The 1,072,034-nt window shown below is 39.6% G+C and overlaps 6 protein-coding genes, 1 long non-coding RNA gene and 1 other non-coding gene across 12 annotated transcripts; all 8 read right to left on the bottom strand.

Moving 5' to 3' along the window:
- Positions 1 to 99,167: 99,167 nt before the first annotated feature.
- On the bottom strand, positions 99,168 to 586,303 carry GRIK1 (glutamate ionotropic receptor kainate type subunit 1). 5 transcript variants are annotated; one of them, XM_044939684.2, is made up of 18 exons: positions 584,818 to 586,301; positions 276,651 to 276,818; positions 271,953 to 272,210; positions 259,024 to 259,205; positions 228,110 to 228,163; positions 224,739 to 224,912; positions 210,265 to 210,408; positions 167,481 to 167,588; positions 164,743 to 164,787; positions 159,477 to 159,590; positions 156,521 to 156,724; positions 155,338 to 155,561; positions 149,415 to 149,533; positions 144,362 to 144,579; positions 128,109 to 128,334; positions 120,552 to 120,802; positions 100,207 to 100,293; positions 99,168 to 99,798 (listed from the first exon to the last, which is right to left on the bottom strand). In XM_044939684.2, the coding sequence occupies exons 1-18, from the start codon at positions 584,933 to 584,935 to the stop codon at positions 99,643 to 99,645; spliced, it is 2,850 nt and encodes a 949-aa protein (XP_044795619.1). In that variant the 5' UTR covers positions 584,936 to 586,301; the 3' UTR covers positions 99,168 to 99,642. The 5 variants fall into 5 exon arrangements, with proteins under 5 accessions (XP_044795619.1, XP_044795620.1, XP_044795623.1 ...); XM_044939685.2 differs by lacking the exon at positions 164,743 to 164,787 and having other exon boundaries at positions 99,169 to 99,798; positions 584,818 to 586,298; XM_044939688.2 differs by lacking the exon at positions 100,207 to 100,293 and having other exon boundaries at positions 99,170 to 99,798; positions 584,818 to 586,293.
- Positions 586,304 to 738,406: 152,103 nt separating this feature from the next.
- LOC112587521 lies at positions 738,407 to 738,513 on the bottom strand. The gene has a single exon (XR_003112046.1). It is a non-coding gene; the product is annotated as a U6 spliceosomal RNA (small nuclear RNA).
- Positions 738,514 to 857,405: 118,892 nt separating this feature from the next.
- CLDN17 (claudin 17) lies at positions 857,406 to 859,322 on the bottom strand. The gene has a single exon (XM_006049187.4). It carries the CDS (start codon positions 858,743 to 858,745, stop codon positions 858,068 to 858,070), a length of 678 nt encoding a protein of 225 aa, XP_006049249.3. The 5' UTR covers positions 858,746 to 859,322; the 3' UTR covers positions 857,406 to 858,067.
- A 54,032-nt stretch (positions 859,323 to 913,354) lies between these two features.
- On the bottom strand, positions 913,355 to 915,481 carry CLDN8 (claudin 8). The gene has a single exon (XM_006049186.4). It carries the CDS (start codon positions 915,263 to 915,265, stop codon positions 914,588 to 914,590), a length of 678 nt encoding a protein of 225 aa, XP_006049248.1. The 5' UTR covers positions 915,266 to 915,481; the 3' UTR covers positions 913,355 to 914,587.
- A 78,778-nt stretch (positions 915,482 to 994,259) lies between these two features.
- LOC102412164 (keratin-associated protein 24-1) lies at positions 994,260 to 995,646 on the bottom strand. Its single transcript, XM_006080215.4, has one exon. It carries the CDS (start codon positions 995,629 to 995,631, stop codon positions 994,822 to 994,824), a length of 810 nt encoding a protein of 269 aa, XP_006080277.3. The 5' UTR covers positions 995,632 to 995,646; the 3' UTR covers positions 994,260 to 994,821.
- A 7,236-nt stretch (positions 995,647 to 1,002,882) lies between these two features.
- On the bottom strand, positions 1,002,883 to 1,008,401 carry LOC123333258. The gene is made up of 2 exons (XR_006550503.2): positions 1,008,181 to 1,008,401; positions 1,002,883 to 1,002,988 (listed from the first exon to the last, which is right to left on the bottom strand). It is a non-coding gene; the product is annotated as an uncharacterized LOC123333258 (long non-coding RNA).
- A 22,778-nt stretch (positions 1,008,402 to 1,031,179) lies between these two features.
- On the bottom strand, positions 1,031,180 to 1,032,060 carry LOC102412482 (keratin-associated protein 26-1). The gene has a single exon (XM_006080216.4). It carries the CDS (start codon positions 1,031,996 to 1,031,998, stop codon positions 1,031,456 to 1,031,458), a length of 543 nt encoding a protein of 180 aa, XP_006080278.1. The 5' UTR covers positions 1,031,999 to 1,032,060; the 3' UTR covers positions 1,031,180 to 1,031,455.
- A 23,997-nt stretch (positions 1,032,061 to 1,056,057) lies between these two features.
- LOC102394955 (keratin-associated protein 27-1) lies at positions 1,056,058 to 1,057,863 on the bottom strand. Its single transcript, XM_006071055.4, has one exon. The coding sequence runs from the start codon at positions 1,057,783 to 1,057,785 to the stop codon at positions 1,057,114 to 1,057,116; it is 672 nt and encodes a 223-aa protein (XP_006071117.4). The 5' UTR covers positions 1,057,786 to 1,057,863; the 3' UTR covers positions 1,056,058 to 1,057,113.
- Between the last annotated feature and the right edge of the window lie 14,171 nt (positions 1,057,864 to 1,072,034).

Raw genomic sequence — 1,072,034 nt, 5'->3', positions numbered from 1 at the left:
TTACATGGAGAAGAGAAGAGGGAGGAGGGAGTTAGAGGTGACCCAAATGAGGATAGGTGGAATCAATAGTGGAGAGAGTGGGCTAGGCAGTAGTCACTTCCTTATGTGCACTCCACAACTGGACCACTCAGAGATGTTCACGGAGTTATACAGGGAAGAGAAGAAGGAGGCAGGAGACAGAGGTGGCCAGAAGGATAAAAGGGGGAAATGAAAGGGAGGGAGACAGATCCAGCCAGTAATCAGTTCCTTAAGGTTTCTCCACCGTCTGGAACACACAGAAATTCACAGAGTTGGGTAGAGTAGAGAGGGGTTAGGGAGGAGATACAGGTGACCTGGTGGAGAAAATGGAGAGTCCAAAGGGAGAGAGAGCAGTCAAGCCAGTAATCTCGTACACTAGTGAAAAATGGGTCCTGAAGATTGGGTTCTTAAAGGTACAAAATGGTACAAATACATAAAAACAAAAATTAGAAATCTAGAGTAGAGTTTGGAATTTCAAAAATGCGATGTTAATGAAAAGGAGAAGGAAAAGAAAGACAGAAAAAACGAACAAAGAAAAACAAACAAGGTCGTGAAAGTAATAAAGAAACTACAGGTACAAAATTGATAACTAATACCAAACAGCAAAAATTAAAAATCTAGAGTAGAGTTTGGAATTTCAAAAATACAACGTTAAAAAAAAAAAAAAAAAAAAGAAGAAGAAAAATAAGAGAGAAAACAAACAAACCAACAAAAACAATGTCGCAAAAATTATAAAGAAAATACAGGTACAAAATTGATATCAAATACCAAAAAGCATAAATTAAAAATCTTGAGTAGAGTTTGGAATTGCAGATATACGATGTTATATAAAAGAAGAAGAGAAAGAAACAGAGGAAAAAAAAAGTCACAGCAATTATGAAAAAAACTATAGGTACAAAATTGATAACATATATCAAAAGGCTAAAATTAAAAATCTAGAGTAGAGTTTGGAATTTCAAAAATACAATGTTAAAGAAAAGAAAGAAAAAGAAAAAAAGAAAAAAAAAAAAACCACAGTCAAAAAATTATAAAATATATATATGAAGTTTGCTGAAGAAGAAAAAAAAAAATAGGGTCTTTTTTTTTTTTTTTGCAAAGTAATATTTATAAAAGTGAAAATTAAAGGACAATAGAGGACTTAAAAAAATTTTTTTTTAATTAAAAAAAAGAAAGAAGAAAGATTGATCGTAAAAATAGTAAAAATATATCTAGGTCTTTCTCTGGTTTTGTTGTGAGTATTGTGGGTTCAGTTCATTTTTGGCAGTTCCTTAGTCCGACTTATATTTCTCAAGATCTACAGGCCCCTTCCTATGTAATCCGTAGTAACCACAGGGTTTTAATCTATGGCCTGTAGCTTCCAAGGCGTTTCCCTCTGTTATAGCTTCTTCTGTTTGCTGGTCTCTTCAGTGTCTGGTTCCCGCCCTGACACAAAGGGGATGGTTGAGGACACTATTTTTTTTTTTTTTTTTAATTTAGGCTCACTTGTTCAGCCGCGCTGTGGGGAGGGAGGGAGGGATGCGGCAAACAGATAACCCTGGCGTGCGCTCGCAGTGCCTCAGCCACACTGGGTCTGCCCCCGCTCACGGGGCGTGTAGCCTCCCTGCCCACACTGCTCGGGCTCTAGGTTGTTCCGCCGGGAACAATCAGAGGCCGGCCCTGGGCTGAGCTCCCAGGTCCAAGCCGCTCAGGTTCAGGCACTCGGGTAGTCCTCAGAGGCGCAGACTCGGTTGGGCCTGCGTTTTGTGTTCTTCCCAGGTCGAGCAGCTCAGGTGATGAGGTGTTTGGCGGGCGCCAATGCTGCGACTTATCGCCTCCCCGCCACTCGGTTATCTGGGTGTAAAACCGGCGCACCTTCTCAGGCAGATGTTGACCGTCCAGACCCCCAAGAAGTTTTAGTTAGCAAAGAAGCCTGCTTACAGTTTTATAGATAGTGTCTCTCTGGGGCTGCGATTGCCCCCTTCCGGCTCTGGCTGCCTGTCACCAGAGGGGGAAGGTCTGCAGCCGGCTATCTCTGTTCAGTCCTTTGCTCTGTGCGCGGGCCTGGCGGTGTCTTAGGTTAGGGCTGGCTTTTCGCGTGGTAGATATCCCACAGTCTGGTTTGCTAGCCCAAATTATTTCGCTCAGATAGCGCTCAGGACATTCGGCCCGATTCTTACTCTAAGGGACACAGCCCGCGCTGCACTTCCCTGCCCAGCCCCCGCTTGCTAATGCCGTGTGCAGGCGTCTGCGCTGCTTCTCCGCTGGGGGAGTTACCTTAGGGCTCACAATCCGCGATTTTTAATTGTTTATTTTTTCCCCCCTCCCTTTTATGTTGCCCTCTGTGCTTCCAAAGCTCGGCACAGATTCGGCAGTGAGAGGGTTTCCTGGTGTTTGGAAACTTCTCTCTTTTTAAGACTCCCTTCCCGGGACGGAACTCCGTCCCTCCCTCTTTTGTCTCTTTTTTGTCTTTTATATTTTTTCCTACCTCCTTTCGAAGAGTTGGGCTGCTTTTCTGGGTGCCTGATGTCCTCTGCCGGCATTCAGAAGTTGTTTTGTGGAATTTACTCCACGTTTAAATGCTCTTTTGATGAATTTGTGGGGGAGAAAGTGTTCTCCCCGTCCTACTCCTCCGCCATCTTGGCTCCTCCTCGCATTTTCTTTTTAAAATGTATTTATTGTTATTGTGTGTTTGGCTACACTGGATCTTTGTTGCTGTGTGTGGGATTTCTCTGATTGCAGTGAGTGAGGGACTACTCTATGTAGTGGTCCGTAGGCTTCGCATTGCTGATTGTGGCTTCTCTTTTTGCAGAGCGCAGGTTCTGGGGGTGTGAGCTTCAGTAGTTGTGATACACAGGCTTAGTTGCTCCGTGGCAGGTGGAAACTTCCTAGACCAGGGATGGGACTCCTGTCCCCTGCATTGGCAGGTGTATTCTTAACCACTAGACCACCAGGGAAGTCCATGTCAAATTTTATTGTTAGGCTCATATTTATAAATTGTTGTTGATCAGTCACTAAGTCATGTCCAACTCTTTATAACCCCATGGATTGCAGCACACCAGGCTTAACTGTTCTTCACTATCTCCCACACTTTGCTCAAACTCATGTTTATTGAGTTGGTGATGCCATTAAAGAAAGCTGAGTGCCAAAGAATTGATGCTTTTGAAGTGTGGTTTGGAGAAGACTCTTGAGAGTCCCTTGGACTGCAAGGAGATCAAGGCCAGTCCATCCTAAAGGAAATCAGTCCTGAATATTCATTGGAAGGACTGATGTTGAAGCTGAAACTCCAATACTTTGGCTACCTGATGCGAAGAACTGACTCATTGGGAAAGACCCCTGATGCTGGGAAAGAGTGAGGGCAGGAGGAGAAGGGGATGACAGAGGATGAGATGGCTGGTTGGCATCACCGACTCAGTGGGCATGAGTTTGGGTAAACTCCAGTAGTTGGTGATGGGCAGGGAGGTCTGGCATGCTGCAGTCCATGGGGTTGCAAAGAGTCAGACACGACTGAGTGACTGAACTGAACTGATGTAATTAAACCATCACATCCTCTGTTGCCCTCTTCTCCTTTTGTCTTCAATCTTCCCCAGCATCAGGATTTTTTCCAATGAGTCAGCTCTTGGCATCAGGTAGCCAAAGTATTGGAGCTTCATCTTTAGCATCAGTCTTTCCAATGAATATTCAGGGTTGATTTCCTTTAGGATTTCTTATAAATATTTATAAAATATTTGAACAGATACTGTCCAAAGATATGGATGTAAAAATTTAATAGAAGACACTTTTACAAGAGTCTTGTGGAAGGGAATATCTGTGGGACTAGGTAGAAGGACTATGAATTGCTCTATTATAAGAAGGAGGAGGGACATCCCTTGGCAGTCCAGTGGTTAGGAATCTGCCTATCAGTGCAGGAGACACTGATTCAATCCCTGGTCTGGGAAGATTCCACATGCTGGGGGACAACTATGCCCTCAAGCTTCATTGAACTGAAGTCCGCATGCCTAGAGCCCATGAACCACAAGAAAAACCACTGCCCTGAGAAGCCTGCCCAGCACACCCTCACAGCAACCAGAGAGATAAGCCAAGAGTAATTGGATAGGAGGGGCTAAAGTTAAGCGCCCCCCCCCCCCCGCAAAAAAAAATCCAGATCATCATTGTTCACAATCAGAAGTGAATTTCACACAAAATTGAAGGGGGTTTTGACCCTTGTGAGTAGAGGAGTGTGTGGAGGCAGAAGGCAAATCTGCAAGCAGTTGATGAGTGAATGGTCCATCTCCTGGATGCAGGAATGGAAAGACCGGCTGAAATGGATGATCTCAAGTATCTCTGTAATGAGCTGAATTTATGGCGGAGTGCAAGGCCAAGGGCATTTATTAGTAAATAACAAGGAGAGTGTGGCCATGTCCCTATCACGGGCTTATAATCAGTCAGAGGTTGGTCTCCTGGGAGATTGTTAGGAGGAGAACACTGCCATGGCCAGACACTGATGCATGGGTGGGGGTGCTCATTAATGGCTTATGGGATCAGATATATAATTTCTGTACATGTGGAACTTCTGTTTATTAGGGAAGCAGGGAGAAATGACTGAGACACCCTGTGACTCTCCTTCGTAGTCCGGTTTCTAAAAGACAGCAAATGTTGGAGTGGAACTTAATTTAACTGCAAATATTTGGAAGAGCTAATGAGATTGTATATCACTCTGACATCAAAGATTTTGATGAACACAATGCCTAGTGTAAGTAGTCTCTTACTTATGGAATGTATTGACAAAGATGTGTGTTAAAATCTATGAATAAAGTCATAGCAATAGATTCATATATTATGAGTGGTGGGTAGGGAGTAAGGTCTGTGCTGTGCTTAGTTGCTCAGTTGTGTCCGACTCTTTGTGGCCTTGTGGACTGTAGCCCACCAGGATCCTCTGCCCATGGGGATTCTCCAGGCAAAAATACTGGAGTGGGTTGCAATGCCCTCCTCCAGGGGATCTTCCCAACCTAGGGATCAAACCCAGGTCTCCCGCATTGCAGGCAGATGCTTTACTGTCTGAACCACCAGAGAAGACCTTATGCAGTGTAACAAATGCAATAATGTAGAATAATTCATAATGTAACAAATAATGTTGAATAAGTCATACTGTAACAAATGCAGTAAAGCAGAATTCAAGATACTCTGATGACCTTAGTAGTTTTGATGAAGATGATACCCTTGGTAGAACTGACCTGTTGGCAGGCAGGCTTAAGCCGTATTCTCATTGATCAGGAGACATAGGTCAGTCCCTGTTGTTATTGTTCAGTTGCTCAGTTATGTCTGACTCTTTGAGACCCCATGGCCTGCAGCACGCCAGGCTTCCCTGTCATCCACTATCTCTCGGAGTTTGCTCAAATTCATGTCCACTATGTTGGTGATGCTATCCAACCACCTCATCCTCTGCCATCTTCTTCTCCTTTGTCTTCAGTCTTTCCCACCATCAGGGTCTTTTCCAAGGAGTCTCTATGTGTCATATAAAAGCTGATCTAGTCAGATTAATGCATAATGCATGAAAATGAACTTTAAGTCTGATGTATAAAAGTCAGGATCTGCCAATATATGAATTCTCAAACTCGACAAAACTAGATTCCCCAAGATCTATTGTGATGATAGAAATAAACTCCTAAGTACTTTCTATACCTTGGGAATCTTTGTGTGAACTAGTAAGTATTTTCCTCATTGTTATCAGAATTATTATTTGGCATTTTGCTAAACTTTCCCTTCTTGTTGGATATTTGCATACCAACAGGCATGTTATGAGGGGCAAATGATGACTTAGCAACTCTTTCCTATAAGACAGGAGCATCTACATTAAAGGCTATTTGAAGGTGAAGTATCTACTAAGTTGTCTAGTGTGTCTTTCCACCAGAGAAGTCAAGATGAGCTGGGAGGTGCCAATAACAGTGGTCAGATTACTACTAAAAATTGGAGCCTGCATGTGTCTCTAACTTCCTGCAAGATGGAGCTTGGACGTACTCAGTGATGTACTTTTGTTCTGTGCCCATTGTCACTTGTCCTTTCCAACTGGATGAAAATGCATTCCCCTGGGAGCAACTGAAACTCTAATCAATAAGGATATGTAGTTATTCCTCTGGGAGCCACTGAAATTCTGATCAATAAGGATTAGCAGTTATCTCCCACAACAATTTCTCTAGACACAGGTGCATCCAGGTGTGGGACAGTTGCTCAGAAATGTCAAAAAAGACAGAGACCATTTCTATCCTACTAATTCTCCATGGGTGCACACATGCTCAGTCACTTCAGTCGTGTCTGACTCTTTGCAGCTCCATGGACTGTAGCCCGCCAGGCTCCTCTGTCCATGGGATTCTCCAGGCAAGAATACTGGAGTGGGTTGCCATGCCCTCCTCCAGGGGATCTTCCCTACTCAGGGGTCAAACCCAAGTCTCCTGCCTCTCCTGCATTGCACATGGATTCTTTACTGCTGAGCCACTGGGCAAGCCCTCTACTTCTCCATCTACAGTCAATGGACTTTTTAACTTGGTGCTTATTTGTTGCAAGATGTCTGCCATCCTACAGAAGTATTCTAGGCCTCAAGATGGGACTTGAGGATAAGAGAGGGCAGGCAGGAAGAGAACCCCTCCTGTGGCTCTCTGTTCTCACATCAGTGAAGAAACATTATTTCAAAAAGACATCCTTTTTCATCTCTGTGATTAGAATGTTGTGACCTAGCCAAGTGTTTCTGAAAACTGCTTGAGAATCTGGAAGATGGAGTATATAAACAAAGGAAACAAGGCAGTCATGGCTGACCTAACCAATTGCACTGGAGTCTAATTATGTATAACTCTAGATCTGCAGGCCTGCTGGGCTGTTTGTCAGAGCAGCTTGCACTCTCCTACAGGTGTGAGCTGGGTCGCTTGTGCTATTTCTTACAGTTGCTATGTGCTCAGTCTCTTTGTTAGCTCAGCCTGCCATTACTAGTAGGAAGAACTGATGCTTTTGAATTTTGGTGCTGGAGAAGACTCTTAAGAATCCCTTGGATAGCAAGGAGATCAAACCTGTCAATTGTAAGGGAAATCAACCCTGAATATTCACTGGAAGGGCGGATGCTCAAACTCTAATACTTTGTCCACTTGATGCAATGAGCTGATTCACAGGAAAAGACCCTGATGCTGAAAAAGATTGTGGGCAGGAGGAGAAAGGAGTGACAGAGGATGAGTTGGTTGGATAGCATCACCAACCCAATGGACGTGAGTTTGAGCAAACCATAGGAGATAGTGAAGGACAGGGAAGCCTGGTATGCTGCAGTCCATGGGGTCGGAAAGGGTCTGACATGACTAAGCAACTGAACAAACAACAAATAATCTGGGTGGCTTGAACAACAGAAATTTGTTTTCTCATACATCTGGAGAGTGGAAGTCTGAGATCAGGGTACTAGCATGGACGACTCTCTTTTTGATTTGCAGACGACCACCTTCTTGCTGTGTTCTCATGTGGCCTCTACTCAGAGCCTGCTCATGGAAAGACAAAGTGAGCAAGTCCTTTGGTGTCTCTTCCCAGAAGGGCTCTAATCCCCATTGTAAGGATTCCACCCTCAAGGTCTCACCTAATCCTCATTACTCGCCAAAGGCTCCATTTCAAGTGTCATCACTTGCAATTGTTGTTCAGTTGCTCAGTCGTGTCTGAGTCCCTTGAACCCATGACTGCAGCATGCCAGGCTTTCCTTTTCTTCAACATCTCCCAGAGCTTGCTCAAACTCATGGGCATTGCCTTGGTGATGCCATCCAACCATCTCATCCTCTGTCATCCCCTTCTCCTCCTGCCTTCAATCTTTCCCAGCATCAGGGTCTTTTCTAATGAGTCCACTCTTCACATCAAGAGGTCAAGGTATTGGAGCTTCAGCTTCAGCATCAGTCCTTCTAATGAATATTCAGGGTTGATTTCCTTTAAGATTGACTGTTTGGATCTCCTTGCAGTCCAAGGGACTCTCAAGAGTCTTCTCCAACACCACAGTTCAGAAGCATCAATTTTTCATCACTCAGCCTTCCAGCTCTCACATCCATACATGGCTACTGAAAAAACTATAGCTTTGACTAGATGGACTTTTGTTGGCAAAGTAATGTCTCTGCTTTTTAATATGCTATCTAGGTTGGTCATAGCTTTTCTTCCAAGAAGCAAGAGTCTTTTAATTTCATGGCTGCAGCCACCATCTGCAGTGATTTTGAAGCCCAAGAAAATACGGTCTGTCACTGTTTCCATTGTTTCTGCATCCATTTGCCATGAAGTGATGACTGAATGCCATGATCTTTCTTTTTTAATTGTTGAGTTTTAAGGTAGCTTTTTCACTCTCCTCTTTCAATTTCATCAAGAGGCTCTTTAGTTCTTCTTCACTTTCTGCCATAAGGGTGGTGTCATCTGCATATCTGAAGTTATTGATATTTCTCCTGGCAATCTTGATTCCAGCTGGTGTTTCATCCAGCCTGGCATTTTGCGTGTTGTACTCTGCATATAAGCTAAATAAGCAGGGTGACAATATACAGCCTTAATGTACTCCTTTTCCTATTTGGAACCAGTCCATTGTTCCATGTCTGGTTCTAACTATTGCTTCTTGACCTGTATACAAGTTTTTCAGGAGGCAGGTAAGGTGGACTCATATTCCCATCTCTTGAAGAATCTTCTGCAGTTTGTTGTGATCCACACTATCAAAAGCTTTTTTGTAGTCAATGAAACAGAAGTAGATGTTTTTCTGGAATTATCTTGCTTTTTCTAGGATGCAATGGATGTTGGCAATTTGATCTCTGGTTCCTCTGCCTTTTCTAAAACCAGCTTGAACATCTGGAAGTTCATGGTTCATGTACTGTTGGAGCCTGGCTTGGAGAATTTTGAGCATTACTTTGCTAGCGTGTGAGATGAGTGCAATTGTGTGGTAGTTTGAACATTCTTTGGCATTGCCTTTCTTTGGGATTGGAATGAAAACTGACCTTTTTCAGTCCTGTGGCCATTGCTGAGTTTTCCAAATTTGGTGACATACTGATTGCAGCACTTTCACAGCATCATCTTTTAGGATGTGAAGTACATTAGCTGGAATTCCATGACCTCCATTAGCTTTGTTTGTAGTGATGCTTCCTAAGGCCCGCTTGACTTCCCATTCCAGGATATCTGGCTCTAGGTGAGTGACCACACCATCGTGATTATCTGGGTCATGAAGATCTTTTTTGTACAGTTCTTCTGTGTATTCTTGCCACCTCTTCTTAATATCTTCTGTTTCTGTTAGGTCCATATCATTCCTGTCCTTTTATTGTGCCCATTTTTGCATGAAATATTCACTTGGTATCTCTGTCATCACTTAGGGGTTAGAAATGCTAAGCTAGAAAAGAGACAACACACCCTCTCCTTCCCCAACATCAGTTTTCTGCTGGATTCTAGATAAGCTAGAATGGGCTAATGCTTAATGCAAGATTGAAATTCTGACCAGTACATGCATGCCATGTCACTTCAATTGTTCTGACTCTTTGTGGCCCCATGGACTGTAACACATCAGTCTCCTCTATTCCTGGCATTCTCCAGACAAGAATACTGGAGTGGGTTGCCATTTCATTTTCCAGGAGATCTTCCCAACCTAGGGATCAAACCAGCATTTCTTAGTCTCCTGCATTGGCAGGCAAGTTCTTTACCACTAGCGCTACCTAGGAAGTTCCCATATATTCACAATGGAATATTGTATAAAGTGAATGTTGCTCAGTCCTGTCTGACTCTTTGTGACCCCATGGACTATACAGTCCATTGAGTTCTAAAGGCCAGAATACTGGAGTGGGTAGCCTTTCCTCCTCCAGGGGATCTTCCCAACTGAGGGATCAAACCCAGTTCTCCTGCATTGCAGGTGGATTCTTACCAACTGAGATACAAGGGAAGCTCAAGAATACTGGAGTGGATAGCTATCCCTTCTCCAGTGGATCTTCCGACCCAGGAAACGAACTGGGGTCTCTCGCATTGGAGGTGGATTCTTTACCAACTGAGCTATCATGGAATATTGTGTACTCATCTATAAAAAAGAATGAAGTAATACCATTTGTAGCAACATGAATGGACCTAGAAATTGTCATACTAAGTGAAGTGTGTCAGGCAGAGAAAGATAATTGTCATATGATATCACACATGGAATCTAAAATATGATACAAATGAACTTGTATGTAAGAGATATGGGTTTGATCCCTGGGTCAGGAAGATCTCCGGGAGGAGGAAATGGCAACTCACTCCAGTATTCTTGCCTGGAGAATCCTACGGAAGGAGAAGTCTGGTGGGCTATGGTTCATAGGGTCACAAAGAGTTAGACATGACTGAAACCACTTAGCAGCAGCAGTATACCACATCTCTTTTCTCCATCCATCTATTGATGAACATTTAGGTTGCTTGGCTATTGTAAATAGTGCCGTTTTGAACATTGGGGTGCATGTATGTTTCTGAATTAAAGTTTTCATCTTTTCCAAATATATGTCCAGAAGTGGGATTGCTGAATCATATAGTAACTCTATTTTTAGTTTTTAAAGGAATCTTTGTTCTGTTTTCCATAATGGCTGCACCACAATTTACATTCCCACCACCAGTGTAGGAGGCTGCCTGAATTTTCATCCTGAAACAGGAATATAAAAACCAGCCTCATTGAATAAATTCTAAGAGAGAGTGGGGGGACAAAAGTAGAGTTACATTTTATGAGACAAGCTTGTTCAGCTTAGCTGTAATAGACCTCTATTTTGCTCCCCAGTCCATTTTTAAGGGGAAAAAAAATACAATTTTCAGAGTTCGGTTTGATAGAGTGGTCATACCAGGACGTGATCTCTAGATTTGAGAATTTTCACAGGTAGTTTTCTCTGGGGGAAATTTGGAGTTAAAGCATTTCAAGTAGCTGTAATACCCACGGTGACCGCCTGGTGGCAGCCATCCACGAAAGCTGCACCAGCTCGCTGTCTGTCCCTGCAAACCCTGGGCAGCTATGTGAATAGCATTTCTCGTCTCAATACCCCTAGTGCAGTGCCTATTGCTTTTGGTGGAAGTTCTATTTTCCCTGACAGTGTTTGCTTTCTAGTGGCGTCTTCTTTGGCTCTGTGAGGCCAACTTCTGTGATGAATATCATATACTCTGGTTCTGTTTATCTTCATGCAGTTTGGAGGAAATTTAGCAATTGGAAATCTCTAATGGCTTGGAGGACTTTCTTTTGTCTTCTCATTTAATTCAAATAAAGATTGAGGTACTGAGAATGAAAAGTCACTCTTCCTTTTCCCTGGAAGACTTTCCTCAAAGAAGGCAGACTTCCTAAAAATCCTTACCCACAGAGAGAAGATTTTCTGCTCCCCTAGAGGTTTCATTATTCATGTTTGCACATGTCATTAGCAGGGTGAGTTTTCTTTATATTTGTACCAGATGGTGGTTTTTTTCTTTTTTTTAGAAGAGGCGTAGAAATTTCCTTCAATTATAATGTATCAAAAACGCATCTTTCCTAATTATCTCACTTCTTTAACAACAAAATTGCATTTACAGGGATCCAATAGCCAAGTGAGTCTTTGGTACCCAGAAAAAAATCTGATTTTGCAAACCAACTGCCTTCCTATGACTCTGTAGAAATGAGGGTCAGCTTTTGTCTGGATGGAGGTGGTGGTACGGGGGGTATAGAAAACCATGCCAGTCAGGTTTGAGTAAGCTGGTTTCTAAAACTGGGGCCAGAGCTTGTGGCTACACTAGCTGTGTGTCCTCATGGCCCAACAATTAGGTTTGCTGTGATTCTGAGCTGAAACCATTCATTCAGGCTGCAAACTCTGCATATGTGGCAGGTATAGATGTTGAAGCTGAAAGTCTAATCCTTTGGTCACCTGATGTGAAGAACTGACTCATTGGAAAAGACCCTGATGCTGGGAAAGACTGAGGGCAGGAGGAGAAGGGGACGACAGAGGATGAGATGATTGGATGGTATCACTGACTCAATGGACATGAGTTTGGGTAAGCTCTGGGAGTTGGTGATGGACAGGGAGGCCTGGCGTGCTGCGGTTCATGGGGTTGCAAAGAGTCGGACACGACTGAGCGACTGAACTGAACGGACAGAGTTGACTGACATAATGAGGACAGCTGGATGTGGTCTCTGAGCTCACGGTGCTGACAATCAGTGGATGGAAAAAGCAGGACTTCCAACAAAACACTCAAAGAAGTGAATGTATAATCAGAGACCGAGGCTAGCGCTCAGAAGGAAAAGACAGTGTTGTAGAAAGGCAGGAAACACCTAACAACAGAACACACTCCAGGCTGGAAGTTCAGGCAAGGACTCCCTAAGAAGGTACCCGTGCTTGTGTGCTCAGTCGTGTCAGTCCTTTCTGACTCTTGCAGCCCTATAGACTGTAGCCCGCCAGGCTCCTCTTTCCATGGGGATTCTCCAGGAAAGAATACTGGAGTGGGTTGCCACACCCTCCTTCAGGGGATCTTCCTAACTCAGGGATCGGAACACCAGTCTCCTGTGTCTCCTGCATTGCAGGTGGATTCTTTAACGCTGAGCCACCAGGGAGGCCTTCAGTGAAATTTAGAAGGTAGTCGGCAAAGGCCAGGGAAAGGGCAGTGGAGCGGAGAGAAGACAGTGAAGGGAAATAGAATGGACGTCTGCAGGTGCTTGAGGTAGGGATGAGTATGATGTGTCTGAGCAGTGGAAGGGAGGTTCTGGAGGTTGGAACACAGAATGAGAGGGAGAGTGTTGTGAAATAAGCCTGGAGGGGAAAGTATGGGCTAACCCTGAGACCCACAGCAGGAGTGGAGGAGCTGTTGGTGATGGTGATGGACTTGGTGTGTGTTCCGTCAGTTCAGTTGCTCAGTCGTGTCCAGCTCTTTGCGACCCCATGGACTGCAGCACGCCAGGCCTCCCTGACTATCACCAACTCCAAGAGTTTACTCAAAATCATGTCCATTGAGTCGGTGATGCCATCCAATCATCTCATCCTCTGTCATCTCCTTCTCCTCCCACCTTCAATCTTTCCTAGCATCAGGCTCTCTTCAAATGAGTCAGCTTTTCGCATCAGGTGGCCAAAGTATTTGTTCAGCTTCAGCATCAGTCTTTCCAATGAATATTCAGGACTTACTTCCTTTAGGATGGACTGGTTGGATTTCCTTGCAGTCCAAGGGACTCTCAAGGGTCTTCTCCAACACCACAGTTCCAAAGCATCCATTCTTTGGCACTCAGCTTTCTTTATAGTCCAACTCTCACATCCATACATGACTACTGGAAAAACCATAGCCTTGACTAAGCAGATCTTTGTTGGCAAAGTAATGTCTCTGCTTTTTAATATGCTATCTAGGACGGTTATAACTTTTTGGTGTGTGTAGACACAAAGATAGCCCTCTGGCTGCAGCAGTGGAGAGTGGAAATGAAGGGTGCCCCAGACTCCGAAAGAGCAGAAGTTTAGCTGTGTTAATTCTGACACAAGAAAAGGGAGTGTGGGCCAGAGCAGAGAGGGCCAGCAGGCGAGAACTGGATTCATATGGGTGGGATCTAAATGAGGCTGAACGTTGAGGTGAACTCAATGGGGAGGGGATATTCAGGAAGAGGAAAATCACAGGTCCTTCTGAGCTGAGTCCTGAATGTTTGGTAGTCTCTTCAGTGAATGAAGGAACAGAGATTGAAGACAGACTCTGGGGTGAAACATGTCTCAGATGACCATATAACAGGAACAGAGAAAGACTGGAATCTCCCCAGAGGGTGCAATGCAAAGAGAGACCAAAGAATTTAGCACATGAATAAATCATACAGTTCAGCTCTTCAGAAAAGATGTCTTGCACACAATGGTTATTTTTCTTCCCTGCCTGCTTTATCTCTTTTCTCATCCCTTCCTTCCTTCGTTTCCCCCCCCACCCCCTTTCTCTCTTTGCAGAATTTTGTCTAAACTTGCTCAAGTTTAATTGCAGAAAGTCTCAAATTTTTCTACCTTTTGGTTCATTATGATCTTTTGCAGAATTTTGGGAAAGAGTTTGTACATATTTTAGTATAATTCAGTAATTTTTCTTAAAGACAAGCTCCCTGGCCCTCCTGGGGATTTGCCATAGTTTTAAAGCATTTTTATTTTAATGCCTTTTTCATTTGGCATTTTTGCATTTTACTGCATCTTTTAACTCTAAATATAATTTGGGGCAAATTAACCTTTCTTTGCTTCAGTTTCTTAATTTGAAAAATAGGTTAATAATCTGATGATATAACAATTGTGCCTTTCTAAGTGTTGTTTTGAGGACTAAATAAGTTAAAAATTTGTAAAGTGCATTGTAAGCATGCCATAAGTGTTACCTATAATTATGAGCTATTATTATGGGATGGGGAAGGATAATAGACTGGAGCATTGCTTTATCTCTTTTCTCATCCCTTCCTTCCTTCGTTTCCCCCCCACCCCCTTTCTCTCTTTGCAGAATTTTGTCTAAACTTGCTCAGATAAGTTCAGATAAGAGAACTGAAGCAGTGGAAATTTTAAGTATGTTTAAGGTACCCAGGAGGTGAAAGCCAGTGTTCTCTGGAGATTCACTTTGCATCACACAAAGGAAGCTTTTCTGTAGTGAGTGGAGAGGAGGGTATGGGTGTTTGTGCTTGTATGGCAAGGCGGAGGAATAAACGTGTTTTGGGAGTTCCCTGGTGGCCCAGTGGTTAGGATTCTGGGCTTTCATTGCCATGGCCCAGGTTCAATCCCTGGTCAGGGAACTGAGACCCCACAATGTTTGGGATCCACATGTACACACTGCTGTATTTAAAATGGGTAACCAACAAGGTCCTACTGGGTAGCAAAGGGAACTTTGCTCAGTGTTATGTGGCAGGCTGGATGGGAGGAGAATTTGGAGGAGAGTGGATACATGTACATATATGGCTGAGTCCATTGGCTGGTCACCAAAACTATCTCAGCCTCTTTTGTTAATTGGCTACATTGTCGATGTTGTTCAGTTGCTAAGTTGTGTTTGACTCTTTGCAACCCTGTGATCTGCAGTAGCCAGGCTTCCCTGTCCTTCACTATCTGCAGAGTTTGCTCAAACTCATGTCCATTGAGTCGGTGATTCCATCCAACCATCTCATCCTCTGTTGTCCCCTTCTCCTCCTGCCCTTAATCTTTCCAAGCATCAGGGTCTTTTCCAATGAGTCTTGGCTTTACCTCAATACAAAATAAAAAGTTAAAAAAGTAGTGCTGCAATGAAAAAAAATGAGTACATGTGTTTACACCCCTTTGTGTTTCTTTTGACGGGCCTTTTCTTAGTGATACAAGGAACGTGGCTACAGCTTAATAATAACAGTACTGAGAACCAAGGCTGAGTGCTTCCACTGTGCCTACAAGGTGAAAGGGGCCCTCACTAGTACATGCTTTATCTTGATGAACCCCATAAGAGCTCTAAGAGGTCGAGTTTATTCTTATGTTTATCTTAGCAATGAGAAAACGGAGATTGTTTACCATATTCAAGGTTACATTGATCATTAAGTGTGAAAGCTGGGTTTGAATCCACATGTTCTAGCTTTAGAGCCAAACATATATGAACAATCTCCATTTCCCCAGTTACACTTGAACTCCTAAGATGTTCTCAAACGTCCAAAAGCTTGTGCCTTCTTTAAGAAGACAGCAATCAGGCAAGCTTTTCTTTCTTTAGTTTAAAAGAGGAGAGTTTAATGAGAGAAGGTACATGTTGCTTGAAACGATCTTTAAGGGGACATCTAATCCTGAGTTTCCATAATTCTATAAATAAAGAAATAAGTTCAAAGAAATCGATAACAATGGTGATGAGAAATGTATGTTTGTACAATCAAATCACTGTCTGATGGTTGGTCACAAAGAGTGAGAAAGACACTTAAATGAAAGGACAGAACAGATTCCACCTTCCATATGCTGACATTTATTTTTTCACTCAACACAAGCGTATCAAGTACCTCCTATGATCCAAGCACTGTACTGTGTTATCATACCAGAATCCCTGTCTTCAAGATGTTTGTGTCTCCATGGAAAAGGAATGGAGGGGAAAGAATTTTTAAGTACACAGGTAACAGAGGTTTTTAACAGGGATGTATAAATATATTATGGGAAAGGAGAGAATCTATTTGTAGTGGAGACTGGTTAAGATAAAAATATGAGTCAACAGTGCTGAGCAGTATGAGAAACTATAGATGGATTTGGGGAGGCAAACACATTATAAGTAGTGAAAATAGAGGAACCAGCCTCTGGCTGAGAAGAATGGAGAAGACAATTTTAAGAGAAAAGGAAGAGAGGAGATGAGTGAGAGGCCTTACTACGTTGGATCAGAGTTCCATGTTGGCATTGGCACTCTTTCCTGGATGTCTTAAGACACAACAGATGTGGAATCAAACCTAACCCAAGACCTAAAACCAAACCTAACACATAAAACCTAACATAAAACCAAGCCTAACACATAAAACCTGTAACCAAACTTAACACATAAAACCAAAGCAGAACTGCAGACAAGAATAGTCAAGAGACAGAGACAAAGGCACAGAAGGCTGCATGTTTCTCACTACTATAGGCAGTGTGCACTCGACAGCTTCTACTTCCACTTGGATTCTGCAGAGACAGTAACTTCTGTCCCTTTTATTTGTCCTTTTGTAACTGCAGTGCTCGATGGGGAGGTGTTAGCAGGAGGTCCATAAATGGGCAATTGTGGTGGAGGTGGTTAGAAATGGAGCAGCCTCAGAGTAGTCAACAAGAGAGAATGTATTGGGTTGGCCAAAATGTTACTGGGGCTTCCCAGGTGGCACAGTGGTAAAGAATCAACCTACCAAGGCAGGAGAAGCAAGAGACAGGCTTTGATACCTGTCTCCAACCTGTCCATGCTGTTCCATCCCTATCTCCAGGGGGTCAGAAAGATCCCCTGGAGCAGGAAATGGTAAACCACTCCAGTATACTTGCCTGGAGAATTCCAGTGACAGAGAAGCCTGGTGGGCTACAGTCCATGGGGTCACAAAGAGTCAGACATGACTGAGCACCCATGCATCACATCACAAAATGTTCACGTTTTCCATAAGCTGCTATGGAAAAACCTGAGCTTTCGGACCAACTCAGTAAATATATCTTAGGCTCAGAAAAGAGAACAGAAGCGTTGCCAAACACTAACACTTTTTTCTCTGAGTTTTTCTTTATTTACTTTCTTCCTTTGAGCTCTGTGAGTATGTTATGTCTCCAGTAAAAGTCAAGACTTTTTCATTCATCAATACTTCTAAAAATGGGACCATTGATGAATAATAATTGGGTTTCCTGGCCCTGGCCTCATTTCTGAGATGAATCTTCTGAGTCAGTTCCTTTGAGCTGTATGAAAGACACTTAGTTGATAATGAGACAACTTTCCTAATTAACTAAGCCTTAAGAACAAATTATCTCAGCCCACAGAGTGGGCCACCTTTGCTCTCATTCAAAGGACTGGCAGATGGTGGGGTTCTGGGAGGTTTGAAGCTGATTTTCTTTGGAGTTTCAAACAGAATGTTGATTGAGAGTAGAGGGTTAACTTCAATATGTCTATCTCTGCACAGTTAAGCAGCTAGCTTTCTTCACGGGTCATTCAGGGAACTGTGAGCCCAGGGCAGCAGAAAGTGCTGTGTTAGAGGCTTGTCCCTCCATTACTTGGTTTATGGAGACTCTCTTGACCATTTGATGTAGTGTTCACAGTTCCTCCCCTTTGCCTTCAGAGGAAATGAGTATTTTCCTGTCACTTCCCAGGGCTCCCTGTCCATTTCCTCTTCTCCCCATGGGCCTTTGATGTTTTTCATTGTTGTCTGCTGTTGCTTTGTGAGACCCAGAGAAAGATCCTATGCAGAAAGCAAGGTCTGGTACTTTGGGTAGGATGATGTTTTCCTAATCTCATTACCATTCCAGCAAATTTTTTTTGTAAAAGGCAAACATGTCTACTGACAATCCTCCTATCGTGTCTAATATCTCTTTGTTGCTGTTGTTTAGTTGCTAAGACATGTCTGACTCTTTTGCAACCCTATGGACTGTAGCCCACCGGGGTCCTCTGGCCATGGGATTTCCCAGGCAAGGATACTGGGGTGGGTTGCAATTTTCTTCTCCAGGGGATTTTCCCAACCCAGGGATCGAACCCAGGTCGCTCGCATTGCAGGCGGATTCTTTACCAGCTGAGCCGCATCTCTTTAACATCCTATAAATAAGTTCCTAAACAGATCAAATAAGCCAGCCTGCTTTTCAGGCAGGCATTTGTAGATTGCAAAATAAATAAAATCAAATGGCTTTAATAGTCTTCTGGAAGAAATTTATTTTCTTTCCCCTTAGCACATAACTACGTGTACGGTAGACTTCATACGGAATAGCCACTTTGTAAGTCATTGGCTGCAGGGGCCAGCGTTATTGTTCCTTTTTTGCATTGACATATAAGGAGGAAAGTGTAATAGAAGCTTCAAAGCTAGTCTAATGAGGGTGACCTAGTTGGGAGAAATGTTAAAACATCTCCAGTGTAAAACCTTTTTAATTCTCACCAATGATAAGACGAATCATTTGGAGTCCTGAGTACTTCCAATTAGCGAGTGAGAGGCTCTGATTAAAAAATCAGGCCCGGTGCATGGCAGAGGGTGTTTTGGTTCTTTATTTTGATAAGTGGTTTTAAGTATTTATTATAATAATCCACAGCCTGCGGACTAATGGGCTGTAGTATGTCTTTTAACTGCGATAAAGCCTTGAGAAAATGGGGCCTCCTTGTAAGCACTTGCAGTTAAATCTTGGCTGGGAAGTAAAATGAGGCCACTTTTTTTGATCACAATGATCATGTTTTCTGATTAATGAAGTGAAAAAATAGATCATTTTACCATATAGAAATTACAATACCCCATACAGAAAACTACGAACAAAAGGCATTAATTGCTATTAATGGCCTTGATGTCTATCCTGAAGCACTGCATTTAATTGCTTTCTTCAGTTGCCTTATTCAATTATTTGGATTTCTCTTTCATTATGAAAGAACAACTCCCCCAGTTGTTATGGCCTGGTCTTCTAACATCAGAACTGGAGTGAGATTTCCAAGGCCACTTCCTCTGCTGTCTTCTTTTGTCATATCAGAGTCCTCTCTGCACGACTTCCCTAGTGGTCCAGTGGCTAAGACTTCAACTTCTGATGCCGGGGGTGTGGATTCGATTTCCGGTTGGAGAGCTAAGCAGCCACATACCTCATGGCCAAAAAACCCAAGAATATAAAAGAAAAACAATATTGTAACAAGTTCAATAAAGACTTTAAAAATGGTCCACATCAAATATATATATATATATTTTTAAAGAATCTTATCCAGAATGTACTCCTCTTTCATTCCTTTCTTTGCAGCTCACAACTGACCAGCTGTTGAGGCTGCTGGAACAACATGCTGGTGTGTTCATGCGTTTGCACTGGTCATGCTGTTTACCATGGCCTCAGCCAGCTTTATTTAACCTGTTGCTCTGTCTCTGACTCGAGACAGCTTGTGGATGCAAGCACTCCTGTGACAGGTGGTGGAGAACTCTCAGCGGATTCTAACAATCCGCTAAGACCCTTCTTAATGTGTAAATCCAAGCAGGATGGACATGCAAGCAAATCTCTTGGCCCTGACGTGTTTGCCCAGGCCGTACAAGAGCCATTGTCATCAATGCAATCAGTTCTTTGTTCAGGACAACAGGGAAGTTAAAATATCTCTGCCTTTCAGAAGTTTGCCAACTACTTGAGGCCATTCTGGATGCAAGTTCCTGAAGGATGCTCTGCCCTTCTTTTTAGCTATGAAGGTCCTTACCAGAATGTTTTGAGTTCCCATAAATGACCCTGATTCTACAAGCACTGAAGGGATGGTTTTATTACTAGGCTTTTGTGTGGTGTTGCTGGGAAAAGTGATAGCCTCTTTAGCCACAACTCTTTGTTTTTCTTGTTGTTTATGCTTTTAACAAGTTACCTATGCTTTGCCCACAAAATTCTTTTTCTGGTGAATTTTTATTGAAGTATAGCTGTTTTATCATGTTGTGTGAGTTTCTACTGTACTGTGAAGTGAATCAGCTGGTCACATACATGCTGCTGTTGTGGTCCCCTAAGTCCCTAAGTCACGTCCAGCTCTTTGCAATCCCCATGGACTGCAGCATGCCAGGCCTCCCTACCTCTCACAGGGGCATATACACATATCCCCTTGTTTTTTGAATTTCTTTCCCATTTAGGTCATCACAGAGCACTGAGTTCCCTGTGCAATACAGTTCTCGTTAGTTACCTGTTTTATACATAGTAGCATATATATTGGAGAAGGAAATGGCAACCCACTCCAGTGTTCTTGCCTGGAGAATCCCAGGGATGGGGGAGCCTGGTGGGCTGCTGCCTATGGGGTCATGCAGAGTCAGACATGACTGGAGCAACTTAGCAGCAGCAGCATATATATGGGCTTCCCAGGAGGTGCCAGTGGTAACGAATCCACCTGCTAATGCAGGAGATGTAAGGATGCAGGTTCGATTCATGGGTCAGCAAGATCCCCTGGAGAAGGGAATGGCAACCCACTCCAGTGTTCTTGCCTGGGAAATCCCATGGACAGAAGAGCTTAGTGGGCTGCAGTCCATGGGGTCGCAAAGAGTTGGACACAACTTAGGGACTGAGCACTGCAGACATGTCAATCCCAGTCTCCCAATTCATCCTACCCTCCTTTCCCTGCTCTGGTATCCATACGTCTGTTCTCTGCATCGTACAACTGGATGTTTGAATACAGACCGCCTCCCTGGCTTCCGGTCCTGCTATCTGCCAAGCTGTTTTTGACTTGTGAGCCTTTGGGAACCACTCCTCTGCTTTTAGCTCCCTTGATCGGCCATGGTCAGCTCTAAGGTATTCCTAACGCTTCTTCCCTGAAGACCTCACCGAAGGGAATTTCAGTCACCTGTGATCTCCAGAGGCTTCTTGGTGAGCCATATCTATCCACACCTTCGCTAAGGTATTATTAGTTGTGCATCTCAGACATGGATGGCTTTCCTTTGCTTCCTTGGCTGGACGTTCACCTGGTCCTGTAGCTACTCTAGGGTTCTAGAGAAATCTGATGTCAGGGACACTCTTAGTTCCTGGATAAGATTTCTTTCCCCAAGTTCCTCTGGCTCTCTCTCCTAGTAGCCAAAATCATATCACACACTGGCACAAACCATCCCTTTATGGTCTCGATCCTTGAAACCCAGACAAAGCCCAGCCTGGCCAGTTGTCTTTTCCACCTGGGACTCTTTGACCCTTCTGAGCTAAAGACTTTCTAATCTGAAAATCTATCCAACTTAACTTCTAAAAACCCAGAGGAGATGATATAAGAAAGCCTTTAGAATTTATCCTTCTTCAAGACCCACACCCAGGACATATTTCCTTCTGGTTCTTCTTTACTTCTTTATTTACTGGAATTGCAATTCAGTTAAGTTAAATGGTAGGCCTTGGATAGACAGACTTTCGAATAAAAATGTTATGTGTCCAAACAGATCTTTTAATGTGCCTTCAGCAAGGCTAGTATTGGGATCTTTTTCACTCAGTCATGAGGATGGTTTGTACTCTTTCACTAGGAGTCCCTCACATTCTTCATCTTGGGACTCACTATCTACTTTTAGAATTTGGCTAACTAGAGATTTGAGTGTAGAAAGGTGTTCTGAGAATAATTTCAGTGTGTATGTGTTTGTGTGTATATGGCTGGGGCATTGCCCACATCAACAAGAAGAAATTCTCAGAACACCAGCTTTTGTCCTACAATTCAAGTCAACTCTGATACTGTCTACGTGAACATTCCACGTTGGATGGCATCATCAAGTCAACGGACATGAGTTTGGGCAAACTCCTGGAGACAGTGAAGGCCAGGGAAGCTTGGCGTGCTGCAGACCATGGGGTCACAAAGAGTTGGACATGATTGAGTGACTGAACAACAACCTGCCTTTAGACACCATTTGTCACCTGTGCTTCTGACCACTAGCTATAGATTGGAGATTCCCATGAACCTCTCCTCGGGTTCAATTACTTGCTAGAGTGGCTCACACAACTGAGGGAAGCATTTTACTTAGCAGATGATTGGTTTATTATGAAAGGCTATAACTCAGAAACAGCCAGATGAAATGGATGCATAGAACGAGATACAGGGAAAGGGCACAGGACGTCCACATCTTTTCAGAGCACCATCCTCCCAACACCTCCATGTGGTCTTTAATCCAGAAGCTCTGTCCTTTGGCATTTTTATAGGGGCTTTATTATATAGGCACAACTGAACCTTGGTGATTGAACTCCATCTCTAGCTCCTCTCCTGTTTTCTGAGGTGGTGTTGGTGAGAGGTGATGCTGAAAGATCTCAGATCCCAGGGATATGTCTCCTGGCAATCAGCCCCTGTCCTTAGGTTACCTTGGGACTTTCCCAAAGTCACCTCATTAACATCACAAAAGATACCTTGATCACTGTCAAATCAGTTCAGTTCAGTTACTCAATTGTGTCCGACTCTTTGGGACCCCATGGACTGCAGCATGCCAGGCCTCCCTGTCCACTCTCTGATCACTCTCAGCACTTGGGAAATTCCAGGGGTTTTAGGAGCTATGTGTCAGCAAAGGGATGAAGCCTAAGTACATATTTCTTATCAGAAATCCCAGTATCACATGATACAATTTCTGCCACAGAGCAAAGGCAAAATGTGGACCTTGGAAGCTTTAGAATAGGGCTCTAATTAGCTGATCCCACCAAACACAGGATAAATACACATGTCCAAAGTAATTATCTATATCTATTAATATATCAGGCTTCCCAGGTTGCACTAGTGGTTAAGAACTGGACTGTCAATGCAGAAGACATAAGAGATGTGGGTTCAATCCCTGGGTTGGGAAGATCTCCTGGAGGAGGGTATGGCAACCCACTTCAGTATTCTTGCCTGGAGAATCCCATGGACAGAGGAGTCTGGTGGGCTACGGTCCAGTTCAGTTCAGTTCAATCACTCAGTTATTTCTGACTCTTTGCGACCTCACGGACTGCAGTACGTCAGTCTGAAGTGACTTAGCACATGTTAATATATCATCTATTTATTTATCTATGTTTTTAATGTATGTACATACACTGGAGCTTGCAAAAAACTGGAAAACAAAAGTATATGCATGTGATGATCAGTGAAACCAGAATTTTAAGTGGCTCTTCATTATATTTTTGCTGATGATATAACATTCTCCTTTCTGAAGTAGAGAATGCAAATCTCTGGGCAGGAAGGAACCTTGGATTGTTATTTTCCTTCCAATCTACATAAATAAGATTCTAAAACTGTGCCTTCCTAAGTTTACCATGCAAATGGTCACGGAGATGGAGCTGTTATAGATTCAGGATATGCATTTAATAGCAGCAGCTTCAGGACACATACTTTCTGAGTTCAGTGGACCAGAATCACTTCCACCACCCTGACCATCCCCCTCAAGTGTTATTTCTTGAGACTATCCCACCATCTGCCTTAGAAGTACACAAAAGGATTTATTTCAATTATCAGAAATTTCAAATCTCTTTCCTGCTTATTTTAGGGTCTCTTTAGAAAGGTTTAAAATATTCCATCTGGACTGGTGATAATAGATATAAATTTATGCATTATAATCTGAATGTCTTTTCATTTTTTTCTACAGTAATAGCTGTGTAGATCTCTCTCTTTTCCTTTTCAATCTTGTCTTTTTTTTTTTTTTTTTTAATAAAAATGAATCCAGCAGGCTCTTGCTTTTCTTTTGATGGAAAGTTTTAAGTCATTTTAGAATTCTATTTCCCAAATAAGGCACAAAGAAAGAAAGCTTTAGTAATTTTCCTTATCACTAGACTCTATCTTCCCTCCCTCCTTTTAACATCTAGCTGGAACTCTGTATCATGCAATGACCTTTCCTATGTTAGTCATCTGTTACAGGAAAATGTGTAAACAAGTTAAGAGAAAATTTACTATTTGTTAATAAAAACAATTCAGTTGCCCAACACTGCACACTCTTGTGTGGAGATGATTAACAGGCAGGATGGATAACACTTAGGACATCATTCAACGCCTAGATGAAGGTCACATTCCCAAGTTGTTTTAGCATGCATGCTAATGATGGCAATTGCCTGGCTCTTTTACTCGAACAAAAAAAGGCTTTGTTAAGTATGATAATTAGTGAGTTGGGAAGGTAAAAGATTCCTGCAAATAATATTGAAATATTTAAAATAAGTATTATTATAAAAAAAGAGTCCATTATGATTTAGTCTAGTCCTATTTAACAGTAGACTGCATAACAATGATTGCAAAAGCTCGTGCAAAGGAAAACCATTCAAAACTCTAGATATTAATAATAATAATGAAGTACTCACTTATTGAGCTCCTTGATATACCCAAAGAAGAACTTCAAGGTTTCAACAGCGAACTAAAATGAGTTTAAAAAAGAAATGAGATTTATGGCCATGTATTCATTTCTGCGAAAGAATTTTTTTTTAAGTGTATTTGTTGTTTATTTTTTTTTGTTAATTCAGTTCAGTTCAGTCGCTCAGTCATGTCCGACTCTTTGCGACCCCATGAATCACAGCACGCCAGGCCTCCCTGTCCATCACCAACTCCCAGAGTTCACTCAGACTCATGTCCATTGAGTCAGTGATGCCATCCAGCCATCTCATCCTCTGTCATCCCCTTCTCCTCTTGCCCTCAGTTCCTCCCAGCATCAGAGTCTTATCCAATGAGTCAACTCTTCACCTGAGGTGGCCAAAGTACTGGAGTTTCAGCTTTAGCATCATTCCTTCCAAAGAAATCCCAGGGTTGATCTACTTCAGAATGGACTTGTTGGATCTCCTTGCAGTCCAAGGGACTCTCAAGAGTCTTCTCCAACACCACAGTTCAAAAGCATCAATTCTTCAGTGCTCAGCCTTCTTCACAGTCCAACTCTCACATCCATACATGACACTGGAAAAACCATAGCCTTGACTAGACGGACCTTTGTTGGCAAAGTAATGTCTCTGCTTTTGAATATGCTATCTAGGTTGGTCATAACTTTACTTCCAAGGAGTATCGTCTTTTAATTTCATGGCTGCAGTCACCATCTGCAGTGATTTTGGAGCCCCCAAAATAAAGTCTGACACTGTTTCCACTGTTTCCCCATCTATTTCCCATGAAGTGATGGGACCGGATGCCATGATCTTCATTTTCTGAATGTTGAGCTTTAAGCCAACTTTTTCATTCTCCACTTTCACTTTCATCAAGAGGCTTTTGAGTTCCTCTTCACTTTCTGCCATAAGGGTGGTGTCATCTGCATATCTGAGGTTATTGATATTTCTCCTGGCAATCTTGATTCCAGCTTGTGCTTCTTCCAGCCCAGCGTTTCTCATGATGTACTCTGCATAGAAGTTAAATAAGCAGGGTGACAATATACAGCCTTGATGTATTCTTTTCCCGATTGGGAACCAGTCTGTTGTTCCATGTCCAGTTCTAACTGTTTCTTAAGAGGCAGTTCAGGTGGTCTGGTATGCCCATCTCTTTCAGAATTTCCCATGGTTTATTGTGATCCACACAGTCAAAGGCTTTGGCATAGTCAATAAAGCAGAAATAGATGTTTTTCTGGAACTCTCTTGCTTTTTCCATGATCCAGCTGATGTTGGCAATTTGATCTCTGGTTCCTCTGCCTTTTCTAAAACCAGCTTGAACATCAGGAAATGCACGGTCCACATATTGCTGAAGCCTGGCTTGGAGAATTTTGAGCATTACTTTTCTAGCATGTGAGATGAACACAATTGTGCGGTAGTTTGAGCATTCTTTGGCATTACCTTTCTTTGGGATCGGAATGAAAACTGACCTTTTCCAGTCCTGTGGCCACTGCTGAGTTTTCCAAATTTGCTGGCATATTGAGTGCAGCACTTTAATAGCATCGTCTTTCAGGATTTGAAATAGCTCCACTGGAATTCCATCACCTCCACTAGCTTTGTTCATAGTGATGCTTTCTAAGGCCCGCTTGACTTCACATTCCAGGATGTCTAGCTCTAGGTCAGTGATCACACCATCATGATTTTCTTGGCCGTGAAGATCTTTTTTGTGTAGTTCTTCTGTGTATTCTTGCCACCTCTTAATATCTTCTGCTTCTGTTAGGTCCATCCCATTTCTGTACTTTATTGAGCCCATCTTTGCATGAAATGTTCCCTTGGTATCTCCAATTTTCTTGAAGAGATCGCTAGTCTTTCCCATTCTGTTTTTTCCCCTCTATTTCTTTGCATTGATCACTGAGGAAGGCTTTCTTATCTCTCCTTGCTATTCTTTGGAACTCTGCATTCAGATGCTTATATCTTTCCTTTTCTCCTTTGCTTTTCGCTTCTCTTCTTTTCACAGCTATTTGTAAGGCCTCCCCAGACAGCCATTTTGCTTTTTTGCATTTCTTTTCCATGGGGATGGTCTTGATCCCTGTCTCCTGTACAATGTCACGAACCTCATTCCATAGTTCATCAGGCACTCTACCTATCAGATCTAGGCCCTTAAATCTAATTCTCACTTCCACTGTATAATCATAAGGGATTTGATTTAGGTCATACCTGAATGGCCTAGTGGTTTTCCCTAATTTCTTCAATTTAAGTCTGAATTTGGCTTTAAGGAGTTCATGGTCTGAGCCACAGTCAGCTCCCGGTCTTGTTTTTGCTGACTGTATAGAGCTTCTCCATCTTTGGCTGCAAAGAATATAATCAATCTGATTTCGGTGTTGACCATGTGGTGATATCCATGTGTAGAGTCTTCTCTTGTGTTGCTAGAAGAGGGTGTTTGCTATGACCAGTGCATTTTATTGGCAAAACTCTATCAGTCTTTGTCCTGCTTCATTCCGTATTCCAAGGCCAAATTTGCCTGTTACTCCAGGTGTTTCTTGACTTCCTACTTTTGCATTCCAGTCCCCTATAATGAAAAGGACATCTTTTCTGGGTGTTAATTCTAAAAGGTCTTGAAGGTCTTCATAGAACCGTTCAACTTCAGCTTCTTCAGCGTTACTGGTTGGGGCATAGACTTGGATTACCGTGATATTGAATGGTTTGCCTTGGAAATGAACAGAGATCATTCTGTCGTTTTTGAGATTGCATCCAAGTACTGCATTTCGGACTCTTTTGTTGACCATGATGGCTACTCCATTTCTTCTGAGGGATTCCTGCCCACAGTAGTAGATATAGTGGTCATCTGAGTTAAATTCACCCATTCCAGTCCATTTCAGTTCGCTGATTCCTAGAATGTCGACATTCACTCTTGCCATCTCTTGTTTGACCACTTCCAATTTGCCTTGATTCATGGACCTGACATTACAGTTGCCTAAAAACTTGGTATGCCACATGGAAATTAGAGTTTTCTATAATGTAACAAACCTTCAGTACAATATTACTTTAGAAGAAGAATATTTGCACCAAAGTGTCAGCTAGTGTCAGCTTTTCCTGCCTCTTTAAATAAACTCAGCCTCACTTTAAATATGTTGGTGGTGGTTTAGTCGCTAAATCGTGTCCAACTCTTGCAAACTCATGGACAGCAGCCTGCCTGGCTCCTCTGTCCATGGGATTCTCTAGGAAGAATACTGGAGTGGGTTGACATTTCCTTCTCCACACAATTTCTGTGAAAGAATGTTTTAATGGCAGTGAGCTGTGAGGTGAGGGAGAAATGGTTGGAATTTTAACAAGAGAGTGATTGCTTTATTTAATCACAATAATGAATCTTGCTTTTTGTCAACATATGGCTAGTCATCCTCAAGTTATCTTAATGATATCAGGCAGTGTGCAGTCGTTTCGTGCTTGAAAATTAAAAACAGTAGAACAATCTAACTGATTTAATCCTGAATGCCAATAGTGAGAGAGGGAGCACTTTCATGACAGGAGACTAGGTGATTTTTATATCTTGTGAAAGACTGAAATAACGCTTTATGTTTGTACTATTACATATAGGAGTTACATCTAAAAAGTCTGACAAGGACTTGTATTGAGGTTAATTCTCTATGGAAAGTTCTTATTAACTCTATATTAAACTGTGTAGAAACTTCTGTTGGGCGCATGCTCAGGCGCTTAGTCACGTCCAGTTTTTCTCAACCCTTTGGACTGTAGCCTGTCAGGCTCCTCTGTCCATGGGATTTTTCAGGCAAGAATACTAGAATGGGTCACCACTTCCTGCTCCAGGGGGTCTTCCTGACCCAAGGATTGAACTTGAGTCTCCTGCACTGCAGGCAGATTCTTTACTGCTGAGCCAACTGGGAAGCCCAGAAACTTCTGGAAGAGAACGATTTATGCTCTATTTATGTACTGGCAAAAGTTAAGTGAATTCCTGCATAATCTGTCACATCTTTCCAGATAAATAAATGCATGAACACTTAGAGACCACCAACCAAATGCCAGCCAACCAAAAGCAAGTTCCCCAAAAGCTCTCACAGGTAATAGAGATTTTTATAAGGATCCAAGTTGTTGAATCCACAGGAGGTATGTTTTAAATACTCTTCATGAGCTTAGTTAGCATCAGACTCTTAGCAACTTGTGAACAGAGATGCTTCTTTTCTCTTCTCATAATTGCAGAACCTAGTAGAGAAGCTGCCTTTAGATAGGTGTGTTAAAGGAATACATGAATGATGGCATGACTGCCTGAGTGAAGCCATTCTGGGAGAATTCTTGAGGACACATCTCAAAAGGAGCTTTAGCATTTTCCTGTGGGTGCGATATGATTCAAAGGAACATCAAATGCTGTCTTTAAAATGAAGCTAATAATAGCATCTCCTTCACAGGGTTTTGTGAATAATGTATATAAGCTCTTCAAACCATGCTTGGCACATGGTAGAAACTATGTAAATGTTGGTTATTATTATTTTATTATATTGAAGGGAAAAAATAATCTAAGTGTAACTTTCATTCTGAAGGGGCTCAGAAAGGGAGAACATGCCATTCTATTTTTCCTTTCTTCTTTTTCTTTTTGTGCATATGTCTTTCTTTCTTTTAAAAAATTTTTTTTATTTTTAATTGGAGGATAATTATTTTACAATATTGTGTTGGTTTGTGCCATACATCAACAGGAATCAGCCATAGGTATATATATATATATATCCCCTCCATCTTGAACACCTCCTACCCCATACCATCCATCTAGGTTGTCATAGAGCAATTTGAGCTCCCTGCATCATACAGCAAATTCCCACTGGCTATCTGTTTTACAGGCCACAGCTGACCCACACCTCCACCAGCGACTCCTGGATACTCACTGGCAAGTCTGGGTCAGTCTCTTGTGAGTCCATGGAATTCTCCAGGCCAGAAAACTGGAGTGGATAGCCTTTCCCTTTTCCAGGGGATCTTCCCAACCCAGGGATAAAACCCAGGTCTCCTGCATTGCAGGCGGATTCTTTACCAACTGAGCTATCAGGGAAGCCCAGCTGTGACAGACCCTGCAGACACGTGGCCTAGAGGAGCTACCCTATGTCCGAGGTCAGGGGCGGTGCCGAGAGGAGCAACCCCACGTCCAAGGAGTGGCGGCTGCACGGGTGCAGGAGGGCCGAGAGGAGCTACTCCACGTTCAAGGTCAGGAGGGGTGGCCGTGAGGAGATTCCCCTCGTCCAAGATAAGAAGCAGCGGCTACGTTTTGCAGGAGCAGCCATGAAGAGATACCCCACGTCCAAGGTAAGAGAAACCCAAGTAAGACAGTAGGTGTTGCGAGAGGGCATCAGAAGGCAGACACACTGAAACCATAATCACAGAAAACTAGCCAATCTGATGACATGGACCACAGCCTTGTCTAACTCAATGAAACTAAGCCATGCCATGTGGGGCCACCCAAGACGGGTCATGATGGAGAGGTCTGACAGAATGTGGTCCACTGGAGAAGGGAATGGCAAACCACTTCCGTATTCTTGCCTTGAGAACCCCATGAGCAGTATGAAAAGGCAAAATGATAGGATACTGAAAGAGGAACTCCCCAGGTGAGTAGGTGCCCAATATGCTACTGGAGATCAGTGGAGAAATAACTCCAGAAAGAATGAAGGGATGCAGCCAAAGCAAAAACAATACCCAGCTGTGGATGTGACTGGTGATAGAAGCATGATCCGATGCTGTAAAGAGCAATATTGCATAGGAACCTGGAATGTCAGGTCCATGAGTCAAGGCAAATTGGAAGTGGTCAAACAGGAGATGGCAAGACTGAACGTCGACATTCTAGGAATCAGCAAACTAAAATGGACTGGAATGGGTGAATTTAAATCAGATGACCATTATATCTACTACTGTGGGCAGGAATCCCTTAGAAGAAATGGAGTAGCCATCATGGTCAACAAAAGAGTCCGAAATGCAGTCCTTGGATGCAATCTCAAAAACGACAGAATGATCTCTGTTCATTTCCAAGGCAAACCATTCAATATCACAGTAATCCAAGTCTATGCCCCAACCAGTAACACTGAAGAAGCTGAAGTTGAACAGTTCTATGAAGACCTACAAGACCTTTTAGAATTAACACCCAGAAAAGATGTCCTTTTCATTATAGGGGACTGGAATGCAAAAGTAGGAAGCCAAGAAATACCTGGAATAACAGGCAAATTTGGCCTTGAAGTATGGAATGAAGCAGAGCAAAGGCTAATAAAAGTTTTGCCAAGAGAACACACTGGTCATAGCAAACACTCTCTTCCAACAATACAAGAGAAGACTCTACACATGGATATCACCAGATGGTCAACACTGAAGTCAGATTGATTATATTCTTTGCAGCCAAAGATGGAGAAGCTCTATACAGTCAGCAACAACAAGACTGGGAGCTGACTGTGGCTCAAATCATGAACTCCTTAAAGCCAAATTTAGACTTAAATTGAAGAAATTAGGGAAAACCACTAGGCCATTCAGGTATGACCTAAATCAAATCCCTTATGATTATACAGTGGAAGTGAGAAATAGATTCAAGGGATCTGATAGAGTGCCTGATGAACTATGGATGGAGGTTTGTGACATTGTACAGGAGACAGGAATCAAGACCATCCCCATGGAAAAGAAATGCAAAAAAGCAAAATGGCTGTCTGGGGAGGCCTTACAAATAGCTGTGAAAAGAAGAGAAGTGAAAAGCAAAGGAGAAAAGGAAAGATATAAGCATCTGAATGCAGAGTTCCAAAGATTAGCAAGGAGAGATAAGAAAGCCTTCCTCAGTGATCAATGCAAAGAAATAGAGGGAAAAAAACAGAATGGGAAAGACTAGCGATCTCTTCAAGAAAATTGGAGATACCAAGGGAACATTTCATGCAAAGATGGGCTCGATAAAGTACAGAAATGGGATGGACCTAACAGAAGCAGAAGATATTAAGAGGTGGCAAGAATACACAGAAGAACTATACAAAAAAGATCTTCACGGCCAAGAAAATCATGATGGTGTGATCACTGACCTAGAGCTAGACATCCTGGAATGTGAAGTCAAGCGGGCCTTAGAAAGCATCACTATGAACAAAGCTAGTGGAGGTGATGGAATTCCAGTGGAGCTATTTCAAATCCTGAAAGACGATGCTATTAAAGTGCTGCACTCAATATGCCAGCAAATTTGGAAAACTCAGCAGTGGCCACAGGACTGGGAAAGGTCAGTTTTCATTCCGATCCCAAAGAAAGGTAATGCCAAAGAATGCTCAAACTACCGCACAATTGTGTTCATCTCACATGCTAGTAAAGTAATGCTCAAAATTCTCCAAGCCAGGCTTCAGCAATATGTGAACCGTGAATTTCCAGATGTTCAAGCTGGATTTAGAAAAGGTAGAGGAACCAGAGATCAAATTGCCAACATCAGCTGGATCATGGAAAAAGCAAGAGAGTTCCAGAAAAACGTCTATTTCTGCTTTATTGATTATGCCAAAGCCTTTGACTGTGTGGATCACAATAAACTGTGGGAAATTCTGAAAGAGATGGGCATACCAGACCACCTGATCTGCCTCTTGAGAAACCTATATACAGGTCAGGTAGCAACAGTTAGAACTGAACATGGATCAACAGACTGGTTCCAAATAGGAAAAGGAGTATGTCAAGGCTGTATATTGTCACCCTGCTTATTTAACTTATATGCAGAGTACATCATGAAAAACGTTGGGCTGAAGGAAGCACAAGCTAGAATCAAGATTACCGAGAGAAATATCAATCACTTCAGATATTTATTTGATTCCACCCTTATGGCAGAAAGTGAAGAGTAACTAAAAAGTCTGTTGATGAAAGTGAAAGAGGAGAGTGAAAAAGTTGGCTTAAAGCTCAACCTTCAGAAAACGAAGATCATGGCATCTGGTCCCATCACTTCATGGGAAATAGATGGGAAAACAATGGAAACAGTGTCAGACTTTATTTTTTTGGGCTCCAAAATCACTGCAGATGGTGATTGCAGCCATGAAATTAAAAGATGCTTACTCCTTGGAAAGAATGTCATGATCAACCTAGAAAGCATATTCAAAAGCAGAGACATTACTTTGTCAACAAAGATCCGTCTAGTCAAGGCTATGGTTTTTCCAGTGGTCATGTATGGATGTGAGAGTTAGACTGTGAAGAAAGCTGAGTGCCAAGAGTTAATACTTTTGAACTGTGGTGTTGGAGAAGACTCTTGAGAGTCCCTTGGACTGCAAGGAGATCCAACCAGTCCATTCTAAAGGAGATAGGTCCTGGGTGTTCTTTGGAAGGACTGATGTTAAAGCTGAAACTCCAATACTTTGGCCACCTCATGCGAAGAGTTGACTCATTGTAAAAGACTGATGCTGGGAGGGATTGGGGGCAGGAGGAGAAGGGGACGGCAGAGGATGAGATGGCTGGATGGCATCACCAACTCAATGGACATGAGTCTGAGTGAACTCTGGGAGTTGGTGATGGACAGGGAGGCCTGGCGTGCTGTGATTCATGGGGTCACAAAGAGTTGGAAATGACTGAGCAACTGAACTGAACTGAACTAATCTGTTTTACATATGGGAATATACGTTTCCACGCTGCTCTCAATTCCCTCCCTCTCCTTCCCCCGCTGTGTCCACAAGTCTGTTCTTTATGTCTGCATCTCCATTGCTGTCCTGCAAATAGGTTCATCTGTATCATCTTTCTCAATATCATATATGAGCATACTATGCTTACTATGCATGAGAAAGCACCCAAAGCATTGACTTTCTGAGTCTTGGATACTTCTGCCTTGAAAGATAACCTTCCTCTGTTAGAATATATATATATATATATATATATATATATATATATTCAGTTCAGTTCAGTTCAGTAGTTCAGTCATGTCCAACTCTTTGGGACCCCATGCACTGCAGCACGCCAGGCCTCCCTGTCCATCACCAACTCCTGGAGTTCACCCAAATTGATGATTGGCATCCATCCATCTCATCCTCTGTCATCTCCTTCTCCTCATGTCCTCAATCTTTCCCAGCATCAGAGTCTTTTCAAATGAGTCAGCTCTTCACATCAGGTGGCCAAAGAACTGGAGTTTCAACTTCGGGCCTTCCAATGAATATTCAGGACTGATCTCCTCTAGAATGGACTGGTTGGATCTCATTGCAGTCCAAGGGACTCTCAAGAGTCTTCTCCAACACCACAGTTCAAAAGCATCAATATATAATGATTATGTTGGTATAAATAAGAATGCAATCCAAACTGGATAATTATTATTATTGTTATTATCTATTAGCATTATATTCATATTTTTTCAGATTAAAAAAGTAAAATTAAAACACTTTTGTGAGTCCCTAAAAATTTCATGGGCCCTAGGCACTATATACCTAGCTGATGAGAGGGCCCTGAGGTTTAGGGTCAGTCTGGAAGTGAGATTGTCAGAGAGAGAGAGGTAGACAGTCATTCTATGCAGTGGCTCAGAACCCAGGTCCCTGATTAAATGGCTCTGCTGTTTATCAGCTGAGTGATTCTGCATCATTTATCAAATGTCTCTAAACTTTAGTTCACTCATTTATAAAATGGGGTATAAAATCCTGTAAAATACTCATAGGATTACTTGTAAGGAAAGTGAGATTATTCATATGAAGCACTCAGAATGGTTACTGGTTCACAGTGAACATGCAATAAATGTGAGTTATTTTATGTTTAACTTATGCCCAAGTGTATTTTAAGCATCAGTGTCTCCTATCTAGTTTACTCCCACCCCCTTCCCCCCAACCTTTTGGAGTAACTTCCAGGTTTTTGTGGCTTCAGAGTCATGGCCAAGGTTTTCCATAACTTAGCAATGATTTTTTTCATTATTCTGAAGTTTTGAAAGATTCAAAGGTATTGATGGTTTGGTTCCAGAGCTCATAGTGTTTTTACATCTTTCTGCAGGCTTATCCTACTATTTAATCTTTGCTGTTTAGTCGCTCAGTCATGTCAAACTTTTTGCGACCCTGTGGACTATAGCCTGCCAGACTCCTCTGCCTATGGAATTCTCCAATCAAGAATCCTGGAGTGGGTTGCCATTTTCTCCCCCACGGGATCTTCCTGACCCAGGGATCAAACTCATGTCTCCTGCATTTGCAGGTGAATTTTTTACCCCTGAGCCACCAGGGAAGCCCTTTAATCTTTATATAACTTTACATCATCTACCACACTCAGCCCTGTGCTTTGTACCCAGAGGGTCCTTGTTAAATGCTTGCTAAAATGAAGTGACCCAGAATGAGAGAATGTTGGGAACAAGGTTCTCAGGACACAGAACTTCCTCACAAGATCTATGGCAGCGTGGGTTAGGGCACTGGAGCGCAGTAGGGGAACACTTTACGGAAATAGTAGCATTTTTAGATTTTGAATTCAAACCCACGATTGCATGATTGAGACAGAACGAAAAGAGGAGACTATTTTTATCGATATCTTATCATTGGGCAGAGTCTCCTCTGTTAACTGCTGCAAAATGTACAAGTTATGTGGAGGTTTAATTCTTCATACCTTCCTTTTGGAAAATCTGTTTTCTTTTCTGGAGAGGTTGTACATATAGGACTGCTATTTCTGTTAAAACACACATGGAAAGGAAACAAAAAAGGGTCACTGAAACTCACTAGGCAAGTCAACCTTGGTGGCAAATGGTTCTAACCTTGAACTACAGATCACCTCACTGGACAAAAGATGCATCTCTACATGGGGTTCATATAAGAAAACAAAACCCAGAGATAACTTTAAATGCCTTAATTTACATAGTTCCACTTTTGTGTTTTGCTGAAATTTTATCTAGAACTAGTTCCACGGAGGAAAATAATCTCATTGGAATCATATAGTGACATACTTTATTTTCTTGAATGAAATTGCCAAAAATTAGTAAGTGAAGAAACAAATGGTATCAATGATCAAATTCAATAATCAACTTCAGAGGAGTGTAGGGTTATTTACAATCCTCTATTTTTTTTTAATAAGGAGTTAAATTTTCTTTCAATGTCTTACAAAGAACCTTGTATATTTTGCCGGTGGTTTTATTGTAAGATGGGCTTCCTTAGGACTTCTCTGGTGGCTCAGAGGGTAAAGAATCTGCCTGCAATAACAAGAGACCTGGGTTCAGTCTCTGGATCAGGAAGATCCCTGGAGGAGGGAATGTCAACCCACTTAAGTATTCTTGCCTAGAGCATTCCTTGGATAGAGGAGCCTGATGGGCTACAGTCCCTGAAGTCACAAAGAGTCAGACACAACTGAGTGACTAAGCACACACACACACACACACACACTGTGAGATGAGATTCCATAACCAACACCAGTGAGTGAGTACTTCCTATCAGGCCATATTAGGTTCTGTCTTATCAGAGATACAAGGATATAGATATTTTAATGATGATTTTAAAGGACTGTTATTAGTGTGACCATGTTGCTATAGCATCCATGACATCACATTGGCTTTGATTTTTCTCTTCTCTTCTTATGGCTTCTCTTCATCCATTGCCACCACTCATCTCTACATAGCCCTTAGCTTCTGGATTGCCTGAGCATTCTTTCTATGCTCTCTTCTCCTCTCACTCCATATATTTTCCTCTGAGGTCTCCTTTACTCTTATGTGTATGGCTCCTGAAACTTCAACTCTAGTCCTGACCACTCTCTGGAGTCCCAACTTGTATAAACAATTGTCTTAACATTTCCATTTAGGAGGTTTCCAGGCAAACAAAAGTTAACACAGTTCAGACTAGGTTAGTTATCATCCCTCCTCCTTTTCCCCTTCAAAACTACTCTTTTTCCAGTTATTTCTGCTGAGAGAATGGTGAACACCATCCTTCCATCTGTCAGACAACTGGAAGTCAACCTTGGCTATTCTTTGTCCCTCATCTTAGGTCCAAACACCTCTGGGATGTTGGCTTTGCCTTCTAGACATCTCCATTGCTCATCCACTCGTCTTTCTCCACACTGCCACAGTCCTAGTCCATGCTAGCACTGATTTTTCCCTTGATCACTGCAATGATCTCATAATTTAACTCCTGGTGACCATTTTTACTCTACTTCTCTGTAATGGAGACCATGCTTAAGTACAATTTTTTTTTTTTCAAAATCTATTTCTGATCACAGCATTTTCTGACTAAAGACCTTCAATGGCTTCTTATAACTTAGGAAAAAGAACAAGTTCTTGCCAGAGCTTATGAGAACCTTGTAGCTTATGAGACTTACTCCCACGGAGTCTGGAGTGGACACCCTCTGTGACACTCAGCAGTGTGGGATGTCCAGAAGGCCTGCCTTGGCCAGATGGTCCTCCTTCACCAAACTCGTTGTCCTTCTTTGTTCACTTGCTGCAGCCAGTAAGTCTTTTTCTGTTTTCTGAAGATGCTTTGTTGTTTCGCTCAAACATGGAAGTTCTCACTTAAACTACTGGTCACCTTTCATATCTTGACTCTAAAGTTTCATATCTTGACTTGCCTGGTGGAACTTCTCTGCATTCCCGTTGTTTACAGGTTCCCATAGTAACCTGCTTTTCCCCACTTGGCAGATTTGTAATCAGAATCGTAGTTACTTTAATGTCATCTGCATGCACTGGGGAGACAATTTCTATCCTCCAAACCTGGAATCTGGTCAGGCTTGCAGCAGCTGCTCTGTACATTTGTGAAATAAAGGAAGGACTGAATGAATACATAACAGAAAGAAGAAAATGTATAAGGTGAGTTTTGGGAAAGGCAGCTGAAATTCTGATTAGATATAAAGTCTCCTATATATCTATATGGGCTTTCCTGGTAACTCAGATGGTAAAGAATCTACCTGCAATGTGGGAGACCTGGGTTCGATCCTTGGGTTGGGAAGATCCCCTGGAGGAGGGCATGGCAACCCACTCCAATATTTTTGCCTGGAGAATCCCCATGGACCGAGGAGCCTGGAGGGCTACACTCCACGGGGTTGCAAAGAGTCGGACACGACTGAGTGACTAAGCACAGCACAGCACACAGCACATATATCCATGTGTTTCTTCACTTTAATGAATGCCAAAATAACAACTTCCATTTAGGGCAAGGAAATTATTGCAACTCAGTTATGTCTAATGGAATGAATGTCTAGTTATTATGAGACCTCTGTTATGTTACCATTAACCAGCTCTGGTCTTGGTTAGGTCACCAAACATTTTTGCCCCTTGGTATCCAACATTTGAAATGGAAATAAAATAGTTACCACCTTTCTCTCTGCAGTAAAACTATACTTATGACAGTACTTTACAAATGGAAAAGCGCTGTACTACAGAATTATCTTGGGGCAAGCCTATCTCAACTCACAATGTTTCTTTGCATCCCTGTAGTAAAACAAGTGGGAGTTGTCAGTTTACCTGATAGTCTAGGGCTTTTCAGAATGTGGTTTGTGGCCACTTCTTCATTTGGGTGCATGGGAGATAAGTCAGAAACCCATATTTCTAGAACTCCTGTGAAGATTTTCTGAATAACAGTCCTTGGTGGTGGAGCCCAGAGAAATGTGTCTCCTTCCGTCCTTCTTTCCTCTCTCTCTCTCCCCACCTCCACTTATCATCTATTTAGGTATCTATGTATTTTCTCTCTTTTTATCTATCCATCTGTCATCTGTCTATCTATCCATCCAACTGTCATCTATCTATCTTTATTTCTTTTCTTTGTTGTTGTTCAGTTGCTGTCCATCTTGGGTGGCCCTGCACAGCATGGCTCACGGCTTCATTGAGTTTTGCAAGCCCCTTTGCCATGACAAGGTTGTGATCCCTGAAGGGAATCTATCTTTCTACCTACCTAATGACTTATCTATTACCTACCATCTCTATAAAAACTGCCCAAGTCTCATGTGGCCATATACTGCATATGCTGAAGTGTGAGGATCGCCACTGGCCGTTCTTCACATGCTTCCCCTCAGTTGGCAAATCCTGCGTTTGTCTCCTACCTACAGACTTCACATGCTTCAAGACTCATCTTAAGTCACTCACTTTAACGTGAAGCTTTCCCAGATTATTCCAGGAGTTCTCATTGAACTTCTTTTTGATGATATTTTAAGGCATTTAAAATTCAACAAATTTACACTGCAATGTTTTTCAAAGTAATTGTTCCTGTGCTAGTCTTGTTCCTTCAAATAGCTTTTAAGTTCCCTCAAGTACGGAAATCTGGCTTATTCCATATGCCCTCCAGTATGTGGCAAATGTCAAGCTCGGCATAGGTGCACACAGTTTGGAGGGAGAAGCCTGGGAGAGACAGACCTTTCAGTAGATGGAGAATCTGTAAAATCCTCTCGCGCTTTCTTCTCCCTGCTGCTGACCTTGTTTATGCTGGCGTTTCGTTACACAGCCACTCCGTACTTAAAACTCCTTGCTTAGCTTTACAGCTCTAACAACAACAGGAGACATAACACAATGTTTGCTCCTGGTGGAGGGTCTACAGATTCAGATTTCCAGCATGTAGGAAGATTTCCAGGAGCTTTGGCAGAAGGTGCCATGTGTTCGGTATTAGTTTTAGAGGTTGATCACAAAAGTTATTTTCCGATTGTGATTCTGTAATCTTACTTTCAGTAGGACAGTGGTCATTTCCGACCTGCTGGTCTGTGTGCATGGACCACAGCCACATTAGGTGTTTTTCTTCATCAATTGTGATTTCTTTCTTTCTTTGTGTTGATTTCTTTAAAAAAAAATGGAAAGAAAAACCAAAATGGGATTTATACTGACCTGAGACACAGATAAAAGAATTCTTACAAAAATCTATTCAGAATGGATTATAGGAAAAAGACAAAAAGTCTTATCTTTTCTTGTTTTAAAGATGCTAAAATTTACCAAGGTGTTCTGTTTAGGGCTGCTCTAGTAAAACAGATGAACATCCAGGGGCTCCTTTAAAGAGTATGTGTGTGTGTGTGTGTATCTCTGTGTGTGTTTTGAAACCAACAAGAACCTATTGTATTGGACAGGGAACTCTGCTCAATATCATATAACAATCTAAATGGGTAAAGAATTTGAAAAAGAATAGATACATACATCTGTAGGACTGAATCACTTTGCTGTACACCTGAAACTAACACAACATTGTTAATCAACTATGCTGCTGCTGCTGCTAAGTCGCTTCAGTTGTGTCCGACTCTGTGCAACCCCATAGACGGCAGCCCACCAGGCTCCCCCATCCCTGGGATTCTCTAGGCAAGAACACTGGAGTGGCTTGCCATTTCCTTCTCCAATGCATGAAAGTGAAGAAATAAAGTGATGTCTCTCAGTCATGTCTGACTCCTAGCGACCCCATGGACTGCAGCCCACCAGGCCCCTCCGTCTATGGGATTTTCCAGGCAAGAGTACTGGAGTGGGGTGCCATTGCCTTCTCCATAATCAACTATACCCCAGTATAAAATAAAAAACTTTTAAAAAGTGCTTTGAGGGAGAAAGACTAGGAATCAACAGAATCTAACAGTCATAGCCATTTGTTATTTTGCTATTGAAAAACCTCCTATAAGCAATGAGCTAGTTATTCAAATTTTAATCAAAAATCTTCTGTGTACCTGAGGGCCAGGTCACAGAATTGGCAAACCACCCATGTAGTTCTTATGTAAGTGATCTTGGATTAAAAATAATAATGATTGCATTACTTTCAATTTGTGAATCTTGGTTGTAGTTTCACTTTTATGATCTCCTTTTCATTTTAATCCACATAACCCTTCTCTGAAGCAAGTAAACAAGAATAACTGCAAGAAGAACCATCATCCTTACTGTCGTTCAAAATTTCTCCCGGCTGACTCATTTTGTAACCATTTCCCCCTTTCTGTGCCTGCCTAGAAATATCAAGAACAGATTAAAAAAACACAAGTCTTTTATCAATTTAGTATTATATTTAAGTTTAATTAATACAAAAAAGTGTATATTATATGCATTAAGTGCAATTAGAGGTCTCTCTCTTGCCACCTTGGGGGGCAAAAGCTATGCTCCAGTGTTGTCTGATATTCATCTGAGAAACTTAAGGTCTGGCCCAAGGTGACCTTCTATCCCAGTCCACATAAAGAGACGCTGAAACTGCTAGAGATGCTGAAACCGCCTTTGCTAAAGAAGAGTACTCTTATATAGGGCAAACAATTACATAAATATAAATGTGGGCCATATTATGACTACTGAGAATTCCCAGGGAGGCTTTGTTTACAAACCTGTTCATTCCCACCCAGGAAACCTCAGAGTATACCTGCTTAATGGAGTGATCTTCCTTTTCCTGTCAAGTACCTGCTGCCTTGGCTTCTATTCCAAACATGCGCTGAGCCTCTATTCATGCATCTGTCTTTCTTGACCTTGAACATTGTACGCTCTGCTTTCTGGGTGTAGGAAGAAAGACATCTCTGGGGACCTGCTTGTCACTGGCACTGCCAACCAGAGTTCTGGCACTGTGCTGTGACCTGTCACACGTAGGGCCAGCATCAGCGGCTACTCAGTCAACTCCTGTCACTCCTAATGCCCAGGAAATCCCTTGCTGGCCCCGATAGAGGGCTAGGAGTCCTTCAGGTGTTTCTTTGGACACCGAATCCTTCTCCCCTTTTTCCAGGCTTTTCGAAGCCTCCTTTCTAGGCCCCATATGTCTTTTAAAGTCCCTTCTGCCCACTCAGCTCTTCAAGCTGTCTCATCTCATTGCATTCTTGGGTCTTCTGTGCGACTCTCATCTCACAGCTAAGGAAGATGCAAGATGAGGAGAGAGTAGCCTGATAAATCACGGAGCTGGGACTCAGGTCTGTCTGATGCCAAAGTGTATGCTTTTAATCACAGCCCAGAAGATGATTTCTCTTTTGATGTTTAAGAGAGAGCATAGTAGAGAAAGAGACTTTTTACTTTTGGTGGTGTTATTTTTCAGGCTGGAAGGAATTCAAATATGTTTTTGCTCCAGAGGACAACCTGAGAACCGCAGAGGCTTGCTCTCAGGATGCTGAGAGAGTTTGGAATTCTAAAACTCTGAAAAGACCTAATCATCCTGGCTTTGAGAATTCAGACATGAGTTAGAATGATGGGGCCAACGCTTTTCATTTTAGGATGGTTTGTTTTGCATGTTGATAAGGCAGAGTAAATTGAGTTGCAAACTGAGTGGTAGAGTAAAAGAGCATCTATTAATTTTAAGCATAATCCTAGGTTGTCTAACAAGTGTCTATAATATTAACCAGCAGAATTGTAAGAACTACAGCATTTAATTTTAAGGAATGTAAACAAAATGCTCTGTCAAGGGAACCCAGTTGAATCCTGGGCTTGTGCTCAGCTGTTTGTGGTTACAGGTGACCCCTTTCCCCCAAGTTTTTATTTGCCTGAGTTTTTTTTTTTTTTTTTTTGGCTCAAGCAAGTGGAAGAATAGATTGAGAATTCAGGGCTGAGAACTGTATTCATTTTCTAGAGTTACCACAAATGACTGCAGACTCGGTAGCTTAAAACAGCAGAAACGTATTCTCTCACAGTTCCAGAGACCAGAGTCCTAACAGGCTGTCTGGAGGACTGTATCCCCTTCACAGGCTCTAGGAGAGGATCCTTCCTCACGTCTTCCAGCTTCTGATGGCTGCTGCTATGGAAGCATCACTCCAGTCTCTGCTACTCCATCTTCACATGGTCTTTTCTCCTAGGTCTGCAAAGATGCACAAATGTTCTGTGTTCAAATGAGATCATATTCATGGGTTTCCCTGGTGGCTCAGATGGTAAAGAATCTACCTGCAATGCAGGAGACCTGGGTTTGACCCCTGAGTTGGGAATATCCCCTGGTGAAGGGAATGGAATACCTATTCTGGTATTCTTGCCTGGAGAATTCCATGGACAGAGGAGCCTGGTGGGCTACACAAACTGAGTTTGTGTAGTTTGACTGAGTGACTGACACGTTCACTTTTTTCACTTTTCATAGGCAGCAGAGGTTGAGACTTGGACATATCTTTTGGGGGGCGGGGTCGCCATTCATCCTACTGTGGGCAAAAGCATTTGGGAAGGAGAGAAGAAAGATCACAGGAGAGTGTAAAGGGGTGAGGGGTGGCATATGTGTGCCACTCCTTTTCTAGAGTTTGGCAGAATTGATTCTGAAGTCTAATAAGGGAGGAGTTTCAGCTAGAAGCTTCAGAACTTTCTGTGAAGTGAAGCATGAGCAGAGCAACTTCGGGACACAGGTGGAAATGTGCCCAAGAGCCTCCACCTAGTATCCTAGGCAGACTGGGGCCTCGGGATGGCCACTGGGCAAACAGTGTGGCACCCAGACTTGCAGTGGGAGTGCCCCCAACCCCTGTTCTCTGAGAGTCTGCAAGCCGTGGAGGGACACCTCCTCAGGACGCCTCTTCCAGTCCAGGCAATGGATGGCACATGCAGCTGAAGTCGAAGTCCACAGGGGTCACATGAGGCAGTCCTGGAATTTCTGGAACTATTGAGGAAGCTTTGAGGAATTCCCTTTGGCCCTTTCATTAACTAGGAGTTATTGTGATTTTGAGATGAATTTTAAGAAAGCTATTTTCTCTTCCATGCTACAGAAGCTTGAAAGGGTCAGCTTTGAAAGGTACAAAGATTAAAAATCGCATGCAAATCATGTGTGGTGAAGCATGCATTGAGTTGGGGCTCATTGTGAGCTTCATTTTGCCTCGTTGGGAAAAATCAGGAGGCAACAGCTTGTGAAACCTGTGCAAGAAGTGGTCCATGCAGAACTGATAGGAGCCCTGGAAGAATCCGGATGGTAGAGGAAGTTGAGGGGTTGACTAGGGGAAGAGAAAAAAATGGAATGAAAAAGTAAAAAGCAGAAATAATTTTAGAAATAGGACTATTACATTATTTAGAGGAAACACACATTCCTGTAAATGAATATGCTAATAGATTGACAGGGAATGGGGTGGGGAAGGATTTGGAAGGAAACACTGTGGAGTCTGACTTTCTTGGACTGGTACCAACCCCGAGAAAAAGAAGAAGAAGACACAGTCAATGGCTGACCAGCAAGCGTGGCTTTTGTACAGCTCATCTCAAGACCGTGAGGAAGGCTGATGACTGAGGATAAGCTTTCCTGAACTGGGCACTAATGTCCCCCACCAGGGCCTCAGTGCCTCCCCGAAGGCTCTCCTCCTCTAATGCTGCCCCAGTGTCTGCCCTCTTGGTTGTATTCCTTATTCTTTCAAGCAGGAAAGAGATGAAGACATAATTGACTTTTTCAGTACAAAAAATAAGAAACATTTGCACACAGTTTCTTCTTTTTAAACTTCTGCTGTCACTTTTCAGAAGAGATGAACAAAAGACCTGGGATTCTAACACAGGATGCTAGCCGGTACAGAAAAATGTTTTCCTGTGGAAACAAGTGAAACTGTCCCCGTTAATCATTGCCTGCTCCTGCCTAAGCAGAGGTCACCAGGCACCTGGTGGGTTCAGCTAGCCACTTAGGGCTCCTACAGATCCTGACTTGGTGGTACAGTTTCTGCTTCTTTCCTGTGTCAGTTGGCTGAAATCAGAAGTTCTGTTTTAAAAGATGTGGATTTATTCCAGGTCAGGACCAAGAAACTGTCCCTGGTAATAAAAAGGTCTATTCACGACGGATTCCCTGATAGCTCAGTTGGTAAAGAATCTGCCTGCAATACAGGAGACCCCAGTTCAATTCCTGGGTCAGAAAGATCAGCTGGAGAAGGGATAGGCTACCCACTCCAGTATTCTTAGGTTTCCCTGGTGGCTCAGCTGGTAAAGAATCAGCCTGCAATGCGGGAGACCTGGGTTCGATTCCTGGGTTGGGAAGATCCCCTGGAGAAAGGAAAGCCTACCCACTCCAGTATTCTGCCCTGGAGAATTCCATGGACCATGCAGTCCATGGGGTCTCAGAGTCAGACATGACTGAGCGGCTTGCACTTTCACTACGGGTCCTGTAAGGGGCAGCGGAGAGCAGGTGCCAGACAGGGCTGCCTAGGCATCTGGACCATTGCATTCCCATCCCAGCTCCAGATAAAGGGAGCCTGGATGCTCTCCCAAAAGGACAAGAGAGCAGAGCAATGGAGTTTGGCTAAACAGAGAATTCGTAGCTGCTCTTGCTACCTTCTGAAGGCTCTGAGAAGTCCCCATGCCCAAAAGATAATAATTAATATACAGAGTGTCTCCTCCACTTACTGGAACTGCTCAAAGGCAAGAAAAACTTAGTCCCCATCTTGATATTTCCAACCTCAAACATAATTCCTGATGCATAAGAAGTGCTCAATAAACATTTGTGAAATAAAAAAAAAAAGGGGATGAATGAATTGGTAATCAGTTTTAGATTCCACAGTATTTCTCCATCATTTGTGATCAGAAATTCTTTTAAATATGCAGGATACATCTTGATCAAGTTGGATCAGTTCAGTTCAGTTCAGTAACTTAAGTCGTGTCTGACTCTTTGTGACCACATGGACTGCAGCACGCCAGGTCTCCCTGTCCATCACCAACTCCCCAAGCTTGCTCAAACTCATGTCTGTTGAGTTGGTGATTCCATCCAACCGTCTTATCCTCTGTCATCCCCTTCTCCTCCTGCCTCAGTCTTTCCCAGTATCAGAGTCTTTTCCATTGAGTCAGTTCTTCACATCAGGTGGCTGAAGTATTGGAGCTTTAGCTTCAAGTTGGATAGAAAGACTAAAACCGACCAATTATAGATATTACAAAAAGAGATGAACTAGACCCAAACATTTCAGCGCCTCCTTACATCTAGACATGGTATCATATTTTGATAAACTGGTGAATAGAAGACTTCAGTGTGGTAAATGGGAAGAAGATATAATAATAATAACTCATAACTGTGCTAGCCCATTGGTGATAATTGGTCAAATTCTGTCCATTTTAAAGTATGTGGCATGTAGTATAACCTTGTCATAAAGGATCATTTGTGAGGTTGCCAATCCCATTTTCCTTCTAGATAGAAATGAAAGATGCTGTCAGGGTGAATGGAATGATTTTGACCCATCACAGATTTTCACTTATGAGGAGAGGTCACAGGCAAAGATGGAGAAAGATTCTTTTGTAAAGAAGGCTTGAAAACAGAAAAAGTGAAGGCTAGTTTGGGGAAGAACAATAAGAAACTGTCAGTTGCATCACAGAGTGAACCTCACATTCCTTCCGGCATCCGTGAGGCTTCTATTGGGTTTTCTCTCTGCATCACCTTATGGGGAACAAACACTGCATGTGCTGGGGAGAGAATAGGAACAGGTCACCTGGAATATTCTGTGTGTCCTGGTTAACACTGACTTGGCATCTTGTCTTTTATACTCTTTTCATTTTTTATTTTTATTTCACCCTTATTATTTCTCCTATGAATATAAGTTCTTTGGTCCTAACTTGTGCATGAAAAGATGTGGCTGTTAGTTGTAAACTTTTCCCATTTCCTATCATTTTCTTTCCCTAAGAAAAATCTGTTCGCACAGAAATATCTTCCGTCACACTTGTCATTTGCAGTCATCCTCTTGTATGTATCTGCCTCATTAACTCCACATTTCTTTTGAGAGCTCAGCTTGAGATTATCTTTTCCTTTCTTGCCTAACACCAGTTCATTTTTTTTTCTATCAGCATTACTATTTATTTAACCCAGAGTCATATTTTTAAGTGCATTTTTGTAAGAAAGATGCTATGATAGAGAAAAACATACACTACCATATTTAAAAATCACAGACAAATAACTCCGTAGGTGATGGGTGAAACTGGAGATACTCTTGACTTAATGCACTCAGAGTAGAAAAATAATGGATGCTCTACAATGCAGCCATTTCTATTATGCAAATGTAAACGCGAAATTAGACATAATGTTTTTTACAGTCTTCCAACAATGCTGAAAAAGAAGAGACTTGGGCATTTCCCAAGCTGTTGACATATCTTGCCTTTTGGCTTTCTTCATTAGTTATTTATAATGTCTGCTTGTATAGATCTTTTATTGTTTTGCTTTGCAATTCAACAACAAAGATTCTGTCTGTTCTTCCGAACACAAGCTGAGTTTCTTTTCTACTAAATGGGTATAGTATTCTGGGAGATAAGGCATCTGGCATGGAAATGTGCCCTCTTGCTTTGTAGAAGATGTCTAAATTTGAAAATAACATTTTTCAAGGAATAATTTGTGATGGTGTAAATGTTTATGTTCACTTATTGAAGACTGGGGAGAGGGACAAGTATGGGAATGCCATATTCTCAAGAGATTGGAAGATGGGAAACCTTCCTAAAGTTTTACCTTGTTTGTTTTTTCATTTTCAAAGGAAGAAGGCTACTTTGTTTAGTGAATAAAGACCACAGTGGTGTCACTCTGGAGGCCTGGGTCTGTCCCACACTGGCCCTAGGGGACTTTTTGGCAAGCACTTCTGACTTTCTGCTCCTCTGTGAAGAAATTTGACGGCTTCCCAAATGGCTTAATGGTATAGAATCCGCCTGCCAATGCAGGAGACGTAAGAGATGTGGGTTCAATCCTTAGGTCAGGAAGATTCCCTGGAGTAGGAAATGGTAACCCACTCCAGTATTCTCACCTGGAAAAGTCTGTGGGCAGAGAAGCCTGGCGGTGGGGCCAGTCCTTGGGGCCACAGAGAATCCGACACGATTAAGTGACTGAGCACATGAAGAAATTCAGAGGTGAGGAGACTAGAACTACTTTTCTCTTTACAGGGTAGGATTTTAGTGCCTGTCTTTTTCAGTAGAAAATCCATGCTGACAATATTCTATGTGTGGCCAGAACTATGAGACCAGAGAATAATGTAATGAATACACAGCTCAAAGGCAGAGCAGCACAGCAAACACCTCAGACATAAACAACTGCATCTTATAGTTAAAGGTTAAGAAGGAGCAAATGTCATAGTGAAATTCCCAAAGAAGAAGGCATGTGTTAAAAAAGTTTTAGGCAGAGGACTGCCTTTTTAGGGTGCAGTTTTGTTGCGTGTTTATTGCTCAGTCATGTTCAACTCTTTGCAGCCCCATGGACTGTAGCCCCCCAGCCTTCTCTGCCATGGAATTCTCCAGGCAAGAATACTGGAGTGGGTTGCCATTTCCTACTCCAGATCTTCCCAACCCGGGGGTCGAACCCGCGTCTCTTGCACTGCAGGCATTCTTTACCTGCTTGCAGGGTGAGCCAGTAGGAAAGCCCCAGTAACTTTAGTTTCGGGAGATAAAAACTGCAATTGCGTGAAGTTAAATGACTTTTGAGGGGAACATCCTTGGTTCTGCAAACAGAAGGCTAGTAGCCATCTGTGATTCTTGGAGAAAACTTTGAGATTTCCACTTGTGTACATCCAGATTCTGCTCTTTGCTCATGTAATTCGAGTATTTTTCTCTGGTTCATATTGTAAAAACGACTGAGTAGTTTCTTCCCAATGAAATATTAACTTATTTAGTTATCATTTCCTACATGGGAATATGTATGATAGAGCAAACCAAGCAGTTATTTATTAGCTTATGAATTATTGTTTTTATTGAAGTATAGTTGATTTACAACATTATAGTAGTTTCAGGTGTATAAAATAGTGATTAAAACTTTTTTATAGATTGTATTTCATTTACAGTTATTGCAAAATAATGGCTATATTTCTCTGTGCTGTACAATATATCCTTGTTTCTAACATATTTTATACATAGTAGTTTGTTTCTTGACCTCTGTTTTGCCCTCCCCCTTCCCTCTCTCCACTGGTGATACTAGTTAGGTCTCTTGAGCTGTTAATCTGCACTTTTTTTTTTTTTTTTGAAGGGCTCCAAAGCTAACTTGTGGTATAGGAGATAAACTATATTCCATGAATGGTTGAATGTAGGGACTGAGATTGAACCATTCCCTTTAAGAGAGGTAACATGCTTGGTATTCACAAGGCTACCTGTCTAAGCCTTTTCCTGTTCTTCTGGAGAGTTGAGAGAGAGGACTATGTCTAAATTTGGAGAAAATGAGAGGGGAAGATTTGGTTCTGGGCTTAACGTGTGGTGATGCAAGTAAGTCTGGTTTGACCTAGTACCACTGACTCTGATATCACTCAGACCACAGAGTCTGGGTGATAGCTTGTGTGTGTGTGTGTGTGTTGAAGTCAGCAGAGGATGCTGGGCATTTGGCAAACTTGTCATACTTCTTGGTAATATTAACCCAAATGGACACATTGGATTAGATCAGCCAATGTGGCTGCCCCTTGAAAATATATGGGGAGGAGCAACTTCCCAAAATTCACTAGGCATTGACTCAGGATCAAAACTCACAATATTTGTAACAATATAACATGATTGCACACACAAAAGAGTAGAAATTTTAAAAAATCATAGCTGATTTTGGCTATACAAGTCAACTTTGATGAGATTGAGATGGACAGTCTCTCAAAACCAGTGGCCCTAAATCCCTGGCGGATATTATATAAATATTGTACTTGGTAAAATATTTAGGATATAATCACAGGTTTTCTTTGTTGGCTTGTTTTTCTCGAGGTATTTCATCTGTTACCTCCTACCTCCTGTAATCTAATCAGATGACTGACTCCAGCTTTATTTACTGGGGGGAGAGAGGGGAGAGAACTGTTTCAAGTCTAAAACCTAAGGGAAATTCAGAGGATTTGTAGCAAAAAGCTGTGAAAAACACTACCAGTTTGCCTTTGCTAACAGGCTGCTCCAAAATTCAGTGACTAGCACAGACACCATTTATAGTTGCCCTAGTTCTGCGCTCTGAGCCAGGATTGGCTGATGGGTTGGGCTGGCTTATTTATGTGTCTGTAGTCAGCTGTCAGTGGATGGTTGTCATCAGCTGGGGGGATGGGAGACTTGGCTCTGCCCCTCGCATCATCCAGCAGACCAGCCTTAGCCTCTTCACTCGGTGGCAGTAGAGTACCAGAAGGGAGGGCAGATGTACGAAATGCCTCATTAGACCTGTGTCAGAACCACCACCGCATCGCTTCTGCCACATTCTACTGGACAAAGCAAGTCAGAAGGTGACCCCAAATTCAAGGAGAGAGAAAGAGCCTCCAGTCTTTTTTTTTTCCAATCCAAAAGCAAATCATATTTATTTGCCTATTTCCCCCCTTTTTGGAAAAGACCCTGAGGCTGGGAAAGATTGAAGGCAGGAGGAGAAAAGAGAGACAGGAGATGAGGTGGTTGGATGGCATCACCGACTCAATGGACATAAGTTTGCGCAAACTCTGGGAGGTAGTGAAGGACAGGAAAGCCTGGTGTGCTGCAGTCCATGGGGTCACAAAGAGTCGGACATGACTGAGTGACTGAATATTTTCCCCCTTAAGGACAGTACTACAATTTTATTATTTATTCATTCATTCATTCATTTTAAAGTGTTGAAATTTAAAAATACAATTCCAGGAAGGAAAAAGTACTCACAGCAGAGAGGTGATAGTAGGAACTCTTTGAAAGCACTGATAATAAACTCCTTCCTAAAGCACCATTTTCAATCTTTAAGCAGAGCTCGATTTCACATCTGTTTTGTTGAAAGGAATGCATCTTTGAAGGCTGCATTCTCGCTATGGAACTCAGGGCATAGAGTCTCCATTTTTGATGGGAGAAGCCATGAGGACACATTGCTAAGGGGCTTCCTACACAGAGAGGTGTCAGTTCCCAGCCAGCAAACAGTGGAGTGAACCCTGTACCCGTGGGTGTGGCGGGGAACCAGCAGTGCGTTACCAAGCCTGAACGACGCATGTGGACAGGGGTGGAAGTCATCCACTACTCACTACCTAGGATGGAGAGAGAGAGACCACCTCTTCCCTCTGGTCCACCCCAATATTTTAGCATTAAGCCATTCCCCTCAACATAAACATCCACAGATAAGAGATATTCTGAGATTACATTTCTGCCATTTCCAACAGAATAGGTGCTCCAAAAATTTAAGAACTGTGTAAAAGAGTTTTTAGTAGTTTATGTATTTTTTCAATGGTTGAATTTGGAGGCTGAAATTCAACACATATCTATACAGGAGACAGAACATACATGTAATTATCTAAGAGGTTTTTTTTTTTTTTTTTTTTTTTATCCTCATGAGTCTTATTCCTTATAAGATACCAAGAAAGGACAGTATGTGTAAAGGGCTTCATCTGGGGTTCTGGAGCAGTAAGCGTAGACATTCTGATAGGCCCATATTCCTTGGCTGTAAGAAAAGCTTCATGGTCTCAAGTCTGATCATTCTTCCATAGGTTAATATGTTGTGACGGGTTGTGCAGAAGGCTGTTCATCTTATAGTAGAAATGATGAGGTATCTGTGATGGTTAATTTTATGTGACTTGACTGGGCTAAGGGATGTCCAGAGAGCCGGTAAAGCATTGTTTCTGGGTGTGAGTATGAAGGTGTTTCTGGATGAGATTAGCATTTGAATTGGTATTATGTAAAGAAGATCCACTCTTACCAGTGTGGGTGGGCATCGTCCAATCCACTGGGGGCCGGAATAGAACAAAATGGTGGAGAAAGGACAAACTCTTCTCTCTTTTTAAGCTGGGACATCCATCTTCTTCTGCTCTGGAACATCAGAGTGTAACCAAAACTCAGGTCTGGTTGCTTGCGGCTCAAAAGCCAATACTTAAGAGGCAAGTTTCTTGGAAAGGAAAGTTTGCTTCATTCCAGAGGCTGACAGGGAGAGGGTCGACTCATCCAAAGGACAGCTCTCTATTGAAAATCAGGGAGCAAGAGATTTAAAGTGGAATTTCAGGAGTATGTAGGTGGAGGGCGGGGGCTACATGCAGAAACAGCAGTCAGCTCTGACAACTCATCTTGAAATTGATCATACAGTGGTCTGATTGGCATCATCTTGATTGTTTGGGTACAGGTAATATATAGTTTCAGGGTCGGTATGTTCCTGTATCTCTGAGGTCAGTTCTTGGAATTACAGCAGTTTATGTTATGGCTACATTCTGATCATCAGGTAGTTAACTTCTTCCATCTGGTTGGGGTTTCAGTATCTAAAAAACATCTCAAAAGATATAGCTCAGAACATTATCTATAGCCCTTGAGGAGGAACTAAAGGTCCTTGACTTTGTTTAATGACTGAACTCTTGCTGTTTGGTCTTGTTTGCTTTCCTTTGCTTCTGCATTTTGTCACTTTTCTGATTGAACTTAGTCTTCGGCTAAAGTTTTTCTACAGACAAATAGCAGGTGGAGGACATGGAGAAGAAGGACCATAGAGTCTGCTGTACTGCAAGAGTTCTTAGTTCTTTAGATACCAAGACTTATACCAGTAGTCTCCCTGGTTTTCAGGCCTTTGGACTCAGACTGAATTATACCACTGGCATTTCTGTTTCTCCAGATTACAGACAGCATGCCATGCCATATTTCAACCTCCATAATCACATGAGCCAATTCCTATAATTACTCCCTCTTGCATATCTATGTAAACCTTGTGCTCAGCTGCTCAGTTGTGTCCAACTCATTGTAGCCCCATAGACTGTAGCCCACCAGACTCCTCTGTCCACAGAATTTCCTAGGCAAGAAACTGGAGTGGGTTGCCACTTCCTACTCTAGGGGATCTTCCCAACTCAGGGATGGAACCCAGTTCTCCTGGACTGGTAGGTGGATTCTTTACCACTAGTGCCCCCTGGAAAGCCCCATACCTTGTATATCTATGTATCTGTTGGTTCTGTTTCTCAGGAGAACCCTGAGACTACGTGCAACACTGAAATCGTATGCAGTTGAAGTTCTAAGAAGTGTTATTCCAGCCTTAAAAAGAGGTCTTTGAACCATGGCTGAGGCTGGTTGTCACAATGGGGCAGGAATGGCAAAGACCAGATGAAAGTAGAGAAGGTCATGATGAAGAGTCTCAGGGCACCATGTTAGAAGTGACTTGCATTCTCAAGGTGAACAATGGTTTTGCTCCTGAACCCAAGGATTTATGGAATATAGAACTACCACTGGGGATGTTGAGAATTTCTTGCTATTTTTCATGGAGTGGGAACAAAAGTGTCAGTGTTTATGTTAAGGGTAGAGGTACTACTGCTGACTATGGGAGAAACCAGGGCAGTAAGTGGAGGAAACACAGATCACCATTTCAACAGATGAAAGCTGGGGACATGCTAAAAGGAATGGTTCTGGTGGAGCTCAAGTTCCATAGATTCTTCTAGTTATTGAGTCTGATAAAGAGAAGTGGTGGCTTGAATTGATGACAAAGGATTACTGAGTTGAAAGCAAGGTCTTTGGGCCTTAATATAAATTAAGTTTGGTGAAAAACTGAACATCTTAACAGAGCAGCCAAACTAAAAAAAAAAGCCACTTTTCTCCTGGGCAGCCACTAAAAAAAAGCCACTTTTCTCCTGGGCAGAGGGAATGAATGAGAAAAGGTCAAATAAGCATCTGAAAGAATGGGCACATGGGAAGAGGTTATAGACACCGAGAAAAAAAAAGAGTTTTAGTGTTTCATTCTCTGGCTGTGAATTATTTAACTTTTTAAGGTCTCACTTTTATTATCTATATAATTGGAATATCAATGGTTGTTTTTATTTAGTTGCTAAGTCATGTCTGACTGTTTGTGACCCCATGGACTGTAGCCTGCCAGTCTCCTCTGTCCATGGGATTTCCCAGGCAAGAATACTGGAGTGCAATGCCATTTCCTTCTCCAGGGGATCTTCCTGATCCAAGGATCGAAACTGCGTCTCCTGTATTGGCAGGTGGATTCTTTGCTACTGAACCATCATGGAAGCCCAATAATGAAAATATCAATCTTTTAGAATTTTGAATTCATATAAAGCAGTGGTCCCCAACTTTTTTGGCACCAGGGCCCAGTTTTGTTGAAGACAGCTTTTCCACAAAGTGGGGCTGCTGCTGCTGCTAAGTCACTTCAGTTGTGTCCGACTCTGTGTGACGCCATATACGGCCGCCCACTAGGCTTCCCCGTCCCTGGGATTCTCCAGGCAAGAACACTGGAGTGGGTTGCCATTCCTTCTCCAATGCATGAAAGTGAAGTTGCTCAGTCATGTCTGACTCTTAGCGACCCCACGGACTGCAGCATACCAGGCTCATCCATCCATGGATTTTCCAGGCAAGAGTATTGGAGTGGGGTGCCATTGCCTTCTCCGACAAAGTGGGGCAAGGGGATGGTTTTTAGATGATTCTCACAAAGAGTGCACAACCTAGATCTCTTGCATTTGTAGTTCACAGTAGGATGTATATGCAAGGCTGATCGACTTCATTATTCAGAAACAATGAAGCTAACACAACAATGCAAAACAGTTATACTCCAATAATAAATGTAAAGCAATTATACTCCAATAATAAAAGAGTAAGTAAATTTCTAAAAGTTGTTAAAAGTAACATGTTGACCTGAATAATGTAAATGTAAGCTGATGTGTGTTTTTTATAATTGCATTTGCACGTCTGACTCTTTGTGACCCCATGGACTGTAGCCCGTGAGGCTCCTCTGTCCATGGGACTTTCCAGGCAAGGATACTGGAGTGGGTTGCCATTTCCTTCTGGAAGGGTTCTTCCTGACCCAGAGACTGAGCCCGCATCTCTTGCACCTCCTGCTTTGGCAGACAGATTCTTTACCACTAGTGCCACCTGGGAGGCCCTAAGAACTCATAAATGTTACCTGTAGTTTTGCCACATCGAATAATATCACAGGATAGTGAAGGAGATGGGGGTTCAAGTTGTCTTCCTCTTTCCTTTTGGCCTCCATTTAGAACCTTCTAATTGCTTTAAGGTTCTAGCGCCTCGGACTGATGTCAAGGTGCAGAGAAAGGGCATAGAAGGGATTTGATTCTCAGAGGTGCTAGACAGAGAATTAAACTCCCCATTATACAAATAGGGTAGGTTGGCTCATTTGATTAGAGACGTCTATTCTGATTTCTGTTAGGTGACTGTAAGCTAGATTTCCTGAATAACCTGGTGGAGTGCTTGGAAGAAGTAAGCAGTAATAACAGCTAAAATCTGTTGAAGTACTTGGTAGAAGCTGGGCACTATTCTAAGTACTCTGTACTTAGTGTGGGTGTGGGCCAGGGTGAATGAACAGTGAAATTAATACTGAAAAATCTACGATGAACAAAATACCAGTATTTTAAATAATGACAGCGTCACTAGAAGCGCCATGCTGAGCTATGGTGAAGCCTGAGGCAAAAGGAAAACTTAGCAATACGGATCCTGTATTTATTTAAAATTTTGATATTTTGCTAGTTAAAGATTTTTTCATTAATGGTGATTTTTAAAAATGTAATGCACTCAAATGCTATTTATCTTGATTACTGAATTTTTGGCTTTCCTGTTAATTTTGCGTCTCAGGGGAGCACCTTATTCCACCCCCCTCTTCCTGCTGCTTCTATGTATGAGAATTAATTTTACCTCTCTTAAACCCTCTGTGGCAGGTCCTTTGTTATCCACATTTTTACACGTAAAAAAACTTAAGCGTGGGGAAGATACACGCTAGTTTCCAATGGCCGCTGAAACAAATTACCACAGACTTGTTGGCCGGAGGCAACACACATTTATTCTTTTTCAGTTCTGGAGGTCAGAAGTGCAATACCAGTTTTGCTGGACTAAAATCAAGGTGCTGGCAGGGTTGAGATACCTCGGGAGCCTCTCAGAGAGAAAACTTTTCTTTGCTTTTCTAGCATCTAGGGCTGCGTTCTTTGCATTCTTTGGTTCTGTGTCCCTTCTTTTAGCTTCAAAGCCAAGGGCATAGCATCTTGCCTCAGTTGACACATGACCTTCTTTTTCTGTTGTGGTCAAACCCTTCTCAGCCTCCCTCTTTTGAGGACAATTGCAGTTATATTTAGGACTCACCCAGATAATCCAGGATAACTTCGGGGATCTCAGGGTCTGACCCTTTAATCACATCTGCAAAGTTCCTTTTTCTTTTTTTTTGTTTTTTTGACCTGGATCATTTTAAAAGTCTTTATTGAATCTGTTACAATCTTGTTTCTTGTATTTTTGGCCGCAAGGCATGCAGAATCTCAATTCCCCAACCAAGGATCAAACCTCCACCCCCTGCATTGGAAGGTGAAGGCTTAACCACTGCGCCATCAGGGAAGGTCCTGCAAAGTCCCCTTTGACATTCAATGTCACATTCACAGAGTTTCCTGATGATTAGGATGTGGATCTCTTTGAGGGACAGATATCAATCAGACTTCCCTAAGCTGGATGGTAAGTGACAATGTTCACATCCGACCGAGGCTGGTTGGCTTCTGTGCCCTGTTGCTGGAGGCAGTGGAGGTGTCCTTAGGCCCAAGGGTTTGGCAAGGAGGATGCAGGAATAAGCATCAGTTTCAGTCTCTTTAAGGAATCGCTTTATATAATCTCTTTATACTGTAGTCAGCATTGGGACAAAATAGTGGGAGTTCTCTACATCCTTGTACAGAATCCTACTTGGAAGACAGAGACAGTGTCTTTATTTTACTGTTTTTTAAAATATTTTATTTGTCTGTTCTGGGTCTTAGTTGCAGCATACAGGGTCTTTAGCTGCTGTGTATGGAATGTTTTCATTGTGTCATGTGGGATCTCGTTCCCTGACCACAGGTTGAACCCAAACCCCCTGCAGTGGAAGCATGGAGTCTTAGCCACTGGACCACCAGGGAAGTTCCAAGAGACGGTATTTAGAGCCATATTTGTCTGACTCTTCCAGGTGACGTGATCTTATTTTATTCCCTGAGCTGGAAAGGCAGGAAGTTCTAGTAACAGAGAGAAAATGGGTGCCCAACCTTCTTTCATACCCATGTTTAACCTTCTTGCTGTTGTTAGGAAATGCTTCTTTTGATATATCTGAAATCTTTACTGCCTTAAATCCATTTTCTTTAGCTCTTTTGTTGGAAAGATGGAAAATAGTCACCTTCTGCTCTCTAAATGATAGCATTTATGATTTCAGTGACTAGAGAAATTTTGGCCAATTTTGTCTTATTGTACACAGAGCAAAAATAGTGGACATGTGGGAAAAACATTTTGATTTATTGGCTGTTGGATCTCAACATATATAGTAAGGATCATCTTTACTTTCTATCAGCAACTCTTTGCATGGACGTATTAAGTGAAGTAGCTCAGTCGTGTCCGACTCTTTGCAACCCCATGGACTGTAGCCTACCAGGCTCCTCCGTCCATGGGATTTTCCAGGCAAGAGTACTGGAGTGGGTTGCTATTTCCTTCTCCAGGGGATCCTCCTGACCCAGGGATCGAACCTGGGTCTCTCCTAATTAGGACTGGGTTAGGCAAATTTCCTCCAAGGGTAAGGTTGTATCAGTGAACCTCTTTGCAGGGCAGCAGTGGAAATGCAGACATAAACAGACTTGTGGACACAGTGAAGGAAGGAGTGGGTGGGGCGAATTGAGAGAGTAGCATTGAAACATATCCATTACCATGTGTAAAATAGACAGCCAGTGAGAATTTGCTGTATGATGCAGGGAGCTCAGACTTGGTGCTCTGTGATAACCTAGAGTGGATGGGATGGCGTGGGAGGTGGGAAGAAGGTTCAAGAGGGAGGGGACATATGTATACCTGTGGCTGATTCATGATGATGTATGGCAGAAACCAGCACAATATTGTAAAGCAATAATTCTCCATTTAAAAATAAATACATTTTAAAAAAGGGTAAGGTGGTAAATATTTTAGGCTTTGCAGTCCATGCCCTCTCTGCTACAACTACTCAGCTGTGCTATGATTTCACATAAGCAGCTGCAAACAATATGTAAAGACACTGATGTGTGGCTTTGTTCTTTGCTTATGAACTTGGCTTTATAAGTTGTGTTATGAAATATTCTTTAAATATTTTCTACCATTTATAAACAAGTTTTAACACACAAGCCATAAAGAAACAGATGGTAGGCTATCATTTGCTGATCCCAGACTTGGGACTTATTCTTGGATTATATCTTGATGATAAAGGGAAGTAGGTTGGAATGACATTATCCTAATTGGAGGGCCAGGTATGTGTAGTGTCTCACCCTTGATCTTGTCTAATCTATCCTCACATCCCTCAATGACTCTAACATAAACTGTTTTTAGAGCAGCCCTTCTTCCATTTACTTTATGCTTCTGCCTCCAGATCATGATTCAGTTCTGACATCCACCCAACTCCCAGGCTTCTCCATTTCTTCTTGTCTTAGTCTCACGGACCTATATTTTTTCTGTACTTTTTGTCTCTTCAGTCTTTCCCACTAGAATGTAAGCTCCTTGAAAGGTGAGAGCAAGGATTTCTTAATCTTGCCCTCTTGAATGTGATATTGAGTTCCTTACATATAAATTCTCCTCCAAATTGACACACTGAGGTTGAGAGCCAATGAAACAAAACAGAGATAGTGTGTCCTCTGTTACGTTTTCATATGTCACAGACTTCTGACCCAATTAATAATAAAAAGCAAGAATAGTTATGTCTGTATTTGAAGATACTGCTTTTGGGAAACAAGGTTTTTCCCCCTCAGGCCTGAATCGTCCATCATTACTGGCTCTATACTCTGCTAATCTGAAAATAAAACAAAACAACTGGTCCAGAGACAAACCAGAGTAGGAAAGGGCACACAATCAGATGGCAAAGAAAAGGTGAGACACACTCAAGCAGATTCACACACTGGTCAGTTTTTGGTGCCATTGCATTCTGATAACAAAGATCTACTTCCAAAGAAACCACTCTGGATGATAAAAGAGCTCCAGTCTGTGGAAAAGAAAAAGACTCTTCAAACACTTACAATGGCTTCCTTATTATTTGGAAAATATATTTCTGCAGTGGCCTAGTCCTAGCATCAGCAAAGAAAGAATTTATTCAGAAGTACAAAAGGATTTAGAATTCCTTCAAGGCTCCTTTCATTCTGTTTAAGATGTGGGTCATGTCTTTGAAGCATTGTTGTCTGTGGGTTCTCATGGGGTGGTTGACAGAAATATAAGAGCAATTGCTGCCATATCCAGGGACCCATATATCATAAAGATTTGGTTTGGATGGATGTAGCAATAGGATATGTATACAAAATATTTTGCTGATGCTAGACCAAAGATATCAATGAACAATTTAAAAATTCAGCTGCAGTACAAAGGGCAGTCACCTTGCCATGTGAGCAGCAGTGCGTGAGGTCCAGGAAATTAAAAGGCTTAACCACACACTTGAAACTGTCCAAGCTACTTTATTGCTTAAGTGAAATGAAATACAAACACAAATAGCCAAGAAGGCAAAATTTAAATTAAACTTCAAAATCATTTTGTGTTTTAACCATCTACAATGTTCTCAGCGCTACAATGAAGTCTACTTTCTTTGGAAACCTAGAAGAATAATCCAAGACAGAAAGCTCCCCTGACTTCATCATCTTCCTTTACATGCTCTGTGCATGTTCACTTTGAAACGAAAGTTTACCAAGATCCAAAGGAATGTGATGGAACTACCTAGGAAGAGTTTAGTTTCTAAACCATGATGACCATTGCCAATGATGGCCTTCTCTAAAATGAGACCTTGTCTGTAGCAAGGTTTCAGGCCAAGATTGCCTGAAATGCTTTCCCTTGTTAGGTGACTGCATTGAGAATTACCCTGCAAGACAGATATCTGCAAGGGAATCATTAGGAATCTTCTTCACTGTACTCTGGCTTTCAGTTCAGTTCAGTTCAGTCACTCAGTCATGTCCGATTCTTTGTGACCACATGGACTGCAGCATGCCAGGCATCCCTGTCCATCACCAACTCCCGGAGTTCACCCAAACTCATGTCCATTGAGTTGGTGATGCCATCCAATCATCTCATCCTCTGTCATTCCCTTCTGCTCCTGCCCTCAATCTTTCCCAGAATCAGCGTCTTGTCAAATGAGTCAGTTCTTTGCATCAGGTGGCCAAAGTATTGGAGTTTCAGCTTCAGCATCAGTCCTTCCAATGAACACCCTGGACTGATTTCCTTTAGGATGGACTGGTTGGATCTCCTTGCAGTCCAAGGGACTCTCAAGAGTCTTCTCTAACACCACAGTTCAAAAGCATCAATTCTTCTGCACTCAGCTTTCTTTATAGTCCAACTCTCACATCCATACATGACCACTGGAAAAACCATAGCCTTGACTAGACAGACCTGTCTTTACCTGTTGAATAAACATTTCTGTAGACTGTTTTCCCCTCTGCACAGTTGTGTGACTGATGGCCAGTCAGGAGATAGATATGAATGGGCAGGATGGTTCTCTGAACCATTATCCTTTGAGTCAGAGACCACATAGATTCCCCACTACAGAGAGCAGTTGGGTCTACACTGGAGCCAGGCCAGAGGCTCACTGGTTTGGAAATTCCATGGCTTTTTCTCTGAGGTCAATAATCCTTCTGTCTTCTGAAAGGTTTGGAGTCATTCCCCAAAGGAAAATTCAGTTTCTAAGAGTCTGAAATTAAGGTAGTGAGCTAAATATTAAATGTGAAATGGAATAAGTAAAAAGTCTTTGTTTTCATGGGGGATATAGCCGGGTCATAAACATCATGGACTGAGAAGTAAAGATCTTGTCTCTCTTCCTCATAATCCACACAAAAGTAAGTATTTTCTTGCAAAGACATCTGTCAAGTTTGCTATGTAATGTTGTTTCTTTAAGAAGACTGAAAGCATTTAAGAAAGCTATTCACATTGAATTCTATACACAAAATTAGAAGTAGGAGGAAAAAAAAAAACAGGAAAAGGAGAAAAAAGGAAGTCTAGTTGGCAGGTTTTATGAACAGATGTAATTCCTTCAGGCAAATCTGCTGAAAGGGACCAGGGCTTCTTCAGGGCCTCCCAAGGAGCCCCAGGGTCTCTGGGTGCCTCATCCGCATCAGGCAGTGATGCCAAGTCATTCAGATAAAGCGTCTCCTAAGCCAACAGAAGTTTCTGTGTTTGAGCCTAGACTTTGCATTTTTGCCTTGAAAGAATTCTCCCTGTTTATTCTTTTGACTTGGCAGTGCTTTCTCCTTAGGCTGAGGCAAAAAGAAAAAAATTTACTTTTTAATAGTCAGGAGAGACAGGAAAAGGTTTCCCTGTGCCTTTGTAACTGAGTGGTTTTAAAAAATCTGCCTCGAATTGCTTTGATATTCCTCCTGTTGTGAGGTGGAGTCTCTGTCTGACCCCCTTGACATCCGGAGGTCTTCACGACTGACTTGGTAAATAGAACGGAATTACACTGTGTGACTTCCAAGCCTAGGTTAGACAATGCCATGTTGCTTCTCTGGTTTCTCTTTGGGACAGTTGCTTGGGGAGTCTTCAGTTATTTTGAGACAACGTGGAGAGACATTGTGTGTTAAAGGATTAACTCCGCAGGTCCAGTTTTCCAAACACTGAACACTGGAAAGAAAGGTTGTATGTATGTATACTCAGCCATGTCTGCTCTTTGCGACCCCATGGACTGTAGCCCAGCAGGCTTCTCTGTCTATAGGAGTTCCCAGGCAAGAATACCAAAGTGGGTTGCCATTTCCTTCTCCAGTGGAATCTTCCCTACCCAGGGACTGAATCCATGGCTCTTGCATCTTCTGCTTTGGTAGGAGGATTCTTTAGCACCAAGCCACCTGGAAAACTCCGAAAGAAAGTCTGACCTTTGCTAACCTCCTGGGAGGTAACCTTTAAGCCTTTGGGCTTTCCTGCCTATTGGAATATCTTTGCTCACTGGAGCCTTGGACTTATGCCAGATAGTTAATGCTGGTGATGGGGTATATGCTGCGGACCTTGGGCTGCAGTATCAACTTGAACTCTGGAGAGGTAAGGTTAGCCATGCAGATGGTCACCTATGCTGACATGACTGACCCTTAAGAAAAATACCAGACATCAAGGCTTAGGTGAGCTCCCCAGATTGACAATATTGCATGTGTATTGCCAAATATCGTTGCTGGAATTAAGTGTTGTTTACATGACTCTGCTGGGAAAGGACAACTGGAAGCTTGTCCCTAGTACCTTCTGGAGTCTTTCCTATACACCTTTTTCCATTGCTAATTTTAATCTGTAGCCTTCTGCTGTAATAGACCATAATTATGGGTATAACAATTCTGCTAAGTTCTGTGAGTCTTTCTAATGGATCCTTGAATATTACAAAATATAGAAGTTGGCCAGAACCTCTGAAATTATTTGGTCCAAGCGTCTCCCAGACTTCTCTGGTGGCTCGGTGGTAAGGAATCTGCCTGCAAAGCATGAGACACAGGACACACGGGTTTGACCCCTGGGTTGGAAAGATCCCCTGGAGTAGGAAGTGCCAACCCACTTAAGTATTCTTGCTTGGGAAATCCCATGGGCAAAAGAGCCTGGTGGGCTACAGTCCATGGGATAGGGAAGAGTCAGACATGACTTAGTGAGTAAAACAACACATCTCCCAGGGAATTAAGCTCAGTAATACATTTGATAGATGAGGAAACTGAAACTTGAAGACATTAAGTGACATTTTCGAACTCATACCAATCATTGCCTCCTCGTAAGATTGTATTCAAGCCTCTTTAGAAAGTCTTGCACAACACTTTTCCAGTGGGGCTTTTATAGATTCGTCATTTCCTTTGACACTTTGTTCAAGTGATTTGGCCAATGGTGAAGCCAAATATACTTGCAGATTATCAGTGTAGCTTTGAGGCTAACACTTCCTCTAATTTTGTGGCTCATGATGTCAGCAGATATAACAGTGACATGCTTTTTCTTTAAATTTAGTTTTTAAATTGGAGTATAATTGCTTTCCCATGTTATGCTAGTTTCTGCCCTACTACCGGAAGCAGTTACACATATACATATATCCCTTCTCTCTTGGGCCTCCCGCCCAGCCCCCCTCCACCCCTCTGGGTCATCACAGAGCACCAAACTGAGCTCCATGTGCTATACAGCAGCTTCCCAGTCACTATTTGTTTTAAGTGATAGGTTTTACCTTTTCATCCCGCCCCCACAGTCTGGCGTGCCATTCACGCATTTATTTATTAACTTGTATTTGTGACAAAGCATGCTGTAAAATATTTTTTGAAAAAGTACAAAAGACTTTGTGTGTCCCAGTCTGGACACTGCGCCCACTCTTCTCCTCTGTGTTCCTCTCTTAGCCGCTGACCCATCACGGGGTCTGCCCCACAGGAGATCGTTATGATGCTTCTGACAGTTCTTGAAGGGCAGCTGTGACTCCACAAGGCACATTTCGTATTTTATTTAGGAGGTTTACAACTACTTTGGTGAGTAAGCACCTCTGTTTGTCAGGGAAGGGGGAAGGTTTGCTGTCGGAAAGAAAAATGCACAGGGAGAAATTTTAGTGGCTGACAATTTCCTTCAACTCCCTTTTTCCCTTTATATAAAGTATATAGCCTCCCATATAAATTAGGAATCTAATCAGAATGGTATGCTCCACTTAACTGCGACAGGTTTAATTGGGAAATCTGCTTAATCAGGACATCTCCCAGGGAACTGATTTCTGTTCGATGATACATAATGGCTATGATTGCAGTTTAAAGGAGGTGATAATTCTGTTTAATTGAGACACTTTCAGGTAATTTATGCTGTTTGAGACTAGGATTGTGTGAGTGTATATCTGTATGTTCTGGCCTGTCTGATTATGTTTTGATTTTTTTTTTTTTCCTATAGTAAATTGTGGATTGACAGACAACATCATAAGTCAGCTCAGCACTGCCCCAGGTGAAAAAAGTGAAAGTGAAAGTCACTCAGTCACGTCAGACTCTTTGCGACCCCATGGACTGTTGCTTGCCAGGATCCTCTGTCCATTAAATTCTCCAGGCAAGAATACTGGAGTGGGTTGCCATTCCCTTCTCTAGGGGGTCTTTCTGACTCATGGATCTAACCCAGATCTCCCAAACTTCATGCAGATTCTTTACCATCTGAGAATGCCACAGGTACTTATCCCTATTGAAATGACAAAGATTAGACTCCTTGGGAAAGAACTGCCTGGCTCCTTTCAACTATTTGTAACTCATACTTTGGCCCATTTCTGGGTGCTATTGTCGACTAATTAACATTTCCTTTGTAACTACTTTTGGTGGGGGGTTTGCTTAAGCAACAGAAGAGATTTCATTTCCATTCTGAGTCTCATTCCTCTTTTGCTTCTGAGTGTTCTTCCTGCTGGGATCTTATACAAAATCCTGTAGGTTGATCTAACTTTCGTGGGGTTGAGCAGAATTTGAAAATATTTTTTATAGGATGCTATGGACTGGATTGTGTGCCCGCTTGCTAAGTTGTTTTAGTCATGTCTGACTCTTTGTGACCCCGTGGACTGCAGCCTGCCAGGCTCCTCTGTCCATGGGATTCTGCAGGTAAGACTAGTACAGTGGGTTGCCATGACCTCCTCCAGTGAACCTTCCCCAGCCAGGAATTGAAACGACATGTCTTCCATTTCCTGCACTAGCAGCAGGTTCTTTATCACTAGCACCACCTTGAAAGTCTGTGGTCTTGATTGTGTCCCCCAAAATTTGTATGTTGAAGCCTTAACCCTTCATGTGATAGTATTTGGTGATGGATCCTTTAGGAAGTCATTAGGTTTAGATAAGGTCATGAGAGTACAGTCATTATGATGGATGTATTACTCTTTACAAGAAGAGACACCAGGAGTGACCTCAGCATCATCACTTGTTTCTGACATCAAGAAGACATCACTCATTTTTGTCTCCCCTACAGCAACAAAATTCAACACCTATGGATAGACAAATGTGTCTCTGTGGGAGTTGTGGAATCAGAACCATGCACGAGATATCCAGGAGGAATCTCCCCCATCTATGTACCTGGTAATAGGTATAGACTTTGATCCCTGATGAGGATCCCACAGTGGCCCTCCAACTTGCTTCGGTCCCTCTTTGCTGTCATCCAGGAGACCCCGGAAAACACTTTTTTAGACAACAGCTTATGATGAGAGAGTCTTTGTGGAAATCCAGGTTTCCAGAGAAGAAATTTTGTTGGGGGAAACACTGGCTGAAACCACCCACCCTGGCCAGGCAAGATAGTAGCCACTTGCATGAGCTATCTTACAGCAGGAGGTCCTGGTAACAAATGTGGAACTAACAAGATATCACCAGCCAGAAGAATTCAGGAAAGGTCAAAAGGAGAGAGGAGATGCCAGTCTATATGTCCTACCAACCTCTCAGAATCCTCCTTGCTGGAAATCATCTTGACTGAGCAATGCATGCACCACCAGGAATGACCCTGAATCAGCATGAGTGGCCAAATACAACCCAGAAACTAATCCCATCACTGTAAGACCCGAGAGTGAGTCATGTGGCAGAGCAATTCTCCTGGGTTCCCTTACCCTGCTGCTCTCTGCCTGGACACCTGTTCCCAATGAAGTCTCTTGCTTTGTCAGCATGTGTGTCTCCTAGGACAATTCATTTCCAAGTGTTAGACAAGAGCCCACTCTCAGGCCCTGGAAAGGGCCCCCCTTCCTGCAAGTTTCAACACTCTGTTGGAGCAAAAAATTCACAAGTTTGGGCACATTAGAGAGGGCAGCTGTAAAGGCTGGAAGAGGTAACTGCTACTTCAAAAGTGAAGACAGCATATAAAACTTCAAGAACATGAAAAATCAAGGATACATGAAACCACCAAAGATCACAAAAGTCTTTTTGGAACTGATGCCAAAGGCATGGAGAGCTTTGATTTAACTGATAAAGAATTCAGAATAACTGTTAAAAAAAAAAAACTTATTAGGTTACAATACAGAGTTCAAAAAAATCAAGGAAACAACACACAAACAAAAGGTCAACAAAAATATAAATAATAAAAAAGAAACAAATGGAAATTCTGAAGCTGAAGAATACAATAAATGAAATAAAAAAGTCATAATATCTGCAGAACAGATCAAGCAGATGAATAAATGTGTGAACTAGAAAGTAGGAAGGACTTTTGAAATTATCCATCAAGAAAAAAGAGGAACAAAGAATAATAAAAGTGAAGAAAACCTTCATGATCTATAGGCTACCATAAAAGAACCAATTTGCACATTATTTGAGTTCTAGAATAAAAAAAGAGATAGGAGGGGATGGAAAGCTTATTTAAAGAAATAATGACTGAGAAATTCCCAAATCTGGAGAGAAATTTGGATGTCTAAGTTCATGAAGCTCATAAGACACTAAACAAAATTAAAGAGATTTTCTCCAAGACACATTATAATAAAACTGTCAAAAATCAGAGACAAAGAGAAAATCTTAAAACCAGCAAGAGAAAAGAAGTTTATAGCTTACAAGGGAAAGTCCCACAAGGTTATCATTGGACTTCTCAGCAGGAAACTTACAAGCCAGGAAAGTATGAGATGATATATTTAAAGAGCTGAAAGAAAAAAGGAAAGAAAGAACTGCCAACCAAGAATCTTTTACCTGATAAAATTATCCTTCAGAATGAAGGCGAGATAAAGACTTGAACTGTAAAACAAAAGTTGAGGGTGTTCATCACTGCTGTAAATGCCTTACCAGAAATACTAAAGGAGTTTTTCAAGATGAAATAAAAGGAAGCTAGTTAGTAACATGAAAATATGTAAAAATATACACCACCACTGTTAAAGGTAAGTACTTAGTCAGATTCAGAATATTTTATACTGTGGTATGGTGCTGTGTTAAACACTTAACTCTAGGTCAAAGGACAAGAGGCTTAAAAATGTATAGCTACAATAATGTGTTACTGAATACACAACCTAAAGAGAGATAAATTGTGACACCAAAAGTGAGGGGAGCAAAGGGGCAGAATTTTTAATGTGATTGAAGTTAAGTTGTTGTCAGTATAAAATAGATTGTTATATCTATGTTTTATATAAGCTTCATGGTAACCACAAAAGAAAAGCATACAGCAGATTCACAAAAGATAAATAGAAGAGAATCAAAGCATACCACTAAGGAAAATCTTCAGTTCACAAAGGAAGATGATAAAAGAGGAAAGAAGGAACAAGGGAACTGTAAAATAGCCAGAAAATAATAGACAACATTAGTGAGTCCTTGTGCTGTGCTGTGGTTAGTCACTCAGCTGTGTCAAACTGTTTGTGATACCATAGACTATAGCCCACCAGGCTCCTCTGTCCATGAAGATTCTCCAGGCAAGAATACTGGAGTAGGTTGCCATGCTCTCCTTCAGGGCATCTTCCCAACCCAGGGATTGAACCCAGGTCTCCCACATTACAGGCAGATTCTTTACCAGCTGAACTACAAGGGACGCCCTATTAAGTCCTTACCAATCAATAATTACTCAAAATAGTAATAAAAAAATAAAATCTAACTCTATGCTACCAATAAGAGACTCACCTTATCTTTAAGGACACACATAGGCCCAAAATGAAGTAATAGAAAAAGATATTCCCTGAAAGTGGAAACCTAAAGAAAGTAGAAATAGCTATACTTATAACAGGCAAAATAAAGTTTAACACCAAAATGGTAACGAGACAAAAAGAGTTGTTATATAATGATAAAAAGCTATAAAAATCATAAATATACATATATACCCAATGTTGGAGCACTTAAATATCCCTGATGAATATGAATGTAAAATTTCTTAACAAAATGCTGGCAAACCAAACTTCCATGGCACATTAAAAGAATCATACAACATGACTGAGCTGGATATATTTTTGAGATGTAGAGACAGTTCACTACATGCAAATCAATAAATGTGATATGTAACAATAAAGTGAGAGACAAACTCAAACTAATATCTCATTAGATTAAAAAATATTTGGTAAAAGATAAACATTTTCTTGACCTGTGTGTACATCAAGAAGTAACAGAACAGGAGATTGAACAATGGGCTGGTTCAATCTTGAGAAAGGAGTACATTAAGGCTATATATTGTCACCCTGTTTATTTAACTTATATGCAGAGTACGTGATGCTAAGTGCTGGGCTTGATGAATCACCAGTTGGAATCAAGATTGCTGAGAGAAATATCAACAACCTCAGATATGCAGATGATACCATTCTAATGCCAGAAAATGAAGAGAAACTAAAAAGCCGCTTAATGAGGGTAAAAGAGGAGAGTGGAAAAGCTGGCTTGAAGTTCAACATTCAAAAAGCTAAGATCATGGCATCCAGTCCCATCATTTCAAGGCAAATGGAAAAAGAGGATACAGTGGCAGATTTTATTTTCCTGGTCTCCAAAATCATTGCAGGTAGTGACTATATAGCCATGGAATTAAAAGATCCTTGTTCCTTGGAAGAAAAGCTATGACAAAACTAGACAGTGTATTAAAAAGCAGAGATATGACAGCTGATAAAGGTCTGTATAGTCACAGTTATGGTTTTTCTAGCTGTCATGTGCAGATGTGAGAGTTGGCCTGTAAAGAAGGCTGAGCACTGAAGAATGATGCTTTTGAAGTGTGGTGCTGGAGAAGACTCTTGAGAATCCACTGGGCAGGAAGGAGATCAAACTAGTCATTCCTAAAGGAAATCAACCCTGACTATGCATTGGAAGGACTGATGCTGAAGTTGAAGCTCCAATAATTTGGGCACCCGAAGCAAGGAGACCAATCATTGGAAAAGACCCTGTTACAGGAGAAAGGGGCGACAGAAGATGAGAGGGTTGGATGACATCACTGACTCAATGGACTTGAGCTTGAACAAACTCCTGGAGATAGTTAAGGGCAGGGAAGCCTTGCATGCTGCAGTCCATGGGGTCACAGTCAGACATGACTGAATGCACAACAACAATATTTTCCATGATAAAAACTCAATAAATTGGGTATGGCTGGAACACATGCCAGTAAAATATAGACCATATGTGACAAGCACATAGCTAACATCACACTCAATGGTGAAAAGTTGTAGGTTTTTCCTAAAAGGCCAGGAACAGGGTCCTACTTTCATGATTCCTACTTAACATAGCACAGAAATCGTAGCCAGAAAAATCGGCAAGAAAAATAAGTAAAACAACGACATATAGGCGGTCCCAAGAAGGTGGAGGAATAAGATGGGAGACTACTTCCTCCCCCTCAAATTCATCAAAAGATCATTTGAATGCTGAGCAACTTCCACAAGACAACTTCTGAACACTGGTGGAGGACACCATGTAACTCTGTGAACCTATCTGGGTGTCCCCCTCACTGTGGAGAATTGTTTGACCGTTAGTTCAGTCCAGTTCAGTTGCTCAGTCTTGTCCAACTCTTTGAGACCCCAAGAACCGCAGCACACTAGGCCTCACTGTTCATCACCAACTCCCGGAGTTTACCCAAACTCATGTCCATTGAATCTGTAATGCCATCCAAACATCTCATCCCCTGTCATCCCCTTCTCCTCCTGCCCTCAATCTTTCCCAGAATCAGGATCTTTTCCAATGAGTCAGTTCTTCCCATCAGGTGGCCAAAGTATTGGAGTTTCAGCTTCAACATTTAGTCCTTCCAGTGAACACCCAGTGATCTCCTTTAGGATGGACTGGTTGGATCTTCTTGCAGTCCAAGGGACTCTCAAGAGTCTTCTCCAACACTGCAGTTCAAAAGCATCAGTTCTTCAGCGCTCAGCTTTCTTTATAGTCCAACTGGCCATTAACCTAGATGTTTATCATCTGTGCTGTATGGATGGAGAAGTCTTGAGGCTATTGTAAGAATAAAGACTGAAAACCAGAGGCAAGAGCATTAATTCCAAAACTTAAGAACATCAGCAAACTCCTGATTCCAGGGAACATTAATAGACAAGAGCTCACCAAAAAGCCTCCATAACTACACTAAAACTAAGTTCCACCCAAGAACCAACAAATTCCAGAGCAAGACATATCACACTAATTCTCCAGCAAAGCAAGAACACAGCCCTGAGCATTAAAATACAGGCTTCCCAAAGCTGGGCCAAACCCATAGACACCCCAAAACTCACTACTGGACACTTCATTGAACTCCAGAGAAGAGATCCAACTTCACCCACCAGAACACAGATGCAAGCTCCCCTTACTAGGAAACCTTGACAAGACACTTGTCCAACCCCACCCACAGGGAGCAGGCTCCACAATAAAGAGGAACTATGAGCTACAGAAAGGGTACCCCAAACACAGCAGTCTAAACTAAATGAAAAGGAAAGGAAATATTAAGCAGGTAAAGGAACATGATAAATGCCCACCAAACCAAACAAAAGAGGAGAAGATAGGGAGTCTACCTGAAAAAGAATTCAGAATAATAATAGTACAGATGATCCAAAATATTGAAAACAAAATGGAGTTAAAGATAAATAGACTAGAGACAAGGATTGAGAAGATGCAAGAAATGTTTAACAAGGACCTAGAAGAAATAAAGAAGAGTCAATATATAATGAGTAATGCAACAAATGAGATAAAAAACAGTCTGGAGGGAACCAACAGTAAAATAACTGAGGCAGAAGATAGGATAAGTTAAGTGGAATATAGAATGATGGAAATAAATGAAGCAGAGAGGACAAAAGAAAAAAAGAATTAAAAGAAATGAGGACAACCTCAGAGACCTCTGGGACAATGTTAAATGCCCCAACATTCTAATCATAGGGGTCCCAGAAGAAGACAAAAAGGAAGGGCATGAGAAAATACTTGAGGAGACAATAGTTGAAAACTTTCCTAAAATGGGGAAGGAAATAGCCACCAAAGTCCAATAAACCCAGAGAGTCCCAAACAGGATAAACTCAAGGTGAAACACCCCAAGACACATATTAATCAAACTAATGAAGATCAAACACAAAGAGCAAATATTAAAAGCAGCAAGGGAAAAACAACAAATAACACACAAGGGGATTCCCATAAGGATAACAGCTTATCTTTCAATAGAAACTCTTCAGGCCAGAAGGGAATGGCAGGACATATTTAAAGTGATGAAAGAGAAAAACCTACAACCCAGATTACTATACCCAGCAAGACCTCTTACAAATATGAAGGAGAAATTAAAAGCTTTACAGACAAGCAAAAGCTGAGAGATTTCAGCACCACCAAACCAGTTCTTCAACAAATGCTAAAGGATCTTCTCTAGACAGGAAACACAGAGAAAGTTTATAAACTTGAACCCAAAACAACAAAGTGAATGGCAATGGGATCATACTTATCAATAATTACCTTAAATATAAATGGGTTGAATGCCCCAACCAAAAGGCAAAACTGGCTGAATGGATAAAAAACAAGACCACTACATATGCTGTCTGCAAGAGACCCACCTCAAACTAAGGAACACACACAGACTGCAAGTGAAGGGCTGGAAAAAGATATTTCATGCAAATGGAGACCAAAAGAAAGCAGGAGTAGCAATATCAGATAAAATAGACTTTAAAATAAAGACCGTGAAAAGAGACAAAGAAGGACACTACATAATGATCAAAGGATCAATCCAAGAAGATATAACAATTATAAAAATATATGCATCCAACATAGGAGCACCTCAATACATAAGGCAAATACTAACAAGTATGAAAGGGGAAATTAACAGTAACACAATAATAGTGGGAGATTTTAATACCCCACACCTATGGATAGATCAACCAAACAGAAAATTAGCAAGGAAACACAAATTTTAAATGATACAATGGACCAGTTAGATCTAACTGATATCCGTAGGACATTTCACCCCAAAACAATGAGTTTCACCTTTTTCTCAAGTGCACACAGAACATTCTCCAGGATAGATCACATCCTGGGCCATAAATCTAGCTTTGGAAAATTAAAAAAAAAATTGAAATTATTTCAATCATCTTTTCTGATCACAATGCAGTAAGACTAGATGTCAACTACAGAAAAAAAAAAAAGCTATTAAAAATACAAACATATGGAGCTAACAACATGCTTCTCAATAACCAACAAATCACAGAGGAAATAAAAAAGGAAATCAAAGTATGCACAGAACCAAATGAAAATGAAAACACAACAACCCAAAACCTATGGGACTCAGTAAAAGAAGTGCTAAGGGGAAGGTTCATAGCAATACAGGCTTACCTCAAGAAAGGAGAGAAAAAAACAAATAGCCTAACTTTACACCTAAACAACTAGAGAAAGAAGAAATGAAGAACCTCAGGGTTAGTAGAAGGAAAGAAAGCATAAAAATTAGTGCAGAAACAAGTGAAAACGGAACAATGGAGACTATAGCAAAAATCAACAAAACTAAAATCTGGTTCTATGAGAAGATAAATAGGCAAACCATTAGCCAGACTCATCAAGAAAAAAGGGAGAAGAATAAAATCAACAAAATTAGAAATGAAAATGGAAAAATCACAACAGACAACACAGATATACAAAGGATCATAAGAGACTACTATCAGCAACTATATGCCAATAAAATGGACAACTGGGAAGAAATGGACGAATTCTTAGAAAAGTATACCTTCCAGAATTGAACCAGGAACAAAATAGAAAATCTTAACAGACCCATCACAAGCTTGGAAATAGAAACTGTAATCAAAAATCTTCCAACAACAATAAAAAAGCCCAGGACCAGATGGCTTCATGGGTGATTTCTACCAAATATTTAGAGAAGAGCTAACACCTATCCACTCAAACTCTTCCAGTAAATTGCACAGGAAGGTAAACTCCCAAACTCATTCTATGAGGCCACCATCACCCTGATACCAAAATTGGACAAAGATCCCACAAAAAAAGAAAACTACAGGCCAATATCACTGATGAACATAGATGCAAAATCCTCAACAAAATTCTAGCAAACAGAATCCAACAACATATTAAAACGATCATACGTCATGACCAAGTGGGCTTTATCCCAGGGATGCAAGATTCTTCAATATCTGCAAATCAATCAATGTAATACACCACATTAACAAATTGAATGATAAAAAACATATGGTTATCTCAACAGATGCAGAGAAAGCCTTTGACAAAATTCAATGCCCATTTATGATAAAAACTCTCCAGAAAGCAGGCATAGAAGGAACATACCTCAACATAATAAAAGCCATATACGACAAGCCCACAGCAAACATTATCCTCAAAGAAGAATTGAAATCATTTCCCCTAAAGTCAGGAATAAGACAAGGATGCCACTCTTACCACTACTATTTAGCATACTTTTGGAAGTTTTAGCCACAGCAATCAGAGAGAAAAAAAAGATAAAAGGAATCCAGATTGCAAAAGAAGAAGTAAACTCACACTGTTTGCAGATGACATGATCCTTTACATAGAAAACCCTAAAGACACCATCAGAAAATTACTCAAACTAATGAATGAATATAGTAAAGTTGCAGGATATAAAATTAATACATGGAAAACCCTTGCATTCCTATACACTAACAATGAGAAAACAGGAAAAGAAATTAAGGAAACAATCCCATTCACCATTGTGATGAATAAAATACTTAGGAATAAATCTACCTAAAGAAACCAAAGACCTATATATAGAAAACTATACAACACTGATGAAATAGATTAAAGAGGAAACAAATAGATGGAGAAATATACTATGTTCATGGACTGGAAGAATCAATATAGTGAAAATGAGTATACTACCCAAAGCAATCTATAGATTCAATGCAATATCTACAGTATTTTTCACAAAACTAGAACAAATAATTTCACAATTTGTATGGAAATACAAAAAACCTCAAATAGACAAAGCAATCTTGAGAAAGAATGGAACTGGTGGAATCAACCTGCCTGACTTCAGGCTATGCTAAAAAGCTACAGTCATCAAGACAGTATGGTACTGGCACAAAGACAGAAATATAGATCAATGGAACAAAATAGAAAGCCCAGAGATAAATCCATGCACCTATGGACACCTTATCTTTAACAAAGAAGGCAAAAGTATACAATGAAGCAAAGACAATCTCTAACAAGTGATGCTGGGAAAACTGGTCAACCACCTATAAAAGAATGCAACTAGAACACTTTCTAACATCATACACAAAAATAAACTCAAAATGAATTAAATATATAAATGTAAAACCAGAAACTAGAAAACTCCTAAAGGAAAACATAGGCAAAACACTCTCTGACATAAATCACAGCAAATCCTCAATGACCCACTTCCCAGAGTAATGGAAATAAAAGCAAAAATAAATAGGGCCTAATTTAAACTTAAAAGCTCTTGCACAATGAAGGAAACTATAAGCAAGGTGAAGAGATAGCCTTCAGAATGGGAGAATATAATAGCAAAAGAAGCAACTGACAAAGAATTAATCTCAAAAAATATGCGAGCAGCTCGTGCAGCTCAATACCAGAAAAATAAATGACCTAATCAAAAAATGGGCCAAAGAACTAAATAGACATTTCTGCAAAGAAGACATACAGATGGCTAACAAACACATGAAAAGATACTCAACATCACTCATTTTCAGAGAAATGCAAATCAAACCCACAATGAAGTACCATCTCATGCCAGTCAGAATGGCTACTATCAAAAAGTCTACAAAAAATAAATGTTGGAGAAGATGTGGAGAAAAGGGAACCCTTTTCTAATTCCCTAGTGGGAATGCAAACTAGCACAGCCACTATGGAGAACAGTGTGGAGATTCCTTAAAAAACTGGAAATAGAACCGCCATATGAACCAGCAATCGCACTGCTGGGCATACACACTGAGGAAACCAGAACTGAAAGGGACACGTGTACCACAGTGTTTATCACAGCACTGTTTACAATAGCCAGGACATGGAAGCGTCCTAGATGTCCATCAGCAGACCAGTGGATAAGAAAGCTGTGGTACATATACACAATGGAATATTACTCCTCTATTAAAAAGAACACATTTGAATCCGTTCTAATGAGGTGGATGAAGCTGGAGCCTATTATACAGAGAGAAGTAAGCCAGGAAGAAAAACACCAATACAGTATACTAACGCATATATATGGACTTTAGAAAGATGGTAATGGCAACCCTATATGCGAGAAAGCAAAAGAGACACACATGTATAGAACAGTCTTTTGGACTCTGTGGGAGAAGGTGAGGGTGGGATGATTTGAGAGAATAGCATTGAAACATGTATATTACCATATGTGAAACAGATGACCAGTCCAAGTTCAATGCATGAAACAGGGCACTCAAAGGTGGTACACTGGGACAACCCAGAGGGATGGATGGGATGGGGAGGGAGGTGGGAGGGGGGTTCAGGATGGGGGACACATGTACACCCATGACTGATTCATGTCAATGTATGGCAAAAACCACCACAATATTGTAATTAGCCTCCAATTAAAATAAATTAATTAATTAAAAAAAGAAAGAAGTACATCAGAAAGAAAAAAATGAAATTGTCTTTGTTTGTAGGTGATACAATTTTATATATAGATCATCTTAAAGTCTCCCCCTAAAACTGTTAAACCTATTCAAAAATTCAGTAATGTTGTAGGATACAAAATTAATAGAGAAATCTGCAGCATTTCTATACATAAACTATGAACTATATGAAAAAGAAGCGAACAACCCCATTCACAAGAGCATCAAAACAATAAAATACATAGGAACTAATTTAACCAAAGTTATGAAAAATCTGTGCCCTGAAAACTATGATTTTGATGAAAGATATTGATGAATACACAAATAGATGAATAATTATCCTATTTTCATGGACCAAAAGAATTAATATTGTTAGAATGTACATACTACCCAGAACTATCTATAAACTCAACACAGTTATCAAAATTCCAATGGGAATTTTTCTCAGAAATAACATAGAACAATCCTAAAATTTGTTTGGGACCACAAGACTCCAATATTCAAAGCACTTCTGAAAACAAGAACAAAGCTGGAGCCATCACATTTCCTGATTTCAAACTAAACTATAAATAGTAATCAAAAGAATATTCTGCATAAAATAAAGCCCACAGACTAATGGAAAGAGAAATGGAAAGAACAGAACCTAGAATCCAGGAAGAAACCATGAGTATATGGCCAACTAATATTTTACAAAAGATTCAAGGATATGTAACAAGAAAAGGGTAGTACTTCAGTAAATGGTGATGGAAAAACTGAATGACAACATTCAGAAGAATAAAATTGGAATCTTATCTTATACCATTCACACAAATACCTGAAATCATAAAAAGTCCTAGAAGAAAACAGGAGGAAAAACTCCTTGATGATGATCTTGACAATGATTTTTTTTGTATATGCCCTGAAAAGCAAAAACAAAAAGCAATGTGGGATCAATCAAAGTAAAAAGCTTTTGCACAGCAAAAGAAACAATGAACAAAATGAAAAGGAAACCAATGGAATGGGTAAATGGAGTTAATATTCAAAATATATAAAGAACATATACAACATAATAGCAAAATCCCCACGTAATCCAACTAAGAAATGGCCAGAGGTACTGAACAAACATATTTACAAAGAATACGTAGAACAGCCAACAAGTACATGAAAAGGTGCTTGACGCCCCTAATCATCAGAGAAATGCAAACAAAAATGCCAATGGGATATCATCTCATCTCATATCCATTGGTAAGACTGTTATCATCAAGACAAGTATTGTGAAATAAGTATTGGTGAGGATGTAGAGAAAAAGGAAGCTTGTGTACTTTTGTGGAATCGTAAATTGGTACAGCCACTGTGGTAAATAATATAGACAGTCTTCAAAAAATTGAAAATTAAACTATCATATGACCTAGAAATTTTACTTCCAGGCATTTTTCTAAAGGAAATGAAATCAAGATCTCAAGTAGATAGCTACACTTCCATGTTCATCACAACATTGTTCTCAATAGCCAATATGTGGGAAAAAACCTTAAGTATATGTCTACAGATGAGTAGATAAAAAAGATACGGTATATATACAGTAGAATATCATTCAGCCATGATAAAGAAGGAAATTGTGCCATTTGCAACAATGTGGATGAACCTTGAGAGCATTATGTTAAGTGAATTAAGTCAGACAGAAAAGACAAATAATGTATGGTATCACTTACATGTGGAATCTAGAAAGACCAAACTCTAGAAACAGGGAATAGAATGGGGGTTTACTGGGGTCTGGTGGGAGGAATGAAGACATGTTGGTCAGACTTTCAGTTATGAGATGAATACATTTGGGGGGGGTCTAAAGTACAGCAAGGTAATTATAGTTAACAATATTGTATTATATATTTGAAAATTGCTAAGAGAGTAGATCTTAAATGTTCTTGCCACAAAAAAGAAATGGTAATTATGTGAGTGATGGAGGTGTTAGCTAATGCTACCATGGTAACCATTTCCCAATGTTTAAGTGAGAAGAAAGCTTCTCTCCCTCTCCCTGGCAATCTGAGGTCACAGTGAGAAAGCAGACATCTACAAGTCAGTAACAGATCCCTCATTGGAATCCAATGATGCTGAGCACTGATCTTGACTTTCAGCCCCTAGAACTATAATAAATAAATATCTGTTGTTACATTTATCACTATTTGTCTATGCAGGAAACTATCTAAATTTATTAATTTACTTATTTGGGTGCACATTTATCTATTTTCTTTTACTGCATACAGTTCAGTTTAGTCACTCAGTTGTGTCCGACTCTGTGACCCCATGAACTGCAGCATGCCAGGCCTCCCTGTCCATCACCAACTCCCGGAGTTTACTCAAATTCATGTTTATTGAGTCGGTGATGCCATCCAACCATCTCATCCTCTGTCGTCCCCTTGTCCTGCCCTCAATCTTTCCCAGCATCAGGGTATTTTCTAATGAGTCAGTTCTTCACATCAAGTGGCCAAAGTACTGGAGTTTCAGCTTCAGCATCAGTCCTTCCAATGAATATTCAGGACTGATTTTCTTTAGTATGAACTGGTTGGATCTCCTTGCAGTCTAAGAGGCTCTCAAGACATACACAGTCTCATTACTCTGCTTGTTCTTCCTTGACAGCCCCACGTTATAACAGGTTTAATGTATAAAGCTCCTGGTTCATAGAAAGTCTTTTGTCATGTCCTCATATGGCAGAAGGGATAAGGGAGCACTCTGGGATCTCTTTTATTAGGTCACAAATCCAATTCAGGAAGGATTTGCTGTCCTGACCTAATTACCTCTTCAAGAAAGAAAGTTTTTGTTGCTCAGTCATGTCTGGCTTTTTGAGGACCCATGGACTGTAGCCCACCAAGCTCTTCTGTCTATGGGACTCTCCAGGCAAGAAAATTGGAGTGGATAGCCATTCCATTCTCCAGGGGATCTTCCCAGCCTAGAGATTGAACCCAGCTCTCCTGCAGGCAGATTCTTGACTATTTAAGCCACCAAGGAAGCTCATAGCTCTCCTGAAATAATTGCCTTCTCAAAGACCCATCTTTAAATATATCACATTGGGGATTAGGTTTCAACACATGAATTTTGGGGAGACACATGTATTCAGTCTATTGCATACTCAATGGTGTGTATCTATCACATGCTATCTATTATATTAAAGTAATCCTACTCATGTAACCAGTAAACTTCAAGTTTCAGGGGCTTAAAATTTCAGATTAGTTAATGGAGTTGAAACTGAATTAACTGTTCAAAGTGGGTGCTCTTAGTTATGTGCTTTTTCTCCAAGGGGTGGTTTAGGGACCCAGGCTCCTTTCATTTGGTAGCTCCTGTCCTGCTCTGGGGATTTTCTTCATTCAAGCCAGCTCGCCGGGGAAGGGAGCAGGAAGAGTTGCATTGGGGAGATGTTTATGGCTAGGTCTTCAAGTCGTTGCTGTTGTTCAGTTGCTAAGTCGTGTCTGACTCTTTATGACCCATAAACTGCAGCATTCCAGGCTTCTTTGCCAATCACTATCTTCTGGAGTTTGCTCAAACTCCTATCCATTGAGTCAGTGATGCCATCCAACAATCTCATCCTGTCACCCCCTTCTCCTCTTGCCCTCAATCTTTCCAGGCATCAGAGTCTTTTCCAATCAGTCAGCTCTTCAAATCAGGTGGCCAAAGTATTGGAGCTTCAGCTTCAGCATCAGTCCTTCTAATGAATATTCAGGGTAGATTTCTTTTAGGATTGACTGATTTGATCTCCTTGCAGTCCAAGGGTCTCTCAAGAGTCTTCTCCAGCTCTACAGTTCGAAAGCGTCAATTCTTTGGCACTCAGCCTTCTTTACAGTCCAACTCTCACATCCATACATGACTAAGGTCTGCAAGTGGTCTATTAAATTCTAGACAAATATTCCTTTTTCTGAAATTCAGCCATGTGTTTACACCTAGTCTCAAAGGGATACTAAGAAATGTGCTTCTTTTCTCCTAGAAGAGGAAGTGAAAGACTTGGTAATAAGCCAGAAGTTTCTTACACATATTTCTATTCTGAAAGACTGACAGCCAATCCTTGACAACCTCTAGTTCCCTGCCACCAAAAATAATGCTGCAGTTAATGTCTGTCTTTTTTTTTTTTTTAAATCAATATTTCTTTTTTAAGAAATTAAAAACAAATTTTAGCTGTGCTGTGCAGCCTGTGGAATCAGTTCACCAACCAGGAATCGAATTCTCCTGCATTGGAAGTACAGAGTCTTAATCACTGGGCCACCAGGAAGTCCCATCATTTCCTTTCTTATATATTCTGTGTACCTGTGTGAAAATATTTTAAATCCATAAACCCAGAGATGGAATATCTTGGTCATTGGCCATGTACATGCTCCTTTTGACCAAGAAGTGTCATTTTGCACTCTAGACCATTGACACCAGCCTGCTCTCACCAACAGTGCATAAGGATATCTTAGTCCCCATGACTCCTTTTCTTTTTCAGTAGACTAATATGTATACAAAAATATATTATTGTAGTTTTAATTTTTATTTCTTCAATGGCTAATGATTTTGGGCTTCCCAGGTGGTATTAGTGGTAAAGAATTTGCCTGCCAATGCAGGAGATGGAAGAGATGTGGGTTGGATCCCTGGGTTAGAAAGATCTCCTGGAGTAGGAAATCACAACCCAATCTAGCGTTCTTGCCTGAAAAATTCCATGAACAGAGGAAGCTGACAGGCTACAGTCCATGTGGTCACGAAGAGTCAGACACGACTGAGCACATATGCGTAACAATGTAATGAGTTTGGACATCTTTTCATATTCTTGTCAACCCTTGAGTTTCTGCTTCTGTAAATTGTCTAGTCATGTTCTTTGCTCATGTTTTCTTTTTTTTTTTTTTTCCCATTGAGATTCTTGTCTTAAAGAATATTTTTGAAATTAAACTTGTCTATTTGTTTTCCATTAAAAAATGCTTATTAAGAAGTCAGGTCACACCTTTCACATGTAGAGTCCACCCTTCAAGTGTCCATCTAGTCAAGGCTATTGTTTTTCCAGTAGTCATGTATGGATGTGAGAGTTGGACTATAAAGAAAGCTGAGTGCTGAAGAATGGATGCTTTTGAACTGTGGTGTTAGAGAAGACTCTTGAGAGTCCCTTGGACTGCAAGGAGACCCATCCAATCCATCCTAAAGGAAATCAGTCCTGGTGTTCATTGGAAGGACTGATGCTGAAGCTGAAACTCCAATACTTTGGCCTCCAGATGTGAAGAGCTGACTCATTTGAAAAGACCCTGATGCTGGGAAAGATTGAAGGTGGGAGGAGAAGGGGACAACGGAGGATGAGGTGGTTGAATGGTATCACCAAATCAATGGATATGAGTTTGGGTGAACTCTGGGAGTTGGTGATGGACAGGGAGACCTGGTGTGCTGCAGTCCAAGAGGACACAAAGAGTCAGACACAACTGAGCGACTGAGCTGAACTGAACTACAAGCGTTGGTGCACGCTTTCATTTTTTTCACATACTGAATCATTTTTGACTTCATCATCCATTGAACAAACTGTCCATCATTACCCATTAATTTATGATTCCAGCCTTATCATATATTAATTTCTCACATAAATGTGTATCTTTCTCTGAATTTTATTTGCTCTATTAGTTATTTGCCTGCTTTATTTTTTAATTTTTTGTTGTTGTTTTACTTTTTTGCCAAAACCATTCTAGTTTTTCAAAGTGTGACTTTCAGTTAAGTTCAGTTCAGTCACTCAGTCGTGTCTGACTCTTTGTGTCATCTGCATATCTGAGGTTATTGATATTTCTCCCAGCAATCTTGATTCCAGCTTGTGCTTCTTCCAGCCCAGCGTTTCTCATGATGTACTCTGCATATAAGTTAAATAAGCAGGGTGACAATATACAGCCTTGATGTATTCCCTTCTCGATTGGGAACCAGTCTGTTGTCCCATGTCCAGTTCTAACTGTTGCTTCTTACCTGCATAAATATTTCTCAGGGGGCAGGTCAGGTGGTCTGGTATTCCCATCTCTTGAAGAATTTCCCACAGTTTCTGGTGATCCACACAGTCAAAGGTTTTGGCATAGTCAATAAAGCAGAAGTAGATGTTTTTTGGAACTCTCTTGCTTTTTCGATGATCCAACAGTTGTTGCAATTTGATCTCTGGTTCATCTGCCTTTTCTAAATCCAGTTTGAGCATCTGGAAGTTCATGGTTCACGTACTCTTGTCGCCTGGCTTGGAGAATTTTGAGCATTACTTTGCTAGCGTGTGAGATGAGTGCAACTGTGTGGTGGTTTGAGCATTCTTTGGCATTGCCTTTCTTTGGGATCGGAATGAAAACTGACCTTTTCCAGTCCTGTGGCCACTGCTGCGTTTTCCAAATTTATTGGTATATTGACTGCAGCACTTTCACAGCATCATCTTTTAGGATTTGAAATAGCTCAACTTGAATTCCATCACCTCCACTAGCTTTCTAAGGCCCACTTGACTTGCATTCCAGGATGTCTGGCTCGAGTTGAGTGATCACACCATAGTGTTTATCTAGGTCCTGAAGATCTTTTTTGTACAGTTCTTCTGTGTATTTTTGCCACCTCTTCTTAATATCTTCTGCTTCTGTTAGGTCCATACCATTTCTGTCCTTAATTGTGCCCATCTTTGCATGAAATGTTCCCTTGGTATCTCTAATTTTCTTGAAGAGATCTCTAGTCTTTCCCATTGTGCTATTTTCCTCTATTTCATTGCACTGATCACTGAGGAAGGCTTTCTTATCTATCCTTGCTATTCTTTGGAACTGTGCATTCAAATGGGTATATCGTTTTTTTCTCCTTTGCTTGTCGATTCTCTTCTTTTCACAGCTATTTGTAAGGCCTCCTCAGACAACCATTTGGCCTTTTTGCATTTCTTTTCCTTTGGGATGGTCTCGATCCCTGTCTCCTGTACAATGTCATGAACCTCCATCCATATTTCTTGAGGCACTCTGTCTATCAAATCTAATCCCTTGAATATATTTGTCACTTCCACTGTATAATCGTTAGGGGTTTGATTTAGTTCATAACTGAATGTTCTAGTGGTTTTCCCTACTTTTTTCAATTTAAGTCTGAATTTGGCAATAAGGAGTTCATGATCTAAGCCACAGTCAGGTCCCAGTATTGTTTTTGCTGTCTATATAGAACTTCTCCATCTTTGGCTGCAAAGAATATAATCAATCTGATTTCGGTGTTGACCATCTGGTGATGTCCATGTGTAGAGTCTTCTCTTCTGTTGTTGAAGAAGGTGTTTGCTATGACCAGTGCATTCTCTTGGCAAAACTCTTTTAGCCTTTGTCCTGCTTCATTCTGTACTCCAAGGCCAAATTTGCCTGTTAGTCCAGGTGTTTCTTGACTTCCTACTTTTGCATTCCAGTCCCCTATAGTGAAAAGGACATTTTTTTTGGGTGTTATTTATGGAAGTTCTCATAGTTTTTCATCAAACCATTCAACTTCAGTTTCTTTAGCATTACTGTTCGGGGTATAGACTTGGATTACCATGATATTGAATGGTTTGCCTTGCAAACAAATAGAGATCATTCTGTCACTTTTGAGATTGCATCCAAGTACTACATTTCGGACTCTTTTGTTGACTATGATGTCTACTCCATTTCTTCTAAGGGATTCTTGCCCACAGTTAAATTCACAGTTAAATTCACCCATTCCAGTCCATTTTAGTTCACTGATTCCTAAAATTTGATGTTCACTCTTCCCATCTCCTGTTTGACCACTTCCAATTTGTCTTGGTTCATGGACCTAACATTCCAGGGTCTTATGCAATGTTGCTCTTTATAGCATCTGACTTTATTTCCATCTCCAGTCACAGCCACACCTGGATGTTGTTTTTACTTTGGCTCCATCTCTTCATTATTTCTGGAGTTATTTCTCCACTGATCTCCAGGAGCATATTGGGCACCTACCAACCTGGGGAGTTCATCTTTCAGTGTCATATCTTTTTGCCTTTCCAAACTGTTCATGGGGTTCTCAAGGCAAGAATACTGAAGTGGTTTGCTATTCCCTTTTCCAGTGGACAACATTTTGTCAGAACTTTCCACTATTACCTGTCCATCTTGGGTGGCCCTACACAGCGTGGTTCATAGTTTCACTGAGTTAGACAAGGTTCATGTGATCAGATTGATTAGTTTTCTGTGATTGTGGTTTTCATTCTGTCTGCCCTCTGATGGAGAATGATAAGAGGCTTATGGAAGCTTCCTGATGGGAGAGACTGACTGAGGGGTAAACTGGGTCTTGTTCTGATGGGCAGGGCCATGCCCAGTAAATCTTTAATCCAATATTCTGTTGATGGGCAGAGTTGTGTTCCCTCCCTCTTATTTGACTTGAGGCCAAACTATGTAGGAAGTAATGAAGATAATGGGAATCTCCTTGTAAAGATCCCATGCATACATCACTGCACGCAGTGCCCTCAACCCTGCAGCAGGCCATCACTGACCCACGTCTTCTCTGGAGACTCCTGGACACTCACAGGCTAGTCTGGGTCAGTCTCTTATGGGGTCACTGCTCTTTTCTCCTGGATTCTGGTGCACACAAGATTTTGCTTGTGCCCTCCCAGTCCTGTATAAATTCTGTTGGCTCTATTATGGGGTTAGCCTTGTTTAACCACCCTTATGGCAGAAAGCAAAGAAGAACTAAAGGGCTCTTGATGAAAGTGAAAGAGGAGAGTGAAAAAGTTGGGTTAAAACTCAACATCCAGAAAACTAAAATCTTGGCATCTGGTCCCATCACTTCATGACAAATAGTTGGGTAAACAGTGGAAACAGTGACAGACTATTTTTTGGGGGGCTCCAAAATCACTGCAGATGGTGACTGCAGCCATGAAATTAAAAGATGCTTGCTCCTTGAAAGAAAAGTTATAACCAACCTAGACAGCTTACTAAAAGGCACAGTCATTACTTTGCCCACAAAAGGTCCGTCTAATCAAAGCTATGGTTTTTCCAGTAGTCATGTATGGATGTGAGAGTTGGAGTATAAAGAAAGCTGAGCACTGAAGAACTGATGCTTTTGAACTGTGGTGTTGGAGAAGACTCTAGAGAGTCCCTTGGACTGCAAGGAGATCCAATCAGCCCCTCCTAAAGGAAATCCGTCCTGAATATTCATTGGAAGGACTGATGCTGAAGCTTAAACTCCATTACTTTGGCCACCTGATGTGAAGAACTGACTCATATGTAAAGACCCCGATACTGGGAAAGATTGAAGGTGGGAAGAGAAGGGGACGACGGAGGATGAGATGATTGGATGGCATCACTGACTCAATGAACATGAGTTTGAATAAACTCTGGGAATTGGTGATGGACAGGGATGCCTGGCATGCTGCAGTTAATGGGGTTCCAAAGAGTCAGACACGATTTAGTGACTGAACTGAACTGAACTGAACTGAACTGAAATGATGGTGTGGTTAATGGTGACCTCCTCTAAGCGGGCTTGTGCCATACCCAGGTCTACTGCACTCAGAGCCCCTGCCCCTGCAGTAGTCCACTGCTGATTTATATCTCTGTAGGAGACACTCAAACACAGTTCTGTCTCAGTCACTTTGGGGTCTCTGTGTACTGGCGTGCACAAGATTTGTTTGAGCCCTCTGAGCATGTCTGGCGGGTATGTGGTTTGATTCTATACATGATTTCACCCCTCCCAGCATCTTGCTGGGATTTCTCCTTTGCCCTTGGACGTGGGGCATCTTCTCAAAGTCGCTCCAGTGTTGCACAGCTGCTACACTGTTATCCTTAGTGACTATAAGAAAAATCTTAAAATTTGTATGGAGCCACAAAAGGCCCCAAATCGTCAAAGCAATCTTGAGAAAGAAAATCAGAGCTGGCTCCCTGACCTCATACTATATTACAAAGCTATAGTCATTAAAGCAGTATAGTGCTGGCATAAAAATAGAAACACAGATCAATGAACAGGATAGAAAGCCCAGAAATAAACCCACGTACCAATGATCAACTAATTTACCACAAAGGCGGTATGATGGTACAATGCAGGAAAGACAGTATCTTCACTAAATGGTGCTGGGAAAACTAGACAGCTACGTATAAAAAATGAAATTAAAGCATTCTTTAACACCATAGACAAAAGTAAGCTCAACATGGATTAAAGACCTTATAGTGAGACTGGACACTATAAAATTCTTAGAAGAAAACATAGGCAGGACACTCTCTGGATTTAGGAAAAAAAACAAAAACTGAACTATCAGAGATTTTTGGAAAACATAGAGAAATAGGAAGAGAAGCAATCACTTGAACCATTGTCATCCTGGGATAACCACTTCTGTTATATGAGCTCAGCTTGGTATAGCATGAAATAGTTTTCTAGAAGAGCTACATCTGGACAGAAGGACAATTGAATAGGGAAAAACTGTCAGGCCCCAGTACATACTGCATCGGTGAGTACTGTCAGGAAGGAGCTGTTTGCTGATATCCTGCAGAGACTGTGAGTATCACCTCTGTCATGACTGTGTGATGTGAGCAGAGAATGCGCCTTCTAGTTTTGGTGCCATGTGGCCAGAAAGGGTCTGGGCTAAACTTCAAGTCATGTATCTCTCAAGTGTTTTCAGTTCAGTTCAGTTGCTCAGTTGTGTCCGACACTTGGTGTCCCCATGGACTGCAGAGCACCAAGCCTCCCTGTTCATCACCAACTCCCGGAGTTTACTCAAGCTCATGTCCATTGAGTCGGTGATGCCATCCAACCATCTTATCCTCTATCATCCCCTTCTCATCCTGCCTATAATCTTTCCCAGCATCAAGACCTTTTCCAATGAGTCAGTTCTTCTCAAGTATTTCAGTAGGGAATTAAAGAGACATGTCTGGTGAGGCCTGGAGTTAGCTAGGGCTCTGGAATGGTCATTGAAGCTAGGCCTATATATTTTGAAATATCTGCTAAAGAGGCAGAATAAGTAAGACATTTCTGTTTCTTGGGGGTGTGCTTCAAACAGCTCTATTAAAACATGTCGGGTAGCTTTCATGTCCTTGAGTTCTCTCAAGACTAGGCAATATTTCTCTGGTCTGAATATGGTCTCCATCTTTTGTTAAGAATAATTTTACACCTGGTCATAACTTTAATTTGAATTCACAAAGCCTGTGCTGGGTGTTGTCTGCCATCCCTGCGGAGCCATTCTGTACACTCTTGTCCCGCTTTGCCTACTGGAGGGAGGCTGACCTCTCAGTGTAGCACTCACTCAGGCTTCCTGGCCACGTGGTTTCTAGTTGTGGTTGTTCAGTCGTTAAGTCATGTCTGACTCTTTGCAACACTATGGACTGCAGCGCACCAGTCTTTCCTGTCCATCACCATTTCCTGGAGTTTGTTCAAACTCATGTCCATTAAGTCAGTGACGCCATCTAACCATCTCATCCTCTGCCACCCCCTTCTCCTGTTGCCTTCAGGGTCTTTGCCAGTGAGTTGGCTCTCTCTTCATATCAGATGGTCAAAGTATTGGAGCTTCAGCATTAGTCTTTCCAATAAATATTTAGGGTTGATTTCCTTTAGGATTGACTGGCTTGATCTCCCTGAAGTCCACTCTCAGGAGTCTTCTCTAACACTATTAGAAAGCATCAATTCTTCAGCGCTCAGCCTTCTTTGTGGTCCAGCTTTCATATCCATACATGACTAGTGGGAAAAAACATAGCTTTGACTATACAGACCTTTGTTGGCAAAGTGATGTCTCTGCTTTTTAATGTACTCTCTAGGTTTGTCATAGCTTTCCTTCCAAGGAGCAAGTGTCTTTTAATTCCATGGCTGCAGTCACCATCTACAGTGATTTTGGAGCCCAAGAAAATAAAATCTGTTTCTAGTTGTATTGTCCCTGTAGAAGGTATAGGAGGCCATGTTGCACAATATTCCATAATACCCTACTCCCTAATCACAGTGGCTTATGCTGTCAACAGAGGCTGTGTTCTCTTACCTACAGCCATATCTCCTACTAGGTGATTTCTCTTCTGAAGTTAAAGCTGGCTTCTGATTGCCTATTCATTCTCAATGCCCCTTCTGGCTTTAGGGTGCCATTGCCAACCCTTATTGGTTTTTCTCCTTCTTGCCCCCACCTCTGTAAGCAGTCTCTTCAATAACAATTCTTTTAATTCCTTGAATGTGCCATTTGTTTCATGCTCAGTTCCTGACTGAAACACTCGTTGAAAGGCTTAGCTATGCCTCGTAGACTGACTGATACTTGGGGGATGTTTTAAGCTTAGGACAAAATCTTTCTAGTCTTTGGAATCAGGTTACAACTTATTTGCTTTGATGTGCCCCAGAAATGAATGTTGCAATTTAATAATGACAGTGAACATGTGGAATACCTGCCTGAGCTTGCAGAAGCACCCCTTTATGATTCTGGAGGGGTGCAGATTCTTTGGCTACTGAATACTAGAGTTTAATTTTTGTTTTTCATGTGGACCAGTTTTTTTTTTTTTTGTCTTTATTGGTTTTGTTACAATATTGTTTGTGTTTCAGGTTTTTGGCCAGGATGCATATGGGATCTTAGTTCCCCAACCAGTTATTGAGCCTGTACCCCATGTATTGGAAGGAGAAGTTTTAACCACTGGACCACCAGGGAAGTCCCTGGAGTTTAACTTTGAGCTGCATATTGAACCTCGTGGCTGCTCATTGTGTTTTTCTGTAATTTTGTTTTGGAGCCAGATAGTGATTCCTTAGTAGAGTTTCATTCTATCGCTGTTAACTTCAGACTTTAATTCTAATATATAATTATTATTATTATGTAAATAATTATAATAAAATATATAATAATAGTAATGTAATAGATGTCTATGCTGATGGCTCAGTGGGTAAAGAATTCTCCTGCAATGTAAGAGACACAGGAGATGCAGAGTTGATCCCTTGGAGAAGGAAATGGCAACCCATTCCAGTATTCTTGCCTGGAAAATCCCATGGACAGAGGATCCTGGCAGCTTACAGTCCAAAGAATTATAAAGTGTTGGACACAACTGAGTGACTAAGCACACAATAATGTAATGATAATACTTTGTCTCAGGTGTGATGTACATAGTCTTAACAGTCACACTGTTGCTAAGAGGAAACTGAGGTCCAGGGAGAAGTGAAGTAATTTACACAAGCTCACACGTGTAGTAAGTGTCTCAGGAGAGACTCAGCCCAGGTCAATCTAACTCCAGTTCTGTACCTTGAATATGGTTGTCTCCTTCCCCTTCTAGAATTCCCTATATTGATTTTATTCCACTCATTTTTTCTGTCTAAGAAGCAACTTAAAATATTAGGTGTCTGTATGAGCTAAACTATATTTCAGGAGACATTGGATTTCACTTTGAAATCCTTAATAATCCTCTAGCTTTGAATGGTACTTATTAGTTATTGATCCACATAAATCCCAATATAGAAGAACAATATTGTGCTGGGAAGTCTCTCTTTGTACCTCCACATCCATTTTTCAGCTTGTTTTCTAGTTTAGGAATTGGCCTTTAGAGTCAGAACTACTGGATTCTCTTGACTAGTGGATCAAATATGGGTACTGGCCGGACTGCATCAATATGAAGCAATCAGAAAATCGGAGTCTTGAAAAAGTGACACCATGACTCCACTGGCTCCATTCCATGCGGACCTCAGGTTTACCATGAATGCGCTTCTCCCCCGAAGGCCGCAGCAGCCCTTACTGGATGACCTTTCAAGGCAGTCTTAGGTTCTGGTAACTGGTCGTTTAGACTTGGGGACGGGTAACAGCTCCCCATTGTTACTGCCCTTAGTGCTATCCACAACTCAGGAAATAAGCCCTCAGGAAACTGCCTTAATCACCCAGTGGACAGTGTCAGGGAGTTCCTACTTAAGATGAGAAAAGCTTATTATTTGTCCAAGCTAAATAATGAGCCAATGAAAGCATAAAACCAAGATTCAACAATTCTCTTGGGCCCTCTAAAAGAAACTGAAATGATCTAGTCAACTTTAAAGAAAGACTTTTATTGGGAAGAATACAGGCAAAAATTTCACCTAAGGACCAACAGTCCTTCTATGGTGCATCCACCAACTTCTAAAGCATCTCCTGTGCAGTTCCCCTAAAGGTGCTCAGCGGACCACCAAGCAAAGCAGAGCTGATGATCTTGGACCTCTTTTAGACAGTCACCTGTAAGTTCAGTTCAGTCACTCAGTCGTGTCCAACTCTTTGCGACCCCATGAATTGCAGCACGCCAGGCCTCCCTGTCCATCACCAACTCCCAAAGTTCACTCAAACTCACGTCCATCGAGTCGGTGATGCCATCCAGCCATCTCATCCTTTGTCATCCCCTTCTCCTTCTGCCCCCAATCCCTCCCAGCATCAGGGTCTTTTCCAATGAGTCAACTCTTCACATGAGGTGGCCAAAGTATTGGAGTTTCAGCTTCAGCATCAGTCCTTCCAAAGAACACCCAGGACCTATCTCCTTTAGAATGGACTAGCTGGATCTCCTTGCTGTCCAAGGGACTCTCAAGAGTCTTCTCCAACACCACAGTTCAAAAGCATCAATTCTTCGGCCCCTCAGCTTTCTTCACAGTCCAACTCACATCCATACATGACCACTGGAAAAACCATAGCCTTGACTAGACGGACCTTTGTTGGCAAAGTAATGTCTCTGCTTTTGAATATGCTATCTAGGTTGGTCATAACTTTCCTTCCAAGGAGTAAGTGTCTTTTAATTTCATGGCTGCAGTCACCATCTGCAGTGATTTTGGAGCCCCAAAGAAAAAAAAGTCTGACACTGTTTCCACTGTTTCCCCATCTATTTCCCATGAAGTGATGGGACCAGATGCCATGATCTTCATTTTCTGAATGTTGAGCTTTAAGCCAACTTTTTCACTCTCCTCTTTCACTTTCATCAAGAGGCTTTTTAGTTCCTCTTCACTTTCTGCCATAAGGGTAGTGTCATCTGCATATCTGAGGTTACTGATATTTCTCCAGGCAATCCTGAGTCCAGCTTGTGCTTCTTCCAGCCCAGTGTTTCTCATAATGTACCCTGCATATAAGTTAAATAAACAGGGTGACAACATACAGCCTTGATGTACTCCTTTTCTTATTTGGAACCAGTCTGTTGTTCTTGTCCAGTTCTAACTGTTTCTTCCTTACCTGCATATAGGTTTCTCAAGAGGCAGGTCAGGTGGTCTGGTATTCCCATCTCTTTCAGAATTTTCCACAGGTTGACACTATATATTTGTACAAGAGCGAAGTTTTAATATGCTGAACATATATTGATTCTATCTTTCCTCCTGTTATCACTAAAACTCTCTGATGTCCTAATTGTACTGGCAGTAAAAGGTAATTTTGACTTTACAAAATTGCCATCTTTTCATGATTCACAGCTAAATAAATAATTTTATAGTACAAAAGCAATGTAATTTGGAATGAAAATTTTAGGGCACAACACAAGGAAGGCCAACCCATTGTCTTGGGGCCACATTGTAGACCCTGGAATAAGTGTGAGGTGGAAAAAGTCACTGAGGATTCTATTGATGCTGGAATTAAAATAATAAACTATCTAAAGATAATAAAGATAAAGAAAGATCTGAAGTGAAGAATAATTTGGGAGAAAATACTCAATGATGAGCACCAGCTTTTTCTCTGATTCAGCTGCTCATTTTGTGTAAATCACAAAACTGCTCTAATGTGTCCCCATACTAAAGTGCAAAGGCCATCTCCTCTGTAATCTTCTACTTCATTTGTTCAAATGGTCACAGGGTCATCTGAGAAAGTCACCTGCAGAAGTATTTGGTGGGGAGTGAAATGCTTGTCTTTTCCCATTGAAAGCTCCCCATCTTCTCAGATGGGTTTGCTTGGAGCCCCTTTCGTGTGACTGGTGATGGCAGTGGGGGAACACAGTTCTCCTTCACAGGGAAAAGGTACCACTTTCCCAGGTGGATAATCTGAAAAGTCTCTCCCATTTTGTCTTTTGCAGACTCTGCTTTTATAGGCTGGAGAGTAGGAAAGGACAGTGGGAGTATGATTGGAGTGATTGTTAATAAGACCTGAAAGGTGTACCTGGCTGCATGTTTTGTGGCATTGGTTAGAAGTTTTCAGCCCTCCTTGCTAATTCAAGCGTAAAAAGAACAATCACATTTGATAAAATTAAAATGGCTTTTAAAGCCCCACAGAGCATTAAATTGATGCTTTCGAATTGTGGTGCTGGAGAAGACTCTTAAGAGTCCCTTGGCCTGCAAGGAGATCAAGCCAGTCAATCCTCAAGGAAATCAACCCCTGAATAGTCATTGGAAGGAGTGAGGCTAAAATTGAAGCTCCAATACTTTGGCCACCTGATGCAAAGAACTAACTCATTAGAAAGACCCTGATGCTGGGAAAGATTTAGGGCAAGAGCAGAAGGGGATGACAGAAGATGAGATGGTTGGATGGCATCACTGACTTAATGGACATGAACTTGAGCATACTCCAGGAAATGGAGGAAGGGAGGCCTGGCATGCTGCAGGCCATGGGCCCACGAAGATTTGGACACAACTTAGGGACTGAACAACAACAACAAAGAGCATTAGAACTAGCTGGGTGTTTGGTTGATCTTATAGCCCATCTTTCTACTTTAAAGAAGTACAACATCAACCATCTCAGACAAATTAGAGCCCCTGTAATTCTTTGATCATTGATGCTAGCATTTTATCACTACTGTCAGGAGTGTCCAACTCAGTTACAGCCTACCTGCTTTGCTGTTGCTGTTTAGCCGCTAAGTCGTGTCTGACTCTTTTATGACCCCATGGACTACAACCCGCCAGTCTCCTCTGTCCATGGATATTTCCAGAGAAGAATACTCTAGTGGGTTCCCATTTCATTCTCCAGGAGATAGTCCTGATCCAGGGATTGAACCCACATCTCCTGTGTCTCCTGCATTGGAAGGCAGATTCTTTACCACTGAACCACCAGAGAAGCCCCTTTCAGTTACAGCTACAGTATAAGCCCCTCTTTTCTCCTTCCTCTGTGGAGAAACAGAACCACCCATCTCCACAGCCCCAGTCCAGCATTCTGAAAAATGTGGGGGTAGTTTCTTTTTAGCTGAACCCAGGAAAACTTCCTCCTCCTCTCCTTCCTTGCTTCCTCCTTCCTTCCTTTTAGTCTATTAGTTCTAAACTTTTGTGTTAATACATTTTGTGGGTCACCTTTGCTAACATGTTATATTTTTTTTTAGGGTCTGGGTTGTGTGTGCTACATGCTAAGTTGCTTCAGTCATGTCAGACTCTTTGCGACTCTATGGACTGTAGCCCACCAGGCTCCTCTGTCCATGGGATTCTCCTGGCAAGGATACTGGGATCATCCTTTCCTTCTCCAGGGAATCTTCCTGGCCCAGGGACCAAAGCCCCGTCTCTTACGTCTCCCACATTAGGAGGCAGCTTCTTTACCACTAGTGCCACCAAGGTCCAGGTTACTCTGTGTCTTTTAAATTACAGACTACTTTTTTATATTTGCTTCTTTTTAATTGGAGGATAATTGCTTTACAATATTGTATTGGTTTCTGCTGTACATTAACATGAATCAGCCATAGGTAGGCATGTGTCCCCTCCCTCTTGAACTTCCCTCCCACCTCCCACCCCATCCCACCCCTCCAGCTTGTCACAGAGCATGGATTTGAGCTCCCTATAACAGATGACTTTTGAAGTTACCAAGGCAAATGCAAACATTTCTACCCAGGAAGACTCCCTTCAACATGGACCCTTGCTTGAAACATTTGATGTGCTTTGTGAGTTTCTGGGAACTTGCAGTATTTTGTTATATCTTTGGAGAGAAAAAGAGGATCCGGAAAACATAAAGGAAGAAACAAGGAGGGAGAATATGTATCCAAGTTCTTTCCAAGAAAGTTTAAGAGTGGAGGAGATGAGTTAAGTTTTATATTCAGGCGGTAATTTCATGACCTTGGGTGGATTCATTTACACATTTAACAGGGCTGACGTCTTGAATTGTGTGAGCTGGTCCTTGGAAGTGGAGGTAGAGAAGCAGATAATAAGAGTGAAACAAAATGCTTCACATATTTTACCACCATGGACCAAAGGAGTTTAAGGTCAGAGTGCTCTAGTGCAGGTAAAGGTCACTGGAGGGAGGCAGGAGGAAACCAGGGAAAGTTTCAAGTACAGAGTCGGCCTTCTGTACCTGTGGGTTTTGCGTGGAAATTTCACTCTGGGCTTGGCTGAATCTGCAGATGCGGAACTGATGTACGTGGAAGGTCAACTGTGTCCACTGTACTTCACCATTTTACAGAAAGGACTTAGGCATCTGCAGATTTTCGTTATCTGCTGTAGCTCCTGGAAACAATCTCCTGAGGATACACTGATGCTGTCGTCATCAGTGGCATTTGACCAGAGTCTTTAAGTCACGTTTGGATATGGAGAGACAAAAGTGGGGAGAGAGAGATGGAAAGAAAACATTTCCACTGACGTAGGAAGACAGGCTTCCCAGGTGGTGCTAGTGGTAAAGAATCTACCTGCCAATGCAGGAGACAGAAGAGATGTGGGTTTGCCCCTGGATTGGGAAGATCACCTGGAGAAGGATATGGCAAGCCACACCAGTGTTCCTGCCTGGAGAATCCCATGGACAGAGGAGCCTGGTGGGCTGCACTCCATGGGGTCACAAAGAGTCGGACATGACTGAGAGACTGAACACACATACGTACAAGTAGGAAGACATGAGCTAGACACAAGTGGCAGATGTTGGTTGTTTCCGGTTCAATGAAATTAACCTGGTGTGTGGCTTCTAATAGCATTATTTTCTGAACGAGAACCAAAGGAAATCATCCAGGAAATCTATGATGAGATCTGAAAGATACCCTGGCAATTAATTTCATTTGCAACATGCATGCTTATGAACCACTATTTGTTGGAATGTTGTGAAAAGGTCAAAACTAATTATATATTTGTTATGATGAGCTTAAAATTCTAGCTGTCATTTGTTATCTTGCTTCCCTTGAGACAATGTAGACTCAGTCCCATCCCTGCATTGGAGTTCTGAGTGTCAATTTTTAAAGCTTTAATGAAAATGTTTCTTTCATCACTATAATTTGGCTTATTATGCTTAATGCCACTAAATTACTTGTAAATCTTGGCATGGCTTTATTAAAAATGGTCTCATTTAAATTTGCTGCTCTGGGTACAGAATTCATCATGAAGACAAGAAAAAGGAGCCTGTCTCTTCAGAGAAAATACTGAAGACATTATCAACACATTTAAAATTCCGTTTGATGTTGGTTACTTGAAAACCTTTATCTTGTGTGTGTGTGTTTTCTGAGATTGCTACATTTTTTGGTCTCTTGCTGAAGAGTTTGCCAGCATGTATTCCTTGTGGGTACATTGGAATGCAAATCCTAGAAAATGGCATTCACAATTACATTCTTTCAAAATCAAGTGTCCTAACAAAATTTCACCTTTAAAATTTGATCTATTCAATTCAAGAGACAAGACAAGAGACAAGATATAAGGGGTCACAGAGAGTCGGACATGACTGAACGACTTAGCATGCACTTTCTTAGTCTTCGAGAGTTAGGAAGGGGGCCTGTGTTGTGATGATGGAGCAGGATTATGCTGAACCACTTGCCGCTTCATGGTTAAATGACTTTGTGAAAGCGATTTAACCTCTCTGAATTTCTGTAAACAATACTTCCTCAGGGTTGCTATGGCTATTACACGAGCAGATGTTGTGAAGTACACACCATGCACCTGGATTCAGCACACGCCTGTTAACTGATGGCTGCTATTGCAGTCATTAACATTTGATAACGTGACCTTGGTATTTACTGAGAGCATGGCCCAAGGCACACTACAGCAATAGGATCTAACTATCTCTACCTATATTTCCATATATCTACATGTGTACAGTGTTTCTCAAAATGTCCAAATTGAACTGTCAGTCCAACTCCTTCCAGTTCATCCTGGATTACTTTGATGGAGGGTAGGAGTCCCTTGTCTTTATTTGGCACCTTTGGATAAGGCTACTTTCTAACATCAATAGAGGTTTCAGCTTTATTAGTGAAACTGTGTGGTTGTCAAGAAGAGAAAGCTTGAGACCAATAAGCAAAATATCCTATAACTTATTGTTCAAATTGAGATACACATGTGAAGGGCAGGGGGAACCCAACTTTTAGGAGTTCACAATTTCAGGCTTAATGAAAAAACTTTCAGAACAAACTATGATGTCTAGGGATTTTGCTAATGAAGAAAATGAAGTAAGACATGGGTGAAAGGAAGGAAGAAGGATATGAATGCAAATAAACAAACAAACCAAAAAAATATATGCCCATGAATCCATTTGGAGTCTCAGTTAACCTACTGGGTGTGTAAAAATGGAGTAGTGGTAGTAAGTAGTTCAGTCGCTCAGTCATGTCTGAGTCTTTGCAACCCCATGGATGGCAGCACACCAGGCCTCCCTGTCCATCACCAACTCTTGGAGTCCACCCAAACTCATGTCCATTGAGTCGGTGATGCCATCCAACCATCTCATCCTCTGTTGTGCCCTTCTCCTCCCACTTTCAATCTTTCCCAGCATCAGGGTCTTTTTCAATGAGTCAGTCCTTCGCATCAGGTGGCCAAAGTATTGGAGCTTCAGCTTCAGCATCTGTCCTTCTAATGAATATCCAGGACTGATTTCATTGAGGATGGACTGGTTGGATCTCCTTGCAGTCCAAGGGACTCTCAAGAGTCTTCTCCAACACCACAGTTCAGAAGCATCAATTCTTCCGGCACTCAGCTTTCTTTACAGTCCAACTCTCACATCCATACATGACTACTGGAAAAACATAGCTTTGACTAGACGGACCTTTGTGGACAAAGTAATGTCTCTGCTTTTTAATATGCTGTCTATGTTGGTCATAACTCTTCTTCCAAGGAGCAACCGTCTTTTAATTTTGTGGCTGCAGTCACCATCTGCAGTGATTTTGGAGTAATTTCTCTAATTGGCTATCTTGTGGGCAAAGCTTAAAAGCAAGTCCCTCTGGTGCCCCTGTGTCTTCCCATGAGGACACTCACCTACGACGCCAGCCTGTTTCTGGATTTATAAACATCAGCATGTCAAGATGGTTTAACGTTGGTTGTTTCGGTCCCAAGGCTTATGGGACTTTGAGTTACTACTTGTAAACGTAGTATATATGTCTCCACTCTGGAGAATTTACCATTCCTATTTTGTCCTGCTTCTTTCCTCTCTATGGTAATTTTTTAAAGAAATGTGACTGGAAAAAAGTTTCCCTTCATATGCGGGACTAGACATTGACAAACCAGAGAACTGGTTATGCATTTGACCAACTCTTCGGCACCCCAACAGGCAACTTCCCTAAGCACTCTATTACTTCACATGGAATGGCTTACTTGCCTAGCCCTGTGCACCCCTGACACTCCTGTGACCATCCTTGATGAGTGAACATCTGTCCTCTACTTGCTTTAGCTGGAGGATCCAACTCATAAATGACTCGAGCGAGTAGACTGTAACTTGAGCCAGTTTGTTCTCGATGCACTGGGTCTCTGATGATGGAGAGACTCTGGTGGGTTATACATTTTGGAACTGATAGACTTTGTGCTTCTTTAAAAATCACACTGCAGAGATATTTCTTAGGGATACCTTTCCCAGAATAGACACTCAACTTTATTCCCCTTTAAAACAAATCACAGGAGTTTCCTAATTAAGAAATTATTTAGCCTTATGGACAGGGAGGCCTGGCGTGCTGCAGTCCATGGGGTCGCAAAGAGTCGGACACGACTGAGCAATTGAACTGAACTGAACTGAGGCCAGGTAAGGAGCTCAATTAGGGACTTCGCTGGCAGCACAGTGGATGGGAATCCACCTGCCAGTGCAGGGTACAGGGGGCCGATCCCTGGTCCGGGAAGATTCCATGTGCTGTGCTGCACCTAGAGCCACCACGAGAGGCCCTCACACTGCAACAAAGAGTAGTCTCTGCTCACCGCAACTAGAGAGGCCACACTAAAAAGCAATAGACCCAGCATAGCCAAAAAAAAAAAAAAAGAGTTGAATTAAAGTAGTAACTGCGGAGAGAGAGGAAAAGTGTTGGTCACATGTATTTTATCTCCATCTAGAATGGCAACCCACTCCAGTATTCTTGCCTGGAGAATTCCAGGGATGGGGGAGCCTGTTGGGCTGCTGTCTCTGGGGTCGCACAGAGTCGGACACGACTGAAGCAACTTAGCAGCAAGAGCAGTGTTCTTGAGCCCACTTTCTTATTTCTGTCTCTCTCTCTCTAGCATCTTTTAGGCTAAGAATGGAAAGCTCATGTATCGGCAGCCCCATGGGGTCAATCAAGTAGTGGATGGCCTCTCTTCCCGTTTCTCCATGCTAAAGGCAAGAAAGGCCTAGATTTGAAACTTGAAAGGAAAATAAATCTTGACTGTTAACATCATCTTTCAATCACCACCGACTTCGCTCTTTCTTCCTGAATATTTCACCTGAGCCATCTTTTCCTATTAACGTCAAGAAATTGCTGAAGGAAAAATGTTGGATCTAGTCTTTAATTAACTTTGCCATTGATTTCTACATAACTGTGTATGAGTCACTGCTTTTTATAGAAAGGGATGAAAACCTCGAAGATTAATGTTGATCTCAGGGATTTTTTTCTGGACCAGCTTCCAGATATTCTGCAATTTCTTTTTTCTCTCCTCTGAACTCACTGGCTTACTTTTTTCTTTGCCCCAACACACAGAGACACATATGGAAACATATGCCTATGTGTACATATCAAATAAGCTTTCAGAATGAAAATGTTGGGGGAAAAGGAAGGTGATTATGTATTATATTTACTAGTTGACCAAAAAAATCTCTGTTCCGCAATTTTGCCTGATTCAATATATTATGTGCCTTGATTAAACATTCAGTGATCAATAAGTGTTTTTGAGCCTTAAAATACTTGTAAACCATATTGACACAATATATTTTACATATTAAAAGTCAATATATTTCTTTTCCCATAAATTACTGTAACTGTATGTAAAAAGATACAACACCGTAATCTTTCCTGAAATGAGAGAAAAATATTGTTCTGTTACATTAGAAAATTAAACTAGAATTCCCTTAGTATAAGATTTAGTCAATTGAATAACTATGTATTTCCCCTGTAATATTTTCACATCATTCTAATTCATTGCCAGTCAGTTGGATTCATCATTTGTAATTCTTAAATATAAGAATCTTATTGCATTTTTTATGAACTACATTGTGTTCTATTTGTTGTTAATAAAATTCTGATTGCTCCCAAATCTGAGTGTTGATTACAAGCACAGAAAAATATATGTCCAGTATGTTATGATTTTAAAAGGTCATTTTGTTTCCTCTTCATACCTGGAACTATTTCTGTACTCAAATTCTACAGGGACTAGATTAAAAGTTTCTTTTAGTTGTAGAATATCCTACAGAAACCAATGGGATTTAATTATGTGAAATATTGATCCAGTGCTTGCTCCTTTCCTGATGCTGTTTCCCAATATCTCAGCTCCCCAGCTAAACATTCCTTCCTCCACACCTACTCCTCTGTTCCCGGATCCTGATGTTTTCTTGAACTTCCTTTTCCTTCCCTCAAGGCCACTTTCTGAACTTCTGGCTGTGTGAATTGTACCTCCAAGTTACCTGTCATGCAGTGGTCTCTCTGGCCTTCCTCTGTTGCGGTTCAGTCACTAAGTCACATCTGACTCTTTGTCACTCCATGGACTGCAGCACGCCAGGCCTCCCTGTCCTTCACTATCTCCCAGAGTTTGCTCAAATCTCAAATTCACACCCATTGAGTCAGTGATGCCATCTAACCATCTCATCCTCTGTCGTCCCGTTCTCCCCCTGCCCTCAATCTCTCCCAGCATCAGGGTCTTTTCCAATGAATCATCTCAATTCTTCGCATTAGGTGGCCAAAGTATTGGAGCTTCAGCTTCAGCATCAGTCCTTCCAATGAATAGTCAGGGTTGATTTCCTATTGGCATTCCTCTAGCCCAAGCTTCAGTATCCTTCCTCTGGGCTGCTGATCAAGGGACCCTCTCTCTCTCTCTTTTCCTCTTCTTAGTCTTCTTTCCTTCAATTCTTTCTCTAACCTCAGCCAGAGTGGCTATTACCTCTGGGACCCATTGCACTCTTTGCGTTTTAGCAAATAGGCTGCTTTTTTTTTTTGGCATTCTGGCCCTATATTTTCTTATTGCAGTGCCTTAGAATACACTGCTTTTTTTCAACTGAAACAGTTGCCTTCTCTCTCTGATGTTTCTCCCTGGACCAGATTAACTTGCCCTCTTTCAGATCTTAGCTATACAGTAAATGCCCTACATACGGACCTTCCAGTTGCGAACTTTCAAAGATGCCAATGTGCATTCCATCAACATCAGGTGTGAGTGAAATTGCACACTGCTAATGACCCTTCAGCTCTACCATCTCCCAGCTCCTCTTCCTCCTCCAGTCGGTAACTCTTCTTGTCTGTTCACTCGATGCCAGCCCTTGTATGCCAGCTGTTGTACTGTGCTGCTGCTGCTGCTGCTGCTAAGTCGCTTCAGTTGTGTCCGACTCTGTGCAACCCCACAGACGGCAGCCCACCAGACTCCCCCATCCCTGGGATTCTCCAGGCAAGAACATTGTGCTACTGTACTTTACAAGGTACTGCACTGTAAGATTGAAATGTTTTATTTTTTGTGCTTGTCTTTTTATGTATTATTTGTGTGAAACGTGTTATAAACCTACTACAGTACAGTACTATATAGCTGATTGTGTTAGTTGGGTTCCTAGGCTTCCTTTGCTGACCTTATGAACAAAATTGAACTAACAAATAGACTCTAGGAAGGGAACATATTCATATGTAGAGGACTTACTGTGCCTTCCTCAAGGAAGACCTCCTCGTCCCAACCCAGGTTAAATACTCCTGCCCTGTGTGTTCCGGCAGCTTCTGACCTCCATTGAGGAAGTGCAATCCAGCTTTGGGTAACAGAATGCTGTTCTTTTTCATTTTACTATAAACTGTGTGAGGGCAGGGACCATATCTGTTTTCCTCACCATGGTATCCCCAGAACCTAGAAGGGTGCCTTGAATGTGGTGGATGCTTATATTTTTATTTGTATCCTTTTATGTAATAGTCACTGATCCAAGTACCATTCAAACTACTTATAAACTTAGATTTTAAAACACAAAGGTGAATGGTTTTACTCTACTAGAAAAACAAGATACTTGGTACAAACTAAAAAGATTTTTTTTTTTAAACACAGCCAGAAATGGCGTTGTCAGGCTGAACAGATAAGAAGATTCATCAAAATAGCAAACTTGACAGCTGATAACACTTGGAAACCAAACACTGTGAATCAGAGCAAGTGCTGGGAAACAAACCAACACTCAAACTCATTCTGGAAAAAAACCCTGTTGTTTTATTATTACTTAGAAAGCACACACAGCTATTATTGGGATGAAAGAGAAAAGGTAATCCATTTCAGAAGAATCTGTGCCACTTCCCACGTAATCTCAGTCTATCTGAGCTTTTTAAACTTCTGTATTTCTTGTATCTGTATCCATAATCTGAGTTATGCATATAGATGTATGTAAAACACTGCACCATTGTTAGAAATCCTTTCTCCAAAAACCTGCAGTAAGCATGTTTTTCTTCCTGAAAGCTTACTCCAGGTGTGTTCTCAGCTCATGCCATCGTCTCTTTTCTCTGAGTTCGTCTTTGATGACAAGTAAGGATACTTGTGAAGGATGATTTCCCCTTAGTTCTTGACTTTTTCTTTAACTTTTTCTGATTTTTGAGTGAGATTCCCAGTTCTTCCATGATGGCATTGAAAGAGAGACACTAGAGGACATGAAATAATAGAGCATCAGTTTGATCCACTTGTCTCCAGCCTTCATTGATCTGTTTCCTGTCTAGGCTTTTAGGATTATGAGATATTGTTGATGGTTAACTCTGCTACAGGGTGAATCCCCAGCCAGTCCCCACACCTCCTCCTCCACCCACTGGCCACCCACCTTTTCTACTGGGGGAAACAGATTTGGCAAGTCAGCTGGGCAAATTTTGGGATTTCATTCACAAATGAAGTAGCAGAAAACTACCCAGGTGGGCTCTCAAAATAGAAAACTTACCTTTGTGGAGACACCAAAATAGAGTTAAATTAAGTCATTTCCCCCAGTGAGATGATCCAAACATTGATAGGATTATCAAGGCATACGGACACTTCAGTAATGCTATAGAAAATGAACAAACCTTCTCTACACCAAGGCTTTGTTTTTTTCTCCCATGAAACCTTACTTTGTTCCTAAAATAAAATCTAATTCTTGATGACTTTCCTTTCTGATAAAAAAAAAAAGAAAAAAAAAACAATTTAAAATTTTATATTTTCTCCAAAAAAAAATATAAATAAATAAAATAAACAGAGATCTGGCAGCAGCAATGATGCAGCTGTGGTTGAAATGAAAATAATATGGTACTGAACTGCACAGCAAAGATGATGGCATAATATGAAAAGAAAATGGAATTATGAGTATAAAAAGTTATGCATATGCAGATGGCATATATGTGCATAGATGTATCTATTACAATTATGCTATATCTGTTCACATGCACAATATATAAATAGCATAATAAGACATAATTTGCCATCATTTCTTCCAGCCAAGAGAAGATCTTTGAGTGACAAATTTCTGCTTGTATAGGGATTTCTACAAAGTAGTGTTGTTTTTGAAGAGATTGCTCCTAAAACGCTCTCTAAAAACCCAAAGCCTTTGGTAAAGTTTATGGAAGTGCAAGCACTATTCCTTGACCATTAACTCACAAAATGGACAGAGTTGAAAGCCAAATGATCATATACCACCAGCAGATTTCTAGAGGATGTGTGTGCCTGACAGGAAGAAAGTGGTGCCTCGTGTGCAGAGTACAGAATGTCTTCTGTGGTCCTTCTGTATCAAAGAGCAACATGTTTTTCTGAAAATTGATACCCTACTTTGTTCCATAAAAAAGCTGGTGCATTTGAAACAAGCAGCAATTTTAATTCTTCTACTTGATTTGAGAATGAGACTTAACAAATTTAGATCCTAGGTGTAAATTATTGGCTTACCAGGCTCACACCTCTAAAAAACTAGTTGTTTGCATATCCGTTCTTATTTATTTTATACCTAAGTGTTTATAGGATTTGAATTTCATTTCCATTTTTCTATGGTACTAAAAAAAAATGAAAATTCATGTCACGCATGTTAATTTTCTTTCAAATGGTAAGTTGTGGCTTCAGTGAATTGAGAGGGTGTCACATCACACAAAGAAAAATTCAGAAATGTTTTCCACAAATTATACTTCAAAAAATATAATGGCAAGTGTGTCACAAATGAGATATAATTTTTGTACCATTATGTGATGTGGAATTTATGTGTTGCTACTAAGATGGAATAAATATTTTATAGTGTTGCTGTGTTAGACAGTGTTGTATTGGGGTTTTGCAAGCTTTGTTCAGAAATTTATTTGAACGGAAGAAAGTGTTTTTGTGCAGGACTTTTCTGGTTTCAGAAAGTTCACTAAGATGGAAGGGGGAGCGAGAGAGAGAAGGAAGGAGTGCCAAGGAGTTTACACACGTGGTGATACATAAACCGCACAACAGCTTTAGAAAGGAGTTATTATGCCCATTGTATAGATGGGGAAACTTACTATTAGAAGTATTGGATAACTTGCTCAAGAAATATGATTCATAAGTTAAAGAGGTTGTATTTGAACTCAGCTCATGTGACTCCTCAAACTTAACAACTTTCACTTGAAATCTCCCACACCATGATGCTTAATTCTTTTAATTAAATCATTATAAAGAGCTCTCTGTGGATTCTTTCCTCATGAAATATGTTAAGAACTATAATCTTTTGTTTCATTTGAATTCTCTAATGCTTGATATTTTTCTCTAGTTTTTTTTTTTTTCCTTGCCACGTTGTGTGGCACGTGGTATCTTAATTCCCGAACCAGGCATTGAACCTGTGCCCCTTGCAGTGGAAGCCTGTATCTTAACCACTGGGCCACCAGGGAAGTCCCTCAGATGTTTGATTTTAGACAAATCACTTTGTTTTGCACAGAAAACCACCAAATTGGGCTTCTGTTAATAGACATGGCTCATGTAGGAGATACAACCAGAAAGGGACTCTTAAGTCTTTCCTATTTTAGGTAAAGGGGCAATCACAAATCTTATCTTGATAATATGAATCAATCAAATTTTTCTTTAAAAACCAAACCAAATCCCCCTCCAATTTTTTTATTGCCTGAAAATACAGCAAACATCTTCTTTGTTTTTTGATTAACCCTGGGTATTTATTTCTTGCTGCCTGTGTGAGAAGGCATATAAATATCATTTTATCAGTGGTTTGCTTTCTGTCTTTGGTCATAAACTATGATTTCTTTTTGATTCTTACTCTGTCTCCAACTGTCAAAAGGAAAATGGCAAGATATTGGGGCTGACCTTTCTGCTTCCAAGTTTTTGCTATAGTCACAAAACAAGATGACCTTTAAGGCCCCTCCCAGCCATGAACTTGAGTAAACCACACATTCTCATATCCACAGGAAATGAAAGTGTGAAGGTCATCTTTCAGCTCAGAGTTGCTTGGGAGAAGCTTGTCTTCCTGAGTCAATTTGCCTATTGTAATCTAAGAACTGAAAATACATGTAACATATAAAGACTGAGCTTCTGAAGTAGGATCCAAATTATGGTAGCTTTCCAAAGCATTTACTTCCAGACTTGGTTTTATGAGCCCCTTTATGTTCATACAATCTCATACACACACACACACACACACACACACACACACACACAAGCTACAGGTAAGGCGTGAAGGTGTAAATTTCTAAGCTCTTTTGCTAGATAATATCAAGCATAAAAATGCCCACTAGCTGCCTTGCTCCAGAGGCAGGAAACTAGAGGTAGGATACTGTAGCAGCATCCTTCAGTGCTTTGCAGACTGGAAACCCTCCTGGTTAGCTTGGATCCTGGGCTGTCCCATTTTTCTCTGGTAGATGGAATTCATGTTTTTAATGGATCTACATAGATGACCAAGAATTATAATTGTGAGTCGGCCCCTGGCATCAGAATGCTGGCATTGAAGTTTAAGCTTACTGGACAGGTGATTATTTTCTTTGACTCAGTTTTCTTATCTATAAACTGAAAATAGTAGTAGAATCCTCTCTTTTTTTTTTCCTGAAAATGTGATGAATTTATTCCTTAGCTTTTAGCAAATAAGAAAAATATTCCCCTGAGGAATCCTTTTCATACAGCTAATATGAGAATCGTTAACCTGACATACGTTAAACACTTAGGCACAGTACCTGGCACATAGTAATTACTCTGCCTTTAAAATAAAATGTTATACATCACTGAAAATATTTTAAGTCTATGGCTCTTACTGATCTATGTATCTGTCTATTTATGAATGTATGTAGAGTCCCTTGGACAACAAGGTGATCAAACCAGTCAGTCCTAAAGGAAATCAACCCTGAATATTCATTGGAAGGACTGAGGCTGAAGCTGAAGCTCCAGTACACCTGATGCCAAGAGCCGAATCACTGGAAAAGACTCTGACACTGAGTAAGACTGAAAGCAGGAGGAGAAAGGGATGACAGAGGATGGGATGTTTGGATGGCATCACCAGTTCAATGGACATGAATATGGGCAAACTCTGAGAGATGGTGAGGAACAGGGAAGCCTGGTGTGCTGCAGTCCATGGCGTCATAAAGGACACTACTGAGCCACTGAACAACAGCAACAATCTATCATCTATCTATCATCTATTTTTGTGTGTGTGTGTGAAGCAGAGAAACAGTAAAAAGTTGATATTTCTTCAATTTTAGCCTTTCCATGTCCTTCTTTGCACTAGTTCCTTTGAATATTTTATAAACAGTGTTTTAGTTTAAGTAGGTTCTGTGCATGTTTAACGGAGAAGGCAATGGCACCCCACTCCAGTACTCTTGCCTGGAAAATCCGGGGGACAGAGGAGCCTGGTGGGCCGCAGTCCATGGGCTCGCTGAGAGTCGGACTCAGCAACTTCGCTTTCACTTTTCACTTTCCTGCATTGGAGAAGAAAATGGCAACCCACTCCAGTGGGTTGGAGAATGCCTGGAGAATCCCAGGGACGGGGGAGCCTCGTGGGCTGCTGTCTATGGGGTCCAAAAGAGTCGGACACAACTGAAGCGACTTAGCAGCAGCAGCAGCAGTGCATGTTTAAAGCATAGAATTTTCAATGCCTATTATTACTTGTTTTACCCAGCCCATAACATACTTTGGTATTTATGTAGTAACAGGTTTTTATGACAGCTTGTATCTTGTTCACAATAGGTGCTCATCTATAAGAAGGAAATGGAAACTAACTGCACTTCTCGTCATTTAAATGTGTAATCATCTTTGTGCTTATGGGCCCCCATTTACAATGAATCACTATGATGGTATGTTTGATGGGAAAATTCACTGATAAATGAATTTGTATAGTAATAAATGATAGTACTGCTATCATGCTGTTCCTGACTCTATCCAAAGATAAAGTGTGTGTGTGTGTGATTTCTCTTGTAGAAGAAAGGAAACTGAGAAACAGAAGTTAGTCTATTAGAGACTGCAGCTGAAACTTCAACTAGCAGTATACCAAGGGAACATTTCATGCTAAGATGGGCTCTATAAAGGACAGAAATGGTATGGACCTAACAGAAGCAGAAGATATTAAGAAAAGGTGGCAAGAATACACAGAAGAACTGTACAAAAAAGAGCTTCATGACCCAGATAATCAGGATGGTGTGATCACTCACCTAGACAGACGCCAGACATCCTGGAATGTGAAGTCAAGTGGGCCTTAGAAAGCATCACTATGAACAAAGCTAGTGGAGGTGATGATGATGGAATTCCAGTTGAGCTATTTCAAATCCTGAAAGATGATGCTGTGAAAGTGCTGCACTCAATATGCCAGCAAATTTGGAAAACTCAGCAGTGGCCACAGGACTGGAAAAGATCAGTTTTCATTCTAATCCCAAAGAAAGGCAATGCCAAAGAATGCTCAAACTACAGCACAATTGAGCTCATCTCACACGCTAGTAATGCTCAAAATTCTCTAAGCCAGGCTTCAGCAGTATGTGAACTGTGAACTTCCAGATGTTCAAGCTGGTTTTATAAAAGGCAGAGGAACCAGAGATCAAATTGCCAACATCTGCTGGATCATGGAAAAAGCAAGAGAGTTCCAGAAAAACATCTATTTCTGCTTTATCGACTATGCCAAAGCCTTTGACTGCGTGGATCACAATAAACTGGAAAATTCTGAAACAGATGGGAATACCAGACCACCTGACCTGCTTCTTGAGAAACCTATATGCAGGTCAGAAAGCAATAGTTAGAACTGGACATGGAACAACAACTTGGTTCCAAACAGGAAAAGGAGTACATCAAGGCTGTATACTGTCACCCTGCTTATTAAGCTTATATGCAGAGTACATCATGAGAAACGCTGGGCTGGAAGAAGCACAAGCTGGAATCAAGATTTCTGGGAGAAATATCAATCACCTCAGATATGCAGATGACACCACCCTTATGGCAGAAAGTGAAGAGGAACTCAAAAGCCTCTTGATGAAAGTGAAACTGGAGAGTGAAAAAGTTGGCTTAAAGCTCAACATTGAGAAAACTAAGATCATGGCATCTGGTCCCATCACTTCATGGGAAATAGATGGGGAAAGAGTGTAAACAGTGGCTGACTTTATTTTTGGGGGCTCCAAAATCACTGCAGATGGTGACTGCAGCCATGAAATTAAAAGACACTTACTCCTTGGAAGGAAAGTTATGACCAATGTAGATAGCATATTGAAAAGCAGAGACATTACTTTGCCAACAAAGGTCCATCTAGTCAAGGCTATGGTTTTTCCAGTGGTCATGTATGGATGTGAGAGTTGGACTGTGAAGAAAGCTGAGCGCTGAAGAATTGATGCTTTTGAACTGTGGTGTTGGAGAAGACTCTTTGAGAGTCCCTTGGACTGCAAGGAGATCGAACTAGTCCATCTTAAAGGAGATCAGTCCTGGGTGCTCATTGGAAGGAATGATGCTGAAGCTGAAACTCCAATACTTTGGCCACCTAATGAGAAGAAGTAGTTTCATTGGAAAATACTCTGATGCTGGGAGGGATTGGGGGCAGGAGGAGAAGGGGACGACAGAGGATGAGATATCTGGATGGCATCACCAACTCTATGGACATGAGTTTGAGTGAACTCTGGGAGTTGGTGATGGACAGGGAGGCCTGGCGTGCTGTGATTCATGGGGTCGCAAAGCATCAGACATGACTGAGCAACTGAACTGAACTGAACTGAACTATAGCTTTTGTAGCTTTAAAAGAATAGGGACCCAAAGACACAGATGAATGTATTTGCAGGGCAGGAATAGATATGCAGAGAACAGACTTGTGGACCAAGGGGGTGATGGGGACTGTGGGACGAATTGGGAGAGTAGAATTGGCATACATACACTGCTATGGGTGAAGTAGATACTAGTGGGAGACTGCTGTATAGCATAGGGAGTTCAATTCAGTGCTCTGTGATGACCTAGAGGGGTGGAATGGGGCAGGGTAGGATAGGAGGGAGGCTGAAGAGGGAGAGGATATATGTATACATATAGTCGATTTACATTGTTGTACCGCAGAAATCAATAAGACATTGTAAAGCAACTACATCCCAAGTCTTTTAAAAAGGAGATACTGCTCTGCTCTGCAGAAAGTCATTCCTCTTGTACACTTCTTTGGTGTGTATGGTGTGCTCCCATCAATCCCCTTTCCTTCCCTTCTCCTGCCTTGTTTTACCTCCTTTTCTGGCTTGTTTCTGTTTATAATTGCTGACTACATGGCACCTTCTTCGGATTAACCGTGATAATTGGTTTCTTGGTACAGCTTCCCTGATAGTTCAGTTGGTGAAGAATCTGCTTGCAGTGCAGGGGACTGTGGTTTGATACCTGCATCTGGAAGATCTACTGGAGGAAGGGAAGGCTACTCACTCAAGTATTCTGGCCTGGAGAATTCCATGGACAGTCCATGGGGTTGCAAAGAGTCGTAGATGACTGAATGACTTTCACTTCACTTCAGTATGAATCTGAACATAAATTATTCTCTCCTGACACCTTTATCCTATTATTGCAACTATTTCCTGGAAGGATTGGGAGGAGCTAATTAAGTTCTCCTTTTGTAACTAAAATAAAATGCCTCAGGGGCGGGGGGTGGGTGTGGGAACCTAAAGTGAAGAATGTTTTTTATATCATAGGAAAAGTTGTATGGCTGGATTTGATTTTCGTTTACAATATTGAAAGAACCCAGCCTAAGCCATCTGGGACAGGCTTTCATATTGGTTGCAAACTTGGCATCAGGATGTGAATATCAGGTTGATTTCTCATTGTATATTCCATCTTTATGCATTCAGTGCTTTCATTCTTTAATACTGTTTAGGTGAACTACTTTGAATACATAACTTCAAGGGTTTTTCTGACACATTATTTTTTAGAAGGTCGGGCCTACCCAAGAATATAATACAGGTTTTACATTTTGTATAGTTTTGTCCCTTTAATTTATTAGACTCCTTATTCAAAGACACTTGAAGTGATCTGTAACACTGTGTAATAAATTTTCACCTTATGCTTAGAAGAAGAGAATGATATTGGTAATATTAAAGTGATTTTACTGCTACAGAAATCTTTCATTTTATATATAGGCTTTAACTTAAAGGCAAGCTGCGATTTGAAGTCTTGCTGTAAAACCATTCTTAGAAAAATATAGAATATCAGGAGATATAGTAGGGAATACTTTGCAGAGAAATAATGTGATTATTACCACTATTGTTATTATTTTCTCGGTCAGCAGAGGCAGTGTCTGAGTAATTTTTTTTTTAACAAGAAGGACTAAGCATTCACATCCTTTGACATTATTAAACTCTCAGCCCTCGTGTGGATGTAAACGTACTATGTTCAATACGTTCTGGGCCTAGAGTCCAGAAGTTTTTCAAGGAATATGACAGAAGACTCCTGCTCATGTGCTTGCTATTCTAAGGTTTTGGAAAGTCTGGTTGCCTATCTGCACAAATGTTTTACTTCTCAGGATAATTGATGATTTGAGAACAGAGATCAGGCTTCAATTATTCCACACGAATTACAGGAAGGAGAGTCTTAGAGGAAAAATGCATGCTCTGTCTTTGTGTGCAGTTCCCGTGTCCTAGAACTCAAAATTTGAGCATCATTTACTCTGGTTTTATCAGTTTTCTGAGTTAGTTCAGACACCCTGGGTCATGTTTTATGTGACCATCCTTGGAGTTAAAAAACAAAACAAAACAAAACAGATCTGTGAGGTTGAGAGTCACCACGGTAGCTTCCATAATAGTGGTTGTGATGAATTGTGCCCTGGAGCTCATGAGGAAGTTGGTTCTCCTCCGAGTTTGTATGGAAACTCTCAAGCAGAGGACATTTCAACACTGAATGAAAATGTCAAAGTGTGGTCCCCTCCCTTCTCCTCACCTGTGACTCAGCAGCTACTGCTTTCACAGACCGCTTCACTGCATTTTTTTATGCTTTAAACTGGCTCTTCACAGGGACCAGCTCCTAGCGGCCTGTCTTCTCTTGCTTTGGCTATAGCACATAGATAAAGATAGCTCATGTTTCCTAGCTCCTTTTAATGCCATGTTTTCACCATCTTTATGTCCTTCTACCCTATTTCTTCTGTATTTCATTTTTGTCCCCAGACCTGAGGCTTCTTGCTGACATTTTAGCTCTCTCAGATTCTAGATTTAAGTTTCTAATTTCTTGCATGAATGCATGCTCCAGAACTCCTTGTTTCTTATCCGAGGCCTTTAAAATATATACATCCACGGGGGACACAGGGTTACTTGGCACCAAACACACACGGATCATCTTTCTTGGGTTCATTTTTATATAAGGATTTTATTTAGAATTTTTTTTCCTTCCATTAAATTAAATGTAAGTGTAGTGTGTGATGTCATTTCTTCTCTCTCTCTTTTTACTTGGTGTGACAGTCCACAATCCCCAAGCTCTTAGGGCAGCTGTTCCCAGCCATTTTTGCACCAGAGACTGGTTTCATGGAAGACAATTTTTTCCAAGAAAAATTGGGCGAGGACTGATTCTAGGGCACACAACCTAGAGTCCTCACAAGCGTAGTTCACAGTAGGGTTCATGCTAATCTAATACCATTGCTGATCTGACAGGAGGTGAAACTCAGCGGCAATGCAAAAGGTAGGGAGTGGCTGTAAATACAGATGGGCTCCCCTTGTGGCTCAGCTGGTAAAGAATCCGCCTGCAATAGGGGAGACAGACGAAGTTTCGCTTGCTTGCCCCCAACTCACATCCTGTTGTGTGGCCCAGGGACTGGGGACCCCTGTCTCAGGATATAGGGAAGCTTATTTCCCTCTAACATTAGTGATGATTTCATAGAAAGTTTTGAAATACGAAGTTAGCACAGAGGCAGAACATTTTGATACTAATCTATGTGCTTTTTCCAGTTCTTCTATATCTCAGCCTCTTTTTTTCTACTTCTAAAGCGAGAGCTTTCATAGGCATTGCCCTCAGGGTAGGGTTGACACAGGGGAAAAACTAGTCAAAGTTGCAGCATTGAGTTCTTAAATGAACTTGTATGGATCTATAGAAGCCATTGCTGTCTTTGAAGCTATTAATTACAATAGTCAGGTGTTTGAAAGGAGAAAAAAGAAGGTACTTGGAGTTGTAAATGTTCAGAGCCTTCTGGATCCAGTATATATGACTGAGCCAAGTGGGGAAGATTGGAGTGTTCGGTATCTGCTTTCAAGGGGAAACGTCCAACCAGGTATGGGAGAGCCTAAACCCCAAGGGATACCTGAGAAAGGTCCCTCACTTGTTGGCGCTGGAATAAAACTCCCAAGGAGTAGGAGAAGGCAAACAGCCTGATAGGTGGTGGGGGATTCAGAACACGGGGAAATTGTGCCCACTCTCTGGCCCAGACTCTCAGATGAAGCCGTCACTTGAGTGGAGAAATGTCCCTGGGCTACCAGGGGGCCAGCTGGAGACTGTCTTCGGGTCTCCCATGGCCTCTGACCGTTCTCAAGAGCAGCTGCCCCAGAAAAAGCACAGAAGTGGCAGATGGGCGTGACCCACCAGGCCCATTGTCCAAAAAACAGAGTTGTTTCTGTAGTGAGGGCAGGCTGCAGGGGAGCTCACATGGCCAGCCAGAGACGAGCAGCTCTCTTTGCCTAGAAGTGGCAAAAATATATGTTTCCCTGCCAACCCAAAGTGTCCGACAGTGCCTTTTCCTCTCTGGCGTCATTGTCAAAGGTCAGTGTGACTTTCATCTCTGACCCTCTAGCTTATCTTTGGCTTCCTTACATCTCTTTGGGCTTCCCGTGTAGCTCAGTTGGTAAAGAATCTGCCCGCAGTGGAGGAGACTTGGGTTCGATCCCTGGGTTGGGAACATCCCTGCAGAAGGAAATGGCAACCCACTGCAGTATCCTTGCCTGGAAAATCTCATGGACAGAGGAGCCTGGTGGGCTGCAGTCCATGGAGTCGCAAAGAGTTGGGCACGACTGAGCAACTAACACTTAACACTTAACATCTCTTGAGCCTGCACCAGCCCCTCTGATAAGCTAGGAGGCTGCCTACTTCCTCTGCATATTGGTCTCATATGAGTGTGCCCAGGCTCTGCCTGGCAGCCTGAGTTAATACCATGGAAACTGGTGTCCCCTCACTTCACAGAGAAGAGGGCTTGGTCTTTCTGGCAACTCAGAGTCTGTGTTAGGATCATATAAATAAACATCCAATATATTCTTTGCATGCCTCTTTTCATGCAGAGAATGACCCTGCCTTGGAGGTAAACAGACTCTGATGATGGCTTTTGGATACGCGTAGGACCTGTGGGCACAGCACAGCCTGTCTCTGGGGTACTAGCATACACCCACATGTATTGAGTATGCATTTTTCTCAAGCTACAAACTGAGGTGTGCAAAAAAAGTTGTGTGATGTCATTTTAAAAAAATAGCAACTCATCCTAGCTTAGAGGTCCCCATCTGCCAGTGAAAAAAGTGAAAGTGAAGTCATTCAGTCGTGATCTACTCTTTGTGACCCCATGGACTGCAGCCCACCAGGCTCCTCTGTCCTTGGGATTCTCCAGGCAAGAATACTGGGGTGGGTTGCCATTGCCTTCTCCAGGGGATCTTCCCAACACAGGATCTTCCTGGGTCTTCCCAACACAGGAATTGAACCTGGGTCTCCCACACTGCCGGCAGACTCCTTACCGTCTGAGCCACCAGGGGCTCCTGCCAGTGAATCTTGTCAACTCAAGGTTAACTCACTTTTGGTTTAAAACTAAGTTTTCGTTTGGTTAACAGTTGGGCTAATACAGGCCTCTTTCCACTTCCCTTCTTCTTTTCTTTCCCAGGGGTGTCTGGGCTTAGGAGAGTTTGATCGAGAGCCTGGAGGTTGGTGACAGTGGGAGTGGGCCGCTTCTGTCCTTTCGGCTCCCCCAGGGATGTGACATCCTGCCAGACCATGGTTGCTACTTTCCATCTCTGCCGCATCCTCTGAGATCCCCTGTGGTCCCACCGTGGTCTCCATATCAGGACTACATATTGAATTGTTTCCACTCCAACCTCAAGTCTCCTGATCCACTGGTTCTCTCAGGCCTTCCACAAGGCTCCTGGTTGGGAAGGGCCATGGATTTTTGGATGCTTGCCCTGGCATGCTCTGAGGTTAAGCAGGACTCTGAATGTGCTTTTAGGCTCACTGCCTAGACACTGATATTTTGCCATTTAAGAGACTGTTGGATGTATGATTTTTGTACAAGTCTGACCACCTCCTGGGTTACATACCATGAACCCAACAATGACACTTTCTGTTTGGGATTCCCCTGAGATTTTCCGATGTTTCTACTTTTCTGTCCCTCCAAGCTGGGGCTTGACTCAGGGATGATTATAAGAGCTCCTCTCAGGGATTTGAATAGCATTTAAACTTAATTATTTCCCTCCAATTTTGTCTTTCCTAGTGGTCAGTAACTGGTCAGGGATTGGGAAAAGAGGTAGAAAATTATGTATTATGCATATTTCCTCAACCTTGACATTGTTCAGTTGCTCAGTTGTGTCCCACTCTTTGCGACCCCATGGACCTCAACCTTGACCCTCTGGGTTTTAGTTTTTGCTAATTAAGAGCTAGACTTTTTGAATTCCAACAACTAATTTATTCAACAAAACACCTAGATCTTGAGGTCAAAAGCCATAGTTTTTAAGATTTTTATCTGTTCTCCAAGTTTGAAAAATCCATGCACAACTGAAAACTTAAGAGCTCGAGTCATCTCTAGCTTGGGAGCTCGCATAAAAAAACCTTGATGCTGATGGTGAAGGAAGGTAGGGATAAAATCAGTGCAAAAAGAAGCACATCATCCTTTCCTTTGCTTCCCTTTGTGTCTCTTTAGCAGAATTACTTAAGTTTCACTTAAAGATTAGAGACTTTCCTGGGCACTGCAGCCCCCTGAACTTCTTCTTTCTAGAATTGGGATTGAGGCTGTAATCAGTTCCATAACTTTGAATAACTCCCTAGGTACAATTCCTTTATTTTCTTTTTTTCCCCCCCTTTTTTATGCCTAGTCTATAGGCTAACCAAAGTAAAAAAATGATTCTACTTCTATAATCTTTGCTGTATTTTTAATGACTCATTTATGATTTATTTGATGAGAACCCTCTCACTCTATGATGCCATGATAGCTATTGTTTTCTATATCCAGAACCAAGCACTCTACCCCAAGTATTGAAAAGGCAAAGTAATTCTGTTTATGACAAGAATTTAACATGTTCAACATAACTACACAATCTTAATAAATATATATATTTACATATATATAATATTTATTATATCAAGTCAGTCAATCCTAAAAAATCAATCCTGAATATTCATTGGAAGGACCGATGCCGAGGGTGAAGCTCCAATACTTTGGCCACCTGATGTGAAGAACTGACTCTTTAGAAAAGACCCTGATGCTGGGAAAGGTTGAAGGCAGGAGGAGAAGGGGACAACAGAGGATGAGTTGGTTGAATGGTATCACTGTCTCAATGGACATGAGTTTGAGCTCTGGGAGCCTGGTGTGCTGCAGTCCATGGGGTTGCAAAGAGTTGGACACAACAGAGTGACTGAACTGATGTGTATACATATGTGCATATTTCCCAGGTGATGCAGATCATAAAGAATCCAAGGTAGGAACTAGAGGACAGGTGGGTTTGATCTCTGAGTTGGGAAGATCCCCTGGAATAGGAAATGGCAACTCACTCCAGTATTCTTGACTGGGAAATCCCATGGACAGTGGAAGTTGGCTGGTTACAGTCCATGGGGTCGCAAAGAGTTGAACACGACTGAACACACATGCATGCATGCATATATGTATACACACATATATGTATACATGCATATATATGTATACACACACACACACATATATTCTCCAAGCTTTTTTCTCCTCTGCTTCTACACTTTAATTTTCTTCCCACTTTTTGTGAGAATTTAAAAAATGCCATGGTTGGAAGAGAGTTTTAACTGCAACCCCCTCATTCCACAGATGACCAAGTTGAGGAGGAGGGAAGTATTATACAATGCCTTGCCTAGAGACACAGTGATTCAGCAGAGGTCCAGGGACCTGAATTCTTGGCTCATGGTTCTCAAGTCACCTTTCCATTGGGCCACAGATGTCTTTCAGGGGTTGATTTACATGGTGGTATCAACCTGTACACTGGAAAAGTTATTTCTAAATGGATGCCAATTGCTTCTTGGCCTCTCTGTTAATTAATGAATGTTTGGGTTTCCAGGCAAAGAAAAGCCTCTTTGTACAATTAACAGAAATAACCTGATTAGAGAGACTTCTCCAAATCACATGCTAAGTAAGTTAATCAGACCATAGAAGAAATAAAGTCAAGGACGCTTGGAAGCATCTGATAATGTGCCAAATTTCAGTGAGAAAACAAAATTACCAAATTGTGTTAGGTTATCTATGGACAGTAGTTTTTTTCAGCTCTTATGGTTGGTAAAGACTAAGTGATCAGGAAAACATTCTTATTTGAAGTTGAAAAATCTGAGTATTTGAAGTCTGACCACTCCAGTTGAAAAAAAGAAAGAAAATTCGGGCTAAGCTAAATTTAAAATTATAATCACTAAGGAGAACTACAGTGGCTTCATTACATCACTCAGGTTTTACTCATTGTTTTTGTGTGTATCTGGACATATACATTGTGATGCGGAAATGTGTTGCAGCGCAGTATGGCCAATTAGCCATGTTTGGGCTGACAACGATGAAGCTTAGATTCTGCAGGGTGTGGAAACCACATAGCACATTTGTATCATTGGTTTTCTATCACAAGAATGCCCTTCTCTTTACAAATAGAATTTCTTTGAAAACTTAAGGGAGAATCCCACTTTCCATGATACCAGTCTCTGTGGAGAAGATTTAGAAAGCAAAAATGGTTTTAATATGCCTGTGCATCTGGACATAAAATTCTATAACTGTGAGAAGCATAATGAGATGGTTCCTAAAGGCAACTTAAAACTGCAGCGTCAAGCAGAAATTTTTCATTATCTATAAGAGTTAATTAATAATGCCATTTGGCACAGTTAGATGTGCAGAAAACAGTACAAGAAGTAAGAATGCTTTGTTTCCCATTTGCTTTTCAAGGCTGTTCAGGCTGCTTTTAAATTGCTTACTAGGAAATAGACCTTAGAGCGTAAGGGTCATGGGTTTGGAAACTAATTGGGATTCATTATTTTGCTGCTTTGCCACAGATGGCTCATATAGAACATAAGATAATGTGAGGCAAATGCACTGAGGTATTTGGAAATAATTTTCCTTGGATAGGTTTACAGTCATATAATCTAGCTGATTTTCCTAAAGGCATAGTCTCTATCCACCATGTATTCCTTGGGTAGTTCCAATTTTGCTGGAAAAACTTTAAGATAATTCAATTTATAATTTTAGTCTGAAACAAAACAAGCTTTATTTTTTTGCCTTATTGCAAAAGACAAAAGCTTGTATTGAGGCTATACAAGCTTGTTAAGAAATAAATTAGACAACATTACATGCTCCACAGTTGCTTTACAGTCTTCTCATACCCCCCTGCTCTCTTCCTAGCTTTAAACAATGTTTCTCAGGGTATCTTGATTGTATTCAGTTGTTCAGTTGTGTCTGACTCTTTTGTGACCCACGGACTGTAGTCCGCCAAGCTCCTCTGTCCATGGGATGTTCCAGACAAGAATACTGGAGGGGGTTGCCATTTCCTGCCCAGGGGAACCTTCCTGTCTTGTGTCTCCTGCACTGACAGGTGGATGCTTTACCACTAGTGCCACCTGAGAAGCCCTTCTCAGAGTATAATCCACAGATGATCCGCCAGTGTTAGTAAAAACTCACATTTCCTGCCTAATTTGAAGTCAACTGCTATATTCAAATAAATTTTAATAAAAACTCCTGCTTACCAACTACCTTTAAGTAAAACAATTGTATTTTGGATTGTTGGGGAAAAAACTCATATAAGAAAAAATACTTTAAAAAGTGATCCTTGTTTTGAAGATGATTTCAAAGAAAAGCCATGTACATGGTCTAATTTTAGAAAAAACTGCTGTATTTGAGCTATTTTTATGTAAACTAATGTGCACAACTACTTTTAAGCATTCATGATCAGATTTAGTTAAAAATTCCAATTCCTGGGCTATATTCACTGTGGAGAAATCTCTGGAGGTGCAAACTATATACTCCGTATCTTAAATAATTTCCCCAGGTGATTCTGATGTACACTGAAGTCTGAAAACCAGCGACATGAAAAATAGAGCTTGAAAATTTTCTTGTGTGTTCAAGTTCTCTCTCTCGCTCTCTTTTTTTTTTTTTTTCTAAATTCATTTAAAATGCAATGACTTCTCCTGGAGTCATCGTGGGCTTAGTGGTTATTTACTCGATGGAGGAATTGGTTGTCTGAGAGCATATATGAAAGGAGAAAGAGGAGAAGGTAAGAAACCAGGGTCTGAAATGAAGGGAAGTTTCTCAAGGGAGGAACAAGTCATGAGACAGAGCAGGAAACTTACCTACCTGAGTATCTTGAGTAGGCCTACCACTTACAGCTAAACAGGAAGATCATCATTTGAATATAATGGCATTTCTACCTCAAAGATATGCACAGTTTCTTCTTCTCTCTAGAGAGGGTTTATTAAATATTTAATGCGAAATATATCTTCCTTGGAATTAATGATCCTACCTCTAGAATCGAGAAATGGCAACAACCTGAGTGCCTATTATAGACATAAGGAGTATGCTTTAGGTCACTACTATATAGATTCTGTGATCTAACAGGTTTGGGAAGTGCTGGATACTTTTCCAACTTGTTAGAAATTCTCAATACAGCCTAACATATTAAACATACTGAAATGTTATGTAGTAAAGGGACATTTTTCCTGGTGTTCAACTGGTTATTCAACCATGAAAATCTAATTTGAGATTTGGCCAAGGAGTCATTTTCACAAACACGCCTTTAACACAACCATATGACCTAGAAACTATACCCCTCTATTACATATAAGAAACCAAGGCTCTGAGAAATTCAGTTACTTGTCTATAGACATTCAGTATGTGGCTCCACTAGAACTTGAACCTAAGTTTGGCTGCTTTAGAAAATTCTCTTCTAAGAGACTGTTCTAAGAGTCTCTTCTAGGACTCTGGGTCACTGTCTCATGTCTATTTCAGAGTCAACTGTTAGTAAAGCTGAAATAAAATTGTGGAAAAGACAAAACTAACACTACTGTATGTTAAAACATTTTGAAACCATAAAATAATATAAAACTATCAGAATTAGTTATGGACTTCTCCAGGCAAGAATACTGGAGTGGGTTGCCATGTCTTCTTCCAGGGGATCTTCCCGACCCAGGGATCGAACCTGTGTCTCTCATGTCTCCTACATTGGCAGATGGGTTCTTTGCCACTAGGGCCACCTGGGAAGCTATTTACAGTGTAAAGTAGTACATAAATATTAATTTTATCCAAACCTCTGAATCATACTTTTAAATGATACTCTGTAGAGAAAGGTAAGTTTTGTTACCATTAATCCTGATCATCTATACCTCATATATAGCCCTTGAACTTTTTGAGTAGCATTTTTGGTTTATTATATATAGTCCTTGGGAAAATAAATTTATGTAATTTGTGGTTTCTATATGTAGAATCAATGAATTATGAGTTATATAATGTTTATCCCAATATCTGATTTTTTTTTTTTTTTTATGAGGATGTGAACTCTTAGGGCAAACAGTACGTTGCTTTTACCTAAATAAATGCTAATAAATCTTAGTGTAATTTATAGATATTTTCTTAAAAGTGTATTTATTTAAAGAAGAAACCAAGACGGAGAAACAATCATGGCGAGAGTCAACTTTCCTGAACATGCTTTACTAGAGAAATATAGAGTTGATTGAAGAGACTTGTGATTCAGAAATTGGAACCCATTTAAAGCTAAGCAAAGAGAAGGCAAAAAGGTACATGATTGCACAGATGGCCTATGTCTACTTCTGAGAAATGTATTTTGGGGGATCACTTAAAATGTCAAAATGTAACCCCATTAAGAAGAACAAAGACAGATGGATCCGTATTGAGGGAAGATGAAAAGCATCTTCAAATCCCCTATTCATTGTGAAGAGGAAACAAGCTCAGAGGGACAGCAGGCAGCTTTTGTCACAACAAATTAAGTATGTTGTTGGCTTTCTATGTCACCAAGCTCAGTTAGAGTGAAAATTACTTACAGCATATGAATGCAGGTGGAAAATAAATTTATAGAGATTTGTAACTAATGTATAGTGGAATTTTTTTTTTCTCTATTTTCTTCTCCTTGTCCTTCTCCCTAGTATACTTGGAAGGAATTGAAAATGGCAAAGGATCCAGAGAAATGAGTGTGAAAGCAGCAAGGCTCAGAAAGATTGCTACAAAAACAAAAAATTCTATCCTAGATGAGTAGGGTGGGAATGAAATAACATCTTGTGAAAAGATGTTCATCAGTGCAAAGAAAGAGGCCGAGTGAGTGGAAAATACAAGGGGCTAGGCATCAATTTTTAGCTTAGGAATTTGCTCAGAGGTTGCAAAAAATAATCTATAGCTTGAAAAATCACAGTTCCTTAAAGACTGAACATGCTATCTATCTGAATCTACAGAAGACTGTCAATTTCTACAAATAAATGTTACTTGAGAGATCCCTACTCAGGGATCATCTTTGACTATGTTATGTCTTCCTGAAAGTGAAAGTGAAGTTGCTCAGTCGTGTCTGACTCTTTGCGACTCCGTGGACTGTAGCCCACCAGGCTTCTCCATCCATGGGGTTTTCCAGGCAAGAATACTGGAGTTGGTTGCCATTTCCTTCTCCAGGGAAATCTTCCCCACCCAGGGATCGAACCCAGGTCTCCCGCATTGCAGGCAGATGCTTTACCCTCTGAGCCACCAAGGAAGCCAATGTTCTTCCTCTGTGGTACCTGAGGTTTCAAGTTTAGTTTTCATTTTCTAGGTCTTTTTTTTTGTATCTTTAAAATCTAACACATCTTTGAATCTCTGTGTTAATGATACATTTCAAATAGTAGACTCAATTTGAATTAAAAATTAACATTGTTAAGGAGTTATGAAAAGATGAGGCTTTAGATAGTTGGAAAGTGTGGCTTTACAGAGCATATGGTACAGGGAGAAAGAAAGGGGAGAAAAGTTTCACAAAGATGAAAAGACTGCCACAAAATAACAATTTGTTTTCATGCTTTGCACTGCTGAATGGCTGAACCTACTTTTGTACGAGGAAAAAGTTGTTTAATCTTAATACATGAAAATACAACTAAGATAACCATTCTCTCAATGGTATAGCAAATTGCTGTAAATGCACATATTTTGGAGTCTGTATACATCTAACATACCTCTGTTTCAACATCAAATGCACATGTGTTTTTAGTGCATTGAATTCAATGTTAAGAGTACGTGAGTTTTGCTATCTTAAAACAAGGGTGGGGGTTATGGCTATTTATGTTTAGTAGACACAGATATCATCAACAACACTAATTAGCAGAAACAGTTTCTACTGAGGTACACCTTCTTTCTTTTTTTTTTTTTTAAATGATTACACAGTGTGAATTGAGGACTGTGTCCGAATCCCTTTCTCCTCTCGAATTAATTTGCCACATTCTAAATCCGTAGATAAAGTGGTTCCAGAAGTGGAGTTGGTTGGATGGGTTTGCTTACACTGCAGTCCATAAAAGAAACAAAAAGCCTTGCATGCAAAAGAAATGAGAAAAATATAGAAAAATGAATAAATCAGAAGCAAAAAAATGAGTGTTTAAATGAAAATTTAAATCAAATGACAATTATGAGAAGCACATTAAAGCATAACATATACAAGCTTTTATTTTTCAAATTAGTTGCATAAAACAAGACACCTCAAGAGCAAATTGAAAGTTAAAACAAAGCAGATCAGTCCATTCTCCTTTTTAGTTACGGACAGTTTTCTCTAACAAGGTCTAGGAAAGTGGTACTTAATGTTCTCACAATTGCCTTGTAATTTTGGGAAGATTTTCATGATGAAACTAGGTTATAATCAATCATCCCCATCTTTGGAGATGTTTCCACTTAAAGAGAGTGGGACTCATATGAGATTATTAATCAGAACTGGGTACAGTATTTGGAAGACCCAGAGCAAAATGGAAATGTAGAGCCCTGTGTTCTAAAGTCGTTAAGGCTTTTAAGACATTGATAGTTGAGCCTTAAATCAGCACTGTCATTAATAGTGCCTAGTTTCAAAATTCTAACTATTTTTAAATTCATTGGGTACCAGATGCTCTACAATGGGCATGAGCTTTGTGTTTAGTTTATTCTCACAGGTTTCTGAAGAAATTATCTTTAATCACCATCCTCTAATTCAGAATAGAGTAAACTCTTGGTGTGATTTTTTATCAAAGCTAAAAGTAACAGGCAAAAGGGTTGACTGTTGAAATCAACCATAATCCGAATTTGGAAAAATAAAAATTTTCATATTTTATTGTCATCCTGTATTGTTCGTCATTTTCTGTGAACTATGCTTTTACAAAACACACTTTGATAGAGGTAACGTTCAGTTTCAAAATATTTGCATTTATATCTTTATATAGACTGCTTTGCATTAGTACATGTGCTCAGTACTGAAACTAAGGAGATGCTAACATTTCTCTCAAAGATTTTTTTAAATAACTTTTCTAATTTTGGATTTATTTCTTCCTTGCTCTATCTAGGGTTTCTATCTTAAGAGCAAACAACTGTTGAGGAAATTAACCGAGTTTGAAATTTTTGCACTGTCATTTCCAACAGTGCTAATTGGATTTAGTGTATAAGGTGCTTCCTTCTTCTCATTAATAAATGATGGGCCTACAGTGCCAGCAGCACCTGGCAGGGATTCAAGAGCTCTTTGCTCTAATTCAAAAATGGCTCTTCTTGGCATCTAATTCAATAGACTATTACAAAAAGGGCAAGCATCCTTAATACCCCTAAACTTAAGACAGATAACACAAACCCCAAACTAACTCGTCTTAGAAAGAGATGACTCACCTGTTCAATATCGTTGTTCTTTCGGGATTTGTATATAAATTCTCCAATGGCTACAAATACAGAAAGGACCAGTCCAGCAGCCAGAACAATGAAGATGCCCCCAATATTTTCTACTCCCAGAGCACTGGCCTCTTTGTTGTCCTCTTCTGGACAGCCATTTCCCCGCCACCATTTTTCTTTCATCATATGCAATTTCCCCTCTTCTTGTAATTGAAGAATAGCAATAGTAATTTTATCCCGGTAAGGAGAGCCTGTAAGTGAGGACATTTGGATATTGGTTACCAAAAGGTTGAAGAAGATGCAAAGAAGGGTTATTGTCTTAGAGGTTACTTACAGGTAACTTACAGGTGTCTTAGAGTTAACTACTCACAGCTATTGGAAAAACCCCAGTCTACAAATTGGCCAACAAGGGGCATGGAAGCTCAATCCTATATTTTGAAGGATCTAAATAATTGGAAAGGACAAACCTGACATGCTGAGATGAGCTATTACTCAGATTGTTCCTTTTAAATAAGGAACAGCTGAGCTGGGAATTCCATGACATCCTGCTGTTTCTGGTGAGTTTCCTATGAATCTTTATCCACATTAGAGAATTTTATCATTTCAATTCCATTTTTTTTCTAGGCTTTTGGATGTCTAATATTGTGACAGCCTGACTAGATGATCACCTGTGACATTTCTTCTTCCTATGGGAGTAGCTAGACATTTCCTAGTCTCCTTTACAATGCCTTGTGGTGACTGACCAATTTCTAGCCACTGGGAGCTAAAGGGCTGTATGACTATTCCCAGTTCTGTCTTATGAATCCTCCCAACATGATCCTCTATTCTCTCCCTCTCTTTCCTCAAATACTCAGCAAGGAGGAAACAATTTTAAGACACTAGGGATAGTGGAACCACTGGTTAGAAAGGGCTTGGGTCCCAGGATGACTGAACGAATCAAAATCCCTCTCAGTCTGCTATGGGATGATAACACAGTTAAGAAATAAGTATTTATTGCCTTGGCCACTACAGACTTGCAGAGTAATTAGTTCATACTGACTAATACACTTATTAAGATACTATTAAAAGTAGGTTTTGAATAATTCAAAGGTCTCACAAAATACAGCTAGATTTAGAAAGTTTACAAGTACTTTATTTATACTATTTATACTCTATCTTCTAGCAATGCTATTGGACTTTTAATTCTGTTAAAAGTAGAGAGCATCAGCATCATTTGCTGCAGCTACAGCTTGCCCAATACTGGATCCCTATGTTAATCAGAGCAAAGGAAGAGATAAAAAAAGAGTGTAAAATTTCTTTATTAAATTTATCCTTGGGTGCTAAGAGTTTTTGTAGGCTTTTTATTCTACTCAGTAAGAAAGTAGTACACTCTAGGTCTTTCTGTAAACTTTAACATTCTTCTTGGTGGAAAAAGAAAAATGAAAAAAAAAAAAAAAAGAAAATGTGGCCTCTTAGAACCAGCAGAGAGCTTCAGTCAATTCAGTTCAGTTGCTCCGTCGTATCTGACTCTTGGCAGCCCCATGGACTGCAGCACACCAGGCCTCCCTGTCTATCACCAACACCTGGAACTTGCTCAAACTCATTGTCCATCGACTTGGTGATGCCATTCAACCATGTCATCCTCTGTCATCCCCTTCTCCTACCCTTCTCCTCCTGCCTTCAGTCTTTCCCAGCATCAGGGTCTTTTCCAATGAGTCAGTTCTTCACATCAGATGACCAAATTATTGGAGCTTCAGCTTCAGCATCAGTCCTTCCAATGAATATTCAGGACTGATTTCCTTTAAGATTGAGTGGTTAGATCTCCTTTCAGTCCAAGGGTCTCTCAAGAGTTGTCTCTGACACCACAGTTCAAAAGCATCAATTCTTTAGCACTCAGCTTTCTTCATGGTCCAATTCTCACATTTGTACATAACTACTAGAAAAACCATAGTTTTGACTAGATGAACCTTTGTTGGCAAAGTAATGTCTCTGCTTTTTAATATGCTGTCTAGGTTGGTCATAGCTTTTCTTCCAAGGAGCAAGCATCTTAATTTCATGGCTGCAGTCACTATCTGCACTGATTTTAGAGCCCAAGAAAATAAAGTCTCTGTTTCCATTGTTTACCCAACTATTCACCATGAAATGATGGGACTAGTTGCCATGATCATAGTTTCCTGAATGTTGAGTTTTAAGTCAGCTTTTTCACTCTCCTGCTTCACCTTCATCAAGAGGCTCTTCAGTTCCTCTTCACTTTCTGTCATAAGGGTGGTGTCATCTGCATATCTGAGGTTATTGATATTTCTCCTGGAAATCTTGATTCCTGCTTGTGCTTCATCCAGCCTGGCATTTCGCATGATATACTCTGCATGTAAGTTCAATGAGTAGGGTGACAATATACAGCCTTGACATACTCCTTTCCCAATTTTGAACCAGTCTGTTGTTCCATGCCTGGTTCTAACTATTGCTTCTTGACCTGCATACAGGTTTCTCAGGAGGCAAGTAAGTTGGTCTGGTATTCCCATCTCAGAATTTTCCACAGTTTGTTGTGATCCACACAGTCAAAGGCTTTGGCATAGTCAGTAAAGCAGAAGTAGATGTTTTTCTGGAACTCTCTTGTTTTATCTATGATTCAACAGATGTTGGCAATTTGATCTCTGGTTCCTCTACCTTTTCTAAATCCAGCTTGAACAATGGGAAGTTCTTAGTTCACATACTGTTGAAGCCTGCCTTGGAGAATTTTGAGCATTACTTGGCTAGTGTGTGAGATGAGTGCAATCGTGTGGTAGTTTGAACATTCTTTGGCATTGCCTTTCTTTGGGATTGGAAGAAGAGATCTTAGGATCCATATTATCCAATCCACTTATTTTTAGAACTGAAGAAAATTAGGATGTGAAAATATGGGTGAAAATAATAGCTACTGGCAGAGTCAAGAACTTCACTCAATTCTCCTGACTCTTTCTTAGTGTTGTATTCATTCACACTTCTCCCTCCAGCACCCCCACCCCACGTTATCTACTCCTCTCTCACATGTATCTTATGTTTTAAGGCATGGTTAAAAAAGCAGAAGATTAATATTGTGGCATTTATCATTTTTTCCCATACCTCCCAAGACTTCCTAAAGTCATTGTCAGTACCTCAAAATCAAGTTTAAAAGAAGGTCAAAATGTAGAGAAGGAGGAAAACTATATGATATCCTTTATATATATAATCTAAAAAGTAATGATATAATTGAACTGACTTACAAACAGAAAGAGACTCACAGGCTTAGAGAACGAGCTTATGATTGCCAAGGGGGAAGGGTGGTGGGAAGCAGTAGTTAGGGAATTTAGGATGGTCGTGTACACACTGCTGTATTTAAAATGGACAACCAAAAGGACCTACTGTATAGCACAGGGAACTCTGCTCAATGTTATGTAGCAGTCTGCATGGGAGAGAAGTTTGGGGGAGGATGGATGCATATATATGGATGGCTGAGTCCCTTCACTGTTCACCTGAAGATATCACAAATTGTTAATCAGCTATACCCCAATACAAAAGTAAAAGTTTTAAGCCAATGTTAAAAAAAGATCAAAATGTTTTGGAGTTAGATTGTGGCTTGTTAGTTGTTGCTGCTGCTGCTAAGTTGCTTCAGTCATGTCCGACTCTGTGCGACCACATAGACGGCAGCCCACCAGGCTCCCCCATCCCTGGGATACTCCAGGCAAGAACATTGGAGTGGGTTGCCATTTCCTTCTCCAATGCATGAAAGTGAAAAGTGAAAGTGAAGTCGCTCAGTTGCTTAGCGACCCCATGGACTGCAGCCCACCAGGCTCCTCCGCCCATGGGATTTTCCAGGCAAGAATACTGGAGTGGGTTGCCATTGCCTTCTCTGGGCTTGTCAGTTAAGAGTGTGGATTTCTGGTGAGAAAATGACTCACAAAATCCAAATTAAGATATTGGCTGCTTGTTTAAACACCTCCAGAATGATGGCTAGTGTCAAAATTAGCACATTTAACATACTCATAGTATGTGAGCAATTAAGTGAATCATGAGAGCTTTACTTGAATGTACAGAAAGGTGCTTTGAAGAATGTGAGAATGATCCTAGGGTAACAATTGCAGCAGTAATCATGGCAGCATACACAGTGGGCACTCAGTAAATACTGACTGATGCTCTCCTTCTGCCTTCAGGCTGCATGGTACCTAAAACAACTCAGACAGATGAGATCGGATCTCTGTTTAAAGTTGGTCTCCAAGGACGGTCATTTCCAGCTTCCTAGTAACCTATTTTAGCCTTAACTGCTCTCATTCTTTTCAAGTTTTATTTTAAATCCCTCAGGAGGAACGTTTCCAGAGCCCTGTCCTGAGAGCCTGTAAGAAAGTTTTCAATTTTGTGTCATGACTGAGCTGATTTTGCCCATCGTTGACTGTGAGAAGGAACTTGGAGCCTTGAGGGAGCCAGCCAGGGCAAGATCAGAAGTATGTGGGAATTTTTTATATTTGAATATATTTTAGCTTCAGTTGTTGTTGCTTACATGGACTGAGTGACATTGGAAGTGATTTATGACAAGTCACTTGAAAAAAATATATATGTACACACATGAATCTTCCTGAATAGCAAACTGATCTTTCTTAAAGAGTCAATTCATCATAGAAGAACATCTCACAAATTTATCCAACAGCTGTATTCCCAATGGATACATTCTCTCTGAGGTCTGCCATCTGTTCCAATTATTCCCTCACTGTTTTTGTTTTAAAAGCATGACAGGTTTATAACCACTATGAAAAATTCCTGGTGTGTATTTATTTTTTCATGTAGGGAGGGGGAAAGACTCTTCCATTTTGGAATCTGTATGTCAGACACTGCATGATGTTGGCAAAAGTTAGACTAAATTGGAATATTTAAATCTCTTTATATCATATTATATAAAATACAGTGATAATTATCACAGGATCAGCCTCCTTCACATGGAGGCATGGTCATTTTCAAAATGCTACATTGGATTCCCTGGTGGTCAGTGGGTAAGGATCCACCTACCCATGCAGGGGACATGGGTTTGATCCCTGTGTGCTCAGTCCTGTCCAACTCTTTGTGACCCCATGGAATGTAGCCTGCCAGGCTCCATTGTTCATGGAATTCTCCAGGCAAGAATATTGAAGTGGGTAAGCCGTTCCCTCCTTTGGGATCTTCCTGACCCAGGGATCGAACACAGGTCTCCTGCAGTGATGGAATATAATATATATATTATATATATAATAACATCTAGCTTCTTCCACCCCATTATCTAAAATGAGGTGACAAGGCTTAGTTAGAGAGATGAGATATTGCTTTTCAAATCAAAAAGAAGCATAGTATCCTTTTAGTTAATGTCTGACTATCCCACTGAGTCCCCTGAAGAGCACAGTTTAAGGAGAGGTAACCACTTGGGAAAAAGTGTTCACTTCACTTGAATATTGGCATATTCATCAGGAAAAGTTATTATAAATAAAGGGGCAATAAGGTAGTCACATGTTCCCTATCCCAATCATTCTGCTGATTTATTTAAAGGACATACATAACAACAATAATAATATAGTTAATGTCTTTACTGCATGTATTTCTAGCACCAGATGTATTGCATGGAATCAAACTGGTTATGTATTGACAGTAAAAGGTGAAGAGAGTTGACTTTTATCTGGTTAACCAAGTTAGTATAGATCAAAAATTGAATACAGGCTACTTAATCTTTTTGAAAAAATAAATTTGCTGCCAATTTAAAGCATTGCCTAAATGCTTTAAAGTTCACCTAAATGCAGGAAAGTTCACCTAAAATCTGTTTGTTTGTGTTCTTTTCATGAGAAATAGAAGATTTAACAATGTTGTGCCTGAATTCCCACAACCAACTGACCTGAAAGGCAGCTGACCCCTTTATGAGTCATGTAGTCTCTACTTCTTCATGGTTGCTACCGTTCCCTATTGCTTCTTCACACAAAGCTTTATTCAATTATGTCTGCTTGATCTCTGTAAGCACCTGAGTTTCTGATCCCTGTATAGTGTTGAGGGAACCACATAATCCTTTTCGAAAGAGAAAAATAATAATCAACCTTGGGTCCTTAATTATCTGACGTAACTGTAACTTATGATTTCTTATTGGACTAACCCAGTGGTCTAAGATGGCCTCCAATTCCTCCTCTTTGGAATGCTTATCAGAAAATTGCTGCTGACTCATGTGAGCAGAACAGATTTCCACCATACCAGAATCTTACACAATACAGTTTCTGTAGTGAGGGAAATGGAGTTTTCTATAGGGAAGTCATTGGCCCTTGAATACAGAATATAGTTCTAGATCTCAGACATGCAAGAAGACCTAGCTGTGTGGGTCTGTATGCCTACAAGGTAATAATAACCTTAGACTGTGAAGTGGTACAAAATCAAGGGCAGGACTATTTGGCAAATAGATGGGGAAAAAGTGGAAACACTGACAGATTTTATTTTCTTGGGCTCCAAAATCACTGTGGATGGTGACTGCAGCCAGAAAATTTAAAAGACATTTGCTTCTTGGAACGAAAGCTATGACAAACCTAGAGAGCATCTTGAAAACAGAGATATCGCTTTGCCAACAAAAGTCCACATAGTCAGAGCTATGGTTTTTCCAGTAGTAATCTATGAATGTGAGAGTTGGACCATGAAGAAGGCTGAGCACTGAAGAAATGATGCTTTTGAACTGTGGTGCTGGCAAAGACTCTTGAGAGTCCCTTGGACAGCAAGGAGATTCAACCAGTCAGTCCTAAAGGAAATCAACCCTGAATATTCATTGGAAGGACTGATGCTGAAGCTGAAGCTTCAGTACTCTGGCTATCTAATATGAAGAACTGATTCACCGGAAAAGATCTGAATGCTGGGAAAGATTGAGGGCAGAAGGAGAAGTGGGCAACAGAGGATGAAATGGTTGGATGGTCTCACTGACTCAATGGACATGAGTTTGAGCAAACTCTGGGAGACAGTGAAAGACAGGGAAGCCTGGCATGCTCCGGTCCATGGGGTGGCAAAGAGTTGGACACAACTTAGCGACTGAACAACAAGGACTGTTTGGAGATTTTAGATAGTTATTAATGATTGAATCTGGCATATTGTCTGATCAAATTATAATTTAATCTTTGACTTTTTCCTTTTGATAGATACAGTTTTGTTTTCTACTTACATGGAACACTAGCTCTTTAATTTTGTCATCTATATGCTTAGTTAATTTTGCGGTGTTCTAGTAAAATTTACTATAGAAAGAACTATATAGGCATGTATTGGAGAACATAATGTGATGAGTGTTAATTTGGAAGATATTGCTAAACAATATTTGGGGTAAAATAATAAAATCTATTACCTCAAACATATATGCAGTGGCAGAACTTGAAAGAAATAATGAGTTGAAAATTTATTAGATTGAAGATCTTAGACTCTTTAATTCGAACGTGTCTATGATCTGTATGGGCATTTCCCTTTTAATTAGTCCATGGAAGGCACTGTAGACTTTCTCAGAATGTGGGATAGATATGTCTGAGTCCATTCCCTTCTATACTTTGTAATTAACGTTCGCCATCTTGGATACTGCCTTGTCTTTCTTACCAATAGGCGTTCCCACTCCATAACCTTTGGAGTCAATGAGGCCCCCGATCTGGGTGAGGTTGCAGTTTCTCTGCGTCACATACTCGATGCTGGTGGACTCCATCAGCAGGGCATAGTCAGTGGTGAGCACTCGATGGATGCCCTCATCACTGTTTTTGACCAGGGCAGTCTGCTGCCTGCTACTCATGAAAGCCCACATCTTCTCATAGGTGGATATCTTCGATTTCTGCAGGGAAACAAACACACCCGCCAGCAGAGAGTGCTGAGAAAATAGGCCCTGAAGCTATTCAAAAGCCCAGGGATGCAAACTGTGTAGGGAGGATTCTTTCGCTTTAGGAAGGAAACGAATATTGATGATCCTGGGACTTTAGTTTGGTAGTTGTCATGGAAAAACCCTTGGGGGTGCTGAGGCAGCTATGGAGGAAAAAAGAGATCCTGCCCCATTGATCTAAGACATTGCCTTTTGCTGATTTCAGAATGGAAGAGACAACAGTGGTATCAATGACAGCATTTGCCCAGTGAACTCTGGCCACTTAAGAAGACGACCTCAAGGCCCCATGGGCCAAGGGGTGACTAGATCACCCCAGGACTCTATTCATTAATTCCATTGCCTTCCACTACTTAACTTCAGTAGGCATTGTTTTACTGTTCTGGTATGTAAATTTTAACATTCCTTTGCAGGGACAGCCTTGGGATACATCCCAGAGTTTCTCTGCTTTATTTATGAAAGAACTGCTGATTACCTTTATCTTCTCTAGAAAAATTAGAGCAAATGCTCTTTCAGACTGAAATTCAGATCAGAAAACTCTTCTTATTGTCTTCTTATATGCCTTTTTTGTATATACTTAGTTTTAAATTCCAATTGTGTTTTAGATAATGAGGACTAAATTTTCATTTGAAAGTGTTGCATAATTTTGTTTACACTTTGTTTTGTAATTTCCATATTGTTTCAATTTTTTTTTCTGTATTTGTCTTCATTTGCATCAGCACTTCCCTCTATTAATTTGAAAGATGAAAGACACTAGGGGAATTACTGATAATTTCGAGCTATCTCTAGCTCACACATTGTATATGGTACACACACACACACACACACACACACTCACACACACATACACACACACACACACACACACAGAGCTTCTTTGGTAGGCACAGGGCTTATCATCTTACCATCTCAGGAGTGTAAGATGATTTAAAACATGATTTGTGGTCGTAAGCAATGAATGAAATACCTGTGAATTCAACACTAGCGTGGTTACTCATGTTCAAGTGCTCCTGGGGGCTCACTCAATTCCTAAATCTATTTAAGACCTGGGTTAATGCTGTCAGCTTTATGAGTTGAGGGAGGCCAGATGGCTTTATTTTGGGTTGTTAAGCATTTGAAGAGCCCCTTGAGAAAAGTCTCATGAGACAAATAGCAATTCAATAAACAGTACCTTCTAGATACTGGTGTGTTATGGAAACCATTTTGTCATGATCAGGCCTGTGTGAATTATTCCTCACTCTCAGAGATATCTGAAAGTTGGGGTTCATGTCACCATGAAAAAGTGTTTTTTTGAGGTTGGGGTCAATGCCTAATTTGTTGGGTAATTTTAGCCTAGAAGAGTCTGATAATGCAAAATTTATAATAAAGAGCTACTTGTGCAAGTGCAAAGAGGTCAGTCTGTCTTTTGGCAGTGAATATACTGCTGGGAAAATTATTCCTCCATCACGAAACTTCCTTAAGGGAAATTTTTTTTTTTAGAATTATGAAATTTTTACGTTGTCAAGAGACTTTAGAAACTGGTCTATTCACACCAGCCCTCTGGGTCGTCCCAGTGCGAGGAGCACATGTATACCTGTGGCGGATTCGTTTTGATGTTTGGCAAAACTAATACAGTGTTTGAGGTTTAAAAACAAAATAAAATTAAAAAAAAAAAAAGAAAAAAAAGAAACTGGTCTATTCAAACTCCTGTTTTCATAGAGGAGGAAATTTTGGTACAGAAGGTTTGGAGACTTCATGAAAGTCACAAAACTGGTTAATATGTACCATAGATAATACTGGACCTCAGTGTTAGATTAGTCACTCAGTTATGTCCAATTCCTTGGTCTTGTGGACTATAGACCACCATGCTCCTCTGTCCATGGGATTCTCCAGGCAAGAATACTGGAGTGTGTTGCCATTCCTTTCACCAGGGGATCTTCCCGACCCAGGGACCGAACCTGAGTCTCTGCATTGCAAGCGGATTCTTTACCATCTGAGCCACCAGAGAAGCCCCAGAGTTCAATCCCCTGCAATCTAATCAATTAATTAATGACCTTCAGCTATTAATATAATTAATGACCAATAAGCATGGTCTTTCCATGCTTATTTTGGGTAGGTGAATGTCAATCTTGCTAAATTCTTCTGAGAATGATTTTCACCTTATGATCTACCTGTGACACTATAGCATATATTCATGAACTCGAATTATGCCCGGAGGTTATTTGTGATTTGGTATCATGTTAATGCAAACTAGGAGTTAGCCCCATATAAAAAATCCATGAAACATCCATTTTTCCATTATATTTAAATTTTATTAAAGATAAATACTGTAAATAGGTGGAAAATTGGATTTTTTTGTGTGTGGTCTATGGAAGCTAGAGGGCTTTCCAGGTGGAGCTAAGTGGTAAAGAACCTTCCTAACAATGCAGGAGACATAAGAGACTTAGATTTGATCCCTAGGTCGAGAATATCCCCTGGAGAAGGGCATGGCAACCCACTCCAATATTCTTGCCTGGAGAATCCCATGGAAAGAGGAGCCTGAAGGGCTACAGTCCATAGAGTTGCAGAGTCAGACATGACTGAAGCGACTTAGCTTGCATGCATGGAAGCTGAGGACAAAACAAAGTAAATGATCAGTTCATTCATGAGAAATAGACCACCTGGGGAGGAGTCCTTCTTGGAATTTATGTACTGAAGGACGTGGAAAAACATGAGAAGATTCAACTGAAAACCTATACACTTGTTATTGATCCCAATCAAGTGTGGTTCTCAAATCATCTGCAGTGAAGGACTGTCTATGCTTTCCTTCCAGGGCAGACCTATCTGGGGTCCTACTGTGTTATGGTAGGTAGGGATTCATATCACTCATACCAGGTGTGGCTCACCAGATTAAATTTTGACAGACTTCAAAGCGGTCTATATTCAAGAAGTATCCATTAATCGAGCTACAGCCCTTCTAAACTCTTATTCTCATTTTATTTTTTAATCTTATTGCAGGTTGGTAACACAATGTTCCCTGAATCAACACGTGTCATATCACACTTTGATTAGCACGACTCTGTAGAGCTGATGGGACTTCCCTGGTGGCTCAGTGGTAAAGAATCCACCTGCCAATGCAGGAGACATGAGCTGGATCCCTAGGTTGGGAAGATGCCCTGGAGAAGGAAGTGGCAATCCACTCCAGTATTCTTGCCTAGGAAATCCCATGGGCAGAGGAGTCTAAAGGGCTATACTCCATGGGGTCACAAAGAGTTGAACACAACCTACTGATGGAACAATAACAACAAATATAGCTGAAGGTCATTAATTAATTCAGGGTCATGAATCATGACCCTTAAGGTCATGGTCATATTTACATCTTCCTTTTTGGAGTAGAAGGTTGATCTTGGCTTGAGTTCCCTGAGGTGCTAGAAGGGAAATTTAGCTGGCATGGAGTGTGACTCAATGAGGGCATAAATTTTCCTCGGTAAGAAAATGGTCACTTGGTGGAGGACTTGGTCAAGTAGAAGGCATATAGGGAACATTCTAAATTTCTCTGGTCCCCTCCTGCTATTTTGCTCCAGCCTAATAGTGGAAAATATAATCGGTCAGAGAATAGCACCCTTCTGGTTTCATTTAAAGTTTTCTTTTCTCGTTTAGAAAGTTGTGGGAATGCCTTCTAGTCTACATTTGAAAAACTGGGGAGCTTAGATAGAAAGACCCTGAATGTGGCTAAGAAATAACCTTTTTAGCAGTTAAAACTATCTGCAGATGGCTTGAGCACCTTAGGATATCGTGCATTTTCTACCACTGGGAACTTACAAGAAGAATTTCGCTGTTGGACAAGTTGCACTTAAGGATCCTTCAACTCCTAGGTTCTACTCTTCAGAACAGCCTTTTCACATTACTCATGCAGGTCCTGACTTCAACAACAGTGAAGTGACACCCAGGTGTCATGTTGATTAAAGAGCCAACACACAGTGAAGGTCTTTTCCCCCTTATTTTTGAATTCCATCCTCTGTTATACTATGTTTTGCAATATTTATTTTCTGTTTGCTCAGAAAGTACTATTTTAAGAGCAATTAAATTAAGTTTATTTTTTTAATAGATAATTTTTAAGACACAAATCTTAATAATTCTTAAAAATAAAAGCATGCTTTATGGAACATTGCCATAAATATTAAAAGACCAAGCAAAATGTTCGAATAACAGTTTGGATGTTTCTGCACTTCTAAATCTTCTACAGTCTCAGCCTGCTAAATTGCTCTAAATAATATATGTTTAAAAAGAAGAAATAGTGATTGCATTTTATTTCATTGAATATGTCAAAGGTTAATTAGAAGATTTGTAAAGTACTCTGAGCTTATCAAAAATCACTAAAACTGAAAAGTTCTCATTTATTAAATCTGAAATTCTTTAGTTTTTTTTTTCTTTTAATCTTACAGGGGTACCAAGGTTTAAATACATTTATTTTGTCTAGTTAAACCTGATTATATGGCTATTCTGATGCTGATGAAAGGTTGTTGGCAAAGAATAAGTGTTTTTTTCATCTAAAATTTTTATAAGGGAGTATAACTATATCACCAGTTGATGACTATTTATTTATCTTTTTTCTCTCATAATTCTTGCAAGTTAAACTCTCAATGGGAAATGATTTACAATTGGTCTCTGTACACTTAAAAACTGCTTATTGAAAATAGTAATAATAACAAGCACATGCAGTGTTTACCGTGTGCCCAAAATGATTCAAGCACTTTGCATTATTAATCCATTTAATCGTCACAGTGTTCATATGAGAAATATACCATTATTATTTCTCCTTTACAGATGAGGAAACAGAATGACACATAAAGAAACGAGAAACTAGGACCCGGCCCTAGCAATCTGGCTCTAGGGTATGTGTTCTTAACTAATAGGGAGTCAACTATTTGTTTTAACACACAGACCATCAAAATTATGACTTGGCTGACATTTAACATCATTAACACATTTTCTAAAAAAATAATTGCAGTAAAAAGCTGTGGCATCTTTCTATTATAACTAGCGCTGCTGCAATTCTTGTAGCCATCACACAATTCATGGAAACAATTTACATGAATTTAGACAGCTTATATTTGTTTAGACAAAAAAAAAAAAAAAAATTAGTGTTTTGGGAACTGCAACAGTTGTAACCTAAAAAGAAATGTAGGTATTCTTTATATTTTTTCTTTTAACAGCATTTTTTATTTCATATAGTTTCATTGGTTTCAGTTGCAGGGTTTTTACTATAACAGGTAAAATATGTGTGAATTGTAATACAATCCTAGGTCTATAAAATGCACATACTATCAGTATGTGCATTTTATAGACCTAGCCCTCTAATATTTTATTTTTACTGAAATACACATTATCACATTATTTCTTCAACCAGGTTATAGGACTTCTACAGTAAAGATGTGTAATCCCATTATTCAGTAGAATGAATAACTGCAATTCTACTTCAGGCTAACATATATAAAGATTTTATATATATATATATATATATATACACACATACACCTATTTATACACTTATTTTTATATATATCCATGATCCCACACAAAAACACTAAGGATAGATTATTGATATTTGATTTTTGTTATCTTGTAAACAAATGGTCTTATAAATATGGTAAATACATACTTATAGAACAAATAAAATACCAAAGACAATTACATTTCAAAATGTCATCTCCAACTTACTTTTATTTTAGATAGACATTGATTTAAAAAAAAAAAATGGGACTTCCCTGGTGGTACAGTGGATAAGAATCCACTCCCCAATGCGGGGGACACAGGTTCGATCTCTGGTCCAAGAGAATTCCGCATGCTGTAGAGCAACTAAGCCTATGCAGCACAACTACTGAGCCTGTGCTCTGGAGCCAGTGCTCTGCAACAAGAGAAGCCACTTGCACCATTGCAGAAGCAATGAGAAGCCCATGCACCACAGGTGGGGAGTAGTCTCCGCTCACTGCAACTAGAGGAAACCCGTGCAGCAACAAAGACCCAGTGCAACGGCAAATAAATAATAAATTAAAATTAAAAAAATTAAAAAACCTTAAAAATCACAGACACAGAAATTAGCCACGCAGGCATCCAAACTTGTAAAACAGATATATCAGAGGTGAACAGTTGCCTTAAAAGTGGTCATTTCCCTTAACACACGATTGAAGCGAAGTGAAAATTTCTCAGTCATCTCCACCTCTTTGGGACCCCATGGACTGTAGTCTACTAGGCTCCTTTTTCCATGGAATTCTCCAGGCAAGAATACTGGAGTGGGTAACCTTTCCCTTCTCCAGGGGACCTTCCGGACCCAGGGATTGAACTTTGGTCTCTCGCATTGCAGGCAGATTCTTTACCATCTGAGCCACTAGGGAAGTTTAACACATGATTAGATATGTTATTTCATTAAATAGTAAGTTATCCTGGATTTTTAAAAATATGATTTAATTTACAAAAGTAATTTTGAAGAAAGCATTCTCAGATGAAAGCATTTATACTATAGTGAGGGGCCTCTATCTTTCAAATGTATTAATATATAATATGATCATTCCAGTTGATTATGCTCTTACCTTGAATTGACAGAAAGTTACGACATTTGCAGAATCTCCTAGGTTTTTAAAAATTCATGTGTTCCCTTTAACAATTTCCCTCAGTGGGATTTAAACACCTTTGCTAAAACATTTTTCATGTTTTTCTCCTGTCCAGAATTAAAGATTGGTCCCTTACAGGCAATGTATCAGGCACTGAAACAGGTTAACTTTTAAATTGACCTCATGGATTTCTCCCTAAGCAATACATTTTTAAACTATAGGTACTTGGCAGTTTGAACACTGATGGCAGGATTGGCTGGATCTTTCAAACAAGAGATAATAGCTCCTATGTGAAGAGTTCCTTCCTCTGCAGACAAGTTTGTGAAATGTCTTTCATTTTGTGCTTCGTTACATGACTATTTCCGTCTGAAACCTGTCTGCCCATAATGCCTCATTGCTTCAGAGGCACTGGTGCAGTAACTTTCTTGAAATATCTTTTGAGTTAATGAAAGCACCTAGCCACTCTCTGGAAGGAGATTATAAAGGTTAGAGACTCCCTTATTCCCACAGCAGGTCCAAAGTCCCCAGACCATTAAAGCCAGCAATGACAAACCTGTTACGATTTTTTAAAAATCTATTTTATTCAAGTCATTTTCGACTGAACCATGATCTAATCTACGTAATCCTCTGACTTGGGTCTGAGATGATTTTTACAAGGCTAGCTTCAACTGAGAGTCATTTTTTACATGAGTATTTTCTATTCTGGGTTCACAAGGACTTTTCCTATGTTCACACCATTTCTTGTCTGCTTAAGACATGCTACTTAATCACATGCTGTATTGTATTTAACAGGTCTGTGTCCATCTTGTCTCTTTATTGCTATTCAGGTCTTTAAGCCTTGAGCAAAATTTTATATCCTCACTTTCCTATCTCTTACAGTGCCAACTTCTAGTACTGGTCAAAGTGGAGATCCTGGAAAAATATCTAAATTGAACTGAATTGAGTTGAACTGCCTCATTCTTCTTCTCAGCTGAATTCTGAGGGCAGCCTCACCATCTGCTGCTTATCTACCATCTGGAAGTGGTTCTTCTGCAAATGCCTGTATGTGCTCAGCAAAGCTTCCAAGGACTAAGTTTGTCGTCTGACTTGGCCTCTGAAAGTCTTCGAGATTTGGGCACTGGCACTCTCTGGAATTTTTCTGTCCAGTACCAGAAGCCACACTACCTAGGGATTGCTGACAGTTAGGAATCTGAGCAAAGACCAAACTAGAGAGTTTTTTTTTTTTTTTTAATTCAGAAAGTTGAAAAAGTAGGACTAATAGCTAGGAATAAGGATTGGATGCTAATGGTGATGATGTTGTAAGTGATAATTATAATAATCTTTAGTATTTTTTATTTTTTTATTTAACAGTTTTCATGTTTATAATTTGCCAATTAGTATTACAAGCACACTACCTCTATTAAGTTATGTATTTCTTAAAATAACATTTCAAGGTACAGAGGATTTAATAACTTACCAAGGTCTACATAGCTAATGGGGCTTCTCCAGTGACTCAGCAGTAAAGAATCTGCCTGCAATGCAGGAGACGCAGGTTCTATTCCTGGGTCAGGAAGATTCCCTAGAGGAGGGCATGGCAACCCATTCTAGTACTCTTGTCTGGAGAATCCCATGGTCAGAGGAGCCTGGCGGGCTACAATCCATAGGGTCACAAAGATTTGGACATGACTGAAGCAACTGGGCACGTATGCACGCATACAGCTAGTAAGCAGTAATATCAGAATTTGAACCCAGGCTATCTGGCTGTAGAACAAAGCTTTCCTCTGAGTTTTAATTTTATACTAGCTATATCTCCTGAAAAGACTGGCTGGGATCCCTAATCTGAACAATGAACCCAAATCAGTATTCTTGGATGATAGTTTGCAAGAGGCATTGAGAAAAACCCTTGTTTTAGGCCTTAAATGATTCTTCAACTTTTAACATGAGAATCATTTCTTCATCTAGGAGAAAGATATGAGTTGCTAAACTGTCACTGTGAGACCAAAGTTTGGGCTATTCCATTTGTCCAAAGGTAATTAATGGAATTAATAATTACAAGGAGAGAAAGTAGTTTTTCACATGTCCTACTTTTTACGAGACATGGAGAAGATTTGTACCTTAGTGCTCTAACATAAAAGGAGAAGTTGTATTTGGGTGCCACTGCTCTCAACATTGTGTATAAGAGAGGAAATGGCCTTAGGAAATCTTGTCTCAAGTTATGTCCATAGATCTTGAACTGACCACTCTTTGTACCTCCTAAGATGCTGGGTTGGCCTCAGACAGTGGGGAAGGCAGGAAAGTCTATCATTCAGGATTTTGAAACAATTGAAAGGACCAAGCAATTCAACAATATAATTAATATCATATTAATTATATTGAGAAATATGTATTATTTTGAGAAATATATATTATATATTATATTGAGAATTATACTGAGAAACCAATATAATTAATATCATATTATCAATTAGTATTCTCTCTCGAGTAGAAAATAACAAAAGAATTTGTTTAAAAAGTTTTCTTATATGTAGTCTCTTAAAGTTCTGAATTATTAACATATTGATTTATAAAAAGATTCCATTTAAAAATTGATAGATAGCCCGACAAGGACAAATAAAAGGACTCCTTATACTTGGAGAATCTCCTAAAAATCTTCAGCAGTCCCTGGACAGTTGATAAAACACTCTGCCTTTCTTTAACTTTGACCTGGTAATTGGTCTCGTGGTGACTGACACCCTGTCATCAAATAGGCATTATATCATCCACAGTGCTAAGGTCTTTAAGACTCAGGTGCAGATGACCCTGAGGAAGTATAATATTTAATAAGCATCATTAACTAAATGCCCTTGGCCACAAAACTTAAAATTGTTCTTTATTTTAATAGGCATTAGCATATAGGTATCTTGAGGTGTCCATCTATAGCACTTTGTGAATATACATGTATTTGAATTTATGATTTAACCCCAGTTCTTTGTGTAAATACAGTCTCTGGTGATCACTGTGATTGTTCCACATACAAATGGCTCTGTGAAGGAAAACTATTTTGGCTTCCCTGGTCTTAGACAAGTCATACCATGACCCAGCACGTGATTAATAAATGTCAATTTATTCCCTCAGCCTTGTCTGAATTCAGATGATGAATAGTGAAACCTCATCTGAGCTATTTTAAAAAAAATAGCCTTTTTTCACATTGAAAATCAAATATCCCAAATCTGAAATATAAGGCCAGGTTGTCTACAAAAATAGCAGTCTAGATTTAAAAAAAAAAGTAAATGACTTTGGATGGAAATTTTAGTGAGCAACTTCTGGTCACACTTTTCAAGCAGTGTGTGTGTGTGTGTGTGTGTGTGTGTGGTATGTGTGTGTGCTCAGTCGTGTCCTACTCATTGCAACCCCATGAACTGTAGTCTCCCAGGCTCCTCTGTCCAGGGGATTTCCCAGGCTAGAATACTGGAGTGGTTGCCATTTCCTTCTCCAGGGGATCTTCCTGACCCAGGGATCAAACCTGCATCTCCTGAATTGGCAGGCAGATTCTTCACTACCGGTGCTGCCTGGGAAGCCCTTTTCCAGCAGAACCTCTACTAAAAGCATCTACTGCTTGTGTCCCAGAGACCAAATGTGAAGGATCAGTGCACTTTGATTATGGATTTTAGTAATTTCCATCATCCTTTTCAGGTTTCGACTGCCTATTCTTCAGCTGTGAAACAACTTCGAATCATCTTGAAAGCAAAGAGTCGGCTTCACCATTTGGATGTGCTGAAGGGATATTTTGGGGATATTGAGGGGACAAAAGCACATCATGTGATGAAAAAATGCTTCTTAGAAATTTCCTTGTGACTGAGTATGAATGGAACCCACGTGAGCAAGGGTCATTACATCCCCAACAGTAGATCAGAATGTGCTAAGCTAGACCAGGTAAAGGAAGCTTTCCTTATTGATTCCACAACCTAAGAGAGGATACTGTTTTTGATTAAGAGAGAAAGGGAAGGAGGGACACTGTAGTGGCACAGCAGAGGTGATGCATTAATGCAGAGCCAGGTCAGAACTGAGTCCTTGTGACTTTAACTGCTGTCACTCAGTGACAGGGTGGAACTACACCGAGAGCTAAAAGGCTGGCATGTTTCCTTCCCTTGCAGAATAATCCAGCTTAAAATCCCCGAGTGTGGATCCCTCTGAAGCTTTCTGACAGCTTGCCTCCCTCAAGGGGAAAACTAAATCGGATTTAGTCCTTGTTCTCTTTTTGCAAATAAATTTCTTCTTGATAAATAGGGTTGCTGGGCTACGAGATAACTTGTAAATCGAAGAACATAGAACGGCTTCTCTTCCTCTGTGGATCTCTCTGTATCCTTCCTGCTATGGTCTGAATGTTTCCCCCCCAAATCCATATGTTGAAATCCTGACCCTCCAAGGTGATGGCATAAGGAGGCGAGGTGGTGGGGAGGTGTTTAAATCATGAGGTTGGAGCCATTAATGGGATTAGTGCTCTTATAAAAGAAGCTCCTAAAAGACCTTTGCCCCTTTTACCACAGGAGTACACAGCATGAAATCTGCAACCTGGAAGAGAGCCCTCATTCAACCATGCTGGCCCCCAATCTTGACTTTCAGCCCCCAGAATTGTGAGAAATAAATGTCTGTTGTTTATAAACTTCCCAGTCTGATGTTCTGTTATAGCAGCCTGCACAAATACACTTCTTCACCTCCCTCCCTTCTTTTTCTTTTTTCTTTCTCTGATAGAATTCATCTCTCTTAGATTTCATCAGTGCATTTGCTCATTTATTAAAAACATATTTTCTGAGTGTCTACTATCTTTTACTAGGAATCTACTATGTTCCAGGTACTGTTTTAGGTTCTGAGGATATAAATGACAAACAAAAGCGACCAATTGTCTATCCTCAAGATGCTTGTCTTCTAGAACTCTCTGAAGTTTGACTGAACTCTGGCTCTCCCATCAATAAATTTTATAAATTTATAAATGGAGCTATGCCTAATTTCATCCCAATCCTAAAGAAAGGCAATGCCAAAGAATGTTCAAACTACCACACAGTTGCATTCATCTCACATGCTAGCAAAGTAATGCTCAAAATTCTCCAAGCTAGGCTTCAACAGTATGTGAACAGTGAACTTCCAGATGTTCAAGCTGTATTTAGAAAAGTCAGAGGAACCAGCGATCAAATTGCCAACATCTGTTGTATCATCAAAAAAAGCAGGAGAGTTCCAGAGAAACATCTACTTCTACATTATTGATTACGCCAAAGCCTTTTACTGTGTGGATCACAACAAACTGTGGAAAATTCTTAAAGAGATGGGAATACCAGACCACCTGACCTGCCTCTTGAGAAATCTGTATGCAGGTCAAGAAGCAATAGTTAGAAATGGATATGGAACAACAGTCTGGTTCCAAATTGGGAAAGGTGTACATCAAGGCTGTACACTGTCTCCCTTCTTATTTAACTTATATGTAGAATATACCATGCAAAATGCTGGGCTGGATGAAGCACAAGGTGGAATCAAGAGTGCCAGGAGAAATATCAACAACCTCAGGTGAGAAGATGACATCACTCTTATGGCAGAAAGTGAAGAGGAACTAAAGAACCTCTTGATGAAAGTGAAAGAGGAGAGTGAAAAAGTTGGCTTAAAACTCAACATTCAGAAAACTAAGATCATGGCATCTGGTTCCATCATCACTTCATGGCAAATGGATGGGGAAACAATGAAAATAGTGAGAGACTTTATTTTGGGGGAGTCCAAAATCACTGCAGATGGTGATTGCAGCCATGAAATTAAGACTCTTGCTCCTTGGAAGCAAAGCTGTGACCAACCTAGACAGCATATTAAAAAGCAGAGACATTACTTGCCAACAAGGCCCGTATAGTCAAACTACGGTTTTTCCAGTAGTCATGTATGGATGTGAGAGTTGGACTATAAGGAAAGCTGAGTGCAGAAGAATTGATGTTTTTGAACTGTGGTGTTGGAGAAGACCCTTGAGAGTCCCTAGGACTGCAAGGAGATCCACCCAGTCCATCCTAAAGGAAATCAGTCCTCAATATTCATTGGAAGGACTGATGCTGAAGCTGAAACTCCAATACTTTGGCCACCTGATGTGAAGAACTGACTCATTGGAAAAGACCCTGATGCTGGGAAAGATTGAAGGCAGGAGAAGGGGTTGACCGAGGGTGAGATGGTTGGCTGACATCATCGACTCGATGGACTTGAGTTTGAGCAAGCTCCTGGAGTTGGTGATGGACAGGGAGGCCTAGTGGGCTGTAGTCCATGCAAAGAGTTGGATATGACTGAACAACTGAACTGAACTGAGCGACTGAAGTCAACTGAACTGATGCCTCATTTACTTTCCTACTAGTGACTCAGAAGGTAAAGAATCTGCCTGCAGTGCAGGAGACCTAGGTTTGATTCCTGGGTTGGGAAGATCCCTTGGAGAAGGGCATGGCAACCCACTGCCATATTCTTGCCTGGAGAATCCCATGGTAGAGGAGCCTGTCAGGTTATCATCTATAGGGTTGCATAGAGTGGGATATGACTTAAGTGTCTTAGCACGCATGTATATATGCCTCGTTTTCCTCATCGTACAATGTGGATAATATTAGCTTTTTCCTCAGTCGCCCTTTATAAGGATAAAATGAGATAATAGTGTTTAGGAGCAGAGTGTGTGGCCATGAGCTAGTGTGTAATGCATGCTTCTCGTCTCCCTGTCGTTGTTTGTACTCTCATCAGGGTGTTTCTCCCTGAGATGCTTATTGTCTCGTTTGCCCACTCACCCAAGAAACTTTTACTTGTGCCTAATTTTCAGGACCAGGGACCAAGCAGGAACCTGCTCTGAAAATGCCCAGGGAGCAGCAGTTGTGAGACTAGCACTGAATTATTTCAGTGAAAAGCACTATCCAAGAATACCTTAATATGCTGACCCGGTAGGCTGCCGTCTATGGGGTCACCCAGAGTCAGACACGACTGAAGCGACTTAGCAGCAGCAGCAGGGTCCTGCCAGGTGACATGGGGACCAACACTTTTTATATTTAGAAACATACGAGCAGAAACAAATTGAAATACGGTTAAAGGATACTGTGTGAATCCAGTGATTGATTGGACAGTGGCAGAGTCAGATCTATGGCTTTTCCAAAGCATAGCCTCTCCCTCTTTTTATATTTATGATCTGCATCTTAGTAAGCAGTATTCTTGCTAGGAAAATCCCATGGACAGAGGAGGCTGGTGGGCTACAGTCCATGGGGTTGCAGAGTCGGACACGACTGAGGACACGACTGAGCGTGTATACTAACTATACTATAGTAGTCGTAGAATCTTCTCTGCTTCTACTTGCCCCTTTCCCAATACTCTAAAACTTTTTGATATTGGTGAAAGAGGTAAGTAATTTCAGACATTTTTTCAGACATACTCAATTCTACTTTAGCAGTGTCCCTCAGTCCTATATGCCTCGCAGGTCACTTTCCTGGTTTCTGACAAGTATTATGATGAATTACTAGCTGGGGGTAGCTTATGTTTCTTCACACTATTGATTTTAGGAAAATTTAAGCTTTCAGAAAGTTGGAAAGCCAATATTTAAAGTCATTTGTCCTGAAAACAACACTTGTCCAAAAAAGAAACAATCACCACCCTTTATACCTTCATTAAATCAATGACATAGTTCTTTAAAAAAAAAAAAAGTGTTTAAAAAATCATTTTTTTTAATAAAGGAAAAGAAAATCCTAACATTTTAAGATTACTCTGTTTTTTATAAACCTCTTGGTATAGTGTACTCTTTTTATTAAGATTTTTTTTTGAATGTGGACCATTTTTTAAAAACTTTATTGAATTTATTAAAATATCACTTCTATTTTATATTTTGTTTATTGTTTTTTTTTTTTTTTTTGGTTCCAAGGCATATGGTATCTTAGCTCCTTGACCAGGAATCAAACCCACACTCTCTGCATTGGAAGGTGAAGTCTCAACCACTGGATTGCCAGGGATGCCCCCTAGTTTACTCTTAAAACAAGTTTTTATTTGTTTATCTATTACTGTTGGTTATTGCTAAACCACATGTACTGCATAAGTAATAGATGGGAGCCTGGTGAGCTACAGTCCATGGGGTCGTGGAGAGTCAGACACAACTGAGTGATTAACACAAACACATATACAATACCAATTTTTAGTGAACTGTTACACCAAGATGTGTTCACTTTTTTTTAGCCTTAATATTTTGTCTCTACTTTAATATTCTCCACAAGTCAGAGTAGTCCACTTGGTCCTGGGGTGGCAATTTCATTTTCATAATCCGGGTGTGAAATGTTGACAAAAGTGTTTTTAGAGTTTATTTTGGTTACAATTGTTGTTTTCCTCCCCGCTCCCACCCCCCACCCCGCTCCACCCACACAGGCACAATTACCTCTTACAAGAAGGTCCTAGCCTATCTCTGGCTTAAACCAAGTGTATGATTTTGAGCAGATAATTTAGCTTCTGAGAGTTTTGGTCTTTTCATGAGTAATGTGAAGGTCTAAATCTTTCTGATCTCTAAGGTTTTTTGTCATCTCTAAAGGTTTCTGGATCTATTAAAATCCATATTTTCCCCCATGGGAGATACAGTATCTGAGATTTGATAATAAAACCACTACAGCTTATTCTATATGCAAGGCTGAAATCAGTTTCATTACTCTGGGTAAGTCATTAAAAGACATGAACAACAAAATGTACTTGACACTAAAACTATATTGATTCTAGTTTATATCTCCTTTGGTGCCTCAGGAAGCTCTCTAGGCTATGGGGAAGGCTTCAGGCTATACTGGGAGCAGTATCCCTGCTGGTGCAGATGCAATATTAGACTGGAGTCTCCTGGGATATTTTGGATTTAATTCTCCAAATAAATTCCACTATCAACACATTTACTTGTCATCTGCTCCTGTCTCATCCAGTATAGAACACAATGCATCAAACAATGATATTCACACATTTTGATTGGAATTTCAGATTAACTGAACTTTATTTTGTGAGTTCCATATATGAGTCATTAATTAATGAATGTGATATTTGGCAAAACTAATACAATTATGTAAAGTTTAAAAATAAAATAAAATTAAAAAAAAAAGAAAAGATATTGAAGGTACTGATACGTGGAACTGAGTGTATTAAATCGAGGCTAGAAGGATTGATATCTAAATGGTGTAAAGGCAAGAGAAAAATGCTGAAGGAAGAGATATGTGGATCTGAGTGTACTATATTGGGGATAGAAGAACTGATACCTAGATGAACTGAAAAAATTGCTTTACACTGCTGTGGGCACCTGGGTTCTTTGTAATCAGATTTTGTCATTAGACATTTTATTTTATAAAAAAGTTACCTAAAAAAAATTTTTTTTTTTTTTTTGGACAGACTCTTATTCCACACCCTCTTTCCATCAGTATGAGTTGACCATTGAGAATATACTGTTAGTTCCTTACCTTGAAGAATGTCATTGTTGATCCATCTCTGACGGCTCCATATTCTATCTTGGTTTGTTTTGCCAAATCATCTGCTGAATCAATGGGGGATTCCATTCGCTCTACTGTCAAGAAGGCGGCCAGATTGGCAGTGTAGGATGAGATGATGATTAGGGTGAAAAACCACCATATCCCTCCAACTATTCTGGTCGAGAGAGCTTTGGGCATCAACTCTGATCCTGTGATGGTATCACCAGAGTAAGAGTGTTAAAGAGAGGTATGAGAAGGGAGAAGACTCATGATTCAACAGTAGTCTAGAGAGATAATGCATTTTTGTGACTCAAAATCATAAATCTATCAAACATTTATTCTCTTGTGTGTAGGTGAACAGATGTATCTTTTTAGAAAATGAAGTAAAATCTAAATGATCTTTTATCATTTATCACTGCTGCTGCTTAAATGTGATTTATTTCCATTTGATGGTTTTAATGGTTTTAACCCTGAGATATTCTATGTCTAAAATTTATAAACAGTTTAGTTGCTTAGATTTGAGTTTGTTTGCTTGTTTTTGCTGAAAAATCCTCAGACTTCTGGCCTTTTTGTACTGTTTAATATACATCTTATTGTGTGAAATAAAATGTTCTAGGTTGTACAACAGTGAAAGCTTTAAAATGTTAACATTAACATTTTATTTAATATTAAAGAATGGGAGAAACTTTCAAAAGATTTACATATCATGCTATTTATCATATGCATTTAATAAAACACTGTTTTACAAGTCAAATGATATTGGATGCAACTGTACTTGACAGCTGATGAATCATTCTTTTATTGTTTTATGTTATTTTTGAAGTCAAAATTATTTTTTTAATGTTGATTCTTGTTTAACTGAAAATAATATATTTACTGAAAAGGCACAATTTTGTCCTCAAATAAAGTACAATTTAATTATACTTCAAAGACTGGCTGTTTTGCAGGTGGAAAGGGGCCCTTCTTAGTAAAAACACTCATTTTAGGTGTTATCAGATAGTTCCTGATTATTTGTAAAAAGGTAACATAGTTATGACCAACCTAGATAGCATATTCAAAACCAGAGACATTACTTTGCCAACAAAGGTCTGTCTAGTCAAGGCTATGGTTTTTCCAGTGGTCATGTATGGATATGAGAGTTGGACTGTGAAGAAGGCTGAGCGCTGAAGAATTGATGCTTTTAAACTGTGGTGTTGGAGAGGACTCTTGAGAGTCCCTTGGACTGCAAGGAGATCCAACCAGTCCATTCTGAAGGAGATCAGCCCTGGGATTTCTTTGGAGGAATGATGCTAAAGCTGAAACTCCAGTACTTTGGCCACCTCATGCGAAGAGTTGACTCATTGGAAAAGACTCTGATGCTGGGAGGGATTGCGGGCAGGAGGAGAAGGGGACGACAGAGGATGAGATGGCTGGATGGCATCACTGACTCTATGGACGTGAGTCTGGGTGAACTCCGGGAGTTGGTGATGGACAGGGAGGCCTGGCGTGCTGCGATTCATGGGGTCGCAAAGAGTCAGACACAATTGAGCGACTGAACTGAACTGAACATAGAGGCATTTAATGTATTTACCAAGAAAAAGAAAAAACATCTTTCTCTCTTGAAGAAAGGGTATATGGGCAAAGTTTACCTACACAAAGGACAAGCATCTGTGAAAGCTCTCTAGCTCAAAACTTTTGATCAAGCTGAGCTATGGAAGGTTATAAATCCAGCAGCAGAACCAAAAGGGGCAGAAAGTCATATGCAGCCTTACCCTAATTGTATTGATCCATGGATGGATTTTGGTTAATCTGCTTGCCTGAAATTCACCATTGCTTCTCTCTTAGCATTTTCCCCATAAACTCGGAGAAATGATAGAGTTTATGGGACCACTTAAGAAGTGAAAGGAAAACACCCTAAGTTAAATCTGAAGTGTGAAGTTCAGCAGGTGAATTATCTGGTTTAAAGGAGTCTTTCACTGTTCTGATTGTCTTGAAGTTTTGTCATTAATGGCTTAAGATAGAAAGGGAAATTGGAGTTTACCAATCTACAAATACATGAATTTATGCTCAAGGTTAATCTGTAAACAAATGCAAATATTGCTCATGAAATCAGAGTCAGCTCCAGGCTCATAATATGCAGATAAATGTTGGCAGTTTCTTAGCTTTGAATTAGCTATATTCTTCTAAAGCTGTTCTTTGTACTTTATGCTCTTTTAATGAGGTTAATGGCTTCACTGTGTTTTTTATTTATTTATTTATTTTTTGTTTGTTTGTTTGAATTTGAGTGTGTAATGTTACACAGATTTATAACAGTTTTCATCAAATTGCTTCTAAGGATTTAGTAAGATAGTGTGTTGCTGTTGCTGTAATCTTGTGGTTTAATGGGATTTATATGCTGTGGGTGTGTATTTTAATGCCCAAGTTTATTTCATATCTTTGTGTTGAATTGATCTAGCAGCCTCGTGGCAGTGTGATATTATTTTAGATCTTTGGTTGACTATCACTAAAATACCATTTATTTCATAAAATACCCATAGGAAATAGGTAATACAGTTAGTAGATATATTTTCTTAGCTTATAGGTATAGAATTTCTGCTGTGAATTTATCCTTATTTTATTTGGTTGCATTTGTGAAAAGATCAAGTTTTAATTTATTATTCATATAATTGTGTATTATATGGCAGGAAAATTAGGCAGACAGATGGATAACCAACTGTCTACATGCAATAATAAATTCACATCTATCACACTTTAAAATAAAACATATTTATACATTTGAATGAAGTTGTCTTGGAAATTAAAAATAATTAATAGGAACCTACTCATACAACATTTTAAACCCTTGGTAGATGGTATGAATTTCTCAACACTTCATCTTTTGAAAAAAATTCACACAGTTTTCTGACTTTCATGACTCTCAATGTTAACTGATATACCTAGAAATGACTTCACTCAAGTAGAGATGATTTGTTAAAGGTCAGAACTCTAGAGGATGAAATCATGACAGTAATAAAAGTAGAATAAAACGTCATCAGGAAATATTTGGGATGAGAGACAATACTTGCTGAAGTCTCTTTAGTGCCTTTTACGGCAGACATGACAGCCAATCCTGATCCAGACTTTGCTCACGCTCTGTAGAAAAGAGAAAGCCTGATCATCACATTAAAAAAGAAATTAAACAAAATGGTTTCCAATTGAGTACAGTGACAAACTTCTGCTAGCAAGAGTGCAACAGTCAATATAGAAGTTAGCTACCCGGTCCAATGCTGCATGCTAAGGACAAATGCACGAACAGTCACCAGTACTGCAAATTTGTACATCATAATATTTTTTTCACCTGACAGATACTTTAAACTTCTTGAAAAACAAGCAGAGTCTGGTTGGGGCTGACTGTCATGTACCCAAGGTTGTGGTAACTAGCAGACACTGCATCCCACGGTTTGCTGTGGATGATGGGAAACTCCAAACAGGTAGAGTATAAAAGAGAAATTTAGGGGGAGGGTACACTCATATGATGGGCTTCCCTTGAGGCTCAGCAGTAAAGAATCTGCCTTCCAATGTAGGAGACATAGGTTTGACCCCTGGATCAGGAATATCCCCTGGAGAAGGAAATGGCAATTCCCCCCAGTTTTCTTGCCTGGGAAATCCCATGACAGAGGAGCTGGCAGGCTACAGTCCTAGGGGTCACAGAGTTGGACATGACATAGCTACTAAAGAACAACAATAACACTCATATGACAAAAGGCAGTCACGGTCACATATACCTGCACAGGCGTGCTGTGTACTCTAGGAAACCCAAGGCTATATTTTTCTATTCTAATGGCATAGGAAGGCAAGCTACTGGTAAGGAAGGAAGTCTCTTTCATTCTTTGAAAGTGATTGCTCACAAGATAAATGCCTTAAAAACTAAATGCACTGGTAAAGCAGTATATGTCATCCAATGAGTTTTCCTGTGGGATTTATAGTTCTGTCTTACGCTCTAAACTCACGCAAGTGATTTCCAGTAAATCTGGTGCTGGGTCTACACCTACTTTGCACTGCCTGAATAAACTATACTTAACTGCGTGTTGAGATGATTTACTCACTTTGCTCAATTATTTGGTGTTTCCACACTAGAAATCCTGTTCTCTCTCCTTGGAATTTTTAAACAGAATATAAACACTTCGAGTAGCATGATAACAAGTCCCTCCTGAGAAGCCTTAGGGCTACCCCTAAGTAACAAACATCTTTAATATATATCCTAGTTGAAATTTCCTTTGCCAATTTATTTTGCAGCTTGTTGTCAAATAAGGAGACATTCCAAACACAACAACATCTGTGACTGATGATTTTCTTAAATTAATGCATTTAATCTGGAGACGTATTTTCTAGACCATACGCCTGGAATCAAAGCTGAGGAAAATCCACAGAAGTGTTGGATTTCTTCCAAAGGTTAAAACAACTCACTCCTCCCTTCCCCACAAAGTCAAAATCCTTCAAATCATAGAAAATGTACAAAATATATTACATTTCTGTGGTTTGAATTTTATTTCCTCCAACATCTCCAGTTTACTGTTGCTATGGTTACCAACTGAGGGAGATTGTAAAAAGTTACTGGGAAGCTAAGATGAGTCCCAGTAGGGTTTGTCAGAGTGGTGATTAGGTGACAGGTTTAGGGACTGTCATCTATTGGAAGGATGTAATCAACCTAATTTTCAAAGGATTCAAATTTTAGCCCTTTTCAAATTGTAACTTGTGAGGTTATGACTAAAAAGGAAAAGATAGATATCTCCATCTATGCCAGTTGGTAAACAATTTCTAAGGTAATTTATCCTTTCCTTCCCTCTAGGAAAATTTATATTTGCTGCTTGATAGAAGTTCATTTTCGATCTGTAGCAAAGGCATTCTTTTGCTGCCATATTTTTGTCTTTTTTATTTTTAGGACTGTCTAGGAAGCCAGGTTCTATCTTTTTTAACTTCTGAGTTGGTTTTTAGCCTACCCCCTATCTTCTTGGTGGAGTTTACCAGCATAAAAGCCTGTCAGCAGACCGGGGGATGCGTGTGACAAAGATGAGCAACCTTGTACCTTGTTGCATGAGAGCTCCAACTCCAAACCAGAAACTATTTAGTAAAGTAAAATTGTTTTCCACCACGTCTGAGTCAGGGTTGCATGGGTGGGGGTTATACCACTCATAGGGTGTAAACCTGCAGTAGTTAACAGAAACAGTCTGTGAACATGAGGTAGATACATGCAGCACCAGCAAAAACCCACTGAACCAGGCACAACACCCAACAGCGAATGAGGAACGTGTCAAACCAAACAGTAGGCCATGTTCATAAACTTACAGCTTTGGTGGGCAAAATGCAAAGGAGACTCTAGACATTGTATTTACCAGTCTTCTGATTGCCAGGCAAAGCCCATTGGGTGGCTGGAACCATATTCCTCAGATCATGTCTACTGAATTTTCCTGAGTTTTCACTCATTTCCATTTTGTTGAACAACTAGATGGACTGCAAAGGGAGGTTCACTCATCCCAAGTACTCACCCCACAGAGTAGCAACGACAGTGACATGGACACAGTTACACACCAACTGTAATATCAAGATTCTGTGTCACTAGGTGCTGAGGAAGACATGAAACAGAGGGGTGACTGCACTTCAAGGGTTATTGACTGATAGATCAAAGGAGTCTATGTAGTCTAGTGATGTAATAATGCATCAAAGGAGTCACAAGTTTCAAACGATTAGTGAACAAAAAGAAGATCTGGATTGGGGTGTATTTGATACTTTTATGAGAGTATGTGGAGATAAAAATCCCAATCCGTAAATGAAGAGATAAAGTTCAAATTTAGAAGTACCCTGTCCCAGGCATCAGAGTTCATTAATGTTAAGGCCAGAGCATGTCTGGATGGACAGTTTTAGGTTCAGACTTTCCTCTAAGATTCATTCTGAATTGTTTCTACAACTGGAACTGTGGCCTCTTGATCGCCAGCCCTAGCTGGTTGGGAAGTCGACCTTGAATAAGTAATTTAAACTCTCTGGCTTCAGTTTCCTTATTTTTTTTTTTTTTTTCAGTTTCCTTATTTTTAAAGAAGAAAGAATCCAGATATCTCTAAGTTGTGTTAAAATAAAAATTTAAGGGGCTGAAGTGATTTTGGGTTCTTCTTCTATTTTCTAAAAATCTGTCTGACCTCTACAAGCCCAAGGAGCTCCCTGCTCTGTGATTCTTTTTTAAGACTATCTTTTCAAGGGGCACTTATTTTTCCAAAAAAGACATTAGCAGATGTGCTGCGAAGTGATCTGGAAATGATTTAAAATGCAGTAGTCCTTAGCACTGAAAGCTATGCCATTTGCCACTGGATCCTTTTAATGCAAGCAGGAGTGTTAGAGTAAAGTCGATGTGAACATATGGAACGCTCTCCAGCCGTAGGTTTCAGCAGTAAACAATAGCAGGTTGCTGACACATGGTGGTGGTAAGGTATGAGCGGGGCACACTTTGAATCAGGCACAAAGAAGTGGGCAGATAGTTCTTAATGAAACACCATTCCCTAAACCTTCTGAAAAGTATACAGTGTCTCCTCATCAAGTCTTAAGGAGGCTAGGATAACAGCCTTGTAGTTTATCCCATAATAATGGCATCCAACTCATTACTGCGCCTTCTCCACAGCAGCAGGGCACACAGCGCAGGTTCCTGTGAAGCTTATGAATAAAGCTTTAATTGACAATGCCATGCCAATACATTTTAATTACTGTTTCAACAGTATAATTAAGTTTTGAATTTATACTCTCTTATAACCATAGAAGTTTGCTGAGCCGAAGAACCTAATACCGATATGAAACCTACTACTTGAAGCAGTACACAGGGTAAAAATGCCACCACTTAAACAGTATCATTGGCGCTTGTACAACAATTTAAGAAAATTAATTGCCATACATTAGGAGGGCTGTGCCTTCAAAAGTAGAAGTTTCTCTAAACAGCTCATAAAACCTGGCCACCACCAGCCCCGTGATATTCTGGCATCTCTCCCCTGTATGTGCTCTGATGAATGAACCCACCACTTCTTTCTTTGGAATGCTGCATCTCACTCGGTCCTGTTTCAATATTTCAGACTTTGCAGCTCTAAGTGAACAATTAATCTAGTTTTCTATGGCAAAAAAGAAAGCTGTCCAAACAGCAATGCGATTCTGCCTGCTCTGCAGAGATATTTTAGATTCTTTCTTTCTGGGATTCTGAGTGACTCGGAGAGTGTGTGGAGTGAGGAATATTAAATAGTGATTTGATGCTGTACTGTAGCACACTGAATTTTCATAATGCAATAGATCTACCTGTTGCCTGGATGCAGATATTTCAGCTTGAAATTCCTAGTGTCTGCTTAAAGACAGCCAGTGAGACAGCAATGTCATCACCAGGAAGCCTGGTAGAAAGATTAATTCATGGCCTGTACCAATGATATGCTGAAGCTGCTCTCCTCACCTGATTCCAATTTTAGTAAAATGACAGAGAAAGGGGCAAATGTGCTTAGAATTTACGTCAAAACTTGCATCTCGAAGAGTTATACTGAAATATAGAGGCTCGTTTTGGTTTTATGTTCATATACGCCAGGCTTTTACTTGAATGGAAGATATAAAATGATTCTCATACTAAAGACTTCTAATTAAGGGATTCTTTTTATGACTGAGAATGGATATCAGGATACATCAACAAGAGGGAGATCTTTTATTGGAGAAAGCTCTAAATCTTGTAATGTAACTGATTGGGTTTATAGTATAACCGTAGAGCTACAGTCAAAGGTTTTCTTGATTTTTCTTTGCCAGAAGCCAAATTAAAAAAATGTCCGTTTTAAGAAGATAAACATAAATTGTAAGATGTAAGCAGACATTATTTCTGGATATTCGGTCTATCTAAATTGTGTGTATATGATGGACATAATTCCTTGGGATTAAATACTTTACAAAAAGTAATTTAGAAAATGTCAACCACAAAGCAAAAACACTGACATGCACATTTGTAACAAGTCATAGTAACTAAAAATTTTTGTATGGTTTTTCCTTAGTTTGTCTAACTTTATAAATCAATTCAGTTCAGCAAATGGTTTGTAAGCTTCTGTCTAGTGAGATCATCAGCCCAAAAGCAGTGATGAGCTTTATTTTTCCCTCTAAAAGGACAAGAAAGTGTATACTTCAAAACACAAATTCAAAAGCCTCTCTAGAGCTAACAGTGATTAGGAGATTAACTGTTTTTCATTTCTGTTTTACTAACTTTGAATGCAAACCACTAAGGTGATAACAGAAAGTAATTTTCCATCTTAGCTCACTGACGTAGACTGACCAAGTTCATGGTCTCAGGCTATGATGATGGGAAGTCAAAGCGAATCGGCACACTTATTTAACCAAGATTTGTCTTGGGGAATCACATCCAAGATATATTTAGTGGCTTTATGAACTGGAAGCAGAAATGGATTCAAAGGTATGGAGAAGATGAATATAGTTGAGAATAAAATCCCCATGACAGTGCACCTGTGCACTGCAGGGAGTTATTTTTTAATTTTTTTTTATGTTTTACCACCATGCTGTGTGAAAGATTGCATTTGATGTCTGATACTTTTACTTCCCCAAGACCCAGAATGAGAAGAAAGACAGTGAGAAGGTAGTGATAAGGATAATAAGCTAAATAAAGAAAAAAACTGGTCTACAAAGTGTACTGTTGGTGAGTAGGAATCCTGAGTAAATAGCATTGATTGGGGGAGAAACAAGGCTGCTTCTTTTAATTTTTTGGCCACACTTCACAGCATATGGGACCTTAGTTTCCTGGCCAGGGACTGAACCTGCGTCCCAGGATTGGAAGCATAGAATCGTAACTACTGGACCATCAGGGAAGTCCTGGAGGCTGTTTTCTTCATTGAAGGAGAGTTAGAAAATGTAGGGCTCTGGATCACCAGGAGCTTACAGAGGAACAGATAACATAAGGAAGGGAAAGCTACTTAGTGCTACATTCGTTTGGTGGTAAAAATAAGGCAACTTAAAGACACAGTTGGGGTCAAATGTAAACGAATACTTTGAAATTGTCTGTGAGAACTGCTGGATGCTGTTGACATGGTTTTCTCTTGCTGATTCGGGTCAAGTCAGCGTGATAAATGATGTAATTGCTTGCTCATCAACATTGTCTTGACTGTTCTACTCATCAGCATCACTGCCTAGATAAAGCAATGAACTGGGGAGTATGGAAACTCACTTCTCTGTTACCTTCTGCTGCCTGGATTGCCCCACTAGTCCTAAAATCACCCAGCAGAGGTGGGCCCTGAATAGAGGAATGGAACATCAAACCAGCACAAGATTTCTTAACTATCGTCAGATGGCACATCACCTTAAGGCAAGCATTTATTAAATGACCATTCTAAGGCAGTATGTATTTCACTTAGGCGCAAGTAATGAGACATGCACCTCCAAAGGTGAGTGATTCGTCTTTGAAAATTAGACATTCAAAACAATATCATCTTTAATTATTTAGAGCACAGTTTTTCCAACTTGATGCTATTGACATTTTGGGTATACGTTTTTGTCATAGTGGGCAGGACTGTTCTGCACACTGCAGGAGGTTTAGCTACATCCCTAGACTCTATCTACCAGATACCAGTAGCATCCCCCACCCTCTGTTGTAACAATCAAAAGCTGTTTCCAGACATTGTCAAATGTTCTCTGGGGGGTAAAATCTCTCCTAGTTGAGAACCACTGATTAAGTATTATCGAAGGATAATATCATTCTACATACTGCCCCTATATTATTTTCTGAGGTAAGACACATGGAAAGAAAGCTTTGGTAATTATTTAAAATTAATATCTGGACAAAATTTGGAAAACAATCTAGAGTTTGGTAATGGTATAGTTTATGAGGTATAGAGAACTTCCAAACATTCATTTCATATTGAATGTGTCTCACTCATATGCGAAAGCATACGTTAATTTGCTTTAACTGTGTCTGCAAAGGACCTGTAAGACCTTTCTAAACTAGGTTATTTTTCTAAGTTTTCTTTATGATTATGCCAGAGAAAGAGTTACCCAGCATTAATCAAAATCATGTGCTGAACCATGACAAAGGACTAGGATGAAGAAATATTTCTCTTAGAAATTCCTGGAGGGAAAACAAAAATTGATTAGGAAAAAGTTCACCGAGTTTTGCTGAAAGATGAAAAAGATTGAAAATGAGTAGAGGACATAAAAAAGCAATTATTTTTTTTAACATGGTTTGTCCAGGGACATCAACTGTTTAAGCCACAGCTGTGTTTCAAATTCAGCATCAAAGGTATTTAGAAAATACGATCTACTGAATGGTATAAAATCATTTAAAAAATTGTGTGGAGCAGACTGGTTAAATGTAGAGTTATTTCAGAAAATAAAATCTAAACAGAATCACCAGGGTAGCACAAAGATTTCACACCTCCAGTGTGTGTGTAGCTAATCTTTCCTTTTCATGGTTATTTCTAGAATTCTCTTGTTAACTAATTTTTTAAAAATAAATTTTATACAATTTTCAAAGTATTTGTCTTTATTCTGGAAGACTCCATGATCTTATTTAATCCAGTGTTTTTTATTTGCTACAACAGTTCCTAGCTGACTTTTTTTCTATTTTGCTTATTATTTGCAAATATTCCAGGGGTCAAGTATCCGTACACCATTTTCCTCTTCCTGTTAAATTGCTTTAGCTATGGCTTTTGTGGCAATATAATTCATGGAAAATGGGTAAATAACCATTGTATGTTGCTTTAAATACTGATAAAATTAAATTAGTATAAAACTCAGTGATCTTACTATTTTTTAAACATACCTTTATAAATAATTAGAAGATATTCATTTATAGAGTGGCTTTTATGAGGGAGAACGTGACAGAATAGGACATCAGGCAAAACTAAATGAATAGTTTGACGTTCATGATCTCTGTCTACCTCTAGAGCACACAGGTCAACCTGAGACTGACCTAGATCTGTTGGAAGTTCAGTGATTCTCTAACTTACCTTGCGATCACAAAAAGCACACAACTGACTCCTAAGCAGGCTAAGAGGACATACATCCAAATGTCAGGAGACAGGGGGTTGAGGAAGGAGAAGACCCCTGGATTAGTGCCATTGGGCTTCCGGTAGAGAATGCTGATGCCTAGGGTCATGAAAGGTTTGGAGAAGTCGATGACTTTTTCCCGCACGTAGGTGATGGTAAGAGGAGCCACCGCCAAGTCAGCCTTCTGCAAAAGCAAGTTTGAAATTGTCCCTTTAGCTGTCTAGCTTCCGAGAGAATGTCTAGACTTTTCCTGATTCTCCTGATTCCTATTCTCAACTCCAAAAACTTCTCACACGTGAAGCTTCTATGATGATTGACTCTGACATAAAAACAGTTGACTTACACAGTTATGTTTATGAAATAGTATTTGTTACCAAAGAGAAACCAGAAGGTGTGAAACACACACACACATACACACACACGTATATATGTATGGCAGGTGATATTTAGTTATTAAGTCATGTCTGATTCTTTCAACCCCATGGACTGTAGCCCACCAAGCTCCTCTGTCTGCGGGATTCCCCAGGCTAGAATACTGGAGTGGGTTGTCATTTCCTTCTCCAATATATATGTGTTGTTGTTCAGTCACTAAGTCATGTCCAACTCTTTGAGGCCCCATGGACTGCAGCTTGCCAGGCTTCCCTGTCCTTCACTATCTCTCAGCCTTTGCTCAAACTCAAAAACATATGTGTTAAACTCAAATATATATGTGTTCCACACACACACACACACATTCTGAAACTAAATGGAGGGGAAAAAACTGCAGAAAAGTGTCTTTTAAAAAGGACGTGTGAGAAAAATAAGAAATGAGCAACTTGGTCATAAAATTAGTTGATGAGATTTTGCTTCAAGCTGCAAACTTCAGAACTCCTTATCTAATCTAAGAATCACTCACGTTTATTCTTCAGTATGAAGGATGAGCCCATAAATTTTTATCCTCAATTTTTATCCCCGTTGCCTCCTAAGTAAGGAAACTACATTTATAGGTTGTTTTCTCCCACTTTTTAGGTCATTTTTATGATTCAAAAAAATAAAATATGCCTTCTGACTCTGACTCAAACATCTTTCTCTTTTCATTTACTTCTCATTATGCATTTTTTTAGACATTTAAGACCACAGTGTAGGAGATATATTTTTGCTTACATGATCTATAAGTTCCTTGACCATTCCATTCCACTCTCCTTTGTCATTCTGAGCTCCATATTTGCCATCAGCAACGAGTTTAACATCATAAATGAAACCCAGGATGTTTGACAATTCCTTCAATAGATCCAGGCAATATCCTTCAAATCTGTCATTTCCATACAGGGGCTTATCAGATTTCCTGTACATCACATAGGGTTCTTCCTATATGAAACAAATCACATGTGAACCCTGCTATAATGAAACGCAGAATTTACTTACATGAGCTCCAACAACAGCCAGAAGATATAAAATATTTGAAAACGGTTTTTAAGATTTGAGAATACTGAAGAAAGTCACTTCCCTTTCTGCCTTTACTAAGCTCATCTTTTGTGCATCCTCTATAAATACAGAACACTTCATATGTTACTTTCTCTCCCTCTTCTCTCTTTGAGAGTTTTTCCCCCTCCACTGCTGAGGGCAGAACTGTGAGTAAACGGTGTGATAGAGACAGGATCATGTTTAAACTTTAGGTCTAGCCGAGAAGGCAGTGGAGGATCTGATGTCTGGCTGTCTGGTTTCCAGCTGTGCCTACACCTAAGCTTCGAGGGCTAGACCCGCCTACCCTCCTGGCTTTTATCTATGAGCTTCACCTACTTACAAAAAGAAATCTAAATCAGCAAATATATTCTCTTGTTTTTCAAATTTCCTGTCTACTAAGTACTCTAAATATTTTAATTTTCTCATTTTTCAGCCAAATTGCATCTCAATTTCACTCTCCCCTTATTATCTACATATTTTTCCTGGCTCCCTTCAGGATATCTTATTCAAAGACTGCTTTGATGTCCCCTTTCATCATCAGTTACATTTTCTTATTTGAACTCACCTCAGAGATCCCATTTAGTAAATTCTTTGCTTATATGATAAATCCCCTGTCCTATGAGGACATTTCCTTACAACTACATATCTCTAGCCTTATTAATTCTCATTTGACTAAGTAAAATTTTACTTTATTTTATAAAATCAAAATAGTTACTACATTACTGATCCGTCCTGTATGTTTAGGCTTATCCTCAAACAAACTGATAGAAGTAGAAAACTCTATATTTCCATGAGAAAGTTGCAGAGAAACTAGTCACCAGAAAAAAACATTTTCTTTTTGGATGAACGATTCTCAGAAACTGTTTCAGAAATAAATTTCACATGATGGAGTGAATCAAAACAGGAATGTCCAAAAGGGATGATTTTAGAGGCAGCCACTCCTATTTATTTCTTGGATTGCATGTGTGCTAAGTGGCTCGGTTGCTTTAGTTGTGTCTGACTCTTTGAGACCCCAAAGACTGTCCCCCACCAGGCTCCTCTGTCCATGGGGTGCTCCAGACAAGAATACTGGAGTGGGTTGCTATGTCCTCCTCCAGGGGATCTTCCTCACCCGGCGACTGAACCCACAACTCTTATGTTCTTGCATTGGCAGGTGGGTTCCTTACCAGTAGTGCCACCTGGGAAGCACAATTCATGGATTAGGGAGGAGCAAAGAGGGAGGAAGAACAGTCTGTGAGTGAACAGTGGCTGGATGGGGCATGATAGGATTGCAACAGAGAGCAGGCTTTTAAAGAGCAGTTAGGAAAGGACTTCCCTGGTGGCTCAGATGGAAAAGTGTCTCCATACAATGCAGGAGACTCGGGTTCGATCCCTGGGTTGGGAAGATCCTCTGAAGAAGGAAATGGCAACCCATTCCAGTACTCTTGCCTGGAAAATCCCATGGATGGACGAGCGTGGTAGGCTACAGTGCATGGGGTCGCAAAAGTCAGACATGACTGAGCGACTTCACTTTCACTTTTCTTTCAAAAAAGGAGTACAGTTAATAAAGGAGCAGTACAGAAGAATGAGCAGGCCAAAGAGATTTTGGATGCACACAGCAGTGAGCATCAGCTGGAAGAGAGACCCCAGTTCCCTGACCAGGAGTTCTAGTTGCTAGACCAGAGTCCAGCAACTAGGGCCTAAATCCCCAGTCCTCGCTTATGTTGACAAGAAAGAATTTTGATGAGGAGGTGGCAGGTAAAGAGAAAAGTAAAATGTTTATTGGAAAAGCAGAGTGCAAGTGCAGATTCTTTACCACAAATGCTACCTGGGAAGTCCCGTAAACAGGAGGCTGGTTATAAATGTCTAACCTGGAGCCCATCTGTCTCCTGCCTCAAAAACAACCAACAGGGATGGTGGTAAAAGTAATAGTGGGATGTCGACCCTCTGTGCTAAATTGCTTCAGTTGCATCTGACTCTTTGCGACCCTATGGACTGTAGCCTGCCAGGCTCCTCTGTCCAGGGGCTTCTCCAGGCAAGAATACTGGAGTGGGTTGCCATTTCCTCCTCTAGGGGATCTTCCTGACTCAGGGCTCGAACTCAAATCTCTTATGTCTCCTGCATTAGCAGGCGGATTCTTTACCGCTAGTGTCAGCTGGGAAGACCTGCAACCAACATAATTAGAGGCTAAGGCTAAGGCAGGAAGGGAGGAAAGAGTGGTCCATGTGTGCAATGCAGGTAGAGTATGGAAGCAGGATCAGTGACAGGAAAGATGCTGTGGCTGTGAAGGACAGAGGTTCTGACAATACCATTGGGAAGCAGGGGAAGACATTTCCTTGCATCTCTTACTCCATCCACCTCCCTGGTCTTTTACTAGAATCTCCCCTAGGTTGAAACCAACCAGCAGCCAGAGAGCAAGGGTAACCATCTGGGTAGGACTAGAGAGTGGAGCAGAACATCACTGAGCATGAACTGGAGATTAGAGAGCTTCAGAACAACATTGAAAGTGGATAATTCAGTCCACTACAGATATATGTAAATATATGCTTTTAGTGCCCCAATTAAAACAGACTTTTACAGACAGAGGTGTTGGCATGAAAAAGATAGCTGAGGAATCCTTCAAGGTCTAGAGTAGGAGTTTCGATCAGATGCCCTGGATTCCACAGACTCAACTTACCAGAATGGTGGTGACGATGAGTGTTCGGTTGGCAAGAGAATCGGTGATATTATTGGACCTGTCTTTGTTGCCATCCGTCATGTTTAGCCCACTGTTGGAGTTCCAAATCCCAATCTACACAGAACACATCACATCAGAGGCTGCTGACTGTCAGTGACGGCGTTTATGCTAAAGAGAGGCCCCCTCTACACCAGGAATGGGCACAGAAGCTCATAGTCTGGGAAGAGGACACCAGGGCACCATTACAGGGCAAGCTACTACACGTGGGAAAACAAAACAATGGAAGAACAACTGCGTATGTGGAACAGAAAATCTGTGCTATGTGGAGTGCAGGTAGGGGAGCTCTTTTTAATTTATTAAGTTCAATCTTCTTTTCTAAATTAAGAATTAGTAAATGAGTATCAGATTTTCTTCCAATACGTATTTGTTGAACACCGACTTATAAACCAGGGATTCTTCTAGGCATTGGAGGACGTAGCAATGAACAAAAGAGACAAAGACTCCTGCTCTGGTGGAGCTTACATTAGACTGATACAGATCTTATGTTGCCAAAGTATTACCATCAATGCCTTTAAAACTTATGAGAAATGAGACAGAGGAGGCAGGATGGACAGTGAAGAAGCTGGGCATCTAAAGGGGAAAGATAAATGGAACAAAAAGTGTGGATGGGCAGGAGACCAAGTTCTAGGTCTATCATCGAGGAACTAGTGCTGGGTCAGGGTGTCTCTCGTAGGCTCTGGTAGAACTCTGTTCATACCTCCATTGTACCTCTGTTAACGGACCTTCTTCTGTTCTTATCATCTGTTTATCTGTCTTGTTTGTTCACTTGACCATGAATGCCTTTAGTGAAGGTATTACTTCTATTGCTTATTGATCTTTCTGTCACAGAACCAACCATTGTGATTGGCAGTCAGTGAAGCCTCTTGTTCTTTTAAGAAATGGTAACCCCAATTTCCACCCGTGGCCACCTCACTCTTGGGTTATTAGAGTCTGTAGAAGTAGATTGATTTGTTCTGCCTCTAGGGGCAATCTAGGAGCAGGGCCTTAGGGAACTGGCTGTTTGTCTGAAGTCTTTTGGAAGCATTCGCTGACAGCCTAGTGAGGTGGAATGCAAACCTGGTTGCTGGGTGGCCTTGGACAAGATGCTAACCTTTCTGAGCTCTGGATCTCTACCTATAAAATAATTTATAAGGGTGTGGAGACCATCAAATGAGTAAATGCCTGTGAAAGTACTAGTATATGTTAAGAGCTGCATGAATGTTGACAATAAAGGAATGTTCACAATAAAGGACATAAAAATGGTCGCTCCGGTAATTTCTTTAAGTTTTCCCTGTTATGAAAGAACTTGGAATCATTAGTGAAATCCCTTTTCTTTGAAATTTATAAGCTGACAAAGGAGCTATGAAAAACAGGGACAGTTTAGGAACACCAATACTTGGATGCAGTCTGCGATGGACAGGGTAGAACCAAGCTTGATCTCTAAATATACTCTTCCATTGGGAGGACATTTGGCTGGCTGGACAGTGTATGAGCTTTTCAGATGGACTCTTGTCCAGATTCTAACTTTGCAATTTACCAGCAGTGGATCATGGGGAAGTTAATTTCCCTACCAGTAAAATGGAGACAATAGAACTTTTCTGATGATTAAATAAAATTTCACCTGTAGGAATGTTAGGCTTCTTTCCTTTTCTATTTGCTTACTTTGATTTACTGCCCAAATGCAGCAGCTGAAAATGCATTTAGCTCAACAAATTTTCTTTTTATTTTATTTTATTTTTTTGTTTTTTTTTTTTTAATTTATTTTATTTTTAAACTTTACATAATTGTATTAGTTTTGCTTTTTAGAAATAAAAATTCTTTGAGGTAGTTTCAAGGATTATTACAGATTTGTTCATCGGTGTGAACTGTTTCAATTTCACTGTCTTCTTTTTATACTTAATAAGGGATAGTTGGATAGTGAAATAAGGAGACAGGTCTAGGTAAATGGAGTTTGTGGGTAGTTTTTGCATTTGAAAGTATTTTGATACTTTCTGTCTGCAGAGAGAGTACTAGAGGTAGGATTAAGCTGTAGGATAACACCTTTAATGACCATTCAGTCTTTCCAGGATCAAGTGTAATATCCATCATTTAGAATGCATGAAACATGCCTGCTGGTCAAAGAACCTTTACTTTTCTTTGTCTGGCTTTGAACTCAAGAAAAAGGGAAAATTTTTTTTCTTCCCTCTCTTCTAAACTCCACTCCTCTTCTCACTTTTTGGGGGCAGGGACCCTTGCTTCCAGGAAATATATCTCAGACTAACTACAGTAGGGAGTCTATGAATTTTTAGCCAAAACTATGTTTTAGGTTGTAAACAGTTGAATTCTAACTCTATGAAGACTGTGTTTCAATTGGGCCCTTGCTGTGTTTTTAATTAAACCTTGACTTAGGCACTAGGGAGAGGGGAACCTAATTTTTAATTAAATATTGAAAGCTGGAGGAAAAAAACTGCATTTTAGCCAGTTTGTTAAGTAGTGAAGTGTGTTCTCAGTAACTCTTATTTCTATTAAAGTCAAGTGTTTAAAAGACTTACACTAATATCTGAAATGGCAGGGCTGAGTGGCCTTGCAACATCACTCTCTTTTAAAATACAAACTTGAAATCGTAGACAAATACATCCCACAGCTGAACATCTGGCTTTGTTTCTTTACCAGCCTCACTGAAAAGTGTGGAAGGTATGATATCATTGCTGCTGCATTTGTAACCTAATGAGTCCCAAAGTACCAATCAGTGTAGACTTGCCTCCATAAAATAAGAGAAAGAAGAAGAATTTTTCCTACTGTTGGTGTAACAGAAGTGTCCTCAAATCTAGACTAAAAGAATATCAAGAAACAGTAAAGATCAAGCGATTCATGGGAAGTGGAGAGTTTACATATGAGGTTTGAATGACCTCAGCCTTGTATTTTCAAACTTTTTAATCAGCAAAGCAAGTAGAGTGTCTATGTTTGCATACAGGGGTATGTGTGTCTTTTAAACCAAAGTTGTCAACTGGCTTTACCTTTTATTTAACTGAAGTAAAATAACACATTAACAATGTCTCTTTCTGAAAAAGCAAGCTCCCATGATTCATCTGTGCTGGGAGGTTGTTGTTCGGTCACTAAGCTCTGGTGGGAGGGCTTCAGTTAACCAGGTGCCTGGATATTTAGCATTTCAGTCCTGTCCTCCGACCTTGGAGGATTGCCTTGAAGAAGCAGAACCTTAGTTTTCAAACTGTACAGCAAAAGTGGTCAGCAGTAATTTACCAGTGAGAAGCAGTAGAAGGTGGATCAATTACTTGTGGGGAGGAACACTCAAAACCTAAATAGTCTGGTCCTGTCTTCTCTCACTTTGTAAACTGGCATGAAGGAGCAGTCATTTATCATCTAGGACAACAAAGGAAAGCATTTGAAAATGAGGACTTAAATGCAATTAAGCAAGCCCTTTTAAAAAAAGGTAGTGTGACAAAGGGAATGCTCAGAAAGTGACTAAGATCCATCTCTCAAACCTGGTGAGTGATTCATGTAAACTCAAAATCCAAAATTGCTGAGTGACATAATCAAGTATCTAGGGGAAAGAGGTGACTCTGTTTCCTGTATGATGAGTTTTATAAACATATGTTTTAGTGATGAGCTTTGTAAAGACCGCCATATCCTTTTCTTGGAAAGAACTTCAGGCTGACTGTTCGTGACTGAAAAACGTAGGCGTGTAGAGAAGAGCTTTTGGAATTAGAATGCAATGGGGGTGAATCCTTCTGCTGTAAGGTAGAATCTTGTAGGGAGAGGACAGTGTGTTGGTTGGGTCTCAACAGGTCTCTTGTGCTAGCGCTCAGATTACTGCAAATTGTTGATGAGCAGTCATAACACAAAACAGCACACCACAGTATATACAGCTTGCAACGTGGCAACAATGGGTCAGCAGAAGGAAGAGGCACAAAGGCATGGAGGAAAGCCGGGAAGTGCATCCTTGGGATGTGGGGGTGATTATTGCAGTTTAGTGACAAATAAAGGACATTCCCCTCCCCTGAGAATAATTTCAGGACTTGGATTTCATTCCCGAGGATATTTGGTTTGAATTAATTCAACATTGTAGAAAATGCCTGGAGTCTCAAGCTGGATTAGTGTAATAAGCTTTTTTCTGGGTACCACTTAGGTTCATCTATGTATTAGCATAGAGGAGATGGGATTGTCCTCCTTGTGCCTTTGGTAGCCTGGTTCATCAAAACTTAAAACAAGGTTATTAAACCTGTGCTTATTTAAACTTAAAAGCAGGACACTTTGGAGCTCATCTGAGTATGCTCCAAAAGGGAGGAGACGAGGCTTCTGACTACAGGGAGAAACTGTTTACACTTCCTGTGACTTAACTCATAATTCAAAAGAGGAAGTGAACCCGACAAAACCGTTCAAGTTGAACAACCTGGAGTAATTTAAGGTCCATATGTCAATCAGCAGGTGGTTTAGCAAGTGGTTCGAGGGAGATAGATTGAAAGACAATGTTTGCATATCGCTGGGACATTTTCCTGATCAGAATGTTTGTAATGTCTAGCTTTTGCTTCTATAATAAATCTGTGCACATTCATTGACAACATAATACTGTACAATAAGCTGTGAAGTAGTAGGTGCTATGATTTATAAGACAATCTCATTTCCTTTGCAAAATCTCTAATGTTTTTGTCCTCTGGAAACTGTGGTTCTAAAGCAAATTATGAAACAATATGCACTGAGAAGGTTTTGTTTTTCTGCATAAAATGAAGATGGTGTGTAATAAAAGGGAATTTCTGAAAATGGTTCATATATTTTGTGGTGGTGACATAGAAGGAGATGTCCCGGCCCCTCGGAGCCTTAGCCTGTCTGACTAGTCTGATGGATCAAATCTATTGTATTTTTTCCCCCTTAGGGAAAAAAAATATTTAGAGTCAAGAAAGAGTATAAATGGACCAGTGTCTGCTTCTGTTGCAGCTACCTGCTTTTAGTCCTAACAGGGACTGGTCCTACCCAGGAGAAACAAAAATAATCTAGAGGGAAATATTTAATCCATCATTATTTAATCCACCTCAAGTCTGTTTCAATTGCCAGGCAATGTTGTTGAGAGACAACATATTCAATCACCCGTGTTCTCCCTTTAAGTGGAATTTCGCCTCTAAACTGCAATTGGAGAGCTACTGGTCTGACAAAACTGGAAGGATGCAGGCTTTTCCTTTGGTATTTTCCACCCCACTCCCAGATTTCCTGCAGGTTTTCTCCATGTACAAACCTTCTTCCACACTTTATATAAGTGTTTAGACACTTCGCCAGCAGCCTTGGTTTTCAGAGGGGAAAAATAAAAATAGCACTTAATTAAAATGGAGCATGGAAGCCAAGAGGCATCATGGCATGTGAGTGCTAACAGATTCACCGCCCCCACCCATTGTTTGGAATCTTGAATGTTCATTCAACAGAAAGCCTGAGAATAGGTACAGGAAAGACATGGACCAAGTACTTGAATCCTACAGAAGTTGCTTCTCCTTGGTGGTGGAACCTGATTTTCACTTTTGCTTTTGCATGCCAAAAAAAAAAAAAAAAAGGCAAAATTCTTTCGAATATGCACACCTATGCTGCAGAGCTTAAGGTCTTCATCATTCCTGTCAAAGTCATTTATAACTAGATTCAAACAACACACACACACACACACACACACACACATTATTCCTTAGTGAGACAAAAGTGTGCTTATTATTCCTTGACTAGATGCTTCTTGGCATTAGAAACTTGAGTGAAAGTGAGAAAATAGGCTTTTTTTTTTTTTTTTTAACAGTTTTCCTTATGGACCCCACATGAGGCTGACATGAAAAGATTGGGCATTTCCTCCCTTGCCGACTGAGAGCGATAGGATGGCTCACAGCCTTAAGGCTCAGTCAGCCTTCTCAGGAACTGAGCCCAAGTCACCTGAAGAAAGAAAAGTTATTGCAGACAATGAACAGTTGAGAAACAAATTGAGAAAACACTTTCATCTAATTCGATTTTGCCTTTGTTAGAAAAACACCACTAGAATGTGCACAATATTGCCGTGTATGCATAGCTGGGAGAGCATAACAATAGCTCCATCTATTTCATCACAAGCCTGAGTCAAAAAGATGTTTCCTTAACAGACTTTCTTCTTCCTGCAGTTCGGTCTGTCAGTGCAGTGGAGAGGGAGGCAGAGAAGCATGTACAGAGAAGAATACATTTTCTTTTAAAAAGAGCTCTTATTGCCTTTTAGTCTGCAACAAGTATGATTTTCTTCCCTTTTGTTCCCTGCAGCCCAACGTCCACATTCCATTACAGAAGTTAGGTGGGTGCCTTGTGCTCTATCAGAGTGCATTAAGCTAACAGAAGAGGGAATCAGAGTGAAGAAATGAGAGAGAGAGAGGCAGAGAGGAACAGTGAGGGGGCAAAGAGAGATGGAGAGAGGAAGAGGCAGAGACACATATGGAGAGAGAGACAGAGGAAGAGAAGAGATGAAGGAAGAGGGCATTTTTGCAAGGGGAAACTTGCATGACTAATATGGATTCTCTAAGTTGTGGACTCATTATTTTCCTCAAGCTCTTCAACACTAGAGACTACCTTTCACATTCAGCCTAATCCATCTTTCTTTGTTTTAAATAAGCTATTTGGCAGTGGGGCAAATGTGTCTCAGTGGCTTCCCTGGTGGCTCAGATGGTAAAGAGTCTCCCTACAGTGCAGGAGACCTGGGTTCAATCCCTGGGTTGGGAAGATCCCCTGGAGGAGGAAATGGCAACACACTCCAGTATTCTTGCCTGGAGAATTCCATGCAAGGAGGAGCCTGACGGGCTACAGTCCATGGGATCCCAAAGAGTCGGACGTGACTGAGTGACTTCCTTTTTTTTTTTTTTTTTTCAAATGTGTCTCTGTTAACAAAAGCAACAAAACGGAAATGGAAACCTTATCTCATTTAAAAAAATCACCCCCAAAGTAAAACATTGTTCCCAAAGATGTTCTTTTACATTAAGCATAACTTTTTGTCCACTAAAAGTGAAAAAAAAAAAACAAAAACAAAGAAAAACAACACTGGATTACAGAGTTTAGGTGTTCAGACAATTGTTTGGTGGGGGTGGGGGTTCAAGATCTTTTATCCTTAAGGTTCTAAAAGTTAACGTCTTCACTACAAGTGTTAATTATCCCAATATATAGTGAATTCACGATATATATTGTGAATACTAAATTGATGTAATAAAGAGAAGGCAAATTCTTTTATTATTATTATTTTTTAAAATATTTGTATTATTATTATTTTATCTTTTAGCTATGCTGTATGGCATGTGGGATCTTCGTTCCTTGACCAGGGATTGAACCCTTGTTCCTGCACTGTGAGTGCAGAGTCAACCACTGGACCACCAGAGAAGTCCCTATTATTATTAATCAATTAAATAGCTTACATTTGCATTGCCCTAAATAGTAACTTGAAACACTGAGAGGTTGAGAACTACAACTATAATAATCCTAAAATCAAACTCAACATTAAAATACATTGTTAAAGCATATTTCCTCATAAAATAAAGGATGTAAAGTTAGTTTGCTTCAGTAAGCCTTTTACATTCTGCTTCATTCTGTCCTCTGTCACCCATCTCAAAATGGAGTACAATTAAAATTCACTTTTGACCCTTGGGCGTCATTCCTAAGATAAATCATTGACAGCTTTTGATTTTCCAAGTCTGAGCTCAATTTCTTAGAACCTGTGAAATAAGGGGCTAATGATCCCCACCCCTAGGGCTGTATGTATGCTTGTAAATATGCCAAGCACTATGTAGCCATTAGCATTGCTGTTGATAACACACACAATTTAAGAATCTAGTACATCAACATCAATTTGCAGATCAGAGAGAGTGAGCTAGAAAACTGGACATAAATGAATAGGCTGGGAAAATAGCTTCATCATTCCCGTACTTGTTGTGCAAGTAAAATGCATGAGAGGTGTTCTTTTGTAATTTCCAAATTTATCATCAAGGAGGTTACCTTTTCAGTTCCTTCCTCTTTAAGACTAATAATGTCCAGATCAAAATCCTTCCTCAAGCCATCGGTTTTATTGAAGGTGATACGCCCAGTCAAGCCATCCCACTGAGCCTATGGACAAAAGGAACATGGCATTACTGTTTAACACTTACAATCCTTAACACTGTCAAAGTTGTAATACCTCCGATTCATCACAGTAAGTATCCAATTGTTCAGTTCCATCATGGTGTTATAAACCATTGTGTTAGTTCAATAACTTGATAGCAGAATACTTCAGTATTTTATTAGCACTCATTTATTTCTTCAGTTCTAACATTATCACACTTTAGATGGGAGGGTATAGAAAGATTGACTGTAAAATGGTCTTCCCATGGACTAAACAATATCTGGGAAGTCACAATATTTGTTTTCCAAGGTCAATCCAAATCCATTTCAAGGGACTGCCCAGGTGAAGTAATGCCCTTTTTTGTTCTTTGAGAAAAGGATGTAATTCATTGACCAAGGGTTTTTTTTTTTTTTAGCAAACAAAAGCTGGGGAAGTTGGTTACCACTAGACCTGCCTTACAAGATATACTAAAGGGAGTTCTTTAAGTGGAGAAAAAAGAATACTAAATAACATAAAAACATAAAAAAGATGGATGCTAGCTGAATCTATGTGGTAATCAGTTCACTATACATGTAAATCAAACCATTATGCTCTTCATCTTAGACTTATACAGTGGTTGTTTAGTTGCTAAGTCGTGTCCAACTCTTTTGTGATCTCTTGGACTGCAGCCCACCAGGCATCTTTGTCCATGAGATTTCCAAGGCAAGAATACTGGAGTAGGTTGTCATTTTCTTCTCCAGGGGATCTTTCTGACCTAGGGATGGAACCCGAGTCCTCTGTGTTGGCGGGTGGAATTTTTACCACTAATCCACCTAGAAAGCCCAGATCTATACAGTGAAGTATGCTAATTATTTCTCAGAAAACTAGGGGAAAAAGGTACACGAGAGAGGTACACAGCAAGAAGGCAGCCATCTGCAAGCCAGAAAGAGAGCTGTCATCTAGAACCCAGCCCTCCTGCCTCCCTGATCTTACACTTCCAGCATCTGGAACTGTGAGAAATAGATGTTTGCTATTTAAAGAAAAATCCTTCATTTAATTGCATATGCAATTTTCTGTTTGTTTGTTTGTTTATATAAGGTAACAATGGCAGATTCCAGAGACCGGGACATGGGCATCTTTTGGGAGAGCCACTTTTCAGGCTGCCACATATATCAACATCATTTGAGGAATTAAAAATCACAGTAGTTTAGGACTTGCCTGGTAGTCCAGTGGTTAGGAATCTGCCTTCCAATGCAGGAGATACAGGTTCCGTCCCTGGTCAGGGACCTAAGATCCCACATGCCGTGGTGCAGCTAAGCCTGCATGCTACAGTTACTGAATACCCTTGACCTAGGGCCTGAGTTCCGCAACTAGAGAAACCCATGTGCTGCAATGAAGACCCAGTGCAGCCAAATAAAATACAACAAAACAGATAAAACACAGTAGTCTGCTCTTCAGAGAACTCACAATGGAGATCTTAGGTCATTTCATGATATAAAATATGGTGGCCCCAGAGGTTGTGAGCTTCAATCATTAGGTTATCCGTGATAACCTTGCCTAATTTGAATTGACTTACAAATGAGGATAAAGGAGAATTCAGTCCTTTGTAGGCACTTAGCTATTTTCCCTCTCCCAACTTCACCAAATTCATTAGATATATGTAGATGTGAAAAAGATCCTGAGAGCTATACCATATCCAAAGAGTTCATGCCATGTGTGTCTGTTGAATATATTTACCCATTTGACCAAGAGGCAGAAGCAAAGCAGTGGAAAGAGTATGGGTTTATCACAGAGCTGGTTTTAAATCTCTGATGTATGACTTCAAGCAAGTTACTTAACCTAAACCTGGGTTATCTCAGGCTTCAGTGTTTATCCATACAGGATTTTTTAGAGATTTAAATGGACCTGCCTCTTGAGAAACCTATATAAAGGTGAGGAAGCAACAGTTAGAACTGGACATGGAACAACAGACTGGTTCCAAATAGGAAAAGGAGTATGTCAAGGCTGTATATTGTCACCCTGCTTATTTAACTTATATGCAGAGTACATCTTGAGAAATGCTGGGCTGGAAGAAGCTCAAGCTGGAATCAAGATTGCTGAGAGAAATATCAATAACCTCAGATATGCAGATGATACCACCCTTATGGCAGAAAGTGAAGAGGAACTAAAAAACCTCTTGATGAAAGTGAAAGTGGAGAGTGAAAAAGTTGGCTTAAAGCTCAGTATTCAGAAAACGAAGATCATGGCATCTGGTCCCATCTCTTCATGGGAAATAGATGGGGAAACAGTGGAAACAGTGGCAGACTTTATTTTTTGGGCTCCAAAATCACTGTAGATGGTGACTGCAGCCATGAAATTAAAAGATGCTTACTCCTTGGAAGGAAAGTTATGACCAATGTAGATAGCATATTGAAAAGCAGAGACATTAATTTGCCAACAAAGGTCCATCTAGTCAAGGCTATGGTTTTTCCAGTGGTCATATATGGATGTGAGAATTGGACTGTGAAGAAAGCTGAGCACCGAAGAATTGATGCTTTTGAACTGTGGTGTTGGAGAAGACTCTTGAGAGTCCCTTGGACTGCAAGGAGATCAGTCCTGGGTGTTCACTGGAAAGACTGATGTTGAAGCTGAAACTGCAATATTTTCGCCACCTGCTGGAAAGACTGACTCACTGGAAAAGACTGATGCTGGGAGGGATTGGGGGCAGGAGGAGAAGGGGATGACAGAAGATGAGATGGCTGGATGGCATCACTGACTCGATGGACATGAGTGTGGGTAAACTCCAGGGGTTGGTGATGGGCAGGGAGGCCTGGCGCTCTGCAATTCATGGGGTCTCAAAGAGTTGGACATGACCGAGCGACTGAACCGAACTGAACTGAATACAATTCTTACCACATTGAAAGTATTTAACATTTTAATGGAGATTATTTTTACAGCCATCTCTTATTTTTCTTCCCCACATTCAAAACTCTAGAATTTGGCTTTCATTACTGTTAATGTCAGTACTCACAGGTGTAGTCTTTTCTGGTCTCGTTTGCATTTCGTTTTACAAATTAACATCAAATTCATTGTTCTAAAATATAATTTCCTATTTATGCAATTTCTGTCAACACAGAAAGTATATAATAAATTAATGTCACCTATAAATGAGTCTAACCTTGACTTTAAATTTGTAGTTACGATGCTTAATTTTATGTGTCAACTTGATTGGGTCATAGTATGCTGTTATCTGGTTAAACATCATCTCCAGGTGTGTCTGTGAGGCTGTTTCCATTTGAATCAATAGAGCAAACTACCCTCTCCAATGTAAGTGGCCCGAAACCATTGAGGGCCTGAATAGAACAAGGAACAAACAATCTTTCTGACTGTTGGGACTGGGGCTTCCACCACTGGTGTTCCTGGTTCTCATCTTCTTGGTGCCAAGAAGCATCAGGAAAGAGAATACCTAGTAGTTTAGGAATAAGCACATTAATGTATTTCAATGAAGCACTGTGTGAGGATAAAAAATCTGCACATAGTAACTGAAGAAAGAGGTATGGATCCTACTTAACCCAACTGCAAGAAAAAAAAGGGCCAGGGAAACGTACTTTGAGGAAAGAAGGCCTGAACTCTCAAAGGATGAGAAGTGTGCTATACTGTGCTGTGTTAAGTCGTTCAGTGTGTCTGATTCTTTGCGACCCCATGGACTATAGCCCACCAGGCTGCTCTGTCGATGGAATTCTCCAGGCAAGAATACTGGAGTGGAGTGCCATTTCCTACTCCAGGAGAGCTTCCCAATCCAGGGATCAAACCCAGGTCTCCCGCATTGCCGGCAGATTCTTTACCGACTGAACCACCTGGGCAGCATTTGATGAGAAGTTAGTTGACCAAACAAAGATTCACAGCCTGAGTAAAACCTGAAACACAAAACAAGTTGTATCTGCCATGGATCCGTCATGCGAGGTAAGGAATGATGAGAAATGAGCCTGGGAAGGAGAGTAGGTTCCTGTTTGTGAAGATGTTGCGAGTCACACTCATTGGCTTGGACTTTGCTCCACAGACATTTAGGAATCACTGGAGTGTTTCAAGCCCATGAGTGTTGTGAGCAGGTGTGCATTACAGCAAGACATTTTGGCAGAACTGAAGGAGAATGACTCAAGATTGTGAGCAGAAGGCTGGTTAGCAGGTCGTTCTCACAGAACAAAATTTACAGAAATGTATTCTCATTTCTATGTATGAACACAGGGACAGCACAGTTCCTTCATTTCCCTGTCCCCACAACTTGTACACCACGATTACCATCAAGTATTAGTAGAAGGAGTTCTACAGCAGGATAGATACAGTTTCTTGAAGAAAGTGTTGCTATTCAAGTTTTACCTAAAGAATATGCTATGGAATCAACTTGTCCAGAACCAACACAGCACAAAATGTATTTTCTGGCTATCATTCAGATCGAATGGATATCATGAAGAAGTATACTTTATCACTTGATAATGCTGGAAGATAAATCAAATTAATGTCGGGAAATGATGTGTGGACAGGAAAAGCCTACACCTCTCATCTAAGCTGCTTATATTGCCAATCTAGATGTGAGTTAAAGTGCTATGACACATACAGAAAAATGCTTTTTTTTTGATCCTAGAACTTGGCCTTCAGAGTTCATCACCAAGAGAGACCATAATGCCAAACATTAGCTCCTGCTCTAAAAAAGTGATGGTGTATTTTTATGGTCAATATTAGCACCTGTTGTTAAACACTCTGAGATATAGGTAATCTCATTCTCTGCATTAATACATCAGTATGGAAGACAAGTAGGGAGCCTCCTCTTGTATGTACTTAGACACACCTCCTGACTTTGTAATTTTCCTTTTCTCATCATCATATCCCAATCCTACTTTTTGTACTCAGATCACTCCTCTATATTTTGCAAGTCAAAGGCTGGCTTCATAGATTAATGGGTTAACTGAGAGTTGCTAAATAAGCTATTGCATTAGGGTTATAGCAGCTGCGTGAGAGTAGAGAGCAATTTGTCTGTGACTTTGGTTCAGTGCAAATCTAGTGTGTTAAGGGTTTGGACTAAGTCAATTTTCAAACCCCTTCTTCATGCTTCTAAAAACATGTAGTTCTAACCCTCCTCCTGATATGTTTGGAAGGATGTAGTTATCTCCATTAAGTTCTGTAGGATTTTCAGAAGCTTTTTCCTAGAGGCAACTTTTCCTTCATGGGGTTCATGCTGTTAGTCAATTCGGTACATTGTCCGGAGTTTATGGAGCTTTCTGAAAATGTACAGAAATTGGTAGCATTTATCTCTTGATGTAGCATATAGTTCATAGCAAGGTCTTAAAACCCAGTTCAGAAATCCAATTTTATTTCCATTAAGCGTGTCTATTGTGTCCTTTTGTTTGGATTCTGTGGTGTTGGTTATATTCTTGAATTTTGTGTTCCAATCAGTGGTGCTGAGTAATTCCCACTTCTCATTTCTCTTCCCTGCTCATCCAAGTGGTAAAAAGTCCCCTTTTCATGCTCTAACAATGCTTCCTTTCCAGCCTCAATATCTATAAAGACACCCTGCCTAGTCCTTTACTGAACTGAAATATCTTTTGACCTTCACAGTCCAGTTTCCCTAACCGCCACAATTACCTGTGTGCTTCTGCTTCCCGTTCCTAGATGAATATTTCTTATATATTCTTTTTTTGTTGTTTTTCAAACCAGTTGTTGATAAGCATTTACTGAAACACCAATGCATTATTGATCAGGGTGAATAGACGATGACTATGATGAATAAGATCCATGAGGATCTTATTTTCTAAGACAAGCCTGAAGCATATGCAATTTAGATAATGATATATAATTATATTAGTCATAATTACAATTTGCTTGCCTTATGTAGAAGCATTTGCACAGAAGACAATTATAGTATACTTAACTGAAAACAATACTTAAACTATTGTCCCTATTTCAGGAAATCGCTTTAATTTCTACTCTGCTTTAGACCTCTTGATAACAACTGCTGATAACAAGTGAGTCAAATGTAGTGACTTTCTTTCCTCTTATAAGATACATTAGTTGATGGCCAAGAGACAAAAATCAAGAGACGAAAGAAGAAAAATGAAAGTTTTTCATTATTGTCAAACATTTTCATTAATGCTTTTTCATTTGTATGCTCTTTCTCAAGATGATATGCTAAGTCGCTTCAGTTGTGTCCGACTCTGTGTGACCCCATAGACGGCAGCCCACCAGGCTCCCCCGTCCCTGGGATTCTCCAGGCAAGAACACTGGAGTGGGTTGCCATTTCCTTCTCCAAGATGATATACATTGTCCAAATAAAGTAAAATTTTAGTATTGAGGAAGAAAGTGGCTAGCATTTAACTCTTATAAGAGTCAATTTTTAACTTCGCTTAGTTAAAATGATTTCATTCATTTTTTTTTCCCTAAAGGGGACTTAAACATGTAAAAGAACATAAAGCCCCCATTCCTAGAACTAGAATATTCCCTGACACATGCTGACGCAATTTTCTCATTTTGTATATGGAGTAAACAGTTTCCTATTGAAAGACATATTTTTTTTTTTTTTTTTTTGAGAACTGGATAGAATGTGATTTTCTCTGTTATGCATTTTTTCCCCTTTCTGTTTCTTTTCTTCTGATTCTGTTTTGATTCTTATTTTTGCTCAAGTATATCAGACTGAAAATATCTTGCCTAACTCATAGCTTGAGCTATTTGTCTTCCAAAACTGGCTGTAAAGACCAGTGGATCCACATCTGGTTGCAGACCACGAGCTGTCTCCGCAATGCTATTTCCGGTGCATAGTTAGGGGAGCTCTTGTGGCCCAGAAGCACCTGGGTTGGGCCATGACCAGGTCTAGGGATCAGTGGGTATTTTAAGAATATAGGCCAGCACCTGTGTGTTTTTCCAGTAGTCATGTACAGATGTGAGAGTTGGACCATACAGAAGGCTAAGCACCAAAGAATTGATGCTTTTGAATTATGGTACTGGAGAAGACTTTTGAGACTCCCTTCGACTGCAATGAAATCAAACCAGTCAATCCTAAAGGAAATCAACCCTGAATATTCATTGGAAGGACTGATGCTGAAGCTCTAATACTCTGGCCACCTGATGCAAAGAGTGATGCTGGGACAGACTGAAGGCAGGAGGAGAAGGGGGTGATAGAGGATGAGCTGCTTCAATAATATCACCAGCTCAATGGACATGAGTTTGAGCAAACTCTAGGAGACAGACAGTGAAGGGAGGTAAGCCTGGCATGCTTTGTGATATTTTACTTTAAGCAAAATTTCCAAGTTCCTGTCTTAAATTTAAGACCTTGAACTAATGTTAAATCAAATTAATTGATAGATAATTTCTAGAAATCTAGATAATTTCTAATAAGATAATACAGACACATAGTCACCATTTTGTGTGTATGCATATATATGCATATATACCTTTATTGTTATTTTTGTATGTTATAAAAAAGCTGTACCTTTGGGTCATTCTAATGAATATGTTTATATTTACTATGTTGAAAAGGTATTTAAAAGATGTATGTGGCCCTAGGGCATTGCTTATATATATAAAGTAATGGAGTATCCTTTTGTTTATAAGGTAGAGAGAAAATATATACCAAATTATGATAAAGTATAGTGAACAGAAAAATATCAGTGTGGCTAGTATAGAAGGTTTGAAGGAACTCTTATTTGCACTGAAGCATAATACTTGCACATAATGAGTCTGGGGAAGAAAGCAAAGAAATGTGTCAAAAATTTGGCAGTTTGCTCAGTTTTGACAAAGTTTATTAGTAAGATACTTATTTTATTATTTTTTTGGCTATGTGCACAGCGTGAGGGATCTTAGTTCCTCTCTGCAGGGATTGAACCTGAGTCCTGGCAGTCAATGTGCCAAACCTTAGCCACTGGACCACCAGGGAATTCCCAGGGGACGTATTTTAATTTTGTGAGTACTTTTATGCCAAATGCTATACGAATGTTAGAGTTTTATTTTAAAATGACAGTTGGTCTCGGAGTACTTAATCTGCTCTTAAAAGAAGAGATAAAAGTTTATAATTTACCTCCTGTGTAATCTGCTCATCTGTTCTCATCATCAAGTGGTTTCTGCCTTATTCTCATGTTTGTCTGAAGACTTTGCTGGAAGCTATAGGCTGATAACTGGATCTTTTTCAAAGCATAGCACTGTCAGAACGTCAGTGGCACCTGATACTCTTACCTGTTGGTACTTTAGCAAACAGGGTCATTGGTACAGGCTTTGGTGCTTAAAATGATCTCATTTAGCCAACTGTGAATGTAGCGGGGACTTCCAGGACTCCTTTTAGTAAGTCTGGAATAGAAGACCTTATGAATGCAGAATGCTGACCCAACATCTGGATATATAAGACATAAGGTGAATTAAATGAATAGTGGGGGTAAATCTAACTGAGATTATTTGATTTTGAGTATTGCCAATATGTTTTTAAATGCTCTATTAAGGGAGTAAGATACATCCTTTATCTTTAACCTTCAATGTAATCACCTATAAATGACACATTCTTTATATGGTAATTTATTTCCCCTTACTCCTCAGAATTCAGTGTCAACTCACTAGTTTTTATGGTAATGTGGTTATTTGCATAAGATCAATAAACATCTGTCTTCTGTTTTTACCAGGACACAGTTCGACAAACTGGTTGTGTAAGTAAGTTCCTGTCAAGGTTGCCACACCTGAGAACAAATCTCAATTAATTAGGTATAGCAAACCCACTAATAGGAAACAAATGTTGCTCTTCATATTTAAAATCAAGATCTAGTCCTCTTAAGAAACCTACCTATTATTTGTTCTATGGTTTATAGAATCCCATGAAGAAGGTCATTTACTGGCAGGACAGGAAATGTACTACAGTTTGGGCCACTTGAACAAATTCATCAAAATATGTAGGTACTGTGGAGATGAGTTTCTTGTGTTTAGTTTTTTATCTGTGCTTGGTAGGGTGAATGCTATGCTATGCTAAGTCACTTCAGTCGTGTCCGACTCTGTGCGACCCCATAGACGGCAGCCCACCAGGCTCTCCCGTCCCTGGGATTCTCCAGGCAAGAACACTGGAGTGGGTTGCCATTTCCTTCTCCAAAGCATGAAAGTGAAAAGTGAAAGTGAAGTCGCTCAGTCGTGTCCAACTCCTAGCGACCCCATGGACTCCAGCCTAACAGTCTCCTCCATCCATGGGATTTTCCAAGCAAGAGTACTGGAGTGGGGTGCCATTGCCTTCTCCGGGTAGGGTGAATAATGGTTGGCAAATCCCAAGTGTCCATGTTTTAATCCCTAGAGCCTAGAATGTAGCAAAAGGGATGCTATTAAATTAGGGATCCTAAAATGAGGAGGTCATATTGCTTTGTCTGGTGGGCCCAGTGTATTCACAATGGTCTTTATAAGAGAGATCCAGGAAACGTCAGATAGAGAGAAAGAGATTGAAAGATGCTACATTGCCAGCTTTAAAGATGGGGGAAAGGGTCCACAAAACAAAGATTACAGGAGCCCCATCATCCTCATAGCTGGAAAAGTCAAGAATACTGGTTTTAAGAGTCTCCAAGTCTCTTGGAATCTCGAAGAAACCCACCCTGACAACACTTTGACAGTAGCCCAGTGAGATTTGTGTCAGACTTCTGACCTCAGAGCTGTAGGAGAATAAACTTGTATTGTTTTAAACCACCAAGTTTATGGTGATTTGTTTAAGAAGCAAAAGGAAATTAATATTCCAATAACAGCCACTGAAACACTTCTGAAACAAGAGAGGCTTATGAAAATACAATCAGAGACTGCTTTTGAAATTTCCATGTAAAAGTTAATTTTCTGACCTTAGTAACTGCTAAACAGAAGCTCTGAATTTGCTGGTCATACACAAAGAAGCTTAAGTAGTTAATCAAAGCTCTTACTGCACCCATGTACATTAATTAGGTCCAAATACAATGACTCCAGACTTTTTGTAACATGAATCATCTTCAGAGATTATTGATGATAAAAGAGGGATTGTTGAGAAAATTATCTAAAACTTGGAAATAAAACAAAAGAATGACTGCATGTGGCTTTTAAGGTCATTCAGGGTCATTGTCTAACAGGCTCACCCAATGATGATTTAATTCTCTAGGGGTTCGTTCTTTTGTTTGTTTTACTATTTCCTTTGTTCAGGGTCAAGACTATGAAATTATATGTTAACTTGCAGACTTTTTGTCCAATAGAGATACAAATAATTTATGTCTGGTACAAGAGATAACCTCAAAGGTTATGGTTTTATTGTTCTATAGGACAATAATCAGTTTTGACTCTAACCCAGCCTTCTTTTTCCAGTTAGCCTCTCTTGATGGACTATACAATCACTCTTTCTTTAACTTCTCTTTGAACCAGCTTCACTGTCCTTTTGGTTCCATCATTAAGGAATTTATTTCCATCATTATTATCCTATCAGTGTTTTCATGGCACATGTTTTTATTTGCATGAAAATCATGTTGATTCGGAGAAGGCAATGGCACCCCACTCCAGTACTCTTGCCTGGAAAATCCCATGGATGGAGGAGCCTGGTGGGCTGCAGTCCATGGGGTCGCTAAGAGTTGGACACGACTGAGAGACTTCCCTTTCACTTTTCACTTTCATGCTTTGGAGAAGGAAATGGCAACGCACTCCAGTGTTCTTGCCTGGAGAATCCCAGGGACGGGGGAGTCTGGTGGGCTGCTGTCTCTGGGGTCGCACAGAGTCGGACACGACTGAAGCGACTTAGCAGCAGCAGCAGCATATTGATAACTTTACAAAGTTATATATTGACTATTGCTAAGTGATATATTACCTCCTTTGATTCTCCTAGGAGGCAGTCAAGGTAAATAGGATTGTTCCCATTTTAATGAAGAGGAAAGAGATCCTACAGTTGGTAAGATGCATTGGAGGGATTCAAAACCATGTCTGAATCATATTCTTTCTCCAGCACCATTCTTCATTTCTACAGATAAGGTCATGGGAAAGAAAATGAAGATGGGTGGGCTAATTGCTCTCATTTTAAATCCTCACACATGGGTCAAAAGGAGAAGATATTTTCAAGCCAAGAAAATTAAAAAGATTAAAAAAAAAAGAAATTATAAATGCAAGAATTAAGTCAGCATGAAAATTCTGACTTCCCTGTAACTCAGTGGCATGTTAGAAGCCTGGGTCACCCAAACTAACCCAACTTTAACCTGCTAGGCTTAATCAGAAAGACAAAAGCCTAGCTTTTGCCCTAGCTTCTAGGATCCTATTTCCCAGTTTCTGTGCTTCCTCTCTGCAGAGCAGCCTCTCCTGAAAGTTGGTATCATATAGCTGGAGACTGATGACAGCCTGAGTCAAAATAAACCAGCCATTAGCCTCTTCTGTGCAGTTCCTTCCTTGTGCTGCACTGTGCTTGGTCGCTTAGTTGTCTGACTCTTGGCGACCCTATGGACTGTAGCCTGCCAGGTTCCTCTGTCCATGGGGATTCTCAGGCAAGAATACTGGATGGGTTGCCATGCCCTCCTCCAGGGGATCTTCCCAGCCCAGGAATTTGTGCATAGAATTCTTTTGCTTTTCATTTTGCTTTTTTTCAAAGTTTTGAAATTTTTACAATGTTGTGCTGGTTTCTGCCATATGGTGGTTAATATTCAGGGCAAGGGCAATGTCTAGAAAGTGTCTGAACTCTTGGTTTTATGCTAGTTTAGCTAAAATGCCCCTAACTTTCTCTCTATGACTGTCTTTTATTGCTCTTCAGAACCTCATTCCACTTGCTTGCAGTGGATTAAATGGGTCCCAGGATGGCCCTACTTCCTATGATTTCCATTTTGGATTTACCTGTGTGTGGCTGTTCATTGACTCTTTACTGAAAATGTTAGTGACTTTTGCTGACTTACAACTGAAAAGACAGTGGAACATGTTTTAAAGTCCTTTATCTTCAGTCACCATGAACTTCCTTCCTTGGAACTTTATTTCTGGACAACCCTCTCTGATTCCCTTCTCTTCAGTATCTTTGTCTTCCTTATTTTTCATCAAGCATACCTGTTTTTCTTATTCTGAGGTAGCAATAATGCCTTGACTTTTAGAAAGCACATGGCAACATGTGACAGAATCAATTTATGGTCCAGAAAGCTAATTGAAAAAGGAGAAGTTTTCAAGTAAAACAGGAAGATTTAATACAATCATAAATTCATATGCTTTTAGCAGCCTAACAACAACAAAAAAATCCCATATTGCATTAAAAAAAAATTAAAAATACTGCTAAAAGACACTTCACTGGTCTTCATATATTGTTCTTATACAAATTTTAGTCATAAACCCAGCATTATAAATAAGATGCGCTTCAACAGAGTGATAGTTCATTTTAATTGTTAGCATGTTTTGATGTCTGAGTGTGGTGCATCAGGAATGGTTTGACTTTGGGATCAAATGATGTGGAATTAGCTAGGTGACTCTGTACATCGCAAAGAGTAGGGCAAGACTGAGGGACTAACAATTTCACTTTGGCAACACACTCCAGTTTTCTTGCCTGGAGAATCCCAGGGACGGGGGAGCCTGGTGGGCTGCCGTCTATGGGGTCACACAGTCGGACACGACTGAAGTGACTTAGCAGCAGTAGCAGTAGCATGAGTAGATTACTTAACTTCTTCAACATCCATTTGCAAAAATTAACACTGTCTTTGACTAGTTGTAAAAATTAAAGGAGATAATTCTTCAAAGCTTCTAACAGGACCATCAGATGGAAGCTCAATAAAATTCTAGTTCCTTTCTTATCTTGACCTAGTTAAAAACTCCTCAACTCTCCCAACAGATATAAGATCACTCATAGACCATTTTGCAGTGATCCTTGCTCTGTGTCAGAGCCTTCCTTTATGCTGCTTGTCAGTGAAAAACTAACTGCCTTACTACATCATCAATTACATTAATGCAGTGGCTGTCAAATTCTAATGAGCACAAAACCACTGGGATACTTATTTGACGTGAGAGCCAGGGATTTGCATTTTTTAAAATAAGCATTCCACTTGCTTTTGCAACCATGAAGAAGGTCCTCATACTATACTCTGAGAATTAGTGAAACAGGGCTTAAAGTTTGTCAACTCTGTGGACCCTATCCTACCTGTATTTGTTGAATAATCTCACCAAAAATTACCAGTCACCAAACAATTATTGAGCTTGATTTCAGTGACAGACAGAGATCCACAGAGTCTTTTCAAAGTCTGCGCTGTCCTTGAGAAAATAGATTTGTCCCCAAAGATCCTGATTGCTATGATTGTTCTTGGGGTCACACTGACCTCACAGGTCCTCTTCTGGAATCTAGACTCAATCCCTAGCATGACCCCAAACCAATTTGATTGTTGCCAGTGTTCCCTCAGTGGAGCACTATCCTGGTGAGAGATTAGATTCCTGGAATGGCCACACATTCCAAAGCTCATACATTAATGTGGAGCTGAACTAAGCCTGGAGGTTTCAGCACTTTGCCCACGGTCCAGGGGCTCCTGTTTGCTGCCAGACCTAGAAGCATTTACACTGAATTCCAGACATTTCCCAGTGCTACTGCAAAACAGCCATTATAGTATTGGAAGGAAAGCTATGACAAACCAAGACAGTGTATTAAAAAGCAGAGACATCACTTTGTTAACAGAGATCTTTATAGTCAAAGCTATGGTTTTTCCAGCAGTCATGTATGGATTGGAGAGTTGGACCATAAAGAAGGCTGAGCGCCGAAGTATTGATGCTTTTGAATAGTGGTGCTGGAGAAGACTCTTCAGAGTCCTTTGGACAGCAAGGAGATCAAGCCAGTCAATCCTAAAGGAAATCAACCCTGAATATTCATTAGAAGAAAGAAAGAAAGTGAAGTCGCTGAGTCGTGTCTGACTCTTTGCGACCCCATGGACTGTAGCCCACCAGGTTCCTCCCTCCATGGGATTCTCCAAGCAAGAGTACTGGAGTGGGTTGCCATTTCCTTCTCCAATTCATTAGAAGGACTGATGCTAAATCTGAAGCTCCAATACTTTGGCCATCTGATGAGAACAGCTGACTTATTGCAAAAGACCCTGATGCCAGGAAAAATTGAAGGTAAAAGGAGAAAGGGTCAGCAGAGAATGAGACGGTTAGCATCACTGACTCAATAGACATGAATCTGAGCAAACTCCAAGAGATAGTGAAAGACAAGGGAGCCTGACGTGCTACAGTCCATGGGATTACAAAGAGTCAGACAGGACTCAGAGACTGAAAAACAACAACAACGTATGTACACAGCTGTTTCAGAATCTTCTTTAGAGCACTTCCTTGAAACAATATTTTCAATTGCCTAGATAATAACCCCCCACCTCTCTAACACAGTATTTACTTCTCTTCCCTGCTGTTTCCTTTTTATCCCCATCTCTAGCCATGTTTCACCCCAAGGGCTACATGTAAAACTTATGTTTCAACCCTGGGGATACCTTCACAGACTGTGCATATTCATAATTTACAAATTTGTTTAGAATGTAAGCCTCCCAAGGCCAGGGATGGACATTTATTTTGCTGCATCCCCATCACCAAAGATAAGGCTTGACACCTAGTAAGCAGTACTCATTATATACTTATTGAAAGAGCAAAAGAGTCTATCAAGGTCAGTCCAAGTGTCTTCTCTTCTCTGACGCCATCCCCAATCCCTTCAGTCAGAATACATACCTTTTCCTCTTGGATTAAATAGTATTATATTTATATACAATTTTAGCCTGTATTGCAACAGTCTTGTATTACAATTAGGTGTGTATATTTCCCTCCAGCTCATGATTTCCTTAGAGTCGGGGCAGTGTGGTATTCATCATTTACTTTCACTGTTCACCTCACTTCTTGTACCTTGCAGTGCTGCACACATACTGTATCCGTAGTATATACTTAGTACTGGGAAAGATTGAAGGCAGGAGGAGAAGGGGATGACAGGGCATGAGATGGCTGGATGGCATCACCGACTCAGTGGACATGAGTTTGAGCAAGCTCTGGGAGATGATGAAGGACAGGGAAGCCTGACATGCTGCAGTCCATATGGTCACAGTGTCAGACATGACTGAGTGACTAAACAACAGCAACTTATGAGTTAAATTGAATTTCTGGATAAGATCTTCCATAAAAAATTATCTCTAATACTACAACTTTAGAAGATGTAAAAATTACAAACTTTAATTAGAAATTCTTTGGAGCAACTCTTCTCTGTTAAATCTTCCAGTGTCAGAGACTTTTGTGGTTCTGGCTTGCATGTGTGCACTGTTCTGTCTGACTCTTTGCAACCCCATGGATTGTAGCCAGTCAGGCTCCTCTGTTCATGGGATTTCCCAGGCAAGAATACCGGGGTGGGCTGCCATTTCCTTCTCCAGGGGATCTTCCCGACCCAGGGATCGAACCCCCACCTCCTGCATTGCATTGGCAGGCTGATTCTTTGCCACTGAGGCACGAGGGAAGCCCTCGGTCATAATACGAAAGCCCTATTTTGCTCAAGTTCAGTACCCTGTAGCTTTGGTTTCCTTGCACATAGCAGGATTTCTGTGCTCTAGGATAATCATTTTACCTCATGGGTCTTCTACGTCTTGTATAAATGAAGATATTGAATGGAATAATATCTGAGATTCAACCATTCTAGTCCTTCCTCTGTCTGGTTTGGGAATTTGCCCAAATTCTCAGGCCATGCTTACTTACACAAGCCTGCATGCAACAGTCTTAGGAATCCATCCTGGACCAATTTGAAAATGAACACTGCGCTTCTGAAAGTCAAAGCAGAAAGATGGCCAGTCTAAGGAGGAATATCCAGGTCTCTAATGAATCAATTATAATGTAATGCTTAGAAATCCTTTTAATATGCAACTAAGTCCCCTCTTTCGTCTCTCTACTCAACCTACTGCTTTCAGCTCCGGGAGACTTGCTAAATTTACTCTTTTCTTGACAAACATACCGCTTTCTTACCCACTGAGCAAGTAAACATAGCTTTTTAAAGGATTATTTTTAATTTGAGCTCTAGGGGTCTTTTTCTTATTCTTTGACAGGGTCTTACACTTTAAATCCCAAGTGCTCATCTACCTACAACGCCCACTGGAGCACGAAGTAAATGGGACTTGCCTAGAGCAATATCATGATATTTTGGCAGAACTGCTGAGTAAGTCCTTCAGTTTTGTTTTTCTAACATCACATTAAGTAAAACTATTTCAACCCAAATGCTTTGCAGCATTTATTTCCTCAGGATGAGTATTCTGGGGTTTAGATTCATTCAGCCTCTACAAGAACTTTCAGTCAAGTGAAGAAATGAGTCAAATAAATCCCATGGCATTTCATGAAACTGCCTCAAAACTACAAGAGACTTAATTAGACTGTGGTTATTTGACTTAATGATGTTTTAAAACAATATTCACAAATTGTGGGTGAGAAAAAGAAATTGCTTCATGCCATCCTTCAAAGCTGTCGTTTGCAGAATTGCTTTAAGCAGGAAGCAACATGCATTATTCTGCCTATTGTAGAATAATTAAGTTCGAATGGTAAAAAGTCAATTGTTTTGATACCATTACAGTTCAACTGAATCATGTTGATTAGAATAGGTTGGGCATGTTCTCATTTAGATCCTTCTCCCTCTTGGTCTGGAGCAAAATTTATTACTGGCCATCACTGAATAAAGTCTTCTAAAAGAAGAAAAAACCAATTATGAAAGATGGGTTTTTCAGATCTCTAATTAGCCAACTACTTGGAAAGAATATTAGTGAAAGTACACCTGTGGTTTAATTTTTAATAATGTTATTACTGCCCCATTAAAAATACATAAAACACCTTTCAGGGAAGGGGCGCACAGCAACACAGGAGCAATGGAAAGGTCCCTGCTGCTTCGCACTGACGATGCAGCGGTGAACTTGGTTCTTTTCCAGTGTTAAGCCTCATCTTCAACGATACAGTTGCCAAAAGTCAGTTTCTTTGTTTTGTCAGGAATTTGTGACATTGTTATTAGTCCCCTTAAAGCTTTTGGCAGATTTATCCCCAGACAAGTTTGAGCAATTGATACTGAATTTGATTGATTCCAGAAGAGATGTGAAAAAAAATCACATGATCAAATAGTGTATAAAAAGATGCTCTTAAAAGACGTGCACCAGATACTGATGGTTTCACCTCTGCGTGGCTTCTGCCCAACCGTCACCCAGGGTGCAGTTACCCTGGGGCAATGCCTTAGAAACCCTCCTGGACAGGCCTGTTGCCAAAAGCTGCTTGCAAAGAGGTCACACTCCAATTACTAAGACAGGCTGCTAATTTCCATTTAATGTAAATTCGGTAAGCATTGGGAATACACAATCATGTCACATCTGCCATCAGTATTTTGCTTAGCATTAAAAGAAAATGCATATTGGCAAAGACTTGAAGTGTGGTATCAGATCCACATATCCAAGGGTTCTACATCTGCAGATTCAACCAATTGTGGATCAAATGTATCAGGAAAAATTCCAAAAGTTCCAAAAAGCAAAACTTGAATTTGCTGCGTAATGATAACTTTTTACATAGCATTTACATTGTATTTACAATAAATTACATGGCATTTACTTAGTATTAGGTACTTTAAGTAAACCAGACATGATTTAAACTATACACGAGGATATGCATAGGTTATATGCAAATGCTACACAATTCTCTACACAGTGACAGACTTTATTTTCTTGGGCTTCAAAGTCACTGCAGATGGAGACTGCAGCCATGAAATTAAAAGATGTTTGCTCCTTGGAAGAAAAACTATGACAAACCTAGACAACATATTAAAAAACAGAGACATTATTTTGCCAACAACAGTCTGTATAGTCAAAGCTATGCTTTTTCCAGTAGTCACGTATGGATGTGAGAGTTGTACCCTAAAGAAGGCTGAGCACTGAAGGACTGATGCTTTTGAACTGTGGGTTGGAGAAGATTCGTGAGAGTCCCTTGGAAAGCAAGGAGATCAAACCAGTCAATCCTAAGAGAAATTCAGGAAATCAGTCCTGAATATTCATTGGAAGGACTGATGCTGAAGCTGAAGCTCCAATACTTTGGCCCCCTGATACTAGAGATGACTCATTGGAAAAGACCCTGATGCTGGGAAAGATTGAAGGCAGGAAGAGAAGGGGACGACAGAGGACAAGATGGTTGGATGGCATCACCAACTCAATGGCCATGGGTTTGGGCAAGCTCCAGGAGATGGTGAAGGACAGGGAAGCCTGGTGAGCTGCAGTCCATGGGGTCACAAAGAGTGGGACATGGCTGAGCAACTGAACAGCAATACCACTGAAAGGAGATCAAACCTGTCAATCCTAAAGAAATCAACCCTGAATGTTATTGGAAGGACTGATGCTGAAGCTCCAATACTTTGACCACCAGATGCAAAGAGCTGACTCATTGGAAAAGACCCTGATGCTGGGAAAGGTTGAAAGCAAAAAGGAGAAGGGGTCAGCAGAGGATGAGATGATTAGATAGCATCACTGACCCATTGGACATGAATTTGAGCAAGCTTCAGGAGATAGTGGAGGACAGAGGAGTCTGGTATGCTGTAGTCCATGGGGTAGCAAAGAGTTGGACATGGTTTAGGGACTGAACAACAACAACACAACACCATTTAATATAAAGGACTGGAAGATACACATATTTTGGTATCCACAAGGGTCCTGGAACTCATACCTCCTAGAAGACGGCTGTATTTTTTCCTGTATCCTTGTAATTCAAGCCAACGTGCCTTTAAAGGACCCTTTGAGGTTAGTTTTGCATAGCCTAATGTTTGAGAATTTACAGTGGCTTATTTGTTTTAGTAAGTTTATTCAAAATCTGTTTCTTCTTTATTGTTTCATGATCATTTGCATTTTTATTCCTTCTCATTGTACTATGACATTTGGCTTAATTCTGCCTGTATTTATTGACCTCCCATTTCAGTTGATTGTTTACCCTGTGTGGGATGCTTGTAACCTAGTACCCCAGTGTCATCTTCATAATCTCTAATTGCCCTTTAGATTTTAGGTTTTATGTTCCTTCCCCCAAGAAGCCCTAAACCTCAAAGACTGGGTTAGGAATTCTTCCAAAGCTTCCCCATTTGTTATCATTTAGTCACCAAGTCAGGTCCAACTCTTTATGATCCCATGGACTGTAACCTTCCAGGCTCCTCCATCCATGGAATTTCCCAGACAAGGATACTGGACTGGGTTGCTATTTCCTTCTCCAGGGGATCTTCCTGAGCAGGGATCAAATCTGCATCTCCTACTTGGCAAGTGGATTCTTTACCACTGAGCCACCAGGAAGCCCACAGTTTCCATATCGTGCTTTGTGATTTTCACTCTGAAAGTGTGCATTGGATTGGGTTGATTGCTTACTTGTCTTCCTCTCTTCTTTCACTATTGATTTGTTGAAGGCAGTGTATCAGCGCTGCATAAGACTTACATGTTCTTATTGTTTGTAAGTCTGCCAGTTAAACATACTGAATGGAAATTTCTTTACTGGAGGCAGTTTTGATGTAAAACAAGCAGCATAGATTTTGGCATCACAGAACCCCAGAGTCAACTCTTTCCTGCATTTTGTCAGTTGATCAAGTGGAGAAGGAAATGGCAACCCACTCCAGTATCCTTGCCTGGAAAATCCCATGGATGGACGAGCCTGGAGGGCTACAGTCCATGGGGTCACAAAGAGTCAGACATGACTGAGCAAGTAACACTTTCGCTTTTCAAGTTGATCAAGCCAACTGAATTTCACTTTTCTCGTTTGTCAAATGGGAATACAAAAATCTGCCTTGCAGAAACGTCAGGAAAAGCATTTTCATATCTAAGCATCAAAGGGTGACCAGAGGTGATCTGACTCTTTATCCCTCAGAGATTTCCATTAAGTGCAGGGGTTGAACTCAATCCCTGGCTCTAGAGATGCTACGCTGTCTATAAAGTAAATCTTTAAAAGACAAACGTTGAATTATGAATGAATTATGTAGAAAGCATGTATGTTATGAAGTTATTTGCCAATTCATTTAGGATGTGTCCACCTGCAAACATGCTAGCTTGGATGCGGATAGGAGCCCCAGTAATACTGGGTAGTTCAGCAGGTAAAAACAGGCATCAGCTCTGTAGTTTTCAAGTGCTGGACGTTTGAGATGTATTAGGTACTTCAGTTCTGAGTTGGAATTTCTCTTGTAGCAAATCATTAGGTGATCTCGTGCAAGGGTTACAGCAGTTTTAATGGAACAAGGGCACTGAAGTAAAAGTGTTATAAGGGAAGAATAAAATTGGAATTGGAACCCAATCAAGCAGTTTGTTGAAAGAGATGACTTGCTTCTATCATGGCCCTTCTTTAAACTCCCTTGAAATAGAGGACATGCTCTAGCCTTTGAGGGCAAGCACTTTCTCAGACTTGGCTCCAGAGAAAGCATCTCCTGTTTTCATTCTTTTGGGGCATTGTCTAGCCTTTCCTGAACGTAAATCTTACTTTTGCTTTACACTGAGGCCAGAAGGTTGCCAGCGGTTTTCCTTGGATCAGAAAACGCTGTAAAACAGGAACCTTACAGCATGATCCAGGTCCTCAGCTGTGATCAGAAGTGGGCAATGTTCTTGGGAAGGACACAGAAGTTAGGACAAAGCCAAGTGTTTACCTCCTTGTTTGATCGAAGCATATCTTATTCACCTTCCCTCACTCCACTGCTGAGAAGGCGCTCTCAATAAACCATACACATGTTCCCATCTTGGATTGTGCTCCTCGGGCAGCTAAACTTTCCTGTAACTTGTGTCAATCTGTAATTTGCTAACATTATATTTAAAATCGGAAAGATTGCTGCCATTTAGTTGGCCATTCATGTTAAAGATGATAGTGTCTTCAAGATAATATGGAAACTTTCCATTAGGTCAGAGAGAGGGTAGGAGGGTTGGAATTAGCATAATGATTGCCTATGAGTTCATATCATCTCCTTTAATCAAGTTTTATCTCCTTTGTTATCCACAGGAAACTGAGTCTCAGCTAGGTCGAGGTTAGCTGTTAGTGGGGAATCCACGCTTAACTCAAGTGTCTCATTTCATAGACTGTTCTTACTGTTTTTTTTATTTTCTATTTTTTTTTCTGTCTTCCTTTACTTCTCCTTCCTTTTTCTTCCTCAATTTATAAGGTCAGCTTAAAAATGATTAAGATACATTTATTTCACTGATAATCAGTAATCTCATCAATAGTCAAAAGTCAAAATTGTTGGACTTGAGTTTTTCATAAGCTAGTTTAAAAATTAGTTTAAAAATTCATCTCAGAAATAGCAAAAATAGAATGAACAAAAAAAGTTGTATAAATTAGTCCGTAAGTTCGACCCTATGTAATCATCAACATATTATTCACAAAAGTCTGAGGTATGAATTGTAGCAAGCTAGGCATATGCGGAATAATTGTCTAATGCTCAGGTAACCTTTCACAGGTAGACTTTCATTTATTGTCTTTATTTTCAAAATGTTTTGTTGTCAAATCTTACTGATAAAATGTGAGAGCTACAAAGGTAATTACAGTTCTTGGCTGGTGTGTGGCTTTGTGTAAAGACATTCTGTTTCCATTTCTAATAGTAGCAAGATGAAAAGAAAACGTGTACTTTTTCAATGGGCAAACTTCCTTGAAGTTCAAACTTAGGTAAACAATTTGCCTCATTTACAAATCTTGTTATTTCTTTACAAGTAATACCTTGCAGTTGTTGGAATTGTCTTTTAAAATATTTGACAGTGACCACATTCATCACATATATTGATTCAGGAAAAAAAAAAAGTTTGCTTTTCAGTTCCTTGCCTCAGAATTTTAATCACAAATACTGTCACTTCATGATTAGATTCTTTTATTTTTTGGTCATAAATCATGACTAGATTATTTGAGTAAGTCTAGGTTCTTTGGGTAATTAGATGATGTTGTTACCAGCCTGTCAGACTTTGGTTAAGAATATTTACCTTAAAAGGGTATAGGATATTTAGAATGAATATTTTTTTAAGAGTTTTTTAAGAGTTTCTCTGAAAAGACATTGCCTTTGCTGTTATTTATCATGCCACATAAACTTTAAAGCCGTATTTACCATGGAATCAGTGAAAGGAAGGAATGAGTTAAAAACAAAAGCAAAAACAAAAAAACCCTCTAACATTTATACCCAAAAGGTCAGCTTCAGTTATTAGTGTCAAAATCTGACTTTCCAAGGCAAACCTTAGGCTCATCAATTTACATAAAAGCCAACAATGAACACTGGCATCCTTTTCGCTGAGTGTTCTTTCGTAGGCTGCACACCAAGGGAGTCAGTATTCACATGTTATTTTCCAGTGATAATTAGCTTGACATTGAAATCACTGGTTTGTAATTTCAATAATGCTGACAACTAAAGCCCGGCCGTGGGCTGAACTTGCTGTTTGGCCCAGATGGGACCCGGAAACAAAGGTGAAAAGATGTTGAACAGGACTTGCCCTTCTCCTCTGCAGCACCCACGGCTCTGCTTTCCTCATATCCCCATCTCTCCTGCTGTTCTGAAAATTAGAGGAAAAGAAAGGTTGGATCCAGGCCTTTCTCCTACTTCCTCTTCCTCTGCAGGAGTTCATGGCTGCTTTGTGTTGCTTTGTTAGATCTTCACTTAGATCTGACAACTGGAGGGCAAGAGGCCATGCTTATTTTGGCTTTGGTCTACTAATGTCTCTTTTAGTCTCTTCCCTACCGTGAACATTGATGAAAATTTACTTCTGAATAATGGTCCCATATAGAAAGCGTGAATATACCTCATGTCATTAGGTATAATGGTTAGGGGTGACTTATGCAAGATCCGAGGGACAGAGGAAGGGCCGTGCAGTTCAATGCCGTCTTAATAGCTCAAATGGCATCTTTCTCAAGCTGGCATAAGAATTACCCAAGTCTCTGGAGGTTGAATGTGGGAAGTAATTGGGCTTTTGGAGACTTCACCGGGTGATTTTGGTGCGTACTGTGAGTGCTGTGTGTGCTAAGTTGCTTAAGTTGTGTCCAACTCTTTGCGACCCCATGGACTGTAGTCTGCCAGCTCCTCAGTCCATGGGATTCTCCAGGCAAGAATACTGGAGTGAGTTGCCATGCCCTCCTCCAGGGGATCTTCCCAACCCAGGGATTGAACCCGTGTCTCTTGAGTCTTCTGCACTGCAGGCTGATTCTTACCCACTGAGCCACCTGGGAAGCTAGAGAACCTCTAGCTTATAGAATTGGTCAGAATCATTAGTGCAGCATAGAAGGTACTTTCATGAACTGGCCTCTGCTCATCATTTACTTTTGACCTCCTACCGTAATTCACTCTCAGCCACCAGCAAATCTATAATTATACAGAATCAGAATGCCCCTCCTCACCATGCCGCCTGCCACAGTCCAACTCATTCTCTAAAGCTGAGGCCAGCCTTCATTGTCTCTGAGAAAGCTTTTAAAGCAACTCACAGTGCTACCCTGTGACCCTCTCTGTACATTGAAGATGCCTTCAACCTATAACTCAGCCCAGACTAAGGCATGTCTTTGCTTTCATGTCTATAATTATACTGGAATCTGCTTTTCTGCTTTTATTGAAGTCACGGACCAGCTCTCGCTTGTTTATGGAGACAGTTCCGGTCAGAGCTCCTAGCCCTTAGCATGTCTTTCTCAATACTGATTATAAAGTAAATGTTTCAAAGCGATCTTTTTTTTTTTTTTTCAGAGCAATCTTGATAAATGGTACATATTAGTATTTGGTATTTTATTAAGTGGTTCTACTCTGGAAGAATTTTCAAATACAGGTGCGAGGCAGACATCCTCTTCTTTCATTGTTGTAAAGAAGTCTAACTGTTCACCTTCACTCGAGCTGATGGTCTTGCTTTTTTTTACAGAACAAGTAGAAGTGCTACAATACCCCCACCATGTTCCCTGACCTATCTGTGAGCATCTATGCTTGTATTCTCTGCTTTCTCTCCTGCAGCTCAAATGAGCTCTCTGTGCTCATATGCACATGTGCACCAGACTTTCTCACCTCTCACCTACACAATGAAATTGTTCCAGCAGTTTCTCTCTCTCTCTTTCATTATCAGCTTGTTCCTGTCTGACTAGGTCATTCCAATCAGCATACAGACATTGCTAGAAAATATCTCATCTTTGGGAAACACTCTCTCCATCTCGTGTCAAATACACTAGACATTTTTACAATTGCTATTTCCTTTCACTCTTGCAACTGTGTGAAGTAAAAAATCATTAGCCTTGCCTTATGAGATGAAGGTGTGAGGTTCACAGAGCTACTAAGGACTTAGACCCTTAATTTCTGACTCCAAATACAGCACTTGGCTGAGAAGATGACCCAGCGTATTAGCATGGTATTCAAGGAACAATAAAAGCCAGTGCATGAGCATCCAAAACGTTCTTGCTGATCTGTTTTTGATGCTCAGAGACTGCTGGGCCTACTCCTCTATCTCAGTTTCCCCAACTGCAGTAGGAGGGAATTGTGAAATTTGCCACATTTCCATTAACCTTGAACATCCTACCCTTCAATGATGCCATTTAGGAAGTATCATATAAAATAATTCTGCCAGAGGGGTCAAGCTGCTGCATCACTGAACTTTCAGAGAAGTTATGAGTTACTGTGTTTTCAGTCTAAGGCTTTCCATTTTTTTTTTTACTATTCTTTAAGTGCAAATGAGAGTAATGAAAACCATAGTGGACACAGTCGTATTTTGCATCAAAGAAGTCTGAATCATCACTGGTCAAAGGGAGCCAGATGCAGTAAAAACCCCGATGATATTCTTCAGGGCAGAGCAATACTCCTGGCCATTGGCATCAGTGTCTTCTCAGGCTCTCATGGGGCAGAAGCACAGCTACACCAAAGAGGATTCTGAAGAGCTTTGCTGATGCTTTGAATTCCACAGGATTATTTGAGATATTTCAAAAATCAATAAAAGCATAGACATGAATAAAGTATAGTCACCTGTTTCGAGGAGGGTATGCTAGTTGGATACCATGAGATGGAGACTAAGGCTCTATCTAAGTATCTTCAAATTCTGAAATTTTAGAGAGGCAGTGTATATAGAGACTGAGACCATTGACTTGATATTGTTCTAGCTGGATGGATGAAGTTCCATCTAGGCTTCTCCGGTGGCTCAGAGATAAAGAATCTGCATGCAATGTAGGAGACACAGGTTCGATCTCTGGGTTGGGAAGATTCTCTACCATTGAGCACTAAACAGACCCCTGGCTCATCAGAATCCATTTACCAGTCACCAATTGCATGTCTTTTTTGTTTTTTGTTTTTTTTTGCTTCTGATAACTTCAATTTAACACAATCCGAGTGGACAAAGAGCTCCCAATGTGATTGACTTTCAATTATAAAAGATATCATCACTTGCCTTTGTCCACTTGTGAAATATTTAAGGCTGTCCTCCTCTACCTTGATGGTCAAGACCACAGTTATCTCTGCATTCCTCACAAGAAAAGTACATCAAACTATTCAGTTGATAGCTCAGTTGGTAAAGAATCTGCCTGCAATGCAGGAGACCCCGGTTCGATTCCTGGGTTGGGAAGATCCATTGGAGAAGGGATAGGCTACCCACTTCAGTATTCTTGGGCTTCATTTGTGGTTCAGCTGGTAAAGAATCCACCTGCAATGTGGGAGACCAGCTAAAACAATATCAAGACCTGGGTTGGGAAGATCCCCTGGAGAAGGGAAAGGCTACCTACTCCAGTATTCTGGCCTTTAGAATTCCATGGACTGTATAGTCCATGGGGTCTTAAGGAGTCGGACACTACTGAGCAACTTTCACTTTCACCAGAGAAGAGAAACTTTATATCCTAGTACTCCAAACTGTAAGCTGAGCTAATAGCTCTTGTAACTGGATGGGTAAATGGGGTAAATCTGACCACCAAGTTTATATAGACTTTATTTCAGTGGGCTGCCAATAAGTTGTGAGTCTATCACTGTACAATGTTCCTAGGGCATCTGACATGAGGCAAAGAATAAGAGACTTTGGGAGCTGATGAGACTATTAGGGTGAAGAAGTGGTTGGCCAACCTCCCTTCTATTTTTAGGACACTTTAAAGAATTTTGAACTCACAGAGACAAAATGTTGATGTAATTTGCTCACAAGTCACATAGCTCATCATAGGACTAAGTTGACACTGAACTGTTTCTTGATTTTTAAGACTCAAGTATACTGTTGTGTTTGTTTGTGTGTGAATACATACATGTGTTACAAACACATCACCTTAACACATTATGACAGTCAATGGAGAGTTGATATACATATAAAACAATGAACATTATTAAGCTTTCTTTTTTAAAATGAGTCATTCTGCTCCAAAGTTATATAAAGCAATTGACTTGCTCAGTCAAACACACAAATCTAACAAAGCAAAATAGTACTCTTGACTTCTGGTTATCTGCATTAAAAAAAAAATCTGAATTTAAATATTATTGTCAGAAACTTTGTTTTAAACTATGGCTGCTATAGACTGATGGGCTGTACGTGTCAGTATTCAGCAGACTTGAACACAACTGGAAAACATCACCTCTCTTTTTATTTGTAACTCCAATAGGGTTTTTATTAGTGGGATAGTGTTTGACAATTCTCTCTCTAGGTTTTGTTAATTGATTCATATACCTTGTTCATAATTTTATTGATTAATATCAATGTTTCGCACTATCAATTTTTTATGCATTGTTGAGCACATGATTTCTAGTCTGGGATTTCTGAAAAAACAATCAATCAATTATACTAAATGAATCATCCAGCACATTTTCAATATTAACCTTTGGCAAGGAGTCTCCCTTTTTGCCTTGAGTGCCTGAATAATGGGTTCCATTAGCAATGCAGTATTTGAAAACAAAGGCTGCATATTGAAATGGCTGCCTGGTCACATTTCAGAAGTGTTGCACTCATTACGGGATTTATTCTCAAATGCTGTTCACATCAAAAGGGTGGAAACCTTAGAGTTATAAGATGTGAGTCTTAAAAAATATATATGGTTACGATCTGTGCTACCTCTCTGGTATACATTATTAGGTCTTGTATTATGTTAACTATTATCTTAGCTATTGTATATTGTCAACTATTTATTTATTATGCCTTGAAACATCATAATTGTATACTATGCTGATTGTGTCCACCATCTTTTCTCCAATTAATTGTCAATTCCTTGATGGCAAGAAATGGTTTACTCATCTTTAAGGTCCAATTCCTACATTGGATAGACATCCAAAACACAGGTAGGAAGCAAAGTTGGATAAAGTAGCACTTCCAGAAGTTACACATTTTTCAGTAGGAGAAAGGCAGAGGGAAGGTAGCAGGACCTGGGAATTAGGATTTTGTTCCTACTGGCTGTGAGGCCAGTACCACTGTATAGAAAGCAGTGCAGAGGAGAGACATATCTTTGTGCCCCACTCCATCTTCCAATTCCCTTTCTTTTCATCCTAGAAAGAGCTAGGCAAAGAGACTGTCCAGTCTGCAGGTCCAAGAAGAAAAATCCTGTGATCTTCTCAAGGTCATGATGCCCTGGGTTGGGGAATTGGAGGTGCAGTCAGATTTAGTTTATTTGCGCCCCCCAAAATCAACTCTTATATAGCAGTTCAACTCTAAGGAGATTTTTCTTTGAATTTTGAGGGCTTACCTAGTTTAGAAATTGGCCTGTGAATGTACATGAAAAGAAATGATCCTTTTAAGCATTTACTGACTCCATAATTAATACATTCATTCATTTATTTAGAGAACCTTTTGCTAACACTTTATAATGAAATGCTAAGAGTAAGATCAAGAAATAAAGATACCTTGGGGAGATGGTGCAGAGAAAAGAGAACAGAAAAAGAATTTTATGTATTTCAAAAACTTGTCTGCACCTGATTCTGTCTCCTGAATTAAAGAATTAACAAACGTTATTCATTGTGGTATTATTTCATTTGTTTTTAATTAAAGGAGGCCCACTCTATATCCATTGTACAAATACAGCCTTGATGGACTAACTGTTCACTTATTGTCTTACTCAGGTCCCTGGAGTATGATACTATGACAAATATCTGAAATTCACCCTTCATTTAAGCAATGTGATCTCTGTCCAGTCAAGTACAATTTTAAGCCAGTTCTCAGAAAAGCTATTTAAAACAAAATCTGAAGTATACATAATAATGTGAGGAAAATAAACATTAAGCAAAGGAAGAAGTGATAAACATAAACTTTAGACCACATAACTTCTTTGTATATCAGCTATTTCAGGAACTGAAATGATGCATTTATCATATTCTCATCTGTTCAATATATAATTATTTTAACTATTATGTGTGTTGTTTATAACCCATTATCTTGCAATAACAGCTTGCATGGATCACTGCATGATTTAAAAATATAATGGCTTTCCTTGCCAATATTTGATTTCCAACTTTAAATCTGCTGAATTTAACTATATCTTTGCCATGAACTCTAGGTAAACTGTTTCTTATTTCCTAAGACTTCATGTTAGAATATGCACCTAGCTTTTCTTTACTCATAAACTAATTTCCTTTGGCACTGGTTTGTGCAAGGGCATGTTTTCCAAAATGGGGTGAATTGGCTTCTGTGCTTGCAAATCAACTAAATGGCAGAAATACAAATCTGAGACACAGTGGGTGGGAAGTGGGAGGGAATAGGTGCTTGTCTAATTATCTAGATAATGTGATCAATTAAATCTGGAAATCAAATCAGTCTGTCTTAAATTACTTTGGTCATATTAATCAAATTTTGTCTGTATTGGGTACATACTTATTGTAGTTAATCAACATGCTCTTTGTCAATAAAGATAAAAATTTGGATTCCACATGGGTTAGATTCATACCTTTCTCCAGTTAGCCTGATTGGGCGGGATATTGTGTTAAGAAAACATATTTATTTAGTTACCAAGCTTATTGAGAACTTGAAATGTGGCTGGTAAAAACTGAGGACTATAAGCTTAAAATTCAAACTGAATTTAAAAGACATTATGAAAACAGTCAATTTATTACATGTTGAAGTAATAATATTTTGGATATATTGGGTTAAATAAAATGCATTATTAAAATTAACTGCATCTGTTTGGTTTTGATTTTTAATGTGACTACTAGAAAATCTGTGTGATTCACATGTATTTCTATTGAACAGTGCTGTTCTAGAACAAATCTTGCATTTGTGCATAAGATTCCTTAGGATCCCTAGTAGCTCAGTCATAAAGAATCCACTTGCCAATGTAGGAGATACGGGTTTGATTCCTCGCCCAGGAAGATCCCCTGGAAATGGTAACACATTCAAATAATTCAATGCTTGGAAAACCCCATGGACAGAGGAGCCTGGTGGGCTACAGTCCACGGAAATCACATAAGAGCCAGACACGACTGAGTGACTGAACAATAACAATGGCATATTACTTAGATGTTCATCACAGCATTTTTTGAATGTGTAAAAGAAAAGGAGGCAGTCAAAATATCCATTCATGGGGAAACGGAGAAATACTTGAAGTACATTTGCTTGCTTAGTCATGTGTGACTCTTTGCAACCCTTTGGACTGTAGCCCACCAGTCTCCTCTGTTCGTGGGATTCTTCAGGCAAGAATACTGGAGAGGGTTGTCATTTCCTCCTCCAGGGGATCTTCTTGATCAGTATTCTTTTTTTTTCCTTAATGCATGAGTTGTTCCTCTGCTTGGATCCTTTGCTCTCTTAATATTTACATGTCCTGCTTCCTCTTTTCTTTCAGGACTTTGAAAGAAACTCAGAACCTTTCAGAAACTCAGGTTTCTCATTATCTGTGAAGTGTTTTCTAACTACCCCATGTAACAAAGCAATGCCCATTTCTCTATTCGAGGACCTCAGGACACCCTACCCTCTTCAGAACTTTGTTTTTCTGATAGACCTTATCATCATCTGAAGTAAAATATCCCCTTTTAAGTATGCCTCATTCCCCTACTACAGCATGAGAGTAAGGGATTTGTTTTGCTTACTATGGCAATCATGGTGTCTAAGTTGCTGCCACATACTAACTAGCAGATATTAGTTGAATAAATGCTGCTGCTGCTAAGTCGCTTCAGTTGTGTCTGACTCTGTGCGACCCCATAGACGGCAGCCCACCAGGCTCCCCTGTCCCTGGGATTCTCCAGGCAAGAACACTGGAATGGGTTGCTATTACCTTCTCCAATGCATGAAAGTGAAAAGTGAAAGTGAAGTCGCTCAGTCGTGCCCGACTCTTAGCGACCCCATGGACTGCAGCCCACCAGGCTCCTCCATCCATGGGATTTTCCAGGCAAGAGTATTGGAGTGGGGTGCCATTGCCTTCTCAGGTTGAATGAATGAATGATGGAATATTAGATTTCAATGAAAGTGAATGAACTGGATAAATAATAAATATACATAACTTACATATATTCCAAAACTTAAATAAGTTTGATAGTAAAGCCAATTCCTAAATGAAACCTGTATGTGCATGAATATATGTAGGCATATCCACAAAATATTCACACTATATATACATTATATATATATATACACACACACAAACTATATATGTATATTGGGCTTCCCTCATAGCTCAGTTGGTAAATCATCTGCCTGCAATGCAGGAGACCCGGGTTCAATTCCTGGGTCAGGAAGATTCCCCTGGAGAAGGAAATGGCAACCTACTCCAGTATTCTTGCCTGGAGAATTCCATGGACAGAGGAGCCTGACAGGCTACAGTCCATGGGGTCACAAGAGTCGGACACAACTTAGCGACTAAACCACCACCACCACCATATATGTATATACATACATATCCTCACATAATAGACATATATGTATACACATGTGCACATATATCTCTATAAAATGACAATTATTTAAGTAAATTAAACACATGTGTGCATGTACACATATACACATGTATACACATACATAACGGACTGAGGTATAGAAAGCAAATTCTTCAATCAACATCACAGGACCAGGACATTAGTAGCTGAATGGAAGGAAAGCGATAATTGACATGAGTCTTTGAATGTTATTTCATAAATAAAAATGTTATTTAGAATCACATAAACTAAGGAGAACTTGGCAGAACCTCTCATTTTATGCTGACATCCCCTTTCAGCATTTTCTGACAGGCGCTGGTTCACCTAGTTACTGACTGAATGTTTCAGGAGCAGATCTCTTAACACCTTAATGATAAATGAGATAATGCATGTAATTGGTTAAAATTGTAAACTTTGAACATTTAGGAACTGATGTAATTTTTCTGTCCATTTGTACAGAAAACTGAAGCAGGGACCTGAAAACTTCAGTCTTCCTTTAGGTCCAAATGTCCCAAATGTGAAAGGATGCTGGAGTAAATGGTTTCCGTGTATACAGTGCAAGCTAGGAGTCAGAATGCAGGTAATTTTCAGTAGGTGCAGAATGAAAAATACAAATGGGTATTTGTCTGAAAAGTATTTAGAAATTTGACTGAGTTGGCTGCCAGGTCCAATGTCATCTAGTTAATCCAAGGGACAGCTTGTCCTGGCAATCAAACTCAAATGGCATGCAGTAATGGGAAGCATTACTCATTGGAACCACAGTAGGAGAAAATCATGTCAGAGCTTATGTTTCTCTAGGGATTTCTTTTCCAACTCTGTAATTTTTCATCAGGATCCCATTAAAAAAAAAAAAAAAACCCACTCAATACTGACATTTTACGTAAAAGTCCAAATAAATATCAAAGCAAATATAGATGCCTCAGTGGAGAATTTTATCTTTTACTCTTTGATTTTTAACACCTTATCTTGACTATCTTATTTATGTATTCAAATTTGTAATCTTCATTCCTTCAAAATAAATCAATAAATTGTATTTTCATAGCAAAACAGTGGCAGAAAGCAGCCCTTATTTTATATAGCTCTCAGTGATATCCCACATACTTTGGCACTTGAAATAGTGTTTCATTCTTATGTAGGAAATTTATTTTGGACTAGATCAATTAGGAACTATTTATATAGTTTAAAATTTAGTATCAACTCAGCGAAATTTAATAAAAGTTTGCTAGATTTTAACTTCCTGGGCTCAGTTCAACAAGCAGCTTTTCAATGCCTGTCATGTACTACACAGCAATGTGAGGATACAAAGATAAATTGACTTTCTCCTTGTCCAAGGGAAAGATCTTACAGTGTCTGAATGAAGCATGTGAAGTGCTAACATAGAGACATACATGAGCTATGAAATGCATTGGAGGACCCATCCCCAAATAAAGGTTTGGGAGAGGCTTGTTGGACTAGGAAAATTAATTCTGAGAGAGTGGTAGCCCACATGAAGAATGGGAGGCAGTGCTTTTCAGATTGAAAGGAGGATGACAAAAGACTGGTTTGTAAGATCGGTTTTGTCAAGAAAAGAGCAACTCATTTGTCTTCACTGTATGAGAAAAGCACGGCAGACACAGGAAACTGTAAGCAAGTTGGTGTTTCTAGAGGTTAGAACACCTACCATGCATACGTGTACATCACTTTGCTTCTACGGGGAAAACAGCTGTAAAAGGGCTGACAGTCAAGATATGGGACCCAGTTAGAGGCTCTTTTGAGCTTCCCTGGTGGCTTACATGGTAAAGAATCCACCTGCAATGCAGGACACCCAGGTTCAATCCCTGGGTTAGAAAGATCCCTTGGAAAAGGGAGTGGTAACCCACTCCAGTAATCTTGCCTGGAAAATTCCATGGACAGAGCAGCTTGGTGGGCTACAGTCTGTGGGATCACAAAGAGTTGGACATGACTGAGCATGCACACGCAAGGAGGTCCAACAGCTAAGAGTGTGGTGAGGAAGTCATCAAGGGAAGGAGAAGACAGAGAGCCAACCATCCCTCCATTTCCCCAGCGTCTTCCAGCAGACCTCAGGGAGAGGAGAAATTTGATGTAAAATCAAGTTGTGCATTGGCTTAATGTTTTAAACTAGATATTCTAATTACTATGTTGAAATGAAAACTCTAGGACTTCCATTATCTTAGTAAACAAACAAAAAAAAACATAGTCTCTATCTAATTTTCACTAAACAATTTTAAATGAGCAGTAGGAACAAAATAAATTGATTTTGTTGTCCCACTGGTTGTGTTTGTTTAATATACTGGTTATATCATAATTCACCAACATTGGACCTATTATAGCAATACTAAATTTAATAGATCAAATGATGAATTCTATTTGGGAGTTTGTTGATATGTGGGTGGTAGCAGAACATCCAAGTGGATTTTTCCAATAGTGAAGCAACTGAATGAATTTATACCTAAATTCATTCTGGTCTAAATTTTGGAGAGAAATTAGGGCTATACTCAAGAAACATTTGTTTCTCTTGAACATTTTTTTTTCCCTTTTAGTTCTTTATGAGTGATGATTACTTCCAAACCAAGATATCTTTATAAACCCACAATTACTGTGGGTTTATCTGTTTCAATGAAAGCTATAGGAGGCTACCAATAAAAACTATCTAAAATACTATTTTATCTCAAGAACAGTAACTTATGATCAATGCTTGATCAATTTTGAATTTCTCAGCAGGCAATTTCCACCAGTTGTCTCTCCATATTTATGTAAACTCATATTTCACCATTTCTACATGGGATCACTCCATCTGAGCCTAACAGAACTCACGTTTCATTTATATTTTTGCTGTTCAACATGTTGAAACATGCTTTCAACCAAATCCTACCTTAAATATCCAGTTAAGACACTCTTTTTTTCTTTTTTGCCGAAGTATAGTTGACTGACAATGTTGTGTTCATTTCTGCTGTACAGCAAAGTGACTCAGTTATACACTCCTTTTCATATTCTTTTTTTTTTTCCTTTTCATATTCTTTTCTACTACGGTTTACCGTAGGATACTGAACACAGTTCCCTGTGCTATAAAGTAGGACTTTGCTGCTAATCCACCCCATATATAATAATTTGCATATGTGAATCCCAACCTCCCTATCCTTCCCTCCTCCCCTTGATAACCACAACTCTGTTCTCTATATCGGTCAGTCTGTTTCACAGATACGTTTATTTGTATCTTATTTTAGATTTCACATATAAGTGGTATCATACAGTGTTTGTCTTTCTCTTTCTGACTTCACTTAGAATGGTAATCTCTAGATCCAACCAAATTGCTGCAAATGGCATTATTTCATTTCTTATGGTTTAATAATATTTCACTGTATGTGCTTCCCAGTTGGCTCAGTGGTAAAGGACCTGTCTGCCAAGCAGGAGATGCAGGTTTGATCCCTGTGTCAGGAAGATCCTCTGGAGAAGGAAATGGCATCCCATTCCAGTATTCTTGTGTGGGAAATCCCATGGACTATAGCCCACCAGGCTCCTCTAAAGAGTCAGACACAAAAGAGTGTCATAAAAGAGTCAGACACAACCTAGTGACTAAACAACAACAGCAATATTCCACAGAGCTTCCCAGCTGGTGTTAATGGTAAAGAACCCACCTGATAATGCAGGAGACATAATAAATGTTTGATCCCTGGTTGGGAAGATTCCCTGAAGCAGGGGAAGGCAACCCACTCTGGGAATTCCATGGACATAGGTGCCTGGCAGGGCTATAGTCCATAGGGTCACAAAGAGTCGGCCACTACTGAAACGTGCACGAGCACACACGCACGCACACACACACACACAGACACACACGTATGTATGTATGTATATGCCACATTTTCTTTATCCATTCAGCTGTTGATGGACATTTAGGCTGTTCTCAAGTCTAGGCTATCATAAACAGTGCTGCTATGAACATAAAGGTCCATCTATCAAAACTGTAGTTTTTCCAGTGGTCATGTATGGATGTGAGAGTTGGACTGTGAAGAAAGCTGAGTGCTGAAGAATTGATGCTTTTGAACTGTGGTGTTGGAAAAGACTCTTGAGAGTCCCTTGGACTGCAAGGAGATCCAACCAATCCAACCTAAAGGAAATCATCCTGAATATTCACTGGAAAGACTGATGCTGAGGCTGAAACTCCAATCCTTTGGCCACCTGATGGGAAGAACTGATTCATTTGAAAAGACCCTGATGCTGGGAAAGATTGAAGGTGGGAGGAGAAGGGGCTGACAGAGGATGAGATGGTTGGAAGGCATCACCAACTCAATGGATGTGAGTTTGAGTAAACTCCAGGAGTTGGTGATTGACAGGGAGGCCTGGTGTGCTGCAGTCCATGGGGTCACAAAGAGTTGGACACGACTGAGCCACTGAACTGAATTAAATTGAACTGCTCCAGTTTACATTTGTACCAACTGTATAGGAAGTTTCCTTTTCTCCACACCCCCTCCAGCATTTGTTATTTGTAGGCTTTTTAATAATGGCCATTCTGATTGGTGTGAGATGGTAATTCATTGTATAACATGAGTTTCAAAGAGCCCAGCATGAGTATAAGGTCCTTGAGATTGTAAGCATATTTGTATATCTTCTGTGGGAATAATGATCTACGATTTAAATCAGTTTTGATATAGGGCCCATACCACAGAAAATAGCTAAGAACCACTGATTTAACCTAAAACCTGATTCACTTTGCTCTATGCACAGTTTACTGCCCTTTCCAGCACCTGTGACTACAGACTCTCATCTTCCAGATGTTTTGACATGCATACACCTCTACAGCTCTTCCCACTGATTTCCCCATGGCCAGCTAGCACTTATTCTGGGTCCAGAGTAGCTCTTGTCACAGGCAAGAGAGTTTCAGTTTCCTCACCTCCCACTTTGAGCTATAATTTCCTAGACTGATCTGAGATGTGATTTGCCAGGCTTTTCTGTGAGCTCAGCACTCCTGATTGTTACCTAATAATGTCTTTGGGTCCCTCTGGAACAATCACGCGTGTTTGATGACTGAAAGCTCCCTCATTCTCTGGCATCACTGCATTTGGCCTCTTGTGTCTGCATGCCAGTCTTCACTGAACTCCTGATTTTCCTGTGCCAGGTCCTGTCTTCCTTTTTACAGGCACTGCTACTTCATCTTGACTCAGTAATAACAATGATGATGCCAAATATCAAAAGCAAGACTGCGGTCCTTACATATGCGAGGCAATAGACTTAAGGTTTTATATGTGTTGCCTCATTTCTTTCTGACAACCACTTTATATGATATACATTTTTAACAAGGATCTTCAATTTAATCTGCCTGCAGTGCGGAAGACCTGGGTATGATCCCTGGTTTAGGAAGATCCCCTGGAGAAGGGAAAGGCTACCCACTCCAGTATTCTGGCCTGGAGAATTCCATGGACTGTATAGTCCATGGGATCACAAAGAATCAGACACAAGTGAGTGACTTTCACTCACACCCTTTTTGAGCAACCACTGTAGGGCAGATATTTTGCTCTGCTGTCGATATATTAAATGCAATCTTTACAGACATATAAAGTGGATATTTTTATCCTCAATTTGTAGAAGAAGCAATTGAGAAAAAAGAGGTTAAGTGGTTAAGTTTACACAGAAAACAAACACATGAAATCTTAGGGTCTACATTCCCAGTTCACGATATTTTGTTTTCTAGTAGCTCAGTTGTGTCCAACACTTTGTGACCCCATAAACTGCAGCACACCAGGCTTCCCTGTCCTTCACTATCTCTCCGTGTTTGCTCAAACTCAAGTCCATTGAGTCGGTGATGCCATCCAACCATCTCATCCTCTGTCATTCCCCTTCTCCCCCTGCCCTCCATCTTTCCCAGCATCAGGGTCTTTTCCAATGAGTCAGTTCTTTGCATCAGGTGGCCAAAGTATTGGAGCTTCAGATCACTCCTTCCGATGAATATTCAGGACTGACTTCCTTTAGGGTTGACTGGTTTGATCTCCTTGCAGACCACGGGACTCTCAAGAGTCTTCTCCAGCACCACAGTTCGAAAGCATCATTTCTTTGGCACTCAGTCTTTGCAATAAGGAGTTCACGATCTGAACCACAGTCAGCACTCAGTCTGATTTTTGCTGACTGTATAGACCTTCTCCATCCTCAACTGCAAAGAATATAATCAATCTTATTTCGATATTGACCTTCAGGTGATGTCCATATTTGTTACGACCAGTGTATTCTTTTGGCAAAACTCTGTTAGCCTTTGCCCTGCTTCATGTTGTACTCCAAGCCCAAATTTGCCTGTTACTTATCTCTTGACTTCCTACTTTTGAATTCCTGCCTCCTGTGAAGAAAAGGACATTTTTTTTTTTTTTTTTTTGGTGTTTGTTCTAGAAGGTCATGTAGGTCTGCATAGAACTGTACAACTTCAGCTTCTTCAGCATTAGTGGTTGGGGCATAGACTTGGATTACCATGATATTGAATGGCTCACGTTGGAAATGAACAGAGATCATTCTGTCATTTTTGAGACTGCACCCAAGTACAGCATTTTGGACTTTTTTGCTGACTTTTTTCCGTTTCTTTTAAGGGATTCTTACCCACAGTAGTAGTCATAGGAATTAAATTTTCCCCTTCCTGTCCATTTTAGTTCACTGATCCCTAAAATGTCAATGATCACTCTTGCCATCTCCTGTTTGACCACTTTCAATTTGCCTTGATTCGTGGACCTAACATTTCAGGTTCCTATGCAATATTGTACTCATTTCACATGCTAGCAAAGTAATGCTCAAAATTCTCCAAACTAGACTTCAACAATACATGAACCAAGAACTTCCAGATATTCAAGCTGGATTTAGAAAAGGCAGAGGAACCAGAGATCAAATTGCCAACATGTGTTGGATTATAGAAGAAGCAAGAGAATTCCAGAAAAACATCTACTTCTGCTTCATTGACTACGCTAAAGTCTTGACTGTGTGGATCACAGCAAACTGTGGAAAATTCTTCAAGAGATAGGAATACCAGAACACCTACCTGCCTTATGAGAAATCTGTATGCAGGTTAAGAATCAACAGTTAGAATTGGACATGGAACAACGAACTGGTTCCAAAGTGGGAAAAGAGTTATATATTGTCATCCTGCTTATTGAACTTATATGCAGAGTACATCATTCAAAATGCCAGGCTGCGTGAAACACAAGCTGGAATCAAGATTGCTGGGAGAAATATCAATAATCTCAAATATTCAGATGATACCACCCTTACGATAGAAAGTGAAGAGGAACTAAAAAGAGCCTCTTGATGAAAGTGAAAGAGGAGAGTGGTTTTGATGTTAAAACTTAAAAGTCAGCATTCAAAAGATGAAGATCATGGCATCTGGTAGATGATGGGGAAACAATGGAAACAGTGAGAGACTATTTTCTTGGGCTCCAAAATCACTGCAGATGGTGAGTGCAGCCATGAAATTAAAAGACACTTGCTCCATGGAAGAAAAGCTATGACCAATCTAGACAGCTTATTAAAAAGCAAAGACATTACTTTGCCAGCAAAGGTCCATCTAGTCAAAGCTATGGTTTTTCCAGTAGTCATATGTGGATGTGAGAGTTGGACTGTGAAGAAAGCTGAGTGCTGAAGAATTGATGCTTTTGAACTGTGGTGTTGGGGAAGACTCTTAAGAGTCTCTTGGAAAGCAAGGAGATCAAATAAGTCAATCCTAAAGGAAATCAGTCCTGAATATTCATTGGAAGGACTGATGCTAAAGCTAAAGCTCCAATACTTTGGCCACCTGATGTGAAGAGCTGACTCATTAGAAGAGACCCTGTTGCTGGGAAAGATTGAAGGTGGGAGGAGAAGGGGACGACAGAGGATGAGATGGTTGAATGGCATCACCAACTCAATGAACACGAGTTTGAGCAAGTTCCAGGAGATGGTGAAGGACAGGGAAGACTGGTGTGCTGCAGTCCATGGGGTCACAAAGAACCGGACACAATTGAGGGAATGAACAACACCCTCCTTTATAGTCTAACTCTCACATATGTAGATGCCTAATGTCAAAACCATGGGTTTGATTATATGGACCTTTGTCAGCAAAGTGATGTCCTGGTCTCTTCCTAAGACCCCTGACTCACTCTTCTACTAGAACCTATGACCTCAGTAGATGAGTCTAGTCCCAGCTCTCATTTCTGTCTTATTGAATTGTGTCTGGATATGATATTCATTCAGGGTTGAATGACTGTAATTCTTGTTCATAGATTGTGTGTGTTCTTCAGGTACTTTGATGTTCATTTGTTCACTTATCCACTCATCTACTATTTATTGGGTGCTCATTTTACGTTCAATGTTGTGCAAGTACTAGGGAATTGAGACTGGAAAAGCACAGCTTGGAGACAGACATACAACCCACTATGATGGTCTAACAACAGCTGTAATGAAGGATAGGGGCCTGAATTTGTGAGTTGGGGCCATAGTCAGGAGCTAGTGCTTGAACTGGATCATAAAGGATGACCTAGAGGAGGCACTTCAATCAGAGGCAAGAGAATTTGGGAGGAGCATACGGCAAGTTCAGGGAGTCACAATGAGTTCAGTGAGTGTTGGGATGGAAGCAGGAGATGAGAGAGGTGGCATAGGAGGTCCTGAAGGGATCACTATGGACCCTGCATATCCTGCTCAACAGTGAGGATTCTAATGAACGTGGATCAAGTTTGCCATTCCTCCACTGTATACTGATAGAATTTATATTCGTAGACAGTAGAAACCACATTTTATAATTTCAGAGATACTCCTGTACTAAGTTGTGTGTTAAGTCAATTCAGTCGTGTCTGACTCTTTGTGACCCTATGGATTGTAGCCCGCCATGCTCCTGTGTCCATGGGGATTCTCCAGGCAAGAATACTGGAGTAGGTTGCCATGCCCTCCAGGGGGGTCTTCCCGACCCAGGGATAGAACCCGCATGTCTTATATCTCCTGCATTGGCAGGTGGGTTCTTTACCACTAGCGTTACCTAAGTTAATATTACTTGTATAATGGAGTTCCAGTTGTTGAGTGGAGACTATAATCTCTTCATATGTACTCATTTAGCAAAAACCCAAAGAGATAACACTATAACATACCCAATCATGTTTAAAATATTCTTTAATTCTTTCTCTCTTTCTGGTCAGCCTGAAACACTGAAAGGTAGTTAGCTTGAGAGACCTGTCTGAAAGCCTTCCTGATTCTAAACGATGTGTGGATTGTCAAGGGTTAGTGCACATTGCAAGTACCTCCTCCTCGAGAAATTTACCTCCTGTGACGAATTTGATCTTCTCCCATACATGCAATCTGCTGACTTGCTTCTTTACATTATTTCTGATTACAGGTTTGGAAATAGCTTAGAAAGTAACAGTTACTCAAAGAAAGGACCAAGGATTAGGATTATGTTTCCTAATCAAACCTGATGGGCTTCCCTGGTGGCTCAGTGGTAAAGAATCCACCTGCCAATTCAGGAGATACAGGTTCGATCCCTAGATTGGGAAGATCTCCTGTAGAAGGAAATGGCAACCCAGTCCAGTATTCTTGCCTAGGAAATCCCGTGGGCAGAGGAGTCTGGCAGGCTACAGGCCATGGGGTCGCAAGGAGTCTAAACAACAACAACAAAAACAGAGAGACTAAACAACAACAGATCAAATCTGATGGCTGCAGTCTTGTTGTATTAGGTATTCATTGAAAGAAACTTCTGCATGTTCTCACTTTTGCATGCTTTAGTTTCTTTTAAAGTCCCCTCAGTGCAAGTCTTTCAACAGGCCAGGACATCACTCTTTATCTGATTTCCCATCTTTTCTGCAGATGCCTAAACCCTGCCAAAGGCAGCAGAAGACATCGTGACTCAGGAGACAAAAGAAAACATGAACTCAAGCTTTCTAATGCATCTCTTCTTGTACCCCAGCTGTGGAGCCTGAGAATAGGGAATTTATTCTTTGGAGTAAATGAATGTAAAATGCTGTTTTGCTTTCAATGTGGTCCCTCCTCTTCGAGCTCATTATTTCTTTACACATATCTAAATACGACTTAGTAATTTCACCTTTGTATGTAACTCAAATACAAGAAAAAAGGTGCTTGGGGTGCTCCAGAGTGTTTGATCCCAAACTGTAATGTGGTCTCATGCCTCTTCTTGCGCTGGAATGAGATAAAAGGAAACAAGCTGTTTTGTTGTTAAAGATCAAGGTGGTCTGAATGGCAATTCAGGACATAACCATGATCACTATGGGGAAAGGAGAGGCTGTATGATGTTTTCCTATTAGGCACAGTATGTCAGATTTGTGTAACTGTCAGAAAGGGTATTTCATTTCATGCCCAATTGTGATTTCTTTGTTGCTGTTGTTGCTGTTGCCAGTTTTAAATTCCTGGCATCATCCTCAGTAAAGCTGAATGAGGGCTGTTGTGAGCAGTCCTTTCCAACGGTAAGAGAATAGCTCATATTTCAGATTCTTATTATGTCCCTGTCCTGTTCTTCCTAAGAATTAACTTTACTCATTATCCTCACAATACTTATGTGAGATAGAAGGTGTTATTCCCATTTTACAGATGAGAAAACTGAGACACAGGGAGTCTAAGTAACTTACCCAGGTTATATTGCTCATACATGTTAGTGGAGCTGGAATTTAAACCCAAATAACCTTGCCAGCATAGAGTGAGGTAAGAGAGGTGCCCAGGGCACAAAATTTAAGGAAACATTCCTTCTCAGTCTCCTGCATGTGCAAGATTCAAATTTGAGAGAGAGTGCCTCCTTAGATCGTGTGTCCAAGGCACTTTGTTGCTTGCCACACTTCAGTCTCAGCCTTGTAAATAACCTTGGTTTGGAGCCTGGGTAGTCTGCTAACCTTCATACCTCCTGTCTCTCTCATCCTGATCCTGACGGATTAGAGTCAGACTTCAAAGAAGAAGTAGATAGAAGAGCCTGTAGGTGCTCAAGAGACTAGCAGAGATAAAGCCCAAAGTAGGTATCTTTCTTTAGATATCACCCTTCCTCTTGACTGGGCATTCTTTTCTTGTACTATGCTTCCTGCCATTCTTCTCTGTTAAGGCTTTGTCTCACCCCAACCTTCTCCAGTGCAGAAAGGAATAAAGATACTCTTCACTTGAGAGGTAAATCTCTAATCCCAAAAAGCATTAGAACAGCATAACAGCATATGTATCCTCAGTCAGACTCGCCTGCCCCCAAATACCTTATTTCATCTTTTCAAATCCAGACACACTCCGAGGTGTGTGTAGGGGTCAGAGATAATCCAAGAATACATATCTAGAAGACATCTCAAGATCTTAGAACAGGATCTAGTGAAGAGAAATTAAATTGTCTTTGAGAAAAGGGAAGGGTGCCCAGGGTAAGGTAATAGTGAGAACTCACCTCCTCTCTAAACCCTGTGCTCTTGAAAATCCTTCAGTACATGGTGTAGGTTTCGAAAGGTACCAGATTTTTCAGTTTGCTGACAATTGGTGAAATAATCAGTGTATCATTAGAACAAAGAGCTCCTTCTGTTCAGTCCTATAGAACCCACGACTTAGGGAAACCACTGGGACTAGAGGCTGAGAATGGGGAAGCCATCTCTAATTCTCTTCAGTGATGGACTGACCTACCTCATGACTCAACAGGCCATAGAATAAGCACCTGGGAGTTATTATGAACACATGTGGAGGGCCAGAAGCAGCTGGGGCCTGAGTTGCAATAAAGGAAGGTGCATGTTATAATCTGGTAGCTTTTGAAAACGTCTCATCATCACACTGGAAAGCTCCTGGTAGTTCTTCTACACAAATTTTTACCAGTGAATTCCCAGCAGATAGGTTCATGATGGCATCTCCTCTCTTACAGACATCATGCCAACAGAGCCAAATGGGAAGGACCTCACCAAATGACATCATGCCAACAGAGCCAAATGGGAAGGACCTCACCAAATGGCATCATGCCAACAGAGCCAAATGGGAAGACTTCACCACGTGGACAAGTCCAGAAGCAGTAAGCCAAAGGAAGAGCTGAACTGTAAACAAGTGTCACTTGCCTCTTTGATCAGATTCATAAATCTGGGACCAAGGCGCCACGGCTTGTGTCTGTGGCACTGTAGGGAGCTGACGGTCAGCTGGGAAGCCCGGTGGGAGGCAATGGCCACCATGTACACAGCGTCATACATCAGAGCAGCTTCAGTCTGTGGAGGAAAACACAAGCCATATCTTCAATTCCACCTTTGCTTATATCCCTGTTTACCTGCGTAATCACTCTGCCCATTTCCTTATCTCCTATTTGTCTGATGTCAACAACCATTTATTCTCCAGCTGAACACTTTTCCTTCTCCCATAGCTATTTTTTCTCTAAAATAATACCTTTGTACCCCGGAGTAAATTGTAGTCATGACTCTGCTTCAAGTTCTTTAAAAAAAAAGAAGAAAAGAAAAAAGCAACTTGAATCAGCCACAAAAGACCTGATTCAGGGAACTGGTATGTTTGGAGTGTCTTTTGTTAAACCCGGTGTTAAGATCAACTATCAATACATTGAGTTAGAAGCTCAATATTTCAATATCAGATTCGGTCTCTCAGTGTTTACCTATCTCTTGTCTATTTACTTGATTATATTTTGTAGAAAGGGAGTGCTGTGACCAAAATTAACATGTGATTTCTAGATAAAGATACTGATATTGGGCACTTCCATTGACCAGAGTCAAGAAGGCTATAGTCATAGAATGAAATTCAATAGCAGATTTGAAGAGACCCTCAGAAAAACAGACCTCTGCAGCTTGCTCAGAAAATATGTGTTCTTGTTAGCACTTGTTTTCCTGATAGACATTGGAACTAGCCATTCCTTTGGGGCCAGGGGTTGGCTATGTCATTCTTCAACTCATGAGATTTCTCTCATTTGCAAAATTTCACATAATACTCTCAGTATTTTCTGAAGTACTACCCTGTGCTTTTTTTTTTTTAAGGATAACATCATATAATACCTTTGCATTTTACTTGAGGATTTTCATAGCAACTTCAAACTAGTTCATTTGAAATTCTCAACAATCCCACAAAATAAACAGAACAGATGAATCAAGCTATTATTATTTAGGAAACTGACCTCCAGGCAGTATATTGATTTGTGTAGGGTCATACAGAAAACCAGTAATTTGTATAGTTAAACCAAAAATCTAGGTCGCAGAATGAAGCCTATAATGTAGTTTTCCAAAATAAGATGATTTATACAGCATATATTTATTCAACATTTATTGAACATGTCTTGATGGAGATAGAAAGAGAAAATAAGGGGAATTACATCTTGTATTCTATCAGTCTTTGAGTCCAGAGAATATGTCTACTTTGAATACTTATTATTCTAGGCAATCTCTATCATTGCGTTTTTCATATATTAATCTTTTTATATCTCTTTCTCGATAAAAGTGCTAAACTTCATTTTTTTAGTGGCTAGCACAATTCTTGACACATGAAAGTTGTTTAAAAAATGTTAGATGAAGGAATTAATGTTATTTCATGCTTAAAATAAAATAATTTTTGTGAAAACTGTATAATTCCAAGGTTTTATGATGTATTTCTAAGATTAATTGCTTCACTCACACTTAATATGAATGATATGTAGAAGCCATGATGGTGATAATTCTTAAAGCTTAAAAATATTCTGATCATTTCAGTTCAAGGCTAATATAATCAATTTTACAGATCAGAAAACTGAAGTTCAGGGAAATTAAGTGACTAGTCTAAGGCCTATCTATTGACAGAATGGGACTTTTAAAAAGGCAGTCTATCATAACAGCTGACATTTATAGAGCACAACAAAAGTCCATCTAGTCAAGGCTATGGTTTTTCCAGTGGTCATGTATGGATGTGAGAGTTGGACTGTTAAGAAAGCTGATTGCTGAAGAATTGATGCTTTTGAACTGTGGTGTTGGAGAAGACTCTTGAGAGTCCCTTGGACTGCAAGGAGATCCAACCAGTCCATTCTAAGGAGATTGGTCCTGGGTGTTCTATGGAAGGAATGATGCTAAAGCTGAAACTCCAGTATTTTGGCCACCTCATGCGAAGAGTTGACTCATTGGAAAAAACTATGATGCTGGGAGGGATTGGGGGCAGGAGGAGAAGGGGACGACAGAGGATGAGATGGCTGGATGGCATCACTGACTCGATGGATGTGAGTCTGAGTGAACTCCGGGAGTTGGTGATGGACAGGGAGGCCTGGCATGCTGCAGTTCATGGGGTCGCAAAGAGTCGGACACGACTAGTGACTGAACTGAACTACATGTCAGGGCTTCCCAAGTGGTTCAGCAGTAAAGAATATTCCTGTAATGCAGGAGACACAGGAGATATGGGTTCGATCCCTGGGTTGGAAAGATCCCCTAGAGGCAGAAATGACAGCCCACTCCAGTATTCTTGCTGGGAATATCCCATGGACAGAGGAGCCTGGCACGTTAGCTACAATCCATAGGGTCACAAAGAGTTGGATGCAACTGAGCATGCACATACATTGGTTTATATGTCAGGTACTCTTCCAAATATTTTGCAGTCATTGTGTCTTCACCATAATTTCTACTCCTTTGTGGATGAAGAATTGACACAGTTAAATGTTGTCCCCAAACTAGTGATGAGAAAGCTAAGATTCAAACACAGGAAGTTGGTGCTAGGGTTACGGTCTCAATGACAAAGCTGAGTTGCATCTAAACCAAGTATTTGTATGGTGATTTAATGATTATAAATAATAGGTCAACAGGATCAATATCCACTGGTGATTAACTACATTCTAGATACTAGGGACATAACAGAAGCAGAAGATATTAAGAAGAGGTGGCAAGAATACACAGAAGAACTGTACAAAAAAGAACTTCATGACCAAGATAATCACGATGGTGTGATCACTCACCTAGAGCCAGACATCCTGGAATGTGAAGTCAAGTAAGCCTTAGGAAGCATCACTACGAACAAATCTAGTGGAGGTGATGGAATTCCAGTTGAGCCATTTCAAATCCTGAAAGATGATACTGTGAAAGTACTGCACTCAGTATGCCAGCAAATTTGGAAAACTCAGCAGTGGCCACAGGACTGGAAAAGGTCAGTTTTCATTCCAATCCCAAAGAAAGACAATGCCAAAGAATTCTCAAACTACCGCACAATTGCACTCATCTCACATGCTAGTAAAGTAATGCTCAAAATTCTCTAAGCCAGGCTTCAGCAATACATGAACCATGAACTTCCAGATGTTCAAGCTGGCTTTAGAAAAGGCAGAGGAACCAGAGATCAAATTGCCATCATCCGCTGGATCATGGAAAAAGCAAGAGAGTTCCAGAAAAACATCTATTTCTGCTTTATTGACTATGCCAAAGCCTTTGACTGTGTGGATCACAATAAACTGTGGAAAATTCTGAAAGAAATGGGAATACCAGACCACCTGACGTGCCTCTTGAGAAATCTGTATGCAGGTCAGGAAGCAACAGTTAGAACTGGACGTGGAACAACAGACTGGTTCCAAATAGGAAAAGGAGTATGTCAAGGCTGTATACTGTCACCCTGCTTATTTAACTTGTATGCAGAGTACATGATGAGAAACGCTGGGCTGGAGGAAGCACAAGCTGGAATCAAGATTGCCGGGAGGAATATCAATAACCTCAGATATGCAGATGACACCACCCTTATGGCAGAAAGTGACGAAGAACTAAAGAGCTTCTTGATGAAAGTGAAAGAGGAAAGTGAAAAATTTGGCTTAAAACTCAACTTGGCTTAAAACTAACATCATGGCATCTGCTCCCATCACTTCATGGGAAATGGATGGGGAAACAGTGGAAACAGTGTCAGACTTTATTTTTTGGGGCTCCAAAATCACTGAAGATGGTGATTGCAGCCATGAAATTAAAAGACAGACACACACACAAATAAAAAAAAAAAATAGAAGACACATACTCCTTTGAAGGAAAGTTATGACCAACCTACACAGCATATTCAAAAGCAGAGACATTACTTTGCCAACAAATGTCCATCTAGTCAAGGCTATGGTTTTCCCAGTGGTCATGTATGGATGTGAGAGTTGGACTATAAAGAAAGCTGATCACCAAAGAATTGATGCTTTTGAACTGTGGTGTTGGAGAAGACTCTTAAGAGTCCCTTGGACTTCAGGGAGATCCAACCAGTCCACCCTGAAGGAGATCAGTCTTGGGTGTTCTTTGGAAGGAATGATGTTGAAGCTGAAACTCCAATACTTTGGCCACCTGATGTGAAGAGCTGACTCATTTGAAAAGACTCTGATGCTGGGAAAGATTGAGGGCAGGAGGAGAAGGGGATGACAGAGGATGAGATGGGTGGATGGCACCACTGACTCGACTGACATGGGTTTGGGTGAACTCCGGGAGTTGGTAATGGACAGGGAGGCCTGGCCTGCTGTGATTCATGGGGTCACAAAGAGTCAGACACGACTGAGTGACTGAACTGAACTGAACTGAGACACTATAAGCATTTTACCTGTTATCTTTTTTAATTACTGAAATTAAACCTTCAAAGTAGGTATTTTCCCCATTTTGAGAGTGAAGAGTGAAAGTGTTAGTCACTTAATCATTTCTGACTCTTTGTCACCCTGTTTCCTGTAGTCCCCCAAGCTCCTCTGTCCATGGACTTCTCCATGTAAGAAGACGAGTGGGCAAAAAAAAAAAAAAAAAAAAAAAGACTGGAATGGGTAGCCATTTCCTTCTCCAGGAGATCTTCCAGACCCAGGGATCAAGCCCATGTCTTCTGCATTGGCAGGCAGATTCTTTACTGTCTGAGCCACCAAGAAAACCCAAGTACAGCCAGAGAAATTGAGGCTTAAATGTACCAGAAATAACTTTAATAATAAGTTGCCTAAAGTTATATAGCCAGTAAGGGAAGGAGCAAGGATTTCATCTTGGGATGAATACTGAGTTCAGAGCGTATGTTCTCAACTACCATGCTATAGGGACTTGGGACTTTTGAGCCTTGGAATGTACCTTTTTAAAATATACATTTGTATGTATATCCACTAATTGGCTGATTGATGATTGACTTGATAGAGAAGTGTGAGGAGAGGAATTCCAAAGGTCTAACTTTTCTATACACTTAACTTAGTGACTAGTATTTCAACTTTCTTTGTCAAGGTTGTCTCTATACTGAGCTAAGTAATAACAAGATTCAAAACTATAGGCCAGATTGGTGCTTTCCAAATTCAAAGAAGAAAATCATTTATTCTAAAGCTATGCTTCCCTTTTTATACAATGTTTTCTTCGATTGAGGAGACATTTAAGTACTTTATAGTGCTAATAAACTACCAGTGAATTTCCTCCCCTTTACAGTTTTATGCTAGAGGCCTGCTTACCAAACAGCGCCTCTCAAGCCATTTTAAGTAAATATATGCAAAAAAAAATGGCCAGTGTTTCAAATTTTATTCTTCCAAATGTGTTTGTTTTCACATTTGATTTACGTGTAAAGCTTAGAAGACACCACATGCTTAGTGTCTCTAAGAGAATATTTTTACAGCACATGGATCACAAAATAGGCACACTGAAAGTGGGCTTCTTTCCAGTGCACATTATTTTGGTGATTATAATGATGTGCAATAAAGGATTAACTCAGAGGACTTAGGGTTCTCAAATTCTTCAAATTCCAAAGAAAGGACTAGTCTTTGACTGACATCTGGGAGATTACCTCTTTAGAATATTCTGCCTAATCAGAGTGTCTTTGCATCAGTGGCATCATGGGTAATGCAAATAGTTTCTGCTAACAGTGTGACTCATGGGGATTGCCTATTTTTGTTCACTTGGTGCTCTGGACCTTGTCATATCAGTTTGACCTCTGGAGTGACTGGAGGCTAAATCAGGCTAGCTGGGTAGGTGCTCTGTGCCTATGTGACTGCCCCCCTCCCCCAATAAAATCCCTGAACACTGAGGCTCAGATGAGCTTCCCTGGTGGCAACAATTCATACATTTTGTCACACATCTTTGCTGAGAGAATAAAGCACTGTCAATGCAGACTGGGTCTCTGTGACTTTTGTTGATATTAATCTGTACTCTTTTGCTGTAATAAATTGTAACTATGAATATAACACCTTTTCTGATTTCTGAGTCCTCCTAAGTGAAAGTGAAAGTCACTCCGTCGTGTCCAACTCTTTGTGACCCCATGGACTATACAGTCCATGGAATTCTCCAGGCCAGAATACTGGAGTGGGTAGGCTTTCCCTTCTCCAGGGTGTCTTCCCAACCCAGGGACCGAACCCAGGTCTCTCACTTTGCTGGTGGATTCTTTACCATCTGAGTCACCAGGGAAGCTCTTGGGGACCCCAATAAAGTGGCCTTGGGGACCCCAATACAAACCAATGAGATGCTACGTCACCTTAGGGATGAGAGCCTGAGACAGCCTTATGGAGTCTCCACATTTTTCTCCCTGTCTAGCATGTTGCTGTTGTTGGAAAAACTTAGAGGAGATCAGGGTGCTGAAGGGAGACCCAGTCTTTGGAGAGCAAATATGTGAAATGTATGGATTTTCCATCTTCTCTCCAAATTTGGAACATTCACATTACCCTGATATGGATAAACAAGTCGTTCCTCTAGGAGGGAAATGCTTTCAAATAGTATCTCATCCCCCCCCATTTCCTAGTTTCCTCTATTAAAATGTTAATATCTCACCCACACATAGAGCTAACAGCAATTTGCCTCTTAGGATGAATTAGCTGGTTTCCTCCTCTTCTGAGACACGCTCCTTGAAACAAGGATGATTCTGATAAGGGTGAGAAGGCTCATGTTTTGGCTACAAGATTCCTGCAAGGGAACACAAGGTGGTGGGGTGGATGCTTCTGAGGGAGCCAAAGTGCTAGGAGAGTCGGTGAGCACTCAGGAAGTAGGGAAGAGCAACTTGTAAGTGAACCTGGGTTTGGAAGAAGGTTGCGGAAGGTAGCAAAGATACAACCTTGTACTCATTATCTAGAAATTCAGTAATTAAGAGAGCTGCTGCTGCTGCTAAGTCACTTCAGTCGTGTCCAACTCTGTGCTACCCCATAGACAGCAGCCCACCAGGCTTCCCCGTCCCTGGGATTCTCCAGGCAAGAACACTGGAGTGGGCTGCCATTTCCTTCTCCAATACATGAAAGTGAAAAGTGAAAGTGAAGTCGCTCAGTCGTGTTCGACCCTCAGCAACTCCATGGACTGCAGCCCACCAGGCCCCTCCATCCTTAGGATTTTCCAGGCAAGAGTACTGGAGTGGGGTGCCATTGCCTTCTCCGAATTAAGAGAGCAGCTCTAGTGAAATCTGGCACAGAAGTTGGCATACTGAGAATCTCAATGAGTATTTGCCAGCTTTTGAGAAAGACAGGAATAAGGAAAAGAGGACTTATGCAGAGTTGGAAAACAGAACTGGGTGATGCCATTGGTCATACAGGTCACTCAGATCCCAGGGAACAGGCCATCTTGGACTAGACTTGCAAACAGAAGAATGTGTGTCTTTGTAGAGAATTGGACCCTGCCTTGAATAAGATAGAATCTCTTTCAGAAAGTCTTTTGTTCTTCTTTCATTGAATACAAATTGGCAAAACAGCAGGTACCATTACATAAATTCAATACTATGTCCTAAAGGCTTTGTGTATGTTACCTAATTGAATTTGTAAAGTAACACTGTAAAGTATTATTATACAGAATGCAGATGAGCTAGGAGGTTCAGAGAGGCTTCACAATTTAGGCTATTTAGTTATTCAGGGACATAGGAAGGACTAAACAAGGTTTTCTTAATCTGGAAAGATCTTGCTTTTTCTACCGAATCCCACTGCCTGTTGTATCACAAGGGTAGACACGAGGGCAGTAGACACTCAGGGTGACACTCAAGTTGGAGACTGAAAGTTGTCTTCTCTATGGTTCATCATTACAGGAAACAGTTACATGTGAGATAAGGGTGCTGACTTAACTTCATATTGTGAATGCACTTGAAGAACTGGGAAGGCAGATCAATGCTTTGTTGTTTCCTGCAGCCATGAAATTAAAAGACGCTTACTCCTTGGAAGGAAAGTTATAACCAACCTAGATAGCATATTCAAAAGCAGAGACATTACTTTGCCAACAAAGGTCCGTCTAGTCAAGGCTATGGTTTTTCCTGTGGTCATGTATGGATGTGAGACTTGGACTGTGAAGAAGGCTGAGCGCCGAAGAATTGATGCTTCTGAACTGTGGTGTTGGAGAGGACTCTTGAGAGTCCCTTGGACTGCAAGGAGATCCAACCAGTCCATTCTGAGGGAGATCAGCCCTGGGACTTCTTTGGAAGGAATGATGCTAAAGCTGAAACTGCAGTACTTTGGCCACCTCATGCGAAGAGTTGACTCATTGGAAAAGACTCTGATGCTGGGAGGGATTGGGGGCAGGAGGAAAAGGGGATGACAGAGGATGAGATGGCTGGATGGCATCACTGACTCGATGGACATGAGTCTGAGTGAACTCCGGGAGTTGGTGATGGACAGGGAGGCCTGGGGTGCTGCAATTCATGGGGTCGCAAAGAGTCGGACGCGACTGAGCGACTGAACTGAATTGAACTGAACTGATGCCATATAGAACCGCACGGAATTTTGGTTCACAATCAGAGAAGAATCCATCTGAGAATGGGCCACTCCATTAGTCTATCCTCAAAACCCAATAGATTGAATTAGTCCAAGAGAGAAATTTAAACATAGAGAAAAGAAATGAAGTACATTTTACAAAATCACTCTCTTCAGTTAACTAACACTTCAGTTGATAAAACACTTTTTTTAAATCTCAAGGTGGTTTTAAATAATGAGTTTCACTATTTTTGTACTCTTGACTCAGTAACAGTTCTCTTAATTAACTCAATTTTGACCCTGCTTTTAATGTCAATATTTTTTATTATTAATATATATATTTCTTACATCTGAAGTCAAAATTCTTGGACTTACATATTTTCAGGTTTGAATGTGTTCTGACATAATAATATGCTTTGAAGATATTTTTAGTGTATAATGTTCTAAGAAATTCTTAATTGTTAAAACATTGAAAAGAAAAGTAGATAAGCAGATGGAATGTCAAAATACATAGGTTTTTAAAAATACCTTATATTTTATGTTCATAAGGGCATCTGTGCATGTATGTGGCACACACAAAGATAAAGGGCTACAGGGAGGTTCACTTTGGAGAACAGTGAGGAAATGGCGTACAATTTTGGAGAAAGCAAGTCCATTAAAAGAGTATTACTTAATTATTGATAGTGGTTAGCGTATGTCTAATTTTTTGAAATAATATTATTACTTTAGAATAATCTCTATTTTTATTAATCATGCCCATTTCTCATTTATAGATGCTCTCTTTGGACTTTTGCAGTATTATCTCAGGGCTATATGAATATTTTTCATTTAATATCTTGAGTCTTCAGTTGAGTTCAGTTCAGTTCAGTCGCTCAGTCGTGTCCGACTCTTTGCGACCCCATGAATCGCAGCACGACAGGCCTCCCTGTCCATCACCAACTCCCGGAGTTCACCCAGACTCACATCCATCGAGTCAGTGATGCCATCCAGCCATCTCATCCTCTGTCGTCCCCTTCTCCTCCTATCCCCAATCCCTCCCAGCATCAGAGTCTTTTCCAATGAGTCAACTCTTCGCATGAGGTGGCCAAAATACTGGAGTTTCAGCTTTAGCGTCATTCCTTCCAAAGAAATCTTGAGTCTTAGTAGACCTCAATTCATACACAGTAGACCTCAATTATTTAGTACATTAATTCTTTTATTAAATACATGTTTATTGAAGGCCTGTTTTGTTTCAGCCTTTTCCTAGTGTTGAGAATAGAGCAAAATATGAAAAGACAAAATTTCCAGCTTCATGGAGTTTATATTCTTGTAGGTGATGGCACTAAACAGACAAATCTGAATGTGACATATTGGCATAAGGGCTACAAAGAAAAGTAAAACAGGTTAGGGGAGGGAGAATAAGAGGAAGATGGGGTTCTAGACTAGGTAGCAGGTTCATAGACGGTGTCTTCAGTGATGTAACCTTTGAGCAAACCTGAATAGGGGAAAGTTCCGAGCACTGGAAGCAGCAAATGCTAGAGATACAAGAATGAAGTCAGTCAGAAAGAGAAAAACAAATATTTCATATTAGCCCAACATGTGGAATCTAGAAAAATGGTAAAGATGAACCTATTTGCAAAGCAGAAAAACAGATATAGGCATAGAGAACAAACATGGACACTAAGTGGGGAAAGGTGCTGTGGGATAACTTGGGAGATTGAGACTGACCGATATACACTATTGCACTATGTATAAACCATAACTACTGAGAACCTACTGTATAGCACAGGGAGCTCTGCTCATTGCTCTGTGGTATTCTAAATGGGAAGGAAATCCAGAAAAGGGGGGATATATGTAGATGTATGCCAGACTCACTCACCTCACCATGCTAGTAAAGCAATGAGCAAAATTCTCCAAGCCAGGTTTCAGCAGTACATGAACTGTGAACCTCCACATGTTTAGGCTGGTTTTAGAAAAGGCAGAGGAACCAGAGATCAAATTGTCAACATCTGTTGGATTATCAAAAAAGCAAGAAAGTTCCAGAAAACATCTATTTCTGCTTTATTGACTATGCCAAAGCGTTTGACTGTGTGGATCACAACAAACGGTGGGAAAATTCTGAAAGAGATGGGAATACCAGACCACCTGACCTGCCTCTTGAGAAATCTGTATGCTGTTCAGGAAGCAACAGTTAGAACTGGACGTGGAAAAATAGACTGGTTCCAACTAGGAAAAGGAATATGTCAAGGCTGTATATTGTCACCCTGCTTATTTAACTTCTATGCAGAGTACATCATGAGAAATGCTGGGCTTGGAAGAAGCACAAGCTGGAATCAAGGTTGCCAGGAGAAATATCAATAACCTCAGATATGCAGATGACACCACCCTTATGGCAGAAAGCAAAGAAGAACTAAAGAGCTTCTTGATGAAAGTGAAAGAGGAGAGTAAAAAAGTTGGCTTAAAACTCAACATTCAGAAAACAAAGATCATGGCATCCGGTCCCATCACTTCATGGGAAATAGATGGGAAAACAGTGGAAATGGTGACAGACCTTATTTTCTGGGGCTCCAAAATCACTGCAGATGGTGATTGCAGCCATGAAATTAAAAGACGCTTACTCCTTGGAAGGAAAGTTATGACCAACCTAGATAGAGTATTGAAAAGCATCGACATTACTTTGCCAACAAAGGTCCGTCTTGTCAAGGCTATGGTTTTCCCAGTGGTCATGTATGGATGTGAGAGTTGGACTATAAAGAAAGCTGAGTGCCGAAGAATTGATGCTTTTGAACTGTGGTGTTGGAGAAGACTCTTGAGAGTCCCTTGGACTGCAAGGAGATCCAACCAGTCCATCCTAAAGGAGATCAGTCCTGGGTGTTCATTGGAAGGACTGATTTTGAAGCTGAAACTCCAATCCTTTGGCCACCTGATGCAAAGAGCTGACTCATTGGAAAAGACCTTGATGCTGGGAAAGATTGAAGGTGGGAGGAGAAGGGGATGACAGAGGATGAGATGGTTGGATGGCATCACTGACTCAGTGAACATGAGTTTGAGTAAACTCCAGGAGTTGGTGATGGACAAGGAGGCCTGGCTTGCTGCAGTCCATGGGGTCACAGAGAGTCAGACATGACCGAGTGACTGAACTGACTGATGCCTGACTCACAGCAAAAAATAACACAGTGTTGTAAAACAACTATACTCCAATAAAAATTTAGAAAAAAAAGAATGAATGAAATATGGATCTGGGATATGTAGACACAGTGGTATTGAAACCAAAGGAGTTTTTATCTTTAAGGTAGAGAAGCAGGAGTTTGAGTTCAGAGGCTATTTGAGAACAAAGACTTGTTAACACTGGGCCTGGTCTTGGGGGCTTGGGGTGTGCTTTCTTGACTCAACTATCAGTCCATCAGATGCCCTTAATGTTGCTGTTGTTGCTCAGTTGCTAAGTCGTGTCTGACTCTTTGCAACCCCATTGACTGCAGCATGCCAGGTTTCCCTGTCCTTCACTCTCTCATAGAGTTTGCTCGAGCTGATGTCCATCAAGTCGGTGATGGGCTATCCAATCATCTCATCCTCTTTCATCCCTTTCTCCTCTTGTCCTCCATCTTTCCCAGCATCAGGGTCTTTTCCAATGAGTCAGCTCTTCGCATCAGGTGGCCACAGTATTGGAGCTTCAGCTTCAGCATCAGTCTTTCCAGTGAATATTTAGAGTTGATTTCCCTTATTATACTTGCCCTGTAAGCTCTCTGTGACTGTTTCTCTACTCCCAAATTAGCCAAAAGGAAACAGTGAACTGCAAAGTGGACTCTTTGGAAAAAATACAGGTCAACATTATGCTTCACAGGATCAATGGCAAGGATCTATCTGCATAACCGTGGGCTCTGCCTCTAGTGGGCAACTGAGAGTCACCACTGTTTTTCACCAATAATGTCATAATCGAACACAGTTGCTCCACCCACTTTTATAGCAACCTGCTGAGCCACCTTCTGTTCTGATAAATCCCTATTTCCTTTTATAGTTTATAATAATAACAACAACAACAATGCTAATAACAGTGACTCCTCTGGTTAGATGAGAAGACTACAGTAAATCTAGACAGAGTCTCTCATCCTTGGGGACTTGGGGCTGCCATGCTTCCTGTCCACAGGACTGGTGAGCCTGACTGGGTGAGAATGGTATTGTTCTATCTGCCTTATTCAATGATTTGTCTCATCTCAGTCAATATGCACAAACTCTTCTGTCAGCTCAGTATAATTGAAGACAACAGACAATTTTTTTCTTTTATAAATTAAGACATACTTGTGATGAATCATTAATGTGTGGCATGAATTCACATCTGTATTAAGGTAAGTCCAAGCTCTAACTCTTTCAGTGGTGCTCAAGGAACACAGGAAAAATGACTCACAATCTCATCCTATGATAGAGATCTTGTTTGAGAAGTGGGGGTAGAGGGTGGGTAGAAGATTTTGAACCATATTTGAACACATTGGAATACAACTCCAGGAGGAAAAATATACCAGCAGCTTTTTTTTTTTTACTCTCTCTCTCTCTGTCCCTCCCTCCCTTTCTCTCTCTTTATCTTTCATTTCAGAAGTCTAGCATTTCCTTGGATATTTTCTACTTCTTATTCAAAGCAATGTTTCAAGTCATCCCAAGGCTCATTTGTACCAAAATGCTTTCTATCATTATCTATCAGATCACTTTGTATATTTTAAGAGTTATTTCAGGTTTGAACAAAAGACAGGGGCCTTAAACACAGAATCATCCAGAACCACTTAATTCATTCATTTCTTCTTCTTTTCTTTTTTTTTTTTTCATTTGTACCTTGTTCAAAAAAGATAGAAAAAGAAGAGAAATCCCAAGTTTATTTATCTGTGAGATGATGCCTTTCAGTTATCGGTAAATTGCATCTTAAAAGCAAGACAGTTTCTCCCGATGATGGGAACAGAGAATGAAATACTATGCCAATTTAAAATGCTATTACCTGCCCGCATTCCCAATATCTTTTCCCTTGGATGACACTGTTCTGACATAGAGATCCTTTTTTTTTTTTTATTTCCTGCAATTTTCTTCCATCACACAGGGAGCTTCATTAGAGAAATAAAGCTAGGGTAGGTGCATTTGACAACAAGAGACAAATGATGTTAGTGAGAAGCTCTCTGATGAGGCAGTTTGCAATTTATGTGTTCAGCAGAGTACCTCTCTCTCTGTCGGAGGCAGGCTTGGCATCTGCTTTGAGAGCGACATATGGCTGGTGTAAAGCATCCTCAGTGCCTGCAAAGGTGCGCCTTCCTGCACCCAGGACAAGAAGAGTGTGAACACTCCAACCATATGGAAATCTGCATTTTTCCACGTGTGTTTCTGCTTGCTGAGATGTGGCAGAAGCAAGGAAAGCAAACTGGTTCTGAAGAACCTTTACAGGCAGCTTGCTTCTCCTCTTTCCCTCCCTTCTTCCCAAGGCCACATTCCCAGGGGGTAACCCGTTTCCCACTTCGCCTTGCGTTGGTTTATGCTTTGCCTCCATTTAGCTGACAGTGGTGACTGTCTCGCATTTACCTTTTTATCTGAGGCCCTTACTGTCAGGAAGTTGAAAAGAGCAGTTTTTGACAGTTGCCATGCACAAGCTTTCAAAATCCATAAAAATCCTTCCTCCTCCTCTCATACAAGTCCAGGCACAGGTTATAAGACATTTCCCTTGCACGATAGAAAGCATGCTATGTGTGTTCTAAGTCGTTTCAATTGTGTCTGACTCCTTGTAACCCACAGGACTGTAGCCCGCCAGGCGCCTCTGTCCACAGAACTCTCCAGGCAAGAATACTGGAGTGGCTAGCCATTCTCTTCTCCAGGGGATTTTCCTGACCCAGGGATCAAACCAGGGTCCCCTATGTTGAAGGCAGATTCTTTACCAACTGTGCTACCAGGTGAGCCCATAGAAAGCATATGAGGGTCTTAACCCCTGAGGAAGTCAAACATTATCTCAAATGATTTTATTTTAAAGCTACTTACAGTCATCATGCCATCCAAAAGGCCAGTCTCAGGCCTGGGTGGAGCCTGCAATCTTTCCATGGACCACTTCTCAATGATGGCGGACACGTGAGGGTTGTCAATATTCAGTAGCCGAAACCCAGTCATATTTACACCACTGTACCTATAGAGTTCCAGATCTAAAGCAAATAAGTCCTGCACAGTATTAAAAATGATAAAAGAAGAAAGAGTTAACATTTTCAGCGTTCTTGATGCAAAAGAGAGCTAACGCTTGCAGAAGCAACAGATTAAAACAAGCATGGCAGCGATCATCACACTGGTGCTATAAAAGAACGTTTCCTGTTGTTCTTCATTTGCATGCTGCCTGACAAATTCTAAGGCAGTAATAATTCTCATTTTCATCTATTTGTTTTTGCGATACTGTTAGAGTTTGTACAAACCGAGAACAGGAATTAAGCTGCCAATAATTAGCATGCCCTCGGACACAGGATATGCCATTCTGAAAAGCTAGAGCATTTTGTTCCTAAGGATGTAGTTCTTTGGGGAGTTGAAGGGGCCTTTTTGTCCATTCAGTACACTGCTTTTATTTTCTAGATGAGGAAACCAAGGTTCTGAGTGGTGATGTGACTGACCTGAGAATGACCCACTTGTAGTGGCAGTACCACCTATCTCCCTCATAACTTTCTGCCCCACGCTGCAAAGGAGGTGAAGTTTGGATCCTGCATACACATTTGACAGGAAGATCACTCTCAGCAAAAAAAAAAAATAATAATAATAATTTCCTGGCTCATTGAAACTAACCCATGTCTCATATAATGAGAGCACAAAAATTGCTCACTAGACACAAGCTTAGAATAAGAAACAAACGGTTCTTTTCAGAGAATAAACTACAGCCTGTGGTTGTATGGATATGAATATCTTTTTTAAAAAATTTATTTAATTGGAGGCTAATTACTTTACAATATTGTATTGGTTTTGCCATACATCAACATGAATCTGCCACGGGGGATATGAATATCTTAACAGTAGGACTTGTTCTTTTAGATAATGTTTCAGGGGAAAAAACTTGAACCCATCCTAGTATTTTCCATTATATATGAGGGCTGAATTTAAACCAAAAGTTTTGTTGGTTTGCATTTAAAATAGACTTAAGTGATCATTTCAACTTTTTTCCTATAAACAAAGGTTAGACTCTAAAGCATGTCATTAAAATATCTCACATTTTGGAATGAACCAAAATTTCAAAATAGTATTTAATGGTTAATAAAAGAAAAAAAAATTCCATAAAAATTTTCTACCAGTGTAACTGCTTTATTGAAAGTACAAGACCACATTATCTGCGATGATAGTCGTTACTAAAGAGGAAAACCTCAGGAACATTTCATGATTTATATGTGTGGAAGATGCATACACATTTATTCTTTTGAATAACTCTTTTCTGTATCACTACTTCCAAGATAACTTTACATTAGACTGTGGAATCTTAAGACTGCAGTTCTGAACTCTTGGCTCATGTGAGAAAAAATGCACTGCCTTTTAAATTGTTATGTTTACTTTCCTTGCACTAAGTAACTAATTTTCTTTTGTCTTTAAGTTTCATTAATACTCATGAACAAAAGTGGTAAGACAACAAAAGCAAAGCATGGCAGAATGCAGATAAAACCAAAGGAAACTGCTTAAAGAAGCAAATTTAAAGAATAAGATCCAAGGCAGAATGATTCCTTTAGCACACTCAATGAATACAAGGAAAGTTAACTCAAGTTACAGGGGGTCAGAGAGAAACTTCCAGGATGCATATTGATTCCCTTATTAATTCAACAGTACAGAAATACAATACACTAATGTGTACGCTAAATACGTGCGAAATTCATTTGGTCTCCAAACTGTTTCTGTGCAAGATAGAATATGGAGAGTTCGAGGGCCAATTGTCAACATCCCCTTTTTAGTGGAGGATGAGGCAATAGTGTGAAAGCAACTGGTCTGTCCTTCCATTGAAGACTAGCCTTCTTAGGTTTCATTGTTTATATTTTTCTCAAATTTCAACAAAACTAACTCTTAAAGGCATATACACTTGGGAAGGATGGAAAGTTCAGAGGCAGACAGCCATCTCGCCTTGAGTAAGACGTATGTGTTCATGGTGATGGAGATGGGCAATATTTGTGAGCAGAGTAAGACACTTTCTAGTTCTCAGGGTCTTCCTTGACTCTTCTGACAGAGGATCCCATCAGGATGTCAACGAGGGAGTGAAGACCACGGAAACTTAAGTTCAGGAACTTCTGCCCTGCGTCCCACTCTCTGACTCTGAGGTCAGGAGCAGTGATAATTTTAACACCTGCCCCATAGCATTTGTCTTGTGATATCCTCTGCAGCCCTTCCTGCTCTCAGAGATACTCAGTTGAGGAATGGAGTTTACTGCTTCCAGAAGTAGGTACACGAGACCTGTCTGGTCCTTGTTCCAAAGGCTTTGATTTCCCTGATGCACCAGCCTACTTTGCCAGATTTCTTTGGGAAAACAATACTCTTATTGAATCTTGCAAATCTGGGTAGATTTTAAGCTGACACACTTTTACAGGTTAGAAATGGAGGTTGATCCTGTGTCTTCTCATGTAAGAGAATGGAGTGTGTGTTGGGAGTGGTGTATTGTGTGTGCGGCTGACAGCTAACACATCATTCTGATGTGTTAAATGCTTAAACCATTCTTCCTCGACCTGATAATCTCTCAAAAGTTAAGGTTGTATAGCTTCTTTTGACTGTCTCAGGCTTACAGCCATGGTTTTTCTTATGGTGAAAAATGTTCAATGTGGAAAGCCTCTACCAAATTCTTTACCAAATCTTGATAGTCTTCCAAATCTTGATAGACTACCAAATTTGATAGTCTTCCAAATACCTGACAGGTGACCCCTAGCTAAACCAGCTGTCCACTGGACATAGGTGGAGAAATCACATCAGATAGCATACCAAAATACACTTTAATGTGTCCACTAATATATGTAGCAAATACAGATGATTCTTCTTTATTAATAGTGTGTACTTTGGCAGTTTCTATTTAATGGAAGCTTTATTTTAATTCCTTTCTGGATGCACATGCATTGATGCTAGTTAAGAAAAGAATGAGGGGAGGGAAGGAAGAAGGGAAGAAAGAAGGGAAGGAAGGAAAGAAAGAAGACACTTGCTGTTTAGCATTTCTAGATTTAGAGGACTCTTAGGAAAATAAACAAACCTCCGTGGCTTTGCCACCAGGGCTGACTTTAAAATAACCAAACATCAAAACGAATCCGATGTTTGGCAAAACTAATACAGTGTTTCAGGTTTAAAAATAAAATAAAATTAAAAAAAAAAAAAACCAAAGATTTTTTGATAGTGTGAAATACATTTCCACCAGATATGCTTACCAGGGTTGTGAAAAAGTAATGATAGTACTCAGTCATCATGCCCATGAACAGGATCTGCCAAAGAGAAATAAGGGAAAAGAATCAGAAACAGAATTATAAGAAGACATAGATGATTAGTAGGTTGACTGCAGTAGCCTGGAGACATAGAATAGGAAGGAGCTTAGGAAATTCAGAGACTCAGTAGATAGAAACCTGAGACAAACCAATGATTAATGTGGAGCTAGGACCCAGGCCACTGACCTCCATCCTATGTGCTTTCATCACGTTGTGCCTGACCTTCACGGGAGAAATTGGTCAGCTGATCAAATTTAAACATAGTCCATGCTCAACATATTTTATATCTGGAGTTGTCCATAATGGCACAGAGTCTTGCCTTTTCTACTGCTTGGGTTTCTGAGTAATGCCATGCTGAGATATATATTTTATTGATCTCCTTAGCTTTAGTACTTATCATAGTGCCTCAGAGTAAAACTCATTAAATGTTGAATTGGCAATACTGATATGTAGATATATTTAAATGAAGATCTATACATATGTATATCTCTGAACCCCTCCTCTCTACCCTTTCCCATCTCATCCCACAGAACAAGTAGGGGAAAAGAGGGTTGTTTATAAATAGAAAGATGGAACTATTTTTGTACTTCTTCTCACTGCCTCTTAAGTCTGATTCTGTTATCTAATTGGGATCCTGGCAGTTCCAACATTCTGTGTGTATGGTTTTTATTTGGTGGGGAGGAGCAAAAAAGAGGTAAACAGAAAGGACCAAGGTTCTAAATAGAGGTGATTTCTTAGACTGTGGTCTTTCGCTTGGATTCCTAGAAATGGTGTCCATTGAGAAGAAACAGTTCCACGTGCTTTGGAGGTAAGATTGTCATTGATCTTTTAAATCAAGAGTATCACTTTCTTAGGTCTCCCTGGTGGCTCAGTGGTAGAGAATCTGCCTGCCAACCCAGGAGATGAGGGTTTGATCCCTGAGTTGGGAAGATCCCCTGGAGAAGGAAATGGCAACCCACTCCAGTATTCTTGCCTGGGAAATCCCATGGACAGAGGAGCCTGGCAGGCTACAGTCCATGGGATCACAAAAGAGTCCAATAGGACTTCGTGACTAAATGACAAAGCATCACCTTCCTTGGGGCCGGTCGCTGTCTTTTTGGTATCTGCATAGAAATGAATGGAGAAGACTCAGAAATCAAACTTTCAAGACAGTTATCCTCATAACTCCTAAATGCTGGATTCAAATGAGAATCCCCTCTGGAAGTTTTAAAATCAGATATTCTTAGACTCCATCCCAGAGACCTCTTGAATTAGAATTTCTGAAAGTGGAATTTCTGTATTTCACAGCAATGGTTGGGAATCACTGTTTTGTGGAAAACTTGTCCATTTGCATTATGGAACAAGGGCTTTCATAACTTCAGTTTATGAAGAGGTGGATTGAAAAGGTCTTCGGAAAAGCAATACAAGTTATCAGAGGTTTCGGAAGGTGCCTAAGATATGTAGCCTAGAATGATTTTACACCAAAGTGGAGGGAACATTTGGAGACAGCGCATACAGAAGCACAGATCTGACACTTCCTGTGCTTTCACTGCTAACACAGAAACAAGAGGAATATTTAGTGAAATTGTAATGTCATGAAGGTAAGACAAATGACAGGAAACTCTCCCTATGAATCATAAGCCCACAGTATGCAAGTCACTCCTATGGTGATAACAAGACCAGGTGCACAAAAGGATTTTTAAAAGGGTAGAATCGCTTTAGGGCCATCAATAACATTTAAAGGCATGCATGGTGAGGTCTGGTTAGCTGATCCCTTATATCAGTGGAGAATAAAGAGCTAACCTGCTGGGGTCACTCAGAATTCAATTTTTCATTTTGGTCATTAGTGTAATTGCAGCTGAGATTATCTCTTGAAAGGGAACTGGTAAGTTTTATGTCAGGATACAGACCTGGACACTAAGGTTTAAAATATTATTTCTGAAACTGAAAAAAACACCAAGTCACCTGAATTTTAAGCCTTTTATATGGGTGGATTTTTCTTTTTAAATTTTATTATGGAGGCATTTGATCACCAATTGAGAGCACAGATTTTTTTTCTTAAAACAAACATTCAACTAATTATTATTATTTGTAATTCCTAGAGGTAAATACTCATCTAAAATATCTCTTATTTAATGTTAGAAAAGAGTTATGCAGATGCAGTGAATAAACAGCTGATGAACCTGCTTTTGTTGGTCCTGACCTTGGGTCTTCCACATACACTTTTTATTTGATATTCCACAAAAATCCCCATTCTTGACTTTCCTACCTAGAGCCTAGGTCAGTGCTTCCTAGAATGAAAATTAAGAAGCAAGTATAGTCATGGATCACTGAGCTGTCAATTTCGTGGACTCTCTAGTACACGAGTGAATGAGAAACTTTTAGACTGAAATAAAACTAATATCAACTCATTGGAAAAGACCCTGATGCTGGGAATGATTGAAAGCAAAATAGAAGAGGGCGGCAGAGGATTAGATGGTCATATAGCATCACTGACTCAGTGGATACAAATTTAAGTAAACTTCAGGAGATAGAGAAGGATAGGGAAACCTGGTGTGCTGTAGTCCATGGGGTTGCAGAGTTAGACATGACTTAGTGACTTAACAACAACAACAAGTCAGTTTCACCAAAGGTGATGTTTTTTAAACAATTGTGCTTATAATGATTTGTAGACTGATTAGGACTGGCTGTTCTGTTGTCTAATAGTTGTATATATTGCATTTTATAGCATTCATATAACGATTTTCTTTCTGTGTCAACATTGGTATTTCAACTAAAAGTCGTTAAGGGATTATGAAAATGTCACATCAAGATAAATGTCAGTTTTTTAAATAAACAGTGTAATCATGATATGGGGATTTTTAAATGGCTCTTTGCAAAACTGACTTTTTCCTAACAAACAATACTCTTAAACTTTGTTACTGTGCTTTGCTGAATTGACCAGGAGGTGCTGACCTAGGCAGTGTATACTTTATCAAGACAGTATTGCCAGGGACTGTTTTTGGCTCTACTGAAATTATTTTTAATGGTGCAAAGCACATCACATCACACACACAATTAAGTGATAAACTTGGCTGTCAATACTATTTATATTGATGCCACATTCCCCTTAATTACTTCCACCAATATTTTAATAATGGTTGCTTCCTAACAGAATTATTTTTATTAAATAACTTGAGATCATATTATTGATATAGTTTGGTAGATGGTAAACATCTAGCTCTTTCAATACCGTTGTATATCTATAGTAGGGATTTATTGAGTACCTATTAGGCTTCTCAATTTTGCAAGACCCATAGTGTAGACTTCACTAGCTGCTAAGTCACTTCAGTCATGCCCGACTCTGTGCAACCCCATAAACAGCAGCCCACCAGGCTCCGCCATCCCTGGGATTCTCCAGGCAAGAACACTGGAGTGGGTTGCCATTTCCTTCTCCAATGCATGAAAGTGAAAAGTGAAAGTGAAGTCGCTCAGTCGTTTCTGACTCTTAGCAACCCCATGGACTGCAGCCTACCAGGCTCCTCCGTCCATGGGATTTTCCAGGCAAGAGTATACTGGAGTAGGGTTCCATTGCCTTCTCCGAGACTTCACTAGAGCCACTGCCAACTTTCCAAATTGAAAGGCGCATGATAGGATTATATTTCTTGGGTCCTTGAGCTTGGGTGTGGTCATGTGCTGGTTTGGGTCAAGGAAGAGAGAATGCAACTGATATATGTCACCCTCCTCATCCTGACAGAGATCTCACTCACCCTGACTAACATGTTAGGTGACTAACATGGTTATCAGTGCCAGGCAAACTAAGGTTTTTTTTTTTTTTTTTTCCTGAATAAATACAATTTTCTGTTTCATGAATACTGCACAATATGTCATGTGTGTGTTTTGATAATTAGGGACTTCAGGGTCAAAATCGTGGGTCCTCCATTAGCAACTCATCAGGAAAAAGGATATATATTCTATGTGCTAATGTCATTCAGATTTATGGTTTTCTTACCTAATTTTCCCCTTGATACCAACTCCTCTCCTTTCTTAAAAAATATTTATGGCTTTGTTTCAAATTATTTTTCTAGGCTGCTTTGATTCTTTGTATAATAAAGACATTACATAAATAATCATGGTTGCTGCTACTGCTGTTAAGTTGCTTCAGTCGTGTCCAACTCTGTGTGACCCCATAGACGGCAGCCCACCAGGCTTCCCCGTCCCTGGGATTCTCCAGGCAAGAACACTGGAGTGGGTTGCCATTTCCTTCTCCAGTGCATGAAAGTGAAAAGTGAAAGTGAAGTTGCTCAGTCGTGTCCGACTCTTAGCGACCCCATGGACTGCAGCCTACCAGGCTCCTCCGTCCATGGGATTTTCCAGGCAAGAAGTACGGGAGTGGGGTGCCATTGCCTTCTCCGAATCATGGTTGAGAGAAGGTTAATAATTTACTTTTTCCATAAAGAAAGATGAACTATTTCGATCTGATATAACTGGGCTGAATAACAAAAAAGGCCTCCAACAAAATACCATTCATAGTTAATCATACTCTGTGTCCATACAGAATCAGTTATAAGAACTCAAAGGCTTTCATAGATGGTGACAGTTCAAGTTATGTGTCAACTTGATTGGGCCAAGGGGTGCCCAGATTAAACATTATTTCTGGATGTATCTTTGAAGGTGTTTCCAGATAAATAAGCTTTTGAGAAAGCAGATGATCCTCCCCAATATGGTAGGCATCATCCAATCCCCTGAAAGCTTGATTAGAACAAAAAGGCAGAGGAAGAAGGAATTCACCTCTTTTCCTTTCTGCCTGACTGCCTGAGCTGGGACACTGGCTTTCTCCAGGCCTAGGGCTGAGATTTCACCATTGAACTCTTCTGGTTTTCAGGCCTACAGTTTCAGACTGTAATTACCCCACAGATTTCCTGGGTCTCTAGCTTGTAGATGGAGGACTGTGAGCCTTCTGTCTCCATGGCTCAACTGGTAAAGAATCCATCTGCAGTGCAGGAATCCTAGGCCCAACCAAGGAGACCTAGGTCCGATCCTTGGGTTGGGAAGATCCCCTAGAGAAAGGAAAGGCTACCCACTCCAGTATCGTGGCCTGGACTCTATAGTCTGTGGGGTTGTTCAGGGGAGGCACACTGAAACCGCCCACCCTGGCCAGACACCACAGTGGCCATTTCATGAGTTGTTTTACGACAGGAAGTCCCTGTAAGGAGCACAAAACTAATAAGCCACCACCAACAGGAAGAGTTCAGGAAAGATCAAAAGGAGACAGCACATGTCCGACCACCTTCCAGAATCTTTCTCTCTGGCATCCATCTTGGCTGAACAAGGCGTGCACCACCAGGAAGGGCTCTGAGTCAGAGTGATTGGCTAAAGACAACCTGGAAACAAATCCCATCACTATAAAACCAGAGACTGCAAGCCATGTGGCAGAGCTGTTGTCCTGGGCTCCCTTACCCTACTGCTCTCCACCAGGGTGCCCTTTCCCAATAAAATCTCTTCCTTTATCAGCACATGTGTCTCCTCAGACAATTCATTTCCGAGTGTTAGACAAGAGCCCAGTTTTGGGTTCTGGAATGGATCCCCTTTCCTGCAACAGGGTCACAAGAGTCAGATAGGACTGAGTGACTTTTGCTTCATTTCACTTCCGTCTCCATAGTTACATGAACCAATTCCTCATAATTAATCTCTTCACATACATTTCCTATTGGTTCTGTTTCTCTGGAGAACCCTGGCTAATACAGAGAACAATAGAAAAATACTAAAAGTCCTACATAGTCTGCATACTTATGACATTCCATTCTATCTAGATAACAGAGTCCTTAAACCAATGAGGGGAAGGGTGGTTGACCCTAAATGAAGGCTTTCTCTGTATCAGGCTACTATAGATATGCCACAACACTATTCTATTGTTTCAGTGGTTAGAAAATAATTATAGTTTTCTTTTTTTTTGTAGTTAAAATGAATTATTAAGAAGCAGAACAAAACTCATTGCCAGTTGACTCTTGGAAGAACAAGTCTAATGACCCCTCTGTTATTAAGACACTTTGAAATATCAGTTCAGTTCAGTTCAGTTGCTCACTCATGTCTGACTCTTTGTGACACCATGGACTGCAACATGCCAAGCCTCCCTGTCCATCACCAACTCCCGGAGTCCACCCAAACCCATGTCCATTGAGTCGGTGATGCCATACAACCATCTCATCCTCTGTCATCCCCTTCTCCTCCTGCCTTCAATCTTTCCCAGCATCAGGGTCTTTTCCAATGAGTCAGTTCTTCACATCAGGTGGCCAAAGGATTGGAGTTTCAGCCTCAACATCAGTCCTTCCAGTGAATATTCAGGACTGATCTCCTTTAGGATGGACTGCTTGGATCTTCTTGCAGTCCAAGGGACTCTCAAGAGTCTTCTCCAACACCGCAGTTCAAAAGCATCAGTTCTTCGGCACTCAGCTTTCTTTATAGTCCAACTCTCACATCCATACATAACTACTGAGAAATCCATAGATTTGACTGCTGCTGCCCTTTATTGGCAAAGTAATGTCTCTGCTTCTTAATATGCTGTCTAGGTTGGTCATAACTTTTCTTAATAGTTCTTGTCCAATGACTAGGATTGCACTACCTCTCTAGAGTTTTTACAATAGAACCTCATGGCTTTGTTCACAATAACACTGACTCTTCTTGATCTAGCGCTATTGTTCTTGGGAAAGATTACCTCTTGGATTTAGGTCAGTAAATGTTATCACATACAGCCTGAGCATCACAAAGGCCATATTTTAGTTTGTCTTGACAGCCCTCATTCAAGTCTAGGTGAAGATAGTTTGGGGGTCTAATTCCTGTGATTGGTGAGAGAGTTGGTCTATAAGACACTTAGAAAGTCTCTGGGTAAAAGTCTTTCCATAACGTGTTCTGTTATTTTAAGATGCCTATGTTACATTTCAATTGAATTATTTTCCAGAAGGCAATGCAGAGATATGAAGACAGAAACTCACAAACTCTCAGCATCCATTGCTAAAAGCAATTCATATGTCACAAATAATTGGCATAATGCTGCTACCATAGTAGCAGAACCTTAAAATGGAACCTGAAGTGCTCCTAAGCAATTTTGAGGCATTCTTGTAATATTTATAAGGGTTTTTATTACTGCATCTTTTCATTGAAAGATAGGTGTCTTTGAAGTTTATATTGACTAACGTGAACTGTATTGCTCCTTTTATAACCTTCTCAATATCAGGATAAATTCTATACCATCAGACATAGTTTTTAGTCAATAATTTCAAATGAACAGCTTCCAAATGTGTGACATGTGATGTGGCTAAAATAATTGCTTTACCCCAAGATAGAAATAAGTCATTTCTGCATAGGAATAATCTTCAGGAAACAGTTGAATAATACCAGGACTCAGAGAAGCAATTTTGAGAAGAAGACTTGATCTCTAGGGTGTAACTCTTTCTCACCTGCCAACGATAGTACTTCTGGGGGCAATTATACTATCCTCTGAGCAGAATGCACCTTGGACAACACAATTTTTAACACTGGTCATCAGTAGAACAAGCTAGGTATAAGCGGGGCCTTAGATCAGTTTTTATTGATACAAAAAGGAAAAGATACTCATATTAAGGCTTCTCTGGTGGTTCAGATAGTAAGGAATCTGCCTGTAGTGCAAGAGGCCCAAGTTTGATCCCTGAATTGGGAATATTGCCTGGATAAGGAAATGGCAACCCACTCTAGTATTCTTGCCTGGTAAATCCCATGGACAGAGGAAGCTGGTGGTGCATGGGGTTGCAAAGAGTCACACACGACTGAGAGACTAACAATCATACAACACTAACTGACTATGGCATATCCACAAAGGGAACAGTGGAATGTAAGAAAAATAGCCCTGGATCCCTAAAAACCCTGATATACAGAAAACCACCCATCTCCTTAAAGAGTAGGCTGGATAATGGCCCTTTAAACATGATCGCATCCTAATTTCCAGAATCTGTTAATATGTTACTTTACATGACAAAAGAACTTTGAGGATGTGATTAAACATCTTAATTTATGGGAGATACTCTGGGTTAGGGCTTCTCTTGTGGCTCTGATGGTAAAGAATCTGCCTGATATGCAGGAGATAGGGTTCAATCCCTTCAGCTAAAGCTCCAATACTTTGGCCACTTGATGCGAAGAGCTAACTCATTGGAAAAGACCCTGATGCTGGGAAAGATTGAAGGCAGGAGGAGAAGGGGATGACAGAGGATGAGATGGCTGGATGGCATCACTGATTCAATGGACATGAGTTTGAGCAAACACTGGGAGATAGAGGATAGGAAAGCCTGGCATTTTGCGGTCCATGGGGTTGCAAAGAGAAGGACAGGACTTAGCAACTAAACAACAACGACAACTCTGGTTTATTCAGATGGGCCGGTGTAGTCACAAGGGTTCTTATAAGACGGAAGCTGACGTTCAGAAGGCAGAGAAGTGACGGGAAGATGGAAACCGAGGGAATGCAAGGCAATGTGATGTGGGACCACAAGCCAAGGAATGAAGACAATGTCTACTGGGTCGCACAGAGTCAGATGCGACTGAAGTGACTTAGCAGCAGCAGCAGCAGCAGCACTGGAAAAGGCAAAGAATGATTTTTCCCAAATCCTTCTGAAGGGATATAGCCCTGTCAACACCTAGATTTTAGACATCTGACATCCAGAACTGTTGGAGAATAAATTTGCATTGTTTTAAGCCACTCCATTTGTGATCATTTGTTGTTAGCACAGCAACAGGAAGCCAACACACCTCATTTGTTCATCTTTATGGCCTATGAGATTGCATAATTTTGGTGTATTGATATCAAGAGCATGTATTAAAAGGAAAAATGACTTGTTTGAAGTTGAAAACTTTCTAAATTTCTCTGTGCGTCTCCGGTCACATTCATATACTAACCACACACATGTACACAGATACAAGCTACCCACAGAGAGACTCTAGGGTTCCCTTCCATTGGGAGATCGTGCCGTGCAATCTATAAATCCAGGCCACTTTTCCCCTGCCTCCCAGTGAAAACAAAGAAAGTCAAAGCTGTTCTGCCAAGTGTTGGTGAATGGAATACCTGTACTATTTGGGAGTGTCTTTCAGTCTTAAGTACTATATAAGCTTCTCTTTCCAGAGGTCTGGTCAAAAGAAGAAAGGAAACTGGTACTAATAGATATTAATAAGTGAATTGGAGACCATGGGGTTTAGTTTAGCTTAAGAAGGTAATTCTACTAGAAGAGCCACATGGCATCATCCATGTGCAGAAAGAAAAGATTATGCAATTTAAGGGGTTTGTGCTGCTAACAACAGGAGCAGGGGAAAAAAAAAAGATTTCCCCCTGCCAAAATGAAATAGGCAACCTGGCAAATAGGAGAGAATAAAGCTTTTAGAATTCCCTGGTGGCTCAGAAAGTAAAGCATCTGTCTACAATGTGGGAGACCCGGGTTTGATCCCTGGGTTGGAAAGATCCCCTAGAGAAGGAAATGGCAATCCACTCCAGCACTATTGCCTGGACAGAGGAGCCTGGTAGTCTACAGACCATGGGGTTGCAAAGAGTCAGACATGACTGAGCAATTTCACTTAACTTAACTTAAAACTTAGAGGATTACATGAACCCAAACGATAAACTCTCTGCAACATTCAGGAAAAGTTGGTGGAAATCTGATGTGTAAGAGGACCAGAGTGGAAGAAAAGTTTTAATAGCAAAGAATATATAGCTGATTCACATCGTTGTACAGAAGAAACTAACAACACTGTAAAGCAATTATATTTCATTTTTTAAAAAAAGAGCTGAGGGGGGAGGAGCTAAGATGGCAGAGGAGTAGGACAGGGAGAACACTTTCTGCCCCACAAATTCATCAAAAGAACATTTAAACGCCGAGTAAATTCCACAAAAACAACTTCTGAATGCCGGCAGAGGACATCAGGCACCCAGAAAAGCAACCCAAGTCTTCGAAAGGAAGTAGGAAAAAATATAAAAGACAAAAAGAGAGACAAAAGAAGGAGGGACGGAGTTCCGCCCCGGGAAGGGAGTCTTAAAAAGAGAGAAGTTTCCAAACACCAGGAAACCTTCTCACTGCTGAATCTGTGCCAAGCCTTGGAAGCACAGAGGGCAACATAACAGGGAGGAAAAATAAATAAACAATTAAAACCTGCACACTGCGAGCCCTACGGTAACTCCCCCAGCGGAGAAGCAGCTCAGACACCTGCATCCGCCATTAGCAAGCGGGGGCTGGGCAGGGAGGCACGGCGCGGGCTGCATCGCAAGGATCTGGCCTGAATACCCCGAGCGCTATCTGAGCAAAATAATTTGGGCTAGCAAACCAGACTGTGGGATATCTACCACACGAAAAGCCAGCCCTAACCTAAGACACCGCCAGGCCCCCGCACGGAACAAAGGACTGAACAGAGACAGCCGGCGGCAGACCATCCCCCTCCAGTGACAGGCAGCCAGAGCCGGAAGGGGACAATCGCAGCCCCAGAGAGACTTTATCTATAAAACTGTAAGCAGGCTTCTGTGCTAACTAAAACTTCTTGGGGGTCTGGACGGTCAACATCTGCCTGAGAAGGTGCGCCGGTTGCACACCTAGATAACCGAGCTGCGGGGAGGCGATAAGTCACAGCAATCGCGCGCGCCAAACACCTCATCACCTGAGCTGCTCGGACCTGGGAAGGGCACAAAATGCAGGCCCAACCAAGAGTCTGCGCCTCTGAGGACTACCCGAGTGCCTGAACCTGAGCGGCTTGGACCTGGGAAGTGCAGGCAGCTCAGGGCCGGCCTCGGATGGTTCCTGGTGGAGCAACCTAGAGCCTGAGCAGCGTGGGCAGAGAGGCTACATGCACTGTGAATGGGGGAAAGACCCAGTGTGGCTGAGGCACTGCGAGCGCACGCCAGTGTTATTTGTTTGCAGCATCCCTCCCTACCTCCCCTCACCGCGACTGAACAAGTGAGCCTAAAAAAAAAAAAAGTGTCCTCCACCGTCCCCTTTGTGTCAGGGCGGAAACCAGACACTGAAAAGACCAGCAAACAGAAGAAGCTGTAACAGAGGGAACCGCCTTGGAAGCTACAGGCAATAGATTAAAATCCTGTGGTTACTACCGACTACATAGGAAGGGGCCTATAGATCTTGAGAAATATAAGTCGAACCAAGGAACTAGCCAAAAATGAACTGAACCCTCAATACTCACAACAAAACCAGAGAAAGTCCTAGATATATTTTTACTATTTTTACTATCATTCTTTCTTTCTTTTTTAAAAATTTTTTTTAATTAAAAAAAATTTTTTAAGTCCTCTATTATTCCTTTAATTTTCACTTTTATAACCGATTACTTTGCAAAAAAAAAAAACCCATTTTTTTAAAAGCAAACTTCATATATATATTTTTTATAATTTTTTTGACTTTTTTTTTTCCTTCTTTTCTTTAACATTGCATTTTTGAAATTCCAAACTCTACTCTAGATTTTTAATTTAGCTTTTTGGTATTTGTTATCAATTTTGTACCTATAGTTTTTTTTATAATTTCTGTGACCCTTTTTTATTTTTTCTTTTCCTTTTTCTCTGTTTCTTTCTCTTCTTCTTTTAAATAACATTGTATATCTGAAATTCCAAACTCTACTCTAGATTTTTAATTTATGCTTTTTGGTATTTGTTATTAATTTTGTACCTGTATTTTCTTTATAATTTATGCAACTTTGTTTGTTCTTGTTTGTTTTTTTCTCTCTCTCTCTCTTTCTTTTTCTTCTTCTTTTTTTTAACATTGTATTTTTGAAATTCCAAACTCTACTCTAGATTTTTAACTTTTGCTTTTTGGTATTAGTTATCAATTTTGTACCTATATTTTCTTTATAATTTTCGTGACCTTGTTTGTTTTTGTTTGTTCGTTTTTTCTCTCTTTCTTTTCCTTCTTCTTTTCTTTAACATTGTATTTTTGAAATTCCAAACTCTACTCTAGATTTTTAATTTTTGCTTTTATGTATTTGTTACCAATTTTGTACCTTTAAGAACCCAATCTTCAGGACCCATTTATCACTAGGGAGCGAGATTACTGTCTTGACTGCTCTCTCTCACTTTGGACTCTCCTTTTTCTCCACCAGGTCGCCTGTATCTCCTCCCTAACCCCTCTCTACTCTACCAAACTCTGTGAATTTCTGTGTGTTCCAGACAGTGGAGAACACTTAGGGAACTGATTACTGGCTGGATCTGTCTCCCTCCTTTTCATTTCCCCCTTTTATCCTTCTGGCCACCTCTGTCACCTTCCTCCTTCTTCTCGTCTCTGTATAACTCCGTGAACAATTCTGAGCAGTCCAGTTGTGGAGTGGACATAAGGAAGAGATTACTGGATAGCCCACTCTCTCCTCTATTGATTCCACCTCATCTCATTCGGGTCACCTCTAACTCCCTCCTCCCTCTTCTCTTCTCCATATAACGCTGTGAACCTTTTTGGGTGACTCTCACAGTAGAGAAACTTTTCATCTTTAACGTAGATGTTTTATCAATGGTGCTGTATAGAAGGAGAAGCTATGAAATTACTGTAAAAATAAGACCGATAAGTGAAGGCAGGAGGCTTAAGTCCAAACCCTGATTCCAGGGAGCTCCTGACTCCAAGGAACATTAATTGACAGGAGCTCATCAAATGCCTCCATACCTGCACTGAAACCAAGCACCACACAAGGGCCAACAAGTTTCAGGGCAAGACATACCAAGCAAATTCTCCAGCAACAAGGAACACAGCCCTGAGCTCCAAGATACAGGCAGCCCAAAGTCACCCCAAAACCATAGATATCCCATAACTCATTACTGGACATTTCATTGCACTCCAGAGAGAAGAAATACAGCTCCACCCACCAGAACACCGACACAAGCTCCCTAACCAAGAAACCCTGACAAGCCACCTGTACAAACCCACACAGAGTGAGGAAATGCCACAATAAAGAGAACTCCACAAACTGCCAGAATACAGAAAGGACACCCCAAACACAGCAATTTAAACAAGATGAAGGACAGAGGAATACCCAGCAGATAAAGGAACAGGATAAATGCCCACCAAACCAAACAAAAGAGGAAGAGATAGGGAATCTACCTGATAAAGAATTCCAAATAATGATAGTGAAATTGATCCAAAATCTTGAAATCAAAATGGAATCACAGATAAATAGCCTGGAGACAAAGATTGAGAAGATGCAAGAAAGGTTTAACAAGGACCTAGAAGAAATAAAAGAGAGTCAATATATAATGAATAATGCAATAAATGAAATTAAAAACACTCTGGAGGCAACAAATAGTAGAATAACAGAGGCAGAAGATAGGATTAGTGAATTAGAAGATAGAATGGTAGAAATAAATGAATCAGAGAGGATAAAAGAAAAACGAATTAAAAGAAATGAGGACAATCTCCGAGACCTCCAGGACAATATTAAATGCTACGACATTCGAATCATAGGGGTCCCAGAAGAAGAAGACAAAAAGAAAGACCATGAGAAAATACTTGAAGAGATAATTGTTTAAAACTTCCCTAAAATGGGGAAGGAAATAATCACCCAAGTCCAAGAAACCCAGAGAGTCCCAAACAGGATAAACCCAAGGCAAAACACCCCAAGACACATATTAATCAAATTAACAAAGATCAAACACAAAGAACAAATATTAAAAGCAGCAAGGGAAAAACAACAAATAACACACAAGGGAATTCCCATAAGGATAACAGCTGATCTTTCAATAGAAACTCTTCAAGCCAGGAGGGAATGGCAAGACATACTTAAAATGATGAAAGAAAATAACCTACAGCCCAGATTATTGTACCCAGCAAGGATCTCATTCAAATATGAAGGAGAAATCAAAAGCTTTTCAGACAAGCAAAAGCTGAGAGAATTCAGCACCACCAAACCAGCTCTCCAACAAATACTAAAGGATATTCTCTAGACAGGAAACACAAAAATTGTGTATAAAATCGAACCCAAAACAATAAAGTAAATGGCAACGGGATCATACTTATCAGTAATTACCTTAAACGTAAATGGGTTGAATGCCCCAACCAAAAGACAAAGACTGGCTGAATGGATACAAAAGCAAGACCCCTACATGTGTTGTCTACAAGAGACCCACCTCAAAACAGGGGACACATACAGACTGAAAGTGAAGGGCTGGAAAAAGATTTTCCATGCAAATAGGGACCAAAAGAAAGCAGGAGTAGCAATACTCATATCAGATAAAATAGACTTTAAAACAAAGACTGTGAAAAGAGACAAAGATGGTCACTACATAATGATCAAAGGATCAATCCAAGAAGAAGATATAACAATTATAAATATATATGCACCCAACACGGGAGCACCGCAGTATGTAAGACAAATGCTAACAAGTATGAAAGGGGAAATTAACAATAACACAATAATAGTGGAAGACTTTAATACCCCACTCACACCTATGGATAGATCAACTAAACAGAAAATTAACAAGGAAACACAAACTTTAAATGATACAATAGACCAGTTAGACCTAATTGATATCTATAGGACATTTCATCCCCAAACAATGAATTTCACCTTTTTCTCAAGCGCACATGGAACCTTCTCCAGGATAGATCACTTCCTGGGCCATAAATCTAGCCTTGGTAAATTCAAAAAAATAGAAATCATTCCAAGCATCTTTTCTGACCACAATGCAGTAAGATTAGATCTCAATTATAGGAGAAAAACTATTAAAAATTCCAACATATGGAGGCTGAACAACACGCTGCTGAATAACCAATAAATCACAGAAGAAATCAAAAAAGAAATCAAAATTTGCATAGAAACGAATGAAAATGAAAACGCAACAACCCAAAACCTATGGGACACTTTAAAAGCAGTCCTAAGGGGAAAGTTCATAGCAATACAGGCATACCTCAAGAAACAAGAAAAAAGTCAAATAAATAACCTAACCCCACACCTAAAGCAACTAGAAAAGAAAGAAATGAAGAACCCCAGGGTTAGTAAAAGGAAAGAAATCTTAAAAATTAGAGCAGAAATAAATGCAAAAGAAACAAAAGAGACCATAGCAAAAATCAACAAAGCCAAAAGCTGGTTCTTTGAAAGGATAAATAAAATTGACAAACTCATCAAGACTCATCAAGAAACAAAGGGAGAAAAATCAAATCAATAAAATTAGAAATGAAAATGGAGAGATCACAACAGACAACACAGAAATACAAAGGATCATAAGAGACTACTATCAACAATTATATGCCAATAAAATGGACAATGTGGAAGAAATGGACAAATTCTTAGAAAAGCACAACTTTCCAAAACTCGACCAGGAAAAAATAGAAAATCTTAACAGACCCATCACAAGCACGGAAATTGAAACTGTAATCAAAAATCTTCCAGCAAACAAAAGCCCAGGTCCAGACGGCTTCACAGCTGAATTCTACCAAAAATTTAGAGAAGAGCTAAAACCTATCCTGCTCAAACTCTTCCAGAAAATTGCAGAGGATGGTAAACTTCCAAACTCATTTTATGAGGCCACCATCACCCTAATACCCAAACCTGACAAAGATCCCACAAAAAAAGAAAACTACAGTCCAATATCACTGATGAACATAGATGCAAAAATCCTTAACAAAATTCTAGCAATCAGAATCCAACAACACATTAAAAAGATCATACACCATGACCAAGTGGGCTTTATCCCAGGGATGCAAGTATTCTTCAATATCCGCAAATCAATCAATGTAATACACCACATTAACAAATTGAAATACAAAAACCATATGATTATCTCAATAGATGCAGAGAAAGCCTTTGACAAAATTCAACATCCATTTATGATCAAAACTCTCCAGAAAGCAGGAATAGAAGGAACACACCTCAACATAATAAAAGCTATATATATGACAAACCCACAGCAAACATTATCCTCAATGGTGAAAAATTGAAAGCATTTCCTCTAAAGTCAGGAACAAGACAAGGGTGCCCACTTTCACCACTACTATTCAACATAGTTTTGAAGTTTTGGCCACAGCAATCAGAGCAGAAAAAGAAATAAAAGGAATCCAAATTGGAAAAGAAGAAGTAAAACTCTCACTATTTGCAGATGACATGATCCTCTACATAGAAAACCCTAAAGACTCCACCAGAAAATTACTAGAACTAATCAATGAATATAGTAAAGTTGCAGGATATAAAATGAACACACAGAAATCCCTTGCATTCCTATACACTAATAATGAGAAAACAGAAAGAGAAATTAAGGAAACAATTCCATCCACCATTGCAATGGAAAGAATAAAATACTTAGGAATATATCTACCTAAAGAAACTAAAGACCTATATATAGAAAACTATAAAACACTGGTGAAAGAAATCAAAGAGGATACTAATAGATGGAGAAATATACCATGTTCATGGATTGGAAGAATCAATATAGTGAAAATGAGTATACTACCCAAAGCAATCTATAGATTCAGTGCAATCCCCATCAAGCTACCAACGGTATTCTTCACAGAGCTAGAACAAATAATTTCACAATTTGTATGGAAATACAAAAAACCTCGAATAGCCAAAGCTATCTTGAGAAAGAAGAAGGGAACTGGAGGAATCAACCTACCTGACTTCAGGCTCTATTACAAAGCCACAGTTATCAAGACAGTACGGTACTGGCACAAAGACAGAAATATTGATCAATGGAACAAAATAGAAAGCCCAGAGATAAATCCACGCACATATGGACACCTTATCTTTGACAAAGGAGGCAAGAATATACAATGGATTAAAGACAATCTCTTTAACAAGTGGTGCTGGGAAAACTGGTCAACCACTTGTAAAAGAATGAAACTAGAACACTTTCTAACACCATACACAAAAATAAACTCAAAATGGATTAAAGATCTCAATGTAAGACCAGAAACTATAAAACTCCTAGAGGAGAACATAGGCAAAACACTCTCCGACATAAATCACAGCAGGATCCTCTATGACCCACCTCCCAGAATATTGGAAATAAAAGCAAAAATAAACAAATGGGACCTAATTAAACTTAAAGCTTCTGCACAACAAAGCAAACTATTAGCAAGGTGAAAAGGCAGCCTTCGTATGAAACGAGTCGCTAGTCCATGTTCGATGCACGATAGTGGATGCTTGGAGCTGGTGCACTGGGACGACCCAGAGGGAGGGTATGGGGAGGGAGGAGGGAGGAGGGTTCAGGATGGGGAGCACGGGTATACCTGTGGCGGATTCATTTTGATGTTTGGCAAAACTAATACAATATTGTAAAGCTTAAAAATAAAATAAAATTAAAAAAAAAATAAAAAAGAGCTGAATGAATCTAGAAGCTGGAAAGTTAACAGAGAATATGCTGCATACACTGCAATCTTTTCACAATAAGTTTTTTCTTAATGGTGGTAATAAAACCTCAAATTTGCCTGAGGGTAACATTTTGAGGGAGAAATAGTCATGAAATCATTAAACGATGATCTTCTTGGTCTCATGATATCTTTGTAGCATACAGAAGTTATGATCTAGGTCCTGTTTCTCTGCCTTTTTGGCTTTTTGGATGACTTTATTTTGTAAATTTATCTAATAGCTATCAGACTTAGAAAATAATTATTTATATCAGTGTTTTTCAGTGCACTAGACTCTCCAAAGAACTTTGTAGAAAACACCAATGTCTGTACCCATCACTAAATATTATGATTTATTTGGTCTAAAGTATGTTCTAGGCATTGATATCTATGATACTGATACTCTCCAGGTGATATTTACACATAGCCAGAGCTGAGAATCACTCATTTATATCAACCAAGCATATTTTAAAGCTGTAACAATAATGATCAATCTACTATTTGATAGGGCTTCCCTGGTGATTCAGATGGTAAAGAATCTGCCTGCAGTGCAGGAAGCCCAGGTTTGATCCCTGGATCAGGAAAATTTCCTGGAGATGGGAACGGCTTACCCACTCCAGTATTCTTGCCTGGAGGATTCAACAGATAGAGGAGCCTGGAGGGCTATAGTCCAAGGGGTTGCAAAGAGTCGGACATGACTGAACAACCAATACTTTCACGCTATTTCACTTTACAACATGTCCACTGCCATTACATGTTCTTTATCTGCTACTGGGGAGGAAGAGTTATCATCAATTTATAGATTTGAAGGATAGAGCATGGTTATAGTATTTGAACCCAAGTATGATTTCAATCCTGAACTCTTTATGCTGTATTTATAATAGGAGGTCAATGTGGGAAGAAAGTCAGGGATTTGTACAAAGTCTTTCTGGACTTCTAGAACCCAAATAAAAGCATATGGTCCTTGGTGAGAGCAAAGGTAGAAAGACAGGAATAGGATCTTTATCTTAAGGAATGAATCCATCAAGCCAAGAACGCTCGATAAGCTGCCCACTGATCTTTGTTCAAAGAGCTGCACTCCACTCTAAAAGTTGTACCATGGGTGATGTTGCAGGTACTATGAGGTGTCTTACTAACTTTTCCTCCTACTGTCAGGAATTCAGACCTACATGGCTCTTCTACTAGAACATCTCTTTACATATTAGAATTAACTTGATCCTAATTTTAAATCCCTTTAGTGATCTTTCAGGAACTTTAATCTCTTTAATGTAATCAGCCTTCATCAAGAAAGGGGAGTTTGTAAAAAGAATAGTAATGAAATTGTTAAAATTGTGTAATACATCCAATAATAGTTATTTTTGTGTTGTTGTTGTTCGGTCACCAAGTTGTGTCTGACTCTTTGTGACCCCATGAACTGCAGCACACCAGCCTCCCCTATCCTTCACCATCTACAGGAGCTTGCTCAAACTCATGTCCACTGAGACAGTGATGCCATCCAACCACCTCATCCTCTGTCTCCCCCTTTTCCTCCTGCCTTCTATCTTTCCCAGCATCAGGGTCTTTTCCAATGAGTGGGCTCTTCGTATCAGGTGGTCAAAGTATTGGAGCTTCAGCTTCACATCAGTCCTTCCAATGAATAACCAGGGTTTATCTCCTTTAGTATTGACTGCTTTGATCTCTTGTGTACTTGTTATAATGGTAATGTACACAAGGTGTGGGGGACTTGCATGACACGCTAAACAATGTGGCCTTCATGATTAAGTCAATAAGGGGGTGGGAGAGAGTGCTCCAGAATTTCAAACATGAGAGGGATAAGATCAGATATTTTATCTAAAATGAACTTTTTTTGAGGCTACAAGGAGGCTGGATGGAGTAAAAGAGAGGGAGGGGACTTGTGACCAAGAGATCAATTATTCTAGTACAGGAGGAAGATGATGAAAGTGACGGAGAAAAGGAGGTAGAATATGGAACATATTTAGAAGGCAGAATCTTCAGCAGTTAGTAACTAATAAATTGGAAAGGTGAAGGAGAGTCAAGGAGAGTCCTAGGTTTCTGGCTTGAGTAATTGAATGGTATTTCTAGTTACCAAGACAGGGACCAGAGGAGAAACAGGTTGGTTGGAGGAAGGATGAGGAGGAAGATGTTTAGTTAAGTTTAGCATGGAGATTGAATGACATCAGATGGGATCTTCATGAGATCATGAGACAGTCATTCTGGCTGAAAGAAGGTTTGGGAACCAGTACTGTGATGTGGTGGGGGAGGTGACAGGGCTAGAATTAGGATTGGGAAGCACTGTATACTCTTGTAGTTTTGTCTAGATACCCTACCTCTAATAATACTGATGACAATTATCTGTAACATGTGGAATATTTCATGTGTCAGTGGTGAGCTGCTTAATGCCTTTAAGGTATTGTCACATTTAACTATTCTCAAAACAACGTGAGTTATATGCTGCAACATTCCCATTTTACAGATAAAGCAAATAGCAAGTTACTAAGTCCTCCACTAAACAACATCATTCAGTACACTGGAATTTTCCATAGTTGTTTTTTTCTTTTTTTTGTTTTTAATTGAAGTATAGTTGATTCACAATGTTGTGTAGATTTCAGGTGTACACCATATATATATATATATATATATATATATATTATGCAATATATAATATATATTATTTTTCAGAGATTTAATCCTCTCCTTTTTAAAATTAATTTTTATTACAGTATAGTTACTTTATAATGTTGTATTAGTTTCTGTTGTTGTTCAGTCACTAAGTCCTGTCTGACTCTTTGCGACCCCATGGGCTGCAGCAAGCCAGGCTTCCCACTATCCCCCAGAGTTTGCTAAGGTTCATGTCCATTGAGTCAGTGATGTTATGCAACCATCTCATCCTCTGCCACCCTCTTCTCCTTTTGCCTGTGAGTCTGTATTACATAGCAAAGTGAATCAGCCATACGTATACATGCATCCCCTCTTTTTTGGATTTATTTCGCACTCAAGTCACTACAGAGTGAGCTATACAGTATGTTTTCATTAGTTATCTATTTTATACATAGCATCAGTAGTGTATATGTGTCAGTCTCAAGTATTCTATTCTCCACCTTTACCCCAGTACAGTCTTTAGCACATTGAAAATATCCAATATGTTAGCTGAATAAATGGTGACATTTACATCTTACAGGATCACCCTTAAGACAAAAAAATGTGACTAACAGTCATGGGGAAAGTAGGGTGGAGCGATCTTTTTGATAGAATCTTGCGTTTATCATTTTGAATCTTGCATGTATGATTCTTGCAGCTTCCTTGGTGGCTCAGACGATAAAGCATCTGCCTGCAATGTGGGAGACCTGGGTTTGACCCCTGGGTCGGGAAGATCCTTTGGAGAAGGAAATGGCAACTCACTCCAGTACTCTTGCTTGGAAAATTCCATGGATCAGTCAGTTCAGTTCAGTTCAGTCACTCAGTCGTGTCTGACTCTTTGCGACCCCATGAATCACAGCACGCCAGGCCTCCCTGTCTATCACCATCTCCCGGAGTTCACTCAAACTCACATCCATCGACTCGGTTATGCCATCGAGCCATCCCATCCTCTGTCATCCCCTTCTCCTTCTGCCCCCAATCCCTCACAACATCAGAGTCTTTTCCAATGAGTCAACTCTTCACATGTGGTTGCCAGAGGACTGGAGTTTCAGCTTTAGCATCATTCCCTCCAAAGAAATCCCAGGACTAATCTCCTTTAGAACGGACTGGCTGGATCTCCTTGCAGTCCAAGAGACTCTCAAGAGTCTTCTCCAACACCACAGTTCAAAAGCATCAATTCTTTGGTGCTCAGCTTTCTTCACAGTCAAACTCTCACATCCATACATGACTGCTGGAAAAACCATAGCCTTGACTAGACGGACCTTTGTTGGCAAAGTAATGTCTCTGCTTTTTAATATGCAGTCTAGATTGGTCATAACCCTCCTTCCAAGGAGTAAGCGTCTTTTAATTTCATGGCTGCAGTCACCATCTGCAGTGATTTTGGAGCCCCAAAAAATAAAGTCTGACACTGTTTCCACTGTTTCCCCATCTATTTCCCATGAAGTGATGAGACCAGATGCCATGACCTTAGTTTTCTGAGCTTTAAGCCAACTTTTTCATTCTCCTCTTTCACTTGCATCAAGAGGCTTTTTAGTTCCTCTTCACTTTCTGCCATAAGGGTGGTATCATCTGCATATCTGAGGTTATTGATATTTCTCCTGGCAATCTTGATTCCAGCTTGTGCTTCTTCCAGCCCAGCGTTTCTCATGATATACTCTGCGTATAAATTAAGTAAGCAGGGTGACAATATATGGCTTTGATGTACTCGTTTTCTAATTTGGAACCAGTCTGTTGTTTCATGTCCAGTTCTAACTATTGCTTCCTGACCTGCATATAGGTTTCTCAAGAGGCAGGTCACGTGGTCTTCTATTCCCATCTCTTTCAGAATTTTCCACAGTTTGTTGTGATCCACACAATCAAAGGCTTTGGCATAGTCAATAAAGCCGAAATAGATGTTTGTCTGGAATTCTCTTGCTTTTTCCATGATCCAGCAGGTGTTGCCAATTTGATCTCTGCCCTTTCTAAAACCAGCTTGAACATCTGGAAGTTCACGGTTCACGGTTCATGTATTGCTGAAGCCTGGATAGAGGAGCCTGATAGGCTACAGTCCATGGGGTCGCAAAGAGTTGGACACGACTGAGCGACTTCACTTTGCATTTATGAATGGTTGAAGAAGTAGGTATAGTTAACATAACAAAGTGATTTCTAACCTACTTCAGTCTTCAGGCCTCTTTATGGAATCTGATAGAAGCTATGGATCCTTTCCCCTGAGAAAGACATGCTGAGGGACACAGACATCCTTAAAATTTTAAATAGAGCTGCGGTTCATTGATTCTACTTGGGCTTAAGACATGCCTTGATACAGTCTTCAAACTCTTTATATGATTCCTTTTAAATTGCCCCCAATTCCATTGCAAAGATAATTTCTCTTATTGCCTATTACAGCCAAATTTTCATGTAGCTGGAATTAAGCATTAGAGCATTTTCTGAGGCATATATGTGATTTTTATTACCTCTCAATTCAGATTGAAACAAATCTAAGTCCTTTTCCAAATCTACTCATTGAAGAATTTAGAGAATTCTCAAAAGGGCATCTTGTGCACTAAGAATATAAACAAATTGCAAACCCCTTCAGGAAATCATTGATTATTCATAAAGCTCAATTAATTCTTGTGTATATTTAATAACACACTCATACGTATGACTGTTCCTTACAACCCAAACTAACTATGTGCTCAGGAATTGCAAATAGATTTTAATATCAGCCTGAGAGAAACATAATTAGGATAGGAATGTGCTGCCAAAATAATTATATAACATACTACAAATTATCATCTAGTTAGTATAAATTGAGATTCATCACTATTACATTGTCAGAATTTATACAAGTAATGAACTTATCATCAATTAAGTGTCTCAAAGACTACTAAAGGACTCTAAAAAACCTTAAAAAAGAATGAACTGCTTAATTATTTCCCCATTTCTTTGAGAGTCAACTAAGTACAAGGCCACGTGCAAGGTCTTTATGTCTAGACACTAGTAAGAGGATTCTTGCTTACTTGTATGCATGGAAGCTCAGAGCTGAAGGGAAGATTAGCAACAATTAGAACAGAATCCAACAATCCTTTTTTACAGATGAGCTGACTGGGTTCAGAGGAATAAACAGACTTGTTCAAAGTAAAACATTAAGAGTGTCTAAGGAATTCAGATCAATGGCACTTTAGACCCTGGTTTGAAATTCTAGCCCTCGCCCTGTAACCTCATTGTTCTCATCTGTCACATGGGATATTTTAAGACAGTAAAAAGATGTCATTTTAGTCAATACATAGCCTATTCTGACACACAATGTCTACCCAATAAATGGTGTTTAGTTTCTCCTATTAGGAGAAAACAAGAATTTGCAACTCACGACTTTCAGTCCAAGACTCTAGTCCCAGTCCCTTACCACTTTAGAAATTAGCTTCATGGTCTCCAACCAGTATATTGGCATTGGATAGCTAAACTCTTGTGACATTCAGTTTCAAGTTCTCTTTTTGCCTTAAAGTGGCAAACATTTGGGGTTTTGTATTGTCTTTGCTGTTGTGTCTTTATCACCTTCAATCAGTGCTCGACAAATAGGTGTTGGATGAAAGAATAAATTGCTCTACCGTGTGTCTACAATTTTCACTACTGGGTTTCAGTAGAAACAGCATTTCTTGCGGACTTGTGTAAACTAGAAATGATTGGATATTTGAGAATCAAGGGAAATAACTGCATTCAAGAAGCAGAAAGCTTAATTAAAGTGTGTTCCAGGTGCCATTACTTGAAGAATCATTTGACATCTTGATGCACACAATAGCAGTAGAATAGGATACTTTCTTTTCCTTTTAAATCCTGAGACAAGTTTCAAATCGCAGCCTAGCCACTAGCTAGTTCTGTGACTTTGGGTAAGTTATGAAACCTCTCTGAGCTCTGTCAGTTTCTTGTATGCAGAAGTTTCTCTGCATACAAATTAAATTAATGATTCATTTAACCTGCTTAGCACAGTACCTGGCACATGATAAGTGTTGAGTAAAAGGTAGCTTCTTTGACTTATTCTATGCATTCTATGACTAGAAATAATGGACTTGGGGATCTGACTTCGCGGATATAAGTTCCAAACACAGGTGTGCAACCTCTTAGCATGTCATTGTATGCTGCTTAATTTGCTGTCTTCTGTCCTAAGACATGAAGACTGATGGTGTTTCTGTTCTGTGAAAACGTGAAATGAAACCCATCTAAAACATGAAATTATACCTCTTGCCTTAGTCACAGCTGTTAGGCATAGCTTATATGAGAAAAAAAAATCAATGCACAAAATTATTTGATTAATCAGCATTGACATTGCACTTCCTAGCAGAGGGAAGCTGGGCATTAAAAAAAAAAAGTGCATTTTCTGCCTGGCCTCATTTTTATGTTAATTGAAACAAAAGGAAAAAAAAACAACAACAAAAGCACACAAATGTTGATGGGAGAAAATGCAATATAATTCTACAAAATATTTTGGTAGTAAAATGTTTTATGGAGACTAATGGCTCAATTATAGCTTAATGCTTATTGCCACGAGTGTTGTAAGGGAGGAAAACATCTCCCCTCTGATGTACTTGCTCATGTAAACAAGAGAGCAGGTTTCCCAAGTCAGAAACAGTATGTTCTCACTCACCCAGTGGCCACTCCCTGTCTCAGAAAAATCAGTCCAGCCCTAGAGCAGTATCCCAGCTGGATGGAGCACCATTGCGTCCCTTCCCTCCCCATCAGAGGACCATTAAGTTCCCGCTACTTACGCTTGAAATAGTGACTTGCTTTCTCAATCCTATTACAGGGTTTGAAAACAACTCTGCTCTTCTCCAAAGAAGCACATTTATTTTCAGGTCATGAAATGCATTTTATTAGCTCAAACATATCACAGTTAATAATACAGGACTTTGGGGTTGAATGAAACCTTGCTTTTGAGGAAACTGAGGCACAGAGGACTTGTTCACTGTGCCTGACAGAGCTGAGAGTTCAGCATACTGAGTGGGGTAGAAGAAAGATTATTTATGAAGAGCCTAAAGCACAGTTCTTGGAACATGCGTTTTATTTATTCATTTAATAGAAATGTATTGAGCCCTTATTGTGTGTTAAATAATGTAATTGATATGGGGGATTTAGGAAAAGGAGACAAAGAAGGCTTCTATCCTCTTATATAGAAGAGTATAGTAGGGGATACGGATAACAAATGGATCAATGTCTTTCGTTAATTATAGATTTTTATTAGAGTTACAAAGCAACTAAGTAGAGTGCAAGGTCACAAGAAATGAGAAACAAGTTCCTTCTTTGGGACTTCCCTGGTGATCTGCCTTGCAAGGCAGGGGATGTGAATTTGATCCCGGGTGTGCTAAGTTGCTTCAGTCATGTCTGAGTCTTGGAGACCCCATGGACTGTAGCCCACCAGGTTCCTTTGTTCACCCAATTCTCCAGACAAGAAAACTGGACTGGGTTGCCATTTCTTCCTCCAGGGGATCTTCCCGACCCAGGGATTGAACCCATGTCTTCCACGTCTCCTGCATTGCAGGCAGATCCTTTATCCACTGAGCCACCTGGAAAAACCCTTGATCCCTGGTGGGGGAATTAAAATCCCACAAGCTGTGTACTGAGCCCACATACTGCGACTAGAGAATCCGCGCACTGCAACAAAAGATCCTGTCTGTCACAACTAAGACCTGTTGCAGTCAAATAAATAAATATTTTAAAATAAAGAATGAGTTCTTTCTTCTTTATCTCCGAATGATTAATCACAGTGGCTTAGGTGAGGCTGATTTTGGAAAAAGGTGTTGGCAATTGCAAGTGCGAAAGTCATACAGAAGGAAAAGAGGCCATGTTACATACCCAGGCAGAGTGTCCCTGAAATAGGGTATTGGAGGCAAACAGGCTAGAGGAGGGAGGGTGAGTTACATTACATAGGTCACAGGAGTTTGCATTAAGAGCATGCTCGGTTGATAAAATTAATACTGTCCCTGAGCTTCAATTTTCATTTGCAAAAAAAAAAAAAAGTACCAATTTTATCAAGAGCTGTAATGTTTATGAAAGGAGAATGTTGCTTATCACCCAGCATGGCACTAGACACATGTCTGGAATTCCCCACCCAGAGTCCTCCTACCCTGTGCCTCATCTTTAAATTTATCTGCCATCAGCTACTCTTGGTAGAATCACACTCAGTGGGAATGAGCGGAGGTGAAAATGTGGTGGACAGTGAGGAGTCATGGGGAGGAGAAAGAGACTTGAGGGAGGTGGAAGTCAGGAGGAGCTGTTGACCTGGGATTTTGACATTAAAGGTGGATTAAGCAGTGCTCAGCATCCTCTGAAAGCAGCAGGATGCCTGCTGGGAGGTGGTGGGGGGACAGGGGGCGAAGAAGACCCCTAGTGACCTGAAGGGTCCCACGTGTATGTTGATGCTTGTTGGGGCCACTCTCAGACTGCAGAAATTCACAAAGACAGTTTGTTCACACGAGAGCTCTGCTCCTCCATAGCTTAATCAAGTCTTGACATTTGAATTTCTAACAAATTTTTGGGAAATAACTTTTCAGATTCTCATCATATAGTTCAATATGAATAGAAATAATTACTTTGCTGAAGTGATTAGCATGGCCAAGAATAACTATAGACTTTCTCCCAGTTTTTACTTTTAGATAAATGTCAAATATCTTCCTTAAAGTGCATTGGATTTCTCTTCTCTAAAGAATCATTAAAAAGTAAAATATGATGAAGGTGTAGGAAAGTACAGAAAAATAATGAGAAATGTGCATGAGAAGAAAGCCAAGTTGACCTGGCAGAGAAAATTTTCTCAGCAGTGATTGTAGTCACCAAAGAAGTAAAAACTAATAATACTAATTTCATCTAAAGGAGAGGAGCAGTAACTGGTTGCATTTTCCCCAGACATTGCTGGAAGCCTAGTTCAGAATGGAAGGCTTCTCCACTCTGAAATGGGGGCCCTTTACGGTAAAGTAGACTCACAGTTTCTGAGATCAGGTGGTCTGCCGACCCAGTCCTGCAGTTCAGAGGGTGACCTTGTATGAAGCACTTAACCCATCTGAGATCAGTGTGGTCAACTCTGAAGTGAAAATGCCAAATTTACCTCAGGATAAACTGTGATAAACCAGGAAAAAGCAGTCAATCCTAAAGGAAATCAACCCTGAATATTCACTGGAAGGACTGATGCTGAAGCTGAATCTCCAATACTTTGACCAACTGATGCAGTGAGCCTACTCATTGGAAAAGGCCCTGATGCTGGGGGAAGATTGAAGGCAGGAAGAGAAGGGAGCAGCAGAGGATGAGATGGTTGGATGGCATCACTGACTCAATGGACATGAAATCGAGCAAGCTTTGGGAGATAGTGAAGGACAGGGAAACCTGGCGTGCTGCAGTCCACGGAGTCTCAAAAGAGTTGGAAGTGACTTAGCAACTAAACAACAATAACAACAACCTGAGATGACGTGAGATGACATACAGGGTGTCAGATACCATCTTTGGCGTCTCTGTGAAAGAGATGAGTCTCTTTCCTTCCTTCCTTTCCCTCAGGAGAAAGAGATAGGTTAAGTGGTGGCTGGAATAGGACCATAGACTCCTGAATCCTCAAACTCCCTGGAGGTACTCCACAGACATGCAGGAAAGGTCTCAGAAAAATCTTCCATATGTAGTTGCCCAGAGCTAATGGAGCAAGTTCAACTGAATCACATGGAGTATCCATTCACACAGAGTGCCCCGCTTTGCCCAGAATAGAAAGATCTAAGGCCTTTTTTATAACTTTTCAAACCATAACAGCCTCTTGGAGGTCCAAATGAAGCCCATCCAACCAACCTGGGTCCTTTGCTTGGATTTCAAAAATGGGTAATACTTCTACCCCATGCAGTAAGATAAGGGTTTCATGTTGGAACTTTTTAAAAAGTTTCCCCTCCCCTCTCAATCTTTTCAGATCTTTGGTCTAGAACAAAGAGGGGATGAACAGTCTCTTCAGTTGTTTGCCCTCAGCTCCACAGCCAATTCAGACAAGTAGGGAAAGCAAATGCAAGATAAAACATGATAAGACAGGGTGGAGAAAGAAGTGTTTGGGTCAATGGCTTGGGCAAAACTGAACTGATCCTATTTTCCCTTGACCCTACCAGACAATCCTTGAGAGGGCTTATCTTGGATGATTTTCTGTGTTTTTATTTTCATTTAAAAATTTTCCTTTAAATGATGTAACCTCTATTCTACAAGGAAAGAATCACTTGTATCAGAGGAACTGTATATCCATATTTAGCAAAATAGTGAAGAAGCTAGCAGCCCCTTGCATGACTACCAGGCATTTCTCTTGCCTGTTCCAAGCCTGCCCTTTGGGAGAGATATAACCAAGAGAAGCCTCATCAGCAAATCATCCCCTTAAATGTAACAGAAGTCCCTGGCTTCAGTTATAAAAGACTCTTGGGATAGGACGCTTCTTTGCATTTTGAGGGCTCCGCATAAAATCTGGGTGTTTTTCTCAGTTCTGGTCCACACTCCATTACACACTTTAATGACTGCATTAAAATTCTCAAATGAAGCTTTGGGATAAAGGGCAGCTGATTATATTTATTCACCTTTCAGCACTGACATCACTGCAATATGCTTGCTTTCTTTACTGAAAGGTACTTATAATATCCAAAGACGTGTTAATGGAACTGTAGTTTATAAGTAAGTAATGGCTAGTCTGCCTGACTGAAGAAGCGTGTCACAGCGGAAAAACCACCAGGTGGGATAAAGGAGGCCGAGTTGGATGGGTCACTCTGGAAAGTCATGTTACCTCCTATAAAGTGAGAGGATTTGCTTTGATGATGTCTATGATTGTTTTCAGTGGCAATTTTAAATGTATCCTGTGACTCAATGGCTTCCAAGAAATGCCCTTCAGGTATTAGATATAAGACTGGAGAATCAAGCAGGACGACTGTGCCAAGAGATCTCTTCCAAGTTACTCAGAAACCCACAGCTCTGCATGTGCATGGAGGGTTGGTCCACTTCTGAAATTAGTGTGCATTTCCAGTCAACCACACAGCTCACCCAATACCTTTTAAACTAGTAAGTAAGTAAATATGTGTTAGTTACTCAGTCATGTTTGATTCTCTGTGACTCCATTGACTGTAGCCTGCCAGGCTTGTCTGTCCGTGGAATTCTCCAGGAGAGAATCGAGAGTGGGTAGCTATTTCCTTTTTCACGGGATCTTCCCTACCCAGGGATGGAAACTGGGTCTCCTGAATTGCAGGCAGATTCTTTACCCTCTGAGCCACCTGGGAAGCCTGCAGACTGCAATAACGCCTTGTGTCATTTTAGATAAAAACATTGCCTTAGGCGACAGTGACCACTCGAAAAACAGAAAGTCACAAGTCTGGTCATGTGAATATAACCTGGCTACTTTTGCCTACTTGCCTCCAATTCAATACCCTGACTCTTATTAATGCTTCTATTTTATTAGCATTTGTTGAGGTAGAGTTGCTTTACAATGTTGTGTTAGTTTCCACTGTACAACACGAATCAGCTGTATGTATATATCTATCCCCTCCCTCATGCCCCCCAGTGTTCATTGTAGCACTATTTACAATAGCCAGGGCTATATTCAATCTTAAATTGGATAAAGAAGATGTGGTACATATATTCAATGGACTATGACTCAACCATAAAAAGGAACAAAGTAGGGTCATCTGTAGACCTAGAGACTATTTAACATAGTGAAGTAAGTCAAAAAGAGAAAGGCAAATATCTGTATTAACAAATATATGTGGAATGCCTCTCTTGTTTTTCCCATTGTCTTTGTGGTAGAGTTTCTCAAGGCATTTTAGGCTAAATAGTCCTCTGTTGATGGGGTGGGGTGTGGACTTTGTGCCTTATAGGATGTTTAGCAGCATCCTTGGCGTCTAATTACTAGCTGTCAGTGGAGTGCCACTGTCCCCTGTACGACGACCAGAAATGTCTCCAGACATCTAGAAGTCCCTGAGGGGTGAAATCACTCTGGTTTGAGAGACACTAGTCTAGGTTTTGGAGAAGGCAATGGCACACCACTCCAGTACTCTTGCCTGGAAAATCCCATGGATGGAGGAGCCTGGTAGGTTGCAGTCCATGCGGTCGAGAAGAGTCAGACACGACTGAGCGACTCACTTTCACTTTTCACTTTCATGCATTGGAGAAGAAAATGGCAACCTACTCCAGTATTCTTGCCTGGAGTATCCCAGGGATGGGGGAGCCTGGTGGGCTGCCATCCATGGGGTCGCACAGAGTTGGACACTACTGAAGTGACTTAGCAGCAGCAGCAGCAGCAGTCTAGGTTTAATTTTTTTTTTTTCCTTTTAATTCTGAACTTTCTTGGGCATAAGACCAATGCTATACATCCCAAAATGCCCAGAAAGTATTACTCTGTTGTTATCACTCTTAACATTACTATCATCTTTCATTTATATAAGGTTTCACAATTTATCAAGTGTTTTCACCCACATTATCCATGGAGATCAATGCATGGCAGCTCAGGGTCTGGAACAAATGAGGAGAGAGAAGCATCTTTTCTGTGACTTGTCCCTGTTTCCCTTTTTTTACTGCACTTGAAATCTTGCATGTTTCACAGAAGAGGACTTGCCATGAGGAAGATGTATTTAGGACAAGTCAGGCATTGTATAAATAAAATCTGGTGGGTTTCTGAGACATAAAATAAAAGAGATGTTTAATCACCTTGAAATAATACTCATCTCAATGTCTGCTGGCAAGATCTACTAATCTCTCAAGAAGAACACAGGACCACACATCTGTAACTACATACCAACAGCTGGTTTCAAAGAAACCTGAGCCCAATGGCTCTTTAAAAGTGTTCTGAAAACTGCAATCTTCAGCCTAACTGAACTGCTGGAGTTTTAGCATGCCGCACTCAGTGATACCGGATGGCATTTTTGAGAAAGAGAAATGAACACATTCCCCTCCTTTTCTCTTCCTCCCTCCCCCTCTTACCTGCTTAAGGATCTCAGCGGCTGTTTCATGCGAACAATCAAATATCACGTAGAACTCCTTGCCTTTCTTCATTTCCTTGAGTAACGGCTTAGCATCTTTATTCCCAGAGGGCAGCTGGCGGATTTTGATTTTAATATTATATCTGGAGGGAGCTTTGATGAGCTCTTGCAGGCGAATGAGACCTAGAAAATGACATTCAATCAGGCTACAGACTGTTCTGTCCAGAATATTTGTTTATTGCCATTTAGAGTCAAACTCATATTATTCCCCCAATGTATCAAGAGGCCACCTACCTAAAGGTTGCACTATTGACTGCTCATTAATCATTCCTCTTTCTATGGTGGATCATATCATTTTTTCCTTTTGTGGGTATGTGTGGCTAGAAACACAATTTTCCCAAGAGGATTTTGAATTTTTTTTAGAATGCAATTGTCCTCTCCAGCTTTCACCACAAATCTTTAGCAAATGAAGTCAATAACTCTAAAACTTGTGTAAACAAAATTTGCTTGATGTTTTCAAAGGTGCTTGAGGTGATGGATATACCGTCTTACTTAAAAACAAACAAACAGTAAAATACTAGAATTTCTTGGGACTATAAACCTCTGCAACCCTTTCATCAAATATTTATATATAACATACTGTTATATCATCTTTCAGTTCCTGCCATATAAGCTAATTATAAATAGCTTGTTTCTTCTTTCTAATATAATTGAACATTGAATGGGAAAATACTTTCTTGGTTAAAAGAAAAGACCACTGAATATTTAAAAAGTCATTTATAATAAGGGCAGAAGCATATTCTTTAAAAAATCTATCATTGGTGGTTATAGGAGTATATACAGCTAACTCAACTAACTCGAGGAAGAATGTTTAATTCACCACAAAAATGAATCCAGTAAACTGCACCATTGTCTTTAACAGAAGTGTTTTACTAAGGCAAGACCAACAGCTATATAAAGCCTTAGTCTTATTTCCCCTTATGTTAACTGGCATTTGTTACACTGCACGATGTTGGCTCTTACTCAAGGACTCCCACTGGAAAATTGAATTTTTTTTTTATTACACAGCCTGTGCCTTCAGGATGTGTCAGCTTCAAGTAATCAATAGGAAATGCTAAGCTTTGTCACTCTTCAGATAGAAATCGGGGTATGCACCATGCAAGATAGAGCATATATACGCCGGCTACCTCTGGACTTGAGGCACTTCTTTTATTTTTTTGTTTTGTTTATTTACTTATTTGTAAGAATCTGCCTGCAGTGCAGGAGACCAGGTTCTTTCCCTGGGTTGGGAAGATCCCCTGGAGAAGGAAATGGCAACCCACTCCAGTATTCTTGCCTGGGAAATCCCACGGACAGAGGAGCCTGGTGGGCTACACTCCATGGAGTCACAAAGAGTCGGACATGACTGAGCGACTAACACTCTCACTTTTACCCTTTCCCCTAGAAGCTACATTTTTATATCTACGATGCTATGAGTTCTCTCATACCTTGGGTAGGTGTGGTTCTGAAGTACAGAAAATTTGAGAGAAAGTTACTCTTCAGGGTTAAATGAACCAGTGCAAGGAAAGAAGGAGGTATAGAATCATATCAAAATTTAGTGCTCATTATCCTTCTTAATTTTTTGACTTCCTGGGAACTTGATTCTTTCAAATCAGTGTGATTGAAGGCTCCCAGGTACTGATGTGGTTGAAGGCTCCCAATTACCTCACCTACTTCCTCAGTGGCTCAATGGTTCAGTAGGTAAAGAATCTGCCTGCGATGCAGTGGACACAGGAGATGCCAGTTCGATCCCTGGGTTTGGAAGATACCTTGGAGGGGGAAGTGGCAAACCACTCCAGTATTCTTGCCTGGAGAATCCCATGGACAGAGGAGCCATGGGCTATACCCACGGGCTGTACGATCTGTGGGGTCACAGAGAGTCGGACACGACTGAGCACTAACACACACAAGCACAGATGGGTTACTTGTCCTCTTACTTCCAGAATCACTTGTCCTGAGCACCTGGTGGGTAACTAATGGAAGAAAACTGAGCACCCTGACTTGTGTATTTGTTCCTCTTCACAATAACCCTATGAAGAAAGTGTTATCATCTTCATTAATTCACATACGAAAATCAAGGCTCAGAGCAATGAAGTAACTTACTCATGGTTACAAAGATAGGAGGAGCCATGGATTCAAATTGCCTATGGGTCCAGCTCTCAGTCTTTCCATGTCACCATCATGCATTGCAAATACAAATTTGTTGATGCTTGAGGGAACACGTATAACTTTGGATTATTTGATGGGATGGGGAAAAAGTTGAAAGAGGTACCCAATCTCCTTTCTTCTTTACTCTAGGCTGCTTGTGAGTCTCTCCCATAATTTTTTTTTCCCTATTGCCCTCTTGCTTTATAACCAGATTTTTTTTTTTAATTTGAGCATGGCCACAAGGGAGATCAATGTGGTCTTTAAATAAAATGAGCAAAAATTTTAAGAATTTCATTTCATATGCTGCCACAAGCTGCTCTTTTGTTCTTTGCTAAATGGAATGTCAGTCTTGAAGTGCATCTGCCTATCATGATGACTTAGACACATTAAGAGCCTTTAAAGTTGAATGCTTTCTCTCCCTTCATTCATTCATGTTTATGGGAAAACATTTCCTGGCTGTTCACTGTATGCCAAGTACCACACTAAGAGTTGGAAACACATGAACACATCTTGCTTTAAGATCTTCACAGCCCATAGAAGGATTTCATTCCATCAAATCTTGTGATGTACATGGACATCTCTTATTACTTAATTTCATAAATTATGACCCAAGGCTAATTGGGGCTGGACCAGCTTACTCAACCTTGTGTTAAGGCTTGCTGTTATTCAGTCACTAAGTCATGTCCAACTCTTTGTGACCCCATGGTCATGTCCAAAGAGTCATGTCCAACTCTTTGCTTCCCTGTCTTCCACTGTTTCCCTGAATTTGCTAAAGCTCATGTTCACTGAGTCAGTGATGCTATCTAATCATCTCATCCTCTGCTGCCCTCTTCTCCATTTGCCTTCAGTCTTTCCCAGCATCAGGGTCTTTTCTAATGAGTTGGCTGTTCTCATCAGGTGGCCAAAGTACTGGAGCTTCAGCTTCAACATCAGTCCTTGCAATGAGTATTGAGAGTTGATTTCCCTTAGGACTGACTTGTTTGTTCTCCTTGCTGTCCAAGGGACTCTCAAGAGTCCTCTCCAGCACCATAATTTGAAAGCATCAATTCTTAGGTGTTCAGTCTTCTCTATGGTCTAACTCTCACATCTGTACATGACTACTGAAAAAAACATAGCTTTGACCATAAGGAGTTTGTTGGCAAAGTAATGTCTTTACTTTTTAATGCACCATCTAGGTTTGTCATAGCATTCCTTCCAAGAAGCAATTGTCTTCTAATTTCATGGCTGCAGTCACCACCTGCAGTGATTCTAGAGCTTAAGAAGAGAAAATCTGTCCCTGCTTCCACTTTTTCCCCTTTTATTTGCCAAGAAGTGATGGGACCCGATGGCATGATCTCAGGTTTCTTAATGCTGAGTATGGCTACTGGGTGGCAGATCCAGGGCATAAAGCCAGGTCCACTTCTGACTGCTTAATAAGATCAAATATTTAACTGACTGAATGACTAACTAACTATATAAATAATTATCTGTGTAAATAAATAGAGAGAAAAAAAGAACTTTAGACCAGCATAAAACATTCAGCCTTTATTTGGGAAATGAGTCCATTAATAAACAGGCTCCCTCCTCCTCCAAAAAGGTAACCGTGAGGTTTCACAATTGTTTCATAAAAGAAAGGTTTAATACCAATAGAAGAGAAAGGAGAACTCCACACAAAAGACTAGCTTTTAACTGGACTAAATTTATCTTGGAGAAACTCACTACTAAACCCTAATTTACTCATTTTTGTCCATATACAGGTGAATTTCCCTCAGGAAAGAGAGGATCAGCAGATTTAAAGATTACAGACCCAAGATGTAGAAAGAATAAAGGGCAAGGAAGGGGAGGTTTATATTTCTCTTCCAAAGCAATTGTTTGCTTTCAAAAAAGAAAAAACAACCTTTCTGCCCTCATTAACAAACAGCAGAATTTACAATTCAAAAGGCTTTTTTAGTTCACAGGAGGCAAAAATTTAGAGAAAGCCTTCCCTTTTGTTTGCATTTTGCAGCAATCCATTAATTGCTTACATTTCATTGTAAAGAAGTTAAAACTTGTTTTTAAACTAGTCATTACTTCAGGGAAAGATAATTGATTTGGACTGCTGCTGCTGCTGCTAAGTTGCTTCAGTCGTGTCTGACTCTGTGCGACCCCATAGACAGCAGCCCACCAGGCTTCCCCGTCCCTCAGATTCTCCAGGCAAGAACACTGGAGTGGGTTGCCATTTCCTTCTCCAATGCAGGAAAGTGAAAAGTGAAAGTGAAGTCGCTTAGTTGTGTCTGACTCTTAGCGACCCCATGGACTGCAGCCTACTAGGCTCCTCTGTCCATGGGATTTTCCAGGCAAGAGTACTGGAGTGGGTTGCATTGCCTTCTCTATTGATTTGGACACTACTAATTTTGCTGGGCTTCCCTGATAGCGCAGTTGGTAAAGAAGCCACCTGCAATGCAGGAGACCCCAGTTGGATTCCTTGGTTGGTAAGATCCCCTGGAGAAGGGAACAGCTACCAACTCCAGTATTCTGGCTGGGAGAATTCCATGGATTGCATAGTCCATGGGGTCAGAAAGAGTTGGACGTGACTTGACTTCGCTTCACTTCCTAATTCTGCTAATGGTCCTCCTATGTGTGAATGACAGCCCTGCCCAAGTCACCCAGTACTTCCAGAATTGGAGTCCAGTTGGAGAGAATGGTAAGGGTGCAGGCAAACCCTGGCAATGGTGATGGGTTTTCTAGCACACTGCAGTAGTTTGTCATTGTTTAGTCACTCTGTCATGTCTGACTGTTTGTGACCCCATGGACTGTAGCACTCCAGACTCCTCTGTCCATGGGATTTCCCAGGCAAGAATACTGGAGTGGCTTGCCATTTCCTTCTCCAGGGGATCTGCCTAACGCAGGGATCAAATTGGTGTCTCCTGCACTACAGAAGGATTCTTTACCACTGAGCCACCCAGGAAGCCCAGGGACACTTCAGAAACCTTAAAAATGCAGAAATGGAGGCAACCAAACAAACCTAACTGAGGGACATTCTAAGGTAAAATTGCTGTGGACTCTTCAAAAATGTTAAAGTCATGAAAGACAAGGAAAAGTCAAATTGCTTTAGACCAAAGGAGACTAAAAGGACATGACAAATAAATGCAATGAGAGATCCTGAATTTTTAAAAAATGTAATTGGGATAATTAGAGAAACTGGCATATCATATATCTGTATTGATATTAATATTGATATTGATGTATAAAAACTGTATCAGTGTTGCTTCCTATATTTTATCATTGTAGTGTGATTATAAAAATGGAAGATCCTTGGTCTTAGGAAAATACACTAATTTATTTAGAAGTAAAATAGTCATGCTGTCTGCCACTTACTTTCAAATAGTTCAACAACACTGCTACTTGTTATTGTTGCTGCTTTTGCACTGAGAGACTCGTCGAGTATTAAATCAAATGTGGGCAAATGATGAGGTGAAGTGAAGTTGCTCAGTTGTGTCTGACTCTTTGTGATCCCATGGACTGTAGTCTCCCAGACTCCTCCATCCATGTCCATGGAAAAATTTCCAGGCAAGATTACTGGAGTGGATTGCCATTTCCTTCTCCAGGGGATCTTCCCAACCTAGGGATCAAACCCAGGTCTCCCGCATTGCAGGCGGACACTTTACCATCTGAGCCACCAGGAAGCCCAGGGCAAATGATGGCAGGTGCTAAGCTTAGATGTAGGAGGTATAGGAGGTCACTGTCTATTTCTGGCCATTTTTCTCTAAGTTCAAATCTTTCTCAATAAAAAGACAAACCATGAGCCTCCTTCCTCCACTCCCACCTCCAGCAATGCAATGATGGTAAACTGCACCTGTGGATTGAAGAGTGTTTGCTTGAGAACAGGGAGCCTGTTTATTCCCTATGAGTTTGAGCTGGGCTCTGCACGTAGAGATAAGTTTCAAAAGTATCCAAGTGGCCAATTCTAAACACTTTCTTGGGCCATCTATCTGCTCTGTGTACTCAGACATGACACAGAAAAATGCTGATTTGCATGCACATCAACTCTGGGAACAGGTAGAGCATATGGAGGAGAAAAAAAGAACCTGCTATTTCCAGTAGAAGTTTAAAAATTCCCCTGCCTTCTCCTTAAATAATAATAAAGTTTGCTATTTGCATCACCCCTTCTTATGAAGTATCCGACATGTCTTATAAATAGCTCAGTAAACCTCAGAAGATACCTCTGTGGTGGTTAGGTGTCAGTACTATTTTACAGTAAGGAAAGTGAGGTAGAGGGAGGTTAATTGTTTGAATTGGCCCTGAAAATGAGTCACAGATGCCAGGCATTGGAAGAGACCTTAAAGGTCAAACCCCTCCTTGATGCATGAATCCCCTCTACACAGCTGCCGCTGAACACCTATTAGTTTGAGAAATTTTCTACCTCACTTTTTGCAGCTCAATCCATTTTTGGACAGCTCCAGTTATATTTAATGAGCAGCAGTTCAAAGGAAAGGTACCTAGGTTTTCTGGAGTCTTAATCCAATTCCCTGTTCGTTTACATGTACCACATCAGTGGATTTGATGTCATAAAAATGAATGTGATGGGACCCAAAGATAAGATCACACAGTTTAAATATTAATTTCATCTTCATGTGAACTTGGAAACATGCAAAATGGCATTTCACAAACATGTTGGTATATTAATATATCCAAATCTAATAGGATTCTTAAGGGGATCTATATACTCTCCAGAGGGGAGGAAAAAACCAGACTGAGAAATGGAGAGGGGTAAGTGAATGAATTACCTGGGGAAATACAGCACTTTTAAGTGCAGATATTCATATGTACGGTTTTTCAAAAGGGCATCAAAAAAGGCTAAAGACTGCCTGAAAGAAAAATTGTGTCTCTTAATGGACAAGAGCCCCATAGAAGAATCTAGTCAAAATATTCAAGATTAACTATGTGCTACTTAGCTCCACCAGTATGTTTTGGTCCTGAATTCTGGCTAATATCAATGGTAGCTAAAAATAAAAAGTCACCATGAAATATCTAAAGATTGGTTTCCTGAGCAGAAATCTGAAAATTTGAATGGGTTCTGGTCAGAGGATTAGAGTGGGAAAACAGAAAGGGTAGAAAGAGTAAGGGCAGAAGGAAAAGAACTGTAATATATAATCGTGTTGGTACTGAGAGCCCAGGATTTTCCATTCTCCAACTACTTCAGGTAGGATTGTAGGAGGGTGTGTAGCAGAGTGTTTTGGCTAGCACAGGTGATCATAACAACAGAGAGATGTAAATTATGATTGCTAAGGTGAAAATTTCACTTATTCCTTTACTTGGTACTGCTTGTTTATTTTTTGGCTTGACCACCTATGTCAAAATGTTTAATTTTCTTCAAGTCCAAACTTTAGACCTTTGTAGGTTCTTGCTTCTATATAGTATATTTCTATTTTCTTTGGGGAAATGAAGGAAAATACCATAGGCATAACAAACCCAAGTCACTGTTTAAATATAGCCGAAGAGTAGCTATTACACTTACTTACAGGGTGGTTGAGCATTTTGAATGAGTTAATTACATTCAATAATTAGAACAGTGCTTGGCAATCAGTCAGCACTTCGAGACTTTAGTCATTGTAATTTTTGCGGTTGTCATTTTTCTTGGGTTTTCTTTCTAGATTCAGTGTTTCTTTCCATCATTGACATTTTTATATATGTTAGATTATTTCAAATGAATCCTCATTGTAAAACTTTGAGACTATGTTTTAAGTAAGTGACAGATAATACTTCTTTATTGTAGGCTGCATTTTATAAATTTCATGCTCTGATGTGTTGAAAAAATGACGTAAGGCAACCATGGATAAAAAAAAATCTTAAGTACTATGTTTTATGAACATATCTGGATGGAACTGACTTAACTGATGGCCTCATCTAGTTCCACCAATATCCTGAGGACCCTTGAGTTTGTATCCCAGTGTCCACTACATTCCTGAACTCCAGATTCATATATTAACTGCCTACTCCTCAACTACATGCGAAGGTCTACTAGACATTGCAAAATCAAAGAACAGATTTATGACTGAACCCCTGCTCCTTATTTATCCAAACTATTTCCATATATACCTTTCCCATCTCAGGCAAAGGTAACTCCATCCTTTGGCTCAGGCCGAAAAGCTTAGTTATCTTTGACTCCTCTATTTCATCCAGCCTACACTCCCTCAGAGCATTATGCTAGCTCAACATCAAAATACTTCCAGTATCTGACCATTCCTCACTCCTCTATTGCTATCACTTTCATCTCTTGCCTTGATTTCAGTAGGAGCCACCGATTTTATCCTTGCCTCTCTATGTCATTTTATTATACAAAGCCCAGCCTGATCTTTTTATGATATAAATTTGATCATGTCACTCCTTTTCTGAAAACTCTGCAATGGTTGCCCATTTCATGAGGAACTGAAGCTTGTTCCAATAATCTACAAAGCCCTCCATGATCTTTAAGGCCCACAAGTGTGACAGAGTCACATCTTCCCTCTCCGTAATCCAACCACACTGGCTTCCTTATTCGTTGTAAATAAAGGTTTATTAGTGCAGTGCCAGTCGCTCAGTTGTGTCCAGCTCTTTGCAACCCCATGAACTTTACAGTCTATGGAATTCTCCAGGCCAGAATACTGGAGTGGGTAGCCTTTCCCTTCTCCAGGGGATTTTCCCAACCCAGGGATTGAACCCAGGTCTCTGGCATTGCAGACAGATTCTTTACCAGCTGAGCTACAAGGGAAGCCCAAGAATACTGGAGTGGGTAGCCTATCCCTTCTCCAGTGGATCTTCCCCACCCAGGAATCGAACTGGGGTTTCCTGCATCGCAGGCAGATTCTTTACCAACTGAGCTATTAGGGAATCCCAAAGGTTTATTAGAACACACTACTGTGGTATTGGAGAAGACTCTTGAGAGTCCCTTGGACTGCAAGGAGATCCAACCAGTCCATTCTGAAGGACATCAGCCCTGGGATTTCTTTGGAAGGAATGATGCTAAAGCTGAAACTCCAGTACTTTGGCCACCTCATGCGAAGAGTTGACTTATTGGAAAAGACTCTGATGCTGGGAGGGATTGGGGGCTGGAGGAGAAGGGGACGACAGAGGATGAGATGGCTGGATGGCATCACTGACTCGATGGACGTGAGTCTGAGTGAACTCCGGGAGTTGGTGATGGACAGGGAGGCCTGGCGTGCCGTGATTCATGGGGTCGCAATGAGTCGGACATGACTGAGCAACTGACCTGAACTGGACTGATACTGTTTCTGTACTGTCTGTGACTGTTTTCTTGCTACATCAGCACAATAGTTGTGACCAAGGCACTATGGCTCATAAAACCTGAACTATAGAGTATTAGTATCTAGCCCCTTTGAGAAAAAAGTTTGCATGCCCTTGTTCTACAGAACTGACAGTGGTTACATTTCACTAACATTGGCCGTGAGAAAGCAGAAACTGCTGAATATTCTCCACACTGATTTGGTGCTCAGCATCTCAGCTCTTTTTGATGCGTGTGGAGGGATGGAATCCAGGCTTCCACCAGGGGTCTAATGAAACAGAGGGGATGACCAATGAGCAGCAGTTTCCCATTGCCTAGGGTAAGTGTGGGAGTCAGAGAGAAGTAGGTGACTGATGGGGAAGAACATCCCGGCAACAGAGAGAGAGAGAGAGAGAGAGGAAGTGAGGCAAAACTTCACTCTCCATAACTGTTCTCTGGGGTCTCTCTACACTTGCTCTTCTACAGGACAGAATTCTGCCTACTAGTATATAGTGATTTGGACTTTGTCCTCAGAGACACGCACAGTGTTCCCGTTGACTTCAATGGGAGTTATGGACCATTTAGTCCCATAGACATCTGCGCTGGCTTCAGGCTATTTAACAAACTCCTAAACAAATCCCAATGAAGTGCTGTCTTTAATGGGTACTTAATTCTGGTGTAAGGGCGGGTGCTGAGCACACCTAAGTCCTTTCTTTTCCTTCAGGTTTAGTAAGTTTTCTCCTTTTTATGGCTTGATAATTACGGCAACCAAATCCCTGAGTCAAGCAGTATTAAACCCACTCAGAGTCAAAAGATGTCTGCTGTTATTGATCTCAGTTGACCTGTTTATTCTCTGGGTTCCAATTTAATGGCTCAATTGATTATTCATTTACATTTTTAATGTCTTTGTGAGCAAAATCATTTTACCATGAATCACCTCTAACTTAATGGGCAAACACACACTCATTTCGGATTTTTCAATTTTAGTAAGTATTTAATGAGCAACTGTGCTCAGGTGAACTCAATAGGAATGAAGAGATTTCAGTTTCTTTTTAAAGGTAATAGAAATGATAGTTCAAATTTCCTCTATGCAAAATGGCTGTCAGTTGTGGGAACTCACTCGAAATCTAAAGGGTGGTTAGGATATCAACTTTTGTATTATCCTTTTGCAAATTACAGTTTTTCTCAATACAATTTGCAGTCTACAAGTTATGCCCACACCTTTAGTTAAATTAAATCCAGCTGCCACAATATTATTCATTGATTTGTTTTCCTTTTAGATGGTCCTGTTTTGCTGGAAATGGTAGAAATAATGAGAGAAAATTATGCTAAAGAGTGTGCTGCTGCTGCTGCTGCTAAGTTGCTTCAGTCGTGTCCAACTGTTTGTGACCCCATGGACTGCAGCCCACCAGGCTTCTCCGTCAATAGCATTATTTTATTAACTCATGGAATTCTCTATGTACAAAGGTAGACAACATGAAAGGTCTTACTATACCAGTATACAATATAATGTATATCATAAGGCTCTTTAAGTATACGTATGGAGTTCATTTGTTAATATGTTTTCTTCCTTCACAGCAAGCAGGTGACGCTCTAAGAAGCCACTGCCACTGCCTGTGGCTTATCCTTCCTAGTAGGACTGTTTTGAATTTGGCATTTATAAATTGTATATACAGTCAACTAGTTTACTTCTTTCTAAAATGAGATGAGGTATAAGAAAATACATAAATGCATATTTCCAACCACAAAAGTCACTTTTATCTGACAGCTGAAAATGGAAACAGAGTTTAGTGCCAAATAGAGGAGGCTCCTTGTTCATCTTCTGAGGAACAATATCCATAAATGCTAGTATCTGGTGAGAAAGAGTAAAAAAGTGAGATACTATTAAAAAGTTTAGAAATGTTTGGTTTGGTTAATTTTTGCTGATAATTTTATTAGCCTTACTACCAAATGTATAGATTAAGGAAAGGAGATAATTTCTATTCTTGAAAAATAATTCCAGAAAGAAAATAGTATTATTATTTTCACACGTAATTACTAAGCACTTCCCTATATGCCAGGACTAGGCGTATAGTGCTAGGTAGCAGATTTTAAAAATAAGATAAAATTCCAACTTTTTGGAATTTCTAGTCTCATAAACATTTAAACAGATCATGAGAGCATGTAATATAATGCTTATATTTATAATGTGCTGTTAACTCCCAGGTGGTCTCAGAGAGCTTTAGAAAGAAAGGGGAGTTGAGTGTGATCATGGAGAGTGTGGGAACTTACCACCTTGGAGCTTACGTGGCAGACCTTCCAAAGTGAGGGGACAGCCTCAGAAAGAAAGATTTGGGATGGACTTGGGGGTATTTAAGAAACGATGTAAGAGAACCGGGGATGTAGCTCAGTTAGTACTTGGATTAATGAAGATGAGAATGGTTAGATGGTGAAGAGCTTTAAATTAGAAGGACTTGGACTTTCCTATGTGGGAAGTGTTACTGGCAGAATTTAAACTGCATGAAAGGGGTCTTTAACTCCAGCAAACCTCAAAATGTAAACAGAAGGCAAGGGGGGAAGGTACCTTACCCAATACTTCCAACTGGGTAAGGTCAGAGAAATGTCTAGGGAGGTGCTCAGCACGTGTCTGTCCTTCACCTTAAAGTTAGCAGGTGAAACAAAGCGAGCTTCATTAAGGACTCATTACTAGGGTTCCTAGTCCTTTCCCCATGAAATGATCAGATCTATCAATACAACCTCTAACTGGATTCTTCTGTTGATGTACTTAATTTTTTATTAATTTTTATTGGAGTACAGTTGCTATACCTACCTTAGAAACTTTTCAAGACATTTACATAGCTACTTATTGAATTGGAATCGTACTTTGAAGTGGTTGTTTCCAAACTTTATCTGTTTTATTTAACAATGGAACCATGGTCATATTCTTAATGGAGCTGGATACATTAAATTGCACCATTACTATTCAGATTAGATTACAACATATGTTAATAAGGTGATATTTCTTTTTTCTTAAAGTGCCCTTAAGTTTGATGATGAAAGGGTCATCAGAAAGGATCAACCCTTTGGGGAGTTGATAGGAACCAGCTATCAACTGATTCAGAGAAGGCAATGGCACTCCACTCCAGTACTGTTGCCCGGAAAATCCCATGGATGGAGGAGCCTGGTGGGCTACAGTCCATGGGGTTGCTAAGAGTCAGACACGACTGAGTGACTTCACTTTCACTTTCCACTTTCATGCATTGGAGAAGGAAACGGCAACCCACTCCAGTGTTCTTGCCTGGAGAATCCCATGGACAGAGAAGCCTGATAGGCTGCAGTCCATGGGGTCGCACAGAGTCGGACCCAACTGAAGCGACTTGGCAGCAGGCAGCAGCATCAACTGGTTCAAACTAGAATGCTCAATTAGCTTCATATAAAAAACCATCTTCATGCACTCTGCCTGATGAGTCAATGTCTAGAGAATACTCTGGCTCCCTTTATGCCAACCACATATGGCCAGGTGAGGGCTTGTGTGAGTCCCATACCTGTGCTATCTTCATACACCACGGTCACTGTCTTCCAGTTGTAGTAGAGGACCAGATCCAAGACCGCCCTGCTGATAGCCGCATAATCGGGGTAGAGGTTGATGTAAAACAGGTCTCTGTTGTCCACGGAGGGGTGTTTCCAGCGAGTCTGTATATGTGGAACCTCGAGAGCGTTGCAAATAGACTGCACAGCACTGACAGAGGAGCTATGGGAAGGACCAAAGAGAGCAGCCACTCCAAGCGCCAGCTGGTCACATGCTGATGTCCACAGACAAGGAGAGAGTGGAGAGGGGAAGAGGGGATAGGGAGAGAGAAAGAGAGAGAGCTCTGTGAATTTCATCTCCCCTTTCATGGTTCCTCATTTGCACTATTGAAACTTTCTTCCACTCTCCATCTGTGTGTTGAGGAAACATGCTTAATCCAACTTCCAACATCCCTAAGATACTAAATAGTAGAGATGCAGATGTTGAAATGATTAGCAACACATCACAGGGCCAATGCCCTGCAAACAAAAATGAGTTGTTGGTCTCACTTCATTACTTTTAATCAGATGGAGTTTAATCTCTTGATTGGTGTGATGCCACCCAGAAGCGCTCAGAGTGGCTATAAGCCATTGGCCAAGTGAATGTCATGAATTCAGTTCTGTCATGTGACAATGTGGCAGTGAAGATAACTAACATGGTCACTGAATCAGAAACTTCTCTGGGTGGCTGCAGAGTACTTTAGTTCTAGTCCTTCCCAAAATTCAGAAAAGAGGTCTTGCAAAAGAATGCTCAGTGATACTGGTAGTTAATTAATTACAGAATAATAGGTTATCATAGCTTAAAAGGCTCTTAGAAGATATGTGGTTCAACCCACTAATGTCATGAACCCACTACCAGGGCTTTCCTGGTAGCTCAGCAGGTAAAGAATCTGCCTGCAATGCAGGAGACCTGATTGGATTCTTGGGTTGGGGAGATTCCCTGGAGAAGGGATAGGCCACCCACTCCAGTATTCTGGCCTGGAGAATTCCATGGACAGTATAGTCCAGGGGGTCGCAAAGAGTTGGACACAACTGAGTGACTTTCAATTTTCACCTTTTCACTAATGTCATAAGCAGTGCAGTGAGCCAGGGTCTCTGGATAATGGTAGAATTGACTGGAGTTCAGGGACCCAGCTCAAGGATGGGTGTATTTCTACATCAACATTCACCAACATGTAGTTGAACAAAATAAAGCAGATATGTACATAAAAATTAATTTTAACATTAATTTCTTTGCATTATAAGATTATATACACTCCTTGATATAATTTAGAATATTGAAAATTATAAGAAAGTAAAAACAGCCCTGAAATTCCATCAACTTCGAATAATATAAATTCACATTGAGTTGACTAAAAAGATTGTTCAGGTTTTTCTGTAGAAGTTTGTAGGAAAATCCATATGAACTTTTTGGCCAACCTAGTATTTTGGTATTCTGATTTATCTAAAAATTGAACATGATATAGATACAGTTTGATACATTGCTTTTTGTATTCAACACTAAGTTTAACACTCTTATCCTCAAGTCATTATAAATTCTGCAAAAGTAATATTTTTAGTGGCATAGAATAGCCTAATTCATGATGCTGAGTGTCATTACTTATTTAACTAGCTCTACGTAGCAAAGAGTCAGACATGACTGAACGACTGAACTGACTGATGATGCAGAATGGAACTTCCCTGGTGGCTCAGATGGTAAAGAATCCGTGTGCAATGCGGGAGACCTGGATTAGATCCCTGGGTTGGGAAGATCCCCTGGAGAAGCGAATGGCAACCCACTCCTGTATTCTTGGCTGGAAAGTTCCATGGACAGAGAAGCCTGGTGAGCCATGGTCCATGGGGTTGCAAAGTCAGACATGACTGACTGAGTGACTGAACATATGGTACTGAATTAAGTTGCTCCTAATTTTTGGTTATTAGAAGTAATATTATAAGCACTTATTGTAGTTCTTATATTTTTCTCTTTTACATTACTTTCTTAGAGTAGATTTTCAGCTATAATTAAATGCTATTGATATTTTTAAGTTTCTTGATATATATAAACCAAATTATCTTCCAGAGAGGTTGGAACAGATTATCTTCTATAACCTCATAAAATAAAAGTGTTAGTCACTCAGTTGTGCCTGACTCTTTGCGACCCCATGGACTATAGCCCTTCAGGGTCCTCCATCCATGGAATTCTCCAGGCAAGAATACTGGAGTGGGTTGCCATTCCATTCTCCAGGGATCTTCCTGACCCAGGGATTGAACCTGGGACTCCTGCATTGCAGGCAGATTCTTTCTGTGTGAGCCACCAGGGAAGCCCTATCATAGATATATGCTGGCATTAAACATAAGTGTAAAAACATTTCAAATTTATATATTAATGCTAGTTTAAAAGAATTTGGAACTGCTGAGAAACAATAGTTGAATATATGAATTAAATAATAGCAACATGTATAAATGAAATTGTGTTGATTTTTCTAATAATGCCATTTCACAAGTAAAAGATAAGCAGAAAAAAATATATGGCCTTGTTAAGCTTATCTGACTTGATTTAAAGAGAAAAATTAATACATAAAATTTGAGAACGATATTTCACATATCTGTGGGACAGCTAGTGACGCAATCATTCACAAGGAACTTTGTGACACTGTGCTCTTCATTACTGAATTATCACACAAGATATAAAGGCATACTTTTCTAATACTATAGGTGAAAACTGTCCTCAGATGCTAATTTTCTGGATGTGCTTTCACTGGCTAGCAAGAAAAAGTGAAGGCATGAGAGTATATGAACTCTTGTTTTGTCTAGCATCGGCAGTGGATTGAGATTTCTGCTAATATTTAGCTCGGGGATTCTAATATTACTTGACAGAAAATCAATCCTTTTGAATTCTGTTTGCCAGAAAATTACCAGTTTTAAGAAGCTTTGGGAGTGTTTAATTTATAAATATGGTAGGTACTTCAGGTCACAAAAATGGTTTGGATTTTATGTGGGCTGAAGTATTATTATTGTTAAGTGTGGCTGGCTTTCTGGGGATATTTATTCAACAGTGTTTTGCATGAGTGTGTATGTGAGCATGTGTGTGAGAGAGACAGGGAGAAGAGACAAAGAGAGACACAAAGAGGAGATACAGAGAGGAAGGGACAAAGAGAGATCTAACTAACTCATAGAGATAATTTATGTGAAGATGCTTATACACTTTAAAGTTCTGTATAAACACAAAGTTTTATTATTTGTTCACAGACAACTCTGACCTATATAGTATCTGCAACTTTATTGATCTTTAAAAAGGGAAATATTCTTATACTCATATGATGCTATAGATTTTTAAAGAAAACCACTATACTATTCAATTTTCACCTGTACTCCTAGGAAAGCAAATTTCAGGTTTTTTTTTGAAAGGACACAAGAATTTGGCAGAAGAGCATATTAAGTGAACACACCCTGCAGTCCTAATGAGGTTAACTCTAAGTGGAAACAACCCGTGTTTAGTTACTTGGAAATTAGCGTGAACATGGCATTCATTGTATTCCCCTTAATTGTATGTGCTTGTAAGATTTTTTTTTTTTAATGTGGACCTTTTTTAGTCTTTATTGAATTTGTTACAGTATTGCTTCTGTTTTGTGTTTTGGCTTTTTGACTGTGAGGCTTGTGAAATCTTAGTTCCCCAACTAAGGATGAAACCTGAAGCCCCTGCACTGTACCACCAGGGAAGTCCCCACTTCTGTGTCTTTCACTATTTTACAAGTGTGAAAATAGTTACCTCTCCGTGAGGCTTCAAAACTATCAAAAAGGTTAATTTTCTTTCTCTAAAAGAGAAAGAGTCCCTCATATTCTGGGGTGATATTCCCAGACGAACACCGGTAGGGAAACCCAACAACTCTCTAGTTAGAGTCTATCTTCAAGTACATCAAATGCGGCTTGAAAGGGTCATCTTGGAAGTGTTTGGAGGGTTTGTAAATAAGTCCCACATCAAAGACTTTCCATGAGACAAACCTTGCAGCCTACATGCAACTTAGATTATTTTCTAGGAAACTGTCTTCTGTTCAGACACAAAAGATGTTCTTTGATCCCATAAATTTCCCTGCTTTATTTATTTATTACACGGTTCCATTATTTTTTTCCTATTTTTCCCTTTTTAAAAAATTGAGGTATAGTTGACATAAAATATTATAATAGTTTCAGGTGTAAAATATAATGATTCCATATTTGTAATCTTCACATTTCTCTGATATTGCGGAAAGGGAATAAGGTAATATTTGAGAGGATGCTAGGTAAACCCAGTGGTTCATGGCCGCCTAGAATTCAGGTTGTGAAGTCTGTGTGTTGTGGGCATTTCCACATGCTCAGTAGGTATGACCTTCCACAAAGTTTTATTTGACTGCACTGTACAATTTCATGGTGATATCTCAGCCTCAGGAAGGAAAAACAGATCAAGCTTGACATTTTCCATTCACAGCTGAACCAGTTAATCATAGAGTGGAGGGCTCTGAAGGGCAAGCTGATCAGAAAGGCCCAGGAAACAGAACTAGGCTACGTCCATTAGGAGGGTTCAGATGATGCTGGGCTGAGATCGCCAGCAAACCCTTGGCACAGATATGTCCACTGTGCAAAAGGGCAGGTAGCAAAGAGAAGGTGACTTGATCAGAAACATCACCCAAAGAAGCTTTTACAAGTGTGAAAGTAGTTACCTCTCCGTGAGGCTTCAAAACTATCAAAAAGGTTAATTTTCTGGATATCGTAGGTTAATGTGGTGTTAGGCATCAGGGTTCGATTTCTGTTAATGCTGGTGACTGCAAACTTGAACGCTAATTCTTCAACGTTAACAGGTTCATTTTCCACAGTTTCAAAGATCCCTCCTGCAGAAGCAAAAGAGATGCATGAAAAGCATTAGTTATATTATCCATGTGCATTCTTTAAAGAGAAGAATATAAGTGATATGAGCAAAAGGCCCAAAAGAATCAAAGTAAGAATAGTCAAAATAGATCCCAACCCCAGTTAAAAGTTACATCTATCAGCATATCAGATGCAGATAAAACTTCATATGTGTGCTTAAGATTTCAAATCCAATACTGGACTGTGCAATACCTATCAGATGGTGAATGGATTCCAAATATTTAGTATCACATCAAGTATGATCGATAATTCGATGGAGGATGATTATCCACAGTGTGGACATAAATCATTCTGTGGTTGACCTAAGCACAATCTCAGCTGTATCCTGGTAGGACCATCTTTCCTTAGAATGAAAGTCATTCTATTAAAAAAAAAAAAATAGACATTCTTGACTTCAGAAGAATCACGCAGAGTTGAGTAGGGTCAAAATGAGTCACATGGACGCTTAGATTTTTTTCAAAATGAACATCCCTCTTCCTTGTGGCTCAGAATTCTGCAGTCATATCCTAATACTTTCCAAAGTGCACGGGCAGATTTAAAAAACAAAACAAAACTGTTTTTGTGTTACTTTGAGAAACTGATCCTGTTGCAGAGCAAACATACATTCTATCTCTGGAGAGTGTTGAGTGTTCCTCCACTCAACAAACACATGCACTGTCTTTGCCATCTTAAACATGAGGACCTCATCACAAGCAATGATATAAAATATCAGCGCTTAAACAGTCATCAGAGAATTCAGCTCTGATTTTGATGTTCATAAAGGCAATATAAGTATTATTAAATATACATTCTAAATGTTCTTTAAGGGCTGTCCTGGGATTCTCAACAGACACAGAACATAAAGTAGAGGCTCTTAACTGTTGACCACTTAACTTGCTCCTTGATTAATCAATAGTCCTCATTTCTTTGGAAAAACATATTCATTGGTGCCCATAGAAGGCTGAACACTTGTAACTAGTAGACTACTATTTGTTTACTCTCACCATTGAGACTGGTTTGCAAATGCTTCAAGTTTTCTCTCCACTTGAAACACAGACAAAAACAAAACAAAAATCTGAGTGTGAAAATTATGAACATCACTGGCACAGGTACAACCTATGATTATTCTTTCTAAGAAAAAGAGCTTTCATTGGCAGACCCTCATTTCAGAAAATGAATTTGACTCTAGTTTGAAAGAACAGTAAACGAATACTCATCTGTAATTTTTAATTTAAAATTATTTGATGGAGAGGCAAATTCTTTCTAAACTGACTTTCTGTGTTAAAAAATCAACTAGTGCCCATTTTTGAAAGCTAAGATGTTTGATTCGACTATTTTGGCTCCTTAGGAAATGTCTCTGGGTTTTTTAGACGGATGATGTGAGATGCATGTGGAGATTATTTCTCTGTTCTCTGAGAAACCACAGATGAAGAGGACTTGGCTTTGTTAATGTTTTCCTGTGGAATCATATCATTTATTCTGAAATTAACCTTAGGAAAATGCCTGCTCTTTGACTTTGCATTTTTTTTCTTTTTTTGTCAGACACTGGTAAACAGGTCCTAGGCTGGAGGGACTTTCAGATTCTCTCAGAACTGTCAGTAGATGCTCAAAAGGGATGCAGTGAGCTCCCACAGTAGACACTTGGTCACCAGAAAAAGATGGACGTACAGTGGCTTCCTGCCACAGTACAGATGACCCACAATGGGAATAGCCCCTTCTTAAGATCAGAAACTCCTTGATGCTGGAATTTCCACAGTAGTTATAGCAATTGTTTGTTTACTTGTCTATCTCCCCAAGAACATGGTGAGACCCTCAAGAGGATGGACTGAATCAATATCCTCACAAAGACCAAAGTATCTTAAAATGTTTAACCTGCAATAATAGTTCAGCAGTCCCTAAACTTCTTGGCACCAGGGGCATGCTTCATGAAAGATAACTTTTCCACGGACCAAGGGTGGAAGTGGCGATGATCTGGGCATGATTCAAGTGTATTACATTTACCGTGCACTTTATTTCTACTATTGGTACATCAGCTCCACCTCAAATCATCAGGCATCCGATCCTGAAGGTTGGGGATCACCTGGTTGAGAAGAGTTAATCATTGGCTAAGTTGCGAGCACCTTTAATCTGCAGGAGACAGGCTGGTACGAAAGAACAAATACCTGTATCATAGTCAGAAGTTCTGAAGTCTAAACCTTGGTCCACTTAGTTTTTCTTTGAGAAAGATTTTTAAGTACCAGGAAGAAAGTTTCTATAAAATAGCTCTTTCACTATGAATATTTCATTTAAAACTTATAACAATACAGGTAGGAAGTAGTGTATTCGTGTTCATAAATGAAAACATGAACAGAGATATGACACATTTTGCCCAAATTATTCATAATCAGAAAGCCTTGTCTTTAACAAACTCAATTCATTATAAATATAAATATATTTACATCATGATATATGTCATCTCTTAATGAAGTTAATGATGCTGCCTTGCTTACATTGGGCTTCCCTTGGATGATTGCTCTGTAAAGGGAATAGTATAATGCAGTGAAAGTAACCTGAACACTCAATCATGCCTCATAAATGAGTATTATTATACATGGATAGGGCTTCCTTGGTGGCTCAGCTGGTAAAGAATCCACCTGCAATGCGGGAGACATGGGTTTGATCCCTGGTTGGGAAGATCCCTTGGAGAATAAAAAGGCTTCCCACTCCAGCATTCTGTCCTGGAGAATCCCATGGACCATATATATAGTCCATGGGGTCAGGTCACAAAGATTGGACATGACTGAGCGACTTTCATTTCACACATGGATAATGAGGATAAAGAAAGGACTCAGCACTTGTAGAACTCCCCCTTCATTTTAAAATTGTTTATTGGTATATAGTTGTATTTTACATAAAGCTGGCTATACCTGAGTTTAAGAGAATATTAAGTGATTTTGTTATGTGCTTAGGTGGTATGAGGGTACACTCTGTTTTGTCATTTTGGGGGCAATTTTCCTTCATTCCTTCACCAAGCAAGCATTATAAATGGTGTCATTAGCTCAATACCCCACCACTATCTCCTTTTTCCTTTAGTTCTAAGTTGCTTCCATTGTTTCTTACTCTTTTTGACCCTATGGACTGTAGCCAGCCAGGGTCCTCTGTCCATGGGATTCTCCAGGCAAGAATACTGGAGTGGGTAGCCATTCCATTCTCCTGGGGATCTTGCCTACCCAGGGATCAAACCCAAGACTCTTGTGTCTCCTGTAATGGCAGGTGGGTTCTTTACTACTACTGCCATTGGGGAAGCCCCAATCTTTTCTTCAGAGAAGATTGCAGATACCAAAAACCTATAGTGAAGTGAGATATATAAAAGCCTGGGGAAGTACCAAGAAAGTGGAATATGATAGAAACAGGAGGAAGTTATTAAAAGGTGCCAGACCTCAAACAGAAGCAGACTCTTTCAGCATCAGCCAACTTCCTCTCTCCTCCCCAAAGCTGCAGATTTTACAAAATTGAATTCCAGTGTCTTTGATAGAAGTATTAGAGGGACACATACCTAAAGACATATGTGTTATTACTATTACTATTTTAAACTACTACTGTTATTTACTACTACTTCTGTTATTATTATTATTTTTAGATTTGTAGCTGTGAGCTTGTCAATGAGACATTTCAAGTGTTTGGGGCTCTCCATATAGTCAACTTCTGGATGCCTGGGTTCCATGGTTTCCAGGGGAGGAACACCTAGCTTGTTCCTTCCTCTGTTTGTCTTCTGTGTTCTTTTCGCTCCTTTTGCTGCTCCACCCCCTTTCCCTTTGTCCTGAGGTCAATGCTTCTCTCTATTTTTATTATTTAAGCTGAGCTGAGCACGACTTCCCTTAAAAATTCAATGAGCCACAGAAGGGTTGGAGAAAGCAAAACTAAGAAAGTAGCTTAGGTTCAAGGGAGAGTTAAGTGGCCCCTCTCACCCATGATCATTTTATTTTCTCTTAATCATCTCCGTCAAGTCAGTGCATAAGAGAAGAAAGCAGGCATTTGAGAGTTCCTCAATGAAGGTAAGGAACCAAATGAAGATGAAGAACCAGATTTCTTTCTTTCTTTCTTTTTTTTTTTTTTTTTAACTGTAACTGCTGTGAAGCAGAGCATGGCGGATGGAGCGCAGGAGGGTGATAAACCTCAAAATCCATGTGCCTGGCTTTTTCATGTTCACTTTCATGACTTACAGTCACACCTCATATATACCCAAAGTTAAGAAGTATTATTTGTATTTTTCACATACACTATTTTCTTTTTCTGTTTTTATTATGTGAATGACATAGAAGTATTTTCTGTTTTCTTTTATGTGAATCAAACTGAGTACCGATCATCAGTCATTCCTCATAGCCTGGGTATATGTGATATTGTGATTTGTGAGAAAAAGTACATATTTGGTCTTTGACCTCATTTCTGGCACCAGACTTTTAAAACTTGAGATTTCTTAAGTGAGGAGAGCAAAAAAGATGTCTTTTGTTGTATTAAGAGCTTTTTGGAAAATACCTAAGGATGGAAACTGCTTCTTAGGAGAATCAGTCATATGACTAGAGGATCAAGACTTTCAGACTCACCCCCAAGCCCATTCCTGACCTCTGGGAAGGGGACTGGGGCTGGAGATTGAATTCAAAGGACAATGGCTAATGATTTAAATGATCAATACCTGTGTAATGGAGCTTCTATAAAAACTCAAAAATATAGCACTTAGAGAGCTTCTGCGGAGAAGGCAATGGCACCCCACTCCACTACTCTTGCCTGGAAAATCCCATGGACAGAGGAGCCTGATAGTCTGTAGTCCATGGGGTCGCTAAGAGTTGGACATGACTGAGCAACTTCACTTTCACTTTTCACTTTCTTGCATTGGAAAAGGAAATGGCAACCCACTCCAGTGTTCTTGCCTGGAGAATGCCAGGGACGGGGCGGGGGAGTCTGGTGGGCTGCAGTCTATGGGATCACACGGAGTCAGACACGATTGAAGTGACTTAGCAGTAGCAGCAGTAGCAGAGAGCTTCTGGGTTGGTGAACATGGGGATTTGGAGAGAGTGGGGTACTGGAAGAGGTCATGGAGGCTCCATAATTTTTCCCTGTACCTTGTCTTATGCATCTCTGCCATCTGGCTGTTACCCAGGTACATTCTTTTCAATAAGCCAGTAATCTAGTTCATGGGCTTCCCTGGTAGCTCAGATGATAATCTGCCTGCAGTGTGGGAGACCTTGCAGTATGGGAGAATCTGATTCTAATTCTTTCTCCGGATAGATGGTGTCAGGATTGAGTTGAATTTCAGGACATCCAGTTGGTATCAGCTTCCCTGGTGGCTGATAGTAAAGAATATATCTTCGATGCAGGAGACCTGGGTTCGATCTCTGGGTCAGGAAGATCCCCTGGAGAAGGGAATGGCAACCCACTCCACTATTCTTGCTTGGAGAATCTCACAGACAGAGGAATCTGGCTGCAGTTCATGTGGTTGCAAAGAGTCTGACACGACTGAATGACTAAGCACACAGCACAGTGTATTGGAGATTTGCTTGGTGGCCACCTCATGTGAAGAGTTGACTCATTGGAAAAGACTCTGATGCTGGGAGGGATTGGGGGCAGGAGGAGAAGGGGACGACAGAGGATGAGATGGCTGGATGGCATCACTGACTCGATGGACATGAGTCTGAGTGAACTCCGGGAGTTGGTGATGGACAGGGAGGCCTGGCGTGCTGCAATTCATGGGGTTGCAAGAGTCGGACACAACTGAGAGACTGATCTGATCTGATGAGGAAATCCTTACTCTTCCAACATACATGGTGGAATTAAAATCAGAAACCTCTTAATATGGTTAGGGATCAGTCTCTGTCTTATCACCAACAGGAAGTTTGGACAAGGGTCAAAGGTCATCATCAGTATATACCCCCCAGCTTCTTCCCAGCTCACTCATCATTTTCAGCCTGAGGTCATGACAAATGATAATTTAGAACGCATTGTCCAAACAATATGAAAAGGTCAGAAAGTAGAAAAGGTCTTGGTTTTATTTAGAGTCAGGTTCTGATTTCGTTTGTGAATATTGGTGCCATTTAAAATGATAAAGGTGGGCTTCCCTTGTAGTTCAGGTGGGAAGGTGGTAAAGAATCTGCTGGTAATGCAGGATACCCAGGTTTTATCCCTGGGTTGGGATGATAAAGGTAGCACATCAAATATTCTATACACAACAAAATTCTTTGTGTTCTAGAAAACATTTTTTTCTTAATAAATGTTGTTATTTAGGCTTTATTCATGAGGCTCTAAGGTCTTTGTCTTGGTTTTTACAATTATACTCTGCAGGGAAGAAGGATGTTGGTAAAAACGAAGCTAATGTGAAAGACTCTCTCCCTTCTGCTCTGCATCTCTCACTTGAGGAAAGTTACCACACATGCTCACTCGACAAAGAGTATAAAAAAATAAAATGTGTGCACATATTCTAAAGTAGTTTTAAAACTCAAAAAAACTGTTTTTGGTATGGGGCAACTTGGGAGATATGGGAGCAGGGCTGCTCAGGGAACTTTGAGAGTGTATCCTCCTTGGGCAAAGCTGTAAAGTGGCCTGATCATCACAGTGGGCCGCTGAGTGCTCCATCAAGCCGTGGGCTGATTTTTGCTACTGCAGTGGGTCCAAATGGCAGAACATTGAGCCAAAGAGGGTTATTCCCCAAGCTTGAGCTCTCTTGGACACCTTGATAGAGTTCAGACTTCTTTGGGATCCATCACCTGTTTCTTCTTTCTGATTTCTCCCTTCTGGGGTTGGAATAACTATTTCATGCCTGTCCCAACATTGTATTTTGTAAATAACTTGTTTGGTTTCACAAGTTCATAGCTGGAGGAGAATTTTATCTTGGGGTGAATTCTGCCTGGAGCCTCACCCGTTTCTGATTTAGATGAAGTTTAGATTAGATTTGGGCTTTAGAGTTAATGCTGGAATGCTGGGGCTGTTGGTATGAAACACATGCATTTTTATGTGAGAAGGACCTGAATTTTGAAAGAATCAAGGCTAGAATGCTACAGACTGAATGTTTGTGATCCTCCAAATTCATATTTTGAAGGCTTAATGTGACAATATTTGGAGGAGAGGACTTTGGGAAGCAATGAGATCAGAAGAGTGGAGCCCTAATGATGGAATGAGCATCTTTGTAGGAAGAAGAAAGAGCAGTCTCCATCACGTGAGGCTAGGAGGAAGGATAACCATCTACAAGCCAGGAAACATGTTCTCACCAGACACCAGATCTGCTATCATCATCACTTGGACTTCCCAGCTGCCAAACTGCGAGAGACAAATGTTTGCTGTTGAAACCACCCAGTCTATGGTATTTATCACAGTAGTCCTTGCTGACTCAGATACACATCATCTTCATTTTTTAGCCCAAGAGTATTGAAATTGACAGAGAAGGCAATGGCACCCCCACTCCAGTACTCTTGCCCGGAAAATCCCATGGACGGAGGAGCCTGGAAGGCTGCAGTCCATGGAGTCGCTGAGGGTCGGGCATGACTGAGCGACTTCACTTTCACTTTTCACTTTCCTGCATTGGAGAAGGAAATAGCAACCTACTCCAGTGTTCTTGCCTGGAGAGTCCCAGGGACGGGGGAGCCTGGTGGGCTGCCGTCTATGGGGTCGCACAGAGTCAGACACGACTCAAGTGACTTAGCAGCTTAGCATTGAAATTGAAGATGGACAGTTTAACAGAAGTTACATCTATGCATGTACCATTCTCTTCCAACAGGATTCTGAATTCATAACATACTGATTTACAGTAAGCAGAGAAAAGTTCACTAGAAGTTGCAGTAAAACTTAGGTAGCAGGATTTTTCTCTCTGTTGGGTAGACTCCTGCACAAAGTTCACGTTAAGATGTAGACAGTAGTGTTTTGTGATGACAGGGACACAGCTGGAAACCACAGATGGCTGCATCCTACACAGGGGGTAGGTTGCCTTCAGTGGGATGTCATGATGGGGAGATGGAAACCTAGTCAGAACTTGTGGCTTGCACCACGTGGTTCCATGTAGACTTCCAAGAGAATTGTTAATAGTCACAAAGCCTACTGCTGTAGGGTCAACAGCATAATACTGTAGGCAAAAGGCAGTGCTTTGAGAAGGTAAATCCAAAACAGCGGTTTCCAAACATTCTCTAGACCTTATTTCATATATAACCCCATAGAATTTTGTCAAGGAATGGGGTCCAGACATTTGTATATTAAAATGACCCAGCCTTGCTGTAGGTCCCATTGATTGAATATACTTTTAAAATTTATTTTTCCTTTGTTTCCAAGGATACTTAATAACCTGCTTCCTAATCTGCTTTCAAATCATTGATTTCCCCTAAAGATCTTTTTCTCTGACTTTCTGGCTTACAGAAGTGTTGCTCAATTCAACACACATCTGTTAAGTATATGTGTGCTTTCCCTGAAGAAAGCTGTTTTTAGTTATGACAAAAGAGAACTGGTGATTCCCTAGTTTTCAGTGGAGCAGGGAGGTATTCCAGCCAAGCTGGTGTAAGTATACAATGGTGGAAATGAGGGTCCTTGTCACAGGCACATATTTTACAGAGAAGCTGTTCTATTATTGCCTGTTGTTTCTACCCCAGCTCACTGTAGATGGAGCCTGTTCTGGATGATGAGTGGGCAGTATGAAATGTACACCATTCTTCCCAAAAGGAATTTAAGAGAAACAATACTCCATTGTTCCAGGAATCCATCTCATTGATGATGAGGGGGAAAAAAAAACACAAAAATAATAGCACTGAATCTTGTTTCTATAAAACAAATACATTGTTTTGATTCTACTTAACCTGATAATGGTGAATATATTCCCATAACAACCATTTCAGAGATGCAATAAAATTGCACCCCACATATATTTACTTGTTTGTTTTGTTGTTTTACTTCAACTGGTCATTGCTTTGTCATATCTGTAACTAGTGAAGAAGTCGTTCATTCATTTGATGATTCATTCACTCATTTGTTCATTTATTTATAAAATGCCCACCCTACTGTGAGCCAGACACTGTTCTAGGCACATGGGATACAACTGTGAACAAAACAGACAAAAATTTGACTTTTGAAGTTTACATTCATCAACAAGAAGGCCATTGACATGTCAAGGTGAGAGACCAGGAAAGATCTCACCGAGGGGACAACTTCTGAGTAAAAACCTGAAGGAGGTTAGGAAACTGCTTGGAGGGACTAGAATGTCCCACAGTCGGAATCACAGAGAGCCATATAGGCCAAAATAGGACTCTGGGTTTTAAATACTGAGTGAGATGGGAATCACTAGAAGATTTTGAGAAGAATAGTGATATGATATGACATATTTCAAGAGAATCACCCTGTGTGATTTTGTAACTTAATAAAAGAAACATATTCTTTGATCTTCTACATTCTCTGGCACAAAAAAGGCTCCTAAAGCCTTTAGAATTTCCCAAGTGGTGAGAACAATCAATGTCTTTGTTACGTTAATGAGGTGACTTTGGAAACCACCTCTAAGGATGGGGGATGGTTGCCAGCAGAACCAACCAAGTGATTAGAGGGTTGGAACTTTCAGTACTACCCTCTGACTTCCCTGGAGGAGAGAGAGGTTAGAGGTAAATCAATCATCACTGGCCAGTGACCTCATCAATCATGACTATATAATGAAGTCTGAAGGATGGGTTTCATAGAGGTTCCAGGTTTGTGACCACATCCATATAACAGGAAGGTGGTTTGGTTTGTGTTGTTTGTTTAGTTGCTAAGTCATGTCCAACTCTTTGCTATCCCATGGACTGCAGCATGCCAGGCTTCCTTGTCCATCAGGGGAAAGCTTTAAAATACACTTTAATACACTGGTAAACATAAGTAAGTATTTCTCTGAGCTCTGTGAGCTGCTCTAACAAACAAATCCATGAGGGAAGAGGTCATGGGAACCTCTGCTTTGTAGCAAAATTGAATGGAAGTTGTAAGTAGCCTGGAAATCTACCATTTGAGATTGGCATCTGAAGCGGCAGGGAAGTCTCGTTAGACTGAGTGCTTACCCCATGAGATCTAAAACGATCTCTAGGTTTCATTGAGTTAGGGTTAGGGGGCACCCAGTTGGCATCACAGAGAATTGCTTGACGTGGGAAAATCTCCACACATTGGATGACCAGAAATGCCAAAAGTGTTGTGAATGTGGCAGTAGTGTGAGATTAAAGGGGGTTGGATTTGTCTAACCCTCCTTGGTTTCTGTATTAAGAATGGACTGAAGGGAAGGGAAACAGGAGCAGAAGGGGATGACAGAGGATGAGATAGTTGAATGGCATCACCGACTCAATGGACATGAGTTTGAGCAAGCTCCGGGAGTTGGTGATGGACAGGGAAGCCTGATGTGCTACAGTCTATAGGGGTTGCAAAGAGTCAGACATGACTAAGCAACTGAACTGAACTGAAGGAAAGAGAAGGGCAAGAACAGAAGCAGAGAGATCTACTCCTGGAGCAGGTGCAGTAATAGGTCATTTTAATAAGAGGCACTGAGATAATCCAGGTGAGAGACGATAATGGTTGGTACAGGTATTGGGGCATGACAAAAAGTGGTTGAGTTCCAAATAAAAATTGAAGTTAGAGCTGGCAGGATTTGCTGATGAACCCTAAGTAGAGGTGTTTGACTTGGGAGTGTAGTGATTTTGTGATCAAAATCACTATTACAAGCAGAGGTGTCAACCAGGAAGTCACAATATGGATCTGAACTTTATGGGAGAGCTCTGTACTGAAGCTAGAAATTTGGGAGTTATCACCAAAGGTGGTAATTAAAGTCACAAGACTGGTTAGCATTACCCGGGAGCAGGTGAGGACAGAGAACAGTAGAGAGAGGAGAGGTACAGTCACAAGCCAAGGAATGCCTGCAGCCATCGGAAGCTGGAAGAGGCAAGAAACGTGATCATCCTTAGAGTAAGTGCAACCTTACTGACAGCTTGGTTTTGGACTTCTGGGCTCCAGAGCTGTGAAAGAACACATGTCTGTTGTTTTAAGCCAATCAGTTTGTGGTAATTTGTTATAGCAGGCACAGGAAACTAATACAGTATCCCCATTGTCTTAAGAGAGTTTTAATAGTGGCTGCTTTTTATTACTGTATTCTTTTCCTCTTTGTAAAATGTTACTTTATTCAGTACTTCAAATAATAGTCTCTAGGTTTCAAAAAAAATAAAAATACTTGATTTTGGAAAGAAAGCTAAATAGATGTACCACACAAAAATCAGGTTTCTTTGTTTATTATATTTTCCTTGAACAAGCAATAAACAGGGAAAGCAGGTTTTCCTTGAACTCTGCCTATTGCCTCAACTAGCTGCTATGTGCCTGCTATGTGCCTGCTATGTGCTATGTGTGCCTGTCATCCAGGAAGGAAGGATAAAACTATTAGCTGACAATCAAGAAATGGAAAGCTTCAGTATTGTTGACTCCTGTTTTACATTCCCGCCGAATAATAGCCATTTCAGAAGCTATCAACAGAAAACAAGATGGAAATTTGATCTATTCCTTTGTTGATAGCTGCTCCTTAAATATACAATATTATATTGCCTCTCTTTATTGCCACATCTATAATTCTAGTTTATTACATCATAAGCAATTTACTATAGGCCTATATTTACTGCACCTTTAATTTCAAGGCTACACATTTAAATTCTAAGATTCCCTTTGATAAATGCTCTCTTCCTATTCAGCTTAACCTCTTCTTGTTTACTTTTGGAGATCAAAATATTCTTGATGAAGGTTTCATGGTAGGTGAATTTGGAGGGGCAGCAAGTGTTTCTTGACCTAGTGGACAGTGTAAGGACAAGGGGAAACTGAATTTTTATTTTTCAGGAAGTCCTGCGTGAGGACAGAGCTGTGCGTAAGGATGAGGACAGACTCAGTGGTCTGGCTGTTGACCAAATCTGCTACAAGTGTCTTCAGATCTCAGTGTCCTTTGAAAAGGGACAATGAGGTATAGTGTCCCCCTTGAGATAGTGACCACACCCAAGCTCTCTCCTTGATGTCTCAGAGACAGCATGAATTCAGTAGGAATGGCCTTTGAGGAAAAAGAAAATATGTCAATGGGGTGAGGAATTTCTTCAAAGGATAGCCAGTTCTGGGAAAGACTAGTTAAGAAAACGGTTATGCTTTATGAACAGTTTAGCAGATGCTGCCAGTATTTTTTCTTAATAAATTCCAATTGCACATAAAGGAAAAAAAAAGTACCCAAAGCCGAAAGTACTCTTATGCCAGTGATATTCAATATTCAGTGTAATTCAATTCATCAAATTTTATTGGCAAGCTATTCATATCTAAGACCATGCTAGCTAGCCACAAAGATGAAAGTCTTTCCTGATTCTTCTTTGAGAGTTGAACTCTTCCCTCTCTTTTGATAACATATAATCTAGCTCATGGGGTTTCCCAGGCAGTGCTAGTGGTGAAGAATCTGCCTGCCAGTGCAAGAGATGTAAGAGATGCAGGTTTGATCCCTGGGTCAGGAAGATGCCCTGAAGGAGAGCACTGGCAACCCACTCCAGTATTCTTGCCTGGAGAATCCCATGGATCGAGAACCTGGCAGGCTACAGCCCATAGGGTTACAAAGAGTCAGATGTGACTGAAGTAACTTAACACACACACACACACACACAATCTAGCTCATATTTGAAGACTTCATTTTGGTGTAAAATTATAAGCTGGAGTCTGTTTCTTAGGGGTAGGGACAGTCTTTGTTGATACTTGCCCTCTCTGCCAGGACTCAGTGCAATGATTTGAGCATAGTACATTGTCCCCAACAAAAGATCAATCAGTTGAACTGAGCCTCTTTTTGCTTTAACATCTTGCCTGATAAAGTGGTAAGTTGTGCCAAGGCCAAGAGGCTTATGCGAGAGGAGGTGGTTGTTGAGGGAGTTAGCTAAGCGTGGCTTTCCCCATCACTGCCTTTTTAGCAGTGATGACTCACTCTCTCTCAACTATTATGGTCCATCGTCCCCAAGCACGCTCAGAGCTCTGATTCTCTCTGAACGCTCACTTTCTTCAGGCTGCCAGCACCACCACATCCTGGAGGAATGGCTCATCTCCTATTCAGCTACTGCTTTCAGGCCAGAGCCAGGAATATTGCCAAAGGATTCATGCCAAAGTTTTATTCTTATGAACGTCTGTGATCATTCTAACGTCTCTGGAGAGCAGTTACATTTTTAGCTTTTAACATCTCATTTAAATGCTGAAAAGGCTCAAATTTCATTTATCTACTTATTAACTAAATCGATGAAATATGCCAAGTTCATAACCTGTAGTTCCAGGGAAGCTGTGTTAGACATTTCATCATATTTTTCTAGTTTTCTTCCCCCTTTATTTCTGCTGTTCCTTAAGCTGAAATTTTGTCTTGCTGAGAAGGAAATATTGCTGTTAAAGACGAGAACGGATGTCTGAAGCCAGAACAAGTGGAAGCTCAAAGTTCTGACAGAGCAGTATTTACCAATGTGTGTGCACAGAAGTCACCCATGAGATGCTGCATACAAAGAGTTCAGTGGTCAAGTATGTTTGGGAAGACAGCTGAATACCATCTCTTTTTGGAAATTCGCACTGCATGATAACATATAAAATTCTTTGAGAAGCTCTATAGTAAAGAAACCAATTTGATTCTGTTTAATCCAGTGTCCTTCAAATTCATTTGATTACAGGTTGTTTGTTTTTTGTTTTTTGTTTTTTTTTTTTTTGCAACTGGGACATGCAAACACACGTCCTGAGAAACGCATTTTGAAAAATGTGATACAATGACCTTCTTTCTTTGGGACTAAAAATAATTTGCAGTCTTAAGTATTTTCTTTTGTGCTCATTTTAATGAAAAGTTAAAAAATTAGTGATCAGAAATACAAACCTCTATGACACAGCTTTTGGAGAAATTAATATTGGATTTATATCAACAACTTTTATCTCTTTTTCCATTGACAAAAATAAGAAAAGGGTCTGTGTTTCTATGAAAAAAAGGCAACTTTTAATCAGTCATTTCAGATACATTGTAGTCAGGATGCAAGTTCTTGACATTTAATGCAGATATTTAAAAATGCAAAGCCCTCTGCTACATTTTCTTTTTCTTTTTATTCTTTTCCATTAGGTTTTAATATCTCTGCATATTTATTTGAAACATTAATAAAGCCTTTTAATGAAACTTTTCATTCACTGATTTAGATGTTGTGCAAAATGGTATAACAGGCAATAATTATCATGTAGAACACCTGAAAAGGTTACAGAATCTCACAATTAAACAACATATTTTACTACAGCCCTCTTCCATTAAAAAATTTCATGTTGAAATTCTGTATTTGTTATTGTTCAAGTTTCCCAGAGTCTAGAAAGTATTTCTGTTGAACATACACTCCTAGATTGGCTCCGTCACGTTCTCAGGTCTGACACTAAAAAAATGAACAGTTTGCCAAAGGAGAAAAATAATAATTTCAAGCTCTACCACTCAGAGAGTTAACAATATCAAGATTTAGGGGCATTTTCTTCCAATTTTTTTCCAATGTTTATATCTATACTAGAATTATGTTGCATATAAGATGTTGGGTTTTTGTGTTTTTCTCTTAATGACATTTTCTATGTTATTTAATATTAGTAAAATAAAGTCTTAATATGTATAATATTTCATCTCAAAATACAAAGGTTTGTTTAGATAACTCTGTTGCTAGATGTGTATCTATTTCCAATTCTTGTTGTCCAAAATGTTTCAATGGATATATTTTCATGAAAAATATTGTCTATTTATGTCTTCAATTATGTTCATTTTCAAAGATCTTGATGCATATTAATTACCTTCAAGAAAGCTTGCATCAATTTACATGCCTACATGAGTGCATAAAAGGGTGTATTTCTCTGGATTTCTAAGCATTGTAAATTTAAAAGAAAATCAATTCTCTAGGCAAAATCTTTGCAATTGATGGTTCTTTAAATTCACACTTCATTGACTATTAATGAAGCTGAACATTTGCCCACAATGTCCTATTGTATTTCATTGTAATTGTTCTTTCTTCCATTCTTAATTTCTGGGTTTTGTCCATTTTGAGAGGGGTATCCATATTTATCTTATACATTTATGCATTAAGGAAACAAATTATCTTCCCATAATTGTTTGATATTTTTTCCACTTTGCCATGATTTTTATCTAACTTTTTTTCCTGATCAGGAAAGGTTTACTTTTTTTTTTTGAATTTTATGTTTTTATAGTGAGGATATTTACTTATTTTCTTTCTGGGGACTGTTTCCCACTCATGCTTCCATACCATTTTGTGGTGAGGCAGCAGGGGCCGTTTTATGCTCTGGTGACAAGTGAGTATATGAAGAAACGCTAATCTCTTGCTGAACTTCCTAGGTGGTGCTAGTGGTAAATCTCCTGCCTGCCCATGCAGGAGATTAAGAGATGGGGGTTCGATACCTGGGTCAGGAAGATCCCCTGGAGAGAGCAATGGCAAACCACTCCAGTATTCTTGACTAGAGAACTCCATGGACAAAAGAGCCTGGCAGCTACAGTCCGTGTCCCAAAGAGTTGGACACGACTGAACTACTAATGCATAATGCATTTGTTGGACTTTCACATGAGGGTCAAGAGAAAGCAAGTCCATCTCTCTTCCCGTACCCAACCTACAAAACCGGAAGCTCAGCAGTTGTCAACACACTCACTGCCTTGCACCATATTGGTAGAGAAACGGAGAAAACACAAGCAGTGATTAGAACTGAAGGAGTTGTACAAAGGACAGCAGAGATTAAAAATATCTTAATGGGGTTCAGGTCTCTGCTTCTAGTTGTTTCTGAGGTCCAGCCACGCCCTTGCCTTTGCATCTCCATATATTAATACATGAGCTTCCCAGGTGGTGCTAGTGGTAAAGAACCTGTCTGCCAATGCAGGAGATAAGAGATGCGGGTTCAATCCCTGGATGGGGAAGATCCCCTGGTGAAGGAAACGGCAACCCACTCCAGTATTCTTGCCTAGAGAATTCCATGGACAGAGGAGCCTGTCCAGCTACAGTCCATGGGGTTGCAGACTGAACAACTGACAGATATTAATACCTATAATAAATTCTCCTTTTCAACTTAAACTAATTTCTTGTGGGTTTTTATTAAATGCAACCAGAGTTGTAGCTGATATTTTATCTTTATGACATTTGTTTTATTGCTGTAACATTTAAAAAATTCTCTCTATTGTAATATCAGAGAAATATTACCTACTATTCTTTTCTGTTGACTTTTAAATATTTAGTGTTCTAATGTCTTTAGAATGTATTTTGTGTATGGTGTGAGGTAAACTTTTTTTTATAATATATGAAGACATTAATAAATATGCTATACTAAAAGAAATTCTAATTATTGTGGAATTTTAGACAAAGGAATATTAAATCTAGATTAGGGGTTAAAATATGTTTCCTGAAACTTTTGGTTTGCTTATGAAGAAAGCATAGAATTTTGAGTGATACAGAAACATAGTCAGAGCATTAGAAAAGACTTAAAATTTGGAAAATATTGGTCAATTTAGGACAATGTTCCTAGAAATAAGTTAAAATTTTCCCCTGCCTTTTTGTCTCCAGCTGTAGAGGTTTCAGGTATGGAAGTGAGAAATAGATTTAGGGGCCTAGATCTGATAGATAGAGTGACCAATGAACTATGGAATGAGGTTCATGACATTGTACAGGAGACAGGTATCAAGACCATCCCCAAGAAAAAGAAATGCAAAAAGGCAAAATAGCTGTCTGGGGAGGCCTAACAAATAGCTGTGAAAAGAAGAGAAGTGAAAAGCAAAGGAGAAAAGGAAACATATAAGCATCTGAATGCAGAGTTCCAAAGAATAGCAAGAAGAGATAAGAAAGCCTTCCTCAGCGATCAATGCAAAGAAATAGAGGAAAACAACAGAATGGAAAAGACTAGAGATCTCTTCAAGAAAATTAGAGATACCAAGGGAACATTTCATGCAAAGATGGGCTCAATAAAGGACAGAAATGGTATGGACCTAACAGAAGCAGAAGATATTAAGAAGAGATGGCAAGAATACACACAAGGACTGTACAAAAAAGATCTTCACAACCCAGATAATCACGATGGTGTGATCACTGACCTAGAGCCAGACACCCTGAAATGTAAAGTCAAGTGGGCCTTAGGTAGGATCACAATGAGCAAAGCTAGTGGAGGTGATGGAATTCCAGTGGAGCTCTTTCAAATCCTGAAAGATGATGCTGTGAAAGGGCTGCACTCAATATGCCAGCAAATTTGGAAAACTCAGCAGTGGCCACAGGACTGGAAAAGGTCCGTTTTCATTCCAATCCCAAAGAAAGGCAATGCCAAAGAATGCTCAAACTACCACACAATTGCACTCATCTCACACGCTAGTAAAGTAATGCTCAAAATTCTCCAAGCCAGGCTTTAGCAATATGTGAACCGTGAACTTCCTGATGTTCAAGCTGGTTTTAGAAAAGGCAGAGGAACCAGAGATCAAATTGCCAATATCCGCTGGATCATGGAAAAAGCAAGAGAGTTCCAGAAAAACATCTATTTCTGCTTTATTGACTATGCCAAAGCCTTTGACTGTGTGGATCACAATAAACTGTGGAAAATTCTGAAAGAGATGGGAATACCCAGACCACTTGACCTGCCTCTTGAGAAACCTATATGCAGGTCAGGAAGCAACAGTTAGAACTAGATATGGAACAACAGACTGGTTCCAAATAGGAAAAGGAGTTCGTCAAGGCTGTATATGGTCACCTTGCTTATTTAACTTATATGCAGAGTACATCATGAGAAACGCTGGACTGGAAGAAGCACAAGCTGGAATCAAGATTGCCGGGAGAAATATCAATAACCTCAGATATGCAGATGACAGCACCCTTATGGCAGAAAGTGAAGAGGAATTAAAAAGCCTCTTGATGAAAGTGAAAGTGGAGAGTGAAAAAGTTGGCTTAAAGCTCAACATTCAGAAAACGAAGATCATGGCATTCAATCCCATCACTTCCTACGAAATAGATGGGGAAACAATGGAATCAGTGTCAGACTTTATTTTTTGGGGCTCCAAAATCATTGCAGATGGTGACTGCAGCCATGAAATTAAAAGACGCTTACTCTTTGGAAGGAAAGTTATGACCAACCTAGATAGCATATTGAAAAGCAGAGACATTACTTTGCCAACAAAGGTCTGTCTAGTCAAGGCTATGGTTTTTCCTGTGGTCATGTATGGATGTGAGAGTTGGACTGTGAAGAAGGCTGAGTGCCGAAGAATTGATGCTTTTGAACTGTGGTGTTGGAGAAGACTCTTGAGAGTCCCTTGGCCTGCAAGGAGATCCAACCAGTCCATTCTGAAGGACATCACCCCTAGGATTTCTTTGGAAGGAATGATGCTAAAGCTGAAACTCCAGTACTTTGGCCACCAGAGCGAAGAGTTGACTCATTGGAAAAGACTCTGATGCTGGGAGGGATTGGGGGCAGGAGGAGAAGGGGACGACAGAGGGTGAGATGGCTGGATGGCATCACTGACTCGATGGACATGAGTCTGAGTGAACTCCGGGAGTTGGTGATGGACAGGGAGGCCTGGCAGTGCTGCGATTCATGGGGTCACGAAAAAGTCGGACACGACTGAGCAACTGAACTGAGCTGAACTGATTCTGTACTGCATTGATTTTAATCTCCCATTTGGAGCTACAAGCCTGAACTCTCTTGTGTAATCTAGAGTCTCTACAACTGTACAGTGTGTTGCACAGACAAAAGTGGTCAGTGAATGCTTGCAAAATGGATGCATAATGGAATGTGAGTTTTAACTGGAAAGGGAGGTAGTGGGGAGGTAGCCCAGGGATTCACTTACAATGTTAACATGATCTAACTAGTGTTTTAAGCAGGTTATTACACAGTTATAGTTTTATAATATATATTTAGAGCACCTTTACCTTTTTCTCCATTATATTTTTATGGCACAATTTGCTATGTACATACTTCTTCCCAAAGTTGTCTTTGGTTTTTCAAAGTTGATCTCTTATCATGAAAAAAGTGAAAGTGAAAGTGTTAGTTGCTCAGCTGTGTCCAATTCTTTGTGACTCCATGGACTATATGTAGCTTGCCAGGCTCCTCTGTCCATGAGATTGTCTAGGCAAGAATACTGAAGTGGGTTTCCATTCTCTTCTACAGAACTCTCATCATAAATCCAAACTATTAGCTAAAAGTAACAATTGATTCATTTCTGAAAATCAAGTTCTGAAATCAAACAAGTGCATCTTTGTGAATCATCACAGATATGAACTAACCAGGAAGAATAATGAGAGAAGAAAAGTCAACGTGCGTTTGTAACTTGGAGGATGTTTCTGTTTAGCAACTAGAATGACTAACCATCATGGTTTTCCTGGGTTGCAGAATTTTCAGTGTTAAGACCAGGATAGTATGTCACTCTAGATCATGAACTTCTTATTGCAAAATTCAGGTCACTCTGAATTTTTTCAGAATTAACCTGACCAATATAAGCATCTTTGACTTTACCAAAATTAGGTGAATATCTGTGGGGAGCACTGGGGAGTGTAATTCATGCCGTCTGAAAGCAACTTGATATTTTATTCTTCCAACTTTAGAAATTGGAGAGCATCTCAGTAATGTAATTGCAAGGGCTAGGAAAAGGACTAAAAAACCTCAGATATAAAAGTTAACTCTAGCTATAAATGCTTCTTATAGTTTTGTTTCTAATTTCCACTGGGATTCTTTATAAATAAATCTCTCTGTCTTTCAACTTTTTAACTTAACAAATGTGACTGAAATGACAACAATGAGTTATAATAATGCAGAATGATCAAAAGCATTCTGTAAGCATCGTGTCAAGTTTCTTCTAAAGCCTAATCTTCTCTGAGGATGGAATTTGATTAGATATTTTACTATTTTCCTTAGAATTCAGAGTCCAGCTTTTCACAGGACAAGGGATAGTGAATTTGAATCTGCATTTGGATGAACTCAAATATTCTTGGGGCTTGAAGATCACTGATAACTGTCTCTCACCAGCATCCTCTGAAGTTGGGTAGGAGTCCCTTCTCATTGCCATGTAACTGGACAGAATCCAGGAATACATGCCTGGGTGGAAACACTAGTTCATACTTGGGCATCGTGAGTACATGATGAGTCACTTCAGTCATGTCCGACTCTGTGATACTTTGGACTGTAGCCCACCAGGCTCCTCTGTCCATGGGATTCTTCAGGCCAGAATACTGGAATGGATTTCCATGCCCTCCTCCAGGGGATGTTCCTGACCCAGGGATCGAACCTGTGTCTCTTATGTCTCCTGCACTGCAGGCGGGTTACCTGGGAAGCCACTGGGTACCACACACTGAGCTGAAATTGCACTCAATTTCATAGCACAGGAGGACTTTCTAATAACTGCTGATGGGGGCCTGAGGAATCAACAATGACCTGGTGAGGGCGAGCCTGGGGCCATCACTATCAACAGATGAAGCTAGCTCCAGGGAAAAAGGAACAAAAGAGCCAGAGTTGGATCTAGGGCAATGGGAACACGGAAAGAAGTCAGGAAAGGTAAACAAAATTTTTTTTTTTTTACATTTTAATCTTTTTTTTTAAATTTAATTTTATTTTTTTTCAACTTTACATTTAATTCAATATTTCAAGCATCTAAAATTAATGGAAAAAGTCTGTGATGAATAAAATATCATCATCAATAAAATATCATCAATAAAGTCAGACTCCTCCACTATCCTTGAAGTCTCACTCAGTGGCCTCTGCCTGACCCTGACTCTGCTCAGCTCTATACTGGGAGAACCATGGGCTGCAGTCACATCAGAGAGTAGCCTTCTCACCAATGTGTTCATGATGGTTGGGAATTCAGCCATCTGAACTTCAGTGTGTCTAATTCAGTGAAGTAAGAAAGTTAGAACAACTTTTCAATGTGCTGCTGCTGCTGCTGCTGCTGTCGCTTCAGTTGTGTCCAGCTCTGTGTGACCCCGTAGATGGCAGCCCACCAGGCTCCCCCATCCCTGGGATTCTCCAGTTAAGAACACTGGAGTGGGTTGCCATTTCTTTCTCCAGTGCATGAAAGGGAAAAGTGAAAGTGAAGTTGCTCAGTAGTGTCCGACTCTAGCGACCCCATGAACTGCAGCCTACCAGGCTCCTCCATCCATGGGATTCTCCAGGCAAAAGTACTGGAGTGGGGTGCCATCGCCTTCTCTGTTTCAATGTACCTGCTGCTGCTACTACTGCTGCTAAGTCACTTCAGTCGTGTCCGACTCTGTGCAACCCCATAGATGGCAGCCCACCAGGCTCCCCCATCCCTGGGATTCCCCAGGCAGGAACACTGGAGTGGGTTGCCATTTCCTTCTCCAATGCATGAAAGTGAAAAGTGAAAGTGAAGACACTCAGTCGTGTCCAACCCTTAGCGACCCCATGGACTGCAGCCTACCAGGCTCCTCTGTCCATGGGATTTTCCAGGCAAGAGTACTGGAGTGGGTTGCCAGAGTGGCTTGTGTGTACTTAGTCGATTAGTGGTGTCTGACTCTTGGCAACCCCATGGACTGTAGCCTGCCAGGCTCCTCTGTTCATGGGATTTCCCAGGCAAGAACACTGGAGTAGCTTGCCACTTCCTTCTCCAGGGGATCTTCCTGACCCAGGGTTTGAACCTGGGTCTCCTGTGTCTCCTGCGTTGCAGGCAGATTCTTTACCTGCTGAGCCATCAGGGAAGCCCTAGACAGTGGCTTAGGTACTCAAAATATTGTTTTCATATAAATTGAACACTCTCAGTGCCAACCACTGTGGTAAGTACTTTATGTATATTACAATATATATATTATTTTCTGTATATATATATATATATATATATTATAATCCCTCTAGTTAATTATCTTATGAGATGCTACTGTGCTGTGCTGTGCTTAATTGATCAGTATGTCTGACTGTTTGCAACCCCATGGACTTTAGCTCACCAGGCTCCTCTGTCCATGGGGATTCTCTAGGCAAGAATACTGGAATGGGTTGCCATGCTCTCCTTCAGGGGATCTTCCCAACCCAGGGATTAAACCCAGGTCTTCCTCATTGCAGGTGGGTTCTTCACCAGCTGAGCCACCAGGAAAGCCCAAGAATACTGGAGTAGATAGCCTGTCCCTTCTCCAGGGGATCTTCTCCACCCAGAAATCAAACCGGGGTCTCCTGCATTGCAGGTGGATTCTTTACCAGCTGAGCTACCAGGGAAGCCCGTAGATGCTACTACCATCTCTATTTTCTAGAAGAGCAAACTAAGGCTTAGAGGTGATAAATAGCTTTCCCACTGCCACATAGCTGGTAAATACTAAAGTATGCTTGAAATTGGGCTGATATGGTTACAGAACCTTTTTTTTTTTTTTTTTTTCCATTTACTACTCATCTGCTGACCCTAAAAAGCAAAGACTTAAGTGAAGTAGCTAATGTCTTACAAGCAAGTGTCCATGTGTGACTGAAACACAAATAACTGAATAAGGAAAGAAACACGTACAATAACTGAGATCTCTGGCAAATGTATCCTGAGGAATTTTTGAAAGTCAAGAACCAAAATCTTTGTTGGTTTAAATCGTTATTCAGAAACTGATAGCAAGAGTGTGTTAGTTGCTCAGTTGTATCTGACTCTTTGCGACCCCACGGACTGTAGTCCGCCAGGCTCCTCTGTCCATGGGGTTCTCCAGGCAAGAATACTGGAGTGGGTTGCCATTCCCTTCTCCAGGTGATCTTCCCTCCTGCACTGCAGGCAGATTCTTCCCTGTATGAGCCACCAGGTACTGTTAATACCTGGCAGATATTAAGAGTGGATATTAAGAGGCAGGATAGCTAATAAGATGATGGTGAGAGACTGGGTAACTCAGGGTCTCAGCTTTAGAGCCAGTTTTCTGACTCAACAGTGCCTCACAGGGATGTCATAGACCTTGTATCTTGCAAAAAAAAAAATTTACCTTTATTATGCACTGGACAGAGCTTTGAAAGCAGTAGCCTGGCAAAGTATGGTCATGTATGCTGATTACTGACCACGTAGACTTAAAGTGGGTGAGCTGTTTTGAGAGTGAGTATATAGTCTAAGTGCATGGTCAGAAACGTTTCTGTTGCTAGGCATTCTGGTGCTCAGAGTCTATAACATTCTTTATCCCATTTCTTGTCATTCAGTGACCCCTTTTAAATTTTTGCAGGGAGCAGTTAAGGAAGAGAAATGGTGAAACCTATTTCTGTAAAATATTATAATGTACAAAACTCACAGCAATATTTCTTTTGCCTTCACACTTTGCTCCGTTCTGTTCAAGTCAAAATAGATTTTACTCTGGAAATATAAAAATGGATACAAAATTCATCCCTTTGGGCCAATATTTATGGTAGGAAGGTATACAAAAATGCTTACCTTATCCAGATGGAATTTTTTTTTCCCCCAGTGATAGTGTATTTTAGTCTTTCAGCTTCATTCACTTAAGACTTGAGAAACTGTCTCTTGAGTCTATTTTGAGAATCACCTGACAAGGCAAGATCTTGAAACTTCTGGGATTTCTCAGAAGTTTTCAGCTTTAGGCATAGCTTTCAGCTTTAGCGGGGTTTCACAGGTGATGCGGTGGTGAAAAGTCTGCCTGCCAATGCAGGAGACAAAAGAGACGTGGATTAGATCCCTGGGTAGGGAAGATTGCCTAGAGGAGGAAATGGCAACCCATTCCAGTATTCTCACCTGGGAAATTCCATGGATGGGGGAGCCTTTTGGGCTAAAGTCCATTGTGTCGCAGAGAGTCGGACACGACTGAAGGACTGAGCTCGCTCACACACACAGTGCATGCTGCCACTTCCTCACTTGCTTGCTTTGCTAGTCAGCTTTGGAGAACAGAGTTTGTGCCTTCACTTCCATCAATTGCTTTATGTTTCTTTGTCAGAGTATAATTTTTGTAAAATTAGCACTTCATTTTTTCAGAAAAACTTAAAATATATGTTTTAAGTATTCAACTACATCTCAAAGTAGAAAGATAAGAACCTGAGGTCAAAAGATTTTTTTTTCCCCTCTAGTCAGAATGGTCTTCATTCCCTGTCAGAAACCTTAGCTTTAAAAGCTTTGCAGCATGTCCGTAGAGCCTTTGACAACAGCTTCTGTACTATATAAAAACCTCATTATGCTTATTAAGCAATGAACTTTACTGTTTCCCAAGGGAATCAGTTTGAACTAAGAGAGATATTTCCCAAAGGACCAATTGGCATAATTCACATTTCGAGACTTCTAAGCAATCTGTTCCTCTTCCCTTTTTTAAAGAAAAAAGTTATTTATCTTGATTTACTAACATAATGTATTGCATAAGCCATTGCCATTTTCAGAAATACAGGTTAAAAGCTCATTATATCAAAAATTCATCCTTGAATTTTCTTCTCTTTAATTTAAAAATACTTTTATGTAGAAAAGAAAGCTGAGCCACTCAAGAATTCATTGAAATTTGAACACTCTGATTTCTAATTAGATTTCTTCTGATCATATTTCTACATTTTTAAAAAAGTAGAGAAAAAATTATTTATCCAGGTAATAGTGCTCTTACTATGGTTACCCAATCCCAAGCTACATCGGTCATAATTGTTATGTCATTAAATGTGAATGTGGTTGGGATCTTTTAAAACAGTGTGTGTGTGTGTGTGTGTGTGTATGTGTGTATATATATATATATATTTCTCAGATAACTATTTTACTTTTATGTATAAAATACAACTTCTTTCACTTTGAGCCACTTGAATTCTATGGCCATATTTTCTTGTTTACAAACTGCGGTCAGTTATGGCATATAGCCCATTTTAGATTCAGAAAAATCCTCCTATCCCTTAGTGCCTCTACTAACTTGCATGTTTCTGGGGTACAATTCTTTCCTATCAGAGTCTGAATTTGGCTTGTTCACTTTAGGTTGATAGAGCAACTGTGGACATGTAAGCAGCAATGGTGTATGGAACTCATTCTACTAGAACGAAGTCCCGAGTAGCCCTTGAAATAGTTGATGGGCTCATGGAACATCAGGGATGCTTTTAAAAGATGAGAATTTGTTACCCACATGCAAGATGAATTTTCAGACAGTCACCCTATCCACCTCTCTTCTGGAGCATTCTTATTTGGCTCGGATTCACCTACATGAGAAACCAAACATGCTTCCCAAATTAAACATGAGCACCCCAAGACTTGTTAGAATTCACATTCCAATGACACTACAAGGATCTCATTTTTATTAAGTTGGATATTTACTTTATGGAGGATTATAGTCAGAGGAGCCTGGCGATCTGCAGTCCGTAGGGTTGCAAAGAGTAGGACACGACTTGAGAGACTTGGCATGCACACATGAATGCATGTGTAAATTTATAGACATCTACCAGATAGCACGCTTGGTAAGATTTAAGGCTTTGGGGAACAATTTTTTATGAGCAGGGCAGAGGGACTTGGCATCTTCTCTTAAAATGTTCACAGCAGGTTGCACAAACAGTGTTCAAAGCTGTGAAAGGGACCTCTAACTATTTATTTCACTCAAAGGGCTTTAGAAAGCTGAGTTGATAATGGGAAAGAGATGTAAGTGACTAAAAATAAATTCATTCATGGTAGATAAAGAATCAAAGAGAGAAGAGGAACACATAAAGAAAAGTGAAGAAGAGCTAGGGGAAAAAAAGTCACATTTTATGTTTCCTGAACGAAAAATATACAAACAAGCAAATAAGCATATAAAAACTGCTTTAGAAGCAGGGTGTTACAGGCTCAAAAACTTGTAAGACTTTTGACTGGACTAAGAAAGAAACACTCCTTGACTCAGGACTAGTGAAATTGTCAAGTGTTAAGCAACCATTTCGAATGTTTCCATTTACCCTTGAATGGTTCTTCCATATGCCTATGCATTCTGCCAGAATCCCATGCTCATTTGCAAGGAATATAGCAGGCAATTCAGGGCTGCATGATATGAGTGGGAAGCATGGAAGAAACTACCAAATGACCCAATAATCATCCCACTTCTGGGTATATGTCAGAAGGAAATAAAATCAGCATCACAAAGAGATGTTTACACACCTGTGTTCATTGCAGCATAATTCACTATAGGCAAGATACAGAAACAACTCACTAGTCCATTGACAGATGAATAGGTATCAGTTCAGTTCAGTTAAGTTCAGTCGCTCAGCTGTGTCCGACTCTTTGCGAACCCATGAATCGAAGCACAGCAGGCCTCCCTGTCCATCACCAACTCCCGGAGTTCACCTAGACTCACGTCCATCAAGTCAGTGATGCCATCCAGCCATCTCATCCTGTCGTCCCCTTCTCCTTCTGCCCCCAATTCTTCCCAGCATCAGAGTCTTTTCCAATGAGTCAACTCTTTGCATGAGGTGGCCAAAGTACTGGAGTTTCAGATTTAGCATCATTCCTTCCAAAGAAATCCCAGGGCTGATCTCCTTCAGAATGGACTGGTTGGATCTCCTTGCAGTCCAAGGGACTCTCAAGAGTCTTCTCCAATGCCACAGTTCAAAAGCATCAATTCTTCGGTGCTCAGCCTTCTTCACAGTCCAACTGTCACATCCATACATGACCACAGGAAAAACCATAGCCTTGACTAGATGGACCTTTGTTGGCAAAGTAGTGTCTCTGCTTTTGAATATGCTGTCTAGGTTGGTCATAACTTTCTTCCAAGGAGTAAGCATCTTTTAATTTTAAGGCTGCAGTCAACATCTGCAGTGATTTTGGAGCCCCCAAAAATAAAGTCTGACACTGTTTCCACTGTTTCCCCATCTATTTCCTAGAAAGTGATGGGACCAGATGCCATGATCTTCGTTTTCTGAATGTTGAGCTGTAAGCCAACTTTCTCACTCTCCACTTTCACTTTCATCAAGAGGCTTTTTAATTCCTCTTCACTTTCTACCATAAGGGTGGTGTCATCTGCATATTTGAGGTTATTGATATTTCTCCCGGCAATCTTGATTCCAGCTTGTGCTTCTTCCAGTCCAGCGTTTCTCATGATGTACTCTGCATAGAAGTTAAATAAACAGGGTGACAATATACAGCCTTGACATACTCCTTTTCCTATTTGGAACCAGTCTGTTGTTCCATGTCCGGTTCTAACTGTTGCTTCCTGACCTGCATACAAATTTCTCAAGAGGCAGATCAGGTGGTCTGGTATTCCCATCTCTTTCAGAATTTTCCACAGTTTATTGTGATCCACACAGTCAAAGGCTTTGGCATAGTCAATAAAGCAGAAATAGATGTTTTTCTGGAACTCTCTTGCTTTTTCCATGATCCAGCGGATGTTGGCAATTTGATCTCTGGTTCCTCTGCCTTTTCTAAAACCAGCTTGAACATCAGGAAGTTCACGGTTCACATATTGCTGAAGCCTGGCTTGGAGAATTTTGAGCATTACTTTACTAGCGTGTGAGATGAGTGCTATTGTGCAGTAGTTTGAACATTCTTTGGCATTGCCTTTCTTTGGGATTGGAATGAAAACGGACCTTTTCCAGTCCTGTGGCCACTGCTGAGTTTTCCAAATTTGCTGGCATATTGAGTGCAGCCCTTTCACAGCATCATCTTTCAGGACTTGAAATAGCTCCACTGGAATTCCATCACCTCCACTAGCTTTGTTCATAGTGATGCTTTCTAAGGCCCACTTGACTTCACATTCCAGGATGCCTGGCTCTAGGTCAGTGATCACACCATCGTGATTATCTGGGTTGTGAAGATCTTTTTTGTACAGTTCTTCTGTGTATTCTTGCCATCTCTTCTTAATATCTTCTGCTTCTGTTAGGTCCATACCATGTCTGTCCTTTATCGAGCCCATCTTTGCATGAAATGTTCCCTTGGTATCTCTAATTTTCTTGAAGAGATCTCTAGTCTTTCCCATTCTGTTGTTTTCCTCTATTTCTTTGCATTGATCGCTGAGGAAGGCTTTCTTATCTCTTCTTGCTATTCTTTGGAACTCTGCATTCAGATGCTTATATCTTTCCTTTTCTCCTTTGCTTTTGGCTTCTCTTCTTTTCACAGCTATTTGTAAGGCCTCCTCAGACAGCCATTTTGCCTTTTTGCATTTCTTTTTCTTGGGGATGGTCTTGACCCCTGTCTCCTGTACAATGTCATGAACGTCATTCCATAGTTCATCAGGCACTCTATCTATCAGATTTAGGCCCTTAAATCTATTTCTCACTTCCACTGTATAATCATAAGGGATTTGATTTAGGTCATACCTGAATGGTCTAGTGGTTTTCCCTACTTTCTTCATTTTAAGTCTGAATTTGGCAATAAGGAGTTCATGATCTGAGCCACAGTCAGCTCCTGGTCTTGTTTTTGCTGACTGTATAGAGCTTCTCCATCTTTGGCTGCAAAGAATATAATCAATCTGATTTCGGTGTTGACCATCTGGTGATGTCCATGTATAGAGTCGTCTCTTGTGTTGTTGGAAGAGGGTGTTTGTTATGACCAGTGCATTTTCTTGGCCAGGAGCGGCAGCCAGGAGGACCAACCCCACGTCCAAGGAGCCATGGCTGTGCAGGCGCAGGAGGGCCTAGAGGAGCAATTCCACGTTGAAGGTCAGGAAGGGCGGTGGTGAGGAGACACCCCTCGTCCAAGGTACGGAGCAGGGACTGCGCTTTGCTGGAGCAGCTGTGAAGAGATACCCCACGCCCAAGGTAAGAGAAACCCAAGTAAGACGTTAGGTGTTGCAAGAGGGCATCAGAGGGCAGACACACTGAAACCATACTCACAGAAAACTAGTGAATCTAATCACACTAGGACCACAGCCTTGTCTAACTCAATGAAACTAAGCCATGCCCGTGGAACAACCCAAGATGAATAGGTATATATTTATACAATTTATCTGATCAAATATTGTTGTTGTTGAATTGCTAAGTCATGTCTGACTCTTTTCCATCCTATGGACTGCAGCACACTAGGCTCCTCTATCCTCCACTAGCTCCCAGAGTTTGCTCAAATTCATGTCCACTGAGTTGGTGATGCTACCTAGAGGTGATCTCATCCTCTGCTGCCCCCTTCTTTTTTGCCTTCAATCTTTCTCAGTATCAGGGAAAAATCCTGCCATTTGTAACAACATGGATGAATCTGGAGGTCATTATGTTAAGTGAAATAAATCAGACAAAGACAAGTCTTGTATAGTATTGCTTAAATGTGGGATCTAAAATTAAAAAAAACTGATTTTATAGAAATATAAATAGTGATTGTTAAGGGCTGAGGGAATAAAAAAGTGGGTTTGACATGGTTCAAAGGGAACACATTTTCCACTATAGAAGGATAAATTCTGAAGATTTAATGTATAGCATGTATCCTAATGTAACAAAGGAGTATTGCATACTTGAAAGTTGCTGAGAGTAGATGTTAAGCTTTCTCACTGCACACATACACACAAAGTTACTATCTAAGATGATGAATGTCTTAATTATCTTGGTCTTGGTAATCATTCTCAATATAAATGTTTATCAAATCACATTTCACACTTTGAATATACACAACTATGTGTGCATTGGTTACTCAGTTGTGTCAGACTCTTTGTGACCCCATGGACTGTAGCCTGCCAGACCTCTCTGTCCATGGAATTCTCCAGGCAAGAATACTGGAGTGGGTTGCCATTCTCTTCTCCAGAGGAACTTCCCAACCCAGGGATTGAACCCTGGTCTCCTGCATCACAGGCAGGTTCTTTACCATTTTCCTTGATTATGTTGTTCAATAAAGGTACTAAAAAAGAGACTTTCCATAGTAAAATGAGTATAATTCCCTTTCTTCATAGAAAAGGTGAAAAATACTTATTTTCTAAGCAACTTGGGTTTTTTAGAAGGCTCACCGATAGGTTTGATTAAAATAAATCTCTGACCTTAGAAGGACTTGGGTGTGCTTATCCCTTATATAGTGACATATTCTGGGGTATGCTCCTCTCCCTGTGGTCCTCACTGATAATGAAAGCTCTCATTAGAACTAAGGCATTGAGCAAGGCAGAGGTGACCACTGATGGCTTTGTGACTGCTTCATTTCAAACAATAGCCTGGTTGGAGGGTATTGTCAGAAAGCCAAATTAAAAAATCAAGACTCTACATCTCTACAAACCTAGAGTCTGTCATACAGAATGAAGTCAGACACAGAAGTATAAACATATTATTGCATATGTGTGGAATATCGAAAAGCAGTACAGATGAACCTATTTGCAGGGCAGGAATAGAGATGCAGACAGAGAACAGATGGGTGAACACAGTGGAGAGGAAGATGTTTGGGGTGCATTTGGAGATTGGGACTGACGTATGTGCACTGCCATGTGTAAAACAGATAGCTAGTGCAAACCTCCTATAGAGCACAGGGAGCTTAACTCACCCTGTGACGACCTAGAGGGACAGGATGAGGGGAGAGAGAGGCAGGTCCAAGAGGGAAAGGATATAGGTATATATGTAGCTGATTCACTTGTTGAACAGCAGAAAATAACACATTGTAAAGCGATTATGAAGTGAAGAGAAAGTCGCTCAGTCGTGTCCGACTCTTTGCAACCCCATGAACTGTAATCCATGGAATTCTCCAGGCCAGAATACTTGAGTGGGTAACCTTTCCCTTCTCCAGGGGATCTTCCCAATCCAGGGATGGAACCCAGGTATCCTATATTGCAGGCGAATTCTTTACCAGCTGAGACACAAGGGAAGCCCCAAAGCAATTATACTTCAATAAAAATAAATGATTTTTTTTTTTAAGAAATGAGACTCCTCCTCTTATGTTCCTTTTTAGCCTTTGTAAAGATAAACTAAGATTGGCTGGTACTTGAAACAAAGTTTTAAAGAACGCAAAGTACATGCTCTTACATACATTGTATGAAAATGATATGAAGGAGGGTTAGACAAAAAAAGTAGCATATTAGTCCTCTCCTTCTTACCAACTTATTCTGCTAGTTGCCAGCATGCCCTTTTCTACCCTCCAACCACATGAGAGAAGAAAAGAAAGGCTGAATTGAGATTTGTTGAGCAACTACAACTGCAGCCATGAAATTAAGAGACGCTTACTCCTTGGAAGGAAAGTTATGACCAACCTAGATAGCATATTCAAAAGCAGAGACACTACTTTGCCAACAAAGGTTCGTCTAGTCAAGGCTATGGTTTTTCCTGTGGTCATGTATGGATGTGAGAGTTGGACTGTGAAGAAGGCTGAGCATTGAAGAATTGATGCTTTTGAACTGTGGTGTTGGAAAAGGCTCTTGAGAGTCCCTTGGACTGCAAGGAGATCCAACCAGTCCATTCTGAAGGAGATCAGCCCTGGGATTTCTTTGGAAGGAATGATGCTGAAGCTGAAACTCCAGTACTTTGGCCACCTCATGCGAAGAGTTGACTCATTGGAAAAGACTCTGATGCTGGGAGGGATTGGGGGCAGGAGGAGAAGGGGATGACAGAGGGTGAGATGGCTGGATGGCATCACTGACTCGATGGACGTGAGTCTGGGTGAACTCCTGGAGTTGGTGATGGACAGGGAGGCCTGGCGTGCTGTGATTCATGGGGTCTCAAAGAGTCGGACTCGACTCAGCGACTGAACTGAACTGAACTAACCTAATTATATTAACATTCCATGACTAAAAAAATGTATAGAAATATACTCAATGAAATGTAGCAGTTAATTTTAGGAAATTGAATTATAGGTGATTTTTAATTTATCCTTTAAATGCCAACATTAAATTTTCTTCAAGTAGAATCAATTACTTGGTTATAAAATATTTTTAAAATCTTTACTTGCTCAATGCACAATTTGGATATATTTTTTAAATGAAAAATTATATCTGATTCATTCAACTACTTTTGAAACTTGTGAATGCTAAGGTAATCTTCAACACATAGGTTGAAATATTAGCTAATGAAAAACTTTATCTTCATTATAGGGATGTCCTATATAGAATATTAACCCTTAAAATTAAAATTTTTTAAGAAAAAAATGACATCATTTGATTTTTAATTTTGTTTTACAGGTTTGGTAAATTATTTAACTTCATTTTTGTTATCAGTGTTTTAGAATATTTTTCCTCAAATTTCTCAGATGAAAAGAATCATGGGGGATGGGGAAAAAAGAACTTATTAAGACACAAAATGGATAGGTTGACAGAATCTCCAAGTGAGCTACCCAGAAATGCGCTTTTTGTTTATTTGTTTTAATAAGCTCCCCAGGCGATCTTATCAAAGAAGTTGGGAAACACTATTTTAGATTGCACATTTCCTAATATTAGATAATTCTGTAAGCATGTTTATTATGAATGTATTACATGGAACAATGGACCAGCTTTTATATATATTTCTGTGACTGGATAATGCAATGATTGTATTTCTAATATTTTTATTCTTTGCTTTTGTTTTAACTACAATATTGTCTACATTTCTTGACAGCATATTAAAAAGCAAATATATCACTTTGCCTACAGAGGTCCATATAGTCAAAGCTATGATTTTTCCAGTAGTCATGTACAGATGTGAGTGTTGGTCCATGAGGAACGTTGAGCACCGAAGTGTTGATGTTTTTGAACTGTGGTGCTGGAGGAGACTCTTGAGAGTCCCTTGGACTGCAAGGAGATCAAGCCAGTCAATCCTAAAGGAAATCAACCCTGAAATATTCATTGGACGGACTGATGCTGAAGCTGAAGCTCCAATACTTTGACCACCTGATGTGAACAGCCAACTCACTATAAAAGACCCTGATGCTGGGAAAGATTGAGGGAAAAGATGAAGGAGGTGGCAGAGAATGAGATGGTTAGAGAGCACCACTGATTCAACCAACGTGAATATGAGCAAACTCCAAGAGATTGTGACAGACGTGCAGGGAGTCAGACACAACTTAGGGACTGAACAACAACAAGATATTTTCTTAGATTTTCTCGGTAGCTCAGTGGTAAAGAATTTGCCTGCCAGTGCAGGATCAGTTCAGTTCAGTCACTCAGTCATGTCCGACTCTTTGCGACCCCATGAATCACAGCACGCCAGGCCTCCCTGTCCATCACCAACTCCCGAAGTTCACTCAGACTCATGTCCATCGAGTCAGTGATGCCATCCAGCCATCTCATCCTCTGTCGTCTCCTTCTCCTCCTGCCCGCAATCCCTCCCAGCATCAGAGTCTTTTCCAATGAGTCAACTCTTCTCATGAGGTGGCCAAAGTACTGGAGTTTCAGCTTTAGCATCATTCCTTCCAAAGAAATCCCAGGGCTGATCTCCTTCAGAATGGACTGGTTGGATCTCCTTGCAGTCCAAAGGACTCTCAAGAGTCTTCTCCAACACCACAGTTCAAAAGCATCAATTCTTCAGCGCTCAGCTTTCTTCACCAGTGCAGGATACACGGGTTCAATTTCTGGGTCAGAAAGATGCCCTGGAAAAGGAAATGGCAACTCACTCAGGTATGCTTGCCTGGGAAATCCCATGGACAGAGGAGTTTGGTAGGCTGTAGTCCATGGGGTCGCAAAGAGTCAGACACAACTTAGCAACTAAACAGCAACAACAACATATTTTCTAAGCTTACATAAGCAACTCTAGGCAAAGAAACTGCCCTTTCTTTCTCTGCATTTGCCTTGTAATTTCACGAGTATGTAAATTAGACATTAGAATAACAGTTTGATCCATAGGTCTTATCCTTCACTTTCCACACACAAACCAACATAATCAACAAGAATACCTGCCCGGAAATATTCCGCCTGATTGGCTTGAGGCACTGTGCCTTTTCTCAGAGATGTACATAGGTCATTCTCTTGAGAGTCACTTGGCCTATGTATACAGAACATAGCTTTAATGTGAATATAACCTCAACCACCAAATCAATACTTATGGCCAAGGAACTCATCAGATAAGTCCTCTAGTACAAAATCAGACAAAATCATTGTTTTAATGCCCCAAATTTTGCAACTATCTCATTTTTATGATGTGGATAATTACAGTGCAATAATACCCTGTTTTTTTTTTTTTTTTTTAAAAAAGCTTTCTGGTATTTCCTATGTTTCAGGAAAGAGTTAGGTCAGGTGTCTGAGATTTTGAGTCTTGCTGGGCAATTATCAATCTGGCAGGATTCATTTCTTCATCCACTGTGGGCTGTTTGTATATTTGAAATTCCTCATTCTTGTCTTCATTAGTGAATTCTACAGCATGGAGTGAAAACAGACTGCACCCGCCCCCCCTCATTTACAGCTTTTATGGAAGTGTTAAAATATGCAAGAACTGGGAGTACTTTAGACTGAAGCCAAATGGATGCTACAACCAAACATGGGTGAGATGTTTTTATGATGCTATGACTTCTTTTCAAAGAATACATTATATATTTTTTTAGAAGGCTGCATTTTCTCAGTAATGATTTAAAAATACTTAGCTCACATTGATGAAATAAATACATTCCCAGCAGTGTGGAACCATTTGATAGAAGACCATATGGGCTCTAATTCCTATGCATAATAAGGCCTGAATTAAGGGGCTACAGAAGCCCTAAGTTAAGTGCTTCTTCTTACATTCTTGCTTTGTGGGAACACATAATGACTTCTTTGTGCATTTTTTCTCAACTGGATTTTCTTCATTATTTTCTTAAAGGTCATTTAAAGTGGAAATTTGGCATTTATATTTAATTTCATTTTCATATTGTTATTTAATTCTTCATTGACTTCAGTGAAATTCAGTGGATCTGCAAAGCTACTGAAATCTTGGCCACTTTGTCACTTATAATAAAACTCTACTGCCACATGGGATAGTTAACATATATACAACATTCTGTGTATGATAGAAACACAACAGAGACCTACAGTATGACACAGGGAACTATATTCAATATCTTGTAGTAACCTATAACGGAAAAGAATCTGAAAAAAGAATATATACAAATAACTGAATCACTTTGCTGTACATTTGAAAGTACATTATAAATCTATATTTCAATAAAAAACTATGACACGCATGCGTATGCACTCTCGTCCCACTGTGACCCCATGGATTGTAGTCGGCCAGATTCCTCTGTCCTTGGGATTTCCCCGGGCAAGAATATTGGAGTGGGTTGCCATATCCTATTCCAGGGGATCTTCCCCACCCAGGGATGGAACCTGGGTTAATTACACATTATTCAAGAGTATACTCAGCTAACACCCCAGCTGGAAAATGTGCTCTTACCAAATGCTTCAGCTGCAGGAAATTGAGAATAAGGTGACTTTTCAACAGTCTTCAAATAAGAAATAAGAAATCAAAAGCATAAGAAATATCATAAATACTGTGGAAAATGGCCCTGGCGCATGCTAATAGATAATTTCTAACATATAGTATTGGAGAGTAAGCAATAACAGGTCAACTCTGCTTTTCCATGTCAAGGGAAAAGGATGAGTGACGCTGTGGTTCACGTTTTCAAACTTTCAGGTGTCTTCCTTGGCGAAAAGAACTTGAAATCACCAGGATGAACTTTCCCTTTGATGGTTTTGCAGCTCAGTGAGGCAAAAGGCATATAGGTTATTTAAATACAAATGGATTGATAAATTTACATGTCCTGCTGGAGTGCAGTGTGAGGCGAGCAGCTGAAGTTTTAAATCCCACCCTCCTCCCCCTTCCCCCCACAAGGGTTTATAATAGAGAAACAGAGATTGCATCCGACCAGGTGTAGACATAATGTAGTACTATTAGAGCCTTAGCTTCATTGTCAGAAACTTCATTTAAATGTCCATAAAAACATCCTGATACAAAGAACGAACTGTAATAGCTTATAATTATGATAGTGCATAAAGTATGCCTCACAGCCCATTACAAAGCCATAATTTTAGCATAAAAACCATAAACCAGGAGAACAAAACTTGAGAACTTCAAAATAAAATACAGCTTTTGTAACAGCCCAATAGAGCATACCTTTTTTCTTCCACAATAAATGATTCTCCTCTGATTCCCATATGCAAAATAGGAGTGGATTTCTGATTTTTCAGACTTTACACTATAACACTTTCCCTAAAGTCTCTTCGAGCTGGAACATTAATACATTTTCAAAAGAGATTTTAATACCCTTTCAAATGAGATCTAGTTTCAGGTGGAAGGATGGTTATTATTCTTTCATGTCAAGATGGGGAAATTAGGAGGAAAATCTTTTGTGCTTGGTCTGCTTAAAAAGCCCCCTCCTGTCATGAGGAAAGGGAAATGACATTTTGGATCATGAAACCAATACAGTGGGCCTGAATGAGATTTATTAGTGAACAGAGGAAAATGAACATCTAAGAATTGTATTTTGTGAAAATAAGCTTGGTCTCAATGCCCAAGTATTTAACTTTTTGTCAGCTTCCTTGACCATTTTTAGGGTTCTTTGCAGCATTCTGATTTTTCTTATATAAATGATACACAGTTTACATGATATTAACAAGCCAAAACCCTCCTTATACATAATCACATATACATGTGTGTGTGTGTGTATATATATATATATTTATAAAAGTAAAAGTCAAAATATGCATGCCAAAAAGTGCTTTTAAAATATACCATTTATTATTACTTTTGAATAATATTATACATGAAGAGTAAATTAAAATCCCTTATAATTCCATCACTGAGATAGAAACTTTTTTAACAATTTGGAGTATATGTTTTGGATATATATTTTTCAAAATACTGTTATATTCTCTATATAACTTTATATAGTTTATTTTCCAAAAAGCATTATATAAACTTATTGCAGTATATCTAATCTTTATGGATAAGTCTTTAAATTATTTATAGTTTTCTGATATTATTTACATATATGTACATGGAAAAAGGAAGAGAGTTCCAGAAAAACATCTATTTCTGCTTTATTGACTATGCCAAAGCCTTTGACTGTGTGGATCACAATAAACAGTGGAAAATTCTGAAAGAGATGGGAATACCAGACCACCTGACTTGCCTCTTGAGAAATCTGCATGCAGGTCAGGAAGCAACAGTTAGAACTAGACATGGAACAACAGACTGGTTCCAAATAGGAAAAGGAGTATGTCAAGGCTGTATATTGTCACCCTGCTTATTTAACTTCTATGCAGAGTACATCATGAGAAACGCTGGGCTGGAAGAAGCACAAGCTGGAATCAAGATTGTTGGGAGAAGTATCAATAACCTCAGATAGGCAGATGACACCACCCTTATGGCAGAAAGTGAAGAGGAACTAAAGAGCTTCTTGAGAGTGAAAGAGGAGAGTGAAAAAGTTGGCTTACAGCTCAACATTCAGAAAATGAAGATCATGGCATCTGGTCCCATCATTTCATGGGAAATAGATGGGGAAACAGTGGAAACAGTGTCAGACTTTATTTTTTTGGGCTCCAAAATCACTGCAGATGTTGACTGCAGCCATGAAATTAAAAGACGCTTACTGGCAACTCGTTTCATACATGAGCAAGTTGTCAGTCCAGGTCCGATGCACGATACTGGATGCTTGGGGCTGGTGCACTGGGACGACCCAGAGGGATGGTATGGGGAGGGAGGAGGGAGGAGGGTTCAGGGTGGGAAACACATGTATACCTGTAGCGGATTCATTTTGATGTTTGGCAAAACTAATACAATTATGTAAAATTAAAAAAAAAAAAAAAAGACGCTTACTCCTTGGAAGGAAAGTTATGACCAACCTAGATAGCATATTCAAAAGCAGAGACATTATTTTGCCAACAAAGTTCCGTCTAGTCAGGGCTATGGTTTTTCCTGTGGTCATGTATGGATGTGAGAGTTGGACTATGAAGAAAGCTGAGCGCTGAAGAATTGATGCTTTTGAACTGTGGTGTTGGAGAAGACTCTTGAGAGTCCCTTGGCCTGCAAGGAGATCCAACCAGTCCATTCTAAAGGAGATCAGTCCTGGGTGTTCTTTGGAAGGACTGATGCTAAAGCTGAAATTCCAATACTTTGGCCACCTCATACAAAGAGTTGACTCATTGGAAAAGACTGTGATGCTGGGAGGGATTGGGGGCAGGAGGAGAAGGGGACGATAGAGGATGAGATGGCTGGATGGCATCCCTAAGTTGATGGACATGAGTCTGGGTGAACTCCGGGAGTTGATGATAGACAGGGAGGCCTGGGGTGCTGCAATTCATGGGATCGCAAAGAGTTGGATACAACTGAGCGACTGAACTGACTGAACTGACATATTAACAGAGTCTGTCTAGTGCTCTAATTATTACTCTGAAATCAATTTTTAGAAGCGCAGCAAAAGATGTGTGTGCCTGCTCAGTCGTGACTGACTCTTTGCAAACCCATAGACTGTAGCCTGCCAAGCTCCTCTGTTGATGGGATTTCCCAGGCAAGACTATTGGACTGGGTTGTCATTTCTTCCTTCAGAGGATCTTCCTAAGCTAGGGATCGACCCTGTGTCCCCTGCCTCTCCTGCACTGGCAGGCAGATTCTCTACCACTGCACCCCTGGGAAGTCCCAGAATAAAAGATAAGAGCATACTTTTAGGTCTCAATTTAATTTGCTAAATAATATTGAGGCTATTGTCTATCACATTGGTTTTTTAAAAACATTTATTTTGTACTGGGGTATGGACTCTGGGAGTTCATGATGGACAGGGAGGCCTGGTGTACTGCAGTCCATGGGGTTGCAAGGAGTTGGACCCTACTGAGTGACTGAACTGAACTAAACTGATAGCTGATTAACAGTATTGTGATATTTTCAGGTGAATGGCAAAAGGACTCGGCCATATATATATACACATGTATCCATTCTCCCCCAAACTTCCCTTCCCACCCAGCTTGCCACATAACACTGAGCAGAGTTTCCTGTGCTATACATATGTCCTTGCTGGCTGTTCATTTAAAATAGAGCAGAGTGTACCTCTCCATCACAAACTTCCTAACTATCCCTTCCCTCCTACCCTTCCCCCTGGCAACCATGTTTGCTAAGTTTTACCACATTGGTTTTTTGAAAATGAAGTTTCAGGCATAGAAAATATTAGAACTTTCCCTAATTGTAAAACATGATGCAGTGGTACAATATGTGGACAAGGACTTTAGAATCCTCTCCATGCGGTCTGGAGTAGAAACTACAGTCTTTGCTCTAGCCTTGTGGGATCCAACCCTAATAAGGGCCATTTGATCAGAATCTGAGGAACAGACCACCCAATGTGGGAATGCAAAGGAGGCCTTGGTGCAGGGCATTCTAGGAGAGAGAAGTCGGTGAGTGAAGGTAGATGAAAGTTAACAAAACTCACACCTGATATTTTCCACTTTCTCTTCAAATTAAGAGATTTCTTTCCTTAATGAAAAGTGAGGGGGCTTCCCTGATAGCTTAATCGGTAAAGAATCTGCCTGCAATGTAGGAGACCTGGGTTCGATTCCTGGGTTGGAAAGATCCCCTGGAGAAGGAAATGGCAACCCACTCCAGTATTCTTGCTTGAAGAATCCCTTGGGCAGAGGAGCCTTGTGGGCTACAATCCATGGGGCTGCAAGAGTCGGACACAACTTAGTGACTAAACCACCACCAATGAAAATTGAAGGGGGCAGGGAAAGCTGGGAGGCTTGAAGTGCAAATGTCTGTAATTGTCCAAGTGGAAGAGTAGAGGACAGGATGTAGAACACGTCAGTAACAAACCCATCTAAGCACATTGAGGTCCCAGCTGAAGTTTAAAGTTGTAACATTATAAGAGCATACACTCTGTCGTATGTGGTACCGTGTGCATTGGTGACTGGCTAGTCAGGGATGTGAGATAGATTCAAGGAGGTAGGTTTGGGAAACAGCAGGATGTTCATGATAGAAGGCCAAAAGTAGCAGGGCTTAGTGAACTGGGAAGTAGAATTTTGACATGGAAAGTGGGGTCTAGATTGAATAAGGAAGAGAGTAAGAATATAATGGCTTATAAACTTGGAGATGAGGGAAGGGCCAAAAGATGTGGACTGTTAGACAAGATCCACGAGCAAGTGCTGTGAGAGTGAAAAAGAGATTTAGCCCTGTAAATCATATTTCAATGCTATAAATTATTACCTCACACTGTGGATGAAGATGTATATTATAATAGCTCATAAACAGGGAATGTGATGTGTCAGTTACATGATTCACTCCTTCTGTCTGTTCAGTTGTGTTCAACTCTTTGCAAGCCCAGAGTGGCAACCCACTTCAATATTCTTGCCTGGAGAATTCCCATGGACAGGGGAGTCTGGTGGGCTACAGCCCATACAGTCACAGAGTCAGACACAACCAAAGCTATTTGGCATGCAAGCATGGACTGTAGTTGACCATTCTCCTCTGTCCATGGAATTTTCCAGGCAAGAGTACTGGAAAGATCGCCATTTCCTACTCCAGGGGATCTTCCCAACCCAGGGATTGAACCTGTGTCTCTTGCATCTCCTGCATTGGCAGGTGAATTCTTTACCACTACACCACCTGGGAAGCCCTTCACTCCTTCAGTCAACAAGTAATTACTGAACATTCACCATGTGTCAGGCACAATTCTAGGTCCTGTGGCAACAAAACAAAGTCCTTAGCATCATGGAGCTAATATTCTAATGGGACAGGAAAGATAAACAATAAACAGAATAAATGCATAAAATATGCATCTGACATAAAATATCTCAAATAGTGTTAAGGAAAGCAGGAGAGGAGAATATGGGGTATTAAGATAAGATGTGGTGAAGTGAAGTGAAATGAAGTTGCTCAGTTATGTCTGACTCTTTGTGACCCCATGGACTATAGCTTACCAGGCTTCTCTGTCCATGAGATTTTCCAGGCAAGGGTACTGGAGTGGGGTGCCATTGCCTTCTCCAGGGGATCTTCCCAACCCAGGGATCGAACCCAGTTCTCCCGCATTGTAGGTAGAGGCTTTACCGTTTGAGCCACTAGGGAAGTCCTATGCAATTTCTATGCAAGACATGGTACGCAATTTCAAGTAACATGGACCCAGAAGAAGTAATTAGAATGATATGGAAGAAGTAGAGACAAGGACGTTTAAGTGGAACCCAACTCATAAATGGGTTGAGTATGTTGCTTTACAAATTGTCATCTGTATTTTAATTAGTTGAAACTAAGGGCTCCTTTTTCCAAAGAAATGAGGTGATTGATTGTGACTGGGACTCAGGTGATCCTGACCCTCCCCTCCCCACAACACTCTCTGATTGGTCATGAGTTAGAAATACCATTCTTTGTAGCCGTATGCTTTTTTTTAAAAAAATATATAATTTATTTATAATTGAAGGGTTATTGCTTTACAGAGAAGGACCTGGAAACCCACTCCAGTATCCTTGTCTGGAGAATCCCCACGGACAGAGGAGCCTGGTGGGCTACAGTCCATGGGGTCACAAAGAGTCGGACACGACTGACAGACTAAGCACAATTGCTTTATAAAACTGTGTTGGTTTCTGCCATGCGTCAACATGAATCAGCCACAGGTACACACATGTCCCCTCCCTCTTGAACCTCCCTGGATCTCTTTTTATCTAACTTCTTCTAGTTTATTTTATTATCTTCTCCTTTTCAGCCTGCCCCCATTACATTGGTTGTCTTGTTTGTACCTTGTTTGTTTTACCATTCTCTTTTTCCTGTTCACAATTCTTGGGCGATGTCATTTACTGCTATGATTTTGCAGCCCTTAATTACATCCTAACCTCCCTCTATCTCCTATGTGATCTGTACTTTAACTTCATTTTGGATCTCTACTGAGAGTAAGATAGCAACCAGCCAGTTTACCAGAGACTGTCCTAGTCCAAACACTAAAAATCTGGCATCCTAAGAAAGTCGCTCCTCAAAAAGTGAAGAGTCAGGTTATAGGAGTTGGAAAAGATTGGGAGAAAGGTACAAAACCCATACTTTGTGTGTGTGTGTGTGTGTGTGTGTGTACGTGCATGTGTGTGCCCGCTTAGTTGCTCAGTTGTGTCTGACTCTTTGTGATGCCAAGGACTGTAGCCCGCCAGGCTCCTCTGTCCATGGGATTCTCCAGGCAAGAATACTGGAGTGGGTTGGCATTCCCTTCTCCAGGGGATCTTCCCAGCCCAGGGATTGAACCCAGATCTCCTGCAATGTAGGCAGATTCTTTGCCATCTGAGCCACCAGAGAAGCACACAAAACCCATATAGTACTCCAAAATTCGGGGGTGAAAGTGATACTGTTTTCAATGTCAAATGGATACAGCACAGATGATCTACTTTTCATTACTGTCACTACTTTTGCTCTGATCACTGAAGTTGGCAACCATGATTTTCAGATCATGGTAATGAATCCTTAATTGTTGATGCTCTTCAAGTGATGTGTCATAAGACGGCATTTAAATGAATTTCAATTAAGAGTATTAATAATCCATCTTTGACTTTGCCAGTGAATTAACTATTGCATTTTGTATTAATAAACAGAGTTTTGATTTATTAAAGGTCAAATGTGTAAAATATCTTGGAGGAATATATCATTGGGCTTCCCAGGTGGCTCAGTGGTTAAGAAATCTGCCTGCAAATTCAGGAGATATGGGTTGGATCCTTGGGCTGGGAAGAGCCCCTGGAAAAGGGAATGACAACCCACTCCAGTATTCTTGTCTGGAAAACTCCAGTATTCTTGTCCAGTATTCTGTCATGGGCAGAGGAGCCTGGCGGGCTACAGTCTATGGGTCCACAAATAGTTGGACATGACTGAGAGACTTCCACTTCCACCTTTATTTTTAACATGATATATTTAACTATAAATTATAAATTGATTTTTTCTTAGTAGCTGTGTTTAGCAATAGGCTTGTAACATTCTTGAAAATTGAACAATTGGCTCTTGTGAGCTGGTGCAAACCAAGTCCAGCATATCATTGGCCTCATCTTAAGAGGCTTCATTGATGGCAGAAAGCACCATACTCTACTTCCAAGCACCGTCGCCACAACCACTCCCTCCAAGCTACTGACGTGCCTCCCAGGATCACTGTGTGGTCTCCAGCTTGTCCTTCCTGCTTCACTCCTGCCCACCAATCCATTTCTCAACTAGCGTGATCCTTTCAACAGCCATGGGGAAGTGCAGAGTTCTTGTTTTCAAAGATATCCAAAGTCTTTCCCTCTCACTCAGAATTTAACCCAACATTCCAACCACTACTACTAACTCGTTTAGCTCCACTGAGGATATTTTTGTCTTGTCTTCTGGTGACTCTGACGTTGGCTGCCACCTCACCAGCCTTCACGCAGTTCCTCCCACATACCCAGGGTTTCTAACTTAGTACCCTCAGATCTTGCTTCCTTGACTTGGCACCCTACTGCTAAGTCGCTTCAGTCATGTCCGACTCTGTGCAACCCCATAGATGGCAGCCCACGAGGCTCCCCCGTCCCTTAGATTCTCCAGGCAAGAACACTGGAGTGGGTTGCCATCTGTACACTCCCTAAATTGCCCTGTCTCTAACCCAATGTTAGAACTATCTGACAACAAAAAGTGTTTCCCTGGTCCCTATACGGTCTGTTTTCTCCTCCATTACCCTACATTTCACTGTTTTTCAGAGCATGTATTGGAAAGTATTAATGCTATGTTACATATTCATTCATTTATTTTCCATCTCCCCAAGAAGACATGCATTTCATGAAAAAAGGGACTTGCTTTATTCACTTTTGCATCCTGGAGGCTAGAAAACGGTCACATAATAAACACTGGCAGGTATTTGTAGAAAGTATATATGACTCCTAATTGCTGTTAACACTGAAATTTGTTCATTACGGGTGAAGGCCACTACTATTCCTCTCAGAACAATTTGTTCAGTGGGTCAAGGGAACAGAAAGGGGCCAAGTTCCTCAAGTTAAGTACTGCGATTTCCCCTCAGAGAAGGGTCTGTTTCCAGTTCTCAGAAAGGTGCCATATGGGCCAACTGGGGATCTGACTTCATGCCATTGACAAATCATAACTCTCCTATCTTCAATACATTAAAAATTATTTCATAACTTAAATGGTCCTTTCCTCATTGTACCCACAATCTTCTAATGACTTAGGACCACTTTCATTTCCTAGCCACATCTCTGGAAGAAAAGAGGATATAAGAATATGACAAAGTAACCAGAATACCACATTTTTATTGAAAGACACTTTTATTGTCTGTGTATAATTAAAAATTGGAAACATCTGTGATGTTAGTTCTTTGGAACTGCTAGTTCCAAAGAAAAGATGATGGAGAGGAGTTAAAGAAAGGCCATAATTGTTTATAATATTGCAGGAAGGTTAAGTTAAATATGTAAAGGACCAAGCCAAATATTTTTCATTACTATGGCCCAAAAATGAAGTCTAAGGTTCTAGAAAACAATTAAAACTCCACTATGATGAGTGCACTCATATTTATAAACAGCATATCCAGGATTTTGCAGTTGTCTCATTTTTTTAACTTGGTCTTACTTTATCTATGGACAGAAAATCAAATAGAAGGATAAAAAGAGAACAAGAGAAAGCTACCACGTTCTTGGTTTATTTTATAATAGCAACATGGCCACAATATCAAGGGACAGTTTTCTCCAAAGTCTAAACTCTAAATTGCTGATTGTACATATTTCCTTTAAGATCTTGGTTTCTTTATCTGTGAAGTGGACAAAGTAAACTTATCTCCTGTGAAAAAGTTATAAAAATCAGATAATATATGAAAAAGAACATTATTAGGCTTAAAGATACATACCATAAATTACTTTCAGTGTTTATTAAATGGGCATTTTTATGAAAAGATATGTTTTTGTAAGACTTTAATGATGCTTGCATTGCTCACAAAACATTTATTATCATTCACTTAGAGAAATGTTTATTGTTTCAAAGACTACAAGTGTTCATACCTTCAGATGTATTCTTCATTTATGTTTTATTCAATACTGTATAAAAGTCATGGATGCTTACCACTTTCAAAAAGCAGTTCATCTTTGGATTGACATGTACACACTACTATATTTAAAATAAATAACCAACAAGGACTTAACTGTATAGCACAGGGAACTCTGTTCCATATTCTACAATAACCTTAGTGGGAAAACAACTTGAAAAAAAGATTAGATACAAGGATGTGTATAGGTGGAGCTTCCTTGGTCACTTGGAAATTAAACAATCCACCTGCCAGTGCAGGAGAGGCAGGTTAGACTCTTGGGTTGGGAAGATCCCCTGGAGAAGGGAATGGCAAGCCACTCCAGGATTCTTGCCTGTAGAATTCCATGGACCGAGGAGCCCAGTCGGCTACAGTCCACGGGGTCGCAAAGAGTCAGACACGACTGAGTGACTAACACTTTCACTTTTCATAGATATAGCTGAGTCACTTTGCTGTTCACCTGAAACTAACACAACATTGTTAATTAACTATACTCCAATATGAAATAAATCTTTTTTTTAAAAGCAGTTCATCTTTCCAAGAAGTCCCCTTTTAAGTGTGGCCTGCCAGACCTCACCCAGATGGCTTGTCTGAGAGTCCTGACAGAAGACTATGGCCTGGGTGATAATTCCAGCTCTGACTTTGCTGCCTAAAGCACAAAGAAACTGAAATCTTGTTTCCCATAGGATGGGGGGAGTTGTAGCTCTAACAGTTTAAAATTGGATTTTATTGGGTAATGCTTCAAAGCGCTCACTTTGCATTTCTGCTAACAAAGCTGAACACTCAGCCAAAATATTGGAAAGGAAATACTTATGCAGAATGAAATGACAGAAGCAGCTTGGGAAGTGGGGAGCCAAGCCAAGAATGACAAAATAAAAGGGGGACATTCCAGAAGGAGAAGTGAAAGAGAAAACTGTTTTTAGTTCATTGGCTAGCATCTCCTCGTCCCACAGCCATATCTGAATCTTGGAAATAACGAATTCTATAGCTGTTTTTTTTAGCTTTTCCTCTCAAATACTCACTTAAAATCCTAGGATATTACATTAAAGAAGACTTTAGGAGCCCTTCTGGGTAATCCAAGCTTTTAATACAAATTGGTGTTTACTCGTTAATGGTAGGTGCCACAGATGGAGGTCACAGGAAAGCTTTCTACCCCAACACTGGAAATAAAAAGACTTTAGCTTTCATGCAATGAAAAGAAGTGCTCTGCAAAAAAATTTTTTGTCAGAAGCAATCATCTGAAACACCGGTCTGGGACGTATTTTAAGCCCCATACATGACTCTGAAGGTGAGCGTATCTACCTGTTTATCTCCTACTAGGATAATTTTATTCATACTATATTGATTGTGCTGTAAACTCTTCTGCTCCTTGAAAACCACTGTTTATTTAATCATGGGAAGCCAAGCTCACCCAAACTGCCTGAGTGGCTTATTTAGATCTGGCTGAGAGCAGTCATAGAGACAGCCCAGGAAGCCAGTTGCAAAGGACAAATCAGAAAAGAGGACTGAACTAAGCGGATGTTGTTTGTGTTGGGTAGAAACAGAGGATTGGATGGACTGATTTCAGGAAGGTTTTGCATTGGTAATTTTGCCAATGATGTCTCTCTCATGCTCAGAATCCCCCACCCCATGTGTGTGTTTGTGTATGCACTTTTGTTTTAAAAAGTCTTTATTAATTATAACAGGTACCACCTTTCCTGGCTTCCCTAGTGGTTCAAACGGTAAAGAATCTGCCAGCAATGCAGGAGACCTGGATTCAATCCCTGAGTGGGGAAGATTCCCTGGAGTAGAGAATGGCTTCCCACTCCAGTATTATTATCTGGAGAATTCCATGGACAGAGGAGTCTGGTGGGCTACAGTCCATGGATTGCAGAGTCAGACACGACTGAGTGACAAACACCCACCCACCTACATACACACACACACACACGCACACACACACACACACACACACGCCACCTTTCCACCTTAGACAAGATCCCAAATTTACATTCAGAACTAATAAACATGGAAACTCCACTCCATCATACTTAAGAGGTCGGCAGTCAAATCTTCCTACAATGACTTGGATATTGTTATACTGTTGATTTCTTTTTCACGTCTCTTACATTACTAAACAACCCACAGAAATGAAACAGGAATTGCTAAAAAGCAAAAACTGATACTTTGTGCTTGAAACATATGAGTTGTGTGGAAATGATTAATGCCAAATTTGAAAAAAATTGCATTAGCTTTTTTCTTTAAATTTTATGTATTTAAGTGGTTTTTGCAGAGAAGCTATATTTGAGAGAATAAGGCTGTATAGATTATTATTTTTGTATAGGTGATTATTTTTAATATATGCATTTGTCTTAAATTATCATAAAGTCCAAAGATTTAAAGGAGACTTGGTCATCTAGTAAACTTCTTACTTGAAACTTTGGTTCTTTTAGAAACAAAGCCATTTAGATATTGCTAAAATATCTTCAGTTAAAGAGACTGGACATTGGCTGTTGTAACAATAACAGACTTTTTGTACTATTTTCAAGTCAATGCATATGTATTGCACATCTAAGTGGTACTGGGGATACAGAATTAAATATGACACTTCCTGGTTCACATATGCATCCATTTAAAATGTTTACTGGGTGTCTACAATGTACCAGTACTGATTTGAGGCAACATTACAGAAGTGTAAAAATAAGTAAGACTAAATAGCTGTTTTGAAACTATAATGTAGTAGAAGAAAAAAAAGACATTAAAAAATATTTACTATAAGGAGAGGCAGTGTAAAGTGCTATGCCAGCAGACAAAGTGGGGCAAGGGATCAAGGGTGATAGGACAAAGGCGCTATTTTAGATAGGATGCCCCAGGGAGACCCCTCTGACAAGGTGATGTTTTAAACATTTAAAACCTGAATGGGATGAGAATGAGAAGGAAGGCATTATAAGGAGATAAATCCTGATGCCAAAGGTACCATAGTAAGGGAAAAGAGTGGGTTGAGGATAATTCCCTTGGCCAGTGCTCTCTGCTGAAATTGGGGGAAATGGGGAAATTGCAGAAGAGGAAGCAGAAAAGTGATGTGGGGACAGTATTCAAAGCTCCAATACTTTGGCCACCTGATTCAAAGAGCTGACTCATTGTAAAAGACCCTGATGTTGGGAAAGATCGAAGGCAGGAAGAGAAGGGCACGACAAAAGATGAGATAGTTGGATGGCATCACTGACTCAATGGACATGAGTTTGAGCAAGTTCTGGGAGATGGTGAAGGACAGAGAAGCCTGGTGTGCTGCAGTTCATGGGGTCACAAAGAGTCGGACATGACTGAGAGACTGAAGGAAACAACAAACCTTTCTGTATTTTCTGCAATGAACACGTACATGTATATTATTTATGTATAGTTATAAACAGTGCAATCATAAATAAGTTATGATTATATTAATTGTAAAATTTATTAGTTATAAAACCTATGCTTACTAAAATTAATACATAAGTATGTTGTCAGAGCTCCCCTAAGTGGCTCAGATGGTAAAGAATCTGCCTGCAATGCAGGAGACCTGGGTTCGATTCTTGGGTCAGGAAGATCCCCTGGAGAAGGGAACTATAACCCACTGCAGTATTCTTGCCTGGAGAATCCCATGGACAGAGGAGCCTGGCAGGCTACAGTTCATGGGGTTGCAAAGAATCAGACATGACTGAGCAACTAACACACACACACACATAAATATGTTGTACTATATACATATATATATATACATACATACATACATGAATATAGTATAAGTTATTTCTGTGTGCATGCATGCAAAGCTGCTTCAGTCTTTTCCCACTCTTTGCAACCCTACGGACTGTAGCCCACCAGGTTCCTCTGTCTATAGGATTCTCCAGGTAAGAATACAGGAGTGAGTTGCCGTGCCCTCCTCCATGGGGTCTTCCCAGAATCCTCCCAGGGATCAAATCCATCTCTTAGGTCTACCTGCATTGGGAGGTGGATTTTCACCACTAGCGCCACCTGGGAAGCCCATGACATATTTATAAACATGTATTGATTTTAGTAAATATAGTTCAATATAACTAACACAAATTATGATTTATATAATCATAACTTATTTATGATTAGACTATTATAATTATACATAAGCAATATATTTAGTTAGTATAACAGTAATAACAGCAGTCCCTCAGGTGGTACTTGTTGTGTATCCACTGCTGTTCCTGGAGAACTTCATATTTCATCTTAATTAGTTTGATCTTCATAACCACCCTATAGGATAGCTCAGGCATCTTGTTCAGAGGGTGGAAAGGAGGGACTTTTGTGAGAGCAATATCATTCAATCCTTTGAACACCTTCAGTGTCACAGGCCAAGATCAAATAGTGAGCCACTATTAAAAGGTGCTATCTATTAGTCAATTCAATTAGGTAATCTAATTTTTGGTAGCAGACTATTTGAAAGCCCTCAACCTGGAAAGCAATCAGTTGATGACTCTCAGAGCCACAGTTATCAGTGATGGCAATTATTATACACTAAATCACTGCAGAAAGGCTAGACAGTGGGTAGGCCAGAGGTCGAGCTTTCTTTTTTAGGGCAGAGAAGTTTAATTCACCAAGGGGACACCTTGACTGTGCTAAGCGATCAGGCAGATTGGTTTTAGGAAAGGTTCTTATGGAAGCTGAACCTCTAGAACTCTACTCTCAGTCAAATCTGATCCTTTACTTGTCACTTTAGTGAGACCTTATTGAAGGGATGCTCACATGCTCAGTTACTCAGTCGTGCCCAACTCTGTGACCCCATAGATTGTAGCCCTCCAGGCTCCTCTGTCCATGGGATTCTCCAGGTGAGAATACTGGAGTGGGTTGTTATTTTGTCTTCCGGGGGATCTTCCCAACCTAAGGATTGAACCCACATCTTGTGCATTGGCAGGCGGGTTCTTTACCACTGACCCACCTGGGGAGCCCAGAGGGATGTTTGATGCCCCTCTAAACTATTCTTTTTGTAGCCTTTCTTGTCCTTAATAAACTTCTTGTCCTTTTCAAAATGTGCTTTTCACAATTTAGGAAAATGCGTCGCTAGGGTATTAAATGACTATCTCCTGCCTTGATTTGAGACTGGAGACCAGATTGTTATTACATTGATCAGATCTCTTAATGATGTTCAGTCCTTGACAGGTTAATTTATGTCTTATTGGAGTATTAATCCATTTTTTTCTTCCTGTTAAACAGTAAAGTAATATTTTAAAATTGTGCAGACTGTGAGTAAAAGTGGCTGATGGTGGCAGGGGGAGGGTGCAGAGCTGAAAGATTATGGATGCAGCTGCTGTTAAGTATCATTTCACTCAAATAAAAATTTTAAAAATTGCTATAAGGGGAAAATGCCTTTCCTATTTCTATCCTTGGAATCATTTTGAAGTCATATTGATGAAAAAAAATTTTTTTTAAGTTTAAGCAGACTGCAGTCCTCCTAAAAGACACATATTTCTTGAAGGGTACAGAAGCCATTTTGATATATTAATCTTATAGCAGAAGTTTTCAAACCTTGCTGGTTGAATGATCTGTTGGAACATGACCATTTTTTATTAAACTGTCATATTTTAACTTATCCAACAGTTACTTTCTTAGTGCAAAATCTCATTAGGGATTTTACGTGTCTCTACAGGTAGACTGGTGGAAAATTGATTGCTGTTGTTTCATTTGACAAATTCTTGGATCCTCATATATTTCCTTGCTTTTACCCATCACCAGGAAATGGACTGTTATCACTTTCCAGGCCTTTGTTACTGGAAAGAAACAGAGTCCTTTTGAAAGCTCTGAGTGATGTTTGTGAATATTTAATCATGGGGGTGGCACAATGGCCTCATTGACAGTGGTATGTCAAAATTAATTTCATGGTATTCTGTCAAGGAAAGAATCTTACCATATGCCCTCAAATAAAAATAAATGAGTTAGGAAAACTCTGACAAGGAGTTTGTTCATTCTGCAAAATCTTTGGACGCAAGATTCCCTTAAATGAAAATAGAATCATTCATGCAAACATGATTGAGTTTAATTTATTTCTGTTGTTAAAAAGGAATTAAAAATAAAAGGGGTTTCTATCTTCTTATGCTTCCAAATTCATACTGAATATCTTCAGAACAGAGTCTTACATTTTTATTAGAAATGCATGAAATGCAAAATTACGTGTGAAGACAGAGGAAGAGCAAGAACCTGACAGACATACTTAGAAGGATGTCGAACACTTGGATTGGAGATACAATGAGCAGATTTTCAAAGTACAACATCCATTCCCTGGAACCAGGACAACGTTACGTGTTGGTGAGTCACCCAAAAGACATATCGTGGCCATCTCAGAGAGAAGAGCTTACCTCTGCTCGAACACATGAAAATGTAGTCACCGCTGAATAACAAACCTCAGGGCCTGGCTCAAGAAACACATGCAATGCAAGTGGGTTTATGGATGAGGTTCTTAAACAAAACTTCAGTTTTTGTTATGTGATGCTTTCATATTTTGTATGCAGGCACATTTATCAGCTTTTGAAACTGTGCCTGGATTTCTTTTACCCTTAGGTTATAAGGAAATTCACTTATTGTTATTATTTTTTGGTATTATACTTCTTCACTTTTTGCATGTTAAAATCTAGTGCATTTGAAGTCTCTTTTTATGTATGGAGCAAACCCAAGTTTATATTTTCCAAATAGCTGTTTGGTTTGCCCCACACCACAAAGTAGCACACCTTTTCTTTACTGTTTTGAAATGTCACCTTGCTAGCTTCTAATTTAAAAAATATATATATTGGAATATAGTTGCTTTACAATGCTGTTAGTTTCTACTGCACAACAAAGTGAATCAGCTCTACAGACACATTTACCCTTTTTTAAACTTCCTTTCCATTTAGTCACAGCAGAGCATTGAGTGGAGTGGCACACGGTGTACAGGGTATGTGCATGCTCAGTGCTGTCCAGCTCTTTGAGACTCCTGTGGACTGTAGCCCTGCAGGCTCCTCTGGCCATGCCAGGCAAGAAGACTGGAGTGGGCTTCCATTTCCTCCTTCAGCAGATCTTCCCAGTGCGGGGACTGAACTCACGTCTCCTGTGTCTCCTGCATTGTCAAGCGGATTCTTTACCCCTGAGCCACCTGTGCTATACAATAGGCTCTCATTAGATATCTATTATATAGACATAGTAGTGTGTATATGCAGAGAAGGCAATGGCAAGCCACTCCAATACTCTTGCCTGGAAAATCCCATGGATGGAGGAGCCTGGTGGGCTGCATTCCATGGGGTTGCTACGAGTCGGTCGTGACTGAGCAACTTGACTTCCACTTTCACGCATTGGAGAAGGAAATGGAAACCCACTCCAGTGTTCTTGTCTGGAGAATCCCAGGGACGGGGGAGCCTGGTGGGCTCCCATCTCTGGGGTCGCACAGAGTCGGACACGGCTGAAGTAACTTAGCAGCAGCAGCAGCAGCAGTGTGTATATGTCAGTCCCAAGCTCTTAATCCCTCCCACCCCCACACTTTCTCCCTTGGTATCCAGACATCTTGCTTCTAAATTTTCATTTGTACTAGAGTCTTTTTCTAGGTATTCTGTTCTCTATCACTGGCACGTCTGTCTAGTCATATTCTAGTGCTATGTTGCATTACTTATAGAGGGTTTATTCTATGGTTCAATCCTGGATAAGGCTAAACTTTTCTCACTCTCCTCCCTGCTCTTCTTTTCCAAGATTTTTCTAGCTGTTTCTGCATGTTTATTTAGAAGGACTTAGAGCTAAAGTATTTTAATTTGTGTAACCAACTTTGAAATGAATGTGTGCATATGTACACTTATAGAGATAAAGAGTACATCAAATGCACCAAAATGTTACTGCCTGGTGAGTATTGATGAAGGGCATTTGTGTATTTTTCATAAGAATATATTGCACCTTTCCTGGTCTGAAAATTTTCAAAATAAAACATTGGGAGAAAAATCAAATAAATAATTTTAGTGGAAATCAAAGTGGTTTCCCATTAGCCTGTAGGGGAAAGATGGACAGACATGAGGGATCAGAAGAATGCTCAGTGTGTACTTCAAAATAATACTTTGTTTTATTTTGAAAAATCCAAGTGTATTAGCAAAACAAAACATCAATAAAATCCAATTTAAAGCAATTCTGTATGAATATGAGAGCTGTGAGGTGGATTTCAAACTTTACAAGTATTTAGCATTGGGAGATTTAACAAGTATCAATGTTCTCGATAGTGGACCAGCCCAGGAAACTCTGTGTCAATGGTTGGCTTTCCCCGTTGTCCAGTAAACCACTGCTTTGGTGGGGCCAGAAGCAGGACGGCCTCTCCCACCCAGAAAAGATGTTGTCAGAAACTCAGGTCCTATTGACCTAGGGATGATAATTCTGACTTCTCTTTCTACCCTCCTCCTCTCTCTAGACATTTCTGCATTAATTAAAAGTCATGTGTGACAGTCTCTAGGTTCATCCATGTCTGTACAAATGACCCAATTTCATTCCTTTTAATGACTGAGTGGGTTTCCTAGATGGCACTAGTGGTAAAGAGTCTGCCTACGATGCAAAAGACGCAGATTTGGCTCCTGGGTTGGGAAGATCCCCTGGGGAAGGAAATGGCAACCCACTCCAGTTTTCTTGCCTGGGAAATCCCATGGACTGAAGAACCTGGTGGACTACAGTCCACGGAGTCTCAAAGAGTCAGACACCATGAAGCGACTGAGCACAATGGCTGAATAATATTCTACTGTGTATGGGGGGTAGGGGGTGGGAGGGAAGCCCGAGACGGAGGAGATGTATGTACACATGGAGCTGATTCACTTTGTTATACGTAGAAACTAACACAATTCTGTGAAGCAACTATACCCCAATTAAAAAAAAAGTTGTATGAGTGAAGTGTCACTTTGTTGGAATTTGCTGGTGTATGTGCACGTATATTTGTATGCCTCTAACATGAATTTTACCTTCCTTCTGGGTCTCACCTCTCAGGCAGGAATGCTAAGAGGAGAGGGGCAATCCATCCTGCACAGTTCTCAGTTTAGTTGGTACTATCACTCTTTCTGGACTTCCCGGGTGGCACTAGTGGTAAAGAACTTGCCTGCCAATGCAAGAGACATAAGAGAAGTGGGTTCAATCCATGGATTGGGAAGATCCCCTGGAGGAGGGCAGGGCAATCCACTCCAGTATTCTTGCTTAGAGAATCCCCATGGACAGAGGACAAATTTGCCTACAGTGCATATTTGTCTACATATCTAGACATAGTCATCTACATTTGTTGCTGTTGTTCAGTTGCTACCGACTCTTTGCAACCCCATGGAGTGTAGCTTGCCAGGCTCCTCTGTCCACAGGGAAAGTGAAGTCGCTTAGCCGTGTCCGACTCCTAGCGACCCCATGGACTGCAGCCGACCAGGCTCCTCCGTCCATGGGATTTTCCAGGCAAGAGTACTGGAGTGGGTTGCCATTGCCTTCTCCAATGCATGAAAGTGAAAAGTCAAAGTGAAGTCGCTTAGTCGTGTCCGACTCCTAGCGACCCCATGGGCTGCAGCCTACCAGGCTCCTCCATCCACGGGATTTTCCAGGCAAGAGTACTGGAGTCAGGTGCTATTGCCTTCTCTGGTCCACAGGGAAGGTGCAAACAAAGACTGTTTGATTCACTTATTGAGGTTCCTAACAGTCAAATTCATAAAGTCAGAAAGTGCATTAGTAGGTGCCAGGGGCCAGAGGTGGGGAGGGGAATTGGGGACTTAGTATTTAATGGGCACAGAGTTTCAGTTTAGGAAAGTGAAAAATGTGAGAGCTGAATGATACTTATAGTTACAAAACAATGTGAATGTTCTTTTTGCCACTAAAATGTACAGTTGAATATGGTTATTAAAATGGTTTGCTTTATATTATCTGACTTTTACAACAATAAAGAAACATTTTCAAAGAAGACGACCGCAATATTCACCACCTCTTGTTATCCACAGTCTTCTGTAATACCTGCCCATTGAATATGGGCTGGACATAGTGCATTGTTTCTGAAAAACAGAATCTGGAAAAAGTGATGATAGTTTATCTTGTGACTTGATTTCAAATGACTGTGATATCTAATCTCGATAGATGTTCATTGTAGTTCAGTCTCTCAGTTGTGTCTGACTCTTTGCGACCCCGTGGACTGCAGCACACCACGGTTCCCTGTCCTTCACCATCTCCCAGAGCTTACTCAAACTCATGTCCATCGAGTTGGTGATGCCATTCAACCATCTGGTTTTCTGTTCTCCCCTTCTCTTCCTGCCTTCAATCTTTCCCAACATCAGGGTCTTTTCCAGTGAGTCAGCTCTTTTCAGCAGGTGGGCAAAGTAGTGGGACTTCATCTTTAGCATCAGTCCTTCCAGTGAATATTCAGGACTGGTTTCCTTTAGGATTGACTGATTGGCTCTCCTTGCAGTCCAAGCCACTCTCAAGATTTTTCTCCAACACCACAGTTCAAAAGCATCAATTCTTCGGTGCTCAGCTTTCTTTATAGTCCATCTCTCACATCCATACATGACTACTGGAAAAACCATAGCCTTGACTAGACAGAACTTTGTTGTCAAGGTAATGTCTCTACTTTTTAATAGGTTGTCTAGATTTGACATAGTTTTTCTTCCAAGGAGCAAGTGTCTTATAATTTCATGACTGCAGTCACTATCTGCAGTTATTTTGGAGCCCAAGATAATAAAGTCTCTCACTGTTTCCATTGTTTCCCCATCTGTTTGCTGTGAAGTGATGGGATCAAATGCCATGATCTTCGCTTTTTGAATGTTGAGTTTTAAGCCTACTTTTTTGCTTCCCTCTTTCACCTTCATCAAGAGACTCTAGTTCCTCTTAGCTTTCTGACATAAGGGTGGTATCATCTGCATGTCTGAGATTATTGATATTTCTCCCAGCAATCTTGATTCCAACTTGTGCCTCATCCATCTTGGCATTTTGCAAGATGTACTCTGCATATAAGTTAAATAACCAGTGTAACAATATACAGCCTTGACGCACTCCTTTCCCAGTTTGGAACCAGTCCATTGTTTCATGTCTGGTTTTAACTGTTGCTTCTTGACCTGCATACAGATTTCTCAGGAGGTAGGGAAGATGGTCTGGTATTCCCATCTCTTTAAGAATTTTCCACGGTTTGTTGCGAGCCACACGGTCAAAGACTCTAGCATAGTCAGTAAAGAAGAAGTAGATGTTTTTCTGAAATTCTCTTGCTTTTTCTGATCCAACAGATGTTGGCAATTTGATGTCTGATTCCTCTGGCTTTTCTAAATCTTGATAGTAGAACCTCTTTATTGATTTCCTGGTTTACACACTTTGATGAAGTAAGCTACTATTTTTGAAAGGTCAACATGGCAAGGAGTTGAGGGTGGCCTCCAGCTAATTCCAACTGAGGTTCTCAGTCCAACAGTCCTCAATGGATTGAATCCTGTCAACAGCTGCATGCGTCCAGTTGGGAGCTGCCTCTTCCACAGCTGAAACTGCAGATGAGACCACAGCCATGGGTGTGATCACAACCTTGTGAAGGACCTTGACACAGACGGAGTCCTGACTTACAGACACTGTAAGGTAATAAATTTGTGTCCTATCAAACTGCTGGGGCTTCCGTGGTGGCTCAGTGGCAAAGAATCTGCCTGCCATGCTGGAGGCACAAGTTCATCCCCTGGGTAGGGAAGGTCCCCTGGAGAAGAGAATGATAGCCCACTTGAGTATTCTTGCCTGGAGAGCCTCATGGACAGAGGACACTGGTGGGCTACAGTGCATGGGGTCGCAAAGAGTTGGACACGACTTAATGACTAAGCCACCACCACGACCAAGTTGCTAAGTTTTGGGGCAAAGATAGACAACTACAGATTGCTATCAATGGATAACTAATACACTTGACTTAAGTCCCACAAGTAGTGGGAGTACAGGGTTAAAATCTGGTGATTCTGACTCTATAAAGAATCCTCATGTCATGCTGCTGGGTGACTTCCCAGCTGTTTCTTCTTCCTTTAAACATATTCTGATTTTCACTCCTAGCATTTAGCCTGGTATCTCACGTGTCTTCGATAATTTTGGAATGAAATATGGGTCTATGGAAAACAAAATCTTGCATCGTGAATCAGCCAGTCAAAGCAAAATTGTTTTCAACTTTGTGTTTCTTAAAACTTGGTATGGAGAATAGATCCACATAACATAACACACTAGTTTGAAATTTCTTCATGCAATTCTGCATGCTCACTGTAACATTTGCAAATTCAGTTTTAATATCTTTTTGCCGTAGAATAAGAGTCAGGGAGCACGCATAGGCCCTAATTTGAAGTTAATTCCTTTATCAAACATTTTTAAAATGCTTTCTGAATTTCTGCCTCTGTTCCAAGTCCTTGGAATACAAAATTGAACAGAACAATGTAAGGGGCAAGACCACATGCAAATAATGATGTTATTGCGTGACATGATAAGTGACTGAATTGAGGTTTGAATAAAGAACTGTGGGAATAAAGGATCAGCCAAGAAGTGACTAGGGTGACCTTCCTTTGGTGTATCTCTCTCTAATACTCTTACTTTGTCTACACACACACACATACACACACATGTGCTTAGTCCAGAAAAGCATAAATATTCATTCAAAAGAGTTAGAATTTTACTCAACGATTTTAATGATAAAGTGATTATGAGAAAAAGTTCAGGTGAAGCTACTTGGCTGATCTGAAGTAGGACATTATTGATTTTAGTGAATCACTGAGCAACAGAGGTTAGAGACTTGACATTAAAGGAGGAGACACACAAATAAAACCTAGGGAATTGCCAACTAGGGAAGAACAACCAGAGAAGCAATTTAAAGTGTGTTGTTCTTTTGATGTTCAAAGTAACTTCTGATGGATTTTACACACTCACAAATTTTTTTCCCCTCCATGTTGAGATACGTGCATGTGTGCTAAGTCACTTCAGTTGTATCCAACTTTCTGTGACCCCATGGAATGTAGCCCATCAGGATCCTCTGTCCATGGGATTCTCCTGGCAAGAAAACTGGTGTGGGTTGCCATGCCCTCCTCCAGGGGATCTTCCCAGCCCAGGGATTGAACCTGTGTCTCCTGTGTTTCCTGCATTGGCAGGTGGGTTCTTTACCACTAGCACCACCTGCGAAGCCCCTATATCAAGATACTACCTCACAAAATTATCAAAAGGAAAAATTATCATTTACAGTTAGCCATCTTCTATACCCCATTCGGGGTTCCCAGGTGGCTCAGTGGATAAAGAATCTGCCTTCAATGTAGGAGACATAAGAGATGTGTGTTCCATCCCTGAGTCAGGAAGATCCCCTGGAGAAGGGCATGGAAACCCGCTCCAGTATTCTTGCCTGAAAAATCCCATGGACAGAGGAGCCTGTCAGGTTACAGTTCATAAGGTAGCACAGAGTCAGACACAACTGAAATGACTTGGCACTCATGGATATCCCATTCATGTCACAAATTAATTTATTATTATGTTTACTTACAAGTGAATCTTGGAGAAGGCAATGGCACCCCACTCCAGTACTCTTGCCTGGAAAATCCCATGGATGGAGGAGCTTGGTAGGCTGCAGTCCATGGGGTCACTAAGAGTTGGACACGACTGAGCGACTTCACTTTCACTTTTCACTTTCATGCATTGGAGAAGGCAATGGCAACCCACTCCAGTGTTCTTGCCTGGAGAATCCCAGGGACAGGGGAGCCTGGTGGGCTGCCGTCTATGGGGTTGCACAGAGTTGGACACAACTGAAGCGACTTAACAGCAGCAACAAGTGAATCTGGATGCTCCATCTCAATAAACTATTTTATAATGTTCCTTTTTGTCAGCCTACGTGGGATATCATCAACTGTCTTCCAAGAACTCTGAAATGATGGAAGTAAATTGCTCCCCTGGGAGTTAAGCTATGAATCAAACAAGTAATGAATAAAAGTACAGAATAGCAGTTATCTTAGACTGTGCTGCAAGACTTGATTGTGACTTGCCTGAAGGAATGATGAATCAATGAATGCACTAAAGAAGGACATATTCTCAACAGGCCACTGTTCAGCCATAGCAGGATGAAGGAGCAGAGTCCCAGGAGCAATGTGGGCCATGCAATTTAAGCACTGTCTTAGCCAGTGAGCATCGTATCAAGCTGGATGTGTTCAGCACCTAGGCATCGGATTAATCACCCAAACTCTTATTATGTTCCTCTTTCATGTTCAGTAAGAAAACTTCCAGTTGCTATCTTGCTTCCTGTATAGGTCAAGGTTAGTGAGACAGACCCTGAGAAGAGGAGAAGGAAGAAACAGCTTGTCCGTGAACTGGGGAAAATGACTCAAGTAGGAACAGTGATTGCATACAACAATTTCAGTAGCTCTCCGCTTTTTTAAACTGTGAACTTTGTTTTTAAACTTTGCATTTTGTATTGGGGTATAGCCAATTAACAATGTTAGGATAGTTTTAGGTGAACAGTGAAGGGACTCGGTCATCCATATACATGTATTTTTCTCTCCCAAACTCCCCTCCCATCTAGGCTGCCACATAACACTGAGCAGAGTTCCCTGTGCTGTACAGTAGGTTCTTGTTGGTTATCCATTTTAAACACAGCAATGTGTACATGTTCATCCTGAACTTACTAACTAGCCCTTCTCCCCAAGCTCCCCCCTGACCCCGCCACCCCCCGCCACCACCACCCCCCGCCCCCGGCAACTGTAAGCTCCATCTCTAAGTCCGGAAGTCTCTCTCTGTTTTGAAATAAGTTCATTTATATTATTTCCTTTTAGGTTCCAAATACAAGGGAAGCCGTATGATATTTCTCCTTCTCTGTCTGACTTCATTCATTATGACAATCTCTAGGTTTATCCATGTTGCTGAAAGGGGCATCATTTCATTCTTTCTAATAGCTGCAACTCTGCACTTTGGATCAACCCATGAGAATTTAAATATATTTAATCCTCTCTCATTTTAAACAATAAAATGCAATAAACACACAACATCCATTTTTCCAATAATACTTGCCTTCAGTCCCAGACTGATAATACTGTGAAATCAAGCTCCAAGTTTATGAATTTTATTCATTTAACTTGGATTTATTTACCTATTGTTTCTCCCTAGCACTGAAAACAGGGCTATTTGAATTTCCCGACTGCATTTCAGTGGTCCTACACAGAGGACTAGCTTCCAAAGAGTTTATTAAGGAAGAGACTAACATCATCAATAAAACCTCAGAGAATCACAGGGTGGGGTCAGCCCCACAGTGTTCTGCTGCCTCTTGTCATTAGGAAAGGCTCCTTTTATGGCCAACTTTGTCAGTTTGCACAAATCCTTTTAGATTTTCAAGTTTGGAACCTTCCTGAGCAGCTTAAGAAAACATAAGATGCAAAGTTTTCAAAATGTAGAAATAACCCAAATGGATGACTCCTTTCATCTTCATAGGTTTGGTCAGAAACATGACAACTTAGGCAACTGTGTGCAATGTTTTACATTTAATGACTTTCACGACTGAAACTCTGCTAGGCAGAATGGTGCAAACACTTGTAATCAATAGAAAAAGAATCCACCTGATATAAAATCCAAATTTCAAAAGTCAGGTAAGATTGCATGTCTGAAGCTCATCAACATACTCTAATGCATAAGAGGGTGAAATGCTGGAGTGACCTGTGGAAACAGTGGCTCTTTTCCTTGCTATGAACAGGAGAATGAGAAGCAGCAAAGAACCATCCATAAATAAGCAGCCTTTTCATATTTCTTGTAGCTACCTGGAATGGGCAGGGAAGAAAAATGCAGATAAGAAAATTAAAACCACAGGCTCCAGAGGACCAGTGACAACAGCCTTCTGATCCTAATTTGATGTGGAGTTAGAAGTGCAGGGAAGTTCCGTGTTGGTTTCCTTCGCACGGCTGAGAGCTCTGACTCTTCTGGCAACAGCATTTCCCTGGAAGCTACACAAAGTCCCCTTTGATTGCCTGTGATCAAAGGCATGAAGGAACTCCTGCAGCATCTTAGCTTCAGAAGGCCAGGGAAATCAGAATGCTGAGAGAGTATTAATAATTTCTAAGCACATTTTTAAGGTGAGTGGTACTTCTGAGAGAACTTCATCATTACTAAAAATGATTTGTTTCTGCCCTTCTTGTTACACACCTGGGAGAAAGCTAGTTTTAACTCTCCGATTAGTAAGTTGCATGTCATGGAGGATATTGACAAAACAGTAAGTCCCCTACGTACGAACAAGTTCCACTCTGAGAGCACATTTGTAAGGCCAACAAAGTTAGCCTGGATATCTGACCAACACAATTGGCTATCTAGCATGTAGAGTAATAGGTTTATAATACTTTTCATGCAAATAATGTACATATAAAACAAACAAGCCATTTTTACTTTTATAATACAGTACTGTGAGCAATAGAGTAGTAGAGTACAACAGCTGGCATACAGGGGCTGGCAGGCACGTTAACATCTTTGTAGGTTTGCAACTTGAGGGTTTGTATGTAGGGGACTTACTGTACATTCAGTTGTTCTTCTCAGAATGTATGCAACTGACCATGTGGAGACAGATAGGATTCAGTGATGGAAGGCTCTCTAGACTGCAAGTCAGGGCACTCAGCTTTGTCACTGATGAGCAGACTTGTCAAACAGCCTTGGCCTCAGTATCCCCATCTGTAACATAGGATTAGAAGCTGGAGCTCCATGTTCTTGACAGCTCCTTTGAGGCAACCTCAGGAATGAGGCTCCTCTTTGATTGCGTAGATTCTCACTTATGCCATGGATGACCCTTGGCAAGACTGCCAAGTCCTGAGCTTTCTCTTTGTTGTTCTTTTTCCCTCTTTTTGTGCCCTTTCTGCCATGTTTGGTGTCTCTGTCCACAGGAAAGATATCTCAGTGTGAATTAGTATGTAGCACCTGGCCAAGAAAGGTTTGTAATTTTTAAAAAGACAGCAAAAGAATGAGAGAGGAAAGAAAGAAAGGAAGGAAGGAAAGAAGGAGGAAGGGAAAGGAAGAAAGAAAGGGAATATATATAGAAAAGGGAACATGTTTTAAAGTCAGAAAATCTGCTTGTGTATTTCAACTGTGCAATTTATTATTTGTGTGAATTTCATTAAGTCATTTGAATTTTCTGAGTCTCAGTTTCTTATCTATATAATAAAACCTAGTCCATAAGCTTGAGACAAAGTTAGAAAGGTAAAGGGTTTAAGTACAGTGTAAGTTTATTACATAAAGTACACAATCTAAATTATGAGGTTTTTATTATGTTTACTATTTATTTAAAGATTTCATGAATTTTGGAAATAGTTATAGTAGAGGAGTGTTAATAGGAATGGTTGCAGTGACAAGAGCTACCAAAGTGTTTTTTATTTTTTAAAATTGTTGGTGAAGTATAGTTGATTCACAATGTGCTGTCAGTTTCTGTTGTATAGCACAGTAACTCAGCTTCAAATTATTTTTTAACAATGGCACGTCATACACAGTGAAGAACCAAGGTAAAAGAATTAACTGGAGAGAAGATAGGACCTGTCCAATGCAATTAAAATATGTATGTCCGTTTCTAGCATAATGTAGAAATCAGATACCTGGAATATTTTTTTATTTTCTTCCCTCTATTCCTCCTTCTCTGCTCTATCTCTCCCCTTCTCTTTCTTCCTTCCTTCCTTCCTTCCTTTCTTTCTGTTGCACCCACTCTGCATTGGCAAACTCCCACCCAACTCCTGCTATACTCTAATGGAAAGGTAAGCTGATGGCAGGGTGAGAGCATCACCTTGGACCAGAACTCTGTGTCATGGAGGATTGCAGGAGGCACCCGGTGGGGATGAGAGAAGTAGCTATTCTATCTGGAATTTGTAAGACTTGAGGCTCAGAACCAGAGCTGAAATTCGGGGACCTCAAAGGAGTGTCTGGACAAAATGTGCTGCCAAATTTGTCCTAAGCAAGTGCTTGCAGAGACAATTCGTTTTCAAAACATAGGATCCCTGGGGATATGGTTGAAACTCTTTCCTGTTCTTCTGACCAGAGTTAGTAGTGAAAGAGCAGGGAGAGAATAGAATAAGAGAATCAAAAATTGGAGAATAGCAGAAAGTTAGGCTGCCTTATAGGTTTTCAGAAAGAAAAGGAAAACCCTGTGATAGTAACGTAGATTTCAAATAAAACCAGTAGGCAAGAAAGCTTACTCCCCCAACCCAACCATAACCTCAACCTCTTGAACATCACCAGTATTTAAGCCACCTGCCTCTTTCCTGGGGATTGGATATTTCTTCCAGCTCTTCTCCTTCAGGCTGGCTCTTGGTGCCACCTTTCCTCTCAAGGCGCCATCTGTCCCCTTGAGGCTAAAGGGTTATCATGACTTCATTTCTGTCCACTGGAGTAGGCACTGAGCATGTGTGCTCTTATAGCTACTTTTCAGTGATGGGCTTCCCTTGTGGCTCAGCTAGTAAAGAATCCCCCTCCCCTTCCCTGCAGGAGACGTGGGTTCAATCCCTGGGTTGGGAAGATCTCCTGGAGAAGGGAAATGTTACCCACTCCAGTATTCTGGCCTAGAGAATTCCATGGACTCCATAGTCCATGGGGTCACAAAGACTCGGATACGACTGAGCGACTTTCACTAGTGATGGTCAAGGGCCCGGGGAACTCAGCTGTATGCTCCAGAAGCTCTGTTTATTCCCTCCAGCCACACAGTGGCTCTGCTGTTGCCTGTCTACCTAACAAGGTCAGTGTGTTAACTGCAAGAGGGTTTTTCTTGTAGTGGGAAGGAATCTTTCCATGTTACCTGGTGGTACTAGTGCATCCTGATTTTTACACAGGTTGCATGCAATCGAGTGTTTATTTAATGACTTTCTAAGGAACTTTTGCCTTACGACTCTCATTCCTTTCCATACCAATTCCCTGTTAGGGTGGTTTTCCCTAGAGGAGCTAGCTGCCCGCCTGACCTGAGGGTTCACAAAACTGATGAGCTCATGTGCGTGTTGCAATGGGTGCCATCATTTTGTTCACTTCCAAACTGACTAGCATAGATTGTCTGACTTACAGAAAGCCTGAATTAAAAGGTAAACTTTTACAGTACCAGCAAGAGATGACAGTCACCACAGCTGTCCTGGTTTCTGAGAAACCCATAATGCCTCCAAGGTCTCTTTAGAGTTCAAGAATATTTCAGTATTTCTCAATCACAGCATCTTGTTTCTGTGACTCTCATTTGCTGCGTCCCGAATTAAGTCCTATTAGTATGATATTTCTTTCTGCTCAAGCACTGATTATTGTTGCTTTGTAAAACCCCTTTTCTGCCTTTATTTACAGAAAGAATTTTAAAACTTTTCTTTCTATGAATTTGTGCTGCAGTTGGATTTCAATTACCAAGGATTCTGGCCTTCAGATGCTCAGTTCTTCCCTCATATACTGGGTAACCTTATTGTGCCAGAACTTTCTTTCAGGGAAATTTAGCTTTATTGTCCTTTTGATCTCCTGGAGCTTTTCATTTTTAAGTAAATAATGATCTAGTGAGTGCCATGAGATGAGGTCAAGGCTACAGTGGACTGTTACTTTGCTTTCATTAGCATGTGTCTAAACACTTAACCTTGGAACCTTATCCTTTCCAGTAGCTTTTCCCATTTATTCATTTTCTTCCTAATTTAATTCTTTATAAGAGCAAAGAACTTTATTGTCTTGAGGTGGATAATCAGAAAAGTGAAAGTGATAGTTGCTCAGCTGTGTCCAACTCTTTGTGACCCCACAGACTGTAGTCCGCTAGGCTCCTCTGCCCATGGCATTTCCTAGGCAAGAATACTGGAGTGGATTGCCATTCCCTTCTCCAGGGGATCTTCCCGACCCAGGAATTGAACTAGATCTCCTGAATTACTAGCAAATTCTTTCCTGTCTGAGCAACCAGAGAAGCCCATAATCAGGAAATTGTACTTATTCTTGGGCTGTAGGCTGTGAGCACAAAGGACGCATGGACATTTGTAAAAGAGAAAATCTGTTCCTTGTCTTTGAGACAAGGAACGATAAGGATTGTCTTATCGTTGCTTCAGTTCAGTTCAGTTCAGTTGCTCAGTTGTGTCTGACTCTGCAACCCCATGAATCTCAGCACGCCAGGCCTCCCTGTCCATCACCAACTCCCGGAGTTCACTCAGACTCACGTCCATCGAGTCAGTGATGCCATCCAGCCATCTCATCCTCCCCTTCTCCTCCTGCCCCCAATCCTTCCCAGCATCAGAGTCTTTTCCAATGAGTCAACTCTTCACATGAGGTGGCCAAAGTACTGGAGTTTCAGCTTTAGCATCATTCCCTCCAAAGAAATCCCAGGGCTGATCTCCTTTAGAATGGACTGGTTGGATCTCCTTGCAGTCCCAGGGACTCTCAAGAGTCTTCTCCAACACCACAGTTCAAAAGCATCAATTCTTCAATGCTCAGCCTTCTTCACAGTCCAACTCTCACATCCATACATGACCACTGGAAAAACCATAGCCTTGACTAGATGGACCTTTGTTGGCAAAGTAATGTCTCTGCTTTTGAATATGCTATCTAGGTTGGTCATAACTTTCCTTCCAAGGAGTAAGCATCTTTTAATTTCATGGCTGCAGTCACCATCTGCAGTGATTCTGGAGCCCCCAAAATAGTCTGACACTGTTTCCACTGTTTCCCCATCTATTTCCCATGAAGTGATGGGACCAGATGCCATGATCTTAGTTTTCTGAATGTTGAGCTTTAAGCCAACTTTTTCACTCTCCACTTTCACTTTGGAGAAGATCAAATAACCCAGAAAAGAAAGGGGACTTAAACATATTCTATAAAGCAAAATCGAAGAGAAAGTGCATGTGCCAAATGCATCTACTGCTGAGCACTAACAGGGAAGATAGTCACGTGAGTGACTGGCGGAGGTGGGACCAGAGGTCTCTACCCAGGACAGCCAGAGAAGTTCTTACTCAATACAACAGGCTCCTCTAGTTCCTATCTGAACTTGGATATAAAGAATATAACACACTATGTTCTTATTAGAGGATAACACGCCAGAGGCAGGAGCTCTTTCTCTGGCGAATGCTTGTAGTCTGTGTGTGTTTTATAAATTTACATACTCTCTTCTTTCATCCATTCGTAAAGGGGAAAAAAATATTGGCTCAGTATATGAACTAATAATTTCATGATATAAATTATCTAGTGCAGTATAAGAAATAGATAACTTTTTCTTCATTAATGATAAAGTATACTTTGATTAAAATCAACCAACCAACAAGAAAACAAGCAATTTTTCACCTGCATTACACAAATAGGTAAGAGGTAATTAATGGGAAGATTTTTTATCCCTTCAAGAAAAATCAATTGTATACTTGGTTTCCTCAGCTTCCTGTCAATAAAACATCTTCACTCTCCCTGCACTGAAATGTCTTAGAGGCAAACAGTACGTGCATGACATGAAGACCACACTGGAATCAACCCCAGACCCACCATGGACAGTGGGCCAGCTTCATGATGTCCTCTGGTCTAGATGGGCTTCTTATTACTGACAAGTATCATAAAATCGTTCCTACAAAACCAGAGTGTTTCACCAAGCCACATATAGCTTCAGGGTAAAAAAAGAAGTGGGAATAAAATATAGAAAACAAATCACTCACTCTGTTCTAGAGTATAAAAACATGCTGTCAAGCTGTTTTTAAAACAAGTACCTTTAAAAACAACTCCTCTGCTTTACTAAAGAGAAGAAAAATTTTTATTTCATGTTCAGATGTACATTTTTTAGGTCAATGGTATGAAGGTCTGGGGGAATAACCAATGTACCTCTGAAGGGATAATAATGTGTACGATTGGATAATAGGATGATCTGTGCACTTGTGCAGAGCTGCATATAGTATCATACATGGATGTATATATATATATATGTTCATATATGATACATATATGGATGACAGAGGATGAGATGGTTGGATGGCATCACTGACTTGATGGGCATGAACTTGACCAAGCTCTGGGAGGTGGTGATGGACAGGGAGGCCTGGTGTGCTGCAATCCATGAGGTTGCAAAGAGTCAGACACAACTGAGCAACTGAACTGAACTGAACTGATGGACTGTAGCCCCCTAGGCTCCTCTGTCCATGAGGATTCTCCAGGCAAGAATACTGAAGTGTGTTGCCATGCCCTCCTCCAGAGGATCTTCCCAACCCAGGAATTGAACCCCAGGTCTCCTGCATTGCAGGTGGATTTTTTTACCGTCTGAGACACCGGTATCATATATATACTGGGTAAAATCCACTTGAATATGTATATACATATACAAATCTAGGTGAACCAGAAATAGGTGTTGGAATCCTTTCTTTTTTCTATTTTTTTTTTTTTTAGGGGGGAAAATCCTTCAAAGTCAAATACACTTTGCTGGGTAAGCTGATTCATCACCACAACTGTACCATATAGATAAGTCTTGGGTGTTCAGAACCTAACTCTGATGTGGAGACATCCCCATGTATAAATTTGTCTGCCTAGTAAAATAGTCACAATTAATCATCTTTCCTGCATAGTAAAATATCAGCCAGAAACTCAGATTAAAATTTAAATGACTGGACATTGTTCCCATGGATTACTCCACTGTAATGAATTTAAGGCAATGGCACCCTACTCCAGTACTCTTGCCTGGAAAACCCCATGGATGGAGGAGCCTGATAGGCTCCAGGCCATGGGGTCGCTAAGTCGGACACGACTGAGCAACTTCACTTTCACTTTTCACTTCCATGCATTGGAGAAGGAAATGGCAACTCACTCCAGTGTTCTTGCCTGGAGAATCCCAGGGACGGGGGAGCCTGGTGGGCTGCCGTCTATAGGGTCACACAGAGTCGGACACGATTGAAGTGACTTAGCAGCAGCAGCAATGAATTTAAACAGAGACTTGGATGATGTTGTTGTTTAGTTGCTAAGTCATGTCTGACTTTTTTGTGACTCCTGAGAGTAGCCTGAGAGGCTACTCTGTCCATAGGATTCTCCAGGCAAGAATACTGGAGTGGGTTGCCATTCCCTTCTCCAGGGGATCATCATCTTCCCATTTCAGGGACTGAACTCACATTTCCTGCCTTGTTAGGTAAGTTCTTTACCATTGAGCCACCAGGGAAGCCCAAAGACGTGGATAGTACAAAATGACAGAGAAGTTCAAAAAAACTGACATGGGTCTTTGGAATCTACCTGGAGAGAAATATGGGCTTTCCTGGTGGCTCAGCTGGTAAAGAATCTGCCTGCAATGTGGAATAGGGGAGAGAGAGATGGTCAGACATGTGCATCATGTCTACTGAAAGAGCCCAAGGTCCAGGTAAGAGCTCAAGAAAGTGAAAGGAAAAGCTGAATTTCCTGCAGAAATTATATGTAAAAAAGGTTTTAGAGCCATGCAGGCAAGTGTTCAAATCCTGGTTCTTCCTACTTAGTCCAGTTACACATTATCTCAGATTATAAAATGTAGCTTTTTGCCTGTGAAATGGGGATAATCCCTAGCCTGTGAGATTTCTGTGAGGAATAAATATAAAAGCACTTGTATAACCCAGGTTAGTGTGGTGGTCAGTTTTGCATGTCAACTTGCCTAGGTTATACTACTCAGTTATTCGATCATGTATTAACCAATGCTAAACAGTGTTGCTGTGAAGATATTTTATAAAGTAGGGGAGCAGAATTTGCCAAACCAAAATATGTCTCTTTGGCATTATTATTTTAAACTGGTTACTTATTATTTTTTTTAAAGAAACATGGGCAACACTCTGAAAATTAGCCAAGAATTAACATTTTGTAAGACATTGATATTTACATGGAAAATCTCCATTCATAAGGGTATCTCCCTGACTATACCACAAAGAGGAGGATGACCGTATCTTTAGAAACTCTTATTGATGGAGAATGCAATGACTTAAATCTGCCTAAACAACCTTACCGTTGTTTACTGTGCTTTTCCTGGTCAGCTTCTTAACTGACGGTCAACCTCTTTTGTCTGTAGCTAAGGAGAGTATTTAAAGTGAAGGCTTCAGCCATTTTGGTGAGTTACTCAGTTTTCCTGGGTTTGTCCCATGTACACATGTTATTAAATATCTGTTTGTTTTCTCTTGTAAGTCTGTCTCATGTCAATTTAACTCTTAGACTAGCCACAAGATCCTAGAGGGGTAGAGAAAAATTTCTTCCTCTTTGATAGTAGACATAATTGGCGTCCACAGTCAGCTGACTTTAAGTACAAAGGATTATCTTCTGTAATCTGAGTGAATCTGATCCAACTAGTAGAGAAGATTTAAGAGAAGAACTGAAGTTTTCCTAAGAGAGGAGAAATTATGCTTATGGAACACAGTGGCAGCCCATGCCTGAGAATTTCTATTCTATACCTATCATCTATCTACCTAATCTGTCTACAAAGCTAGTATTATGATGGTTAAACTTAGTATTTAAGTGTATGAATTAACTAAATTGCCCTATTTCTATGAATAAAAAATGTTTAGTTTATCTTTCTAAATTTGCCAAAAGATTAAGTAACACAATTAATATATTAATTTTTGTTATTGTTCAGTTCTTTAGTCATGTCTAACTCTTTGCAACACCATGAGCTGCAGGACACCAGGCCCCTCTGTCCTCCAATGTCTCCTTGAGTTTGTTCAAATTCATGTCCAGTTGAATTGGCAATGCTATTATGATAGTGTTAATTAATTGTTAGTATAAAATGAATATATTTCTATATTGCTAATTATAGGAAACCTGAAACATAAATGGTGACTACTTCTATGACACTGAATTTTTTATTAGTAGATTCTGCTTTAAAAGACTGTTGGCCTTAGGATAGCATCATTTTTTCTTCTATTCTTGTTCAGAGAGTCAGCCAATCAATGAAAACATATTGAATATTTACTAGATTATCACTCTTTCAGAGGACTTAATTTTAACCAGTGCCTTCCAACTTTGGCCCTAGTGACAGGCTGGATAATTCTTTGTTGTGGGGGTGGTCCTGGAATTTTGGATTTTTAGCAACCTTCCTGGCCTCTGCCCACTAACATCACCCTTCTTTCCAGCTATGACCACCAAAAATGTCTCTGGATGGTGCTATAGAACCTCAGGGGAGAAAACTCACTCCCAAGTGAGAAATATTACTTTAAATCCATGAAGTAGGTTGTATTTGACATGAAATGGATTGCAGGCTGTCTGTGATAAACTCTCCCCGGATCTTAGTGGCTTGAGACAATGAACTATTTTTTGCTCAAATTAGAGTGAAACAAGGGTCATTATACTGAGAAGAGGGAGTATGTTCCATATTAGGGAGCCTTCCACCTTGCAGTTGTTTGGGTCACTGGCCAGAATTTAATCACATGGACCCCATAAATGCAACAAAGGCTGGGAAATATAGTCTAGTTCCTTGCCAAGGCAGACAAAGTTAAAGGTTAGTAAATAAGAAGTCTCTGCTGAGAAGCAAGAAGTTTTTGCCCATACATATTCTACTAAAATGAGGCCAAAAGATTAAAACAAGACAGACAAATTAATGTGATGGCTTTGGAAGGGCTTCTCACAAAACATTATTAAAATTGTTTACTTCCAATCAAGGAAATCAGTATTTGCTCATATGGCTTTCAACCACTGAGTAAAAATATGAATGGATGATTTCAAAGCCAGGGCCTTTGCTCAGGTCGTTAGCAAGCATTTAGTGGGATACTGGAGTCTTTTCCAGTCCGATATTCTCTTTGGGTCTTTTAAGACATCTCAGATCTAGGAGAGTTAAACAAAAGTGGTGCTTCTGATCTTATTTTTCTGGATTCACAAGAAGCTCATAAAAGCAACCAGAAAACAGAAAAAAAACAATAAACATATGGCTCTAATTTAGGGGAGTCTGTTAGGAAGGCTGCTCTGCACCGGCGCTAGGAAGGTGATAGATGAGCCCGGATTCAGATTCTGACTTCAGAAACAACTTTCTATGAGACCTTCAAGAATATTCTTAACTGAAAAGAGCTCAGTTTTCTGATTTGTAAAAGGAAAATGCTAAGCTTTCAAGATTGTCATTAAGATCAGTTGAATTAACGTACATAAAACACCTAGTGAATAGAGTGCTTGGCAGAGCAGTACTCATTTTTTTTTTTTTTTTTTTAATTTGCTTCTTGCTTCTCAGCAGTCATAGATGATGTATTACCTCCAGGCTGACTGACAGACATGATCAGAAGGAGAATAGAGAGAGGAGGACCAGAGGGAGATCAGAAGTCAGAAACCAGAACAAAGCAAGCAAGCATAGAAAAACACACATAGAAAAGTCAACTCAATTTTAGTAGAGGGTTTAGTAGAAATGGAATATTGGGCTTAACCATAAGTAGGATGCATTCTTAAGGGTTGAGAAAGAATAATGCCATTAGCTTTATCTGGATTGTTCACTAGTGATCACTATGGGATGCCAGTTGCTGTTCCCTCTTTCATCAACTCTTATTCCCCCTTGGAAGACAGACAGTGACAGATGCTAAGACTGATTTGTCCTGGACGATCTTAATAAACACACTTTTTTCCCTAGAGTATTTAAAAATTCTGAGTAAACCAAACTAAAATTTTTAGCAGTTGCTCAAGCTTTTTCAAATAGTAATGGAGTGGCTGTAGATTCTGTGTTGTTCAGTCGCTCAGTTGTGTCCAACTCTTTTGCAACCCATGTAACTGCAGCCTGCTCCTCTGTCTATGGGATTTTCCAGGCAAGAATAACTGGAGTGGTTGCCATTTCCCCTTTCAGGGGATCTTCCTGACTGAGGTATTGAACCCACATCTCCTCTAAGTCTCCTGAATTGCAGACAGGTTCTTTACTGCTGAGCCACCAGGGAAGCCCATTTATGGGAAGTCTCTAATAATCATTATTATGTGTCTAAAATAATTTTTTCCTATGTATCCCAGTTTTTACAGCTCATTGCATGAGAGGGATTTATTGTCTTCCTGTTTTGGAGTGTGGAATAGGAGACCTAAAGAGATTAGGTTGGTCTCTGATTCTAAATTTTCTGCTATTAAGCCTTCCTTGCTCTCTCCAACACGCTTTCTGCCTGTCCAGGTGTATGCAGTGTTGCTTAGGACTGAGGTTGATCCGGTACATCTTCTTTTCACCTCCCACATGCTCGTATTCATGGCCTGGTTATCAGGTTACATGCCTTGGAAAACCTTCACTGAGAGACAAGGTGAGTAAAGGTGGCACTTCCCTGGGTGACTGAATTATGACTCAGGCACAGACATGTCCCTTAAAGGATTGGTCCCCAACCTTTGGCACCATGGAGCTGTTTCATGGAAGACATTTTTTTCCATGGCCTGGGGTAGGGAGTTGATTTGGGGATGATTCAAGTGAATTACTTTTATTGCACACTTTCTTTTGATTATTATTATATCTTTTCCACCTCAGATCATCAGGCAGTAGACATCAGAGGGTGGGGATCCCTGCTTTAAAGCCTAAGCCAAGAGAGTGCCAGGCCTTTAAATAAGAGACACTTAGCTGTTTTCTGTAGCTTAAATACAAGTGAGCTGAGGGGTTAGAGAAGGAAGTTATTTTGAGCCTGACAGTGTTTTGAAACTTTCCCATTTCACCATTAATGATGGCACATAATCAAATTAGTATTGAAGAGCAATCAGCGCTCCATGGGGTGGCTCCGTGGTGCATGGAGGTGCCTCGTGGAGTTTAATTCTAACAGCTTCCCACAATAAAACTGTTACTGACTTTGAGAGTCATTGGGAGTAATTCCAGCAGGTCATGTTTATACACCATCTTGTGGTGGCATCTCAAAACCCAGTGGCTATAGATTGACTCATTCTCTGCAGTTAAAGTTGTAAATAGAAGCACAGACCGAAAACTACATCTGTCAGTGGCTCACACTCTACACAAACTCAAGATGCACATTTCTCTTGAAAGGAATTCTAGTAATTCAGATGCAGAAACGTTCCAGATTCCAAGTAATTGCGCTTGGATATTACAAAAGAGGAGACTCACAATTTTCATGGACTGACTTAGTTTAACAGCACACAGCCTTCCTGTATGTTGCTTGGTGAGTACAAAGCAATGTCATGCCTTGGAGAATCTACTGTACTATGGGCTAGGCAAGGACTGGTTCCACAGGGAGACCTAGGATTTGTCCAAGTTGTCAGAAATTCTCCATTTCCCCAGCACTTTGTCAGGCTGGTGTCTGCCTCTTGGAGCCGCACCCCTCTTTCTTTTTTTCCATTAGTATCTTACCTATTGTGTTTGCATTTAATTCATGCTTTGTTGTGGATCTCCAAACCAAAAGCCACATTATTAGACTTGTAAGAATCTTCAACATTCTTTGCTACCATACCCAGCTTGCTGGAAAGACCATAGCCCCAGTGTGGCAGAGTTCCAGAAAGATGGAGGTGAATGCAATGAAATACTCTTTATTTATCTGGGACACTAAGACCAAGCCCACCATTTAGCCTTATTAAAGATGTGATACATATGCTGAGAAAACATATCAGATAGTATTGTGTCATATAACTTGAAACAGGAAAACCAACTCTGAAATGAAAAAAAAAAAAAAAAACATATATATCAGTATTTATGTATCTACCCTATGTGTGTATGCATGCTAAGTTGCTTCAGTCATGTCCAACTCTTTGCAACCCTGTGGACTGTAGCCTGCCAGGCTCCTCTGTCCATGGAATTCTCCAGGCAAGAATAGTGGAGTGGGTGGCTATGCCCTCTTCCAGGGGGATCTATCTTCCTGACCCAGCAGGGATCCAACCTCCTTCTCTTATGTCTCCTGCATTGGCAGGCAGGTTCTTTACCACTAGCGCCACCTGGGAAGCCCATATCTACCATATATATTAGGGTAAATATTCAGTTCCCCAAATTCCTTATTTTTGAAGAGGATTCACTACATGACGCCTTCAGTTAAGTCTTTCAAGATGAATTCTGCTTATGCCTTTACAACTACAGCTAGACTTTTAGAAAAGCTTTTATTACATGGAATAAAGCTATGCAGTTCAACTTTTTCCACAAGGAGATATTTGAAATGTAGAGATCTTTTTTTTTTTTTCCATCTTTTCACAGCTTTCTCCATGCAGTACTCCATCCCAGTGAAGGGGGCATATATGATTTCTCCAGTTAACAGGTAATTTGACTTTAGAAATTACAACTCTCAGAGCAAGTTTTCATATCTTCACTGCAAAGTGACACTCTGTGTAGCATTCTGAGATTTCCTGAAAGGCTAATTTAAAAGAAAAATCAGACAGGTACTAGAGTTAATTTTTAAAATCACAGCCTTTCTTTCATTTTTTCAATTATTAATTTATCAAAAAAGGCAATGGGTCCACTGTTTCATTCAGCAAATTGCTGGAAATTACTTTTGAAGGTAAGCAGGTCACTTACAAGTTATCCATTCTAATCTTCAATTATTACATCTATTTAAGTAACAATCACTATTTTAATTCCACTACAACTCCAACTGTGATTGGAAAAGAGATGAATAACTTTTCAGGAGTGCATATTCCTATTTGTTTGATTATCTAAGAGTCGGGAAGACAGCACGTGAGTCTGTGCAGTAAGAATTTGATTCTAGTGGCACCAGGAGGAGACGACCACCATGCATTCAATTTGGGAGGCCCTACAAAGTCACCTTTAGACTGCACAGTGATGCTTTTCTCACAGAACCAGCCAGTCCCAATTTTCTTTCTGTGTCCTTTGATTTCATTTCAAGGACAAGTCCTTGTCAGTGCTCGGTGTAGTACTTGGTGTGTAGGTTCATGTTCTATCACAAGGAGAGTGGAGATTTTCTTCTGAAGTTGGAAGATTCCGATTTACAAAGAAAAGATGTAAGACCAGATTTTGCTCGCACTTCCCCCAGACTCATAGCTTGACTTCCACTTCTGAAAAGAAACCAACGTTCCTCCTCTAACTTGATGTCAGGTTCCTATCTACTAAGGAGTCTGAATAGCTTTTTACATAAACCCTCAGAATATTGGAGCTCTCTGTCCAATGATGGTCAAATTATTCATGGTAAGTAACTGGAGAGTTTGGGGTTAGTATTAAAGCTCATTAATGGTCCTATCTTTGTGCTCTTGTGCTGCCTTTTGCCTTGTCCTCAAAGTGTCAGAGCCAGAAGGGTAAATTGCATCTGATGATGGAATAAGAACTGAATATGCTTCTGCTGCTTCAGGAAAGGGTGACCCTTAATGTGATTGTGATTTTAATCCTGTAAAACAAGGCCTGATAAGGAGACCAGAACAAGGCTGAGCTGGGCTGGGCTTGAGCCTCCCATGACATTAAATTATTTTGCCTTTGAACAACTGTTGCTAATAAAATAGTAAATAGAATGTATAATTGTGTGCCCAAAGTATGCACGTGTGCTTGCTAAGTCGCTTCAATCATGTCCAACTCTTTGTGACCCGATGGACTCCAGCCCTCCAGCCTCCTCCACGGGATTCTCCAGGCAAGAATACTGGAGTGGGTTGCCACACCCTCCTCCAGGGGATCTTCCCCATGTGTCTTATGGGTTCTTTACCACCACTGTCACTTGGGAAGCCCAAAGCATGCACAACTGGATTTAAATTTAATTTCTGGCTCCAGTTAGATTTCTGTTTGGGATAGTCCCTCATTGTAGAAGCTGCTGATGTGAAATGAGACGTTTTAGGATTTATGTATTTCCTGAACATCAGGTGGATGCCAAATAAAATGTTGGTTAAATGAATAAATGAGTTAGTTCTCCAAGAAAGACATCAATTACTTTGAGATTCTTCTGCTGTCTTTAAGAGATGTGTACAATTTCAGGAGCATAATTGAGAGGGAGAAGGGATGGAGGGAAACATGGAATGCGAGGGGCTCAGCCAGGCACTAAAGATGATACAAGGGGAATTGCTTGAGAAGGCCATGTCGAGTGTCTGGGAACTGGGAGAATAAGGCATCCAGGCTTCCTACCAGCAACAAGAAGAATGAAGAAACATGGATGGTGCAAATATTGCCTAAGATTAAGAACCACTTGCTAGTCTAATAGCCCAGAGAAAGCACTGTTTTTCCACTGAAGTTGAAAAACATTTGTTTGTTTCCTCCTTTCCCTGAGCAAGAAAACAGGGGCTTTGTAGTATTGTTGTTCAGTCACTAAATCGTGTCCAACCCTTTATGACCCCATAGACTCAGCATGCCAGGCTTCTCTGTCCTTCACTATCTCCCTGAGTTTGCTTAAACTCATGTCCATTGAGTCTGGGATGCCATCCAACCATCTCATCTTCTGTTGCTGACTTCTCTTCTTGCCCTCAATCGTTCCCAACATCGAGGTCTTTTCTAAAGAGGTGGCTCTTCCCATCAGGTGGCCAAAGTAGTGGAGCTTCAGCTTCAGCATCAATCCTTCCAATGAATATTCAAGGTTGATTTCCTTTAGGATGGGCTGGTTTGATCTCCTTGCTCTCCAAGGGACTCTCAAGAGCCTTCACCAGCACCACAGTTTGAAAGCATCAATTCTTTGGTGCTCAGCCTCCTTTATGGTCCAGCTCCCACATTCATACATGACTACTGGAAAAACTATATCTTTGACTATACAGACCTTTGTCCTCAAAGTGATATATGGCAATGTGCTAATTTTGTACACCTACTGGGGCTTTTGCTAAGTAGAGTTAATTAGTATTAGGTAACAGCATTAGCTTCCCCATATCTATAAAAAAGTAATTTCTCTATTGCAAAGTCATCTAAAATTTTCTGTCAGCTCAGGCTCTCCAATTTCCCTTGAATGTCATTCAAAGGAAACACCACCCCAAAGGGCTAATTAACTTCCAGTCAAATGATCCAAAATTTGATGCCTAAATTCCCCAAGCAAGGTCAAAATTGAAGCCCCTCAAACAAAACTGATAAGCTATATGCTCATGCACTAGTGATCTTATGGTAAAGGTCCTGAGGTTATTGATTTCTAGATATCTATAGTATCTAGTTAATTTCAGGAAAATACTTGCCCTTGAGGAAAGCATCAGAATTAAAAACATTGTGTACTCACTTTTTGGTGGTTTGGGCATAAAAATTAAGTTTATTTTAACCTTGAATAAACTTAATTTTCCCTAGTTTAACTAGATTAAATAATTGAATCTAGAGATATTAAACATGTGGATTCAAAATAATCTAAGGATTTCAATATTCAGTTCCTAGACTATTTGTAAAATGTGTTCCAAACCTTCTTAGAAATATTATACTTTATTACTGGCTTTAAAATGAAAAGTTAATAGGTTGAAATGAAACATTCTTTTCAAATTGGAAAAGAAGTACTAAAATACATTTCTTTTAGAAGACCATGACCTCTTTGCACTTCTGTCTCCCTTCTAATGACCCCTGCCTCTGGCAAAGTCTGAGCTCTTAGAAGAACAGAGGAATGTGCTGATGTAATGCCCAGAAGTCAAAGACCTCTATTTATTTTTAAGTTATTTGAGCACCTTGCTCGTACTGCATTAGAGTCTAGCTCTTTATCCCTTTCCTGTTATTTTTTAATAAAATCTAATATGTGTATTTTCTGGCTTGCTTGAGGGTTGAGGTCACATTTTCAAGTAATGGGGAAATCTCACTTCTCCACTGTGCGATTTCCTTCCAATCTTTTATTTTCCCACCTTGAGTGGTCTCCTTACTATGTCCTATTCTAAGAGATTACTCAATGCTCCATAGAGATGGCCACAGATTTACTTAAGCTATCACATTCCGCCTTCCTTCTATAATTCAAATTCACAGTCTATAAAATTCCTCTGGTTCTGGGTCCAAATTTAAGATTGTTTCCCCAATAGTCACAGAGAAGCCCATCAGGGAAAATGATGCTCTCTGGACCACCATCTGTCTGAAGACAGTAACTTGTGCCTTGAAGGGGAATTAAGAGGGAGAAGGAACAACAGGTGGGAATCCTGTTGGCAGACAGAGTAAATTGTAGTTATGTGGTAGTATAATAAGAATTCTATATTTTCTCCACCGTTCCTAGCACAGAGCTTCTAAAACCCTTGTAGGGAAATCTCTGATGGTCCAGTGGTAAAGACTTTCTGCCTCTACTGCAGGAGGCACAGGTTTGACCCCCGGTTGGGGAAATAAAATCCCATATGCCATGCAGCACAGCCAAAAATTAAAATAAAATGAAACCCTTGTAAAACTTTCTGAGTGATGGGACGATAGGGTTTTTTTTTGTCAGAGCATTTGTTCAGAGTCCCAGTTCTTAACACAATTGATTTGAAGTGAATCTCTGGAGTGATAAGCAGGTCTTTTGTGTGCTAATGAGACGGTTGATCTGGGGGGTCCTAGATGGCTTAGGACTGGTGGTCAGAGAGACACACAGTGTGCTTATAGGGTTGGAAATTTCAGCCCCATCTGGGACCGGGGAAGGGAGATATGCTGAAGATTGAGTTAATCACCAACTGTCAATGGTTTAGTCAATCACGCTTATGTAATAGAATGCATTGCGGTGCCAGGTAAGGTTCCATGCCCCTTTCCAGATACCTTGCCCTGTGTGTCTCTTCCATCTTGTTCTTCCTGGCTTCTAGTCTTCATAATAAAGCAGTGATAGTAAATGAAGTGCTTTCCTTAGTTTTATGAGTCATTCTAGCAAATTATTAAATTTGAGAGGGAATTGATGGGACCCCCGATTTATAGTCAGTTGGTTAGAAGAATGGGAGACCCAGACTTATGATGGGCATCTAAGAGGGAACTGAGTCCAGGAATTCTCTGGTAGTCCAGTGGTTAGGACTCAGCTTTCACTTGCCCGGGCTGAGGATTTGATCCTTGGCTAGAGAACTAAGATCCCACAGATGGTGTAACCAAAAATAAATAAATAAATAAAATAAAATAGGACTGAGCTCATAAAGTATAGAATCTGCATTTACTCCAGTTAGTTAGTGTTAGAATAGGATGGTAGGATGCTCAGGTAGTGTCCAGGGGCTTAGAGACTAGGTTGTTGTTGTTGTTTAGTGGCTCAGTCATGTCCTACTTTTTCGACCCCATGGGCTGTAGCCTTCCAGGCTCCTCTGTCCATGGGATTCTCCAGGCAAGAATACTGGGGTGAGTTGCCATTTTCTTCTCCAGAGATCTTCCCAACCCAGGGATCAAAAGCATGTCTCTCGCAAATCTCCTGCATTTCAGGTGGAGGTTTTACTGCTGAGTCACTGAATAAGCCCCAGAGAGACTAGGTTTGTGTGGGGGAAAAAAGCAAAAACAAAAAACCCCTACACTTTTGGTGTCAGAAGTGTCATGAGTGAAAAACATTAGATTTGTATATGTGTGTTTGAACCAGAAGCAGTGCTTCTCTATTTCCTGTCAATATTTCTTTACTACTGGTCTGGTCTGTGATAAGAAAATTATTCTTAGAGAACTCAGTATTCTCATAGCATATTTTATGTCCAGACTCATGACTTAAAATCCTTTCAAGAATTTGTTGCTAACATTAAAAGGTGTGTGTTAGTTGCTCAGTCGCGTCTGACTCTTGGGGACCCCATGGACCTTAGCCCACCAGGCTTCCTCTGTCCATGGGATTGATTGGCAAGAGTACTGCAGTGGGTTGCCATTTCCTTCTCCAGAGCATCTTGCTGACCCAGGGATTGAACCCGAGTCTCCTGCACTGCAGACTGATTCTTTACTGTCTGAGCCACCAGGGAAGCCCTGCTCACATAAATATGGGTTTTTAATCAGGGGTGATTCCCCCCCCCCCATTCCCCTACCCCTCCCCACCAGGAGATATCTGGCAGTGTCTGGAAATGGTTTTGATGATTACAAATGTGTTGGTGCTACTGGTGTATAGTGGGAAGGGATGGGGATATTCTTCAACACCCTGCAGTTCACAAGACAGTCCCCATTAGGGATAAACCAACCTTAAACATCAATAGTGCTGAGGTTGAAAACCCATAGCATAGAGGTCTGACCTCTTATCTCTTGAAGCCAGAAATTAGATCAGACCTTGTCAAGAGGTATGCAGAGCTTTCAAAATCATCATAATTTATACTTTATTTCACTGACAGAACAGAATGAACAGTTGAGAGAGTAATTTCCTAAGCAGGTTCATAGGAAGTCCAGGGTCTCCGAGGAGGAAATAGGGGTCTGGAGTTCTCAAGGAGGAGGAAAAGTCAAACATCTTTTTTTTCTTCTACATTCCTTAGTCTTAATCACATGAAACCTTTTTTTTTTTTTTTAGGCCTGGAACTGATGATTACAGAACAAACAACTCAGTTTAAACCCTGTACTAAGGATTATATAACAGCAATGTATCCTGCTTGAGGACAGTTTTTCCTTCCTGAAAACCTTTCTGGCTAATCCTGTTGTCTTAAAATGTAAATTATGGGAGTGGATCTAGTAAGATCTTTACAACCTTGAGACATTCTTTTGATTTACTGTAATAACTAATTTAAAAAGTATATAACTCCCTTGCTTAGACTAGCGAGGGGGACATTCTCCATCCCCCTTTTGATGTCCATGTCAGAAGCTTTCTCTCTCTGTACCTTTTCAATTTGATAAAACTTTGCTATACAAAAGCTCTTGAGTGACCAAGTCTGGTCCCTGGTCCCGAAGTTAAATCTTCTTTGAAGATCACGAATCCGACACTGTTCTCTGTAATCTATCACAGTTCATCAAGGACTTGAGAGCACACACTAGCATTGCTACAGTAAGTAGCTACCTGCTTCTAAATACTTAATCTCACACAAGACAACTGTCCACAAGCATGGTAGGCTATGCCTCATCATAGGGACTCCTCTGAAAGAAGGGAGAATAAAGTTCATTTTATCCCCAAGGGAAGTATGGGCTTTGAAAAGAGCTTCCCCCTTCTAAATCTTCTTGAGGCTACAGCACAGAGATTTTTTTTCAAAGTTTCTTCCATCTGTCTCTCTTAATGAAATAAGCTCCCCCAATGCGGGAAAGACTCTATTACTGCATTGTTTCCTAAGACTAAGGATTCTGAGGGCTTAACTAGCTTAACAGTAAATTAGGAGTATACTTTGCAGGGTCAGCCTTTCCATAGCACATTCCATGGCAATTATAGAACATGCTAAGGTAGCTGAGCAGCACCTTTTTGGGGCTGAGTGATATTCGCATATACCCTATCCATTGCTGCTGCTAAGTCACTTCAGTCATGTCCGACTCTGTGCGACCCCAGAGACGGGAGCCCACCAGGCTCCCCTGTCCCTGGGATTCTCCAGGCAAGAACACTGGAGTAGGTTGCCATTTCCTTCTCCAATGCATAAAAGTGAAAAGTCAAAGTGAAGTCGCTCAGTTGTGTCCGACTCCTAACGACCCCATGGACTGGAGCCCACCAGGCTCCTCCATCCATGAGATCCTCCAGGCAAGAGTACTGGAGTGGGGTGCCATTGCTCACCCTATCCATAGGAGGGATAGAATTCAGCCCATGGAAATGACAGGAAGAGCATTAGAGAATTACACAGAGTATTAAAGTCACCAAATTTTTGAGTATTAATGAATCATAAAATCATGGGAAATAGATAAAATATAGTACACTACTTTTTCTAAATATTCTGTAATCTTAGGTGTTGTTCTAATTATTTCCAAGATGTCTGCGGATGTCAATTGTGGTCAAAAGATATTATTACCTATACAATAGAACATCTTAATGGAATACACAACAATAATGTGATTTTTTTGAACATCTTCTATAATTAACCTAGATGGCAATTCATTCACATGTATAGCTTTTTAGTGCCATTAAAAGAATGAAGCCTCCCTGCATTATGGAACTTGGGCTGACCTTTGCAGAAAAAGAAGTTCAGAAGGCAGGTGCAAAAATAAAAGAATTTCAAAACAAAGATCTTCTATAAATCATAATCTTTTAAAATACAGGGCTCTGGATTTTGTGGGAGGAAGCACATCATTAATATATTTATTTTTCTAAAGTAGAAATTTCTTTAGCATAATCAGACACAATTTTCAAGGTCTCCAAAGTCTCCCATGCTTAAACTTTTAATTGGATGGTGGCGGAGGCAATCAAGCAGGCCTATCTTTGAGTCATATGTCTCTACTCTTCTTCCCTTTCCTTTTGGTTCTAGTTAATTTCTCCTCAGTTGAAATTCTTGTTTTTTGTACAGTGGGAAAACCCTAAGAGACAGAACATTTGCATTTTGCTTCCGTAACTTGCTGTTTCGGTTTCACTTCAGATAAAATTATTCTTAAGCTCCTCTTAGAGAAAATGGTTCTGTGGTGTTGGCAGGTGGACTCAGCCACCCCTCCTCTGAGGCAGAAGTTGGGGTATAGAAGGGATCAAAACTGCTTTCCTGCATGCAAAGCATTGTCAAGGGCTTATACTGGAAATGTGGTAAATGAGAGTTCTTTAGGTTGGATGAGCTCTTTTGTAGGGAAGGTCTTCAGGAAGCCAAGAGACTTAGATGCTAATTCTGGGTTTGCCTGAAAGGGTGTGACTTTGGAAATGTGATTTATAAATCAGTTGTTTGCATCTCTGGAATTGGAAAAATAACATCTGATACCAAATGTCTTATACTGGGTACTTCTGAAAGTGAGGCCTAAGGTGAAGGCTTGCATACACAGAGTTTGCTTAGGATTGTGATTTTTGGAAAGCAGCAGCTTTGGACGAGAGAGCGAAGTGGGAAGAAGGGAAAGTCAGTAGGATGGATTACTGAGTTGGCCATCACTATGGTTAACTGACGTTTGACTCCCTTGGAACTTCAGAAAGCCTGTGAATGGTATTTTAGAACTGTCCTTCCAGGAGATGAAAGGAGAAAGCATAATGGATTGGTTGCTATCCCCATTAGTTAAAAATGTCAATGGATCTTGACATCCCTTAAGGGCTTTCCAGGTGGCACAGTGATAAAGAATCCACCTGCCAATGAATGAGACACAAGAGACACAGGTTTAATCCCTGGGTTGGGACGATCCCCTGGAGGAGAAAATGGCAGTATTTTTGCCTCTGAAATCCCATGGACGGAGGAGCCTGACAGGCTACAGTCCATGGAGTCACAAAGAATCAGATGCAACTGAGTGACAGAGCACACACACACACACACCCTGACATCCCTCTATTCCTAAGATACATAGGCATGAGTCCTCAGCAATGCCTCTTGAATTCCATGCTGCAGATCAGGGAAATCCAGGGAGGAGGTGAGAGATGTATGGCACATGGAAGAATTCTCTAGTTGACTATTTTCATCCCATAAAATCATATTAGATTACTCTCTGTTCCTTATACACACCCTTTCAGGCCTCATTTCTGTGACTTTACTCACACAGTTTCCCTGATACACCTTCTCCTTTGACTGAAGAATTCCTAATCAATTATTTAAGCTCACATGAAATATAATCTTTCTTTGAAGTTGCTCCTAAATGTTGTAGAAAACCATGCTTACCTCATCGAGTTGTTGTAGGATTATAGGAAACTGCTTTAAAGCATTTAGAAGAGTCTCAGGCAGAGAGGTATCAATCAACTACTGTTGTTCTATTAAACATTTTTTTAAATATAAATTTATTTAATTGGAGGCTAATTACTTTACAATATTGTATTTGTTTTGCCATACATCAACATGAATCCGCCACGGGTATACACATGATCCCCATCCTGAACCCCCCTCACCTCCTTCCCTGTACCATCCCTCTGGGTCATCCCAGTGCACCAGCCCCAAGCATCCTGTATCCTGCATCGAACCTGGGCTGGCATTTCATTTCTTATATGATATTATACATGTTTCAGTGCCATTCTCCCAAATCATCCCACCCTCTCCCTCTCCCACAGAGTCCAAAAGACTGTTCTATACAACTGTGTCTCTTTTGCTGTCTCTCATACAGGGTTATCATTACCATCTTTCTAAATTCCATATATATGCATTAGTATACTGTATTGGTGTTTTTCTTTCTGGCTTACTTCACTCTGCATAATAGGCTCCAGTTTCATCCATCACTTTAGAACTGATTCAAATGTATTCTTTTTAATGGTTAAGTAATACTCCATTGTGTATATGTACCACAGCTTTCTTATCCATTCATCTGCTGATGGACATCTAGGTTGCTTCCATGTCCTGGCTATTATAAACAGTGCTGCAGTTAACATTGGGGTACACGTGTCTCTTTCAATTCTGGTTTCCTTGGTGTGTACGCCCAGTAGTGGGATTGCTGAGTCATAAGGCAGTTCTATTTCCAGTTTTTTAAGGAATCTCCACACTGTTCTCCATAGTGGCTGTACTAGTTTGCATTCCCACCAACAGTGTAAGAGAGTTCCCTTTTCCCCACACCCTCTCCAGCATTTATTTTTTATAGACTTTTGGATAGCAGCCATTCTGACTGGTGTGAAATGGTACCTCATTGTGGTTTTGATTTGCATTTCTCTGATAATGGGGCTTCCCTGGGGGCTCAGAGGGTAAAGCGTCTGCCTGCAATGCAGGAGACCTGGGTTTGATCCCTGGTCAGGAAGATCCCCTGGAGAAGGAAATGTCAACCCACTCCAGCACTCTTGCCTGGAAAATCCTATGGACAGAGAAACCTGGTAGACTACAGTCCATGGGATCACAAAGAGTCGGACACGACTAAGTGACTTCACTTTCACTTCTCTGATAATGAGTGATGTTGAGCATCTTTTCATGTGTTTGTTAGCCATCTGTATGTCTTCTTTGGAGAAATGTCTGTTTAGTTCTTTGGCCCATATTTTGATTGGGTTGTTAATTTTTCTGGAATTGAGCTGCAGGAGTTGCTTGTATATTTTTGAGATTAGTTCTTTGTCAGTTGCTTCATTTGCTATTATTTTCTCCCATTCTGAAGGCTGTCTTTTCTCCCTGCTTATAGTTAAGCATTTTTTATCTCAATGATTATTATGTCTGCTAGATGAAACACAATGAGGGCAACGACTGTGTCTTAACCATGTGTGAATGCCTCACATAGCACCTGGTAGCTAGTAGGTGTTTATTATGAGTGCAATTATGTGTCCAACAAATGACATGTTGAAATCCTAATCCCTAGTACCTCAAAAAGTGACCGTACTGGGAGGGTCTTTACAGAAGTAATCAAGCTAAAATAAAGTCATTACAGTGGGACCTAATGGGATATAACTAGTGTCTTTATAGAAAGAGGAACTTTGGACACAAAGACACATAAAAGGAAAGATTATGTGAAGATACAGGAAGAGTACCATCGACAAGATCAGGAGCAACTGAGAAGCTAGGAGAGAGGCATGGAATGATCCCCTCTCAAAATGCTTAGAAAGAACCAACCTTACCTACATTTTGATTTAGGCTTCTAGCCTCCAGGACGTTGAGATAGCACAGTTCTATTATTCCAAGTCACTCAATTGTGGTATTTTGTCATAGCAGCCCTGCTGCTGCTGCTGCTAAGTCGCTTCAGTCGTGTCCGACTCTGTGTGACCCCATAGACGGCAGCCCACCAGGCTCCCCCGTCCCTGGGATACTCCAGGCAAGAACACTGGAGTGGGTTTCCATTTCCTTCTCCAATGCATGAAAGTGAAAAGTGAAAGTGAAGTCGCTCAGTCGTGTCCGACTCTTAGCGACCCCATGGACTGCAGCCCACCAGGCTCCTCCATCCATGGGATTTTCCAGGCAAGAGTACTGGAGTGGGCATAGCAGCCCTAGGAAACTAATAAAGCACTCAGTGAATATTTGAGTTGATTTGAATGGATAGGTGAATGGCTAAGACCCGAATAGATTTTCTGTCTGTAACAGTTTACCCTACATATCTTTTGCAATCCAAATGAAAGCGAAATTGTCAATTGCTCAATTGTGTCTGACTCTTTTGTGACCCCATGGGCTGTTGCTCTCCAGGATTCCTGGCTCATGGAATTTTCCAGTCAAGAAAACTGGAGTGGGTTGCCATTTCCTTCTCCAGGTGATCTTCCCTACCCAAGGATTGAAACCGAGTCTCCTGCATTGTAGGTAGATTCTTTACCTTCTGTGCTTTACAATCCAGATAAATTCCCATAAGTTTCCTAGGCCTTCCCTGACTGTTTGGACACAGGGAGAACCCTTCTATGAGTTAATACATAGTCCTTCTTATTCTGCTTGATGCAAATACTGCTTAGTGACTTACCTAGAATGATTAGATAACTCATCCTTTAAAGTTTATGCTCCAAAGATAAAAGCCGAGTCTTTGTCCTGAATTGAAAACATGCTGGTCAACCAAAGCTTCAGCTAGGGTACTTACTAAATGCCCTGAATGTTAATAAATGTCCACCTCCTTCTCAATTAGTGTCCATGTCTGGGGATGAGACTCTGCTCTCTTCCCTGTGGAACATTTCCAACAGCACTGTGATGAAGTGAAAGGTCACCAGGGTTGCTTATGGCTCTAACCATGCACTTCTGTTACTGGGACAAATGACTAGTAATATTTATGTATCCTTTATACAAAACAGAGGCTCCTCTGGCGGCTCAGTGATAAAGAATCTGCCTGCCAGTGCAGGAGATGCAGTTCCACTCCCTGGGTTGGGAAGATCCATTGGAGAAGGAAATAATGACCCACTCCAGTATTCTTGCCTTGGAAATCCCATGGACAGAGGAGCCTTGTGGGCTACAGTCTGTGGGGTCACAAAAGAGTTGGAGGTGACTTAGTGACTAAACAACAACAATACAAAGCATGCACCTGTAGTCATCACTGAGGCTAGGCAGGCAGCTGACCACAGAGGCACCTGGCCAGCAGAGAAACACGTCCATTTCTTGGACAAACACACACAAGCCTGTAACTTACAACAGGCTTTTTTAGAACACGTGACTCAAATGTATCTAGTTCCTTAGTTGTGCACACAGATTAGCATCCTCATTACTGCCTTTGTCCTAACTTGTCTCATTAAACACAACTAACTGAAATATTTTATTTCAATATTAGTTCAAGGTTTCTTTAAACATTGTCTTTGAAACAATCATCTCAAAATGCTTTCATGAGAAATTCATAAAGGCAAAATACTTGCATGCCTAAATCCTAGGTAGTGGTTAATGCAAAACTGAACAATTATTACCACTTTATTCCAGCATGAAACAGAAAACAGAGTTATTTTCTTTTTAATGAGCATTCTAAATTAGGAAGTAGGGTGGGTCAGCAGGGAATTACTGATACCAAATCATTAAAGACAATTTAATGAATATGGATGTATTAGAAAATTTTAATTAAATATGGTTTCATATTATAATTTGTTCTGATATTTTATTAACATGTTTCCATGTGTAACCATCAAAATATGCACACAATCATGCCAATGGATTTTAATCATTTGAGGTTTATTCCAGTAAGTTATTTAAGTATTAAAAACACCAATTTTAAAAAATTTGAATTAGTATAGCTTCTGTGAAGTATGTACAAAAAACAAAGCTCATACTGTCTTATTCCCCCCAAAGAGTTATTCATTCAGTTTTCTCCCAGAGGACTTCATACAAATATTTGGTATAAGAGGGACTCTTTCTTGTCATAAATATAAGGATCTCAATAATTAGCAGAGTGTAGGAAATGAAAATATAAGCTTCATAGGGGAAAATAAGTCTATTGAGGGACTAATTATCTTAACTCCTATTTTCATTTAATGGTGATTAATTTTGCTGAGGATCAGCAGGGTGATACTCTTGTATTGTGGACCAACTATGGTCTTGGTTGGAGCAGAAGTCATGCTGGTTAGAGAAGTGTTATTATTCAGCCTTGATTTTTTTTTTTTAACAAATGAAGCAGAAGATATTAAGAAGAGGTGATAAGAATACACAGAAGAACTATACAAAAAAAGATCTTCATGACCTAGATAATCACAATGGTGTGATCATCCACCTAGAACCAGACATCCTGGAATGTGAAGTTAAGTGGGTCTTAGGAAGTATCACTATGAACAAAGCTAGTGGAGGTGATGGAATTCCAGTGGAGCTATTTCAAATCCTGAAAGATGATGCTGTGAAAGTGCTGCACTCAATATGCCAGCAAATTTTGAAAACTCAGCAGTGGCCACTGCTTTTTTTTTCCCCCCAGTGGACTGGAAAAGGGCAGTGTTCGTTCTAATCCCAAAGAAAGGCAATGCCAAACAATGTTCAAACTACCGCACAATTGCACTCATCTCACATACTAGCAAAGTAATACTCAAAATTCTCCAAGTGAGGTTTCAACAGTTCATGAAGCATGAACTTCCAGATGTTCAAGCAGGATATAGAAAAGGCAGAGGAACCAGAGATCAAATTGCCAACATCCGTTGGCATCATCGAGAAAACAAGAGAATTCCAGAAAAACATCAATTTCTGCCTTATTGACTATGCTAAAGCCTTAGATTGTGTGGATCAAAACAAACTGGAGAATTCTTAAAGAGATGGGAATACTAGACCACCTTATCTGGCTCCTGAGACATCTGTATGCAGGTCAAGAAGCCACAGTTAGAACCAGACATGAAACAACAGACTGGTTCCAAATCGGAAAAGGAGTATGTCAAGGCTGTATAGTCACCCTGCTTATTTAACTTATATGCAGAGTACATCATGTGAAATGCCAGGCTGAATGAAGCACAAGCTGAAATCAAGATTGCTGGGAGAAATATCAATAACCTCAGATATGCAGATGACACCACCCTTACGGCAGAAGCAAAGTAGAATTAAAGAGCCTGGTGATGAAAGTGAAAGTGGAGAGTGAAAAAATTGCCTTAAAGCTCAACATTCAGAAAACTAAGATTATGGCATCTGGTCCCATCACTTCATGGCAAATAGATGGGAAAATAATGGAAACAGTGAAATACTTTATTTTCTTGGGCTCCAAAGTCATTGCAGATGGTGACTGCAGTCATAAAATTAAAAGACACTTGCTCCTTGGAAGAAAAGCTGTGATCAACCCAGGCACCATACTAAAAAGCAGAAACATTACTTTGCCAACAAAGGTCCATCTAGTTAACGCTATGATTTTTCCAGTAGTTATGTACTGATGTGAGAGTTAGACCATAAAGAAAGCTGAGAGCCGAAAATTGATGCTTTTGAACTGTGGTGTTGAAGAAAACTCTTGAGAGTCCCTTGGACTGCAAGGAGATCAAACCAGTCTGTCCTAAAGGAAATCAATCCTGAATATTCATTGGAAGGATTGATGCTGAAGCTGAAACTCCAATACTTTGGCTACCTAATGCGAAGAACTGACTCCTTAGAAAAGATCTTGATGCTGGGAAAGACTGAAGGCAGGAGAATAAGGGGACGACAGAGGATGAGATTGTTAGATGGTATCACCGACTTGATGGACATGGGTTTGAGCAAGTTCCAGGAGTTGGTGGTGGACAGGGAAACCTGGCGTGCTGCCGTCCATGGGGTAGCAAAGAGTTGGACACGACTGAGAGACTGAACTGAACTGAACTGAAACAAATGAACTCCAATAATTGGATTCATGGGGAAAGTATTCATACACCTGAAGCTACACGGATGTGAAAAAGCTGATCTGGTCCCCTACACTACCCAAGTCAGTGGGGGGCTAGACCTCACTGAGGAGTAAATGATATCCCCTTGGGGAGAATCACACCAAGGGGAATCAACCAGGGAGCACTTTCTGGCTGTACCAGTAGTTAAAATATAAAAATACTTCTGTACTATTTGTAAATAGCTTCTGTCTTAAGCCTGTGGGCACTCCATCACTAATGCAGCCCCCTAAATCCTTCCTGTGAGGCTACTTACACTCCTTGAGTTTCAGCAAGTTAAAGATAAACACTTGAACAGATAGCCTCCTGCTTCGGCTCTGGGACGTGCTTATTAGTTGATGCCAAGCCTCCCAGTTGTTAAATATTTTGAATATCACTACTGGGGTTATAATATCAGCCTCCTAGTTTGTCAGTTGAGACTCACCTATTCTAAAAGTGCCATGGCATACTGTGGTTTAAAAAACTCATTTTGGAAGACTTGTTTCTTTTCACTGGAATATTTCTTTTATTCCACTGACTCTTTCTAAATGGGAATATCCCATAAAGAAGACAGAGCACCAAAGAATTGATGCTTTTGCACTGTGGTGCTGGAGAAGATTCTTGAGAGTGCCTTGGACTTCAAGGAGATCAAACCAGTCAATCCTAAAGGATATTGATTCCGAATAGTCATTGGGAGGACTGAAGCTCCAATACTTTGGCCACCTGATGCAACTAGCTGACTCATTTGAAAAGACCCTGATGCTGGGAAAGATTGAAGGCAAAAGGAGAAGAGGTTGACAGAGGATGAGGTGGTTGGATGGCATCACCAATTCAATGGACATGACCCTGGACAAATTCTGGGGGATGGTGAGGGACAGGGAGGCCTGGCATGCTACATAGAGTCAGACGTGACTTGGTGACTGAACAACAACAAAAAAACCCTAGATTTTTTTTTTTTAATCAAAATGTATGTCTTGGTTCATAAGGTAAGAAAATCAATCTCATTAAATTTTGTTTATTACTGAAAAAGACCTCAAGTCATAGTTTAAAAGTGTTTGCTGCTGTTCTGTCTTTAAATTACAAAAAAAATATTTTTATTAAAACTAGTTTTTGAAAATATATGTTCACTTCTAACAGCATTATCACTCTTATGAATGAATCTCTCTTGGAGATATCATGGAGCTTATTTATAATTTCATAATAAGCTATTGTATCAATATATAATTTTTTACATTTTATTTCAACAAAGTCAAAACTCAATGGTGAAATGTTTCAGGCTACAAAGACACAGTCTTCCACATAATCAAGGGCAAAGCTTAATCTTTCTTGTTTTTTAGGATAGGAATACAATTAACTACTTGTCATTTTTCTTCCTTTTTTTTGAGTAAAAGCTAATTGCAGGCATAAAATTTTCCTTATTATAAAAAGGGCACTGCTTAAAACCAGGTTGTAAATTCTCATATTTGAAACCCAAGGAAGAGATCCTTAAAAGGTTCAAGCACTAAACGTGTACAGAGAGCTGCAAACAAATTAAGCAGAAGCAGATTGCACAGTAGGTGGGCCCATTCACTTCCCAGTGTAGAGTTAATTACATGTATTATAAATATTATATTGCAGATTTTTTTTTTAGTTTATGTGAATCATGCCTCGATATATTTCATATATTCTTCTGTGTCAAAGTTTATGCCTTAGATTTAAATTTCCTAGAGGCCAGTGATTGTATTTCTTGCTCTTTTCTTTAAACTTGTATTTCTTCATTCAGGAGTGAGTGCAGGAGAAACAAACAAACACTGTTAATGATGACAATGGTAATGATGTTGAGAAAGAGGAGGCTGATAAAGATGTAGTACAAATAAAGTATCCTTTATTAATAGTTAAATTCTTCACTAGGAAGCCTGGAAAACCAATGCTTTATAATTTGTTACAAAAATCTCTTTTTTGCATTAGCTATATTAAGACAAAACAGTAGAAATAGGACGCTTGTTTGCTCTGCATCAGTCTAAGTTCTGCTTTTGAACATTCTGTAAGTATGAGAACTGGCAAAAGAAAAATGCACAGGACACAGTGGGTCCTGATCCTTCTGGGTTTCAACTCATTTCAGGTTGATATCCTGGAAATATTTCAAAATGAGCCCTGGCAAATGTTCATATGAAAGAGCTGGTCTTTCTTCACCTGTATTGGGTAATTATTAATAGCATCACCTTTGGTATTCTCAAGTCTTCTTTCTTGTCTATTAGAACTATGCAGGTAATTCTTTTTGATAGATGGCCACCTGTCCTTTGCCAAGATAGAGTCACGAAAAGTTTCCTTCCACCTCTTCATCACACCCTACGCAGAGCACACACTACTTCATCAAACATAGGCTGCAACCAGATTGTCCCACATGGATTCTTTTATATCTCTACAAGTCATAGACAGTGCTTTCCAACCTCTTTGCACACTATAGCTCATTAAGAAAATGATAAAAATGTGTACAGAACACACCAGGACAAAAAAAATGGAGGACAGAGTGGGGTCAGTATTGCAGTAAATTTGTAACATATTTCAGGGGCATCCATACACCTGGTAAAGAATTCCATCATAAAGGAAGGCACTTTGGATTGCTTTCCTTCAGCTTGAAATAATATCAAAGCAACATACTTTTCTGAGCCTTATCTTTTTTTTTTTTCCATCTGAAAAATCACTCATTTATTCAGTCTAATTTGTTAAGCTATATATAGCCAGACTCTATACTAGATGATGCATGCAAAAATCAGGGTGCCACATTTTCTGCTACTTCTTGAATTTACATATTTCTGAATATAAACTCTACCAGCATGACATTCATCTCCCCCTTGCTTTCCCCTCCAACTTTATCTTCTACAGTGAATCATAGTTTCCTCATACCCAGTGGTTTCTTGGTTTATCAACGGAAACTAATTTTGTTTTCTTTGGTTACTGAATCAGTTCAGTTCAGTTCAGTCGCTCAGTCGTGTCCAACTCTTTGCGACCCCATGAATCACAGCACGCCAGGCCTCCTTGTCCATCACCAACTCCTGGAGTCCACTCAAACTTACCACCTAGATAGCATATTGAAAAGCTGTGTTTGTTACTGAACAGGCAGCCACTTTCCCTTTTACAAAATATATTGATACAACTTTAAGATATTATCTGGGCTTTTCAGGTGGTGCTAGTGGTAAAGAATCCACCTGCCAATGCAGGAGACATAAGAGACATGGGTTGGATCTCTGGGTTGGGAAGATCTCCTGGAGAAGGAAATGGCTACCCACTTCAATATTCCTGCCTGGAGAATCCCGTAGACAGAGGAGCCTGGAGGGCTACAGTCCATGGGGTCACAAAGAGTTGGACACGACTGAAGTGACTTAGCACTCAAGCACACAAGTTATTATCCAACACTGTGAGCATCTCAAGCTCTGTTAGGAAAAGAAAACTTTATAAATTCTGGACACACTTTTAATCTAATAAAGTATCACAGATGAAGCAGAAGTTAAAGTAGGCAGACATCTATTGAATGTCAGCATATAGAGCAATGTGCTGTTCCTTGACCTCCATGCTTTTGAAAGCTTGACCTCAACCAGGGCTGCCTTCAAAGGCCTTAGGTCGTGCAGTTGCATAGGTCCCATGTTTAGAAGACCCCCACACTTGGATTCATGCTCTATTATTGCCTTCTTTAATAACTCAATCATTTTTCGACAATGAGCCTACATTTTCACTTTGCACTAGGCCTGTGGATTATTAACATATACCAAATCCCACCCCTGATATATTTGCCCTGGGGTTGGTACATTCTCTGCCCTTGCTACTGGACAGCCCGTTGAAACCCGTAGCTGCCCTGATGATGGACAGCCATAAACTATGGAGGAACTGAGAAGTCTGGAATCCTGATACTGAAGTTCTGAGGATGTGCAACCCACTGAGAGGCTCCTCTTTCAGCCTCCTCGTTTTAGCCATTCAATCAGCTGAAGTGTTTAAAAGGAAAAAAATAAATTAAATAAAGATGTCAAGTGCCAAGATAGGGAATAACAAAACTGTATTTAAATTAGGCTAAGGAAGAAGAGCTCATCCCTGACTGTACATTAGAATCATGTTGAAGAACTTAAAGCCAAGAAAACGATCCAATTCTCAGCCCCCAACCTAGACCAAGTAAGATAAGGTCATTTGAGGTATCAGTACTTTCAGAAGCTCCCCAGGTGATCCTCACGAGTCAGGGTTCCCTAAACTTGAACCAGCATCAGAATCACCAGGAGCACTTATTAAACCATACATTGTTCAGTCCCATTTCCAGAGATTCTGATTCAATAGGTCTTGGGTATGGCCCTCGAATTCACATCTTTACCAAATTCCCCAGTGTTTCTGGGGATAATAGTCATGCATGCGGGCTTCCTAGGTGGCGCTAGTGATAAAGAACCCACCGGCCAATACAGGAGACTTAAGAGACATGGGCTTGATCCCTGTGTCGGGATGATTCCAGTATCAGCAGCCCACTCCAGAATCCTTGCCTGGAGAATTGCATGGACAGAGGAACCTGGAGGGTTATAGTCCTTACAATCTGAAAGAGTCAGAAACTGGAGTGGCTTAGCATGCATGTAGGACATGGAAGCAACCTAAAGGCCCATCAACAGAAGAATGGATAAAGAAGATGTGATATATATATACTCAACCATGAAATAGAATAAAATAATATAATTTACAGCAGCATGGATGGGCATAGAGATTGTCACACTAAGTGAAGTAAGTTGGACAGAAAAAGACAAATATATGATGTCGCTTATATGCGGAATCTAAAAATGAATACAAATGAATGTGTTTACATAACAGAAATAGAGTCACGGGTATAAAAACCAAATGTATGGTTTGAGAGAGGGAGAGAGGGGCAGGGTGAATTGGGAGATTGGGATTGACATATATATACTACTAAATATAAAATATATACTATATATAGAAAAATCTGCCTGCAATGCAGGAGACACAGACCCCTGGGTCAGAAAGATCCCCTGGAGAAGGAAATGGCAACCCACTCCAGTATTCTTGCCTGGGAAACCCCCATGGACAGAGGAGCCTGGCAGTCTACAGTCCATGGCATTGCAAAGAACTGGACATGACTGAGTGACTAACAATTCATATAAAAAATAGATAACTAATAAGCACCTATTGTATAGCACAGGTAACTCTACTCAATACTCTGTAATGACCTGTGTAGGGAAAGAATCTACAAAAGAATGCATAAATGTATATGTGTAACTGATTCACTTTGATGTGCAGCACAAATTGACACAACAAATTACATGAACACAATACAAATCATAAAATAAAAAATAAATACCAACAAGATTTCCTAAGCATAGAAATATGTGTTAACAAAAAGAGAGCTGGTAACTGGGAAGATCTGGAAGCAAAGAGAATGGCTTGTGAAAAGATCCAGGTCAAGAAAGAACACTTGAGAAACTGAAAAAGGTCCATTATGCTTGAAGTACAGGGAAAAGATATGAAGAGTGTTTAGGGCTAAAGTTGAAGTGGCAAGCAAGGAGCCAATCTTGACTGCTGTTGCAAACCACATTAAAGAGTCTACACCTCATTCTACAGCCAATGGTAATCCATTAAAGGACTTTAAGTAGGGAGATGGCACAACCTGATCTCTGATCCTTAGTTAGAAATGTTGATACAGGTAACAGAGTCAGACTAGAGGTTATTACACTAATACCCATGGCAGAGCAGAAAGAAATAAACAGATTCAAAGAGGAAACCATAAAACATTAAGACTCATTGAGTGGCATTGGGTGAAAGGAAGAGTGGTGTCAAGGGTGACTTTCCCAGGTGGCAGATCTCAGTAGAGTGTAGAGCCACTTACCCCGGTGAGAAAAAAAAGAAAATGGGTATGTGAACTCTGGGCATGAATGGGTTCTCACTCACTTCCATCATATCTCACTCTTTACTACCCTATGGACTCTAGCCCACTAAGCTCCTCTGTCCATGGGATTCTCCAGGCAAGAATACTGGAGTGATTTTTCATGCCCTCCTCGAGGGAAGCTTCCCGACCCTGGAATAGAACCCTCATCTCCTGGATTGCAGGTGAGTTCTTTATTGCTGAGCCACTGGGGAGGGCCCTCTGTAAACTTCATCAGCTCTAATTGTCTTGCTTTAGGGTCTTTATGTGTAAAAAAGAAATAAACATCTAAATCATAGGTCTAAGATTTCCCTGGTGGCCCAGTGGTTAAGACTCCATGCTTCCAATGCAGAGGACATGTGTTTGATTCCTATTTGAGGAATTAAAATCTCACATGTTGTGTGGTGGGACCAAAAAGTTAAAATAATAACAATAAATCATTGTGGAGATTAAATGAGTTCATGTGCAAAATACCCAACATATAACATGGTCTGGAGCTTCTACTTCCTGCCTTTCCAACTTAAATACCCATTCTCTGTGTCTGGTGAGGAAAGCTCAGATCTTCATGCACATAACATTGTGTTTTTAATAATGGTCTACAGAAATGTTATTTTCCCTTTGTCCACTCCAAATATATATTCTCTTAATCCTGGTAACATGGAACAACAGACTGGTTCCAAATAGGAAAAGGAGTACATCAAGGCTGTATGTTGTCACCCTGCTTATTTAACATATATGCAGAGTACATCATGAGAAACGCTGGGTTGGAAGAAGCACAAGCTGGAATCAAGATTGCCGGGAGAAATATCAATAAGCTCAGATATGCAGATGACACCACCCTTATGGCAGAAAGTGAAGAGGAACTAAAAAGCCTCTTGATGAAAGTGAAAGAGGAGAGTGAAAAAGTTGGCTTAAAGCTCAACATTCAGAAAATGAATATCATGGCATCTGGTCCCATCACTTCCTGGGAAATAGATGAAGAAACAGTGGAAATAGTGTCAGACTTTATTTTTTTTGGGCTCCAAAATCACTGTGGATGGGGATTGCAGCCATGAAATTAAAAGATGCTTACTCCTTGGAAGGAAAGTTATGACCAACCTATATAGCATATTCAAAAGCAGAGACACTACTTTGCCAACAAAGGTCCATCTACTCAAGGTTATGGTTTTTCCAGTGGTCATGTATGGATGTGAGAGTTGAACTGTGAAGAAAGCTGAGCACTGAAGAATTGATGCTTTTGAACTGTGGTGTTGGAGAGGACTCTTGAGAGTCCCTTGGACTGCAAGGAGATCCAACCAGTCCATTCTGAAGGAGATCAGCCCTGGGATTTCTTTGGAACGAATGATGCTAAAGCTGAAACTCCAGTACTTTGGCCACCCCATGCGAAGAGTTGACTCACTGGAAAAGACTCTGATGCTGGGAGGGATTGGGGGCAGGAGGAGAAGGGGACAACAGAGGATGAGATGGCTGGATGGCATCACTGACTCAATGGACGTGAGTCTCAGTGAACTCCGGGAGTTGGTGATGGACAGGGAGGCCTGGAGTGCTGTGATTCATGGGGTCACAAAGAGTCGGACACAACTGAGCAACTGAACTGAATCCTAGGAAGGTGACAGAAATCTAAAGTGATGTTATTATCACACTGGAATCAAAATACAGGGTGAAGCTAATGCTTTTTTTTTTTTTCTTCATTTTGCCAAATATTGCAAAATAAAATTAGAAATTTAAACGTTTCAGGCAATATTTGAAGGAACATGCATGTTCAGCTCCCTGAAGTGACTCATTGTTTCATGATAGCAGTTTATTGTTTTCTGTGTACTCCTGGGATCTCTTTATGAGAGATATTTGATCGACAAGACTATTTCTACTTTACATACCAACCCTTATCAGGACAAGTCTGTGTGTACTTAAGCTTCAGAGGAAACTATTTGACCAAGGATAGAATAAATCTAACCAGTAATCAACAATGTTTTAGTAAGGTTTTGCTCTTATTGTTGTTCAGTTGCTAGGTCATGTCCGACTCTGCAACCTCATGGACTACAGCATGCCAGGCTCCTCTGTCCTCTGCTATCTCCCAGAATTTGCTCAATTCATGTCCATTGAGTTGGTGATGCCTCCAACCATCTCACCCTCTGCCATCCCCTTCTCCTGTCTTCAGTCCTTACCAGCATCAGGGTGTTTACAATGAGTCAGCTCTTCTCATCAGGTGGCCAAAGTATTGGAGCTTTAGCTTCAGCATCAGTCCTCCCACTGAATATTCCAATTTGATTTCCTTTAGGATTGACTGCTTTGATCTCCGTGAAGTTCAAGAGAGTCTTAAGAGTCTTCTCCAGCCCCACAATTCAAAAGCATCAATTCTTCTGTGTTTAGTCTTCTTTATGGTTCAACTCTCATGTCTATACATGACTACTGGAAAAACCATAGCTTTGACTATGGACCTTTATTGGCAAAATGATGTCTCTGCTTTTTAACATGCTTTATAGGTTTATCATAGCTTTTACTCTGCACATGCCCTATTGACTGTGACTCTAGTTTTTTGTTCTTTAGAAGCGTGACAAAAATTAAACTTCAGGTTTTCAAGTTAGTTGCTGGTGGGTGAGCAAGTTGTTTTGAAACAGATATGGCCTCCTAGGTAGAAATCCTTAGAGTCTCAACTTCAGTGGAATGCTTGCTGGCTTGACCAGTTCTGAAGAAACTGGCCCTGTGTTATCTTACCTGCTCCTTTCCCACTTTTATATCTTAATTAAGCAAATATTTCAAAATGATTTGGAAAATGTGTTAAGGTCTTCTTCCCTGAGATATTTCCTTGTGAATTATGATATAACATACCTCCCCCGCCCCGGCCCAAAATAAGTCTTCCTGTTTGGTCTGAGGACACAGTGATCTTTCAGGCTCACCATCCAACTGAGCCCAGGGAAAGTTGAGTCCCCAAGAAGAAGCAGAAATATTCCATTTTCCTAACTCATTGAGAATTACTTTTAGAAATTGACATATTTGCTTTCAATCTTCAAAGCAACAGCCATTTTTACTTATCCTCAGAAAAACATGTCAAATTTCCTTAACTCGGCATGAAATACATGTGATAAATCGGACAGAAAAACTATATTCTCTTTTGCCATGAATAAAATATTGTTGCAGAGGGTGACAGGCAGAGAGATAGAGACAGAAAGAGAGTCAGAGAGTGTGCGCATGTTTTGAGGACTTATGTGTGTTAGGGGGCTTATTATTTTCAGTTATATTGTTTATTTCTATTAAAATTAGATGACAGTTCTATATTTTGCCCATCCATGTGTGTGTGTTTGTGTATGTGTGTGTCTGCTGCTGCTGCTGCTGCTGTCGCTTCAGTCACGTCCGACTCTGTGCGACCCCATAGACGGCAGCCCACCAGGCTCCCCCGTCCCTGGGATTCTCCAGGCAAGAACACTGGAGTGGGTTGCCATTTCCTCCTCCAATGCATGAAAGTGGAAAGTGAAAGTGAAGTCGCTCAGTCGTGTTCGACTCTTAGCGACCCCATGGACTACAGTCCACCAGGCTCCTCCATCCATGGGATTTTCCAGGCAAGAGTACGGGAGTGGGGTGCCATTGCCTTCTCCAACGTGTGTGTATATGTGACCCCAAATAAACTAAGTGTTTCCATTCTGTTTAGACATAATCATCTCTACAGCCATAAAAAGTGAACTTTAAGAGGTACGCAAGAAACTCTGCAAGGGAAAACCTGATGGCCATAAGTAAAACAAACAAACAAAAAATGTAACATAGCCTGGTGTCTCAGACCATAAAGAATCTTCCTGCAATGTGAGAGACCTGGGTTCAATCCCTGGGTCAGGAAGATCCCCTGGAGAAGGGAATGACAACCCATTCTTGCCTGGAAAGTCCCATGTACAGATGACCTGGCGGGCTATAGTCCATGGGGTCTCAAAGAGTCAAACACGACTGAGTGACTAACACAGAATACAAGCCCAAATGACTATTCTCTACTCAATATTTTTTTTCTCTCAAGCAACTTGCAGACTTAGTGGTTTAGCTGAATTAACTGGAAGTTCCATTAATTTGAAATTAATTCTGGAAGTTCCATTAATTTGCCATGCATTGAATATTTTTTAAGGGTGTGACTTCATAAAAAGCTACATATGTATAGGAATAACTTTTGCATAGGTACCCATTTGACAAAGTAAGTGTACTCCAATTGGTAAATGTTTATTGCTTCCATGGATATGACCTGCACAAGGCAAGTGCAAAAAGAAAAAGAAGTCCATGCTTGGACTTTGTTCTTAGAGTGCTTATGTATGTGGAGAAATAGTTGAAGTTCAACTCTGGAACTCATTAGTTTTGTAGTCATGGTTAAGTTAGCTAACTTCCATGACCTCAAATTTACTCTGTAAAATTAGGCTAATTATACCTATCTTATAAGTAGATATTACCTTTAATTAGGAAGAAGCAATTAGATACAATATGCAAAAAGTTTGTTAGGTGCTAGCTAGTATCTTTGAAATTAGTAAATGTTACTTGGAATTATTTGAAACTTACCTATGTGGTAAGTTTACTATATAAACTTGCTAAGTAAACTTGCTATGGGGAATACCATTTTTTAGCAACATTACTATTTTCAACCATTGTCTATGAAGTTCGGAGGGACCTCCAAGATTTTTGGAATTAAGTGAATGTACTTATCTTGTTCTTGCTTATCCATTGTTTTATAAAAACATTATTGGCATGTTTACAAACACGGTGACATAGATGATTTCAGGGCATTAGACATTTCAGTAAAACAAGTAGGTGGTGTCACTTCAATTATTCATGATCAGATGCCCCAGGGGTTACCTAAGGCCTCATTTCACTCTGCTAAGGTTACACCTTTTCATACTGTTCATGTGTGAGAATTGGGCCATAAAAAAAGCTGAGCTCCAAAGAACTGATGCTTTTGAACTGTGGTGTTGGAGAAGACTCTTGAGAGTCCCTTGGACCGCAAGAAGATCAAAACAGTCAATTGTAAAAGAAATCAGTCCTGAATATTCATTGGAAGGACTGATGCTGAAGCTCCAATACTTTGGCCACCTGATGTGAAAAACTGACTCATTGGAAAAGACCTTGATGCTGGGAAAGACTGAAGGCAGGAGGAGAAGGGGACAACAGAGGATGAGATGGTTGGATGACATCAGCGACTCGATGGACATGAGTTTGAGCAAGCTCTGGGAGTTGGTGATGGACAGGGAAGCCTGGCATGCTGCAGGCCATGGGGTAGCAAAGAGTCAGACACGACTGAGAGACAGAACTGACTGCCTCAGGGGGTACACCTGCCTGAAACACTGAAGACTTTGCTAGAATGTCCTGCCTGCAAGAGTGTATGTAGAACTGAATTACTTTGCTGTATATCTGAAACTAACACAACATTGTTAAACAACTGTGCTAAAAAATATTTTTTTAATATAAAATTGAAGTGTTAAAAAATTTTTTTTAAAGAGTAGAAAAAGAAGAAGTTCAATTGAAGCAGACAGGGGAACAAGCAGCTTCAAGGGAATTTTGGTAAGCATCTTTTATGGACTTCATATCATTCTGTTGTTTGGTTTCAAGCCAGAGAAATTGTTTCTGATATTGTTTTTAATTACTGAAGAAGCATCCTATGGATTTCCTATCCATCTTAATAGTGCATTTTAATATTTTGTAGCTGCATCACTATTTCTTCTGTCACATCTGCAGTATATTTGACACTTCAGATGGTGAGGGAAAAATGATTAAAGACAATGTTTATAGGAAAGTAATGTCAGGGGATCTGCTATGCCTGGTTGCATTATTTATTCCTACACTTGAAATTATGCCACCTCCTCACCTCAAACTATTGATGTAACACATCCTCATCTGGGATAACCAAACAACACAAAAGAAGTATTAGAGAAAAAAAAAATCTGCTGGGGGTGACATCAATGAGCATTTCTGGTGACCATTGTTTCAGATATCTCTTTGCACACCCTTGCACACATAGATGTACAAGTGTATGTCTGAAAAGTTACATATAAATGGGATCATACTATACTTCTTTGCAACATACTCCTTTCTCTTTTCCTTCTTTCCTGCCTTCTTCCCTTTCACTCTCTGTGAATCCCTTCCTCTCTTCCATCCTACCTTCCCTCTCTTTCTGTATTTTATTTTTCTGTTCAGGAACGGAAAGTTAACTATATATGCTCCATCCCTTATTATCATTAATAATTATCCTTATAATCCCTACTATACTCCTTTTCATAAGTTGTATGCGTGTGCGCTTGTCCTTTTTATTCCTATTTCCCACTCTCACTGCTTTCTTCTTCATGCAAAACTGAACATTCTATAGGTTAAATGCAGATCTTTTTGTTCGTATCTGGAATATGTCTACAGTTGTTATGCTTGCAAGCATTTTCACTAACATGAATGTTATTATTTTGTTTTACAGATATTTCATTTTTTTCTCAGAACTATCCTTGCTATTATGCATGCACCTAATCCATTGTTTCTAACAGCTGCCTGTCAGGCCATGGATTGCATCTCTATTCATTCCTCTGCAATGGGCATTTGGCGACTGCCAATTCACTACCCCTTATACAATGCTGCAACAAATGCTTTCTTATTTTTTCTTTTCCATTATGGTTTATTACAGGATACTGAATATAATTTCCTGTGCTATACAATAGGACCCCTCTGTTTATCTGTTCCATATATAATAGTTTGCATCTGCTAGTCCCAAACTCCCAGGCTATCTCTCCCCCACCTCCTTTCCTTTGGATGACCATGGCTGTGTTCTCTGTGTCTGTGAGTCTGTTTCCATTTTGTAGATAAGTTTGTGTCATATACTAGAGTCCACATGTAAATAATATCATATGGTATTTGTTTTTCTTTCTGACTTAGTTTAGTATGATAATCTCTGGGTCCATCCATTTAGCTGCAAGTGGTATTATTTAATTTTTATGGCTGAGTAATAGTCCATTGTTGGACCACAAAGAAGGCTCAGGGCTGAAAAGTGATGCTTTCAAATTGTGGTGCTGGAGAAAACTCCTGAGAGTCCCTTGGACTGCAAGAACATTAAACCTGTCAATCCTAGAGAAAATCAACCCTGAATATTCATTGGAAGGATCGATGCTGGAGCTGAAGCTCCACTCTTTGGCCACCTGATGTGAAGAGCTGACTCATGGGAGAGACCCTGTTGCTTTAAAAGATTAAAGGCAGGAGGGGGAGGGACGGTAGAGGATGAGAGAGTTGGATGACATCACTAACTCAATGAACATGAGTTTGAGCAAACTCTGGGAGATAGTGAAGAACAGGAAAGCCTGGCATGTGACAGTCCATGGGTCACAAAAAGTCAAACATGACTTCAGTTCAGTTCAGTCGCTCAGTCATGTCCCACTCTTTGCAACCCCATGAATCGCAGCACGCCAGGCCTCCCTGTCCATCACCAACTCCCGGAGTTCACCCAAACTCATGTCCATCGAGTCAGTGATGTCATCCAGCCATCTCATCCCTGTCATCCCCTTCTCCTCCTGCCCCCAGTCCCTCCTAGCATCAGGGTCTTTTTCAATGAGTCAACTCTTTGCATGAGGTGGCCAAAGTATTGGAGTTTCAGCTTCAGCATCAGTCCTTCCAATGAACACCCAGGACTGATCTTTAGAATGGACTGGTTGGATCTCCTTGCAGTCCAAGGGACTCTCAAGAGTCTTCTCCAAAACCACAATTCAAAAGCATCAATTCTTTGGCGCTCAGCTTTCTTCACAGTCCAACTCTCACATCCATACATGACCACTGGGAAAACCATAGCCTTGACTAGACGGACCTTTGTTGGCAAAGTAATGTCTCTGCTTTTGAATATGCTATCTAGGTTGGTCATAACTTTCCTTCCAAGGAGTAAGTGTTCTTTAATTTCATGGCTGCAATCACCATCTGCAGTGATTTTGGAGCCCCAAAAGAGAAAGTCTGACATGACATGACTTAGTGACTAAAAAATAATATTCTATTGTATATATACAATAGAATATATATATTATATATATATATATCACATCTCCTTTATTATCTCATATAAATATGAATTCATCTCATATAAATTCTTATGCACTTAATCACACTTCTCCTTAGTGAAGTATCCTAGAAATGAAATTTCTCCAGTAGAAGTCATACACATTTTACTTTTTGATTTGCATTATCTAATTTCTCTATAAAAAGTTGTACATTTTTCTACAGCCTCCCACAATGTGTGAGAATATCTGTTTCCTCCATTCTTAACAATGCTGAATTTATCAATCCTTGGTAATCCGATAATAGTTTTTATAGCCATCCTTTGAGTGAAGATTAGTGAAGATGAATATTTTAAATAAATTTTTTATCTTCTTTATATACATGTTATTAGAATATTTGTATTATTTTATTTTATGTGTAATACATATATTGTATAAATACAAAGTACTTAAATCTGAAAATCAAAGGAAAGCAGACAAAACAATTTTTTGTTTAATGGGCAAAAGACTTGAATGCACCTCACAAAAAGAGTATAATTATGGTGATGTGCATATGAAAAAGTGTCCAATATCAATATTCTCAAGGAGTGCATTAAAACCATGAAGAAATACCAGTAAATATCTACCTAAATAGATAAAATGAACCATAATGGGATAGCTAGTGCTGGTAAGTAACTAGAACTCTCATAAGCTGCTGGTGGGAGAGAAGAGTGTGCAGAGTGCTTGGTTGTTGTTCAGCCACTAAATCATGTCCGACTCTTCATGACCTGATGGACTGCAGCCCACTATGCGTCCCTCTCCTTCAGTGTCTCCTGGAGCTTGCTCAAACTCATGTCCATTGAGTCAGTGATGCCATCCAACCATCTCATCCTTTGTCATCCCCTTCTCCTCCTGCCCTCAATCTTTCCCATCATCAGGGTCTTTTCCAATTAGTCAACTCTTCACATCAGGTGACCAAAATATTGGAGCTTCAGTTTCAGAATCAGTCCTTCCAGTGAAAGATTGCTTGGACATATCTATTAAAGCTAAGCATATGTAAACCCTACCTATGTATGTACTCAACTTGAAATAATTATATATATCTCTTAAAAGAGTTTATAAGAGTGTTCTTAATAGTATTATTGCAATCTCCAAAATGGAGAAGGAAGTGGCAACCCACACCAGTACTCTTGCCTGGAAAATCCCATTGACCGAGGAGCCTGGTGGGCTACAGTCCATGGGGCACAAAGAGTTGGACACGACTGAGTGACTGACTAACTTTCACTTTTACTTTTCAATCACCAAAACCTGGAAACAATGCAAACATCCACCAATAACAGAAGGGATAAATGAAGTATAAGTCCTGATATAGTCATATGATGGTGTACTATACAGAAACAAAAACCAAAAACTCTTGTTACTTGTGACAGTGTGGAAATTCAGGAATACAAATAATTAGGGAGCTTGGGATTGAGATGTACACACTGCTATGTTTAACATGGATAAGCAGCAAGTATCTACTGTATAGCACAGGGAACTCTGCTCAATGTTATGTAACAACCTAAATGGGAACAGGATTTGAAAAAGAACCAAAATATGTGTACGTAGAACTGAATCACCTTGCTGTACAGCCAAAACTATCACAACATTGTTAATCAACTATACTCCAATATGAAATAAAAATAGGAAAGAAATACAAATGAATGAAAAGGAGACACAAAAGTACAGAACATATGGTGCTACTACTGTTTTTCTTTTTAAATAACAAAACTAATTTTTGGTGTCAGAAGGCCTAATACAGGTTACTGTTAATGAAGGGGTAATGGATGGCAGGGGGGTATGAGAAAGATTTCTGCGTTCTTAAAATGATTCATATCTTGACTTGGGTGACATTTAAATGCATATATTCACTTTGTAAAGTTCAAATTTCACACTTATTTGTGTACTTTCTGTACATACAGTATAATCTCACTTAAAAATTTAGGGATAAAAGATACTTGACAAGATCCAACCAAATAACACAAGATTCAAAATAAAGAAGCCAGTAATAGGGTATCTAAGGACAGGAATTCTTAGTTCCCATTGAATTCACTTAGATACAGAACTAAGGCTAAACTACCATTAAAAATCAGAAAGAAATGTATCAACTGCAACAATCTAAATTCATGTAGCTAAAATACAGTTTCTATTATTCTATCATGCAAAAACAGTTGGATCTTCAACAAATTTAGATGGTATATTTGGGGCAATCTGACTTTATCTATAGGCTTCATGGCGTGAATTTTAGTTTAAATAAAATCTTCATTTTATATTTTACAGTAGATTCTTGTTGATTATCTATTTTAAATATAGTGGTATGTTCATGTCAATATTTGTATCATCATTTCAAAGATCTCAGTGAGCGCAAAGACTTTACTAATATCATTGACTTCAGTTTCTCATTTTTTCATACTTAGTAGCTGCCTGAGAAGCAATTTATTGAATAAATATTAATACTTTGCCAGTCATATATTTTTGCGGATTTTATTTGCTTTTAAATTTTATTTTGTTGATTTTTCTACACATCTCCATATCTATCATCTATCTGCTAAGTCACTTCAGTTGTGTTCGACTCTGTGTGACCCTGTAGACGGCAGCCCACCAGGCTCCCCCGTCCCTGGGATTCTCCAGGCAAGAACACTGGAGTGGGTTTCCATTTCCTTCTCCAATGCATGAAAGTGAAAAGTGAAATGGAAGTCACTCAGTCGTGTCCAACTCTTTGCGACCCCATGGACTGCAGCCCACCAGGCTCCTCCATCCATGGGATTTTCCAGGCAAGAGTACTGGAGTGGGGTGCCATTGCCTTCTCCGATCATCTATCTATCTACATATATTTTTACCTAGTCAGTACGTCTTTTTCCCTATGATATTCAACTGTCATATATATATATTAATCCTCTTATTCCCCAAAGTAGAAGAATATTTGATGCCTGTTTTATTATAGCTATTTTGTGGTTTTATTTATTATTATTTTATTCTAGTACTTTTGTGATTCTATTTATTACTATTATTTTATTCTACTATTCTGGGTTATTTTTTATTAACATTAAATTTTTTCCAAACCGGGAGGAGCGAACTTGGTGAGATTAATGAAATAAGGTCTTGATCTACATTTTTCCAACTACTTTTATTGACTAGTCTGTCTTTTACAATGTAAATCATATTTATCCTATACTAAATTTCTGTGCATACCTGATTTATTTAAGAATTCTATAATTGCTTCCACTATCTGTTACTTAAGTTATATTTGTTATTTTAATTTTAATTATTTTGAATATTTTTTATTATTTTGAATACTTATTATATTTTAATATATTTTTAATATTTTATTACTTTATTATTTGAATACACAGTCATATGGTTCAAAATTCAGAACGTATCAAAGGGAATACAGGAAAGCATTTTCCCTACCCTGTTACCTATTACTCCAGCTATCAAGTCCTATTAGTAAACAACTGGGCCTCGACCATTCTTTTGAAAAAATAGTATATTATAGGGATTGTTATTCATCTTACCTTTCCTAAAGTTCAAAAATAAGTCCTACTCTGTCAATATAAAAGGAGTTTCTTCAATTGCTTTATTGCATAAATGAAACATAATATATTCAATTTCCTACTGATGGATGCCAGTTTTTTTCCCAAATTTTGCTGCTATTTCCAGTATTAAAAATACTGGAATCAATAACCTTATAGAAACTTTTTTTTTTGTATGTGTGAGTATATGTGAACCATGTTTCTAGAAGTGTGATTACTAGGTCAAAAGCTAAATGTATTTGTACTTCTAACAGACACTGACAAATTGCCCTCCAGAGACATTGCCCTAACTTTTGCATAGTAGTTGTTATATTTTGTAGTATGTTTTTAGCAGCAGTTTTGTTTTGAAGTTGTAAATATCATTAAATAATTAAATTGGACTTCCCAGGTGGTACAGTGGTAAAGAATCTGACTGCCAATGCAGTAGATGCAAGAGACTGGCTTTGATCCTGGGTTGAGAAGATCCCCTCAAGTGGGAAGTAGCAACCCACTCCAGTATTCCTACCTGGAAAATTCTATGGACAGAGTAGCCTAGTGGGTTACAGTCCATTGGGTCTCAAACAGTCAGACATGACTGAGCAGCAGCAGTCCTTATTTCTTTGGTAAATAATTAAACACCTGATTAAAAAAAAAAAAAGCAATTCAGAGATTTATGGGCTGTGAGATACTTCTATTTAATAAAATATTCCAGACCTAGGAAATATCTTGGATTTTTCATCTTATTTTGAGTATACTCTCATTTTAGTATTGGTAGCTGATTGTCTATTTCTAATATAAAATTTATAGATATAAAGATTAAACTTATGTAGACTGTCTATGGCTTAATTAATACTATCTAATACATTACTCCTCAAATATCTAATACATTATTTTTGGTAATGCCTTAAATTTTTTAAATTTTGTGAATTTCAATTCTAAAATGTGAGTATGTTTCAGTGAAGTGTAATGCCAAAAAGATGACAAAGAAAGGTTTTAAGTCAAGGATTTTCCAGAGTTGTCTGATTTTATCTCAAAGCGTGCTTTTGTCTCACAAGCAGAATATGGAAAGTGTCATGTAGGAAAAAAGAAGCAAACAAACAAGCTTTCGAATATACCCTGCTCAGGACAAATAGTAACTTAGCTAATGGCTTTAGTAATTATTATCAAATTGCACCAAGACACACATGGAATGTAAAGTCAAGCCCCAAACAATTCAGAAAAGATTCCCTCTGACATGAAGTTTTTCTAGTGCATTTTAAGATGTGTAATTGAAATTTAAAAAATTCTTCCTAACAAAACATCAGTAGCATAAAGAGTGTTGTTAGTTTATAGTGTTGTTAGTTGCTCAGTCGTGTCCAACTCTTTGCAACCTGCCAGGCTCCTCTGTCCGTGGACTTCTCTAGGCAAGAATATTGGAGTGGGATGCCATGCCCTCCTCCAGGAGATCTTCTCGACCCAGGGATTGAACCTGGGTCTCCCTAATTGCAGGCAGAATCTTTACCGTCTGAGCCACCAAGGAAGCCCTAGAATATATGAACCTCTGGAAGCTCGATACACAGGGGAATCTGCGCTCATTCACAGGCTTTTTACCTTCAGTTTCAGTGTGTGTGTGTGTGTGTGTGTGTGTGTGTGTATGTGTGTGTGTGCGCATGCTCAGTTGTGCCCAACTCTGTATGGCCCCATGGACTATGGCCCACCAGACTTCTCTGCCCATGGGACTTACCAGGCAAGAATATTGGGAGTGAGTTGTCATTTCCCTCTCCAGCGGATCTTCCCGACCCAGGGATCCAGTCCTTGTCTCTTACCTCTCCTGCACTGGCAGTCGGATTCTTCACCTTGAGACTTGCTCTAAATAGTTACAGCAGAAAATACTTGGTCTACTCAGTAGCTCAGAATTAACTTTGGGGATTTATTTTCACTTTTAAAAGACAGCTTTGTTTTATACTATTTTACCTGGGTTCCAAGAGATACCATATTTCTGCAAAAACTAAAGTCCAAAATTAAGGCACTGGCTGTACTGGACTCCCTTTGAAGGCTCTAGGGGAGGAAACTTCCTGGCCTCTCCTGGTCAATGGTGGATCCAAGCATTCCTTAGCTGATAGCTGCCTCACTGCAGCCTCTGCCTCCATCTTCACATGGACTTCTCCATTCTTTTGTGTCTCTCCCCTCTGTACTTCTTATATGGACATGTCCTTGCATTTAGAGGCCATTTAGAAAATACAAGAAAAATCTCATTTCAACATCCTTAATTATATCTGTAAAGATCTCTTTTTCCAAAAAGAAAAAGAAAAAATGTCACATTCAGAGATTCTGAGGCTTAGAATGTGAAGAAGTTGTAGGGGGAGAGATCTTCAACCCTCCTATTTTTTTTATTAATTTTTATTGGAGCATAGTTGATGTTAAATGTTCTACTAGTTTCTACTGTACAGCAAAGTGATTCAGCTATACATATACATGTAACCCATCCCCTGTTTTTTGGATTTCCCTGCCATGTAGGTCCCCAGAGAGCATTGAGTAGAGTTCCTTGTGTTGTACAGTAGGTTTTCATTAGTTGTCTATTTTACTTTATTAGTCAGTCAGTTAGTCAGTTCAGCCACTCAGTCGTGTCTGACTCTTTGTGACCCCATGAATCACAGCACGCCAGGCCTCCCTGTCCATCACCAACTCCCGGAGTTCACTGAGACTCACGTCCATCGAGTTGGTGATGCCATCCAGCCATCTCATCCTCTGTCGTCCCCTTTGCCTCCTGCCCCCAATCCCTCCCAGCATCAAAGTCTTTTCCAATGAGTCAACTCTTCGTATGAGGTGGCCAAAGTATTGGAGTTTCAGCTTTAGCATCATTCCTTCCAAAGAACACCCAGGGCTGATCTCCTTCAGAATGGACTGGTTGGATCTCCTTGCAGTCCCAGGGACTCTCAAGAGTCTTCTCCAACACCACAGTTCAAAAGCATCAATTCTTCAGCGCTCAGCCTTCTTCACAGTCCAACTCTCACATCCACACATGACCACTGGAAAAACCATAGTCTTGACTAGACGGACCTTTGTTGGCAAAGTAGTGTCTCTGCTTTCGAATATGCTATCTAGGTTGGTCATAACTTTTCTTCCAAGGGGTAAGTGTCTTTTAATTTCATGGCTGCAGTCATCATCTGCAGTGATTTTGGAGCCCCCCAAAATAAAGTCTGACACTGTTTCCACTGTTTCCCCATCTTATTTCCCATGAAGTGATGGGACCAGATGCCATGATCTTCGTTTTCTGAATGTTGAGCTTTAAGCCAACTTTTTCACTCTCCTCTTTCACTCTAATCAAGAGGTGTTTTAGTTCCTCTTCACTTTCTGCCATAAGGGTGGTGTCATTTGCATATCTGAGGTTATTGATACTTCTCCCAGTAACCTTGATTCCAGCTTGTGCTTCTTCCAGCCCAGCGTTTCTCATGATGTACTCTGCATAGAAGTTAAATAAGCAGGGTGACAACATACAGCCTCGACGTACTCCTTTTCCTATTCGGAACCAGTCTGTTGTTCATGTCCAGTTCTAACTGTTGCTTCCTGACCTGCATACAGGTTTCTCAATAGGCAGGTCAGATGGTCTGGTATTCCCACCTCTTTCAGAATTTTCCACAGTTTATTATAATCCTCAGAGTCAAAGGCTTTGGCATAGTCAATAAAGCAGAAATAGATGTTTTTCTGGAACTCTCTTGCTTTTTCCATGATCCAGCGGATGTTGGCAATTTGATCTCTGGTTCCTCTGCCTTTTCTAAAACCAGCTTGAACATCAGGAAGTTCATAGTTCACATATTGCTGAAGCCTGGCTTGGAGAATTTTGAGCATTACTTTACTAGCGTGTGAGATGAGTGCTATTGTGCGGTAGTTTGAGCATTCTTTGGCATTGCCTTTCTTTGGGATTGGAATGAAAACTGACCTTTTCCAGTCCTGTGGCCACTGCTGAGTTTTCCAAATTTGCTGGCATATTGAGTGCAGCACTTTCACAGCATCATCTTTCAGGATTGAAATAGCTCAACTGGAATTCCATCACCTCCACTAGCTTTGTTCGTAGTGATGCTTTCTAAGGCCCACTTGACTTCACATTCCCGGATGTCTGGCTCTAGGTGAGTGATCATACCATCATGATTATCTTGGTCGTGAAGATCTTTTTTGTACAGTTCTTCTGTGTATTCTTGCCAGTGCATCTAGTCAATTCCAATCCTCCAGTTCATCACATTATCCCTTCCCCCTGGTATCCATACATCTGTTCTCTATGTCTTTGTCTCTATTTCTGCTTTACAAATAAGTTCATCTGTATCATTTTTCTAGATTCCACATGTAACAATATTATATGATATTTGTTTTTTCTTTCTAACTTATTGATGCTTCACCTTGTGACAATCTCTAGATCCATCCACATCACTGCAAATTGCATAATTTCATTGCTTTTAATGGCTGGTTAACATTCCATTGTATAGACACAATACATCTTCTTTATACATTTGCTAATGGACATTCAGGTTGCTTTCATGATCTGGCTACTGTAAATAGTATGCAATGAACATTGAGGTGCAAGCATCTTTTCGAATTATGGTTTTCTGTGAGTATATGCCCAGGAATGGGATTGCTGGGTCATGTGGTAGCTCTGTTTTCAGTTTTTTAAGGAACCTCCATAGTGTTCTCCATAGTGGCTGTATCAATTGACATTCCCATCTATAGACTACACCCTTATTTTGAATTCTATGCCTATGGTTAACTTTTGCCTATTCTTCAACTTTATAAAACTGGAATCACACTTGTGTCCATCTTAGTATCTGAATTCTTTCACTGTTTTCCTTTTAAAAAGGAAATTGGTGCAGAAAAGGCTTCTGGGACATCTCTACAGTTAATCTGGGTTCCCTGTGAGACCAGAAGGACCTGACAAGAGCAGTGATGACTCTGTTTGTCCACGGATGACAAAATCTGGCAGCTTCCGCAAACCGCTTGCTAGTCCAGACTTCCCATCTAGCATATTTTGCAACAAAATCCTACATTTGATCTATGAATTATAACCTGAGACTTGTCAGTTTTAGGAGAATTGGTATACAGCAATTGAACCAACCCCCACTAAACACTCTTATATAAGAGTGCCTCTGAAGGAAGGAATCAATTGAGGTATAGCCTTACTTTGAATAATAATGTCCTCAAAGTCACAAAAATAAAGAGACTCTTTAACAGCTCTAGATGCAGCCCTTTTCATTTACCTGAGATTCATTGTAATGCATTTGTTTCCTCCTCTTTAATGAATGGATATTGCTTCCCTAAAATTTAAATTTCATTTCAAATACATATTTATGATATCATTGTCTGTGCTCAAACAGGCGATTTTAAGATGATCTATAAGTATAACCATGCAAATTCACTACTCAAATGAATTCTGCCAAGATATTTCTCATTAATCTTGGGAACATTGCAGGTGCGTTTATTAATACAGGGGACTTTGTGTTAGAATGCCATGATCCTTTCTGACATATAAGCCATTTTTAATTTGCTCTTATCACTGAAAGCCTCTCTTTTTCAAAGATATTAGATAACTCTAGGGTGTTAAGCAACATAAAGTTATTTAGGGGCGCAAAGAAGAGCAGTAGGAGTTATTAATCATAGGCAAATGCCTATCTAATTTTCAAAGGATCCAGGCACCATGACAAATGAGAAGATCCATGGACTATCTGGGGGGAAGATAATTTCCTGTTTATTTAATTGATCCTCTGTTACTTTTTTTCTTGGCAGGTATGGCTCACTAATGGAATTTCCCTAGTGCCATCATTATTAGAAATGTCAGTGTGACATTTGATTAATCCAGTCTATTTAGACTTGGAACACAAATCATGTACTTCTCCTAACAACATGATTAATTAGTATTCCCCCTTTTGCTTTCAGTATATTTACAGAATCTCTTAACACTTCTATCTTAAGCCTATAGGTACATTATATATTATACCTCTTTGTAGGTTGGGTCCATTCCATGGGTCCTGTCTATGTGATACCATAGACTAACTGGTAGAACATCAGGAACTTGAATGACTGTTGCCACTGGTTTCATTTAAAATTTAATTGGATTTCTTTGGTGATCTCTAGTGCTAGGAACGGAGAAGGCAATGGCACCCCACTCCAGTACTTTTGCCTGGAAAATCCCATGGACGGAGGAGCCTGGTGGGCTGCAGTCCATGGGGTCGCTAGAGTCGGACACGACTGAGCGACTTCACTTTCTCTTTTCACTTTCATGCATTGGAGAAGGAAATGGCAGCCCACTCCAGTGTTCTTGCTTGGAGAATCCCAGGGATGGGGAAGCCTGGTGGGCTGCCGTCTATGGGGTCGCACAGAGTCAGACACGACTGATGTGACTTAGCAGCAGCAGCAGCGCTAGGAATTGAGCAGAGTTTTATGGCTCTCTTCCCTTTAGGGCTCCTCATTTTCATTCTCATTTTCCCTAGGTTCCAAAGAGAAAACAATTCTTAAATACTATTTTTTTTTTCAGCAAAGTTTCCCAGTCTGTGATAATACTGTATAATTTCATTAATTTATTCTTTCAATATTTTGTTAGGTCATTTAGTCATCTAGCATATGATTATAGCTAATAATAGTACAGTATGGAATAAAAGATACAAAATTCCTGTCCATTTGAACTTACATTTTAGTGAAGGGTACGTGTGCGTGTTCAGTCGTGTCTGACTCTTTGCGACTCTATGGACTGTAGTCCTCCAGGACCCTCTGTCCGTGGGATTCTTCAGGCAAGAATACTGGAGTGGGGTGCCATGCCCTCCTCCTTAGGTCCTTCCCAACCCAGGGATTGAACCTGAGTCTCCTGCGGTTCCTGCATTGGCAAGAGGATTTTTTACCGCTGAGCCACCTGGGAAGCCCTTAGTGAAGGAAGTAGAAGCCAAAATAAGCCAAAGCCTACAGTTGTCATAAATGTCATGGACTGAACGTCACAGCATGAGGAGCTTGGAAGGATGAGTTGTTATGAGGAAGAGTAATTGTCTCATTATGTAAAAGCAGTCAAGATAGGCTTTGTGAAAAGGTGATATTTGAGTAGACACCTGGAAACAATAAGGGAGAAAGTTGTGTAAGTGTCTTGGAAGAGTTTAGACAGAGGGTGAACAAGCCCAGAAATCTTGGAGGGGGAACACACCTGACATGGAGCCCGAGGAGGCCAGTGAACACAGGTGAGACGGATGGAGAAACTCAGATCATATTAGAAAGCCTCTGAAAGTGACGATGTTAAACTTGACCTGAGCCCTGTGCTCCTGGAAACCAACAATGGTTCAAGAAATCCCTCTGCTTTTGTATCCTGGGGAATCTTTGCAGTAAGCAAAGAACTACCCTTCCCACCATGACTAAGCTAAGACTCAGAGATAATGTCCTTGTTTACTTAGGGAAAGGCTGGACACTGACCCTCCACACTCCCATTAATCATCTCATTAAGGATTAGCTGAACTATTGGCCCCCTCTGGCCAATCAGATTACAAAATGCCTGCTGACTTGACCAAACTTTAAAGTTTCTCTCTTCATCACATAATCCTGAACTGGACTCACCCTTATGGTTAAACAAACTTTGGAATTCAGAACAATTCCCCTTAATGACATCTTATGAAAATTACCCACAAGGAATCTCCTATTCAATTCTCCCATTAAACCAGCTGCTCATCCCACTTACGCACACCTGCCTCTGTTTAGCCTGATTTCCTCCTCATCATAAAAGAAAAGCTCTTTGCTATCTGATTTTGATTTTATTTGCAGACCTCATGGTCTGGGCTTTTCCCCTATTGCAGTAAGCCCTCTTGCTATTGCTAGCAGTAATGCCTTCCTTTGATGCAATAGTCTTTTTGAGAACTGTTTCTTCTAAAGTCAGGGTTTGTTTGTTTGTTTGTTTGTTTAATTTTATTTTATTTTTAAACTTTACATAATTGTATTAGTTTTTCCAAATATCAAAATGAATCTGCCACAGGTATACATGTGTTCCCCATCCTGAACCCTCCTCCCTCCTCCCTCCCCATACCATCGCTCTGGGTAATCCCAGTGCACTAGCCCCAAGCATCCAGTATCGTGCATCAAACCTGGACTGGCAACTCGTTTCATATGTGATATTTTACATGTTTCAATGCCATTCTCCCAAATCATCCCACCCTCTCCCTCTCCCACAGAGTCCATAAGACTGTTCTATATATCAGTGTCTCTTTTGCTGTCTTGTACACAGGGTTATTGTTACCATCTTTCTAAATTCCATATATATGTGTTAGTATACTGTATTGGTGTTTTTCCTTCTGGCTTACTTCACTCTGTATTATAGGCTCCAGTTTCATCCATCTCATTAGAACTGATTCAAATGTATTCTTTTTAATGGCTGAGTAATACTCCATTGTGTATATGTACCACTGCTTTCTTATCCATTCATCTGCTGATGGACATCTAGGTTGCTTCCATGTCCTGGCTATTATAAACAGTGCTGCGATGAACATTGGGGTACACGTGTCTCTTTCCCTTCTGGTTTCCTCAGTGTGTATGCCCAGCAGTGGGATTGCTGGATCATAAGGCAGTTCTATTTTCAGATTTTTAAGGAATCTCCACACTGTTCTCCATAGTGGCTGTACTAGTTTGCATTCCCACCAACAGTGTAAGAGGGTTCCCTTTCCCCACACCCTCTCCAGCATTTATTATTTGTAGACTTTTGGATCGCAGCCATTCTGACTGGTGTGAAATGATACCTCATAGTGGTTTTGATTTGCATTTCTCTGATAATGAGTGATGTTGAGCATCTTTTCATGTGTTTGTTAGCCATCTGTATGTCTTCTTTGGAGAAATGTCTATTTAGTTCTTTGGCCCATTTTTTGATTGGGTCATTTATTTTTCTGGAGTTGAGCTGTAGGAGTTGCTTGTATATTTTTGAGATTAGTTGTTTGTCAGTTGCTTCATTTGCTATTATTTTCTCCCATTCTGAAGGTTGTCTTTTCACCTTGCTAATAGTTTCCTTTGATGTGCAGAAGCTTTTAAGTTTTATTAGGTCCCATTTGTTTATTTTTGCTTTTATTTCCAATATTCTGGGAGGTGGGTCATAGAGGATCCTGCTGTGGTGTATGTCAGAGAGTGTTTTGCCTATGTTCTCCTCTAGGAGTTTTATAGTTTCTGGTCTTACATTTAGATCTTTAATCCATTTTGAGTTTATTTTTGTGTATGGTGTTAGAAAGTGTTCTAGCTTCATTCTTTTACAAGTGGTTGACCAGATTTCCCAGCACCACTTGTTAAAGAGATTGTCTTTAATCCATTGTATATTCTTGCCTCCTTTGTCAAAGATAAGGTGTCCATATGTGCGTGGATTTATCTCTGGGCTTTCTATTTTGTTCCATTGATCTATATTTCTGTCTTTGTGCTAGTACCATACTGTCTTGATAACTGTGGCTTTGTAGTAGAGCCTGAAGTCAGGTAGGTTGATTCCTCCAGTTCCATTCTTCTTTCTCAAGATCGCTTTGGCTATTCGAGGTTTTTTGTATTTCCATACAAATTGTGAAATTATTTGTTCTAGCTCTGTGAAGAATACCGTTGGTAGCTTGATAGGGATTGCATTGAATCTATAGATTGCTTTGGGTAGTATACTCATTTTCACTATATTGATTCTTCCAATCCATGAACATGGTATATTTCTCCATCTGTTAGTGTCCTCTTTGATTTCTTTCACCAGTGTTTTATAGTTTTCTATATATAGGTCTTTAGTTTCTTTAGGTAGATATATTCCTAAGTGTTTTATTCTTTCCGTTGCAATGGTGAATGGAATTGTTTCCTTAATTTCTCTTTCTGTTTTCTCATTATTAGTGTATAGGAATGCAAGGGATTTCTGTGTGTTGATTTTATATCCTGCAACTTTACTATAGTGATAGAGGTTTTGAGCAGAGAATGGACATGGACAGTGGAGATTTATAAATGAAGGCCTCAATCTGGGTGCTGAGTGCAGGAAAGCATATGGAAATGTGTAGAGGAGCAAAGGAGCTAGTGGGGAGACTATTTATTTGCTTGCCAAGGAATTTTGAGAGGTTAATCATATAGCTTCCATGTAGGTTGGTAAGAATTGATCCTGCCTATGGGCTACGTTTGGTCCTCAAAAATTAAATCTTTGTGAAGCTCATAGATAAATGAAGATTGCTGGGCAGTGCAGACAAACTGAGTGACATGCTCACATATCTGCCATATTTGAGATTGCCATTTTCAGTAGGAGGGCTCAGGGAACTATGTAAGTTAAGATATACAGCATGGTGAATGTCCAAGTTAGAAGATTCATCTTATTCACCTATTTACTTCTTCAACAAATGTTTAGTAGATGCATCTTTTACAGATTCCAGGTTCTAGGATGCTGCAGTGAAAAAGGACCCACCCTTCTGCCTTCCAATTGCAGGGTATGGATTGTAAATAACTACTCAGTTGAAAAGAAGTGCACATTGGGGTAGGAAGGAAGTAAACAGATGGGGGGCAAACTTAAATTGGTTGGTTTGAGAAGGCCTCTCTAAGTAGATGCCCTTGGAAATAAGTTCAGTTCAGTTCAGTCATTCAGTCGTGTCTGACTCTTTGCAACCCTGTGAACTGCAGCACGCCAGGCCTCCCTGTCCATCACCAACTCCCGGAGTCCACCCAAACCCATGTCCATTGAGTTGGTGATGCCATCGAACCATCTCATCCTCTGTCATCCCCTTCTCCTCCTGCCTTCAATCTTTCCCAGCATCAGGGCCTTTTCCAATGAGTCAGCTCTTCGCATCAGATGGCCAGAGTACTGGAGTTTCAGCTTCATCATCAGTCCTTCCAGTGAATATTCATTGGAGCTGAGAAGCAGCTGAAATAGTTAGGTGAGAGTCCTCAGAGGCCCAGAAGTGAATACAGTCTAGGATTAAAGTGTAGATCATTGTGGAGATCTGGAGGAAAGTGTGATGTGAATTTCGGTCAAAAGGAGGAGTTGGGTCCAGAACCTGTGGAATCCTGTAGGACATGATGAGGAGGTGAAATTTTATTTTAAGTGTGATGGAAATCCAGAAAAATCTGTGAGACACTGATACTAGGATTTTCGATGCCTCTATCTGCTCCCAGGGGCAGAGAGAGAGAGAAAAAAAAAAAAGAATGGTGGAGTTTTTCTTGGTGCCAGTGACTGGGAAAAGAACATCATTTTACACAAATGGACTACTCTGGTATGGGTCTAGCCTGTTGAATTCCAGGTATAGACAGATCAGATTCAGCTCTATACACATACGAGAGAGGGATGAAGAAGGAAAGGAAAAGGTGAGGGGAGAGAAAACTAGATGGGAAGGGAGAGGGAAAAGTTTTGGTAGCATAGTTCAGGTAATTCAATAAGCTTGGAAGAGTGAATTCATGATGTTGGCCCTTTGAAAAAGCGGCATCAAAAATTTTAATGAATTCTTAGCCTTGGCAAAGAAAAGTAACCGATGTAATTCATTCTTCAAGCTGGTAGGTAAGTGACAGTGGTAATTTTGTGTTAGTCTAGTCAAAGCAGTTGAAAGCCTTGGAGAAATATTAACTAATAAAGAGATGGAGACCTGGTAAGACACCATACAGGAGAGGATGAAGATAACCATAAATAGGAAAATCTGAAATTTTGAGATATTTGTTGAAATGTTTGAATCAGAATGCTCCTAAAAATTAATTTTGAATATGTTTTCTCCATAGAATTATATGTTTACAACAGTATAAATGTAATATTCACACATATGTTATTTGGATTATATATTGCAAAACCATATATTTGGGTCTTTGGGGTCATTCATGGGATCTTTTCAACTATCTGTAGTTTTTGCCTTATATTCAAATTTAAGAGTATAATCTTACTAAATTAGAACTGCTAATTTATAGCATTGTTGACAGAAAAAATGTTTCAAGTTTTAATAAAATAATTTATATATGCATTTTAGAATTTGATTAATTTGTAAATTGGAAACCACCTTAATGTAAGTTATATATATAACAATATATATTTATTATAAATTCTAATATTTATATATATGTAAATATATAAGTTTTTTGGCTTGAGTAGACATAATCTTTGAGTTTATTGTAATAAGAATTTTCCCTTTGTTCCATCTGTAAGAGAAGGAAGGGATCCTTATGGTTGCCATGATTACATGAAACATAGTGGAATTATGGACGGTGTTAGGTAAGTGCTCATGACCACCAGTATTGCAAATTTGTTATGGAGCAAGGTGAAAAAATTATTTCCTGAAGGTGCATTTAATCTTGAAGGACACTGCTGTGTCATTTCCCAACATTATGAAGTAATTTCCTAAAAGGCACAGCATTTTCAACATGTGAAATCCTAGAGCATCACTAAAAGCAAGTTTTGTCCTAAGTATACAGCAGGTACTCTATAAATGTATGCTGAATGGATACAATTTGAGGAGCTGGTCACAATGACTATGATTTAACTATAACCAAAATGTCTATGATGGTTAATTAAATATGCCCACTCTGAAAAGTTCTCTTCACTTGGCTCAATGCAACACAGTACACAGACTTCCGATGGCATCATGCAGACTCACTGCTAAGATTGTAGTGCGTGTTGTTGCTGTTCACTCAGTTGTGTCCGACCCTTTTGCAACCCCATGCAGTGTAGCCCACTAGACTCCTCTGTCCATGGGATTTTTCAGGCAAGAATACTGCAGTCAGTTGCCATTCCCCTTTCCAGGGGATCTTCCTGACCTAGGGATCAAATCTGAGTCTCCTGCATTGGCAGGCTGATTCTTTTTTTTTTTTTAATTTAATTTTATTTTTAAACTTTACATAATTGTATTAGTTTTGCCAAATACCAAAATGAATCTGCCACAGGTATACATGTGCTCCCCATCCTGAACCCACCTCCCTCCTCCCTTCCCATTCCATCCCTCTGGGTCGTCCCAGTGCACCAGCCCCAAGCATCCAGTATCGTGCATCAAACCTGGACTGGCAACTCGTTTCATACATGATATTTTACATGTTTCAATGCCATTCTCCCAAATCTTCCCACCCTCTCCCTCTCCCACAGAGTCCCTAAGACTGTTCTATACATCAGTGTCTCTTTTGCTGTCTCGTACACAGGGTTATTGTTACCATCTTTCTAAATTCCATATATATGCGTTAGTATACTGTATTGGTGTTTTTCTTTCTGGCTTACTTCAGTCTGTATAATTGGCTCCAGTTTCATCCACCTCATTAGAACTGATTCAAATGTATTCTTTTTAATGGCTGAGTAATACTGCATCGTGTATATGTACCATAGCTTTCTTATCCATTCATCTGCTGATGGACATCTAGGTTGCTTCCATGTCCTGGCTATTATAAACAGTGCTGCGATGAACATTGGGGTACACGTGTCTCTTTCCCTTCTGGTGTCCTCAGGCTGATTCTTTACAGCTGAGCTATATTGCAAAGCAAATCTATTCCTATTCGTGATGTGTCTTGTCATGAAAGTGACAGTAAAGATATAAACCACCTCATTAGCAGCAGTTACCAAGTTTCAATTTATAGCATAAAGAGTAATTGTTTTACTGGGGAGAAAATAATATGTGATTTCTAATTTTTAATGTCTCCTTAGGATATGGGTGGAATAATTTCTACTTTTATCTTAGTAGTACTTAGTGTAATCAAACCTATTTAATGTCACTATTTCTTATTATTTTACATCAATGAATATACCTCCATTGCTTGCTGTGTGTGTGTTAGTTGCTCAGTTGTGTCTGACTCTTTGTGACCTCAGGGATTGTAGCCCACCAGGCTCCTCTGTCCTAGAGTTCTCCAGACAAGAATGCTGGAGTGGGTAGCCATTTCCTTCTCCAGAGGATCTTCCAGAGCAGGGATAGAATCCAGGTCTCCTGCATTGCAAAGAGACTCTCTACCATTTAAGCCGTTAGGGAAGCCCTTGCATGTCCAATTCTGCCCCTGCTAGTCAGGTTGTAAAGGAGAGCTGGTCTGTGTACATGGTCCAGAAAAGCAGCACACAGAAGCATGCTGGAGGACAATCACCCTTTATATTAATATATACACGTGCCACATCACAGTACGTGGACCAAACATGCAATGCAACATAGGGGATGGGTGAGATTGAGCCAGATGACACGAGCAAAGACTGCTGCCTATGGACATCCCAGAGGAGCACATGTTTGTGGGTGTGTGTAATGTGAGTCACAATTGCATTTCTGTTTAGAACTGCAGCCTTGGACAACTCCATCGGGGCGAGCACTCGTATTAGAGTCCATGGGAATGGTTCGCCCTGGAGTTCTACAGTGCATCTCCTGGAGCCATATATGATAGCCCTGATATATAGAGTTAGCCAAAAGATTAGTTCAGGTTTTTTTTTTTTTTTTGCAAGATGTTCTGGAAAAACCAGAATGAACTTTTTGGTCAACCCAATAGCTTATGCTTTTGTATATCTTGACTGGAAATCGCTCTTCTCTACCTCTCCCCTTTCTAAATCCTCTAATGCTCCCCTTGGTTCTCTTCTCCTCCTTTTTCTTTGCTTTCCCCTTTCTACATAGAGAAAGAGAAAATTGAGAAACAAAAGAAGCCTTCTTCTACTGGAAGGGAGATATCTTACTAATTTAATCATTTGGTGAATAGATAAGTAATTCAGATTAATTAGAAAAGGTTAAGCAAACATCTCCATTGCCGGAGAAGGCAATGGCACCCCACTCCAGTACTCTTGCCTGTAAAGTCCCATGGACGGAGGAGCCTGGTGGGCTGCAGTCCATGGGGTTGCTAAAAGTCGGACACGACTGAGCGACTTCACTTTCACTTTTCACTTTCATGCATTGGAGAAGGAAATGGCAACCCACTCCAGTGTTCTTGCCTGGAGAATCCCAGGGACGGGGGAGCCTCGTGGGCTGCCGTCTATGGGGTCGCACAGAGTCAGACATGACTGAAGTGACTTGCAGCAGCAGCAGCAGCAGCAGCAAGCAAACATCAGTGAATTAGTTGGATTAAAAAAAAAAAAAAAATGCTTTATGTGCTTCTCCTGCAGTCCAGTGGTTGAGAATCTGCCTACCAGTGCAGGGGACATGGGTTTGATCCCTGGTCTGGGAGGATCCCACATGCCATGGAGCAACTAAGCTTGTGCGCCACAGCTACGGAAGCCCAGGCGCTTAGAGCACGTGCTCCACAACAGAAGCCGCTACAGTGAGAAGCGCCTGCACTGCACCAGAGTGGCCTTGGCTCGCTGAAACTAGAGAAAACGTGCGCACAGCAAGGAAAACCCAGCGCAGCCAAAAATAAATAAATAAATCTAAAAAGAAAAAGTTTTTTTTTTTTAAACCATTGCTTTTAAATAAGTACAACAAATAGAAGCTTAGGAAATTTTGCCTGTAGCTGTCTTCAGCTGACTTGCTTTCATAATACATGTATATATCACACATGTTTTGTTTGTCTGTTAAAATGAGTGCATTCTTTGGAAATTGAAACAGTTTACACACTTTGCTAATCTTCACAGATTTTATCCTTATGAAAGACGTAAAAGTCCATTTTAGCATGCCTCTGTCCAAATCATGATAATTATGGGAATTGTTATTAATTCAATGAGAATAGAAAGGAAATGTTTTTAGTGAGAAAACAACAATAAAACTTGTTTTTCTTCCACAGTGAACTGGATTAATCATTTAACCTTTATAATCATTGAGGTTTGTTTGGTAGAATAGGTATGTTTATACATCCTTCTTTTTTAACATTTCAGAGATTTCATAAGATGCAAATGAGATTTATACATATTGATGTTATTCTTTAAAAACAGCTTGTAGGTCCCAGTAAGAATTTAGTACATAGAAATTGTAATTATTAAATTAATGGAACATCATGTATTTTTATTTATTTATTTTTTAAATTTTATTTTATTTTTAAACTTTACAAAATTGTATTAGTTTTGCCAAATATCAAAATGAATCTGCCACAGGTATACATGTGTTCCCCATCCTGAACCTTCCTCCCTCCTCCCTCCCCATACCATCCCTCTGGGTCGTCCCAGTGCACTAGCCCCAAGCATCCAGTATCGTGCATCGAACCTGGACTGGCAACCCGTTTCATACATGATATTTTACATGTTTCAAGATATTTAAAGATCAGCTTTAAAAACTTGACTCAATAGTACATCACATTAAAGTTCAGATCTGTATATGTTATTACGTTAAAGAATCTTTATGCAATTTTTCAGAGCCAACAAATGTTTTCACAAACTTGAAATACTTTCATTTGTTGTGGAAACGAGGACGTCATTTTGGGTTCAGTCACAACTATTATTGTTAAGCTCTCGAACATCCTCATCATCACTGTTAAACATGGAACCAAAATGTCCTTAGTTCTTTATGGATCCATGAATCAACCTATGTGAGGGTTTTCTGGGCAGTTCAGGAACTCATTAAAAAAACAACAACACCCTTTTATTTTGTAGTGGGGTATAGCTAATGAACAATATTGTGATAGTTTCACGTGACCAGCGAAGGGGCTCAGCCATTCATATACATGTATCCATTCTCCCCCAAACTCCTCTCCCATCCTGGCAGGAACTCTTTTTTTTTTTTTTTTTTTTAATGTCAACATTTTTTCAGAGACAGGAAAATGTGATGGGTTTACTGGGCTGTTTGGTTCTTTTTTAGTGTTTCTTATGGAAAATAAAGAGCTTGAACAAAATGAAATCTGTGTCTAATATAACTAACTTGTCTCCTGCTAATAATGACATTCAAGCATCTATCTTGTCCAGAGGAAACAACTGAAAGCTTCCTCTGCATTCAGTTCCTTAGAAGGGTGACCATATACTTAACTTATCCAAAAGCAGAGCATTTTTGAGTGCTCAACAGACATAAATTGTGACATTAATATGTTCATTTTATAACTATGGTCTCATTTATTAAGGGATTTTATGAAAACACATACCCACACATCTAGAAATTTCAGAAATTTGGAAACAAATTCTAAAGACTCTAGAAGAATTTAACTTTGAGGGTGGACACCATCTCCTAGTCTTCACTATATTTGCAAAGTATAATATGGATCATTGCAGGTCTCATTAATGTCTATTTAATTGATGGAGAACCAAGTAAAATTTGGAGGAAGACTCAGTCTCCCCAGTCAACTTATTGGTAATGATTGCAAATCAACTTTATTCTAATATTTTAAATCACTACTTTTCATCCTTGAAAGAATTAAAATGGTATATAAAGTCTGCCTGCAATTCAGGAGATGTGAGTTCCATCCTTAGATGGAACTGGAGGAAGGCATGGCAACCCACTCCAGTATTCTTCTCTGGAAAATCCCAGGGACAGAGAATCCTGGTGGGCTATAGTCCATGGGGTCACAAGAGTTAGACAGGACTTAGCGAGCAAACAACAAAAATAATACTGTAAAGAAATGTTCTAATATATATCATAAACTATTTTATAATTTTAGACATTCAGTGATTGATCTGATTTTGATTGTAATTAATGCAGCTTACATGTTTTTTGTTTGTTTTATTACGTAGTTTAAAGAACTGCATCTGAACTAGTATTAAAACATAATTTAGTTAGATCCTAATGTACTAGTGCAAAAGTAAACATGCCAAATAGCAGGGTAGAAGGGGAAATTTTCCTATTATCAGGAAATCAGGTAGCCTACTATCGAGCTGCCAGCAAGACAATGAGTGTTGTTACCTATGTAGAAAGAAAATGGAATCAGTCCAGAAATACACTAACCCTTCATGCTATGTGGGGAAATGAGAAATCACTTCCTTGTCTGTGTGAAAAATGCTTCCAATAGACTTCATGTCTTTGTCCAAGGGAGGAGGGCATGAGGAAGCCACACAGAAGGCCCCAGTGCTCTAGAGTAATTGCTGTCAATCAGGTTTTTCCCACCAGGAGTTCTGAGATGGAGGACTTGTCACACTTATAAATGAATTTCTGATTTGACAGTCTGCCACCAGCTGTGATACTGGGTTTCTGCCTTCCATTGATTTTATTACAAATATACTTCTGGAGTGTAGAGATGCAGTGACATTGGAACCCTGTCTAGAAAAAGCTGTGCATTATACATGCACACCTTCATTTTTCACTCATTGATACATTTCTGCCTGGGCAAATAATTCCCTCATGTAGACTCAGAAGTCTTTTTAGTTAACCTATGACATCTGTGCAATTAGTTACATTTGTCAATACTTTAATAAAGTAGATGGTTGAGTTTTCAAGGCTAGTAGGCTAAATTAATCACTAATTTTTGATCAGTTTGAAAAGAACAGTTCCATTTATTAATAAAAGCTGTTGAATTCTCAATGAAAGGCAACACTCTGCTTGAATTTCTTCTCTTTTTCTTAAACAATGCCTTCTTTAGATATCTTTTAGCAAAAAAGTACAAGATTTTATCTCATTGGATGAAGTTACATCTTTCAATGTTCACTCAACCCCTTTAATATTATCTTCCCTGAGTAGATATAGCCTCCCGTAATCTTTAGAAAATCCAAGTCTTTGTGTGGAATGCTTAGTTGCTCAGTCATGTCTGACTCTTTGAGACCCCATGGATTGTAGCTCGCCAGACTCCTCTGTCTATGGGATCCTCTAGGTAAGAATACTGGAGTGGGTATACATTCCCTTCTCCAAGGGAATCTTCCTGACCCAGGGATTGAACCCAGGTCTCCTGCATTGCAGGCAGATTCTTTACTGTCTGAGCCACCAGGGAAGCCCCAGGTCTTTCTTTAGTATAATTCAAATAAAATTTGTTTCAAAGTTGGTTGCTTTTCAGTCCCAACAGCTAAAACGTTGTTTTGTTTTGCTTTTGTACTCGAGTTTCCAAAGGATTTTTTAAACAAATTATCGAGGATAGATGGCATCTATACACCACGGTGAGCCCTGAACACAAACTGTAAGAAATTGACTACAACTATTGAGTATCCTTTCTGTCTACTGTCTCTTATAATAAACTTGGCTCTTTATCTTGTATTGATCCAAGCTTATAATAAACTTTATTAGGTCTCCCCTTAGAGGATACTATTGCTAAAGGATACTATTGCTAAAAGTTTTTAGAAAGACAGAAAGAAGTGACAACTAGATTCTCAATTTAGGTTTTCCTGGCAACTACAGAGAAAAAGCTAACAATAGCATTGATAAAATTTAGCCCTATTAAATTATCAAGGATATCTTTCATTTCTTCAATGTAAGTGATACTAAATAGTTTAGTGCAATTTTAATTATTTTTTTTCTTACAGCTGTATAGGTTAGATCTATAAGATGATTTGGATATTTGGGTTTTTTCTTCCCTAAATTTCTAGAACTTATATAAATATGAAAACCACAAGAGTCCCAGTCTTACTGTTGCATTGCAATAAATTGGAGGGAAAGCAGGATAATAACTCTAATGAATTTTAAAAATTCTTCCCTCATTACTTGAAATTCTGGAAGAATTTTAGAGTGACTTCAATGAAGAATCCACAGAAACAATTTCTAAAGTTCACATTCCTCTCACTTGGTCTTTGGAATGATACTAATGTCCCCACAAGTTCTAGAGATGATGGATTTATTTGGTTTAAATATTAATTGGTTAAAAATGTCATCATCCATTCCGAAGTTATCAGAAAACTGGTTTGCTTTATTTGATGATTGGTTTATTTACATGCTGTCTTTGGTTGAGATGAGAATGAGAGTTGGAGAGAAATTGAGAAGGAGTAGTCAGTTCCATTTGTCCATTTCTGACAATCAGCAAATAGAGGTAATCTCTAGAAAATACTGACTCAAAGAATACCTAAGTGTTATGAACATTGCCTGAAATTGCCATGTTCTAAGAACACCAAAGACCCTAAGGGTATATCCCATCATCTATAATGAAAGTTATCAGCCTTTCCCCTTATATCAGTTATATTACACAAAAATAGTCACATTTTCCCCCATCTTGTCATGGACAGGGACGTGCTATCGAGCTATTAGATTTTAGAATCTGTCTTGTTTTTATTATTAGAAAAAAATAAGGGGAAAAAATTCTGAAATTGTCTTAAGATGTCGAATTTGAAATGTGCACTGACCACGTGTAAGCCACATTTTGTGCTGTTCATGCTGTATTTCATTTAAGGTGGAAACTAGAATGTCTTTCATTTAATGGATGAAGTGAACAAATGTTTAAAGACATTAGGTGACATGGGATTTGAACCCAGAGGTATGTGTTTCCAGAGCTCAAGATTTAGGATCCCTTTTGGGGGGAAACAGAGTTAATAGGATTTCCCTGGTGGCTCAGTGGTAGAGAATCCACCTGCCAATGCAGGAGACGGGGGTGTAATCTCTGGGTCAGGAAGATGCTCTGGAGAAGGAAATAGCGACCTGCTCCAGTGTTCTTGCCTGGAGAATCTCATGGACAGAGGGGCCTGGCAGGCTACAGTCCATGAGTTTGCAAAGAGTTGGACACAACTTAAAGACTAAACAGCAACACAGTTAATATTAATATTTGGATAAAAATACTTTTCATGGGACTAATAAACCAGTTATTTTAAAGTTAAACCATTAGTCACTCTACAGTGAAGTATGAAGGAGTTGTGTTAAGTGGGAAATGATATGTTTAATCACAAGAAGACTTGAGAAACTTCTTCCACAGATGAGATTGCCTCATAGGCAGTCTCATAGATCTCTATTGTCTAAAACAGCGCATCACTCTCTTAATACTATGGTATGAGAATTGAGGCAATTCCTTTCTACGTGGGGATGGAAAAGCAAATCCCTTATAAGTTATCTGGGTCACAAAAATGAAATACATGACTTGGTTTTCTTAAAGCCTACATAGCCGAAGGCACAGAATCTTTTGCTGTTCTCTGTAGACAAGCAGTAATTCAATACTAGCCGTTGTTTCCTTTCTTACGTGTCAGTTGATCTCTGAGAACAGCAGAGTGTGATTTTACAAACAGAAAGGAAGACAGCCTTTCTCCAACATGAGTGCACGCACACAGACCTGTCCACCCACCCACTTTTCTCACTCCCACTTAAAAGAGTTTGAAAAGAAGGCACTTTTACCAGACAAACATTACAAGTCAGCGCCATTGTATTCTCACGCATATGCCAGAACGAGCTGCCTGGACACTATGTGCTCGTGTTGGAATTTAAAATAGGGACTATGCTTCCTTTTTCAATGGCTCATATATTGTATCTGATGAATTCTTGTTGAAATTTCTGTTAGCTCATCAAAACAAAAGTTCTTTGAGTGAAAAAAAAAGTATAAAATATAACTCATATTCAAGAAGTGCATCTGAAAGCTTGGGAATCTATATAACCTTTGTTAGGTAACTTATATATAGTTATAATGTATATATAATAATATTAACACAGCTCTTTCAATTGGAAAGATTTTTTGATTAGTATAATAACATGGATGAATTGAATATAAAAATAAACTAAATTTTATAAATCTAAAAAATATTAAGCAAACCTATTTGCTCACCTGGTTTTTGCAGAATACCTGCTATATGTCAAATACTATATGAGATAGTGTAGAGAATACAGCACATATAAGCCAGGCTCTATAACATGGAGTGGGCTTTCACGAGGCTCAGATGGTAAAGAATCTGGCTGCAATGCAGGAGACCTGAGTTGAATCCCTGGGTAGGGAAGATTCCTTGGAAAATGGAATGGCTACCCACTCCAGTATTCTTGCCTGGAGAATTCCATGGACAGAGGAGCTTAGTGGGCTACAATCCATGGGGTTAAAAAGAGTCAGACATGATTGAGAGACTAATACTTTCACTTTTCACTTCATACCATGGAGATCTTATAATATTAATATATTGGAATATAAAAGGCTATCAAAAATAGGGAACAAAAATTATAAAAGACACTATATGCAGACAGAAGAGGGTGGAGTGTCTGGTGGAGTTTGGAAAGAAGTCCTAAATTATGACTGTACCTTTTGGAAAAGTGGATTCCATGCAGGGAGGAGGGGAGAGGGTTAGTGGGCTTTGTGGAGAGGGTTCTGCGGGGTCAAGCTACAGATGTCAAAGGGCAGAAGACAGTGATGACTTAGGTTTTCTCGTACCACCACTCTCAGGCCAACAGTCGGGGCAAAAAGAGGTCCATGATCTTATCAAAAATGAATATTATGGGGCCTGGTCTGTGGCAGTCATCACTTTAAATTCTCTCATTTTACGAGAGAGAGAACTGAAGCAGGATGGCATGAAGTGCCCCATTCAAGGTCACATAGCTGATTAGTGATAGAAATGGACCTCGAAACCCAGGAAAAGTGAGCTTTTTTTCTTTTCTTTTTTGCTTTTAAATGTACAATTTCCTTCACACTTCACCTCAATTCAAGCACTTATTTTTTACTTACTCTTCTAGTATTACTTATCTTTTTATAAATTTACTGACCCAGTCTAAGGAGTGGAAAAGTCACAGTCACTTCTTTTCAGTCACTTCTATTCTATTCACTTCTATTGATCAGGAGCTTAAATCAAGTAGCTAAATTGAATTCAGACTTCACTAATTTGCTGAAGCTTGAAATGGAACAAACTCGTATTTCGTGGTACCTGGATCTGATCGTCATTTTACTTGACTACCGATGTGAACTAATTGTCTATATTTTCAATGCAATTAAGATTAGTCACTTTTTATAAGACTTCATGGAAATATGGGGATATAAATTTCTGCAACTAGATATACTTTCAATTGGTTTTCTGATACATATATATATATATACAGCTATTTATAACTAACTATGTATAGACAGAGGCACATTTTTTGAGAAACAATTCTGAACTCAGAAATTATGGGTTAAATAAAACAAATGTTGTTTTCCCACTAATTATAACCCAGCAACAATTATAACTTAGAATTCGATCAGACAGTATTTCACAAAGAATTTTTATCACTTGTCCTTCTTTTCTCTGGAGATAACATTCTCTCAGGGTCTTCCCTGGTGGCTCAGTGGTAAAGAACCTGCCCAATAATGCAGAAGATGCAGGTTCAATCCCCGGATCAGGAAGAACCCCTACCGGAGAAAATGACAACCCACTGCTGTATTCTTGCCCAGGAAAACCCATGGACAGAGGAGCCTGCTGCTGCTTCTGCTGCTGCTAAGTTGCTTCAGTCGTGTCTGACTCTGTGCGACCCCATAGAGCAGCCCACCAGGCTCCCCCGCCCCTGGGATTCTCCAGGCAAGAACACTGGAGTGGGGTGCCATTTCCTTCTCCAATGCATGAAAGTGAAAAGTGAAAAGTGAAAGGGACATCACTCAGTCATGTTCGACTCTTAGCGACCCCATGAACTAAAGCCTACCAGGCTCCTCCATCCATGGGATTTTCCAGGCAAGAGTACTGGAGTGGGGTGCCTTTGCCTTCTCTGGACAGAGGAGCCTGGTGTGCTGCAATCCATGGGGTCGCAAAGAGTCAGACACAACTTAGTGATGAACAATAACATTCTCTCAAATCCCACTTTATCAGTCTTTGTGAGAAAATAGAAACCATGTTAAAAGCTGGACATGGCATTTCAAAGGTGCATGGGTTTCTTCACATACATCATGACATTTGTTTCTCTATGATGGAACAGTGGATGCAACTCTTTCAAAAGCTTAGATTTTTTTTTTCCAATCACACTGATAGTAAGCAGAAATAGCTCTCCTTAACCACTGGACACTTGGGAAGAACAAAGAAGTGCCCTAAGATAAACAGTGAAACCTGAATTTTCAATTGTCTCCCAATCCCAAAACTGTGGAATCAGAGCTTTTTGCCCTTTTTATTTCTCAGTGTCATTAAGCCTTGCTGTTGCCTCTTTAGTAAATATTTTTATGACCTTCCTTCTGGATTATGTCTCTATCATCCCTTTAACTTGAGGCTTTATTACGACATACCTTCCATAAGTGCCAGACTGTTTCCTTTTGTCTCTTGACAATTGACTTGGTTCCTGCACTCCATGTTTCTCTCTATTACACACACAGAGTGGAATGACTTATTCGTCAAAAAAAATATTGCTTTCCTGCTTAGCAAACTATTGTATCAAATGAAAATCTTTTTCTCAGGATTTCATCATTCTCTACTCACTCTCCAACATGGTTCATTGTACAATATGCTCCCTCTATTCTACAAAGGCCTCTAAGATCACCTTTGTGGTTTGGTTCTAACTAGTCACATTGCCTGAAATACAATTTCAACCTTCCATGCTTATACCAACCATAGACACAGAGATTCTAGAGCATCCTTCTTTGTCTGTCTATCTTCTGAGAACCATTTCAAGCTCTGGGTCTTTCAAGAAATGGATCTTGGCCAATTTAGCCAACATAAAGTACATATTAACTTATTTTCTTAGTTACAACTTAGAATTTGATCCCTTATCTTTCTTTAACATTTTTATATGACTCCTAATAAGTTGTATGTTCCTTAAGATGGGTGCTAAATCATTCAAAGTATTTAGCATTGTTGTTGCTTAGTCGCTAGTCACGTTTGACTCTTTTGAGACCCCATGGAATGTAGCCTGCTAGACTCCTCTGTCCATGGGATTTCCCAGGCAAGAATACTGGAGTGGGTTGCCATTTCCTTCTCCAGGGGATCTTCCTGACCCAGGGGTCAAGCCTGCATCTCCTGCATTGGCAGGCAGATTCTTTATCACTGAGCCAGGCACATTTAGCATTTGCTGTTCAGTTGCTAAGTTATGGCTGACTCTTTGTGACTCCATGAACCATAGCACGTCTGGCTCCTCTGTCCTTTACTGTCTCCCACAGTTTGCTCAAATTCATGTCCATTGAGTTGGTGATACTATTTAACCAACTTATCCTAGAAGACTGTTTACTAATTGATTATCAAAGACCTGAAGCAAAAAGTACAATTTTATTACATAACTCTGTAGTTTTATTCAGGCCTTAAGACTAGATGAGATGTAGATGTTTGAGAACAAGTGCAATAGATGAATGAAAGCATTAACAGACAATGTTGTGGTCAGATGCAAGATAAGACTAATCCAGGAATCTGGGGCTTTTTTTTGTAAAGTAACCATAACGCCATCCTCCAGCTGTTCCATGGTCTTCTAGGTGACGTTAGTCGACAACTCCATTATTTATTTATTTAAAAAATGAGTTTATGAAATGCATGCAAGGTATTTTGACAAGTCAGAAAATGCCATAGTTATGGTTCCTGCAGGGCTAATGTATTCATCTTTCACAAGCTAAATGTTAAGGCATACATTTATGTGCCAAACTCATTAGCAATTATGTGCACCTTATAAACAAACGATCATCTCACAACTATAGTATTTCCGTTCCTTGGCTCCGCAGGGCACAATTCAGAAGAACATCAACAAGGTGCAGGGCAATGCTCTGTGTTGAGCTGAGAGATTTTTTCTGAGACTGGGCTGTTCTGTAAGTTCTGAAGGTAGTGCTGGATATAGATTGGTAAGAGAGCTCTTGGTCTCTTTCAGGCCTTGGTGCAGTATGTATCTGGCCCAACTAGGGTAAATGAGTACTCTGCAGAGCTGTAGAAGGTGGGCTACCTACCATCCTACTTGGACGAAGATGTTGTTCAGCTCTGTTCACAATGGACTCACTATCTCAGATAATTAGTAAATTAAGGGGAAAATATCTTTTATCGTTCTGCTAACAAGTTCCCAGCTATGGTTTTTCTTCATTCTTCTCTGCCCCCTTATACAAGCAAAAGATCCCACTCCCACCCACAAAATGTGCACGTGATCAAGGTGGACCTAGAGACTCATTCTCATGGAACTTTTCCTATCCGGAGTTGGCAAGAAAGACTTTCTGCATCCATTATGGGATGTGAGGAGAGGGAAAAGAACTGACTGCTGCCATGTGTGCAGTCTCATGTGGATAAATATCTTGTCTGGGAGAACAAAGCTGATACATGAAGGCAAAGGATTGGAAAACGGACAGAAAGTTTCGATGACATTAGAACACCTGATGCTCAAGAAATTCAGTCTTTCCAAAGTTTGGTCACCCAATTCTTTTGAATGTGGGAGTGGATGGTCATCACTCAGTGGTCTCTGACTCTTTGAATGTGGGATCTACCCCTTTATCATGAAAATAACTCCATCTGATGGCTCAGTGGGTAAAGAATCTGCCTGGAGCTCAGGAGATACAGAAGACATGTGTTGGATCCCTGGGTTGGGAAGATCCCTAGGGGAGGAAATGGCAACCCACTTCAGTATTCTTGCCTGAAAAATCCCATGGACAGAGGAGTCTGGTGGGTTACAGTCCATGGGGTCACAAACAGTCAGATATGACTTAGTGATTAAATAATAACAACTCCATCAAGCATCCATTTTCCCCCTAAGTTGCCCCCTACTCATAATAATAATAAACTGTCTAAAACATCAGCCAAGGCCAGTGAGAAATTTTTTAAGCTAAGTGTTCATCAGAAAAAAGGAAATCCCAAATATATATTCTTTTCCATCAGCATGTTGAGTTTCCATTTTTGTTGTTTAGTCACTAAGCTGTGTCTGACTCTTTTGTGAGCCCATGAACTATAGCTTGCCAGGCTCTTCTGTCCATAGGATTTTCCAGACAAGAATACTGGAATGGGTTTTGTTTCCTCCTTCAGGGGATCTTCTTGACTCAGGGATCAAACCCACATCTCCTGCATACCTATCTTGAAAATGTATGCACAAAAGTGCTTCATAAAGAAAAATTGCAGACTTCAAGGAGAGAGCTTTAATTAGACAACAGAGTATGACCCATTTTTTCAACTCTGATTAAAAGGAAAACAATAAAAGCAGAACACAAAGCTTTCCTCAGTAACTGTTCAGTTCAGTTCAGTTCAGTCGCTCAGTCCTGTCTGACTCTTTGCGACCCCATGAACCGCAGCATTCCAGGCTTCCCTGTCCATCACCAACTCCCGGACTCCACCTAAACCCATGTCCATTGAGTTGGTGATGCCATCCAATCATCTCATCCTCTGTTGTCCCCTTCTCCTCCCGCCTTCAATCTTCCCCAGCATCAGGGTCTTTTCCAATAAATCAGCTCTTCACATGAGGTGGCCAAAGTATTGGAGTTTCAGCTTCAACATCAGTCCTTTCAATGAACACCCAGGACTAATCTCCTTTAGGATGGACTGGTTGGATCTCCTTGCAGTCCAGGAGACTCTCAAGGGTCTTCTCTAACACCACAGTTCAAAAGCATCAATTCTTCAGTGCTCAGCCTTCTTCACAGTCCAACTCTCACATCCATACATGACCACTGGAGAAACCATAGCCTTGACTAGACAGACCTTTGTTGGCAAAGTAATGTCTCTGCTTTTTAATATGCTGTCTAGGTTGGTCATAACTTTCCTTCCAAGGAGTAAGCATCTTTTAATTTCATGGCTGAACTCACCATCTGCAGTGATTTTGGAGCCCCAAAAAATAAAGTCAGCCATTGTTTCCATTGTTTGCCCATCTATTTGCCATGGAGTGATGGGACCAGATGCCATGATCTTAGTTTTCTGAATGTTGAGCTTTAAGCCAACTTCTTCTCTCTCCTCTTTCACTTTCATCAAGAGGCTTTTTAGTTCTTCTTCACTTTTTGCCATAAGGGTGGTATCATCTGCATATCTAAGGTTATTGATATTTCTCCCAGAAATCTTGATTCCAGCTTGTGCTTCCTCCAGCCCAGCATTTCTCATGATGTACTCTGCATATAAGTTAAATAAGCAGTGTGACAATAGACAGCCTTGACGTACTCCTTTTCCTATTTGGAACCAGTCAGTTGTTCCAAGTCCAGTTCTAACTGTTGCTTCCTGACCTGCATATAGGTTTCTCAAGAGACAGGTCAGGTGGTCTGGTATTCCCACCTCTTTCAAAATTTTCCATAGCTTATTGTGATCCACACAGTCAAAGGCATAAAGCAGAAATAGATGTTTTTCAGTAACTGTAGTATCATTTGAATGGAATGAATATAGAATCTGAATCTAATTAAAAAGTCACCCAATGATAGTATCAGGATATTGAGGTTAATGTGTTTAGTATTGCAGGATATTAAGACAAATTACTTTTAGTTTATTTGTTAGTCTTTCTCTATAAAAGAAATGACATATTCAACATTATCAATTGGTACTAATGAATTCTCAGTATATGAATGACTACTAGTTTGAGAACTTCCTCATGCTATCATTCTAGCATGTAAATCCCATTTTGTATGTGTTAAAATAAAGGCATCTGAGGGAATTTCATTATACATTAAGACCATCAAAAATAATAACAGCTAAGAATACTATAGTATTTACTATATACTAGGTAGTACTCTAAGTTTTCCACGTATATAGTTTCACTTTATTCTTATAACAGTCTTTAAAATGCTTATTATCCCCATTTTACAGATTAGCAAACTGAGGAACTGACGTAGAAGGAGCTGAACTTGGCCAAGTGTCTGCTTAGAGGAAGAGTAAGTCAGAGGAAAAAGGAGGTGTTCAGATAAAAGGAGTCTGACTCCAGAGTCTGTGTTTCTAACTGATTTACCTCTCAAAGGCGGGATCAAAGGTCATGGAATAGACTGTTTTAGCTGCTTTTCCAGAGTTCTGTTTTCCCTGTTTTGTCTTTCTCCAAGTTCCTAGATTTTGGGAGGGTATGCAATCTGTGAACTTTCTGGGGAACTCAGCTAATTCATGCTATGGGAGAGAAGCCTGGGTGGTGAAATCCAGTTAGCACACACTATCCTCCCAGCCACAGCCATTCGTTCCAGAATGGTCCTGGAATCTAAGAGTCACAGCTTTCCTAGGGGCAAATCGCAGCTCTGCTGTCAGAATGCTAGAGCAGACAGACCCTCACTCTTGCAATCACAAGTGATGTAATAAACAGCTATGAAGCTGGAACTGCTGCAGCCACCGTGCAATCATGAGGAAACTGGTCTAGCATGAAGCTGATGGTGTGGAAGGCAGAGAAAAGGGACTGAAGTCACCACATCCTTCATGGCCTCATTGAGCCACTGATCAAACTGACCATGAAGTCTGACCTCCCATGAGCTTCTAGTGTTGTGTGAGCCATTAAATCCCCTTTAGGAGTTAAAGCTAGCTTGAGCAGAACAAAATATAGTCTATTTCACCTGCCTTTTACCTTAGAAGGACTAAGAAGAAATGTAGTGTTCTTCTAGAGGATAAAGCAACTCCACTAGAGCGAGTAAGAATTAGATACTGTATAAAGCCACATAGGGACTTCCCTGGCAGTCCAGTGGTTGAGGCTTCACCTTCCAATGCAGAGGGTGCTGGTTCGATTCCTGGATGGGCAACTAAGATCACATGTGCCTCATGGCCAGTAAACCAAAACAAATTCAATACAGGACTTTAAAAATGGTCCACATTAAAAAAAAAAAAAAAAAAAAACTTAGAAAAAGCAACATTCATTCAGATCAGTAGCATGGTCAGTAATACATGCTTTTGCTTTTTAAATGTTTGTTAATGTAGGTTTGAGATGGCAAACACATAAGGTGCCAACCTTGCCTATCCTGACATTCATAGCAGACATTGCTGATAAACCACCATAGGCTTCTGCTGAGCCAGCATTCCTTCTTGACATTATGCTTGAGGTGAACAACATTAGATCAGAGTTCGTAAAGGAAATTCGTGATCACTGATCTAGGTAATCACTGAGCTTTAGTACAACATAAACTTGGCAATTTTGTGAAAGCACTTCCCTGTAAATCAGCATTGGTTCATAGGAACACTGTTATAACTGGGAGTTACATTGTTATCCAAGGGAGCAAACTTGCTATAAATCACAGAATAATGGGAAATGTGACATAAAAATACAACCTTTATAATAATTTAAAATAAATGATAAAATTGTACTCTGAAGCCTATTAAAAGAACCTACATTTATTTTATGAGGCATCCCATTATACTATGAATAATACTTTCAGCTTATAAAATTATAATTCTGTTGTCTCATACATTTTACACAAAATGAACCCATAAGATTATATAAATATTACTTGAATTTTTAATTGACACTGATATTTTCATTTAGATGGGCCTTTTTCATGGGATTAGATGGCCATCAAACAGCTAACTAATCAGTCAGCTAATAATAAACCAAGTACCAAATTAAATTTCAGAGCTTTCAATAGAAGGACCCTATAGAGGGTAGACAGATTCAGAATCATTCCCCTAGTATTACAGATTAGTACATTTATCCTAATGGTCATGAGATGTTTTCCCATTGAAAATAATTTTTTAAATATAATTTCTTTTGACTCTTTCTTGTCTCATAAATTATGGAAGTAGCTATTCTACATCATTCAAATATCAATCTTAAGGGGTTTTATATATGTAGACAAATCACTATTTAAAAGTCTTTTAATAATTTATTCTCAGAGCCATACCAAGAGCCTTTTAAGTAACTATAGCTGTTCAGCATTAATTCATGCTTGGTTGGGTACCTACCTGAGTCTGGGTACTATTTCAGGCACTAGGGACATGTAACAGTAAACAAAATATACATACTCCCTTCCCATATGGGACTTAATTTAATATTTGTTCAATTGAACAAAAGTTAATAAAGGTTTATAACTAATGTCTATGCATGCTTAGTTGCTTATTTATGTCCAACTTCTTATGACTGTACTGTAGCCCACCGGGCTCCTCTGTCCATGGGATTTTTCAGGCAAGGATACTGGAGTGTGTTGTCATTTTCCTCCTCTGGGGGATCTTCTCGACCCAGGGATCAAACCCACGTCTCCTGTAACCTGCTAAGCCATTGGGGAAGCCCATTATAATTAATATCTGGCCATACTCCATTTGGAGCTTTTGAAGATTTCAGAAAAAACTATTTTCTGTTACTGTTGGACATGACCACTGATGTATTAAGATGTATTTTGATATTGACAATCATCTAGGTAGTTTTCACCTTTTCTCATTGACTGGTTTCCTCATCTCCTTTTCCATGTCACTAGATTAAGATACACAGCCCAGTTCTCATAGCCTTCCTGCTCCTGAGGTCATTTCAACAGGGTTTGAAGACAGCAGACCAATACATGTCTACAGTCTCAATAGTTCTTCAAGACATGCACTGAGACTTCTTTTAACCGCTCTTGTTAGTGATCTGGTGACTAACCATGTTTATAGACATCCCGTGACAGATGAAGTATTCTGATAGCCTGCCAGCAGAGTGTCACTTCCCAGAAGCAGCTGTAGGGTGTGAGAGATACATACCTGTGTGTACAGTTTCCCACGGGCAGCACAACTTTGATCTGATGATCATATCCTGCTAAGGTTGTGATGGATCCAGAGGGCTAAGAGAGGAAGTTATCCCAAAGGGAGACCTGAAGCTTGAATGCTACATTCTTCCTCTTGCAAATGTTTCAGTTCAGTTCAGTTCACTTGTGTCCAACTCTTTGGGACCCCATGGACTGCAGCACTCCAGGCTTCCCTGTTCATCACCAACTCCTGTAGCTTGCTCAAACTCATGTCCATCGAGTCAGTAATGCCATCCAACCATCTCATCCTCTGTCGTCCCCTTCTCCTCCTGCCCTCAATCTTTCCCAGCATTAGGGTCTTTTCCAGTGAGTCAGTTCTTCACATCAGGTGGCCCAAGTATTGGAGTTTCAGCTTCAGCATCAGTCCTTCCAATGAGTATTCAGGACTGATTTCCTTTAGGATGGACTGGTGGAATCTCCTTGCAGTCCAAGGGACTCTCAGTAGTCCTCTCCAACACCACAATTCAAAAGCATCAATGCTTTGGCACTCAGCTTTCTTTATAGTCCAAATCTCACATCCATACATGACTACTGGAAAAGCCATAGCCTTGACTAGACGGACCTTTGTTGGCAAAGTAATGTCTCTGCTTTTTAATATGCTATCTAGATTGGTCATAGCTTTTCTTCCAAGGAGCAATCATCTTTTAATTTCATGGCTGCAGTCACCATCTGCAGTGATCTTGGAGCCCAAGAAAATAGTCTCTCACTGTTTCCATTGTTTGCCCATCTATTTCCCATGAAGTGATGGGACCACATGCCATGATCTTCGTTTTCTGAATGTTGAGTTTTAAGCCAACTTTTCACTCTCCTCTTTAATTTTCATCAAGAGGATCTTTAGTTCTTCTTCACTTTCTGCCATGAGGGAGGTGTCGTCTGTATATCTGAAGTTATTGATAATTTCTCCCATCAATCTTGATTCCAGCTAGTGCTTCATCCAGCCTGGCATTTTGCATTGCGTACTCTGCATATAAGTTAAATAAGCAGGGTGACAATATACAGCCTCGACGTACTCCTTTCCTGATTTGGAACCAGCCTGTAGTTCCATGTCCAGTTCTAACTGTTGCTTGAATGCTACATTCTTCCTCTTGCAAAGGTTTCTGTGGGGCTAAATTGCTACTACCTCTGTCTTGTTCAGGTAATAATAGTTCTTTCACATAGCTGACCAAGGGACCTGCATAATTAATCTTGATGATATTCTTTTTCTAAGGTAGAGGACCTGTTCTATGGTGATATTTCCTTAGCCTCATTTTTTAAAAAATATTTTTTAAATTTGAGTACGCCATGAGAAAAGTAGCCAGGAGTTAATGAATGCATCCTTGCCTCTCTCTGTCTCTTTCAACTGAATTCATGAGTTAGCTGTTATCACCTTTCTGCCCCTGAGATTTAGTTTCACACAGATTTTTGTACTCAGAAGACTGATAGAGATTGTACCTTTGTTTAAGGAACAGAGAAAAATGCATAGTGTATGTAAAAGCAGAATTATTATGATTAGTGTGTGTCACACTCTGGGTAGCTGTTCACCGATACCATTTCCTTTTTCATTTCACCAATCTCAGCACACTAAGACTACATGATTCCTTTCCCTGCTTCCTTTCTAACTAGGTGTGATCATTCGACTGAGTTCTAGAAAAATGTAGTGTGTTGGAAGTGATGTACAGAACTTCTATCCTTGACTTTAATTAAAGTTTTTCCAACCCATGATCCACCAGCTTAATGAAACATGGCAATAGTGGGAGACACATGATAGAAGGGACCAAGATCTGGAAGTCACATTTGGAGGAGAGGTAGATGGCATTTAGGATCACCTGCTTTGGATCTCTGGGAGATAGGAAAGAAGGGACTTTATTGTAACAGTAATCTTAACTAAGAGTTAGTACCTATGTCTGTGCTAAGTCGCTTCAGTCATGTCCGACTCTTTGGGACCCTGTGGACTATAGCCAGCAATGATCCTTTGTCCATGGGCTTCTCCAGAGAAGAATACTAGAGTAGGTTGCCATGCTCTTTCCCAGGGGATCTTTCTGACCCAGGGATCAAGCCTGTGTCTCTCACGTCTCCTGCACTGGCAGGCAGGTTCTTTATAATCAGGTTCTTCATAATCAGTGCCACTGATTATGATCACAATCTAAAGAACAAAGGTAGAGGCAATGGGTTGACTTTCAAGTGGAGATGTTTACTTTTAAAAATTGATAATGACAACAAAACACAGCAATAAAGCAGACAATTGGAGAGCTAGCATGTTGATACATAATTATATACAACAAAACAACTCATTTGCTATTACATGAGATCGTCAGATCCTTCCAAGGACCAGATCCGTCCACTGTTTTTTATCTCATGGATTTGGAATAAGTGAGAACTCTGTCATTTTTATTAGTTTCTCAGGCTGAGTCTGGAGTATTGGCACAACAATGTGTCCAGGTTGAGCTGTGGACTCCTGGTGGCTTTGTCTGTGGCTGGGGCCTCCTTATTGGCAGCTTAGCCCATTTCCATGGTGATAAGCTCTGGGTACACCTGAGGTCTCCTCAATGGGGACTCAGTGAGGGACAGGGTGATTTTATAGAGGGAATGTGTGAAAGTCCTAGGATGAGGAGAAGAAAGGGTCACTGAGCATTCAGAACTGGTTTCTTCCCCCCTAGATTTGATGCTATTGGGGAAGGAAATGGCAACCCACTCCAGTGTTCTTGCCTGGAGTATCCCAGGGATGGGGGAGCCTGGTGGGCTGCCATCTATGGGGTCGCACAGAGTCGGACACGACTGAGTGACTTAGCAGCTTAGCAGCAGATTTGATGCTACCGTACTGGGAATGATGGATGAGAAAAGGAACACAAATTCCCATTATCACAGAAATTTCCAGAATGAAGGAAGGAAGTCTGTTTTCGAGTTGCAGTGATTGACAAGAATTTGTGAGGCCCTGCAGGAAGCCAGAGATGGATTGGTTCCACCCTCCAATTCTCCTGATGCTGACTCTCAGATGCAAGCCCAGAACCTATTAGTGAGATCCAACGATCCCCTCCCACGCTCAATGGCTGGAAATGAACTGAAATCTGAAAAGACCCGAAAGGCGAGTGGGCATGCCTTGGGCTCAAAGGCATAACATAGAGTTTCTGAATACACATAGAGAGTGGCAGCCTCGAGAATGGAACTTGCCACTGTGACCAGCCTTTGCGGGAGATTATTCTCCCACCAATCTGAGTCGCTGTATATATTACAGTAATTACCAGGACATGCAAAGAAGGAACCTGTTAACAGCAGATGGGTTGTTTTTCTATTAGCAGATGAATAGGAGCCACATAAAGCAAGGCCAATTTCCTTTTGAAGTTCTAGCAGCATTCAGTGCCAGTGTTCCTCATTCATGCTTTGGCCCCTTCGGGAGCACTAAAGGGAATTGTATGCTTGTAATACATAGCACTTATCCATAATTCCTTTTGAAAATATGTCCTTCTGATTCTCAGCTTTCAAGGCTAGCAAGCACATCCAGTGGTCTCTGCCATTCATGGTTTAGTTTGTAATTTTCCTCAGCCCACCATTCTCTCACCCCTGTGAGATGTTGGATGAGTAAGAACAAGAATGTGGGATAGTGATGTGCAAGCTTGAAATACAGAGAGAAAGTCAAGGCTCCTGCAAGTTCAAAGAGCCTAAGAGGCCCTTTGGAACTCTTGGTATTTGCTAAAGATAATTGTCTCCATGGTGTTCCTATTTTTTTTCTTCCTCTCATACCATCTTTTCCTCAACTCCAATTTTCTTAGTTATCCTAATTTATCAAATGTAATTTTTTCCTCATTAAATACTTTCTTTTCAATGCACTCTCTGGAAACATAATGGAAAGTGGAAAGAAGCACTAAGAAAAGCATTGTCATTGTATCTAATATTTAAAAGCCACAATTTTGTTACAGGTAAGAGTGTCATCAAATATAATTAGCTAATTGAATTCCCATTTTCCTTATTTAAAGTCAGTTGATCTTGTTTTGTGAGGCATGTCAGTTTTTGGGAACACTAGCATCTTACTCGGAGAAGGCAATGGCACCCCACTCCAGTACTCTTGCCTGGAAAATCCCATGGACGGAGGAGCCTGGTGGGCTGCAGTCCATGGGGTCCGCGAAGAGTCAGACACGACTGAAGCGGCTAGGCAGCAGCAGCAGTATCTTACTCCTCCTTAATTCATGTTTTCGTCTTACGCTTATTGAATCCAAGAGTGAGAAACACATGAAGTTAGACATCTCAGGAATTTAACACAAGATTGGTGTCATAGCAGGAAAGCTTTGAGAGCAAGTGAAAGAAGAAAGAGGAGTGGCAACAGCTGACTCAAAATTCTGTTGCGATGCTCGGTTTCAACCCACCGGCTTGAAGTCTTCATTAAATATCTACTATCTTTCCTGCACAAGGACACCCCTATTACCAGAGTTATAGTCTTCAACAATAGCAAAGGTGATATGGCAGTGGGCTTATTCTGGGAATGGGAACACAACAGGCCCCCAAAGTAATAACATTTCTTATTAAAAGGGAAGATGTCTTTAACCAACCCTTCATTTCCCCCCTGAGACTGACAGGCAATTTCGACTGTTTATTTTTGCTGAGCTCCGATGAATGACTCTATTTCATTCAGTTTCACAATAATTTGGTGGTGCACACTGCTTGCTGGCACCGAGTGGAAGTGTAAGTGAAGGGCATCATTAGAGGCATTCCCGAGCAATCTTGGTGAAATTAGCTTCTTTGGAAACTAAATCAAGCCTTAGTTTCAAGGAGGGGAAAGCTGAACAAGTGGAGAGTAATGCAAAATGGACTGAATTATCCTTAGCTTTCAAGGCATTAGGCAAGGTCAGAAAACTGAGTTTAAATTCTGTTTTCACTCATGTGTGCACCCTGTCCATAACGACTAGCTAATGAGCATATTTGTGGTAAAGAATCCGCCTGCCAATCCAGGAGATGCAAGAAGTGTGGGTTTGATCTTCAGATTGGGAAGATCTCCTGGAGAAGGGAATGGCTACCCGCTCCAGTATTCTTGCCTGGGGAATCCCATGGACAGAGGAGCCTGGTGGGCTACAGTTCGTGGGGTCACCAAAAGTCAGGCAGAGCTGAGCGTTCGTGCACACAAGCAATGAACGTACTGATATGTACACCACGTTTGTTTACTTTTAGAAAGCACATTTTCATTAAATTGTACAATCGTGGGTGCACGAATACATTGCTAGTTGGTGACTTGCTTTATTCTCTTTATGTGAACTATAAGTAGATTTTATTTTATTTTTTTAAAAACTTTTTTGGAAAAAAATAAAAAAATTTTTTTGTTGGAGTATAGTTGATTTATAAGGTTGTTAGTTTCAGGAGTACAGCTAAGTAAATCAGCTATACATATACATATATCCACTCTTCTTTAGATTTCCTTCCAATTTAGGTCACTACAGAGCACTGAGTAGAGTTCCTCATGCAATATAATAGGTCTTCATTAGTTATCTATTTTATGCATTAGTTAGTTAGCATTAATGCAGGTCGTTCAGTCATGTCCAACTCTTCATGACCCCATGGACTGGACCCACCAGGCTCCTCTGTCCAAGGGATTCACCAGGCAAGAATACAGGAGTGGGTTGCCATTTCCTTCTCCAATTTTACTACCCATAGTAGTGTGTATGTGTCAGTCCCAGCTTACCCCTCTCTTTCCTCTTATACCCAGTAACCATTTGCTTTCTATATCTGTAGCTCTATAAATACTGCTGCTTTGTAGATAAGTTCATCTATACCCCCTTTTTTAGATTCCACACATAAGCAATATCATATAATATTTGTCTTTATCTTTGTGTGACTTATCACTCAGTATGATAATCTCTAGGTTCATCCATGTTGCTGCAAATGGCATTATTTCATTTCTTCTTATGGTTGAGTAATATTCCATATATATATATATATATATATATATATATATATATATATATATATATCACATCTGGGGAAGGCAATGGCACCCTACTCCAGTATTCTTGCCTGGAAAATCCCATGGATGGAGGAGCCTGGTAGGCTTCAGTCCATGGGGTTGCGAAGAGTCAGACATGACTGAGCGACTTCACTTTTACTTTTCACTTTCATGCATTGGAGAAGGAAATGGCAACCCACTCCAGTGTTCTTGTCTGGAGAATCCCAGGGACAGCAGAGCCTGGTGGGCTGCCATCTATGGGGTCTCAGAGAGTCAGACACAACTGAAGTGACTTAGCATACACTACATCTTCTTTATCCATTCCTCTGTTGATGGACATTTAGGTTGCTTTCATGTCTTTGCTACTCCAAAATATACAAACAACTTGCATAGCTCAGTATAAAGCAAACAAAAGAGCAAATGATCTAATCAAAAAATGAACAGAAGACTTAAATATATATTTCTTCAAAGAAGATATTCAGGTGGCCAATAGGCACATGAAAAGATGCTCAGCATTGCTAACTATTAGAGAAATGCAAGTCAACACTGCAATGAGGTACCACTTTACACTGGTCAGAATGGCCATCATCAAAATGTCTACAAATAAGAAGTGCCAGAGAGGGTATGGAGAAAAGGGAACTCTCCTACATTGTTGGTGGGTATGTAAACTGGTGCAGCCAATATAAAGAACACTATGGAGTTTCCTTAAAATAAAGTAAAAATAGAATTACCATATGATCCAGCAATCCCACTGCTAGGCATATATGCAGAAAAAGAAGAAAACTAATTTGAAAAAATACATGCATCCCTATGTTTGATTACTCTTTAATTTTCTACTTCTCCCAATAGAAGATAAGTTATAATGAGACTTTTCCTGTCTTGTTAACTGTTATGACCCCAGTTTTTGGAATAATATCTGATAACATAGTAGAATTCTTCATTTAGTCAGGCGCTCAAGGAATGAATAGGGAGAGGCATAGTGCAGTCGTTGGAAATTTAAAATAATGTTTAACAAATTCCCAGCCCAATAACTCTAACTCTGTCTTTCATCCTCTGATTCAAGACAACAAAGCAGAACATAGGTGAATAAAATAGAATTTTATTCTATTTTAAGATAGCAATGAAAGAATATCCTTGAATCCTTTGATTTCAAGCTTTAATTTTTAAGTCTCATTGGTAATGGTTTTCCTCTAATAGTGATAAGAGTGTGTTCTAACATCTGTCTTAAAAGGCCCACAGTGTGAATGCAATTGAGAGCAGATCAGAGTGACAAACTTGCATTCTTGTTCTCTCTGAACAATTTAATTCCTTTTGGATTTTCGCAAAGAAAACAGTCAACATCTAGCATCCACCACCAGCTCATTGGTGAAGCCACTGAGAAATACGCAGATGGGTGAACACGTGGATTCTCAGACACGCTTGGCCAGGTCAGGTCAGAGGGGAAAGGATGCTGTCAGCTGGTGCCCTTGAGTCTCACTGAAGAGTCTGCCCAGATCAGTGTGCAGACATTTCCAAAGGCAAGAAATCGGCAGTGTGGTTGGGTTCAGGCGTTTGCCATCTTCTTTAAGCATTTCATTCTCAGTGACTGAGGACTTGGACATAATGGGTAGGGTTTTTAAATTCTCAGAGGGGGAAAAAAAATTACACTTAGGAAGGGAAGGTATTCTAGGTGGAGGAAATGTCCCAGTCTTTTTTGTGAATTTGTGTCAGTAAAGTGAATGCAGTGCTCTGATCATCTAGGGCAGCCTGATTCGGGGTTTCTTGAGTCAGCTCTTTCAGAAGCATACTGCCATTTCTTTTCTCACATGCCTGACAATCCATGTAGAAGCCAGCATGATTGAAACATGTGCTGTCAAGTTTTGGTGATGATAAGCATGGTGGAATTGCTGTGGTCACCTATCTGAAGCAGGATAAGTATTAACCTAAGTGGCTCAGAGGGTAGAGCATCTGCCCACAATGCTGGAGACCTGGGTTCGATTCCTGGTTCGGGAAGATCCCCTGGAGAAGGAAACGGCAACCCACTCTGGTACTCTTGCCTGGAAAATCCCATGGACAGAGAAGCCTGGTAAGCTACCGTCCATAGGGTCACAAAGAGTCGGACACAACTAAGCGGCTTCACTTTCAAGAGTATGATGGTTGGATGGCATCACCGACTCGATGGACGTAGGTTTGGATGAACTCTGGGAGTTGGTGATGGACAGGGAAGCCTGGCGTGCTGCGGTTCACGGGGTTGCAAAGAGTCGGACACAACTGAGTGACTGAACTGACTGAACTGAAGAGTAATTTGGATTGTGGTACTACTAAAAAGTTTGAAGTACAAAAGTGAAAGTGAAAGTTAGTCACACAGTCATATCTGACTCTTTGCAGTCCCATGGACTGCAGCCTGCCTGGCTCCTCTGTCCATGAAATTCTCTAGGCAAGAGTACTGGAGTGGGTTGCTATTTCCTTCTCCAGGGGAACTTCTTGACCTGGGGTTGGGACCCAAGGATCAAACCTAAGTCTCCAGCATTGTAGGCAGATTCTTTACCAACTGAGCCACCAGGGAACCCCAAGTATTAATTCTAGCCATCAGAAGGCACTTTACTCAAGCAGTGTGTTGATTCATATCTCTTTACCATTAGATTGTAAATTAAATTACTGCCCAAATTGGTTACGACTGAGTGACTGAACTGAATTAAACTGAACCTAGCTGAGAAGCATCAGAGACCACGGAGGTTCAGAATTGTTGAGAAAATTTACTTATTATGACAGAGGGTGACAATACACTCGTGTATCTTGTTGAGGAGTCAGGTTTCATACATATTTTTGTATCAGTATACAAAATTAAACTTCTAAATCCAGTAGAGCTGAGTGTAATGGACATTGGGATAAACAAGGGTGTACAACATTAAGCAAATACAGAAAATGTCTTAAAGAGTTATGTCTAAAGAATAGGACAAGCAATGTAATCTGTAAATTAATATATCTTATTTATTGCAAAGCAGTAATTCCTTCCCAGAGCACAAGGCTCATGATTCAATATAGGTTTTTCTTATTTGATTTGATCTCTTCACAAGATACTATACTATAGTGCAAACCAGATTCATGATCAATCCCTCTTCCAAATGAATCGATGGAGACCCAGAGAAGTGAACTGAATGCCTACCCAACCCGTAGTGAACACTGAGACCACAGGTTGACCTAAGATTTGATATGTAAATGAGTGACATCTTAGGAAATGATGCTTACATGTTTCCACCTGGTGTGTATGATGTGCTTTTTTAATGAACAGACCTAACTAACATGAAAAAAAACGTGGTTAGCACATATCCCTTTGTCATGGAGAAAATTCATGAATTAACCTTAAGAAAGGTGCTCACTACAAATGGGGGAAATCTTCTTTTGGTTCCTGATTAAAGAGTAACAATTCCAAGGACCAGATTGCTTTTGCTAAGTGTTATTTTTCTCTACTTTGTCTTCCATTCTGGGTAGCACACTGATTTCAGGTTTCTTCATTTGTTCATTTCCTTAAATAAGGAGAAGGGTCGTTTCCCATTGCTACAGCAGTTTGCTCTCCCTTTGGGATAAAGGCTGATGTCATCCTTGTTTTTTCATTATTTACTGCATATAGTATTTTTAGATAACTTAGATGCCCTGCCCCTAGTTCTGATTTTGGGATGCAGGGTGGGGTAGAACACACATAGGGATGTGAAACGTCTTACTGGGCTCCCACAAGCCAGGAGTATGCAGAGGCAGCTGGACTGTTTATAACCTAATTGGCAGTGCCGTAGATCATAGGATGCCCAAAGTTCACCAGGAGGAGATAAAGATGTCAGAGAGGACCCCTGAAGAGATACATCAAAATCTTCTCCCTTCTGCCTCTCTCGATAACGATTCCAACTGTGTATTGCGGGTTGTGGGTTGTTATGGTGACAGGCACGGGGTATAACCTGGGAGGCAAAGAAAGAAAATAATTTGGCCAGGAAATCATCTCTAAAATCTTTGCCTGTGAGATAGGTTTAAAATACTGGCTTGCTTGCAGATTGTACAGCTGTGCGGCAGAATGTAGAATGTGTGTGGACATTTTTAAGTTAATAAAGCTTTCCATCTTTTTTGTTATATATATATATAGGCAGTAGTGCACAGAGCCTAAGAATGTAAACTCTGACGTTAGAATGCCTTGTTTCAAAACTAGTCTCCACTGTGTAACCACTTATGCAATCTTGGTCTTAGTTACTTTCTCTCTCTGAATCTTTACTGTGGGGATGATGATAGCATCCATTTTATTAATAGAAGCATGTTTTGAGGATTAAGCATGTTAAACACTGAAAATAATGAAAGTGAAAGTGTTAGTTCCTCAGTAGTGTCAGACTCTTTGCAACCCCATGGACTGTAGCCATTCCCTTCTCCAGGGGATCTTCCCAACCCAGGAATCGAACCTGGGTCTCCTGCATTGCAGGCAGACTCTTTACCATCTGAGCCACCATGGAAGCCCTATGATAACAATGCCCTGCCCATTATAAATGATCAACCTGTGTGGCTAGCCTGTGTGTGTGTTCAGTTGTTCAGTCATATCCAAGTCTTTGCCACCCCTTGGACTGTAGCCCACCAGGCTGCTCTGTCCATGGAATTTCCCAGGCAAGAATATTGGAGTGGAGTACCATTTCCTCCTCCAGGGGATCTTCCTGACCCTGGGATTGAACTCGCATCTCTGGCATCTCTGCAATGGAGGCAGATTCTTTACTGATGAGCCAGTGTGGCTTTCTACGGCTGTCATAATTGTTCCATATTTTCACACGGGGTAGTATAGTTGAACAGCACCAGTCTGAACTGTGCAGGTTCACTTATACCTGGATTTTTTTTCAATAAATATACAGGCAGGTTTCAGTATTTCTAGATTCAACCAACCACAGAAGGCAAACTTAATACATGATCTGTGGTTTATTAAAGCTGCCTGTATGGAATCTGCCCATTAGGAGGGTCATTTATGGTACTTGAGCATCCAGGGATTATGATATTGATGCTGGATCCTGGAACCAGTCCGTTGTGGGGATGACTGTACAGCATACGGGTGACATGAAGGCTATGCAGTCACCTGCCTGGATTTCAGTTCTTGTTGAATCCCTTCCTCGCTGTGTGACTTTGAGCAAATCTCTTAACCTCTCTAAACCTAACTTCCTCACCTGTAGAGTGGAGGGGTTTGTAGTGGATACTTCATATGATAGTTTTAGAATAAATGAGGAAACTCCTGCAAAATAATAGTGCCTCTTGGAGTATAAGTGAGCTGTCTTTATTTAAAGAAGTTAAGACTAGTGAGGTGATACCAGGAATGGGGTGGTATAGTTGTACCAGCCATAATACTATGGTATAATATGATTCAGGATTCTGCTTGTCATATCAGAATAAGAGTTTTCACTGACTAAAGAAATTAAATCCATGAATTTTCTCTTAACAACCTGCAAAGCTTCCTGGGTAAAATCTGAAACTGGCCCACCTACACAGAGGACAGAGGAAAACTGAAGAGGCACATCATTGCAGATTGGTAGGCAGCAAGTTTAATAAGCAAGGGAACTGATATAGGAGGCTTGTCTTGGGCAGCTGCTACACAAGTAGATCTCTGCATTCACCTATCAGGATCTTAAAAGTTTATTTTGTTGTTCAGTCACTCAGTTGTGTTCGACTCTTTGTGATGGATTGCAGCATGCCAGGCTTCCCTGTCCTTCTTCATCTCCTGGAGCTTGCTCAAACTCATGTCCAACCATCAGAAGTGCCATCCAACCATCTCATCCTCTGTCATCCCCTTCTCATCCCACCTTCACTATTTCCCAGCATCTGAGTCTTTTTCAATAAGTCAGTTCTTCGCATCAGGTGGCCAAAGTACCTGGAACTTCAGCTTCAACATCAGTCCTTCTAATGAATATTCAGAATTGATTTCCTTGATCTCCTTGCAGTCCAAGGGACTTTCAATAGTCTACTCCAACACCACAGTCAGAAAACATCACTTCTTCAGAGCACTCAGCTTGCTTTGTGGTCCAACTCTCACATCCCTACATGACTACTGGAAAAGCCATAGTTTTGCTTACACAGATATAAGTTTGACCATCAGATACAAGTTTATCCAGAGGACTTAACTGGATAAACTTAACTGGATTCAGGCATGGATACAGTCCAGATGGTCTCCGTGATGCTCTGCTCTCTCAAGGCCATGTCCTTGGAATGGCTCCCCCTGTGGTGATAGTGGGTAGAACATACATCCCGAGGACCAGGAGAGGGTGAGGAGCCTCTCATTTGCCCACGTACTGCTCAAGGGTCAAGCATGCATCATGTCCTCCCGATTGTCTCTTCCAACAACTCTTCAAAACTATTATGAAAATGAAACATATGGAAGGAGTGTGTTTATAGAAAGAATGTCCTTATCTTTGATCATAAGCAACACTGAATGATTACAATGATTGCTGCTATGAGCACCCAACTATTATTGCCCAATATTTATAGAATAAGAAGTACAGATGTATTTTTTCAAGTGAAATACCTCTTAACTCACATGCATGCATGTGTCCTCAATCGTCTCCGACTCTTTTCAACCCCATGGACTGTAGATCACCAGGTTCCTCTGTCCATGAGATTTTCCAGGCAAGAATACTGGTGCGAGTTGCCATTGACTTCTCCACGGGATCTTCCCAGCTCAGGGATCAAAGCCATGCCTCCTAAGTCTCCTGCATTGGCAGGCAAATTCTTTACCAGCTGAGCCACCAAATTGAAAATAACTTGAAATTTTAAGACTCCATGTTTATCAATCTAATAATACTGAATTATCATATGTCTACTATATTATTAATTGTATTATTATTCTTAACTATTTGCTGCCTCCTAATAGGTAGAGCACACTTTCTTACCTTAATTATTTGGGCTTTGGTCCTAGGTCTTTTTTTGACCAATGGAAGGTAGATGAAAATGATGATATACTGGTTGTGAACAGATGCATTAAGCAGCATCTCAGATTCTTGCCACTCTCTTGAGTTTTTGCATTCCACTAAGCCAGTAGCAGGGTCTAGAGAGTGTCTGCTCATTCAAGAAGTCATATGCAGTCTAATGAAGCCCAGAAGAATCTGGCAAAAATCACAGCAGGTGGCAAGCATTGTGAAATATGAACAATAAATTAAAATTCTGTTTTTATAAGTCACTGGGATTTGAGAAGGCTTCCCTGGTGGCTCAAATAGTAAAGAATCTGCCTTCAATGTAGGAGAACTGGGTTCCATCCCTGCGTGGGGAAGATCCCCTGAAGAAGGAAATGAAAGTTGTTTGTTGTGGCAGCAAAAACTGAAGAATAGAGAACCATTTATAGAGGACTTACTATGTGCCCACTGCTTGGGTAAGCATTAAACATATTTTCTTATTTTATTCTCTCCCTATTTCTATGACCTGAGCTTTATTATTCCTATTCAGCAGATGAAAAACAGAGTAAAAAATGTTGAATAATTTGCTATAGAAGTAATTAAGGACCACATTGAGATTCAACTCAACACTGTCTAACCCCAGCGACCAGAATTATAGGCAACAAAGTGTGCTGTATCCTAAAGACAAAAATTATCTGGGTTGGATTTATAGGTGAAATATATCCAAATCCCAGACTTTCCATATGGCTAAACCTTGAAGTCCTCCTGGAGAGGGAAAGGGTAACCCACTCCAGTATTCTTACCTGGAGAATCCCATGGACAGAGGAGCCTGATGGGCTGCCATCCATGGGGGTCATACAGAGTCTGACATGACTGAAGTGACTTAGCACACAGCACAAGAATTCTTAGTATATTTTTTAAAAATGAGAAACAATACACACAGTATTTTCTGACGAGACCCAAAAGTAAATAAGTATTAAATAACAATGAAAAATTTCTAGGACCAAAACTTTTATGACACTGGATTTACTTAGGTGACTCAGACACAACCCAAACCACAGTGGATCATATTCAAATGATTTAAATTCTCATGGAGAAAAGAGGCCAGATTTTTATTCTAACTCTTCTAGACTCTTAGCACAGTCTCCACAGCCCTTTCTACATAAACTCTAGTCTTAAGAAAAGGCCCCCAGGCCTCTTTGACTTTTTCTCCCTAGTTGAGCTTTGAGGATTCTCTCCATGTGAAGAATGAATAATTCAGAATTAGAAACTCTACAACATGGGCCTTACTATTCCTTAGCTTCCCAACTTGGTCATATCCTCATTATGGGAAAAGCCATTCCAAAAGCCAAACAGCTTTTCTTAATTGTTATTTAATGAATATTGCTCACTCCTGGGATTTCTTTCTCAGTGTATTTGTAATTCAAAGGTCATCATAATACCACTGGCATACACAAGGATTCTGAGAGATTTGTTCCTCCTGCTTGAAATTCAGATACAGTGGCACAGTAGATTAGTCCAGGAAACTTTTCTGTGGTGTGGGTCACCGTTAAGATGAATCTGACTTCCTCTTTAGGCCTTCACCAATCACTCAGAAAACTGACCTAGGATATGGACTCTGACTGGGAGCTTTTGCTCACCAGCCTGGCATAAGGGGGGCATCAAAACATGGAAAGTTTCCATGCTCTGCCATGGTCATTATCCCTCCCCTTAACTGGCCCTAATGTCTCCTAAATGGGTTTCTCTTTGAGATAATTTAAGCCGGAAAAGTTGGCCCCAGAGAATAATTTAGGCCTCATGTGTGTACATATTTGCAGGATTTATATGGCAAGCCACCCTTAAGTTAGTAATGGCAGTCTCATTTCAAGATATTATAGATTGAAATAATATTCCACAAGAATGTTGTTCTTCAAATAGGCATGGGTGATGATTATTTATTAGTTTAAAATGCATCCCTTCTTCCCATCTCATCAAACACCACTTCCATTTCGAATGAGCTTGAAGCTCTAATACACTGCAGTTTATGCATGAGGACTGGCTGCTTAGAAGCACTTATGGCTTGAGCTAGAGGGGAGACAAATATTCTCTAAAATTCACAATACTTGTTTACTTCAAAAATAGAGCAGAATTAAAAAATCAGAAAGGACAAGTTCTAGGGTGGCCAGGATGGTTTGTGTGTTTGTATAGATGTGTGTGAGAGAGAAAATTTTTCTTTTTTCTTCTCTCTGCTTTTATTTTATAGTGTGATATTTGGAGTTCACTGTTGGGGTTATTTCCAATCAAACTGCATTCAGCCTCGGAACAATGGATAGATTGGCAGCATGGACGATAGTGGGTTACAGGCCACAGTAGTCCAGGTTTAAATGGAAGATATAAAACTAATGTCTGTAAGGCCAACATTTCTTCTTCCTCCCCCAGAAAAATATCTGATGGTAATTTTGAGAATAGAGTCTTGAAGGAAGCAGCCAATAGTACTTGAAATAAAAGCTCAGAGAAGAATGAAAACTTTTGAATGCAGAAAGTAAGTTCAAGGGCTCAATTTCCTTATGAGATCCCCCAACACCAATGGCAAGGAGCATGCTCCAAAGATGCCCTCTTGCCCCCACTGCTCTTTGCCCCCATCAAGTAGTCAACTGTTGATCTTTGTTCAATAATAGCTTACACGCTGAGGCCCAGGTGAGCCTGAAACAGAGTCCAATCCCTTAAACAAAGAAACAAACAAAAATTAGATATACAAGACTTTGAAACATGATACGGCCAAAGAACGTTGTCTTTTTCTGGAACTTTCTTTAAATTTCAAAACAAATACAAGCTCATACAGAGTGCTCACCACATGATAGATGCTGACCTGCAGTTTTAAACACATTATCCCAGATACAGAGAAGAATACCAGCGACGTAGTACCCAATGGCACACGTGGGCAGGGCACTGTGGGGCTAACTTTTAGTATGTGGTATATTCTCGGAAAAGTTGCCTAAGCTTCCTGTTGCCATTTTGCCCTCCTGTTCTCATGTCCAATCCACTAAGAGTTTTACCCCCATCATTTCACTCTAATTCCTGCTATCAAGGCCATCAGTGACATCTGTCATAGTAATTCCAATGGTCATTTTTCAGTACATACCTTTATTAACCTGTCAGTAGCACTTGATGTACCATTTTTCGTAATGATGATGAAAAGTGGAATGTAAGCCAGAGAAAAGACATTTTCTGGGAAATTCAATTTAAAATTGCTTATCTGAAGAACATAGAAAAGATATACTGGCACAAATAGATGGTGGAATGGAGGTAAAAGAAGACGTGATATGTACCTATTCAATTCACTTTGCAGAAATTAACATAACAGTGTAAAACAACTGTACTCCAATAAAAATTAATTTAAAAAAGAAGACATAACACAGCATGGGCATGAGATGTTGAGAAATTCTTTTAGAGTTAGTTGTCTATTTGAAGATAACAAAAAAGATAAGCTGGCAAAAATATGGTGGAATAGAGGTAAATAATATATGACATGGGCATGCGATGCTATGTGGCTAAGTAAGAGCTTCAGGTATATCACTGCAACATAGCAATGAATATTGTTCTTAAGTTCATGTATCCCATTCATGATCACAGAAAACTAATCAAACTGATCACATGGATCATAGCCTTATCTAACTCAGTGAAACTATGAGCCATGCTGTGTAGGGCCACCCAAGATGGAAGGGTCATGGTGGAGAGTTCTGACAAAATGTGGTCCACTGGAGAAGGGAATGGCAAACCACCCCAGTATTCTTGCCTTGAGAACCCCATGAACAGTATGAAAATGCAGAAAGATATGACACTGAAAGATGAACTCCCCAGCTCAGTAGGTGCCCAATATGTTACTGGATAAGAGTGGAGAAATAACTCCAGAAGGAATGAAGAGACTGAGCAAAAGCAGAAATAGCGCCCAGTCGTGGATGTGCCTAGTGATAACAATAAAGTCTGATGCTGTAAAAACAGTGTTACATGGGAACCTAGAATGTTAGGTCCATAAATCAAGGTAAGTTGGAAGTGGTCACACAGGAGATGCTAAGTCTGAACATCAACATTTCAGGAATCAGTGAACCAAAATGGACCAGAATGAGCGAATTTAACTGAGATGACCATCATATCTATTACTATGAGCAAGAATCCATTAGAAGAAATGGAGTAGCCCTCATAGTCAACAAAAGAGTCTGAAATGCAGTACTTGGGTGCATTCTCAAAAATGACAGAATGATCTCTGTTCATTTCTTAGGGAATCCATTCAATACTACAGTAATCGAAATCTATGTCCCAACAACTAACACTGAAGAAGCTGAACAGTTCTATGAGAACTATAAGACCTTCTAGAACAAACAGGAAAAAGAGATGTCCTTTTCATCATAGCAGACGAATGCAAAAGTAGGAAATCAAGAAATACCTGGAGTTACATGCAAGTTTAGCCTTGGTGTACAAAATGAAGCAAGGCAAAGGCTAACCGAATTTTGTCAAGAGAAGGCACTGGTCATAGCAAACACTCTATTCCAACAACACAAGAGAAAATTCTACACGTGGACATCACCAGATGGTCAACACCAAAATCAGATTGATTATATTCTTTGCAGTCAAAGATGGAGAATCTCTATACAGTCAGCAAAAACAAGACTGGGAACTGACTGTGGCTCAGATCATGAACTCCTTATTGCCAAATTCAGACTTAAGTTGAAGAAAGCAGGGAAAACATCTAGGCCATTCAGTTGTGACCTAAATCAAATCCCTTTCAATTATACAGTGGAAGTGACAAATAGATTCGAGGGATTAGATCTGATAGACAGAATGCTGAAGAACTACAGATGGAGGTTCAGGACATTACACAGGACATGTGATCAAAACCATTCCCAAGAAAAAGAAATGCAAAAAAGCAAAATGGGTGTCTGAGGAGACCTTACAAATAGCTGTGAAAATAAGAGAAGTGAAAAGCAAAGGCAAAAAGGAAAGATATTCCCATCTGAATGCAGAATTCCAAAGAACAGCAAGGAGAGATAAGAAAGCCTTCCTCAGTGATCAGTGCAAAGAAATAGAGAAAAACAATAGAATGGGAAAGAATAGAGATCTCTACAAGAAAATTAGAGATACCAAGGGAACATTTCATACAAAGATGGGCTCAATAAAGGACTGAAATGGTAGGGACCTAACAGAAGAAGAAGATATTAAGAAGAGGTGGCAAGAATACACAGAAGAACTGTCCAAAAAAGATCTTTACAACCCAGATAATCATGATGGTGTGATCACTCACCTAGAGCCAGACATCCTGGAATGTGACATCAAGTGGGCCTTAGGAAGCATCACTATGAACAAAGTGGGGGTGATGGAATTCCAGCTGAGCTATTTCAAATTGTGGAAGATGATGCTGTGAAAGTGCTGCACTCAATATGCCAGCAAATTTGGAAAACTCAGCAGTGGCCACAGGACTGGAAAAGGTCAGTTTCCAATTCCAATCCCAAAGAAAGGCAATGCCAAAGAATGCTCAAAGTACCATACAATTGCACTCATCTCACACGCTAGTAAAGTAATGCTCACAATTCTCCAAGCCAGGCTTCAGCAATACATGAACTGTGAACTTCCAGATGTTCATGCTGGTTTTAGAAAAGGCAGAGGAACCAGAGATCACATTACTAACATTCACTGGATCATCAAAAAAGCAAGAGAGTGCCAGAAAAATATCTATTTCTGCTTTATTGACTATGCCAAAGCCTTTGACTGTGTGGATCACAATAACCTGTGGAAAACTTTTGAAGAGATGGGCATACAAGACCATCTTACCTGCCTCCTGAGAAATCTGTGTGCAAGTCAAGAAGCAACAGAACTGGACATGGAACAATGGACTGGTTCTAAATTGGGAAAGGAGTACATCAAGGCTGTATATGGTTGCTCTGCTTAAGTAACTTATACGCAGAGTACATCATGTGAAATGCTGGGCTAGATGAAGCACAAGCTGGAATCCAGATTGCCAAGAGAAATACCAATTACCTCAGATATGCAGATGACACCAACCTTATGGCAGAAAGTGAAGAGGAAGTAAAGAGTCTCCTAATGAATGTGAAAGAGGAGAGTGAAAAAGCTGGCTTAAAACTCAACATTCAAAAAACGAAGATCATAGCATCCATTCCTATCACTTCATGGCAAATACATGTGGAAACAATGGAAACAGTGACAGACTATTTTGGGGGGTTCGAAAATCACTGCAGATGGTGACTGTAGCCAAGAAATTAAAAGGTGCTTTTTCCTTGGAAGAAAAGTTATGACCACCCCGGACAGTATGTTAAAAAGCAGAGACATTACTTTGCCAACAAACGTCCATCTAGTCAAAGCTATGGCTTTTCCAGTAGTCATGTATGGATGTGAGAGTTGAATCATAAAGAAAGCTGAGTGTCGAAAAACTGATGCTTTTGAACTGTGATATTGGAGAAGACTCTTGAGAGTCCCTTGGAGAGTGAGGAGATCCAACCAGTCCATCCTGAAGGAAATCAGTCCTGAATATTCATTGGAAGGACTGAGGCCAAAGCTGAAACTCCAGTCCTTTGGCCATTCACATGAAGAACTGACTCATTGGAAAAGACTGTGATGCTGGGAAAGATTGAAGGCAGGAGGAGAAGGGGACGACAGAAGATGAGATGGTTGGATGGCATCACCGACTCAGTGGACATGAATTTGAGCAAGCTCCAGGAGTTGGTGATGGACAGGGAGGCCTGGCGTGCTGTGGTCCATGGGGTCACAAAGAGTCAAACACAACTGAGCAACTGAACTGAACCACACAGCATTTGTAACCATCAGCTAGGCCATTTACGTGGGACATGCTGATAAACATCTTGTAAGGTTGAGACAGGTGAAAATGTTAAAGAATGATGGCTCCTCTGCTGTACCAGACAGTGTGCTATAATTTCTAAGTTTTTCATATGTGCTCATCAGTCCTTACAATGGACCTCCCTGGTAGCTCTGTCTGTAAAGAATCCAGGAGACCCAGATTCGATCCTGTGTCGGGAAGATCCCCTAGAAAAGGAAATGGCCACACATGGCTGTATTATTGCCTGGGAAATCCCATGAACAGAGGAACCTGGAGAACTACAGCCCATGGGGTCACAAGATTTGAACATGACTTAGCAACTAAACCACCACTAATCCTGATAGTAACACTGCAAGTTTTATACACTATTATGCTTCCTATTTTACAAATGAGGGAATTGTGCATAAGTAATTTTCTCTAGGTCTTACAGCTAGTTAGTGTATAGCTGGATGAAAGGTACATCCTTTATTATTAATATTCTTGTTGTGCATGTACATATTTATTAATACAAGTAAAATACATGTATTGGTGCTTTCTTATTATGGTAATAGAGTTGGAAAATTTTTTAAAAAATGAATCTATCTTAAAAACTTGAGTCTATGATCTAGAGCAGAGATCAGGAAATTGTTTCTAAAATGGCTGCATGGTAAATGTATTGTTTGTAAGCTATACAGGCTCTATTCTGAATACAGCTCTGCTAAGGCAGGTATAGACAACATGTAAACAATTAGGCATGGCTGTATTTCAATAAAACTTTATTCACAAAAACTGATGATGAACACAATCTGACCCATGTAGTTTCCTGACCTCTGAATATTCTGTTTAATGAAAGTAATCCAAAGCTCTTTCATGACCATGGAGGAGGTTGCTACTTGATTCCAGGACACTTGCTCTTATGTTCTTCTTTGAAAATAAAATCAGTACTTTCTTTAGCTGGACATATGGCCATCCAGAATAAAAGTTACCCCCATCCCCCACCACCTGCAACAAGCTGTGACCATGTGACAAAGTCTAGCCAATGCGAAGTAAGCAAATGTGGTATGTACATCTTTTAGGAAATATTGGCAAAAGGAGAGACTCTCCAGTTTCTTTTCTTTTTTTTTTTAATTTTATTTTATTTTTAAACTTAACATAACTGTATTAGATTTGCCAAATATCAAAATGAATCCGCCACAGGTATACATGTGTTCCCCATCCTGAACCCTCCTCCCTCCTCCCTCCCCATTCCATCCCTCTGGGTCGTCCCAGTGCACCAGCCCCAAGCATCCAGTATCGTGCATCGAACCTGGACTGGCAACTCGTTTCATACATGATATTTTACATGTTTCAATGCCATTCTCCCAAATCTTCCCACCCTCTCCCTCTCCCACAGAGTCCATAAGACTGTTCTATACATCAGTGTCTCTTTCGCTGTCTCGTACACAGGGTTATTGTTACCATCTTTCTAAATTCCATATATATGCGTTAGTATACTGTATTGGTGTTTTTCTTTCTGGCTTACTTCACTCTGGATAATAGGCTCCAGTTTCATCCACCTCGTTAGAACTGATTCAAATGTATTCTTTTTAATGGCTGAATAATACTCCATTGTGTATATGTACCACTGCTTTCTTATCCATTCATCTGCTGATGGACATCTAGGTTGCTTCCATGTCCTGGCTGTTATAAACAGTGCTGCGATGAACATTGGGGTACCTGTGTCTCTTTCCCTTCTGGTTTTCTCAGTGTGTATGCCCAGCAGTGGGATTGCTGGATCATAAGGCATGTCTATTTCCAGTTTTTTAAGGAATCTCCACACTGTTCTCCATAGTGGCTGTACTAGTTTGCATTCCCACCAACAGTGTAAGAGGGTTCCCTTTTCTCCACACCCTCTCCAGCATTTATTACTTGTAGACTTTTGGATCGCAGCCATTCTGACTGGTGTGAAATGGTACCTCATAGTGGTTTTGATTTGCATTTCTCTGATAATGAGTGATGTTGAGCATCTTTTCATGTGTTTGTTAGCCATCTGTATGTCTTCTTTGGAGAAATGTCTATTTAGTTCTTTGGCCCATTTTTTGATTGGGTCATTTATTTTTCTGGAGTTGAGCTGTAGGAGTTGCTTGTATATCCTCGAGATTAGTTGTTTGTCAGTTGCTTCATTTGCTATTATCTTCTCCCATTCTGAAGGCTGTCTTTTCACCTTGCTAATAGTTTCCTTTGATGTGCAGAAGCTTTTAAGGTTAATTAGGTCCCATTTGTTTATTTTTGCTTTTATTTCCAATATTCTGGGAGGTGGGTCATAGAGGATCCTGCTGTGATGTATGTCAGAGAGTGTTTTGCCTATGTTCTCCTCTAGGAGTTTTATAGTTTCTGGTCTTATGTTTAGATCTTTAATCCATTTTGAGTTTATTTTTGTGTATGGTGTTAGAAAGTGTTCTAGTTTCATTCTTTTACAAGTGGTTGATCAGAGTTCCCAGCACCACTTGTTAAAGAGATTGTCTTTAATCCATTGTATATTCTTGCCTCCTTTGTCAAAGATAAGGTGTCCATATGTGCGTGGATTTATCTCTGGGCTTTCTATTTTGTTCCATTGATCAATATTTCTGTCTTTGTGCCAGTACCATACTGTCTTGATAACTGTGGCTTTGTAGTAGAGCCTGAAGTCAGGTAGGTTGATTCCTCCAGTTCCATTCTTCTTTCTCAAGATCGCTTTGGCTATTCGAGGTTTTTTGTTTTTCCATACAAATTGTGAAATTATTTGTTTTAGCTCTGTGAAGAATGCTGTTGGTAGCTTGATAGGGATTGCATTGAATCTATAGATTGCTTTGGGTAGCATACTCATTTTCACTACATTGATTCTTCCAATCCATGAACATGGTATATTTCTCCATCTGTTAGTGTCCTCTTTGATTTCTTTCACCAGTGTTTTATAGTTTTCTATATATAGGTCTTTAGATTCTTTAGGTAGATATATTCCTAAGTATTTTATTCTTTCCGTTGCAATGGTGAATGGAATTGTTTCCTTAATTTCTCTTTCTGTTTTCTCATTATTAGTGTATAGGAATGCAAGGGATTTCTGGGTGTTGATTTTATATCCTGCAACTTTACTATAGTCATTGATTAGTTCTAGTAATTTTCTGGTGGAGTCTTTAGGGTTTTCTATGTAGAGGATCATGTCATCTGCAAACAGTGAGAGCTTTACTTCTTCTTTTCCAATTTGGAGTCCTTTTATTTCTTTTTCTGCTCTGATTGCTGTGGCCAAAACTTCCAAAACTATGTTGAATAGTAATGGTGAAAGTGGGCTCCCTCGTCTTGTTCCTGACTTTAGAGGAAATGCTTTCAATTTTTCACCATTGAGGATAATGTTTGCTGTGGGTTTGTCATATATAGCTTTGATTATGTTGAGGTATGTTCCTTCTATTCCTGCTTTCTGGAGAGTTTTGATCATAAATGGATGTTGAATTTTGTCAAAGGCTTTCTCTGCATCTATTGAGATAATCATATGGTTTTTATTTTTCAATTTGTTAATGTGGTGTATTACATGGATTGATTTGCGGATATTGAAGAATCCTTGCATCCCTGGGATAAAGCCCACTTGGTCATGGTGTATGATCTTTTTAATGTGTTGTTGGATTCTGATTGCTAGAATTTTGTTAAGGATTTTTGCGTCTATGTTCATCAGTGATATTGGCCTGTAGTTTTCTTTTTTTGTGGGATCTTTGTCAGGTTTTGGTATTAGGGTGATGGTGGCCTCATAGAATGAGTTTGGAAGCTTACCTTCCTCTGCAATTTTCTGGAAGAGTTTGAGCGGGATAGGTGTTAGCTCTTCTCTAAATTTTTGGTAGAATTCAGCTGTGAAGCCGTCTGGACCTGGGCTTTTGTTTGCTGGAAGATTTTTGATTACAGTTTCAATTTCCGTGCTTGTGATGGGTCTGTTAAGATTTTCTATTTCTTCCTGATCGAGTTTTGGAAAGTTGTACTTTTCTAAGAATTTGTCCATTTCTTCCTCGTTGTCCATTTTATTGGCATATAATTGTTGATAGTAGTCTCTTATGATCCTTTGTATTTCTGTGTTGTCTGTTGTGATCTCTCCATTTTCATTTCTAATTTTATTGATTTGATTTTTCTCCCTTTGTTTCTTGATGAGTCTGGCTAATGGTTTGTCAATTTTATTTATCCTTTCAAAGAACCAGCTTTTGGTTTTGTTGATTTTTGCTATGGTCTCTTTTGTTTCTTTTGCATTTATTTCTGCTCTAATTTTTAAGATTTCTTTCCTTCTACTAACCCTGGGGTTCTTCATTTCTTCCTTTTCTAGTTGCTTTAGGTGTAGAGTTAGGTTATTTATTTGACTTTTTTCTTGTTTCTTGAGGTGTGCCTGTATTGCTATGAACTTTCCCCTTAGGACTGCTTTTACCGTGTCCCACAGGTTTTGGGTTGTTGTGTTTTCATTTTCATTCGTTTCTATGCAAATTTGATTTCTTTTTTGATTTCTTCTGTGATTTGTTGGTTATTCAGCAGCGTGTTGTTCAGCCTCCATATGTTGGATTTTTTAATAGTTTTTCTCCTGTAATTGAGATCTAATCTTACTGCATTGTGGTCAGAAAAGATGCTTGGAATGATTTCTATTTTTTTGAATTTACCAAGGCTAGCTTTATGGCCCAGGATGTGATCTATCCTGGAGAAGGTTCCATGTGCGCTTGAGAAGAAGGTGAAATTCATTGTTTTGGGATGAAATGTCCTATAGATATCAATTAGGTCTAACTGGTCTATTGTATCGTTTAAAGTTTGTGTTTCCTTGTTAATTTTCTGTTTAGTTGATCTATCCATAGGTGTGAGTGGGGTATTAAAGTCTCCCACTATTATTGTGTTATTGTTAATTTCTTCTTTCATACTTGTTAGCATTTGTCTTACATACTGCGGTGCTCCCGTGTTGGGAGCATATATATTTATAATTGTTATATCTTCTTCTTGGATTGATCCTTTGATAATTATGTAGTGACCATCTTTGTCTCTTTTCACAGCCTTTGTTTTAAAGTCTATTTTATCTGATATGAGTATTGCTACTCCTGCTTTCTTTTGGTCCCTATTCACATGGAAAATCTTTTTCCAGCCCTTCACTTTCAGTCTGTATGTGTCCCCTGTTTTGAGGTGGGTCTCTTGTAGACAACATATGCAGGGGTCTTGTTTTTGTATCCATTCAGCCAGTCTTTGTCTTTTGGTTGGGGCATTCAACCCATTTACGTTTAAGGTAATTACTGATAAGTATGACCCCGTTGCCATTTACTTTATTGTTTTGGGTTCGAATTTATACACAATTTTTGTGTTTCCTGTCTAGAGAATATCCTTTAGTATTTGTTGGAGAGCTGGTTTGGTGGTGCAGAATTCTCTCAGCTTTTGCTTGTCTGAAAAGCTTTTGATTTCTGCTTCATACTTGAATGAGATCCTTGCTGGGTACAATAATCTGGGCTGTAGGTTATTTTCTTTCATCATTTTAAGTATGTCTTGCCATTCCCTCCTGGCTTGAAGAGTTTCTATTGAAAGATCAGCTGTTATCCTTATGGCAATTCCCTTGTGTGTTATTTGTTGTTTTTCCCTTGCTGCTTTTAATATTTGTTCTTTGTGTTTGATCTTTGTTAATTTGATTACTATGTGTCTTGGGGCGTTTCGCCTTGGGTTTATCCTGTTTGGGACTCTCTGGGTTTCTTGGACTTGGGTGATTATTTCCTTCCCCATTTTAGGGAAGTTTTCAACTATTATCTCCTCAAGTATTTTCTCATGGTCTTTCTTTTTGTCTTCTTCTTCTGGGATCCCTATGATTCGAATGTTGTAGCGTTTAATATTGTCTTGGAGGTCTCTGAGATTGTCCTCATTTCTTTTAATTCGTTTTTCTTTTATCCTCTCTGATTCATTTATTTCTACCATTCTATCTTCTAATTCACTAATCCTATCTTCTGCCTCTGTTATTCTACTATTTGTTGCCTCCAGAGTGTTTTTAATTTCACTTATTGCATTATTCATTATATATTGACTCTTTTTTATTTCTTCTAAGTCCTTGTTAAACCTTTCTTGCATCTTCTCAATCCTTGCCTCCAGGCTATTTATCTGTGATTCCATTTTAATTTCAAGATTTTGGATCAATTTCACTATCATTATTCGGAATTCTTTATCAGGTAGATTCCCTATCTCTTCCTCTTTTGTTTGGTTTGGTGGGCATTTATCCTGTTCCTTTATCTGCTGGGTATTCCTCTGTCTCTTCATCTTGTTTAAATTGCTGAGTTTGGGGTGTCCTTTCTGTATTCTGGCAGTTTGTGGAGTTCTCTTTATTGTGGCGTTTCCTCACTGTGTGTGGGTTTGTACAGGTGGCTTGTCAAGGTTTCCTGGTTAGGGAAGCTTGTGTCGATGTTCTGGTGGATGGAGCTGTATTTCTTCTCTCTCCTTTCGAAGAGTTGGGCTGCTTTTCTGGGTGCCTGATGTCCTCTGCCGGCATTCAGAAGTTGTTTTGTGGAATTTACTCGACGTTTAAATGCTCTTTTGATGAATTTGTGGGGGAGAAAGTGTTCTCCCCGTCCTATTCCTCCGCCATCTTGGCTCCTCCCTCCTCCAGTTTCTTATGGGCTGGATTTTGGATGAAATATCTGGAGTTCCAGCAGCTATTTTAGAACAAGAGATCACTTTTGGAATGAAACAGTTATGATGCAGCAGAGCAGAAAGATAGAATAAACTTCAGTTCTTTAAGCCCTAGGGTACCAAGGCTTTCTATATCTAGACTTCTTTTATAGGAAAGAGAAGTAAGCCTCTATCTTGATTAACTTCTTATTTGGGTTTCCAATCACAAGATAGAGGCTTATCTCTCAGCCTAATCTAGCCCTTCCTGGTGCAATGGTCACGAATCTTTCTTATCTATATCAAGAAGATGAACTTGTTCCACGTTACCAGGGAAATGACAGGATGGGAATGTTAGGTGACATAAGAAACATGAACTGAGCCAGAAGTCATAAAACCTAGCTTTGCCAGTTACTGTGTGATTCTGGGCAAGATACTTTAACATTGCTGCCAGTTTCTTCATTTGTAAAATAGAATTGGCTATACCTAATTCACATGGGTGTTGTGAGGCTAAAATGAAATAAAAACTGTGAAAGATACAGGGTAATATTTATCCAATATTTGTAGAATAAGTAAATGTGTATGTGTATAATTTGTGTTAAAATAGAAATAACACTAAGAAAAGCAAGGATGAACACTAATATAATTAGTATGTTACTTTAGCAGTGAGATTAAAGCTCATGTTAGGGGAAATTTGATCTTTATACATATATGTATTTATTACAATAAGCATATTTATAAATTAAAATAAGAATACAAATGTAATATATTTTATAAATACTGCTGCTGCTGCTAAGTCGCTTCAGTCGTGTCCGACTCTGTACAACCCCATAGAGGGCAGCCCACCAGGCCCCCGTCCCTGGGATTCTCCAGGCAAGAACAGTGGAGTGGGTTGCCATTTCCTTCTCCAATGCATGAAAGTGAAAAGTGAAAGTCAAGTCACTCAGTAGTGTCTGACTCTTAGCAACCCCATGGACTGCAGCCTACCAGGCTCCTCCGACCATGGGATTTTCCAGATGAGAGTACTGGAGGGGGGTGCCATTGCCTTCTCCATTATAAATACTATATAAATATAATAAATATAAATATATACAGCAGACAAATATGGGATTAATCTTTGTTGAAACTGAATATGACAAAATGCAAAATCCATTAGTTATGCAAATTTATTATTATTATTTACAGAGTAGAAGAAAGGGAGTAGAAGGAGGAAAGTGTGAAAGTGTTAGGAATTGACCAAGAAGTATTTTTGCAAACAAGGCTGACCTGAATATATGCCAACCATGCTGCATGACTCACTATTTCTTGAATGTGCTAGATACCTTTTACCTCTCTGTACCCTGATCTATGTTGTTCTTTCTAATATGTATGCCATTTCCTGCTTAATAAACTTTTGCTCATCTTTAAACTCGAATACTTTTCCCTTTCTAAAATCTCTTACAGCTCTCCCAAACAGAATATATTTTTTATGTAGTTCTTCCACATGCTATAAACGTGTTTGTGTAAACATTTCATAACTATTTATTGACATGTTTTTGTTCCAGAGTATAAGAAAATCTCCAAGACATCTTCTGTTTATCGTCCATTCACTGGAAATAATTTGGTAGCATGTTTCCCATGCATCATGTACTGTTTACTTTCAGAAATTACAGTAATTACAAGTATGCAAACACCCTTTGATCATGAAACATATTTCACTGGTGGAGACAAAAACCCCCAAAAGTTAAAGGTATAGGATGTCAGCTGGTGATAGGATAAAAAGCATGGTTAGTGGATGGTAAATGAGCAAGGAGATGCTTTTCAGGTAGAATGTTCAGAGAAGGATTCTCTGACAGATGTCACTTGTCACATGCATGAAGAATTCAATAAGGAAAGGGGTGAGCTTTACATGTGAACAGAGACCCTGAGGCAGAAGCCTACTATTCATGCTAAAAGACTGCAAGTAAGCCTGTGGGCATGGAGCAAAGCAAATGCACAGAGAAGTAATTGCACATTGATTTTCAGAAGAAGAGGGGCAAGATTATGTGATTAAGGGTATGATAAAGCTTTGATCTTTACTTTTAGGTTAGTGAGAAGACTGTTTAGGGTTGTGAGAAGGTAAATGACAATCAATTTACTTAACAAGATCCCACTGCCTTCTCTGTGGAGAACATATTAAATGTGTAAGGAGGTCAGAAGCACAGTTCAGTTCAGTTCAGTTGCTCAGTCATGTCCAACTCTTTGCAACCCCATGGACTGCAACATGCCAGGCCTCCCTGTCTATCACCAATTCCCGGAGTTTACTCAAACTCATGTCCATTGACTTGGTGATTCCATTAAACTATCTCATCCTCTGTTTTCCCCTTCTCCTCCTGCCTTCAATCTTTCCCAGCATCAGGTCTTTTCAAATGAGTCAGTTCTTCGCATCAGGTGGCCAAAGTATTGGCGTTTCAGCTTCAGCATCAGTCCTTCCAATGAATATTCAGGACTGATTTCCTTTAGGATGGACCAGTTGGATCTCCTTGCAGTCCAAGGGACTCTAAAGAGTCTTCTCCAACATCACAGTTCAAAAGCATCCATTCTTCAGTGCTCAGGGAATAGCTCCCGTGAGAGATCAGGAAATAGCTCAGGTGATGGACTGTGAAGAAGGCTGAGCACCGAAGAATTGATGCTTTTGAACTGTGGTGTTGGAGGAAGACTCTTGAGAGTCCCTTGGACTGCAAGGAGATCCAACCAGTCCATCCTGAAGGAGATCAGCCCTGGGATTTCTTTGGAAGGAATGATGCTAAAGCTGAAACTCCAGTACTTTGGCCACCTCATGCGAAGAGTTGACTCATTGGAAAAGACTCTGATGCTGGGAGGAATTGGGGGCAGGAGGAGAAAGGGACGACAGAGGATGAGATGGCTGGATGGCATCACTGACTCGATGGACGTGAGTCTGGGTGAACTCCGGGAGTTGGTGACGGACAGGGAGGCCTGGCATGCTGCGATTCATGGGGTTGCAAAGAGTCGGACACGACTGAGTGACTGAACTGAACTGAACTGATGGTAGCTTGGGTGAGGATGATAGAGATGGTAAGAAGTGGTTTGATTATGGATATATTTTGAAGTCAACTGGAAACTAGTATCTCCAATTACAGAACAAATATTTAATATGTATTTGTGGAAAGAGAGAATTATTGAAATCATTGATTGAATATTAGAACTAGAGAATGTTATCATTTAAATGATTATGAAGAGATAATTCAGTTTCAGTCCTCAAATAAAAAGTCATCAGAGAAGCAAAAATAATATTGTGTTTCTTGGGTCTTTGTGAAAAAGTAAGAAGTCTGTAGAACTCCAAAGTTTATAGTTACAAAAGCAATCTCTAAATGTTTGAACAGTAAATTATGATATTGAAAGCACTGCTAGGGTGATTAAAAAGTCAGTGTGTTAAGAAAGCAAAAGCATTTTTACTTCATACAACCCAAAACATAGCTTAGATTAATAAGAAATGATTGAAAAATGCTTACAAAATCTCTGATATCTGTGGTTTTGAAGAGAAAAAATATTCTTGTATTTGCATAATGTTCTAGATGACATACTATATCTTTGGATATTGTATAGATATATTAACATTATGCAGAATGATGTTTACTGACTTTCTGGTTAAAAAGGATAATGCAGCTAAGTTTAATTGTGATGATACATTTTGCTAGTGAGATTTTAAATTTTAATGAATCATTTTGAAAGATCACATAAAAGAAAAATATAAAAGCTGTAAGAATGATCAAAATCTCACTTTATTCTTGGAGAAAAAAGTGTTGGGCTAAAGAAAAAAAAAACTGTAAGAAATGGGTTTGAGTTGTCTAAATTACTTCCGATATTATCCTTTATATCATTTTAAAGTTTGGAATGCACATGCAGTCATATCCTGAATCATGATTGTTTAAATTTGAAACCAGAATTGCTCTGATACATTTTGTTTGAACACTATTTTGGGGAATGATCATCTCCTTCTGCACTCAAACCTGCATGATATTAATAGGAATTCCACTCCCTCCAAACAATTTTAATAAGAGAACTGCAGCTTCCTCACTGCCTTCACAATCATTCCTCTCCAAGGGAAGCCAGTGGCATAAGATAGACTGAGAGAAGTGTGATATACATGGATGGAATATTCTTACACCTGGCCTGTGGTCTTCTCTCTTCCTTATGAGTCTGTATGTTGGTCACTAATGTGGAAAGGTTTGAGTTGTAGGAAGCCCGTCTGGCCATTTGTCTAAGCCATGACCTCTATTCAAACATCATTGTTACTATCTGATACTTGTACTATCTTTCAGGGTTTCCCAGATGGAAAAGTGATAAAGAACCTGAATGCCAATGCAGGAGATGTAAGGAACATAGATTCGATCCCTGGGTCAGGAGGATCCGCTGGAAGAGAGCATGGCAACCCACTCCAGTACTCTTGCCTGGAGAATCCCATGGTCAGAGGAACCTGGCAGGCTATAGTCCATAGGGTTGCAGAGTCAGGCACAACTGAATTGACTTAGCACACACACAGTATCTTTTAACTGGCCCAGAACTCAAGGAGTTTAGTGGTTCATATTATGTGTCAAGATGGTTGGGCCATGATATCCAGATATGTGGTCAAACATTATACTGATGTTTCTGTTAGAGTGTTTTTGGATGAGATTAACATTTAAATAGGAGGTCATTGAGTAAAACCAATTGCACTCTTTAATATGGGTGTACTTCATCCAATCAGTTGAAGGACTGAATAGAACAAAAGACTGATCTCTCCTAAGAAGAAATTCTGTAGTAGAAGTCTTTCATACTTAAACTGAAATACTGGCTCTTCCCTGGGTCTCTGACTTTAAACTTGGATCATAGCATCAACCTGTTGGACAAGTTGCAGATTTTGGATTTGTTAGCCTCTATAGTTGCTGAGTATCTTCCCTGGTGGCTCAGAAGGTAAAGCGTCTGCCTACAATGCGGGAGACCTGGGTTCGATCCTTGGGTCGGGAAGATCCTCCGGAGAAGGAAATGGCAACCCACTCCAGTACCCTTGCCTGGAAAATCCCATGGACGGAGGAGTGTGGTAGATTACAGTCCATGGGGTCGGCTGAACCAAATCTTTAAAATTAAACACACACACACACAAACACACACACACACACAAGTAGATACATAGATACAGACATAAATGTAAGATATCTCCTCTTGGTTTTGTTTCTCTGGAGAACATTCAATTAATAGAAGTATAATAGAAAAGTGAAGTGTTAGTTCCTCAGTTGTGTCCAACTCTGCTGTCGTGTACAGTCTCTGCCCATAGACTGTACCCTACCAGGCTTCTCTGTCCATGGAATTCTCTGGGCAAGAACACTGGAGTGGGTTGCCATTTCTTCCTCTAGGGGATCTTCCCAACCCAGGGATCAAACCTGGTCTCCTGCATTGCAGGCAGGTTGTTTATCATCTGAGCCAGCAGGGAAGCCATGATAGAAGGGAAGTGTAATCAGAGGACTTGAATAATTGTAGCTCATAACCCAACAGATATTGTTTTAAAATTATCAATGAAATAGTTGCTTATAACAAAGTAATTACTTCTGAAGCCTTCTACATGGTACTAACAGACTTGACAGTAGAGATATTCTTATCGACCCTCATGCCTTCATTTCAAGGGCAAATTAAGTAAATTTTGCCCCCAACCATTTTGTTGTTCTAAAGTGATTCAGCTAAATCATGGGGCTAAAGAATTACCCCTTTGATAAACCTTTGTGTTGTACAAACTCATCCCATACAGCTGAAACTAGCACAACATTGTTAATCAACTCTTGTTCAGTCGCTAAATCGTGTCCCACTCTTTGCGACCCCATGAAGTACGGCACACTTGTCTTCCCTGTCATTCACTGTCTCCCAAAGTTTGCTCAAACTCATGTCCATTGAATCAGTGATGTCATCCAACTAACTCATCCTCTGCCGCCCCCTTCTCTTCCTGCCCTCAATCTTTCCAGCATCAGGATCTTTTCTAATGAATTGGCTCTTCGCATCAGGTGGTCAAGATATTGAAGCTTCAGCATCAGTCCCTCCACTGAATATTCAGGACTGATTTCCTTTAGGATTGGCTGGTTTGATGTCCTTGCTGTCCAAGGGGACTCTCAAGAGTCTTCTCCAGCCCCACAATTTAAAAGCATCAATTCTTTGGTGCTCAGCCTTTTTTATGGTCCAACTCTTACATCTGTACCTAACTATTGGAAAAACTGTATGGAAAAACTATATGTCTTCCCTGGTGGCTCAGATGGTAAAGTGCCTGCCTGCAATGAGGGAGACCTGGGTTCGATCCCTGGGTTCGATCCCTGGGTCAGGAAGATGCCCTGGAGAAGGAAATGCCAATCCACTCCAATACTCTTGCCTGGAAAATTCCATGGACAGAGGAGCCTGGTAGGCTACAGTCCATGGGGTTGCAAAGAGTTGGACACAACTGAGCGACTTCACTTTCTTTCACTCAGACCTTTGTAGGTAAAATGATTTTAAAATCACTTTAAGCTTCTGTCTAGGTTTGTCATAGATTTTCTTCCAAGGAGCAAGCATCTTTTAATTTCATGGCTGCAGTCACCATCTGCTGTGATTTTGGAGCCCCCCAAAATAAAATCTGTCACTGTTTCCACTTTCCTCCCATACTTGCCATGAAGTGATGGGACCAGATGTCATGATCTTAGTTTGTTTTTTAACTGTGAAGTGAAGTGAAGTTGCTCAGTTGTGTCTGACTCTTTGCGACCCCATGGACTGTAGCCTGCCAGGCTCTTCCATCCATGGGATTTTGTAGGCAAGAATACTGGAGTGGATTGCCATTTCCTTCCCCAAGGGATCTTCCCAACCCAGGGATCGAACCCAGATCTCCTGCACTGTAGGCAGACTCCTTACCCTCTGAGCCACCAGGGAAGTCAGTTCATAGAGTTGGGCTGCAGTCCACAGAGTTGTAAAGAGTTAGACATGACTGAAGCAACGTAGCACACACACACATACACACACACACACACACATACTGCTAAATTAAAATTATTATAAATAAGTTAATATGTACTAGAAACTCTGACATTATTTGATACTTTATAAAAGGCAAGGGTAGTACAAAGTACTTTATATAATTTATTTATCCTTATACCACCTCATAAGATAGAGTTTTACTATCACCCCCATTCCATAGATGAGTATAGGTTTATGAGTGTTAAAAACGTGTCTGAGATCACACAATAGAGCTAGTATTCACACTTAATCAGTCTTACTCCAGGGCAAGCATCGAAACCAGTTCCTTTTGCTGGAATCTAGTGTAAGAAATCTGGTTTCCAAAATTCCAGGATTTGTCACCATGAAGTTGACTGGTTGGTCATAGTTGATCCTGGTTGATCATGAAGTTGATTGGATAAAGTTGATAGGCCTAGATTGAACCCATTTCCAATGTGGCTTAATGTCATAAGGAAGAGCCAACTAAAGTAAACTCCGTAGCTGTATAAGTTGCAAAGAAACTTCTATCCTAGGTGAAAAATGGCACAAGTTGGTAAACATCTCACCACATATTGCAATGAACTTACTGAGACTGATAAAGGTATGCCTGGCTGTTCTAATCACTAATTTTAGAAAATAACCTGTTTCTGGACCATCATGTGGTGGTATTTTCTCCATTTACTATTTTACTCAAATCCTTCTTGAAGTGTAGGCAAAGAATTTCAGCCAACTTGTGGCCTGTGCATAACACAGATCTTAATGGGATGCAATTATCTTATTTCCTGTATCTCTACTGATGGTTGTAAACGTAACAGTGTCAGACATTGTCATAGCATTTTTGTTTGTTTGTTGGGAACTTCAGCTTTATATCCTGCAGGAACCAAGCAGGAACTCAATCAACATTGGTTGAATGAATGTTTGGTGGTGACAAATACCTACATATTTTTCTATCTGTGTTAGCAGGCAGTGCCACTGAATGTCATTTCACTCATCCTGAATGATCGATTCTGCCACCCAAGCAGAAACACAATGAGCTAATGAGATGAATTTAAGAAGCCTTTGAGGACTTCTCTGGCATGGAGCGTCGCCTGATAGAACTCAATACCGCACACTGTCTGATATGCATTAGTCACTGACTCTTCACTCCTATATCGTTATACTTTTCATTCTGCTGTGTCTGCACAGACAGGATTGATTCACACATCATACCTTGTAACATTTATAATCAGAAAGACTGGAAACATTTCACAGAGAAGAAAAACATGTAAGAATACACTTAGACTAACTACACTGACAATTGTTTCACCAATTCCCGTCTAAGCAAGAGAAGTGCTGGAAGAAAGAAAAACTGTGCTGCTTTTTGTCAAAATATTCATTGTTTAAAAAGTCATTCCAAAATAGAAACACCTATTTCAAAAAGCTTAAAAACTATGAATCAATTGTGAAATCTTACACCACGTGGTCCCAAATAGGCCATTTTGCTGGCAATGATTGGAAAGCACTGGCTTGGAAAATTTACACATAGAATCATTCCAACCATGGAAATGCATGAATTAAAAGCACTGCTCTGAATTAATTACAGCATGTGTGCACATGCATGTGTGTTTTGTTTGGTCTTTCCCATGGGAAATAAACCATGACTGTTGAATTAGAAACACACACACACATACCTGCTCACCAAAGTGAGGGAAAGCAGCTCAAATGAGAAATAAGAAAATGTAGACCCACTCTAACTCCTCTTTTAATGTCCTTTATGTTTATGCAAAAAAATAATGATTTATTGAAGAACTACTGTGTGGTGTACATATTTCGGGGTACTGGGAACAGAGTGGTGAGTGAGATAGACACAGAGCTTGCTCCATGGAGTGGAGTGTCTCCCTTATAACAGCTTGTACATAACCTAGTATAGCTCTTTATAATTTATTCTCATAAAGTCCTAGAAAATGCTACAATCTTTCACATAATAATTACAGAGCAAATACACATCGAGCCAATCCAAAGAACTCAAAAAAATCTTAATACTGTAGGAATAATTTCACTGTTTAAAATTTAGATGTTAATTTACATTTAGAAGCACTGAAAGGAAGATGATTATTTATGCTATTTGTGATGTATGCAGTGATCATATAAACTTCAATAAGGACGCACATCTAATAATTCAAGGTCCATAAATATTGCCACAGGTGCGATTATATTAACTTGAAGCGAAATCACAGAAAATCATACCCATTTGGTTGGGAGGGGATGTGTTATAACACAAGCAGAAAAGGGAGCACCCGGAACAGGTCCGTCTATCTGGGCTTTAAAAAAAAACAAAAAACAAAAGAAAACAAGCAAAAACAAGACTCTCAAGGCTTCCCTGGCTGTCCAGTGCTTAAGACTGCACTGCCAAGGCAGAGGGTGCAGGTCTGATCCCTGGTTGGGGAATTAAGATCCCACGTGCTGAACTCATGGCCAATAGAGGAAATAAGCAACCAGAAAGCCCCATGTGTTTATAGTGCAAACCTGCTCCTTCAAGTTGTGGACTGTACTATTCTATTACCACAATTTATCACAGAATATGAGCATATTGGATCCTGAAGTGGTTATCGATTTCACTGAAACACACACTCTTTGCCACAAGTAAATATTTTGTGCTTAACCTGTGTAAATGAGGAGAGAGAGATAAAGGCAGAAATGCTGACTACTTGTCCTGCCTTGCTCTGGCTCCTTCGCTTCTCCAGTTTTTCCTCCCACCATCTCACCCTTCAGCCCCCTTGCCTTCTTTCAGTCCCCAAAAGCTTTTTATTCTCATCTACCGAAAGGCCCTTGCAATCATCATGCCCTCCTCCCCTTGCAGAAATGTTCTTTCTATTTTCCCACTATTTTTTTTTTTTCAACAAGGTAACTCCCAACCATCCTTCAGATCTCATATCATACACTATGTCTACTGGTACCCATTCCTTAACTGCAGTGATTATGGAGAATCTTCATTAAACACATGCAAAGCACCATGAACTTCTCCATGGCATTTATGGCAGCCTTAATTTTAAACACATAAATGCGATGTTATGTATAAAATTAATTTTATGTACAATTTTATATATAATTTTATCTACATATTAATATAGGCTTCTCCTACTATACAGGGTTTGCTACAGTTCAGTCAAATAGTGGGTTCTTAATTAATGTTTATTAAATAAATAAGTGAATAGGAAAGAGAGAGTGTTGGAATAAGTTAATTGCCTTATTATAAATTTAGAGGACAAAATAATTTTGTAGCTTTAATATTTTTAGAACAATGATGGGATAATTTTTGCAACACTGAGTTACACAACTATATTAATTTTTTTAAGTATAATTGCTTTACAATGTTATCTTAGTTTCTGCTGTAAAGCAAAGTCAATCAGCTATATGTGTACACTTATTCCCTTTGTGTTAAGCCTCCCTGCACCACCAATCTCACCCCTCTAGGTCATCACAGAGCACTGAGTTGAGCTCCCTGTGCTATATATACAGCTTCCCACTAGCTATCTATTACAAACAGGTAACTCAGCTGGTAAAGAATCTGCCTGCAATGCAGGAGACTCCAGTTTGATTCCTGGGGTGGGAAGATCCCCTGGAGGAGGACATACCAACCCACTCCAGTATTCTTGCCTAGAGAATCCCCACGGACAGAGGAGCCTGGTGGGCTATAGTCCATGCAGTTATAAAGAGTTGGACATGACTGAGCAACTAAGCACAGCACAGCACAGTGTGTATAAGTCAATGCTGCTCTCTCAGTTCACCCCATCCTCTCCTTCCCCAGTCCCCACCATGTCCCAAGTGCATTCACGACATCTTCACCTCTATTCTTGCAAATGGATTCATCAGTACCATTTTTCTAGATTGCATATACATGCGTTAATATATGATATTTGTTTTCCTCTTTCTGACTTACTTCACTCTATACTTCACTTCATGGGAAATAGATGGGGAAACAATGAAAACAGTGTCAGACTTTATTTTTTTGGGCTCCAAAATCACTGCAGATGGTGACCTGCAGCCATGAAATTAAAAGACGCTTACTCCTTGGAAGAAAAGTTATGACCAACCTAGATAGCATATTGAAAAGCAGAGATATTACTTTGCCAACAAAGGTCTGTCTAGTCAAGGCTATGGTTTTTCCAGTGGCCATGTATGGATGTGAGAGTTGGACTGTGAAGAAAGCTGAGTGCCAAAGAATTGTTGCTTTTGAACTGTGGTGTTGGAGAAGACTCTTGAGAGTCCCTTGGACTGCAAGGAGATTCAACCAGTCCATTCTGAAGGAGATCAGCCCTGGTATTTCTTCGGAAGAAATGATGCTGAGGCTGAAACTCCAGTACTTTGGCCACTTCATGCAAAGAGTTGACTCATTGGAAAAGACTCTGATGCTGGGAGGGGTTGGGGTCAGGACGAGAAGGGGACGACAGAGGATGAGATGGCTGGATGGCATCACTGACTCGATGGACTTGAGTCTGAGTGAACTCTGGGAGTTGGTGATGGACAGTGAGGCCTGGAGTGCTGCGATTCATGGTGTTGCAGAGTCGGACACGACTGAGTGACTGAACTGAACTGAACTGATATGATGGACTCCAGGTTCACCCACATCACTACAAATGACCCAATTCATTTCTTCTTATGCCTCAATAGTATTTCACTGTGTATATGTACCACATCTTTATCCGCTCCTCTGTCAATGGACATTTAGGTTGCTTTCATGTCCTGGCTACTGTAAATAGTGAACACTGGGGTACACTGTGTGTTAGTCACTCAGTTATGTCTGACTCTTTGCGACCCCATGGACTTTAGCCTGCCAGGATCCTTTGTCCATGGGATTCTCCAGGCAAGAATACTGGAGTGGGTTGTCATTTCCTTCTCCATATCTTTTTGAGTTATGGTTTGCTCAGAGTATACACCTATTAGTGAGACTGCTGGGTCATATGGTAGCTCTATTTTTAGTTTTTTAAGAAATCTCCATACTGTTCTCCATGGTGGCTATATCAATTTATATTCCCACCAACAGTGCAAGAGGGTTCCCCTTTCTCCATATTATCTCTAGCATTTATTATTTATAGATTTTTTGAAGATGGCCATTCTAACCGATATGTGGTGATATCTCATTGTGGTTTGACTTGCATTTCTCTATTAGTGATATTGATCATATTTTCATGTGTTTGTTGGCCATCTGTATATCTTCTTCGGAGAAATGTCTATTTGGTTCTTCTGCCCATTTTTTATTGTATTTTTGTTTTTTGATATTGAGCTGCATTAACTACTTGTATAAATTTTGGAGGTTTGTCAGCTTTTTCATTTGCAAATATTTCCTAACATTCTGAGGCTTGTCTTTGTGTCTTGTTAATGATTTCCTTTGCTGTGCAAAAGCTTTTAAGTTTAACTAGGTCCCATTTATTTATTTTTGTTTTTATTTTCTTTACTCTAGGAGGTGGGTCTAAAAGGATCTTACTGGGATTAATGTAGTTGATACAAATTGATAACTATATTAATTTCTACCAACATCTAATCAGGTATTCAGGAGGAAATTTATAATTTTTGGGAATTACTTAACAGAAGTGATAATATTCTAAAAAAATTTTTCAGCATGATCTGTTACCACTGCTGAGGAGAAATAAAAACAGCAATTGGAGAAATTATGGTAGATTTGCTTTTTACACCCCCATTTTGCCTTTACTCCTTGGTTAATTCCTGTGTTTTCTTGGCCCTTCACCTTCTACTTGACCTTATGATAGTTATTAAGACAGTGAACTTGGGACTGTGACATATCTCAGTTTGAATGATGGTTCTATCAGCATAGTCTACCCCACAACTTCTACCTCTCCCTCTCTGCATCTTAATAATGACAGGAATAAATATCCTGCTTCATGAATCTTGTGAATGTTTAATGGGGTAATATATGTAGACTGCCTAGCAAGCTTTTGGCACTAGTTAGAATTCAATGGAAAAGGTCAGTTTTCATTCCAATCCCAAAGAAAGGCAATGCCAAAGAATGCTCAAACTACCGCACAATTGCACTCATCTCACACACTAATAAAGTAATGCTCAAAATTCACCAATCCAGGCTTCAGCAATGTGTGAACCATGAACTTCCAGATGTTCAAGCTGGTTTTAGAAAAGGCAGAGGAACCAGAGATCAAATTGCCAACATCCATTGGATCATCAAAAAATCAAGAGAGTTCCAGAAAAACATCTATTTCTGCTTTATTGACTATGCCAAAGCCTTTGACTGCATGGATCACAAAAAACTGTGGAAAATTCTGAAAGAGATGGGAATACCAGACCATCTCACCTGCCTCTTGAGAAACCGATATGCAGGTCAGGAAGCAACAGTTAGAACTGGACATGGAACAACAGACTGGTTCCAAATAGGAAAAGGAGTACGTCAAGGCTGTATATTGTCACCCTGCTTATTTAACTTCTGTGCAGAGTACATCATGAGAAACACTGGGCTGGAAGAAGCACAAGCTGGAATCAAGATTTCTGAAGAAGTATCAATAACATCAGATATGCAGTTGACACTACCCTTATGGCAGAAAATGAAGAGGAACTAAAAAGCCTCTGGATGAAAGGGAAAGAGGTGAGTGAAAAAGTTGGTTTAAAGCTCAACATTCAGGAAACTAAGATCATGGCTTCTGGTCCCATCACTTCATGGGAAATAGATGGGGAAACAGTGGAAACAGTGTCAGACTTTATTTTGGGGGGCTCCAAAATCACTGCAGATGGTGACTGCAGCCATGAAATTAAAAGGCACTTACTCCTTGGAATGAAAGTTATCACCAACCTAGGTAGCATATTGAAAAACAGAGACATTACTTCGCCAACGAAGGTCCATCTAGTCAAGGCAATGCTTTTTCCAGTGGTCATGTATGGATGTGAGAGTTGGGACTGTAAAGAAAGCTGAGCACTGAAGAATTGATGCTTTTGAACTGTGGTGTTGGAGAAGACTCTTGAGAGTTCCTTGGACTGCAAGGAGATCCAACCAGTCCATTCTAAAGGAAATCAGTCCTGGGTGTTCATTGGAAGGACTGATGCTAAAGCTGAAACTCCAATACTTTGGCCACCTCATGCAAAGTGTTGACTCATTGGAAAAGACTCTGATGCTGGGAGGGATTAGGGGCAGGAGGAGAAGGGGACCGACAGAGGATGAGATGGCTGGATAGCATCACCGACTCAATGGACATGAGTTTGAGTGAACTCCGGGAGTTGACAGGGAGGCCTGGAGTTCTGCGATTCATGGGGTTGCAAAGAGTCGGACAGGACTGAGCAACTGAACTGAACTGAACTGAGAATTCAATAAGTAACAGTGAGATTTTTTTGTGTGTTGTTATTATTTTATTTGTCTTAATTTCTGCTCCTCTCATCTTGATTACAGGTTTGGCTTTTCTGATTTTCAGTCTTCCTGTGGGCATACTGTTTCTATGCTCTTTCTGATCACATATGCTCCAGGTAACATGCCATGCTTATTGGCATAATGCATGCTCGATATAATAGTCATTTTTTTCTTTGCCTCACTACTGTAGCTCTGGGCTTCCTAGGTGACTCAGTGGTAAAGAATCCACCTGCCAAGCAGGAGACATGGGTTCAGATCTCTGGGTCGGAAAGATCCCCTGAAGAAGGAAATGGCAACCTTCTGCAGTTTTCTTGTCTGGGAAATCCCATGGACGGAGGAGCTTGGTGGGCTACAGTCCATGGGCTCTCACGAGAGCCAGACATGACTTAGCAAGTAAACAACAACAAGCAACAAAAACACTGTAGCTGTATTTTGTGTATCTGTTTGAGCTACCCTGCAACCTTTCTGAAACAGTGTGGGTACTTGTCCAAACTACTGACCTACAGCACCTGAAGGCTCATTTTAGCACACCTGCTGATTGTTGGAGTCCCCTATCCAGGACAAGTGAGAGGGCAAAAATACCAGACTTCTTTCGGGAGACAATAGATGTGTGTAAAATCATGCTGTATCAGACCTTCTTCCTTTGTTTCCGGTCTTCTGCCTTTGTTTCCTATGTGCTTTCATACTGTTCTGATACTGTCTGTAAATCCAAGCCTCTAATTCATCAAAACCTTGTTGAGAAAGCAATTATGTTTTGAGAGATCTCTAGGGCCACCAAATCCCATAATCAGAAAACTAGATGAGGATAATGTGCATCTCCAAACAATTGATCATTCGATGAGAGTATTTTGGCATACAGAACAATCAGGGCAGAGAGGAATTTGGGAAGTCAGAGCCTCTTAGGAATTTTGAACCTAGATTTCATATTTCATAAATACATTTAGTCCTGGACCCTTAAACACAGGTAATATTTCTTAGCCCTAGGGACAAGACATGAACCCTTAATAAGTCATATTTCAGAATAACTTGAAGTAGAAAAATGATTATTTCCTTTCTTTTAACTTCTTGTTGCTTTGTTAACATTTCCAAAAAGCTCAGTTGAGAGCTAGTGATTACTGATAATGTGGGTCCTGTCTGTTTTTAGAATTCTGTCTCAATAATCTATTCCTCAACAGAAGATACATTTTTTTTCCCCTCAAACCACACGAATGTTTGTTCCCACCCCACTTCATGGCAGCAGGCACACTTGTTTGAAGAATGCTGTACCAGAGGCTGATCCCCTTGAAAACAATAGCATGTTGACCCTTTCATAACCCTGGCAGGCTGCTGCCTACTGCTCTATTATCATGAGCATTCATTTCAGGCAATCAACACATTGCCCTTTGCAGAGTAGAGAGTATCATTGCTTAGAAATAAAAGTAGGAAGTGGATATCAACCAGCGGGAAATCGAACTGAAGTATGAGAAAAGCTAGGAGAAAATTGCATTATGTCTTCATTTTTACTACAGTGAAAGAACCAATTATGGGAAATAACCTTCTTTTGGGGCCAACTAGGAAAAGGTCACTGCAGATGGTGACTGCAGCCATGAAATTAAAAGGCGCTTACTCCTTGGAAGGAAAGTTATGACCAACCTAGATAGCATATTGAAGAGCAGAGACATTGCTTTGCCCACAAAGGTCCGTCTAGTCAAGGCTATGGTTTTTCCTGTGGTCATGTATGGATGTGAGAGTTGGTCTGTGAAGAAAGCTGAGCACCAAAGAATTGATACTTTTGAACTGTGGTGTTGGAGAAGACTCTTGAGAGTCCTTGGACTGCAAGGAGATCCAACCAGTCCATTCTGAAGGAGATCAGCCCTGGGTGTTCTTTGGAGGAATGATGCTAAAGCTGAAACTCCAGTACTTTGGCCACCTCATGCGAAGAGTTGACTCATTGGAAAAGACTCTGATGCTGGGAGGGATTGGGGGCAGGAGGAGAAGGGGATGACAGAGGATGAGATGGCTGGATGGCATCACTGACTCGATGGACGTGAGTCTGAGTGAACTCCGGGAGTTGGTGATTAACAGGGAGGCCTGGCGTGCTGAGATTCATGGGGTCACAAAGAGTTGGACACGACTGAGCAGCTGAACTGAACTGAGGAAAAGGATAGTATGTAAAAACACTAAATCAGGTTATTAATCTCTAGAAATGATGACATGTGGACACAGACGCATATCACCTGGTTTATTTGCAGATGTTCATTTCAGCTGTTTTACATGTATCCAGCTTCTTTTCTTAACCAATTTAATCTGCTTTATGAAAAATCCCTAGGTACAGTGGAGCAGTTATGATAACTACAGCAAGACAAATATCACACAAAAAAGTCTCTGCTAGATTTAGATTAAAAATAAGATCTGCCCTAATTTGTCATGGTTTCATGTGAATCATACATTTAAAAACATGAAAACTGATCAGATCAGATCAGTCGTGTCCTACTCTTTGCAACCCAATGAATCGCAGCACGCCAGGCCTCCCTGTCCATCACTAACTCCCAGAGTTCATTCAGAAAACTCATGAAAACTGATAAGTATATGTGAATAGCCAAATAATACATACATACTTAAACCTGTGTGTGAGTGTGAGTGTGTGTGTGCGTGTGTGGGTGCTCAGTCGCTAAGTCATATCTGACTCTTTGCGACCCCACAGACCGTAGCCCACCAGGCTTCTTTGTCCATGGGATTCTCCAGGCAAGAATACTGGAGTGATTTGCCATCTCCTCCTCCAGGGAATCTTCCTAACTCAGGGGTAGAACCTGAGTCTGCCTCATTGGCAGGCATATTCCTTATCACTGCACCACCTGGGAAGTCTCACGTGTACCTATATTTATATCTATATCAATAACTATCTATTAATATAGAGATCTCTACACAGAAGCTAGCTGCTGCTGCTGCTAAGTCGCCTCAGTCGTGATCGACTCTGTGCAACCCCATAGACGGCAGCCCACCAGGCTCCCCTGTCCCTGGGATTCTCCAGGCAAGAACACTGGAGTGGGCCACCATTTCCTTCTCCAATGCATGAAAATGAAAAGTGAAAGTGAAGTCTCTCAGTCGTGTCCGACTCTTAGTGACCTCATGGAATACAGCCTACCAGGCTCCTCTGTCCATGGGATTTTCCAGGCAAGAGTACCGGAGTGGGGTGCCATTGCCTTCTCCCACACAGATGCTAGCAGACACTCACTCACAAACCACATAATATGAGCAACCAGACAGATGTTGGGCTAAACTCCTAGTCATGTGTTCATACACTTTTCTTATGCTAAAAAGGCAATAATTTTATTGATAATGTAGAAGACATGAAGTTAATTGTCTTTGTCTGCCATTCATCTGAAAAAGAGTGATCACTGAGCGTATATGAAAGACGGAGATAGAAAAGAAAGTGACCTGTATGTACTTTTGTTTCAAGGGTCTTAGAAAATTTTACTTTCAAAACTGCCTGTGGTTTTAGAGAGAAATTCCAAACTCCTAACTTAGATACAAGATTCTTCATGATCCAGCACCTGGTTTCTCTCTAGCCGTTTTGGCAAATGTGGACCATTTGCTCTAAGCGTAACCTGCAATCTTCAAAACTTGAAATGCTATTTCATTCTCCTCCCATATGTTTTTATGCATGGGATGCTCGTTCTCCAATTTTTTACATAACTGACTTGGAACTGTAATTCAAAATTAATCTCCCGATTTTAATATCCCCCATATGCCCATCTCTTGTGTTTTCTGGTATCTTTCTCCCTTACTAGAAGGACAGTTCCTAGAGTTCCTGGGGCTTGGTCTGCAATGACCTTGTAATTCTGTTCTCAGACTTGGCCCGGCCCATTGAAAAGGCCCAATAGGGGTCTGTGGAGAGAAGGAATAAATGAATTATTGACACTGAACTTTTGTCCTACTAGTTAGCAGTGCTCTCTAACATGGATGTATCCAAGGGATACATGCTGTCCAAGGGACTCTCAAGAGCCTTCTCCAATACCATAGTTCCTTATAGTCCAACTCTCACATCCATACATGTCTACTGGAAAAAACATAGCTTTGACTAGATGGACCTTTGTTGGCAAAGTAATGTCTCCACTTTTCAATATGCATGTAGGTTGGTCATAATTTTTCTTACAAGGAGCAAGCTTCTTTTAATTTCATGGCTGCAATCATCATCTGCAGTGATTTTGGAGCCCTCCAAAATAAAATCTGTCACTGTTTCCACTGTTTCCCCATCTATTTGCCATGAAGTGATGGGACCAGATGCCATGATCTTAGTTTTCTGAATGTTGAGCTTTAAGCCAACTTTTTCATTCTCCTCTTTCACCTTCATCAAGAGGCTCTTTAGTTCTTCTTCACTTTCTGCCATAAGGGTGGTGTCATCTGCATATCTGAGGTTATTGATATTTCTTCTAGCAATCTTGAGTCCAGCTTGTGCTTCATCCAGTCCAGCATTTCACATGATGTACTCTGCATATAAGTTAAATAAGCAGGGTGACAATATAAAGCCTTGACGTACTCTTTTTCCTATTTGGAACCAGTCTTTTGTTCCATGTCCAGTTCTAACTGTTGCTTATTGACCTGCATATAGATTTCTCAGGAGGCAGATCAGGTGGTGTGGTACTCCCATCTCTTGAAGAATTTTCCAGTTTGTTGTGATCCACACAATCAAAGGTTTTGGCACAGTCAATAAAGCAGAAGTAGACATTTTTCTGGAACTCTCTCTTTTTTCTATGATCCAATGCATGTTGGCAATAGTCTGGCTTCAGGTCAAATAACAGGGAGGGAACACAGCCCCACACATCAATAGAAAATTGGATTAAAGATTTACTGAGCATGGCCCCGCCCATCAGAACAAGACCTGGTTTCCCCCTCAGTCAGTCTATCCCATCAGGAAGCTTTCATAAGCCTCTTATCCTTCTCCATGAGAGGGCAGACAGATGGAAAACCACAGTCACAGAAAACTAACCAATGTGATCACATGGACCACAGCCTTGTCTAACTCAATGAAACTATGAGCCATGCCATGTAGGGCTACCCAAAATGGATGGGTCATGGTGGAGAGTTCTGACAAAATGTGGTCTCCTGGAGAAGGGAATGGCTAACCACTTCAATATTCTGGCCTTGAGAACCCCATGAACAGTATGAAAAGGCAAAAAGATAAGACGCTGAAATTCAGTAGTAGCTGGAATAAAATGTACAATAGCTTAAACAGAAGTAACAATAACCCTATAGAATAGCCTCTAATGAACTGAGTATGGTAAAACTCTAATATTCTATAATTTACTCCAACACATCTCATATTTCTGACCAAACTAAAATCTAACTTCCAAATTTCTAACTAGAAATGAAAATTTAAAAATTTCATAGAGGGAACAGGTTTGATTATATACTCTTAGGTTCTGAAAAGAAAGACGGTTCAAAAGTGGAAAAGTGAAATTTTGTCTCAATGCTCCTAAATCTCAATCAAGAAGAAAAGGGGAACTGCTTTAAAGTAATACACGTGTTAAAGACCCATTCAAAGAGCTCAGAAGTCAAGAGTTCATGTTAGGCATAACAGGAAAACAGGAACCACATGGTTCAAGGGTGAATACGGATTGCTAGAGGCCCACGGGTGCCAGAAAGTCAAAGAGAACATCCAGCCACTAGAGGCTGTGGAAACTGAGTCGGACAGCCAAGAGCATAGTTCTGCTCTTCAGACTGTGGGGCGCCGTTGCCTCAGAAGAATGAGGCGATGGTGCGATGAAGATGGGTCTCTCAATGGTCAGTTAGCCTCTCTCTCGTTTTTGTTAGGGAACTGAAATCCAATATGGGTTCAGATATTATAAGCGGACCCTCTCCCTTGACACACTGAGACACACCTCCACTACTCACAGGGAGTTTTGACTTCCAGCTTAACTGGGTTAAATTAGAAATTGCAGAACTGCCAGAATCTTAGAGAAATCACACCAAATAATAAGATATACCAGAATGCTGCGTGTGTGCTCAGTCATGTCTGACTCTTTGAGACCCCATGTACTGTAACCCACCAGGTTCCTCTGTCCAAGGGACTCTCCAGGCAAGAATACTGGAGTGGGTTGTCATTTCCTCCTCCAGGGATCTTCCTGATCCAGGGATCGAACTCACGTCTCCTGCATCTCCTGCATTGGCAGGTGGATTCTTTACCACTGTGCCACCTGGAAAGCCCATCAGAAGTCTGGTGAAGGGCAAATTGCTGTCTAGTTTTCAACAAAATGTGGATTTTACAAACCCAAGCACTAAGTTTGGTGATGCATAAAATATTCTAAAATTGATTATTAAAGGAATGCCTTGTGATATCCTAAGATAAAGTAATTATTACAAATATTTAGCATGGTTTGCCTGAGGAAAAAAACATGAAAATACGGCTCATCTTTGTTTTGTCAGAAAAAATGAGGCCCTGAGATAATATAAATTTAGTTGACACAGTTTAGATTTTAAAAAGGAGTCTGACACAATTATGTGGACAAGGTGGAGAAAAATGTGTTTAGGCAAATCATTGGAGAAGTTAAACCACTGCACTTTAAAAGTACAAATTCATGGATCAATATCATACTCTAGGAAATTTTCTGGTAATGGTGGTAAGTTTTCTGGTAACTTCACAAAACTCTGTGAAGTTACTGAAAATAGTTGTACAACTTGCAGATAATATGACATGAAAGGATCCAAAGCACCCAGATTTTGGTAGATTATACAGATTGTCTATATCTGAAGGTAACTTCAGTGATAATTGTGAGATCCTATTCTTGGATTAAAAAAGCAAAAAGACAACTACAGAAGGGGAAAGATGAGATGTGTTGTCGGCATCATAAGCCTTAGGGATTTGTGAGCATGTGTGCTAAGTTGTTTCAGTCGTGTCCAACTCTTTGCAACGCTATGGACTGCATCCTGCCAGGCTCCTCTGTCCGTGGGATGCTCCAGGCAAGAATACTGGAGTGAGTTGCTATGCCTTCCTCCAAGGGATCTTCCCAACCCAGGGATCAAGCCTGCATCTCTTAGGTCTCCTGCATTGGCAGGCAGGTTCTTTACCACTAGTGCTAAATGGGAAGCCCCTTAGGGATTTGAGTCAACAGTAAATGAATCACCAGTGAGATGTTATGGAGACAAATGTGAAGGTCCCAGTCCAGAATGTGGGAAGGGACAGTCCTACTCAACTTTATTTACTCAGACCATATCTAGAATAAAGTACTATTCTGTGGGTTCTGCACTTCAGGAACAATTTAAATTTGTAGGACAGGGTCCTGGCTTGGTTGTCCAGTGGTTAAGAATCTGCCTGTGAATGTCGGGCACATGGGTTCAAATCCATGGTCTGGGACGATTCCACATGTTGGGGGACAACTCAGCAGGTGTACCACAGATACTGTGGCCCGCATACTCTGGGGCCTGCACACTGCGACATGAGAAGCCACAGCGATGAGGAGCTCCCACACTGCAACTGGAGAGTAGCCCCGACTCGCTGCATCCAGAGAAAGCCCACGCAACAGTGAAGAGCCTGAATAACCAAAAATGAATAAATAAGGAATTTTTAAAAACTGTAGGACAGGCAACCAGGATAGAACCAAGACAGAACTCAACAGCGTATCTTATAAGGAATGATTGATGAAACAGAACATATGGCATGGAGAAAGCTCATCTCTCTGATGGCAGGGCAGGTTACCTTTGGCCTCACTGACATGAAAACTTTTCACATCAATGAGATGTTAGACCATTCTTTACAGCCCTCCAAGCTTCAAATTAAGACACATTGGTGGAAACTTAAAGAAATCCCTTGATTTTATCAAGAAGATCTTAAATGATAGGCTTAATTTCCTTGGTAGTACATGGCAGACTTCCAAATATTGTGGAGTAAGAACTGAAAACAGAAATGTTGAACCTCAGGAATCAATGTCCTTTTTCAGCTTTGAGCTTAGATAATTCAAGAATTTGAGGAAACATACCTGCATTCCCATCCTATTTCTTACTCTAAGTCACAGCTTAAAAGTAAAAAAGAAAGAAAAAAAAAAGAGAGAGAGAGATTAGAGGACATACCAGCAATGCAAACATAACCTTTAGGTAAGGGGGTTAGAAGTCTCAAAGTGTTCAGAAATATTAATATTGCCAGTCAGATCTTTCTGAAAGAAAGCATGCCTTGCAATTTCACCTTCCAGAAAGACATCAGAAGGGACCATTTGAGTTTCATGTCTATCAATAGCCATTTCTTTCACGTAGGATTTTTTTCATATTACATCATCTCTGACTATCTTTGAAATAGAGATGATAAGCCACAGCCACAGTTATTTAACCAACTGGAATTCCTGAAATTCACTTTCTGTGGAGATCTCCACCATTGACTTGAGGAATTGTTACCCAACCAGTAGAAACTCTCCTTTCGAAATAATCACTCACAGGCTGGAGCAGGCTTGACAAGTGGCTAAGAGCCCCTTGCATGCCTGATACATGCATGATGATTTCATGCAGAATAACTTCTGTGATTGTTTTGGCTCAGAATAATTTGTTTTACATTGTGTCTTAATGACACTTTCTAGTATTCTCAGGCTGAAATATCAAGGTGATTCTTACAGTAGAACAAGAAAGCTCAAGGCTGAACCAAAAGCAAATGCATTATGGAAAAAGCAGCTCTCAAATACAACCACCCTGATAGCCACAATTTTATAAAATACACACACCAGCTGGAAAACACAAAGATGGGAGATTTGGCTTGGTGAACAAATAGGAAAAGGATATGGCTTAGCGAGTGGCTGATTATATTGGTTGGCTGAATTTAACTTTACATCTGGATGGTTTGGCATAGTTCAGCTAGCTAGCAAAAACATATACATTATTTGGCTTCTCATTTTTTCAGTTACTTGCCTAAGCAAATGAGAAAGTTGATGGCAACTATGTTTAAATTTTTATTAAATTGTGTGATACACATAGCTACCATGAATTGGACAGTGACTTATATTTAACTTAATGATGATTGCAGTAGTAACTTTACACTGTCTGTTGAAAATCAATGCCTTTATTGAATTCAGCAAAAACCCAAACTAACTTGTTAGCTGATGGAATGTTTCCAAATGTGTTAAAGTGTGCATCAAAATTATATAAGCTTGCCTATTGCTCTTTCTGCTTTTGACAAACGCGGCAAATTTATATTCTGTGGCAGACAGGAATTTTTTTTTTAACATGTCATAATTAATTTTTGTCTGAGGCTGGCATGCTGCTTCTGATTTGAGGACAATATTTCTGATACCTTCTAATGACTAAAGTAGTTACTCTTTCAATAATGATAATACACGTGAGCTGCCATATTCTCTATTTTCCCCCATCTCCTTCAAAACAGAATGGCTATAATAGAGTTAACAGGTCCACATATGGCCAGGACTCACAAAAGGGTAGAAATTATTTACAAATAAAGCCAAAATAATCTATGATTTGATCTCTCTCCTCTCTGACAACGCAGGTCTGTGTCCATGCTTCCATCCACACTTGAATCATGCCTCCATTATTGCAAGAAGATAATAAGACCTACACTGATTTATACAGTTTCAACAAACTTCCTTTATCTTGCCCAGTTACTTTATTTTATGGCCCTTTTATCTTAGAAGCTTTTCCTGGAAACAGTGGCAGATGGTTTCCTGGATTGGTTGCCTCATCTCAAATATCCAACTTTATACTTCTGCTACAGACGAGCAACACTCAACTCTGCATAAATACATTTGACTCATTCTCAGGCTCAACGTTTTATTATTTCTGGGTGAACTGTTACAGGATGCTCTAAAATCTTGTCAATTCCTGTATTTTCTACACGTTTTTCCTCAGCAAACACAACAGTCTGATCTGCCAAAAACATGTAATGCATTACAAAGCCAATTACAAATAACCTTGATAAATCCTTCATTTTGAATTACCCAGGCCACTGTTTGCTTCCCAAAGTGACTATTCAAGAAATTACATATCTTTTGGTTTTGGTTGATGGTCCAGAGAGGACATAACCAGAAATATAATTTAGTTTACCTCCCTATTTCTGTTTATTGTAGGAGGTGATTTGTAAGGGTACTGAGAATGAAAAATAGAATATTTACTGCAAAGGGCTCTTATGTTCCTTTTGCTTAGGAACATAGAGTGAAGTTAGAACTGGCGCAATACAGCAAAGCCAAAAAAGGATTACAGTGCTATATGTGGGTCAGTATACTTCAAATTCTGATAGCTTTCTGAACTTTTAAGTTTTTGTCTCCATTTTTGGGAGGTCAACTTACAATGGTTAATTTCAGAAGATAGATCTTGTATTCAGTGTATAGCAGAGAAGGACTTAGATTTTTAAATATATGTATTTTGGGACTTCCTTGGTGGTCCAGTAGTTAAGAATCTGCCTTGCAACACAGGGGATGCAGGTTCAATCCCTGGTGGGAAAACTAAGATTCCACATGCCTAGGAGAAGCTAAGCCCACATGCTCCAACAAGAGAGTCTGTGAACTGCAATGAAGATCCTGTGTTTTGCAGCTAAGGCCTGCCACAGCCAAATAAATAAACACATAAATAAACATTTAAAAGATGAAAATTAAAAATATATATATATTTAATCATGATGTTGATGAAGGTCCGTCTAGTCAAAGCTATGGTCTTTCCAGGAGTCATGTATGGACGTTAGAGTTGGACTCTCACATAAAGAAAGCTGAGTGCTGAAAAATTGATGCTATTCCTCACTCCTGGATTTTTCCATCTGCCCTTTCTGGTGAATTATCTCATGTTTCTATTTTTGAAGCTCCAAACATTTACATACTGTTCTGCCAAGCTACTTTCACAGGTTGATAGATCTCTGTTACTCTTAAAAGATTCAATGCTCATAACTAGCTTTGTGCTGGAGATGACTCTTGAGAGTCCCTTGGACTGCAAGGAGATCAAACCAGTCCCTCCTAAAGGAAATCAGTCCTAAATATTCACTGAAAGGACTGATGCAGAAGCTGAAACTCCAATACTTTGGCTGCCTGATGCGAAGAACTGACTCATTGGAAAAGACTCTGATGCTGGGAAAGATTGAAGGCAGGAGGAGAAGGAGATGACAGAGGATGAGATGGTTGGATGGCATCTCCGACTCGATGGACATGAGTTTGAGCAAGTTCTGGGAGTTGGTGAAGGACAGGGAAGCCTGGCATGCTGTAGTCCATGGGGTCGCAAAGAGTCAGATGCGACTGAGTGACTGAACTGAGCTGATTTAAGCATGATAGAAGTCTATTCCAAAATAAAATTTCATTCCTTCCTATCACTATAATCCACCTTCCCAGGGAGCACTAATGGTAAAGAATCTGCCTGCCAATGCAGGAGATGTAAGCAGATGTGGGCTTGATCCCTGGGTAGGGTAGATCCACTGGAGGAAGGCACAGCAATCCACTCCAGTATTCTTGCCTGGAGAATCCCATAGACAGAGGAGCCTGGTGGCCTACAGTCCGTGGGGTCACAATGTGCCAGACATGACTGAAGGGACACATATCATTATAATTAAGAAAAAAAGGACAAAGATTAGGCAGTGATATTTCAAATCTGATGGACAAGTCAACATCAACTTTTTATATCATTATTATATTAAAGACTTTATCTTTGCTATGTACATTACTACCTTGTGGGCATCTTAACATTTTGGCATTAAACACAGCAAGGATGCTAATAATTTTTCACTTTCAGTGATGGACTCTCTCTGCTTCATGCTCAATTTAAGATCTACATAGATTTCTTGGATGACCCTTAGGCTAAAGAGCACATATTTTACATAATGGTTAATGTTAGAACAATAGCGCAGGGAGAAGGTACAGCAAGAGAAATTTAAGGGAATGTTTCATACATTTCTGACCTACATTCCAATTATGGGGACTTCCCTGGTGGCTCAGATGGTAAAGCGTCTGTCTACAATGCGGGAGACCTGGTTTCGATCCCTGGGTCAGGAAGATTCCCTGGAGAAGGAAATGGCAACCCACTCCAGTACTCTTGCCTAGAAAATCCCATGGATGGAGAAGCCTTGTGCAGGCTACTGTCCATGGGGTTGCAAAGAGTCAGACACGACTGAGCAACGGACTCTCTCTGCTTCATGCTCAATTTAAGATCTACATAGATTTCTTGGATGACCCTTAGGCTAAAGAGCACATATTTTACATAATGGTTAATGTTAGAACAATAGCGCAGGGAGAAGGTACAGCAAGAGAAATTTAAGGGAATGTTTCATATATATCTGACCTACATTCCAACTATGTGTTTACTTCCCTCTCTTCTCATCGGTATTGCTGGTTCTTAAACTTCCTTGCTTCATGGATGACATATGCATGGTGGTGGTAGTTTAGTAGCTGTATCCAACTCTTTCAACCTCATGGACTGTAGCCCCCCAGGTTCCTCTGCCCATGGGATTCTCTAGGCAAGAATACTGGAGTGGGTAGCCATTCACTTCTCCAGGGGATCTTCTCAGCCCAGGGATTGAGCCAGCATCTGCAGCTCAACAGGGGCATTCTTTATCACTGAGCCAGCATGGTAAGGCTCAATAAATGCCCACAGAACATAAGAATAAATCCCTGCAAACTTTCTTCTGAGTATATTCACCTTGTCAAAGCATCCCATTTAAAGGATTTGTTGGATTGGCTCATGGGAGGGGAAACTGCAGCTCTCTAGGGGTCCTAGGTAATGACTATGGAAGCTCAAAATAGTGATAGACACTCAGAACCTGACTCAGGACTCCTGAGACCAATCTAATCCTGCTCATTGGAACTTGACCTTTTCAGGACATAATTATTTTGGCTTTGTTTTGGTTTTTAATTCCATTTTCTCAAAAATGTAGATCAGTAGTATATCATCCGCATTGAAGATCAATTGGACATTTTAAAAAATATGAAACATTTAAAAGATGTTTGTTTTACTGGTATTTGATGCTTACATAACATCAAACATTACAAACATAAAACATTGTCTATTTGTGTCAGTATTTTGAAATTTGTTGAAAGCAAAGGTTGTTTTTTTTTTTTTTCACATGAAAACCATTAGGCAGTTTTCTTATATATAAGGATGTAGCCCTGCTGCTTTAAAGAATTTCTTTCTTTTCAATATTTATTTTCTGATTCTTTATTATCTTGGAACATTTAATAGAATGGATAATGTTAGCAACTGATAAACACATGCCATTTAAGATCCTCCAAATGCACCAAGGAATTGACGCTTTCAAATCGTGGTGCTGTAGAAGACTCTTGAGAGTCCCTTGAACTGCAAGGAGATCAAACCAGTCAATCCCAAAGGAAATAAATCCTGAATATTCATTAGAAGGACTGATGTTGAAGCTGAAGCTCCAATACTTTGGCCACCTGATGCTAAGAGGCAACTCATTGGAAAAGACCCTGATGCTGGGAAAGACTGAAGGCAGGAGGAGAGGGGGATGACAGAGGATGAGATGGTTGGATGGCATCACTATTCAATGGACATGAACTTGGCCAAACTCCTGGAGATAGCAAGGGACAGGGAGGCCAGGCGTGCTGCAGTCCTTGGGGTCACACTGAGCGACTGAGCAACAAGATGCCAATATGCATTCTACATTTCTATTTTTAAAAGAATTTCTTATTTTAGAATTCTGGTTCCTTCTGAAAGCTTTAGAGGACAGCTGGGCAAGAGAAAGTTTCATTTCTGTAGGAGGAGAAAGTCCCAAGAGAAGAAAGATGGATTTTAATTTAGCAGGAATAGACCTACAAATTAATTCCTTTGTCAGGGTTCAGAAGGGTGACTAACTAAGGGAGAGCATTTGGAATCAGCTCCTCTTCCTTTAGAGGAAACTCCACTCTGCTGCCGGTTTACATTTACAGGCTCACTCCTTCTAGAGAGAGGATTCTCCCTTTTGACTGATTCGGTCCCCACAGACTCCTGGCTGGCGGGCAGGACGGTGGTCCTGTTACGGCCAAGTTTTCACTCTGGATAGTCAGTGTGCTGGGAGTAGAGCCGATACAGACAAATGTCATTTTTTGACAGGAGAGTGACAGTGGGCATTGAATTCACTCTCATTATGCTGTTTTGAAAGGCACAACGACTCAGGAGTAAATACTAGTGAGTCATTGGTCTTAATTTGATGTTTGCTTTTATAGATATCTCTATCATTCCATTTTTTCCTTTGGCTTAATTGTGTTTTATTTCCTATAAATATGATTTATTTTTTTAAATGTGGAGGATCTCGAGCTTTAATTTGTTTTACCACTGAATATAATATATCCTTGCAGTTCTCAGACAGTTTAGTCAATGCTACCAAATATCTGACATCACCTATTACCTTAGAAGCACTAAAATTGGAAGGTCAAAATTAAACATTCATCGGGGGTCTGCAGAGGGTGGTAAGGATATATCTCAGGCCTCAACTTTTGACTCGTGATTTGGCACATTCATGTATTTTTTTTTTAAAGAAATGATTTAAATTTGGATGCAGTAAAGGAAAAAGGTGGGCTTCCCTGGTGGCTCAGATGGTAAAGAATCCGCTTGGGGTTGCAAAGAGTCAGACACGACTGAGTGACTAAAGCAGAGCACAGTGCAAGGAAAAAGGTACTGAAGTGAAACTAAAAAAATGGTTGGACTTGAGGTACATGCTTTTTCAAAACAAATTAATAACTAAAAATCCCTCTAGATTTTAGAAAAATGTAATGAAAAGCACACAAGTTGGGATCATAATGGGTTTTTTTTTTTTTTTTTTTTTTGGCTCTATCACTTTTATTTATTTATTTTTTTTAATTTATTTTTTTTTAATTTTATTTTATTTTTAAACTTTACATAATTGTATTAGTTTTGCCAAATATCAAAATGAATCATAATGGGTTTTTAACTACAAATTTCAACTTCAGATGGCATGTCCTGCTGCTTTACAGAAGTCTCATTAACAACAGCAACTCTTGTCACGATCCAGAAAAAAGCATTGTGTTATTTTACGAATTCCTTCCTCCTGGATTTTGCCACCTGCCCTTTCTGGTGAATTACATCATGTTTACATTGTTGAAGTTCCAAACATTTACATACTGTTCTGCCAAGTTACTTTCACAGGTTGGTAGATCTCTGCTACTCTTAAAAGATCCAATGCTCATAATTAGCTTTGTTACTACAAACTTTCTCTTCCCTGTGTCTTTATTTTGATATACCTATTCTTTGATTAGATAATACTCCAGCTTCCTTGGTGGCTCAGATGGTAAAGAATCTGCCTACAATTCAGGAGACTCAGATTCGATCCCTGGGTCAGAAAGATCCCCTGGAGAAGGGAATGGCAACCCACTCCAGTACTTTTGCCTGGAGAATTCCACGGACAGAGGAGCCTGGTGGGCTACAGTCATATGATATCATGTGATATTTGTCTGAGTTACTTCACTTGGTATGATAATGTCTAGGTTCATTCACGTTGCTGCAAATGGTATTATCCCATTCTTTCTTATGACTGAGTGATATTCCATTGTACAGACATACCTCACATTCTGTATTTATTCCTCTGTCTCTGGCGGTTGTTTCCATATCTTGGCTATTGTAAATATTGCTGCAATGAACATTGGGGTGCATGAATCTTTTACAATTAGAGTTTTCTCCAAGCATATGCCCACGAGTGGAATCCCTGGACCATATAGTAGCTCTAAATTTTCTGGAAAGTGCTGACTTCTTGCATGCTCCAGAATACTCGTTGACGCTTGATGGACAGAGCTGTGAGTAACGGTCTTTCTCTTTCTGTCAAAACTTCAAGACTGCCCACTGTCTTCAGACTCAGGGTGTTAGTCAGGAAAAATCAAAGGACCCTCATTTTATTCCATATTTATGTTCTTGTAAGTATTTCTTTTTTATCTTTAAAGTTAAGTACCTTCACTAGAATATTTTTAAATTGTTCTAATTTTTTTTCTGGGAATTGAGTGCCTGCCTAGAATGATTGTTGCTTTATTTCAGGAGTTCCCTTTCCCTTATATTCCTGGATGTTTGCCCTCCTTTGTTTGTTAAGATCTCTTTTTCAGGAATAGAAACAGAGCAAGAGATATGCAGTATATCTTTTTCTGTCTTCTGTCTGTCACCATTTTTGTGTTCATTAAAAAGAAATCCCTGTTCTTTTCCATTTTGTTTTGAGAGATTTCTCAATCCTATTCACCACGTTTCTCTGGTTCTCATTCCTGTTAACCCTGTTTTGTTTACTCTACTGAGGCTATTTTTTTTTTCTCTAAACATTCACATTACTAAACATTCCTTTGTTAATGACATTTCATTAACATCTGCCTTTCCTTACATTTTCTTATTTCTGATTTGTATGCTCTCACCTCATCTTTACATCTTCCCATCATCCTGTCTGCAATTCATTCAAGAAAATGGAGCTATCTAATATCTGTATTGGTTTCCTCTTGAACTACTGCATTGCCAAAAAAGTCACTCAGGTTTTTGGTAAGATAGTACAGAAAAGCCCAAATGAACTTCTTGGCCAACCTAATATTTGTTTTCACTTGCCTTTTGTTGATTTTCACTTTTCCCTTTTTGTTTCTCCACATTATGGACACCTGTGCTCCATGTTGGATCCTTTCCCATTATTTTTTCTTTTTCCAAAGGGTTAGTCATTTGCTGACGGAGAAGGCAATGGCACCCCACTCCAGTACTCTTGCCTGGAAAATCCCATGGACGGAGGGCTTGGTGGGCTGTAGTCCATGGGGTCGCTAAGAGCTGGACACGACTGAGCTACTTCACTTTCACTTTTCACTTTCCTGCATTGGAGAAGGAAATGGCAACCCACTCCAGTGTTCTTGCCTGGAGAATCCCAGGGACGGGGGAGCCTGGTGGGCTGCCGTCTGTGGGGTCACACAGGGTTGAACACGACTGAAGCGACTTAGTGGCGGCAGCAGCAGCAGCAGTAGTTTGCTGAAGAGTTTTGTGGGAAGGGGCGGCAAGACAGGAAGTGAGTGAGCAGACTGCAGTGTGCACACAGGTGAAACCCTGAAAACCCTGGCTCTAACCTTGTTATGTGCTTTGTCTTAGGAGACCCTCTCTGTTTTTGCCTTTCAAAAAGGTATTGCTTGGCATAAAGTCCTTGGATTGTCCAAGGACTTCACTTGTAATTTTGATGGTCTCTGTTTTCTTTGCCTTCCTTTGGTCTCCTTATCCCTGGGCCGTCTCCTCCCTCTTGGCTGAAATACCACGTGGAACAGATCTCCTCAGGCGTTTGTCTTCTGTCGCTCTGCAGAGCTGCACCCAGATTCACTGAGGATGTTCCCATTTTGTTTTTCTGTGACCTACCTTGTAGACTACCTCAGGGCTTGACTTTTCAGGACAATGACACATTTTTTAGAGGGGGAATCCTTTTCCTGCTTACAGATGAGGGTGCTTTTCTTCCTGTAATCCTTCTTCATTTTGGTTCAGATTGGATGATATTTGGCAAATATTCTTTATAATGACTTTCTTGTGTATTCTTGTTTCCTTTACATTGAAATGTTTTCCCCACCCAGTCTCCATCTATATGTATGTAGGTATGCACATGTGTGTTTACTATTTTTTATTCTTTTTAAATAAAAATGTGGCCTAACAGTGTGATTTTTGTTTAATCAAAGGCCTACTTTCTGCTTAGCACACCTCCTTTTTGGTTTTACCGCTTCTTCATTTTGTCTTTCTGGTCTTTCCCTTCCCAGTCTCCTTTAGTGAATCATCTTCCTCTTCTTCATGATGTCAGGGATTTCTAAGAGTATAATTCTCAGCCCTCTGCTCCCTCTTCACTATTATTGTCCTTTTCATTATTCTTTCCATCACTTCTCTCTTCTAGGATCTTCCTGTCTCCTGTCATCTCTGTTTCTCCTCTATATTCTTTCTCAGCACTTCAGCTATGGTTTCTATGCAGGGTACTCCCAAATTTAAATTTCTAGGATGAATCTCTCTGAAGTTCAATGTCTGCACTGCAATGGCCGGTTGTCTTTTTAACCTCAACTCAAGCATCTTAAAAAACAATTTATCATCTGATAGTCTATATTTGCTCTTTAACTGGACTTTCATTTTTTCCATCAGTTTCATCTATGTAATTGGCTAACGAATTAAAGAGCATATATGAGCATATCTAACTGCGTTGCCATGATTCCTACCAATTACTTGTTTCTTTCTTTGTTTGTTTACCCGTTTCCCAGTATTCATTCTGCCTTCCTTTCTCTCTCTCTCAGACATAGAATTTACCATCGCCTTCCGTTCAGTTCAGTTCAATCACTCAATCATGTCCGAATCTTTGAGACCTCATGAACCGCAGCATGCCTGGCCTCTGTGTCCATCACCAACTCCCAGAGTCCACCCAAACCCATGTCCAATGAGTCGGTGATGTCATCCAATCATCTCATCCTCTGTCATCCCCTTCTCCTCCTGCCCTCAATCTTTCCCAGCATCAGGGTCTTTTCAAATGAGTCAGCTCTTTGCATCAGGTAGCCAAAGATTTGGAGTTGCAGCTTCAAAATCAGTCCTACCAATGAATGCCCAGGATTGACCTCCTTTAAAATGGACTGGTTGGATCTTCTTGCAGTCCAAGGGACTTTCAAGAGTCTTCTCCAACACCACAGTTCAAAAGCATCAATTCTTCAGTGCTCAGCTTTCTTTATAGTCTATCTCTCATATCCATACATGACCACTGGAAAAACCATAGCCTTGACTAGACTGAGCTTTGTGGACAAAGTAATGTCTCTGCTTTTTAATATGCTATCTACGTTGGTTATAACTTTCCTTCTAAGGAGTAAGTGTCTTTTAATTTCATGGCTGTAATCACCATCTGCACTGATTTTGGAGCCCCCCAAAATAAAGTCAGCCACTGTTTCCACTGTTTCCCCATCTATTTCCCATGAAGTGATGGGACCAGATGCCATGATCTTCGTTTTCTGAATGTTGAGCTTTAAGCCAACTTTTTCACTCTCTCTTTCACTTTCATCAAGAGGGTCTTTAGTTCTTCTTCACTTTCTGCCATAAGGGTGGTGTCATTTGCATATCTGAGGTTACTGATATTTCTCCCAGCAATCTTGATTCCAGCTTGTACTTCTTCCAGCCCAGCATTTCTCATGATATACTCTGCATATAAGTTAAATAAGCAGGGTGACAATATACAGCCTTGACGTACTCCTTTTCCTATTTGGAACCGGTCTGTTGTTGCATGGCCAGTTCTGACTGTTGCTTCCTGACCTGCATACAGGTTTCTCAAGAAGCAGGTCAGGTGGTCTGGTATTCCCCTCTCTTTCAGAATTTACCACAGTTTATTGTGATCCACACAGTCAAAGGCTTTGGCATAGTCAATAAAGCAGAAATAGATGTTTTCTGGAACTCTCTTGCTTTTTCCATGATCCAACGGATGTTGGCAATTTGATCTCTTATTCCTCTGCCTTTTCTAAAACCAGCTTGAACATCTGGAAATTCACAGTTCATGTATTGCTGAAGCCTGGCTTGGAGAATTTTGAGCATTACTTTACTAGCATGTGAGATGAGTGCAATTGTGCGGTAGTTTGAGCATTCTTTGGCATTGCCTTTCTTTGGGATTGGAATGAAAACTGACCTTTTCCAGTCCTGTGGCCACTGCTGAGTTTTCCAAATTTGCTGGCATATTGAGTGCAGCCCTTTCACAGCATCATCTTTCAGGATTTGAAACAGCTCAGTTAGATTTCCATCACCTCCACTAGCTTTGTTCATAGTGATGCTTCCTAAGGCCCACTTGACTTCACATTCCAAGTTGTCTGGCTCTAGGTGAGTGATCACACCATCATGATTATTTTGGTCTTGAAGATCTTTTCTGTACAGTTCTTCTGTGTATTCTTGCCACCTCTTCTTAATATCTTCTGCTTCTGTTAGGTCCATACCATTTCTGTCCTTTATTGAGCCCATCTTTGAGTGAAATGTTCCCTTGGTATCTCGAATTTTCTTGAAGAGATCTCTAGTCTTTCCCATTCTATTGTTTTCCTCTATTTCTTTGCATTGATCACTGAGGAAGGCTTTCTTATTTCTCCTTGCTATTCTTTGGAACTCTGCATTCAAATGGGTATATCTATCCTTTTCTCTTTTGCTTTTCACTTCTGTTCTTTTCACAGCTATTTGTAAGGCCTCCTCAGACAGCCATTTTGCTTTTTTGCATTTCTTTTTCTTGGGGATGGTCTTGATTCCTGTCTCTTGTACAATGTCATGAAGCTCCATCCATAGTTCATCAGGCACTCTGTCTGTCAAATCTAGTCCCTTAAATCTATTTCTCATATCCCCTGTATAGTCATAAGGGATTTGATTTAGGTCATATCTGAATGGTCTAGTGGTTTTCTTCACTTTCTTCAATTTCAGTCTGAATTTGGCAATAAAGAGTTCACGATCTGAGCCACAGTCAGCTCCTGGTCTTTTTTTTTTTTTTTTTTTACTGATTGTATAGAGCTTTCCTATCTTTGGCTGCAAAGAATATAATCAATCTGATTTCGGTGTTGACCATCTGGTGATGTCCATGTGTAGAGTGTTCTCTTGTGTTGTTGGAAGAGGGTGTTTTCTATGACCAGTGCATTCTCTTGGAAAAACTCTATTAGTCTTTGCCCTGCTTCATTCCGTATTCCAAGGCCAAATTTTCCTGTTACTCCAGGTGTTTCTTGACTTCCTACTTTTGCATTCCAGTCCCCTATAATGAAAAGGACATCTTTTTGGGGTGCTATTTCTAGAAGGTCTTGTAGGGTCATAGAACTGTTCAACTTCAGCTTCTTCACCATTACTGGTTGGGGCATAGACTTGGATTACCGTGATATTGAACGGTTTGCCTTGGAAACGAACAGAGATCATTCTGTCATTTTTGAGATTGCATCCAAGTACTGAATTTCAGACTCTTTTGTTGACCATGATGGCTACTCCATTTCTTCTAAGGGATTCCTGCCCACAGTAGTAGCTGTAATGGTCATCTGAGTTAAATTCACCCATTCCAGTCCATTTCAGTTTCCTGATTCCTAGAATGTCGATGATCACTCTTTCCATCTCCTGTTTGTCCACTTCCAATTTGCCTTGATTCATGGACCTAACATTCCAGGTTCCTATGCAATATTGCTCTTTACAGCATTGGACTTTGCTTCTATCACCAGTCCCATCCACAACTAAGTGTTGTTTTTGCTTTGGCTCCATCCCTTCATTCTTTCTGCTGTTATTTCTCCACTGATCTCCAGTAGCATATTGGGCACCTACCAACCTGGGGAGTTCCTCTTTCAGTGTCCTATCTTTTTGCCTTTTCATACTATTCATGAGGTTCTTAAGGCAAGAATACTGAAGTGGTTTGCCATTCCCTTCTCCAGTGGACAACATTCTGTCAGACCTCTCCACCATGACCCGCCCATCTTGGGTGGCCCCACAGGCTTAGTTTCACTGAGTTAGACAAGGCTGTGGTCCGTGTGATCAGATTGGCTAGTTGTCTGTGATTGTGGTTTCAGTCTGTCTGCCCTCTGATGCCCTCTCTCAGCACCTACCATCTTTCTTGATTTTCTCTTACCTTGGACGTGGGGTATCTCTTCATAGCTGCTCCAGCAAAGTGCAGCCTCTGCTCCTGACCTTGGATATGGAGTAGCTCCTCCTGGCCACCACCCCTGACCATCACCCTACTTAGCCATAATTAGCTATTAGTGCATTAACATTTGCACATTTATCCAGGGTTAAACTTGGATTTTCTCAGAGTTTTCCTTCTATCTTGATTCTCACAACCAATTAGACTCCAATATTTGTGGACTTTGCCTTGGCAATGACCATCCTCTCTATCTCCTCTTCCCATCCTGCTGTCCTCACCCTCAGACTCTAATGCCCTGTTTACTGGCTATCATTGTAGATTTGTTTTTGGACTCATTCTAAATTCTTTTTTCTTCCCTTCCAACATGCAACACATGCTGCTGCCAAATTAGACATGCTGAACTGGAACTACAATATTACTCCTCAGTGGTGTGACTTGCCCTCATTCCTGGAATGAACGGTTAATTTCTTGCTTTCTCTGTAATATGTTTCAACCTGTGTTTCCAGCCTCCGTGTGTACCACTTGACTGCCACGGCATAGTCCTCCACTTGTTAGGGTCCAAACCAGACACAAACTGTCATTTCTGTGTTTAAGTTTATATAGTTGTTTTATTTAGGAGTCCTGTTTTCCACTACCATGCTTACCAAACTCTCATGCATTTTTATCAAATGGAACCATCTCCATGAAGCCCTTAGTTCCCTGTGGCCTCTGTGCTCTTCCTTTCTCCCCTTACCATCTTCTGCAAGGCTCTCTCTGACCTGGCTCTCTGCACACCATTGATTATACTCCAGCCTGGTGGTCTTGTTTGGGTTCCTTTAGCATGCTAAGTTCTTCCTTTTTTACTCCTTAGTATAGCTAAAATGTTCTTTTCCTTCTCTTTAGAATATGTATTTCCTTCTTAAGTGTCAGCTCCCATAAATCTTTCTTTTCCCAGCCTATTTAAATAGATTCTTCAGAACTTCTTCACAAGCTAAAGAATTCTTTAGCATATCCCTTTGTCATTTCCCTCCAATTTACTGACAACTCCATGAAGAACCCCAATCTGTTCTGTTAACCAATGCTTACATAACATATATAAATGATACATCTTTTATTAAGTAAATGAATGACTAAGTGATTAAGCATTTTGTTCAAAAATTCTCTTATGTTCTACTTGGTATTATACTTTCTAATACACCTGCCTTACTATTCTTATAAGATTTTAGGTACTCAGAAGTGAAAAAAAAACTTGATACTATTCATCTTGGCATCCTGTAGCCCCTTGCATGGTGCCAAGCATTCATGAGATTAATTAATGTTTGCTGAATTAAATGGATTTGAATGAAACCTTCAGAACAGTATTATTGCCAGGATATCACAGATGGTAAATGGCAGTCTCCTTTGCTAATAGCTTCCAAGGTTGATGATGAGATAAAATCAGTCAAGCATCCATCATTCATCAATATGGGAAAAGCTCCTAAATATGAAATCCTCTTTTTAAAAGTCATTGTATTATTGTTGCCTCATTGCAACCCACTCCAGTACTCTTGCCTGGAAAATCCCATGGACAGAGGAGACTGGTAGGCTGCTGTCTATGGGGTCCCATAGAGTCGGACACGACTGAGAGACTTCACTTTCACTTTTCATTTTTCATGCATCGGAGAAGGAAATGGAAACCCACTCCAGTGTTCTTGCCTGGAGAATCCCAGGAAGGGCGGAGCATGGTGGGCTGCCGTCTATGGGGTCGCACAGAGTCGGACACGACTGAAGCGACTTAGCAGCAGCAGCAGCAGCATTGTCACATTAAAATTGTGACTTATGTACCCATCCTTAGAGCATCAAGGATATCACTGTGGAAAAGATAGGTATGGGGTAATGGAAAGAGGAGAAAATGTTATTAACAATAGGCTATTTGCTTTTGGCAATATTCTTGACTCAAAACAACTCGTCTAATGAGGTTTTGCTCCTTTCTTCTTACTTAACTCCTTGACTTCAGTTTCTCGACCTACCTCTAATGAGTGAATTAAATTCAAAGTGAGTACCAATGACGGTTTTTAAAAGTGCATGTTGAGGAAGCGTCTCCAGTTTTCTGCAGGTGTTAATCACGGCAGGAACCATCCTACAGGTGGAGAGTGTGGAGGTGCCCGCACTTCGGTCTCCATGACGTCTAGTGCCCTCTAGTGCCCGGAAGGGAGAACTGCTGACCCAAACAGGTCTTCCTCTTATCATGTAATTTGGGTGAAATGACAGAACAAAGGCTCCAACAGAGACTTTTTTTTCTTTTTTTCAGTGTGCAAAAATCTGTAAATCCTCAAAGAGTGCAATCTTGTGAAGTTCAAGTCTTATCTTTTTGGTTCTCTTTCAATCACCGATCTTCAGAAATATCACTATTTTTCTCACGTTATTAACTTTAACCAATAGGAAATGCTCAAGAACTATTTCAAATACTTAAATAAACTTTCTTTCATAACCAAAATAATCTCCTATTTGTCATAAAGGTGAATATTCATGTGGATCTTAAGTAAGATTTCTTAATTCCTAGTATAAATATAATTCAATAGATGCAGCATTTTTCTTTAAGGATACAAATTAAGCAGGTTGTAGGGTTTCGGTGAACTCCGGGAGTTGGTGATGGACAGGGAGGCCTGGCATGCTGTGGTTCATGGGGTCGCAAAGAGTCGGACACGACTGAGCAACTGAACTGAACTGAACTGAGGCTTTTAAATCTCCATTTTTTAGATATGTGGTCATGCATGTTACTCATTTTAAAGTGTTCAAGGTTAAAGATAATGCTGATACTGGTTTTATGTCCTAATTGTGCACGCACACACACACACACAAACACACATGCTAGACCCAATCTCTGGTATCCTCCTTCATAACCACTGCTGTTCAAAGCAACAATAATAAACACAGCAATGAGAACCACGAAACACAAATTAAACCCAGGAAAGGATAATGTGCTCACAGGCACCAGGAGGCTATTGATCAGCATAATTTTTGAGTACCTACTTTGTACTTGAGCTTCCCTGGTGGCTCAACTGGTAAAGAATCAACCTGCAATGCGGGAGACCTGGGTTTGATCCCTGAGTTGGGAAGATGCCCTGGAGAAGGGAATGGCCACTCCAGTATTCTGGCCTGGAGAATTCCATGGATTTTCCATGGGGTTGCAAAGAGTCAGACACGACTGAGCAACTTTCATTTTGTACTTATATGTGTTTTCATTCTCCATCCAGACTCTGACAGTCCTTCGATCTTACCACAAACCAACCACATCAATTCTCTTCATTAAGAACTGGAACTATTGTTCTCATTTTGTGTATACTCATCAGTCATATCCTCAGCTTATTTTAAGATGGAAATCACCAGTGCAAGAGGAGAAGTGATACATATTATATGGTGAGTAACTGCAAAATTTGTGTAAAAGCCAGAGTATTCCCAAACAAAATGTATTCTCTTAATAGAGCCTGCTGTGCTGTGCTGTGCTGAATTGCTTCCAGTCGTGCCCGACTCTGTGCGACCCTATGGACTATAGTCTGCCAGCCTCCTCTGTCCATGGGAATCTTCAGGCAAGAATACTGGAGTGGGTTGCCATGTTCTCCTCCAGGGGATCTTCCCCACCCAGAGATTGAACCTGGGTCTCCTGCACTGAAGGAGAATTCTTTACAGCCTGAGCCACCAGGAAACCCTTAGTAGAGCATACCTGAATACAAACTTCAACTTATGATATCAACACAAGCTAATTTTGCAGATGCCAATATAATATACAGCTGTCAGTTTGTACAAACCTCCAGCTTATTTTAGAGTCAATGAAAAGATGGGTCTATCGTAATGATTCAACTACAATGATTGTCTGAGATGAGAGGGATAGCATTCCTTTTGCTAAGCAGCTTGCTTACAAACACAAGAGACAAAAGGTAAACAGATTAAAAAACGTGAACAGCATGCTCTTGGCATAGCTGTCATGCCCTAGGATTCCACTTTCAACTTGTTCTTTGCTTTTGCAAAGAATGTAGATAACATAGAGCTGGGCTAACCTTAGTTTGAGTCCTGGTTCTGCCTCTTGCCAGCTGTGTGATTATGCATTTGTGACCAAGCACATTAATTAATATCCAAGGACACATTTCCTCTTCTGCAAAACAGGGGCCTAGTAACTCATTTACTGAGCTTTGAACTTAACTAAAGAAATCATATGTACAAAATCATATGTACTAAAACCAGTTAGGCTTACTAGCCCACCCTACAACCTCAGCAAATTTAGCAGCCAGAGCATCTCCAAAAGCAGCATCTTTAGTGCTGACTGACCTCTCTCCTTTGTTCCCTCATTGCACGATTTTTTTTTTTTTTTTGCCCTGTGACATGTGGGATCTTAGCTCTCTGGCCAGAGATCGAACCCATGCCCTATGTATTGAAAGTGTGGAGTCTTAACTCTGCACTGCTAGAGAAGTCCTGAAGCATCAATTTTGATATCTTCATTTGGAGAAAATGTCCCATCTTCAAATTCACATGTTAAAAAGCAAACTTATTTTTGGTTTTACTAAGTTTGCATTGATTCCTAATATCCTGGTTTCTCTAAAAGGCAGCATCATCGCCTTTTCTTACTTAGCCGTCACAGTGATGTTTGACCCCTCTCCTTAACTTCCTACCCGCATGGAAAAGCTGCCAAGTCCTATTGCTGTTTCTCCTTCCGCAAACTTAATGAGATCTATTTCCTTCCATCCATCCCCATTGTCAGCATCCCAGTTGAGATTGGCTACCTCTTTTCTGAGCTTTTTTGATGCACCACCAACCGCTCTCACTGACTTCAGTCTCTGCTCCCATCATCTCATCTATACACTTTCTTCTGAAGGATTTTCTTTAATACCTCTTACCAGCTCAGTGCTTTACTCTCTCTTTTATCTTGCTCTGCATGGCAACACCTTGACCTTCAAAGTCTTCAAGAATCTGACTCTACTTAACTTAAATAGCCAATTCTCTCCCTAACACCACTTTTAACATGTTTATTCCATTAAAAAAAAATGCAAATAGTTAGTGTCTGAAACATTCCCACACCTCGGGCACCTCCACCCATTAAGACGTTAATCACTATGTTACTTCTACCAGGAAGGCCCTCTGCCTATTGCAATTCTACTCCTGCCCCAAAGCTTGAATTGAAAACCACCTGCTCTCTGCAGACTTCCCTCATCCTGCCTCCTTTGGCTGAACCTCTTTTGCTCTTCATCACTTCCATGTTAATTCTCTGTGAAAGTTAAAGTGTAAGTCGCTCAGTTGTGTCCGACTCTTTGTGACCCCATGCACTATACAGTCCATGGAATTCTCCAGGCCAGAATACTGGAGTGGGAAGCCTTTTCCTTCTCCAGGGGATCTTCCCAACCCAGGGATCGAACCTAGGTCTCCCACATTGCAGGCAGATTCTTTACCAGCTGAGCTCTCAGGGAAGCCCAAGAATACTGGAGTGGGTAGCCTATCCCTTCTCCAGAGGATCTTCCTGACCCAGGAACGAACCTGGGTCTCCTGCACTGCAGGCGGATTCTTTACCAACTGAGCCACCTGGGAAGCCCAATTAAATGAATGTAGTTCTCTGTAGTTCTCTACACTTAATCTCTCTTACTAGATTATTGGCTTCTTGAGAGCACAGTTCATTTCTTCTTTGTCATAGGCGCAGAAAAGTCTCTAAAGAGACATCATCTGAAAGTTGATGTGAATATGCAAGTCATTTAGGGAATTTTGCATATGTCAAAATGTTTCTCAGCTGATGAATGACTTACACAAAGCAAAGTGTTATGTCACTTTATTATGCTATAGGATAATATTTTCTTCTGTCATCATAAGAACCGTTTCTTTAAAAAATCTTAGCACTTACATCAAAGTATTGTATTTCAACTGTAGATTTGAGATTGTAGTAGGAATATATTTTTATTTTAGTGCTTCTTAATTTATATAGCCTCTCTGATAAATATACCATATTTATCAATAAACTATTCTGAATGTCTAGATAATAACCTTCTTTGGTAACACAATTCATGCTGATCATATATCTTAAAGCCTCAAGATCTGCATAATATCAAACATATCTTCTCACTCTTAAAGTACTACTCTGTGCCATTCTAAAGGCAGTAAAAAAAATTTTTTTTTAAATATAAAAGCCTTCTAGCCTCATTGAACAGTTTAAGTAAACTACTTTTTCTCATCCCTCCACTGGCAAAATATTTTACATTATCTTTAAAAACTCTAACAATTCAAAGGAAGTGACTATGAAATTGGTGTCATAATGAATCTTTCCTTCAAATAAGTAAAAAGCTCACAACTTAAAACAGGAAAAGCCTTAACATTTATACAGCAATTCAGAGTTTCTCAACCTCAGCACAACTGACATTTTAGTCTGAATAATGTTTCATTGTGAGGGCTGTCCTGTGCATTGTAAGATGCTCAGCAGCATCTACTCATTAGACTCTAGTAGGACCCCCTACTATGAAAACCACAAATGTCTCTTGACATTAATAGTCCGTGGAGGAAAATCGCCTCTACCAGAGTACCACTGCCATAGTAGAAATATTTAGTGTTTCTAAATATTTAGTATTTCTAAATATTTAGTCTATTTATTCTAGTATATTTAGTATATTTATTATATTTAGTATAGTATAAATATTTAGTATATATATTCTAAATATTTAGTATTTCTAAATATTCTAAACACCATAAGCAGAAACACCATTCTCCTTATGGTATTTTCATTAATTTATCTGTCCATTCCACTGTTTCAGAGAAAAAATAACCTCACCCATGTTTTTTTCCTTAGTCAGTTTTATAGAATTCATGTAAATGCCTGTTAGTCTTCAACTGTTAAGAGTACCAGGGGTACCTATATTCAGTGAGTATCCATTGAGTGACTCTATACTGTGTGCTCTGCATTCTAGGCACTGGAGAAATGGATGTAATAAAATTAAGCAAAAATCACTGAAACTCACATTCTAATGGAAGAAGCAAGACAATAAACAAATGCATAAAGTAAATGGCATATCATGGAGAGATGGTAGTAAGGCAAAAATTAAGGAAGCAAAGAAAGGAATCAAGGACTAGACAGTGTTGGGACTTCCCCATGGGTCCAGTGGTTAAGACTCCAACTTCCAGTGCAGCGGGTGTGGGTTCTACCCCTGCTCAGGGAACTAACCTGACTCAACTTACCTAATCTCACATGCTGCAGGGTAGGCCATAAATGAAAATAAATAAATAAAACTTGTTACTAAAAAAAGAGAAATAGGCAGTGCTGTGAGAGGAGTGGGTATCTGGAGGTGCGGTTGGGGTATAATTTTAAATAAAGTGGTCAGGGGTAGCCTCACTGGGAAGGTAGCTTCTAAGCAAAGACCTGGAGGAGATGAGGAAGTGAGCCCTAGGACACTTGGCAGAATGGCTTTCCAGGGGGAGGGAACAAGTGCAGAGGCCCAGAAGAGAGAACGTGCTAGAAATGATGAGGTAACAGAAATCTTGGGATTGTTGGAGTGGTCTGAGGGAGGGGAAGAGAAGTGGGAAAATAGGAACATGCATGGAAACCATGTAAGATCTGTAGGTCACGGTCAAGGGTGAAAAAAAGACTGCCATGCTAAGTCATATATAAAATAGTGGGAAAATGTTTTCTAATTATTTTCCATTGAATTAAGAATCTTGTTCATGATGGTTCAAGTACCCAAGGAGAGATGTCAGTCTGGCCAGCCTTCTCCAGCAATGTCCACACTCCTGATCACACTATTCCCTCTTCTTAGGTCAAGTTTCAGGTGACTCAGTGGTAAAGAATCTGCCTGCTAATGCAGGAGGCACGGGAGATGCCGGTTTGATTCCTGGGTCGGGAATGGAGGAGGAAATGGCAACCTGCTCCAGTATTCTTGCCTGGAAAATTCCATGGGCAGAGGAGCCTGGTGGGCTACAGTCCATGGGGTCGCAAATAGTGCTCACAACTGAGCATGCATGCACACAACAAACAGTATGGGGGTCAGTCCTTTAAGATTTTCTAACTAACCTGTTTCTTTAACTGATGCAAAAATGCATAGGAAGGGTTAATGGTTTAATAATGCTTCACCCATGGGTATTTGCATCTTAGAGGAAAGCCTCTTGGAGAATTGACTTTTTAAATTGATTTTTGAAATAAAAAAAGCAAATTACTATCTTGAGAACTGAAGTCATTTAAATAGGGCAGGGAATGAACTATTTAAGGTATCTGGGCCTTTTTAACACTTGAACTTGAGTTCTGGATCTAAGGTCACAGACAGTCATCTTGAATTATCAACTAAAAGAATATTAATTGAAACCTCATTCTGTGCTACTCACACTCCTTAGGGCTGGAGAGGCGATGGTGAGACAGATTAATCCAGGTTTTCACCAAGCTATTTTCTTAGAGAGTGAAACAGACACACAATGAGGCAGTAAGTTAAAAGAGTAACTGAAAGTGTTAGTTACTGGTAGGCACTATTGAGAGAATTAAAGTACAAAGATATACTAGCGGCCTGCCTACAACATGAGATAAGCAGTTTAAAAAGCTTCTACCCAGAAGTGATATTTAAGTTAAGATCTGAATGAAGAGAAGGAACAGGAGAAAGAACTTTCTAGCAGAGGGAATAACTAGGCCAAAGGTAACAATAAGTTTGACATGAGAAGAAAAAAAAAAAAAAAGCCAGTGCTTCAGTTCAGTTCAGTTCAGTTCAGTCGCTCAGTTGTGTCCGACTCTTCGAGACCCCATGAATCATAGCACACCAGGCCTCCCTGTCCATCACCAACTCCCGGAGTTCACTCAGACTCACGTCCATCGAGTCAGTGATGCCATCCCGCCATTTCATCCTCTGTCGTCCCCTTCTCCTCCTGCCCCCAATCCCTCCCAGCATCAGAGTCTTTTCCAATGAGTCAACTCTTCGCATGAGGTGGCCAAAGTACTGCAGGAAAAGTCAATTATGTAGTCAGTAGAGAAGTGGTTTGAAAACTAGGCAGGGGCCAGAGGTCTTGGTAAGCTATGATAAAGTTTTTTATTTTTCTCTCTGTAATGGGTACTTGAAGGAAGATTTTAAGAAGGGAAATTGGATGATCTAATTTGTATCCTTAAAACCTTAAAAGATTGTGGTTCACGGTTCACCTGGGGGAACAGGCACAGGAAAGAGACTGAGATCAGTGGGACAATGGTGGGAGTGGAGGTAACAAGTCGTGGGTTGACTGGGGATACTTTTGGAGACACAGTCAGCAGGATTTTCTGGTGGATTGTATGTGGGAGATAAAGAAATAGAGATGCAGGCTTAGGGAACAGACAGGTGGACACAGAGTGGAGTGGGGAAGGGGAGGGTGAGAGGAACTGATAGAGCAGCAGTGGCTTCTGTACACTACCATGTGCAAAGCAGATAGCCGGAGGGAAGCTGCTGCTAACACAGAGAGCTCAGCCCCTCTCTCAGCCATGACTCAGAGCTGTGGGCTGGGGCGGGGGAGGAGGTCCAAGAGGGAGGCCATGTATGTAAACATACAACTGATCCTCGTTGTTGTACAGCAGAAACTGACACTACATTGTAATTATATTCCAACCAAAAATTTTAAAAAAAGAGAATAGAAAAGAATCAAGAACAGTTCCTAAAGTTTTGGCTTGAGCAACTAGATAATTTGGTACACATTTAGTGAAGTGGAGAAAACCACTCTAGTATTCTTGCCTGGAGAATCCCATGGACAGGAGCATGGTGGGTTTGAGTCCATGGAGTTGAAGAGTTGGACACAGCTGAAGAGACTTAACACCCAGCATGCACAAGACTGACCATAATGATGCATTTTTAATAGACTGAGAATTAGTCTTTCTGAAAATCATTTTATTGTGAAATATTTGCATATTTCATCCTAAGTGGCAAACAGTGTTCAAGCACTGGTGTAGAAGTCCAGACATGATACTTGCTTCTCTGGAGCTCATATTCTATTGAAGAAAGTTAGAAAGTCAAGTGGCTCATAATTTATTTTTATGTAGTGATAAATGCTATGATGAAAATAGAGTAATGCTTTGTAGAGTTCCTGAAGAGAGGGGAGTGGCTTATAGAAATCTCAGAACAGAGGACTTAAGAATGAGGGAGACTCATCTATGGAACCTCCAAAGGGAGTGTTTGAGGCAAAGTGAAGACAAAGTTTAAGCATTGAGGTTGGAGTGAATTTGCATTTGAGGAAATGCTCAATGTGGATGGATGGAGAGATAAAGGGGAGAGAATTGCTTAGTATTCTCAATGCAACTGAAGCTAGAGAACTCAGTGGTGGATAAATGGTGTAGAACTTACAGTTTTAATTTTATCATTCAAAGTATAGCTGAAGTCATCAAAGGGGTTTAAACCAGGGGATTATATGAATCTAATTTTGTTTCAGTTTCAGAAAACACCAGTGCTGGTATAGGCAAAGGATTATAAAGGGTGAGCTGCAATGTAGAAGCAGAAAGATTCATGAGCATGCTACTGCAGTGGACGAGGCAAAAAAAAGATGGTGGCTTGAAGTAGGGTGATAGAAAGGAGCAAACTGGTCAATGGCAGAGTGGGGACTCCCACGGTGGGCCTGAATTCAGAACTGCCTTTCAAGCTCAGCAATGCATCACAATTTGGCAATAATTCAGGAGTCAGTCCTATGGAGGCATGCTGAGTCACCAGGAAATTTCTCTTAACAACAATACATAAATGTGACACGCTTGGCATTTGCATAGGGAGTTTACATCAGATCTATCTGGGAAATAAAAATAGAAATGGTGAGTTAAAGCACAAATAGGAAAAGCTTAAAGACTCAGGTGGGCATTTATAAAGTTTTTGTTGGATTTCTAGAAGAAACATAAAGTGTTCTGTTGCTAAAAGACATCTATCCAAAAATAAATTATTTTTTTGCTATTAAAAGGGTATATTTTATATGGAAAATGGAAAGAATGTTCATGTAAAATGATTAAGTAGTTCAATTATAAATTGACCAATCAATAATAATCCTACAATTATATATTGCAATGCATATCTTTCCTTTGGATCTATCTTGGCTACTTGTGGATCTAAGATTTGAGTTATTGTGTCAGGACTTTAACCACAGCACCAAATTCTTTAGTGTACCTCATCATTTGTGACCTGTAAAGGTGATAATATTTCAATTCTTAGAGAAAATATTCTGTTCCCCCTGAAGAGGCAGACAATGGAGTATGACCCCATTCCAACCTGGAAAGGCAGCATTCTTCAACAATGGCACCTTTTGGCCCTGATACTGTCCACATGTTTTTCCTCTCCCACATTGGTTTTGCAGCAGCATCTCCCATGTCAGAGGCTCCAGCCCTCTGCAAATGTCCTTGTCAGCTCTGGTTCCTGTAGGAAGTGACTTCCCAGAGGTTCTTCCCTTAGGGCCTCAGGTATTTCCAATTTCTTCTCCCTGCTAGAAAATTACCAGGTTTCCCAGTGGCTGTTCAATGCTAAATTATCTGAGCGGTTCTGCCCTTCAGAACAGCTTTACAAAGGTCTGTTGAGGATCTTGTTTAAGGAGCCACAGAGCTGCAGGTTGAAGCAGCCAGCTTCATGAGACACTGCACCATGCCAAGTCATACTTGCAGCTCCTCTCAGGGGCAGAGTCTGCCCCTTGGTTGGTACGAAACCTGTTTCTGCTTAAGGGAGATTCACTGCTATGGAAAAGCCTGCATATGGAAATTCCATCCTGCAGTATCAAACTCAAGCAGTCAAGGGACCAAACCCACAACTTTTTCTTTGCATATTTCCCCACTTGGAATCAGGAGATGCTAATTACAGCTTTGCCTATCCAAAACTTGCTCAAGAGTGATGCAAACAAAACCCTAAAAGAGTCCAAGAATCATACTAGTTGGAGGAATATATTTCAAATCACTGGCAGTCCCACTTCCCTCTTCTAGCCTCAAAGGATAATAGTAAAATAGATAGACAAATGGATAGAATGGAATATTACTGAGCCATATAAAATAATGAAATATTGGCATTTGCAGAAACATAGATGGACTTGGAGAATATTACACTTAGCATTTGTCAAAGAAAGACAAATGCTATATAATGGCCATTATATGTGCCATCTAAAAATAAAACAAATAAATCTATAAATAAAATTAAAAGGCAGATATAACACAGAAAAGAAACTTGTGGTTTTAAATAGGGCAAGAAGAAGGAGGGACAAATTAAGATTAGAGATTGGCAGATACAAACTACTATACAAGAAATAGATTTCCCTGGTGGCTCAGATGGTAAAGCGTGTGCCTACAATGTGGGAGACCCGGGCTCGATTCCTGGGTGGGGAAGATCTCCTGGAGAAGGAAATGGCAACCCACTCCAGTATTCTTGCCTGGAAAATCCCATGGACGGAGGAGGAGCCTGTTAGGCTACAGTCCATGGAGTTGCAAAGAGTCCGACATGACGGAGCGACTTCACTTTCACTTTCATACAAGAAATAGATAAGCAACAAGGATTTACTGCATAGCACAAGAATTATACCCAATATTGTATAATAGCTTATAATGAAACATAATTTGAAAAAGAAGAATCACTATGCCATATACTTGAAACTAACACAATCTTATAAATCAATTATTCATCAATAAAAACTAATGCAGAAGACTGCATTGGAAGTATTTGAATGTAGAGTTCAAGTTCAGAGGTGATGCTCTTGGCTAGCTGACATCAAAGGTAGGGCCTGAAATGAAAAGGACGGTTTTGATTTCTCTGCACTGTTGTAGCATCGTCCGCGACCCCAGTTCTCTGATGACAGTGAACTATTTCCTCATCATGCCTTAGAGTTATGGAATTTCCATGATATTTGAAATTTGTCATGTTACAGATCAGAGTTTGAGTTCTGTCTCTGCTCTTTTCTAACTGGAAGAGCTCAGCCGGGTACTGTAACTTCAGAATATCTCAACTTGGTTTTATGTACTGTGAAAATAATGGCACCTAACCCATAGGGTTGTTGTGAGAAGTAAGTGGAATACCACTGAGAAAGTACCCACTCTTCATTGCACCATGAGTATTCAATAGATAGCAGTGATTGCTATATGTTTCTCTTTGACACAAAGCAAGAAAATGTGGTAAGGAAAGGAAAGTCACTTGATGTCTCATGAAGGCATGTTGTGAATCAAAGATTGAGTAAGGGTTTCTAGAATTTGCTTCAGGTGAAGGTTTGTGAAGAAACCAAGAGCATACAAGTGAGATGTGCTGGCGTCTAAAAGATCCTTCCAGTCAGCATAGGGACTCCAGAGGAAAATAAGAAGCTGTTTACTCAAGTTCTTTAACTGCTGGAAACCTCCCAGCTGCATTTTGAGAGCATCGGGTGCATTTACAGTCTGCTGCTGAGGCTGCCAACTGGGGGAAGCAACAGCACAATTGGATCTGGCTCTTGCTGTCTTTTGGCTTGTGACAAGAGAGATGGAGAATGCCCACCTGCAGGGAGGAAAGAGAGTCAAGGAGACAAAGAGTCAAACTCATAGGAAACTCATATGCCCCTCTCAGCAGCCTGGCTCCTGCCCTTTCACCCGAGCTCCCCTCCTGAATGACCAAAACCATGAGGGACAAATTATGTCCACAAACATGGCAAGGATACTGTCTGTTCACAGGTACCAGACAGTACCTGTGGCTTTCGGTATTAAGATTACTCTTTGAAAAAACCTCTGGTGTTTTGTGCTGTGCTGTGTGCTTAGTCCCTCAGTCATGCCTGACTCTTTGCGACCCCATGGACTGTAGCCCGCCAGGCTCCTCTGTCCATGGGATTCTCCAAGCAAGAATACTGGAGTGGGTTATCATGCCCTCCTCCAGGGGATCTTCCCAACCCAGGGATAGAACCCAGATCTCCCGCATTGCAGGCGGATTCTTTACCTTCTGAGACACCAGGGATTTTTTCATTGTAGAGTTTGTAGCTGAAACATGAGTGTGATTTGGAGGAGCAAGAGACATTGTACTTTAGACCCCTAAGAATGTACACATTTCAGAATTTTAAAATTTTAGAATGAGAGAGGGAGTCTCAGAAATCATATAGACCTGCACTGTCCAATATGGTAGCCACTAGCCTCACATATTTCTTGAGCACTTTAAATGCACCTAGCCCAGACTGAGTGCAGTATAAATGGAAGAATGGATTTTGAGCACAGTAGAAAAAGGAAAATATTGATTTTTAACATAATTATATGTTGAAAATAACAATATTTTGGATATAATGGGTTAATAAAACTTATAAAATTTATTTCACCTATTCCTTTTTACTCCTTTCAATGTGGCTACCAGAAAACCTAAAATTACATATGTGACTTGCTTTGTGGTTCTTACCATGTTGAACAATGCTATCGTAGACTCGGGCTTCCCAGGTGGTGCTAGTGGTAAAGAACCCACCTGCCAATGCCAGAGACTTAAAAGACAATGGGTTGGATCCCTGGGTCAGGAAGATCCCCTGGAGGAGGGCACAACAACTCACTCCAGTATTTTTTCCTGGAAAATCCCCATGGACAGAGGCGCCTTGTGGACTATGGTCCATACGGCTGCAAAGAATCAGACACGACTGAAGCAACTTAGCACACACACACACATGTCCTAGACTCAAGCCCATGTTTTATGGATGAGGAAACTGAGGCCAGAGAAGTAACATCTGGAATCATACGGTATTTTACAAATGTTCTGCCTGCTAGATGACCACTCCATGCATGTTTAAACTTGTCATATTCAATATTTTCATAATTATTTTAGGTTGTATATATTTATGTATTCAGTTGTGTTTAAAATTGTTAAGAATGTAAAATGCCATTCACTCCCATCTGATAGCAAGTTACAAGTTCAGACACTAGTATTAAAATTTATATTTTTGCTTTAACTTTTATTCATAATTTTGAACTCACTATTGATTTTTAATTGAGAGTGTTATTGAGATCATTGCTGTTTTACATTCAGTTGAATATAAACAATGCAGAGCTCTCTTGTATGCTTTGTGTGGTTCTCTACAATGGTAAAACTTTACAAAACTACTGTGTAACATCACAAGCAAGATATACCTATCTTATTCAGGCTTCCTTAGTTATGCTTGTATTCAATTTCATGTGTTCATGTTAATTTTTTTTTTTTACAATTTTATCACTTGTGCTAGTTGTGTATCCACTGTGACAGTCAAGATACTGAAAAGTTCCAACACCACAAAGATCCCTCCTACTATCCTTTTATAACCAACCTCCTGCCACCTCCTTCCTTCCCAAACAGTGAAGTGAAGTGCAAGTCGCTCAGTCATGTCCAACTCTTTGCAACCCCATGGACTACGTAGTCCATGGAATTCTCCAGGCCAGAATAATGGAATGGGTAGACAGTCCCTTCTCCAGAGAATCTTCCCAACCCAGAGATCGAACCCAGGTCTCCCGAACTGCAGGTGGATTCTTTACCAACTGAGCCACGAGGGAAGCTCAAGAATATTGGACTGGATAGCCTATCCTTCTCCAGCGGATCTTCCCGACCCAGGAATGGAACTGGAGTCTCCTGCATTGCAGGTGGATTCTTCATTAACTGAGCTATCATGGAAGTCCTTCCAAACAGTAATTAGAGTAATTACCCCCACCTTATTTTTCTTTGTCAAATTGTCTTAGCGATGCTAGGGCTTGTTCCTTCCCGCACATGGTTTAGAATACACTTGTCTATGTCTAAAAATAAAAGCAGTGCTGAAATTTTCACAGGAATTGCATTAAACCTATAGGTCAATCAAGGAAGAACTGACCGATTTATTATGATTTTGGGCCTTCCAATCCATGAGCCTATTATCTTCCCCCATCTGTTAGGTCCTCTTTGGTTTCTTTTGTCAGCATTTTGTAATGGCCAGTATGCAAACCTTGTAAATGTTTTGCAGAAGTGTATACCTAAGTATTTCACTTCTTTGGAGTGACTGTAAATAGTATTATTTTTAATTTTAGTTCTGGATGTCCATTGTTTGTACATTGATATGTGATTGATATTTCCCTTTTGATATTTTCTCTTTTAACCTTACTGAGCTCATTAATTCTAGGAAGGCTGTTGTTGTTGTTGTTTATTTTGGTGGGGGGAAATATTTCTTTTGGGAAATTTCTTCGGTGACCAGAGTTCTATTTCTTCCTTTCCAATTGGAGTGCCTCTTATTTCTTTTATTTGCTGTATTGCAGTGGCAAGTATTTCCAGCCATATGTCAAACAACAATAATGAAAGTAGACCATTCTTTGCTTGTTTTCAATAATAGAGGAAAGACATTTAGTCCTTCATCAAGTAAGATGTCAGCTAAGAGATATCACTTTGCTAACAAAGGTCCATATAGTCAAAGCTATGGTTTTTCCAGCAGTCATGTGTGGATGTGAGAGTTGGACCAGAAAGAAGGTGGAGCAACAGCAACAACAACAACAGGTTTCCTGTGCTTATTCTTTATCAAGTTAAAGTCATTTCTCTTTTTTCCTGACTTACTGAGAGTTATTATTATGAATGCCTGTTGGTTTTGTCAAATGAATTTTCTGCATCAATTGATCTGATTATATGCCTTTTCTTATTTTAGCCTGTTGTTATGGTGGTTTACATTGTTATTTTATTTTTTTGTGAATATTGAACCAGCCTAGCACACTTGGAATAAATCCCACTTGATCACATTACATACTTCTTTTTACATATGGTTGGGTTTAGTTTGTTAATATTGTGTTGAGAATTTTTGTATCAAAGTCTTTGAGAGATATTACTCTATAGTTTTTGTTATTGTTTATTTTATTTTGTATTTTATGCTATCTTTGGTTTGCTGCCTGGGTAATACCAGCCTCATAATTATTTATTTTTATGTGAAAAAAAATTCTTCAGCATTTTTCTCTCAAAAATCTTGGTTTTTGGCTATTTTGTAACCCACATTTTATAGTAAAATCTTTTATTTTTTAATTCTAGGCTTTTATGGAGATCGTTTAAAAAGCTTTCTGCTGCTGCTGCTGCTAAGTCACTTCAGTTGTGTCCGACTCTGTGCGACCCCATAGACGGCAGCCCACCAGGCTTCCCATCCCTGGGATTCTCCAGGCAAGAACACTGGAGTGGGTTGCCATTACCTTCTCCAATGCATGAAAGTGAAAAGTGAGAGTGAAGTCGCTCAGTCGTGTCCGACTGGTAGCGACCCCATGGACTGCAGCCCACCAGGCTCCTCCGTCCATGGGATTTTCCAGGCAAGGGTACTGGAGTGGGGTGCCATTGCCTTCTCGGAAAAAGCTTTCTAGCAGTGTTTAATTTATTTTCTAATTTATTATTCATCATTGAGCAGTAGATACAATTTATTAGGTCCCTATGACCTAAAAAATTTGAAGGTCAAAATCCAAGGTATCTAAAGATTGCCCAGCTTCCTGAAGTCTTCAGTCGTAAAAGGTGGGTAGCATCACTCATCCTCAACAACCTTCCACATTTACTCTAACAGCAGCTGGACGCCAAACACCTGCTTTGTACATGCGCTAATTTTTTTTTTTTTTTTTGGTTACTGTATGAAACAAAGAACTGATTGATGGAGAGGTGACAATAAGCAAACATTCAGGGAATGCCTTATACTTTTAATAAACCCCTTGCTTGTAAAGACAGATCAGTCAAATGCCTGCTAGGCAGAGTGTTTATGTTTATGATACAACTATCCAGGGTCTGGAACTGAAGATTTATGAGCACAGAGTACAGCTGAGTGCCCAGCAGGTAAATTTTTTATGACAGCGTAGACCTTAACATTTGGTCTTCTGGCAGTATTCCAATGATGATGGACAACTACATAAAAATATATATTCCAGTGATGATGGACATTTTCTTTCCTTCTCTCTTTCCCCATCCCAAATCTATGTATGGAAAATTCTACACATATTGGTCCATAAAAGTACTTTGATCCTGTTTGTGTAATTATACCTTGCAAGTTTAATACCTGAACATCATATATAATGATTTCCATATATTAATTTACATATGCATCAACTGGGGAGCTTTTATAAAAACATTGATTCTTGGGCTCAAGCACTAGAGATTTTGATTCAATGAGTCTGAGAGGAAGGTCCAAAATCACACATCATGCTCCACAGCCCCCAACAGATGTTTTCTGTGTGCTTGCCCAGAATTGCCCAGACTTTTGGAAAATCAATTTGTGCTTTATGAGTTAAATAAACACATTCTATAAACTTATTGTAAATAAGAGAAGTTTCCTTTCCACTCTCCAGACTCCTAGATTCTGATCCCCAGGTCAACTGCTCTTGACGTTTAGCTATTTAATTTGGCAGTTACACATATTTCTGAATACATTTACACTACTATGTCTTGTTTTTTTCTTGACATTGCTTTTATGAAAAAAGGAGGATATAGCTTACTTAGAAACCACTGATGTATTTTTTTCTTATATCTCTGTGATTCTTCTGTTTTATCACAATTTATTAAAAATGAGGAGTCAGTGTTTCCACTATTATACTTGTTTAAGTACTGCTCACAGCTGAGGTAGGTAACAAAGGATTTCATTTCTTGCATAGCTCTTCGTTTTTACTGCAGATCATAATTTTTTTTTTCATTTGTTTAGTTTTGTACAGACAGCAATGGCACAATCTTCCCCATCTCTCTCACAGAATTACACAATCTATTTCCGTAAGGTCAAGTACATGAAATAATCTATTGGTTCTATTTTTTTCCCTTGGAGATAGCAGAATTATATTCTTTCATCCTCCTGTTCCAATATGAATGAGCTGTTCTCTAGGTCTCCTGTGTCATAAAGACTCCCTTCAACATGATTTTAAAGACCTTTTTTGCCATTCTCTTTTATTTGGATCTACTCTCGTTTTTGTAAAGTTTATTCAACAGACGTTTCTAAGATGGTGCACCTAAGATGCATTTCTGATGTCACATATTTGTGACAATGTCCTTATTTTGCCATAACACTTGACTGATAGCTAGGCTTATTGCAAACATCTGGATTAATCGCGTTTTCTGTTAAAATTTTAAATCTAGTATTCCATTATTTTTTATTTTTCTTTGCCACAAGAAGTCTGATGTTATTTTGATTCCCAAACATTGCACACAGGAAACGTCTCTTGTATTATTATTATATTTGATAATTTCCTCCACTCTATTTTCTCCAAGTTTTTATCTTCTAAATTGATCCCCAAATCTTACCATTTTACTCCATTTTCTATTTATTAACCCTTTGGTTGACTTTCTGAAAGAATTCTTACCATAATATTTTAGTCCTATTATTTTATTTCAAACACAATTTTTTTTTTTAATTTTATTTTATTTTTAAACTTTACATAATTGTATTAGTTTTGCCAAACCAAAAGTTATTTCTTATCCCTGTATTTTTAATTAAAAGCCTGTATTTACTTCATATATATAACCTAATCTTTCTGAAGATGTTAATAATGATATAGTTTGAATTTTTATCCTCCTCTTGCAATGTATTGCATTTATTCCCCTCTCTTTTTTTTTTCTTTTTTGCTCATTTTGCTCTTTGTCTTTAATGCAGAATTTTCCATAAGTGTCTACTGATCTTACCTGCCTCCTGATAAGTCTTTATGCAAGTCAAGAAGCAATAGTTAGAACCAGACATGGAACAACAGACTGGCTCCAAATCGGGAAATGAGTATGTCAACGTTGTATATTGTCACCCTGCTTATTGAACTTATGTGCAGAGTACATCATGTGAAATGCCAGGCTGAATCACAAGCTGGAATCAAGATTGCCAGGAGAAATATCAATAACCTCAGATATGCAGATGACATCACCCATGTGGCAGAAAGTGAAGAGGAACTGAAGAGCCTCTTGATGAAAGTGAAAGAGAAGAGTGAAAAAGCCAGCTTAAAACTCAACCTTCAAAAAATGAAGATCATGGCATCTGGTCCCATCACTTCATTGCAAATAAATGGAGAAACAATGGAAACAGTGAGAGACTTTATTTTTCAGGGCTCCAAAATCACTGCAGATGGTGACTGCAGCCCTGAAATTAAAAGGTGCTTGCTCCTTGGAAGAAAAGCCATAACCAACCTAGACAGCATATTAAAAAGCAGAGACATTACTTTGCCAACAAAAGTCCATCTTATCAAAGCTATTGTTTTTCCAGTAGTCTTGTATGGATGTCAACGTTGGACTATAAAGAAAGCTGAGTGCTGAAGAATTGATGCTTTTGAACTGTGGTGTTGGCAAAGACTCTTGAGAGTCCCTTGGACTGCAAAAATATCTAACCAGTCCATCCTAAAGGAAATCAGTCCTGAACGTTCACTGGAAGGACTGATGCTGAAGCTGAAACTCCAATACTTTGGCCACCTGATGCAAAGAGCTGACTCATTTGAAAGCATCATTTCCTGATGCAGGGAAAGATTGAAGACGGGGGGAGAAGGGGATGACAGAGGATGAGATGGTAGGATGGTATCACCGACTCAATGGACATGAGTTTGAGCAAGCTCTGGGAGTTGGTGTTGTACAGGGAAGCCTGGTGGGGTGCAGTCCATGGGGTCGCAAAGAGTCAGACACGACTCAGTGACTGAACTGAACTATTGATGTTTTGACTATTATTCTTCAGCTCTGTTAGCCTGGGGCTTGGTGGACTTTATTGTAGGGCAAAACTTCTCAGCCCAAGGGGATTTTTTTTCCAAAGAGGACATCTAGCAATATCTGAAGACAATTTAATTTGTCATGGTTGGGTAGGAGTTGCTACTGGCATCTGGTGTGTGGAAGCCAGCGATGCTGCTAAACATCTTAGAGCACACAGGACAGCACCCACAATAGGGCATTATCTAGCTCCAGATGGCAACAGTGCCGCTGATGAGTAAGTGAAAGTCTCTCACTTGTGTCCAAACTCTTTGCGACCCCATGGACTATACAGTCCATGTAATTCTCCAGGTCAGAATACTAGAGCGGATAGGCTTTTCCTTCTCCAGGAGATCTTCTCAACCCAGGGATTGAACCCAGGTCTCCCGCATTGCAGGTAGATTCTTTATCATCTGAGCCACAGGGACCCTAATGTAGAGTGATGAGGAGGCAAGGTCCCAGGCATTCTGCCGAGTTCTCCAACATGTTAGTGTGCATAGGACTTCATTTTCTTTGTGTCAGTTTTTTGAAGAAGAAATACCCAGACTCTTGCCTTCCCTAGCTGAGTATAATGCTGCTATAGCACAACATTCTTAAAGCATATTCAGTTCAGTTCAGTCACTCAGGCATGACTGTGCAGAACAGTATGAAAAGCATATTACTATTCTATTTCAAATTTTATGTGTGTGTGTATTAGTCGCTCAGTCATGTCTGACTCCATGGACTATAGTCCGCCAGGCTCCTCTGTCCATGGAATTCTCCAGGCAAGAATTCTGAAGTGTTTTGCCATTTCCTTCTCCAGGGAATCTTCCTGACCCAGAGATGGAACCTGGGTTTCCTGCATTGCAGACAAATTCTTTACGGTCTGAGTCACCAGGGAAGCCCCAAATTTTATATACTAGAATTCATTTCAAACATAACTGTTTATTGTACATTTCTCTTCTCCACCTGTCTCCCTTTCCACCTCTAAATAAAGACAACTACACTCTGGACCTCTATTCACCTACCATTCTGTATTTCCTAAAAATATTAATAAATTCATTAAATTTGACCTTTTTTTTCTGAAAATACTTTCATACTCTTTTCCATAATAAATATGTAAAATTCTAGTTTCAACTTGAGAGTTAATAATCAGGCATGTTAATTCTGTCACAATGAACACAAAGACATGCATCAGCACAATAAAGAAGAGCAGATTCCAGCAGAGACACTTACTTTGCAAACATTGAGAACCTAAAAAATCACATAAATGAGAATACTGTTGGATAAATTATGTAGCATATATGTAAAAACGTTATTCAGCTATTAACAATAAGTTTTTAATGGATGATGTAGAAAATATATGTCATATTAAGTGAGAAATGCAACCTTATTTTGAAAGGTATTTTGAAATGATTTTCAAAATCAGTTAGCTGGATGAATATCCTTTGATATTGATCTATTCCACTCTTACAGATTGAGGGGTGTGCCTCCTCAACATGCAAATATACATATATAAATACTCACCATTGAATGTGATGGATGGCCAAAGGGAGGAAACAGTCAAAATATGCATTATTTGACAACTGGTTACATAAAGCTCAAGTTGTGGTATTTGCATGCAATGCTATACTCTCATTTAGAAGAACAAAGAAAATTAACATGTACTGAGAGGGAAGCACATTCCATTTTATAAGTACTGGAGAGGTGCTTTTTTTTTTTGTATTTTTAATTGCTTTTAATTTAATAGATTTTTTTTTAAGAAGTTTATGAAATTGTACCTGGTTTTATTCGCTGAGGTGGTGAGAATGGGAGTTAGGAGGAGACAAAATCTCTGCTTTTTTTTCTTTTGCCACTTAGTCATTTTTTATTTATTCCTCATTATACACTTGCAATTTTAAAAATGTTTTATTTTATTTTTTTAAACACTTTATTTTGTATTGGAGGTATAGCCCATTAACAATACTGTGATAGCTTCAGGTAAACAGTGGAGGCACTCAGCCATACATATACATGTATCCATTCTCCCCCAAACTCCCCTCCCATCCAGGCTGCCAGGTAACACTGAGCAGAAAACTTCTAAGTTTCAATTTCATCTCTAAGGTAGTTTTCAGTTTTCACAACGAACATTCTTTCTTATTATTCGCAAGGAAAATCACAGCCAGAAAACTTGGCCGTGACAGTGGTACAGAAAGCTTGGGGGACTTATGGATCTAAAATCTGTGAGTGGAAACAAAATCAGTGGGAAACACACTTTATAAAGACAGAATATATACAAATGACATGAAAGATTATGGCATATCATTATGAAAAATTCAAGTATTTTTATGGCACATATAATTGAAATGACATTCAAAGTACGATTCTTGAGAAAGAAAAGTTTGAGCTTAGTATTTGAAATCAGTTCTGATGTTTCTTATCACAAGAAGTCAAAGGGTATGTAGAGTGGAAAAAAATAAATTTCTTCAAACAAAGTACACTTGAATATCTACGTGCTCTTTCAAATCCTGTGTTCACTTGGCCTTTCAATTGTCCAATTCATTCCATAGATGAGCTTCACATAGCTGTGTGAGCCCAGTGAACAGTAAATAGATTTGTATTTTGTTTTTATAATATTAATAAATGACCAACAGAGCATTTGCAAATAAAAAGTATAATGACATTGTTAGCATATGTTCAATTACCTTTTATAAAATAGTCCCAGTTTCTTGCTTCTGGTGAAAGGAGTGACTTTTAAATCTGTTAGAATTTAGAAGCATTGAGACCCCTTGCTTGCTTGTTTGTGTGCAGCTGCCTTGGTGAGTTAGAAAAAAAGATCCTTGGGGACAAAAGCTATAAAGCTATTTCTCAGAATGAAAGAAAAAGAAGCAATGCACTAAAGATGAAGAAGTGAGACATAAACTAAGCTTAAGAAAATAGGACAGAGTGAGGAAAAGTAAAGGGAAAAGGAATGAAACAGTGTCATTTGCAGAGATGTGGAGGGACTAGAGACTGACATAAGAGTGAAGTAAGTCAGAAAGAGAAAAACAAATATTGTATATTAAGACTAATATGTGGAATCTAGAAAGATGGTGCACATGACCTTATTTGCAAAGTAGAAGCAAAGACATAAATATAGAGAACAAACTTATGGATCCCAAGGATGGGAAGGGGCGTGAGATGAACTGGGAGATTGGAATTGACAGATACACAGTACTATGTATAAAATAGATGAGAACCTACTGTGTTGCAAGGGAACTCTACTCAGTGGTCTCTGGTGACCTAAATGCGAAAGAAATCCAAAGAAGAGTGAACATATGTATACAGGTAACTCATTCACTTTGCTGCACAGCAGAAACTAGCATAACATTATAAAGCAACTATACTCCAATAAAAATTAACAAAAATACAATAAAATGGTAAATATATTTTTAAAAAGGAAAAAAGGAGAGAAAAGATGACAGCGTGTGGGCAGGGAACTTTGCGAAGAGAAAAAAGCTCTTGGTTTGGATATCATTTATCCCTTTAAAGGTGCTTCTGTAACATCAGTATCAACTATCAGGACTTCGAAAAACCTAGAGTAAATAATGAAGGGAAGAGAAAGATGCTTCAAGAAAACTGGGTGTGGGTAAAACAAATGCCTGCGAGACCCCTTTGCTTTTTACCAGGTTTCCTACAGAGTTCCATTCAAAGTCAGACCTGAAAAGACAGTGGTTTGTTTGTTTGTTATTGGCTTGTGTAACATTTATTCTATAAGTGCCTAAAAAAGTTAAAAACACTGTGGCACGAAGTGTAAATCTGTTTTAAACAAGACAGTCCAGGATATAGCTGTCATCGAAATCACCTTTAGAGAAAAAACACTAAAGTGCATCTGGGGAAGAATTCTAGAAGCTGTAAGATATTTCGGAATCTTTTCTTCCAGTTGTGTTGTTTTCAGAGATCTTTCCAGACTCCTGAGTCCACTAAAGTTTCTCTACAAGCATATCTTTTTACTGATCTTTATTTTCCTTTATTTCCATTTTTATGGAGCATGTATTTCTACTCTAGTATTTGTCAAAGCAATCCTGGGGCACCATCAAGTTATGCCACTGGGACCTACATATATATCAGGGTATGCCTAACGAGAAATGCCAGCCAACGTTCCCACTCGTATTTCTCTCTTTTATTCGTTTACTCTATTTTTCAACATGTACATACCGAAGCTCTAAGTGGTTTGACGGAAAACAAGCAGTTTGCTCTGGAATAATGGGGAGGTGATAGACCTGGGGGCGTGGTGGTGGGGGTGGGTGGAAAAGATTTGAGAGAGGGTAGATGGAAAAGAATTTACTAGTAATGCAACACTTAATCTTAAAACTGAATCACAGTCCTGATTTTATTCCATGAGATCTGGGGGTTTCTTAAGAAAACTTTGTGTCTGATAGCAATCTGGGAATCAGTGGGTATCCTGACTTATACCAGTCATAAATGTAGACTACTGCCAATGTTAAAAGTGGTAGAGAATTATACATGAACATATAAAAGCACATATACACATTTTTCTGCTTATAAAAATAACTCATAGAAAAATATAAATACAAAAAAACCCCAAAAGCTGAAAAAAATTATAATTAAAACCCACTGCAGGTAATGACTACTGATTTAATTTTTGTGTGTTTTCATACACTCTTTTTAAGTCATACCTCTCCACCCTGACCCCTGTAACTCAAAATATTTTTTTAATCTCACATTTCCAAATAGTGTAAAATACATTTTTACAGGTCCTTTAAAACTAGGGTTGCCAGATCTAGCAAATAGAAATACAAAATACCCAGATCCATTTAAATTTCAGATAAAGACTGAATAACTTTTTTTAAGTTGATAATGTTGCTGCTTCCTTTTTTCCATTAAGGTATATTTGCTTCAGGCTTCCCAAGTGGCACTAATGGTAAAGAATCTGCCTGCCAATGCAGGAGACTTAAGAGACGTGGGTTTGATCCCTGGGTTGGGAAGATCCTCTGGAGTAGGACGGGGCACCGCACTCCAGTATTCTTCCCTGAGAATCCCCGTGGGCAGAGGAACCCGGCAGGCCATACTCCCTAGCATTGCACAGAGTCAAACACTGAAGCGACTTAGCATGCAGCAGATCTGCGTTACAGTGTGGTGTTAGTTTCTGCTGCATCAGTTTCAATGAAGTGAATCAGCTATATGTATAGCTTAAGTGTGTTCTATGCAATGTTTGGGATGTATTTATGCTAAACAAATTATTCATTGTTCATCTGAAATTCAGATGCAACTGATCATCCTCATTTATCTGGAATAGCCTCATTTAAAACACATCATGACTATAATTTTTTTTTAATTTTATTTTATTTTTAAACTTTACATAATTGTATTAGTTTTGCCAAACATCAAAATGAATCCACCACAGGTATACATGTGTTCCCCATCCTGAACCCTCCTCCCCCCTCCCTCCCCATGACTATCATTTAAAAAGTTTTCAAAAGATTAGATTACACTGATACATCATAACTGAGGACTTTACCATTCCCTCTTTGGTGGAAATACATATTTCCAATCTTTTATTCTGCTAAGTGTTGCTGAATTTTATAATATTTCCCAAGAGAGATGCCTAGAAATGAAATTATTAAGCCCAAGGGCAAAATAAGCTTTTCAATTCATGATAGCCATTATCAAATTATACTTGCTTTCATCTTTCCTTTGCCAACTTTATAATTATTTTTAACAATCCTAGACAATTTAGAAGGTAAACAGTAGTACAATTATTTTTACAGTAAAAAAGTTATAGTTAATATAATAATTTTAGGTTAAAAGAAACTGTCTCACTATTCACATTTTAAAGAATAATTTCTTTTTAGCTACTCATGCCTGTGCTTCTTTTCTAATATATAACATTGTATTTAACAGACTGCTATACTCCTATTCAGAGCCTCTTTAGATTTCCCTTATCTCTTCCCTTATCTCTTATCATTTGCCAATTTCTGAAGAAAAGCTACGACAAACCTATACAGTGTATTAAAAAAAAACAGTCATTACTTTGCTGACAAGGTCTGTAGAGTCAAAGCTATTGTTTTTCCAGTGGTCATGTATGGATGTGAAAGGTGGACTATAAAGAAGGCTGAGTGCCCCAAAGAATTAATGCTTTCAAACTGGTGCTGGAGAAGACTCTTGAGAGTCCCTTGGACTACAAGGAGATCCAACCAGTCCATCCTAAAGGACACCAGTCCTGAGTGTTCATTGGAAGGACTGATGCTGAAGTTGAAACTCCAATACTTTGGTCACCTGATGTGAAGAGCTGACTCATTGGAGAAGACCCTGATGCTGGGAAACATTGAAGGCTGGAGGAGAAGGGGACAACAGAGGATGAGGTGGTTGGATGGCATCACTGACTCGATGGACATGAGTTTGAGCGAGCTCCAGGAGATAGGGACAGAGGAGCCTGGCATGCTGCAGTCCATGGTTTCACAAAGAGTTGGACATGACTGAGCAACTGAACAACAATATAATGTAAATAGAATTACATTTATAGTATAAATCCAATCATATTTCTCTATGCTTTAAATGGGTCATTGACCTATTTCCTCTCATCCCATTAACAATGGGATTATGCTTAAGTGCCTGAAGACATGTAAGATATTCAGCATCTGCTCATCTAGTTTTCCAGCTCACTTCCTACTCATCATGTGTGAGGTTTTACATACTTGGACTAGACACATGCAGTTTCCCAAGCACCCCAAGCCATGTGACATATCTGGGGCCTCTGCAAAAGCCTCTCCTTCTTCCAGGACTGCCCTGCATCTCCAGTCTGTCCTTCAGGGCTTGGCTCAATATTGGCTTTCTCTGTGACCTTTCTCTAACTCTCCTTGGGTGGAGCTGCCAGTTTACAACAACAAAAATAATAAGTCCACCATTTTTAGAGCAATTACAAATTGTGAGGCACTTTGCAAAGCCTACCTTATCTGTCTTAATTCATTTCATTTCCTATTAATGGAGTAAATTAGGTAATATTATCTCTACTCACTTTACAGATGAGGAAACTGAGTCCTAGGCAGACTAAACAACTTCTGAATACAGCTTATAACTGGACCAGCCAGTTAGCGACTGAGTTTGTTTGTTTTTTTCTTTCTTTTTTTTTTAAATTGGAGTACAGTTGATTTAGCTCAGTTGGTTAAGAATCTGCCTGCAATGCAGGAGACTTGGGTTTGATTCCTGGATCAGGAAGATCCCCTGGAGAAAGAAATGGCAACCCACTCCGGCATTCTTGCCTGGAGGAGGCCATGGACAGAGGAGCCTGGCAGGCTACAGCCCATGGGTCACAACAGTTGGACATGACTTAGTGACTTTCACATAGTTGAGTTACAATGTTGTGTTAGTTTCAGATGTGCAGCAAAGTGAATACATCATTATCCATTTATATCATCAGTTATATATCATTATAGGTCTTGGTTGGTCTTTTCATCTATTAATCGTGTAGAGTTCTGAAGATAATATAATACAAAGCATAGATGCTCTTAGTGTTTGGCACAAAGGAAATGGGATATGAGCTATTTCATGACTATTTATTCAGCATATTCTTATTTGATCGGGAAGCCTTTTTTAAAACTGTGAAACATTTAGCAGGACAAATATGCCAGAATATCTTTGGGAAATATTGCTGTAATTAAGCATTGCCTGTGAGAAATTATTGGACCAATTTTGAAGGGTCTTGAATGTCAAGACAAGAGTTTAGACTTTATTTTATATAGAAAGGAAAGTTTCCAACTGATCAGGGGTATGTATATTGAAGCAGATTTAGGGCCTGGTGGACTACACTCCATGGGGTGGACAAGGGTCAGACACAACTGAGCGACTAAGCACATAGAATAAACTGAGTGGGAGAAAATTAAATAAGGGCAACAAATTAGCATGTAAGTACACATTTTTTATATGATGATAAGAGCCATAACAAGGGTGACAAGATTGAATGCGATGGATACCCTAGAGCTACAGACAGAACTAGGAAATTGATTATACATGAGTTGTCTGCTTTCCATAATTGTAAAACACAACAGATAGTCTGATTCATGATCATATTGTGGAATAAAAGCCTGCTATTCCAAAGTCTCAGGTAAGATTTTCAAAACACTATTTAAAGCAGTCATAGTGTTGACTTTGTAGTTCTCCTAACACAGTTCATGTGTAATAGTATCAGTTTTTGAAAGAAAAGTGTGTGTGAGTCTGCATGTGTATATATACATGCATGCTCAGTCATGTCCACCTCTTTGCGACCCCATGGACTGTAGCCCAGCGCGTTTCTCTGTTCATGGAATTTTCCAGGCAAGAATACTGGAGCAAGTTGCCATTTCCTCCTCCAAAGGATCTTCCCAATCCAGGGATCGAACCCACGTCTTCTGCATCTCCTGCATTGACAGGTGGATTCTTTACCACTGTGCCATGCGTGTGTGTGTGCGTGTGTGTGTGTGTGTATGTACACAACAGTTGTCAATTCATTCTTCTTGTTTACTTCAAATTAATTAGCCTTGCAAAGGGTAGATTCACTTTTACCTCTGCACTGCTCTATCAATACCTCTTTCTAATTATAGCCTGTGTTCCCCGGACATCTGAGGACCAAGTTACTGTTTAGTGTCTCTGTAACTGACTCAAGAAAAAACTTTGAGTTCTGAGCTACCATTTCCACCAGATTTCCTCATAGAAATTATTACTGTCTATCCTCATTCAGTGATGCATTGACATTAATTATCACCACACATTGTCTCCCAGGTGGCGCTAGTGGTAAAAACCCACCTGCCAATGCAGGAAAAGGGGGTTGGATCCCAGGGGAGCCTGGCAGGCTACAGTCCATGGAGTTGTAAAGAGCTGGACATGACTGAGCAACTAAACTGCAATAACAACAGCAACACATTGTCTCATTCTAGGATAGAAATGAGAGCTGGATTTGATTCCAGCGTAGCCTTGACTTAACTCACGTTCTGCTGCCCTCAGTGGCGCCATTTTCTATCAGTTGTCACTCATGTTGGTGGATCCCAGATACCTTTGTGCTCAGCTGCAGGGCATCTCCTATAGGCTGTAGCAACTACCATGATTTGCATTTTGTCTCATCAAGTGCTTCCTCTTAGAGCAGCTTCTGGAAACAGGGACCCCCAGAAGTTCCTCTTAATTCTCCTTTCCTCCTCCACCGCTGCTCCTTCTTTTTCCCTCTTCCTTCTCCTTCATGTCTCCTTGTGGTCTCTGACCTCCTTTTCCTTGTTGGTTCTTTTTTCCTTTTCTTCATTATTTTAAGTTACCATATACTTGGAGTCCATCATGATAAGAAACCATACTGAGCCCTTGTGTGCATTTATCTCAGATTAATTCCATCACAACCTTTTGAGACAGGAGTTAATATGTCCATTTTGGATATGAGAAGACAAATCCTCAGAAATAACCACTTTGATTTTGGAGCCTGCTTGGCTCTAAAGCTCACATATGATTCCTGAAGACAGTGGGAGCAACTCCCCATGTGGTGGGTTCCTTGCTGTGGCACATGATGGCCTCCTCACAAAGTGCCCTGACGGTCCCTGCTGGAAAAGCTGGGACAACTGTCAGGACTCTGAGTCATCTGAAGAGCATGCAGCTGTCGTGGAGAGCCACTCCATGCAGACTCCCACCCGTGCTGCCCCTGCTGCATGAAATAGTGAGTGGGTCCTTCAAGGGGACATTTGTCACCCTTGAGGGGTTTTGTCTTTTCTTTTTATCTCCATTAGTGAAAGTCACTCAGTCAAGTCTGACTCTTTAAGTCCCTGAATTCTTCAGGCCAGAATACTGGAGTGGGTAGCTTTTCTCTTCTCTAGGGGATCTTCCCAACACAGGGATTGAACCCAGATCTCTCACATTGCACAGTCCCAAAAAGATGGAGGAAAAGTTGGAATTATATGTTGTTGCTCAGTCACTAAGTCATGTCTGACTCTTAGTGAGCCCATGGACTACATGCTATCTAACCATCTCATCCTTCGCTGCATTCTTCTCCTTTTGATATATATATATATGTATATATATATATATATATATATATACACACACACATATATGTAGTTGTTGTTGTTGTTTTTTAGTTATTAAATCATGTCCAACTCCTTGTGACCCCATGGACTGTAACCTACCAGGATCCTCTGTGCATGGGATTTCCCAGGCAAGAATACTGGAGTGGGTTACCATTTCCTTTCCTTTGCCAAAGGATCTTCATTGAAACTGTGTCTCCTGCACTGCAAGTGGGTTCTTTATGCACACACACATAATATATATATTACTATGGTTCTCCAACAAAACAGAATCAATAGGATGTACGTAGTGGTGATGATGCTAAGTCATGTCCGACTCTAGCAACCCCATGGACAACCAGGATGTAAAAGATATATATAAGAAGAGATTTATTATAGGAATTGACTCACATGGTTATGGAGGCTGAGAAGTCCCGCAATCTGATCTCTGCAAGCTGGAGATTCATGAAAGCTGATGATAGAATTTAGTGTGAGTCATCAAGGCTGAGAACCAGGGAGTCATTGGTATAAATCTCTGGGTCCAAAGTCCGAGAAACAGGAGCTCCAGTGTCCAAAGGCAGGAAAGGACCAACATCTCAGCTCAAGAGGAAAGTGAGAGGAATGCACCCTTTCTTCACCTTTTGATCTGATCAGGCCCCCAGTGGACTGGATGATGACACATTGGGAAGGGCATGTCTTCTTTACTCAATCCACTACACCAAATGCTAATCCCTACAGGAACAACCTCACAGAACACCAAGAAGCAAAGTTTATCAACTATCTGGGCACCCTTTATCCCAGTCAAAATAATCATCAAATATAAAAACTATATATGATAAAAATACAAGATAAACTACATATGATAAAAATGATATGTATAAGATTGTATATATAGATATGAATAGGGTTTTATATATACGTGTGTATGTGTGTGTGTGTGTGTGTGTGTGTGCACGTGCACTCAATCGTGTCCAACTCTTTGCAGCTCCATAGACTCTAGCCTGCCAGGCTCCTCTGTCCATGGAATTTTCCAGGCAAGAATACTGGAGTGGGTTGCCATTTCCTACTCCAGGGGAACTTCCTGGCCCAGGGATTGAACCTGAGTCTCTTACTTCTCCTGCATTGGCAGTGGGTTCTTTACCACTAGTGCCACCTGGGAAGCCCTACCAGTTATATATATACATGATTTCATATTTGTGCTCTATCCATCTGTCTCCTGGCAGCTGTTACTACCAGGTACATGGATGCTTTGGACAGTCATTTGAACCTAAAAACGTGTCTAGTAATACCTACTTTATAGGACCATTGAGCTGTCTCATAAAATACCTTACTAAAAGTACTCATTGATACCTGGCATTCACTGAGTAATCAGTAGCTGGTAAAACTCTCTCCTTCCTTTCCACTTTTCCTTCCATCAAATATATTATTGCCTCACAAACTATAGCAATTTATTTGAATCTCATTGTCTCAAATGTTGAATGCTGTAATTATCTTGATTCCATGGATGCTTTGACTGTATTAGAATCTACCTCCTACCAGGGTGAATTTTTCATCAATTTATTCTTTCTTTGCAAATTACATTCAGTATGCATGCTTTTCATTCTGCCTTTTCTATATTTGCTGGAATTCACATCTTATGATGCTTGCATTGCCCTGGGAAGGGTGATCAGTTGGAATTACACCAATCTTATCCCAGTGCTACTAAATCATGGAGTTGTGTTTCTTAAAGTCTAACATCTTCTTTGAAGTTCATTTTGGGATCAGAATTAGAATTTAATTCTTTAATTCTTTCTTTTTTTTTTTTTAAAGAATCCATAACATTTTGGAAAATTCTTCATTTTTACCACATGCATAAATTGAATAACTAAAGTTTAATCATTTCTTTAGCATTTGGAAAATAATTATGGTTCATCAAGCATGCTTCCTAGAGGAACCACTGAACCAAGAATACACTCTACATGATAAATTACAATCTACTTAATAACCTGCAAATTAAGAAGGGCTAGCTCAAAGGAATGTAAATAAACAGGCTCTGAACATAAAGCTTTCTTTAACACAAAATGAGACCTTCTCAAAAGATACACAGTAAAAGGTATACTTTCAAGTATATTTAGAATAAAAACTTGCTAAAATATTCCTAAACTTTGTCTTTTAGAAATCTATATCTCCATATGCCATGACAAGCATCAATATTTATTTATGCATTTACAATAAAAGCAGTGTCTTTCTTCTCTGAAGCCTGTAGAAATAAATTGCTTTATAGCTCCTTCATATTTTATAAATTTAAAATTTCATTGAAGTGAGCTGAAGAATAGTACAGGGATGTCATCTTTTTGTGATGGAATTTTCATTCTTAATTAATCATTTTTACAAATTTATTGCAGAGGGGTCTTTTGAGGATTAATGAAAAAAATATTTCAAAGCATTTTTCTCATTAATTCTCAAAATCTTGGATAACAAGCTCTAGATAAAATGAGAAGGATTATATTACTATTATTCACAGTAAGAAATATAGAGTATCAAGTAATTCCTTAACTACATTTTATAGGATGAAATATATAAATCACTAAAAGTTGAGTTATTAAGTCTAAATGGTACCCAGTCCACAAAATCATATCTTGTGCTACATTGCAGACAGTGAATTAAATCTTTTCCCAGCTTCATAATGAATCATATTGGAAATATTTGGTGGCAGATGTATCTACTATTATTATTTTATGTGGTCAGTGTTGCTTTGTACATCAAGGTTTTATTCTTAACGTGATTATTGGAATATGCAGTATCCAATCCAACCTAAAGCCTATTGTTTTGTGGTTGTGTCCAAATTAGTAGAGAATCATTAAATCAAGCTTGTTAGTTGCTCAGCCATGTCTAACTCTTTGCAACCCCATAGCCTGTAGCCTGCCAGGAGCCTCTGTCCATGGAATTCTCCAGGCAAGAAAACTGGAGTGGGTTGCCATTTCCTTCTCCACGGGATCTTCCCGACCCAGGGATCAAACCCAGGTCTCCTGCATTGTAGGCAGATTCTGAGCCACTGGGGAAGACCCACAAATCAAGCTTAAGAACAGTTTAGCTGAACCCAAAACACTTCATACCTACTAAGTATGGGAGATAGAGAGATGAGAAAGTCACCTTTTGTACCATCCATGATCAAGTAAGAAAATCAAGCCTAGCAAGATATCTTGAACAAAAACACAATGAAAATGCAATTAAACAGTAGGAAAATGCTTTTTAAAAATTAATTAATTTTTATTGGACCATAGTTGCTTTACAGTGTTGCATTAGTTCTTCTGTACAGCAAAGTGAATTAACCACACATATACATATATCCCCTCTTCCTTGAATTTCCTTTCCATTTAGGTTACCACAGAGCCACTGAGTAGAGTTCCCTGTGCTACAGTCAGTTCTCACTAGTTATCTGTTTTATGCCCAGCAGTGTCTTCTACGTACATTCTAATCTCACAATACATCCCACCACCCCTTCCCCCCCTTGGTACCCGTAAATTTGTTCTCTACATCTGTGTCTCTATTTCTACTCTGCAAATAAGTTCATTTATACCATTTTTCTAGATTTCACATATATGCAAGGTGGGATGTAATGAGATTAATTCTGCCTGAGATATATCCCGGGAAGTCTTTTTTGGAGAAAGCATTTGCAAGATATTAAGCATAGAGGGCACTTCTATGAGAAGATGTGGAAGCAAGTTTTTTAATCCTTGGAATAGTTGAAATCAGAGAGGTAGGGAAGTAAAACTTAGAAGGTAGAATTAGTAGGAGAATGGAAAAGAGGTTTGTCTAATAATTAATAAATGTCCTTGTTTGCTGGGATTGTTGGTAAGGGACAGCAGGCAAGAGAGGAGCTCTAGTCTCAACAAGGCGATGAACTTGAAAAGTGACTGGGAAGGTTTGCTCCGCAAGTATTTACTGGGGATGTCATGAATGCTGGGAGATGAGGACAGGAAGATAAAGGAGATTACACTCCAGTGTGAATGGAGCCCTGATGAATGTAAGCATAGGGTACCATTGAAACGTTCAGGAGGAGCTCCTCACCTGGACAAGGGCTGGAAAAAGCAGTCAAGGAGAAATGGAGAATGACCGAGAAAGGGACCAAGATAAGAGGCTTCAAAGATGAAGCAATGGAATTAAACCATTGAATGGTTGAAAGAGGATCAGACAAAAAGTTGGTTAAAAATCACTCTGAAGTTCCTGATTTGAAACAGGAGGGTCTAAGAACTCTAAGAAACATGGAAGAAGAAAGAGCTTTGAGTAGAGGACAGAGGGTTCATCTGTGGACCTGTTGGGTTTGAAACATTTGAGGAAAACCTTTCTGAAGGTTTTCAAAACACAGTAGGAATTTGGAAGTCTGGAGTTCACAGGGGAAGCCAGGTACGGAGGCATCTATGTGGAACCATCAGCCTAGACAAAGGGCTGGAAATATGGTACCCAGGAGAGGCTGAAAGATAAAGAAGCTGCCAAAGAGGTAGAAGAGCTAGTGAAAGCAATTAAGAAGGAGCTAGTTACATCAGCCATGTAATTATACAAGTCCTACTGAGGAAAGTTACCAATTGGCCTGGTGTTTGTTTGGATAGGCCAAAGCGTATCTGACAACTTTAAGAGAAAGGAATTTCTTTTAATTAGGTGTGTTTAGGGTTGACTTCAGAGTTTGATCATCTTCTTAAAAACTGACGACTGTAAAGTCAATTTACGGTTTCTGAGCTAGTGCTGATTTTCTTTCTTTCTTTTTTTTGGAAACTTTAAACTAGTAGAAGAATTAGTGGCCCCAATATTCCATCAAGAGACATTTTAGGGAAAACAGTAGCTCATTAAAGAGTTATTTTATTCAAAAGAAACAGGATATTAAGAGCAGCCATTTTGCAACTGTCTTCATTTCTTTTAGATGCAAGTTATTATATAAATACAGTAACAACCTATTCACACAGCTTTACTTCTTTTATTTATTTTTGGAAAATAAATGCTTGCAATCAAACAGGAGATGAAGGAAACCTCAAATAAGCAATCACAAAGGCCCATTAGCATTTAGCCTCTTAGTATTTAGTGGTGAAAAGAGTTTACACGTACAATTTTTACAATAATGATTCTCTGAAGCTCTTTGTTCTTGTTGTTCAGTGACTCAGTCATGTCCAACTCTTTTTGAGACCTCATAGACTGCAGCACACCAGGCTTCCCTGTCCTGTACTATCTCCTGGAGCTTGCTCAAACTCATGTCCATTGAGTCAGTGATGCCAGCCAACCATCTCGTCTTCTGTTGTCCTCTTCTCTTCCTGCCTTCAATCTTTCCCAGCATCAGGGCCTTGTCCAACAAGTCGGTTCTTAGCATCAGGTGGCCAAAGTATTGGAACTTCAGCTTCGGCATCAGTCCTTCCAGTGAATATTCAGGGTTGATTTCTTTTAGGATTGACTGTTTTGACCTCCTTGCTGTATAAGGGATTCTCAAGCGCCTTCTCCAGCACCACATTTCAAAAGCATCAATTTTGAAACTCTTGGAGGCTGCCTCCATATAACAGTGGTGCTGGATTTTCAAAATACAATTTTGATAATAACCCAAATCAGGAAATAAAATTATTCAAACTTCACTGTATTTTAAACATAACACTACTTCACCTCTAATGCAATCAAATATTGTGTTAAATATAATTATAAATTTTATGCCTTTATCACTTATATCCTTTAAGCATTGACAAGAAGAAAATATTTACTTCTTATTTGTTAGCAAAAAACTTTTTTAAAGAAGCCATTATTAGAAAAATCTTTACCAAGTCATTTCATGTTACTTTAAATCAGAATGATTTTATTTCTCTGCCAAGGAAATGTAGCCAACTTCAGCTATGCATTAAGAATAATGGTCTAGCAAGATAGCAAGTTCCAATTTCCTATGATCAGAGAATCTTATTACTTTTATCCTCTCTCTGCCTTCCTGTTCACATAGGAAGTTAAAAGATGTTTTTTTATTATTTATTTATTTTTTTTGGTTTGAATTTGCTTAGCTCTACATTCTCCTAAGTGGAAGGTGATGTTCTGAGGACTGGCCAAGCACTAACTTCATCTAAGAAATGTAATTCCAAAAACCAAGCTTATTTCCGATTGCTGTTAAATTTTCCCATTTGTTGTTAAATGTGCAGATTGCAAAGTAGCATATTGTGCATGACAACTTTGCACTATGGTGGAGATCTGCAGATGGTGTGTCTTTTCAAATATGATAAATGCCCAATTTAATGCTGATTTGTGGCAATCAGACACTGCTGCAGGCTCCTTGGGTGCAGGGATGTCTTAATAGTAGATCCAAGGGCAGCAGATGGGCTGCATGAACTTGTAACACAACACAGCTAATGCCACTCCCTCTAAATCTTAAAGCTCTCAAGCTCGTAAATATCACCATTCTTGGAAATGAGCAAATGGCAGTTCAGGAAGGTTAGGTGACAGGTCAAAATTTTGGGGGTTGGTAGCATCCTGGGTCAGGGGCCACTGGGCAGCACCAATGTGATTTGTTTTGAAAATCACCCAGGTTGACAACTATCTCAAGACTGAATTTCTATAGACAAATCTAAGCCTGGATTTGCTTTATAACCCAGCAGAGATTCTGACACACTGTAAATATCAATGTGTTTAAAAAATGGATGTGGATTAAATGATTTAAAGTACTCTGAGCCATGCCTACCTTTTGCCAGTGTTCTCCCCTTTATAATGGCTTTGCTGTGTTTCTCCTCTTGTGTGTGCTTGGTTGCTGAGTCCTGTCCGACTCTCTGCAACCCCATGGACTGTAGCCCGCCAGGCTCCTCTGTCCATGGGATTTTTCAGGCAAGAATACTGGAGTGGGTTGCCATTTTCCTCCTCCTTTTTTATAGTTACTAGGTTCCTGACCCAGGGACTGAACCCACATCTCCTGAGTCTCCTGCATTGACGTGTGGATTCTTTGCCTGATGAGCCATCATCATTAATGCCCAATCCATTTGCCCTATCTGAGTACTAGATACCTTCCTTCTGATCCTGAAATGCTATGGGGGTGTATATTTATTTCCTCTTGATGAAAGTGAAAGAGAAGAGTGAAAAAGATTGCTTAGAATTCAACATTCAGAAAACTAAGATTATGGCATCTGGTCCCATCACTTCCTGGCAAATAGATGGGGAAACAATGGAAACAGTGACAGACTTTGTTTTGGGGGCTCCAAAATCACTGCAGATGGTGACTGCAGCCCTGAAATTAAAAGGTGCTTGCTCCTTGGAAGAACAGTTATGACCAACCTAGACAGCATATTAAAAAGCAGAGACATTACTTTGCTAACAAAGGTCTATCTTCTCAAAGCTATTGTTTCTCCAGTAGTCATGTATGGATGTGAGAGTTGGACTATAAAGAAAGCTGAATTGATGCTTTTGAGTTGTGGTGTTGGAGAAGACTCTTGAGAGTCCCTTGTACTGCACGGAGATCCACCCAGTCCATTCTAAAGGAAATAAGTCCTGAATATTTATTGGAAGGACTGATGCTGAAGCTGAAACTCCAATCCTTTGGCCCCCTGATGTGAAGAACTGACTCCTTTGAAAGCATCATTTCCTGATGCTGGGAAAGATTGAAGGAGGAAGGAGAAGGGGATGACAGAGGATGAGATGGTTGGATGGTATCACCAACTCAGTGGACGTGAGTTTGAGTAAGCTCTGAGAGTTGGTGATGGACAGGGAGGCCTGGTGTGCTGCAGTCCACAGAGTTGCAAAGAGTTGGACATGACTGAGTGACTGAACTGAACTGAAGAGGGCAAAGTTAATTGTATTAAAAGTGGTATTTGAATTCAACCACAAGGCAGAGTTGGTAAAAGAAAGTGAAAACCGGAATCTGAAGATTCTCAGTTTTCAAAGGAAGAATGAAGGAACACAGACTCTGGGGGGCTTGCTCCAGACCACACAGTGGTTGAGTGTCTTGTTCCACATGTGAGTTAACTTCATCTAAGGTATGCATCTGGGACTTTGTTGGACATGTTTACACACAAAATCTTGTTTACAATTACCAGGATTCCTCATTTTGTAGACTAGAAAACCAATGTTTAGAGAGGTTAAGGCACATGTAGAAGATTCCCTCATTAACAAGAGGTGAAACTGAAATAAAAATCAGGATTACCCGATTCCTGTCCCTTTCTCTTTCTTGTCTATCAAGACTCCTTTGGCTAGAGTGGGAACTTGATCCCCTTAAATGAGTTGAACTCACTCCTTGATATAAAGTGTTTCCCTTATAATTTCTCATTCAGAAAAAAACCCTAAAGTCTTCAGTTGGTGGTACATTTTGCATGTTCTTTGCACCAGCATTCACACATTTAGTTCTTCCACTCATTATTGAGCCCCAATGATAAGTCACACACAACAGGGGGGATGGTGGGAATTCAAAAATTAATAAAACTTAGTTTCTGGTGTCATATGATTCGTAGAATAGAAAAGAGAACAGATGGTTGGGATAAGGGTGTTCAGGGAAAGCCTTTAGAGATTAAAATAAACAATAGTAAGAATATATAATGAAATAAGAAAGAGGGTCTAATAGCCACTTTTGGGTTATTTAGCAAGAGATGGGACATTTAGGTAGTTTTACTGTTTGGAAAAGAGTGAAATTATCTTATGTATGAAAAAGCTTTGGAAGATATATTGTAAAATATATTTAAGAGACTAGGTTGACTGCCATACAAACTTGGTATGAATTTCACTTTCTTGGTTTAATTTCTGTCCTTCACACTCAACTAATTCCATAGTTTCCTGGTGACTGCTGTATTATTCCCAGGTACTTTTGGGGCTCTCAGATGGTAAAGAATCTGCCAGGAATATCCCCTGGAGAAGAGAATGACAACCCACTCCAATATTCTTGTCTGGAGAATCCCAGGGACAGAGGAGCCTGGCGGGCTATAGTCCATGGGGTCACAAAGAGTTAGACACAACTGAGCAGATAACACTTTAACTTTCAGCCCACCCCTAATGTTTACATCCACTAACATCACAGCCTCCATTGGCTATTTTCTTGTTTGTTCATCACCCTTCCCCTCTGTCATTGAGGAAATGTTTTAGTGTTAGAACTATTTCTTAATTGAGAAGGATGTAGAGTAGAAAAAGGTCACTGGGTAAGAATTGCTTGTGATGTCTCCTTTCCAATTCAATGCTCTCACAGTGACATTCTAATTTCTAGTCTGAATCCTGAGAGGAGAAGCCCATGATGAGGAAGACTCCAAAAGAATGATATGTCTCTATATCATCACATCATCCCATCTATAAACTCTCTCCATAAATTAATGCCTAGACACGCGCTTGTCCACCACAGGAATAAGTTTACTACAGGCTTTCCCATCCCTTACTCAAATTGTGAGGACATCTGACATGTCCTTATGACCACCAAAGCATCACTCAAGCCATGAAGGGCCCAAGTCAAATGCTTATTTTCATTGTCTGATCTGAATCGATTGCCCTTTCACTTCTATCCACAGAACAGGATGAAAATCTACAATTACTATTCATAATGATATTTTGTAAATTGAAAGAGACCTTAACATTTTATTCAGGTCATATTAGCATTGGCCTTATTCTTATCTGTATCTCACAACATGTGCTTATATATTTTGTAAGTATTTTTAGGTTTAAATATAGAGTGATCAAGACAAGATTCCCATTATGCGTAACTCCAGAAAACACAGACATTATCATAACACAGCACAGTATGTTAAGAACAATGAAAAAATAAGCAGGGTAGTAGAATAGAGTATACATTTGATGATGAGGAGGAGAGGATATACAGAGTGGAAAGGTAAGTGTTTTCAGGAGATAGCATTTATATGATGAAGAGGCCAGCTATGCGAAGAGCCACCTACAAATCACTTTAGGTGATGGGATGGACTATAGACGTCCACAAGTTGCCTCTCCTTTCTCTAGCTTTTGGGCTTCCCTCATAGCTCAGCTGGTAAAGAATCTGCCTGCAATGCAAGAGACCTGGGTTCAATCCCTGGGTTGGGAAGATCCCCTGGAGAAGGGAAAGGCTACCCTACTCCAGTATTCTGGCCTGGAGAACTCCAAGGACTGTATAGTCCATGGGCTCACAAAGAGTCAGACACAACTGAGCAACTTTCACTTCACTTCACTTCTTTAGCTTTTAGTTTGGCCTATGATTTGCTTTGATTGGGAGAATCCGGTGGATGACCCCGTGGGGCTTCTGAGGTTGGTCCATAGGGATCGGCAGCTTCCTTTTTCATGAGCTGGAACAGTCCCTCTCAGACCCAACTTGTATTCTTTGAGGAGTCCAAGCCACACAGAGTGACCACAGTGAGAACTGAGGTATTGTAGTTGACAGCCTCAGGTAAGCTCCCAGATGATAGCCAACACCAACCACCAGCCACGTGAATATGCCATCTTGGAGGTTCCAGCCCCTTTAAGCTGTCAGATGACTATAGTCTCAACAGTACTATATGACTCGAAAGCACCCAGGTGAACTCATAAACACATAGAGTCAGGGAGAGAATGAATACTTTGTTTGTTTGTTTAAGCTTGTTTGCTTGAGTACTGGGGTGATTTTCTAAGCAGTGACAATTGAAACATGTAGGTAAGGAAGCATGTGTAAAAATCTTATAAAGGGAGAGAGCTTATCAGATTCACAGAACAAAATTGAGGCTCCTTGAGGACAGATAACTATCTTACATGCATATTCCCTGGAAAGTTATAGGTACTAGATTAACATGCAAGAGTAACTGAATGACTCAATGTACATGAATTTGAGCAAACTCCAGGAGGTGCTGAAGGTCAGGGAAGCCTGGCATGCTGCAGTCCATGGATGGATTTGCAGAGAGTTGGACACAACTTAGTGAATGAACAACAACAACAACAATTGAATGAACCTGAAAAATTTCTTTCCCTTTCTCTGCCAATAAAATTCTTATTTATTCTTTATAACTTAACTAAAAGTTGCCCTCTCCATGAAGTTATTTTCTATCTAATGCAATTTATATAGAGTTATTTCTTTTTCTTATCAATTTTTATACAGATGACATAATGACATAATTTGCTACACTTTTTTGATGTCTATATATTTTGTGTGTGCTATTTTTTTTCTACTCAACTGGCTCCCAAGGTCCTTCAAGGCCAAGATCTGTTCTTACCCTCAGTCACTGTGTTCTTTTGACTCAGATGTGGTGCTGGGCTTATTAAATGACTACTTGTCTGTTGTTAGTAATTTAGGGCTTTCCTAGTGGCTCAGTGGTAACAAATCTGCCAGCCAATGCAGGATATGCAAGACACATGGGTTGGCTCCCTGGGTTAGGAAGAAACCCTGGAGTAGTAAATGGCAACCCACTCCAGTATTATTGCCTAGAAATTTTCATGGACAGAGGAAACTGGTGGGCGATAGTCCATGGGGTTGCAAAGAGTTGGACATGACTGAGCAGCTGAGTACATGAGGGACTCAGTTCAGTACTAATTCAAAAATGTAATGCCCACACAGAAGCAATATTAAATATAAATGAGTGGTAGCTTGATTCATTTAATGGTTTTCAAATATGGAGGAGGAGAGGAAAATATGTTTGTATATTCTGAATGTGGTTCTACTTACTTTTCAGCAACCTTTTAAATTCACCTCATATAACTCCCAAGGTTCCATGAAGCAGTCTAAACTTCATAAATGAAATAGAAGTCTAGTGAGTCAAGTAAAAATAATAGCTTCACATTCGACCTTTAGCAAGTAAAGAATTTTCAAGCAGATAAACTTGCAATGGTTTAACTTCATTTGGTTACAATGCATTGACTAATGGTTGTTTCAGGAAAGAAAGTCATAACTAACAAAGCAGGGTTCTTAACACTAGCCTCCAAGGTCCCAGATTTACCACAAAGGCAAGTGGTGCACTTATTCTGCCAAGTGGAAAAAATAAAAATAAAACATGAAAACTCTTTTGACTGTCCAAATCCCGATCTTGTTTAGATACTCCCAAGATACCCAGGAAGGTATTAGCTTAAGTAGGTTTAACGTTATTAAGAAATCAGAATGTAATCCTATGACATACCGAATGGAACTAGAAAGATTGGTTCACAATAATTTAAACATTTTTTAATATTTGTGTATTTATTCCTAAAGCACACTTTTCCCCCGTCCTCATTACAAGTAGGTTGGTACAGACACGTTTCAAAGTCTCTCAACTTAGCCTAGCTATGTTCTGCAGTGAATGCTAAGGAAACCATGGAATAATTACAAAGGAAATATTTAAACCCAAATCAATGAACAACCCCTACAGGCTTTCACAGCTTCCTTCAGGCCTGACTCTTCCTAAAACAAAGAATGCATTATGAAATCTGTTGATAAGAAATCAGATTCGTATTGACTCCCAGATGCTCCTCCATTTCAGACAAGGAAGCACATTGTCTATTATTAAAAAGGAATTTTTCTTTGCAATATGCTTCTATTATCTGTCCATATCACTGCTCTATAAGCTGTTATGAATAAAACACATTATTTATAATAAAAGTTGAACAGATGGGATGAATTTTCAAAAACGTATTGTTTCAATCAAAGCCATATTCCAACTGTGATGTCAGCTTCTAAACCTAAGAGTTTGTTCATTACACGCCTGTTCTTTCCAGGACACCTTTTAAAATAAATCTTATGTTACTATCCTATTGTAAGAGTTTTGGGATCAAGACATTCCTACTTAAACCACTTAGCATTTCTCTTAGTTTGGTAGAGAGGCAGAATATCTCAGGTATATTTTTTTTCCATATTAGAGGCTAGTTTTCATCACCCTCCATCCCATCCTCCACCCAAAATTCTTATTTTTGCAGTGAGAGAAGCAAGAGGGAAATTGATGATAGTCAAAGAGGGAATTACTTGGTGACTATTGTGATAATGACATAATAGATGAGAAAACGTGAGAGCAGGGCTCATTTTTTTTTTTTTTCAAATCTACCAAATAAACTTTGCAAACTCCTGAGCTCTGGGAGATGGTGATGGACAGGGAGGCCTGGCGTGCTGCGATTCATCGGGTGGCAGAGAGTCAGACACGACTGAACGACTGAATTGAACTGAACTGAACTGAGCTAAAGCTGAAACTCCAATACTTTGGCCACCTGATGTGAAGAACCAACTCATTATAAAAGACCCTGATGCTGGGAAAGAATGAAGGCAGGAGGAGAAGCAGATGACAGAAGATGAGATGGTTGGATGGCATCACCGACTCAATGGACACGAGTTTGCGCAAGCTCCGGGAGTTGGTGATGGACAGGAAAGCCTGGCGTGCTGCAGTCCATGAGGTCGCAAAGAGTTAGACACGACTGAGTGACTGAACTGAACTGAGCCAATCATTAGGGAGCTCTGAGCCATGTGCATTAGTAATAATAACTATGAACTGCTGCTGCTGCTGCTGCTGCTAAGTCACGTCAGTCCTGTCCGACTCTGTGCGACCCCATGGACTGCAGCCTACCAGGCTTCTCCGTCCATGGAATTCTCCAGGCAAGAACACTGGAGTGGGTTGCCATTTCCTTCTCCAAATAACTATGAACAGAACATATTAAATGTTAGGTAGTATGCAAGTATGGGGCTTCCCTGATGGCTCAGCAGGTAAAGAATCTGCCTACAATGCAGGAGACACAGGAAACGTGGATTCGATCCCTGGGTCAGGAATATCCCCTGGAGAAGGAAATAGCAACCTACTCCAGTATTCTTGCCTGGTAAATCCCATGAAGAGAAGCCTGGTGGGCTCCAGTCCATGGGGTTGCAAGAGTCAGACACGACTTAGCGATTAAACCACCATGTATGCAAGTTATGAGATACAAGATAAAAAACCTACTTCAAAAATCCGTGTGTGTACCAAGTGCAGCTGTAGCTGGAACAATTAGTTAAGGGAAGCAAAGTAAGTAATTATCCCCATCTTAAATATGAGACCACTGAGATTTAGAAATTAAGTCACTTGGTTGATTAAACTAACACTTGCTTTTCACCATTAAACTACTTGCTTTTCACCATTACCCACTGCTACATCCATAAAGTTATGCTTACTGATTGCTGGAAGGGAAACTTTACTCAACACCTAGGTCTCGTCCACAGAACTATCCAGAAAAAGCCTCTAATCACAGGAAGACCCTGGTTCATTTGGCATCAATATTCCTCAAAACTGTTCCATAAAAAAGAGTAATATCGACTGAATAGTTCCATTATCATTTTCCATTCCTGGAAAAAATCTCTCTCTTCCAGGTTTTTTTTTTTTTTTTTTTTTTTTGCTTTTTTAAAAAATTTATTTATTTTAATTAGAGGCTAATTACTTTACAATATTGTATTGGTTTTGCCATACATCAACATGAATCCACCACGGGTGTACACGTGTTCCCAATCCTGAACCCCCCTCCTACCTCCCTCCCCATACCATCCCTCTGGGTCATCCCAGTGCACCAGCCCCAAGCTTCCTGTATCCTGAATTGAACCTGGTCTGGAGATTTGAGCATAGATTTACTTTCAGGGAACCCAACATCTATGCCAGAAATCCCTGTCAGGACAACGGGCCTTGTGTGGTTTAAACAGAGGCTTCAGCTTTTTGTTCTGAGATTTTGCTACCTGGATTCCAACTAAACACAGGCATATTACATGTTTTTTCCCTACACCACACCACCAGTCAAGCTATAGTACTCCGGGTGGAACTCAGATGGGGTTATTTTTTTTTTTCTCTTACGTTAAAAAAAAAGCCTTTCTAGAGATCTGAAAAATCTTGTGATATAGAATTGGAGTTGGGGGTGCAGAGGGATAGAATTTAGTCCTGGATGAGATGCAATACCTGTTTTTCCATTTAGAGTTTTAGTGAAAAAGTACTTTGATGAAACTGGCTACAAAGGAGATGTTACTGAAACGGTAGGGTGAAAGCCACATTTTCAACTTGACATCAGGGAATACGTGAACATATGTAGGTACTGAGCTGGTCTGCTGTAAATGAACTCAAATCAGTAACCTCTCTTTGACAGGGAGCACTACTGTGCTATCTCATACTAAGCATTAAACTATAAGAAGTAAATGAATGGCCATAATTTATCAAGAGCATTCAAAGCCTTTATCATTTTGAACACCACCAATTATCAAAATTTATAACTGATATAAACAAGAAAACCTGAATTAAACCTTTAAATTGCTACCTCTCCACTATTTGGTCTTCTTTTTCTTTCCCATTAGAACCATTGTTAGTCTAGCCATCCTAACTAATTCAGAGGAAGCATCAGGAGAAGATCAATGTGTGAATCCCCCATGGCCTATTTGATGTTAAAATCTTCATTTTATGAAACACTCTTCCTATAGACTTACAGTGTGTTATTGCCACATTTTCAGACTGACCTGGTAACACTCAGTAAACAATGCAGTTTTTCCCTAATGAGAGGAGGCATATGCGTACCAGACACAATTTTTTTTTTTTTATGTTAACTGCAACATGAGATTAGCTGAACAAAACTTTAATTCAAATAGGAAATGCTTGCAAGTTCTAAGTGGTCATAATTAAATGTATTTTGCTTTTATCTAGAGATAAAAATAAAAGGTTCATTCTCTTTTTACCTCACCCCCTTCACCTCCTTCTTGGGTTGATTTTGTTCTGTGTGTTTGCACATATTTGCCATGGAAACCAATACTGGAACTTTGGGGGATATAGATTCAGCTGAATACTTCAGTGTATTCATTGCAGAGCTTGGCAGTGGGAGTCCAGTAAGGAAAAGAAGTATTCCAGCGTATTATAAAGATGGAGGAGTTGGGCAGACAATTTTTTTCTATTGAATGCAGAATACCTTAGAGGCTACAACTTGGTCCTAAAAATACATCCTTTTTGTACATTGCAACTTCAAGGGGAAATTCAAATACCTAAAATGTCTCCTTTTTTTGCTTCCCTTTCCCATTTACAATGGGTCCTTTCTACCTTTTTTTCTGCCTTATCACATCCTCCCTTATCACCAGGTTAGCAGACCTCTAAGCAAGGTTGACAGCCAAATATAGGAGTGTATGCATAAACATAAATCTTTATATGTGCGTGTATACTCAGAAACAGAAAGAACTGCGAGTTATGAGATAAATGATAACAAAGCCTATTTCAAAGACTGGTGTGCGTATCTGAACATAGGTGTAGCTGGAGCAGTTAATTAGGGGAAGGAAAACTTCCAATGAATGTTAAAGAGAAATACTTTATTACATTTATTTCAGGCTATGATTAAGGCAGGGTTTATTAAAATTCCTTGAGTATTTCTTCTCATTTGCTGTTGTTCACCATAGGCATGTCAACTTGTGCTAATTGTATAGTGGTTTTCCAGATATTGAGAAAGATTTTTCTGGCCCAATAGTCAAAAATACTTGGATTTTAAAATTGGACAACTTGGAAGGTTACATTAACTCTTTCATGACACTGAAAGAGTCAGAGAATAATGAGTTTTTAAATCACAGAGCCATCGCTTTCACTACATTTACTGTTTCTTCCAGAAAATTTCAGGTATTTTTCAATTTATTTCCCAAGAAATGAATTTCACTAATTTACTTCTGGGGAAGATTCTGGGCATTTGGAAGTTCTAATTTGGTAATCTAAGTTGTTCACATATCTATGACTCCCATATTTCATTTATTTTTAGGTATCTAGAACAGGTATTTAACTTCCTGAAGGATCTCATTCAAGTCTTCACTTTCATTAAGTATTCACCCAGGGAATTTAGATACTGATAAGTCAAGATATAAATAATCAAATAGGCATAGCTCTTTGGACCATACCCAGAGGGATCATTTAGGGCTGTGCTGTTGCTTAGTCATTCAATCGTGTCTGACTCTCCACAACCCCATGGACTGTAGCCCACCAGGCTTCTCTGTCCATGGGGATTCTTCAGGCAAGAATCCTGAAGTGGGTTGCCATGCCCTCCTCCAGGGATGCTAGGCTATCAATAACAAAATACATAACCAACTATGGTTTAAAAACTAATTGGGGGTAATTTTTTTCATATAACAAGGAAATTAGAGGTAAAGGGTTGCTTGTCTGACCTCAACTGCTCACTAGTGCCAGCCTAGGACCACGTTCTTTCTATCATTCCCTCTTTCTTCCTCAACACGTTCACATTTTCTCTTATACTCCAGATATCACATTCATGTTTGTGGCAGGGAGCGGGGAGGGTATGGCGGAAGAAATTCCCAGAGAATATTTGCTTACGCCTCACTGTGCAGAATTATACAATATGCAGGACTGGGGACTTGACTGTCTCTCTAGTGCTAGGTACAGTGCTTTGCTGGACAAAATCAGGCTTCTGTCTGCAGAAGAGGGGCTGGGGTGGAAACCAGGACTGTCAGGTGAACTACGGTGAAAACCATCCCTTCAAGTGCTGGAAGTGAGGTGCCGCAAAGAACAGGGGCATATCGATAAGGAACCTCCTCTCTTCGTCTTCACTTAATATCCCTTCCCTTTTCACAGTTGTGTTACAGACTTGTCCTTTTATTTCCTAGAAAGTGTAGCCCAGCAGCTGAGAAATACCAAAAGTATTCTTCAATCCACTCACAGGCCTGACAGCCGATGCGTGGCACTCAAGTCCTTTTATCTATACTTGCAAGCACAATGAAGCAGGTCTCAGGCTGCAGATTTATACTCACCAAAGACAACTACCATCTGGTCACCACGATGGTGGTGTGCTAGGTGAAAAGAGTGTATTTTCCAATATCATTTGAAGAACAGGTGGTTATCTCATCTTCCATCATAGAGGCTTCCCTTTTAACATGTGGTGACTTAAATGAACCCATCATAATTTTTGTAACTCTGTCCTGAGGTCTCACAAAAGTGTCCAGAATCAGCTAAAGTTTCTGCTTCTCAAAATAGCTCTGAGCAAATTGACTTCTCAAGGACAAAAATCTGTGCATGGATCTCTTAGCATGTGGCAACTCGACTTCTAAAATCTTCTTACTTGAATCAAAAGTAGACTGACTCTTTAAAAATATATTAAAACTTTTGGACCACGCAACACAAACTTTAGATGATGACTAAACTGAATAAATAAATATGTATGGATAAGGTCATAAAAAGTGGAAATGTTATGATACAAGGAGAGTGATTTTTTTCTTTGAAGTATTTTAAGTCACTTCTATTTGTCCTTTGATGAAACAAGCTAGTTTAATTGGGGATAAGGTAACAGCACAAGCCATGGAAAATTAGAGAAAGCCTCTAAAATAGGGTATGATTCCCCTCATTTAGTAGTAACTTAGATTATATATGTTACATAATTTGTTGAATGAATACAAGATTTATAGAGCATAATGTCATCTGATAGCCTGCTGGAAATGATCTGTTATATAGCTTATATGCATTTTCAACTTAAAAAGGGTGGAAGAGATAGTTACACTTATTCTCTTAAATTATAGAGAGAATATTAATATCTAAATTAAGTGTGAGTGTTTAGTTCTACTCTGATTAGGATAAATACAAAATCATAAGCAAAATCTTCCTTCTTCCATAGAAATTTCCTAATTCCTGAAACTTTTGCTTTTCCTTTTGTTCTTGTTTCCCCATCTCCTCCTCCTCTGCTTCCTTTTCCCCTATTCCAGCAAATGTCCTGCTATATAATAGATAGCCCAGTGGGCTATCAGATGACATTGCACTCTATATAGCTTATATTCATTCAATTAAATTATGTACCATATATGATCTAAATTACTACTAAATAAGGAGAATCATGCCCAATTTTAGGGGCCTTTTCTAATTTTTCATGGCTTGTCCTGGTAGCATTTCCCCAATTTAAATTAGTTTTTTTTCATCAAAGAACAAATAGAGGAGACTTAAAGACTAATTTACTTTATATTTTTGATGACCTGGTTTTAGGCAGTTTCTCAATGCACTTACACAGAATTATCACCAAATAAAAGAAAAAAAAAAGATCAATGTTAAGTACATAATACATGTAAGTCATAGCTATAGAAAATAACAGTATATATTTTAAATAACTATGTCCTTTTTGGAGTTTTTTTTTTTTAACACCACCATGAGTCCTGTTTCACCTGGACCTCTTGGGCCAGAGTAATTCTGTCCTTGTTTAAATTCAATATTTGCTTTTGATAATTAGTCACATGACACCTCTTGTCTAAATTATATTTTAGTTTCTAATATCACAAATATTTTAATGTATTCCTTATCTCTCTGATTAGACTGAAGAAATCACAAAATATTTTTATTTTCCTCAGTGCCCGCCACATGAAATGCTCTCAATTGATTATAAATTGGTTTTCCCCCAAATTAGAAAGTAGACTTTTCTTATAAAAATGACAACCTTGTTTAGTGTATTTGGAAATTACCTAATACAGGAAATCACCATGTAAAGTAAGCCATTCTTTGACTCACTTCTTAAAGGATTTTCCCCATAAGCTTCCTTTAAAGCTTGAGTTTTACTTTCTGCTGAGATTTCAAGTTTTGGGGTTTTCTGCCTAGAGCTTACTGTGCATTCTCTTCATCAATACTCAGTCTCAAGGAATCAAGGAGCCAGCCAATAATTACTACCCCAACCCGTGGAAATCAGACCCATACATCCTGATGTCTATGTAAATGTAAGAACCACTGTAGATCTGCATTTCATCCAGAAAATATGATAATACGTATTGTGTGATATCAGTATATTTGAAGTGAGATGTTTCGGAAATGCTTCTGAATTAAGATATCAGTATTCTAAGAGGAAGTAACCCTAGTTTTTCCAAACTGGTTTTAGTTGTCAGGTTCTCCAGCAACCTACAACTAAGATTCTAAGTGGCAGGCACACAAATAAAGGTCACCCCCCCACCATACACATTCATGCACATATATACTCATAATCACTTATAAACACATAAAACTATAAGATGCCTTTGCCATATAAACGATCATGAAAAGGTTGGAGATAAAGACAGCTCATTTATATAATCAAGGTTCAGAAAAAATAATACAAATGAAACTAGTTGGTCTACTATTTTATCCCGAGCTATAGCTCACACACCAGCATCATCTGTAAAGTGCATTATCTGTATTGAGAAGCTATTCATTAGTATCTGATGACCTGAATATCTTAAACTGATCCACACAAATTTCTGATATAACATTTCACTTGACATTTAATTCTGAAATTAACTAAAAGTTCATGCCTCAGTGGACTGTGTAATAATTAATAAGTTCTGTCAGGATGAAACTAATCATTTTTAGATCATTTTGATAAAAATGATACTTCCATCATTCTCTTCAATCATCACATTTGTGAAGAAAACGAAAATGCCAAGCACTTAAATCACTCATAAAAATGGAATGTCTCCAGTATGAATCTAAACATTCAGTATCACTAAGAGTCTTATACAAATGTACATAAAATAATTTCATTTTGTGAGTCAAACATGGAAAAGGGACTTGGTCTACACTCTGTGTAGGAAGCCAGCCAAGCACTTTATCAATATCCTTTAAAATTTTGATTTCATTCTATTATAATCATGGTGATAGCCTATGTGGTCTTCACAATGCCCTCTACATCTAGAGAATGGTTATGCTTAAAAATTCCACCCTCTCTCCTTTCTAGGATAAAGATTTGCTTTCAATGTTATCAATAGCTGAAGCGATGCTCATCTGTGACCATCTGTTCTTATTATAAAACAGTAGATTTTGGTATCATTTTCAAGCATTGAGCTTGTCCAAACACTGGAACACCTGTTTGATCTTCACGCTTCAGATGGGTGAGCGTGTGTGGGAGGTTAGACATGGGGAAATAAAGGTTTCACAACTTCTTTTGAAATGGAAAATATCAAATAAATGAATTATTTTTTTTCTTCGATGATTATTCATCTACTGTTAGAAAAAGTTATTGAACTAAGTGTTGAAAACTGGGATTCATATTGAAACATCTATAGTTAAATGTAGAAATGGGGAAAATATACAAATATATTTATGATTCTGTAGTGATAAAGAATCTTCCTGCCAATGCAAGAGATGCAAGACATGTGGGTTCTACACCTGGGTCAGGAAGATCCCCTGAAATAGGAATTTCCCAGTATTCTTGCCTGGAAAATCCCATGGACAGAGGAGCCTGGCTGGCTACCCTCTACGGGGTCACAAAGAGTGGCATAAAACTGAGGAAGTGAGCACGCACACTCACACATATATAGACTGTGTTATCAATTCCTGAGTAAGTACCTTATTCCCAGAGTAGTGTCAGATCATGGAGGTACTCACTATGCATGCTAAGTCCTACAGCCGTGTCTGACTCTGCGACTCTATGGACTGTGGCCCGCCAGGCTCTTCTGTTCATTCTTCTCGAAGCAAGAGTACTAGAATGGACTACCATACCCTCCTCCAGGGAATCTTCCCAACCCAGGGATCAAACCCTCTTCTGTGGCTACTGAACTGCAGGCAGATATTTTTTACTACTGAGCCAGCAGGGAAGCCCAGATACTCACTATACATGTGCTTAATAAATAAAAGAGAATGCACTGCTCATAGCAAACACCCTCTTCCAACAACACAAGAGACGACTCTGCACATGGACATCATGAGATGGTCAATACTGAAATCACACTGATTGTATTCTTTGCAGCCAAAGATGGAGAAGCTCTATACAGTCAACAAAACCAAGACTGGGAGCCGACTGTGGCTCAAATCATGAACTCTTTATTGCCAAATTCAGACTTAAATTGAAGAATGTAGGGAAAACCACTAGAAAATTCAGGTACGACCTAAATCAAATCCCTTACAATTATACAGTGGAAGTCACTAATAGATTCAAGAGTGCCTGAAGAACTCTGGATGGAGGTTCATGACACTGTACAAGAGGAAGTGATCAAAACCATCCCCAAGAAAAAGAAATGCAAAAAGGCAAAATGGTTGTCTGAGCAGGCCTTACAAATAGGTGAGAAAAGAAGAGAGGTAAAAAAGGCAAAGGAGAAAATGAAAGATATACCCATCTGAATGCAGAGTTCCAGAGAATAGCAAGAAGAAATAAGAAAGCCTTCCTGAGTGAACAACACAAAGAAATAGAGGAAAACATCAGAATGGGAAAGACAAGAGATCTCTTCAAGAAAATTAGAGATACCAAGGGAACATTTCATGCAAAGATGGGCTCGATAAAGGACAGAAATGGTATGGACCTAACAGAAGCAGAAGATGTTAAGAAGAGGTGACAAGAATACACAGAAGAACTATATAAAAAAGATCTTCATGACCCACATAACCACAATGGTGTGATCACTTACCTGGAGCCAGACCTCCTGGAACGCAAAGTCAAGTGGGTCTTAGGAAGTATCACAACGAACAAAACTAGTGGGGGTGATGGAATTCCACCTGAGCTATTTCAAATCCTGAAGATGATGGTGTTAAAGTGCTGCACTCAGTCAGTTCAGTCGCTCAGTTGTGTCCAACTCTTTGCGATCCCATGAACCATAGCATGCCAGGCTTCCCTGTCTCTCACCAACTCCTGGAGTCCACCCAAACCCATGTCCATTGAGTCGGTGATGCCATCCAACCATCTCATCCTCTGGTGTCCCCTCCTCCTCCTGCCCCCAATCCCTCTCAGCATCAGGGTCTTTTCAAATGAGTCAACTCTTCACATCAGGTGGCCAAAGTATTGGAGTTTCAGCTTCAGTGTCAGTCCTTCCAATGAATATTCAGGACTGATTTCCTTTAGGATGGACTAGTTGGATCTCCTTGCACTCAATATGCCAGAAAATTTGGAAAATTCAGCAGTGGTCACAGGACTGGAAAAGGTCAGATTTCATTCCAGTTCCAAAGAAAGGCAATGCCAAACAAAGACAATGCCAATGAATGTTCAAACTACCACACAAACTGCACTCATTTCACATGCTAGTAAAGTATATGCTCAAAATTCTCCAAGTAAGGCTTCAACAGTATGTGAACTGGAAACTTCCTGATGTTCAACCTGGATTTTGAAAAGGCAGAGGAACCAGAGATCAAATTACCAACATGCATTGGATCACAGAAAAAGCAAGAGAATTCCAGAAAAAAACATCTACTTCTGCTTCACTGATTATGCTAAAGCCTTTGTGTGGATCACAACAAACTGTGGAAAATTCTTAAAGACATGAGAATATCAGACCATCTTACCTACCTCCTGAGAAACCTGTATACAGGTCAAGAAACAACAGTTAAAACTGGAATGGAACAACAGACTGGTTACATTTTGGGAGAGGAGTATGTCAAGGCTGTATATTGTCACCCTGCATATTTAACTTCTATGCAGAGTACGTTTTGTGAAATGCCAAGCTGGTTGAACGAGAAGTTGGAATCAAGACTGCCTGGAGAAATATCAATAACCTCATATATGCAGATGACACCACACTTACGGCAGAAAGTGAGAAAGAACTAAAGAGCCTCTTGACGAAAGTGAAAGAGGAGAGTGAAAAAGTTGGCTTAAAGCTCAACATTCAGAAAACCAAGATCATGGAATCTGGTCCCATCACTTCATGGCAAATAGATGGGAAACAGTGGAAACAGTGACAGACTTTATTCTGGGGGGCTCCAAAATCACTCCAGATGATGACTGCAGTCATGCTATTAGAAGATGTTTGCTCCTTGGAAGAAAAGTTATAACCAGCCTAGACAGTGTATTAAAAAGCAGAGATCTTACTTGGCCATCAAAGGTCTGTCTAGTTAAAACCATGGCTTTTCCAGTAGTCATGTATGGATGTGAGAGTTGGACTATAAAGAAAGCTGAATGCCAAATAATTGATGCTTTTGAACTGTGGTGTTGGAGAAGACTCTTGAGAGTCCCTTGAACTGCAAGGAGATCCAACCAGTCCATCCTAGAGGAAATCAGTCCTGAATATTCATTGGAGGGACTGATGCTGAAGCTGAAACTCCAATACTTTGGCCACCTGATGTGAAGAGTTGACTCATTTGAAAAGACCCTGATGCTGAGAGGGATTGGGGGCAGGAGGAGGAGGGGATACCAGAGGATGAGATGGTTGGATGGCATCACTGACTCAATAGACATGAGTTTGAGTAAAGTCTGGGAGTTGGTGATGGACAGGAAGGCCTGGAGTGCTACAGTCCATGGGGTCCTCAAGAGTTGGACAAGACTGAACTACAACAGCAACAATAATAAATAAAATTTGTTTAAATTGCATAAGGGAGTGGCACTTTTATTAATATTTTCCTTTTACAGAAGAGTAAGACTGAAGTTAAAGTCTATATATATTTTTTATTTTATTTTATTTTTTAACTTTACAATTTTGTATTGGTTTTGCCATATAGCAACATGAATCCACCACAGGTATACACGTGTTCCCCCTCCTGAACCCTCCTCCCTCCTCCACCCCCATACCACCCCTCTGGGTCATCCCAGTGCACCAGTCCCAAGCATTCAGTATCCTGCATCGAACCTGGACTGGTGACTCGTTTCATGTATGATATTATCCATGTTTCAATGCCATTCTCCCAAATCATCCCACCCTTTCCCTCTCCCACTGAGTCCAAAAGACTGTTCTACACATCAGTGTCTCTTTTGCTGTCTTGTATACAGGGTTATTGTTACCATCTTTCCGAATTCCATATATATGCATTAGTATACTGTATTGGTGTTTTTCTTTCTGGCTTACTTCACTCTGTATAATAGGCTCCAGTTTCATCCACCTCATTAGAACTGATTTAAATGAAGCTAAAGTATAATAATAGGTAGAGCTGAGACTCAGAGGGATTCCCTCAGACTCCTATTTACATAGTTTCCATTAGACAGGGTGGGAAACTCTGTTTCAGATGATTTCCTCTATTAGCAACATCTCAACAGATAAAGATTTGAAATACCAAAGCCAGAGGGTATCCTTTGGAAAAGCTAGCCCGAGATGACTTTGAATGAGTTTTGAAAGCAGAAGCAAGATTTTGGAGACACCAGGAGGTAAGGAGAGGAGGGAACATACAGTCTTGGAACAAGCATGTTTACTAGAGCTGTGTCACCAGGAGGCAGGGCGAAGTGACGTTTCTATTTCTATGGAGGGAAGAGTAATTGGTAGAGAGATTGGAAGCCTACAATTACAAGCTTGGCGTTGGTACAAAGCAGAACTGGGAGAGTGATTGATGTGCTTAAAACATCAGTAGTGGGTGAGTACTGCTGTGGGGTGAAGGATGGATTGGCAAGCCTGGGAGGTCTGGCTGCCTGGAAGGCTGGCACAGCAGGACCTAGTCTGGATCAGTTGCTGATGGCACTTGATTGAGCCAAGACAGAGATGCTATCGAGACAGAATCCATGTGTTTCAGCCATGTCTCCAGGCTCCTCTTTGCCCTTCAAAAAGCTCTTATGAGTGATGAAGCACCTCATTTTGTCTTTTCCCTTAAAACATAGTGTTTTTAGTGTTCTCTTAGAATATCAAATTTGCACATGAACTGAAACAAAATATTTTGTGTTGTCACTGAAGTACCTCCAAATCAAACAAAAAAGAGTCCAGGGTGATTTGAAAACTAAAACTAAAACAATATGCTTGTTAGCTGTGTATGGAAATGGGAAGCTTATCTTGTCTGACTGTTCCTTTTTTATTTCAAAAAAGGGAAATTGAGACTTGGAGAGATGAAGTAATTGTATTCGTTTATTCATTTAGCACAAGCTCTGGATTCCTATTCATCTTATATTTGAATTTGAGCTTTCCATTTATTTTCTGAGTCACTTTGGAAAAGTCATTTGACTTTTTCTGTTTCTTCCTCTGTAAGATAAAGATAAATATAGTGCTATGATCATTATAATTGGTATAAAACATTACTTTTCAAGGAACTATAGAGTGATGGCTAATGGCATATGCTCTGGAACTAGACTCCTTGGATTTAACCCTCAGCATAACCACTCACACACAGTGAGAACTCAGATCAGCTGCCTGGTCTCCCCAGGTCCCTCCTCTGTTAAATGGAATATGCCTGTCAATATTTGTGTGCATGTTCTTAGTCTGTCAGTCATATCTGACTCTTTGCAACCCCATGGACTGTATCCCATGAGGCTCCTCTGTCCATGGGGATTCTCCAGGCAAGAATACCAGAGTGGGTTGCCATGCCCTCCTCCAGGGAATCTTCCAAACCGAGGGATTGAACCTAGGTCTTGCGCATTGCAGGTGGATTCTTTACCATCTGAGCCACCAGAAGCCTGTTATTTTATGCAATATTAAATGAGAAAAGATGGACTTCCCAGGTGACACCTGTGGTAAAGAATGCATTTGTCAATGCAGGAGACATAAGAGACACAGTTTCGATCCCTGGGTTGGTAATATCCCCTGGAGGAGGGTGTGGCAACCCACTGCAGTATTCTTACCTGGAGAATCCCGTGGACAGAAGAGCCTGGTGGTCTACAGTCTATAGGGTTTCAAAGAGTAGGACACGACTGAAGCAACTGAGCACACACACAGATGAGAAAAGATATATGTGTGTATATGTATAGATGTATATAAAAGATATATATATATATATATAGTAATATTGTACACACAAACCTGTAAATCTTAAAGGCAATCAACCCTGAGTATTCATTGGAAGGAATGATGCCTAGCCTCAAGGAAGGCTAAGCTCCAAATAACTGATGTTTTCAAAGTGTGGTGCTGAAGAAGACTCTTGAGAGTCATTTGAACTGCAAAGATATCAAACCAGTCAATCCTAAAGGAAATCAACCCTGAATATTCCTTGGAAGGACTTATGCTGAAGTTGAAGCTCCAATACTTTGGCCACCTGATGTGAAGGGCTGACTCACTGGAAAAGACTCTGATGCTTGGAAAGATTGAGGGCAGGAGGAGAAGCGGATGACAGAGGATGTGATCGTTGGCTGGCATCACCGACTCAACGGACATGAGTTTGAGCGAGCTCCAGGACATGGTGAAGAGAAGCCTGGCATGCTGTATTCCATGGGGTTGCAAACAGTCAGCCATGACTTGATTCTGAATAACAACAACTATACACACACACACACACACACATATACACTTATACATTACCAGACTTCACCTCCAGCCAATAACACTGGGTAAATGTTAGCTATAGCTATGATTGTTATTGTCCTCATTCTCATCACCTTTGGTTAATACCCACAGTGTTTTGGGCAGTGCGTCAGATGAAGTATAGAGAGGAATGAGAGACCCAGTTTCTTCTGTCTAGGAGCTCTAGAGGCTAGGGAGGTGACATAAAGTAACTACAACTACAAGCCAGCGTGATAAGTGCCGCCATGGGGGTTCCCCTCTATCTTTCTTAGAGCTCAGAATGACCTGTGTGAATCAGGAGCAAGTGGCTGTAGATGAGTCATTTGAATTGAAACTTAACAGATAAGTAGTTCTCAGTAGATCTTGGAGTGACATGAAGGAAGAGTTTGTATGTATTAAGAGCCTCGGGAGCAGAGAGCGGGTCAGCTAGATAGAAAGCATGTGCTTAAGCTTAGAGAAAATCCAAGTGGTAGTTTTGTACGGTTGGTGGTAGATTGAACATGAGGAATAGGGAGAGGTGAGGCTAAAACATTATACAATAGCTTGATGGAAAAAGGCCTTGTTAAGAGCACTAAATTGTGTGCACTTTTTCTTGAAGGCATTGAAGTACAATGAGATGATTTTAAGCAAAAAAGTTCTTCTTGTAAAATATTGATGGATGCCCCCTGGTCCCACTTCTAACTATATGGATACTGCAATACCATTACCTGTTGACTTGACTGCTTTCATTTCTCCTACCAGGTGGTAACTTCCTTGAGGGCAGTCACCTGTCTTTAAATTCCCAGTATCTCTCATGATGCCTGGAAGAAGTGGGTATTTCATAAATATAGATGAATGAATAAATAAAAGGAGGAGACAACATAGAAATTCATCTGAGGCTCTTTTCCCCTTAATTCATGTGACTTGATAAGAATCTAATATTGTCAGTAGCAGGAGACACAGAAAGGGGGCAGATTCAAGAAACATTTAAGTAAGAACAATGACAAGTCTTGGAGTTAGAGATTTAATTGGAAGCAAGAAGAACTTGTCTAGAATGACCTTTAGATTTAGAATTCAGTTAACTCAGTGGATGATGGTAATATTCACTGAGTGAACATCCAGGAGTAGGTTAGCAGCAGAAGATAAAGAATTTACATTCAGATGGATCAAATTTAAGGATCCTATGGATCGAATGAAGGGATCTCTAGGAGGCAGGTGGATGGATCGATCTTGGTATCTTTTATGTCAGAACCCACTGCACCTTCCCCTATGGAATGCTTTTTAAAAAAGCCAAACCAACCAACTACTAACTAGAATGTCAGCTACCAGCTATTAGAATGTTAACACAATTTTTATATATTGACTTTTTAGTGGCTATAAAGTCAAAGAGGATATTATTCTTGACCATTTGTCTGGAATGTTCATAAATCCATCTTTGTTTCGGGAAATGATACTCATCCATGAGGGCCAGGTTGAACAGCAGTCCCTTCAAAAGAATTCTTGCCACACCCTTCCAGATGCAGTGAACATACACTTAGCTTTTCATTTAACTCTGACTAGCACTTGTACCAACGGATACTTAAGCATTTGTGTTCATCTTCCTTTATTACATGCAAAAGAGTGTCATGATTAATACTGTGGATTGTGGAATAAGATAAGGCTTGAAATCTGAACTTTGTCACTTAGCTGAGTGATCTGGCAGAAGCAGCTTGCCTTAGCCTAGCCTCAGTTTTTATCATATGTAAAATTCAATGGTAACAGATGAGCCTATTTGCAAAGCAGAGACAAGAGACACAGAGATAGAGAACAAATGTATGGACACCAAGAGGGGAAAACAGGGGTGGCATGAACTAAGAAATTGCGATTAACATATATACACAACCATGTATAAAATAGGTAACTAATGAGAACCTGGTGGCTCAGCAGGTAAAGGATCTGCCTGCCATGCAGGAGACCCCGGTTCAATCCTGGGTCAGGAAGATCCCCTGGAGAAGGGATAAGTTATCCACTCCAGTATTCTTGGGCTTCCCTGATAGCTCAGCTGGTAAAGAATCTGCCTGCCATACAGGAGACCCCGGTTCCATTCCTGGGTAGGGAAGATCCGCTGGAGAAGGGATAAGCTACTTACTCCAGTATTCTTGGGCTTCCCTGGTGGCTCAGCTGGTAAAGAAACTGCCTGCCATGCAGGAGACTCCGGTTCCATTCTTGGGTCAGGAAGATCCCCTGGAGAAGGGATAAGCTACCCACTCCAGTATTCTTGGGCTTCCCTGGTGGCTCAGCTGGTATTAGATCTGCCTGCCATGCAGGAGACCCCAGTTCAATTCCTGGGTCAGGAAGATTTTCTGGAGAAGGGATAAGCTACCCACTCCAGTATTCTAAGGCTTCCCTGGTGGCTCAGCTGGTGAAGAATTGGCCTGCTATGCAGGAGACTCCAGTTCCATTCCTTGGTCAGGAAGATCTGCTGAAGAAGGGATAAGCTACCTACTCCAGTATTCTTGAGCTTCCCTGATGGCTCAGCTGGAAAGAATCGACCTGCCATGCAGGAGACTCTGGTTCCATTCCTGGGTCAGGAAGATCTGCTGGAGAAGGGGTGAGCTACCCACTCCAGTATTTTCAGGCTTCCCTGGTGGCTCAGCTGGTAAAGGATCCGCCTGCAATGCAGAAGACCTGGGTTTGATCCTGGCTTGGGAAGATCCCTGGAGAAAGGAAAGGCTACCCACTCCACTATTCTGGCCTGGAGAAGTCCATGGACTGTATGTCCAGGGGGTTAAAAAGAGTCAGACACGACTGAGGGACTTTCATGAATGAGAACCGACTGTACAGTACAGGGAATTCTACCTGATGCTCTGTGGTGACCTGGATGGGAAGGAAATTCCAAAAAGAGGGGATATATGTATACATATAACTGATTCACTTTGCTGTACAGCAGAAACTAACACATTTTAAAGCACCTATCCTCCAATAAGTATTTTTTTAAAAAATTCAAAGGGCAACACTTATGAAGATTTGTAACCCTCCACTGGCTTTTTCATCACGCTCAGTGTAGTATTCCCATCTCCTCTCATTCCCTGTGCTCCAGCCACACCGACCTCCTCACTGTCCTGGGATGCCCTTTCCCAACTACCTGCAGCACAGTTATTTCCCTCACCTTATCAAACATTTTCACAAAAGCCATCCTCTGTCACACAGATAGAATAGAGGGAACTGCTGCTTAGTCTACTATGGAATACAGGCATGCAACCTGTCAAAGCATGCAAGGAAATTCACTCCAAGGAAATTGCACCAGGGAGGAGAATTTTGTGTAAAATGTTCTCCTTTTACATTATCACCTTTGATGTAGTTTTGACATTTGAAATGCAATTAAAAGTTCAATTCCTTCAGCGAGATCTTCCCTGGATCCCTTATGTAAAATTTCATTTTCACACTACAAGATTTCATATCTTCCTTCTCTGCTTTATTTTCTCCTCCTTAGCATTCATTACAGTCTAATATGCTAACTTATGTTTTATACCAAACAGGAAAGAAAGCTTTTTGAGAATGGAAATTTTGGTCTGTCTTGTTCACTGTTTTATCTCCAGCACCTAGATAAGTGTTTGGCACATAGTAGGCACTAAAAAATATATTTGGAATGAATGAATTACATATGTAGTAGTTTTGTATAGTACCTGGCCTGTACCAAGAGCTCATGAAGTGGTGGCTGTTATTGTTGTAAATTTTGGTAATATTTACAAGATCTTCAGAAGTCACAAAATACACTGCATTCATTATCTTATTCTTCCAAGGTGAGCTTCCAAGGTGTCAGTAGTGGTAAAGAACCCATCTGCCAATGCAGTAGACATAAGAGATATGGGTTCAATCCCTGGGTTGAAAGATCCCCTGGAGGAGGGCATGGCAATCCACTTCAGTATTCTTGCCTGGAGAACCCTAAGGGCAAAGTAGCTTGGTTGGCTACAGTCTACAGGGTCGAAAAGAGTCGGATACTACTAAAGTGACTTAGCGCAGGCACAGGTAGTTTGTAGATGAATGAATGAAAGAATCAACCAAAGGTTAATTACCTGGGTTACTATTGATGACTTGGTGCTGCTTCCAAGGCGACACTCCAGATCTGGAGACAACCTGGAAAGTAGAGTGGGCTCAGCAAGTCTGAGAAACTCCCACTCAAAAGTCCCCTGATTTCTGTGGCTGTTGTCCACTTACTGAGTCATACCCGACTCTTTGTGACCCTATGGACTGTAGCATGACAGGCCTGCCTGTCCTTCACTGTCTCCTGGAATTTGTTCAAACTCACGTCCATTGAGTCAGTGATGCCATCTAACCACCTCATCCTCCGTCATCCCCTTCTCCTCCTGCCTTCAATCTTTCCCAGCATCAGGGTCTTTTCCAATGAGTCAGCTCTTCACATAAAGTGGCCAAAGTATTGGAGCTTCAGCATCAGTCCTTCCAATGAATATTCAGGGTTGATTTCCAATTTCCTTGTGATTGAGTGGTTTAACCTCCTTGCAACCCAAGAGTTTTCTTCAGACCACAATTCAAAAGCATCAGTTCTGAGTAGGTTATCATCAAGGAACATTTACCCTTCTCATAGCCTCTGAGTCTGTGGGTTTTGAAAACTGAGGCAAGAGGTAAAATATTTCACTTATTTAACTGTCTTTTAAAATTAAATTGCCTTCACAATAACTCAGAAATGGATTTAAAACAATCAGATTGTACAACCCTTCTTTCTTTTACATAGACACATGCATGTGCGCGCGCACACAGGATTTAACCTGATAATTTAAAATTCTTTTTCATGCCTTTGTCTTAGTGATTTGTGGGAAGTGTGCAGATATTTACAAAGTGCTATTAATGACTTTAGCAAGTGGGAAGTGAGTCCATCAAAACCAAGTTTAGTTAGTCTGGTGGCAGGTGGTACCAACAGGCATAACGAATTCCAAGTTTAAATTACAAAGAACTATTGATCCTGACAGTAAGGCATGCCTGAAAGTGAAATTGACATGGAACGAATCTGATATTGAAATACTATCTTAAAATCTGGAAAAGCATAATAGTGAATTCAATTATATAACAAAAGGGAATTGGAGAAAATGAATAAATTGGTGGTGATCTTTCCTTCAAACATGTATTTTTCTCTATAAGTCAAGTTCATACTCCACACAATCAGTTCTCCTGATTTCTTACTTCTTAACTTAGTGATTTAGCTTAATAATTAGAAAGTTTTGAATTCACGTTAAAGTCAACACATTAAAAAAAAAAAAACCTACAGAAGTAGTTTGAGTTCAATTTGCAAGAAAGAACTTTAATCCAGGACTTGAGGTGAATTAATGGGAGACCTTAAAAGCTCTGGGTGTGAATTCAGGTTCTGCAAGAAAGAACCATGAACCACAGGCAAATTATTTAACCTCTGATTTTAAGTTCTTTGGTTGTAAATTATGAACACGATGATTCCTACTCCATTGTACCTGTTTTGAAGCATAAAAGAAAGGTATGTAATTGGGTCAGACATATAAAAAGATAGATAAAATTCATTTTGACATATGTTTGAATAAAACTGTCATAGATCTTTTTTATGGGATCAAACAATTGTGTAAAGTCAAGAAGAGAAATGTTTGCAGTTAGATTTTATAGAAGAGGAAACATGCTCAGATGTGGTAAATAACTTAGACACCTAACAGGGATTATAACTCACATCTTCTGATTCTTGGCCTACCGTTTCTCTTCATTCAATCTCTCACTATATTCCAGTAAGCTATGAGGTGAAGATCAAAACTATCCTAATATAATTTTTTTACCCTTTTCTCTTCCAAAGGCCTAACAACACACTTAATAACCTATACATCATATATTTTAATAGTTCCTATGCAGTAAGCAGGTTTCTGCCAGCAGTAAATAGTAGAACAAAAGTATTTGCCCCATGAAGCTTATACAGTGGTAGAATTGATTCCTTCAGTCAATGTACATGGATTCTGTTACATCCCAGATGGAGTATAGGAACTAAAAATATAGAAATCCTTATAGTAATGTTGTAGGTAAGGAAATATATCAGGAAAGGGTGAGTGAAGACAGCACATAAAGAATTCTGCATGCTCAGGCATGGTGAAGGGCTTGGGGGTTAGATAAACTCTGATTAATCCAGGAAGTCTTTCCAAGGATGCAGACAATGAACTTGGTCCTGGAGTATGAGATCATAATCCAGTTATCTGAAACCAGTGTGGAAGACACCACCTGGAGGAGGTCTTCACCCCTGCTTTGAAAAGCAGTATGTTTGATTTAATATCTAGGAAATGGCATACCCCCTGAATTATTAAACCAAACCAGTTTCCAGAAATCATTGGGTTTCTAAATGGAAAGGAAATTCATTGTAATTTTATATAATATGCTTTTTAGTGCATTCAGAAAGCATATTGGGAGATTTATGCATAACTGTTAGGGACTAAATCTTTGTGTCTCCCCAAAATTCATCTAAAGAAAGCACTCCCATAATATAACCATAATATAACACACTTGGGCCATCTCTAAGGCTATTTCTAGTTGATCCACTTTAAAATGATTTACCAAATGGAAATAAGAATTAAATTTTGAAATCAATGGATAGATGCAATATTGCTCAAAATGTCCTAAAATTACTTCCAAGGACTAAGCATTAATAATATTTAAGTTTATGATTAAGTCTGGGGTAAATCATGGCTTTGTGTTAGCTCAACACAAAGATACTGATTATGTTTTTAAGACCTACTAGAGTTCAGCTCTAAATATATAGTCCTGAAGCCCTAGGATTTTCTGATATTTTGTACAGTAATCCTTTCTAAGCCCAGCTATTACAACAGCTTTCTGTGCTTATGCACGTTTTTCAGACTGGCTCAACTTATGTTTTTAATCTAGTCCTCAAACTTTTCAATGCATTGTGTCATTCTTGCCCGCCATCCTGACAAAAGTAGTATGCAGCTATCATTTGCAGAAATATAGTGTCTATCAGAGTGGAAAAGCATATTGCTTTGTCTTTTTTGTCTGTTTGTTTGAGGGTAGGGTGTATGTTTTGGTTTCACTTGCAGCTAACATATTTATATACTATCAAGTGGACAGGTAAGCCTAGGACATTTTTTTAATCTCTTAGGATAAAATCTGGCTAACAACCTCAGTGGATGATTACAGATGTGTCATACCTCAGGCATAATCAAGGGGAATATTTGGAGACATGGGTGACATATCCTACATGTTCCTTGTGCGGATCGCCCCCAGTGTGAGGCAGAACAAAGCAAACTACCCAGATTTGCTCAGGTGGACTGAGGCTAGAGAGGCGAGGCAGTGTAAGGAATTTAAGGAAGAACTGCCTTCCTTCATATCCAAATTACACGTCTAATTAAATGCTTACCATGTTCTCAGTACAAAATATAGGATTCATTTACTTAGCAAATATTCCTTAACTACCTCCTACTATATATTAGTCATTCTCCTGGATGCTGGGGACACAAAGATTATCAGGACACATCCCATATCTAAGAGAGTTCACAGCATTGTAGACATTTTATTTTATTTTTTGGCTAAAAAAGGGGGTGGGGAGGCTGAGGAGTAAAGTACCAATCTCAGTTTGGTTGTTTTTTAATTGAAATTGGAATTACTTTGAGCATATAAGTAAGTGAAGGAATACTGCTTGCAGAACCAGAAAAAGCAGGTACCGAGACCCTGCTGCTGACTTTTCTGTTCCTAGTTTAACACAGTCCAACAGAGAGTAATGAGCAGCTCAGTGGTCATGGAATGAACTGACAGACTGATTGATCCACATGCGCCCTGCTTGGTCAGTGCTCATTGATCCATACTTCTCAAAACTACCACAGTCCACTTACATGGGGTTGACATTATTTTAACATGTTCTATTCTCCTTTCATTGAGGGGACTCACCAAATGGATCGTACACGTCTTGTGTGGGCACGTGGAAGGGCGCTTCTGCACTCCTGGAAACGCCACGCACACAGCTCAGCCTTGAGAGACACTCTGTTGACTGCCCACATGTGGAGAAGTTGGTTTGAGCCAGGACACTGATATCCTGAACTCTGTTCTAACAGACTAACTCTTCTCATTTCAGGGCTCTGTTAGGGCTCCTGCTTCTCAAGACACTTATCTTGAAAGAGTGTCTGAAGATTCCTCCACTGCCTAGCATTCATTTGGCCTGACTCTGGCTTAAAGGACGCGCAATAATTCCAGAGTTGCAGAGGCTCTCACTGGAGAGGCCGCAGCTAGCATTATTACCGGCTGTTCCAGGTGCTCTCCCAGCATCCCAGCAGCCTCATCATCCCACATGGGGTGAGACATAGTCAGAATCAGAGTTTCAGAGTGCCATGGTTTTAACCAACTCATTTTAAACGTGGATCAATTTAGAATATAATTTACTTACTAAATGGGACTAAATGTTGGCTCTTTCCTTACTTGATTAGGACAAAGTATTTGGAAATTCAAGCCTGAAATCATCTGTTACCACAGTTTCCATTCATGGATTAAAGAGCAAGTTAAATTACACTGTCCTCTCCCAGATTTACTAAGGATGAGAAGGGTTTGGTCCTCACAGGGCTAGAAAATGAACAGATGAGAAAACAGCTCATGCAAAACGGTTTTCAAAACTAATTTTAAAGAAGTGTGCCTGTTCTTATGTGGTAATGTGTGTGGGTATGTATTTTGTAGGGAGGTGGGGATTAAGGAAATCAGATTCTCTAAAAACAAAGTAATTTAGAGGAGTATTAACTGAAAGAAATCCAGATTAAAAAAATTTTTTCATCAACGTTATGGAATATCATTGGAAAGATGTAAGAAAAGAGAAAATACTTTTAGCTGATCATATATATTTCCATTCTTTGCACGCTGCAATGTATTGCTAAGTGCTACACAATCGGACTTTGTTCTAATGAAATATAATTCTCAGATGGCTATGAGAAATTGCCGAGAAAGCTATATATTTTCCATAGAATACACGTTCCAATCAAGTTAAATGTTAAAAAACAACTTCAAAAGGTACTTACTATTAATAAGGTACCATATATGTAGCTTAATGTTTCAGAAAATTAATGCAACTTATTCAATATAATATTTTATTTCAAAAATTTGTTTTTGCCCATAAAGGGCAATATTTAATTTTTTAAAGGAGATTGGCACTCGCTATTGTGTCCATTGATTAAGTTATATTCAATTTCTTATTTACCTTTCTTTCATTTTGTTTTTAAACTTTACACCTGTAACATAGACCCCAGGCTATGGACTTGCAAGGTTTAAAAATGGATGCAGGTAATAGACAAGACGACAAAGATGATTTAAGAGGGGAAATTAAAGTGGTTAAAATGGTTCAGACAAAAGGTTTAAAATAATATTTCATATTTAGAGTGCCGGGAGCCGGTGAGAGACATTCCACTCGTGACAAAGGTCATGAGGAAGGAGGCTCGGCATACGCAAAGGCGGATCGAGCCTCAGGAGTGCCCCCGGATATTCTCCAGCATCTACCCCCAAAAAACCAGAGTCTGCCTACTTTATTGCTTTGTGCTCTCACCTCTGACTTTACTGGGGGCTGTCCCCCACCACCATCTCGCTCTCTCTGTCAAAGAGTTAACTTACAGATCCAATTAATAAAGTTCCTGGGCAATTAGGAGTGTTTAAATCCAAACCCCTCAGATGGCTCTCTAACTCGCCTGACAAGTTTACCCGGACACCTACAGCTATGCATACGATTGTTTACAGTCTCCCAGCCTCCAGAGGCACGGGAAGCTTAAGGTATTCAAATAGCTTAGAGCCTCTCAGAGAATTAGAAACTGTCAGAATAAAACTAGTAAAAGATTTCATTGATGAGCCAATGTTTGTTGCCCAGTTTTCACATCCCCTGAATGGTATCCTTGAATGTGCATTAATTAATATAGTTGGTATGTAGAAAAAATAAGTAGTGGCCTTGGTGTTAGTAACTTTAGACCCTTAAGGTAGTAAATTCTTTCCTTTGTAAACCCATTACACATCCACCCTATAGGAACGTAATCTTATCTTCGGAAGATGGTGCCAAACCTTAAAATAATTACTCTTAGAGAAAATAAGTCTTTGTTGATAAGTCCTTGTCAAGAGTCATAAAATGTTAATAGGCCTCTGGCCAGAAGATGATGTAAATCACCTAAACCATTTGTATACGATAAATTTGCAGGAAAGAAACCCTGGTTTTTGATAAGCATCAAAGACTGCTGACTTCGCATCCCCTATTATCCTCTATGTGTAACTTAGGGTATAAAAACCCCTGTTGAAAATAAAGCTATGGGCCTTGCTCACCAACGCTTGGTCTCCCCATGTCATTCTTCCCTTTAACTTCCAGTTGAGTGTCCATCTGGAGCGCGGATATCCTCTGCGACCATTTATTTGCCTGGGCTTCTAAGACCCACTCGAGAAGGTGTCTAAGGTGGGGCACCTTCCGCTATTCGAGAGGGCGCCTGCGGCCTCCGTGGTCAGAGCTAACCTGGTGTCACGGGTTATATTGATTTTCCGCGTAAACCAAGCCACTCAGCTTCTTTTCTCCACTGAATTTTCCTACTGAGCTATCCTCATTCTATTACTCTTTATTATCTCTAATTAACATGTGAATAGGTCGCCTAGCCGTCTCTCCTTCGAATACCCTGGATCAGCCGGGGCTGGACCTCGGCATTAGAGGAGGAAGCACAGCTTGAATCAAGATTTCCAGGAGAAATATCAGTAACTTCAGATATGCAGATGATACCACCCTTATGGCAGAAAGTGGAGAGGAACTAAAGAGTCTCTTGATGAAAGTGAAAGAAGAGAGTGATAAAGTTGGCTTAAAGCTCAACATTCAGAAAACTAAGATCATGGCATCCGGTCCCATCACTTCATGGCAAATAGATAGGGAAACAGTGGAAGCAGTGGCTGACTTTATTTTTCTGGGCTCCAAAATCACTACAGATGGTGATTGCAGCCATGAAATTAAGACATTTACTCCTTGGAAGGAAAGTTATGACCAACCTAGACAGCATATTAAAAAGCAGAGATATTACTTTGCCAATAAAGTTACGTCTAGTCAAGGCTATGGTTTTTCCACTGGTCATGTTATGGTTGTGAGAGTTGGACTATAAAGAAAGCTGAGTGCAGAAAAATGGATACTTTTGAACTGTAGTGTTGGAGAAGACTTGAGAGTCCCTTGGACTGCAAGGAGATCCAACCAGTCCATTCTAAAGGAGATCAGTCCTGGGTGTTCATTGGAAGAACTGATGTTGAAGCTGAAACTCCAATACTTTGGCCACCTGATGCGAAAAGCTGACTCATTGGTAAAGACCCTGATGCTGGGAAAGATTGAGGGCAGGAGGAGAAGGGGACGACAGAGGATAAGATGGTTGGATGGCATCACCGACTCAATGGACATGGGTTTGGGTGGACTCCAGGAGTTGGTGATGGACAGGGAGGCCTGGGGTGCTGCAGTTCATGGGGTTGCAAAGAGTCGGACATGACTGAGCAACTGAACTGAACTGAGGAAATTATCCTTTACAAATGAATTTATCTCTGGGTGTCATGTTTGATAGGCTTGTGTTCTGGAATTATCCAGAGGACATTCTGTCAGTTTTCTCCCAGGTACTCCATTTGAGAAGCTGTTATTTCTTTAGGACTGGCTAACCCCATGAAGTTACTGCAACATATTCAATGTTATATGATGTTTGTTGCAGTGAAAATTGGGCAGAGATAAGATCTGGTGCATTCCTGAAAAGTATGCACCTCAGATATGCATACTTATTTTTTTTTTAAAGAAGAATCTTTTGCTTCTTCTTTAAAAAAGATTTGAGGATGAAAAAAAATTAAAAGCAAAGCAAATAGTATCCTGAATTTCTGCAAACCACACAACCTGCATGTCCCAACAATCTACTTGTGATAAGTTTGTATCATTGAAATGTGATCATTTCTAGGATTTTTGTCTACTTTTACATATGAAGGATTCAATATAATTCACCTCAATGGAGGAATAAGAATCATAAAAATGTCATTGCTATTAACTGTATTTTTACCTTTTCTGGTTAGTTACATAAGCTTTCAAAACTCAAGTGTGTCCTACCCCAAGAAAATATAAAGTAAAATTTCTAGATTTTACAACAGAGTCCATATTCTAGATTTATACAACAGTATTCAACTTATGACATAATAACTGGATACTTACCATGCTAAATGAGGTAATAGATACATGGCACAAATCATAATTCAAGGCAGACTTTTTCAATGTTTTTTATAATAATTACTTTTAGTAGCTCTGTGTATATATGTACGTATATATATAAATTTTATACTGCAAAGAAACAATTGAGAATTGAAATTCAGCTAATGCATTTTAAATCAGTTAAAAAATTATCATATATATATTTTAATGTTTAAAATTCATTATGTAAAAAGAAATAATCAAATGCATCATAAATGGATGGCAATGAGAGCTAAGCCTGAAAAAGACAGGAAGATAAAAGAGGAGCTCTATCCCGATGGATACTACAGATGGAAAAGACTTCCACTCTGCCCATAACTTGCTACTAAATAAAAGAACACAGATTCAAAAGAGAAGAGCAATCTGATGTATAATAGTGGTATTTTTTTAATTGTTATTTTAATGCTAGAAGTTATGCCAGTCCATTCTGTGCTATAAACCAATAAAATATAGTTATACCCAACACACTATACAATTATATTTAGCTTTTATTATTGTTTTGGTGAAAACTGACTTCTATTCATTAAAAATTAACTTTCAGTTACATAGAATATTCATCTTATAAATTAAACAAGTTCAAGAAAATGATCCCTTTGGCCTCACTAAATATAATAATAGTTAACATTTACTGGGTACTTACAATACACCAGACACTCTTCTAAGGATTTAACATATATTAAAAGTATTAGCATTTGTTAATCAAGTTTATATAGGCCAAAAAAAAAAAAAAAAAGACACATACACAGAATAGTTTATATGTCATGGGTTTATACAGATTTTGCTGACATAATTTTATTTAAACCAAACATAAACAAAATAATCATTTTTATTATTTCCCTGTTTCTTAAATAACTATGTTTCCTAGACACAAACCTGCCTTTCCACCATCTTTTATTTTCTGTTGTTTTATATTTCTTCTCCCAACCCTTTACTTTCATCACCAGTTTCTTTCTGTCTCATCTTATAGCACGTTGGCTGAATCTATCTTGGTCCAAATTTTTCCTGTTGTTCACGAGGCTAGCCAAATCTCCAATATTACACGAAGGAAGCAGAACAGCAGAGAGTAGCTTTAGGAACTTTTTTTCCCAGTCTTTCTACATAAGACACCCTAGAAATCAAAGTATATTCCTCAAATAATTCTCCAAAACACGTTTTTAAAACCAAGTTACTACAGTAGTTCACAAAGTTGCCTATTAACACCTGTATTTAATGATATCTATTCAGTGTGACTCATTATAATATAAACTTTATTCATATCTTTCTAGGATGTTACAGCTAAAGGACAGAAAGAAAGAAAGTGAAGTCGCTCAGTCGTGTCTGACTCTTTGCAACCCCATGGACTGTAGCCTGCCAGGCTCCTCCGTCCACGGGATTTTCCAGGCAAGAATACTGGAGTGGGTAGGCATTTCCTTCTCCAGAGTCTCTTCCTGACCTGGGGAACAAACCCAGGTCTCCCGCATTGCAGGTAGGCTCTTTTCTGTCTGAGCCACAAAACACTAGTATTATTTGCCCAATTATTTAATGGAGATAAACAGTTACAATTCAATGTTTCCATTGTTCAGGTTAATATAGAACTTTCAGTAATGAATCTGATTTCTCTGTTAACAGTGACACATTATTTCATTTGACTAACGGACATGTGGCCTATACTCATAAATTATTCAATGAAATGGCAAAACCTTAAGATTTTCCTCTACATAATGCATTAAGTAAATTGATATTTTTTCTAGATGCACAAATTATAAAAAAAAAAAAAACCTTTCAATTTGGGGTAAAGAAAATCTTTATAAAAATACTTTAAAAGCATTTAATTTTTAGAAATAAAATTTCATTAAGAAAACCTCATCTGAGTTTCTTTTGCACATCCATTTTCAGAGGAATGCTTCTTTAACAAATAATGCAATTTAAAAAGTAATTGTTTCTATTTGCTATTTCAGTTCAGTTGCTCAGTCATGTCCGCCTCTGCGACCCCATGGACTGCAGCATGCCAGGCTTCCTTGTCTATCACCACCTCCCAGAGCTTGCTCAAACTCATGTCCATCTAGTCAGTGATGCTATCCAACCATCTCATCCTCTGTCATCCCTTCTCCTCCTGTCTTCAATTTTTCCCAGCATCAGGGTCTTTTCCAATGAGTCAGCTCTTTGCATCAAGTGGCCAAATTATTGGAGCTTCAGCTTTATCATCAGTCCTTCCAATGAATATTCAGGACTGATTTCCTTTAGGAATGACCAGTTTGATCTCCTTGTTGTCCAAGGGACTCTCAGGAGTCTTCTCCAACACCACAGTTCAAAAACATCAATTCTTCAGCACTCAGCTTTCTTTATGGTCCAACTCTCACATCCATACTCTACTTGATAGACTGTCACCGATTTTTTGAACCAAACTTCTTAAAATGGCAAGTATAATATTTAGCAGTGATCTTTAAGGGTTGCAAAATATTTAAAGACTTCAAGATGAAATGAAATAATGTTATTAGCTGTTCATCTCATTTTTCTTTATTACTCCATAAAATATTTAATCAAATTATTGACTTTTCTGTCGGGTTTTATAATAGTTATTTTAATAGAAACATGAGTGAATTTTATGAGATTTCTATAGTTATTAATATATGATTACATTACTAAAATGTGTGTGTGTTAGTCTCTTAGTTGTGTCTAACTTTTTGTGACCTCAAGGACTGTAGCTTGCCAGGCTCCTCTGTCCATGGGATTCTCTAGGGAAGAATACTGGAGTGGGTTCCCAAGCCCTCCTTCAGAGGATCTTCCTGATGGAGAGATCAAACCCACATCTCTTACATCTCCTGCATTGTCAAGTGCGTTCTTTACCAGGAGTGCCACCTGGGAAGCCCTGTTTGTTGAAATCTAAACTAAGTAATAATAATTAGAATAAAATAAACTAACAGTTACTTTGTTAAATTAAGAGCGGTCTAGTTCTTTAAGCCTAAAAATCCTGAGCAATTGATAAGGTGCTCCAGAAATTGTTTCCTGAGAAATCATATGGGTTCACAATTCTATTAAGAAATCACTAGAGGACCAGGGAGATGCCAGCTGAATGGAGACTAACAATAGGTAGCCATGTTTAAATATCTTTATTGAAATAATTGGGGCTTATAGACCTTGTAGCATAACTTTTATCCTTCAAAAGATTCAGGCATGAATCATTTAAAAAACAAACAAAAAAAGACATTTAATTTATAGGCACTTGGAGGAAATAATACTGTAAAGTAGAAGACTAAATAGCTGTCCAAAAAAGACTCCAAAGAATCATGGTGGCCTTCAACAAAACTTTTCAATAAAAGATAATTTTTCAAAAGCACTGTTTAAAAATACTTAGGGATTCTTGAGAATGAAGATAAGCTTTTGTGATATGTAATGATCTTAGTTTTCCTCCTTAGATTTGCCTAAATGTGGGCATCCTTACCATCTAGTCTCCTTCGCACTTAAACCTAGTGAAGTCCATCTCTCCACAGGGAGAAAAATTAACCTTCAGTTGACCTCTGTCATTTGGGGGTGTCTGGAGTACAGAAACTACCAACTTGCAAACGTCCCTAAACCGAGAGAGAGATGGATGAAATTCTCCCCTCATCAGATAAAGTCATAGTGGACTTCTCCTTGACCTTGTAGTAGTGTATAAAACAGAAAACTGAACTGAGAATATAAGAAGTTGATGTCTAAATAGCTACCGGACTTAATACTGTGAAATAGTCAGCTAAATGGGAATTATCTCTTTTGTGGATGTGTAAATGCCTGGCATATAGTAGTATGTCCTTTGCAACTAATTATTGCAATTATTGTATTATATCTGATACCCATTTTCACATGAAGCTTTTCATCTGGGTTAGTAATTTTATGTAGCTCTATTTATCCTGACAGTGTGTGGCTATAATCTGATAGAGAATATGGTTCTTCCCTTGCTTACTGAGAAAGCATGAATATAGAAGCCAGTCAATTTTCTTTTTACAAGAGTAATTTTGTTGGTTGGAGGTAGACTCTGTCAGAAATCTGTATTGGCAGAACACTAGAAGCCTCATACCACAAATACGGAAGGCTTTTACATTATTTCAATTATCATTCAGAAACCTTACATGAAAAGTGAGTACTGGATAGTAATAATAATGATAATGATAATAATAACAATAATAAATATACATCAAGCTCTCTATATGTCAAATATTGCTATAAGGGTTTGGAATACCCCAATTCTGTTGAATTCTTTCAGTAATGCTTATGGAAGTTACTATGATTATTTCTGCTATATCCTAGAGCACCAAGAGACTGAATAACTCACTGAGTTCATGGAGGTAGGAAGTACCAAAGCCAGGATTTAAAACAGACAATTAGACTTCAGGATCCATGTCATCAATCACTACTTATTTGTAAATATAGAGTCAAAGTGTTTATTAAATCAAAAGAATATACTATGTAGTTGATACCTAATATTCACAACTATTACTGTGCTGCTGGATAAAGTAAACTGAGGAACAATTTCATATTTAAGTTTAAGACAGTTGGTGACCCTCTGCAGCAAGGAGTCCTCAGGAAGATCCTGGACCAGGGAAAATTCCTATAAAAGTTAGTATTAAGATAGCCAGGAAAATTTGAATAATGCCTATAGTGTTGACAATATCATTATGTCAATGTTAAAATATATTTTTATAATTGTATTATGATTACTTGGATGAATATTCTTGATTTTTAATAAATAACATAAAAGTGTTTAAGATTTAAGGGATCTAGTTTATTCAGCTGCAGAGAGAGGGGGTAAATAATAAAATGAATGTAGCAAAAATGTTAACTATTGGTGAATCTGCTGCTGCTGCTGCTGCTAAGTCGCTTCAGTCGTGTCCGACTCTGTGCGACCCTATGGACAGCAGCCCACCAGGCTCCTCCATCCACAGGATTCTCCAGGCAAGAATATGGAGTGGGCTGCCATTTCCCTCTCCATCGGTGAATCTGAGTAAAAAGATATATGGCAGTTCACAGCAACTTTTTTCCATAAATTAAGTCACATGGTGTTGACTGAAAAGCCCTGGATATGGAGAAGATGATTTATCCAGGATTTTAATATATTGCAGAACGGTTTTTTACAGTACAGACTAATAGAAAAAGTGTCCTGTGGGTTGGAATCTCGTTGAAAAACTATTAGCAAGAAGGAGAGGTCTTGATGATAGTGTCCTTGAACAAGTGTGTAAAAAGGATATTTTCTCAAAGTTTTGTTTCAGGCAATAACCAGTTTGTCCACCTAAAATAGAGAATTTAAAACATATTTGCTTGTTTAGAATGCTTGATATAATTTCACTTAGCTCACAGCTCAAGTTCAAGAAATAACATTCTTTATTTGTATATACATAGACATATGTGTTAAAGAAAATATCTTTATGCCAGAAAACAATCATACATGCAGGTTATTTTATGAAAGTGATTTTCTTGTTCTTTCAGCTCTGAATTCTGGTCCAAAGGACCTGTATTGCCCTGGCAGTTTGGCAAGAGCATCAACTCGAGAGAAGGACTTGGTTCAAGCCCTACTGGAAATCTACCCTGCTGTGCTAGTGTGAAAATCAAAATGAGTAACTCTGTAAAGCATTTGACACATATTAAAGGCATACTTTTCTGTTTTCAAAAATTTATAAACACACACACACACACACATATATAATGGTAAAGAACCTACTTGCTAACAAGGAAGACATAAGAAAGGGGTTCGATCCCTGAGAAGATCCCCTGGAGGAGGAAATGGAAACCCACTCCAGTATTCTTGCCTGGAGAATCCCATGGACAGAGGAGCCTGGTGGGCTACATTCATAGAGTTGCAAAGAGTCAGACACGACTGAAGTGACTTAGCGCATGTGTGCGCGCACACACACACACAGATACACACACACATACGTTGGTGGCCATTAGAAAAAGGAAGTGCTTTGACAGAGAGAGTATAGGGTGGACAAATTATACACATTTTCATAGTTTTTCAAGAACTAGCCTCTGTGTTAATAATCCTTAATAATATTTAAATTGAAGTACATTCTTCATGATTAAACATGATACAAGACTGTTTGTTTTTTGAGGTAATGGAATAAGATAGCAGTGTTCTTGTGGCAACTTAAGAAAGATGAACAGTGTAGGATGCAAACTGTCATAGAAAATAATAGATTTCAATTAATGAAACACTAGAATGCTTCCCTTTGGGCATTTGCAGGCGAAATTGTCCTGACTTTCAACTAAGGAACCACAGGACACAGTTAAATCTTTTAGTAAGCTGAATAACTTTCTCATGATTTTATGCTTTACTTCTCTATTGTCTTTTCCAAAATACTTACATACATAGAACTTATAGGTGATAGCTGTCATTCAAAAAAGAAAATATATCTTTAGGACTCATAAATATTGACAGACACTATGGATTATACCCCCTTGACTTTTCTACATTTGTTTTTGCTAAAAGAACTAAAATTTTGTTCTGGCACAGCATATCCAGGCTCAGGAGATGAGTAATGCTCAATTTAAAACAGACTTTCTCAACCTTAGATACTGACATTTTAGATAAGTCTTTATTGTTGAGGGCTGTCCTGTGCAGCATAGGATATGTAGAATCACTAGATGCTAATAGCACCCAGCCCCGAGTTGTGACAACAAAAATGCCTTCACACGTTGCCAAGTGTTCCCTGGGAGGCATGGGTGTGGGGTCCAAAATCACTCCCAGTGGAGAGTGGGGTTTAAGCCAATCATGGACGCTCCATTCCCACAGGAGAGGATTTACCCTAGGGGGCGCTGTGTGAAGAGGAATTCTTTCTTGCTCCTTCTCTTTTTCCTTCCTGTTTAGTACAGAGTCATGTGAAAACTTAAGGTTGGGGTAATGTCATTCATCTTAATGATTTGAAGAAAGGTCAAGCTAATCTCAGGGCTTCTCTGGTGGCTCAGTGCTAAAGAATCTGCCTTCAATGCAGGAGACCTGGGTTCAATCCCTGGGTCGGGAAGATCCCCTGGAGAAGGGCATGTAAACCCATTCCAGTATTCTTGCCTGGAGAATTCCATGGACAGAGGAGCCTGGTCGGTCAAAGTCCATAGAGTCACAAAGAGTCAGACATAGCTGAAGCCACTTAGCAGGCACCTACAAACTAACCTCAGACTTTTCTGACAGAGGATGAGATGGTTGGATAGCATCACCGACTAAACGGATATGCATTTGAGCAAACTCCTGGAGATGGTGAAGGACAAGGAAGCCTGGCATGCTGCAGTCCATGGGGTCACGAAGAGCCAGACATGACTGATGTCTCTGCCTTGTAACAGTGTCAAGGGTTGTCAGAGTTACTCTTCCAAGGAGTAAGTGTCTTTTAATTTCATGGCTGCAGTCAGTGTCCACATTGATTTTGGAAACCAAGAAAATGAAATCTGATGTCATTTCCACATTTTCCCCGTCTATTTACCATGAAGGGATAGGACTGGATACCATGATGTTCGTTTTTTTTTTAATGTTGAGTTTTAAGCCAGCTTTTTCACTCTCCTCTTTCACCTTCATCAAGAGACTCCTTAGTTCCTCTTAACTTTCTACCATTAAAGTGGTATATCTTTATATACCACTGTATATAAAGTGTATATATACCTCATCTGTATATCTGAGGTTGTTATTTCTACCAGCAATCTTGATTCCATTTTGTGATTCATCCAGCCCAGCATTTCACATGATGTACTCTGCATATAAGTTGATTCTTATATATTATGTATGTGTCTTTATTCTCACCATGGAAGTCACATTACATAGTGGTAATGTATTGATTACTTGATACAACTAAATTATTTCTTCATTCATCAATCATTGGACAATTATTTACTGAATGCTCACTATGTAATGTGGCTTCCTTGGTGGCTCAGACAGTAAAGAATCTGCCTGCAATGTAGGAGACCAGGGTTTAATCCCTGGGTCACAAAGATTCCCCTGGAGGAGGGAATGGCTACCCACTCCAGTATTCTTTCCTGGAGAATTCCACAGACAGAGGAGCCTGGTAGGCCACAGTCCATGAAGTCACAAAGAGTTGGACATTATTGAGCAGCTTGCACACACAAACTTCATGGCAAATAGATGGGGAAACAGTGGAAACAGTGTCAGACTTTATTTTTTGGGGCTCCAAAATCACTGCAGATGGTGACTGCAGCCATGAAATTAAAAGACGCTTACTCCTTGGAAGGAAAGTTATGACCAACCTAGATAGCATATTGAAAAAGCAGAGACATTACTTTGCCAAGAAAGGTCCATCTAGTCAAGGCTATGGTTTTTTCCAGTGGTCATGTATGGATGTGAGAGTTGGACTGTGGAGAAAGCTGAGTGCCGAAGAATTGATGCTTTTGAACTGTGGTGTTGGAGAAGACTCTTGAGAGTCCCTTGGACTGCAAGGAGATCCAACCAGTCCATTCTGAAGGAGATCAGCCCTGGGATTTCTTTGGAAGGAATGATGCTAAAGCTGAAACTCCAGTACTTTGGCCACCTCATGTGAAGAGTTGACTCATTGGAAAAGACTCTGATGCTGGGAGGCATTAGGGGCAGGAGAAGAAGGGGACAACAGAGGATGAGATGGCTGGATGGCATCACTGACTCGATGGATGTGAGTCTGAGTTCACGGAGTGAACTCCCGGAGTTGGTGATGAACATAGAGGCCTGGAGTGCTACGATTCATGGGGTCGCAAAGAGTTGGACACAACTGAGCAACTGAATTGAACTGACTGAGCACACACACTGTGTAATAGTCAAGTATGTTTTCATGTATAGTGACCAGCTAGTCTAGGTTTAAGGACTAACTTCTCCTCTCACAAAAAGTGAACGTATTCTCTGGAGAGCAAGACAGTTAATTCAGATGCTAGTCCTACCCTAGTGTATGCTGCCAAAACACCCAAAGCATGTGTTGTAATTTTATACTTGTTTGGTGTACATTAACAACAGCAGTGATATAAACAAATGCACCGCCATAGGCTTTGGAGCTAGACCTACGTAAGTTTAGATCCTGGTTGTGTTCCCTATAGTTCAGTTGGTAAAGAATCTGCCTGCAATGCAGGAGATCCCAGTACAATTCCTGTGTCAGGAAGATCCACTGGAGAAGGGATAGGCTACCTTCTCCAGTAATCTTGGGCTTCCCGTGTGGCTCAGCTGGTAAAGAATCTGCCTTCAATGTGGAAGACCTGGGTTTGATCCCCAGGTTGGTAAGATCTCATGGAGAAGGGAAAGGCTGCCCACTCCAGTATTCTGGCCTGGAGAATTCCATGAACTGTATAGTCCATGGGGTCGCAAAGAGTCAGACATGACTGAGCGACTTACACTTTTGTTCCCTATAAACGAATTACTTAACCTTTCTGAACTGCAACAGCATCATCTCTAGCGGATTTGTGACAACTTGGTGATGCGATGTATCTAAACAGCACAAAATGAAGTCTTACTCAAGGTTCCTTTCCTCTTTTTCTGTGAATCCTGAAAATCATCTTTTATCTTTCTAGCACTTCTTACTGTTTTCTCATAGAGAGAAAACATTCATTGAAAGTTCATGATATACTCCTTAGATTTTCTAAAACTGAAAAATAACTTTGAGACTTGTATACATCTGTAAGAGGTCCTGGTGAACTACAAATTTAGTTAATGTTGGCTTTTGTATATTTCATATATTTGTCGTAGCAATTTTCTTACTATCAGCTATGCAGTCTCCTCTCTTTGAAACATTTAGATGAGTGCAGAAAGGAAAGTATATAGAGGTGGAGAAGCTTGACACTGACATTTCCACAAAAGTGTAGCAATCAGGAAAGAAAAAACTATGTTTCAGGGTATTAATATCCATAGTAATAGTGTTGTTGTAAGAATAAACAAGATTATAATGCAATGTATTACAATCCTAGGCACAGAATCAGCTCTAAGTAAATGGTAGCTTATTGGACTTACCATTAAAAGCTTAAAGTGAGAGTCAAATAAAAGCATGTTTCTGTAAAAAATAGATAGAGATATATAAAGATAGATAAATAAAGTTTAATCATCTTAATTAGTGCATCAGTAACAGGTGTAACAGTCTGTTAATATCCTTACATTTGTTTTTTAAAAAGAGGCTATGATCCCCTAAACTTCTATCCATAAACACTGAGAGAGGAGTAAGGGAAAGAATCTATAAGAAAAGAGACTATTTAATGAACGCAATGGAATATAAGCATCAACTGTGTAGAGACAAAGGAACAAACAGCAATGTTTATAGTAATTCATCTTACTGTGACGGAATCATTTGTAAGAGCTCTGTTTGCTCTTCACAATAAGAAAGCCAAAGTCGATTAAGACTTCAAGCCTTAAATATCACTCGTTTAATAAAGTAAGCCAAGTATTCCTGGTTTGCAACCTTGGAAAATACACAGATAATTGCAGGCAGTGAAATAATAAAAGAAGGGGAACACATATTCACAGATATTGGTTTACTGATAACACAGGATTGAGTGCATATTTGTGTGTGTGTATAAATTCTACAAAAAAAGCCGGCATTGTACATCACAGTGTCAAGTCTTCCCACAAAAAGTAATGCTGTTTATACTTTTGCCTTCAAACCAACATGCATTTGATGTTTTATTGTTATCTTCAGCCTAATTAAGACTTTAGACTTTTTTTTATTTTCATATATTATTTGGCATGTTGTTGTCTGCATACCTAAATACTTCAAAGATGAAGACTGAAGTTTATCTTAGGATAGGAAAGAATGTTCCACTTAATGTTTTTGCTGTTTATTTTTCACAGAAACCAGAATATCCTGAAGCAGACCAACATTAAAACGTGTTTTCATCCCAATTTGATAATATACTAGATTCTGGGACTGAACATGAGAAAACTGAACGGCCAAACACATCTAACTTATTGCTCAAGTTTTCACATCAGTATTTACCTTCTGTACTGCCATTTTCTATGCTGTTCAGGAGAACAAGATGCCAATCTCTGCTCCAGTGACATTTTAAAAATAATGGTGATTTATGCTGTGCTTTTATTTTTACTCAGGTGTTAGAAGAGCGAGTGTGAGAAATAGCACAGTCCACCACCACGACAATTTTCTGTGCAAAGCATTTTCACTGGAACATTCTCTTCTTCCATCTAAAACTCTTCAGCTGCTTCTGATTAAACTGAGAATAAAACCTATGCTCACGTCTTTACTAAAGATAATGATCTCCAAGCATTTTTTTGTGACTTACCTCTAAAATAATTTAGAAACCCTAGGACCTACCCCTGCACATTTAAATCAGTATTTAAGATGTTTAATGAGTGTTAAATGGTCTTAAAATGTAATTTCTGATGCATTATATCTTATATATGTGCTTTATGTATTTCATCCAAGCACTGAAACTGAAGACTTTTATTTGCTTTCGGGAGCATATCTGATATGCCACTATTTTTTAGCACTAGTTATTCCTGTCAAACTAATCAGCCAAAACATAATTGTGCTGTGCCTAGTCACGCAGTCATGTCCGATTCTTTGCGACCCTGTGGACTGCAGCCCACCAGGCTCCTCTGTCCATGGGGATTCTCTAGGAAAGAATGCTGGAGTGGGTTGTCATGCCCTCCTCCAGGGGATCTTTCCAACCCAGGAATCGAACCCAGGTCTCCCGCATTGCAGGGGGATTCCTTGCCATCTGAGCGATCAAAAGCCCGAAACAGAATTAGTTTATGTTTAAAAGATATGATTTATTTAAAACATACACACCTGTGCACACACATGCATACACACACTCACATCTTAATATGTCTCCTCAACTGAGATGGCTTCTGAATTCTAATTCTAAAATGGAGAAAGATGGACTAATGAGGAGACGGATGGATAGATATAAGATGATGATAGATGACGATACATAGATGATAGATTAGAGAGAAGGAGAATACTCAGGTTGTTAGGACTATTTCCGTGGATAAAAGGAAGCCAAACCACCTTTGGTCTTTCCTGCTTTGCTCTCCAGGCTTCTTCCTCAGAAGCACTGTATTGACTTATGCCCTGGGGCACGGCACCAAGGTGTGATTCAAGCTTCCTGGCAGGCGTGCTTTCCTTCTCTAAATGGGAAAAGGGCAATTATGGCAAAGGAGGGAAAGGAGAGCTGGCAGAACACAGCTGCAATCTCAGTGGCATCAATCTCAGGAAAGAGTAAGTGAGAATCTAGAGACAGATTCCCTTTCATCTCTTGGTGGAGCCTGGGCAGCCTTCTTGGACCTGACGAGGCGCACAGACAGTCACAGGACTGCAGGCTAAGGAGGCAGGCACAGCATGAGCTGGTCCTTGTTGACCTCAGCCTGTCCTGGCCACACCAGCCTTTCTTCAGGTGTCCAAACATGCCAAGAGCGCTTCTCTCACATGCTGCCCTCTCACATAGAATTTCCTTTCCTTTACCCACCCATGTGGCTCATCGTCTCCCACAGCATGCCAGTCGCACCTGCAGGTGCTTGGCTGTGTGACGCCATTATCAGTATCTCTCCTGCACAACTCACTTGACCAGTCTCTGTGAATTTCCTTTGTTTCTTTGGTAACATTGAACTCTTCACATTTATGCTCTGTGTTTATTTCTCCCTGGTCTCATCCACTAGCATCCTTGCAGGTGGGAATTGCTTCTATCGCTTTACCAAGGTAGCCCCAGTGTTTGGTTCAGTGTCTGGACATTGAAAGCTATATAGATCAATGAAAAGTCTTCGATACATGAAGAAATGTAAAAACCAGCTGAATTAACTCTTTGTTGGTTAAGAATATAAAATTATTCTTGTCCTGCCATATTTTTAACTGCATTAGCCAAATTTTTACTGAGTTTGAAATATAGTCTGGAATTTTCTCAGGTAAATTTAAGTATATAAAAAAACTGTATAAAGTTAGACATAAAATCTGGAGAAGGAAATGGAAACCCACTCCAATACTCTTGCCTGGAAAATCCCATGGACGGAAGAGCCTGGTGGGCTGCAGTCCATGGGGTTTCGAAGAGTCGGACATGACTGAGTGACTTCACTTTCACTTTTCACTCTCATGCATTGGAGAAGGAAATGGCAACCCACTCCAGTGTTCTTGCCTGGAGAATCCCAGAGACAGAGGAGCCTGGTAGGCTGCCATCTCTGGGGTCGCACAGAGTCAGACACAACTGAAGTGACTTAGCAGTAGCAGCAGACATAAAATCAGTCTTTAACTGCCATAAAAATTTTGCTATGCAAAACATCCAGATTTTATCCATTCAGAATACTGAGAATGGTGAAGTATTGAAAGAACAAGTATTTGATTACCAGAGAATAAAACAGAAGTAAAAGCTGAAAGGACTGATGATGATATAAGAGAAAATAAAAACTAATGATAAAACCTTGGCTAGAGGCAACTGAAAATCACTAGATGCTTAAGATCTACATATAGAAATATTAAAATGTCCTTGTCTTTTTAACATTTTAAGTGGAAATCTGAATAGTACACAATGCAACAGAAGTGAGATATTAGGGGAAAAAGAAGTCGACTTAAGAAATAATGAGACTGCTGATGTGATTGTAAAGAAACTCACCAATATGATGAAAAAGATTACAGAAGTACTTTCAGTCACAAAAGTTATTGAAATTAGAAACTAATTGATAATGGAAGAAATTTCTATAAACTTAGTTAATATATCAGTTATAACAACCTTAAATATGGAGATTCTTATTTCTTGCATGCTTGTGTGCTAAGTCACTTCAGCCATTTCTGACTCTTTGAGACTCTATGGACTGGAGCCCATCAGGCTCCTCTGTTCATGTGATTATTTCCTATGAAAATACAAAGTGAGAGAAAGTATTTGATTATTTGAATTCAGGTCTTTTACCTATTTCAGATTTCTCACATTGATCCAAATACAACTCTCTTCTTTCCATTTATAAAAATATTTTGGCTTACTCTGTTTACATTGTTCTACGGGTTGATTCGTGTCTTCCTGAATTTTCTCTAAGTCAACATCCCTCTCTGAGACTGTAGCAGCCTGTTCCTGCCACAGAACAGAAGCCTGACATGTGTTTCCTGAACTTATGACTGATCAGTTCAGTTCAGTTCAGTTCAGTCGCTCAGTGGTGTCCGACTCTTTGTGACTCCATGGGCTGCAGCACGCCAGGCCTCCCTGTCCATCACCAACTCCCGGAGTTTACTCAAACTCATGTCCATTGAGTCAGTGATGCCATCCAACCATTTCATCCTCTGTCATCCCCTTCTCCTCCCACCTTCAATCTTTCCCAGCATCAGGGTCTTTTCAAATGAGTCAGCTCTTCACATCAGGTGACCAAAGCATTGGAGTTTCAGCTTCAACATCCATCCTTCCAATGAACATTCAGGACTGATTTCCTTTAGGATAGGCTGCTTGGATCTTCTTGCAGTCCAAGGGACTCTCAAGAGTCTTCTCCAACACCATAGTTCAAAAGCATCAATTCTTCAGTGCTCAACTTTCTTTATAGTCCAACTCTCACATCCATACATGACTACTGGAAAAACCAAAGCCTGACTAGATGGACCTTTGTTGGCAAAGTAATGTCTCTGCTTTTTAATATGTGGTCTAGGTTGGTCATAACTTTTCTCCCAAGTAGTAAGCATCTTTTAATTTCATGGCTTCAATCACCATCTGCAGTGATTTGGGAGCCCAAAAAAATAAAGTCTGCTACTGTTTATGACTGATACAAGGAGTAAAATAAAAAAATAATTCACAACTCAGTAGCTTCTTGAATAATTATATAAGCAACATCTATCTCTTGGATGATACTTGCTATCCTACAGCACCGCATCAGTAGAACTTCCAAACATCTAGTATTAAACCAAGATTAAAGTATTAAAGAATTGATGTTTTCTAATTGTGGTGTGGGAGAAGACTCTTGAGAGTCCCTTGGACAGCACGGAGATCAAACCAGTCAATCCTAAAGGAAATCAACCTTGAGTATTCACCAATAGAGCTGAAGCTGAAGCTCCAATACTTTGGCTACCTGATGCAAAGAGCTGACTCATTCATTGGAAAAGACTCTGATGCTGGGAAAGATTGAAGGTGGGAGGCGAAGGGGACGACAGAGGATGAGATGGTTGGATGGCATCACTGACTCGATGGACATGAGTCTGAGCACGCTCAGAGAGATCGTAAGGACAGGGAAGCCTGGTGAGCTGCAGTCCATGGGGTCACAAGGTCGGACATGACTTAGCGACTGAACAATGACAAACCTTCTCATTCAAAGTTACTTTATTTCCAACTGGCTTCTCAACTTTCTCCCCTAAATTAGGTTTTATGAAAATGAAACACCTTCTAAAATGGAACTTACATTTCTGAGCCAGGAAGAACCTCTTTAGGTTATCAAAAACAAGAAGAATGAACTTACAGTAAATAAAAAATGGAATCACTCTGACATGAATTTAATATCTATTTCAAATGAACCATGTCTTTCATGATGTGCATTCACCATTTTTAGGCATCATATAGCGAGGATTTTCTATAAACTTGTTGCCATAAGGTTGATTTAATGGAGCCAAGTCAATATGTGTATGTGGGTGAATGTACATATTTTTTTGAGCATCATAAATTCATATTTTAACCCTTTAAGTGAATAACTTTCTGAAAATTTCCCACATCTGTAATTTCCTGCATGTGTTTTGTGATGACTTTTGAGGAATATTGTCTATCACAAGAAAAAAATTGCCCTAAAAGTTGGAAATCTTGTCTTTCTACTAACTATGTGAAACTCAGTATATCAGCCAATCTCTTAAAGTTTTCTTATATCAGGAATGAGCAAAATGGTTGAAAGTAGCTACCACCTATGGTTGCTAAGTTTTGTGGACTGAATTTTGGTGACATTCCAAATTTCATATGTTGAAGCTCATAGCCCTGGTGAGACTCAGAGGTAGGGCTTTTGGGAGGTAATTAGATTTCGATGAAATCATGAGGGTCAAGCTACCATGACAGGATTCATGGCTTTATAAGAAAAGGGAGAGACTAGAGGTCTCTCTATGTATCATGTGAGCATACAAGGAAATAGTCATCTGAAAACCAGGAAGTAGGCTCTCACTGAACACCAGCTCTTCTGGACCTTGCTGGACCCTGCTGGGACCTTGATCTTGGACCTCTTAGCCTCCAAACTGTGAGTAATAAATGTTTATTGTTTAAGTCATCCAGTCTATGGTATTTTGTTATAGCAGCCTGAACTAACTAACACACCAAGAAGATGATACAAATTTTCTTCATTCACCACAAATACTTATGGATAAATAAAGTAGTAGTAACAGTAATGACAATTAACATTTTTAAGCATTAACCTTGTCCCTGACACTGTGCTAATCACTTTTCACATATGAACTCAGTTAACTTCAAAAGCCCAGTGAAGTATACTTAATCAATCCCATTTTGCAAAGAAAACTGAAGCAAAGAGGAGCCATACAATTTGCCCAACATCCCACCCACAGTGAGATGTGAAGCTGAGATTTAGATGTAAAAAAATGTTAATAATCAGATGCTTCTGTCACTTCATATTCACCAATGCATGTTACATCTCTTCTATTTAAGTTGAAAGTATTTGAAGGTAAAAACAAAGTCACATTTTTCTGACATCTTTCATAGCACATAATCATGCCAGGGAGGGGTGTCAATGTTTATTTACCAAGCATATTTATTAAAGTGAACTTGTCCTGGAAACTGACTGAAATTAAGCAAATAAATGTCAGGAAGCAATGCATATATCATATTATTAAAATGACATTTCAAGGAAAACCTAGCCAGAATGGTTGTATATAAATAGAAAATGTCTGATATACATATTAAATGGCACCTTTATTGTATCCTTATGGTTTCATTGTCCTATCCTAGCCCATTTGCATATGGCACTCTCATAGGATGTGGTGGAAGAGTGTTTAATGAAGTTGTTCTTTATACACATGTGGCAAGTTAAGAGAAAGGTATGTGATAGGAAATTAACTCCTAGGGTTTACCAAGACCTGTAGGTCAAGACCAATCTACCAACCCTAGGACTGACGGGGAAAGGGGAGGGAACACTGAGATGCTCAGGCCTTTAGGAGACAGACTCCCAAAATGAGCTGAGACAGGTGGAGGAGGGACTTAGGCACTGACGGTTCACAGAGAATCAGTGGGGAGGGAGTCTAGGAGACAAAATTTAAGTCACATGCTGTTCCTGTCTTTCCTCCTGATGGTGCTTCCCATTAGCCAAAAGCAACAGCAAGTTGGAAGGCAAGAGAATCTTTGATACAACTCCTAAAGTTCAAAGGCGATCAGTGAATGATGAAGAGTGGATCTGGAGAAGCAAACAGCAATTATCCATCATAGCCTCTGGAGAAGATGGTCTCTGACTGCAGGAAATGTGGCCATTGATCTTGGAAGGTTAGTGAATAGGCACACAAGATGTAATCCAGGCTTTCTTCAAGAAACAGTACAGCAGTCTATAAGTAGGGGCAAATCTTACAGTATTCCACAAGGGCACACTTAGCACACTCGGGATGTGCTATGTCTTCTTGAGCCTGGGAATACAAAATGTATATTCTGGGCCCTCTTTGCCTTAATTCCTCCCTGAGCAAAGGCAGCCAGCCCTGTCTGAGCAGCGTATAGGAGAATCAAGAGTTTTCCAGAACACAGTGCTTGCTGTCTACCTGATTTCACTGTGTAGATTGAATTTAACAAACTTCTACTTGACTAATTCTCAAACTATATACTTAAATGGCTTCTCCTCTGTTATTAAACGTAAGATGCGTAACCCTATATGGTGTTCTGCAAAGGTTCAGTGTGCTAAGACAGTCATACTTGAGCAGGACCAAAGTGCTAGGGCAGTACACCCACCAGGTGGCGCTAGTGGGAAAGAACACGCCTGCCAGTGCAGGAGATGGAAGAGACACAGGTTTCATCTGTAGGTGGGGAAGATGCCCTGGAGGAGGGCATGGCAACCCACTCCAGTATTCTTGCCTGGAGACTCCCCATCAACAAGAGGAGCCTGGCGGGCTACAGCCTATGGGGCCGCAAACAGCTGGACACAACTGAAGTGACTTGGCATGCAGGTACATGCATTAAATACTGACGATCTCTCTGTGCCTCAGTTGGCTTAATTCATAAAAACATAAAAGCGAGAATCCTTCTTGGATCTAAAATTCTTTGATTCCTTGTGTTCTTTGACCAAAGATGGAGGTGGAGAATGGGATAAAAATATTACAGAGATAAGAGAATTCTCCCAGAGGCAGAATAAGATGAGAGTTAACAAAGATTTAGGCAAAGAGAAAGGGGTGTGTGTGTGTGTGTGTGTGTGTGTGTGTGTTTTCTTTTCTTATGAGTTTTGATGAGGCAGAAATTTCCTCCTCTATTCTTTTGTTCAGCATCCTTCTGGGGATGATCAGAGCATTCTACTTCATTTCTCTATGTCATCAAAGAGCAGATTTAAATTTTATCTTTGGGGGAGACAGCTATTGGTTATATAACTGGCTATGCATTGTAACTTTAACCTCATAATATCCTTATTTTTCCTACTACTGAAAAGAGTTACTGGAAAGGTATTACTGCACACACCCAGCCAAACAAAAAGCAGTGGTAAAAGAACTAAGTTGTCACACTGCTTTCCAACCTTGCACTTCCCCATATGCTGTACCCCTGCTCAGAATATTTGTTTTCCTCATCAACACTTCTCATATAGATTTAAACTCTCTCTCTCTGTGTATACATATAATTATTATTTTTTTTTACTCTGGGGAAATTCTGGACCTTCTTAAACCTTGTCAGTTTCTCCCATTAAATGATCTCATAAACCATGACCCTCTCCTTCATAATTTTTCCACTTTGCAATTAAATATTTACTTCTGTGATCAGTGTATTTGTGTCCATATGCCTTTTCTACACTGCAAGCCCCATGAAGACTGATCGTCTATTGTAGTCATTAATGTCTATAACCAGTGGTCTGCCTTGAAGAGTCACTGAGTCGGGGGGACAATGGAGATTGAGATGATCAGATGGTGTCACTGAATCTCCGGACATGAATTTGAGCAAACTCCGGGAGACAGTGAAGGACAGGGAAGCCTGGTGTGTTGCAGTCCATGGGGTTGCAGAGTCGGACACAGCCTTAACGACTGAACAACAGCCTTCTTATACACAATTTGAAAACTGACTGCAACGTCTGCTTGTGTTTCAGATGGACATATTCTCAGAAGTGGCACCACAGATGCTGGCCAAGGGAAGCGTTATCAAAAGCTAAGTCCCTGACTCATTGCAAAATATGACCATGGTATGTAGCCTCTGTTTATCACATCTGAGAATGTGTGCTTGAATGTTTTATTTATTTTTTTCTGAAATAAGATTTCCAAAGCATCTATAGGAAGCCTCTAGTAGAAATGTGTTCCTATCTCCATTTTAGAACTGTTCAGCCTCAGTACTGTTGGTATTTCTGGGCTGGTTAGTTTTTGTTGTGGGGAGCTATTCTCTGTATTGTAGGATGTGAAGCAACATTCCTGATTTCTACCCACTAAATGCCAGTAACAGCTTCCCTCCCGCCAAGTTGAAGCAAGCAAAAATGTCTCCAGATATTGCCAAATATCTCCTGGGGAACACAAATCCTACCCAGGATTTTGAATATCACGGTTGTGGAGGAAAAACCTGAAAGATTCAAACAAATATATCCATGTGATGGAAAAGTGCTATTGAAATACTAGTATGTAGTTTTTCCAATACACTTCACAATCAAAAAGAATGGTTGGCATGTTAGTCCTCATTCCATGGCCCCTAAGAGCATTATTCATTCAAATTACTGCCATTCTTAATGGTTTTATTTTGCAGATTCAAAAATATCTTAATCTGTACTCACTCCCTAGGGGTTTTCAAGTAAAAATTGAATCTTTATAAGTCAAATAAATCAAGAAATAATAGGCCAGCATAGGTCAGACTTCTCATATCTAAAATTTCACTCAGGTTCCCTATGCTTTTAATTAAGACTGTTGGATTTGGTTTGGTTTCTCTGGACAGAAACACACTTTAATACAGTTATGCAAATTAATATACAGGAAAAGCCTGCAAAATAGAATGAGGCAAAGTTCTAAGAGAAATGAGATTGTAGCAAATTGAGAATTTTAAATTAACTATTACTCACAACATGGTTTTGTATTTCTTCTGATACCCAATGCTTATTACCCTACAGTAGGCTAGGATTAATTTTGAAAATAAGTGGATTTATTACCGTTTCTTTTGATGACACACTAAAATAGTCCTCCTGGGTGATACTATCGTTCTGTACATAAAAGCAGATGAAGGAAATGTGGGCAATTATACAAATATAGATGATGCTGGCAATAAATCCAACAATGTACACACAAAAGTTATTTTCCCTTGTTGAAAGTAAAGAAAGTGAAGTCGTTCAGTCATGCCAGACTCTTTGCGACCCCATGGATGCCTGCACCAAGCTCCTCCGTCCATGGGATTTTCAAGGCAAGAGTACTGGAGTGGGTTGCCATTTCCTTCTCCAGGGAATCTTCCCAACCCAGGGATCGAACCCAGGTCTCTCACATTGTAGACAGACGCTTTACCGTCTGAGCCACCAAACTGTTTCTCTATTGACTTGACTTTGAGCATGAAATCTGGCCTCAATTTCCACGTCAACAAAATGGTTATATTAGGTTATATATAACAAAATGGTTATATTAGGAATAACTACCTTCTACTTTGGAGTAACAATAAAGATATGATATATAAACACATACTTCATATAATTTGTGTCCAAAAAATCATATTTAAATTTTAGGATGCAATTGATAAAACCACTAACATGTTTTAATTTTGAAATAAGTTACTTATATATTTGTTTATTTCTTCAACACATGCCAAACATTGTGGGAAAAATAATTTCTGTGATTGAATAGCACCAATTTCACAATTATTATTTTACAAATGTTTATCTTTGGCTGAGTGCCAAAGAATGGATGCTTTCAAATTGAGGTGGGAGAAGACTCTTGCAAGTCCCTTGGACAGCAAGGAGATCAAATCAGTTAACCCTGAGAGAAATCAACTTTTCTTTATTGAGAGGACCATTGCTGAAGCTGAAGCTCCAATACTTTGGCCACCTGATGTGAAGAGCGAACTCATTGGAAAAGTGTCAGCTGATGCTGGTAAAGATTAAAGGCAAAAAGAGAAGAGGGTGGCAGAGGATGAGATGGTTGGATGGCATCATCAACTCAATGGACATGAGTTTGAGCAAACTCCAGGAGAGAGTGGAGGACAGAAGACTCTGGCGTGCAGCAGTCCACGAGGCTGCAAAGAGTAAGACATGACTTCCTGACCAAACAACAACAAGCATACCCTTCTAGTGTTCTTCATATTAAAGCCTAATATACACTTAGGCTTTCATTATACAGAAATGGCTGTGTCTTAAACAATGTTGCATGGATCCTATGAATACCAGGGGAAGCAGTCTTAGAGGAAATATTAAAAATATGTATTAAGACCAACTCAAATACATTTATTTTCATTTTCAAACCAACTTTCTTCATGCTTCCATGTTAAAATTTATCTTTCCTTAAATTATTCTTTAAAATACGTAGAAACAGCCCTTTGTTGAAAAAAGCCAACAAATAAATAACCTAAGGTGCAATCCCGTTACCTTTGCTGCTATATTCCTCACTCTTTTTTGACTTAATTGTAATTTTGGGGTCCTATGTGTGCATACCCCTAAATGAATCTCCTTGCTGAGCAGCTTTTGGGGATAATATGTAGAAAGGATTGAAGAAAAAATTTTAATAAGAAAAAAATCTTAAATGTTAGGGTTTGGTACTTAAGACCAGACTGCTGGATATAAAATGGTTTTCTCAAATTCACACTAGCCAGAAAGTGATCACTTTTTGGCTATTTCACCAGACTTTATGTGTTTCTGATTTGCAGGATTCTGTGCCATTTGGGTGTGTTTAGTTGTGTGTGTGAATGGGTCTTTCCATCTGTAATTTTACAACAGTTCCTTTCGACTGTGACCCCTGCTGTCTGCAGATTTATAAAATGTAATGCTATTTAAATGGTCATAAATGGATACCCAATGTGACATTTTTCTCTTTCAAAGGCCCTGAAGAAGTCGCTCCATCCATTCCTGAATATTACTTTTTGGTAGAAATGCCAGTTTCTAGCTTTTCTCGGACAGCTGTAATGGGGAAAATTCTACTTCTGTATAATTTTGTATGTATTGCATTCACATTAATATTTGATGGAGAGGAAACTAGATAATGATTGCAAAAAATGAAACTTTGGCAATGATAAACAAGTGAAATAGAAGGAAGCTACCATTAATTCAATTTGTAGCTCACCTTGTCATTTTACAGAAGTGACAGGAATCTTTAGTTTTATCAAATTATTTCTCAGCTCAAAGTGTAGTAGTATGGGTTTAGAAATAAAATATATCATGAGGTTTTAATGAGTGTTTCCTTTCTCCCAGAAAAAAAGGTGAGAAAGTTTTAAAATTTAAAGTTTTCTTCAAGAACCACAGAGAAAGATCAAAACCTGAAACCAAAATCACACAATGTTTCAGGTTTTGCTTGCTTGTTTTTAAATTTGAAAATCATTGCAGTGCTTCAGCATATAGAATCTAAAGAAATTGGGACAAATTTGACTTTTGGGACACAGACTGAAAAACAAGATTTGAAGTTGTTTCTTTTCACCCTTGTAGAAGCAATGGTCCTATATCATGAAATAGGCTTTTCTAGGAAAAGATGATTAGAGTTATAAAGGAGTATTTGAAAGGTTCAGAGAAGAAATGAAACATGTAAACTTTATTCGTGACCAGTATATGCCAAGCAGATTCTAATTAAAACCAAAAATAGCAAAGAGCACAACAGATAAACAATTATAAAACAAAATCTAAGAAAACAAGATACTCCAAAAATTGGTAAATTATTTTCTGAACAGTAGATATATATATATATATGTATATATATGTGTATGTATGTTTATTGTCATGAAACAGTGACCTCATGAGACAACAAGTTTTATTCTATGTTTGCTGTGAGAAAAATAAAAGGGGGCTAAGATCAACTGCTCTGAAACCCAAATCATCTTGGTGGACAGATTATACTGAATATACTATTGGCTTATAGATGACCGTATAGCAGGTCAGGGTGTGTACAATTCCCATTCACCTGAAAAACACATTATTTACATTTGATGTCTCAAAGAGATTTATGTTTCCTTCCTTACTCCTATTTTTTTTTCTTTTCATAACTCTGATCAATGCTTGATGACGTTTGCAGCCTTGTCCTCCAGTACAGACAAATACATTGTAATTCAATGTGATAAACTCAGAACGGTTTTCTGAATAACACTTGGGTCCAGGTGTTTTGGTCTTAAGGAGGTATCTTGTTTAGGTTTCCTAATTTCATAGAAAGGTCTCATTCGTACCTTCTGATTTGTATGACCTGCTTTTCACCAGAAACACATACTTTGCCACAATCTGCTATCCCTGCTGCTCACCTTCCAATAACGCTCAGATTCAAGGATCAATAGTAATGGATAATTGTGAAGTGATAGGCAGTCCATCCATTCCCCTGATATTACAAATTTCCGTCTTGGATCAAACCACACTACTTGACATTTCCATTCCAGGACGTTTGACAGAATTATTTTTGTTATTATTTGGTGTCTGGTCGTAGAGCTACACTGAGCACTTTATAACAAACAAATGGATGGAATGTACTATTTCATCATGAGAATGGTATCAACAACATGACATCATTTCCCTTCATTCAGATCATAGGATATATTTCTTTCATGTTTTGTAATGTAAAAACCTTTAATTTGTCTAAGCTACTGTACTCTGGGACTTTGTGATTTGTCCTGTTTCCCTTCTTACTTCTGCTACAAGAAAGCTCAGATAAAGCATTCTGGTCCAGTTTTGGCATCTTCTCGAGGACATTGCCCCTGCTTTATTTTATTTCACCTTTACCTCCTCTTCATTATTGTATTTTTATCAGGTTGTAATATATGCATTTCTGTAAGCCTTTGAAATAATTTTGTAAGACAAGCTATAAATATGAGAATGAACAAATGAATAAGCAAACAATGGGAAGTGTGATAAAACATAAATTAAAACTTTTTCCTCTGAAAGGAAAAGAAAAGGTCAAATGCTACTCTCAGAATCCAGAAGTCAATTTGAAAGATAACTTTATATGAAACAAAAGGCAGTGTAGACCTCAGGAATAGTACAGCAAATTTATTTTAATATCCTCTCCAGGAATTGTTTACTGAATTTGTTTTTTATAAGCATTACATTAATTACTCATTCCACCTCCCTTTCCGATATCTGATACAGAGCTGGGAAGATGAATCCCAAAGTTCCACACCATAGCCAGCCTTTCTGATTTTTCATGATATTTCAAAAAGTCAGCAATAGATACTACCCTAGACAGTCATCCCTTGTATGCTCATGCATTAAATCTAACCAAAGGCTAAGGGTCACTTAAATTAAAGAAGCAAATCATACTGTTGGTACTTCACTGGTGGCTCAGATGATAAAGAATCTGCCTGCAGTGCAGGAGACCTGAGTTCAATCCTTGGGTCGGGAAGATCCCCTGGAGAAGGGAATGGCAACTCACCTCATTATTCATGCCTGGAAAATTCCATGGACAGAGAAGCCTTGTAGGCTATAGTCCATGGGGTCACAAAGAGGTGGACATGACTGAGCGACTAACACTTTCAACTTTCAATAATGTTAGTAATAATGCTAATTATTCATTTGTAATTTTTCTTTCTAGTTTTTTTTTTTTTTGGAAGAGTCTTATCAGATATGAAGACTCGTCTGTAACCCAAATAAATGTAAGACAAGTTGACCAGAAATGCTTGGATCACACAAAGTTGGAAAAAAAAATCTAAAGATATGTTAGATTTTTAACATATTTAACAGCTTTTTGTTAAGATTTCTCTATTGATATTTTTCTCACATGTCAGAATTTCTCTGGATTTTACTCTTTCAGTAGTTATCACCACCTGGACTGTATACTTCACCTCCATTTCTCTGGTCTACCTTCTCCTTTGATACACATCTCAAAACATAACTTCTCAGAGCATCCAGATTTAAAGACACCACACTGATAGTTCTATGACCCGTGTATTCTGGAACTTCTATGTATTTTACTGGTTGATTACAATACTTCATTGATTTAAGTATAGATCTTTAACAAATCTCAAATGAGTTGAATGAGAAAAATAAAGTTGCAATAAAGTATCATTGAGATTCAGGCTGGGCTGCTTTTATTTCTGGGATCTCAATGCTCTCTTTTATTAAATGAGAAAGTTGGGTGTTATGGTCTTTGAAGTCTCTGCCTTGTCTTAAGTACTATTATTTTAAATTTATTTATACATGTATGTATATGAATTTTATTTGCATATATGTCACATGAAAGATATTTTTATATTTATATGCTTTTTATAGCCTGTTGAAAGGAACTTCTGGGTCTGATTTCCATTTACCTTTTGGCTATGTAGCAAAAGCAAAACCTTTTGGCTATGTATCCTGGAAGAGGATGCTACATATATTAAACTGATGCTGCTAAGTCATTTCAGTCATGTCTGACTCTGTGCGACCCCAGAGACGGCAGCCCACCAGGCTCCCCATCCCTGGGATTCTCCAGGCAAGAACACTGGAGTGGCTTGCCATTTCCTTCTCCAATGCATGACAGTGAAAAGTGAAAGTGAGGTCGCTCAGGTTGTCTACTTGAAAGTTATACAGTTGTGTCCGACTCCTAGCGACCCCATGGACTGCAGTCTACCAGGCTCCTCTGTCCATGCGATTTTCCAGGCAAGAGTACTGGAGTGGGGTTCCATTGCCTTCTCTGAAATATTAAACTAGTAATAGTTTAATAATTCTTTACAACATTTTGGGGTGTTTACAACATTTTGGGGTGTTTCCTACTAAATCATTTTCTTCCTTAAGATATTTATTTTGTACCTTAATACGGATTCTTTTCTGACAAATGATCCTAGATGTAGCAAAAGTATTATCAGCCCTATTGTGTTAATTGGGCCCTATGCTCAGTTGTGTCCAACTCTTTGTGACCCTGTGGCTGTAGCCTGCCAGGCTCCTCTGTCCATGGGAATTTTCAGGCAAGAATACTGGAATGGGTTGCCATTTCCTACTGTAGGAAAGCTTCCTGACTCAGGGACCAAACCTGAATCTCTTGTATCTCCTGAATTGGCAGGCAGATTCTTTGCCACTAGCACCACCTTGATGTCATTAAATCTTGATGTTCAATCTGACCAATAGGGATATTCCCATAGGTCACTGAACAGATGTTTCAAAAGCCCTTGTAGCCTAAGAACATTTGTCATGGTCGTGATCCCTATGCCCCCCTCTCTACTTTTCTCTCTGTCTCCCAACACCACCAGTCATAAACAGGGTGTTTATCACCCTTGGGGCTTTCCTGGTAGCTCAGTTGGTAAAGAATCCCCTGAAATGCAAGAAACCCTGGTTCAGTTCCTGGGTTGGGATGTTCCCCTGGAGAAGGGGTACATTATCCACTCCAGTATTCTTGGGTTTCCCTGGTGACTCAGATGGTAAAGAATTCACCTGCAATGCAGGAGATGTGGGTTCATCCTTGGTTGGGAAGATCTCTTGGAGGAGGGTATGCAACCCACTCCAGAATTCTTGCCTGGAGAATCCCCCTGAACAGAGGAGCCTGGCAGGCTACAGTCCATGGGGTCACAAAGAGTCAGACACGACTGAGCAACTAAGCACAGCACAGCACATCACCATTACCCTTTCCAAGTTATTTTGAAATGCAGTAATTAGCTTCATACATGATATTTCTCCAGGTCAAATAAACAAAGCATAGAGAAAAACCTAAACTGGAATTTTAATATATATTTAGGTACTTATACACGACTATATGTATATTCGGAGAAGGCAATGGCACCCCACTCCAGTACTCTTGCCTGGAAAATCCCATGGACAGAGGAGCCTGGTAGGCTCCAGTCCATGGGGTCGCTAAGAGTTGGACATGACTGAGCAACTTCACTTTCACTTTTCACTTTCATGCATTGGAGAAGGAAATGGCAACCCACTCCAGTGTTATTGCCTGGAGAATCCCAGGGACAGATAAGCCTAGCGGGCTGCCGTCTATGGGGTCGCACAGAGTTGGACACGACTGAAGCAACTTTTAAGCATATGTATATTATATATAGTAATATATATAATATATGTGGTAATGTGTGGGTATGCATATGCAATACATTAATATATACTAATTATATAATTATGATATAACACATACCATATAATAATTAGACTTTAAAAACCTAGACTTTCTTCTGCAAAATGCAGAAAACTGAAATGTACAAAGTTTGCTTTTATTGTTGCTTCTTTTGTTATCTTAATTTTTGAAACAGCTATAAAATATAGTTTAAACATAATTTAAAAAATAGTTTCAAATCATAGTTTAAACATATTTTAAAAAATCACCCTAGTGCTTAAAGCTTCAACATTAGAGTTCAGATAAATGTGTGGCACTCTAAGAATCCAGATCTGTTTCCCTTCTTTGCAGGATGGAAACTTCGAGTTGAGACAGACAGTCAGTAGAACCCCTGGGATCTGAGGTACATAGAGTCACATACAGTTGTGTTCTCTGTGAGTACAATCTGCACGTTTTGCAGTTTAAGGTACATAAATGAGAATGGAGATGGAGGCATTGTGTTCTTGAACAGAAAGGGCCTGAGATAATTGGGGCCTGGAGATAACTTGAGGCTGATTGCTGCTATGTGAACCATGGATTTCTCCTTAATGAGGTGCTGGGTAAACGGCCCACTTCAGAAACCAGACAGAGAACTGCTGCGTCTCAAAGGGTGAAAGTGAACCATGGTGGGCTCTACGATTGTGGTTGTGGGCAGTGGATGCCTGGAGTTAGAGGTCAATACCTGGGTTCAGACAGAACCATCACATCACAGTGGATGTCTTGGACAAACAACAGCAAACTCATCTCCCTGAAGGACAGGGAGGGGTCTTTGGTCTATGTAGAGAAAAGGAAGAAAGGAGAGCTCTTGAAATTTACATTTTAAATTGAAAGTGAAACCTTGCTGTGGTCCTGGTGGATACAGGGGCTTGTGTGCCTAGTCAGGTTTAATTTCAGGGAAATGAATAAAGTCCCATTTCCACACATGTGATGCCGTGGCTGTAAGTGCTAAGTACAGAGGTGTTGCATATCCTCATGAGGTTTCTCAGTTCAGACCAATGACCATAAAGCAGAACCAACACTCTAGAGGGAACTGAGGGCGAGGCTGGGCTTAACCGTTGCCCCCTGTACTTTGTTTACCATCAGCTTCCTCAACTGAGGAAATGGGCTTATTTAAAGGTTAGGAGACATGGCCAAGCTAACAATCACCAGAACTGGAAACATTCTCATTTTGGTGAGCTTTGCACTCTGTCAAACTGCATGCAAAGCAAACTTTCTAGCATAATCTAGAAAGTACAGAATGGTGACTTTAACCATTCATTTTTAAATTAGGCAAGGACAAGTAATAGGAATCTAAATTAAAAAAAAAAAAATTCACCTGTAACTCACCATATTCACAAAACAAATGGACTTTGTTTTTTCACCTTAATTCTTCGAGTTATCTATAAGCAAGGATGAAATGTAAACATTCCCAATCCAAGATATGTAAAATCATACACTACTTCCTAAGCAGTTTTCATTTTAAGGCCTACATTTTACCATAAGGTTTACATTTAATAGATCCTTCTTTCTTGAGTTTCAACTATTCCTTTCTTAACCATTCCTTCCTGTTGATTTAGTCGATTTACAATCATTTATAAAGGTTCTTGCCAATTCGGTAAGCTTGTATAAAAACAGCCTTAGAGTTCAAATATATCCTGAATTAAAAGAAACACACACTGCCCAGAATTCAGAAGGTAAATGAATATTGCCCTTTAGACTCAAAAGATAGAGCTCTCTGACTAGTCCGTTTTTAGGAGATACAGTAACATCTTATATAATATAAACACAGGCAGGTCATCAGAATGCAGCTTCTGTTTATGGTTCCCCAAAGTATGCAATCCAACAGTTTAGAGGCTTAAATTTTTTAAAAAAGAAAAGCTTTAAAAGTTGTAATTGAGTCTTCACAATGAAAAAGAAAAACATTTGATTTTTGCCATCCTTTCTCCAATTTGAATTACAAAGTACTGGCCCTGGGAATTAAGTATTGATTTTTAAAGACATATTTAGACAGTTTTGCTAAGAAAAGGAACCATGCAAATGGTTTGCTATGAGAATTCATTCTAAGACATCCACACTTAAAGCCTCTAGCAGAGTATGTCACAATGCTTGAATCAATATTCAAAGTTAAATTTTGTTTAATTAAGTACAAAAAGTACATAATTGCTGAAAACCTAGATGCTAATAGATTGAAACAGCTAACACCTGATTTTCTATAAACCCATAGCAGAATTCTAAAGAAGACATACAAGCATCACATTTTATCAATAGCAATTTTTATATAAAGTTTATTTCCTTAATGATTTTTCTGATATTATATTCTGTTGTATTTATTTTAATGATACTCTAGAAAACTATGTGGCATATTCTATGGAATTGACAATAGGTTTTCTATTTTCCTTGATGCAATTAGTTATAGACTTTTCTGTACTACAGAGAGGTAGGAACAGTTTATAGCAGAAGAGATCTTGATATGGGTTGAGGGTTTTTTTTTTAATAGACTTTACATATTTATTTTTTAGAACAGTTTTAGACTTATATCCAGAGAAATTCTCTTATACTCCACATCTAGTTTTTCCTATTATTCACAACTTTATATGAGCCTGCTGCTGCTGCTGCTGCTAAGTCGCTTCAGTCGTGTCCGACTCTGTGCGACCCCATAGACGGCAGCCCACCAGGCTTCCCCTCCCTGGGATTCTCCAGGCAAGAACACTGGAATGGGTTGCCACTGCCTTCTCCAATGCATGAAAGTGAAAAGTGAAAGTGAAGTCGCTCAGTTGTGTCCGACTCCCAGCGACCCAATGGACTGCAGCCCACCAGGCTCCTCCGCCCATGGGATTTTCCAGGCAAGAGTACTGGAGTGGGGTGCCATTGCCTTCTCCTATATGAACATAGTGCACTTAAAATTAATGAAACAGTATTGATACACTATTATTAAGTACAATAGTATGCGTTTTTATTCAAATGTCCTTCATTTTCACCTAATATCCTTTTTTCCTTCCAGGATCTCATTCAGAACATCCAATCACATTTATTTATCATGTCTCCTTAGACTTCTCATGGCTGTGGCAATTTCTCAGGTTTTGTTTATCATGACCTTGAAAGTGTTGGCAAGTATTGGCCACATATTTTGTAGAATGCCTTCTATTGCTATTATCTGACATTTTTCTCATGTTTAGAGTGGGGATCTGAATTTTGGAGATGAAACCCAGATAAGAAAAGTGCCATTTGCCTTATCACATCAAAGGTACATACTATCAATATGAATTATCCATAGTAACACTGACCTTGATCACTTGGCTCATTTGTTTCAGAGATATGTCTCTTCTCCCTCATTTTTTAATTTAATCATTTATTTATATCAGTATAAATTCAAGGTCATTTATTTTATACTTTGGTTATAACCCACGTTTGGTTAGACGTGGTGAACTGGAGAGGTTTAGGTTCACCAGACAGAGATGCTGAGAGGGAAGCAGAAAATCGTAATAACTTAGAGCTTTCAGAGCATGACTGCCCTGCCGGCTCCCGTGGTGAAAAGTCAGCCTGGAATGCAGGAGCCCCGGGCACAAAACCTGGGTCCAGAAGATCCCCTGGAGGAGGAAATGGCAACCCACTCCAGTATTCTTGCCTGGAGAATTCCATGGACAGAGGAGCCTGGCAGGCTACAGTCCATGGGGTCTCAAAGAGTCAGACATGACTAAGGGACTGACACTTTATAACCCAATACTATTTTTAAAAAAATGTTTGCTCAAATTATTCCATTTTTGACCTTGGGAGCCCAGTACTAGATACCTGTGAACCTTTAACACACTACCATCAGTGGGGTTTTTGGACCACTTATTTCTCTGGTATTACAAGATACTCCATGACCATCTCGTGTATTTTTTCGTCAGTCCCAAAAGTGTCCACGTCCACAAGGATGCCTGGGTGCCCATTGTGTTCATTGCTACTGGAGTGTCATTGTCTATTGTGAATACCAACTGGTTTATGAGTTGAGTTTTAATTGATCAAATACTGTACATGTCTCACCTTAATATAGTCTATAATCTTTGACTTGATCAGTGAAACAAATAATGCATTTTAATATAGTTTTCATTTTGCATATTTAAGAAAAAAATAAGTGGTAGTGAACTGCCAGTCTCCAAATTGATCACTGATGACAAGAGTAATAATTAATCACTAGATTTCTATTAAATAAAAATAAATTATAGTATAAAGCATACATTGGTGAGTTCCTTTGGAAACATTTTTCAGTCAGAATTTTAGTGTTAATAGGCTTTTATACGTTATTTTATTTTGTGTTTTGCTTTTCCCCAATCAGCAGTTAACTAGTAATTTATCAAAAGATGTAAGATAGGCTAATCTTTCAAAAGTGTTCAGCCAACTAAGGTACCTAATAATATAGCAAAATAATTTAGGGGTTAAAAGAAAGTGCTTTTAATGCTGTATGGTGTTTTTGTGAGATTGTTTTGTGGTTAATAGGAATTTACTCTTAATTTAGTCAACGTCATTGTTTCTTAAGTACACCTGGTAACTAATCTTATCTTGTATTGAATAAATATGTTAACATAACATTGTACAAAATTACATTTTAAAAACCCTTAAATTTTGAAAAAGAACAAAAAGAGAGTAAAATATCACCCAAGTCACACAGGGATTTTTATGTTTTAGTAGCTTACAAGTTACATAAATACAAAATAGCATATTTTTACCTCTTTACTATTTTCCCCTCAGGGTAAACCTGAGCTTTCCATTTGACTTGCAATTACTAGTATTAGAATGTTAATGTAATTAGAGTTTAGGTTTTTCCAGTTTAATATGACAACTTGATCTCAATAGAAAATCAAGATGAGAAATTTATTTAGTTCATGTAGCTGGTGTACATTCCTTTTTATTTAAATGTTTGCATTTCTCTATGAAAATTTATCACAAAAAATCAGATACACATTTAAAAAGTATATAGTTTGAGTTTAAATATAAAAAGAACTTTAACTTACTACAAATTATATTCTTAGAAAAAATATTATAAAACTGATATATTTTTTCCATTTAAAAGAATGCTAAAAAAGTAAGCCTAAAAAACAAAAACAGGAAAATGGCCCCATATCACATTTTAAGCTAATAAAAATGATATACCTTCAGAATAGGCAATGTGGTTTTTAAAAATGTTTTCTTCATAATACAGAACAATCTAAACATTTTAAATCTATTCTTAAAGCTTTTAAAAAAGATATTCTGAAGTAAGGAGTGGACAGAATTTGGGTAAGACTGAAGAAGCAGCAGGATGTGTGCTCATATGAGTTTTGATGTATATATACTGACAGTTCAATGGTCTTAATGCCCAGTGTTTCCTTAAATATGTTCTGGGCAGCATGAGTTCAGTAGGACCTTAATGGTTGTGATTTAAGTAAGGGTCTTCTGATGATTAAACTGTGGGAGATACCATATTAAACAACAACAAAACACAATTCTTTGTGCAGAATTACAAACAACCTTTAATATGTAAACCTGCCCCATGAATCTCTAAAGGAGAGCATTTTCCCATGCTTACTTAACCAGACAAATAAATTATTCTTCAGCACGAAACTCCTACCCTGTTCATTAACCAAAAGAAAGATCAGGCTGAGGAGGTACCTGCGTTAACCCTAACACAGGTCATACATTTCACATATGATATCACTTTTCTTCTTTGCAATGAATCCATGAGTTTGTTATTATTATTTATCCTTCTATAACTAACACAATACATTAGTAATTTTCTTGAGGCCAATTAGAAAAAGGTAGTTAGAAATATGACTTCCCTTTCACTTGTAGTTCACCATTCTTTCTTTGAGCTGAAATAATTTCTGGAAAATTTTAGCATATAGATAAAATATGTTACATTTTCTATGGATAATTATCTGTGAAACAATAAAAGAGGATTAAGAGGCCATTGGATAACTCACCAGCACTTCAATTGCTTGTACTTTTTAATTGCTTGTATAATCTCATTAAAAATAGTGTGTTGGCTAGATATTAGGCAACAAGGTTCCCCTCCAACTAGATTATCTCCCTGAACCCCTTCTTATTGAGAAATTATGGGGAGTCCAATGATAATATCAGCTTTCCTTTTTGACAAATGTCTAAAGTATACTCAAATATAAATCACATTAACTTTGCTTTATGTAGTTATTGCTGAATAACTAACAGCAACAGTTCATTTCTCTGATACTTTTTGACTTCAGCTTAGTTTAAACTGTGGTTTAACTGACATACACAAGTCCATTTACAATACAGTATAATTTAATGCAAGGGGCTTGAAACTTGAGATTGGAATGTCTAGCTCCAGAGCCCAGCATTCCTACTAACTAGCACTGGAATTTAGGCAAAGTCACAAAGCCTTGGCCTTCTCAAAACTGGAGATTAAAAGCCATATAGGAAAAGTGCTGCAAGTCAGGTTTACACAGTATAAATATTAGACCTGTAAAATCTATTAGACCTGTAAAATCAATATTAAAGAAAAAGGTGATTTACGCAGATAATAAGGCAAAAGATCTGCTCATTTGCAGAAATACGTTCACATTATCCAGAGACTCCTTTTTTATCCTCTATCAGATAGCTTCTCCTCCAGATTTTTCTCCCAGGGTCAGTGGAGTTTTAAAGTCAATGATGACATCAGCATGCTTTCTCGGGGTGAAATCTACCTCAGGGCCAAATAGATCTTCCTAAACAGAGGCAGGGATTTCTGCTCCAGGTTTGGCAGCATGAATCCACTCTGTCTGTCCTCTGTGCATTTGAAGGCTTGGACTTATTCCATGTGGACTATGCCATGGATATAATAAACTGAAAGCAGAAGATGAATGGAGAACTCTCCAAGAATAATGCTGCTGCTGCTAAGTCGCTTCAGTCGTGTTCGACTCTGTGCGACCCCATAGACGGCAGCCCACCAGGCTCCCCTGTCCCTGGGTTTCTCCAGGCAAGAACACTGGAGTGGGTTGCCATTTCCTTCTCCAATGCATGAAAGTGAAAAGTGAAAGTGAAGTCACTCAGTCGTGTGGGACTCTTAGCGACCCCCTGGACTGCAGCCTACCAGGCTCCTCCGTCCATGGGATTTTCCAAGCAAGAGTACTGGAGTGGGGTGCCACTGCCTTCTCCAAGAATAATATCTGACACTAAAACATTAAAAGTGTCTTCACTGAAGGCCTTATGAAAATTTTCCATGGTGACATAGATTGTAAACCATTAGAATATAAGAATCAAACAGCCAGGTGCATTTTGTTCACTGTGGCATGCCCTGCGTGTGTCAGGCTCACAGGGGTGTGTGCTTAGTTGCTTAGTTGTATCCGACTCTTTGCGACCCCATGGACTGTAGCCTGCCAGGTTCCTCTGTCCCTGGGGATTCTCCTGGCAAGGATACTGGAGTGGGTTGCCATGCCCTCCTCCAGGGGCTCTTCCCAACCCAGGGATCCAACCCAAGTCTCCCACATTGCAGGGGGATTCTTTACCATCTGAGCTACCAGGGAAGCCCAGCTCATAGGTGAGGAAGCACGTAATAAATATTTGTCTGTTGAGTGAAGAATGAATATTAAGATGACAAATAATTCATTTTGTGATGGCAGAATAAAGTTGTGAGCTTTTGTACACTGCAGCAAAAATATGAATATGCAGTGTTACTTTGAACTTTGGGGATATTTATGATTAAATATTTAAAAAATAATGCTATAGTCAACTTGATGGTTGAAATAAAATACATTTGGATCTCTCTTGGAGAAGGAGATGGCACCCCACTCCAGTACTCTTGCCTGGAAAATCCCATGGACAGAGGAGCCTGGTAGGCTGCAGTCCATGGGGTCGCGAAGAGTTGGACACGACTGAGCGACTTCACTAAGGAGATAAAAACATTTGAACAATAATATTGCCATGTAAATTTCCATTCTATTCACATATTCCACAATATTTCTCTTTGTATACCATATTTAATTACATAATAGTAATACACTGTATTTCTATAGTGGTTTGTTTGCAAATAACAAAAAACATAGTTTATTTGATCCTCCCCTGTGAAATAGGAAAAGTAGATATCATTACTACAGATTCACAGGTAAAGAGATACGGGCTCAGAAATATTAAGTGTCATAAACATATACCACACTACTTGTTAGGTCCCTGTTTAGAAAACAAATTTCAATGATAATAATTTTTAAAATGTTCAAAAGGACTTCCCTGGTAGCTCAGTGGTAAAGAATCTGCCTGCTGACGCAGGAGACATGGGTTTGATCCCTGATCTAGGAAGATCAATGCTGAAGAGCAATTAATTCTGTGCACCACAAGCTGCTGAGCCTGTGCTCTGGAGCCTAAGAGCCACAACCAGAGAAGCCACCACAATGAGAAGCCCACGCACTGCAACTAGAGAAAAGCCCATGCAGCACCGAAGACCCAGCACAGCCAAAAAGAAATGAGCCAAAAAATAAAAATTCGTTTAACAAATTTAAAAATTAAAAACAATTACAAAGCAACTCATAAATCCATAGACTGCTTATATCCCTTCCCTTATCTATTTTCTGTACTTTTACCAATGACATTGTGAGGTTGCAATTGCTTTAATTTGATTTTTCAGATGCAAACAAAAGCCTGTGAGAGAGAATGTCTTGCTGAGACACATTTCTAGTAAGTCTTAGAGGTGGGACCCAAGCCTGGGATGTCTGACAACAACCATGTGTCAGAAAGCCTGGTGGCCCAACTCGTAACTCTTAAATGCTAAGCTAACCACCACCTCTGTGATTGGGTATGTTGAGATGATACATTAAAATATACTATGCAAATATTTAATCCTGTTACTATTGTTATTAGAAATATGCTACATCTGTCCCAGAAATTACATATGCATATAGAATTGTTTTTCTTTTACTTTTGTCCACTACTGGTGGTACCCACCATCTACTCAGGTCACCTAGACCCAGATTTAACTATTGGTTATCTGGCTATGTAACAGAGATGTCTGTCACCGAAGCATGTGTGTGTGATTAACTGGCTGTTGACAAACACTGGGGTGGGAGACAGAAAGACAGGAATAACCCCAGCGTGCCCTAGAGAACTCCCTGCCTCCGGCCATTATTTCTCTTCCATGCTGGCTGTTGTGGAACCTCTGAAATATAGTTAGGAGTAATGCTTAGGACCTCTTTGCCCTATAGAACCCCCTTTATATATATTATGTTTCAAGATTGTAAACTTTTCAACAGACATCCACAATATGCATGAAAACCATGCATAATACACACTCAAGACATCTCTAATTCTTAGGATGCGTGAATTTTCTGTTAAATTTTATCCCTTTCATTCATTTTTTTTTTCTCAATGGCTGAAGTTTAAGCAGACACTTTTGCAAGAAAAGTAGATCCAAGATTCAAGTGCTTCCTCACAGTGCAAAGTGCCAGACATCTATGTTTTACTTGGGGATATTTCCAGTTATTGGAACACTTGTAATACTAATGCAAGTTAATGATGAAGTGTCCCTTTTTGTTGATTGGTTGATTGGTGGGTTGGTTAGATGGTTAGTGGTTTGTTGAAAAGAGGAAGGAAAGATAAGAAGTGAAAAATAGTGTGTTTTCATTCTTCTCTTTCCTTTTCTCAACACACACACAGTGGCTCAGTCCCCAACTCCTTTGATATTTCATACTCACTGTTGGACTTGACTGACATAAGAAACTCACTGTAGAGAGGCAGGTTTCCACTGAGCTAAAGCCAGTTTCCATGGTGCCGAAATGTGCATTTAAAAGTAAGCATGGTCCTTAGGTGCCTACAGGGTGGTGTTCATGCCAAGCACAGGTCACAAAGGAGCCAGAAGAAGTAAGATGTTTGTCCTGCATATAAACAGCACCGGGCTAGCTATTTCACTTTATGCATTTTGGTTCCCATTTAGAAAAAGAAAATCTCATTATCGTGCAGCATATATTTTAAGGTTGGTGAATCACGTTGGGTTGTTCTAACTCTGAAAACTAATTTAAATGGATGAGTGTGATTGCTTGGAGCTTAGGTAAATAATCAGATCTGTGAATATATATGTCCTAACATACTTTCACATCCCCTCCCGAAATTCCTTTAGATTTGGGTGATATAGGAGAGGAAAGTTCTTTCTTAAGATTATTGTACAGGAAGGGGAAACTGTTGGCTGGCATACCTTATTCTAGAGTGTCTAAATTTGTCTTTTTTAAGATATATAAAATATATGCAAAATACCAATTAAGTTAATGAACACTGGAAATTGTAACACACTCATTGTTTACGCTGTGTTATTCATAGGAGTGAACAACCCTAGAGTGTGTAGGGTTGATTGCATCCCCCTTCCCCCCAAAAAAATAAGTAAAAGAGAAAAAAAAGATTAAAAATATTTAAGGTTAAAACATAACTAAGGTGAAGAATATTTTAGCTATGAGTGGTACTTTTTCTAGAAGAATCCTTTGGGACTTCTTAAATGAGCAGTCTAAATCATCCATTAAAATGTGCATTATCATAATTTAGAGAAAGACATCTGCGGTAAAAGTTAGTATTTGAGATCTTTTCTGTCCTTGAAAAACAGATCCCATGTGCCTAGAGAAAATGCATTTCAAAATAGTAAACTTCCATTTTTATATATATTTTTTAATTTTCAATGGGGATATTCAGTGACAGGAACTAGGTTCTGAATCTTTGAAAAGAGATGCGTTCATTTCAGAATTAATAAAGTTATTGAACAATTTCAGCCATTTTAGTGGCATTATGAAAGAGTGCCCTGGATGGTTCCATGCACGTTCGGTCAGTTCCTGGAAAGGGTATAAGTTAGAAGTCCTCGGAGATGAAGACCTCAGTCTTGGTGCCTACAGTGAGAAACTGGAAAAGCTGGGAGCCCCGCGTGGTGTCAAGACTTCACCTGCGGCTCTCCACCTTCACTGGGTCTTTAAGAAGCCCAGTAGGTTGGGGGGAGAGGACCAACTGAGAACTAAAGGAATAGAAATTGGTTTTAGTGTGCCAGGGAGAGCATTAAAGTAGTCAACCAGCTTTTTCAACCCAAAAAGCCGCTCAGAAATCGCTCTGTGCCTTCACAGACCAGACCTTGGTGGCGGGTGCTGTGTGTTTAGGTCCCTGAGTCCACACACTAGCAAAGATCCCTCTCTCCCTTGTTATTATCCCACCCTCCTTAGGCGGCCCCCGGGTCCCTATCCTCAGTCTTGCAGTCTCCTTTTATCCCACCTTGAGATGGAAGTCCAGAGTCTTCCAGCGACTTACCCTGACGGTTTGGATAGTGCTCAGTGGCACGCAGGTGGGGCAAACTGGGGAGAGGGTGGAAAACTTAGGGGCCGGCTCGCGGCGCTAACTCTACGGTCCTCCTGACTCCTCGAACCCTCAGCCAGAAGTCAGACCCCAACTCTGCCCCACTCGAACGGAACCCTCCAGACTCCTCGAGCAAGAACCCAACTTAAGAAAACTTGAAGGATCGGGGTGAGCAGACGCAGGGAAGTCCCCGCATCCCTAGTGGTCCCCAGTTGGACTCCTGAGATCTGGGCATCCCGCGGATACCCAGAGACTTGGTTGCCAGGACCCCCCGGGCGTGCATCTGGACAGCGCGATGCCTGCCGAGGCGCAGAGGAGAAGCTCATCTCCCGGCCCAAACCGACCGCCTGCAGCCCCCCACACTCAGAGTAGCGAGCCGGTCCAGGCAAACCTGGGTCGCTGGCTCTCTTGCCCGCGTTCCTGGAGCCCCGATTTAAAAAAAAAGAAACCCGCCAACTGTACTCGCGGGGAAGCCCGGCACTGGCCAGGAGGGAAGCGGTGACGCGGCTTCTTTCCCGGAGCCTCGGGTGGGCACTGACCTCAACCAGCCCCCAGCTCCTGCCCCCCGGACCGATGCGCGCTCCCTCGCTCCGGGACCCCGCGGCGCCCGCGCTGGCCGCGGGGAGCCACCGCGTCCCCAGAGCGGGCCTCCTGGAGCGCTCCCCCGCCCCGCGGGGTTCACTCACCGATCCGGAGTACTTGCGGGGCGGTCTGCGGGAGGACCGAGCCGAGGAAATAGAGAAGCGTCCAGCCAGCGTCCCTGGTCCTCAGCCTGGGCTGGGCGAGGAGTGTGCGGCGCTCCATCTTCCTGGCTTCTTAATTCATGCCGAGACCCAGCCGCCGCCGCTCGCCCTGAAGATGCTGCCCGCTGGGCTCGGGTCCCTGCCTCATCCTCCCTGGGATGCTAACGCGGTGGTACCCAGCGCGCTCCCCTGGCGGAAAGAGCTTGAGGGAACCTGCGTGGGATGGCGGAGCCGGCGGGCGACGCTGGGCTCGCTCTGGGCTTCTGGCTTCTGCCGCTAGCCCATCACCGTTCCTCGTCCTCCTCCTCCATGGGCCGCGGGTCTCGGAGAAGCCGCGCGCAACTGCTCCCGGAGCCGAGAGACCAGCCGGGGAAAGTTGCTGCCCCAATTCGCCGGAACGTCTCCCTCATTCGTCCTCGGGTCAGATGAGAAAGTGGGGTGGCGGCAGGGATGAGGGGCAGGTGGAGAGTGCCACGAGACCAAGCGGGAGGTGGCGGGGTGGGGGGAGAAAGAAGACGGAGGAAGAAGGGGAGAGGGTACGGGGTGAGTTGGTGCAGGGGCTCTCAGTGAGCAGGAGGAGCTCCCGCAGGTTAACTGGGATCCGAGCCACGCTTTGGCTTCTCGGTTCTCCCTGGCCGCCTCGCCTCGCTCGCCTCCCCTCGCTCGCCCCACCCTTTATTTACTGCCCGCCCCAATACACCCATCCAGACACCCGGACGCGCGCACACTCACGCACATTCTCCCTCGTCCTCAACTTTGCGCCGTAAGGCTGGAAAGTGTATTGAGGATTGCCTCCTGAAGGCAGAACATTTAACCTGATGGTCAGAGCAGAGTCAACCTCTGCGCTGGGCCGCGAGTGGCCGAGGAACCCTCCTTGGAAATGTCCCCGGGCGCCTGTGTGAGGGTCTCCGAGAGGAGACTCTTCCCCATCACTTGATGGAAAAGCGCCATCTCGGACGCCAGCATTTCGGGAATAGAAGAGCTCTTATTTTAACTCTGGCAAAGAGGAAAGAAAGCAGGAGGAGGAAGAAGAGAAGGAGAAATGAAACCTCGGTACTCAAAGATTAAAGTGGCTTCTCTCCTATTCAGACCCCAGATAATCTCTTGTAAATTACTTCTATTTACATATGCAGAACTGTGAAAGAGGCAGCTTCCAGCGCAGCTCCTTGTCTTGGTTTTCTTTCGACTGGCACGTTTGAACGCTGGAAGAGAGGCTATTTTAGCTCTGTAGGTTTGGAGACTATTTCTCTGTGGAAGGACAAGGACGCTTCCCTGGGGAAATCATCAGCATTTGATCATTTTGGTTTAATTTCCTTTGAGCTTTGTGGGGGAATGTTCTATATAAATGTTGGCTAGCTTTGCATTAACATTCATAGACAATTTGTTTTCTTCACTCAAAGTATGGATTTTGGAGAACTAACCTAAACTGAGTTAATTCATCTGAAAAACATGTCCACAGTTTACAGACCTACAATAGGAAAGGGTTACAAAAGAAACCTAACATAACTTCAGGTACTTTCATTCACTCTTACATGTAGTGCCAGGCACTACACACACACACACACACACACACACACACACACACACACATAAAGAGAGAGACTATATATGTGTGTGTATGTGTTTGTGTGTGTAAAGTTGCTCAGTTGTGTCCAACTCTTTGTGACCCCATGGACTGTAGCCTGTCAGGCTCCTATGTCCATGGGATTTCCCAGGCAAGAATAATGGAATGGTAGCCATTTCCTTCTCCAGGGGATACTCAGACCCAGAGATAGAACCTGTGTCTCTTACGTCTCCTCTATTGGCAAGTGGGTTCTTCACCCTGCACCACCTGGGAAGCCCACGTGTGTCTTAGTCGCTCAGTCGTGTCTGACTCTTTGCCACCCCGTGAACCAGAGCCTGCCCGTCTCCTCTGCCCATGGGATTCTCCAGGCAAGAATACTGGGATGGGTTGCCATTCCCTTCTCCAGGGGATCTTCCCAACCCAGGGACTGAACCCAGGTCTCCTGCATTGCAGGCGAATTCTTTACCATCTAAGCCACCAGGGAAACCCATAGATACAGATATATAGATATAGATTAGATATAGATATAGGGTTTCCCTGGTGGCTTAGTGGATAGAGTCTGCCTGCAATGCAGGAGAGCCATGTCCGATCCCTGGATTGGGAAGACCCCTGGAGAAGGAAATGACAACCCACTCCAGTATTCTTGCCTGGAGAATCCCATGGACAGAGGAGCCCAGTGGACTACAGTCTATGGGGTCACAAAGAGTTGGACACGACAGTGTGACTAACACTTTCATTTTCATAGATATGGAGATAGAGATAGATTATACATATAGATATGTCTTTTTTTTACTGAAGACCCATACTGTCCATCCCCCAAGAGAGGTTATAGCCCCACTGCTGGAAGCTCGTCAGTTCATACTTCAAATAGTGTGCCTGGTTCTGATACTTCTGTAAGAGAGTTGATAGAACAGAACATATCCACAGATAAGAAGATGGGTGGATCTGGATTTAAGAATGCATTTTATGCATAGATCAATTAAACCAAGAAAAATTAGGAGCATATGAATCTTATCTTCAGAAATTTGAAGAGCTAAAAGAACTTAGTCATAATATTAGGCAAAGAGAAAAATAAGAAAAATGAGAATATTGGATGGAGATTATAGAAGAGTAAATTTCACTTATTTAGGCGAGGAACATTTCTAAATCTGGAAAGTGTCAACAATGATAAGCCCTACATCAGAAAAGAGACAAACTCCCTTTCATTTATTCATTTATCGGTTCGTTCAATGCATATTTGAGTGCCTACTGTGTGGGAGACATCCAAGCCCTGGAGACACAGTGGAAATATGGTTTCTGCCATAATGAAACTCATAGGTGATAAAGAAGTGTGATGAGTTTCACAAAATGGTACTCTGTGCATGATGAAAAGAGAAATATAACCTCTTGAGGAATTTGGGAAGAATTTGATAAGGAAATGATGCTTCAAAATTCCAATGAGTACTTTATAAATCCTTAACTATTTATATTTATCCTTAGTATCTATATTTATTCTTAATATTTATAGAAATATAAAACCTGGTTGGGCTTCCCTAATGGCTCAGAAGGTAAAGAATCTGCCTGTAATGCAGGAGACCTGGTTTTGATCCCTGAGTTGTGAAGGTTCCCTGGAGGAGGACATGGCAATTCACTCCAGTACTCTTGCCTGGAGAATCCCCACAGACAGAGGAGCCTGGCAGGCTACAGTCCATGGGGTCACAAAGAGTCTAACACAACTGAGCGACTAAGAACATACACACAAAGCTTGTTAATGGATTTTTTTTAAAAACCTAAAGATTTGTGTAAAGCATGTTCAGTTATCTATTTTTCTTGGTGCATATAGGGCTAGTAGATAATAAATACAAGCATGGCTAGATCTTGAGAATCCAAACTCTAGAATTATGTCAGCTTTTGAACAAACTGTTTCAATCCTGGTTTTACCTAATTTTTGATCTGTAACCTTAGTTAGATTACTTTATGTCCCTATAGTAGAGATTGCTGATACTTATCTAGATCCATTTCTCTTTTTCCTGGGCGTGTTAAAGCCTATTCTTTTTCAGTGAGGTGTAATAATGTATATTTAGCCAACAAAATGGGAGTAGAAGTAGTCTGTGCTGTATCTGGGTAAGAAGGAAAGCAATGAAAGGCTCTCACCCCTCCCTTGGGGACTGTCTTTTGCCACAGTAATTCCCAAAACCACAAGTTCTAGAGGCCAAGATGGAAGCAGCAGGGATCCCTGAGTCACCTTCTGGGAAGGACTTGCTTGAATAGTTGTCAGATTAGTAGCAAATTGGTAACCAATCAGTGAAAACAAAAATTGTGCTATAGTCCATGAAAATTTTGAGATCTGATTGTTATTACAGCAAAACCTCTTCTATACTGACTGATACACTCTCTCTAGGATTTGATATCTTCATCTGTACATTGAAACTGATAACACGGTATGGAAATTGGAGGATTATAGGAACTACTGTATGCAAAGTATTTTCCAAGGATTTCATTACTCAATATATATTAGTTAAATTGTGGTAATTTGCTTTTTCGGTTCAATTAATCTGCACATACATTTCTAGTTTAAATATGCCTCAGATGGCAGAGACTAAGATATTTTGTCTGTTAGGAAATGACTCCATTAATAGTATATATATTAGAGCTTCCCTAGTGGTACAGTGGCAAAGAATCTACCTGTTAATACAGGACACTCAAGAGACACAGTTTAGATCCCTGGGTCAGGAAAACCTCTTGGAGGAGGAAATGGCAACCCACTCTAGTATTTTTGCCTGGAAAATTCCATGAACAGAGGATCCTGGTGAGTTATAGTCTATGGGGTTGCTAAGAGTTGAACACAGCTGAGAGACTGAGCATATAATAGTCTATTAATAGTAATTTGGCCCAATGCTATTTAAAGGCATTTCATCACTTTTACCTGAATTACCTTTTGTCTCTAAGTTCTTTTTTATTGGTAGAGATATTAGAAATATTGCATTTTCCAAAGTAGGCTTCTTAAAGAATACATGCACACTTTAAGTTGCTTTTCTGTATTATCTATAAAACCTGTAAAGCTTAAAATTGAAATTTATTTCCTTGTTAAAATGCTTTCCTCCACTGCTCATGTACACAGGCTCATGGTGTTAAGTTACTCACGAGTGATCAGCAGCTGCTGTTAATTTGTTTTGTGCTTTTTAGAAGCACTGTATTTTGTATATATATGCGTCTAGTTATTTTTGCCCAAAATGACTATGTTACTCACTCTTGATTCACATTTTCATAGTGCTCCCGTAAGAATAAAAATGTCCAATTGAATGCATTCAGTCTTTTCCCAGTTTCCCAAATCTTAAGCTTAAATTGATACACTGAGGTTAATAAGGAAATAATGTACAGCCTTGTGCAGAGAGCTGGTGACATTACTTAGATAGTAATTCATTTAAGATTACTCGATTTTAATAACATAATGAGACACAAGAAAACTAGCTTAGAATAAACTAAGGAACTCAAATGTTATAAATGTGTTTTCAAAGTTTTTAGTAGACTTGAGTTTACTTATAATGTTACCCAGGGCATGAAAAGCAAAGAAAAAAAACACAAAAAACAAACAACAACAAAAAAAAAAACAAAAAAACAAATCAGGTGGCTTTGAAATCAAAATTCTTACTCCTTGACTACTTTTTTATGTCTAATTTTTTCCCTAGGTGATGTCATATGTTTCTAAGGCATTAAATATCTTTAAGCAAGGATCTCAAATTTCATCTTTTGCTCAGATCTTGCCTATGAACTCCAGATTCTCATAGCCAATTCTAATTACTATTTTCCACTGAGTACACATGTCAGTCTCTTGATTCTGAGCCATATTATTGCTCCCTCCCTAGCCCCCTTTCAAAGTTTCTCATTTCAATATGCGTACCACCTTCTGTCCAGGAATTAAAACTAAAAACTCAGAACGCCATGCTTACTTTCCCCTTACATGCAGTATATTTTCATGTGCTATTGGTTTTGTGCCTCAAACTTTCTTTAATCTGTTTATCTGCAGTTCCAATGCTATCATCTAGCCTGGAGTTCCTTAGCTTCAAAACTGTTGACATTTGGGGCCAGAAAATTATTTATTGAGGAGGCTGTCCCGTGTCTTATAGGATGCTTAGCAACTTCCCTGGACTCTATCCACTAGATGTCAGTAGTACCCTCCTCCCAGGCTGTAACAGCCAAAAAATGTCTGCAGACATCCCCAAATGTCTTCTGAAGTACGTATCACCCCTAGTTGAGAACCACTACACTCACCCAAATCACTGTGGTCTTCCATCTGGTCTATTACAGTAAGTTCTTAATTGTTCCTCACCCCCATTGCCTCTTTCTATCCATTCTGTTGACTGATCTAAATTTGCTTCTCTGATTGATTTCCTTCATAATGCCCTGCTCAGTTTCCTCATGGTCATTATCAATTCTTTAGATATCTGTTTACTTTATTAGAGACTCAGTGATGGCAGAATGAAACCTCAGCATTTAGCGCAATGCCTAGCAATTAGTGGAACCTTGATAAATGCTCATTGACTGCATGAATGAATGAATGAATTCATAACGCACACAACCTACAATTGGTAAGTGTATATTTGTAGGACTAATCTGAATAATACACCAGATTTCTGTTTTGATTTCATTCAAAGCTCCTACATAGATGAGTTTCTATTTAAATATACTCAGAACATTATTAATACTATAGTCCACTGTCTAGAAAATCTGGGGTATAATCTTAGATGTCAAATGTCAGGAAAATGCTGTACAGAGTAGGGATTTCTCTTCACATTTCATTTTTCAGCACCATGGCTACCATCCCACATGCCTTAACATTTTTACTGTAATTTTCATGCCAACACTGGTCCATTTGCTAAAGCACTGCAGAAAGCAATTGTAGTAATCTTTGAAAGAAAAAAAAGTCTTTACTTATTCATATCTTTATATCCTATTATTACAACCTGAGTGTGTAAAATAGAATTCCATCATGTGCAAAGTCTGAACCAAGTTGGTATGTAGCTCCCTCCACACATAAGTAAGGAGAGTAAAGAAGAAAAGAGCCCGATCAGGCAGTCGGGATGTCAGGAGACCTGGGTCCTCGCCCTGGTCTGATCACTTGCCATGGCTCCCGGTTCCCAGTCAAGTCCCACCCTCTCCTGAGACCCAACCGTAACAGCAAGTGGATGGACTGATGTCTCAAAGCCAACGGGGACCAAGGTTCTCCACTTCTTCCAACTCTAAAAACCATTTTTATAAAGGAGTGACACTCAACTAATCTCTGTGCTCTTCTGGTTAAGCTTGTCCTTAAAATAATGAGTTTATTTTGTGATTTATTATATATTCCAGGCACCCTTCTTAGTGCTGTTACACATATGAATGGATTTAATACTGAGAGCCACCTTGAGAGGTAAGTACTCTAAGTTCAGTTCAGTTCAGTCACTCAGTCATGTCCGACTCTTTGGGTCACCATGGACTGCAGCACGCCAGGCCTCCTTGTCCATCACCAACACCCGGAGTTAACTCAAACTCATGTCCATTGAGTTGGTGATGCCATCCAACCATCTCATCCTCTGTCATCCCCTTCTCCTCCTGCCCTCAATCTTTCCCAGCATCAGGGTCTTTTCAAATGAGTCAGTTCTTCACATCAGGTGGCCAAAGTTTTGGAGTTTCAGCTTCACCATCAGTCCTTCCAATGAACACCCAGGACTGTTTTCCTTTAGGATGGACTGGTTGGATCTCCTTGCTGTCCAAGGGACTCTTAAGAGTCTTCTCCAACACCACAGTTAAAAAGCATCAATTCTTCAGTGCTCAGCTTTCTTTATAATCCAACTCTTACAACTATACATGACTACTGGAAAAACTATAGCTTTAACTAGACGGACCTTTGTTGGCAGAGTATTGTCTCTGCTTTTTAATATGCTGTCTATATTGGTCATAACTTTTCTTCCAAGGAGCAAGCGTCTTTTAATTTCATGGCAGCAGTCACCATCTGCAGTGATTTTGGAGCCCCCAAAAATTAAGTCAGCCACTGTTTCCATTGTTTCCCCACCTATTTGCCATGAAGTGATGGGACCAGATGCCATGATCTTAGTTTTCTGAATGTTGAGGTTTAAACCAACTTTTTCACTCTCCTCTTTCACTTTCATCTAGAGGCTCTTTAGTTCTTCTTCACTTCCTGCCATAAGGGTGGTGTCATCTGCATATCTGAGGTGATTGATATTTCTCCCGGTAATCTTGATGCCAGCTTGTGCTTCTTCCAGCCCAGCATTTCTCATTATGTACTCTGCATATAAGTTAAATAAGCAGGGTGACATTATACAGCCTTGATGTACCCCTTTCCTGATTCAGAACCAGTTTGTTGTTCCACATCCAGTTCTAACTATTGCTTCCTGACTTGCATTCAGTTTTCTCAGGAGGCAGATCGGGTGGTCTGGTATTCCCATCTCTTTCAGAATTTTCCACAGTTTATTGTGATCCACACAGTCAAAAGCTTTGGCATAGTCAATAAAGCAGAAATAGATGTTTTTCTGGAACTCTCTTGTTTTTTTTGATGATCCAATGGATGTTGCCAATTTGATCTCTGGTTCCTCTGACTTTTCTAAAGCCAGTTTGAACATCTGGAAGTTCACAGTTCATGTACTGTTGAAGCCTGACTTGGAGAATTTTGATCATTACTTTGCTAGTGTGTGAGATAAGTGCAATTGTGCAGTAGTTTGAACATTCTTTGGCATTGCCTTTCTTTGGGATTGGAATGAAAACTGACCTTTTCCAGTCCTGTGGCCACTGCTGAGTTTTCAAATTTGCTGGCATATTGAGTGAAGCACTTTCACAGCATCATCTTTTAGAATTTGAAATAGCTCAACTGGAATTCCATCACCTCCACTAGCTTTGTTTGTAGTGGTGCTTCATAATACCCACTTGAGTTGGCCTTCCAGGATGTCTGGCTCTAGGTGAGTGATCACACCATCGTGATTGTCTGGGTTGTGAAGATCTTTTTTGTATAGTTTTTCTGTGTATTCTTGCCACCTCTTCTTAATATCTTCTGCTTCTCTTAGGTCCCTACCATTTCTGTCCTTTATCGAGCCCATCTTTGCATGAAGTGTTCCCTTGGTATCTCTAATTTTCTTGAAGAGATCTCTAGTCTTTCCCATTCTGTTGTTTGCCTCTATTTCTTTGCATTAATCACTGAGGAAGGCTTTCTTATGTCTCCTGGCTATTCTTTGGAACCCTGCATTCAAATGGGTATATCTTTCCTTTCCTCCTTTGCCTTTTGTTTCTCTTCTTTTCACAGGTATTTGTAAAGCCTCCTCAGACAACCATTTTTTCCTTTCTGCATTTTTTTTTTCTTGGGGATGGTCTTGATCACTGCCTCCTGTACAATGTCACAAACCTCCATCCATAGTTCTTCAGGCACTCTGTCTATCAGACCTAGTCCCTTGAATCTATTTCTCACTTCCACTCTATAACTGTAAGGGATTTGATTTAGATCATACCTGAGTGGTCTAGTGGTTTTCCCTACTTTTGCACAAAGAGGTGAAGCAACATGTCAGAAATCATACAACTAAGTGACAGAGTCACAATTTGAACTTAGTCTGATTCTAGAGTACTCAGGTTTTTAATAATTGAGGTGAAATTACAAAACAAAATTTGCCACCTTACAAGGAATCATTCTGTTGCATTTAGTACATGAATGATATTGTGCAAACACTGGCTCATCCCAATGTGCCTGGATCATCCTGAGTGATACAGAAGCACCAAGTGTGACTCAGAGAGACACCTAAGGACTTGTGGTCTGCTGGAAAGACTCTGACATTTAATCTGGCTTATATAGGGAGTCATTGAATATTTTGAATAGAAGAATGACAGAATCAGACTTATGTTTTCTTATCTTTTGTTTTGGAGATTATACTAAGTATTAGAGACAAAGTGAATAGATTTTCTTCTTGCTTTCATGGAACCTAGAGTCAAGCAAATAGTTCTACAATTAAATACAGAATTTCAAATTATGTTAATGATAATAAACTGACTTTTTAAAGTGCAAAATGAATGCTAAGTTGGAGCACAAAGATGAATGATCACAAAGTGACCACTGTCATGCAATCAACCACTCAGACAAGAAACAGAATGTTGTCAGAACCTCTTTGGTTTTTCTCAGCTACACCCTCCAAACGTTGCCAATATTTTCACTTTCAACAGCAGATATTAATTTTGCCTGCTTTGAGACTTAATATAATTATAATACATATCCTTCTGTTCCTGGCTTCTGTCAAATGATAGCTAACATCACAGAGCCTTTACCACAAGTCAGGCACTATCTTTTGTGGTTTATATTGGGTTGTCATGATCCTCTGAGGTGGTCACTAATATTACTACACCCATTTTGCAGAAGAGAACATCGAGGCACAGAGACAGAATGCAGGTTCCGTGAAGGAAAGCAGAAAGATATGTTAGATTTGAAAAGTGGAACTTGCTTTGGAAGTAGGAGCTTGGAGTACTCTGAGGAAGTATCCTTTATGCCTTGACTGAAAGGGTAGTTGGGGCTTCCTGGGTAGCTCAGGTGGTAAAGAATCTGCCTGCAATGCAGAAGACCTTGGTTCAATTTCTGGGTCAGGAAGATCCCCCAAAGAAAGGATAGGCTTCCCACTCGAGTATTCTTGGGCTTCCCTGATGGCTCAGACAGTAAAGAAACTGCCTGCAGTGTGGGAGACCTGGGTTCAATTGCTGGGTTGGGAAGATCCCCTGGAGGAGGACACAGCAACCCACTCCAGTATTCCTGCCTGGAGAATTTCCATGTGCAGAGAAGCTTGGAAGGCTACAGTCCATGGGGTCACAAAGAGTCAGACACAACTGAGTGACTAAGCACAGCGCAAAAGGTAGTTGGGAGTTCCTGAAGGGGGACGTAGAAGAAGATTCCAGGCAGAGCAAGGTTCTGTTGTGGGAAGCCCCCTATTATGTAAATGCGATAGAGCTTGAGTGGCTGATGTCAGGTGGAGAGAAGGAACTACCAGAGGAGCCTCATCCCTGTCTCAGATGCCCAGACCCTCCAAGGTCCTTACCAGACTTCCTGAAGATCTGAGAACTGATCTAAGGTGATGTGAGACTGGTGAGCCTGGCTCCATCTTTCCAACCTGTAGTCACTCGCTCACCCATCTATGTGCTTTGTAAGGCAGAGTCCTCACCTCTCAGACCACGAGAAAGTCAACATCTTCACCTCATATTTGCTTCTCATGTTCCTCCTCAGTCAGCCACATGGCAGGGAACTCTCCTTCTCAGTTGGAGCCTGTCAAACTAGTCCCCTTCTGGTCCTCAATCGTGCCCAACTTTGTGTGTCAGGACATTTTTCCAAGCTGCTTTTAGCATCTTGAATGTTCCCTTCCTCACACTTTTCCTAATGAAGCATTATTCTTGCCTCCTATCTCATTACTCAGAAAGGCTTTCTTTGGATCTACAGTGAAAAATTGTACCCTTCCACCCAATTTTACCCTTCCACAGTGTCCTGAACTTTTCTTTCTCAGCAGTTATTACTGATTTTAACTATTTGTTCATTTGTTGTGTATTTCTCTCTCCTTTTAAATTGCAAGCAGCAGGAAAGCAGGGTCTTTTCATTTGGGGTTGAGTCTCGGTACATTCAGAGCCTTTCCCAACTCCTGATACATAGTTGCAGCTCAGTTTATTGAGTTTATTATTAATAATTAATTGCTGTTTATTTACTAAATAATATATTTGTAGGCTTATTGGGTTTGGAAGGGAGGAGTGAAATGGCATATATTGCACACATACCTATGGGCGTCCCAGGTGGTGCTAGTGGCAAAAAACCCACCTGCCAATGCAGAAGATGTAGGTTTGATCCCTGAGTCCCGAAGATCCCCTGGAGGAGGATATAACAACCCACTCCAGGTTCTTATCTGGAGAATCCCATGGACAGAGGAGTCTGGCAGGCTACAGTCCACAGGATCACAAAGAGTTGGACACCACTGAAGCGATTTAGCATACATGTATACATACCTAATTTATTCAAAGTTTGCTTTTGTACATATTTTAATAATCATTATTTTCAGTAATCATATAAGCTCAAATTACTTCAGTTTTGTAATGATTAAATAAGTGAGCAGAAACCTTAAAGAACCTGTGTTAAAAAGCTAGTAATTGCCTTTAAAAAGCCCAAAACTGAATCTCACAGCCATTACAACCTTCTAATTTTTATTCAGCCCACCTTGCCTTATAGATTTCCAAAGTCAACCCGCTGATAACAATACATACTAAGCTTCTTCATATTCAAATTATGCAAATTAATCCAGATTTCTAATTATTACATCTTGGTTTAATTTCTTTCCTCACAATCCCTTCTTGGAGCATCCTGTGTTTTTTAAACTATTATGTTTATTTATCAAAGAAATACATGCATATATAAACACATGCATATAATACAGAAGTTAGTACTAAATAAAAATGTAACATAACACCGTCATTTCACTTTGTTCCCCCAGTTCTTCTTCTCCAACTCTTTCAGATATCGTGCCCAGCATTTACACATCCCATGTTTCTACATTGTTATTCAGTCGCTTCTACATAATATACATAAATAGCTCTTGCTGGCTTCATGTGTTGGTGGTATTATCCATCATGCTGTCATGGTATATGAGACTTTCACTCTCCAACACCTTCATTCTCCTGGCTTCCCTTTCTCCTCTTAATAAACTGAGCTTTCACGTGCAGTCACTATTCGGGGTTTCTATCTGACTCCAATGCATGGTGAAGTACAGTGCTGCCTGCCTGTGTGTGTGTGCTAAATCCTGTCTGACTTTGTGATCCCATGGACTGTAGCCAGCTAGGCTCCTCTGTCCATGGGCTTCTCCCAGGAAAGACTACTAGAGTGGCTTGCCATTTCCTCCTCCAGGGAATCTTCTTGACTCAGGGATCAAATCCGGGTCTCCTGTGTCTCCTGCATTGGCAGGCAGATTCTTTATCACTGAGCCACCAGGGTAGCCCCACTTATTATTACTAAAATCTATTAAACTCATGGTTATGGTTTTCTATAAAGGAAGGATAAATATGAAAATCAGCCAAAGAAGAGAGTCTGAAAGGGTTTGAAATGCAGAGCTTCTGCTAGTCTCTCCTTATGGAGTTAGGACATGATACCCTCCTGGCATTGACTTGGGAAAACATGATGGAATACTGCCAACCAAGAAAGATCGCCTCAGCTCAAATATCCACAGTTGCTATTGGTGCTCCATTCCTAGTCTTGATTGATCACTTGATTTCCACATGATTTAACTCATGCTCCAGAGCAAGTGGTACTTGTGACTCACATCTCACCCCTGTCCCAATCATATGGTTTCTGCTGTGGTTAGCTTCTAACTTAAGATTATCAAGTATGGCTAGTCTGTGCCCTAAAAGCAAAGACCTTTCTATCAGGTATGACATAGACTACTTCCCCAAAACCCAGTGTAAAGGTCAGATATTTTCTTTTGTGTGTGTGTGTGTCTGTGTATATGTGTGCATGCTCAGTTGTGTCCAGCTTTTTGCAACTCCATGGACTATAGCCTGCCAGGCTCCTCTGTCCATGGGATACTCTAGGCAAGAATATTGGAGTGGGTTGCCATTTCCTCCTCCAAGGGATCTTCTCGACCCAAGGATTGAACCCTTCTCTCCTGCGTCTCCTGCCTTGGCAGGCAGATTCTTTACCACTGATCCACCTGAGAAGCCCAATCTCTCCTTAGACAAGGCCCAAATTGTTACACCTTACATGTGGTCCTTGGTTTTCCCTCTTGTTTTGCTAGAACAAGTACTCAAGAAGCTCTCTTACATGTTAAAAAATAAAAAAGAGCATCATAAGTGATGCTAGTGATGTTTCTAGTCATTTTTCTCTTGAATTAATGCTGCTTTATTCGGGACAGGTGGCTGTCTACAAGAAGGTCAGTTTCTCTCCTGGAATACTACCTATACAGTCACCTGGGGATTCTCTTCCTTTTCTGTATATTTAATGGCTGATGCTTTTGGTTTTGCTTTAGCTTTGAATCCTATCTCTTTTGCTCCTCTTCCTCCTCCTTATTTCTTTATTTCTTTCTCTATGTCTCCCTGTCTTTGTATCTCCATCTAACTCATTCTTCCCTCTTTGTTTCTCGCAACACATATTAGAGTGATTTCTTAAGCAAAAGTGTCTCAAAAAACTCTCTTTCTCTAGTTCGGTTTATTCAGATAGTGTACCTGTTGCTTGAGTACCTCTCTTTGTCAACTTGTGTAACCCTTTAGGACATTTTCTCAACTTTATGTTTTAATCCTTTGATGATTTTTTTTTTCATTTATGCTATCATGTTTTTATTTTATGATTTATTTTTTCCCTCTCAATGTTAAATATTTTGTTCTTGTTTCATAGCTGTAATGGCTGTTTTTAAGCCTTTGAGGATATTTTGGAAGGATTTTTCTCCCCTAAATACTTTCTGTTAGTTTTGTTGCAGGAAGGGGGACCCCTTCCAGGGCCTGAAACTGGGCTCTTGTCTAACACTCGGAAATGAACTGTCTGAGGATGTACTGACAAAGCAAGAGGTTTTATTGGGAAAGGGCACCCGGGTGAAGAGCAGTAGGGTAAGGGAACCCAGGAGAACTGCTCTGCCGCATGGCTCACAGTCTCGGGTTTTATGGTGATGGGATTAGTTTCTGGGTGGTCTTTGGCCAATCATTCTAATTCAGAGTCTTTCCTGGTGGGGCACGCATCGCTCAGCCAAGATGGATGCTAGCGAGAGGGATTCTGGGAAGTGGACGGACACGCGGTGTCTCCTTTTGACCTTTCCCGAACTCTTCCGGTTGGTGGTGGCTTATTAGTTCCCTATTCCTTATCAGGATCTCCTGTCATAAAACAACTCATGCAAATAGTTACTATAGTGCCTGGCCAGGGAGGGTGGTTTCAATCAGTGTGCTTCTCCTAACAGTTTCAAGTGCCTTTTTTTTGTGTGTTCTTTGGTCTCCAGCTTTCATGGTGGGAACTTTCTCAAATATCCTACAACCTTTTGTTGTCTGTCCATGTTTAAGGAGAAAGGTCTGGAAGGCTGATTACAAGTATGGAGTAAAATTAGGCAGGATGTGTGGGCTCTTAGCTTTTCCAACGGGCTCAGCAGATAAAGAATCTCCCTGCAGTGCAAGAGACACAGGAGATGCAAGTTCTATGCCTGGGTTGGGAAAATCCCCTGGAGGAGGAAATGGCAACCTGCTCCAGTATTCTTCCTGGAGAATCACATGGACAGAGGATCCTGGAAGGCTACAGTCCAATGGGTTACCAAGAGTAGGACATGACTGAGTGACTAAACACACACAGACACACACACACAGACACACACACACACACACACACGTGGCAGTGACATGGGGGTACCTCTGATGTCAGTATTTTCAAAAGTACGTTTAAGAGTTTGCTACAACAAACTAGTCAATATAACAAAAATGAAGCAAACTCACAGATATAGAGAACAAACTAGTGGTTACCATAGGGAGGCAGAATGGAGGAGGGACTATATAAAGATGGTGGAGTAAGAGGTACAAACTATTAGGTATAAAAGAAGCTACTAGGGTATATTCTACAACATGTGGAATATAAACAATATTTTATAATAACTATTGATGGAGTATAACCTTTAAAAATTGTGAATCACTGTACTGTACACCTATAACTTGTGTAATGTTGTTCAGCAACTATACTTCCATAAGCAAACAAACAACCAAAATCCAAATTCAGAAAAAGGATAGTATGTAGGTAATGTAAAATCATGGCAAAGAAATATCACAATGTTGGTTCCCTTTGGGGCAGGCAGAATGGGAATTCAATGATGTACATAATGTTTATTTCTCTTTAATAAATAAATTTGAAGGACATTTTTTAAAAAAGTTTTCTTCTGAGCTGATTCCATTCCCAAGAGAAGACTCTCCTGCTGCTCTCCTGCTGCTCTTCCTTGAGAGTCAAGGTCTTCACGTGTATTGTGAATGAAAATAGCCACCAGCCTCAACTTCAGTTTACACCTTTGTTGACTTAATCCCCCAATTCAGACTGTTATTTCTGCCTTTCCTTAAGTCTGAATCCTCCTGTCCAGAAAGCCTCAGTTGTACCCTCTTCAGAGAAATGCCCCACTTTTATGTGGAGGTCATAAGGAGAGGAAGTTATCTAGTGGTGTGGACGTAACTCCTTCTTAAAGAGCTTTCCAGCAGTCCTTTCCACATCAGGTCACCACGAACCCCTGGGCCTGGAGACCCTGCAGGCTGCTGGCTCTTAGCCAGGAGACTTTTCTGCCTTGAAGCGCAGGTTGGCTCTTGCCTGTTAGCAGTGATGGTTTAATACTGAGTGTTGTCTAGATGGCCAGGTGAATTTCCGCTCCTCAATGAGTGCATTTTCTCCGGGCCCCTGTACTGTAGTTTTAGTGAGCTTTCCGGAGGAAATGCGCTCAATCCTCCACCTTTACCCAGAGCACTTACTTTGTAACTTTTGGTCCAAATTGCAGTAGCAGGTGTTCTCCGTGCCCCGCCCTTATGCTCTCAGCAGTTACCTCTGCATGTGAATCTGGCTTCCTGAAAACAGCTGGGACTCTTTCTGAGGACTTTTTTTCTTTCTTTTCCCTCCTCCTTCCTCTACTTTCTCTCTCTCTTTTTTTTTTTTCCACTTGGGGCACAGTTTCTTTATAATATTCTGTTAGCTTCCACTGTACAATGAACTGGATCAGCTGTATAGATACATACATTCCCTCCCTCTTGAACCTCCCTCCCTCCCTCCCCTCACCCCCATCCCACCCCTCTAGTCATCACAGAGCACCGAGCTGAGCTCCCTGTGCAGTGCAGCAAGTTCCCACTTGCTATCTGTTTTACATAAGACAGTGTGCCTACATCGAGCCTCATCTCCCATTCATCCTACCCCTTCTCCTACCCCAGGAACCTGTATCCAAACGTCTGTTCCCTACCTCTGTGTCTCTGTTCCTGCCCTGCACCTTCTCTTCTCCTCCTCCTTTGATTCCCTTCCTCTTGCTTCTTCTTTTTCACTGTGGGAATTGGGAGGTTAAATCTAGACCCAGTATCTTGAAATCTGCCCCTTACCTGGGAGAACCCTGAACTGTGTTCTTTCTATACTTTCTCCCAGAGTTTCCCAAAGGACTTCTGTTCCAGTTGCCCATGGAAATCACTTGCTGGGTAATGCATCTTTTATCAGCTTTCTTCTCTTTTCCTGCCTCTTACTTTCACTCTTACTGGTCCTTCTTCGAATGACTCCCAAATTCACTTATAATAATTGAATTCTCACCTCTGCCTGCTTCTGAGGGGACCTGGAAGTTTATTTCCCTAGTTATTTCTCCATATGTTTAATATACTTTACCTATCTTGTTAGTTTTTAGCTAGCCCAGGCTTCCCTGATGGCTCAGATGGTAAAGAATCTGCCTGCAATTCTGGGTTGATTCTGCAATTGACCTGGGTTCTATCCCTGGGTTGGGCAGATCCCCTGGAGAAGGGAAAGGCTACCCACTCCGGTATTGTTGCCTGAAGAATTCCATGGACAAGGAGGACCCTGGTGACTTCAGTCCATGGGGTCACAAAGAGTGGACACGACAAAGAGTGGACACAACTGAGCATCTAACATGTATCCATGTACCCTGATATTTTTTAGCTATCTCATACTCATTTGGTATTTATTGCTTTTCAAGCTTGGATGGTCAATCTTATCCTTACTGTGTTGGTCACAGCAATGTAGGCCAGAGTTACAACAAACACATTTGATAGCCCTTTTCTTTATGGCAAGCGATTTCCTGCTTCAAGAAGGTGACATACCTCCTCATTTAGGAAACAGACATATTGTAAGACATCACTTGATTAAAATGTCCTGAGTTTGTCCATGGCCAGTCAATTTTCAAAGCATTCCCAAGTCTAAGACTAATTGCTTTTGAATCATCTGTAGCACAACAGCAAGGTGAGAGCAGGGTGATCACAAGTCATAAAAAGCCACTGGATCCTAAATGAGTGAGAACAGAAATGGCTTACTCTGTGCAGCTCAGATATTTGAGGCATGTGACGTGATCACTAAAAGCTCACAACAGAAGGAAAGAACAGATAAAAGCACAGTTAGACAGATATTTATCCCAGGGCAAGGTAAACAATTTCTTCCCACCACAGTACAGATTATTGACCTGAAAAATTCACACAGGAAACCATGCCAGTGTATCAACTGATTTTATTTATTTTTTAAAATCCTCAAAGAGAAACTCCTCTGTAACGTATTATTACTAAATACCTATGTTCTATAAAATTACTTAGACAAGCAACTGAAATTCCTAGAGTCATACCGATTTTTGTCATTGAATAATTCTAGGATAAGCAATGAGAACATTTTTAATCACAGCTGTAGACAATATCAATGTTTTCACTCTCTCTACATTTCTTTCCCTCTGACAACCATAATAGGCAACTTGAAGTATTGAAGGTCTTGGCTCTTCAGTGGCCACTTCATTGCTTTCCAGATTTCTCCTTTTTATTTTATTTTCAACATAAAACCACTCTTTCTGTTGTGTCCTCTACACAACTGCCACAGACATTTGGAACCATATGTTCCTGTCTGGTGCACACCATGAACAAGTGAAGAATGTCAAAAATATGGCTTACAGAAAATCCTCCATGACGTGTCACTGCACCCTAGACAGCAGTAAGATGGAAATCTACCCAGGAAGTTGGGGAAAGAGCTCACAGCGGCCTTTTCTCTTTTGGAGTCACCTTGATGCTTCTACCATCTCTGCTCCTGCCTGTTAAATCAGGGCAACGTCTCTTCAGAACCTGACATCAACGCTTCAGTGGTAAAAATCAAATGATTGATATGCGATGTAGAGCCAGATACTTATGGTTTACCACTCTGCCCAGCCCTACACAAATGATATAAAATCTCTGCTGTACCAACACAACCATTGGCCATCATTAAAACAAATTTTCAAAGGGATTATGTTCTTGCTAGCTGGTACCAGAGGAAACCGAATCACTAAGCAGCTTCAGTATTTTTGTCCTACATTACAAAACAGGTTTCGTCTTCCTATGCCTGACTTCACCAACTGCATTGTGCCACTTCTAAATGTACAGTTTTATTTATTAATCTATTAATTTACCAGGGCTTGTTAATTCTTAACAAGACATGATGACTCTTCTGGGAAACTGAGGAGATGCATGATGATTCAAAAATGAACCCAGCATTTGAAGGTTATAAGCTACGTTGTTAAATCAGCTTCATGCATTATTTTAAAGCAGAATCAAAACTAACAAGTTATTCTTTATATTTGTTCATGGCAATGCAATCTTGGTTTCCCTGTTCTCTCTATGTCTCACTCCTGAAACCACATGCTGTGCTGTGCTTAGCTGCTCAGTCTTGTCTGACTCTTTGTGACCCCATGGACTGCAGCCCACCAGGCTCCTCTGCCCATGGGGATTCTCCAGGCAAGAATACTGGAGTGGGTTGCCATGCCCTCCTCCAGGGGATATTCTCAACTCAGGGATCAAACCCAGGTCTCCTGCCTTTCAGGCAGATTCTTTATTGTCTGAACCACCAGGGAAGATCAAGAATACTGGAGCGGGTAGCCTATCCCTTCTCCAGGGGATCTTCCCCACCCAGAAATTAAACTGGGGTCTCCTGTATTGCAGGCAGATTCTTTACCAGTGGAGCTACCAAGGAAGCCTCCTGAAACTGCATAAAGTGAAGTCGCTCAGTCGTGTCTGACTCTTCGCGACCCCATGAACTGTAGGCTACTATACTCCTCCGTTCATGGGATTTTCCAGGCAAGAGTACTGGAGTGGGTTGCCTTCCTGCTTTTCTCATTCATGTTTGATTTTCAAGTCATATTTTTTCTACTTATATAAATGGTTGTGGTTGGCTTTAAGAAGATATAGCATGGAAATCCCTAAAAATAAAATGGCTGTTGTTCTATTACCATTATTCTCCATTTTTCTGCATCTAAAGAAAAGAGGGAGAGAGAGAGAGACAGAGGGATCCAAGCATTCAGTAAAAGACAAATACTATATATAACAATGTGTGAATTTAGGCCATAAAAATACACAATGGAGATTTCTTATTTAGTAGCAGCAAGCTGTGGGCCCTGGAGAGTGCAATAATAAAACTGTCCAAAGTCACAAATACTGTATATAGTTAGTCATGGGTGGTGTCATTTGCTTCAAAATAGACTTTTATTTTGCCTTTCTTTCCCTTAACCACATTCAAAATTAGAGAGGAATGATGAGAACCAGCAGGAAGACAGAGGAAACAGCTAACGGAATCAGGAGAGTTTTCAAACAGCCAGCTAAATTCATTGCACATCTCAACCACAGAAATATTTCAGGTGACTCTGTTTTTGACACAACGTGGGAACCACAGGATCCACAACACGTACAAGCAAAACTCAACAACTCTAATAATAGTTACAGAAGTGAAAACCAATTTGGATAAAATAAGACATTGACTCAAGTCCTCTGAGAGAGGATTTTTGAAAACAAAGTTTACAAAAATCTCATTTTGCCTTCTGGGAATTGCCTTTCTCTCTACATCTTGACTTTTTTGCTGGATTTCCTTGTTAAGGGGAGAATTCTCTTGTACCATTTCTTCCCCATCTGACATCATGAAATGTGATATATACTTTTTCTTTTATTTTATCATAAGGTGACTAAAAGGCTCTTTCATGCTCTGGCTATTGACTGAGCATGTACTTTGTAGCCCACCTTCCCTGAGAATTACATGGATCGCATTAATGTGTGGTACAAGTGAATTCAGGAATCCATGGTGTTTACTGTCTCAGTACCTGTGTGTGTGTGTGTCTGTGTGTGTGTGTGTCAGTCACTCATCATGTCTGACTCTTTGTGAACCCATAAACTATAGCCTGCCAGGAGCTCTGTCTGTGAAATTCTAAAGGCAAGAATACTGGACTGGGTTGCTATGCCTTCCTCCAGGGAATCTTCCTGACCCGGAGTTTGAACTCAGGTCTCCTGCATTGCAGGCAGATTCTTTACTGTCTGAGCCACAAAGGAAGCCCTTCAATGCCTATACTTGCTCTAATAATATATCTAGAAGGTGGCAAATAAAAATACAACCTTAGCATCTAGCAGCACATTCTCCAAGAAAGGAAAAATCTGTATGAAATTAATGTAAGTGTTCTTTTATATTATATAGGCCTCTTATACTACAGTTGAAGTCCATCAATTTAGGGGACTGCTTTGTGCTAACATTATTTTCAGAATGCATTGGATGGCTCTCCTCCATGGGTGCCAACTACCCATTTCTTTACTGAACTTAATATTTGAATCATGTTTGTGCCTCTTGTTTTTCTCAAGCTATGTGAAAAGTAAAAGTGTTAGTCATGTTAGTCATGTCCAAGTCTTTGCAACCCCATGGACTATATGTAGCCCACCAGGCTCCTCTGTCCATGGAATTCTCCCAGCAAGAATACGGGAGTGGGTTGCCATTCCTTTCTCCAGGGGATCTTCTTGACCCAAGGAGCAAACCTGGATCTCCGGTATTACAGGCAGATTCTTTACCATCTGAGCCACCAGGGAAACCTGTGCTTTGTTAATTTGGAAAATAATAAAATGAGCAAACAATTATTTTTCAAGAGCCAGGAAAAAGAGTGACCACACAGTTCTAGACATCAAGACTTGTGGAATATGGCCAGGAAAGCAGATTACAGAATGAAATACCTTTGTTCTGTGCCTGTGTATCTGTTGGGCACATTGTGTCTGTTGACTGATTGGACCTCAGTCTTCTCTTGTTAAATGAAGCAGCTGAGGTCAGTGTTCTTTAAGGTCTTTTTGTTTCCAACTTTCTATCTAGAGTCTCTGGTTTCTTTGTCTTGCCAGTTTGCTCCTTCTACTCATCAGCTGCTACAAATCTGATATAATCAATTTTGCACAACAGTAAGTTCACCATGGTTGCAATGTGGGAAACAGCCTGAAAGGGAGAATGAGGTTGGGGAAGATACAAGTAAGAGACGAATGCAATAATACCTGAGTAAATTGATGGGGGCATGATTTCATGATGTAGGGTAGACAGAGGTGAGCAGAGTTAGAGGGTATATATCCTGTTAAGCTGCCTGGAAGCAGCTTTACTGATTGGATTTAGCAAGTGAAGAGAGAAGAGATGTCAAGGTAATACTCAGGCTTCTGGTTTAGGTAATCAGTTCAGCATGTGCACCCTTCACCTAGATGGGGAACACTGCAAGAGTATTAGCTTTGGGGAACAAAGATACAGTTTTTTTGAATGTGGTAATTTGAAATCTCTTTGGGACATAGTTACCCATCACTGTACGCTTTAAGATTATAACCTTCACCCAATACATAGCTGAGGCCTGTTTCATAGCATCTAGAAAAAAATTCAAATCCAAAAATAATTTCGAGGGACTTCCATGGTGGTCCAGTGGTTAAGACTCTGTGCTGCCATTTCGAGGGGCACAGGTTCAATTCCTGGTTGGGGATCTAAGATCCCACATGTTGCTTGGCACGGCCAAAAAAATTAAAACAAAAATGGTCATAATAAATAAATATCTTGTACATTAAAAAACAACAAAAATAATTTTAATAATTTTAAAAAGCAATTTAGATTTCTATGGAGATTTCATTGGAAAGAGAGGGTAATGGAGTTATGTTGTATTTCACATTTTAAAATTTCTTATTTTAATATACTTAACTTGTTAACTTGTTAGTAAACTTTAACAATAAAGTCATCTCTAGTTGTTGTTGTTGTTCAGTCCCTAAATTGTGTCTGACTCTTTACAACATGGACTGGAGCACACCAGGCCTCTGTGTCTCTCACCATTTCCTGAAGTTTGCCCAAGTTCATGTCCATTGAATTGGTGATGCCATCCAGCCATCTCATCCTCTGATTTCCTCTTCTCCTTTCACCCTCAATCTTTCCCAGCATCAGGGTCTTTTCAAATGAGTCAGCTTTTTGCATCAGGTGGCCAAAGTATTGGAGCTTCAGCATCAGTCTGTCCATTGAATAATCAGGTTGACTTCTCTTAGGATTGACTAGTTTGATCATCTTTACTATGCCACTTTCTCTGAATCTCAACTCTCTGTAACAATTCTAATCATGTTCTGTTCCTCTCTTAAAAAAAAAAAATTCTCCCTTTTTTCTCTTAGTACCATCTTCCAAAATGCTAAAATTTTGCATTCTTCATTCAATTAGGCATGATGCACAAGAGCCAATCATGGTCTTGGTGTTTCAATGCATCTTGTCACATTTCTCAATTTTATTAGTAAGCACATCATATTCTTATTAATTATATATCAGTCTTCTCTATTCCTCTATTTGTTATTGAGCCCCTGAGGGACATGGCTAATATTTTTTTTTTTATGTGATTCTTCTTGGGTTAGGCTTATATTAGGTAGGAAAAACATATTTATTTAGTTAAAAATATATTTAGGCATTAGTTAATATTTTCAAACCATACTTTTTTAATGAAATATCCCTGAACTTCCCAGATTGAAATAATATCTCCCATTCAGGTTCCCAAAATGCATTGATTTTACATCTGTTTTTTTAGTTCCACTTATCACATGCTATACCATATTAAGGTAATTTCAAACATATTGTATCTCTATGATAGTAGCTGAAGTTTATTAGTCTTTGTATTACCAACATGCAAACTATGACCTAACTATATCAGGTGTTCAAAAAGTAGTTTTTAAGTGTACTTGAGAAGAGATAAATGAATGCATAATTGGAGTTTTAGGTGTATGGCTATGTGCTGTCTATGATATCAATATTTTGTCTATATGTATATAAAACACATCAGAGCTTCCCTGTTGTCTCAGCAATAAAGAATTCACCTGCCAATGCAGGAGACATGGATTCAATCCCGTGGTCAGAAAGATCCCCTGTAAAGGGAAAGGGCAACCCACTCCAGTATTCTTGCCTGGGAAATCCCATGGAAAGAGGAACCTGGCAGGCTACAGTGCATGGGGTTGCAAAAGAGTCAGACATGACATAGACACCAAACAACAACAAAAATAAAACACATCTGATTCTGATCATTAATCTGTACTACGTTCACTCTGTTTTATTTTGCTGGAAAACAGGGAATGTTTCTTTTCATAGGTTTTATCTTTGAATTCCATTTCCTACTTACATATTTTGTTAATGCTAAGTTCCAGAAAAACATCTATTTCTGCTTTATTGACTATGCCAAAGCCTTTGACTGTGTGGATCACAATAAACTGTGGAAAATTCTGAAAGAGATGGGAATACCAGACCACCTGACCTGCCTCTTGAGAAATCTATATGCAGGTAAGGAAGCAACAGTTAGAACTGGACATGGAACAACAGACTGGCTCCAAATAGGAAAAGGAGTACGTCAAGGCTGTATATTGTCACCCTGCTTATTTAACTTATATGCAGAGTACATCATGAGAAATGCTGGGCTGGAAGAAGCACAAGCTGGAATCAAGATTGCTGGGAGAAATATCAATAACCTCAGATATCCAGATGACACCACCCTTATGGCAGAAAGCGAGGAGGAGCTAAAAAGCCTCTTGATGAAAGTGAAAGTGGAGAGTGAAAAAGTTGGCTTAAAGCTCAACATTCAGAAAACAAAGATCATGACATCCGGTCCCATCACTTCATGGGAAATAGATGGGGAAACAGTGGAAACAGTGTCAGACTTTATATTTTTTGGGCTCCAAAATCACTGCAGATGGTGACTTCAGCCATGAAATTAAAAGACGCTTACTCCTTGGACGGAAAGTTATGACCAACCTAGATAGCATGTTCAAAGGCAGAGACATTAGTTTGCCAATGAAGGTCCGTCTAGTCAAGGCTATGGTTTTTCCTGTGGTCATGTATGGATGCGAGAGTTGGACTGTGAAGAAGGCTGAGCACCGAAGAATTGATGCTTTTGAACTGTGGTGTTGGAGAAGACTCTTGAGAGTCCCTTGGACTACAAGGAAATCCAACCAGTCCATTCTGAAGGAGATCAGCCCTGGGATTTCTTTGGCAGGAATGATGCTAAAGCTGAAACTCCAGTACTTTGGCCACCTCATGCGAAGAGTTGACTCATTGGAAAAGACTGTGATGCTGGGAGGGATTGGGGGCAGGAGGAGAAGGGGACGACAGAGGATGAGATGGCTGGATGGCATCACTGACTCAATGGACGTGAATCTGAGTGAACTCTGTAGTTGGTAATGGACAGGGAGGCCTAGCGTGCTGCGATTCATGGGGTCGCAAAGAGTCGGACACAACTGAGCGACTGAACTGAACTGAACTGAACTGCTTAAAATATATCTATTGAACAAAACCATACAATCACAGTCCTATAAGCTATTCAGTCCATGATCACAGAAGGTCATCCTCAAATTTGAGAAATAAGCACCTATAAATAGTTGAGCTTAAGATAAGAAAGCCTTCCTAGGTGAACAATGCAAAAAAAAAAAAAATAGAGGAAAACAATAGAATGGAAAAGAATAGAGATCTCTTCAAGAAAATTGGATATACCAAGGGAACATTTCATGCAAAGATGGGCTCAATAAAAGACAAAAATAGTATAGACCTCATAGAAGCAGAAGAAGAAGAGGTGGCAAGAATACACAGAGAAACTAAACAAAAAAGATCTTAATGACCCAGATAACCACAATGGTGTGATCAGTCACCTACAGCCAGACATCCTGGAGTTCGAAGTCAAGTGGGCTGTAGGAAGCATCACTACGAACAAAGCTAGTGGACATGATGGAATTCCAGATGAGCTATTTCAAGCCCTGAAGGATGATGCTGTGAAAGTGCTGCACTCAATGTGCCAGCAAATTTGGAAAACTCAGCAGTGGCCATGGGACTGGAAAAAAAATCAGTTTTCATTCTAATCCCCAAGAAAAGCAATGCCAAAGAATTTTCAAATAACCACACAATTGCATTCATCTCACACACTAGCAAAGTAATGCTCAAAATTCTCCAAGTTAGGCTTCAACAGTACGTGAACTGAGAACTTCCAGATGTTCAAGCTGGATTTAGACAAGGCAGAGGAACCAGAGATCAAATTTCAAACATCTGTTGGATCATAGATAAAGCAAGAGAATTCAAGAAAGACATCTATTTCTGCTTCATTGACTATGATAAAGCCTTTGACTGTGTGGATCACGATAAACTGTAGAAAATTCTTAAAGAGATGGGAATATCAGATCACCTTACCTGCCTCCTGAGAAATCTGTATGCAGGTCAAGAAGCAACAGTTAAAACCGGACATGGAACAACAGACTTGTTCCAAATCGGGAAAGGAGTATATCAAGGCTGTATATTGTCACTCTGCTAATTTAACTTTTATGTAGAGTACATCATGCAAAATGCTGGGCTGGATGAAGCACAAGCTCAAATCCCTCAGATATACAGATGACACCACCCTTATGCCAGAAAATGAAGAAGAACTAAAGAGCCTCTTGATGAAGGTGAAAGAGGAGAGTGAAAAAGCTGGCTTAAAACTAAAAAAAAAAACAAAAAACAAAAAACTAAGATCATGGCATCTGGTCCCCTCAGATCAGATCAGATCAGATCAGTTGTTCAGTCGAGTCCAACTCTTTGCGACCCCATGAATCGCAGCATGCCAGTCCTTCCTGTCCATCACCAACTCCCGGAGTTCACTGAGACTCATGTCCATCGAGTCAGTGATGCCATCCAGCCATCTCATCCTCTGTCGTCCCCTTCTCCTCCTGCCCCCAATCCCTCCCAGCATCACAGTGTTTTCCAATGAGTCAACTCTTCGCATGAGGTGGCCAAAGTACTGGAGTTTCAGCTTTAGCATCATTCCTGCCAAAGAAATCCCGGGGCTGATCTTCAGAATGGACTGGTTGGATTTCCTTGCAGTCCAAGGGACTCTCATGAGTCTTCATCAACACCACAGTTCAAAAGCATCAATTCTTCGGCGCTCAGCCTTCTTCACAGTCCAACTCTCACATCCATACATGACCACAGGAAAAACCATAGCCTTGACTAGACGAACCTTTGTTGGCAAAGTAATGTCTCTGCTTTTGAATATGCTATCTAGGTTGGTCATAACTTTCCTTTCAAGGAGTAAATGTCTTTTCATTTCATGGCTGCAGTCACCATTGGTAGTGCTTTTGGAGCCCAGAAAAATAAAGTGGCAAATAGATGGGGAAACAATGGAAACAGTGAGAGACTTTATTTTCTTGGGCTCCAAAAGAAACTGCAGATGGTGACTGCAGCCATGAAATTAAAAGACACTTACTCCTTAGAAGAAAAGCTATGACCAACCTAGAGAGCATTTTAAAAAGCAGGGACATTACTTTGCCAACAAAGGTCCGTCTAGTTAAAGCTGTGGTTTTTCCAATAGTCATGTACGGATGTGAGAGCTGGACTATAAAGAAAGCTGAGAGCTGAAGAATTGATGCATTTGAACTGTGGTGTTGGAGAAGACTGTTGAGAGTCCAAGGGAGATCCAACCCGCCCATCCTAAAGGAACTCAGTCCTAAATATTCATTGGAAGGACTGATATTAGAGCTGAAACCAAAACTTTGGCCATTGGAAAAGACCCTGATGCTGGGAAAGGTTAAAGGCAGGAGGAGGAGGGGACAACAGAGGATGTGATTGTTGGATGGCATCAATAACTCAATGGACATGAGTGTGCAAGCTCTGGGAGTTGGTGATGAATAGAGAAGCCTCGTGTGCTGAAGTCCATGGGATCGCAGAGTTGGACACGACTGAGCAACTGAACTGAACTGAACTGAAGTAGTTGAACAAAGTTTGTAACATCTTTGAGGAATAAGGGAGAAAAGCTACTAGGAAAACCAGTGATGGTATCTTGCTCTACAGGATGTTGCTTATTCTCAAGAACATTTTTAATTCCTGCCCTGCAACAGGTACTATTTTTCTAGTTTCCATGTAAATGCATTAATATATGATATTTATTTTTCTCTTTCTGATTTCACTTTCACTCTGTTTTAAAGTCTCTAGGTCATCTATGTCTCTTTAGAGAATAGACTTTTGGACACTGTGGGAAGAAGGGGAAGTAGGGAATAGGACAAATTGAGAGAGTAGCATTGACATAGATGTGTCAATGCTATCCATCTATATACTATCATGTGTAAAATAGATAGCTAGTGGGAACCACAGGAAGCTCAGTTCAGTCCTCTGTCATGACCTAAATTGGTTGACTGGGGCAGTCAGACTCAAGACGAAGAGTATATATATATATATATATATATATATATATATACACACACACACATATATACATATATATATATACACATACATTTAGCTGATATATGTATACATATACACTTCCTTGTATTACAGAAGCTAATACAACATTGTAAAGCAATTATGTATGCTAAGTTGCTTCAGTAGTGTCCAATTCTGTGTGATCCCATGGATGATAGACACCCCCCAGGCCCCTCTGTCCATGGGGATTCTCCATGCAAGATTACTGGAGTGGGCTGCCATGCTGTCCTCCAAAAGCAATTATACTTCAGTAAAAAAAAGCAAAGAATGTGTCTAAGATTTTGGATCTGTTCACAAGGAATTAAAAAAAAACAAACCCACTTGGTTGCACTAACGTGTGTGTTTATTTTTTTTAGCAATATGTACATCTGACTTTTTTTCCTCATTGGGTTAAGTGCTGCAGCAAGTATACAAGTCTTATCTTACATAGCACCTGCAAGGAATTTTAAGCATTTTAACCTTTCATTAAAAAGAAAAAAAAAAAAAAAAACACGTTACCAGCTTTAAAGTGTAAACACCTCTGGAACATTATATGGAAATGGTTTAACTGTACCAAAACAAACCTTCTTCACAGAAAATGAGAAATTTTCCTTTAATTAGAATGACAGCAGGAATTTAGGACGATAGAATTTAATGTAATTAAAATTGGAAAATAATTATTTAACAAGAATAATGCTACATTTCTTGAAAAAAATACAATGAGGATCTTTTAATTTCAGATGAGTCAATAATTTTATTTTTATGTCTCTCCTGAGTCTCTTCTAATTAAACAAGTATGGAAGATAAATTTGAGGAAGCATTCTACACTTTCCTAGTCTCAATTGCAGTCATTTGCTTGAGCAGTGTTTTCACAACATTATGGTAAATTTTTTTTTTTTTAAAAGAAAAATACTTGAAGAACACGTGAATATGGGGAACCAAGACTACTGAAGAAGCAATAGAGCTTCCAGGAACGAGGAATTCATTCACTAAAGAATGAAAGACATAGCTGCACCAACTCATTATATATTTATTGCTGCTTATTCACTTATTGGCATTTTTAAATTATCAAATAAAGTTTATCATGAGCTTATCCCGAATTAACACATTGTATTCACATGGTGTATTTAAAGTTACATGGTGTATTTTGCTATTGTACGTTAGCTTTTAACAGCTTCAATTCTCCTAATCAAGCATAAATTTAAGGAGCTCAGATTACTAAGCAGAGAAAACGCTCATATAACAGTTGGTCTACTTTGTGTCAGGGAGGGGAAAATGCTATAAAATAAATGGTATTTTATCACATATTAAATCAGAAAAAACATTCTTGAGGAGAATGAATTAGTTGGGTACCAGTGTTAAGAAGGAAGTTTTTAATTTGTTGCAGTAATTACACCTTGTGCTTCCCAGGTGGCACAGTGGTAAAAATCCTTCTGCCAATGCAGGAGACTCGGGAGATGCAGGTTTGATCCCTGGATTGGGAAGATCTTCTGGAGGAGAAAATGGCAATCCACTTCAGTATTTACATCCTTTAGATACAGCTCTTACTTCCACATTTATTAATGCTAATGCTTACTCCCTGGAAGGAAATTTATGACCAACCTGGGCTCCAAAATCGATGCAGATGGTGACTGCAGCCATGAAATTAAAAGACGCTTACTCCTTGGAAGGAACGTTATGACCTACCTAGACAGCGTATTCAAAAGCAAAGATATTACTTTGCCAACAAAGGTCCGTCTAGTCAAGGCTATGGTTTTTCCAGTGTCATGTATGGATGTGAGAGTTGGACTGTGAAGAAAGCTGAGTGCTGAAGAATTGATGCTTTTGAACTGTGGTGTTGGAGAAGACTCTTGAGAGTCCATTGGACTGCAAGGACATCCAATCAGTCCATCCTAAAGGAGACTAGTCCTGGGTGTTCATTGGAAGGACTGATGCTGAGGCTGAAACTCCAATACTTTGGCCACCTCATGCGAAAAGTTGACTCATTGAAAAAGACTCTGATGCTGGGAGGGATTGGGGGCAGGAGGAGAAGGGGACGACAGAGGATGAGATGGCTGGATGGCATCACCAACTCAATGCACATGAGTTTGGGTGAACTCTGGGAGTTGGTGATGGACAGGGAGGCCTGACACACAATTCATGGGGTCACAAAGAGTCAGACACGACTGAGTGACTGAACTGAACTGGAGACAGCATATTAAAAAGCAGAGACACTACTTTGCCAGCAAAAGTCCGTCTAGTCAAGGCTATGGTTTTTCCAGTGGTCATGTATGGATGTAAGAGTTGGACTATACAGAAAGCTTAGCACCGAAGAGCTGATGCTTTTGAACTGTGGTGTTGGAGAAGACTCTCAAGAGTCCCTTGGACCGCAAGGAGATCCAACCAGTCATTCCTAAAGGAAATCAGTCCTGAATATTCATTGGAAGGACTGATGCTAAAGCTGAAACTTCAACACTTTGGCCACATCATGCGAAGAGCTGACTCATTGGAAAAGACCCTGATGCTGGGAAAGATTGAAGGCAGGAGGTGAAGGGGACAACAGAGGATGAGGTGGTTGGATGGCATCACTGACTTAATGGACATGAGTTTGAGTAGTCTCTGGGAGTTGGTGATGGACAGGGAGGCCTGGCGTGCTGCAGTCCATGGGGTTGCAAAGAGTCAGACATGACTGAGCAACTAAACTGAACTGAACTGAATGCATGCTAATAAGTAGGTAGAGCCAAGATTTAAGCCAAGTAATCCAACTAACTTGACCCTGTGTTCTTCAGCACTAGGCTCCACCACCCAAGAGAAACAATTTATCTCTCTGCTTCAGTTTCCTCATCTGTAAAACAGAGAACAGGGAGAGCTAGGTGGTATTTAAGGACTTAGTCATCTTGATAGCTTAGTCATCACATGTAGTAGTTATGCTGAGCTAACACAGAGCTAAGGAAAACAGATCTCTATATGGGGCTTCCCTGGTGGCTCAGATGGTAAAGAATCCACTTACAATGAAGGAGATTTGTATTACATCCCTGGATCAGAAAGATCCCCTGGAGAAGGGAATGGCTACTCATTCTAGTATTCTTGTCTGGAGAATTCCATGGACAGAGGAGCCTAGAGGGCTACAGTCCATGGGGTTGCAAAGAGTCAGACACAACTGAGTGACTTTTCACTTTTATGGAAAGGAATAATAAACATTGATTTACCAGAATGCTCAGTGGTTGGGGTTGGTCTCAGTTTCCTTTCTCACAGATTCTTACCCTGGGTCAAGGATTAGGATGTAAGAAGTTTGGGAGATGATTCCAGGTTGTACTAGTAGTAAAGTGGACCGATAAGAAGGAGATATGGATTGTTAATATGATGTATATTGGGAAGCAAGTTGCTTAATCTTTCAGAGGAACTCTCAGAAAAGCATAAAACACAACTAGAGAGTTCTATTGCCAACAGGGTTGCTGCTGAGAGACTTATTTGTGTCCCCATGAACTTGCTTAACACAGAGGCTAGTTTGGCTTTGCCTATAGATAGAATCTGCTCAGGAGACCAGACAAAGCAGTGTAGGAGCTCTGGCCATTCAAAGTTAGACCTGCTCACAGTGAAGAAAGGCAACTAGATATACTGGGAACATTTTCCACAAAAGTATGCTGACGTTTCCAGTGGTCACGTACGGATGTGAGAGTTGGACCATAAAGAAGGCGGAGCACTGAAGAATTGATTCTACTGAATTGTGGTGCTGGATAAGACTCTTGAGAGTCCCTTGGACTGCAGGAGATTAAACCAGCCAATCCTAAAGGAAATCAGTCCTGAATATTCACTAGAAGGACTGATGCTGAAGCTGAAGCTCCAATGCTTTGGGCACCTGATGGGAAGAGCCGGCTCATTGGAAAAGACCCTGATTCTGGGAAAGATTGAAGGCAGAAGGAAAAGGGGGAAACAGAGGATGAGATGGTTAGATAGCATCAGTGGACATGAATTTGAGCAACTTACAAGAGATACTGGAGGACAGAATGGAAAGGCATGCTATGGTCCACAAAGTCACAAAGAGTCAGACAAGACTCAGTGACTAAACAACAACATGCTGATTAACTTAAATTTTAGATGAAGAAGTACCCCAAAACATTTGTATATTTGATTGCAGGTTTGGTCTTCTTGGTACAGTTAATTTTATTTTCTGTAACAGTATAGTCGTTTTCCTTATTTCAGTAAATAGAGTGTAAAGGACACAATTAAACTTCTTTGATAGTAAAGTTTCTTGTCATCACTCATTGCCATTACTATGACAGAAGTTTGAGTGTTTTCATTCTAACTGAGAAAATGGTTTCACACAGTGTGGTGTCTTAGAGAAATACTTTTATAATGAGATCTCTGCAAATACAATGGAAGAATTTAGAAGCCCAAATGATGGCTGTTATCTTTTTCTGCCTGGGCTTGGAGAAATGCACTGATCACAACTGCAATTGTAACTCTTTGAGAGCAATGATTTCCAACCTTTTTTTTGTTCTGTCCCAGAGCACCTAGGAACACCATAAATAACTCAGGGGGAAAGCAACACATAAAAACAACTGCTAACAAAATCCAGAATCAATACAAATTTAATTTGATTTCCAAAATGTAGGTATAGCAGGAAACACTTTTTAGGAAGCTGTTTGTCTAATGAAATAAAACCAAAATAATAGGTGCTATAATTTGCAAAGCTGGCTAGCAACTGCTTTGCTGAGCCAAGAAAGAATGAAAAACATGGACACAGAAACTTCATAAGCGGAATATATATGTACTAATCAAAAATGGTATAGAACCAAAAAAGAAATTCACTGAGGGTGAAGGAGGAAACAGACAGAACAGGCTCCATCTTGAAGGCAGGACTCCAATCTTGGGCCTGACTGTGGACTTTGAGCTATCTTCCCAGAATCTATGGAAAGGACATCCCAACTGGAAAACCAGGCCTCCGGAAGGAAGAGCCCCAGGGCTCTCCATGGCCTACAAGAATACCCTAATTATCTGTGTAACCAAATAGAATCATACATTCTATTATGCTTATTGGGGTATGACCACAGGCCTATTGATAATTGTCTGCTGTTAACTACCTAGGCGTAAGGCATATGAATCAGGGGTTAACTTTGATTGTATCTTTCCTTTGTTCAGACTAGTTTCAAGGAATTTGGGGAGGTGAGTTTGAGCATGTACACTTAGGGTATTTAAGGTTTTCACAAAAACTGGTCAGAGTCCTTGGCTAAGAGGAGACTGCCTTGGCCCGCAGCTGTAGTAAACGGCACTCCACGATCTGCATTGTCCTCCTGAGTGAGTGTGTTTCCCAGAATGAGTGGCTATAGCAAGGTGGGGGAGTAGAGGAATTATTACAGACAAGAACTGGTTTTTTTCTGTGACCTCCAAATTTATTTCTCTAGAAAATCAATGTCATTGTTGTTCTTGCACCTCTCCACTTATTAATAAATTTGTTTTGTTTTATGAGGAGCTCCCTCTCCCATTTCTCTCTTTCCTTCCTAACCAGTAGGGGAAGAAGACAACCATTATTACTAAAGTTTCTCTCTCTTGCAGTCCTAAACATTTTCTATTGTTCTCAGAAGAGATGTTCTGGGAAATCCATAGACTTTGCTCTGTATTTCCTGCTTTGGTCCTTTCAATGAATTTATGAAATGATACCTAATTTACCTGCCATATTATTTTTCAGGATCCTTCCAGATGGTAACTAATTGAATCTTAAAGTTGGAGATAAAATTTTGGTTTGAAAATGCTTAAAGGATACAAAATATATTGATAAGGGATAGCATGGCATCTTTAATGCCAGTATTATTTTAACTTGAAATTGTTTCAATTTGTCTTTGCAGGCCTCTGTAGACTAAGTCATTTAAATTCCTAACGGAAAACAAATATTTCAGTTTATATTGGTAGCATCTCTTTGGAAGAGATAGCTACTGTTAACTGAAATCTTTTCTCACCTTCCTCTGTATGAAAGTTGTAACTAGAAATATGCCTGCCCAGGGAAAATTTATGTTTCATGGGCCCTCTTGAAACTAATTTAGTCATACGGGTCATATAGTCAAGTTCTTGCGAGTGGAATTTAAGCAGATATGATGAGTTCTAATTCTAGTTCTAAAGGTTAAAAAATCGGGCATCCCTGTCTCTGCCCCTTGTAAGAAGCATAGCTTTGAACATTTAGATGAGGAAAATGCCTAAGAGCAAGAAAATTAAAAACAAAACTAATACAATTATGTAAAGTTTAAAAACAAAATAATATTTAAAAAAAGAAAAAAAAATTGAGAAAATCCTGGACCTTAAGTGACTGCATGGACCAAAGCTTTCTGCCTATCTACAGTGTTTACTGCTGGAAGTTATGTAAGTGAAAAATAAACTTGTTTTCTTTAACTCTGTATTTTAGGGCCACATTGTTATAACAGCTTTGTCTTCACACTAACTAAAGCATTCCTCAATCTGAAGGAATGTTTAACCCCTGCTGCTGCTGCTACTGCTAAGTCGCTTGAGTCGTGTCCGCCTCTGTGCGACCCCATAGACGGCAGCCCACCAGGCTTTGCTGTCCCTGGGATTCTCCAGGCAAGAACACTGGAGTGGGCTGCCATTCCCTGAAACCACACCAATTATCTCAAAAAGACCTGACTCTGCTCCTCAAAGGAGGTGAGCAAGCACACAGTTTGTCGCAGGCGCTCCAATCATCAAACTTCTGCTGGCAGATGCTTAAGAAAGTGGCCTCAGGGATTTTCCCTATCAAATGAAACGCACCACTGATTTGAAAGGAACAAGATGAGCTTTAAATCTCAAAAGCAAATGATACTATTCCCATATTTTGTGTGCCTATGGATTCTCCTACAAATATTCTGGCAGAAAGAGTGGGAAATTAATATTATATAATATATACATATGCTATGAAGTGAAAGTGTTAGTCTCTCAGTTGTGCCTGACTCTGCCACCCCATGGACTGTAACCCGCCAGGCTCCTCTGTTTATGGAATTCTCCAGGCAAGAATGCTGGAGTGGGTAGCCATTCCCTTCTCCAGGGGATCTTCCCAACCCAGGAATCGAACCCGGGTCTCCTGCTTTGCAGGCGGATTCTTTATTGTGTGAGCCACCAGGGATTGAATCTCATTTAATGTTATTATGACCATATGATTTTGAAGTTATCAATCTAAGATAGGCTTGGCAAAGATGAGACAGTTTTGTGAGGATGAGGAGGATAATAACGGCAGATGAGGAAGAAAGGTATCAAGAAATAAATGAAGACAATATGAAGAGGAAAAAATGTGTTTGCAGGTATGATTACTTGCAAAGTGAAGCAAAGTGAAGTGGCTCAGTCATGTCCAACTCTTTGCCACCCCATGAACTGTAGCCTACTACGCTCCTCTGTCCATGGGATTTTCCAGGCAAGAGTACTGGAGTGGGTTGCCATTTCCTTCTCCAGAGGATCTTCCTGACCCAGGGATCAAACCCAGGTCTTCCGCACTGTAGGCAGACGCTTTACCATCTGAGCTACCAGGGAAGTCCACTTGCAAAGCAAAAGGAAAACAAAGAGAATGAAGATAAACAATTGCTTACCTGACTGGTGAGGATTTGCTTAAGCCATAGAATTGCTTGAGGCTGGTAAAGGAGGCAATGGCTGGTGGCTGCGAGTTCTTGGCCTGGCATATCTGATCTCCAAGGAATGTCTTCCTGAATGGCTGTAGTCATAAAATTTGAATGCTTGTCAGATCCTTTGTATTAGTTTCCTAGGTAACTGTAACAAATGACCTCAACCGAGGTGGCTTAAAACAATTGAAATTTATTGTGTCACAACTCTGGGCTTCCCAGGTGGCACTAATGACAAAGAATCTGTAGAATCCATCTGCTAATGCAGGAGATGCAGGAGCCACTAGTTAGATCCCTGGTTTGGGAAGATCCCCTGGAAGAGGAAATGGCAACCCACTCCAGTATTCTTGCCTGGAGAATCCCAAGGACAGAGGAGCCTGGCAGGCTATGGGTCATGGGGTTGCAAAGAGACAGGACTTAGTGACACACACAACTCTGGAGGTTGAAAATCTCAAATCAAGATGCTTGCAGGCATGGATGCTTCAGATCTTCTAGGAGAGGGTCCTTCCTTGTCTCTTCCAGCTACTGGTAGTACCAAGTGAGATGTAAATCCTTGGCATATGGCAGCACAACTCCAATCCTTGCCTCTGACTTCACATGACCGTCTTCTCTTGGTGTCAGTCTGCCTGTGTATCTTCACATGTGCTCATCTACTCTTCTTTGTAAGGCCATATTCCCTCTGTGTCTCCTCCCTGTGTGTCTTTCCTTTTGTGGGGACACCAGTCATATTGGATTAACTCATATTAAATTAATCAATTACATCTTCAATTAACTAATTACATCTTCAATGACCCTATTTTCAAATACAGTCACTATCTGAGGTACTGGGACTTACCCACATATCTTTTTACTGGAGACACAGTTTAACATACACACTCATAATAGAGACTGAAGTTTCCAAAATGGAAAATAATGCTCTACTAAGGTTGGTTTATTTTTAGTTCTCCTTTTTCATATATTAAAGAACTAAAAATCTAACTTTATAGAACACTAAAAATAAGTTAGAATACATTACTAAGAGCTAGTCATTTTTTTCTTTTAGATAAAAGCAAAAATGGGCCAAAAATTCTAAAAGATTGTTTTCACTGTCAATTCAGTGAATTCTTTATGTTCAAGCTCTCTTCCTTTCTTAGAAATGGCACTGAAGACTGAGTGAACCCAGTGAAAAATGATTTGGACCCTCTGCAATCAAATTGTATGTGGCAAATGAAAGAACATCAATGTACTTTCTAAAAATATTGTGTGTAAAGAATCATATCCATAGGATATAGACATTAAAGCTGCCAAGGCCACAATTAAAAATCCAACTGTAATAGGTTAAACCTTTTATTTCTTAATGACTCCTTAACTGATTTCTAAATAAAGCAATCTAAAATATCTAATAAGTTTTTCCAACATTTACAAATATCAAAGGCTAATAGCAGCAGATTATTTCATCTTTTTGGCCTTCATGTATTCTATTTGACTTTTTTTTTTTTTAGTGCTTTAAATCTTTACAGGTGCTTTGAAATAAAAAGATCTTCCATTTATTCTCTGTTTCCCAAAACAGCTTTATTTATGTGGGAACCAGTGAGAATTTGGGCAAACCTTCCTTTTCATGAAACTGGTGAGAGTTTTGACAATCTGGCTGCTAGCCTGAATTTTGTGGCACATCTGTAGTTATAAATATAGAATTTAAATTATGTAAATCACCTTGGCAATGTCTTTTTAAAAGTTAAAACAGAACACTGTAGTTTATCTCCTGTATACTTTAGTAATACTCTTATGATTTAGCTTCATGCTATTAAAATCAAATTAAAAGCTACATTACATACCAGCTTTTTTAAAATTATTTTTAGAGAGAGGTTTTTATAAAATCTTTGAGTCTTCAGATTTAAAAAAAAAAGAAAAGAGACTACCTCATTGAGTTAAAGGTTTAGGAAAAAAAGAAAGGAAAAAAATCCTTATCTCTATCTTGCTACTTTCTTTAATATTATAATGTAAGACCCAAACAATAGCATAAAAAATAAGATTAACTGTTTCACTGTGCTAAGTCACTTCAGTCACGTCTGACTCCCCCTATGGACTGTAGCCCACCAGGTTCCTCTGTCCATGGGATTTTCCAGGCAAGAATATTGGAGTGGGTTGCCATGCCCTTCTCCAGGGGATCTTTATTGAACTGGAGTCTTTTATATCTCCTGCAATGGCAATCGGGTTCTTTACCATTTAGTATCACTTGGGAAGCCCACAGCTTCAGTATAGAATCACAATTCATTATAAGCAATTTAAATTTTTTCTCTTTACAACTTATGTCAGCAGTTACCAATGCATTATCTACTTGAGAACAGTGATAGGATTTCATTTCCTCCCACTTCTCTTTGAAATTACCTATGGGGAGAGGTGTCTTTCAAATCTGAATCCCCAGCAAAGATCCTGCCATATATTAGATGCCCATAAATGTGTAAATTAGAGGCCATGGAGAATAAATGGGAAATAAACAACCATTAAAGGCATTTTCATCGTAGTGAACCAAACACTGGCATCTCCTGAAATCAAGCTTGCTGGTGTCGCCCTATTGATCTTTGCCTTGTGTCATGGCTTTGTGCTGCCAAGCTGCATGGGTCTTAGCGAGGATCTCTCTCTTTACGGTCTCATAGATTTTTTTTTTTGCAAGAATTGAAGGTAAAGGGCATTCTTTGCATTTTTCAAAAACCTTTTAGAAATCATCAGGTTTTCTCTAAGGAAAACAGATTAAAGTATAGCGACCTCCTCTGGCAGGACAGATGGTTCTGAATCAGTCTGTGCTAGTAATATTAATATCTTCTTCTGTGATGTGGCCATGGGCATAGGACCCTAGTCCTTCCAGCTTTGTGTGGCTGTTGTTGTTGCTGTTTTTTTTTTACTTCTTTGTATTCCTTGACTTCAGCCTAATTCACATTCTGTCCACCCTGTTCTGTTGCTGCTTGAGTGCCTTGCCTTCCACTAGCTGATGACTTTTCTGTTACTTGACCCTGCAGAAACACTTTATTGCCTTTTTGCTACAAAGCAGGACAGGATAATATATCTCAGCCAACATATCTCATTTCTCTCTGTGAATGTATCTGAAAATTCATGTTTCTATCAACAGTTGCTGAAACACCCACTTGAAGAAAACGCTGAAAACGTCCTTGCTGAGAACACACCGGTGGCTCCAACGGTGCCTTTCCTGTTACATGAATGTTTCACCGTGGAGTCTTCAAGGCCAAGAGAATCAGACAGCCCAAATGCTTCCTAATGAGGTCAATGAGCTTCAAAACTCCTTGCATTACCCCTGAATTGTGACGATAACTGAATCAATCATTTGCCTCACAATAACTTCCACAACTTCAATTTAGATGCATAAAGCAGTGTTTTTAATGATAATAAAGTATTTTTAACATTGAGAAATTAGATAATCAGCATAGATATGTTATCTTTCGCATACACAGTATACATTTTTCTCCTGAACCCTGATATCAAGAAGCCTTAATTCATGCCACAGAGCATAATGAAAACAAAAAGGGAAAGTATTATTTTATTAGTTTTAATGAATACATCATTTCCTTTAATTATGCTTTTTGAAGCATTTTTTTGAAATGGTAAATGTACTTTTGATTTTATGTCATCAAGAAATAGGTTTAATTTGACATTTAAAGAAGTATTCAGATGATTTTGTTAATTATTATTCTTTTTTCCTTGAATTATAAAATTGTTTTAAATCAATTAATTGTCCCTCTTTCTTTGAAATGAAAATTTGTGATGCTCAAAACATTTCCAATTAGTTTGAAATGATTTCTTGGATCACAGTATAAAATTGTGTTTTCATAAATTCTCTGGAGGAAAATATTAAGCACTATAAAGAAAGCTGAGTGCCGAAGAATTGATGCTTTTGAACTGTGGTGTTGGAGAAGACTTTTGAGAGTCCCTTGGACTGCGAGGAGATCCAACCAGTCCATTCTAAAGGAAATCAGTCCTGAATATTCATTGGAAGGACTGATGCTGAAGCTGAAACTCCAATACTTTGGCTGCCTGATGCAAAGAACTGACTCATTGGAAAAGACCCTGATGCTGGGAAAGACTGAAGGTAGGAGGAGAAGGTGACAACAAAGGATGAGATGGTTGGATGGCATCACAGATGTGATGGACTTGAGTTTGAGTAGGCTCTGGGAGTTGGTAATGGACAGGGAGGCCTGGTGCCCTGCAGTCCATGGAGTCTCAAAGAGTCAGATACAACTGAGAGACTGAACTGAACTAAACTGATCCCGTTCAAAAAAAAAAAAAATTACTTTTGATCAAAATTCAATTATGTCTGTTTTTAATTTAAAGTTAATTTTTATGAAATAGAGTTTGTTTTTAATTACTTTAGTGGCAGGCATTGAGAAAGAAATAATGCAATGAAATATTTTGAAAGTATAATTGTGGATATCCCCCATTCAAGAATAACAAAATCTTGGTACTAAACTGAAATTGCTCAATTTCCACTCTATGACATCTTCTAGTAGGTAATACACTTCCAGTGCCTAAAAATCTTGGCTTCAAATGAACCAATGGAGATATAGTTCTATGTCAACTTATTTTAATGAATAGTGTTTACATTTTTATCTTGTTATATCCCTTATGCAACTTTGACAATGATCAATAACTGAAAAATAAAATAGCTCTAATGTATGACTTAATACCCTACAACGGGCCATCCCCATCAAACATGAAGATCTCAACCAAAATCATTTCAGTGCCTTAAAGCAGTGTGTGGCCCCGAGAGGCCCAGTTCCCTGCAGTTTGAACTCTCCACCTCTGCCCAGCATGACACAAGTGCTCTGCCTCAGGCCTCTTCGGTCCTTGAGGTTGCCTATGGCCTGAAACAAGGTTAATAATCATTTGAGTGACACTTCATATAGTAGTTACCAAGCTGCAGACTCTGAACTGAATACTTCCCATGGATGATCTTTCATTCTCCCAACAATCTGATAAGTAGATGTCACCCCATTTTAGGAAAAAGGAATAAAAAACGGTTTGGAAAACTAAAGTAATGGCCCTAAATTCATCCATCAAGTACGTGTGCATGCATGTGTGCTAAGTTGCTTCAGTCATGTCCAACTCTTTGCAACCTATGGACTGTAGCCCGCCAAGCTCCTCTATCCATGGGATTCTCCAGGCAAGAACACTGGAGTGGGTTGCCATGTCCACCTCTAGGGGATCTTCCAGAGCCAGAGATTGAATCCAGGTATCCTGTGTTTCCTGCATTGGCAGGCAGGATCTTTACCAATAGTGCCACCTGGGGGAAACATTCAGTTCAGTTCAGTTGCTCAGTTATGTCTGACTCTGTGACCCCATGGACTGCAGCACACCAGGCTTCCCCGTCCATCACCAACTCCTGGAGTTTACCCAAACCCATGTCCATCGAGTCGGGGATGCCATCCAACCATCTCATCCTCTGTCGTCCATCCCCTTTTCCGCCTGTCTTCAATCTTTCCCAGCATGAGGATCTTTTCCAATGAGTCAGCTCTTTGCATCAGGTGGCCAAAGTATTGGAGCTTCAGGCCATTAATTGATTCCAGAACTGTTCTTAAAATATCTCATGTGGGTCCCAGCTCGACTTTGGAGAAATCAGCTGCTGTGGGCTTGCCACTGAATGGGAAATACTCAGTTGTCTCGATTCTGAAAAATGTGCTCCTGTCTTGTTTCTTCATCTTCCTCCAAGGTCCTGTCGTGTGTTGTCCTGGTTTTGACCTCCTGCACAGAACCAAGTGGCTTACATGTCCTGGATGCTTCCTCACTGCCTGCCCCTCAGGACATGTTGATGTCACTCCCTCGATGTCCGTGCTCTCCATTTACTTATAACTTTGTATCAGAACAACATATGAACACATGCTTTGTGGTACTATAGTTTATTTTCTGAACATGTATCACCTAAATACTGCTTCCATATGACCCAAATAGACTTTTATCTAAGATTCATGACTCAGTCCTTCCCATCCAATCACCCTAATTGTCCAATTTTTAAAGCTAAATGTTATCATAACTCACAAGGACAAGTCTAATTGACTGTTATGATTAATTTTCACATACAGTCATAAGTTGACTGCTGAAAAATGTAATCAAAGCGTACTGAGTGTACTCAGTGGTGTGTGATTCTTTTGCAACCCCATGGCCTATAGCCCACCAGGCTCCTCCATCCATGGAATTTTCCAGGCAAGAATACTGGAGAGGGTTGCCATATTCTACCCCAGGAAATCTTCCCAAACCCAGGGATCAAACTCGCATCACTTGCATCTCCTGCGTTGGCCAACAGATTCTTTAACACTAGTGTTACCTGGGAATATATAGAAAAGAAAAATAATGATTACTACCACTGTTCAAATCCTCTTCATACACTGTGTATGAGATGGAACTCACCTCCACTATTATTTCCCTAATAACCATCTTTTATCGATTTCACAATTGACAAATAGTTATTGAGTCTTTTCCTCTTGTCATGGACTGTTCAGATGCCAGGGATATATAAGTGAAAAAAAGATAAAGATTCAGCCTTCAAATATATAATATTTCACTTGAATATGGGATAAGAACTGAGGGCTGGCAACTATATAAGTGAGTAAGGAAATGAGCAAAATTATTGGATATATATATATATATATGTTCTATACAGAAAGTTAAAATGAAGAGTTGTTACAAAGAATGATTATTTAGTTTGGCAGCTTGAAAAAACTCTTTCTGGAGAAGTCACATTTAAGCTGATTTCTGAATGACAAAAAGAAGCCAGTTGAACAATCATCATGGCATTCCATTGCGATAGTGCAACTGGGTGTTTATCAAGAATATTAGTGAGTCAGTCGAAGAGGTCTGTGCAAGCATTTTAAACTTTATGTAAAATCAGGCAGTCGCTCAGTTATGTCTGACTCTTTGCGACCCCATGGACTACAGCACACCAGGCTTCCGTCCATCACCAATTCCCGGAGCTTGCTCAAACGTGTGTCCACTGAGTCAGTAATGCCATCCAGCCATCTCATCCTCTGTCGTCCCCTTCTCCTCTTGCCTTCAATCTTTCCCAGCATCAGAGTCTTTTCCAATGAGTCAGTTGTTTGCATCAGGTGGACAGCTATTGTGTAAAATAGCTGTGAAAAAAAATGTTGTGGGAAATGCTTGAAACGTATTATCAAACCTACCTCCTTCCTGACTGTGATGACCCAGAGTTGTTCTGCCAGACTTGGTGATGTTAAACAATAGATTACCTGTGTAAGATGATGTATGTAGCTGTTAATGAAATAATGTAGTTAACAAATGCATTACAAGAAGAAAATGTGTACCTATTTATGATTTTTTTAAAAAATTCTTACTACTTAATACTGCCTTTGTAGAAATGACCTTTAAGTTTTACTTGACAGAAACACTTATTTCCAGATTAGGTTCCTGTTATTATTCTTAATCCCACTACATTTCAGTGATACTTGCCTTATTCAGAGAGATCATGCAGGCTGTAAATACACAGACATGGACAATAAAATTATTTTACTAAAACATGTTCTAATTAACTTAAACTTGTATAATTAAAATAGTATGTATGGCTTTCATTTTAAAAGAGGGCCTTTTCTATTTAAGTTTGGTAATAATAATATTTTACCATTTCTGTGGCAATAAAATTACAAAGAAAGTTTGCAACTTGTTGAATGCCTTATAATTAAAGAATCACAACACTGGAAAACAACCTCTGCTTTTAGGTAAATGAATATTTCAAGCTTTTGATGTTTATTTTTCATCTTAAGGTCCAAGGAAAGCTGACCTCAAAGTTTGGGTTGAAGAGAACTTTAATACTTTCTCATCTGAAAGATAGGAAGTAGTCTTTTTTTGTTAAATCTCTTCTTATGGCCTTCTGGTGGGAATTTCAGGGAATTAAAGCACAAGTTGTCATTAAATAATTTACAAAAGTTCAGGAATGATTAAAAAACTTGTTAGCTCTTGCTTCTCTAGGTACAAAAACATGTTTTACCATTTCCTCAGAATATGTTTTATGAAACGCTTATGGATTATTCTGTGGAATGTATACACGTGCCTTGCAAAGAGGATATGGCATGAATTACATTATTAAACATCGTATAACTAAAGTAAGTAAAATAATACTAAGCAATCACTGACTTCCATTCTGCCATGACAGAGGGACTGCTGTGGACTTGCCCTCCAGCTATAAAACGACTAGAAAACTAGACAGATTATACGAAACAACCGTTTTCAGATATTCTTCAACAGGCAGCACAGGACTGTGGACCCCATGCAAAGAGTAACCAACTTGGTAAGCCATAGAATACCCCAACTCGCTGCCTGGAAGCATGTTTTGGTTGACAGAGCAAGGAGGGGAACTGGAACAAAACATGAACTGTAAGTCAAGAAGACAGAGCTTAATGTGTAGGGAGTGGAAACAGCTGGAATCTGTCAAGAGAGGTACAGAGGGAGCTACACAGAAATAGCACCCCAGAAATCTGCATATGTTTCTCTGAGTCTGCTACTGAATACTAACCCACACACACACAGAGTGAATCATCATGAGACCAGACAAACAGCTCCCAGGAGTGGCAAATGGAATAAATTCTAGAGTTTTTATAGGACGAAGTGACGTGAGAGTTCTGACTAGCTAGAACAGACCAGCTCTGTTAAATACCATGGTTATTTAGCAAAGGTCCCGGAAACATTGAGATAGTAGCACCTAGCCCTGGAATAGAGAGGAAACTAGCCCCACACTAACTAAAAACAAGTTTTAAAATGGTCAAGGCGAACTTCAAGTAATTTAACTGAGCCAAAACAGAACTCAACATTCTTTTAAGGAAGAAAGCAAAATTCAGACACTCCACAGTTTACCAAATACAATATTGAGAATTGAATATAAAATTTAAAGAAAACAGAAAACTATAAATGTTAACCAAGAGAAAATTTTTTCAGTTTCAGTTTTCTTAGAAATGACAGAGATGATGAGACTACCAGGTAAGAATAGGCAAAGTGCCAAGAATTTAAAGGAAAACATGAACGCAATAAAGAGCAAAGTGAAACTGTTCTAAAAAACAGACGAGGATCAAATAAAATTTCTAAAGGAAAAGGTTACCATATCTGAACTGAAAATTTGTTCTAGGTGGGATTAACAGCAGACTAGAGAGGGCAGAAGAAAAGATCGGTGAACTTTCAACCATATCAATAAAATCTGGGGAAAATGAAGCACAGAGAGAGAAAAAAAAAAGACTTAAAAAAAAGTTTAATAGAGTTTAAGTAATGTGATCTGTGGAGAAGGCAATGGCACCCCACTCCAGTACTCTTGCCTGGAGAATCCCATGGACGGGGGATCCTGGTGGGCTGCAGTCCATGGGGTCGCACAGAGTCAGACTCGACTGAGCAACTTCACTTTCATGCATTGGAGAAGGAAATGGCAACCCACTCCAGTATTCTTGCCTGGAGAGTCCCAGGGACGGGGGAGCCTGGTGGGCTGCCATCTATGGGGTCACACAGAGCTGGACACGACTGAAGTGACTTAGCAGCAGCAGCAGCAAGGTGATCTGTGAGATAATATACAGAAAAAAACGTCAATGGAGTATAGTTTAAAAAAATATTTAAAGAAATAATAACCGTGTTTTCTTTCTTTTTCTTCTCTTTTTCTTTAATCATAAACCTACAGAACCAAGATCAATAAACCCAAGTAAACTAAAAGGCAAAGAAAATCATGCCAAGGAACATTGTCAAATTTATGTAAGCAAGAAATAAAGATAAATTATAAAAGAAAGACAAAGAGAAGAGAATTGTTACCTACAGGGAAATCCATTTAAGAATTAATACTGACATTTCATTAAAAATAATAAAAGTAATATGGATTAAATTTTAAAAATATTATTCTAAGCAAAAGAATCCAGACACAAAGAAACTATGGTATATTTCCATGTATTTGAAATTCTAGAAAGAGCAAAAATGAATTCTAGTGAAAGGTAACAGATAAATGTTTGCCCCTGAGGTAGGACAATTGAAAATGAAGGTACACAAAGCAAATTCTTGAGGCAATGCTGATGTTCTGTATCTTAGTTGTGATCACGTGGTTGTATATATTTGTCAGAAAAATATCAAAGTATTCATTTAAAATGGGTCCATTTTATTGTACATAGATCATTCCTTAATATATTGATTTCAAAACCAAAAGCAGAATGCTGCTGCTGCTGCTAAGTCGCTTCAGTCGTGTCCGACTCTGTGCCACCCCATAGACGGCAGCCCACCAGGCTCCCCAGTCCCTGGGATTCTCCAGGCAAGAACACTGGAGTGGGTTGTCATTTCCTTCTCCAATGCATGAAAGTGAAAAGTGAAAGTGAAGTCGCTCAGTCGTGTCCGACTCCTAGCGACCCCATGGACTGCAGTCCACCAGGCTCCTCCTTCCATGGGATTTTCCAGGCAAGAGTACTGGAGTGGGGTGCCATCGCCTTCTCCAAAAGCAGAATAGAGATATTTTAAAAGGAACAGAGATTAGATGCAAACATGTGCTTGGCATGAGCAGATTACTGCAATGGGTCACTAAATTTGCTTACAATTCTTTTGGAATACAGAGTAAAAGAGAATACACAGGTTTACGTTGTTTTCTTTGACAACAGAAATCATGAAAATTCATCACTGAGATATAGTTGCTTCTTCCCCTTGTCCCTCAAGAAACTAACTAAGGGAAGGAAGGTGGTGGTTATCTAAAAGAAACTTTTGATAACACAGTGAATAATATTTTCCATTCCAGTTTTAGCAAAAACACAAATGCTGTTCAAATAAATAATGCATGGACCAAATATCTTTATACAAAGTACAAAGCACTTTGCAACATTTCAGACAATATGGCTCAGGAACATTTTGACTTCTATATATCCACTGTAATTCATTAGTGGAGTTTATGGGATCTAGGAAAATGTTTAATTAACATGATCATTAGACTAACTCTTGAATATCTAACTTCTTAAATGATTCTGTGAGAACATCTACACAACAATCCATAATTAAACATTTTGAGAAGAGTTTTTAGTACTAAATTGTTTTTAGTACTAAATTTAGTAGTAAATTTAGTAGCAACAATATTCTAAATTGTTGGCTGTAGAGAAAGGCTTACATGTTAAATACCACATATATATGGACAACTAAGCTGCATCCTGTGTAAACTTTAAAAAGTGAACTTATATCAGTATTTTCACATAACCAGAAAGCAGTCACCATTTAACCAAATGAAGCTGGTAAAAGTAATTAGAACTGACTTTCACTTCTGAAAAAGAAAAAGAAGCTTTGATTTTCTTCAGTGTTTTAAGCCATAATTGGTTAATATCCCAGTATTCTGTATCACATGACTGGAGCAGAAAATTATTTGTTTTTTAAACTCTTGACATCTCCATGTGCTCCCTAAAGCTTTGAATTTTATTGTCTTTTAAAAAAAGGGGGTTGAGTCTTTAGGTACATGCCAAGGTGGAGTAATTCCAAACAAGCCTGTCTTTCCCACAGCTTATAGTAAAATCTCAGCATAAAAACATGGAAGTGGGGTACATAACGGAAAACATATCTTAATAATGGGCTCTTTGGGTAATTTTTACAGGAAACATTCTAGAATACCTGTTTCCTAATTTCACATTCTGTCACATTGTTTTCCTTCTGAACAAGCAGCTCAGTGTGTTGAGGCTCTGATGCCACCCAGGGTTTTAGACTTCATCCTCTATCTGATTAGTATGCAGAGAATATACTCAAAGAAAAAAAAAAAAACTAAATTGATTTTAAAAATAGCATTTTAAACATTCAAAACAACTTGAATGGCATTTGGCTGAAAAACAATTATCTAATGTATCTCACACCTAAATATTAATTATTTTTTATATTTGGCAATGTTAGTGTTTTCTAAATCTGTCATTCTCTAGTAGAATATCAAGCTAAAATTTGACTTTTATTTATTTATTATTATTTTTTTAAAGGAACTCACTCCTTTGTCTCTTGAGTAGCTCATCAAAATGAAATTGAATTGCCTCAGGACATTTCTTTAATCATTAGAGAAAAATGCTCAGAACTCACTCAATCACTTCCCACACAATGCCTTAATATTGATTTCTAAGACTAATATTTTTGACATGACCTTGTGATTAATCAAGTCTTTACTAGAAATAGGCCACAATTTTTCAAGCTTCATTAGCCTCATTTTGATGTGTCCTGATACAGACAGACCTCAAAGATAGTGTGAGTTCGATTCCAGACCATGATAAAGTGAATATCACAATAAAGCAAATCACACAAATTTTTAGTTTCCCAGTGCATGTAAAAGTTATGTTTACACAATTAGCAGACTATGAAATGTGCAGTAGCATTGTGTCTAAAAAACCATAAACATGCCTTAATAATATAAAAGAATACTCTATTGCTATAATATGCTATCAGCTGAATCTTCACTAGTCAAAATCTTTGTTGGTGGAGGGTATTGCCTCAGTGTTGACATCTGCTCACTGATCAGCGTGATAGTTGCTGAAGGTTAGGGTGACTGTGGCCATTTCTTCAAATAAGACAATGAAGCTTGCATCGATGACTCTTTGTTTCAGGAATGATTTCTCTGTAGCATCCAATGCTGTTTGATAGAATTTTACATACTGTAGAAGTTCTTTCAGAATTGGACTCAGCCCTAACAAATCCTGCTGCAGTTTTATCAACTAAGTTTGTGTAATATTCTAAATCCTTTATTGTCTTTTAAGCAATTTATACCAGGAGTAGATTCCATCTCAAGAAATCACTTCCTTTGTTCATGAATAAGAAGTGACTCCTTATCTTGAAGTAGTATCATGAGATTGTAGCAATTCAGCCACATCTTCAGGCTCCACTTCTAATTCTAGTTCTCTTACTATTTCTACCATATCACCAGTTACTTCCTCCACTGAAATCTTGAGCCTGTCAAAGTTATTCATGAGACTTGGAATCAGTTCCTTCCAAACTCTTGTAAATGCGGATATTTTGACCTCTTCCCATGAGCCACAAGTGTACTTGATGAAAACTAGAATGGTGAATCCTTTTCAGAAGCTTTTCAATTTACTTTGCCCAGATCCAACGGAGGAACTCTTACAAATGTATTTCTTAAAGAATAAGAACTCTTCTCAATACTCTGTAATGACCTATATGGGAAAAAGTGAAAGTGAAATTCACTCAGTTGTGTCCAACTCTTGGCAACTCCAAGGCTATACAGTCCATGGAATTCTCCAGGCTAGGATACTGGAGTGGGTAACTTTTCCCTTCTCCAGGGGATCTTCCTAACCCAGGGATCAAACCCAGGTCTCCTGCATTGCAGGTAGATTCTTTACCAGCTGAGCCTCAAAGGAAGCCCAAAAATACTGGAGTGGGTAGCCTATCCCTTCTCCAGCAGATCTTCCCAACCCAGGGATTGAACCTAGGTCTCCTTCATTGCAGGTGGATTCTTTACCAACTGAGCTATCAAAGCCCATATAGGAAAAGAATCTTACCAAAAAAAAAAAGTTGATATACATATATGTATAACTGATGCATTTTGCTGTATAGCAGAAACTAATGGGATATTATAAATCAACTATACTCTAATAAAAACAACAACAAAAAAATAGACTTGAAAATTGAAATTACTCCCTAACCCATGTTCTTTAGATTGGAAGTTGTGTTAGACGGTATGAAAACAGCATTAATCTTGTTTTACATCTCCATCAGAGTTCTTAAGAGACTGGGTGCATTGTCAATGAACAGTAGTATTTTCAAAGGAATCTTTTTTCTGAACAGTAGATCTTAAAATATTCAATAAACTTTGATGTTAACAGATGTGCTGTCATCTAAGCTTCATTGTTTCATTTACAGAGCATGGACAGAGTAGATTTAACATATTTTTAAGGATCCTAGGATTTTCAGAATGGTAAAAAGACTCTTGAGAGTTTCCTTGAACTGCAAGGAGATCAAACCAGTCAATCCTAAAGGAAATCAACCCTGAAGATCCATTGGCTGGACTGATGCTGAAGCTGAAGCTCCAATACTTTGGCCAACTGGAAAGAGCTAACTCACTGGAAAAGACCCTGATGCTGGGAAAGAGTGAAGGCAAAAGGAGAAGGGAGAGATGATTCGATAGTATCACCAACTCAATGGGCATAAATTTGAGCAAACTCTGGGAGATAGTAGAGGACAGAGGAGTCTGGCGTGCTACAACCCGTGGAGTTGCAAAGTCAGACATGAATTAGAGACTGAACAACAACAAATGAGTGTTGACTTCTGCTTGAAGTGGCGTGCTACAACCCGTGGAGTTGCAAAGTCAGACACGAATTAGAGACTGAACAACAACAAATGAGTGTTGACTTCTGCTTGAAGTCACCAGCTGCATTAGACCTAACAGATCCTAACAGCAGAGTCACCTTGTCTTTTTAAGCTTAAGTCAGCCATTGACTTCTCTCCAGCTATGAAAGTTCTAGACGATGTCTTCTTTCAGTCCAAGCCTGTATGATCTGTATAAAAAAGTCTGTTGTTTAGTGTGGCCACCTTTATTCATGATCTTAGCTAGATCTTCTGGATAACTTACTGTAGTGTCCGTGTCAGCCCTTGCTTCTTCACCTTGTACTGTCGGGGTTTGGAGACCACTTCTTTCCTTAAACCTCAGGAAGCAATCCCTGCTTAGCTTCAAACCTTTCTTCTAATGCTACCTCACCTCTCTGTCTTCATAGAACTGAAGAGAATTTGTGCCTTGTTCTGAATTTGGCTTTGGCTTAAGGGAAGATTGTGGTTGGTTGGATCTACCCCGAGCACTAAAGCTTTATATATATGAGCAAAAAGGCTGTTTCACTTCTTTACCGTTTGCGTGTCCTCCAGAGTAGCACTTCTAATTTCCTTCCAGAACTTTTCCTTTACATTTACAGCTTGACTAACCATTTGGCACAAGAGGTCTAGCTTTCAGCCTGTCTTGGCTATCAGCATGCCTTCTTCACTAAACTTAATCATGTTTAGTGCTTGATATAAAGTAAAACATGTGTGATCCTTCCTGTCACGTCAGCACTTAGAGGTCATTGTAGCATTTTTATTGGTCTAATTTCAATATTGCTGCATATTAAGGAATAAGGAGATCAAGGAGAGGGAGAGAGATGGTGAAATGGCCAGTCAGAGGAGTGGTTAGTACACACAATATTTATCAGTGAAGTTTGCAGTTCATATGGGTGTGATTAGGGGTGTGGTTCAAGGTGCTCCCTCTGCTGCTAAGTCACTTCAGTCGTGTCCGACTCTGTGTGACCCCATAGACGGCAGCCCACCAGGCTTCCCCATCCCTGGAATTTTCCAGGCAAGAACACTGGAGTGGGTTGCCATTTCCTTCTCCAATGCATGAAAGTGAAAAGTGAAAGTGAAGTCGTTCAGTCGTGTCCGACCCTCAGCGACCCCATGGACTGCAGCCTTCCAGGCTCCCCTGTCCATGGGATTTTCTATGCAAGAGTACTGGAGTGGGATGCCATTGCCTGCTCCCTCTGCGCTGTTGCAAAGTCACGTTAAAGATTACCGTTCACAGACCACTGTAACAAATATAGTAATAATGAAAAAGTTTAAACTATTGTGAGGACTACCAAAACGTGACAAGAAGACATAACTTGAGCAAACGCTTTTGGAAAAATGTAGCCATCAGATTTTCTTGAGGCAAGGTTGCCAAAAGCCTTCAATTTGTAACAACACAATACTTAGGAAGTACAATAAAGCAAAGTGCAGCAAAGTGAAATAGTGAAATTGCGCAGTTGGCCTCTTTGTGGGAGGCATCAAGTTTTATTTTTTTATTTTTTATTTTTTTAATTTTATTTTATTTTTAAACTTTACATAACTGTATTAGATTTGCCAAATATCAAAATGAATCCGCCACAGGTATACATGTGTTCCCCATCCTGAACCCTCCTCCCTCCTCCCTCCCCATTCCATCCCTCTGGGTCGTCCCAGTGCACCAGCCCCAAGCATCCAGCATCGTGCATCGAACCTGGACTGGCAACTCATCTCATACATGATATTTTACATGTTTCAATGCCATTCTCCCAAATCTTCCCACCCTCTCCCTCTCCCACAGAGTCCATAAGACTGTTCTATACATCAGTGTCTCTTTTGCTGTCTCGTACACAGGGTTATTGTTACCATCTTTCTAAATTCCATATATATGCGTTAGTATACTGTATTGGTGTTTTTCTTTCTGGCTTACTTCACTCTGTATAATAGGCTCAAGTTTTAACACAACTCTCCCCTCTGTTTTGTCAGATTATACCAAGGAAGGTCAAAAGAAGATCTGCCATTTTTCTCTTTCATTTTAATTGTTTTCTTTCTGCTCGGGAGGCAAGGGAATGTTTCAAACTTACATCTTGAGAAGCTCATCAAAGGAATTGGTGACACTGCAATAAATAGGCTTCAAAACACAAAAAGTGGTTCATAAAAAGCCAAATGTTAGCTAGGCTTTGCATATGGCTCTAACGGTTTTTGCTTTTAATACAAGTAATGTGGCTTAGCGTGACTGTCTTTATAGCGACATGAAGGCGCCTTTCTCATGGAAAGAACTTGTTCCAAGGCAAGCAGCTAATTAGTTTTTGTGCAGCTACCAAAAGAGCAAAGGAGATTGAACAGTAACTTCACTTTCTTCCTCTGAAAGGGGTAACTTGCTTGCTTGATGAGAATTGGAGATGAGTGGAGACTTTTACTTTGTCAGCTAAAATTAATTCATCCTGCTAAGGGAATGTATTTGGATGGTGTTTGGAATTGCTTTAAACAAATACAGGAAGGCTGAAGCACTTATGAGGAACTTTTGTCAGGGAGCAGTTGGCAATTTTATACTGATTCCTCTATTATTTTTTTTTTTCCATCCTCTAGAAATCTCTTGTATTTACTTTGATTGGCAAGATTGTGTGGCTGAAGTCATGTGCATTTTCTTTGCACGTACCTTGCTGGAGAGGTGGAGAAGGATAATGGAGCTGACGGGACAAATTAAATATGTAGGGTTATGATACTGCAATCCTACACAATAAAAATAGTTTCATCAAATGCATAAAACTCTTTCTTTAAATATACAGAGACATAACTATTTAATAAGGCTCTTTAAATGCAGAGGCTGAGATAATTTAAGCAAAGTAGCACTTGGTTGCATAATTAATGTGACTATTCTGGCCTTGAAAGCAGTGTTTTTTTTTTTATAAAAGCTCCTTTTCTTTCCCCAGTTTTTGGGATTTTTCCCACATTCAGTACAGTGTTTCACATTGAACTTGGGGTGAATGGATTCATTAGGATTGGAATAATTTCATCTGTAAGAGTGCTTATATTTTTAGGCAACCCATAAGAATGCATGACGACTAGTATAATGGATATTAAGTTAAAGTATATAACTCCCAGTTTAGTCCCTTATTTTTATTGGGGTCTGTAACCATATGGGCCATCAACTGAAGAATGAACACTTTCATAGCAAACAGATTGCTGTATGTACTGGATACAACAGAATTTTAAACAACAGTCCTAAGCTTTGTCCTTCAGCCAAGTAAGAACAAAAATGATTTGTTCTCTCAATGTGAATTTCCTTAATGATTTTGACTTCAGTAAATGACAAAATTGCTTTCCCTTTAAAAGAAGAGGAAACCTTGAAAACTCTGTAATGGACTTGACTATTGTACTGTTCTTACTGGATTGGGGAAGGCTAAGATGTGGGAATGACAAGGATCAAACTGCTCTTATATAATTGATTTATTTATGGAAGTACAGTTGATTTATAATATATTGTTAGTTTCAGGTATATATCATATCAATTTAGTTTTATAAATAAATAAATGTATTTTATTATTATTTTATCTAACAGTATATGCATATTTTATATATACTATATATGTAAATTTTTCATATTCTCTTCTCTTATAGGTTGTTACAAAATATCGAGCACAATATTGAGCATAGTCCCCTATGCTATGTTGTAGGTCTTTGTTGGTTATCAAGGATCAAGCCACTTTAAACCCTCACTGATGAACGTAGTGAGGTGGAGGGCAAGTTTAGAGTGTACCTCAAGCTCCCTCTTTTCGTCTCACACAAAGACATGAAGGTGATGCTGCGTGCCATTCTACCGTTCTGAGTAAACTGCCATGTACCATGCAGAAGGCTTGAAAGAGTGTGGCCAACCAGCCAGTGTGCAAAGGACACACTCACAGCCACAGACTACTCTGTATGGCTTCGATTAGACCCTTGTGTTGCTGGTAGATCAGTGAGGGTTCTAGAATTCCTATGTAGGGAGACTTCAAACCAGTTTGAGAAGTGACTAGGAAAAGCATTACTTTGAACTTGCATGATTTTTTCACTCTGAGTTTATTTAATTTGGGGGTGGAAATGGCAACCCAGTCCAGTATTCTTGCCTGGAGAATCCCATGGATGGAGGAGCCTGGTGGGCTACAGTCCACGGGGTCGCAAAGAGTCGGACACGACTGAGTGACTTCACTTTCTCTTTCATGTAGAGGCTCGAGTAGTGCATGTGAGAGGTTGTATCTGAGAGTCAGTTCGCAGAACAAGAAGTTATTTGTTCAGGTGAGGGTGTTCACTGGGCTCGCATGTGTTGGACTGTTGCTTCCAGGTTGCCCTCCTGGCTAGCCCCTGGCGATGTCATTGAGGTGAATATACCTTTTTTCTGTACCTCATAGTCAAGAGGAATGTTGAGTTAGTGCTCACATGACTCTAATTTCCATCTTTGTTCTCATATCACTAAATAATAAACTATATGGCCATCTATGCTATTCAATCCCTTTACAATGTTTTAGTGCTTTTTGAAATACCCCTGAGAGAGAGTCAATTTCCATCACTTTTATTTAACCAATGAGGAAACTGAAGCACCAGTGAAATTGCTTACCAAAAGAACTCACACCCACAAGCTTGAAGCTGAACCTACTAAATTAAATTAATTCATTCTTGAGAGAAAACTGTATATTTCTTCTGAGGGATTTTTAAAAGAAGTAAATGTTTATCACTTATTTATAGATATGAAAAGCTTAACATTATTTTATAGAAACAATTCATCTTTATTACTCTCTGAATGCAGAGTTCCAAAGAATAGCAAGGAGAGATAAGAAAGCCTTCCTCAGTGATTGATGCAAAGAAACAGAGGAAAACAACAGAATGGGAAAGACTAGAGATCTCCTCAAGAAAATTAGAGACACCAAGGGAACATTTCCAGAGAAGGCAATGGCACCCCACTCCAGTACTCTTGCCTGGAAAATCCCATGGGCAGAGGAGCCTGGTGGGCTGTAGTCGATGGGATCGCTAAGAGTCGGACACGACTGAGCGACTTCACTTTCACTTTTCACTTTCATGCATTGGAGAAGGAAATGGCAACCCACTCCAGTGTTCTTGCCTGGAGAATCCCAGGGACGGGAGAGCCTGGTGGGCTGCCCTCTATGGGGTCACACAGAGTCAGACACGACTGAAACGACTTAGCAGCAGCAGCAGGGAATATTTCATGCAAAGCTGGACTCGATAAAGGACAGAAATGGTATGGACCTAATAGAAGCAGAAGATATTAAGAAGAGGTGGCAAGAATACATAGAAGAACTGTACAAAAAAGATCTTCATGACCCAGATAATCATGATGGTGTGATCACTGACCTAGAGCCAGATATCTTGGAATGTGAAGTCAAGTGGGCCTTAGAAAGCATCACTACGAAGAAAGCTTGTGGAGGTGATGGAATTCCAGTGGAGCTATTTCAAATCCTGAAAGATGATGCTGTGAAAGTGCTGCACTCAATATGCCAGCAAATTTGGAAAACTCAGCAGTGGCCGCAGGACTGGAAAAGGTCCGTTTTCATTCCAATCCCAAAGAAAGGCAATGCCAAAGAATGCTCAAACTACTGCACAATTGTACTCATCTCACACGCTAGTAAAGTAATGCTCAAAATTCTCCAAGCCAGGCTTCAGTAATGTGTGAACCGTGAACTTCCAGATGTTCAAGCTGGATTTAGAAAAGGCAGAGGAACCAGAGATCAAATTGCCAACATCCGCTGGATCATCGAAAAAGCAAGAGAGTTCCAGAAAAACACCTATTTCTGCTTTATTGACTATGCCAAAGCCTTTGACTGTGTGGCTCACAATAAACTGTGGAAAATTCTGAAAGAGATGGGAATACCAGACCTCCTGACCTGTCTCTTGAGAAATTTGTATGCAGGTCAGGAAGCAACAGTTAGAACTGGACATGGAACAACAGACTGGTTCCAGATAGGAAAAGGAGTATGTCAAGGCTGTATATTGTCACCCTGTTTATTTAACTTCTATGCAGAGTACATCATGAGAAACGCTGGACTGGAAGAAGCACAAGCTGGGATCAAGATTGCTGGGAGAAATATCAATAACCTCAGATATGCAGATGACACCACCCGTATAGCAGAAAGTGAAGAGGAACTAAAAGGCCTCTTGATGAAAGTGAAAGAGGAAACTGAAAAAGTTGGCTTAAAGCTCAACATTCAGAAAACTAAGACCATGGCATCTGGTCCCATCACTTCATGGCAAATAGGTGGGGAAACAATGGAAGCAGTGTCAGACTTTATTTTTTGGGGCTCCAAAATCACTGCAGATGGTGACTGCAGCCATGAAATTAAAAGACGCTTAGCCATTGGAAGGAAAGTTATGACCAACCTAGATAGATAGCATATTGAAAAGCAGAGACATTACTTTGCCAACAAAGGTCCGTCTAGTCAAGGCTTTGGTTTTTCCAGTGGTCATGTATGGATGTGAGAGCTGGACTGTGAAGAAAGCTGAGCACCGAAGATTTGATGCTTTTGAACTGTAGTGTTGAAGAAAACTCTTGAGAGTCCCTTGGACTGCAAGGAGTTCCAACCAGTCTATTCTAAAGGAGATCAGTCCTGGGTGTTCATTGGTAGGACTAACACTGAGGCTGAAACTCCAATACTTCGGTCACCTCATGAGAGGAGTTGACTCATTGGAAAAGACCCTGATGCTGGGAGGGATTGGGGGCAGGAGGAGAAGGAAACTACAGAGGATGAGATGGCTGGATGGCATCACTGATTCAATGGACATGAGTTTGAATGAACTCCAGGAGATGATGATGGACAGGAGGCCTCATGTGCTGCAATTCATGGGGTCACAAAGAGTTGGATATGACTGAGCAACTGAACTGAGTGTGAACTTCAGGACTTCCCTGTAGCTCAGATGTAAAGAATCTGTCTGCAATGCAGGAGACCTTGGTTCAATCCCTGGATCAGGAAGATCCCCTGCAAAAGGAAATGACAACCCATTCCAGTATTTTTGCTTGAAAATCCCATGGACAGAGGACCTATAGTCCATGGGCTATAGTCCTTGGGATCACAAATAGTCAGACATGACTGAACAACTAACATACACACAATATGAACCTCAGCTCTTATTAATGTAAATGGCTATAAGGGAACTTTACAGAGTCTAAAATATTTAAATGCTATTCAACAACATAGCAAAGTCTTGAATGTGAAAATTTATTTTTGCTATGAGGACATGTATGTTGGTAGCTGAACTTACTGTTAGGAAATTCTCATTAGGTTTTCTGCAAGGTAAGATTTCTTCTTTGACACTTTAATTTCTTACAGGCTTAAGGTTTAATATTACATTTGAGGGAAAGGTTTGTGAGTTGGTGATTATCAGTGAACCATAGCATCAGAATACTTATGTCTGCTTTGTATATTTCAATTACTTCAGTTTATAGTTGGGAGGTGGAGGAACTTATGCTATCATTACTGAGATGTTGCTAAAAATGCTAACTAATCAGTGCTATACATTAAAAGCAAACAGTGAACTCTCATCTATTAAATTACGTTTTTATCTGACTGTCACATTGTCTCCCTTTTATTTCAGTAATCCCCTTCTTCACATAGTAAATAGCAGGTGTAGCCTGTGGAGCACTTGTGATCTTTTGCAACAACATTACACTTGTAAAATGTCTTTAAGAGGGATATATTTCTTTTAGATTCTGGGAATGGTGTTACTTATCTGGTTCATATAATCATATTTCACACTTGAGATTTATAAGCGTTGACTTCAACAATGAGTAATATCATAGGGATCACATAGAAATGTATCAGTGTTATGTGATCATTTCACACAGTTTTAATGGAGAAGCTCTCAACCTCAGTGCTTTTGAAGTTTTGGAACATATGAGTCTGTGTTGGGGTGTGGAGGCTGTCCTGTGCACCAGACCTTAAAAACTAGTAACACCCATCCAGTTGTAACAATGAAAACTATCTCCAGACATTAATGAATGTTTCCTGGGGCTCAAAATCAATCCTGGAATGAAGAGTGCTATGGAATCCTGGAATGAAGTGTGGATTCCAGAGAAGGTGTTTTGACCTTGATCTACCCTCTGGAAGGCAGAATTCTATAGGTATTGTGGGGCCCTCAGATGAAGTTGGGATTTCAAGGACAGAAACTCTCTTGCCATGCTTCTGGAGTGGAACCTGGGGTGGCAGTAACTTCACAGAGAACCCTGACCCAGCCTGGTTCTAGAGCAATAGACCAGAGATGCCTAGACACTATCTGAGTCAAGGGTGGTTCAAACCAGCTGCAGGATCCCTGAGCAGTTTAGCAAAGTCTTGAAATGACATTGTCCTGAGGTCTCAGAGTATGCAAGAGGATACTGAGAATGGGCAGTCGTGTGGGGTCAGGAGAAGATGGGTCTAGCAGGAATCTATAGGGATCTAGAGTGTCTTGGTAGAGGCCAAAGGCAGTAGATAATGGAGTTGAGACTAGTTCACATCCATTCTGCGCCTACAGCCGATATACTACAAAGGACTCCTAAACATAGATTAAATCTGGTACCCTAAAGTAAATGATTGTTAATTATCCTGAATTAGATGAGATTATATTTTAACTAACCCAGTGGAGTGGGGACTCCAGACATATAACATTAAATTGGGTTATAGCCAAAAGTCATACCTTTGCATAATTTACGCTTTAAGTTTCATATCCACTGTTTGCTAATATGGTACCTGGAGATGCTGAGATAACTTCCCAGGATCAGTATAAATGTCTTCTTTCCCTGTGACCCTTTCCAGCAACTCAAATCAGTAGATTCTTTTTTTTTTTTTTTTTTGTATCTTCATAATTTCAATCCCCTTCACGGGTCACAGCCTTGTTGTGGTGAAGGGGCTTGCATAACTCAATGAAGCTGTGAGTCTTGCTGTGCAGGGCTACCCAAGATGGGCGGGTCGTAGTGAAGAGTTCTGACAAAATGTGGTCTACTGGAGGAGGCCACCCACTCCAGTATTCTTGCCTGGAGAACTCCATGGACAGTATGAAAAGGAAAAAAGATATGATACCAGAAGATGAGCCCCCCTACCCCAGTCCTGAATATTCATTGGAAGGACTGTTGCTGGAGCTGAAGCTCCAAAAATCTGGCCATCTGATGGGAAGAGCCAACTCATTGGAAAAGACCCTGACACCAGGAAAGACTGAGGATAAAAGGAGAAGAGGGTGGAAGAAGATGAGATGGCTAGATAGCATCACCGACTCAATGGATATGAATCTGAGCAAACTCCAGGAGATGGTGAGGGAAAGAGGAACTTGCTGTTGCAGCCTTTGGGGTCTTAAGGAGTCAGACAGGACTTAGCAGCTGAACAACAGCAATATGTTCTTTCAAAAGAATTGTTTAATCCTTGAGCCAATCAGGGTTTCAAAAGCCAAGGTTTTGGCTACTTCAATCTCTCATATCGTTTTTACAATATATAAATATTTCATTTTTGAGATAATATATATTATCCACGAGATAATATATCCTTAGTGGGGGAAAGGACAAAGAAATAGAAAGAAAAAAAAATCTAAGATTACATAATATATATGACTGCCACTCTTTGCCGTTATAAGCCTTTTAGCAGGGGATGGGACCTTTAGAAGGATGGGGCTCAAGGCATAAAAATTCCTCAAAACACTAAGCACTATGCATTGGACCTAGGTCAGGTAGTAACTCCAGTAGAGGCGGAGTCTTAGAGCAGGGCTGACAGATTTAGAAAATAAAAATAGAGTACCCAGTTAAGCTTGAATTTCAGAGAAACACCACAAAATTTTTTGGTGTGACCAAGACTCAAGACGTGTTTGAGACATACTTAGAAAAACATGTTCTTTACCTAAATTTCAAACTTAACTGAATATTCTGTGTTTTATCTAGACTCAGAGACTGAGGTGCATTCATAAGCATTGGGAAACTTGGTCTTTTGCTCAAAATAAATCAGAGCGCCTTTTCACTCTGTCTTTTCTCTCCGTCTCTCTCTCTCTTTTTCTCCTTCTCTTCTTCCCTTCCTTTAACTTCTACAGGCTTCCAACATCAGATCCAGTGACCTATTAATTCCTTCTTTGCTTGGTTTATTATGGTATAGATAGTCTCATAGATTTTTCTACATTCTAGACCCTGCAGCAAGTGCAAGAGGTCACTTGAGGATGTCTGTGGGCTTTAACTATAACTGCTATTACTAACAGAGAAGGTGATGGCACCCCACTCCAATATTCTTGCCTGGAAAATCCCATGGATGGAGGAGCCTGGCAGGCTGCAGTCCATGGGGTCCTGAAGAGTCAGACATGACTGAGCGACTTCACTTTCACTTTTCACTTTCATGCATTGGAGAAGGAAATGGCGACCCACTCCAGTGTTCTTGCCTGGAGAATCCCAGGGACGGGGGAGCCTGGTGGGCTGCCGTCTCTGGGGTCAGACAAAGTTGGACATGACTGAAGTGACTTAGCAGCAGCAGAAGCTATTACTAAAGTGAAGTCTCTCAGTCGTGTCCGACTCTTTGCGACCCCTTGGACTGTAGCCTGCCAGACTCCTCTGTTTTTGGGATTCTCCAGGCAAGGATACTGGAGTGGGTAGCCATTCCCTTCTGCAGGGAATCTTCCCGACCCAGGGATCGAACCCAGGTCTCCTGTACTTTAGGCAGATTCTTCACCTTCTGAGCTGCCAGAGAAGCCTGCTACAAAAAGATAATTAGGCAAGAAATTCTCCCTTTCTTCTCTGTTTCTCTCTTTCTCTTTCTCATCCTCTTTCCCTCCTCACAAAGACTTGAGAAAAGACAAGGCTGAACAGGCTATAATGACCAATATAGTCTTAATATATTTTAATTCACATTTTTGCAGAAAAGGTAGGTATCTCTAGTGGCTCAGATGGTAAAGAATCTGCCTGCAATGCAGGACACCCGGGTTTGATCCCTGGGTAGGGAAGATCCCCTGGAGAATGGAATGGCAACCCACTCCAGTTTTCTTGCCTGGAGAATCCCAAAGACAGAGGAGCCTGGGGAACTGCAGTCTATGGGGTTGGAAAGAGTCAGACACAACTGAGTGACTAATACACACACACACACACACACACACACACAGTAGAAAAAGTGAACTCTAGGTATCTTCTCTGTGAGTTCAGTGATTTTAAAATAAGAATTCCACAGGGTTAAAACAAGGTGAATGGGATACAGAAACTCAATCAGGATAAGTGGTACTGTCTCTGTGCCTTTGGGAGGAGGAACAAATAAGAGGGAAAAGATAAAAATAAAAGATAAAAGATGAGGCCCTGCTCTCTGCCCCACCTCATCTTCCCTGCATCAACTGGAGGGAAGAGACAGGGTTGGAGTCTCTAGAAGTAGGTGGTTCCAGATGGAAGAAAAGCTGGGAGTAGGTAGCGTGGGCAAAGCGAATTTTCAGCAGAAAGAGAAGTGACATCTCTGTGGCTCCACAACTGCTATTCCTTGGTAGCATTTGTACAAAGGAATACCAGTCTCCTGCCCATGCAGGAGATAAAAGAGATGCAGGTTCTATCACTGGGTCAGGAAGATCCTCTGGAGAAGGACATGGCAACTCACTCCAGTATTCTTGCCTGGGAAATCCTATGGACAGAGGAGTCTGGTGGGCTACCGTCTATGGGATGGCAAACAAAATTGGACAGTACTGAAATGATTTAGCATGCACACACACAAAGCACATGTATGTAAATTAGGAACTCTCAAAATGAGCTTAAATGCTAAATCTGGGCAGAGTTGGGAAATAACAGAAGGATTAAAGTGAGAACTAATAAAAGACCAATATCCATATACTTAGGGTTAGTGGGTACTGCGTTTGTTCTATCAGTACTTGAAGTACTGCATTATATAGACACAAAAAAGACACTGTATTTCATTCCCACTTTTATTTCATAATATATTCTAGACTTTTCTTTTCTGTCAAATTTATATTCTAGACTCTTCTGTATTGGAACTTGTCCTCCCTTCGTGCTATTTGTATCTCTTTTTACTCACTAGATGCACCTCCCATCTTTAAACTGTTTTACTTTTCTTTTTTTTTTTTTTAACTGTTTTACTTTTCTAATGAGTTCAAAAGAATATAAAATACTTCAAGGGAAAAAAAATCTTCTTTTAATCACTTCAGTTAAAAAAAAAGGCACAATTACTAAATGCCAACTTCCCTGGCTATGTAAGATATTATCCTAGGCAGTAAGGCTTGAGGGGACTTAGAAAAGTTTTTCTAAAATGTAGTGAAAGTACAAAGAAAGAGTATCACCAGAGAGACTTATCTCTCTGCCTAACTTACAGTTTCAGTTAGCTGGCTAAATCACAGCCTTCTCTAGACTCTATGATGATTTCATCCCCACCATGAATGCTCATGTTCAATTCTCCTTTACAAACTTTAAATGAACAGAAGTTCACATGGGCTAAAGTTAATGGAAGAAATTAAGTTAAAGTGGAAAAAAAAGGAAGGCGTTTACTTAAGTGACAAAGAGGACAGCAGATTTGCAGATAGCATTTGGTGTTTCAGCCTCTATAGATTCTTGCTGGACCAATGCCAAAATAAAGACAGCTCTTGGAGGGCTTCAAATTATGTCAGCTCTCCATAAAACAGGCCAAATTGCTTGCTTTGCACTTATGTCAGGAATGGAGATACAATTTTACAAAATGTATTAAGGGAGGCAGTTGAATTCTGGGGCAGAATACAAAAATTTCAAGTTTAATTGGAAGGTCAGAGAGAAGGAAAGAAACAAATAAACTCAAAACATACACTTACTGAGCTACACTGAGCACCTTACAGACATCAGTTCATCTCAGGCTTTCATGAAGGTAACACAGAATACATTGGTTAAATTAGTGAGAAAGATTGAGCAGTTACATCGAACATCCATGAAAGACCAAAGCATAAAAAATCACACAAAACTGAGATTCTTGTAGCACAGCTGTAAATTGTTTTCAGTACCCACAAAGGAGGATGTGTAACAAGATGTCAGAAGAACCAGTTCAAGTAAATAGAAATTCAATTAGGGAAGTAAAAGAATCAAAGATTTTCAGAGAAGCAGAAGAAACAAGAATGCCTATAGCAGTGTTCAGTGAGGCCTCTCTTCTCATCAAAGCAGTTGGTTTACTGTCCCCATAGAACTATATATCCATGCCCTCTGTAGAATACCTTGTTCACACAGTCAATCACTGAGCATCAGCCCTTGTCCATCGTTGCTTTAGATCTGTGAGCTCTTTCATTTTAAAATGAGTAGCAAATAAATAACAATAAAATGAAATGGCTAGTATGATCAGTATATTCTATCCCACCTTTAAAAAAAATGTATCCATGAAGAACTTACCTCACCTGCAAGCAATGCCACACACTAGGGTTGTAAATTAACCCATTGCCAGGATTTTACTACTGAATTAGTTACAAGGAATAGGAGTGAATGTAAAACACAAGAGTGGACCACACCCATTCTAATCTCCACCCCCTCCCCTCAATCTCTCTTTTGGATTGGAAAATTGGGTAATAACCCATGTCTTTGTGGCTGCTAGTTCTGAGTGAATCAGAGTATTTCTTCTGCTCTTTCACAGTACTACCTTTCTTCATACATGAAGAAAGCATGTTCTGATAACTGGCTGAGCCAGAAATAAGGATTAAATATTGGGAGGGAAAGGGTGAATGAGAGAATAGAAGCTGAAAAGTAAAGGCTTGTTGGTGGGAGTGGGATAGAAAAAGTGTTAGCAACACAGCAGTCTGAAGACTGTAGTTTTACAAATGCATGTATTAGATACCATTTCAGCCAAAGGGATTCATATTAAACAAAAGCCTAGTAGACACTGGGAAATATGAATGCAGATTCACATTCAAATAGAAAGTAGTGCAAACCACACAATCTGCTTATTGGCAAATGCTAATATAGATGCATCTCCCCTTTGCGATAGTTAGTGAAGATGTAAAGAGTTTGAAGTAAAATCATTGTAATTTTAAACCGAAGCCTAAGAAACAATACAGCAGAACAAGTGAAAACATTTGGGCATTTAAAGAAGGATGCATTTGACACCTTCAGTGAGATGCACTAAAATGGAGGTAAGATGAATCTACAGGCTTGTCATCGTGCTCTAAGATCAAAAACAGGAGTGGTTGAGAACAAAGCTCCTATAGTTAAGTGTTTCTTGCCAGACTTCCATGAAAGACAGGGATGTGGACAAGACCCTGAAGTTGGGCTCTAGAAAGTGCTCTGCTACCCGTGAGGACACTGAAAGAAAATCAGGCTTCTGTTGGCTGCACATACAATTTTATTGGATACCTTGGGCTTAAGGAAATGGAAAGACAAAGGAAAAGTCTCCCAACAATGAACTGACTTGATTTTCCATATCACGTATGCCACCATATAGCTGGAGGCCAAATAGGAAGTCAAGCAGAGCCCAAAGAGAAGGAACACAAATTCCAAAATCTTTGGCTCAAGATAATCTCCAAGGCAAAGAAAATCCATCACCAAGAATAGATTTTCACCAACAAAATGAAGACTCAAAATATTAATTGACTCAAGAGAAAATTGATCTTTTGCAAACAGATTGAAGTAGATATTCAAGTAAGTTAGTTTAGGATACACAGTGAAGAAAAAATTGTGTTATAAGTGAATAAGAAAATATGAAGAAACATAGGTAAGTATGAATGAAACAAGTGCCAACAAAAAAGGAATGAATTTAAAACTGCTGATGAAATAAAGAGATTTACTGAATAACTGAAAACAATAAAAACACAAAGAATAGATTGAGAATTTCCAAGATGCACCAAGAGAAATTCCACAAAGACAGAAGGGAGGGAATGGCCCGAATGGTAGACTTCAAAATAAAAAAAAAGCAGTTTTGCTTATTTTTGAAAGGAAGAAACTGGAATCTTCAGATGTAATTACCACAATGAGTACTGAGCTGTAAAGAAAAATGCATTACCATGTTCATAGGCAAGAAGACTTTAAATAATAAAATACAGTCTTTCCAAACATATTTTTAGATTGAGTGGAATTCCAACCAAAATCCCAGCCAGTTTTCTCATAGAACTCAATAAGATGATTATCACACTTCTATGAGTGTTGAATTTTTACCATTAACTTGTTTACAGTATTTGCCAGTGGCCTCTTGCCTGTGTGATTCTATGTTAGAGTTGGCCAAGAGAGAAACTTGTGCAAAATATAAGAAGCAGAAGTAAACTCACAGCCATTATTTTCTGAAGGTCATCATGGTTAGATATGGTCATAGGCAGACATAGAAGTTCTTGTCCTTATTCTCCTAGGCTTTGCCTCCAGCTTTTTTTTTTTTTCCTTTTTGCTAACTGGTAACCCTGGTACCCACATGTGATTCCAGACCTGTTATCATATATTTAATGTGACCCAAAGAGTTGACAGCTTCCTGTAGAATTTTCTGCAAGTTTCCCCTCTACATTCTAATTTTGGAAGCTAGACTTGCTTGGCTTCTAGACAAACAGACTGTAAATTTCTCTCATTCTTCACTTTCCCCTGTCTTAGTTATCTACTGGTGCTTAACTAGTTATTCCAAAAGAACAATTTCATTTTGCTCACATTGTGTGGGCAAGAATTCAGGAGGGACTTAGCTATACAATTTTACTGTCATTTTCATGCTAGAGGACCCACTTTTGAGTTTTTCTCACTTATTCACATGTCTTGCGCCTTAGACATCTTGACTTCTGACAGCTCATCATCTAAGGATTCCTCATGGGAATGGGGGTCTGCTAGCATGACTATTTCATGACAGTCACTTTATACACAGCAGCCCAATTCTAAAACTCAGGAACCAGAAGCTACCAAGCTCTCCCAGTTCCTTCCACGCTTTCTCTTACAAGCATTTCCCCCGACCCCACCTTATGTGTTAGTCCTGTCTCCATATCTGCTCCAAGGAGGTCTAGGACTAACGCGGACTATGCCAATAGATTCAACAACTTAGACAAAATGGACATATTCCTTGAAATACACTAACAAAGCAGAAAGAAAACATAGATGAGAACTTTAAAGGAATTTTAAAAGTTAAAATTTGTAGTTATGAACCTTCAACATAAAGACATGCAGTTTCCCTGGTGGTCCAGTGATTACAACTCCTCATTTCCAATGTGAGGGGTGTGTGATTGATCCCTGGTTGGAGAAATAAGATCCCTCATGGCATGTAGCCAAAAAAAGTATTTAAAAAAGAACAAAAAATAAGTTTAAAAAATTAAAAAGTGTAGACACAGATGGGTTCACTGGTGAATTCTACCCAACATTGAAGTCATAATAATACTGATTCACACATACGAGGAGAGACTGATTTCCAACTTACTTGATAAGGCTGCATTAACCATACAAAATCATACAAAACCAGACAAATTCCCAATGAACATATACATAAATGTTGTTAACAAATTTTTAGCAAATAGAATCTGGAGATAATACCTGTGATAATTAATTTTATGATTACATATACATCAACTTGACTGGGTCATGAGGTATCCAGATATTTGGTCAAACATTATTCTTGGTGTTTCTGTGAGGGTGTTTTTGAAAGAGATTAACCTTTATATTGGTCAACTGTTGGACATCAAATTCAATGGTTCATTTTTATTCCTTCTATTAATAATTAAGAGCATAGTAAACTTTCAAAAATAAGGGAAAATGTAAGATACCAAGCTTCAAACATTGATCGTTTTCAGTAGAGATAAGTAATGTGAAAAAGGAAGCATTTTTACTCACAATTTTAATGTTGTTGAAATAAGTGCTCATTTTCTCAATTGAGATATTCAATCTGATAAAAATAATAAATCACCTGTTCAAGGTACTGTTATTTTGACTCTTCTAGAATGCGGTGCTCTGGGACACTTGTGAATTTAATTTCATGATTCTACTATCCTTTTAAATTAGTTGCTGAGATCAAACAACTTGCTTTTAAAACAATGTTTAGAGTATTACCCCATTTTATAATTATAATGTATCTCTCACTTTGACTCCTTAAAGAAAGCACAGCTTTAGAGAAGCAAAAGTGAAAGGCTATAAAGCTGAAATACTGAGCTTCCCAGGTGGCCCTAGTGGTAAAGAACCCGCCTACCAATGCAGGAGACACAAGCCACACAGGTTCGATTCCTGAGTCTAACAGGGAAGATCCTCTGGAATAGGAAATGGCACCCACTCCAATATTCTTGCTTGAAAAATCCCATGGGCAGAGAAGCCTGGTGGACTACAATCCATGGAGCTACAAAGAGTAGGACATGACTGAGCGCATGTGTAGCAGGCTGAATAGAGGTAATCAATTCATCAAAATCACCGCTGGGACCCATGTGTGTATCATATACTTAGTTGCTCAATCATGTCTGACTCTTTGCGATCCAATAGACTGTGACCTGCCAGTCTCTTCCATCCATGGGGATTCTCCAAGTAAGAATACTGGAGTGGGTTGCCTTGCCTTCCTCCAGAGGATCTTCCCAACCCAGGGGTCAAACGCAGGTCTCCCACACTGCAGGTGATTCTTTACAGTCTGAGCCACCAGAGAAGCCCATTAAGACCCATATTAATGTTAATTTTGTGGTTGTTGACATCAGTGAAAATATTTGCATGATAGGGAGAATTTTCAAATTAATAAATAAAAACCACTGAGTTTAATTGTCATCTATTCATCATTGCTCTGTTGTAGATAACCCAACTTTTTATTTTTTTTCCCCATTAGTTGTAGGAATCACTCACATCTGACATGTTTTAGTAGCTAAAATAATTGCCAGAAGTTCCCCTCTCCTGAAATCATCGTAGTTGTGAAACAGAGTGGCAGTGACCACTCTATCCTTCCAGTGGATAGCTGTCCAATTTGTATTTTTTCTTAGCTTACATGGAGTATGCGATGTACTCCTAAGTGGTAGAGTGGCTGTTTGGGTACTGGCAATATCCAGGGTGTTTTTATTTTTATTTTTTATATCTTTGTCATTCCATATAGCTGTAGTAGTCTTTTGTCAACTCTGTTTTTCATCACTGGACATAAAAGCTATGTTTTTTCTAATTTCTCCCTTTGGGTGTAAAAGTTTATGATGTATGCAACAATGTGATATTGATAAAGGATTTCATGTTTTACAAAGATAATTTGAGATCACTATTATACAAATGTCATACAATGCTTCAATTATTTTCTTTTATGATGTTTAAATACAGAAATTTCATATTACATGCTTTCTGCCCAAGAAATTGTATGTATCTAAAACTAAAACAGCAACTGGCTCAGGTGTTTAGAGTAAGGATTTGTTAATTTTTCTCTCATGGCTATGACTTCCAAAAAGCTACCTGACATGTATATCAATATCTTTGTTACTATCATTTTCTGTTCTTATTTGAATACAAGCAATTTAAACTGCTCAAATTTCAGTAACATTTTTTTCTGTGAAATAGTGCCTGTAATCTACTTTTACATCTTAAGAAAACATAAACCCATTGCGCCCTTTTGTCACTCTGAAGTTGTTCCTCTGCTACCTGTGAAATTGAGTCTAAGTATTGTGAAATATTCAATTTAACATTGAATATTTATGAAACACACAAAATCCATGTTTATGATGAGCATGTTCATTCAGATCAAAGGGAAGCTTTAGAAGAATTGATAACGAGGTGCAGTGATCACATTTGTCAGGGTCTGAAAGTCCAGTGGTAAGGTTGCTATTTGTGTTTGAAGTTCAGCTCTCAATCTAGTACCACAGAAAACTGAAATTTCTTTTGGAAACTATTACACAGTTTAATCTGATTTCTCCATATAATGTAGTTAACCTCAAGCCTATATCACGGTGGGGCAAATAGACTGTGGAAGCCACTCTCTTCTTCCAAAAAGACAACCAAGACACTACCTTCTAGGGGCAGGACCAGATTTTTGAAATAAATGCTTAAAAAGTATTAGGACTCTAAGCCAGTTCTTTGGCTTGCAATAGCGACTGTGTACACGTCCCAAGTCCTCCTTCAGTGTCGCCATTGTTGGTAGCTGTAAATCAGTCATGGTGGGACCAGTGAACTCAGAAACATTATGAATCAGGGCTTTAAAAAAAAAACTAGTGGCAAAGAACCTGCCTGCCAATGCAGGAGACAGGAGACACGGGTTTGATTCCTGCATCAGGAAGATCCCCTGGAGGAGGGCATGGCGATCCACTCCATTACTCTTGTCTGGAGAATCCCATGGACAGAGGAACCTGGTGGGCTACAGTTCTCAGGATTGCAAATAGTCAGACACAACTGAAGTGACTTAGCATGCACGCATGTACATCACTGCCCTAATTCAAACTTGGGATAGTTTTCAAAGTTGAACCATTCATGAAAAATACAGAGCATTTATAAATGATTAATTATACAGAGCAGGTACAATCAACTTTATAAAGAGAAATGGTGTATGATCACAGAGAATTATCTCTTTACTTTTAGGCATACCCTTGCCTATGTGGAGATTTAAGGAGTTGATTTTATAAAGCTTTGTATTCTTCAGAATAGTTAAATGCACTGTACAGCATGATAGAGTTCAGTGATTTTCCAGTAGAATGGACCATATAATAGATTTCTGTAGTTAAAATTTAAAAACTTAGTACTAGCCAAATAAACTTCTTACTAACACCCAGGGACTTATGGGGAGATGGGTAGTAATTTAGTTACAATTAACTGATTTAAAAAATTCAGATTTCCATGAGCATGCATTTTTCTCTAATGGAAGTTTTTGAGCATTGTCTGGTTCACAGGAAAAACTTTTGCTTTATACTATCTACAGTACATGCTAGTCATATTCTGTTGCTTTAATTTATTATTATTTTTTTATATTTATTTTTTTCCATTTATTTTATTTTATTTTTTAACTTTACAATATTGTATTGGTTTTGCCATATATCAACATGACTCTGCCACAGGTATACACGTGTTCCCCATCCTGAACCCTCCTCCATCCTCTGTCCCCGTACCATCCCTCTGGGTTGTCCCAGTGCACCAGGCCGAAGCATCCAGTATAGTGCATCAAACCTGGACTGGCAACTCGTTTCATATATGATATTGTACATGTTTCAATGTCATTCTCTCAAATCATCCCACCCTCTCCCTCTCCCACAGAGTCCAAAAGACTGTTCTATACATCAGTGTCTCTTTTGCTGTCTCGTATACAGGGTTATTGTTACCATTTTTCTAAATTCCATATATATGTGTTAGTATACTGTATTGGTGTTTTTCTTTCTGGCTTACTTCACTCTGTATAATAGGCTCCAGTTTCATCCACCTCATTAGAACTGATTCAAATATATTCTTTTTAATAGCTGAGTAATACTCCATTGTGTATATGTACCACAGCTTTCTTATCCATTCGTCTGCTGATGGACATCTAGGTTGCTTCCATGTCCTGGCTATTATAAACAGTGCTGTGATGAACATTGGGGTACACATGTCTCTTTCCCTTCTGGTTTCCTCAGTGTGTATGCCCAGCAGTGGGAATGCTGGGTCTTAAGGCAGTTCTATTTCCAGTTTTTTAAGGAATCTCCACACTGTTCTCCATAGTGGCTGTACTAGTTTGCATTCCCACCAACAGTGTAAGAGGGTTCCCTTTTCTCCACACCCTCTCCAGCATTTATTGCTTGTAGACTTTTGAATCGCAGCCATTCCGACTGGCGTGAAATGATACCTCATTGTGGTTTTGATTTGCATTTCTCTGATAATGAGTGATGTTGAGCATCTTTTCATGTGTTTGTTAGCCATCTGTATGTCTTCTTTGGAGAAATGTCTATTTAGTTCTTTGGTCCATTTTTTGAATGGGTTATTTATTTTTCTGGAATTGAGCTGTAGGAGTTGCTTGTATATTTTTGAGATTAGTTGTTTGTCAGTTGCTTCATTTGCTATTGTTTTCTCCCATTCTGAAGGCTGTCTTTTCACCTTGCTTATAGTTTCCTTTGTTGTGCAGAAGCTTTTAAGGTTAATTAGGTCCCATTTGTTTAATTTTGCTTTTATTTCCAATATTCTGGGAGGTGGGTCATAGAGGATCCTGCTGTGATATATGTCAGAGAGTGTTTTGCCTATGTTCTCGTCTAGGAGTTCTATAGTTTCTGGTCTTACGTTTAGATCTTTAATCCATTTTGAGTTTATTTTTGTGTATGGTGTTAGAAAGTGTTCTAGTTTCATTCTTTTACAAGTGGTTGACCAGTTTTTCCAGCACCACTTGTTAAAGAGATTGTCTTTAATCCATTGTATATTCTTGCCTCCTTTGTCAAAGATAAGGTGTCCATATGTGCGTGGATTTATCTCTGGGCTTTCTATTTTGTTCCATTGACCTATATTTCTGTCTTTGTGCCAGTACCATACTGTCTTGATGACTGAGGCCTTGTAGTAGAGCCTGAAGTCAGGCAGGTTGATTCCTCCAGTTCCATTCTTCTTTCTCAAGATCGCTTTGGCTATTCGAGGTTTTTTGTATTTCCATAGAAATTGTGAAATTATTTGTTCTAGCTCTGTGAAGAATACCGTTGGTAGCTTGATAGGGATTGCATTGAATCTATAAATTGCTTTGTGTAGTATACTCATTTTCACTATATTGATTCTTCCAATCCATGAACAAGGTATATTTCTCCATCTATTAGTGTCCTCTTTGATTTCTTTCACCAGTGTTTTATAGTTTTCTATATATAGGTCTTTAGTTTCTTTAGGTAGATATATTCCTAAGTATTTTATTCTTTTTGTTGCAATGGTGAATGGAATTGTTTCCTTAATTTCTCTATTTTCTCATTATTAGTGTATAGGAATGCAAGGGATTTCTGTGTGTTGAGTTTATATCTTGCAAATTTACTATATTCATTGATTAGTTCTAATAATTTTCTGGTGGAGTCTTTAGGGTTTTCTATGTAGAGGATCATGTCATCTGCAAACAGTGAGAGTTTTACTTCTTCTTTTCCAATTTGGATTCCTTTTATTTCTTTTTCTGCTTTGATTGCTGTGGCCAAAACTTCCAGAACTATGTTGAATAGTAATGGTGAAAGTGGACACCCTTGTCTTGTTCCTGACTTTAGAGGAAATGCTTTCAATTTTTCACCATTGAGGATAATGTTTGCTGTGGGTTTGTCATATATAGCTTTTATTATGTTGAGGTATGTTCCTTCTAGTCCTGCTTTCTGGAGAGTTTTTATCATAAATGGATGTTGAATTTTGTCAAAGGCTTTCTATGCATCTATTGAGAGGGCAACGGAGGCCATCGCCTGTCCCTTTGGAATGGCACTCACCCATCTCTCAAGACCGAATGACCCATGTTCAACTGCTGTTCACATGGAACCCTTCTCCACTTCGGCCTTCAAAGTCCTCGTTTGAATATTTGCTACTACCACCAAGATCTGCACCTGTGGCAGCTCCACCTGGGCCTGCACCCTAGACTTCAAGGCTCACCACAGCGGCCCTCCTACTCGTCGCAGCGTAGCGTCCGCAGGGGTAGGGGGGGATGGGGGGAAGGGTGACCTCCTCCTTTCCGCCTGGCACCTGCCCCTCTCTATCTCTCCCACTGCTGGAGACGGCCGGGTATGGGCCTGACGCTCCAGCGCCATCCATTTTCAGGGCTAGTTGATTTGGCAGGTGAGTTGTTACACACTCCTTAGCGAATTCCGACTTCCATGGCCACCATCCTACTTATTATGTTGCTTTTAAAAAGACAAAACCGCACCAGTGCGATGTTCACCAACAAGGCATTTAAAATCTTTTCATCTGAAAAACAGGCCTGTCATCATTGTCTGGCCACTCATATACTGCAATAATGTCACATGAACCGTACTTGACTTCTTGCCCACTTTGAACACCATTTCCTTTATCTGCTAGTCCAAGAATTGACATTTTCTATAAAGTGTCAGATAGTGAAGGTGCTAAGCTACATAAGTCCCATAACATGTTTGTCACACAAGTATTTTCCTGTTCTGCTTTTCTTTCCTTGTATCTTTGTGTGTGTGTGTTTCAACTTTCAGTGTCTTGGCTTTTCAGCAGGATTTGCCCAGGCCTTGGGCTAATCAACTCTCTTCTGCCCATTTTCACTCTCTCATATGTATTTTCCCAACAATATCCTGTCAAACCTCCCATGAATTCTGTTCACTAATCCTACTTTCATTATCATAGATGCCAATATTATCCTCTCTTATAAACACTGTACCTCTCATATTTTTTCAAAGTCACATGTTAATTTTCTCTTTTGCTTTTAGAATTTCTTTCATGGCTGTTTTTATTTTAATTTTTCTAATTCTCTGCCACCCTCTCTTTTAGATGTTAGATACTTTAGATATTATAAAGTATCCTAGTTATCCTAATTTCTGTTACTGACTCATTCTTGTTTATTTGGTGGTGGTGCCGTTCAGTCTCTCAGTCATGTCTGACTCTTCACGACCCCATAGTCTGCAGCACGCCAGGCTTCACTGTCCTTCACAATCTCCTGGAACTTGCTCAAACTCATGTCCATTGAGTCAGTGATGCCATCCAACCATCTCATCCTCTGTTGTCCCCTTCTCCTCCCACCTTCAATCTTTCCCAACATCAGGGTATTTTCCAATGAGTTCTCTCTTTGCATCAGGTGGCCAAAGTATTGGAGCTTCAGCATCAGCCCTTCCAATAAATATTCAGGATTGATTTCCTTTAGGATTGACTGGTTTGATCTCCTTGCAGTTCAAAGAATTCTCAAGGGTCTTATCTAACACCACAGCTTAAAAGCATCAATTCTTCAGTCTTCTTTATGGTCCAACTTTCACATTCATACATGACTCATGGAAAAACCATAGCTTTGACTAGATGGACATTTGTCAGTAAAGTAATGTCTCTGCTTTTCAATACACTGTCTAGGCTGGTCATAGCTTTTCTTTCAAGGAGCAAGTGTCTTTTAATTTCATGGCTGCCATCACCATCTGCAGTGATTTTGGAGCCCAAGAAAATAAAGTCAACCACTGTTTCCATTATTTCTCTATCTATTTCCCATGAAGTAATGGGACTGGATGCCATGATCTTTGTTTTTTGAATGTTGAGTGCTAAGCCAACTTTTTCACTCTCGTCTTTCACTTTCATCAAGAGGCTCTTTAGTTCCTCTTCACTTTCTGCCATAAGGATGATGTCATTTGCATATCTGAGGTTATTGATATTTGTTCCAGCAATCTTGATTTCAGCTTGTGCTTCAACCAGCCTGGCATTTCGCATGATGTACTCTGCATATAAGTTAAATAAGCAGGGTGACAATATACAGCCTTGACATACTCCTTTCCCAGTTTGGGACCAGTCCTTTGTCCCATGTCTGGTTCTGACTGTTGCTTCTTAACCTGCATTCAGATTACTCAAGAGGTAGATAAGGTGGCCTGGTATTCCCATCTCTTTAAGAATTTTCCACAGTTTGTTGTGATCCACACAGTCAAAGTCTTTAGCATAGTCAATGAAACAGAAGTAGATGTTTTTCTGGAATTCTTTTGCTTTTACCATGATCCAGTGGATGTTGGCAATTTGATCTGGTTCCTCTGCCTTTTCTAAATCCAGCTTGAGCATCTGGAAGTTCTCAGTTCACATACTGTTGAAGTCTGACTTGGAGAATTTTGAGCATTACTTTGCTAGAATGTGGAATGAGTGCAATTGTGCGGTAGTTTGAACATTCTTTGGCATTGCCTTTCTTTGGGATTGGAATGAACACTGACCTTTTCCAGTCCCATCGCCACTGCTGAATTTTCTGAATTTTCTGGCATATTGAGTGCAGCCCTTTCACAGCATCATTTTCTAGAATTTGAAATAGCTCAGCTGGAATTCCATTACCTCCACTAGCTTTGTTCATAATGATGCTTCCTAAGGCCCACTTGACTTACATCCAGGATGTCTGGCTCTAGGTGATATTGAAATGGAGCAGGACTCTATGATACTTGCCCCCCACCGTTTCCTCTGCCTGCTTTTTGCCTGTGGGAAGCTTTAGCCAAAGAATAAGTTTAATCAGAGAAGTGAGGAATGCTGAAACAGAGGAAAACAGTCAAAGGAGACTAAATCATAATAATGTAGTCATCGAGCATAGTCAAGGACCTTTAATTCTTTCTCAAGGGTTATAGATAATATTCTAAGCCATATCCTGTAAGCTGTCTTATAGATACCAAAACACCAGGTGGAAAAGTTGACTACACGATGACCAGACTGTACCCAGGACATGAGCTGCCACAATTCTAAGAATTGATCACAAAGAAATGGGAACAAGTACACCTTGGAACTGAAGAGTAACTGTACCTAAGACAACCAAGATGATGCTAGTCAGACCACTGATGATCAATTTGAAGATGACTGTTAGAGATGATGGTGCTGTTTCTTTATGTTGCCTCCCGCCCCCTGCTGACTCAGCCTATAAATGCTCTCACCCACTGCTTGTTGGGGAGGGGAGGGAGTCAGCCTTTGGACACAAGTCCACAACCCTCCTTGCCAGTTGCCAACGTCTGAAATAAAGCAAACTTTCCTTTCCACCAACCTGGCCTATTTACTGGCTTTTGAGTGGTGAGCAGCTGGATGACCCCCATGCATACCTTTTGGTAACAATTACACCATTGTGGTTATCTGGATCATTAAGATCTTTTTTTGTATAGTTCTCTGTATTCTTGCCACCTCTTCTTGCTATCTTCTGCTTCTCTTAGGTCCACACTGTTTCTGTCCTTTATTGTGCCCATCTTTGAATGAAATATTCCAGTGGTACATCTAATTTTTTTAAAACAGATCTCACTTCTTGTAACAGTCAATCTTGTTTTCTCTACCTTTATCCAGTTGTGTATTTTTGTTTACACCATTCATACCACATACAGTGTATTTTCTGACAGCTATATAATAGTTCATTCAAAAGAAAAGTAAGAGAATTTTCCAGTAAAAACTTCATTTATTGTCAATGCTTTGCACCTGATAACTTTTATCATTTACACTTTTCTATTTGTGCAAAGAAAACACACAAACAGCCCTATTTAAATGCTTCCCTCTTTATCTTAAATGCATTAATTTTTTGTCTATGAGCATGCAGAACTTTGATAAATATTTAGAAAATGATCAAATTAAATCTACAAATGGAAATCTACTATTCAATACTCATATTTCTCTTTGAAGATATTTTCCTGGAAGGACTTTGACATTTATTTTAAGGGGAAACTATTATTTAAAAAAAAAGAAGACCATTTAACAAAGAATAGACAATGAAAACAATTATTTCCCTACATTAAGAAATAAAAAAAAAAAAAACAAATTTTCTAAATGTGAATAGTCAGTATATGTTTAAAATTCTCCACATTATTCTAGATATATTGACATGGATTACAATAATATTATGCAATATTCTCATAATTGAAAAATTGTAAAAAGGTAAAAGACAATTTTCGTTTACATATTTTTTCATTTTTTACTAATTATTTGTATATGTGCCTTTAAGATGATTTATTTAGTAAATATTTTCCTTCAATTTAATGCATTTTTACTGAATAGATCAAATTGGTTTTACTTCATAGACATTACTTTCAGTTAATTTCAGCAAATTCAAGACCATTTTTTAATGAAATGCTTTCAAGTAAGAATCCATTATGTTATCGTAGTGCCCTTTGAGCTTATTTTAAAGTTTGTGAAAAGTAGCCATGTTACCATTTCTTTCCTTTTCAAGTCTTTGAGGAAGGGTTTAATCTGATATATTTTGAGAAGTAATAATCAGAACATAAAGTGTTGAAGAATTGTCTGCTTTTCAACACAGCATTTTATTGGTCTGGATAAGAATTGGATTTTAAGCTTAGGAAATTAATATATAATTCTTTTATTAGAATTCTATTTTTTGTCAGAGTAGTTGATGTGAAATCTTTGTTAAACATGTTTGCATGGTAAATCTCCAAGTGGCACATCTTTTGAAAATAAATTCTAATTTGGAAACCCAAATTCTCTTTTCTCTAGTAACTAAATAAAAGTGTATATTTCAAGTTTTCTTAACTGTTTTTATGTAAGGGAACTCTTCTGGATATTATAAAGGCCATATGTTATAAAATGTCTACTTCAAAGAAGATTAACAGATTATGTAAAGCATAGGTCTAAATCACATTGATTTTAATTATTTTAGCTTAATAAAGGTTTCCAATTTTAATATTTTAATATTTCATATTAAAATTAAATATTAACTTATAGTCACTTGTTTTTCTATTATAGTCAAACTATTTTAAAATAAACTATATGAAATAATTTCCTTAAATAATTTAATTTGTTTCAATCTCTTCCGTTAAGCAACTTTATCCAAAGTAATTTCCTAAGTCCCTTCTGAATAAAGTTGTCTACTTAGGCTTATTTTGGATTTATAGAAAATTGCAGATGGAAGCAAATGTAAAAAAAGAAGATTAAAAGATTAAACTGGGGAAGGTCTGGAATGAGGGGAGGATCAAGATATGATAATGGTAGTAATACTGTATGATATTAACATTGGGATTCAGGAATACGAGTTTTGAAGATTATAGATCCTGCTTAACACAAGAGACTATTCAGACCTCAGAGGAGAGATACAAACCTTTCCTGTGGAGAAGCTTCTTAGTTTGATGAGGTCCCACTTGTTCATTTTCGCTTGTGTTGCCTTTGCTTTCAGTCAGATTAAAAGAAATCATCACCAAAGACAATGTCAAGGAGCTTACCGCTAACGTTCCCTTCCAGGAGTTCTGTGTTTCCTGGTCTTATTTTCAAGTCTTCAATCCAGTTCAAGTTAATTTTTGTGTATGGTGTACGATGGTAGTCTGGTTTCATTCCTTTGCATGTGTCTGTCCAGTTTTTCCAAAACCCTGTATTTAAAAGACTATCCTTTTGCCATGGTACATTGTTTGCTTCCTTGGTTGAAAATTGACCATATATCAGTTCAATTCAGTTCAGTCGCTCAGTCATGTCCAACTCTTTGCGACCCCATGAACCGCAGTACACCAGGCCTCCCTGTCCATCACCAGCTCCTGGAGTCCACCCAAACCCACGTCCATTGAGTCCGTGATGCCATCCAACCATCTCATCCTCTGTCATCCCCTTCTCCTCCTGCCCTCAATCTTTCCGAGCATCAGGGGCTTTTCCAATGAGTCAGCTCTTTGCATCAGGTGGCCAAAGTATTATATACATGGTCTTATTTCTGAGTTGTCTATTCTGTTGCATTGCTCTATGTGTCTGTTCTTATGCCAATACTGTACTGATTTACTATAGCTTTGTGATATAGTTTGAAATCAGGCAGAATGATGCCTCCAACTTTGTACTTCTTCCCTAAAAGTGTTTTTGGTCTGTTATGGTTTCATGCAATGTTCTCATTTTAAGAAAAAAAAGAAAATGAAAGATAATTATTGTAACTAAGTATGATGATGGATGGTAACTAGACTTATTGTGATGATCATTTCATAGTGTATACAAGTGTTGACTCATTATGTTGCACACTTGAAGCTAATACAATTTTTATGTCAATTATACTTCAATAATAAAAGTAGAAGTACAAACCATTGACCATTATAAGGCAACATCAAATGAAACATATGTTGAGTAGTTTTCCTTAGAGATATGATTGAGATACTAAAGCACTTCTAGGTATTTTTCTCCATAAGTTTTACTAAAATGCGGCTTTACCATTACCTAAGATAGACACTTTCCTTCGAAGAAGAGTGGACCTGATTATTAGTAATATCTTCAAGGTAAACTACATTCACTACCATCTAACCACATACTCTTTTCACACAGCACAATCAGAAATGTGAGCAGTAGAACATAATATTAGATCATCCATACCTAGCACTTAACAAAGAGTGCCATCAAAATGAGTGTCTTCTTTTTCAATGTAGAAAATCAAACAGGTATAAAGACACAAATGCAGCAAACATTCTATCCTACATAGACATAAAATAACTCATATTAATGTCATTTTAGGCTTTTCCTAAACTCCCCAAAGTGCAGAATTAATCTGTAAATTAGCACTAACACATGAGATTTTAATAGGACTAAAATGCTGGTTATATGTATTTAGGAAAGAAAAAATCCCTTAGTTTATTTTTACCTTTTTCGGTTGCTATTTATATTAAAAACATATAATACTGTTCTCAGAACACATTATCAAGACGTTTAGACTGTTTCTCTGCTTATAAGAAGAATGCTTAAGTGTCTTGTTTAGTTTCTAAGTAGTGTCTGACTCTTTGGCAATCCCCTGGACTGCAGCCTGTCAGGCTCCTCTGTCCATGGGATTTCCCAGGCAAGAATACTGGGAATAGTGGGTTGCTGTTTCCGTCTCCAGGAGACCTTCCTAGTCCAGGGATCTACCCCATATCTCCTGCATTGCAGGTGGATTCTTTGCCATTGAGCCACTTGGGAAGTCCAAATAGGTGTCTACCATGTTAATTATTAATTAACAATGGCTTGTTTAACATAATTTCTGAGTATTTAGCATATTCTCTTTGTTTTTTATTGCCAAACTGCCACAAGAGTTATTTGTACCTGAATTTGAATTTTTTAACCATCAACTTATTTGAAAACATTTCTTTTTTAGTAACTTCTACTATTCCTAAATCTTAACAGCTCATCCAATACTTGAGGTCTTAAATTCTCATTTCCTAAAATGGACAATTATGAATGTTCTCAATCTGATTGAAAGTAGGCATTCTTCATTTTCTTCTGTGATCTAAGTAAATGACTATGCATCATGAACCTGATTTTTATTGAATAGCTTTTGTCCAAATTTTGTGCTTTATTCATGTCATTTCCCATGCCTGGAAATGCTTCCATAGGTAATTCTGTTCCAATTACACATAGAAGAAAGGGCCAGCTTGAGTCACACTTAACTCTTATGTGTCTTTCCAAGTCTATCTTTTCATCCATAATGTGTGATAACTAATCTAGATTATCAACGCCGCCACCATATGTTGCTTTGTGGAATTAGTTAACTACTTTGCTGTCGGTTGGTCATCTTTGGATGCATTTATACAAGGAGTTACAAATCCAAATGTCTCTGGTGGTCAGGGCCATCAGATGGTAAGTCAGCCCAGTGTGAGTGTAGAAGGTGTACCTTGTAGCAGTTAAAAACATCTGTTGTGACTTGCACAATGGGCCTCCCCATTCAAGGAGGCAAGCCCTTTCTCAGTTCCAGCTAACTGGTTCTCTATAGAGATACAAGGCTCGTGTTGCCACATCTTTCTGTTATAAATAAATAAAGTTTAATTACTACATTGGAACATTGAATTTTTCTGTACTTTTTTTATTTTTAGACGTTGGCTCAAAATTTTGAAAAATATAGTGTGAATGTTATTTAGCCATAGATTACAATGTATATGCAAACTCTTACTTATATCACTATTAAATCCACACATCCACACATTTAACAAGTATATTTCTATGCATCAGGCCCTATGTTAATCACTAGAAATAGTGGTGAATAAGGGAAGGCCCTTACTCTCAAAAGATTACAATCAAATGAGCACACATTGTAACATTTTACAGGCAGACATGTCCTGAATCATACTAAGTATTTTGATTGAATGCTAGATCCTATGACCAATAATAAGTATTTCCCATGCTACAATAAATAATAGAACAAGATATCAAAAGAAAAATTTCATGTACACCAACAAAGATAAAAATAGTAAGAGCTGTCTACTTCTCACCACACATATACACATGTTGCATACATGGATCATATATGGATATAGGTGAAATAGATCAGACAGTACTATATTCTGACACTACTGAATCTTCTATCATGCTCACTTATACCTGAGGAATATATGTATATGCATAGATATATATGTGTGTGTGTATGCAAGTGTATATATGTGTGTGTACATATATATGTGTGTGTGTATATAGATATGTATATGTTGGCATTGTTGCTGTTTAGTTGCTAAGTTGTCTCCTATTCTTTTGTAACCCCATTGACTGTAGCCTGCCAGGCTCCTCTGTCCATGGGATTTCCCAAGCAAGAATACTGAAGTAGGCTGCCATTTCCTTCTCCAGAGGATTTTCTCAACCTAAAGGTTGAACTTATGTCTCTTGCATATGCAGGTAGATTCTTTACCACTGAGCCACCAGGGAAACCCCTATATGTGTGTGTGTGTGTGTGTGTGTATATATATATATATATATATATATATATATATATATATGCATGTTCATATATGTGTGTGTATGGATACTGGGATTAAAAGCAATAATCTGTAGGAATATTATAGAACTCTCTCAGTTTAACACTTATTTCAACAAATAATATCTTTATGACAGTCATAGATAGTCTGTGATCTTTTTCAAACTCTCAGATACAGTGATAGCATTGAAACATGATTGCTTCATTAAAGAGATAAAAAATAATGTGCAATAAAAAGTAATGAATAATTCTAAATTCGATTATATTTTTTAAAAAACAAAAGCAGAACCAGTCACCTACAGGGTATAGAAGTGACAAAGTACTCCAAAGCTTTAAATCTCTGTTTCTAGACTTGTCTTTTATGAAAATAAGGCACATATTTATGACACATTTATAAACTTCATGCTTTCACAAAACTATGGAATCTATTTTAAAATTGTTTTTTCTGTTTATTTATTTATTTATTCTCATTTTAAAATGTCCTACTGGTCTGTCATGTGAAGTAGCCAAAAGAAATGGAACAGCAAAGAGAATGGAAAATTATGAGAGTGAGAAAGAAAAAAAGAAACGTGTAGTGTTTATCTCATACTGTAGAAATTTCCTTTTTAAAAATGTTCTTCATCCTTGTCCTCCTTCACATATTTGCTGTTGTCCTCCTCTTCTTCTTCTGTCCCAAATATGTTGTAAAAAACAAAACAGGGTTTATGCGGAAAAATACAGTGCTTCTCTCACATTTAAGTTCTGGAAGCAAAATTTAAACAGCAGTCAATAGCCAAGCAGTTTCTTTCATAGATAGTTATAAAATCGAAGGTAAAATGCAACAAATTATAAGGACTGTATTTAGTACAGAACAAATCATAAGAAGGGAAAAATTCTTTCCCTCCTTTGGAGCAGCTCCATGCAATTGGATTACAGCTAGAAGGTCAAAGTGTCCTCCCAGTGGACACAAATCAGTTCTGATATGAGGAACTGGAAACAGACAAGATTAAACTCTGATTACTTCTTTGAGGATGAGACGTTTTTAAATCAGAGTTGGCAAATCCTGCCACAAGTGCATCTGTCAGGGATCAAACTCCGCTGACATTAGTGATTCATTCGAAAATCCAAAATGCACTTCATTAAGCATTTTTCTGTAAAGTAATCATATAGACTTCCATTCACAGTGAGTGCATAAGGTTTTGAAGGGCTTTAATAATAAATTTAAAAAATTTTCTTTGATGTCTAGAAATTTCTTGAAATAAAATCAATTAAAATTAATTGAAAATGAAATTTACCAAAGGCAAATGTTCACACAAATCAATTAGTTCAGCCTTAATCCAAAAAGCCAAATCCACAAATTTCTAAATGGAGTCTAAACTTTGAAAATGAGTTCGCCTTTTGCTCTGTAGAATGAGTAATTTGGGACAGAAATGTAAAAATAGGATGTTGTAATTAGAATTAAAATTCCATGGGGTATTCGTATTTACCGAATTCATCTGGCATGTGACTTATAAATGTTCATCAAAAGTGAAATTGATGTGCATACACAAGATTTTCAAAAATCTTGAAGCAAAAATGATCACATGAAGAAGTTCAGGCTGAAAACAAATGGAAACCACCCACTACTCTGGTTTAGAGCATTCTGTAATAGAGGACACCCATTTCTGCTCTAGGAGGTCTGCTGGTGAAGGGAACCTTCTGGTGAAAAAATCTGCTAACTTGAGAAAATACAAGATTAGAAAAAGAGGAGGATGTGGTGGAGGACTGAAGAAGAAACATTTACATAGGCCTGGGGTTGCTCTGCAGTTCAAATTGTTAGAAACTATAGAAAGACATGGGGCTTTCCGGGTGGCATGGGAGGAACCCACTGGCAAATGCAAGAGACATAAGAGACGGCGGGTTCTATCCCTGAGTCGGGAAGAGCCCCCTCAAGGAGGGTATGGCAACCCACTCCAGTATTCTTGCCTGGAAAATCCCATGGATGGAGGAGTCTGGCAGGCTAAGGTCCATAGGGTTGCCCATTCAGACATGACTGAAGTGACTTAGCTGGGATTGCTAGATCATATCATAATTCTGTTCTTAGTTTTTAAAGGAAACTTCATATTCTCCATAATTATTATACCAATTCACATCTCCACTGATAGTAGAAAAGGGTTTCTTTTTCTCCATACCCTCTCCAGCATTTATTGTTTGTAGCTTTTTTGATGATGGTCATTCTAGCTAGTATGAAGTGATACCTCATTGCAGTTTTGATTTCAGTTCAGCTCAGTCACTCAGTCATCTCTGACTCTGCAACCCCATGGACAGCAGCACACCAGACCTCCCTGCCCATCACCATCTCCCAGAGTTTACTCAAACTCACGTCCTTTGAGTCGGTGATGCCATCCAACCATCTCATCCTCTCGTCCTCTTCACCTCCCGCCATCAATTTTTCCCAGCATCAGGATCTTTTCCAATGAGTCAGTTCTTCGCATGAGGTGGCCAAAGTATTGGAATTTAAGCTTCAGCATCAGTCCTTCCAATGAATATTCAGGGCTGATTTCCTTTAGGATTGACTGGCTGGATCTCCTTGCAGTTCAAGGGACTCCCAAGAGTCTTTTCCAACACCACAGTCCAAAAGCATCAATTCTTCCATGCTGTTTTGATTTGCATTTCTCTAATAATTAGTGATATTGAACATCTTTTCATGTGCCTCTATGCCTCCTCTTTAGAATGCTCTAACCAGAGTAATGGGGGCCTCTTGAAATGAATTTTATCATAACAATTATTAAAAAAAAAATGAATCCAGGTGTTCAAGGCCACTGATAAAGCAGTTAACCCCTGACCATACGTTGTAGAGACAATCCCTCCAATTCTATTGTTGTGTCTCTTGATCGAAGTTCAGTTCAGTCACTCAGTCATGTCCAACTCTTTGCCACCCCATGAACTGCAGCACGCCAGTCCTCCTTGTCCAACAGCAACTCACAGAGTTCATTCAAACTCACATCCATCGAGTCAGTGATGCCATCCAGCCATCTCATCCTCTGTCATCCCCTTCTCCTCCTGACCCCAGTCCCTCCCAGCATCAGAGTCTTTTCCAATGAGTCAACTCTCTGCATGAAGTGGCCAAAGTACTGGAGTTTCAGCGTTAGCATCATTCCTTCCAAAGAACACCCAGGACTAATCTCCTTTAGAATGGACTGGCTGGATCTCCTTGCAGTCCAAGGGACTCTCAAGAGTCTTCTCCAACACCACAGTTCAAAAGCATCAATTTTTCGGCACTTGGCTTTCTTCACAGTCCAACACTCACATCCATACATGACCACTGGAAAAACCATAGCCTTGACTAGATGGACCTTTGTTGGCCAAGTAATGTCTCTGGTTTTCAATAGGCTATCTAGGTTGGTCATAACTTTTCTTCCAAGGAGTAAGCGGCTTTTAATTTCATGGCTGCAATCACCATCTGCAGTGATTTTGGAGCTCCCCAAAATAAAGTCTGACACTGTTTCCACTGTTTCCCCATCTATTTCCCATGAAGTGATGGGACCAGATGCCATGATCATCATTTTCTGAATGTTGAGCTTTAAGCCAACTTTTTCACTCTCCTCTGTCACTTTCATCAAGAAGCTTTTAGTTCCTCTTCACTTTTGCCATAAGGGTGGTGTCATCTGCATATCTGAGGTTATTGATATTTCTCCCGGCAATCTTGATTCCAGCTTGTGCTCCTTCCAGTCCAGCATTTCTCATGATGTACTCTGCATAGAAGTTAAATAATCAGGGTGACAATATACAGCCTTAACATACTCCTTTTCCTATTTGGAACCAGTCTGTTGTTCCATGTCCAGTTCAAACTGGTGCTTCCTGACCTGCATATCGGTTTTTCCAGAGGCAGGTCAGGTGGTCTGGTATTCCCAACTCTTTCAGAATTTTCCACAGTTTATTGTGATCCACACAGCCAAAGGCTTTGGCATAGTCAATAAAGCAGAAATAAATGTTTTTCTGGAACTCTCTTGCTTTTTCCATGATCCAGAAGATGTTGGTAATTTGATCTCTGGTTCCTCTGTCTTTTCTAAAACCAGCTTGAACATCAGGAAGTTCACGGTTCACATATTGCTGAAGCCTGGCTTGGAGAATTTTGAGCATTACTTTACTAGCGTGTGAGATGAGTGCAATTGTGTGGTAGTTTGAGCATTCTTTGGCATTGCCTTTCTTTGGGGTTGGAATGAAAACTGATCTTTTCCAGTCCTGTGGCCACTGCTGAGTTTTCCAAATTTGCTGGCATATTGAGTGCAGCACTTTCACAGCATCATCTTTCAGGATTTGAAATAGCTGTACTGGAATTCCATCACCTCCACTAGCTTTGTTCATAGTGATGCTTTCTAAGGCCCACTTGACTTCACATTCCAGGATGTCTGGCTCTAGGTCAGTGATCACACCATGGTGATTATCTGGGTCGTGAAGATGTTTTTTGTACAGTTCTTCTGTGTATGCCTGCCACCTTTTCTTAATATCTTCTTCTTCTGTTAGGTCCATACCATTTCTGTCCTTTATTGAGCCCATCTTTGCATGAAATGTTCCCTTGGTATCTCTAATTTTCTTGAAGAGCGCTGTAGTCTTTCCCATTCTGTTGTTTTCCTCTATTTGTTTGCATTGATCACTGAGGAAGGCTTTCTTATCTCTCCTTGCTATTCTTTGGAACTCTGCATTCAGATGTTTATATCTTTCCTTTTCTCCTTTGCTTTTGGCTTCTCTTCCTTTCACAGCTATTTGTAAGGCCTCCCCAGACATCCATTTTGCTTTTTTGCATTTCTTTTCCATGGGGATGGTCTTGATCCCTGTCTCCCATACAATGTCACAAACCTCATTCCATAGTTCATCAGGCACTCTGTCTATCAGATCTAGTCCCTTAAATCTATTTCTCACTTTCACTGTATAATCATAAGGGATTTGATTTAGTTCATACCTGAATGGTCTAGTGGTTTTCCCTACTTTCTTCAATTTCAGTCTGAATTTGGCAATAAGGAGTTCATGATCTGAGCCACAGTCAGCTCCTGGTCATGTTTTTGCTGACTGTATAGAGCTTATCCATCTTTGGCTGCAAAGAATAGAATCAATCTGATTTCGGTGTTGACCATCTGGTGATGTCCATGTGTAGAGTCTTCTCTTGTGTTGTTGGAAGAAGATGTTTGCTATTACCAGTGTGTTCTCTTGGCAAAACTCTATTAGTCTTAGCCCTGCTTCATTGTGTATTCCAAGGTCAAATTTGCCTGTTACTCCAGGTGTTTCTTGACTTCCTACTTTTGCATTCCAGTCCCCTATAATGAAAAGGACATCTTTTTTGGGTGTTAGTTCTAGAAGGTCTTGTAGGTCTTCATAGAACCGTTCAGCTTCAGCTTCTTCAGCCTTACTGGTTGGGGCATAGACTTGGATTACTGTGATATTGAATGGTTTGCCTTGGAAACAAACAGAGATCATTCTGTCGTTTTTGAGATTGCCTCCAAGTACTGCATTTCAGACTCTTTTGTTGACCATGATGGCTACTCCGTTTCTTCTGAGGGATTCCTGCCCGCAGTAGTAGATGTAATGGTCATCTGAGTTAAATTGAAGCACTCCTTTGCAAACCTCTGCCTGCAGCCTATGCAATAGCTGTCAGTAGGTATCAGGAGTCTCCAGTATTCTCTATGGCTAGCAATAAAGTTATAATTAATTATAATTTTAGTTCTTAACTCAGAAGAAAAGTATAAAGGTGTGAGTGACAATTCAGCAAATCCCAAGTGTTGAAATATGAGCACTGAGAACTTATTTCTTCTTAGAGTGAACTGTCAAATAATACTTCTCCTTCAGTAGGAAAGATGACACAAACAGAAGCCAGTGTAAACTCTTTACCTATGCTGATGTCCTTACTGGAGATTCAGTTTACTTTGGAAGAAAATGACTTGCAAAAAATGACATCATAACTAAGTAGTAAGAAATATTTAAGGGCATATAAACCATTGTTAATATTTAGCTCACCAAATGATAGCTGTAACTGAAAACTTATCTATGTAACTCAAAGATAAAAAAATTAAAAATAGGTATTCAAAGTATGATTTTTCTCTCTTAAACTGATATTTGAAAACACCAACTACTTTAATAAATGATTTGAGTTATGATGGAAAATGTGGACCCTGAATTTTGAAATGACTTGATGGCTTACTAAGAACTGATTTTGGAAAAAAAGAGAAATACAACTCAAAAGCAGACAGCTTCAAATTCTTCAATTCCTTGACACATCAAAGTTACCGTCTTCTTTTTATACAGGAACATAACCTAAGATCTTAAGAATTTGTGGTCAGCAGGGGTGGGAAGATTTGCAACACTCTAGGTTTGTGAGACTTTATGACACTCAGATAAGGGAAATCTCGAAGCATTACCAACCGGGGTAGCAGGAAAGAAAAATATTAGTTTGCTGAAATTTTAGCTGTTTCTCTAGCTAGTAACTTACATGATGTGTAACTGCATCTATTGTGCAAACCACTTTCTTTTCTGCATCACCTAGTCTCCCTTCTAGTTTCCCGTAATTTCAGAAAGAAAACAAACAATTTCTCTATTTCCCACAGATGCTTTGAGATCTCTCATTCATCCCTTCTGCACAGATGGAGATAAAATTCTCTGAAAAATAGCTAACATATATTGATGGATTGCATGTTATTTATGCTAATCAGGCAAACAAAGAAATGTGTGTCAAGGGCCATTGAATCAACTGTGTGCATTCGCAGCTTCCATTTCACAAAGGCTTTTGATTTACATTGCTTATTTGGTTGTGTTATTTTTTCCTTCCAAATATGAGACACATAATTTCTGTGGCTCTGCCTCAGTGTATGTTCACGTACTGTCTTTGCCTTGCTCCACATAGATGTAGGCTCTCTTGTATTGATGCTTAATTCATCTGTTAAACCTGAAACGCAGAAAGCTTATGACTGGTATAGATGCCTTGCTTCTCAACATCCTAAATGAAGGACCATAAATTAACCCACTCTGTTTTTTTCTGTTGTAAATTATCTGTAACAAGAGCAACAGTGTCCCAATACTTCATAAATTTCCCCTATAATAATGTAAATAGAGAATATATGCCTTAATTTAAACAGGGACAGCTGTTTACTAAGTCACTATGAGTCAGATGCTCATCTGTGTGTGTTTCAGTCACTCAGTTGTGTACCCGACTCTTTGTGACTCCATGGACTGTAGTCCGCCAGCTTCCTCTGTCTGCGAGATGTTTACAGGCAAGAATACTGGAGTGGGTTACCATTTCCTTCCCCAGAGGATCTTTCTGATCCAGGGATTGAACCCACATTTCCTGTGTCTGCTGTATTGGCAGGTAGATTCTTAACCGCTGAGCCACCTGATATTCTCATAGTTTATTTTAAAGAGGAATAATGCCAATAATTATCAATTTTACCGGAATTTGCTTTCTTATTGCTGAGATCTGACCTAGAGGGCGTGGGGGTGGAGGGTGGGGTGAGGATGCTGTATTTGGATAATTTGTAAGTATTGAGACAGATTGGATTTTGATCAACTTAGAAATAATTGATTATTAGTTTCTATAAATTGCCACATTGAAGACAAGGAGACACCTTAAAGTTACTTCAGGACAGTATGGATTCTTGGCCAAAGATTATGAAGGTTGCAAATAATCCTTCTCTCTCCTCATCAGAACAGTGGTTTAAAGAAATTTTAGCAAGAAAGATGAGATCAATCAGCTTGCTCCATTTATTGTCCTTAGAGAAAAACTTCTAACATCTTTGATGCTAGGCATCTTGAGGTTATCTGCCCAGAACCACTGATGGATAACACTTTTTTTTATCCTTTTAGCTCCTTACCATGTCTGACAGAAATATGTTAACTAAAATACTCAAAATTACATAGACCTCATTTAGCTATTTAGGGAGATATAAATAATTCAAAGCAAAGAATGGTTAACACTAATTGGTTTCTTTAACTGATCATAAAATATGGTCTGTTAAACTTTTTTATTCATTGGTCTTGGGGTGAAATTAAATCTGGAAACTTGATACCTAAGTGGAGAACTCACAATATTTATCCAATTCCTACTAAAAGTATCCTTACAATTCATCAAATTTTTTGTTTGTTTCGGGCACCTGACTAGAACTAATACAGTTATGTAAAGTTTAAAAATAAAATAAAATTTAAAAAAAAAAAGGTAATGAGAAAGAAAAAAAAAAAGAGAGAATAAACACAAAAGTTCTATTTTCCATGGAAGAAAGTAAATTTGGATTTACCAAATATACAAACAATAAACTTACTTGTAATATATTTTATTATTTCCAGAACTTAGATACATCAAATAATAGCAATAATAATGATGCTGAGTGGGGGAAAATGTTTGCAAATCTACATCTATAAGTGACTAATATGTAAACTATAAAAAGAACTCATACTACTCAGAAAACAAGCAAGCAATTATCATTAAAAAATTGGCTGCTGCTGCTAAGTCACTTCAGTTGTGTCCGACTCTGGGCAACACCATAGACAGCAGCCCACCAGGCTCCCGTCCCTGGGATTCTCCAGGCAAGAATACTGGAGTGGGTTGCCATTTCCTTCTCCAATGCATGAAAGTCAAAGGGAAGTAGCTCAGTCGTGTCCGACTCTTTGTGACCCCATGGACTGCAGCCTACCAGGCTCCTCCGTCCATGGGATTTTCCAGGCAAGAGTACTGGAGTGGGGTGCCATTGCCTTATCCAGAATATCCTAATAGGCACTTTTCCAAAGAAGAAATAGAGATGCCTAACAGTTATGTAAAAACATGATCTACATCATTAATCATGAGAGAAATACAAATGATAATAACAGTGATGCTATACCTGTTAGACTATTATCAAAAAGGCTAGAAATAGCAAGTGTTGATGAGGAGAAAAGGGAACCCTTTACAATGTTGGTAGGAATATATACACTATGGAAAACAGTACGAAGATTCCTCAAAAAGTTAAGAACCGAACTATCATATGATCTAGCAATTCTATTTCTAGGTATTTATCCAAAGAAAATATAAACTATAATTTGCGCCCTTGTTTGTTGCAGAATCGTTTACAATAGTCAAGATATGAGTGAGATCTTGCCAGTTATAACAGCATAGATAAATATTTAGGGCTTTATGCTAAGTGAAATAACCAGACAAAGAAAGACGAATATCATATGATCTTTCTTATATGTGGAACTGGTCTTCCCTGGTGGCTCATTAGTAAAGAATCCATCTGCCAATGTAGGAGACACAGGTTTAATCCCTGGATCAGGAATATACCCTAGAGAAGAAAATGGCAATCTGCTCTAGTATCCTTGCCTGGGAAATCCCATGGACAGAGGAGCCTGGTGGGATACAGTCTGCTGCTGCTAAGTCGCTTCAGTCGTGTCTGACTCTGTGCGACCCTGTAGATGGCAGCCCACCAGTCTCCACTGTCCCTGGGATTCTCCAGGCAAGAACACTGGAGTAAGTTGCCATTTCCTTCTCCAGGGATACAGTCTATGAGGTTGCAAAAGAATCAGACGTGACTTAGCTAGCGACTGAACAACAACAATATATGCAACTACATATATATATGTATATTGTCACCCCTTATATCCATGGGGAATTGATTATTGATTCCAGAATCCTTTGGGTATACAAAATCCATGGACATTCAAGTTCCATAGTAGGCAGTCTGTATCCATGAGTTCTGCATCCACTAACTCAGCCAAATTCAGATGAAAATTTTAATCCACAGTTGAATGAATCAGAAGATGAAAAACATGCAAATGTGGAGGCTTGACTATATATTTATTGAAAAAAATGTGTGCATATAAGTGGATCAGACCAGCATAGAAATTCAACCTCGTGTTTTCCTGGATTCATTGTAAACAAACCAAACCAAATTTATAGATACAGAGAACTGATTGGTAATTGCAAGAACTGGAGGGGGTGATGGGAGAAAGGGGTAAACTGCTTTCGTTTTTTAGTTTAAATAAATATATAATAAAAAACAAATGTCCATTCTCTTTAAGCATTGATTGAAACAGTCACAAGGCAACCCAGATTCAGGGGAGGGGAGATAGAGTTCCTCTTAATAAGGTAAGTGTAAATAAATTATGACATTCTAAGGCTCTATTCTGAATCCAAAGGGAAGGGAAGGAATGAACTCTCTAAACATATGCAAAATCACGTCTATATGAGAACTTTAGTGAAGGAAATATGCTTGCTGCTGCTGCTAAGTCACTTCAGTCATGTCTGACTCTGTGTGACCTCATAAACGGTAGCCCACCAGGCTCCCCTGTCCCTGGGATTCTCCAGGCAAGAACACTGGAGTGGGTTGCCATTTCCTTCCCCAATGCATGAAAGTGAAAAGTGAAAGTGAAGTTACTCAGTCGTGTCCGACCCTCAGCGACCCCATGGACTGCAGCCTTCCAGGCTCCTCTGTCCATGGGATTTTCCAGGCAAGAGTACTGGAGTGGGGTGCCACTATATGAGAACTTTAGTGAAGGAAACATGCCTAGCTTTCATTAATTTCTCAAAGATGCAATTAAAAAAAAATAGCATCTCCCTTAGGATTTCAAAATTATAGAGTCCATGGAATTTTCTAGGCCTGAGTACTGGAGTGTGTAGCCTTTCCCTTCTCCAGGGGATCTTCCCAATCCAGGAATCAAACCCTGGTCTCCCACACTACAATTGGATTCCTTACCAGCTGAGCCATAAGGGAAGCCCAGTATTAATTTAAGATAAGCTAGGATCAAGTAAAGATGTGTAGTGAAATCCCTAAAACAGTCATTTTCTTAGAAATATTGTTGCTGCTGTTCAGTTGCCAAGTTGTGTCTGAATCTGTGACCCCATGGACTGCAGCATGCCAGGCTTCCCTGCTCCTCACCATGTCCAGGAGTTCACCCAAGTTCATGTCCATTGAGTCAGTGATGCCATCCAACCATCTCATACTCTGTTGCCCTCTTCTCCTTCTACCTTCAATCTTTCCCAGCATCAGGGTCTTTTCTAATGAGTCAGCTCCTCGTATCAGGCGGCCCAAGTATTGGAGTTTCAGCTTCAGCCTTAGTCCTTCCAATGAGTATTCAGGGTTGATTACCTTTAAGATTGACTGGTTTGACTTCCTTGGTATCCAAGTGACTCTCAAGGGCCTCCTCCAGCACCACAATTCAGAAACATGATATGTATGACGAAAAGCTGAAGGGATGAATAATCAATGGGATAAATAGAAAAATAGCAATTTGGTAGACTTCAACTAACCATATCAATAATTAAATTAAACACAAATGGACTAAACAACTAATTAAAAGGCAGAGATCATTGAACTGAATTAAAAAAAACAAGACTCAAATTTGTATCCTAGGCTGTCTGTGATCTGGGATAGGCAGTTTAGTGATATTTTTTGACTTTCAATTTCTTATTTGCAATAAAGGGAAAGCAAAAATGTCTCACAGCATATGGGAAAGTGGGATAAAATAGATAATCAATAAATTTGTTGAATGAATGTAAACATGAAAACATAGTTATTATATATATAAAAATTAAAGTGGACATCTTGGTGAGTGTTTTTTTTTTTTTTCTCTTGCAGACAGACAACTTTTAACCCCAAGAGATGTATCCACGGAGATTTTAGCAATGACAGATGGAAAATAACCAAAAGAGAAAAAGGCCTTTCTGTAATGGCTGCAAGTCTTGATGCTGGACTTGGTGGAGAAGAGATCAGTTTCTCAGCAAGTGCCAAAGAGGACAATAAAAATCTCCTGCTGTGGCATTCATAGGCACAGGCATATGTGGAGTCAGACTCTATTCAGGGGAAGCAGTGCTTCCAGCAGGGCAGATATTTGTGATGCAGAAGAAGAGAAGTTGACACAGTGGACTTAAACTACAAGGTTCAGTATTTATTATTGGAGGTAACTGTGCTTATTTAAGCCACCACTTGCTACTTGGACAGACAAATTCCATAGACAGATGACAAAGAACTAACCTGAAATGCTCAAAAAACTTGAATAGTATCTTTGAGCAAACATTCTTTTTTAGAAAGACCATTATACCTATAATTATCAACTTAGAAATGTGGAAAAATAGTCTTTGTTTTTCAATTACTGAATTTTTGACAATTGATAGCAATAATTTTAGCAAGCTTTTTGTTTAAGTGTTTGTCCTCCATAAACTCTAAACTACGAGGAAATATCTTTTTAAGCTATTCTTATAGAAACTGGTAAAACCCAGAAATCGGATCAGTGATAATAAAATGTATTTTGATACCTGAGTTTTTTTATTCTACTTTCTTCTTTTCTTAAAAGATTTAAGATTAAAATTTAAGATTAAAGATTTTTAAATTCTTCATATGTTTAGTGACATTTATCTAAAAGATGATGCATCATGAATGATACTTTATTATCATTTTTGAGATTTTTTTTCATCTTGTAAAACTTTTAAATAGCAAAGTTGATATTCTACTTCTAATATACCCTCCTAAGGTGTGAAAATTTTCCTATAGGGCTTTTAAGATTCACAATGTAAATAACAAAAAATAAATTTGGCACATTAAAGAGACAAAGAATCTTTAAAGTTTATTTTGCTTAACATTATGAATAGTAGTATAATAAACAAGTTTATAAGATTAGAATATACATTTATACTTAATTTCTATTGTTCTCTTTCATATTAATATTTTTCATATATATATATTTATATTTGATATACTTTTAACATAGTCATATATATTTGTTATATTTGTTTCCAGTAGTCATTATGGATGTGAGAATTAGACCAGAAAGAAAGCTGAGCGCCAAAGAATTGATGCTTTTAAACTGTCATGTTGGAGAAGGCTCTTAAGAGTCCCTTGGACTGATAGGAGACCAAACCAGTCAAAATTAAAGGAAATCAGTCCTGAATATTCATTTGAAGAACTGATGCTGAAGCTGGAGCTCCAATTCTTTGGGCACCTGATGGCAAGAACTGACTCATTGGAAAAGACTCTGATGCTGGGAAAGATTGAAGACAGGAGGAGAAGGGGACAGAAGGGGAAGAAGATGAGGTGGTTGGATGGCATCACCGACGTGATGGACATGAGTTTGAGCAAGCTCCGGGAGTTGGTGATGGACAAGGAAGCTTGGCGTGCTGCAGTCCATGGGGTCACAAAGAGTCAGACATGACTGAATGACTGAATTGACATGACTGAGCAACTGAACTATTATATTTGTTAACAATATAGTATTCTTAAAATAACTTAGCTAATGTATTATTTAGCTACATATTTTCTCTTATTTTTGCAATGATTATTTTATTTCCATATTTAATTATTTGAATGTTCTTCATTCACTATTATTATTATTCATTTAAACAGCTGTATTCACAAAAGTCATACATTTTCCTCATGCAATAATAAATGATCATTGTATATTATGACATTTATTTTTTAATTGAAGGATAATTGCTTTACAGAATTTTATTGTTTTCTGTCAAACATCAACAAGAATCAGCCATAGGTACACCCATGTCCCCTCCCTCCTGAACCTTCCGCCATCTCTCTCCCCCTCCTACCCCTCTAGATTGTCACAGAGCCCCTATTTGAATTTCCTGAGTTATACAGCAAGTCCCAGTGGCTATCTGTTTTACATATGGTATTGTAAGTTTACATGTTACTCTCTCCATATATCTCCCTCCCTCCCTCCCCAACTCCCCCGTGTCCATAGGTCTGTTCTCTATGTCGGTTTCTCCATCCAGTCATTCAGTCGTGTCCGACTCTTTGCGATCCCATGGATTGCAGCATGCCAGGCTTCCCTGTCCATCACCAACTCCCGGAGCTTGCTCAAACTCATGTCCATTGAGTCAGTGATGCCATCCAACCATCTTATCCTCTGTCGTCCCCTTCTCTTCCTGCCTTCAATCTTTCCCAGCATCATTGTCTTTTCCAATGAGTCAGTTCCTCACATCAGTTAGCCAAAATATTGAAGCTTCAGCTTCAGCCTCAGTCCTTCCAGTGAATATACAGGAATGATTTCCTTTAGGATTGACTGATTTGATCTATTCATCAGTACCATCTTTCTAGATTCCATATATACGTGTTAGTATACAATATTTATATTACTCTTCTAACTGACTTCACTCTGTATAATAGGCTCGAGGTTCATCCACAGCATTAGAACTGTGAAAGTCATATTTTTCAATACAAAAGCAAGTAATGAGATATTTAGTCTAGGCTATCTAAAATGCTACTAAACTTTGCATGAGATTTGTCAACTATTACTAGTAAATTTATGTTGTTTTTCAGTAAATGTAACATAAAATATACCTTTTATGGCAAAACAGGAAAAAAATCAAACATAAAAAATTATTTTCTTCCCTTAGACCTCCTCCCTGCCACTGTGCATTGTGTATCTACATACTGCATCAGCTAGACCTCCCTCATCAACAGAAATACATGCTCAACAATAAAAAGCAACATTCTCCTTGCATCAACAAGATGAAACCTCAGACAATAATATTTTTCTTGATCTCATGACCTGTGCACCAGTATCTCAGTACCTCACGGGGCCACATAACCCACCACAATGACACTTATATCTGAATTATGGAAACTGTCAATAACATATCATTTAATGTATAGCCTTATGTCTCAAAAAACTTACAGTAACCATGCCTTGACTTCTAACAGTGGTACGGTTCTCAGATTTTTGATATGGTTTTCCTGGATTGTAATTCTGAAATTTGCCTCAAAGAAAACTTCCTATTTCTTTCTTACATTGATTCATTTTTATCTACATTACTTATGCTTTTATTCTGATATAGATTTGGTGATCACATATGCTATGCACACATGCTAAGTTGCTTCAATCATATCTGACTCTTTGCAACCCTATAGACTGTAGGCCCCCAGGCTTTTCTGTCCATGAGATTCTCTAGGCAAGAATGCTGGAGTGGGTTGCCATGTCCTCCTCCAGAGAATCTTACTGACCAAGGGATTAAATCCATGTTTCTTACTTCTGGTGCATTGGCAGGTGGGTTCTTGCCCACTCCAGGATTCTTGGGCTTCCCTTGTGGCTTAGCTGGTAAAGAATCTGCCTGCCATGTGGGACACCTGGGTTTGATCCCTGGGCTGGGAAGATCCCCTGGAGAAGGGAAAGGCTACCCATTCCAGTATTCTGGCCTGGAGAATTCCATGGACTGTATAGTCCATGGGGTTGCAAAGAGTCGGATATGACTCAGTGACTTTCACTTGCACTTCACCTATATGCTGTAATGAATCATTAACCTTGCAAAGGTCAGTTAGGTAGGCCAGAAACAGCATTGAAGAACACATCCAGATCTTTACACTTCTGAAGACTGGGACTGAAACTGAAGATGAAGAGCAGAATCTGGCCAAATCTGTGACTGAATTCCAGTTCTGTGCATCTCTAATATAAAATATATTAACAAAGGAAAACAGTGCTGAAAAATGCACTTTGAATGAGTTGTATTCAAAAACTTTCAACTCAACCTAGGAACTAAAGCATGTGCTCTGATACTGGAATTTTTGCAAAATTGGTAACTCCTGGGTCAAGACTAATCCAAATCTAGTATATCTCAGGGTATACTAGCCCTGTGTACCACTATCTCAACTGTCTGTACCAGTAAGGTTTTTTGCCTTACTGAAAGTTTGAATTAGAATTATTTATAAAGTTATAGGGATATATGAGAGAAAGTAAAGTTAAATGGACAACCTAGCCTAGTAGTAGCTTTTTCTTGGAAGCTGGAAAATGGTGAGGGCAAATTCTAGACTACTGATTGACTAATTGAAATGCAGATTTAAAAAAAAAAGAATTTAAATTAGGTTGGGCTTCCCAGATGGATCAGTGGGTAAAGAAACCGCCTACAATGTAGGAGATCCAAGTTTGATGCCTGAGTCAGGGAGATCCTGTGGAGGAGGAAATGGCAACCCACTCCAGTATTCTTGCCTGGAGAATCCCATGGACAGAGGAGCCTAGTGGGCTACAGTCCAAAGGGTCACAAAGAATTGGACATAACTGAGTGACTAAGCACACACGATGATTTTATAATGTGTGAGTGGGGTTAAGAGAAACTATCAAAGAATGGTAAAATTTCCGATTTTACTAGCAGGATTGAGAAACCACCATTACCTTAGGATCAGAAGGTAGGAGTTGCTGTAGAACTTTGTGAAACATACAGGCTAAAAGAGTCTGATGGGAGTTGAAGTTTTAGTTAGAGGAATGTAGGTGGTAAGAATCTAAAGAGAGGTTTAGGCGTATAGGTATGTGAAGCTGTACAGCTAAATTGCTAGTTCCTACTAGCCAGGTCCAATCAGCATAGCCAATATGATGGATTACAGTGATGTCCAGTGGAAGAGAAAGGCAATCAAGTTGCCTGAACACTAGACTGTAACAGAAGTCTGGGGAATTGCTAAAGCCTTAGATAGGATTGCGAAGAATTATTGCTAGAAGAAAGCAAACTGATCCAAGGATTTTTAACTAGCCAAATCATCATTCACCAGCTCAGTAGGCTCCTATCAAATGGTAGAGGGTGTGTTTATTTTTCTTTTCAACAAGACTACATCTGGAACATCAGCTGCATTGGAATCATCACCAGATAAAGCTTGCATTCCATCTTATTCTGTAGGATTATGCCTAGGCCAAATAGAAAAGTTGAATAAATATGTCCAGAGAATCACCATTCCTGGACACTTCAGGTCCTTGATGGTGGCCTTAATCTTGACAATCTCTCTTTTAGTGCAGTATTGCTTTTAGTTAGCTCTCTTGGTAGATAGAGGCAGTTCTAGTGGCTTCCACTTGGCCTTCCTCATCTTAAGAGACCTCACAACTTTGATCAAGATATGAGTATAGGCATTTGGCCAGTTGCTGAGTATGTCAATTCTAACCAGGCGTTCCAGAGTTGGGAAATACCAACTGGGTTGAGTTTTAGGATCCATTTGGCCTACTGAAAGGTATAATTAAACCTGAACTTCATCATCAGTTCACTTCCATGCATTTCCATTCTGACTGGTAGACCACAAAGATGTAGATCTCTGGGAAATTGTTGGTTTGGAGCCAGTGACCAGTAGTTATCCAAAAGCTAGCTATTTTCTCTTCCCCTATTCATAGTGACTCTGATAAACATCTGCAGTTCTGTTTATAGAATGTTAACAGGAAGACCCACAGGACAATATTTTGGTAATATAGCAGGGTCATTCCTTAGGATAACCTAGTTTTTCCTTCATTTAAGGAACTCTGGAACTATGAACTAATTCAAGATGGGGAAAAGTTTGAAGCCTATCAGTCTCTACTGTAGTGATTTAAATCAATCTTCTTTTTCTTGGACCTACTTTCCCCTTACACAAATCAAATAAATTTTTATAAACTGACCACCTAATTCCTTCTGGACACAATGACGAATGAACTAACATCAGTATTCTGTGTAAGTCAAAGCATTCTGATTACTGATTTTACTCTGCTGTTCAATACAAAAACCAGGAACACTTTGGCCCTAGCAATTGAGTGTCAACAGTTGACCCCTAGTCCAAGATACGTTATCCCCATTTAATTTAGAAAGCTTAGTTTGATGGCAGCAATTTACACTCTCATTCCTGGTTAGCAGAGAATAATCACTACAGACCTCTTCAAAGAGGCTGGTGCTCCCTCACCAAGTTTTCTCAAAGCTAGCAAATTATTTTTCTGAAATATATTACTTTCTGGAATCTCCTGCAGAACTCCTTTAGAGGCAAAGTGAGCAGATATTATAATAAACCAACTTTAGCATTTTGGTTTTCCTAAGCTTATGGTACCCTATGACCCTGAAATTTCTTTCCTAGGTACAACCCAAGAGAAATGGAAACATACATTCACACAGACACTTATACACAAATGTTTACAGCAGCATTATTTATACTAGCTAATAAACTGTGTGTATGTGACATGACTGAGCGACTGATCTGATCTGATCTGATCTGATGTGTACTCAGTCATGTCCCACTCTTTGCGACACCATTGACAGTAGCCTGCCAGGCTCCTCTGTCCATGGGATTCTCCAAGGAAGAATACTGGAGTGGGTTGCCATTTCCTCCACCAGGGGATGTTCCTGACCCAGGATCGAACCCGTGTCTCTCGCATTGGCAGGTGGAAATCATTATACTAACTGAAAGAAGTCAATCAAGAAGGATCACACATCCTATGATTCCCTTTAGATGAAGTGTCCAGAATAGGTTAATCTATAAAGATAGAAAATAGATTTCTGGCTGACTAGTAGTGGGAGTGAGGGAAAAAGGAATAGAGGAATTGGAAGGATGATAACTGAGGGGGCAAGTGAAAGTGAAAGTCGCTCAGTTGTGTCCAAGGACTCTCAGTTTGTGACCCCATGGACGATATAGTCCATGGGATTCTCCAGGCCAGAATACTGGAGTGGGTAGCCTTTCCTTCTCTAGGTGATCTTCCCAACCCAGGGATTGAACCCAGGTCTCCTGCATTGCAGGCAGATTTTTTACCAGCTGAGCCACCAGGAAAGTCCAACTAAGGGCTTCTTTTGTAGTCGTGAAAATATTCTACCATTGATTGTAGCATTGGTTGCTCAACTCTGGGAATATACTAAAAATCACTGAAGTACCCTTTGAGTGAATTATAGGTATGTGAACTATATCTTAATTAAACTGTTAAGTAAAACAGATGGTGAGAGTGGGTCAAAGGAAGATTTTTGCTGGAAGGAAACTACCTCATGGGAGGGAGGAAAAGATTGCTTCCACTGACAAAAGAAGGTCAATTAACAAAATTGGGGGTTAAGTTCCTCAACCTCATCAGAAACTACCTACATGTCTCCATTTCCTTTTTTTAAGGTCTCACTTCCTTCCAATCAATGCCTTAAGTTTAATATAAAAGATACTGCGATACTTTGAAAAAACTTTATTTTTTAAGTCTTCAAAAATCTTGGCCTTGCAGCTTCAGGAAATAGGGATTTCTTTTAGGGATAATCATAGAAGTTTTATGGTTTATGATTTGATCTTAATCTAAGCAATTAAAGGCCTGTGTTCATCTCTTTTTCTTAGTGTTCAGGATATTTAAAAGCAACCAACCAAATCCACATTCTTTATACTTTTTAGTTTCCTATAATATTCTATGTCAGCCGTTACTTGGTCTTGCATAGTCTTGCCTTCTAAAGGCTCTTGGTCCTATGTGACTGTTGATGATAATTTAAGTGTTGTTTGCCACTGTACATCTTGGACTAAGAGTTTACTATTTACCATGGAAATAAAATTATCAAGGCCTTTGTATCTATGTTGTTCAATCACTAAGTCATGTCTGACTGTGACCCCATGGACTGTAGCATACCAGGCTTCCTTCACTATCTCCTTGAGTTTGCTCCAGTTCATGTCCATTGAGTCAATGATGCCATTCAACCGACTCATCCTTTGATGCCTCCTTCTTCTCCTGCCTTAAGTCTCCCTCAGTATTAGGGCCTTTACCAATGAATCAGCTCTTTGCAACAGGTGGTCAAATTATTGGAGTTTCAGCTTCAGCATCAGTCCTTCCAAGGGATATTCAAGATTGATTTCCTTCAGGATGGACAGGTTTTCTCTCCTTGCTGCCCAAGGGACTCTCAAACGTCTTCTCCAGCACCACAGTTTGAAACCATCAGTTCTTCAGTGCTCAGCCTTCTTGATGGTCCAACTCTCACATCTGTACATGATTGCCAGAAAAACCATAGCCTTGACTATCCTTTTTGACTAGGACTTTTCTCATCTAGGAAGATGAGGAAACCTATTCCAGATTCTCATCTTTAAAGTTTTATGCTCTTGGAACCACTTCTGGGACTAATCACTCTGTTAGAATTCAAGGAGGAACTCAGAGCCATTATTAGTGTTGTAGGATAGAGATTTATTAGATGAATTACTGTCCCACAATTGTGAGCAGAGTCAATACAAGTGAAATTTCATAAGGGGAATTTGATAATTCAGATAATATCAGATAAAAGCCACCAGCCTTTCCTCCTGAAGCTCCGATGGGAGACGAGTTAGAAGGGATGATAAAACACCAAGAATGTACAGTGACCAAAGTGGAATGGCCCAGGCTGAGTTCATGCAGTGGGTTATGGAAAGTTGTTGCTTCTGTGTCATAGCAAAAAAATTTCATAACCATCCTGAGGATAGTTATTCAGTTTGAAGACAGTAGTTGGGATAAATATCTGAAAATATTACATAGCAGAGGGAAAATAAAAGAAATTGGAGAAGGTAGTTCCAAGATTATCCAAGTTGACTTTATTTTTAAAAAATTTTTATTTATTTGTTTTTGTCTGCACTGGGTCTTCATTGCTGCACACAGGTTTTCTCCAGTTGTGGTCAGCAGGGGCTACTCATCCTTGTGGTGTCCAGGCTTCTCATTTTGATGACTTATCTTGATGTGGAGGTTTTAGGGCACATGGATATCAGTAGTTGAGGCATGTCATCTCAGAAGTTGTGGCTTCCAGTCTCTAGAGCACAGTCTCAATAGTTTTGGTGCATGGACTTAGTTGTTCCACTGCATGGGTAATCTTCCCAGACCAGAGGTTCATCCCATTTTCCCCTGCATTGGCAGGCAAATTCCTATCCACTGCACCATCAGAGAAGTCCCCCAAGTTGATTTTAATGTAATTCAGCCCATTATCATCCTGAGGCATGGGCCACATGATCTCTAGAGGAGGGGGGCAGGCAGGTAATGAGAAGAAAGAAACAGAGAGGAGCAGACTTTTTGGTTTCACTTTCACCAATCACACTAGGCCAGTTGTTCAAAATCCAGCACCTCTGCAGTCTTTGGTTCCTATCACCAAATCTTGAACATTTGTTATATTTGTTGAACACTTGAATTTATATTTGGTTTTCTCACGTCTCCTATAGATAAGATCTATAAGAGGCCCTCAATGTATATTATATGTATATATATGTTAGTTGTATGAATACATTCATGACTGAATAAATAAGGATTTGGTTTGCAAAGTCCTCTTACCGCTTTTTAGCTTCACACTCATGTTGTTTTTGAATCCTGTACTGATAATAGGCACTTGTCCTGGAGGTAAGGGACTCAGGGACCCTGTGGCTGATGCGCAATGAAAGAAAAAAGAAAGAGAGTCAAGCATTTCGTGACTGAGGTGGAGATTCAGCAGACCATACAGATTAAAGATAGTGCTTTCATCCAAGTGGAAACATCATAACCTTCCTTATTAAAGAAAAATATGCTGTCTTCTGAGCTATTGTAAAGAAAGGGTCACCAGAGCCATGGTTGTGTCTACTGGAGGAGAAAATTAAGGAGCGGACGATCTGTAAATTAACCTCATTTCTTTCTTTCTTTTTTTTTTTTTTTTTTTTTTTGTGAAGTACCTTTGAAGAAACCTCATGTTCTGAAAACCATTTCCCTACAATCAGGGGCCCCAATGGGTAAGTCTGAAATGCCCAAATATGGACTAAGTGTTTCCCAGGTTGCTTAGTAGTAAAGAGTTTGCCTACCACTGTAGGAGACACAGGAGATGTGGATTCAATCCCTGGGTCAGGAAGATATACTGGAGAAGGAAATGGCAACCCACTCCAGTATGCTTGCATGGGAAATCCCATGGACAGAGGAGCTACCTTTTTAGGGGTCGGAAAAGGTCAGACATGACTGAGCACACACACATCTTCCCTTCTTCTGCCCAAACTCACAAAATAGGGACAGGATCCAAGTTTCTGTAGATACTGAACATGTAATTAATATGAGAAGTTCTATTTAAGAAAACTAATACAGTATTATAAGGAAAATTAAATTCTTTCTTAGAATAATACTATCAATAAATTACAAATTAAAAAAAAAAAAATAGTACATACATACGTGTGTGTGCTCAGTTGTGTCTGACTCTTTGCAATCCCATGGACTATAGCCCATCCATCTCCTCTGTCCGTGTGATTTCCCAGCTAAGAATGCTGGAGTGGGTGCCATTGGCTTCTCCAGGGGTTCTTTCCAACCCAGGGATTGAACCCGGGTCTCCTGTGTTTTCCTGCATTGGAGGAGGAGTCTTAACCACTTGAACCATCCAGGAAGCTGCCAAAGATACAACAAATCCCTCTCTCAAAAAATATGATATCTTTTATTAATTAACCTCCAATTCATCCATTTAATATTTTTTCCTATATAATGTGGCTGCTTAACCTTTTACTTTTTCCTTTGTCTGACAATTATCTTAGCATACAATTTTTTATTGAGAAAATAGAAAGAGAATTCTGTCTTTTGCATGATTGATTGAAATTTGTATTACTGATGATTTAGACCACTTTCTTTCTTTCCGCAATTTGTTATTGGTAGCAGATTTAAATGTTTTGAAATTTTGACATGTTTTCAGAAGGCCCTGTCAAAGCCCTATTCATATTTTCTTCTTATACGAGCTGTATAATTTCAGGGTGTTGTACATGTTCTTGTGCATTGACTGGTATTTTGAATTGATGACATACACAAAACAGTTTCCATCAAAGTCCTCATTACAGTACCGCTACATTGTCAATATTTCGTGTCAAATCAGTCTTCATTAATTGACTTATCAAGCAATTTAGGAGCTACTCATTACTTCCATTTAAAACTTTTAGTTATCTTAATTATGTCTTTGATATAATCTGAACATTTTTTTGCTCAGTTTTTTCATTATATCAATGCAATTTATATTAATTACATCTTAGCTTTTCCACTTTATATTTAATTCACTTTTTTCTATCTTCCCCAAAGCCTAAATAAACACTTTTAAAAAAGACAAAAGAAGACACTCTTCTTACACATCCAAATTGTCCAAATATCTCACTTATTTTATCAAAAGATTCAAAAATAACTTTTCAAGTATAAATAATATATTTAGGCTTTATTAACTTTTGAATAAAATCTTGCATCTTGGTTTTCAAGCTTATTTCAAGTATCCAAAACATATTGTAGGTCCTTTAAGTTTTGCAGCATTGTCATAAAGAGTAGGCCATATTACATGTGACTCTTTAAATTTTGAAAAGCTGGCAAGGATTTTATAGTACCACTGGCAAAACCTGTAGCAAAAACACACAAAGTTTACAAAATAGTGAAATAGTCAAGAATTTCAAGCACCGTGGAGACAGGTCTTTTCCAAAGATTAAATGTGATAAACGTTTAAAAGTTGTTCAATGGTTATAGCTGTCCAGAGCTGGTTTCATTTTGTTGAATAACATCACAGATACATGGTCTTCGGTTATTAAAAAAGTTTAAATTACTTAACAGAATATTCTGCTATAACAGAAACACATAAAAATTACCAATAATCTTTGTTTATACCACTACTGTGGAGTCTACCACAATGCCATGATAATTGATGTCTGATTTATTTTATCTGCTCCTTCATTGTGTGTGTGTGTGTGTGTGCGCTTAGTCACTAAGTCATGTCTGACTCTTTGTGACCTCATGGACTGTGGCATGCCAGGCTCCTCTGTCCATGGGATTTCTCAGGCAAGAAATACTGGAGTGGGCTGTCATTTCCTCCTCCAGAGGACCTTCCTGAGTCAGGGATTGAACCCATGTCTGCTGCATTGCAGGCAGATTCTTTATCTGTTGAGCCATTAGGGAAGTCTCATTATGTAATTTTGTGGAGACCTCAGTTATTTTGATTAATTCTTGTGGGCAAATGAGTTGTTCCATTTTGTCCACTTTTATATTTTCCCAAGTGCTTGTGCAAAGATCAATCAATTCAGCATTTAATTTGAAGTTATTCATGAAGTTTACATTATTTTAAGGTTGTAAAACTTCATAGCAATCACTAAAGGGCAAATCTCTTTCACTTAAAAATGCAGTAGTTGCACTGCCTGAAATAAGGATAATACTGTTCTTCCTGTGATTAAGACATTGTCTTGGTGTAGTTTTACTTATTTACATGAAATCCAAGTAAACACTTACTTAATCTTTGGAAGTTGTGTTGAGAGCTTTTACCCATTCATCCAGAGAATCTGAGTTGTTTTAGCATTGGTCTTTGTAAAAGTAGTTTCCAAATAAAATAATACAGTCTACCTCCAGTCTTGTATTCAGATAACCAGGATTATAACAGGCTGTGCACTTTTAATTTTCTTAATTTTTTATTTAAAAAGGAGCTCTTTTGATTATTATAAGTTCTGTTTGATTCATGGAAAATATTATTGACATCTAGATTTTGAAAATAATCTGATTTCCTTTAAACAGTGTTGAATGAAAGTTTTTCTCCTTCTAACAGGGCACAATGCAGATCATAGTACTAATCTATTGAAGTCAGTAGATTCCTCAAAAAGAAGGGAGTTTTTCCCCTCTTGAATGATCTGTTGATGTTCATACCAATTGACTTATAACAATTTTATCTTTCTTTCTAGTTTGTTTCCTGTTGATGGTGTCTTGATTCAATTAGATACATTAAATATTCTAAACTACAATTCAAGACTCTCAGTATGAATAGAACATACTCATTTCTGTTCAAATAAGAAAAACAAAATATGGTGCATTTGTAATTGTATTAATACATATTTGCCAACAAAGGTCCATCTAGTCAAAACTATGGTTTTTTCCAGTAGTCATGTATGGATGTGAGAGTTGGACTATAAAGAAAGCTGAGCATCGAAGAACTTGATCCTTTTGAACTGTGCTGCTGGAGAAGACTCTTGAGAGTCCCTTGGACTGCAAGGAGATCCAACCAGTCCATCTTAAAGTAACTCAGTCCTGAATATTCATTGGAAGGACTGATGTTGAAGTTGAAACGCCAATGTTTTGACCACATGATTCAAAGAACTGACTCATTTGTAAAGACCCTGATGCTGGGAAAGATTGAAGGTGGGAGGAGTAGGGGATGACAGAGGAAATGGTTGGATGGCATTACTGACTCAATGGACATGAGTTTGAGTAAACTCTGGGAGTTGGTGATGATGGACAGGGAGGCTTGGTGTGCTGTAGTACATGGGGTCTCAAAGAGTCAGACATGACTGAGAGACTGAACTGAATTGAACTAATACATGTTACCATGCTTGTTGAGAATAATACTGATAGGAGAGAACTATTTTGACTAACTGCCAATGAGAAACAAATTCTAAACTTACAGTCTTATATTAACTTGTTTGGTGTGAAACAATTATCCACAGACTGCCTTCTAGCTCTGTGCATTTCAAAACCTTGTTTTTCCTGTGCTTGCCCATATACTACAAGGGGCGTATACCATAGAACATAATAGTATCATGAAATAACTTGTCGTCTGATCTTCCTGAAGGGATGCTAGGAGAATCAGTGCAGTGGGTGGATGGAACATTTGCAGAAACCATTCCTTCACTAAGTTCACTAGCAATAATATAACTGTTCATGCATGTGACTGTAATCCACAAAAACATATCCTACTAACACACACTAAATGTATTCTCAAAGGAATGCCCCTTTGTAGACTAACCATGAAAACATTAATTGCTATTCCAGTGTCACTAAACACAAACGGGAAGCATGTGTTGGAATGGAGAAATTTAGCAAACTTGAGGGACTGTAGTTGACATGCTTTACTTTTGCAAATTACACAAAGACCTGTGACCAAGAAGTACATGGTGAGGGCTTCTCCCAGGGCCTGGCTGGGTTTAGTGTAAGTGAAGGGTCCTGCAGTTTAAGTTTCTTTGGCTTCATGATATATCATATATATAAATTTTAACCTTTGCTGAAAATTCTTTCATCTTTTAGCTTTTAATTTTCATCTGAATAATAGGATAGATACTGTCTCATGAGACAGTGTGGACCAATTCTAATCAGAAAGATCAGAGGGGACTTTAATGACAACAGTTGCAGGGAATAATGCTCTGGTCAGAAGACTTTTTGAGGTTAAAACAAAGTGTCACTCCTTTCATGACACCAACTCCTACAGCCAACTTTTCACCACATTATAAGCAAGGGTGTGGGTCCTGGGCCACTTTTGCCCCAAGGAAGAGCATAACTTTTTGTCACTGTTTTGTTTTATTCTTTTTGAAGTTTATGATATCAAATTTTTTATTTAAATAACACTTGGAATTTATTTTCATGTGTGGCCTGATTTTAATTGAGAAGTATAATATACACAGGTACACAGATATAGTGGCAGCTACGCAATGGTGCAGGAGTGGCCAAGTGGAGCTTACACCACATCTAAGGAGCGGCCGGGAGGAGCTGCCCCATGCCCAAGGTCAGTGGCGGGACCAAGAGGAGCTACCCCACATCTAATATCAGGAACAGTGGCTGCGCTTTGCTGGAGCAGCCGTGAAGAGATACCCCATGTCCAAGGTAAGAGAAAACAAAGTAAGGTGGTAGGCACTCAAAGAGGGCATCAGAGGGCAGACAGATTGAAACCACAGTCACAGACAACTAGCCAATCTGATCACATGGACTACAGCCTTGTCTAACTCAATGAAACTAAGCCATGCCCTGTGGGGCCACCCAAGACAGACGGATCATGGTGAAGAGGTCTGACAGAATGTGGTCCACTGAGAAGGGAATGGCAAACCACTTCAGCAATATTGCCTTGAGAACCCCGTGAACAGTTTGAAAAGGCAAAAAGATAGGACACTGAAAAATGAACTCTCCAGGTCGGTAGGTGCCCAATATGCTACAGGAGATCAGTGGAGAAATAACTCCAGAAAGAATGAAGGGATGCAGCCAAAGCAAAAACAACACCCAGCTGTGGATGTGACTGGTGATAGAAGCAAGGTCTGATGCTCTAAAGAGCAATATTGCCTAGGAACCTGGAATGTTAGGTCCACGAATCAAGGAAAATTGGACGTGGCCAAACAGGAGATGGCAAGAGTGAACATTGACATTCTAGGAATCAGCAAACTAAGATGAACTGGAATGGGTGAATTTAACTCAGATGACCATTATATGTACTACTGTGGGCAGGAATCCCTCAGAAGAAATGGAGTAGCCATTATGGTCAACAAAAGAGTCTGAAATGCAGTACTTGGATGCAATCTCAAAAATGACAGAATGATCTCTGTTTGTTTCCAAGGCAAACCATTCAATATCACAGTGATCCAAGTCTATGCCCCAACCAGTAATGCTGAAGAGGCTGAGTCGAATGGTTCTATGAAGACCTACAAGACCTTTTAGAACTAACACTCAAAAAAGATGTCCTTTTCATTATAGGGGACTGGAATGCAAAAGTAGGAAATCAAGAAATATCTGGAGTAACAGGCAAATTTGGCCTTGGAGTACAGAATGAAGCAGGGCAAAGGCTAAGAGAGTTCTGCCAAGAGAACACACTAGTCATAGTAAACACCCTCTTCCAACAACACAGGAGAAGACTCTATACATGGACATCACCAGATGGTCAACACCAAAATCAGATTGATTCTAGTCTTTGCAGCCAAAATGGAGAAGCTCTATACAGTCAGCAAAAACAAGACTGGTAACTAACTGTGGCTCAGATAATGAACTCTTTATTCCCAAATTCAGACAAATTGAAGAAAGTGGGGAAAACCACTAGACCATTCAGGTATGACCTATATCAAATTCCTTATGATTATACAGTGGAAGTGAGAAATAGATTTAAGGGACTAGATCTGATAGACAGAGTGCCTGATGAACTATGGACAGAGGTTCCTGACATTGTACAGGAGACAGGGATCAAGACCATCCCCAAAAAAAAGAAATGCAAAAAGGCAAAATGGCTGTCTGAGGAAGCCTTACAAATAGCTTTGAAAAGAAGAGAAGCCAAAAGCAAAGGAGAAAAGGAAAGATATACCCATTTGAATGCAGAGTTCCAAAGAATAAGGAGAGATAAGAAAGCCTTCCTCAGCAATCAATGCAAAGAAATAGAGGAAAACAAATAGAGTGGGAAAGACCAGAGATCTCTTCAAGAAAATTAGAGATACCAAGGGAACATTTCATGCAAAGATGGGCTCGATAAAGGACAGACATGGTATGGACCTAACAGAAGCAGAAGATATTAAGAGGTGGCAAGAATACACAGAAGAACTGTACAAAAAAGATCTTCACGACCCAGATAATGACGATGGTGTGATCACTCACCTAGAGCCAGACATCCTGGAATGTGAAGTCAAGTGGGCCTTAGGAAGTATCACTACGAACAAAGCTTGTGGAGGTGATGAATTCCAGTTGAGCTATTTCAAATCCTAAAAGATGATGCTGTGAAAGTGCTACAATCAATGTATCAGCAAATTTGAAAGACAGTGGCTATGGCCACAGGACTGGAAAATGTCAGTTTTCATTCCAATCCCAAAGAAAGGCAATGCCAAAGAATGCTCAAACTACCACACTATTGCACTCATCTCACATGCTAGTAAAGTAACGTTCAAAATTCTCCAAGCTAGGCTTCAGCAATATGTGAACCATGAACTTCCAGATATTCAAGCTGGTTTTAGAAAAGGCAGAGGAACCAGAGATCAAATTGCCAACATGCACTGGATCATTGAAAAAACAAGAGGGTTCTAGAAAAACATCTATTTCTGCTTTATTGACTATGCCAAAGCCTTTGACCGTGTGGATCACAATAAACTGTGGAAAATTCTGAAAGAGATGGGAGTACCAGACCTCCTGACCTGCCTCTTGAGAAACCTGTATGCAAGTCAGGAAGTAACAGTTAGAACTGGACATGGAACAACAGACTGGTTCCAAATAGGAAAAGGAGTACGTCAAGGCTGTATATTGTCACCCTGCTTATTTAATTTATATGCAGAGTACATCATGAGAAACGCTGGGCTGGAGAAAGCACAAGCTGGAATCAACATTACCGGGAGAAGTATCAATAACCTCAGATATGCAGATGACACCACCTTTATGGCAGAAAGTGAAGAGGAACTAAAAAGCCTCTTGATGAAAGTGAAAGTGGAGACTGAAAAAGTTGGCTTAAAGCTCAACATTCAGAAAACTAGGATCATGGCATCTGGTCCCATTCTTCATGGCAATAGATGGGGAAATATTGGAAACAGTGTCAGACTTTATTTTTTTGGGTTTCAAAATCACTGCAGATGGTGATTGAAACCACAAAATTAAAAGATGTTTACTCCTTGGAAGGAAAGTTATGACCAATCTAGACAGCATATTAAAAGGCAGAGATGTTACTTTGTCAACAAAGGTCCATCTAGTCAAGGCTATGGTTTTTCCAGTATGTATGACTGGTTTTCCATCCAGTCATGTATGGATGTGAGAGTTGGACTGTGAAGAAAGCTGAGCACTGAAGAATTGATGCTTTTGAACTGTGGTGTTGGAGAAGACTCTTGAGAGTCCCTTGGACTGCAAGGAGATCCAACCAGTCTATCCTAAAGATCAGTCCTGGGTGTTCATTGAAAGGACTGATGTTGAAGCTGAAACTCCAATATTTTGGCCACCTGATGCAAAGAGCTATCTCATTTGAAAAGACCCTGATGTTGGGAAAGATTGAAGGCAGGAGGAGAAGGGGACGACAGAGGATGAGATGGTTTGATGGCATCATCGACTCAATGGACATGAGTTTGGGTAAACTCTGTGAGTTGGTGATGGACAGGGAGGCCTGGTGTGCTGCGGTTCATGGGGTCGCAGAGTCGGACACAACTAAATGACTGAACTGAACTGAACACAGATAAAACTGTATAGTACAATAAAATATACTCTCACCATCCACTTTCAGAAAAAGAACATTCTAATTCCTTGTGTATCTCAACCTTTTGACATTTCCTTGTTTGTATTAGAATTTCCTGCATGAATATGAATTCCTGAATAATACTTTGGCTTTTCTGAGAAAGAGCATGTTTTAAATGAACAGATTTATGCCTCTTCACAGTCAGTGCTTTGAAACTGGGAGATGGGAGAATATGAAAAAAAAAAAAGCAGAATTCTGGGAAAAAGAGAACAGATGCTTCTATGTTTTCTTTGTTTACCTATTCGGTTTATGTATATTTCCCTTTGCCCATTTCTTTTGAATGCCACACTCTTCTGGGGTAAGGCAGAATTCCAAATACCAGGTCACAGAGACAGGGTATAGACCAGTAGTGAATCGAAGCCTCTTGCTTCAATTGTAAGGGCTGACATAGCCTCACCGAACCAGCTGGTAATTTCTACCAGTAATGTGATTCCTTGGCACTAAGATTTAATTCTTCTAGAGCATTCTCACTGAAGCACGTCCAAAAGCAGAGGAGAGAGACTGATATTGTGCATAAAATAGATAACTATCGAGAACATCACTGTACAGTTTAGGGAGTGCTATTCACTGCTCTGTGGGGATCTAAATGGGAAGGAAGTCCAAGAAAGAGGAGATCTATGTATATACACGGTGGCGTCATTTTGCTCTACAGTAGAAACTAATGTAATTACAATTAAAGCAGCTAAACACCAATAAAAATTAATTTTAAAAATCCCATGCAGACACTCCATGCCTAGCAGCTGTAAAGACTGGGACCTTTGTGTAAAGCAGGTCCACTCCAAATTTGAGTCTTCTTGTAGATCTAAATTTTACATTATATTGAATAGCTTTTATATTGAAAATGTTTGCTTGCATATCTGCATCTAATATTATTGCAGTCCTGTGTTCAGCCGCTTCAGTCATGTCTGACTCTTTGCGACCCCATGTGCTGTGTAGGCCCCAGGCTCCTCTGTCCACAGGATTCTCCAGGCAAGAATACTGGAGTGCATTGCCTTGCCTTCCTCCTGGGGATCTTCCTGTCCCAGGGATTGAACTGGAGTCTCCTGAGTTTCCTGCACCGCAGGCAGATTCTTTACCACTGAGTCACCGGAGAAGTTATTAAATATTATTGTTTCTAATAACCATTATTAGAAACAATAATATCTAATATTATTAAACAATAATATCTAATATTATTAAGTATTCGATCTAATATTATTTCTCCATCTCCAACTAGACATGGGAAAGGATCTTGATCAGGGGTTGTGAGAGGCATACCAAGTACCCAAACCAGTCCCTGGGTCAGAGCTGGCATTTGCTGAGGAAATACAATGTTCAAGTAAAGTTCATGCTCCAGAGAGATGGATTATGTTTACTCTGCGGACTGGCAGACCTATGATTCTAACCCCCTATATCTGTGCAAGCTTAGTGAAGCTAAGTCATGTCCTTAGAAGGCATCAATTAAAATATTTTTTTTCTCTTTCTAGTGAGATAAGATTTTAATACAGATTAACCTAAGCTAGCTGTCAACTAGCAGGACCTTGAGGGCATATGACACAGAGAAGCTATTAATCTGGAGGTCAGGAATGTGAGAAGGGAGTATCTGTATTACTGGGACCCAAAGTGGGGACCAAGGTACTAAAACAAATTAGAGTGATCTCCCATTTTCTTGTCTAAACGTTTCAGGCAATGTTTCCTCTTTGGTACCATTACAGCATTTTCCTCAATTCATAATTTTATTTTGGAGGCTGGGGAGATTATCTGCTTGAATCCACCCATATCTTTGAAGCTAAAATTGGAAATTCTGACATCTGAACAAAGTTCCACAGTTGATTTGCCTTTTTTTTTTTTTTTTTTTTTCCGGGAGGCAAAGCCCAGTTGAGAAATTCTACACTGCAGACCTTGTCCTTTCTCCATGATGTGTTAACTATCGACTCCATCTTCAAGAGTTTATTCTGTGATTTGTCCCTAATATTGTCAATGTTATGAGTCCATGAAAACCTTAAGTATCTGCTTCAAAATAAAGTCAAGTCACCCAGTTTCACAAATTTTAAACTGTGGTTCTGAATGACACTAATTCTTAAACAGTCAGTTTCTAGATTCAGGGATGCTGTACCCAAAGGACTTTTCCTCTTAACTGAAGATCAAATGCCATCATGGTCTGACCTCAACATGCATAAGAATTTCTGCTATTTGTCCAAATGGTGAGCAGTGCAGACACCTGGACTCTCCTATACTATTAGTTAAATTTTATCCACATATAAGCATGTATTTCAAATCTCATGTGTTTCTGAGAGATGACAACTACATTTCTTTATGTTCCAACTTGATTATCAGTTTGCTGATTTTAAGGCTAAACATATCAGTAATTTTAGAGAGGGCTAATTTGTCCAATCTGGAGAAATGCTAATAATCAAATTGGTATACCTTTTTGTACCACAAATGACATTTTGAAACAGTTTCCAGCTTTTAATTATGGTGAGCTTGCATTTCAAAAAACTAATTAAGGTTCCTTATTGTTTCATTTGTAACCAAAAATTTTACCCCAAGGCTACCTAGGAAGAAAAGACAAAGACAGAGAGCAGCATGTTTTTTTCTTTTTAAGTTTTCGATTCCTTTTTTCTTTCTCTGTTCGCCAAAAAAGGTTATATGTTCAGAATGGAGTGGGGTGGGGTGGGCTGGGGGTAGTACAAAACCACTCCTTGAATTCTTGGCACTCCAACGTGATTTAGGTGTGGTATGATAATTCCCAATAGATTTCTTTCATAAATGAGTGAACTATAAGAAAGAATACTCATTCATGCATTCATGCATTCATTTATGCAACGTTTGTTGAATGCTAACCAGAGATTAGGCAATGTTCTATGCACTGGGAATAGTAGCAATGCACAAGTGAAGTCTTTGCCTTTCTGGGACCTACAAAATTGTGGAAGAGATAAAAAATATATATGTATATAAATGCCTAGAAAGCATATCAGATGTTGAAAATATACATATAGATAAATATGTAGAGAAAATATACAGGAAGCCTACTTATTATCACATAATTCCAAAATTGTGAGATGAAAGTAATTCATCACTTGCTCAGAAATTAATGCCTTTTATGGAGGAGGCCTGAAAAGGAAAGAGGCGTCTAGCCCTACACTATAGAAATAGAATGTGAGCCCTGAACCCGAGATACATATGGGATATTAAGTTTCCCAGCAGTCACATCAAAAAAATAAGAACAGGTGGAATTAATTTCAAGATTGTTGCTGTTCAGCAGCTAAGTCATGTCTGACTCTTTGAGACCCCATGGGCTGTAGCACACCTGGCCTCCATGTCCTTCACTGTCTCCAGAGTTTGCTCAAACTCAAGTCCATTGAGTTGGTGACGACATCCCACCATCTCATTCTCTGTCAACCCCTTCTCCTCCTGCCCTCAATCTTTCCCAGTGGAAAGATCTTTTCCAATGAGTCAGCTCTTTGCATAGGTGGCCAAAGTATTGGAGCTTCAGTTTCAGCAGCATCAGTCTAATTTTAAGATTAGATTTTATTCAACCCAATATATCCAAAATATCACTTAAGTTGACCTAATAAAATGTATTAAGTATTTTACATTCTGTTTTAGTACTGTCTTCAAAGTCATGAATATATGCTTCACTTTATAACACATCTCATTTTAGGTTAATTACAATTCAGATACTCAGCTACCATGTGCATTTACTGACTGCTATAATACACAGCACAGGTCACTCTCTCTAGACTGTCAATTCTGGTTGTCAGAACCTATTTCTAGTTAGTCTATATATTTTCTCTGTACTATGGACTGTTGTCTAGACTTGCTATTTATTATTAACTCACTGCAAATTTAATATGTATTTATTGAGCAACTACTAGCTGTTGGGTGTGATTTTAGATGCTAGGATTTTGTAATGAATAAAAAGAACAAAAATCCCTGCCTTAGTGGCTTCTATATCTTAGTGGGTATTGCTCTCTAGGACAACCTCCAGTCCCAGATTACGTTTAAGAGTGTTAGTCCTTCTCAGCTAGTATATTACATAGTTTTCAGAAAGTGAGCCTAAGATGCATATTCTTACTAAAACTGGAACCTTACTTTGCAAAGTGGTAAAGAATTTCCTGCCAATGCAGGAGATGCAAGAGATGCAGGTTCGATTTCCTGGAGGAGGAAATGGCAACCCATACCAGTATTCTTGTCTGGAAAACTGTACAGACAGAGGAGCCTGGCTGGCTACAGTCAGTGGGGCTGCTAAGAGCTGGTCGTGACTGAGAAACTGAGCACATACATAAAAACCCAATACATATTATCCCCATTCCATACTAAACTGAAGCAGAAGTGCAGCTTCTGTAATGGGTGTGGAGTGAAAAAGAGTGGCAGGAAGGTTGAAAAAAGTGACTCCCAGGGCCCCAAACTTTTGGTGTCATTCTTTTAGTGAATGGTATTTTCAGTATATTGTAATTTGTCTTTTCTTGATTAGAAAATCAAGTGAGAAAACTGTGGGTAGATATCTTGCTCTGAGAGATTGGTTTTAATTTTCTTCCCCACTCTCTATCACCTTTGCTATCTTTAGCAGTCAAACAAACAAACAAAGAAAAAAATTCAAAACTACTAGACTAGCAGTAACCCACTAATGGAGGGGAAACACATGGGTTCAAACATGTTTTTTTCAATCTGCTTTTGTTTATTTGAAAGGAGTCCTTCTTTAATAAAAAGTGTGCTAATATCACTTGCATACAACCTATTAGCCCGGGCTTGTTCTATTTCTTGTGATTCTCAACTTTGGGTGAACTTGGGAATCACCTGATTGTATTTGAACAATTCTGAAACTATTTTAAAATGTAAGTTTTTCTTATTATTTACAATATGACAAGGTTAACAGATCGGAATATAACCAACATTGAAAAGATAATTTTTATACTCACAGATCCTAAGAGATGCCCTCTCGGCATGCCATGCCATGGGAAGGACACGTGGAGAAGCACCAGTGTTGGCAAGGGGAAGAGAGAGGGAAAAATTCGGGCAAGAATCTTTATGGCAGTTCCTTTATCATGGTTGTTTATTGCAGAAAAGAATGGGTGAGGCAGGGTAAGCAGGCTCGGCACTGGCTATTTTGAAAAATTTCAGTGTGCTCTAGGACACGGGCACTCTTCCTAGTTGGCTCTGGGTGGTTAGGACAGGTGGCCCATGGTTGACCACTGTCTAGTAATTAGCCAGTCCTGGGAGGAGCAGTCCTTCCAGAGTTACCAAATCCTCAAGAGGTCAAAGCATGAGGGTATAGAACGTAAAATGCATGGTAACAAGAATGCCATGGCTAAACTCCAGAGAAATGAAATCATCATGCCTGGAGTGGGGTCCAGGCATCAGTATTTTAAAAGCTACGCAGGTTTTTTTGATGTCCAGAAAAGGCTGAATGTGACTGCTTCAGGCATTTGCTATATGGCACTGAATGCTCTAGCTTTTTCTGATTCTTTCCTGGGAAGTATATCTAAGAACTTTCCTCCTTGGTATGAACCTCAGTGTCAGTTGATTTTCTTCTTTCATTTGAGAGTCATCTTCCCAATTTCTGAAAAGTCCTTCAAGCACAATCAGATATCACTTCAGAATAGGCTTGAGTGTTACTCTCATAACACTGGATGTCAGTGATCTGTTCATTTTGATATGGCATTTGATTATGATGCAAACCTCTTGGGAAATTGGAGAGACAGCCCTGAAATTAGTTACAAAATGCACTGGCTTTCTGAAACTTTCTGAAATCCAGAGCCTGGATTCTCGAAGTATGGCCAGGAGATTGGCAACATCAGCATTTTTTGGACACTCATTGCTGTTGTTATTGTTGTTCAGTTGCTAAGTCATGTCCAACTCTTTGGCGACCCCTTGGACTGCAGCCCATCAGACTCCTCTGTCCATGGGATTTCTCAGGTAAGAATACTGGAGTGTGTTGGCATTTCCTTCTCCAGGGGATCTTCCCAACCCAGGGATTGAACCCATGTCTCCTGCATTAGCTTGCAGATTCTTTACTGTGGAACCACCAGGGAAGCCCAGACATTAATTCAGTTCAGTTCAGTTGCTCAGTCGTGTCCGACTCTTTGCAACCTCATAAACCACAGCACTCCAGGCCTCCCTGTCCATCACCAACTCCTGGAGTCCACCCAAATCCATGTCCATTGAGCTGGTGATGCCATCCAAACATCTCATCCTCTGTCGTCCCCTTCTCCTCCTGCTCTCAATCTTTACCAGCATCAGGGTCTACAAACGGGTATTCCCAGGCAATGCCTTGCTGCTGCTGCTGCTAAGTCACTTCAGTCGTGTCCGACTCTGTGCGACCCCATACACGGCAATGCCTTAGACCCATCAAATTAGATTCTGCATTTCAATAAGGTCCCTAGGTGACTAGTGTGCCCATTAAAGTTGGAGAGGCCCGAGTTTTGTGTCAGTTAGGGAAAGGATGTCACAGACTTAATTGGACATATTCAGTGTCCATACTTATTTCAAGTGGTCCCTCCATTTCCACGTGTTTCTGCTTAGACAAGCCAGAGGCTATGGCACACACCTTGCAGACCTCCAACGGTGTTTCTGCTAAAGAGTTTCCATTCTGAAGCAACTAACAAAAGGGATTTTTTTTTCCTTAAAGAGAAAAGGAGGTCAAAACATCTCAGCGTGAGCTTACCAGTGAGTAAGTGCTCTTTATATTAGTCTATAGGTCTGTTCTAATTCATTCCCGAAGCCTTCTTTGATGAAATTTTTTCCCCCACTTCTATTTTCCCTTTTGTCCAGATTTTGCAACCAAATATACTTCTCACTGAAAGGTTGGCAATTATAGTTCTCTTTCCTTCCATATGGGCCTGAAATTCAGCAAGGCTCATCTTTACCTTACTTCCAGGCAGAGCTTCTCCCATTTATCAGCCCCTCAATTTTAGAGCTAATATCTTCTTTTTATTTTCTTGGCAATCATTTACATGAATTTTTTTTTTTTTTAATTTTATTTTATTTTTAAACTTTACATAACTGTATTAGATTTGCCAAATATCAAAATGAATCCGCCACAGGTATACATGTGTTCCCCATCCTGAACCCTCCTCCCTCCTCCCTCCCCATTCCATCCCTCTGGGTCGTCCCAGTGCACCAGCCCCAAGCATCCAGTATCGTGCATCGAACCTGGACTGGCATCTCATTTCATACATGATATTTTACATGTTTCAATGACATTCTCCCAAATCTTCCCACCCTCTCCCTCTCCCACAGAGTCCATAAGACTGTTCTAAACATCAGTGTCTCTTTTGCTGTCTCGTTACATGAATTTTTGAAATACAGAAAAGCATTAGAAATAGAGTTGCAATTCCATATCCCAAATAACAAAATATAAGGTCATTTCTAAGACCGTTTTCTCCTTATTGTGCTTCACTTCTTAGAAAGATTACTTAGCCTCTTCCTGAATTAATACTTCTTTTCTAACTCTAAAACTATCCAGGGAAAAAGTGTGATGAGTCAGATTTGTCTTCGTTGGAGTGGAGGGAGGGAAGAAACAAAATTCTAAATTCCAACTGTCAGTCCTTGCCCACATCCCACAGGGTGATATAGCGGTCCTTGTTTCAGTAATTTTGATTTCTTTCTTTTTTTCTGACCATTATGATAATGTGTTCCAAGTTCTCTGGTTTTAGACTCTGGGCATTCATTTCAGGTGTGTGGAGAAGGTGAGCCAGGCTTCACCATGCTTCACACTCTATTCCAACATCCTGGCAAGAGTGTTTGAGTAATGGTAGGCATATGACTTAAGCAGAGCCAATCAGAGATCCCCCTTGGGGCTGTAATTCTTTCCCCATTGAGGATTCCAAGAGGAGATTTTCAACAGTGATAGCTCTTACCTTGTGAAGAGGGTCTATTGGCAACATGAAGGAAGAACTGAGTGTGTTGTACTGTGCCTACTAAATCACTTCAGTTATGTCTGACTCTTGGAGAAGGCGATGGCGCCCCACTCCAGTACTCTTGCCTGGAAAACCCCATGGACGGAGGAGCCTGGTGAGCTGTATGCAGTCCATGGGGGGTGAAGAGTCGGACACGACTGAGCGACTTCACTTTCACTTTTCACTTTCATGCATTGGAGAAGGAAATGGCAACCCACTTCAGTGTTCTTGCCTGGAGAATCCCAGGGACGGGGGAGCCTGGTGGGCTGCCGTCTATGGCGTCACACAGAGTCGGACATCACTGAAGTGACTTAGCAGCATGTCCGACTCTGTGCAACCCAATGGACTATAGCCCACCATGCTCCTCTGTCTATAGGATTCTCTAGGCAAGAATACTGGAGTGGGTTGCCATGCCCTCCTCCAGAAGGTCTTCCCGACCCAGGGATCAAACCTGCACCTCTTATGTCTCCTTCTTTGTCAGGTAGGTTTTTTGCTACTGTTGTCACCTGGGAAGAATCACATAATTGGGAACAAAATCAAGCAGAGATGAAAGAATGCTGAGAATCCCTGAGACACACATGCCTACAGCTCCCTCTGTCTGGCATTTTCCTCTCAGATGTGGGATCTCAATGCTAAGTCACTTTAGTCGTGTCCTACTCTGTGCGATCTCAATAATTCTTAATAAATTCAATAATGAATCTCAATAGTTCAGTCTTTTGCTTAAGCTGACTTGAGTGGGACTTTATTACTTGCCTTTAAAAGAACCCCAACCAATCCTAATGTATTTACCATTTGGGCTTCCCTCATAGCTCAATCCGTAAAGAATCTGCCTGCAATTCAGGAGACCTGGGTTCAATTCCTGGGTTGGGACAATCCTCCAGAGAAGGAAATGGCAACCCACTCCAGTATTCTTGCCTGGAGAATCCCATGGACAGAGGAGTCTGGCAGGCTACAGTCCTTAAGGTCGCAAGAGTTGGACACGATTCAATGACTAAACCATTCTATTGGTTTCCCCTTTGCCAAAAGCTTAGCATGTGTCTAGTGGTTTAGACTTAAATTCACAGGCAAGTACTCAAGGCATTCCCATGTTAGGCAAAATGTGAAAACTGTTATTGGACCAGGTCAGGAAATGAGCTCTTTTGTGATGAAAACACAGATTTAATTGTAGACTCTCAACAAGCTGCCTGCAACCTAACAGAGCTGTGAAATTGCCATAGTGAAATCCTGCAAAGGGGCTAATGGCCCTATTAAAACTCAACTAACTCTGCTGCCAAACTGTCTGGATTCAGATCCTTTCCCCACTACCACATTGTGGCATCTGCATGACTAATTGTCTGTTTCTTTATCTGTATATGAAATGATAGTTTACTTACGAGGATTAAGCAAATATTTTGTAAAGCATTAAGGACAGGGCTCTGTGCAAAGTAAGCATAATATAACATTTGCAAAAACAACTGGGTGGACCATTTTTCCTCAGCCTGAATGTCACCAACTATTGAAGAAGATAAAACACTCTGTCCTAAGTGTTAGTTACTCAGTTGTGTCCGACTCTTTGAGACCCCATGGACTGTAACCCACCAGGCTCCTCTATCCATGGGGATTCTCCAGGGAAGAATACTGGAGTGGGTTGCCGTTCCCTTCTTCATGGATCTTCCCAACCCAGGGATGGAATCTGAGTCTCCTGCACTGCAGGCGGATTCTTTACTGACTGAGTCACCATAAAGAACACCCGATAATCCCAGCCTTAGTGTTTCTTGAAAGCCATCAGGAGGAAGTGACCTTGAAGGATGGAGGGATCAGAGGAAATCAGTCTCTAGCTAATGCCAGTGAATTCTCAATAGATGGAATGTCATAGCCATTTCTAGTCTTCCTCTGAACACAGACAATACTTGAGAATTCCTTTGTGGGTAAAGAAAGATAATCTGAACATATAGGGAGAAATACAATTTTAAAAAGAAAAAAAGCAATTTCAATGTTCTTTTCTGAAATGTTCTTTCTAAATCCATTTAGAAAATACAAACAATCCTCATATACATATGCCGAGGACACAGCTGCCACATGGACAACATGAGAGCCTAACAGTGACTTGCCCATCTTGTTTAAATTATTGACTTCACTAGAGCCCAACCCAATGTTCCACAGTAGGTAGAATTTTTGACCTTCTCAAGAGATTCAGCCCAAATTCTAAGTGAGATTAAATGACAGAGGAAATTTTCTATTAAGTATTAAAACAGTCTATTTTCTTTCTGAGTTACTATGAGTATACTGCTGCTGCTGCTAAGTCGCTTCAGTGATGTCTGACTCTGTGCGACCCCATGGACTGCAGCCCACCAGGCTCCCCCGTCCCTGGGATTCTCCAGGCAAGAACACTGGAGTGGGTTGCCATTTCCTTCTCCAATGCATGAAAGTGAAAAGTGAAAGTGAAGTTGCTCAGTCGTGTCTGACTCTTAGGGACCCCATGGACTGCAGCCTACCAGGCTCCTCCGTCCATGGGGTTTTCCAGGCAAGAGTACTGGAGTGGGGTGCCATTGCCTTCTCCGATGAGTATACTAGCTCACTGCTTACTAATTGCTGTTCAAAGTTATGCCAGCTGAAAGCAGCGCCCCCTGAAAGTGAAAGTATTAGTTGCTCAGTCGTGTCCGGCTCTTTGCAACCCCATGCACTGTAGCCCCCCAGGCTCCTCTGTCCATGGAACTCTCCTGGCAAGAATGTTGGAGTGGGTTGCTATGCCCTTCTCCAGGGGATCTTCCCAACCCAGGAATTGAACCCAGGTCTTCTTCATTGCAGGCAGATTCTTTACCGTCTGAGCCACCCACGAAGCCCAACATCACCTGGGAGCCTGTTAATCATGTCAATCCCTGCACCTCCATACTAAGATGACCATTGTATTGGTTTGCTCAGGCCTATCCTAGTTTTCAAAGTAAAAGTCATGCATCCTGGAAACTCCTATTGTCCTGGGCAAACCAGCTTTCTGGTCATCTTACCCTAGGCTTAGTGAATCTGAGCCTCTAGTGGTGGACCTAAAGTTCTCCAGGTCATTTTCACATGTACTGAAGTTTGGCAAATACTACTTTAGGTTATCTCCTCAACGCACAGAAGAGTGATCCTTTGTGGACACAGCAGTCACCTAATTTCTCTCGGTGCTCTATTTTCTAGTTTTAAGCAGCTTGTCTATCTGAAAAGATTAACTAAATCCCACTCACCAGCATCTGCTGTGCATCTAAAAACACTGCCTTCCTCTGAAGAGCCTGTACAATGGTCCAGCCCCCAGCCTCGACACTGCATTTTAGATCCACCGTCTGCATTGTTTAAGAAAATGAATATATTTGCTGCATGCTGGCAGGGCTGGATGCCAGGCCATCTCTCCATTCTTTCATGAGTTCACCCTCATTGTTCTCATAGAATCACTTAGAGGAACACCCATTCTGGTGGAACTGGATACCTTTCCTTTGGCTTTCTTCATATCTCTGCATTTTTATTAATGAATTGTAGATCTGTCCCATGGTTCAGTAACTTCCCACACAGTTTCTCAACTATCCTCTCTGCCTTGAAGGTGTGACTTCAGGTCTGTTACTTATCCCTTGCTCTGGGCTCTCCCCAGTGTTGAATCAAGCCAAGCCCTGGCAGTCTTCAGCAAATAATGGTGTTTTTTTTTGTCATACTGACAGTGTCACCCTCCACATAAAATTGTGCACTGAGCCATAATTGACTTTGTCACCTACCAGCTTACCTTCTTTCCTTCCTGAGCATGTTCTCACCCCAGTCTCCATCGCGGTCACTTGTTCTGTGTTGTCTTTCTTACTGATTATCAAGGAATTCAGGCTAAGGTTCTAACTGATAGATGAGGTGTTCCTTCAGAGTAAAAGCTGCGGTGCTTCTTCTTCCAACTCAAATGGAAAACAACATGGAAGTCTCAGGAAAAGTGACAGTTATTGAGGGATTAGTGAGTCAGTGTATTGTCGGTAGATATCAACTCTGTACTCCTCTCAGGATGGCCCTGAGCCTGTTGGCTCTGACTGCAGAAAAACGATGCCCAAGAACTTTACTCAGAGAAAAAACTCTGCTCAAACACTCTCCTGTGATCACCTGGATATTGGCTCTCAAAAATGTCCATGTAATTCAGTTAAAGATCTTGAGATAGGGAGATTAATCTGAATTATTCAGGGGGTTCCTAGATGTAATCACAAATGTCTGTATAAAATGGAGGTTATGATGACCCAGATGGGTAGAATGGAGGACTGGGGTGGGAGGGAAGCTCAAGAGAGAAGGGATATATGCATATATATGGCTGATTCATGATGCTGTATAGCAGAAACTAACATTGTAAAGCAATTATATTCCAATAAAAATTAATTAATTAAAAAAGAGGGAGGCAGAGGGAGATTTGGGAACAGATTAAAAAGGCAATGGGATACCAAAGCAAGAGGCTCTACTGATGTTTTTGAAGATGGTGGAAACACCACAAGCTATGGTATGGAAAAGATGCAATTCTAGATGCTGGAAAAGACAAAGAAATGGACTTTGCCCTAAGGCCTGCAGAGAAAATAACACCTTAATTTTGGCCTAGTGAAACCAATGTATGTAAGTAAAGTTTATATAGTGGTATGTACTAATAAATAAAAGATAATAGATTGTATTATTTTGGGTCACTGAGTTTGTGGTATTGGGCTCAGGTTTTTCTGTAAGATTTTATGTTTGTTTGTTTGTTTTTTTTCCATAACATCTTGTGGAAAAAACCCAAATGAATTTTTTGGGTAACCCAATAATTTTTTATGTCAGCAACAGGAAACTACTACACTCACCAACTACATAGCCTGATGCTCAGATGTCAAAAGAGAATGACCTTGCAGCGTTGCTTCTTTTGCTTCTCCAGCTAGGCTGGCCAGGACGCTTTCTCCTACGATAATGCTACAGTAGCACCTGCTGAACAACCACATGAGACTCAGCTCTCCATGTCCGAGAAGCAGAAACTTCCTGATGTTCAGCAGTGTCTTGAGCCTCTGACTTTTTCTCTCTTAAGTTCCATGCAAAATAGAAAAATAAATATCACTATTAGCTTCAGCTCCTTGTGTCCTTTGCCAGACTCTGCTTTAATTCTTGGTCACATGCCATCAGGCCCCATGTACCCACATTACTGGCCACTGTTTATATATGACAATTGGCTGCAGCTTCCACTCTGGGAATAACTCTTGAATCTAGTACTAAGGTCTTTTTCTTCTTTGTGACAATGTTCTCAATTTAACCCAAATCTAGAAAGCTCTGTCTTACACCATTGTCCTGGTAGATTTTTTTTTTTAATTTTCTGCTCATTTATTTACTTATTCACATATTCATACTATTTACAAGACACTAACAAAGGTCTGTCCAGTCAAGGCTATGGTTTTTAAAGCTCAACATTCAGAAAATGAAAATCATGGCATCTGGTCCCATCACTTCATGGCAAATAGATGGGGAAACAGTGGAAACAGTGTCAGACTTTATTTTTCTGGGCTCCAAAATCACTACAGATGGTGACTGCAGCCATGAAATTAAAAGACGCTTACTCCTTGGAAGGAAAGTTATGACCAACCTAGATAGCATATTCAAAAGCAGAGACATTACTTTGCCAACAAAGGTTCGTCTAGTCAAGGCTATGGTTTTTCCTGTGGTCATGTATGGATGTGAGAATTGGACTGTGAAGAAGGCTGAGCACCGAAGAATTGATGCTTTTAAACTGTGGTGTTAGAGAGGACTCTTGAGAGTCCCTTGGACTGCAAGGAGATGCGACCAGTCCATTCTAAAGGAGATCAGCCCTGGGTGTTCTTTGGAAGGAATGATGCTGAAGCTGAAACTCCAGTACTTCGGCCACCTCATGCGAAGAGCTGACTCATTGGAAAAGATTCTGATGCTGGGAGGGATTGGGGGCAGGAGGAAAAGGGGACGACAGAGTGTGAGATGGCTGGATGGTATCACTGATTCGATGGACGTGAGTTTGAGTGAACTCCAGGAGTTGGTGATGGACAGGGAGGCCTGGCGTGCTGAGATTCATGGGGTCGCAAAGAGTCGGACACGACTGAGTGAATGAACTGAACTGAACTGACTGAACGGAAATCAGCCCTGACTAGTCATTGGAAGGACTGATACTGAAGCTGAAGCTCTAATACTTCGGCTACTTGATGCCAAGAGCCAACTCATTGGAAAAGACCCTGATGCTGGGAAAGATTGAGGGCAGGAGAAGGGGACAACAGAGGATGAGGTGGTTGGATGGCATCAGCTACTCAATGGACATGAGTTTGAACAAATTCCAGGATAATTCCATAAAGGATATGGAAGCCTGGTGTGCTGCAGTCCATGGGGTCACAAAGAATCAGACACAACTTAGTGGCTGAACAACAACAAAGAAACAAAAATGAATAATATGTGCTCCCTGACCTAGATTTCAAATCCTGGTAGATTTGAAAAAGTAAGAGAGTTGGGAATCATAATCTGGATTTGCATCTGGATTCTGCCAGAGTAGCACTCTGTTGCAGGATACTAAACAAGTTTTACTTCTCTGAATCGCAGATTTTCTTTCTTTTTTAAAATAGTTTGCCTGCAAGCAAAGGATAATAAGGCTGACTCCTTGGAGGAATGTAAGGACTGAATTCCAGAGCTAATACACACTGTATTTGTCAGGGTCCTCCAGAGAAACAAAGCTGATAGATGTGCCTGTATACATCCAGACATGCACGGATGTGAGTATACCTAAACATATATACATATATACACATATATACATATATATGAGATTTATTATACACCATGAAAGCGAAGTCGCTTTCGTGTCCAACTCTTTGCAACCCCATGGAGTATGTAGTCCATGGAAGTCTCCAGGCCAGAACACTGGAGTGGGTAGCCTTTCCCTTCTCCAGGGGATCTTCCCAACCCAGGGATCAAACCCAGGTCTCCTGCATTACAGACGGATTCTTTACCAGCTGAGCCACCAGGGAAGCCCATTATACACAATAGGTCACATTATTATGGAAATTAGAAATTCCACAGTCTTCAATCTGCAAACTGGAGAACCAAGAACGCTAGTGGTGTGAATTGCAGTCTGAGTGCAGGAGAACACCAATGTCCCAGCTTGAAAACAGAGAGTGAATTCTCCCTTGTTTTTCCTTTTATTTTTTTTCTATTCAGGCCTTCAAGGGATTGGATGAGGCCCACCCAAATTGGGGGTGGCAATCTGCTTTGCTTATTCTACCACTTAAACGCTAATCTCATCCATAAATGCCCTCACAGAGACATTGATAATCATGTGTGACCAAATACCTTGGTGCCTTCTGTCCCAGTCAGGTTGACATATAAAGTTAACCATCACACACACAGATCATCTGATAACCAGGGCTCAGCAAATACCAGTTCTCTGGCTTAACAGCCTTACTTGAACTCAGTCAGTAAGAGGGAAGGAAAGAAGGAGGGAAGGGTTGAAAGGAGGGAGGAAAGGAGGAGAATAAAAGAAAACAGTGAAAACTCACCTAAACTTCCTTAAAAGATTAGGCATTGGGTACCAGGTAAAGCAGTGAAAGCAAAAACAGGTCTTTGGTGGATATATGTCATGACACATTTATCAAAGCCAGTAGAATGTACAACATCAAGAGTGACGCCTAATGTAAACAATGGACTCGGGTGATAATGACGTGTCAGTGTAGGCGCATCAGTTGTAACAAATGTCCCTGTGTGTGTGTGTGTGTGTGTGTATGGGGGTGTTGATAGTGGGGAGAGTGTTGGGGGAGGAGAAGGGAGCATATTATAAATCTCTGTGCTTGCTGCTCACTGTGAACCTATAATTACCTCCTAGAAATAAAGTTTATACAAAACCATAAGCAATAAACATCAAATAAAAATACAATTCTCCTAAGTAGAAGAAATGGATTTCAATGTAGCGAGTGTCTTTTATGGCTAGTGGGGTAAATAGCATTGTAGAAGCTGAAGAACGTTTTGTCTCTTAGTGTCTTTTCCTGCAGCAATGTTTGTCCCTTTACAATTTCTTAAAATATGGTTTTTGTTTGTTTGTTTGTTTGCTGAAAACCAGCAGCATACAACTATCAAGGTCGGTGAAGGGCTCATGATTAAGATAACTTTTCAACTCAGTCTATATTGCTTCAGCCCCTGACCTGGAATATTTGCTCTGCCCTAAAGTGAAAATTGCTCAGTCATTTTTGACTCTTTGTGACGCCATGGACTATACAATCCTTGGATTTCTCCAGACCAAAATACTGGAGTGTGCAGCCTTTCCCTTCTCCAGGGGATCTTTTCAACCCAGGGATGGAACCCAGGTCTCCCTCACTGCAGGCCGATTCTTTACCATTGAGCCACCAGGGAGTAATCTGCTCTGCCCTAAGGACATTGTTAAACATGTTTCGGCTTCCCTGGTGGCTCATATAGTAAAGAATCCACCTGCAATGCAGGAGATTCAGGTTCGATCCCTGTGTTGAGAAGATTCCCTGGAGGAGGGAAGGGCTACCCACTCCAGTATTCTTCCCTGGAGAAATTCCATGGACAGAACACTCCATGGGGTCCCAAAAAGTGGAGCACCACTGAATGACTAACACTTTCCCTTCCCCTTCAAGAACATTGTTTGATCTGTTTAGTATGTTTAAAAAAATCACAGAAACTTAAAATTTCACTTTCTTAAGAAAATTAATTAAATGTCCTTTCTTATTAATATTCAACCACAAGGAGATGATGTATATATGTAGAGAGCATATTTCCTCATACTATTAGGGAAAATTAAAGGTCTAAAGGAGAGTTTTTAATATTGAACCCACCTCAAAAACCTCCTTTTCAAGCAGAGAATTTAGTTGTTAAGGGCCAGAGAGTAAATACTTTAGGTTTAATGGGCCATAATATCTCTGTCACAGCTATTGAACTCTGCTGCTATTGTAGCACAAAAGCTGTCATAGACAGAACATAAATAAACAATCGTGTCTGTCCTGCATGTGGCAGTAATCCTCTGTTCACAAGAACAGATGTATGGACAGATTTGGTCCGGGGACCACAGTCTGCATACCTTTGATTAGTGCTCTGTGGTGACCTAAATGGGAAGGAAATCCAAAAGAGAGAGGATAAATGGATCGGTTCAGTTCAGCCGCTCAATCACGTCCTACTCTGCGACCCAATGGACTGCAGCACGCCAGGCTTCCCTGTCCATCACCAACTCCCAGAGCTTGCTTTAAACTCATGTCCATTGAGTTGGTGATGCCATCCAACCATCTCATTCTCTGTCATCTCCTTCTCCTTCTGCCTTCAATCTTTCCCAGTATCAGCATCTTTTCTAATGAGTCAGTTCTTCACATCAGGTGGCCAAAGTATTGGAGTTTCAGCTTCAACCTTAGTCCTTCCACTGAATATTCAGGACTGATTTCTCTTAGGCTGGACTGGTTTGATACATAGAGTTAATTCACTTTGCTGTACAGTAGAAACTAAAACCACGTTGTAAAGCAACTGTACTCCAATAAAAGTTAATTTAAAAAGGTAAATCCTTATACCATCCATGTCACACACTTTGCAACCTCATTGAAGCAAACAAATATGCAAGAAACACCTCATAACCCGAATATCCCCGTTACTTCACAGTCCCTACTGCTACTGCTAAGTCACCTCAGTCGTGTCCGACTCTGTGTGATCCCATAGAGAGCAGCCCACCAGGCTCCCCCATCCCTGGGATTCTCCAGGCAAGAACACCAGAGTGGGTTGCCATTTCACAGTCCCTAGACATAACCAAATGCTTCTTCAAGGCCCTGTATCTTCTTGGCATCGTGGTAGCTTTTCAAATCGAGGGAGTTCAGCAACATTCATTAATTTCTGGCTATACACAGAACTGTGCAGAGTGTTTTTTCACTCCCTCTTTTTAATTTCTGGCTATACACAGAACTGTGCAGAGTGTTTTTTCACTCCCTCTTTTTTCCAGTAGGTACCATCACTGCCAATAGTGGTCATTTGAGTGAAAACGTCTCTTTTCCTAAATTTTCTTCAGACTCTCTCAGCAGCTTTCAAATGCTGTCTCAGTCATTTTTTAAAGACTTTTTTTTTTAATGTAGAAGGTTTTTAAAGTCTTTATTGGATTTGTTACAATATCACTTCTGTTCTATGCTTCAGTTTGGCCAGGAGGTATGTCAGATCTTAGCTCCCTGACCAGGGATCGAACCAGCAGCCCCTACACTGGGAGGAGGCTAAGTCTTAACCACTGGACGACCAGGGAAGTCCCTCAATCTTTTTAGATAGAGGCTTACTATCTAAGAAAATAAATTGTAAAAGCTTTTCAGAATGCTTTCGTTTCTCTATAGAGAATGTAGCTCTCTCTTTTTGTTCTATACATGGTGTTTTATAAATAAGAGAATAAAAACGGTCCAAAAATTAAAAAAGAAAAAACAATGTGTGATGAGGACAGATAACATCGTCTATAAGATGATCCTATATAGATCTTATATTTTGGAACTTTCCTAGTTGAAACTAGTGAGGGGAATGTTGACACTACATCTCAGCTACTAGAAGGATAAACATCCTTAAGTATTTGAGAAATTGCATTAGAGCAGCCCCTTCCTCATTTTTTATCCTCAAAGGAGAGCACAGATTGTGTTAGTCAACCAGGTGGTTGGTATGTAGTCAAGCATCTCTCATACCTGCTGTAAGCAAAATGAGGCGGGGGAAGCCCTCTTTCTCCTCGCTTATCAGCAGGCACTCAGATCTCTTGATAAAACTTTAATCTACCTGTTTCTGATACACCCTACTGGCATCCTTATCCCATCCCTTTAAAATCAATTCTAAGCCCAAGACCACATGATGAATTTGTCAGGATAGTTAGAATAGAAAATATGAGAGGTGTCAGAACAATTTATTTCACTTGGAAAAACAACATGTTAAAATGAACACAATTCAAAATCTGTTATGTCCAGGAAAGCTTTTGGTGACTTTCCAAGATTGGATGAATTTGGAATAATTGACAAATGGAACCTGTTTTCCCATGGAGTGCAGTAGCATGGCTGATTTAATAAATCTCCAGACTGAAATGTATTTTCATAAACAGCTTCCTAATTCAATTCAGCATTTTAATGTCTTGTTGCTTGCTTTGATTTGAGATTTGAAACATCTAAATCTTTTTCAAGTGTTTCACAAAAATAACCTTCCCTTGTGTAAGTCACTCTAAGCTCCATTAATTAACTCTCCTGTGGTCAAAAGGCAAATAGAATTGACTGCTGGCAATTCTTACCCATGGACCAGAAGGTACCAATTATCTTGGGTTAACCAATCAAAAGATGAAAGACACAGGATGACGGGATGAAGGATACAAAGTGACGGAAGCTGGACAAAAAATACCATTTAGTGGACTAACTAGTGAAACTGATGAATGTTTCTTCCTTTTCTTCTGATGGTAGATAAGCATAATTCAGAACCCTCTTCCTGCACCTACTCACCTGCTTCCAAATATGATTTGGAAACAAGGTACTAGCTGATTTCCATCTCCATTTGTCTTGCGTACGTAACACTTGTAATTCTGCCACCCTCTGATCCTTACAAGATTGAGGAAGTCTACTCGAGATGACATAGAAAGGAATTCTACTGTGAAACAAAATTAAATGTAAAGAAAAGCAACCGAGGCTCTCCTCAATAGAATTTATAGGACAAAGCTAAGATAGGGCAAATTAACTTTTTCTTAGAAGTTAGTATTTTCTATTTTGACAGGGATAATGTAATTTACAGGTAGCTTGGTTTTCAATTTTCCAAATACTGCTAACAGTCTTAATTTTTGTTATCCATGTGCTTCCCTCTCAACATGCTGTGGCATGCTTTCTTGATTTATATAGAAAAGTTAGTCTTCATTCTTTGAATGATAATAGAAGATCAACTTAGAGAAGTCATGCCCACAAGAGGCAGAGATAGTCTGTTCTTGCTGGAAGGTAAAGAAGAAGAAGATAGGTTAGGATCCTATTATAAATGTTTGTTGATGTAAAATGATCCCCTCTCCTTCCCTCCCTTTATCTTTCTGCCTCTCTCCTTTTTTCCCTTCCTCCACATGTCTCTTCTTTTATTTATCCCTCTGTATTTCAGTACAAGCCATTGCATGGAAATATGTGCAAGAGACATCTGCACAGGTGGAAGTTGCAGCAGTGTTCTGGGAGTGTCAGGTGTGACCTGGAGGGCATCTTTGTGGTTAGTTGCAGAATATGAGTCACTGCAGTGAAGAAGAGGCCTGGATACAAGGAAGAGTATATCTATGGAAAAGCGAGGACGAGCATGGCTTTGGTGCAGAGTGGGGTGCACAGCCAAAGGAATCTGTGGACGGCAGGTGCGCAGAGGGGTCACGATCACTCAGTCACGGTTGATTCAGCTCAACTGTGATGAGGAGGACATGTGAGCGGAGGGCATCGCAGATTGCCATGGTTAGCATTAGCAGAGGAGGATGAGGGGGTCTGTACTGGGGGAAGGCAGCCAGAGACAGAAGCTTGGACACAGGCAGCAAAACCTCACAGGGTAAGGAGGGGTCCCAATGCTTAGATCACGGCAAATACCCTTAAGCTATGCAACTGGTGTTGGTCCAAAAAGAGGTGTCAGAACCTGAACAAAAGCTACAGGGCATCTTTTGTGGCTGAGGGCATGGCCAATTGCTGGTAAAATGGTTACATACAAACATGATTGATGCAAAAAATTGGTATTTTAAGGTTGATGGGAACCAGTTCCTCACAACTGAGAGAAGTGGATTTAAATACATGAAAAGAAGGACAATTAGAATGAATCCTTTGTAGCTAATTCAGGAATGGAGTTACCAGTGTTAACTCATGGTTTTTAATAATACAGAAATAAATAGTGATTGTACATTGTGCTCATTTTTTTGAGATGTCTTTTTAGTTTTGAGTTGTAAGAGTTCTTCATATACACTAGATGAAGCCTCTTATTCAGTTATATCATGTGCAGATATTTCCTCCCAATTCTGTGAGATTGTCTTCTCTTTCTTGGTTATGTCCTTTGAAGCACGGTGTTTTTTCTTTTTTTAAAATTTTGATGAATTCTTTTTTTATACTGATGTATATTTGATTTATTATATTACTTTCAGGTGTACAACATTGTCATACACAATTTTATAGATTATACTTCATTTAAAGTTAATATGAAATATTGGCTACTTTCCTATGTGAAAGTGAATTTGCTCAGTCCTGTCCGACTCTTTGCATTGTGCCATATATCCTGAGAGCTTATTTATTTTGTACATAGTAGCTCGCATCTCTTAATCCCCTACTCCTAATTGTGATGAATTCTTATTTACCTGTGTCCCTTGGGGTTTTGCGTTAAATCTGAGAAACCACTGCCTGGTTCAAGATCACAAAAATTTGCTCCTTTCTTTCTTTAAGAGCTTTGTAGTCTTAACTCTTATCCAGAGTTCTATGATAATTTTTTAGATAATTTTTGAGATGGTGTGAGGTAGGGAGCCAACTTTCTTCTTGTGTTTAGAAACATTTTTGACACTAGCAAATTACAGAGAAGATTGGTTACAGTGGGAAGGAAGACTCAGACCCCACCGCCCATCATCGATGGTGCACAATAAGAGATGGATAAACGGCTGTGGGTGGGCGTATTGGAGAGATGGTACAGCAAGTACTGCCAGCACGGGAAGGGGCAGGAGCCCTCCACCTCCCAAGCTGTCTGGGGTTGGGTCATGCTTTTTTCAATACGTGCTAACCTCTGCCTTATATGTGGAGTGCTTAACCATTCATGTTTATTGTTAATCCTGATAAAAAGGGGTTTACATCTGTCATATCACTGTTTGACTTCTATGTATTTAAAGTATTTTATATTTCTTTATTTCTCCATGATTTCTTTCTTTGCGTTAAGGAAATGTTTTCTGGAGTTCATTTAAAGTTTTGTTTAAAAAATTTACTATATTTTTGATATAATATATGATATCAAATATAATTTTATATATCTTTCATATTTTTAATATATAGTATTATATATCTTTGGGCTTCCCAGGTGGTACGAATAGTAAAGGACTGCCCTGCCAATGCAAGTTAGACATAAGAGACACGGGTTTGATCCCTGGGTCAGGAAGATCCCCTGGAGGAGCGCACAGCAAGCCATTCTAGTATCATGCCTGGAGAATCCCATGGACAGAGGAGCCTGGCAGGCTGCAGTCCACAGGGTCATGCAGAGTTGGACACGACTGAAGCGACTCAGCACACACACAGACACACACGCACATTATATATATTTTTAAAGATTCCCCTGGGATTACTGGAATTTTACACACACACACACACACACACACACACATTTATACTGACTTTTCTATTTACCCATATAGTTACTTTTACCAGTGCTATTTTTTTTTCACGTGAACTGAAGTTAGTATGCCTTTATTTCAGTCTGAAAGATTTTCAATATTCCTTACAGGAAATGTCTTCTAGCAACAAATTATCAGTTTTTGTTTTTCTAGGAATGTCTTACCATCTCCTTAATTTTTGAAGGATGGTGTGATTGGATGTGGTTGACATTTTTTTTTTCTTTCAATGTTTTCAATGTCACTTTTGTGTTGGTTATTTTTTTTTTAATTAAAGGTAGTACTTAAAAAAATATATTTATTTATTTGACTGCAGTGGGTCTTAGTTGCGGCATGCAGGCTCCTTGTGTGGTGCACAGGCTTCTCTCTAGTTGTGGCGTCCAGAGTGCGTGGGCTTTGTAGTTTGAAGCATGCAGGCTCTCTAGTTGAGGACGTGGGCTCAGTACTTTCAGTGGTGTGCAGGTTTAGTTCCCCCACAGCATGTGGGATCTCAGTTTTCTGACCAGGGATAGAATCTACTACCCCTGCACTTGGGGACAGACTCCCAAACCCTGGACCACCAGGGAAGTTCCTCTTGGTATTTTCAGGATGCCGTCTTCTGTCAGTCTGGCTATGATGTGTTTAGGTGTGGCTTACAGTTTATCCACAGTTGGGGTTTGTTGCACTTCTTGAAAGTTTAGATTAATGTTTTTCATCATATATGGGAAGATTTTTGCCATTATCTCTTTAAATATTTTTTTTGCCCCTTTTTTCTCTCTTTCCTCTTCCTCTGAGATTTCCATCATGCATATTTTGGTTCACTTGATGATATCCTATGGGTCTCTAAGGATCTTTTTCTTTATTCCTTTTCTTTTACTCTCTCGGCAATTTATATTGACTTATCTTCTGATTCTTTCTTCTGTCAGTCCAAATATGCTGTTGAGCCCCTCTAATGAATTTTCCATTTGACTTATTTTACTTGGCAACTCAAGAATTTCTATTTGGTTTCTTTTCATACTTATGCCTTTTTTGATACTCTCTATTTTGTAAATGTATAATGTAATCATACTTTCCTGTATTTCTTTAATTTTTTTCTTAGTGCTTTGAACATATACTGTCTGACTAAAAGACTTTAATAATTCCAAAATCTGGAAGTCCAGGACAGTTTCTATCAACTGCCTTTTTTTAATCTATGTATGGATCATACTTTCTAGTTTCTTTTTATAAAAGTTTATTGAATTAATTTGTTACAATATTGCTTCTGTTTTGCCTTTTGGTTTTCTGGCTGAGAGGCATCTCAGCTCTCTGACTAGGATTCAAATCCATACCCCATTGTATTGGAAGGCAAAGTTTTAACCACTGGACCACCAGAGAAGTCCCTGTTCTTTCTATTTTCTATCTGCGTCTTATAATTTTTTGTTGATGTTGTTGGAAGTTGGACACTTTTAATATCAAATTGTAATCCTAGAAAACAATTACCCTTCTTACCCAAGGTTTGCTCTTGTTGTTAATTTGTTTAGTCCTTTGCCAGGTGGTGGAGTGGTAAAGAATCCGCCTGCCAATGCAGAGGACACAAGAGACATGGGTTCAATCCCTGGGTCAAGAAGATTCCCCAGAGGAGGAAATGGCAACCTGCTCCAGTATTCTTGCCTGGAGAATCCCATGGACAGAGGAACCTGGCAGGCTACAGACCATAAGGTCACAAAGTCAGAAAGGACTGAGCACACACGCCTTCTTGGACTAATTCTGCAAAATCTGTGCGCCTTGTCACATGCAGCCACTGAAGACTGCTCAGCATGGTGGTCAGATAATGACTGGATTTAGAGTGCCTGCAGTCTTTGAACCAACACATTCTCCATCATTTGCTGAAACACTCATGTGCTTAAAACACTGTGTGTGTTTTGAACACGTTGTCAAATCTTCTGTTTTATCTGCCCTAATTCTCATCCTCACTTCCTATTTGGGCAGTACCTCCAAGTCTGCCCAAGGTGAGAGATTAGGGCCTTCTCAGGTTATTCTTGGGCATACATGCAACTCTGCATATGTGAATGGACTTCTAGACTTTCAATAATATGCAGAAACTTTTTGAAATCCCCTATGGACACCTCATGCCCCCAAATTTCCCTTGAAGTATTTTGTCTAGCCTCTGGTTTAACCAATTGACATCACTGCATTAAGCTGCTGTGATGTTTAATAATTGCTGCTGGTTTTTTTTTTTTTTTTTTTTTTTTTGACAAATGCCCTCAAGCAGGATTTTTATCACTAAAGGTCTGAGTCAGGTCAAATAAAGACAAGCTCTATCTATGAATGATAACTTTACAGGAAGCTTCCAGATTGTGTTAATTCTGTGGATGTATTTTGGGGGGAGACACATTCAAGCCCATTCTACTCCCTTTCTGGTCATTGCTAAGCTGTTATTTTTCATAGTCACCATGGTAGTAAGGCTTTTGGTTTTCCAACCTATGGAGGGGTAGGAATAGAACAAGTAAAAGAAATCCCACAAAGCTCACTTTCATTTATGACTTGTAGCTGTTTTTTCGGAGTAAACCTCCTGATATCATTGCAAACATTTGGTAGCTTAGCTGGTAAAGAATCCACCTGCAATGCAGGAGACCCCAGTTCAATTCCTGAGTCAGGAAGATCTGCTGGAGAAGGGATAGTCTACCCACTCCAGAAGTCTTGGGCTTCACTGGTGGCTCAGACAGTAATGAATCTACCTGCAATGCAGGAGACCTGGGTTCGATCCCTGGGTTGGGGAATGGCTACCCATTCTAGTATTCTTGCTTGGAGAGTTCCATGGACAGAGGAGCCTGGCAGGCTACAGTCCATGGGATTGCAAAGAGTTGGATATGACTGGGTGACTCTCACTTTTCAAAAGTTTTTAAAAGGTTGATTTGGATTATTTGGGGCAATGTTCTTGTTTTTATACAGTAGTATATATAGAGTAGTTCCTACTCTATTCTTCCTAAAGGTATCTTCACAATATTCATGCAACTTTCCCGTTAGTTTCAAAACAAAGAAAGAAATATTAATTTAGCAATTTACCCTTTATCTCATCTTTAGTTCCTTGCATTTTCCTCCTCTTTAGACACATTCAGCCCACTTAGTTGCATAAGCACTGTTACTTTATTAACCCAGGTTCAGTGGTGCCTGGAACCTATTTACACTTTAACAATGACATCCAGGAAAGCTTTAGTTCCTTATTTTTCCCATTTTCCATTAAACTTATGTAGCTCAGTTGGTAAAAAATCTGCCTGCGATTCAGGAAACCAGAGTTTGATTCCAGGGTTGGGAAGATCCGCTGGAGAAGGGATAGGCTACCCACTCCAGTATTCTTGGGCTTCCCTTGTGGCTCATCTGGTAAATAAATCTGCCTGCAATGTGGAAGACCTGAGTTTGATCCCTGGGTTGGGAAGATCCCTGGAGAAGGCAAAGGCTACCCACTCCAGTATCCTGGCCTGGAGAATTCCATGGACTACTGTATAAGTCCATGGGGCTGCAAAGAGTTGGATATGACTGAGTGACTTTCACTATTAAACTTATACTAGACAATTTGTCTTTCCTATAATACCCACTAGTGTATTTCCCATGATTTTATTGGGAATAGACACGGCATTGTCTTTTAAAGTCACATTTTTGTCCTCTTCATTAGCAGTTGCATTTTTAATGTGAACCACATTTCAGAGATGCACTCTACAATTCACACTGCAAAGAGAGCTTCCTCATTTTTCCATTTCAATAGAAATGCCCATCACCACTAATTTACAAAAGGAGATACTACCTGGGAATATTTATTATTGACACAAGTTAATCAATGGTAAACTGGTAATTTCTGAACAAACAGACAAGGGTTTATGTAACATCAGAATCTTAAAAAGTACAAATAGAGTGGATTATTGTTTTTATTATATACCTGGATGCTTTTTTGTACCTTATTCTTTAAATGTCCATTACAGATGTTGCAAACATTTGTGCTATTTTTCAACAGTTGCCTAAAAGAAGTGCCCCATCATCTCCTTTGGCCTTTGTCTTTTTTATCTGTCTCAGCTTTCTTTATTTTCTTACATGATACTTATTTCCAAATGCTAATAGTCATGGTCCAATTTGAATCCCTGCAGTGCTGCCTTGCTCCACAAGAGGGCACCCAAATGGCTTTCTTTTTCTGGTTTTCTGTTTTCTCACTTGTTTACCACATTGCACTATAGGACAGATTAATCCCCCAATCCTTTACTGAAACCAGATGATACATACACACATGCAACTAAAATTAAGTTCTTATGAAAGGTGAAAATTTACTTGTTCTAGAAATAGGAAAATAGATGTCCCAATAAGACATCCATGACAATTTCACTTGCTTTCCCAGTAGACATGATTCCTGAAAAGGAGGTGAGGCACATGGGGCATCCTTATATAATCTTCACTGATGAAATATCACTGATATGTGATCATTTCCAAACTAAATAAAAGAAAGCCTCTTTCTTTCTTCCCTGTTCCTTTCTTTTTTGAAGTAAAATTGACAGAATAAATCCACATGTAAATATCTGAGGTGATACAAAGAGATCATGAAAAACAATACCTGAGGTTTGTCAGAATACCAGGTGAGAAACTGTTAAGGAAATACTTGCTTTGATTTTTTTTTTGCCATTTTGCATATTTTGCAAATATTTGCCATTAGGATGATAGAAATATAAAGAAATGAGCTTATCACTATTTTCATATTTTAAATCACATCTTACTGCTACCATGGGAGAGTATTTGAGTAAATCCATCCAAAGATGATCAAAGGTGTCTTTTTCTGAAGGCTGGGCTGGTGAAAGGAGCAGAATTGAAGTGACGAGATGAGCAGTGACTGGGTGATGCGTGTGCTATTCCGTCATCCCAGAAACTCTGTGCATTATTCTGACTTTATCGGAATTTTCCTGGACTACCTCGTAAGAGATCAAGCGACACCAGATGTCTTTAGAAAGGACTTTGCCTGAGTTGAAAGTTGAAGATAACCAGGATTGACTGTAAGAAGAAAAATGCTTCTTTTGAGGGAATATTGCAGAAGACAAGGGAACTATGGGCATCAAAGCACAGCATTACTTTCATAGCTTTTATGTTCCGCCCAATGAACTATATGTTACCATGTCAATTACTTTTGCAGAATTTTGAAACAAATCTAATAGCACTAGAATCAACAAGTATTTGTTAACTCTATAACCACCAGGGGGCAAAGGGCAGTATCATAATCTCAGCATGACAATCATACGAAGCAAATGCAACTTTTACACTTTGTTTATTAGATATTGTGCTGGCTATTCTATTATATTCTCTTTTACCCTTTTATATTCTGCCTTTACTCTCAGTAATACCCACTGGATAGCGATTTCTAAAACAACTGTTTTAATTACTAACATTGGTAGTTCTCAAATAATCATCTACTATTTTAATGAAAGATGATTACTTTTTCAAATAGAGACAATTATAAAAAAATTATTTATGAATGAATGAACTAGAAATCACTACAATCTGATAGATTACTTTGGAAATTTAATCTTCATTAATTAAAAAAAAAACTCAGTATCCCTTTTGTTGTTGTTGCTCTTTAGTTGAGTTGACTTGGACTCTTTGCTACTCCTTAGGTTAATGAAATCGACACTTTTATTAACTTAAACGTCTTTGTATCAATCTCTAAATAGGAAAAAATAAGAAACACATGAGAGTGAAATGACTAATTTTTGACATTATTTCTTTAAAATGTAGGAGAAAATGACGAAAGACTACATATTTTCTTTATTATTAATTGTATTACTTAGCAGCCCAAAGTTTCACATCTGTTATTTGTTGGTTATCTGTGCTTCCCATGTGAGTTTTCGTAGCTGGATCTGGGGGAGTGGTTTAGTCATTCAGTCGTGTCCAACTCTTGTGACTTCACAGACTGCAGCCTGCCAGGCTCCTCTGTCCATGGGATTCTCCAGGCAAGAGTACTGGAGTGGGTTGCCATTTCCTTCAGGGGACTAGAGAGAACCAAAGTGGCCACCTTAGTAGCTGATCACCCTACTACTGCAGGTTGCTGAATTCTATACATTAAGTCAAAACACGGAGGCTGATTATGAAGTCTGCAGATACTGCACCTCCAGCTATTTGAAAAAAAAAAAATGTTATCAATCTCATTCAGCATGCACTATCACCCTGAATCACTTCATAGTGTGGCACTTGGCTTATTTGTCAAATCTCAGAAGCATTGCTTTAAAATTTCTGTATCTTTGGAAGCATTTCTTAATAATAGCCAGGCTATCCTGGTGGCTCAGATGGTAAAGAATCTGTCTGCAATGTTGGAGACCCAGGTTCAATCCCTGGGTTGGAAAGATCCCCTGGAGGAGGAAATAGAGACCCACTCCAGTATTCTTGCCTGAGAAAGCCCATGGACAGAGGAGCCTGGTTGGCTACAGTCCATGGGGTCACAAAGAGTCAGACATGACTGAGTGACTAACACTTAATACAGTAATCATCTCTGAAATTAATCAATGAAAGGGCAAAATAACCCCAAGGACATCCATGTCACGTGCATGCACTCATGTGTGTTCACCCATGTGTGTATTGAAAATAATTAGAGTTCCATGATTATGTTTTTTTTCTCTCTTTTCTTTTTAATACTCTATGTCTTTCCCTCAATTGAATGGACGACACTGAAGGAAAAGCGAGGATTTGATAGTATCTCTGTGCCTTCGAGGTCCACCGTAACTTAAGAGAGAACAAGTTACTCTTTGAGGTTGTTTACTTACCACGTGATGTCAGTGTTGCGCTATAAGAGCACCATTAATGGGGCGGAGGGAGTGGGGGGGGTGTTGCAAGGGTTGTGGGAATAAATCTACTGGGGAAAAGGGTTAATTTGAACGTTGAAGGTTATTATTTGTAGATAAGCCATCGCGATCTGAAGTAAGTCTTCATGGAGGCTGACACAGCTCTTCTTTTGTAGGGAGTCAACCATCATATCCAACTACCATCTCATTCAAATTCAAAACACGACACCTGTCAAACAGCTGATTTTTTGTTCTTTTCAAATAGAAGCCACATTAAGAGGCGTGCTGATCTTAGATATCTAAAGTATCTTCCATCACTTTGAATGAAAACATATGCATATTCTATTTCCAGGTGAATAAAATGCAATTTAGCTGTGCATAATCAACTGAACCCTGCCCCTCTATTTAATTTCTAAGTTGTTTATGTTTACAGGAAGCTGTTCTCTTCAAGGACAAATTTAATAAGGATAGTGTAGGAGGTTATAGGCAAGTGGCATGTGAAATGAAAAATGTGAAATTATTTCAATTTTGATACCTACTTAGCCGGGCCTGTGATTATAAAAGTTACAAGAAAGCAGCCTCCTCACAAATTAGAGACATAGATGTTTGTTTTCCAGTCCTCTAGATGTGCCTGAAGAATGCATACTGCAGATTTGCTTATCATATAGTTAAGTAGCTACTCTTCCTCATCAATGCAAAATCCACCACTGGGAAAATATATTGCTATATACTCGAAAGAATGAATGGCTTTAGATCTGTTACCTGCACTGGCTTGGAGGATGCACTGTGTACACGTTATTCCAGTGGCATCAAGGTTGGAGCTTGACAGAGCTTGAGGAATTTTGTTTTGCTTCTGTTTATTTTTTATTGGGAGATAATTACTTTGGCCACCTGATGCAAAGATCTGACTCATCGGAAAAGACCCTGTTGCTGGGAGAGATTGAGGGCAGGAGGAGGAGGGGATGACAGAGGATGAGATGGTTGGATGGCATCACCGACTCCATGGGCATGAGTTTGAGCAAACTCTGGGAGACAGTGAAGGACTGGGAAGCCTGGCGTGCTGCAGTCCACGGGGTCGCAAAGAGTCGCACCCAGACTGAGAGACTGAACAACAGCAATTGCTTTACCATGTTGTGTTAGTTCCTGTTGTACGACAATGTGAATCACGGAGTACACGTATATCCCCTTCCTCTTGAGCCTCCCTCCCACCTCCCTTTCCCACCCCTCTAGGTCATCACAGAGCACCGAGCTGAGCTCCCTGTGTTTTATCGCAGCTTCCCACTAGCTCTCTGTTTTAAACCCTGTAGTATATACATTTCAGAGCTACTGTCTCAATTCATCCACCCTCTCCCTCCCCGCTGTGTTCACAAGTCTGTTCCCTAAGACTGCATCTCTTCCTGCCCTGCAAATAGGTGGATCAGTATCATTTTCCCAGATTTCATCTATATCCATTAATATATGATATTTGAGGAATGGTATTTTTTTATATTAAAAATTGGTCTAGATCTTATGTACACTTAACGAGAACTCCAGAAAGTCCTGAAAAACTGCAGAAATTATACCACAGATGTAGGCATACCCTTTACTCACCAAAGACTCAAATACAGTCAATGTCAATGTAACCAATAATTATAAAGTGTAGGAAAACAGTCTTTCCATAACATTTCATTTTTTTACTTCTTGCAAATCAAATTACAGACATATGCATTCAATAATGAATTACTTTGGTAGAGTGCTTTCTTGTTTGACATACCATTTAGAGTTTCTTAGGGTGACAGCTTAACTGTTTTGAAATATTATTTTTATTGCTGCCTCATTCAGCTCTCTAAGCTATCAAAATATGTCCTTCTCACCCACCTCTGCTCTGTTATACTAGAATATTAGTCCCCAGAGGAACATCAATAAATTCTTTCTCCAGAATAGCAGGTATTTAAAGGTTTAACCGTGAAGCCATGAAAACCCATGCTGGCAAATCCACAACAGTAAGATCCTATACTTGAAGGAAGGCCCCATACCTAAGGTCCCACCCACACCAATAAATAGATAGATGAAACAGATAGATGATAGATAATCTATATACAGATATACATAGATAGATAGACCATAGATATATAGATAAAGTTGCTTAGTAGTGTCCAACTCTTTGCAACTCCATGGACTGTAGCCTGCCAGGCTCCTCTGTCCATGGAATTCTCCAGGTCAGAATACTGGAGGGGTAGCCGTTCCTTTCTCCAGGGATGGATCTTCCCAACCCAGGGATTGAACCCAAGTCTCCCGCATTGGAGGCAGATTCTTTACCATCTGAGCCACCAGAGAAGCCCAGAGAATTAGGAATTAGAACCCACAGAATCAAGACTTTTTAAAGATTTGACTCCACTGTCCATGGAATTCTCCAGGCAAGAATACTGGAGTGGGTATCCATTTCCTTCTCCAGGAGATCTTTCTGAACCAAGGATCAAACTCAGGTCTCTTGCATTACAGGTGTATTATTTACCATCTGAGGCACCAGAGAAGCCCCCAACTTTTCTTAGTTGCCTGCCAAATACTTCTTAGAGGAATGACTCAAAAGAAATTTATAGGCTCAGGGTAGTGGAGAGAAAAGTAAAAAAAACAAAGTCGAAGTTAGTGCTCTCAGACGTCACACACACAGATCCATGGGAATCATGTGAAAATTCAGGTTCTGATTGAGTTGGTTTGGGCAGGGAGGCCTGGGGTTTTGCAATTCTAACAAGTTCCCAACTGTGGGTGTTGCTGGGGGTCCATGGACAACACTGAGTAGCTACGACCTAAGGCAATGAGTTTTAAAAGGGGGTCAGAGGACAGGAGAAGTCCTGGCCACCCCCTTATCATGTGCTCATGCTAAGTCACTTCGGTCATGTCCGACTCTGTGCAACCCTATGGACTGTAGCCTACCAGGCCTTCTGTTCATGGGATTCTCCAGGCAAGAATACTTGAGTGGGTTGCCATTTCCTACTCCAGGGACCCCCTTATCACTGGAGAAGAATAAAAATGCAGACTCATAGGCCCCATGCTTCATGACCCAAGTGAGCAGAGCTTGATGAATTTGCATTTTTAAAACATTCCCCAGGAGACTCTGCCAGGACCCTAGGTTTGAAGCCTGAATAAGATGAGATTTTCTCCAATGTGTGGCTGGCAAATGAAGTAGTAGCTCATCCATCGATATTATAATGGCATCAGTTAACTCTTGAAAAACAGGATGAGAGAGAATTGGGCTATTTCAGATTTGTCACTGTCCATGATGACAGATTCAGGATTGCCATCCTCCTTTGAGATTAAAGATTGCAGAACATGATGTCAATGGGGAAGAGATTCTATGAACTATCATAAAGAGAAACTGTCTTTGATAAGCTGAAACTTTTCATTCAAAAATAAATAGCCTGAATTGACCCTAGTCTATTCCAGTACTTTATGCTCATGTTCTCATTAAATCCTCACATCATCCTGAGAGGTAATATTATATTCATTTTACGGTTAAGGAACAGAATGAAAGGGCCATTAAGTCAATTACATAAAGTCATAAAGCTAAGGAGAAGGAGAATTGGGATATGACTCAGGTTTTTCCAACAGTAATCTTAAGTTTGGAACATCAGATTCATGCTTGCTTTAGGATATTTTGGAGAGGATGGCAAAAATTCTAATTCAATATTTTTGAAATTTTGCAAATTTCCTTTGTGAATTATATTTGGTGCCACAATGATAATGGCAAAAATCTCTAGAATAGTTCACATGCTGATATAAATGCAAGCATTTGGATATATAATGATTAAAGAGAAATACCCACTGAGCTGTCTCAAGTCATTAGTGATGGCAGTGATGATAGTCGAGGTGAGAAATCACGTGGTTGTTGAATATCTTCACGCTTTTCCTTCCTGCTACGCAAGTCATGTAACTTCACATTGTGGAAGCATCATAGAAAGACCAGTTTGCATAGAGCAGTCATGGTGATACAGGGGGAATTTAAAAGTATTATCTTCTGACATCAACACCTGAATCTGCACGTCTTTGGAGGGGTACATTAAGGAGACGGAGAAGGCAATGGCACCCCAGTCCAGTACTCTTGCCTGGAAAATCCCATGGATAGAAGAGCCTAGTGGGCTGCAGTCCATAGGGTCGCACAGACTCGGACACGACTGAAGTGACTTAGCAGCAGCAGCAACACTAAGGAGAATAACCCTCTAAGTAAATAAAGAAAAAAGAGCTTGGTTCACAGTGATCTTTGAATACTAATATGCATATTGATTAATATTTTTTTGCAACACTCAGTATGAATCTCAGTATAAATTAAGGATGCCTTGGAACACAGAAATTGATCCCACTGGCTAAAGGCTCATCCAGTCACCCAGTGAATGGTCCTCATGGTTCTTTGATGTGAGATAAGAGGGGAAAAGAATCTTTGTTCTTATTCAGTAAGTGTGCGTGCATGTATGCTCAGTTCTGTATGACTCTTTAGGACCCCATGGACTGTAGCCCACCAGGCCCCTTGTCCATGGAATTTCCCAGGCAAGAATGCTGGAGTGGGTTGCCATTTCCTCCTCCTGGGCATCTTCCTGAGCCAAGGATGGAACCCACATCTCCTATGTCTCCTGGATTGCAGGTGGATTCTTTACCTGCTGAGCCATTGGTGAAGCGAGAGCTACATATAATAACAATAACCAAGAACCAAGGTCATATTTTTCTTTTTCTATCCCAGTTCATTCTTCCCACTACACACTTAATTAAAGTGCATAGTTTAGTGGTGGAGTGTGCTGATTTTGGAGCCAGATTAGCTAATTTTGAATCCCAGCTCTACCCCTCCCTAGCTGTGTAACTCAGAACAATATAAATTAGTATCAGCTTCATTTGTAAAATACAATTAAGGGCAGTAGGTTGAATTAAGTTGTTGTGAGGCTCAAATGAGTCAGTATCTGTAAAGTGCTTGGAACAGTGCCTGTATGGGGTACTTAAATGTTAGACATCATGAGAACAACCTATGTGGAGATGCTAGGCTCCTATTTAAAGATTGTCCCTATGCTACAGGAAATTTATAACTTTGAAAAATACCATATTCCCTCTATAGCATTCATATCATAGTTTGACAACCTGAATACAAGCATTTTTTTTTTGAGGGAAGGCAAATGAATATTTAGAATATATTGAGTTGGCCAAAATGTCCATTTGGGTTTTTAATTATTATTTTTTTAAGATAACGGTAGCTCAGTCCGTAAAGAATCTGCCTGCAATGCAGGAGATCTGGGTTTGATTCCAGGATTGGGAAGATCCCCTGGAGAAGGAAATGACAACCCACTCCAGAATTTTTGCCTGGAGGATCCCATGGACAGAAGAGCCTGGCAGGCTAGGTCACAAGAGTCAGACACAGCTTAGTGACTAAACCACCACCACCACCAATAGTAATAAGTAAATATGTTCATTTTAGAGCAAAGAGTTAAATATACAGTTATTTGGTAAGAAGAAATCTTCAAGAGCAGAAACGGGGTATTAACAGGGGATGGGGGACACATTCAGAATTATGATTCTGTAAAGCTTTGCATTCTATCCAATCATTAACAATATAATTTAACAGAGAATTGAGTGGCTCAACATCGATATTATTGGTCCTTGTCTGAGCTAATATATCTTCTGGCCCACTTTATTTATCACAGGCACTTTTTCCCCCTATAACTCTGGTCTGCCTAGAAGGCTAGTGCTATGGTTGTCTCCCCAGGAACACCCTGAATAGAATTTAAGTCTCTGTGATGTTGGCTCCTGTCTACTGGTCTTTAAAGCTCAACTACCTTGCTCAACTGTGACCACATTGCATAAGCATATTTCCTTCACTTCTACATGCTTAATAAGACTTGTTGTTGTTTACTCAGTAAGTTGTGTCTGACTCTTTGCAACCCCATGGACTGTAGTCTACCAGGCTCTTCTGTCCATGGATTCCCCAGGCAAGAATACTGGAATGGATTGCCATTTCCTTCTCCAGGGGATCTTCCTAACCCAGGGATTGAACCTGGATTTCCTGCATTGTAGGCAGATTCTTTTACCATTGAGTTACCAGGGAAGCCCTACTCATCTTTGGGGTCTCAATATTCTCCTTGGAAGATAAGAATGGAGATAACTGTCCATTTGAAGGTCTTGTTACAGAGATCAATTACCTACCATTTTTGCAAATGTCTTTGAAGATTAAGTTCTTTTTCAAATTAAATAGTGTTATTACGCATCCTAGAAATACATCCAGACTCACGATGACCATTTATAAAACACTCAAACCTCAAATACACACAGATTTTACCATTCCAATCTCTGTACACAGTTATCTCCAAGATGAAATTCTTTGATTTACAAATATGGCCTGCAAAAATAGGGGGAAATGCCCACTTGAAAAGTTATTTGAATTTAACCAGCATTATGGTAATTTAGTATAAAGCACTGGGCTCTGATGTTTAGCCTAAAATGGAGAATAATACTGTAATCTGATCTTTAAAAAGTTTAAGGCCTGATTTGTGAGATTAGCTATCAGAAGTGTACATGTCCACAAGAGAAATGTTAAAGTAGTGGTATTCAAGCATATTCTTCCACAGATTATTTCTTAAATGAATCTTAAGAGGAAGTCCAATATGTAAAAAATATGTACTTGTAGTGGTTCTGATTGGAGCAGTAGATCCTGAAACTCTGATTCCCAGTGTGCCAATGCCCTCCATTTTTAAAAATTCCAAACAGCACAGTTTGAAAACTACTGATTTAATTAGCCATTCAAGACACTGTCAGTGAAATGTAGTGGTCTTGTAGATTTCAGCAAGTACTGTTGCTTGCTTTCCAACATCCATTCTCCCATCTTCAACCCTTCTAACAGTTCTATGTTTCCATTCCCTCCTCTTCCAGGTAATCATGGCCTCAAGAGAGAATGCCCTGCTTCTAGACCCAAAAGGGGACTCCTGATTGGTCCATACATCCTCAGACTGTCTCCAGACTCCATTATAGCTTCAAAGACTGAGGACCCCAAAGAGCATTTAGGATTATATATCTATCAGCATTTAATATATTAGAAGTTAAGCCTGGGAAATGCTGAAAATATTCATTAAATACATACATTAAACATTTGTTAAAATATCCAAATAAGGCTATTAATATTCATTAGCATAAATAACATGAACAATTGCTACATTTTCTAAAATCAAAGCAATTCGTTTAAAAAGTGGCACTGTTTTATATTTTTACAAGCTCCTTTAATAGCTCTCTTAATAGGGGATAGCTAGACTCTCCCACCTGCCTTGCATTCAGTTTGTTGTATTATGTCATTTTGTTTGAAGACTGAAAAAACTACCTATGCTATTAGACTGTTGGAAATATGAAGTTATTTCAATAGCCTTTTCATAAAATTGTGGATATTCTTCTTTGATAGAACCAAAACTTTACAAGTGATCACTTCTTAACAATAGTGTTGTGAAATTTGAAAATATATTTCCAAAATTGTTGGTCCCGGTTAAATTAAAATTCTTCAGTTTTATATGCAGAATAATGCATATAATTTATATGCACTAATCATGAATCTTTAATTCATACATAGTTTTACAACAATATTCACTGGTCATTTAGAAAATGTTGGTTCAGTGTCATGAATATCTTCCAAATTTTACATTTCATTTTACAATAGCAAAAGATCACATTTATTAACAACATTATCAACCTCATCAGAAACATCTTTAGTATTAGGAAGCTGTACAGCTCCTGGTAACAGAAAGTAGTATACTCAAATTCCAATTTTTGCTTAGAAGCTAATATTTTATCATTGGCTGCAATTAATGTCAGTGGTTTTCCTTGACATCACTGACACTTTTTTTTTTCTTTCAAAATAATATCTGCAAATGCTCATGTCTAGTAACCACAATGTATCCATCGGGTTTCATTCAAGAAAAAATGGTAGTCTATGAAAATAGTGGGCTTCCCAGATGGCTCAGTGTAAAGAATCCACCTGCAATACAGGTGACATAGGTTCGATACCACGGGTGCGAAGATCCCCTGGAGAAGGAAATGGCAACTCACTCCATTATTCTTGCCTGGGAAATCCCACGGACAGAGGAGCCCGGCAGGCTACAGTCCATGGAGTCACAAAAGAGTGGGACATGACTTAGCAACTAAACAACAATAGAAATAGTTGCTGATTCAGCATATGACTCAAAGAATTGAATAAGAACTCTTCCTAAATGTACTGTGGCCCACAATAGAAGTTTTGTTGTTGTTGTTTACATTTTCCATTTCCCCACACAAAATAGTAAGAAATCTGTACAAGTCAAAAATTTTCATTGAGATATAGTTGATGTACCAAAATTTGCTCTTTGCTGTGTCAATAATTTTTACTGCTTCATCAAGGAGATTCTTAAGTGAAACAAGCTCTCAAATTATTTCCATCATTCAATTTTTGCAAGTATATGATAGTGAAGAATGCAGTAACTTTTTAATCTGATGCCACTGCTCAGCTGGTGCTAAGTCAGCAACTGTTTTACCCATCATTGCCTTTGCAATGTGCAAAGTGCAAATTTCAACACACAAAAAAGCAAATAACCCTGCGTTATTTTTATGACACTAGTTTAGGTTTTGCCAATTGTTATTGTTGTTTAGTCACTAAGTCACGTCCAACTCTTTGTGGTCACTTGAACTGCAGCATGCCAGGCGTCCCTGTCCTTCACAATTTCCTGCAGTTTGCTCCATGTCCATTGGGTTGGTGGTACCATCCAACCATTTCATCCTCTGTCACCCCCTTCTCCTCCTGCCCTCAATCTTTCCCAGCATCAGGGTGTTTTCCAATGAGTCAGTTCTTCATATCAGGTGGCCAAAGTACTGGAGCTTCAGCTTTGGCATCAGTCCTTCCAGCGAATATTCAGTTGATTTCCTCTAGGATTGACTGGTTTTGCCAATACCTGAAATAAGTTAAGGGACAGCCAGAAGTCTGTAGATCATACATTATGGACTACTAATCTAAGCTAGCCATATCTTAGTTACAGGACAATGATTGGTATTCAACTCTGGCCAGTGAGCTATAAAGGATGTATGCTTGGAGTTTCTTTGAAATGGTCTCTTGGCTCATAGAAAGACATATTGGCAGAGGTAGCCCTCTTCTTCCTGCAGATTTTGTCATGTCTGCATGTGGTATCTTGAACTGCAGTAGCCACCTAACTACGGGCTAAACTAGACTGTGGAGAGGTCATCACAGAGAGAATGGCAGGACTTACAATGCAGAAAGAACCTTAATCCTTGATGCTGTGTGAAGCCACCAAAATGACTAACCCCAGAGTCATTCTGCCTCTGAACATCTTGTTTTGGAATTTAGTACATTTCCATTTTGGTTTTCTTATTATTTGCCATCTAAACCATCCCAACTGGTACCAAGATACCTTTTATTACTTTTATTTGAGCTGGGGTTACACTATAGTGAAAGAGGCTTAATTCTCTAACTAGAAAAAAAAAATCAGGATTTATGTAATTTATTATGTAAGGAAAGAAATAAGTGATAAGTTACAACATTTTGAAGTTTAAAAATGGAGCTTATTTGAGCAGATGGCACTCTTTACAATACTCAGTTGGCTAGAGTTTCTTTAGAGGGCACCATGTTCCCTCTTCTGAATGAATTAAATATGTCATAAGAGCAAAATAAAGATTATAAACCTATAAACTTAGGTTTCACTGACCTAAGTCAGAGTTATTTAAGTGCTACCTTCCTAAACACACTACTCTTCTTCTATGAAGAAGTTAACTCATAAAGTAGTGCAATCATTTCCCATGGTACTTTTTTTGTCATATATTAAAATTGGAAGGGGCCCAGTAGAAGTGTGAAAAAAACAAGTAAGTGAATGCTAAAATATGTTTTAGGTGAAAATAACATTTGAGTAAAAATATTGTAGATCACAAGTCCAAACTGCCTGCCACTATTCAGTTATTTATTTTAAATATTTATCTAAAAATATCTGAGATGTAAAACTATACCCCAAATTATAAAAAAAGCAAATGATGACATTTCAAATCATCATTTTAGTATTGATGCTATCCTTCAAGAAAAGAAGAGTGATCAGCAAGCCAGGCCACTGAATTGATAAGCCTCCTTCCCATGTGTGTCTTCTTTTTACTTTTAGAAACCAGAATTACTACATGGAAATGAGACAAAAAATGCTTTTACAGTAATATTCAAGTTCATCATTAAAGCTTACCTCATTAGATGTCATTACTGATTACTTAAAGATTTAATGTCTGAACATACTTTGTAGCTGTGTGTGCATGTGCCCAGTCACTCAGTCCTGTCCAGCTCATTGTGAATCTATGGATTGTTGCCCATCAGGCTCCTCTGTCTGTGGGATTTTCCAGGAAGAATCCTGGGGAGGATTGCCATTTTCTCCTCCAGGGGATCTTCCCAAACCAGAGATCAAACCTGCATCTCTTGAGTCTCTGCATTGGCAGGTGAATTCTTTACCACTAGCACCACCTGGAAAAGGCCACTTTATAGTTACAGCATTCTAAAGTGGTTTTGATTTTATTTTATTGTCTATGTATAATTTAAATATAATATATGACCTTAATCACTGAATTACGGAATTATATTTGACTGTTAAAAGCCAGCTTATATTGGGACATTTTGGTGGTCCAGTGGCTAAGATTCCATGCTCCCAAAGTAGGGGTCATGGGTTTGATCCCTGCTCAAGGAGCTAGATCCCACATGAGGCACGTAACGATCCCACACACCCCAGCTAAAGATGTCTTATGGGCAATAAAGATCAAAGATTTCATGTTCCACAATTAAGGCCAGCTAAAGCCAAATAAACGTTTTTTTTAAAAGATTGTTTCCCTTAAAAAATAACATATTAATTATGTTAAAAACTAGACTAAATAAAGTTATTTATATTAAAATTATGGTGGCATAGTGATAAAGAATCTGTCTGCCAATGCAGGAGACGCAAGAGACATGGATTCTATCCCTGGGTTTGGAAGGTCCCCGGGAATAGGAAATGGCAACCTACTCTGGTATTCTTGCCTAGAGAATCCCAGGGACGGAGGAGCCTGGTGGGCTACAGTCCATGGGGTTGACAGAGCTGGATGTGACTGAGCATGCATGCACATGTTAAAATTATATTAAGAGAATGCATTCAGTATGTATGCAAACTCTAAAGACATCCAAATGTAATGTGATATTTTTTATACCTTCTTTCCTTCTAGTGTAGATTTCTATTAGAATTCAACCCAATATTGGGTTGGCCAAAAAAAATGTACACACGTATTTAAAGCCTGTGCTCTCCCACATCTAAGTACTTCAGCCAGAAGGCTCCTGTAGCATACCTGCATGTCCTTCAAAGCCAATTTGAATTCCACTTCTGTCAGAAAGTTTCATCTCAGCTGTCCTGAGGGGGGCATAGATCTCTCTTTCCCATAATAATGTGGCACTTTGTTTATCTTTTGAACTTACAGTCTTTCTTGAAACTGAATTGTTTATGAGTGTCTTCTCCCGCGATGAAGTATAAGAGGTCAGGGACCATGCATAATTTATCTGGACAAACCCCTAAATGCTATAATAATCTTTTGCATATGATATCCATGAACAAGGGTTTGTTGAAATAAACTGAATTGAATTTGGAGTATTTTAAAATTTGAGGTAATCTTACATTCAAACAGAAGATCAAGGAAGATAATTTGAGAAGTTTATGGTTTCTTTTGCACTATATTGAGTAATGCATTCTCAAAATCACTTGTCAAAAGACAGAGGTCAAAATAAATGTGGAGATTCTATTTCTTAGTTTCTAGTTGCAGTCTAATGAAAGTAAGTGAAATTTTATTTTCCCTAATTTTCCTCAGGCCGCTCATTCCTTAAGAGTATCTCAATATTTTGTTAACTATTGAACCGCTGTTGGGGACATCACCTGGGAGCTTGTTAGAAATGCAGGTTCGATGCAGGATACTGGATGCTTGGGGCTGGTGCACTGGGACAACCCAGAGGGATGGAATGGGGAGGGAGGAGGGAGGAGGGTTCAGGATGGGGAACACATGTATACCTGTGGCAGATTCATTTTGATATTTGGCAAAACCAACACAATTATGTAAAGTTTAAAAATAAAAAAAATAAAAAAAAAAGAAATGCAGAATGTCAGGTCAAATTAAGACCACCAGGATCAGAATCTGCATTCTTTTTTTTTTTTTAAGTGTATTTTAAAAGAAAATCCACAGTGATTTTTGTACACATTAAATTTGAGAAGCAAATTTGATAATCTTAGAGATAATCATATAATCTCTAAGAAAATCTCCTCCCTTACCCACCCACTCCTCCACCCCATTCATCACCCCCACCCCACATATACAAGTCCTGGTTGCCTTTTGAGGCAATTTCTGGTTTCTAGAACATTAATAGAAACGGTAAACAATTTTTGTTTCCATTTGTATTAGACGAGCTTCACTTAGGTATGGACTGGCGGATTCTTTTATGTTATTAAAACTTGTCCTTTATCTTCAGTGTTATGATTACTTACTTCAATTCCAAGGCTAGTATAAAGTTAAGTAAAACATCCTGTCTGTGAAGCAAGAATAATCTAGATGTTTAAAGTTATGTAATACATTTGGGCTTTTCATCCTTTAAAAATCATTTATATTTTTCTAGCCTTCATGCCTGATTTCCTTTGCTTCAGTCAGATAAGTGATGATGCTTTCTTCTACCTCAGTTGTAATTAACAAACAGGCAAAACTTCTCACATTTTGTAATATTATGAGAAATAGAGCACTCACCAAATACCAGCTGTGTATCAGAAATCCACCTTAAAATTATTCTCATAATCAATTAGATTTCATTATTTCCATTTTACAGATGAAAAAAGTTATATGTTTCTTGGGGGTGGGTTGGATGATCTCCTTAAGATCACTTCTGGTGTCGTTTTTTTGACTTCAAAATTTATGATTTATCAAGCACATTCATACATCCAATAATGCCAATTTGTTGATCCTTTCATATTTTCCTGCTCTAGGATTACAAATTAAGAATAAGTAAAACAGACATAGATTTTGCCCTCAAAAACCTGCATTATACTAGGAGAGCTGAAAAATACTGATCTTATCGAAAATAAGGTATTACCAAAAAACCTGAACAAACAGTTTGGCCAACCCAATAGTAAAAGCTTTTAGTGAAATCATTAACAGTGTTTGTGTAAAACATTTTGAAGGGAAGTTTCAAGATATAATGAAAGTGTGCTACATGAGAATCTAAATTAGTCTGAAAAGCAGAACAAGGCTTTCCTGAACTATCTTCTGAGTTGAACTCTGAAAATGAATAGTTATTAACCAGGCAAGAATGTAGAGGAAGATGAGCATGTGTAAATTCCTGGGAAAGATTGGTCCACCCCCACACTAGTAAGCCAGTTTTAAATTCTGGGATTTGATTCAGAGTTTGTGGATGAAAATTTCAGCTTCACCAAGTGCATGCTTTAAGATTTCTCTGATTTCTAGATTTATTGCAATGGGAATAGAAACCATAATAATAATAACAAAGCAACAACAACAAATCAGGAATAATAATATCTACTGCAAAGTGCCTGGCATAAAACAGATACTCTAGATACATTCATTAAATAAATGGATTATTATTATGAGGATAATAATAATAATTATTATTTTTTTTTTATTTTTTTTAATTTAATTTTATTTTTAAACTTTACATAATTGTATTAGTTTTGCCAAATACCAAAATGAATCTGCCACAGGTATACATGTGTTCTCCATCCTGAACCCTCCTCCCTCCTCCCTCCCCATTCCATCCCTCTGGGTCGTCCCAGTGTACCAGCCCCAAGCATCCAGTATCGTGCATCGAACCTGGACTGGCAACTCGTTTCATACATGATATTTTACATGTTTCAATGACATTCTCCCAAATCTTCCCACCCTCTCCCTCTCTCACAGAGTCCATAAGACTGTTCTATACATCAGTGTCTCTTTTGCTGTCTCGTACACATGGTTATTGTTACCATCTTTCTAAATTCCATATATATGCGTTAGTATACTGTATTGGCGTTTCTCTTTCTGGCTTACTTCACTCTGTATAATAGGCTCCAGTTTCATCCACCTCATTAGAACTGATTCAAATGTATTCTTTTTAATGGCTGAGTAATACTCCATTGTGTATATGTACCACAGCTTTCTTATCCATTCATCTGCTGATGGACATCTAGGTTGCTTCCATGTCCTGGCTATTATAAACAGTGCTGTGATGAACATTGGGGTACACGTGTCTCTTTCCCTTCTGGTTTCCTCAGTGTGTATGCCCAGCAGTGGGATTGCTGGATCATAAAGCAGTTCTATTTCCAGTTTTTTAAGGAATCTCCACACTGTTCTCCATAGTGGCTGTACTAGTTTGCATTCCCACCAACAGTGCAAGAGGGTTCCCTTTTCTCCACACCGTCTCCAGAATTTAAAAAATATGGAACGCTTTATGAATTTGCAAGTCATCCTTGCGCAGGGGCCATGCTAATCTTCTCTGTATCGTTCCAATTTTAGTATATGTGCTGCCGAAGCGAGCACAATAATTATTTTTATAAGGTGGTAAATGAGGGAAAACCATAATCATTCATTTATCCCTTCATTTATTTGTCCTTCATTCACCAAAAAATTCATTCTTTTCATGAGTCCAGTAATAAAACATTGAACAAAGAATCTTTATTATATAAATGGGCATTATTTTTACTAATATATAACGCTGATAAGGATTCCATAAATATTAATGAATCATGATTTTCAATGCTCACATGGTTTTTTAAATAGCTTATCATTTGGAAAAAAATTCAAGTAACCATTTCAAAGTGTAGAGCCTTAGTTCAGTTCAGTTCAGTCACTCAGTCATGTCCGACTCTCTGCGACCCCATGAATCACAGCACCAGGCCTCCCTGTCCATCACCATCTCCCGGAGTTCATGCAAACTCACGTCCATCGGGTTGGTGATGCTATCCAGCCATCTCATCCTCTGTCGTCCCCTTCTCCTCCTGCCCCCAATCCCTCCCAGCATCAGAGTCTTTTCCAATGAGTCAACTCTTCACATGAGGTGGCCAAAGTACTGGAGTTTCAACTTTAGCATCATTCCTTCCAAAGAAATCCCAGGGCTGATCTCCTTCAGAATGGACTGCTTAGATCTCCTTGCAGTTCAAGGCACTCTCAAGACTCTTCTCCAACACCACAGTTCAAAAGCATCAATTCTTCGGTGCTCAGCTTTCTTCACAGTCCAACTCTCACATCCATACATGACCACTGGGAAAATCATAGCCTTGACTAGACAGACTTTTGTTGGCAAAGCAATGTCTCTGCTTTTGAATGTGCTATCTAGGTTGGTCATAACTTTTCTTCCAAGGAGTAAGCGTCTTTTAATTTCATGGCTGCAATCACCATCTGCAGTGATTTGGGAACCCAAAAAATAAAGTCTGACACTGTTTCCACTGTTTCCCCATCTATTTCCCATGAAGTGATGGGGCCAGATGCCATGATCTTCGTTTTCTGAATGTTAAGCTTTAAGCCAACTTTTTCACTCTCCTCTGTCACTTTCATCAAGAGGCTTTTAGTTCCTCTGCATTTTATGCCATAAGGGTGGTGTCATCTGCATATCTGAGGTTATTGATATTTCTCCTGGTAATCTTGATGCCAGCTTGTGCTTCTTCCAGTCCAGCGTTTCTCATGATGTACTCTGCATAGAAGTTAAATAAGCAGGGTGACAATATACAGCCTTGACGAACTCCTTTTCCTATTTGGAACCAGTCTGTTGTTCCATGTCCAGTTCTAACTGTTGCCTCCTGACCTGCATACAGATTTCTCAAGAGACAGGTCAGGTGGTCTGGTATTCCCATTTCTTTCAGAATTTTCCACAGTTTATTGTGATCCACACAGTCAAAGGCTTTGGCATAGTCAATAAAGCAGAAATAGATGTTTTTCTGGAACTCTCTTGCTTTTCCCATGATCCACCAGATGTTGGCAATTTGATCTCTGGTTCCTCTGCCTTTTCTAAAACCAGCTTGAACATCAGGAAGTTCACCATTCAGATATTGCTGAAGCCTGGCTTGGAAAATTTTGAGCATTACTTTACTAGCATGTAGATGAGTGCAATTGTGTGGTAGTTTGAGCATTCTTTGACATTGCCTTTCTTTGGGATTGGAATGAAAACTGCCCTTTTCCAAGTCCTGTGGCTACTGCTGAGTTTTCCAAATTTGCTGGGATATTGAGTGCAGCACTTTCACAGCTTCATCTTTCAGGATTTGAAATAGCTCTACTGGAATTCCATCACCTCCACTAGCTTTGTTCATAGTGATGCTTCCTAAGGCCCATTTGACTTCACATTCCAGGATGTCTGGCTCTAGGTGAGTGATCACACCATCGTGATTATCTGGGTCATGAAGATCTTTTTTGTACAGTTCTTCTGTGTATTCTTGCCACCTCTTCTTAATATCTTCTGCTTCTGTTAGGTCCCTACCATTTCTGTCCTTTATCAAGCCCATCTTTGCATGAAATGTTCCCTTGGTATCTCTAATTTTCTTGAAGAGATCTCTAGTCTTTCCCATTCTGTCGTTTTCCTCTATTTCTTTGCATTGATTGCTGAGGAAGGCTTTCTAATCTCTCCTTGCTATTCTTTGGAACTCTGCATTCAGATGCTTATATCGTTCCTTTTCTCCTTTGCTTTTTGCTTCTCTTCTTTTCACAGCTATTTGTTAGGCCTCCCCAGACAGCCATTTTGCTTTTTTGCATTTCTTTTCCATGGGGATGGTCTTGATCCCTGTCTCCCATACAATGTCACAAACCTCATTCCATTGTTCTTCAGGCATTCTATCTATTAGATCTAGGCCCTTAAATCTATTTCTCACTTCCACTGTATAATCATAAGGGATTTGATTTAGATCATAACTGAATGGTCTAGTGGTTTTCCCTACTTTCTTCAATTTCAGTCTGAATTTGGAATAAGGAGTTCATGATCCGAGCCACAGTCAGCTCCTGGTCTTGTTTTTGCTGACTGTATAGAGCTTCTCCATCTTTGGCTGCAAAGAATAAAATCAATCTGATTTTGGTGTTGACCATCTGGTAATGTCCATGTGTAGAGTCGTCTCTTGTGTTGTTGGAAGAAGGTGTTTGCTATGACCAGTGCATTTTCTTGGCAAAACTCTATTAGTCTTAGCCCTGCTTCATTGTGTATTCCAAGGCCAAATTTGCCTGTTATTCCAGGTGTTTCTTGACTTCCTACTTTTGCATTCCAGTCCCCTATAATGAAAAGGACATCTTTTTTGGGTGTTAGTTCTAGAAGGTCTTGTAGGTCTTCATAGAACCATGCAGCTTCAGCTTCTTCAGCGCTCCTGGTTGGGGCATAGACTTGGATTACTGTGATATTGAATGGTTTGCCTTGGAAATGAACAGAGATCATTCTGTCGTTTTTGAGATTGCATCCAAGTACTGCATTTTGGACTCTTTTGTTGACCATGATGGCTACTCCATTCCTTCCGAGGGATTCCTGCCCACAGTAGTAGATATAATGGTCATCTGAGTTAAATTCACCCATTCCAGTCCATTTTAGTTCTCTGATTCCTAGAATGTTGAGGTTCACTCTTGCCATCTCTTGACCACTTCCAATTTGCCTTGATTCATGGACCTGACATTCCAGGTTCCTATGCAATATTGGTCTTTACAGCATCAGACTTTGCTTCTATCACCAGTCACATCCACAGCTGGGTGTTGTTTTTGCTTTGGCTCCATCCCTTCATTCTTTCTGGAGTTATTTCTCCACTGATCTCCAGTAGCATATTGGGCACCTACTGACCTGGGGAGTTCCTCTTTCAGTATCCTATCATTTTGCCTTTTCATACTGTTCATGGGGTTCTCAAGGCAACAATACTGAAGTGGTTTGCCATTCCCTTCTCCAGTGGATCACATTCTGTCAGACCTCTCCACCATGACCTGCCCATCTTGGGTTGCCCCACGGGCATGGCTTAGTTTCATTGAGTTAGACAAGGCTGTGGTCCTAGTGTGATTGACTAGTTTTCTGTGAGTATGGTTTCAGTGTGTCTGTCCTCTGATGCCCTCTTGCAACACCTACCATCTTACTTGGGTTTCTCTTACCTTGGGCGTGTGGTATCTCTTCATGGCTGCTCCAGCAAAGTGCAGCCATTGCTCCTTACCTTGGACGAGGGGTATCTCCTCATCGCTGCCCTTCCTGACCCTCAACGTGGGATAGCTCCTCTAGGCCCTCCTGCGAATCTAGTTCTCAAATTACATACCAATCCTCAAGAAGTTTGGTTATTTAGTATTTCTGTTTTTCCACATAAGAGCTTTGTGGTAATCCTGGATTTTTGAGTTCTCCAAATAATTTTAAACAAATGTCAATTCATTAAGCTAAAATAATTTGAGAAAACCTAAGGAGTAAAGTATGCCAGATTCAAGTTTTTAAATCAGGAGCCTACGTTCCTACTCCTATTTTTTCAGAGAATGCCAGAAGGTGCTTCAGAACAATTTGTTGCAGTAGAGGCTTCTATTTTTTCCTCAACTATCATCAGAAAAATTTCTAACTATTACAAATTATCAAGCAAGCCGCTATTATTCTAAGTCATAAACATGTAGTACTAATTGACATTCTCTTCTATGCTTTGTATAAATGGAACATATATATAGGATTGCTTTCAATTGGCAGCATTTCTACCTAACAGTTAAACTTACTGACTCAAACTCTATTTTCCTTGGGTCAAAGGATTAAACACCATTGTAAGTCGCCAGCAATTGCAACAGGTCTTAAGCAAAATTTTAAGCTTATTTCTATGCATTTCAAATAAAGCATATCCCATTTCTTTCCAAACATTTAAAAAAAAAAAAGAAGGAAAAAAACACTACTGGATATGATTTTGCAACTTTTTCAAAATCATAATTTATAAAGATGTTTAAATATTTTAATGGAAAATATGAAGTGAGACAGAGAATGAGTTTTTGATATTATAGCTCCCATATTAAGTATATTCCTTTTGATAAAATGACAACTGAAAATATAATTTTCTATAATTGTATCATTTTACTTAGGTAAATCAAAATCAGTTAATTTACTTTGGTTTATATTTCCTATAACATTTAGTGCTTGAAATGTAAAAATAAACAGGTGAATTTATCTGATATTTTTTCACTTAGCTATAAAATGAGAATATGTCCAAAACCATTTACCAGAAGATCAATAATAAAGATCTTATATTAACCCATTTTTGTCAAAATTGCAACAGTGAAATAGAATAACAATAAGAAACAAACATTGCTTATAACATGAATACATTAATATACTGCCTTAGTAACATTCATTGATTCAAATTGAGCCAGGCAAAATTCATGGAAAAAAATGGATATAAATCACAGATTTATATTCTCCTATGATTCTCATATAATTCTCCTATAATTCCACATCCATTCTCCTGTATCCTGTTTTTATTCCATAAACCAAAACCCATAACATGTAATATAAACTAAAGTTTCACATTCAGAGTTAAAAAATTCTAAAAATCTTGGGCATTAAAATCTGTGGCATCCACTCTGTTGGCTGGGATAACCAACAAGAGCTTTTAGGAAGAGGTGACACTTGAAATCTACCTTTAGTTGAATGTTGAAAATGCTGGGTGGCCAAGGAGAATGAACTTTGAAGGAGGACTGTGAGAAAACCATGGAGGAAGAAAATTCATCTTTTAAAGTCCAAATAGATTGGGCAGGTAGCTAAAAATACCATATTACTTTAATTCAGACAGCTGCTGATTACACCAGCCCTCATTTATATTAAAGTTAGTATTTTAATCTAACTTTATATTGTACTAATAATTTGCACAATTATTTCCTATCTCAATAAGGGGGAACTGTCAATTATAACATTTCACGTCATTAATTATATGATGCCTCTTAATTTCAAATTTGCAATATGGAAAATATATAAACAAGAAATGATGAAATATATAAACAAAAAAATCATATTCTTCACATTGCCATTAAAATATTTAACTTGCTTTTTTTGTCTTTAATTAAGCATTTAGTTGAGAGTTGTCAACTTACATAAAGTTAAATGGCTATGCAGGCAGTTATTCACATAGTTTCTGCCAAAAACCTAGCTGGAGTCAGATATAACATAACTTTATCAAACAGCAGGCAAGAACAAAATGTTAACATTACTGTGTGCTTGGGAAATGATGAGGGGATAAAAGCTATCAGCTCAACTCACTGGTGTGATGCTTATATCAAAGTGTAAGAGGTCTTTTTGCACCTCTGCTGAATTTCAACAGTTCCATTCACTGGGCAGTAACCACTTCAGTGCATGGCCAAAACGCTGACAGAAAGCCAGTTTTTCTTTTCTCAATTACTCAACTTCCCTCTATCTGCTCAGAAAGTAACAACCTTGAGAGACTAAAAATTTTTACTGTAAATGCACATTTCCAATTAAAACTTTCTCTCCCCATGACTCTGACATGTTTTTCTCTGTTTTCTCCATAAATTAATGAACTTGTGGGCTCAACTTTTACATAATAGCTCCAAGGTCTTACCTCATGTCATTTTGTCTGACAGTTTGGGGTGGGGAGGGAAAAGCAATTTGATTACTTTTCTATCAAAATAAAAACACAAAACCATCATTACATTTCTGAAAATAATAGGGATTGCACAGGTTGTAAAGCAGCCTCTGAGAGTTAAATAGCCTGTAGGTAGTTATTATTTTGCATTGTCAAGGCTATGGTTTTCCAGTGGTCATGTATGGATGTGAGACTTGGACTATAAAGAAAGCTGAGTGCCAAAGATTGGTGCTTTTTAATGGTGGTGTTGGAGAAGACTTTTGAGAGTCCTTTGGACTGCATGCAGATCCAACCAGTCCATCCTAAAGGAGATCAGTCCTGAATATTCATTGAAAGGCCTGATGCTGAAGCTGAAACGCCAATACTTTGGCCACCTGATGCGAAGAACTGACTCATTTGAAAAGACCCTGATGCTGGGAAAGATTGAAGGCTGGAGGAGAAGGGGACAACAGAGGATGAGATGGTTGGATGGCATCACTGATTCAATGGACATGAGTTTGAGTAAACTCCGGAAGTTGGTGATGGACAGGGAGGCCTGGTGTGCTGTGGTCCATGGGGTCGCAAAGAGTCGGACACGACTGAGAGACTGAACTGAACTGAGCTGAACTAATGTTGCTTTGTTTCACATCAACCACAAATTCATTTTAAAGTGATATAGTAGATTACGTTTCTTTTTTCTCCTGTGGGAAATGACAACCACACTCTTTCTAAATAGATACAAATGAAAAAAGTGCAGCTAATGGAAAATTAACAGCTTATAAATTATAAATAGATTCATGTATTAATTAGTTTCTATTCAAGATATGCATACAGCCATGTAAATAAATATGCATATTGAAACTAGGAAATTATGAGAGGCAATGCCATCAGCACATGTAACTCTGTTTCAAGAATTAGGAAATGCAGGTTAACTCCCAATTCACTGATGCTATGGGTGTTTGAAGCTGAATCAACATAAAAGGATATTGAATATCTACCAGATTGATCTACATAACATCAACAGAACAATGTGTTCTCTTTTTCATTGACACTTTCAGAGATCAAAAAAGTCCTGTGCCACAGATGTGTGTATATGCTCAGTCCCTCAGTCGTGTCTGATCTAGGCGATCCCAAGGGCTGTAGCCCACCTGGCTTCTCTGTCCATGGAATTTTCCAAACAAGAATATTGGAACAGTTTGCCATTTCTTACTCCGGGGATACTTTCCAACCCAGGGGTCGAAACTGACTGTGTCTCCTGCATTAGCAAGCAGATTCTTCACCACTGTGCCACCTTGGAAGTCCCAGATACAATTCTCTAATTTGTGCTTAAACTCATAAAATATCCTGTCATCAATATATAATGTGAAATGGTTTATGCACTTTACATATTTGTCTTCTTTTTCTTTATGGATCATGAAGCTTTATATATGTCTCAAGATTTTAAATCAAATATGTATATCTGATTTAGTCAATTTGTAAGGAAAATGTCAAATGCCATGGTCTATGTATCATTCCAATAGAAGATAATTTTGTTAATTTTTAAGATAACAAGTTAAAGTGATTCATTGCTCCTATTTTCAGTCTATAAATAATCCCTATTTTTTTGGTCAATAGTATCACCCACATAGACTATCAATTCTTTGAATAAACTATTAAATGCATTAACTTCATTTCCATGGATTTTCATTGCCCTAGTGTGTTACCATATAAAAATGTTAATGAAGCATGAAGTTGCCAAATAGCAAGTTCAAGGATATACTAATTTGGATGTGTTTGGATGCATGCAATAAAAGAAAATGTTCAACTCAAAGTATCTCATATGGTTAAGAAAATCTATTACAGCACATCTAAGTTGTCAAAAGAGGCTAACTCCCAGGTGAGTGAATTTAGTGGCTCAATAACTTAATCAAAGATCCAATTTTTCCAGTCCTTATACTCTGCCATATTTCCTGGATTGACTTTATTTTTCAGGCAGTCCTCCTTTTGATTTCACCTGCAGTCCCATATGAAGACCTGACAAATTCCATGAAAAGAGTGATATTGTTTTATCCACTGTTTCAATTATTGGCGTTGAGGAGAGGCAAGGTCATCTTTCCCAGAAGCCTCCACATTCTTCCGTCTTTATTGACTAGACATGTTCCTATGCTCATGCTTAGACTGAGCACAGTACTGAAAAGCAAGAGATTCAGAGCTTGCCAAAGAAGCATACAGCCATGTGGAAGACGGTGGATGGCAGAATAAAATGGACACTCTAAAGAACAAAGAGGGGGCTGAATATTTTCTGAGTGGGCACAGAATTTAATAAGAATCAGAGAAAGAAAGCAGGGGATATGTTTCAAACAGTACAAGTTGACAATTTGATTTTAAAAGAATGCATGTATTCATCCAACATGCTTTTTGAACCAAAATTTGGTGGCTCCTTACTAACTTGACTATGATTCCAGACTTCAGTCATCCCTACTATACCTCATTCTATACTGCAGGCACGCAGGCTAAGTTTCTTTCCTGGTGGCTTAACTGGTAAAGAATTCACCTGCAGTGTAAAAGACCTGGGTTTGATCCCTGGGTTTGGGAAGATCCCCTGGAGAAGGGAAAGGCTACCCACTGCAGTGTTCTGGCCTGGAGAATTCCGTGGACTGTATAGTTCATGGGGTCGCAAAGAGTCGGACATGACTGAGTGACTTTCACTTTCACTTCTTGCTAAGTTGCGTCTGACTCTGCAACCCCACCTCTGTAGCCCACCAGGCTCCTCTGTCCATGGGATTCTCCAGGCAAGAATACTGGAGTGGGTTTCCATTCCCTCCTCCAGAGGATCTTCCGGACCCAGGGATTGAACCCGGGTCAGGTCGTGTCTCTTACATCTCCTGCATTGGCAAACAGGTTCTTTACCACTAGCTCCACCTGGGAATTTATTATTTTAGTTCCTTTAATATACGTCTTGCCTTACCAAGTTAATCTTGAGCCCCTTGTGCTAAGGGCTTTATCTCCCTTCTCGTCTACTTCCTGACTCTCACTCTTACCCACCCCTCTTTGTTTATGTTTCTTACTGGCCACTTGTTTACCTTGATACCTTAAAATATGGATGAACATTAAATCCCTGTATGCCCTTGTTAAAGGATGCTGCTGCTGCTAAGTCACTTCAGTCATGTTCGACTCTGTGTGACCCCATAGACGGCAGTCCACCAGGCTCTCCCGTCCCTGGGATTCTCCAGGCAAGAACACTGGAGTGGGTTGCCATTTCCTTCTCCAATGCATGAAAGTGGAAAGTGAAAGTGAAGTCGCTCAGTCATGTCTGACTCTTAGCAACCCCATGGACTGCAGCCTACCAGGCTCCTCCATCCATGGGATTTTCCAGGCAAGAGTACTGGAGTGGGGTGCCATTGGATGGGAGTAAATTATTTCATGTCTTCTCTGAGCTTAGCACAAGGCCAAGTTCATTGTATATAGGTGCTCAAAGAAATGCTTATTGAAGAGTGCATACACAAAAGAGGCCAGTTAGTGGTGCTGTGGTACTCATTTGTTGTTGTTCAGGCATATCTGACTCTTTTGTGACCCCCTGGACTGTAGTCCACCAGGCTACTCTATCCATGGGATTTCTCAGGCAAAAATATTGGAGTGGGTTGCCATTTCCTTCTCCAGGGAATCTTCCTGGACCAGGGATTGAACTTGAGTCTCCTTCATTGGCAGACAGATTCTTTACAGCTGAACCACTACAGGAATAAAAAAAGTTTTTTCTTCAGTAAGCCCATATTTGAATGTTTTATAGTCTAAGCATTATCATGAAAAGCATCTTTATTTAAAGTAAAACAGACTCTTTACTACAAAATATACCATGCTGATGCTTTAGTTATGCTAGTTTACAGCGGTCTTCATAGAATATCTGTTTCTGTCACTGCTTAGTCTTTCTGTCAAAAAACATATTAAATAATAAAATAGTCATCTGTATAATATAGCTGGGGTTAAACTACCTGGTCCCTTAATCTGAAAATCCAAAATATTTGTTCTTGATTTTTAGAAGGTAAGGCGCTTCACTTATCCTGAAAGTATTAATCAGCAAAACATAGAATTAAAAAAAATCAATGTCAGGTTGAATGTGAAGTATGAAAAATTGAGCTTTTTCTGTAAGAGAAATAGTATACTTGGCTAGAGAAACCAGCATTTTTCATAAAGTTATCTAGCAGCAGACTCCAATGTAGTAAGATATGTGACTCGGGTTTGCTGTCAAATCCTGTAAGTTGAGGCTGTTGGGCAGTGTTATCCTTGTTGGCAGATATTGTCATCTTGGTGTTTGAACACCAAGAACAATGACATTTCTTAGAGACAACTCTATTCATCTGTTCCATCTCTTAGAACCTGCTCATTCTCAGGTCTTTTACATCAATATGTGTCTTAGTGATCCTTTCAAATAATATCAGGATGCAGAGATTGAGCACACGATAGCTTGAGTGAACATTTCCATGTAAATGAAATTGATAAATGAACAGTACTAACAGACTATATCTTCAGATTGGGTGCCTATGCCTTCACAGTGAGACTCATGATTTTAAAAATGAGCAACACTATTTAAGCACTGCTGTTGCTGCTGCTGCTGCTGCTGAGTCGCTTCAGTCGTGTCCGACTCTGTGCGACCCCATAGACGGCAGCCCACCAGGCTCCCCCGTCCCTGGGATTCTCCAGGCAAGAACACTGGAGTCGGTTGCCATTTCCTTCTCCAATGCATGAAAGTGAAAAGTGAAAGGGAAGTCACTCAGTCGTGTCCAACTCCTAGCGACCCCATGGACTGCAGCCCACCAGCCGCTCCGTCCATGGGATTTTCCAGGCAAGAGCACTGGAGTGGGGTGCCATTGCCTTCTCCGATTTAACCACTATGTTTCTCTAAACTGATCCTCTCCTCATCTCACTCCCCGATTCTGACACAATGGCAGGATAGATAAAACACTCAGAAAATTTAGCTGGTGTATCTTGGACCAGAAGATACAGAATTCTTCCATATCTACAAAAAATCAGAATGTCAGAAAGCCTTAAGGCCTGATATTTAAGATCTATAAAAAGTCCCCCCTGAAAAAGAATAGAGCAAGATGGTTTCTGAATAATTTTTTATAGGATATCTTTTTCTACATATGGTTTATCAATATAATATCTTTGTTTTCCAAAGGGAGCAAAAGATTTAGTTGTTCAGTTCAGTCGCTCAGTCGTGTCCGACTCTTTGTGATCCCACAGACTGCAGCACGCCAGGCTTCCCTGTCCATCAACATCTCCCAGAGCTTGCTCAAACTCATGTCCATCGATTTGGTGATGCCATCCAACCATCTCATCCTCTGTCGTTCCCTTCTCCTCCTGTCTTCAATCTTTCCCAGCATCAGGGTCCGGGAAAAGCAAAAAAGTGACCATATGTAAATTATGAAATTGCCATTCTTCAAAGGCTAAAATTCCAGAAAATATTTTATACCAGTTCATGGATGGGAAATAAAAAGTATTGCTCAGATTTAAACTTGAATAAACTTATTATAAACCACAGATATTCATTCATCTGGGGTTAATGTTTAAGACTATTTTGCTATTGTTCATTAAGACATAGGTCAACCCAAGGGGAAAAAAAATAGGAAAAAAGTGAATCTTACATTAACTGCTGCTGCTGCTGCTAAGTCGCTTCAGTCGTGTCCGACTCTGTGCGACCCCAGAGACAGCAGCCCACCAGGCTCCCCCTCCCTGGGATTCTCCAGGCAAGAACACTGTAGTGGGTTGCCATTTCCTTCTCCAACGCATGAAAGTAAAAAGTGAAAGCGAAGTTGTTCAGTCGTGTCCGACTCTTTGCGACCCCATGGACTGCAGCCTACCAGGCTCCTCCATCCATAGGATTTTCCAGGCAAGAGTACTGGAGTGGGGTGCCATTGCCTTCTCCTTACATTAACTACTACTCAAATAATCTGAAATATTATGACTTTTGAAAATTATATGAAAATAGATATATTTGAATGATTAATTTTTAATTGAAAAATTTGTACAAGTATAGAGATATTATTATATTAACTTTAGTTCTGTGAAATCAATTTTGATAATATTTTGTTTAATTTTGTATAAAGGGAAAATAATTCATATCTCAATGAGCTCTAGAAGCATAAATAGAATAGTGTATGAAAGTGAAAGTGAAGTCGGTCAGCAGTGTCTCCCTCTTTGCCACCCCATGGACTGTAGCCTACCAGGTTCCTCCATCCACAGAATTTTCAAGGCAAGAGTACTGGAGTGGAATGCCATTTCCTTCTCCAAGGTATCTTCCCCAGCCAGGGATCAAACCCGGGTGTCCTGCATTGCAGGCAAATGCTTTACTGTCTGAGCCACTAGGGAAGCAAAAAAATATTCCAGGCCAGGATACTGGAGTGGGTAACCTTTCTCTTCTCCAGGGGATCTCCCCAACTCAGGGATCGAACCCAGGTCTGGTGCATTGCAGGTAGATTCTTTACCAGCTGAGCCACAAGGGAAGCCCAAGAATACTGGAGTGGGTAGCCTATCCCTTCTCCAGGGGATCTTCCCAACCCAGGAATTGAACCAGGGTCTCCCACATTACAGGCAGATTCTTTACCAACTGAGCTATAAGGGAAACCTAAGTAGTATATGGGAAGCTCTTAAATGCTTCCTGGCGCTAGTGGTAAAGAACCCACCTGTTCATGCAGAAGACATAAGAGACTCGGATTCAATCCCTGGGTCAGGAAGATCCCTGGAGAAGGGCATGGCTATCCACTCCAGTATTCTTGCCTGGAGAATCCTATGGACAGAGGAGCCTGGTGGGCTGCAGTACTTAGGGTCACACAGAATCTATAGGACTGAAATGACATAGCATGAACACACACACTAATCTTTTTATACTGACATCTAAATCCTTCCACAATTGAACTCCATATGACCCAGCCAAACTTACTGTCCATCTTTATGTGTAATATATTTTTCCTTAAGCTACCTTTTCACAATATTTTTATGTTTGTTATTCCACTCTTTTATGGTAGAAAATGTAGTTTTTTGAACCAGCTGGGTCCTCATTTGAGTCCTGGTTCTGTCCTTAGCTAGCTGTGACATTTTTGAGCCTCAGATGCTTCATCTTAGCAAGCACAGCACAGCAATACACAGTTCATGGGACTTCCCTGGTGGCTCAGATGGTAAAGAATCCACCTGCAATGCAAAAAAACCTGGCTTCGGTACCTAGGTTGGGAAGATCCCCTGGAAAAGAAAATGGTAACCCACTCCAGTATTCTTGCCTAGGATTCCCAATGGACAGAGGAGTCTGGTGGGCTATGGTCCATGGGGTCAAAAAGAGTCAAATATGATTGAGAGACTTTCAGTTTCACTTTTTCATACAGTTCACACTCAAAAAGTTGCTTCAAAATATTTTTCTGGTTACTCCTTGGTGGTAGGCAAAATAATGGCCTCTACAGAGTTCCACAACCTAATTTTTGGAACCTACAAATGTCACTTTCTATGGCAAAAGACTTTGCAGATGTGATTAAGTTAAGGTTCTTGTGATAAAGGGATTATCTGGGTGGGCCCAGTGCCATATTTGTCCTTTTAAGAGGGAGGCAAAACTCAGCAGTGGCCACAGGATTGGAAAAAGTCAGTTTTCATTCCAATCTCAAAGAAGGGCAATGTTAAAGAATGTTCAAACTACCATACAATTGCGCTTATTTCACATGCAAGCAAAGACCTGTTCAAAATCCTGCTGGCGTCAGCAATACATGAACCAAGAAGTTCCAGATGCATAAGCTGAGTATAGACAAGGCAGACAAACCAGAGATCAAATTGCCAACATTCAGAGGACAGAGAAAGGGAATTCCAGAAAGACATCTACCTCTGCTTCATTGACTATGCTAAAGCCTCTGACTGTGTGGATTATACAAGCTGTGGAAAATTCTTAAAGAAATGGGAACACCAGACCACCTTACCAGTCTCCTGAGAAACATTCATGGGGGTCAAGAAGCAACAGTTAGAACCTCACATGGAACAACTAACTGGTTCAAAATTGGGAAAGAAGTACAACAAGGCTGTATATTGTCACCCTATTTATTTAACCTATATGTAGAGTATATCATGTGTAATGCTGGGCTGGATGAATCACAAGCTGGAGTCAAGATTCCCAGGAGAAATACTAACAGTCTCAAATATGCAGATGATACCACTCTAATGGGCACAATAAAGGACATAAATGGTAGGGACCTAACAGAAGCAGAAGATATTAAGAGGAGGTAGCAAGAATACACAGAAGAACTATACAAAAAAGAACTTAATGACCCAGATAACCACCATGGTGTGATCACTCACCTAGAGCCAGATATCGTGGAATGTGAAGTCAAGTGGGCCTTAGGAAGGATCACAATGAGCAAAGCTAGTGGAGGTGATGGAATTCCAGTTGAGCTATTTCAAACCCTAAAAGATGAGGCTGTGAAAGTGCTGCACTCAATATGCCAGCAAATTTGGAAAACTCGACAGTGGCCACAGGACTGAAAAAGGTCAGTTTTCATTCCAATCCCAAAGAAAGGCAATGCCAAAGAATGCTCAAACTACCGCACAATTGCACTCATCTCACATGCTAGCAAAGCTATGCTCAAAATTCTCCAAGTAAGGCTTCAACAGTACATGAACCAAGAACTTACATATGTTCAAACTCGATTTAGAAAAGGCAGAGGAACCAGAGATCAAATTGCCAACATCTGCTTGATCATCAAAAAAGCAAGAGAGTTCCAGAAAAACAACTACTTCTGCTTTATTGACTATGCCAAAGCATTTGACTGTGTGGATCTCAACAAACTGTGGAAAAAACTTAAAAAGATGGGAATACCAGACCACCTGACCTGCCTCTTGAGAAATCTGTATGCAGGTTAGGAAGCAACAGTTAGAAATGGATATGGAACAACAGACTGGCTCCAAATCAGGAAAGGTATACAGCAAGTCTTTATATTGTCACCCTGTTTATTTAACTTAGATGCAGAGTTCATCATGCAAAATGCCAGGCTAGCTGAAGTACAAGCTGGAATCAAGATTGCCAGGAGAAATATCAATATCTCAAATACACAGATGACACCACCCTTATGCAGAAAGCAAAGAGGAACTGAAGAGCCTCTTGGTGAAAGTTCAGTTGAGCTCAGTTCAGTTGCTCAGTCATGTCCAACTCTTTGCGACCCCATGAACCACAGCATGCCAGACCTCCCTGTCCATCACCAACTCCTGGAGTCCATCCAAACTCGTGTCCATTGAGTCAGTGATGCCATCCAACCATCTAATCCTCTGCCATCCCCTTCTACTCCTGCCCTCAATCTTTCCCAGCATCTGGGTCTTTTCAAATGAGTCAGTTCTCCACATCAGGCCAAAGTATTGGAGTTTCAGCTTAAACATCAGTCCTTCCAATGAACATCCAGGATTGATCTCCTTTAGGATGGAATGGTTGGATCTCCTTGCAGTCCAAGGGACTCTCAAGAGTCTTCTCCAACACCACAGTTAAAAAACATCAGTTCTTCTGCACTCAGCTTTCTTTATAGTCCAACTCTCACATCCAAACATGACTACTTGAAAAACCATAGCCTTGACTAGATGGACCTTTGTTGGCAAAGTAATATCTCTGCTTTTTAATATGCTGTCTAGGTTGGTCATAACTTTCCTTCTAAGGAGTAAGCGTCTTTTAATTTCATGGCTGCAGTCACCATCTGCAGTGATTTTAGAGCCCAGAAAAACAAAGTCAGCCACTGCTTCCACTGTTTCCCCATCCATTTGCCATGAAGTGATGGGACCAGATGTATGATCTTAGTTTTCTGGATGTTGAGCTTTAAGCCGACTTTTTCACTCTCCTCTTTCACTTTCATCAAGAAGCTCTTTAGGTCTTCTTCACTTTCTGCCATAAGGGTTGTGTCATCTGTATATCTTAGTTTATTGATTTTTCTCCTGGCAATCTTGATTCCAGCTTGTGCTTCCTCCAGCCTAGCATTTCTCATGATGTACTCTGCATATAAGTTAAATAAGTAGGGTGACAATATACAGCCTTAACATACTCCTTTTCCTATTTGGAACCAGTCTGTTGTTCCATGTCCAGTTCTAACTGTTGCTTCCTGACCTGCATACAGATTTCTCAAGAGGCAGGTCAGGTGGTCTGTTATTCCCATCTCTTTCAGAATTTTCCACAGTTTATTATGATCCACACAGTCAGAGGAGAGTGAAAAAACTGACTTAAAACTCAACATTCATAAAACAAAGATCATGGCATCTGGTCCCATCACTTCATGGCAATATATGGGGAAACAATAGAAACAGTAACAGACTTTATTTTGGGGGGCTCCAAAATCACTGCAGATGGTGACTGTAGCCGTGAAATCAAAAGACCCTTGTTTCTTGGAAGAATAGCTATGGCCAACCTAGACAGCATATTAAAAAGCAGAGACATTACCTTGCCAACAAAGGTCCATCTAGTCAAAGCTGTTTTTTTTCTGTAGTCATATATGGATGTGAGAGTTGGACCATAAAGAAAGTTGAATACCAAAGAATTGATGCTTTTGAACTGTGGTATGGAAAAGACTCTTGAGAGTCCCTTGGACTGCAAATATATCAAAGCAGTCAGTCCTAAAGAGATCAACCTTGAATATTCATGGAAGGACTGATTCTAAACCTGAAGTTCCAATAATTTGACCAGCTGATAGGAAGTACTGACTCATTGGAAAAGACCCTGATTCTGAGACAGGTTGAAGGCAAAAGAAGAGAGTGGCAGAGGATGAGATGGTTGGATGACATCACCTATTAAGCAGACATGAATTTGAGCAAACTCCAGGAAATAGTGAAGGACAGGGAAGCCTGACATGTTGCAGTCCATGGGGTCACAAAGAGTCGGACATTAATTAGCAACTGGACAACAACCCCAAGAGGATCAGAGTTTGAAAGAAGTCACTCTGATGACAGAGCAGAGGTACACAGAGCCAGAGAGAAAAGATGGTCATGAAAACGGAGTGAAGGGACCATGAGCCAAAGGATGCAGGCAGCCTGTAGAAACTGAGAAAGGCAAGAAAATAGCTTTTCTCTGAGATCTCCTTGCCTGCACTTTGATTTTAGCCCTGTGAGACACAACTTTGGATTTATGACTCCCAGCACTGTAAGAAATAAATCGGTGTGGCTTTCAGCCATTAAGTTGTGATAATTTGTTACAAAACAGCATTAGGAAGCTAATATACTCTTTCAGTCAATATTTTTAAAATTCCTATGACAGTTTTTCAATTCTTCAGTAATAAGTATCTCTCGGCCAGTGAGTTTATTTTCACAAGCCTTGTCAGAAAATGGAAGAAGCTTTATTCCATGGCTTTTTCAATGCAAAAAAGAGAAAGTGGGGAAAGGAAGGAAAGAAGGAAGGAAGGAAGACAGAAAGAAGGAAAAGAGGGAACAAGAAAGTATAGGAGGGAAAGACAGACAGGGTAAGAGCTATAATAAAAGTGTAACATAAACTGATGTTTCAAGGGGAAAAAACAAACTTTCTTGCTACTAGTAAGAGAGATGAATTTCTTTACATATAGCTATTTCAGTGTTAAGTATGCTGCCGCCGCTGCTGCTAAGTCGCTTCAGTCGTGTCCGACTTTGTGCGACCCTATAGACGGCAGCCCACCAGACTCCCGCATCCTTGGGATTCTCCAGGCAAGAATACTGGAATGGGTTGCCGTTTCCTTTTCCAATGCATGAAAGTGAAAAGTATTAAGTATAATCATGTCTTAAATTGTAAAAATGATATCCAGCATTGCTTTAGGAAAAGAATGAGAAAAAATAAAACACCTGTGATCTTGTTCATCTGAGAAGAAAGATGATGACAAGAATGACGCAGTCATTTCCAAAAAATAACATGCATTCTTCTAGAAAGTATATGGAATACCTATTTTTGTTTGCCAGAGGGGACTCTACCAGTATCAAATGTCGGGTATTCTTATATATTTTTTGTTCTGGGGGGAATAATCCGTCTCAGTCTCAAGGTGGGAACTGAGGGGGTTTTAGGAAATACTCCCAGAAATAAATACTTCAAAATATCAAAAAAACCAATGGCTCGCTATTGCTTTGCTTCTCCAACCTGGGGCCAGGACAAGTAGTTCTGCATTTTCTCCACCAGGAGGCAACCTTGAGAGACTTCTCTGGCATGCAGAAATCAGACTGCTTAGACTTTTGAGTTGTAACCTACTTCATTCCTCAAGAAAAAATCATGTCTGTCATCTCCTTGCAGATTGATTTCATTTTGCATTTGATTTTTCTTTTCATTGATTCCCCTTTTGGCATCCAGTCCCATCACTTCATGGCAAATAGATGGGGAAAAAGTAGAAACAGTGACAGATTTTTATTTTCTTGTGCTCCAAAATCACTGAGGACAGCGACTGCTGCCATGAAACTAAGACACTTGCTCCTTGGAAGAAAAACTATGAGCATATGAAAAGATAGGGACATCGTTTCACTGACAAAGGTCTATATCGTGAAAGCTATGGTTTTTCCAATAGTCATGTATGGATGTGAGAGTCGGACCATAATGAAGGATGAGTGCCAAAGAATGGATGCTTTTGAACTGTGGTGCTGGAGAAGATTCTTGAGAGTTCCATGGGAAGCAAGGAGATGACATGAATTAATCCTAAAGGAAATCAACCCTGAAAATAAATTGGAAGAACTGATGCTGAAGTTGAAGCTCCACTATTTGGCTACCTGATGGTAGTGAGTCAGCCCAGAGCTGACTCACTGGGAAAAAACCCTGATGCTGGGAAAGACTGAGGGCAGGAGGAGAAGGGGGCAACAGAGGATAAGACGGTTGGATGGCATCACTGACTCAATGGACATGAGTTTGAACAAACTCCAAGAGATAGTGAAGGACAGGGAAGCCTGGCGTGCTGCAGTCCTTGGGGTTGAAAAGAGCTGGGCATGACAGTGACTGAACAACAAGAGATACATCTTTTCATGGAGTTGCTTTGTCTTCTCTTCCTGATCCCCAGGGATAACTTTGTACAGGCTCTTTACATATTTTTCATACTTTGGAGAACTTTCAGTGTGTTTGGCTACTAAATTTAAAGAAAATGAAAGCCATCTCATTCCAGGGTCTTTGTGTCTGTATCTATCGTTGCTCTCCTGTACAAGTTAACTATTGCTGTGTAACAAACTCAATTTCAGTGACTTAAAACCAAAAGCATTTGTCATTGCTTAGGAGGCTACAGGTCAGCTGGATAGTTCTTCTGACCTCAGCCAGGCTCAAGCACACATCTGTGGTCAGCTGTCAGTGGACACTAGGTGGTTCTGCTGCCCTTAGCTGGACTGGCTCACCTGCTGCAGAATCAGCTGGCTGCAGACAGATTTAGGATAACTGGGATCTCTTCCACATGATCTTTCAGTCTATCAATCTACCCTAGATCCCCCACCCCCCAATGCCAGTGCAGAGTTCCAAAAGAAAAAGGGTGGATACACATAAGGCCACTGAAGTTCAGCTCTGCCTTGGCATATCATTATTTTCACTGCATTCTATTAGCCAAAAAAAGTCATTAGATCAGCCTGAGGCAGGGGAAATACATTCCACATCTTAAAGGGAGCACTGCAAAAGGCATCTGAGAGAGAAAGCACTGAGGGTAATTTAAAAATTAAACCAACATCTTTTGTGGAAATGCTAGCCCTTGGCCTGTTGTTGCTTTAGTTTCTAGCTTTAAGCACTGAATTTGGTTCAATGACTTTCATAATATAAATCTTTGAAAAAAATGGTCCATATCTTCATTCTTGCTGTTCAGATCTTCTGCAATTGAATCAACTGCCTTCATATACCTAAATGTTAAATAAAAGAGACCTGATATGTGATTCTACTTGTCATAATATACCTTTGCTTCTGCAATGACTTTTACTTAAAGTAGATTTATAAATGAAAGCTAACATACAGAACCTTTGGTTCTTTTTCAGACTAGCAAAAAAGCACACTCTGTGCTTGGTATCAATAAGCTTTCTACCAATACTACTTATTACTGTTATTACTATTATTATTTATTTTGCCTGTGGTCACTTCTGGATGGGAAAATTTCATTACCTTATGTATATAGCAAGTAACAAAGCTGCTTCAGTTAATAAAGAAAGGAAGCTTTGCAAGAAGAATCGTGAATGATTTTTTTTCTTTGTTTCCTTCCCATTCAGGGAATAGAGAGGTTATTTAGCACCTAGAATCTCCTCTTTATGGAACTCAGCAATTTCTTCCTGTTTCACGATGAATTTACCATTGGCTTTTGGTTTTGGGAATTTGTTTGCTTGAAATAGTGTGGATTTTCTTCTCAGAGATCTCAGACATTCATTTTTCATTTGAAATTTCAAAATATTTAAATTAAAGCATCAGACTGAGTGTGTGGGTCACCAGTTTCACCCCCAACCTCCATAGGTTTTCTGTAACTAGTGTAATTTTTCACATAAACAATTTCTAAAGGAGCAAGCAATCTTACCAACGTTTACAATTCATTTCTCTGGAAGTAAGTCATTAGTCTCTCAGGAGAAGAATCTGCTCCTTTCAGTGTGGCCTCATATAGACTGCAGAGTGAGGACTTCTCATGTAAAAATAAAATAAAAATCTCACCCAGGGGACACACACATACCTTATAAACCCTTGGTGTTTTCCCTTTTCCATATTTTCCTTAGGTACTTTTAGTTACTAAAATCTTGTTTTCAAATATTTATGCAAATAAACTGCTGGAAAAGACTTCATTTAATTACAATGCACTCTCATTAATAGCTTGGAAAGTACCTCTGGTCCCTCTGGGCTTTTCTTTGGTGTTGATTAATTATGGATACACTAGAAAGAAATATTCAGCTTAACCAATGGGGATATTTTTGATTAAGACTCCTAATCTTACAAAACCTTACTTCTGAATTCCCCTTAAGTGGTAAAGGGGCACTTGCTCCTTTAGGAGGCAAAACCATGTACCCTGGTGGCTAAACAATAAAAAGCAGCTAAAATGCATGTTAGAGATCCTTGCGTCTCCCCCCTCAACTCATTCCCCAAAACCTTAATTTCTCAAGAGACAAGTCCTGAATTTATTCTCGCCAAAGTCACACACATCTATCTTGAATCTAGGCTTTCTTTTCTATCTTAGAGAAGCAAGTCCAAACAATCCCATTTCTCTTTGGTTGAGCTACCACTTGGAAATACTCAAAGAACATTGTCACCTCTGGGTCTGACTTACTGCTCCAGTATAGTCTGCTCTTTCTCATCATAATTATAGCTAACCTTTTTGAGATCTTACTGCATGCCAGAGAGAAAAGTTGAATTGGATCTTTGAGTACTTTGAATACTCAAAGGCCTTGCTTTAGGGTGAGATGTTGAGAAATTAATTCCAGGTAGAGGGCAAGCACTTCCTCATAGCTTCCTTATTCCTGCCAAACAGGTCTTTTGATTTCTCTCTGTAATAGTTATTTATTGTTATGGTTATTTTTGTCATATTGCTAGGAGATGTAAAATCTTTGCAGTCTGCATTTCTGCAAGTGGTGCTGGGAGGTGTAGAATATTAGCTCTTTAAGATACAGACTTTCTGTTAATTCTTTTCATATTCCTTGGTCCAGACCTTTCCAAAGACGTTGCCAAGCAGGCTGGCTGCTTCCTTCACTGCAGCTCCTTCGCAGGCATGTCAAGCTGAAACTATCTACAATGTGCTTTACTAATGTCATCTCATTCACCTTCCTTCAAGTAGAGTTTTTACTTTCTTCTGATGTCTCCATGGACCTCCCAGCCAACATGTATTTCCTTTGTGATTGTGCACTTGTTACTGGCAGGGAAATCTCTTGCAGGGCCCAAGAGTACATTCTTGTCTAATACTCAGAAATGAATATTCTGAGGAAACACACATGCTGATAAAGCAAGAGCCTTAATTGGAAAGGTGAGCTTGAGCAGAGAGTAACAGTGTAAGGGAACCCAGGAGGACTGCTCTGCAATGTGGCTCATAGTCTTAGGGCTTATGGTGGTAGGGTTGTCAACTAAAAAACAGTCACAACCTGAATGGAGAGTTATCTTATTTGGTGGGAATGTTTAGGACTCTGAGCCTGGGAAAGAGCACTTGAGTAGCTCTGAGAAAACTGCTCTAAGAAGGCAGGAGGTGAAGTTGGGCTATATACTAGTTTGCAACAAAGGAGCAGACCATCTGAACAACAATGATCAGGTGCCAAGTTAAGGAATTTAGTATTCTATGCATGGGAAGGTGCAAGCTTCTGGGCTCACTGAATTCCTTCCTTTCATATGTACTTCAGCTGTCTGGGGCCAACCTGTTTCCTTCTTCACCTTTTTTCCTGCATTCCCCAACTCCTCAACAATTACTGTGTGTGGAGGGAGGGGAAACATCCACTGGATCACATTTCAGAAGCTCTCATTCTCATTTGGAGGCCAGAAATCGATAATGGCTGTTTCTCGTTTATTGATATGGCAAGAGATATTTTCATTTTACAGGGCTAACCTTTCGGGTTGTATCTGGCTAACTGTCTTGCTCATGTCCATGTTTGGTCTGATTTAAGGTCCTTCCTGCTGTGTGCATCACGTAGTCAAGGTGTATTCCAGTGCAAAGATTTCTGGGAGGTTTGCAGGCCATTTTATAGGCGAGAGCATATCCTCCTTCCTTTTGGCCTCTCCCAAATTCTTGAATGCTTCCAGCTGGAGGCAAATTGTAAGTTCCCTGTTCCTTATTGGGACCTCCTATTATGAAATAACTACTGCAAGTAGTTATTATCATGCCTGGCTAGGGTGGGTGGTTTTAGTTGATGGCCCCCTAACACATTTTTACCTTTTAATTCTATTTTCTGGGGCTTCCCATATAGTGATAGCAGTAAAGAGCATGCCTGCTAATGCAGGAGATGTAAGATACCTGGGTTCGATCCCTGGGTGGGGAAGATCTCCTAGAGGAGAACATGGCAACCCACTCCAGTATTCTTGTCTGGAGAATCCCATGGACTGAGGATCCTGGCGGGCTACAGTGCATAGGGTCACAAAGAGTCAGATGCTACTGAACCGACTTAGCATGCACACATCTATTTTCTGAAAATTTAAAAGGATCCTGAGAGAATGGGGGAATATGGTTGCTCAACATGGCAAATAAAAATGCAAGATACTCAGTTATATTTTGATTTCAGATAACTTTTTCTCTTTTAGTGTAAGTATGCCCTAGGCAGTTTTGGGGATATACTTATATTGGAATAATTTGTTTATCTGAAATTAAAATGGAACCAGATAGCTTATAGCTTATCTGACAATCTTAAAGGGGGTGGTGTCTCACATGCAGGCTGCTATCTTTAAGCACAATATTCTCCTAGATCTATGATGCTTCCTTTCACATTTCTAGTGATCCCAACGACCAAGAATCTATAAAGTGGACTCCAGGGAATTTTCAACTTCTTCATAACCTCTTCATTTTTGTGGTTGCTCTGCAGTTATATTCCTTATCACTTTGTTGGAATAAAATATAACATGTGGTTACTTTAAGTGACCTTTCTTCAGCCTTTTTCTGAGACAGTAATAACCTCCAGGCTAAAAACCACACACTCATGGAACCATATTTCTTAATGTTTACACAGAATCCCTTTTGAAGTTCAGGCTCAGTAGAAACAATTCTTTTATAGGTCAGGCAATTTTATCAGAAAGTTAAAACAGGAATATTGTATCTTGTTTCCTTATCTTAATTAATCTGGATTGTTTTCATTTACCTCAAGCATGGTACTTCACCAGGCAAATAGGAAGAGAGCATACATTTACACATGCAGATGACAAGGCTTTGACTCAATTGACAACTAGCTATATTAACCAATTACTGCCAGAAAGAAATAAAAGGAAATTGAGTATTCCAGAAATAATCTCATCATCTTGGGTAGATGTTCCCTATCATTTATCACCTTACATACCTAACTGCTTGCAATGCAAGAGACCTGAGTTCCATCCCTGGGTTGGGAAGATCCCCTGGGGAAGGGAATGGCTATCCACTCCAGTATTCTTATCTGGAGAATTCCACAGACAGAAGAGCCAGGCAGTCCATGGGGTCAGAAAGAGTTAGACATGACTGAGCAATAGCATTTTCACTAAACAACTAATGAATGCTTTTATTTATTTTTCCATTAATTGTGCAAACCTTTTATTTTGGAGGAACACTTTAAATTTACATCACTTACTATTTGACAGACTTGGTTGTTAATATGTTGTATGTGTTGCTTTTTAATGATCAGCTATTTGGTTACACTGACTTCACAGTTTTTCTGGAATCAAGTTATTGCCACAGGCACTGTGGTGCTGAAAGTTGAAAGATCTTGATCTGTCATTGGTTTGTTTGCTAAGAGTAAAGCCCAGATTAGTTCTGAATGACAATAGGTCCTGTTTGCAAGTCTTTCCTGGGATCCCTTTGAGTGAAAACAGGGTGACTTCTGTTTAAGAGTCTGTCAGCAGCAGATCCCTCACTGCTCAGAAGATTTCCACATGGCTATCTGCATTTCATATTCCCATAGAGTAAGAGACCTAGAACTTGTCACTGCTTAACACTTTGCCAAACCTCAGACCAGAGAAATACTGTGAATGGACAAATACCAAGCAGATAGGTCATCCATCCCCTTTGCTCCACGTTCAATCTGCATGGAAGCTAGAACAGTAAGATCCAGAAATTTACCTGGGCCAATTTTTTCTCATGCAAATAACTCCCAAAGAAATAGAGTTATGCAAATCATAGTTGTATTCATGGCCAGTATATCGCTAGGGAGCTGTACACTCCATTACTCAATGTCTTCCTTTTACAAAGACCAGATACTTTTCTTGGCTCCTAACACCAAGATTAACTGTGTTTCTCTTTGGAAATCCATTTCTTTGAATCTTCTGAATACTGTGATGCTGATGACGTGTTTACATCTTTTCAATAATTGCTAGAAAGCTCAAAACAAAATTTGCAAATGATGAGCAAAATTTGGGGCTTTCTCGATGGTTCAAGTGGTAAGTCTCCTACAATCCAGGAGATGCAAGAGACATGACTTTGATTCCTGGGTCGGGAAAATCCCTAGAGGAGGAAATGGCAACCCACTCCAGTATTCTTGCCTGGAAAGTCCCATAGACAGAGGAGCCTGGTAAGCCACAGTCCAAAGAGTTGTGAAGAGTCAGATATGACTGAGCACACAAGCATGAGCAAAATTTAGCTCAGAGCTAAAAATCATTTTTAGTCTTAGGTACAGAACCCAAGGCATACTTTATTTATTTTGCACTAATCTCTTCTAAGGTTTTATTTTACTCAATTTTCTTTTTATTCTAATTTTCTCATCTATTTTCTTCAAAAACTTCATCTATTTGGTGTAATTTTAGTTTTACAGCAAAATTATACAGGAAGGTATAGAACTTTCACAGGTATCTGATTACCAGAGTGATACATTTGTCACAATTAATAAGCCCTTATTAGGGTTCATTCAATTAAAAGATGCTTACTCCTTGGAAGGAAAGTTATGACCAACCTAGACAGCATATTAAAAAGCAGAGACATTACTTTGCCAACAAAGGTCCATCTAGTCAAGGCTATGGTTTTTCCAGTAGTCATGTGTGGATGTGAGAGTTGGACTATAAAGAAAGCTGAGTGCCTGAAGAATTGATGCTTTTGAACTGTGGTGTTGGAGAGGACTGTTGAGAGTCACTTGGACAGCAAGGAGATCCAACCAGTTTATCCTAAAGGAGATCAGTCCTGAATGTTCATTGGAAGGACTGATGTTGAAGCTGAAACTTCAATACTTTGGCCACTTGATGCAAAGAGCTGACTCATTTGAAAAGACCCTGATGCTGGGAAAGATTGAGAGCAGGAGAAGAAGGGGACGACAGAGGATGAGATGGTTGGATGGCATCACTGACTCGATGGACATGAGTTTGGGTAAACTCTGGGAGTTGGTGATGGACAGGGAGGCCTGGAGTGCTGCAGTTCATGGGGTGGCAAAGAGTCAGACACAACTGAGTGAACTGAGGGTTCATTCTAGGTGGTATACATTTTGTGGGTTTAGACAATGTATCTATCATTAGAATATCATACAGTGCATTTTCCCTAAAAATTCTTTGTATTGTGCCTGTTCATCTCTCTGCAACCACTGATCTGTTTCTCCATAGTTTTGCTTTTATCAGAATCACGTAGTTAGAACCATGGCCTTTTCACATCGGCTTCTTCCACTTTGTAATATGTATTTAAGGTGTCTTCATGGCTTGATAGCTTTAGAACCAAATGAACAATATCCCATTGTCTGGAGGTACCATGGTTTATTTATCTGTTTACCTCCTGAAGGACACCTTAATTGCTTCCACATTTTGACAATTGTGAATAAAGCTGCTATAAACACTTGTGTGTAGGTTTTTGTGCAGGTATAAATTTTCAGCTTCTTTGGGAAAATATCAAGGGCATGACTGCTGGATTGTATGAGTGTATTTAGTATTGTATGAAATTGCTAAGCTATCTTCCAAATAATAATGTTTCCTATATGTTTCCATAGATTTTTTATATATCCCTGAAGGATGTTAAACTTTTAAAAAATATATCTATTTTAGTATCTATGTACTGTGCTAAAAATGGTTTTAACCAGAAATATGTATTAAAACTTTACCTCTGTGGGTTTAAAAAATACATTATGAGTTCTGCTGCATCTAAGGATATGGAAAACTTGATGAGAACATCATTCTCAACCTGGCAATGAGAAAAAGTTGGATAATCAACTAAATTATAACTGTTTTTCTTTTTCTTTTTTTAGTTCCTCAGAGAGCTGATGCTTTGCCAAAGAGGAAAAGGTAGTCTTTATGGAAACAAATACGAAGAAATCAGCTAAAACTTCAGTAAATTCCTAAAGGTCAAGTATGAGCCTATGTTTCCTTTGGAATAGCTGAGAGTCCCAGACACAAAGGGAGCATGTGTCCACTTCCAAACTCTTCTCAAGGACTTCCACCAAGTACTCAGGTTTGGAACAAAGAGAGAGAATCCCCTCAATGGCACAAGCATGCAAGTCATAATTAGTGGGCACTGGAAGACAGGTATGGAACACTGTTCACTTCTCTAGAACCTTCTGTCATACATGAGAAATAGAATATTTCTAATTGTATCAGTGAATAAAGGATGTCACTATCATTAGCAATTGTAGCCCTCCAGTATGAGCTGGTGGGCCCTGAGGAAACTCAGAAAGGAAAAAAATGCCATCTAGCAGTTACCAGCCTGCAGCTGCTCCCTAAACTGAGCAAACCCTGAGAAAACTCAGGATGTGAAAATACAATACCCTGGCCCCAGATAGCTGAGATGTATCAAAGGAAGATGTCAATGGGCCCAGACTCTTGCATCTTCCCATATGTAGAAAAATATAAATTCCTTATCTTGAGATATCTGATTTTCTTTAATTAGCAATAGTCTTTTGACATTCAGACAACCTGTCCTTTGTTACAACATTCTGTATAACCTGGCTCCCCCACTCAGGCTCCTCGAAGTTGTTATTTCTGGGTTACATAAGATGTTGTCCCTGGGCTTGAAGTCCTAAAAATTCCTGCTAAATAAAACATAACTCTTAACTTTTAGGTTGTACATATCTGTTTTTTTTAAGTCACCGTAAGAAAGGATATGAAACACTTCTATCTCCTGAACTTAAACAAAGATCCATTACATCTGTGCAGGGGGTAGAAGTTTTTAAAAACCCTTATAGGATCTGGATCCTATAAGAATACAAAGCTGAGTTCTGCTCCCTCTAGAAAGCAACAGGAAAGTGTCTCTTGCCTCCAATCTACTGTAGATATAAGAAAGAATTTTGCAAGCCTGGGGAAGGGAAGCAAGAATGCTGAGAAAGACCCATACCCAAGGCCCAGGTATACAAATTAGACTAAAAAAGTCAAGAATTCTTGTTTCCACCACAAGGCTTGCACCAGATGACAAGCAATAGTCCATAATCTATCACTGAGGAAGGGGCAAGAATGTAGGGAGGGGCAAGCATACCAGGACCATTAAAAGCCAAGTGGGTAGATGAACACTAAGAAAACTCTCTTGCCCACCGCGTACCAATTGAAGCAGAAGGTAACAGCAATTCACTGCAAACAGACTGAAATCTGAGGAGGCAACGATAGCAGCACAAGTCCCAAACCCTGTGCAAATTGTTAATAGACTGACTGAAACTTCCCCCCTCACACACACACACACACACACACACACATCTTTCTCTCTGTGAAAGAAAAGACACACATTTCTCCAAGAATAAATACTATTTGGTTCCATTTTTACTGACATTCTACACATAGAATTTGGTACTCAATAAATGATTAGAATACAAAAAGGGAGGTAAAAATTCAGGCTCAGACATATTGGAACTGTTGGACAGGGACTTTAATTATGGCTAATATATAAAGGCATCTAGTAGAAAAGGTGGGCTTCCCTGGTAGCTCATGGTAAAAAATCTGCCTGTAATGTGGGAGACCTGGGTTCGATCCCTGGGTTGGGAAGATCCCCTGGAAGAGGGCATAGCAACCCACTCCAGTATTCTTGCCTGGGGAACCCCCATGGACAGAGGAGCCTGGCAGGCTACAGTCCATGGGGTCGCAAAGAGTCGGACATGACTGAGCAACTAAGCACAGTACAAAAATGCATAAACACCTAGAAAATTTACCATAAAGATGAGAGTCACAAGACAGTGCTAGAAACATACTACAAAATAACCAAGACGGAGGAGTTCTCTGATGGGTTCTTTAGCCTTCTAGATATCACTAAGACAAAAGTAAGTGAATCTGAAGATAGATCAAATGAAATTAACCAGATTGAACTATAATGAGAAAACATAAAGCGTAAACAATAACAAAACAAAATAGAGCTTCCCACAACTGTAGTGCATCATCATAGGGTCTGTGGATGGATGGATGGCAGTCATTCCAAATTCAAGAAACACCACAAACCAAAGATCCATGAATTTTAAAGAAATCTTTAAATACTAAGCAAATCAAACCTAGATGCATCATACCTAAACAGGTGAAAAGCAAAATCAAAGAAGCATCAGATATAAAGAAACAGCATGCATAGAGAAACAGAGATAAATTAGTTCAAACTTGTTTTTGGAAATGGTGTGCAGTAATTTCCTAGGGCTGCCTTAACAAATGACCACAATCTGAGTAGATGAAAACAAAAGGTGTCAGCAGGACCCTGGTCTCTGCTTCGGAATTCTCTAGGGAAGGAGGCTTGTCTGCAACTTCCAATGGATGCTGCAGTCCTTGGCATTCCTTGACTTGGAGAAGCTTCACTCCAATTTCTGCAGCTACCTGTTTCTTCCTGTATGTTTCTGTGTCTCCAAGTCTCCCTCTCCTTATAAAGACACCAGTCATTGCGTTAGCGGTTACACCAATCCAGTGTAGTCTCATCTTAAATTAGTTACTTTTGTCAAAACCTTATTTCCAAGTAAAGTTTCACTTACAAGTATCCAGGTTTATGATTTTCACATATCTTTTGATGGGCATAATTTAATCCTCAACATATGTCCAAGAAAATTTAATTAAAATGAATGTGTAATCAATGTTTAGGTATTGGGAACATTTATCTGCTGAAGTCCTAAATTTTGATTAATTGGTTATGTAAGTATCCTGTGAATATTTAGAAGGATGCAATATTACTATGTAAAAAATAAGTTCTTTGTTTAATACATTGTCAGGATAGCTTTTCATTAAACCAGATGGAACTAAACAAAAAGTGTATTCCAAACTTCTTGAGCCTAAACTATATGTATGGGGTTTATTATCCTCAAACTTGCATTCCTCAGAAGATGTTGGTGTACATACAGAATTAAGAACTACTATACCAGATGAACTTCCCTCATAGCACAGTTGGTAAAGAATCAACCTTCACTGCAGGAGACCTGGGTTCAATCTCTGGGTTGGGAAGATCCCCCGGAGAAGGGAAAGGCTACCTACTCCAGTATTCTGGCCTTTAGAATTCCATGGACTGTATAGTCCTCGGGGTTGCAAAGAATCGGACACGACTGAACGACTTTCACTTTCACTTTTATACCAGGCCCTGGGTTTACAGAAAGGCAAGGACCTAATCTGGCATTCCTGAAGTCTGACATTGAACCTACTAGTTATATGTGAATGAATCAGTGAAGGAAGGAAAGAAGAGAGTAAAGAAAAGTCACCCATTGTTGTTAATTTGAATATGTTATTGAAATCAATTTTAAAAAGGAGGCAACAGGCCCCAAATGGCGTCAATTTTGCTACACCCTTTGTCAACACACCGAGATTTAATGCCTAACCTAATGGTGATTTCAACTTCCCCAGCAATGGAGCATTTAACCAGCTAACCTGGAATTACCTGGTAAGCACTACTGAGGTAATTCATTTGAGAGACTCATTTCCTACCCCTTAGAAGGGAGACCTTGCTTGAAATATTGCACCCATTGCTAATGCATCCACTTCCTTTTGCACCTTTTTTCTAGCTTGAAAACCCTTTTGCTTTTCTATAGCTCTGCAGATCGCCTTTCTCATTGCTAGATGGGATGCTTCCTGATTCATGAATGTTTTAATAAAGCCAGTATACTATTTAAATTTATTCAGCTGAATTTTTGTTGTTTAACACAATTTATCTTAATCTTTCAGTTCAGTTCCTTGCATCAGGTGGCCAAAGAATTGGAACTTCAGCCTCATCATCAGTCCTTCAAATGAATTCTTAGGACTGGTTTTCTTTAGAATTAACTGGTTTGATCTCCTTGCAGTATAAGGGACTCTTAAGAGACTTCTCCAACACCACAGTTCAAAAGCATCTGTTCTTCAGTGCTCAACTTTCTTCATGGTCCAACTCTCACATCCATACATGACTATGGGAAAAACCATAGCTTTGACTACACAGACATATGTCGGCAAAGTAATGTCTCTGCTTTTTAATATGCTGTCTAAGTGTGTCATAGCTTTTTTTCTAAGGAGCAAGTATCTTTTAATTTCATGGCTGCAATCATCATCTGCAGTGATTTTGGAGCCCAAGAAAATAAAGTCTCTCACTGTTTCCCTATCTATTTGCCATGAAGTGATGGGACTGTGTGCCATGATTTTCATTTTTTGAATGATGAATTTTAAGCCAGCTTTTTCACTTTCCTCGTTCACTTTCATCAAGAGGCTCTTTAGTACTACTCTTTGCTTTTTGCCCTAATGGTGGTGTCATCTGCATATCTGAGATTATTGATATTTCTCCTGTCAGTCTTGATTCCTGCTTGTATTTCATCCAGCTCATCATTTAGCATTATGTACTCTGCATATCAATTAAATAAACAGGGTGACAATATACAGCTTTGACATACTCCTTCCCCATTTTGGAACCAGTTCGTTTTTCCATGTCTGACTCTAACTGTTGCTTCTTGTCCTCAATACAGATCTCTCAGGAGGCAGGCAAGGTGGTCTGGTATTCCCATCTCTTGAAGAATTTTCCACAGTCTGTTGTGATCCCCAGAGTCAAAGTCTTCGGTGTAATCAATAAAGCAGAAGTAGATATTTTTATGGAACTCTCTTGCTTTTCTCTATTATCCAACAGATGTTGGCGATTTGACCTCTGGTTTCTCTGCCTTTTCAAAGCCAGCTTGAACATATGAAAGTTCTCAGTTCACATACTGTTGAAGCCTCGCTTTGGAGAATTTTGAACATGACTTTGCTAATGTGTGAGATGAGAGCAATTGTATTGTAGTTTGAACATTTTTTTGGCATTGCCTTGCCTTGGGACTGGAATGAAAACATCTTTTCCAGTGCTATGGCCACTGCAGAGTTTTCCAAATTTGCTGGCTTATTGAATGCAGCACTTTCACATCTTTTAGGATTTGAAATAACTCAACTGGAGTCCCATCACCTCCACTAACTTTATTTATAGTGATGCTTCCTGAGGCCCACTTGACTTTGACTCCAGCATGTCTAACTCTAGGTGAGTGAGCTAATACACCATTGTGGTTATCTGGGTCATGAAGATCTTTTTTGTACAGTTCTTCTGTGTATTCTTGCCACCTCTTCTTAATATCTTCTGCTTCTGTTAGGTCCATACCTTTTCTGTTCTTTATTGTGCCCATCTTTGCATGAAATATTCCCTTGGTGTCTCTAATTTTCTTGACTACTTCTGTTCTATTTTCTAGATTTAACACAATCTATATTAATCCTTAGACTACTATTTTGTTTCAGGATTGAACCATATTTTGAAGTCTACATATCCAGTTCTGATGACTATTCTTTTTTGATGTGCTGTTGAAAAGCAGTGTGTTTGTTTATGTGCGTCTGTTAGCTGTGTACACATTCAAAATGAGCTGTAAATAGGTAAGGAATTTATTGTCTAATGGATCCTTGTTTCTGGACTCATGTGCAGTTAGTGTGATATATGAAAGATAGTCTTAATGAAGAATCTTTCTTTTCCAGGCCCTGTAGTTGTATGTAAAGCTGTGGCCCAAGGTGAGAGTGTCTTCTCTTTAATGTGGTCTTCTGTCCCAGAGGCAATTTTTGCTTCTGTTACTCCAGGTGATATTGAAATACACTCAGTGATGTTTTATTCATGAGAGTAGATCTTGTGAATATAGCTCTCAATACACCAGAGGGACAAAAATATCACTACAATTGCACCTAATCTGTAGTTATGTAACAAATTGACACACAAATTAAATTTTCACCACTAATGCCTGCCTTAACTCCATAATCATACTCCAGTTAGAAATTCTGATAACATAATTAGTTTAACTCACATTTACTCATCAAAGATTACTGAACATTGGAAGATATCAGGACCTCTTGATATCTGTCACACCCAGGGAAGCTTTTAAGGTTCAATTCACAGCTATCTATTATTTTAAATTGCATTAGATTTAATGAATTTCCAGATACTCCTATTTTCCCCCTTGAGAACTGATTTACCTCACAATGGACGTGTCTTCATTTCCTATACTTTTCCTTCATGTTGTATGATAAGTCATCCTTGTGTTGAAAAACTTTCTGTTTTCCATATGATTGATCTTTTAGGTGGTGGGGGAGTCCTTGTTAAAATGGTGGTTGGAAAAATCACATCCTTTCATCTTGGGTTTCATCTTCTGAAAGAAAGAAGAATTGAGCTATTTACCAGTTGTTGTGAACTATTCAGACTTCCTCTGGGGGAAAAAACAGTGGCTTTCAAAGCTCTGAGGGGTATTAAAAAAAATGCTCCAAGGCTCAAGAAAGTAAATAAAAGGCAATGTAGCCTCTCAAAGACTGCTCTGGAGGCTGGAGATAAAGTTTTAGTTGCTGTGAGAATCATTGAAACAAAAACTGTGGAAAATACAGGCAAAATCAGGAAGAATCTGTTTAGTTAGCCTAAGTATAGTAATACCACTCATGACCCTCATGAAGTAATAGATTGAAAGGAATTATGTGTGATTTCTTTCTAAACTCTGTGAGCTTGCAAGTTAAAAATAGAATTTACTGATTATTGAACTAGATTTATTAATATAGACAGACTTGCTTTTTAATCTCTGTTTATAGGTTCTGACTTTTACAACAGGCTTCTCTACCTTATCTGTTGGATCCTGAACTTGCTACTTAAAATCTATCCTGTATGCTAACATAAAAAATGCAAAAATTAAAAAAAAAATAATACAGGATACTATTTTCATAACATTCTGTGGTACACAAGCCCTGAGAAGATCTCTAATGTTCTTCTGGGAGACATACCCTGTGCAGACTTTTCTCACACTGTAGTGTATATTCTGTGTGTTCAGGAGTAGATAGCAGAGATGGTAGTATGACACTTGAAAGTCCTTTCTTTCTTCCCTCTTTTTCTCCCCCCTTGTGCTTTCCTTTCATTCATTCTTCCTTTCTTCTTTCTTTGTTCCTTCCCGTCTCTCTTCCAGGTGTGCCACTACATTCTTATGCTATTGTTTCTACCTGAAATGTAATTGGTAACATCATCTTAACTGCTTTTCAAATCCTTACTGTGATACTCAAGACCTTTCAAGTATGGACTATTAGCTACCAGTTTTCACTTTAATCTCCCAGTGAAACTAAACCACTTCAGATTTAGTTACGTGTCTCACAAATAGGATTGCCAGATATAATAAACAAAAGTACAGGAAACCCAGTTAAATGTGAATTTCACATAAACAACAAAAATAGCTTTTTAAATATATCTCATGCGATATATGGAATATATTTATCAAGTATTAGCTTTTGTTAGAAATATAAATTTAACTGAGCATACTATATTTTATCTGGAAATCCTACCAATGCTTATATTTCCCCTTTATCTTTCATATATCTCTCCATCTCTATATTAAAATCTCACATATCTTACCACTCAAGGCCAAGCTCAAGTGCCACCTCCATTCTGAACAGTTTAGTAGCTGTCCTGGAATAAATCAAAGCTTTCCCATATCTCAATTTTTGTGAAATCTGTGTATTCTGAACTTAGAACTAAGAGAATAAAAATCGACACACATTAATTTGGTTGGCTGTGAATTATCACCTGAATTATTGAATACAAGTCCCAATAAAGAATGGCCTGTGGTGTCGTGACAGTGTCGTCTCTATTACCCTGGTGAAATATCTGATTAACTGGCAAACCCGTCACTAGTTCCCTGTGGTATGCATAGCTTCACACTTAGCTATTGTTCAACAAGAGTTAGCTTCATTTTTTTCCCTCCAACATGTTTGTTGTAATCACATAAATTAATTAAACAAACAATAGTGAGAACTGTTATTTCTATGAAAGCTAAAATATGTTTCAAATACTTTCATAAAAGCAAGTTGTTAGAAAGTACTATTAAATTGGATATGGAATTCAAAACAAAAATTGTAAAACATTGAAAAGGCAATGAAAAGATACTGAATAATATTATATTCAGAAGATTTTAACTATATTTAAATTTTGAATGCACTTTAAAGGAATCCGTAGTAGAAACTCTAGGTGACATGTTATTACCATAGTTTATGTTAGAAAAAAATGAAACTCTAGTTAGTACAACCATATGAAGTGAAATGAACTAAAAGTTGTTCAGTCTTGTCTGATTCTTTAGGACCTCATGGGCTGTAGCCTGTCAGACTCCTCTGTTCATGGAATTCTCTAAGCAAGAATACGGGAGTGGGTAGCTGTTCCCTTTTCCAGGGGATCTTCTCAACCTACGGATCCAACCCAAGTCTCCTGCATTTCAGGCAGATTCTTTACCATCTGAGCCGCCAGGGAAGCCCAAGGGTGTACAACCATATTCACCCACACAAAAAGTGTCCTGGCCGTAAGGCAAAGGGTGGATGAAGGAATATATCTTTTAAAGTTTGGCTCAAAAATAAAATACTTGCAATAGATAAGTATTAATCAATGCTATCATTTTAATCAGTGTTTTACTTTACTTTTTTAATTGAAGTATACTTGACATAGAACACTACATTGTTTCAGGTATACAACATAATGATTTGACTTTTGTATACATTGCAATGGCACCACTGACTCAGGGGCACCACTGACTCAATGGACATGACTTTGAGCAAGCTCTGGGAGATGGTGAAGTACAGGGAATCCTGGAGTGCTACAGTCCATAGGGTCACAGAGGGTCAGACACGACTGAGCAACTGAACAACAACAACCAATACACTGCAGTGTGATTCCCACTATATTCGTTACCATCTGTAAAATACAGAATTACAGCTTTTGTTCTTGTAACGAGAACTGTGAAGATTTAAATTCTTAGCAACATTTATATTTGGAATAAAAAATTATTGACTATGATCACCATGCTGTACATTACATTTCCATGACTTTTTATAAACTGGAAGTTTGTATCCCTTGATTCCCTTCACCCATTTCACCAAAAACCCTGCAACCACCAATCTATTTCCTCTATCCATGAGTTTTGTTTTGTATTATTTGTTTTGTTCTTTAGATTCCACATATGAGAGGTATAATATGGCATCTGTATTTTTCTGTGCGATTTATTTCACTAAGCATAATGCACTCCAAGTTCACCCATGTTGTTGAAAATGAAAAAATATATATATCTTTTATTCGTTACAACTGAGTGGTATTCCATTGCATTTAAATACCACATCTTTATCCATTCATCACTTAATGGACACTTAGGTTGCTTCCACATAGTCTCTCAGTCATGTCCAGCTCTTTGTGACCCCATGGCTGTCCATGTAATTCTCCAGGCCAGAATCCTGGAGTGGGTAGCCTATCCCTTCTCCAGGGGATCTTCTGGACCCAGGAATTGAACTGGGCTCTCCTGCATTGCAGGCAGATCCTTCACCAACTGAGCTATCAGGGAAGCCAACAGGGGTACATATATCTTTTCAAATAAATTGTTTTGTTTTCTTTGGATTAATATTCAGAAGCAGAATTGCTGTTTGAAAAGTTAGTTTCATTTCTAATTTTTTGAGGAACCTCCATACTGTTTTCTATAGTGGCTAGGACAAAGTACAAGGAGTACAACAAGGCTATATATTGTCACCTGCTTATTTAACTTATATATGCAGAGTACATCAAGCAAAATGGTGGGCTGGATGAATCACATATTGGAATCAAGATTTCCAGGAGATATGCAGATGCTACCACCCTAATGGCAGAAAGCAAAGAGGACCAAAGGAGCCTCTTGATGAGGGAGAAAGAGGAGAGTGAAAAAACTGGCTTAAAATTCAACATTCAAAAAACAAAAATCATGGCATCCATTCCCATCACTTCCTGGCAAAAAGAAGGCAAAAAAGTGAAAACGATGACAGATTTTGTTTTCTTGGGCTCCAAAACCACTGTGGATGGTGACTGCAGCCTTTAAATGAAAAGATACTGTCTCTTCAGAAGGAAAGCTATGACAAACCTGGACAGCATATTAAAAAGCCGATTCACTGGAAAAGACCCTGATGCTGGGGAAGAGTGAGGGCAGGAGGAAGAGATGGTGGCAGAGGATGAAATGGTTATATAGCAGTACTGATTCAGTGAACATGAATTTGAGCAAACTTCAGGAGATAGTGAATTAGGACAGGGAAGCATAGAGCCCATGGGGTCACAAAGAGTGGGACATGAGAGTGACTGAGCAACAAAAAATGTACATATATATAAGTTATAAAGTTAAATCTATTTAATAACCTAATCTATTTAATAACACTAATAACAGATTAATAATAGATTATTATTGATAATCTATATAATATATTATTATTATCTATTATGACAGTCATTCACAAAATACTTTGAAATAAAGAGTGTGTATATATCACTAACAATAATGTCAACCAGCCTACCACCTAGATTTTCCTCTAGGAGTTTTGTGATTTCTGGTCTTTCATTCAAGTTTTTAATCCATTTCAAGTTAATTTTTGTGTATTGTATAGTCAGTTTCATTCTTTTGCATGTGGCTGTCAAATTTTCTGAACACCATTTGTTGAAGAGACTGTCTTTCCTCATTGTATATTTTTAACTCCTAACCATCTTATGTGGTCTTTTTATCCTTTGTTGTGGATGAGCTGTTAAGCTAGTTTTCAGGTCTTTTTCTCAGGAAATTCTTCCATATATGGCTATAGATTTGTTGTGTCTTTGGGTACAGGTTGATTCAAGGTTTTTCTGCACTACTATTTGAACTGCCTCCTTTAATTCAGGCTTCCCTGATAGCTCAGTTTTGATTTTTATTTGACTTCAGTTCAGTCTCTCATTCTTGTCCGATTCTTTGCAACCCCATGAATCACAGCACACCAGGCCTCCCTGTCCATCACCAAATCCCAGAGTTCACTCAAACAAACGTCCATAGAGTCGGTGATGCCATCCAGCCATCTCATCCTCTTTCGTCCCCTTCTCCTCCTGCCCCCAATCCCTCCCAGCATCAGAGTCTTTTCCAATGAGTCAACTCTTCACATGAGGTAGCCAAAGTACTGGAGTTTCAGTTTCAGCATCAGTCCTTCCAAAGAACACCCAGTGATGATCTCCTTTAGAATGGACTGGCTGGATCTCCTTACAGTCAAAGGGACTCTCAAGAGTCTTCTCCAACACCACAGTTCAAAAGCATCAATTCTTCGGCGCTTAGCTTTCTTCACAGTCCAACTCTCACATCGATACCTGACCACTGGAAAAACCATAGCCTTGACTAGACAGACCTTTGTTGGCAAAGTAATGTCTCTGCTTTTGAATATGCTATCTAGGTTGGTCATAACTTTTCTTCCAAGGAGTAAGCGGCTTTTAATTTCATGGCTGCAATCACCATCTGCAGTGATTTTGGAGCCCCCCAAAATAAAGTCTGACACTGTTTCCACTGTTTCCCCATCTCTTTCCCACAAAGTGATGGGACCAGATGCCATGATCCCCGTTTTCTGAATGTTGAGCTTTAAGCCAACTTTTTCACTCTCCGCTCTCACTCTCATCAAGAGGCTTTTTAGTTCCTCTTCACTTTCTGCCATAAGGGTGGTGTCATCTGCATATCAGAGGTTATTGATATTTCTCCTGGCAATCTTGATTCCAGCTTGTGCTTCTTCCAGCCCAGCATTTCTCATGATGTATTCTGCATATAAGTTAAATAAGCAGGGTGACAATATACAGTCTTGATGTACTCCTTTCCCTATTTGGAACCAGTCTGTTGTTCCATGTCCAGTTCTAACTGTTGCCTCCTGACCTGCATATAGGTTTCTCAAGAGGCAGGTCAGGTACTCTGGTATTCCCATCTCTTTCAGAATTTTCCACAGATTATTGTCATCCACACAGTCAAAGGCTTTGTCATAGTCAATAAAGCAGAAATAGATGTTTTTCTGGAACTCTCTTGCTTTTTCCATGATCCAACGGATGTTGGCAATTTGATCTCTGGTTCCTCTGCCTTTTCTAAAACCAGCTTGAACATCAGGAATTTCACAGTTCATGTATTGCTGAAGCCTGGCTTGGAGAATTTTCAGCATTACTTTACTAGCGTGTGAGATGAGTGCAATTGTGCAGTAGTTTGAGCATTCTTTGGCATTGCCTTTCTTTGGGATTGGAATGAAAATTGACCTTTTCCAGTCCTGTGGCCACTGCTGAGTTTTCCAAATTTGCTGGCATATTGAGTGCAGCACTTTCACAACATTGTCTTTCAGGATTTGGAATAGCTCAACTGGAATTCCATCACCTCCACTAGCTGTGTTCATAGTGATGTTTTCTAAGGCCCACTTGACTTCACATTCCAGGATGTCTGGCTCTAGGAGAGTGATCATACCATCATGATTATCTTGGTCATGAAGATCGTTTTTGTACAGTTCTTCTGTGTATTCTTGCCACCTCTTAATATCTTCTGCTTCTGTTAGGTCCATACCATTTCTGTCCTTTATCAAGCCCATCTTTGCATGAAATGTTCCCTTGGTATCTCTAATTTTCTTGAAGAGATCTCTAATCTTTCCCTTTCTGTTGTTTTCCTCTATTTCTTTGCATTGATCACTGAGGAAGGCTTTCTTATCTCTTCTTGCTATTCTTTGGAACTCTGCAGTCAGATACTTATATCTTTCCTTTTCTCCTTTGATTTTGCTTCTCTTCTTTTCACAGCTATTTGTAAGGCCTCCCCAGACAGCCATTTTGCTTTTTTGCATTTTTTTTCCATGGAGATGATCTTGATCCCTGTCTCCTGTACAATGTCACGAACCTCTGTCCGTAGTTCATCAGGCACTTTGTCCATCAGATCTAGTCCCTTAAATCTATTTCTCACTTCCACTGCATAATCATAAGGGATTTGATTTAGGTCATACTTGAATGGTCTAGTGGTTTTCCCTATTTTCTTCAATTTAAGTCTGAATTTGGCTATAAGGAGCTCATGATCTGAGCCACAGTCAGCTCTTGGTCTTGTTTTTGCTGACTGTATAGAGCTTCTCCATCTTTGGCTGCAAAGAATATAATCAATCTGATTTCAGTGTTGACCATCTGGTGATGCCCATGTACAGAGTCTTCTCTTGTGTTGTTGGACGAGGGTGTTTGCTATGACCAGTGCGTTCTCTTGGCAGAACTCTATTAGCCTTTGCTCTGCTTCATTGAGTATTCCAAGGCCAAATTTGCCTGTTACTCCAGGTGTTTCTTGACTTCCTACTTTTGCATTCCAGTCCCCTATACTTTTTTGGGTGTTAGTTCTAAAAGGTCTGTAGGTGACCGGAAGGAGCTACCCCATGACTGAGGCCAGGGGCAGAAGCCTAGAGGAGCAAGCCCACATCCAAGGAGCGGTGGCTGCACGGGTGTAGGAGGGTATAGAGGAGCTACTTCATGTTCAAGGTCAGGAGGGGTGGTGGTGAGGGGATACCCCTCATCCAAGGTAAGGAGCAGTGGCTGCGCTTTGCTGGAGTAGCCGTGAAGAGATACCGCATGTCCAAGGTAAGATAAACCCAAGTACGATGGTAGGTGTTGCAAGAGGGCATCAGAGGGCAGACACACTGAAACCATAATCACAGAAAACTAGTCAATCTAATCACACTAGGACCACAGCCTTGTCTAACTCAGTGAAACTAAGCCATGCCCTGTGGGGCCACCCAAGATGGGAGGGTCAAGGTGGAGAGGTCTGACAGAATGTGGTCCACTGGAGAAGGGAATGGCAAACCACTTCAGTATTCTTGCCTTGAGAGCCCCATAAACAGTATGAAAAGGCAAAATGATAGGACACTGAAAGAGGAACTCCCCAGGTCAGTAGGTGCCCAATATGCTACTGGAGATCAGTGGAGAAGTAACTCCAGAAAGAATGAAGGGATGGAGCCAAAGCAGAAAGAATACCAGTTGTGGACGTGACTGGGATAGAAGCAAGGTCCGATGCTGTAAAGAGCAATATTGCATAGGAACCTGGAATGTCAGGTCCATGGATCAAGGCCAATTGTAAGTGGTCAAACACGAGATGGCAAGAGTGAACGTTGACATTCTAGGAATCAGCGAACTAAAATGGACTGGAATGGGTGAATTTAAATCAGATGACCATTATATCTACTACTATGAGCAGGAATCCCTTAGAAGAAATGAAGTAGCCATTATGGTCAACAAAAGAGTCCGAAATGCAGTACTTGGATGCAATTTATTTGACTTACTTCCTTACTTATTTACCAAGATAGATTGTGGTTAAGCAGTTGTTGCAGAATTTTAGTTTCACTGTTTTCTGAAAGATATCTCACACTCAATCTGTCTTTCTAATGTCTATCATATGTTTTCCTTTATTTTTGTTGTATGCATTTTAGTGCATGAGTATCAGTTTCAGTGGGCTTCCTAGGTGATTCTAGGATGAGGATCCCAGAATCCTCCTATTATTCAGGAGATGTGGGTGGGTTCTAGCCTTAGATCAGGAAGATCCCCTGGAATAGGAAATGGCCAGTCCATTATTCTTGCCTGGAAAATCCCATGAACAGAGGAGCCTGGTGGGCTATAGTCCCTGGGGTTGCCAAAGAGTCAGACATGACTTAGCCACAAAACAACAACAAAATTGGTTTCACTGGTTCTCATAACTCTTTGAGAGAAATTAGCCCCCAGTTCTTTTGAAAAAGAAAACAATTTTGCAACTTGACAACCTATCTTAAATAATTGTTTCTGACAAATTCAGCACTCTGAACGCTCAGTGATAGAAACACGAACCTTACACAAACCTCGGCTGTGCAGCTGCCTTTTATAGTAATGCTCATAGTACCTTCTGATGTATAATTAGCTATGCACACGCTTTTCTCCCTTACTGTTTTGTGCAGTGCTTGAGGGCAGAGATTTATGTCTTCTGCATAGTTTTGTGAAATTCCTGGTGCATAGTGAGTTGTATATTTAATGTATTTGAATTAAATGCAACTGATAAACTTCTTAGTGTCTAAATCTGGTACTTAAGGCAGGAGATATCCTATACTTGAGCATAAACAAACTGTCACAACTTGACTACTGAAAGAAAACTTTAGGGAAAAGACACTTCTCATTGGCATGCTATAAAGAGCTTTCTTCCTCTTTCCTCAGCATGCCGTCCTATTAAAATGAGCCATTTTTCACTTTGGACTCATGGACCAGGAAAGCAACATATTTAATTGTAAGACAGTGATGACTGACCTTAACCATCTTGGCCCTGAAGGTTTCTCTTTTCTCTGCAGAAGAACACATGTGGTTCTAAGATAGAAATGAAAGCAAATGCAAGAGGTAGAATTTTAGGTTCTGTCTTTTATCTTCCAATCAGGTGTTTTTGTTCCAAATAGAGAAATGACTTTTTGGTCAAAATTTATGTACATAAACTTAGTGTAAAATATGGGATTTCTTGGTGACTAACATGGTAAAAAATCTGCCTGCAATGTGGGAAACCTGGGTTCAATTCCTGGATTGGAAAGACCACCTGGAGGAGGGCATGACAATCCACTCCAGTATTCTTGCCTAGAGAACCCCCATGGACAGAGGAGCCTGGTGGGCTACAATCCATGAGGTCGCAAAGAGTTGGCTATGAGTGTGTGGCTAAGCACAGTGTAAAACATACAAGCAGGAGCACATATTAATATTAGAATATAGAATATTCTAATAGTTTTGCATAGTGTCTGTTAATTCCGATCCCAAATCTCCCTCTGTTCTCCACTCTTCTGTCTTGTCATTTGGTTTGAGGCTTAACACAAGGAAAAAAATTACCCTAACCTTTACACCATTTTCCTCTAGGAGCAGTATTTCAGATAGCATCTTTTAAGTTCAAGATCTTAAATCTACTTCTATATCCTCTCTCATATTTAATATAATGTCTTCATCATTCTTATCTCTATTTTCCCACTCTTATTCTGCATATTTTCTACCTCTATAGTCAATCTTAAAGCCTATCTCCTTTAAGGCGTAGTAAATCATTTTGTATTTTTATGGTTCAACTTCTGATTTAATTTATTTTAAGTGTTCCTACTTTTTGCTTCATTTTTCTCTATGGTCAAATGGGGAATATTGGACTTATCTCAGCTCCTTTTGAACATGTAATGGCTTTTCCCCCCACTCATTGCCTTGTATTTCAGCTACAACTGAAATTTGAATTACTTATCCTATTCTATCTTAGTAAAAGTTAATCCTGATTTTGCCCAGCATTTATGGAGTTTAAAGCTCCACAACAAAAATAAAACTTGACATGCACATACTCAGGCATTTTTACTGAACCAACTTTTGCTTTGTGATGTCTGGATGGTACAAATATAAAGTTTTAAGAATCTTTCATTGTAGATTTCTGTCAGTATTTCTTTAATTAAAACATACATCTAATTTGTTCAGAAGATTTCTGGGTCCTGAAAGAAAGGATTATGATTTAGTAGGTAAGTCCGAGATGAAATCTAGAAACAGATGCTCTTTAATCAATATCCCAGGTCATTTTGTTGAATATATGCATTGACAAACACTAATTATACAGAACCTATGACAAAAATTCTATAATGAAAATCTGGTACTTTCAATGAATATTAATCAAAATATTCTACAACATATTCTGTTTTATATAAATTTTTAAATAGCCTCTGAAATTTTGGACAATATTATTCATATAATCATTTATATATCATATAAACATATATTCTCTTCAGTGCAAGAGTCTTTGTTGCTATAGCAGGCAAACAAAGGAAGCAAAAATCTGTGCTCTCATGAAGCTCTAGTGAAAGAGTATAAACAAAGTAAATCACTGAAATATATAAAATATTAGCTAGTGGTAAACCCAAAGGAAAATAAATCTGGGAAGAATCACGGTGTAGAGGTCAAAATTCTAGATCGGAAGGTTAGGGAAGACTCCCTTCCTGGGAAAGTGACTTTAGTGCAAACCCTTAAAGACCTTTAAAGACGTTTTCTTGGGTTCCAAAATCACTGTGGATAGTGACTGCAGCCACGAAATTAAAAGACGCTTGCTCCTTGGAAGAAAAGCAATGACAAACCTAGACAGCATATTAAAAAGCATAGACATTACTTTTCTGACAATGTAATGGTTTTTGTAGTCAAAGCTATGGTTTTTCCAGTAGTCTTGCATGGATATGAGAGCCAGACCATAAAAAGGACTGAGCGCTAAAGAATTGATGCTTTTGAACTGTGGTGCTGGGAGAAGATTCTTGAGAGTCCCTTGGACTGCAACGAGATCAAACTAGTCCATCCTAAAGAAAATCAACTTGGAATATTCATTGGAAGGACTGATGCTAAAGCTGACGCTCCAATACTTTGGCCACTGATGCAAAGAGCTGATTCACTGGAAAAGACCCTGGGGCTGGGAAAGATGGAAGGCAGCATGACAGAAGATGAGATGGTTGGATGGCTTCACCGACTCAATGGACATGAGTTTATGCAAACTCTGAAAGATGGTGAAGGACAGGGAAGTCTCATGTGCTACAGTCCATGGAGTCTCAAAGGGTTGGACATGACTGAGCTGACTGAACAGCAACAACTTAAAGAGGTGCACTAACTTTTACAGCACTCAGTTCAATTCAGTTCAGTTCAGTCGCTCAGTCGTGTCTGACTCTTTGCGACCCCATGGACTGCAGCACGCCACGCCTCCCTGTCCATCACCAACTTCTGGAGTTTACTCAAACTCATGTTTACAATGCTAGAATGATGTTTAACATACTTGGGAAAAAAATGCGACCTGGGCTTGCCCTGTCTCTCTTCCTGGGAGATGCTATCTCCAACCTCAGCTTCCATGTCACTCTCATCCTTTCTGTGATCTTATGCCTGCTCCAGAACTGAGTTTCTACATTTCAATTCATTTCTTTGACTATAAGGAAAAAATTCTGATGAGGCTATCATCAGATAGTTTACAATATGAGTGGGAAACCAAGTCTATAGAGCAAGACTAAGACCAAGAACCAGAGCATCAGAGATCACTTGACTATCTCACTCTTCCTCCTGTAAAAATAAACATAATTGAATTATTTCCCAGTTTGTTTGACACTCATCTCTATATCCATTCTAACAAGAGCCTGAAGTTCTGAAAACTTCTCAACACTCAAGTCACACCCTTACTCTTTGGCCATGCTGGGGTACAAGTAAGCACTTGGTAGAAGGAATAGCTAAAGCTCTTGTATAGGCAGAAACTCTAGATTTAGAGATCTATCCAGAAAATACACAATACAGGAGAGGTAATACCCATTATAGTCATAATTTCTTTCATCTCTTCAGACTCTGCAGCAATATATATGAGCACTTTGTTTAATCTCATTAGACACATTCTTTTTACTAGTGTGTTACATAAACTTTTCTGTGCTAACAGATTGATGAATATAATGAGTGATACATCAAATGACAACCCTTACAATGAATCCCACTGAGAGAAACAACTTACAGCGCGAAATACAGTTTCTCCTTCAGGATTTCTTTAGCTGTTTAGCTGGGCTAGAATTCTACAATTGGACAAATGCCAACTTATATGATTGACATCTAGGGAACAGAAGCTATTGAAAGGGAAGGGGCAAGAAAATTGGGACCAGTTGTCTATTAAAAAAAAATTGGAAAAAATAAATTAATATGAATTTTCAAACTGTGTGTCTTATCTTCTTTTTTTGGAACTTACTACAAAATTTCATTTTATTTTACTCTGTGCATTTTGTTTTTCATAACAGATTTCTGATCTCAATGACCTCTCCTTTCTCTGCAGTCAACTTTTTGCAAAACCTGTTCTGATTCCCCCAGGAGCTTTTGCAGTAGTGGCATTTGCAGTTGGTGGAAACGGTATTTCTAAAAATTTCTGTCTCTGCTGGAAAATAAGACATATGCATTGACATTTCCAATTTGAGCACAATAGCTCTTCTTTAATTCTGTATTGTAAATGCCACTTCTGTATTTAATTTTCTTTAATTTTTCCTGGTTCATTCATTTCAATAATTCTCTCCTCTACAGAACCATCTTATTTTTATTTTTGGTATGTTTATACTGGTATTTTTTCACAGACCCAGTTTTATGATTATATGTTATTTAATTTACATGCAGGAAAAAAATGAGTTATTATACAATGGATTTGCTTTAGTGTCATAGACATATATTTTAAAATGCAAACATTCTGGGGAAAGGAAAATATATTTAGATTTGGTGGCCCTAGTGGTAAAGTATTGCCTACCAATGTAGGAGACATGAGACGCGGGTTCACTCTCTGGGTCGGGAAGATTCCTTGGAGGAGGGCATGGCAACCCTCTCCAGTATTCTCACCTGGAAAATCCCAAGGACAGAGGGAGCCTGGAGGGACATAGTCCATACGCTCACAAAGAGCTGGACGTGACTAAAGCGACTTAGCATGCATGCACAAGCTCATAATCAAAGTACTCCCTCTACTCAAACGAATGATTGATGTAAATACTGAAATAAAAAGATGAGAATAATTATGAATTATCTAAATTTATTTTCCTGTCTGAACACTTTGTTTGAAATTGAGGCCCATGGTTGCTGAGTATGCATAGAGGTATTGGGAATTCTGTGAGTACTAACTTATTGACTTTAGAGATTTTGGAGGAAGATTTCCTATTCCTAAATATTTGTGTCCTCATTCTTTCTGGGAACCAAGAGTTGTGAGATTCTGACTCTCCTCTGAAGCAATGTGGGCCACAGAATAACCTCCTATTGATTTGTTAGAGAACAGATACCTGAGTCCTACTCACAATATAATAAAATCTAAATCTTAGTTTCTACACTAAAAAACAAAAAAACATAAAAACAAAAAAACTCAGATAAATCTTAAGTTATCTAGAGTTTGAGAAGTACTTATAGTCTACCTTTCCTTATAGCTGATACCATTTGATCTCCAAATTCAGAAGTTTTTCTTGTCTCTAGAACACATTCTGAAAGTAATTAAAAACAGTCAACACAAAATGAGAAAAGGATAGTCTCCTCAGTAAATGGTGTGGGGAAAACTGCACATACACATGCAAAAAGGGGAAACTGCATCCCTATCTTATGCCACTCACAATAATTAACTTGAAATAAATTAAAGACTTAGTTTTAAGACCTAAAATCATAAAACTCCTAGAAGAAAGCATAGGGAAAAATGCTTTTTGTTCTTGATCTTGAAAATAAATTTTAGGATATGATTCCAAAAGCATAGACAACAAAAATAAAAATAAATAATTGGTATTACATTAAACTAGAAAGCTTCTGCACAGAAAAGGAAATCATCAAGAAAATGAAAATGGACTAAAAGAAAATATTTGCAAATAATATATTTGATAAGAAGTTACTGTGTAAAATATATAAAGAACTCACATAACTCAATAGAAGATGCTGCTGCTGCTGTGTTGCTTCAGTCGTATCTGACTCTGTGCGACCCCATAGATGGCAGCCCACCAGGCTTCCCTGTCCCTGGGATTCTCCAGGCAAGAACACTGGATAGATCCACTTAAAAATAGGCAGAATATCTGAATAGACATTTTTTCCAGGGAATATATATATAAATGGCCAATAGACACTTGAGAAGATGCTCAACATCAGTAATCATCAGAGACATGAAAATCAAAACCAATGAGATACACCTCACAGCTGTTAGAATATCTATTTTCAAAAGGACAAGAATTAACAAGTGTTGGTGAGAATATGGAGAAAAGTTAATGAACTTGATTTTGGTAATTTTACAATGTAATATATATATATATATAATTTCCACTTAGAAATATACAATTTTATTTATCAATTATTCCTCAATAGCTGAAAATATATATATATATATCAAAGAGGGAATAAATAGTCAACACATTGAATAATCTAGGATTCAGCATCGAACTCCTCATGTTTTTCTTTCTTGTCCTTCTTTCTCTCCAGACAGTGTCTGGCAAGTTTTATATCTGCCAAATAACCTTGCTCTTAGAGAGTTAGAGACCTAACACATAGATACTATTTTTGGTTTTCTACCCATGTTCAGGTTGACTTTATTGGTTTGAGAGCCTTCAAGTCATGGCTAAGTGGCCATGGATCACAGGAGGCATGATTCAATCTCTAAGGCTGAGTTTCACCCTTGGGTTTCCAGCTGCTCATATCACTAAATCAGCTTTGTCCTGCTACCTTGCATTGCTGGTTGGTTTCTAGGGTAAGCTCCCTACTAGCCAGTAAGGAAATCTAGATAAGGCATCTTATTTATGAATTCTGGCATTTGCAGAGCTTATGAACTTCTTGACTTCCAATAAGCACATCATAAATACTTGTCACACTAAAAAGAATGAAATCATTTCTGTGCCAGAGAATGATTACAGTGCAAAACCTGATTCTTGCTGTATATTTCACCATTTAATTCTAATTTTTGCTCTTTGATCATAACATATTGAAGCAAAAAAGAGAGCCAGGAACATTCTGTTCTCTTACTAAATAACGTTTATTTTAAAATTTCAGAGAATTGAGTTAGCCTACTTTCTCTAGACTTAATGAAAGTTTGTGATTCAAAGTAAACTAATTATTGCTGAAGTCTAGTTTTCAATTTGAATGAAAGAAAATATGACTTTAAAAAATCTTATTTAAGCCTCTAGCATAACAATAATAATCATTTTCTCTTCATTGATTAGGCTAGAGCTCTCTGTCATCTTTTGTCAGTGAGTAATGGCACCCCACTCCAGTACTCTTGCCTGAAAAATCCCATGGACGGAGGAGCCTGGTAGGCTACGGACCATGGGGTCTCAAAGAGTCAGACATGACTGAGCAACTTCACTTTCACTTTTCACTGTCATGCATTGGAGAAGGAAATGGCAACCCACTCCAGTGTTCTTGCCTGGAGAATCCCAGGGACGGGGGAGCCTGGTGAGCTGCCGTCTGTGGGGTCGCACAGAGTCGGACACGACTGAAGCAACTTAGCAGCAGCAAGCCCCAGCTGGGCACAAAAAGTTTGATAAGAGTAATGTGCTAGTGGCTTTGAAAACAAATATTTATTTGCTTTTTATTGAACTTTTGTGAGCCCATGCAAGTCCATTATCTTCGAAATTCTGGATCTGGCTATAGCTTAAAAATGTTATATGTAAATTATATAAGAAGAATTGAAGTCATTGCTGCATATTTTTCTTCTGTGAAATATATGTGTGCATACCCCATGTAGCATCAAAATAAGATCTTGCAAGACAGTATACATAAACTTAAGTAATAGAAAGCATCCAACTGCTAAACTGCATTAGTTTGTCCTACTTTTAAAATTGCTTTACCAAATTATCTGCTATCTTACTAAGATAATAATTAAGTCTGCTAGAATTTTAAGTGAAAATTTCTGAATCAGTGGGTTTTTGGAGGGAAATTTGACAAAATGTAACAACACAAGTATACATGCTCTTACAAGTGCTCGTCTATAGATTTATCCTAAAATATGCTAAAATGTGGGAAATGTTTAGGTAAACATGTTTATTGCAGATTTTTTAAATGACTTCAGACTTGAAAAAATTGAAAATTCAACAGCTGAACAAGATTACCGCTTGACTTAGGGATTGTGGTTACTCTTGAATATTTTTATTTGTATACCTTTTTTATATTTTTGAAAATAGTTTCTATGATAATGACAATTGATAATTGACAAAAAGACAATTGTATGGTTATTTGAAAAAATAAAGTGAATTAACAGTTTACTTAAGACTGTTTCACTAGTTTTCTAGTTATGGTTCCACTGAGTATGAAAACTGTCTATAAATTACTCTTTTGAGTGTTGGGTCTTAACCAAGCTATTCATCCTGTTAACAACAGCAGATTCAAGGAAAGAATAAATCAAACCAACAAAGGTTTTCTGAAGCTTATATCCCACACTAAGATCTAGGAAATATTAATACATCAGAAATTCCCACTCTTATCAGAAGCTACTACTTCCAAGCTTAGTTACCTACAAGTTATCTTTCTACTGCATGAAAAATCTCTCTCTTTCTCTCTCTCTCATGCACACACACACATACATACTTAAGTTGATACATTTTCATATACTTGTAGAGTGATGGTGACCAGCTTAATCCATATTCTTTCTGAAAGGATAATGTGTGGCAGAGAGAAATATACTTGGTTATCACAATATTCCATGAAAGGGAATAATTTACTTCCTCTTGAAAATAATTGGTGCTAAGATGGATCAGATCAAACATTGTCTATGTCTACATCTATATCCATGTCTGTTTTTCTATCTGTCTATCTATCCATAATAGTTCTTAAAAGCTCTTTTTAACTGGACATTTTATCACAACAGGTCCTGTTTAAATTCAGAAACTATATCCCACCAGAATTATGCATGCAATCTGAATGTTTATTGGTATGCTTCCTTCAAAGTTAGTATCTTATAAAATAGGAAATAAGAACAGTATTTGTTTTCACTGTGTGTGTGTGCTGTGGGTGTGTTCAGTAGTGTCCAACCTTTTGTGACCCCATGGATTGTAGCCTGTGAGGCTTTTCAGTCCATGGTATTCTCCAGGAAAGAATACTAAAGCAGATTGCCATTTCCTACTCCAAGGGCTCTTCCCGACCCAGGGATTGGACCTGCATCTTCTGTGTATCCTGCATTGCAGGCAGATTCTTTACTGCTGTATCACACTAAACCTATTAAACGGTCTTCTCAAAAGTACCCCTCTGCTTGAATGCTTCTTCCCTCACCTCCATGAGGCTGTCTGCTGCTGCTCACTGGTCACTTCATTTTGTTCAAATGTTATTACTTGTAGTGATGTGTGTCCTCAAAAAGACCTAGTAAGGAGACAGACTGGAGGGAGACACTTACCCTATACCCTGTAACACATTATGAAGATATGCATGTTTCTTAATTTCCCTAATAATTAACTAAAGAGCTTCCCTGGTGGCTCAGACAGTAAAGTGTCTGCCTGCAATGTGGGAGACCCGGGTTCGATTCCTGGGTCAGGAAGATCCCCTGGAGAAGGAAATGGCAATCCACTCCAGCACTCTTGCCTGGAAAATCCCATGGATGGAGGAGCCTGATAGGCTACAGTCCATGGGGTTGCAAAGAGTCGGACACGACTGAGCGACTTCACGATGATGAAAGTGTTTCTAAGGACAAGAATGTCTTCTAGTGTCCTCTGCCCCCAATAGTTACACACTAGCTTTAGATATCACTTCCCTTGCTCTCCAATTAAAACTTTTCTCATCAAAATGTCCTCTATTTCAAGGCTACCCCTACCAATATCTCCACCAACCTCCCCCAATCTTTTTCCATTGGAAGAAGCTTTTGGCCTAGACAACTGACCAAAATTATTGGCTCTGGAACCTGTATTTTGAATCTTTTATTTAGCTCACACTATGTCTTTTTTTTTTAATATTTATTTTCATTTCTTTATTTGGCAGAAGTTCCAGTACTTTGGCCACCTGATGCAAAGAACCAACTCATTGGAAAAGACCTTAATACTGGAAAAGATTGAAGGCAAAAGGAGAAGAGGGAACAGAGAATGAGATGGTTAGATACCATCACCAACTCAGTGGACATGAATTTGAGCAAACTCTGGGAGACAATGAAGGACAGGGGAGCCTGGCATGCTGCAGTCCTTGGGGCTGCAAAGAGTAGGATAGGACTTAGCGACTGAACAACAGCAACAATAACTATTTATTTGGCAGTGTAGGGTCTTAGTTGCAACGTGCAGGATCTTTTTCTTTTTTATTTTTTGGTTGTGCCATGTGAACTCTTAATTGAAACATCCAGGCTCTTAGGTATAGCATGTGAGATCTAGGTCACTGGCCAGGGATCGAACCTGAGACCCCTGCATTGGGAATGCAGAGTCTTAGCTACTGGACCACCAGAAAAGGCCCAGACACCATTTTTTTAAAAGAAGAAGCTGACATTTCACTATAAAAGAAATTTAAATAAAAATCCATATTTCTTATTCTTCAAGTAAATCCAGAATCTCTGTTAACAGTTCATTAGAGATGCATAGGAGCTGGGTCTGGTAGATAGAGCAGCTGATTTACTTGTTACTACATGGTCCCTATAGCATCTAGGGGACTTCTCCAGTGGCTCAGTGGTAAGGAATCTGTCTGTAATTCAGAAGACACAAGAGATGTAGATGTCTGGAAGATCTCAGTGTCGGGAAGATCCCCTGGAGGAGGGCATGGTAACCCACTCTAGTATTCTTGCCTGGAGAATCCCATGACAGAGGAGCCTGGCGGGCTACAGTCCATAGGGTGGCAAAGAATTGGACACGACTGAAGCAACTGAGCACACACATAGTCATCTGAGTGTGAGACCTTTGCCCAAGACTCTTCTCCCTCTTTATCTCCATTAAAGTTGGAATCATTGATTTTGTTCCCTTGGGCTTCAGACCTGGTTGGGGGTGGGGAGAGGGTGGTGTCATAGTGAATTTTCATTTATGATGCAAATCCAATAAATGTTGAAGGGAAAAGTAGGAATAGAAGAGAACCAGTTCTCCCCAAGTGAGTGAAGCTATTAAAATACAAACACACACACACACACACACACACACACATACCCCTAAAGGATACAATTGAATTTTATGAAAAACGGTGCACACAAGAGCCTAAATAACAAAAGAAGGCAGTAAGACCCATTATTCTGTTTTTTATTTTTTTATTTTTTATCTTGGCATCTCCTGAAATAATGAAGGATCTATGTGTCCACTTCATCTGAGCTTCCTTTATATTCCCAAGGTCTTTTCAATCTCCCTCTGAGACATGGGAGTGCACCACAGGGGGATAAATCTTCAGTTACTTCTAGTCCTTTAAAATACACAATATGTAAAAGCACATTTTTATATGACACAAGATAAAGAATGAAATAAAAGTAAAAGGATGGATTCAGATATGAGGTCTCATTTCTTCTCATTATTAAATTGGTTAAAAAAAAAAAAAAGCTTACATTTACCTTCCCCTTTTTTTGGCTTTTGTAAGTGCATCACCCTATTCTTTCCTGAGGTTGATCTATGCTGGGATGTTAGTTTTCCATGCAAGTTCTCAATAAATATTTGCTCTATGCTCTCAGTCTGTGTTTATACCATTATTCACACTTCCCTTTATCTCCAAGACTTTTATATTGTTGTTAAGGACTTTTTTTTTTTTTTTCCCCTCCAACAGCCTTGACAAAATGATAGCTTCCTGAATTCATTATTTGTGTGAGAGAACTTCAGTTCAGCATCCTACAAATCTGAGAGTTCATCTATGTGTGTCTAACATTCTTGGTTTTCTCTCCGTTCTGCACCCGGATTGGAAAGCATGCTCTACACTTGTTAGTGAAGAAGTAGAGTCTTGGTTGAGATAATGTAGAGAGAAGAACATGGAGATTGTAGTTGCATTGAAAACCCTCAGTTAACCTCATGAATAACCATTTCATGCTCACTGTCAAGGGGGATACAAAAGAATCAGACTTTCCAATTGGATGCTTTCAGACTCTTTGTTTTTATCAGGAATTACATTATCTTGCAGAGAAGGCAATGGCACCCCACTCCAGTACTCTTGCCTGGAAAATCCCACGAATGGAGGAGCCTGGTGGGCTGCAGTCCATGGCGTCACGAAGAGTCGGACATGACTGAGTGACTCACTTTCACTTTTCCCTTTCATGCATTGGAGAAGGAAATGGCAACCCACTCCAGTGTTCTTGCCTGGAGACTCCCAGGGATGGGGAAGCCTGGTGGGCTGCCGTCTATGGGGTCTCACAGAGTCGGGCACGACTGAAGCGACTAAGCAGCAGTAGCAGCAGCATATTATCTTGACCTAAAATATTTTCTGAACTTGGCCAAGGAGATTTATGCCTTTGCACTTGATGCTTTGACCTTAAGGCCCTTACAAACTCAAAGAAAATTTTCAGAAAAATATTAAAAATGGGAAACTGGTGATTAGGGCTTCATTGACATGAAGACCAAGTTTCATAGGCTCTCATAAAGAGGACATTCTAATGGTATTAAGACCTTAAATTGCCCTAAAATATGAGGGCAGAGGTACTAGAATTTTTTAAAGTGATGATAGGGGACAAAATATGTTTCCTGATTTAGGAGGTGATTGGAATTTAAGAGGTATGGAATCTAGCTCATAGTAATGCAACAGCCTAGAAGCTGGAAGCCCAGAAAGCAGAAGCATTCAAGGCTCCAGTGACTTTGTTAACAAATGAGTCAGAGATGGACTTTGAAACTGTGTGGTAATAGCAAAGACTGTGATAGATTCAACCTGGAGTGAGAAAATACGGCAGCCAGGAGGACATTTGGGAGCACACAAAAGTCCTTTGGAACAACGTGGGACAGGCAAGAATTGATCGGGTCTGAGCCCTTCATGAGTGTGGGAAGGACAGGGAGGAAAAGTACACAAAAGCAGGGAGCAGTGGTTTTGTGATTTTGTCTTGGCGGTATTTTTCAAGTTGGCTTAGATTAGCAAAACACAGTGTTTTATATGAGCTGGTGGTGCTTTAGTCACTAAGTCGTGTCCAACTCTTGCCACCCTGTAGACTGTGGCCCACCAGGCTCCTCTGTCCATGGAATTTTCCCAGCAAGAATACTGGAGTGGGTTGCCATTTCCTTCTCCATTATATGAGCTACCATAAGAAAATAATAGCAATGTTTACTCTCAGGATATCCTAAAGTGTCCCCATGCTGTACACTTTGTGGAAACAGTTGCATTAATATTCATATCTGAATTTCATGAATGTGGAGTGAGTGCCCTCTCCAGCTGTTTCAAGATTTAATTTCTTTTCTCAGAGCTTCCATCATTCCACTCTTACATTTTCTTCTTAGAAGCCAAGACCAAGAAGAAACTTTCTGGGAATAATCGATGGGAACCCCTATGCTTGTGCCTCTATGAGTAAATTGTTCAGCCAGGTGACAAGTGTCAAGCTGATCAGTGGGTACCAGCTCCACATACCAGGAGAAGACTCCAGCTACATGGGAGAAGGAAAGATCATCACAATACCAGCCACCAGAATAGGAAGTACCAGCATCTCTGCCTACTGTGTCTTGATATCAGAGTTGCCAAGAAAAACACAGCAGTCAAGTACTGGATGAACAATGCTTTGACTCACATGGAGAAGAGACAGCAAGGTCAGCTCTAATAGAGTACAGGTTCATAGCCAGAAGGCTCCCCTAAGCAGGTTCCCCAGGCAACTGATGCAGCATGGTTTGTTTATGAGGACTCTTCTTGTGACACGTCAGAAAGAAACCAGTTCCTCTCCACTGGAGTCTGAAATACTGATTGTTGAGGATGCATGAAGACCATTGATGCACATGCTTATGCAACAAAAGAAGACTCAGTTAGCCTGAAACAGGAAACACATTCCCACACAAGGTGATAAGCCCTGTACAGGCTATGTGTACTCTTTATCTTTTGGTAAGGAAATTTCAGACTTAAGGCCCATTCTCACATAGATGAGTGAGGATCAAAAGAATGCACAGGAAACTACCTTTCCAAACATTATACCGTTTCTATGATTCCACTAAGCCAAGCATTTATCTGCAGACAACTACCCAGAGCATTCAGACTGTCAAAGTTATGATAAACTATGGTAGGACAAAGGGAATGGTCTACTGTTCAACTCTGCTCTAAATGTTCTTACCTAGACTCTAGAAAGAAGCAATTTTGGAAATGTGTGTTTCATTTACTTTGCCAAAACAAATCCTCTAGTTGTATCCAATATGTTTGTTTGTTTGTTTTTTTTGAAGAAGAGGTCAAGGCAAGAGTCTTGGGTTAGATTGAAGATAGAAAACCACCATGTTCTTCTTTCCATTTACTTTTCTAGGGTACCTAAGCAGAATATGCTTTATGATTTCCAAGTAAGAAGAACAACATCATCATAAAAAAAATGAAAACAAAAACAAAGCCTCCACAGTTTCCTACAACACACACATTAATTACAGAAAACCAAATCACAACAGCAATAAAAATGAAACAGAGGCCTTCTCCATGAAAGCTCAGAAAACTCTTAAGGCAGGAGGGGAGTCTTGATTTTCTCAAATCCAAAGCAGGCTTTGTTTGTTAGTGTTTGCAACCCCATGAACTGTAGTGTACCAGGCTCCTCTGTCCATGGGATTTCCCAAGCAAGGATACTGGAGTGGGTTGTCATGCCCTTCTCTAGGGGATTTTCCCTACCCCGGGATTGAACCTGGGTCTCCTGCATTGCAAGCAGATTCTTTACCACCTAAGTCACCAGGGAGATTTTGCTGAGGCTCCATCAAACCCATCTTAGCAACCTAAAGTAGGTCACTCTGCGTTCTCTCATCCTGCTTATAAACCGAATTTGTACACTTAGTCCTCTCTGTCTGGTTTCCTTAATCTTGATTCTCTTTCTGCTTCTCTTATCCCACCAGAACATTATTCTTTTGTTCAAAATTTCTTTTTTCATTAGTTTCTATGTCTTATTCTCTCAGCACATGGACTTGAGAACAACTTTAATATGTGGACTCCCATATTCAGAAAGGATTTGAGGTTATGAGTAATGGAAACAATTCAAGATTTTGGGGGTGAAAAGAGAAAGCTTGGGGAAAGCTTGATCCTGTTGGGCAACATGAAGATTATGCAGAAGGAAAAGAATAGATTACCAGGTATTCTGTTTATGATGAGCTTAATCTGCAATAGTAGTACTTCAGGAGAACAAGACTTCAGGCAGAGAAAGTAGTCCACAAAATCCTTAAGCTGTCTGAGCAAAGCAGCCCTTCAAAGCACAAGATAACTGGAGGTGGGAGGATGAAGATGATTCTTAGGGCAGCAGGTCTGGGAAGCAATGGGTGAGTCAGGATGGAAAATGCCTTTGGGTCATCAGAGGGAATTTGTTTTTTACTCTGGGTGAAAATGAGAACCACTGCAAGATTTTAAGCAAAAGAATGGCATGCCTTATATCAATTGTTTCAAAAGTCAGAAGAGGACGTACGGTCACAGCAACTGACAAAGGTTGGTGGCTCTGGCGGCTCCTGCAGAATAATACAGGTTTAGAAGAGGGTGATCAGATCAGGTCCTGCATTTGATGGAGGCTTCTGACAGTGGATGCAAAACAACATTTGTTCCAACAAATTATAATACAAGAGCTTCCTACCCCATATGGTTACACAATGTATTCAAGATTTGTCTGAAGAGATGCTAGAGATTGTCTGACCCTCATTCACCTGTCTTTCACTTGCCACCAACAATACCAGGGTGGAAATGACCACTGCTTCCAAAATCTATACGTATAAGAGACACCCACTTCAAGGGAAAATTGAGATAAAAGAGCTTGGTTTGGGGTGGCTAAAATGTGACAGATGCTTACCAAGGAAGGCAAGCTCATTGGTCTTACAATTTTAACTGGCTTTTACCCTGGAAAATGCTTTATACCTATCAAAAATGTTGTTAATTATGTTTTTAAAAATATTGATCCAATCTTCTGTATTTAGCATAGAAGAATTTATCCTACACTTATCTATATAAACTGAATAAGGTTTGCATCACTATTATTAAACTGAGGGAAATCTTAAAATAAGCACTTCTATAGCTTTAGCACTTCCCATGTTTTTCTATAGTCTTCATATCAACTGCTTTGATGGTTCTGCAATTTCAGTAACAGATAAGTCACAATTTGCTTATGATCCTTGCCTTAGCCCATAGTCACTCTATTTGACATTTAGGTTATTTTTGTTTTGTCGATCAACATGAGTGAGTGAGTGAGTGAAGTCGCTCAGTCGTGTCCGACACTTTGCGACCCCATGGACTCTAGCCCCCATGCTCCTCCGTCCATGGGATTCTCCAGGCAAGAATACTGGAGTGGGTTGCCATTTCCTTCTCCAGGTTGATCAACATAGGTAACGATATATATATATATATAATGTAATTCTTTTCCTCCTTGGGGTTATTTTTAAGATAAGTATCCAAGCGGAAAACTGCATTAAATGTTACAAGTATGTTAACATATCTTGATTGGTATTAGCACTTTCTAAATTTAGCCAGTATTTTTAAGGTTTTTTCCAGTGAAAGTGACAGGGACTCAGTTGTGTCCAACTCTTTGCGACCCCATGGACTATACAGTCCATGGAATTCTCTAGACCAGAATACTGGAGTGTGTAGCCTTTCCCTTCTCCAGGGGATCTTCCCAACCCAGGGATTGAAACCAGGTCTCCTGAATCACAGTTGGATTCCTTACCAGCTGAACCACCAGGGAAAAGTGAAAGTAGAAAGTCAAGTCACTTAGTCGTGTCTGCCAGGTTCCTCAGTCCATGGGATTTCCCAGGCAAGAATACTGGAGTGGGTTTCCATTTCCTTTTCCAGGGGATCTTCCCAACCCAGGGATCAAACCTGGGTCTCCCACATTGCAGGCAGACTCTTTACTGAGCTACCAGCAGATAGTTAGATAGATAGATATCTACCAGGGAAGCCCAAGAATACTGGAGTAGGTAGCCTACCCCTTCTCCAGGGGATCTTCCTGACCCAGGAATCCAGCCGAGGTCTCTTGCTTTGCAGACAGATTTTTTACCAGCTGAGCTACATGCAATGCAAGTATAAGATGGTAGAAACTTCAACTAAGGAACTCGAGGTAACGTAATTTTTATTTAAACAGAGAAACTGATTGCCCTAGTCTCTATAGAGAGATCAAAAAGCCTCCCTCACACACACCTTAAACTATAAAGACAAGCTATATGAATCTGATATATGGTATAACTGTATGATAATCTTAACAGAAATCTGGTCTTGGAGCTCATACGCAGTAACATGTTAGCACTTCATTATGCATTATTGACTTTCACTCATATTTGCTAAAACAAACATTCCAGAACCATCTGCAACTGGATAAAGTGCTCATTTTGCATGTTAGGAAAACTATAAAAAATGACTGCATGAAATTAAGGCAACATCTGAGCTCCTGGGGTTGCTTATCACGTTTAAAGTTGACAGTATGGGTCTCAGGAGGCAGCAGAGAGCTTATGGATAAACACAGCAGTTAGTAAAAGAACTTAAATGCCAAAAATCACTTTACCATAGAAAAGAGATAGAGCGGTAATGATGAAACTAAAGACATAACACTTAAGACCTTACTTCTTCAAAGCAATTTCCTTTTAAAAGGTCCAAAATAATTACTTTAAATAATTAACCAGCAGAGTGGTCTGTAAACTATTCAACTGCTAAAATTATTTTGAATGTCCCTCTGCATGCACGTGTGCTCAGTCATGCCTGACTCTCTTGCCACCTCATGAACTGTAGCCCACCAGGCGCCTCTGTCCATGGGATTATCCCAGCAAGAATACTGGAGTGGGTTGCCATTCACTCCTCCTCGGAATCTTCCCAACCCAGGGATAGAACCCAAGTCTCCTGTGGCTCCTGCGTTGGCAGGAGGATTTTCTTTTTTTTTTTAACCAATGAGCCACCTGGAAAATACCCAAGTGTCCCTTGGTACACTCACAATTTTGGGGTGAGTCCACACAGAGCAAAGCAGAGAGAATTCTAAATAAGTTTGCCTAGGCTTAATTTCCCTTTTAAGCATCAGGGTTTACTTTTCTGATGGAGTTATAAAAGCTCATGAGATCCCTGAAGCAGGGTCTATGTCATATGAACTTTTTTGTTTTTAATTAACCAGCTCTTACATATTTAACAAGTCTGTCTTTTACCCAGTCGTCTGTAGTACGACATTGGTTGTAAATCAAGTATTCATATGTGTCTGTTTCTACAAACACCATTGGCACACTGTCTTTATTATTTTGAGTCTCTAAACATTGATATCTGGTTGAGAAAATTTTTTTGCTTTCCTTTCTTGAGAATTTTTAACATCTTTACTAAGATATAATTTATATACTGTACAGTCAAAAAAGTCAAAGTCAATAATTTCACCCATTTAAATTATACAAATAAATGGTTTGAGTTGGTGATGGACAGGGAGGCCTGGTATGCTATGATTCATGCGGTTGCAAAGAGTCGGACAGGACTGAGCGACTGAATTGAACTGAACTGAAAGTCACACATGCATCCCACCATCACCATCTTCATCTCTTTTTAATTTTTCAAGATTTCTTTTGATGATTTTAAGGTCTCTTTTTTTATTTGTTACAATTTGCCCACATGGCGTATGGAATCTTGAGGTCCCCAACCAAGGATTGAACCTGCACCCCCTGCAGTGGAGGTAAAGTCTTAACCAGCGGACCGCCAGGGAAGTCCCCATCACCATCTTTATTTTAAGACATTTTCATCATCTCATCAAGACTCCCCATACCCTTTAGATGTCACCTCCTTACCTTCACATTTTCCCCCTGGTTCTAAGTGACAGCTAACCAATCTAACCTCTGTTTCTTTAGATTTATCCATTCTGGACTTTCACATGAATGTGATCATATAATGTGTGGCCTTCTGTGACTGGCTTCTTCAGTTATTATGCTTTGAAGTTTTATTCATGTTGTAGTATATGTTAGTATACTCCGTTTTATAGTAAAATAACAGTCTGTTGTATGAGTATGCAGCTTCCCAGGTGGTGCTAGTGGTAAAGATTCTGCCTGCCAATGCAGGAGACATACATGTATACCATATTTTTTAATCCATTCATTAGCTGAGTGGCATTTGGGCTGTTTCTTTCTTTTGGCTATTATAAACAATGCTGCTGTAAACATCTGTGTACAAGCTTTTCTGTGAATATATGGTTTCATCTCTTTTGGGTCTATACCTAGGAGAGGAATATCTCAGTCTTACAGTAGCTCAACATTTAATCATTTGAGGAACTGTCAGATTGTTTCCATTTTCATTTCCCACCAGCAGTGTATAAAGTTTCACATTTTTTTGCATTCTCACTAACACTTGTCATTATGTTTTGTTTTCTTTAATTCTAGACATTCTATTTTGTTTGAAGTGGTATCTTGAGGTTGGTTTTGATTTGCATTTCCCTAATAAATAATGATGTTAATCATGAATTATCACTAGAACATCAAAGGGAACAAGTGTAAAGAGTACAGAGTGAGGTAAGTCAGAAAGAGAAAGACAAATATCACATATTAATGCATATATATGGAATCTAGAAAGATAGTACCAATGATCCTACTTGCAGGGCAGGAAAGGAGACAGAGACATAAAGAACACACTTTTGGAAACAGTGGGGAAGGAAGAGGGTAGGATGATTTGAGAGAATGGCTTTGAAACATACACATTACCATATGTAAAATAGATAGCCAGTGAGAGTTTGATGTATGATGCAGGGAAAGCAAAGCCCAAGCTTTGTGATGACCTGGAGGGATAGGGTGGGGAGGCAAGTGGGAGAGGGTTTCGGGAGGGAGGGGCCACGTGTATACCCGTGGCCGATTCATGTTGATGTATAGCAAAAACCATTGCAATATTGCAATTATCCTCCAATTAAAAACATACATTTTAAAAAAGAATTGAAAATGGAAAACAATAAAGATTGTCAGATTGGATAAAAACAGCATGTAGAAGATGATCCTGATTTTGTAAATAATAATCAAAACACGCAATGTTTTTTCAATAGCCAAAAAACTATAGCTTTCTTTTTAACACTGAAAAATTTCTGCTATACATTATGTATGGTATTTCCTGTTTTAATCATTATGGTAGAGAAAATATTATAGTCTAGTTATATTATTAATATATGTTAGTCTTCTTTCTCAAAACTGCAATTTTTAAAACTTTTTTAAACATCTTAACAAATTCATTAATTGAAAAAAACGCTCTTTGGTCTTGTTCTAATTTATGTAAAAACTAATAGTTTTAATAAATTCATGACATATATAATTTATTTAATCTCTTATCATTAGATAAGTGCAGCTGAATAATCTTTGTGATTTGGGGAGTTTGATGATGCTCCTGATGCAATTGCAGAGGTGAACAAAATGTTCTATATTCTCAGTGTCACTGGAACTTAAAATAGTTGACATTTTATAAAGCACTTAGCTGCCTGACGAGAACACATGAAGAGTCTCCCTGAGGTGCCAACATTAGATAATCAGAGACTATGAACAAGGATCAGTGTATAATTCAAACTGGATTGATCATTTTAGTGTGGCAGGTGCATTCCCATTCAAACCTGAATTTCCCCAGAGAAATTGCCCATTTCTCAACAATATTCTTTATTACAGTTAGCAATATAGATAATTTTTGCCTGATTTGTCAGATGATTACATGTGCAACTTTATTTTTCTTCTCTTTTTCTCTGCTCTTTTCTTTCTTCTGCTTTTGGTTAGCTAGTGATTGTTTTTTCTTAATCCTCATGAAGATTCAGCCTGGGATCAAGCATTACTTTTACTTTAACAATAGGAACAAATAAATGCATAAATAAATATAAATATGTTTGTTTTTAAATAAATACATAAGGAATTGACAGGGATATACAATGAAAATAAGATAGAAACAAGTACAAACCTGAAGTCAGCATAGGACTTGAGAAGACCAAATTTGATTTTTTTTTCCTAAACAAGGACTAAGGGACTATTCAGATTTTACATTTTACTAGGAGAAGCATCTGGGATAGTTTGTATTTGCAAGGCATTGTTATCAATATGTGTAAGTATGTGTAAAAAGATCTTTGTATTGCATTGGTTATTGTGAGGACTGAGCAAAATAATGAATCTATCTCAAAGCTTCTGAAACTCTTAGAAGCATGCCTAATATATAGAAAAATGCTTGGAGTTAGCTATTATGATTTTATTATTTTTATGTTAGAGTGAGTGGGCAATATATATTTTGCTTGTCCATTTTGAGAACTCTGAGGTGAAAATTTTACCCACATTAATTCCTAGCCAGACTCTTTGTGTAGGTCCCAGGGACATGAAGTTAATTCTTGACCTCTGAATGTAAATGCATCAGAGGAAATGCTATCGGTTTGCTGGGGCTGCCATAAAAAATACCACAGACTGGGTGGCTTAAACAACAGAACTTTATTTTTTCACAGTTCTAGAACCTAGAAGTCTAAGATCAAGTTGTCAGTAGCTTTACTTTCTTCTGGGGCTCTTCTTCTTGGCTTGTGGATGGCTGCCTTTTCCATCTATTTTCACATGACCTTCCCTCTGATTGTGTCTGTGCCCTAATTTCCAGTCATAATGAATTAGGGCCTTCTCATAATAATTTCATTTTCTATGAATTACCTCTTTAAAAATCCTATCTCCATATACAGTCACATTCTGAAGTTCTGGAGGTTATGACTTCAACATACGAATTTTGAAGGGGACACAATTCAGCTCATGGTGGTTTCCCTGGTGACTCAGTGGGTAAAGAGTCTGTCTGCAGTGCAGGAAAGCCGTGTTTGATCCCTGGCTCGGGAAGATCCTCTGGAGAAGGAAACGGCAACCCACTCAAGTACTCTCGCCTGGAGAATTCCATGGACAGAGAAGCCTGGTGGCTACAGTCCATGGAGTCACAAAGAGTTGGACATGACTGAGTGACTAACACTTTCACTTTCAATTCAGCTCACAACAGGCTCCAAGATGACAAGTCCCTACAGGTGAGTGTGCTATGACTGGAATAGAATGAACTGAGATGGTGCAGCCACGATATGGCCCAAGGAGCCCTATGGGGAAGTCAGTTAGTTTGACAGCAGGAGGCCAATCTCCACAGAAGACCCCAGGGAGCTCTGGGGACACACACAATGCACTGTGTACAGCTGTCAATGGCAAAGGTCTTCACAAGGCCCACTTCAGCAAGAATAATCATCAGAGAACTGCCTTCCAATATCTGGATGAGCCATAGATATCTACCCATTATAGACTCATTAATGACAAATTTAGGGACCCCAAAGCCTATAATATTTTCAAACTGTGCACAATTTCCCAATCTTCTTAAGCTTTAAGGCAGCAAATTTCAAAATAAAGGGTGAAATTCACAAATTTTGTTAAAAAGTGAGATGGAATATAAAACTCGACAATGATTTGCTTTTATTAAGCACTATTAAGTTTTATTAAGTACTTAGATAAAAGCTGATGAACTGGATTTAATATGTGGTCTTTTAATTAGATGTTCTACTATTTTTATTAAACACTATTAAATTTCCTAAAAATTTGTATGGCTTGGGAAATGTGTTGCTGAGGACATAAATATACTGGCAGCTTCTACTGTTGTACCCTCCAACCGGTAGCAAGGTCACAGGTCTTTAACTCATGGTGCCTTACGAAAGTAGAACACAAATCACGTGGGCAAACAGAGCCTATGAAAGCCCCAGATATTCACAGTGCATTGTGTATCTGCGCCTTGTGAATCCCTCCTACTATTCCTACAGGAGGAAGTGCCCAAACTTTGACTCTGTTCCAGATAGCTGTGAGTTCCGTTTACCTTTGTATTATGTGGACTCTCACTGCAGTAGAAGCACCACTTTTCATACTAAAAGAGAATGATTATATTTTGAGTTGCACTGAAAAAAACTGTGTGTTCATTGGATAACACTACACACTGATTTTTCCAAGAATTTGTCTTCATCATAAACGGATTGCCTAGCTATTCCTTATGCTGTGTTAATTGGATAAAAGCCAGAGGAATAGCATTTTTCAAATTCTTTACATTGTTCAAACTTGTGTGCAGATATGTTTCTTAGAAAAACAATATTGCTTATCCTATTGTTTGGAATTCTCTGATATGGGAAGAAAACGTCAAACTTTATTTCTGGCTAGGTATTTATGATCAATTTTATGCTGTGAGAGGAAAATTCCAAATGCCTTTGGCACCAAGGATAGCATTAAACAACATAACTTCTGATATTCTTTCCTTTAAGCATTCACATCTGTGTTTGTATACTTCTAGGATTATGACTGGTTATCTGCTCTTGTGATAATAAGATAAATTCTATTTTGCATAACCTTTAATAAGTATTTATTAAACAATATATTTTCCAAACTGTCCTAGCGAGTAACAGAAATATATGAAATAATTATAGTCTTTATATTCCTGACTTTTTTGAAGCTATACAAAATTTAATACAAGCTGAAATGTCTAAATTAGTGAGTAAATAATGAGAAATATTGCTTTGACTGGAGTTTTCTAAAACAGTTTGCAGAAAATGTAAGACTTGAGATAAGTAAGGGCATACAAATAAAGATTAAAAACACTATCAAAGCCTTAACAACTAGGATGCATATGAGTCACAGTCCTGTGGAGACAAGCTAGCTGGTCTAGAGTGTGGTCAGAAGGTGGAGAATGGTTTGCTGCTGCTGCTAAGTCACTTCAGTCGTGTCCGACTCTGTGCGACCCCATAGACGGCAGCTCACCAGGCTCCCCCATCCCTGGGATTCTCCAGGCAAGAACACTGGAGTGGGTTGCCATTTCCTTCTCCAATGCATGAAAGTGAAAAGTGAAAGGGAAGTCTCTCAGTCGTGTCCGACTCTGCGACCCCATAGACTGCAGCCTACCAGGCTCCTCTGTCCATGGGATTTTCCAGGCAAGAGTACTGGAGCGGGGTGCCATCACCTTCTCCGGGAGAATGGTTTAGATATAAGTAAAATGGAATGAAAATAAACCATGAAATTTGATGTTGAGTGCGGGACTATAGACCTTGATCTGATAGGTAATGGCATTGTTGAAAAAGACAACATTGTAGAAAAAGCAGGGCTTTCTGAAAATCAAATTGGTGATGATGTGCAAGACAACGTGACTTTAGGAACATTAAAATTGAGAGATCTTGTAATTTTCTATATGTGCGTTCATTAGAGTTGGGAGTAAGCTGAAGTATGGAAAATGTGAAAAAAGAGCCAATGGTTGAGATATTATGAATGCATAAGACGTGGCGGTGGCTTAGATAATAGAAGTGAAAGACAACAACTGAGTCTAGCACAGCTCCCATATCTTGTGCCTGCAGTACTGTGTTTTCAGGAACTGAAGTGGGTAAACGAGGGAAGGGATTGCAAACAAGGAATGACCATGAAGTCAGTGTCTGGCCTAAGGATAAACAAGTGAGGGATAGATGAGGGGGATATTATGAAGGTGACTATAATTACAAATCAGAATGAGGTTAGGATGGTGAAACTGATTTGAGAGAAGACCTCAAGGTAAAAAATGTCTAAGTGAGTAAATTCTCTAAGTGGAAAAAGTTATATAGAGAGAAAAATGAAGGGAAATCAATGAATAATGTCCACTGTTAGGAGATAGACACATCAAAGGGGGACTGTCAGAAAAGTAGGAGAGGTTTCAGAATAACACTGTGGAAATTAAAGTAGGAGGGAGTTGCAAGAAGGAGCATTGGGTTAAAAACATTGCCCTTTTACATATACCCTGAGAAAACTATAATTCAAAAAGACATGTAACCCAATGTTCATTGCATCACTATTTACAGTAGCCAGAACAGGGAAGCTACCTAAATGTCCATGAACAGATTGAAGGATAAAGAAGGTGCAGTACACATACAGAATATTCAGTTCAGTTCAGTTCAGTCACTCAGTCGTGTCCCACTCTTTGTGACCCTATGAATTGCAGCACGCCAGGCCTCCCTGTCCATCACCAACTCCCGGAGTTCACCCAAACTCATGTCCATCGAGTTGGTGATGCCATCCAGACATCTCATCCTCTGTTGTCCCCTTCTCCTCCTGCCCGCAATCCCTCCCAGCATCAGGGTCTTTTCCAACGAGTCAACTCTTCACATGAGGTGGCCAAAGTATTGGAGTTTCAGCTTCAGCATTCAATGAACACCCAGGACTGATCTCCTTTAGAATGGACTGGTTGGATCTCCTTCCAATCCAAGGGACTCTCAAGAGTCTTCTCCAACACCACAGTTCAAAAGCATCAATTCTTCAGTGCTCAGCTTTCTTCACAGTCCAACTCTCACATCATACATGACCACTGGAAAAACCATAGCCTTGACTAAATGGACCTTTGTTGGCAAAGTAGTACCTCTGCTTTTCAATATACTATCTAGGTTGGTCATAACTTTCCTTCCAAGGAGTAAGTGTCTTTTAATTTGCCAGCCATAAAAAGGAATAAAACTGGGTTATTTGTAGTGATGTGGATGAACCAGAGTCTGTCATACAGAGTGAAGTCAGAAGGAGAAAAACATCATATATTAACATGCATATGTGGAATCTAAAAAAAAGTGATATGGATGAATCCTTTTGTAGGAATAGAGAGGCAGACATAGAGAAGAGACTCATGGGCCTGGGGGTGGAGAGGGTGGGATGAGCTGAGCAAGCAGCATTGACATACATACACTATTATGTGTAAAATAGATGGATAGTGGGAAGCAGCTTATAGCACAGCGGCTCACCCTGGTGCTCTGTGATGACTGAGAGGGATGGAATGGGGCAGGGTAGGAGGGAGGCTCAGGAGGGAGGGGGTATATGTATATTTATAGCTGATTCACATAGTTGTACAACACAAACTAACACAACACTGTAAAGCAATTAGTTCAATTCAGACAGTCATTCATGTCCGACTCTGCAACCTCATGGCTGCAGCACACCATGCCTTCCTGTCCATCACCAACTCCCAGAGCTTGTTCAAACTCATGTTCATCAAGTCGGTGATGCCATCCAACCGTCTCATCCTCTGCCATCCCCTTCTCCTCCTGCCTTCAATCTTTCCCAGCACCACGGTTTTTTCCAATGAGTCAGTTTTTTGCATTTGGTGGCCAGAGTATTGGAGTTTCAGCTTCAGCATCAGTCTTTCCAGTGAATATTCAGAGACTGACATCTTTCAGGATTGACTTGTTTGATCTCCTTTCAGTCCAAGGGACTCTCAAGAGTCTTCTCCAACACCACAGTTCAAAAGCATCAATTCTTCAGTGCTCAGCTTTCTTTATAGTCCAACTCTCACATCCATACCTGACTCTCGAAAACACCATAGCTTTGATGATACGAACCTTTGTCGGCAAAGTAATGTCTCTGCTTTTTAATATGCTGTCTAGGTTGGTCATAGCTTTTCTTCCAAGGAACAAGTTTCTTTTAATTTCATGGCTGCAGTCACCATCTGCAAAGATTTTGGAGTCCAAGAAAATCAAGTCTTTCACTGTTTCTATTGTTTCCCCATCTATTTGCCATGAAGTGATGGGACTGGATGCCATGATCTTAGTTTTTTGAATACTGAGTTTTAAACCAGCTTTTTCACTCTCCTCTTTCACTTTCATCAAGAGGCTCTTCAGTTCCTCTTCACTTTCTGCCATTAGGGTGGTGCCATCTGTACATCTGAGTTTATTGATATTTCTTGTAACAAACTTGATTCCAGCCAGCGCAATTATACTCATTAAAAATAAACTTTTAAAAAAGTATCAGCCTTTTAAATTTGAAGTCATAGAGAAAGAAGAGGAAGAAAAGTCTCTTGAGACAGGGAGTTAAAACTACTGCTCTTTACTAGAGATATTTAGTTTAACCTCAGGAACAGAATCTTAACTGCAGTATGAAAGGGAATAAACAAGATGAAGAGTTAGTGGGCAGAGACAGCATCTTTGAAGATTTATGTAAAAGACATGGTGTCAATAACTAGAAGAGGCAGAGGATAAAGAGTGTATTTTTCTTGTCAAATGAGGGGGTTTCTCTAAGTATTTGTAAGGGAAAGATCCAAATGGAAAGATATCTGAGAAATTTGAAGAAATTAAACCACATGTGGAGGAATAAAATGTCTCTCTTCCCCTTTGCTGGAATTAACTGCTTTATCTGGATCTTTTCGTGCTTTTTCTTGCTCTTCCAAAGTCTTGCATGATCAGTTATTGCCTTTGAGGTCTGCATTCCTGAGCACCCCTCTGCAATGGCCCCTTGTCTGACCCTGCAAATGTTCTCTGGTCTCTCTACCCATGAGATATTTTCTCTTATGTTTGCTATACTTCTCAGATGCAGACTCTCAGTATTCCTCTTCAAAAACAAACTTTGAAATATTAATAGAATATCCCCCCATTTATCATACTACATCTTCTTTCTTATTCACACTCTTTCTGCCCCATGTCTCCAAAAGACACATCTCCTGTCAAGATTATTGATACCTTTTTGGGACTACCCTAGTGATCCAGTGGCCAAGACTCTGTGCTCCCAGGTCAGGGAGCCCGGGTTTAATCCCCGGTCAGGGAACTAGATCTCACATGTCACAACTAAAGATCCTGCATGCCACAATAAAAACCCAGTGAAGCCAAATAAATAAATATTTTAAAAAATATCCCTTTTATCAAATAAAATTTCTGACATCTTTCCCGCCTCTTTAAAAAAAAAATTGAAATATAGTTGATTTACAATGTTGTGCTAATGTCAGGTGTCTAGTTCAGTTCAGCTCAGTTGCTTAGTCCTATGTGACTGTTTGTGACCCCATGGACTGCATCACACCAGGCTTCCCTGACCTTCACCATCTCCCAGAGCTCACACAAACTTACATCCATGAAGTCGGTGATACCATCTAACCATCTCATCCTCTGTCATCCCCTTTGCCTCCCACCTTCAACCTTTCCCAGCATTAGAGTCTGTTCCAATGAGTCAGTTCTTCACATCAGGTGGCCAAAGTATTGGAGTTTCAGTCCTTCCAATGAATATTCAGGACTGATCTCCTTTAGGATGGACTGGTTGGATGTCCTTGCTGTCCAAGGGACTCTCAAGAGTCTTCTCAAACACCACTGTTCAAAAGCATCAATTATTCAATGCCCAGCTTTCTTTATAGTCCAACTCTCACATCCATACCTGACTCTGGTAAAAACATAGCTTTGACTAGATGGACCTTTGTTGGCAAAGTAATATCCCTGCTTTTTAATATGCTGTCTAGGTTCGTCATAGCTTTTCTTCCAAGGAGCAAGTTTCTTTTAATTTCATGGCTGCAGTCACCATCTGCAGTGATTTTAGAGCCCCCCAAAATAAAGTCTGTCACTGTTTCCACTGTCTCCCCATCTATTTGCCATGAAGTGATGGGACCAGATGCCATGATCTTCGTTTTCTGAATGTTGAGCTTTAAGCCAGCTTTTTCACTCTCCTCTTTCACTTTCATCAAGAGGCTCTTTAGTTCTTCTTTGCTTTCTGACATATGGGTGGTGTCATCTGAATATCTGAGGATATTGATATTCCTCCCGGCAATCTTGATTCCAGCTTCTGCTTCACCCAGCCAGCATTTCTCACTATGTACTCTGCATATAAGTTAGATAAACAGGGTGACAATATACAGCCATGATGTATTCCTTTCGCTATTTGGAACCGGTCTGTTGTTCCGTGTCCAGTTCAGGTGGTCTGGTATTCCCATCTCTTTCAGAATTTTCCACAGTTTGTTGTGATCCACACAGTCATAGTCTTTGGCATAGTCAATAAGGCAGAAATAGATGTTTTTCTGGAACTCTCTTGCTTTTTTGATGATCCAGCAGATGGTAATTTGATCTCTGGTTCCTCTGCCTTTTCTAAAACCAGCTTGAACATCTGGAAGTTCACGGTTCACGTCCTATTGAAAATCCCTGAGTACCAGATATTATCTCACTTAACCCTTAGGCTAGTAGTATGAATGATTAAACCAGGTTGGTGTTAATCCAGGATCTCCTTACAGTTAGTTTAATTAATTTCATGCCCTTCATGGTAGATCCCTGCTGATTTCTCCAGAAACATCTCTAATGACTTCATCTTTAGCCAAATAGAATCTCTTGCCTTTCTCTGAATGTGCCCTGTCTTGTGAGCATACTCTGTTATGCCTGGATCTCATTCTCCATTCCTTCTCATCCTGTTGTCTTGTTTAATTCTCACTGACATCTCAGGTCTTAATTTGGATGTTTCTTAGTCCAAGGAGGTATCACTGATCACACAACTAATTCCAACGTGGGTGACAATTCTGTATGCTTCCATACTAAACTCGTGGCATTGGTAACACTTAATTGTAATCTTCTGTCTATTCCAAAAGAAGATAAGTTCTCTGAGGGCATTACTTGTATTGTTCACCACTGTATCTGTGAAAACAGAGACCAGCACACAATAAGTGTTTGGTGACCTCTCTTTGAATGCTTGAAGGAATGAATGGCTTAGATGCAGATTTATGTCAATATAAAGATCAGTGAAACAGATCAGAATGCTCTTCATGAAAATATGAGATAAGAGCATCTACTCAGAATGAAAATTCAATCATGGGAAAATATAAACAGATGGGAGGAAAAATAAAGATGTGCAGTAGTCTTAAAGATCATCAAGAAGGAATAGGATTGTTGAGAATAGTAAGGGAATCACATTAAAATTGGATAGGAAAGACCAAACAACAATTTCATCTCTCTCTAGAAGTGTTTGTGCTGCAACAACAACAACAAAAAGCTTAGAAGTTGGTTGGGAGAAACCTAAGCTTGAAAACTGATCTTGTTTTGGGTGATTTGTGTGTATATATGTTTGTGTGTGTATTTGTGTGTGTTGGGGGCGGGGGGTGGGGTGTGTGTTGGTGCTTGTGTGATGGAGTCTAGGATGAAGATGAAAGTCATTGTGAAGTCAGCACTTATATAACCAAAACTAGATGTTGGGCTAAAAGACATCCATTATTTTGGAACAAAGAAGGTCATTTATGTAAAAAGGATGTTTGAAGTGAAGAGGTTTGATGAAGGTACAGGAGGTGGAATGGAAGAATCTGGGAGAAGATGAGCAAAGCATCAGTAAAAGAAAGTATTAAATTGAGGGTCTTCCCTGATGGTTCAGTGGCTAAGACTTTGCACATCAATGCAGGAGGCCCAGGCTACCTCCCAGGTCGGGGAACTAGACCCCACAAACAAAACTAAAAGATCCTGCATGACCCAACTAAGACCAGCACAGTCAAATAAATATAAATTTTAAAATAGTAACAATTTTTAAAATTACTAAATTCAATATTGACAAGTTGATGTCATTCCCTGTAATGATAGGAATCTATTTTTCACAAATACATGCATTTATCAAAATCAGAACTGATCCCATGGTATGATAATAAAAAATAAAAGTCATCACTATGATGGCTGGAATTTTTTTGAAGGAAAAACTGTAAAGGCTGAGGAGTCCCTTTATATGTTCCCTTTTTTTTTTTTTTTTATTTCAATCAATGTAGAAAAGTAACACTGGGATACTTGCTTTCCCCATGGCAACTAATTATCCAACTAATGCACTTATTTGTGGATGGATCAATCATTCTCCAAGTACTTATTGATCCCCTATTGTGTGCCCAACATGATGCTAAGTGCTGGGGGTAAACAAGAAAAATATAATGTACAATCTCGACCCTGTCAGTCGGCAATGTGTCTGTACATTCCTTCATCTGTCTTGATTTCAACATCATTTCACTCTTTTGTTTTAGTAGTGATGTGAGTGACAGAATACCTTTCATTGATAAAGCCTTGCTATTTAGTTGTTTTTCTAGAATGCTTGATGATCCTTAAGGCTACTTTGGCCTTAATTTTTTTTTCTCTTGTTAACATTCCATTCTTCTGTGGCCAAAGCCTGATTGTGAACATATGTTCTTATCTCCATGTGTGTGCGCTTAGTCGCTCAGTCATGTCCGACTCTTTTCAACCCCATGGTTTGTAGCCTGTCAGGCTTCTCTGTCCTTGGGATTCTCCAGGCAAGAATACTGGAGTGGGTTGCCATGTCCTCCTCCAGGGGATCTTCCCAACCCAGGGATCGAATCCAGGTCTCTCGCACTGCAGGCAGATTCTTTATCGTCTGAGGCACCAGGGAAGCCCTCTTACCTTCATAAGCACATTAATTATTGGTGCTTTTAGTTAACCAACTCTTTAATCATTTTTTAAAAGAAAATAAGATGCTAATTTGGTATATTTTGTAGGTGATAACAAGATTTTTGGGAATTCTCAGTATCCCTCATGCAATTCTATAAAATACGCTGCTTCTGACAAGATTTTTTTTGAAGAAAAATCTTATATGTCTTGTTTATTAAATTTACTAGTAGTTCTTGTATTTACTAGTAGTTCTTGTACTAATTTTCTAGTAGTTCTTGTTTGGGCTTCCCAGGTGGCTGAGTGGTAAAGAATTTGCTTGCCATTGTAGGAGATACAGGAGACATGGTTCGATTCCTGAGTTGGGAAGATGCCTTGGAGGAGGAAATGGCAACCCACTCCAGTATTCTTGCCTGGAAAATCTCATGGACAGAGGAGCTTGGTGGGCTACAGTCCATGAAGTCACAAAGAGTCAGATTATGACTGAGCACGAAGATGATGACCACTCTTATTTATTTAATATTTCAAGTAATAAAATCTTTTTAGTCTTCTTAACTAAGAAGTTCTTTTTTTCCTTCTGAAAATTCTACAAATAAATTATCACTATTTACTATGAATTACTCCTTAAATAATGATTTACTTGCTCTTCCTCCTTAAATACAGATATTATGCTCAGAGATTTAGAAATATTTTTCCTCATATCTTAGCTGAATTTTTCTATTTTTAATGTAGCAAAGCTTTAAATTAAATAAATTGTAATGACTTTTAATGGAATTTGTAGCCTCAGGGCCATGGCAATGACACTGGGCCCTTACTTATGAATTGAGATTTTTATCGTAATCCAGTCAAAGAAGTACAACATCCTTTTAACCACTCCTGAAGTTTACATGGAAATACTTCATTTGCATCACAAACAGATCAATTCCACAAAACTCAGAAGGGAAACGGCAGATACATTTGCTGCAATACACTGTTAGTGAGTCATCTAACCAGTGGTGTGGCTAATCCATGAAAGAATGAAAATAAAACCTATTATTTCTGTGATAGCTTGACTTAAAATCTAAGAGATAATATATTGCCTATGTTTTCTCATTCTCAATGTATTATCTGTGTGAATGCCTTTTTTGGATTTCTGTAGATAGTTCTAGGAATCTTTTGAAACACTAAGATGAATTGCCTAAAGAGCCAAAATCTCTGTCTGCGAAAAGGAAAGTGAAGTCGCTCAGTCGTGTCTGACTCTTTGCGACCCCATGGACTGTAGCCTACCAGGCTCCTCTGTCCATGGGATTTTCCAGGCAAGAGTACTAGAGTGAATTCCCATTTCCTTTTCCAGGGAATGGAGAAGGAAATGGAAACCCACTCCAATATTCTTGCCTGGAAAATCCCATGGACAGAGGAGCCTAGTAGGCTACAGTCCATGGGGTCACAAAGAGTTGGCATGACTGAGTGACTTTACTTTCACTTTCTCCAGGGGATCTCCCCGACCCAGGGATGGAACCCGGGTCTCCCACATTGCAGACAGACACTTTACCGTCTGAGCCACCAGGGAAGTCCTCTATTGCGTAAAGAGCCAAAATCTCTGTTTGGGAGATATTTACAAATTCATCTTGTGTAGAAAGGGCTGTGTGAACCTTGATCAGTGTTAGTGGTCTCTGAAAAGTTGTCTGGGAATATGCTTCTATTTGTCTAGTATTTATTTAGCATTTGGAAGAATTCTGACAGTAAAAACTCCTAGGTTCTAAGCTTACATCTTCTCTTTCCTTGAATATTCTGTTTTCAAGCTTAGATAAAAAGGCTAACTCTTATAGCCATTAGTGAACAGCACAATAGAAAAATTATTGCTGATCCCACTCAAAATTTTGCAACATGCAAATTGATCACCACAGGAGCATTCAAAATGACAACATTCACTGGCTTATTCTCTGCAGGACCTGCCCAAATGGGGCTTCCTTTTATAAACTGAAGCTGTGTGATCCTATACTTTAAAGATTTCCTCCCAGTCCTTTATGAGGCAGGAAATTTATGCTGAATATTTAATAGAAATATCACATGAAATTCCAGTTAAGAAGGTAAGCATAGAGATATTACAATGGGTACACTTATGAAGTCTGGGAGATGCAAATATTTTTATTTTGTTCAATGGAACATAAATGCTATAGTTGTTTGGTGTGCTCTCAACACTTTACTCTTTGCTTGGTAATGAGGTAGTATATATTTAGCATTGCACAGCCCACATAATTAAAATGCTGAATAAGCTTTGTAGATTTATATGCTCTGCCCCACAGAACAGCCTAACAAATTAGAGATTATAAATCAATTTAGTTATCCCAAGTTGGAGACTTTAAAAAAAAGCACTTATTTATCTAATAGATTTTTCTCTGTACATTTGAATCCTTTGTTTTTGATTTATGAAGTTTTTTGGTTGCTATTGTTTTTCAGGAAATGTATGGAGTTATTAACAGAAAGTAAATGTTTATTTGGATCCAATTTTTTTTTTCCCTTCTTACAACACTGGAAATTCAGTATAAGTGTTTGTTTTTAATGAATAAACATTGCTTATCAACCTGTCAATCAAACAATCTTCCAACAGAAGAAAAATGCTAATTTAACCATCATCTTTGACATATGAAAATTTTCTATAACTTTACTTTCCAATAATACAAACACCAGAAATTAAGAATCTGCGTCTAAAATGAGGATTTAGAAATCCTAAAATAGTTATATATGATACAAATATATGGAGGAGTTTCTGACTGTCAATGGGTACAAGATTTTGTTTTCAGTTTAATATTTTTTCCTGCTAAGTACTATATCAGAATTTTTGCATCATAGAGTATTTGAGGTGACCAAGTATAGTCTGTTAGACATATTTGCTGTGCTACTTAAATCTTTATAAAAGGTAGATCACTTCACTTCTCATTTTCAGAAACAAATCCTGAATACCAACCCCTGAATGAATTTCCTAATTAGAATTTGTGGTTTTGTGGGTGTGGAGCAAACTACCTCATATCACCATAGCCACTTCCAGGCTTATGCAATAATGTCAGATAATTGTCTTCTGTTTAGCTGTGGATGTTAAACTCTTAGAGTTGAATTTTTGAAATTATTAATGTTTACAAAATCAGCTTATCAGAGCACAATTAGATTTAAAATTAAGATGTAGACTAGAATAGTATAGAATACAGTATACATTGCAAGTAGGAATAATAGTGTGTTTTTTGAAACTTTTAGTTACACTGTATTTTTGTGGGTTCTAGTTGCAGAGTTATGTATATATATATAATATCATCTGTTTATAAATGTGTAATATACATATATATACACATTATATATTGTATATATAACTCATCATTATGCTGTACACAAAATATGGATAGATATGTATATATATCTTTCTTTTTAACTATGAATAAAAGTAAAAATTAATTTGAAAACAATTTTTTAAAGGTATGTCTTTTTTAATATCACTATCTAACTGAATAAGTTGCACATTTTATTAGTTGAGCTAAATTAAGTGAACTCTTTTTTTTTTTTTATCATCAACTATAGCACCAATAAATGGGTGGATCCTTTCACATTTTTATCTTTCATCAGTATTGATAACTTTTTGAGATAATACTTAATAATTGAGTCCCTGTTACAAATTAAGAAAATAAAAGATAGAAACATGACTAGAACTTATGACACTGTAAAATACACACTGATGTCAGTATTTTTCACATTTGAGTTTCCAGATTTTTAAAAGATGTTATTTTTTTTATTCTGCAACATTGGCTTTCAATTATCTTGCTGCTGCTGCTGTTGCTGCTAAGTCACTTCAGTCGCGTCTGACTCTGTGCGACCCCATAAATGGCCACCCACTAGGCTCTGCCGTCCCTGGGATTCTCCAGGCAAGAACACTGGAATGGGTTGCCATTTCCTTCTCCAATGCATGAAAGTGAAAAGTAAAAGTGAAGTAGCTCAGTCGTGTCCGACTCTTAGCGACCCCATGGACTGTAGCCTACCAGGCTCCTCCGTCCATGGGATTTTCTTCAGTTCAGTTCAGTCACTCAGTCGTGTCCGACTCTTTGTGACCCCATGAATCACAGCACGCCAGGCCTCCCTGTCCATCACCAACTCCCGGAGTTCACTCAGACTCACGTCCATCGTGTAGGTGATGCCATCCAGCCATCTCATCCTCTGTCGTCCCCTTCTCCTCCTGTCCCCAATCCCTTCCAGCATTAGAGTCTTATCCAATGAATCAACTCTTCGCAAGAGGTGGCCAATGTACTGGATTTTCAGCTTTAGCATCATTCCTTCCAAAGAAATCCCAGGGCTGATCTCCTTTAGAATGGACTGGTTGGATCTCCTTGCAGTCCAAGGGACTCTCAAGAGTCTTCTCCAACACCACAGTTCAAAAGCATCAATTCTTTGGCACTCAGCTTTCTTCACAGTCCAACTCTCATATCCATACATGACCACTGGAAAAACCAAAGCCTTGACTAGATGGACATTTGTTGGCAAAGTAATGCTTCTGCTTTTTAATATGCTATCTAAGTTGGTCATCAGAGAAGGCAATGGCACCCCACTGCAGTACTCTTGCCTGGAAAATCCCATGGACAGAGGAGCCTGGTGGGCTGCAGTCCATGGGGTCGCAAAGAGTCCGACATGACTGAGCGACTTCACTTTCACTTTTCACTTTCATGCATTGGAGAAGGAAATGGCAACCCACTCCAGTGTTCTTGCCTGGAGAATCCCAGGGACTGGGGGAGCCTGGTGGGCTGCCGTCTATGGGGTCGCACAGAGTCAGACACGACTGAAGCGACTTAGCAGCAGCAGCAGCAGGTTGGTCATAACTTTTCTTCCAAGGAGTAAGCGTCTTTTAATTTCATGGCTGCAGTCACCATCTGCAGTGATTTTGGAGCCCCCCAAAAAAAGTCTTACACTGTTTCCATTGTTTCCCCATCTATTTCCCATGAAGTGATGGGACCAGATGCCATGATCTTTGTTTTCTGAATGTTGAGCTTTAAGCCAACTTTTCACTCTCCTCTTTCACTCTCATCAAGAGGCTTTTTAATTCCTCTTCACTTTCTGCCATAAGGGTGGTGTCATCTGCATATCTGAGGTTATTGATACTTCTCCCTGCAATCTTGATTCCAGCTTGTGCTTCTTCCAGCCCAGTGTTTCTCATGATGTACTCTGCATAGAAAGTTAAATAAGCAGGGTGACAATATACAGCCTTGATGAACTCCTTTTCCTATTTGGAACCAGTCTGTTGTTCCATGTCCAGTTCTAACTGTTGCTTCCTGACCTGCATATAGGTTTCTCAAGAGGCAGGCCAAGTGGTCTGGGTATTCCCATCTCTTTCAGAATTTTCCACAGTTTATTGTGATCCACACAGTCAAAGGCTTTGGCATAGTCAATAAAGCAGAAATAGATGTTTTTTCTGGAACTCTCTTGCTTTTTTGATGATCCAGCAGATGTTGGCAATTTGATCTCTGGCTCCTCTGCCTTTTCTAAAACCAGCTTGAACATCTGGAAGTTCACAGTTCACGTATTGCTGAAGCCTGGCTTGGAGAATTTTGAGATTTTCTTAGACTGATTTAAATATAACAAATGTCTCGGAGATGTAAGATATATCAGTTACAGTTGTAATTTGCATTCATTTCTGGATGATCTGACAGCTCTTCTGACAGATAGATACAGATCTTGAGTCACTGGAATTTACAGTAAGACTAGATGTTTAACTAGAAAATAAATTAATTCTGTATATTTATATTTTTAATGTATTACATTAGTTATTCAATACAGTTTTACTTGGAGATGTACGTATCTTAATTGCCTTTTAAAATAGTAAACATGTTTCTTTTGCTCTCTGGCCCTAGAATATAGTTTTTATGACATTTTCTTTTTTTAATCAAAAGACTTGTATAGCCAACATATTTTCTTTGATTATTTTATTTTGTTTTCTTTTGAATTTTTTATTTTGTATTGGGGTATAGGTAATTAACAATGTTGTGATAGTTTCAGGTGAATGGAGAAGGAACTCAGCAGATATAGATTTATGTTAAAGATGTTATTTCTCATAACTGAGTGCTATGGTTGGTGGGCTTTGGAGAACAAGGATAAATCCATCAAGTTTTCTTTGCTACAGCAGTTCTTTGGGATTTTAATATGCTAATGAATACTTCCAATCACCAAATATTGAATTGTGAATATAACATGAACTTCCCAAACTTAATCACCAAATTATTTTAAAATATTACTTCTTTGGAATATTGTTTATTGGGACACATTTTGGGAAATGCTTAACTGAATCATGTCAGTTGATGTTAAGCTATAAGAGACAAGGCCTTATAAAGTAAGTTTGGAAGATCTTATGATGTGCAACAGTGTTTCCTAGAAATTATACTAAATTCTAATTTTTTTCTTAACAAACATTTTTAAATGGGAGTACTTGGTATTAAAGCAGCTCAAGATTTGACTTAAATTGTACATCTTCTGGTCTACTTTCTCAGGGAATTCATTTTAGTAAATTTAGAAGCAATAAACATCTCTGTTTATTTGGTTTTCTTACAATCAATAATGTTAATAATGCATTGCTATTTGTATTTTATGGGTCTCTCATGTGGCCCTAGTGGTAAAGAATCCATCTGCCAATGCAGGAGACATAAGAGACACAGGTTTGATTCCTGGGTCTGGAAGATCCCCTGGAGAAGGAAATGGCAACCACTCCTGTATTCTTGCCTGGAGAATCCCACAAGCAGAGGAGCCTGGTGGGCTACAGTCCATAGGGTCACAGTCAGACACGACTGAAATGACTTGGTACGCATACATTTGTATTTTAAAACTAATGTGTATGGAACTACATCCATGTTGTCTTCTCTGGTCTATGTTCCAATATGCTTCACACGAGGCTTCTATATGAGCTAGCTTGATCTTAGTTCTGTTTGTATATAAAGCTTCCAGAGCTATCTATATCCCTGGAGATACTTAGTGACTCAGTCATCTGTTTTCCGGAGAGATTCTTTTCCTGATGAACCTCTCTCCCTAGTCACTTGCCGTGAATGCAGGAGAACTGGTAAGGGAATGTGGGTCACATAGAGCAGACTCATTAGACTTTTTCCCATAGAAGAGCCCTTTTTTTGGACAAAGTTCATAAGGACTCCCTACTCTTGCCTTGGAGTGAATTCATTGCTTTGCAGGCCACTCTGCTGCTTATCACCTGGCAAAGTGGCAGGACACACCCTCTAGACATGCCTGAATATGTCTGCTCACTAGGAAAAATAGAGTTCATTACTAAAGTAGCTCTTATTTCCACTCTTTCTATGTCTATAGTGATGTTGATATACATGCTTTGGATAACTGTCACATTAGAGCCTAACAAGATACGTTTAAGAAAGGGTGTTCATTCTCATTTTTTAAATGAGCTGAACAAGCCACACAGGGGTTAAATAATTTCCCCATAATTCAGTTCAGTTCAGTTGCTCAGTCGCTTCCGACTCTTTGCGACCCCATGGACTGCAGCACACCAGGCCTTCCTGTCCATCACCAACTCCTGGAGTTTACTCAAACTCATGTCCATTGAGTTGGTGATGCCATCCAACCATCTCATCCTCTATCATACCCTTCTCCTCCCCCCTTCAATCTTTCCCAGCATCAGGGTCTTTCCAAATGAGTCAGTTCTTAGCATCAAGTGGCCAAAGTATAGGGGTTTCAGCTTCAACATCAGTCCTGCCAATGAATATTCAGGACAGATGGCCCTGAGGGTAGATGTAACTAATTGACGGTCAGAACTAACAATCAATGCCTCATTTTGAGGATATCCTAACCCCACCAAGAAGGCTTATTTGGCTTCTCTTAAGAGCAGAGTTTTATTATCACATTTACAAAACTCTATTTGGCAAGGTCACAGGATGGCTTCTCTACAGGTCTACTTTATTAACCAGAAGATAAAACAGGAGACAAAAATTTGGCTAAACACTGTTTGTTGTAGGCCTGCCAAAGGAACAGAGTGGCCGCTGTGGAGAAAGGCAAGGTTGGACACCTAAAGTCTAACTGACCAAAGTTGGAGGAAGTGAAATACAGATCTGAAGGAGAAGGAAATACGAAGGGCTTGGCGTATGGGGAGGGATCATGTTATATGAGTCACTGAGTAAAACCCAGGAAGGGAGAGGTTAGTTAAAGAGAAGGGAAATGAATCAGTTCTATATTGCACAGACAAGGATTAGGGGATAAAGCTGGAAAATCAGAAGAGGAAACCATAGATTAGATTCAGGTCAACTTTTGATAAAGCCTTGAATTTATTTTTCTGAAAATGTAGACTTCACTTACATTTACAAAAATGTCAAATTAATCAAACAAATCATTCTGCTGTTGCTGGTGTCTTTCACACAATGCGTTTACTTGACATATATTTTGAGGTCATTTACTGAGATAGGTGCTAGACCAAACAACACAGAAGAAAATAAAGATTTTCCTTTAGACTGTTTAAAGTCGAAAGAAAGGAGAATCTATGTATAAGTAGATACCCTCACCTCATAACTCTGTAACAAGAAAGGATGTATTTGTCATTGATCATAAATGTTTGATTCACAAAAAGAAGCAACAATGCAGAAATATTCTGACAGGTTCTGGCTTATGAGTAACAAACAAAAATTTTTGAAAAGGAAGTCTAGGTAACAACTCAATCTGGCTGGATTAATCAATCCAGGAAGACTTGTAGGTGTGGGAGGAATTTTTTCTTGATCTTCAAATGAAAATTATGTTTCCAGATAGTGAATAATAGTGTTTAAATATAGACACACTGGCTGCAAGTAACAGAAGGGAAGGAGATACACCATAAAAATACTAATCATAAGAAACCTGAAGTGGCTATATTAAGATCTAGCAAAGTGATCTTAAAGACAGTACCAGAAACAGAGTCATTCATAATGATAAAATGGTCCACTCATCAAGAAGGCATCAAAGCCCATAATATATAGGCACATATGAGCAGAGTTTCAGAATAAATGGAGCAAAATCTGGCAAATATATTACAAATAAATCCATAAATAAAGTTAGAGATTTTAGCATTCCCCTTTCAGTCACTGATAGCACAAATTTACTATAAAAACAGTATGGGTATCGCAGATTTGGGTAATATCATCAGTCAACTTGATCTGATTAAATATTTAAACTTTCTTTTATATAACAGAAAATGTGCAGTTTTCTCAAGAGCAAGAAAACCTTCACCAGTATAGCGCATGCGCTGGGTCACAGGTGCTCAGCTGCTCAGTCACCTGAGTCTTTGCGGCTCCATGGACTGTAGTTCGCCAGGTTCCTTTGCTCGGGGGGATTTTCCAGCAGCGTGATAAAATTTCCTCACTCACTGTCTTCCTTGCTCAGAGGCCTTGTGGATGTCTCAGGCAGCAAGACATCTTTACTTTTTCTCAACCGCCAAGTAATCCACGTGGATCAACATGAGAGGGGATGAGCATGTAGCCCTTAAGAATCCCACCTTAGCTTCCACACTCTCAATTTTAGCTCTTCTCCATTGCATCTTGAACTGGATGTCCTTTCTTTGCAAAGTGGTATTTCTTTCACCATGATGCATCCCTTCCTATATGTCTACCCTCTCCTCAAGACATAATTTAAAATTTCACTTAGTTTACTATCTAAAATCTTTCCAATCCACTTCTACCTGCTCTGAACTTTGTAAGCACAGACTACATATTATTATTTAACTCTTTTTTAAAAACCTCTTTAATACATTTATTTCTTGTCTTCCCCGTTGTATTAAAATCTCTGTGAGAGCAAGCGTCACACTTGATACTTCTTTGGAAATATCGCCTAACTAATTTCTCAATAACTACTTGCCAAGTAGGTATAATGAGTGGAAGTGGAATGGTACTTTTCTTTGTTTCATAGCTTTAACTTTCTTGTACAGACATATCTTAAAGATGTTTCACATGCGCCTCTATATTTTACAAAGACAAATGTTCTAGCAAAAAATGAATTGCTATTTCAGATGAACTTTGCTCTACTGTAAATATTCAATAAACAAAGGTTGAGCAGCGAGTTGGAACAAGGGAGACAAGATTTTGAAATGATGTTTCAAATTTACTTTCAAAATAGGCATCACGATGTTTTCAATGAAAAAGTCCTTGATATGGATTCTAACACACAAACTTTAGGATTATGATAATTCTAGATGGTCATTGCCTAAGGGAAAGAACAATTGAATGATTATAAGTTAGGAGTTGTGAGTTTTTACATTGTTAGTTAATAAGGAATTGTGAGAATTGTATCATTGCATTGCTTTGAGATTTCAATTCCTCACGTTTAAAATGAGTAGTTACACTAAATGTCATGGAAGGTACCGTCTAGGTTTAATCTTTTTCTATCTTGTGTAGTTTACATTAGAGCCTCACTGCTTGAAGCTGTTATGAAACAATAGCTGTGGTGTCACTTGGGAGCTTGTTGGAAATACAGTCTCACTTCAGACCTTAGCCCAGACCATGGATTCACATCAAAGTTAAGAAATCACCATTCTAAAGTGAGCTTCCATGGTGGCTCAGCTGGTAAAGAATCTGCCTGCACCGCAATGCATGAGACCCTCGTCTGATCCCTGGGAAGATACCCTGGAGAAGGAAATGGCAACCTACTCCAGTATTCTTGCCTCAGAAATTCCAAGGACAGAGAAGCCTGGCAGGCTACCATCCATGGGGTCACAAGAATCAGACAAGATTTAGCTACTAAATCGTCACGGGAGTGTGTATGTTAAATTATACCCTAAATATGTTGCATATTTTTCTTTAAAGTTTAAAAAACTAGTCATGAACATGAACAACCTTTTTTCCCCCTCTGAAGACTGTATGTTAGAACAGGTGACTATTCATTGTGCATACAATTATCCTCTTGAATTTTCATTGTATACATAAGAAAGCATGGTCTTCTACTCTTCCAAGCATCCATCTTCACTTGCCTGTTTCTGTTCTATGAATTTGAGGGGAGTTTGCTCTTGAGAGGACAAAAGCAATACATACTTTCGGGATGATAATATTTTATGTATTCGTCTCAGGGCTGTAGTCTCTATTTTCCCTGTACATCCTAACTAAATAATAGACTAAATTATATTGGCATGTCTTTCTGAAATGAATAAAATATTTGATTTAATTAGTTTTTCCTGTTTCATGCTTGACATTAGCTATAATTAATGTGTAAAACTGGATGTTATCATTCTGAGTTTCTTAATAAACAACAGCCTTGGAATTCATCCTTGTTTCTTTCCCTCTAAGACAGGAGGCTTTGTTAGTTACTTACTGTTGTTGATGATTTTCATCATGTTATGTTCTCTCCCTGTATGACATTTTTCTGTTCAATCAATTTCTTATAGAATGTATTATATGACATTAAAAAAATAAATCATTCAATTAAACATTTATTCATTTCACTGTTAAAATGGATTTCCTTTCATGAACTGCTTATTTCATTGATCAACTGAAACAGACTGATTGATGGAATGTTTTGACATTATATTGACATAAGCTTTGTAGTTAATTTCTCCTTTACTAATCTCACAAGCTAAACTGAGAAAAGGGTGCTTCAGTCTGCCTATATTCCCATATTAAACAATCTTCTTGCTTGTTAAGTTGTTGACATTTTTATTACTCTTCTATTTACACTACTTTGTTCTTATAAATTTAACACTACTACTAAGATCTTCCTTTTCAACAAATCCCTCTTCCATCAGTTCAAGTGCAAATGAATTAGTTACAAGGCATAGTGTGCTGTGATAGAAAGCTATCACAACCCGAGTAGCTATCACAACCTGATAAAAACCTATCTAAACCTGAGTTTAGAAAGCAAGACAAATTAGATTTATAAAGCTACTCAACAGTATGCCTTCTCAGGAGAAGATCTCTAAGGTCAGTGGACCACTTTCCTCAGTTAATCCACGTATGTAACATATCTCTCATTTTGGAGTGTTTCTCTCTCTCTTTTTTCCCTGATCAGTTTTGTTCAGTTCAGTTGCTCAGTCGTGTCGACTCTTTGCGACCCCATGGACTGCAGCATGCCAGGCTTCCCTGTCACCAACTCCTGAAGCTTGCTTTCTCCCTGATACCTAGAAAGAAACTTGCAGTGTTTCCATTCCATCACACATAGCAAGCCAAAGACTCATTTTTGCTACCTAGACCAAGCCCACCATTATACACATTAAATTGCTATCCCTCAATCATTATCTGTTATTTCCATTTGGACTTTAGAGATAAAATCTCACTGATGAGAAGGATCCAAGCACAGTCTCTTAGTGATTATCCATTTCTGTATGCACGAGAAATAACTACAATGAATAGATCTTGTCTCCACTTTATAAACCAGCTTACAAGTAGACATAGATATAAATCTGATTTATGAACAAAAATAAAAATTTTAGTGTCCAAACTTACTTAACAGGGGACTTCCCTGTTAAGTAAAGATGGTAAAGAATTGTCCTGCAATGCGAGAAACCCAGGTTCAATCCCTGGGTTGGGAAGATTACCTGGAGAAAGAAATGACAACCCACTCCACTACTCTGGCCTGGTGATTTCCATGGACAGAAGAGCCTAGTGAGTTACAGTCCATGGAGTTGCAGAGTCTGACACAACTGAGTAACATTTTTACTTTAATAGGGATTCAGGGATAGAAATCTCATGATTTGGGTTAATAGCATCATCTTTTTCCTTTGTTAAAAGTTAAAAAGCATAACATTAATTACAGAGATCAGAGTTTCAAATCCCAAAAACAATCTGCTGCTAAGCTGAGTAGCATTTGGAAATTGACAGATGAGATGATTCTATCAACAATTGTCTTCAGTCGGGCCCATCTGTGGGTCTCCTATGCTTATCCTAATTTAGATTTGTATTGTCAGCTAGCTACAGATTATCCCATTGCGGACTTGTCACATATTCCAAGGTGGCTCCACTCAAGTACAAAATAACCGTTACTAATATCAAATAGTGGCCTATATAACTTCTAGAAATAGCCATTTTATGCTTTAAATACTGTATTTGAGATATATAGATATGTCCTAAGGTAGTATTGGGGAGATACTGTTTTTCTGATTTTTTTAAATATATGCAAATTTTTAAAATATCCTAATCAAATATTGAGCTATTTTTTAAAGGAAAGTAAAGATTTAGAGGAAGACTGAAAAGTGTAGGAAATGTTTTATTTTCTACATTTTTTTTTACCAGATGTGCATTTTAGTGAAATAATTCTTGATCAAAACACTGATGTTAAAATATAAGATTTCATTTTCATTTTTCTTAGAAATCAAAGATTTAGTGTTGAATGGAAAATATATCACACAATATAACAGTAAACACCCTGCAGAATGCTTTCTGCTATCTGAATGGGTAATCTTGATGTTCCGTTAATGACTCTCCCCCGTCCACACCATCTCAAATGCCACAGGTTCTCCATTTCAGTAGCTCTCACTCAGTTCCACATTCGTGCTCTCTGTGTAGACATTCCTCACATATCACCATCATTTGAACTGCTTTCATTTCATACCTTGTACTACAAATGCTTTCATAACAATGTCTCATTTTCAATTCATTCTCTTTCCTCTCTTGAACCAAATCTTCATTTTCATTATGATTTTCAATTCTTTTATAAATATATTTTCTTTTCATCTCGTAAGTCCCACCTGGCTTTACTTCTTTATATCCTGAACTTCACAATCATTACAACAATGATTTTAGTAAGGACTTAGCATTTACCATCTCCTTAGCCTGCTATGATACCTTAATAAATATATGCACAGTCTTGAGTACATTCTTCCTTTACCTACACTGGCTATCAAACATTGATATAAGAAAAAAAGTAAATAAAGAAGTCATAATAAGCAACTAGCAATACCAAACGTCTGATTTTTTTAAAGGCAAGATTTTTAATTTTTTCAGCAGTTCTATTGAATCTCTATGATAATTAACTGAGTTATTATTTTAAAAAGATAGAATAGACATTATTTTGCTTCAGAAATAACCTCAAAACATTATTGGCTTAAAATAATTCATGCAATATATTTCATGTTAGTTCATGGGGGCGGAGGGGGAGTGAGTTTATTGACCAGACTGACAGAGTCTCTGGCCTTTAATGCTTCTTTCTTTCCTGCTAAGACTCTAGGATTCTATCTGTATGTCAGGAAAGGTGATATAGAGCTATCAGTCAGAAGGAGAATTTAAAAACTAGTTATCTTCTACAATATTCTGATGCTTCTCACTCTCTGCACAACGTAGGACTCATTTTCATTTTTATTACTCTCAGTGGAATGCTGTTCCCACTTTATCTGGTAAACAGATGCTAAACAACGCATGTCATCCAGTTGCTTTCCATTCCACATTCCTTTGGCATATTCACTCATCCTTTCTTCTCCTCTGATTGCCAGCATCAGCTCAATTGCAAAGAAGTTTAGAAACAGGGGCATTCATGGTCGATGGAAAAGAATGTCTACTAGGACAGCAGGACTAACCCAGCCTGTGGCTCAGCTGGCAAAGAATCTGCCTGCAATGCAGGAGACCAGGGTTCCATCCCTGCTTTGGGAAGATGCCCCTGGAGAAGGAAATGAAAACCCACTCCAGTATTCTTGCCTGGAGAATTCCATGGAGAGAAGAGCCTGGCAGGCTACAGTCCATGGGGTCACAAGAGTTGGACATGACTTAATGACTAAACCACCACCATGAATCAAAAACTATGAAAATTAATACAGTGTAATATTATTATGTTAGGCCACTAATAAAACCATTTTGGCAAGATGTACAAGCTACAGTCTACAGTAGGAGTAAATGTCAGGGACTAGGACATCCTATTAAAGTAACTGAAAACAAGGACATAAGAGTAGGGACTATAATGTTGCCTTCACAACAGTAGACAAAGGCATAGAAATTGTGTCCAAATTTGTTATGAATTCTTGGATTGGCTCTGCTAATACCCACTTCAATCTTTTGCAAAGTGTAGAAGATAAAAGAACAAATTCACGAATGCCATTGCAGCGATATGGATGGACCTAAAGATTGTCATACTAGTGAGATAAATCAGACAGAGAAAGACAAATATCATATGATATCATTTATATGTGGAATGTAAAAAAGTGGTATAAGTGAACTTATTTACAAAACAGAAGCAGAATTATAGTTGTAGGAAACAAACTTATGGCTAGTCACCAAGGGTGAAAGGCGGGCAGGGAAGGAGACTGGGACTGACATTCACACACTATTATGTGCAAAATAGGTAACTAATAAGTGTTAACCGCTCAGTCATGTCCAATTCTTTGCAGCCCCATTGACTGTAGCCCACCAGTCTCCTCTGTCCATGGGATTCTCCAGGCAAGAATCCTGGAGTGAGTTGCCATTCCCTTCTCCAAGGGATGTTCCCCAACCAGGGATCAAACCCAAGTTGCATTGCAGATGGATTCTTTACTGTCTGAGCCACCAGGGAAGCCTAATAACCTACCATAAAACACAGGGAACTTTAGTCAATACTCTGTAATGACTTATACATGAAAATAATCTAAAAAAGAGTAGGAAAAGAGTGGAGCTATGTGTGTGTGTGTATATATATATATATATACACACACACACACACATATATAACTGATTCACTGTGTGGTATAGCAGAAACTAACATGACATTGTAAATCAACTCCACATCAATTAAAAAAAAAAAAACCTTCCTTTACATATACATATGGGTTTGGGATCTGACTTATTTATATTTTTCATGTGTACTTCCATGAAACTTACACGAGGAACAGATCATTGAGGCAGATATGCCGAGATATATCCAATTTGTAGACTCAGATCATGACAACGATGGCATATTTAGCCACTTTTTTGAAGAACAATAGCTCTGCCAGCCATGGAACACATGCAGAAGTGTGTGCTCAGTCACGTCAGTCCTGGATGATTCTTTGTAATCTTATAGACTGTAGCTGGTCAGGTTCCTTTGTCTATGGGATTCTCCAGGCAAGAATACCAGAACGGACTGGTGGCTCAGATGGTAAAGAATCTGCCTACATGCTGGAGACCGGTTCAGTCCCTGAGTCAAGAGGATCCCCTGGAGGAGGAAATGGCAACCCACGCCAATATTCTGCCCAGGGAATCCCATGAAGAGAGGAGCCTGGCAGGCTACAGTCTGAGTGAAGTCGTTCAGTCATGTCTGACTCTTTGCGACCCCGTGGACTGTAGCCCACCAGGCTCCTCTGTCCATGGAATTCTCCAGGCAAGAGTACTGGAGTGGGTTGCCATTTCCTTCTCCAGGGTATGCTCTATGAGGTTGTAAAGAGTTGGACATGATTGAGTGACTGCACTTTCACTTTCTTTCAGTTTTCCTTCTCCAGGGGATCTCTGTAATTATGATATTTTCCCATTTTGGGGTTGGGGCATGGGTCTTGATTATGCCATGTCTCCATCTCTCCTGTTTCATTTAGCTCCTTTTTTGTATCTTTAGCTATGGAAAATCTTTTCTGCTAGTCTTCAGGTCCTTCTTATATACATTTGTTCTGTAAGAAGCAATTCTGCTGTACCCACAGGAGCAGGTGAGTTCAGGGTCTTCCCACACTGCCACCTTGGCCACTCATCTGTCTCAGATCGCAAGAGATGAAAATAAGTTTCATAAACTTAAACAGAGATGACTGTTTTGGAGCTGCTATTTTTAAAGGTCCTTTTTTTTCCCCTCCCCTAAAGCAGTTCAACTTATCTCCTGATATCTGGTAAATTTATTTTCTCTATTCCAATAAACAGGGAATAACTGAAGTTATTTGCTTTCACTTGGAAAGGAGAGTAAAATGTCTTTGGGACCTTACTTTGGAAGTACGTCAAATTTCTAGATTTTTCCAATTTATTCCTTAAGAAAATTTTCTATGCTTCCACAGGGTACCCACCAGTCTACTATATTGACAACATCAGATGATTTGATCTGATGAGCAGGGAAAACTTGCTTTATCACATGGTCTGAGTAATCATACAGTTTCTAGATGCAGTAACCTTATGGCCTTTATGACCAAGTGGATCAGATGCTATGTAAAGATAATGAAAGCTTGAGAGGAGAGTAAGAGTGAAAAATCTTAGAATTGGATTTAAAGCCATTCTGTTTTCAGAAACTAATTTTTCTCTCTTTGAGATAGCTCTTGGAGACTGCACATACGGGTTCAGTGGGACCTGAGATGCCCAATACCAAGCGGTTAGCACCACCAATTCATGAAATAAGATATTTAAGCAGCCTCCCACCATTAAGCAAAAATAATAAAACAGAAAGATGTTCAAGTGATGCCTGAGAGCACAAGTAATGTTAAGTCGCTAGAAGACTCCTCTTTCTTGTGTGCCTGCTTCTGCAGCATCAGCATGATCCCTTCAGCCTGCATTATGACCTCACTGAGAATTCCCTATGACCAATTGATCAAAGAAGAAAAAAAGAAATTGAGCTGATTTGTAAGTATGCTATTTATTCATTAATTTAAACGAACAAATATCAAGTGAGTCTGTCTTTTTCTTAGGTCATATTCTAGACTCTGAGATACAACAGAAAGTCATACAGTTACTGCGTCTAGTAACTGCACGATTACTCAAGCAAGTTTTCCCTGCTCATCAGATCAAATCAGCTGATGTCATCAATATAGTAGACTGGCGGGTGCCCTGTGGAAGCATAGAAAATTTTCCTAAGGAATAAATTGGACAAAGCCAGAAATTTGATGCACTTCTGAAGTAAGGTCCTGAAGATACTACTGACTCAGGAAATACAAATATTCCTCACTATTCAAACTCATTATAGATGGGTGGGATGCGTGAGTGGTGGGAGGAGATCCAAGAGGGATGGAGTATAGGTATACATATAGCTGATTCATTTAATTGTACAGTAGAAACTAACACAACATTGTAAAGTAACTATACCCTAATAAATATTATATATATAATACATTTTATATATAAATTATATATACTTATCTATATATCCTATGTTTCCAAACTCTCCTTTACTCAATTCAAGAATTACCCTTATATGATCTTTTTTAAAATTTTTCAGGCAATCTTCTCACCAAAGTCTTATTATTCATTAGACAAAGCACAGTAATCTGTGCTATTCCTACCCACACTCATTAATTAAATATATTTGGATTAATTAAATATATTTGAACATTGAGAGATAGTTGTGTGTAATATATTGCTGTTGTTTAGTCACTAAGTCATGTCTGACTCTTCTGTGACCCCATGGACACCAGTCTCCTCTGTGGGATTTCTCTTGCTAGTATCCCAGGCAAGGGTACTGGCATGGGTTGCCATTTCCATCTCCAGGGGATCTTCCTGACCCAGGGACTGAACCAGCATCTCCTCCTTGGCAGGTAGATTCTTTACCACTGAGCCACCAGGAAAGCCCAATATGTTAGCCTTTGATAAATGCTTTGGTGGTAAATAAAGCAGAGTAGGAGAGAAGCAATTTCCAGAGTTGGGATGGATATTTTACATAATAGAAGGTGACACTTGAGAATTTGATATTTGAATAAAGAAACTGACAGAGTGATCTAGAAAGATATCTGGGTAGAGTGGGAGAAGTCGGGAAGCAGCATTCCAGACTGAGTGAACATCAAGTAGCAAGTTCTTGAGTCGAGCAAGATTCCTGTGTTCTAGGACAACAAGGGTGTTGATATAGTTCTAATGATGTAATGGAAGAAAATTGCCAGTGGTTGATGTCAGAGGTTTGAGGGCATTGGGATTACAAAAGACATGAGAACCCACTATAAAACTGGAAAGGAAGATTATCAAAGGGTTTAAGAGACAGAAGCAGTATTTATTTACTTTACTTAAGCAACCTTGGGCTTCCCTGGTGGCTCAGATGGTAAAGCATTTGCCTGCAATGCAGGAGACCTGAGTTTGATCCCTGGGTTGGGAAGATCCCCTAGAGAAGGAAATGGCAACCCACTCCAGTATTCTCGCCTGGAAAATCCCATGGTCAGAGGAGCCTGATAGGTTATAGTCCATGGGGTCACAAACAGTTGAACACGACTAAGGGACTTCACTTTCTTTCTTTAAGCAACCATATATGCCAGACATTATCCTAAACATTTTACAAGTATCACGTAATATATTCTTCATGGAAACTTTAAGGTTTATCACATTTTTATTTCTATTTTACAGATAAATAAACAGAAACCAGAGAGATTAAGTAATCCATGCAAGGTTACTTGGTGGGTAAGTAGCAGATCCCATCATGTCTGTCTTCAGAGTCCATGATGTTGGCCATGACTGTAGGTTGCCTCTCTGCATGAACTTAGATTTTGGTTAGGTTATTCTGACTGCTGAGTCGAGAATTATTTATAGAGGAACAATAATGAAAACAAGAAGACCAGTTTAAAGGCTATTGTTAAAATCTAAGCAAGAGAAAAGATTTATATGGATAAGGTGTTAGTGGTAAGGGAGAGGCATGGTGTCCAGATTCAGGATACATTTTAAAAGTGGTACTGACAGAATTATAAAGTGTGAGATGGATTCAGCAATCATTCCAAGGTTTTTGGGCTAAATGATCAAAAGAATAGAACCATCATATGCTGAAATGAGGAAAACTGGGAGAGGAGTGGAAGGAAATGCCTATAAGAAAGAATGAAGGCCATCTACATCTCTTCAATGTTGGAAATGTTAAAAGTAAGATGTGTGTGTGTGTGTGTGTGTGTGAATGTTCAGTTGCTCAATCATGTCTGAGTCTTTGTGACTCCATGGACTGTTGCCCATCAGACTCTTCTGTTCATGGGATTTTCCAGGCAAGAATACTGGAGTCACCTGGGAAGATTAATGAAAAATATTTATTGCATGTTCAATAGAAGACAATTATATATGTGAGTATGAAGTTCAGGGGAGAGGTCTGGCTGGAAATTTAGATGTCACTTTTTAGAACACAGATGGTGTTGAAAGCCATAAACATGGAAGAGAAAACTTTAGGAATTATTATTAAAAGAAATGAAAAGTTCAAGAATCCCAGTATTTGGAAGATAAGCAGGCGAGGAGAACATTTTGTCTCCCATTAGAAAAGGGGGCTAAGACGGTAAAGCATCTGCCTACAAGGCAGGAGACCCGGGTTCAATCCCTGTGTCGGGAATATCCTCTGGAGAAGGCAATGGCACCCCACTCCAGTACTCTTGCCTGGAAAATCCCATGGATGGAGGAGCATGGTAGGCTACAGACCATGGGGATGCAAAGAGTTGGACACGACTGACCGACTTCACTTTCACTTTCTTTTCAGAAAAGGGGACTGGGGCTTAGATAAGAAGGTACAACCCTGAAGGTAAGAGGAAAGCCAAGACAGAGTGGAGCCTGGAAAGTTAAATGAAGGAATGATTAGAGGTAATGCGAGAGAGTACTGAGGTTTCTTGGCTGAAAAAAGCAGACTCAAAACACAAGAAATACAGCAACATAGTCAATAAAGACTTTTAAAATGGTTCATATTAGAAAAAAATCTCAAAAAAAATGAAAGCATGCTTAGAGTGAGTGTAAGGGGAATAATTTCTAATTATCTTGAAGAAATCTCTAGTCTTTCCCATTCTGTTGTTTTCCTCTATTTCTTTGCATTGATCTATGAGGAAGGCTTTCTTATCTCTCCTTGCTATTCTTGGAACTCTGCATTCAAATGGGTAGATATTTCCTTTTCTCCTTTGCCTTCACTTCGCTTCTTTTCACAGCTATTTGTGAGGCCTCCTCAGACAGCCATTTTGCTTTTTTACATTTCTTTTTCCAGGGGATGGTTTTGATTCCTGTCTCCTGTACAATGTCACGAACCTCCGTCCATAGTTCATCAGGCACTCTATCAGATCTAGTCCCTTAAATCTATTTCTCACTTCCACCGTCATAAGGGATTTGATTTAGGTCATACCTGAAAGGTCTAGTGGTTTTCCCCACTTTCCTCAATTTCAGTCTGAATTTGGTAATAAGGAGTTCATCATCTGAGTTACAGTCAATCCCAGTTTTGTTTTTGCTGACTGTATAGAGCTTCTCCATCTTTGGCTGCAAAGACTACAATCAATCTGATTTTGGTGTTAACCATCTGGTGATGTCCATGTATAGAGCCTTCTCTTAAGTTGTTGGAAGAGGGTGTTTACTCTGACTAGTGTGTTCTCTTGGCAAAACTCTATTTTCCTTTGCCTTGCTTCATTCTGTACTCCAAGGCCAAATTTGCGTTATTCCAGGTATTTCTTGACTTCCTACTTTTGCATTCCAGTCCCCTATAATGAAAAGGACGTCTTTTTGGGGTGTTAGCTCTAGAAGGTCTTGTAGGTCTTCATAGAACTGTTCAGCTTCTTCAGTGTTACTGGTCGGGGCATAGACTTGGATTACCATGATATTGAATGGTTTGCCTTGGAAACGAACAGAGATCATTCTGTCGTTTTTGAGATTGCATCCAAGTACTGCATTCCGGGCTCTTTTGTTGACCATGATGGCTACTCCATTTCCTCTGAGGGATTCCTGCCCGCAGTGGTAGATATAATGGTCATCTCAGTTACATTCATCCATTCCAGCCCATCTTAGTTTGCTGATTTCTAGAATGTCGACATTCACTCTTGCCATCTCCTGTTTGACCACTTCCAATTTGCCTTGATTCATGGACCTGACATTCCAGGTTCCTATGCAATATTGCTCTTTACAGCATTGGACCTTGCTTCTATCACCAGTCCCATCCACACCTGGGTGTTGTTTTTGCTTTGGCTCCATCCCTTCATTCTTTCTGGAGTTATTTCTCCACTGATCTCCAGTAGCATATTGGGCACCCACTGACCTGAGGGAGTTCATCTTTCAGTGTCCTACTTTTTGCCTTTTCATACTGTTCATGTGGTTCTCAAGGCAAGAATACTGAAGTGGTTTGCCATTCCCTTCTCCAGTGGACCACATTCTGTCAATAAAGGACAGAAATGGTAGGGACCTAAAAGAAGCAGAAGATATTAAGGAGAGGTGGCAAGAATACACAGAAGAACTGTACAAAAAAGATCTTCATGATCCAGATAATCATGGTGTACTCACTCACCTAGAGCCAGAGATCCTGGAATGTGAAGTCAAGTGGGCCTTAGAAAGCATCACTATGAACAAAGCTAGTGGAGGTGATGGAATTCCAGTGGAGCTATTTCAAATCCTGAAAGATGACGCTGTGAAAGTGCTGCACACAGTATGCCAGTAAATTTGGAAAACTCAGCAGTGGCCGCAGGACTGGAAAAGGTCAGTTTTCATTCCAATCCCAAAGAAAGGCAATACCAAAGAATGCTCAAACTACTGCACAATTGCACTCATCTCACACACTAGTAGAGTAATGCTCAAAATTCTCCAAGCCAGGCTTCAGCAATATGTGAACTGTGAACTTCCAGATGTTCAAGCTGGTTTTAGAAAAAGCAGAGGAACCAGAGATCAAATTGCCAACATCCACTGGATCATCGAAAAATCAAGAGAGTTCCAAAAAACATCTATTTCTGCTTTCTTGAGTATGCCAAATCCTTTGATTGTGTGGATCACAATAAACTGTGGAAAATTCTGAAAGAGATGGGAATACCAGACCGCCTGATCTGCCTCCTGAGAAATCTGTATGCAGGTCAGGAAGCAACAGTTAGAACTGGACATGGAACAACAGACTGGTTCCAAATAGGAAAAGGAGTACATCAAGGCTGTATATTGTCACCCTGCTTATTTAACTTATATGCAGAGTGCATCATGAGAAACGCTGGTCAGGAGGAAGCACAAGCTGGAATCAAGATTGCCAGGAGAAATATCAATAACCTCAGATATGCAGATGACACCACCCTTATGGCAGAAAGTGAAGAAGACCTAAAGAGTCTCTTATAAAAGTGAAAGAGGAGAGTGGAAAAGTTGGCTTAAAGCTCCACATTCAGAAAACTAAGATCATGGCATCTGGTCACATCATTCATTCATTTCATTTCAGTCGCTCAGTCGTGTCTGACTTTTTGTGATCCCATGAACCGCAGCACACTATGCCTCCCTGTCCATCACCAACTCCCAGAGTCCACCCAAACCCATGTCCATTGTGTTGGTGATGCCATCCAACCATCTCATCCTCTGTCATCCCCTTCTCCTCCTGCCCTCAATCTTTCCCAGCATCATGGTCTTTTCAAATGAGTCAGCTCTCTGTATCAGGTGGCCAAAGTATTGGAATTTCAGCTTCAGCATCAGTCCTGCCAATGAATACTTAGAATTGATCTCCGTTAGAATGGACTGGTTGGATTTCCTTGCAGTCCAAGCGACTCTCAAGAGTCTTCTCCAACACCACATGGCAAATAGATGGGGAAACAGTGGAAACAGTGGCTGACTTTAGTTTTCTGGGCTCCAAAATCACTGCAGATGGTGATTTCAGCCATGAAATTAAAAAACACTTACTCTTTGGAAGGAAAGTTATGACCAACCTAGATAGCATATTAAAAAGCAGAGACATCAGTTTGTCAACAAAGCTATATCTAGTCAAGGCTATGGTTTTTCCAGTGGTCATGTATGGATATGACAGTTGGACTATAAAGAAAGCTGAGTGCTGAAGAATAGATGCTTTTTAACTGTGATGTTGGAGAAGACTCTTGAGAGTCCCTTGGACTGCAAGGAGATCCAACCAGTCCATCCTAAAGGAAATCAGCACTGAATATTCATTGGAAGGACTGATGTTGAAACTGAAACTCTAATAGTTTGGCCACCTGATGCGGAGAGCTGACTCATTTGAAAAGACCCTGATGCTGGGAAAGATTGAGGGCAAGAGGAGAAGGGGATGACAGAGAATGAGATGGTTGGATGGCATCACCGACTCAATGGACATGGATTTGAGTGGATTCTGGGGGTTGGTGATGGACAGGGAGGCCTGGCATGCTGCGGTTCATGGGATCGCAAAGAGTTGGACATGACTGAGTGATTGAATTGAACTGAACTGAAGGGGAATGATATGAATGGAATTGGAGATAGCAGGTATTTTCAGATATTTGCAAAAAAATGGAAGGAAGCTGGAATGTGATATCAGAAGAGAGCTCTTTTTTACATGCTTATACATTTATGTCAATGATTCAACCAAGAAAGTAAAAATGGATAATTTAAGAGAAGCAGAAGAACATTTCTTGAGCCACTTAATTAAGCACGATTGAGTGAGATGTAGAATCCAAATACAGGGCTCTTAGATGAAAAAATAAACAATTTATCACAAATACAAAGGAAGACAGAGTATATACACCCATGCATGGGTAGATGTTAACTGTAATCTGGAAAGCTTATGTATTGTTTCTCCATTATCTTGATTTTTTTTTTTTCCCTCATGGAGTAAGGGTTTCTGTAGGAGTGAAGATGGAATAGGGGATGGTAGTGATTAGCTTCATAATTTAGTTCACAGATTACATGAACAAGATGGGGCTGTGACATAACTAAAGTGAAATAAATATCACCAAGAGAGGAAGGTAGTGAGTCTCTGGATCTCGTATTGTTATGGTAGGACAAATGCCTTGTGCATTATCTTAGGAGAAAACATGCTGTTTTTGGCTGGAGTAAAAAGTTCACATAAGGAAGTCTTAGAGAAATCAAATTGGAAAGGTAAGCAGAGGCCAGATACCAGGAGCTTAAGGTCATTTGACAAGTAATTTGCTCTTTATCTTGCTGTCCAGAAGGAAATTAGGAAGATTTTAAGTCAGGGGATGACATCATTAGATTTTTATTTTTAAAAGAAAAGATTAACCTCTCTATTGTATCTATCTTTATCTATTGTGGATAAGGCATTTTAAAAAGAGGCTAGAAATAAAATTAATTGAAGTAATTATGCAACAGTGCATGCAATGAATTTGAAAGACTAAGAGAATGGTAGCAGAGGTAGAGACAGAAACAGCTTCAAGATATATTGAGGATGAGAATATGGCAAGGATTATTGACTGATTGGAGTTGAGATTAAGGAAAGGTGAGGTCTCAAGGAAGTCCTTGAACGTCTGTCTTTTGTGCCTCAGTGGAAAGTGGTGTCATTTAAGTTAAGAGATACTGTGAGAAGAGCAGGTTGGAGGATGCCAATTATTTCTGGTATATATAAGTACCACTGACAGTGCATAAATGATGTATAGATGGATATGTCTTGTAGACCCTTCACTTGTGAATCTGAAGCTCTGGAAAATAGTCTAGGTGATGAAAGAAATAGAAATATTTAGTTCATCGGTGCATTCCAAATAACTGAGATAGATGAAATGCCTGAGAAAGAAGGTAGAATGGAAGTAGAAGAGGAAAAAGTCTTGATGAGCATAACATGAAGCTGTTAGAAAGAAAGAAGCCATTAGAAAAGGGCCAGGAAATGATGGTGAGAAAGAAAAAAGTAAAAACCAAGAGCCATTTCAGAAGAGGATTATTATTCATGAGTGTCAGATACAGCTTGGCAAAGGTGTTAAATAAGCACTGAAAAGTGTTCTTTGAATTCAATTGCCTACCATCAGTAGTTTCAATGCTATGGTGGTGGGGTGGGACTGAAAGTCAGTTTGTAGTTCAACAATGGCACCCCACTCCAGTACTCTTGCCTGGAAAATCCCATGGATGGAGGAGCCTGGTGGGCTGCCCTCTATGGGGTCGCACAGAGTCGGACACAACTGAAGTGATTTAGCAGTAGCAGCAGCACAGTGAATGGGGAAGGCAGGAGGATAAAGAACAATGATAAATGTAGAATAACCTTGACTGTTAAGAGAAGAAAATTGTGCTGAGAAAAAATTCAAGAAAAAAATTTAAATAATGAAATAGAGTTGAGTGTATGTCTATGCTCACAGAGAAAAGAGACCGAGAAATGAAAGATCCATAATGAGAGAGGAATAATTGATATATAAAACCTGGACAAAGTTGAAAGAAGATAAGATCTATAATGTGTATAGAGATTAGTTACAAACAAAAGAAGTGATTCTCTTTATTTGAGATAAGAACTGAGGGGACTGTGTGTGTGTGTGTGTGTGTGTGTGTGTGTGTGTTAGTCACTCAGTCATGTCCAACTCTCTGTGTCTCAATGGACTGTAGCCCATCAGGCTCCTCTGTCCATGGAATTCTCCAGGCAAGAATACTCTAGTGCGTTGCCATTTCCTTCTCCAGGAGATCTTCCCAACACAGGAATCAAACCCATGTTTCCCTCATTGCAGGCAGACTCTTTACTGACTGAGCCACAATAAATGTATACATATATAGAAAAGACTCTAGGTACAGGGAGAAAGTTGATAATTCTGAAAAAAAGAATAATTGAGGTATAGAAGAAGAGGGCAGTAAAACCAGTCTAATAGTTTGGAAGTCAAGGGAGAAGTACAGAACATGGATGAGGGAAGAGTCAAAAGTCAGTGTAGTCAAGAAGAAATATCTATACAAATATATTTTCCACATGCATGTCATAATTCTCCTCTTTGCCCATATTCTGACACTTTTCTGGTGACTTCAATATAATTGTGATTAAACTATCAACATATATCCCCTTAAGGCTTTGACTTCTTTTTTCCCAATAATGCTGATATTCTCTCAATCTGATCTAATCTGTATCTCCTTTGTCTCTGTAACCTCAGACAAGCTCATCACATGGCATGAGTGAGCCCTCAGTATAAATGGACAAATGAAGAAAACAGTCGGTGAATGAATGGGATTAAAAAGCCAGGATGGAATAAAACAATGTTGAAATTTATGAATGAACTCTCTCACTCTGTTGTTAGAGGGTAGGCCCAAGAATTTTAAAATGGTTTTCTACATAGCTGTATGCTTGTACTGAGCACTTGCTAATACCTTTTAAAAATTAAATTGTATTCTTTTATTCTTGTTTAAGGCTTTGGATAATACCCTGATGCTGGGAAGAATTGAAGGCAAGAGGAGAAGGGGACAACAAAGAATGAGATGATTGGATGGCATCACCGACTCGATGGACATGAGTTTGAACAAGCTCCAGGAGTTGGTGATGGACAGGAAAGCCTGGTGTGCTGTAGTCCATGGGGTTGCAAATAGTTGGATAAGATTAAGCTACTGAACTGAACTGATTAAGCATGTATGAAAAGCAGTTAACCTAAGTGGCAATCTTTCATTATTTTTAAACTCTCATGTTAAGGGTTTTAATAGAAATTTATTTATTGGTCTGTTTTATGAATGTATAAATTTAACATATATACGTATATAACACATTTCACAACAGCCTTTGACTCACTCCTAATAATATAAATGAGATATTCTCCTTAAAATATGAACAACTGTATACATAGGTGGAAAACTGTGACAAATGCCAGTTGGGGTCACAGAGATGATCTGAGTTGTAAATTTATCCAGTGAATAAGTTCTTCCAGAATGTTTAAAAGCATCTGGCTGAGAAAGTCCTAGGTCTCTGGCATCATGCCTTCTACACAAAGTCAGTTACTGTATCTATTAAGCCATCTGCATTCATTTCCCAGGTAAACCAGGAAACCAGAATTGCCTGAAGGAAGTCTTGAGTCACATACAACAGGAAGTTTGAACTGTAGCCACACATGCAATTAGGATATTCTGGTAGAGCTATGACTCTTAGTTCAGGCAAATTCCACTGGCTTAAGCACTCAATAGGAGGAATACACCAAATACTTCATGCTTTAACTCATAGACTCTATATTGTCGTAATTTACATTTTAATATATTATCAAGTTTTCATCAAATTTTATAGCATTTTCATCAAAAATAGTTCATGTTTTAGCTCATAAATTCTTAACATTGTGATGTTAAAAGACAAGGATAAAAATAAAGGAAAGCTGTTAGTGTTTTACAGCTATTATCTTCATGAAATTTGAATTCTAAAGGGAATAATTGTATCTATGTGTTTACTACAATTGTTCCGTATTTACCTAGATCTAAATTGAATCAAATTTAGAATATAAATAAAGATATGCTTACATTTAGTAGCTCAATTAGCATAATGTCTTAGATAATTTTCACTCTGAAAAATTACATGAAAAATAGTAAAATCATGGTAAAGTTAAAAGATAGTAGAGATTACAGACGATCTCTAATGCAACACTTCATCCGCATGAATTAAGGTGCCCTTCATAGAGGGTGGAGCACTGTGGAGCACCTGGTCTGGTCCCATGGAGGTGTCTCTTGGACCTTCTTTGTGAATTTCTCCAGCAGGGGATGTGATTGGCGTTCCCCACCATGGCAGATACGGTCATGATTTGGGACAGTGTTTCTTAAGTATCAAATCATTCTATCATATTGATTTTGCCACGCTTGTTAAAAGCTACTTAGGTCACTAAAAGAGAGTGACTTTGAGTACCTCTTGATAAAGAGAATAATATCCCACTAAAGTAGGTGAAAAATGTATTTTTCAGCAGAAGTACCTCAATAATTTATGGAGAGAAAATAAATATTCACTTTTTCAATCATAGCAAGTGAAAGTGAAGTCACTCAGTCGTGTCTGACTCTTTGCGACCCCGTGGACTGTAGCCCACCAGGCTCCTCAGTCCATGGGATTCTCCAGGTAAGAATACTGGAGTGGGTTGCCATTTCCTTCTCCAGGGGATCTTCCCCACCCAGGGATCGAATCCAAGTCTCCCGCATTGCAGGCAGACGCTTTAACTTCTGAGCCAGCAGGGCTTGTCAATCATGGGTAAGTCCAATACAGTTGTCTATAAATTTTATAACTATATAAAATTAGATAATAACAATAATAACATGGAAGGGTAAAAAATAAAAGATTATTGTGGTCTGAAATATGGATTGCTTTTGACTGTTACATGCATTTCCTAACTCCTAATTTTCTGTTCCTTGTTCTTCAATTATAGGAAGGAGACCTGAATCAAGGCCAGTTGTCACAATTCTTTCCCCATTTTTCCAGGACATAGTTATTGGTTCAGGGTGGACATATGAACCAAGCCGGACAAATCCATTCAGCGGTACTGATCCACAGCTTCAAGTGGTAGGGGTCCTCCCTCTGGAACTACAGGACTAGCCATATGAGAAGTTGTAACCATGTGGAGAACACTTGTTTCTAATTCTGGAGAAAGAAACAAGCAGAGATGTGCCCTGGAGGTCCTTGCCAGCCAGTCCTTGAGTCCCTGGTTAATTTCAGATATATGGCATGAGCCTGCAATCCTACTACTGGGCATATATCCAAGAGAAGACCATAATTCCAAAAGATACAGGCATCCCAAAGTTCATAGCAGCTCTATTTACAATAGCCAGTATATGGAAGCAACCTAAATGTCCATCAGCAGAGGAATGGATAAAGATGTGGTACATATATACAATGAAATATTGCTCCTCCTTTAGGTCTATCAGCTCCCTCAGAAACTCTCTCAGCTACAGGACATAATGCAATAGAAGCAAGGCTTGAAAAGCTGATGTGGTAGAGTACTTAACACACCTTCATCTATTTGAATAATGCCATCAGCTGATTAACACAAGAATGTTATCCAAACAAAGATTCTTCTGATGTATGCATCACTAGTCCACTTAATCAATCATATTAAAATATCTATTGGTGATCAATGACAGAATCTAGGGCCTATGAGGCAAACCTTTGATCACTGACATGCTATTTCAGGCCCTCATGAAATCCAGTAAAGAGTGAGTGAACATCTATATACTCTTCTTTAGTGGCTTGGAACTCACAATCTCAAAAGGCAGAATATTTTAGTGTTTTTAGTTATGTGAAAAATTTCTTACTCATATTGAGCTGAAAGTGTTGCTCTGTGACTTGATGCTAACTCTATTCCTGGTATCAACATAGAGCTATTTGAGTTCTATTACAGAGTCTACTTCTTATGGCACATACGATTTTGAAATTTTTGGAAACAGCTCTCATATTTCTTCAAATTTTTTCTTCTCTAAGACAAACATGCTCAGTTATTCTAAACATGTCTCAAATACAGAGGTCCTGGGACCAGATGTCAGGTATCACATTTAGGTAAAATCTTCCATAGACAATTGAATTATTCATTTTCAATTCCTAACTCGAGAGGTACTAAATAACTTATATCTTTGAGAATATAAAAACAACTTAAACAAAAATAGCTTATATTTTCCGATTATAAAATTTAGACTCACTGGAGAAAGCTTGCCAAACTGCAAAAATCATCCAGGAAAAGACTTACCATTGAAAGCAGTAATGCTGGTTCAGTAGTTAAGACTGTGTTCTAACAGGGTAAGTATTTGATCCCTGGTGTGGGAACTAACAGAGAAGGCAATGGCACCCCACTCCAGTACTTTTGCCTAGAGAATCCCATGGACGGAGGAGCCTGGTAGGCTGCAGTCCATGGGGTCGCTAGGAGTCGGACACGACTGAGCGACTTCACTTTCACTTTTCACTTTCATGCATTGGAGAAGGAAATGGCAACCCACTCCAGTGTTCTTGCCTGGAGAATCCCAGGGACGGCAGGGCCTGGTGGGCTGCCGTCAATGGGGTCGCACAGAGTTGGACACGACGGAAGTGACTTAGCAGCAGCAGGGGGAACTAAGATCCCATATGCCACAAGGCTTGGCCAAGGAAAAAACCTTTTTCTAAAGTGTATATTTCTTCTGTGATTTGAACAATAAAAGTACATCCCTCCCTACAAAGCTGTAGCTTTATAATTTGAAAACTGACAAATAACTAATATTTAAAAATAAAGTACATGAAAGTAACTCTTTTCACCAAAAAAGATAAATGTTTCTACCCATTAACTACTTTTATAACATTTTTATAGTGATAATGCCCTGAGAAGAACAAAATCATTTTACTTTTGGAATGCAAAAATATTTAAAAGTCAGCAATGGAAAAGCTGAATCTTTAAAACAATTATTTTCTGAATTTGAGTTTTATTATTCTTAGTCTAAAGCTATTTTGTTGATCATCTTTAATACGGGTTATTGTTGTTCAATTGCTAAATCCTGTCTGCCTCTTTCCGACCCCATGGACTGCAGCATGCCAGGCTCCTCCATCCTTCACTATCTTCCAGAGATTGCTCAGACTCATGTCCATTGAGTTGGGGATGCCATCCAACCATCTCATCCTCTGTCATCCCGTCCTCCTCCCTTCGATTTTTCTCAGAATCAGGGTCTTTTCCAATGAGTCGGCTTTTCACTTCAGGTGGCCAAAGTATTGGAGTTTCAGCTTCAGCATCAGTCCTTCCAATGAATATTCAGGGTTGATTTCCTTTAGAATTGACTGGTTTCATCTCTTTGCTGTCCACCATTTATTGGATCCCTGGGTTGTTATAGGTATGTTCTCTGCTTGGCATCTAACAATGAGTCATCATCTCCTTTAATCTCCACTTTATATAATAGAACCAAGGCCATTGACCATAAACATATAGCCAGCTCCCTACACTGCAGCATCCAAAGGGCAGAGGACTCGGGTTTCCTGAGGCTGACCCTCAAGCAGGACTTATCTCCTTTCTCAGTTCACATGATTGACAGTATATAGCCTCAAACTTGATCAGACTTTGGAATCAAAAAATGAATCTTAAACTTTTTCATAAATCTATTCAAAATAATTTTTCATCTTTATACCTATAGAGGCATTTTAACTTGTCATTTTTATATTCAAAGTAAAATACAGTTTAATTATCTGTGATATCATGACTCCTAACAGTACTAAAGTGAGTGGTATGCAACTTACATGTCCTGGATCTCCGTGGTCTGGTATCCACAGAGAAAGAAGCAAGTAGGAGCATGTGGCCATTACTGTTTATTAAGTCAATCAATAAATTTGCTAAGCACCACACTGGGCTTTTAGAAGCACAGGAGGGAAAAAGATAGATTCCTAATCCTCAATGAACTTGCACTTTAGAAAATCAGCCGAGACTATTAAGCAAATAACCAAGACCCATTCGTATACCAGAGAGTGGAAAGAAGGATACAGACACTGTTAGGATTGAGAGAAATGAGAGGAGGCTGCTAGAGAAGCAATGATCTGGAAGACATTTCTGATCAGGTGGAGAGCTGAGATGAGACCTAAAGTGGAAAGTATGAGTCTGCCTTTTAATGAGGCATGAATGGGCATTCCAGGCAGAGAGAACCACCAAGCTAAAAATGAGAAAACATTCCGTGTGCTTCAGTTCAGTCGCTCAGTCATGTCCAACTCTTTGTGACCCCATGAATCGCAGTGCCAAGCCTCCCTGTCCATCACCAACTCTCGGAGTTCACTCAGACTCATGTCCATTGAGTCAGTGATGCCATCCAGCCATCTCATCCTCTGTCATCCCCTTCTCCTCCTGCCCCCAATCCCTCCCAGCATCAGAGTCTTTTCCAATGAGTCAACTCTTCTCATGAGGTGGCCAAAGTACTGCAGTTTCAGCTTTAGCATCCTTCCTTCCAAAGAACACCCAGGGCTGATCTCCTTCAGAATGGACTGGTTGGATCTCCCTGCAGTCCAAGGGACTCTCAAAAGTCTTCTGTGTGCTTAAAAGCAGAAGGAAAATAGCTATGTGTAATGAACTAAGAGGAGAACTAGGCAGGTGGGATTGGAGAAGTAACCAGGGAGAAAATCAGTTGGCAAACATAGATCAGAAGAAGTGAAAGTGTTGGTCGCTCAGTCGTGTCCGACTCTTTGAGACCCCGTGGACTGTAGCCCGTGAGGCTCCTTTGTCCATGGGATTTTCCAGGCAAGAATACAGGAATGGATTGCCATTTCCTCCTCCAGGGTATCTTCCTGACCCAGGGATCGAACCTGTGTCTCCTATGTGCTGCATTGAAGGCAGATACTTTATCTACTGAGCTGGGCTGTCACAATTAAAATTTTTTCAATTAAAAATTGGAAAAGAATTCTCTTCTGCCTATACTAAGAAAAGCAGGAGCCAAAGTGAAAACTGTAAGGTTAGTGCTCAATGCAATGAGTTCATTTATATCATTCAGGAATATAATAGACAAAATTTTTAACTCATCTGGGAAAGTCCAGAAAGACCCTGAGGGATGAAGTAGGGAGAGGTAGAGACAGCAGAGGGATGAGTATATGTAAAGGACTGGAAGCATGAAGTGTTGAGGCAAATTTCAAGAATTGAAAGTAAATGAACATGACCTTAAGTTTGAAGTGTGTTTCAGAACACTGATTGGTCACATTGTAAAAGTAAGTAAGAGTGAACTCAGAAGAGCCCTGGATGCCAGACTTTAGAACTGGAGATTTATTCTGTGAAGGATGGAAAACCAGTGAATAGCCCAAAGTAGAGACATAATCAGATTTCAGTCTTGGAAAAGAGGTGTGATTAAAATGAAGATAGTAAATTTCAAAGGATCAAGACTATTAAAAAAAAAAAAAGTAAAGAAAAAAATAAAAAAGAGGAATCATTTGCAAAGTGTTTTATTCATCCAGTTAAAAAGAGGGTGAAGATTTGGCTTCAGAGAATAGGAGACAGGTTCCAACATTATTCAGGAGGAAGCATGGATGGGAATATTAACTCCATTAGACGGTGAGCTCAATAAAATCTCTGTAGATTTTGACTATTGTATTCAATGGCTTTATCTCCAGGGTCTAGAAAAGTACCTGGCACCTAAAAAGAGGTTAATTAAATATTTGTTGAATGAATGTATGGATGGATTAATTATTGACCAATTAGGGAGACCAAATTTTTGTTTATTAAGCATGTATTAATCACTAATCATAATATAGATATAAATAGAAATATATGTATCTATATATTCATTTCTTTCTCTCTGCCTCTCCCTCTCTCTCTCCTTTTCCAACTATCCACTCATTCATCCATGATTTTATCAGCTTTTCTTTGTGCCATTTTACTTACCTGCTGCTGCTGCTAAGTCACTTCAGTCGTGTCCGACTCTATGCGACCCCATAGATGGCCGCCCACCAGGCTCCCCGTCCCTGGGATTCTCCAGGCAAGAACACTGGAGAAGGTTACTTACCTAATTGTAGTAAAAGTTATTATTTTAACCTCAAGCTGTTTCTCACTTACAGAGACTGAAAATAGAGGAAAGAAGAAATCTTTGTAACTGCAAAGTGAAAACTAAAACTGAGAAATGGAGTTTAAGTTTTTCTGTACAGGAAAATTCACAAGAAATGAGAAGAGATTCTGAGAATTAAAAAATTCTACTAATCATTTGAGGAGTAGGGTGGAGATGAATGTAAAAAATTAGAGGCAGAAAAGTGGCTGGTGACAGAGAGTTCAAGTGACTGAAGAGCTTCTAAAATTAGGGATAGCTAGCATCAATTGGCACCCCACTCCAGTACTCTTGCCTGGAAAATCCCATGGATGGAAGAGCCTGGAAGGCTGCAGTCCATGGGGTCGCTGAGGGTCAGACACAACTGAACGACTTCACTTTCACTTTTCACTTTCATGCATTGGAGAAGGAAATGGCAACCCACTCCAGTGTGCTTGCCTGGAAAATCCCAGGGACAGGGGAGCCTGGTGAGCTGCCGTCTATGGGGTTGCACAGAGTCAGACATGATTGAAGTGACTTAGCAGCGGCAGCAGCATCAATTAATTTTTAAGATGATTTTTCTTTGCATTTTTGTTACCCAAACCTTCCCTATCAAGTATCTGGAGGTGAGAGATTAAGAAAAATGAATTATTATTCACATCTGAGATAGCCTGGGTAGGGAGAAGAAAATCAACCACAAAGCTAAGATATAACAGGTTGCTGTTGTTTTTGTTTAGTCACTAAATTATGTCCAACTCTTTTGTGACCCCATGAACTGTAGCCCACCAGATTTCTCTGTCCATGGGATTTCCTAGGCAAGAATATTGGAGTAGATTGCCATTTTCTTCTCCAGGGGATCGTCCTGACCCAGGGATCAAATCCATGTCTCCTGCATTGGCAGGCAGATTCTTTACCACTGACTGAGCCACAGGGGAAGCCTTTTCTTCCCTTGAAAAAATAATTTGCTAGGAATTTATTTCCAAATATATTTAGTTCTCACAAGATACATTAATTTCTGTTAGTATTTAAGTTACATATCTTAGTTGTTCCTTTAGGTAAATAAATATATCTTGCAGTAACACATGATGCTGTGTATTTGCATATGTGTCTGATGAGTGTCAGTGTTGAGTTTAAGGGGTTGATGAGATAAAGGAAGGAAATTTCTTTCTCCAGTAGTTTCCAATGGCTCTTACTCAATAAAAACACAGGCTTATACTGGCTGCCAAAATGCAGGCACAGTCACAGCTCTGTGGTAGGTGAGCTCCAATTAGCCAAAATTTGAGGATCAGTCCTGTTTAGGCATAATCCAGGGGTAATTGCCATGGTTCCCTTCCCAAAGTCATGCACGTTTAAACCACTCCTCTAAATCAGACTCCTGTTTAAGCTGTAATAACTCCAAACGAAGTGATGCAATAGCAGTCTTTATGGACAGACACGAAACCATTCCAAGTTGCTCTACTAGATGCCATGAGTGGTTTTTGAAGCTGTTTGAAGTGTACTTTTGCATTTGAGATGTCATGGAAAACACACAAGCAGGGAATTCCTTGACGGTCATGATTAGGACTCCACACTTCCACTGCAAGTGTTTCCATCTCTGATCAGGGAATTAAGACCCACATGCCATGGGGCATGGCCTGAACAAACAAATAAGCAAACAAACAAGAGGAAAACACAAAAGGAAATCCACCAGTAGCAAGGGGAAGCAATAAAAAGGCTAGTTCAAAGGAACTCCTAAAATTCAGATCATTAATTAGACTAACACTTTTGACAACACCTACAAGACCTGCTCTCTTTGCTTACAGGTAATTACAATGTGAGGGAGAACACAGGCTTGCCTTTCCTATTGCTTTCTCAAACTCGAAGCTATATGATGATTATATATATATACACCCTGGAAAAGATGATTCCAGGGTGTATATAAGACAGAAGATCCTGAACTCCGTGATAGATCATCTGATTAAGTACATCTTATATAGGAGTGCAGGAATATGCATTTTTAACAAGTATCTTCAGTTTTTCAGATACAGTCATTTTAACAAAACTTTGGCAGATCGTGAGATTTCAGAAACTCATGTGTGTGTTAGTCACTCAGTCATGTCCAACTCTTTGCAGCCCCATGGACTGTAATCTGACAGGTTTCTCTGTCCATGGGATTCTCCAGGCACAAATACTGGAGTGCATTGCCATTCCCTTCTCCAGGTGGTTCTCTTGACCCAGGGATCGAACCCGGATCTCCTGCACTGAGGGTGGTTTCCTTACTGTCTGAGTCACCAGGGATACCTGAAACTTAGTAGATTTATTCCATCTCTTCTAAAAAAACTTTCCTCATTAGCCCACTAATGCTTGAAATTCCTGTAAGGGCAGACATATCTTATCAATCCACAATCAGAGATGGAGATCTGTCTGGTAGTTTTCAGATATAACGTGATTTAAACATCTTTCAGAATTCTGTCCTAAACCCATGTTGTAGGGATTGGGGAGGTAAGGAGACTGTAGGTGTTAGGGTTCTCAAGAGAAACAGAACCACACTCTCTCTCATATGTATTTATTATAAAAAAAATTTAAAAATGGTTCACACAGTTATGGAAGTTAAGTCCTTAGATACTGCTCTCTGGAAGTGAGTGACCTGGGAGGGTCAGTGATGTAATTCCATACATGTCCTCCAAAGGTCTGAGAACCAGGAGTGCAGATGCTGTGAATTCTAGTGTAAAAGCAGAAGACCTCTGTCCCAGATAATTAGTCAAGCAGGAGAAAAAAAAAAAAATAAGAAGGGAGAGACAGATAGACACATTCTTCCTTCCTCCACTTTTGGTTGTAATCCAGACCTCAGTGGATTGAATGACACCCACCTACTTTGGGGAGGTGAGATCTATTGTACTTTACTAAACCCACCAACAAAATGCTAATCTCATCTGGAAACACCCAGGCAAATACACTCAAAAACAATGTTTAGCCAAATATCGGCATTCTGTGACCCAGCAGGTTGACACACAAAAATTAATCATCAGGCTGCCTTTGTTAACAACTGGCATTGAAATATCTCCAAACATAATGCCTAGAATGCAAGATGTGAGAACATTTATTTTCATAGAATTTATGGTACAATTACAGAGTTTTTTTTTTTTTTAATGTCATCAATGAAGTGGAGTTTCGTTGTGTTCCTTAGTACTTGACACTTTGATCAGGCCATCAAAATATATACGCAAACATTTACTTTATTAAAAAATACTCTTCATTCAGGCTACACTTTTATTATTGACAGATTTTTGTTTTGTATTGCTCTGTTTTTCACTGTAGGATACGTTTGAGACCTAATAGGTCTGAACACTCCTTGAAAGAAGATGGTGACTGCTAGTCACTATTCTTTCTTTTGTTTTTAGACTATCTCATGACATCTAACCCACTTCCTGGAGTAGTGCTTGTTAATGTATTAACTAAGTACCGATCAATGTATTGGTTTTGATCAGTTTGCTAATTAATGAGGCAGATAGGCATAAAGTCCATTAAAATGACATAGGGGAAACTTTCTATGAACAATTGTAGCAATATGACTCAGTGGGGGAAATTCTTTTGACAAATTATAAACAATAAACTCTCCATTCTAGATTTCAAGGTCTTCCATACTCAGAACACTTAACTTTCCCAAAATATCTCAAATCGCTCTGGTTATATATGCCTATGTTCTAATGCGTGTTTCCCCGGATATCTCTAGGGTGTTTCCATATTTGCAGCTCCACTTTGACATGTTTTAAAAGCTTCTTTCACTTATTTCTCACCCTTGGGGATCCTGTTCTTCCCCAAGGTCTGTCTCAATTACTGCCCTTTCTAGGAGCCTTCTCTGCTTATATATAATTAATCCATATTATCTCACTCGTCTTCATTTCCAGAGCATTTTATTTTTCAAATGGCAGTTATCACAGATTGCATTGCATTTCTTTGTTTCTTTGATTTACCTTGTTTATGTTTTGTTGACATGACTTCTCTATGGTATAGGAGACCTTATAGTCTACTGGATCTAATGAAAAATGTTTGTTGTACACACTACTGAAATGACAAAATAAGTAATTTAAATTTGATCTGATTATTCATGGATTAGCAAGTTTTGTTCAAGGTTCTTAATGTCCTTGGTGACGGGTGTGCTTATCCAGAAACTGAAGATGGCAGCACCTAAACTGTATTTGGTGAAAAACTTAGGTAAGATTGTTGATGCAAGGCACTTGTATACCTTTAAAAAATTTTCCAGGATATCCCTATAGATGCAAAGAAATAAGAAAGGTGGAAAACAAAACATATTATATTGCTAATGCAGATAGTCATATTAAAGGAATGGATGAAATAAAGTGAGTTTTCAAGTATCATTTGCCCCAGATTTTATGAGGCAGAAGTTTGAGCTGGGCTCACCCAGGAGAGGTCTTTTCTGTCCCACATGGTGTACTGAGGCTTGCTCTTATTTCAGGGACCTCAGTTGGGATTGCTGGAATTACTGGGATGGTTTAAATTACTGGGATGGACTTCTCTCTCCACCTGGTGTGTCATCTTCTATCAGGGTGGTTTGAACTAATAACATGGTAGGAGCATTCCAAAAGAACAAGACTAAAAGCTGAAAGACTGATAAGGTCTAGATGCCAGACTCACTTAATGTTGTTTCCTTTGCACTCTTTTGGTGAAAACAAGTCATGAGACCATCCTCCATTCCAGAACTGGGAAAGTAGACTTCATTTCTTAATAAAAGGAACTGCAAAAGATTCATGGCCTTTTGCAATCCACCAAAACAGAGATGGGGGAGAGGGATATGGAGAAGGCATGATTAAAGAAGCCACAGAAAGTGTGCTCTAGGTTTGGAGCAAACATATCTAGGATTATTGACATATGAGACAGGGGGAAACTGGTTGTATGTATGCTAAGGATTAATTCATAGTTACAAAGAAAGAAAGCTGAGGAAAGAAAAGAAAAGAAGGGATGACTGAAAGCAAACAGTAAAGGTTACATTTAGACATTTAAATGATTTTGCACTCTAATGAAGGAAGTGACATGATAATAGCTATGGTTGGTTAGATGTGATGTGAGAATCTATGTTTCTGTATGTAGGAAATATGGAACTGCGGTATTCGCCAGATGAGCAGAGGGGCAAAAGGACTTAGTTTACTGAGAAGTAAGTAGCAATTGAATTAGCATTAATGAGTGTAAATGGGAAGGGATAGGGTTTTAAAATACAAAATGCAAGAATGGAGACCATCAGGACCATAGCAGGAGGCACTTGAGAGATCCTAAGTGAAGAAGAAGTAAAGTCACTCAGTTGTGTCCGACTCTTTGCGACCACGTGGACTGTAGCCCAAGATGCTCCTCCATCCATGGGACTTTCCAAGCAAGAGTACTGGAGTGGTTTGCCATTTCCTTCTCCAGGGGATCTTCCTGACCCAGGGATCAAACCCAGGTCTCCCACATTGTAGGCAGACGCTGAGATCTTAGGTGACCATAAAATGTATCATCCAAACTGGGAGTTTTGCGAGGAAAAGAGGGTCCTATTAATTATTATTCTGGGACCACAGGAGTTAAGCCAGAATGTAGCAGCCATCAATGTTTTAAGGAACCAAATAAACTGTGATACTTATGAAGGTTAAAAAAAAAAAAAGAGGAAACATGAAGCTTAGGAAAACATAATGAATGTTATGTTTGCCTAACTTTAAGGCCAACAGGACAGACAAGTGAATTACTTTATAGGCAGAGAAAGCAAATAAAGAGCTTAAGACTTGGACTGATGGGAGATAATAACAATAATTATGCATTATATTTACATAATGCTTTATGATTAAAATGCTTTCACAGGCACCACCTGAGTTTCTCCTCTTAGTAGCTCTTTCAGGTAAAGAGGGTGGTTATTATTCCCCCTATGTGGGGAGATGGCAAGGAAACGCCCCATATGGGAGAAAGCATACTCTTTCAAGGTGCCTTGATGCGGGGGTTGGGGGTGGGCAGTGACCTGGTTATGTCCTTGGAAAGGCTATAGAACTGCTTTGAGCATCAGTTATTTTTTAACCTGCAAAGAAAAAGAAAAATTATATGTGTGCTTGTGCTTTTAGCCTACTTAGAAGCACATAGTACGTGTCTAAAAGTATGTATTCACTGTCTACATTTTGTAGATGAGAAAACTGAAGGTCAGTTTGAAATAAAAGAGCTCTATTATAAACTCAGGTCTTCTGGTCCAATGCTCTTTTACTAAGCCATTTGCCGTTTACTGGAAGTTGAAAGATCAAGAATGAGTGAGTTTTCAAGAAAGGAGATGTATATATGATCTAGAGAAGGAATACAAGAGCAGTATTTCTTAAAAAAAAAAAAAGCCTTAAACAGAAGAGTTGTCAGCAATAGTTTTAAGAAAAATTGAGTCAGAAAAAAATAGGGAAAAAGTGAGATAATTGATACAAATGTTTGTTAGTCTTCAGGTAACCACTGTTTTCAGAAGTCAAAATAGAAGGTATTTCAAGGGGTACAAACTGCATTAGGAATGGAAGTTCAATGCTCAGACAGGTCTGAGGTCAAGTTGAGGGTGGAAGAGAAGGAGTAAGAAGTAGGGCCAGAGAAGGTGAGTAGAAAGTTGAGAGGCAGGTCTTTCCAGGGAGCAGCAGGTTTAAGTCTAGAGACTTAACTAGTCTTAACTACTTAACTAGAATTAACTACTGATGGAAGGTAGGGTGGCCTTGAATCAGCCCTCACTGAAGAGGTTGAGGAGGAGATAAATAGAGAGGCTCACTTGTCTTGGCCTTAATTCCTTTCATGATCCTTTTCAACCTTATAATCATATGATAACCAAGTCATTGTCAGCTCTGAGAGAGGATGGAAAGGGGCTCTGTAAACAGTAATGGTGCCTCCATCGCTTCTGAGAATCTTCATACAGATTTAGTACCAGCTCCAAGAATTATTTTCCTCCTGATGAAGCCCAATGTTCCTTTGTTGCTCCTTCTGTACCCACTGAAACTTTCCCTCCACTTCCAATCATCATGGAAGGGATGAGATGGGTGAATGGCATCAATGAAGCAGGCAAACCCCTGGTGGTACCAAACTCCTGACGGTACCCCATCAGGACAGGGAAGCCTGATGTGATGCAGTCCATGGGATTGCAGAGTTGGACTCAACTTAGCAACTGAACCATAATAACAACCAGTCACCATAGCCTTTCACTCCTACTCCTGCCCTTATTTTTGTTTTACTATTTTCTAGTTGTGTCCTGTCATGATTATCAGCTGTCTTTTATATTTTCAGATCTCCTTTATTATAGCCTATCACTTTTTTTTTCCTCAGAATCTATTTGACAAATTCGTTTCTGCCAACTTCACGGCCAGAATTAGTCATGTTATTCAGAGCATCTGGGAGTTTTTGTTCAACTGATGAAAGCATTCTTCAGCCCACAGGGAGACCAATCATGATAAAATGTCTGATACATCTTTATTGTGGTAAAAGTTTTCATCATTTTGCTATAGCCAGGTCCATATTTTGATTGGCTTCTTACTGAATTTTTTATTAGTTATTTCCACCAGAAAATTCTGAGATTTACTAAATCAGTCTAAATTCAGACTTTTGCCCATCTGAAAGATATTTTCTTGGCATCCTAATTTGTCAGCAGTAATTCCTTAAATGTAATGGGCAGTCCATTAAATAAATATTTTCTTGGAAATTATCCTGCTAAGAGTACTAAGAACACAAAACTCCTCTAGACTCACTTAGGAATTGAACTTATGATTGCCCCTCAATAAGGTTCTTTATATTGCAATTTGCTTATTTGCCTTTTCCTTTAATTCGTCATTCATTCTTTCGGCAAACATTTGCTATCTCTTGTGTCAAGTGTTTTGCCATGCAGATATTCATAAAAACTGAACTTAATTGCTTTTTCAAACCCTCATGGAATGAAAACTTAATCTTATTCAGTGAGGGTCCCTCATTTTCCCAGGGTTGTATCCAAGCTCATGTGAAGCCAAGTCATTGATCTGATCCTTACTACCACTGTTTGTTCACCTTGGGTTCTGTTGAGATTCCATGATTTTCAATTGTTGTGCCTCTCAGGTCCAGCCAGGGAAAACGAAATCATTCTAAATATTCAAATTAGTAGAATTTAATAGAGGAACTTGGTTAGGTAGATTATGGGGAGATTTAAGAAACCAAGGAGAGGACCATGGAGGCTTCCAGACACTAATAACAGCAGAAAATTGGGAGCTTCCCTGGTGGCTCAGATGGTAAAAACATCTGCTTGCAATGCAGGAGACAGGGGTTCAATCCCTGGGTGGGGAAGATCCCCTGGAGAAGGAAATGGCAAACCACTCCAGTACTCTTGCCAGGAAAATTCCATGGATGGAGGAGCCTCATGGGCTACAGTCCATGGGGTCGCAAAGAGTCGGACATGACTGGGCGACTTCACCTTCACTTTACTTTCCTGAAGACAAGAGAATTAAAAGCACTGATCATTGGACCTAAGAGATGAGCATCACTTGGCAGAAGCTGGACCTATGGTGTGGCCCATTCTAGCAAATCTGGGAAGAAGATATAGTCAATGCTGGAGGCATCTGACCCAACAAAGAGAAAAGGGGTGGAGCTCTACTGCCCTCCAGTCTTTAATCTGGGGTTACTATTGGCCAAGTCTAGTGAGCAGCAGCTGAACATGGAGCTCAGGAGACAGCCTCAGTGGTCTACACAGCACATTTCATTCCCAGATATGAATAATTTTTTTTGTGTATACCTCTCTTCTGTAAAAGAAATTGTTTTCAGTTACAAGCTTCAAGTTAACACATTTTTATTATTTATCCTTTAATAAACATGATATTCTTTACAAGTCATTACTCTGAAGAAACTCCAGTAAGTTCATCAAAGGTTACAGTCACTGGAGGTAGATAGTGTATATACAGTTTCTGCCTCCAATTTCTGTAGCATAGACACCATCAAGAGATAGAAATAGAACTTGAGTTACTTTAATTTTGTTATTTTACAACGACTGGGAGTTTTTATTTGTGTTAAAGAAATTAAAGCAATAAAACCAAGTAAACAGAGAGATGATTTGAAAAACAAGCTTTACTGAATGTAGGAGAAAACTCCCTCTTGAAACAAATACATATACCCATGTGTCCAGGCTCACTGTAGGTTTTATATCTATCTACCGACTTATCTCTCATCTATCTATCTGTCATCCATGGTAACTACATGATTTTCAAGACTTAGACCAACATATTTTTTTCTCTCTTTGAGCAGGAGTTCTTTACCATTGGCATTGTTTAGAAAGACCATCATGTAAAGACAATAAAAAGACCAGATTTCTATGTGTGTGTTTGTGTTTGTGTGCTGAGTCATGTCTGACTGTCTGCCACCCCATGGACTGTAGCTCACCAGGCTCCTCTGTTCATGAAATTCTCCAGGCAAGAATAATGGAGTGGGTTGCCATTTCCTACTACAGGGGATCTTCCCAACCTAGGATCAAACCCTTGTCTCCTACATTGGCAGGTGTGTTCTTTATCAGCTGAGCTACTGGGGAAGCCCCAAGATCAGATTTCTAGGTGGTTTTATTATTGCTCTTAAATCCTCTACAGATAGAACTACCCCTTACTGCCTACACCTGGTGAGGACTGCAGCCACCCCCCACTCTTGGCACAGCACTGCATAGCCTGGGGGGACCAGCCTCCTAAGGACACAGATCAGAGCAGAGCAAGGGTAAGGAATGGATCTGAAGACAAACAGGCCATGGATGGCCTGCCCCTGTCCATCATGTGTGTTGCTGATGTGCTCTCACTTCATCCCAGCAACAGGGACTTTTGAAAGCTCTGTTCCATTCTCGGGAGAGGAGGAAATGTTCTTCTGTTCCCACTGAGTTCTAGCTGTGGAAAATTTGTCAAGATTACCGCTTGGCCTGTCAGACTAAACACATTACAGAGGTGTCTCTTATCTCCCAGCACTTTGAGGACGTGAAGAAAATTCTCAATGTCCTTGTCTCCGCCTTGGTCAGGACACAGATTCTGTCCTTAAATCCTCAAGCCCGTTTGGGAACCTGTCCTTTCTCTGTGTCTCAGTCCCTAAGAACTGAACCAGGGCGGTATATAGGCTTCTCCCCAGGGACACACTGAAATCTAGACCATCTTAACTGTTCTTTTTTATTTTACCTTCATCCATAGAAATCATTGTATAATCTTAAGATTCAGAAAAAAACCTGATTCTGACTGAGCCATTTTATTCCTTGCCCACAGTCTCCTCAGAATGTAGGCTTTTCAGATTAAAATTCAAGGACTGGTCTTTAAATTTCTGAGTTCTAATGTTTCATCTCTTCCTTGTGGAAGGAGGAGCTCCATGTTAGTTAAAAATCTCAAATTACTATCTGATGTATATAGTTTCTTGGTCATTCCTCAAATATTTATTAAGTCTCTACTTAGTATGGCTGACTTCTTGATTTCTCAGTGTTGGTATAAGTCATACAACCTTGTCTTTTTCAGTTCTCTTAGTTAAAATATATGAATAATGATTTCTGCACTGTCTACATTATGGGGTAGCTGTGGAGAGCAACTGAGCCCAACAAAATACTTTTAAATGTATCAAGATCTTTCTGCAAATGAAAAGAATTATTAGTGTGCATTTAATTAAGTTTGTATCCTGCCAAGCGTTCATCTTTTAAAACATTTTAACCACGTGTGGCTGGATAAGATTATATTTCACCCCTCTCTCTGATCCTCATTCCAGAAGGAAATTAGCAATGCATTTCACTGGCTCAGTGGGGTAGGTAGTAAAACTGAAGGCAAAATCGCCTAGAAAATTTTCTTTTATTTATGCATTTTCACTTCAGAAAGCCTAAGTATCTATGAAGTTGCATAAAATTTTTGACAGTGGAGGATGAAATTTGTGGATGTAATATTTTTAAAAAAGATCTGGTGGGAGAAGGCACAATTTGCTTCACAATTTGTCTACTGCTTGTAGACAGCTGGTAACCAGTCAAGAGGTCAGGTTTCCACCATGACTCTGGAAATTGGTATCATAGATCATCTGGACCCTGGCTGCAATGGTAGTTTAAAGTTCTTCTGGCTATTCTAATATGCAGTGAAGGTTGAAATCTACTATCCAAGTGGCCAAGAATATGGGAGTCTCAAGAAAAGACTGACAAGCATAAGAGAGAATTGACTGAGCAGAGAGCCTAAAGAGACCTTGAGAGCAAGTATTAATACAGTAGACATCTTCTCAGTAACCTTTATGGAGTCATGGTCATAGACCGATCCCTCGATTCCCACCACCCAGCCACTGCTTATTCCTGCAGAAAGACTCCAAGAATTGTGTAAGATGTGTAAGAATGCTCAAAAAGTTGAATTTAAATCAGATTTTAGAAAATGAAGATGCATTTCTTCCACATAGGGGTTTGTGATATGAGATTTGCATCCATTATGCATCTTGAAATTCATTGAAAATTATTTTTTTGGTGTAGTAGGGTAAAGATTTCAGCAAAGAGAAGGAGGAAGCAAAACTATTGTGTCTTTTTTTTTTTTCCAAAAAATACACTTTGATTAATGAAAAGAGCAAAGAAAATAATCCTTAGTCCTTAAAATTTTGCCCCATATTCCGTAGTTAATGTTGTCTCTAGTAATTTTATGATTCTACCTAGAGTTATACGATTTTACTCTTGAGTCTCTGACTAGCAGGAAAACATGCCTCATTTAGATTCTGGGACCCATTCTGCAAAGCTAATTACTTCTTCTGGTTAGCCAAAGGGTAAGACAAATGATTCTATGACAACCCTTAAGCATATATCTTGCTTGTCTTGATGTCTTATTTATTTGCCTGTGTAAGATAAATGACTCCTTTCAACATGCCCAGTGTTTTTGGCCTTTCTCAATTAAGCCTGAAAAATAAAACAATCTTAGGAAAAATAAATCTAAATTATTGTTTTTCTTGTTTTTATTGCTATGATTTGAAGACATTTACATTTCTTTGGACTATAGCATTAATGTATTACTAATTTTTAAAATACAGTTTTATATTACCAAGGGTTTGACTTATCAAAATATTGCTGGTGGTTTGTAGAATGGAATGAGGGTTTGACATTAGCATCTAGCCTTGAGTTATCTCTGATTTAATGTTTCAGAGTTATTAGATGATCTTTTGAGGATAGCATTTCATTTTCAAACTGACCCCCCCCCCCACACACACACAGGCAAATAGACCAAAATCATTGAAAATATGTAAATATTTTACTTTATTATTTTATTATAATAAACATGAACATAAAATAAATATTTGGCAAACAAATGTCTCTTCAGTGAAATTATGTATTGTATATGAAATACATTTTATTATAAAATAAACACAATATTTGAAAAGTTAAAATTGAATAGATAAACTTTAATTGATTCATAAGATATTGAAGGAGCATCCCGTAGGAGTGGTCTGCCCCACAAACTCTGTTTTGCCCCATAGACTTTTGTCTGGCCATCTCTCCCCTACAATATTGGCATGTTCAATACATAAGAAGTGAAGAATTGAGAAACAAATGCATACAATTTGAGTAAAACAAAATGCTTTATAGATATTTATTTGAGAATTAAAAAGGATACTTATTTTGGCCTGACTAACTGCCTGAATCATGATCTTGAGTCCTCATTCTACTTAGCGTGCATAGACCTGCGCAATGACTAAAGAATAAAACAAGGAACAGAAACCATTCCCTTCAACACCTAGACCTTAATTCATTAATCAGGGCTGTATTTACTTTTGATGGGAATTGAGTGTTCACAGTCTTCTATTGTTGTATCGTATCAAGACAGATAATTCTGTTTGCTTGTAGGTACACATCATAGGTTTTGAAAGCATATTATTTTTCATTTATAAATTGTTTTTCTTTGTATATATAATTCTAAGCAAGTTTAACTATATACATTAGAGGCTTTAAAATCAGCTTCTTAAATATCTGAGCAGAAATCAAAGCTCCCTTTCCTTAAAACTGTTTAATTGCTAATGCATTTGAGTTTCCTAAAGGATTAACAAATCTTTTCATTGAACTAGTATTTCCATATTTTGATAAATTCAATTAAAAGAATTATTTGATGTCTATTGTTTTTCAGCTAATTGTTTAAAAAAGAAATAAGCCATCATTTTGGTTGTCATCATGTTAGTAAAATAAATATTTTGAAGAAAAGATAATAGGTTATGCTTTAGAATATGTTTTATTGCTATGGCATATCAATAGCAATAGAATTTGGACCTTTTAATAGATAATATATGATAGTGAAAAAAGAGGAATTTATCAGTAGATTACACAAATTGGACTGAAGATTGAGTCTAGAATAGTAAATGCATTTAATACACATGAGGTTAGAGGGTCCAAAGTAAGTCATTTCTCTTCCTGCCACAGGTGACTACAATCTACATGCCCTTTAAACTTCTCATCTCAATTTAAGAGCAGTCATAAAGCAAGTTCTCCTGCCTGGCATACTTACAGTTTCTGGCAAGCGTCTATAAAACACATGGATCATAATCCACAGTTCGAGCTGAAAGCAGGTGTTAGACGTAAGTGGTGGAAGTCCTACTGAGCACCGTCACTGGCCGTGGTGGATTACGTGCGTGTGGCACACGATGCCCAGCGGCTAAATATCTGTGCCTTGGCCTGTTTCGGTTGCAACAGCAGAACCCACAGAGCAGAACCCCTCCGATGATGAGGACCGCGGTAGTGGCCCAGCCGACGAAGAGTGAAGCTCCCAGTTCTCGTTTCTGACCTACGTGGACCGCTGGGTTGTAGAAATCCCTGATGATGTTATTGGCCATCCAGCACACCGGAATCAGAACGAAGATGCCAGTCAGGATAAAGAGGACTCCGGAAATTCCCACGAGGTATGCTTTTGCCCTCCGGTTAGAGCCTGTGCACTGAATCTTCTTCATGCTACAGATACCAACAAGCAGAGCAATCACAGATAAGGCTACAGCCACACACATGAGGGCCCGGGCCGCCTCTAGGGCAGGAGGGAGGGCCAGCAAAGAATCATAGACCTTACACTGCAACTTATCCTTGGCTTGTCGGACGCAGTTCATCCAGAGGCCTTCCCAGACCCTTTCGAAGACAATAATGTTGCTGCCAATAAAAGCCGATACTCTCCACTGAGGCAGAAGAGTTGTGGCAAGGGTCCCGATCATGCCGAAGAACCCAAGAACCAGTCCAGCGATTTGCAGTGGATAAAATGCCATCACCTTTGCTCTGAAGACTGATCCAATCTGCAATGGGAGCTGCTCACCGTTCAGAGCAGAGAGGACCCTATGAGTCTACAGCAGTCTCTGGTGATGTTCTATCGCTGTTACTGGGCATAACAGTTTAGTCCAAATCCAGAGCAGTGACTGAACTTAACTGGAAGTACCTGTTATAAATGCATGCTGCCTGTCTACATACACACATTTCTGTATGGATTATTTAGTAGTCATACGGAATTGTTTCCCAGCCAATAAGAAGAAGCCAGAGGTGTGTCAAGAAACACTGCATTCAGTGTTCATATTTCTCATGTTATTGTTGTCTAAGCAATGTTGTAATTAAGTGTCAAAGCCACCATTGTGGATTACTAATTACAGAGCTGAAAACTTCCTGTTTGAAAATCACTCTGATGTTAAAGTATAAATATATGTGTTAAGCCACAACTGAAGACAACACCAAAACCTTGCCACTTCTTTGGAGAGCATTTGAAAAACACATTGGATTTTAGATAATGTATTATTTTCTGCTAATCTAAGCCAACTTTCCTTAACATGGTTAAAGAATTCTGGTATTAAAAAAGCCTTTTGGAATCAAATAAATGTTTAGGTACTATTTTCTACATTTCTGCTAAAATCATCAGTATTCTTAAAAAAGAGGCATGCTAAGCAAAACCTTCAGATTTCATGCTTTTTTATTTCTAAGATCCATAAAGCAAAGAGAAGCACTTATTATTGAACTTACCAGTAATTATTATATTATACGTTGAGTAATACCTTTCTCTCTAGTGAAATCATGTTTAGTTTATAAATGCTCATTAGCTATTTCTTCAACAGCAGCTTGGAATATAGCACATTTATCAAAGCCAAAAAGTATATATTCCATTTTTATGGCACCGTATGAAAGTGGCCCTTTGGATTAGCTGTACAATTATTTAAATCCAGATAATAAAAAGCTTTTTAGATTTGGAAGACAGTTTCAAAGTCATCAGGCTTAAGTTTCCCATTTTCTAGATGTGGAGTGTGAGGTTTCCAGAGCACTTGGCTAGACTAGCTTTGTAGTGACTGATCCAAGCTTCCCAGATACCCTGGAGAAGGGAATGGCAATCCACTCCAGTATTCTTGCCTGAGAAATTCTATGGACAGAGGAGCCTAGCGGGCTACAGTCCATGGGGTCGCAAAGAGTTGGACACGATTTAGCAACTAAGTAAAAACAGCAACAACAGTGGATCCAGGAATAGATATTGTCTCTGATTTATGACATATACCTCCTGTTTCTAGTATGACTCAAAAAAGGAGGATAGAAGTGCTTTTTAAAAACTTTTATATGAAAGGGACTAAACCTGACTTTCATGCTATCCCCTTGATAATTTTTCAAATTTTGAAAGCAGGTAAAATTCAGTTGAGACTGTGTGAAAATCCAAGACTCAAGTTATCATTCTTGATAGCCACATTCCTGCCATTGCTCAGACATGGGGTGGCACGTAGGCTTAATTTGAGAAGCATAAGGATTTTGCTGAATCAAATTCTGAATAGGCTACCACCTTGTTCAAATTTTTTCAGTAGTCCTCTATTGCCCCCAGTATAAAAATTCAAATCCCTTAGCATAATGCAAAAGACCCATCCTTGGCTTGGTCCCTGACCATTTTAACACTTATCTTCTGAACATGACTTCATCCCATGTCTTCACATTCTATTGCAAGGAATCCATTTCAAGGATGAAAACTACTTGAAAGCAAGCACACGGAGTATATTCTAGGTAAGAGGCATTACCGCTTCCAATTACCGCTTCCATTACCACTTTCAGTCAACAATAGGCTAAGAGATAATGGGTGGTCCAATACTATCCAGGTTTTAAAAATATATTGATTTAATTAGAATATGTGAAAACAAGTTTCCAAAAAGGGTTGTCTATCTATCTGTCTACCTATCTATACATCCATCTATCATCTTTCTATCTTATTTGTTGTTTTGTTGCTTTCTTACTACCATCTTAGACCAAAGAAGCATTTCCTCTCAAAGAAATGTGAGTCATTGAGGAAACAGATGACTTCTGTATGGTTCACAGTTTCTAACACCAGCTCAGGATGAAGGGTTTTCTCGGCTCTTTGTTTGATGTTGCTGAGACACGTTTAACCATTCCCACCCTGAAGGGATTTGCCAATGCTATTCTGACTTATTACTTCTATTTCCTCTTCCTCATTCTGCCTCATTTTTACTCCTATCTTTATTTTGTCCTGAAAGTTTCCAACTTCCAGTTTGATTTTTCATCAGATAGAATCTGTCTGTATTACAGATAAACACAAGAAAGAGCACATGTTTACTTAGAATATGGAGGCGCATCTTAAGTATAATCTGAGAAGCATAAATAATGCAAGAGCTTCAGCTTCCTTTTACTTCTCATAGCCAATTGTCAACACCATCATGACTTTTAAAGGGAGATATTGTTTTCCTGTCCAACATTTCTGTGAATCTTATTCCCTCGCACTTCCTCAGGGGCCCTTGGTCCATTGACACCCCATCTCTTTATAGCACCTACGGCTTCTTCATCTCTCTGCGTTGGCCTTTGGAATAGAAACATACTCAATTATCTTTCATATTAAAATTCTATTCTGCCCGATCTATAGCCCCTGGTATGTATTCATATATATCTTTTCGATCCACCTTCACATTTTTCACTTGCAAGAAATGTAACAGAATTTTGGGACATCTACATTATTGTATTTGAAGATTACTTTCATATTATTACTTAATTGTCCTTTCCTTAAAGATCAAAATAAACCATCATCTTCTAGTTGAGGTAGTAAACAGCACATGCCTTGGAGAGAGGTTTGTTTCAGTCTTGGCTTGACACCTTGGCCATCAAATATTGGCCTGTTTTGAACTTCTCAAAACTGTCTGTTCTAAAAAAGTAAGATAATAATGATACTAACCTCATAAGGCTTCTTTGAAGATTGTTTCATGGAATATGTGCAAAGGACCTGACTTTGAGGAAGTACCCAGGAAAGGCTTGCTGCAATGTTTGTCTCTTTTGCCTTTGTTATATTATCCTGCTTACTTCTTCTCTACTTGCTCATCCTTGGTCTTTTCATTCTATTAGTGCCGTGACCCAGGTTTGTTTGGTCTGGTTGTTCCAGGATTCCATATACAGCTTAATACCCTTCTCTCCTAGAACATGCTGTCTGGGGAGTTTCACCCAGGGCCATAACTTTTACTGTATCTTGTCAGGTTACAAGTTTCTAATCTTTTGTCTTCAACCCAGGCCTCTCTCTGCTTATTACCCTGGGTTTTTATTTTGTTTTGCTTCTCTCAGCCCCTCAGTCAGTAGGAAACTCTGGAGCTCCTATGCCCTTCCAACTGCTGAGAGTGCTCACCTACATCCATCTTCGGGTATTTCCTGAAAACAGCCATCTCACTGAAATCACTCTACATTCATGAAAGTGTTAGTTGCTCATTTGTGTCTGACTCTTTGCGACCCATGGACTATAGCCTGCCAGGCTCTTCTCTCTATGGGATTCTCCAGGCAAGAATACCGGAGTGGGCTGCCATTCCCTTCTCCAGGGGATCTTCCTGATCCAGGGATCGAACCCAGGTCTCCTGCACTGCAGGCAGATTCTTTACCATCTGAGCCACCAGGGAAGTGGACATTCATTCAGGGGGACAGTCTATATCTAACGATTGACTGATCAATATAGAAGTGTACAGGCTAGCCCACTATCCCCAAGTAGGGGTTAACTCTAAGGGGCCCTCCTAGTTCCAGTGCTCACTGTGGGGTTAGCTTAGGCCTTCACTGAGTCTGTACTACAACTTGACTTCTTATTTCCAATTCTCTTCCTTTCCTTTCCCTCAGATAGGAACACTCTATAGTAAACCCAGTATGCCCCAGTCTCCACCAACGAAGTCTGCTTCTCAAGGAGCCCAATCACTCTGATCGACAACTTATTGTAATTTATTAAAGATGTTTCTTGTTCTAACATCACTATGCCTTAGTTTGCCTTTCAGCATTTTAACTTGAATCATCTTATCAATAATAATGCCTTATCTCATCTCCTTGTCTCTGGTATTACTCCACCGACAACCATGAAGACTTCACTAAAACAAATTCTGGGGGAGGAGCCAAGATGGCGGAGGAGTAGGACGGGGAGAACACTTTCTCCCCCACAAATTCATCAAAAGAGCATTTAAACGTCGAGTAAATTCCACAAAACAACTTCTGAATGCCGGCAGAGGACATCAGGCACCCAGAAAAGCAGCCCAACTCTTCGAAAGGAGAGAGAAGAAATACAGTTCCATCCACCAGAACATCGACACAAGCTTCCCTAACCAGGAAACCTTGACAAGCCACCTGTACAAACCCACACACAGCGAGGAAACGCCACAATAAAGAGAACTCCACAAACTGCCAGAATACAGAAAGGACACCCCAAACTCAGCAATTTAAACAAGATGAAGAGACAGAGGAATAGCCAGCAGATAAAGGAACAGGATAAATGCCCACCAAACCAAACAAAAGAGGAAGAGATAGGGAATCTACCTGATAAAGAATTCCGAATAATGATAGTGAAATTGATCCAAAATCTTGAAATTAAAATGGAATCACAGATAAATAGCCTGGAGGCAAGGATTGAGAAGATGCAAGAAAGGTTTAACAAGGACTTAGAAGAAATAAAAAAGAGTCAATATATAATGAATAATGCAATAAGTGAAATTAAAAACACTCTGGAGGCAACAAATAGTAGAATAACAGAGGCAGAAGATAGGATTAGTGAATTAGAAGATAGAATGGTAGAAATAAATGAATCAGAGAGGATAAAAGAAAAACGAATTAAAAGAAATGAGGACAATCTCAGAGACCTCCAGGACAATATTAAACGCTACAACATTCGAATCATAGGGATCCCAGAAGAAGAAGACAAAAAGAAAGACCATGAGAAAATACTTGAGGAGATAATAGTTGAAAACTTCCCTAAAATGGGGAAGGAAATAATCACCCAAGTCCAAGAAACCCAGAGAGTCCCAAACAGGATAAACCCAAGGCGAAACACCCCAAGACACATAGTAATCAAATTAACAAAGATCAAACACAAAGAACAAATATTAAAAGCAGCAAGGGAAAAACAACAAATAACACACAAGGGAATTCCCATAAGGATAACAGCTGATCTTTCAATAGAAACTCTTCAAGCCAGGAGGGAATGGCAAGACATACTTAAAATGATGAAAGAAAATAACCTACAGCCCAGATTATTGTACCCAGCAAGGATCTCATTCAATTATGAAGGAGAAATCAAAAGCTTTTCAGACAAGCAAAAGCTGAGAGAATTCTGCACCACCAAACCAGCTCTCCAACAAATACTAAAGGATATTCTCTAGACAGGAAACACAAAAATTGTGTATAAATTCGAACCCAAAACAATAAAGTAAATGGCAACGGGGTCATACTTATCAGTAATTACCTTAAACGTAAATGGGTTGAATGCCCCAACCAAAAGACAAAGACTGGCTGAATGGATACAAAAACAAGACCCCTGCATATGTTGTCTACAAGAGACCCACCTCAAAACAGGGGACACATACAGACTGAAAGTGAAGGGCTGGAAAAAGATTTTCCATGCGAATAGGGACCAAAAGAAAGCAGGAGTAGCAATACTCATATCAGATAAAATAGACTTTAAAACAAAGACTGTGAAAAGAGACAAAGATGGTCACTACATAATGATCAAAGGATCAATCCAAGAAGAAGATATAACAATTATAAATATATATGCACCCAACACGGGAGCGCTGCAGTATGTAAGACAAATGCTAACAAGTATGAAAGAAGAAATTAACAATAACACAATAATAGTGGGAGACTTTAATACCCCACTCACACCTATGGATAGATCAACTAAACAGAAAATTAACAAGGAAACACAAACTTTAAATGATACAATAGACCAGTTAGACCTAATTGATATCTATAGGACATTTCATCCCAAAACAATGAATTTCACCTTCTTCTCAAGTGCACATGGAACCTTCTCCAGGATAGATCACATCCTGGGCCATAAAGCTAGCCTTGGTAAATTCAAAAAAATAGAAATCATTCCAAGCATCTTTTCTGACCACAATGCAGTAAGATTAGATCTCAATTACAGGAGAAAGACTATTAAAAAATCCAACATATGGAGGCTGAACAACACACTGCTGAATAACCAACAAATCACAGAAGAAATCAAAAATCAAAATTTGCATAGAAACGAATGAAAATGAAAACACAACAACCCAAAACCTGTGGGACACGGTAAAAGCAGTCCTAAGGGGAAAGTTCATAGCAATACAGGCACACCTCAAGAAACAAGAAAAAAGTCAAATAAATAACCTAACTCTACACCTAAAGCAACTAGAAAAGGAAGAAATGAAGAACCCCAGGGTTAGTAGAAGGAAAGAAATCTTAAAAATTAGAGCAGAAATAAATGCAAAAGAAACAAAAGAGACCATAGCAAAAATCAACAAAACCAAAAGCTGGTTCTTTGAAAGGATAAATAAAATTGACACACCATTAGCCAGACTCATCAAGAAACAAAGGGAGAAAAATCAAATCAATAAAATTAGAAATGAAAATGGAGAGATCACAACAGACAACACAGAAATACAAAGGATCATAAGAGACTACTATCAACAATTATATGCCAATAAAATGAACAACGTGGAAGAAATGGACAAATTCTTAGAAAAGTACAACTTTCCAAAACTCGATCAGGAAGAAATAGAATATCTTAACAGACCCATCACAAGCACGGAAATTGAAACTGTAATCAAAAATCTTCCAGCAAACAAAAGCCCAGGTCCAGACGGCTTCACACCTGAATTCTACCAAAAATTTAGAGAAGAGCTAACACCTATCCTGCTCAAACTCTTCCAGAAAATTGCAGAGGATGGTAAACTTCCAAACTCATTCTATGAGGCCACCATCACCCTAATACCAAAACCTGACAAAGATCCCACAAAAAAAGAAAACTACAGGCCAATATCACTGATGAACATAGATGCAAAAATCCTTAACAAAATTCTAGCAATCAGAATCCAACAACACATTAAAAAGATCATACACCATGACCAAGTGGGCTTTATCCCAGGGATGCAAGGATTCTTCAATATCCGCAAATCAATCCATGTAATACACCACATTAACAAATTGAAAAATAAAAACCATATGATTATCTCAATAGATGCAGAGAAAGCCTTTGACAAAATTCAACATCCATTTATGATCAAAACTCTCCAGAAAGCAGGAATAGAAGGAACATACCTCAACATAATAAAAGCTATATATGACAAACCCACAGCAAACATTATCCTCAATGGTGAAAAATTGAAAGCATTTCCTCTAAAGTCAGGAACAAGACAAGGGTGCCCACTTACACCATTACTATTCAACATAGTTTTGGAAGTTTTGGCCACAGCAATCAGAGCAGAAAAAGAAATAAAAGGAATCCAAATTGGAAAAGAAGAAGTAAAGCTCTCACTGTTTGCAGATGACATGATCCTCTACATAGAAAACCCTAAAGACTCCACCAGAAAATTACTAGAACTAATCAATGACTATAGTAAAGTTGCAGGATATAAAATCAACACACAGAAATCCCTTGCATTCCTATACACTAATAATGAGAAAACAGAAAGAGAAATTAAGGAAACAATTCCATTCACCATTGCAACGGAAAGAATAAAATACTTAGGAATATATCTACCTAAAGAATCTAAAGACCTATATATAGAAAACTATAAAACACTGGTGAAAGAAATCAAAGAGGACACTAACAGATGGAGAAATATACCATGTTCATGGATTGGAAGAATCAATATAGTGAAAATGAGTATACTACCCAAAGCAATCTATAGATTCAATGCAATCCCTATCAAGCTACCAACAGCATTCTTCACAGAGCTAGAACAAATAATTTCACAATTTGTATGGAAAAACAAAAAACCTCGAATAGCCAAAGCGATCTTGAGAAAGAAGAATGGAACTGGAGGAATCAACCTACCTGACTTCAGGCTCTACTACAAAGCCACAGTTATCAAGACAGTATGGTACTGGCACAAAGACAGGAATATAGATCAATGGAACAAAATAGAAAGCCCAGAGATAAATCCACGCACATATGGACACCTTATCTTCGACAAAGGAGGCAAGAATATACAATGGATTAAAGACAATCTCTTTAACAAGTGGTGCTGGGAACTCTGGTCAACCACTTGTAAAAGAATGAAACTAGAACCCTTTCTAACACCATACACAAAAATAAACTCAAAATGGATTAAAGATCTCAACGTAAGACCAGAAACTATAAAACTCCTAGAGGAGAACATAGGCAAAACACTCTCTGACATACATCACAGCAGGATCCTCTATGACCCACCTCCCAGAATATTGGAAATAAAAGCAAAAATAAACAAATGGGACCTAATTAACCTTAAAAGCTTCTGCACATCAAAGGAAACTATTAGCAAGGTGAAAAGACAGCCTTCAGAATGGGAGAAGATAATAGCAAATGAAGCAACTGACAAACAACTAATCTCAAAAATATACAAGCAACTCCTACAGCCCAACTCCAGGACAATAAAAGACCCAATCAAAAAATGGGCCAAAGAACTAAATAGACATTTCTCCAAAGAAGACATACAGATGGCTAACAAACACATGAAAAGATGCTCAACATCACTCATTATCAGAGAAATGCAAATCAAAACCACTATGAGGTACCATTTCACACCAGTCAGAATGGCTGCGATCCAAAAGTCTACAAGTAATAAGTGCTGGAGAGGGTGTGGAGAAAAGGGAACCCTCTTTCACTGTTGGTGGGAATGCAAATTCGTACAGCCACTATGGAGAACAGTGTGGAGATTCCTTAAAAAACTGGAAATAGACCTGCCTTATGATCCAGCAATCCCACTGCTGGGCATACACACTGAGAAAACCAGAAGGGAAAGAGACACGAGTACCCCAATGTTCATCGCAGCACTGTTTATAATAGCCAGGACATGGAAGCAACCTAGATGTCCATCAGCAGATGAATGGATAAGAAAGCTGTGGTACATATACACAATGGAGTATTATTCAGCCATTAAAAAGAATACATTTGAATCAGTTCTAATGAGGTGGATGAAACTGGAGCCTATTATACAGAGTGAAGTAAGCCAGAAAGAAAAACACCGATACAGTATACTAACGCATATATATGGAATTTAGAAAGATGGTAACAATAACCCTGTGTACGAGACAGCAAAAGAGACACTGATGTATAGAACAGTCTTATGGACTCTGTGGGAGAGGGAGAGGGTGGGAAGATTTGGGAGAATGGCATTGAAACATGTAAAATATCATGTATGAAATGAGATGCCAGTCCAGGTTCGATGCACGATACTGGATGCTTGGGGCTGGTGCACTGGGACGACCCAGAGGGATGGAATGGGGAGGGAGGAGGGAGGAGGGTTCAGGATGGGGAACACACGTATACCTGTGGTGGATTCATTTTGATATTTGGCAAATCTAATACAGTTATGTAAAGTTTAAAAAATAAAATAAAAAAGAAAAATTTTAATTGAATGCCTGTTGGATTGATTTGAGCTCTATGTAAGTAAATGTGTGAATACACATGGAGGAGAAGGGGATGACAGAGGATGAAATGGTTGGATGGCATCACTGACTCAATGGACATGAGCTTGAGCAAGGTCTGGGAGACGGTGAGGGACAGGGAGTCTGGGTGTGCTGCAATCTCTGGGGTCACAAAGAGTCAGACAGGACTCAACAACAATATATAGAAAATTTTACTTTATAATTGATTTTCATATATGCTATCCCCTCACCCTTGTTCGTACAAACACATTGCCCACTTGAGAATTATTCATTCTTCTTTAAATTTTGATCCAGATTTTGTCTAAGAGAAACTTCTGAATTATCAGAGTATGAATGGATGCTCAGTCGTATAGTCCTCTTTGCAAACCCATGGAGCCCACCAGGCTCCTCTGTCCATGGGATTTCCCAGGCAAGAGTACTGGAGTGGGTTGTGATTTCTTCCTCCAGGGGATCTTCCGGAACCAGAAACTGAACCCTCCTTGTCTCCTGCAACTTCAGAATTGGAGAAAGGTTCTTTACCACTGTGCTACCTGGGAAGCTCCTTATCAGAGCGTATTAGACTCCAATCCCATCCCTTCATTTCTGCCTTTTTTTTGCATTTAACGCATAATAATATGCATTTTCCTCCATAACATTTTTCATTTGTTCTAATTTGTTTATGTTTACTCAAGCCTGTTTCCCATCTAGAGTATAGATTCTATGAAAACAGAGACCATCTACTTTATTAACTGCTATAGTCACACAGCATAGCAGAGAGGCTGACCCAGAGTAGGACCATCGTAGCCTGCCCAGGAAATATTGTTTGAGCTAATGATGAATTAATTATTAATACAATGCTTCATTTAGTTAGGCTATTCTTTAATTTAAGGATTAGCATTTAATTATATCTTCTTAAATTATAAGTTCATAGTGTGAATACTTTTCTACAGAGTTAAAGACTGGATTTATGTAAGGAAATACACTACATAACAGTTTAAATATCTCATGTGTTAATAAAACATTTTCTATTCCAGGAATGAATTTGGGGGTCATCTAAAACCCAACTAATTAGGCTTACTACCACTACCTGGTCCATCAAATTTATCCTACTACCTTCCATTATTACTCAAATTCAACTGTTTTAAGGCTACTTTCAAGGCTACTTACATGCCAGTATTTAAAATGGACTTTTCTGTGAAATCAATCAGGGAAATTTGAATCTACTCCAATGCAAACCTGTGTTAAATGTATGTGTTTTTGCTTTTGTGTACAAAGTTGAGTATATGCTACAAAAATCCCTGAATTTATCTTCCTTCCCTCCCTTTTCTTTCTCTTCTTTCTTTTTTCAGTCTTATAGAGCTGCAGAAATAATTAAGACTTGTTAAAAAGGAAAACAAAACAAGAAGTCTTGTGATTAATGAAAAACAAATGGAATTTTTGAGACGGGGTACAACAAGAATAGGAAATAGGAGGTAAAAATGACATGAAGTTTGTCATAACATATGTGCCACATTTCCGAAGCACTGGCCTTGAATTTGTATCTAAGCCTTTTAGTGTTAAGGCAAAGTGTCCAGACCATATAAACAAAAGTATTTCTTCAGGAGTTGGATCACTCGTCTTGCTTCTGACACGAGGAAAAAAAAAAATCTCTTTTACTGTGGAATAGAATGAACAACATCCTTGCAGTGAGTATAGCAGACAAATTGGCCCAGGTGTTCTTCTTTTATGGGAATCTAAATAAGATGGCCCAGGTGTTCCGGACTTGGAGCAATGGTTCTCAGCCCTGACTTCACATTAGAATTGCCTGGAGGAGCTTTGAGACAATACCCATGAAACAGGGCCCCACCCCAGATCCATTAAGCCAGAATTCTAGGACTCAGGCCCTAGCATCAGTATTTTTGTTTTTGTTATTTTTTTTATAGTTGCATCACTATTTTATTTTATTTTATTTTTTTAATTTTATTTTATTTTTAAACTTTACATAAGTGTATTAGTTTTGCCAAATATCAAAATGAATCCGCCACAGGTATACATGTGTTCCTCATCCCAAACCCCCTCCCTCCTCCCTCCCCATTCCATCCCTCTGGGTCATCCCAGTGCACCAGCCCCAAGCATCCAGTATCGTGCATCGAACCTGGACTGGAAAAAGCACCCTCTGTGACACTACTATGCAGTCAGATCAGGAGCCCTGCTTAAAAGCCTCTATTCTGGTGGTTCTCAGTTTTGGTTTTTAATTCCAACCATATTTATTAACCATATCAAATCCCATATCAAACCAAATTAAATCAAAACAGCTCAAGATGGGATCCAGGAATCAGTATTTTGGGTGCGGGGGGAGGGGGGGGCATGCCACGCAGCATGTGGGATCTTAGTTCTTGAATCAGGGATCAAAAGCTTGCCCCCGGCAATGGAGGCATGGAGTTTTAACCACTGATGACCAGGGAAGTCTCCAGGCATCAGTATTTTTAAGTATCTTAGATGATTTTAGTATGCAGCTAAGATAGAGGAAATCAGTCCTGAATATTCATTGGAAAGACTGATGCTGAAGCTGAAACTTCAATACTTTGGCCACCTGATGTGAAGAACTGACTCATTGAAAAAGACCCTGATGCCGGGAAAGATTGAAGGCGGGAGGCGAAGGGGACGACAGAGGATGAGATGGTTGGATGGCATCACCAGCTCAATGGACATGAGTTTGAGCAAGTTCTGGGTGTTGGTGGTGGACAGGGAAGCCTGGCATGCTGCCATTCATGGGGTCGCAGAGAGTCGGACATGACTGCGAGACTGAACAGAACTGAACTGAACTGAAGACAGAGTCACTGATCTGTATGAATGGATGGATTGTATATCCTTAAAGTAATTTCACATCAATATTATTTCTTTCAGTAGAGCTGTTGAGACTTGAGAGTGACTTTGGGGTTATGCTCCTTGACAAGAACCTACAGGGTAAATATTTTACATTGCTGGGTAAACTGAGTCTTATGTGAATAGGTGGTGAACAGCTTTGAAATAAAAATGATGAATGTATTGCTCTTATCTCTCTGCAATTAGGCAATGTTATTTCTTAAAAAGCAGAGTAAGGACATGATATTTACCAATTGTAGTTGAAACTTCCTCAACTGGAGTATTAGCACAGTGTTTCTAACTGTAAATTATGTTCAATACCTTTGAAAAACAAACTAGAATTTTTACATTATAATACTATATTACTTCACTTATGTTCAGACATAAAATGTGGAATAAACATTTATGCTTACGGTCCTTACAAAAGCCACAAAACCAAAATAAAGTTAATTACAAACAAGACTGCACAATTGATAAAATTTAAAATATCATTAGTTTGATATAGTATATAATATTAAATATTGAAACTAAATCCTGGATATTAGGAGAAGGCGATGGCACCCCACTCCAGTACTCTTGCCTGGAAAATCCCATGGACAGAGGAGCCTGGTGGGCTGCAGTCCATGGGGTCACTAAGAGTTGGACAGGACTGAGCTACTTCACTTTCACTTTTCACTTTCATGCATTGGAGAAGGAAATGGCAACCCACTCCAGTGTTCTTGCCTGGAGAATCCCAGGGATGGGGGAGCCTGGTGGGCTGCCGTCTATGGGGTGGCACAGAGTAGGACACGACTGAAGTGACTTAGCAATAGCAGCCAAAAGATACACTTTCATAATTTGTCCTCCACTTGTCACTTTTTTTTAATTTGTTGGATTTTGAATGTGATACACCATTATTTGAAGCATTCATTTATCATTGTCATTTATTTTTCATTATAGCAATAAAATTATTCTTAGTGTGATCCACTATTATAATAAGCCAAGATATTTGAAAGCATTTCTCTTAAGTAAAATATGGCAAATTAAAATGTACTATTCATTATTGCATATTTATATCTATATTGAATAATGAACTGTTGCAAAATTCAGATCTGCTTATTATGTTTGATCCAAATATGAGAAAAATTAGCAAGTTCTTCCTTTCATTTGATGTTGCCTAAGTGTCTTTGCATGTCGTAAAGTTCAATAACCCACTTTTTGGTTGTGAACTCTACATATGCACAGTGTACCATGATCACATTTGACCTTTATTTTGAAAATGATTCCAGTGTAAAATGTCATTTTCATGAAGGCAAGTCAATGTCTTTATTAGTTGATTTAGACAACTGAAGCCTAATGTTGAATTTCTTTACAATGAAAAATTATCACTGCAGAAGATCAGTTCAGTTCAGTCACTCAGTCATGTCTGACTCTTTGCGAACCCATGGAATGTGGCACGCCAGGCCTCCCTGTCCATCACCAACTCCAGGAGTTTACTCAGACTCGTGTCCATTGAGTCAGTGATGCCATCCAGCCATCTCATCCTCTGTCATCCCCTTCTCCTCGGGCCTTCAATCTTTCCCAGCATCAGGGTCTTTTCAAGTGAGTCAGCTCTTCACATCAGGTGGCCAAAGTATTGGAGTTTCAGCTTCAGCATCAGTCCTTCCAAAGAACACTCAAGACTGATCTTTAGGATGGACCGGTTGGATCTCCTTGCAGTCCAAGGGACTCTCAAGAGTCTTCTCCAACACCACAGTTCAAAAGCATCAATTCTTCTGTGCTCAGCTTTCTTTATAGTCCAACTCTCACATCCATACATGACTACTGGAAAAACCATAGCCTTGACTAGACGGACCTTTGTTGGCAAAATAATGTCTCTGCTTTTTAACATACTATCTAGGTTGGTCATAGCTTTTCTTCCAAGGAGGAAGTGTCTTTTAATTTCACAGCTTCAATCACCATCTGCGGTGATTTTGGAGCCCAAAAAATAAAGTCTGACACTGTTTCCACTGTTTCCCCATCTATTTCCCATCAAGTGATGGGACCAGATGCCATGATCTTCGTTTTCTGAATGTTGAGCTTTAAGCCAACTTTTTCACTCTCCTCTTTCACTTTCATCAAGAGGCTTTTTAGTTTTGTTTTCACTTTCTGCCATAAGGGTGGTGTCATCTGGATATCTGAGATTATTGATATTTCTCCCAGAAATCTTGATTCCAGCTTGTGCTTCCTCCAGCCTAGCGTTTGTCATGATGTACTCTGCATATAAGTTAAATAAGCATGGTGACAATATACAGGCTTGACATACTCCTTCTCCTATTTGGAACCAGTCTGTTGTTCCATGTTCAGTTCTGACTGTTGCTTCCTGACCTGCATACAGATTTCTCAAGAGGCAAGTCAGGTGGTCTGGCATTCCCACGTCTTTAAGAGTTTTCCACAGTTTGTGGTGATCCACACAGTCAAAGACTTTGGCATAGTCAATAAAGCAGAGATAGATGTTTTTCTGGAACTCTCTTGCTTTTTCCATGATCCAGCAGATGTTGGCAAGTCAATCTCAGGTTCCTCTGCCTTTTCTAAAACCAGCTTGAATGTCAGGAAGTTCACAGTTGCTGAAGCCTGGCTTGGAGAATTTTGAGCATTACTTTACTAGCCTGTGAGATGAGTGCAATTGTGCAGTAGTTTGAGCATTCTTTGGCATTGCCTTTCTTTGGGATTGTAATGAAAGCTGACCTTTTCCAGTCCTGTGGCCACTGCTGAGTTTTCTAAATTTGCTGGCATATTGAGTGCAACATTTTCAAAGCATCATCTTTCAGGATTTGAAAGAGCTCAACTGGAATTCCATCACCGCCACTAGCTTTGCTCATAGTGATGCTTTCTAAGGCCAACTTGACTTCACATTCCAGGATGTCTGGCTCTAAATGAGTGATCATATCATCGTGATTATCTGGGTCATGAAAATCTTTTTTGTACAGTTCTTCTGTGTATTCTTGCCACCTCTTCTTAATATCTTCTGCTTCTGTTAGGTCCATCCCATTTCTGTCCTTTATTGAGCCCATCTTTGCGTGAAATGTCCCCTTGATATCTCTAATTTTCTTGAAGAGATCTCTAGTCATTCTCATTCTGTTGTTTTCCTCTATTTCTTTGCATTGATTGCTGAGGAAGGCTTTCTTATCCTCTTCTTGCTATTCTTTGGAACTCTGCATTCAGATGCCTATATCTTTCCTTTTCTCCTTTGCTTTTTGCTTCTCTTCTTTTCACAGCTATTTGTAAGGCCTCCCCAGACAGCCATTTTGCTTTTTTGCATTTCTTTTCCATGGGGATGGTCTTGATCCCTGTCTCCTGTACAATGGAATATTACTCAGCCATTAAAAAAGAACAAGTAATACCATTTGCAACAACATGGGATGGACCTAGAGATTGTTATATTGAGTGAAGTAAGTCAGACAGAGAAAGACAAATATCATATGGTATCATTTATATGTGGACTCTAAAAATGGTACAATGAACTTATGTACAGAATAGAAGTAGACTTGCAGATGTAGAAAAACTTATGGTTACTGGGGGGAAGTAGGGATGAGTGGGGAGGGGGATAAATTAGGAGAGTGGGACTGACATATACACATTATTATATATAAAATAGATTGCTAATAAGGACCTACTGTGTAGCACAGGGAGCTTTTACTCAATACCCCATAATGATTTATATGGGAAAAAAAATTGAAAAGAGTTGCTGTTGTTTAGTCAATAAGTTGTGTCTGATTCTTTTGTGAACCCGTGAACTGTAGCTTGCCAAGCTACTCTGTCTAAAGGATTTTTTATGCAAGAATACTGGAGTGGGTTGCCATTTCCTTCTCCAGTATGTATGTATATGTATAACTGATTCATTTTGCTGTGTAGAAGAAAGTGACACAACATTATAAATCAAATGAAATTAAAAGACGCTTACTCCTTGGAAGGAAAGTTATGACCAACCTAGATAGCATATTCAAAAGCAGAGACATTACTTTGCCAACAAAAGTTTGTCTAGTCAAGGCTATGGTTTTTCCTGTGGTCATGTATGGATGTGAGAGCTGGACTGTGAAGAAGGGTGAGCGCCGAAGAACTGATGCTTTTGAACTGTGGTGTTGGAGAAGACTCTTGAGAGTCCCTTGGACTGCAAGGAGATCCAACCAGTCTATTCTGAAGGAGATCAGCCCTGGGATTTCTTTGGAAGGAATGATGCTAAAGCTGAAACTCCAGTACTTTGGCCACCTCCTGAGAAGAGTTGACTCATTGGAAAAGACTCTAATGCTGGGAGGGATTGGGGGCAAGAGGAGAAGGGGACGATAGAGGATGAGATGGCTGGATGGCATCACTGACTCAATGGACATGAGTCTCAGTGAACTCCAGGAGTTGGTGATGGACAGGGAGGCCTGGCATGCTGTGATTCATGGGGTCGCAAAGAGTTGGACACGACTGAGCGACTGATCTGATCTGATACTCCAATAAAAAGTTTTTTTAAAAAATAGAAAATGAATGAATAACTGTTTCAATTCATTACATGCTAAAAATTCTTTCCCTTTCATTAAATACTTTTCTTTGAAATAATTGTTACAGTTGAGTGTCAGCCTATTATATAACTCTATATTACTTTAAGGACTAATGGTAAATTATAGAAAGCACCAGATATAATGTCTAGTATACAGTAGGAACTCAAGAAAAAATACATTGAAATAAATTGATAAATTAAAAATTTTATTTAACCAATCTTGCAGAAACTGAAGAGGAACTAAAAAGCTTCCTGATGAAAGTGAAAGAGGAGAGTGAAAAAGTTGGCTTAAAGCTCAACATTCAGAAAACGAAGATCATGGCATTCGGTCCCATCACTTCATGGGAAATAGATGGGGAAACAGTGGAAACAGTGTCGAACTTTATTTTTCTGGGCTCCAAAATCACTGCAGATGGTGACTGCAGCCATGAAATTAAAAGACGCTTACTCCTTGGAAGAAAAGTTATGACCAACCTAGATAGTATGTTCAAAAGCAGAGACATTACTTTGCCAACAAAGGTCCGTCTAGTCAAGGCTATGGTTTTTCCAGTGGTCATGTATGGATGCGGGAGTTGGACTGTGAAGAAAGCTGAGCGCCGAAGGACTCGATGGACGTGAGTTTGAGATGGGAGATGGTGATGGACAGGGAGTCCTGGCATGCTGCGATTCATGGGGTTGCAAAGAGTCAGACATGATTGAGCGACTGAACTGAACTGAACTAGTTTGTTTTTGACTTTTTAAATTTCCTCTTGAGCATTTCTGGCTCTTTTATTAGATTTTGATCAGGTCATATAATACAAATACTGTACAGAGTCTTAGCTTATGTTTTATATTGCTGTTCACCAGCAGCACTTGGACGTACCTATTACTGTGTTTCTTTACCATTACTGGGTTATCATAACAAGAAGATCCATTTAACAGGTGAAGTACTGTATCTTAATTTCTTTGATTACTGGTGAGATTAAACTACTATACAGTTGACCCTTGAAAACCATTAATTTGAATTGCATTAATCACTTATAGGTGGATTTTTTTCCCTAATAGTAACTAATACAGTACTGCACATTTGCAGTTTTTTGTTTGAATCCATGGATGCAGAACCATGAATATGGAGGTCCAAATATACATTATGCATGGTTGAAAATCTATGTGGAAGATTGGTGTCTTTTACCCCTCCATTGTTCCTTGGCCAACTATGTTTCACGCCTTTTCAGCATTTAAAAAATTCTTAGTAAGTATTCATTTTATTTTACCATTTTTGCTTTTGATGTACTTGCTATAAATATCATTTATGGCAACTTTATAAATTAGAAACAATATTAAATCTACATTCTTGTTGTAAATTGTTTTGTTTGTTGCCTGCCTTTTCATTTTAATTATTCTTTGTTTTGATGGACACCATTCATATAATCCTGGAGAAGTAAAAGGCAAGCTACTCTAGTAATCTTTCCAGGAAAGCCCCATGGACGGAAGAGCCTGGTGTGCTACAGTCCATGGGATTCCAGAGCGTTGGACATGCCTGAGTGACTAACACTTTCATTTTCACTTTTCTTCATACAATACTGATGTACCAAAGTCACATAAGTTAATATTTTCCATTATGCTCTTATTGAATTCCTCAGTATATTTGTCTATAAACTATTCCAGTGCTCAAGAAGATTCTTATTTCTACAAGAAAATGTTAATGCTTCAATTATTAAATTAATATATGGTGCGAGATGAGAAATTCACTCTACTTTTTTATATCTTTGGCCAGTTAAATCTATACTTTTGATTAAATAAACCATTGTTTTCTCCTTTTTTTTTTTGATAACATGCTGCCTTTATCATAGACTGTATTAATGAGAATAATGGTCTCCCAAAGATGTCTACGTCCTAATACTTGGAACTGTAATAAGTTTGGCTACATGAAAAAGAAGAAGTAAGCTTGTAGATGAACTTAGTTGATTGCAGATAACTTTAAGAGAGGGGGATTATCCTGTATCTCAAGATTAGGTTCAAGACAATCAAGAAGGTCTTCAAATGTAGGAAGCAGAGAGAAAAAAAAAGAGAGCCAGAGAGACCATAGTAATGTGAAGAACAGCCAGATGCTGGTTTTCAAGATGGAGAACGGTGGTCATAAGCTAAGGAGTAAAGCCAGCCTCCCAAAATTGGGGAAAACAAAGCAAAAGATTCCCCTCAGAGCCTCTGGAAAGGCCCTAGCCCTGTCAATATTGATGTTAGTCCACTGGGACCTGTGTTGGACCTCTGACTTTCAGAACTGTGAGATAATAGATTTGTGATGTTTAAACCTCTATGTTTGTGGTAATGTGTTACAACAGCAATCGGAACTGAATATACATGTATATCACTACCTTTTTCTTAAAGCACCCAGCACCTTGGACTCTACACTTCATCTGCATCCTCACTCTTGGTGACCATATCCAGACTGTGGCTTTAAAATTATCTCCAAATTTATATCTCCCAGTGGTTGTCACTTCCTTGAACTCTGGACTCATCTATCTAACAGCCTATCAGTTCGCTACCTTGGGGTCCAACAGACATCTCAAACATAATTTGTCCATACCCAAACTTTTGATTACTTAAACTTTCCCTGTCTCAGTAAATGCAACTTCTGCAGCCCAGTGTCTCAAACCCCGAAAGTTGAAGGTATCTTTGAAATAACCTCTTTTTTTTTTCTCACATTCAACATATGATTCATCAGTAATTCATAATGTTTACCTTCAAATTCCATTTCTTACCTCCTCCACCACAAATGTCATAGTTCAATACACCAAACAACTGAAGTTGTTTTCTAATTACTCTTACTGCTGTCATTTTGTCTGTTACTATTAAACTAAGAATGAGATTCAGTATCTCTATCATATTTGGCACCTAGTTAGTTTTTTTTATTTAATCTTCCACTGCTCTGGCCCCCAAACCCTCCAAGCTCTACCTTCAGATATATGTGGGAATCCCTATCTGTTTTTTTTTTTTTTAAAGATCTTTGCTTAAATGTTATTAACATTTATTGAAAGATGACTTCTCTGTTCAGAGGCCACCCTACCTAAATTGGAAATCCTCTATGACTGTCACACTACTCTCATTTATGTTTTTAAATCACTTATCACCATCAGTTGATGATAGATAGGGAAACCTGGCATGCTACAGTCCTTGGGGTTGCAGAGTCAGACACAACTGAGCAAATGAACTGAGCTGATCACTATCAGATTTTGGCCAGTACTTTTGCCTCCTGATGTGAACAGCCAACTCATTGGAAAAGATCCAGATCCTGGGAAAGATTGAAGGCAAAAGGAGAGGAGGGTGGTAGAGGATGAGATGGTTGGATAGCATCACAGATTCAATAGACATGCTCTTGGGCAAACTCCAGGAGATAGTGAGGGACAGGGGGGCCTAGCGTGCTACAGTCCATGGAGTCACCAAGAGTCAAACACAACTTAGCGACTGAACAACAGCATCACTATCAGACATTATGTAACAAATCTATGAGTTGATTTATAAATTGTTTTCCTACCTGTTCTAAGCTTCCCAGGTGGCTCAGTGGTAAAGAATATGCCTCTCAAGCAAGAGATGAGGGTTCCATCCTTGGTTCAGGAAGACCTCCTGGAGAAGGAAATAGTAACCCACTCCAGTATTCTTGCCTGGGAAATCCCATGGATAGAGGAGCCTAGCAGGGTACAGTCCATGGGGTCGAGAAAGTGTCAGACATGACTTAGTGACTAAAGAACAACAACAAAGTGAAATCTGAGAGAACAAGGATATAGTCTGATTTCTAACTAATACATCCCCAATATTTAGATCAGTTCCAAGAACAGTATATGTTCAGCAAATATTTTTTAATTGATTGAAAGCACACTTGAATTGTTTCTGAACTTCCTATTCTGCCTCATGAATCTCTAGAGTTTAACGTGTTACAGATCTATATGTATTCCTTGTTTTCATTTGTCATTGGGCTGGATTTTGGCTTTTTTCCAGATGAACTTTAAAATAGTTTTGCGAAATAAACAACAAAAAAGACCATATTGGATTCTGAAAGGATTTATGTAAATGGTATTAGTACTTGAGAAATGGCCAACAGTTTCCATTATTAAAGCTTCTTATCAGTTTCCTAATTTATAGCTCAGTAATTTTTGTGTATATAGTTTACATTTGGGGTGTTCTTATTTGGTTAATTTTATTCCTAATTTTATTTTCTGTTGCTATTATGATTTGGGTATTTTATCCATTATAATTTTAAACTGTAAAATGAGAAGACTGTTAATTTTCTGCACTTATTTTGCTACCAGACCAGTTCTTGTATCGTCTGCTTAGTTCTAATGGTTATCTGCGCTTTACAGATGAGGAAATGAAGCAACTAGAAACATGCTTAAAGAATGCTCAGCATCCACACTCAAGTTCCGACGCGTTTCAGTTCAAATTCTCTGTTTCAAAGATGCCTGTCCCACATAGTATGCTTCTGGCCTTTGGGGACCATGCCATTTCATAATCACTCTGTCCCCTCTGTATAAAGTCTGTTATAAAACGATGGCTCTCAATCAGAGGTTATGTTTCCCCATGGGACATTTGACAGTATCTGGATGCATTTTTGATCACACTGGGAAAAGTCTGCCGACAGCCAGTGAGTAGAGGCCAGGACAGGCCCCCACCCCAGAGAATCATAGTTAATACTTGAGTAAGCACTCAGATACGTCACACAGATATGTACTGTTATTAACTGTGTAATCCATGCATTACTTATCATCATTAGGACCCAAAACAAGGTTGACGTTGTCTCCATTCCATCTTTCAGAAAAGAATCCAGAGCATGACACACTCAGGTGTAGCATCATCTGGTTAACAGGTAAAGCCAGGATTCAACCTCAGGCAGCGAAGCCTCAGAACCACACCTGAATGCTATATGCCAGCTTTAGTTTGCTGCATTTCATTAAATTCAATCAAGGGCTTCTTCACACTTAAAAAAACATACAAATTTACCTTACAAAAGCAAATTAAAATTCATTAAAATAGACATTTAGTATTAGTTTAATTGCATAGAGATGGAAAATTGTCAGTCTCTTCTATAGTTAATTTGAGAGTTAATGTTTCACTGTGAAAGACAAGAATATAAAACCAAGACTCTATCCCATCCAAGTTCAGTGCTTGCTCCTGAATGTTTTTATGGGACTCATAAAAGCTGACGGTGGGGACACTTGGAGATTTATGTAATACTGCACAACTATATAATAAGAGAATTCATATTTTGTATTGTTCAGTGGTTAAGAAGAAAGGGCAGACACACCTTGCTCTAGCTGCAAAAATCCACAGGAAGACAGGATTCATCAGCACTCTTTATAACGTCACAAGACAGAGAAATTTTAATAAGGGGACCGACAAGTGTGCCATGGCCTGAGAACAAAGCCTTCATAGACATTATCTAGTCTTACAGCATTCCCAGGAAAGAGAGCAAACGCCTGCTATGTCCCCAGGTGCTAAGTGAGAATACACAGCAGCTCAGTGGCTTGGACAAAGGCTTGCTGTAAATCAACAACAGAAACATCTCTAGTTGCCTCTGCTTTTCAGCACTCTTCTTTGAACTAATGATTCTTTTGTGGCAATATTTGTAGAATGCTTTGCAATTCTAACTCATATTTTCAAGAGTTTTATTATGCAAGTACTATGCTTCTGCAATGGCTCAAACTAAATATACATAATGAATAAATAAGTATGCATCAATTTGTCCAGCATTCTTTAAATGCCCTGCCTTCAAGGAGCTTACCAACTATTCCAAGAAACATGAATAATGGTGCATATTTAAAGGATCAACCGATTGGTAGTAATTAGAAAAAAATATATAGATTTATGTAATATATACTACAATACCTCTTCAACCTTGGAATTGATGAGAATTTATTCATCACAACAACCCAGTGAGATGGCTACCAATTTTATTTAAGTATCACAAGTGAGAAGAGTGAAACACAGGGAGGTGAGATGGGCTGCCCAGGGACACAGCAGGTATCTGAGATTAAAAACCCAGGCAAGGAAATTACAGAGCACATAGTCTTGATCCTTGTAGTGTATGCACAAACTTTCAGTTCAGTTCAGTTCAGTCGCTCAGTCATGTCCAACTCTTTGCAACCTCATGGACCACAGCACACCAGGCCTTCCTGTCCATCACCAACTCCTGGAGTTTACTCAAACTCATGTCCATTGAGTCGGTGATGCCATCCAATTATCTCATCCTCTGTCATCCCCTTCTCCTCTGTCCTTCAATCTTTTCCAGCATCAGGGTATTTTCAAATGAGTCAGCTCTTCACATCAGGTGGCCAAAGCATTGGAGTTTCAGTTTCAACATCGGTCCTTCCAATGAACACCCAGGACTGATCTCCTTTAGGACTGACTGGTTGAATCTCCTTGCAGTCCAAGGGACTCTCAAAAGTCTTTTGAACTCTCATGGTTCAAAAGCACCAATTCTTCAGGGCTCAGCTTTCTTTATAGACCAACTCTCACATCCATACATGACCACTGGAAAAACGATAGCCTTGACTACACAGACCTTTGTTGGCAAAGTAATGTCTCTGCTTTTGAATATGCTGTCTAGGTTGGTCATAACCTTCCTTCCAAGGAGTAAGCGTCTTTTAATTTCATGGCTGCAGTCACCATCTGTACTGTAAAATACACACTTAAAAGGTTGTCAAGTGTTAGAGAAATGAAAGAATAAGTTTCACAGGAATCACTAGGAAACACTCATGAAGATATATTCTTCAAAATGACCCTTTAAAATAGGTAAATATGCCTCAATCAGTGGTCCTGAAAAGAATACCAGTTTAGAAATATTTTGATAATGTGTTTTTGCAGAAGTGGAATTTGGTTGCCACAGTGACTGGGAACTTTACTAGCATTTAATAGGTAGAGGTCTGCTAGTCACCTTGTACAAACAAGACTTAAAAGACAGTCAGTCCTTTACAAAGATCTGTTACTCTGCATTTCATGCAACTTTCTAAATGATCTTTTGGATAGCAACTGAAAACCCTAGGTATGTTTATGAACAAAAAGTCTACTCTATTTTGCATTTAAACTCAAAGCAGTTTTAAATGCACAGTGAAAATCCAGGAATTCAGTAAATAAAAGGAAGGCTAACTTTTGTTTTGTCTGGAACTTATACTAAAAGTTATTCATCATCTTTTAAAAAAATCACAGCATTCAAGGCAATCAATCATGGAATCTGGGTCACAAATCTAACATCTGTATCAATCTGTCTATAACTCCTAAACTGTTAGTGAGTCTACAGATAAACATTTTTCATATAAAAGCCAGGATCTGATTTCTTTTTCTTTTGGTGCAAATGTTCCTATTTGAGTACATAATGAAATATGTGCTATATTAAATAAATTATTCTCATTTAAAATTTCTCTTATGTTATAGTAAGACATGATTTTTCCAAATAACTATTTTATATCTTATGTGACTTTCATTCCACAATATTCCATGGGGTGTTACCAAATATTTCATATTAACTGGAGTTTCAGATCTGATAGAATGGGGATGCCTTAATTTAGATAAATAGATGAAAAAAGGGCATAGACTAGGACAGTTTCTTTGGTTCATTGATTCATTATTTCAACATATTTTCTGAGCACCTAATATGTGTCAGGCCACTCTACTCTGCATTAGTCATGGAAGAATGTACAAGAAGGGTAAAGCCCTGCCATCATAGACTTTACATTTATAACGAAAGAAAAAAATCTACTACTCAGAAATAATTCAAGATAAGGACTCTAATGGCAGAAAGTAAAGAGAGGCTAAAGAGCCTCTTGATGAAGATGAAAGAGGAGAGTGAAAAAGGTGGTTTAATACTCAACATTCAAAAAACTAAGATCATGACATCTGGTCCCATCATTTCATGGCAAATAGAAAGGGAAAAAAGTGGAATCAGTGATAGATTTTATTTTCTTGGGCTCCAAAATCATTGTGGACAGTGACTGCAGCCATGAAATTAAAAAAAAATAACGTATTCTAGACAGCATATTAAAAAGCAGAGACCTCACTTTGCTGACAAAGGTCCATGTAGTCAAAGCTATGGTTTTTCTAGTAGTCATGCATAGATGTGAGAACTAGATTATAAAGAAGACTGAGCGCTAAAGAACTGATGCTTTCAAATTGTGGTGCTAGAGAAGATTCTTAAGAGTCCCTTGGACTGCAAGGAGATCGAGCCAGTCAATCTTAAAGGAAATCAACCCTGAATATTTATTGGAATGACTGATGCTGAAGCTGAAGCTCCAATACTTTGGCCACCTGATGCTAAGAGTTGTCATTGGAAAAGACTCTGATGCTGGGAAAGGCTGAAGGCAAAAGGAGAAGAGAGCAGCAGTTGGACAGCATGACCAACTCAATGGACATGAATTTGAGCTAACTCTGGGAGACAATGGAGGACAGAGGACCCTGGCGTGCTGAAGTTCATGGGGTTGCAAAGAGTCGGGCATGACTTAGCCACTGAACAACAATAATAAGGACTGCATGCCATTTCAATACCAAGAGGGAAAACTGCTTAACAGAATCAACCAAGTCTTAATTAATTCTTGAGGGGATTGTACTTATGTTTTACTTGGCATTTATTATTGGCTGGTACTGAAATTTTGTGAAGTCACATACTAAATTATGAATGTTTTCCTGTGGAGAAGCAAATAATTCCTGGACACTAAAAAATAATAATTGTCCATATGTTTTCTTTCTCATAGGACACTAAAGAGGTTTGTTTTTCACTTAGCAAGCTTATTTCAGTATATCTCTCCTTAAATGTTTCTGCAACCAGCCCTCCTAATCTAGTGGTTCTCATTAATGAATAAGTACACCTTTGAAATACAATCATTTCTGTGTTGATGTAAGAGTGATATTTTTAACTTATTGAAGTTTTATTTTTACACATTTTAGTAAGAATCATATAATAAAAGAATGAAGTTAGGATAAATATCAGAGGGCCTAAAAAGTAGAGAGTTTAGATACTTTGAGATAGAAAAATGAGTCCAATTATAAGTTTGGGTTTTTTTAAACAGTTATTTACATCACAAGACAGAGATTAAAATGAATCATAAAATCTGAGAAGTATGTTTTTATATTTTTATTCAATTTAACTCAATGGTTATTTAATTTCAATTAGAGAATCTTCTTGTGATGTTAAGCATAGGCTGGCTATCAATTTAGCACTTACTTGATATTCAGCACTTTCTATTGATAGATAAATAAGGCCAATTATAAAGTTGTTGTTTTTTTTTTTTTAATCAGGTTATTTACTTCACAAGATAGGGATTAAAATGAATCATAAGAGCTGAGAAATATGTTTTTATATTTTTATTCAATTTGACTCAATGGTTATTTAATTTCAATTAGAGAATCTTATTGTGCTCTTAAGCATAGGCTATCAATTTAGCACTTCAGTGATATTCAGCACTTTCTGTTGATACTGGAGGCTAGTACGCTATAATTTTTTCATAAAAAATCTAAGATTCTTGAAAGAAAAAAATGTTATTTAATGCATATGATGTTTTTGAGAAAATAAAGGAGACATTTTGAGAGCAAGAATTTAGCAGGAATTTAATTTTTTAAGATTTGCTTTTATGTAGATCATTTTTAAATTCTTTATTGAATGTGTCACAATTCTGTTTATGTTTTGGGTTTTTGGCCATGAGGCCTGTGGGATCCTAACTCTCCAATCAGGGATCTAACCCACACCTCCCACACTGCAAAGTGAAGTCTCAAGTGCTGGACTACCTAGGAAGTCCACCACAGAAATTTAATTTTGAACTCATATCTCCAAAAATTTGAGGTTATTGGGAAAAGAATATAAACTAAAAATGTATATGATGAAATAAAATATAGACTCAAAAATTTTAATAAAATAAACATAACTGAAAATGGGTTTTGCTAAAGATAAAAAAAGAATTAGATCTTTATAAATTTTAAAAATTATTCATGTGCAGCAAAGAAAAAGAGTTGGAGAATGCAAAAGGAATTTTGAGCATTGTGGAAGAAAGAGAAGTTCAAAGTGAGTTTAACTGGACTTACATTTGAATGGAGATAACATATAAAATGAAGACCAAGATCAGAGATAAAAGGTGAGAATTTTCCAGAAAGTCAGATTCTGAAATCAGAATTTCCAAACTACAGACTTAGAAAGCACTTTTAATTCCAAGCTGATAAATAAAGATGTATCATTCTAGATGTATTGTGGTAAATTGCAGAATACCAATGACAAAAATGAACAATTTTACTATCAGTTGAGGAAAAAATGATACCTTACAAGGAAAAAATAATTAATGTGATAGATATTTTTTGTTTTCAGCTTTTTATTTTTCCACTTTATTTAAATATGACTGACAAAAATTTTAACTATATAAGGTGCATACTATGATGTTTTTAAATATGTATATATTATGAAATTATGTCACAATCAAGCTAATTAACATATCCAGCAGCTCACCTAGTTATCAGGTTTTTTGTTTTTGGTGTTTGTATTGAGAATACTTGATATCTAGTCTCTCATCAATTTTAAATATAAAATTCATTATTCTTAACTATACTTGACATGATATACATTGATAGCGAGAATGTATTCATCTTATAATGTGTTCTCTTTGACCAATATCTCCCCATTTCCCAGTTTCCTGCACATCTTCTTGGTAACCACCATTCTGTTCTCCTTTCCTTTGAGTTCAACATTTTTAGATTCCAAATGTAAGTAAGATCCCGCAATATTGGTGTTTCTGAATCTCATTTATTTCACTTAGCATGATATGCTCCAGGTTGTCTTAAGTGGGAGAATTTCTTTCTTTAAGACTGAATAATATTTTATAATATATTATGTCATATATATTATACTTATATAATATATACAAAATGGTATGTACTACATCACATTTTCTTTATCAGTTCATCTACTGACACATGGGTTATTTCCACATCTTGATTACTGCAAATAATGCTGCAATGAACGTGGGAGGGCAAATTTTTTTTGAAGATAGTGACTTTATTTCCTCTGGATATATACCCGAAAGTGGGATTGCAAGGTCATAAGGCAGTTCTGTTTTTAATATTTCTGTGGAACTTCCATACTGTTTTCATAGTGAGTGCACTGATTTCATTTGTACCAATAAAGTACAAGTGCTCCCTTTTCTTTATATCCACACCAACACTTTTTTTGGTCTTTTTGATAATAACTATCCTAACAAGCGTGAGATGAAACTTCATTGTGGTTTTCATTTGCACTTCCCTGATGATTAGTGATGTTGAGCAATTTTTCAGGAGAGAAATACCTTCCCTAGTCAGCTTGGTTTGGGAATCTGTTCTTGTTCAGTCACTCAGTTGTGTCCAACTCTTTGGGACACCATGGACTGCAGCACTCCAGGCTTCCTGTCCTTCACATCTCCTGGAATTTGCTCAAACTCATGTCCATTGACTCAGTGATGCCATCCAACCATCTGGTCCTCTGTTGTCCCCTTCTCCTCCTGCCTTCAATCTTTCCCAGCATCAGGGTCTTTTCTAATTAGTCAGCTCTTTACATCAGGTGGCCAAAGTATTGGAGCTTTGGCTTCAGTATCAGTCCTTCCAATGAATATTCAGGGATGATTTCCTTTAGGATTGACTGGTTTGATTTTCTAGCTGTCCAAGGGACTCAAGAGTTTTGTCCAACACCACAGTTCAAAACATCCATTCTTTGGCACTCAACCTTCTTTATGGTTCAACTCTCACATCCATTCATGATTACTGGAAAAATAATAACTTTGACTATATGGACCAAAATCAGATTGATTGTATTCTTTGTAGCCAAAGATGGAGAAGCTCTATACAGTCAGCAAAAAGAAGACCAGCAGTTGACTGTGGCTCACATTTTGAACTCCTTATTGACAAATTCAGACTGAAATTGAAGGATGTAGGGGAAACCACTAGGCCATTCAGGTATGACCTAAATCAAACCCCTTACGATTATACAGTGGAAGTGACAAATAGATTCAAGGGATCAGATCTGGTAGACAGAGTGCCTGAAGAACTATGGATGGAGGTTTCTAACATTGTACAGGAGGTGGTGATCAAAACCATCTCCAAGAAAAAGAAATGAAAAATGGCTAAATGGTTGTCTGAGAAGGACTTACAAATAGCTGAGAAAAGAAGAGAAGTGAAAGGCAAAGGAGAAAAGGAAAGATATACCCATCTGAATGCAGAGTTCCAAAGAATAGCAAGGAGAAATAAGAAAGCCTTCCTAAGTGAACAATGCAAAGAAATAGAGTAAAACAACAGAATGGGAAAGACTACAGATCTCTTCAAGGGAATTAGAGATACCAAGGGAACATTTCATGCAAAGATGGGCTCAATAAAGGTCAGAAATGATATGGACCTAACAGAAGTGGAAGATATTAAAAAGAGGTGGCAAGAATACACAGAAGAACTGTACAAAAGATATCTAAAGGGAATCAGGGGCTCACTCAGACCTTATCTCTGCATGCATCTGCTCCACATCTCCTGTTCCCCCTTGAGGGGTAATTCTCAAAATGTGTAATTTTTCCTGCTCCTACAAAGCCAGGTCAGGTATTGAAAGCCTCCAGTTTATTTTTTCTAGGACAGTACCCTGAAATGCTCAAGTCTGTGTGCCTTCTCCTAGTTCCACAGAGCTGGACATGCTTTATGTGTGTGCTCCCAAACTTCCTGCAAATGATTGCATTCACTTCTCTGGGGACTTGTGCAGGGAACCAATGACTTGGAGGTAGATGAGGCTTGTGGAGGATTTGGGGGTAGGAGGAGGTCTGCAGGTGATACAACTCAAGCAGAATGGAGTCTGTGAAGCAGTGAGTAGAATCTGTGCTCTTTGATGAGCTCTGAGCCCTGGTTACTGTGCCCCTCGTGTCTTCCAGCCACTCAGCCATGCCAGTCACCTAAGTATACCAGGTAGCTGCTGCTGCTGCTAAGTCACTTCAGTCGTGTCCAACTCTGTGCGACCCCATAGACGGCAGCCCACCAGGCCCCATTGTCCCTGGGATTCTCCAGGCAAGAACACTGGAGTGGGTTGCCATTTCCTCCTCCAATGCATGAGAGTGAAAAGTGAAAGTGAAGGAGCTCAGTTGTGTCCAACTCTTAGCAACCTCATGGACTGCAGCCTACCAGGCTCCTCCATCCATGGGATTTTCCAGGCAAGAGTACTGGAGTGGTGAGATAGAAATGGACAGACAGTATTCCTCATGGTTGAAGAAGCCAGGCATTCACTCATCACACCCACTTTCCCTGGAAGAGAAATCCCCTGATCAAGAGCTTTTCTCTTGATACTGAGATGTACTCTTTGCTGTGAGGGTCAGGTGGGCAAATTGAAACTGTTCTTACCGTCTTGAGTGTGTGTATTCAGTGGACTGGAACTTTTCACCCAGACTTCTGAAAAAGATGTTCTTATCTATTGATGGCTGTCAAAATCAATGTTTTGTGGGGAGGATGATAGAAAATTCCTATTTGCCATCTTGCTGATCTGACAGATACTTCTTCAATAGCAACAATAAACTAGAAGACAGTGCAATCATATCTTAAAATTGAGAGAAATCTAAGGGCAAACCTTATTACCCAACTTAAATTTAAAACGCAATAAGCTCGAAAAGAATATAGTGAATTGCATTTATTTTGAAATTAACATCATGTAAAGTGTGATGAGTGGTTTAATAGAAATCTAATGCATTATTTGTTCATTCCTCTGTTATACCTAAGATATTATTAAATAATGTTCCCAAAAGATTATGCCTAAATTTACCAGTCATAGAAATTATATCTGTAGTCATCTCTTAGTGAAAGTAGTTTATTCTTAAGGCATTTCAAGTTTTGCCCTATTAAAATAATAGATGAGCATTATTCTGGCAGGGAAGTCTGTATTATGCCTAGAAAATAGCAGATAGCAACATGAATCAGCTGTAGACTCTTTCATATAAAATTTTTTCATATAATAATTAGATATATGTGATAATTTGGGAAATGTATAGTATTGCATAGAAACTTACACATGTAAAGCCTAAGAGAATTTCTGATTACAAAAGATTTCACCTTACTCAATATTCTATTTTTTTTCAATAACCATTTTTTATTGAGGTATAGCTAATTTACAACATTCTGTTAGCTTTAGAACAGTAAAGTGATTCAGTTACACACACACACAAACACACACACGTATTCTTTTTCAGATGCTTAGTATTTTAGATATGAATTTCATGATAAGCAAAAATTGCTATTGTTCTTTTTGCTGTGCTTAATGTGTGTGACCCAGAGAAAAACCTTCAAAATCCAATCAAGTGGTGATCTTTAGAGTGTATCATTTTTTTTAAAGAATATCCAAAGACAGTAGGCATAATTTTTTTTTTTTAGGTGCAGCTTTTAGCTGACAGTAAATTTACTACTCAGTGACTTGGGTAGAAAATGTGTAAACACTGTGCTTATTTTTTTTTATATATTAATCATCACCCTTTCTCAAATGATGTGAAGGGTTATAAAATAAGCTATTTAGGTTCCCTAAGCACTTACGAGCTGGGTGTGTGTAAGAGGTTCCACTGAACCATGTTCTGCTTTACATCAGGTGGGCTCCTGGTGTTTTATAGTTGTTTGTAAATAGAAGTGCTAACTGCTTATGCAGTTGCTCAGATGCAGAGCCCATGAATTCAGGACACTCACACTTTACCTTTTCCTAATGATTAAATATCTAGGAATTAAAGAGCATTTAAAAAATACATGAACATCCAGTATTCCCTTGCGCATTGTTGATTTGTGTTTGTTGAGTTGTGTTAGTCATTCAGTTGTGCCCTACTCTTTGCGACCCCATAGACTGTAGCCAACCTGGCTGCTCTGTCCATGGAATTCTCCAAGCAAGAATACTGGATGGGTTGCCACTTCCTCTTCCAGGAGATCTTCCTAACCCAGAAATTGAATCTGGATCTCCTGTACTGCAGGCAGATGCTTTACCATCTTAACTAAATCAGAAATCCTGGGTGCATATCATGTGAATTTCAGAAACCAGATCATGAAGTGATTTTTGACTGTGAATACATGAGTCCAAAGTGAAAAATAATTGGAGACTGAAGGGCTTCTGAGTTTTAAAAAGTTTTTCCCAAAAGTCCCTAAGCATTATTATATTGAATAAATTTAAGTACAATGTACATAATATTGGTCAATAATTGATCTCCCTAACATTGAAAGTTAAATGTGTTTGTTGTTTGTTTTTTATAAAATTACAATAATATGTATATCCTGATAAAACATTAGCTAATACATTTAAGAAGAAATAATAATATTATGATTTAAAAATTTTAAGTTGGTTTCTTGAGATTTCAGGGATAATTATATGTTGTTTTCCTTCATTACTATACAACCACTTATTCCAGACTTACTTTGGTGACTATTGTCATCTTGATGTTCCATAGACAGGTTCTCTGAACACATTTCTTCCCCTCCCTTTACTACAACCCTGACTCACCACAATAGATTTGAAAAGGAAAAAAAAAAAAAAAAGGATGAGATTTAGATGAAAACAAGTTGGACAAAAACATATGTACATCCCTTTTTTCCTCCATCTAATATGCCACCATGAGCATTTTTATGTCATTACACATCAGTGTCCACCTAATCATCTTTATTGTTGTTGCTCAGTGTCTAGGTCGTGTCCAGCTCTGTGACCCACGGACTACAGCCCACCAGGCTCCTCTGTCCATGGGGTTTCCCAAGCGAGAATACTGGAGTGGGTTTCCATTTACATCTCTCATCATATTTATAATGCTGCTATATTCCATTGTATGAGTGAGTATAAATATAACTGAAACATAGTTTATGCAATCCACTGATTAAACAACTTTTTTTTGCACTTATAGAAAAAGATAAAGAAAGGCATTTTGTAAACTGTCTCTTTGAAGAAAATTATATTTGCTAACCATTACACTGGAGAAGGCAATGGCACCCCACTCCAGTACTTTTGCCTAGAAAATCCCATGGACCGAGGAGCCTGGTAGGCTGCAGTCCATGGGGTCGCTAGAGTCGGACACGACTGAGCTACTTCACTTTCACTTTTCACTTTCCTGCATTGGAGAAAGAAATGGCAACCCACTCCAGTATTCTTGCCTGGAGAATCCCAGGGATGGGGAAGCCTGGTGGGCTGCAGTCTATGGGGTCGCACAGAGTTGGACACGATTGACGCGACCTAGCAGCAGCAGCAGCAATTACACTTGGCTTCATATAGCACATATTCTATTAACGTTGCTTAAACAAGTAAGATGTTTATTTTTCTCTCTTAAAAAGGGTAGAGTTTGGCAGCTCAGGGCTGGCACAGCTACTCTGATAATTCTTGGAGAATGAAGATTCTGTCCAGCATTCCCTTCACAGCAATCCAGCATGCGGCTCTTGTTCTCAAAGTCTCAGAATAGCTGGGTGACCTCCAGGCAAAGGCGCAAAATGTGCAAAGGAGCAAAGACTCAAGCTCCTGAGTCTGTCTGCCTCCATCAGAAGAAAACAGAACTTTTTCTGAAGCCTGACCTGGGTGGCTCCCACTTAGTCTCACTAGCCAGATATAGGTCCCATGGCAAAACTAGGTCAAGGAAGTGTTGAGAGAGAGGCATATTTTTAACAAAGCAGATTTCTACTTCAAAAAAAATTCCTTCTCTTAGCAAACAAGGAAAAATAGATTCCAGGCATGTAACTCTTGATGTCCATCACAGAAGTATATGCATAAGTTACATCTTATTCACTGGTTGATTAAGTGACCAGTGATGTCTTAGATCTGACCTGCGGGGAAAGTTATATGTCTCTAAACAAAATTACTGTTGCACATAACTTATAGCTTAGGTCCATCCATTTGTCAAATCTTTTAAATTAGAATTCTATAAACATTTCCCATATGTAAGAGGAAAGGAGAGTGGAGAGAAATTCATCTATTTCTTATTCCTTTCACAACAGGCAGGCAACATTCTGCTCAAGATTTCTTAGCAAAATAATTAATTCAACTGTCTTTGTGCTAAAAAGATGAAGGCTTAATGTGTGATAATGATGAAAATTTCCATAATATATCATAAAACAGCTGAGGTTACCATCTCGCTTTGCTGAGAAAGAAGTCAATTCCAGATTACATATCATTCATTTTTATTATATATATATGTATATATATATGTGTATGTGTGTGCATATACATATATAGTATAAATACATTTGAGTACCATGAAAGTGAGTGGCTGAGATGGAGTGAAAAACAAGACCATTCGAAACACAGGAGATATATATACATATACATGCACATATACAAAGTCACACATATACTTATATCAAAAAGTGAAAGTTAGTCGCATAGTCATGTCTGACTCTTTGTGATCCCATGGACTGTAGCCTGCCCAGCTCCTATGTCCATGGAATTCTCCAGGCAAGAATACTGAATTGGGTTGCCATTTCCTTCTCTGGATCCCAATCGAGGGATCGAACCTAGGTCTCCTGCATTGCAGACAGAGTCTTTACCAACTGAACCACTAGGGAAGCCTAGCTTTCATCATATCCCCACGTCCTCCTTCATTTTTTTTTTTTTTTTCCTTTTGGATGTGGTGCCTGTGTGCTAAGTCATTTCAGTCGTGTCTGACTCTTTGCGAAACTATGGACCATAGCCCACCAGGCTCCTCTGTCCACGGGATTCTCCAGGCAGGAATACTGGAGTGGCTTGCCATGCCCTCCTCCAGGGGATCTTTCCAAACCAGGGACTGAACCATTGTCTCTTGTGTCTCTTGCATTGGCTGATGTGTTCTTTACCACTCATGCCACCTGTTTGAATGTGTTACAGTATTGCTTCTGTTTTATGTTTCAGGGTTTTGGTGGGAGGCATTTGGGATCTTACCTCCCTGACCAGGGATTGAACCTGTACCCCCGGCATTGGAAGGTGAAGTCTTAACCACAGGACCACCAGGGAAGTGCTCACCCTCACTTTCTAACCCCAGTTTTCTGTTTTACCTCTGGCGAAAATTCAGATTTGTTTAAATCCAACTCTCCTTAGACTCTGTAGTAAATCCAGGAGGCTAAATATGACTGAGAAAAAAATTAAAACAGACAATCCACTGCCACAAACCTCAAGTAGCTTCTGCAATCATATTACTATTCTCTAGTCTGTTATTTACTCACATTCCTAAAGGATTGTTGTCTACTTTTCTTCAACATCTCTACCCACTTCTCTAATTTTAGCTGATGGCATTGATTTTTACTGCAGTGAAAAAAAAAAATAGGGGAAATTCTTCTGCCATTGAATCTTTCAACTGATTGCAACTGACTTTTATACTATTAGTGAAACCCTATGTCCATCCCCTGCATATCAGATCCTAGTTGATATCTCAAAGATACAGACTGAAAGCCATTCCTCTAGATGTTGGTCATCTCCTTCCTGCATAATCATCTCCCCCTCTCGATTGCATCATTCTCAACAGCACTGTTAGTTTCCTGTTGCTGCTGTTACAAATCACAACACATTTAGTGGCTTAAAAGACTACTAATTTGTTATCTCACAGTGTTGAGGACCAGAATTCCAAAATAGGTTTGCAGAGTTGTATATCTTCTAGAGGCTCTAGGGAAGAATTTATTTTCTATTCTACCTTCTAGAGGCTATCAGCATGCTTGGCTCATGACTCTTTTTCTATCTTCAAGTGCGTAAGTACAAAAATACACATAGCTTTCTAGCATCTCATCTCTCTGTCTCTTTCTGTCTCTCTTTTCCACGTTCATCATTTCTCTTTCTCTAGCCCTTATGCATCCCTCTTACCCTTAAATGGGCTTCATTAATTCCATTGGGTCTGTCTGGATAATAATTACATTGTGTGTGCTTAGTCGCTCAGTCTTTCTGACTCTTTGCGGCCCCATGGACTGTAGCTCACCAAGCTCCTTTTCATGGGATTCTCCGGGCAAGAATACTGGAGTGGGTAGTCATTCCCTTCTCCAGGAGATCGTCCCTACTCAGGGATCAAACATGAGTCTCCTGCACTGCAGGCAGATTCTTTACCATCTGAGACACCAGAGAAGCCAAGATTTCACAATAATAATTACATTGGTTCCACCTGCATGCTAGGAGATCATCTCTCCCGCATTACAATTATCCTTAATCAGATCTGCAAAATCATTTTTTTTCTTTTCTTTTCTTTTCTTTTATTTTTAAACCTGAAACACTGTATTAGTTTTGCCAAACATCAAAACGAATCTGCCACAGGTATACATGTGGTCCCCATCCTGAAAGTGACATATTTGAAAGGGGTCTTGGAGATTAGGACTTAGACATTTTAGGTGGGCCATTATTCTGCCAACCATAAATATTCAAACCTATTGCAATATAGATTTGAATGTAACTCCTTCCCCAGTGGCTCAGATGGTGAAGAATCTGCCTGCAATGCAGGAGACCCAGGTTCAACCCTGGGTTGGAAAGATTCCCTGAAGGAGGAAATGGCAACCCACTGAAGTATTCTTGCCTGGAAAGCCCATAGCCAGAAGAGCCTGGAATGCTACAGTCCGTGGAATTGCAGAGTTGGACACGACTGAGTGACTTAATGCACACATTGCAGTATAAGCAAATTAAACACACACTCACACACACACACAACTTTCTCCCTGACCCTACAATCCTTTCCTAGTGCTATTTCTCACCTGTTTCATCAACTAAAAATTGATGGGAGTTTCCTCTTTTTGCTACCTTTAATGTATTTCATTCCATTCTCTTCAAATATTTTATTTTATTCGTCACAATTCCGAAAAAAAAATGTATTCTAAAAGCCATTGATGATGCCTACATTATTAAATTCCATCATCGATTCTTGGTTCGCATGCTGCTTAAACTGATCAGATTTGTCCCAACTGACAACTTCCTTCTTCTTGCAGTGCTTTCCTAGTGTAAGAGGTGCCATGCTCTCTGTTGCTTTTTATCCTTTCTCTCTGGTCAATTTTAGTCATCCTCCTTTGTGATATTTTCCTTATTCCCCCGATCTCTAAACACCACAGTGTCCCAGAGTGACCAAAGGCTGGATCTAATTCCTATAAGCATGCTGGAAGCACCCATATTTTTTATTCTCAGTCTGGTGCTCTGCTCAATTTCCCCTGAAAACCTTACACGCATCTCAAGCTCAGCACAACTACAACCACATGGCCAGTTGCTGCAAACAGCCATCCAAAACGTGCTTATCCCCTTCTCAAGGGCAGCTCTCCTTCTGAGTTCATCAATCCAAAAGCTTTGCTTTTTATCATGTTCTTTTATTTCAGCTTTCACACTCCATTTATCAATACGTGTATCAATTTTGCCTTCAAACGTATCCAGAGACAAAGGGCTTTTCCCCACCTCGGCCATTATTTCCTGGATATCATCTTCTGTCTGCATCTCAGCAATCTGCTCTTCCAGCTTCTACCCTTGTGCCCTGTACCTACAACAGCCAGGGCGAGCCTTTGAAAACAAAGTCAGACCCTGTCGTTCCTCTGCCTAGTGCTCCAGAGACACCTCTTCTTACTCTAGGAGATCATGATGACCTCTCTGAACTCACACCAGCCACACTCTCCTTTGTCTCTAGTGCCACGGGATGGTGAAAATGTGAATTAGTCAAACTGCACGACCGTTTCCCCTCCCAAGTTGCCTCACTCTCCCGTCTGTATGGGTATACCTCTTTTTGGATACCCACATGGCTCAGACCCACACTTTGTTTAGGTCTTTGCTCAACAAGCCCTGACTGATCGCTCTACATAAAATAAACCCTTTTCCCCACAGCTACCCATATTCCTTGATTCTGATTTTTTTTAATGTGTAGTTTTTCCCATTTAGTGATGCTACGATTTTTTTTTTTAATTTGACTGTGCCAGGTCTTGATACAGCATCCAGGATCTTTAGTTGTGGCTGATGAACTCTTCTTTGCAGCATATGGGATCTAGTTCCCTGACCAGGGATAGAACCCAAGCCCCCTGCATTGGGACCATGGAGTCTTAGCCACTGGACCACCAGGGGAGTTCCAATTCTGATTTATTTTTATGAATGGGTTTTCTCCTAGTTTGTCATACTGTCTATGTGGAAATGGGCTTCCCTCGTGGCTCAGATGGTAAAGAAGAGACCCGGATTCAATCCCTGGTTTGGGAAGATACCCTGGAAGAGGGCATGGCAACCCACTCCAGTACTCTTGCCTGGAGAGTCCCCATGGACAGAGGAGCCTGGCGTGCTATAGTCCATGGGTTTACACTGAGTCGGACATGACTGAATGACTAAGCACATACATTATTTCATATGTGGAAATAAATGAGGACCAACCAAAAGAGAACAACAAAATCTGATTATCAGAGCTTGCTATAGCAATAAAGTCAGTCACTGCCATTTGTGCTTTTCTGCAGAGTCAGAGGTGGGCAGAGGAGAAGAAAAGTTTATAGCTGAAAAGGGAGGTCTTCAGCTATGCCTGGAGGGGAGGTTGTTGGCCAGGGGAAGCAGGAGGCAGGCTAGCTGGAAGTGGGACATCTGATGTGATTGGTTACGGGTACATATATGGTTTTCTCTGGTTTTCTTAAATTGGAAGCAGGGATAAACATTAAAGAAGCTGTCAGTTATTAATCACGTCCTGATCATTTGGGGCCATTTGTTAAAGAAATTATTGTTGAGTTTCCAGGACAGGTACTAGAGATAGCAGTTTGACTTCTACAAGTCTGACTTACAGTAGGCTGGCTTTCTCAACTACTTATTGTAGGTAAAAGAGTTGCTTTCCTAGGCAGGTTGCTGTAGGTTGTGGGTCAGAGTTCCACTTTTATATAGTTTGGCCATTATCATCTGTATATTCAGCTTCTCATATATTTGCCTCTATAGATGTCCACTGTCTGCTTCTCTCCACTAAAATGTAACTTTTTAAAATGTCACTTTGGGGCAGAGACAATGTCAGGTGATTTATTATGTGAGGGACTAGGGTTGGTGTTTATGAATTTCCTAATTCCCAGTGTCCTACACCTAGTACATGCACAAGAAATATTTGCTGAATGAATAAATGAAAATAGGGCAGACATGATCTTACCTGTCTTTCCACAAAAGGTTAAATGAAGGATAAGTCACTTCAGGGAGAAAGAGACTGAATTATTTAAAGTAATTTCAGAAGCCAAGATTCAGCAAACACTTTCTCCTCTATTTTGTTTATATAGACACATTATACCTTGCTTATAAATGACTTGGAAGTGACCCTTAAAACTAGAGTATGGAAAAAGGATTTTTGTTTTTTGTTTTAATCTATGCAGTATGAGTCATATTATACAACTGTTACCCTTAATAGCTAGAAATAGACTTATACTGTTTTTCCCCTTTTGTGGCTCACTTTTGAAAGACAAAGACATAGGAAATAGAACTGTGATGAACTCTAAATATAAACCACAAAAATGAATTGTTTCAAAGTCTGTCTTGACCACTAGCACATTTTGAGGGCTTCCCTGTTGACTCAGAGGGTAAAGAATTCAGATGCAATGCAGGAGACATAGGAAACACAGGTTTGATCCCTAGGTAGCGAAGGTCCCCTGGAGAAGGAAATGAAACCCGCTCTAACATTGTTGCCTGAAAAACCCCATGGACAGAGGAGCCTGGAGGCCTACAGTCCAAAGGGTCACAGACAGTCGGACACGACTGACTAAGCACACATACAACACATTTTGGAATATTCATCTTTTCAATTTACAACAGAAACTGGAGCGCTCCCTGGTGTTTGGGTGGCATTACTACTCTTCCTTCAGTTTATTTCTCAAACAGATGTTTCTAAGTTTCAGCTCAGATGATAAATAATCTGCCTGCAATACAGGAAAGCTGGGTTTGCTCCCTGGGTTGGCAAGATCCCCTGGAGAAGGGAATGGTAACCTACTCCAGTCTTCTCGTCTGGAGAATTCCATAGACAGAGGAGCCTGGCAGGCTACAGTCCATGGGGTCACAAAGAGTTGGACACAATTGAGCAACTAACACTTTCACTTTTAAGTTTCCATGAAGTGTATATATAAATAAAATCTATGGAAGATGGCATGGAGATTCCCTAAAAAGTTAGGGTAAAGCCACCATATGATTCAGCAATCCCACTTCTAGGCATATACCCCGAGGAAACCAAAATTGAAAAAGACACATGCACCCCATTTTTCATTGCAGCACTACTTACAATAGCTAGAACATGGAAGCAACCTAGATGTCCATCGACAGATGAACAGATAAAGAAGTTGTGGTACATATACACGATGGAATATTACTCAGCCATAAAAGGGAGCACATCTGAGTCAGTTCTAATGAGGTAGATGAAACTAGAGCCTATTATACAGAGTGAAGTAAGTCAGAAAGAGAAAGATAAATATCATATTCTAACACATATATACAGAATCTAGAAAAATGGTACTGAAGAATTTATTTACAGGGCAGCAATGGAGAAACAGACATAGAGAATAGACTTATGGACATGGGGAGAGGGGAGGAGAAGGTGAGATGTATGGAAAGAGTAACATGGAAACCTACATTACCATATGTAAAATAGATAGCCAACAGGAATTTGCCGTATGGCTCAGGAAACTGAAACAGGGGCTCTGTATCAACCTAGAGGGGTGGGATGGGAAGGAAGATGGGAGGGAGATTCAAAAGGGAGGGGACATATGTATACCTATGGCTAATTCATGTTGAGGTTTGACAGAAAACAGCAAAATTCTATAAAGCAATTACCCTTCAATTAAAAAAAATTAATACATTAAAAAATAAAATAAAATCTCCTGGGTCTGATTAGGAGAGACATTTTGATGTTGAATCTTTGACACAATACTGAATGCTGAGTTTAATCAGTTGGTTTTTGACCATTATGATCTTGGGGCACCATTGTTCTACTAATTCCTATCTGAGCTCAAAATTCCAAATGTTTCCCCAAAATCTTACCCTGTCTTCATCCAAAATACCTGAACAGCTATGTGTAGTCTTTAAGCAGTGTAGAGGCATCCACTTTCCTTTCTTTGGAAAAGGGCTATATATAACTCAAAATTATTGGAAACACCTGCATTCTTCTGGCCTTGGTTAAGTGCTCCACAGGCAACATTATATTGAATCTTCCCAACTATTTTATGAGTTCTATTATTATTGTAATTTTTCAAATGATAAAACTGACTTTTGAAGAGGCTGAACTCTCCCAGGTTTTTACAACTGATGTGTTACAGAGGTGAAATTTGCACCTTTACAAAGGTCTGTATAACTCAGTGACCTAGATAGCTTAACCAGTAGACAAGATGGTCTCATTCTTAACATGTTTTATATTTATTTGTCCAGACTCTTGCCTTTGTTTATAAATAAAGCAATCATTCCCCAACACCAACATAAATGTGGATTACTCACTTTCTAAGAATGATCCGGTGGTCCTTGTAATTGGAACTAAAGTTCTAACACTAAAAGACATGTCTGGTGTGAAGGAAAATTAAGAACTGCATCAGTAATTTAGAACTGATGCTTTCAGATTGTGGTGCTGGAAAAGACTTTTGAAAGTCCCTTGGACAGTAAGGAGATCAAACCAATCTTAAATAAAATCAACCCTGAACATTCATTGGAAGGACTGATGCTGAAGCTGAAGCTCCAATACTTTGGACAGCAAATGCTAAGGGTTGACTCACTGTAAAAGACCCTGATGCTGGGAAAGATTGAAGGCAGGAGGTGAAGGGGATGACAGAGGATGAGATGGTTGGATGGCATCATTGACACAATGAATGTGAATTTGAGCAAACTCTGGGAGACAGTGAAGGACAGGGAAGCCTGGCGTGCTATGGTCTATGGGGTTGCAAAGAGTCAGACATAACTTAGCAAGTGAACAACTCTCCTGTCTGACTCTGTGACCCCATGGACTGTAGCTTGCCAGGCTCCTCTGTCCGTGGAATTCTCCAGGCAAGAATACTGGAGTGGGTAGCCATTCCCTCCTCCAGGGGATCTTCCCAACCCAGGGATTAAACCCAGGTCTCCCACATTGTAGGCAGATTCTTTACCATCTGAGCCACCAGAAAAGCCCAACTGAACAACAACAAGTATTAAGAGCTAAGAACCCTGCAGTTTCAGTCTATACTCTCTTCATCATCCATTGCCTTATTTAGTTTTTTCTCATATGCTTCAAAACAGTGCTCTTTTGAGCACCATAGACTCCAGCAATAAAGTGCCTGAAAAATTAATGAAATAGAAGATATTTTAATTTTAGAAAGCCCTTTAAGATAATCCTGGGCTCCTTAAAAGCTGTGATTTAGAATGCTAGAGATAGATAGCAGGTCTTCATTTATGATTTGTTGAATGAATGAAAGCTTTCATACATGAAAGCAATCCATCCAGGGTAATTCCTAGAAAAAGGGAATTTCAGGAGATTGATATTAAGATTGGGGAAAAAAAGAGAAAGGGGTGCAGCAAAGCCAGGACTTAGGAAAATGTAGAGTATTAGAAGGATCGCTCATTTTTAACTAGATTACAGATGCTTGGAGAGGAAGCTTCACCAGTATTTAGGATTCCCTAAATTGTGACTGTTTCTCATAATGCTGTGCTCTCATGCTATACTTTTGCTCTCCTTCTAAACAGTAATAGGTATTATTTTTCTTCCAGTATGAATGCAGAACTCCTGTTGAGATTCTCTCTCTCATCCTAATAACCAGACAAGCTAGATAAGTTGCAAAGCCACCATTTATTATTTTTCAACCCAACGATCATATGAAATATTGAGCCTACTTCTACAGAAGCAGATACTATCTTATATTAGAAATTTGCAAAACTGTTTTGCCAACAGAAACCCACCTCTGCTCCATATTTTCTCACTTGCATATGAGGTCCAATTCTGCTGAAATTCTGAACTCCATGAATGCATCAAGCGATTCTGTTTACTGGGAACAAACAATAATGTTCACATCTAGAGTTAAAGCCCTTTAATTTGCTTCCTGTGAAGTAGTGTAGCTTGAGAAACAACAAAAGAATGACAGGCAGAAAGAAGAAAACCCTGGGAGGTAGAACATGTTTTGCTAAAATTTTAAAGAATGTTGGCACTGCTTTAGTTCCTGAAGTGAATCAGCACATTAATTTGTTTCTACATATGCATTACGTTAACCAAAAATCAGTTTTTTCCTGTTTCCACTATATAATTACTAAGTGGATATTTAAAAGGGTATTAGTTCCAGGTACCATAAGTATCAATGTGTCTAGAATACAAACCAGCTCCATCTGACAAAGGAATGGAAATGATTCCAGGATATCCGTCACTAGTGAGCAGCCCAGCCCAGAGCGGTGGCAAGGGCTTGGACTCCATTTTGGGGATTTTATATTTAGGTGTTGCCCTTCCACTTATTATCCCTGATGATCGGGAACATGTCTGTAATTTATTTATTTTTTGATGTGGCCCATTTTTAAAGTCTTTATTAATTTTGCTACAGCATTGTTTCTGTTTTATGTTTTGATTTTGTTTGTTTGTTTGTTTCCTTTTTGGCCTCGAGGCATGTGGAATCTTAGCTTCTTCCTTGCCCGGGATCCAAGTCACCTTCGGGCCCCTCCCCCACCCTCGTGCCTTGAAAGGTGACGTCGCAACCGCTAGACCACCAAGGAAGTCCCTAACCTTTCTGAATACCATTTTCCTCAGGGGAAAGAGCTTCCTTTCAATGTTTAAGTGACGATTGTGGGTGACTTTGCCAACTCCAAGCCCAGTGTGCCACCTCATTAAAAGATTAGCTGCTGCTGCTAAGTCGCTTCAGTCGTGTCCGACTCCGTGCGACCCCATAGACGGAAGCTCACCAGGCTCCCCCGTCCCTGGGATTCTCCAGGCAAGAACACTGGAGTGGGTTGCCATTCCCTTCTCCAATGCGTGAAAGTGAAAGGGAAGTCGCTCAGTCGTGTCCGACTCTTAGCTACCGGGTGCTTTTTAATACGTTCATATTTCCCTTTCAGAATACTGGCTATATTTGAAAAGATTGACAATTTAAAATTAAACACCAAAATGAGAATATTTCTTATCTCTTTGAGGTTGGATTTTGGATGACTTACATGTTTTGTACATGGTTTAAATTTTAAATGAAAAACAGCACATACGATTTTATATTATACACACACACATATGTGGTATATATATGTATGTATATATATGTAATTTCACACATGTATAATTTCATACATACACACTATATATATGTATATATATAAATATATATATACACACACACACTATATATATATACATACATATATATAGGACTTCCCTGGTGGCTCAGATGGTAAAGTATCTGCCTACAAAGTGGGAGACCTGGGTTCTATCCCTGGGTCAGGAAGATCCTCTGGAGAAGGAAATGGCAACCCACTCCAGTACTCTTGCCTGGAAAATCCCATGGACAGAGTAGTCTGTTATGCTACAGTACATGGGGTCACAGAGTCGGACACAACTTCATATATATTTGTATATAATCAGAAACACAACCAATTAACAAATTGATTTCAATTATGAAGCAATAAAAATAAAAAATATTTGGACTATAGTTTCATGGCGCTTCAACTGGTTCCCCCTCACCATCGCTTATTATTAATGAATGTATTATATCGTATGCTTGACACCAAGGTCATGTAAACTGCGGTGACAGACCACCTCTATTCCACTGTGATTCAGAGAAACTTCACAGTAACCCCAGGGTTTTTGGATGTCTGGGAGTTGGTGATGGACAGGGAGGCCTGGCATGCTGTGATTCATGGGGTCACAAAGAGTCGGACACGACTGAGCGACTGAACTGAACTGAAAGATGTAGCAGGCACAAATGGATGCTTCAAGGCAGTTTCTCAGTTCATCAGGTTTTCTAAAGATTTACTATAAGAGACTATTGGTTGTATAATATGTTTTCAATAAAGACTCATTGCTTTCTGCATCTACTGCTTATGTGTTAAACCTTTATGCTCAAAAGCTAGCAATTTCTTCTATCATTTACAGACTTGAATCTTATGTCAGTGTTCTCCAGATACCTGAAAACCTTCTCCAGGTCTCTGTGGAAGAGAAATAGAAGGGATCATTATCGGTAGTCAGAGATACATGTATGCTAAACTATGTGGCATGCCACAGCAGTAGATATGTATGTAAGTCTTGGTGAATCAAGTGTACATTTGATCTTGGGTGAGGTATCTGGATTATCACAGTGAAAAGTCATACATGAGAGCAAAGGGCATAGACAGATTCTGTTTCCAAGATAGCATTAATGATCTTCTGTTTAGGAGAATTGGCAATTACAAAGTGAGATCCTTATTTCTGAACCTGATACCTTCTCAGCAAATTCAGACTTTTTAGAGATTGAATTCTAATATATAGTCCATCTCATAAATTTTCTTTTTAGCAGTGAGGAAACAGATTCAGGAATTAGTTACACAAATTGCTCAAAGCTATGCAGCTAGCCGGAAAAAACATTGGAATCCTGGCTTCTTCAATGAGGTTCTGGCCTTCTGCATTGGACCTAATAGATTTTTGGTAGAAGGCCTTTTGATTTAGTCTTGATTTATCAAAGCCCTCTCCATCTGAATACTGTTATCTGTGTTCTAAGTCAAAACTGCTTTTATGCCACAGTTGATTTGAAATTTACAAGAATAGATGAGACCAAGATTGACCTTGAATATACCTGTGAGTTTCTAAAATAAAAAAAGAGAAAGAAAGAAAACTGTGAGAAAAAAAAAAAAAAAGGAGCGAGAAAGGAAGAAAGTTAGTGTTGATCTGAGTCTCCTCATTATTATTATATTTTCTTTTTTGCATTTGTGCAATGAATTGGGTCAAGCACTCTGGAAGTATTTCCATTAAGAAGTCAGTAGAATATGAAGTGTTATTTTGAAGACAAGTATCCACAGACTTGATGAAACCACTGGCATTTACATCAGTTAGCGATAATCTACTTTTAAAAGATCCAGGATCAATGAAGCCGAATAAATTGCCCAGAACCAGACAGTGAGATATGTACGCATTTACTGCTTGATAAATAATGCATCAGCAAACTACAGAGAATGGATTATTTAACAAATGGAACTCAAAAATTAGCTACTTGGGAAATTAAAAGTTTTTATTTGCTTGTTACCATGTTAAAGTAAAAAAGTGAATTCTTTCTATGGAATAATATAGCTTAAAAGCTTAATAATGAAACAAATCAAAGTCAGTGGGCAAAATGAATTTTTTAAAAAAAACTACATTGTGTTGTTTTTTTAATGGTAGAAATCAAACATAGAACTTATGTTTGTTTAATCAATTTAAGCTTTTTTTCTTCACTTAGGTATTTCCAAAATCCTTTAGTTAAACTTAAAATATGAAGCTTTTTTCAAGCTAACTCACACTCTTCACTTATGATTATTGTTTTCCCCATTTCTTCCCATATTTTATTTTCATCAGAACATAATGATCTTGTCTCGGATCTTTCCTCCACATTCCTGTTTTGCTTTTTCTGCTAAGTCAACCATCTTCTGTTTTTTAGTATTCTTCCATCCTTAAAATATACTCATTTGCATTTACTGATTTTTTTTCACTATGAAAATGTTTGCTCATTAAAAACGGGAAGCACAGAAAAATGTTTTTAAAAAAATGATAATCACACATAGGTTTATATTTGAAACATTTTCTTTCTCTCCAGCCATTTCCTTTCACATGGGTGTCGGCTCATGTGTTTGTGTGTATGTGTGAAAGAAGAGAGAGAGAAGCTACTAATCAGGGTTATGGTGAGTATGGAATTCTTTACCTGTTTTTATTCTATTTTCATAACAATATTTAGGTCATTAAGGATTCCTTAGCAGCAGGAAAACACGCAACTGAAAGAACAGATGCACGATCATTTATTTAACCTTTCTCTGTGGGACTCTTAGAATGCTTCCAAATTTTCACCATTATGAGTAGTTCTCAGATGAAAGCAAATTTACAAAACATTTGGATACATCTCTGATTATTATCAAGCATAAATTTCTAGATTATATCTTGGCCTGTATTGGGGAAATATAACTAAAAACAAAAATCAAAAATCTTTCAACCCAGAAAATCTGTCTGCAAGAGTCACAGAGGAAAAAGAAAAGAGTTTCATTATTGAAAAAAAAAAACATTAAACCAGAATGTGACATGTATGAGAGGCAATCTGCTAAAAGATTGCAAAGACAGGAAGAAATCTGACCTTTCTATAGAGTTGCAAAGATACCACCCAATGCATCCCTATTTTCAGGGTAAATATTTAAGGATTCTTCAAGTAAAAGGACTTGACAATGCCTTTGTCACACATACTCAAGTTACTCAAGTCGCTTACTCAGTCCTGTCCGACTCTTTGCGACCCCGTGGACTGTAGCCCACCACGCTCCTCTGTCCATGGGATTCTCCATGCAAGAATATTGGAATGGGTTGCAATTTAACTTAACCTGGTAATGAGGGTGACCATCTATGGTGGCTAATTTGATTTATCCAGAAGAGAAACAAAATGCTTGTATCTTTATGGCAGGAGGTTGTTTTGCAACTTGGGGCAAGATATCCAGTGAAGTTAGGCTCTTATTACTCATAGAAACTGGAAGATAGTGATGTTTTCATTTCAAGGAGAAGGCGGCACAGGTACTAGAAAAAGATATTCTTGGCTCATAGAGCTGATAGAGAACTATCCAATTTTGAAAAGTATTTATATACATTCCAACAGAGGAGAAGACACAAGTTTTTTTTTCCCTAAAATAAATGCTCTAAGATAAAGGAGAGAAGGGAAATCTCTTCCTTTATTTTCAGTGGGGAAAATTAAAGCCCTTATATCTAATTTGTATTTTTCCTTGCACCTGCTTTTATTTGACAGAAAATTCAAATTCTCTTTTTTAATTTCACTTAATATTAAATAAAACACACTTCTTTTAAACTATGTCTTTGTTCCAAGAAATAAGTCCATTTGAAAGAAACATTTCTGTTTAAGTTCTTTAAATTCCATTTTGTACCTAGAGTAGATTAAAGATGGCCCCAGATTATTTCTTGCTCTTTCCAGGAGAAGTGGAGTTTATTTTTCCTTTTATGACTCTGGAATATCTTTAACCAATTGCAAATGGTGGAAAGGACACCAGGCCTCCTAAAAGTATAGGTGTTTTTTCCCATGGTTTCTTAGAACCCTCAGCCACTAGGCTAGATGTCTGATTACCTAGTTGGAAAGACATTCCTAAGAGCCCTAAGACCACATGTATAGGTAGAGGAGCACATCTGAATCAGGACGTTTAGATATCAATACCAAGTGCCAGGCAAGGAGCTGAGCTGTTGTTGACTCTAGACTCCAGCTATTGAGTGCCACCTGATTTCTTAACCCATGAAGTCATGATATATAAAATGGCTGTTAAGTCAGCAAGTTTTTGAATACTTTGTTACACAAGAAGAAAGAACGGGTACTTTGGCTACCTGATGTGAAGAGGTGACTCACTGGAAAAGACCCTGATGCTGGGAATGATTGAGGGCAGGAGGAGAAGAGGATGACAGAGGATGAGATGGTTGGATGGCATCACCGACTCAATGAACATGAGTTTGAGCAAGCTCCAGGAGATAGTGAAGGACAAGGAAGCCTGGTGTACTGCAGTCCACGGGGTCGCAAAGAATTAGACACGACTTAGCAACTGGACAACAACAAAGAATCAGATTCTGGGCTGAATGCAGAATCTTTTTCTCTCTTCATTCTTCTTTGATAACAGGAAAAGCACTGTATTTACTATTAGATCATAGTTGGGCTGAAAGTATAGTCTTCTTCCTTTGGCTCACAGGGTTTTTCAGCTATAAAGCTAGAGGGCAGTTTTATTTCTGAAGTGTTTCAACAGCTTAGCATATAGCAAATAACACTTCCTTCTTCAGAGAGGATCTCTGTGCAGCTATGAAGAAATATTCAATATCTACCTATCAGTTCAGTTCAGTCGCTCAGTCGTGTCTGACTCTTTTCGACCCCATGATTCGCTATCTCTAATTTAAAAAAAAAAAAAATGAGTGAACACTGGCCCAACTCAGAAAAACAGAGAGAAGATTATTCATTTACGATGCTTGCACAACTACATTCTTTACTAGATTGCAGACAAGAAACCAAGAAAAAATATTCAACCTTGAGTTTCATTCCTTCCCACAGCCTCTCTCACACAGCAGTTACAAAATGCACGGGTAACCCATGGAAGAAGCAACTCTGAGCAAAATAGTTAATGATTTTAAAAGCTAGTAACTAAGAAGGAGGGTGGGATATTAGGAGAAAAAAAAACAAGAAAGAATGGGGTACATAGAGGAACTATTTTTGACTTGTTTATTTTATTGTGTTTTGCTGCCTGTATTAATACAGTTTATATTAAAAAAATAAAATAAAAGTCAGTTTTTTAACCCATTAGTAGGAAAGATGTATGCATTCTTTCCTGAACCAGGAAAATGCTCAACTCTGGATTTTTTTTGTTGTTGTCTTTTTATAAAAGTTTCTTTCTGTTTGCAATATTTTCATATAAATTTATCTGCATTTGAATTTGGGCAGGAGTCAGAAAAGGGGCAGACAGTGGCTTTACAATAGGGAACAGAGAGAGCATTTACAATTGAGGGTGACTTGAGTGATGCAAGAGAAGTCCATGAACCTCTTTGTCTGTCAAAGACTGTTTCCCTCCCAGAATGGAGAGGAAGGGCCAGTCAGTGTACGTCTATCTCATAGCTGGGTGGAGCTGACACTGAGTTGGGCTGGCACAGGGAAGGTGAAGGCATGCAGCCAGGGTGGTGGCCAGGATAAACAGCGTCAAGGATTCAACCACACCTGATGATAAAAGATGAGGAGGGCGTTGCAGATGATCGAGTTGAGGAAAGATTCCTGGATGCCAAAGTCATGACATGGAATCTGGACAGTATGGATCCCAAGACAGAAGATGAAAAGAAGCAAGAAGCTGGAGGCTAGATTTTTAAATGTTTTCTTTTTGTTTGGTTTTGTTCTGCTTCCCATGCTGAAGATGTTGAATATACCTGCAGAACTGGAAAGGAAGAAGTTTGGAACTTGAGGATCAACCTTGAGGTATCTGTAATGGTTCCTGGACACTGATGCTGAGAAGAGTTCCAGAAAATGGCAGCCTGACCCCTTCAAACCCTTCTGTCCATTCTTGTCCAATAAATTCCTTCTGTCTATTGCAAGAGTCATGGCCGACCAAGGTTCTTCTCCTTTCCAATTTCCCCTCCTTGAAGTCTCTTTAAAGATTCATCATTTTAGTCTTTCCTCCAGATTAGCCATATGAGAGACACAGCTGCTGGATCCTGGGCTAGCCACAAAATGCCTTTCTTTGTCATTAATGCCAATGTAGTTTTGGTTTGAAATAGATGTACTGGGTTACAGTCTTTTATGGTCTTTCATTATCTTTACTTGTTAATCCACCATCATCTAGCTTCAAGGTTTGCCAGAAGTAGTATGCTCTTCTTGTCTTGGCTGCTAAGTAATTTCTTATGATTGGTGAAAACGACATACATTCTTTTTGAGCTTGGAATTTAAGAATTTAACTACATTTTTTCATTTTTCCATTTTCTCAGGACCTCAGTGAGTACTTTTTATCTGTATGTTTGAATCTTTTTTTGTTTAACATCAACTTTTTTTTTTTTTTAAATGATATCCCTTGCTTTCATCTGTTTTTTCTCCCTTACTCTAAATTTGCCTTTTGGGTCCTTTAATTTGTTCTCCAAGTTCTTTACACTTTCCCTTCTGAGTTACATTTTTTTTCCATGTTTGATCTGTTTGGAGCTTGATCTTCCAAACCTCCAGTTTTTCCCGTAGCAGTGACCTCCCTCAAGGCTCTGCCATTCCCTTCAGACATTTTTAATACGAAAGTTACATGTTATTTTAGGAACGAAAAGCTGTGTAATCCCATGATTCAGTCTGCCTTAGGCTCAAACAGACATCTGTTTGTTTATGTAAAGCATCCTTGCATTTTCCCAGGAGATCTCTTCCTCAAAGGTCCCCTACCAGTTGCGGGGACTCAGTTTGCACTTCCTTTTTTCTAATTGTTGAGTGATGCTTAGTGTTCTCTTAAGTGACTCCAGGATCTCTTTTCTCGTGGAACTTAAGTTGTAATTAGCAATAGCTCACCCTAGGGTGACAGGGATTCTCACTGTTGACTGGGGATCTAATGACCTGAAAGTGCTGTCTCTCTCCTGGGGCCCAAGGACATGCCTTTGTGTATCCCAGCTCTTGCTTTCTCCCTCTGTCTATCTGTCTCTCTTTATCCTCACTCTCAGTGAGAGTGCTCTCCAAGGCCCAGGGACAACGAGGGACGTCACCTCTACATAAGTCTTCCAAAGTTTTGCTGCCCTGACATTGCTACCTTTGAGACTACGTGCATGCGTGTGTGCATGCTAAGTCACTCAGTCGTGTTTGACTCTTTGCAACCCCGTGGATGGCAGCCCACCAGGCTCCTCTGTCCATGGGATTCTCAGGGCAAGGATACTGGAGTCAGTTGCCATTTCCTCCTCTAGGGAATCTTCCTGACCCAGGGATCAAACCTGGGTCTCTTCTGTCTCCTGCATTGGTAGGTGGGATCTTGACCACTAGCGCCACCTGGGAAGCCCATAAGTGTACAAATGCCACCCGCCCTCCAGGAGTATTTCTGAAGTAATTAAGGTCCCATTTCCCTCCCTACCATTCTCTCGTCCAGCACAGGTCTTCAGGCCCAAGCTCTGGCATCTGCATCAGGAATCCATTGCCTCTCCTGACTCTCAGAATTGAACACAGCACCTCTCTTTCCTCCTGGAATCTGGCAGAGCCTGAAGCTTCCCAGAAAGCAGTTCTCTTTCTGCCTGTTGGTTGGGTCAATCTAGCTGCCGCTTGGCTCTGCTTGCTCAGTGGGATCAGAGTGGGGGCCAGGGGCTTGCTGGGATTCTGTTCCAACAGCTCTGGGAGGCCTTCTTAGGACAAGGAAGGAGGCCTGGTGAATTTAAGATGTGATGTTTACAATGGGAGTCTAAAACATTGTATATTTCCCAAGGGGAAAGGTAATGGATGTCAGGAACTGAGAAGTAGTAAGTTACTTAGAAGTTGGGAGGGAGAAGAGACGAGCTTAGGGGTAAGACTGATGATGAGGGGGAGAGGGTTCTGTGACCAGTGAGTCACTGGATGGCTTGGAGTTGGGGCAATGAGATGACATTTATTGTGCAGGAAGCTAACTCTGGCAGAGATGTCTTTGGACAGTATTATAGTAGCAAGAGTACAGGTTCTTGAATTAGGGGATTATATATATACATCTTTGAGGCTCAGTGTTCTCCTGATTTCATCTGTAATTCATCCGTAATTCACAGCATTCTTAGAGGTTTGATGGGTAAAGAAAGAAAAGATCAAGCACCTGGTATGTGAGTGCTCAGTCGTTGTCTGACTCTGCAGCCCCATGGACTGTAGCCTGCCAGGCTCCTCTGTCCATAGGATTCTCCAGGCAAGAATACTGGAGTGGGTTGTCATTCCCTTCTCCAGGGGATCTTCCCCGCATGGGGATGGACCTGGCATCTCCAGCATCAGCAGGCAGATGCCTTACCACTAGCGTCACCTGGTGGGCCTGTAATAGAGACTACATTTCTTACTTTTGTCTCTTCTTGTTAGAAGACAAACTCTTTGAGGACAAAAACTGTGTCTTGGCCATAAGCAAACACCTAACATTTAAGGTAGGCTTCCCTGGTGGCTCAGAGGGTAAAGAATCTGCCTGCAATGCAGGAGACCTGGGTTTGATTCCTGGATTGGGAAGATCTCCTGGAGAAGGGAATGGCAACCCACTCCAGTATTCTTGCCTAGAAAGTCCCATGGACAGAGGAGCCTGGTGGCCTATAGTCCATGGGATCACAAAGAGCTGGACACAACTGAGCGACTAAACACACACATAACACTTAAGGTAATGTACCTTAATTGTAGTTTATGCAGTGTGGGAGGGGGTCATTTTGGAAACAGAGTCAACAGAAGTGGTTCATGGTGGGGGCAGCAGGTGTTACAATATGAAAGAGAAAATAGTCCAGCTGTAAAGTGAGAGCATAAAACTATATTCCTTACTTCCCTGTGATTTGTTTTGTACATCATATGGTTTCTCCATAAAACTACATTATGAAACCTCCTGCACGTAATTCGCCACCAGCCAAAGCACTTCCTAATCCCAGTGCCACTCTTTCAGGATACTGAAAAGACATTTGGCATTGGAATTATTCTAGTTTCTGGACGTCTGTTTTATAACTGTTAGCATACTGGTTATACACTAATGTTATTGTATGATAAAGTTTGCTGTTAAGATTATAAGATAGATTTTCCCTCTTATCTCTCATTATCTGCTAAGGTATTTGGATTTACCTTATGGGCAACTAAGCAGTCTTACAAATATTATGGGCAGGCTGTGATGGCGTCTGATTTACTTTTTTTTTTTTTTAATTGGAGTATAGTTGCTTTACAATGTAGTTTCTGCTGTACAGCAAAGTGAATCAGCAATATAGGAACACATATCCCCTTTTGGATTTCCCTCCCATTTAGGTCACCACAGAGCCCTGAGTAGAATTTCCTGAGCGATACAGCAGGTTCTCATTAGGTTATCTATTTTATACATAGCAGTGGATATACGTCAATCCCAATCTCCCAATCATCCCATCCCTCCCCTGTATTTTAGAAAGAACCGAACTGGGAATGTGAAGTGTGCCTGGAGCAAGGAGATCCTGAAGGTGGTAACAGAAGTCTAGAAGGTAGGAAAGAGAGGAGGTGTTAGTAAAGTGGAAAGTTGGAGAAAGGTTTCAGAGATACTCAACAGGTGAGTATCAAAAGGTTTTACTCAAGGAAAGCCAGTGGTGTTATAATTCTGTTTAAGGGGAAAAACACGTAAATAATAAACTGAGTTGGGCCATTTGGGAGAGCTTTCTAACTGAAAATAATGTTTGATTAAAGGCTGATATTTAGAAGATTGGGTATATTTTTTCCTTTTTCTTCAAGATACTCAGTTTTTCTTTATTTCTGTTCTCATGAATGTTTTGACCTAAGAGGGCAAAATTGCCTAGGATAGGTTAGTATTTAGTTATTGGAAAATCACCAATCTCAGAAAAAAACACTAAAAGTTTTCCCAACTAACAGTAGTTAAACAAGTTATTTTCATATACAAAAATCAGTTCATAAACTAGACATTGCTGAAGAAAATCTACCTGCACTGAAGAAAAAGTGTATGAACTATGAAATCAGACTGACACTTATTGATTAACCAATGAACTCTTCTGAGGGCTCCTCATCTGTAAATTAAACTAGTTATATCAGTCTTATCAGAGATTTAGTGATATAATTCATTTCAAACAGTAGAGGTCTTAGTTTATAATGCATGTCCCTAAAACATTACGCACTATTATTAATTAATACTATTTCTCAGAGGCAGGGATATATCTCCCTATGGAAAGTTTGTACATAAATAGCTATTACATACATAATAATACATGCAGGATATAGATTTTTGGAACCTATAGTATTATCCTAAAAAATTACAAATATATTATCAACATCTAATACTAGTGTGTAAATCCAGTCATTGTAAGTATATCATATTAAATGATATATGATACTCTGTATTCTCAAAAATTAATGCTGAATCTATCTTTATCTTTAAAATGCGATTTTGAAAGCCTTTTTTAACTGCAAAGCTGAAAATATCAGGTTTTTTAAAACTCTTTATATTATTAAAATATTTAAAAACTGAAGAAAAATGAAAGATATCAAATTAATATAAAAAGCACAATTTATTAATACAAAGGACATAAAGCAGATACACATAGTTGATTAAGCTAGAAAAATATATATACAAACTTTCAAATCAGATTAACAGTTCAATAAAATCTGGGGGGAAACACAAAGATATAGTATACCTGTACCTTAGTAAAACTGAACAAAACTGGAACAAACAAAAATTTCACCTTTGAAAACTGAAATGACAATTTTGACTTAAATATCCACATATAAGATGTAGTTCACAGAGGACAATTTGGTTTCATTTTTTTGGCAATCAAATAAAGGTATATAATTTTTCTCTTCTGTTATTTATATTAATGAAAGTCCAAAGTCTCTATACAAATAGTTATTAAAATACTCATATATATATATATATGATTTCTTGTCAAAATGTATCCTTCTCCAACCACAAAAACTTGAGGGAAAAAAACTTCACTTTCCTGAAGTCTGTAATATTTTTTAGACTATAGTTTTATCTTTCTTCTTAGTATAGCTCTGGAAAAGCAGTTTGAATGCTAAGCCCCTTGACAAAATATCTGCCTTTTAAAAGATGACCATTTAATATACAAGAAAAGGAAGGCATCTGGGGAATGAGGAGAAAGGAATTTGGATTTCTAACTCCTAGGCTGAAAAACGAGATATCAAAAAGCCATTTAGTTCCCTTTACCCTGATGATTAAAGCTTTCATTTTAACCTTCATTATAAATTAAGTGCATTCATCGCTAAGCTGTTTTTAAACAATTAATATTAACCTTCTTCAATCTTACCCCTGGTTCCCCTGAAAAGCAATAGTTGAATTCTATTTATTCAGTGTAATGAATCAGTGTTTCATTTAAAATAGGACTATATAAGCCTGTCTCTACATATGTGACACAGAACTGTTACACTCATCTATATACATAATGCTCGGTCATAGAGAAATCACAGTTGTAAAATAATTGTCTCCAACAATGTCATTTTGAAGTAACTAATAAAAGGAGATAAAACATGAACCATTTTAGAAAACAAATTACTGTACTTTCTAGAATAATCAAAGCAATGTGTACAATTTCTCATGCAGCTGAAATTGATTATAGAATCATAAAGAGCTGATGTAATTAGTCCTTGTGATTAATACCAGGCAGTTAAGAACAGCCAATCAATGTTCTTTTGGGTCTCAGTTTTGGAAAGAGTGGACATCTATGTCATCTGGGTGGCTTTCTAGGTAGTTTAAAAAGAGTCATAACTACACGTACTGACTTTTAGAGTACACACTCGGCGACTTCTTTTCGGCATGATAGCTTTTCTGGGTTGTTCGGTGGGATGGTATGGAGTATCTGTAGCTACTGCTCTTTTCATAGCAACAAGAAACGCAACAGAACAGCGCCCCTCCAACAATCAGCACCAGGGCCGTGGTCCAGCCTATGTAGAGGGCTTCTCCCAGCTCCCGTTTCTGGGCAATATCCACTATTGGGTTGTAGAAGTCTCTGATGATGGAATTGGCAACCCAGCTCACGGGGATGAGCACCACGAGGCCGGTGATGATGAAGATCACTCCAGCGGTCAGCAGAATGTGACCTTTCACCTTGTCGTCGTCCCCGGTGCATCTGGTACACTTCATGCCGAGGACAGCCGTCATGAAAGCCAGGAAGGCCAGCACCGAGGCGGCACACATCAGTCCTCTGGCTGCCTGTAGGTCCGGAGAGAGAGCCAGCAGCGAATCGTAGATTTTGCACTGCATTCTGATGTTAGCATGCCTCATGCAACTCATCCATAGTCCTTCCCAGAGGTTTTCAAAGACCACAATATTGCTTCCAATGAAGGCAGACACTCTCCACTGAGGCATGACCGTGACAGCCACTGTGCCCACCATGCCCACACCACCGAGCACCAGTCCGGCGATTTGCAGGGCGTAGGTAGCCATTCTCCTCCAGGTTGGGTTTTATCCGACCAGACTCCTGAGCTGGTAAGGCTGCTCTGAAGCCAGGTTCTCTGCGCCCCGAGGGAGAGCAGTTTTCCTGTAGTAATGAACTCAAAACTCAGTGTTTTTTTTTTTTCAAGTAAGAGCTGCTCGTCTACTTCTAACTAGATTAAATCCAGTGTTGGCTGGCGGAGATGCCCCCAGCTACTGACTGTAGCCGGTAAAGTTACAAATCAGGTGGGGCAACTTTCTCAGCCAATAAGAGGGGGGTGGTAACTCAGGTGTGTCTAAGTCCACAAGAAATACTTGGAAGGACTGGACCAGCACATAAACATTCTTTGTACTTCTCAGTTGCCAAAGAAGACAGCAGTATGTTTACCTGGAGGCATAATTAAGAATGTTTGCACAATCATCAAGAAATGTACCAGTCCCTTGAGATGTGAAAGTTGTACCTTGAACTGGCAATTCTGAAACTTTGAGTAAGGGCTGCTGTGGCCAAAACATAAGTTGCAATCTTTGCCTAGAATTTGCTAGGCTTGTCAGAATGCCAAAGTGAAAGGAGATGGGGGGATTGATAGATTGCTCATACACGAGAAACCACATTCTTTGGGACACATATGATCCAAGTGGTTGATTTAATTTGTCAGCGACTTCAAAGCAAGCTTGACTGGGGTGAAATCAGGGAACAGATCATGCCAAGGGACAAAATAAGGCTAAAGTAATTAAATACATAGTCTTGTCCTCCTCCATGGCACCAAACACATTGTTTTCTTTTGAGCTAGGGAAACCACTCATTGGTATATATCTGATAATCTTAATTTATAAGGAAAAAAAATACAAAACAAGAGAAAAAAATCCATGTGACTTTCTTCTGGTTTCTTTTTCTGGATTCTTATGTAGCAAGTACTCACAATAGTAATTAAATGATGGATTGACTTACAGGTTGCTATCTCATTCTGCAGCTTTATCTTTTCTGTCTTCCTAGACCTAAACAACTAGAATTCTGCAACTGGTGCAAGTTTTAGGTCTATACAAATGGCTGATACTCCTAAATAAAAATTTATAGACAAAGTGACTATATTCAGCAAATCAACTAAATTTGTCAATTACATGTCTTTAATTTTAGAGGAGCGGGATGTGCCTTGTACTGTCGTATTCGACTGTTTCCTTACAGTAGGAGGTAGAATCCCGTAAATGTAATACATTTTTGGACTTTTTCTTCTCAAAACAATAATGATGACAGCAATGGAATTAAAATAAGCATTCGTGCTGATTTGGGAAAACTCCACCAGCAGTTTTCTTCTGGAGAATACCTTGAATACACCGTCCTGTCTTTCCAAAGTTCAAACTTTAGTTTCCTTTCATTTTTGCATTTAAAAAAGATCCTTCATTTACACTTTTACTTCTCTGCTTCCTTGTACTAGCTTAACTCAGGGTATGGAAGGGTGTGTTTCCTGCTCACTTGTTAAACTTTGAAAATTTAATGGGCCAAAAAATCTGAGTGGTTCATAGAGATATAGAGATTTAAAAAAACAGTACTTTTAAGGAGGAGGAGAAGTTGCCAAAGTAAACTGTCTTATTAAAAAAAAATAATAAAGAATGTCTAGTAGGCCAAGCTGCTATTATTTTATTAGAATGAACCTGTTGAAATTAAGAAAAAATTAAAAATTCATATTTACAGTAATTTTCTTCATGTGTTGGGCTCATTTAAAAATGAACTTAGAGCATATCCCTCTTTCTGACAAAAAGTATAGCATTTTCTCTTTCAGACTTGTATCAGTTGCACATTTGTAGTCAAGGGGGAATTAAGTTAAACTTGGAAAGATAATCTGCAATCCATTAAAAAAGAGTTGAAATCAAAACAGTAGATTATTATTTTTATTATTATTATTATCATCTTGGTTTGCCAACTTGGGCAAAGGGAAGGACGACACAATTGGAAAATGATAAAAATATGACATAACTGGTTGAGATATATACTTGAACTTGAGCAAACTCTGGGAGATAGTGGAGGACAGGGAAGCCTGGTGTGCTGCAGTCCATGGGGTCACAAAGAGTCCGACGTGACTTAGCGACTGAACAACAGCACAGACGCCTATGTATATGTGTCTATATATAGTTATATTTGTAGGAAGACAAATCAAAATTTCTTTTCTAAATTTGTGTGTGATATATATTTTTAGCAGCTCTGTTAAAATATTGCAGAATATCCACATAAAATAGGAAAACTTGAGACAGAAATAGAGATCCATTGTACTTGAGAGCCTTGACCTTTATAGAAACTGCCTCCCAGCTATGGATTGATGTACCTGTTGGCTTTGTTCACTATCAAATCTCTCTTCCCTGAAGCATTCAGCTTTACCAGGACCTTATTTCACACAAAAATATTTTCCTCATTCCAAAAATATTTAGTACTTCACTCCTGAGATTTTCTTGGCCAAAAGATTAGGATCAGAAAGAGAAATCAGCCTTGGGTTAGCAACAGAATAATTACCGAGTTAGCTGTCCTGTCAGGAACTAGCCCAGGGCATTTAGCAAGGTTTCTTAAGTTAACCCAATGATATTCTGAAATAACTATGTCCCAAAGGTCCGAGAAAATGAGAAAGATAGGGAAGAATGTCTAGGGACAAGTTTTCTAGGGACAGAAATCCCCAAATCCAGAGCTTAAAATGTCAAGTTCTGGGCTTCCCTGGTGGCTCAGTGGCGAAGGATCTGGCTGCCATTGCAGGAGACATGGGTTTGATCCCTGGTCTGGGGAGATCCCACTTGTTGCAGAACAACTAAGCTCTTGCACCATAATTATTGAATCTGTGCTCTAGAGCCCCCAAGCTGCAAATGCGGAGCCCACATAACACAACCACTGAAGCCTACACACCCTACAGCTGGTGCACCACCACAAGAGAAGCATAGCAATGAGAAGCCACAGCAAGAGAGTAGTTCCCGCTTGCCGCAACTAGAGAAAAGCCTGAGCAACAAAGACCCAACACGGCCAGACATAACAAATAATAAAATTTTTAAAAAGTCAAGTTCATTGTTTATATTTTCTATAATATCGTATTCTTGAGAAGATTAACTTGCCTGTGAAATTCAGAGAGCAGTAACGGTGAGAGAATTAGCAGATTGACAGCATTTTTTTTAACTGTTTTTTAATTTGGAGCAACAGAGCCACCTACTCAGGTTATTCTATCATTTCTATTTCCATTTCTATGGAAGAAATAAAATATTACTTAGAACCTACAAAGACTAGCATGTTCATGTTGACCCTCTGTGTTCCCTTGCTCTCTGGAGATCTCCCTTTTGTCTACATTATCAGAAACTTGATTTAAGCTTGGCAATTAAATTTGCCAAATTAAATTTAGTCCTGACAACTACATAACACATGCAAATGCTGCCGCTTTATAAATAATGACACAAAATGTCACTGTCACTTTGTTCTTGCTTTTATTATCCTTATTGTTCCAGCAATTGATCCCTAACCAACAACTCTTTAGTCTGGAGTTCCTATTAATTTTCACCACTGCCTGTAGTAATCTTTGTTTCTGCCTATCAAGCTGTTGCCAATTTCTATTGTTTTCTGGATTTGCTTTTGTATTTATTTATTTATTTTTCTTCTGTTGTGTTGTGAGTTTTCAATCTGTGTTTATTTTAAATTATTTTTCATTGTTAATTAACTGCACTTGGCTGGCCATCTTGTCCTGAGGAAAAAAGTGTACACATCAATAGGCCTCTTGGTTTGTTGTTCCCAAATTAATCTTGGACACTGCCACATGTTCTAGAACTATCATCCTATTTGTCCTTAACAATATTCTCTGTTCTCGAAGTTCCATTAGCAGTTCTCTTGTATTTGCCACCTCTCTATTTGTTCTGCTTATAAATGAACTCCTGTATATATGTGTCACATCTTCTTTATCCATTAATCTGTCAGTGGACATCTAGGTTGCTTCCTTGTCCAGGTTATTGGGCATAGTTTGAAGTTTAAGTAGGTCCCATTTGTTTATTTTCATTATTACTTTTACTGCTTTAGGAGGTGGGCCAAAAAAGATCTCACTGTGATTTGTCACAGAGTGTTTTTCTTATGTTTTCCTCTAAATGTTTTATAACTTCCGGGTTTACATTTAGGTCTCTTATCAATTTTGAGTTTATTTTTGTGTATGGTGTTGGGCAGTGTTCTAATTTCATTATTTTACACTGCTGCTGCTGCTAAGTCGCTTCAGTCATGTCCAACTCTGTGCGACCCCATAGACGGCAGCCCACCAGGCTCCCCTGTCCCTGGGATTCTCCAGGCAAGAACACTGGAGTGGGTTGCCATTTCCTTCTCTAATGCATGAAAGTGAAAAGTGAAGTCGCTCAGTCGTGTCCGACTCTAGCAACCCTATGGACTGCAGCCCACCAGGCTCCTCTGTCCATGGGATTTTCCAGGCAAAAGTACTGGAGTGGGGTGCCATTATTTTACACTACCATGTGTAAAATGGATAGCTAGTGGAAAGCTGCTGTATAGCAGAGAGAGCTCAGCCTGGCTCTCCTTGATGACTTGGTGGGATGGGGGGGACCTGTGGGAGGGAGACTAAGGAGGGAGGTGATATATGTATACATGGAGTTGATGCAACACTGTAAAGCAATTATGTGTGCTAAGTCACTTCAGCTGTGTCCGGCTCTTTGCGGCCCTATGGCCCCCATCTCCCGTGTCTCCTGCATTGGCAGGTGGGTCCTTTACTACTAGTAACATTTTATATTTCAATTAAAAAAAATAGTAAACAAATGCATTAAAAATACATTTAAAAAAAAATGAACTCTTTTCTGTATAATAATCGCCATGTTTTAGTTCAGACTGCTTTAACAGAATACAATAGACCAGGTCGCTCAAACAACAGAAATTAACTTTTCACAGTTCTGGAGTCTTGGGACGTCTGAAATCAGGGTGCCAGGTGGTGGAGTTCTGGTGAGAGCCCTCCCTGAGGTTTGCCGACCACCATCTTCTTGCTGTGCTTCCCTGGCGACTCAATAGTAAGGAATCCGCTTGCTGATGGAAGAGACGTGGGTTCAAATCCTGGGTTGGGAAGATCCCCTGGAGGAGGAGATGACTACCCATCCCCGTATTCGAGCCTGGAGAATCCTATGGACAGGATTATGGTGGGCTACAGTCCAGGGAATCACAAAGAGTCACAATGATTTAGCGACTCAACAACAACAATTTCCTTGCTGTGCCCTCACAGGGTAGAGAGTGAGAGAACTCTATACGCCTTCCGTTTTTATAAGGACACTAATAGCTTGAGGGCCCCACTCTCATGACCACATCTAAACCTAATTACTGCCCGAAGGTCCCACCCCTAAATTTCTCCTACTTTTCATTGCATTTTTTAAAAATTAAAATCTGAGTTTCTGTGAATTCTGACATTTTGGGGGAGATAGGTCCATGTGCTTTATTGAGTGTAGTGTGTGATAATCCCCTAAAGGGCAAGAAATCCACTGAGATCTTTTTTTAAGATAATTAAGCTATACACTGTGGGAAACTTGCCTCTAAATTATTGACAAATTATGGACAAATTGACAGGAACCATCCCACTTCTTATTCTCTCTCTCTCTCTCTCTTTTTTTTTTAGTAAACCTTTTATTTTTGTTTTATTTATTGTTTGTTTGGCCAAGACATGTGGAATTTTAGTTTCCCAACCACAGATCAAATCTCTGCCTCGCTCAGGCGGTAAAGAATCTGCCCACAATGTGGGAGACCTGGGTTCGATCTAAGATCCCCTGGAGAAGGGAATGGCAACCCACTCCAGTGTTCTTGCTTGGAAAACCCCATGGAAAGAGGAGCCAGGTGGACTACAGCCCATGGGATCAGTGCAAAGAGACAGACATGACTGAGCAACTAACATTTTCACTTTCACTTCACTGCATTGGAAGTGCAGATTCCTAATCAAGAGACCACCAGGGAAGTTCCAACCATCCTACTTCTAATGATTTGTGATTTTTTTTTTTAAGCTGAAGTTTATCAATAATAATAATAGCTACAGAGTATTAAATGGTCCCAATATCACAGGTTACTTATATGCACTACATCTCACATTTAAAATGTCCCTATGAAGTAAGGCTTATTAGCTCCATTTTATAATAGAATAAATTCAGGAGAGACTATGCTTTTCTAAGTGCATACAACTTCGATTTGCCAAATCCGCAGATATAGAACCTAGATTCAGACCTAAATTCCACATTGTGTCCTGTCTTGCCTACAATCTCTTGAAGGAAACTAGAGAAAGGGAATCTCTTATATGAACACATATGATCAAAGTTAAGGAAAAAACAAAATTTGTCGAACACATTTTTTTTTCCCCTTGTAGCACATTATTGAAAACTATGCATGGGAGAAATATCAATAACCTCAGATAGGCAGATGACACCACCCTTATGGCAGAAAGTGAAGAGGAACTAAAGAGCCTCTTGATGAAAGTGAAAGAGGAGAGTGAAAAAGTTGGCTTAAAGCTCAACATTCAGAAAACGAAGATCATGGTATCCAGTCCCATCACTTCATGGGAAATAGATGGGGAAACAGTGGAAACAGTGTCAGACTTTATTTTTGGGGCTCCAAAATCACTGCAGATGGTGATTGCAGCCATGAAATTAAAAGATGCTTACTCCTTGGAAGGAAAGTTATGCCCAACCTAGACAGCATATTAAAAAGCAGAGACATTACTTTGCCAACAAAGGTCCTTCTAGTCAAGGCTATGGTTTTTCCAGTGGTCATGTGTGGATGTGAGAGTTGGACTGTGAAGAAAGCTGAGCGCTGAAGAATTGATGCTTTTGAACTGTGGTATTGGAGAAGACTCTTGAGAGTCCCTTGGCCTGCAAGGAGATCCAACCAGTCCATCGTGAAGGAGATCAGTCCTGGGTGTTCATTGGAAGGACTGATGCTGAAGCTGAAACTCCAATACTTTGGCCACCTGATGTGAAGAGTTGACTCATTGGAAAAGACCCTGATGCTGGGAGGGATTGCGGGCAGGAGGAGAAGGGGATGACACAGGATGAGATGGCTGGATGGCATCACTGACTCGATGGACATGAGTTTGGGTAAACTTGGGAATTAGCAATGGACAGGGAGGCCTAGAGTGCTGCAATTCATGGGGTCGCAAAGAGTTGGACATGACTGAGCAACTGAACTGAACTGAACTGAATTCATAGCCGAACTTTGTGATTTATTTATTTATTTTTTTAGTCAAATATCTGATTCCTTGATATTTGAAATGTATTTTGATACTCTATTCAGAGAGGTTTCTCCTGGGGAAATCACACCACAATTATATCTTATTTAAAGTTTCAGAGAGTCCCCCACTCAGAAATCATTATTTGGCACTCCTTTCTTATCTGTTTCTCATTGTCATCTCCATCTCAATAGTTTCTTAGTCACAGACTAGGTCATGTTACTTAATGATCTAATCAATGCAGGACACATATTTGGCCAAAGGGGAATTAAACAACTTTGGTGCAATGAAGCGAACCACTTCATATCAGTGCTCCCAGCTTATTGTAATCCAAGAAAACTTTGTTTTGCATTTTACACAATTTATTAGTGATCAACAGAGGAATGATACGAGAGTTACTTCTATTTGTCCACTGAAATTATTCTTTTCAGTGGCTCAAGAGCAACTGTTTTATCTTTGACATAAAGCCAAAATGAAAAACATTTGTAAGTTGCATAAAACAGTGTTTTACATGGTTATTTGTGAAACTGCTTGAAAAACTCTTTTCTTAATCTTTTCATTTCATGTCATAATATTTTTCTACTAAAATATAAAGAATGATGTGCACCTTTGAATGATAAAAGCAAAGGGTCCTTGACAAAATTTAGAAACAAACTCATCATCTCCCTTAACCATCAATTTTCTGGCCAGGTGGAGATATTAATTGGGACCAGGAATTGTAACATTCAATAGTGAATAAGGCCAAAAAAGAATATTTCTCAAAATTTAATTCTGGATCTACATCTATTCACACCGAGTTTAACTCAGGTTAATTACAAAGAGGAAGGAAAAAGAAAAAGACATGTAAGATAATATGTTCAATATGATTCCATACTGTTATGCTAATCATAAGAACTATTCAATAAATATTAAATTATATTAATAAGTAAGCCTATTTCACAACACAATGTATTAATTAATTAGATGATTTGATCTTTTGAACTACATTATTAGAACAATACTCATCATACTGGGCTTTGCAATGCAGGAGATGAGGATTCAATTCCAGGGTCAGGAAGATCCCCTGCAGAAGGAAGTGCAACCCACTCCAGTATTCTTGCCTGGGAGGTCCCATGGACAGAGGAGCCTCTCAAGGTATAGTCCATAGGGTCATGAAGAGTCAGACACCAGATATGAGTGACTTATCGACCGAGCAGGACAACATTATAGAATCAGTTTTACTAAGAAAGCTCCAACTATGGAGTTTAAATAAATGAACCACCCAAAGTCCTACAACTAACTGGTAATAAGGCCAGTGGAGGAATTCCAGTCTGCCAGACATCTGAGGTCATACTCTTGACTCACTCACTATTCCTTATCGACCTGGGTCCAAATCTGACTCATGGCTTGCAACATATTACAGTTTTATCTCTCATTGTACTCTGAAAAAATGCTCTGCACATAGTAGGTTTTCAATAGCATTTTGAACAGGACAAAGAGAAATAAGGCCTCTCCATTCCCTATGGCAAAAGCCATTGAGAACCGTAAGATGAAAATGTATGACTGAAAAGACCACACACTTGGAAACCACATGTCCTTATGAGGAAACAGTGAATAGGGCAGTTCGAAAAAATGAGTTTCTCTTGTAAAGTTGGAATTAACAGGATAGGGAAAAGTAATTAACCGGGCAAATAGAGCTAAGCCATGTTACTGATTAATTTACAAAACAATTAACTTTCCACTTAAAATTCAAATTAAGATTCTGTCTGCCTTAGGCCACCAGTGTTTGCAAATTTTAATAGGGTTAGACATGAAGTGCTTTACTTAAAACCAACTTCAGACCACAATGGGTAAGAATATTATTGGAACAAGCAGTGCATGTCTTTCTTGGTTTTCAGTTATTTTTCAAAAAAAGAAAATATTGTAATATATTATAACATGTCAGACTTCCTAATGTCTTTTTTAATGAGAATATGAGGAAAATTAAAAGCTGTACAATTTCTATCTCAAATATTGCATATAGAGTTTTTAAGTTTTACAGTACTTTCAAAATGATGACCATGAAATATCTTCTGGAGATTTCCAGCCACCTAACAAGTGTATTATGTACAGGCACCATGATAGACTCCAGAGATCAAGAAATAAATCGTAGTCTCTGGTCTTTATGATTTTATATTCGCAGAGCACCGAAGCGGCAGTAGGAAAAAAACCCTGCTGGGTCAATTACATTTTCATAATAAACCAAGTCTTTAAAAATAATAATAACATGTGTTTATGATTATACAGCTTTAAAAATGGCCAAATTTGTCTGTTCCAGAATGATAAACAAAAGCCCAGCCCTGAGTCCTTTTGGTATATGTCCACTTCAGGGAGTTGCAAGAACACTACCAAATATTGCTTTGAGGACCTTTTGATAGAGTGGCTGCAGGTTTTTCTATTCTGATGGTGTTATTGAAACATGGCACTCTCTGGTCTCCCCAGCATTAGGAGCCCTGCACTGCTCTATGGTCCAAATATTCAGCCAGCACTCGGATCCTGAAAGACGGGACGATTGGGTGCTGAATGGAGTCCGAATCAGGAGTTTGGTGCTGACCTGGTCAGTAGGTCTCACTTTGCTCATGGTGTGATTCATTCTACAGGTGATTCAAACCATTCTTTGGACTCTGAAAAGGCACAGCTTTAAATGCACAAGCAGGTAAGGAGGAAAGCTTGTCTGCACTCTTTGAAAAGCAGTTCCCAGGCATTTGGGGACTTCAAAGGAAATGAAACAACCCATGGAAAGCACCTCTAGGAGACTATGCAGAAGCAAATCCACTGCCCCAGGCAGTTGCACAACTTCCTGGCTTATTCACCCTCCTATTTCTTGTTCTTCTTTTCCTTTCTCTCAGACCCTTGTTCCTCTGGGATCTTCTTTAGGATCCCTGCTCCCGGGACTTGAATGTGACTATGGAACTGGGCTCTGGAAGGCTCTCTCAGGCATGGTTTCATCTATCCCTGTCTCTCACACTCCTGAACATTCCATTTCTTTCCTTTGTTGTTCAACTGGTTGGTCCTGCCCTGCCAGGCTTCCCTCCAGGTCAAGAGCTTGGAACAGGGATGCAGTCTTTGTACACAGGAGCAGGATGGAATGGATATTAGACTCAGAATAGGTCTGAGTGATCCTCTGCACAACTAACTCATTCTATAGCTGAGGGAAGCAAAAATGCATGAAGTCAGGAGCTATCTCTGTTTTACCCACCCTTGTAGCAAAATATTGCATAAGCCTGGTACGTGCAAAGTGCCCTATATTTATTTGATACTACACAGATAGTACCGAAATCTCTATGCCCCAATTTTGGATGTCTCCTTGGTGACTCTAGGTAACTAGGACACTGTCTCCAAGAAGACTACTTATTGGTTATGCATGTATTTGTTTATTTTTCTTATTGCTCTCTTCCTCCAACAGAATATAAATGCTATGGGCAAAGTTACTTTGTCTTGTCCACTGATCTTATATCCAGCCACTAGGTACTATCTGGTTCATAGTAAGAGCTCAGGAAATATTTGAGATAGAAGAATAAATAAATGCATAGTATCATTTCAGAAGACATTCTAAGCACAGAGAATTTTGTTAATACCTTCCATGTAAGTTACATCACTTTGTCAGGCATTTTCAGGTCAATACCTAAGCAGAGAAGAATCTAAAATACCATTCAGGGGACTTCCCTGGTGGTCCAGTGGTTAAGATTCTGTGCTCCCAATGCAGGGGTCCTGAGTTCTATCTCTGGTCAGGGAACTAAGTCTCACATGCCACAACTAAAGATCCCAAAGGCGGCAATGAAGACCCAGTGCAGTCAAAAATAAAGAAATACATATCAAAAAAGAAAACATTAAATAAAAATAAAATATCACTCGGGATTTGGTTCTATCAGCCTTTCACAGCACAGTTAGCTACAACCTTTAAGAGGTAAAAATAACATCCCAGTGGGCTCATGTATTTTGCGTCAGCTTTCGTCAAGTTTAAGTATTCTCAGCAAACAGACTTCCATTTTCTTATTTGTTCTCCCTTTCTTCTCCCTTCTCAGTACACAGATCCCCATTTTTGGTACTGCCTGTAATTACTAATCAAATACTCTTTCAATTATCTTGGCAAATATTGGTAAACTGAGAATCTAGGTTACCACTTTTGTTAAATATATAACTTTAATATACTGGGGAATTACCAATTATAATTATTTTTCTCTAAATATACTAAAAATAAAGAAGAATGATAATAAAGAGTGCTAGGAAATTAATGAAAGATAATGTATTTACATATATATATATATATCTAACTTTGAAAAGAACTTGTATGTATCTCTCATGCATTTTCTCAATGGAAAAATAAAATTTATTTTCTTCCCTACTATTTTGGAGTTGTGCTGATTTCTCTGGGAAATTTACTTTTCTTTGCCCATATTCAAACTGGAATTCTTACAAGTCAATGATGTTGGACACGGCTTAGCAACTGAACAAAAACAACAACAATGATGTTGCAGGAAGGGATTTCATTTAGAAGGAACATTAATCTATGGCAGTAGTCATCTCAACTGCATCAGCCTGCCTTTATCCATTTGCCTGTGATTACTCTGAACTCAGAAATGGAAGGGAAAGAATTTCCACCACAAATGAGTGAATGATAAGCCCATGAGTGAGCTATTTGTAAGGTATAGTTCAGGCCAAGGCAGAAAAAAGAAAGACGACCTCAACAGAAATAGGTTACTTCTTTTATTCAGGCAAGGAGGGGCGACAGTCGGCCTAAGGACCAGGCTGAGCACAGACAGGGATCAGGGAGGCTCCATATTTATAGGCAGGTTTATGGAAACGATAAGGGAAAGGTTAATCAGGCGAGATGTTTTGGGTATTCTGTTGAGATGGCATTTGTAGTTGGGCAGGGGGTCATAAGTTTCTGGGCAGGTGTAGGGGGTGGAAGGTTTCCGGACAGGGGCTGATAAGACTTCTGAGCAGGGGTAGGGGGTGGAAAGTTTCTGGACAGTGGGTGATAAGTCCCAGATAGATGCAACCGGCCTGGAGCCTCAGGGCGGGACCTAAAGTTCTGTTTTGTTTTCTCCGAAGTTAGATGATTCAGTGAGGGCCTTTGAAACTGTTGTTTTCTTTCCTGGGCCCAAAAGACTCCTTCACTATTATTGGGGACTTACTTGGTTTCCAATGAACAAACTAACAACTATAAAACTTGAAGCAGTGATTTTATTTAAAAATAATTAGCATGAGCATGGATTGCTGTTCCTGTGTGTGTTTCCCTTACCTTTCAATCAACATTTGTCTCAAATTTTATAGTGTTTTGAACAACTGTTTTTAGAATTAGAAAAAGCTTATTTAAGTGTGCTTTTAATATCTCAAATTGTGGACAGTGGCTCTCCTGAAGACAGTAACACAGATGTGTGTATATGTGTATGGGTGAGGTCATGAATGGCTTTCAAATTCTGTAGACTCTATGTTGGTTGAATTCTGTGCATGAGAATGTGTGTGTGTTAGTCACTCAGTCTGACTCTTTGTGACCCCATGGACTGTAGCTAGCCAAACTCCTCTGTCCATGGAATTCTTCAGGCAAAAATACTAGAGTGGGTAACCAACCATTTCCTTCTCCAGTGGATCTTCCCTACCCAGGGATTGAACCTGGGTCTGCTGCATTGCTGGCAGATTCTTTACCACCTGAGCCACAGGGAAGCCTGTATAAGAGACTCTGTCAATGTAATACAAAAAATAAAGTACAATTCTTCATGTCACATTTATGTAAATGTAAATATGGTTCTTATGGTTCTCTTGTGATTCAGATTCCATTTAAATAACCATTATTGATCTTCTAGCACAGGCTAGAAACAGTCCAAATGCTATTGTAATTGAATTAGGCCAGTCTTTAATTTGGAGATGAAAAATCCCCTTTGGGATGGATTCTGACAATGAAGGAAAAGAAATCCCTGGGGGGCACAAGTTTCACAAAGGGAGAGACTTTCTCTTTACAGAGCAATTCATAGCTGACTCTGAGGGTGTGATGGGAACACCCATAGTAGAGTAGAATAGACTTATAGTGAATAGACTCACAGTGAATAGACTAATAGTGAATAGATTTATTCTTACTGTGAACTGAACAGAAAAATAAGGCAGCAGTCCATCTGGATTCAGACACCCCCTCCCCAGCTCTGTTCTTACAGACCAATGTTTCACTTTACAACCTAAAACACTTCACTCATCTACATATTTGTTATATTCCGGTGTGACCAAGTCCAAGCTAGCTCTGCTTATCACAGAGCAGGACAATGAATCTAAAAGATGAAGTGTTGAGGTTAAGGAATACAGCTTTACCGAACTGGTAGTCTCAAAATAACCATCTTATCAGGGTAGGTCTAGATGCCAAGTTCTTTTATAGAACAGAGCTGAGGGATGGAGTGGGTAAGGGGAGAGGAAGGGAGGAAACCAAATAAAAGACCATTAATCTTGCAACTATCTCCTAGTATGGCAAGCCTCTGGCAGGGATGTGTTAATTTCTTCTTTGTGCCATCCATTGATGGACAGGGTCCTGAATAAAGGCACTTTTAGTTTAACAGTCAGGCAGAGGGGGTAGGGTTCTCTGAGGTAGACCATTATGTATGATTACATAAACAAAAAGCAATGAAAAGCAAGTCAAAGAAAGAATTCCAACATGGAATCAGAATTGGCTCCTCCCTGCAACAGCCATACTTAACCACCCTGGACTCTAGACTTGAAATCCCAATTACAGTGATTGCTTTGTGTCAGGCATTGGTGACTATGCACAATGGAAAATCAGTCAACACAGTTCAGTTCTGGAAAAACTCTCAAGCCCCCTTTCCATCTAAAGAGAAAATGTCCTGCCATAGACAGTCATAGTAATTAATAGCTTGACCCAAATGTCATTTTAAGTCCTTCATTTGTGAATCTCTTTATTAATTACCAAATATTGATTGCCCAAAGAGTACAGGATAGATGCTGTTCTAAGCAATGAAAATTAACTAGGGAGAAGGCACAGTCTCTGCCTCAAGGAGCTAATGGGCTAACTGGGAAAGAACTTGTGCAGCAAGTATGCTTCCCATTAAGAACCACCCTTTCTGTGGATTGTAAAATCATAGGATTTATGACATGCTGTCCCAAACACAAATGCCTACAGGGATAAGGGTGTGGACCCCAAAAATGAAGCAAATCGGGACAGGTAAGGACACAGCAGCCTCCCCGAAACAACAAAAGCTGCCAAAATCCAGCTGATGTTTGCCATGAGGGAGAGAGCACCTTTGTGCTATTAGAACTTTACATCCTTAACAAGAAGACAGAGAACTGGGTCTTTTCATCAAATTCCTCAACTTTTAACATTGCCCACAGTATGATTAGGGGCTTCCCCAGTGGCTCAGCAGTAAAGGACATGCCTGCAATGCAGGAAACTTGGAGGAGATACAGGTTCTTTCTATCTCTGGGTTGGGAAGATACCCTGGACTAGGAAATGGCAACCTGCTCCAGTATCCTTGCCTGGAAAATTCCATGGACAGAGGAGACTTGCCAGCTACAGTTTATGGGTACACAGAGTCGGACATGGCTGAATGACTAAACAGCAATGTGATTGCTGAACAAAACATGTGGAACAAATTTGGCACAAGGTTCATCAGTTTCTAACCACATGTCAAGACCCTGTGACCTCTGGGTATCAATTGCCATCAAGTAAGCTAACAATGGCACCCCACTCCAGTACTCTTGCCTGGAAAATCCCATGGATGGAGGAGCCTGGTAGGCTGCAGTCCATGGGGTCGCTGAGGGTCAGACACGACTGAGCGACTTCACTTTCACTTTTCACTTTCATGCATTGGAGAAGGAAATGGCAACCCACTCCAGTGTTCTTGCCTGGAGAATCCCAGGGACGGGGGAGCCTGGTGGGCTGCTGTCTATGGGGTCGCACAGAGTCAGACACGACTGAAGCGACTTAGCAGCAGCAGCAGCAGCAGCAAGCTAACCCCAGGGGCTTCCCTGGTAGCTCAGTGGTAAAGAATCCGGTGCCTGCCAATGAGGGAGATGTGGGTCTGATGCCTGACCCAGGAAGATCCCACAGGTTGTGGAGCAACTACGCTGGTGTGTCACAAGATCGGAACCTATGCTCTGGAGCCCGGGAGCTGCAAGTACAAAAGCCCACGTGTCCTGGAGCCCGGTGCTCTGAAACAAGAGAGGCCTGCACACTGCAGCTAGAGAGCAGCCCCTGCTCTCTGCAACTAGAAAACAGCACTCGCAGCAACAAAGACCCAGCAAAGCTCAAAATAAAGGAATAAAATTAACAAAAAAAAAGCTAACCCCACTCATGTGTCAATTTCTTTGTCAACACCAGGAGCGCAGAAGCTGCTGGTTGCCTCTATGGAATGCTTTAAGAGTTAATGACCCAGTGGAGGACTTAGATCTCCTTAGATAAAGGCATTGTAGAAATAAACATTGTGATCACTGACATAATGTTTCACGCTAAAGAGCTGCAGTGGTAGGTCCCAAACTATGGTAATTTAGTTCTGTATATGACATAAACAGTTGAGGAGAAATTAGTTAGAACCATTTAATATTCACATCTAGATTTTTTTCCTTAAATAACACACTTGTATTTTCTCTATTTTTTTTTTTTTTTTTGGTTAATGACCTAGAGCATTTGAAAGCCTCCCAAGAAAAATATAAACCTGCTTTCAAAATGAGTCTTTGTCTTAAACAGTAGCCTCAGTAATTTTCAAACAGCTCATAATATTTGTTCCCATGTTAAAGAAACTGTGGGAGCTTGAAGTGCAGTTAAAGTATTAGAAAAGGAGACTGGCTGGTACATGCCCAAATTCCCTTAAGGAACACGAGGCGCCAAGCTTTTCCATTCCCCAAATGGCACTGGTTAGCCTGTGAAGGAAAACCCTGATATTTCCTTTGCTCCACAATTCCTGAAACAAATAGGAAAATATAGCAAACCTGATTCTATAGATCCACTATTTCCCTAACAGGAATTCTGTTAGGATAACCTTGTTGGTCAAACAAAATCTGTATTCACTTGTGTGAATGTCTTGCATGCTTTCCTTGTTTCTCTTGCTCTCCCAGTGCCTGGGGAACATCACGTGTTGATTAGCGTCGTAGCTTGAGACATACTCATTCCTCAGATTCACCTTCATTATGCTCCTTTGAACATTGCACAACAACCCACAACAGAGACATATTCCAAAGAGATCCAGACCGGCCAGTGTTCAATAGGAAAACATCAGCACCTGTAGGATGAATAATGTAATCTAATCAGGTTCATCATTCAGTGATTTTTTAAAAAGTGTTCTCTCAATTATTATGTATGAGAGCAATACATTTATCTAGATCCCCTTTCCATTCAAAACTGTTGATGGACAGGTTTGGGTAAAAGCTAGCTAATTTGCATGTATGGTTCCAAAGGGTTGCCGAAGCCTCTGCTTTGGTTAAACAATTGTGTTCATCACACAAGTTGTACTATAAGTAAATAGAAGATGTTGGCTCTTGAGCTAGATAAACACAGATTTCTTAAGCATTTCAGTTAAGAGCAGTGTGTAGCATTGCTTCCCAATATGTACCAACTTGAGAAATAAAGGCTTTTGCTTCAGCTCAAGAAATACTGAGCCTGGGAAGATATTGGTCATATAACAACATGTACACTATATGCTTATTTTCACCCTTTGATAAAATAATGTTAGATACTAATCACTCATTCAAAAACAGAAAGCTAAGCTCAGCTAGAGAAAGAAAGCAAGCAGGCAAGAAAGAAAGAAAAGAAACGGAAGAAAAGCAACAGAAAAAAGACAAGCAAACTCTTCTAGTGTCATGTAATTTAAGATACAAAAGAACCAGTGTTGGAAAAGATTTAAAAACTATTTTCTAAAGTTGCCATCAATGTGCCACAATGTGAAAATTTGTTGTTGTTCTTCAGTTGCTTAGTCATGTCCAACTCTATGTGACCCCATGGACTGCAGCACACCAGGCTTCCCTGTTCATCACCAGCTCCCAGAGTTTACTCAAACTCATGTTCATTGAGTCAGTGATGCCATCCAACCATCTCCCCTTCTCCTCCTGCCTTCAACCTTTCCCAGCATCAAGAGCTTTTCTAATGAGTCAGCTCTTTGCATCAGGTGGCCAAAGTATTGGAGCTTCAGCCCCAGCATCAGTCCTTCCAATGAATATTCAGGGTTGGTTTCCTTTAGGATTGACTGGTTTGATCTCCTTGCAGTCCAAGAGACTCAAGAGTCTTCTCCAACACCACAGTTCAAAAGCATCAATTCTTCAACACTCAGCCTTCTTTATAGTCCAATTCTCACATCCATACATGACTACTGGGAAAACCATATCTTTGACTAGATGGACTTTGGCAGCAAAGTAATGTCTCTGGTTTTTAATATGCTGTCAAAGTTGGTCATAGCTTTTATTCCAAGGAGCAAGTGTCTTTTAATTTCGTGGCTACAGTCACCATCTGCAGTGTTTTGGAGTCCAAGAAAATAAAAAATAAAGTCTGTCAGTGTTTCCATTTTTTCCCCATCTATTTGCCTTGAAGTGATGGGACCAGATGCCATGATCTTAGTTTTTTGAATGCTGAGTTTTAAGCCAGCTTTTTCACTCTGTTCTTTCATCTCTTTCTTCTTCACTTTCTGCCATAAGGGTGGTGTCATCAGAATATCTGAGGTTATTGATATTTCTCCCTGCAATCTTGATTCCAGCTTGTGCTCCATCCAGCCCAGCATTTCACATGATGTACTCTGCATAGAAGTTCAATAAGTAGGGGATAATATACAGCCTTGATATACTCATTTCCCAATCTGGAACCAGTCCGTTGTCCCATGTCCGATTCTAACTGTTGCTTCTTGACCTGCACACAGGTTTCTCAGGTGGCAGGTGAGGTGTTCTGGTATTCCCATCCCTTGAAGAATTTTCCACAGTTTGTTGTGATCCACACAAAGGGTTTAGTATAGTCAATGAAGCAGTCAGTCTATTCAGTCACTCAGTGATGACTCTTTGTGACCCCATGGACTGCAGCATGCCAGGCTTCCCTGTCCATCACCAACTTCTGCTACAGTGAAACAGAAGTAGAGGTTTTGCTGAAATTCTCTTGCTTTTTCTATGATCCAATGAACATTGGCAATTTGATCTCTGGTTCCTTCTGCCTTGTTAAAATTCAGCTTGAACATCTGGAAGTTCTCGGTTCACATACTATTGAAGCCTGGCTTGGAGAATTTTGAGCACTACTTTGCTAGTCTATGAAATGAGTGCAATTGTGTTGTGTGGTAGTTTGAACATTCTTTGGAATTGTCTCTCTTTGGGATTGGGATGAAATTTGAACAAGATATAATATAAAGAAATATTTTCTTTTTTTATATATAATATTGTATAATATGATAAGATTGCTATATACAATAATGGGCTTAGGATATGATACATTGCAAATAGCATTATTCTCACAGGACCAATTTATTTCACAGTTCTCATACAGTCATGATGACTATAAATGAGCAGTATGAACTAACACATAAAAGGGTGCATTGGGATTCAACAGACTGAGTTTCATGGGCTCATCCTTGACTTAGTAATGTTGGAAAAGTAATATGGGCTTACATTTTCATTCCCCAAACACAGACCTAACAAGTTTTTAGGTTTAAGAGTCATAAATTCGTTAAAATACCAGCATTCTATCATCCTTAAAAAAAGACTCAAGGAGATTATTAAATTGCATGACAATTAATATTCAAATTTATGTCTCCTCTGTAAAACTACACCTTGGATAACAGCTTGATTTGTATCTATTACTGTTGATGTAAAGTTTATTAGTCTTAGCTCTACAGAAAAAGGCTCCTGCCCATTGAAAAATGGTGATATCTTCTTGGATTCCAAGAACATTTCCTTAAGAAAGTCTACTGTTATCTTGCCCATTAATGTATCTTTGGGTATCCATTTGCTTCTCCAGGGATCTTCCTGATCCAGAGATTGAACCTGGGTCTCCTGCAATGCAGGCAGATTCTTCACTGTCTGAGCCACCAGGAAAGCCCATTAATGTATCTAAATGATATGAAATGAAAACTGAGGTGCTGTGGTCTTCTCTATAGTACTGAAATAAACAAAGAAAGGACTATAGATATATGAGACTGAGTAGCAAATGTGTTTTGTATATGGAGGGTCTAGTCAACCAACAAGAGTGAGGAATATAAGGTTGTAAAATATAGCATTTATCACTAATGAAGCATATGATTTGCAAGGTATTTTAAAAGGAATATAGTACTAATCTTTGTGCCATACCTCCAAGATAGATGTTATTTTCTTTATTTTCCAGGTTAAGGAACTGAAGTGCACAGAGATTAAGAACAATACATGACAGATTTGGGACACCAACTTGAGTCTTCTTTCCTCCAAAGTCCACAGTTTCCACTCTACCATGCTTGTTTTTCAGTCGTTGTGCATTATATTTAAAAAAGCAACCTACACAGATTTTTTTTAAAGAAATAAAATACATCCAACTCACTATCTAAGGATGAAGAATGAAATAATAAAATTACTTTCAATAAGTGTTTAAAAAGCTCTAAAATACATTTGTCTTAGAGTTTTAGATTATGGTCAGATTTGGGAGAAAGAAGAATTTTTAAAATCTGTTGGTGGAGTAAAATATTAAAAAGAGATACACATTGAGAGCAAGGATAAGAAAATGAGAGACTCTCAGAATGGGGATCAAAAAAAATATAGATAAGAGGGAGGAAGTGAGACGGAGGTATAGGGAAAAGAACAGGGAGGCAGATACAGACCAGAGGAAAGCAGGTATGGAGTTGACCTAACATCTGCCAGCCTTGCTCTGCTTGCCTCTGTATACTGAAGAGGTTGGAGAGCAAAAAATTATATTTGCATACTCCTTTTCAGGTAATTCAGGACATTACTTAGACTCCAAAAATTAGACAAACTTGTGTGAAACTTGTTTGGGCTCTGAGTTATACAAGAAGAGAATGAATGGTTGCAGCATATTCACCTTGTTGGCATTGATACTGACATAGGAACTTTACTTCTGGAGTCAGAGACTGTGGTGGTGACTAGCTAACATGGAAAGAAGCTTCCTGATGCTTTCTTAAGTTTTATATCATGGCAAGAGCAGCTCCTCCCTTGGTGGCTCAGATTTGCTTTGTGATTTTGGGGGGCATTCCTAAAGTCCTAGGTCAAAGCCTGTGTGTTCACTCATTCAAACAATTCTGTAAGTGTCTCTTTGAAAGTACCACTCTCTAGATTTTAACTAGAGGGGATTTGTGAGTGCCAATTGGGAATCTTGATTAATGCAGAAGGACTTGAGATGGGTGAGATCAAAGGAGAGGGATCCCTTAGTTTTTTACTTTTCTTTCTTTAATTAATTTTTATTGAAGTATAGATGCTTTGCAGTCTTGTGCTACATTCTCCTATACACAAAGTGAATCAGTTATACACACACACACACACACACACACACACACATATCCACTCTTTTTTGGATTTCCTTCCCATTTAGGTCACCACAGAGCCCTAAGTAGAGTCCTGTGTGCTACAGTCCTGTGTAATACAGTAGGTTCTCATTATCTGTCTTATACATAGCAGTGCATATATGTCAGTCCCAATTTCCCAATTCACTCTCCTCCCTACTTCCTGAAACAGCCCTTTATTTTCAACCTGAGTATTGTTGAACAAGACTTTGAGCTTGTTTTCCACTCAGTTTTGAAATGTTGATGAATTCATCTCTGTTCACAGGACTCGTTAAGCTTTTAGCTTTCAGTGAGTCCACATTAAAGATGATAGTGCTCATGCCCTATTTCCGGAAAAATTCAATAGAATCCATCAATGAGATGGATATCTTAGTTGTATAAAATCAGGTCAGTGTGCCAACGGTTCCTGATTCCTGGTGGACATTTAAACATCTTTGCTGCTGCTAAGTCGCTTCAGTCATGTCCGACTCTGTGCGACCCCAGAGACGGCAGCCCACCAGACTTCCGTGCCCCTGGGATTCTCCAGGCAAGAACACTGTAGTGGGTTGCCATTTCCTTCTCCATTAAACATCTTTACTAGCTTTTAATTTGCTTTTAAAGATCATTACAGAATCAACTCATGGTTTTACTGGAAATAGAGTATCAGGAAGGGGCACGATTGAGAAGAGCATGCCAATTTACATGCAAAGTCAGTTAAGATACTTGGGAAAGAGCTATGTGCAATCAGGGCAGAAACAATGAGTTCCTGCCAGAGGTGGAGGAAAGAAGAGTGACTTTCACCAATCTGTCAAGAAATGGAAATATTCAAGAGGAAATTGGTCCATATTAAATGACTGGACGAGATGAAAATGGCATGTGAGATATATGCCAAGTAAAAGCTATAGGTCCCTTACAAGAAAAATAAAGAAAGTGAAGATAGACACTGAGATCGAGAACTGAGCAGAGCTGCTGTCTCCAAGTGAGACAGAAAAGGAGGATTTTGAGCAAATATTCATACAGAAATTCATCCCAAGTTAATGTCAGCATGTTCTTCCTTCAGGCATTGTACTTAAAAAAAATTGGTATTTGCATGTCCCAAGTCACAGGTTTCCTAGAAGAAGCAATTTCAGGCTCTTAGTTACTTGGAAGGGAATCGAAGCAGAGTCTCACATGGAAAAATCAAGATCATGCTGAAGCTACCCACATTTCATTTTATCTATAGCTTGATAATGGCCTCTGATGTGGGAGAGGATTTACCTCTGGGACGGTTAAACAGTAACAGAGCAAGAGCAAAATTCCACCCGTGGACTGATACAGAGAGTTTCCATAAAAGTCAATAGGCCTTGAAAAGGGGGTTAATATGTCACAGAATTTGGCTTTATGGATTTTATGGTACGTAAATACATTTAATTGGAGGGAAAGACTGCTGGTGGGGGAAGGGTAAGGAATAAGGAAGGGAACATACTGTTTGCTGAAGGGCATACCTCTCAGCTTAGGATGTCTCATGACTATGTGGCTTTTTCCAAAGCTATTATCTTGTGCACAATCTTAATTAATGTTATCCTTGTGTAAACCAGGCAGCATTATGCATGGTGTGATGTGACACAAACATTTAACTCACATTTCCCAAGAAGATAATCAATCGTGTGATGTTTAAATTGCTCTCTCTCTGTGCAAGATGATGTGGTTCTCACTTCTAAGCAGGAAGAAGACTTTTCCCAGCAAAGGGACTTCAACCATCGCAGTCCCTTTCTCCCTAATGGGAAGCAGATGTATACTGATGTCTGCAGAGAATCTCAAATGGTAGATCCAGTTAAGAACATCATGTAGAATGATGCAAGAGTAGATCCAGTTAACATCATGTTGCACCATGGGGGGGAAAGTTGTTCAGAGATATTAGAAGGTAGAATGATTTCACCTTCATCTCCCAATTAATAAAGACTTCAACAAACAGATAAGCCATGACCAGAATTTAACAGTAAGGATCCAAAGGATAGTGGTAGACACCCTTAAGTGATTAAGTGAAGCAAGAACAATGTAAGATTCGGACAAGGGAAGGTTTGCTTCATTACACAGGCTATGGATTTTTGCTAGATCCTTAGAAAGAAGGAGGGGCTTCCCTGATAGCTCAGTTGGTAAAGAATCCGCCTGCAATGCAGGAGACCCTGGTTTGATTCCTGGGTTGGGAGATCCAATGGAGAAGGGATAGGCTACACACTCTGGTTTGCTTGGGCTTCCCTAGTGGCTCAGCTGGGAAAGAATCCACCTGCAACGCGGGAGCCCTGGGTTTGATCTCTGGGTTGCGGACATCCGCTGGAGAAGGGAATGGCTACCCACTCCAGTATTCTGGCCTGGAGAATTCCATGGACTATATAGTCCATGGAGTTGTAAAGAATTGGACATGAGTATGCAACCTTCACTTTCACTAGAAAGAAGGAACAGCAGAAGAATTCTGTGTTCCTCTAGGTCTCCTTTATGGAGCTATATTCTATATAAATGGTTTATTTATTGCAGCAGGAGTACTGTGAACCACCATCCAAGTGGGGTAGGCAATAGAGTTCAGGCTCTATGCCATCATGGGCTTGAACCTTGCCCATCTCTTTGCTGCAAGTACTCTTTGTTGAGTTATCTCTATTTGCTTCCAAGAAAATAAATGACTTCCCTGGTTGCTCAGATGGTAAAATGTCTGCCTACAATGCAGGAGACCCAGGTTCAATCCCTGGGTTGGGATGATCTCTTGGAGAAGGAAATGGCAATCCACTCCAGTATCTTGCCTGGAAAATCCCATGGACGGAGGATTATGGTAGGCTACAGTCCATGGGGTCGCAAAGAGTCAGACACGACTGAGTAACTTCACTTTTCCTTTTTCTAAAATACTATACCTTTAGACTGGAAATGTACTATTTCATAATTCCATCATTGTAATTGAAATACACGTTTCTATAGCTTGTTAAATCTGGTGGCTCAAGTTTCTTTTTGGAATCTCCATTCTTCTTTGACTGTGAGAGTAACATTTAATTACCTGTATGAAGAAGGGCATTTTATTATCTTAGTCTTTGAAAAAAATATGATCTGTTACCTAGAAATAGACATCATTTTACTATTATACTATTATGACTGTTTATTGTCAACAGCCAGTGTTTATTAGGGCTTACCTCGTGGCTCAGATGGTAAAGAATCGGCCTGCAATACAGGAGACCCGGCTTCACTCCTGGGTTGGGAAGATCCCCTGGAGAAGGGAATGGCAATCCACTCCAGTATTCTGGCCTGGAGAATTCCATAGACAGAGGAGCCTGGTAGGCTACACTTTTTTTGTGTGCTGGTCACTATAAGCCATTGGGTTCATTATCATAGCCAATCAACATACCTCCAGTCAGTATTTTTTGTTATTATCCACATTTGCATATGAGGAAAGTAGTGAATTTAAGCAATTGTCTTGTGTCTACACAGCTTGTAAGAGGTGCACATGGATTCGAATCTAGCAAATCACCCCTTTTGTGAACTACATTGTTCTTCCAGAGGAAGCAGTAACTTACAAGTAATTCAGAGTCACTCTTGTTTAATAAATGACTAATATCCTGACTACAACTTTCCAAATTAACAGATAGATATATAGATGTCATTTCATATAGATCTGTTTTAGGCTTAAAGAGGAACATAAATATCCCATTTCATCCTTGTAACATTTGTAATGTAGATATAGTAAGTTTTTCATCTAATGCTAATGAAGGGAGAGTTGAAAATGAAAACGTATAATTCACTTAAAATCACATAGCTGATAATTGGCAAAGCTTGTATCTTCTAATTTTAGAATATTTTTTCCAACCCACATGGTTCATCCAAAGTATAATCAGCCCATCAAATTATGCTTACCTGCCTTAATCCCAAAATGTTAATCTCAAAAGAGATTTTAAAATCATGAAACACTAAAATAATTAACTAGTATTTATAAACTAGTGAGCACTAACCACCTGTGGGAAAGAATTTGAGATATTTGTCTTAAACACGGAGATGATTGTGTCATTTGCTATCAATTTGGCCCTTGCAATGACAGGGACATTTAAAAAACAGAATGTTTCAAAAGTTTATTCAAGTCATAAAGAAGATTGATCTGTCTACATTCCATCATATTTGTCAAGAGAGATTATGACCTGACTTTTGCAAATCAGGGTCACTGATAAAATGGAAGAAGAAATAAATATGAAAAATCTTTATGTTTATGCCATTAAACATCAAAAGTTCATGGCTTTACCTTTCAAAACAATCTTGTACATATGGCTAGGAGTACACAGTGGTATACTTGAGATAAAGGTGGAAAGGAGCAGAAAGGATACATGTGTACTGGGGAATGACAAGAAATATCATCCTGAATTGTCAGCTTTCTCAGAGACTTGGGATCAACCAAAATAAATTACTTAACTAGTGATTTCAAATGCCAATTAATATATTGCAACAAAGGATGACATGATAGTAAAAAATCTTCCATTAATTAAAACAGATTAACACATGAGATTTCTAAGATATCTCATGAACACAATTGAGGGTTTGCCTGTGAGTACATCTTCAGTCTTTGACAGGCATGTTTTTTATGTCATCATTAGAGAAGTTGAGAAGCACTGATTTAGGGGGGGAGAGGGGAAAGTTTAAAGTAGAATATTGAGCTTTGTATGTATATATCTGTGTGTGTTTCCTAAGAAGTCACTGGAGCAGGGCATGAAAATTGCAGGAAGATTTAATAAGTTTCTCGGATAGGCATCTTTAGATGTCGCCGTGCCCTGAGACCAATGTTTGCAGGACTCCCTGTAAATTCTAGCTGTTTTGCCTTTTTACTTAATACAAGAATCTGAAGACATTGAATTTAAACCTTGAAGGAAAACAGAATGCTCACCATTGATTTATGTCTGTAGTTCCAGTTTTCAGAACCCAACTAGTTAGAGCAGATGGCAAATAAAGGCTTCACTCATTTCACACAGCTCAACTTCCAGAAGCTTGGAGTTATGGCTTTTGAGAAAGGGCACAATTATCTTGTGGACCCAGAGCATCAACTTCAGAAAAGATTCACAGTCTCTAGCACATGCATATCTAAGAGCATGTCTGAATTATGCAGAATCGTGCCACTGTATCTCTTAAGAAACTGAACAGAGAGCCAATTTTGACCAACAAGATGACAAAGCACCTTAGAACATTTGGGATATGTAAATAAAGTACACAATTCTCCTGAAACTTAAGACAAAGTTCTCTCTCCAGGTAGCTGCCTAAGAGTGTGAACTAAGAATGTTATCCGCCATATCAGTAAACAAAGGATGTCACTGCCATCAAGCTACCACATAATAGCTGCCCTGATGGTGAGCCCAGAGGGAACTCAGGACAGAAACAAAGAATGGCCGCCATCTAGGAGTCAATTGCTGCATGCACCCTAACAGTGTACCAGAGGAGTCTCTCAGGATGAGAAAGCACAGGATGCTTGCCCCAGATAGCTGAGATGCACACCAAAGGAATGACTTCAGTGAGCCCAGACTCTTGTATCTGCCCATACATAGCAAAGCACTAATTTCTGGTGGCTCAGTCAGTTGAGAATCTACGTGCCATGTAGGAGACCCAGGTTCGATCTCTGGGTCAAGAAGATCCCCTGGAGAAGGAAATGGCAACACCAGTATTCTTGCCTGGAGAATTCCGTGGACAGAGGAGCCTGGAGGGCTATAGTCCATGGGCTCACAAAGAATCAGACAGGACTGAGTGATTAACACTTCAGTTCACTTCATGAATTTGAGACGTCTGGTTTTCTCTTATTAACAGTAATCTTTTAAAGTTCTGACTCCCTAGTTTTGTGTCAAATATTCCTGTATATCCTAGATTCCTTGCTCTTCCTCTTTGGTGCAGTCTTTCTGAATTATCTGAGATGGTTCATCCTGGGCCTAAGTCCTCAGATATTTGTCCATTGATTAAAACATAATTCTCAATATTTAGGCTGTGCATTTTTTTCAGTCGACGAGAGCACACTGACTTATCTGAAATAGCTTATGAGAACAATAAAAATCTCAGCCAAGGTGCACGCCTCAGCTAAAGTGATCTAGACCCACCTCAAAGGTCTCCAAACTGACTCCAATGAGTACGAATAGTATCTTTGACTTGATCAGTAATAAACTATGAGAAAAGAAGACCTACAAGTTTTTAATATGAATGAAGATGACTATACATATTTGTTTTGAGGCTGACCATACTTTTAGGCTTCCCTGATGGCTCAGCAGGTAAAGAATCCACCTACAATACAAAAGACACAGGAGATGCAGGTTCCCTGGGTTGGGAATATACCCTAGAGGAGGAAAATGGCAATACACTCCAGTATTCTTGCCTGAAAAATCCTATGGACAGAAGATCCTGGCAGGCTACAGTCTACGGGATCCCAAAGAGTCAGACATGACTGATGCATACACACATACTTTTAATTTTAAAAATCTCTGCTTGGCCAAATAAAAATATAGTCATGCGACATATATAAACAAGATTTTCGATCATGAGACCCACTGGTCTTAAGGTAGCTACTTTTTATTTCGTATCCTGATGCTATCTCTGCCAAGAATATAAAAACTAAATTATGAAGCCCTTATTGTATGGCAAATATTTTCCAAAAAACACTTTTCAACTAATTATCACATCTATATTGAGAGGTAAATAGTATAATTATCATCTTACATTGAAAAGTAAGAAAACTGGGACCAAGGTCAAGTAGCCTAAGTTAAAACTGCAGGAAAGAGGTGATTTCAATAGATTTTTGACTCCTAACCCAGGGTCAACTTTTTGACCTCATTGAAATGAAACTCAAATCTATGGTACTTAAAATATGAACTCAGGGACAAATGTCCTTCATTTGCAGTCCAGCTTCACTTTGTTCAATCTAAATTGCAATAGTTGTATTTAGTATATAATTTTTTACACCTGCTATATTAATAAATGCACTTGGCTATAAAATTATTATATGAACTATGTATAGAAAATATATACATCAGGATGGGGAACACATGTATACCTGTGGTGGATTCATTTTGATATTTGGCAAAACTAATACAGTTATGTAAAGTTTAAAAATAAAATAAAATTAAAAAATATATATATATACATAAACTATATATATAAAATACATAGTTTATGCATTACTTCGGAGAAGGCAATGGCACCCCACTCCAGCACTCTTGCCTGGAAAATCCCATGGACAGAGGAGCCTGGTAGGCTGCAGTCCATGGGGTCGCTAAGAGTCGGACACGACTGAGCGACTTCACTTTCACTTTTCGCTTTCATGCATTGGAGAAGGAAATGGCAATCCACTCCAGTGTTCTTGCCTGGAGAATCCCAGGGACGGGGGAGCCTGGTGGGCCGCCGTCTATGGGGTCGCACAGAGTCGGACACGGCTGAAGCGACTTAGCAGCAGCAGCAGCATGCATTACTTTATGTAGATTGTAGGGGGTTGAATAACCTCACATGCAAATGCCTAGCAGCTAACTGTTGGTGCATAAGTATTCTCTCAAATGAGGGATAAAGGAGATGCTGCTATGAAGATATTTTCATAAATGATTGCATACTATTTGAGAGCACTAATGCTTATTTTCTGTGCTCCCAATTAAGCTCAATTTATCAAAGCTCCCCTAACTACAAAGATAAATACTGAAACTAACTTCGTTAATTATAACTAGCTGATTTAAAAAATTTTTAGTCTACATGCATATGCAGACATATTTTTATTTAATATATAAAAATTCTGTGTCAAGGAATCATCTATCTTATTGCATCTAATAAAATAGTAATAATAAATGTATATAGACAGAAGGAAGATGTCTTAGTTCTGAATTTTAAGATTACATATTAAACATGTGTTAAGAAAATTGCTTCAGAGAAAATATAATGGTGGTTAAATATTCATAGTCTCTTCCTATACACTATAATTCCTTTCATTTTTTTTTCATGTAATTAAGTAGTGATGCTTGCTCTGCTTAATTATTACAAAGCCTTTTCTAAGTGGAAGCACTTACTTTTAAGCCACATAAAGAAGAGGTATTTTCATACTTACTATGTATTATGTAGCAAATCATTAAATGTGTTTTATTTCTCACCCTATTTTTTGTTCAGAATAGTAATTTATTTTTCAAACCATAACATAAAAAATGACTTTGAAGGAAAGAAAAGCTAAGAAATTGTTATAAAAATTAACATATGTGTTTGGTTTAATTAAGTAGAATCATCAAATTTGTTATAGAATGCTATCATGTCAATGGGAGACAGCTTCAGTGTTTAAATGCTTAGTAGGTATCCTACTAAGAGCTTATTCATTTGCTTTATTCTCTTAACTGCTACCTGCAGAGACAACAAATTGATATTTTCATTTAAAGTGATTCTAGGGTCACTGATTGGCACAAATGTGCAAATTCAGTTTTTAACACATTCATTGCCTTGACCCTGCTGCTGCTGCTGCTGCTAAGTTGCTTCAGTCTGTCCGACTCTGTGTGACCCCATAGATGGCAGCCCACCAGGCTCCTCCATCCCTGGGATTCTCCAGGCAAGAATACTGGAGTGGGTTGCCATTTCCTTCTCCAGTGCATGAAAGTGAAAAGTGACCCTGCTAGATCCTTCCAAATATGGAAAAATATACATATATTGGTGGTGCTTTAGTTGCTAAGTCATGTCCGACTCTTGCAACCCCAGGGACTGTAGCCCATCAGGCTCCTCTGTCCATGGGATTCTCCTAAAAAAAATACTGGAGTGGGTTGTCATTTCCTTCTCCAGGGCATCTTCCTGACCCAGGAACTGAACCCAGATCTCCTATATTGCAGACAGATTCTTTATTGACTGAGCTACGAGGGAAGCCCATATACATATTACCTTATGTATATAATTTTAAATGAAAACAAGTAGACATAGCAAATTATACTATTTTTAGTTTGCTAAACTTGCCCTCAACAAGTAGACTATTGCATCCAATAGAATTATAGGCTTAACATTTATTGCCTTTTGTTCTTTTAGGAAAAATTAAAAAATACATAAATAAATAAGGACTCTCCTGGTGGCTCAGTGGTAGAGAACCTGCCTGCCAATACAGGAGATGTGGATTCAATCCCTGAGTCAGGAAGATCCCCTGGAGAAGGAAACAGCCACCCACTACAGTACTCTTGCCTGGGAAATCCCATGGACAGAGGAGCCTGGCGGGCTATAGTCCATGGGGTCAGCAAAGAGTCGGACATGACTTAGTGACTAAACAACAGCAGCAGATAAATAAACAACATTTACTTACTTACTTACTGAACTTATACTTGCTCAGAAGATTGCTATTTGCTGGCCTATTTAAAAATACGTACATCTTTGGATAATCCCAAACATTTGTTAGTAAGTAACTCTACAGATTTGGGATGGAAAATATGTGTTGTTCATGGTGGCACTTTTTCTTCCTCCACCTATAGAATCTGTTGCCAAAATGATTTTACTTACTTATTTTTGATTTGGCCTTAGAATTCTTTTCAAAAGAATTCTCTGGGCAGCAGTCCCTTTGTGCTCTGAATAGTAATTGCCATCACTGATCTAAACTGCACAAAGTTAAAATGGCTGAGATTTGTCTTTCAGCTAGCAAGGCCAACCACAGGATAAGTTTGAGGAAGTATCTGACCGTCGTGCTTGTTGGTAGGGAAAATTTGCAGACTGTGAAGCATGATGCCAAATGGGGACTTAATCGGGGTTGCCCAAGAGTTTCAGAGGTTAATCGTGAAATGTATATTGAATTACATTTAATGAAGAAAAAAGTCAATTTGCTCTTTAATCTGAACACTACCCTCAGCATCCTCAACATGGCCATCCCTCCAAGTCATCGACTCCAGTATTTCTGGTCACAATTGTTTATCTTAAAAAGCCTGTTCTCTTTTTAGCATACCGATCACTTTGCATTCATGAATTATCAAAACTATTGCAAAGGAATAGCTTTCAGTTACTTCTGGTTATTTGGATGATTGTTATCTTTCAGTTCAGTTCAATCATTCAGTCGTGTCCGACTCTTTGTTACCCCATGGACGGCAGCTCAGCAGGCCTCCCTGTGGACCACCAACTTCTGGAGCTGTTTAAAGTCATGTCCATCGAGTCGCTAAAGACAACTAACCATCTCATCCTCTGTCACCCTCTTCTCCTCCTGACTTCAGTCTTTCCCAGCATCAGGGTCTTTTCCAATGAGTCAGTTCTTCGAATCAGGTGGCCAAAGTATTGGTGCTTCAGCTTCAGCATCAGTCCTTCCCATGAGTATTCAGGGCTGATTTCCTTTAGGATTGACTAGTTTGATCTCCTTGCAGTCCAAGGGACTCTCAAGAGCCTTCTCCAACACCACAGTTCAAAAGCATCAATTCTTTGGTGCTCAGCTTTCTTTGGAGAAGGGCATGGCAACCGACTCCAGTGTTCTTGCCTGGAGAATCCCCTGGACAGAAGAGCCTGGTGGGCTACAGTCCATGGGGTCGCAAGAGTTGGACACGACTTAGCAACTAAACCACCACCACCAAACTATCTCTACTTTGACCTATTTCATCATATTTGTATTTTAGAAGATATTGGGCTTAGTGAACAGAGAATCACAGCTCTCACCTCCCATGGTTAAAGGAAACATCTGTTTGCAGGAAGTTCTCTCTTTAAGCACAGGGCAGGGACTGGCCCATGCAGACTAAACCAATCTGAAAGAGCATACTGCTTCTGGTCACCTGGCCTCACTTCATTTGCTGTATATAAGCATACTGTGTGTGTGTGTTCAGTTGTGTTCCATTCTCTGCCACCCCATGGACTATATCCCACTAGGCTCCTCTGTCCATGGGATTTTCCAGGCAAGAATACTGGAGTGGGTTGCTATTTCCTCCTCCAGGGACTCTCCCAGACCCAGAGATGGAACTTGTGTCTCCTGCATCGGCAGGCAGATTCTTTATCACTGAGCCACCTGGGAATCATGTAAGTATACTAAAGCCAAATACAGAAGAAAGCAAGAGCATTGATCCACTTTTAATTAATAGTTGCTGAAAATTAAGGTAACCAAGTTATGCTACTATCAGCTTGTTTCCAGAGCCCACTGTATTAAAAAAAATCTTTAAAATAAATTACCCTCTGAACTTGTGTAAGAAGTACAGGAAAGTAGGGCAGATAGATTCTAAAAATGATTCTCACTTACAACCTAGGACTATTTTACTTGGTTCCTCATAATATTTACACACTTTTAAAAATTAAAAAATAAAGTCAGAGAAAGACAAATATCATATGATACCACTTATATGTAGAATCCAAGAATGATACACATGCACTTATTCACAAAGCAGAAACAGACTCACAGACACAGAAAACAAACTTATGATTACCAAAGGGGAAAGGTGGCTGAGAGGGGGAGAGGGATAAATTAGTAGTTTAGGATTAACATATACACATATATAATGTATACATTATATACATATAATAACTTATTATATAAAATATATAACAAACAAGGACCTACTGTATAGCACAGAGAGCTCTACTCAATATCTTGTCATGACCTATAATGGAAAAAAAAATCTGAAAAAGAAGATATATGTATATGCATAACTCAATCACTTTGCTGTATACCTGAAACTAGCTGAACATCGTAAATCAACTGTACACCAGTATACATTACACATTAAAAACAATAGAAAATAAACATTTGGTCTTGCTCCTTGCTAAAACACTGCACATAGAAGAAATAGGAGTATACCGACATCAGTGCATGAGCCAGGGGTCTTTGTTTCTCCTACTTGTCAACACTGGAGGCCCCTACAGAAATCTCTTTTTTTTTTTTTTTCCTTTTTAAAGCCAGGTACCTAATTATGTCCTCAATTATTTATCCTTGTCAATTCGTATGAAAGCAACACAGCTGCAGGGATTTTTCCTTGATTTGAGAGCGTGACTAAATAGAGTCAATTCCGGAGTCTCCAGCCTGCTGAATGGCCTTTTGCATTCTGACACCTCATTACTGTCAAACAGCCATTTCTGACCTGGACGGTGATTCTGGGGCATTGAATCAACCAGCTTTGCTCCGGGGGAACAAACGAACAAGGTTACTGAAAAACCAATCAGCCTTCAGGTCCTTTGTATGTGTGTTTGTCTGAGCACATGCCAGGGCAGAGGCCAAAGTTTATAACTGGGTGCTGTGGAAAGAGCAGATACTTGCAAAATAATTCTGAGCTCCTGACTTATTTTTCTCATTTAAGAAAATCGTATTGAGTTCCAGGCTCTGTCTGGATTGAGTGCTCGTGGCACAAGGTGACCTGCAGGGAACACATGAGCATCACTTAGTGTCTTGGGTGAGATTATTTTATTTCTTTTATTCGCCATCATCTACACCTATGATGCAATGGGATGCCCTGGTTCAGAGTAGATCTGAATTATACTGACATTTTAACATCCAGGAGTGGGAAAATTGCCTTTTAAATTTATTAGGACAGGAGTTGTGCTTTAAATATTAAAAATGTTTTCCTGAAAGTGGAGACTTGAATTTACCTTTGAGAGTAGACTGCTCTTTGTTTTGGAAGTTGGGAGGAGGCAATAAAACTTTAATGGAAATTTAAGTTAGATTAAAATAAGGATTCTATTGTGAAATTGAGATTCCAGAAACAGAGCAGTGAAATGGCTCAGCATAATAATGTAGAAAGTTATCTTTTTAGCGCGTGAGGTTGTGTTTTCCAGTATTGTGTTTCCTCTGTGGAAAACTGTTTTGTTTGTGTCTAACTTTGAATTCCGGTGTGAGAGTTGGATCATAAAGAAGGCTGAGCACCAAAGAATTGGTGCTTTCAAATTGTGGTGCTGGATAAAACCCTTGAGAATCCCCTGGACTGTAAGGAGATCAAACCAGTCAATCCTAAAGGAAATTAACTGTGAATATTTACTGGAAGGACTGATGCTGAAGCTGGAGCTCCAATAGTTTGGCCACCTGATGCAAAGAACTGACTCTTTGGAAAAGACCTGATGCTGGGAAAGACTGAAGGCAAAAGAAAAAGGGGAGGGCAGAGGATGAGATGGTTGGATGGCATCCCTGACTCATTGGACATAAATCAGAGCAAATTCCAGGATATAGTGAAGGACAGGGGAGCCTGGTGTGCTATAGTCTATGGGGTCTCAGAGTCAGACATGACTTTACAAATGAACAACAACTACTTTGACTAGAAGAGGAATGCTCAGGGGAGCTCCTGCTGGGAAGGAGAGCAGGGAGATTCCTGGAGGGTAGGGCAAGTGGGCTCTGGGAGCTGTCATTTAGTTTATTGCTTTGAAATTCCTATGTGATATCCAAACACATGCATACTCTGTTCTTAGTTGTTCAGAAGGTTGTCAAGATACAGAACATGTCTGTACTTAAGGAGAGTGTCTGTGTGCACAAGTGTGTGTGTACTATGGACTTGCTTCTGTTTGAAGGCCATTGACTAGAGTTTATGGAGGTATCATTAGAAAAGCTGAATGCCATCTGAATCTACTCACACACAGGGAGATATTTGATACACATTAGAATTTCTAGGGTCTGGTAGGACTTCCAGATCATTAAAATATAGGCTTGAAAGAGCTTTCTGATTGCCTAAAGCTTTATGAAGCCTTAAAAAGTAGAAATTAAGTTTTGGAGGAAAGAACATGGTGACACAGAAATGATGCTCTTCTTTCAAATCCTAATTGTTAAGTCTGATTCGGGTTGTGATGGACTAGCTTGCAGCAGAAGAATCTTCCTATTAAAAACAGCTTAATCAGCTGGATTAAGAGAAAAAAAATCTGTTTAAAGGCGTCTGAGAGCTACCGAGGCAGCCAGGACTTAATTGACTAATATTCCTGGAAGAAGACGTTTTCATTAGTGTGAGCCATATATTCTATATCATGTTTCCATCAAGACATTTGTCAGTTCATAAAAGGGGTGGAAAGAAAGGCTGAGAAGCTCTAGCTGAATATTGAGTAGAGCATTTGGTAGTCTTTAGAACTGGAGGATCCAAATGGTATTCAGGGCTACAAAATGCCCATTGATTGGGAACCCAAGATCCTGGAGAACAAAGCACAGAGAATGAGCCCAACAACAGACCACTCATCATGCAGTGGTTCAGGCCAAGAAACGGAAAAATTTAGCAAAACATATGTTCCAAAGGGGCTGAAAAGCTATACAAGATGCTCATAGTTCTCAATACTGAGTAGCTAAAAGTTGAACTTCAACGTGGATAGTTCCTAGTGAACAAGTCAGGCTTTCAGTTGGTGTCCCAGAAGGATTACAGTCTGGAATTGAGATGGGACATATGCATATCAGACCTTAGAAAGACTGCAACCCACCCTAAAATCAGATAGAACGCTGAGTACTAATGTTATCTAGTCTCCATCTACCTGCCTCCTGTTCCTGCTTAGTCACTAAGTTGTGTCCGACTCTTTGTGACCCCATGGACTGTAGCCCACCAGACTCCTCTGTACATGGGATTCTCCAGGCAAGAATACTGGAGTGGGTTGTCGTTTCCTTCTCCAGGAGATCATCTCAACTCAGGTTTCAAACCCAGGTCTCCTGCACCTCCTGCACCTCCTGCATTGCCAGGTAGATTCTTTACCACTGAGCCACCTGGGAAGTCTATCTACCTGCCCATCAGAAACTAAAAGGAGTCATCTAGAGAAAATAGCATCAACACAAGGCCTCTGCAAAGTCTTATATTCAATCGCAAGTAGCACATGTTCAAGGGATATAACAAAAAAATAGAGAGATAGAGAAACAATAGAAACATTTACAGGTAATCCAGATAGTACTATGAAAGCTGGACCATCATATTACAGAAGTGCAGTAGCCATTCTCTCATATGAATTTAGGTGCAAACATGTTAAAACAAATGTTAACAGATTAAATATTGCAATGCTTTAAATGGATAATACATCATAGAAAAAAATGTGCATATTCTAGAAAGATAAATATTGTTTAACATTAAAAATATAACCCCCTGAATTATCCACATGCAGAAAAAAGGAAGCAGCTCACGATGTTCTCAGCAGACTAATAGCATGCCAGTCCTGTCAGCATTCATTTGTATACAAACAAACAAAGGCTTTACCAAATGGCTAATATACATAAAGAAAAAGCTACTCAACCTTGTTAGTGTGCACAGAAATGAAAAGTGAAAACTACATGCATATACCACCTCATGCACAAACAGAAGGATGGCTAAAATTAAAAGGAGAAAATCGAGTATTGCTGAGCATGTAATGTGGAGAAGTAGAACTTTCATATACTGTCTGGCAAGTATAAATTAACATTCTGCAAAAGCATAAGGCAGTTTCTACTACAGTATGCATGACTCCTCAGAAATTCTACTCCTAAGAGTATACCATGCAGACATGTAGACATATATGTACCTAACGATTTGTACACTGATGTTCATAACAGCATTATTTGCCACAGTCAAAAAAATTAAAACAATCTAAATGCCCAACTTGCCAACATCTGCTGGATCATGGAAAAAGCAAGAGAGTTCCAGAAAAACATCTATTTCTGCTTTATTGACTATGCCAAAGCCTTTGACTGTGTGGATCACAATAAACTGTGGGAAATTCTGAAAGAGATGGGAATACCAGAGTACCTGACCTGCCTCTTGAGAAATCTGTATGCAGGTCAGGAAGCAACAGTTAGAACTGGACATGGAACAACAGATTGGTTCCAAATAGGAAAAGGAGTACGTCAAGGCTGTATATTGTCACCCTGCTTATTTAACTTATATGCAGAGTACATCATGAGAAATGCTGGGCTGGAAGAAACACAAGCTGGAATCAAGATTGCTGGGAGAAATATCAATAACATCAGATATGCAGATGATACCACCCTTATGGCAGAAAGTGAAGAGGAACTAACTTACTCCTTGGAAGGAAAGTTATGACCAACCTAGACAGCATATTGAAAAGCAGAGACATTACTTTGCCAACAAAGGTCCGTCTAGTCAAGGCTATGGTTTTTCCTGTGGTCATGTATGAATGTGAGAGTTGGACTGTGAAGACACTGAGCACTGAAGAATTGATGCTTTTGAACTGTGGTGTTGGAGAAAACTCTTGAGAGTCCCTTGGACGGCAAGGAGATCCAACCAGTCCATTCTGAAGGAGATCAGCCCTGGGATTTCTTTGGAGGGAATGATGCTGAAGCTGAAACTCCAGTACTTTGTCCACCTCATGTGAAGAGTTGACTCATTGGAAAAGACTCTGATGCTAAGAGGGATTGGGGGCAGGAGGAGAAGGGGACGACAGAGGATGAGATGGCTGGATGGCATCACTGACTCAATGGATGTGAGTCTGTGTGAACTTCGGGAGTTGGTGATGGACAGGGAGGCCTGGTGTGCTGCGATTCATGGGGTCGCAAAGAGTCGAACACGACTGAGCGACTGAACTGAACTGAAATGCCCAACTACTAGAAACACAAATAAAATCATTGCACAATAAATGGTATACTATTCAGCAATGAAAAAAAAAATCATGCCATACTCATGAAGGTTACAAATAGCATTTTGAGCAAAAAAAAAATATAGATATTGAACAACACATACTTTATACAAAGCTCAAAAATAGGTGAAAGTAATTAATGGAAAAAGTCAAGGCTGTGTTGCCTTTGAGAAAGGGAGTTGGTTAGTGACTAGGGGAATTTCTGGGTTGCTAACAATGTCTCCTTTGTTGATACAAGTGCTGCTTACACAAGTGTGTTCACTTTTGGAAGATTCATCCATCTGCAATCGTAAGATTTTTTGCTTGTCTCTTTTGGGATAGTGCTTTACTAGACTTTTACTAAAAAGAAATTAAAGCCACAATGTGGTGAGTGCTGTAATGCCTTCCATGAGGTGGGGAGTCATTACACTTTCATGAAATGGAAATCTGCACATGGAACACCAACAACTCTATGCTGGTGTGTCTGGGAGACACTCAGCTAATGCCTTCGATGGGACTGTGGTGATAAAGAGGCATTTTCCAGGCTCAAAGAGAAAAACATGGTAAATGAAAAAGGAACAGCACATACTGAGAAGTTTTCCAAAGCTAAAAACTCTGAAAATGTAGCAAGTTTCTGCAAATGCTGAATTAATTGCTAAATTTTGCAACTTGAAGTCGTTTATTCCATTTGACCAGACTATGAAAGAGAGATGGAGAGACAAGATCTGCTCTTCATGAGGCTGATTACCCATTTCCTCCCTCCTGCTGCCTACCTATTAGGCATGTGGCTACTCATTAGCCCCAGCGAGAGGGCTCGGGAAAGGAAAGGGGGAAAAGTCAAATTGGTTAATTAGGCAGCCCTGGCCAGAGGTTTAGTAGAAGGAAGTTGAAAACTAATAGCTAAAATGAGTCAGTTAGACATAATGAAACTCTAGGTGTCGGCTTCCTCGTGACTCTATGGAGAAATGAGAATTCACTTTAATTTACTTTTTAATAGTGTCCCATCTGATGCAAGATCTTTTATACTCAATGCACCAAGTAAAAGTTTTAATGTATAGAAGTTGCTCAGGAAAATAGCCCTCACTGAATCTTTCAGTATGGATTCCCTGAACAAATACAAAACATGAAGTCAGAAACAACTTTAAGAAGTCCATTTTTTTAAGAACCAACTCTAGGCTGTTACAAAGAGGCAATGGAAAAATGACAGGTGCTTTTAGAGATGTATGTAGCAAATGACATTATATACTTTTTAAACTAAATGTTCCTGATTTTTATTTTCTAATTATAGGACATATAACAGTTTTAAAAATAACTATATCTTTAGAATTGCGTACTGGATCATTCACTTTCAAGCAATGCTTTCAGAATAGAGAAACTTTCTTTATATTGGAATATGATTCAAGGCTATCCTAAAATATATTTACTGCATTTGAAAGCAGTTACTGGCAAGTGACTTACTTAGCACTGAAAAGGTTTATTTTAACATGTCTTCAGAAAACAACCATATGATTAAACAGTGTACTTCCCGTGCCAACTTGGTCTGCTAAATCATCTTCGGCAAATACACGTTTCAGTGATCATACAGGGCCTCTGACGTCTTGGAACCCACATATGAATAGGCAAAACATGGTGAAACGGTTAAACGGCAATAGTCCAATGAGACACAGTTGGGAAATACTCACAATGGAGAGGTGACAGAAGAGGTATGAGAGGGTTTATGAGTGGAGAAAGTAACCGCAGAGAAAACAGACCATTCATTAGAAGCCACTCATTTCTGGAATCTAACAATATCTGTAAAAAACCTATAGGAAAAAGTCACATTGTGGTTGACACATGTGCAAAGCACATACAAAAGTAGATAGTATCCATACAAATTTATGAAGTAGTAAATCGTCACAGCAATATGGTGTCTAGGTATGGTTGATGGAGACTCTGTACTTTGAAGTCAGAGGTTTAAGCAACTTAGACCGGAGTCTGAAATCTCATTTGTCTCTGAAACGAGGAAGTTACTGGTTAACTTTGGTGTGGTACCAGTGGGTTTCCAAGTGTTCTGTATAGCTTGTCAACAAACAGATGGCAATGAAATGTGAAATGATGAGATGCTTAATTATTTCTTTCAAGCTGGATTTTCTGGTATGGGATACATGGTTAATGAACCCTGCTGTTATCTAGTCACGATTTCCAGGTATGGAGTTATTTGATCTAACAGATGAATCACTGCAAGGATTTCTGTCTTAGCAGTAAGAACAGAGTCAAACTGGAAGAACAAATGATCTCTATCTCATCTATAATTACTCCAGCAGCACTGTGCTTCCAAGGTTATTTTCTTATTGAAATACAGACAGAAAAGGTGTAGGTCTAGTGGACCTGCTCTCAAGCTGCACCTAGCTGCATTTGTCAAGGTTCTCCAGTGAAATAATCAGTAGTAGATAGAATAGATGGAACCTATATATACACTTGTATTCCCAGTAGTCATGTACAGTTGTGAGAGTTGGGCCATAAAGAAGGCAGAGTGCCAAAGAATTGATGCTTTTGAACTGTGGTGCTGGAGAAGACTCTTGAGAGTCCCTTGGACAGCAAGAAGATCAAACCAGTAAATCCTAAAGGAAATCAGTCCTGAATATTCATTAATGTTGAAGCTGAAACTCCAATACTTTGGCCACCTGATATGAAGATCTGACTCATTGGAAAAGTCTCTGATGCTGGGAATGATTGAAGGCAGAAGGAGAAGAGGGTGACAAAGGATGAGGTGGTTGGATGGTGTCACCGACTCAATAGACATGAACTTGGGCACACTCTGGGAGATAGTGAGGGACAGGGAAGCCTGGCATGCTGCAGTCCATGGGGTTGCAAAGAGTCAGACATGACTTGGCACCCGAACAGCAACAACAACAACAACAACAACTATATATATATATATACACACATATACACACACACACATATATATAGAGAGAGATTTCTTTTGAAGAATTGGTGGCTTACATAATTTTGGAGATTGGCAAATCCAAAATCTACAGAACAGGCTAGCACACTGGAGACCCTGGAAGGGTTGATGTCGCAGGTCAAGTCTGAAAAGTCTGGATGAAAAATTCCTTCTTCCTCATGGTGACTAGGTCCTTCTTCTCTTAAGGCTTTCAACTGATTGGGTGAAGCTCATCCACATTAAGGAGAGTAACCTGCCTATACAAAGTCTACTGATTAACATGTTGATCTCATCTAAAAAGTATATTCACAGGGACATTTAGACTGATGTTTGAGCAGATAATTGATACCATGGCCTAGCCAAGTTGACACATAAAATTAAACATCACACTAGCATTCATACTTCTCAGTAAAAGAGATCTGATTTAGTCAGATATCACTTTCTAATGGGGCTTCATAGGTGGTTCAGTGATAAAGAATCTGTATGCCAATGTAAGAGACACAGGTTTGATCTTTGGGTCAGGATGATCCCTTAGAGAAGGAAATGGCAACCCATTCCAGTATTCTTGCCTGGAAAACCTCATGAATGGAGAAGGCTGGCGAGCTACAGTTTGTGGGTTCACAAAACATCAGACACAACTGAGTGACTGAGCATACAGCACATGCTTTCTAAAATGGAGCACTGCACTGGGAAAAGTTTTGTCCCGATTTTTCCCAGTTAAGGTGTAAGAGTCTGTTGGCATCTTTCAGAGTATATATTACTTACCTTTGATTCTTGCACTGAATACTGTTACCTTTGATTGTGGGCAAAGAATTAGGTGTGGTTTTACTCAATGCTCATGAATCATGACAAATCATACAGGGAGAGTTGCTGAAGGCTGCTTTTCCTAGAAATGCTCTGAGTAACACAAGCATGTAGATTTCTAACAATTTCTCTTCATCATACATCCAAAGTCTGTGTGTTGATTTATATTAGCAATGCATATGCTCTAAAGAGAAATCTGAAATCTTATCACTCCCTTTTAAATGTCCTTGTTTCTCTACTAGGTATGATTGACATTTCACAATGTTTTAATTTTCATTTATTTGAAATCCAGGGGAGGAAAAAATCTTCTCAAGTTTTTATCCTTTCCTCCTTGAGCAAATTTTTTACTCATATGATTTATCTATTCATCTGTTGAAATCTGTTTTCCTTATACATTTGAGTAAGCTTTTCATATAGTGAAGATATTAACCTTTATGCCTTCAGAATATTGAATATAAGCATTCCAGATTTAAACATTTTCCTTTTATTTTAATAATATTTATTTTAATCACATGGAAATATAAAATTGCCTACTTCAAATCTATGAGTTTTTCTTGAATGATTTCTTCTATTCTTTCAAAACTTACTCCATTACATTTTACTTTGGTTTACCATGATTATATTGTTAAAAAATTAAGTTTTAAGACCATCTATGGTCTGTTTTAGAGAATGTTAAAACCCTTCACTATAGTCTGTTTTAGAGAACGGCATCTAGTATGGATGTTTTGTTTTTTTTTCTCCAATTACTTCAAGGCAGTTCACTAAATACATTTTTATTTTTATATTTTTGTAAAAAATGTACTTAAATTATTTAAAATAAAATATATGCATATGCATGTACAAATATATCTGTGTGTTTGTGTATGTATCTATCAATATACATCTCTGCATATATAGATAGATATCTGCCATAATATAGCTATATCTATTTAACTATCTGTTGAGAAAAATAGAGAAGTAAAAATATTTCTAGTTGTTCACTCAATGCCAATTTTCAAGGTGTATGTCAAGGTTGGAAGCATGCCAACTTCTAAACTGACACAAATCCTATTTTATTCTGGGAAACAATATGCTTAGTTGTAGTTATCTCCCCATACTCCCTTGCAATATGAATAGAAATGTCACCAAGTTCTGGCCAACAACATATAAACAGAAGTCAAGGGACAGGGAACATGGAACCATAATTTAAAAGGGACGACACTTAGCTTGCATCTCTCTTCAGCTGTTTAACCTCCTCCTTTTCTGCTTCATCCTGTACAGATCTGGTACCTGGAAATAGACAATCACTTTTCCTAGAGGGCTAGGAAAGCCACACATTGCAGTTGGTGGAGCAGAAAGCTGGAAGAACCTGAGTTTTAAGGGCATCTTGAGGCAGTTGCACCAACTCTGGCTTGCCTACCTCTCCTACATCCTTGATATGTCAGGCACTATTGGTTCAATGTGACATCATTTTTCGGCTATCTGTAGCTAAATGCAGGCCTAATGAAGGCACTTAGTTCTGAGTAGGATTTATAGGGTTTTCTCTTTGCTGAAAATAGCAAATTAGCCATGCTTCTAAAACTTGATCAGTTTTTTTTAATACCATAAAATACTATAATCTTTTATAGAGATGATTTAGTTTTGAAGATAAAGGGGATTAAATAAAACCATGAATAATTTAAAACTTTATCTAGAAAATTTATTGACCCAAATGGGCCTGTAATATGATTAAACCAGGGCCTTGACACAAACAGTTCATGTTCTGGTGGGTTGAACAAGCATGTGTTAGTAATTAGGATGCCCTCCAAGAAGTATAGAAGATGTTAAGTTCCCAAAGTTCAACCCAAGCTCTTTTCAAAGTCTGTTTTCCTGTATTTCTTCTTTCATATAGCGTGGACCATTAAGTCATCCAAGATTCATATTTCAGAGTCTTCTTTCCTCCTTTGCTTTACCATCAACCCAATTCCTAGGCTGCTTTGATTTGTGTCGCTCTCCGTTTATAACACCAGAATTTATGTGCAGCAAATGGTTTATTGCACTTCCCTATTAGCTGATTTGCCTACCATTGACTTGTCCTTCTCTACTCCTTTCTATTTTTGTGCCTGCTACCAGAATCATCTTTCCAAAAGTTTTTGACTATGTCATTTTTCAGCTTAAGAATATTTTTAAGTTTCACATCATCTATCAGACAGAACCTAACTCTTTAACATGGCTGGTCAGACCCATCACCCAATCTGTATACCCACCATACAAGTTGCAGCTGCCAAGAATAAATGAGAGCTTTATAAAAATGTCGTGTTCTTTCTGGTCCTCCCCTATGGCATGGGAAGCCTTGTCTTCCCTTCTCTGTTTGAACTATAACTTCCCAACCATACTTTCTGAAAGCTTTTCTTATCCTCCCTGTTTTGCCTTCTCCTGACTCACAGGAATTTCTTCCTTTTCCCCTCTTTCCCTCTCTCTCCTTTCCTCTTTCCCCCTCTAGAAACTCCCTTCCTCCTCCTCTTCCTTTCTTTCTTCTTGCTTCTCTCTCTCTGCCCCCAATCCCATTTTTCCTTGCTTACATCTTTCCTTTCTTTCTTTTCACTCTCATTTCTTTAATTACCTTCATTCACCATACTGTAATACTGGTTAATATATTTGTACTTCCAAAAATCAGAGACATCACATTGCCCACAAAGATTCATATAATCAAAGCTACGGTTTTTTCAGTACTGATATACAGATGTGAGAGTTGGACCATAAAGAAGGTTGAACAGCAAAAATTTGTTGCTTTTGAACTGTGGTGCTGGAGAAGACTCTTGAGAGTTTCTTGGACAGCAAGATCAAACCAGTCAATGCTAAAGAAAATTAACCCTGAGTATTCATTGGAAGGACTGATGCTGAAACTGAAGCTCAAATACTTTGGACATCTGATGCAAAGAGCTGAATTATTGGAAAAGACTCTGATGCTGGGAAAGACAGACAGCAGGAAGAGAAGAGGGCTACCCAGAATGAGGTGGTTGGATGGTATCACTGACTCAATGGACATTAGTTTGAGCAGGCTCTGGGAGATAGTGAAGGACAGGGAAGCCTGGCATGGGGCAGTCCATGTGGTCACAAAAATTCAGACATGACTTAGTGACTGAACAGCAACATTTCCAAAAAGTCTGTGAATTCCCTGCAGCAGAAACTCTGTTACAATTGTGTTTTTCTACTGAAGAAGATAGGATTTAATTTCATAACATATGGATCTACTGTTAAAGCTCTCTTAAATCCTTCATAAATTTATTATTATAATTAAGAATAGCAATAGCTAATAGCTATAGTAGCATCATTATGTGACAAGCTTTATGTATAAGTAAACATCTAATAGGCATTCATTTGTGTGTTTACCACTTGGACAGTGATATGTATTTATAAATATGTAATGTATATGGTAATCACATTACCTAGTAGAACATTCAAAAATGGATCTTTTTCTTTAATTTTTATAATTATTTTGCTGAAGTCTGAGTGTTGAATCTGTGCAAATTAAATACATGTATGTTGTAATTTAATTGTATTCTATTTCCCTTATTGTTGAAAATATGATTAAAATTTACCTTCAGTGAGTTATTTTTTTCACTTTTATTCTGAAAGTGAGTTTAGTGCATGAAATTAGTAGTACCTCTAATACAACTATTTAGGCCTCATCAATATTATCCTAGTAGGTCCCCCTGCAACGGCTCAAAACCAGATCTATATCTCCACATTCTGATCATCTGAAAATGGTGCCCATTTAAATCTCTGGGCTGTGCTGTGCTTAGTCGCTAAGTTGTGTCTGACTCTTTGTGACCCCATGGACTGTAGCCCGCCAGGCTCCTCTGTCCATAGGGATTCTCTGGGCAAGCATACTGGAGTAGGTAGCATATCCCTTCTCCAGGGAATCTTCCTGACCCAGGAATGAAACCAGGGTCTCCTGAGTTGCAGGCAGATTTTTTACCAACTGAGGTATCAAGGAAGCCTTTTAATCTCTAGGTAGTCACAACAGGGCAGAAAGTCCTTTTTAATTATCACCTCCCTCAACCCCACTATGAAGCTTCACACTGGCCTTGATCAAGCAACAGATTTTTTTCTACTCTCTGGATCCCGGATCTCACTTTTGGAAACAAAAACGCCGACTGATGAGCTGTTTCCAGGGCTGTCCAGCTCAAACCCAGAAGGCTAATAACTGCCCCCTGGTGGTAAAATTTATGTGCCTTTCGAAAAGCAAAGGCTTGGCTACCTTCCTAGGGAAGGTGAAAACATATTTTTCATTTCTTTCTAGGGAGACTCTGGTCACAAAAGCAAAGTATAATGCAATTTCTCAGTAGGTCACCATGATATTTTAACCTCTCTTTACTCTCTCTGCTTTATATTTCAACTTTTAATTCTGGCTCGGTTACTCTGATTACCTGCTCAAACAGCTCTGGGATCAAGACACTCGGCTAGGGCAGGTTTAGTAACCAGTATATTTGGGGAAAGGACAGACTTTGGGGGGTTAGTGTTTGATTTCAAAATTTCAGGGACAAAATTTCAGTTTAGGAAGGTGAAAAATTCAGGAGGTAGATGACGGTGAGAGTTGCACAACAATGTGAATGCACTTAGTGCCACTGAACTGTACAGTTAAATATGGTTAAATAGTATGTTTCATATTATGTGACTTTTACTGCAATTAAAAAAAGGACATACACACGCAGACAAACAGGCCAAACAGATTGGGCACCAAATTCTAAGATCGAATTTTTTTCTTTTTTTTCCTGAATCACAAACTCCTAAGTGATATGGAATTTTAAAAAGTTTGGGCAAAAAGTTACTTCAGTGTTCCCAATAAAGCCTTTGATCATGTGGATCACAAGAAACTGGAAAATTCTTAAAGAGCTGGGAATACCAGATCACCTTACCTGCCTCCTAAGAGACCTATAACTCAGGTCAAGAAGCAACATTTAGAACTGGACATGGAAAAACAGACTGGTTCAAAATTGGGAAAGGAATGCATTTTATATTCAAAGCTGTATATTGTCACCTTCCTTATTCAACTTCTATGCAGAGTACATTGTGTGAAATGACAGGCTGGTTGGAATCAAGATTGCTGGGAGAAATATTAACAACCTCAGATACACAGGTGATATCATTCTAATGGCAGAAAGTGAAGAGGAACTAAAGAGCTTCTTGATGGGGGTGATAGAGGAGAGCAGAAAAGCTGGCTTAAAACTCAACATTCAAAAAAGTAAGATCATGGCATCCAGTCCTATCACTTCATGGCTAATAAATGGGGGAAAAGTGAAAACAGTGGCAGACTTTATTTTCCTGGTCTCCAAAATCACTGTGGGTGGTAACTGCAGCAACTGAATTGAAAGACTTTTGTTCCTTGGAAGAAAGCTATGACAAACCTAGACAGCATATTAAAAAACAAAGACATCACTTTGCCAACAAAGGTCCGTATAGTCAAAGCTATGGTTTTTCCAGTAGTTATGTACAGATATGAGAGCTGGAACATAAAAATGGCTGAGCACTGAAGAATTGATGCTTTTGAACTGTGGTGCTGGAGAAGACTTTTAAAAGTCCCTTGAACAGCAGAGAGATCCAACCAGTCAGTTCTAAAGAAACTCAATGCTGAATATTCATTGGAAGGACTGATAGTGAAGCTGAAAGTGAAAGTCGCTTAGTCCTGTCCAGACTAGTCTTTGCGACCCTATGGACTACACAGTCTTTCATGCATTTTTATTATCCTTATTTTTATTACCAATTTTCAATTTAAAAGGAATAAAATCTTTTCAAGTGAAAATGAGGAAATATATATTGAAGAATACTAATAAAAATGTAAGTTCTATACACAAAATGCCTACATACAATTATAACCATACTGCATAAGAAGGGAGATCTTTCTTTCATTGTCTCCTTTGGGTGCAATTATTTGCTCCAGAACTCTCTCCTACATAGTAGAAAATCATCCCCTAGGTATTATTTTTTCACATATGGCTATTTACTATTTTTAATTTTTATTGGAGAATGTTTGTGTGTGTGCTCAGTCATTTCAGTCTTGTCTGACTCTTTGCAACCCCATGGACTGTAGCCTATTGGGCTCCTCTGTCCATGGGATTCTCCAGACAAGAATATTAGAGTGGGTTGCCCTGTCCTCCATCAGGGGATCCTCCTGACCTGGGGATCGAATTCGCATCTGCCTGAGTGTCCAGAATTGCAGGCAGATTCTTTACCCCCTGAGCCACCTGGGAAGCCCTTATTGTAGTATAGGTGATTTATAATGTTGTGTTAGTTTCTGCTGTACAGAAAAGCGAATCTGTTACACATATACACTCTTATTTCTAAGTTATACCAAAGCAGTTGGAGAAGGCAATGGCAACCCCACTCCAGTACTCTTGCCTGGAGAATCCCATGGATGCAGGAGCCTGGAAGGCTGCAGTCCATGGGGTCGCTGAGGGTCGGACAACGATCGAGCGACTTCACTTTCACTTTTCACTTTCATGCATTGGAGAAGGAAATGGCAACACACTCGTGTTTTGCCTGGAGAATCCCAGGGACGGGGGAGCCTGGTGGGCTGCCGTCTATGGGGTCACACAGAGTCGGACACGACTGAAGTGACTGACTTAGCAGTAGCAGCAGCAACCAAAGCAGTGTCTCAGTGTATTTGCAAGTGGCTCAGGCAGTAAAGAATCTGCCTTCAATGTAGCAGACCCATGTTCGATCCCTGGGTTGAGAAGATCCCCTGCAGAAGGGAAAGGCAACCCACTCCAGTATTCTTGCCTGGAGGATCCCACGAACAGAGAATCCTGGCAGGCCGTAGGCCATGGGGTCGCAGAGTCAGACATGATTGAGCGACTAACACGTTCATTTTTTTCACATTAAAATAAGTACTGCTGCTGCTGCTGCTAAGTCGCTTCAGTCGTGTCCGACTCCGTGCGACCCCATAGACGGCAGCCCACCAGGCTCCTCGTCCCTGGGATTCTCCAGGCAAGAACACTGGAGTGGGTTGCCATTTCCTTCTCCAATGCATGAAAGTGAAAAGTGCAAGTGAAGTCGCTCAGCCGTGTCCGACTCTTCGCGACCCCTTGGACTGCAGCCTGCCAGGCTCCTCAGTCCATGGGATTTTCCAGGCAAGAGGACTGGAGTGGGGTGCCATTGCCTTCTGGAAAATAGGTACTGAGTATCAGCAAACATTGTTTCACTTCTGTTTGAGCTCTCCCTGGTCCACAGTCAGTATTCTTGGATCTGTTTGAAGAGACTTTCTCCATTGTTGGTAGAGATGTTTTCTCTTTTGAGAAATCTTACGGCTATGCCAAACATCGTTTGGTGCTCATAAACTCAACAGTAGCTAAGGTTCCTTCCTTCAACACTGGGACATCTTTTGCTATGGGCTCCCAGGCATAAAACAAAGTTATATTTTGTTATAATGAAGTAATTCCTTTAAGGTCTTTTTGTTTGTTTTCTGGTTCTCATTTCTTACAAGAAGCTTCTTGTGTGCTTTAAAAAAAGTTTCTCTTCATATTTAGAAGAAATCATTCAGAGTTCTGTGTCTACACCTCATAAAAAAAAAACTCTCTCCTCTGCAACTTCATTCTAATAAAAACTTCCAAATAAAACCATAACTCTAGAGATATTGTTTGATTAAACATAATAATTTATATTCTCAATAAGCAAAGAACTTTATATTTTCACTATGAACTACTAATAAAGTATTAGAAACTGGTTTTGTGTTTGTATAGCTAAAGTTCCCATTCTGGTGATTTACAGAATACAAAGACACAGACTGCCCTTAAAGTGTATTACAGCATCTGTGTCTGAGAATAAAAAATTGATTCATTTCTCTCCTCTCTCTCTACCCTTTCCCAACCCCACCCTATGTAAGAATCTGATTAGGACATCTCATTGGGTACAACATTAATTCAGAACACATTCATACAGATTTTATGTGTTGTCTTCACTACTGACAGAGTAGCATCAGCATCTTAACTTTGCATTAGTTTATAACTCCTGCTGGTGGAAGGCATGAGATCAGAGAATTCTTCACTGGAATGAACCTTGTAGCTCGAAGAACACTGAAACAGAATGTGTCTTGTAGAGTACTGAGCTCTAAATTTAGATATAAGTGAAAGTGAGGGGAAAGAAATAAGGTGACAGAAACAGGACCCATAGCAAGGTGATAATAAGTAGATAATTCCATCCCAAGAGTCAGGCTCAAGCAGAGAGGAGAGAGGTATCAGTTCAGTTCAGTGCAGTCGCTCAGTCGTGTCCAACACTTTGCGACCCCCATGAATCACAGCACACCAGGCCTCCCTGTCCATCACCAACTCCCGGAGTCCACTCAAACCCATGTCCATCGAGTCAGTGATGCCATCCAGCCATCTCGTCCTCTGTCGTCCCCTTCTCCTCCTGCCCCCAGTCCCTCCCAGCATCAGAGTCTTTTCCAAAGAGTCAACTCTTCACATGAGGTGGCCAAAGTATTGGAGTTTCAGCTTTAGCATCAGTCCTTCCAATGAACACCCAGGACTGATCTCCTTTAAGATGGACTGGTTGGATCTCCTTGCAGTCCAAGGGACTCTCAAGAGTCTTCTCCAACACCACAGGTCAAAAGCATCAGTTCTTCGGTGCTCAGCTTTCTTTATAGTCCAACTCTCACATCCATACATGACCACTGGAAAAACCATAACCTTAACTAGATGGAACTGAGAATAAAAAGAAAGAAAGAAAGAAAGAAGGAAAAAAGCTATACTATAAACTGGCTTACTCAAGGAAGAGGTCTAATATGGTGGTTTTATATAGTTATGGTTTTATATAGTTTATATAGTTGCTAAATCATTACCAACTCTTGCAACCCCATGGATTGCAGCCTACCAAGATCCTCTGTCCATATGGGATTCTCCAGGCAAGAATAATGGAGTGGGTGGCCATTTCCTTCTCCAGAGGATCTCCCCACTCCAGGGATTGAACCCAGGTCTCCCGCATTGCAGGCAGATAGTTACCAACTGAGCTATGAGGGAATCCCAATATATACTACTATATACAAAATATATAAACCAGTAAGCAACAAGGTCCTAATGTAAGGCATATGGAATTATAGTCCATATCTTATAATAACCAACAATGGGAAAAATCTACAAAAGAGTATCCAACTATCTATCTATGTATCTATCTATTGAATCACTCTGCTGCACACCTGAAACATAGGAAATCAACTATAGTTAAAACAACAACAAAAAAATAGGTCTAAGAGATGGACTTTGAACAAAGAAGTATAAAGACTGAATCACAAACGAATACTGTTTAGGTTGTTGACATAAGTACCTATTTGCTCATTTAGTCATACAAACTTAAGTTTAAAAAAGGTCTTAAAAGTTATACCCTTTACCCTCTGTCATTCAGTGGTTGGGTGTTCTCTATGACATAAAAAGAAAATATTCAACCACGGTTTTGAATCACTCTGTGAAACATACATTTGGTCAAATATATAAAAGTCACCCACCTCCCTACCTTCTATCTTTTGGTGGAGTTTTGATTTTCAGATGACCTCTTCTTGGTTAATTGTAGATGTCTCCTATACATGCATATAAATACAGAAACCAATCAAAGATGCTAGAAAGGAGGGTTGCTGCTAAGTTGCTGCTAAGTCACTTCAGTCGTGTCCGACTCCGTGCGACCCCATAGACGGCAGCCCACCAGGCTCCCCCGTCCCTGGGATTCTCCAGGCAAGAACACTGGAGTGGGTTGCCATTTCCTTCTCCAATGCATGAAAGTGAAAAGTGAAAGGGAAGTCGCTCAGTCATGTCTAACTCTTAGCGACCCCATGGACTGCAGCCCACCAGGCTTCTCCGCCCATGGGATTTTCCAGGCAAGAGTGCTGGAGTGGGGTGCCATTGCCTTCTCCGAGAAAGGAGGGTAGGGCATACATTTACCTAGGGTATAATTTTTATAGGAAACTGGCAAGTTTCCATTTATTTTCTGTAGTTGTCATCTTCATAAGATTTATATGTATCAATAATATTTACGTGGCATCTACTTGTAAGTTGTCTTAAATCTTAAATATAACTTTCAGACATTTTATGTAGAACTATGCATTAACTGTCCATCAACTTCAAGGACATAAATAATTTTGTTTTATTTAGCCTTGAGAAGCTAACATTGAAAAATATGTCTCTGTCCTCTGATATAATTGGAGATTTTATGTCTCAAAATACTAAAACAATATGTAGTACATTGACTGGCTTCCTAGTCTTTTTCCCTCCTAAGCTCAAGTTCTTTCTTAATTAGCTAATACTTAGCAACAACTTGACACATTATTCAGAGAGCTGTGCCTAATGTTTCTGCTTCATTGGTTTATTAATAGCTTTGAGTGCAGGGCTGGGAAAAAGAGCTGTGTGAACAATGAATTACATGTTACCACTTTATTGGGATAGGAGCAAAAATGGGGAACATTTTTAAAATTTTAAGTATTCAAATGATTGCAAATAAATGTGAAATATATATAAGTGGTTTAAAGTCATCTTCTTAAAACCAAGAATCTTGCTTGCCTGAAATCAAGTGTTTCCAGGTTCATGTCATCTGAGTAAAGCAGATTTTTGACAGAGCAGTAAGCAAATTATTCTGAAATCTGTCCAAACATGTAATTGAATCATACTTGCTCAAGCATAAATTGCTTTTTCACCATGAGTTAAACAATCAAATATAGAAATTGATAGCAGATTTCTGACATAAAGAGCTTAGGTAGATCTAGGATTTGTGGAAAGAGATATAAAAGTATGTGGGTAATTTATTTGATTTATAGGTAGTATTCAAAAGTAAGCTTAGGGAAGACATAGAGAAGAGGTGGAAGGAACATTGATATTCTTGGCTATACTGCAGACTTGGGAAAACAATATTACCGTTTTAAAGCAATTGAGGCTATTCCATTCTTCAATATTCCTTATCAATGGCAACTGTCATGGGTGAATGAATACTGGTCTTCCTATTGCTTTGGTATCTTTCCCTGATCATCTCTAAACATTAATTGTATCTCCAGTAGAACCCAATGGAAAGAGCTCCCCTATCCTAAATCACTCAAGTCCTCAACTGTACTGTATGTCTGAGGTATATATGAAGGCAACGTAAATGAAAAATAATAATAAAATCAGTTAAACTCCAAGCCCACAATTAGAATCCTTATGGCCTAGATTGCTGGTTGAAGCCCAGAGGCTATGGGAACTCCTCTGACCTGGGTCAGCCTAACTTAAACAACCCAGAGAATAAGGTCACTCAGTTCTTCTTAGGTTCCTTTTCTCTAAGCTTTATTCTATCCCTGGCCTATAAAACTTCATCACACAAACACTGAAAATAATATGGTATTAAGCAATCACTTTCAGTCTCTTCATTAACGGAGGGTTGCCTGGTGTGCTGCAGTTCATGGGATTGCAAAGAGTCAGACACAGCTTATGACAGAATAATTCTATATTAAATAAAACATGTCTTGGCATACAGAATTAATTTATGGTAGTTCTAGTATTGGCATAAGCAGATATTTACTAAGTATTTGTTTGTTTTAATTTTAGTTACCTAAGTTTTCTAACTTGGATGAACTTTTTCTCTTTTTCACTCTAGTACTTAATCAGCAAGTTCTTTTACCACAGCATGTATCATTTTCTTTTATGAAATAATTTGTACAAGTGTCTTAATCTTTCTAATTCTGACTTAGACTACTTATATATGGCCCATACTGATTTAATTATATGTCGTGTGAAACCTTTCGATGTGCTGTATAATGTTTTTCAATCTGTAATACTTTTAAATAGTGCAAATTAAAAAAAAATGAAAATTTAATCTTTAATGAAATGTTCTTACTTCTATATTTGTTACTTAGCCCTTCTAGTTCGAGATTAAATTTGATGATACCTGTCAAAATTCATTAAGTATTTTTGAAGGTGTGAAATATGGATATTGGTTGCTATGAAAATTAAACAAGTAAAAAAAGATAATCCCTAATCTCAAGGTTGTTTTAGTAGTGATGGGAATAGAGGTGCCTGCAAAGAGCTAAATAGAAAGGCATCATGATATAAGGTGTAAAATAAAAACCCAGGCAAAAGTAGGTACTGATTTTTAAATGCTTATGCTGCTTTGGACATTCAATTATTAACTCTTAAAACAACTCTTCAAGGTCGGTATTATTAACCATGTCTTACTTTAAACAAAAGCAAAAACACAAGAAAACACCTAAAGATTAGAGAGTTTAGGGAACATGCTGAAACACATCAGTAACAGGACCAGTATTTTGACCTGGGTATTTCTCATGTCAGCACCTCCATAACCACCCATTGTCTTTTTGATAAGGGAACATAGAGAAAGCATTTATTCTTTTTGTCTTTGGACAGACCTGTCTAACAGATGGTATTTAAAAGATGCCATTGAAATAACTTAGAATGAGGACAAGTAGAAAGGAAAAACCATGCTGAAAAAGCTCCAAGAACACATGGAGAGGAGAAATGTGACAATAAAAGGTATGTCTTCATGATGTTATAATCTGTTTTCTATTTTAGTCCAAATTCTAGACACATTATAAAAACTTTCAGGGACTTTCTAAATGGTGATATTTAGAGAAAAGACAGTGTATTCCATTTTCTTTCTTTCTTTCTTTGCCTTTTTATAATGTTTCATAGAGTTCTCACAGCAAGAATGTGAAAATGAAAGTCGCTCAATCGTGTCCGACTCTCTGTGACCCCATGGACTCTATAGTCCATGGAATTCTCCAGCCAGAATACTGGAGTGGGTAGCCTTTCCTTTTTCCAGGGGATATTACCAATGCAGGGATTGAACCCAGGTCTCCCGCTTTGCAGTCAGATTCTTTACCAGCTGAGCCACAAGAGAAGCCCAAGAATACTGGAGAGGGTAGCCTATCCCTTCTCCAGGGGATTTCCCAACCCAGGAATTGAACTGGGGTCTCCTGCATTGCAGGCAGATTCTTTAACAACTGAGCTATGCGGGAAGCCCACAGCAAGAATACTGGAGTGGTGTTCCATTTGCTCCTCCAGTGGGCCATGTTTGTCAGAACTGTCCACAGTGACCCATCCATCTTGATTCATCGAGTTAAGCAAGCCCTTTTGCCATGACAAAGCAGTGACCCATGAAGGTGATAAAAAATGATACTTTTGAATTGTAGTGCTGGAGAAGACTCTTGAGAGTCCCCTGGACACTAAAGAGATCAAACTAGTCAATTCTAAAGGAAATCAACCCTGAATACTCATTGGAAAGACTGATGCTGAAGTTCCTGAAGCTCCAATACTTTGGCCACCTGATACTAACTTTGGAAAAGACCCTGATGCTTGCAAAGATTGAAGGAAGAAGAAGAGGGAAATAAAGGATGAGATGATTGGATAACATCACCAATTCAATGGACATGAACTTGGGTAAACTCTTGGAGATAGTAAGGGACAGGGAGGCCTGACCTGCTGCAGTCCATGAGGTCACAAAGAGTCAAACATGACTTAGCAACTGCACAACAGCAGCAATGATAATAGTGCATTCAGTAAGATTCTTAGAAAGGACCATGAAGCAAGGCAAAGGATACAAGGATGCCAGAAATTTTCATACCCAAAATAAGCAGTTTTCTCTGCTTTGCAGAGAAGAATAAAATACGTGTATCAATTGGGTCAGGTTGCTCCTAGAAAGCCGAGATCCCATCCAAATAATCATTTACCTCCATAGACTCTGCCCCAGGTAGACCTTTAACAAATATATTTTGAAAGATATTCAAACCCCAGGAATAGTCATTTCTCTCTGGTTGTGTGTGTGTGTGTGTGTGTGTATTTTAAAAAGGCCTGCATGTCTGTCTGATAAAATATTTGAGGGAAGGTTAGCATTTTGGAGGTCTTCAAACCACAGAAGTTTGACTTTTTGTCTATATTGAATTAACAGAATGACCATAATAGTTTTCTTACTAACCACTATGACCAGCTGGATGTCAACGTTTCCTATCAGTAAATCAACATATAGAATAAATAAATAGCTCTTTGTAGCTATAGTTGTCCTTCTCATTAGAAATAGGTAACTGAGGCCTTTTAAACTTGGCAAATAGTGTTGTCCCAGATACTTTAACTGCTTAAGTAAAGTTAGGTGTCTCCTGGCTCTGCTTTGAATGTTCTATCTTAGACATTGAGCGTAGGCAGAGGAGTAAAGACATGATAGAAGGTCCCCTGCATACGAACCTTCAGGTTGTGAATTTTCAAAGATGTGAACGTTCAATCACATACGTTAGTTTACATGTCCAGTGTATGTTCTCACATGCATGCATCCTTACAAGTGGTTGTGCTTTTGTGTACTTTACTGTATAGTACTGTATAGAGTTCAGTAGTATAGCATCTTTATTTCAAGCCCAGGATGTCTTGAAGCAAGTATAAAAGCAATGGTGATGTAGCTGGTACTGCTAAGAAGCACCAGCTGTGTATTGTACTATGGTACTTTTCAAGGGTCTGTACTGTAAGATTAAAATGTTTTCTTTATCCGTTGTGATGGTTTTTTTATGTATTATTTGTGTGAAAAGTATTATAAACCTATTACAGTACAGTACTATATAGCCAATTGTGTTAGTTGGGTATCTAGGCTAACTTTGTTAGACTTGTGAACAAATTGGACTTACGAACATACTCTTGGAAGAGAACTTGTTTGTATATAAGGGACTTGCTATCAGTCAGTTCAGTCGCTCAGTCATGTCCAACTCTTTACGAGGCTATGGACTGCCACACGCCAGGCCTCCCTGTCCATCACCAACTCCTGGAGTTTACTCAAACTCATGTCCACTGAGTCAGTGATGCCATCCAACCATCTCATCCTCTATCGTCCCCTTCTCCTCCTGCCTTCAATCTTTCCCAGCATCAGGGTCTATTCCAATGAGTCAGTTCTTCACATCAGGTGGCCAAAGTATTGGAGTTTCAGCTTCAGCATCAGTTCTTCCAGTGAATATTCAGGACTGCTATATTAGTCATTAAATGATCCCAGAGAGTTCAGGCAGTGAAGGTCTAGGCTAGCCATAATATAGAAAGTATTTTGAGTGTTAAATATTGGGTCAGATACCTCCATGAAGGCATTATCCCCTTTAGGACAGGGTATGTGGTAGTCTATCTGCTCTGCTTACTCTATGTGCTTAATAAAGACAGAGGGAGGGAAAGTTGGGAGGGTGCATGAATTAAATTTTAAATGATGGTTTTTTCTTCAGAAAGATTGCCATGACATTTCTACATAGATTCAGCTCTGATTAACATGATTCACAACTTCTTTAAGGCTTTATTTAATACTTTATAATAAAGGTACTGGAATTTCTATTCACAATTTGAAGATTTAGGTGACAATATTTTTATTTGAAAGATTACAACCCTAGGGTCTTGGGCAGAATGTGACTTATTTACACAATCAGTGGAAACTTGCATGGCTCAAGGATAGTTCTTAATGAAATCCACTCCCTCATCAGCTAAATGTCTAAAAGAAGAATTAACAGGTCCACTTAAACTCAATTTCATAGACAGGCAGAAGTTTTATTTAGAATTATTCCTTAAAATGTTTTTATTATATAAATAATTAAGGAAGGCATTTGCATTGAAATAAATTCACGTATAGGTTTCCTAGGTGGTGCAGTGGTAAAGAATCCACCTGCCAACGCAGGAGACATAAGAGATGTGGATTCGATCTCTGAATCTCTGGAAGATCTCATGGGATAGAAAATGTCAACCCATTCCAGTATTCTTGCCTGGAACATTCCATGGACAGAGGAGCTGGTGGGCTACAGTCCAAGGGGTCGCAAAAAGTCAGATACAATGGAGCAACTGAGCAGACTCAAGACACAGACATATATTAGTAAAGACAGATAAATAAATACCTCAAACCTCCCATCTCTCACTGCACTTCCTTCTCTTCAAATCCATCACTTCCCAGAGGTAAACACTATTCTGATTTTCTGTGTATCTTTCCAGGACTTTTCCTATGCATGTTCAAATAATTATGAATAGTTAAAAATTTTTGAATACTTGACTTTTTCTTCTGTATGTTTTCTTTTTTCACATATTATGTGTATCCTCTATTCTCTTCTACAACTTTTTTTTTAAATTAACCATATCTCCTGAAGATCATTCCTCGTCAATATGCACAGTCCTCACACATTCTCATCACAGAGGCCTGTTATTATATAGTATGGCTGTATTATAAACTAATTAGCTTATCTCTTTATTCTTATATGGACCAGAGAGTTGGCAACATATATTTTTCTAGTTCATGTTATATTATTATCATCAGTCTGTGCAAAACCCTCTCTAGTTGAGTTTGCTGTGTCTTCTTTCTATCCTGATTTCTTTTTTTTTTTTTTTTTTTTAATTTTATTTTATTTTTAAACTTTACATAACTGTATTAGATTTGCCAAATATCAAATGAATCCGCCACAGGTTTACATGTGTTCCCCATCCTGAACCCTCCTCCCTCCTCCCTCCCCATTCCATCCCTCTGGGTCGTCCCAGTGCACCAGCCCCAAGCATCCAGTATCGTGCATCGAACCTGGACTGGCAACTCATTTCATACATGATATTTACATGTTTCAATGCCATTCTCCCAAATCTTCCCACCCTCTCCCTCTCCCACAGAGTCCATAAGACTTCTATACATCAGTGTCTCTTTTGCTGTCTCGTACACAGGGTTATTGTTACCATCTTTCTAAATTCCATATATATGCGTTAGTATACTGTATTGGTGTTTTTCTTTCTGGCTTACTTCACTCTGTATAATAGGCTCCAGTTTCATCCTATCCTGATTTCTGAGATGCACTGGGCTACTGTTGCTGGATCTTTTCTATCACGGGGCAGGTGATGATCCTTTTAGGACACTTAGAAATAAGAAAAGTGCAGACGTAAATCAATGTCTCCTGACCTTTCCCTCTCTCTATTTTGGCACCAAAAATTCTGCTCTAACTTGTGATTTTCCTACACATACACAGAACCATCTTCTCATTTCCCAGGTGTTTTTCCAAGTTTCTACATGACTTTCTCAGTGGCATCCTCATGCTGTACTTTTCCCGGTTACATCCCGCTGATTGGCTTTGAGAGAGTTCACATCATGTATTAGTTATTTGTCATCACTTGTCTTGCTGTCTTAATTCCACTATCAGTGATAAATTAGCTGACATTAGTCTTAAAAGCGCTGTTGACTGAAAAGTTAAAAATATATTCTGTAAAAAAGTTCACATATTCATCAGTTGTAATAATAACAACCACAATAGTAGCAATAATTGCCAACCGTAAGTGGATATTTTATGTCTGCAATATTTGTAAACACTTTAAGATGTGTATTGACTCATTAAGCCTTTTCAAACACTCAGTGGAGTGAATGTGATTATAATCCCTATTTTATAGATAAAGGAATTGACCACTAAAAGGTAAACATATTATTATCCATAGCCATATGGTGGAAGAAATGAAATCCAAGAGACCGTGCTTTAATTTCTACTCCAAACTACAGCAAGATGTGGAAGCACTGATCCAAAGGGTCTACATTTTCTAAATTTTAACAGCTAATGTCAAGTTGCCCTTAAAATGGCTCTCTATAAATTTAGCTCTCAGCAAAACCTAATGACAAGTGGTACTTTTAGACTTTTATTTTTGTCTATCCAATTTGGGGGAAAAAAAAACCCTCAAGATTTAAAATTTGTGTTTCAGCTAGCAAATCTCCAGCTATGTATATGTGTATGTATATATATATATATATATATGCATATATGTATATATATATATAAATTATATATGTATATATATAGATTCTTTAGAGCATTAGTCTGAGTTGTTGAGTGTTGGACTTGAAAGAGAATATAGAGATATACTCTAGCCTCTTACTTTTTATTAATGAGAAGCCTGAGTGTCTGAGAGGTTATATGACTTCCATCAATTCCCACTGAGAATTTGTTACAAGGTTTGAGGGAGTTCAGATATTCTGGCTCTCTTTTTTATGCTATTTCTGCTAATCAACACTGCCTACTATAACAACCTCCCTTGGTAATCACATTTATAGCATCCTATGTTCATTACCATATAGCTGTACCAAGACACCGCACTGGGCTTCCAATATTTCCCTAAAGCACAAAGAAGACACCTGGAAGGCAGATTCTAGGATAATAGTACTGTTTTCTAACATTTAGTACAGTCTTCATAAAGAATAGAATACTAAGAGAATGGTGAATGAAGGACAACCCTGTACATAGAATAAACTCACAGGTTTCTGACTACCCTCTAATATGTTTAAATTTGTTTTGCTACAGATTCCATGATTACAAAATCAGCCATAGATAATCCACAGCATTAACATAGAAACGCAGGTTCAATCCCTGGGTAGGGAAGATTCCCCTGGAGTAGGAAATGGCAGCCTGCTCCAATATTCTTGCCTGGAAAATTCCCTGGATAGAGGAGCCTGATGGGCTACATTCCATGGTATCACAAATAGTTGGAATGACTGAGCATATGTATGTAAAGAAGTAACAATAGAGAAGACTCGTAGAATTGGGCTTCCCAGGTGGCACTAGTGGTAAAGAATCCGCCTGCCAATGCAGGAAATTCAGGAGACGTGATTTCGATCCCGGGATTGGGAAGATCCCCTGGAGTAGGAAATGACACCCGACTCCAGTATTCTTGTCTAGAGAATCCCATGGACAGAGGAGCCTGGCAGGCTACAGTCCATGGAGTCACAAAGAATTGGACATGACTGAACACACACACACACACGCACACACACACACACACACTAGAATTGTGGAGCTGAAATGGATCTCAGAATTTATTCAGGGTTAGGCTAATAACTATATAGGACAGATGAGTGAAGTCTAGAGATGTCAAATGACTTGTCAAAAGTAACACTGCTGGTTAGTATCAGACCATGTTTTGAACTTGAACTATAAATTTCCATTCCACTAAAGTTAATCCCTTTCACCCACTCAACAGATGTTTTTTAAGGTATTAGTATCATTCATTGCTCAACACTGACCTAGGCACTAAAGATTTGATGGTCATGAAGCCCCTAACTCATTCAGATATGGTCAGTGTCTCCATAGAATTGACTGTCTATTGGGGTAATGACTTACACTCAGTTCCTGGTGCTTACTTTCATGTTGCAGAGGTTTCATTAGGGTCATGCTCTTGGCCTTCCTTTGCTCATCAGGTAGGTAGAGGGAGATTTTCTGGTCTGACTGGTATGTTTGAATAGGAATTGGGCATACAGCTCTCAGTACCTTCTCTCCTTCCTATCAGGGGACTTCTGTTCTGCCTTGCTTCTCTCCTAAATGTAATGAAACCACCAGTTCAACCACTGCTTATTTCTGGAATGAATATCAGGAATGCCACTTACATTCAGATAGAAGCCCCCTTCTCCAAGGATAATTATTTAAATAGTATAAGTGGTAGTTTTCTCTTGTTTGCTGATCCTTTTTTCCTACTTTTCTGTTGGTTCAGAAGTTGCTGAGGGACAAGGTTGCTATATTTTGAATCACCATAAAGCCAAGCAAGAGATACCCTTGGCTCAAATGATAAAGAATCTGCCCGCAATGCAGGAGACATGGGTTCGATCCCTGGGCTGGGAAGATCCCCTGGAGGAGGGCATGGCAGCCCACTCCAGTATTCTTGCCTGGAGAATCCTTATGGACAGAGGAGCCTGGCAGGCTGCAGTCCATGGGGTCACAAAGAATTGGACATGACTGAATGATTAACACAAAGCCAAATAAATATATTCAGATCAGTTGTCATGACAGCAAAAATCTGAGGCTTTGTCAAAACACATACATGTGCTCATTCACTCGGTCGTGTCCTACTTTTTGTGACCCTATGGACTGTAGCCCCCAGGCTCCTCTGTCCATGGAATTTTCCCAGCAAGAAGACTGGAGTGGGTTGCCACTTCCTACTCCAAGGTAGCAGTAGGGATTAAATCCAAGTCTCTTACATCTCCTGCACTGACATGTGAATTCTTTACCACTAGCACCACCTGGTTCAGAAAATATGGAAGTTGCATTCATAACTAAATTTAGATCATTTGATTGCTGCCTGTGATTTATTTGCTTGTTTTTAAAAACAGATCAGTCTTGCTTTAAACTAGTATTATGAGTCATTAGAAAGGGCTTTTTTTTTTTTTTTTTTTTTAATAATATGTGTCTATCCTGAAGGGCCTCTCAGGTGACCCTCGTGGTAAAGAATCCACCTGCCAATGCAGGAGACGTAAGAGACCCGATTTTCATACCTATGTAGGGAATGTTCCCTGGAGTAGGAAAAGGCAATCCAGTCTAGTACTCTTGCCTGGAAAAGCCCCACGGATAGACAACCCTGGCAGGCTACAGTCCATATGGTCGCAAAGAGTCGGACATGACCAAAGTGACTTAGCATGCACACGCGTCTATCCTGAAACTCACCCGAGACATTCTTGCTGACATATGGTGGTGATCCATAGCATGAGACTTAGCAGCAGAGTTAAATCAAAGACCTAAAGTGTTTTGTTCTTTAGAAAGGAAACCAAATCTTCCATCAGACATTCACTATTACATTTCCTTATGATCTTATTGATGAAACCTAAAATGACAAATATGCAGCATAGACACAGAGTTCACACAGACAAGCATAGTGTCAATCTGTGATGGTTACTATGGTCTTGTATCTTAGTTATTGTTTTTCAGATAAAACCAAAAAAAAATAGCTTTATTGAGCTATACTTGACAAAAATTTTACATATTTAAGCAAGGCTAGTGGCTCAGAGGTTAAAGCATTTGCCTGCAATGTGGGAGACCTAGGTTCGATCCCTGGGTTGGGAAGATCCCCTAGAGAAGGAACTGGCAAACCACTCCAGTATTCTTGCCTGGAAAATCCCATGGACGGAGGAGCCTGATGGTCTACAGTCCATGGGGTTGCAAAGAGTCGGACACAACTCAGCAACTTTACTCACTCACTTTGCATATTTAAGGCACACAACTTTTTCATTGGAATAGAGTTGCTTTATAAAGTTGTATTAGTTCCTGCTGTACAATGAGTGAATCAGCTATATGTATACATATATACCCTCCCTCTTGGACCTCCCTCCTACCCCCCAGCCCCGCTGCCTCTCCAGGCCATCACAGAGCACTGAGCTGAGCTTCCTGTGCTTTATAGCAGCTTCCCACTAGCTATCTGTCTGACACATGGTAGTGTATATATGTCAGTGCTACTCTGCCAATTCGTCCTACCTTCCCCTGTGTTCATCTGTCCACTCTCTAAGTCTGCATCTCGATTCCTGCCCTGAAAATAGATTCATGTTCACCGTTTTTCTAGATTCCATAGATATGTATTAACACACAATATTTGTTTTTCTCCTTCTGACTTGCTTCACTCGTTTGACAGACTCTAGGTCCATCCACATCTCTGAAAATGACCCTATTTTGTTCCTTTTTATGGCTGAGTAATATTCCATTATATATGTGTGTGTGTGTGTATCATTTGTCTCAATTTTATTTATTTTAATATAAATTTATTTATTTTAATTAGAGGCTAATTACTTTACAATATTGTGTTGGTTTTGCCATATATTGACATGAATCTGTCACGGGTGTACATGTGTTCCCAATCTTGAACCCCCTCCCACCTCCCTCCCCATCACACCACTCTGGGTCATCCCAGTGCACCAGCCCCGAACACCCTGTCTCATGTATCCAACCTGGACTGGTGATTCGTTTCACATATGATAATATACATGTTTCAATGCCATTCTCCCACATCATCCCACCCGCACCCTCTCCCATAGAGTCCAAAAGACTGTTCTATAGATCTGTGTCTCTTTTGCTGTCTCGTATATAGGGTTATCGTTACCATCTTTCTAAATTCCATATATATATGTTAGTATACTGTATTGGTGTTTTTTCTTTCTGCCTTACTTCACTCTGTATAATAGGCTCTAGTTTCATCCACCTCATTAGGACTGATTCAAATGTGTTCTTTTTAATGGCTGAGTAATATTCCATTGTGTATATGTACCACAGCTTTCTTATCCATTCATCTGCTGATGGACATCTAGGTTGCTCCCATGTCCTGGCTATTATAAACAGTGCTGCGATGAACATTGGGGTACACGTGTGTCTTTCAATTCTGGTTTCCTCAGTGTGTATGCCCAGCAGTGGGATTGCTGGGTCGTATGGCAGTTCTATTTCCAGTTTTTTAAGGAATCTCCACACTGTTCTCCATAGTGGCTATACTAGTTTGCATTCCCACCAACAGTGTAAGAGGGTTCCCTTTTCTCCACACCCTCTCCAGCATTTATTGCTTGTAGACTTTTGGACAGCAGCCATCCTGACTGGCATGAAATGGTACCTCATTGTGGTTTTGATTTGCATTTCTCTGTTAATGAGTGATGTTGAGCATCTTTTCATGTGTTTGTTAGCCATCTGTATGTCTTCTTTGGAGAAATGTCTATTTAGTTCTTTGGCCCATTTTTTGATTGGGTCATTTATTTTCTGGAATTGAGCTGCAGGAGTTGCTTGTATATTTTTGAGATTGATTCTTTGTCAGTTGCTTCATTTGCTATTATTTTCTCCCATTCTGAAGGCTGTCTATTCACCTTGGTTATAGTTTCCTTTGTTGTGCAAAAGCTTTTAAGTTTAATTAGGTCCCATTTGTTTATTTTTGCTTTTATTTCCAATACTCTGGGAGGTGGGTCATAGAGGATCCTGCTGTGATTTATGTCAGAGAGTGTTTTGCCTATATTTTCTTCTGGGAGTTTTATAGTTTCTGGTCTTACATTTATATCTTTAATCCATTTTGAGTTTATTTTTGTGTATGGTGTTAGAAAGTGTTCCAGTTTCATTCTTTTACAAGTGGTTGACCAATTTTCCCAGCATCACCTGTTAAAGAGATTGTCTTTTTCCCATTGTATATTCTTGCCTCCTTTGTCAAAGATAAGGTGTCCAGAGGTGTGTGGATTTATCTCTGGGCTTTCTATTTTGTTCCATTGACCTATATTTCTGTCTTTGTGCCAGTACCATACTGTCTTGATGACTGTGGCCTTGTAGTAGAGCCTGAAGTCAGGCAGGTTGATTCCTCCAGTTCCATTCTTCTTTCTCAAGATTGCTTTGGCTATTTTTTGTATTTCCATACAAATTGTGAAATCATTTGTTCTACCTCTCTGAAAAATACTATTGGTAGCTTGATAGGGATTGCATTGAATCTATAGATTGCTTTGGGTAGTATACTCATTTTCACTATATTGATTTTTCCAATCCACAAACATGGTATATTTCTCCATCTATTAGTGTCCTCTTTGATTTCTTTCACCAGTGTTTTATAGTTTTCTATATATAGGTCTTTTCTTTCTTTAGGTAGATATATTCCTAAGTATTTTCTTCTTTTCATTGCAATGGTGACTGGAATTGTTTCCTTAATTTCTCTTTCTGTTTTCTCATTGTTAGTGTATAGGAATGCAAGGGGTTTCTCTGTGTTAATTTTATATCCTGCAACTTTACTATATTCATTGATTAGCTCTAGTAATTTTCTGGTGGAGTCTTTAGGGTTTTCTATGTAGAGGATCATGTCATCTACAAACAGTGAGAGTTTTATTCTTCTTTTCCAATCTGGATTCCTTTTATTTCTTTTTCTGCTCTGATTGCTGTGGCCAAAACTTCCAAAACTATGTTGAATAGTAGTGGTGAGAGTGGGCACCCTTGTCTTGTTTTTGACTTTAGGGGAAATGCTTTCAATTTTTCACCATTGAGGATAATGTTTGCTGTGGGTTTGTCATATATAGCTTTTAAAATGTTGAGGTATGTTCCTTCTATTCCTGCTTTCTGGAGAATTTTTATCATAAATGGATGTTGAATTTTGTCAAAGGCTTTCTCTGCATCTATTGAGATATTCATACTTTTATCTTTCAACTTGTTAATGTGGTGTATTATGTTAATTGATTTGCAGATATTAAAGAATCCTTGCATCCCTGGGATAAAGCCCACTTGGTTATGATGTATGATCTTTTTAATATATTGTTGGATTCTGTTTGCTAGAATTTTTTTAAGGAGTTTTTCATCTATGTTCATCAGTTATACTGGCCTGTAGTTTTCTTTTTTGTGGCATCTTTGTCAGGTTTTGGTATTAGGGTGATGGTGGCCTCATAGAATGAGTTTGGAAGTTTACCTTCCTCTGCAATTTTCTGGAAGAGTTTGCGTAGGATAGGTCTTACTGTCTATCTACCAAAAATTTAGCTGTTCTCTAAATTTTTGGTAGAATTCAGCTGTGAAGCCATCTGGACCTGGGAAGTTTGCTGGAAGATTTCTGATTACAGTTTCAATTTCCGTGATGGGTCTACTAAGATTTTTTATTTTTTCCTGGTTCAGTTTTGGAAAGTTGTACTTTCCTAAAAATTTGTCCGTTTCTTCCAAGTTGTCCATTTTATTGGCATATAGTTGCTGATAATAGTCTCTTATGATCCTTTGTATTTCTGTGTTGTCTGTTGTGATCTCTCCATTTTCATTTCTAATTTTATTAATTTGATTCTTCTCCCTTTGTTTCTTGATGAATCTGGCTAATGGTTTGTCAATTTTATTTAACTGTTCAACAACCAGCTTTTGGCTTTGTTGATTTTTGGTATGGTCTCTTTTGTTTCTTTTGCATTTAATTCTACCCTAATTTTAAGATTTCTTTCCTTCTACTAACCCTGGGGTTCTTCATTTCTTCCTTTTCTAGTTGCTTTAGATGTACAGTTAGGTTATTTATTTGACTTTTTCTCATTTCTTGAGGTAAGCCTGTATTGCTATGAACCTTCCCCTTAGCACTGCTTTTACAGTATCCCACAGGTTTTGGGTTGTTGTGTTTTCATTTTAATTTGTTTCTATGCATATTTTGATCTCTTTTTTATTTCTTCTGTGATTTGTTGGTTATTCAGCACCATCTTGTTCAGCCTCCATATTTTGGAATTTTTAATAGTTTTTCTCCTATAATTGACATCTAATCTTACTGCATTGTGGTCAGAAAAGATGCTTGGAATGAATTCAATTTTTTTTTTTTTTAATTTACCAAGGCTAGATTTATGGCTCAGGATGTGATCTATCCTGGAGAAGATTCCGTTTGCGCTTGAGAAAAAGGTGAAATGTTCTATAGATATCAATTAGATCTAACTGGTCTATTGTATCATTTAAGGTTTGTGTTTCCTTGTTAATTTTCTGTTTAGTGGGTATTAAAGTCTCCCACTATTATTGTGTTATTGTTAATTTCCCCTTCATACTTGTTAGCATTTGTCTTACATATTGTGGTGCTCCTATGTTGGGTGCATATATATTTATAACTGTTATATCTTCTTCTTGGATTGATCTTTTGATCATTATATAGTGTCCTTCTTTATCTCTTTTCACAGCCTTTATTTTAAAGTCTATTTTATCTTGAGTATTGCTACTTCTGTTTTCTTTTGGTCTCTATTTGCATGGAATATCTTTTTCCAGCCCTTCACTTTCAGTCTGTATGTGTCCCTTGTTTCGAGGTGGGTCTCTTGTAGACAACATATATAGGGGTCTTGTTTTTACATCCATTCAGCCAGTCTTTGTCTTTTGGTTGGGGCATTCAACCCATTTACATTTAAGGTAATTATTGATAAGTATGATTTTGTTGCCATTTACTTTGTTGTTTTGGGTTTGAGTTTGTACACCCTTTCTGTGTTTCTTGTCTAGAAAAGATCTTTTAGCATTTGTTGGAGAGCTGGTTTGGTGGTGCTGAATTCTCTCAGCTTTTGCTTGTCTGGAAAGCTTTTGATTTCTCCTTCATATTTGAATGAGATCCTTGCTGGGTACAGTAATCTGGGCTGTAGCTTATTTTCTTTCATCACTTTAAGTATGTCCTGCCATTCCCTTCTGGCCTGAAGAGTTGATCTATTGAAAGATCAGCTGTTATCCTTATAGGAATATCCTTATAGGAATCCCCTTGTGTGTTATTTGTTGTTTTTCCCTTGCTGCTTTTAATATTTGTTCTTTGTGTTTGATCTTTGTTAATTTGATTAATATGTGTCTTGGGGTGTTTCACCTTGGGTTTATCCTGTTTGGGACTCTCTGGGTTTCTTGGACTTGGGTGACTATTTCCTTCCCCATTTCAGGGAAGTTTTCAACTATTATCTCCTCAAGTAGTTTCTCATGGTCTTTCTTTTGGTCTTCTTCTGAGATTCCTATGATTCAAATGTTGGGGCATTTAACATTGTCCCCGAGGTCTCTGAGGTTGTCCTCATTTCTTTTAATTCTTTTTTCCTCTCTGTTTCATTTATTTCTACCATTCTATCTTCTACCTCACTTATCCTATCTTCTGCCTCCATTATTTTACTGTTGGTTCCCTCCAGAGTGTTTTTGATCTCAGTTATTGCATTATTCATTATATATTGACTCTTTTTTTATTTCTTCTAGGTCCTTGTTAAACTTTTCTCACATCTTCTCAATCCTTGTCTCCAGACTATTTATCTGTAACTTCATTTTGTTTTCAAGATTTTGGATCATTTTCAATATCATTATTTGGAATTCTTTATCAGGTAGATTCCCTATGTCTTCCTCTTTTGTTTGGTTTGGTGGGCATTTGTCCTGTTCCTTTACCAGTTGAGTATTTCTCTGCCTTTTAATCTTGTTTATATTGCTGAGTTTGGGGTGGCCTTTCTGTATTCTGGCAGTTTGTGGTTCCTCTTTATTGTGGAGGTTCCTTGCTGTGGGTGGGGTTGGATGGGTGGCTTGTCAAGCTTTCCTGGTTAGGGAAGCTTGTGTTGGTGTTCTGGTGGGTGGAGCTGGATTTCTTCTCAAGAGTGCTATGAAGTGTCCAGTAGTGAGTTTTGAGATGTCAATGAGTTTGGTGTGACTTTGGGCAGCCTGTATTTTGAAGCTTGGGACTATGTTCCTGTGTTGCTGGAGAATTTGCATGGTATGTCTTGCTCTGGAACTTGTTGGCCCTTGGGTGGTGCTTGATTTCAGCATAGGTATGGAGGCATTTGATGAGCTTCTATCGATTAATGTTCCCTGGAGTCAGGAGTTCTCTGGTGTTCTCGGGATTTGGACTTAAGCCTCCTGCCTTTGGTTTTCAGTCTATTCTTACAGTAGCCTCAAGACTTCTCCATCTCCTTTTGAAGACAATGGGCTGCCTTTCTGGGTGCTTGATGTTCTCTGCCAGCATTCAGAAGTTGTTCTGTGGAATTTGCTCAGCGTTCAAATGTTCTTTCAATGAATTTGTGGGGGAGAAAGTGATCTCCCCTTCCTATTCCTCCGCCATCTTAGGACCACCCCTTGTCTCAATTTTGAATCTACCATTCTATACTTTGCTTTGGAATGCTCTACCCGAGAATCTGAAAGCCACATTTCTCCTCTGTCAGCTGTTCCCTGTTAAGTTCTGTAGATATTGGCTCTAGAGGGCAATTGGAAGTCTGGAGAAAGAAGGAGCCTACTTCTTCTTCATTTGGTTTTCTGTTTCTGTTAACATCACCCTGGCAAAGGCAATTGATCCCAGGCCCCCCACTGAAGCCCACCTCCATGTTCCTCCAGAGAGCAAAGTACGACTGAGCAGCAGCAGCCATCTGCTGGTCACCCACTCAGAGGTCTGGTTCCCAGCTCCACAGGACCCTCCAAGCTCCACCAGAGGACCAATGCCCTTTTCAGAGGTCTGAGTCTCCCTCACCTGGAGTTACAAGGCTCTAACAACCACGGCTTCTCTTTGTCCCTCAATCCTATGTTGGGAGCTGCTTCTTGCTCTTACCCTCTCAGCTTGACTCATCTCTTTGCTTTATTCTGTCCTCTAATATTTATTTAATAACTTCTCTATATTGAATTGGCATGGTTTCTGTTTTTCTGCATGGACCCCAAGCAGCTGTCAAAATGTCAGTCACATTTTATGCATTCCATAAAAGCTGGATTCCCAAAAGGACAGTCTCCAACAATTCTGGGTCCACAGTTGGAAGAGGACAACAAATTCAATACCTAGATGTAAGATCTAGAACATGTCAGCATTCCCTTCCATGGGACCAGTTAATTCTGTGGACAGAGTGGTACTCAGTAACACTTCTAGAAGGAAAATACTTAAGAAAACAACTTGACAAGCATACCCAGCACACAATGTCTTTATCTCCAATTAGAGTCAGGGAAAAAAGCAGAGACTGCAGCAATATGACCTTGTTATTGAGACATTAGCTTAAGGCAGCCATGCATTCTTAAAATTTGCTTTTCAGATATATTATTTTACAACTAATGCTGCTTACAAGAAAGAATAAATCTAGAAAGAGAGAGAAAAACACCCTGCAATCAGCCCTCCATATTTGTGTGGATTCCATATCTATGGATTCAATCAGCAGAGGATTGAAAATAGTTTTTAAAAAATCTAGAAAGTTCCAAAAAACAAAACTTGAATTTGTCTCACTCCAGCAACTGAGAGCTATTTATGTAGCATTTATATTCTCTATACAACTAATTTCATAGAATTTACATTTTAGTGGTACATTATATATAGGCTATGGTAAGCCACTCAGTCCTGGTTGATTTTATGTGACCCCATGAACTATAGCCACCAGGCTCCTCTGTCCATGGGATTTCCCAGGCAAGAATACTGGAGTGGGTTGCCATTTCCTACTGCAGAGGAATCTTCCAGACCCAGGGATTGAACTTGTGTCTCTTGTGTCTCCTGCACTGACAGACAGGTTCTTTCCCACTAGTGCCACCTGGGAAGCTGGATTATATATAGTAGATTATCATAAGTAATCTAGAGATGATTTAAAGTATACAGGAAGATGTGCATAGATTATATGCAAATGCTGTATCATTTTATGATAAGGGACTTCAGCATTTTTGAATTTTGGTTTTCACAGGGGTCCTGGCACCATTCCCCTGAGGATACTGAAGTCTTCAGTATCCTCAGGGGAAGGGCCTTATACTTTGTCCTGCTTTACAATGAAATATCATGGCTTAGAGTGATTGTAGCAACCAAAATTCATGCTGGAGTTTTAGAGCCTAAGTAAAAATTCTTCATGTCACTTTTTAGCCTGTATAAGATTATACTATTTGAAGGTAATCTACTTCTGGGGTCTTCCTTCACTATCTTCCCATATCTGCTCCTGCAATCAGGCTATATTCTGGTTCCTGGTTAAAATAAATGTTGTATCTTTGGAATTCCTTGAATTTCTAAGTAAGAGGATTGCATCAACCAGCACACCTACCTTTTCTCTGTAGTTTCCTTTTATTTTTTGCTTTTAAAGATAAACAGATGATATCACTGGATCTTTCACATGAAGGAAGAATGCAGGCATTAGGAGTTCCTTTCACCAATATTTGGAAAGAGTCCAGATCCCAGCCCAGCTGAACCAGAGTAAATATGCTGCTTGAAAAAAATATGTCAGATTTTTGCTACTTTACTGTGTTCAGAGGTTAATAAGTTATAGAGATTAAGTGGTCAACATTAACAGCTACCTTATTATTACATTATTAAAATATTAATGCTTTCGGTTGTGAAATATGATCCATCAGACACCAGAGGCTGGTGTCTAGTGGAAAGTTTAACGGGTTAGCCTGAGGGCAAGGCAGGTTTTACTAGTGTACTTAGGTGTACATGTTTTACAAGAAGGGTGGAGTCTCTGAGTTCAAAAGACTGCAGTTTGCGGTTTCTTCTCAGAAAATTAACTCAGAGGAAATTCACATCTCTTATGGGCACTTTCTTTTTTTTTTTTTTTCCTTCCCTTCAAACATAAACTGGCATTAGCCAAAATGTAGTGTCTTGAGGAAGTATATAAGTTAGGTACAAAGCTTTTATTACTAACTTTTGGCAATTTAATAATTAGGGTGTGCCAAAATTAAGTGCATCTCTCGTGATTAAATGGCTTAGTTGCCACATGTAATTAACATCTGCTTGTATCATTAGATGCCTTTGGCTGGGCTTGGGTGGCTCCTGATAAGCACTTTGGGAGAGAAACATAGGGAAGGAAGGCATAGTCAAACACCATAAAAGAATTTTAACACAGGTTATATCTACAATGTTAGAATCCCTCTATTTTAGTGGTGTAAAGGCTCATTAAATTCAACCTCTTCATTTCACTTGTAGGAAAACTAGGGCCCAGAGAGAATATATGTTGATGTTAGTCATACAACTGTATGGTGGCAATATTAAGACTACAGAATTCCCTTCTGACTCCACACTGAGTCCCCTTGTATGATTGTGTACTTCTTCTCTAGTCCCTAACTATCTGTCTACACTCGCTGCAGTGACAGGCCACCCTGTAATTACTTCCCACCAACACTCATGCTTTTCCAGAGGTCACCAGGTAACCATCCAAATGGTCTTTAGTATTTACTTGTTAACTTTTATTTTATATTACAGTATAGTCAATCAACAATGTTTTGTTAATTTCAGGTGTGCAGTAAAGTGATTCAGATATGCACATACGTGTAATTTATTCTTTTTCAAATTATTTTCCCACTTAGGTCATTACAGAATACTGAGCAGAGCCTCCTGTGCTATAGAGTAGGTCCTTGTTGATTATCTATTTTAAATATAGTGGTGTGCACTTTTAGTTTTTATACAGGGGAGTTGAAAGACTACTCTCTTGAAAAATTCATTGGTTTTGTATTTTAACGACATGGGCATAAATGGTTTGACTGGAATTGCTTTTTGTTTCACGTTCTCTTACAGGATTGCTAACTTGTTAGAGGCCTCCAAGGAATCAGACACAGGGAGAGACCTCCAAGTGATCAGACAGAGATATGTATGGCAAAACCAATACAATATTGTAAAGTAATTAGCCTCCAGTTAAAATAAATAAATTTTTAAAAAATAAATAAAAATAAAATAAAATCAACACAATGTCTCTAAGTCCTTAGTCACTCAGTTGTGTCTGTCTCTTTGTGACACCATGGAGTGGAGCCTGCCAAACTCCTCTGTCTATAGGATTCTCCAGGCAAGAATCCTAGAGTGGGTTGTCATTCCCTTCTCTAGGGTGTCTTCCCAGGGATTGAACCTGTGTCTCCTGCACTGCAGGCAGAGTTTTTACTGACTGAGCCACCAGGGAAGTCTTGTCCATTAACACTCCCTCCTATTTGAGCAGTGATCATGAAATCCATGATCTTAGCATCTTATTTGAGAACATGTTATACTGCCATTTCTAACATTTCTTAGGAGGAAATAATGGCAAATATATGCACATTTTCAGGTATAGAATAAATTTACTAAACAGATGTTGATTGCATGAAATGTTTTGCAACCCCTGGAAGCAAGAGCTTTTCAGCACTTGGCATTCTCGAGCTGAGGTCTGCTTGTGCTCTTGATAAAACATGGATTACACTGAAATCAAAAGAATGAAATTGCATCCAATATTTAGATTAGAGAAGAAGGATTTGGTCTGGTTTTGTGTCTGGACACATGTATACCTGTGGCAGATTCATTTTGATATTTGGCAAAACTAATACAATTATGTAAAGTTTAAAAATAAAATAAAATTAAAAAAAAATTCTAGATCACCTAAAATCCTTGTTTCAGTGTGTGTATTCTAAAAGTACTCTTCCCAGGAATTGTGCATTCCCTTCCATGATTTACCTGTAGGTAAGGCCCTACCTTCATGGTGACTTTACATTCAGGTTTTTAGTGTTTCAGATTAGTGAGTTCATGCTTCTCAAGGAATAAACAGAGACAGCTTCCTCAAAAGACACCAAAATTATTTCAATCAAATGGACCTGTCAGACCAGGCCAGTGGGATACTTGTGCTTTTACAGTATGCTTTTATTTATAACAGCACTAGAATTTACCTGAAATCAATGCCTCTGGCTGTATCTCCATTACAAGAAAAAAGGAAAAGAGTGTTCTAGCTAAATTCTTTGGAACAACAGTTTTATAAGTTATGGAGATGCCATACTTACTTGATTATTATATTTAAGTGTTAAGCAGATAATTAAGGCAGAAGTGTTAAATGTGTATTTTCAAAAGCACTAGAACTATGACTTCTGGATATATACACAAGTTTAAGAACTATGATAAAAAGAAATATATGTATATGTATACACACATGACAAGCATACACATTATTCAAAATTATTCATAAAGTTGGCATAGTTATTGCTTTTAATTAGTTCTAGGATAATTGTCAAAGAAATCATTGGCTTCAGCAAAAATCAAACTTTATTTGGGACCCAGATTTATAAGTTTGCAGGAGATGGATTTCTGGGAGTCAGATGTGGCCCACCATGGTAAAGAGGCTCAGGAAAGGAAGAAATTGATTAGTTTCCCATTTGAGGACCTTTATCTTTTATGGGAAACCCAATTGTTCTCATTATAGGGGTACAAAGGAGTATTTTGGAAAGGATTAAACTGGCTTCCCAGGTGGCACAGTGGTAAAGAACCCGCCTGCAGATGCAGGAAATGGGTGTTCGATCCCTGTGTCAACAAGATCCCCTGGAGTAGGAAATGGCAACCCACTCTAGTATTCTTGCCTGGAAAATTCCATAGACAGAAGAGCCTGGTGGGCTACAGTCCAAGGGGTCACAAAGAGTCAGACGTGACTGAGCATGCACGCACACCTGGATCCACTTTCTTTTTCTTTCTTTTCATATCCTTTCTCTTTCCTTCTTTTCCCACTTTCCCCCTACTATTTCTCTCCACCTTTCTCCCTCCCTCTCTCTTCTCTACCCCTCCCATCTAACCTCCCCCCACCACCCTTTTCTCTCGTAGTTAATGGCAGTCACATATGTTATGTGTTCTATGTCAGAAATCAAGAGTTATACTGACTCAAGTATTTTTCTTCCAAAAAAAGTTTATTTTCATCTTACAGTATGATTTGTCTCAAATGTATACAAGATCAGGAGTATCAGTTTAAGTTCTATATGATGCTATCCAAAGATATGACTTCTGTCTTGGATCAATTTTTTTAACTATTGTTCTTTTGTAGGTATCAGTTGCTCAGTCGTGTCCAACTCTTTGCGACCCCATGAATCGCAGCACGCCAGGCCTCCCTGTCCATCACCAACTCCCGGAGTTCACTCAGACTCAGGTCCATCGAGTCAGTGATGCGATCCAGCCATCTCATCCTCTGTTGTCCCCTTCTCCTCCTGCTCCCAATCCCTCCCAGCATCAGAGTCTTTTCCAATGAGTCAACTCTTCGCATGAGGTGGCCAAAGTACTGAAGTTTCAGCTTTAGCATCATTCCCTCCAAAGAAATCCCAGGGCTGATCTCCTTCAGAATGGACTGGTTGGATCTCCTTGCAGTCCAAGGGACTCTCAAGAGTCTTCTCCAACACCACAGTTCAAAAGCATCAATTCTTTGGCACTCAGCCTTCTTCACAGTCCAACTCTCACATCCATACATGACCACAGGAAAAACCATAGCCTTGACTAGATGGACCTTTGTTGGCAAAGTAATTCATTCCCATACATTACCTCACTCTGTATTATAGAGCATAAATTCTATACAGAAAGAAAAGCCTGTGGTGTTGGTGAAATACAAACATCTCTTTGCTTCTTAACGGGGTAACATTGCCACCATTTGTGTGCACTATTCCCGGGCACCGTGTGAGGGCGTTTTATACACTTTCTCTCTTAATTCTCAGAAAGTCCCTCACTGTATCGAGCCTCAGAGGATTAAGGGACAATTTAAGTGAGTGGCAGATTCAGGATTAAAATTTAAGTTCTTCTGTAAGTCACTCAACTACTACACTCATGATATGTAAATCGTGATGCCACACACAACAAAAAGCAGTTAGTATCTCTCTTTGAGTCTGTGGGCTAAAAAAATACTTCTCAAAGTGACTCAGGTTTCAGATGGCAGCCAGTTCTTGTAGTACAAAGAAGAGGTACAATGTGTTACCCAATCCAAGAGAACAGAGTTCAAAAAAGCCTGTTGCTTATTAGAGATGATAGAAAAAAGATGCACACTGATAAGAAAGAGCATATTCTGTGGTAGTATAATTTGTAACACTCCATTCTCAGATGAGAAATTGTTCTGTAAAAGTAATAATGATGACAATTATTTTTTATCATAATTACTTTTTTAAAAAAGGATTCTGGACTTAAACTCATTATTCATTCTTCCTTAAAAGAATAATTCTGGATTTTAGGGTATTCTTTAGATAAAGAAACTTTAACATCCTTCTTTTAGATAACAGGATATAAATGTGAATTTGGAGGCCATATACAATTTTTTAATTAAGAGAATTTCTTGGTGTTTTTGAATAATATTCCCTTTAAATATGCGAGTGCCTGGAATAAGGGCAGTCAACAACAGCGTCATCTAGAGTTTTCAGGACTCCAGACTGCAAAGCATAGAACACAAAGGGAAGATCTGAGCATCTGTTTTCTTTTGATCTGTCAGCGACCTGACTATAGATCCACAGCTCCGTGATTTACTGAGTCTCAGCTGCCAGTCACATTTAAATAACAGACAAGAAGAACAAGCACAGTGAGTGCAGAGAGCAGCTGAAGAAATAACTTCATTAGCTCTGAGACAAGTCTGATCAAGGATTCACTTTCCTTCTGATTCACCTCTGAAGTGAATCTCAGAACTATGATTTCAGCAGTCATGGGGGCAGGCAGAAATTTTAGCACGGAGTGTACGATGTTGGTAGTTATGAATAATTATAGAGCTACATGGTTTTGAAATAGTCTTGGGATATTGGGAATGACAACATCGTTAATTGAACTGTCAAGTGAGCCTGCTATTCATCAAGGGCCTCCTGGTAGACAAGATCCATTTTCCTATGAGTCAGGGACAGCACACCAAATGTATACCGAAACTCTGGTAGAAGTATGGACAAAGGTTTAAAAATCTATAAAACAGGGAGATTTATTTCTTATCCATTAGAAACTATGATACATAAAAGAAGGATTCTAAAATAGATTGGCTAATGATTCTAGTTTTAAGATAGCAGACAGAAATAAACATGAAGATCATATAGTTATATTCAGTTCTTTAATAGCATACCAATAGTGGTAGCTTTATCAACTCATTAAAATTTTATTATAAATTGTCATCTAAAACATAAATTTTTAAGAATATGAATTAAAATAGAAACTTTAATCACCCTTTAAGTAGATTGTATTAAGTAAATTTTAGGATAGAGTTTTGTTCGATTTATAGACCTTCAAACAGCAGATGTATATGTGAATTTGTTGTATTTCTTTCTCTGCTATATACATAGAAGATAAGCAAAGTGTAAAAAAAAATTTGAATTCTTATATTTATATTGGTAAAATTTTTGCAGCTGTAGAAATTATTATTTTAAATCTATAAATAATTTTTAAATAAAAAATAAGTGGTCTCCTTTTATTTGAGAAGCAAAAAGTGTTGCTCAGCTACACAGGGAAAGAAGTGATTCATTTGTATATTTTTAAGTGCAAATATAAAAAGACCTCTGCTGGGTTCTATAAATTAGTTGCCATTGGAGTTATGGACAAAGTGTGTAACTTATTAAGCATACTTGGTGGCTAACTGAAATTAAACAGGACAAACATACATGAATATCTATATTCTATGAACTTCTAGAAGGCAATGTGCTACAGAGGGCTGACGTCTATTTCACTTTGCTCTTCAACCTTTCTATTAATAGGAGCAGGAAAGAGGTTGTTGATTATACACTCTACAAAGTCAGAGGGTGGGGCCAATTTAATTTCTCAATTGTTGTTGGTTAGTTGCTAAGTTTGCGGCCCCATAGACTATAGCCACCAAGCTCCTCTGTCCATGGGATTTCCCAGACAAGAATACTGGAATGGGTTGCCATTTCTTTCTTTAGGGGATCTTCCTGATCCAGGGCTGGAATAAGCGTCTCCTGCATGACAGGTGGATTCTTCACTGCTGAGCCATCTGGGAAGACTTATTTCTCAGTACTGTGATTTTATTTTGATTTTAATTTTTTAAATTACTTAGGGAATCAAATCAGAATTGTTTAGTCTAAAAATCACTTGGAGAATTACCAGCTCCCATACCTAAAAACTCCTGAGAAATCTGTGTGCAGGTCAAGAAGCAACAGTTAGAACTGCACATAGAACAACAGACTGGTTCCAAATTGTGAAAGGAATATGTCAAGGCTGTATATTGTCACCCTGCTTATTTAACTTCTATGCAGAGTACATCATGCAAAATGCTGGGCTGGATGAAGTGACTGAACTGAACTGAACAGATTCCTAAAACTCCTGTAAAGCTAGCACAACCTAGCTTTCCCTAGCATTTTTATTCTAGTCAAAAGTGTGTGTGTGTATATATATATATGTATGTATGTATATATGTATATATGTTATTGATAACATGGAGAGATGTTTGTTAATTCATGTGAGGTTATACATAAAATATGTCACACTTCATGTGAGCCTATAAAGCAAAAAAGTACAGAGATTTCTGACATGCCCCAAAACTCCACACAAACACCCATGTTTTATTTTTAATGTCTTTATGATATCTCCTATAACAGGAGCTTTTAATTTTGGTATAGTCATATTTATAATTTTTTTATTTTACAAGTATTTTTTTTTAATGAAGAAAGTCTTTCCTATCTAACATGTTGAATCCCTTGTCCTATATTTTCTCCCATTTTTTTTTTTTTCTCATGGAGGAGCTTATGTCCACTTTTCTTGGGTCAAAGTAAGCTAGACCATTTTTCAAATTTCTCTCTTACTCCCATCCTTTTCCCCCCTTCATCGCACTCTCATGTCTTAGTCTTCTCACCATTCAAACGTGTCTTTAATTTATTTCTCTCACAAGTATGCTTTCATTCTTCCAGTTAGAATCCTTCCTCTGACTTATTTTGTATTGTTTTTAAAATGGTTGAGACAGTATTATGTTTGTTTCCATGTATGACTTCTATGAATAATTCCTGAGAACAGATCTATAAATCTTGATATCCCCAAAGAGTCTCATTTAATGCTTCAAAGAATAGGTTTTCTATTAATGTTTGTAAAGAGAAAGTACGTGTTTAGTTTAGACAACTGAATACTCAGCTGGGACCAGCAATTATTTTCAAATACTCAAGCACTTGTCCTATGTTAAAGGCTGTCCAGGGTTATGGATAGTTTCTAAGGACAATTGGATTTTTCTCAATATAAAGAAGAAATTTTCAACAGACAGAATTCTCTGAAAATAGAATGAACTCACAAAGGAGTGACTTGATTGTCTCCCAAACATATTCACTCAGGAGTGATACATTAATATTCTTTCTACACATGGTAGGCCTCCTGAAAGAATAAATAAAATGATATCCCTATTTGTATGTGTCATGAGTTTTCATTTTAGTCACTGACCTTTCATACTGGTGATCCTTACCCCATATTTCCACTCTCCAGTTACACCCATCTACAGGAGCCATTTTACTTGTTTTTAAAAATGATTTGCTTTCTACATACAAAAAACTCTTAGGATAAATTTTTATCACTCAATTTTTATTTTCAATTTTTACAAAACTTTAGAAGTTAAATCACTTCTCAGAGTTCAAGATTAAATGTATCCCAAAGTCAAATCTCATCAACATGATTAAATAAATATGCATATTTGCAGGGAAATATACAAATATTTAATATTTTATGTAGTTTTATTAAAACTGATTTATTTTGAAATTTCTCCATAAATTTCCCCATGTAACTATCAATCACAGACACTTTAAGAGAAGTACCACTTAATATATTTAAAATAGAACAATATAAGACAAATAAAAGTCCTGGATATTTATAGTCCATCTTCTTTATATTTTTAATTAGGCTAGAAAATAAATAGCAGGAAACTAGTGCTTCAAAAATATCATGCATATTGCCCAGAACACTGATAAAACCTTAGCGAATATGAAATAAAGCAAAACAAAAATCATTATTTCCTAATAGAAACTTGTTGCCTAACTACATACCAGAATGTTTTGGCAATCAGAAAGCAATAAATCAACAGGGGGGAATTTTAGCAGAGTCATGAACATAGATTCATGAATCATCTATAGAATATTTTGTCATTTTTCCAATAAGCAATGTTTGTGTTTCTGCTACCTCTGAGGTTCTCTCCTAGCGTTGAGAACAAAAGCTGACTGCCAGTCAATCCTATGTGTTCTGGCTTCTTTGGAAGGGAAGATTTGCTGAAGGTCTTCTGATTTTGAAGTCTAGTTGGACATTGCTGCTTGCACATTCTTATATTCAGGCAGTAGGCGGAAGGATGGAATAGCTCAACTCTGAATGTTTACAATGATGTTGTTTAGTTGCTAAATCTTGTCCGATTCTTTTGATCATTCTGTAGCCCACCAGACTCCTCTGTCCATGAGATTGTCCAGGCAGGAATACTGTAGTGGGTTGCCATTTCCTTCTCCAGGGAATCTTCCCAACTCAGGGATCAAACTCACATCTCCTGCATTGGCAGGCGGGATCTTTATTACCAAGCCACTTGGGAAGCCCTAAGATGATGTTACCTTATAGCTTATTAGAAAGATGCTAGTTAAGCAAGCAGCAAAACTACTGATAGAAAAGCAAAAGAAAAGCAAAAGATCTTGAAAGAAAGTGCTGGAATGACCAGTCAGACCAAGGAGACTCCACTTCATCAGGAAAGGTCGCAGATAGCCACAGTGGCAGACAAGTGACAGTAACTGCCCCAATAAGAAAGCTGTATTGGCCTGTATTTCATATGGAATCTCTTCAGTGTGTCCATCATATTCAATCTCAGAAACAACAATGCTACCTTCAGGATCAGACTTCAACACAAAGGGCATTAAGAGAGCAACAGAAAAACAGCTATTGGTGATACTGGCTGAGGTGAATAAGTCCTGGAGTTATATTTGAGGTTAACAGAACATGATTCTTGAAACACATGAAGCAATTCAGCGGAATATTAGAGGGCGGCACTTGCACCTTGAGACAATTTCTAGCAGCTATAATTGCAAGTTGATCGGTAGCAATTCAGAGGTCTGTAACCACCATATAAATACCTCAGAGGAGGGAAGGAACTCGGTATAGAGCTTAGAGACCGGAAGTTTCTTGCAAAATAGCTCAGTGGAGGGCATCTCCTGTGCCAATCATATGGACATTGGCAATTTCTTATTAAATAGTTTTGGCGTTGGCAGCTGTTGGTGATATATCGTGATGGTGAGAGGCCACTGGGTATGAAGCCAAGATCTTGGTAGCTTCTGTACCCAAAACTGCCCAGTCTGTAGTGGCCTAGGGGCTGGAAACTCTTGGATAAGCGGTTAAGTTGCCCAAAGCATTTAAAGCCATTGCCGAGGGTCTGGCAAGCTTTGGATGTACATTGGAGGGGGGTGCAGCCATCAGATACATACCCCTTGGTCTGAGGGCACGGATTGCAGCTGGGGCTGGGTCCGACGTTGGTTGTTTCATGGGCACTGCAGATCTGGCCCCCTGTTGGAGAGTTGCAGGGCACAGATGAGTTTGATCGGTCACAAGTTGTGGTGCAGGTCTTGGGCTCAGAACTGGGAGATTCACAGCTTGGTGCTTCCCCACACGTTTCTTGGCAGTTATCCAGGAGCCAGAGATTCCCGTGGTAGCTACTGGGTAGGCTGAGCCCAAACATAGGGCTTACATCGCTGGAGCAAAGAGCAACAGAAGCAGTCACTGGGAAATAACAGTGAGTTCTGTAGGATATGCCACTACAGTTCCCAGGATAGTCTAGAAAAGCCATGGAGCCTGAGTGTATGTTCAGCGGTGGCCGTGAAGGCATGGCGAGACTGTGGCTTGACGCCTTTTTATATCTTCCCTGGGGACTGTCTGCATCCTCCCCAGACTCTCTTCCTTCTCGCTGCCTGGGACAATAACACGGCAACATTTCATTAGCGTGCTGTTTAGTGACAGCTGCTGATGTCTTCACACTCATGTTAAAGCAAGTTTATTTTGACTCTTCAAAGTTATCTATAATCACCACGTTGACCATCGCTCATCACTCATCATATGCAGACCATAACTTTTGTGAATAGTGATTTCAGTGTTAACAAGTAAGCTCTCATCTGTCAACTGGTGGTAAACAAGAGATCATGTGTCTACGGGCTTTTGCAACATGATTGTTAAGGGGTTAATGAGGATCCAAGTGCAACAAAGAACCTGGACTTTTCCACTCTTTTGGCAACTGCAAAATACTGCCAGGACTTGACCCCATACTCTAAAAGAAGCTGAATGCTTTGACTGTCTCCACATTGTTGCTCAAAACAGAGCATGAGGCATTGAACTATTAAGAGAAGACTTTCTCCCCCTAAATTTGTGTTATATTCTTAACTATGCCAGGCCATGTACTGGTGGCAACATCTCATCCATTTGGAAAAGTCCATCTGTAAGATTCACAGCAATCTCACTGAGACTTAGTGACCTAACACAGGGCCAAAAATGAACTTGCTCCCAGGGGTCAGCGGTTGCTAAGTAACCAAGACTTCTGGAAGAAGTCTTTCTTAAAGAGTTTCTATAATATGTAATATCAAAGAATGCCAGTTTCTCAAAATTGTACCTGCCTAATGGACTAAAATTATATATCCCATTGTCTCTGTTGTAAAACCCCGTTGCTGTCAGATGTATAATATTTCTTTACATTTCTGCCCAAGTAAGTTTTACTTATTTTTGATTTTCTTTTCTTTTCACATAGAGTTTATTCCTCTGTTGAAGAATATAGTTATTTTTGGTCTAGAACCACAAAAGGAAATGGCTATGCTTAATTTTGTTTTAAATGACCTGTACAGTTCTTATAGGCACTGTACATATTAAATAACACTTTTCACTTCTTATGGTGAAGGCTGAAGAAAAATTTTTGTAAGAGTTTAATTCAAAGAACTGGCACTTTGCTCTTAAAAATACAAGCTATAATTCACACTTATAGCCTCCACTGAATTGGAAACGGCAATGCATTTATTAACTGTAATAAGTTCAGACAAAAGATAAGACCAGCTTCTTCAGGTATGATAAGCTATAGGGTTAGTTTTTAAAAGACACTGTCCTCACAGTGATTTAAAATCAGCTAGATTTTTCAAATGTACATCAACTTAAAGTTACAGATATTCTTCACATTTTTAAAAATTTTGAATATTCTCATAGTTCCTCTCAGCATTTATTCAATAAGGTGATGGATTTTATTCTATGGGTAACTCTTTATTCAACATATTTTACTGTTTGTACTGTCTTTGGGTGAAAGGGTGAGGATCAGGAAGCCACATTTTCAGCAAATTGTTCATCTATAGAATATCCTGGGGTTTTGCACAGAAATTTTCAGCCCTGAGACAGGCAAATAGGAACTAAAATATACAAGGAGCTTGATAGCCTCCAGCACTTGATGTAAGTGCTGGAGAGGGTGTGGAGAAAAAGGAACCCTCTGCACTGTTGGTGGGAGTGTAAATTAGTGCAGTCACTGTGGAGAACAGTCTGGAGTTTCCTTATGAAACTAAAAATAGAAATACCAAGTGATCTAGCAGTCTCATGCCTGGACATATATCTGAGGAACTATTATTTCAAAAAGATACATTCACCCCAAAGTTCATAGCAACAATATTGACAAAAACTAAGACATGGAAGCAAACTAAATGTCCATTAAGGGATGAATGGATAAAGAAGATGTAGTGTATGTATATACAATGGAATATTGCTCAGCCATAAAAAAGGATGAAACAATGTCATTTGCCCAACATGGATGAATCTAGAGGTTTTCAGAAAAAGACAAAGCTCATATGACATGGCTTATATGTGAATCTAAAAATGATACAAATGAACTTATTTACAAAACAGAAAGAGACTTAGACACAGAAAACAGATGTATGGTTACCAAAGAGAAAAGGCAGGGGAGGGATCAATTAGGAGTTTGGGATTAACATATACACACTACTATATACAGGTTTCCCTGGTGGCTCAGATGGTAAAGAATTTGCCTGCAATACAGGAGACCTGAGTTCAGTCCCTGGGTCAGGAAGATCCCCTGGAGAAGGGAATGGCTACCCACTCCAGTTCTCTTGTTAGGATAATTCCATGGATAGAGGAGTCTGGCAGGCTATAGTCCATGGCGTCCCAAAGAGTCAGACATGCCTGGGTGACTAACAGCAATAATCAACAAGGACATACTGGATAGCACAGGGAACTATACACAACATCCTGTACCAACCTATATATAATGGAAAAGAATCTGAAAAGGAAAATGTGAAAAAATAAAGGCTTGGAAAAAAGTACACAAGGCAGTCATCGGTGAACTTTCCACTAAACCACTTGTTACAAGTAATATACAGGAGAGTTCAGAGGTTGGTGGAAGTTTATTTCTGCATCCCTTCATCATACCACGATTATCTTTAGTCTTTTTTTAGGCTTCCTTGAAGCAAGTTTGAGAGTAAATAAACAAACAAATAAAACCCAGAATAACTCCATCTGCTGTAAAGCCCACATACTCCCTTTCCGACTTTGCATTACATGGCAGAGTATTTTAAATTAATATCACACTCTAGTGTGAGTCCAACAATTAAATCATGTAGAACATCACTTAGCATAATTAATGTTCACAGCATGAGGATTTATAACATATTTAAATTTATTTTGGTACAATCATATTCTAAACAGTCAAATACTGAGGTTTGCAAAGGCAGTTAGCCCAACTTCTCTCATTGGCTTTTATGTTTTACCTTCTTATTCACTCATGGCACTCATAGGCGACCATCACTCGCTTTTTAGCCACCACATCTGTAGACACTACCTCTACAGAACTCTCTTCTGCTCTCGACTCCATTTTAGCAAGAAACCAAGTAGTCAGGCAGTGATCATTTTCAATAGTAAGGACTGTTGTTGTTTGGCTGACATTATCCTCTGAAGGCTTCGCTTGTGGCTCAGCTGGTAAAGAATCCGCCTGCAGTGCGGGAGACCTGGGTTCAATCACTGGGTTGAGAAGATCCCCTGAAGGGAACAGCTACTCACTCCTCTGAAAGCTTTGGAGAACATATGCATTTCTCCATTTTCATTTAATTACTAAATAACCTTTCCTTCCATTATAATAATAATCCTATTCTATATGTAGTATTTTCTATATTACAATATAGAATAATCCTGTCCTATATAATATAATCCTGTCCACTATATAATAATCCTGTCCTATTTGTAATATTTTCTGTGTGTAGAAAACCTACCCTTGCCTCCCCACCATGGGCCAATGCAGGAGACATACTCCCTGGGTCAGGAAGACCTCCTGGAAAAGGAAATGGCAACCCACTCCAGAATTTTTTCCTGGAAAATCCCATGTATAGAGAGGCCTGGCAGGCTACAGTTCATTGGGTCGCAAAGAGTCAGACACAACTGAGCACACACACACACACACACACACACACAGATCCTGCCACCCAAAGTCCACTTCCTAATCAGCAGAACCTGTGAATGGTATGGCAAAAGGGGTTTTGAAGATGTGATTAAGTGTCTTGAAATGGATTATCTGGGTGAGCCTGAGATAATCACAGAAGTCCTTCTAAGAAAGAGGTAGATGAAAAAGAGAGAAGAAAGTGATGACAGGAGCAGAGGCTGGAGTGATGCTGCTGTAAGTGAGGAAGTGACAGCAAACTCAAGAAGGTAAAAGAGTCAGGGAATGGATTCCTTTTCAGAGACTCTAGGAGAAATTGGTCCTGCTGATGCCTTGACTTTAGTTTGGTGAAACTGATTTTGAACTTCTGGCCTCCAGAACTTTAAGAGAATATTATGTCAGGAAAATACAGGTATAATACATAGTCTTTATGTAGTGTGAGGAGTTTATGCTCTGTATCCGTGGCAAGGTTAAGATGCAAAGAATGAACTTTCTACCACCAGATAATTCAGAGAAATCCCCATGCCTTCTGAAAAAGAATAAACATACTCCCTTTATCTAATGAGGCAGCAAATTTTTTACAACTCATTAAAAAAGAGTAATGCAACTGTTTCTCAATTTTTCCAAAGGTTATAAATCCTTTAGGATAAACACAGAATATCAGAGAAAGCTAAATTTTCCAGTAAATGGCCCTTAAAGAAAATAATGGAGGTCACCTTCAAGCCTTTTAGGTTATGATGAAATTTTATCTTCCTTTTTGCAAAATATGTATATAAGTGTGTCCTAATTTCACTTTCCAGAGCATTGTTAAATGATTCAACAATGATCCTGTGATCTGAAAAGCAAAATGTATGCAAATCTATACTTACATAGCAATTAAGCTATATGTATTAAGTCAAAATGATTCTTAAATTTAGCAGTGGTAAAATAAAATGGTGCAACCCAGCTACATTTATGTTGTTGGCTTCATAAATCATTAGTGGTTTCCAAAAACTGAAGGGCAGATGTACAAAATAAAAAATTTAGGAGACATTTAAAGGAAGATGGGCTTTCCCAGTGGCTCAATGGTAAAGAACCTGTCTGAAATGAAGGAACTGCAGGAGACCTGGGTTCCATCTCTGTGTTGGGAAGATACCCTGGAGAAGGAAATGGCAATCCACTCCAGTATTCTTGCTTGGAGAATCCCATGGACAAAAGAGTCTGGTGAGCTACAGTCCATAGGGTCACAAAGAGTCAGACATAACTGAAATGACTGAACACACACACACATGCACACATGCTTAAAGGAAAATAAACTATTTTTTTTTAGCCTTCAAGGTCCTTGAAATATATTTAGCATATGAGACATGGAAAAAGGAATGGGGGACAGACTAAGACCAAGGGTCCAATGTGTGATACAGATAGCTATATTTTCTTTCCAGTTTTTAATTGAGGTACAGTAGATTTACAATATCATGTTAGTTTCAGGTGTACAGCAAAGTGATTCAGTTATACATACATATACATATATACTATTTTTCAGATTCTTTTCCATTATAGGTTATTACAAGATACTGAATATAGTTCCTGGGCTATGCAGTAAAAGCTTGTTGCTTATTTTATATACAGTAATGTGTATTTGTTAATCCCATACTCCTAATTTATCTCTCCTCCCCACCTTTCCCCTTTGGTAACCATTTATTTTGTTTTCTGTGTCTGTTTGTCTGCTTCTGTAAGTCCACGTTTATTATTTTGTAGATTCCACATATAAGTGATGTCATGCGACATTTGTCTTTCTCTGACTTACTTTACTTGGTGTGATAGTCTCTAGGTACATCCCTGTTGCTGCAAATGGATATTTCATTCTTTTTATGACTAATATTCAACTGGACTTCCCAGGTGGTGCAGTGGTTAAGAATCCATCTGCCAATGCAGGACACATGGGCAGGAGACATGGGTTTGGTCCCTGAATCAGGAATGGATTCATTACCTGGAGAAGGTAATGGCAACCCATTCCAGTATTCTTGCCTGGAAAATTTCATGGACAGAGGAGCCTGGCAGGCTAAAGTTCATGGGTCACAAAGAGTTGGACATGACTGAGTGTGCACGCGCACACACACACACACATTATGCATTGACGGTTGACAAGAACTGGAGACATGTGAACTAACGGGGAAAGAACCAGTTGCTCATGGGGCCTGTGGCCACAGTTAAGTGGTGGAAGAGTAGTGTGAAGTTTTATAGGTTGTGGGCTCACAGCTGGATGGTTGGTAGCTGGAAAGTTTGTCACATGTCTGCGGAGAGTTGTCCGGAAGCCAGGTTTTGTTTTGGCTGGGCAAGTGAGGAGCATCACCACAGTTTATACCAGTTAAGTAGAGAGCAGTGGATGAGGAGACAGGAACATGGCAATAACTCCCAAGCGAACAGGAGTCATTGTTTCCAGAACAGTGGTCGTTGGATGACATAGTAGAATGTGAAGCAAAAATTTCAGATAAGCAGCAGAGAACAGCTTGTCTCTGTTGATGTAAGTATATAAGACCAGATTGCTTATATACTTTGGTGGATATATATCGCGATTCTTCTCCTCACCATATTTTAGATTACTTTTCATAATATCTCATTAGTTCATTTTGCTGACTATGGAAACAACTTGCCACCCTTCCATAAAATAAGTCCAGTTTGCATCTTCTAAATATCTGCTGTCCTAATTTCTCCTGTTTATCAGGCTTAAGAATGTAAGATGTAATCACATGTGTATTTCATCTGCTTTGCTTCTGTTCCTACCCTTTAATAATGCATGGTTAGATGGAGTCCATCTAAATGGATGTTTATTCTAGTCATTATCCACAAAGAACATCCTGGTTAGGAAGGCATAGTCTTCATCATTGATGAAGAGACTTAGTGTTACAAGCCTGAGGTACTGAACTAGTTCCCAAATAGCACATTTATTGGATTCGCCAGATGGAAAAACTCATACTTATTTTCCATTTTTTACTACTTATCTGAGAGTCTAATTGGGTTATGCTGTTCTCTGTATATTTGTCCTGACAGTCAATTTTATGTAAGCATCTTAGAGTGCATTTTAAAGAGCACTACCCTGACCATGTGATGTTTTTTCATTACTTTAAAGTTGGTTTTCAAAGACTTTAGGAGATGTATGTAATATTTCTACACGGTAACATTGATGATATACCTGCTTTCACTAGTAAAAAGGCATTCATTTCTATTGGTGGCATTCAACTAAAAGGATAAACATTAAAGGCCATCAGATTGTGCATCAGTATCCCAGAATTGATGGATGTCTTCACCTGAGATAATTTGCTAAGACACTTCGATCTTCATGCAATTAAAGTGAGCAAGGATTAAGAAAATGTTCAACATCACAGGAAGAAAGATATCTGAAAAGTTCTTACTTGGGACATCACAGAATAAGTGATCTCTGTACCTTATTTTGGATTCTCCCCCCAAAATAAAAGCTAATCTTTATGGACATCCATTCTTATATAACCTTTCGAGTAAGAATGGGAGATCTTATACCCCCATGCAGGCATGCACAGAGAGGAGGGAGGGAGGTAGGAGGGTGGGTACTGCAATTACACATGATTTTTTAAAAAATTATTTTTTAACATCATAAAAAGCATGACATTTTGTGCAGGTGGAATGTAAGTTTTCTCTTCTGAATTTTTTGTTTCAGGTAGTGGATGAAAAAATAGTTGACATCACATATGGGGCACTTTCAAAGTCGATGTATTGCATTCCTTCTCGAAGAAAGCATCAGATCACATTGGTGTCAGGCGTGCTAATAGTAGGAAAAAACAGAAGAGATTGGAATCATCAAAGGTTGAAAATCTGAGAATTTTCTTGACAATTTTCTCATTTCCTCCAAGAGTATTAAACCCTCCAGATAAATAAAAATCTCCCAAACTCCTACATGCTTCCAAAAAAAAAATCCCTTCCCTTCCCTTGATTAGCCTCAACTGAAATAATTTTTTGTGTATGCCACACTAAAATTCCTCATGATCTAGGTCAAGATTCTCTTCACTTCTTTGGTTCTTTGTAAAGTTCAAAAATAAGTGATAACCAACTAGTCTATAAAATCTCTTCTTTTACGAAATGGCAACCCACTCCAGTATCCTTGACTGGAGAATCCCAGGGACAGAGGAGCCTGGTGGGCTGCCATCTATGGGGTCGCACAGAGTCGGAGACGACTGAGGCAACTTAGCAGGAGCAGTAGCAGCATGTTACATATGACTTTGAAAAATAAAATAAAATATTTTGGTTTTGCCCACAGTGAAAATAGGTTTGGTTTTTATAGAACTTCTAATAAATGTATCTGATAACTGGAACACCACAGAGGCTACAGTTATCGAGCTAAATATAATCTGGCCATTAATAATCAGTAGTTAAACTGTGAGTTAGAGGCAGCATATATAACTGAGAGAAATCTGGAATCATCAATGATTTATCATATCTTTATGTCAAACACAGGAGAGGCCAAATACACATACCTAGCTAACATGTGTCCTAATTCACTATTTTTAATTCCATCTGTAATTCTTCCCAATGCAGAGACTTTGAGTCCATTATATCTCCACATAGTTTCTTGCCTCAATAGCCCGAGATAAAAACAAAACAAAACAAACAAAAAAAAACTTTTGAAAAGTTATATCTTTTTGTTAGAAATGGTTGCTTGTGGGTATGATAAAATTAACACAATATAAAGAATCTCTTGATGAAGGTAAAAGATGAGAATGAAAAAGCTGGCTTAAAACTCAGTATTCAAAAATCTAAGATCATGGCATCTGGCCCCATCACTTCATAGCTAATAGACAGGGAAAAAGTGAAAACAGTGGCAGAGTTTATTTTTGTGGGCTCCAAAATCACTGTGGACAGTGATTGCAGCCATGAAAAAAAAATTTAAAAAAATGCTTGCTCCTTGGAAACAAAGCTATGACAAACATAGACAGCATATTAGAAAGCAGGGGCATCACTTTGCTGACAAATGTCCGTCTAGTCAAAGCTATGGTTTTTCCAGTAGTCATATACAGACGTGAGAGTTGGATCATAAAGAAGGCTAAGTGACAAAAAACTGATGCTCTCGTGATGTGGTACTGGAGAAGACTCTTGAGACTCTTGAAATCATAGAAAAGGTAGCTCCTGGATTGACAGCCGTTTGTCAGCTAGCTCAGAGGTTGGCACCCAAAGGACTGGTAACTTGAAAGACGGCAACTCCAGGTTGTCTACAACATACTGGCCGGCAGGAACTGGAAACATGGGACTTGATAGGAAGAAAGATATTTCCTTGATGGGATCTGAACACATCAGAAAAATTCTGACAACATTCAGAAGGGATGCAGGCACTGTTCTCACAACTGGTTGGAAGGCAGCTCATGGTGTCACCACAGGGCTCATGGCAGTGGCCATGGAGTGTATTGCTGCGCAGGCTCCTATTAGGATCAGTTCGGTTCAGTCACTCAGTCGTGTCCAACTCTTTGCAACCACATGGACTGCAGCACGCCAGGCCTCCCTGTCCATCACCAACTCCCGGAGTTTACTCAAACTCACATCCATTGAATAGGTGATGCCATCCAACCACCTCATCCTCTGTGGTCCCCTTCTCCTCCTGCCTTCAATCTTTCCCAGCATCAGGGTCTTTTCCAATGAGTCAGTTCTTCACATCAGGTAGCCGAAGTATTGGAGTTTCAGCTTCAGTATCAGTCCTGCCAAAGAATATTCAGGACAGATTTCCTTTACGACTGACTGGTTGGATGTCCTTGCTATCCAAGGGACTCTCAAGAGTCTTCTCCAACATGACAGTTCAAAAGCATCAATTCTTCAGTGCTCAGCTTTCTTTATAGTCCAAGTCTCACAACCATAGATGACTACTGGAAAAACCATAGCTTTGACTAGATGGAACTTTGTCGACAGAGTAATGTCTCTGCTTTTTAATATGCTGCCTAGGGTGGTCATAGCTTTTCTTTCAAGGAGCAAGCATCTTTTAATTTCATGGCTGCAGTCACCATCTTCACTGATTTGGAGCCCAAGAAAGTCTCTCACTGTTTCCATTGTTTCCCCGTCTATTTCCTATTAAGTGATGGGACCAGATGCCATGATTTTAGTTTTCTGAATGTTGAGCTTCACACCAACTTTTTCACTCTCCTCTTTCACTTTCATCAAGAGGCTCTTCAGTTCTTCTTCACTTTCTGGCATAAGGGTGGTGTCATCTGCATATCTGAGATTATTTGCAATCTTGATTTCAGCTTGTGCTTCATCTAGCCTGGCAATTAGCATGATGTACTCCACATATAAATTAAATAAGTAGGGTGACCATATACAGCCTTGACATACTCCTTTTCCGATTTGGAACCAGTCTATTTTTCCATGTACAGTTCTAACTATTGCTTCTTGACTTGCGTACAGATGTCTCAGGAGGCAGATCAGGTGGTCTGGTATTCTCATCTCTTGAAGAATTGTCCAGAGTTTGTGGTGATCCACACAGTCAAAGGATTTGGTGTGGTCAATAAAGCAGAAATAGATGTTTTTATGCAACTCTCTTGCTTTTTTGATGACCCAGCAGATGTTGGCAATTTGTTCTCTGGTTCCTCTGCCTTTTCTAAAACCAGCTTGAATATCTGGAAGTTCATGGTTCACATATTGCTGAAGCCTGCCTTGGAGAATTTAGAGCACTACTTTGCTAGCGTGTGAGATGAGTGCAATTGTATGGTTGTTTAAACATTCTTTGGCGCTGCCTTTCTTTGGAACTGGAATGAAAACTGACTTTTTCAGTCCTGTGGCCACTGCTGAGTTTTCCAAGTTTGCTGGCCTATTGAGTGCATCACTTTCACAGCATCATCTTTAGGATTTGAAATAACTCAACTGGAATTCCATCACCTCCACTAACTTTGTTCATAGTGATGCTTCCTAAGACCCACCTGACTTTGGACTCCAGGATGTGGTTCTAGGTGAGTGATCACACCATTGTGGTTATCTGGGTCATGAATATCTATTTGTATAGTTCTTCTCTTTATTCTTGCCACGTCTTAATATCTTCTGCTTCTGTTTGGTCCATAACATTTCTGTATTTAATGTGCCCATCTTTGCATGAAATATCCCCTTGGTATCTCTGATTTTCTTGAAAAGATCTCTAGTCTTTCCCATTCTATTATTTTCCTGTATTTCTTTGCACTGATCATTGAGGAAGGCTTTCTTATCTCTCCTTGCTATTCTTTGGAACTCAGCATTCAAATGGGTATATCTTTCCTTTTCTCCTTTGCCTGTAGCTCCTCTTCTGTTCTTAGCTGTTTATAAGGCCTCCTCAGACAACCATTTTGCCTTTTGCACATTTCTTTTTCTTGGGGATGATCTTGATCACAGCCTCTTGTACAATGTCACGAACCTCTGTCCATAGTTCTTCAGGCAGTTTGTTATCAGATTTCATTCCTTGAGTCTATTTCTCACTTCCGCTGTATAATCATAAGGGATTTGATTTAGGCCATACTTGAATGGTCTAGTGGTTTTCCCTACTTTCTTCAATTTAAGTTTGAATTTGGCAATAAGTAGTTCATGATTTGAGCCACAGTCACCTCCTGGTCTTGTTTTTACTGACTCTATAGAGTTTCTCCATCTTTGGCTGCAAAGAATATAATCAATATTTGATTTTGTTATCGACCATCTGATGATGTCCATGTGTAGAATCTTCTCTTGTGTTGGAAGAGGGTGTTTGCTATGACCAGTGCATTCTCTTGGCAAAACTCTGTTAGCCTTGACCTGCTTAATTCTGTACTCCAAGGCAAAATTTGCCTGTTAGTCTAGGTATTTCTTGACTTCCTAGTTTTGCATTCCAGTCCCCTATAATGAAAGGACATCTTTTGTGGGTGTTAGTTCTAGAAGGTTTTGTAGGTCTTCACAGAACCATTCAACTTCAGCTTCTCAGCATTACTAGTCAGGGCATAGACTTGGATTGTTGTGATATTGAATGGTTTGCCTTGGGAACGAACAAAGATCATTCTGTCGTTTTTGAGATTGCATCCAAGTATTGCATTTTGGACTCTTTTGTTGACTATGATGGCTACTCCATTTATTCTAAGGGATTCTTGCCCACAGTAGTAGATATAATGGTCATCTGAGTTAAATTCACCCATTCCAGTCCATTTTAATTCACTGATTCCTGAAATGTTGATTCTATATCCTGTTTGACCGCTTCCAATTTGCCTTGATTCATGGACCTAACATTCCAGGTTCCTATGCAATATTGCTCTTTACAGCATCAGACTTAACCTTCATCACAATCACAGCTGGGTGTTGTTTTTGATTTGGCTCTGTCTCATTCTTTCTGAAGTTATTTCACCACTGATCTCCCATAGCATTTTGGGCACCTACTGACCTAGGGAGTTCATCTTTCATAGTCATATCTTTTTGCCTTTAATGCTGTTCATCCTTTTCATGCTATTCTTCTCAAGGCAAGAATACTGAAGTGGTTTGCCATTCCCTTCTCCAGTGGACCACATTTTATCAAAACTCTCCACCATGACCCATCCGTATTCTGTGGCCCTACATGGCATGGCTCATAGTTTCATTGAGTTAGACAAGGCTGTGGTGCATGTGATCAGTTTGGTTAGTTTTCTGTGATTGTAGTTTTCATTCTGTCTGCCCTCTGATGGAGAAGGATAAGAGACTTATGGGAGCTTCCTGATGGGAGAGACTGACTGAAGGGGAAGCTAGATCTTGTTCTGATGGGTGGGGCCATGGTCAGTAAATCTTTAATCCAATTTTCTGTTGATGGGCAGGGCTGTGTTCCCTCCTTGTCGTTTGACCTGACCTAACAATTGTGGAGATAATGAAGATAACGGCGACCTCCTTCAAAAGGTGCCATGCATGCACTGCTGCACTCAGTGCCTCCGACCCTGCAGCAGGCCACCATCGACCCTCACCTCCACCAGAGACTCCTGGACGCTGACTATTAGGATAGCAGGGGGCATTTCCACAACTCACCTTAGTGGAGCAGAAAGCACTGGGTGAGGTGACAGGAACATGGCAGGAGTCCCCAGGGGGAGTGAGAGCTGTAGTTTTTGGAGCAGCAATTATTGTGAGACATAGTAGAGCTAGAAGGTCAGGCCTTGCTTAAATTGCAAAGAGCACATTGCTGAAGTGATCGTTTGCTGGATCTATGGCTTATCTATCTTGCTTGCTGGATGTTTGCTCTTTTAAAGCCCATCCTCCTGCTCATTCTTCAGAACCATTTCTATGGAATCTCATTGGAGTATTTTTAATGCTTGCCAAGCAGTCCTCCCACCAACTTATAAGATATATATTAACTCTATCACACCCTTCAGAGAACTATCATTCCAACATCAATCTTGTCTTCTTTCCCAGTCTTTCTCAGAGTACAGGAATATAGAAGCAGTTGTGTGTCTTTATTTGCTCATGCATCTTGACAGTTCCTTGAAATTGTTGTTAAAACCTCACAAATAGAGCCACAAATAGATAATAGAGAAAAATCATTTATAGCCACTTTTTCTATAAAATGAAAAAAAAATATTTTATATACATATATACCTAATAGCTTAATAATGTATTTTAGAAGTGATACATGTTGCAAAGTCTTAATTTGGGAATTGAAACTTACTTTGCATTCTTTCTAGACAAAACCTACATTCAAAATCTGATTCATTTTTCTGGGAAACTTGGCATGAATATCATATTCAGGTGTTTCTTTCCCAGTGAAGAATGGTGATGTGGAAAACTTTGACTATCTTTGCGAAGATCCACACTCAGAGTCTATACATCACTGGTCTTGCATTATTATAAAACCGAAGGTGTTAGCACACCAATTTTTATGGTTGCTATATATAAAAAAAAGAGGTAATCTATCTTCTTGGATGTTTAAGTGAATCTTAACATATTAGTGTACATACAGAGTGTTTATGTTTATAATTCAGTTAGTGTGCAAATGCTGACTTATCGTGGTGAAGCTGAAACTCCAATACTTTGGCCATGTGATGTGAGGAGTCTACTCATTGGAAAAGATCCTGATGTTGGGGAAGATTGAGGGCAGGAGGAGAAGTGGGCAACAGAGGATGAGATGGTTTGATAACATCACCAACTCAATGGGCATGAGTTTGAGCAAATTCTGGGAGATGGTAAAGAATAGAGAAGCCTGGTGTGCTGCAGTCCACAGGGTTGCAAGGACTTGGACATGACTTAGCAACTGAACAACAATCTTTGATACACTATATTTGCAAGTTCCTGTGTAGACAAAATATCACAAGTAACAAATAAAGCAGAAATATTACCTCTATCTTGGAGCCAAATAAAAATAAAATAAAACAGAAATCATGATTCATAATCTACTCAGCTGCCTTCTAAAATGGATTTATGTCAATTGGTTCTTTTAAGTGCATTGATTGGCATAGATGTGAAAGTTTGGGAATAAGATTTGGAAGGGGTGGAATTTATTTTCATTGGAGATTAATATTTTGTAGTTAGAATCAATTCAGGTAAGAGTGGAATGGGGAAACTAGAGCAGAGGAGCTGATATGGGAAAGGGATATGATGTATACAGTGTTAAATGACCCACTATTTGACCAATCTTCCCAGTAATATAATTGACTTATTTCTTTTGGAAAGTAGTGAAGGGCTGCATAGAGTTTCTATTAATAGGTGAATGACTAGTGAACTGATGACAGCAGGAGCAGTAAAAAGACTATAATACACAGGGAACTGGAGAAATAGCAGGATGATATATGGTTTTCATAAGCTATGGAAATGTCAAGTGTTAGTTTCTCAGTCATGTCCGACTCTTTGTGACCTCATGGAGTGCCAGACTTCTCCATCCATGGAATTCTCCAGGCAAGAATACTGGAGTGGGTTGCCATTTCCTTCTCTAGGGGATCTTCCAGACCCAGGGATCAAACCTCGGTCTCCTACATTGCAGGCAGATTCTTTACTGTTTGAGCCACCAGGAAATGTCAAGGATTCGCATCAGTTACCGCCTCATGTGAGAGAGAACAAAATTCAGTATATTATTATGGCTGTATCTGAATCTCATGTTATGAATTTGTAAACATAAGAGAGATGCCAATAAATCTCCCTGTTCATTTTATTCAGTATTTTTTCTGTGTGTTTCACTCTGGACAGTTTCTGTTGCAATGTTTTGAAATATATTAATGGTTTCTTTGGCAATGTCTAATCTGGTAATGTGTTTTCTACATCAAGCAATGTAGTTTTCATCTCTGTTTTTTGTTGTTTTTTTTTTTTTTTTTTTTTTTTGTATCTTTCATTTGTCTATCTAATAAGATAAATCTTTCCTCTAACTTCTGAAATGTATGAAATACAGGTATGCTGGTGAGCTGACCAAGGGGCTCTTGGCAGTAGTCCAGGAGCCAGGTTGGCATCTATGGATTATGCAAAGGGCACATTCACAGATCACTCTTCTAGAGCAGAGAACAATAGAAAAGGAGAAAGGAGCAGAGCTGACTCTCAAAAGAGTAGGGACTATCATTTCCAGAGCAGTAGTTGTTGAAACACATGAAGTTAATGAGTTTTAGAAGAGTAGTAGGAACTTTCTCAAATGTGATTGTCCTCTTCTAAGTAAATTTTCTGTATACCTACCCCTACTACTTTCCAGTTATGACCAACCTAGGCAGGATCTAAAAAGCAGAGACGTTACTTTGCCAACAAAGGTCCGTCTAGCTAGGCTATGGTTTTTCCAGTAGTCATATATGGATGTGAGAGTCGGACTATAAAGAAAGCTGAGCACCGATGAATTGATGCTTTTCAACTATGGGGCTGGAGAAGATTCTTGAGATTCCCTTGGACAGCAAGGAGATCTAACCAGTCAATCCTAAAGGAAATCAGTCCTGGATATTCATTGGAAGGACTGATGCTAAAGCTGAAACTCCAATACTTTGGCCACGTGATGCGAAGAGCTGACTCATTTGAAAGACCCTTATGCTGAGAAAGATTGAAGATGGGAGGAGGAGGGGACGACAGAGGATGAGATGGTTGGATGGCATCACTGACTCAATGGACATGAGTTTGAGTGAAGTCCGGGAGTTGGTGATGGACAGGGAGGCCTGGCGTGCTGCAGTCCATGGGGTCACAAAGAGTCGGACACGACTGAGCTACTGAACTGAACTGAATTGAACTGCTTTCCAACAGTTCCATACAAATACTCATTTCTTGTTTTGCTCAGATTTTTCACCTGACGGTATATTTTTCTTTTGAACATTTTTATTTTGCACTGGTTAACAATGCTGTGATGGTCTCAGGTGAACAGTGAAGGGACTCAGCCATCCTTGTACATGTCTCTCATTTCCCTCAAACCCTGTCCTGTCCAGACTGCCACATGACATGGACCAGAGACAGCATTTTATTAATAATTGTTCAGATGCCAATGGAAACACCCTTCAACCTTCTCATAAAAATTTACTCGTATTTTTAAACACTCCTGTCCCAGATAGTACCCTAATTCTGATTACTTCTAGAAAACTGGGAGAGTCATAAATCACTGACATGGAATTCCTTCTCCAGGATATGGTGCAAGAGGGGAGGGAGAACGAAATAAGAGTTCTTATCCTTAGGTTGTGGGTGCAAACACCAGAGAATGGGCTAGTGGCTCCCAAAGCAAGAATGCCTTCTTATCTTTGAAGTTTTCACAAGTCTGGTTGTCAGCAAAATGAGGAAAATGTATGCTATGTGGTGGAATTTTATAAATTAAACTTTCCAAAATAAACTGTAACACTTATTCTAAAATGACATACAGATCATGTTGTTGTCATTTAGTCACTAGGTCATGTATGACTCTTTACAACTGTAGCCCCCCAGGCTCCTCTGTCCATGAGATTTCCCAGGCAAGAATACTGGAGTGGGTTGCCATTTCCTTCTCCAAGGGATCTTCTTGACCCAGGGATCAAACCCAACACACCTGTGTCTCCTGCATTGGCAGGTGTGTTCTTTACTGCTAAGCTACCAGGGAAGTCCATGCAGATTATATCCACATGTAAATTCTCCCATTAAAAAATTTAGCATGTAAAATTCAAATTGATTGGATTTTTCACTGCCTGATGTGAGGTGGTTTCAAAACCTAAAAGATATTGCTAATATTTTCATAGATCTCCATGACAGCAAGTGAATTCAAAAAGATTTGTTTGGCGGATGCTCATCTTCCTACTTTATCCCTGCTAGTGTATTATTTCATAAAAACATTCTAACCTACTCACATCTCAATATATTTTAAAAGCTTTTGCTACATGTTTCCAAATTCACACTTTTAATACAATTACTGAATATCTGATTCACCAAAACCTCTGTACCATTGGAATTGCTACCATTATTTACTTTTGTCAATTTGATATGAAAATAATGCTTGATTATTAATCTAACATGCATTTTAAATGACTGGTAAGGTTTTCTATTTTGGTATATTTTAATTAATTGTTCAGCTTTCCAGTTTTGGGATCCTGACTGTTAATTTTACTATCATCTTTTAAGCATATTTCATAAGATGAGGCAGTGTTCTAAGAACCCAGAAAACAATAAGCTTCTAGAAAGGAGAGTTTAGATTGTCCCTTTATTGCCAAACAAAACTTTGCTTTGAAAAATATGCTGAAAGGGAAAAATAATGCAGATTTCCAGACCTATCACTTAGAGGATGATATTAAGAGACCTGTAATTGGACTCAAGAACCTGATTTATTTTGCAGATGTCTCTACAAAGCCTGGTTAGGGATCCATTGGGTATCCACCAATTAGGTATCCACCAATTCTCAAAGTCACTGATTAGCTGTGCCTAGTAAAATAAAAACAATCTCATGGCATTCTAAAAGCTCTTAGGATAGACATTTTTCTCCATTGACAAGAGTTCATTGCCAGCAAAAGCTTGCATGCAACTTTCTGCAAATTTTTTATTTTATAGAAAATGCCTCTCACCACCAAACACATACCAAATTGCCTTGACATTGGGTGGATAGGTTCAGAGTAAGAGGTCAGATTAAAGCCTTATTACAGTTCTGTTTCCAGATGCCAAAGCATTCACCTGGTAAATAAACTTCCCATTTAGATGCAGAAGATTCAGTACTATGGGTGCCCAGGCAAATAAATTGTGGTCTGTATCTAGAATAGTGCCCTTCATATAATAACTCAAAAAGAGTTATTGAATGCATGATATTGAATGAATGCATTTGGAGATGCAATTACAAGAAAAGATGAAGTTGAGGAAGCAGTGACAGATTTTATTTTCTTTGGCTTCAAAATCAATGAGGATGGTGACTGCAGTCATGAAATTAAATGACACTTGGTCCTTGGAAGGAAAGCTGTTACAAAACTAGATAGCAAATAAAAAAGCAGAGATATCACTTTGCTGACAAAGGTCCATATAATCAAAGCTATGGTTTTTCCAGTGGTTATGTACAGATGTGAGAGTTGGACCATAAAGAAGGCTGAGTGCTGAAGAACTGATGTTTACGAATTGTGCTGGAGAAGCCTCTTGAGAGTCCCTTGGACTGACAGGAGATCAAACCAGTCAATCCTAAAAGAAATCAACCCTGAATATACACTGGAAGGACTGATGCTGAAGCTGAAGCTCCAATACTTTGGCCACCTGATGCGAAGAGCCTACTCATTGGAAAGACTCTGATGCTAGGCAAGATTGGAGGCAAAAGGAGAAGGGAGCAGCAGAGGATGTGATGGTTGGATGGCATCACTGACTCAGTGGACATGAATTTGAGCAAACTCCAGGAGATAGTGAAGGACAGGGTAGCCTGGCATGCTGCTGTCCATGGGGTCACAAAGAGTTGGAAGCAACTTAGCGACTGAACAACAGCAACATGAAGTTTTATTTCACCAGCATAGTTTCAGATTCTATACCTGAGCAACATTTTTTTTCCCCTTTCAAGCCTTCCCTATCTTTGTCTTTTTTCTTTTCCACCCTCTCCCCACACCACTAGAAAGGAAACAGAAGTGCTTGTGTGCTGCATTGCTTTATCCTGATAATAAATAGAGTAATAGAGAATGGGTTTTTCTACAAGAAACAGGATGTCAAGTATGCTTTAAAATATAGCAGTCTTTTCACCCTACTGTCGAGAAAGTTCTATAATCAATTTATAAATTTGTATTACAGGTATATCTTGCAGGCCCTGATCACCTCCAGAGAAGCAGCTCTTGTTGAAATGACAATACTAGATATTTATCAGCTAGTAAGAATTCCACAAAGAAAATGGAAAATACGCTTCTATTTTAATGAAGAATGAGGGCTCATCAATTCAGCTGCTCTTTGAACAAACAAGAATAGGCAATGTGTTATGTGTGGGCCATGTAATATTTCCTTGTGTGGTCTTTCCTTTCTACTGTGTAGTTATATCTGACTATGGTCTGTTTATTTTGGTAACCAGAGATGGTTTGTACCCATATATGGAATTAAAAAGAATGGAAAGGTGTAGAGGCTTCAAAATATTTTTTGTATCCTCTCAATTTGCCTTTGAAACCATTGATCTTAAGTGCCCAGAAAGAAACAAATCGTTCCTCCAAAAGTTCTATGCTGGCTGCCTTATTAAGTAAACTCAATTTCTTTGGATCATAGAAAAAAATATTTTAACACTTTCAATAAAGTTCTGGTTTAAATTCAGAAGGAAACCTAGTCTATGGTCAATTCTGCTCATTTAAATATGTTCTGTAGTACAATCCTTATAATTCTTTCATTCATGCTAAATAATGGCCAAAAGATGCAAATTTTCCAGGAATAAAATATATTATTTTGAGTTTATTCCCTCCCCCCCTAGAGAATAGTAATGCATCTGGACTTTAGATAAGAAAATAAGGCAATTGTAGAGGAAATACAAATAAAACACCTGTGATCCAGTGCTCACTACGAGTTAGGAAACTTTACAAATTCATGTCTAAAATCAGCTGATTAGAGTCAAAGAAATGTTTAAAACATGATTACCAAGACTTGTGCATATGAAAGTATGAGGTCCCATAATGCCATGATTTAATTTTCTATTGGTCTAAATTTCATGTGGGCCTATTTCCTAGGATCATTTGAATGTAACAGTTTCTGTTCAAAAAATGTGTTACATTTTTCTAAATAATTTGGTTTACATGTTGTGATAGAGCTGATCAGGATGGCTGTAATTAAGAAAACAAAACATCATTTGTTCGATATTGCACAGGCAAAGTTTTAAAAACTTGACAGAATTGTAAGTTCTGTAATAAGGCATTAAATAATAATATGGTGTTTCCTATTAAGTTCTCATTTACATGAATTTACATGGGACTTTAAGAAATTTTCTTGACATGAAGCAAGACTCTATAGTCCTTGCCACATCACCTCCCCCACACACAATGTTCACTGCCTGACTTTTGTTTGTGGAAAACTTTATGCAAAGAATAAATTTCATCAGAGAAGTGAGAAATACAGAAGCAAAGGAAAACAGTCAAAGGAGACTAAATAATAATACTGTAGTCACTAGGCATAGTTGGTGCTGGATAGGGAGGCCAGGCATGCTGCAGTCCTGCTGCTGCTGCTGCTAAGTCGCTTCAGTCGTGTCCTACTCTGTGTGACCCCATAGACAGCAGCCCACCAGGCTCCACCATCCCTGGGATTCTCCAGGCAAGACTACTGGAGTGGGTTGCCATTTCCTTCTCCAATGCTGCAGTCCACAGGGTCGCAAAGAGTCAGCCATGACTGAGCAACTGAACTAACTAACTAAGCTAGTCAAAGACCTTTAAGTTCTTACTCAAGGGCTGTAGATAATATTCTGAGCCATATCCTGTGAGCTGTTTTATAGATACTAAAACACTAGGTGGAAAAGTTAACTACATGATGACCGGATTGTACCCAGCACCTGTGCTTTGCTTTCTGTGCTAAGTCACTTCAGTCGTGTCCAGCTCTCTGTGACCCAATGGACTGTAGCCTGCCAGGCTCCTCTGTCCATGGGATTTCCCAGGCAAGAGTACTGGACTGGGTTGCCATGCCCTTCTCCAGGGCATCTTCCTGACCCAGGGATGGAACTGGCATCTCCTTCATTGCAGACAGATTCTTTGCCTATGAGCCATCCGGGAAACCCAGGACATGAGCTGCCACAATTCTGAGAATTGGCCACAAAGAAAATAGGAACAAGTGGACCCTGGAACTGAAGATTAACTGTACCTAAAGCAACCAAGATGACGCTGGACAGACCACTGACAACCAGTGGGAAGATGATTGTGCTATTTCTGCATGTAGCCGCACTCCCGCACTCTGTCTATAAAAACTCCCACCTCCCGCTTGTCAGGGATGGGGGGACAGTTGGCCTTTGTACAGATGTCCTTACCCTCCCTGTCAGGCAGCTGGCATTTGAAATAAAGCCAGCTTTCCTTTCCACCAATCTGGCCTGTCTACTGGCTATGAGTAGCAGACCACACACATAACCTTTTGGAAACATTCTGAGTAGGATTACATTTTTGAGGATCACAGAGTTTAATGATCCAATGATTAGATTTGCTGTCGTTGTTGTTGTTTAGTCGATAAGTTGTGTCTGACTCTTGCAACCCCATCGACTGTAGCCCTTCAGGCTCCTCTGTCCATGGGAATTCTCAAGCAAGAATACAGGAGTGGGTTGCCATTTCCTCCTCCAGGGGATCTTCCTAACTCATGGGTCAAACCTGGGTCTCCTGCTTGGCAGCTGAATTTTTCACCCCTGAGCCACCTGGCAAGCCTAATTAGATTAAATTACTATATAAAGTTTGTTTGGATTAGTTCTCTAATGCTGAAAAATTCCAGCTGATTGACTAATCTATATACCATGATGGGAAAGTGAAACTCACTCAGACGTGTCCAACTCCTTGCAACCCCATGGAATACACAGTCCATGGAGTTCTCTAGGCCAGAATACTACTGGAGTGGGTCATCTTTACCAACTGAGCTATGAGTAGTATATGCGAAGCTCTTAAATGACCTTGGAAGAGCTCCTGTAAGTTAATCCTACAGCCTCTCACTAGCAGCTTTTTTTTTTTTTTTCACATGTGACACATTATGTACATTCCTCGTGGGCAGTAAACTGCCTTCTCACGACATCCTGGAGGTCCAGATGTCACATAAAGGGCACTCGCCCTTTTGGAAAAGGTCACTATTTTCCACAATATGAAAATATTACTGTATGAATAGGACATGGAAGCTTTTCCTAATCCACAGGATTATTCCTAATGAATCACACTTTAAAAAAGCATCGCTAGACACCTCAGAGGACAAATAACTTCATGTATTTTGTAAGTAGATGTTTAGTTTTCATTTTTAGATATTTCTAAGCACAAGCTACTAATAGATAAGTAGGAGATCAAGCAACCTGCTTTCCTTTCAATGTACAACCCAAACATTGAGAATCTATATGAGTGCAAATTCAGTGCTTCGGTTGTGTCCAACTCTTTGCAGCCCCATGGACTGTAGCCCGCAAGGCTCCTTTGTCCATGGAATTCTCCAGGCAAGAATACTGAAGTGGGTTGCCATTTCCTTCTCCAGGGGATCTTCCTGGCCCAGGGATCAACCCTGCATCTTCTGTGTCTCCTACTTTGGCAGTTGGATTTACCTGGGAAGCTTGAGAATCTATTTTGCTGTTGTTGAATTCATGTCTGACTCTTTTCTACCCTGTGGACTGCAGCACACCAGCTTCCCTGTCCCTCACTATCTCCCAGAGTTCAACCAAGTTCATGTCCGTTGAATTGGTGATGCCATCCAACCACCTCAACCTCTGCTGCCCTCTCCTCCTTTGGCCATTAATCTTTCCCAACATCAGGGTCTTTTCCAATGAGTTGGCTCTTTGTATCAGGTGGCCAAAGTGTTGGGAGTTTCAGCTTCATCATTAGTATTCAGGGTTGATTTCCCAATCTATATACACAACAAAAAATAGAAAAAAGATCATGGTGAACATATTAGCAATAATGACATAAGAAATGACCAAAGAGTGCATCGAAATATGCTGAGCAATTTTCTATATAAAAATGTAATGCATACAGTAAAAAAACAGCAGAACTATTCAAGTGATTTGAGAGAAGGAAAGTCCTTGAACCTTGAAAAATATAAAGCAAATATTTAAGTATTGTCATGGCAAATATATCAGAAAAGTTACAAAATTAAAAACATTTTCTTTTAAGTATTTGTTTTGAAATTTACGATTAGGGTTACTTTGACATCTCAAAATATATTTTTGTAATTTTTTAACCTTCAAAAGATGAGCAAAATGTTTGTTAAGATATTGGTGAAGTAGCTTTCTACTGACGGTCAATAACCACAATAGTCACATTTGGAAGAGAATGAACATTGTGAGGTAAAAAATCACTACATTTCCTTACTTGTCTACGAACAGCACTTCCTTATCTTGTACTATGATCTCAGATTTGCTATGCTTCTTGTTTTTATTGGTTCGAGAGTTATGTGTATGTGTATGTGAAGTTGCTTCAGTAGTGTCTGACTCTTTATAACTCTATGGACTTAACCTCCCAGGCTCCTCTGTCCATGGCAAGAATCTTGGAGTAGGTTGCCATATGCCCTCATTATATATTTTTCTGTCACATAATAGCTCCAAAGGAGTAATCTGAAAATTTAAGATCTTCTGTTCTATGTTTATCCAGCTGATGAAATAAATGCATGAATGGAAGTAATGGACGATGTTAAAGCATCTAGAGGAGAATATGGTTGCTTGTCCCTGCTCAGCTGCTGACATGCCATAAACAACTTCTTCCCAGACTTCCTACTTGTCTTCCTCAGAAGTATGTACCTTACAAAATTTTAAGTCAAACCTAGAGCTACACAAATAAAACATTAGATTAATGACTGACTAAAAAATACTAAAATTTATGGCTACAAGTTATTTTTAAAGATCATCTTCCAGGATATGAAAGCAATCTAAATGTCCATCAACAGACGAATGGATAAACATGTGGCACATACATATAAAATGGAATATACCCGGTCATAAAAAAGAATGAAATAATGCCATGTGCAGCAACATGGATGGACCTAGAGATAGCCACACTGACTGAAGTCAAACAGAGGACAGATATGTGATATCACTTGTATGTGGAATCAAAACAAATGGTACAAATAAACTTATTACAAAATAAGTTCACAGATGTAGGGTCACAAAATAGGATCACGGATGTAGAAAAGAAACTTACAGTTACTGGTGGAGGGGGTAAAAATTGGGATTGACATATATACACTAATGTATATGAAATAGATAATGAATAAGGACCTATTGTATAACACAGAGAATACTACTCAATCTCTTTAGTGATCTATATCAGAAAATAATCTGAAATAGAAGACTGGATATATGTATATGTATGACAATTTCACTTTTCCGTACAGCAGAAGCCAACACATTTTAAATCAGCTCTACTCCAGTAAAATTAATTTAAAAAATAACCTTATGAGAGTATCATTCTTTCTTTTGTAATACGAGCCACTTTGAATCTTACTGTCTCGACAAGATGCTATGACTCATGATAAGTATAGGGGAGATATGCATCTCGAGTTGGACACCCATCTGGCTATATTTACTCTGTTCTTGGAAAATGACCAATGCTTGCTAAATACATTTTAAATGTACCTGAGATATTCGATGATCCTCTTGTTGGCAAGAGTGTCTGATCTGTTAAATATATTGGTCAATTCTGACACTGCTCTCAGCTCACTCAACCCTCCAGTCACACCAGTCTCCTCTTGTTCTGAAAACTCTCCAGGTTTGTGCCTTCGATCTTGTTCTCCTGCCTAAAACACCTGCTTCATTTTGTCACAGAATGCTCTCTCTCTAATCTTTCTAGTTCCAATTCGCAGGTCATTCTTTAAATGACATGATGCTTCTGACCTTGTTGAAAGCAGCTATCATCTCCTCCTGTATGCTTTTCACTCCCTTTATATTACCTTACACACTCTAATAGCATTTCATCTTTATCAGTGTTTACTCTTTATTTTCTATTATTCCCCCAGATAATGTGTACCTCTGTAAAGGAACGGATAATATCTGTCTTGTATATCACCATGTCTTCATCCCTCTGTACAGAAACTGACACATAATGGAGGTGCTGGCTCCATTGCTAAGTCTTATACAACTCTTGTGATCTCATGGACTGTAGCCCACCAGGCTCCTCTGTCCATTTGATTTCCCAGGCAGGAATACGGGACTGGATTGCATGCCCTCCTCCAGGGGATCTTCCCAAGCCAGGGATCGAATGTGTATCTTCTACACTGCAGGCAGATTCTTTGCTGCTTAAAAACCAGGGAAGGCCCCTTGACACATAATAGAGAATCCTAATTATTTACTGAATGATTATGCACACTAAAATAACTACAAATAATGAAGATATATTAATCAAATGATACACTAAAATATTTTATTTGGTTGTAAATCTGAAACAGGTTTTTTTTTTTTTAATTTAAATTGACTTTTTTCAATAATTTCAAGAAATCCACAAAATAAAACAAAGCAAGAGACTGGTTTAATAATTTAAATGATGAAGGGGATGAATATTAAGTAGTCCTGCTACTGTAAACATTTCTTTTAGATTAATTAAGACTAAGGAAAATTAAAGAGCTTTTTTCTCCAATATTCATCCTTTCTTTATGAGCAGCTGAGCTTCTAATATATACAATTTCCTTTTCCCTAAAAAAACTTTTAACATTTCTTGTGGAGGTGGTCTTTTGGCAATGGATTCCCCAGGTTTTGTTTGAGAAAATCTTTACTCTTCTTCACTCACAAGTGAAGGATAATTTTAATTTTACTGCATAAAAGATTCTTGGTTTGTGGGATTGTTTTGTTTTGTTTTCTTTCAACATTTTAAATATTCCAGTCCACTCTCTTCTTGTCTGTATGATTTCTGATAGCTCTGTATTTCTTTTCCTATTTCCTATATAGATAATGTTCTTTTTCATCTGTTTTTTCTTCCCCCAAGATTTCACATTGTCTTTGTTTTCCTGAAGTTTGAATATGACATGAGTAGGTATAATGCTTGTTTTGTTTTGGCTTAGTTTTTAATCCTGTTTGATGTTCTCCACACGTTCTAAATCAGTGATTTGATGTCATTAAATTAGAAAGTTCTTAGTCATTATTGCTTCAATTATTTCTTCTACTCCTTTTTTTTCCTCTTTACTCCAATTACAAATATATTGTTGTTCCATCACTAAGTCTTGTCCAACTCTTTGCAACCCCGTGGACTGCAGCACACCAGGCCTCCCTGTCCCTGACCATCTCCTGGAGTTCACCCAAGTCCATATCCCTTGAATCAGTGATGCAATTCACCCATCTTATCCTCTGCTGCCCTCTTCTCCTTTTGCCTTCAGTCTTTCCCAGCATCAGGGTCTTTTCCAAGGAGCTGGTTCTTCATATCAGGTGGCCAAGGTATTGGAGGTTCAGCTTCAGCCTCAGTCCTTCCAGTGAATATTCAGGGTTGATTTTCCTTGTGTTTTGACATTTCCCCTCAGTTCTTAGATGCTCTGTTTTGTGTCCTACTTTTTTTCCATTTGTTTTCCCTCTTTGCATTTAGTTTGGGAAGTTTCTATTGATCTATATTCACACTCATTGATTCTTTCTTGGCCATATCTTGTCTACTAATGAGATAATCAGAGGCATTCTTTATTTTTGTTATAATAGTTTTGATTTCTAGTATTTTTATTCTTTCTTCAAATTTCTATTTCTGTGTTAACATTAGCCATTTCTTGTATGTTGTCTACCTTAATTAGATTAAAACTCTGAATCTAATTATCAGAGGTATTTTTAATTTCCTATCTGATGATTCTAATATCTACATCACATCTGAATCTGACTTTGATGCTTATTTGTTCTCTAGAGACCATTTTTTTATATCATTTTCCAATGTACCTCATAACTTTGTTGAAAGTCAGATGTGTATAGAATGATAAGAACTGAGGTGAACAGACCCTCAGGGTGAGATTTGCAGCTAATTTGGCTAAGAGCTGGGCTATTGTTTGACATTTGCTGTACTGTAGTTCTGGGCTTCCCAGGTGGCTCTGTAGATAAAGAATTCACCTGCAGTGCAGGAGACCCAGGAGGCACAGCTTTGATCCTGGGTTGGGAAGATCCATGGAGAAGGGCGTGGCAACTGACTCCCAGTATTCTTGCTTGGAGAATTCCATTTGACAGAGGTGCCTGGTAGGCGTAGTTACAGGTACCAAAGCCTTCAGGTTTCTCTAGTATCTTTTTTTTTTTGCCCCCTCTTTTTGGCTTTGGGCTGTCTTATGACCTCCTCCTTAGAGAGAAGCTGCACCATGCACCTCTTCCAGCTATGATCCACTGTTATTAAGCTGGAGGCCTGTGGGTATGGTGGTGAAGTGTAGGAGAGAAGAAGCTTTCTGTAGCCTAATAATTAAATCCCAACCTTTTAGTGGACCAGTGACCCTGAGCTTCTCATTCACAAGTGTTTCTAGTTTCTGAGTCTCTTCTCCACCACTTAGGTTAAATAGGAAAGCTAGTGGATGGCTAGAGAGCGAGAAGTATTCTTTCTTCAGGTTGGATAAGGCTCTAGTGAAGTTCCCCTCCACCCCCACCCCAACCCCTTGGAGAATGGGGATTTATAATGGGAGAGGTGGCTTTATGTGTGTTTCACTAGGATTAAGCCTCCCCTTCTCCTGGCATGGCTGTGAGGAAAACTTCTTAGTTCTTCGTCAGGAGAACCTGGTGGGGTTCCTGGAGGTAAAAGTGATGAAGTGTGAGGCATTCTTAAATCTGAGGTTTGCAGGAATTTCGCAACCTCATGCTACTTCACACTCAACCCCAAGGAAGTCTGCAGAATTCTTGAGTTCCTACAGGAGTATGGTTTCACGGAAGCAGGATTTAGGTATGATTCTCTAGACTCACTAGATTCTCTTCCTCCAAATTTTGAGGAGACAGTTTGCCTGCAAATTCAGCTCTCTGATGGTTTCAGGAAAATGCACCGATTTTCAAGTTGTCTAACTTTTTCTTGTTTTAGACCAAAGTGGTGATTTCTAAGCTCTTTACATGTTGAAGCTGAAAATGAAAGTCCATGCTTTCCTTCAGAGTCACTCCCAGTGGCTTAACCTTCTCCAGTTTCTAGACAATGTAACTAAGAAAAATTATATCTCTGTGGAGAGAAATAAATACTCTTTATATCGAGGAGTGATTTTTCAGAATTAGGCTTTGAGTAAAGACTCAGATTCCAAAATCTCAGCTCAAAATATCTGAACAATCTGTTAGACTAACCCCGAATTTTTTTCCTTTATGCTTGCTGCTTTAGGGTCTAACCTGGTTGTTATTCAAGTTTAAATGTTTCATTGTCTCTAGTCTATCTTAGGCAAGATAAAGAACAGGATGATTCTGTTTGATTTTGAACTCCAGGAATAATGCTTCATGACTGGTTACAATGGAGTCCCAACATGCTTTCTTGATTAGAGTTCATTAAAGAAGGGCAATATGTATTATCTGAGTTCATGGTTTATCAGAAGGTAGGCAGAGTTCTGATAAACAGTTTGAACAAAACTATATCCACAGGGTTAATCAAAATCAGCACATTGGTGCTTATATATTAATAATTTTTTAAAAAATAAAGACCTCATTTATCCTCCATTTATTTAAGCCACAGGAAATATACCTATGAAGCTGCTGCTACTAAGTCACCTCAGTTGTGTCTGACTCTGTGCAACCCCATAAATGGCAGCCCACCAGGCTCCCCCGTCCCTGGGATTCTCCAGGCAAGAACACTGGAGTGGGTTGCCATTTCCTTCTCCAATGCATGAAAGTGAAAGGTAAAGTGAAGTACTGGAGTGAGCTAGAAGTCAGTAAATAACAACTAATAGGTGGCTCAATGGTAAAGAATCTGCCTGCAATACAGGAGATATGGGTTCCATCCCTGGGTCCAGACCCGGGGTTGGGAGGATCCCCTGGAGGAGGAAATGGCAATTCACTCCAGTATTCTTGCCTGGAAAATCCCATGGACAGAAGAGCCTGGCAGGACTACACTCCATGGCTCACAAAAGAGTTGCACACAACTTCAGTTCAGTTCAATTCAGTCACTCAGTCGTGTCCTACTCTTTGTGACCCATGGACTGCATCACAACAGGACTCCCTGTCCATCACCAACTCCCAGAGTTTACTCAAACTCATGTCGATTGAGTCCGTGATGCCATCCAACCATCTCATCCTCTGTTGTCCACTTCTTCTCCTGCCCTCAATCTTTCCCAGCATCAGAGTCTTTTCAAATGAGTCAGCTCTTTGCATCAGGTGGCTGAAAGACTGGCGTTTCAGCTTCAACATCTGTCCTTCCAATAAACACTCAGGACTGATCTCCTTTAGGATGGACTGGTTGGATCTCCTTGCAGTTCAAGGGACTCTCAAGAGTCTTCTCCAACACCACAGTTCAAAAGCATCAAATCTTAAGTGCTCAGCTTTCTGTATAGTCCAACTCTCACATCCATACATGACCACTGGAAAAACCATAGCTTTGACTAGATGGACCTTTGTTGGCAAAGTAATGTCTCTGCTTTTTAATATGCTGTCTAGGTTGGTCATAGCTTTTCTTCCAAGGAGCAAGTGCCTTTTAATTTCATGGCTGCAATCACCATCTGCAGTGATTTTGGACCCCCCCAAAATAAAGTCTGCCAATGTTTCCACTGTTTCCCCATCTATTTGCTATGAAGTGATGGGGCCAGATTTCATGATCTTCATTTTCTGAATGTTGAGCTTTAAGCCAACTTTTTCACTCTCCTCTTTCACTTTCATCAAGAGGTTCTTTAGTTCTTCTTCACTTTCTGCCATAAGGGTGGTATCATCTGCCTATCTGAGGTTATTGATACTTCTCCAGGCAATCTTGATTCCAGCTTGTGCTTCCTCCAGCCCAGCATTTCTTATGATGTACTCTGCCTATAAGTTAAATAAGTAGGGTGACAATATACAGCCTTGATGTACTCCTTTTCTTATTTGGAACCAGTCTGTTGTTCCATGTCCAGTTCTAACTGTTGCTTTCTGACCTGCATATAGGTTTCTCCAGAGGCAGGTCAGGTGGTCTGGTATTCCCATCTCTTTCAGAATTTTCCACAGTTTATTGTGATCCACACAGTCAAAGGCTTTGGCATAGTCAATAAAGCAGAAATAGATGTTTTTCTGGAACTCTTTTGCTTTTTTGATGATCCAGCAGATGTTGGCAATTTGATCTCTGGTTCCTATGCCTTTTCTAAAACCAGCTTGAACATCTGGAAGTTCATGGTTCATGTATTGCTGAAGCTTGGCTTGGAGAACTTTGAGCATTACTTTGTTATCGTGTGAGATGAATGCAATTATGTGGTAGTTTGAGCATTCTTTGGCATTGCCTTTCTTTGGGATTGGAATGAAAACTGACCTTTTCCAATCGTGTGGCCACTGCTGAGTTTTCCAAATATGCTGGCATATTGAGTGCAGCACTTTCACAGCATCATCTTTCAGGATTTGAAATAGCTCAACTGGAATTCCATCACTTCCACAGCTTTGTTTGTAGTGACTAGAGATCGCTTCAAGAAAATTAGAGAAACCAAGGGAACATTTTATGCAAAGATGGGCTCAATAAAGGACAGAAATTGTATGGACCTAACAGAAGCAGAAGATATTAAGAAGAGGTGGCAAGAATACACAAAAGAACTGTACAAAAAAGATCTTCACAACCCAGATAATCACAATGGTGTGAACACTCACCTAGAGCCAGACATCCTGGAATGTGAAGTCAAATGGACTTTAGGAAGCATCACTACAGACACAATTTAGTGACTAAATAATAAGAGCAACAATATATTGATATGGAATTAATTGGCTAAAGTAAACACATTTTTGAACTATAATCACAATGTAGTTTACTAGAGAAACAAATTTTGAGACAATTTGGAATAAATCTCAGATTAGTAACTTATAATCTGTACGATCTTGGCTAAATTAGGAACAATTATTACTACCCTACTAGATATTAAGGTAATTAAATTAATTAAATAAGAAAAAGAACCACAGCTGGCAACAGAAAATTATCACATGTGGACTAATGTATAGCTATCAGCAGGTCCTGTCTAGTCATGGAATATTGGATATTAAATTTCCCTTAATTTCCAGCTCTTAGAATTGTGAACTATGAGGAGATGAGAAATGAATATTTGTCTTCAGCCACACAGAGTAAAACTCCAAATGGAAAAACATATATCATGCAGAATTTCTCATTATTACTATCCTAAATTGAATACTTCTTTCCCTAGATTTCACTACCATCTGATCCAAAACATAATTTGCTGCTACTGCTGCTAAGTCGCTTCAGTCGTGTCTGACTCTGTGTGATCCCATAGACAGCAGCCCACTAGGCTCCTCTGTCCCCAGGATTCTCCAGGCAAGAATACTGGAGTGGTTGCCATTTCCTTCTCCAAAAACATAATTTACTTAAACTCAAATCAACAAAATTTTATGGAGATCTTAGCCATATATTAGACTTCCTTCGTGGCTCAGTTGGTAAAGAATCTGCCTACAATGCAGGAGACTGGGTTCAATTCCTGGGTTGGGAAGATCCCCTGGAGAAGGAAATGGCAACCCACTGTAGTATTCTTGCCTGAAGAATCCCCTGGACAGAGGAGCCTGGCAGGCTACTGTCCATGGGGTCATAAGAGTGAGACACAGCTTAGCGACTAAACCACTAACCATATATTAACCAAAATGAAACTTCAAAGAGCTTCTGGAGAAGAGCTCAGAAATACAAATAAAACAATGAAAAATTAAGCATGACATTGATGGAATAATAGACAAGTGATGAATAGAACAGAATAAAGAGTTTAGATATTAGCACACCCATATATAGGTACTTGATTTATGTCCCAAGGGCACTGAACTGTAGTAGGAAATGAAGCAAGTTTTTGGGAGATGGGGCTGCATCATATGGAATTTGACCCTCAGGACATGCACACAAACACACATAAACACACGTCATTTTACACTGATAGCATATTTAAATGTTGGAGGGAAAACATTTTTATAAAGTTACCATATAGTTGCTGTTGTTGTTTAGTCACTAAGTTGTGTTCAACTCTTTGCAACCCCATGAACAGTAGTCTGCCAGGTTCCTCTGTCCATGGGTTTTCCCAGGCAAGAATACTGAAGTAGGCTGCCATTTCCTTCTTCAGGGGATCTTCCCAACCCAGGGATCAAACCTGCATGTCCTCCTTGGTAGGCATATACTTGACTACTGAACCATGGACAGAGAAGCCTGGCAGGCTGTAGTCCTTGGGGTCACAAAGGGCTGAACAGGACTGAGAGACTGAGCATTGATGTGCACACCTTTTTGAAGGCCCCCCCCCACCCCCCGCCAACAACAACAAAAAAACTATCCACGAACAAAAGATTGATAAATTGAACTAACTGTAAGTAAGGAAACTGTTTCAGTCTAAAGACACAATTAAGTGAAAAGGTAAACAGTGATATGGGAGAATATATTTAAAAGCAAACAAAAATATGTATATTCAACAAGACTCAATATCTATACTATGCAATGAACTATTCTCATACTAAAAGCAGAAATATCAAATAAAACCATGAGCTAAGGACCTGACTGTCTACTTTGTGCCTGCGTGCGTGCGCGCACGCACACACACACACACACACAGAGGCACACAAAGGATATTCAAATGGCCAAGAGACATTTTAAAATTTTCTCAACCTGATAAGTCATCAGGGAAATTCAAACTAAAACCAATATTTGTTATAACTACATACTCACTAGAATGGCTAAACTTAAAAGAACTAACAATTATAAATATTGATGAGGATGTAAAGCAACTGGAATCCTTATGCTTTTGAGAGAAGAAATCAATATTAGTATAACCACAGGGCATAACTTTGTCATGGTATAAAATAAAGCTGAACAGGTACATTTCATATAATTTGTCAGCTTTACTCCTAAATATATTACCCAGTAGAAATACCTCCATTTGTATATCGAAAGATATGTGCAAGAATAAAAGAGTATTTCATACATTATTTCTAACAGATCCAAACTGGAAACAACTCTTCTGATCAGCAACGGCAGAAGGCATAAATGCATTTTGATGTTTTAGCACCGTGAATATTATACAAGGGGAAAATAAACAGGCTACTGGCATGTTTAACGGCATGGAAAAATCACACAAGCACAATATTTAATAAAAGAAGCTAGAGACAAATGGGTAGATATTATATAATTTCATTTTTAATGTCAAAAACAGGCAAAACTAATATATGGGTTAGAAATAAGAACAAAGGCTATATCTGTAGAGTAATAATCTGTGTATAAATTCATTCGTATGTCTCATTTTGTTAACAGAAGTTCATGTGCCCTATGTAAAGTGAGGACAAACTTCCTAAAACATTGGAGTTTAAAGCAAAGAAAGATTTGCCACAAGCCAAAAAAGGAGACGTAGTAGCTCATGCCCTAAAAAACCTTGAGCTCACCCCACCCAAGGGTTTTGGTAAAACTTTTTTAAGAGCCAGGTGAGGGAAAAGGGTCCCAGTGTCTGTGATCAGCTTGTGCACAACTCTCTGATGGTGAGATAGCTGGGTGATGTCACAGGGGTTAACATGAGCAGTCCTTAGGAGGCTTGGGCTATGTGGTCCTCAAGTAGTCAACATCTTCCACTTGTTGGAGAGGGGAGCTATTTTACATCTGCAAAACAACTCAGGAAATGTGCATCAAATCCCATTATCTAGGTACTTCAGAGAGAAGGTAAGGCAGAGGATATGGGGCAAGGCCTGTTCTGGGAAGACCCCTAGGGTCCTGCTCCATTACAAGTTCAACTAAAATCTCATTAAAATTATTTTAAAATTTACTCCAACAAGATCAGCAATAGAAATATGTCTGAGATAAAAGACAGGCTAAGTCAAGCTGTGATTTATTCATTAGGATACGGAGGGCCTGGGAACATCTTCAAAGCATAAAGGGTCCAGATGTCACAGACTCAAAATATCTAGAAGAGTCAGACAAGCAAGGCCACATAAGAACTAGAATGGATTTGGAAACAGCAGTATGAACGCAGTGATAAGAGGAAGCACCATTCAGCTTGCACAGCAGAAAGTCCATAGGAGAGATGAGTTCTGATAACCAGAGGCATATACTTCTCTAAAGGGATCAGCCACTAGTTAGTACCTAGAGGTCACTGTCTTCTTGCTTGTCATTGATGAAGCTTCTGGCTATTACAGTTCTTCAAAAAGGTGAATATTCATGCCTTTACACTTTAGTTTTTAGTCAACTTATGTATTTATAGTTTTACTGACTTATTAAATTTATATTTCTAATTGCTGATAAAGCAGTACTTTGACTATTTATTCATTTATGACTATGTTCTGTGGCATGTGGATCTTAGCTCTGTTGACTTAAAAAAATGCACAACATGAGAGCTGTGAGTTAAGTTTTATTAGAGGCAAAATGAGGACTGCACCCGGAAGACAGTACCTCCGATAGCTCTGAGAAACTGCTCCAAAGAGGTAGGAGCAAAGGTCAGTATATATGTAATTGTGGTGAAGAGGGAATACATTCAATGGAGTACATATTTTTCAGAAGGTTTCTACTAGTCTCATGAAGATTTCTGTTAGTCATGGGGAACAGTCATCGCCATGAAGGATTTTAGTGCTCTTCTAGATATGGGGAGATATAAAAACTGGGCTCATAAAATTAGCTTCTGAAAATATCAAGCTATGCGAAGTCCTATCGGGACAGTTCTCTCCCCCACCCCTCCAAGAACAGAGTGCCTCACCCCTTCTCTCCACCCTGGACTCCTTCCTCCGGAGTACTGAAGGTCAGCAGCTGCAACAGCACGTGACTTAATCCTTGTAGTGGTAGATGGCAAGTAGCATCACCTACTCAATGGACATGAGTTTGAGCAAACTCCAGGGGATACTGAAGGACAGGGAAGCCTGGCGTGCTGCAGTTCATGGGGTTGCGAAGAGTCAGACACAATTCAGCGACTGAACAACAACATGGCAAGTGCCGATTTGTAGTTGACAGTTGTGGTTTGTGGTTTGTGTTGACAGTTGTGGTTTGTGATTTGTGTTGCCAGTTGTGGTTTGATTGCTAATCAGGGATCAAACCAATGCCCTCTGCACTGGAAGCACAGTCTTAACCACTGCACCTCCAAGGAAGTCCCTTATTTTATTTTTTGAAATATGTATCTCTACATATTTTATGTTGAATGAAGAAAAAACCTTAATACCTTTAATACGGGTATGTCCCATAATATATGACTTCTGGTAAATAGTAAGATAGTCCAAAATTGTCTTATTCACATCTGACCCACTTGTGCCTGACACAGATGACTTGGGATTTAGTAGGTATGTAGTAAAAACTTAGCTGAATAAAGCAACAGTTTAACAAAGTTGGGCTGTGTTTTTAAAAATGTGCATGAGTCTTCAAAGTGGATAGATTAGAAGTTAATCCTGGTCTTGTCGATAACATATGTAAAAAGGGTTGAGGCTTAAAAAAAAAAAACAAAACCCAGCATGTTGGGGAGCTATGTATATGTCAGAATCATCAGACCTTAAAATTTGCAGTATTGAGAATAAAAATGAAGCCAAAGAAGTGGGAAGGAGAGAGACAATGGAAAAAAAAGAAGAAGAAGAAGAAGAAACAACAAACAAATGTAATGATAAGAAGTTTGTGTTTTTGTTTTATAGGAATCAGTCATAAGAAGCCATCAAAGGCTTAAGCAAGGGTGAAATACATTCAGTTTTTGATTAGAAAGCATGTTCTGGTCAAGGCATGTTCACTGGAAGAGAAATATAGGGAGATCATTCCTAATTTTGTCTTTTCAAAATAACTTCCACCAAAGGTTTTTGTGTCTCTTAACGATGTAGGATCAGAGAGATCTAGAAAGCAGTTTGAGGGATAAACCATCAAGCTAGTCTGCTACTGTGAGGTAAAATCACATAGTTGAGTGTGCCAAGTCCTAGCCACTTCTCTCGCAGGCAGTTGAGGTTACTCACACATGTGTTAAAATAAAGACAAACTGAAGCACCAGGGTCTTAGTTCTGACTTAAACACATTTATTATAATCCAAACCGAATAAATTCTTCCCACACCCAATTAACATTGAAGAGCATTGCAAACCATAATTTTATGCTAAGGAGAGATGAAAAAAAGATGAAAATGGGAAAGGAACAGCTTTCATTGGATCAGGCACAGAAAAATCAAGAAAAAGCAGTCACTGCTAGGAAAAGAGCAGAAGCGCGTGGAGTTCGAATTTTCATCTTTGATCTTTAGCGTGAGTATTGGCCAGAATAACGAAGCTACAGGCTTCCTTAGGTAGAGCAAGACGGACGGTAAGGACTGAACACATAAGGCAGAGTTTGGCATCCACTGAAGACAGGGCGCAGAGGTCTGAGGCCGCTGGACACAATGCTGATGGGATGAAAACCACAGGGCAAAGAACCCGAGGGGCGATATCCACAAGGGAGAAGGCTCGAGGGTCGTGAGCAGCTGGACACATAGGTCAGTGGTCTATAAGACACTGAGAGGCAGGATCCAGAGAGGTAAGAAGAAGCCGGAGGAAAACTGGTTCCGTGGCCGGGTCTTGGCACATAGCAACCAGAAGAAGGGTAGCTGGAAGTTTCACAGCTGCTGGGCTCACAGTTGGCTGGCTGGCAGCTGGTAGGTTCACTGCAGGTCTCCTGGCCATTGCTCAGGATCCAGGTTCGGTCCTGACAGCTGCTGGGCAAGCAGAGAGCATCTCCGACGCTCACACTCGGAGTGTAGAGGCCGACGGAGGAGGCGACGGGAATGTGACAGGGACTCCCGAGAGACCCCAAGGTGTAGTTTCCGGAGCAGTAGTTGTGGCAAGACATGGTGAGGTTTCAGGAGCAGGTTGTCGTCCGTTGCAAAGAAGTGAGTGTCTCAGGTTTCTCCTCCGTCTTGCTGTCTTATATACCCCGAAAGAAGGCGGTGATTCTGCCCAGACTCTTCTGCGTTGTGTGACGCCGCATCACAACTCTTCATTAGAGTCAAGGAAGTGATGCTTCCACCTCCCATAAAACTGGATGTTCCTTGCAAGGCTTTCCATTGATTAAGGATATCTATAAAGCAGCGTGACCGGATTTTAATAGTATCTGTGCTCCTTAAATTACCCAACCAAGACAGATATCCTGAAGGTCGTTTTCCTTATTTCAATTATAACCGCCACTCCATAAGAGAACAAAGCTAGTGGAGGTGATGGAATTCCAGTTGAGCTATCTCAAATCCTGAAAGATGATATTGTGAAAGTGCTGCACTCAATATGCCAACAAATTTGGAAAGGTCAGCAGTGGCCACACGACTGGAAAAGGTCAGTTTTTATTCCAATCCCAAAGAAAGGCAATGCCAAAGAATGCTCAAACTACCACATAATTGCACTCATCTCACAGGCTAACAAAGTAATGCTTAAAATTCTCCAAGCGAGGCTTCAGCAATGCATGAACTGTGAACTTCCAGATGTTCAAGCTGGTTTTAGAAAAGGCAGAGGGACCAGATAACAAATTGTAAACATCTGCTGGCATCATCGAAAACAGCAAGAGAGTTCCAGAAAAACATCTATTTCTGCTTTATTGGCTATGCCAAAGCCTTTGCCTGTGTGGATCACAATAAACTGTGGAAAATTCTTAAATAGATGGGAATACCAGACTACCTGACCTGCGTCTTGAGAAATCTGTATGCAGGTCAGGAAGCAACAGTTAGAACTGGACATGGAACAACAGACTGGTTCCAAATAGGAAAAAGAGTACGTCAAGGCTGTATATTATCACCCTACTTATTTAACTTATATGCAGAGTACATCATGAGAAATGGTGAGCTGGAGGAAGCACAAGCTGGAATCAAGATTGCCAGGAGAAATATCAATAACCTCAGAAATGCAGATGACATCACCCTTATGGCAGAAAGCAAAGAACAACTAAAGAGCCTCTTGATGAAAATGAAACAGGAGAGTGAAAAAGTTGGCTTAAAGCTCAACATTCAAAAACTAAGATCATGGTATCCAGTCCCATCACTTCATAGCAAATAGATGGGGAAACAGTGGCTGACTTTATTTTTCTGGGCTTCAAAATCACTGCAGATCGTGATTGCAGCCATGAAATTAAAAGACACTGTCTCCTTGGAAGGAAAGTTATGACCAACCTAGATAGCATGTTAAAAAGCAGAGACATTACTTTGCCAACAAAAGGCCGTCTAGTCAAGGCTATGGTTTTTCCAGTGGTCAAGTATGGATGTGAGAGTTGGACCATAAAGAAAGCTGAATGCAGAAAAATTGATGCTTTTGAACTGTGGTGTTGGAGAAGACTCTTGAGAGTCCCTTGGACTGCAAGGAGATCCAACCAGTCCATCCTAAAGGAGATCAATCCTGGGTGTTCATTGGAAGGACTGATGTTGAAGCTGAAACGCCAATACTTTGGCCAACTGATGTGAAGAGCTTACTCATTGGAAGAGACCCTGATGCTGGGAAAGACTGAGGGCAGGAGGAGAAGGGGATGACAGCGAGTGAGTGGTTGGATGGCATCACTGACTCAATGGACATGAGTTTGGGTGGACTCCGGGAATTGGTGATGGATAAGGAGGCCTGGCGTGCTGCGGTTTATGGGGTCACAAAGAATCAGACACGACTGAGCAACTGAACCGAACTGAACTGAACTCCATAAACATTCTTAGAATTCCTCTCTTGGAATTCTTGTTCTGAAAAGTTGTAGTGAACTTCTTTAAAACATTGGCGAATTATCTCTCTTTGAGGGGGAATTCTATGCTTTTTGAAAACTGCCAAAAGTAAAGAAACACTTGAACGCAACTAGGTTGTGAATGAATGAAAAATCCTACATGATTTGGGGTAGAGAGTGTTTAAAAGTAGTATAAGATAGGAAATAGCAATGTGAAAAAAAATTGTGCTTTGCTTTATTTCAGCACTCTGGCGGAAAGTGACTCCCCACTGAAAAATCTTTATTTTAAAAAGTCATGCTCATTTGATTCGTTTTGATAAATAAGTAAACTGAGGCAAGTTGAAAGTTTGATTTATGTGTATTCTTAATACAAAGAAAGAAATTGGGCTCAGTTTTAATTATGGTTCTTACTGAGAACAGAAGGAAATAAGCAAAATCTCTTTTAAAAAGTCAACCAACATGACAATTTTCATAGTTTTTATAGGTTTATCATGCCATGGTTAGTCATATTCCAACTGAAAACTAATATACTTGGTTAAAAAAATTAGACACAATGATTTAGATATAGATGGATTTGGTTTTGCTTTTGACACTGATTCTGATATCAGTATCCAAAGAGGAGCTTTTAAATTGCTGTACAAGGGCAATAGCATCAGAATTAATGCAGAGTTTTTCTAAGTACAAATACTTCAAAGGTTATTTTGGGATATATTTTATGGTAAAAAATTGTTTCAAAAGATGCAGGATTCTGCTGAATCTCAACCATCTCACTGAATTTTTCATTTACCAGCATATGTAGTGGCTCCAAGGGCTATTTTAACAGAAATTTTAATTATCTACTGGATTTAAATTTCAATTCCCTTTACCTAAAAATTCAGTGTAAATCACAGCACTTTCTCCTATTTTTATGTTCAATGGCTAGGCTTATTAATTATCCCTCTATCCTGGAGTAGGATCTGAAATATAAGGTTGATTTCTCTGTGAGCCCATATAGGGTTATTTTACTACCAGGGATAGAAATATGAGGTCTTCTCTCGTGGCTCAGATGGTAAAGAATCTGCTTGCAATGCAGGAGACCTGGGTTCAATCCCCAGGTTGGAAAGATCCCCTGGAGGAGGGAATGGCTCCCCATGCCAGTATTCTTGCCAACAGAAATCCATGGACAGAGGAGCCTGGCACGCTACAGTCCATGGGATCATAGAGTCTGACAGGACTAAGTGACTAATACACAAAGGAATATGAAAAGAAATTGTACAGTCTCTGAGGTCCTATGTGAACTAGAAATAATCACAAATTTTTAGGATAGAGAACATTACCCTTTGATGATTTGTACTGGATGTGTTTGAGTCCACTCCTGCCCCCAGCCACCCAATCCAACACACACCCTTCCAGCTTCAGTCACTTGATGTTGTTTGTACACATCACAAGAGTCCTCTTGTGAAATCCTGGATGCATCAGCTGAGTGGCATTAGTAATAGGTACAGCCATGCTTAACTGAATGCTTATCAATTTTATAGGTCGATGGTCTATATAGCAGCTCTTCTTTTTTATAAGTACTAGTCCAACATTTGCATGAATATGTCTGTATGTGTGCGTATGCATTGTTTATGGTGTATGCATCCATGAATGTTTTTCCATGAAGAGAAGTGTTGTGGAATAACAGGAAACTAGCACTCATCTAGCGTCTATTCTGGGCAACACTTTGCAGTGTGCATACCACAGGTGAATTGTCAATTTATCCTCACAGTTCTTTACAGTACATTTTAAAATCTCATGTATTCATGTGAGGAAACTTGAGACATAGACAGTTACTGTAAATAATATGAAGAGAAACATCTGAACAAAGGAGGGTCAAACGTTTTAATATTTGTTTTGTGGCCCTTGACCCCTAAAATTTTTTTTTTAATTTCCCATTATCCAATATGACTGTATGTAGAGATATATTGATACCATAATTCACTAACTGTGTGACTCTGGGCAATTTGCACACTCTGATTCCCAGTTGCTACTATCAATATCCTTTCTTGAAACAATGGAAATATTAATAATATCTATTTTCAGTTTCATTTAGGATATGCTGATATGTAAGAAAAAGTTAAGTATAAACTGCAAAGCACTCTACTAGAAAAATTAATTTTCTCACTTTGGAATTCTTGTGTGTGCGTATTCAGTCACTCAGTCATGTCCAGCTCTTTGCAACTCCATGGATTGTAGCCTGCCAGGCTCCTCTGTCCATGGGATTTTCCAGGCAAGAATACTGAACACTTGCCATTTCCTCCTCCAGGAAGTCTTCCTGACCCAGGGATCGAACCCACTCTCTAGCATCTCTTGCATTGGCAGGTGGTTTCCTAACCCATTCCAAAGAGTGCCACCTTGGGTTTAATTCCTGTAGAACACCTCCACAAAACTCTCATTTTTTCTATTGTGGGTAGATGATACTGCAGAAATATTCATGGAATTCAAAAATTAGGTTCCTTAAATGTAAGTTGTCCCCTAATAACAAATCTTAAACTGGTGGTATTTGAAAGTGACGCTCTTACCACAAAATAAGAGCTCATGTGAGCATAACAACAGGTATCTCATTATCAGCCTCCCATAAATATGATTCAGACTCTTCTTCTGATGCAAGAGCCCAGGGAGGGACTGGATATTCTGTGTGTTCCTCCAGTTTTACCCACTTTGTTTCTTTTTCTTCAATGAACTAGGGATCCCTACCTCTCCTAGTCTAGGAAAAGCAACACCCAATTTCTCTCTTCCTTAGACACAAAGAATCTTCGGAGCACTGCAAGAATAAAGCTATGCCAATAAATGACAACATCACATTCATTCATTCAGCAAATATTTATTGAATATCTTGTATGTGCAAAACATGACAGATGCTGACAATGATGTCAAGATACCATTGATTTCTGCTCCTAGACATCCGATCTTGTAGATGGATACAAGATGAGATGATACACAGTCCATGTCGGTGTTTGCTAAGTGCTCTAAAATGTTTACAGAGAAGGGCAAATGTTGTTTGTAGGCCTTACCTAAAGTTGGCTTTTGATATCAATTTTGAGGGATGGGACGAAATGGCAGGGGCCTGGGGAAAGATGGAGACACTTCAGGGTGTGGCAAAAGGTATAAAGACAGAAAAAAACGATGACAGTATTTTCAGCAGGAGATTCTTAGGGGCAAGGTGTAGTAAGAAAACGTCGATTCACACGCTTCATCTAATTCAATCATCAAGGAAGTAGCTAAGATTTTGTTCTATAGGGAGAATCATCTAGTAACTGATTTCAAGACGAGACTGCTGTTATTTGACGTTAAAATAATGTGATGTTTGGAATGTGCCTCAAATTAGTCCATAGGGAAAGGGTGGTGAGGGGTGGAGATAGATGAAGCTATATTGGCATTCATAACACCGATGATTATTGAAGCTGGGTGATCAATATATGGGACTTCACTATACCTCTGCTTTTATGTATGATCAAATTTTTACAATAAATATCTTCAACCATGCTATTGAAAAAAAGAGACTGCTGTGATGAAATTGTAAGAGGGAAAGCCTATTGTAATGCTTCTCTCTCTTGATCCACCAAAATTGTTGTTTCACCCATTTACTTTTTCTGTTATCACTGCCAACACTCAAGTTGGATTTTGTTTCCTGTTGGTGAATACGTGCATTTCTTACTGACTCCTCTCTCTACTGTCTTCACTTTAGTTTAAATTCTACATTTAAATTAACAGCCTTAAAATTAATTTCTTCATATGATTCACTTACTCAAAAATGTCAGTGACTCTCTTTTGCCTGCAGAGAATTGTCCAAACACTTGACTCATTCTCTCCTACTTCTCAATATCAATTCTGCCTATTCTCTTCATGTCTCTAATTACTCCATGTTTCACATCATCTCATTCTTCCTTTGGAATAATTCTTTACTTTTTTCCATCATTTAGAACTCAGATAAATTAAAAGATTAAATTAAAAAGACAAATTAAATGAAAAGATCCTGTATTTGTAGACACTTTCCTACCAGCCAAAGACTCTCAGTCTTAAATTAGTATAATTTTCATCACCTAATTCACACGCACACACACATACAGATTCCTTTGCATTCTAAAACACTGTTTTTACATGTCTTATTTTCTGCATATATATTGCAGAACCCTTACAAGCTACTATTTACTGAGCTTTTATTAAATACCAGACCTGATTTTACATGTATTAACTGATTTGATCCTCACTACATCTCATTCAAGTAGGTGCAATTATTAGTCTCAATAGGCGTGAAGAAACTTGGCTGATCCTTAACAAATATTTGCTGACTGACGTTACAGCATTTACAAAATATTACCAGGTTTTCTCCATCAATTAAATAGTGAACTTTACTTAAGTAAGAATCTCCTTTCTACCCTTTTCTGACTGTGTCCCCTTTTTTAATTACGGAAGGTCAACTTTCAAGGAACATAAAAGAACATGAAGACAGAGAGATTCAGATGAATGGAACACCCTTTTGCCAAGCTTTTTTTTTTCCCTCCTTCCCATCCTAATATTCTTGAATAGTATTCATCTTAACATGGTATAGAGAAGATAACCTGTTAATTGTCTGGAGTCAGTACATTGCGATCTGCCACATAATAAGGTGTCCTAACTTTAGCCCCCCCTGTTGGGCACCTTGTGTAAAATCACTAAATTATAATCAATTGAAAGAAGTGATGTAGTTTCCCTGGAGTAGGAAACGGTGACTCGCTGCAGTATTCTTGCCTGGAAAATTCCATGGACAGAGGAGCCTGGCGGGCAACAGTCCATGGGGTCACAAAGAATTGGATATGGCTGAGCATGCATGAACGAACAGATATAGAATTTGGGGTAACTGATAAAGTCGTCAGACTGTAATCTACTTTCAGCTGAATTTTTACTATAATATTCTTGAAGTGGAAGCTATGGTTTATACATGATTTGCACAAAATCTGCTATACTCATTCCTACTTTATTCATACACAACTTTCCCTCAATGGTGTTAGAAAATTAACACCCTTTCATACCTGTATTAAAGAGAGTGTAGGTGGAGGTTCCCCTTTCACAATTCATGCTTAAGTTATGCTGTGTCCCTTTCACCTTAATAGCTACTATTCACTGAGCCCTTCTTGGGGCTTACCTGGTAGCTCAGTTGGTAAAAATCTGCCCTCAATGCAGAAGACCCCAGTTTGATTCCCAGTTCAGGAAGATCCGCTGGAGAAGGGATAGGCTACCCCCTCCAGTATTCTGGTACTGGAGAATTCCATGGACTGTATAGTACATGGGGTTGCAAAGAGTCGGACACCTGAGAAACTTTCACCTTCACTATTACATTCCTTACATGGTTCTATGAGTTTTACATGTATTAACTGATTTAATCCTCACAGTGTCTCTATTCAAATGTTTTAGTTATTCTCTTTGTCAATATATTTTATCAACTTTATTGAGATATAATTCATGTGCAGTCATATTTTAAAAGTGCAGTTTGATAAGTTTGACCTTTGTTTACATCAAAATCAAGATCGTCCCCCCAAAATCTCCTTGTGCCCCACGTACTCTTCCCTCCCATTTCTCTCCACCTCACTCCACCCCTTCCCCATCCCCAGGCAGCCATTTATCTTCCTTCTACCTTTGGATTACTTTGTACTTTCTAACATTTTATTACATGAAATAAAATGGTATACATATATTCTGTTTTTTTCTTTATTTTACTAAGTACACTTATTTTGAGATTCATCCACGAGGTAGTTTGTTCCTTGTATTGCTGTGTAGTGTTCCCTACATGGATATAATACAGCAAGATTATTCACTCATGTATTGATGGACAATTGTGTTGTATGCAATTTTTGGAAACTATGAACACAAATATGCTATAAACATTTGGGTGTGAGTTCTTAAAGGGACATATGCACTTAGTTCTCTTGGGTAGATATTTAGAAATGGAATGAGGTAATCATATGATAGTCAATGTTTAAGTTTTAATGAACTGTCCAACTATTTTCCAAGTGACTGTTATATTCCCACTAGTAGTGTATAAGAATTTAAGATGCTTGTTTTTTTCCCTAACATTTCCCTAACATTCCCTATAGGCATATTTGTAAATTTTTTAATTTATTCCATTAAGTGTATATAGTAATACTTCATTGTGGTTTTAATCTGCTAGTGACTGATGATTCTGAGAATAAGCATTGCTTATTTTCCATCTGTATGTTTTCTTTAGTGAAGAAACTGCTCCATGGTTTGTCCATTTTTCTCTTGGCTTATTTGCTTTCTTATTGTTGAGTTTGGCATCTTCTTTATATCATTTAAGGACAATTTGTTTATTAGATGTAGAATTTACAAATATTCCCTACCAGTCTGTAGCTTGTCTTTTTATTTCTGTAATAGTGATTTTTTGAAGAACTTATATTTTTAATTTTGATGAAGTTCTATTTATTAATTTTTAATTTATGGATTGTGTTTTTGATTATGTATTTAAGAAATCTTTGCTTAAAATCAAGCCTTAAAAGATTATTTTCCCTTGTTTTTTCCATCTGTTTCTTTGAAATCTAATTTCTATTCTGGCCAATATTTTAAGCTCTTATTTTAAAGACCATACATGATTACTGCTCTAGCCAGCTGCAGTACCCAGTCTGGGCCCTTGTTCTGAACGCATGGCACACTTGATGTTGCTGACCATGCTCTCTGTTTTGAAACATTGTTTTGCTTCTATTTCAGCAATGCTCTAATCTCATGATTCTCTTTCTATCCCATGGAATACTGATTTTTTTCTTTGTAACTACTTCCCTTTTCAAAAAAACTAAGATCATGGAATCCGGCTCCATCACTTCATGGCAAATAGATGGCAAAACAATGGAAACGGGGACACTTTATTTCTTGAGCTCCAAAATCACTGCAGATGGTGACTGCAGCCATGAAATTAAAAGATGCTTGCTCCTTGGAAGAAAGCTATGACCAACCTAGACAGCATACTAAAAAGCAAAGATATTACTTTGCCAACAAAGGTCCATCTAGTCAAAGCTATGGTTTTTCCAGTAGTCATCTATGAATGTGAGACTTGGGCTACAAAGAAAGCTGAGCGCTGAAGAATTGATCTCCTATCATACTGATCATCTCATACTTTACATTTTATTTATTTTATATCTTATATTTGCTTCTCTATGTTAAAAACAGTATAGTCTATTTGTGTTTGCATTGCTAAAAATGCCCAATGTGCTGTTTTTGCACATATGACCAACCTAGATAGCATATTCAAAAGCAGAGACATTACTTTGTCAACAAAGGTCTGTCTAGTCAAGGCTATGGTTTTTCCTGTGGTCATGTATGGATGTGAGAGTTGGACTGTGAAGAAGGCTGAGCACCAAAGAATTGATGCTTTTGAACTGTGGTGTTGGAGAAGGCTCTTGAGAGTCCCTTGGACTGCAAGGAGATCCGACCAGTCCATTCTGAAGGAGATCAGTCCTGGGTATTCTTTGGAAGGAATGATGCTAAAGCTGAAACTCCAGTGCTTTGGCCACCTCATGTGATGAGTTGACTTATTGGAAAAGACTCTGATGCTGGGAGGGATTGGGGGCAGGAGGAGAAGGGGACGACAGAGGATGAAATGGCTGGATGGTATCACTGACTAGATGGACGTGAGTCTGAGTGAACTCTGGGAGTTGGTGATGGACAGGGAGGCCTGGCGTGCTGCAATTCATTGGGTCACAGAGTCGGACACGACTGAGCAACTGATCTGATCTGATCTGATTTAAAAAAAGGATGAAAATGTTTTAGTGCATTTTTTCTCTATTCTGTTCATGCATTTTATTATCTCTTCAGTTCAGTTCAGTCGCTCAGTTGTGTCTGACTCTTTGAGACCCCATGAACTGCAGCACGCCAGGCCTCCCTGTCCATCACCAACTCCCAGAGTTCACTCAAACTCATGTCCATTGAATCGGTGATGCCATCCAGCCATCTCATCCTCTGTTGTCCCCTTCTCCTGCTGCCCCCAATCCCTCCCAGCATCAGAGTCTTTTCCAATGAGTCAACTCATTGCATGAGGTGGCCAAAGTACTGGAGTTTTAGCTTCAGCATCATTCCTTCCAAAGAACACCCAGGGCTGATCTCCTTTAGAATGGACTGGTTGGATCTCCTTGCAGGCCAAGAGACTCTCAAGAGTCTTCTCCTACACCACAGTTCAATAGCGTCAGTTCTTCAGTGCTCAGCTTTCTTCACAGTCCAAGTCTCACATCCATACATACTGAAAAAACCATAGCCTTGACTAGACGGACCTTTGTTGGCAAAGTAATGTCTCTGCTTTTGAATATGCTATCTAGGTTGGTCATAACTTTCCTTCCAAGGAGTAAGCGTCTTTTAATTTCATGGCTGCAATCACCATCTGCAGTGATTTTGGAGCCCCCAAAATATTATCTCATACTTTATTTCAAATATTTCTATTTTTATTGAAGTATAGTTGATTTACAATATTAAGTTGTTTTCTGGTGTACAGCAAAGTGATTCAATTAAATATATATATTCTTCTTCACTAATGGGACCTCCCTGGTGGTTCAGATGTTATATATTCAATAATATATAATAAGCATACATATGTGTATGTGTGCTTAGTCGCTCAGTTGTGTTCAACTCTTTGTGACTCCATGGACTGCAGCCTACCAGGATCCTCTGTCCATGGGGTTTCTCCAGGCAAGAATATTGGAGTGGGTTGCCATACCCTCCTCCAGGGGATCTTCCCAACCCAGGGATTGAACCCTGGTGTCCCGCATTGCAGGCAGATTCTTTATCATCTTATTAATATATATTAAATATATATTCACACTTTCAGAGTCTTTTCCTTTATAAGATTATATAAGATTGAAGACTTACATGTAGATCAATGTGTCTGATGGCAAATTGCTGTTGAGAAAATTTATCAAGGATTGGCAGAATTTGTCTTAAGTCATGGTTTCTGATATTTTCTAATCTATCAAGGATATAGATATATATTTGTATGTGGATATATATCTTCAACCCTTTTGGCCATTAGTTCTATAAATTAGAACCAACTGTTGCTTTTGGTTCTTTGAGAGCTTTTCACAGTGAAAGCAGATTTACTCTAAACCTCTTAGAAAAAAATAGGTATAGGTCTGTCATAGTGCTTGATTTGGATTTTCTCGTATAATGCACTTTAAAGGCAGGGGTACACAGTTCACCTCCAGGTCACAGAAGCCCCTTGTTCAGCTATTGCCTTGCATAGGATAAGTATCTCTCCTGGTTTCTTTTTACCGCAGACTCTCTAGACATACAAGAACTCTAGAAAAAGAATTTACAAGCAAAAATGTCATTTTAGAGTGCAAAGATTTTCTAGTTTTTTTTTCTTTCTTTCTTTCTAATGGAACATGAGATCAAAATAGCAATGCTATGACTGTCAGCAACTCAGCAGCCTCACTAAAATCAATAGGTACTTTCTGGGATTTGGGCTCTACCAAACCTTTATCCTGCCAGAAAAAATAGCACTCAGGGACCAGTGAAGACTCTGAGTTCCCTGTAACATTTTTTTTCCTCTGAAGCATTATAACACTTCATAAAAGATAGAGAATCATCACTTCCTCAGTTGAAAGACTGACATTTAAGTGATTCAATTCTTTATCCTGGTGATTATAACCGTCTATTCCCAGGTTCTGATAGAATAAATTCATGCCTTTTTTTTTTTTTTCTCCAAGCTTAAGAGTTTGTTTGTTTTTCCCCTAGAATTGTTCTCAAAATATTTTAAAATCTTTCATCTTTTTCCTTGACTATACCTTTAGAGATGGCCTTATTTTATAAATTCAGTTAATCTGTGATGAAATACTCTGCTGCTGCTGCTGCTAAGTCGCTTCAGTCATGTCCCACTCTGTGTGACCCCATGGACTGCAGCCTAGCAGGCTTCTCCGAAAACCTGATAATTAGTTACTGTAAATAGCAACTGTGTGTTACTATTCATAACAGTTATCATTAGTAACAGTTACTAATTGTAACTGTATGTTTATATTTTTCCATGTTGGGAGTAGGAAAGGGAGAGATGCCCCGTTTTCATTTATCACCAGGAGTTCTTCTCCAGAGAAATGACGGTTCATTCTGAAAAAGATGGAGGAAATGTTCCTATCTAAAATACTTGCGGACTGGATTATGTAGCAAATGGTGCTTTACTAAAGGTCTTAAAATCAGTAGGTTCCTCGAAAGTGATATAAGACATCACTGAGATGATGGAAGACCTAATTTTATGATAAATAAAGCAGTACCGTTCGTAATTATCATCCATTACCTGGCATTTCAACATTAGGCTTGAGCGTGAGTGAACTGACTTCGGGTTTTAGTGATCATGCAAAAAATTTTTCAAAGAATGAAGAAACCGAAAGAAAGAGAGGTTAATGTGACCTTATGGGTGGAGGCTTTTGGATCCATTCAGGGTACTTTTGTTCTTTCAAGTGTTAGAGACCTACACTTCCCAATTTCGGCAAGTCCAGAGGAGATTTCCCCTTAATTGGGAAGAGCTGCACATTTAGAAGTGCTGGTAGCTTTGGGACCCCTTTCAGCTACCGGATTCTGTGACTGATGCTTATGCTGATTCAAGACTTTGTCAAAGAAAATCTCTACCCATTTAATGCTGCTTGGAGACCTTTTAATATTAATCTTACTGAAACACTGAGTAAGATATATTGAATAGATGTGGTTGTAATCTCTGTGGGTCAGATCAATCAGAGTAGCCAATGGAGTGGTATTCTCACAGGAAAAATCATTAGAAGCAGTGCAGTTTAGACAAGTGCTGGATATTGGGGGGTAAAAAGTCCCCATAGGTCTCTTGCATTTCTGCATGTCTTTAAAGCAGTCACAGGTCCCCTCTGTTCTGAATTAACTTTGCAAGCATATCTGTATAGTGAACAGCATAGGAAAATAGATACAGTGTTTCTCTTTGGGGCAAATGACAGGCATGCTTCCTGTCCATTCTCATGTCCATGATTCTGGCTTCTGAGCTGAAGATTCCTCTCCTATAAAACAACTCACTATGTATGCAGATATCATCTGCCCATCTTACTACTGGCCTTTGGAATTGAGGCTCAGGAAATTACTGCAAATGCTAACACTCTGGCTTCTGCTTTTGCCATGCATAATAAAATCTTTGTCTCTGATCCAGGCGTCCCATGTCTTCTGCCAGCTTCCATGAAACTGTGACAGGCTATCTTACTACCTTGCAAATAGGGTAAAATATTGGACCTTTTATGGTTCTCATTAGGTCTTCCCTGTATCTCAAACAGTAAAGAATCTGCCTGCAATGCAGGAGACCTGGGTTCGATCCTTGGGCCAGGAAGATCCCCTGGAGAAGAGGATGGCAATCCACCCTACTCTTGCCTGGAGCAGCCCATGGACAGAGGAGCCTGGAGGGCTGCAGTCCATGGGGTGGCGAACAGTCGGACACAACTGAGCGACTGACTCCGCTTCTACATGGTTCTCACTGCCGTTTGTGACCAGTCTCTCCTTTGTAGTTGGAATGGCAGCAGTGCACTGTCATAACTAACTCTATTCCTTTCAGCAAGCCTATAAAAACAAATGTTAATAGAAGTACAACAATCATAGTAATATAGAAATAATGATGACAAATTTATGCAGCACTGACTAGTGGAAATCAGTCAAAGTTATTAGATGAAGTAAACAGCTGCTATATGGAAAACATATCTTAAAAGCTTAAAGGACATTAAAAATCAGACAAATTAAAAGAACAACTGACTACCTTGGCGGTGCAGTGGGTGGGAATCCGCCTGCCAATGAAGAGAACACGGGTTCTCTCTCTGGTCTGGGAAGATTCCACATGCCCTGGGCACCTAAGCCCATGCACCAAAACTACCGAGCCCACAAGCTGCAACTACTGCAGGTCATGTGCCTGGAGCCTGTGCTCACTAACAAGAGCAAAAACTGCTATGAGAAGCACTTGTACCACAGTGCAGAGCTCACCACGGCTAGGGAAAGCCTGGGTAAAGCAATGAAGACCCAGCATAGCCAAAATAAATTAAAATACATAACAATAATAAAATCAGAAGAACTGTAAACCACGACTTAGTTAATAGTCTTAAGCTTAAATAGTAAAGCAGCAGTTGGGTAAGGCAAATTGTTCTTTAAAACAATGTAACCATATAACATGTCTTTTAAAAGACGGCCCGCCTCTCTCAACTAGACTAGACAGTACTGTGTAGGTCCTTTACTTAGGAATTCTCAACAATAAGGTATAAGATACCGATTTGGAGTTGGAGTGTGTATGCTCAGTAGTAGCCAACTTCTTTTGTGACTGTATGGACTGTAGCCCACCAGGTTCCTCTGCCCACGAGATTTCCCAAGCAAGAATACTGGAGTGGGTTGCCATTTCCTCCTCCAGGGGATCGTCCCGACCCAGGGATTGAACCCACATCTCCTGCATCGGCAGGTTGATTCTTTACTACTGAGCCACCAGGGAAGCCTTGTAAGATATGGAACTCAGAGGTAAAAGTTGATGAACAATGTAGCTCATTTGTTATTGAGAAAAGGCTCTCCACTAGGGGTAAGCACTGCTGAACCTCAGTCACAGGTAAACCTTAAGTTACAGCCCAAAGGATGAATGGCCGTGAGACCTGTGTATGTAGCAGTGTGCTATCCATGTAGCACAAAGCTTTAAGTGCAGGTTGCTGGATAGCAGGGACTAAAGACTTCAGAAAAAAAAAAAAAAAAAAAAGCAACTGATGATTGTATGACAGGCTCTGCCATATGGTATGGACATACCACCATCCAAGAAGCGTAGGGGGTGGTTTCACAGGAGCTGGGTACAGGCATGCTGATTGGTAGCTCCGGTTTCTCATCAATCCTTTAAGAGCTGAGTTCTGCCATGACTGCAACTGGCTCAGCAGAGGCCTACAAGGACTTTGTGGGGCTCCTGGGTACAAAAGTTTTTCTGTTTCCTCCATTTCTTGCTTACAGGCTTCATTCGGCCTCCAAGATCTTCGCTGAGTCCCAACAAGCAGATTCAAACTGTTGTTAATTAGAGAAGGCGGGGGGAATGCAGAGACAAGGGAAGAATAGTCAAAAGAAACAACAGTGCGGCCTTGGGCCCAGATCCTGGTTCCCCCTAAACAGATACACATAACAGAATCGTTGAGCTATTTGGCAGATACTGAAACCCCTACCAGGTGGGGGAAGTTAATATGCTGCTCATAAGCAGGAGACAGCCAACTGGATGGAACCAGGAGGCTGGTGATGCTGACTCCGACTTACTTCACCACCAACCAATCAGAATGTCCGCAAGCTGATCAACCGTCTTTGAACCATTACTGTAGAACTTCTTACTACCCGCTCCAGGTTGGGACACACAGCTTGGAGGGTGTTAGTCCACAGTGTCTGCCTTTGCCTGGCAAAGCAATAAAGTTGTTCTTTTCTACCTCACCCAAAACTCTGTGTCCAAGATTTAATTTGGTGTTGGGGTACAGAGGCTGGATTCAGCTTCAACACCGATGAGAATCACATAGAGGACGAGTTATTAGAGGAGGTGGTGGAACCATGGCAATAACCCCTGAGCTGAGCAAGTCTCGAAGGACAAGATGACCTTAATGTGGATTCTAAGCCAAACACTCACATTTAGTGATCTTTCCCTCTTGTGCTACTGTGCTTAGTCACTCAGTCATGTTCGATTCTTTGCGACCCCATAGACTGTAGCCCGCCAGGCTCCTCTGTCCATGGGGATTCTCCAGGCAAGACTACTGGAGTGGGTTGCCATGCTCTCCTCCAGGGGATCTTCCCAACCCACAGATTGAACCCAGGTCTCCTACACTGTGGATTCTTTACCATCTGAACCACCAGGGAGTTCCTCTAGTGCTGCTGCTAGAAGTATTTAAGTGTTGATTATTGGCATCCAGTGAAGACTTTATCTTGACCTTCTGTTTCAAAAATGTTGATAAACACAGGTATTTGGAATTCAGGAAAAATGGCTAATTAAAACCATGGAAAAGTATGCACTGAGTCTCTAAAACAAAGAAACTACAGTCTTATTTACAATTCAGCAAATTATGCATATAGAGAAGCAATATTCCAACCTTCATTAAAAGATACTTGAAATTCTGAGGAGAGATTAATGTTTATTACATCTGCCATGTTAACTTAAGGTAGGCCACATTATAAAGGTTTTTACAAGATTTAGCAACTGAAAAACTACAAAATAAAAGGTTGTTTTATGTGTTATGTGTCCCCTGGAAGAGGGCATGGCAACCCATTCCAGTATTCTTGCCTGGAGAATTTCATGGGCAGAGGAACCTACAGGCTACAGTCCAGACTCAAAGAGTCAGACACGACTGAAGCGACTTAGCACACAGCATACGTGTTATGTGTGGCCTTTAATGTACTTATACGGGTCATCAAAATTATTGTGCTTAGTACATTTAAACATTTTTAATGAACTTCTTACAAGTGATACTTTGGATTATGGCCAATGGAACACCAGAGTGAGAGTCACTACGCTTGAGTTTTAGCCGTGACTCTGTGTAAATCACAGAACCTCAGCAAGTGTATTTACTAACTGCCTGATGCATGGAATTCACTAAACATCTCTTAAACACTTAGAAATAATTATGATTCTATGGAGATGTAACTGTGATAGCAATGAGGGAGCATAAGAAGATCCACATTAAGGAGGATGAATAGGCAAGTGGTCCTTACCAGGAATATTTAAGACATCAACATTTCACTCAGCTACCTGATGGAGGCATGGCAGACACTTAACCTTGATGGAGCACCTTTAACACATAACAGAGTTTCAGATGGTATTTGTCCTCCAGAGTGGCTCAGTGGGCCAGAGTATAGCATATTGTTTTTAGATTGCCTGACATTCCATGTGTAGCCTGAGGGCCCCAGAGCTACAGCTTTACATTAGAAGCCCCTCTAGGACCATCTCAAAGTCAATGCTTTGATTGCCACAGTCATTCCCTGCAAGAAATTAAACCAGACTCCTAGAGACCAAGCCACCATCAACCACAGCCTCTGGGTAATAGGAGAGAGCAGGCCCACTTTAAAGTAATACAGACTTGAAAAATGAAAGCACTATACCCATGCCTAGTTCTGTTTCCCGAGAAATATTTCCGAAAAATATCTCACTTGGTAGTAGTGGATATTCTGAGTTTAATCTGATAAGTACATCTGTGATCATGATAAAACTTTACTGTGATTTACTATAAACCCAACCATTAAATAAATACAGTATAGCACTTGTGAATATCAATATAGCTAAAATTTAAAATGTGGTTCTTTCACTGACTCCTGCAGCTTAATTTAATAAAATATAAAGTCTAGAGGAAGATACTTTGTTCTTGAGAATTTCAACATTCATTATTGCATCAGTTTCCTGATACAGAGTGTCAGAGTGAATGTAGTTCATTCCAAGGAGGAAAAAAAAAACAGTAGTTAATAACCCTACTGTAAAGGTTGACAGGGCTTATGGTGGAAGAGGGCTTTTTAATCCAAGTGTTACACTCTGCACACTCAATTTAAATAAGCAACATGCTACAGTCCATGAAGCAACAGTGACAAGGCAGTGAACTGCTAAGGAGGCGTTCTTCTTAGCCTTTTATTTAATTTTCAGTCTTCTTTCTCTCATTATCTTTGTCAATTAGTAGTTACTGAATTTCTGCACAGGCATTGGTCCAGGACTTGAAGCAATGCCATACTGGGTGATGGAAGAATAGTAATGGACCGTTTTCAGTATTTACTTTTGAGGTTTCTTTGCTTTTGTGTCTGGGTGCATTCACACTGGTTTGCCTCTTGCCTCCGAGGAATAATTATTCTCTTTGAATGTCATTAATGAATTTGTTTTTGCAGAGCCAGAGAAAACTGTACAAAAAGTCAGCAAATGATTTAGTACTATGGAACCACAAAAAGGTATTTTTTAATTCAAAATGTAATTTAATTACAAATGTTTAGTCTATTTGTACCTATCTGCCTATGGGATAGCTCACTTCATAGCAAAGCTGTAAATTGATACAACCAGTAGTGATGAGTTATCAATTGTCTTATGAAGTATAGAGCTTTTTCTTTGTGTCGGTTGTTCTTTCTTAGCTATTTTTTTAAAGAACTTTTTCTTTTGTATTGGGGTATAGCCAATTAGACTAATGGAGAAGGCAATGGCAACCCACTCCAGTACTCTTGCCTGGAGAATCCCAGGAACAGGGGAGCCTGGTGGGCTGCCGTCTATGGGGTCGCACAGAGTTGGACACAACTGAAGTGACTTAGCAGCAGCAGCAGCAATTAGACTAACAATGTTGTAATAGTCTCAGGTGGACAGCAAAAAGACTCAGCCATACATATACATATATCCATTCTCCTCCAAAATCCCTTCCATTCAGGCTGCCACATAACATACAGCAGAGCTCTGTGTGCTATACAGTAGGTCCTTGTCGGTTATCCATTTTTAATACAGCAGTGTGTACATGTCCCTCTGAAATTCCCCAATTCTCCCTTCCCCCCCAATCCTTTCCCCTGCACCTGCCCACCCCCCCCCCCATCAATCATAAGTTTGTTCTCTAAGCCTGTGAGTCTATTTTTTCAATCAATTATCATTCTTTCCATTTGGGTCCTAGAGAAAGAATATGGAAGCTCCTGACACAAAAGAATTTCAAGTGGAGGGAGTAATATGAATTCTTTGAAGGTAGAAATGGGAAGCAGAACTAGAGAAGAATATTCTGGCTTCAGGAAAGGTGTCAGTGACTGGGATGCAACAGAGCGCAAAATACTGTCTCATATCCTGTTAGATTCTTCAAATTGCTCAACATTTTCAAAAGGATAATTATTTAACTAAAAAGTGGTAGGAACTATTGATTATGAAAAACGAACTTGCTAACATCATTCAAACAACTGAGCTTATGTTGTCGAAAACATAGTTTGGACTCCGTACCATCCAAATACTTTCCCTGACACCTAGGTTATGTTGATTTGACATAATTTGGAATTACTCTTCTTTTCTCAGATGTTAAAAAATCTATAAAATTTTATAAACTCCAATGAAATATACTTAATTTATTTCTAGCATTTATTCCTGGGTTATAAATAAATAAACCATCCAATCAATTATACTAAATTCTCTGACTGTAGCCTCTACAGACTCATAGCAAAGTAATATACCAGACCAAGTATTTTCAATCAAATTATTTGTACAGACCTTTCATATGACACAGAAATTTTCCCCACATTTGAGCCGGTCTAGTGATAAAAAGCCTAATATTAATATAATCAGGTTGTTAGAACTTATACTTCAAACTCCAAAGTCCAACTCACTGGATTAAAATGCTGGCCACACATTTACTCTCTGTATCATCTTGGACAACCTACTTTATTTGTCTGGATTTTCATCCTCACTGAAAAAAGGAACTTACTGAATCATACTTCCCCAATTGAACAGTTTGAGTTTACAGTGATGAAGTATACGTGCATAGTGTTTGTTAAATCATTCAGTTCAGTTCAGTCGCTCTGTCGTGTCCAACTCTTTGCGACCCCATGGACTGCAGCACACTAGTCCTCCCGGTCCATCACCAACTCCCAGAGTCTACACAAACTCATGTCCATTGAGTCGGTGATGCCATCCAACCATCTCATCCTCAGTCGTCCCCTTCTCCTCCTGCCCTCAATCATTCCCAGCATCATGGTTTTTTCAAAGGAGTAAGTTCTTTGTGTCAGGTGGCCAGTGTATTGGAGTTTCAGCTTCAACATCAGTCCTCCCAATGAACACTCAGGACTCATCCTCTTTAGGATGGACTGGTTGGATCTCCTTGCAGTCCAAGGGACTCTTAAGAGTCTTCTCCAACACCACAGTTCAAAAGCATCAAATCTTTGGCACTCAGCTTTCTGTATAGTCCAACTCTCACATCCATTCATGTGGATAGCCTTGACTGAATGGACCTTTGTTGGCAAAGTAATGTCTCTGCTTTTTAATATGCTATCTAGGTTGGTCATAACTTTCCTTCCAAGGAGTAAGCGTCTTTTAATTTCATGGCTTCAGTCACCATCTGCAGTGATTTTGGAGCCCCCCAAAATAAAGTCTGCCAATGTTTCCACTGTTTCCCCATCTATTTGCTATGAAGTGATGGGGCCAAATGCCATGATCTTAGCTTTCTGAATGTTGAGCTTTGAGCCAACTTTTTCACTCTCCTCTTTCACTTTCATTAAGAGGCTCTTTAGTTCTTCTTTGCGTTCTTCCATAAGGGTGGTGTCATCTGCAGATCTGAGGTTATTGATATTTCTCCTGGCAATCTTGATTCCAGCTTGTGCCTCCTCCAGCCCAGTATTTCTCATGATGTACTCTGCATATAAGTTAAATAAGCAGAGTGACAATATACAGCCTTGACGCACTCCTTTTCCTATTTGGAGCCAGTCTGTTGTTCCATGTCCAGTTCTAACTGTTGCTTCCTGACCTGCATACAGATTTCTCAAGAGGCAGGTCGGGTGGTCTGGTATTCCCATCTCTTTCAGAATTTTCCAGTTTATTGTGATCCACACAGTCAAAGGCTTTGGCATAATCAATAAAGCCGAAGTAGATGTTTTTCTGGAACTCTCTCGCTTTTTCTATGATCCAGGAGGTGTTGGCAATTTGATCTCCGGTTCCTCTGCCTTTTCTACAACCAGTTTGAACATCTGGAAGTCACAGTTCATTAGGATCAAATTAATAAGAGATATTTTATGCTTCTTGGTGTAGTATTGCATAGACAAGGAAATGTCCTTTAAATTCTCTAAGCATCTGCCTTCAATGCAGGAGACCCTGTTTCAGTTCCTGGGTCTAGAATATCCTCTTTAGAAGGGATAAGCTACCCACTCCAGTATTCTTGGTCTTTCCTGGTGGCTCAGATGGTAAAAAATCACATGCAATGCGGGAGACCTGAGTTCAGTCTCTGGATTGGGAATATCCCCTAGAGAAGGGCATGGCAACATACTCTAGTATTCTTGCCTGGCAGGCTACAATCCATGGAGTCACAAAAAGTTGGACAAGACTGAGTGACTAAGCACTGCACAGCACAGCTTCTAGGAAGAAAAACAAAAACCATGCTGTTAAGCTACCTACATTTTGAAAAACATAGGGTAAGTGACGTCAATACACAAATTCTAACAAAGGCTTTCTGTTCAGGCAAGAAGAAATTCCTTAAACTATGAAGAATGTTCTGTAGCATGTACCCACTGAATCATTTCTACAGTTTTTAAGAATACTACACAGACTGAGTCATGTTCCATACTACCTATGTCCAATGTGCTATCATGAATAGCTTTTCTTGGTCACTAACCTAAAATTTAAATTCAGTACAGAGAAAGCATGAAAATGTGGCTTAGATCCAAGAAGCAAATATCATGTAAAGTACCTGATGGTTTCTTGCATATTTTGACACAAACATTCCAAGAAGCCTTTAGTGGGCATGACACCATTTAGCTGTCACAATTATCCAATGAATTAGGTATTATCTACATTTTACAATGAAGGAGGGAAAGTTATGGCCAAACTCGACAGCATATTGAAAAGCAGAGGCATTACTTTGTCAACAAAGGTTTGTCTTGTCAAGGCTATGGTTTTTCCAGTGGTCATGCATGGATGTGAGAGTTGGACTATAAAGAAAGCTAGGCAGTGAAGAATGGATGCTTTTGATCTGTGGTGTTGGAGAAGACTCTTGAGAGTCCCTTCAACTGCAAGGAGATCCAACCAGTCCATTCTAAAGAGATCAGTGCTGAATATTCATTGGAAGGACTGATGCTGAAGCTGAAACTCCAATACTTTGGTCACCTGATGCAAAGAGCTGACTCATTTGAAAAGACCCTGATGCTGGGAAAGATTGAGGGCAGGAGGAGAAGGGGACAGTAGAGGATGAGATGGTTGGATGGCATCAGTGACTCAATGGACATGGGTTTGGGTGGACTCCAGGAGTTGGTGATGGACAGCAAGGCCTGGCGTGCTGTGGTTCATGGGGTCACAAACTGTTGGACATGACTGAGCAACTGAACTGAACTGAACAATGAAGGAACTGAATCTCAGAAATACTAACTTGTCCCAGGCACATAGTTAGGAAATGGCAGAATTTGTATTTGAACAAGTGACAGTATTACTCACTTTAGTCATGTTCCACTCTTTGTGACCACATGGACTATAGCCCACAGGACTCCTCTGTCCATGAGATTTTGCAGGCAAGAATACTGGAGTGGGTAGCCATTCCCTTCTCCAGGGGATCTTTTTGATCCAGGGATTGAACCCAGGTCTCCTACATTGAAGGCAGATTCTTTACTATCTGAGCCACCATTTGAACAAGGTCTAGTGATAATCCAAGGCCAATTCCCACTACACTGAACTGAATATGGAGCATCTCTTCACATCCACACCAGGCTCCATTCCAGTACCAAAGGTCTGTAGCCCCTGAGTCCACAGAGTTTCTCTCTAGGAAGATTTCCAATGTGCTCCGTACAGGGGTAGATTATATACTGGCTCCTTCTTCAGCTAACTTCTCCTTAGGAGAGTTATCATGCTCATCCCAGAAAGAATGTGTGGCCCAGAGTAGTTGAACCCTTCCCTATTTGAGTTACATTAGTGACCGTCTGCTCTACCGAGTTTCATTTATGTCCACATGATTGGCTATGACTGGAATCCCTCGAAGCTACCATGAGGAGGAGGTCTCCTTATTGCTGTCAATGCTGTGTTGCTGCCATTGCTGCTTCAGCCAGAAGCTTTATGTCAATGTTTTTTTTTGCAACAGGAATACTCTGATGTGATCTCCATGTGCTCTGTTGCTATTAACAGAATCAAAGTGTTCATTCCGCTTCTTTCAGACCTGCATCAGCTACCTCTCAACTGTGAGCCTTTACAGAAGCACCTGTGTAAGTGGTGGTTTATGGATTTTAAATCTTCCTCGTTGGGATGACCTCTGCCTAACCTATTCACAGAGCTGACAGGTAAATCAACACTAGCTTTGTCGTAGAGATACTTGTCAGACATACTTGCCAGCCCACTTCAACAAAGGACAGCACTTGGTTTTTAAGCCTGTCTGTTAGTGTAAGATACAGCTTGTGTCTTTCCAAATACAAAACAGCTTAATTTCTCGGTTTTGGATGAATAGCTTTCCTAATATGTCATAGGTTTCCGACTTTATTTACACATCCCTGCCTTCACCCTTCATATTGAGTCTCTGAGCTGGGGAAACATGTTGCTAAATTTTACTGAACCTTTTCTATACACAAGGTCATGTGCTGATCACTTTCAAATTACTAACTTATTAGGTCTCACAATGATCATACCATTATCATCTCAGTTTTGAAGATGAATAAGTTGAAGTGGAGAATGGTAGAAAAACTTGCACATAGCACACAGCTGGGATTCACACATCCTTCACCAACACGACTAAGGAAATCTGATTTCAGAATCCACGCTCGTAACCACTACTTTATGTTGCCCTGAAAATGAGAGATCCATTAAGACCACATCCACAGCTTCCTAATAGCCAAGCTGTTCTGAACAAAGTTAATGAGTCTTCACATATTTGAACCCTGTGGTTTCATCATCTTCATATTTAGCATGCACCTCTGCTTTGACTGATGGTTGGCTACCACCAATGTGCCCTCCTACTCTGATCCATACTATACATTGCGGTGCTGGAAAAGACTCTTGAGAGTCCCTTAGGCAGCAAGAAGATCAAATCAGTCAATCTTAAACGAAATCAACCCTGAATATTCATTGGAAGGACTGATGCTGAACTGAAGATTTGATACCTCAGCCACCTGATGACAAGAATTGAGTCATTGAAAACAATCCTGATTTTAGGAAAGATTGAGGGTAGGAGGCTAAAGGGGCGGCAGAGGATAAGATGGGTGGATGGCATCACTGACATGAATGGACATGAATTTGAGAAAACTCTGGGGGATAGTGAAAAACAGGGAAGCTTGCCAAGCTGCAGTTCATGGTGTCTGCACACAAAGAATCAGATGCGACTAAGCAACTGAACAACAAAATCTGCTATACAAACAATGGTAAGGGATCATGTTCTCTTTTATGCTTCCAAATACTGAGTTGGCTTCCAGAAACTTTGTTTGTATTTTTCTATAACGTCGTGCATAAAAATCTGAATGAACTTTTTGGCCAACTTTTGGCCAACTATTTACACTTTTAATCCAATTGGGTGGAACGCGGGGGTAATTGTAACCTAAAACCCATAAAAATGTGAAATAAAAATAATAGTAACAATTGCTTGTGATGTAAATAAAGTAAATTTATTTACTACAAAGACTATTTTCCCAAATCACACACCCCAAAACACTTAAATAGTGAAAAGAGGAACCAGAATAGCAGAATTGTAGTGAATATGCTAAACCTGAACTTATCATATTCAAACATCTCTGACTAGTCCACGGTTATGAAGTTTATAGAGGTGAAATTCAAAACTGTCTTGCACTTGTCAAATAGGTTCAATGTAATAGTTAACTAAAAGAATGCTGTATTACAGTAAATAGAATCATGATGGACAGTGAGGAGACACAGATTTGACTTGTGGTTTGATGTTATAAACTATATGAGCAACCTCTGATACAGCTGAAGCCAGCAGAGTTCACAGGACTAAATGGGTTTCAAGGCATCTTTAAATTCTAGTACTATATGTATTTCTGATATTAGTAGCCCATTACCTTTCTCTATTATAGCATGTTATAACAAGCCAGATTCAATGATTAGTGTTTCCACTGATAATAATCAGTAGTCAAAGTGTAATGTGGAGTTTTTAAGCATTCATGCTAGTCCCTGGTAGCAATTCTTATTGCTCTATAACAAATAGTGTCCCAGTGACCTAAAATAGTTAGCATATTTTCCTATCCGCTTACCAATAGTATCTTTAGTCGCTCAGCCTTGTCCAACTCTTTTGGGACTCCGTGGACTATAGCCTGCCAGGTCCCTCTGTCCATGGGATTTCCAGGCAAAAATACTGGAGTGAGTTGCCGTTTTCTTCTCCAGGGGGTCTTCCTGACCCAGGAATCGAACCCGAGGCTGCTGCCATGTCTCCTCCACTGCTGGCAGGTTCTTTACCACTGAGCCACTGGAGAAGCCTAGCTTACCACCAGAAATGCTCAAAAAAGAAAAAAAATAACAAATTTTCTCTTTGGAGACAGTACAGGACAGTTCATTCCCTCACAAACACAGGCAAAAATAGTTTGTGTTTAGAGAAAGAAAAGATCCTATTTTTCAGGACTCAATTTATGAAACTTAAAATCTGAGTCTGTCTACACATTCTGCAGATTCTTCACTCACTAGGCAATTACAAACCACCAGTAACACAGCAAGTTGGCTCATACATGTTAGAAGAAGTTTCCAGGCGCTGTGACTCTGGTGTGACATAGACCAAAGAACTGCAGGAACTGGATTCAAGGCTCTGAGCTTGGCACTGGCTACAGTCACATTCCAGAGTCTGGCAACTCTTAGACACACGAGTCTTGGGTGGACAAGACTTTGCCATGTTGCTCACAGGTTGGCAGCTCTGGACTACAGAACGCATTTGCTGGCTACTTCCTGACTGGCAAGGCTGAGAAACACATTCCAACACTGCCGAGGAACTTCTTGACCGGCATGCTGTGTTTTCACAGGGCCTGGAATTAGAACACGTTGTTTGGATGACTCTGGAAAGACAGACATTTTGCACACAGCTCTCCTCTGTGTGTAATTCCCGTTCACCTTTGGGTACTATGCAGCTGCTGGTTTCCCTGCAGGTTTCTGGAAAGCTGTCCAGGAGCCAGGTCCTGCTGTAGCAACTGCTGGGTAAAAAGAATCCATCTTCAAAGTTTATAACATTCGATTCATGTATGATGGCAGAGAGAGGTGGGACATTGTAGAAGTTCTTGAGCGAGTGGATAGGTCTCTGGGTCATATTGTGAAAATCCTTGATTGAGTTGGTCCCAGGGACCCAACATGCTGGTCTGAAGATCCAATTCATTACTGAGGAGGTTATATACTCTGAAAACTGGGTGTTGGCTTCTTTTCATGACTCTTGCTACTTCATTGCTTAAGCTTATTAGAAGGATAGCATCTCATTAACACTTTACTTACTTATATATGAGGACGATGTTTTATTAGCAAAGAAGCCGGTCCACTTTGACTCTTCATGTGAGCTTTCATGTTAGCCCCAAAGCTGACTCATCAGGGTGGGGCTTGTCAAATATGAGTCCCAACAGGTCACCAAGCTAACATTTTTTTTCCCCCTTAGTCACCATGACTCTCTATATTGGTAAATGGACTATAAGGAATATATGTAGAAATAGCCAATTGAATAATGATTAATATTCATCACTGGCATTTTGAGAAATGGCACCTAAGCAGAACTTGATAATATAATCAAAACATTTTTCAGTAAGAGGCTGATTTGATTGAAATTGCCCTCATTCTCCTTCGAACTCTTCACCCAAAGTACTGAATCTGACCATTGCTCTATAAACATCTTTCCCTTTGTCTGACATTTCATTCCCCTCATCTTACTGAAAGTGAAATTTAAATGTTAACTCTTTTTAAAGCTTTCCTCTGATTTTCCTGGTCAGATGTTATTACTTATGCCTCTGAATTAGCAATGGATTCTGACACTTTCATTGTTTTGATTATATTTTACACCAAGTAGTATATTTATTTATCTTTGTGCTTGATAATCTGCCTTTGTAAGAAACTCGTTTCAAGTATGCTTTACTTTTTACTTTTTTTTTTAACTCAGTGTTTCGTTTTTGATGGAAGAATGATCAGCTCCTACATTTATCATGCTATTATGCTGTACTTAGGGTAGTTTCATACTCATAGCCCGAGACCTAGCAACACGATTTCTCTAACATATTCTGTAATTTATTTAGTTCAGCTTATGACAGTGGAATGACAGAAGTATATTTTTAGACCAACACTCTGGTCTACCTCTCTTGGTCTGAAGCAAACCAAGAATACTCAGGAACTTTGAACAACCCTTACACAAGCTCCTCTTTAATATGTGATGGACCAAGGATATTATATACTTAAAAGGATACCTCTGAGTGTCCACATTCAGCTTGACAGGTTGTACACTCAATTTGTGTATAATGTTTTTGTAATACTGGCAAATTATTTATAATTTTGCATGACCACTTTTGTGAGATGAAAGATCCCATTTTGCCCTCCGCATGAACCCTACAACAAACCATTTAATGTTTATGCACGTTTGTATTCATCATTACACAAAAGCTTCTCTTCTTCAAAGCAGTAAGTGGATTCTCATTGCTCTTAAAAATGAGACCCATTCTCCTACAGCACCATCTAAGACCTGGTTACTGCCTATTTTTTTTTTTTCTCCAAATCTCATCACTTTCCTCTGCCCAAAATGCTCCCAAGTCTTTACCTAGTTCGTTGAACATGCCAAGCCTTTCCTTGCTTCAGTATTTTGCACATGCAGTTGTCTGTTTCATTCCTTCACTGCCCTCTCCCTTTCCATATACAGCTCCCTTCCTCATTTATTGTGTCTCAAGTTAAATGCTCCTCTTAAGTTCTTTCCTTCACCTTTCCAGTTGAGAAAAAATCACATTCTCAGAGATTCATGTTTTTCCCCTTTACAATACTTATCTCAGCTTATAATGATTTTGTTTCTTCATTATGTCTTTGTCATTAGACTCTAAGTTCCATAAAGGCAAGAAGTACATATCTTTCTCACTACTATATCCTTAACTCTAAACACCGTGCCTAGCTGGTACTTAATAAGAGCTCCATCAATGTGTTTTGAAACATTAATGAACAGAAGTTACTAAGCAAAAATTCACTCAAATTATAGCTAAAAGTCTTAAGGTATACAGTTCTGAAACTGAAACATACCCAAGAATTGGCAAGGGCACAGAGGTTATAAAAAAGAAATAATAATAACCATGCCTACCTGAAAGGTAAATAAATAAAATCAGTGAAATAAGAAAATCATTAAGGAAGGCTCTTATTAACTGAATCAATTATTTTAGAATAACATTTGATTGCCCATAGAAACAACACGGGCAAATGTTTTTGAAAGCTTTTACCAAGCAAAACGGCAGTACTTTTCACTGTCAGCGGAGTCCTTTGCCAAATTCTGAGGGACAAAGACAGGACACCATCCTGGCCAACATTCCCACAATTGTCTCCAGCAGTTGACCTCTTTATTAACCTCACAATGTGTAGTAAATTAGTGCATACCCGTCCAGTTCCAAATCTCCACATGAAGACAATGTCAGTGGTGAGTAGGTCTGTCATTTGTGAATAAGGCTGCTCCGTGAGTTCTTTTCTCTTTGGGATGAGGCATTAACTTGAACATTCTGTCTAATTAAGTGTTGAATTAACAGGTGTTCCAGTATACAGTTTTGATTTTAACTGGTGCTGAGTTTATAGAGGGAGTGGCCTGGCATATTTTAGTGTAATGACGTAGGTTAGGACAACTAGTCACCTCGGAATCATTTTCATTCAACTCACTGAAAACTAAGCATTAGTACTGTAGGCACTTGAAACTGATAATTATGTAGTCTATTTCCTAGAATTCTTGAGAAATAAGTAGAATAATTACCTGATGGTTTATGGTGACTGGATTCTTTGCTACTAAAGGGTTGAACAGCAATTTACTGGTCTTGAAGTCTACATGATTGCAGATAGAGTGGCACCTCCTACCCACCAGAGGGTGGAATATCAACATTTGCATGCTAAGTCACTTTAGTCGTGTCCAACTCTGCAACTCTGTGAACTGTACCTGTCAGATTCCTCTGTCCATGGAATTTTCCAAGCAGGAATATGGGAGTGGGTTGCCATTTCCTACTGAGATGATATACATGAAACCAGATTGCCTGCCACATTTTGAGTGATAAATGAGTGAAAGTATTTCTGATCAAATTAAAGATCATCATACAGACCAAGATGTTGCTTTTATGGCAACATAAGTCTGGGGTTGCTTCCATACTATAAAGTAAAATATAAGAGTCTTTTTTGTGTTTTTGGGATTATGTTGTTTATGGCTGTAGAGGTCACACATTCTGAGATTCTTTTAAGGGTTGGATTGTGTTTATCATTTTCATTAAATGTCTAGCCAATCTGTCTCCATCTCTCAAGAACTTAGCACATGGTTGCTATAAGGTTGAGTAGTTTTTATTGTTTTTATATTGATTATGTTGCTACGTCAGACTTCTAATCACTGGTACAACTATATCGAGGTAAACAAAAATTCACAAATGAAAGACACTCTTCTGCATTTAGAAAAGGCAGAGGAACCAGAGATCAAATTGCCAACATCTGCTGAATTATAGAAAAAGCAACAGAATTCCAGCAAAAAAATTTGCTTCTGCTTCATTGACTACATTAAAGCCTTTGACTGTGTGGATCACAACAAGCTGTGGAAAATTCTTAAAGAGATGGGAATAATAGAATACCTTACCTGCCTCCTGAGAAATCTGTGTGCAGGTCAAGAAGCAACATTTAGAACCAGACATGGAACAACAGACTGGTTCCAAATTGGGAGTGGAGTACATCAAGGCTGCATATTGTCACCCTGCTTATTTAACTTATATGCAGAGTACATCATGTGAAATGCCAGGTTGGATGAAGCACAAGCTGGAATCAAGATTGCCAGGAGAAACAACAATAACCTCAGCTATGCAGATGACACCACCCTAATGATAGAAAGTGAAGAGGAACTAAAGAGCCTCTTTATTACAGTGAAGGAAGAGAGTGAAAATTTAGCTTAAAACTTAACATTCAAAAAGTGAAGAACTTGGCACCTGGTCCCATCACTTCATGGCAAATAGATGGGGAAAAAGTGGAAACAATGAAAGACTTTATTTTCTTGGCCTCCAAAATCACTGTGGACAGTGACAGCAGCCATAAAATTAAGATGCTTGCTCTTTGGAATAAAAGCTATGACAAACATAGAAAGACTATTAAAAAGCAGAGGCATTACTTTGCCAACAAAGATCTGTATAGTCAAAGCTGTGATTTTTCCAGTAGTCATGTATGGATATGAGAGTTGGACTGTAAAGAAGGCTGAGTGCCAAAGAATTGATGCTTTCAAACTGTGGTGCCGAAGGCTCTTGAGAGTCCCTTAGACTGCAAGGAGATCAAACCACTCAATCCTAAAGGAAGTCAACCCTGAATATTCATTGGAGGGACTGATGCTGAAGCTGAAGCTCCAATACTTTGGTGACCTGATTCTAAGAGCTGACTCATCGAAAAAGACCCTGATGTCAGGAAAGATTGAAGGCAGGAGGAGATGGAAATGACAGAGGATGAGATAGTTGTATGGCATTATTGACTCAATGGACATAGTTGGAGCAGACTCCAAGAGATATTGAAGAACAGGGAAACCTGGCATGCTGCAGCTCAAGGGGTTACAAAGATTCAGGCACAACTTAGCCACCAAACACAAGATGCCATGCATGCAGGTAGAAATCCACAACTATAAATTAGTTCAGTTCAGTTCAGTTCAGTCGCTCAGTCATGTCCGACTCTTTGCGACCCCATGAATCGCAACACTCCAGGCCTCCCTGTCCATCACCAACCCCTGGAGTTCAATCAGACTCACGTCCATCGAGTCAGTGATGCCATCCAGCCATCACATCCTCTGTTGTCCCCTTCTCCTCCTGCCCCCAATCCCTCCCAGCATCAGAGTCTTTTCCAATGAGTCAACTCTTAGCATGAGGTGGCCAAAGGACTGGAGTTTCAGCTTCAGCATCATTGCCTCAAAAGCAATCCCAGGGCTGATCTCCTTCAGAATGGACTGGTTGGATCTCTTTGCAGTCCAAGGGACTCTCAAGAGTCTTCTCCAACACCACAGTTCAAAAGCATCAATTCTTCGGTGCTCAGCCTTCTTCACAGTCCAACTCTTACATCCACACATGACCACAGGAAAAACCATAGCCTTGACTAGATGGACCTTTGTTGGCAAAGTAATGTCTCTGCTTTTGAATATGCTATCTAGGTTGGTCATAACTTTCCTTCCAAGGAGTAAGCTTCTTTTAATTTCATGGCTGCAGACACCATTTGCAGTGATTTTGGAGCCCCTAAAAATAAAGTCTGACACTGTTCCCATTGTTTCCCCATCTATTTGCCATGAAGTGATGGGACCAGATGCCATGATCTTCGTTTTCTGAATGTTGAGCTTTAAGCCAACTTTTTCACTCTCCACTTTCACTTTCATCAAGAGGCTTTTGAGTTCCTCTTAACTTTCTGCAATAAGGGTGGTGTCATCTGCATATCTGAGGTTATTGATACTTCTCCTGGCAATCTTGATTCCAGCTTGTGTTTCTTCCAGTCCAGCATTTCTCATGATGTACTCTGCATATAAGTTAAATAAACAGGGTGACAATATACAGCCTTGATGTACTTGTTTTCCTATTTGAAACCAGTCTGTTGTTCCATGTCCAGTTCTAACTGTTGCTTCCTGACATGCATACAGATTTCTCAAGAGGCAGGTCAGATGGTCTGATATTCCCATCTCTTTCAGAATTTTCCACAGTTTATTGTGATCCACACAGTCAAAGGCTTTGGCATAGTCAATAAAGCAGAAATAGATGTTTTTCTGGAACTCTTTTGCTTTTTCCATGATCCAGTGGATATTGGCAATTTGATCTCTGGTTCCTCTGCCTTTTCTAAAACCAGCTTGAACATCTGGAAGTTCACAGTTCATGTATTGCTTAAGCCTGGCTTGGAGAATTTTGAGCATTACTTTACTAGCATGTGAGATGAGTGCAATTGTGCAGTAGTTTGAGCATTCTTTGGCATTGCCTTTCTTTGGGATTGGAATGAAAACTGACCTTTTCCAGTCCTGTGGCCACTGCTGAGTTTTCCAAATTTGCTGGCATATTGAGTGCAGCACTTTCACAGCATCATCTTTCATGATTGAAAGAGCTCAACTGGAATTCCATCACCACTAGCTTTGTTCGTAATGATGCTTTCTAAGGCCCACTTGACTTCACATTCCAGGATGTCTGGCTCTAGATGAGTGATTACACCATCGTGATTATCTGGGTCGTGAAGATCTTTTTTGTACAGTTCTTCTGTGTATTCTTGCCATCTCTTCTTAATATCTTCTGCTTCTGTTAGGTCCATACCATTTCTGTCCTTTATTGAGCCCATCTTTGCATGAAATGTTCCCTTGGTACATCCCTCTAATTTTCTTGAAGAGCTCTCTAGTCTTTCTCATTCTGCTTGTTTCCTCTATTTCTTTGCATGGATCGCTGAGGAAGGCTTTCTTATCTCTTCTTGCTATTCTTTGGAACTCTGCATTCAGATGCTTATATCTTTCCTTTTCTCCTTTGCTTTTCACTTCTCTTCTTTTCACAGCTATTTGTAAGGCCTCCCCAGACAGCCATTTTGCTTTTTTGCATTGCTTTTCCATGGGGATGGTCTTGCTCCCTGTCTCCTGTACAATGTCATGAACCTCATTCCATAGTTCATCAGGCACTCTATCTATCAGATCTAGTCCCTTAAATCTATTTCTCACTTCCACTGTATAATCATAAGGGATTTGATTTAGGTCATACCTGAATGGTCTAGTGGTTTTCCCTGATTTCTTCAATTTCAGTCTGAATTTGGCAATAAGAAGTTCATGATCTGAGCCTCAGTCAGCTCCTGGTCTTGTTTTTGTTGACTGTATAGAGCTTCTTCATCTTTGGCTGCAAAGAATATAATCAATCTAAATTTGGTGTTGACCATCTGGTGATGTCCATGTATAAGGTCTTCTCTTGTGTTGTTGGAAGAGGGTGTTTGCTATGACCAGTGCATTTTCTTGGCAAAACTCTATTAGTCTTTGCCCTGCTTCATTCCATGTTCCATGGCCAAATTTTCCTGTTACTCCAGGTGTTTCTTGACTTCCTACTTTTGCATTCCAGTCCCCTATAATGAAAAGGACATCTTTTTGGGGTGTTACTTCTAAAAGGTCTTGTAGATCTTCATAGAACCGTTCAACTTCAGCTTCTTCAGCATTACTGGTTGGGTCATAGACTTGGATTACTGTGACATTGAATGGTTTGCCTTGGAAACGAACAGAGATCATTCTGTTGTTTTTGAGATTGCATCCAAGCACTGCATTTCGGACTCTTTCATTGATCATGATGGCTACTCCATTTCTTCTGAGGGATTCCTGCCTGCAGTATAGATATAATGGTGATCTGAGTTAAATTCACCCGTTCCAGTCCATTTTAGTTCACTGATTCCTAGAATGTTGACGTTCACTCTTGCCATCTCCTGTTTGACCACCTCCAATTTGCCTTGATTCATGGACCTGACATTCCAGGTTCCTATGCAATATTGCTCTTCACAGCATTGGACCTTGCTTCTATCATCAGTCACATCCACAACTGGGTATTTTTTTTGCTTTGGCTCCATCCCTTCATTCTTTCTGGAGTTATTTCTCCACTGATCTCCATAGCATATTGGGCATCTACTGACCTGGGGAGTTTCTCTTTCAGTATCCTATCATTTTGCCTTTTTATACGTTCATGGGGTTCTCAAGGCAAGAATACTGAAGTGGTGTGCCATTCCCTTCTCCAGTGGACCACATTCTGTCAGATCTCTCCACCATGACCCGCCCATCTTGGGTTGCCCCACAGGCATGGCTTAGTTTCATTGAGTTAGACAAGACTGTGGTCCTAGTGTGATTAGATTGACTAGTTTTCTGTGAGTATGGTTTCAGTGTGTCTGCCCTCTGATGCCCTCTTGCAACACCTACCAGCTTACTTGGGTTTCTCTTCACAGCTGCTCCAGCAAAGCACAGCCACTGCTCCTTACCTTGGACTAGAGGTATCTCCTCACCTCCGCCCTTCCTGACCTTCAACGTGGGATAGCTTCTCTAGGCCCTCTTGTGGCCCACTAAGTGCGGCTGCGGCTGCAATGGGCGCACTATCGCGGCCAAGAGGAGCTACCCCACCTCCGAGGTCAGGGACAGTGGCCAAGAGGAGCTGCCCTGCATCCGAGGTCAGGGGCAGTGGCCGAGAGTGCCAGGCTGCAACAGTGCAGGAATGGTGGAGAAGAGCTATCCAAGTCCGAGGTCAGGGGTGGCAGCTGAGAGGAGCTACCCTGTGTCTGAGGTTGGGGCGGCAGCCTGGAGGAGCTACCCCACACCCGACACCAGGGGCAGCAGCCTGGAGGACCAACCCCATATCCAATGAGCGGTGGCTGCGCGGGCACAAGAGGGCCTAGAGAAGCTATAAATTAGTAGTTCTGTTATATTTGGGATAACAAAAACATCAGATATGCAGATGACACAACTCTTAGGGCAGAAAGTGAAAAAGAACTAAAGAGCCTCTTGATGAAAGTGAAAGAGGAGAGTGAAAAAGTTGGCTTGAAGCTCAACATTCAGAAAACTAAGATCATGGCAATCGGTCCCATCACTTTGTGGCAAATAGATGGAGAAACAGTGGAAATAGTGGCTGACTTTATTTTTGAGGGCTCCAACATCACTGTAAATGGTGATTTCAGCCGTGAAATTAAAAGACACTTACTCCTTGGAAGGAAAGTTATGACCAACCTAGACAGCATATTAAAAAGCAGAGACATTACTTTGTCAACAAAGGTCCATCTAGTCAAGGCTATGGTTTTTCCAGTGGTCATGTATGGATGTGAGAGTTGGACTATAAAGAAAGCTGAGTGCCGAAGAATTGATGCTTTTGAACTGTGGTGATGGAGAAGACTCTTGACAGTCCGTTGGACAGCAAGGAGATCCAACCAGTCCATCCTAAAGGAGATCAGTGCTAGGTGTTCGTTGGAAGGACTGATGTTGAAGCTGAAACTTGATGCTGAGAGCTGACTCATTTGAAAAGATCCTGATGCTGGGAAAGACTGAGGGCGGGAGGAGAAGGGCATGACAGAGGTTGAGATGGTTGGATGGAATCACCAACTCAGTGGACCTGAGTTTGGGAAAACTCTAGGAGTTGGTGGTGAACAGTGGGGCCTGGGGTGCTGTGGTTCATGGGGTTGCAAAGAGTCGGACATGACTGAGCAACTGAACTGAACTGAACTGCAAGTAAATAAAAAGTTTGCTTCTCTGGACAGAAACAGATGAAGAAAGAAATAAAGTGTTAGTTGCTCAGTCATGCCCGACTCTTTGTGACCTCTTGGACTGCAGCTCAACAAGCTCCTTTGTCAATGGGATTTTCCATCAAGGATACTGGAGTGGGTTGCCATTTCCTTCTCCAGGGGATCTTTCCCACCATGGGATCAAACCCAGGTCTCCTGCACTACAGGCAGATTCTTTACTGACTGAGTTAGGGCTTCCCTTGTATGCATGAATCCTCCTCAGAAGAGTGTGTTAAGGAGAATGATCTGCTTCCTTTAGATATTGTTATTGTTGAGTTGCTAAGCTGTGCCCAACTCCTTTAGATATCACTTTCTGCAAACTAAGTCAAGTACCATGTAAACCTCCTCACGCAATGAAATGGGCATGGTAAAATTTTTAGGCTCTGGAATATTCAAAATTATGATATGAATATGGGACTTCCCTCGTGGCTCAGACGGTAAAGCATCTGCTTACAGTGTGGGAGACCTGGGTTCGATCCCTGGGTCAGGAAGATCCTCTGGAGAAGGAAATGGCAACCCACTCCAGTACTCTTGCCTGGAAAATCCCATGGACAGAGGAGTGTGGTAGGCTGCAGTCCATGAGGTTGCTAGGAGTCAGACATGACTGAGCGACCTCACTTTCACTTTTCACTTTCATGCATTGGAGAAGGCAATGGCACCCTACTCCAGTACTCTTGCCTGGAAAATCCCATGGATGGAGGAGCCTGGTAGGTAGCAGTCCATGGGGTCACTAAGAGTTGGACATGACTGAGTGACTTCAATTTCACTTTTCACTTTCATGCGTTGGAGAAGGAACTGGCAACTCACTACAATGTTCTTGCCTGGAGAATTCCAGGGATGGGGGAGCCTGGTGGCAGGCCATCTATGGGGTCACACAGTCGGACACGAGTGAAGTGACTTAGCAGCAGCAGCAGCAAACATAATATTGATCCTATGTGCAATATGGAAATAATCTTTCACCAACACTCTCTGTTTCTAATGATAAATAGATTCCTTTAGAATATGATCATAAAAGGATTCACACATAACAGGATTTCTTCTCTGAAACTATTTCTAAATAGTCTTGCTTCCTGGAATAATTCTTAGCCATTCACAATTCAATTACATCAGATTTTGATTCAAAGAGCTGGAAAGAGAAAAAATTTAAAAAAGAGAAAAGTTAGATGATTACACAGTGTCTATGAAAACTTTAATGAGGAGTAATTAAAAAAAAAAAAAGAATGAACCAGAGTGTCTTAAGTATATAAATGTTAACTTTCATATTTTCCACCCCTTGGTTCATTATGTCTTGGATGTGAAACTGTTACGGTTTATTATAGTAATTATGCAATTGCTTTTGTTCCTATCCTCATATGTTCTTCCTCTGGCCTTCCTCTGAGGTTAGCATATGGTGAAGTTATTTTTCTGCCTTTGTGCAATCCAAAAATGTGACTTTGCTTTTGAGTTCTTCCAGTTATCCTTTGGGTAATGAAGTCGTGGTAATATGCCATTGAGATGGTGCTAAATCATTTCTGATGATAATGATGAACAAAGGATTGAAGACTTTGATGACAAATAACTTACCTAAATAGAGTTTAACTAGCAAAAATGAATACATGCTTGTTGTCACTGACATAATATATTCTTCAGACTGTCACCCTCATCTCATTCGTTCATTCATTAAATTAACTTTTACTGAGTCTTTACTACTTACAAAATTTTGTTAGACCAAATCCCATTGTATATATTGAAAATATAAGTGTAAGTACTAAACAAAATAATAGTTTAAATGAAATATTAAAACTAGTGACTTTGTAATTAGCAAAATATAAGCATATATAATGCTAGCAACTCTATTGATTTTGTAGTCTATTTAAAAGAAATGAGAGAAGAGATAGCGTTTTCATGGGTTTTGAAGGTTAAGAGAGATGTAGCATTAATTTTAGAAGTATTAGACCATGTAGGCACTCAGATCTGCACCATGTGTTCCCGGAAATGTGAGTAGTAGGCATTGATGGAGTATATGTTGGTGGAGCATATGTTTATGGAGTGTGATGAGAAGAGAAAACAGGAGAGTGCAGAGTGGGTTGCAAATGGTCTTTAATATTATATTAAGGAGTCTTTATAGCCAGTAAAGAATCCCCCTGCAATGCAGGAGACCTGGGTTCGATCCCTGGGTTGGGAAGATCCCCTGGAGAAGGGAATGGCTACCACTCCAGTATTCTTGCCTGGAAAATACCTTGGACAGTATGTAACCTGGTGGGCAATAGTCCATGGGGTCATGAAGAGTCAGGCATGACTGAGTGACTAATACTTTCACTTTCACTTTTTTTTTTTCATTGAGAAGGAGATTGTTTTAGGTTTTAAAGGACTGTCTCATTTAGGAAAACTTTAGTTACAAGCAGCTGAAATTGTAATTCAGCATGGCTTATATAATAACATGTATTAGCTCATGACCAAAGTCCAGAAGTAAGATGGTCCAGGCTCTGTTCCTCAGCATTCCTGTTGGTTTTACCCTCTTTCACACAATGGTTTAGTTCTCAGGCCAGATGCAAGATGGATGCAGCTTTCCACATATGATGTGATAAAATGGAGACATTCTGTCTTCAAAAAACTCCATAAGAAGGTTTTTACCAAAAAATCTCTTAAGATTACTCCCTGTTTCTCATTGGCTTAAGTCAGACCACATGCTCCATTCTGAACCATTTCGTTTCAGTAGGAACTGGGATTGCCAGATTCAGTCCTGAAACCTGGGCCATAGCTATGTTAATATAAAAGAATAGGTGGATAAGACAGGATACACAAGCAAAATTCAGTTCTTGTGGGAAGAAGAGAGGAGAGAAAAACAGCTATGAGGCCAATGAACAATATGTTACCCACATCCACCTAGATATCAATATTTTATTCTCAATTAGGTATTTCAAATGTAGATGTATGCATTTCATGAAACAAGAAAACTTAGTAAAGTATCTGTTATCATATCCAAAGATAAGCCCAAGATATCAAGTCCTCCCTCTCAGCTAGTATTTCCTACTTACAATGCTGCCATGTTTCCAGAAGTTGTCAGGAGAATTCTGTGAAACAGCTGGCTTTATACTGACCAAATAGAAGAGAGAATGAAGTCTGAGCATCAACATGACTCAGAAATTCTAATCTTTTTATTGCAATAAGATGAATCTGTGGTTAATTTCATCTGTACTTAAGATATTTGTTTCATTACCTGGGTTACTGCTGTCAGTTAATATCATGACCTCAGAATTTCATTAGAGCTTGCATAAGGCCACCTGATGTGAAGAGCTGACTCATTGGAAAAGACCCTGATGCTGGGAAAGATTGAGGGCAGGAGAAGGGGACGACAGAGGATGAGATGGTTGGATCACTGACTCAATGGACATGGGTTTGGGTAAACTCCAGGAGTTGATGATGGACAGGGAGGCTTGGTGTGCTGTGGTTCATGGGGTCAAAGAGTCAGACACAACTGAGTGACTGAACTGGACTGAACTGAACTGAAGTCTATAAAAGTGGTAAAGAACCCTCCTGCCAATACAGGGGACATGAGAGACTCAGGTTCAATCCCTGGTTCTGGAAGATCCCCTGTAAGAGGGCATAGCTACCCACTCCGACATTCTTGCCTGGAGAATTCCATGAACAAAGGAACCTGGCAGGCTACTGTTCATGGGGTCAGAAAGAGTTCAACAGGACTGAATTGACCTAGAATGCAAATCTGTAAAAGGGTCCTATAAAAGTATTTTGACAGTTCTTTAAAACAGCCAAGCTAGTACTTGTTGAAGCATCACTGCTGTCTACTGAACTTTTCTGCTTGGCTCAGACCTATGACTAGTTTAACCAAAGTTAAGGTGTCCTGATAAGGTGGTCACAAGAGGGATTAGGATAATCTCCTGCCCACGCTCTGAGTCCACTTGCTCCAAATTCCAAGGAACCAACTCTGTATTGGCAGGTAATTCTGCCAACAAGGGTGTCTGCTCCATAAATTAAATACTTCTTTTTAGTCAAACAACAGGAGGTTTGTAATTCCCAACAGACAGCCTCTTAAAAAAATTGAATGGTAAGATTTATGAACTGATAACAGCTTAAATAAGTTTACTTGAAAGGAAAAGAGACCTCCTGTTATATTTTTAACTACAGAAGTGGGGGAGGAAATAGGAGAAAACAGAATGTGTACTCTCTGAGATGAATTATTTTAATATTAATAGGATTAAAAAAAATCCCTCATCTAGGTAGTAGAATATAGACTCTGGCCAGATATTAATAATAGCCAAGATTAGCTTTGAGGGATATAGCTGTGAAGTCACAGTCTAGAACCCTTAAGAAGCTGAACAGTAGTAGAAGCCACATATAGAAGGTTGATTGATCACAAGAAGTTTGGCAGCTCCCAGAAGCCACGTACATTGGGTTGTAGAATTGGGATCTTTGTCTCAGGGAAGGGAAGCCACAGACTCTGTAAACCAAGGGTCTGAAGCCACTGGATTCAAAGCCCAGTGAGTAGCAGGTTCTAGATCCATAGCCCAAGCAGTAGCCTCTGCTGAACCTGTGGCTCAGGGATCCAGTGTGAATTGACTGGCAAGGATTGCAGAGCATGGAGGTCCTTGGGTGGTAGAAAGGCATCTGACACCAGATGGGTTCATAGCACGTCTCCTGACTGTTGAGAGAGGAGTCCAGCTGGCAGGAGCTGGGAAAGCGGAAGTCAGTGCTGTAGACCAGGTTGCTAAGGAAGGAGGAGCCACAGGAGGAGCCTGGTAGCACAGATGGTCCCCAAGGGAGCAGGAGGAGAAATTTCCAGAACAGCAGTTGTAGGATAATTTCACAGGTGATGTGAGTTCAGCTGAATTACTGTGAAAAGATGCTCCGATATCCTTGGCTTCTCCCAGGCATGTTTATATATAAATAAATATCTTCTTGGGAGGAGAAGGGGACGACAGAGGATGAGATGGTTGAATGGCATCACCAACTCAATGGACATGAGTTTGAGCAAGCTCCAGGAGTTGGTGATGGACAGGGAAGCTTGGCGTGCTACAATCCATGGGGTCACAGAGTTGGACACAACTGAGTGACTGAACCAAATTAAACTGATATGTCTTCACTCCGTTGGGTGTGATGCAGACCCTCCTCCTCCTCCTTGTACAAGTCTTGTCATGAAAATGGCTAATTAACCTAGGCTATAAT

Source organism: Bubalus bubalis, chromosome 1 (assembly GCF_019923935.1).
Source record: "Bubalus bubalis isolate 160015118507 breed Murrah chromosome 1, NDDB_SH_1, whole genome shotgun sequence".
Lineage (NCBI taxonomy): Eukaryota > Metazoa > Chordata > Mammalia > Artiodactyla > Bovidae > Bubalus > Bubalus bubalis.
The sequence above is the reverse complement of the archived record's forward strand: the minus strand, read 5'-3'. Positions and strand labels throughout refer to the sequence as shown.

What these genes read in the sequence shown, in the direction of transcription:
- CLDN8 (XM_006049186.4), bottom strand. Translation starts at nt 915,265, where the DNA reads ATGGCTACCTACGCCCTGCAAATCGCCGGACTGGTGCTCGGTGGTGTG.
- LOC102412482 (XM_006080216.4), bottom strand. Translation starts at nt 1,031,998, where the DNA reads ATGTCTTGCCACAACTACTGCTCCGGAAACTACACCTTGGGGTCTCTC.
- LOC102394955 (XM_006071055.4), bottom strand. Translation starts at nt 1,057,785, where the DNA reads ATGAATTGGATCTTCAGACCAGCATGTTGGGTCCCTGGGACCAACTCA.
- CLDN17 (XM_006049187.4), bottom strand. Translation starts at nt 858,745, where the DNA reads ATGGCATTTTATCCACTGCAAATCGCTGGACTGGTTCTTGGGTTCTTC.
- GRIK1 (XM_044939684.2), bottom strand. Translation starts at nt 584,935, where the DNA reads ATGGAGCGCCGCACACTCCTCGCCCAGCCCAGGCTGAGGACCAGGGAC. An exon ending in CCCGCAAGTACTCCGGATCG is followed by an intron (nt 276,819 to 584,817) that starts GTGAGTGAACCC and finishes TTGCTTCTGCAG; the next exon opens with GAGGGATCTTTGAAACTGTG. An exon ending in TTTTGAAGCCTCACGGAGAG is followed by an intron (nt 272,211 to 276,650) that starts GTAACTACTTTC and finishes TGTGGACATCAG; the next exon opens with CATGTGACCAGCTGGCGCTT.
- LOC102412164 (XM_006080215.4), bottom strand. Translation starts at nt 995,631, where the DNA reads ATGCCTTCACGGCCACCGCTGAACATACACTCAGGCTCCATGGCTTTT.